The sequence below is a fragment of the Mobula birostris genome, chromosome 25 (genome assembly GCF_030028105.1).
Source record: "Mobula birostris isolate sMobBir1 chromosome 25, sMobBir1.hap1, whole genome shotgun sequence".
Classification (NCBI taxonomy): Eukaryota; Metazoa; Chordata; class Chondrichthyes; order Myliobatiformes; family Myliobatidae; genus Mobula; species Mobula birostris.
The window spans coordinates 11,179,882-12,264,499 of record NC_092394.1 but is presented as its reverse complement, the minus strand read 5'-3'; the positions used below and the strand labels follow the sequence as shown (position 1 = coordinate 12,264,499).

Sequence of the window (1,084,618 nt, the reverse complement as noted above, 5' to 3'; positions counted from 1 at the left end):
AAATAACCAGGCGTTACAACAGTGGTGTGCAAAACAGCATCTCTGAATGCACAACATGTCAAACCTTGAAGTGGATGGGTTGCATTAGCAGACCACAAACATACAGTCAGGTGGCCACTTTATTAGGTTTAGGATGTACAATCCATTGTCCTTTAATTTGAATGTTCCAGTCATTCCTAAAAAAAATCAAGAAACTCATCAGATATTTATTCTGAACCTCCTCAGAAATCTTGGAAGTGATAAATGACAAAAGGTCACAATGTACCAGGTTCCCCTTCTGTCGGCCTGCTGGTAACAAGAGTAACTTACTTAGATGACAGTGGACACAGACCTGAATAGGTAGTGAATTTTTAGGTGCAGCTCTGAATCACTGAAGTATGAAATTATTTCTTTTGGTAGTTCAAGTGTAGAATTACACAGTCTTTTCCATGGGATCCATGCTGTGTGCCAGCAACTAATCTGCCCTAGAGCCTTGTTAGTTTTTCCAATACCTCATTTCTTCTGATAGTGATTTTGGCAAGTTCTTTAATGCTGTTTGAAACTATTCCATCTGTTTTTTTTTGTGATATTTACCGTGACCTCCATCATGAAGATTGATGAAAAGTGTTGGATTAAATATCTGTCATTACCTTTCCAATTTTCTTTCATGAACAGTTTTCACTTCTTATTAACTTTGATTCAGAATCAGGTTTAAAATCACTGGCATATGTCATGAAATTTGTTGACTTTGCAGTAACAGTACAATGCAATACATAATAGAGAAAAAGACTGACTTACAGTGAGTATTTATGTGTGCGTATGTATATATAGAATAGTTGAGTAAGTAGTGTAAAAATGGAAATAAAACATGCAGTGATGTAGTGTTCATGGGTTCAATGTCCATTCAGAAATCGGATGGCAGAGGGGAAGAAGCTGCTCCGGAATTGTCGTCTGCGTGTCTTCAGGCTTCCGTACCTCCTTCCTTGATGGTAGCAATGAGAACAGGGCATGACCTGAATGATGGAGGTCCTTAATGATGGACGAATTCCTGAAAAATTCTCAGTTTTCTGAACTCCCATTAATTTGTATACTCTGGCTTTTGTTTTTATATTTTGTTAACCAGCTGGTTCATTTTTCTTATAAATTCCCTGTTTCTAATTAGAATAAACTTCTGCTGAGCACTGCAATAAGCAACATAATTACCACTGTTCATCTACTGATCTCTCCTTCAGCCAGTGTTCCTAAACTATTCCGGACTACTCTTCTGTATTTTTGCAATTGCCCTTATTTAAGTTAAGTCTGTTGTTTTTGGATATGTGATGTTTGCCCATAAACTGACTCTGGAATTCTGGTGAGTCTCGCCACAAAACGCCAACTCTTTATTCCTCTCCATAGATGCTGCCTGACCTGCTGAGTTCCTCCAACGCTTTGTGTGTGTATTGCTCTGGATTCCCAGCAAATGCAGAATCTTGTGTGTCTGAAATTCTGCCCAGCTGTGATCACAGCTTCTCAAAGGATCTTCAACTGCAAGTTCTCTTCTTAATCCTGCCTCAATTAATTAGCATATCTAAAATAACCAGTTTTCTGGGTAGGTTCTGCAACATTTTTCCTTCAGAAAAACGCACAGCTCAAATTCTTCTCCAATGATACTCTTACCAGTATGACTAGTTCAATTAGTATGCAGACTAAAGTTATTCATTATTGGTCCAGTTTCCTTCTGGCATGCATATCCCCGGTACTTCTCCGTTTATGTCTTGGCCTACTAAGTGACAATGCTTTGGGGAACCGCAGCTTATTCTCACCCACGCCCTATTATTTATTTCCACCCAAGTTTATTCATATCTTGATGCACACCCAAATACCTTACTTCAAAATCAACACTACCTCACCACCTTTTCCTAATGAGGGTCTTGGCCCAAAAAGATGTTGCCTGAATTCCTTTAGCATGTTATGTGTGTTGCACAAAATTTCCAGCATCTGCAGAATCCTTTCCCTCCTTTTACCTATTCCCTTGAAACATCGAATAATCTAAAATACTAAGTTCCCAATTCCTACGGGCCAGGCAGCATCTATGGAGAGAAATAAACAGCCGACGTTTCGGGCCGTGACTCTTGAGCTCCTCCAGCATTTTGGGTGTGGTGTGTTGCCCTGGATTTCTAGCATCTGCAGGATCTCTTGTGTCCCAATTCCCAAGTCATCCTGTAACCACGCCTCTGTAATATGAGATCAAGCACCATAGTACACCATCGGCATCTATCTGCGTACTAATGCGTCACAGAAAACAAGAAGCAGCTGCGAAAGAAGAGACCGAACAACCAAAAGATTTGACCACAAACCACAGCCACCACTTACTCTTGCCCCCACTGCACCAGACTGTGTGGATCCTGGCTCGATCTCTACAGCAACCTGAGGACAATCCCTTAGAAGAATATCATACTCAACTCAAGTGATTGCATTACTACTAAGATCACAAATGCTGCATGCATTCGGGCAAAGAGCCTTAATCTTTAACTTAATTCTTACTTAGGATTCTCTTTCTACTCTACCCTTTTGCTGACATTTTCTGCCTTCTCCTCTTGCACATTAATGTTCATTCACCCCATCATTACTTTGTGCTCCCATGCGCTCATTTCTTTTTGATTCAATTAAATTTTCCTGTCCAATCAATAAAAGCATTCTGCTGTCCCAGAGTCAGCGTTTATCCCTGGGCCTCGTGTAACTGATGCAGAGCAATGTGCATTCTTAAGCTGCAAAGGGTGACAATGAAAATTCGAAGTCCCACAAACTGATTTTAATCAAAGTAAACAATGACAGTAAAGAGTTGATGCACTGCAATAAATCAACCATAATCGGATGCAAGAGCAGACTGGATGGACTGAATGGAGTAATTCTGCTCCTAGGTATTACAGGTATCACTGCCTTTGGACTCAGTGTTTCTGATAGGTTAAGTTTCATTAGCAACACACACAACATGCTGGAGGAACTCAGCAGGTCAGCAGGGGAATAAACAGTCGGCGTCTCAGACCAAGACCCTTCATCGGGACTGGAAAGGCAGGGGGAAGAAGCCAGAGAAAAGAAGGTGGGGGGGAGGCGGGGGAAGGACTACAAGCTGGAAGGTGGCAGATGAAGCCAGGTGGGTGGGAATGAAGTAAGAAACTGGGAGGTGATTGGTGGAAAACATAAAGGGCTGGAGAAGAAGGAATCTGATTGGAGAGGAAAGTGGACCATGGGAGAAAGTGAAGGAGGAGGAGAACCAGGGGCAGGTGATAGGCAAGTAAGGAAAAGAGGAGAGGTAAGAAGGGGTTAGAGTGGGAAATTGAAGGGGGAGGGAGGAAATTACCAGAAGCTGGAGAAATTGATGTTCATGCCATCAGGTTGGAGGTTACCCAGGTGGTATATGAGGTGTTTCTCCTTCAACCTGAGAGTGGCTCCATGATGGCAGTAGAGGAGGTTATGGATGGACATGTTGACCACCAGGAAATCCTGCTTTTTGAGGATAGAGCAGAGGGGCTGGACAAAATGAACACCCAATCGAATTCAGGTTTCACCAATGTAGATGCCACTTCTGGAGTACCAGATACAGTAGACAATCCCCAACAGATTCGCAGGTGAAGTGCTGCCTCACCCGGAAAAACTGCTTGGGGCCCTGAGTGGAGGTGATTGGGCAGGTGTGGCAATTCTGCTTGCAAGGGTAAGTGCCAGGAGGGAGATTAGTGAGGAGGGGCAAATGGACAAGGGAATCACAAAAGGGAGCCATCCCTGTGGAAAGCGGCAGAGAGCGGGGTGGCAGGGGGAAGAGTAAAGATGTGTTTTGTAGTAGGGTCTAGTTGAAGATTGTGGAAGTTCTGGAGAATGATGCACCAGATGTGCCAGCTCAAGGTAGGTGAGGACAAGAGGAAGTCTATCCTTGTTAAGGCAGCAGGAAGATAGGGTAAAGGCAGATGTTCGGGAAATGGAGGGGATGTGGGCAAGGGCAGCATCGGTGGGGGAAGAAGGGATATCCCATTTTTTTGAAGGAGGAGGACATCTCTGATGTTTTGGGAAGAAAAGCCTCATCCTGGGAACTGATGCAGCAGAGACAAAGGAAATGAGAAAAGGGAATAGCACTTTTACAGGAGACAAGGTTGAAAACGTACAGTTAAGATAACAGTGGAGTCAGTAGGTTTATAAAAGATATTGGTAAACAGTTTGTCTCCAGAGTTGGAAACGGATTAAGAAAGGAGAGGGAGACATCAGAAATGGATCGTGAATTTCAGGACGGGACAGAACTTGGAGGCAAAGTTGATGACATTGATGTGCTCAGTATGAGTGCAGGGAGCAGCACCAATGCAGTCATTAATGTAGCACAGAAAGAACTGGGGAGCATTACCAGGGAAGGCTTGGAACTTGGACTGTTCTAAGTAGCCAACAAAAAGGCAGGCAGAGCTGGAGTCCTGAAGATGCCTATGGTGACACCTTTTGTTTGGAGAAAGTGGGAGGAGCTAAAAGAGAAATTGTTGGGTGTGAGGACCAGTTCTGCCAGGCGGAGAAGGGTGGCGGTGGAGGGGAACTGGCCAAGTCTCTTGTTGAGAAAGAAGCAGAGAGCTTTAAGGCCTTCTTGATGATAGAATAAAAGTGTATAGGGACTGGACAACCAAGATGAAAATGAGATGGTCAGGGCCAAGAATTGAAAGTTGTTGAGATCAAGATCATGTTGTGGATGTAAGTGGGAAGGGACTGAAGCAAGGGGATAAAATGCAGTCAAGATATGTGTATCAGTAGGGCAAGGAGCAGGCAGAGACAATGGACCTACCCAGTCAGTTAGGCTTTATTACACAAAAAATGTTGGTGAACGCAGCAGGCCAGGCAGCATCTATAGGAAAAGGTACAGTCGATGTTTCGGGCCGAGACCTGACGAAGGGTCTCGGCCCGAAATGTCGACTGTACTTCTTCCTATAGATGCTGCCTGGCCTGCTGTGTTCACCAGCATTTTTTGTGTGTGTTGCTTGAATTTCTAACATCTGCAGACTTCCTCGTGATTAGGTTTTATTAAGCTGTTTTTGAATCCAGGAGCTTAAGTTCTGTAGAGTTCCACAGAATCATGTCTTCTGCTTTGTCCTTAATATTCCAAAACTTAAAAATCTTAATGAAAACATATTTGGTTTGTGTAAAACTTGTGTTAAAATGATTGGTTGAGCTCAACCCAAGCCCTGTACATACGCTCTTTATTTGACAATGGACCAAATGTTGAATTTTATGCCAAATCTATTCCTCGTTTAATCACAGAGCTCAGAAGCACGTCATTTTTAAATGGGGCACAAATTAAATATTTGCTATTGATGTTTACTTGGGCAGCCAGTGTTCCATGGATGATGAAAGGGGGACATAATAAGATGAAGTAGAAAACAAAAGCATGCAGTAGATCACCCACATATAGGTTTACAGGTACACGGGAGATCCTGCAACACACACTCACACACACACACACAAAGTGTTGGAGGCACCAAGCAGCCAGGCAGCGTCAATGGAGGGAAATGAACAGTCAATGCTTTAGGCCGAGGACCTTCATTGCCGATTACACAAAGTGTTGGGGGTGTTGTGGACAGTGTGGAGGGCTGTCAGAGGTTTTAGCAGGACATCAATAGGATGCAAAACTGGGCTGAGAAGTGGCAGATGGAGTTCAACCCAGATAAGCGTGAGGTGGTTCATTTTGGTAGGTCAAATATGATGACAGAATATAGTATTAATGGTAAAACTCTTGGTAGTGTGGAGGATCAGAGGGATCTTGGGGTCTGTGTCCATAGGGCACTCAAAGCTGCTGCGCAGGTTGACTCTGTGGTTAAGAAGGCTTATGGTGTATTGGCCTTCATCAACTGTGGGATTGAGTTTAAGAGCCGAGAGGTAATGTTGCAGCTATATAGGACCCTGGTCAGACCCCACTTGGAGTACGGTGCTCAATTCTGGTTGCCTCACTATAGGAAGGATGTGGAAACCATAGAAAGGGTGCAGAGGAGATTTACAAGGATGTTGTCTGGATTGGGGAGCATGCCTTAATGAGAATAGGTTCAGTGAACTTGGTCTTTTCTCCTTGCAGTGACGGAGGATGAGAGGTGACCTGACAGAAGTGTATAAGATGACGAGAGGCATTGATCGTGTGGATAGTCAGAGGCTTTTTCCCAGGGCTGAAATGGCTAACACGAGAGGGCATAGCTTTAAGGTGCTTGGAAGCAGGTACAGAGGAGATGTCAGGGGTAAGTTTTTTACACAGAGAGTGGTGAGTGCATGGAATGAGCTGCCAGCGGCAGTGGTGAAGGCGGAAAAAACAGGGTCTTTTAAAAGACTCCTGGATAGGTACAAGGAGCTTAGAAGGCTATGGGTAAGCCTAGGTAGTTCTAAGGTAAGGACATGTTCGGCACAGCTTTGTGGGCCAAAGGGCCTGTATTGTGCTGTAGGTTTCCTATGTTTCTATGTTTCTATTAGGACTGGAAAGAGGGTAGAAAGCTGAATGATTTATTTATTTAGAGACAGTGCAGAATGAGCCCTTCCAGCTCAATGAGCTGTGCTACCCAGCAACCAACCTTTTTAACTCTCACCCTAATCACAGGACAATTTACAATGATCAATTAATCTTCTAACCCATACATCTTTGGACTACGGGAGGATGCTGTAAGCGAAGAGTACACCGACTGGTTGCGTCGCAGCCTGGTCTGGAAACAACCAATGCCCTTGAATGGAAAATCATACAAAGAGTAGTGGGTATAGCCCAGCCAATCACTGGAGCCTTCCCTACCAACGAGCACGTCAACACAGAGCGCCACCGAAGGAAAACAGCATCCGTCACCAGCACAATCCAGCACCCAGGCCATGCACATTTCTTGCTGCTGCCATCAGGAAGAAGGTATAGGAGCCTCAGGACTCACCTAGCCCCAGGTTAAGGAAGAGTTATTACCTCAACCATCAGGCTTTTGAACCAGCCGGGATAACTTCATTCAATGTCACTCACCCCATCAATGAACTTTCCCCACAGCCATTGGCTCACTTTCAGCAATCTTCATCTCATGTTCTTGATATTTATTGCTTTTTGTTTATTATTTCTTTTTTCGTATTTGCAGTTTGTTGTCTATTGCGTATTAGTTGTCTGTCCGTGTTGTTGGGTGCTGTCTTTCACTGATTCTATTGTGTTTCTTGGATTTACTGAGTATGCCCCCCAAGAAAATGAATCTCAGGATTATATATGGTGACCCATATGTACTTTGATAATAAATTTACTTTGAACTTTGAGTTGAATTGATAATCTGATTCTGAAGCTTTAAACCCAGGCTCTTCTTGGTAGTTGTGCTCCAACTGGCAAAGAGTCCTTAACCCATTATTTCACCTCCATTTTCATCTTCAAAGACCGAGCACCTCTCCTTAAAGTGGGCCACAACCTGATGGCTCAGATCTCCCAGATTGTGATGTCTACATCAGTTTTCTTGAGATACACTATGTGTTTGGTAGCATCTCTTCTCACTACTGCACGGCATCTGGCCTTGGGTGACTTGGGAATCAATAAGAACGTAAGGAATAGGAGCAGGAGTCGGCCATCTGGCCTGTCGAGCCTGCTCCACCATTCAGTAAGATCATGGCTGATCTGGCCGTGGTCTCATCTCCATCCAGATATGCTGTCGGTTCACATGAACCATTGCCTCAATGTTAGTGACATCAGTGAGATGCTGGTGTTAGAGAGGCATCAGGCATTAACAATGTTATTGTCAAATTAGTGGGAAGTTAGAGGATTGGGAAACTTTTAAAAACCAAAACAAGGCAACTGAAAAAGCCATTAGGGAGAATAGATGAAAATATGAAGGAAAACTAGACAACAATATCAAAGAAGATACCAAAACTTTTTTCGGGTATATAAAGAGTAAAAGAGAAGTGAGAGTGGATATCGGACAACTGGAAAATGATGCTGGAGAGGTAGTAATGGGGTTTAAGGAGACAGCAGATGAACTGAATAAGTATTTGCATCAGTATTCACTGTGGAAGACACCAGCACTGTTCTGGAAGTTTGAGAGTGTCAGGAAGCAGAGGGAGTGCAAATGCCATTACTAGGGAGAAGATGCTTGGGAAGCGGAAAGGTCTGAAGGTAGATACATCACCTGGACCAGATGGACTACAGCCCAGGGTCCTGAAAGAAGTAGCTGAAGAGACTGTGGGCGCATTAGATCTTTCAAGAAGCAGTAGATTGTGGAATGGTTCCAGAGGACTGGAAAATGTCACTCCACTCTTCAAGAAGGCAGGAAGTAAAAAAAAAGGAAATTGTAAGCCAATTAATCTGACCACAGTTGTTGGGAAGATGTTGGAGTTGATTGTTAAGGATGTGGTTTCAGGGTAATTGGAGGCACATGATAAAATTGGCCAAAATCACCATGATTTCCTTAAGGAAAAATCTTGCCTGAGAAATCTGTTAGAACTCCTTGAGGAAATAACAAGCAGAATAGACAAAGCAGAATCGGTGGATGCTGTGTACTTGGATTTTCAGAACGTGATTGATAAGGTGCTGCACATTGGACTGATCAACAAGATAGAGTCCATGGTATTACAGGAAGGATACTAGCATGGATAGAGCATAGGCTGATCGGCAGGAAGCAAAGAGAAAGAATAAAGGGAACCTTCTCTTCTCAGCTGCCTGTGAGCAGTGGTGTTCCAGAGGGATCAGTGCTGGAACCACTTCTTTTTAATTTGTATGTCAGTGATTTGCATGATGAAATCGATGGCTTTGTGGCCAAGTCCGTGGTCGATACTGAAATGAGTAGAAGCACAGTTGGTGCAGAGGAAGCAGGGAGCCTGCAGAAGGACTCGGACAGATTAGGAGAATGGACAATGAAATGGCAAATGGAATACAGTGTCAGGAAGTGTATAGTTATGTTCTTTGATTGAATAAGTAAAAGCATAGACTATTTTCAAAACAGGAAGAAAATTCAAAAATCTGAGGCACAAAGGGACTTGGGAATCCTCGCGCAGGAATCCTTAAAGATTAATTTGCAGATTGAGCTGGTTGTGAGAAAAGGAAACTGCAATGTTAGCATTCATTTCGAGAGGACGAGAACATGAAAGCAAGGACGTAAAGCTGAAGCATCATAGAGCATTGGTGTGGCCTCACGGAGTATTGTGAGCAATTCTGGGCCCCGTATTGAAGAAAGGGGTTACTGACATTGGAGAGGGAGAGGAGGTTCACGAGAATGATTCCAGGAACGAAAGACTTATCATATGAAAAGGGTTTTTATGGCCCTGGGCCTTTATTTGCAGGAATTTAGAAGAATGGGGGGGGGGGGGGGGGATCTCATTGAAACCTATTGAACGTTGAAAGGCTTAGATAGAGTGGAGGTGGAGACAATGATTCCTGTGATGGGGGAGTCAAGGACCAGGGGGCACAGCCTCATAACAGAGGGATGTCACTTTAGAAGGGAGATGAGGAGAAAATTCTTTTGCCAGAAGGTGGTGAATCTGTGGAATTCGTTGCCACAGTGGCTGCAGAGGCCAAGTCATTGTGTGTATTTATGGCGGAGGTTAATAGGTTCTTAATCAGTCAGGGCCTGAAAGGTTCCAGGGAGAAGGCAGGAGACTGGTTGTTGTGTTCTTTATATTTATACGTACCATGGGTTACTAATAAAGAATCATATTCTGGAAGACATAGAACTTTTATTTACAGCAACAACCAAACCACGCTTCTTACAGTACCACGTTCTCGATCACTCTATCATTTCTGCGCATGCTCAGAACTCTTTCCAATCACGTTCTGACACGTCATATCATCACATCTTCCTTTCCTTAAAAAGAAAAACAATTAGCAACATTGACCAGAGCAAATGCACAATTTAACATGTCTCTATCAGCCTCTCCGGGGGTTTACGAACACGAGTCGACCTTCTAAGTGGTTTACACAGTTCTTGTGTTTCGTTGTTATTTCCATGTTTTGTCTGGTCTGCATCAGTTAACTGAAACTCTGAAGTTGACTCTTTCTTGAGGTCCTTGCGATGTCTTAACACTGCTCCTTCTTCTGTTTGGACCATGTATGATCTGGGTTGTACTTCTTCAAGTTCTGTAGCTTTCTGTGTCCATGTGTTCATGTTGTCTTGTATCCTCACTTCATCTCCTTGGTGCAGTTCAGGTAATGGACGAGAACATTTGTCAAAGTATGGTTTATGCTTTGCTTTGTGTCCATCTTTCCACTTGTTCACCTTCCTCTGTTCTCAGAAGGCTCTCATCTATTGGCAGATTGGATCTCAAACGGCGTCCCATCAAAAGCTGAGCAGGTGAAAATCCATATTCAAGTGGAGTACTGCGATAGGTTAACAAAGCTTTATAATAATCACCTCCACTATTTTTTGCTTTGTGCATCAGTTTCTTGATAATTCCTACCGACTTCTCAACTAATCCATTGGGCTGAGGGAAAAATGGACTAGGTGTTGTATGAACAAAGCTCCATTCATGAGCAAAATGTCTCACCATTGAATTGTGGACCATTGTCTGTGAAAACTTCATCAGGTACACCATGTCTGGAAAAAACTGATTTCATGCATGTAGTTACATTCCCTGCAGTTGTTCTGCTCAGACCACACACTTCAGGATACAATGAGTAGTAATCTGTTATTAATAGATAACCTTTGTTGTCAGTTACAAAAAGATCAACACCTACCTTCTGATAAGGTCTCAGAGGACTAGGATATGGATGCAATAGCTCCTTAGGGTTGCCAGGTTGGTATTTAAGGCATATTTGACAAGAAGACACCAATTCTGCAAAATCTTGTATCATCTTGGGCCAAAACATCACTTCCCGTGCCCTTCGCTTACATTTTTCAATACCTAGGTGGCCTTCATGAATTTTCCCAAGCATGATGACTACATCTGTAAAAGGTGCATCCAGCTGCAGCTCCTGACAAACCGAGTTAGGGAACTGGAGCTGGAGCTGAATGAACTTCGGATCATTCGGGAGGCAGAGGCAGAAATAGATAGGAGTTTCAGGGAGATAGTCACCCCTAAGGGTCAGGAGACAGGTAGCTGGGTGACTGTCAGGAGAGGGAAGGGGAATAGACAGAACGAGCAGAGCACCCCTGTGGCCGTTCCCACCAATAATAAGTACATCGTTTTGGATACTGTTCATGGGGACGACCTACCAGGGACAAGTTGCAGTGGTGGCGTCTCTGGCACCGAGACTGGACCCTCAGCTCAGAAGGGAAGGAGGGAAAAGAGGAGAGCAGTAGCGATAGGGGATTCGATAGTTAGGGGGACAGATAAGAGGTTCTGTGGAAGAGATCGAGAATCCCGGATGGTCTGTTGCCTCCCTGGTGCCAAGGTCCGCGATATTTTGGATCGAGTTCTCAGTATTCTCAAAAGGGAGGGTGAGCAGCCGGATGTTGTGGTCCATGTAGGGACCAATGACGTGGGTAGGAAGAGTGAGGAAGTCCGGAAAGGTGAGCTTAGGGAGTTAGGCGCCAAGTTAAAGGACAGGACCTCCAGGATAGCAATCTCAGGATAGATAATAGAGCTCATCTAGGGAGGCTATTTGGGTGGAATTGAGGAATGGGAAAGGTGTAGTAACACTTTTCGGGGTGTATTATAGACCACCTAATGGGGAGCGAGAAGTGGAGGAGCAAATTTGTAAGGAGATAGCAGATATTAGTAGTAAGCACAAGGTTGTGATTGTGGGAGATTTTAATTTTCCACACATAGACTGGGAAGCCCATACTGTAAAAGGGATGGATGGTTTGGAGTTTGTAAAATGTGTGCAGGATAGTTTTTTGCAGCAATACATAGAGTTACCAACTAGAGAAGGGGCAGTGTTGGATCTCCTGTTAAGGAATGAGATAAGGCAGGTGACGGAGGTATATGTTGGGGAGCACTTCGAGTCCAGTGATCACAATGCCATTAGTTTCAATATAATTATGGAGAAGGATAGATCTGGACCCAGGGTTGAGATTTTTGACTGGAGAAAGGCTAACTTTGAGGAGAATGTGAAAGGATTTAGAAGGAGTGGATTGGGACAATTTGTTTTATGGGAAGGATGTAATAGAGAAATGGAGGTCATTTAAAGGTGAAATTTTGAGGGCACAGAATCTTTATGTTCCTGTTAGGTTGAAAGGAAAGGCTAAAAGTTTGAGAGAGCCATGGTTTTCAAGGGATATTGGAAACTTGGTTCAGAAAAAAAGAGGGATCTACAATAAATATAGACAGCATGGAGTAAATGAGGTGCTCAAGGAATATAAAGAATGTAAAAAGAATCTTAAGAAAGAAATTAGAAAAGCTAAATGAAGATACGAGGTTGCTTTGGCAAGTGAGGTGAAAATAAATCCAAAGGGTTTCGACAGTTATATTAATAACAAAAGAATAGTGAGGAATAAAATTGGTCCCTTAGAGAATCAGAGTGGACGGCTATGTGTGGAGCCAAAAGAGATGGGGGAGGTTTTGAACAATTTCTTTTCTTTGGTATTCACTAAGGAGAAGGATATTGAATTGTGTAAGGTAAGGGAAACAGGTAGGGAAGTTATGGAAACTATGATGATTAAAGAAGAGCAAGTACTGGCACTTTTGAGGAATATAAAAGTGGATAAGTCTCTGGGTCCTGACAGGATATTCCCTAGGACATTGAGGGAAGTTAGTGTGGAAATAGCAGGGGCTCTGAAAGAAATATTTCAAATGTTATTAGAAACGGGGATGGTGCCGGAGGATTGGTGTCTTGCTCATGTTGTTCCATTGTTTAAAAAGGGTTCTAAGAGTAAACCTAGCAATTATCGGCCTGTGAGTTTGACGCCAGTGGTGGGTAATTTGATGGGAAGTATTCTTAGAGATGGTATATATAATTTTCTGGATAGACAGGGTCTGATTAGGAACAGTCAACATGGATTTGTGCGTAGAAGGTCATGTTTGACAAATCTTATTGAATTTTTTGAAGAGGTTACTAGGAATGTTGATGAGGGTAAAGTGGTGGATGTTGTCTATATGGACTTCAGTAAGGCCTTTGACAAGGTCCCATACAGAAGGTTAGTTTGGAAGGTTCAATCGTTAGGTATTACTATTGAAGTAGTAAAATGGATTCAGCAGTGGCTGGATGGGAGATGTCAGAGAGTAGTGGTGGATAACTGTTTGTCAGATTGGAGGCCGGTGACTAGTGGTGTGCCTCAGGGATCTGTACTGGGTCCAATGCTGTTTGTCATATATATTAATGATCTGGATGATGGTGTGGTAAATTGGTTTAGTAAGTATGCAAATCATACTAAGATAGGTGGCGTTGTGGACAATAAAGCAGGTTTTCAAAGCTTGCAGAGAGATTTAGGCCAGTTAGAAGAGTGGGCTGAAAGATGGCAGTTGGAGTTTAATGCTGATAAATGTGAGGTGCTACATTTTGGTAGGACTAATCAAAATAAGACATACATGGTAAATGGTAGGGCACTGAAGAATGCAGTAGAACAGAGGGATCTAGGAATAATGGTGCATAGTTCCCTGAAGGTGGAATCTCATGTAGATAGGGTGGTGAAGAAAGCTTTTGGTATGCTGGCCTTTATCACAGCATTGAGTATAGGAGTTGGGATGTAATGTTAAAATTGTACAAGGCATTGGTAAGGCCAAATTTGGAATATTGTGTACAGTTTTGGTCACCGAATTATAGGAAAGATGTCAACAAAATAGAGAGAGTACAGAGAAGGCTTACTAGAATGTTACCTGGGTTTCATCACCTAAGTTACAGAGAAACAAGTTAGGTCTTTATTCTTTGGAACGTAGAAGGTTGAGGGGGGACTTGATAGAGGTATTTAAAATTATGAGGGGGATAGATAGAGTTGACGTGGATAGGCTTTTTCCATTGAGAGTGGGGGAGATTCAAACAAGGGGACATGAGTTGAGAGTTAGGGGGCAAAAGTTTAGGGGTAACATGAGGGGGAGCTTCTTTACTCAGAGAGTGGTAGCTGTGTGGAATGAGCTTCCAGCAGAAGTGGTTGAGGCAGGTTTGATGTTGTCGTTTAAAGTAAAATTGGACAGCTGTATGGACAGGAAAGGAATGGAGGGTTATGGGCTGAGTGCAGGTCGGTGGGACTAGGTGAGAGTAAGAGTTCAGCACGGACTAGCAGGGCCGAGATGGCCTGTTTCCGTGCTGTAATTGTTATATGGTTATATGGTTATTTCTTTTTGGAGACTTTTAGGAATCATAATTCTGATGCCTTTGTACAATATCTCTTCCACAACAGAAAGTTCTGATCTGTGGTTCCAATATTCTTGTACTTCTGAGGTACAGTCATGCGTATTACCTGGCCATCCATCCATCACCACTTGTATTACCTGACTGAGAATTTTGTCCTTCTCTGTCTCAAGACGCAGCAGTTCCAACTTTTCAGCAGAAACAGGTACAGTCTCTGTGATCATAGCAACAAATGCCTGAACATCAACAGCGTCCCTGTGACCATCTTTTGTTGTTGGATCCACAGCTCTGGAAATTGTGTCAGCCGCATACATGAATTTTCCAGGTGTGTATGACACATTCAATGCATATCTTTGCAATTTGATCATCATTCGCTGAACTGGCAAAGGACAGTCACTTAAAGGTTTACGAAACAATGCAATCAGAGGCTTATGATCAGTTTCGACATCAATAGATTGCCCTGACACAAACTGATGAAATCTTTCACAAGCAAACATAATGTTGAGCAATTCTCTTTCAATTTGGGCATACCTTGTTTCTGGATCAGATAATGAACGAGGTGCATATGCCACTGGTATCCAGTCCTTATCATGTTTCCAGAGTAATACTGCCTCTAAGCCCACTTGAGATGCATCACATGAGATTTTGATGGGTCTCTCAGCATCATAGAATTTCAACACAGGTTCTTTAGTGAGCACTTTCTTGAGATTTTGCCATGCCTTCTCCTCTTCATGGTTCCAGCTCCATTCATTTTTCTTTTCTGTTAGCTGCCTCAATGGAGCAAGCTGTTCCGAGAGATTGGGTATGAATTTTCCCATGTAGTTGACCATTCCCGTAAACCTTTGAACATCCTTTTTACATTGCGGTCTAGGCATGTTCTCAATAGCAGAAACCTTCAATGGATCAGGACGCACGCCCTCATTGCTGATGATAGCACCCACAAAGGTAAGTTCAGTCACTCCTAGCTGACATTTGTCTTTTTTCAACTTCAGGTTTGCCTTGCATGTTGCCTCAAAAACTTGTCTGAGTCTGGGTTATGCTCTTGTTTAGATGATCCCCAAACAATAATACCATCCATGGAAGTACCCACGCCCTCAATGTGCTCATAGAGCATGTGCATGGCTTCATGGTACACCTCAGGAGCTGATGCTATTCCAAACAGAAGCCGAAGAAAACAGTATCTGGCAAAAGGAGTTTTAGAAGTACACAACTTTGAAATCGCTTCATCTAGTTTAAGTTGCCAGAATCCAGAGGATGCATCTAATTTACTAAAGTACTTTGCATTAGCAAACTGTGACATAATTTCTTCACAAGGAGGCAATTTGAAATGCTCTCTTTTAATGGTTCGATTCAAGTCTCTTGGATCTAAGCAAATCCTCAGGTTTCCATTTTTCTTATCAACAATAACAAGCAAATTGACCCATTCAGTTGGTTCATCAAATTTTTTTCTGACTCCTCGCCGTTCCATTCTGTCAGGCTCTGTTTTCAGTTGATGACGTAATGTAAAAGGTACTTTTCTACATGGATGTACTCCGGGTGACACAGTGTTGTCAATTTTAATCATGTGCTCTCCTGGAAGACAACCAAGCCCTTTGAACATGTCCTCATACTCTTTCATCAAGTCACTGTGTTCTGACTCTGCGTCACTGTCCAGGACTAAGACTCTTTTCACCAAATTCAGTCTCTCACAGGCAAATAAACCCAGTATTGACTGCACATCCTTTGGCACCACCACAAATGAAAGCGTGTGCACACAATATTTTGTGTGATACTTTTGCCACACATGTTCTTTTAACTGGAATGTCAGTACCTGAATACCCAGTCACTTTTATATTTGTCTTATGTAACTTTTGGTCTTGGCTTTAATGCATTAAACTCAGATTCTGCAACAACATTTACTTGTGTTCCGGTATCAAGTTTAAACAGAATATTGCTTTGGTTCACTTGCAATGGAATAGTCCAGTCATCTTACTTTGTTTGTTTTCACAAAGCACATCTATGTAAAACTCCTCAAGTTCATTTTCAAGCACTGCATTTACTTGTTTTATTTTCTTTCTACTTCAGCAACAGTGTGAAAAATGATTACTCTTACCGCAGTCGTTGCACATTCTCCCATACGCTGGACACTGTTTTGGTCGATGCTGCGGCCCACAGCGATCACATAGCTTCTTTCTCTCAGATGACGTCTTGCTCTTTGTCAGTTTTGTTGTCGTTTTATTATTTTTTCTGATATTTTCATGCTTTTTTACAGTGTCGACGTTGTAGCTCTCAATGAAAAGGTCTTTAGCCTGTGACGTTACGGTTTCCAAAACTTTGCAGAGCATCAAAGCTTTTTCCAAGTCTAAGTCTTGTTCTCTTAACAGACTTTCTCTCAGACCATTATCCCGAATGCCACAAACAAATTCTGTCTTTAATGAGAGAGTCTGTCAGTTCTCCAAACTCGCATGTTTTACTCCAGTGTCTCAACTCAGTAACATATTGATCAATTGTTTCACCAGCTCTCTGTGTACATGTAAAAGTTATGTGACTTTCGTACGTCACGTTATGCTTTGGTATACAAAATGCTTCAAATTTGTCCATTATCGATTTTAACTTTAAATTATCTCCATTTTCAAAAATAAAATGATTATATACCTCAATTGCGTCGTCACCTATTATGTGTAGAAGCGCAGCTTTCGTTTTTTCCGATTTTCCATCCACTTTAATCGCTGATAAATATAATTCAAAATGCTGCTTAAATCTTCTCCAGTTCTCAGCTACGTTCCCAGACAGTTGAAGTGTCGGTGGAGGCTGCAAACCTTCCATTTGTAAAACTGTTAGCAAACACCAAAACAGTTCGAACTCTTTTTTATCTTCGATTCTCCCATGTTAGGAAATGTATTATTCTTCCAGACTGACTTCTGACACCATGTTGTGTTCTTTATATTTATATGTACCGTGGGTTACCAAGAAAGAATCATATTCTGGAAGACATAGAACTTTTATTTACAGCAACAACCAAACCACGTTTCTTTCAGTACCATGTTCTTGATCATTTCTGCGCATGCTCACAACTCTTCCCAATCACGTTCTGACACGTCATATCACCACATTAGTGTTGAGAGGGAAGTGGGTCAGACATGGTGAATAGGCGATGTAAACTTGTTGGGCCGAATGGCATAATTCTGCTCCTATATCTAAGGGTCTAAATCCAGCTGGAGAGTGTCAACCTAGTTAACATTCAATACTTGTGCAATCTATCTTTTTAAATGATAATCTCACAAAAGCAATGCAAATTCAAACCGAAAGCAACCTCGCATAACAAATAAACTGCACAGCCTCACCAAACATTTCATATCCCGGCTTGCTGATAATGACTCAACCCTCCAGAACATAGCAATTTGGAACTGCAGTCACATAAAGCAATTCAGTGTGATTTAATTGATATGATGTATCTACCTTTAACCCCACGGTTCGGTTGCTAAATCTAAAGTTGCTCCTTAAGAGCTGGATTGCAGCTGATGACAAGTTTCAAGGTGTTCATAGGACTTGGGGACAGTCGAGGAGAAGTTAAGGGCATCCTCAAGTGGCATGTTTGCAGGAGGTGTTGATTGTTGGAGAAAGGCTGGATACGGAACTTCTGAGTCATAGAGCACCGCAGGAGAAACAGGCCTTTCAGCCCATCTCGTCCATGCTGAACTGTTATTCTGCCTAGTCCTATCGACCTGACCATAGCCCTCCATACCACTCCCATTCAAACCTCTCTCAGATGTTGTGATTGAATCCACATCCACCACTTATGCTGGCAGCTTGTTTCACACTCTCACCATCCTCTGAGCAAAGAAGTTCCCCCTCACGTTCCCCTTAAACATTTCACTTTTCACCCTTAACCAATGGCCTCTAGTTCTAGTCTCACCCAACGTCTGTGGAAAAAGAGTGTAGCGTCACCAGTCTGTAGCCTGTAAATGTAGAAACAACAAAATTGTGGGTTATGAAACACAACTGTTGGGGAGATTTAATAACTTTGTAAGAAGGAGGAAAGACTTGAGAGTAAAACAGAAGTTCCATCAATTATTGTTGAAACAATACGGCTGGTAAAGAGCAGATGATCTTTCTTTCACCTCCTTGAATTTGCTTGGTAATCCAGCCCAGATCTAGGGGATGAAAGAAATTCCAATCAGCCCTATCCTCAGGATCAAATTGCATTGATCCAGGTACTCATTTCATACGTACTGGAACTCAACTGAAGTGATTGGTAAACTGGTTCACTATTGTCCCATGTACTGAGTAAGAGTTCCTCCCGCACCGTGTTTGGCACGTTGGGCAACAGCCCTGTCGTTTCTTTACCATTTGTCTGTTTTCTAGCTCGGTGCTCAACCCAGCACAGATGGAAAGCGTGCAAGGAATCGGCCGGATTCGAACTCAGGACCTCTTGATGTATCACTACGCCACCAACACAGACACAGGTACTGAGGTACAGAGAAAAACGCATCTTGCATGCAGATCAAGTCATTACAAGCAAGTACACAACAACCTCCCTGACCCTGAGCACAGGTGCACAGCAGGGATGTGTACCAACTCCACTCCTTTATACTCTGTTCACCCCTGACTATGTCCCTGCCTACGCCACCAACTCCTTCTTCAGATTTGCAGATGACACCACAGTGACTGGATTAATTACAGGTAACAACGATAACAACATTCAGAGAGGATGAGCAGAAACTGTTTGACTGGTGCAATAAACACAACCCTTCAATCAACATCAACAAAATGATCATTGATTTCTGGAGATGAAGAAGGTATGAACAAGCTCCACTACTCATAAATAGTGCAGCAATGGAAAGGATATCCAGCTTTAAGTTCTCTGGAGTGAACATCCCAGAAGACTCCCTAAGACCACCAACACCTCACCTGTACTATCTTGAGTTTAAAGAGAACAAATCTGCCCCAAAAGCTGGTGGTGAACCTTTATCGATGTGTAATCGAGAGCATACTGACCTTCCTGAATGGCACCAGTTGCAACAAGATCGACCAAAAAGCACTTCAGTAAGTGATCAGGACTGCACAGAACATCACTGGGACACAACTACCAGATATGGAAACCAACACACAAAATACTCTGCAGATGCTGGGGTCAAAGCAACACAATAGACAATAGGTGCAGGAGTAGGCCATTCAGCCCTTCGAGCCAGCACCACCATTCACTGTGATCATGGCTGATCATCCACAATCAGTACCCTTTTCCTGCCTTCTCCCCATATCCCTTCGCTCCGCTTTCTTTAAGAGCTCTAGCTAACTATTTCTTGAAAGCATCCAGAGAATTGGCCTCCACTGCCTCTGAGGCAGAGCATTCCACAGAACCACAACCCTCTGTGTGAAAAAGCTTTTCCTCAACTCCGTTCTAAATTATCTACCCCTTATCCTTAAACTGTGGCCTCTGGTTCTGGACTCCCTCAACATTGTGAACATGTTTCCTGCCCCTAGCGTGTCTAATCCCTTAATAATCTTACATGTTTCAATCAGAACCTGACGAAGGGTTCTGGCCCGAAATGTTGACTGATCATTTCCACGGATGCTGCCCGACCTGCTGAGTTCCTCCAGCGCGTTGTGAGATATGGAAACCATCTACAACTCACCCTGGGTATGACAGGCTCACAAAACCGTGATGGACTCATCGCACCCCAGTAATCAACTGTTCAATCTCCCAGTATCTGGCAGGAGATCCAGAAACGTCTCTGCATGGACATCCAGACAGAAAAAGACCCCCCATCAGGACTGTTGCACAACTGAACAATGCCCATTTTAGAGAGTTTTGTTTTTAATTCAGTTGTAACTTACATGTCATTCTAAATAACTCAGACATTATTTTAAATTTAGTTTTTGTGTTTTCAGTAATTGAATTGTATGCTGTTTTGCACTGCAATCTCATTGCCCTCAGCAATGACAAAGTTGTAACTAACTTCAACAGTGCATTGAGTTCGTACTCGGTAAAACAATAACAGAGAAAATACAGCTCAGCCAGACAATGAGGCGCGGTGTCGTAAGGAAGTAGATCATTGGGAGCATAAAACTGGAGGAGGCATTCTCAGAGAAATGCACAGTAGAAAACATGGAGGTTGCTTAGGAAGCATCTGCATGGAGGTCTTTACCTCACTGAGACTGGGAATGGATGGATGGAAGGGTGAAGGAACCATGGTTGACAAGAGAGGCGGAACATCTAGTCAAGAGGAACAAGGAAGCTTGCTCAAGGTTTAGGAAGCAAACATTCGGCAGGGCTCTAGAGAGATACAAGGTAACCAGGACGGAGCTTAAGAAAAATCTAGAAGACAAGAGAAGGCTTTGGCAAATAGGATTACCCAGCATTGGTACAATGAACTAAAGAGATATTGCCCCTGTATTGTGCTGTCCTAAATTCTATTTGGTTTCATCTAGAAATTGTACAAAGATTTTACAGGCTCTGCATATTTTGGGGACACGGTTTAGAGATTTATTTCAGTCTGTGGCTGTTTTACTTTCCACCTCTCCATTCGGCTCTGTGTCTTTTAGCAAGTGAGAGTTCGCAAACAGTCTACTCCCAGTGCCAGCCAGGACCCAGCTAACAAGGAATTCCCTTGTCAGCGAGCAGTGGGCATCGCTTTGCTCTCAAGGTGCACATCACAATTAAATTGACACTTCGTCACTGAAAAAATATCATCTTTTGGATGAGTAGATTAAGGAACATAACCATAAATCTCCTTCAGAAAATTAACTCTGAGCTGACTTATTCACTGTCCCTGATTATCAATAGAGAATTTACTGTAATTCTGTAGAGGGGCAGCAGATTACCGACAGTAGTATTTCTGTTAATTATTGGCACCCTTGGGAGGGAAGTGTTAAAGTGGATTAAAGGGTTGGCACAACATCATAGCAAAGGGCTTGTACTGTGCTATTTTCCATAATGCTTGGCAAACCATATTTAAGACAAGCTCTTCATGTCGGTTTTTTGCTGCAACACCACTCAACCAGCTGATCTATCATACTCCTGTATGCCTCCTCAGATTGTGCCAACAATACCTTCAGAATATGCTTTCTCGTTAATGCAGGCTGATGTTAACATGTGGGTCACTTGTTCTAGAAGGAATACTTCCCGAACTAAAGATTTTATTATTTCTTATGCTATTTCTTATCTACCTTTTCCCGCTCTATCTCTATCCTGTGTAAACACAGACTGGGGTGTCAAGCTCTTCCGCTTTTACCTTGTACATACAATGACAAGCCTCTGACTTGTAGTTTTTGGGATGTTGTTAGGCAGTTGTCCAGGACATGAGTTTACTATAGTTCACTTTAACCTACACTTTTTAGTTTGGGTCAGTTTAGAGTCATAGAAAAGTACAGCCCAGGAACGGGCCCTTCGTTCCATCTAGTCTGTGCTGAGCCATTTAAACTGCCTACTCCCATCAACCTGCACCAGGACCATAGCCCTCCATACCCCTACCATCCATGTACCCATCCAAACTTCTCCTAAACATTGAACTTGAGCTCGCGTGCAGCATTTGCACTGGCAGCCCGTTCCACACTCTCATGACCCTCTGAGTGAAGAAATTTCCGCTCATGTTCCCCTTAAATTTTTCAGCTTTCACCATTAACCCATGACCTCAGTGGAAAAAGCTTGCTTGCATTTACACTATCCATTGAATACCTTTGAACAGTTTGAATCTGTTCCAGACTTTCTCTGCATGGTACCGACACTGTAGACCCCCCCCCCCAACCTTTATTTCTCTGCTATTTGATCATCCTCCTGTTCTCTATTACTGTGCTACCAAGCCAAGAATTCATTCCATGTTACCAAGCAAAAGCAGAACTCAGCCAGCATCTGAGGAAAGCCAACACAGTCATCTCTGAAGGATTCCTAAATCAAAACATTAACCTATCTCTCTTTTAACAGATGCTGAGTTTTCTCACCATTTCTGTTTCAAATTCCCAGCATCTGCAGGGTTTTTTTTGTGGAAATATTGACTGTTTTACTCTCACAGACGCTGTCCAACCAGTTTCAATTTTTCTGCTTTTGTTTCAACTAATATTTCTGGTTTGTGACACCTGAATTCATTTTCAGCAGGCAAGGTCAAAGTTATGATTATAGTCACATGCTCAAGTACATGTGTGGATTGAAAACCCTACGGGCATGTAACATCAGATAAGCTGCATTCACAAAAAAAAACAAGTTATGCACATTTTGTACAAGAAAAAAACACAATTAGGAGCAAACAAAAAGCAAAGACTATATTAGTGTAAAGACTTGAGTGGAGCACCAGCACAGAGGCTGTGTACAAGGAGGGCCAGAATCATCTCTACTTCCTGAGGAGACTCAGATTCTTTGGAGTATACAGGCCTCTCCTTCACGTGTTCTGCCAGTCTGTTGTTGCCAGTACAATCTTCAGTGCGGTGGTGTGCTGGGACAATGGCATCATCATGGGTGATGCCAACAGGCTCAATAAACTGATTAGAAAGGCTGGCTCTGTTATAGGAGGCAAACTGGACACACTGGAGGCTGTGGTAGAAAGAAGGTCCCGATGGAAAATCCCAGTAGTTCTGGACAATGTTTCTCACCCTCTGCATGCGAATTTGGCTGAACAGAGGAGCACTTTCAGTCATAGACTAAGACAACTGTGCTGCTCCAAAGAGCGGTATATGAGGTAATTCTTACCCTCGACCATTAGGCTCTATACTGAGTCAACCTGTAGCTGGGGAAGATGACCTTCTCCTGTCGGATTATTAACCTCTGTTTACCACACCCTGCAGTACTACCACCACTTATCTGGACAACTTGAATGTGCTCCCATTATTGTATAACATTACGATAATGCTTGCACTACCTTCTTATCAGTGTGATCTTGTAATCTTTGCCTTGTAAATCTTGTACATCTTATATTTAAGGTAACTCATCTTTTTCTTGTTCCTCTCCTAACTCTTGTCTATTTGTGCACTTGTAATGCTATGTGACACTGCAGTTTCCTTTGTGATCAATAAAGTATCTACTACCTATCTCTATCTAAATGGTCTTTGTATTGCTATACTGTAATGAGTAGGTTTTTTTAATGATTGAATAGTTGAAGGGAAGTAGCTCTTCTTGAACATCCTGGTATGAGAGGGAAAGCAACCAGAAGTCATGATACGTGTTGGGACCAACAACATAGGCAGGAAGAAGGATGAGGTCCTGAAGTGTGAGTTTCGGGAACTAGGCAGAAGGCTGAAGAACAGGACCTCAAGGGTGACGTTCTCAGGATTGCTGCCAGTGCTGCGTGACAGTGATGGTAAGAGTTGGAGGAGATGGCAGTTGAAAGCGTGGCTGAGAAGTTGGTGCAGGGAGCAGATTTTTAGATTTTTAGATCATTGGGATGTCTTCTGGGGAAGGTGAGACCTGTACAGATTGGGTGGGTTGCTCCTGAACTTGAGGGGGAGCAATATCCTTGCAAGTAGGTTTGCTGGCATGGTTCAGGAGGGTTTAAACTAATTTGCGAGGGGGATGGGACCTGGAGCGATAGAGCAGTGACAGAAGTGCATGGAGTAAAGCCAGATCTAACATATAGAGAGGCTTTGAGGAAAGAGAAGCAGAATAAAGGGTGTAAAGGTAGGAAGGTAGAAGGGCTGAAATGTGTGTATCTCAATGCAAGAAGCATCAGGAACAAAGGTGATGAACTGAGAGCTTGGATACATAAATGGAATTATGATGTAGTGGCCATTACAGAGACTTGGCTGGCACCAGGGCAGGAATGGATTCTCAATATCCCTGAATTTCAGTGCTTTAAAAGGGATAGAGAGGGCGTAAAAAGGGGAGGAGGGGTGGTATTACTGGTCAGGGATACTATTACAGCTACAGAAAGGGTGGGTAATGTAGCAGGATCCTCTTTTGAGTCAGTATGGGTGGAAGTCAGGAACAGGAAGGGAGCAGTTACTCTATTGGGGGTATTCTATAGCCCCCTGGTAGCAGCAGAGATACAGAGGAACAGATTGGGTGGCAGATTTTGGAAAGGTGCAAAAATAACAGGGTTGTTATCATGGGTTACTTTAACTTCCCTAATATTGATTGGCACCTGATTAGTTCCAAGGGTTTAGATGGGGCAGACTTTGTTAAGTGTGTCCAGGACAGATTCCTGTCACAGTATGTGGACAGGCCGACCAGGGGGAATGCCATACTAGATCTAGTACTAGGTAATGAACCGGGTCAGGTCACAGATCTCTCAGTGGGTGAGCATCTGGGGGACAGTGACCACAGCTCCCTGGCCTTTATAATTATCATGGAAAAGGATAGAATCAGAAAGGACAGGAAAATTTTTAATTGGGGAAGGGCAAATTATGAGGCTATAAGGCTAGAACTTGCGGGTGTGAATTGGGATGATGTTTTTGCAGGGAAATGTACTATGGACATGTGGTCGATGTTTAGGGATCTCTTGCAGGATGTTAGGGATAAATTTATCCCGGTGAGGAACATAAAGGATGGTAGGGTGAAGGAACCATGGGTGATGAGTGAGGTGGAAAATCTAGTCAGGTGGAAGAAGGCAGCATACATGAGGTTTAGGAAGCAAGGATCAGATGGGTCTATTGAGGAATATAGGGAAGCAAGAAAGGAGCTTAAGAAGGAGCTGAGAAGAGCAAGAAGGGGGCATGAGAAGGCCTTGGCGAGTAGGGTAAAGGAAAACCCCAAGGCATTCTTCAATTATGTGAAGAAAAAAAGGATGACAGGAGTGAAGGTAGGACCGATTAGAGATAAAGGTGGGAAGATGTGCCTGGAGGCTGTGGAAGTGAGCGAGTCCTCAATGAATACTTCTCTTCGGTATCACCAATGAGAGGGAACTTGATGATGGTGAGGACAATATGAGTGAGGTTGATGTTCTGGAGCATGTTGATATTAAGGGAGAGGAGGTGTTGGAGTTGTTAAGATACATTAGGACGGGTAAGTCCCCAGGGCCTGACAGAATATTCCCCAGGCTGCTCCACAAGGCGAGGGAAGAGATTGCTGAGCCTCTGGCTAGGATCTTTATGTCCTCGTTGTCCATGGGATTGGTACCGGAGGATTGCAGGGAGGCGAATGTTGTTCCCTTGTTCAAAAAAGGTAGTAGGGATAGTCCGGGTAATTATAGACCAGTGAGCCTTACGTCTGTGGTGGGAAAGCTGTTGGAAAAGATTCTTAGAGATAGGATCTCTGGGCATTTAGAGAATCATGGTCTGATCAGGGACAGTCAGCATGGCTTTGTGAAGGGCAGATCGTGTCTAACAAGCCTGATAGACTTCTTTGAGGAGGTGACCAGGCATATAGATGAGGGTAGTGTAGTGGATGTGATCTATATGGATTTTAGTAAGGCATTTGACAAGGTTCCACACGGTAGGCTTATTCAGAAAGTCAGAAGGCATGGGATCCAGGGAAGTTTGGCCAGGTGGATTCAGAATTGGCTTGCCTGCAGAAGGCAGAGGGTTGTGGTGGAGGGAGTACATTCAGATTGGAGGATTGTGACTAGTGGTGTCCCACAAGGATCTGTTCTGGGACCTCTACTTTTCGTGGTTTTTATTAACAACCTGGATGTGGGGGTAGAAGGTTGGGTTGGCAACTTTGCAGACGACACAAAGGTTGGTGGTGCTGTAGATAGTGTAGAGGATTGTCAAAGATTGCAGAGACATTAATAGGATGCAGAAGTGGGCTGAGAAGTGGCAGATGGAGTTCAACCCGGAGAAGTGTGAGGTGGTACACTTTGGAAGGACAAACTCCAAGGCAGAGTACAAAGTAAATGGCAGGATACTTGGTAGTGTGGAGGAGCAGAGGGATCTCGGGGTACATGTCCACAGATCCCTGAAAGTTGCCTCACAGGTGGATAGGGTAGTTAAGAAAGCTTATGGGGTGTTAGCTTTCATAAGTCGAGGGATAGAGTTTAAGAGTCGCGATGTAATGATGCAGCTCTATAAAACTCTGGTTAGGCCACACTTGGAGTACTGTGTCCAGTTCTGGTCGCCTCACTATAGGAAGGATGTGGAAGCATTGGAAAGGGTACAGAGGAGATTTACCAGGATGCTGCCTGGTTTAGAGAGTATGCATTATGATCAGAGATTAAGGGAGCTAGGGCTTTACTCTTTGGAGAGAAGGAGGATGAGAGGAGACATGATAGAGGTGTACAAGATAATAAGAGGAATAGATAGAGTGGACAGCCAGCGCCTCTTCCCCAGGGCACCACTGCTCAGTACAAGAGGACATGGCTTTAAGGTAAGGGGTGGGAAGTTCAAGGGGGATATTAGAGGAAGGTTTTTCACTCAGAGAGTGGTTGGTGCGTGGAATGCACTGCCTGAGTCAGTGGTGAAGGCAGATACACTAGTGAAGTTTAAGAGACTACTGGACAGGTATATGGAGGAATTTAAGGTGGGGGGGTTATCTGGGAGGCAGAGTTTGAGGGTCGGCACAACATTGTGGGCCGAAGGGCCTGTACTGTGCTGTACTATTCTATGTTGTATGAACCTCGTGGTGTGAGACTTCAGGCCCTTCAACCTTCTAAACTTTTCCTACCCAGTTACTGCCCATACAACTTGCTGAATTTCCTCGTATTTTCTATCTTATCTCGTCATCTACCCTGCTGAGCCCCTTCAGCACCCAGTGCTTCAAATCTGAAGCGTGCAACCTGATTGGACAGCGGGTTTGGGCCTCTCCTCCAATCGGAGCCTTGCACTGACTTTACCGCTCTCCCCCCCCCCACACACACACACACACCCCCTCTCCGTTGAGTTCTCGCGTGAGATTGCCTTCCTCCGCAAATGAGATCTCGCTTGGGGTGGGCGTGGCCTGAGGTGCGACTTTCCGGAGACGGTTCGGGACGGTGGGCGGGTCCAAAAGCGTGTTCTCGCGAGAGGAGGCGGTGGTTGCATTAGCGGCGTCTCGTGGACACGTGCAGGCGGCGGGCCGGACAAGCGGAGCCGGGGACGAAGCGGCGTGACTGCGGCAACCGAGCGGCCCCGTGAGTACCGCGACCGGGCCGCCAGCCTAAAGGACTGCTGGCCGCCGTAACCGAGCGCCTCCGCTGTCCTCCGGCTGCCGGGAGGGGGAAGGGGCTTCTCCAGGGTGCGCACGTCACTGGGGGTCCCGGCTCTGGCCTGTCCGCTGCTCCAGGCCTCTCACGCTTCACCCTTGGGTCTCTCCTGGCTGTTCCCGGACCACCGCCTGTCGAGTCCGCCCGAGGACTGTGGCTGGACGGCTGGCAGCGCCCTGTGCCGCAGTGACCCCGGGCTTCTGTATCCAAGGTCGGTCTGGGCCCTGGAGTCGGAACACGGCTGAGTCCGGGGTACGGTTAGGCGGCTGGGGCTGGCGAGTGCTGGACGTCTGCTTAAGGCAATGTGGAGTCTAGACTAGCTCCCTCATACCATCTTCTTCCCCGACAGTCTTTCTTACCATTGTCCCTCCTGAGTGTTGTAGGTCACTGGACCGCCCCCCGTTCACCTTCACCGGCACCGACGGGAGAACGGCCCTTCTGTTTGTGTTTTCAAGTGATAAAAGCCCAGGCTCGCTGGGAGGCTGCACTGAGTGGGTGGTGCTTAGAAACCCTGAGTGTAGAATTTGGGTTGGAGCCATTTCAAGTATTCGTCTCGTCTTTGTGTTGATGGAATGAAGATGCGACTCTCTAAATGGTTAGGGAAGAGTTGCCTTTACTGCCAGCTTGAAGTAAACCTTGGAACAAAATAAAACGAGTTATTGTAGGAGCTCAGCAGATTGGACAACAGGAAGAGAGGTATGGGCAGTGTGGCTAATTGTATTGAATTGCCTTTAGATCACAGGCAGGTCAGCTTTTCCCCATTACAGTATTACCTCAATCTAGATTTCTCTTTAAATTGGTGAGGCCCTCTACTTGCAAAATCATCGTACGTGGCTTTTTGCCCATAATCGGTGTATCATTTATTTGAATTGGTCGGGTAATACTTTTCCTCTTGTGGGTTAAGTTTTGGTATGTTATAGCTATTGCCCTGGTCTGCCCCTTTTATTTTTTTTATATATGTAGTGTGCCTGCAGCTAAATAATGTTTTGACTTCATGGTTTTGGCTTTAAGTGCAGTGATGTCTTCTCATGGTCTGTAGTACATTGGACAGATAGTGAGTGGTGAATTGGAAGCAGCTGCCTTTTGTCATCTTTTTAAGCACTATTGAAAATAGTAACTGTAAAATACTGACCTCTATTTGACAGTTAAGTCACTCTTGGGTTCTTAAACACTTTAATTTGTTCATGTTATTCTGATTCATGTGTAATAAATAACTGTTAAAGCCCAAGTATTGTTTAAACGATCTTTCTCATGGGTAACCAGTTTTGGAAGAGCACCATCTTTAAAAGGTCTGTTTAGCTTCATTTTACCAATTGGTGGTAAGAGTCAGCTTCTGAACTGTTGTCTTAAGTTTTTATGCAAATCTGACTTCCACCAGACTTTGGCTGTTACATTTCAGTAAACTCAGGTCAGGCAGCAGGAAGAAGGGAATGGACAGTCATGGGTAGTAGTGTTGAATTGGATTTAAATCATAGATCAGAATCAGATTTAATATCACCGGCATGTCGTGAAATTCATCTTTGCTTAGCAGTACAGTACAAATTGTAGTAGGAAAAAATGTGAATTGTTAAACTAAGTAGTACAAAAATAGATATTTAAAAAGTAGTGAGGCAGTGTTCATGGATTCAAAGTCCATGAACTGAAGAAGCTGTTCCTTCAATTGCTGAGTGTGTGCCTTCAGGCTTCTGTACCTCCTCCCTTATAGTAACAATGAGAAGAGGGCATGACCTGAGTGATGGGGGTCCTTAATGATTGATGCTGCCTTTTTGAGGCATTGCTCCTTGATGTCCTGTTGAATGGTCTTTAGATCACAGGCAGGTCAGCATTTTCTAATTAAAATATCTCCTTAATTTGCAGTTCCCTCAGTTTGCATATCAATGTGTATGTCTTGATGGGTTAAGAATTGAAACTAATTTACATAGGACATTTAATTTGAAACCTACAGAACATAGTCGTCCTGGATTCCTTCTCAGCCTTTTGGCTAAGGTCATGTGTAGTGTAGGAAATCTGCAGAAGCAAAATACTGCAGCTGCTGGAAAGCTGAAGTAAATGCTGAAAGCACTACACTGTACATTTTTTGGGGAAAAGGTTCATTTTGGGTTATTTACTGTTTCATTAAACATTTTGAGATACTTTTTGGAAGCTGTAGATGATTCTATAGAGTTGGAGTGAAGAAGCTGAGACTTTTCTCCTCTGGTCTAGTCAGGTGACTCGAAGATGGAGGGTGCAACTTGGTATACAGATTTGCACAAGTCCTTGCTCGTCTTTGGATAATTGTGCACCACCTGTTTAATGTATTAACACCTTAATACATAATGGGTAACTGACATAGGTAAGCTGTTGTCTTGAGATTGAGGCTGATCTGTATTTAGGGCAGCGTGGTTTATTTGGAAGGTGGCTCTCTTTGTTGATATCAGGTGTCTGAGATAAAGAACGCTCAATGTTGCATGCCATATCACTGTTATCTTTCAGTAACTACACTAAACTTCTATACCAGTAAACTTAATTGCTTTTTAAAGTTGGTCTGTCATATCTGTTCTGGGTCAATATCGTGGCTGCATGCAGAATGACGTGGGCATCTGTCACACTGGTATTCATTTCAGTTTACAAATGCTCAAATATAGCTTATTCCTCTATGACTTGGTTAATAACATACCAGACAATAATAATCTGCAGGCCTGTAACATTCAAAATCATTACAATTACTGAGCCCCATAAATGAAGGAGGCATTCGTTGCCACTAGTGACTGGAGGCCAAGTCATTGGATATATTTAAGATTCTTGATTAGTCAGCATGAAGGGATACGGGGAGAAGGCAGGAGATTGGGGCTGAGAGGGAAAATGGAGCAGCTGTGATCCATTGAATACTTTAACCGACTTCTCCCATTGTACTGTTAAATGTCAGGAATTACAGGAGACTGAATGTCCCACACCACCAGGTTCAAGAACAGCTGCCTCCTTCAACCATTTGGTTCTTGAACAATGGGCAAAAGCTGAGTCACTACAGTTTAGCAATAAGGTGACCTGTTTGTGCTAAAATGGATTTTGTTTATTATTCTAATTGTCCTTTCCTGTAGAAGAAGATTGTATGATTTGTGTAAATTATATGAATACTGCCTGTTCATGTGTGTACTTGTGTATGTAACAATAAACTTGATTTTGAATTACTTTTTGCCAAGTCTGCTTTGACAGCAATCATTAATACGAGACTGCAGATGCTGGAGGAACTCAGCAGGTCAGGCAGCATCTATGGAGAGGAATAAGTTTTAATGTTTTGGGCTGAGACCCTTCATCAGGAAGTGTCTGACCTGCTGACTTCCTCCAGCAGTTTGTGTTGCTTTACTTTGACAGCACCTCAAAGTCTTGGCATTCACCACAAATCATGACAGAGCAGATGTCTGGAAGTACATCCCCTGACTGGATCTTTTCCTCATGTGCCTTTGTTATTGCTGTGCCTAACTACTGGCACTCCTTGTGCAGTTACTTCATGCGAGTATTTTTGCTGAAGGACAAAAGTGAATCATTGGCTGATCGGTGACATCCTGGGAATAACGGTGACATCCTGGGAATAAATTAAAGGCTGATTGGTCCATGGATTCTCGCTTCCCCTTTTTGGAAACCTGGTTAAGATGAAAGCTGTGACTGCTGCAATATTCAAGTGTACGTCCTGTGGGCTTGTCAGCAGTTTGAATCAAATAATTAACACAATTGTGTATTGCATAAGCATTTAAAATGGAAATAGTTTTGGAGTATATTGTAACACTGGCCCTGATTTTTGGGGGGGGGGGGAGGGGAGATGGCAACCATAATTGAGGTGAGGAAATTGGGAACTGGCAAGACATTGATCTTCTGCGAGCAGAGTTTAGAACAAAACAACATTACTGACATACAGTGGGAGATTTTTTTTTCAGAGTGCCAAACGAAGATGGTGGAACCAGTCCAGTAGTGTACAGGTTACTGCAACACTACTATGACTCTTGGCACCTGAGTTCAATTCCAGTGCAGTTTGTAAGAAGTTTGTACATCTTTCCCATGTGTTTCAGTACTCTTCCCTCCCAGGGTCCAAAGATGCACAGGTTAGGTTAATTGGTCATTGTAAATTGTACTGTGATCAGGCTAGGGTCAAATGGGTGGGAAGGGCCTGTTCTGTGCTGTATCTCTAAATAAATCAAGTTCCTCACCAGGTATGAGTGGAGACTTTAGTGAAAAGTAGAGCAAAGGTTAAGATGGGTGAGGTCAGCTCAAGGTTATGCTTGCTAAAGGGGCTGGTGTTTGTGCATACACAGTCATAAGATGCATAATTTCAATGGTCTGACCTTTACTGTTAGAAGCTGTTTCACATAATGCTGCTGGATGTAAATGAAGCTGGCCATAAGAGTTCTCATGTGATTAGTTTTTGGCATCCTCCAACATTTGGGAGATCATCATCGAGCTGAGTCTGTATTACAAGAAACTTTTGAGCTAGCAATACTATTGGAAATGCAAGATTTGCCAGGCATGTACTTGAGCCCGTCACCTACTGTGGCTTAGGCTGCTACATCAGCTTGCCGGAATCCTTTGTCCTTGGATGATCTCTTTCAAATTGTTCCCAGGTGTAGCCAATCTCAACGATCCTTCCCCCCCCCCCCCCCAGGGATGAGATCTTTGGAGCTTCTGTTGGCCTTTCTGTAGTCCTGGGTTTTTACAGGATGGAGTTGCTAGGCCCTTGTCCAACCCTTGTTTCGTAGTCAGGCTATATGGTGGTGTTTCCAGGCAAATGGAGTGGGAAAATTAATCCTCTAAGTGGAATAACTTGTCCCATTGAATTTATGTCCAATTTTATTTTCCTATTAGATATGCAAACGACCTGGTGCCACATCACTTGTCCTTGAAGTGGCTCGTGGGTAGATATTTATATCTGGTGTAGAAGCATCCATGCTGTTTGGTTTATAAAGAACCTGGAAGAACGTGTACTCCTTTGAAAGGTTATGCAGCACACACTAAGAACAGACTTATTACTAAGCTGAATGAAACATAACTGAGATGAAGCCACACTCAGGTTGGAGGAACAACACCTTATATTCCGTCTGGGTAGCCTCCAACCTGATGGCATGAACATTGACTTCTCAAACTTCAGCTAATGCCCCACCTCCCCCTCGTACCCCATCCGTTATTTATTTTTATACACACATTCTTTCTCTCACTCTCCTTTTTCTCCCTCTGACTATACCCCTTGCCCATCCTCTGGATCCGTCTGTCCACCCCCCCCCCCGCCCCCGTCTTTCTCCCTGGGCCTCCTGTCCCATGATCCTCTCATATCCCTTTTGCCAATCAACTGTCCAGCTCTTGGCTCCATCCCTCCCCCTCCTGTCTTCTATCATTTTGGACCTCCCCCTTCCACTTTCAAATCTCTTACTAACTCTTCCTTCAGTTAGTCCTGATGAAGAGTCCTGGCCTGAAACATCGACTGTACCTCTTCCTAGAGATGCTGCCTGGCCTGCTGCGTTCACCAGCAACTTTGTGTGTTACTGAAATTTAAATGTTGCTTTCACATTGCACTGAATCAGTGATGCAGATGATGGTCATGTAGGTGTATGAAATGGCTTTCCACTCCTGATGTACTGGACGCAGCATTTTACTTGCGCCATTTCACGATGCACTCTTGTAGTACCACATCCTCCCTTTGATAATAGATAACACTAAATCAGTTGTGCGCTGTGGTTGCACACATTATTTGTAAACTCTGCTACTCCAATTCCACTAAAATAATTTGGACAAGATTAATACAACTACATCAATCGATATCTTAAAGGGAAATTGACAAGTTTGTTACAGGGCAGAATCAAGAGGGGACCCTGTAGATGCGAGGAGTTGGATTTCAAGATTGGTTCATCACATGCTAGTGTGAATTGAAGACATTTACAGTAAGAGTAAATGGGTTTCTCAGAATTCAAAGACTAAGGATAGTTCTTGGCACTCAAGAACTTGCTCTCTTTTAAAAAGAAAGATTGAGTTGTAAGCTATCCATCTTTGCCAGAGATGGAAAGCAGCCCTAAACTGACAATGTCTGGACTCTGCCAACAGGATTTAGAAAGATTGATTGGGTAAAAGCTGAGCAGATGAGTTTAAAATAAGAAAATGTTGGTCCTTGATATCCGATGAGATGAATCAGAAGGAAAGTTAACTAACTAGACATGTAGTAGACCTGTAGACCAGTGGTGGACATAAATATTTTGTTCATGAACCAACTTGGTTTTTGATGCAATGAAAAATTCAGAAAGCAAATGGCCTTTTTGGGAATTTAGGAATAGTTTTACAATTCTAGTGTTGGTAAGGTGTGTAGGACTGTGGTTTTGTCGGTAGTACAGAAAGGATTTGCTAGGCTGTTTCATGAATGCAAGGATTGCCTCATCACATGACTTAAAGTTAGACCTGTATCGTGAGGTAATTTTGAGAGGAAAGATCTTGAGAGTCATGAGGTGGGTATTGAGATTACTCCACAAGTGGAAGAGTTGAATGGGGGCAGATTTGTTGGAATTTTTTAGGCTCGTGAATCTCTAGAATTCTCTACCCTGGACGGCAGTGGTGACTGGAATATGGGACACATTTAAAGATTGTGGAATTGAAGTCAAAAGGAATTCACACCATTTGGCCTTTAGAAGTGTGGGAGGGGGGAGAAGAAGCACAATTGCTAAGTAATCACAGTGTCTGCTTTGGAAAAACACAAGATGACATTGAAGAGATTGCATTGGGGTATATGGAAAGTTTTTTGATATAGACCTTTATGGGCAATGTCAATATGTCCCTTTATAAAAACGATGTGGCCAGTTCCTAGTTACTGGGTCCATCCACTTACTATCTTCTCCAGTGACAGGCACAAAACCTTTGTAAGATTCTAGTAAATTGTAAATAATAAACAAGAAAATCTGCAGATGCTGGAATCCAAAGCAAAACAGAAAATGTTGGAACAACTCAGCAGGTCAGGCAACATCCACAAGAATGAACAATCAACGTTCAATTGGAATGAAAGGGGAACATGACAGAATGAAATAGTTGGGGGAGGAGGATAGCTAGAAGGTGATAGGTGAAGCCAGGTGGGTGGGAAAGGTTTTAAAAAAAAAAGGGCTAGAGAATAATGAATCTAATAGTGAATCATGGGAGAAAGAGAAGGGGGCAGGGGACTGGTGGGGGGGGGCGTGGAGGTAAGAGGCCAGTGTGGGGAATAGAAGAGGAGGGAGGGATTTTTTTTTTTAACTGGAAGGAGAAATTGATGTTCATACCATCAGGTTGGATGCCACCTGGACAGAATATCAGGTGCTGCTCTTCCACCTTGAAAGTAGCCTCATCGTAGCAGGAGAAGAGGCTATGGACCAGCGTTTCAGAATAGGAATCACAATTTAAGTGTTTGGTCACCGGGAAGTTCAGCTTTTGGTGGGTGTACAGTCTGTGCTTGCTAGTCCCTTGAGGTAAAATCTTACTGGAGCCCAACAGACAGCTTTTACATGATCTGTCTCTCTTCTGGTGCTGGGCTCTGAGCAATCAGATTACTTTGAGGCATGCTCTTAAAATTTCACTTAGACTATTTCAACTACAGATGTAATGAGTCATGTAGTTCTGGCACATACTTGAGCAGTTGTTGTCCTAAATTTTCTTGGCAGGCAGCAATACATGAAGCATTAAATATATTATAACTTGATTGTATTGTGGTCTAAGTCTGGTTACGAAAATGGTGTAAAACCTGTCAATTGACTGAGGTAGTCCTAACCCAAACCTTTTGGGAAAATACTAGTCTCTGGTTGCAAGTATTTTGTATGATTTTTCTATTATTGAGTTGCCTGCTAAGGGAGCTTGCTTTTTGTCATTTGTTTATTTTAATCAGTTGGAAGAACTGATGATGCAATATTATGGTAAAATTTTCTGACTTGGATACTGCTTGCCACAGCCAGGCATATTCAGCTTTTGAGAATTCCTTTCTCAACCTCTCAACTCACATTGTGAAGCACTGAAGGAAAGCATGTATGAAGTGCAGAATGTAGACGGCTGTTGACAAGTGACTTAGTACAAATTTGGTAAATGGCGTGTTGTGGTGAAATAGCGTAATGGTGCTGTGGTAGGAAAAGTGGAAATGTGGTATACTATCCAGCCAGAGACTAAAATACTGTTTTGGGTTTCCTTGTACACTGATTTTTAAAAAGTATTCACCTCCCCTTGGAAGTTTTCATGTTTTATTGTTTTACAATATTGTATCACAGTAGATTTCATTTGGCTGTTCTGAGATCATGTCAAAGTGAAAACAAATTTCTATAAATTGCTCTAAATACATTACAATTGTTAAACAAAATTATTGATCATAATTACTTGCCCCCTTCAGTCAGTATTTAATAGATGCATCTTTGGCAGCAATTACCACTTTGAGTCTGTGTGGGTAGGTCTCCATCAGCTTTGCACGTCTTGACACTGCAATTTTCTCCATTCTTAAGAAAACTGCTCAAGCTTTGTCATATTGTATGGGGATCATGAGTGAATAACCCTTTTCAACTCCAGCCACGAATTTTCAATTGGATTGAGGTCTGGGTTCTGACTTGACCGCTCCAGGACTTTAACTTTGTTTTTAAGCCATTTCACTTTGGCTTTATGCTTGGGGTTATTGTCTTGCTGGAAAACAAATCTTTTCCCAAGTCGGTTCTTTTGCAAACTGCATCAGGTTTTCCTCCAGGATTTCCCTGTATTTTGCTGCATTCATTTTACCTTCTACCTTCACAAGCCTTCCAGGGTCTGCTGCAATGAAGCATCCCCACAGCATGATGCAGCCACCACCATGCTTCATGGTAAGGATGTTGTGTTTTTGATGTGCGGTGTTTGTCTTATGCCAAACATAGTGTTTAGTCTGATGGCCGAAAAGCTCAATTTTGGTTTCATCAGATCATAGAACCTTCCAGTTCACTTCAGCGTCTCCCACATGCCTTCTGGCCTGAGCTCTAGCCAAGATTTCAAGTGAGTTTTTTCAACGGTGGCTTTCTCTTTGCCACTCTCCCATAAAGCTGCAACTGGTGAAGCACCTGGCAACAGATGAATGTACAGTCTCTCCCATCTCAGCCGCAGAAGCTTGTAACTCCTCCAGAGTTGTTATAGGTCTCTTGGTGGCCTCCCTCACTAGTCTCCTTGCATGGTCACTTGTTTTTGAAGATTGCCTTCTCTAGGCAGATTTAGAGCTGTGCCATATTCTTTCCATTTCTGATGATTGACTTAACTGTACTCCAAGAGATTATTCACTGACTTGGAAGTTTTCATGTATCTATCTCCAGATATATGCTTTTGAATAACCTTTACGCAGAGTTGCTTGGAGTGTTCTTTTGTCTTCGTGATGTGTTTTTTGCCAGGATACAGACTTGCCTGCAGTTGGACCTTCCAGATACAGGTGTATTTTTACTACAATCAGGTCTCCAAAAACGGATCTCCATTTAACTGTGACTTCTAAAACCAATTGGCTGCACCATTGATTTGATGTGTCATATTATAGGTGAAGAATATTTATGCAATTATTGTTTTGTATTTGTAGTTAATATCTGTTTTAATTTTGATGCAAGTCTTTTTCTGTTGATCACTGTCAAAAAAGCCAAGCTAAATCCACTATGATTCAGTGTTGTAAAACAAAACACGAAAACTTCCAAGGGAGGGTGAATACTTTTTATAGGCACTGTACATGAGACAAAGTTGAAAGCTACATGAAGCTTCTCCTTACACCCAAATGGGCTTGACTCCAAATTAGTTTTGCATTAAATTAGTTGAATTGCAATTTATCTGCTATTTTCACTGGACAGAAAATCCAAATATAACATTAACGTTAATTGCAACATGGATGAAGTATAAAATGAGGGAATTTTACTAGACTCAACGTGAAGTTGCTGAGTTAATGTTTGGAGTACTCTATACAGTTTTACTCACCAAGTTGAGATGTAATGGCAGCAGTTCAGACAAATTCCCTGGGTTGGACATGTTAGTCCTGTTTTTAGATTAAAGCATAGATAATGAAATATGAGCTTAAAATCTGTAACATTGTGGGCTGTAATAAAGGAGATATTGGGAGGATGTTTCAGTGGGTTTTGCAAGCCCATTGCTCTCAACTTTAAATAGACTTGTTTGAAAATAGGAGATATTGAGGGGCATTTTGGAAAGTTAAATGCATAAATTTTCATGAATACTTAGAGTGTATTAAGGACAGTGAGTAAAACGCTCATGATTTCTGAGCTGCCAGTCTAATTAGTAAAATCTGCAGTATAAACAAGCCAAATGCTTATTGTGTCTTCCTGCATTTGTTCAGCCATTCTCATTGTGGTCTGTTCACGTACCCTTCTATTGCATTCATCCACTTCGTTTACTGGTTTTCACCTTGCTACATCTGTCATATCGACTGTTTGAAGTGATAGTCTCACATTGTCTAGATGTAGGGTCAATGGTCCTTGGGATGGGTGAATTTTATCCATTTAGTTGTAAGTAGACAACCCCTTGGTCACTGACCCTTAGTTGTACTTTTTGCAACTTCGGGCAAGATCCTTTTGGCACCAGTTTTGACCAGCCCTGCCTAAGAATTCAAAACCTTTGAATAAAATCAGACCTGAATCTCAAAGCGTTTGCCTACCTGCCATCGAGGCTATATACACAGAAAGGTGCTGAAAAAGAGCCAGTAACATATGAAGGATCTCTTTTATTATGCTTATTGACAGTTTGGAAGTGGTTTGTTTAAAATAAGACTCCTTTTGCCTGGAAGAAAACATTCTGACATGTAGACAAACAACTGGCAATTTGCATTCATGGTGATATCAATTTAAAGTTTGACTCTACAAATTCTACATTCTAGCGATGCACAGTAGAGCATCCTGACATGTTGCATCACTGTGTGGTACTGAAACTACACTGTGACTACAGGAAGACTGTACAACAGGTGGTCAAAATGCCCAATAAGGTTGGGGGGGGGGGAGAGGGTTCAAACTGGCAGGTGATGTGCAAAAGTCTTTCAAAGTTTGTGGGAATTTCTTGGGCAAGAGTTGATTTCTTCAGTGGTTGATTATTTCAGTCCTGATTGCATATTAGTTGTTTGGATGGATATGACAAAATTGATAAGTTTCTGAGGGAGGCAATAATGGAAAGATAATCCATAATATTTTAACATTTGGGTGTCAACTTTATGCATTCACTTCCTGACAGTATCAGAAACTATTATGAAAAACAGTGCACCCATTAAATATGCATTGGTGCCTCTTTCTGCTGTATATGAATATGTTAAACTTTAAATTTGCTATAACAAAGTTCATGGGATGTAGGTTAAAAGCACGGCTTATTGTTTGCAAAGATAATATTAATATTTTTTGAGATTTGTGTAATTTCCATGGTTTGCAAATCCTTGGTCAAACAAGACAGTTGGCCTTTGGGCTGTTAAGCTTCCCAAGAACTTCATTTTAACAGTGAAAGACAGTAGTTATGCAAGCCTCTAAGGTACAGTTCCCATGAAATTAAAGACTTTTTGAATACATCAGTTGTAAGTTGTTCCATGTTTTATAAGTTTTTCAGAGATTATATGATGCAGAATGGAGTTGTAGATAAGCACTATTGTGCTGCTGGTTTATGTCATGTGGCAATAGGCCACTTTGATGTGATGAATCCATTGAGTGTCCACAGTTTGGTGTTTGTACTGTCCTTTTCTGCTGGGCGCTTTTTTGAAATGTAGGCTTGTGGTTACTTGGAGGTCTCATTATCCCCCAACTTATTTTTTTAATCGTTGACTAAAATTAGTACTTAATTTTGTATTCCATTTACCTCTTTTATTTTTGTAATGAGATGAGCCCTTTTGAAAGCTGTTTTGCATAACTTGGGTCATCAGCAATGCGCAACTGCATCCAGCAGGAGGCACTTTTAAAGTGTCTTGTGTAAATTGCCCTTTAACCAGTACAGAGAAGACCCGAGTGTGCAGGATGAGGTTACAGATATTAGAATCGCAAGTAACATAGAAACATAGAAAACCTACAGCACAATACAGGCCCTTCGGCCCAAATTGGTGAAGAAATCCACCAGAAAGCACATTTGAGCCCAATTATCACCCATTACTGTTAATTTTGAGACTAAAGTGCCTGGCACTGATGTTTTTAAAGCACTTCTATTCACATACATCCTTGATTCTACTTGCCAATGAGAGATTTTAATGGAAGATTAGTTATACAACTTTGGAAGCTTCTTGCTGATCTAAGAAAACATGAGTGTTTGGCTTGAGGGTAAAATGGACTGAAAGTCACTGAAAGCAAGCATGCAGGTACAGCAGGCAGTGAAGAAAGCTAATGGCATGCTGGCCTTCATAACAAGGGGAATTGAGTATAAGAGCAAAGAGGTCCTTCTGCAGCTGTACAGGGCCCTGGTGAGACCACACGTGGAGTATTGTGTGCAGTTTTGGTCTCCAAATTTGAGGAAGGACATTCTTGCTGGAGTGCAGCGTAGGTTCACAGGGTTAATTCCCGGGATGGCGGGACTGTCATATGTTGAAAGATTGGAGCAACTGGGCTTGTATACACTGGAATTTAGAAGGATGAGAGGGGATCTAATTGAAACATATCAGATTATTAAGGGATTGGACACGCTGGAGGCAGGAAACATGTTCCCGCTGATGGGTGAGTCCAGAACCAGAGGCCACAGTTTAAGAATAAGGGGTAGGCCATTTAGAACGGAGTTGAGGAAAAACTTTTTCACCCAGGGAGTGGTGGATTTGTAGAATGCTCTGCCCCAGAAGGCAGTGGAGGCCAAGTCTGGATGCTTTCAAGAAAGAGATGGATAGAGCTCTTAAAGATAGCGGAATCAAAGGTTATGGGGATAAGGCAGGAATTGGATACTGATAGTGGATGATCAGCCATGATCACAGTGAATGGAGGTGCTGGCTCAAAGGGCCGAATGGCCTACTCCTGCACCTGTTGTTTATTGGACTAATTCAGGAATTTGGGTAGGCCAGGAGCAATGGAAAAGCTATGCCAGAGTGTGCAATGTGAAGAAAAAGATACTTTTGATATATAAGACATACAGTTTTGCATCTCTTGAATGTCTCAATTTCTAAACTACTTTGGAGCTTATTTATATTATAAGAACCAGCCAATTTGCTCAAGATCAATGTGGTGATAACTGGATCAGTTCATTGATAAGGAATGAGTATTGTCGGGGCACAGGATCCCTTTTTTGGACAGTTCTTTAGTCGAGGGGCATTATTTATGGTGCAAATGTAACGAAAACCAATTTCCCCCGGGATCAATAAAGTATGACTATGACTTGTACTGAGCAGGAATAGAACACTGGCATTTACTTTCCTGTCCTTCCAGGATTCTTCAAGCAGACTTTCTCAATTTTAGTAGTATCATACAATGTGATTAACGTTTGGGCAAGTGAGATGCATTTGAATTTAAAATCTTGCTGCCAGATTTCAGCAGGAAATCAATTTCATTGGAGATGATTAACTGTCCTCCAGAATGAGTGTTTAACTCTGTTTCCCAAATATTCTCAAGCTTTTGTCACAAGCTGCCATTTCTGAATGGTAGGAAGTGAGGCAACGTAGAATAACTTTTGCAAGCTTCTACTTAATCAGATGGTTTGCTAGAATGGACCTACTGCAAATATGCTGCTTTTGATTTGTGCAGTTAATGTTTTGAAAATCATGCTACACTTAAACGTTTAATTCTGTGTTGGACAAGCATGCTGATGACTAGAGAACTGTTATGTCCCTGTGCAGTTGTAATTCCAGATTGTTTTTTTTTCCCTTAGAAAAGTGGTGCCTCTTAGATTCATACCCTATATTGAGCTTGATTTAAAAATTCATCTCTGCAGTTGGTTTCTTCCAATTTGTCACTGATTTAGATTGCTAGGAGGGTTTCTTACTTGGCACGTGACCTGAAGCCTGCATCCCAGTTGTTCTCAGGTTTTTTCCCCAACAAGCTCCTTGGGACAGTGGTAAGCATTTTAAAGTTGGCAGTTTGGGTGCTGGGGGCAATGAGGTTGTCACAGTTTTGCCCCTTAGAATGAAAAATGCTGAATTCTGATTAACTTGCCTCCATTTGAGATGAAAAGTACTGTTATGGACATGTTCAAGATGAAAGAAGCTTGAATTGGGCACTAATTGACTAGTCCCTCTGAAGCTGTCGTTTTGAAAAGACTTGTATTTATGCAAGTTCCCCCCCCCCCCCACTAATTCTTTGGACAGGATACTGCATTGGGACTTGAACTTCGATTTTTGAAATCAAAAATTAAGCTTTCAATCCAATTAGTCTGGACTCTTAACACATCATTCTCAAGACCAATGGCACTTGTGCCTGAAGTATTTCAACTCCTAACTGGCCACATACACCAACCCCACTCTTTAAATAGAACACCACAGCAGCATAGTGGTGAGTATATTACAGCTTGGGGTGCCAGAGTTCAATCCCAGCATCCTCTGGGGAATGCATGGGTTTTCATTGGGTGTTCTGGGTCCCTCCCACAGTCCAAAGATACATTGGGTCATTGTAAATTGTCTCGTGATTGGTTTAGGGTTAAATTTGGGTTGCTGGGCAGTGTGGCTCAAAAGAGCCAGAAGGGCCTATTCCACACTGTACAGTACCTCTAAATAAATGCTACTGGCCCAGTCTGTTTGCAATAGTATCTGTTAAGTCCAGGGCCATCCACAGGAATAGGTGGGATGCCAGAGTAATGATTGCATAAAGCAAAAGGGATCTATTGGTTTCTTCAGATTGACTTCTCCATTTTAGACATGTTGGCATGCCTAAGGGATTAGTCAGACTTCAGAATGGTCTGAACTACTCTAATCTTGAACTAGATTCCTCTAACTTTTTAAGTGCTTTGTTTATGAAAGGTATTTTTGGGTGTGGCAAGTACCAGAATACCAGATATTCAGTCAACAAGGCTGTCTTCTATTAATGAACTGCAGTGTGATTTATTACAACTGGAACAACTTGGTGAATATGATTTGTCTTTAATTCTGTTCAGTTTGTCCTGAAACTATCAATAATGAAGTAATGCTGGTGTATTATTTGGTTTTGGTACCTGAGGTCCTGGATTCAGGAAAGTCATTGTACTGCAAAGTGTGGCAAAAGTATTGAAGATTGTATGCAAATAGCCAGATCAGATTTTAAAGGTCTGTATAAAAAAAATTGTACCATGGGTTCAGTTGATAATGGTAGTAAAAGTCAGGACCATTGACAGTATTCATAATGGATTATTGAAACAGCATTGACTTAGTATCTGTGCAATATTCAGGCCTTTTTCAAATGGGACCTCATTAGGCCTGGAGAATACTGGAGAAATTGGTGTTCCAGTTTCTGCAGTGAAGTGTACTGAAAATTTTGTCACAGATTTCTTTGCTTTCACATTTCACTGTTTGAAGGTGAATCTGTAGTATTTCCCACTTGGAACAAATTATATTGAGAGGTAACTTATTTGCATAGTATGCAACTTCATTTTGTTAACTTCAATAGCATTAACCAGGTTAGTCTTTGTTATTCCCAAATTAGTCATGATTTCAATAAAGTTAATTTGTCCTGGTTTGAATATGCATAGATGTAGTTTGTCATTGTTGGACAAGTTGATGGTGCTAAATGTGAAAGGAAGGAACAGAGTTCAAATTTATTTTGCTTTGAAGAACAACTTGCTCCTAAATTCTGCAGATGGACTTTGCATAGCAAAGTACTGTATAACATTCAAATATTAAATATTAAATGGATAGCATGCAAAGACATTGTTGCTCTTAGTATTTTAGTTCTTGGTTACGTACTAAATTGAAGGTGTTTGCATTGATATTTAAATATTTGAATGAGCTGAAATGTTTTAAGCTATTTGGTTTTTAAAATGTTAGTAACTTGTAACCCTGCTATTAAGATCTTTTTTGCTGTCAAACATTGGAAAGAAAGGAAGCAACAGATGTAGCAGACTCTTGTAAACTGAAAACAGCATTGCTTGCCAAAGAAATTGTACATGTGCCACATTCTGGTTGTCACAGCCTCCATTACTGGTGCAGGAAGACTGGTGAATCAGATTCGAGCTGTTCTTCCATGAAAGTCATCTTTAATTCTTTCCAGGATGAGGTCAGTCTCAGGGTGGAGGAGCAACACCTCATTGTGCCTGGGGAGACTCCAACCTGATAGCATAAACATCGATTTCTTCTTCTGGTTCCCTCTTCTATTTCCCTACTTTTGCCTCTTCTCGACTGCCAGTCACCTCACTGGTGCCTCTCCTTCCCTTTCTCCTATTGTCCACTTTGACAGATTACTTCCTCTCCATCCCTTTACCTTTCCCACCCACCTGACTTGTCTATCACCTTGTTGTCGTCCTTCTACCTTTTTATTGTGGTGTCTTCCCCCTTTCCAGTCTTGAAGAAAGGTTTCAGCCCGAAATGTTGATTGTATTCATTTCCATTAATGCTGCCTGACTGAGTTCCTCCAGCATTTTGTGTTGATTTGGATTTTGATTTCCAGCATCTGCAGAATTTCTTGTGTTAATTGACTGCAAAGTGCTTTCAGATGCTCTGATAGCTCCCTAGTGTCATAAGAAGGAAGTCCTACAGTGTCAGATGTACCTACCGAATAAGATGTTAAATAATTCCAGGCTGGTATAGAGTGCTGAGAGATCTTTTTGAACAAGCTATTGACCCTGATTGTGTTTTTAAGAGAGATAACGTGGTAACAGGCCCTTTTGGCCCAATGAGCCCATACTGCCCAATTGTACCCTTGTGACTGATTAACCTACTAACTTGTCTATCTTTGGGGTGTACAACCAGAGCATCCCAAGAAAACCCTCGTGGTTATGCCGAGAGCATACAATCTGCTTACAGACAGTCGTGGGTATTGAACCCTGGTCACTGGCACTGTAATAGTATTATGCTAACCATGCTATGGTGCTGCCTCATAAGTATTTATTGCTCTGTTAATATTTATCCTTCCTCTCTAAAACAGATCATTTTGTTACTATTGTAAGAAGTTCCCTAATTAATTTGCTACCATTCCACTTTAATTACAACAGTGACTACACTGCAGTAAGTTTTATGGATGTAAGGATAAAACTGCAGATGCTGAAATAACCGAAACCAGTTACTTTTGGATCAAATACCCTTCATCAGAACTGATAAAGAAAGTTGGTCTCTGTAGCTTAGAAAGGGTTAGTGGTGGAGAGGAATAGCAAGCACAAATAGCCAGTCCTGATACAAACAGAAACTATAAATTATATGAAGTTAGAGAAATTGATAGTGTCCCAGGTATGTGTTCCTCAATTTGTTGAGTCTCACAACTGTGCAGGAGGCTATAAACTTCAGTGTAGGAAGGGGAATTAATATAGCGGGCAACAATTCCATTCACTTCCTTATCTTATTCCAGTTCCTCCTGGCAGGACATACTATTCACATACCCAAATCCAGACTCTGGGAAAAGACTTCCTAATCTGACCTTTGTCATGGCAAGGTACAATCCTGTGGATAAGAAAAAGATTCAAGATGTCTCAACCACATGAGGAAAAATAATAACCTTAACTGGTCTGTGGGAATCCTTGGTCCATCACTGCTTAATGGAGGTGTTTGGGATGATACTGAGAACCTTGTTCATTAATCAGCACGTCAAAAGTTAGTGTATCTGGTGGAGCAAGTGCATCACCCACCAGTCAAGCAACATACAATACCACCTATGGTAGTGTGTAGTTTTCACACTGGTCCCGTCAGTCACTCCAAGAGAAGGCAGTTATCAAATATCAGGTGTGACTAGGTTGCTGTTTTTTTTCTTGGCCTCCTTGTAATCTCAAACTGAAGAAGTCAATTGCATATGCATCTGTACTGTAGTATCACATGAGCAATTGTGGGATTGTAGAACCGCGTCGAGTGGCTGCTTCTGCGTTTTCTCCACAAAGCTGTGAGTTCCACTTCAATTATTTCACATTCAATGTTACTTTAAAGAACTACCATTTATACCTTTGCATTGACTGCTTTTAAAAGCATTTTTTCAAACATGAGCACAGTTCCCTCTGCATTACTCTATACATTTATGATGTGTTGCACAACTTCAGTTGTCTGCATAGTCTAGTTATCATTTTTTTTTATTGCTGGTGCGAACAGAATTGTTCCTGTAGTGTCTTCTGTAGCCTCTAATCATCCTAGGATGTTACTGTTGCCAGTCGTTTCTCTAATGTGTCAAGTCTTCTGTAATGTAGCTGTGAAGAGGCTTGGTTTATAAAATCAATTGTTTTACATCTATCATAAAACTATCTTCAGATGCTCATTCCACAGATGCTTCCTTTGCCTTGTCCCATGTTTTGATCTTGACCTAGTAGTGAGCAATGTGTGACTTGTGCATGTACATGCTTATCTACCCAAATGTGAGTGCATTATATTTAAGGGAAAATTTCAAGCAGTAGGTGGTCTGTGGGCTGCTTTCCAAATCTTGCATTGTGCTGGAAAATTCTTGGAGCAGTACTTTCAATACTCAAACACTTGTCTCCAACCAACTCTTCAGTTGTAATATTTGCATAAACTGCTTATGAAGTGATCTCAGAAGAACTTGGTGAACTTAGCCTTGTTCAGTAATTCTTTGTTGACTGTTTTATAACCTCTTAAGCTAGCAAACTTGTCTGCCTTTTGTTTTCAGTTGATGGTCTTGTATGCACCGATTTGCAGTCTGCTGTTCTCTTCAGCCTTAACTTCATGGATCCTATTGATGTGCTTTAATAACTGAATCTTCTCAAATTTCCAAAGAATTTTGAGCTGGGCTGTGTAGTACAGTTGTCTACGATGTCAATTTGCAAAGCAGCGCATAATGTATGTGCTATGGAGTCACAATATTCTGCAAGACATCTTTTTCTTAGGGCAGTATTTGAGTTTGTTGGATCATTGTTACTGGTCACATGTATGTGCCTGATTCAAGAGAAGATGCAGCTAAAAAGTGTGGAGAATCCTGAGACTGGAATCTAGCATTGTATTTTTACTCTAATACTTCAAATTGAGAATTGTTTTTTCTTAAATACAAGTTATATTTTCACACAGATGCCCTACTGCTTGAATTTTTCCACAAATGTGGAATAAGCACCTGAAGGCAGTTACACTGATCCAGAATACTCAACTTGCTGTGACCAGAAATTGGATGCAGAACTGAGTTCAAAATTACAAATATGAAGAATCTTCAAATTAATTTGTAACTGTGAATTTAAAAGAATAATTCTTGACTGATTATAGATAGCAACATCTATGGATCTAAGATTGTATTATGTAAAATTTTGTAATCTGCACTTCGGAGTAATGTGTCTCTCATCTAAAAGGGAAAGGAATGCATTTCCTTTTTTAGCCTGCTGAGCAGACTATTGCTGACTGTTTTGGAAGTGAACACAAGTTTCCATTAATAAGTTGATTTGAACTGTTCACCTTGGACTAAATGGTACCTGGGTGCACAAAGTGCAGACAACAGCCCAGAGTTTAACATTCAATTTATTCTGCTGTACTTTCCAATGAGTTATTTTAACTTCAAACAAGCTTTTTAGCTATGTAAATATAGATACCTACCACTCAAGCTATGTTCCCAAAGTGGTGAAATCTGTGCTACAGTGGTCATTATAGCAGCATATTTATTTGTGCTACTGTGCTGGTAACCTGGTACAAGCTCAGTCCTCTGGTGCCAGTGATCAGATACAAAACTCCACTCCTGCTGTGGTGCTGAGAACTGATTGTAACCCTTTCCTGCTGACTCCTTGTCCTCCATCCTTGGCTGCTAAGCTGGAGCCCGAATCAATGATCACTGATATATAAAGTTGTGCAGCCAAACAAGTATGGGGAGATGGCTGCTTCAGGTTCAACAGGAGATGGAGAGATGCTGTAGGATTTGGGCAGTCTTGATCGTGACTCCTGTGGCCCACACACTGTCAGCAAGAGTAATCTAGATCCACCTGTACTTCTCTCCCCAGTGTGTCCCACAGTAGTCCTCAGGCAGATTTTTGACATTGAAGCAGACTATTCATTGTGCAAACATGCCAACATAAGGTTTTGTTCTATGATCCTTGCACAGCTGTGGACAACAGTAATGGCTGGGATATATACCAAATTCCCACTATGCACCCTATCAATACCTGATTGACTGCCATGGCCCTGCCATCAATTGCTGCTGATAGATCTTGAGGTTCAACAAAAAGACCTAGTCAAGCAATTTTGGGAATACACTGGCTGATCTAATTCTTTAGTGTTCAAGTCACTTGAATCAAAAAGGTGGCATTTCCTGTGCAGTATGTAAACAGTTAGTGGTTCAATTTTCTCATCTTTCTGTATCCCAAAGAGCAATAGGAGTAAGTGGACAAGACACTGTAGTAGTGTTGTTCCATTTGGTTCTGTACTTTTGGTGTGGGTTGAGGATCGTTGTGCAATGCTGTCCCATTAATATGGTTGGGGAACATTTTCTAAGCCTAATGTCAAGACTTCATTTAAAGCAGGAATGAAGCTATTTGGAGTATGGTTATATCTCGTATAGGGATGCAATTTTGTGACTAAATCTTGAAAATAGGACTAAGCCATTTGGAGATGTCTATTCTATATCTTTTCAATTATTTCCATGGGAAACATGACAGCTAACTTCTGCATAGCAAGTTCCACAGCAGCAGTGTGAAATGACCTGTTAATCTGCTTTTATTAATTAATGCATTGCAGGTTAGATTGGCCCAGACTAGGGAAAAAGTGTTCTTAAAAGTGGGAGCATTGATTCCTTGGTTAATATCTCTTGCTGTATTGCAGTGTTAGCCCAGATTTTCCAAGTGACTGCAGTGAAATTTGAAACCACATTCTGACTTGGCAAGTGTACGACTTTGTTTCCCTGCCTTCCTTAGGTTTCTGATTTGGTGCAAAATGGCTTGCCGTCATGGTTGAGGGATGTAGGATTTTGTTTCTGTTCAAACCTTTCTCAAAATATAACTTAGAATATAAGGTAATATACCACTAACACAGTGCTTAGTTTTGCGGTTTCTAAGTATGTATATGTCACCGCATGCTACCTTGAGATTCATTTTCTGGAAGGCATTGACAGGAAAATTTAAAAATAGAATCTGTGAAGAGCTAAAGGACTGTCAACCAATGTGCAAAAGGAGGCAAATGGCAAATAAAGTATTTAAATATATACTGTGTATCTAGTGATATGTATTATATATAATATATACTAAGTTGAGTTGAATCTGACAAGCAGAACAAAGATCAAATGAACCCTCAATATTTGCTAGTAAATTTTTTTTGAAGTTCTCTTGGATTTGCCCTAACTGGAACCAGCATTTATTTGATCATGTGGATTAATAGAATATTGGTGAAGGAGGCAGGGTGGTGGGAATGAGCTTTCCAGGGAAGGAAATGAGTTTTAAATTTTAGTTGGTTAGCCACCAACTGGAGATATTCAGACCTCATGCAGTGGAGTATGGAACTGGCCTTTTGCAGACTGCAAGTTGAGCAAGGTTAGTATCTGCAGCAGCTAAACACCATAGTCTTCCTCTTAGTTTCAGTCAGTCACTTAAGGAGATCGAAGAGACTTCCATTTAATGCTAATTATAGCCTATTTAGTTAATCTAGTGATACAGCACAGAACAGGCTCTTCCAGCCCAATAAGCAGTGCTACCCAGCAACCCACGTATTTAACACTAGCCTAATCACAAGACAATTTACAATGACCAATTACAGTTGGTCCTCCTTATCCATGAGGGATTAGTTGTGGGACCCCTGGTGGATACCAGAAAACATGGATGCTCAAGTCCCTTATTCAACCTGTCTCAATATGGTGGATCTTAGGACCCAGTGGAACCCCGGACCCTTATTTAACCTGTCTCAGTGCGGTGGGCATTAGGACCCGGTGGCGGAGCTCTGAATCTGCAGTGTTTCTGTTCACGAAAATAATCACGATCGCGATTTAAAATAAAGTGGAAATATTAAAGCAATCAGAAAAAGGTGAAATGCCATCAGTCATTGGAAAAGTGTTAGGCTACGGTCGGTCAACGATCGGAACAATTTTAAGGATAAAATGAGAAGGGCCCCGCACAATTAAAGCTACAATTATTACTAAGCAACGCAGTGGTTTAATTATTGGGTTTTGGGCTTTTGATCCTCCACATCAACCTGGCAGGGATGGACAGCGCACTCGGGAGCAATCTGTCACTGGATTGAACTCGGGAACTTCCGATCCCGAGCCCGGCGCTGAAACATACGTTTAAGTATTTTATATGCATAGAAAGTTAAAGTATATACTAAGACAAACGTTAGACGCTAAATAATACCAGATGTACCTGTTCCAACTTAGTAAGAGAACTTCTGTTTTTTTGATCCGGATCCACGATAACCTACGCACATCCTCCCGTACACTTTAAATCATCTCTAGATTACTTATAAATACCTAATACAATGTAAATGCTATGTAAAATAGTTGTAATACTGCATTGTTTAGGGAATACTGACAAGAAAAAAGAAGTCTGTACATGTTCAAACAACAAGTGCTGGAAGAGCACTTCCGGGTTTTCATTCACGCATGCGGAACTCGCAGATAAGGAGGGCCAACTGTAACATACTAATCAGCACGTCTTTGGATTGTGGGAAGAAATCGAAGCACCCGGAGGAAACTCATGGGGCTGCGGAGAGCGTACAAATTCTTTACAGGCACCACTGGAATTGAACTCCGAACTCTGACTCCCTCAGCTGTCATAGTGTTGCTAACCGCTAGCTACTGTTTCATCCTTTTGAGCTCGGTGCTTAACAGCCACTGTAAAAGTACAACTGCAAATTTATACTTGCGTTTCCCCCAGGCTCACGTGATGACCATATAGTTTAGTCTATTACAGTATTGGTCAGTATGCTAGGAAAGGCTGCCTTAATTCCTGTAATGTATTGTTGTCTTCTGTCTGATGGTAAATGGAGCCTGGATGTAACAAGTACTTGAAATTTGGCAATCTAGCAGTGCAATCCTTGCTGCTCCTGTGGAATGTGAGGCTAGATTGTGGAGTAAGCCCACAGTCTTGTGAGTGGACAACAATACAATCCATTGAACCATGGCTGATAGAATAAACTATTTCGGAAGGAAAATTCCTACTTTTCCACTCATCCTGTTTGTGGCTTCATGAAATCTGGCAACTGGCCTTTTCTGCTTTGAATGCATCTGAATATTTTAGTTGGAGAGCTGTTGGTCTTAGAAAAATATTGACACAAGATACCCATTCAAACCGGGGGATAAGTTTATCTGTTGACCTCCAGCTACTCTGGACCAGGGGTCCCCAACCTTTTTTGCACTGCGGACTGGTTTAATATTGACAATATCCTGCAGACTGGCTGACTGGGGGGGTGTTCAAATAGGGTTAGACTCACCTCAACATGTCTTTTACAGTTAGGGTTCCCAACTTTCTCACTCCCAAATAAGGGACAAAAGTAGTAGTCAAATCCCGGGACACTTCACCCCAGGAAAGACTACCATGACCATGAAGCCTTGCGCAGGCACCTGTGTGCGCATGCATGACATGCGCATGTGATGTGATGTGCGTGTATGTGCCGATTTCCCCCCCCCCACAAACTGGTTTTGCCTTCATCTTCCTGACTATACTGTATGTACATTATTTCTACTTTATATAGGCTGTGTATTTATCATATTATTCCCGCTTTTACTATATGTTAGTGTTATTTTAGGTTTTTTGGTATTTGGTAGGTTAATTTTTGGGTCTGGGAACGCTCAAAAATTTTTCCCATATAAATTAATGGTAATTGCTTCTTCGCTTTACGCCATTTTGGCACGAAAGGTTTCATAGGAATGCTCTACCTTAGCAGGGGAAATACGGGACAAACCAATTTAGCCCAATATACGGGATGTCCCAGCGAATACGGGACAGTTGGCAACCCTATGTTCAAGTTCAACAGTATGTGACGGAATGAGGAAAGGTGCAGCTGACTCGTATCGTTTCCTCGCGGCCCGGTAGCACGTGCTTTGCGGCCCAGTACTGGTCCGTGGCCTGGTGGTTGGGGACCGCTGCTCTGGACAGTTAGTTCATTTTTCCCATTTTATTTACTGTGTTGCAGTTATCTGTGGATAGTTTTAGTAGGTTACTGCCTGTTATGCCACCAGTGTTTAAGGCAGCAATGGAGGTATTCCATCTGTCTGTCCTTGGACATCCTCTCTATTGTGTCCCAAGTGTGGTTCTGTCTTGACAGTATGGTGCCAAGTTGTCTTTGGTCTCCCACGTTTCCTCCACCCTTCAATGAAGTCTTGATGGAGTTTGCCTCCCTTCTCACGATGTGCTAAGCCATCTTTAGCACTTCCTCATGATGATTGTGGCCACGTCCTCTTGATGGCACTGAGGGAGTAGAGCATCGTTGGAGATTATTTTTGGCCAAAAAATATGTAGGGTCTTCTGGAGGCTCATGGTGTGGAGTGGCAGCTTGGCAAGGTTGTTCTGTCATACACCAGCATTCTGGCTCATGTAAGAGGGTGGACAGAACACAGCTCTGGTATACCTTCATCTTGGTGTGGATGCTGTACTTGGTTGGTCCCCATTTGTTGCTCATAGGTTTGAAGATGTTCCTAGCTTTGAATCTGCACTGGATGTCCTCGGTCATCCTATCCTGCTGAATGATGCTGCCCAGTTAAGTGAATCTGCCTGTGCTGGGTAAATTGATGCCATGTTCCTTGACGAGAGAAGGACATTGGGGGGTCATGGTCTCAGTCTTTCTCTGGCTGACTGAGTCCGGCCTGTCCACCAGAAGTACACAGGTACTGAGTTCTCTTGCTTATGTTGGTATGTGTGATAGTAATGCAAGGTCACCTGCAAAGTCAAGGTCTTCTAAAGTAGCCAATAATGCCTCTATCTGTCAGTCACCAAGTTAAATAGTTTCTGTCTTGACTTCAGAGTTCAAATTGCAGTTCCAAACTGTGCTGGTGAAGTTAGTATAGATGCTTTGGATAAGCGGGATAATTTTGGAAGGGATCCCATATGATCTGAGAATTTGCCAGAGGCTATCCCTGTTACTGCCATCAAAGCCTTTTCAAAGTCTATGATATTCATATAGAATTATCTGCCATTTGTGCACTGTTCTATGTTTCAGTGTGAATGTGGATAGTTTGTTTACTTAGTAAAACTGGCACTATTTTGGGTGCATAACTTTCATTGTTAATGAAAATGGGTTTGTATAGGTTGTTAAAAGCTCAGGTTTTTTGACTACTTTTACTCAAAGCAACATATTTTGGTTTAATGTATTAGGCTATCTTTGTATTAAATCTAATAACTTTCCTGTTTATCTGTGGATGGGGTAAACTCCAGAGGTGATCTTTGATTGGGGCTTGAAACTTGAGCTGTTACCTCTGAGCAAGCCAAGTCTCAGCTGTTATTTGTACAGCAAAGTTTGGCTAATTGTCTGTAACAGGCTGCATGTGTGCTATTTTTCTATAGTTTTTGCAGGCAATTACTTTATTTGAGTGAAGGAAATGAATCTTCAACTACATGTGTATATACACTTTAAAGCAGTGTTATGGCTTGAAAGCGTAACAGGAATTGAAGTTATTTGGAGTACATAGAATGTCACCATGCAACTTGTATGTTCAGTTATGAAATACTATGTAAACACTTCAAGCTGTAGCATATTACTATGCTTAGTTCATAACACCATTGTCAGCTCTATTCACTAGGCATGGGGCCATTTGGCATTAAATCCTTACACTCTGCATTGTTTAGTGGCAAATTACTTTATTAGGCAGCTGCTGAAGTTTTCTGAATTTTAACTAATCTTGGGTAATATCTTTGTTAAAATTCAGGAAATTTCAGCAGCTGCCTAAAAGTAATTTAGCTGAATATGCATATTATTTGTATATTGTCCCTTGAATCTTATAAGTAATGAGTTTTGTTTTGCTTTGCAGTGAATTTTTGAATAACCGAACAATGCAACTACTATAAGAATTTTAGGAATTCTTCCTCACATCCCAATCAATAGGTTGGATATGACCAAAGATATAACTGATCATATTTTGGTTAGCTTCTCCATCCTCTCCTAGGGCTTATTTGAGGTTTAAGTATAGTAAAACTATCATAATTCCTGATCTAGCTATTTGGATATCTTTACCACAGCCCTCTCTGCTGCTTTAATCCGGCTTTTCACTCTCACTCATGTTATACCAGCTATTGTTCTTTCTACAGACACAGACACACACCCACCCACCACTCAATTTTGTTGAGTTTCTCTAGCACAAGGGTTCCCAGTCTGGTCTGTGGCATAAAAAAGGTTGGGAACCCCTGCTCTAGCACGTTGTTGCTCTGGATTTCAATATTCAGTATCCGCACTCGTGTCCAGATGCCAAACCAACACTATTAGAAATCACTTGGAAATCAATTAACTTGCTCCTTCTTCCTCACTCCTTTTTGGCTTATTTGGGCCATGGTTCCCACATTTAAATTGACCAGGTCCCATTTCCTGTGCTCCCTTGAAACTTGTAGGTTCACTGGAAAATATACTTTCACTACACAGTGTAGTGAAATGAGAGGGGTATTCAGAGAATGAGTCCAACAAACTCTTCAGCACCATGGACCTCAACGTCAGATTGACTTGCACTGTGCAGTAATGGTTCCAGATTTTAATACCGTATTTTCAAGAGGTGTAATACAGATCAACTTCTCCTTCTGAGCAACTGACCATTTACAAATACCATTTTATTTTTCAGGTCCTGCGATGGTTCTAAGATTTCGTAATGTTTTTCCGTACGCCCTCCCTGGAGTGTTGGCCCTCTTTGGCTGGTGGTGGTACATCACCCGTAAGAAAAGCCATGCAAACAGCTGCAATAAGCAGCTTCCCACTGTGCCAGAGAAAAGCAACAAGATTGGGGGAGAGAATCATGCTACTGTAGAGGATGGTACGAATGAAATGGTCACTGCTGCCAAGAAATATAACCAGAAGGAAAGTGTGGCCAAGATGCAAGTTGTGCCAACTTTACAGGCTGAAGCACTAGGAAAACCAGATATTGCTGCAAATTTGTTCCTGGATGCCAGTGCAGAAAAGAATGCTCAAAAATTGGTACTGGACTCTTCTCAAACCCAAGAAGCTCTTTTCATGCCCAATGTGCAAGGCCCCATTCAGGTATCACCCAAGCTTGAGAAAGATGGCTACCTCCATCAAATGATGGATAAAACCACTCTTGGTTCTTTGGAAACACGACAGTCCTCAGTCTACAATGTTACAAGTTCTCCATTCTCTATTGCAAAGTCTTCTGATAACCTGGAAGCCAAAGGAAAAACTGACAAAACTTTACCAAAACTCACTACAGCAGCTCCTACAGAATGTGAACATCTGGTGTCTGACCACCATTCCATGGAAAGGCCTGAACCAGAAGGTGAAAATTCAGGAAATACAACAGAGCCACCATGTTTCAAGACGGCACTCAACAGTGTTGGTATTAGTCCCTATTTAACTCAAGCTGGTCTTCGCCAAGAATCTGAGCAGGGAAGCCAATTCCGTAAAGAAACTTGCTTCACTGATGACAGTGTGTCCACTGAACCAATTGACAAACGAGTTAATCTGGATAAGATTGAAGAGGCCGCTGCAGATTTGATCTCAGAGGTAATAATGGCTGCCAAAGAAGAATTGTTTTCTTCACGGCTGGGTCCTTGTGCAGAGGGAGAGTGCACAACTGGAGTGGAAAATAACAAGCTGACAAATTCCACAGTATTGCCTGTGGCTAGAGATGCACGTGAAGTATGTGCTGAGTTAAGGGAGGTCACTGAAGAAAAATATAAGACAGAAGTAACACCAAAGAGCATGATACCAAAGGAGAGGGCAGCTAAAGACTTGACTGAAGAGATCTGTAAAGATGAAGAGCAGGGCCATTCCACGGAGTTGACCATCTCCAAAGTACACGGCAACTCTTTGGAAGAAGCTAATCCAGTAGCAGAAGATTCTGGTTTCAGTGTCTGTCTCTCAGAAGATGGAGTTGATGGAGAATATCTACCCGAAGCCAATATGGGTCTATGCAACCTAGAAAACCATAAAGGCTTGTTGAGTAATTGCCAGGCAACCAACGTTCAAAGTGACCTGACTTGCACGGAGAAGCTTGGAGGGCCAAAGATGTTATCAAGTGAAACTGATGTGAAAGAAAGTGTTTCAAAGGATTGTGCTAAAGTTGCACCTGGGAGCACAAGTCAGGTGTGCACAGAGGAGTTGCAGCCCGGACCAGTTAATGACAAGTCTTCAGAGGAATTGAACATTGTCACAGAGGATTCTGGATGCAGCGTTTGCTACTCAGAAGATATATCTGGAGGAGATCTGCCACTTAGCGTAGTAGAAAGCACACTAGAAAATACAGACACACTACATAACTCTGTAGCTGGAGAAGATTCCTCGGGGCAAGACCCAAAACATGGACATAAATCTACACTCCAAGACGACACTAAACTCTCGCATGCCAATGGAGGTCAAGAGGAAGCTGCTAATGGGGCTTCCCACTTGCTGCTTGAAATGGAGTATGATCATTCTGGAGGTAAATAACAAATTTATCTTAACACTAATGTAAATGAGTCTATAAGGTGTTTATGGTGCATCACGATCACTCTTGGTCAATTGTCCCAATTAGAATATGCTTCATTTTAGTAGTGTATCCTATCTTTGTGAAGTTCTGTGCATAAATCTGGAAAGAATTTGTTTTAAGTTAAAATCAAGGAAGTGCTGGTAGGATTGTGAGTCAACAGCAAAACAGCCTTTCCCAGCCTTTCCAATTGACCATAATCCCTCATTATATAGGAGTAGAATTAGTAAATTTGCCCATTGCCATTCCATCATTTCAGCTTGTCTTGTTTATTAATTATTGTACTGCCCTGCACTGTTTTGTGCAGGTCTGTAGTCTAGTGCAGTTTTTAGGTTGTTTTGCGTAGTCTAGTGTAGCCTTGTGCTGTCTCACATAGTCTAGTGTAGTTTTGTTGTTTCGTGTAGCACCAGGGTCCTGAAGGAACATTGTTTCGTTTTTACTGTGTACTGTACCAGCACTTTATGGTCAATGACAATAAACTTGACTTATTATCCCTCTTAACTCCATTATCCTGCCTTCTCCCCATAACCCTTCATGCCCCATCAGCCTCCACTTTAACCCCAATGACTTGCCCTTCACAACCATCTGTGGTAATGAAATTTTTAAAAGTTATTCCAAAAAGTGTCAGATTTAAACTCTGTTCCCGGTTGGGAGATCAACTTCGTTTTCAAAGTTAACCATGAGGTGAGGAAAATCCTATAGAGTTGTTCCCAAACTGTTCAAACCTTCAGTTCTCAAATGTTTTAATGAACCAGGCAAGTGTGTTGCTCTCAATTGCAACATTGTCAAACTGCAATATGTGAATACAAACTTCTATGATTTGAATCAGTTGTACTCTCTCTCCTTCACCTCCTAGGAGCATTAGTAATAACTGTTAAAATAGCCTTTTTACCTACGTATTTTTACTGTATGTTGATCTTAGGCAAACAGCCTGGCTAGATCAAGAAAAGACTTCAGCACACTATATCTATGCTGGCCATGATAGCAATTAAATGAATTCCATCTACCTGAACATCGTCTGTTGCCCTCTTCCCTGCCTATTCATGTCTTAGAATACTCTTAAATGTTGCTATCATAACTGCTACCACCTTCCTTGGCAGTGCATCCCAGGCATCTACTGCTAGGTATATTGAAAGAATTTGCCTTGCTCATCTTTTAAACTTCCAATCACCTCATGCCCGTTAGTGTTTGACATTTCTACATTGGGGCAGGGGAAGAATCAGCCCTATCTGTTTCATTTCATGTAGTTTCGTCAGGTCACCCCTCATCCTCCAAAAGTAAACAATCCAAGTCCAATCTTTCATTATAACTAATACACATCATCTTGGTGAACCCTTTCTGCAAGAAGACATTGTGTTCTTACTATAGTGTAGTGCAGTGTGAGCATAATGATTTGCACAATGCTACAAACATGACCTGACTGTGTTTTTACACGGTTACAACATGACTCTTACCTCTTGTACTCTATAGCCAATGAAGCAAACATGCCAAACACCATGTGCCATCCTAGCCACTTGTGCTGTCGCCATGGAGAGCTATGGACTTGTACCCCAAGATTCTTTTGTACATCGATTCTCACAGGATCCTACCATTTACTGTTGACTTATTTCTTGTGTTGCATTTTTGAAGTTAATTACCTCATTTTGTCCATAACAGGGCTTGCCCTTTCCCTAAATATCCTTTTGCTCCTATAGAATGCATTGGGATTCACCCAGATCATTAGGATATTTCGAGGTCCCTCTTGACCTTCCTAATTTTAAGTTCTTTCTGCATTCTATTTGCCTTGTCTGATTTCAGCCTCCTAAACCTCATACTACCTTCAACTTTTTGATTAAACTTATAATATCCCCTCTCAGGGTTTCCATCCTTTCACTGAACATGATGTCTTTGAATTCCAGTTAACTGGCACCTTTTTTATATAAAAAAAAGCTCCCTCAAGTCAGATGTGGATGTACACTCAATCTGCTGCTCCCAAGGCCTTTCGGCCTGAAATGTTGAATGTTTATTTCTACCCCCCCCCCCAACGTAGATAATGACTGACCTGAGTTCCTCTAGCATTTTGTTGCCCTCAAGTCAATTTTTAGTGATGTAATTAGCCTTCCCTCCCTCCTCCTCTCTCTCTCCTCCCCCCCCCCCCCCCCCCAAATTTAGCACTTCTACCTTAGGATCAGTCTTCTCCATAGCTAGGAAAGCTTGCAGAATTGTGATTGCTGTTCACCTGGCCAGCCTCATTTCCCCAATAAGCTCTTGTGTGGTCAGGTACTTGGATTGTTTACGTTTTGAAGAAACCCTAGATATGCCTACCAAATTCTGTTTACACTAAGGAGTTGTAGTCTACATAGGGAAAGTTAATTTCACTGAATATAATAGCCCTCTTTCCACGTCCTTCCATAGTCTGTCTGTATGTCTCATTAGTTCCTAGTGATGTCGAGGCCTATAGTGTAACTCCGTTATTGTGACTGCACTATTCTTACTCGAGGTTCTATCAGTTGATGCTCCGTTAATGCTGCCATGGAAGCAACAGTGCTGTTGGGTGCACTTTTTATCCTCTAACCAAGGAAAAGGACACTTACAAGTTTAATTTCGTCATTCAACCGTACACAGCCGCAGGGTCCAAAAGGTGCAAAACAGTCTGTTTATGTCACATGCTGCACCTAAAATAATAATGAAATATTATAGGAAAAAGTATTCTGTAGATGTACAAGTTGACATAGTGCATACACAACATATAGCTAAATATATAATAGTATTAGTGCTACTGGCACTGCCATAAATGTGTGCTGAGTGGTAGCAGAGTGGTCATAAATCTTTCAGCCTGGGGGAAGAAGCTTTTCCCTAGCCCTGGGGGGCGCTGTCCTTGTTCTGGGGTGCCTTCGACCTGATGGTAGGAGGTCAAAGATTGTGAAACGGATGAGACAAGTCTTCACAATGCTGAGGGCTCTGAACGCAAAGCTGCTGATGTATTTCCTGGATGCGGTCCATCAGTTAATGTCCTTTTTCATTCTCTCAAATCTCCTCCACTGCTCTCCTGATTTTGTCCAAAGCTGAATGAATTGAAAATCTGCTCACTGAACCAGCAGTCATCCAGATGTCTGATCTGATGGTGCTTGCATGTTTGATCAGTGAGTATATAGAAATTGTACCAGACCTTTTTTAAATTGGTGCTTGGATGTCTAAAAGTCCCATCCTAATTCAGGCCAGGTTATAACTAGAGCTTGCCAAGCTTTCAATAGGATCTCATTTTCTCACTCATACAGTCTCAATTAGAGAAATGTTTAAGATTGAAGCATCTCCTAACATTAACTTCAGTAGCCTGTTTATTGCTATCATTGAAACTGGGGAAGTTGGTTTCAAATGCTAACAAGGTTGTTTCTGATATACAATGAATACTTGGAACTGATTTATCAATTGGGTAACTGTAATGGTCAGACATGCTATAAAAGAGTAAATGAAGCCATTGGCTTTCTAGACAATGTCTCTTGATTATGGCCAGAACTCCATTTCCCAGCTTGGTACATCTGTACTAGGTCAGTGACAATATAACATTGTATTTGCTTTTGTATTTCACAATGCAAGCATTGCTGTGAGCTGGTCTGTTAGTCACCCTGTTTGAGGTTCGGGTTTAAGAGCAACGTGAGCCTTTGGCTTTTGTGGGATTATATCCCTGTATTTCATTGTTTTTTCTTTCACTGAGTCCTTTTTATATAAATGGACTTCCTGAATTTTTATTGCCTACAACACTGCCATTACTTGCAGCTTAAAGCATAGGCAAGTTATTCATTTCAGTTCTGTTACACTACCCAGCTGAATCATTTCACTGCTGTAACTTCGTTAATTGCTTTGGCTTTGTTATAGAATAAAATTCACAAGCCCAAGAAGCATTTAATTCTATTACAGTTCCGTGTGAACTGAGATTCAGATACCCAACCATCAGATTCCAGGTTTACTTCAGTGCTCACCCTTGATGACCCTCAACTGTGTAGCTTTAATTTTCCTTTTGGGAAGATGCATCTTGTAGTGTAAACAAAGTCACGAGAGAGAGAGAGAGAGAGAGAAGTGGTGTATTCAACAAAAACGTACAGCAGGCATCTTATTGAGACCCTTTCAGAGTAAGAGGCCTGATCGACCCAATATTATGACATTTTATATGCTAAAGATCAAAGGAAAATTCTGTACTTAGAATGTATCTACAGTACTTATTACGTAACTTTCACACCACCACCTTCACACCCACACTCCAGACAACCAAAATAGATGTTAGTCTTCGTTATTTGGTGTTTCAGTTAATTGCCATTCACAGCTCTAGGAACGTATTGCCCAGAGCTGCATTTGAAATTTAATCCATGTTCAGGTCTACTACACCCCAAGTCCAAATGTGTTCCAACACATCTCATTAGGTTCATCCAACAATCAATTTTGGTTGCTTGATATGATCTATGAATGATAATGGCTTTCTTTGTGGTCTGTACCTGTACCTGGTCTTTAAGATGGAAAAGAACCTGACTCTGACAAGTGTAGATCACCTTTGATTCTTCTGTGCAATCGTGGTGGGATGTGTTTATACACTGTCAAAAGATGCTATTGAACCTCGATGTTTGGCAGTGCTCAAATCTTGGTTATTCCACCAGTCTAGGCAGCTAGGGCAGCAGTAATTTACTGAATGCTGGGGACTGCACAACTGCATGCTGCTTCATGATAAAACAATGACATTGTTCTAAAGTTCTTAATATATCTTTGCTAATTAAGCTAAGTATAGTTTGTGGATAACTGAATTTTAATGTGTTTGCCAGCTTCAGATGTAAATAGCATGGATTCAAATGATAGCGGCTGTACAGCAGGTGGTGCAGAATGTCAGAGCAGAGACACTACGAAAGGCAAAACTGAACTTATCATCTGGGAGGTACAGGTGCCAAAGGTAAACTACACATTTCAATGTTGAACTCCTGATATTCAGAGATTGTCGTATGCCTCTTGATTGACTAAGCAATCAAGTTTACTTAAGAACTAGGGCTATTTATTTGTTCTTGAAGACTTCCTTAGCTGAAAATATTCAGACGGAATTGCTTATGATGACACTTAGTCTGTTTATTTCAGTGTGACCCCTTAATTGAATTCTGAGTGATTAGTTTTCAAATCTGCTGACTAATTGAAGCAGATGCTGGTCAACCTCAAATGTTTTAAAAAATACACTGAGGTCACCTTGTGGAAAATGGTTGCTATTGCAAATAAACTTCTGACTCATGTATAAGCTGGACTTGCTGTCGCCATTCTGGTGGTATTGCTGGGTGACAGGGAAAGGATAGAGCTGCAAGAGGAATTGGCGTGTTTATTTGTTCCATGGACTGCAGTCAGTCATTACAACACTGCTAACTGCTTGGGCAGTTGAACCGTAAAAGCTGTTTGTCTCAGCTGTCAACGAACCACGATTGACTGAAATTAGAAATACAAACGATTCTTCAGATGTTGGAAATCCAGGGCAACAGACAAAATTACTGGAGAAACTCTGCAGATCAGGCACCATCAATGGAGGAGAATAAGGTGGAGGGAGGAGTAAAGCTGGCAGGTGAAGCCAGGTGAGGGGGGTAGGTAGGTGGGTGGGTGGGTGGCTGGGGAGGGGGTCGAAGTGAGAAGCCAGGAGGTGATGGGTGGAAAAGATAAAAGGCTAAAGGAGGAAGAATCTGATAGGAGAGGAGACTGGACCATGGGAGAAAGCATAGGCTGGTGGCATAAGAGTGAGGTGATAGGTAGGTGAGAAGAGAAGGGATAAGAGGGGAGCCAAGATAGGGAATGGAGAAAAAGAGGGGGAGAGAAATTATTGGAAAAGAAAAATCTGCACACTGTCATGTTGGAGGGTGCTCAGATAGAATGAGGAGTTTTTCCTTCCAATTGGAGTGGCCTCATCGTGGTCTTGGATGAGGCCATGGATCAACATGTTAGAACTAAATGGGTGGCCACTGGGAAATCACTAGGAATTACACTTGTGCTGCTGTTAAAGGAAAGCAAAGAAAAATTGTTTCAAGGTGTGGCTAGTTGTCAGTTTCACTAATGTTGGGTTGACCAAAGCAGCCTGCATAATCAGAGCCTGCTCACCATGGGTATCCTCTCTTCTCATCTCTCCCATCAGGCAGAAAATACAAAACTTGAAACCACATGAAGGACAGCTTTTGCCCCACTGTTAAAAGACTATTAATAGATTCCCTAATATGATAAAATGAGTTTATGACCTCAGTCTATCTTGTCATGACCTCGCACCTGATTGACTGTATTGTATTTTCCCTCTAACACCTTATTCTGCACTATTTCACTTTGGATGTCTCAACTCAGTGCACTGTTATACTGAAATGATCTGTATGAACAATATGCAAGAAAGGTTTTCCACTGTCTTGGTACATGTGACAGTTTACCAAGATTGATTTAAATGTGGAGTGAATAAAATAAGCTTGGTGTAGGTTTACTGTTAATGGTCCTTATTAGTTTGGAATAGACTTGCCTTGAGCATGGAGCACTACCCAGGAAGAGGTCCTTTGGCACACAATTGACCATTATACTAAACTGCACACCTGCTATTGATTTGGTGGGCCAAAGTACCTGTTAGTGCTGTATGAAAGGTCGAATTTCCAAAAGGTGGATTGACCAACGGGCAATTTCACTTGTAAAATTTCACACTAAAATTGAAGGAGCTGTGGGATTAATCTTGTATTCAACTACTGTGTCATCTACCTGCAGGAAAGACAAGGTAGAAACATAGAAAACCTACAGCACAATACAGGCCCTTTGGCCCACAGTTGTGCTGAACATGTCCCTACCTTAGAAATTACTAGGCTTACCTATAGCCCTCTATTTTACTAAGCCCCATGTACCTATCTAAAAGTCTCTTAAGAGACCTTATCGTATCTGCCTCCACCACTGTTGCCGGCAGCCCATTCCACGCACTCACCACCCTGTGTGTGTGTGTGTCTATATATATATATATATATATATATATATATATATATATATATATTAACTAACTAACTTACCCCTGACATCTCCTCTGTACCTACTCCCCAGCACCTTAAACCTGTGTCCTGTTGTGGCAGCCATTGGGAAGAAGCCTCTGACTATCCACATGATCAATGCCTCTCATCATCTGATACACCTCTATCAGGTCACCTCTCATCCTCCATCGCTCCAAGGAGAAAAGGCTGAGTTCACTCACCCTATTCTCATAAGGCATGCTCCCCAATCCAGGCAACATCCTTGTGAATCTCCTCTGCACCCTTTCTATGGCTTCCACATCCTTTCTGTAGTGAGGCGACAGGGCTGAGCACAGTACTCCAAGTGGGGTCTGACCAGGGTCCTATACAGCTGCAACATTACCTCTCGGCTCCTAAATTCAACTCCACGATTGAAGGCCAATACACTGTACGCCGCCTTAACCACAGAGTCAACCTGTGCAGCTGCTTTGAGTGTCCTATGAACTCGGACCCCAAGATCCCTCTGATCCTCCACACTGCCAAGAGTCTTACCATTAATACTATATTCTGCCATCGTATTTGACCTACCAAAATGAACCACTTCACACTTACCTGGGTTGAACTCCATCAGCCCAGTTTTGCATCCTATCAATGTCCGGCTGTAATCTCTGACAGCCCTCCACACTATCCATAACACCCCCAACCTTTGTGTCATCAGTAAACTTACTAACCCATCCCTCATCCAGGTCATTTATAAAAATCACGAAGAGTAGGGGTCCCAGAGCAGATCCTTGAGGCACTCCACTGGTGACTGACCTCCATACAGAATATGACCCGTCTACAACCACTCTTTGCCTTCTGTGGGCAAGCCAGTTCTGGATCCACAAAGCAATGTCCCCTTGAATCTCATACCTCCTTACTTTCTCAATAAGCTTTGCATGAGGTACCTTATTGAATGCCTTGTTGAAATCCATATACACGACATCTACTGCTCTTCCTTCAACAATGTGTTTAGTCACATCCTCAAAAAATTCAATCAGGCTCGTAAGGCACGACCTGCCCTTGACAAAGCCATGCTGACTGTCTCCAAATGTTCATAAATCCTGCCTTTCAGGATCTTCTCCATCAACTTACCAACCACTGAGGTAAGGCTCACTGGTCTATAATTTCCTGGGCTATCTCTACTCCCTTTCTTGAATAAAGGAACAAATCCACAATCCTCCAATCCTCCCGAACCTCTCCTGTCCCCATTGATGATGCAAAGATCATCGCCAGAGGCTCAGCAATCTCCTCCCTTGCCTCCCACAGTAGCCTGGCGTACATCTCATCCGGTTCCGGCGACTTATCCATCTTAAAGCAACACACATCAAAGTTGCTGGTGAACGCAGCAGGCCAGGCAGCATCTCTAGGAAGAGGTACAGTCGACGTTTTGGGCTGAGACCCTTCGTCAGGACTAACTGAAGGAAGAGCTAGTAAGAGATTTGAAAGTGGGAGGGGGAGATCCAAAATGATAGGTGAAGCCAGGAGGGGGAGGGATGGAGCAAAGAGTTGGACAGTTGATTGGCAAAAGGGATATGAGAGGATCATGGGACAGGATATAAGAGGATCAAGAATTCCTCGTGTTTGCGACTTATCCATCTTGATGCTTTCCAAAAGCTCCAGCACATCCTCTTTCTTAATATTTACATGCTCAAGCTTTTCAGTCTGCTGCAAGTCATCACTACAATCATCAAGATCCTTTTCCATAGTGAATACTGAAGTAAAGTATTCATTAAGTACCTCTGCTATTTCCGCTGGTTCAATACACACTTTCCCATTGTCACATTTGATAGGTCCTATTGTTTCATGCCTTATCCTCTTGCTCTTCACATTCTACAAGTACGCCTTGGGGTTTTCCTTAATCCTGCCCACCAAGGCCTTCTCATGACCCCTTCTGGCTCTCCTAATTTCCTTCTTAAACTCCTTCCTATTAGCCTTATCTTCTAGATCTCTAACATTACCTAGCTCTGAACCTTTTGTAAGCTTTTTTTCTTTACTAGATTTATTACAGCCTTTGTACACCACGGTTCCTGTACCCTACCAGAACTTCCCTGTCTCATTGGAATGTACCTATGCAAGACTTCTCTCAAATATCCTCTGAACATTTGCCACATTTCTTCTGTACTTTTCCCTGAGAACATCTGTTTCCAATTTAAGCTTCCAATTTCCTGCCTGATAGCCTCATAATTCCCCTTACTCCAATTAAATGCTTTTCTACCTTGTCTGTTCCTAACTCTCTCCAATGCTATTGTAAAGGAGATAGAATTATCACTATCTCCAAAATGCTCTCCCACTGAGAGATCTGACATCTGACCAGGTTCATTTCCCAACACCAAATCAAGTACAGCCTCTCCTCTTGTAGGCTTATCTACATATTGTGTCAAGAAACCTTCCTGAACACACCTAATAAACTCCACCCCATCTAAACCCCTTGCTCTAGGGAGATGCCAATCAATATTTTGAAAATTAAAATCTCCCATCGCGACAACTGTTATTACAACACCTTTCCAGGATCTGTTTCCCTATCTGCTCCTTGATATCCCTGTTACTATTGGGCAGCCTATAAAAAGCATCCAGTAAAGTTATTGACCCCCTTCTTGTTACTAACTTCCACCCACTGAGACTCCGTAGACAAATCCCTCCATGGCGCCCACCTTTTCTGCAGCCGTGACACTATCTCTGTTCAACAGTACCATGCCCCCACCTGTTCCCTCCCTCCCTGTCCTTTCTGAAACATCTAAAACCCGGCACTTGAAGTAACAATTCCTGTCCCTGAGCCATCGAAGTCTTTGTGATGGCCACCACAAAAAAGTACAGAGAAAATTTACAAGAATGTTGCCAGGTCCAGAGGACCTGAGTTATAAAGAAAGATTAAATAAGTTAAGTCTTTATTCCTTAGAACGTAAAAGGTTAAGAGATTTGATAGAGGTGTACAAAATTGAGGGGTATAGATAGGATAAGTGCAAGCAGGCTTTTTCCACTGAGGTCATGGGTTAAGGCTGAAGTTTTAAGAGGATTGTGAGGGGAAACTTCATTGAGAGTTGTGAGTGGAACAAGCTGCCGGTGCGAGATCATTAAAGATGTGTGCAGTGATTGTATTGCAGTTAAGGACACAAGATCTTAGTAATGGAATATGTATTTCATTTGAAGAATGTAACATTTCTGTGGTAATCCTTATGGGCAGAATGTTCTGCCTGTAATTTTCTAATTCATGTACTGTTCTGTTCACAGCATCTGGTTGGACGGTTAATTGGTAAGCAAGGACGGTACGTGAGTTTCTTGAAGCAGTCCTCTGGTGCCAAGATTTACATAACCACATTGCCTTATACACAAGATTTCCAGATCTGTCATATAGAAGGTAGGTCAGGAATGTGTCTATTATGCACAGGCAAGAACTGACTGAGTGCGAGATGTCTGCCAGTAAAGATTCAAGTTTACTTATTGCATGTACATTAAAAAGTCAAGTGAAATGCATCATTTATGCTAACAACCAATACACCCTCATGTGCTGGGCAACTTGTAAGTGTCACCACACATTACCGTAGCAACAGAGCCTGCCCACAATGCTGGACAGTTATGGTGATAATCGAGTCTCTTGAATCAGTTGAATCACTCAGGGCTTAATGTCTATGACTCATTTACTGAAATGTTCAGCCTTTAATTTCTCAGACAATGGCTTTGTACTTGGCAGATGTTTTGACCTGCTCAGTCAGTTCTAAAGGTGTTGGGTTTACTTTTACTTTTATGGGTTGTGTAATTAATGAGACCAGGGTAACCAAATAGTGCTTGAGCATCTGTTTAGAATTCCTTGGTTTGTTAGTGCTTAAACTTCGTTGCAGTTTACAATCTTCAAATAAGATGATGGCAGCTTAATGCCACAGGAATTGATGTTGGAGTCTTGTTTTATATTCAGATCATTAAAGAACTGTGGCTTAACTAACGTGCTTGCAGAATTTGGTGTAATTCTCTTTATATTAGACACCCACTTAAAGGCCATAGGAAGACAGGATCAGAATTAGGCCACTTGTTCAGAGTCTGGCCATCATTCATCAATCCCATTCTCTTGCCTTCTCCCTGTAACCTTTGATGCCTTTACAAAACAGACTTTGCTTTAAATATACCCAATGCCTTGGTCTCTACAGCCATATATTGCAATGAATTCCACAGATTTATCATCCTCTGGCTAAAGAAATTTCTCCTCATCTCTGTTCTAAAGGGATATCTTTCTTTCCTGATGCTGTGTCCCCTGCTATTCAAAACATCCTCTACACATCCATTCTGTCACCTTTCAATATTAAGTCATTTTCAATGAGATTCCCTCTTCTCTCCCCCCCCCCCCCCCCCAGTCTTCTAAACTCCAGCAAGTGCAGGCCCAGGTGACATTAAATCTTTATTACTGGGATCATTCTCATAAACCATCTGTGGACCCACTCCACTGCCAGTGCACCCTTTCTTGGATATGATGCCCAGAACTGCTCTCATACTCTAAATGTGATCTGACCAGTGCCTTATAAAGCATCAGCATTACATCCTTGCTTTTGTGTTCTAGTCCCCTCAAAATGAATGCTGACATATTGTATTAGCTTTCCTTACTACCAAGTCAATATGCAAGTTAACATTCATTGAATCTTGCACTTGGACTCCCAAGTCACTTTGCACCAGATTTCTGACATTGCTTCCCAGTTAGAAATTAATTTACACCTTTATTCCTTCCACCGAAGTTCATGGCCATACACTTTCCTGCACTGTTCCATCTACCATTCTCCTGATCTGTCCAAGTCCTACAGATTCCATGCTTCCTCAACACTACCTACCCCTCCATCTATCTTTGTCATCCACGAAGTTGGCTACAAAGCCAGCAATTGTGTCATCCAGGACATTAGCATATAATGTGAAAAATAGCACACTCAACTACAAGGCAACACCAGCAGTTACTGGCAGTCAACCAGGAAAGGCCCGCTCAAGGAAACCCTCAAAAACCTCATCCATTCAGTAATCTCAGTAATTTTGCCTTGCCTATTGACTTGCAGGACAAAATATTAAATGAGGTAATGTGATTTTTTTTTTTTCCCTGCCTTTTAAATGAAATAACCTAAGCCAGTGGTTTTACAAAATGGCTTCACTTGGCTGCCCAGTCTTACGAGTTAAGGATTTAGCTGCAATTGCTAACTATCGTTGTGCAAGCACCGTATTGCTTGAGGTACTGTGTTTCGCATGAGGTACTAAACTGAGTAAGCATTTGCTTGCTGAATTGGAAACACTAAATCTCATGAAACCATGTCAAAGAGTTTTCCAATAATGTCAACATCCCCTGCCCTGAATTATCTGGTTATTTTAAAGACATGCCACATTTACTTATTTGACAAAACCAAAATTAAATTCCAAGTTTTTATTCTAAACAGGAAATCAACACCAGGTAGACAAAGCACTTGACCTGATCGGAAAGAAGTTTAAAGAGCTGGATCTTACAAACCTGTATGCTGCACCTCCATCTCTGACAATACCAGCATTGCCCATAACCTCATGGGTAAGTATTAACTATGCTAATACTGAAACATTAAGCCTAATTATGTTGTGATGGATGCCATATACAGTTGAAAGAAAAATTGTTAACCTTCTGCAATTACCTGATGATCAGACCACATTTTGAAGTTGCCAGCAGTGTTTGCAATGTGCCAAAGACTAACTTTAGAACATAGAATCAAAAGTTTACCACTGGGTACGTAGGTTAGCAAAGTGAATTGTCTGCCACAATTAACTTGCTTGAATGCCCTGGTCAATGAACCATACATCTGTTGTCTTGTTTATGGGTTCTGAAGAATTGGGGGAGACCAAGCAGGTAAAATTTATTTTCCCCCAATGATAGAGGGATCTGAATGCTGATTTTTAAAGTAGCATTTTTTTCAGAAATACACCCATACAGTTGATTAAGCTTTAATGGGCAATGCAGCTTTAACTCTTAGGATCTCAGGCTTTCCAGTCCAGATGCTAAAATACAATTGTTTAGTGAACCGGAGAAATTAGGAGTACATTTGAGGAATAAAAGAATGTATTTGACTGAGATGTTGAGGCAAATAATCTTATTTCAAATATTGAATTCATCTGAGCTTAGAATAGTTGTTTTGACTTGTATTGGCTGTAATGTTGCAGAAATGTACTGAAAAGTGGTGATAACTATTGAAGGCACTTGAATGTAGACAACTGAGTGTCACCATTAGTAGTAAGCATTTTTTTTTAAAAACAAGTACTTTTTTAAAAGCTGCTTAGCAGGGGATGGTCTCAATGTGCAGTGTGAAAAGGTTGCATGCTGTGAGTTTTCTGAAGGTCGGTTGTCAAGTGAATTATTGCACATTTAAATTGTAGGTTTAAATTATAGAGGGCCTTCATGCCAAGCCTGAAGGCTTGAAATTAGATGTGTAAATGTACATTGATTGACCTGGCAAATTTTGTTTTTAGTGGCTTAAATTTTAACTGTTTTGCACAGCTCATGCTTCCGGATGCTGTGTCCGTTGAAGTGCTGGTGGTGAATATCGTCAATGCAGGGCATATGTTCCTGCAGCAGCACACTCATCCGACGTGCCACGTACTACGTAGCATGGATCAACAAATGTTTCTTGTTTACTCTCAGCCAGGAATCCCAACACTGACACCTCCATTAGAAGTTAAGTATTTTTTCTTTGCTAATGTAGACATAATCTGAATTTAAGGTAGAGTAAGGTAGAAGCTGTGTAATGTAAAACATAGTGACCAGTCCATGGGACTCATTTCGTGCAATGGTCTTTCATTGACACGTACATGGGCCAGAAAATGGTATTAGCCAAAATTTGCATTACTTGTATACTTTTCTCAAGTTGCTACTTCAAATTATTTATCTAGAAGTCTTTAAGAAGTAAATAAGCAAAAAGTTTAAAAACTGTTTACCTGACCACTGAATTTGGGAGAATTGCTTTAGTTTTAAGATCAATGATAAATTGCCATGGTGCTTGCCATTGGTTGTGTATGGAAGAAATAACATTAAATGCTACCTATATCGTTCAACTTTGTGCTGTATATTATGCCCAGTTGCATCCCGCATGTTTCTAACCAGTTATGGTATCTTGGAATCATGTGGTTTGGTGTCACTGAGGAAACATCCCATGGTATCTTATAAAGCCCTATGGACCTTTCTCCCCCACCAATGGAGTTGCTGCTTTGCTGACTTCGAGTCAGGGAGCCTAATTCCCTTGCTCTTTTCAAAATGCATCAGGAAGGATTGCAAATTGATATTTTTTTTTTAATCTGCTTTATCATATTGGTATCCCACTCCCTCCCTGCTTCAGGCTTCTCCAGGGTTAACTTTCAGTGTTGATTTTATTTCTAACACTTGTCTCTTTGCAGCCAGTGCTTTATTTCACTGTCAGCCTTGGTGCTGAGTGTAATTTGGTGGCCAGTCTCAAAGCATGATGTGCTGCTGTGCCGTTAAGTGCAGTCATTTTCCAGGAGTCGGGTGATACTGTAGAAACTTGGCTTCTGTGGATGCATGTTGCACTTGTCTAACTTTTGCATGGTTTGCCAGTGACATGTTCTATTTCATTATCTTGAGAGTTGGCAACCTGGCTGTGAAAATGACAGCAGAGCTATCTAATTGGGCATGATTGCAGTGTGACAATAGGCAGCACTGTAGTTAGTAGACTTGCTTCTCAGCTCCAGTAACGCCAGCATCAGTCTTGATCTCAGAATCAGGTTTATCACTGACATGTTGTGAAATGTACTATTTTGCAGCAGGTCAGTGCAAAACAAAAAATACTCTTACAAAAAGAAATTTATTTAATAAAGTGCAAAAAGGACGAAGTGTTAATGGACCATTGAGAAATATGATGGCTGAAGGGAAGAAGCTGTTTGTAAAACATTGTTCACGCAGCCTCAGGCTCCTGTACCACCTGCGTGATGGTAGTAAGAAGAGGGCACACCTTGGCTGGTAAGGATCATTACTGATAGATGCCATCTTAAGGCACTGCCACCTTGAGGATGTCCTTGACGATGGGGAGGTTAGTGTCTATAATGGAGCTGGTAGAGTCTAAACCTTCTACAGCTCTTTCCCGATCCTGTGCATTGGAGTCTCCATACAAGGTGGTGATATAGCCAGTCAGCTCTCTATGGTACATCTGTAGAAATTTGCTGGAGTCTTTGACATACCAAATCGCCTTAAACTCTTAATGGTCTTTGTATGGAATCTGCACGTTCTCTCTGTGACCACAAAATTTTATTCCAGGTACTCTGATTTCCTCCTGTATTGCTATGGCATGTGGATTGATCAGTTAATTGCCCATTGTTAATTGCCTGAAGTGTGAAGGAGAGTTGTAGAGTCTGGAAAGAACTGAGAATGCAGGAGAGAAAGATAAGTAATGCAATGGCTATGCTGTCAAAGCTGTTTATCACAAGGATAATAATACAAGTCATGATACGGGCAGGTTTGGTGCTGCAGTACAACATGTAGTTTTCATAATTATGGTGGTGCTACTCAGTCCCATAGTTTGAACTTGCACTGATCTAATTTGCAGGTCTGCTCTCATCACTGTTCATCTATCATAACCTACTAAAGCACCAAATCTTGCATAACTAATGTTTGCTTTCACTGCCTTTACACTGATGCAAAAACAACTTAGCATGCTTCTCTTTATTCCTACAGTTGGTATAATTTGTGCAGCTCCAGCAGTAGATGGGGCTTGGTGGAGGGCACAAGTGGTTGCTTTTTTCGAAGAAACAAATGAAGTTGAAATTCGTTACGTTGACTATGGCGGCTATGAACGAGTTAAAATTGAAGCATTACGACAAATCAGGTGATGTACCTATTGTGCTTAAGCATACAATTCAACCAAAGGTAAACCACTAGGAGCCCAAATCTATTTTTAGGTGTTATAGCGAGGTACTTGACGTCAAGACAGTGCCTCAGCTTTCATTCTCAAAATACAGCTAAATCAAAATTGATTATTTTACCCATTTCAAGTCATGGATGATAAATGTTAATGTTATTTTGAGATTGCCAACTCTTCCTCCGATCATGCGCCTCAGATCAACTAATAATCATTGTTAGTTTGTATGCTTCATTCTTAAAATATAAATTTTACATATTTGCCATTATTACTTATGCAGATGCATCAGTGGGAGAAGTATCTTCCAAGTAGATGAAATTGTGAGCCTATTTAGATATCTGGAAAATTAAGAATCCTCACCTAATTAAAATTAAGAATTGCTGCATAAAAGTCTGTTACAGTAATATGGTCTGGTGATTTTAAATTGTAGAACTTGGCTGTTAGGTTCTGTGTACTTGCCTAGCTCAGTGAGTACACATCGAATCAGATGGTTGTCAATTTGAGCCCCAGTTGAAACTTAAGTTAGATTGATGTTTAATGCAAACATTTGTATTTGCTTTTTCACACTTTTTCTTTGCATAGGTCTGACTTTGTGTCACTCCCTTTCCAAGGGACTGAAGTCCTACTGGATAATATAATGCCCCTCCCAGGTAAGAAGTCTGTGCCAAGCCTTTTCAAAGCCTACAGTGGAAAATTGTCTTTAAGTTCAAGTCGTATGCTGCTCAAGTGCATCTGCCTCAGTTGCAAGTTTATATTTAATTTTTGCACTACAGTCTACGTAATAACTGGGCTGGTGTGCTAAGCGCCAAAACTTCCCAAATTCCCAAGAATTCACTCAGCAATATGGCAACTCTTCACAGTTTAGAAGGGGAAAGATCTAAACATCAGTCTAGGCAGGGGTACTGAACCTATGGCAGGCATGCTCAAGATGGTACATGCAAATTTTTATTGGCATGCAGTGCTGCTCCTCGATTCTTAAATCCCACCCATAATAAAAAGATACATTTACTGCTAAGTGTTTTTGAGTGAACTAATTCAGGGGGCCCCAACCTTTTTTGCGCTGTGGACCGGTTTCATATTGACAATATTCTTGCGGACCGGCTGACTTGGGGGGGGGGGCGGGGTAGGCTCGCCAACGTACAAGAGTAGCAGTCAAATATGTTGTGTTTACCCCGAGAAAGACTACAATGACCATGAAGCCTTGTGCGGGCACCAGTGCACATGCATAACTTGTGCATGCGTGTACATGCCGATTTTTAAAAAATCGTTTTTGCCGATTCTGTGGGGGGGGGGGGGGTTGGTATTAATCACGACTGGAATATAGGTGATAAGTGGCTAATACACTCAATTTCGTTTCTAAAAGGGTTTATCTAACAAATTTAATATTAAACACACAGCGCATATTTTCCTTGCATGAATATAGCGATAAGACAATTATCCGGGAGGACGGGAGCTTGAAGTAAGTGTTGAACGAACTTCCAGTAGAAGTGGTAGAGGCAGGTTCGATATCATTTAAAGAAAAACTAGATAGGTATATGGACAGGAAAGGAATGGGGGGTTATGGGCTGAGTGCAGGTCGGTGGGACGAGGTGAGAGTAGCGTTCGGCATGGACTAGAAGAGCAGGGATGGCCTGTTTCCATGCCGTAATTGTTATATGGTTATATAAGTCACTTATAGCATCATAACATTTTAAGTAACGTTTGGATATTAAACGCACAGCGCATATTTTCCTCGTATGGACATATAAAATCATTGCAACGCACCAATATCACTGAATCAGTGCGAGCCCTGGGCTTGTTTTCCTGCAACAAGACAGTCCTACCGAGGGGTGATGGGAGACAGCGATACTCAAACGAGGTTCCTTATGTACAGTCTATTCCACAATTTAGTTTTTGTTGCATTCATTGCAGAGATGTTGGAAATGGAAGCAACATTTTCAGTGCTTTCATGGCTATCTCAGGATATTTAGCCTTGACTTTGATCCGGAATGCCAGCAGAGATGTTATGTCAAACATACTTTTCAGCCCGCTATCATTTGCAAGCTGGAGGAGTTGATATTCTTCCCGCGCTGACATGAATGACACATGGATAATGACCTCGTGTGCGTTCAAGCTCAACAGAGCGTGACAGGGAATGAGGAAAGGTGCAGCTGACTCCTATCGCCAAATCATATCGTTTCCTCGCGGCCTGGTAGTGCATGTCTTGTGGCCCAGTACTGGTCCGCGGCCCGGTGGTTGGGGATCGCTGAACTAATTCATTAATCAATGATCTCTGCTGAAGTTTATAATCAGATGTGAAAGAAATTTTTAGATTGTCAATTTGGTGCCCACTCAAAGGTTTGCCATCCTGGTTTAGGATCTCCAGCTGTTCAAATGTTGCAAATACAAGTTGCTATTTATATTCATTCATTCAATGGCAGTATTTTGCTGTTCTTCTATTGTCTCCAGATTTAAATCCTGGCATTCCTTCCTTACACAGTTCAACATGACCTCAAGCATACTTAATAATAGGCAGTTGATGTTGGAGTAGCTAGTAATGTCCCATGGATATTTTAGAGTTTCACAAGTGTTCAAAGTAAATTTATTATCAAATACATAGATCACCATATGCAGCTCTGAGATTTTTCTTATGGGCATACTTAGTAAATCTAATAATCATAATAGAATCAATGAAAGATCAGACCTGACAGTGCACACAAACTGTAATTACGGAAAAGTAAGCAAGCAGTAAATATTGGGAACATGAGATTAAGTCCTTGAAAGTGAGTAGGATCTGGTAGACCAGTGTCATGGGGATGGAGGGCACAATGCATGCCTATACAGGTGTACTGTGGAGGTTTTGCTGTCTGCTCGCTGTGTAGAACCTACTCTCTTGGCTTTAAAGGGGCTGCAAAGAAAAGATCCATCAGGACCATCACAAAGGCTGCTGAGTGAACTTGCAGGTGGCTGTGATCAACCCTGGCTGGGTCACCTGGGCGAGTGTGTGAAAGGCACGAAACACTCGATTACCCCAGGTTCACATCACTGTCCCAGCGCGTCCTAGAGTGCATTGTTGATAGGTTGTGGAAATTAGTTCAGTGATGGGAGAAGTAAAGTTGTCCCACTGGTTCAAGAGCTTGATGGTTTAGGGGTAATAACTGTTCCTGAGGCTCCTGTATCACTATCTTGTTGGCAGCAGTGAGAAAATAGCATGTCCGGCATACTATAGTAGGTTGATGCATAACCTGACCCCCTTTCAAATAGAGATCTGTGACCTTGTTACTTGTTTTACAGGTGAGGACCACTTCTCAGATGAAGCAAATGCTGCGATGGATGAAATGACACGTGGTGCAGCTTTACTTGCCCAGGTGAGAATTGCTTGGAAGGTTACCTGGCTTTTCGAACTTGGAATCTGGTATTATGGATATTTTTAAGGAATGCTGTTTCCCAGGCAAATTCAAATAGCATTGCTAGTTATGTGCACAGCAATATGCCTTGTCCCAGTTCCACTATGTGTAAATGACTATCAGAATACAAAAAATATTAGTAGAAAATGGCCATTTATCAGCTTGTGGCAGCTCTCCCAATTAGCAAGGTCATGTTGATTCTTGTACCTCTGCACTATTTGCTAGTATTCTCTTAAAGAACTGTAGGTTTTTAGATATTGTCCTGGATAGACAATGCTTGGTAAGTCTATTACCATGGTTCTGTAGAGAATTCCAAAGATTCATAAATGTCTGTGTGAAGCAATTTCGTTACTGTCACATTTCTGAGCTCTGATTCCACAACCAGAGGAGAGCTTATTCCTGCAAATAAATAAATAAAGTTTAATGGGATCACCTCATCTTTTTATAGAATATAGACCCAGTGACCATTTATTGCTCATAATGGGGCCATGTTCTGATCTGAGACTACTTGACAAGTAAATATTAACTACTAATAGACTGTTCATGTAATCAATTCTAGGAGGCAGATTTAACATCCACTTGCAGACCTGTTCCAGTCCATTTGATAGTCCTGTCACTCTGATTTTACTGTTAATTGGGTTTGAGCAATGTTGAAGAAAGTGGAGCTCAGAAATCCTGAATGAGATTTTCTCCTGTTTGAGAATCTGTCTCCTTGTTTACAGAATGAATAAAGGGGAACTTTGGACATGGGGTTCCATAGCTTTGGATTCCAGCAATTTTGTAATAGTTTGCCCAGAAAATTATTTCCACTTCTTGTTTCTACATCTTGCTCTGGTAAACTTGGTTGTGTTTCACAGGTTGGCAGGGGCCCCGTTTAATTTTAGTCAAATATGTGACTTTTTTCAGTTAATGAAAAGTGGCTTCAATTTGCATTGTTTCTAGAAACAAGTTTATCTCTGAATCTACTGGATTTTCTCTGCGGGGGGTGGAGGTTGATTATTTTAGATTTCAAGGAAGTGCTTGCTATATATCAGAGTGGAATTCATTCTGGTATGGTCAATATAATATATAAAAGCTGATCTTATTTATGTATTCAGAGCATGAAACAAAGGTCAGTAAATCAGTTACAGAATTACAAACTAATTGACTAGTGTAACTTTCCTATATTCATCTTTGTCCACGGGAGCTTCCTCCAGGTGCTTCATTTCCTTGTTCCAGTTAGTAATTGGTAATTGTATATTTGTCCTTTGATTTGGCTAGGGTTAAATAGGTGAGCTGCTGGTTGGAAGGGCCTGTTCATTGCTGTAAAATAAAGTTTCAGGAACTCTTAATGATTTTGGTCTTGAGATTAAATTGCTGTTTGTTTATTTTCAGGTAACTGGTTATGACAACAGTGGTACACCTCTCATACACTTGTGGAGTATAGCTGGTGATAAGGTGAGTCGAATACCTTGTTCCTTGTAGGCCCTTAGTCTCATCTGAAGTGTTAAGCTGTATATGGGAAAGGAAATGGTGTCAGGAAAATAAATAATGTAGTTGCTAAAATGGTGCAGTTTGGAGGTGCTAATGCTTCCTTTTGAAGGATTGATATTTTATCCTCAATGTTTAGGTTATTTAGCTAGCTCAGAGCAGTCTCTTTTCCTCACTTATTTCCCAGTAACTATTTCCTCATGCATGTCCATCAACTCCACCCCAATTCTCCTCTGCTTGGAGTAATCTAGTGAACATCAAGCCTGCCAGTCAGCATGTCATTGAGATGTGGGAGAAAACTGGTGTGGTCGAGGAAACCCAGAGTCAAGTTGAATATTCAGACTGAAGATCAGAACTGAACCTGAATGGTTAGTGTTAAAGCAGCCACTCCTCATTCACTTTCATTCTCTTGGCTGTTTTGTAATCTCAAGGATTTGAGAAGTTTATTCCTAACTGTCAGATATTACATCGGGGGTCTTTTTAACGCCTTAAGTTGTCAATTGCACAAAATTCATATAGTATTGGGCAATATGGTGGCACTTTAATGTAGCTGGGTTCAGTTGTAACTTCAGACACTGAAGTTTGCATGTTCTCTCTATGGCTGAATTTCTGCTGGGTCATCTGGTTTCCTGTCCCTAAGATAAGTTGGTAGGTTCAAAGTAATTTTATTAAGATACATATGTCACCATACACAACCCTGAGGTTCATTTTCTTGCGGGCATTCACAGTAGATACAAAGAAACATAGAATCAGTGAAAAATTGCACACAAAGATGGACAAACAACCCATGTGCAAAAGACAAACTGCAAATCTAAAATGAGAAAATAATAAGCAATAAATATCAAACATGAGATGAAGGGTCCTTAAATGAATCCTTAGGTTGTGGGAACAGTTCAGTGTTGCGGTGAGTGAAGTTATCCCCTTTGGTTCAAGAGCCTGATGGTTGATGGGTAATAACTGTTCCTAAACCAGTAACTGGCTACTGTAAGTTATCCCAATGTAAATAAGTGTCAAAAGAAAGTTGTTGAAAGTGAGAAACTCGGGGGGTGGGGGTGTGGAATGGAACTTGACACTTAGCTGCTGGGAGCCACCATTGATCAAATGAGCTTAATGGTAGCAGCATCATGTGTTGTAGAAAGTAATAGGTATCTTAATTTTCCTTGAACAATCTTCATTTATTTGTCTTGACATTTAAAAATGCACTCTCTGAATTATAAGGCTTCGAAAACATCACTTCCTAATGGCTAAAAATCAGAATTATAAAGGTGAGGTATGGGTTTTAGTGCACGTGTCAGGTGACAGCTGGAACCCCATGATGCAGTAGAAATAATCTGCATTTCCATTGTGCCAGGGGTACTTTTATTGTAAACAACAACTAGTCATTCTATATGCAAACTATTCCAGTACTGGTCTCTTTGGAGTTCGCCAGTCAAGGTGCAAATCCCAGCTCGTCTGGAACCTATATGTGCGCTTGGGGCCGAAGGGAATCTAGGACAAGAGGGGACAGTCTCAGTACACAGGAGTGTCCACTTAAAACAGGTGCAGAAAAATTTCTTTAGCCAGGGGGTGGTGAATTTGTGGAATTTATTCCACAAGCAGCTGTGGAGGCCAGGTGATTGGGTGTATTTAAGGCAGAGCTTGATAGGTTCTTGATTGGACATGGCATCAAAGGTTACAGGGGGAAGGGGCTGAAGGGGCATAAAAGATCAGCCATGCTTGAATTGCAGAGCAGACTCAATGGGCCAAATGGCCTAATTCTGCTCCTATGTCTTAATGGTCTTATACAGTCCTTGTGCATAATATCCAATAAAGTATGTTTCTTTGTCAAATATTGGCAAGTATTGAAAGCTTAATGGTTTAATCATAATGCTATAGTCCACTTAGGCTACGTCCACGCTACGCCGGATAATTTTGAAAATGAAGCTTTTTCTCTTCGTTTTGACCCTCTTTCCACACTAAAATGGCGTTTTCATCCCCTGAAAATGGAGATTTTCAGAAACTGTCTCCAGGGTGAATAAATCTGAAAACGCCTAATATCCGTTGTGGTGTGTATGGGGTAAGCAGAGAGATTTAAGAACATTGTTATGACAACACCACAACAATGCTTTTTCTGCTTCTGCTTGGTACTGCACAAGCGCTGCACAAAACTGTTATAATGCACAGTTGGTGTGAACGGGGTGAGAGTTAAATTGTAAAGTGAGCTTTTTTGACTATTTAAAAATGCTGCCGTGACATGCCGGAACAGATGGCCGCAGCGCGGCATTTCATTGTTTTCTTGGAATGCAACCCCCCCCCACATAACCTAACAATTTCAGAACAGACGGCAACAAGACTGAAGCCAGAAGAGTTAGAAATGTACTCACCAAATACATTGACCCATAGCTTACTGAATAAATAAGTATACTCTCTTCACCCTGTTTTCTGTCCTTGCTTGTATGAAGGTGGTTTATCTATTTATGCAAGTACTTCTCTGACAATAGATGTGTAACAGCCTAATGTAACATTGTATGGAAATACAAGATAACACTGATGCAGACATGTTTTATACAGTACATTTAACAAGGTGCTTTATTAATGCAACAGAGTTGGTCAGTTTTTCAATGTTCGTCGTCAGCCGGGTCATACTGTCCGTGAACTCCCTGTCGGTTGCCTCCATACACTCCAGTATTTGTTTCTTTTTAGTTTTAAGTCCTCCTGCGTGAGAGCCATGAGCAATTCCTTCAAAGTTTTTCTGCTCTGTAACTGGACAAAGGTGCACCGTATACTGTTTCCTCTTCGCTTGTTTTCTGTGTGTCCTGCGCATGCCCAGTAGGAGGAGATTTGCCCAAATATCCGCCTAATGTGGACGGAGATACTTTGAAAAACGCTTAGTGTGGATGCCTGTCGTTTTTACTCGAAACCGGCGTTTTCAAAATCATCTGGCGTGGTGTAGACGTAGCCTAAATTTCCAAGAGCTTTTGTGCTGAAATCATAATTTGAATTAAGATAACACTTTGATAGAAAGGATGTGGAGAGGATGTTTTCTGTGGTGGGGGAGTCAAAGATCAGAGGTGATGGCCTCTGGATAGAGGGACATCTAATTGGAATGGAGATGAGAAATTTCTTTAGCCAGAGAGCAGTTAGTCTATGGAATTAGTTACCACAGGCAACTGTGGAGGCAAGTCATTGGGTATATTTAAGGCAGATTAGTCAGGCCATGAAGGGATATGGGCAAGAAGGCAGGAGGTTGGGGCTGAGGAAAAATTGATCAGCCAGAATGAAATGGTGGAGCATTTCCTTGTGATGTATGGGTCACCCGATTGGATCAAATTTAAGTTGTAAAGGCTATATTGCTCACACCTGGAGATGCCCAGAGAGCTGTAGGAAGTGACCTCTATTTCTTGTGGTGAATAATCTTTTTCATTTTCCCCCTCTAGGTCCTGTTGTTAAATAGATTCCTGGTGGAAAAAGGACATGCACAATGGATGGAGAGCTACTAGTCTGCAGCTGGAAGCCATTTTTCTAAACTCATTTTGCACTGCATTGTAATTCAATCATTTGCTAGCTGTGCAGATGTGTATATAAGTCACTGTATTAATATTTTGTAAGATCTCACAGTACATAAAGGGGACTTTTTCAAAGTTATGGAATCTATAGGTAAGTGATTGTCACTCAATTGTCATGTCTGATTAATTTGATATTTAAGAGAAACCTTATTGTCATTGTACAGAATAGTTTTGCTAGATTACTTGAATGGAATGATATTGTGATCAATGAGTTTGCTACTTGGTTGTACAGACTTGTAAAAAGTATCCAAAAAAAACTGACAGAATTCAGCTTGTGTGGTGTTTTTTTATTGTAGCTTGGAGCTTCTCTCATTTGTTTGTCATTTGTAATTCTGTATTTCCAGTAAGGCACTGAAATGATTTTTCTCTACTGATTTGAGGATTTAATGCACATCAGCTAGAAAAATCTTCTGGTGTGATACAATGTGGGTTAAGGATGTCCACACACAATCTGAAGTGATGCTTCTTTGCTGTTGGAACTGCTGTCCTTCAGAGGTTAAAACCAAAGCCTTGTGATATATTAATATACAATCCCAAGAGACTAGATTTCTGTAATAAGTTAGAATCATCTTTAAAATACCTAGATGGGGCAAACACCACAGTAAGATAACATGAATTACTATTTACAAAATGTATGTTTTGGGGGAAATTCTGTATAATTTCTTGCATTCATATTGGCCATTGGAATGATCCTTTGTCCAGTAGTGGTTGGTGGAGGAAGCTTATCGCTCCTTTTGTTCCAAAAAGTATAGTGCTGTTAAGCCAGCTACTTTGCTAGCTGCCCTAGCTTGCCAAGATGTGATTTTAGATTTTGATAGTTAATGTAATTATAACTGGGCACAGTGATTCAATGTATCTTGCAATATTTTACCTGCTAATTTGTTTATGCAGCCTAATTTGCTTTGAAGTTGTATCCTGGGTTTATCCTTCCAATTAACAGCTGCTATAATGTGCTGAATCAAATAATCACCCATTGGCTTCAATCTCATCTAATTTACCTCATGGTTCATCTTTGAATTTGCTTTCTTTGTGGTGTGATAAAATTGTTTTTGGGATTTTGAGTGCCTTGTAAAGACTTGTCATCTATGGATTTTGCTGTTATCCCAGCATTCTACCTCTTTTACCACATTGCTTTGATATTGAAAGTGACAAGTCTTTTACTAGCCCCAGACACCAAGTATATCAGACTATTTATTCATTGTGTATGTGACATCTATTTTCATTCAATGTGTAATATACTTTGTTTCTCAACACAGTTTCATGTTTCAGCCTAATTTGTGTAAAGTCCTACAAGCTTCCAGTTGCCTTTTAATTCAGCTGGGTTATAACTGGGGTTTCAGTATCCATGCAATTTTGTATAATTAAGACTGGTATTTATCTAATCTCTTGGACAACATCAAAACTTCTCATGTCACACTGGGTGGATACCTTCTGCAATTGTAATGCAGCAAAGTCATTTAGCAAACTCAACCCACTGAGAAGAGTTGCAATTTGTTAGTAATGTTGATTCAAGCCCAGACATCACATTTGTAGAGTCAAGACAGCAGGCACCATCTTCATTCTTGCACATCTGTGGTGTCGTGAGTTTTGTTTTTAAATTAAGCTCAGCAGAGTGAATGGGTACAGTACAGCACTTGAGCTCAAGCAGCTCTGACTACCCATCTCAATGAAGAAAAACCTGGAGTGAGCTGGAGCTGGCCTGCAGGATTGAAGTTGGTGCCTCTTGCCTGTGCCTGCAACTCAGTACATTTGCAGTTTTATTCTTTTTCAGCCCATAACTGGTCCGTCTAAATTTTCCAATTTGTTGCATCCCAACTCATCTTTGTCCTGTTGCATGACATGGGTGATCATGATCTTCCATCTGTCTTTAATCTGAAGTTCCAATAAGCTCACCTTTTGCCTGTCCATCCCATGATGTAACTCATGAATATCATGTGCTGTCAACCTCAACTTTTCCTTCCATCGATTTATTTCTTTTGCCATCTCTGCAAGATGTTCGAGCTTCTTTCCGTAGTACATCCCAGAACTTCCAGCTGCCATTTCCTGATTGATATCTGCTCTGTTCTTTAGCTTTTCGCAACACTCCCTCATTTGTTACTGTCCTTCACAATAGTTTCATCATTCTCCTCAAAAATCACGTTTCCACAACTTCAACTCTAACCTCACTTTGCTTTGATATTATCCAACATTCACTCCCATATGTTGGTGTGGAATGAACATAGCGCCACAACAGAGTTTCGTACCCATAGAAATTGTTATTCTTTAGTATCTTGCATTTAGCAATCCCAATCCTTCTAATTTCAACATCAACCATACCGTCAAATATTATTGTGCTCCCTAAGTAGTTAAACTTAAACGTTTGTTTTGTTGCCCACTTTCAATTTGCATTTCTGTGTTTTTGACAGCCATACATTCAGTCATCTTGCAGTTGATGGTCAATTGTCTCTTTGCACTTTCTTCAGCTTTTTAGTATTTCATGGGGCTTCTCTTTAGAAGTAGCTATCAGCACTGTCATACGTTGTTCAAATTGTAACCACCAATGATCATGCTTGGAATACTGCTATAGTTTTACACACTTCTTCTGTGGCAGCAATACATAATTTTAAAAAATGGAAGTAGCATAAGACATACATTAATATAGTTTTAAAAATTAGGTACTGCAAAAAAAAATAGTTAATACTCTGGACCACCTCAGTGGTAACAATAAGAAAAGGGCATAGCCTGATTGGTGGGGTTCCTTTATAATGCATGCTGCACTTCTGAGGCATTGCCTTTTGAAAGTGCCCTCTGCTTGGGAGGCTAGTGCCTATGATGAAGCTGCCTGAGTTCACAACTTTCTGCAGCTTTTTCTGATCCAGTGCATACCAGACAGTGATGCTCTCCAAGGTATACCTGTACAAATTTGCAGAATCTTTGGGTGTCATACCAAGTCTCCTTGAGCTCCTAATGAAATATAAGCTGCTGCTATGCCACCTTTGTAATTGCACCAATATGTTGGGCCCAGGATAAATCTTCTGATACCCAGAACTTTTTAAAATTTAGATACAACATGAAACAGACCCTTCCAGCTATGCTGCCCAGCAATCCCCCAATTTAATCCTAGTGTAATCAGGACAATTTACAATGACCAGCTGGTTTGTCTTTAGACTGTGGGAGGAAACCCATGCTGTCACGAGGAGAACGTGCAACGCTCCTTACAGGCACGGCAGGATTTGAACCCAGGCTGCCATTACTGTAAAGTGTTGTGCTAACCACTATGCTACTGTGCTGCCCCACTTGAAGCTGCTCACCCTTTCCACTGCTGATCATTCAATGAGGACTGGTGTGTATTCCCTCAAGTCTGTGATCAATTCTTTGGTCTTATTAATGTTGAGTGCAAGGTGGTTGTTTCAACACCATTCAACCAGCTGTCTATTTCACTCTTATACAACAACTCGTACCATCTGAAATACTGCCAACAATCATTGGCAAATTTAGAGATGGAGTTTGAACTGTGCTTAGCCACACAGTTGAGGCTAGAGCAGTGGGTTAAGCACGCCTCCTTGAGGCTCACTGGTGTTGGTTGTCAGTGAAGTGTTATTTCTCTCTGCGTTGATTGGTCTGCCCATGAGGAAGGTGAGGATCTAGTTGCAGAAGGAGGTACGGAGGCCCAGGTTTTGGGGCTTGTTGATTAGAACTGAGGGTATGTGGATGCTGAGCTGCAGTTAGTAAACAGCAGCCTGACTGTAGGTATTGTTATCGTCCAGGTGATCCAAAGCCGATTAGAGAGCCAGTGAGACTGCTTCTGCTGTAGACCTACTGGGGTGATAGGCAAATTGCAGTGTCCAGCTCCTTGCTCAGTGTTGAGTTTAGCCATGACCAACCTCTTAAAGCACTTTAGTCCCACTGGACACTAGTTGTTGAGACAACTCACCCTGCCCTTGATGGTATGATTGTCACCCTTTTGAAGCAGATGGGAACCTCCAACTGTAGCAGTGAGATTGAAGATGTCCTTGAGCATTCCCACCAGTTGGTTGGCACAAGTTTTCAGTGACCTACTTGGTACGCCATCAGGGCCTGATGCCTTGTGAGGGTTCACCCTCATGAAAGATGTTCTGATATTAGCCTCTGGGACAGATCCAGATGCTGCAGGGATTCACATGGATCTAATTTTCTCCCTTTCAAAGTGTGCATAAAAGGTACTGAGCTCATCTGGGAGTGAAGCATTGGAGCCATTCATGATGTTGAATTATGGCTTACAAACCCTACCAGAGCTGGCGGGCATCCGATTCTGTCTGTAACCTCGGTCTGATTTGTTTTTTTGCTTGTAGAATAGCCTTCCATAGGTCGTACCTGGGCTTGTATAATTCTGGATCACCGGTCTTGAATGCCACAGATCTAGCCCTTAGCAGCCTATGAATCTTAGAAACCATAGAAACATTACAGCATAGAAACAGGCCTTTTGGCCCTTCTTGGCTGTGCCGAACCATTTTTCTGCCTAGTCCCACTGACCTGCACACGGACACCTCTATACACCTCTCATCCATATACCCGTCCAAGTTTTTCTTAAATGTTAAAAGTGACCCAGCATCTACTTTATCTGGCAGCTCATTCCACACTCCCACCACTCTCTGTGTGAAGAAGCCCCCTCTAATGTTCCCTTTAAACTTTTCCCACTTCACCCTTAACCCATGTCCTCTTTTTTTCTCTTCCTTAGCCTCTTCCTTAGCCTTCCTTAGTGGAAAAAGCCTGGTTGCATTCACTCTATACCCATCATAATTTTATATACTCTATACCTCTATCAAATCTCTCCTCATTCTTCTACGCTCCAGGGAATAAAGTCCTAACCTACTCAACCTTTCTCTGTAACTCAGTTTCTCAACTCCTGGCAACATCCTTGTAAACCTTCTCTGCACTCTATTTCAACCTTATTAATATCCTTCCTGTACTTTGACCAAAACTGCACACAATACTCCAAATTCAGCCTCACTAATGCCTTATACAACCTCATCATAACATTCCAACTCCTGTACTCAGTACTTAGATTTATAAAGGCCAGTGTACCAAAAGCTCTCTTTACAACCCTATCTACCTGTGGCACCACTTTTAAGGAGTTTTGTATCTGTACTCCCAGATCCCTGTGTCCTACTGCACTCCTCAGTGCCCTACTGTTTACCCTGTATGTTCTACCTTGGTTTGTCCTTCCAAAGTGCAATACCTCACACTTGTCTGTATTAAACTCCATCTGCCACTTTTCAGCCCATTTTTCCGGCTGGTCCAAATCTCTCTCTAAGCTTTGAAAACCTTCCTACTCCTCCAATCGTTGTATCATCAGCAAATTTGCTGATCCAATTTACCACATTATCATCCAGATTATTGATATAGATGACAAATAACAATGGACCTAGCACTGATCCCTGTGGCACACCACTAGTCACAGGCCTCCACTCAGAAGCAATCCTCCACTACCACTCTCTGGCTTCTCCCATTGAGCCAATGTCTAATCCAATTTACTACCTGACCATGTATACCTAGCGACTGAATCTTCCTAACTAACCTCCCATGCGGGACCTTGTCAAAAGCCTTCCTGAAGTCCATATAGACAACAGCCACTACCTTCCCTTCATCCACTTTCCTGGTATCCTCAAAAAAAACTCTTAATAGATTTGTTAAACATGACCTACCACGCACAAAGCCATGTTGACTCTCCCTAATAAGTCCCTGTCTGTCCAAATACTTGTAGATCCTATCTCTTAGTAGTACTTCCAATAATTTACCTACTACCAATGTCAAACTTACTGGCCTGTAATTTCCCAGATTACTTTTTGATCCTTTTTTAAACGAGAACAACATGAGCTATCCTCCAATCCTCCGGCACTTCACCCGTGGATACTGACATTTCAAATATATCTTCCAGGGCCCCTGCAAATTCAACACTAGTTTCCTTTAAGGTCCGAGGGAATTACCCTATCAGGTCCTGGGGATTTATCTACTCTGATTTGCCTCAAGATAGCAAGCACCTCCTCCTCTTCAATTTGTATAGGTTCCATGACCTCTCTACTTGTTTGTCTTATTTCTATTGACTCCAAGCCAGTTTCCTTAGTAAATACAGACGCAAAAAACCTATTTAAGATCTCACCGATTTCTTTTGGTTCCATACATAGCCGACCACTCTTCAAGAGGACCAATTTTATCTCTAACTATCCTTTTGCTCTTAATATACCTGTAGAAGCTCTTTGGACTGTCCTTCACCTTGACTCCCAAAGCAACCTCATGTCTTCTTTTAGTCCTCCTGATTTCTTTAAGTTTTTTGCACTTTTTATATTCCTCAAGCACCTCATTTGCTCCGTTTCCTATACATTAGATTAGATTGAGGACGTGCAGTCCTCTTTTATTGTCATTTAGTAATGCATGCAGTAAGAAATGATACAATGTTCCTCCAGAATGATATCGCAGAAACACAAGACAAACCAAGACTGACAAAAACCACATAATTATAACATAGTTACAATGGTGCAAAGCAATACCATAATTTGATAAAGAACAGACCATGGGCACGGTAAAAAAAAAAGTCTCAAAGTCTCTCGAAAGTCCCATCATCTCACGCAGATGGTAGAAGGAAGAAAAACTCTTTCTGCCATGAGCTTCCAGTGCTGCAAACTTGCCGATGCAGTACCCTGGAAGCACCCGACCACAGCCGACTCTTGAATCCATCGGAAAACTTCGAACCTCCGATACTGAGCGCCATCTCTGCCGAGTGCTTCGACCTTGGCCCCGGCAATAGGGAAAGCTGAGGATTTGGGGCCTTCCCCTTTGGAGATTCTCGATCGCACAGTAGCAGCGGCAGTGATGCGGGCATTTCAGAAGTTTCTCCAGATGTCCCTCTGTGCTTCTCACGCCTGTCTCCATCAAATCAGGATTGTGCACGGCCCCTACTTACAAATACGATATCATTTTGCAGCAGCCGCGCACACTGCCTCGTGCCGCCATCTTCTCTTCCTCTCCATGATGCATGTTATGCATCTCTCTCTTCTTTATCAGACTTCCAATATCCCTTGAGAACCAAGATTCCTTATTCTTACTCACTTTGCCTTTAATCCTGACAGGAACATACAAACTCTGCACCCTCAAAATTTCTCCTTTGAGGACCTCCCACTTACCAATCACATCCTTGCCAGAGAACAACCTGTCCCAATTCACGCTTTTCAGATAGAACCATAGAAACTGCAGCACAGAAACCGGCCTTTTGGCCCTTCTTGGCTGTGCCAAACCATTTTCTGCCTAGTCCCACTGACCTGCACACGAACCATATCCCTCTATACACCTCCCATCCATGTATCTGTCCAATTTATTCTTAAATGTTAAAAAAGAACCCGCATTTACCACCTCAGCTGGTAGCTCATTCCATACTCCCACCACTCTGTGTGAAGAAGCCCCCCTAATGTTCCCTTTTCCCCCCTCACCCTTAACCCATGTCCTCTTTTTTTTCTCCTCTTGCCTCAGTGGAAAAAGCCTGCTTGCATTCATTCTATCTATACCCATCATAATTTTATATACCTCTATCAAATCTCCCCTCATTCTTCTACACTCCAGGGAATAAAGTCCTAACCTATTCAACCTTTCTCTGTAACTGAGTTTCTCAAGTCCTGGCAACATCCTTGTAAACCTTCTCTGCACTCTTTCAACCTTATCCTTCCTGTAATTTGGTGACCAAAACTGAACACAATACTCCAGATTCAATCTCACCAATGCCTTATACAACCTCATCATAACATTCCAGCTCGTATACTCAATACTTTGATTAATAAAGATCCTTTCTCATTTCTTCAAATTTAGCCTTTTTCCAGTTTAGAACCTCAACCCAAGGATCAGATCTATCTTTATCCATGATCAAGTTGAAACTAATGGTGTTATGATCACTGGAACCAAAGTGCTCCCCTACACACACTTCCGTCACTTGTCCTAACTCGTTTCCTAATAGGAGATCTAATATTGCATCCTTTCTAGTTGGTACCTCTATGTATTGATTTAGAAAACTTTCCTGAACATATTTTACAAACTCTAACCTGCCTAGACCTTTAATAGTATAGGAGTCCCAATCAATATGTGGAAAATTAAAATCCCCTACTATCAGAATTTTGTTTCCTGCAGTTGCTTGCTATCTCTCTGCAGATTTGCTCTTCCAATTCTCGCTGACTATTGGGTGGTCTATAATACAACCCCATTAATGTGGTCATACCTTTCCTATTTCTCAGCTCCACCCATTTGGCCTTGGTAGACAAGCCCTCTAATCTGTCCTGCCTGAGCATTTTCCCTGACTAGCAATGCCACCCCCCACTCTTCATCCCTCTGCCTCTTATCACGTCTGAAACATCGGAACCCTCAAACATTAAGCTGCCAGTCCTGCCTGTCCTGTATCCAAGTTTCACTAATGGCTGTATGTTGTAATTCCATGTGTCAATCCACGCCCTCAGCTTGGTTCTTCTGGTTCAGCAATGGCTATTGGTCTGGGTATATCCAGTGTTCTCACAGGCACACACTCACCCAGAGGTCTTGAAGTCCATGACAACGGTGGTATATTCATTCAGATTCGAAGATGGATCCCTGAATAATGTCCAGCCTACCGACTCAAAGCAGTCCTGTAAGTGCTCTTCCACTTCCCCTGACCACTGGTACTGGGGTTCTCTGCTTCGGCGTGTCTGCTGAGTGTAGAAGCTACAGCTAGGTGATCAGACTTTCCAAAATGCAGATGTGGGTTAGCACGGTAAGTGTTCTTGATGGTGGTATATATAACTGGTCAAATGCATTGGCTGCTGTGGAGAGGGTGGTTGGAGAGAAAGGGAGGATGTCCTAGGAAAGCCACAGCAGTCAGGTGTCTGGCTCTGTGGCACGGAGAAAATTCGTGGGTTGGGGGTGGGGGGGAGTGATGAGGGATTCATTGGTTAAGGGAGAAGATTCCATGGTCAAAATCGAGATTCTCGGATGGTATGTTGCCTCCCGCGTGCCGGGTTCAGAGACATGTTAGTTCAAGTCCATAGCATTGTTAAGTGGGAGGGTGAGTAGCTGTACCTTGTGCTCATGTTAGTACCAGTGATGTGGGTAGGAGGGCTGATAAAGTCCTGCAAAGTGAATTCAGCGAGTTAGCTTCTAAGTTGAAGGATAGGACCTCCAGGGTTTCATCTCCAGGATTGCTTCCCATGCCACGTGCGAGTGAGGCCAGAAATAGAAAGATCATATAGTTTAACATGTGGCCAAGGAGTTAGTGCAGGAGGGAGGGTTTCAGGTTATTGGATCATTGAGCTCTTCTAGGGATGTTGGACCTGTACAGAAGGGGTGGTTTGCTCCTGAACTGGGGGCGGGGGGGGGAGGGACTAATATTCTAGTGGGAAGGTTTGCTAGTGCTGCACGGGGGTGGAGGGAAACTAAATTTGTAGGAGGATGGGAATGGTGGAGTAGTTGTGCAGAAAGATATTGTTAAGCCTACATACAAAGTCAGGAGTCAAAAGGCCAAGCATGGTGGAACTAACGTTCAGAGCCGCATATATTTCAATGCAAGGAGTTTTATAGGAAAAGGCTTGGGGCATGGACCAGCATGTGAAATTATGACATAAGTGAGACTTGTTTGCAGGAGGGGCAGCAGAACTGGCTGCTCAGATATTCCACGGTTCTGTTTTAGATGTGATAGAGTGGGAGGGATTAAATGGGGAGGGTGTCATTACTAGTCAGGGAAAATGACAGCAGTGCTCAAATCAGGACGCACGAGCTTGTCCAGTAAGGCTTGATGAGTAGAACTGAGGAATAAGAAAGGTATGGTCATGTTAATAGGATTATATTATAGACTGCCCAATTCGCAGGACTTAGAAAAGCAAATTTGTAGAAATCGCAGACCGTCTAAAGAAGCATACGGTTGTGGTAATAGGTGATGGAAACTTTCCACATATTGACTGGAACTCCCATACAGTAAGAGTTGGATGGGAAAGGGTTTGTCAAGTGTGCTCAGGAAAGTTTGCTTAATCAGTACATAGAAGTCCCAACTAGAGAGAGTGTGATATGAGATGTCCTGTTAAGGAATTATTGAAAAGAATACGTCTGGTCCTTGGGTTGAGATTCCATCACCAACACCTGAGGCAGTGTATTTCAGGCACCTATCATTACTTGTGTATATACAAAGGAACTTTGCCCCAAACATCTTTGAACTTGCCACCTCTCACATTAAATCCATGCCCTCTGGTATTAGACATTTCAACCCTGAGATAAAGATGTTGGCTGCCTATCAACGCCTCTCATCTTATAAACCTCTCATATTTCCTGTCAGCCTCTGCTGCTTCAAACAGTTTGGAGCCACCTGGATATTTTTATGTCTGACATTTTTTCCCTTCTGAATTTTTGCTCTTGGATCGCTTAACTATTTCAAAGGTGCTACTGATAGTAATCTGATTTTTTTTAGAATAGCACAGTGGGTAGAGTTAAGAAACTGCAAGGATAACAAGACCCTGATGAGAATTGTATACAGACCTCTGAACAGTAGCCAAGATATGGGCGACATAACAGGAGATAGAAAACTCATGTAAAAAGGGCAATGTTACAATCGTCATGGGGGATTTCAATCTGCAGGTAGATTGGAAAAATCAGGTTGGTGCTGGATCCCAAGAGAGGAAAATTGTAGAATGCCTATGAGATGGCTTTTTAGAGGAGCTTGTGGTTGAGCCCACTAGGGGAATGGCAATTCTGGATTGGGTGTTGTGTAATGAACCAGACTTGATTAGGGAGCAGAAGGTAAAGGAACCCATGGGAGCCAGTGATCATAATATGGTAGAATTCACCCTGCATTTTGAGAGGGAGAAGCTAAAGTCAGAAGTATCAGTATTATAAAAGGGAATTTGAGGCATGAGAGAAGAGCTGGTCAGAGTGGGTTGGAAAGGACACAGCATGATAACAGAAGAGCAAAGGTTGGAGTTTCTGGGAGCAACTTGGAAGGCATAAAAGCAAGTGAGGGTATATAGAATAGCAAAAATTAGTGGGAAGTTAGAGGGTTCGGAAAGCATTTAAAAACTAACAGAAGGCAACTAAAAAAAAACCGTAAGGAGAGAAGGTGAAATGTGAAGGTAAGCTAGCCAATAATAAAAGAGAATGCAAAATGTTTCTTCAGACATGCAGAATAATAGAGTGGTGAGAGTGATAGACTATTGAAAAATGATGCTGGAGAGGTAGTAATGCGGGACAAAGAAATGTTGGACAAACTTTAAGTACTTTGCATCATTCTTCACTGGAAGACACTAGCAATTACCAGAAATTAGAGTATCAGAGCAGAAATAAGTGTAGATACTAGCATGAATACTGTAGAAGATTGGCCGACTGGCATAGGCAAAGTGGAAATAAAGAGAGCCTTTTCTTGGCTGCTAGTGACTAGTGGTGTTCTGTAGGAGTCAGTATTGGGACTGCTTTTCATGTTACATATTAGTGATTTGGATGGCAGAATTAATGGCTTTGTGGCTAGGATTGCGGACGATACAAAGATAGGTGGAGGGGCAGGTAGTGTTGAGGAAGGTGGAAGTCTGCAGAAGGACTTGGACAGATTGGGAGAATGGGCAAAGTGGCAGATTGAATATAGTGTAGGGAGTGTATGGTCGTGCACCTTGGTAGAAAGAGTAAAGGTCTAGACTTTCCTAAACTGGGAGAAAATTTTAAAAACAGAAGTGCAAAGGAACTTGGGAGTCCTCATGCAGTATTTCCTAAAGGTTAACTTGCAGGTTAAGTTGATGGTAAGGAAGGCAAATGCAATGTTATCATTCATTTTAAGAGCAAGGATGTAATACTTTATAAAGTATTGGTCAGACCACACTTGGCATATTCTGAGCAGTTTTACGTCCCTCATTTAAATAAAGAGAAGTGCTGACATTAGAGGGGTCCAGAGGAGGTTCATAAGAATGATCCCAAGATTGAAAGGTCAGCATATGAGGATCTTTTGATGTCTCGAGGCCTGTACTCACTGGAATTTAGAAGAAGGAATGAAGGGGGATCTCATTGAACCCTATGGAGATGGATGGGAGGGGGATGTTTCCTAGGTTGGGGGAGTCTAGGACCGGAGGGCACAGCCTCAGAATTAAGGGACATCCATTTGGAACAGATGAGGATGAATTTCTTTAGCCAGAGGGTGGTGAATCTGTGGAGTTTATTGCTACAAATGGCTGTGGAGGACAAGTCGTTGGGCAAATTTAAAGTGGTTCTTGATTAGACAGCGTTTCAAAGGTTATGAAGAGGTGGCTGGAGAATGGGGTTGAGAGGGATAATAAATCAGCCATGATAGAATGACAGAGCAGGTTCAATGAGCCAAATGGCCTAATTCTGCCCCTGTCTTATGGTCTTAAAGCACTTAGGATCCAGATTCAGATTTATTTATCTTAAAATGTGTCATTTGTGTTAACAACCATCACACACAAGAATGTGCTGGAGGCAGTCTTTGTGCTTCCACGCAGTCCAGCACCAACATAACATGAAAGCAGAATGAAGAAGAAATTTCAGGTCAACGATTTTAGGATGGAGGAATCACGAACTTGAAGCTCTTTTTCTTTTTCACTAACAGATCTGATCTGAGTGCATCCTTTATACTCAACTATTTCTCATGTACAGGGGATTCATCTTTTCCAGTGTCTCGCTTCATTAGTGGGTCATGTCATCCCATAGTTTGAATAGCACTAACAATCATTCTACAGTCAGTCACTTAGATCACATTTCTTCCCCATTCTGATTGGTCTGAGCAACAACTGACTCTCTTGACCATGTCTGCATACTTTTACACATTGAGTTGCTGTTGCATGATTATCTGATTAGATATTTGCACTAATGAGCAAGTGTACCAAATAAAGTGGCCACTGAGTTTGTATTGGTTCAGTAGCACAAGGGTCCAGAGGTTGCTTTCTCTGTATACAATGAACTAAATTACATGTGCTCCCTTTTTTTTTGATTGGCTGGATTCAAAGATTCTTTAAGGTGAGCCACAGCATTAAATAAGCTGTATTTGCATGAAATACATATTCAGTAATCTTTGCAGTCAAGGCAATCTGTTTCTCTGTGCTTTATTAAAATATGCAATTAATAATCCCAACATGAGCCTTCTTTTGAAGATGAGTTGCTATTGCCACTGCAACATAATCACAGACCAACATGTTGAAGAGGCCTCTTTCAATTTATCTCTCTCAAGCCCTTACTGATAGTTCCTGTCTTTACTGATTGTTTGAAAGCGTCTTTTTCAATGTGAGGTCCTTTCACATCATTATGGTAATGGAGGCTTGGATTTGTCTGCCTACAAACTAAATCCTTGTTGTTATCTGAACTTGCAGATCTCTTAATTATCAGTTTGTCTCAAAAATTGGGCAGTATATTTACCTTGAACTCAGTTTCTATATTGAAATTTACTTGGCCACTGGCAAGCTGGATTGTTGTCTCAAATCTTCATGGAAGGGCTGTGGTGACGGTAGGATGAATACATGGAAACTGTATTGTTCCCCTGGTCTGTACAATTTGGAACTGCTGAACAGTTTTGCTTTTGAGGTACTAGATTCAAATTCATTCCACATTTATTCCACATTTTCCGTGGAAGGGCTATAAAAGGTTCAAAGGTCCATTTTAATATCGCAGAATGTGTACGGCATGCAAGCTGAAAATCTTGCTCTTCACAGACATCCATGAAACAAGAATCCCGTAGAATCAATGATAGAAACATTGAAGCCCCCCTTCGCACAAGCAGTAATAAAAGGATCAACCTCCACTCCCACTCATGCAAGCAGAAGCCTCCCGAAGAGACTCTACCCAGAGTTCATCAAAACTACAGTCCATAACCCAGCACTTCACTACCTCAGACAGGCGCTCTCTGTCCAATGAGAGAGTCTACAACAATAAAAGTGGTGACTAGCAGCTTGCTGTTCCGAAGTTACAATCTTCCGCGTCACCTCTCCAAGCCCCCGAGGACTGGCAGGCTCTCACTCTCTAAGAGAGAGAGAAAGAGGGATCACTTGAGTGGAGGGGCCTACCTCCGAGAGAAGCCAGCGACTTGCAAACGCACCGCCTGCTGTCTTGGTGTTCTCGATGTTCATCTCCCTTGACACTTCAGTCAGCAAATTTGGCAAGGAACTGGGTCATCCATGGGGGGTCATTCTCCAACTTCTGACCTCGCAATCCCAAGGGCACGGGTCTTCCAAGCTGTTCCTGCAGATAGCGAAGCGCTAGGCTGCACAGTCAGTCCAAAACCCCATTGCTTGCTAAGAACCATAGTTTGAACTGCAGTTCACAAACTCTGACAGAACCCCAATCACCTTGAAAAAAGAAAGACAAGAGAAGAAAAATAATGCGTTTAGTGGACGAACTAGAAGAAGTCGCCTGGGTCTACAAAGTTCGCTGCTGCCATCTTTCCTCGCTCTTCTCTTTCCTATGAGCAATTAAAGTGGTGAGATGTGTTTTCCCCTCTGCTTGTAGCATCTTAAAGCTGAATGTTTTGAGTGATAGCATGTAGGCTTTCATTTATTTGTTTTAATTGGAGATGAAATTACCCAGAGGAAGCATTTATCCTTAATATGCACTTTTCCTCCAGTCACTATTATTTTCAAAGTTAAACTTAGTATCTCATTGTTTCCCTTCTCTCTATGCACATCACCTCTCCATAACCAACTAACTGACACAAACACAAGAGATTTTGCAGATGTGGGAAATCCAGAATAACATGAAATGCTAGGGCAACTCAGCAGATCAGGCAGCATCTATGGAGTGGAATAAAGACTTGTCACTTCAGTCTGAGACCTTTCATGAATGGTCCTGGTGAAGGGTCTTGGCCCAAAACATTGATTTTTTTTTCCTTTCCATAAACACTGCCTGACCAGCTAATTGACATGCCTATTTACATTTGCTCGTGTTTCCTTGCAGAATGCAGGGATTGGTGCAGGTAGCTTTCCTAAATTAAGTTGTTAACCACATTGTTTGATGTTCCTCCAACCAGTCTTTTGCACATCTGGCAGAGTTATGCTATTTGCACTAGTCATGGAGGTGAAGAATAGGTTTTTCTGATCTTTTAGGAGAGAAACACTACATCAAAATTCGTAACGGTTGGCATAACACTATTACAGCTCAGGGATCAGAGTTCAATTCCAGTGTCTTTTGTAAGAAAGTTTGTACGTCTTTCCCAGGAGTACGTGTGTTTCCTCTGGTCTCCTTCCACAGTCCAAAGAACTACTGGTTAGTAAGTTAATTAGTCACTGTAAATTACCCCGTAATTAGGCTAGGGTTGGTCGTTGGGCGCCGCAGCATGATGTACCAGAAGGATCGATACTGTGCTGTACCTCTAATAAATACAATTTTAAAAATTGCATTCCCTCCACACCTCAGACTGATTTAGAGGAGCCAGATGTTATCCAACTTGCTCTAAAATAAATAATGTAAAGGATACAGATAGAGTTTGAGATGCCTCCTATTTGCCAGAAGCTGGATAGGTAAGTCTGCTTGATTGTGGATTTATGGTCATGAACTAATGAATGGTGCATGGGCTGAGAAAGGATTCAGTAGCTCTCTGGGAAGACTGGAGATGGAGGATGCTGAAGGTTGAGAGGTGGGACAGGAGAGAAAGGTTGATGGCTCCCAAGTCAGAGGGGAGTGCATGGATCATGGAATCCAGGAGGGAGCGGAGATGTTAATAAAATTCAAGAGTTCACAATAGAGCTTCTGCAGAGTTAGGGGTGAATACGGGGATATATTGTGATTGGGTGATGGGTCAAAAGGGAGATTTTGTCATTGTCATTGGGTATATTGGGCAATAAGGTAGCATAGTGGTTAGCACAGTGCTTTACAATACCAGCAATCTGGGTTCATTTCCCACCACTGCCTCTAAGGAGTCTGTATGTTCTCCCTGTGACTGTGTAGGTTTCCTCTGGGTGCTCCAGTTTCCCTCCACAGTCCAAAGACCTACCAATTGATTGTCCCGTGATTAGGCTAGGATTAAGTCAGGGATTGCTGGCGGTGCGGCAGGAAGGGCCTATTACATGCTGTATCTCAATAAATTGGCGGTTGATAGGTTCTTGATTAGTCAGGGTGTCAAAAGTTACAGGAAGTAGGTAGGAGAATGGGGTTGAGAGTGACAATAATTCAGTCATGATGGAATGACAGAGCAGACTTGATAGGACAAATGGCTTAATTCTGCTCCTATATGTTATGGTCTCAGATATTTGCAAAACAAGGGAGGATGATCAAGTTCAAAATACATACATCACCATATACTACCCTGTGATTCGTTTTCTTGAAGGCATTCAGAATAGAACAAAAGTACAACTGAATCAGTGAAAAACTACACACCAAGACTGACAAACAACCAACGTGCAAAAGACAAAAACAAAATAATAAATAAATACTGAGAACATGAGTTGTAGAGTCCTTGAAAGTGAGGCCGTAGGATGACAGTTCTGAATTGAGGCCTACTGAGTTGGGCAATGTCCATGAATTGAGACTGAATGATGATTCTGAGCAGGTTGTAGAAGAAATATTAACTGAGTAGCAAGAAAGATTTGAAGCTCTCGTTCCCAAGATGATGGGATTTGCCATCAGATGTCACAAACTGGGACAAAACCATTACTGTATACCAAACCTTCATACAGGGCTTCAGACATTGTTTTCACCCTATTTTGTGTACACCTGCTAAATCATTCAACAGTGTAGTCTAAACAAAAGCAGAATTAACAGCTTTACAGCCGACAGATTAGACTTTTAGCTTTTAAATGGGTTGTCGCTGTATGGAAGGTGGCAGGGGATTGATTATATTAAGTGTGCCGTGAGTCGATGGGCAGTGTTTTTGGGCTGGGATCTGAACTGCAATGAAGTATTAACGTGGCTAGGGGCCCGGAGTCCTACATGATGTAGACACTTGCTTGAATTTAATTCGGTGTATGTTGGGCAATGAACAATGTGGAAAATATTCTCCCCATCCCCCACCCCATCCCTTACTTCCCCGTGCAGGCAGAAGACAAAGTTGAGGAGGTGCTCAGTGTGAGCGCTCTGCAGGTAATGGGACTTTATAAGTGCCGACTGCCAAGGCTGGTATAGGCGTCCTGGAACCCTGTGGCTATGCACAAGACCCCATGCAGCTGCCGAGATCTAGTACAGTCTGCTTGCTCTTTGAAATAGTAACTGAGTAATTGTGCTTAAAATAAATCTGGCTTCACGGCCATCTGTATTTATCAGCGAGAGCCCGCTCTGAATGATGGAGTCAGTTTTGTGCACCCAAATTAAACACTGCCTGCTGCATTGGAGTGAGAGTTTAGAACAAGGGAACATAATGCGGGCAGCAGCAAGGATTCAATTCCCACTACTGTCTGTAAGGATTTCATACATTCTCCCCGTGACTGTGTGGGTTTGCACTGGGTACTCCTGTTTCCTCCCACATAGTACTTTTCTGTGAGTCTATTTGATCAGAGTAGGTAGTTTAATTGGTTTGGCATTGGCTGAAGGGCCTGTTTTATGCTGTACTTTTCTATGACTCTATTCTAAAGATACTACACAATATGGGTAAGGTTAATTGGTCACATGGGTGTAATTGGGTGACACGGGCTCTTTGGACCAGATGGGCCTGTCATCGTGCTGTATCTCCAAAATAAATATAATATTATAAATTTTGTGTTGAGCTATTTGGAGCAAATCAGGACATACCCACACATGCCAATAAGAATGTCAAATCTCATTTCCGAGACTGGACACTGGGGGGTGGGGGGAGCTGAAAATTTAGAAAACTAGAAGGCTATGCGGTAGGGAAATTCCAGGCAGTTTCTAGAGTAGGTTACATGGTCAGCACAACATTGTGGGCTGAAGGGCCTGTAGATTTCTATGTTCTAAGTAACTTTAAACCTGAGATCCCATTCAAAGATTGGCTTGGAATGATTGGTTGTCCATTATAGCCAACGATGGTCAATGATGGATGAAACCTGTGAGGGAGAGTTTTTAAAGCAGAAAAAACATGGCACTGGGGCAGTTCCACTCTCTCCACCATGTCCAGTGGTACAAGTAGGCATCAGCACTGGGGTCTTCCTTCGTTACAGTGGACGATCATGACTACTTCTATGCCTTCTCATGCCCTTTGCAGTTCATAGAACATAGAATAGTACAGCACAGTACAGGCCCTTCGGCCCACAATGTTGTGCCGACCCTCAAACCCTGCCTCCCATATAAGCCCCCACCTTAGATTCCTCCATATACCTGTCTAGTAGTCTAGTGTTGTAGAACTGCCTTCCCAGCTGTTGGCTTTCACTGTTGGAACACTCAACAGACTGTACAATGTGGTTGAAAACCATGGTTCAGATCTGACCTATCACTGGGTTGTATGTTGGAAATTGCATACAGGGAAAGGTGCCATGATCTAATGGAATACCAGGACGGACTTTGGACAGAATTCCCACCACCATGTTACAAATATCAATCTGCAGGTCACCATGACAGGTTTAGACTTGATGCACAGGGACGGTATACGAAGAGCTCTGTGATATTGGAACACTATTTAGCGGTATCAGGGAGTCTGGAGTCGAGGCCTGGAATTCCGGGTCCTCATACATTGGCGAGTCCTGGGGTTGATACCAAAGATCGATGGCCGATCAGAAGTTGAGGCCTGATGGATTCAGGGCTCCGGCTACTGTGAATCCACTGGGGAAGTCAAAGCCCTATATATATGTGAATCTAAGTCTACTGGAGGTCAGAGGTTGCCTATCCAGGGGCTGGAGGGCTCTGTGCATGAGTGGGTCAGTGGGAGAGAGGAACTGGGTTTGTTTTCCTGTTTTATTGCTTGTGTCCTGTGTTGTACTGCTAAGCACTGTGGGCATGCTACTTTGGGGCCAGAATGTGTTGCAACACTTGGAGGCTGCTCTCAGTATATCCTTCGGTTGTGCTGGTTCTTAATGCAAATGGTGTGTTTCAATGTACACATAATAAATTCAATTTAAATCTGCCCCTACTTCAAAGACTTGTGCAGGTACTGATGGAAGCTCTACCTGAATCTTTCCACCATGACTTTTTTTTCCCCCCCCTGGAGAATGATGTAGTCAGAAATGATCCACTCTGTGACAATGCTCAGACTGATGTTGACCTTTGGCTGGAATCCACTATCAAACGTTACAAGATGTCACTTGGCACAGTGGAGCTCAAGACAGACGAAAGGTTGTCTGCTTGAGATGCGGATCTAAGTTTTGCCACTTCATCACAGTGGAGATGGCTTTTAAAAGGGTACAGATGAGAATTACGTCCACTTCACCATGTTTCATGGCATATGGCTGATTGCTGTAATTACTGCTTCCCTCCCATAGCGGCTGCTAATAAGACCATTTCCCTGCTGAGTGGATTGTTTGTGGTCGGATTGGATCGTGCAGCTGTCCACCCAGAAGCCAAACATGCAAGAAACGTGAACAGTGCACTCAACAGAACTAAAGTGCAAAGTTGCAAACTTTGACTAGCGCACAAAAGCGATATTAATCTCCTCTGGCACAGGAGGCAGCCAAGCAATGTGTTCGTCAGTAAGTGAAATATCAAAAGATAACTGGGCACTAATACATCATGCAATTTGTTTCCTCTCTCATTTTAAAACTACATTTGGTTTTTAGCAATATGCATAATGTGCTGGAGGAGCTCAATAGTTTGGACAGCATCTATGAATAAACAGTCGGAGCTTTGGGCTGAGACCCTTCATCAGTACTGGAAAGGAAGCAGGAAGAAGTTGGGGGGGAGAGGAGGAAGTACAAGGTGGCAGGTGATAAGTGGAACCAGGGAAGGGGGGTAAAGTAAAGAGCTGGGAAGTTGATTGAACATAGAACATAGAATAGTACAGCACAGTACAGGCCCTTCGGCCCACAATGTTGTGCCGACCCTCAAACCCTGCCTCTCATATAAGCCCCCATCTTAGATTCCTCCATATACCTGTCTTGTAGTCTCTTAAACTTCACTAGTGTATCTGCCTCCACCACTGACTCAGGCAGTGCATTCCACGCACCAACCACTCTCTGAGTAAAAAACCTTCCTCTAATATCCCCCTTGAACTTCCCACCCCTTACCTTAAAACCATGTCCTCTTGTATTGAGCAGTGGTGCCCTGGGGAAGAGGCGCTGGCTATCCACTCTATCTATTCCTCTTATTAGCTTGTACACCTCTATCATGTCTCTTCTCATCCTCCTTCTCTCCAAAGAGTAAAGCCCTAGCTCCCTTAATCTCTGATCATAATGCATACCTTCTAAACCAGGCAGCAACCTGGTAAATCTCCTCTGTACCCTTTCCAATGCTTCCACATCCTTCCTCTAGTGAGGTGACCAGAACTGGACACAATACTCCAAGTGTGGCCTAACCAGAGTTTTATAGAGCTGCATCATTACATCACGACTCTTAAACTCTATCCCTCGACTTATGAAAGCTAACACCCCATAAGCTTTCTTAACTACCCTATCCACCTGTGAGGCAACTTCCAGGAATCTGTGGACCTGTACCCCGAGATCCCTCTGCTCCTCCACACTACCAAGTATCCTGCCATTTACTTTGTACTCTGCCTTGGAGTTTGTCCTTCCAAAGTGTACCACCTCACACTTCTCCGGGTTGAACTCCATCTGCCATTTCTCAGCCCACTTCTGCATCCTATCAATGTCTCTCTGCAATCTTCGACAATCCTCTACACTATCCACAACACCACCAACTTTTGTGTCATCTGCAAACTTGCCAACTCACCCTTCTACCCCCACATCCAGGTGGTTAATAAAAATCACGAAAAGTAGACGTCCCAGAACACATCCTTGTGGGACACCACTAGTCACAATCCTCCAATCTGAATGTACTCCCTCCACCACCACCCTCTGCCTTCTGCAGGCAAGCCAATTCTGAATCCACCTGACCAAACTTCCCTGGATCCCATGCCTTCTAACTTTCTGAATAAGCCTACCGTGTGGAACCTTGTCAAATGCCTTACTAAAATCCATATAGATCACATCCATCGCACTACCCTCATCTATATGCCTGGTCACCTCCTCAAAGAACTCTATCAGGCTTGTTAGACACGATCTGCCCTTCACAAAGCCATGCTGACTGTCCCTGATCAGACCATGATTCTCTAAATGCCCATAGATCCTATCTCTAAGAATATTTTCCAATAGATTGGTGGAAGAGATAAAGGACTGGAGAAGGAGGAAGCTGATAGGAGAGGACAGAAGACCAGGGAAGGGGGAGGAGCACCAGAGGGAGGTGATGGGCAGGTGAAAAGAGAAGGTGTAAGAGGGAACCAAGAATGGGGAATGGTGAAGGAGAGGAGGGAAGTTTGAGAAATTGATGTTCATGCCATCAGCTTGGAATATAAGGTTTTGCTCTCCGACCTGAGTGTGGCCTTATTGTGAAGGGGCCATGGACTGGCGTGTTGGAATGGGAAAGGGAAATAGTATTGAAATGGGTGACCACAATAAATCAAATTAGCTAAGATTAAGTACTGAATTAGCTAAAATCAGCTAAAATATAGCTGCCTGAGAATTGAAAACTTATTGTTCCACTACTGCCAGGTGAGTGTAAATTTATGCATGTTCTATGATAAAGGGAATTAATAATGAAAAAGTTGTCACAGAAAATAAGTGCAGAGTGATGGATCTGCTCCCAAAACGGTGACATATGCTTGATCAATGTGATCATTACATCACAACCTTCATTGGGAATATTTTCATTCATCAATGAGGTGGGACACACAAGAAATTAGTTACAGCTACCACCTCGGAAAGGCTGTCTACGCCAACTGGCCCCACCTTGCAGAGAAACTGACCAGACAGTTACCAAAAATATCAAGTTGACAGATATAAAGCTTTGGGTAATCTGGATGGATGAAAAAATTAGTCATATAACTGTACAGTATTGAAACAGGCTGTCATGTTTAACTATACTAATCCCACTTGCCTGCTTTCTTTCCATATCTCTCTTACCTTATTTATTCAGGTACCTGTCAACATGTTTACTAAATGCTGCTACAGTTCCTGCTGCCGCCTCCACCTCTGGCAGTTCGTTCCAGATGCCAGCTACTCTTGCATCAAAAAATCACCCCTCAGATTCCCTTCTCACCTTAAAATTTATTCCCTCTAATCTTAGACCACCATATGACATAGCAACAGGATCAGGCCATTCTGCCCATCAAGTCTATGCTATTCCATCACGGCTGATTTACTATCCCTCTCAATCCCATTCTCTAGCCTTCTCCCCGTAATCTTTGGTACCCTTACTAGTCGAGAACCTGTCAACTTTCACTTGAAATACACCCGATGACTTGGCCTCCACAGCCGTCTGTGGCTATGAATTCCACAGACTCGCCACCCTCTGGCTAAAGAAATTCCTCCTCATCTCTGTTCCAAAGGGACACCTCTGGTCCCTTTAGCTGTGCCCTCTGGCCTTAGACTCCCTTGCTATAGGAAACATCCCCTCCACATCCATTCTATCTAGGCCTTTTAATATTCAATAGGTTTCAATGAGATCCCTCATTATTCTAAACTCCAGTGAGTGCTGGTCCCATGCAGGGGTAAGACATTGATTATCTGCTCCAGCTATTGGCCTCCTTTACTCCCAGAAAAAGAAACCTAGCCTTTGTCCACTCTTTCCCAATAACTCAACATTCCTTCTGATCTACATGCTGGACAACGAAGTTCACCAAGTCTTTGAGAAGTAAACTTTAATGATTACATGTCCAAGCTCATTAGTTGAGTGACAAATTTATTTTCGTCATACTCTGCACACATTTCTGAGTGAATTATAAACCGTCTTCATTGTACTGGGGAAATGCTGGTGGCCGATTTGCACACAGCATGACTCCACATTCAGTGATACGTTAATAACCAGATTATCTGTTTTGATCAAGGGGTGAATGTTGGCAAACAGTGGGGACTGCTCCCCTAGCTTTATTCAAAACAGTATTGTAGGACCTTTGTACTCAGCTGAGAGAATTGTTTGTCCCTCTGTTTAATGTCTCACCTGCAGAAGCAACATCTCTTGACAGTGCAGCATTACTATACATTAATGCTCCACTCTACCTGGCAAGAGGGGGCCTGGAAAATTTGGGAAACGTAAGCCTGCAGGTAATATTTTGTTTATTCCAGCCATGAAGAGGGATGCCTGTAGACTCACTTTCAGGGACTCTGCCTTTGAAATGTATAGATTCCATGGATCCAATTGTATTTCTTTATTTTCCCGTGGGTGACTGAAAGAAAATGAACCTCAAGGTGGAAAATAAATGTCCTTGGAAACAAGAACAGAAAATGCTGGGGAAACTCAGCAGGTCAGGCACATCTCGGTCAACATTTTGGGTTTGGAATCCTCCACTGGAAAAAGTTGAAAGTTGTTCTTTGACCTCTTATTGATCATTGGGTGATGCAGCATTGAAACAGCCATTCAACCCAACTTGTCCATGCCATCTGTGTGGTCCAGCGAGCTAGTCCCATCTGCCTGTGTTTGGCCTATAGCCTCTAAACCTATCCATGTTCTCGTATCTGGATGGCCTTTAAATGTAGCTAATGCATCTGCCTCAACCACTATTTCTGGCTGGCTTCGACCATTGCCAAGGGCTCTACAAGGGAGTCAGAGCACGTGTCTCTGGCACATCACTCCCCGTTGGTGCCACTTGAATGAAAATGGGAGCGCTCTATTTGTACGGGAGAAGACAATTCCTCGCTACCCTGCGCTGTGGCTGATCGGCGTTTGCTTTGTGGCAATGGCATGTAGATAAACCAAGATACTAAAAATATTCCCCCTTTCTTTAATCTTCCTCAGTGCAGTGCAATCACAAATAATCAGACTTGTTTGCTTAATAACAGATGATTCCCTTTAAAAGCAACCACAATCAAAGCACTTTAAGCGTAATGGAAATAGGAATTAGAATTGGTGCAATTTTCTGAACAGCTCAGTCTTCCTAATTAATTAGTGCTTCAGAATTTCCATCTAATGGGTGCAGATGAATAAATCCATGAGTCCAGTAAGAAGATATTTGTGCCATGTGGAGCTCAGTATGCGTTAGGTACCAGATTAAAATGTTGTAATCTGTATGTGTGTGTGTGTGTGTGTGTGTATATACAGTACATGTATATATATGTATGTGTGCATATATGTGTGTTTGTATATATATCTGAAGTTAATGCTGCAGTGTTGTCTTAGGGTACTGGTTATTCGACACAGGGCAGAGTTTCCTGAACAAGTGGACTCCTTCCAACACAGGTTGTAATTTACAGCATGAGCATCAACTTCCCTAACTTCCGATAATTTCTCCCACACCCCCTTTCCCACTCCTCCACTCCCCATTTTCATGTCCCTCAAACCCCTTCTCTTCTCACCTGCCTGTCATGTCCCTCCGGTGGCCCCCCTTCCCTCTCCCCCATCCTGTATTCTCCTATCCAATCAGGTTCCTCCTCTTTCAGCCCTTTACATCTTTCACCTATCACCTCCCAGAGTCTTACTTCACTCCCTTCCTCCAATCACCCACCTTCCCCGTCACCTGCATTCACCAATCACCCGCAAGCTTGCACTCCTCCCCCTCTGATTTTGGCTTCTGCATCTTCCTTTCCAGTTCTAATGAAGGGCCTGAGCCCGAAATGTCAGCTGTTTATTCCTCTCCATAGATGCTGCCTGACATGCTAAGTTCCCCTAGCTGTCATGGTCCGGTCCGTAAAGTCTGCATTCCGGTTCACGGTCTGGTCCATCGACCCTTGCTCCAGGTTTTCCTCCTGTTCCTCCTGTCTTCCCTGTTTCTGTTCCTGTTGAGCTCTAATTGAGGCAGCTGATTCTCGTTGGGGCTGGCTGCATAAATACCCCCAGAGACCAGGGTGCAGCTGCTGGATTGTTCTTGTCCTTTCTCCTTGTATCCCTTCCTCTGCCTTCTGTTTCCTCGCCTGAAGCCCTGCCTTGCTGGTAACTCTCGCCTCGACTGAAGTTCTTGTCTCGTCTCACATTGCCTGAAGCCTTGCCTTGTCTTGCCGTTACCTCTCGCCTCGCCTGAAGTCTTGTCTTGGAGCTACCCTGTATCTATGTCCCTTCCTGTCCCTTGCCTCCATCGGGTAAGTCAGGCCAGATTGCGGTTACCCTGCAGTGGGTTCTGTCCCTTGCCTCTGTCGGGTGGAGTACCGCGCCCTGCCCAGGAGGAGCTGCAAGACCTCAGGTCTCTGGTCTCTGGTCTCTGGTCTCGCCTCGCCTCTAGTCTCTGGTGTGCAGCATCGTCCTGCCTGCCAGCCTAGTCACATCCTTGCCTAGTTCTGGGGTCCGAGCCAGAGGCAAGACCCAGGTTCCAGGTCCTTGTCCAGTTTCTGGCTCGGAGTCCAAGCCCTGGCTCCTAGCTCTCTTGTCCAGTCCTGTTCCGGGTTCCCGGTTTTTGTGTCCATGTCCTAGCCCTCACCCTGTATCCTAGTCCTGTCCCTAGTACTTCAGTGTCTGTGTCTTGCACGTGGGTCCGTTCCCAGCCCCACCTTATGACACTGGCATTTTGTGGAGCATCCTTCAGAATCAAAATCAAATTTATTATCACTGACTAAAATGACATAAAATTTGTTGTTTTGCAGTCCCACAATGCAAAGACATAAAATAACTATAAATTACAAAGGTAAATAATGTATTCCGGTTGACTGAGCCAGTGCATTTTGGCCCCATTAAGTGGCTTTCCCAATTAGCCAAAGTTTCAAGGAAATAGTTAAAAAGGTATATAAAAAAGGAAAATTGTGTAATAAAATAAAATATGTACTATAAAACTATATTAGTTCCTAATTGTTATTAATGGAGGAATTCATCCAGTGTACACAGTGAACAAAATCAGTGCAGACACCTAATGTAGATAATGGACTGCCTTCATACAATACTATCGATTTCATCCTCCAAATCTTCATTTTCATTGTAACATACAAGGAGATTGTCGATACCTTCAAATTCTTCGTAGGTCTCAACTTGTTGAAGTAGTGAAACCGTTTCATTTTCACTCCCGGACATTTCTGGCATCTCCGACCCTGTATGCTTGGAACTGCAGTGAGCGAAACAGTTCTGAATTGTCTGACTGATTAGTTCTCGTGAACTATCAGTGACAAAAATCTCTGCTTTTTGAACACAAACATACACAACTGACACTATTTAAAAGCTGTTCACTTTAAGTACGGTGCAGCATCTAAAGGCTACGCGAGTGTACACTAGTTAGCCTGCACACATTTATAGTATGTGGCCGTTAGATGGTTCAGCAACAGTCTCCTGCCCCCATTTAAGCAGCATAGTGCCTCAAATAAATGAAGGGGATCCTGGAAATTTTCAGAAACCTGATACTGGAGAGGAAGAAACTGTTCCTAAATCATTGCATGTGGGTCTTCAGGCTTCTATACTTCCTCCCCAATTTGGTAACGAGAAGAGGACGTGTCTCGGATAGTGAGGGTCCTTCTTGAAGCACTACCTCTAGAAAATGTTCTCAATGTGGGGAGGGTCAAGCCCATGATGAAGATGACTGAGTCTACAGTCTCTTGCAATCCCGTGCGTTGGACCTTCCATTACTGGGCTGTGATGCAACCAGTCAGAATGCTTTCTATTGTGAACTATATAACTTTCAAGTCGTTGGTGACATACCAAATCTCCACAAACAAGGTGTTGAACTGAGTCCATACCCAAGTCAATAGAAAATTGTCACAGCAAGTTGTACACCTAGTTGGCTATTCGGCCCAAAGAATCAATACTAGCTCCTGATGGAGCAGTTCATTCCCTTGCTCCTTTCACAGTAGCCCGGGGAAGTATTGTCAACTTCCTGTTCATAGTCCATTTAAAATTCCTGATTTCCACCACCCAATGCATTGCCCATAATTAAGATACCACATAATAAAAAAAAATGAATTCTATTTTTAGGCATATTTGCATCTCTTAATGACTTAAACCTGTTTTGTATGGTTGTATGGATTTAACCCAAGAGAATTCCAGCTTTTCCCATAAACACAAGAGATTCTGCAGATGCTGCAAATCTTGAGCAACACACACAAAATGTTGAAGGAACTCAGCAGGTCAGGCAGCATTTATGGGGGGAAGTAAACATTGGGTGTCTCAGGCCCTTCATCAAGACTGGTGAAGAGTCTCAGCCTGAAATATTGACTGTTTATTCCCCATCCATTGATGGCCCCCGTCCCGCTGAGATCCTCCAGCATTTCACATCTAACCTTAGAGCTGAAAATCCCTCATCGGTGGAATTGTTCTAATAGATGTGAAATCTTCAGACAATCTACAATTGTGATAATTGCTAGTGAAATTAATTAAAAGTAGTCACTTCAGTTTAAACCAATAACTGTACCATTACCTGAAATCTCCACACAATCTGTTAATGTTAATAAGTGGTGAAAGTCAATGAAGGTAGTCATTCCTTAATGGAACGAATAACATATAGCAGAACATTACAAGTACAGGCTGTTTGCCCCGTGATGTTGTGCCAACCTTTTAATGTACAATCTAACCCTTCCCTCCCACAAAGCCCTCCATTTTTCTATCATCCATCTGCCTACCTAAGAGTTTCTTAAATGCCCAAATGTAGTAGGGGCATTTATGAATCTCTTAAAGGGCAGGGTGTTCCTCACACCCACCATTCTCTGTGTAAAGAATTTTACCATAGAGATCTTCCTTATACTTTCCTCCAATCACCTTAAAGTTGTGCCCCCTTGTATTAGAGATTTCTGCCTAATTGTCCACTCAGTTAATGCCTCTTATCATCTTGTCCACCTCTATCAAGTCACCTCTCATCCTCCTTTGCTCCAAAGGCAAAACCTTTAGGTTGCCTAACCTTTCCTTGCAAGACATGCCCTATAGTCTAGGCAGTATCCTGATAAATCTCCTTTCCAAAGCTTCCAAAATATCTGCATCATTAACTCAGAATCCGGTTTAATATCACCGGCGCATGTCGTGAAACTTGCTAACTTTGCTGCAGCAGTACAATGCAATACATGATAAATATAGAAGAAGATTGTAAATTACAGTAAGTACATACAGTATATGTATATTAAATAGATAAGAAGTGCAAAAATAGAGATTAAAAAAAGTAGAGGTAGTGCTCATGGATTCAATGTCCATTCAGAAATCGGATGGCAGAGGGGAAGAAGCTGTTCCTGAATCGTTGAGTGTGTGCCTTCAGGCTTCTGTACCTCCTTGACGGTAGCAGTGAGAAGAGGGTATGTCCTGGGTGGTGGGGGCCCTTAATGATAGATGCTGCCTTTCTGAGGCACTGCTCCTTGCAGTTTCGGATACTACGGAGGCGAATACCCACGATGGGGCTGACCAGGTTTACAACTCCCTGCAGCTTAGTTCAATCATGTGCAGCAGCCCTCGCCCCCCACCACACCACCCGTAGCAGTTAGAATGCACAGGTTTATACATATGCACCCGATCTGTGGTGCAGTCACATGTTCTGAAACAAAAAGACATGCGGTTTTTAAAAAAATGAGTTTTTTCAAAATTTTTGATCTGCTGTAAAATGATTGATAACTAGTTTTATTCCTGTGGTGCAGATGATTGTTATAATCCCCTAGTGTTATTTCAGAAATTTTTCTCAACATCCTGGCTAATACTCTTCCCCCCATCAACACCAATGAGAAAACAAATTATCTGATCATTTATCAATCAAATTCCCTCTGTGGTTTCTTAAGTAATTTCTATGATTTATTTTGAGTGAAATTTATTGTATTTGATGTTCTTTGGAACATTCATGACAAAAATAATAGTACTGGTGTGAAAAAGCAGCAGGGAGCCTGATCCATAGCCTCCATCCTTAAATATAGAACGACTGCCTTCAGATCCCCGTGGATCGGGCAGGTAGGTAGAACCTGTCTTAAGAAGAAGGCACTGAGTATTTTTCTTTTCCTTATTAGCTGTGGCATAGAATATAAGATCAGTGATGTCATGTTTAAACTCAGTGCCAGTTACGATACACCCTACACTCGGTGGCCATTTTGTTAGGTACAGGAGTGGAACCTGGTGTGGTCTTCACAACACTCACAGCACGCTGGAGGAACTCAGCAGGACGGGCAGCATCTGTGGAAAAGATCGATCAACGTTTCGGGCCAGAACCCTTTGTCAGGACTGAAGAGGGAAGGGGCAGAGGCCCTATAAAGAAGGTGGGGGGAGGGTGGGAAAGAGAAGGCTGGTAGGTTCCAGGTGAAAAACCAGTAAGGGGAAAGATAAAGGGGTGGGGGAGGGGAAGCAGGGAGGGGATAGGCAGGAAAGGTGAAGAAGGAATGGGGGGAAAACACAATGGGTAGTAACATAGAAACATAGAAAATAGGTGCAGGAGTAGGCCATTCAGCCCTTTGAGCCTGCACCGCCATTCAGTATGATCATGGCTGATCATCCAACTCAGAACCCTGTACCAGCCTTCCCTCCTTACCCCCTGATCCCTTTAGCCACAAGGGCCATATCTAACTCCCTCTTTAATATAGCCAATGAACTGGCCTCAACTGTTTCCTGTGGAAGAGAATTCCACAGATTCACCACTCTCTGTGTGAATCTTTCTAGTAGAAGGAGGCAGAACCATGAGGGAGGTGATAGGCAGCTGGGGGAGGGGGCAGAGTGACATAGGGATAGGGGAAGGGAGGGGGAAGGAATTACCGGAAGTTGGAGAATTCAATGTTCATACCAAGGGGCTGGAGACTACCCATATGAGGTGTTGCTCCTCCAACTTGAGTTTAGCCTCATCATGGCAGTAGAAGAGGCCACGTATGGACATATCCGAATGGGAGTGTGAAGCAGAGTTGAAGTGGGTGGCTACCAGGAGATCCTGTCTGTTGTGGTGGATGGAGTGGAGGTGCTCGATGAAGCGGTCCCCCAATCTGCGTCGGGTTTCACCGATGTAGAGGAGGCCGCACCGGGAGCACCGGATGCAATAGATGACCCCAACAGATTCACAAGTGAAGTGTTGCCTCACCTGGAAGGACTGTTTGGGGCCCTGAATGGTGGCAAGAGAGGAGGTGTAGGGACAGGTGTAGCACTTGCGCTTACAGGGATAAGTACCGAGTGGGAGATCCATGGGGAGGGACGTGTGGACCAGGGAGTCGCGGAGGGAGTGATCCCTGCGGGAAGTGGAGAGGGAAAGATGTGCTCAGTGGTGGGGTCCTGTTGAAGGTGGCGGAAGTTGCGGAGGGTAATGTGCTGGACCCGGAGGCTGGTGGGGTGGTAGGTGAGGAGAAGTGTCTGGTGTGGTCTTCTGTTGCTGTAGCCCATCCATTCCGCGGTTCAACACGTTGTGTGTTCAGAGATGCTCTTCTGCACACCACTGTTGTAACACATGGTTGCTTGTTTTTAGAAAGGTATTTGATAAGGTCCCTGCATGGTAGGCTGGTCCAAGAGCGTCAGACACACGGGATGCAAGGCTAAAATTGGATCCAAAATTGGCTTGGTGATGGAAAGCAGTGGGTGGTAGTGAAAGGCTGCAGTTCTGTCTGGAACTCTGTGGCCAGTTTATATCACAGGAATCGGTGCTGGGACCTTAGCTGTTTGTGTGTAATAATCAATGATTTGAACGTGAATGTAAGGATCAGCTTTATTTGCCAGAAGTCTGGTGGTGTGAAGGCATCAGTACTGGGCCTCGAAGCAAGTGTTTTTCAGGTTCGAATCCGGCCAGCTCCTTGCACACTTTCCATCCGTGCTGGGTTGAATGTCAAGCTAGCAACTCAGCCTTGGAAAAAAACAGACAGAATGGGAATGAGATGGCATGTTTGCTGCCACAGGGCACAGAGAGGAATAACAACATTTACATGTATCAGGAAGTTGCTGTACCGTGTTGGTCAGATTGTGACATGCAAACAATAACATTCAACAATTATAAAGAATAAAAGATTATTTAAAAATAAAGTTAGAAGTACAGATATGGAATAAAATGTGCATAAATACTAGCATGTATTTACAATGTAAGCAACTTTAAAAAGAGTGGTTTAAGTGTTTGCAGTGCTGTTCAGTGACTGAAGTAATAGATAGAGGAGGGTGGCGGGGGTGGCTAACTAGAATGGTTGATCAGATTAACTCCCTGGGAGAAGAAGCTTTTCAGATGGTGCGAAGATTTTGTTTTAATAGCTCTATAGCGCTTTCCAGAAGGGAGCTTTTGGAACGGGCAGCTTGCAACGTGGGTGGTTTCCACAATGATTTTTTTCCTGCCCACTTCTTTGTTCTGGACACATACCAGTCCTGCAGTGATGGTAGACGGCAGCCAGTGACCTTTTCAGCTGACCTGACAATTCACTGTCATCTTCGTACATCGTGAGAGAACGCTGCACCAAACCAGACAGTAATGGCTGATGTGAGGATGCTCTCTACGATGGCAGTGTGGAATGGGAACTGATGGGACTGGTCTGCTAGGAGCTGGCATGAGTATGATGGGCCAAGTGGTCTCCTGTGTTGTGATATATCAGTTTCATTTGCAAAATATCTGAAATGTTTCTTCTTATAGTGGGATGATTAGAGGAATCATTAGCAATTTTGCAAATGTTGCAGGAAGCAAGGAAGGCTGATTAAGTCTATCACAGGATGTAAATGAGATGGGAGGTTGGGCTGAGTGCTGGCAGATGGAATTTAATCCTGACGAGTGCAAGGTGAAACATTTTGGGAAGTCAAATAGGAACAAGTAAATATTGGGACAATGTGGAATGTTAATGAATAGAGGGACCTTCGGGTTTAAGACAATAGTTCTCTGTAAGAGTCACATAGCAGGATAGGATAGTGAAGAAGGCAAATTACTTACTTGTCTTTATAGGTGAAGGCACAGAATATAAATGTAGGGATGTCATGGTGCACTTTTACGGCTCACTGTTTAGACTGCATTTGAGGTATGGTATGCTGTTGTGGCATGGGAAAGATGTGTTTGTGCTGGGGAGAGTGTAGAGAAGATTAATAAGGGCATTCCTTGGATTTGAGGACTTCCTTATGGGGACAGATCGAGTAAACTGGGATTGTTCTGGGGTGAAGGAGGTTGCCAGGCATCCTGAGAGATAGATAAAGTGCAGTAGTATATAAGATCCTGAAGAGGTATATAAAATATAGAATCATAAGGCATACTTAGCTTGAAGAGTCAAAATACTTTCCCCATGTGGGAGTATCAAATGTGGGGTGCAGTTTTATTTTGAAATTGTTCTTTCAATGATGTGGGCTTCACAGTCTGAGCCAACATGTAATTGCCCATCACTAGTTGTCCTTGTAGTAAGCTGCTTTTATTTAGAGATACAGTGTGGAGCAGGCCCTTCCGCTCCAGCGAACCATACCACCAGGAAACCCAACTATTTTAACCCCAGCCTAATCGCAGGACAATTTACAAGACCTACTAGCCCGTACGTCTTTGAACTGTGGGAGGAAACGGAAGTGCCTGGAGGAAACCCACGTGGTTCATGGGGCGAACGTGCAAACTCGTTACAGAATGGCGCCGGAATTGAGTTCCGACCCTGGAACTCCCTGAGCTGTAATCGTGTGGCGCCAACTGCTACGCTGTCGCGGCGCCTTCTTGGACCACTGTAGTCCCGGGGGTACGGACACGAGGCTTGTCGAAGATGGTAGAGCAGGCCGTGAGGTTACTACAGATTGTGGCTGAGTTCATTTCTGATCATTACACAGTGCATTGAGATAGAACAAGGTAAAACAATAACAATGCAGAATAAAGTGTACCAGCTATGGAGAGAGAGCAGTACAGGTAAACAATAAGGTACCAGGTCATAACGAGGTGGATTGTGAGGTCAAGAGTCTATTTTATTGTACTAGGGAACCATTTAATAGTTTTATAACTGCAGAGTACAAGCTGTACATGTTTTCACTTGGCCGATGGAAGAGGGGAGCAGAGAGAATGTCTGGGCAGATGAGGTAATAATTTGATTATGCTGGCTGCTTACTAAGGCGGTGAGAAGTTTAGACAGAGTGCATAGAGGGGAGGCCTGTTTCTGTGATGTGCTGAGCTGTGTCCTCAACTCTGCAGTTTCTTGCGGTCATGGGCAGAGCAGGTGCCACACCAAGCCATTATGCATCCAGATAGGATGCCTCCTATGGTGCATTGATCAAATTCGGTAAGGGCTGAGGGGGACATGCTGAATTTCTTCAGCCTCCTAAGGACGTAGAGCCATTGGTGAGCTTTCTCGAAAAGCAGAAAGCACTTACATCTGACTTTCCAGTATCTAAGGTGTTAATTTGATATCAGATCCAGGGATGAGTTACGCAGAGTCAACACTCCACTGTGAATTTCTTGAAGTCACTTTAGATACCCTCACGAAAGCTTTATAACCATACGGGGATGTATTTGTCTCTGGCTGGTGAGCACACAACACTTTCTGCCACTAGATGGCAGGATCACACCAGCTGCCAGTGCTTCACCGATGCACCCAACCTTCAGGCTAAATTTGACCCTCAAAAGCCATACATCTGTGAGTTACTCGTTCCAGCCTCTTTTATTTCTCATTAAGTAAAGCAGCTGATGAGGCTGGGAATGCAGATTGAAGAATTTAAAACCTTTTTGAAAGAATTTGGAAGAACTCCAATTATTATTGATGCACCACGGCCTGGTGTGGCGACGGTTTGGCCTGTGACCGCAGGAAACTGCAGAGGGTTGTAGATACAGCTCAGCACATCACGGAAACCAGCCACCCCTCCGTGAACTCAGTTTACACTCACTGCTGGTCAACATAACCAAAAACATTCCATATTATCCCTCTCCCAACAGGCAGAAGATATAAAATTCTGAAAACATGTACCACAAGGCTTCAGGACAGCTTCGATCCTGCTATTATAAGACTGTTGAACGGTCGCCTATTACAATAAGATGGATTCTCGCTTTTGCAATCTTCTTCATTATGGCCTTGTGTCTTATTGTCTGTCTGCCTGCACTGCACTTTCTCTGTAGCTCTAACACTTCATTCTCCATTCTGTTATTATTTTCGCTTGTGCTTCCCCGAAGTACTGATCCTAAGAAAATGATCCAGATTCATGGCATGGTTTCATTGTTCCTTGCTGCATTTAGCAATAATAAACCGATTTATCAGATTCCTGGTTTGTGATTCACAAAAAGCCTCATGCTCATGCAGTAAGAAGTTAAGAAGGCGATTAGTCTGCCGGGCCTTATTGTGAGGAAGCTGGGGTGCGAGAACAAGCAAGTCCCCTTGCAATCCTCTCCGGCCGTGATGAGACCATTCCTGAAGTGCATTTTGCAGGTCTGACCTCCAAACCTGATGGAGGATATACTTTATACTTCATTGTCACCAAACAGTTAGTACTAGAACGCACAATCATCACAGCGATATTTGATTCTGCGCTTTCTACTCCCTGGATTGCAAATGTTAAATATTAAAAATAGTAAAAATTAGTAAATATTAAAAATTTAAATTATAAATCATAAATAGAAAATAGAAAAATGGGAAGTAAGGTAGTGCAAAAAAACCAAGATGCAGGTTCGGATATTTGGAGGGTACGGCCCAGATCCGGGTAAGGATCCGTTCAGCAGTCTTATCACAGTTGGAAAGAAGCTGTTCGCAAATCTGGCTGTACGAGTCTTCAAGCGCCTGAGCCTTCTCCCGGAGGGAAGAGGGATGAAAAGTGTGATGGCTGGGTGGGTCGTATCCTTGATTATCCTGGCAGCACTGCTCCGAAGGCGTGCGTTGTAAAGTGTGTCCACAGACGGAAGATTGGTTTGTGTGATGTGCTGCGCCATGTTCATGATCTTCTGCAGCTTCTTCCAGTCTTGGACAGGACAACTTCCATACCAGGTTGTGATGCACCCTAGAAGAATGCTTTCTACGGTGCATCTATAAAAATTAGTGAGGGTTTTAGGGGACAGGCCAATTTCTTTAGTTTCCTCAGGAAGTAAAGACACTGTTGGGCCTTCTTGGCAGTGAACTCTGCTTGGTTGGACCAAGTCAGGTCATTTGTGATATTGACCCCGAGGAACTTAAAGCTTTTGACCTGTTCCACTTGCGCACCACTGATGTAAATTGGGTCGTGCGGTCCGCTACTCCCTCTGAAGTCAACAACCAATTCCTTTGTCTTGCTGACGTTGAGGGATAAGTTATTGTCTTCGCACCATGCCACCAGGTTCTTAATTTCCTCTCTGTACTCAAACTCACCATTACCCGAGATACGGCCTACAATTGTTGTGTCATCAGCAAACTGACCCCCTCAATAAGGACTGGTGTGGGTTCCCTCAACTTCCCTGTCCTGAAGTCCACAGTCAATTCCTCGATGTTGAGGGCCAGGTTGTTGCTGCAACACCACTCAACTGGCCCATCTACCTCACCGGTGAAGAGGAGAAGGTGGACGCCGCTGTGGAAAGGTAGCAGGTACGGTGCCTTGGGCTGGATCCCAGCTAGGAAGAGTCAAAGAGACAGAGCTAATGGCTCACAGTGAGGAATTGGTATTAAATTAATCTATTCTTGTTACATGTACCAAGATACTGTGAAGAGCTTTTGTTCGTATGTCATCCAGACAGATTATTCCATACGGAATTATGTTGAGGAAACATAAAGGAAAACAATGCAAGATATAATGTTACAGTTATGGGGAAATTAACTGTACGCAAGTAAAGCAACTGTGGGCGGCTCAGTAGCGTAGTGGTTAGCACAATGCTTTACAGTACCAGTGACCCGGGTTCAATTCCCATCACCGACTGTAAGGAGTTTGTACCTGACCGGGTGGGTTTCCTCCGGGTGCTCCTGTTTCCTCCCACAGTCCAAAGAAATACTGTTTGGCAGCTTAATTGGTCACTGTAACTTGTCCCATGATTGGATTAAACTTAAGTTCATAAGGAATAGGAGCAGGAGTCGGCCATCTGGCCTGTCGAGCCTGCTCCACCATTCAATAAGATCATGGCTGATCTGACCATGGACTCATCTCCACCTACCGGCATCCCCCCATAACCCTTAATTCCCCTACAACGTAAAAAATCTATCCAGCCTTGTCTTAAATATACTTAATAGTAGCCTCCACTGCTTCATTGGGTAGAAATCGGGGGATTACTGGGTGGCACGGCTTGAAGGGCTGGCAGGGCCTGTTCCCCATCGATAAACAAACAAACAAACAAATAAATATATAAATGGATATCTAGATAGATAAACAGATAAATAGACTGAGAGATAGATAGTTAAAGAGCCTTGCCAAGGTGGATTGGCAGATCAAAAGCTCATTTCTTGGTACATGAGAGTTCCGTTCAAGAGCCTAATAACCGTGGGATGGAAGCTGTCGCACATCTATCTTCTACCCAAAGAGAGGGGGAGTCAAGAGAATGACCAGGATCGGGAGAGGTCCTCAATTACGTTGGCTGCTTTCTGAAAGCAGTAGGGAGTGGAGGCAAGGTCCACCAATGGGAGGCTGAATATAAAGAAGCCCGACATTGTAACATTACAGCAACGGTTAGTCAAAACTGTCCAACGCGTCACCAGCACCAGCCTACCTGCCATCAGGGACATACACAGGGGTGGCTTGGTAGCATGGTGGTTAGAGTAACACTTTACAGTGCCAGCGTCCCGGTTTCAACTCCTGTCCCGGTCTGTAAGGAGTTTGTGTGTTCTCCCTGTGGTGACGTAGGTTTCCTCTGGGTGCTCCAGTTTCCTCCCACAGTCCAAGGCATAGCAGTCGGTAGGTTAATTGGTCGTTGTAAATTGTCCCGGGATTAGGCTCGGGTTAAATCGGGGGATTGCTGGGCCACGTGGCTCGAAGGGCCGCCTTGTTCCACCTTGTTTCTTGATCGATAAATATATAGAATGGTGGTGGAAAAAGGCCAGCAATATCTCGAAGGAGCCCACTCACCCTGTACATGGACTGTTTGAACCACTCCCATCAGGGACGAGGCTACGTAGCATCCACGCCAGACTAAAATACAGTTATTTTCCCCAAGCAGTAAGGCTGATCAACGCCTCCACCCACTAACCCACCCCTCCACCCCTCACGTGCAGACACTCCTGCGCCTAGTGTCACTTTATGGACATACCAGCAATCTGTGCACATAAGCTGTCTTATGTATTTATATTTATTGTGTTTCTTCGTGCTGGATCAGTTCCAGAGTAGCAATTATTTTGTCCTCCTTTACACTTGTGTTCTGCAAATGACATTAAACAATCCTGAATCTTGAATCTTTGGTGGTTTCTCTATGGATGCCATCTGAGGCATGAAGAAAATTGAATGAATGAATTTAAATATATAATTATAAGTTAATGCAGTCCATATCCAAATGATGCCTTGTGGTGATTGGCAATTGTTCTACTTTATTTTTATTTCTATCTGCAAAGAAGCCAGAAGCTATTAAGCCTATAGTTATAGAATAGATAACTTGTGTATGACTCATAATCTATAACTATAGGCTTAGTATCCCATATATTAGAAAATATTACTTGCATTCATATTTGTAAAACAAAATTATCTGACAGAGATATATCATTTCTGCTTACCTGTGGGAAGAGATATACAAACCAACGGTTTGCACTCATAATGCACCTTCAACGCACATTGGAAGGTACTTAAGAGAATCATTATCAAACACAATTTGACACAAAAGCACAAAGGAGATATTAACATGATACTCTTGCAACAGTTTGTTGCTAATGGCCAGAGATTAGTTTCTCACCATTTTTTGCCACCATATTCCATTTTTCACAAATGGGGAACCTCAGGAATGAAAATAACTTTAGTCCCATTAATAAGAAGTACACTCAGTGGCCGCTTTATTAGGTACACGTGTACGCTGCTCGTTAATGCAAATACCACTTGAGAGCCCGTAAATAGATCAACGGAGCGAAGACCATCATCCTCGACTTCGAGGGATAGCCACGACGAATGCAAGTATCTAGTCAGCCAATCACAGGGCAGCAGCTCAATGCATAAAAGCATGCTGACATGGTCAAGAGGTTCAGTTGTTGTTCAGACCAAACATCAGAATGGGGGAAGAAACGGTGATCTAGGTGACTTTGACCGTGGAATCCAGTGAGCGGCTGTTCTATGGGCAAAAACGCCTTGTTGATGTGAGAGGTCAGGGGAGAATGGGCAGACTGGCTCAATCTGAGAGGGCATTAACAGTAACTCAAATAACCGCACATTGAACCTTGAAGCAGATGGGCTACAGCAGCAGAAGAGCGCAATCGTGTACTCAGTGGCCAGCTCATTAGGTACAGGAGGTAATAAGGTGGTCATTCTGAGTGTAAGGTGCTGCTAGCTTTGACAAACACAGGGAGATGGAGCAATGAAAGAGGCCCAGCTCACCAAGTTCCCATTTACACTAATCCAACAACCAGGCCTATTTTTGTTTCCTCTCTACCTTCTCTTCAACTGCCCCCAAATTCTGCCGCTCACTTGGAGCAACCTTCAATCTACCCACGGACCTGCATGTGTTTTGGATGCGGGGGGCAAGCCTGTGTGGTGACAGGGAGAGAGGTCAAACTCCGTGCAAGCATGACTAGGGGTCAGGATTGAACCTGATTCAACTTGGGTCTCTGGAACTATGGGGCGGTGAATCTACCAGCTTTGCGATGATCATGTCCTTGTTTGAATTGGTCTTCACGGTGGAGGAAGAAGAGAATAGACCCGACACGTCAGTGGATCTGTAATTCAAATAACAATGAGTCGGAGAACAGGAAGGTGATGAAGAGCTCAGAGTCCTGGTGTCATGACAACAACCTTTCTCTCAATGTCAACAACAAGAAAAGGGCTGGTCATTGACTTCAGAAGGGCGGGTGGGAGGAGATGTGCAGTACACGTGCTTCTGTCTACTTCAATGGTTTGGGGGTTAAGTGTTGAGAACTTCAAGTTCCTAGGAGTGAACACCACCAATAGTTTGTTCTGGTCCAGCCATGATGATGTCACAGCCAGGAAAGATCACCTGCTTCCTCAGGACGCTGAAGAAATCGGTAAGCACCCACCCGTTGATCCTTACCAATTTTTATTGATGACCCATAGAAAGCTTTCTGTCTGGCTGCATGACGGTCTGGTACGGCAACTGCTCTGCAAGTGACCGCAAGAGGTTGTGGAGAGCCCACAGCTCAGCACCTCACAGGAACAAGCCTTCCCTCTATGAGTTCTGCCTTTACTTCTCCATAAAGCAGCCAGCATCATGGTAGACCCCACCCAGCCCGGACTCCCCTCTCCCTTCAGGCAGACGATACAGAAGCCGGAAAGCACATAGCTTCTATCCCACTGTTAATCAAAGTTTAAAGTGCACTTATTGTCACAGTGTGTGCACGTTATACAATGTTGAGATTCGTGTCCTAACAGATGGCCACAAAACAAAGAAACCCAAAGAAACCTGTATGAGAAAAAGGCCATCAAACACACAATGCGCGGAGGGGAAAAAGGGCAAATCGTGCAAACAATAAAGGTAAGCAAATAGCATTCAGAACGAAAGGGAGTCCTCAGATTCGAAGTGTGGAACAGCCCACAGCCCCAACTTCAGTTAAGCACAGACTGGAGTAAGTGAGCAGAACTGGCCCACCCCTTGCCTCTGGTCCCGACGCACTTCCTTTTCAATCCATCTAGCCTGGCGTTTAAATCAGGTTGTTCCTCACTCTAAGACCCATGCTTTGTTGCATCGATACACTTTGGGCCCAGACCCCACCACCATGTTTTGCCCTGTACCCGATCCTTCCAAATCCGCCTGGCTCTAAGATCCATCAAACCTCCCTCTCGGTTTAGGTAACCACATGATACTGTGGACTCTCTGGCCTCACAAACTACCTCATTATGATCTTGCACGTGGCTGTGTAATGATGTAGTGTATAAACAGTACGCAAGACAAGCTTTTCACTGTGCCAATAATAAACTAATACCAATACCAAAAAAAGTTTTAAAAACATGGAGGATCTTTACGATATTTATAATATAATGGAGGAAATATTAAGATTAAAAATCTCCAATCTCTAGAACAGAGTAAGGAAATATTAGATGATTGTCCAAATCCTAAACGCAAGCGATTCTGCGGATGCTGGAAATCCACAGTAACGCACACAAAATGCTACAGGAACTCAGCAGGTCAGGCAGTGTCTATGGAGAGAAGTAAACAGTTAATTTTCAGGCCAAGACCCTTATATTGACCTGCTTATCTGCGTGAGACTGGGAAATTGACAGTGTCATTGAAGAGGTTAAACAGGTTGCAATGAAGATGGTGCAGATGTGTCACTCTAGTGAAGTAGTTAGAAATGAAAAACAAGACAGTGCAGATGCTGAAAATCTGAAATAAAACAATAAATACTGGAATATACTCAGGTCTGGGTGGCGGGGTACACATACATCTCTACAAAGGAGGTGTAAGGTGCTCCTTCCTTTTGCTAGCCTGCAGGTCACCCTTGGTCAAAGTGTACCACCTGTTTAGCCCCGATCCGGGTCACGTAAAACCATGGGAACAGGTGGTGGATGGTCGTATGAGCAGTCAATGCATATCACAAGTCCTGGTTATGCGACTACTGACGCCAGGCAGACAATCCCTGGAGGGTATTGATAATGGCTGGGGTCACCCGCCTTGTAAGGACATTGTCCAGCAGAAGGCAATGGCAAACCGCTTCTGTGGAAAAATTTGCCAAGAACATGACACTGCACATAATAAACGAACGTCACATCTTCAGACAACAGTGGAGAGAGAAACAAGGTTAACATTTCAGGTCAATGATCTTTCAATAGATCTGGAAACACACTCAACTGATGAAGGGTCTTGGCCTGAAACATTGACTGTTAGTTTCTCTCCTTATATGCTGCCTGACCTGCTGAGTTCCTCCAGCATTTTTAAAAATAAAATAAACTTTACTCTTAAAAATATTTACAAGACTAATCTGTGCAATGCCTTTTTGTTCTTTGTATTCATAGTCAATACTTCCAGTGTCGTTCTATTACATTCAAATTGAAGTTTAATTGTCATTCAACCATGCATGAATACAGCCAAATGAAACAGTGTTACTCCAAGACCAAGGTACAAAACACAATACCAACAATCATACACAGCACAAAACACGTATAGCACATATAAGATTGCAGTAATATACAGTCCCACAGAAAAAAATATATAGTCCAAGTCCCTGAGTCCATGAATGTTGCAGCAGTCTGCAGTTGAACACAATATGGCTTGTCTTCTGCTGAGTGAACACTGGGGGGCAGCACCAACTCCATCATGGACACCGTGCCACACCGACACCGCCACTCCGGTGGAATGCCTGACTCCGATGTCTCCCTCTGAGCGGCTGCAAACAGGTAACACCTCGGCTTGAGGCCTAGTCCTTACTACAACCGAGGCCCTGCATCTCCCTCGCTGCTTGCCAATAAACCAATGGATTAGAGTCGCATAATCCCACACCACCAATATCCGACAGCGTCTCAATCCGATCACAAGGAAAGCGACTAAGACCTTTGCTCACTGTTAGACCGCGCACCTCCTTTGCACACTGACACAGGCAGCGTCACAGTCCACGCCAATACCAGCTCCTCCAGTTTCTCAGCCAATGAGCAACTTGCTGATCGTTCTTAATGTCCAGCAGCATCTAGTGAATGTAAGATAAATACACTTAAAAGAGACCTTTGGTTGACCCAGTAGAAGCTGCTGTATCCGAGCGTCCATCTAACTGGAAGATCTGACACATCAATAACACTGCTGCCACTCGTGTGACCCTCTGAGCTGGCAGATTGCTACAATAGATGGGGGCTTCCTCACCTCTCCTATAGCACCTCCCTTTCCAGTAGCAGAACCCTGCACTGTGGCCTCTGGCATTTTGTGTGTGCTACTCTGGATTTCCAGCACCTGCAGAATTCATTCTGTTTATGTTGTTGTTCGTCCATCGTTGTCATCGATGAAGACCTCGACACCAATATGATGATGTCGAGACTAGCGTGTGATTTGGATTTAAGTGAGGGAGAGTTGCGTAGCGCCGGCCTCACTCTCTCTTCCCAATTCCCATCTGGATCCAGTGGCAAGACAGAGTCTAGACGGCTGGAGATGGGACTAAGCGCAGTGGATGACCAGGACGTCTTCTGTGTCTTGTCCTGCTCTACATGTTCCACGACGCTTGCAGAGACCGCCTTCTTGACCGTTGGACCTTCCATCGGTCTCGTCCGCTCAATCCACCGGAGTCTGTCTTCACATGCTGGGATAGACAACTCCCTGTCTCACCGAGGGTTTGAGACCCGTCGGCTACCCTCACCTGGCTTAGCTGGCTTGTCGAAGCCGTTGCCCGGGGTGTGGCCGCTGTCGCATGCAAACAGCTACGGGGAGCCACAGGTGAGAGCTGAGTGCCAGGTGGGGACCAAAGGTGGACTAACCGCCCTGAAAAGGACGCGACATGTTCCCCCAGCAGAGGTGCTACCCCTCCCTGACACCCCATACACCCCTGTTTATGTTTATGTATAAACCATCTGTTTATGTAGTAGAGCTAGAAAAGTGAGACCAGGTTTACTTTCAAGGTCAGGATGACCTCAAGTTCGAGTTTACTGTCATGGGCACACATAGGCAGGGTTATAAATGCTGTAAAATTTGCTTTTTGCAGCAGCAACACACAACAACTATGACAAAACAAGTAAACATAAATATAACTTATACATAACTGAACTAACAAAATAGAGGAGTCTAGGACCAGAGTGCACAGATTCAGAATTGAGGGATGTCCCTTTAGAATAGAGATGCATTGAAATTTCTTCAGCCAGACGCTGGTGAAGCTGTGGAATTCATTGCCATAGATGGCTGTGGAAGTCAAGTCATTGAGTATATTTAAAGCGAAGGTTGACAAATTCTTGATTAGGCAGATTATGGAGAGAAGGCAGGAGAATGGGAATTGAGAGGGATAATATATCAGCCTTGATCCAAGTGGAGCAGACTCAATGGACCGAATGGCTTCATTATGATTATGGACTAAAACAAACCCTAATGACATTAGTGCAAGTCGAGCGAGACAAAAGAGATACACTTAGAGGTAGTGTCAGGGTTTTTCAGCTCAGTTCAAGAACTTGATGGCAGAGGGGGAGGTGTTTTTGAACCTCCTGCCTGATGGAAGGCTGAGAAGAGGGCGTGGCTCAGATGGAGCGGTCCTTAATGTTGGATGTTGCCTTAGTGCTTGTTCAAAAATGAACCAGGTAGAAAAAGAACACCTAAAAGGTGACCTGGCTGAACTAGAGGCGAAGTTTTAATGTGTAAGATGAAGGCATCAGTGGTCATTTTCTACAGAGTTCTGAAAAGCCTGTTATAGGACTTCACATTAGAAATAGGCAGCAAAAATAAAAGTTTGCGTAATTGGAGTGGATATAGAGTGGGAATTGGTTAGATAATGGTTACAGGAAGTATGCTATCTAACCAAGGATATTGTTGGGACCTGGCCCCGAGTTACATGAAGAGCTTGTCTAGACCATAGGAGATTGAGGAGGTGACTTAATGGAGGTATATAAAATTGTGAGTGGCATAGACCGTCTTTTTCTCAAGGAAGGCATGCTAAAAAACAAAAGGACATAGGGTAAAGATCAGAGATGACAGGTTTAAAAGAGACATTAGGGGCAGCTTCTTTAAAGAGTAAATCTTAACTTTATTTGTCACACGTATGTCGAAACATTGAAACAATCAGTGAAATGAGTCATTTGTGTCAATGACCAACACAGTCCTGGGGTCAGCAACTTTAAATTCTTCAGGGCTATTATTTCAGAGACCTTTCCTGGGATCAGCATGTAAGTACAATTATGAAGAAAGCACGGCAGTGCCTCTACTTCCTTAGGAGTTTGTGAAGATTCAGCATCACATCTAGAACTTTGACTAAGTACTATACATGTGTAGTGGAGAGTGCATCACGACCAGGTATGAAAACACCAATGTCTTTGAATGGAAAATCCTACAAAAAGTAGTGGATATGGCCCAGTCCGTCACTGAGCACGTCTACATGAAGCGTTGTTGCAGGAAAGCAGCATCCATCATCAGTGACCCCCACCACCCAGGCCATGCTCCCTTCTCGCTGCTGCCATCAGGAAGAAGGTACAGAAGCCCCAGGGCTCACACTCCCAGGTTCAAGAACAGTTATTACCCCTCTCGAACCAGAGGGGATAACTTCACTCAACTTCTCTTGTCCCATCATTAAACTGTTCCCACAACCTATGGGCTCACCTTCAAGGACTCTTCATCTCATATTCTCAATATTTATTGTTTATGTATTTATTACTAATATTTCTTTCTTTTTGTGTTTGCATAGTTTGTTGTCTTTTGCAGACTGGTTCAACCAGTTGGTGCAGTTGTCTATTGATTATTTTACAGCTATTAAAGATTTATTGGGTATCGCCACAAGAAAACGAATATCAGGGTTGTATATAGTGACATACATGTACTTAGTAATAAATTTACTTTGAACTTTAATGAGCTGCCAGAAACAGTGGTTGAGACGGGCACATTAACAACATTTGAAAACCATCTAGATAAGTATGTGAATTGGAGAGGTGGAGAGGTTTAGGGGGCTTCGGGCCAAACAGGGGTAGATAGGAACTGCCTACTGGCCAACACAGTCAGCATGGATGATCTGGGCCAAAAGGCCTGTTTCCCTTCTGTATGACTGACCTTACAATTCTAGTTTAAATAATGGGTTGGTCAGACCAGTTGCGTCTGCCAGGGATACATTTATCAAAGACTTGGATGAAAGAATGAAGCCATACATCCCAAATTATCGCACGACTGCAGGGAAAAGGTCAGCATTTAACAGCCGAGAAAGTTAGACCTGAATGTTTCCTGAGTCTTGTGAAGCTAGGATCCATGGAGCAGCAGAGAGATTTAAGTGTAAGTGAACTGAATCACTGAAAGGTTGTGACTGGGTTAAGAAACAACAGGAAAGGCAAATGGAATGTTAGCCTTCTTTGAACTTTGAACTTCGAACTTTGTAGCAAGGTTTCGAGAGTGTAAAGAGTTCAAGTGTTTCCTAACTATGCATAAAGCTCTTGAAAGTTTACATCAGGAGTACTGCATTATGACAAGTATTAGTACTAGTAAAGTATTAGAAAGGAATATTCTGCAACAATTGCAGTTTGTTGTCTTTTGGACACTGGTTGAACAACCAGTTGGTGTGGTCTTTCTTTGGTTCTGTTACGGTTATTATAGATTTATTGAGTACGCCCGCAAGAAAATCAATCTCAGCATTGTATATGGTGGCATATATGTACTTAAAAACGTCACAAAAAATACTTCTTCTGAGGTGAATTGTGTTAAATTATTGCTGCAAACAGTGAAGGTGCAAGTTCGAGTGATGAGCCAAGATGATGTGTTGCAGAGACATTCCTGCTGGACTTCCGACACCCATACGGCTGGCCTGGGAGCAAGGTTAGATCGCTCCAGGCCCCAAGGGGAGAAGTCGGGGCCCGGGCGGAAAAGTTCTGATGCTCGTTCAGCTGGCCCGTGCGAGGCTGGATTGCTCCGGGTGCTGAGAGGAGAAGTCGGGCCACAGGAGGTTCGGTGCACGTTCAGCTGGCCCGGGTGTGAGGTTAGATCACACTGGACTCTGAGATGATCTGAAGTGCTTGACAACAGCTTCGGGCTGGGCGATGGAACCTGGGCCTGGAGCGATCGCTGGACAGCGTGTTCTAGGCGCTGAGTCCTTTGAAGAAGCCGGGTTCTAGAGCAAGGCACAATTCGCTGTTTAGACAATTTAAACGCTGGCCCAGATCAGAGGCGAGAAATGATTTCACTCGGTCCCTGCGATCTTCACTCCTGTCTCCAGGGCGCTGAAAAGACAGGGTGTCGGTCGGGACGAGAGTTGTTTTCGCTTGTTCTCCGCGATGGTCATCTCCATGGTGCTGAGGTTATGAAGACTGACTCCAGCTGCTGTGCTCCATGCCTGCTAATATGATGAACTGATAAGTGAGGCTTTGGGCCTGCTCTGGGCTGAGACTGGAAAGGAAGGGGGGAAGAAGCCAGAATATGAAAGAGGGGGTGAGGGGAAAGAGTACAAGCTGGCAGGTGAGGTGGGGGGGGACTAGGTGAGGGAGGAGGTAGGTTGGGGGGGAAGGGGGAATTAAGTAAGAAGCTGGGAGGTGATAGGCAGAAGAGGTAAAGGGCTGAAGAAGGAATCTAATAGGAGAGGAGAGTGGACCACAGGAGATAGGAAAGGAGGAGGACCACTAGAGGGAGGTGATGGGCTGGTGAGAAGAAGGTAAGGGGTAAGGGGTAAGGGGTAAGAGGGGAGCCAGAATGGGGAATGGAAAAACAGAGAATGGGTAGAAACATAGGAAACCTACAGCACAATACAGGCCCTTCGGCCCACAATGCTGTGCCGAACATGTCCTTACCTTAGAACTACCTAGGCTTACCCATAGCCCTCTGTTTTTCTAAGCTCCTTGTACCTATCCAGGAGTCTCCTAAAAGACCCTATTGTATCCGCTTCCAGCACCGTCGCTGGCAGCCCATTCCACTCACCCACCACTCTCTGCGTAAAAAACTTACCCCTGATATCTCCTCTGTACCTACTTCCAAGCCCTTTGAAACTATGCCCTCTTGTGCTAGCCATTTCAGCCCTGGGGAAAAGCCTCTGACTATCCACATGATCAATGCCTCTCATCATCTTATACACCTCTATCAGGTCACCTCTCATCCTCCATCGCTCCAAGGAGAAAAGGCCAGGTTCACTCAACCTATTCCCGTAAGGCATGCTCCCCAATCCAGGCAACATCCTTGTAAATCTCCTCTGCACCCTTTCTATGGTTTCCACGTCCTTCCTGTAGTGAGGTGACCAGAACTGAGCACAGTACTCCAAGTGGGGTCTGACCAGGGTCCTATATAGCTGCAACATTATCTCTAGGCTCTTAAACTCAATTCCATGGTTGATGAAGGCCAATGCACCGTATGTCTTCTTAACCACAGAGTCAACCTGCACAGCAGCTTTGAGTGCCCTATGGACTCAGACCTCAAGATCCCTCTGATCCTCCACACTGCCAAGAGTCTTACCATTAATACTATATTCTGCCATCATATTTGGCCTACCAAAATGAACCACCTCACACTTAGCTGGCTTGAACTCCATTTGCCAGAAGAAATTACCAGAAGTTGGAATCGATGGATGTTCATGCTGTCAGGTTGGAGGCTACCTAGACGGAATATGAAATGCTGTGCACCCATAGAGAGGAATAAGCCTCCACAGAATCTCTTGTGTTTATTAATATTGCTTCTCAGTGTATGTCCAGAGCTAGTAGCTTGAGGGCTCCAGAATAATATTTGGGGTGGAACATATTAACATGTCTCTTGGAAACATCTGGAAGTCCTGCTGAAGGTAGCCATTAGGGAGAGCTTCTCCGAATAGTCAGCCACCCTCAGACATGAATCAGCTTGTCAAGGACCCAAAACTGGTGACACAATGTGCAGGAAATCTTGAGGAGCACACACAAAATGGTGGAGGAACTTGGCAGGTCAGGCAGCAACTATGGAGGGAAAGGAACAGTCTCGGCCTGAAGTGTCAGGTTTATTCCCTCCGACAGATGCCCGGCCTACTGAGTTTCTCCAACATTTTGTGTGTGTTAGAGTCAGAGTCATAGAAAATTACAGCACAGAAACAGGCCCTTCAGCCTATCTAGTCTGTACTGAACCACAAACTGTCTTCTCCCATCCACCTGCACCCTGCCCACAGCCCTCCATATCCCTACCATTTATGCACCTGTCCAAACTTCCCTTAAAGATTGAAATCGAGCTCGCATGCACCACTTGTGCTGGCAGCCCGTTCCACACTCACAAAACTGCCCAACGCAACCTCTGGCTCTGGCAGCTCATTCAAGTTAGCTAACAAATTTACTTTCATTAAAGTAGCTAAGATTCAAGATTCATTTATTATCGAAGAATGTATAAATTATACAACCTTGAGATTTGCCTGCTCACAGGTAGCCACAAAGCAAGAAAGTTGAAAGAATCCACTTTAAAGAATAAAAATTAAAGTAAGATTCTCACATTCAATGTGCAAGAGAAAGATTAAAAAAATAAAATATCATGCAACGAATTGAACCATTCTGAACCAAGACACAGTGCAGTACGGGCCCCCGGTCCAACGAGCTGCACTGCCCAACAACCCACCTATTTAACACTAGCCTCATTACAGCACAATTCACAATGACCAACTAACCAATGAACTGATGCGTGCTTTAGACTGTGGGAGGAAACCCTCGCCTACCTCGGGGAGGATGTACTGACTCCTTACAGGGGAAGCCAGATTTGAACTCCGAACTCTGGCGCCCCCTGGGCTGTAATAGCATTGCGCTAACTGCTACACTACCGTGTATATACACAGGGATGATAGAAAAGCGTGGGAGGGAAGAGTCAGATTGATCTTAGAGTAGGTTAAAAGGCCAGTACAATGTTGTGGGCCGAAGGGCCTGGATTGTGCTGTAATGTTCTATATTCTGTGCTCTAACTGTGGGCAGTACGGTTGCGTAGCGGTTCGCACAACGCTTTACAGTACCAGTGACCGGATTCAATTCCCACCGCTGTCTGTAAGGAGTTTGTACGTTCACTCCGTGGTGTCTGTAAGGGGTTTATGCGTTCTCCCCGTGATGTGAGGGTTTTCCCCAGGTGCTCTGGTTTCCTCCGACAGTCCAAAGATGTACTGGTTGGTGGATGAATTGGTCACTGTAAGTTGTCCCGTGATTGGGCTCGGAATAAATCAGGGGATTGCTGGTCGGCACGGCTCAAAGGGTTTATTCCGCACTGTATCCCAATAAGTAAATGAATAAACTCCTTCTCAAGTGCTCACAATACAAGGTTCAAGGTATTTTATGGTCATTCTTCGGTACACTGGTGTAAAGGAGAACAAAACAATCGTTACTCCAGTTACGATGCAGTGGGTGTGATGCCAGGTGGTGGGGATGGTTATTAGGTGGAGGCGCTGATCAGCTTGACGTCAGGCTTAAGGGAGGTAACTGTTTTTCAGTCTGGTGGTCCTGGCGTGGGTGCTGTGTGGCCTCTTCGTGGAAGGGAGTGGGGCAAACAACAGGGTGGGTGGGATTCTCAAATCTCTGATTTACTTGCAGCCCGTTACACCACTGGCGTTTGGGGCAGCGATGAAGGTTCTCCATCTCTGTCTGTGTAGGAGGATTCTTCATTGCTGTTTCTGTAACAACTGTTTTTTGACCAGTCAGGGTTGTTAGCCCTGAGCTGAACCCCCGAACTTGGAGAACCAGTGGACCACTCTTACTCTGGCCTCTACTCTTTGACCTGTTTATGGCATGGGCGACCCGACCGAGAGCCAAAGCATAAAGCCCTGACTCCAGCCAACAGAGCTCTCCGGGTCACTGAGGCACACAAGCCTCCAAACAAACTAGGGATTAAACACTGCCTTTTTCATGGATGCCAAAATCCTGCACATGAATTAGAAAAAAATAGGCCAAGTGTAAGGTGATATGTAAATGCAAACTTTTCTAAAGCACAATTTACTGTAATCTATTTGGATTTTGATAGCAGCCAGTATGATAATGAATAATGCGGTAGGTATTCAGTCTTCATTCAGTGGGCTGTGCACTCTTACTGATTTGTGAAAGCTCATTTGTTTGTCGTTAATATGATCAGTTTCACAAGGCTTTCAGCAGCTGCATTCCCAGTTTGCAAAATACGTACATGAGGCAACAGCTGTTGGCATGAAAACTTCTTTACTGAACCTCCCCAGATGGCACTATATCTGATTCCAGGAATGCTGTGCCTAAACTGTCTCCTGCCATTCATATCTGCCAGCCACGGTGAGTCGGCCGCAGAGTGCCAGGGCATTTCATACAAAATGCCGGAGGAACTCGGCAGGTCAGGCGGCATCTCTGGAAGTGAATAGACAGTCGACGGTTCAGGACCAGGAGACCCTTGCTAAGGTACTTGGTGGACAGCCCACTAGATCCATTTAGGTCATGGACATCAGCGAGTCCAGCGGTTCGGGTGACCACCTCATCAGCAAGTCTGGAGTTCGGCATCCCGACATTGGCTGGTCCTGATGTCAATACTCACCAACTGCATCTCAGTGTGGTCTGGCAATTGTCCCGTATCGGACCGCAATGCACTCCAGCATGTGGTGAAAACTGCCCAGCGGATTATCGGCCCCCAATTGCCCACCATTGAGAACATCTACCATAAACGCTGCCTGGGCAGGGCGAAAAGCATTATCAAGGATGCATCTCACCCTAGCCATGGACTTTTTACTCTCCTCCCATCCGGTAGGCGCTACAGGAGCCTCTGCTCCCGCACCAGCAGGCACAGGAAGATCATCTTCCCTGAGGCTGTGACACTGCTGAACCTCACATCACAGCACTAAGCAGTATTGCATCCGTATTGTACTGTCTCAGTACTTCTATATTTGTGTGCTGTAGCACTTACTTTTTATTCACAGTTATTTTGTAAATAACGCTATTCTTTGCATTTCTGGTCAGATGCTAACTGCATTTCATTGGCTTTGTATCTGTACTCGGCACAATGACAATAAAGTTGAATCTAATCTAATCTAATCTAGTACCGAAGATCAAAGCCCGGAGCACGATCGGAAGTCTGGATGTGAGCCAAACCCCGATGGCTGCACAAGTTGAAGTCCTCTGGGGGAATTGAAGGCCCACAGTCTGCGAGTCCATGAGACAGCTGGAAGCTGGAGGACTGTCTCTGTGTGTGAATGGGCGGGAGGGAGGAACGGGGCTTTTTTTTGGTTGTTGCTGTTTTGTTGCTTGCTGTGCTCTGTTTTGTTGTGTTCCGTGTTGTTCTGCCAAACATAGTGGGTACACTACGTCATCCTCGGCTTGAGTTGGTTGTTGATGCAAACAACACATTTCATTGTATGTTTTGATGTACGTGTGAATCTGAGTGTGAATCAGCCCACTCCCTCCAATATCCCTTGTACCATCTGATTGTGGGGAAGCATTCTTTTGCCTATTTTATGGATGAGTAATGCTCCTCTTGTACCAAAACAACTGCATGTGTATTTGGTGTCCTATCAAATATCTTAGAAACTATGCAAAGAGAGGAAAAAGTAAATGTTAGAATTCTTCAAAGGTTCAAAGTTCAAAGTAATTTATTATCAAAGTACAGTAAATGTCATTTTCTTGCGAGCATTTGCAGTAGGTGGGCATCTTTGATAAGTTGGGTCGAAAGGCCTATTTCTCTCTTTCAATATTTTTATTAGTTTCTACATAGAAGAATACAGAGTACAAGAAGATATATATTATAAATCAAAAAAAGGTAATGTAATTCCAAATACATTATATTAGAATCACACTTGCAGTCACATTACCCTATATTCATGTAAGTTAAATTAAATTGTAATATTGTAATGTAATAATTTTATTATACAGAAAAAAAATCTAAACCCACTACCAAGATCAAAGCTGTTTGGTAAAGAAACAAAAAGGAAAAAAAAATCCCTTAACATATTTCCCTTTATGATAAAGGCCTATTTCTATATTGACGCTATACGCTCAACCAACCAAGTGGGGAATATTGTCTTGGACCTATGGCATGTGCTTAGGAGCTTCTGAAAGACCTTGCAAGCTTCTTGCAGAGCCAAACCCTGCCTGGTTGTGTCAGCATGCTGGTTATATGAGTGATCTAGTTAGATTTCTGATCAGTGGGGGCTCACCTCAGAATGTTGATGGTGGGGGAATTCAGGGATGGCCGTGTCACATTAAGCAATCCAAGTACCATCATAGAGTCAATGAAAGACCACGCCCAACAGGGCGGACAAACAACCTGTGTGCCAAAGACAGCAAACTGTGCAAGTACAAAAGAGAGAAAAAAATAATAACAATAAAAAAATAAATAAGCAATCAATAAAGAGAACATGAGATGAAGAGTCCTTGAAAGTGAGTCCAGAGGTTATGGGAACATCTCAATGATGGGGCGAGTGAAGATGAGTGATGTCATACCCACTGGTTCAAGAGCTTGATGGTTGAGGGGCAGTAACTGTTCCTGAAGCTGGTGGTGCAAGTCCTGAGGCTCTTGTACCTTCTTTCTGATAGCAGCAAAGAAATGAGAGCATGACCTGGGTAGTGGGGACGCTATTGATGTAGGATGCTCTCCTGTGACAGTGCTCCGTGTAGATACGCTCAGTGGTAGGGAGGACTTTACCCATGATGGACTGGGCTGTATCCATTGTAAGGTTTTCTGTTCAAGGGTATCGGTGCTTCCATACTGGGCAGTGATGCAGCTGCACACCACGAGAAGGAAAGCTGGATCAAGAGACAACAGGATGCAGGTGAGTGAAGGTGGTAGGCTGATGGATGAGGGAAGAGTGTTAATAGTGTCTGGAAGGGGATAGGAGGAGGAAGGAAAGGGCTACAGATGATGGAATCTGACAAGAAAGGAAGGTGGAGTATGGAACTAAATAAGGGAGGTGGGAAGAGCAGATGGGAACAATAAGGGAGGGATTGCTCTAAATACAAAAGATTCTGCAGACATTGGAAATCTAGAGCAACACACACACAATGCAATACCCTTGCTGAAGGGTATCAGCCTAAAATGTCAACTGTTTTTTCCTCTCTGTGGATGCTGCCTGACCTGACGAATTCCTCCAGCATTCTGGATTTTTGTATCTCTGAAATGGGATTTGAATCCACATCCATTTGGGTTGGATTGGATTACTGCCTGCAAAGTCACAGCTGAACAACGAAAGCACTTTGTTCCCAGGAAATAACTTAGAAACACATGGGACACTGTCATTTTGCACATAACAGGGTCCTGTCAACACTGATAGGATGAAAAGCCAATTAAGCATTTTGATTGTGTTAGTTGGAAGAGGGAATTTTGCCAGGATACAAGCAACATCTCCTGCCCTTATGCCCTGCTCTGGTGCAGAAATGAAATGTCACCTTAGATTACACGGTGGACTCCTGGAATGGGACGTGAATGCAAAGCCTTCTGATGACTTCTCCGAAATCAAATTATTCAAAACTACACAATACAGAACATCGTTTCTGGGTGCATCACGGCAAATGAGCACAAGAAACTGCAGAACGATGTGGATACAGCACGTTACAGACATCGGCCTCCCCTCCATGGGCTCTGTCTACGCTTCTCACTGCCTCAGTGAATCGATGTACTTAGTGCATATGCCTCAGTGACTATAATCAAAGATCCCAGCCACCCCGACATTCAAAGTCAATTTATTATCAAAGTACTTACTGCATATTCATGAGCCCTAAGATGAAAATGAGATCCATTTTCTTGTGGGCATTTGCGGTAAATATAGAGAGATGCAATAGAATTGATGAAAAACCACACACAACAAAAACAGACAAACAACCAATGTGCAAAAGACAACAGACTCTGCAAATACAAAAAAAGAGGAAATAAATAAATAAATAAATAGATAGATAGAGAACATGAGTTGTGGAGTCCTTAAAAGTGAGTCCATGGGTTTATGGGATTAGTTCTGTGTTCGACGTTCCCTCCCTCCTCAGTGTTGGGGTGAGTGAAGTTATCCACGCTGGTTCAGGAGCCTGATGGTTGAGGGGTAGCAATTGTCCTTGAACCTTGTGGTGTGAGTCCTGATGCTCCTGTACCTCCTTCCTGATGGCAGCAGCGAGAAGAAAGCATGACTTGGATGGTGGGTGTCCTGGACGACGGATGCTGCTTTCCTGTGAGGGAACTCCGTGTAGATGTGCTCAATGGTGGGGAGGGCGTTTCCCGTGATGGACTGGGCCATATCCAGTACATTCTGAAGGCTTTTCCATTCAGGAACTTTGGTGTTCTCATACTGAGCCATGATGCAACCAGTGAGTATACTCTCCACAATGCATCCATAGATGTTTGTCAGAGTTTTAGGTGATATGCCGAACCTGCACAAGCTTCTAATAGAGTAGAGGCACTGCCGTGCCTATTTTGTAATTGTACTTACGGGCTGGACCCGGAACACATCCTCTGAACTGATAACGCTGAGGGATTTAAAGCTGCTGACTCTCACCACCTCTGACCTCCCCACCCGGTAAGGACTGGCTCACGGACTTCCAGTTTCTTCCTCCTGAACTCAGTAATCAGCCCTTTGTTTTTGCTGACATTGGGTGAGAGGCTGCAGTTGTGACACCACTCAGCCAGGATTTCAATCTCCCTCCTGTATGCTGATTCATCACCGCCTGTGATTCTCTTCTCCCCACTCCCCCATCAGGCAGAAGATACAAATGCCTGAAAGCTCGTACCACCAAGATCAAGGAGACCTTCTACCCTGCTGTCATAAGCTATTGAATGGCTCCTTGGTACAATAAGATAGACCTCACAATCCTTATTCTATATTCTGTTATTGTCCCACCTTAGAGCACTGTGTAATGATCTGCTCTGTATGGATGGTATGCAAGAGAAGATTTTCAATGTGTGTTGGCATGTGTGACAGTAATAAACCAATTCCAATTCCACTCATGACTTCATGCCAGTTCTGCCATGGAAAATAATGTAGAGATTCTCCCTTTTTCCTGGATGTGGGTGTGCTCCTGAGGCAGACAAGGGGCGCTGAGCATGTGATGAAGGTGCTAGCACAGTACTGCAGGGGAGGAGGTTACAGGATTTGACGGTGACAAGGGAAGAACAGCGAGGGCCCAGCAGTGGGAAGGGTGAGCAGCTTCGAGTTCTTGGGCATCAGCACCTCAGAGGATCTATTCCGGGCCCAACATATGGAAGCAATCGTGAAGAAGTTCGTGCCACGAAGACCAGTCCGTCACAGCCAAGCCCTCCCCACCATTGAGCACATCTACACGGAGTGCTGTCGCAGGAAAGCAGCCTCCATCATCAAGGACCCTCACCATCCAGGCCATGCTGTCTTCTCCCTGCCTCCATTGGGCAGGAGATACAGAAGCCTTAGGTCCCACACCACCAGGTTCAGGAACAGTTATTACCCTTCAACCATCAGGTTCCTGAACCAGTTTATTTGCCTGCAAGAAAATGAATCACAACATGGAATATGGTGACATATTTTACATACCTTGATAATAAATTAACTTTGAACTTTGAGGGCTGCAGCTATACTTTATTCGGAGTTTGATGAGATTTGGTGATAATACTTCCATATTTCTATATTGTATGAGATGAAGGGGAACCTGCATGTTTGCATGTGCTGATTGCTCTTGTCCGAGGTGGTGGATGTCATGGAGCTGGGATGCGCTGCTGCAGACAAGTTGCGACAGTGCATTTTAAAGATGGTGTACTGCAGCCATGGTGCACCAGAGGTGCAGTCAATGAGCTGGACGACATGGCGGGCTGCCTGGATCTGGGTGTTCAGAAAACAGGATCCTCTGCCCCCCACCCCACTGCTATCGACACAGTTCCCACTCGCCTCGCTTTGACTTCCCGTACATCTCTCCTCACTGCATCCACCCACCTTCACAACAGAGGAAACCAGCTCTGATTATTAGGGGGCTAGGTTCTTTATACATTCAGTGGCCACTTTATTAGGTACACCTGCTGGTTAATGCAAGTATCTAATCAGCAAATCTTGTGATAGCAACTCAGTGCATAAAAGCATGCAGAAATGGTCAAGAGGTTCAGTTGTTGTTCAGACCAAACATCAGAAGGCGGAAGAAATGTGATTTAAGTGACTTTGACCGTGGAATGATTGTTGGTGCCAGACAGGGTGGTTTGAGTATCTCAGAAGTGGTTGACCTCCTGGGATTTTCACACACAACAGTCTCTAGAGTTTACAGAGAATGGTGCAAAAACCAAAACCAAAATCCAGCGAGTGGCAGTTCTGTGGGCGAAAATGACTTGATAGTGAGAGAGGTCTGATAACAACAAACTTTACGACATAAGTGAGCAGTATTAAACCTGATTCTGAAGAGAACAGCCAGACTGGTTCAAGCTGACAGGAAAGTGACAGTAACCATGTGTCACAACAGCAGTATGCAGAAAAGCACTCCTGAATGCACAGCACGCTGAATCTTGAAGCGGGTGGGCAGAGGGCCACGAACATACTCTCAGTGGCCGCTTTATGAGGTACAGGATGTACCTCATAAAGAGGCCACTGTGTGTAGGTTAACTTGCTGCAGGTCAGGGAACAGGGGTAAATGGAGAGTCTGCAAAGGGCAATGGCTGACCCCACTATTGATCGGTGCTTGCCCGGATTTGTTGTAGAGATTGCGAGGAGGTGTGAATAGCACCTGCGGGGAGGTAGAGGGCTCCCTCCGGAATGATGTCCGGCCTGTGTTTTTATAACATTGCATGCCCAATATCGCAAATCATACAAAATGCAAATTGTGCTGATATGAAAATAAAATGTGCACGATTGCAAAATCTTTTAAAAAGCTATTACTGTATATCAGCCACTGAATACTTTAATAGGTTCTGAGGGCACTTTCAAATTTCCACAATTCCCTTCACATGTGTTAAATTGCTTCATTGATTTTATATATTTCTTCCACTTTCCCTGCATGCATCGTTTAATTTTTTTCTTGATTGTGATAGCAAATCTCTTGTGACGCTGCTTACGGCAGGTTAGTGAGTGTACTATTCCCTGCGTGTGCATTGGCAACTCAAGATCAGTGGTAGGGTAAGCAAAGAAAAGAAACTGCAGACATTGGAAATCTGAATTAAAGCATCTGTGGTGAGTTACTGTTACAGCCCACTAATCCTTGATCAGGATTCAATTTTCAGAGAAGGGTTCTTGATCGGAAATGTTAAATAGGTTCCCCTCTTCACAGAAGCTGCTCAATCTGCATGTATCTGCAGTATTGCGGATTTAACTTGAAAGTTCAACGTAAATTTATTATCAAAGTACGTATATTTTATGTCACCATAGACTACCTTGGGATCCACTTTCTCGCGGGCATTCACAGTAGAACAGTGAAATACGATAGAGCCAATGGAAAACTACTCACAAAGACTGACAAATAACCAATGTACAAACTAAAACAAGCCGTGCAAAATTTTAAAAATGTTGAGATCATAAGATTTAGAGTCCTTTAAAGGTTAGTCCATGGATTATGGAATAATTTCTGAGTCATTCTAGGCTCAGGAACTGTTATTACTCTGCAGTTCCGAGGCTCCTAATCTAGCATGCATAACTTCATTTACCACTACTCTGAACCAATGCTTGAGTCTCAGTTCCACTTTCAAGGACTTTTTACAACTCATGTTGTCAGTAATTTCTGTTTGCACAATTTGTCTTCTTTTGCACATTGATTGTTTGTTGGTCCTTGCATAGTGTTTCACGGATTCTATAGTATTTCTTTATTTTCTTGTACATGCGTGCAAGAAAATGTATCTCCAAGAGGACCACAACCTTGCCATAGGGTTTGGAGGCTTGTGTGCTTCTGTGACCCGGAGAGCTATGTTGGCTGGAGTCAGGGCTCTTGGTAGGGTCACCCATGCCAAACAGGTCAAAGGTTAGAGGCCACACCAAGAGTGGTCCACCAGTCCTCCAGGGTGGGGGTTTCAGCTCAGGGCTAACAACCCCGACTGGAAAAACAAAATTGTTACGGAAACAGCAATGAAGAATCCTGAGTGGAACGGTATTCCTGAGTCTCCAGCCAGGACTTGCATGACTGACAGTAGTGAAAAGTTAGAGGAAGCTACTCACACAATGAAGGAAGTGCTGAACATGCCAGAAATGGAGGACCTTCATTGATACCCTAAACACCAGCGGCGTAATTGGAAGTAAGTAAGTAGAATATAGTAACAAACTTCAAACGTTCAAAGTAAATGTTATTATCAAAGTATACATATGAGAGTAATTTTCTTGAGGGCATACTCAACAAATCTATAGAATAGTTACTATAACAGGATCAATAAAAGATCAACCAGAGTGCAGACGACAACAAACTGTGCAAATGCCAGTGTAAATAAATAGCGAAAACATGAGATGAAGAGTCATTGAAAGTGACTCCACTGGTTGTGGGAACATTTCAATGACGGGGTAGGTGAAGTCATTGAAACATTTACATACTTTGATTTTTTTTTTCCATTTTGCACATTGGATGTTTGTGTGAAGTTTTGGTTCGATTGCATTTCTCGGTTCTGCTGTGAATGCCTGCAAGGAAATGGATCTCAGGGTGGCATACGGTATAGATACTTTGATAATAAATTTTACTTTGATTTTGACTTTGATTGACTTTTTGAGTTGCTCAAGGTTTCCAGCATCTGCAGAATCTCTTGTATTCATGACTTCCCTCTCAATGACGTTCTTCCTAAGGCCAGGAAACCAGAAGTACACACAAACTCTAAGTGTGGTCTCACCAACGACTTGTAGATTTGCAACATGACGCTCCAACTTCAGCACTCAGTGTTCTGGCTGATGAATGAAAATGTGCCAAACCTACGTCATGGATGGATATGAGGGTTTTATGATGGAGGTGTTGTTAACGAGAAGCCGACGGGTAAACATCGTGAGTTTGGACAAGGACAGCACACGTACGGATGACTTCAGTCTTCAGGGGTAGCAATTTGTAACAAAACAAAACTGGGGTTAATTTAAACTGAAGACACTATTCACACCTAGAATTTCAAATTAAAGAGGAAATGGTATTGTCGAACTTATTTGCTGGAGGCCAAGGACTGCTCTGTTCTGAGACGAGATCTCACCTAATCTACTGTTTCTGTCTGAGGTGTCACCTATCCATTACGTGAATTACAGAACAATAAAATTGTTGTGCCGAAGGCCTGAAAATGTGCAAACTGATCTCCTAAAGCTCCACTGTGAATTTGTCCTCCAAAAGACACACAGTGGTGAATTTCTTCAATAGGGATTAGAAAGAGTCTGTGAATGATGCTTGAGCTGCCGTGTTTAATAAGAACTAGGCACTTTGCTTTGACATTGGTGTCAAAGACTTGGTGCTGTGATTACTATGACTCTGGATTGAATTAAGCACTGCAAATTAAATTGAATTGAATTGTGTTAAGCACAATAGCAAACAGGTTACAATAAATTAGAGAATTAGCTGTTGTACACCCAACAATTGGCTCCTGAGCAGATAATGCCTCAATATAAAGAGAAACAGTAAAGCCGTTCTTAGTCAGTAGATAGACTGGAACTTATTTTAGATGATTGGTGGGAAGAAAGACTTCCAATTATACTGGTTTAGAAATTCAGCTGCTCAGAACTCAAGGGATTAAAACAGATTTAGGTGTTTGGATTTCTAGGCTGTAATGTTTTTCACAAGATCAGGACGTCCGAAAACACTTACTGGCAAAGTAAATAATTTTAATGTGTAACCACAATTGCAGTGCAGAACAAAACAGTCAAGTCAGGCCCAGTGAATTTCCGCACAGAGGAATTCTGATGACCGGCAGATAATCTATTTTAAGGGGATAAATGTTGCCTAGGAGACTGGGAAGAACCCACCTGCACTTCAAAGTACGACACTCTAGATTCTTGTCCACAAAACCCTGCAGGGGATCATAAGCACGGCACTGAGTGGAAGGCTATTTAAGGTTGCAGCGGGATCTGGACCAGCTGAGAAATTGGGTTGAAACATGGCAGATGTGGAATTTAATGCAGACAAGGGTGATGTGTGGCACTTTAGGAGGACCATCAACACACGATGGGAATAGGGCACTGAGGAGAGCTGAAGAACAGAGGGATCTGGGATTACTGATCCATAATTCCTTGAAAGCGGCACCACAGGTAGACAGAGCCATAAAGAAAGCTTTTGCTACATTGGTCTTCATAAATCAAAGTATTGAGTGCAGAAGTTGGGATGTCATGTTGAAGTTGTATTGTTGAAGATATTGGTGAGGCCTATTGTGTGCAGTTCTGTTCACCTTCCTACTGGAAAGATATCAAAAAATTAAAAGAGTGCACAGAAAATTTACAAGGGTGCTACCAGGACTTGAGGACCCGAGTTATAGGGAAAGGTTGAATAGGTTAGGACTTTATTTCCTAGAACATAGAAGGATGAGGGAAGATTTGATATAAATATACACAATTATAAGTTAAATTGTTAAGTTAGAGCTTTATTGTCATGGCTGAGGATAATGAGAATGCTGTGCTCAATACAAACCAGCATATTGGCAATTCAATTACTAAAACATAATGACTAAATTTAAAATAACATCTGAATTATTTACAATGACATCTAAGTTACAACTGAATTAAAAGCAAACGACTTGAAAATTAAAAGAAACAGTGGCTGCTCCATTCAACTGTTGCACATGTCCAAATTATAAAATACATTATTAGATATAAAATGGCAACAAGCATAATGCCCAGGTATTGGACTTTGAGATTGTCCTTAGTGCCTATGGACTATGGGTGGGTGGGGGACGGGCATTGTTCAGTAACACCACAGCTCTGGGGAGAAAGGTGTCTGTGCAGGGATGTTTCTGTATCTCCGGCTGGATGGTAAGAGATTGAACAGGTGATGAGTCCATCGTGGTTTCACAAGCCCACCATAGACATGGAGAGTTATAGGTGGTTTCCATATCTGTTAGCTGTGTCCCATTGATGTTCTGTGCAGTCCTGATCACCCGTTGAAGTTTTTTTTTGCAGCTAGTGTACCATACTATTATGTAGTAAGTCAGGATGCTCTCAATAACACATCAGTAAAAGTTTGACAGCAGCATTTGGGGCAGATTTGCTCTCTTTAAACTCAAGATAGTACAGGTGCTGCTGAGTGTTCCCTGCTGTCAAGGAGGTGTTGGTGCTCTTAGGGAGCCTTCTGGGATGTCCACTCCAGAGAACTTAAAGCCGGAGATCCTTTCCATTGTTTCACCGTTTATGAGTAGTGGAGTTTGTCCATGCCTTCTTGATCTCCAGAAATCAATGATCATTTTGTTGATGTTGATTGAAGGGTTGTGTTTATTGCACCAGTCAAACAGTTTCTGCTCATCCTCTCTGTATGTTGTTATCGTTGTTACCTGTCACTGTGGTGTTATCTGCAAATCTGATGAAGGAGTTGGTGGCGTAGGCAGGGACACAGTCAGGGGTGAACAGAGTATAAAGGAGTGGAGTTGGTACACATCCCTGCTGTGCTCCTGTGCTCAGGGTCAGGGAGGTTGTTGTGTACTGGTCTAAGTCTGACCGTTTGGATGCAGTGGGTAATGAAGTCCAGAATCCAGTTGTGAATTGATGTGCTGAGTCCCAGATTGAGTAGTTTAACGGTCAACTTGTCGGGAAGTGTGGTGTTGAAGGCAGAACTGTAGTTGATAAAAAGCATTCTGGCCTACGTGTCCTTATGCTCTGGGTGTTCCAGTACGACGTGGAGAGCGTTGGAGATGGTGCCCTTGGCTGATCTCTTTGCCTTATAAGCAAACTGGCGCTGGTGCAGACTAACAGGAATGGCATTCTCAATGTGGAACATAACCAGTCTCTCTGGGCACTTGGCGGCTATGGGGTTGAGTGTAATTGCTCTGTAGTCGTTGAGATATGTTACTGCTGACGGTTTTGGGATTGGTTTGATGGTTGCTGTATGAGAGGTAAACGCAAGCAGGCTTTTTCCACTGAAGCTGGGTGAGACTGAAAGTAGAGGTCATAGGTTAAGGGTGAAAGGCGAACTGTCTAAGGGGAACATGAGGGGGAGCTTCACTCAGAGCGTGGTGCGAGTGTGGAGCAAGCGCCAGTGAAAGTGACAGATATGGGTTTGATTTCAACACTTAAGAGAAATTGGATGGGTACATGGACGGGAGGGGGTTGAAGGGCCAAATAATTGTTTGGCATGGACTAGATGGGCTGAAGGTTTATGCACTGTCATGTTTGATTACTCTATGAATAAAACTTCTATATAATACACATTTTACTAATGGGATACATATCTTTCTCACTTAGACATTTGTTAAGTATAAAACTGTTCAACCATTCACAACTCTGTGGGTAAATCTCAGTAGATCACAATGGGGCATAGTCAGAGTATTTATCCCTTCACAGTGGTGTCAAAAACAAGAGGGCAGGGGTTTAAGGTGATAAGGAGGAATTTTAAGGGGGATCTGAGGGGAAAACTGCTTTATATTTGTACCATTCTGCAGGAAGGTGCTGGAGCCAGATACAATTACTGTTTAAAAAGCATTCAGACAGGTTCTTAAGTAAGCCCGGCATCGATGGATATCGACCCAAAGGGGGCAAATGAGATATTGAATGGTCCCCTAATACAATAAGCACCTACATTACCCAGGACATCCTCTCTCCTTATTATTACCATCAGAGAAGAGGTACAGGAGCTTGAAGTCACACACTCAATGTTTTAGGAACAGCTTCTTCCCCTCCACCATCAGATTTCTGAATGGACAATGAAACCACCCACAAACACTACCTCACTATTTCAGTTCTCTTTTTCCGATACTTATTTAATTCATTTTTAATATACTGTGTATTTCTTATTGTAGTGTATAGTATATATATTTTTTTGAGCTGTACTGCTACCACAAAACAACAAATTTCATTTCACTACATAAATCAGAACCAGGTTTAGTATCATCGGCATCTCATGAAACTTGGTGGCAGCAGTACATTGATAAGTACTGTATAGAAAAATCAATCAAACAATCAGCGACAGTAAGTATATATATGTATATTAAATAGTTAAATTAAAAATAGTGCAAAAACAGAAATAACATATTTTAAAAAGTAAGGTAGTGTTCCTGGGTTCAATGTTCATTTAGGAATCGGATGGCGGAGGGGAAGAAGCTGTTCCTGAATCACTGAGTGTGTGCCATCAGGCTCCTGTGCCCCTTCCTGATGGTAACAATGAGAAGAGGGCATGCCCTGGGTGATGGGGGCGGGGGGCGTCCCCAATGACGGACACTGCCTCTCTGAACATGTCTTGGATATTACGGAGTCTGGTGCCCAAGATGGAGCTGACTAATTAACCAGTGATATTAAAACTGATTCTGATAAGGCGGAACGTTGACCTCACAATCTACCTCATTATTGCTTCGCACTTTGTTGTTAGCCTACATTGCAATTTCTCTGTAATTGTAACACTTTACTCTGTAAATTGGAAAATTCTTCCATTATTGTCACATGTACCGAGGTACAGGGAAAAACTGGTTTCAGTTTTTAGAATTTATTTAGAGATACAGCACAGTAACAAGCCCTCCCAGCCCAACAAGCCGGCACCACCCAGTTACACCCACATGATCAATTAAGCTACTAACCCGTACGTCTTTGGGTTGCAGGTGCTGTAAGAAGGTTACACTAATCTCTATGCCACCCAATACCGTCCATTCAGATCATTTCATTATAGCATTGCATTGAGTAACTCCTGCCTGATAGTGGCTGTGCCTTTACAAACCCAACTCCCCGCCACTCACCTACATGAAGAATAATTTACAGTGGCCGATTAAACAGCTTCTCTTCAGGACGTGGGAGCAAACCGGAAGGTGACCTTATCTGCATCTGCTCCATCAGCCACCAAGGCCAAAATGCTCTGGGCCTCCACTCCATCCCTCATCACACTTTACTCCACAATGGTCCGAAGATTTGTCCGTCTCTGCCTTCAGAGAGTCAGCTTTCCCAGCTCTGTGAGCAGGGTATCCCAAAGAATCACAATCCTCAGAGAAGAAATTCTTCCTCATCCTCATCACAAGTTTAAGGAGAACCTTCTTCACTCAGAGGGTGGTGAGGGTATGGAACGAGCTGCCAGTGCAAGTGGTGCCAGCAAGCTCAAGTTCAATGTTTAGGAGAAGTTTGGATGGGTACATGGACGGTAGGGGTATGGAGGGCTGTGGTCCAGGTGCAGGTCAATGGGATTAGACAGTTTAAATGATTCGGCATGGACTAGATGGGCGGAAGGGCTTGTTTCTGTGTTGTTTCTATGACTGCAAGAAGGTGACATCTTTTCTGAAACCAGGCAAAACCTAGTTCTGCATTCCACTCTCAGAGGATACCTCTCCACATCATCTGAATGATCTCTGTAAGTCCCACAAGGTAAGTCAGCGGCTTCCAGCAAGAAGCTTGTCCGCCACAGGCCTTTCATACAATGTCATCAGATGATTCTATGCCAATTTTTTCATTTTGGGGATACGGCACAGTAACAGGCCCAACGAGCCCGCTCTGTCCAATACACCAATGTGACCAACTAACCTACTATCCTGTATGTCTTTGGAAGATGGGAGGAAACTGAAGCACTTGGAGGAAACCCTAGCAGTGACTAGGAGACTGTAATTCTTTACAGACAGGAGCAGCAACTGAAACTGGGTTGCTGGCTTTGTTTCAGCTTCACGCTAACCGCTATGCTATCCTGCCGCCCGAATTACTTATATGGAGACTTTCATAGCGGCAACAAGGAGTGTAATGAAGTGGAAAGGATGTAGCATCTCACCGAAAATGCTGGGAACACTCAGCAGCTCAGGCAGCGTCTATGGAGAGGAATGAACAGTTGATGTTTTGGACTGAGACCCTGCAGCTAGACTGGAAAGAAAGGGGGCCGAAACCAGAATCAGGGGGAGGGGGAGAAGTATAGGCAAGCGGATGATAGATGAGTGGGTAGGTGAGGGAGGGATGATGATGTGAGAAGCTCGGGGGGCAGGGGAGGCTGATAGATGGAAGAGGCAAAGGGCTGAAGAGGAAGGAATCTGACAGGAGAACACAGTTGACCGTGGAAGAAAGGGAAGGGGGAGGGGAACCAGAGGGAGGTAATGCCCCATCTTCTTTTTCTGTCTTCTTCCCACTTCCTCTTCAGTCCCAATGAAGGATCTCAGCTCAAAATGTCGACTGTATATTCCCCTCCAGTGATAATGGACTGGTCATGAGGACAGGGCAGGAGAAGAGAGGGGTGAGAGGGTCACCAGAATGTGGGAAAACGAAGGGAGGAGGTGTATTTTGGTCACAGTAAGATCCCAGAAGCAGTAAAAAGCAGATTATCTATTAGACGAGCAATAGCTTTTGCGCACGGCTTTCAGCAATAGAAATTTTAAATGTAATTCTGTCATACCTGTGGGGAATACGTATTACAGGAACTGGTCAGTCTGGTTTTTGGGAACATAATGTACATTGTAGAGAGGAATCTTAAATGGAGTTAATCATGATGTTAATCGTTTGGTATCCATGTTTGATTACCATTGGGTGCTTATAGGCCTGCAGGCAGATCCCACGGATAACAAGAACTTCCATGGAATGATTTATTGCTCGGCCTTCAATGCAATTGAAAGGATCAAAGGATATACTTTGTATTGAAAGGACAGGCAGGAAGGCATAGGTGGTGGTGTGGCTCTGTTGGTAAGAAGTTGGAATTACATATTTAGGAAGAGGTGATATAGGGTCAACGAATGTCGAATCTTTGTGGGTGGAGTTAAGAAACTGAAAGGGTAAAAAAAACATTTTGGGAATTATATATAGGCCTCCAAATAATAGCTAAGATGTGGAGTTGAGATTGCAAAGGGAGCTGGAAAAGGCATATAATAAGGGTAATGGGGGACTTCAATATGCAAGGGATTGGGAAAATCAGGTTGGGGTTAGATGGCAAGAGAGGGAATTTGTTGAATGCCTACAAGATGGCTTTTCACAGCAGCTTGCGATTGAGCCGACTCAGGGAAAGGCTGTCTTAGATTGGGTGCTGTGTAATGACCCAGATCTTATTAGGGAGCTTAATGTAAAGCCGGGGTCCCCAACCTTTTTCGCACTGCGGACCGGTTTCATATTGACAATATTCTTGCAGACCGGCCGACCCCGGGGAGGGGGGGGATGACGGGGGACAAGAGTAGCAGTCAAGTACATTGTTTACCCCGAGAGACTACAATGACCATGAAGCCTTGCGCGGGCACCAGTTCGCATGCGTGATTTGCGTGACTTTTTCTACAAATCGTTTTTGGCGATTCTGTTGGGGGGAGGGGGGTGTTAATCACGACCGGAATATAGGTGATAAGTGGCTAATACACTCAATTTCGTTTCTAAAAGGGTTTATCTAACGATTTTAATATTAAACACACAGTGCATATTTTCCTCGCATGAATATAGCGATAAGTCAACTATCAGGGGAGGACAGGGGGAGCTTGAAGTAAGTGTTGAAGGAACTTACAGTAGAAGTGGTAGAGGTAAGTTCAATATTATCATTTAAAGAAAAGTTGGATAGGTATATGGACAGGAAAGGAATGGAGGGTAATGGGCTGAGTGCAGGTCGGTGGGACTAGGTCAGAGTAGCGTTCGGCACGGACTAGAAGGGCCGGGATGGCCTGTTTCCGTGCTGTAATTGTTATATGTTATGTTATATAAGTCAATAGCATCATAACATTTTAAGTAATGTTTGGATATTAAACACACAGCACATATTTTCCCCGTATGAACATATAAAATCATTGCAACACACCAATATCACTGAATCAGTGGGAGCCCTGGGCTTGTTTCCCTGCAACAAGACGGTGCCATCGAGGGGTGATGGGAGACAGCGATACTCGAAGGGGGTTCCTTATGTCCAGTCTATTCTGCAATTTAGTTTTTGTTGCATTCATTGCAGAGATAAGTTGGAAATGGGAGCAACGTTTTCAGTGATTTCGTGGCTATCTCAGGATATTTAGCCTTGACTTTGATCCAGAATGCCGGCAGAGATGAAAAGTATCAAACATACTTTTCAGCCCGCCGTCATTTGCAAGCTCGAGGAGTTGATCTTCTTCCCGTGCTGACATGGATCACGCGCGGGTAATGACCTCACGTGCGTAATGGCTCAACAGAGCGTGACAGGGAATGAGGAAAGGTGCAGCTGACTCCTATCGCCAAATCATATCGTTTCCTCGCGGCCCGGCAGCGCATGCTTTGTGGCCCGGTGGTTGGGGACCGCTGATGTAAAGGAACCCTTAGGAAACAATGATCATAATATGATTGAATTCATACTGAAATTTGAGAGGGAGAAGCATAAATCACATGTATCAGTATCACAGTGGAATAAAGGGAATTACAGAGGCATGAGAGAGGAGCTTGCCCAGCTGGGTTGGAGGATGATACTGGCAGGGATGATGGCAGAACGGAGGTGGTTGAAGTTTCTAGAAAAACTTAACAAGGGGCAGGCTAGATATGAACAACAGAAGAAGCAGTTCTCAAATGGCAGAGGCAGGCAACCGTGGCTGACAAGGGAAGTTAAGGAATGCATGGAAGCTAAGGAAAGGGCACATAAGGTAGCAAAAGTGACTGGGAAGTTGGATGATTGGGAAACTTTAAAAATCCAACAAAAGGCAACTAAAAAAGCTATAAGAAGGGAAATGAAGAAATATGAGGGCAAGCTAGCCAATAATATAAAGCAGGATACTTAAAGTGTTTTTTCAGTTATATAAAGAGTAAAAGGGAATTGAGAGTTGATATTGGGCAACTGGAAAATGATGCTGGTGAGGTAGTAATGGGGACAAAGAAATAGTAGATGAATTTACTGGGTACTTTGCACCTGTTTTCACTGTGGAAGACGCTAGCAGTGTGCCAGAGGTCCATGAGTGTCAGGGAGCAGGAATGAGTGCCATTGCTCTTACAAAGGGAAAAGTGTGAGGCAAATTCAAAGGTCTTAAGGTGGATAAGTCATCCGGACCAGATGGACTACATCCTAGAGTCCTGAGAGAGGTTGCTGAAGAGATTAACAGATAAATTGGTAATGATCTTCCAAGAATCACTTGATTCTGGCATGGTCCCAGAGGCCTGAAAGATTGTAAATGTCACTCCACTCTTTAAGAAGGGAGGAAAGTAAAAGAAAGAACATTATAGGCCAGTTAGCCTACCCTCAGTGGTTGGGAAAGGGCTGGAGTCTATTATTAAGGGTGAGGTTTCAGGATGATTAAATAATATAAGTCAGCATGGTTTCTGTAAAGAGAAATCTTGCTTAACAAATCTGTTAGAGTTCTTTGAGGAAGTAACAAGCAGGGTGGACAAAGGAGAGGCATTGGATGTTATTTATTTGGATTTTCAAAAGGCATCTCATAAGGTACCAGACGTGAGGCTGCTTAACAAGATAAAATCCGATGGCATTACAGGAAAGATACTGGCATGGATAGAGGAATGGCTGACAGGCAGGAGGCAGCCAGTGGGAATAAAAGGGCCTTTTCTGGTTGGCTGCCGGTGACTAGTGATGTTCCTCAGGGATCAGTATTGAGAACGCTACTTTTCACATTGTTTATCAGTGATTTGGATAATAGAATTGATGGCTTTGTGGCAAAGTTTGCAGATGATACGAAGATAAGTGGAGGGGTAGGTAGTGCTGAGGAAACAATGTGATTGCAGAAGTACTTAGACAAATTGGAAGAATGGGCAAAAAAGTGGCAAATGGAATATGGTGTTGGGAAATGTGTCATAATGCATTTTGGTAAAAGGAACAATAGTGCGGAGTATTATTTGAATGGGGAGAAATTCCAAGCATCAGAGGTGCAGAGCCACTTAACAGTCCTTGTGCAAGACTCCCAGAAGGTTAATTTTCAAGTTGGGTCTGTGGTAAAGAAGGCAAATGCAATGTTGGCAGTTATTTCAAGGGGAATAGAATATAAAAACAAGAAGATAATGCTGAAGCTTTATAAGACACTAGTCAGGCAACACTTGTAATATTGTCAACAGTTTTGGGCCCCATATCTCAGAAAGGATGTGTTGTCATTGGAGAGATTCCAGAGGAGGTTCAAGAGGATGATTCTGGGAATGAAGGGGTTAACATATGAGGAGCTTTTGGCAGCTTTGGGCCTGTACTCACTGGAATTTAGAAGAATGCGTGGGGATCTCATTGAAACCTACCAAATGTTGAAAGGACTAGATAGGGTGGATTTCGAAAGGATGTTTCCTATGATGGGGGTATCCAGAACTAGATGGCACAGCCTCAAAATTGAGGTGCAACCTTTTAGAACAGAGGGAAGGAGGTTTTTTTTAGCCAGAGAGTGGTGAATCTGTGGAATGCTCTGCCACAGACTGCGGTGGATACATTTAAAGTGAAAGTTGATCATTTCCTGATCGGTCAGGGCATCAAAGGATATGGCGAGAAGGCAGGTGTATGAGGTTGAGTGGGATCCAGGATCAGCCATGATGGAATAGTGGAGCAGACTCGATGGGCTGAATGGCCTAATTCTGCTCCTATGTCTTATGGTCTTATGTTAATGTCTTAGTTAAAGCCGTCATTCTGTAGGAGTTGGTGCTGTGGCTCAGCTGGTAGCAGATTCACCTCAGAGGTAGATGTCAGTATGTTCAAGACACACTCCAGTGCTTTAGCAAGTGGGTGTTGCAAATTCCATTCTTCCCCATTCCTTTCCAGTCCTGATGAAGAGTTTAATCCCGAAACATTGACTGTTATTCATAGCTGCTGCCTGACCTGCCGAGTGCCTCCACCATTTTGTATGTGTTACTCTGTAATATAGGTGGTGGGGTGGGGACACGTTCTCTACCAAAGGAGGTGTAAAGCACTCCTTCCCTCCGCTAGCTTGCACCTTTGAGCACCTGCTTGGTCCCTGCCCCCACCAGTCATTCTGAAGAGTATTGATAATGGCTGGGGTTACCCGTCTTGTAAAGACACTGCCCAGAAGAAGACAATGACAAACCACTTCTGTAGAAAAGATTTCCAAGAACAATCATGGTCATGGAAAGACTGTGATCATCTATGTCATTATGACATGGCACATAATGTTGATGAGAATGACTCTGCAATTTCCAAATGCTATCTTTGGGAGACATTTAAAACAGGCATCTTTTCCTTATCTTAGTGGACATAAAACGTTCCATATTTTTGTGCTGAAGAGTGCCAGGAAAGTTAATTCATACTTTTGCATGACATAGAAAGAGGCTATTTTAAGAGATTCTGAAGAGGCTGGAAATCCAAGCTGCACACACAAAATACTGGAAGAACTTAGCAGCCAGGCAGCAACTGAGGAAGGAAATAAACAGCCAATGCTTCAGGCTCAGACCCTTCGTCGGGACTGGAAAAGAAGGGGGCAAAGCCAGAATAAGAAGGTGGGTGTGGGCGAAGGGGGAGGAGTACAAGATGGCAGCTGATAGGTGAGACCAGGTGAAGGGGAAGGGGGGGGGATGAAGTAAAAAGATGGGAGGGGATAGGTGAGGCCAGGTGAGGGGGAAGGTGGGTGGGTGGGGGAAGGGGGTTGAAGTAAGATGGGAGGGGATCTGTGGGAGAGGCCATTTGGCCCATCAAGTTAATGCCAGCTCTCGTGGCATTCCCATCATTCTGATTCCCCCACTTACTTTCCTGTAACTTAGCATGTCCTAGGATGTCCATCAACTCCTGCCAGTACTCCTGACATCCTTCTACACACCAATTAACCCGACAACCAGCCCACCTTTGTGATGTGTGGGGAAACTGGAGCCTCTGAGGGAAACCCACAGAGTTAGAGGCTGAACGAGAAGATGCCAGAGGTCAGGGTCAAGGCAGATTCACTGGAGCTGTGTACTGGGGCCGACCTTCCTTCAACTGGGAGTAAAGAATCTGCTTAGGGAGACATTAGTTAGACATCCAGATGACGTGACCTATCCATGCAAATTGGTTTTGCTTTATCATGGCCGAGATGCTGTTCATGTTGTCCTCCTCTACATGACGATGATTTCTGGCCTCCCCTACATGACGACGACCTCTGGCCTCCTCTATGTGAGAATGACCTCCACTGTGCTGCAAAGAACAAGTGGCAGCTGTGAAAGCAGAGACTGAACAACTGAAAGACCCAACCACTAACCAGAGCCTCTGAGGGAAGCCCACATGGTTTCAGGTAGAATTTGCAAATTCCAGAACCAACGACGCCTGAGGTCAGGGTCAAAATAGTCACTTCCTCTTGCCCGCCCTTCTCCAGAGTACATGGATCCCGGACTGGCCTCTGCAGACACCCGAGGACCCTCCAATAGACAACCCCTGAGGAGAACATTGTACTCGACTCGAGGGATCACAAAACAAGCACCATCAGTGGCACTAACCCTCCATAGTACTGAGACAGATCTGTCTGGTCACTGCCTCAGGGTTTTCTGGTACAAGTTGGCTCTATTTCCTGCATCACAATACTTCACTGGTTGTAAAGCACTTTGGGACTTTGCAAACGATGCAATAAGTACACAAATCCTTTCTTGAAGAGAATTTCGCCCTTGATGCTCTGAGGCTGCCAGTGCAAGTGGTGCATGCAAGCTCGATTTCAATGGTTAAGAGAAGTTTGGACAGGTACGTGGATGGTAGGGGTATGGAGGGCTATGGTTTGGGTGCAGGTCAATGGGAGCAGGCAGTTTAAATATTTTAGCACGGACTAGGTAGGCCCAAGGGCTTATTTCTGTGTCGTCATCATCGTGGCTGTCCCTCGAAGTCGAGGATGATGGTCTTCGTTCTGAAGAAGTGGCCCACAGAGTGAAGACGCCTGTGCGTGTATTTGTTTAACGTGTACTTGATGTTGCACTCCAAGAAGCACACGATACTTCACAAATCAACCAACTGATTCCAATGGCATGGAAACCACGACGACTGGAGCTGATGGATTTGTTGCAGCCTTCATCCACCTTCACTGCTGTTGAGTCCAAAGTAACTTCGTCTGCCTGTTCTACCACTGAGGTCTTGGTTGGATTGTTCTTTGTCAGGGACCTCACCCTCGACCTTACCGCCATGGGTGACCCTACCAGGAGCATAGCTCCAGACGGCATCGCTCTCAGGATCTCAGGACCACACAAGCTTCTCCACCGCGACAAGGTGACAATCCATGGAGAAGTTCTGTGCTGTATTTTTCAATGACTCTATCAGGAATACCAAGCATTAAAACAAGTTGGATTAGCCTTTCCTTCAGAACTTAAATTAAAGTTGGTTTTCTGTTAAAGATTCCAGTCCCTGATCCACACATTACTTTGACTTCAGCTCCTGCAGAATGCGGATCTGTTTTACATTTTGGGTCTGACCACTATTGCATGCTGTGATTATCAGAACTAAAAACAGAAAAGACTGAAAGCCACTTGAGCAGCATCCGTGGAAAGAGAAACAGACTTAGCGACTTTTGTCGGAACTGGGAATGGAAGGAAAATGAGTGGGCTTTAAGTTGCAGAGAAGGTGGGAGGAAGGATGGATAGGACAAAGGGAATGCCCATGACAGGTGAGGGCAGGATTGCTGTGAGGATAAGCCGGTGAGGTTCCCTAGTCAGTTGGGCCATTGGGAGAAGTTAGGAGGTGGTAATATAGGCAGGAAAGTGTAATGTTTTGCAGATACAAGGGTGGTGGAACATTTTCGACAGGTGAGGCTAAATTACAGGTGAGAGATAAAAACCAAGTCAGTGATACATATTTACAGCAGAAATAGTCAGTTGTGATAGAGAAAGGGTAAAGGACTACCTGATGTCGAAGGTTTCATTGTTGGGTCTGGAAGGCAGCAGGTGGAAGATAAGGTGCTCTTCCTCGAGGTTCCACTGGGTCATTATCACAGTACAGGAGGTGACAGACAGGGAGGTCAGAGTGAGAGTGGAATTAAAATTACAGGCTCTGGACCACCCCTGAGATTCTCTGTAAATTCATCATTCAATCTACTTCGGGTTTCTCCAGCAGTGAGGACATTACACTGTGAACACCGAGTTGGAAGAAATGTAAACGAGTCTCTGCTTCACCTGGAAAGTCCGGGTCTCCCTGGATGCTGGGAAGGGAAGAGGAGAAACAGCAGGTGACCGCTTGGGAAAGTGTCGTAAGAAAGGGACCAGTAGGTGGGGATCGAAAAGCAGATTATGGATTCGCAACAGGAACCTTCCCTTCGAGTGCAGAACAAGGAGGGGCAGGAGAAGATACAGCACCGTGCAAATGTCTGAAGCACATAACTCCTCTGGGACTCTTCATTACAAAATATGGAATGTTGGCGCTGTAGTAGTAGCCGCTGTGCTGAGACAAGGAACTCAGGAGCACAAAAGAACACAAAAAAAAAAATTGCAAGCAACATGCTGAAGGAACTCAGCAGGCCAAGCAGTATCTGTGGAAAAAAGTGCAGTCGACATTTTGTACCGAGACCCTTTGGCAGGACTGGAGAAAAAAAGCTGAGGAGTAGATTTAAAAGGTGGGGGGAGGAGAGAGAGAAAGACAATGTGATAGGTGAAACCGGGAGGGGGAGAGGTGAAGTAAAGAGCTGGAAAGTTGATTGGTGAAGGAGATACAGGGCTGGAGAAAGGGGGATCGATTAGGAGAGGACAGAAGGCCATGGAAGAAAGGAAAGTGGGGAGGAGCACCAGAGGGAGGTGATGGGCGGGCAAGGAGATAAGGTGAGAGAGTGAAAAAGGGATGGGGAATGGGGTAGGAGGGGGAGGTGGGGCATTAACGGAAGTTAGAGAAGTCGATGTTCATGCCATCAGGTTGGAGGCTACCCAGACGGAATATAAGGCATTGTTCCTCCAACCTGAGTGTGGCCTCATCGCGACAGTAGAGGAGGCCATGGATTGACATATCAGAATAGAAATGGGAAGTGGAATTAAAATGGGTGGCCACTGGGAGATCCCGGTTTCTTCTGGCAAATGGGGCGTAGGTGCTCAGCGAAGCGGTCTCCCAATCTACATTGGCTCCCACCATTATACAGGAGGCCACACCAGGAGCACCGGACACGGTATGTGACCCCAACAGACTCACAGGTGAAGTGTCGCCTCACCTGGAAGGACTGTTTTGGGGATCTGAATGGTAGTGAGGGAGGAGATGCAGGGGCAGGTGTAGCACTTGTTCTGCTTGCAAGGATAAGTGCCAGGAGGGAGGGCAGTGGGGAGGGACAAATGGACAAATGTAACACACGCAAAATGCCAGAGGAACTCAGCAGGTCAGGCAGCATCTACGGATAGGAATAACCAGTCGATGTTTTGGGCACAGATCTTTCACCAGCAAGGGCACTTGGCTCACTCCCACAGATGTGATTATCTCGTATTAGCAACCACGTTTCCAACTGCAAAGCAACACTCAAAAGGGACCAAACAGGAACAGCCAAGTAATAAATAATGGAACTAAAGAAGACATTATATTGTAATAATAATCCTTTTACAGATACACTATAGTTACAATACAAAGCAAAAGTCTTGGGCACGTACTGTATATATAGCGAGACTGCCTAAGACTTTTGCACATTACTGTAGTAATTCTATGTATTGCACTGTACTACTGCAAAAAAAATCATGACATATGTGAGTGATGATAAATCTGATTCTGATTTGGGTCTCGACTGAGAGTGGGGAGGGAGCAGGGATAGGAGAATCATGGTTGGGAAAAGGGGAAGGGAGAGGGGAGGGAGTGGGAAGCACCAGAGAGATATCCTGTAACGATCAATGAACCAATTGTTTGGAATCAAATGACGTTGTCTGGGGCCTCAGGGCTGGGTTTGTCTGCACCCACACCACCCTTCCCCCACCCCTGCGCTCTTTCTTTCCCACCTGTCCCACACCCCTCCCACGGCGCTCCACCCTCACTATTCCCAGCATCCTTTACTCCTGCCAGATTTACAAACTAGCTCTCCGCTCCACGTCGACAAATACAGGGCTGTGTAAGAGTCTTAGACACCCTTGCTATTAATTTTGTGCCTAAAACTTTTCCATGATACCCTATAGATGAGGGGGGAGTTCTGTTGTAGCTGGCAAGAAAGTAGACCCATCAGTACTTCTGGGGTAGAAGTTGAAAACCGGGGGAAATATGTTCAGGACAGAGGGATGGGAACAGGAAAGAGGTCTGATCGCTCAACAGGTTAAGGGATCTGTCCACAATGGAATGAGGAATTAGAATCAGGTTTATTGTCACTGAGACATGTCATGAAATTTGTTGTTTTGGTCAGTGGTATAGTGGAATGTATAAAAATTACAATACATGGCAATATGAAAGATAAGACAAATACAGATAGAGCAAAAAGTGAACAAAGTAGTTAGTTAGTATTCGGGGTTCGTGGGCCATTCAGGAATCTGATGACAGGAGGGGAAAAGCTGTTCCTAAAATGTCAATGCGTTGTCTTCCAGTTCCTGTATCCCCTCCCTGACTGGGAAGATAACCACTATGGTAGAAGGACAGCCACAGTTGTATGAAAAAGCAGACACTTCTTTTGTGTTTAAAATATTGCATTAATTTTATGGCCACGAGACCATAAGACATAGGAGCAGAATTAGGCCATTCAGCCCATTGAGTCTGCTCCACCATTCCATCATGGCTGATTTATTGTCCATCTCAACCCCATTCTCCTGCCTTCCCATAACCTTTGACAATCTTACTAATCAGGAATCTATCAACCTCCATTTATGTATACCCAATAACTTTGCCTCCTCGGCCGTCTGCACTACGTCCTATTTCTTTATACTCTAGTCCTCTCAAAATGAGTGCTAGCATTTCATTTACCACCCTCACCACCGACCCAACCTCCAGGTTTGGGAATCATGCATGGGACTTCCAGGTCCCTCTGCACCTCCAATTTCTGAATTTTCTCTCTGTTTAGAAAATTGTCTTTGACTTTATTCCTTCTAGCAAAGTGCACGACCATATACTTCCCTACGCCCTTTTCCACCTGCCACTTCTTTGCTCATTGTCCTGATCTGTCTGAGTCCTTGTTGGACACATGATAGATGGGTAGGGTTCGGACTGTGATACGACACTATGTACTTTCTGTGGAATGGTGACTGGGTTTACCAGCACAGAGTATGTTATCTTGAAGGTGTGTGCGAGGTTTGAGCATTGGGAAAAGTTGGCTCCTATTCTGCTGACTGATATCAGTGAGTGTACATTTATGTTGGCACCTCGGTGGGTGGTGCAGCTTCTGTGAATGTATCTTACTGCTCTGCTGCAGGGTAATTTTGGCTCGCAGAAGGGTGGCTGCAAGAAACCTGTCTCCAGCTAATAGTGAAGAGGCACAAAGCAAAGCTCATCTTAAATCTTCACCCCTGCCAAGATTGGGAATGAAAACAAAATGCGCAAGCAGGCTTAGCATAAAGTTCAGCACGTCCCAAACTCTGAATCAATCCCACACTGAGACCCACTGCGGCTGGGCGCACAATTCTTACTTTTGCCCCATCCAGCGATACAACCACAGGGATGAGACTGCATATCAATTCCTGGTCTCTCCTCTCAGATAATAGTAATCTCTCGGTAATACTTTAATCAAAAGCAGAGTTCTCCTCAGCTTCCTGTGTATTATTTTGCTTTTCATCAACTTTAAATTCAGACTTGTTTGTTTATCTCAGGAAAGAGCTTTTGGCACGTCGGCCTTTTTAAATCGAGGTACTGAGTGCATGAGTTGGGATATTATGTTGAAGTTGTACAAGTTGTTGGTGAGGCCTAATTTGGAGCATTGTGTGCAGTTCTGGTCACCTAACCGCAGGAAAGATACTAATAAGATTGAAAGAGTGCAGGGAAAATTTACAAGGATGTTGCCAGGACTTCAGTACCTGAGTTAAAGGGAAAGGTTGAATCGGTTTGGATTTAATATCTTTGGGTGTAGGAGGATGAGGGTAGGTTTGTAAGAGGTATACAAAATTATGAGGGGTATAGATAGAGTAAATGTAGACAGGTCTTTTTCCACTGAGGTTGTATAAGACTAGAACTGGAGGATGTAGGTTAAGGGTGAAAGGTGAACTGCTTAAGAGGAACCTGTCGGGGCAGGGGGAACTCTTCACTCAAAGGGTGATGAGAATGTGGAACAAGCTACCATTGGAAGTGGTGGACGTGGGTTCGATTTTGACACTTGGGATGAGTTCATGGATGAGGGGTCTATGCACCGTGAGCAGGTTGATGGAACCCAGTAGAATAACAGATTGCCGCAGACTGATGGGCTGAAGGGCCTTTTCTGTGTTGTAGGGCTCTATGAATCTCTGTTACTTTGACATATACAGTGAAATGACTCGTTTGTGTTCTCAACCAATACTACCTAACAATACGTCGGGGGCAGCCCACAAGCATTGCCACACATTTCAGCACCAACATAATATATCCAGCATGTTCGCAGAACGCACAAGCAACAAGGACAACGCAAACAAGAGGAAGTGCGCAGACGCTGGAAATCCAAAGCAACGCACACAAAACGCTGGAGGAATTCTGCAGGCCAGGCAGCATCAATGGAAAAGAGTAAACAGTCGACATTTCGGGCCGAGACCCTTCATCAGGACTGGTTTAGTATCTCATTACCACAGATAGTTGTGGAGGCCAAGTCATGGGGCATATTTAAAGCATAAAGCAAGGGCATCAGAGGTTAAGGGGAGAAAGCGGGAGAATGGGATTGAGAGAGCCATGGTAGAATGGCAGAGCAGACGCGATGGGCTGACTGGCCTAATTCTGCTCCTATGTCTTATGGTCTTATGAACAACAACATTACTGTTACGTGTTGTAACTTCAAAACATTAAACTAATTCAAAGAAGACGGGAGTTTGGGAATGCGGGTCGAACTTTGCGTTTACTGTAAGCAAGCTGCGCCCATATCACGTGGTAACATAATGATGTATGCAACACGTATTTATAACCAATAATAAATTATTTAAATGAATGCTTAATCAAACAATGTACTGTATATACAAGATTACTCAAGCATTATTTAAATATTAAATACACAACAAATACTAAATAATTAATTAATTAAAAACTGTTGATTACTAAACAGGAAAACATTACTAGAACACGCCAAGCACTGGAGGAACTCAGTGGGTCAGAGAGAATTTATGGAGGGAACTGGAGAGGAGACACTTTGGGTCAAGACCTTCCATTTGGATTGAAGGATTAGAGTGATGAGAAGGGGTGGAGCAAGTGCTAGCAAGTGCTGAGGTGGGGGGACACGAGGAGAGCGGGAATAGTAACAGGGGTGTGATAGGTGGGAGTGACAAAGGGCCGAAGATGATGGAATTTTACAGGAGAGGAAGGCTGAGCATGGAACGAAGGGAGGGAGGTGGGGAAGACAACAGAAAACGTCGCCAGTCCATTTCCCTCCACGGATGCTGCCTGACCTGGTGAGTTCCTCCAGCCTTGTTTCGCTCTAGTATCCGTCATCTCTTGTGTCCCTATTTTACTGATTATTCAGGGATTCAGTACAGTGCCAGGCCCTTCCGGCCTATCGAGGCCGCACCTCCTAATTACACCCATGTGGCCCATTAGCCTACTGATCCAAACGTCTCTGGGATGCGGGAGAAAAGCGGAACACCCGGAGGAAACGCATGTGGACACGGAGAATGCAGAAACTCCTCACAGTGGAATCGCTGGAACTGTAATAGTATTACGCTAACCACTACGCTACCCAGCCGCCCCTTCCTCTGGCTGTTGTATTGTTGTTTTACGGAGAGCTTGCGGTAAGCAACTGTTACTGTGAGAGCATGAACGGTGTTATGTAGGGGCATCTTGCTGTGGTAATCATTCGTTCCTGTTGCTGCCTCTTGAATACTAAGGAGACAAATCCCTGTCCTAAGGCCTATTTTCGTGGCTTTAAAAAGAGATTTTTTGATGCCTTTAAAAGATAACCAGGAGGTCTTTTGATGTTTTGGAATCAATCCGACAATATTTTTCAAGGTATTCCACTTAAGAAGGCTGAGTGCAAGGAAACCAATGAATCCAAGGATCTAACAATTTAGGTCTAAAAGTTTTGAAACAGGTGGCTATAAAGATAATGGATGCATTTGTTATTAACTTCCAAATTTCTTTAAATTTTGGATGTTTCCTATTTTAAACGGGTGGCAGGTTGGAGATACGTATCTACCAACAGAGGTACAAGGCGCTCCGTCCCACCGCTAGCCTGCGGGTCACCCTTGGGCGAGGTGGAGCACCTGCTTAACCCTTCACCCTTCCACCCGATCGGGGTCACATGAAGCCAAGGGAGCAAATGGGGGATGGTCGTACGAGCTGGTGTACATCACAAGCCCTGGTTATGTGGCCACTGACGCCAGGCGGATGATCTCTGAAGAGTATTGATAGTGGCTCGGGTCACCCATTTTATAAAGGCACTGCCCGGAAGAAGGCAATGGCAAACCACTTCTGTCGAAAAATTTGCCAAGGATTTGCCAAAAATATGTCAAAGACCATGATCACCCATGTCATAAGACACGGCATATAATGAACAAACCTATTTAAAAATTTGATTTGATGATTTCACTGTTAAGATCAGAGGCGGTGGGGGGAGAGCACTATTAGCCTTATGCAAGTATTAGGGAGAATGCTGGAATCTATAATGAAGGATATAACACAGACATCTTCAAATGCGTAATAGGTTTGAGTAGAGTCAGCATTAATTTAAGAAAGGAACATTATGTTTGACGGATGCTCTGGAGCTCTTTCTGTTGAATAGATAAAGTGGAATTGGCTAATATGGTGCAGTTGAATTTTCGGAGAGCCTTTGGCGAGGTCTCACACAGGGGGCTCTGCAGAACCTCCACTTCCAGAGGATTGAGGCAACCGAGGTTCCCCCCCCCCCATTCTTAACTGAATTTTACAGGAGCACCATTGAGAGGGTCCTGACAAGCTGCATCTCCACCTGGTGCGGGAGCAGCCGAGCGTCAGACTGCAAGTCCCTGCAAAGGAGTGTGAGAACGGCCTGAGAGGATCATTGGGATCTCCCCACCGTCCATCAGAGACATTTATCAGGAGTGGGGACCCCATCCATCTATCCAGCGTCCTCTTTGACCTTCTACCATCAGGCAGGAGAACCTGAAGCATAAAAATAAGAACGGTCTGGATGAGAAACAGTTTCTTCCCTCAGGCTTCGGAGCTCCCAGCAGCATCGCATTCAAAGTGTCACCGGCTAATTTGTGCTGTCCCCTGCAATATTTAAATGTCCGCACCTTACTTTGTTTATTTACATGTAATTAATTTGTAGATTTAATTCTTACTTTCCTAAGTTGTATATGTGTCATGTATATCACCGTGCTTTACACCCTGGTTCAGCGAGCCATTGTCTCGTTTGACAGTATACGTGTATATAGTTAAAAAGCAATAAACTTGACTTAAAAGGTTAGAGTGCACAGAATTAGGGGTAATATAATAAAAACTGAGTACTGGGTAGTAATCAATGAATGGGAATAAATTGATCCTCCTAGCCAATCAGGCTGATTGGAACCCAGCTGTTCACAGAACATAGAACAGAGAATACTACAGCACAGTACAGGCCTTTGGCCCACCTTTTAACCCACTCTAAGATCAATCTAACCCTTCCCTCCTACATAGCGCTCCATTTTTCTATCATCCACGTGCCTAACTTAGAATCTCTTAAAAGTCCCTAATGGATCTGCCTCTACCATCACCCCTGGCAGCCCATTCCACTCACCCACCACTCTCCGTGTAAAAGATTTACCTCCGACATCCTCAGCTATGCTTTCCTCCAATCACCTTAAAATTAGCCATTTCCACCCTGGATAAAAGTCTCTGGCTCTCCACTCGATCTACGCCTCTTACCCAGAATTGGTTATTGGCCAATAATCAATGAATGGCAATGGATTGATCCTCAGGTTCATTGGATCCCACCTCTTCACAATCCATATCAATGATCTGGAAGGGTTGTAACCGAGACGTCAACTGCCCATTTCTCTACATGCTCCCGTTGAGTTTTGTGCAATGTCACACAAGCTGGATAAGATTTAAACCATTCCCACTACATGGACAGCAGCTGATCTGCTGAGAAAACTTCATCCATATCTTTGCTCCTTTCCACGTCCCTTTGCTTAGCCATGCTCTCTTCACACTGCTGCCATCAGGAAGGAGGTACAGGAGTCTTGTGTTGCACAATACCCGGTTCAGGAACTGTTATTACCCTTCAACCACCAGGATCTCGAACCAGCTAGGATAACTTCACTCACCTGCAACACCAAACTGCTTCTACGACCTGTAGACTCACTCTCTATCATGTTATCAGTATTAATTATTTTTCACTCTTTTTGTATTCGCAGTTTGTCTTCTTCTGTACGTTGGTGGTTTGTCAGTCTTTGTGTATGGTTTTTCATTGATTTTATTGTATTTCCTTGTTCTACTGTAAATGCCCACAAGAAAATGAATCTCAGGGATGTATCTGGTGACATATATGTATTTTGATCATAAACTTACTTTGATTTTGACTTTATCACTACACTGGCCCAGTCATTACTCTCCAGCCTGGCCTGCTGGCCTACTCCCACCCTATGTAACTTACTGAGCCTGACCTCCTGCACTCATTTGTTCTACTGTCTTCCATCCTAAAAAGTTTGATTTTTAGCTTCCTTGTCCCTCCCTTCGTAACCTTCAAAACTTTGTAACTTCTTCCAGCTTTTCATGCCTTCTGGATCTTCATGTTCTTCATCTCATGAGCATCTACAGTTTTCAAATCACTTCCCCACTGGTTGTCATGTCTTCAGACATCTTCATCCTAGGCTCTCGGATCCCTCGCCTAAACCCGTCTCCCTCTGTACCTCTCCTCCGTCAAGATGCATGGTAGACCTCTTTGGGCCATTGTCTTCAAGATTAGCTTTATTTATCACATAAGCATTGGCATTTACAGTGAAATGTGTTGCTTGTGTCAATGACATACACAGTCTGAGAATGTGCCGGGGGCCGCCCACAAGTTTCGCCAACATAGCATGTCCACAACTTATTAACCCTAGCCTGTACGTCTTTGGAAAATGAGAAGAAACTAGAGATCCCAGAGGAATCCCGCACACAAATATGGGGAGAACTTATAAACTCCTTTCAGACAGCATCAGGAAATGAACCCGGGTCACAGGGCACTGTAAAGCATTATGGTACCGCGCCACACAACTTGATATCAAACTTGTGATCAACAATACTCCTATTAAACACTCAGCAACATTTCAATGTCTGGAACGGTTAGAAATTGTTTTTTTTTGTTGTACTGATGCAATTGTGATATTTCTGTGATTATGAGTTAAAATAAACCATCGATCCATTAGTTTTTTCACTGAGTTTTCAAGTATTGCTCTGGCTTTCCAGTTGTCTGATTGTCCTTTAAAAAAATCGTCTATGCTAAGGAAGTAATTGGCAAAAGTATTTGATTGACAGGACACTGCGTAATAAGTATTGAGCTGAGTGAAATTGATGTTTGTCTGAAACTTTCTCGCTGATTACAGAATGGATTCATTATAACTGTCAAAATGCTTTCTCATTGTTATCAGCTGTAGCTCGATGCATAGCAACCTAGATTTGTTTTGGAAGGGTGTGCGCTGAAATCTCACTCCAGAGACCTGATTGCAACAACCTAGTGTAATGCTCAGTACTGTACTGAGTATTTGCCTAGTGGAGCACTGCCTGAGCGTTATAGAGCATTACAATGCAGAAACAAGGCCTTCGGCTCCCCTAGTCAGAGCCGAGCTGTTATTCTCCTCTATCCCACTGATCTACACATGGACCATAGCCCACCACCCCCCTCCCCCCAATGTACTTATCCAAACTTCTCTTAAATGTTGAAATCAAACCCACATCCACTATTCCTGCTGGCAGCTTGTTCCTCACTTTCACCAACCTCTGAGTGACGAATTTCCCCTGAAATATTTCACCCTTCACCCTTAACCTATGACCTCTAATTCTACTCTCACCTAACCTCCGTGGAAAAAGCCTGTCTGCACTTGCCCAATCTATACCCCTCATCATTTTGTAACCCTCTGTCAATTCTCCACACATTTCCAAGCAAGCACACCAATGTTCCTACTTCCTTAGAAGACCACGGATATGGGGTATGTTCCTGACGGCCCTCACCCATCGATGGTGCATCTTTCACAGAAGCATCCTCCTCGAATGCACCACAGCCTGGTATGGCAACAGCTCTGCCTAAGGCCACAAGAAAATCCAGGAGTTGTGAATACAGCATGGAAATCAGCCTCCCCTCCACTAACTCAGTCGATGCCTCCTGTTGCCTCAGGCAAGTGGTCAACATAATCAAAGACCCCTTCCACCCTGGCTGCTCTCTCTTCCACGTTCCCTCCTGACAGGCTTGAGAGCGAGAGCCACCAGATTCAAGGACAGCTTCTTGAATCTCAGACTCCTGAACGGACCTGAAGGTCAATTCTTATTCTCCCAACCTCCCTTGTCGTGGCTCTGGCACTTCATTTGTCCACCTGCACTGCACCTCCTCTGTAGCTGCATCACTGTATCTGCTCTCTGTTACTTTAAAATTTTTTATTTACTCACAGGAGGAGGAGAAGATGGCGGCCTGACGGCAGTGCGTGCAGCCTCTCTGGTGAATGATATCTGTAATCTGTCATGTAGGGGACCGTGCACAATCCTGATTTGATGGAGACGGACGTGAGAGTACCGAGGAACATCTGGAAAACTTCTGAAATGCCCGCTTCGCTGCCACTGCTACTGTGTGGTAACCGGAATCTCCGGAGCAGAAGGCCCTGAAATGCTTGGCTTTGCTTGTTTCAGCGGCTGGGGCGAGGTCGAAGGCGCTCGGCAGAGGATGGCACTCGGGAGGCTGGTCGGAGGCTCGAAGTTTTTGGACGGATGGACTCAGTGTCGGCTGTGGTCAGCTGCTTCCAAGGCATCGGCAAGTTGATGGTGCCTGGAGGTTTATGGCAGGGAGTTTCTCCCTTTTGCCACCTGCTATCGGGGACTCGGGAGTCGATCGGCTCGGGGACTTTGAGATTTTTTTTACCGTGCCCATGGTTTGTTCTTCATCAAATTATGGTATTGCTTTGCACTGCTGTAAATATATGTAATAATTATGAGGTTCTGTCAGTGTTAGTCTTTGGTTTGTCCTGTTTTTCTGCAACATCACTCCAGAGAAACATTGTATCATTTCTTAGTGCATGTATGCATTTCTAAATGACAATAAAAGAGGACTGAGTGTTCTCATAATCTAATCTAAAAAAAACAAGGTAACAGACCCTTCTATACCGTCCATTTACAACCATGTGACCAATTAACTTACTAACACATACAAGTTTGGACTGTGGGAGGTAACAGGAGCACCCAGGGCAAGTCCACAGGGTCACGGAGAGAACGTACAAACTCTTTGCAGACAGAGGTGGGATTTGAACCTGGATCGCTGGTTCTGTGATAGTATACATAAACCCTCCTATTTTATTCATTTCGCTGCCTCCGTACACTTACGCACAGAATGATCTGTCTGGAAGACAGAAGCTTTGATCTGTATCTCTGTTCATGAAGCAATAATAAAACTAACCAGACTGTCTCCAGGTACCATGGCGACAAATTCCCCCATCTGTCCCCTCCCACACTGCGGTAGGGAAAAGAACCAGAGGCAAGACGAGCGTGAGGCCTCAAAAATGAAACTGGCCAAGCATTCTATAAGGCTGCTCTTGGGAGGGGGGAGCTCATCAAAGTCTGTAAAATATTTAACGACGGAGATAAAATAACTACAGACTTTCAAGGTGAGTTAGGGCCCTGAGACAGAGACAGAAATGTGAAATGTCCATTTAGAACAAATTGCAGAGAATGTGAGTGATAAATACTTAGGATGATCAGCCAATACAGGTAATAGAGAGAACTCTCTGAGTTATTCAAAATACAATTAGTTGTCATGATGGGAGAGTTAATCGAGTTGAGGGGGAGCTACAATGAGCCAAATAGTCTTTTATCATCCCTGACCTTCTTCATGTTGTACCTCATCTATTATCTCAATTGTCAGCATGAGCTGGGTTCCAAGTTGTGCAGATTCAAAATCTGTAGCTTCTCCTCCTGGTTTCCCTTGCTTATCTCTGCTTTTCTAGCAGAACTGTACCCAGGGCACTAACCTTCAAAGCAAAACAAACTCTGTTGGTTGGTCCGTGGGTGACACTGGAAAGGCACTCCACTCACTTCCCCAAGGACACTGGGCAGGGTTCCTGTGTGCGAGGGATGAAAGTGAGGCCGGCTGAGTATTTGCAGCACATTCTGGAAATTATCTTTCAGTGCACTCATGACAAGTAAACTTGAACCTTGAAGTCTCTCAGCAAAGAGAAACAGTAGATGTTTTCAATCTGTGAGAACTCGGTTTTTAGATTTCGACCTCAGGGATGTAATGGGCAGGGAGAAACTGCAGAGCGAGGGAGGAGGGGATGGTGGAGAGAGATAGAGAGAGAGAGATAGGGGAGGGAGGGGGGGAGGGAGAGAGGAGAGAGAGAGAGGCAGAGAGGGAGGGAAGTAGAGAGAGAGAAGGGGGTAGGAGGAGAGAAAGAGAGAGAGAGGTGGAGAAGGAGGGGAGTAGAGAGAGAGAGAGAGAGCAAAGAGAGAGTGAGGGAGGGAGAGAAGGGAGTACCTCGAACCACTCACTGAGACAACGGCTGATCGACCTCAGAACCACATTCCCTATTTCAAAGGTTCAAAGGTTCAATTTAATGTCAGAGAAATGTATACAATATACATCCTGAAATGCTTTTTCTTCACAAACATCCACGAAAACAGAGAAGTGCCCCAAAGAACGAACAACAGTTAAATGTGAGAACCCCAAAGTCCCCCCTCCCCCCTGCACGTAAGCGGCAGCGAGGCAATGATCCCCCCTCCCCCCGGCAAGAAGAAGCGCACCCACTACTGAGCACAAGCGTGAGCTAAGCGATAGAAAAGACACTGACCTTGCAGTTATCCCAAAGACTACAGCATTTCATCCGGCATTCGACAACCCACAGGTTCTCTCTCTCCCTAATAAGGGCGAAGGAGGTGTCCCCCATTTTCACAGCAAGCGGGAGACATAACAACAAGCCGCTGGTTTACCATGTTAAAAAGTCTGTTTCGTCACTTTTTACGAGCTCTGTGCCTGGAGATCGCAAAGATCTCAGGTCTTCGGGCCCACAGCGAAAGGTTTTCTGGCCTCCCCGATGACACACGGGTCTCCTGCCATGACACCGACCCTCGATCAGCCTGTCTCCAGAGCCCCGAGATCTTAGGCTTCCAAACACAAAGCTGAGTCCTCGGCATGCTGAACAACAATGGTCAGTCCTGAAACCCTGAGAACGGGTCCCATTCCTGCAAAGAACCGAAGTCTGCGTGTAACTCCAGGTCAGGGTCTTCAAAAGAACCCTGAAAGGGAAAAGTAAAGATACTAAAGATGGAAATAGAGCTGTTTCTGAAGATGCAGGCAAAGGAGTTGTCGTTTACATAAGAAATAGGAGCAGGAGTAGGCCATCTGGCCCATCGAGCCTGCCCCACCATTCAATAAGATCATGGCTGATCTGTCCATAAACTCAGCTCCATCTACCTGCCTTTTCCCCATAACCCTTAATTCCCTTACTATGTAAAAATCTATCTAACTGTACCTTAAATATATTTAGTGAAGAAGCCTCACCTGCTTCCCTGGGCAGAGAATTCCACAGATTCACCACTCTCTGGGAAAGACGGTTTCTCCTCATCCCCGTCCTAAATCTTCTCCCCTGAATCTTGAGGCAACGTCCTCTAGTTTTAGTCTCACCTACCAATGGAACCAACTTTCCTACTTCTATCTTATCTATCCCTTGCAAAATTTTGTATGTTTCTATAAGATCCCCTCTCATTCTTCTGAACTCCAGAGAGTATAGTCCCAGGCGACTCAATCTCTCCTCATAGGTTAACCCCTTCATCCCTGGAATCAACCTGGTGGACCTCCTCTGCACTGCCCCCAAAGCCAGTATATCCGTCCTCAAGTATGGAGACCAGAACTACACACAGTACTCCAGGCACGGCCTCACCAGAACCCTGTATAGTTGCAGCATGACCTCTCTGCTCTTGAGTTCAATCCCTCTAGCAATGAAGGCCAACATTCCGTTTGCCTTCTTAATAACCTGTTGTACCTGCAAGACAACTTTTTGTGATTCATGCACAAGCACTCTCAAGTCCCTCTGCACAGCAGCATGCTGTAATCTTTCACCATTTAAATAATAATCTGCTCTTCTATTATGCCTTCCAAAGTGGATGATCTTGCACTTACCAACGTTGTATTCCATCTGCCAGACTTTGGCCCACTCACTTAACCTATCTATATCCCTCTGCAGACTCTCCACATCCTCTGTATAATTTGCTTTTCCACTCAGTTTAGTGTCATCAGCAAATTTTGCTACACTACACTCAGTCCCTTCTCCCAATCATCACTGTAAATGGTAAACAGCTGTGGGCCCAGCACAACCCCTGCAGCACCCCACTCACCACTGACTGCCAACCAGAGAAACACCCATTTATTCCAACTCTCTGCCTTCTATTGGTTAACCAATCCACTGTCCATGCCAATACACTTCCTCCAACTCCATGCATCCGTATCTTATTTATAAGTCTTTTGTGCGGCACCTTATCAAATGCCTTCTGGAAATCCAAGTATATGACATCCACCTGTTCCCCTCTATCCACTGCACTCATTATGTCCTCAAAGAACTCCAGTAAGTTTGTCAAACAGGACCTGCTCTTTCTGAATCCATGCTGTGTCTGTGTAATGGAACCACTCTTTTCTAAATATTTTGCTGTTTCTTCCTTAACGACAGCTTCAAGCATTTTCCCGACTACAAATGTTAAGCTAACTGGCCTATAGTTGCCTGTCTTTTGCCTACATCCTTTTTTAAAAAGTGGTGTGACATTTGCTGTCTTCCAATCCACTGGGACCTGCCCAGAGTCTGGAGAGTTTTGACAAATGATTACCAACACATCTACTATAACCTCCGCCAATTCCTTCAGCATCCTGGGGTGCATCCCATCAGGACCAGGGGACTTATCTACCCTCAGGCCCTCTAGTTTTCTCATCACTATCTCTTTAGTGACAGTGATTTTATCGAAGTCCTCACCTCCCATTTCCTCCATAACATCCTTCTTTGGCATATTAGACGTGTCCTCCACCATGAAGACCGACAAAAAGTAGCCGTTCAATGCCTCAACCATTTCCTTATCACCCAATGTCAATTTACCGTTATCGTCTTCCAAGGGGCCTACGTTGACTTTAGCCACCCTCTTCTGCTTTATATATATTTATACATAAAGCGCCATCTTAACTTATTTCCCTTATTATCTGGAAATATATCAAGTCTGCATTTTGATTAAACTCAGTTACTGAGGCTCCACTGCTCAAGGAGAGCAGAGAATTCCAAATGTTCCATACCGAAGACCTTTCTCAAACTTAAATCTTGGAGTGGGTAACTCCTAGTTTCAGTTTCCTCATAGACTGGTGAGTTCCAATGTTTTGAGTGGCCCAATGGACTCTAAAAAAAATTAGACAGTGTGTGAGTGTTGATTGAGACACAGTGAGATGCTGCGTTTCGGTCTGGACATGGGACCACATTGTAGTGTAGTGGTTACTGTACGGGTCCCTTGCTTAATGGTATTGGTCCATGGCATAAAAAACGGTTGGGAGCTCCTGGTCTGAGTCCTCTGTTTTCCTCCTACAGTCCAAACTCCCACAGGTTAGGGTCAGCAAGTTGTGAGCATGCTATGGTTGGGATGGAAGCATGGCAACACTTGCGGGCTGTCCCCAGCGCATAGTCGAACTCTGTTAGTCGTTCACGCAATACGACGCATTTCACTGTATGCATCAATGTTTCAGTGTGTATGTGGCAAAGAAAGCTAATCTTCAATTCCTCACAAGAGTTTTCTCTGTCACCCAGTCTGCAAGCTCAGCTAGACTCTACTGCCCCTATTCTAACTGTTCACCTATTTCTCACGTTCTGTTGGGCCACTCACACACATTCAAACTCACCAGTTTCCAGACTGGGGACGTTGAAGTGGAACCTATTTGGAGCCACAACGCTTCCATTTGCTTTTTGCTGTTGCGTGGTGAACTTAATCCAAAAGGTCCCTCTATCCAGCATTCTGATGAACCTTTGTCAACATTCCCATTTCAATTATATTGCGAGTTCGTTTGCATCGAATCAGCATTTGAAATTGTATGTCACAGGGGATGAAAACAGATAACTCACTTTCAAGGACTCTTCATCTCATGTTCTTGATATTTATTGTTTATTTATTTATTTGTTATTATTTATTTTAGTATTTGCGCAGTTTATTGTCTTCTGAACTCTGGTTGAAGCCAGCGTGAGGCGGTCTTTCATTGATTCTGTTATAGTTATTATTCTATAGATTTATTGAGTATGCCTGCAGGAATATGAATCTCAGGATTGTATATGTTGACTTATATGTACTTTGATAATAAATTTACTCGATCTTTAAATTGTGCTGAAGGTTTGGATATTGCTGCATTTTGTATTATTTTATTTAGCCCTTAACTCTGAGTGGAGTCGTCGGGACGCCGTTCATGATGGCATTTTTTTTAGCAGGCTGTCTTATTTTTACGAGGCCGAGTTGCTAGCTCGATGCTCAACCCAGCACAGGTGGAAAGCGTGCAAGGGAGCTGGCTGGATTCGAACTTGGGAGCCTTCGCTTTGAAGTATGGCGCTGATGCCACTACGCCACCAGCTGGCTGCATCTTGACTTGCTGGCAAATGGAGCTAGCTCAGGGGGGTCAGCATGGATGACTTGGGCTGAAGGGCCAGATTCTGTGCTTTATGCTTGCTACGGCTTGCAAAGAGCTCTGCATTCTGACATTTACCCATTGGACTTCAATCACTGTCACTTCCATGTCTATGCACAGCTATTCTTAGCACCTCGAGTCCTTGATGCAGACAGCAATTTCACCATTAACAGCCCTGTTAATTTATAGAATATCTTCTGCTGTTTTAGTCCGCAGATCTTAAGGGGATGCGGCTTTAGTAACTGGGAACACAGAGAGGTCAGAACCAGCTTTTGGAGCGATTTTTGTTTTCACGATGAATTTGAAATCCCTTTGTCACATCAGGCTTTTGGCAGCGGAAACATTAACGCAAATGGATGCCCCTTTTGACAGTGTCTTACTTCGACGAGTGGCATTTACACCTGCATCTCCTCAGATGCACTCACCAATAAGGCATTCAAAACTGCTTGTCCCATTACGGGTGATGCACCTTCAATTACTCCAAAAGACTGGAAGTAGGGTGAATACTGAAAGGCTTTTATTCGCAGTAAAATGTGACCTCCATGCTGAGTGTCTGCCCCTGGACTGAGGGAGGAGCAGTGACACAATTGCCTTTATTCAGGGATCTGTGGGAGGAGCCACAGGAGCAGTCAGCAGAGCGGCGTGTCCAGACAGGTAACCCAGTTACAACATATATACATGGTTTACCACAATGGGGAGGATGTTTTGGAGAGGGTTCAGAAGGGGTTTGCCTGGATTGGAGGGGGTGTACTATGAGAAGACACTGGACACAGTAGGGTTATTTTCTCTGGAGTGGCAGAGGCCGAGGGGAGAGCTGATAGAAGATTATAAAATGGTGAGAGCTGGAGATTGAGTATATTTTCCTCAGGATCGGTTCCCAACCTTTTTTAAGCCATGGGCCCTCGCCATTAACCGAGGGGTCCGCGGACCCTAGGTTGGGAACCCCTGATCTAACGCTAGAGGACACAGCTTTATGGCCAAAGGGGATAGTTGAAAGGAGGTGTGCAGGGCGAGTTTCTTACACGGCGTGGTGGGTGCCAGAACTGTGCTGTCAGGGGTGGGGGGGGGGAGCCACATTCCAGGTGTTTCAAATGCTCTTAAAAAGGCACATGAAAATGCGGAGAATGAAGCGGTATTGACCATATCAAGCAGAAGGGATTACGCTTGAACTTATTGATTAGCGGAGCATGGACAATGGACCAGACGGCCGACTCCTGCCCCTCGTTCTTATGTTCTCAAATGACCTACCTTAATGTTGAGCTGGTGACTCCTGGCTCCAGGGGCCTCAGACACTGGAAAAATCCACTCCACTGCATCCATCCTGTTCACCACTTTAAGAGTATCGTTTTTATTGACATTCATTCCAAGCAATGGTCCCCTGAGTGACCAAGGATTTACTGAGAATAATGTGGTTATAGTCTATCTGTCAGTTTTCATATCAAAGACACACAGTGAAGAACACAACCGAGCTCAAATATGTAACTGCTGAAGTGCAGTTGCTTGCTCTTTGAAGCAAAAGTAAACTTTATTTCATAGAAAAATCACAATGAAGCTGTTTGTACAATTCTGAATGCATAGAGACAATACATATGGTACAATAATAGGAGATTTACAAGGATGTTGCCGAGACGCGAAGGACTGAGTTATGAGGAGAAGCTGAGTGAGCTGGGACTTTTTTCATTGGAATATGAGGGAATATCAAGATTCAAGATTGTTTAATGTCATTTCCAATACACGAGTGTAAAGGAGAAGAAAATACTGCTACTCTGGACCGAACGTAGCACAAAAGAAAGACGATACAGTAAAAAACAGCACACCCCGGCTCTCAGCCCAAAACGTCGACAGATTCATTGCAGTAGATGCTGCCTGACCTGCTGAAACCACCCAGCATTTTGTGTGTGTTGCTTTGGATTTCCGGAATCTGCAGAATTTCCCGTATTTACAATAAGATAAAGAACACAACAATAAAAAAATCACAATAAATATAGGTACATAGGATAACTTCTATACAAAGATTGTTTGCATGTCCATAAAGTGACGCTAGGCACAAGGGAGTCTGTACATAAGGTGACTCTAACAGGAAGTGATAAAGTAGTGGTGGTGGGGGTGGGTTAGTGGGTAGCAGTGTTGATCAACCTTACTGCTCGAGTCTGGTGGTCCTGGTGTAGCCTCCTCCCTGATGGGAGTGGGACAAACAGTCCATGAGTAGGGTGGGTGAGATCCTTCATGATGTTATCGGACTTTTTCCGGCACCTTTCATGGTCATAGTCATAGTCATAGTCATACTTGATTGATCCTGGGGGAAAATAGTTTTCGTTACAGTTGCACCATAAATAATAAATAGTAATAGAACCATAAATAGTTAAATAGTAATATGTAAATTATGCCAGTAAATTATGAATAAGTCCAGGACCAGCCTATTGGCTCAGGGTGTCTGACCCTCCAAGGGAGGAGTTGTAAAGTTTGATGGCCACAGGCAGGAATGACTTCCTATGATGCTCTGTGCTGCATCTCGGTGGAATGAGTCTCTGGCTGAATGTACTCCTGTGCCCAACCAGTCCATTATGTAGTGGATGGGAGACATTTTCCAAGATGGCATGCAACTTGGACAGCATCCTCTTTTCAGGTACCACTGTCAGAGAGTCCAGTTCCATCCCCACAACATCACTGGCCTTACGAATGAGTTTGTTGATTCTGTTGGTGTCTGCTACCCTCAGCCTACTGCCCCAGCACACAACAGCAAACATGATAGCACTGGCCACCACAGACTCGTAGAACATCCTCAGCATCGTCCGGCAGATGTTAAAGGACCTCAGTCTCCTCAGGAAATAGAGACGGCTCTGACCCTTCTTGTAGACAGCCTCAGTGTTCTTTGACCAGTCCAGTTTACTGTCAATTCATATCCCCAGGTATTTGTAATCCTCCACCATGTCCACACTGACCCCCTGGATGGAAACAGGGGTCACCGGTACCTTAGCTCTCCTCAGGTCTACCACCAGCTCCTTAGTCTTTTTCACATTAAGCTGCAGATAATTCTGCTCACACCATGTGACAAAGTTTCCTACCGTAGCCCTGTACTCAACTTCATCTCCCTTGCTGATGCATCCAACTATGGCAGAGTCATCCGAAAACTTCTGAAGATGACAAGGCTCTGTGCAGTGGTTGAAGTCGGAGGTGTAAATGGTGAAGAGAAAGGGAGACAAGACAGTCCCCTGGGGAGCCTCAGAGCTGCTGATCACTCTGTCGGACACACAGTGTTGCAAGCACACGTACTGTGGTCTGCCAGTCAGATAATCAAGAATCCATGACACCAGAAAAGCATCCACCTGCTTCGCTGTCAGCTTCTCCCCCAGCAGAGCAGGGCAGATGGTGTTGAATGCACCTGAGAAGTCAAAAAACATGACCCTCACAGTGTCGCATATGTGTCCTTGAGGGCAGGTAGGCTGGTGCCAGTGATGCATTGGACATTTTGACTTCCTGTTGTAGACACGTCCTGTCCACAGCAGTGCAGTGATGCAGCATGTTAGGGTGCTCTCTACTGCACATCTGTAGAATGATGTATTTAGTATTTAGATTATGAAGACGCGCAGTCCTCTTTTATTGTCATTTAGTAATGCATGCATTAAGAAATGATACAATATTCCTCCGGTGTGATATCACAGAAACACAGGACAGACCAAGACTGAAAAAGCTAACAAAACCACATAGTTATAACATATCGTTACAACAGTGCAACAATACCATAACTTGATGAAGAACAGTCCATGGCACAGTAAAAAAGTTCGAAGTTTCTCGAATGTCCCACATCTCACGCAGACGGGAGAAGGAAGAAAACTCTCCCTGCCATGCCCGACCACAGTCCAACTCTGAGTAGTCGGAAAACTTTGAGCCTCTGATCAGCTCTCCGACACCGAGTACCGAGCACCATCTCTATCCGAACGATTTGACCTCAATCTCGGTCACCAACAGCAGGCAAAGCCGGGGATTTTGGGGCCTTCCCTCGGAAGATTCTCGATCGCCCAGTAACAGCAGCAGCGAACCTGCGTTTCAGAAATTTCTCCAGATGTTCCTCTGTGCTTTCACGACTGTCTCCATCAAATCAGAATTGTCCACGGCCCCTATTTAACGGATACGATATCATTTTCACCGGAGGGCTGTGCGCGCACGGCACGCTGCTATCTCCTCCTCCCGCCTGATGTGAGTATGGATCTGCATAGTGCAGCTGTCTTCAGCCTCTTCAGAACGTAGAGACATTGGTGAGCTTTCCTGATTGTGTAGGATATTCCAGGGGTGATCATATAGAGGTGTAGAATAACACAAGAGGCTTAGGCAGGGTGAACACACAGAGTCTTTTGCGAGGCTTAGGTAATCAAGAACCAGAGGACATGGGTTTAGAGTCAGAGAGGAGAGATTTAATTGGAAACTGAAGAGGTAACTTTTTTACCCAGAGGGTGATCAATATATGGAACGAGCTGCCGCAGGAAGTGACTGAGGCAGGTAAATGAGCAACATTTAAAAAGCTCTTTCACAGGTGCACGGAATATATTTAAGACACAGGTAGATGGATTTTTGCGTGGCAGGGTAATTAAGGGTTATGGGGAAAAGGCAGGTTGGTGGAGCTGAATCCACAGTCAGATCAGCCATGATCTTATTGAATGGTGGTGCAGGCTCGACGGGCCAGATGGCCGACTCCTGCTCCTAGTACTTCTTTTCTTCAGTACCCTAACCTTAATTAGCGTGGATAGGAAAAGTTTAAGTGGAATCTGGGCCAAATACGGTCAAATGGGACTAGCTTAGATGGGAATTTTGCTCCGCATGGACGGGTTGGGCCAAAGGCCATGTTTCCATGCCCTATGACCCTATGACTCAATGACTCTAATTGCTCTTGTGCATGGAACAATTTTAATTTTAATGAATATCGCATAGCCAGACCCTGCCACCCTTCGTGTGAAGGCGCAGTCGCACACAGTTGGGATTGGCACTACCCAAGATTCTCTTCCCTTGTCATGTTCTGTACACCAACCCTACCCCCCTTGTGGGAACGTGTCCCACAGCAGATATGTATGGGGCCCTGGAATGTGCTGGTTGGCAACACCAGCTCATAGATTGTTCCTTCTGCAGGGAGACAAGGAACAACAGTCGGTGGGGTCAAGGTCTGAGTGTAAGCTATAGAGGCAGGAATAGGCTGGACACTGTCTCAGTGAAAAAAAATACTTACCTTTAGAACACAGAACATAGAACGTAGAACAATACAGGCTCTTCAGCCCAAGATATTTTGCTAACCTTTTAACCTACTCAATCTAATCCTTCCCTTCTATATAGACTTCTGTTTTTTAATCATCTGTGTGTCTATCTCTAAGAGCTTCTTAAATGTCCCGACGTCATCTGTTTATTCCTCTCCGTGCATGGTGCCTGACTCCCCGAGCTCCTCCTCTATTTTGTGTGTGTTACTCCGGATTTCCAGCATTTGTAGAATATGAGCATTGGTTTCTCTAACGTTTGGTAATTTTTTCTCCCCCTCCCCCTTCTTCTTCCATTCCCCACTTTGGCTCCGCCTTCTCTTCTCCTCAGCTGCCTATCACCTCCACCTGGTGCCCCTCCCTTTCCCCCACTGAACTCTCCTATCAGATTCCATCTTCGTCGGCCCTTTGCCTTTTCCACCTATCACCTCCCAGCTTCATACTTCATCTCCCCTGCCCCACCCGCTTGGCTTCACCTATCACCTTTCAGCTTGTACTCCTTCTCCTCCCCGCCACCATATTCCTATTCTGACTTCTTCCCCCTTCCTTTCCAGTCCTCATGAAGAGTCTCAGCTCAAAGCATTGACTGTTTAATAATTTCCATAGACGCTGCCTGACCTGGAGTTCCTCTAGCATTTTCTGTGTTTTACTCTGTAGAACGTCTTGTATTCTTAAATGTCCCTAATGATTCTACTCCTGCTGTCACCCCTGGTTTAGAAGATGACGTTCAAAGTTGAAAGCCTTATGACCACACTAATGTTATTTTGGATTGATAATAAGTCACTGGCTTTCTGACTGCATTTCTTTTATAAGGAGCAATGTGCTTGTCAGGCACTAACCAGCTTGTTGAGAATACAACAGTTCTTCCCACCATTCTGGCTGTTACAGTCAAATCCATTTATATGCAAATTTCATTTAAATACAAGGTACTTCTGAATCATGAAATTTCTCCCTTCCCCCCCTCCCTCCTTGTGTCAACGTCATCACAATGAGTCTATTACTTATTTTTCCGGAGAACAGTAACAGATGGAGTACAAAAGTAATAAAGAGACCCAAACAGATTACTTTTTTTTTGAATGCTTTACTCTACTCAATCTCTTAATTTTTGCTGGGTTTGACATCTCTTCCCATTCTCATTTACACAGAGTATGGAACATAGAGCATCACAGCACAGTGCAGGCCTTCGGCGCCCAATGTTGTGCGACATTTAAATCTAACCCTTTGCTCCTACACAGCTCTCCATTTTTCTATCATCTATGTGCCTATCTAAGAGGTATGCAAATACCCCTAAAGTATATGCCTCTACCACCGACCCTGGCACTTACCACTCTCTGACGTACCCCCCTATACTCTCCTCCAATCTCCTTAAAGTTCTTTAGAACATAGAAAATGGAACAGTACACAGCTCAGGAATGGTGTGAGCAGAATTATCTGCAGCTTAATGTGAAAAAGACTAAGGAGCTGGTGGTAGACCTGAGGAGAGCTAAGGTACCGGTGACCCCTGTTTCCATCCAGGGGGTCAGTGTGGACATGGTGGAGGATTACAAATACCTGGGGATATGAATTGACAGTAAACTGGACTGGTCAAAGAACACTGAGGCTGTCTACAAGAAGGGTCAGAGCCGTCTCTATTTCCTGAGGAGACTGAGGTCCTTTAACATCTGCCAGACGATGCTGAGGATGTTCTACGAGTCTGTGATGGCCAGTGCTATCATGTTTGCTGTTGTGTGCTGGGGCAGCAGGCTGAGGGTAGCAGACACCAACAGAGTCAACAAACTCATTCGTAAGGCCAGTGATGTTGTGGGGGTGGAACTGGACTCTCTGACGGTGGTGTCTGAAAAGAGGATGCTGTCCAAGTTGCATGCCATCTTGGACAATGTCTCCCATCCACTACATAATGTACTGGTTGGGCACAGGAGTACATTCAGCCAGAGACTCATTCCACCGAGATGCAACACAGAGCGTCATAGGAAGTCATTCCTGCCTGTGGCCATCAAACTTTACAACTCCTCCCTTGGAGGGTCAGACATCCTGTGCCAATAGGCTGGTCCTGGACTTATTTCCTGGTATAATTTACATATTACTATTTAACTATTTATGGTTTTATTACTATTTATTATTTATGGTGCAACTGTAACGAAAACCAATTTCCCCCGGGATCAATAAAGTATGACTATGACTATGACTATAGGAACAGGCCTTTCAGCCCACAATGTTGTACTGAAACAATTAAATTAGTAATCAAATGGCCTACTAAACTACACAAGGTCCACATCCCTTTATTTTCCTCACATTCACGTCTCTATCTAAATGACTCTTGAAAGTCCCTAATGTTTCTGCCTCTAGCACCTCCCCAGGCAGTGCAATCCAGGCAACTTCCCCAATCTCTGTGTAAAAAAACTTGCCCCTCACCTCTTAATTTACATCTTCTTTGAACTTAATCTTTCTCACCTTAATTGCATACCCTCTTCAATTGGAGTAGCATTCCTTTCGTTTCTTCTCTATGCATCTCTTCCCACATTGACCCACTCACATAAAATATCTTTTATTTCTTTCCCTTCACAGTACAAACTCGTACAGAGACTGAATGGAAATATGTATTTTCTGGTTGGCAAGTTACAACCCAGTGAATCTTCGTCATGAGCCCTGCAGGCCTGTGCATCGAGCCGTAGGGCGTAGGGCTCTGAGGTTTCTAGAGCACCTCTTTTTTTTATTGTTGCCTTGTCCAGAGTCTTTAAGCCCTTGTGCTTAATCTTGTCAAGTTTGTTTTGACTGGTGAGTGTTTTCTGCACACTGCGATTATTTAAAGTGGTCTCTCAATTAGCGCTTATCGCGGGGGTCCTTGTTTTGAGAATGATTCGTCTCACAGTCGCTCAATCAAGTTCACCGACATTCTGTTGGGACTCCTATATATAAGCTCTTGTTTCTGTTTCTACGTGGGAGCTCGACATTCCTCCGCGCCTGGGCTCAGGCATTGCCAGGGATGAATTGCGTTGGGCTTCCAGCTACCAATCCCCAGTTTGGTGAGTTAACCCGATATTTTCTGATGTATTAGGCACTGTTCTCTTACAGTAAGCAAAGCTCCCAGTAGACATTGACACATCAGAAGTAATTGATTAATTTTGGAGTAGGTGGGGGGAATTAACGTTACGGGGAAACAGATTCATTAATTTATTTATCACATGTACATCAAAATATACAGTGAAATGTATCATTTGAATAAACATCTAACACAACCTAAAGATGTGTGGTGGGCACTGGCAAGTGTTGCTACACATTCATGGCATGCATGCCATGTTTAGCTCACCAAAACCAAGCCATCCAACTTCTGTTCTCATTGTGGTTGGTGGTGGGAAGCTCCACGTGGGTGCTAAACTCTGGAGATGATGTGGCTCTGCAATTGTTACAGGAAATCATGTGCCTCTGCTGTAGAGTTTATGGGGTAGTCAGCAGCTCACAGGGGATGGGAAAGTCCTGATCCATAAAGCAAGCGCGGCCAATCATTTCAAGCATGCAGTAATGTTTCCTCCCAACAAGTAAACCCTCTAATTTGTCTATTATGCCCTCCTGAAATCTGTACCTCATCTCTCGGGCAGGTTGTCTCTCAGACCTGCTCTTACAGTGTGCCTAATGATGAGTACTCACCCCCATCACTTAGTAGTCCTGACTAATAGTCTTTCTCCTCCCAATATTTATGTAACTACCAGCCCCAACCTCACACACACACACACACACACACAGTTTAACCCTAGTGTCCCTATTCTGGTTTGTCTGGTTCAGTGCTCCCTGCAGTTTAGCTTCTGATAAACCCTCCGTTATTCCCTATAGTCTGTCCACATTTCAATCTCTCTGTTCAACCTGTCCAACTCCTCCTCTGCCTCCAGTACCTCCTCCACCTGTCCATTACTTCCCACCTCACCTCTCTCGGACACACCCCCGGGCCGATACCAGACCCCCAGCGATGTATCGGGGTCAGAATTCTCCCTGTACAACCCTTATCCACTGTACTTAAGACAAGGCTCCTCAGAATCACAGTCAGGATCAGATTTATTGTCACTTGTACACGACAAAATTTGTTGTTTTGTGCCGAAGAACAGTACAAAAACAAAATTACTATAAATTACAAAATAAATAAATAGTGCAGAAAGTTAGGAATAAGAAGGAAATGTCCGTGCTGTCTTCCAGCTGCTGGACACAGCCTACCCCCATCTGGATAAGCAGGGCAGCTCTGTGACGATCATGTTTTTTGATTTCTCAAGTGCCTTCAGTACCATACAGCCCTCATTGCTGAGGGAAAAGCTCCAATCATGCAGGTTGTCACTTCCATTGTATCCAGGATCATGGACTACCTGACTGGCAGACTACAGTTTGTGTGGCTTCAGAGCTGTGTGTCAGACATGGCTATAAGCGACACTGGGGCCCCACAGGGACTGTATTGGATCTCTTCCTGTTCACCCTGTATACATCAGCCTTTAGATACAACACTGAGTCATGTCATCTGCAGAAATTCTCTGATGACTCAGCAATAGTTGGGTGTATAAAGGGAGGATGGGAGGACGAATATAGGGCCCTGGTGGGGGACTTTGTCAAATGGTGCGAGCTGAATCATCTGCAGCTCAACATCAATAAGACAAAGGAGATGGAGATGGACTTTAGGAAAACTCACCCTGCACTGCTCCCTGTTACTATTAATGGTGAGGACGTGGATGTGGTGAGGATCTACAGGTACCTGGGGTGCACCTGGATGACAAACTTGAGTGGAGCACCAACACAGAGGCTGTGTACAAGAAGGATTAGAGTCACCTCTGCTTCCTGAAGAGACTGAGGCCCCTTGGAGTATACAGGCCTCTCCTTCACATGTTCGACCAGTCTGTTGTAACCAGTACAATCTTCTATGCGGTGGTGTGCTGAGGCAATGTTATCAACACAGGTGATGCCAACAGGCTCAATAAACTGTTTAGAAAGGCTGGCTCTGTTATAGGAGTCAAACTGGACACACAGGAGGCTGCGATAGGACAAATGACCCTGCGGAAAATCCTGGCAATTCTGGACGATGTTTCTCAACCTCTGTATGCCACCTTGGCTGAACAGAGGAGCACCTTTAGTAATAGACTAAGACAACTGCACTGCTCCAATGAGCGCGATATGAGGTCATTCTTACCCTGCCATTAGGCTCTATAATGAGTCAACCCATAGCCGGGGGAGTGATGATCCCCTCCTGTTAGACTGTTTGAGGTGACTTATTTTTTTATTCTTTATTACTTCTCTTCTAATATTTGTATATCTGTGCACTCATAATGCTACTGTGACACTGTAATTTCCTTTGAGGTCAATAAAGTATCTATCTTTCTATCTATCTATCTTGAACTATCCAGAAATCTAATGGAAGAGGAGCATAAACTGTTGCTGAATGGTTAAGTGTGGGCTTTCAGACTCATGCACCTCCTCCCCAGAGATGGTAATGAGAAGAGGGCACATCCCAGATGGTGAGGGTTTATGGATGGAAGGCACCACCTCGTGAAGATGTTCTCACTGCTGGGGAGGATTGTCCCCATCGTCGACTGGCTGCGTCTACAACCCCCCGCAGCCCTTTGCAATCCTGTGTGTTGGAGCTTCCAAACCAGGCTGTGATGCAACCAGTCAAAATGGTCTCTGCCACACATTTGTAGAAACATTTATTTAAAACAGATCTTGTGATGCTTCCTTCTGACCTGCTATCTATGAGATAGAAGATTTTCCTGTACTTGTACCCTTTGGGTTGGAATCTCAGCCTATCAAAATACAGTGTTGCTATTTTTACTGAAATAGCCTTGAAAGTAAATTATAGCAACAGGAATATCATCATCAATACATCAATGACATCATTAATGCATCATCAATACATTAACAAGTTCGTAAGTTGGTGGTATTCCATGCTCTCCATTATCTCTTTTCTGTGTGCAGTCAAGTGAAATCTGAAAACTGTTCTGGAAGCTCCCAGTTTCAAGCCTCCCTGTTTGGACCCACTGAAGGTCCCAGGTACACACATTCGTTCGACTGACTGCCTTTCTTACTGTTTCTCCCTCCCAATTCTATGCGTTAATCTTTTCAACTATGCAGAGATATCTGTTGGCCCTATCTCAGTTTCTGCCACAGCTCTGGGCCTCTCTCTCTTCTGCCTGCCATGCACCTCGCTGACATTTCGTCCGCCACCCGACCCCCATGCCTACAACCACCAGTTCTTTGCCTTCCTCGGGACCAGAAAGAATCAGAAGATCCTCCGTATACAGACCACGGTCCCTGCCACCTCCCACTCAGACCTCAATTCAATCGGATGCCTCTACAGCGCTCCTTGTAAATGTGATCAGTGGTGGGGAGGGCTTTGCCTGTGAGGGGCTGGGCTGTATCCTTCATTTCTATGCTCTTGTCCATTCCTGGCCTTTGGTGTTTCCATACAAGACCATGATGCAACCAGTGACATGCTGAACCTACACAAACTTCTAAGAAAGTAGAGGTGCCTCTGTGCCTTCTTTGTGATGGTAGTTAACGTGCTAGTCCCAGGACAGACCTCTGGTATGTTAAGGCCGAGAATTTAATGCTACTGACTCTCTCCACCTCCGATCCCCTAATGATAGCGTGAGATCAATTAAATAGAGTGCACAATGATTCATATGTAGTCAAATACAGCCTATTGTAGTATGCTGTAACTACTGCAGGGAATTTTGCATTAGAGCACGTTCCTTTGCAGATATTTTGGAAGAAGTTCTCGAGGGTGCGTATATATTCATATCCCTTCCCTTCATCCCCCCACCAACATAAAAAGACGCAGTTTTAGTAAATAACCCTGACTGAACCCTTGGAACAGTGGCACCCTCTTCCTTGGCTCTCTGAGATACTCTCAGTGGCCACTTTATTAGGTACACTTGCTCATTAATGTAAATATGTAATCAGCCAATCGTGTGGCAGCAACTCAATGCAAAAAAAAAAGCACATAGAGCTGGTCAAGAGGTTCAGCAATTGTTCAAACTAAACATCAAAATGGGTAAGAAATATGATCCAAGTGACTGATCGTGGAATAATTGTTGGTGCCAGATGGGGTGATTTGAGTATCTCAGAGACTGCTGATCTCCTGAATTTTCACACACAAGAATCTCTAGAGTTTATAGAGAATTGTAAGAAAAACAAAAAAACATCCAGTGAATGGAAGTCCTGAGGGTGAAAACGTCTTGTAATGAGAGAGGACAGAGGAGAATGGCCAGACTGGTTCAAGCTGACAGCAACCCAGATAACCATGCATTACAACAGTGGTGTGCAGGAGAGCATCTCTGAATGCACAACAGGTCAAACGTTGAACTGGATGGGCTGCAACAGCAGAAGACCACAATCATACGGTACACAGTGGCCACTTTATTAGATGCAAGAGGTGCCTAATAAAGTGACTGCTGAATGTATATTGCAAACCTAATGGGATCTCGAGCACTCTGCACTGTGGGCCTGCATTTTCTGTACTGATTTACTTACAATGGTCAAAACCCTAGGCTCAGTGGATCTGCAGGACAAAGCATGTCTCATTCCATTATTCTGGCACCATTCAGGATGTAGACCAGAGGGAACAAAGTTCTAACCATACTGCAGGAAGCATCCACATGCAGGCTTAACGTCTGGATGTTGGAAGATAATTACCTTACTCTCTGATGCATAATTCACACTTTCACATTAGTTAGGTTGCTCAGTTCATCGCATGCAAGTATTCAGGTTATGCAGTTGATTTATGTGAACACTTGCATTTCATCCAATTTGCTGACCAGTTAGAACACGGTTTAGTTTCTTTTATCTGTCAATCGCTTACCCTTTCCTCTCTTCCGTGCAGCAGGATGGGAGTATGGCAAGAGATACTAATCTGAGGTTCTAGAATCAGATCTGATGACATATGTCATCAGATTGATTATCACTGATGTATGTTTTATGACAGCAGTGGAGTACAATGTGTTTGGGTGTTTAATGGCTCTGGGCCTATACTCGCTGGAATTTAGAGGAATGGGGGGTAATCTCACAGAAACCTATTGGATGTTGAAAGGCCTGGATAGAGTGGCTGTGGAGAGGATGTTTCCTATATGGGGGAGTCTAGGACCAGAGGGCACAGCATCGGAATAGAGGGACATCCATTTAGAAAGGAGAAGAGGAGGAAATTCTTTAGTCAGAGAATGGTGAATTGGTGGACTTTCCTACCACAGACAACTGTGAGTGTATTTAAGACAGAAGTCGATAGTTTTTTGATAAGTCAGGGTGTGAAATGTTATGGAGAGAAGGTAGGAGGAGGGAAATGGATTAGCCATGATCATAAAGGAGAGCAAACTCGATGGGCCAAACAGCCTCATTTCTTTTTGTTAATTTATGTTTTTCTGGCAAATGTTGTGTATCTGATGCTATAGGAAGTTAAGTAAGTAGGGTAAAAACTTACAGCAAAGCTGCTGTTGGTTTTTCACCCCACCTGTGGATATGGGTATTTGTGCCTTTCACAATAACCTCAAGTTCAACTTTTCAAAATGCTTTGTCATTCTTTTGGAGATTTTGTCCACCATTTGTTGTAACATTTAAGCATTTCTATTCTGTAGGAATCCCTCTGAGGGGGCATAGTTTTAAGGTGTTGGAAGTCAGTGCAAGGGGGATGTCAGGGATAAGTTTTTCACACAGAGAGGGGTGGGTGCGTGGAATGCACTGCCAGCGACAGTGGTAGAGGCAGACACAATGGGGTCTTTTAAGAGACTCTTGGACAGGTACATGGAGCTTAGAAACATAGAAGGCTGTGAGGTAGGGTAATTCTAGGCAGTTTCTAGAGTAGGTTACATGGTCAGCACAACATTGTGGGCCAAAGGGCCTGTAACGTGCTGTAGATTTCTATGTTTCTATGTAACTCTGTTTACTTGATCTTACCCTGTCAACCCCATCAGCGTATAGGAGAGAGACTGAAAACCTGGTTGAACGATGCCACTGAACCAACCTCTCACTCAATGTCAGCAAAACCGAAGAGCTGATTATTAACTACAGGAGGAAGGATTTGGAGATCCCTGAGCCAGTCCCCGTTCTGAACTCACCTCGACACTGAACTGATTCCACAACCTATGGACTCACTCTCAAGGACTCTACAATTCATGTTCTCAGTATTATTCTCTGTATTCCCAGTGCCCAAGAGGAGCAGTGTGAGCTGCCTTAATGACTATCGGCCTGTAGGTCTAGAGCAGGTGCGATCCCAAAGGCTCTCCACACAGCCTTGGGTCACCTGGACAATACAAATACCCAGGTCAGAATGTTGTTCATTGACAATGGTTCAGCATTTGACACCATCATTCCTGTAATCTTGATCGAAAAACTACAGAACTGGGCCTCTGTACTTCCCTCTGCAACGGGATCCTCGGCTTCCCAACAGGAAGATCACAATTTGTGCATATTGGTAAAAACGTCTCCATCTCGCTGACAATCAACACTGGCGCTCCTCAGGGATGTGTGCCCACTGCTCTACTCTCTGTATACCCATCACCGTGTGGCTAAACACAGCTCAAGTGCCAACTATAAATTTGCTGATGATACAACCATTGTTGGCAGAATCTCAGGTAGTGTTCAGAGGGCGTACAGGAGCGAAATATACCAGCTAGTTGGGGTTGCAGCAACGTCAGTAAGACAGAAGAGCTGATTGTGGACTTCAGGAAGGGTAAGATAAAGAAACACATACCAATCCTCATAGAGGGATCAGAAGTGGAGAGAGTGAGCAGTTTCAGTTTCCTGGGTGTCAAGATCTCTGAGATCTAACCTGGTCCCAACATATTGATGCAGAAGGCAAGACAACAGCTATATTTCATTAGGAGTTTGAGGAGACATCGTTTGTCACCTAAAACATTCAAAAACTTCTACAAATGTACAACGGAGAGCATTTTGACGGACTGCATTACTGTCTGGTATGGCGGGGGGTGGGGGGTGCTACTGCACAGGACCGTAGCAAACTGCAGAGAGTTGCAAAATTAGTCAGCTCCATCACGGGCACTAGCCTGCATAGTATCCAAGGCATTTTCAAGGAGCAGTGCCTCAGAAAAGCAGTGTCTTTCATTCAGGACCCCCGTCACTCAAGACATGACCTATTCTCACTGTTACCATCGGGAGGGAGGTACAGAAGCCTGAAGGCACACACTCAGTGACTCAGGAACAGCTCCTTCCCTTCTGCCATCCGATTCCTAAATTGACATTGAACCCGTGAACACTACCTCACTAATTTTTATTATTTCTGTTTTTGCACTGCTTAATTTAATTTAACTATTTAATATACAGATGTATATACACTTTCTTTTTCGATATACAAGTTTTTTTCTATATTTACCCATATATATATTAGTATTGTGCAAAATGCCTTAAGCACATGTATAAGACTTTTGGACAGTACTGTAGTAATTTTATGTATTGCATTGTACTGCTGCCGCAATAAAAAAAAAATCTTGACCTATGTGAGTGATGATAAACCTGATTCTGATCTGGGTCTCCATTGTGGACTGAGATTGTGAAGGGAGCAGGGAGAGGGGAATCATGGTTGGGGAAAGGGGAAGGGAGAGGGCAGAGATTGAGAAGCTCCAGAGAGACATTCTGTAATGATCAATAAACCAATTGTTTGGAATCAAATGACCTTGCCTGGTGTCTCGGGGCTGGGTGTGTCTGCACCTGCACCACCCCCCATCCTGGGCACTCCTTCTCTGCCACCTGTTCCACACCCCTCCGGCAGCGCTCCATCCTCGCCATTACCAACATCCTTTAATCCCTCCAGATTTATTTATGTATTTATTTGTTTATTTGTATTTTTATCTGTGCACTTTTGTTGCTTGTCAGTGTTTTTATTGATGTTGTTGTATTCCTTTGTTCTGCTGTGAATGGCAGCAAGTAAACGAATCTCAGGGTACCATATGGTGATATAAATGTACTTTGATAATAAATTTACTTTGAACTTTGAACAAGGCCACTGTGCGTCATACATAGAGCATTTTAAAGCCCTGAAAGGTACCATTCAATTGCAATCTATTTCTTATTTTATAGACAAACCCAGGTATGTGATTAAGTGTTTTGTTCAGTTCCAAAATAGCTTGTATTAGCAAATTTAGGCAGAAACTTTTGAATCAGTTACAGTTTGTGGTTAAATCTTTCTTTCTGAAGTGGTTTGGATGGTGTACAACTTTGCTTTAACCTGGGAGCTGGCTTGCTTCTGGAGACCCCAGACGGACTGCAGCTCTCTCTCACTTTAATCAACTGTAAGCACAATGCATCCTTTAATTTCCTTCTACTCCCATGGTGCCTTCTTGCTCTGAAGCTGCTAGCTTCTTGTCAATAAAGTGAAAAGTTAAACTTAGATTTACATGAGAATCAGATTTACTATCGCTGGCATATGTCGTGAACTCTGTTTTCGCTGCAGTATTACAATGCAATACATAAAAAATACTATAAATTACAATAGGAAATATATAAAATTAAATTAAATAAGTGCAAAAGGAAATAAGGAAAAGGAAAAAAAAAATGAGATCGTGTACAAGGGTTCATTGTCCATTCGCAAATGTGATGGCAGAGGGGAAGCAACTGAAACGGTGAGTGTGTGTCTTCAAGCTCCTGTACCTCCTCCTTGAGGGTAGCATGATTTAGATTTATTGTGCATCAAAACAAACAGGGAAGTGAGTCATTTATGACAAGAAGGAACACAGTCTGAGGATGACAGAGGGAGGAAGGGCCGCCCGCAAATGACCCCACACCTTCTAGCGCCAACATAGCATACCCACAATGCCCGGCGGAACAACAGAGCATACCCACAATGCCCGGCGGAACAACAGAGCATACCCACAATGCCCGGCAGAACAACACAGGACACAAGCTATAAAACAGCAACAGCACCAAAAAGCCCCACGGGGCCACCACTTCTCAAAATGCTTGCGTAAAGTTACTTTGGCAAACTCTTTGACTAACAACAACAGCAATTTGCACTTACAGTATATATCCCGCTGAATGTAGTAACTTGTCCCAAAGTTTAACTCTGAGTCACAAGAGTAAATATTAAGCAACACATGCAAAATGCTGGAGAAACTCAGCCCACCTCAGTCTGATGCGTCGACTATTTATTCATTTCCATTGATGCTGCCTGACCTGCTGAGTTCCTCCAGCACTTTGTGTGTGTTGCTTTGGACTTCCAGTGCCTGCAGGATTTCCTGTGTTCAGAGTAAATATTGAGGCTGGAGACGAAAAGCTTGTCCAGACAAATTGATTGTAAGATACTGTACATCTGAATCGAGGAAATGGGGCAAATAGTTTTCGGGAAGGAGTTATTGCATTACACTGTACTGCTGCGCACAATGTATGTCAGTGATAATAAGCCTTATTCTGATTCTAGGAGCTCAGATTAACATCACATGTGTAGGACAACGCAAGACTCCCACCCTACTCAGATGGTGGAATCGGGGGCGACAACTACGGTATCTGCAGGAGGGATTCAGCAGGCCAGGTAGAATTTGTGGAGGGAAATGGACAGTCGACACTCCGTCCTTTAACATCTGTCGGACGATGCTGAGGATGTTCTACGAGTCTGTGGTGGCCAGTGCCATCATGTTTGCTGTTGTGTGCTGGGGCAGCAGGCTGAGGGTAGCAGACACCAACAGAATCAACAAACTCATTCGTAAGGCCAGTGATGTTGTGGGGATGGAACTGGACTCTCTGACAGTGGTGTCTGAAAAGAGGATGCTGTACAAGTTGCATGCCATCTTGGACAATGTCTCCCATCCACTACATAATGTACTGGTTGGGCACAGGAGTACATTCAGCCAGAGACTCATTCCACCGAGATGCAACACAGAGCGTCATAGGAAGTCATTCCTGCCTGTGGCCATCAAACTTTACAACTCCTCCCTTGGAGGGTCAGACATCCTGAGCCAATAGGCTGGTCCTGAACTTATTTCCATATGGCGTAACTTGCATATTACTATTTAATTTTTTCTGGTTTTATATTGCTATATTTATACTCTATTTTTGGTTGGTGCAACTGTAATGAAACCCAATTTCCCTCGGGATCAATGAAGTATGACTGACTATGACTAGGTCAAGACCATTCTGGGGCTGATGGTTGCAGGATAATGTTGTTTGCTCTCTCATTAACACACAGTGTGCTGGAGATACTCAGCCCCTCATGTAGCATTTGTGGAAGGGGAAGGCATTCAATGTTTCTGGTCGAAACTCTGCATCAGGACTGTGAGTAAAGAGGGAGACTGACTGGTCTAAAGAGAGCTGCAGTTGGATAAAGTGAAATGGTTCTGTCTGCCTACTCCACCACTGATTACCTTTCACACCTTTGTCAGACTACCAATCATATCGGACTCCTGTCTCACCCCTTCCCCTCTGCACTTTACATTAACCACCTCCCCTCTCCGCCCTCTGTCCTGATACAGGCTTTTGACCCGAAGCATCTACAGTTCCTTTCCCCTTATTGACTCGTTGAGTTCCTCCAGCACTTGTACATGGAGCTTAGGACCTGCTATGAGCTATGTCGGCTGGGGTCAGGGCTTTATGCTTTGGCTCTTGGTAGGGTCACCCATGCCAAACAGTTCAAAGGGTAGATGCCAGAGTAAGAATGGTCCACCAGGTTTGGGGGTTCAGCTCAGGGCTAACAACCCTGACTGGCTAAAACAAAACTATTACGGAAACAACAATGAAGAATGCATAAACACTTCTCGGGCTTCCATCCGGGTCCTGGTATTGATTTTAACTGATTTTCCACCATCTTCATCAGGGATGATGCCTGGGCATGTCTAGTCCGGTGGTATATATATTCATCTCCCATCGTCCATCTCTCCTGATTGGTTAGTCCTCAACCAATCAGGATTCCACTGTCCCATCTTGTTTGAAATTGTATTCCAATTATTACTTAGAGCAAGTCTCTGTTGAAATTCTTATTCTCTAGTCTTATTTCAATGGCTTCCTTCACCAGGCGGTCTCAAAATCCTGATTGGTTGAGGACTAGCCAATCAGGAGGGACGGGCGCTGGGAGAAGAGTACATATACCATTGGACTAGACATGCCCAGGCATCATCCCTGACGAAGATGGCAGAAGTTGTCAGCAAAACATCAGGTAAGATTGACAACGGGACCCGGCTGGAAGCCTGGGAAGAGTTTATGCATCATATACACCAGGTAAGCACTAGATCCTTTTACAGCAATGAAGAATCCTTCTACATCTGAGTGGCCAAGGACTGACAGAGGTGGAGGACCATCGTTGCTGCCCTAAATGCCAGCAGTGTAATGGCTGTAAGTAAGTAGGTTAGGACATGCACGAAGCACGTCTACCAGCAATGGGCACTTAAGATCAAGAACAGAATGAGAAGAGATTTTCCATAGAGAGAGAGGGGTAATACCAAGCTGCTATGTAAAAACAGGAAAGGGAAAGTTTAAAACTGGGCCATTATGAGCCCAAAGCAGAATGTGAAGAGAATTTGGTGGGAGAGAATGAGGCAAGGTTTTATAGAGAGTGGAATGAGGAAAACTGGTCTGGAGAGTCAGGTCTGGGTTCTTCTGGTGATATGGTCTAAGGGATTATTCTTTAGATACTGGAAACTCTAGGACAAGCCTAAATGTAATATGTATCATTGAAATCCAGTGGTAGTTTGAATAGCTCCTCCAGACAAATGGCAATAAATGCATTTCTGGTGAATAATTTCTGCCAATGACCCAAAAATATCAATGCAAAATATTGAACTTGTTAAACCAGATGGTCTGTGTTTCATGCTGGGAAGGAACACAGTGACCCATAGAAAAGCTTGTTGATAGTGGCGCATAGAACATTCTAGCACAGTACAGGCCCTGCCTCGACCACCACCCCTGGCAGGGTATTCCAAGCACCTGTCACTCTCTGTGTAAAGAAACTTTCCCTATACTTTCCTCCAATCATCTTAAGATTACGCTCCCTGGTATAAGTCATCTCCATCCTGGGAAAAAGTCTCCGGCAATCCATTCTATCTATGCCACTTATCACCCTGTACACCTCTATCAAGTCTCCTTTGCTCCTCTTGGCTCACTCAACCTACCCTCATAAGACATGCTCTCTAATCCAGGCAGCATCTTGGTAAATCTTCTCTACGCCCTCTCAAAAGTTTCCATATCCTTCCTATGATGAGGTGACCAGAACTGAACACAATATTCCAAGTGTGGTCTAACCAGGGTTTTATGGAGCTACAACATTACTTCACAGCCCTAGAGATCAAATTTTTGATACCTTCACTAATTTTTATAGATGCACTGTAGAAAGCATTCTTCTAGGGTGCATCACAACCTGGTATGGAAGCTGTCCTGTCAAAGACCGAAAGAAGCTGCGGAAGATCGTGAACACAGCGCAGCACATCACACAAACCAATCTTCCGTCCTTGGACTCACTTTACACCGCACGCTGTCGGAGCAGTGCTGCCAGGATAATCAAGGACACGACCCACCCAGCCAACACACTTTTCATCCCTCTTCCCTCCGGGAGAAGGCTTAAGAGCTTGAAGACTCGTACAGCCAGATTTGGGAACAGCTTCTTTCCAACTGTGATAAGACTGCTGAACGGATCCTGACCCGGATCTGGGCCGTACCCTCCAAATATCCGGACCTGCCTCTCGGTTTTTTTGCACTACCTTACTTTCCATTTTTCTATTTTCTATTTATGATTTATAATTTAATTTTTAATATTTACTAATTTTAACTATTTTAAAATATTTTTAATATTTAATATTTGTAATCCAGGGAGTGTGAAGCACAGAATCAAATATCGCTGTGATGATTGTACGTTCTAGTATCAATTGTTTGGCAACAATAAAGTATAAAGTAAAGTATAAAGTAAATTATTCTCATGTATACAGTTTATCCTGTGAGCTTCATACTGGCACATCTGGCAATAAACCAACCTGACAAAGAACAATCTGGAGCAATTATTGTCTTTACTTCTGATAGAGTCTGAAAACGAATTAGAATTTATTGGTATTGGAATTAGTCTATTATCGTCATATGGTGTGCAATGCAGTGAAAAACTTGTCTTACATACTGTTCATACAGATCAGATCATTACACGGTGCATTGAGGTAGAACAATAACAATACAGAATCAAATGTAAAAGCTACAGAGAAAGTGAAGAGCAGCTAAATGATAACTTGCAAGACCATAACAGGGTAGACTGTGAGGGCAAGAGCCCATCTTATTGTACAAGAGTCTGATAATAGTGGGATAGCCACTGCTCTTCAGTCAGATGATCGGTGATTTCAGGTTTTATCTGTGCTGGTCATTCATTCATTATGTGCCTTGTCAGAAGTGCCTTATCTCCATGACCATGATAATGATGAGTGACCCCAGCCGTATTCAATACTCTTTGGAGATTGTCTGCCTGGTGTCAGAGGTCGCATATTCCAGGACTTGTGATGTGCACCGGCTTCTCATACGACCATCCACCAGCTGATCCCATGGCTTCTTGCGACCCTGATCAAGGCTACACCTTGCCCAAGGGTGACCAGCAGGCTAGCAAAGGGAAGGACTGCCTTACACCTTCTTTGGTAGAGATGTATCTCCACCCTACCACCCACTGGGACGATCAGAGAACTTAATAATGTGAAATATATGGAGTTCCCATTAAGGTGGTACTGGCTAAGCAAACTCCTTACGGGACATAGATACAAGGTAAGACCATAGACCATAGAAATCTACAGCACGTTACAGGCCCTTCGGCCCACAATGTTGTGCCAACCATGTAACCCACTCTAGATACTGCCTAGAATTTCCCTACCATATAGCTCTCGGTTTTTCTAAGCTCCATGTACCTACCTAAGAGTCTCTTAAAAGACCCTATTGTATCTGCCTCTACCACCATCGCTGGCAGCCCATTCCACGCAACCACCACTGTCTGTGTGAAAAACTTACCCCTGACATCCCCCTTGTACCTACTTCCAAGCACCTTAAAACTGTGCCCCCTCGTGTTAGCCATTTCAGCCCCGGGAAAAAGCCTCTGACTATCCACACAATCAATGCCTCTCGTCATCTTATTCACCCCTATCAGGTCACCTCTCATCCTCTGTCACTCCGAGGAGAAAAGGCTGAATTCACTCAACCTATTGTCATAAGGCATTCTCCCCAATCCAGGCAACATCCCTGTAAATCTCCTCTGCACTCTCTCTATAGTATCCATATCCTTCCTGAAGTGAGGTGACCAGAACTGAACACAATACCACAAGTGGGGTCTAATTAAGGTCTTATTTTTTGTAAAGCTTTAACATTACCTCATGGCTGGTGATTTTAAACTGAAATTTCTTTCCACAGAGGATGGTGAATCCTTGGAGTTCTGTGCCCCAAGGGGTTGTGGCAGCTGGATTATGAGATGTATCTAAGGTGGAGATAAATAAACCTTTGAATGGCTGGGGGCTGACAGTACCGGGGAACGGGCACAGAGGAGGAATTGAGAACAGTGCAGATCATCAATGATCTTATTAAATGCTGGGTCGGGCTTACAGAGGCGAGTGGTCTACACCTGCTCTTGTGTTTTTCCTCCAGGACTGGTGCAGGCCATTGTCTGTATGATTCTGTGGAGTTCCCCCAAGAGAAGACAGGAATTCCCAACATCATCGAGGAGGTATAAGTCAGTTATTTGTCAAAAGTGCTACTTCTTCCTGTCTGCCTTGTATTAATTAATGACTTATTCTCACAGCACATAACCACAGCACATCTACCTGCCCCTTCCTCTCTCTCTATCTCTTTCTCCCCCCCTTTCTCCCCCCATCTATTTTTCTCCTTTTCTCCCATTTTTCCCCTTTTCTCCCCCTTTCTCCTGAAGCAATTCACCATGGTGATGCCAGGGTCCTAATGCGAAGTACCGTATGCTGCTTGGACAATCGAAATGCCAGCCCAGATAGACTGGAAGACAGGGTGTTGGTCAAGGCTGGATCGCGCTGGGCACTGAGCTGATTTGGAGAGGTTGAGAATGGCTTCACCAGCAAACAAAATCTAGGCCTAGAGTGATTTGCTGCAGTGGAGCCAGATCCTGGTGTGAGGTTCGGACAATTTAAATACCAGCCCAGGTAGTCTGGGGTCTCGTCTGCCCCAGCTGCTGTGCTTCCCCACAAATCCAAAGAACTTTCCATAGGGGCCCGATTAACAGGCCCTGATGGGCTGAATCACAGCCTGGTATTGGAACTGTACTTCCCTCGGAGAAATAGAAGACCTAGATGGGATAAAAGTTGGAGGTGTTAACATCAACAATATAAGATATGCAGACGATACCACCCTAACAGCAAGTGCTGCAGAAGACCTACAAATCCTCCTAGACAAAGTAGTACAAACAACTGCAGATTTTGGTCTAACCATCAACTGTAAAAAAAAACCAAATGTATGGTAATATCAAAACAGCAGGATACTCCTAACTGCCAATTGTACATCGGTAACCAAGAGATTGAACAAAAGACCAGCTTTAATTACCTTGGTAGCTTTATATCACAAGATGCTAGAAGTGAAGTAGAAATAAAAAGAAGAATTGCTGCTGCCAAAACCAACTTCCAAAAACTGAAACCCATTTTTACCAACAGACACATTTCTATGATAACAAGGCTAAGGCTGCTAAAATGTTACATCTGGTCATGCTTCCGAAACACGGACTACAACACCAGAACTCCAAAGAAACTTAGAAGAAACAGAAATGTGATTTCTTAGAAGAATGCTGAAAATATCATATATGACCATAAGACAAAGGAGCAGAAGTCAGCCATTCGACCCATCGAGTCTGCTGTGCCATTTTATCATGAGCTGATCCATTCTCCGATTTAGTCCCACTCCCCCACCTTCTCACCATAACCTTTGATGCCCTGGCTACTCAGATACCTATCAATCTCTGCCTTAAATACACCCAATGATTTGGCCTCCACTGCTGCCCGTGGCAACAAATTCCATAGATTCACCACCCTCTGGCTAAAAAATTTCTTCGCATCACTGTACTGAATGGGTGCCCTTCAATCCTTAAGTCATGCCCTCTCGTACTAGACTCCCCCACCATGGGAAACAACTTTGCCACATCCACTCTGTCCATGCTTTTTAACATTCGAAATGTTCCTATGAAGTCTTCTAACCTCCAAGGAATACAGTCCAAAAGCGGACAAACGTTCCTCATATGTTAACCCTCTCATTCCCGGAATCATTCTAGTGAATCTTCTCTGTACCCTCTCCAACGTCAGCACATCCTTTCTTAAATAAGATTGTGAAAGGTGTGAAACAGGAGCATTCTACTCAATACCTCTTTCGCACTCTCTGTCTTTCAGTAGGACCAAGGCTTGTGTTCCACTTGAGCACCAAATTCTACCAATCCCAGAGTGTTTGATTCACTCACTGTTTAAAAATCTACCTTTCAGATTCAGATTTACTTATCACATCTCCATCAAAACATAGTGAAATACATCGTTTGCATCAACAACCAACACACCCAATGCAGTCAGTAAGTGTCGGCACACTTTCCACTGCCAATGCAGCATGCCCACCATGTTCAGCAGAACAACACGAGAGCAACAACAACCATAGTAAAGCAAAACAAAACAAAAACAACAAAACAAGCCCTTTCCCACCTAGTCAAACAGGCACACACTCACACTCACACACACGCAGGCCTCCACCCTCAGGGCGGACTGCCTGCAGGCCTCCAGACCTTGGCCCCGGGCTTTCATACTCTCTGACATCAGACTTTCAATCTCCAGCCTCTGGGTCAGACCCACAGACTTGCAGACATCATGCCTCCAACACGCATTTGCCGATCAAGCGACTTTGACCATCAGCCTCGATTCCAGACTCACCGATCACGGGACTTTGACCTTCGAATCTCACCCAACTAGACCTCCCCTGTGTCTCAGATAGAGAATTGCAAAAATTCACCACTCCATGGATGAAGGAATTTCTCCTAGTTTCTTCCTAAATGGCCAGCACTTTCCTGGGAAATTGTCACTCATGGTTGAAAAACAACCCTGATTGAGAAGTTGCAGGACCTGGGCCTCTGTACCTCTCTCTGCAATTGGATCCTCGACTTCCTAACCAGAAGACCACAGTCTGTGTGGATTGATGATAACATCTCCTCCTCGCTGATGATCAACACTGGTGCACCTCAGGGGTGTGTGCTTAGCCCACTGCTCTACTCTCTGTATACACATGACTGTGTGGCTAGGCATAGCTCAAATACCATCTATAAATTTGCTGACGATACAACCATTGTTGGTAGAATCTCAGATGGTGACGAGAGGGCGTACAGCAGTGGGATATGCCAACTAGTGGAGTGGTGCCACAGCAACAACCTGGCACTCAATGTCAGTAAGACGAAAGAGCTGATTCTGGACTTCAGGAAGGGTAAGATGAAGGAACGCATACCAATCCTCATAGAGGGATCAGAAGAGGAGAGAGTGAACAGTTTCAAGTTCTGGGGGGGGGGGGGGGGCGGGTCAAGAACTCTGAGGATCTAACCTGGTCCCAACATATCGATGCAGTTATAAAGAAGGCAAGACAGTGACTATACTTTATTAGGAGTTTGAAAAGATTTGGCATGTCAACAAATACACTCAAAAACTTCTATAGTTGTACTGTGGAGAGCATTCTGACAGGCTGCATCACTGTCTGGTATGGAGGGGCTACTGCACAGGACCGAAAGAAGCTGCAGAAGGTTGTAAATCTAGTCAGCTCTATCTTGGGCACTAGCCTACAAAGTACCCAGGACAACTTCAGGGAGTGGTGTCTCAGAAAGGCAGTGTCCATTATTAAGGACCTCAGCACCCAGGGCATGCCCTTTTCACACTGCTACCATCAGGTAGGAGGTACAGAAGCCTGAAGGCACACACTCAGCAATTCAGGAACAGCTTCTTCCTCTCCGCCATCCGATTCCTGAATGGACATTGAACCTGCGAACACTACCTCACTTTTTTTTAACATACAGTTTTTCTGTTTTTGCACATTTTTAAAAATCTATTCAATATACATAATTGATTTACTTGTTTATTTATTATTATCTTTTATTTTATTTATAATTATTTTTTTCTCTGCTAGATTATGTATTACATTGAACTGCTGCTGCTAAGTTAACAAATTTCACGTCACATGCCGGTGATAATAAACCTGATTCTGATTCTGATTCTAAACATCCCCAGAAAGGAGAAACATTATCCCTACATCTACCGCAATAATTTTATGTTTCACTGAAATTACCTCTCGTTCTTCTAAACTTATGTGGGCCCAACCTGCTTAATGTCTCCTGACTTGAGGACGGATATACTGGCTTTGGAGGCGGTGCAGAGGAGGTTCACCAGGTGGATTCCAGAGATGAGGGGTTAGACTATGAGGAGAGATTGAGTCGCCTGGGACTGTACTCACTGGAATTCAGAAGAATGAGAGCAGACCTTATAGAGACATATAAAATTATGAATGGGATAGATAAGATAGAGGCAGGAAAGTTACTTCCACTGTTAGGTGAGACTAGAACTAGGGGACATTGCCTCAAGATTTGGGGGAGTAGATTTAGGACAGAGATGAGGAGGGGCTGCTTTTCCCAGAGAGGGGTGAGTCTGTGGAATTCTCTGCCCAATGAAGCAGTGGAAGCTACCTCAGCAAATATATTTAAGGCAAGGTTGGATTGAATTTTGCGTAGTTGAAGAATGAAGGGTTATGCGGAAAAGGCAGGCAGGTGGAGATGAGTCCATGGCCAGATCAACCATGACCTTATTGAATGGTGGAGCAGGCTCGATGGGCCAGGTGGCCGACTCTTACTCCTCCTCCTATTTCTTATGTTCTTTTGTCTCCTCACTGGGTAATTGAGGAGAGACAACTGAAGCTAATGATCTGATCTGTATGAACAGTATGCAAATCAAGCTTTCTACTGTATTTCAGTACATTTGACAATAATAATTCAATTCCAGTTCAAATTCCAAATGCTTATCCCATGAAACAACGTGCTTAACTCCTTCTGTCACTGTATACCTTCCTTAGGTGAGGAGACCAGACCCGAACACATTACTTTCTTAAAAGATTCAGCATGTCATCTAAAACTTTGACAAATGTCTATAGATGTGATGCACTATCGATTACTCCAAAAGACTGGAAGTAGAGTAAGTACTGAAAGGCTTTTATTAACAGTAAAATGGTCCAACGTCCATGCTGAGTCTCTGCCCTGGACTGAGAGGGGGAGCAGTGGCGCAATCGCCTTTATTCAGGGGTCTGTGGGAGGAGCCACAGGAGCAGTCAGCAGAGGGACGTGTCCATACAGGTAACCCAGTTACAACATATATATATATGGTTTACCACAAGATGCACAGTGGAGAGTATCCTGACTGGTTTGCATCATGGCCTGGCGTGGAAACAGCAATGTCCTGGAACAGAAAAGTCTAAGATAGAGGTGGATACAGCCCAGTCTGTCACGGGCCCACCTCATCATTGAGCACATTTACAAGAAATGCTGTCACAAGAAGGCAGCCTCCATCATTAAGGATCCCCATAATCCAGGCCACGCTCTCTTCTTGCTACTGCCATTGGGAAGGAGGGACTGGAGCCTCAGGTCTCACACCACCAAGTTCAGGAACAGTTATTAACTTCAACTGTTGCGCCTCTGAACCACCTTGGTTAACTTCACTCACCTCAACGCTGAACTGACTCCATAACCTATAGACTGGTTTTCAAGGTCTCTACAGCTCACGTTCTCAGTATTATTTATTTACTTTTTTATTATTTATTATATGCATGATTTCTCTTCTTTTGCACATTGGTTGTTTGTCAGTCTTTGTTATTTACAGTCTTTCATAAATTCTATTGCAATTCTATTGCATTTCTTTATTTTCCTGTAAATGCCTGAAATAAAATGAATCTCAAGGTACTATATGGTGACATGTACATAAAATTATATTACTGATAAACAGGAGAAAGTCTGCAGATGCTGGAAATCTAAAGATAACGCACACAAAATGCTGGAGGAACTCAGCAGGCCGGGCAGCATCTATGGAAAAGAATAAATAGTTGACGTTTAGAACATAGAGCAAAGAATTAAGAAATCTACTGCACATTACAATGTTATGCCGACCATGTAACCTACTCTAGAAACTGCCTAGACTTACCCTACTGCATAGCCCACTATTTTTCTAAGCTCCACGTACTTATCTAAGAGTGACTTAAAAGACACCAGTGTATCCGCCTTTACCACCATCGCTGACAGTGCATTCCACACACCCACCACTCTCTGTGTGAAAAACTTATGTCTGACATCCCCCTTGTACCTACTTCCAAGCACCTTAAATCTGTGCCCCCTTGTGTTAACTATTTCAGCCCTGGGAAAAAGCCTCTGGCTACCCCCACGATCAATGCTTCTCATCATCTTATACACCTCTATCAGGTCTGAAGAAGGGTCTTGACCTGAAACATTGACTGTTATTCTTTTCCATAGATGCTTCCTGACCTATTAATAATAAATCTACATTGACCTTTGAGCTATTTGAGGTTTGGTAAAGTGAGGACCCTATATAGTTGTAATGATAGGAACATATTTTTTCATGTACTTCTCTACAATATGTCAAACTTTCAAAATGTTCACAAATCTCTGAATAATAAAGTAACACTCCCTAAAGCCAAGGAAGGCATTGCAACTATGAGCTGATGATCAGGAAGGGATTGCGTATTACAGGGACGATGAGTCATGAGTGTTACATTTAGACTAATTACATAGTAGGTAGTGAGAAGTTTGATGCAAGGAACAATTTTACCGTTGGAGGTTCAGTCTTTTTTAATTATGATAGCTTTTATAAGTATTATAACAAGTTTTTTGACAGCTATAATGTTCTTCATTAGCTGTGAATAAAGCCTCTAACGTGCTTATATCAGCTGCTAAATGAGTTCAGTTTCAAACGTAGTATGAATGTGTTCTCCCTTTGGCATGTATATCTTGGTGACTTCAGTGAAACTGAAGGCAGTGTGGTGAATCATTTCCAGCAGCTCGTTGTTCCCAGGAGAAAAGCTATATTTTCTCCTGTGGTGTGCCATGAAGCCACTCAGATACGAGAAGTCCACCATTCAATCCCTGCTCTGTATTGAGTAAGCTGGAATGAAGGAAGTGAGAGACTTCGTATCACGCCGCTCACAACACAGTGTTTCCCAATACCCTTTACTGTCAGCACAGGGAAACAGAGCAGCCTGTCCCAAAAACAGCAACGACGTAGTGACCATGGAGAAATTCCCTGCTTTTCCATCTGCCTGGAAGATGCTCTGTTTAGTGTCTCCATCTGAAAAACAGCACTTCACTGCGCAACTATTTGGTTCTTAAAGCCATGGGCACAACTCAGTATAGCAATACTTTCCACTAAGATGGACTTTGCTTTTTTTTGTTCCAGTTGTGTTCTTTTATGTACAATTGGGATAGGAATTGGAACTGTTTATTGTTGTCACATGTACTGAGGTACAGTGAAAATCTTGTCTTGCATTCTGCTGATACAGATCAAATCATTACGCAGTGCTTCGAGGTAGAACAATAAGAGAGTGCAAAATAAATTGTAACAACTACAGAGAAAGTGCAGTGCAGGTTAACAGTGAAGTGCATGGTCATAACTAGGGAGATTGTGAGGTCAGGAGTCCATCTTATCATGCTAGGGAACTATTCAGCAGTCCTATAACAGTTATCATACCAAGCTGTTATGTATCCAGATAGGGTGCTTCCTCTGCTTCATAGAGAAAAGTTGACAAGGGTTAATGGGGACGTGGAAACTTCCTGAGAAAGTAGAGGCTTTGGTGAGCATTCTTGGCCATAGTGTCTACATGGTTGGAAGTATTGTTTACCCATAAGAACTTGAAACTTCTCAACTCCCTCAACCTCAGCATCATTGATGCAGTCAGGAGCACGTTCACTGACCCCCCTTTCTGAAGTCAATGACCAGATTTTTTATTTTGCTGACCTTGAGGGAAAGGTTGTTGGCATGACACCATGTTACTGAGCTCTCTATCTTCTTCCCATCCTCTGGCTCATCATTATTTGAAATATGGCCCACAATGGTGGTATTATTTGCAAACTTACAACCCTCTGCCGAAGTCTTAGGCACATCAATATAGCTAGTGTGCCTAAGACTTTTGCACGGTGGATTTGTCAACGTGGAGTAGAGAATAAGTTTGTAAATCTGGCGGGAGCAAAGGATGTTGGGAATGGTGAGGGTGGAGTGCCACAGGAGGTGTGTGGGACAGGTGGCAGGGAAGGAGTGCCAGGGGTGGGGCTGGCACAGGTGCAGGTACATCCAGCCCTGAGACAAAAGGCAAGGTTATTTGATTCTAAACAGTTGGTTTATTGATCATTACAGAATGTCTCTCTGATGCTTCCCACTCCCTCCCCTCTCCCTCCGCCTTTTCCCAACCATGATTCCCCTCTCCCTGCCCCCCTCCCACTCACAGTCCACAGTAGAGACCCAGATCAGAATCAGGTTTATCATCACTCACATGTGTCATGAAATTATTATTTTTTTTGTGACAGCAGTACAGCATGATACAAAAAAGTCACTACAGCACTGTGCAAAGGGCAAAGGCACCCTAGCTATATTAGTGCCTAAGACTGACAAAGTACTGTGTATCTGGAGCTAACGCAGAATCTGGCCTCGCAGTAATGTGTGCACAGGGAGAAGAGTAGGGGTCTGAGGACACAACCTTGCGGAGCACCAGTGTTTAGAATAATTGTGGTTGGAGGCATCATTGCCTGTCCTTACTGATTGCAATCTGGAAGTCAGGGGTTCAGTTGCAGGTGGCGGTATTAACTCGCAGAGTCCAGAGCCTGGAGATGAGTTCGCTCGGAATTATATATTGAAGGTAGAGCTGTAGTCCATAAACAATAGTCTAATGTAAGTGTATTACCTATCCAAAAAATCCAGAGATGGGTGAAGTGCCAGGAAGATGGTGTCTACCATGGAAATGTTTTGGCAGTAAGTGAACTGTTAAGTGTATAATTTATATTTAATTTATGTTTTTTTGTGAATATTGTGTCTCTAAAGCCTGGGATGCTGCTGCAACTAAGTCTTTCATTGCACCTGTGCATACTTGTACTTATAAATATGGCAATAAGCTCAACTCCATCCATCAGTGCTGTGTTGGACTGGCAGTGTAGGCTTTATGCTCAGATCTTTGGGTGGGACTTGAACCCACAAAGTTTAATGTCGAGACCGTTAATTGCTGGACCTCAGTTAATAATGGGCTGGATTGTCTGGCCATGGACCAGCAACTTACAGGAGTAACTGCCTTCACTTGAGTGAGAAGGTGGCCACATTGGTGAAGGTAGCCCTAACTCCCCGACCACCGGGTGACCCGGGTCCCTTGCCAGCCGCTTGCTGTGTAGCTGTGTGGTTGATATCATCACCTGCTTCACTGGATGGTGTCAAATCTCAGACTGAGAGCTCCAGAAAGGAAAGCTCAGTCTGATACACAAGAGAGTCGGGGGATGTCTACAGGGGTGTGTCTGGGGGGGTGGGGGTAGGGGATCTCATGGTCACAGTGTCAGGGAGTGGCATTGTCAGAGTGCTCTGCATTGCTATCAGTGAGAGGATATTGATCTTTTTATGAAAGGGTAAAATGGGCAGCAAGATTAATTTTTTAAAATGTTTTTGCATATACCTTTGATCTCAGGCCAGTGACAAATTCAGCTTTATCGTCTTGGGCATACACAGCCAGGATGCAAGTGCCATAAAAATTAGCACAGTAGGTTACAACCACGACAAGTATAAATTATGTAAATTAAATTAACATAAATTATACATAACTTACAGAACACGATAAACAAAAAGGACCAGAGCAAGTTGAGTGAAATACAGTCCAAGGTAGAATGAGAGTGTTTCAGGTCAGGTTAAGAACTTGATGGTATTGGGGAAGAAGTTGTTATTGAACCTTGCGGCTGGGTCTTCAGGCTCCTGTACCTCCTGTCTGATGGTAGCAGTGAGAAGAGGTCATGGCTTACACCAGAATGATGGATGTCACCTTCCTGAGACATAACCTCCTGTTGACGTCCGCGATAGCGGGGAGAGGTGTACCTGTGTGGGATCTGGCTGAGTCCATCGCACTCTTGCCTTCCTGCGCATTGGAGTTTCCACTCCAAACCCGCAATGCAGCTAGTCAGAACGTTTTCCACTGTGGGTCTGTAGAGGTTTGTCCGGGTCTTCGATGGCATGTTGAATTTCTTTCAGCTCCTGAGAAGGTGGGGAACACCGCGCCCCCCCCAACCTAGGGAAGCCTTGGTGCTGTCTCTCTGTTGTGACCTTATTTGGGCTAGGGTCGGGTATGTGTAACTTTCAACACGACGAAGGACAAAAACCAAGAAACGTCTCCAACGGTTTCCTTGCCGATCATCGGGGAGGACCAGGCACTTCAGGTGAGCAGCGTGGCCAGAGGCCAATCACGTGGTCAGCCCCAACCCCACCCCTGCCAGCCAATGATTGGTGAGTGCTATAGAGGTCACCAGAGGCCCAGCTTGCCGTTCTTGGGTGAGTGTCAAACAGACCCTTCAGGCCTGTAAACTGCAGTCACGTTGGCCCAAACCACGATTGTGGGTGGTGCGCTCATGTAATGGTTGGTGTAACACTTAGCAGCTCTGGCAGTTGCGATTGGTGTTCAATTCTCGCTACTGTCTGTGAAGAGTTTCTACACTGTCCTTGTGATTGTGTGGGTTTCCTCCAGGTGCTCCAGTTTCCTCCCACACCAAAAACATGGCAACACTTGTCCCAAGCCCATATTTGGACTGCATTGGTCATTGACGCAAAATGACACATTTCATTGTATGCTTTGATGTTTCGATGTATATAAGACAAGCAAAGTTAATCTTTTAAACAATCTGTGAGTCACACAGTTGGTAGACATCCAAATGCACCATCGGGCCTAGTGAAGACTGTCAGATATGATTTTAAACAAACTGAAGCTTTCAGCTCACTGAGTCCCAAGGACTGGGTTTTGAGCAATGAGGAAGGGTTAATTAGCAATCTTGTCGTGAGAGGCCCCTTGGGTAAGAGTGACCATAATATGGTGGAATTCTTCATTAAGATGGAGAGTGACATAGTTAATTCAGAAACAAAGGTTCTGAACTTAAAGAGGGGTAACTTTGAAGGTATGAGACGTGAATTAGCTAAGATAGACTGGCAAATGACACTTAAAGGATTGACGGTGGATATGCAATGGCAAGCATTTAAAGGTTGCATGGATGAACTGCAACAAATGTTCATCCCTGTTTGGCAAAAGAATAAATCAAGGAAGGTAGTGCACTCGTGGCTGACAAGAGAAATTAGGGATAGTATCAATTCCAAAGAAGCAGCATACAAATTAGCCAGAGAAAGTGGCTCACCTGAGGACTGGGAGAAATTCAGAGTTCAGCAGAGGAGGACAAAGGGCTTAATTAGGAAGGGGAAAAAAGATTATGAGAGAAGACTGGCAGGCAACATAAAAACGGACTGTAAAAGCTTTTATAGATATGTAAAAAGGAAAAGATTGGTTAAGACAAATGTAGGTCCCCTGCAGGCAGAAACAGGTGAATTGATTATGGGGAGCAAGGACATGGCAGACCAATTGAATAATTACTTTGGTTCTGTCTTCACTAAGGAGGACATAAATAATTTTCCGGAAATAGTAGGGAACAGAGGGTCCAGTGAGATGGAGGAACTGAGCGAAATACATGTTAGCAGGGAAGTGGTGTTAGGTAAATTGAAGGGATTGAAGGCAGATAAATCCCCAGGGCCAGATGGTCTGCATCCCAGGGTGCTTAAGGAAGTAGCCCAAGAAATAGTGGATGCATTAGTGATAATTTTTCAAAACTCGTTAGATTCTGGACTAGTTCCTGAGGATTGGAGAGTGGCTAATGTAACTCCACTTTTTAAAAAAGGAGGGAGAGAGAAACCGGGGAATTATAGACCGGTTAGCCTAACGTCGGTGGTGGGGAAACTGCTGGAGTCAGTTATCAAGGATGTGATAACAGCACATTTGGAAAGTGGTGAAATGATCGGACAAAGTCAGCATGGATTTGTGAAAGGAAAATCATGTCTGACGAATCTCATAGAATTTTTTGAGGATGTAACTAGTAGAGTGGATAGGGGAGAACCAGTGGATGTGGTATATTTGGATTTTCAGAAGGCTTTTGACAAGGTCCCACACAGGAGATTAGTGTGCAAACTTAAAGCACACGGTATTGGGGGTAAGGTATTGGTGTGGGTGGAGAGTTGGTTAGCAGACAGGAAGCAAAGAGTGGGAATAAACGGGACCTTTTCAGAATGGCAGGCGGTGACTAGTGGGGTACCGCAAGGCTCAGTGCTGGGACCCCAGTTGTTTACAATATATATTAATGACTTGGATGAGGGAATTAAATGCAGCATCTCCAAGTTTGCGGATGACACGAAGCTGGGTGGCAGTGTTAGCTGTGAGGAGGATGCTGAGAGGATGCAGGGTGACTTGGATAGGTTGGGTGAGTGGGCAAATTCATGGCAGATGCAATTTAATGTGGATAAATGTGAAGTTATCCACTTTGGTGGCAAAAATAGGAAAACAGATTATTATCTGAATGGTGGCCGATTAGGAAAAGGGGAGGTGCAACGTGACCTGGGTGTCATTATACACCAGTCATTGAAAGTGGGCATGCAGGTACAGCAGGCGGTGAAAAAGGCGAATGGTATGCTGGCATTTATAGCGAGAGGATTTGAGTACAGGAGCAGAGAGGTACTACTGCAGTTGTACAGGGCCTTGGTGAGACCGCACCTGGAGTATTGTGTGCAGTTTTGGTCCCCTAATCTGAGGAAAGACATCCTTGCCATAGAGGGAGTACAGAGAAGGTTCACCAGATTGATTCCTGGAATGGCAGGACTTTCATATGAAGAAAGAATGGATGAACTGGGCTTGTACTCGTTGGAATTTAGAAGATTGAGGGGGGATCTGATTGAAACGTATAAGATCCTAAAGGGATTGGACAGGCTAGATGCAGGAAGATTGTTCCCGATGTTGGGGAAGTCCAGAACGAGGGGTCACAGTTTGAGGATAGAGGGGAAGCCTTTTAGGACCGAGATTAGGAAAAACTTCTTCACACAGAGAGTGGTGAATCTGTGGAATTCTCTGCCACAGGAAACAGTTGAGGCCAGTTCATTGGCTATATTTAAGAGGGAGTTAGATATGGCCCTTGTGGCTGCGGGGGTCAGGGGGTATGGAGGGAAGGCTGGGGCGGTGTTCTGAGTTGGATGATCAGCCATGATCATAATAAATTGCGGTGCAGGCTCGAAGGGCCGAATGGCCTATGTTTCTATGTTTCTATGTTCAATTTGTGGTTCATGTCAAGTTCCAGTTAAGCAACTGTAAACATGGTTGGATGAGGAATTAGGAAATAAAAGTACTCAGAACTCTTGACATTTGTGGGACGATAAGAATTACAGAATGTAAGAATTACAGTCTGACACTTGACAGCTAGACTGAGACTTGCTGAGATAGTTGACTTTAGTTGTGGCCACAGGTGGAATGTTATAGAACAAGAATAAAGGACAGTAAAGCATAGGAAGAAGCCCTTCAAAGTCAAAGTACATTTATTATCAAAGTGCGCATGTAATACACAACCCTGAGGTTCCTGCATACAGCCACAAAACAAAGAAACATCAAAGAAAACATCAAACACCCAACACACGAAATAAACAGTTGTGCAAAGGGTAAAAATCGGGCAAGTAACACACAGAATATTAAACATCAGAAGAGTCCTTGAAACAGTCTAGGGGTGTTCAGATTTTCAGTTTAGTTCAGTTCAGTTCAGTATAGTGCTCTGTCGTTCAATGACAAGGCCACAGAGCCAGTCCACCCCAAGTAAAATTGTGTAAAATCACTACCTAAGTCTTCCGCAAACACAATGCTAACTTAAACCAAGTCTCTTCTGCCTGAACATGGTCCATATTCTTCCAATCCCTGCATATTCGAAAAGCCTCTTAAATGCCAGTATCATTGCTATGAGGCTACAATGGAACTCAAAGTGGGTGAGTAATGCAAAGACACATATGAAGACAATCAACAGGATAAGATCAGTCAGGATAAAATTGTTCTTTCCAGTCAGGATAAGATTGTTCTTTCCTGGATCTTCAGAAAATTAGGGGATTAATAAAGCAGATGACATGATGGCTTTGTGAACACAAAATAATCTGACGGTTTTGTGGATAGTTTAGAAGTTGTCATAGGTTACATCAGGACATTGACAGGATGCAGATCTGGGCTGAGAAGTGGCAGATGGAGTCCAATCCGGAAAAGTATACATTTTGGAAGGTTGAATTTGAAAACGAAGTACAAGGTTAATGACAAGATTCTTATCAGTGTAGGGGAACAGAGGGATCTTGGGGTCCACATCCACAGATCCCTCAAAGTGGCTAAACAATTTGATAGGGTGGTGTGTTGGCCTTCATTGCTCGGGGGATCCAGTTCAAGAACCACGAAGTAATATTGCAGCTCTATAAGGTTCTGGTTAGACCAAACTTGGAATTTTGTGTTCAGTTCTGGTTGCCTCTACAGGACGTGGAAGCTTTATAGAGGGTGTAGAGCAGATTTACCAGGGTGCTGTCTATACTAGAAAGGTGAGGATAGGTTGAGCAAGCTAGAGCTTTTCTCTTCGGAACGAAACAGGATGAAAGGTGACATGATAGAAGTGTATAAGACGCATACGTAAGGCTCCTTTTCATTGACTACAGCTCTGCCTTTAATACCATCGTTCCAAATAAACTGATTCCTAAGCTCCGGAACCTGGGCCTTAGCACTCAGATCTGCAGTTGGATCTTCAACTTCCTCACAGACAGGGCCCAGGCTGTAAAAATAGGGGACAAGTTCTCCTCTACAATCACTCTGAGCACCAGTGCCCCACAAGGCTGTGTACTCAGCCCCCTGCTGTACTTACTGTACACCCATGATTGTGTAACCAAGTTTCCATCAAACTCAATATATAACTTTGCTGATGACACAACAGTTGTAGGCCGTATCTCGGGTAATGATGAGTTTGAGTACAGAGAGGAAATTAAGAACCTGGTGGCATGGTGCGAAGACAATAACCTATCCCTCAACGTCAGCAAGATGAAGGAATTGGTTGTTGACTTCAGAAGGAGTAGCGGACCGCACGACCCAATTTACATCAGTGGTGCGCAAGTGGAACAGGTCAAAAGCTTTAAGTTCCTCAGGGTCAATATCACAAATGACCTGACTTGGTCCAACCAAGCAGAGTTCACTGCTCAGAAGGCACACCAGCGCCTTTACCTCCTGAGAAAACTAAAGAAATTTGACTTGTCCCCTAAAACCCTTACTAATTTTTATAGATGCACCATAGAAAGCATTCTTCTAGGGTGCATCACAACCTGGTATGGAAGTTGTCCTGTCCAAGACCGAAAGAAGCTGCAGAAGATCATGAACATGGCGCAGCACATCACACAAACCAATCTTCCGTCTGTGGACTCACTTCACACCACACACTGTCGGAGCAGTGCTGCCAGGATAATCAAGGACACGACCCACCCAGCCAACACACTTTTCGTCCCTCTTCCCTCCGGGAGAAGGCTCAGGAGCTTGAAGACTCGTACGGCCAGATTTGGGAACAGCTTCTTTCCAACTGTGATAAGACTGCTGAACGGATCCTTACCCGGATCTGGGCCGTACCCTCCAAATATCCGGACCTGCCTCTCGGTTTTTTTGCACTACCTTACTTCCCATTTTTCTATTTTCTGTTTATGATTTATAATTTAAATTTTTAATATTTACTAATTTTAACTATTTTAAATATCTTTAATATTTAATATTTGTAATCCAGGGAGTGTGAAGCACAGAATCAAATATCGCTGTGATGATTGTACGTTCTAGTACCCAATTGTTTGGTGACAATAAAGTATAAAGTATAAAGCATAAAAGTATAATGATAAGAGGCAGTGATAGAGTGGACAGCCAGTGCCTTGCATCCCAAGGTGAAAAAGGCTAACATAAGAGGATTGCACTTTTAATGTGTTTGGAGGGAAGTACAAGGGGGATGTCAGAGGCAGTTTCTTTACACAGAGAGTGGTGGGTGCATGGAACACTCTCCCAGTGGAGATGGTAGAGGCAGATATATTAGGGATATTTAATTGTCTCTTCGATAGGAACGTAGGTGAAAGGAAAATGGAAGGTTATGTGCGAGGGAAGAGTTAGATTGATCTTAGAGTAGGTTAAAAGATTGACAAATCATCATGAGTTGAAGGGCCTGTACTGGTCTAAGTTCTACTATCTGCTACGATGCTCTACAATCACATGAATCAGAATCAGAATCAGATTTAATATCACCGACATATGTCGTGAAATTTGTTAACTTTGCAGCAGCAGGACAATGCGATACATGATAAACACAGAAAAAAAACTGAACTACGGAAGGTATATATGTGTATATTAAACAGTTAAGTTAAAGCAAGTAGCGCAAAAAAAGAAACACAGTAAATTTTGAAAAGTAGTGAGGTAGTGCCCATGGTTCAATGTCCATAGGATACATAAACCTAATCACCAGCTCAGCATAGCAACACTGGAACCATTTTGCTCTACAATGGGCATTCTTTATTGTATTGTTAACTTATGTTTTCTTGTGAATATGCCACATGCCTTTGAGGCCATTGTAATGTTTTCATTGTACCTCTGCATATATCTTCCTTATCGGGAGACCACAGTCAGCGCAGATTGGCAATAGCATCTCCACACTGACAATCAGCACAGAAACGTCTTAAGGATGTGCAGTGAACCTACTGCTCTACGCCCACGACACGGTGGCAGAGAGCAGCTCAAACGCAAGCTATAAACTCGCAGGTGACACCGCTGTTTTTGGTAGAATCTCAGGTGGCAGCAAGGAGGTGCGCAGGAGTGACGTAGATCAGGTGGCTGAGTGGTGTCGCAACAACTACCTTGCACTCAGCGTTAGCAAGAGCAAGGAAATGACTGTGGACTTCAGGAAGGGAAAGTTGGGAGGACTCACACCAGTCCTCACTGAGGGGCCGGCAGTGGAAAGGGAGAGCAGCCTCAGGTTCCTAGGCATCAGCATCTTGTTTGTTGAGGGATATGGGGCAAACACAAACAGGATTAGCATAGATGGAAAACAAGGGAAAATCTGCAGATGCTGGAAATCACACACAAAATGGTGGGGGAACTCAACAGGCCAGGCAGCATCTGTGGAAGAAAATATAAAAGGTCCTGCTGAAGGGTCTTGGCCCAAAACGTTGACTGTATTCTCTTTTCCATTGATGCTGCCTGGCCTGCTGAGTTCCTCCAGCATTTTGTGTGTGTTGCTTAGCATAGGTGGGTTGGGTTGTAGGACCTGCTTCCATAGGAATCGGTCATGTATTGGGCTCCAAGTCAAAAATGCCTCTATATTCTTGTGCGATAAATCATACTGTGATCTGTCATTTCTTATATGTAAATTGCAATCAACAAGTCAAATGCGGAGGTCAGCCTAATTTAACAAGAACAATAATAGTATTAGAAAAAAGCCCGAGGGATTTCACAGAAACATCAACAGTAGAAAACTGACCCCAAGCCAACAATGACACACTGAAACCTCGTGGAACTTGATTTAAGGAATGCGTTCAAGAAAAATAGAAAGGGAGTTCCAGAACTTGGGATCCAGACAGCAGAATGCCTGGGACAATGAGGAATGAGTTCCTCTGGCATCTTGTCTGTGGTCTCTCAACACTTCCATCTGTCTATCTGTCCAAGGATGGCAAACAGGAGGAGCAAGAGATGATCCCTGCTGGTTAGGCAAGTGGGTCACGTTGCAGTCTTCAAACTGTGACCCTCTGAAACAGCCACTGAGCTGTTGGGATCTTCCTGCTACAGCTACGTCTGAACCAGAACATGATCCGTTTCAGTCATAAGGCCACAAGACAGAGGAGCAGAATTAGGGCATTCGACACAGTCAGTCTGGCCCGCCATCCCATCATGGCTGATTTATTACATCTCTCATCCCCATTCTCCTGCCTTCTCCCCATTAAATTTAACACCCTCACTAATCAAGAAGCTTTCAACCACCACTTTAAATATACCCAACGATTTTATTTTATTTTTCATTTATTTTGAGATACAGTCTGGAACAATGAGCTGCACTGCCCAACAAACCACCTATTTAACACTAGACAATTAACATGACTAACTAACCTACTAACCAGTACCTCTTTGGACTGTGGGAGGAAACCAGAGTGCCCGGAGGCGCTCCACAGGGAGAATGAACAAATTCCTTACAGGCGGCTCCGGAATTGAACTCTGAACTCTGGAACGCCCTGAACTGAAACAGCGCCGTGCTAGCCGCCACACGACTGTGGCACCTCTAGACAAGAGGCAATATTTAGCCAATAACAAGGGGACTACATCCCCATTGGTAACCATGAGCTATCAAGAAGCTTTGCAGTAATCATAAATTTGTGGTCTATACTTAGCATCTCAACATTTCAGCATGTAATTTATTGTCATCATTGATTCCTTGTGACGAAACCTTCCCCTCTGCAGTTAAGTACCTTTTTAGTCTTGTAGTGTTTTTCGATTCATCTTTGACAATTATTGCAATTATAACCTATACCAGGCTCTTAATTCTGCTGTAATGTTGCTTCAGAACTGCAAAATAATTCCTTTATTATAATTGCCTGTGAAGCACGTGATTCCCTTGTTCAGTCGGAAATAAAATCACAACAGCATTGATTTACATAACTTAAGGCAGGAATAGGAAAGAGACATTCAACACATCCGTCTCTGCCTGCTACTCAGGCTCCTGTGCAGGGCGAACTACACTCAGTGGCCACTTCATGAGGTACCTCCTGTACTTCACAGAGTGACCACTGAACGCATGCTTATGGCCTTCTGCTGCTCTGGCCCATCCTCTTCAAGGTTCAACATGTTGTGTTTTCAGAGATGCTCTTCTGCACACCACTGTTGTAACATGCGGTTATTCGAGTTACTGTCGCCTTCCTGTCAGTTTGAACCGGTCTGGCCGTTCTCCTCTGACCTCTCTCATTAACAAGGTGCTTTCACCCACAGAACTGTCACTCACTGGATGTTTTTTTTGTTGTTTTTCACACCATTCTCTGTAAACTCTGGAGACTGCTGACATCCCAAGAGTTAGGCAGGTTCTGAGATACTCAAACCACCCCATCTGACACCAACAATCATTCCATGGTCCAAGTCACTTAGGTCACATTTCTTCCCCATTCTGATATTTGGGCTGAACAACAACAGAACCTCTTGACCACGTCTGCGTGCTTTTATGCCTTGAGTTGCTGCCACGCGATTGGCTGACTAGGTAACAAGCAGATGTACAGCTTCAAAGTTCAAAGTCCATTTATTATCCAAGCACATATGCAGTATACTACCCTGAAATTTGTCTTCCCCACAGACAGTCACGAAATAAAGAAGAGCCATGGAACTAACCCATTCAAAGAAAAACATCAACCCCCCCCCCCAATCCATGCACAAAAATAATTGAGCAAACAGCAACTAAGAAAGACCAAAAACACAGAATATAAAACACAAAAGGCATATTTCAGTATAGACCATTTCAGGTGTACCTAATAAAGTGGCCACCGAGTGTGTTTTCTATTTATAAGCCTTTTTTAAGGTGTGAGTTTTGGTGTTTTGGTATCACAGCTTAATATACCTCCTAAAGTGGCCACTGAGCTTATCTCCCTCCATCCTGGAGAAATCTCAGCGCTATGGAAGCATTTTGATCATCTGGAATATATAGTCGGAAGCTGACTCAACCTCTGAAAAGGAACTGGATATACACGAACTTGAAAAGGACAAAAAGAAACTGCGGGCCCAGAGGCTAAAGGCAGCAGAGTGGAACTAATTCACTTCTCTCAGTAACACACACACAAAGTGCTGGGGGAACTCAGCAGATCAGGCAGCATCTGTGGAGAGCAATAAAGAGTCGAGGTTTCCAGCGGGGGCCCTTCACCAGGACTGGAAAGGAGGGGGCCAGAGGCTAGAATAAGAAGGTGGAAGGACGGGAAGGAGTTCAAGGTGAGGGGAAAGGTGGATGGGTGGGGGAGGAAGGATGAAGTAAGAAGCTGGGAGGTGATAGGTGGATTGGCTGAAGAAGAAGGAATCTGATAGGAGAGGACAGTGGACCATGAGAGAGTCAGAAGCAGGTTTAATATTAGTGGTACATGTCATGAGATTTGCTAACTTTATGGCAGCAGTACAATGGGGCTGTGGTCGAGTGGTCGGTGACTTGGGCCGGCTCCCCCACCGGACTTAATCTGGTGAGGAGGGTGTGAGGACACCCAGCAGGACTAAAAAAAAACAAGACCTGACAAAGGGCGGATGAGCTCCTTGTGAGTCGACGGCCATCTTCCGTGGAAAAGATTAAAGCCTCACCACGTATCTACGAATTGTATGCTATGCACCTAGTTAGAAGAGACATGATGAACTTGGGCGCTGCACCGTGTGCCTGGACCTGCCCAAGGCCTCCGCCTAAGGAAGGGCTGAGCTCGAAGAAGCGGCCGCGGCTGGAGGCCGACACGAGGGGGTCGAGTTCGGCAGGGGCGGTGGCGGGCGGTGCCAAGGCAACCAGCGAGAACAAACTGGAGGAGAGGCTGTACTCGGTGCTGTCGCAAGATCGAAGAAGATGGAGGTGCATAGCCGCCAACCCTGGATTCGGGACGGTACTCACTGACTGACTGACTGACTGACAATGAAATACATGATAAATAAATATAGAGGAAAAAACTGTGTTACAGTAAATATATATGTCTATTAAATAGTTAAGTTAGAGTAAGCAGTGCAAAATAAACAGAAATAAAGAAGTAGTGAGGTAGTGTTCACGGGTTCAATGTCCATTTAGAAATCAGATGGCAGAGAGGAAGAAGCTGTTCCTGAATCACTGAGTGTGTGACTAAAATGAGAATGTTTGATCATTTCCATCGTTTTCAGTGAGAGCTGCAATTTTGTGCTGTCCATGTTTGGTGCCCTGGAAGAACGGGAGAGAGGAAGGGCACCAGAGGGAGGGAATGAGAAGAGAAGGGGTGAGGAGGGAGCGGGAACGAGGAATGGGAAAAAAGAGAATGGGGAGGAGAGGGGGGAGGAATTACCGGGCATGGGAAAGATCCATGTTCAGGCTGTCAGTGGGCCAAATGGTCTCCCTTCATCATTCCCCACTGTGAATCTGCGGCGTACAAAGGATTGGTGCCTTTCTAGTAAACCAGAGGCACGGACTAATAAATCTGGAGAACCACATTCAAGTCCCACAACGAGTTAAATGTCGTGAATTAAATTAAGATCCAGCAACACACATAAAAATTGCTGGTGGAACACAGCAGGCCAGGCAGCATCTATTGGAAGAGGTACAGTCGACGTTTCGGGCACACATAAAAATTGCTGGTGAACGCAGCAGGCAACGTTGACTACACCTCTTCCTATAGATGCTGCCTGGCCTGCTGCGTTCACCAGCAATTTTTATGTGTGTTGCTTGAAATTCCAGCATCTGCAGATTTTCTCGTGTTTGCAAAATTAAAATCCAGTTCTGGATGGTTGTAAAGGGAAGAAAAGATGACGCATTGGGAAAGGAACCTGCTTTCGGCACCCAGCCCGGTCCAGGTATCTCTGCGAGCCCACAGTAAAGTGGCTGGCTGTCTTAAAAAGGCTGAGCTAGGCATTCAGTTCAAAGGCAGGGAAAGGTCAAGATGGCCTTGTCAGTGAAGCCAACCTTCCATGAATAAATTTTTAAAAGTTATACAGTGATGCTGATTAAAAAGTCTATTTAAACTTATGGGGCTGTGCTGTTCTCTAATACTGACTCTTGTGAAAATAGTGGTCATTACTTGTAATGAGTGTCACTTCAATGGCCCATTTCTTACATGAGGTCCCCATCAAATCATTATCAATGCCACAAAGTCCCCATCCCTTGCACTTCTATCCCCTTCCATCAATGATAACAACGTTGATTTTTTAAAATCAAAATAAACTTTATTCACCATAAAATAATGTTTTCAAAACTAAACCATTCAATGCCTTTTTATTCTTCACGTTCATACTCAACGGTTTCAGTGCTGTTCTTTTACACTCCTGCATTGCTGCCACTCTGCGGTGGTATACTATTACAGTAATGGAGGGGTTTCCTCGCACAGCCCAGTCCCTGCCTCTCCAGTGGCAGAAGAACCGTACACCGTGGTCCTTCCTCACCGAGACCTTGTGGCAGCCGCACCAAGCTTCAGAACCTCCCTCACCACGTACTCCCGCAGCCTGGAGTGTGCCAGTCGGCAGCATTCCTCCATGGGCATCTCCCACCAAGGTGGCGATCTTCCAGCAGCACTTGATGTCTCTGGGAACAGCCCGGAGATCAGAGGATCCTCTGTCTGGACGAACCCCGGTACAGGTCCTTGTATCTTCCTCCGAGCCTCACAGTCCGTGAAAAGGCGAGCTACCTACCGTACCTCCCCCACTACAGCCGTCCTGCTGCTGCTGGCAGCGCGCCGTGCCAGTGGTGCTCTGGGCATGCAGGAAGGGTCTGTCCGGCAGGGCCCCTCTCACTGCCAGCCAGGCAAGTTCTAGGTTGGGTAAGGAGGCATTCTGCCAGGTAACAACTTTGACTTTGCACGCAGCCCTACTCTTGGGAATTGGTTATAAGGAGAGGCTGGGGCTTTGCACAGAACTACAGAGGCTGCAGCCCAGGTTCATGTTCCACCACCCTCTGTAAGAAGTTTGGACGTTCTGCATTTCGATGGAAACCGCGTGCTCCGGTTTCTTCCCACATTGCAAAGATGTAGGCGTTAGTACGTTCATTGGTCACAGGATGTAAGTGCACTGCACGGACTCATTGGGCTGGAAGGACCTGTATCTCAGAATAAAAATAAACATGGATTGGAGAGTCAGAACGATAAGGAGAGGCTGGAGGTTTGCACAGTAGTGCGGCGATTAGTGTAACACTATAACAGTGCCAACAACCCAAGTTCAGTTCTCACTGTAGTCTGTAAGGAATTTGTACGCTCTCCTCATGACCACGTAGGCTTCCTCCGGGTGCTCTGGTTTCCTCCCACAGTCCAAAGACGTCCCGGTTAGTAGGTTAATTGGTCACATGGGTGTAATTGGGCAGTGTGGGTTCATTGGACAGGAAGGTCCTGTTACCGTGCCATATCTTTAAATAAAAATAAAAGTAAAATAGCCCAACTGGAATTAGAATTAGAATTGATTTATTACTTTACCATGTACTGAGATACAGTGAAAAGCTTGTCTTGTGTTCTCTTCGTACAGATCAGATCATTGTCTCACCCTGTCAGAGATACTTCCCTTGCTGTCCATTCCTGCTGAACCTCCTCTGCAACTTAAAACTAAATTGTTTTCTCTCTTTCCCAGCTCTGACCAAAATGATAACTTCTGTTTCTCTCTCCACAGATGCTGCCTGACCTGCCGAGTATCTTCTTGTGCTTTCTGTTTAGGTTTTGATGTTATATAGGTTTGTTTCGAATCTCTGATCCAGTGCTTAAGCTATGATTTTTTAAAAAGATGCCTTCCATTTACATAGTACCCTTCTTGGTCTTAGGGGCTCCACCAAATTTACTAAAGAGTGGCTAGTTTATCAATATAGGAAATGGAACAGCCAATGTGCACACATAGATCCCAGAAAAGTCTTATACAGATCGTGACAATTCAACTTATTGACGATAGTTGAAAGATAACTTCCCTGGTCTTTGAATATTTATCATTCACAAACTGACAGACTTCATCCCGAAACGAACAGTGTGCCCCTCCTTCAATGGAGCATCTTCCTGGAATGTTGGGAGTCTGTGTAGTTCCCTGCCCTGGAGACGTGTGGGATCTGAACTAGCGAATATATCAAAAGTCAAGAGATTCAGAGAGGATTTTGTCTGTGAGGAGTCAAGGATTCCATGGCAAAAGCAGGTCATGGGACTGAGGCCAAGAAATGGCAGCCATGATGTTATTAAAACTTCTGAAGCACTGCTGACAGGTAAGCAAACTCTCATTTTGGGCTGCCCAGTTTCGCCTGAAAAAAAAGTCAATAATCAGTCCTCAGGTAGCTATCACTGGGAGCATGACCTGGGAAAATGGGACTAGATTTCACTGTCACATCAGATTCCAAACACAGGAAAATCCGCAGATACTGGAAATGCAGAGCAAATTGCTGGAGGAACTCAGCAGGTCAGGCAGCATCTATGCAAAGGGAATAACAGTCAACATTTCATCATCACACACTCAGTGATTCAGGAACAGCTTCTTCCCCTCTGCCATCCAATTCCTAAATGGACATTGGACGCGTGAACACTACCTCACTTTTTAAATATATATTATTTCTGCTTTTGCGTGATTTTAATATCTATTCATTATATGCATGCTGTAATTGATTGATTGATTGATTTATTATTATTTTCTTCTATATTAAATACTGCATTGAACTGCATAACACATGCCGGTGATAATAAACCTGATTCTGATTCTGATCAGCACAGAATGGAAGGAGGAAGAACACAGACTAAACCACCTTCCTCAGCCAGTCATCCCTTCTACCTGTCACCTCCCAGCTTCTTACATCACTCCCACTCTCTCCTTCCTACCATCATTCCCCACAACTGCATCCACCCATCTCCTGCCAGCTCCTGCTCCACCTCTTTTTCTGCATTCCTGACGAAAGGCCTCGGCCCGAAACGTCAACTGCCCATCTCCCTCCACAGATGCTGCCCAAACCGCTGAGTTCCTCCAGTGCTTTGCATGTTGGTCCAACCATTCGCCTTTCTCCCTACTCAGTGTATCTGCACGCTAACTCCCTAAGTTTCGTTTACATGTGCACTCAGATCCCTCCCCACTTAAACAATATCCCACTTCATCAGTGTGGATAACATTGAGCGTAAAACATAGAACGCTAGAGTATGGTGTAAACCCTTTGGCCCACAATGCTAGCCCTCTAACCTTCTCCCAGATCCATCTAACCCTTCCTTCCCACATAGTCTGGTATTTTTCTTTCATCCTTGTGCCTATCTAAGAAGAAGAAAGCCCTTAACTCCGGGTGGAGTCATCGGGACGCCATCACGACGGCGGTTTCTTAGCAGGCTTTCTTATTTTTCCAAGGCTGAGTTGCTAGCTTGACGCTTAACCCAGCACGGTTGGAAAGCGAGCAAGGGAGCCGGCTGGATTCGAACTCGGGAGCCTTCACTCCGAAGTCTGGCGTTGATGCCGCTACGCCACCAGCCAGCCTGTGCCTAAGAGTCTCTAAAATGTCCCAATTGTATCGGCTATATTTTATAACTTCAAAACATTAAACTAATTCAAAGGAAACCAAGAAAGCCAGAAAAGTGTAACTTCATGTTTATTTTAAGCAAGGAGCGTACACACCACGTGGTAGTCTGATGACATGTGCCATTCACATATTTATACATATAATGAATTATTTAAACAAACAAGAATGCTTAAACAAACAATATATTTTTACAATACTACTGAAATATTAAATACACAACAGTATCTGCCTCTACCATCACCTTTGTCATTATATTCCATGCGCCTGTCAATCTCTGTGTAAAAAGCCTATCTCTGACATCCCAACCCCCCCAGTCCAGTTTCCTCCGATACATTAAAATGATGCCTTCTCGTATTAGCTATTTCTGCCTTGGGGAAAGTCTCTGGCTGTCCACTCTATCAGTGAATCTTATTATCTTCTACATTTCTATCAGGACACTTCTCAACCTCCTTCGGTCCAAAGGGAAAAGCCTGAGCTCAATCAATCTATCCTCATACGACATGCTCTCCAGTTCAGGTGGTGTGCTGTAAATCGCCTTTGCTCCCTCTCTAAAGCTCAGATCCTCCCTGTAAAGAGGCAACCAGACTGAACACAATATTCCAAGCATGGCCTGACCAGAGGGTTAACCTTGTATAGCCCATATTGTTCTCATTCACCAGTTTAAATACTGTTCTATTATGGTTGTGATTCATCTAATTACATTTTAAAGGACTGGTTCCCTTCCCCCCCCCCCCACCCCCAGGTGCTGGAGAGAAGCATTGTGGATAAACCAATGATGGGTACTTTACAGCTGGCAGCTAAGACTCAAGGTCATGTGATGAGGCTCCAGGAAAAGCCATTTGGAATTAAGAATGCTTGAGAAGTCAATTCACCAGCTTTTTCTCTAAGGCAATGAGGGATGCAAAATAAATTCAGGCCCTTCTGGCAAACTCCCACATCGTTAGACAGAGTGAAGCAGAAGGTGGCAAACACCCTGAAGACTGATTTATACTTCTGCGTCAACTCGACGCTGTAACCTGCGCAAGTGGCCTTTGCGCGTTGTCAGCATTTATACTTGTGCGTTGGTGTGTCTGCGTCGCTCTGCATTTCGGGCATGTCACGCACGCGCACACACCTGCCCGCACAAGGCTTCATGGTCATGGTAGTCTTTCTCGGGGTAAACAAGTTTAAAGTGAGCGTCCTTTTTCGTAAAAGCGAAATGTGTCCTCCATAATTTCGGAGGTCTGTAAAGCTTTATGGAAAGCATTGCAGCCAGAGTTCCTTCCCTGCCCTTCAGTCGCCCAATAGGAAGCTACTGCAGCGTAGGAGGAAATGTGATGCTACCAAGTGGACCAATCACACTTGTTGTGGTCTGCGTTGCCGCGACGCGTAGTTACATTTTGAGAGAGGTGCGCGTCGGGTTACGGCGTAGGGATCCGCATAGGCTCTGCGTAGGTTCACGGCAACGCCGTACTTACGGTGTCAAGTTGACGCAAAAGTATAAATCAGCCTTAAGCCTTGAAGCTGTCTATCTTCTCAACCGAAATCAATGCCCTCTAAAACTCCAGAGACTGCAGATACTGGAGAAACACACAAATTGCTGGAGGAACTCAGCAGATCTATGAGAGGGGAAATGGACGTTTGATGTTTCTGGTAGAGACCCATCATCAGGATGTCTCCTTCTGAAATGTTGATTGTCCATAGATGCTGCCTGGCCTGCAAAGTTCCTCCTGTTGCATCTTCTAAAACTGTGACCATTGCACCATAAGACAGAGGGTCAAAACGAGGCCATTCAGCCCATTGAGTCTGCTCTGCCATTCCATTTCGGAACAGATCATAGCCACCGAAAACCTATAGAGAAGCATAAAGTATCACACATTTATTTATTTGTTTGTTTATTGAGATACAGCGCAGAATAGGCCACTCCAGAGGTTCAATTCCCGCCACTGTCTGTAAGGAGTTTTACGTTCTCCCTGTGGCTGCATGGGTTTCCTCCGGGTGCTCCGGTTTCCTCCCACGTTCCAAAGACATATGGGCTAGGGTTAGTAAATAGTAAGCAGACGAGTGTGGCACCAGAAACATGGGGACAGCTGCGGACTGACCCAAGCCCATCCTCAGACTGCGCTGGTCGTTGGCACTAACGATGCATTCGACTGTCTGTTTCAATGTACATGTGAAAAATAAAGATACTCTTTAAATCAGACCTCTATCATCCCTATCAGACCATTTTGGATAAATCTTTCAAAGACAAATGGCCTCCCTCCATCCCATTTATCCCTGTAGTTGTTTCGGTATCAGTGACTGTGGAGATGTCAGAAATTATTGCAACAATGTTGTAACGAACTGGCCGTGGTAACAGAGCAAAGGTCAGAGCATCACTTCACTTTGCTAACGTCCGCCATTCAACTTTTGCAAACGATGACAGTCCTGCTTGGGTTGAGTCGTTGTCCGATCTTGACAATTTACTTGCAAGCGTTTCTGTCACCATGCGACGCGACGTCGTCAGTGCACTGTCGGTAGTGGCGTATCCTCCGAATCCTTGGCTTTCGGGAACTTTTCAATCAGGTGATTGGACGTCATTTTGGAAACTTAAATGTGACGGGGGGAGGAAACGTCCTCACTGTTTGGCTGTGTGGTGAACTTCATGCTTTCTGGTCTAGAATTTTGCCCACACCAGCTCTGAAATAGAATCGAGGGCTAGGTGTTTGTTTACTGAATTGTCTGTGGAAAACCACGCTTCTCGGGATTCTCTTGCATGCCACATATTTGGTTGTGCCATGACCTTCACTGACGCCCAGTCAAGTTTGTGCCCCTCTTGATCTTCATGGGTAGTCCTGTTTATGTAGGAGACTGACCATAAGACACAGGAGCATAATTTGGCCATTCAGCCCATCGAGTCTGCTCTGCCATTCCATCACCCTGAGTTTTTATCCCTCTCAGTCCCCTTCCTCTACTTTCTCCCCATAACCTTGAACACCCTGACTAATGAGGAACCTATCAACCCCTGCTTTAAATATGTTCAACAACTTCTCATCCACAGCCACTTGTAGCAATGAATTCCACAGATTCACCACCTTCTGCATAAAGAATTACCTCCTCATCTCTGTCCTTCTATTCTGAGGCTGTGCCCTCCGGTCCTAGACTCCCCCACTATAGGACACATCCTCTCCACCCACTATGTAACAGTTTCTTCCCCCAAGCCATCAGACTCCTCAATTCCCAGAGCCTGGACTGACACCAACCTACTGCCCTCTACTGTGCCTATTGTCTTGTTTATTATTTATGGTAGTGCCTGCACTGTTTTGTGCACTTTATGCAGTCCTGGGTAGGTCTGTAGTCTAGTGTAGTTTTGTGTTGTTTTTACGTAGTTCAGTGTAGTTTTTGTATTGCTTCATGTAGCACCATGGTCCTGAAAAACGTTGTCTCATTTTTATTGTGTACTGTACCAGCAGTTATGGTCAAGATGACAATAAAAAGTGACTTGACTTGACTCTATCCAGGCCTTCCAATATTTGATAGGTTTCACTGAAATCCCCCTCATTCTTCTGAGCTCCATTGAGTGCTTGCCTAGCGCCATCAGACTGCCACTGAGAGAGCTGTCTTGTTGTTGGGCTAACAGAAACCGACTTTTACATAGAATATCACAAAATAGTACAGGCCCCTTCGCCCATGGTGTTGACCTTTTAACCTAATCCAAGATCAATCTCAGACATCCCACCCTGAAAAAACTCATTTCAGGGAAGTAGCACCATCAATTTGCGGGAGACTCCCAGAACTTGCAGGAGACTCCCAGAACTTCCAGGAGAGGTGGGATGTCTGCAATTTAACCCTTCCCTCCTACATCGCCCTCCATTTTTCTATTATCCACGTGCTTATCTAAGAGTTTCTTAAATGCCCCATTCTGCCATCACTCCTGGCAGGGCCTCTGCTACCACTCCAGGGAGGGCCTCAACCACTACTCCTGGTAAGGCCTCTGCCATCATTCCTGGCAGGGCCTTCCATGCACCCGCCATTCGCTGTGTATAAAACCTACACCGACACCTCCTATACTTTCCTCCAAGTACCTTAAAGTTAATCCCCCCTTGTATTAGCAATTTCCACCCTGGGAAAAAAGTCTTTGGCAATACAGTCAATCTATGCTTCTTATCATCTTAAACACCTCTATTAAGTTGCCCCTCTCCCTCCTTCGCCCCAGAGAGAAAAGCCCTAGCTCGATCAACCTATCAGCTCTTCAGAGAGGGAATCTGCTTGTGATCAGAAGCCGGTGAGTTCAGGTGTAGGGAACATCCCCGGTAAGCGTGCATACTTAACCACTGATAGTCAGTCTAGATTCATCCATAGAGGAGATGCTAAAGCAGAGGTTCCCAACCTGGGGTCCGTGAACCCCTTGCCTAATGCGATTGGTCCATGGCATAAAAACCCCTGTGTTAAAGCATTGCCTGAGAGACTATAGCCCAGGACCAAAAGACAGTAAAAGACAGGAGAAGGGAATATTTGAAAATATCAGTAAATTTTGCCATTAGTTTAGTCTGATATATTCATGTTAATATAATCAGGGCAGTTCCACTCAAACCATCTTCATGAACTCCATTGCAATGTCTATTTCTGAGTGATTCTCGTATTAGTCTCGTATGAGGGGGAGTGGAGGTGGCTACTACACAGGATCAATAAGCTGCAGAGAGTTGTAAACTCAGTCATGGGCACCAGCCTCTGTGGTATCCAGGACATCTTCAAGGAGTGATGCTTCAAAAAGGCGGTGTCCATCATTAAGGACCCCCATCACCCAGGACATGCCCTCTTCTCATTGCTACCATCAGGAAGGAGGTACAGAAGCCTGAAGACTCACACTCAACGGTTCAGGAACAACTTCTTCCTCTCTGCCAACCGATTTCTGAATGGACATTGAACCCATGAGCACTACCTCACTATTTTTTTAATTTCTAATTTTGCACTAATTTAACTATTCAATATACGTACACTTACTGTAACTCATAGGTTTTATTTCTATTATTATGTACAGCATTGTACTGGGGCCACAAAGACAACAAATTCCATGCCATGTGCTGCTGATATTACACCTGATTTGAGTTATTCCATACACTACTAATCTCTTTCCACTGGAAGTTGAAGCCAGAGCTGAATTTCAGCCTGGAATTCTAATGTCAGTATATCCATGCGATTGTGTCAAAGTGCGGTGAAAAATAACTAACCTTATCTGGCCTTTCCAATGTGGTGAGTAAGCCAAAGTGAGAAAACACTCCCAGAAATCTGATAAAAGATCCCTCACTGTTCTGGCCCATTCGTCCTACAGATAGCCTCAGTAAACATATTCTGGTTATCTGTCCGTGAAGGAAAGGGCTGTTCCTGCACAGTGTTCCTGCACCAGATGATGTATGCACAAGAATTTGTGTTATGAGGTGATTTTGATAACCATTAGGAACTGGGGAAAACCATTCAACTCTTCGAGCCAACTCTGCCACTCAATTAGATCCTGCCTGATTTGTACTTCAACATCATTTGCTTGCCTGGGCTTCATTTCCCTTGAAGCTGCTGCCTAACTAATCTCAGCCGATTGCAATTTTGAAGGCTTATTTAAGAACCCTTCGGCTGGCCACTTTTCCAGATTGCAGCGAACCTTTGTGTGAATAAGTAATTGCTGATCTCTCCCCACCCCCGTAAATGTTTTGCTCCTGATAAATATTTGTTCTTTACTTATCCTGTTGAATCTTTTAAACAAATCAATCATCTGCCTCCTACCCTTGAAGGAATTACACATCAACTTTATGAAACCTGTTGCGATAATTTAACACTCTGAGCACTGGTAACATTTTGATATGTATTCACCAATTCCACCTATCAGTCCTTCCAATTATGAAGACTGTACTCCATTGTGAGCAGTTCTGAGCCCTTTATCTCAGAAAAGATGTGCTGGGACTGGAGAGGGTCCAAAAGAGGTTCATGAGAAGGATTCTGGGAATGAAAGGGTTAATGTATGAGGAGTGTTTGATGGCTCTGGGCCTTTATTGGTGCAGAAGGGAAAGAGGGAGAAGAGGGAAGCGATGGTGATAGGGGACTCAATAGTCAGAGGAACAGACAGGAGATTCTGTGGATGTGAACAGGACACCCGGATGGTATGTTGCCCCCTGGTGCCAGGGTCAGGGACATCTCGGATCGCGTCCACAGCATCTTGGAGGGGGAGGGAGAGCAGTCAGATGTCTTGGTACATATTGGTAAAAGCAATGAGGTCCTGAAGAGAGAATTTAGAGACCTAGACAGAAAGCTGAGAAGCAGGACCCCCAGGGTGGTAATCTCTGGATTGCTGCCTGTTCCACACACCAGTGAGGGTAGAAACAGGGCGATTTGGCAGATGAATGTGTGGCTGAGAAGCTGGTGCAAGGGGCAGGGCTTCAGGTTCTTGGATCATTGGGATCTCTTCTGGAGGAGGTATGACCTGTACAAAAGTGACGGGTTGCACTTGAACCCGAAGGGGATCAATTTTCTCACAGGCACGTTTGTTAGAGTAGTTGGGGAGTGTTTAAACTAATTTGGCAGGAGGGGGTGGGAATTGGAGTGAAGGGACTCAGGATAGGACGGAGGGTGAAAAAGCAAAGATAGGGTGCGGTCAGATTTTCAGGAAGGGTAGACAGATGATAGGACATAATTGCAGCCAGCAGGGTGAGTATCAGTGCATTAGGGGTGCAGAATCAAAAAGGGTAGCAAATGTAACACTCAGTGTTATATCCAAATGCATGGAGTATAAGAAATAAGGTGGATGATCTTGTTGCACTATTACAGATTGTCAGGTATGACCTTGTGACCATCACAGAATCATGGCTGAAGGATGGTTGTAGTTGGGAGCTGAATATCCAAGGTTACACGTTGTATTGGAAGGATAGGAAGGTAGGCAGAGGGGGTGGTGTGGCTCTGCTGGTAAAGAATAGCATCAAGTCAGTAGAAAGATGTGACATAGGATCAGAAGATTTGAATCCTTGTGAGTTGAGTTAAGAAAATGCAAGGGTACAAAGACCCTGATGGCATTTAAATACAGGACTTCCAACAGTAGCTGGGATGTGGACCACAGATTACACATAGGAAACAGAAAATGCATGTCAAAGGGCGATGTTATGATAGTCATGGGAGATTTTAACATGCAGGTCAATTGCGAAAATTAGATTGGTAATGGATCTCAAGAAAGTGAATTTGTTGAATGCCTACGAGATGGCTTTTTAGAGCAGTTTGTCATTGAGCCTACTTGGGTATCAGCTATATATTCCCCAATTGGGTGTTATATAATAAACAGGAAGAAATTAGGGAGTTTAAGGTAAAAGAACACTTAGGAGGCAGTGATCACAATAAGATTGGGCTCAACTTGAAATTTGAAAGGGAGAAAGTAAAGTCTGACGTAGCAGTATTTCAGTGGAGTAAAAGAAATGACAGTGGTATGAGAGAGGAGTCGGCCAAAGTAAATTGGAAAGAGATGCTGGCAGGGATGTCAGCAGAGCAGTAATGGCATGAGTTTCTGGGGAAACTGAGGAAGGTACAGGATTGATGTATTCCAAAAATGAAGAAATACTCAAATGGCAAAATAGTACAACTGTGGCTGACAAGGGAAGTCAAAGCTATTGTAAAAGCAAAAGAGAGGATATACAACAAAGCAAAAATTAGCAGGAAGATAGAGGATTGGGAAGCTTTTAAAACCCTACAGAGAGCAACTATGAGTCATTAGGAGGATAAGGATGAAATATGAAAACAAGCGAGCAAACAATATCAAAGTGGATAGTAAAAGCTTCTTCAAGTATGTAAAGAATAAAACAGAGATGAGAGTGGATATAGGACCGCTAGAAAATGAGGCAGGAGAAATAATAACAGGGGACAAGGAGATGGCAGCTGAGCTAAATGAGTATTTTGAATCAGTCTTCACAGTGGAAGACACTAACAGTGAGCCAGATGTTGAAGGGTGTGAGGGAGGAGAAGTGAGTCCAGTTTCTATTACAAGGGAGAAGCTGCTCAAAAGGCTGAAAAACCTAAGGGTATGTAAGTCACCCGGACCAGATAAACTGCACCCTACGGTTCTGTAAGAGATAGCGATAGAAATTATAGAGGCATTAGAACATAGAAAACCTACAGCACTATACAGACCCTTTGGCCCACAATACTGTGTTGAACGTGTACTTACTTTAGAAATTACCTAGTGTTACCCATAGCCCACTGTTTTTCTAAGCTCCATGTATCTATCCAGGAGTCTCTTAAAAGACCCCATCGTATCCGCCTCCACCACTGTCGCTGGCAGCCCATTCCACACACTCACCACTCTCTGCGTAAAAAACTTACCCCTGACATCTCCTTTTTTACCTTCCAAGCACCGTAAAACTGTGCCCTCTCATTAGTCATTTCAGCCCTGGGAAAAAACCTCCGACTATCCAAACAATCAATGCCTCTCATCACCTTATACACCTCTATCAGGTCACCTCTCATCCTCCGTCGCTCCAAGGAGAAAAGGCCAAGTTCACTCAACCTATTCTCATAAGGCATGCTTCCCAATCCAGATACTGCCTGACCAACTCTTCCATCATTTTAGCCCCAACTAACAATAAAACCTAATTTTATCTTCCTGCCTATTTGCTTTAGATAATGTGTGTTCTGGGACAAAGGGGTTCTCTGGCCTGTTCCTCTTTCTGCAGATGCTGCCTGGCTTACTGAGTGTTTCCAGCATTTTCTGCTTTTTTCGTTTTGGATTTCCAGCACCTGCAGTTTAAAAAAAAATCCTCTACTGTGCGTAATTAAAATGCTAACTCCTTTTCTTTCTTGATTTGACATGCACAGGATGGTGAGGGGGTTGGAGGGAACAGTTGGTTGAGTTGGAGGCGTGGGAGGATTTCAGAGCTACGCCTGCCCTCTACCCTGAATAATTATCTGACAAATCTTCCTATTGTGAGATTATTATTTATTATCAAAGTACGTATATGTCTCCATATACTACCCTGAGACTTGTTTTCTTGTGGACATTCACAGTAAAACAAAGGCATACAATAGAATCAATGATAAAGTACACACAAACAAAGTCTGACAAACAGTCAATGCACAAAAGAAGACACACTCTACAATTACAATAAATAAATAACATTGTGATATGAGCTTGAAAGTGAGTCCACAGGTCATGGACTCAATTCGGTGTTGGAAGTGAGTGAAGTTATCCACGCTGTTTCACCAGCATGATAGTTGAGGGGTAATAACTGTTCCTGAACCTGCTTTTGTGGGACCTGAGGTTCCTGTACCTCCTTCCCATTGGCAACAATGAGAAGAGCGTATGGCCTAGATGGTGGATGCTGCTGTCCTGCGACAGCTCTCCTTGTAGATGTGCTCAAAGATGGGGAGAGCTTTGCTGCGATGGACTGGCTCTGTTCACCACTCTTTGTTGGCGTTACCGTTCAAGGGCATCAGTGCTTCCATACCAGGCCATGGTGCTCCCAATCAGGATACTCTCCACTGTGCATCTATAGAAGTTGGTCAAAGTTTTAGGTGACATGCTGAACCTGTGCTAACTTCAGAAAGAAGAGGCGCTGCCATGCTCTTTGAATTAGCATGTACTCATGTTTGTCCCATTGCTTTAGGAACGTTCAACATGCCCCTCCAATTTAAATTCTAGTGCATGTCTCCATTTCATCCAAAAACCTCATAACTGCCAAAGTTAAATAGCAACTGCTTTAGTCTTGCCAGCTCGCTGAAATGGTCTACGTCTCTTTGCACCTTAAAGTCCCACCCAGTTAAATCTATAATTTACTACAGCTGCAAGGACTAGAGGATCTGAATTATAAGGAAAGGTTGAATAGGTTTGGACTTTATTCAGCGGAGCACAGGAGAATGAAGGGAAATTTGACAGAGGTATACAAAACTATGAGAGGTAGAAATAGGGTACATGCAAGCAGGCTTTTTCTACTAAAGTTGGTTGAGACTGGAGCTAGAGGTCATAAGCTTAAGGGTGAAAGGTGAAATGTTTAAGGGGAACATGAGGGGTAAATTCTTCAGAGAGTGGTGCAATGTTAGATTCATTGCAACATTTAAGAGGAATTTGGATAGTTCATGGATGGGAGGGGTTTTGAAGGCTATGGTCCAGGTGCAGTTTGATGACTAGAATACTAAGTTTGCAAGGAGTAAATGGGCCAAATGGCCTGTTTCTGTGCTGTAGTGCTCCAGGATTACTGTATATGACACTATCTGTTTCTCCTTCACTTCTATAATGAAGTTCTGTTCCCATATGTATAAAGGAAATAGACTCTGTCAAACTGCCATAATGTTAGGACCAGCAGAGACATTACAGCTCGTGACCAGAAGGGAATGATGTCATATGTGGATATAGGCACTTAAAATAAAATATAAAGGCAAGAATAGGATTTGTTTTATATTAAGCTTGGGGAAAGAATTACATTTGTATGCCCAAATGCATCCACAAACTTGCAGCACTCGCACTGAAGAACACAAGAGCTGCGCCACATGGAATGAGCTGTTGGTTCCAGTGATGCACGAGAGCTGGATTTCAACATTTAAGAGAAGTTTGGATAGGTACATGGGTGGTAGGGGTGTGGAGGGCTATGGTCCCAGTTCAGGTCAGTGGGAGTAGGCAAAATAATATGTTGACACAGACTAGATGGGCTGAAGAGCCTGTATCTGTGCTGTACTTTTCAATGACTCTATGTAAGGTAGCCTCCCTACATAACCCTTTTGCAAGATCTGGCTTTTCGATGCAGCTGCCCAGAGCCCAGCTTTCCTTTCCTCCCACAAACTCCAAACTCACCATCTTCATGCAAATCCAATTGACTTCTGAAAGGTCCTCTGGATTCTGATTGCATCACCTTGTCAGATAATGTGTCCTAGATCTTAAACATCCTCTGTGAGGAACAAAAAAAATCTTCTAATTGCCAGTTATTTTAAATCCTGATCGGCAATTACTGACCTACTTGCCAGAGGAAGTACTTTCTCCTACTTGTTGGCAAAATCCTGAGCTATTTTGAGGCTTTCAAACCTATAACAGGAGGACACTGTGGATTGTTGGTCACAGAACTTGTTCTATTGGTCTGCTGTTCAACTGGACAGAATTGCCTCCCAGTTAAGGACTTCTCCACCCTAACTTTGAGGCAAAAGGGAAATGAGGAAAATCTTGATGCAGCTTTTCTTAGAGGACGAATTAAGATCTGGCGCGTGGTAGCATGGTGGTTAGCACAACAGTTTACAGTGCCAGTGACCCGGGTTCAATTCCCACTGCTGCCTGGAAAGAGTATGTACGTTTCCCCCCGTGAGCACGTAGGTTTCCTCCGGGTGCTACGGTTTCCTCCCACAGTCCAAAGACGTACCAGTTGCTACGTCTTGATGTTGTAAATTGTCCTGTGGTTAGTCTAGGATTAAATCGGGGATTGAAGGACTAAAGGGCCTGTACTGCTTTCTATCTCGATAAATAAAATAAAACATGGCTTGTCAACTGTCATACTCAGTGCCTTAATCAATGAATGCCTTCTGCTTTCTTTGCCACCCCATCCACTTGTGTTGCCACCACTAAGAATCCCACTTGCACCCCAAGATCCCTTTGTGCTTTAATATTCCTCAGGCTTCTGCCATTACTTCACCATTTGCTACATTAGGCCTCCTAGAATGCAACACTTGTCCAGATCCATCTTCATTGGCGTCTTCTCTGTCCAAGTTCCCAATTGATCTATATATCCTGCTACATCATTTGTCAACCTTCCTCACTATCTACTGCCCCATCCATTTTTGCGTCATCTGCAAACTTACCAGTTAGAACATTTATGTTTTCACCTGTAGCATTAATATAATTACAGATAGATAATAATACTTGCTGCCATTCGTGGATCACTAACGCCCACAGTCACTTACAACTCAATAGTCATTACTCGAGTATGCAGAGACTACCCATAGAACCCAAACTCCAGTGGAAGCCAGCTCCCTCAGCCCAGGAGGTTAAATAATAACATGGATTTGGGATATGGCTGCTGCTTTGTGAGCTTTTCTTTGAGTAAGAAAAGGGATGCATTTTGGGAATTAATAATTCCTCCTTATGTGAAATATTTTAACTACCTTTAAGGTCCGTAAGGTTGTTGCAGCTGGGGGTGGTAATGGGGATAATTTCCAATTACCTGTTAAATGCTCCCAATGGCATGTGTCTCAAATAGCCTCTGACAACTAAGACCAGCTCCTGGCCTTCACGTGTGGCTTAGCTACTAGGCCCAGCAGAACCATTTCTACTGACAGGAGAAGGGCAAAGGCAGATCACTGGCGCCTTAGAACCAGGCAGATGGGGCTCATCAGCCGTGGTTGGCAGCTCACCTCGGAGAAGGAAAACTCTGATCTCAAACCTCTGCTGCCTTGTGGTCAGACTCAATCATGGGGAAGGCTTTGAGAGTAAAACCCAAGGGAAAATCTAGAGCTGGAGTCCCCGGGGTAGAGTTCCACACTGACTGACAACTCCTGGTGCCAAACAGTATTGGCCTCTGCCAATCCTTTGGATTTGTCAGCCGCATTTTAGAGAGGGAGGTTACTGCATGGGCAACAGCTTGCTTTCCATATTGTACTGCCTTGGCTTCCATATCATGTAGACTTCTGGGATGCAACAACCATGGTTGACCCCAACCAATGAGGGGACCTCTTAGCAATCTTGCATATTGCCTTAAGTTCAAGGTGAGATTGTTGTCATGTGCGCAAGTATAGTGAGGAACAGGTACGAAGAAAAGCTTATTTGCTGCAGCGTCACAGGAATGTTGAGCATAGAAGAGTACAGCATAATTCAGTCCCTGCTGTCCACAATGTTGAGCCAACCCTTTAACCTATTCCATAATCAATCCATGCCAAGTTTTTACCCACCTACACAAGTCCCATTTGCACAGACTCACTCTATATTCTTCTGTGCCCTGCCTATTTAAGTACCTGTCTAATTGTTTCTAAAATGTCATGACTGTAGCTGACTCCAACAAATATTTCCTCTGGTTGTGAGTTCCAGATATTAACTTCTGTATGGAAATAAAAGTTTCCCTTAAATCCTCTTAAATATCCTTCTGTGTGCTCTCTTCTTTTTGATACCCCTTCACTCATTCACTATGCGCCTTGTTCATTCATAAAACGGGTACCATTACATTCATTTATTCAATCGTTATGTGCCGTGTCATATAATTGACTTCACCATGATTGTTCTTGGCAAATTTTTTGCAGAGGCGGTTTGCCATTACCTTTTTCTGGGCAGTGTTTTTACAAGATGGGTGACCCCAGCCATTGTCTGCCTGGCTGCATAACCTGGACTTGTGATATGTACCAGCTGCTCATACGACCATCCACCACTTGCTCCCATGGGTTCACGTGACCCTGATCAGGGGGTAAGGGGGGACTAAGAATGTGGTACAGCTTGCCCAAGAGTGACTTGCAGTCTAGTGGAGAGAAGGGGTGGCTTAGACCTCCTCTGTTAGAGACATAACTCCACTCTGCCATCCTTCCTTCCCACATTGCCCTCCATTGCTTCTTTATCCGTGTCCCTATCTTAAATAGTCATAGTCATAGTCATACTTTATTGATCCCAGGGGAAATTGGTTTTCATTACAGTTGCACCATAAATAATAAATAGTAATAGAACCATAAATAGTTAAATAGTAATATGTAAATTATGCCAGGAAATAAGTCCAGGACCAGCCTATTGGCTCAGGGTGTCTGACCCTCCAAGGGAGGAGTTGTAAAGTTTGATGGCCACAGGCAGGATGACTTCCTATGACGCTCTGTGTTGCATCTCGGTGGAATGAGTCTCTGGCTGAATGTACTCCTGTGCCCAACCAGTACATTATGTAGTGGATGGGAGACATTGTCCAAGATGGCATGCAACTTGGACAGCATCCTCTTTTCAGACAGCACCGTCAGAGAGTCCAGTTCCATCCCCACAACATCACTGGCCTTACGGATGAGTTTGTTGCCTCTGTTGGTGTCTGCTACCCTCAGCCTGCTACCCCAGCACACAACAACAAACAGTCCCTAATGTATTTGCCTCTCCCAACAGCCCTGACAGCACATTCCACGCACCCCGACTCTCTGTGTAAAAAGTCTACCTCTGACATTGCCTCCCCATACATTTCTCCAATCACCTTAAAATTAGGCCCCCCTGGGAAAAAATTAGGCCCCACTTCCACCCTGTGAAAAAATCTCTGGCTACCCACTTTATCTGTGCCTCTTATCATCAGGTACTCCTCTATTGAGCCATCTCTCACTATCCATTGTCCTAAAAAGAATAGCCCTAGCCTGCTCAACCTAGCTTCATAAGACATGCTCTCTAATCCGGACAACAACCTGGCCAATCTGCTCTGCCCCCTCTCTAAAGCTTCCACATCCAACCTATAATGAGGCAACCAGAACTGAACGCAAGTGCAGTCTACCTAGCGTTCAAAGTTCAAAATAAATTGATTATCAAAGTACATATATGTCACCATATACAACCCTGAATTTCATTTTCTTACGGATTTTCTCAGTAAATCCATAATAGAATTATAACCATAATAGAATCAATGAAAGAACACACCAACAGGGCAGACAACCAGTGTGCAAAAGGTCACAGACTGTGCAAATATAAAAAGAAAAAAATAACAACAGTAAATAAATAAGCAATAAATATCAAGAATATTAGATGAAGAGTTTTATAGAGCTGCTACAATACCTTACGACCCTCCACCCTTGAACTCAATCCCCTGACTAACACACCACGTGCCTTCTTAACTACCCTATAACTTGCACTACAACTTTGAGCGATCTATGAACGTGAACCCCAAGATTCCCCTGTTCCTCCACACTGCAAAGAACCCCATCATTAGCCTTGTATCACTTCACTTGTTTCTGGATTAAATTGCATCTACCACTTCTCAGCTCAGCTCTGCATCCCATAAACTTCCGATAATAAACTTCTACACTATCCACACCACCAACCTTCATGTCAACTGCCAACTTACTAACCTTTCACTTCCTCCTCCAAATCATTTTTAAAAGATCACAAAGAGCAGGGGTCCCAGAACAGATCCCCGTGGAACACCACCGGTCACAGCTCTCCAGGTGAAACATACCCCATCTCCTGCCATAATCTGCTCCCTGTGGGAAAGCCAATTCTGAATCCACAGACAACACACATCAAAGTTACTGATGAACGCAGCAGGCCAGGCAGCATCTCTAGGAAGAGGTACAGTCGACGTTTCGGGCTGAGACCCTTCGTCAGGACTAACTGAAGGAAGAGCTAGTAAGAGATTTGAAAGTGGAAGGGGGAGGGGGAGATCCGAAATGATAGAAGAAGACAGGAGGGGGAGGGATGGAGCCAAGAGCTGGACAGGTGATTGGCAAAAGGGATATGAGAGGATCATGGGACAGGAGGCCTAAGGAGAAAGAAAGGGAGGGGGGGAGAAAACCCAGAGGATGGGCAAGGGGTATAGTCGGAAGGACAGAGGGAGAAAAAGGAGAGAGAGAGAGAGAAAGAATGTGTGTATATAAATAAAAAACGGATGGGGTACGAGGGGAAGGTGGGGCATTAGCGGAAGTTAGAGAAGTCAATGTTCATGCCATCAGGTTGGAGGCTACCCAGACGGAATATAAGGTGTTGTTCCTCCAACCTGAGTGTGGCTTCATCTTTACAGTAGAGGAGGCCGTGGATAGACATGTCAGAATGGCAATGGGATGTGGAATTAGAATGTGTGGCCACTGGGAGATCCTGCTTTCTCTGGTGGATGGAGCATGAACATTGACTTCTCTAGCTTCCACTAATGCCCCACCTCCCCCTTGTACCCCATCCGTTTTTTATTTATATACACACATTTTTTCTCTCCCTCTCCTTTTTCTCCCTCTGTCCCTCTGACTATACCCCTTGCCCATCCTCTGGGTCCCCCCCCCTTTTCCTTCTCCCTGGGCCTCCTGTCCCATGATTCTCTCATATCCCTTTTGCCAATCACCTGTCCAGCTCTTGGCTCCATCCCTCCCCCTCCTGTCTTCTCCTATCATTTTGGATCTCCCCCTCCCCCTCCCACTTTCAAATCTCTTACTAGCTCTTCCTTCAGTTAGTCCTGACGAAGGGTCTCAGCCCGAAACGTTGACTGTACCTCTTCCTAGAGATGCTGCCTGGCCTGCTGCGTTCACCAACAACTTTGATGTGCGTTGCTTGAATTTCCAGCATCTGCAGAATTCCTCCTGAATCCACAGAGCCAAGTTTTGCTGGATCCCATGCAGGTACAGTATCTTCATGAATCTGATGTTTACTGAAGCTGGTAGTGTGGGACTTCAAGCTTCTGAACCTCCTAATTTGTATCAGCATGGCTAATGGCATTGTCAAAGATGGCTGCATCCTTGGCCATTCCATTTCTCTGTTCTATCTTCCAGAGGAAGATACAGGAGCCTGAAAGCCCAGAAGACCAAACTCAAGAACAGCTTCTGATCAGTCTCCTCTTTCACACCTTCCGACTGGCGGTGCCGCCATGTTCAAGATTATAGATGGATTTATGGAGTTAATCAGCATAGAAACATGCTTTTTGGTACAACTTGACCATGCCAACCATGAAGCATGGTAGCATAGTGGTTAGCATGATGCCACCACAGCGCCAGCGATCTGGTTTTAATTTTGCTGATATCCGCAAGGAGCATGTGTGTTCTCCCCATGACCATGTGGGTTTCCTCCACCTGTTCCGGCTTCCTCCCACATTCCAGAGACGTACGAGTTAGCGGTTAGTTGGTCACAAGGTGAATTGGACAGCTTGGTCTTGTTGGGCTAGAAGGGCCTGTTACTGTGCTGTGTCTCTAAATAAATAGATAGATAAATAAATCAATACTAGATAAATAAATAAATAGATAGATAGATACATAGACAAACAAACAAACAAGTCCATCTACACTAAAGACATTTGCCTGCGTTTGACCCATTTCCCTCTTTAGATTTTTTTTTAGATTATGAGGACACGCAGTCCTCTTTTATTGTCATTTAGTAATGCATGCATTAAGAAATGATACAATATTCCTCCGGTGTGATATCACAGAAATACAGGACAGACCAAGACTAAAAAACTGACAAAAATCACATAATTATAACATATAGTTACAACAGTGCAAGCAATACCGTAACTTGATGAAGAACAGGCCATGGGCACGGTAAAAAGTTCAAAGTCTCTCAAAAGTCCCACATCTCACGCAGACGGGAGAAGGAAGAAAACTCTCCCTGCCATGCCGGACCACAGTCCAACTGAGTCGTCCAAAAACTTCGAGCTCCAACCAGCCCTCTGACACCGAGCACCGAGCACCGAGCACCATCTCTGCCGAATGCTTCGACCCCAGCCTCAGCTGCCAGCAGCAGGCAAAGCCAAGGATTTTGGGGCCTTCCATCCGGAGATTATCAATCGCACAGTAGCAGTGGCAGCAAACTGGGCATTTCAGAAGTTTCTCCAGATGTTCCTCCGTGCTCTCACAGCTGTCTCCATCAAATTAGAATTGTGCACGGCCCCTACTTAACAATACAATATCATTTCACCGGAGAGGCTACGCGTGCTATGTGCTCTTCATCCTTTTTACCCAGGTGCCCGTTGAAATGTATTTCAAACAATGGAATTGCGCCCACCTTTAGCAGCTCCCCTGGAGACTGGTTCTGAAGGAATCGGGTGCTTCAGTGCCCTTTGGAAGCTGTGCCAGTGGAGATGAGGAACATTTACTGCCCCAGGAACAGGGAGAGTCCAGGCTCAACTTTTCTCGCCGTATACATTTACACGTATTAAGAATTTGCTGTGGTGTGTTGGTGTGACATGCCAACAACGGACAATATTCAACAATTACAAAGCATAAATAGTTATATAGAAAATAAAGTTAGAGGTTAAAGCACAGGCATGGAATAAAATGTGCATAAATACAACATTTATTTCCAGTGGTAACATCATTATAATCAGTTGTTTGAAGTGTTTACAGTTCAGAGCAGTGACGGGGTAATAAATAGAAGGGGTGGGGGGGCTAAATAGAATGGATGATCAGATTAACAGCTGGGAGGGCGGGTGAGACTTTTAAAATGGCGTGAAGTTCTTGCTTCTGAAAAGCCCTGTAGCACTTTTGGAAAAGGCTATTTTGGATGAGGGTTGTGTGGTTTGGGAAGACATTAAGTGCTCAGATTCATGGTCCTTCGTGACTTGTGGTGGATGGCAGCAGAGATCAGCCATGGGCCACACCCAGGTAATGAACAGGTTCCATTTTCATAAATGTCCATCTCAACCCTTTAATTAGACTTCTTCCATTACAATCACGTTAGCTTCTTTTCGTACTATTGCATTCTGCACTGCTATGCTTTGTACCATCCAGTTGTTTTTGCCTTTGTCATCGTACACTTAGTGGCCACTTTATTAGGTACACCTGCTCGTTAATCCAAATATCTCATCAACCAATCACGTGGCAGCAACTCAATGTATAAAAGCATGCAAACATGGTCAAGAGGTTCAATTGTTGTTCAGAACAAACATCAGAATGGGGTAGAAATGTGATCAAAGTGACTTTGACCATGGAATGCTTGTTGGTGCCAGAGGGGGTGGTTTGAGTATCTCAGAAACTGCTGATCTCCTGGGATTTTCACACAGTCTCTAGAGTTTACAGAGAATGGTGTGAAATTTTTTTTTAAAAAATCCAGTGAGTGGTGGTTCTGTGGGCAAAAATGCCTTGTTAATTGGAGAGGACAGAGGAGAATGACCAGACTGTTTCAAACTGACAGTAACTCTCAGAAACACATGTTAGAAAAGTGATGTGCAGAAGAGTCTCTCTGAACGCACCACACGTCGAATCTTGAAGTGGATGGGCTACAGCAGCAGAAGATCACGAACATACATTTGGTAGCCACCTTATGTGCTTCACTGAGACGTGGCTGCACGAGGACATACCCGATCAAAGCATTTCCACAGAGGGCTTCCAGACCGTTCGAGCTGACCGGAATTGCACTGAGAGCGGTAAGCGTAAAGGAGGGGAGCTGGCAGTTCTGGTAAATAACAGATGGTGCAATCCTGGGCATATTACGATCAAGGGACGTGTCTGTAGCCCGGATATTGAACTTTTTGCTGTTGGACTCCAGCCATATTATTTGCCAAGGGAAATCTCGGATGTAATTGTGGTTGTTGTGTACATCCCTCCCTCTGCCAACCCGACGTCGACGTGTGACATCATTTACACCGTCAAAGTCAGATTACAAACCCAGCACCCAACTGTCCTCATTACCATCTCGGGTGACTTCAACCATGTTACCATGGCTAGAACACTGCCCAACTTCACACAGTATGTGAGCTGTACAACCAGAGGGGAGAGGACTCTGGGTTTGATGTACGCTAACGTTAGGGATGCATACAGTTCCTCTCCGCTCCCCCCACTGGGAAGGTCAGGTCACAACCTGGTGCATCTAAAACCCTGCTATGTGCCTCTGGTGAAGAGTAAACCTGCAACCTCGAGGACAGTGAGGCAATGGTCGGAGGAGGCTTATGAGGTGACAGATTGGCAGGCACTCTGTGAGCCACATGGAGAGGATATTGATGGGCTCACAAAGTGCATCACTGATTACATCAACTTCTGTGTGGACTGCGATGTTCCGACAAGAACTGTCCTTTGTTATTCAAATAACAAGCCATGGGTGACAAAGGACATTAAGGACATCCTGAACGCCAAAAAGAGGGCGTTTAGAGATGGAAATAGGGAGGAGCTGAGGGCGATACAAGGGACCTGAAAGCCAGGATCAGGGAGACTAAAGACAGGTACAGGAGGAAGCTTGAGTGGAAACTCCAGCAGAACAACATGGGAGAGGTCTGGAGGGGGATGAGGACCATCACTGGGATCCAGCAAACTAGCAACAGAGGAGCTGAAGGCAGTGTGGACAGGGCCAATTAAATTAACCTGTTCTTTAACAGATTTGACATTGTGGCCCCTGCCCATCCCACACATGAGCCATCTGTTGTCGGCCCCCAACCAACACATATTCCACTCTCCCTTCCTACCCCTCCTCATAGTCCCCCACCCTGCTCTCATGACTATACCCCTTCCCCACACGAAAACACCATGGTGAGTTTCACAGCTGAGCAGATGAGAAGACAGCTGAAACGTCTCAACCCAAGCAAGGCTGCAGGACCGGATGGTGTCAGTACCAGGGTGCTCAAAGCCTGTGCCCCTCAGCTATGTGGAGTACTTCGCCAAGTACTCAACCTGAGCCTGAGGCTCCGGAGGGTTCCTGTACTGTGGAAGACATCCTGCCTCGTCCCTGTGCCGAAGACACCGCGCCCCAGCGGGCTCAATGACTACAGAACGGTGGCATTGACCTCCCACATCATTAGTACCCTGGAGGGACTTGTTCTGGAGCTGCTCCAGCCTATGGTCAGGCCACACTTAGATCCCCTCCAGTTCGCCTACCAGCCCCGACTAGGAGTTGAGGATGCCATCGTCTTCCTGCTGAACTGTGTCTACAAGCCAGCGAGCACTGTGAGGGTCATGTTTTTTGACTTCACCAGTGCATTCAACACCATCCGCCCTGCTCTGCTGGGGGAGAAGCTGACAGCGATGCAGGTGGATGCTTTCCTGGTGTCATGGATTCTTGATTACCTGACTGGCAGACCACAGTACGTGTGCTTGCAACACTGTGTGTCCGACAGAGTGATCAGCAGCACTGGGGCTCCACAGGGCACTGTCTTGTCTCCCTTTCTCTTCACCATTTACACCTCGGACTTCAACTACTGCACAGAGTCTTGTCATCTTCAGAGTTTTTCTGATGACTGCCATAGTTGGATGCATCAGCAAGGGAGATGAGGCTGAGTGCAGGGCTATGGTAGGAAACTTTGTCACATGGTGTGAGCAGAATTATCTGCAGCTTAATGTGAAAAAGACTAAGGAGCTGGTGGTAGACCTGAGGAGAGCTAAAGTACCGGTGACCCCTGTTTCCATCCAGGGGGTCAGTGTGGACATGGTGGAGGATTACAAATACCTGGGGATACGAATTGACAATAAACTGGACTGGTCAAAGAACACTGAGGCTGTCTACAAGAAGGGTCAGAGCCGTCTCTATTTCCTGAGGAGATTGAGGTCCTTTAGCATCTGCCGGACAATGCTGAGGATGTTCTACGAGTCTGTGGTGGCCAGTGCTATCATGTTTGCTGTTGTGTGCTGGGGCAGCAGGCTGAGGGTAGCAGACACCAACAGAATCAACAAACTCATTTGTAAGGCCAGTGATGTTGTGGGGATGGAACTGGACTCTCTCACGGTGGTGTCTGAAAAGAGGAGGCTGTCCAAGTTGCATGCCATCTTGGAAAATGTCTCCCATCCACTACATTATGTCCTGGTTGGGCACAGGAGTACATTCAGCCAGAGACTCATTCCACCGAGATGCAACACAGAGCGTCATAGGAAGTCATTCCTGCCTGTGGCCATCAAACTTTACAACTCCTCTCTTGGAGGGTCAGACGCCCTGAGCCAATAGGCTGGTCCTGGACTTATTTCATAATTTACTGACATAGTTTACATGTTATTATTTAACTATTTATGGTTCTATTACTATTTATTATTTATGGTGCAACTGTAACGAAAACCAATTTCCCCCCCGGGATCAATGAAATATGACTATGACTATGACTATTAAGTACAGGAGGTACTTAATGAAGTGGCCACTGAGTGGTATGTATTGTTATATCATTATATCTGAGGTAAGTTCAAAGGAGGAGTGGAGGGCAATTTGCTTTTTTACATAGAGAGGGTGGTGGGTGCCTAGCATGCACTGGCAAGAGTGATCATGGAGAAAGATATGGAACAGGCATTCAGATGGTTCTTAGATAAGCACATGAACGTGCAGAAAGTGGAGGCAGAAAGGATTCATTTACTTACTTGTTTAATATGTTTGGCATAGAATAGTGGGCTGAATGGCCTTTTCATGTGCTGTACTGTTCTGTGTTCTATCGTCCATGTTTAGTGTACTACTACCGTGGATACTGTTTACCCTGTGAGCCTCTGGTGAGCAAGGAATTTCATTGCACCCTGGTGCATGTGACGATAAACTAATCTGGTTCGATCTGAATTCCTCTCCAGCTGATTGTTCCTTGCTCCACGTCAATGCATCTTCAGTCTTCTGCCTCTCTGTGGAGGGACATAAAACATCAGAACCTCTCCCTTTCTCCCTCCATCAAATTTCCCCTGCCACTTATCCTCCGACGTAACTCCTTCCCAGTTTCTATGCTTTTGGCCAACCTTTGGACAGGAGACTAAAACCCAGTTAGACTCCTGCTCTCTCTCGGGGTAGGCATTAGAGATCTTACCGTTCTAGTTCAAAGAAGGGGGGAGATACTCCCAGTGTTGCAGGAGACGTTTATCAATGTCGCCAAGAGTGTGACCGTGGGATCTTGCTGTGCGCACTGTGGTCGCCCTCGTCCCTACAACAAGGACCGCGCTTTGGGGTCACCTGCCAGGCTTTGAAGCTTAAGGGCTGTCTGGTAAAGGACACAGAAAAGGGGCTACGGTTAAAAAAGAGGATGAACCTTTATTTTCTGCCTGCTGTTTGGTGAATGTGCACACCGGACATCAGTCGAAGACGCATTATCAGCGGGTGGCGGATGATCTCAGCAAATAAATGGTCATGTGGAGGCAGCAGTGGGATCTGGAGGTCAGTGAGGAGGTGGTCTCAATGATACAGGGTTCTTGATTTCCTTCGGGCACTTCAGTTCAACACTACTAAAGCTGCAGCGTGAGCGGACCCTTGGAAACAGAATGCTGATATGAAGTAAATTATAGCAGTTAACAACGTCTCTTTAACCGGTGACATGAAATACAATTTAGCTGAAGAGCTGTGTGGTTGTGTAATGTCATTCTGAGGAAGGATAAGAACTCACGCTCTCCAAAAATTAATGATACATTTGTAATACGTTTTTTTTTAAACAATTGTAATTAGTTTTTGCCTTGGTCTAAAACAGTTCTAAAGAAATCTTTTTTTTTAATGGCATAAATTGACTCCAAATTATTGTGGTGATAAGTTTCAAATCGGAACAAAATAAGTTTGTGCTCTTTATGACCAACAGCCAGTTTGGCCCTGAGCTTCAGAAAGACTTGTCCAGTTCTTGGTGCCGGGATGTTTTACAGAAACATTGGAAACGAGTAACAATAGTTTGGAGTGATTCTTACTGCTGCTCTGGATGCAAAAGTCCAGAGCAGAATGGTAGTGTAGTGGTTAGCACAGAGCTTTACAGTACAGGCGACCCTGGTTCAATTCCTGACACTGCCTGTAAGGAATTTGTACGCCATCGCTGTGAGGATTTTCTCCCACAGTTCAGTGACCTACCAGCTAGTAGGTTAAATGGTAATTGTAAAATGTCCCATGGTTAGGCTAGGGTTAAATTGGGGGATTGCTGGGTGACGTGGCTCGAAGGGCCGGAAGGATCTATTCTGTGCTATATCCCAATAAATAAAATTATATCAATGAAATGTTAAGGACTCATGTGTCATGGTTTTAAAGGCAAAGCGGAAGCTTGCCTATTGCTGTATTCACTCTTAGAACCAGTAACAATCTCGGTTCCTTACTTGGAACAGAGGTTGATGGAAATGTTGGACAAGTATGATATAAAACCCATCCCACGGGAGAGTTTGCATTACCCTAAGCCCAAGTCTATCTCTGTTTTTTTTTATATTTTAGAGATCCAGCTGGGTAACAGACCCCTTCCAGTCCAAAGAGCCTGCACCACCCAATTACAGCCATGTGACCAATGAACCTACTGACTCTCCTCGTCTTTGGAATGCAGGAGGAAAGCGGAGCATCCAGAGGAGACACGCATGGTCACAGGGAGAACCTTCAAACTCCTTACAGACAGTGGCATGAATTGAACACGGGCTGCTGATGCTGATGCTGTGTACAAACACTACACCACCATGTTGATCCCAAACTCTAAATGCGATTGCTCTTTGTACAGGTTTTCTGAAATCGCCCTGTGAGATACCAGCACATCCACCCTTCACGGACCTGCCCCAAATTCTTCTCACTGTCGTTTTATCTGAGGCTTAAAACCCCTTGGAGGTCCTTAGAAGCAAAGGGGTGTGGTGTGCACATTTGTGCACCAGATGCCAGGCTTAATCTCTTTTTCTCCATTGTAAAACTTCCACAAACAAGTTGAATGAATCGACACCTAACAGTAGGTCAGGCCAGAGGAGGAAAGAAGTATCCCATAATTCCCGCTGCTGTCTGTGAGGGGTTCATATGTTCTCCCCGTTACAATGTTGGTTTCCTCCGGGTGCTCTGGTTTCCTCCCACAGTCCAAAGACGCACGGGTTGGTAGGTTAATTGAACTGCCCTGTGATTATGCTAGAATTAAATCAGGGGATTGGTGGGTGGGACAGCTCAAAGGGCTGGAAGGGCCTATTCCACATTGCATGCCAGTAAATATATTACTATACCACTTGCATGCCTGGAGTTCACGAGAAAACAAAGGTGTAAGATACTTTTTTAAACTATGATTTACACTGCGGAAGTACAATGACGTTTCTTTAACTCTGCACACTTGGGTACATTTCCCCTTTAAACTACAACTGGAATAATCTTTTCAATGTACCTTTTCAATAAAACTCCAAAAATTATTTTAGTACCATATTTACTAGTGTGAACTGCTTGCCCTGCATGATGAATGGTTTCCAAAATTATCATTTTCCTGATCATTCCTGCTTTTAAAGGGAAACTGTCCCTTTCTGTCTCTGTACTGGGTTACCTCTTAACAGTGTAATTATGAACAGTTTTACTGCGTATATTCTAAGATTATCATAAATGACATTAAATTGCATCTAAGCCAAATGGACTAATTAAATAATTACTTCCAGAGACTTTGCGATTAATTTTCAGGAGGTGATTTTGTTGGATCCTGAGCTGCTGTGCAGAATACACTAGAAATTGAACTTAACTCTCAATATGACCCCTCAGAGTTGAGACCACTTACAGAAGAGTTGATTTACTTGCATATTAGCGTTGTATTCTGTCCCTTTGATTTTGATTTGCTCCATCTTGGTCTCAATTGTCAAGGTGATAAGTTAGCCTCTCTCTAACTCCATTAAACCAACTTCTCTGACCAAGTTTTTGGTCAATTGTTTTAATGTTCTCGGGGGGGGGGGGGAGTAATTAGTGTTAAGTTTTGTTTATTGCTTTGGTGATATTGTTACTTTCACCCATTTATTCTGTTTATTGCTACTTCGGTAAGTGTACTTTGAATCTCTGAAACGCCTTGAAATTTTTCCGTGTTGAAGGCGGTGCATATAAATGCAAAAAATCATAAGCACAAGAGATTCCGCAGATGCTGGAAATCAAGAGCAATACACACAAAATGCCGGAGGAACTCAGCAGGTCAGGCAACTACCTGGTTTCTTCCTCTTCCTTTCCCATCCCAATGAAGGGCCTCAGCCCGAAACGTCGACTGTTTCTTCCTCTCCACGGATGCTCCCCGACCTGCTGAGTTCCGCCAGCATTTTGTGTTACATATAAGTGCAATTTGTTATCGTGGGCAATCTTTCTTGCCTCAATTTTCCTCACTTTGTCTTGAATCACATCCAGGTAGGTCAACCACTCTGGCCAGGATCGTAAGAAATTGTAAAGAGTTATGAACACATCCCAGTCTATCACACAAACCAGCCTCCCCTGCACCGACTGCCTACACTTACTGCAAGCTCGGGAAAGGAGCCAACACAATCAAGGTCCCTTCCACCCAGGCCATTCTTTCTTCTCCCCGCTCCCATCCGGGCAGAAGATACGAAGATCTGAAAGCATGCCCCACCCGACACAAGGACAGCTTCTATCCCACTGCTATCGGATTCTTGAATGGAGCTCTCATATGCTGGAGATGAGCTCTTGATTGATCTCTCCATCTCCTTCATCTTGGCCAGGCCACTTTGATTTGTTTACTTGCATTTTTTTCTGTAGCTGCTACACTGTATTATGAGTAACTGGCGTACAATGCTAGAGGAACTCAGCAGGTCTGCCAGCACTTCGAGATGTTCACAACACAGGAGCCCTGCTGACTGGCACATTCCAGGTGCGGGAGCACGTGCTGAGGGGCACACTGGGGCTTGGTGCAGCCACCTCAAAGGCTCGATGGCGAAGGACCACGGTGTAAGGCTCTTCTCCTGCAGGAGAGGGTGGCTGGGTGGGGGGAGGAAACCCCTCAATTATTAAAGTATTTAATATAAAACTCCAGAGTGCCACATGAGTGGTGGCTGTGCTACAACCGTACAGGAAGCATTAACCAAATACATAAAGAATGGAAAGACGTGGAATGGTTTAGCCTTGTAAATAATTTTTTATTGTGAATAAGGTTTATTTTGTTTAAAAAAAAACCTCGGGCTGGCTGGTGGCACAATGACATCAGCGCCGGACCCGGGACACGCTTTCCATCCGTGCCGGGTTGCGTGTCGAGGTCGCAGCTCGACCTCGGAAAATAAAGGGGAAAATACTGAGAAAATGTCTGTGTGAGGAGTGGCGCGCCACACAGTCTCTCTCTCTCGCTCCGCACCTTGTAAAAAGCCATGGAAAAGACATCATCACGGATGCACGCACGCACGCACACGCACAGACTCGCACACATGCAGGCACACGCCAAAAAAAAACTTAAAAAAAAACAAAATCCTCAGCAGGTCAGTGGAGAGGAATAAGCAGTCGACTTTTCAGGCCGAGAACCTTCACCAGGCCTGGAAAGGAAGGAGGAAGAAGCCAAAATAAGACGGTGGTGATTGGGGAAGGAGTTACAAGCCAGAAGGTGATAGGTGAAGCCAGGTGAGGGGGTGGGAAGGCAGGTGGGTTGGGGAGGGGGGAATGAAATAAGAAGCTGGGAGGTGGTAGGTGGAAAAGGTGAAGGGCTGGGCTGAAGAAGAAGGAATCTGATTGGCAAGGAGAGAAAGCCATGGGAGAAAGGGAAGGAGGAATCCTGGCGAAGGGTCTCGGCCCGAAATGTTGACTGTTCGTTTCCATGGATGCTGCCCGACCTGCTGAGTTCCTCCAGCGTGTTGTGCGTGGAGGGAAGGAGGAGCAGGGGCACCAGGGGGAGGTGCCCCTCTGAGGAGAAAGGAAGAGATAAGGCAGGAGACACAGAGTGGGGAATGGAAGAACATATTCTGCCCTTTGCTTTCTTTTACTTCTTCGATATACTCATCATGATCCGGGTGACGCACGATCAAAACAGTTTTTTTCACTCTGTCTCAGCACATGTGACAACAATAAGCCAGAGCACCAACATGCCGTTAGAACATCAAGGTATTTGTGTAATCATTACCGCCTTTGAAAAGTAAACCAAAAACAGTGATGTATAGAGTTTGAGGCCAAAGCTATACCGGTTAGTGGGCTGGCTGGACATTGTAAATTGCGTGTGATTTGGCTAGGGTTAAATAGATGGGATGCTGGGTGGTGAGGCTCGTTGGGACAGGAGGGCCTGTTCGTGTTGTATTTCTAAATGAACTAAAACTACTTCCAAGGGTCTTGTTAAACACCACACAACAGGCTTTTTAGAACAGGAAATGAACACTATCTTGTTATTCCTCTTTCCCGCTTTCTACTTTTTGTTTGTAACTTATAGTCATTTCTGTGGCTTGCACTGTACTGCTGCTGCCAAACAGCAGATTTGATGACACACTGTATGTCAGTGAGACTAAACCTGATTCTGATTTCTTACAGCAGAGTTATTGTGAGCTACGAGGGAACCACAGCACACAGCCATCATTTAACAGCTCCTGATAACCACGGCTCCCGTCACCTTGGACAGGATCAAGCACAACAAACAATAATGTCGATGTCTGGTATCACCGGGCTTTGTGTAAAGGCGCTGTGGATTTTGATAAGACGCTGAGAGCTTAACAGAAGGCTGTTGACTCCTTTTCTGTCTTTCCTCTATCTGTAACTTTCATTTTATTCATTTTGTCCTCACTTCTCTGTTATGGATTAATTTGGTCTCTGCATTCCTGAAATATAAACACATTATTTCTCACTTTCAAAATTCAAAGTAAATTTATTATCAGAGTTCATATATGTCACCATATACAACCCTATGGTTCATTTCCTTGCAGGTATTCACAATTGATACAAGAAACACAACAGAATCAATGTAAGACCACACTGAAAGACAGCCAGTAAGCGAAAGCCAACAAGTTGGGCAAATACAAAAAGAAAGGGAAGCTGAAATAATAATAACAAATAAATAAGCAATAAATATCTAGAATATGAGACGAAGAGTCCTTGAAAATGAGACCATAAGTTGTGGGAACAATTCTGTGATGGGGTGAGTTAAGTTGCCCCAATGGTCAAGAGCCTGATGGTTGAGGGGTAATAACTGTTCCTGAACCTGGTGGTGTGAGTCTGAAGCTCCTGTACCTTTTTATCTGATAGAAGATAATCTGCAGATGCTGGGGTCAAAGTCATCAGTTTCCACTGATGCTGCCCGACCTGCTGAGTTCCTCCAGCGTGCTGTGAGTGTTCCTTTTTATCTGATGGCAGCAGTGAGGAGAGAGCATGACCTGCTGGTGGGGTTCCCTGATGATGGATGCTGCTTTCTTGTGACAACACGTCCATGTAGATGTGCTCAATGGTCAGGAGGGCTGTACCTGTGATGGACCGGGCTGTATGCACTACTTTCTGTAGGATTTTCTGTTCAAGGGCATTGGCGTTTCCATACCAGGCTATGATGCAACTAAGCAATACACTCATCACCATACACCTATAGAAGTTTGTCAAAGTTTTAGGTGTCATGCCAAATGTTCACAAACTTCTAAAGAAGTAGAGGCGCTGCTGTACTTTCTTCATAACTGCAGTTACGTGCTGAAGCCCCCAGGACAGATCCTCTGAAATTATAACACTGAGGAATTTAATGTTGTTGGCCCCCTCCACCTCTGATTCCCCCGATGAAGACTGGCTTGTGGACCTATGGTTTCCTCCTCCTGAAGTCAATAATCAGCTCCTCGGTCTCGCTGACATTGAGCGAGAGGTGGTTGTGGCACCACTCAGCCAGATTTTCTGCCTGTAAGGAGTTTGTGCATCCTCCCCATGACCACCTGGGTTTCCTCCGGGTGCTCCGGTTTCCTTCCACATTCCAAACATGGACATGTTAGTAGGTTAATTGGTCACCTGGGCGTAATTGGGTGGTGCGGGCTCATTGGACTGGAAGGGCCTGTTAACATGCTGTATCTCTAAATAAAAGAAATAAGCTGTAATAAATCATAGGATTAAACCATTAAAAAAATTATATTTGAATAATAGTGTGAGTACAACTCTGATGTCAAACTCCATAACTTGTACCTCTAATTATATATTGTGTATAAAGGATGAAACATTCACCTTAATTGCGAACTGACACCACGAAAAGGTCAGGTTAATTGTCTCTCTGACCAATGAAGAATGTAATCCATGTTGGAATTAAGAAGACAGAACTTTATGGCATATTTTGTCAGAAACTCTTTTCAAAGAGAGTTGGGCGGGTACATTGGTCAGAATCCGAATCAGGTTTAACATCACTGGTATATGTCGAGAAATTTGTAGACTTAGCAGTAGCAGTACAATGCGATACATTAATAGTGGAAAAGCCATGAATTACAGTGAGTATATATATTTACTGAATTGTTAAAAAAAGTAGTGCAAAAATGGAAATAAAAAAGTAGTGAGGTGGTCTTCGTGGGTTCAGTGTTCATTCAGAAATCCGATGGCAGAGGGGAAGAAGCTGTTCCTGATAGGAAGTCTTGGAAGGTTATGGGCCAAACATGGTAAATGGGAAAAGGCATTTTCATACACAGAAATGCTACTCGCCGGATGCTTTTTTGTTTTTTGCACCATTCGCTGTAAACTCTGGAGACTGCTGTGCGTGAAATTCCCAGAAGACCATAATGCCATAACACATAGGAGCAGAATCAGGCCATTCAGCCCATCGGCTCTGCTCTGCCATTCCATCATGGCGGATCCCAAATCCTACTCAACCCCACACACCTGCCTTCTTGCCATATTCTTTGATGCCCTGACCAATCAGGAAATGATCAACTTCCGCCTTAAATATACACACGAGCTTGGCCTCCATCGCAGTCTGTGGTAGAGCATTCCACAGATTCACTACTCTCTGGCTAAAAAAAATTCCTCCTTAACTCTGTTCTAAAAGGGTCACCCCTCAATTTTGAGGCTGTGCCCTCTAGTTCTGGATACCCCCACCATAGGAGACATCCTCTCCATATCCACCCTAACTAGTCCCTTCAAAATTTGGTAGATTTCAATGAGATCCCCCAGCATTCTTCTAAATTCCAGTGAGTACAGGCCCAAAGCTGCCAAACGCTCGTCATATGTTAACCCCTTCATTCCCAGAAACATCCTCATAAACCTCCTCTGGACTCTCTCCAATGACAACACATCCTTACTGAGATATAGGGCCCCAAAACTGTTGACAATACTCCAGGTACAGCCTGACAAGTGCCTTATGAAGGCTCAGCATTATCTCCTTTGCTTTTATATTCTATTCCCCTTGAAATTAAGTGCCAACATTACATTTTTCTTCTTTACCACAGACTCAACCTGTAAATTAACTTTCTGGGAGTCTTGCACGAGGACTCCTAAGTCCCTCTGCACCTCTGATCTTTGAACCTTCTCCCCATTTAGATAATAGTCTGCACTATTGTTCCTTTTACCAAAAAGCATTATCATACATTTTCCAACACTGTATTCCATCTGCCAATTTTTTGCTCATTCTTCTAATTTTTCTAAGTCCTGCTGCAAACGCATTGCTTCCTCAGCAATACCTACCCCTCCACCTATCTCTGTATCATCTGAAAACTTTGCCACCAAGCTATTAGCTCCATTATCCAAATTATTGACAAACAATGTGAAAAGTAGCGTTCCCAATACAATCTCCTGAGGAACACCACTAGTCACTGGCAGTCAACCAGAAAAGGCCCCTTTTATTCCCACTCACTGCCTCCTGCCAGTCAGACATTCCTCTATCCATGCCAGTATCTTTCCTATAATGCCATCGGATTTTATCTTGTTAAGCAGCCTCACGTGAGGCACCTTATCAAATGCCTTCTGAAAATCCAAGTATCTGACATTCACTTTCTTTCCTTTGTCCACCCTGCTTGTTACTTCATCAAAGAACTCTAAAAGATTTGTCAGGCAAGATTTCCCTTGACAGGAACCTTGCTGACTTTGACTTATCTTATCATTAGTTTCCAAGTACTCCGAAACCTCATCTCACCTCCAACATTTTCCCAACCACTGAGGTTAGACTACCTGACCTCTAATTTCCTTTCTTTTGCCTTCCTCTCTTCTTCCAGAGTGGAGTGACATTTTCAATCTTCCAGACCTCCAGGACCGCGCCAGAATCAAGTGATTCTTGAAAGATCATGACCAATGTATCTGTTAGCTCTTCAGCAACCTCTCTCAGGACTCTGGGATGTAGCCCATCTGGTCCGGGTGACTTATCCACCTTAATACCTTTGAGTTTACCTCACACTTTTTCCTTTGTAATAGCAATGGCATTCACTCCTGCTCCCTGATACTCATGGACCTCTGATACACTGCTAGTGTCTTCCACAGTGAAGACAGATGCAAAGTACCCATTAAGTTCATCTGCCATTTCTTTGTCCCCCATTACAGCATCATTATCCAGTGGTCCAGTATTAACTCTCATCTTCCTTTTACTCTTTATATAACTGAAAAAACTTTTAGTATCCTGCCTTATATTATTGGCTAGCTTGCCCTCATATTTCATCTTTTCCCTTCTTATAGCTCTTTAAGTTGCCTTTTGTTGGATTTCAAAATCTTCTCAATCATCCAACTTCACACTCACTTTTGCTACCTTATATGCCCTTTCATTGCAGTCCTTAACTTCCGTTGTCAGCCATGTTTCCCTACCCCCACCATTTGAGAACTTCTTCTGTGGGACATAACTATCCTGTGCCTTGTGAACTATTCCCAGAAACTTCTGGCATCTCTGCTCTGCTGTCATTCCCACCAGTATCCACCTGGACAAGCTCCTCTCTCATGCCTCTGTAATTCCCTTTATTCCATTGTGATACTGATACATATGACTTACACTTCTCCCTCTCAAACTGCAGTATGGAATCAATCTTATTATGATCACCGTCCCCTAAGGGTTCCTTTACGTTCAGCTCCCTAATAAGATCTGGGTTATTACACAACACCCAATCTAAGATAGCTTTTCCCTGAGTAGGCTCAATCACAAGCTGCTCTAAAAAACCATCTCATAGGTATTCAACAAATACCCACACTTGCGATCCATTTTCTGGATACTTAAACCACCCTGTCTGGTACCAACAATCATTCCACGGTCAAAGTCACTTAGATCACATTTCTTCCCTATTCTGATGTTTGGTCTGAAAAACAACTGAACCTCTTGACCAAATATCTTGCTTTTATACATTGAGCTGTTGCCACATGATTGACTGATTAGTTACTTGCATTAACGAGCATGTGTACAAATGGACCTAATAAAGTCACCACTGAGTATACATTGGTTAGGAATCAGTACTCTTCCATTACACACATCTGTTTGTTTTTAACTTTGTTTCTATGATATTTCCGTGAGCAGACTTCAGCAGAGATCAGATGTGTAGATTACATGAGCACTAATGCACTCTTGTGTGGGCACGTGGCCAAGTGGTTAAGGCATTGGACTAGCAACCTGAAAATCGTGAGTTCGAGCCCCAGCCGAGGGAACGTGTTGTGTCCTTGAGCAAGGCACTTAATCACACATTGCTCTGCGACGACACTGGTGCCAAGCTGTATGGGTCCTAATGCCCTTCCCTTGGACAACATTGGTGTCGTGGAGAGGGGAGACTTGCAGCTTGGTCTAACTGCTGGTCTTCCATACAACCTTGCCCAGGCCTGCGTCCTGGAGAGTGAAGACTTTCCAGGTGCAGATCCATGGTCTCGCAAGACAAACGGATGCCTTAGTGCACTCTTCAAATGAAATACTGCATATAATTACATTAAACCTCTGAAGATGTATGGTGTGTATTGAATCCAAAGTTTTAAAGAAAAGCTTTTGTTTATTAGACCAAAAGATATAGGAGCACAATTAGGCTATTCAGCCCATCGTTTCTGCTCTGCCATTCCATCATGGCTGATTTATTATCCTTCTCAATGCCATTCTTCCTGTAACCTTAGACACCCTGACTAATCAAGAATCAATCAACCTCTGCTTTAAATATACCCAATGACTTGGCCTCCACAGTCATTTGTGGTAGTGAATTCGACAGATTCACCACTTTCGGACTAAAGAAATCCCTCCACATCTTTGGTCTAAAGAGACTCACCCACTATACCATTTTCTTATATTGGTTGGCATCTGTCAGTCTCAAAAGACAATGGGTGATAATGATGATCATTACAAGCCTGGGCAGAAGATATGGAGATCCTGAGATGTTCTTATATTATATTCTTATATAATCACTCCATATAATAATGTAATATAAAGGGTAGGTGTATTCCCTTTTATGAAGACAAAAGATACTGGATTTGGTCCAGTCTATCACAGGTAAAACCCTCCCAACCACTGAGCACATTGACATGAAACACTGTCATAGGAAAGCGGCACCCATCATCAGAGATCCTCTCTACCCAGGCCGTGCTCTCTTCTCGGTGCTTCCAACAGGTAGAAGGTACAGGAGCCTCGGGACTCGCACCACCAGGTTCAGGAACAGGTACTACCCCTCAACCATCAGGCTCTTGTACAAAAGAGGATAACTACACTCATTGCCCCACATTGAGATGTTCCTACAACCAACTGATCCTACTTTAAGGATTCCTTATTTCATTATCTTATGTTTCTTGTTATTTATTGCTATTTATTTATATTTGCACTTGTGCAGTTTGTTATTTCCTGTACTCTGGCTGATCTGTCACTGATCATTAACGTTCTATAAATTTGCTGAGTCTGACCAGAAGAAGATGAATCTCAGGGTTATATACAGTGACATGTATGTACTTTGATCACAATATTTACTTGAACTTGATAATTTTTGGATATGGAAATAATAAATACTAATGCAGTCAAAAGAAGAGCTTAAGCTATTATATTCTTTACACAATAATATATAGAAATCATATTTTGTTGATTCCTTCATTCATTGTATGGTTCATAATTGTTTGTTGCTGTTTACACATTGTATCTTCACATGTGGTGTTTCCTTGAAGCTCTGAGTACTGGTAAAGGGTCTCGCCTCAAGACATTGGCTGGTTACTGTTCACCATGGATTCTGCCTGGCCAGCTGAGTTCCTCCAGCGCTTCGTGTGCGTTGCTCTGGATTTTGAGCATCTGCAGAATCTCTTGTGTTTACGCGTTACCTTTAAACAGTGCTTAGACCCGAGGAGACGATTGGGCTTATCAGCATTTGGCAGAATGTTTAATTGTTCACGTGTGTGCAATGCATTTGGAAGTTTCAATGGGTAAACTGTGGTAGTGAGTCATAATGATGAGGAAGGTATCAATTTCCTGACCTTGGGCTCTGCAATTCTTTAATGTTGCTGCAGTCGGTCTGGAGTGTTTGGGAATCAGCCAGGATTCCTACTGCTTGTCATTTTACAGCACCCACTGCTTGAAGATGCACGGTTGATTTGGGGTGAAGGTGGCATTAGATTTCCCAGTGAAATTTCTGAAGCCGAATATCCTGGTGACATTGACTGCATGGATTCACACATGAAGGTTAACCACTTGTGGAACGCTTTCTAGCCCTCAGCTCTTTCCTTAACTTCAGGAAAGTGAAGACAGATTAAAAACTCAGGGCAATAAAAAAAATCTCAGCAGTAATTACAAAAAAATATGTAGAATCAGAATCAGGTTTATTGTCACTCATCTATGTTGTGAAATTTGTTGTTTTGTGACAGCAGTACAGGGCAGCACATAAAAATACTATAAATTTAAGTAAGAAATATTCTTTAAAAAATTAGTAAGTAGGACAAAAATTCAGCAAAAATAGTGAGGTAGTGTTCATGGGTTAGTTCGCTGTCCACTCAGAAATCTGATGCTGGAGGAGAAGAAGCTGTTCCTAAGACATTGAGTGGGGTACCTCCTCTCTGCTGGTGTTAATGAGAAGAAGGCATGCCCTGGGTGGTGGGGTCCTTAATGATAGATGACGGCCTCTGGAGATATCACCTTTTGAAGATGTTCTTGACGTTCAAAGTTCAAAGTAGATTTATTATCAAAGTACATATATGTCACCACATACAACCCTGAGATTCGTTTCTTGTGGGCATTCACAATAAGTAGAAGGAAACACAATAAAATCAATGAAAAACTACACACAAAGATGGACAAACAACCAATGTGCAAAAGGCAACAAATTGTGCAAATACAATAAGAAAGAAAAACAAAATAATAATAGATAAACAAGTAATAAGCAATCTTGTGAACAGGAGTTGTAGAGTTCATGAATGGGAGTCTATAGGTCGGGGAATCAGTTGGGATCTCACCATTGGTGTGGGTGATGTTGTCCACTCAGGTTCAAGAGCCTGATAGTGGAGGGGTAATAACTGTTCCTGAACCTGGTGGTGTGGGTCCTGAGGTTCCTGTACCTTCTTCCTGATGGCAACAACAAGAAGAGAACATGGTTCAGAGGGCAGGGTTCTTTGATGATGGATGTACTTTCTTGCAACAGCGTTCCTAGTAAATGTGCGCAATGGCGGGGAGGGCTTTACCTGTGGTGGACTGGGCTGCGTTCACTAGCTTTAGTAGGTTTTCTTGTTCAAGAGAATTGATGTTTCCATACCAGGCCATGATGCAACCAGTCAGGATACTCCCACTGTGCGTCTATAGAAGTTTGTCAAAGTTTTAGATAACATGCCAAATCTCTGCAAAATCTTAAGAAAATAGAGGCACTGCCATAACTTCTTTGTAATTCTTGCTGGCTGAGGACAGACCCTTTGAAATGAAAGTGCTGAGGAATTAACGCTCTCCACTGGGGAGGCCAGTGCCCATGATGAAGCTGCCCAAGTTTGCAAGCCTTATTTCTTACTACTAATTTTATAGAGGCAAGAAATATAGAATATAAAGTAGAAAATGCTAGATGTCAAGTTCAATATTCAAAGTAAATTTATTATTAAACTACCATATGTCACCAAATCCTACCGTGAAATTGATTTCCTTGCAGGCATTGACAGTAGAACAAAGAAATACAATCGATTAATGAAAAACTACTCGCAAAGACAGACAAGCAACCAATGTGCAAAAGAAGACAAACTGTGCAAATACAAGATAAAGTAAATAAATGATACTGAGAACATGAGTTGTAGAGTAGGTAGTGTCTGTGAGAGAGAGACATTGAGATCAGTTTCAGTTTGGTGATGTTATCAGATGGCCTAAAGAATGAAATGGGAATTTGAGCCAATCCTATAGCCACCCAGAGATTGTGATCTAATGATGTATTACCAAACCCGAAACTCATAAAGTGCTTTATTTGGATTTTTTCTCAGGAATGTAGGCTGGAACTTCGCCAAACTGAATGGATGATGTGTCTTTCCTCTGCTAACTGTAAGGTTTGAAGTGAATTGAGTTAGACATAGTCTGAAACTCATTCCCTCCAGGACTCAGCACAGGGCTACCTCTAACCTGACACTAATTGATAGTTTCATTCGGAAGACATACAGAATTGCTAGTTTGTGAATTTGAGAAGTTCACACTAATACAGGATTTGGTGGTTGTTACACTGGGGAAAGAGACAGTCTGATGGCCTATAGCACAACCGTGCCAACATAACCTCACTTCAGGTTGGGGAGAGAGAGATACGATTTACATTTTCTACGTTATCCCTGAAGCTGCAAGGTCTGTGCGTCGTTAGTGGAAGTCCAAGAGTTTGTAAGCATTATAATTGACCGCATCATGAACCTAGCCATGGATATCAGTCAACAGCAGTGATGAGCCAAGCCAAGCAGTGTTTGACCCACTCCCAGCAGACGAGAGGCTACGCTGCATCTACGTCAGGACCAGTAGACTCAGAAACATCTCCTTCCCCTAAGCCAAAAGGCAGATCAACACTTCCACCCAGCTTAAACCCATGCCCTCTAGATTTCAACTTACTTACCACAGAACACAGAGTCACAGAGGTGCAGTTATTCCTGAAACGGCGTTACGAAAGGAGTTCCGTGATTCTAACGCAGCAATGATGAAGGAATAGTGATATATAGTGATGGTGATAGGAGAGTCAGGGTAGTGTAGTGGTTAGCACAATGCTTTACAGTACCGGTGACCTGGGTTCAATTCCCGCCACTGCCTAAAAGTTTGTACGTTCTCCCTGTGACTGTGTGGGTTTCCTCCCACAGTCCAAAAACGTACCGGTTGTTAGGTTAATTGGTCATTGTAAATTGTGCTGTGATTAGGTTAGGGTTAAATCAGGGGGTGCTGGGCAGCGTGGTGCAAAGGGCCTATTCCGCGCTATATCTCAATAAATAAATAAATATTTACAGTGGTATAGGCTCCATCTATTAACCCACCCCACCAACCCACACCACTGTTACATACACATCACTGAGCATCACTTTATGTACATCCAATCAGTCTATGTATAGAACAGTTACGTGTGCATGGTACTTGATATCATTGCTTTAAATTTAATTACGTTCTTTTGTGTTCTTTTATTGTCTTTAATTGTGTTCTTTTATTGTCTTTATAGGCTGCATCAGATCCAGAGTAACAATCATTTCGTTCTCCTTTACTCTCGGGTACTGAGGAATGACAAAATAAACAATATTGAATCTTGAATGTCCCTTTTCCACTGGCTACTGCCGGAACAGCAGTTGTAAGTTTGGATAATGAAGATAACTCTGAGCCCCAGCATTGTCTTTGGACATTTACATTCGTTACTGGAGGATGCTCATGGAGAAAAAAAGAAACGGTAAGGAGGTGGACTTTCAGAGAGAGGAGTTAGTTCAATGAGTTTCTATTGCTTTTGCTGATGGATCATAAGTAGAACCAATAAATTTTTTCCAGAGCTGAGAATTAATCTCTCATAACAGTCTGAAAGTAAGTACGGACTACATCTAGAAAATGTGTTGTTGGGAAGGCATTGTGAACGTTAATGAAGCTCATAGTAATTGATTGGCTTAGCGTGTCGGCTGCCTGACCATACTTGTGCTAGAAAGTTAGGAAGCCTACAACAATCCCTGGTTAAACAAGGTTAATGAAAGGAAGTATCATCCAGATTTCATTCTTGATCCCTAGCCTGTGATACCAGTGGGATACAGTATGGCTTTGCTCAGCCATGATTTACGGCCTATTTTCCTTCCCTGTTCAGCACTGCAACTGGCTGAATCAGAAGGTTAAGAGATCTAGGATGCACCTGCTGCCTGACTCACTCAAGTTCACAGGGTTGTTCAGAAGGCATATGGGGTGTTGGCATTCACTAGTCGGGGTACTGAGCTCAGGAGCCGTGAAGTAATGTTACAGCTCTACAAAACCCTGATTAGACCACACTTGGAACATTGTCTTCCATTTTGGTCGCCTCAATATATTAACGATGTGGATGCTTTAGAAAGGGTGTGGAGGAGACTTACCAGGATGCTTCTTGTTCTAGAGGTTGAATGAGCTCGGGTTTTTCTCTTTAGAGCGAAGGAGAATGAGAGGTGATTTGATAGAGGTGTACAAGATGATAAGAGACATAGATAGAGTGGATAGCCAGAGACTTTTTTCCCAGGGGGAAAATGGCTAAATACAAGGGGGAATAATGTGCCATGGTCTGTTCTTATCAAATTACGGTATTGCTTTGCACTGTTGTAACTGTACGTTATATTTATGTGGTTTTTCTTAGTTTTTAAGTTGGTTTGTCATGTGTTTTTGTAATATCATTCTGGAAAAACATTTTTATCATTTCTTAATGCACGCATTACTAAATGACAATAAAAGGGGACTGCGTGTCCTTATAATCATAATCATAATTTTAAGGTGATTGTATAAAGTATGGGGGGTGGTGTCAGAGGTAAGTTCTTTACACAGAGAGTGGTGGGTGCATGGAAAGCTCTGCCAGGAATGACGGTAGAGGCAGATATATCAGGGGCATTTAAGAAACTCTTAGACAGGCACTAGGATGATTGAAAAATTGAGGATTATGTAGGAAGGAAGGTTTAGATTGATCTTAAAACAGGTTAAGAGGTCAGCATAACATTGTGGGGCAAAGGGCCTGTACTGAGCTATAATTTTCTATGTTCTATAGTAGGTTGTCAAACTGGATCCAACACTAGTTTGGTGATAGGAGGCAGATGGCACAGGTCAATGGGTGATTTTCCAACTGGAAGTTTGAAATCAGTAATGGACTGCAGGAATTAGTGCTGGGATTGTCACTGTTTGACATACGTACAAGTGCTTGGATGAGAATAAAGACTCGGTGACTGCTTAATTAGGTACATGTATATACCTTCTTGCTAATGCAAATATCTAATCAGCCAATTACGTGGCAGCAACTCAATGCATAAAAGCATGCAGACATGGTCAAGAGGATCAATTGTTGTTCAGACCAAACATCAGACTGTGGAAGGGATGTGATTTAAAAGTGACTTTGACCATGGAATGATTGCTGGTGCCAGACAGGGTGGTTTGAGTATCTCAGAAACTGCTAATCTCCTGAAATTTTCACACACAACAGTCCCTGCAGTTTATAGAGAATAGTATGGAAAACATCCAGTGAATAGTGGGTTCCGTGGGCAAAAACGAGAGGTCAGAGGAGAATGGTGAGACTGGTTCAAGCTGAGAGGAAGTCAACAATAACTCAGATAACCACGTGTTAGAACAGTGGTGTGGAGAAGAGCATCTCTGAACACACAACACATTGAACCTTGAAGTGGATGGGCTACAGCAGCAGAAAATGACGAACAAACAATTAGTGGCCACTTTATTCGGTACTGGAAGCACCGAATAAAGTGACCACTAAATATAGGCGATGACATTAAAATTGATGGATTAGTAGATAGCAAAGAAGGTTGTCAAAGGATACAGAGGTTCAGAGATCAAGTGGCAGATGGAATTTAAACCAGACAAGTGTGAGAGTATGCATTTTTGGATATCAAATGCTATCAGGACATATAGAATAAATTGTTGGACGTGTTGATGTACAGAAGAATCTTGGAAATTCATGCACACTTACTTACTTAAGCCCATCACCTGTACTTGGGCACAGGCTGCCGACAGCAGCTTGACATAGTCCTCTGCCCAGGGTCGGTCTTTCAAATTGCCCCCAGGTATTGCCATCTTCTTGGTGTATCCTTTCTCTCCCGGAGATGAGGTCTTTGGAGCCTCTGCTGTAATTTTTGCAGCATTGCGTTTTTACGGGATGAGGTTGCTAGTCCCATGCCCAACTCCGCCTTTTACAGCTAGGCTTGGGACTGTCCATGGCGAAGTTTGGAAGTTCATAGCAAAGTAGCATTGCGGGTGGATAGGGTTGTTAAGGAGGCATTCGGCATTTACAGGAGCTGGGATGTCATGTTGCAGCTGTTGAAACATTGATTGAACCACATTTTGGCTGTTGTGCAGAGTTCTGCAGGAAGGATATGGTAGCATTAGAAAGGGCACAGAAGAGATCCACCAGGATGTTGGCTGGGTTGGAGGACTGTTGTAATGAGGAGTTATTGAATAGTTGAGTTTATTTTCACTGGAACATAGGAGGCTGGGGGTGACCTTACTGAAGATCGTAAAACTGTGCAAGGTGTGGATAGTGTAGATAAGGTCTTTTTCCTTCAGTAAGAGGAATATATAACTAGAGGGCATGGGTTTAAGGTGAGAAGGAAGACCCAAGGGGAAAGTTTGTAATGTAATAATGCAATTATCAATTCTTTATTAATACCCATGATAAATAATGAAGAGTTTTAGGATGTGGAGCATGTTAAAACAGGGCTGCAGAACCTCCTGGTTATATGTATAATACCTGTGCTTCATCTTGATCTCAGGTGTGCATTCTGAGGTTTGGCAGGACCAAACAGATCAGGGCAAATTAATTCATCAGTGACTCCTGTCTCGTGGTGGAAATGGCTCTGGTGAAAAGAAATGACTTGAAGTATATAGAGATCATGAAGGTAACCCAGTTGTTACATTTATTCATTCAACAACCTGCAGTTTGCCAAATATTGTGGCTTGACTATACGCCAGCATTGTAGAGTTCTTCAAAGAGGTTAAAGTGACCGTGGAAGTGAACCAAAATTTACAGTCACGGGTAGATTTTACATAATAAATTAGAACAAGAAGGAAAAGTCCCTATAGGTCTTTCAGGTTGCTCCCAATTGCTTTGTAGCCAAGAAGGAACCTCTTTGCATTTGATCTCTGTTATAATGACAGGCAGACTTCACACAACAAAGAGCAATATTATAATGAAAAAATCATTTTCATTCTCTATGTTGATTTAATGATAAATATTCAGAATAAGAATTGAATTTGTTATCACTGAGTTATATGATGTGAAATTTGTGCGGCAGCGGTACAGCGCAAAGACATAAAGTTACTATAAATAACAGAAAATAAATAAATAGTACACAAAAATGAATAACAAGGTCATGTTCCCCACTTCATGCATTGTTCAAAAATCTATGGCAGAGGGGAAAGTGTTGTTCTTAAATTACTGAATGCATACCTTCAGGCACCTGTAGCTTCTCCCTGATGGTAGCAGTGAGAAGAGGGCATGTACTAACAAATACAAGTAGATCCACAGATGCTAGTTAGAAATGCAAAGCAACACGCTCAAAATGCTGGAGCGACTCAGCATTTCAGGAAGCGTCTATGGAAAACAGTAAACAGGCGATGTTCCAAGCCGAGACCCCGAAAGGAAGGGGGAAAATGCCCGAGTAAATGGTGGGAGGGGCGGGGAAAGAGGCTAGCTGGAAGGCGATAGATGAAGCCTGGTGGGTGGGAATGGTCAAGGGCTGGAGAAGAAATAATCTGATAGGAGAGGAGAGTGGATACTAGGAGAAGGGGAAGAAGGAGGGGACCCAGGGGGAATTAATAGGCAGGTGAGAACAAATAAAAGGTCAGAGTGGGGAATGGGTGGAGGGAAATTCTGTTCACCAGAAGGAGAAATGGACATTCATATCATCCTTTAGGAGGGCACACAGGTGGAATATAAGGTGTTGCTCCTCCACCCTGAGGGTGGCCTCATCTTGCCACAAGAGCAGACCGTGGATCGACACATCGGAACGGGAATGGGAATCAGAATTAAAATGTATAAATTGTATAAAGGGTATGCATTAACCCTTTTTCAATGCAGTACCATAGAATCTTTTCTGTCCAGAGTTTGTCCTCAGAGCTGTCCTAAAAGTTAAGTCTGAATTCTTATGGACAAATCCAAAACCTCTGACTGAGAGGTTAGAGTGCCACCACTAGATGAGAGGTGACAGAAATGAAGCCATATCAAAATCAGTACACGAATATGAGGCAGGGTCATGCACAGGGGGTTAAATTTAAACCTTTTCTGACAGATGTGGTGTACAGATCGGTGTGGCCCGAATGATCATTGGGCTGTTCTGTTCCTCGGTCCCCTCATCAGCCCCTCCCTGCCACTCCATCCTCTGTGTCCCAAATAAGAGACACACTGTTACTCCAACTCAGACACTGGGGTATCGCAGCAAACTTTGTGATGTTCGTGGATCTACAGAATCTCTACATTGCACTGAAGGAAAAGTGCAAGCAGATGTAAAAAATAATATTAATTAAGCTGGTAACATGAAAGAGAGAATTGAATATATAACCACAAAAGATTTGGCAGATGCTGGAAATCTTGAACAAAACACAAGAAACGCTGGAGGAACTCAACAGGTCAGGTCACTTCTATGGAGGGGAATAAACAGTCGACGTTTCATCACAACTGGTGAAGATATGATTATATAATTAATTATATGATTGAAGGCAATTTAAATTAAGTGAGGAAATGATTATATTAAAAGAAACATCGGAAATGGGAGCATCAATAGTCTATTCAGTCCCTTGGGTTGCTCTGCGATTCTGCATTGTAATAATCTACACAAAACAAAAAGTTTTTTTGTACTATTCTTATATACCTGGATTCTTTAGTATCCAGAAATCCACCCTTAGGTAGAGTCCTAGAGTTCTGCAGTACAGACAAAAGGCAGTCAGACCTATTGCTCCACTTTAATGACTCTGTTTTAAATACAATCAATGTCTGAGCCTCCACAGAAATCTGTGGCAGAAAATTCCAGGTTCTCTACACTCTGTGAAGAGTTTCCAGATTCTCTAATAATAATAATAATAATAATAATAATAATAATAATGGTAAGTACTTTATTGATGCAGAGTGGGAAATTATTTCATTACAGCAGCAACACACACTTAATAATGATAAATAATAATAACATTAATAATAAATTAACTAATAATAAGGTACAAAATAGTAATATCCATAGTAACAATTTACCAATATAATGTATGAAATAATAAACCAGAGGCTATTGTACTATCATATCTGTTTTCCTGTTGCACAGAGATGAATCACTGTATATGCTTATTGCACTTGTGTGGTGCATGGCCAAGTGGTTAAGGTGTTGGATCAGCAATCTGAAGGTTGTGAGTTTGAGCCCCAGCCGAGGCAGTGTGTTGAGTCCTTGAGCAAGGCACTTAACCACACACTGCTCCAGTCCACCCAGCTGAAAATGGGTACCGGCAAAAAATGCTGGGGGTTAACCTCGCAATAGACTGGCATCCTATCTGGGGGGGAGTCTCGTACCCTCAGTCACTTCACACAATGGAAACTGGCATAAACACTGGCCTGATGTGTCTATAAGGCTCGGGACAGACTTTAACTTTTTAACTTAACTTAACTTAACATTTGGTAGGAAAGGTTTTCTGTAACGATCCTTGTGACAGCAAAGCTGAATGTGTCTATTCGAAAAGGTGCTCTGCTGCTTATTCAGTAGGTCACAGAGAGGATGTGCCAGATTGTCCATAATGGATAACAGTTTGTTTATTACCTCCTCTCCACCACTGACTCTTTTGAGAATTCAGGAGCAGGTGATTCCTCCCTCACCACTCCACAAACTTGTCCACCGTTCTTCTGTACTCCGACTCCTGCCCATCTCTGATACACCCAACCACCGCAGAGTCATCAGAGAACTTCTGCAAGTGACAAGACTCAGATTTGTACTGAAAGTCTGAGTCCAGGTTGTCACCAACGATGGATCCAGCCTTTATGATGAGTTTATTTAGTCATTTTTGTCTCACCAGCACCGATGCTGCTCCCTGAACATAAAGCCACAAAGAGGACTGCACTCGCTACAACAGACTGGTAAAAGATCTCCAACATCCTGCTGCACACATTGCAGGATTGCCACTTCCTTAGAAAATAGAGTCTGCTCGTCCCCTTCTTGTAAACAGCATCGGTGTTGGTTTTCCAGTCAAGTCTGTTGTCAAAGTGAACACCCAAGTATTTGTACTCCTCCACCACTGCAACTTGTTCTCAGGACTTGTATATAGGACCCAACACAGTCCTCATCCTCTTTAAATCAATCACCATCTCCCTGGTTTTGGCCACATTCAGGAGCAGGTGATTCCTCCCTCACCACTCCACAAACTTGTCCACCAGTCCTCTGTACTCCGACTCCTGCCCATCTCTGATACACCCAACCACCGCAGAGTCATCAGAGAACTTCTGCAAGTGACAAGACTTAGATTTGTACTGAAAGTCTGAGTCTGAGATAGGACAGTCCCTCTACCCTCTGGGTGAAGAGTTTCCAGATTCTCTATTCTCTGGGTGAAGAGTTTCCAGATCCTTTACCCTCTGGGTGAAGAGTTTCCAGATTGTCTATCCTCTGGGTGAAGAGATTTTGTTCTTGTTTCAGTCGTAAATACCCTTAGTTTAAGATTGTGTCCCTCTACTTCAACGCTCTATAGCTGGAGATAATATCCTCACCAAATTTTCTGGCAAGCCCTATAGACCAATTTCACATTACAGGTGAAATCTAATGTTGATCTGCTGTAACATTGAGGCCGTAATGTCTATGAGTCTGGACTGGAGGCCACGGGTGGCCTCTGCTGGGGTTGGAGGCCTATGTTTGTGAAGGGGTGAGAGGGTGGAAAAAGAGATAGTTTTACTGTTGCTGTCTTGTTTTGGGTTTTCTTGTTGCTGCTTGCGCTGTGTTGGCGTTGAAATGCATGACAGCACTTGCGGGCTGTCCCTTGTGCATCCTTAGGCTGTACTGGTTGTTAACACAAACGATGCATTTCCCTGCATGTCTCAATGTACATGTGATAAATAGATCTGAATCTGAACGGATGTATTAACGACTTTTGGATCATTGGCCAAAAAGGAAGCCAGGAAAACAACTTGTAAAAATGTTTATTGCTAGAATGCAGTGTGAATCTGTAGGAACTGTGCTGCAGGAACCCACCAAGACTACCCAGACAAAACTTTGAAACCCTTGACCTCTACCAGCTAGGACAAGGAAGGAGGCACCACAGCCTAGGAACTTTCCTCCCAGTCACATATCATCCTGACTTTGAAGTATTCAAGATCGGAATTCAGGATGGTTTATCAGCATCCTTCAGCACAACGGTGTAAAGGAGAACAAAATGATTGGTACTCTGGATTAAAAAAATCACAATAAGCACAAAGAACACAATTTTAAAAGCCCCTCCTCAAATCTCAATAATTATCAATATAAAAGCAATCCTGTAGAAACAATGTACTGTTATAGACAGTATATACCAGCTACATATTGTATTTACATAGAGTTATTGTATATACATTAAGTGACACTAGGTAGAGGTGGTGGGGTTGGTTAATTGGTGGAGTGGTTGATCAGACTGTGTATAAACACCACTGTAAATACAACACTGTTCGTTCACCACTGTTGGGTCAGAATCACGGAACTTTCTTTCTCATGGTGTTTTGAATATAACCCCATCCCTGTACTCCTCTCTGGCAAAGGAGTCCAAAACTGGAGGGCGTGGATTGAAGATGAGGGGGGAAAGATTTAAAAGGGACCTGAGAGGCAACGTTCACACTGGGTTAGTGGGTATGTGGAATGACCTGGCAGAGGCGGGGACAACTGTAAAATAGTTCCATGAACACAAGAGATTCTGCAGATGCTGGAAATCTTGAGTAAGATTGGAGGAACTCAGTAGACCAGGAAGCATCTGTGGAGAAGAATAAACAGTTGATGTTTTGGGCTGAGACCCATCATCAGGATTGTTACACAGTTTGGAAAGTTTAAGAGGGATATGGTGAAACACGGGTAAATAGGACTAGCTTAGTTAGGCAACGAGGTTGGCACAGACAAGACGGGCAGAAGGGCCTGTTTCCGTGCTGACTGCAGTGGCTCATCGCCATCGCCACTTTCCCAAGGCTAATTATGGGCGGTGAATGAAATGTTGCCTGAGCCTGTGGAATCTGCATCCCATGAATGAATGGGAAAAAGTTACCTCCCTCCACAACTAGACAAAGTCTCATGACTACCCTTCGAATGAAGAATGATGTCATGTCTGTGCGGGAGACTTTAGGAGAACATAGAACTCTAATTGAAGAAGAGTTTGGGATTATTCTTAGCGTCCTGTTCTATATCTCTCCCTGAAACGACAGCAACAGTTGGCCATTCGTCACCGGCGGTGTTTGGTAGAGCTAACGGCTTTTCCTTAACCTGTTACAACTAGAATATTTTAACCTAGTACTTTCAGACATTTCTGAGGTGGCGTGGGGTTCTGTGTTAATTTAGAATTTCCATTCATTCTGTGAGAGGAGGGGGAATATGAGGCGAAACTTTGCTCAGATCTTTATTTGACTAAAATAGACAAAGAAGTCTGTGGGAAATAATGGAAACGAGAAAAACGAGGAACGATTGGGGAGTGAAAATATCTACGCTTCCATGCCACAAAGAAACTGTCCCCGTGTTTACAAACAACCGCTGACAATGGCTATATCGGCTTAAAGGCCAAAAATATACCGTTTTCCCTAAACTCGCTTTATTTCGTGTGACTTTTGCATTTCAGCGTTTGACGGAGTAGTTAAAAACCTCTTGCTGGGTCGAAAAAGGTGTGTATGACAATACTGTTGAAACTGTACATGTATCCCCTCACATGATCGGAACATCATACAATAAATATATTTTACTGTATGCATTAACACAAATAATCCTGCGCCCTCGCAATCCTGGTAAAGCCAGCCTGCCAACCCGCCACTCAGACTTAAAACACAGGATTAATTCAACGAAGCAAAATCTGTGGTAGCAAATCAGTGCACAGTGAAATTCCAGGCATCTACACCGGGCTTCCAACTGTAAGGCTGGAGTGGGTTTTCTTAATATTGGCTGAATAATCAATGCTTTGTTGTGTGTTCATTCTTGAGTAAAAGAATCAAGATTAAATGGAGCCGGAAGGAAAAGACAGTGGGGGAAAGACGACGTTGTAAAATAGTGTAATTAAAGTCTAAAAGGGCGGCTCGATAGGAAGGTTAATTGCGTTAATCACCCACATGCAACAATTCATTTGTCCCTAGCGCGGGGGCTGCAGATCCAGATGTTATTTAATGTGCAACCGATCTTTCACGGTGGATTTTATTATAAAGCACTTTCTGACGAGTTTGAAATCACTTGGTTCGTTTTTTCAGAGGCGACCTGTCAATCACACTTCTCCGGGACTGCAGGCAGATTCGACGTCCTCCCGCAGTTTGCACCGAACGGTGAGGAGAACAGGGAAAAAAAAACTTCTTTCAAATATATTTTATTTTTTGCAAAGTATCTTTTTTCTCTCTTCCCGAACTGTTGTGCAATGACGTCATTTGCATCGATGCCGCTTTCCATGACAACGGGGCGCGAGCGGACCAATGGCGAGGCGCGCAGGCCGGCTGTCAATCAAACGCGGCGCCGGGGTGGGAGGGTGTGTGTTTGTGTATTTTTTTTGGCAAGGCGGTGGGCGGAGTCCCGGCGCGAGCTGGTGCGGGAGGGGGGAGGGCGAGAGAGGGAGAGCGGGACAGCGATGGACAGCCGCGCCGACCAATCGCCAGGCACGGCGGCGCGGCGGCGCGCGGGACGCGGCCAATGGGCGGCGGGCGGTGGGAAGGCGACGCTTTCGGTCCACGGGCTGAGAGAGGCAGCTGGGGGGCGTGGCTTCGGCACAGTGCCCGCCCACGTGGGGGGCTCAGGCAGCGGCGGCGCTCGGACCGAGCTGATCCCACGTGTGACGAGCTCATTCTCGGCTGCGAGTCGACTCTCTGAGCGGGGCTGATCTCTCTATTTTTTTGTGGGGGGAGCTCCGCGCGTGTGTCTATGTGTGTTTGTCCTTTTTAGTTGCTAGATCATGGAGGCAGACGGCAGCCAAGCCACCTCTGGCAGTCCCAGCGACTCGCAACATGACCCAGGGTATGTTCTGACCTGACTTTTATTTTTGGTTTTGTTTCTGTCTCTCTCTCTCGCTCTCTTCCTCTTCTCTGGAGACTCTTTCCCCTGCACCTAGTTTTATTTTAAACTGCACTCTGTAGAATGGGCAGGCCCCTTTCTTCCACCTCTCTCCCTCTCTCCTCCTCCCTCCTACCTTTCCCTCCCTCCCTCCCTCTCTCTCTCTCTCTCTCTCTCTCTCTCTTCCTTTTTAGCTCTAAGTTACACGTCAAAATGGCCGATCTGACATCTGTGCTCACTTCTGCTGTGTTTCCCCCCAGTAAAATGTTTATCGGCGGCCTCAGCTGGCAAACATCACCAGGTAAGCGAGCCCGGGCAAAGTATTTCTCAATTTATTTCTAGCGCTTTTTAAAATATAAATAACCTTGCAATGGAGGGGAGGGGAGGGGGTGGGGAGGAGAGGTGGGGTGGGTGATGAAGGAATGGGAGGAGAGGAGGTGTGAGGAATTGAGCGATCGCTCTTTAGTTCCAGTTTTACAAGGTTGTTTTTGATTGCGGCCGGGTTATTGTAATGGTAACATCATGGAGTTCCTTTGGTCCTCTAGACGACCCCTACGTTCAATTATTGTCTCTTAAGTGCATCTGAAATCTCCCACTGCCAACATAGTAACCGGCTTTCCCCCTTGTATTTTGTCTCTCTCTTCCTTTCTTTTCAAATTTATATTTTTACAGACAGCCTTAGGGACTATTTCAGTAAATTTGGCGAAATCAGAGAGTGTATGGTAATGCGAGATCCGACCACGAAACGGTCCAGGTAAGATCGCGAATTTTACTTTATTTTTTTTTGTTGTTGTGGGGAAACAATTCACGGATTTAAAACAAGTTTGATATTGATTACATCTTGAAGACCGAAAGTGCGTCCGCTTATAATTGTGGCTCTGTTTCCAACCTAAGAGTCTTTGAGCAATGAGCTTATTTTTTGACATTGTCCTGATGTTTGGAGGTGATACTTTGTGTATATCAGCTTCGCATTTTTTTCGCTACGTTTGTAGCCCGTTCTCTCTCTCTTTTTCTCTCTCTCTCCCGCTTTTCCACGCTTCGTTCCTCGAAGCGATATTTTGATACTTGTATTTTTTTAACCCCTCTTCCTGTTGCACGTTTATAGACTCATCGTGTTCTTGTTTCTTTGTGTCATTTCAGAGGCTTCGGTTTCGTTACGTTTGCCGATTCTGCAAGTGTAGATAAAGTCTTAGCTCAGCCCCATCACGAACTAGATTCAAAGACGGTATGTTTGTGTGTTTCTGTCTCAATTTCCTTAAGTGTAAAATTGTAACGAGCTGTTCCCCCACCCTCTCTCTTAAGGTCATTTATGCCCGGTGTGTCTTTTGTTACTGGAAATCAAAAATATCTTCCAATATTAGGTTCAAATGTGAAAATGTACATTGCTACATCTCGAGTTAGTGTTGCCCCCTCTTTAAGAAGGAAGATACGTTTGATGTCCTGCCTAGCCCATCGGAACATCTTAACTGTCACTCTCATGTCAGCAGCATAAATTGACAATCAAACCACCCAGTGGTCGATTAAATTGCCTGTTAAATGGAGGTCTTGCAATTAAATTCTAATCGCTTTTCAAAGCGGTACGATCAAGATGAGACGCAAATGGCAGACGGTAAGGGGTTGATTCTGCACTGAAGTAAAGACAGGCAAATTCCTCCCCCTTTTCAAGAGATGCGGCTCTCCAACTTGGAGCAAGCAGAAAGTTTACTGACACCCCAAGCTGAGCCTGACTGTGAATCGCATGAATGAGTTGCTTGTTGACCATGCTTTGTTCTTGTGTCGTGGCGTTCTTGTTTAGTGGCGTTCTATACCCTTTCGACTTTGTTTTAAGATTCAGGGCGGGAAACCGATCTGTTGGGGTAATCACCTCGAAAGGAGAGCCTGTTGTTTACAGTTACATTAACGTTTTATTTAGGTAATGACAATCTCCAGAAATAGTTGTTTTTTTTCTGTCTAGTGCCTTCTAGAAGACTTAGTTTAAAATATCCTTTCTACGTAGTTAGAGCTAACTAACTAATCGTAGTCTCAAAAATAACTAGTTCATAAATTTGCAACGTAATATTTAGACAGTGCTAATTTTTGTAGTTTGTTTAAAAGGCGAATGACACAGAAGGCTAGTCATGAGTAGATAATCCATTTCTAGTTTTAGCACATTTTCCCAGTCCTTTTTTTTACCCCTCCTCTCTGTGTGTGCGCGCAATGAAACAAAAATTCTTCAGGGTGCGAAATTGGTTTCTCAGGCAACTTCTGCTGACAGTGGGTGAGATAATTAAAATTCCCACTCTTTTAAATTCTGTTTAGTAGGCTGGATTTGATGCCCTTGAACCACACGAGGTATCGGACTGCACAAAGGAGATTGAGTTCAGAGTTGGAAACACCTTAGTGTTGAAAACATTGTATGGGGAATAATGAAGTGTTTGAGTTTAGTACATAGTTTTCACTGAAGCATCATTCCTACTTAAAGGAGCTGTGGTACTGACCTGTTTTAAACACTAGAAGGTGCACACTGTATGTGTACAGTTTTTTTTATTAATTTCTTTAAAAGTCTTAGAAATGTCAGTGGTTTCTTTTCTACTTTATGGCCTCTCTGCTTAGAATGCCTCAGTAGGAGTGCTGGGTATTCTGTGCCACCTCTGTTCCCTTTGGTGTTGGGTGTTCATAAGAGAACCAGATCTTTTCATGATTGTGATAATAGTATGTTGGAACTAGTGTCTATTGAGGAAGTAATATTGTTCCTGCAACATATCTGGTTTGCTTCTGATGAGATGGTTATCTTTTGTATTAATATATTCAACTGAAAATGACAAGACATAGGAGCAGAATTAGGCTATTCGGCCCATCAAGTCTGCTTTCCATGCCTGATCTGCTTATTGAGATTCGGTACAGAATGGGCCCCTCAAGCTTCACGATCTGGCAACACGATTTAACCCTAGTCTAATCAGGGGACAATTTATAATGACCAATTATGCTACCAACTGGTACATCCTTGTGGGAGGAAACCCATACAATCACAGGAAGAACGTAGCAGGCAGCGGTGGGAATTGAACCTGTGTCGTTGGCACTGTAAAGCCCACGAGGTCACAGGGAGAACGTACTACAAATTCCTTACAGGCAGCGGCGGGAATTGAACCCGTGTTGTCGGTACTGTAAAGTGTTGTGCTGACAACTATGCTACTGTGTTGCCCCACATTATCCCTCTCAACTCCGCTGTCCTACCTTCTCCCCATAACTGTCGATGCCTTGACTAACCAAGAACCTGTCAACCTCTGCTTTTAAATTTACCCATTGACTTGGCCTCCACGGCCATCTATGCCAATAAATTCCACAGATTCACCACCCTCTGGCTAAAGAAATTCCTCTTCTCTGTCCAGAAGGGATATCCTTGTGTGCTCTCTGGTTCTAGACTATCTCACCATAGGAAACATCCTCTCCATGTCCACTCTGTCTGGGCCTTTCGATATTTGATAGGTGTCATAGGTTAGAGTGTTCCCTGGTGCTTGTCCTGCATTGTACTTATTGTTTGGGGGGGGGAGGGGTATAGGCATCAGAGTTGAGGGGATTGTGGAATTACCATGCATTTTGGTTATCGCCTAGACTCCAGAGAGTAAGGTTATGGTGATGCTTTCCATCAAATCCTTTATCAGGAGTACAGTTTGGTGTGTCTTTTGGGGAGAGGTTGTGAAACTTATGTTTGAAGCTGAACTCGTATGTGTCCTGTGCAGATTCACAGGCTGGTGCCAGGTTTTTTCCAAGTTTATTCCCATGCAAGTAATTGGGGCAGGGACTGGTCTGGATCATATGCTTTGCTGGTTATGGTTTCATGCTGTGATGATGCTGTTAAGAATGAGATTTTTATGGGTGGAAGTTTACACCTATAGAGATATTTCCAACAGAGACGATTTACCAGCATGTGTTGTGCCTGGATTAGGGAGCATGTCTTGTGCATAAAGGTGGAGCGAGCTTGGGCTTTTCTGTCTGGTGCGAAGCAGGATGAGGGGTGTACAAGGTGATAGTGGACATAGATCAACTGGACAGCAAGAGACTTTTTTCCTAGGAAGTGGCTAATACTGAGGTATTAGGAGGAAAGTACAGGGAGGTGAGTAATTTTCAGAGTGGTGAGTGCATGAACCACACTACCAAAGGTGGTGATAAAGGCAGATACTTAAAGATCTCTAAGATAGGCACATAGATGATTGAAATATAGAGGGCTAATTTGGAGGAAAGGATTAGATTGATCTTTGAATATCTTATAAGGATGGCACAACATTGTGGGCCGAAGAATCTGTACTGTGCTATAGTGTCCTATGTTCTGTGTAATAATGCCTGGGTAATCTGTGTACCAACGACCTGACCTTATTTCAATTTTTGTAGACAGATTTTAATGATGAGCAGAGGGCTTTTTTTGGGGTTCGTATTGATTAGTTTCCTGAAAGTGGTGAAGAAGGGCATGTGGCAAGCTTGCCTTCATAACTCAGGGCATAAAGCAGAAAGTTTGTGATGTGACGCTGCAGCTTTACAGAACACTGGTTAAAACTGCATTTGGAGCTTTATGTGCAGTTCTGGCTACAACAGGGGTGGCCGACATTTTACATTACATGCGTCAAATTTTTCACTCGAGTTCAGATGCGCCATACAACTCTTGTACCTCCATTCAATTCTTGTGAAAATATGTTAATATAGAACTCATGAGTGAAAAAATTGGGACGCATGGAATGTAAAAGGTTGGCCACCCCGGTACAACATTGTAGGAAGTTGTAGTTGTCCCTGGGGGAGTGCAGATGAGTTTCACCAAGACTTTGCCTGGATTGGAGGTCTATGTCTACAGGGAGAGATCGGATAGGCAGGGCCTTGATGAAGAGTCTCAGACTGAAATGTTGACTCTTCATTCTTAATTCCATAGATGCTGCCTCACTCTGTTTTACTGTGGGTTTCCAGCATCTGCAGAATCTCTTGTAATTAGATAGACAGGGTTCGTTTCCCCATAGGCAAGGGGGACTGAGAGGAGACCTGATAGAGGTGTATAAGATTTTAAGCAGCAAAAATAGCACAAGTAGGAAATCTTTTTCCTGTGGTGTGGGTATCACAGGGTGGTGGGGTGGAGATAACGCCTCTACCGAAGGAGGTGTAAGACGCTCCTTCCCTCTGCTAGCCTGCAGGTCACCCTTGGGCCAGGTGTAGCACCTGCTTAGCTCCCCGATCAGGGTCATGGGAGTAGGTGGGTAGTCATATGAGCAGCTGGTGCATATCACAAAACTAGGTTATGTGACCACTGACACCAGGCAGGCAATCTCTGAAGAGTATTGATAATGGCCAGGCTCACCTGTCTTGTAAAGACACTGCCCAGAAGAAGGCAATGGCAAACTACTTCTGTAGAAAATATTGCCAAGAATGATCATGGTCAAGACTTCGATTGTCCACATCATATGACACGGCACATAATGAATGACACGGTGAAGGGATATTGAAAACAAAAGAGCATAGAGAAGTCAGATTTGTGAGAGATTTGAAGGGAAAAGATTTTTTCTCCCCCTGCACAGAAGTTAATATCTGGAACTCACTACCAGAGGAGATGTTTGTCAGAGTCAGCTACAGTCATGACACTTAAGCAACAATTAGACAGGTATTTAAATAGACAGGGCACACAGAAGAATACAGATTGCGTCTGTGTGAATTGGATTTGTGCAGAAGGGCAAAAAACTGGAGCTGTGAGCTGGAATTTAGGTCTGTCAGGGCTCTAGAGGAATCTTAAAGCTTCCTCCCTGTCTCTCTTTCTCTCCCCCCCCCCCCACCCCGATTGTTCTTGCTCTGACGCTGATTTATTATTATTAAGTAATTAACTTGCAGCAAACTGGGCAAAGTTGATGAAAATGTGGGAAGAATTGGGGGGGGGAATTGAATCATACAGGTTTAATATTAACAAGTAGCTGATGGACTTGCTGGGTCGAAGGACCTGTTTTTGTGCTGTTTTCTAATTCTAAATGATGTTCCTGCCAAGGTCCTCTCCCCTGTGACTTTGTTGTTGTTTGTTTGGTTTTTATTTTGAAGTGTTGTCCCCTTTATGTCGGCAGCTGGTTCCTGATATTTAGAGCATTGTTTAGAATAGGGTTGATAAGTTAGCCTTTACGGAATGGTGGAGCAGACTCGATGGGCCAAATGGCCTAATTACATTATTATTATGAACGTAGAACATTACAGCACAGTAAAGGGTCATCACCCCCCCCTCCCCACAATGTTGTGCCAACCTTTTAACTTCTCCAGATCAATCTAATCTTTCTATCCCACATATCCCTAGATTTCTCTTTCATCTGTGTGTCTGTCTAAGCATCTCTTAAATGTCCCTAATGTATCTGCCTGGCAGGCGTTTCACTCCCCCACCACTCTCTATGTAAAACTAAATGAATGAATGAAACCTGCCTCTGATTTTCTTCCAATCACCTTAAAATTATGTCCCTGGATTTTGCTACTTCAGCCCTCGAAATAAAGTTCTCTGGCTATCCGTTTGATCTGTGTCTCTTATTTAAAAAAAATTGTGCTTTACCTGCTGATCTGCAGCAGTGCACAGTTGAATCTAATAATGTGCTCATTAGAGCATTGTCTCCCAACCAATCCCTACCTTCACCCCAGCGTATTCACCCCCCTCCCCCATTTTCCAGTGTGAAATAACAGTCTGCATTAATTAACCAGAGAAAAACTGCAGATGCTGGAAATCCAAGCAGCATACACAAAATGCTGGAGGAACTCAGCAGGTCAAGCAGCATCTGTGGAAGAGAGTACAGTCGACGTTTTGAGGAGTGGGAGGTCTGAGCCTGAAATGTTGACTGTACTCTTTTCCATAGATGCTGCCTGGCCTGCAGAGTTCCTCCAGCATTTTGTGTGTGTGGCTTTCATTGACCCCTCTGAGGTACTGAAACTGATTTTAAAAAAAAATTTGGATCTCGATTTATTTATTTATTGTCATACAGTGCGGAGTAGAACCTTCCGGCCCTTCAAGCCCAGCAATTCCCCTAATTTGATCCTCATCTAATCACTGGACGGTTTACACTGACCAATTAACTGGTCTTTGGACTGTGGGAGGAAACCACAGCACCCGGAGAAAACCCACGCGGTCATGGGGGAACGTACAAACTCCTTACAGGCAGTGATGAGAATTGAACCCGTGTTGCCTGCACCGTAAAGCGTTGTGCGAACCGCCGCACTACTGTGCCACACACAGTTACTTGCCTGCAGTTAATGTCTCTCTAACCGTAACTCCATATCCTGCATTCTGACCCAGTGTGCAATTTGAAGGACCAGGCATCCAAGAGGGTTGGTAGGGTAGTTTGTTTTGTGGCATTTCTGCTGGCCCTGTGCCTGTATGTACAGAACACCGAGCCACAAGGTTTAGGGAAGTTCCCAGTCCGCGTGGTGAATTTCTTGTGCTCTTGGAGTGGTGGTTCAGTGGGAAAATTGCCAGGGTCCTGGTGTCATTTCTGCCTCTGCTGGAAGTGAATTTCTATGGTTGCTGGGAGTTGTGACTTTCCATGGTTGAATAGCCAGGGAATATTTGTGTGGGAGCTAATGCCTTGTTATTTTAACTTTTGAAGGGTGACTTGGCCCTGAGTGTCCTCGTGTCCCACTAGGACTCAGTAAGTTTCAGATAGGTGTGGGACAAGATGTTCAGATGGGAACTTTTTCACTAAAAGTTAGTTATGCATGATTTGGAAGTGAGAGAGTGCCAGTGCTAATACAACTTCTGTTTTAAGAGTTATTCTGGTGATAATACACACAAGATTCTGCAGATGCTGGAAATCCAGAGTTACACACACATCTGGCATAGTGGTTAGCACAACTCTTTGCAGGACAGGTTACCTGGGTTCAATTCCCGCCGCTGCTTGTAAGGAGTTTGCACGTTCTGCCCGTGACTGTGTGGGTTTCCCCTGGGTGCTTCGGTTTCCTCCCACAGTGCACAGGTGGGGGTTTGCATGTGGTTAAGGAAGAGATCGTCAAAGTTTGGGGGGGAGGGGAAACACATCAAATGAATCGTGAGTCAGTTATTATCAAGTATTAAACGGATTCTGCAAATGCTGGAAATCCAGAGACCCACCAGTTGGTAGGTTAATTGGTCATTGTAACTTGTCCTGTGATTAGACTAGGATTAAACCAGGATGGGTGGGGGGTGGGGGGAGAAGGTTGCTGGGCAGCATGGCTCAAAGGGCTGTATCTCAATAAATAAAAATGCAGGAGGAGCTCAGCAGGTCAAGCACCATCTATGGGGAGGGTGTGTCACTCTGGTAGTACAGTGTAGACGGAATGAATTGGGAAGAGCTATGTGCTTTTTGTGCAAAAAAAAACAGGGAGGCTACCCAGAGGCATGTTGGCAGTGAATGTGGTTGTGGAATATGCTGGTGGGGGTTTACAACCAGCATGTGGTTCATAGTGAGTCAGTTATTAGCAAGTATTAAACAGATTCTGCAGATGCTGGAAATCCAGAGTAATGCACACAAAATAACAGAGGAACTTGGCAGGTCAGACAGTGTCTATCTGAAGGAATAAAATGTGGACTTTTCAGGCTGAGACCTTGCATTAAGACTGTTGAAAGGTCTCAGCCAGACACGTTGACCCTATTTCTTTCCATTTTGCATATTGCCCTCTTGCAGGGGAGTTGCCTAGTCCATCTTAATTCCACAAGCAATGACTTAATTAGCTCATAAAGTTCAGAATGCATAACCCAACAGGAAAGAGAAGGTTTGAACTTCCTTGATCAGCAATTACCATTGAGTTAAACAACCGGCCACTAAATAGCATCAAGGCTTAAATAATCTCAGCCACGGTCTTTTAAAAGGAAAAGCAGTGTAGGAAGTGAGCAGTAACTAGTTCTCTGTGAAGGTCAGGCCTTGCCTTAAAGGTCTGTTCTGTGTTCATTGCCTGAGAAACCCGTGTTAGTATGAAATGGCCTGAAGCAGAGATGTTGCTAATGGTTTCCTCATTGTTCTCTGATTTGCTTCAACAGATTGACCCAAAGGTTGCATTTCCTCGAAGAACACAACCCAAGGTAGGTTGAAGATTCATTGCTTTCAGTCTCTTTCCTGGTTCTGCCTTTCTTCCAGGGCACGGTGATGTTTTGGCGGTGCTCTGTTGGAGTGAGTTAGTTTTCTGAGTTGGTGATGAATTCTTTTAATGATTGTGTCCACTCTGAGGTCCTGAGATGCTATGTTTGTTTGTGTTTTTATTTTATTCTGATTCGCAGCCTTGACCTGTGGCTTCTCAGCCGTTAACAAGCTAAATGAGGCTGTTTTACTTGCTGTCATGATTTATTATGCAACTACTTTGAGGCTTCTGATCTTGTTGAGGTATAATCACAAGAGATGGATTAATGCTCTGTATTTAGGTTCAATTAGCAGGGAAAAGGTTGGGTCTGGCGGGGTTGGCAAAAGTTGGTGCGGAGACCCTGCTAACAAGAGGTGCATTGCCTACTGAACCACGGCTGTCCTGTGAGGATGGGGCCTGAACTTTCCGGTTCCCTTTGACCTCTTGGATTGAGAGGGTCAACATGTGGAGTTGCTTAATGTTTGGTGCTTGGCTGACAGGATGTGAATGGGTCAGGGGAAGATTATGCAAATATTCTTGGAGCCCAATTGCATTAACTATCAGTGACTTTGAAGTAATTGGAGTGCTCTTGCAAGGGTGTGTTTCCATTGTTTTTTTTAATATAAAACCAATCATCTTCTGACTATTGTGTTGAATAGAGGCAGAGTCTGGCTTGCACTTTGTTACCACAGCATATACGCAAAGCATTGTGATGCAGTATAATGACTTGGGTACATGTCGTGCCCACCATCTAACTTGGCATCTGCACAATGTTGGGTTTGGGGGAGCAATTACACTTGTATCTATACTGCCCAGAATGGGGAGTCTCTCTGATTTATTTTACAAATGATCGTCTTTAATAACCAGCAGTGATACCACTGCTTCACAAAGCGGGAAGCCACAAGGGGCTACTCCGCATTTTAAAAGAGCAGGATAATTTTTGAGTGTGCAATTTGCTCACTAACCTTTTAATGAGGGGAGTACCCCCCACCCCTTCAAACAGATTCCTGGGAATCACTTCTTCTTGTTTAATGGGACTTTTACACACCAGTAACCGCCCATTGAACATAATGTGATGGTAATGGAAAAAAAAACTCGCTCAATAGCCCTTGTGTGAATAGCACTGAAATGATGTTAATGTGAGAACTGTTTGATCTGTGATGCTGTGTTCTGTGCACTGAGCTCTGTACAATGTGTAATACAACTGGCTGTGTACAATGAACTGTACATAAACCTGTACTCGGCTTTGTGCTGGCAGGTGGGCAAAGTTGGGTGCATGTAGCAGCAATTAAGTGCTTGAGATGGGAGCAGAGAGCAGTACATGATAGTACAGGCCCTTCAGCCCACAGTGTTGTACTGACCCTAACCTACTCCAAGCTCAATCTTAATCCTTCCCTTCCACATAGCTTTCCACCTTCCTTTCATTTATGTGCCTATCTAACAGTCACTTAATGTTCTTAATGTGTTTGCCTTTACCACCACCCTGGCAGTACCTACCATGCACCCACTGCTCTCTCTGTGTTTATATTTAAAAAAAACAGAACTACCTCTGAAGCTCCTAAGACATAATGAGGCCACCCAGCCCATCAAGTCTGCTCTGTTTTCTATCATGGCTGATTTATTATCCCTCCCCGTAAACTTTGACACACTTACTAATCAAGAACCTATCAATCTCTGTCTTGTATAAACCTGTGATGGCCTCCACAGCCATTTGTGACAGATTCCGGCCACCCCCACTGCCCATACTTTACTCCAATCATCTCGTCTGCACCCTGGTAAGAAGGTGCTGACTAGAAGGAAAGGATTTGCAAACCTCCCGAGGTGGATTATTTGGCTGCCCATTTAATTTCTCTGGTTCAGCTAGTTTATAGGGTTTCTATAAACTGGCATTGTGCTTTAACCCTTGGGATGCTTCATTGTGGGAACGCAGTGTTCAGCAGTGGGCAGTGAAAGGCCAAGCAGAATGAGTAACCACAGCTTAAAAAGTGACTCAGTGGGTTGTGACTGCATCTGCTGGGAAGTTTTCTCTGGTGTTAAAATTGATAAGGAATAATTTCAATACCACGAGCGTTTGGTTGCTTTCCTAGTCTCTATGGTCACATGTCATCGGTGGGCATTGCTTTCTGTCTGGAGACGTGAGACTGCGGATACTGGAATCAGGAGCAGCACACGGGATGCTGGAGGGTCAGACCAGGCGGCGTCCGTGGAGGAAGATGGGCAGTCGGTGTTTCGGGTTGAGATCCTGTGTTGTTCACTAGATGCCAGCCCAGCGCCTCCAGCGTAATGCTTCCTTATTGCATTCGTGGAGGCTGGGCTGCACTGAACTGGACAATGCCACTGACTTCTGTCATGTTGCTGGTGAACTTAACTCTGCCCAGACATTTTAATCATCAGCCTTCTGAACCAGGGTGGATAACTTCACTTGCCCCCAACACTGAACTGATCTCACCTTGCTTTCAAGGAATATACAACTTGTCCTCAATATTATTTACTTACCGTTTATTAGTATATTTGCACAGATTGTTGTCTTTTGCAGATTGGTTGTTTGCCAGTCTTTGCTTGTATGTAGTTTTTCCATTCGGTCTGTTGTATTTCTTCCTTCTCTTCTGAACGCCTGCAAGAAAATGAATCTCGGGGTATTATCTGGTGGTATATGGGTACTTCAATAATACTTTTTTTAACTTTCACATCTCCTTGTAGGGTGAAACTCCCCAAGGCATGTCCCACATGAGTTCTTCATTAACTTGTTTGTGCGCATGTGCACACTGATATTCTGCCATGGGACGACCAGGACAGGCGAGAGTTCTTCCTGTCCACCATCACTTCCACTTGTGACGACACCACTGTACTGTTCACCTTGATTAAATAAATCACACCAAGAGAAATAGGCAGTCGACACTTCAGGCGAAAACCCTGGTGAAGGCTCAAAATGTCTGTTTGTCTCCCTTCATGGATGCTGCCTGGCCAGCTGAGTTTCTCCGGCGTTTTGTGTGTTACTGTGTAGACTGGGCTCCTGGGAAGAGTTCTCGTGGTCTTGGGCATAGTGCCTAGGGAGTCTCTTGTATTTCTTCTGGGTAGACAGACTGGAGCCTTGGTTTAATATTGCACCTGGCTGTTTGTTAGTAAAGGCCTCCAAAGTTACAGGGAGAAGGCAGTAGAAGGGGGTTGAGAGGGAGAATAAATCAATTATGGTGGAATGGTGAAGCAAAGGTGATGGGCTGAATGGCCTGATTGTGTTTCTTTGTCTTATGGTCACTTTCAGTACAACTTGCATTAAAGAAAGCGACACAAGTGCGTCTAACACAGCAGATCACTGCTGTCATCTGAGACCTTCTTTAATTGAAAGAGTGCTGGGAGCTCTCAAATCCAAGAATAGACTTCCCAGGTTTTTCTCCCTCGAGTCTGAGGTTCAATCTGTTCTGTGCAGGTGTATTTTGCCTCCAGCTTTGGTTCTTTCTATGTCTCTTTTGTAGACTTCTTCAGGATGCAGCCCTCTATAGGGTTAATGCTTGGGGCTCTTTGTCGGCAATAGTGAGTATGAACCATGGCAGCTTTTTTTTTGTTTTGAAAAGCGAAAGCAATTGGCATTTGGAAAAGAGTATATTAGCAAATTAGCTTGTTTTTCTGGGTTTGCGCACATGTTAAGTTGAACTATCCTTTGCTATGTGAGTCTGCTACTACTTTGCTATTCTTGAGAGAACACAGATAGAATATCCAGCCCCTGCCTAAATCAGCCCCACTCCCTTGGAGGTACATTTAGATGTGACTAGCAAGCCGAAAATTCCCTGACAACCATGGCTGCTTTTAAGTCCTACCTATACATCAGAAATGAAGCCCAGCTTCTCACTACCTTCCGAGACCTCCGCCTTCTACACCTGCATCCAATTTAGATTTGCTTTGAAGTCTCCTGTATTTTATATGTGCACATTTATGTGTATTTTTAAAAAAAAATGTTGTGGAGAAACCTTTTAAAATAAAGCTGGGGTGACCTGGGTGCATAAATCAACTCTGTGCGGTGAAAGATAAAGAAATGTAAGGAGCGGTGACGTGCTTGAGATTGATCACAGGGAGCTGGGGAGTAAAAGGACACTGGGGAGGGGAGCTTAGGTGAGGTTGTAAAGCTTTTTGTTTAGCACCGGATCCAGCTTAATTTCCCACAGTTATTTTATACAGGGCTTACAATGGGACTCTGGCCCGGAGAGAAGAGAGAACTAGAACCACGGGACCAGTGCTGGGGGGGTGGGGGTAGGAGGCAAAAGCTAACGTTGAGTGACAGTAATGAGGTTACTAGATTGGTTTTTGTATATGTGCAGTCTGATTTTTGTTTCCTTTCTGGTGTGGTGGAAGTGCACGAAATGTGAGCCTTTTTTTTTTCCTCCCCTTATTCTATCTTCTGTTTGTTGTTTTCAAAGATTCCAATCAGGACAGTTTCTGTTGCTGACCCATTTTGCTTGCGGAGAGAACAATGATTTAGGAGCTGTGGTTTACCTCGTCCAGCTACCTGCGCGCACAGCTCCACATCTTGCCTTGATGGATAGCCCCAGTGGTATGCCTGTATGCCTTGCTGAATCCCCCCACTCCCTTCTGAGTTTAACTCTTTCACTCTGGCACTTGTTTTTACGTTCAGCAGAGGCTTACTGAAGACCGAGGGGTTAATGAATGCAGACTGTTATTTGCAAAGCACTTGAGCTGTATTGGTAGTGGGCCCTGAGCACAGCCCTCCCTCAGTCCTCCTGAGATTTAAGCGAGGGGTGATGTAAGAGCACGGGATTTAATTTCGTTTCTGCACTGTCTTCAGGGTGCTGACTAAAGAGTTCAAGCGAACTCACCATTTGTGCCAATGTTAGCTGATTTTAATGATCACGTAACAGATTAAAATAACGCTGACGCAAGAGCATTAATCATCCCTTTTAAAGGTAGTCCGTGGAGGCAATGCATCTTCCCAGGTGCATTTCCCTGGTAATGGAACTGCTCAGATCCAGAGGTTACTAAGCTGGCTTCTCTGCAGATGTGGCTGGGATATTTCAGTGGGTTCACTGAGAACATTCTAACTGGTTCCATCACATTTGTGATATGGAGGGAAAAAGTTGCAGAGGGCTGTAAACTCAGCCAGCTCCATCCATGGGCACTGGCATCGAGGACATCTTCAAAAGATGGTGCCTCAGAAAGGCATTTACATCATTAAGGGCCCCCATCAGCCAGCCAGGGCATGCTCTCTTCTCATTACTGCCATTGGAGAGGAGCTACAGGACCCTGAAGGCACACAGTCTTTCAGAACAGCTTCTTCCCCTCTGCGATCAGAGTTCTGAATGGACAGTAAACTAACCCATGAACACTACCTCACTATTTTTGATCATTTTTTGCACTACTATTTTATATATAAATTATTGCAATTTATAGTATTTTTAATGTGTTGTACTGTATTGCTGCTGCAAAACAACAAATTTCACAACATATGTAAGTGATAATAAACCTGATTAAGTCCGCTGAAGATGAGGAAAAATAGTGGTAGACTCATACAGAAACACACTCTCACTCACACACGGTGAGGCAGCATCGGTGGTGTATAAATGAATAAACAATTGACGTTTTGGGTTGAGACTATGTGTCCGGATGAAGCGTCATGACCCGACATGTGCATTGCCCATTTCCCTCCTCGGATGCTGCCTGACCCACTGAGTTCCACCAGTTTTTTTATATCTGGCACTAGTAGTTATTGAGTCTATCCTTGCAATATGGAACATGTTTGTTCAGATTGTATTGGGTTCAGTGGCAATAGGACAAGAACACTTAGCAGGTGGCATTGGCAATTGTGAGTGTAACTTTGGAGAGTGTGGTGACGATTGTGGGCTGCCCCCCAGAACATCCTTGAGTTGTGTTGGTTTTTAACATAAACAGCAGATTTAATTGTGATGCACATGATAAAGTAATCTAATTTGGAGTCAGTAGAGCTCGAGTATATTATTGGCACCACATCAGTGTATTGACTTAACTGATTTCTTGTACCTGTACTGAATGCTGTTGTGTCATGGAATGGCTAAGTACTTGCCTGTATTGCTTCAGGTTTTGGATGGTCTACTGAAATCCTATGGGCTTTCTCTCCCTTGTTGCCAATTACTTGGGGGTTATTACCTTTGAGTTTGTTGTATTGGGTATTTCTGACGTAGGGACTTGTTTTGTTTTGCCCCCTGTAGATCTTACACGTTGTCGCCGTTGTCTGCAGCAGTTTCACGCTAGTGTCTTATTGACTGATGCGTGATTGACAGTAGCACGCAGCTTCTGTCAGCCCTCGGCTTATCGCCATCTCTGGGCAGCATTGTTCATGAGGAGAGCTGCAACCATGTGCATTAAAAATAACTCTATTATCACCTGACCTTTTCACCCACCCTCTCCCCAGAAAGATGTACCAACATTGGGGGGAGGGGTGAATTTTTGATTAGAGTAAGGAATTTGCTTTTGTAGCATTTCCACCTCTTGGGTTTTGAAGTGCGATCATCAAAATGGCACCTTGCACATTGTCAGAAAAGATCCTGCAGATGCTGTAAATTTCAAACACACGATGCTGGAGGAACTCAGCAAGTCAGATGGCATCTATAGAGAGGAATCAACGTTCTGGGCTGAGATCCTTCATCAGAACTTGACTGCTTGCAGCGTTTTGTAGTTGCTTTTGTGTGGGTGTGATGCTCATTTGCATTGGCTGTTGAGTGGAGATCGATAAGTACTTGATTCATAAGGGTGTCGAAGGTTGTGGGGTTCAGAAACCAGCCATGATCAAATGGTGGAGCAGACTCGATAGGCCAGATGGCTTAACTCTGCTCCTGTGTCTGATGGAAGGGTCTCGATTGGAAACTTCGGTCTTTTCCCCAATGTAAATGCTGCCTAACTCGCTCAGTTCCTCTGTTGCTCCAGATAGAAGCATGGTTTATGGACTGGTGGCCAGTAAGTGCAGCGTAGCCCCCTTTATTATCTTGCCAGCATAATCCACACTTTAACTTGAGCTCTCTCACTGCACTGATACTTATGGTCTCCAGCCTTCCTTTTGGTTTGTGCTTGTGTGCAGTTTTCACCACTGTCACTCTAATGGGGTGTTGCACAAATGTGAAATGCAGCATTTGGATGAGATACCAAATCCTTCTACTACCTTGGATGGAAGCATTTCAAAGACAAACAGATGGATAGTGGTGGGGGTGGAGGGGGATGAAGAGTCACCAGCAGCACTAAAACAAATGTATCTGGTTATTGGTTTGTTGTTCTGTTGGCTGCTTCAATTCCTAGACTAAAGCGTGAGTGACCTTCAGAGAGCAAGGTGGGACATCCATGGCTTGACTTTCATAATTGAGGGCTTCCTTTCCAAACATTGAAATTAACATATATGATTTATTACTGTCACATGCACTGAGATGCAGTGAAAAGCTTGTCTTGTGTACTGTTCATACAGATTAAATAATTACATAGTACATCGAGCTAGAATGAGGTAAAACAATAACAATGCAAAACTAAAAGTTCAGTGTAGGTAAATATAATGTGCAGAGTCATAATAATGTAAATTAATTCAAAGTACATTTGTTAGAGTATGTATAAATTATACACCTTGAGATTTGTCTGCTTACAGGCAGCCACGAAGCACGAGACCCGAAAGAACCCAATTTTTAAAGAAAGATCAAAACCCAATGAGCACAGAAAGTTGGGGGGGGGGGCGGGAAGCACAAGTAATGCAAACAAATAAAAACAAGCAACAACACTCTGAACCGAATTGAGTCTGTAGACCCAGAGCAGCCGGTGTAGGCCCGTCAGTTCATCATATGCCAGGACAGATTGCTGGAAAGCTCGCAGACAGGAAGTGCGTGGCAGCCGGAGCAGTTTCTCGGCCTCAGTGCCAAGGAAAGCGGAGTAATATGTCGCAGAGCAGGATCGGCTCGATCCTTGCCCCTGGTCTTGACACAGTGCTTTTTCCGTCCATCTGACCTTTCGTTTAAATTGTCCAAGCAATTGGTCACCCCCACATTTGGATTGTGAAGATAGAGTCCATCTTATTGTACAGGAGGTCTGTTCAAGAGTCTGATAACAGCGGGATAGAACGTGTCTTTGCGCCTGCTGGTTTGTGCTTTCAGGCTCTTGTATCTTCTGCTCAGTGGGAGAGGGGAGAAGGGAGAATGTCTGGGTGGGTGAGGTCACTGATTGTGCTAGCTGCTTTATGGAGCAAGTGAGAGAGATTCCCAGAATCCATTGAGGGGAGGCTGGTCACAGTGATGTGCTGAGCTGTGTCCTCAGCTCTCTGCTGTGTTTTTGTGGTCATGTGCAATGCAGTTGTCACACCAAGCCGTTAATGCATCCAGACAGAATGCCTTCTATGGTGCGTCAGTTTTAAAAATCGGGAAGGGTGGAATTGATGGTGATGAAACTTGGGGTGTGATGTCACTCTTCCCTCTTTGAATCCGCACAGTGATCATTTTGTCAAATAAATAACGAATATCTTTTCAGCACAAATTTGCTCACCGTGCCCCCCCGGCTGAGATTGAATTTCAAATGGTTGGTTCTTCTGGGATTGATTTGTGCACTTCTTGTTTGAGGAGAGAAGGTGATAGATAATGGGAGGGCACTGACTCTGACAGGTGGTGGATGTCTCTGGGGAAGCCATTAACGTTGTATTAGAATAGACTTATTGACTTAATCAGAGAGGAGGCTTTCAAAGATGCTGGAGAGACAAATAGAACAATGAATATGCCTTTGGTATGCACCATATTTGTTATCCATTCTACGCTCTGCTGCACACGTTACTCCAATGTGCCCCCATGTCTTGTGCAGATACGGTAATAGCTTCCGTGATGGCCATCTGGCCAAAAGAGCTTCACCTCTGCACTTGATACAGCAAAGAAGGTGCTACTCTGGAGTTTTGAACTCCATGCTCTCCGATAGCCATGGTCTTTCTCGGCTGCTTGGGTACACCATTGTGGCGTTGGATCTTGGAGAAGTTCTGTGGAAAGATGTATCAAAAAAAAAACAACAGCTGTGGAGGAATGGTACAGAGAGGGATGATCTCTCTTGACAACACATCTATGGGGGGGGGGGGGAGAAGTAGAGTTGAAATTTTAGGCTGAGATCCTTTGGCAGGACGCCCAAAACATCAACTGTACTTTTTTCCATAGATGCTGCCTGACCTGCTGAGTTCCTCCAGCATTTGGTGTGTATTGCTCAGATTTCCAGCTTCTGCAGGTTTTCTCTTGTTTGTGATCTCTTGAGCCTTTTTAAAATATCTGTTTAAATATGTGTTTGTGATTGGGGAGTGAAGGATACAGGTAGAAATGAGGTGATTTATCAAGAAAGCAAGCGGTTTCATTTTTCTTTTTTAAAATATAGAAGCAAATACCATTGTGGAGTAGTGGGAACCATGGAGTACACTTTGATTACATTTTGGAATTTCCATTAATGATTTTTGTGTGGTTGATATTCGCCCCTTTTGAATTTATCAGCTTCCCATTTATTGTCTTGGTTATGTTGATTTCTGCACTCCAATGTTATCATTTCTCTGGAGTATATTGCTGTTTTTATTCCATCCCTATCAGTTGCTTCCCTGTTTTGGAAGTCATTGACTCTTGATAAGGTGGGTGTTCATGGGCTGTAGGTGCTGCTTGGTATTCCCCTTGAATATCATTCTTGTTGTCTTATCAAGTTTATTCCACCATTTGATCATGGCTAATTTATTTTCACTTCTGAACCCTATTCTCCTACATTTCCCTTAACATTTTCCACCCATCAAGAACCTATCAAAGTTGCTGGTGAACGCAGCAACTTTGTGTGTTGCTTGAATTTCCAGCATCTGCAGAATTCCTCGTGTAAGAACCTATCAACCTCAATTTTAAATATACCCAGTGACTTGACCTCCAAAGCTCTCTGTGATGATGAGTTCCACAGATTCACCACCCTCTGACTAAAGATTCCCCCTCATCTCTGTTCCACAGTGTCTGACCAGTGCCATATAAAGCAGCATTATATCCTTGCTTTTATGTTTCAGCCCTCTCGAAATGAATGTTAACATTGCATTTGTCTGCCTTACCTTCAACCCAACCTATGAGTTAACCTTTGGGGAATCCCAAGTCCCTTTACACTTGTGCTTTCTGAATGTGCTTCCTGTTTTTTTAAAAAAATATCAAAGTGATTAATTGAGCATTTATAATATCACTGTGATTGACTTTAACCGCTCAGCATTTGGTCTGGGAGAATTTCTAGTCTGCGTGTTAGTAGCACATGAGGGTCATTGACAAAGACCCTTTCAATGGGTAAACCTTGGATCAAATAGTGGTACCTTCATCCATCTTGCATAGTGATCCAACCTTGCATCAAAACTTTCTTCCCGGGGTCTGTCAACAGGGGAGAGAAATTGAAAAGATGCAGTGATGAAACTGTTGATCTTGCTGATCCTCCTTTGTGAAGGCTGGTTGTGGTGTTTTGCCTTGGAACGGCATTTACCAAAAGTACTTTCCAGTCAGTGTAATACTTCGGAAGCTCAATGTGATGTAGGAAATTCAGCAGCAAGTTTAGCTTACAGCTAACTTCCTAGACAGTGGAGTACTAACAGCATTATTAGGCATCAGACAGTCGCATTTGGGGCATTGTGAACAGTTTTGAGCCCCTTATCTCGGGAAGAATGTGCCAGCATTGGAGACGGTCCTGAGGAGGTTCATGATAATGATCCTGGGAATGCAAGGGTTAACATAAGAGGAGTGTTTTTGATGTCCCTTGGTCTGTACTCATTGCAATTTATAAGATGGATCTCATTGAAACCTATTGAATATTGAAAGACCTAGATAGAATGGATGTGCAGAGGAGGTTTCCAACAGTGGAGGAGTCTAGGACTAGAGGGCTCAGCCTCAGAATACAAGAACTGAGATGAGAAATTTCTTTAGGCAGAGGGTGGTGAATGTATGGAATCTGTTGTCACAGACAGTTGTGGAGGCCAAGCTATTGGGTATATGTAAAGCAGAGGTTGATGGCTTCTTGGTTAGTAATGGTGTCAAAGTTTTCGGAGGAGAAGGCAGGAGAACGGGGTTACGAGGGATAATCAGCCGTGATAGAATGGTGAAACAGACTCAAAGGGCTGAATGGACTCATTGTGCTCCTCTGTCTTATGGTCTCGTGACCAGGCGATGTATTGAAAGACGAAGAAATACTTGTTGGAAGCTGGGGAGAATTAACCTGCGCCGTGTCAAGGTGCAGTCTTTTGCATGTATCTGAGACAGTCACACATTGACGTTACCGAATGTGACAGACCTTCAGTGCTGCACTTGTGCCAGCTGAAGGTTTTATTCTTGACTCTGCAGTGGGAGTTCAGCACCCAATCTCCTTATCTTTTTGGTTCCCACTGCGAAGTTGGAATAATCTTTTGTAAAAATAAACTCACATAAAAATCTACAAGGTAGCATTTTTGTGCTGTGCAGTGGATGGGGCCTTGGTGATGACCCCAAGTCCAGATGGTGATGTTAATGAATCTGTGCTGTTGGTGCTGCCTTAGCCTGGGTGCCCTGTGTTTTCCTTTTTCCCCCAGTGGAGGTGTGGTAGTTGTTTAAGTCAAAAGAGATGCCTCTTGACCCTTTGCTTTTTTTTCTTTCCGGGGATTATCTTGAGAGCTAATCTTCCCCAAACCATTTTGTTTTCCCTGTCACAGTCTCTCTCATCTTTCTCCTCCTCCTTGGTGCAGCTGGGGAATTTATGAGCTTCGCCACATGATCTTGCTTTGTTGCCGCGTGAACTTCTGATTGATGCAGGCTGCCTCTCCTGCGCCGTGAATGTGCACTTTGTGACACAGTTTGTGGCTGTGTCTCCTGTGGGTTCTTGATGGCTCTTTCTGCAGATGCAGAATCGTGTAGGCTCCCGTTGTGCAGGCTTATTCTTCACTTGCTCAATTACCATACGAGTTCTGCACCCCTTGTCCCTGTTGTGCCTTTGGCTGGAAGGTGATTGCACAATTAAAAAAAAAATGTAATTTTATATACCATGAGGTGATAGGATATGGTTAGCTTTTTGGCATGTTAGGTATTAGAGCTGTATGCAGTTTGTGAAGTACCCAATCCTACACCGAATCTGCTCTGAAATGCAATTGAATCATAGGAACTTTACTAATGCTGAACACAGCCACCTCTTTTTGCTATATTAGCAGCTTAAACCTCAAAACCAGTGAGGGGTCAGGGTCAGACTTGACCGTGGATGCTGCATCCCAGCTGTCTTGTCTAGATGTGCAAGCCTGGGCAATACGATATGGAGAGCAAGCTGTTGCCCATGTAGCAAGCTCCCCCTCTCCACCCATCTGAACCCAAAGCATTGCAGGAGTTGTATTCGGTGTTGAACTCATCATAGGACTGCCTTGGGGGCTTCAGCTCTGGACTTTTCCCTCGGGGTTTACTCCTGAAGCCTTCCCCACGAGTGGGTATAGCAGCAAGGCAGCGAAGGTTTGAGATCAGAGTTTTCCTTCTCCTAGATGAGCTGCCAGACATGGCTGATGAACCCCATCTGTCCGAAGCAGCTTCTTTTAAGGTGCCAGTAACCCACCTTTGCCCCTTCTTCTGTCAGTAGAAATCTGGGATTAGTAGCTAAGCCACATGTGAAGGCCTGGAGCTGGACTTGGTTGTCAGAGGCTATTTGAGGTGCATGCCATTGGGAACATTTAATAGGTAGTGGGAGCTTGTCCCCATTACCACCCCGGTAATAATAACCTTAAGGTTGTTATAGAAAATGGAGAAACTCTTCAGGTCAGTCAGCATCTATGGAAAGCAATAAGTAGTCGATGTTTCAGGCCGAGACCCTTCATCAGTTCTGATGCTGCCTGACTTACTGAGTTCCTCCAGCATCTGCAGAATCTCCTGTGTTTGAAATCAGTCAGATGTCATTAAACATTAAAATGGCCATTGGTGATGAAATTGTTTTAATACTGTTTTTTAAAGATAAAGATTAGCTTTTTTTTTGTCATATGCCTATCGAAACATGTCTATTGGTTTTCTGTCATTTGGTACAATTTTGACCCGAAGTGTTTTATAAGAGCTAGTAACCCTGGTTGAAGGCCATGTGACATCAATACATCATGTGGCCTGGGACAAGAGAGACTTATTAATCTTGAGAAAGCATTACTGCCATGTGCATCTGCTGTGTTCCTGGATCGGAGTCTCCGAAGGTAGCACTGAGACCAGGTGTTGATGTAGAGGTTGCATTTGCAAATGTTGTTTGTGCTCATCTTGCAGAAGTGGAGGAGCGTTAACCATGGCAGTGCCAAGTGCCCTTCTGCAATTCTGCAAGGTGGCATGACAGCGTAGTGATTATCACAACGCTTCACAGTGCAGGCGACACGGGTTCAGTTCCCGCCGCTGCCTGCAAGGAGTTTGTACTTTCTTCATGTGACCGCGTGTGTTTCCTCTATGTGCTCCAGTTTCCTCCCACATTTCAAGGATGTACCGGTTGGTATGTTAATTGGTCATTGTAAACTGTCCTATGATTAGGCTACGATTAAATCCAGGGTTAATGGGTGGCATGCTCGAAGGGCTGGAGGGTCCTATTCCCTGCTGTATCTCAATAAATTTATGTCCTTAAAACCTCCTCTTTAAAATTTCAATGTAAATTTATTATCAAAGTACATCTATGTCACCACGTACAACCCCAAGATTAATTTTCATGCAGGCATACTCACTGAATCTGTAGAATAATAACCTATATTAACAAATCTATAGAATAATAGACAGTACCAACCTGGGTGTTCAGCCAGTGTGTAAAAGACGTTAAAGCAGTGGCTCCCAACTTTTTTATGCTCTGGAGCAAAGGGTCTGTGGACTCTGGTCTGGGCATCCCTGCCTTAAAGGGAAATTACATGGTGTAGATTCCGGTGAGAGTAATTCGAAAGAGGTACATTTAGAGGTATTGTCTGTAGCCCACAGACAATCCTGGTTTATTGGTGCCAATCTTACCTTTCCCCTAGGGGATTAAAAAAAAATTGTACTTTGCACAGTGTGCATCACACCTTCAGTGAACCCTGGGTGGAATTGCATCCAGTGAGGTGTGAGCATTCTAAACGTACCAGCATTTCTATGGGTGCAGCCTCCATCTTTTACATTGTGAATCCGGTCACTTTCTGAGGGCAGGTCGCAGGATGATTCTCCTGTGGTCGCAGGGCAAGCTTACCTGGCTTGGGAGAAACGGGCGACTTTGGAGCTATGGTTGCCTAGGATGCCTGTCTCTAGAGGTTTACCGTGACTGTGTTTGCTGTGTGGAACACAAGAGTGGTGCACAGATTGCAGATTTTGGAATCTAGCAATGTACAAGTTGCTGGAGAAACTCGGGTCACCTGTGGAGGGGCAAATCTGGCTCCCTTCTGATCTCTTCTCACGTCACCTCACCTGGTGCCTTCCTCCTTCTCTTTTTCTCCCATGGTTCACCCTCTTCTCCTGTCAGATTCCTTCAGCTCTTTACCTATTCCACTTATCACCTCCCAGCTTTTCGCTTCATACCTGGCTTCACCTATCACTTTCCAGCACGTACTCGTTCCCCTCCTCTTTCTCTTTCCCCCCTCCCCCCCCCCCCCGACTTCTTTCCAGTCCCGATGAAGTGTCTCGGTCTGAAACCTCAACTGTTCCTCCAGTATTTTGTGTGTATTATCTGTGGTGGGGAATGGACAATCAACGTTTCAGTTATTAAAATGGTTTCTATTTGTGGCTGAGCCAAGGTGCTTGAAAGCTAATTTGTGCCTGTGATTCCAAACCCATTCAGCTGTTATAATGTGGTGCCTTGTCAATGATGTCAGTGCATTGTGGGTAGGCGGGTTGGTAATCTGCCTTGAGGCTCTGCGTAGATCAGTGGTGGATGGATGTGCTGAGATTTCTGTCTCTGATTTGCTAGCATTATGTTGACCGTGGCATATTTGGAACATAGCAAGCAAGAGCGGTATATTGTAGGAGCAGATGGTATTAGCCACAATGTGGCATAATCTGAAAAGTTGATGGTGGTGTGGGAGAATAAGGTGAGATTGGTATAAATCTGTAGTCTGGGGTCTCTGTTTCCCAGGTGGCAGGGTCTTGATCAGTTGCATTGAAGGTGGGGGGGGGGGGAGGGAATCTATCTGCCACATCAGATTCATCTCATGGTGCTTATTCAAAGGGAAAAATAATTTGTCCCTGCTGATCTAAAGGAGGCAAACACAGCATTTCATATAATGTACCAAAATCTAGGATGCAAATGAGTGAAAGCTTTGCCTAGTTTTATGTGAAGGAGCCGAAGAGGGGAAGTGATTTGTTTGCAATTGCTTTCAAATGTTCTGTTTTGCAAGTCGATTTGAGTTGGATCTTGCCAAGGTGTTTGTAGCCAGTAGCCTGATGGAAGCATGTCCATTGAACGTCCCCAAACTGATTTTACCCATCTGAGTTCTGCCTCTACCATTGCTCCATTAAAACGTCTGTTCACAACTGTTCCTCACTGCTCTACTCAGATAGGCAAACCCAGTAGACTTGGTCACGTAGGTTGCTTTCTGCTTCATTCAGTTATACCTTTTTGATTATGAGTGTTGTTCTGTATAATGTTATTCTAAGGTATTTTCAAAATTTCAAAGTAAATTTACTATCAAAGTACATTTGTTACCATGTGTTTCCTATGGGATACTCAGCAATTCTATAGAATAGTAACTATAACAGGATCAATGGAAGATCAACCGGAGTGCAGAAGACAGCAAACTCTGCAAATGCAAATTTAAGTAAATAGCAATAAATAAAGAGAACATGAGATAGAGTCGAGTCCTTAACGTGAGATCATCTGTTGTGTGAGCATCTCAATAGATGGGCCAGTGAGTGTAATTTCTTGTGGGCATTCACAGTAGATACAAAAAATACAATAGAATCATTGAAAAATTATACATGACAAAGACTGACAGTCAGTGTGCAGAAGATGACAAATTATGCAAATACAAAAAGAAAAGCCATATAATAAGTAAATAATATTGGGAACATGAGTTGTAGAGTCCTTGAAAGGTCTCTCATGTCATAAACCCCAACATTTGTTAAATCAGAACATGATTTTAGAATAGTTTATTGCTTTTGTAAAGCTTGCAAGTTTTAGGCTTTGAGGAAGTGCAATTTTTTCTTATCACAGTAATGAAACTATTTGCAAATTAATATATAGTGACCAGTGACTGTTGGACTCTTGTTCATTGTCCATTAATGCTATATACATTCAGTCTCCACTTTTATTGGGTACAGAAGTGGACCCCAATGTGGTCTTCTGCTGCTGTAGCCAATCCATTCAAGGTTCGATGTGTTGTACATTCAGAGATGCTCTTCTGTGCACCACTGTTATTTGAGCTACTGTTGCCTTCGTGTCAGCCTGAACCAGTCTGGCCCTTCTTTGACTCCTCTCATTAACAGGTTGTTTTTACCCATAGAACTGCTGCTCACTGGATATTGTTTTTTTGTTTCTTGCACCATTCTCAGAAGATCAACAGTTTCTGAGATACTCAAACCACCCCATCTGGTACCAACAATCATTTCACAGTCAAGGTCACCTGGATCACGTTTCTTCCCCATTCTGAGGTTTGGTGTCTGAACAACAACTGATCCTCTTGACTATGTCTGCATGCTTTTATGCATGGAGTTGCTGCCATATGATTGGCTGATTAGATATTTGCACTAGTGAGCAGGTGTACTTAATAAAGTGTAGATCTGGGGTCCATGGGCCCCTTGGTTAATGGTGAGGCTCCATGGCATTTAAAAAAAAAGGTTGTGAACCCCTGGTGTAGATGGACCTTTTATTCATTGCCCAATGTGTGTGTGTGTATATATACATGGACTCTTGTACGGCAAATGTTTCACATTCTAATAAAATCTTGCAGTTTGGATGTAATTGCTGTGTGTAACTCAAATGAGGATAATCCAGACATTATCTAAAGTTTATTTGAATGTTCAAACTCAAAGTAAGAGATTACAGTGTATCATAGGAAACATATTATATTACTGTAAACACTTGAGAAATTGTTCCCCCCACGCCCCTTGGATTCGGAAGGTTTTGTGAAATTCTGTACTGCATGTGGATGTCTGCTTTGTGTATTAACTTGTAGCCTGCTTGGGGAAATAAGTGTGTCATTCAGCGCATACCAAGTTAGCAATGCCTTGATTTTAAATTCTCAACCCCGTTTAAAAATTTCTCCTTGGTATTCGCTCTCGCTGCCTCTGTAATCTCTGGCGTCGCAGCAGGCTGCTGTATCTGTGCTCCTCTAATTCTGGCACTTGGTCATCCCCAAATTTAGTTGCTCTTCAATTGGCAGTCAACCCTTCAGCTGTCAAGGCCCTGAGCTCTGGAATTCCCAACCTAAACGTCTCCTCCCCTCCCTCTCTCTAAGGCACTCCTTTATGATTGAGATTTGCCGTGATCTGTCCTTTGTGTCTCGGCTCCATGTTTCGTTTGATAATGCTTCTGTGAAGCAGCTAGGCATGTTTTGTATGTTTTAGAGGTGTTGCATTGTTTTTGTGTGTCGCTTAGGTCTTGCTGTGTAGGCAGGGCCACTGGAAGAGTAGTCATGTTCCTGGGCATGGTGCCGAGGGGTCGCTTGCATCTCTTCGTCCAGGTAGATGGAGCCTCAGTTTAATATCTCAAGTTCATTACCACTTATAGCTGTGGAGGCCAAGTCATGGGGTATATTTAAAGCATTAAACAAGGGCATCAAAGGTTAAGGGGGGACGGCAGGAGAATGGGATTGAGAGGGGAAAATAAATCCGCAATGATCGAATGGTGTAATCCTGCTCCCATGTCTTGTGCTCCTTACAGTTTCCTCCACCCTTCCAAAGAGGTACGGGTTAGGGTTAGTACGTTGTGGGCATTCCATGTTGGTGCTGGAAGCCTGGCGACACCTGCAGGCTGCCCCCAGCACATCCTCAAACTGTGTGTGTTGGTCGCTAACACAAACGACATTTTTCACTGTGTGTTGTGATGTAAGTGTGACTGATGTTGATCTTTTCATTACATCCGTGTGCACAGACATGTGCATTGGGCCATAAACTGGACTGACTTTGGATCATGCAGTGTCTTGCTTGGAAAAAGGGGAGAAGTGTGAGACTTGAGTTGATACACAGCTGCAAGTTTACACTTTGGTTTGATGGGTGAGGTGTGAAGTATATTTCCACAGGGCATAAGGAGGGTTTGTACTTCAGTAAGTACATGAAATTCTGCAGGTGCTGAAAATCCAGAGTAACGCACAAATGCTGGAGGAGCTCTAGGATTAATTTTCTTGTGGGCATTCACAGTAGAACAAAGACTTCTGTGCGCCAGTTGAAAGAGAGGTCCTTGGGAATGGGACAGACTCAGTTCTCTTGGGTTAGTATGGATTTAATGGGCAGAGTGGCATCCATCTATGTCTTTGTGAACCATGAGAAAATACAGAAAGATAGACAGAAAAGGAGATGGGTGCTGTATGCTTTAATATTATTTATATTTGAGTATCCTTGTGTCTGTCTGTGTGGGTTTAATTATGGATTGTTCGTAAAAATCCATTAACTGCACACATCACACTACCACGTGATACGTATGCGCTTTGCTTAAAGTAAACTTGAAGTTACACCCATATTTTTGGAGACTCTAAATTAATTTTATGTTTTGAATTTGCAAGACGGTAATAATGGGTGTGTTCCCAGAATGTGGACAGGGAGAAAGATGCAACAAAGGGAAAAAGCAGAGAAATGCAGGGAGGTATTCACCTGATCTTCAGTCATATCACTAAAACTGATTGTCTGGTTAGTATCACTAAAACTGATTGTCTGGTTAGTATCACATTGCTGTTGTGGCAGTGTGTTGTATACAAACTGGCTGTGAAGTTGTGTTGCAGTCCTCCGTAGGTCAGGGTTGAACATGGATGTTGCGCTCTAGTTTTTTTTTTAGATGAGCAAGCCAGGGCAGTACGATACGGGGAGCAAGCTGTTGTCCATGTGGCAAGCTCCTGCTCTCCACCCAGCTGATGAACCCAAAGGAACGGCATAGACTGATACAGTTTTGGCAGCAGCGGCATCGTAGGAGTTCCCAGCCAGTACTGAACTTGACGTAGGACTGCCCCCTTGGGGACTCCAGCTTCGGATTTACTCCTGAAGCATTCCCTGTGAGTGGGTGTAGCTGCAGGGCAGCGAAGATTTGAGATCAGAGTTTTCCTTCTAAATGAGTTGCCAACCTCAGCCGATGAGCCCCATCTGCCTGAAGTGACTGGTTTTAAGGCACCAGTGACCTGCCTTTGCCCCTCTTCTTGTCAGTAGAAACGTTTCCACTGGGATTAATAGCTAAGCCAAACGTGAAGGCCAGGAGTTGGACTTAGTTGTCAGAAGCTATTTGAGTCATGCACCATTGGGAGCATTTAATACATAGTGGGAGTTTATCCCCATTACCAACCCCAGCTATAACAACCTTAAGGAACCAACGGCTACCAAGAAGAGGAAAATGCCTACTGGCTGTGAAAAGTATCATAGAAATGTAAGTCTTTACTTCTGCCCTTTTGGTAGAATGTCTGCTGTACACCTTTGAGCTATAAAGGACAGATTACATACGAGGGAGGGTCTTAACATTCCTGTGATGGTTGCGTCCGTTAAAAGATGGCCTGTTGGTCAGCATTGATCACAGTATGTACTGTAATTGGAAGTCCTGAGGTTGAATACATTCCGACGTGGTGCTTGAGAGAGGGCACGTAGTGTAGTGATTAGCACCCCACTTTACAGTACAGACGACCCGGGTTGGATTCCTGCTGTAGCCTGTAAGGAGTGTGTATGTTCTCTCTGTGACCACGTGGGATTGCTTCAGTTTCATCCCAGAATCCAAAAGCATACCGGTTGGTAGGTTAATTGCACATTATAAATTGTGCCGTGCTTAAACTGGGATTAAATCGGGGATTGCTGGGCGGCCTGGCTCGCAGGGCCTATTCTGTGCTCTTTCTTAGTAGATAAGCAAGTGAAAATAAACCATGAAATGATGAGGCTAGTGGACCTTTTGCCTCACAACCCTCAGTGATTCGGATTCAAACCTCTGTGTAACTTGTGTAGAATTTTCCCATTCTCCCTGTAACCACGCGGGTTTCCCTGCATACCCCAGAAGACGTGCTGGTGTGGTAATTGGCCACCAAGTGGCAGAATCTCAAGGGAGTTGATGATTGCCATAAACACAGTAGTCTAAAGGGACTGTTCCTGTGCTGAGTGCCCAATTCTATGACAATCCTCTCGTGACACCAGCAATGATGGTGCTTCATTCAATTCCACTTCTTTATTCTTCACAGAGGAATTAGAATCAGGTTTAATATCACTGACATATGGTGATTTTTTTTTGCTTTGCAGCAATATGAGAGTGCAATGCCAATTTAAACAAAAATTACAGTAAGAAATATACACTGGCCACTTTCAGTTTTTCCTGTATCTAATAAAATGCCACTGAACATGTATTCGTGGTTATTTGCTGCTGCAGTAAATTCTCCAAGGTTTGATATGCTGTGCGTGCAGAGATGCTCTTCTGCACACCACTGTGGTTGTTTGAGTTGCTGTCACCTTCCCGTCAGCTTGAACTAGTCTGGCCATTCTCCACTAACCCCACTAACAAGCCGTTTTTTTTTTTTGCTCACAGACCTGCTGTTTGCTGCATTTTTTTTGTTTTTTGCATCATCTTTTGTAAATTCTAGAGATTGATCTGGGATTTTCATGCACAACAGTAATTTCTGAGATGCTCAAACCACCTCATCTGGCACCAGCAGTCTTCCCATGGTCAATGTCACTCGCATCACAGTTCTTTCCCATTCTTGTGTTTGGTCTGAACAGCAACTGAACCTCTTGACCATGTCTGCATGCTCTTATGCATAGAGTTGCTGTCACATTATTGACTAATTAGATATTTGCATTAATGAACAGGTGTACCTAATAAAGTGGCCACTGTGTGTGTATAATTTAAAAAAAATAGTAAAATATGAGTAGTGCAAAAACAGTGAAGTAGTTTTCATGGGTTGGCCATTGTCTGTTCAGAAATCTGATGGCAGAGGAGAAAAAGCTGTAACTAAAATGTTGAGTATGTTTGGGCTCCTGTACTTCTTCTCTGATGGTAGTAATAAGAAGTGAGCAGGTTCTGGGTGATGGAGGATGCTGCAATTTTTTTTTTGGCATCGTCTTTTGAAGATATTCTCTATGGTGGGGAGGCTAGTGTCCATGATGGAGCTGGCTGAGATTGCAACCCTTTGCAGCCTTTTTCAATCCTGTGCAGTGGCCCCTCCATACCAGATGCAATGCATCCAGTAAGAATGCCATCCACTGTTCCTCTGTAGAAATTTGCTGGAGTACCTGATGTCCTCAAATTCCTGTTTGAGAGATCACCTGTTATTAAAAGCCCTTCCAAGCACCAGGTGGGCAGAGGGTTAACACCCTGGAAATGCAGCACACTAAACATTTCTGAACACTTTATTTGCTTATAATAAAATCATAAAGGAATTGTAGCAGCTCCAGCTAAAATAATTCATAGCAGAATGGACACATCAATCACTGGTTAAATATAGGCCATTTTACTACACAGCTGAGTGGTTGGAAGATTGCAATATTTTTGGTCATCTATAACTTTGTCCATCCTTTATCCGGCTGCCTGTTCTTTTCTACAGGGGCCTAATTAAATGTGGAGAAATCGTGTTTTCCCCATTGCCCCTTGCAGAGTCTGCGGATGTAAGCTTTTTTCCTACTCTTAAAGGTTATGGATCGATTTCCGTTCAAATGCAGTGAAACCTGTTCAATTCTGGCACCTGCCAGGTCACTCCAAAGAATCAAAAGCTCGGATTCATGCTGAGGTAAAACACAACCTTTTTTTTTAATGCTATTGGAATTTTGCAGGTGAAATTCCAAACAAAGCTTGGCATTACGTTTGCTTTCTGTAGGCTTGCGCTGAACGGATTTGTGGTTTCTTGCGTCACTCTAATGGTTCATTAGGAGAGTAGGTCTGAGACATAATGCCTGGTAAGTTCTAGATTGATTTAGGTGTGTTGTGATCAAGTTTGGTTGCTTTAGCTTCTAAGGAGGCCACAACTATCAGAGTTTGTATTTGTTTTCTGTAATTCATTTTGTTTAGAATGGTTGCTACCACTGGCAAGGTCTTTGTTCATGGTCCATTGTTTACCAGCCTTGAAGGTGGCGCTGATACACTTTCTTGAGCAACTGTGATGCTCCTACTGATATGAGTCAAGATGGCATCGAACTGTGGGTCATGGCTTAGACCTGAGCTTGTTTTAGGTTGGTTTTGGGGACAGTGCAGGGAGTTAGAGGCCAGGTTAGAGTTTAGGACCAGGGACGACGGGTAGTAAGTGAAGTGTTGGGGGCCAAGAACCGATGGCCAAGTGCTCCATGGTTGAGGGCCTGTGATATCCAGGGGCTGGGTTACAGACCCTGATAGCAAAGACCAGCATTACATGTGGTTGGTGTGCTCCAATAACGAGGGCTGGTGACCATCCCTTCCCCTCGGTGGTTCAGTTATTCAACTATGCTTGGGTAGCATGGCCAGTTGGTTCAGAGAATGGAGACCGTGTGTGGATGGGAAGCTGAGCAAGGGATCAATGAGAAGGGGAAAATGCTGAGAGCTCTTTTCAAAGGATGGGAAATAAATTCATAGAGTCTGGCATTCAGAAACTGGTCATCCAGCAAGCCTTGTCCAAACCAGCAAGCAAGCATTCATCTGTACTAATCCCATTTACCAGCACTTGCTAGCCTGATATGTTGGACTGTCCATTCCCCTCCATAGACGCTGCCTGACCTGCCAAGTTCCTCCAGCACCTGTGGACCCCTGTGTTATTATTTCATAGGATCTGGCCTGGGTCCAGCACGCATATGCAATTACGAAGAAATTATGGCAGTGCCTCTGCTTCCTTAGGTGTTTGCGGAGACTTGGCATGACATCTGAAACTTTGACAAGCTTCTGTAGACGTATAGCAGAGAGTATATTGACTGGCTGCATCACAGCCTGGTAGGGAAACATCAATGCCCTTGAACAGAAAACCCTACAAAAAGTAGAGCATATGACCACTGAGCACATCCATATAAAATGTTTTTGCAGGAAAGCAGCATCCATCTCGAGGACCCCCCACCACCTAGGGCATGCTCTTTTATTTTTGTTGCTGCCATCAAGAAGGTGGTCCAGGAGCCTCAAGACTCTCACCACCAAGTTCTGGAACAATTACTCAATCAATAGGCTCTTGAATCCAGAGGGGATAACTTCACTTGCCCCATCATTAAAATGTTCCCAAAAATAATGGACTCATTTTCAAGGATTCTACATCTCAAGTTGTCAATATTTATTTATTATTTATTTATTTATAATTGTTATTTCTTTTTGTATTTGCCCAGTTTGTTGTCTTCTGCACTCTGGTTAAACACCTAAGTTGGGCGATCTTTCATTGATTCTGTTATGGTTACTTTCTATAAATTTATTGAGTATGCCCACAAGAAACTGAATCTCAGGGTTGTATGTGGCAATGTGTTCTAAGCACATTTGTTATCAAAGTATGTATGCAGTATACACCCCTGGAATTTGTCTTCCCCACAGATGGTTATGAAACAAAGAACCATAGAACCAACCAGTTCAAAGGAAAACATCAAACTCTTTTTTTTTTTTTTTTTTTTTTTATATATATATATATACCTCCCTCCCAACCTTAGCCAGCACAGCTCTCCGGGTTATTGAGGCATGCAAGCCTCCAAACCCTGTGACACATCGTTTGTGGTTCTCTTGGAGGGTATCTCTCTTAACCTTCCCAGAAGACTATGCATCTGCTATGGGGACATGCTTCTTGCTCTCTGTTATATCTGTGCCTCTCAGAATTTTGTATACCTTCTTAGTTATTACCTACATATATCAGTGCAGCCAGCTCATCGTGGTTAATTTCATCTTCTACTGTTCATTTGTTGATTATGAATAAGTAAGAAAACATATTTGCAAAAACAAAACTTTCATACGTACAATAATTCCTTGATTTATGAACTATTGATTTAACGGTTTCCAATACACTGCCATTAACTAATGTCTCTGATTTACTGTTATTTTTGGTATGGTGACTTTGACACGTTTCACTTGGTCATTTGTTTTACAAAATTTTGTACAATGAACTGTTCTCCAGGAACGCCGTCTCTTTCATAAATCAAGCCATTATTGCATAGCTCCTTTCATTACTGCCATTGAGATTTGGAGATTAGCTTTGTTTGTCACACGTACATCGAAACATACAGTGAAATGTGGTCATTTGCAACAAATCAGATCAGCGAGGATTTGTGCTGGGATGTGGGAAGAAACCCTGGAGGAAACCCACGCAGTCACGGGGAGAATGTGCAAGCACTTTACTGACTTCATTGCTGTCTCTAACTGTTGCCATGTAGTAGACCCACCGACTCGCTTGCACATAGCAAGCTGCCAAAAGCGCCAATGTGACAGTGATAATAAAATGCCTTTTATTCAGACAATTTTTATATCTGAAAATTCATTTTTGGGAACGTGTCATTGGCCTGGCCTGCAAGAGTGTCCGGTTACAAGCTTTCTGGTGAAGCTGCTCCCACAATATAGTCAGGATGTCAAAGGTTATGAGGAAAAGGCAGGAGAATGGGGATTGAGAGGGAAAATAAATCAGTCATGATTGAATGGTGGAGCAGCTCCTATGGTTCCCTGAAATTAGAGCCTAGATCTATTTGTTACTACAGGAGGGATGTGATAACATTCAAGTGGGTGCAGAGGAGAGTTAGGAAGAGGTTGTTGGAGCTGGAGGATTGTGGTAATGAAGGGAAACTGGCATTGATTTGGGTTAATTTATAAGGGGATTTAGAGAGGGGTTAGGAGGTGATTTTTCTTTTCCTCAGTGGTGCATAAGGAGACTGCAGCAAATTTATGCTTTAACAAATAATAGGGTATTATTTTTGTTTTGTGCAATTTTAGAGTGGGGGGGGAAGGGAAAGAAGCACCATGCAAAAATTTGATCACCCCAAGAGATTTGAGCTCTCAAATAACTTTTACCAAGGTCTCAGACCTAAATTAGCTTGTTAGGGCTATGGCTTGTTCACAGTCATCATTAGGAAAGGCCAGGTGCTGCAAATTTCAAAGCTTTATCAATACTCTTGACTTCTCAAACCTTGTCTCAACAATCAGCAGCCATGGGCTCCTCTAAGCAGCTGCCTAGCACTCTGGGGGGCGGGGGGAATGACACCCACAAAGCAGGAGAAGGTTATAAGAAGATAGCAAAGCATTTTCAGGTAGCCAGTTCGTAATGTAATTAAGAAATGGCAGTTAACAGGATCGGTGGAGGTCAAGTTGAGGTCTGGAAGACCAAGAAAACTTTCCGAGAGAACTGCTCATAGGATTGCTAGAAAAGCAAATCAGAACTCCTGTTTGACTGCAAAAGACCTTCAGGAAGATTTAGCAGACCCTGGGGTGGTGGTGCATTGTTCTACTGTGCAGCGACACCTGCACAGATATGACCTTCATGGAAGAGTCATCAGAAGAAAACCTTTCCTGCATCCTCACTACAAAATTCAGCATCAGAAGTTTGCAAAGAAACATCTAAACAAGCCTGATGCATTTTGGAAACAAGTCCTGTGGACTGATGAGGTTAAAATAGAACTTTCTGGCCGCAATGAGCAAAGGTATATTTGGAGAAAAGGGTGCAGAATTTAATGAGAAGAACATCTCTCCAACTGCTAAGCATGGGGGTGGATCAATCATGCTTTGGGCTTGTGTTGCAGCCAGTGGCACAGGGAACATTTCACTGGTAGAGGGAAGAATTAATTCAATTAAATACCAGCAAATTCTGGAAGCAAACATCACACCGTCTATTTAAAAAAAAACTGAAGATGAAAAGTGGATGGCTTCTACAATAGGATAATAATCCTAAACACACCTCAGAATCCTCAATGGACTACCTCAAGAGGTGCAAGCTGAAGGTTTTGCCATGACCCTCACAGTCCCATGATCTAAACATCATGGAAAATCTGTGGATAGACCTCAAAAGAGCAGTGCATGCAAGACAGCCCAAGAATCTCACAGAACTAGAAGACTTTTGCAAGGAAGAATGGGCAAAAATCCCCCAAACAAGAATTGAAAGATTCTTATCTGGCTGCAGAAAGCGTTTACAAGCTGGGATACTTGCCAAAGGGGGTGGTACTAAGTACTGACCATGCAGGGTGCCCAAACTTTTGCTTCAGGTCCTTTTTCCTTGTTATTTTGAAACTGTAAAAGATGGAAATAAAAAGTGTTCTTAAAATATTAAAGAAATATGTCACCTTTAACTTTATGCCTTTTTGGAAATCAGTTCATCTTTTACTCGCTTAGCTATTCTCAGTAACAGAAATTTTGACCGGGGTGCCCAAACATTCGTATGTCACTGTGTGTGTGTGTGTGTGTATATATTTACACACACACACCATATATAAGATACACATACAAACGTTCTGTGCATTTTTCAGTCTTTGTTTGTCGTTTCGTGCGGTGTTTTTGTTGGGTGCTTGATGTATCATTTGAACAGGTTCCATGGTGTTGTATTTGTTTCCTGGCTGTCTTTTAGAAGAAGAATCTCGGCGTTGTATACTGCATACTTGGATAATAAATGTTCTTTGCTGCTTTGAATTTGACTATTCGACAGTGCAAGCTATTCATCATCTGGTACTTTGGGCGCAGAATCCCAGATTCCCATTAACATACAAGGGTCCCTATTCCGTGCTCCTGTCCCACTTGTCGGGGCCCAGTCACCACACTCCCTTGAAATTCAAGTGCTTCCGTTTTCCTGTACTCGCTTGAGACCTGTTGCCGGATTTGCTGGAAACTTTGATTCTACTGTATAATGTATTTAAACATTCTTAAAACTGTTTTTAATGAAATAACATCCAAATGTGTAGGAAATCTGGTTGTCTAACAGCACGTAGTATTCCAAATTCATGGGGTTTTTGTACAAGGATGAGTATTGAAAAGTCTTAAACTTTTTGTATTTTTTGTATCTGATGTTCAAAGTAAATATATTCACCGTATACAACCCTGAGATTCACTTTCTTGTGGGCATACTCATTAACTCTATAGAATAGTAACTATAACAGGATCAATGTATGACTGCCCAAAATAGGGCTTTCAAACAGGGTGCAGACTGCAACAAACTGTGCAGATGCAAAAAGAAGAAACAATGAATAAATAAATAAGCAATAAATATTGAGAACATGAGATGAAGAGTCCTTGAAAGTGAGTCCATCAGTTGTGGGAATAATTCAATGATGTGACAAGTGAAGTTGAGTAACTGTTGGATTGAATATCGGCTGTGATGTCCTCTTTGGCAGGAAGAGTTTTTTTAAACAAAACACTTCTGAATGGTAAGAGATTGCGGAGCTCTGAGGTGCACCAGTGCAGGATCTGCAATTTTTATTTTTAAATATGTGGGTACAGCAAATAGGAAAGTTTGCAAAACTTTTATATCATGAGGAGGAATTGATCACAGAAAGAAGGGGGTTTTGTTTCAGTTATTTTGGCTCATGGGCCAGACCACATTTGCAGCCTGTATACAGTTCGGCCTCATTTTAATACAGGTTATCAATGTAACAGGGCACTGGAAGTTCAGAGGTGGTTTACAAGACTTAAGGCCCACAGTGAGTGGGCTGTCTATTGAGGAAGGTTTGGATAAACTTGGGCAAGAAGAGTGGTGTGATGGGGTGGATTTGGGAAGGGCCTTTCCCATGTGGGAGAATCCAGATCCTAGGACAGAGGTCCCCAACCTTTTTCTTTCATGGCATAGACCCCTACCATTAACTGAGGGGTCTGTGGACCCCAATTTGGGAGCCCCTGTTGCAGTGGGGAAGGGGTGGTGACTGGATCATGGTTTTAAATTGGCTGCCACGTAAGATGGAAATGAGTTAAAATCGGCTCTCGGGGGTCATGCTCACGAGTTTTTTAAATACTCTTGCTAAGAGAGCGTTGAAGCCGAGTTCTTTGAATAGTTGTAAGGAAGAGATAAATAAGTTATTTTTAACCTACGAAGAGAAAGGTTAATGGGAGTGAGGCTACAACCATGATCTTAATGAATGGAATTGGGCCACGTTGTTTACTTGTACTCCCACACTGTCAGCTGTGGCAAAGAGGGCAGTGTGTGTGTGCCTGAGTCAGAAGTTTGTGGGCTCAGGTTTCATTCCTGAGACGTGAGGCTTCTGTTCCCAGTGCAGTCTTGAAGGAGTGCTGCCTTGTTGCCAGTGTTGTCTGTAGATAACTGGTAAGGTGAGGCTTGTACGTTTGGATCAGTTTTATTTTTTTTATTAAGATACAGTGCGGAAGAAGCGCTTTTACATAAGAACATAGGGTCAGGAGTCGGCCATCTGGCCTTTCGAGCCTGCTCTGCCATTCAATACGATCATGGCTGATCTGGCCATGAGCGCATCTCCACATACCTGCCTTTTCCCCATAACCCTTAATTCCCCTACTATGGAAAAATCTATCCAACCTTGTCTTAAGTATATTTACTGAGGTAGCCTCCACTGCTTCATGGGGCAGAGAATTCCACAGATCCTCATCTCTGTCCTAAATCTACTGCCCCGAATTTTGAAGCCGCACCTGCCAGCAATTCCCTTATTTAACCCTAGTTGAATCCTGAGGCAATTTACCATGACCAATTAACCCTCCAAACAGCATGTCTTTGGACTGTGGGAGGAAACTGGAATCGCACACTGTCACAGAGAGAGTGTACAAACTCTTTACAGACAGTGGGGGGGGGGTGCGGTGGGGGTGGATTTGAACTTGGGTTTCTGGTACTGTAAAGCATTGAGTTAACCACTGTGCCTCCATTCCACCCCAATGTACATCAAAGCATATAGTGAAGGTGCCAGTTTGTGCTGGCGGCCAACACACTCTGTGGATTGGTTGGGGGGTGGGAAGGGTAGCCAGCAAGTGGCACCGAGCTTCTAGCGCCAATGTAGCATGTCCTCAACTGACTACTCGTAACCCGTACATCTTTGGAATGTGGGAGGAAGCTAGAACACCCAAGGAAACTCGCGCTGTCATAGGGAGAACGTTCAAACTCCTTGCAGAGAGCGGCAGAAAATTGAACTCCGATCGCTGGCACTGTAAAGAGTTATACTACCTGCTTGTGAGGCTGATGTAAAGTATCCAAGAGTATTTGATATGAGAGCAGGAAGTTTGCTGCAGTGTTTGGGTCAAGAATTGTAACCTGGTTATTTCCTGTTTGCCTTATTGCTCTTTACGGGTGTTTGTTGTGGTCCCACTGGCTGTACAGCAGTTTAGCTAAGTGTGCAGTGCTATTTGGGCTAATTTGTTTGGCTTGACTCTAGTCCCGTGCTTCACCTACCCTTGTGTGGTGTTGCCTTGCATTTGTACTTGGTAATCTCAGCAAAGGACTTCTCTTACCAGAGGCTGACCACACCCGCACCCCCGCCACCCCCGGCTGGCCTGCCCCATGTACAGATAAGCCAGCATTCTGAAATGAGACGTGGTCATGAAAGTTGTGTTTGGTTCGGCCCAGCCCCTGTCGGGGAAATCGTGGGGTGGAGGTAAATGCTGAAGGAATGTATACCTTCACTGAATGGAGGACCCACAAAGGGAATTGCAAGTTGGAATGCGGACCACTGAATGGTGATGGATTTCTGACTCTGTCTATTCTGTCTCTTTCAAAATTGTGCTGTTTTCGAGGGCTGAGCAGTTGTGTGCTTCACTCCCTGTCTGATTCATACTTGGATCAGTATTTTTTTTCCTCCTTTGTGGTTCCTCCGAAATAAAAGCAGTCTTGTTCTCCTCGTCATGAGGAAAGGCATTTCTCTGGAGTGAGGGAGGATGAAAGGCATCTTGGTAGAGGTGTACAAGATGATCAGATGGTTGGCCTTCTTCCCAGGGCAGAAGTGGCTAATACTAGAGGACAAGGTGATTGGAGGAAAATATAGGGGTATGTTGGAGTTAAGTTTTGTATTCAGTGTTGTAAGTGTATGGAAAGTGCTGGGAGAGGAGGATACATTAGGGATATTTCAGAGACTCTTAGGCACATGAATGAAGAAGGAATGGAGGCCCAAGTGGGAGAGGAGGGTTAGGTTTATCATAAAGTAGACTAGAAGGTTGGACAACATGGGCGGAAGGACCCAAAGTCTGTTCTATAACTTCCCGTATACATGGGTTCCAAAAGGTAGCTTGCTGTTGAAGATTTACTCTGTCCCATTGATTCTTTCAGTAATGTCCCAGTCTAGGATTTGTGCAGTCATTTGCAGAGCAGTTGCCATACCAAGCTGTTGTGCATCCAGACATGGTACTTTGAGTTTCTTTTGCGCGCAGGTTTTCTTTTGGTCTATCTTAATTTATCCCTCCATCCAGGAAGCTGGTCAGTGATTGTGAAATGCCAACTGTTGTTTCTTCAATTTAGCATCTGGGATCTGTTGACTAAATTGTGTACTAAAGGACCTTTCTGAAGATGGTGTTAATTCCAGCAATACGGGAGCTGGAGCAATCCTATTTAGCTGTTTGCCAGGCAGTCTGATTGCTGATCTGTTATCTATCTGCAAATATCTGCAGTCACCCTTGTACCAATAGTAAAATCGACCCAGATCCAATTGCCATTTGCGAAAGCAGGCTGCTTCAGCCAGCTTATGAATGTTAGAGTTGTTGCTTAACCACTTCTCAAAGGCTTGGCTTTTTCATATATATTTTCCGATCTTTGTTACCACTTGCGTATCTTCACATAATTCTAAACATTGATCAAATGCTATCTCTTCCCCACCCCGAACCTAGGATAAGTCTCTAGTTTGTGCAACTCTTTGTAATTTAGCAGTTTTCTTCTCGTGCCGTTGTTTATGCCAGTTTTACGTAAAGTCCTTTGAATTTGTGTATTGATTGTAAGCTTAGTTACAGAGATAAATGTGAGCTTCTGAAGATGCTGGAAATCCAGGGCAGCTCACACAAAACACTGGAGGAATTCAGCAAATCTGGGGAGTAAACAATCAATGTTTCAGCTGAGACTTTTCATCTGGACTGGAAAGGAAGGGGGCAGAATAAGAAGATGGGGAAGGAGTACAAGCTGGTAGGTGAAAGGTGAGATCAGGGGAAGGTGGGGGTGGGGGAGAGGTGGTTGAAGGAAGAATTTGGCAGGGGGTTGGTGGAAAAGCTGAAGAAGGAACCTAATAGGGGAGGACCTTGGTTAAGAAAGGGAAGGAGGAGAGGAACCAGAGGGTGATGCCAAGGAATGGAAAAAGAGAAGTAGGGAGGAGGAAGAAATTACTGGAGTTAGAAGAATCGATATTTAGGCGATCAGATTGGAGGCTACCCAGAAGGAATGATTCCTCCAACCGGAGATGGCAGTAGAGGAGGCCATCGACTGACATGTTGGAATGGAAGTTAAATTGAAATGGGTAGCTACTAGGAGATCCTGCCTTTTGTGGCAGACAGAGTGAAAATGGTTGAAGATGCTGTTATCATGCTTTTGATTTTGTCCTTTCCATAACTTTTGGCAGCTAAACACCTCCTACCGCTTTAGTGAGAGCCAGATGCCCTCGACCAGGGCACTGCCTCCTCTTCCTCTCTTCTGTGAATTGTAAAACTCTTTCAGTCTTACACATTAATGCATATACTGTCTGAGTGTGGGGGAATGATAGTGGTATGCGTGAATTCTGATTTCAGGGTGACCTAGCCTATCTGACTTAGAACATTTGGTTTTGTAGAAATGAGGCTCAATTAGTCATAATTTTACCCCTGGGGTCAAAAGGTTGTGGGTCTAAATCCCACTTCAGTGACTTGAAAAGGAAATTCTAGACTTCATCTTCAGAGCAGTAGTGAATGGGGGCTGCAGTATGTTGGGTGTTGAGCCCTCAGCTGAGGAGTTGCACAATGCTTGCCCAATTCCTGCTGGTTACTAACAATCCAATGGAGGTATCAGGGTCGAGGTCATAACCATTCCTTGAATCACAGTCACCAAAATGAAGTGAGATGAGCTGCTCATTGTTGGTTAGTGAATTTATGAAAGTGGGATCTTGCTATGGACTATGGTAGACTTTGTTGTTGTTGTTAAGCAACGGGAGTGGACTTGATGCTGCATAAGTAGCAGTTTCTTTTTTTTCCCTCTCTTTTTGGAACTTTGAACCGAATGTTATGAGTTAAATTCAGACAGCTATTCCCTTCTGCCATCAGGTTTCTGAACACGTGAATGTCGCCTTGTTATCCCCTTTTTGCGCTGTTTGTTTTTGTAATTTATAGTAATTTTTACGTCTTTGCATTGTACAGCTGCTGCAGATCAACAAACATCATGTCAGTGATAACAACCCTGATTCTGACATGTTGGTGGGGGATGTTAGAAAAGTGCTCTCTCTGCATTACTTATTTGCTGAACAGAAATAGTTTAATTGAATAGTTGCTGAAGTGGAATGGATTGATTGGGAACGTTCCCTCGTCAACCACAGCCTTCTGTCGGTGTGTGTGTTTGTTTCTTCAAAATAGGTCCTAAACTGATATTGAAGATGACGAAGCGGGAATGGCTGGAGATGAAAGCAAAGGTTGTTCAATCTGCCAGAGGTGACGAGGAGAAATGTGACGGGACACTTGAGGCCGGATGTTCCCGGGCTTTGCTTTGCACTGGTGTACAGGGGAATTTAGAGACTGGTAATCTAGGCATCTGTGTTGATAATCCAGAAACTGCTATGTTGTTAATGGAAGTTTCACAATCCGGTTTAATATCACTGGTATATGCATGTAATGTGTTGTTATGTGGCAGCAGTACATAGCAATGCATAATAAACTGCAGAGAGAGAGAGAGAGTGTGTGTGTGTGTTCTCTTGTAGGTTCAATGTCCATTCAGAAATCGGATGGCAGAGGGGAAGAAGTTGTTCCTGAATCATTGAGTGTGTGCATTTGAGCTTCTGCACCTCCTCCCTGACGGTAGCAATGAAGAGAGAGCACGTCCTGGATGAAGGACATCCTTAATGATGGATGCTGCCCTTTTGAGGCATCCCTTCTGTGAAGATAACCTGGATGCTGGGGAGGCTCGTGCCCATGGTGGAACTGACTGAGTTCACAACTTTCCACAGCTTTCTTTTGATCCCATTCCTTTTCCTGATCTGTACGTGTCTGCAGATTCACAGTGACGTGGTTCACTCGTAAACTACCCTTTGAAAGGGATAATTGGAGTTGGGCAGTACATGCTGACTTTGTTAGTGCTGTTCTCATTCTGTAAACTAATAAATAAAACTATCAAGTGAAAATCATAAAAACCCCTGCAAATAATGGAAATCTAAAATAAAACGAAAAAATGTGGGCGATACTCAGCGGGTCAGGCAGCATCTGTGGGAGGAGTCGGCTAACATTTCAGGTGGCGGGTACTTGGTCAGGGCTGCGTGTTGCATCTGCTGGATGTGTTCAGTGAGCCTCAGCTCCCACAGGAAATTGCAGTTAATTTTCTAGTACAGTTGGCCTGAAATTGATTAAAATGCATCAAAAGCTACTGTTTGTGGTTCTACAAGACTGCATTAGCAAGATCTTAAATTGTCTACAGAGTGATTGAGAAATATCTGCCACGGGTCATGAGTTTTCTCAGGCATACTTAATGTATGTCAGGAGGGTCAAACATTTTAGAAGCATAGGGAGGGAGAGTCTTGAAGAGCTTTTCATTTCCAAAAGTCAGAACTTACTTTTTTCCCCAGTTGGAAAACATTTTGCTTAAAAATAAATAAATAAATTAAATTCTCTTTCTAGTGACAGTCATTCCCCTACAACCATCAGCTTCCTGAACCAGCATAGATAACTTCACTCACCTCAATTCCGAACTGATTCCACAACCTACAGACTCGCTTGCCAGGACTCTACAACTCTTGTTTTCAGAGTTATTTATTTATTTGCGGCATTCTGTGATGCTCCACTCTGCTCAACTCTGAACAAATTCTCTAACCTGTACATTCACTGTCAGGACTATTTAGAACTATTATTATCTTTTTTATTTGCACTATTTGTCTTGTCTTGCGTGTTGGTTGTCAGTCTTTGTTTATGTATAATTTCTCATAAATTTTGTATTTTCCTATAAATGCCTGCAAGAAAATGAATCTCAGGATAGTATATGGTGACATTTATGTACTTTGATAATAAATTTGCTTTGACTTGGGCTTAACAGAGCAAAGTTTCCTTAGACAGTGTCCTGTGCTGAATGTATGAGTGAAGAGGTTGTCTCTGAAATTGCTCGACAACTTTATACTTTATTGTCACCAAACAATTGATACTGGAACGTACAATCATCACAGCGATATTTGATTCTGCGCTTCCCGCTCCCTGGATTACAAATATTAAATATTAAAAATAGTAAAAATTCATAAATATTAAAAATTTAAATTATAAGTCATAAATGGAAAGTAAGGTAGTGCAAGAACACCGAGAGGCAGGTCCGGATATTTGGAGGGTACGGCCCAGATCCGGGTCAGGATCCGTTCAGCAGTCTTAACACAGTTGGAAAGAAGCTGTTCCCAAATCTGTCCATACGAGTCTTCTGATCGCATTTATTGATACTCAGAGGAGGATCTGTACTTGGTATTGCTGGCGTATAATCTGATTGCATTTCCGCATAGCAGGACAAGTATTTACAACTTTTGAGAGTATCTTAATAGTTCTAAGCTCTCTTGCAGTCTGAGCAGTGCACTTTCGAAGAAAGATTTTTCAAACAAAGACACCACCTTCCCCCTCAGGACACTGCTTTCTGTCATATCATCCAGCCACAAAGTGCACTATTTTCTCTTGGGTCTTATGATTTTGAATTTTCTGCCATTGGTGGCTCAGTTGTTGAGTGTACTTCAGGTTGAGAAGACTTGGATGTGTGGGCTTTGAATTTATGGGGTGTAGGGATTGTAGGGTGTGGAAAGTGGACTTGTGCTGGAGGGGTAACTTGAGGGAGGCAATGGCACAGTATAATCCAGAATCCCAAGAACCTTGGTTCGAACCCTACCAGGGCAGATGGTGAAAAAAGAAAATTTTGGAATTTAAAAATCTAATGCAAGTCATAGTCTGTTGTAAAGACCTATCGGGTTCACTCTGGTCCTGTAGAGAGGAAAATCTGCCACTCCACCTGAACTGGCCTGCATGTGACTACAGATTCACAGCAAAGTGCTTGGCTCTTGTATATCCTGTGAAAAGGTTTATCAAACTATTGAGTCAAATAAGCTGCTCAATCTTAGAATCAGAATCAGGTGTATTATCACTGACATGTATGTTGTGAAATTTATTATTTTGCGCCAGCAGTAAAGTGCAATACATTAAAAATACGACAAGTTATAATAAAAAAGAAAATTAAATTGAGTGGTGCAAAGAGCAAAAATTGTGGTCCGTTCAGCAATCTGATGGGGAGGGGAAGAAGGTGTTCCTGCAGTGTTGAGCACGAGGAGGTAAAACTGAATGGATCACCTGGAATTGACCTAGGCACCGAAAAACAACAATGACAGAAACTGCCCTTTCAGAATATTTCTCTGTTCTTTTGCTGTCCCCAGGTCAGGATCCTAAAACCTCCCTGACATTATCGTGGGTGTACCCACACTTTATGGATTGCAGTGGTTCAAGAAGGCAGCTTACCTACCACCTTCTCAAGGGCAACTGGGGATGGACAAATGAAACACTGCCTCAACCTATAAAGTCCACGTCCCTTGAATATAAGTGTATATACACATACAGCACAGCCTGGATGGGCTGAGGGGTCTGTTTCTGTGCTGTAGTGCTCTATGACTCCAATAGATCTTACTAACTAGCCAAGGAGCTTTAAGAATCTGTAGGCTGTACTCTTGTTCCGATATCTTGTTTTGATTTCCTAGTTTCCTGGAACAAACACCTTGGATAGAGTGACAAGTGGCTAGGGGAAAAGAAGGTGGAGAATTCGTCCATCCCAGCAACTGTCCAGTAATCTCCTCCCTCTGCTGTTTGATGCCCCACCCCTGTCTGTAGGACCTGCTGCTGTTACATGGAGGGGGGGGGGAAGAACTTCCTCTCGACACCCAAGTGTATCCATTGAGGGAGTGGAGCCCTTTTTAGAGAGGCTGGGTTACAGGCAGCATTGACTGTTTCCGTGATAGCCCACGCAGTTATTGACATATTTTGAGTGAAGCAAGTAAGCCTGTTAATAGAGAGGCTACTTAATGATACTACAACCTACCTTCCATTTCCTTGCACAAGGACAGTGAATTGACCCTTGCAGCATCAATTCACTTGCAGGTATGTTCTACCTTCAGTCTACGTGTCATGTAAAGTGTTATAATTATTTTTAAAAAGAGACGCAGCACAGAACAGGCTCTTCTGGCCCGACAAGCCTACACCGCCCAATTATATCCATGTGACCGATTACCCTACTAACTTGTGAGTCTTTGTTATGTGGGAGGAAATTGGAGCACTCGGAGGAAGCTCATGGAGTCATGAGGAGAACGTACAAACTCCCTACAGGCCGTGGCGGAATTTGAACCAGCGTTGCTGGTGTTGTAACAGTGTTATCCTGCTGTGCTGCCTTGGAGAAATGTGTGCCAGAGCCAGAACAGCAGGTTAAACGTCTTGCTGATGGAGTGGGGCCATTCTGAGAGAAGGACAGTGGGTGATTGTGAGGATTCTGGTCCCCTGCAGCCATCTTGACCAAGACAAAGAGAAGGCTGTTTTGGTTTGTCTAGCTTGATCCTTGTGTTGCACTGCTCCAAGTTCTTTGTCACCTCTCCTAACTTGTATTTTTTTTTTTGTTTGTTTGCTGTGTTGATTGACCTACTCGGTTTGGAGTTCTCCTTATTCTGTGGTAGATGCAACTGAGTCCATCATCAGAAAAGCCCTTCTCGGCATTGAGCACATCTACAAGGACTGCTACCACAAGAAAGCAACGTCCATCATCAGAGACCCCCTCGCCCTCCAGGTCATGCTCTCTTCCTGCTGCTACCATCGGGAGAGTGGAGCAGGAGCCTTTGGTCCCACACCACCAGGTTCAGGAGCAGTTATCACCCTTCGACCATCAGGCTTCTGAACCAGTGTGAATAACTTCACTCGCCACAATGCTGAACTGGTCGCTGAACTGGTCACTGAACTCAACCTATGGACTCACTTTCGAGGACTCTACAACTTGTGTTCTCAGTGTTATTTATTTATTTATTTGTCTGTCTGTCTTTGGCTTGTTGGTCTTTGATAGATAGATAGATATACTTTATTAATTCCAAGGGAAATTTGGTTTCGTTACAGCCGCACCAACCAAGAACAGAGCGTAAATATAGCAATACAAAAAACCCCATCAATCAAACACCAAAATGCAAACTATGCCAGATGGAAAATAAGTCCAGGACCAGTCTATTGGCTCAGGGTGTCTGACCCTCCACGGGAGGAGCTGCACGTTCGATGGCCACAGGCAGGAACGACCTCCCGTGCCGCCAAGTGTTGTATCACGGTGGAATGTGGCCGAAGTCCAACAGTAAAAAGTTCAATATCCAGTCTGCAAACACGTTCCTCGATCGTAATATACCCCGGATTGCACCATCCGTTGTTAGCCAGAACAGTAAGCACCGAACTCCTTTACGCTTACTGCTGTCAGTGCACTTCCGGTCAGCTGGAACAATATTACCCACCGAACTTTGGTGTAGTTTTTTGCTGATTCTATTTATTTCTTTGTTTTACTGTGAATGTCTTCAAGAAAGTGATCCTCAGTGATGTATACATACTTTGATAATAAATTTACTTTGAACTTTGCTGCATGGACAGGGTGGTGGATTCCAGCTCCACACAGCAGCCTGATAAATCCAATGCTAAAGTTAGCACAAGGTCTCTGCCTGGGCTGTAATGCTCATATGAGATTATCACCGAATACCAAAGCTCCTAAATTCCTGTCAGATGGCCTAATAAACTCCACAAATGTAGATCCCCCGGTTTCATATGTGCTTGTATGCCTGTGTACAGTTGCACTCAGATGCAGACTTTTGCTCTCCCTTGTCTTAAAGACCCTTGTAACCGCCTTATCCAATCCAGGGGGGAAAAAACTCAAAGATACAGTGAGGTATTTTTCTGTACCATTAGGGGTGTGCATTGATGTACCCAGCAGGATAGATGGCTCAATTTCTGGTGTAATGATGCGTTTTTGACGGATGGCACTTCACTTTATTCATTCAGGGGATGAGGGCATAGCTGGCTTGCCCTGTATATATTCCTCTTCAACAGAATAACTTGTGTGGGCAACTGAGAAATGACCTCGTGCATGTGTCCGTCTGGAGTGACGGAGGCCAGGGTAGAGGAGAGTGGTGGCTTTCTTTGCCCACAGAACATTGGTGAGTCAGGTCAGTTTATAATTAGAATTTGGTAGTTTTACAATCGCCGATATTGATACTGACATTTTAAATTCCCTGTTTAATTGACTGAATTTAAATTCTACCTAGCTTCTCTAGTGGGATTTGAACTTGTGTCTCGATCAAGATCATAAATCTACATCTCCTGGATTACTAATCCGGTGGCAGATCATTATACTACCGTGCTTGCTCTTGTTCAGATAGGAGACAATTAATACCCTGCCACCACTAAGCTCTCGTTACTAAGACAGCGATCTTTTTACTGTTTACAGTTTATCTGTGCTGCACAGTACGTGCACTTTGAATTATATTTTTAACTTATTTGTGGCAGTGTTTTGTGTGATTGTGGGTGCACTGTGGTTCAGAGGAACGTTATTTCATTTGTTTGTAGATGCGTAGAGTCAGATGACAATAGACTTGAATGCTCTTTCCAATTATTTCAATTCTGCCCATCTTTAACTCTCCAAATTCTGTTCATCCATCACCCCCGTGCTTGCTTGTTATTTCCTGTACATTTTGTGCATATTTTCAAATCTTTACGGTGTGGCCTCTTCCTACTTCTGTAAATTTCCTTGCCCCATAGCCCCACAAGTCTGTGTGCCTGCATCCTGATTAAGGTAAAGTGAATTGCTTTATTTCTCATGCATACATTGTGACATACAGTAAAATGTGCTGTTTGTATCAGATCAACGAGGATTGTGTTCGGCACCCTGCAAGTGTTGCCATGCTTCCGGCTCCACTGTACCATGGAATGTGGGAGCAGTTCGGAAGAAACCCACACATTCTTGGGAAGAACGTGTGCACAGTCCTTGCAGATAGTGGCAGGAATTCTGAACCCTGTTCTTGCAGTTGGTGCTGTAAATCATTGAGTTAATCACTATACTGCGCCATCTCATCCTTGGACTCTGGATCATGCCCAATTTTAATTGCTTCTGTATTGACAGCTATTTGTTCAATTCCCAAAGCCTCAAGCTCTCCTGTCAGTTCTTCAGGAAATGCAGCATTCCCAGTCACTTCTGGAGAAGGAGCATTTGGGATGGGATTCAAAGTCTCAATGTATTGAGAGCAGGGAAAGGTCCTCCAGGAGGGGTGAACCACCATCTACTATGTGATCCTTTCCTCCCACAGATGCTGGCTGACGTGCCGGCTTCTTCCAGCAGATTGTTTGTTCGTCCAGATTCTAGCATCAGCTGTCTCTTGAGTCTCCATTGTTCCTTCAGCCACCTCAAAATCATTCCTTATCCCTGGATGTCCCTGAGAAGAATGGACTGTTCCTCACTCCCACAGAGATTTGAAGATGTTTGGGCTGTGCTTAGTTATATTGAGTGACAAAGTTCCTCCTGAATTTTATTTCAGGATCAGAGTTGGGTGTATTATCACTGGCATGTGCTGTGAAATTTGTTAACTTGGGAGCAGAGCAGTTCACTGCAATACATAATATAGAAGAAAAGAAACCAAAAAAAAAGTAAATCAGTTACCGTATACATATTGAATAGATTAAAAATCATGCAAAAAACCCAGAAATAATATATATTTAAAAAAAAGTGAGGTAGTGTTCGCAGGTTCAATGTCCATTTAGGAATCAGATGGCAGAAGGGAAGAAGCTGTTCCTGAATCGCTGAGTGTGTGCCTTCAGGCTTCTGTACCTCCTACCTGATGGTAACAGTGAGAAAAGGCCATGCCCTGGGTGCTGGAGGCCCTTAATAATGGACGCTGCCTTTCTGAGACACCGCTCCTTGAAGATGTCCTGGGTACCTTGTAGGCTAGTACCCATGATGGAGCTGACTAAACTTATGACCCTCTGCAGCTTCATAGTCTCTGTAGCTTCATAGTCTCTGTATAATTCATAGTCACTGAGAGATACAACATTGAAACAAGTCCTTTAGCTTATTGGCCTGCACCAGCAATCAACTTTTCTGTCCAAATCCATTTTATTCTTCCAACGTTCTCAAAAGCTCGTTCTAGATTCAGCCAGCAACCTTAGCAGGGGCAATTCACTGTGGCCAGTTAATCTCCCAGCCTGCAGAAATTGGGATGTTGGAGAAACCAGAACACCCGACAAAAACCAACCTGGTCACAGGGAGAGTACGCAAGCTCCACAGGCAGAGGCTGGGATTGAACCCGTGTTTGCTCTTGCCGTGAGTCAGCAACGCAACCAGCTGCACTGTGGAGTCCTGAGCATGAGAGGACAGGGAAAAGGTCCTTTGGCCCATCCAGTCCCATGCTGACCTGTTACTCTGTCTAATTCCATTAACCTGCATCTGGATCTTAGCTCTCCATACCCTTCCCATCCATGTAATTATACAAACTTCTCTGAAATGTTGGATACAGGTTTATTTTCATCATTTCTGCTGGTAGCTCATTCCATGCTCTCACCACCCTCTGAAGAGGTTCCCTTAAATATTTCACTAGTTCATCTTTTATCCTTAATGTATGACCTCCTAGTTCTAGTCTCACCCAACCTCCGTGGAAAAAGCTTGCTTGCACTAAGCCTATCCATACCCCTCAAACTTCTATACCTCAATGAAATCTCCCATTATTCGCCTATGCTACAAAGCTCATGGCCCCTCCCCCCTCCATTCTCCTGGATTTGTATGTGGTGACCCCCTGGACTGGGTACATCGCCACCCTGGACTTGTCCTCTCAGCAACTCAACAAGGGTCCACTTTTAGGCCTTGTGTTCTCTGCACTTTTTCCCCCCAAGCTGTTGTGTTCTTGGTCAAGATTAACGGGCTTGTCCCAGCTAGATGTTGACAGGTTGGAGGGAGGTCAAAGAGCACTTGATTGTCTCTCTGTCTCTCTACTGATTGATGATAGTGACCTTGTTTGTCTGCCCTCTCCCTTGTCCGCCCCACCAATCTCTGAAGGACCTCTTTTGCTAAAGATAAAATGCTGCTCTGTCTCAAGAATGCTGTCCTCTTTTGAATCTTGTTGTAATCATAGACTAATTAACTCAACTGACATTTAGAGGTATCCCTGGAGAGATGGGGGTGGATGGGGAGGGGGACAGAAAGAATCTCCTGTGTTCAAGTTGGTGGAATCTTCCCATTTCCTTTGCTATTCTGCCCCTCACGTGCTCTCCCTTTCCCCCCTTGCCCTCGCGCATGCTTTCTTTCCTGCTTCTCTATACTCGAGGAGGTGAGGAGACTGTGGTGGGGTGGCAGGGGGATTACCCAACAGTGGCTAACTGGAGCCCAGCCCTGCCCCCTGCATGGTGGGGAAAGGGTGCCCTTTACTAGCGGGTTTCATGGGATGTGTAGCTTACAGTTGGGGACAGTTCTGCACTGTCATGGAGTGATCTAGGTGATTTGGGAGAGAAAGAGTTTACAGTTAACAAGTGACATGAGGCCCTGTGTTGGTTGGGGTCAACCATGGGTGTTGCATCCTAGCTGCCTACATGATGTGCTATCAGGGCAGTACGATATAGAGAGCAAGCTGTTGCCTATGCAAAAGGGTCCCCCTCTCCGCATAGCTCATGAATCCAAAGGAATGACAGATTGATGCAGTTGGTATCACAGGAGTTGCCAGGCAGCATTGAACTCAACATAGGGATTCCACTCATCTCTGAATTTTTCCCTCTGGGTTTGCTCCTGACGCCTTCCCCATGTGTGGGTTTATCCGCAAGGCAGAAGTGGTTTGAGATCGAGAGTGTTCTTTGTAGATGAGCTGCCAACCATGACTTGTGAGTCCCACCTGTCCGAAGTGACTTGTTTTATAGTGCTAATAACCCACCTTTTCCTGTCAGTAGAAATCGTTCTGCTGGACTTGGTAGCCAAGGCACTCGTCAAGGCCAGGAGCTGGACTTGGTTGTCAGAGGCTATTTGAGGCTCACGTCATCATCATCATCATCAGCCATGTCATATGACATAGGCGACCATGGTCTCGTGACCATGATTGTTCTTGGCAAATTTTTCTACAGAAATGGTTTGCCATTGCCGTCTTCTGGGCAGTGTCTTTACAAGATGGGTGACCGCAGCCATTATTAATACTCTTCAGAGATGGTCTGCCTGGCGTCAGTGATCGCATAACCAGGACTTGTGATCTGCACCAGTTGCTCATACGACCGTCCACCACCTGCTCCCATGACCCTGACTGGGGGTTGCTAAGCAGGTGCTACACCTTGACCAAGGGTGACCTGCAGACTAGCAGAGGGAAGGAGTGCCTTTCACCTCCTTTGGTAGAGATGTATCTGCACACCACTACTCAAGATGCACACTGTTGGGAACAATTTAATAGGTGGTGGGAACTTAACCCACTACACCCCCAGCTATGACAACTTTAAGGAAGCAGATGTCAACAATTAAGATGCTGGTTTAATATTTTCCCTCTTTATGAAGGGGTGTCAACCCCATAGATGGGCTGCCTGACCCGTTGAGTTCTTCCAGCGTTGTGTGTGTTTTTTTTGCTTTGGGGTTCCGGCACCTGCAGAATTCATGGTGCTTATAACTTGTTTATCTTAACCAGATTCTCCTTTATTGTTAAAATACCTGAACAGTTTGAAGTATTTTCCTTTCTGAAAACTGATTGGAACTTCATTACAAGGGAGATTTACTTGATTGAAGCAGGCAAACAGAGAAGAATGCTGGTCATACAGGCTGACAGAGAAACACCCAAAGCTTTAATGAGATTTATCAGAGTGGTATTTTGTGCAGTTTTATTGATTAGACTGAGAAACAGATAGCAGAGTGAAGTTTTAATGAGTGAAGTTTTATGGTGTCCTGGAGCAATCTCTCCCAGCTGCTGCCTGACATGTCTCTCCAACACTTTGCCCTTGACAGCTTATATTAAAACATATTTTGTCTATAATTTGTTGTGCCTTCTATTTTAAAGCAGTAACTGAATAGCAGCAACGGTGAAGCAGCCAGATTTCCAATATGTACCTGCTTGTTCACAGGAACTCTCGTTCCACGTATATGCCATGTCCAATAACGTCCAATTTCTAGTAGGCTTTTGCCTGTAGCACACTCTCTGAATCGGGGAGGACAAAGATGCCAAATGTCTACGTGCCAATAGTTGCCTGATTGGGTGCGTGGAGATCTGTTTTGAGGGGAAGGAATAGTGTTACTGTTAGCTCATTCCCTCTTGCCTGTCAGGAGCCAGCCCTGGATTTGGAGCTCAGCTTGTTGGTAAGATCTGTATAGTGCTGCCTTTATTCTGGCATTGGATGTGCTGAGTTACAAGTTCAAGTTGTATTTTGGCATCTTTCTGTAGTCCGTGTTTGTAACTGAAGAATTAACCATGATTACTTCAAAAAGGTGACCATCTCAGTGACGTTCTTTCAATAAGGAGCCTGCCACCTCATAATAAATCTATTAACCTCACAAGGCAGACGGCCGTGTAATTTTTTTTGTTTAATTCTGACTGTAGATAAAGTGGTGGGATTTGTCAATGTGGAGCAGAGAGCGAGTTTTTCGATCTGGTGGGGACGAAGGCTGTTGGGAATGGCGAGGGTGGAGTGAGGCAGGAGGGGTGTGGGACGGGTGGCAGAGAAAGAGTGCCTGGGGTGGTGGGGGTAGGGGTAGGTGCAGACACACCCAGCCCAGAGACACCAGGCAAGGTCATTTGATTCTAAACAATTGGTTTATTGATCATTACAGAATGTCTCTCTGGTGCTTCCTGCTCCCTTCCCCTTTTCCTAACCATGATTCCCCTCTCCTTGCCTCCTTCCCACTCTCAGACCCACATCAGAATCAGGTTTATCAACACACATCAAAGCTGCTGGTGAACGCAGCAGGCCAGGCAGCATCTCTAGGAAGAGGTACAGTCGACGTTTCAGGCCGAGACCCTTCGTCAGGACTAGCTGAAGGAAAAGTTAGTAAAAGATTTGAAAGTGGGAGGGGGAGGGCCAGCAACTTTGATGTGTGTTGCTTGAATTTCCAGCGTCTGCAGAATTCCTGTTGTTCAGGTTTATCATCACTCACAGATGCCATGAAATTTGTTTGTTTTTTGTATTAAACATAATGTTTTTTGTGTTTGTAATACATAAAATTACTACATTATTGCACAAAAATCTTAGGCACCCTACCTATATATATGTGCCGAGGACTTTTGCACAGTACTGTAGAAACAGAATTAGACTGTTTGGCCCATCGAGTCTGTTCTGCCATTTGAACATGGCCAGTTGCCTAGCTACACAGTAAGACGTAGACAATACACACAAAACTTGGGGGTTTTCCAGGGTAAGCATTGGTCTGTGCACTGCAAAGGTGAATATCTGATGTCCACAATTGCCAGTTGAGCATTAGGAGGGCTGTGGCAAAGAATGTGCAGTGAAAATTTGGGCACACCATCGGTGTGGTGGGGTGTTCTGTGAGGGTGGGTTCATGGCCAGAAGCCTGATGTGTACTGACTGCATGCAAATCTCTGGTGTGCTGTTTCTGTGCAGGTGTCAGCAAAGTGAGTGTGCAGGTGACTGTAAAATTTTGAATGCAGAGCTGCTGTGTAAACTCTTGACCTTGTCTGTCTTTGACCTCGGACTGGAACCTGCCCAGATTTCTATCATCTTCTTGTGGTCTCTTGGGGGGGGGGGGGGGGGGTGTGTGTGTGTGTATATATATGTGTGTGTGTATATATATATATCCTCGTCCTCCTCCTCTTTTCTCTCCCCCCCCCCCCCATTGTATTTCCACTGGAAAAGCCTCTCAAAAGCTCCCTGTCTTTATCCTTCTAATACACTCTTCAAAATGTCATTTCTGAAACTTTTGGTATCCCCTTCACTCTTTTCTGCATGCTGCATCATTTTTTTTTTGATAGTACATCTTTGTTTAAAGGATGTATAAATGACTTTCTATTTTGTTTGGTTAAAATACATTGACTACAAAATTGTTTAAAGTACATGTATATCACCATGTACAACCCTGAGATTCATTTTCTTGTGGGCATCGTGTGTGTGTGTGTGTGTGTGTGTGTGTGTATGTATGTATGTGTGTGTGTATATATATATATATATATATATATATATATATACATACATACACACAGTGAAATTCACGCTTTTTCCCCTATTATTTATTGCATTGTACTGCTGCTGCAAAGACAACAAATTTCATGGTGTATGCCGGTGATATTAAACCTGATCTATAGAGTAATAACTAAAACAGAATCAGTGAAAGACCGACCCCCCCCCCCCCCCACCAAAACTAGGGCGTTCAACCAGAGAGCAGAAGATAATAAGCTGTGGAAATACAAAAAGAAATAATAATAAAAATAAGCAATATGTACTGTATACAGAATATGAGATGAAGAGACCTTGAAAATGAGTCCATAGGTTGTGGGAACATTTCAATGTGGCAAGTGAAGTTATCTGAAATGCATTTGGTAATCGAGGGACCGTGATATCTGTGGAAAATTCGGCAAAAAAAAACTGCAGATGCTGAAAGGTGGGTATAAAATTGGAAATTTAGTGGGTCAGGCAGCGTCTGAAGAGAAACAAAGCTGGTATTTTAGGTTGAGGATGCTTCGTTCTGCTGAAGGATCCCTGAAATGTTAGCTGTTACTCTGCACGGATTCTGACTCCACCTTCTGCTTTTATTTTATCCACGATGTCTGCCTTTGTTACTCTTTTCTCAAGTGGGACATTCCAGTCGAGATAACAAATATATCTTGACTGTCTCGTGCCTGTTGCACCTCTGTCATGAGTTATTTTTAAGCTGATATGTTTCCGAGGTTTTTGAGGAATAAGCCAGCCCTTTAAGTATTTGCAGAATCTGTACATTGACAGCAGGGGCTCAGTAAATAGTCGACACACATTCAGAAAGGCACCTGGAGGAACTCGGGTCAGGCAGCATCAATGGGGGGGGGGGGGGGGAGAATAAGCAGGAGATGTTTCAAGCTGAAACCCTTCTTCAGGACTGGAAAGGCACGGGGAAGAAGCCAGAATGAGGGGAGGGGGATGGACTACAAGTTGGCAGGTGATGAGTGAGACCAGTCGAGGTGTCTCTGAAAGTTTTATCCTCTGACCCTTTCTCTTCCCCTGACATGCCCATCACCTCCCTCTGGTTCCCCTCCTCCTTTATCTTCCTGGGTTCTCGGTCCTTCTTCAACCCTCTCAACTCTCTCACTCACCCACATTTCCCCTCAGCTGGCTGTGACAGTGAAGTATCAATAACATTGCTTACTGCACAGTCCAAATAGTGGCCGGTTTAAACTCAGAGTCTGATAAGGGTGAAGGACTTGGAACATAGAACCATATGACATAGGAGCAAAGTGAGGCCATTTGGCCCACTGAGTCTGTCTCGCATTCTCCTGCCTTCTTCCTGTAACCTTTGACACCCTTACTAATCAAGAACCTATCAACCTCTGCTTTAAATATACCCAATGACTTGGCTTCCACAGTCAACTGTGTCAGTGAATTCCACAGATTCGCCACCCTCCTCATCTCTGTTCTAAATGGACATCCTTGTATTCTGAATCTGTGCTCTTTGGTCCTGAACTCCCCCGCTACAGGAAACCACCTATCCTCTCCACGTTTTCGATAGGAAACATCCTCTCCATGTCCTCTAGGCCTTTTATTATTGAATAGATTTCAATTAAATACCCTCCTCTTCATTCTTTTAAGCTCTGGTGAGTACATGCCCAAAGTCACCAGTAAATTATTCTGATTGTGAGAGCTGAGAGCATGACATGGACAGAACTGCCTCATCTTTTATCCATTAGCACCATAAGATTGTTTTAATCCACCTTGGCATGGAGATTTTAATGGTAATAACTAGGGTAATAGAGCAGTCTCACCATAGATCACAATGCGTCTGGATAGGAAGGAATTTGCATTCATGATGCACAAGGAATGACATTGGAGTACTTCAGTGAATTAAGCATCTTTTTAAGATGAGCTACATCCTGTCTGTGCTTGGGAAGATCTCACAAACGGGCATTTATTCCCCTCTTATAGATGCTGCCTGACCTGCTGATTATCTGTGCTGCAGTGGGATTCCCAGCATCTGCAGAATCTCTTGTGTTTACGATTCCCATACTGCTTTTTGGTTGTCTTTGGAAAACTTCCTGGGACTTGACCTCAAACTTCAAAAGACAGTGCCTCTCACAGTGCGGCATATCCCTTGGAACTGCACTTGGATCTTGGGTTTTGTGTTTGTGTTGTGGAGCAACTCAACTCGATATTGCCACAGAGTCTCAGTGACATTGAGCATCGGAGACAGGATACTAAAATCCGTGTAGACGGTCAAGGATGCTAATGAAGAAAGAAATGATTGCTGTCGATGGAAAAGCCATTTTGGAACACGTACAGGGAGTTCAATTAAAAACAAATGTACATCATCTACAAATTACCATTGCTAGTGAAATTTGTCGTCTGTAGCTTCATGCGTACAAGAACGTGCCCGCACATGTACCAGGAAATGGAGAGTTGTGCTGTTAATTGATTCACATGGTGGGGTGTGGGTTTGCAGAGGGAAATCACAAGTCGGCCCAGACCTGAGAAGAATAAATTGTGGTGATATTTGGTGACAGGGAACTGTAGTCCAATTATTCTAATCGTGGGCTAGTAGATTCTTGCCATGTTGTAATTATTTGATGGCAGGTAATAGTGCCTGTGACAGAAGCTACTGTGCCTATTTTTTTTAAAGTATTCTTTTTTCCCTTTGAAGTTTTCATTTTTTATTGTTTTACACCATTAAATTGCAGTGGATTTAATTTGGCATTTTTGACACTGATCAACAGAAAAGACTTTCGTGTCAAAGTGAAAACAAATTTCTACAAATTGGTCTAAATTGATTACAGTTATTTATTACAATAATTGCATGATTACTGACCCCCTTCAAGTTGTATTTAGTAGATGCACCTTTGGCAGCAATTGCAGCCTTGGATAGGTCTTTTATCAGCTTTGCACACCTGGGCACTGAAGTATTTCCCCAGTCTTTACAAAGTTGCTGAAGTTCCGTCAGATTGCATGGAGATTGTGAGTGAACGGCCCTTTTCCAGCCACAAATTCTCAATTGGATTGAGGTCTGGACTCTGATTTGGCCACTCCAGGAGATTAACTTTGTTGTTGTTAAGCCATTCCTGTGTAGCTTTGGCTTTATACTTGGGCTCATTGTCTGCTGGAAAACAAAGCTTCTCCCAAGTCGCAGTTCTCTTGCAGACTGCATCAGGATTCCCTTGTATTTTACTGCATTTATTGTATCCTCTACCTTCACAAGCCTTCCAGGGCCTGCTGCAGTGAAGCATCCCCACTGCATGATGCAGCCACCACCATGCTTCACAGTAGGGATGGTGTGTTTTTGATTATGTGCGGTGTTTGGCTTATGCCATATGTAGCATTTAGTCTAATGGCTATAAAGATCCATTTTGGTTTCATCAGACCATAGAACTTCCTTCCAACTGACCTTAGAGTCTCCCATATGCCTTCTGGCTGAGATTTAATGTGAGTTTTTTTCCAGCAGTGGCGTTCTCTGTGCCATTCTCCTACATAGCTGCAACTGATGAAGCTCCCAGGCAACAGTTGTATGTGCAGTCTCTTCCATCTCAACCCCTGAAGCTTGTAACTCTTCCACTGTTGCCATAGGTCTCTTGGTGGTCTAGTCCCCTTCTTGCACGGTCACTCAGTTTTTGAGGACAGCCTGCTCTAGGCAGATTTGCAGCTGTGCCCTATTCTTTCTATTTCTCGATTGACTTAATTGTACTCCAAGGGATATTTACTGACTTGGAAATTTTCTTGGATCTATCTCCGGACTTGTGCTTCTAAATAACCTTTTCGCAGAGTTGCTTGAAGTATTCTCTTATCTTCATGGTGTAGTTTTTGCCAGGATACTGACTCACCAGCAGTTGGACCTTCCAGATACAGGTGTATTTTTACTACAATCAATTAAAACACCTTGACTGCACACAGGTCTCCAAAAACAGATCTCCATTTAATTAATTATGTGACTTCTGAAACCAATTTGCTGCACCAGTGATGATTTGGTGTGTCATATTAAAGGGGGGTGGGGTGGGTTTCTGTTGATCAGTGTAAAAAAAAAACCCAAGTTAAATCAATTGTGATTCAATATTGTGAAACGATAAAACATGAAGACTTCCAGTGGGTGTATACTTTTGTCAACACTGTATGATGATGATGATGATGAAGATCGCAATGGTTGTGACGTCAGAGCATTTCTGATTAAGGGAATTGTAAAGGATGCTACTTAGGGCAAGTTTGCATGTGGTGAAGTGTGAATGAGAAAGATTAATGAATGGAGATGGGGCATGTATGATAGTCTTGCACTGAGGGTGTGGTGGAGATTCATGAATGAAGGTGGGGTATGTATGACTGTTCAAGAGATATTATGGTCAGATTTCCACTTGTTTGTTGAGCGATTTTTTTTTTTCTCTCTCTCCATGAGGAAAATCTGGATACGTTCCTTTTCATAACATATTAATTAAATGTACTTCATAAATTTGTGTTATTTAATTAGGAGGATTTAAAGCTAATAGTTAAGAATCTGTTTGTAAGAATACTTCTGACTAAAACAGAAGAATTCTTGTCATAGAGCACCATACAAAATGCCAAGGAACTAGCAGATCAGGTAGCATCTGTAGAAACAAATAAACGGTCGACAGTTCAGGCTGAGACCCTCTATCGGGACTGGAGAGGAAGGGTAAAGAAGCCAGAAATAAGCTGGGGAGAGGGGGAGGAGTACAAGCTGGCAGATGATAGGTGAGACCAGGTGACTGGGGCTGGTGAATGGGTGGGAGATGGGGGTGGGGGTGTGTGTTGGGAATGAAGTGAGAAACTGGCAGGTGATAGGTGAAACCAGGTGGGGGGGTGGGTGGTGAATGGATGGGAGAGATAAAGTGAGAAACTGGGAGGTGATGGGTGGGAAAGAGACATTAAACTTTCGGATTTGCTTCTAGGAGTGTAGCTGAATTCTTGCAACAGTGTGACTCAGTTTAATGAGCTTACATTATTGAACATTAGAAAGGAGGGAACAATGACCAAAATCAATTACTCAGAGGAAACTTCCTTGTTTAGTTCATGTTGATCACACAGCTTTAAGTACTACTTCTCAAATTAAAGTTTGTTTTTAAAATCCTTGTGCCTGTTTTTCTATTCATATATGGCCTTGCTCATAGACTCTGCAATCTCTGCTGTCTTCCAGTTCTTACTTGTCCATGAATGTTATTGTCTCATCATTACTGGCTTTGACTTCGGCTGCCAAGACTTCTTTGGTCTGGCAATCCCTGTGGACCTTTTCTCCTCCCTTAAATTTGTTTGATACTGCTCCTTTGAAGAGCCAGGGATCGTTTGGTGTTAAAGGTGCTCGCACTGTCTTTACCTGATGCTGTTTGAGGAGTGGAATTGATGAAGGACACCAACACAAGGAGCGGCTCATTAATCAGATTTCTGTAGAGGCTGAGAGGAGAGGGGCGAGGAAAGAGAGACACTTCAGAATCAGGTTTATTATCACTGACATATGACATGAAATTTTTTTTTGTGGCAGCAGTAAAGACATGGAATCTATTACAAAAAAAGTGCAAAGAAAAAGGAATAATGAGGTAGTGTTGGTGGACTGTTCAAGAAATTCTGTGGCGAAGTGGGGGGGGGAGAGGAAATGAGTGCAATGGTGGGATGATGGATTTAAACCATTCACTGTCTTGCAATGATGGTTTGATGGAAAGGAATTGATTATTTAGTGTGTAAGAATCTGGGACAAAGAAGAAAGCTGGTTTGCAATTTGGTGAAGTTATTCATGAAGATGTCAGAGTGGCGCAGCCTGAAACTCATTTGCGTAATGTATTCCAGTGGTGATTTTTAGGCTTGTCTCTGAAGGAAACTGGGAAGGCCTGTCTTCAAACTAACCCCAACCAAGGCTAAAGATACAGTCTCAGCAGCAACTTTATTAGATATACCATGATAATAGAATCATAGAGTTCAGCATAGAGACAGGCCCTTTTGCCCATCTAGCCCATGCCAAAGCCATTTAAGCTCCCTCCGCCCATTGACCTGCACCAGGACCATACCCTTACCATCCATGTATCTATCCAAACTTCCCTTAAACGTTGAAATTGTGCTCGCATGCACCACTTGTGCTGGCAGCTCATCACACTCTGAGTAAAGAAGTTTCCTCCTTGTGCTCCCCTTAAACCTCACCTTTCACCCTTGACCCATGACCTCCACTTGGAAGTTCCACACAACCTTGGTGGAAAAAGTCTGCTTGCATTTACCTATATATCTCCCTCATAATTTTGTATACCTCTATCAAATTACCTCCCAATCTTCTATGTTCTAAAGAATACAGTCCTAACCTATTCAATCTTATAATTCAGGTCCACCAGACCTGGCTATATTCTTGTAAATTTTCTCTATACTCTTTCAACTTTGTTTATATCTTTCCTGTAGGTAGATGACTAAAATTGCACACAACACTCCAAACTAGGCATCACCAGCGTCTTGCAAAACTTCAACATAACATTCCATCTTCTGTACTCAGTACATTGATTTATGAAGGCCAATGTGCCAAAAGCTCTCTTACAACCTTGTCTACCTGTGACACCACTTTCAATGAAATCTCTTATCAACCAATCATGTGGCAGCAACCTGGTGCATGAAAGTATGCAGACATGGTCAAGAGGTTCAGTTGTTCAGACCAAACATCTCAATAGGGAAGAAATGTGATTTGAGTCACTGTGACTGTGGGTCCAGATGGGGTGATTTGAGTATCTTAGAAACTACTGATCTCCTGGGATTTTCACACAGAACGCTCTAGAGCAAGGATTCCAAACCCCTTTTTTTAATAAGCCATGGACCCCATTAACTGAGGGGGTTCACGAGCTTCAGGTTGGACCTCCAGCTCTAGAGTTTACAGAGAAGTGGTGTGAAAATTAAAAAATAAAATCCAAAGAGCGGTAGCTCTGTTGTGGGGGTGGGGGGAACGCCTTGTTAATGAGAGGTCAGAGGAGAATGGCCAGACTGGTTCAAGCTGACAGGAAGATGACAGTAACTCTCATAACCACACGTTACAACAGTGCTGTGCAGAAGAGCTTCTCTGAATGAGTAACATGTTGAGTCTTGAAGTGGGTGGGTTACACCGGTGGAAGGCCATGAACATACTCAGTGGCCACTTTATTTGGTGCAGGAGGTACCTAATAATGTGGTCACTGAGTGAAGTCTTCATTTTTCTTGCTTCCCCCTTTCAACCCCACCTCCTTGAAATTGAAGTATCTACATTCCATTGGGGTTATTGCGCTGCAAGTCAGGCTTGGCTTTTTTGTGTGTGTGTGTGAGGAGTTTTTGGTTACCACGGTGACTCAACAAAAGGCGGTGTCCTGGCTTGACGTGAAGTGGTTGCTGTGGAGTGGCCAGTTGGCTGGTGTAGCAGGGCCCTTTTTGGCGAGGGGGTGGATTCACAGAGGGCTGACCTTGGCTGGCTTGTCGAGAGATTTAACTCTTTCAGCACCGGGCAACCTCTCTGGTGGCAGCTCCAGCCAACTTTCCACACCTGTCAGCCCAACTCTTGTTAGGTGATGACGTCTGGGACCCAAAAGACATAGTGGCAGAATTGGGCATTTGGGCCATCAAGCCTGCTATGCCATTCGATCATGGCTGATTTATTTTCCCTCTCAACCTCGTTCTCCTGCCTTGTCCCCATTACCTTTGACACACTTACTAATTAAGTACCTATCAAACTCGGCTTTCAAATATGCCCAATAACTTGGTCTCCACAGCTGTCTGTGGTAATAAATTCCACAGATCCACCTTCCACTGGCTGAAGAAATTCTCATCTCTTTTCTAATGGGACCATGGTTATTAACTCTTTAATACTTGAATCAAATTGGCTTCACTCTGATTAATCCCTACCTCAACTCTGTGTATCAACAGGGTCAGATTCCTTTTGTATAGGGGAAAATATATGTAAATAGCTGATTTTAAACAAGCTGTTTCATTGGAAAACCCTGTACAGAAGGACACTGACCAATCAGATTTGAGCTTCATTCTCTTGACCAGGTTTGCATGCTTTTATGCATCGAGTTGTTGCCACCCGATTGGCTGATTAGATATTTGCATTAACGAGCAGATGTACAGGTTACCTAATAAAGTGGTCACTGAGTGAATATGTCACCATATACTACTTTGGGATGGTAATTCATCCCCTTCTCTAATTCCAGAGGGCAGGTAAGAGTATCAGAGCGCATTGTGTGGCCAGTGGATTATGGTAAAACTGAGATTAGCCTTATTGACCCCAAAATCTAATGAATATTGTTTACCTGTCTCTATGTCTGTCCCAGATTAAGGGCTTAGATTTTAGTGGAGAGGGGAAAGATTTAAAAGGGATCTGAAAGGCCACTTTTTACCATTACACATAGGAGCAGAATTGGGCCATTTGATCTGTCGACTCTTTTCCACCATTCCATCAATGCTGATTTCTTTTCTATCCCATTCTCCTGCCTTCTGTCTGTAACCTTTGCCCTTGCAAATCAATCTCTACTTTACATAGACCCAATGACTTGGCCTCAAAACTGTCTGTGGTAATAAAATCCACTGATTCGCCACACTCTGGCTGAAGAAATTTCTCCCCATCACGGTTCTGAAGGGATGGTCTGTCTCTTCTGAGTCTATACCCTCTTGTCCTAGATTCTCGCACTACTGGAAACATCCTCTCCACTTATGCAGAGGGTGGTGAGTATCTGGAATGAGCTGCCAGAAGTGAATGAATCAGGTACAAGGGTATCATTCAAGAAGCACTTGGATTGGTGGTGGAGAGGGGTGGAGCTTAAAAAAGCTATCGAATATTTAAAGGGCTAGATACAGTGGAGTTGGAGAGGACTTTTCTTTATACTAGGGGAGCTTTGAACCAGAGGGTGGTGAATCTGTGTAATTCATTGCCACAAGCAGCTGTGAAGACCAAGTCATTGGGTACATTTAAAGCAGAGGTTGATTAGTAAGGGTGTCAAAGGTTACAGGGAGAAGGCAGGAGGATTGGATTGAGAGGGATGATACCCATCAATGATAGAATGGGTGAGCAGACTTGATGGGCCAAATGGTCTAAATCTGCTCCTAAGTCTAATGGTCTATGGATATAGGGACTAGCTGGGTGAGTGTTGTTGGCCTGGACTAGTTGCCTTTGAGGGTCTGTAGCAGTGCTGTATGACTCTATAACAATTTAGAATATAGGACAGCCCACTTCTAAACCATAGGCTGTTTGCCAGCCTTGTAAAGTTCATTCAAGTAGCAAATCCCTGGGCAACTGGCATTAAGGATACTTGGCTCTTAATTAGCCCCCAACCGGATTTCTCCTGTTATCTGGACAGTGTCTAACATGAGCTACTGACTTATTTTCAGAGCAAAAATTTCAGTTTTGCTTAATGCAGGCACAAGTAAATTTGAATAGTTTGTTCACAATGCCTGTATTTGGTTTGTGAGACTTTTTCGGCCTTCTTAAAAAATTTTGATTCCCTTGGGCATCATCATGACTTCCATTTTAGATTTGAGGATTCTGTGGTGACTGATCTGATGAGACCAGAATGGGACTTGCCGACTTCTGCACAGATGGGGCAGAAGGTGTTGATGGGGTGGGGGGTGTAGCTGGATGAGCAGTTTGTGAGGTAGATGGTTTTACCATGCACGTTCTTTTGGAATGTCCTTAGCAAAAGGACTTTGAAGTTATCAGAGTAATCTTGAATGCTCCTCTGTTTTGACCAGTGTTGAGTTTTGGCTGCAGAATATTATGCTGGTGACGTCCATCCTGGGAAAAAATGTGACCATTTTAGAGAGAATTTCAGGGAAATTTCTGTATTCTGGGTGGTGGGCTGGGAAATCTGTGCTTTATAGTTAGACAGCTATGAATTTTCTGAGCATTGAATAGAGCTATAACTACTTGATCATCAAGGATTCGGCACCTGGTTGGGAAAGTAGTGTTGAGGTTGACTATCAGAGCTGATGTTGAGTATCACCGCAGGCTTGGGTCTGTACTTCTAATGTTTACCACATTTACAACAGTCCCCTAAAATGCGGGGTTGTAGAACATAGAGCATCACAGCACAGTACAGGCCCTTTGGTCCATGATGTGCCAACCTCTTAGCCTCCTCTAAGATCAATCTAACCTTTCCCTCCTACATAGCCCTCCCTTTTTCTCTCATCCATGTGCCTTTCTAAGAATTTTAAAAAATGTCCCTTCTGTACCTCCTCCCTGATGGCAGCAGCGAGAAGAGAGCATGGCATGGATGGTGGGGCCAGGCATCCAGTGCCAGCGTAGCATGCCCCACAACTTCAGAATGCAGGAGGAAACCAGAGCACCTGGAGGAAACCCTTGTGGTGCTGGGGTGTTTCTGAAGCGGAAATGTGCTCGTTGCCTGCTGACCTGTTTCCATGATCCTGCTTAAAAGATAAACATAGGCCAGGACAGCAGGGAGAATTCCCCAAGAAGTGTGATAGGATTTTTTGTAAACTTGCCTGAGTGTCCAAGCAGTGCTTTGATTTGAAGCCTCCACTCCGTACAACACATACTCTCAGGACTCGAGTGGGTTGAATGATGAAGGAAACAAAAGTGTAAATGCTAAAGAGTGGATCTTTTTCAGAATGGCTTTTTATCACATTGATACAATGTGTGAACGCATCTCAAGGAATGAACTGCCTACAAGTGCCTTTTGTGTATCCAGGCACAACTCAAAAGACCATGAGACTTCGGAGCCGAATTGGGCTGTTCAGTCCATTGAGACTGCTCTGCCATTCGATCATAGCTGATTTATTTTCTCTCTCAACCCACATTCTCCTGCCTTGGAGTGTTGTGAACAGATTCGCGCCCCGTATCTTAGAAAGCATGTCCTGGCATTGGAGAGGGGCCTGAGGAGGTTTATGAGAATGATTCTGGGAATGGAAGGACTAACTTGAGGGTTACTGTTTGATGGCATTAGGCCTGTATTCACTGGTGTTTAGAAGAATGAGGGAGGATTCACTGGAATCTTCAAATTTTGAAAGGCCTAGATAGAGTGGACGTGGAGAGAATGTTTCCAATAGTGAGAGAGTCTACGATTAGAGGGCACAACCTCAGAATAGAAGGACATCTTTTTATAGAACATAGCAATCTACAGCACATTACAGGCTCTTCAGCCCACAATGTTGTGCTGACCATGTAACCTACTCTGGAAACTGCCTAGAATTTCTCTACTGCATAGCCCTCTTTTTTTTTCTAAGCTCCATGTACTTATCTAAGAGTCTCTGAAAAGACCCTGTTGTATCTTTAGAACGGCGATGAGGAGGAATTTCTTTAGCAAGAGCATGGAATGGAATTCATTGCCGCAAATTGTTGTTGGAGATGGTCATTGGAAATATTTAAAGCAGAGGTTGATTGGTTCTTGATCTGTAAGGATGTCAAAATTAGTATGGGGAGAAGGCAGGAGAATGGGGTTGAGATGGGAATATGGATCAGCCATGCTGGGGGTGGCAGAGGAGACTTGATGGGCCGTATGGCCTAATTTTCTCCTATGTCTTATGGTCCAAGTGCCCCCAAAGGATTGTGTGAGCTCTGACTGTTAGTAATGGTGATAATTTGCCTCCCTCCTGGTCCCAGATGTACTGCTAATTATGGTCAATTTGAATCAAAAGTGCCTGAAGCTTTCAGAGTGAGGGGAGAGGGGGGAGGGAGGAAGGAGTATATTTTCAGCGATAGACCGAGTGGTGGTGAATCAATGGCTGTGTGAGATGCTGATTAAGGTCGTCAGTTCTCCTTACCAAGTGATGAAGGAAACCACAAGGGCAAAGACGAAGGGCTTTGATCATAACAAGCTGAACCAGGGGGCTTTCCATGGTATAATTTCTGTTTGGTTTTATTTCTTGGAAATGTTCAAAGGCAGTCACTCTGAAACTCTGTGGCCCTGCACTTACTCGTTGTGATGGATTACCAGCTCACCAGGATTGTCCTCAAATTTCCAGGAATGAACGATTAGTCTCTTAATTACCGGGAAAGCTGGGGAAAGAATCCATTGAACACCATGAGGAAATTTGCCTGTGTTTTATACCACCTGCTCCTCTGTTCCCTTCTGAGCATTAAGGTTTCTAGTTAATATTTATAAAAGTAGTCTTGATTTAAAAAGATGAAGATTAATTTTAATTGTCGTATGTAACAATGAAACAATGAAAAATTGCATCAATGACAAACGCAGAGTCCTGATGAAGGATCTCTGCCTGAAATGTCCACTCTTTATTCCTCTCCCGAGTTGCCTGACTTCCTCAGTTTCTCTAGCATTTTGTGTGTGAGAGAGAGAAAAATACAGTGCATGTCTTTCTTTAGCTTTTTTTGTCCATACTTTCATAGCATTACTTGTTCAATACATTTGTAGTGCGGGCATGTCCTGCTGTATAGGACACTTGCCATCCTTGTGGCCCCTTAGGTGGTATAAAACTGGTAGCATTTGAGAGGCTTAGCCCTGTAATGCCTAGTGACTAAAGCACACTGGACTGCAGCCCTTCCGCACAAACCCTTTGCAGTGTTTCTGCATCCCTCAGCTTGTACTCCAGCAGCTTTGGAATACAAGCCTCTACCCCTGTGAATTGGAAAGACTTCCCCCTGCAGACTCTGAGTGTGAGATATGGTGCTCCTGCAATGGGACAGCTGGCCACTGGTCATTTGGACTTGCACACTTAGTACGGCATTTTAGAGCAGAGGATCTGAAGGGAATCAGAATTATGAAGAACTGATGTTTGAGGAGAGCGAGAAGGCGACAGGAAGAACCAACGTGGGAGAAAACTTGTTGCAGGGTTTGGTCAGAAGACAATTATTAAAGTGTGGAGCGCAAGTATTTCGTAGGTGTAGTCAGTCATTAAGGACCCCCATTACCCAGGACATGCTTTTTTTTTATTACTGATATTGGAGAGAGGTTACAGGAGCCTGAAGATGCACACATTTTAGGAACAGCTTCTTTCCTCAGCCATCAGATTCCCGAATGGACAATTACGAACCCATGAACACTCCCTCACTAATTTTGGTCTCTTTTTGCAAAACTAATTTAATTTCATTTTTCATATTTATTTCCTATTGTAATTTATGGTATTTTTATGTATTGAACTGGACTGCTATAGCAAGACAACGAATCTCATGCCATATTTCAGTAAAAATAAACCTGCTTCTCATTCTAGTAGCAACTGGTTCGTGCAGGAAACCCCAAGTCGAAACTTAACCTTGTGCAAACCTTCTGAAAAGTTGCAGTGAATTTTTAAAAGACTCCTAATAGCCTTTTGAGGCCTCTACCCCAGTTAACACATTAGAGATTTGTGGGTTGCTTTAGGTTTGGAATTGATAATGGCATCCGCTGTGTGAATGGAAAAAAACTGCAGGTGCTGAAAATTTAAAAACAAATCGGACTGATGACGAGTCACAGACCTGAAGTTTTATAACTCTGTTTCGCTTTCCAAAGGTTCTCCTTCATCTGCCAGGTGCTACCGATATTTTCTGGTTTTATTTCTTACATGCAGTCTAGTTTTGTGGGTTCTAAGGTGGCTAATGTGGGAACAGTTGATTCTTCCACACATGGGGCAAGGATGATCAGGTGGCTTGGTTTGTAAGTTGGCTTGTTCCTTTCATCACTTGCATATTGTTGTACATCAAATATGGACTCAATATTTTCTCAAAATGCTTCTTGGATCAAGAGTACCAGCTGTCGGTGACAGCTAGCTGGGCTTAAAAATTAATTATTAATTCAATGCAGAATAAGTGCAGATGTGCGATTTTTACATCAAGTATTCACTGGCAGCACAGCAGCCTAGCGGTTAGCGTAATGCTTTACTGTGCCGGCGACCCGGGGTTCAGTTCCTTCTGCAGTCTGTAAGGAATCTGTATGTTCTGCCCTTGTCTGCCTGGGATTCCACTGCCTGCTCCAGTTTCCTCCTGCATTCCAAAGATGTACAGGTTGGTAGGTTCATGAGTGTTGTAGTTCGGCGCGGGTTCATTGAGCCAGAAGGGTCTGTTACTCTGCAGTCTCATTGCTGCTGTCTGGAAGGAGGTACAGAAGGCTGAAAGTACACACTCAACAATTCAGGAACAGCTTCTTCCCCTCTGCCATCTGATTTCTGAATGGCCTTCGAACCCATGAACACTACCACACTACTTTTTTTTTGTTTCTATTTTTGCACTACTTATTTAACTATTGTATTTATATTTAATGTATGTATTTACTATAATCAGTTTTTTTCTTGTCATGAATTGCATTGTACTGCTGCTGCAAGTTAACAAATTTCACGACACGTACTGATGATATTCAACCTGATTCTGTGTCCCTAACTAATTTGCTTAGGTTTAACTAAATTTGAAAAGAAATCTCTGACTGCCTCTCTCCTTGTCTGGAAAAAGTTTAGTTTTAGAAACTGCTCGGCTCCAACTTGGATTTTTGAGGGAAAAAATAAAATGCCATGGAATTGAGGGGAATTGGGGAGCTAGGAGATTAATTGTTCACCATAAATTATCTCTAATGTGAAGAAGGCTGGTGGAAATTGGGGCAGTTGATAGAAATGTAGGAGAATCAAATGGGTTCAGGTGGGATTATTGGGGGGGGGATGGTTTATGGTGAGTTACAGATCAGACAGATCGGGGGCTTGTTTTGGTGCTGTATTTCTCTATGGCCATTTGACTCGACAGATCTAGCAACATCTGTTGAAAAGGAAACAGTTAATTTTTCAGATCCTGGCTCATTTACCTGCTTACTTCCACAGATGAGGCTTGATTTGCCAAATGTTGACAGTGTCTTATCTTAGGTTTCCAGCATCTGCAGTTTTAATGCAGAGTCCTTGAAAGTGAGTCCATAGATTGTAGAAACAGTTAAAATGAGTAAAGTTATCCACACTGGTTCAGGAGCTTGATGGTTCTAGGGTAATAACTGTTCCTGAACCTGTTGGTGTGGGACCTAGGTCTCCTGTACTTTGTTCCGGATGGTCACATTAGGAAAGAGAACATGGCCTGGATGATGTGGGTCCTTGATGATGGATGCTGCTTTCTTGTGGCAGGGCTCCTTGGAGATATACTCAATGGTGGAGAGGCTTTGTCTGTGATGGCTTGGGCTGTATCCACCTCTACACCAGCTGTGATGTAATCAGTCAATATACTCTCCACTGTGCATCTATAGAAGTTTGTCAGAGTTTTAGGTGACATGCTGAATCTGCACAAACTTTGTTTTTGGGGGGAAAAAAAGTAGAGGCATTCTCATTATTTCTTTATGAATTGTGAATTGGATTCTTACTGTAGTTATTACAAATCAAGTTTCACCTACTGCGATTTCACAGCAGTACATGACACGAGTTTCTGTTTGGAGAAATGCAGGGCAGGTAGCCCCACTCTATGCTGGTCTGGCTGACTTTCTGTCCGCAACATCGACTGTCCTGAACTTTAGTGAAGATGGGATCACGACACTTGCCAATACTCAGGTTGTGATTGGCTGAATTCATCTGATGAACTGGCAAATTTCCATTAAGAACTGCCCCTCTTTCCACCCCCCCCCCACCAACCCCGATCCTCCTTTTTAATGTATTGCTTGAAATGTGCCTCTTTGTCCAGCCGTTAGTTATTCATGGTCCTAATGTGCAGCCAAGTTCACACCTGAAACTTTGCTGAACTTCTATAGAAGTGTAGTGGAGAGTATTTTGACCAGCTGCAGCACATCCTGTTATGGAAACAGCGATCCACTTGAACAGAAAATCATGCAAAAAGTGGTGGATATGGCCTAGTCCATCATGGGTGAAGCCTCCCCCCCCACCACCACTGAGCACATCTTCACAGAGCACTGTTGCAGGAAAAGCATCATCCAACATCAAGAACCCATACTACCCAGGATCAGAACTCTTCTCGCTGGTGCAGAAGATTCTGAAACTTCAAAATTCTGATATTGCCCTGCTCAGAGCTTCAGAGCTGCCAGATGTTGTGTACTCTGCAGATCTTCTCGTGTTTGAGAGACATGAATGAAGTGGACAGCCAGAGGAGTTTTCCCAGGGTGGAAATGGCTAAAGCTGGTGGGGGGGGGGGGGGAGGCTAATTTGAAGGTGACTGGAGGAAAGCCTAGGGAGGATGTCAGAGGTAAGTTTTTTGCACTGTGGTGGGTGTGTGGAACACACTGCTGGGGTTTTGGTAGAGGCAGATACATTAGAGACATTTAACAAACTTTCAGATAGGCACATGGATGAAAGAAAAAAAATGTGGGCTATGTGCAAGGGATGGGTTACGATTGATCTTGGCTTGGGTATAAAAGATTAGCACAATATCATGGGCTGAAGGGCCTGTACTGTTGTTCAAAAAGAGTAGCAGTTCTCTTCAGTAAAGATGGCCCTCTTGTTTACCTTCACTGAACAGTTTTTGTAAAAACACTCATTCAAAGCACATCATTGAAAGCTGATGATTTCCAGCTGAGGGCATGGTGTGTAAACTCCTCAAGTGCTGTTCCAATCCTAATGAAGACACTGGCATGTGCGGCAGGTCCCTCGCTCAGCCCTGGTCTGTGCCTGGTAGTAACCCAGAGGCCTCTCAATTGGTGTTTATTTGGATCTGCTGCATACAGCAAGGTTTACTTCCAGCTTTAAGTAGGCCAGTGAAAGAGGCTCCAAGTTCTTTCTGTATTTTTACAACTGCGACCTCTTTCAGAGAAGTGCCATGCTGCATTAAAATCCCTGCCGCTTGGGTGCTGTCGGTGAAATCTCTCTCTCAGCTGGATGGATTTTAATGACACTCCAGATTCAGTCATTCAGCTGAGATACTAAACTGGCACCTCTATTGTTTTCTTCTGGGGTGGGGCGTTATTTTGAACAGTGGTGAGTTATCCTAGATCAGGATCTTGGAGGTGAAATGCTGAATCTGCTTCTCTTCCCCACTGACACCGCCTGACCTGCTGAGTGTGCATGATTTTCTATTTTAGAACAGTACAGGCCATTCTGCCCATGTTGTGTCCTTCTCCTGTTAATCGTCCACACCTCTCCATTCCCATCATACTCATGAGTCTATCTACATGCCTTTTTAAACTCTTCTAAACTGCCTGCTTCCACCACTACCCATGGTAACCTATACAAGGCACCTGGCAGTCCCTCTCTGTAAGATAAAAAAAAAAAAAAAAAATTAGATTAGATCATGAAGGCACGCAGTCCTCTTTTATTGTCATTTAGTAATGCATGCATTAAGAAATGATATAATATTCCTCTGGTGTGATATCACAAAACACAGGACAGACCAAGACTGAAAAAACTAACAAAACCACATAATTATAACATATAGTTACAACAGTGCAGCGATACCATAACTTGATGAAGAAGTCCATGAGCACAGTAAAAAGTTCAAAGTTTCTCAAATGTCCCACATCTCACGCAGACGGGCGAAGGAAGAAAACTCTCCCTGCCATGCCGACCACAATCCGACTCTGAGTCATCCGAAAACTTCAAGCCTCTGAATCAGCTCTCTGACACCAAGTACTGACAGCCATCTCTGTCCGAACGATTCGACCTCAATCTTGGTCGCCAACAGCAGCCAAAGCTGGGGATTTTGAGGCCTTCCCTCTGGAAGATTCCCGACCGCGCGGTAACAACAGCAGCGAACTGGCGTTTCAGAAATTTCTCTAGATGTTCCTCTCTGCTTTCACGCCCGTCTCCATCAATTCAGAATTGTCCACGGCCTCTATTTAATGGATACGATATCATTTCTCACCGGAGGGCTGCGCACACGCGGTGCACTGCTCTCTCTCCTCCCGCCTCCAAATTATGCTCTCATGTTGCCTTCAAGCTCCATCTTTCCTCATCCTCCTCCACCCCCACCCCAACCATGTCCTCTGGTGTTTGACATTTCTACCCTGTGTCTGCTTGTAGAGTTTGTACAACCCTGTGGTCCTCCCCATGACCAGCTGGGTTTCCTCCCAGAGTCTGAAGACGTATTGGTCTTTGTAGATTGTCCCGTGATTAGGCTGGGATTAAATTGGGTGATTGCTGGGTGGTGTGGCTTGAAGGGCTGGAAAGGCCTGTTCTGTGCTGCATCTGAATAAAACAAAACAAAACAAAACAAAAAAAAAAAAAAAATATGATTCTGATTGTCTTCCCTTTCTATGGCTCTCATAATTTTAAAAACCTCTTAATGGGTCTCCCCTCAGCCTCTGCTCCAGGGAGATCGCCCAAGTGTTATTTCAGACTTCTAGCAACTGCATTTCTTTCCCCCAGGTAGAAATGCCAAATCGTAGAGGGCATGACTTTAGGGTAAGATACCTGGCATGTGCTGCCAGGGGTGATGGTGGAGGCTTGCGCAATAGTGGTGTTGAAGAGTTATAGAGAGAGGCACATGAATAGTCTCAGTGCAATCACTTGAGTTGAGTACCGTGTTCTCCTAAGGGATTGTCTGTTGGTGGGTCCTTAGGTGGCTTATCTGGGATCTGCATATTTAGGGTGGATTCTCTTTGTTTAACGTGGGGAGGCTGATGCACAGACAGCCACCATAGTGTCCTTGACAGATCGGGGTCAGGGTCCAGTGACATGGGATGCACGATGACGGGGGACCCTACGTGGCTGTGGCCTTCCTCCACCTTCACTGCCGTTGTGACGTGCCGTCATCTTCCGCCGGCTCTGCCGTTGAGGTCTTGGTTGGATTGAACTTTGTCTGGAGCCTCCCCTCTGAGCTTGCAGGAGTTAAAGTCCAAATGGCATTGCTCTCAGGTGCTCGAGCCTCTCCGTCGTGGCAAGGTGATGATGCTCGGAGAAAAAGCACATGAATATTCAGGGAATGGAGAGATTTAGATCTACGTACAGATAGAAAGGAGTAGTTTAATTTGGCATCACGCTCGGCACAGATACCGTGATCTGAGGAGCCTGCTCCTGAGCTGTGTCGTTCTGTGCAGTTTTCTGTTTTGATTTTTCAAATGGTCCCTAGTGCCCAGACTAATTGTTCTTCTCGGCTGTGTTACACACAGATGAACCAGTCAGTTTTGTGCACAAATTGGCTGTTTCTTAAATAAAATACTTCATTGTATCTAAAGCATTTGGGAATTTTCATAACTCTTGAAAGTTACTGTTACAAATGAAGAACTGTGTAGAGTTTTCTCGTCATTCTTGTGACTGTGTGAGTGTCCTCCGGGGCTCCAGTTACCTCCAACATCCCGGAGACGTGTGTTGGTGAGTTAATTTACCACTATTGGTTACCCCTGCAGTGTTGGTGAATGTGGGGCGAATGAAATGGGATTAATGTAGAACATAGAATATACAGAACAGTACAGGCCCTTCAGCCCACAATGTTGTGCTAACCCTTTAAACTATTCTAAGATCAATGTAACCCTTTCCTCCCAGATCATTGTCATTGCATACTGTATTACATTGCATAGGTGATCAGTGTCTCTCATGACTATGATTGTTCTTGGCAAATTTTTCTACAGAAGTTGTTTGCCATTGCGGCCTTCTGGGCAGTGTCTTTACAAGATGGGTGACATCAGCCATTATCAATACTCTTCAGGGATTGTCTACCTGGCGTCAATAGTCGCATAGCCAGGACTTGTGATATACCCAACTGCTCGTATGACCATCCACCACCTGCTACCTTGGCTTCAAGTGACCCTGACTGGAGGGGCTAAGCAGGTGCTATACCTTGTTCAAGGGTGACCTGCAGGCTAGCGGAGGGAAGGAGTGCTTGAAATTTCCTTTGGGAGAGACTCATCACCACCCTGTCACCCACCCTCCTGCATAGCCCAGCATTTTTCTTTCATCCATGTGCCTATCTAAATTTCTTAAATGTTGCTAATGCAGGGGTTCCCAACCTCAATTAATATTAGGAGCCCATGGCATAAAAAAACATTGGGAATCCCTGCCCTAATGTATCTGCCCCGACCACTCCTCCTTTCCATGCACTTACCACGCTGTTTAAGAATAAAAAAAACTTGCCTCTGACATTCCACCTATATTTTCCCCCAACCACCTTAAAGCTATGCCCCTCATATTAACCATTTCTGTCCTGGGAAGAAGACTCTGGCAGTCCTTTCTAGTGTATGTGGGTAGTTAATGCTCACTGTGGACTTACTGGGATGAAGGAGCAACAACCAATCTGCTGGAAGAACTCGGCAGGTTGGACTGCATCTGTGGTGGGGAAAGGGATTGTCAAAACCCTGCATCAGGACATGGTGACCATCGTGACGTCGGGGCTTATTCTGAAACGTCGGTGGTTCCTTTCCTCCCGCAGCTACTGCTTGACTTGCTGGATTCCTCCAGTCGATTAGTTGTTGCTCCAGATTCCAGCATCTTGTATCTCTGTCTGTGGGCCGAAGAGCCTCTTCCTGTGCTGTGTGACTCTGACTCTGTCTCTGTCTCTCTGCTGCCATGCTCACTCTGGTCATGTGTTGGAAAGAAGTCATTATTGCTGACTCTAGTCAGTAAGCAAGTAGTATCTTCCTGAATGGAACGTTTCAAAGTTCAGAGTAAATTTGTTATCACAGAATGTAAATGTCACCATACACTACTTTAAGATTCATTTTCTTGCAGGCATTCACAGTAGAACAAAGAAATACAATAGAATCATTGAAAATCTGAGATGTTCGCCCAGTTGCCTAAACCGAGGTTGAAACCTAATATTAATTGTGATTTAAGTTTTATTTAAAAATGGACTTATTTAATTGGACCCAGAGCTTGCTGAGCCGTGTACTGTTTAGGTTACTGCAGTTTTTAAATCACTTTAATGTGCTATTTATTAAAAAAGTAAAAATTGTGCATTGTACAGCCAATGACTCAGTCAAATGGATGTTTAATGGCATACAAAGGATTTGTCAATTGGAAGTGGCTAGTGAAAGTGAAGTGTTAATAGGGGGTCAGCACAGTGGGTGTCCACAGATTTTCAAAATCGCTTTAGAGAAAAGGCGGACTCAAGAGCCTTGAATTATAGAGTATATTCTAAACCACATATAACATAAACCTCTATTTAGCTGTAATGGGTGGTATTACTGTAACACCAGGTGCCGTGTGCCATAAGATTGTAAGCTGTTTCCAACAATTGAAACTTGCCATGTTCTTTTCTCTGCTGTCTTTTTAGTGCAGTTGTAGTCTCATTGTTCAACTTGCAAATTCTGACCACCACTGTACATTAAAGATGTACATCAGTGACTGCAGTTTGACAGATGTCCACAGACACCATCGTTTTGAAGTGCAGGTAGATTCTCCCCAGTGGCCTAAGCAATCTCCATCCCTTGCCCAACGTCTTAAAGAGAGATCATTTGGCACACACAAACTCGCCACTGCTTGTGTGGCGATTACACGTTTTCTCTCCGTGACTGTGTGGGTTTCCTCCAGGTGCTCTGGTTTCCTCCCACATTCCAAAGATGTAGTGGTTAGGAGGTTAGTGAGTTGTGGGCATGCTGTGTTGGCGGTGGAAACTTGGTGACGTTTGTGGGCTGCCTCTAGCACACCAGACTTGTGTTGGCTGTTGAGGCAAGTGATGCATTTCACTGTGATCTTCACTTTCTTTTGAAGGGCAGTATAGTGGTTAGTGCATCGCTTTACAGTGGCAGCAATCACTGATCAGGGTTTGATTCCTGCCACTGTTTGTAAATTTTTAATGTTCTCCCATTTGATTATGTGGAGCTCCAATTTATTTGGGAGCTCCAATTTCTTCCCACATTCCAAAGGTGTACAGTTTAGTGAATTGTGGGCTGCCTGGCACACTCATTTTGTCTTTTTTTTAATATACTTTTTTTAAAGCTTCCCTGAAACATTGGCTAATTGGGACAGCCACCTAACTGGGCAAAAAAAAATGTACAGGTCCTAAGGTGTCCCAGTTAACCGGAATCTGTATATATGCATATGTATGTACGTCATGAAAGTGAAGGACAAAAATAGTGAGGTAGTGTTCGGGGGTCCATTGTCCATTCATAAATCTGATGATGGGGGGGAAGAAGGTGCTCCTAAAACTTGAATGTGTGTCTTCAGACTCCTATACCTCCTCCCTGATGGTAGCAATGAGAAGAGGGCATGTCCTGGGTGATGGGAGTCCTTAATAATGGATACAGCCTTTTGGGACATCTCCTTTGGAAGGTGTCCCTGATGCTGAGGAGGCTCATGTCTGTGATGGGGCTGGCCAGGTTTACTGCCCTCTGCAGCCTTTTCCAATTATGTGCATTGTACCTTTTATGTTCCTGGGAGTTCCCCAAAGTACCACATGGCCAATAATTCACTTTCTCATTTTGAGTAATTTTCATTACTTCATCTCTTTGAGCTAAAGTATTCCTCCGCTGTGCTCTGTCTTCTAGTTTAGAACCTAGCACTGTGTAGGCCCTTCAGCCCACCATGTTGTGCTGACCTTTCAATCTATTCTAAGACCAAATAACTGTTCCCTCCCACACAACCTTTCCATTTTTCTGTCATAAATGTGCCTATCTAAGAGTCCCTTAGATGTCCTTAACGTATGTGCCTCTACCACTACCCTGCCAGAGTGTTCCACCTCCCTGTGTGAAGGGGAGAAAAAGTTGTTTCAGGTATTTCCATCCCCCCTCCCCCTCCATACTTTCTTCCAATTGCCTTAAAATTATGCCCTCTCATGGTAGGTATTGCCACCCTGGGGGAAAAGCTGCTGGCTGCCACTCGATCTATGCCCGTTTTATCATCTTATGCACCTTTCACCTCATCCTCCTTTGCTCCAAGCTTGTTCAGCTGTTCCTTGTAAGACACGATCACTGATCCAGACATCATCCCGGATTAGGAGGAGAGGTGATTTCACATTGGGTTTGCTGGATTGAGCTCAATGTTGGCATGAGGACATTTGGAGCAGCTGCCTGCTGAGGAGGGGAACGATGGACAGCCTGCAAGGTCCAGCCATGCCTTTGTGCCCAAGCTGCAAGGGTGAGAGGTTGGAGATACAAGGGAATGCATGTACAGGAATCTGGAGCCACGAGTGAGATGCTGGAGGGACTCAGCAGGCCAGGCAGCATCTCTGGACGGAAATGGACGGTCAAGCTTTCCGGTCGAGACCCTTCACCTGGAGTTAGAGTTGTGAACCAGGAATGCACCAGGCTGAGACTTCTCGGCACAAAGGGGCAGGCAATGCGTTATGGGTTGGTTTTCTCCCATTGCTCAGGAGCAGCTAGTTCATGGTATGCATTCTTCCAGAGAACAACCTGCTATCATTGAGCCTACCTATTGAAGTAAAATATAAATTGAAATATTTGGATTTTTTTTTCAAAGAAAAAGAATCATCATGTGCTAGAAATAGCCAGCAGGTCGAGCAGCATCTGGAGTGGGGTGGGAGGGAGGGGGAATGAATATTTCAGATAAAAGATCCTTTATCAGAACTGGAAAAAGAGGATAATAACTCTGTTGCACAGCCACTCTTAACTTCTCTATCTTTGCTCTTCTAAATTGTTTGAATGAAGCTTAACATAAGCTTAGGGAGCAGTAGTTCATCTTCCAGCTTGGCACATTTTAGAACCCGGGAGCCTCATGAAATTTGGAAATTTCAGATAATTGGCGATTCCAGCCGTGTAGCTCACATTGCCAGCTCTCGTGTTTATTTTCTTATAGGTAATTTGAGACATTATTCTTCCCTTTACGTCTCCCCAGAGCATAGCTTCTTTTATTCACCTGTCTTTCCACCCTCTCTCAGCTGGGATCACCACTTCTTGTGTCATTCTATCTCAATGACTCTCTGGCCTTTTATAAGCATTTCCTTTTGTTTCCTCTGTGACTTTAAAGTTATTTAATCCTTAACTTCTCTCCTGAGGAAATATCAAGAACCTGGAAGCATTTACTGTTTCTCCCTTTAAAGATGTACCTGTAATATTTTGCCTTTAGAAAGTAAGAGTCTGTTTTCTCCTCGGGCTAGATGATCTAGAGCCATTGAGGCTTGATCCCGGGGTCAGGAGCCAACTATCTTGGGACTCAGCTGAAAGATTTGCTCACTGGAGGCTCTTTAGAATTCTCCAGTTTGGTGAGCTGAAGGTGCTGAGTGCATTGTTTCATTGTTGAGATTTATAGTGAGTTGGATCCTGGAGGAATTAAATTGATACGGAGATCAGGTAGTAAAGTGGATGAGACGCATGATTCGACTCGAGGGCAGTTTTGGGGCCCCTTATTTAAGAAAGGATGTGCTGGTGTTGGAGAGGGTCTGGAGGAGGCTCATGAGAGTGATCCTGGTAATGAATTGGTCTAAGGCTTGCTGAGATTGACTGATACCCTTGTTTGTAGCTTTCCCATGACCCACTTCACACTGCTTGAGTTTGCCAGAATACACAGCTCAGACTACAAGGATGCCCCTTTAGAACAGAGATGAGGAGGAACTTCTTCAGCCAGAAGTTGATGAATCTGTGGAGGCCAAGTCATGGGGTGTATTTAAAGAGCAGGTTGATAGGGTTTTGATTAGTAAAGGTGACAAAGGTTAAAGGAAGAAGGCAGGAGAATAGGGTTGAGAGGGAAGATAAATCTAGAATTAGAGGTCATAGCTTTAGCGTAAAAGGTGAGTATTTAAGGGGAACCTGGGGAATCTTCACTCAGAGGGCGGTGAGGGTGTGGAATGCAGAAGTTGTGGATGTGGGTTCGATTTCGACATTTAAGTGAAGTTTGGATAAGTGCATGGATGGGAGGGCGATGGTCCAGGTTGGGATGAGGTAGAATAACATTTTGGCATGGACTAGATGAGCCAAAGTGCCTGTTTCAGTGCTGTGGTGCTCTGACTCTAAAACAGCCATGATTGAATGACGGAGCGGACTCGATAATCGCCGTAGCCTGTCCAAAACCCCGCTGCCTGTCCTAACTCCTCTGCTCATTGACCTACAGTGATTTCCAATCTGGTGATGCCTCAGGATAAGTGATTCAGGAACAACTGAAGGGAACTCTTAAGACTGTCCCCTATAGCAGGGGCTCCCAACCTGGGCTCTATGGATCTTTCAGGTAACAGTAAGGGTCCATGGCATGAAAAAGGTTGGGAACCCCTGCACTATAGTGTATGTTACAGGAGTATCTCCACTCCAATAACCTACAGAAGTCCCTGCACTTTGTAGTTTCTGACATCTTGTGCACTTACCCGTGCCATCATTTATATTGTTGGTGGGTCAACTTCGGAATTCCTTTCCTAAACCGCCCCCTTGGGTATCTTTAAGTTTGCTGTTTTGATTTACAAAGCTGTATGGTCTCCCTTTTTTGATATTTCCATTTGTGGCTCAATATTCAATTATGTTAGGTGATTCTACAACAGATCTTGAGGTGTTTCAATGGTGTTATAAAATGATTATAATGATCAAAAGTGATGCCAAGCTGCAGTCTCCGTTGAGATCATGGATCAACGTAGGGATACTTTTGGAGACAGAGGGGCATGGGAGGTCAGGTTAGGGTTTAGGGACAGTGATGTTAGGGAGCTAAGAGGTCCCAGGGACCCCACAGTACTGTAGCAGTTAGCGCAACACTATTACAGTTCAGGGCGCTGGAGTGCAGAGTTCAATTCCAACTTCATCTGGAAGGAGACTGTCTGTCTGTACATCCTCCCCGTGAATTGGGTGCCCATGTGAGCAGAAGGCACGAGGGCTGGTTAGTTGGCGCACCAGGAGTTCGAGCCTGTCATCAATTAGTCCGGGCGAGGGGAGGCGATACCGAAAATTGGAGCCTGAAAGTTGATCGGAGGCCTGATAACCAAAGACTGGAGGTCTGTCTTGCAGTTGGAAGCCTGTTCATGTGGGTGGGTGGCAGAGAAGAACGGGGCTTGTTTTGCTGTTGTTGCTTTGTTGCTCGTTGTGTTGTGTTTTGTTGTTCTTTTGAACACGGTGGGCTTGCTATTTTGGCACTGGAGTGTGTGGCACCACTTGTAGGCTGCCTCCAGTACATTCCTGAGTGTGTTGGTTGTTAATGACACCACACTGATGTGTCTGAACTGAACTTGAAGCCGTTCGTCTAGTAATAAAGACAGCAGAGAAAATGGCCCTTTGGCTCATCTAGTCCATGCCAAACTATTATTCTGCTTAATCTCATCGACCTGCACCTGGACCTTGGCCCTCCATTCCCCTCCCATCCATGCATTTAACTAAACTTCTCTTAAATGTTGAAATCAAACCTATATCCACCACTTCCACTAGCAGATCTCACCACCCTCTGAGTTAAGAAGTTCCCTCGCATGTTCCCCTTTAACATTTTACCTTTCACTCTTAACCCCATGACCTCTAGTTGTACTCATGCCCAACCTCAGTGGAAAAAGCCTGCTTGCATTTACCCCTCATAAATTTGTATACCTCTATCAAATCTCCCCTCATTCTCCTGTGCTCCAGGGAATAAAGTCCTGTTCTATTGAGTGTTTCCCTCATAAGTCAGATACTCCAGACCTGGCAATGTCTTTGTAAATTTTCTCTGTACCCTTTCAATCATATTTACATCTTTCCTGTATGTAGGTGACCAGAACTGCACACAGTACTCCAAATTAGGCTTCACCAATGTCTTAGACAACTTCAACATTACATCCCAAATCTTGTACTCGATACTTTTCCTTGTGAAGGCTAATGTGCCAAAAAATGATTCAGACGTGGGACTGTGATCCATTCCAGCCATGGAACCTCTACCTAAGATGATGAAAAGATTGAGGTAAACACCAAATTCTCATTAAATGGCTAACCCGGCTCCTTTTCCCCTCTACTGCTGGTGAAAATGACATGATGTATCTCGTGACTGAGCCCTCTGAATAAACTACGAGGAAATGACAGGAATATTTTTTTAAATTGCTAAATTTGCATTTGACATTCCTGGACTCCCTGCCAATCAGCCCCGAGCTGTGTTTGGAAATTCTTGGCGTGTCACTGTTCTCCCTGTTTAAATTGTGAGGGCCTTTGGAAACGTACTTGTGTTCCTGTAACTGATGGCTGTGAATGTATTTATGCAGGGCTCTGTCACTGGTACCAGTGTTCACTCTGTTTTGCCGGTGAGGATTTGCAGTGACACACAGCAGACATCCCATCGTGCAGGCTGGAGTCTGAAGGTCACCCAGCGATGAGGAATTCATGCAAAGCTTCCTTGAGTGTGACATCATCTTAAAGGGGAAGTACACCACTGTAATGTTGTGGTGTCCTCTGTGTATATTTCTTTTCTCCAAAGAGTTTCCTTTCGCATTTTTATTTCGATCCCCTTTTAGCTTAGAACATACAGGAACAGGCCCTTCAGCCCACAGTGTTGTACAGAACCAGCTAAAAAGTAAATTTAAAAAAGAACCTCAAAAACATATCCCTCCTGCTTAAAACAATGTCCATATCCATCCATCCTTCTTCCTCATAGTCATGTGCCCATCTGACGTCTCTTAAAAGCCTCAAATGTATTTGTCTCTGTCTCTTAATTTCTCTTTCTATAGTCATAGCGCGTTCCAGCCACCTCCTCGAGATTGTATGTGTAATGCACAGTGGCTCACAGGCTACGGTCCAGCTGTGGGTCAAGTGGACCAGCCCGATGAGCCAAGGAGCCTGTTTCTGTGCTGCGGCACTTTATCTCTTTATATATAGAGACCTAAACACACAAATCCAGGCAGCCTTGCTTCCCTGTCTGAGATACTGTAGTGGGCAAGCTGTTAAATAACTGATATGATGATTAGCATTGGAATCTGTGAAACTTCAGCTGCCGAAAGAGGGGTTGAGTTTGGTCTTGGCTTTGAAGTTTCTGTCGAAAGGACAGGAAAGTGCGAACAGAAACTTGACTTGTTCCTACAGTGGAAGTGTGCATCTGCATACATTTTGGAACGGCTGGGCTGGCTTGGAATTGGATTTGGGGGGTAGAGTATCGGAATCGGGTTTATTATAGTCATAGTCGTACCTTATTGATCCCGGGGGAAATTGGTTTTTGTTACAGTTGCACCATAAATAATAAATAGTAATAAAACCATAAATAATTAAATAGTAATATGTAAATTATGCCAGGAAATAAGTCCAGGACCAGCCTATTGGCTCAGGGTGTCTGACCCTCCAAGGGAGGAGTTGTAAAGTTTGATGGCCACAGGCAGGATGACTTCCTATGACGCTCTGTGCTGCATCTCGGTGGAATGAGTCTCTGGCTGAATGTACTCCTGTGCCCACCCAGTACATTATGTAGTGGATGGGAGACATTGTCCAAGATGGCATGCAACTTGGACAGCATATCCACTTCATATGTCATGGAGTTTGTTGTTTTGCGGCAGTAGCACCGTGCAAGACATAATTTGTACTTTAATTACATAAATGGTGCAAAAGTCGAATAATGGGGTAGTGTTCCTAGAACGTTCAGAAATCTGCTGGCGGAGGGGAAGGAGCTGTTGTGTATGGGTCTTCAGGCTCCTGTACCACCTCCCTGATGGTAGCAATAAGAAGGGGACTTGTCCTGGATGGTGAGGCTCCTTCATGATAGATACCACCTTCCTGAGGCACTGCCTCTTGAAGCTGCTCTCTGGCACCTCCAGGCGAGGGAGAAGGTGGATGGGTCGAGGAGTGGGTGGGCAATGAACTGAGAAGCTCGGGGGCAAAGAAGTGAAAGGCTGAAGAAGAGAATCATCACAGAAAAGAATGCCTCTGATGCCGTTTGTTTTGCGCCCACCTTGAGTCTTGTTTTAACACCCTTCCCTGACAGCGCAGTGCTCACTCGGTGGCACATTGGGGCTCAGCCATGATCTCTGTGCGCATGGCTCTGCAGTGGGACTTGACTGTGCAACCTGCTGACTAGAGGCAAGGATGAACAGTTCAGTGTGCCACAGACACCGGTCTAGAGTTAAATAATGGTGCCCTATGCAACACACACACAATGCTGGAGGGACTCAGCAGGTCAGAACAGTCTTGGCCCAAAACTTCAACTGTTTGTTCTTTTCCATAGATGCTTCCTGGCCTGCTGAGTTCTTCCAGCATTTTGTGTGTGTGTGTGTGTGTTGCTTTGGATTTCAAAGCATCTGCAGATGCTTAACGGTGCCCTGTTATTTCAAGCTTGTGTAGAAGGGAAGATCAGTGCTAAATACTGGTCAGTCAGACCTTGCTGTAAATGGACCTTTTCTGGTGGGCTGGGAAAGAATGGGGCAGGTTGTTGACAGAATGATTTTAAGCAAACAGTAGCCCCTGTAATAAACTTCAAATCAAACACGAAAAGCTTCTGGGCTACTGCTGAAGCACTGTGCTGATGGAAAATATGGGAGCTATGGATCATGCTCACTTGATTAACTGGTTCGGCTCTGAGATTCTCTAGTTACATGAGGCGGCTCCCTCACTGGCTAAAAGCCCAGCATGGGTTCCCAACAGCACTCCTGAAGCAGGAAGTTCGGAAGTGTATCGCACACAGAGCAATCATTGATCGCTGGGTGTTTTAAGGCAGAGGAACAGCTGGCACTGAGTGCATTCAGAGGCTGTCACACCCTCCAGGGGTTTCTGAACGTCATCCAGATCTCTCGAGTGTCATACATCCTTGAACAGAGGCTGAGCTTTCTGTTCTGAGGCTGCTGTCTTCTGTCTGTCTAGCTGTTTCAATTGTGGTTTCTACAGATGGCATGTTTGTGAACATGGGTTGTTTCCTGATCCGTCTTTCTTTTAATCTCTTGCTCCTGCCCTTGTTCTGCCTATTTTGTTTCCTCACTTCTAATATTTTCCTTCTATTTCCTTCCCACCTTCTCGCATTCTCACCTGCCCTCCCCCTCACCCACCTCTCAACATTATCCTTCCATTTCAAGAGCTAATCTTTAATCTCCAAAACGACTGCTGCGAGTTGGGGGGGATAGTGTCAAGGTCACTCAAAAGGACATACACTCTTTTTCTCCCCCATCTTCTTTGAACATATGTTATGCATTGAAATATATTTGGATGTGTGAAGGAGTCTCCGACGGTTAGATAGTCCTGTCTTGGATTAATGCTCCCAAAGGGACAGCAGTGAGTGGTGAAGATGACACTCCAGGTGACCAGTGATGGGGAGAAGGCAGTTGTTAGAGTTTAGATTAATCACATGTACTGTATATTGAAACAGTGAAGCGTGTCGTTCGCCTTAACAGCCAGCACAATCTGAAGAAACAGAGATGAGCTTTGTTTGTCACGTGTATATTGAAACTTGCACTGAAATTTCTCATTCGTGTCAAATCAGTGAGGGCTGTGCTGGGCAGCCCGCAAGTGTTCCTGTGCTTCTAGCACCAACATAGCTTGCCAGCAACTCATTAACCCTAACTGTGAGTCTTTGGAATGTGGGAGGAAGGTGGAGCACCCAGTGCAAGCCCACATCGCCACAGGGAGGATGTATAAACTTTGAGAGAGCGATAGAAAACCTTCCAAACACCGATCCTTGGAGAGATCCTTACAAATACTTATAAACAGACAGTGATCCTTTCAGAGAGGGGTGGTGGGTGGGGGGACGGAGAGACAGACCCTAGCCAAATCACAGGAAAATTTACAATGATCAGTTAACCTACCAACCAGTGCGTCTTTGGATTGTGGGAGGAAACTGGAGCACCTGGAGGAAACCCACATGGTCACGGGTAGAACGTACAAACTCATTACAGGCAGTGGTGGGGATTGAACCTGGCCGCTGGTACTGTAAAGTGTTGTGTTAACCACTGCGCTACCGCACTGCCCTGCCCCGATCACTGGTACTGCAAAGCATTGCATTAGCCGCTACCCTATGATGTGCTGGGGGCAGCCTGCAAGTGTCGCCACACATTCTAGTGCCAATATAGCGTGCCCATAATGTTCAGCAGAGCAACAGGCAGCCAACATAGAATATGCAACAACAGTAAAAGAAACCATTTTCCTAACACCCATGCCAGTCACACACACAGGCAGGCCGCCAACTTCTGTACAAACCATCTCTGGGCCTCTGACCAGACTCAGACATCAGGTTTCCAACTTCTGAACCAGGGTACCATGTGCTGAATCCTCTTGGAATATGCTTAACACGGTTTAGGAATCTGATCTCTCCATTACTAGCCATATCAATCAAGTTTTCCCCATCTCACTCATTTTAATACTCAATGGCCACTGTATTAGGTACACCTGTTCATTAATACAAGTATCTAATCAGCCAATCATGTGGCACCAACTCAATGTATTAAAGCATACAGACATGGTCAAGAGGTTCAGCTGTCATTCAGACCAAACATCAGAATGGAGGAAGAAATGTGATCTAAGTGACTTTGTGGAATATTTGTTGGTGTTAGATGGGGTAGTTTGAGTGTCTCAGAAACTGCTGATCTTCTGGAATTTTCTGGAGTTTAGAGTCATTGGGTGCATTTTAAAGTGGAAATAGATAGGTTCTTGATTAGCCAGGGCATCAAAGGGTATGGGGAGAAGGCAGGGGAGTGGGGATGACTGGAAGAATTGGATCAGCCCACGATTAAATGATGGAACAGACTTGATGGGACGAATGGCCTACTTCTGCTCCTATATCTTATGGTCTTACAGAGAATGGTGCAGAAAACACAAAAAAAAAATCCAGTGAGCAGCAGTTCTGTGGGTGAAAATGCCTTGTTAATGAGAGAGGTCAGAGGAGAATGGCCAGACTGGTTCTAGGTGACAGGAAGGCGACAGTAACTCAACTATCCACGTGTTACATCAGTGGTGTGCAGAAGAGTATCTCTTAACGCACAACACGTTGAACCTTGAGGTGGATGGGCTGCTGCAGCAGAAAACCATGAACATACACTCAGTGGCCACATTATTAGGTACAGGAGCTACCTAATTAAGTGGCCACGGAGTGTATTCTTCCTCTGTTCGAATCTGTATCTCCTGCCTTTGGTTGTGAGCCTTTGTATGACACTTACCACAGGGTTAGGAGGGAGTTGGTTCACTTCCCGAGCCACAGAAGGAATGTAGTATGGATGCAGGTGGTGTCTGTTAGTTAATATGTTAAACCAAGGCTTTGCCTGATGAGAAGTTGTCCTTGGTGTTCTGGCCAAAAATTATCTCTTAACTGTTTTAGCATTAAAAACAAACTGGGTTTGTTATCATGAACTGGCTGCTGTTTTTCCTATGAAGTGACTTTACTTCATTCCTTGTAAGGCATTTTGGGATGTTGAGGTCATGAAGGATACTCTTGGAATTCCATTCCTTCTCTTGTGCTCTCATGCCCTTCCGCTGTCTCTTTGAGGCTGTAGTTCTGTGTTGGCAAGACTGTGGTTGGAATGTAGTGATCGCATAGGCAAATACCAACACCTAATGGATTTAACAAGTCTTTGTGCACTGCCACCTTAATGCAGCTGTACTCTCCCCGGCCCGAGAACATTATCAGCCTCCGAGAGGCTGCAGAGAGCACTCTTCCAGTGTGGGCTTGACTCTTAAGGTGGTTCCACTCTCTCCTGAGGGCACTTTGAGCGGTTGCTTTTCAAAGTTCAAAATAAATTTATTGTCAAAGTACGTAGGTGTCGCCATATAGCACCATGAGATTCATTTTTGCAGGCATTCAGAGTAGAACAAAGAAATACAACAGAATCAATGAAAAACTACACACAAACAAATGTGCAAAAGAAGTCAAACTGCTAATGTAGGGAGGTAGATGGGGGGAGAGAGGGGTAGGACAAGAACTGTAGAGCCCTTGAAAGTGAGTCCATAGGTTGCTGAAACACTTCAGAGTTGAGGTGAGTGAAATTATCTTCGCTCGTTCAGAAGCCTGATGATGGTTGAAGGGTAACCACTGTTCTGGAACCTGGTTGTAAGGCACACTTCGTTCCTGATGGCAGCAGCGAGAAGAGAGCATGGTCTGGATGTTGGGGGTCCTGAATGATGGATGCTGTTGCTGCAGGTTCTTGATCCAACTCTGGCCGATGGATCTTGAGCTGCAGAGTCATAATCATACTTTATTGATCCCGGGGGAAATTGGTTTTCATTGCAGTTGCACCATAAGTAATAAATAGTAATAGAACCATAAATAGTTAAATAGTAATATGTAATTTATGCCAGTAAATTATGAAATAAGTCCAGGACCAGCCTATTGGCTCAGGGTGTCTGAGCCTCCAAGGGAGGAGTTGTAAAGTTTGATGGCCACAGGCAGGAATGACTTCCTATGACGCTCTGTATTGCATCTCGGTGGAATGAATCTCTGGCTGAATGTACTCCTGTGCCCACCCAGTACATTATGTGGTGGATGGGAGACATTGGCCAAGATGGCACGCAACTTGGACAGCATCCTCTTTTCAGACACCACCGCCAGAGAGTCCAGTTCCATTCCCACAACATCACTGGCCTTACGAATGAGTTTGTTGATTCTGTTGGTGTCTGCTACCCTCAGCCTGCTGCCCCAGCACACAACAGCAAACATGATCGCACTGGCCACCACAGACTCGTAGAACATCCTCAGCATCGTCCGGCAGATGTTAAAGGACCTCAGTCTCCTCAGGAAATAGAGATGGCTCTGACTCTTCTTGTAGACAGCCTCAGTGTTCTTAGACCAGTCCAGTTTATTGCCAATTCATATCCCCAGGTATTTGTAATCCTCCACCATGTCCACACTGACCCTCTGGATGGAAACAGGGGTCACCGGTACCTTAGCTCTCCTCCGGTCAACCACCAGCTCCTTAGTCTTTTTCACATTAAGCTGCAGATAATTCTGCTCACACCATGTGACAAAGTTTCCTACCGTAGCCCTGTACTCAACCTCATCTCCCTTGCTGATACATCCAACTATGGCAGAGTCATCCAAAAACTTCTGAGGATGACTTCTGAATCCAGTCTGGTGCTCTGCAGTATGGAGAGGATGCTTCATTGTTGCGTAACGTGCTGAATCAAGGCCCCATCTGTCTTGCGTAAAAGATCCCTTGGTAGCTGTTTTAAGAGCTGTGTGGTTCTCCCTGGTGTACGGGCTAATGTTTATCACTCAACCCAACATCGCTATAAATAACAGGCTTACCTGCTCGTTTTTACTCAGCTACTCGTGGGAACTGCTGCGATTTTTGACATTACAGCAAAGACGATACCTCAAAACAAAATGTTTTATTATAGTCACATGCACCAGGGTACCGTCTTGTCTTGGACACGTTCCATGCTGATTGTTCCATTATATCACTACATTGAGGTAGTACAAAGGGAAAACAAATTGCAGTTCAGGTAGGCAGTAGGTGTGAGGAGATAATGAGGTAAATTGTGAGGTCAGAAGTCCATTTGGTTGTTCAGTAGGTTTAAACCAGCAGGATAGACCAGACATTGTCCTCCTTGAGCCTTGTGGTACCTGCTTTCAGGCTCTTGTATCTTTAGGTTGTAATGTTCTTTTGGAATTCAGTTCTTCTCTTGGCTTCTATCCCTTGTCCTCTTTATATTGTTTTGCCCCCACCCCCAAATGTCATTTGCTCTTTGGTTCTTTTTCTTCCTCGCTCCTTTTCGGTGGGGGGTTGGGGTGTGCAGCACGGTAGTGTAGCAGTGAGCATGATGCTATTACAGTGCCAGCGACCCAGGTTCAATTCCACTGCCGTCTGTAAGGAGTTCGTATGTTCTCCCCATGTCTGTGTTCGTTTCCTCTGGGTGCTCCAGCTTCCTCCCAAAGACAGGTTAATTGGCTAAATGGGCGGAATAGAATGGCGTAGGCTTGTTGTACCAGAAGAGCCTGTTACCCTGCTGTATCTCTAGAAAGAACACAAACAGAAATTTCTCTCCATCCCTCTCCCTCCATACCCAGTGTATGTGAATGTTCTTGGGGCATTACAGCCCTTGTTCATATGTGAGCATTAAGAGCCTATATTCTGTTGGGCATGGTGTCATGGAGAATCCTTGTCACGTTTGGCCAACGCCCCACGCTTCCTAGGTAGGTGGTGCTGTTGACTTTCTGCGAGTTGCTGATACGACCCTTCACCTTTGTCACGGGGGTGGATGGAAAATGATCTCCCATCATTGCCCAGAGCAGCGAGCAACGGGGCTCCCCACTCTAGACTGCTGCATATTAGTACCACTTCATGTGGTTGGCAGAGACAAAACTGCATTTCTCAAGTGTAATTTTGTTTTTTTTTTAAAAAGATCAGATCTCATTTTGAAGATGAGAAGCTTATATGGACAGTAAGGCTTTCAGACAAAACACAACGTGTCTAAACTTGTCTCAAAGTGCTGCTTCCTTATCCCCAGGCTCCACATAATTAAGCATAAAAAATAGATTATGTACGAGCCCACTCACTGAGATTTATTTTTGTGTAGCTCCTTAGTTACCTCAGGGTCCACTGATAAAATGCTCAATAATAATTTTTCTTTTTCCAAAAAGCAGATAAATATTGTCTAATAGATGCAAATGAATATACCTTCAGAGGCATATTGTTGGATATTATTTGAAAGCAACCAGTTTCACTGCCATTAGCTTTGTCCTCTTTCAGTAGATGGATTGTCTTAAATGGAGTAGCTTTCCTCTTTCTTTTGTCAGTTCTAAATAATATATCACTAGGTCAGTGTTTTTCTGTGAGTTTTAGGTGCATGAGGCTTGTTTAATAAGAGAGGGCTTGGGCTTTAGACTAAAACTGGGCGTTGGATTCTGACTGGTTGAATTATGATTTGGTATGGCAATCCAAATGTGCAGGAACACGAGAAGCTGCAGAGTCACAGTCTCAACCCCTTGTGTCATGGTGCATCCCTCTTCCCGAGGCCTCCGTAGGTCAGGGCCGACCGTGGGTGTTGTGCCCCAGCTATCCAGACACACAAGCCAGGGCAGTACGATATGGAGAGCAAGCTGTTGCCTGTGTAACAAGCTCCCCCCCGCCCCCACGCATCTGACGAACCCAAAGGAATGGCAGAGACCGATACAGTTCGGCACCACCGACATAGGAATGCAATAGGGACCCCTGCTCTGGATTTTTTCCTTCCATAGTTTACTCCTGAAGCCTTCTCCATGAGTGGGTATAGTTTTCCTTCTAAATGAGCTGTTAACCACGGTTGACAAGCAGCCCCATCAGCCCATTGGTAGTATTTACAGGAGTTGCTGCCTTGATGTATAAGATTTATAAGGATGTTGTCTGTACTTGAGGACTTGAGCAGTAGGGAAAGGTTGAATCGGTGAGGAATTTATTTTCTGGAGCATGGGTGAAATGAGCTGGGATTTGATAGAGATATACAAATTATGAGTGGCATAGGCAGGGTAAATGCAGGCTCTTTCCCCTGAAGCCGATGGTCCAGATACTGGTTGGAGTCTGAATGATTCGCCTGCAACTGCAAGGGTTACTCCAGTTCCCTCCCACATACCAAAAAATTGAGCAGGTCATTTGGTTAATTGGCCTCTGAGCACTACCTTGTTATTCCTTTTCTCACTTTATTTATTATTGTGATTTATAATAATTTTATTCCTTTGCACTGTATTGCTGATGCAAAACAAATTTCATGTCATGTAAGTCAGTGATGATAAATCTGATTGTGATTCTCTGTAAATTGCTTGTAATATTTCCTTTTCAATTTCCTTGAAAGTGGCGTCACGGGTAGATAGGGTCATAAAGAGAGCTTTTGGCACATTGGCCTTCATAAATCAGAGTATTGAATACAGGAGTCGGAATGTTATGTTGAAGTTGTATGAGATGTTGGTGAGGCCTAATTTGGAGAAGCGTTTGCAGTTCTGCTTACCTACAGGAAAGACATCAGTAAGATTGAAAGAGTGTAGAGAAAGTTTACAAGAATGTTGCTGGCAGTTGAGGACCCGACATAATTATTTCTAGAAAGGTTGAATACGTTTGGACTTTATTCCCTGGAGCTTAGAATGAGCAGAGATTTGGTAATGGTTGTACAAAATTGAGGGGAATAGATGGTGTAAATGCAAGCAGGTTTTTCCCACTGAGGTTGGGTGAGATGAGAACTAGAGGTCATAGGTTAAGGGTGAAAGATGAAATATTTAAGGGGGACCTGAGGAACTTCAGTCAGGATGGCACTCGCTGCCCAGTAGGAGTGGTAGATGGGGTTGGATTGCAACACTTAAAAAGAAGTTTGGATTGGTACATGGATCGGAGGGGTATGGAGGGCTCTGGTCCCGGTGTGGGTTGATGGGACCAGGCAGATTAGCAGTTCATCCATGGACTAGATGGGCTGAAGGGTCTGCTTTGTGCTGTGGTGTTTTGTGACCGAGGAAACAACAGCTACAATCACTTAGCACACAACTGGACCTTTTATTCTTGGTTTGAATTGTGCTCATTCCTGCAAAAATTGTTTAATTTAGGCGCAATCTGTGTTTGATCTGTGAAATGGTGCTTAAACAATGCCACTGATGCTACTGCAAGCTTTTTTTCAGTTGGATCTCTGCATGCATACATGTGTGCATGTGACAATAAATTTGACCTAGAGTCTGTGCCAATCAGGAAGCATCCAGTTTTAGACAAAAATAACAGTTTGGCACACTAGATGGGCCAAATGGCCTGTTTATATATGGATGAGTGGTAGGATCAGGGGGAGTGGGGGGGAGTGTAGATGGGATTATGGGGCATTGTCAGCCATTGAGCATAGTGTCAGCACAAATCCAGTATGCTGAAGTGTCTGTTTCTGTGCTTCATCTCTCTGTGACTAAATGACTCTTTGACTTCCGATTATAGCCTGCTCGATGTTGGCATGATATGATGCCAAACCATGCTGCTTGGATATTACCCATCATTTTAAAAAAAATGTAACACCAAGTGAAAATTGAATTGCATGTATTCCATAATCAACTAGTTTACTTACAAAGCCTTTTGAGCTGGTGTCTGTAGTTAATGGAGTATTATTGCAGAAGTCACTACTGTAATGTAGGAACATTTGAACGCAGTTTTCATAAACAGTGATGCCATACGGCTAGATTTAAAATAAAAATTGAGTCCTCTTGGAGAAAATTTCTCTTCTGCAACTGATGCCATGGGGTCTTTTATGACGGTGCAAGGAGTTGTGCCTGAAAGGCAGCAGTCTGAGTATTGGCTTCGAAAGTTGTGTATGAAGTGGGCAGCTACGAGCACAGTTCAAAGATTAGCCAGAGTTTTAAGACCATACAACATAGGAGCAGAATTCAGCCATTCGTCCCACCGAGTCTGCTCCACCATTTGATCCTGACTGATTTATTACCCCTGCCTTGCCGCCTTCCCGTAACCTTTGACATCCTTACTAATCAAGAACCTATCAACCTCTGCTTTAAATATACCCAGTGACTTGGCCAGTGAGTTTTAAACAGAATCGGGTTTACTATCACAGATGTATGTTGTAAAATTTGTTGCTTTGCAGCAGTAGATACAGTGCGAGACATCGAAGTTACTGTAAGTCACAAAAATAATGACATGGTGCCGAAGATGAGTAAAGAGGTCGTGTTGATGGACTGTTCAGAAATCTGATGGCAGAGGGCAAGAAGCTGCTTCTAGAGTGTTGAGTAATGTAGGTGAAAAGGGAGAAAATGGGGCAATGCATTTGCAGTGAGAGAAGTGATGGATGTAGAAATCTCAAAGATAAATTAAGAAAATAGTAAAAGGTTGAAGATGAGAAGAGAGGTTGAACACACTTTCTTGCATTGTTGCTTGGAGCTGTAGGAGCTCTCTGACCTTTGTTGAGCAGGGGTGCATATATCCATTTGAAATAATTCCTCTCAACAGCTGGAAGATATTTGAGTGGTAGTGGTGGCTCAGTCTGTAAGAGCTCTTGCTTCTAAGCTGCACTTGAACCTAAAAATTGCAGGACTGAAGGAGATGTGGACACCCACGGCAGACCTGTGACGCTACCTTCAAGAGAAAGTTCTTTTTGGTTGCTTGACCAATGTTTACCCCCTTGGCCAACATCACAAAACCACTTACCTGGTCATTAACATGTTGCTGTTTGTAGGAGATAGCCATGCATGAATTGGCTGCGAGATTAAAGTCAAAGCAAATTTGTTGTCGATGTACATATGTGTCACCATATACCACCTTGGGATTCATTTTCTTGCAGACATTCTACAGGAAAATGCATACAATAGAATTTATGGAAAACTGTCAAACAACCAGCGTGCAAAAGAAGACAAATTGTGCAAAAAAAAAACTGAAAATGTGAGTTGTAGAGTCCTGTGCCGTCTTTGAAAGTGAGTGTAGGTTGAAGAATGTGCTGACATTTGGAGAGGGTTCAAAGGAAGTTCACAAAAGGGATTCCGGGATTGAAAGGCTTATGATATGAGAAGTGTTTGATGGTTCTGGGCCTGCACTCGCTGGAAATTAGAAGAATGTTGGGGGGAGGGGGGGGTGGTTCTGATTGAAACCTATCAAATGTTGAAAGGCCTAGATAGAGGGCACAACCTCAGAATAGAAGGACGTTCATTTAGAACATAAATGAGGAGGAATTCCTTTAGCCAGAGGGCAGTGAATCTGTGGAATTCATTACCACAGATGGCTGTGGAGGCCAAGTCTTTGTCTATTTAAGGCAGAGATTGATAGATCAGGGTGTGGAAGGTTACAAGGAGAAGATAGGAGAATGGGGCTGAGGGGAATTGGATCAGCCACGATCAAATGATGGAGCAGATATGATGGGCCGAATGGCCTGATTTTGCTCCAATGTCTGTTGGTCTCATGAAGTTGGAAGTTGCTGTAGAAATTTTCTCGGCACATCCTTCATTTGTGTTGGTTGCTAATGCAAATCTTGCTGTATGTTTCCATGAACATATAAATAAATCTGGATCTGAAATCTGAAAATTGCTTGCCCTTGGAGAGATATTTCTCAACCAGCCAGTTGAGCTGCCTCAACATTGTTGGTGTGTTAAGCTAAGCTGAGGCATTGTCTATTCAAAGGCAGCACCCTTGTGCAGAGAGGCAGGGAAGGAAAGGCGGAGGTAAAAAAAAAATCTGATAATGTATTGAATAGAATCAAAGACTCCATAGATCTACTTCTGTCATTTGTACCACATCACAAGTAAAAGGAAAGTATCTGCTAACCTTGATTCTGATGCTGTATAACAGAGGTGCTGCTGTAAACTGGGGATAATGCCTTTCATGACAGATTAGAGCCTTGGCATTAAGTCAGCTTTCTAGTTTCTGATGCCTTCTGTAATGTTCTTTTTTTTTCTCTCTATTGAGTGTTTCCTTTTTCATCCATCTCTTCTGTGACAGATAGCGCTTCTCATTTGCACAAAAGCTACTCGAAGGCTATAGTTACTGTCATCGAAACCTTTCCAAAGATCTGTGAGAGCTCTCCAGAGCTTGGAGAGTGAGTGACCAGGAGCTGGTGGGTGAAGCACTGTATTACCTTTCAGATGCTGCACTATCAGCAGTTAAGGCCGGCAGGTTCATTACATAGAGGTTAAACTGAATTATTTTTTTTCAGAAGAGATTTATCGTCATGCTGTTTCTAACCAGAGTTTCATTGAGGATTGTCCTGACAGCATTATCAACTGGTTGTGAGCACTTGAGATTTCATTAGTGTCTGCCTGCCTTGCAAGGTGTGGCGACTCATGGGTAAAGGGGTTGGCTAAGTCAGGATTTTGGTGGAATTAGAGGGGTGATGACAGGGGGATTGATTCACTATCCTGGCCAGGGTTGGCTGCATGGACACTGGTTTGCTTACCCGCAGATGCAGTGGAGATGTGGATTTCTGAGGCATGGTGGTCAGGTGAAAAAGAAACTAATCGGGGTGGCTAATGAAATGTTGGCCTTTACAACTGGAGACTAGAATAAAAGTTAAGCTTGTTGTTCAACCATACATGTATAGAGCTAAATGAAACATTGTTCCTGTGGGGTCAAAGATTGACAGGTTCACATAAAATGCCAGGTGTATGTTTATGTCAGATGGTATAATGAATAATAATAAAACGAGCAGTTGTATACATATGTGAAACAGCAACAAAAAAGGATGAAAAGTGACCAGTGTAGGATGAGGTGGGGAGAGGGTGGCAGGGCTTTCAGATAGGGTGCATATGTGTGTTGGGTGACAACAGGGTGTTAAGAAACTGTTGCCCATCCTGACGGTTCTGTGCTGCAGTACCTTCTGCCTGACAGCATTTGTGGGAAAGACGTGAGGGGGTCTTTGAGAATGCTGGAGGCAGTGCTTCTGATTTGTCCTGAATTGGGGTGGGTGTGGAGAGAGGCCCCAATGATGGTGGTTTCATCCAGTTACACAGAGCCCTGTTCAGTACACATCTGGAGTACTGAAAATGGATCAGTTTCACATCATTAAAAGGTTATGTTGACTTGAAGTGAGTGCTGCAAAATTCAGTCGTGTCTTGTGGGTTGACTGATTATAAAAAGTGGGTGCGAGGTCATAGAGGACTGGAGGAGGCTATTTAGCCCACTGTGTCTGTGTGAAATTTGGAAATGTCAACAGTTCCTTCCTCACAAGGGCTGCTCGACCCACTGAGTTCCTCCAGCAGATTGTTTGTTGCTCCACTCCCAGCATCTGCAGTCTCTGGAGGTGAATCCCCTCCCCTGCTCCGGGCCTGTAGCCCGACAGCTTGGGACTCTTCAGCATTTCGGCTGAAGGACCAGAACTTTCAGACAGTGAATTCCAAACCTACCACTTGTCAATAATCTTTTAATTATAATGTGTGTTTATCGCATGTATATCAAAACATTGAAGCGTACGGTGAAATGTGTCAATCGTGTCAACGGCCAGCGCTGACCGGGGATGGTCTGGGGGCAGTCAGCAAGTGTTGCCATTCTTCTTGTGCCAACATAGCATGCCCACACTTACTGACCCTAACCCGTATGTCTTTGGAATGTGGGAGGATACCAGAGCACCCGTAGGAAACCCATGTGGTCCAGGGAAGAACGTACAAACTCCTTACAGACAGTAGCAGGAATTGAATGCTGAGTGGTGATCGTTGGCCCTGTAAAGCATTGTGCTGAACCTCCACGCTACTGTGCCACCCTATGAATCCTATCAAATAACTTAAATTCTTGACCCCTGATTACTGAGCTTTGTACTAAAGAACATGGGTGGTACTTGTTTATGCTTTTGAGGCCTCCCTCAATTTTGTTCATTAAAACTTCCTCTGAGTCTCCTTCCAAAGAAACCTACCTCAGCTCAGAGCATTTTTGGAGCGGGGGAGAGGAAAAAAAAAACCTTTGCTGGAAATCTGAAATAAAAATAGAAAGTGGTGGAAGCACTCGGTTGGTATCTGTGGGGAGGGAAAGCACAACAGCTCATCATCACTGACTCTTCATCTAAACTCCATGGCATGGTTGAAGTTGCAGAGAAGGGAAGGAGAAGTGTCCTTGACTCCATTTTACTCCCCACAGATGCTGCTTGATCTTCTGAGTGTTTTCTGAACATTTTCTGTATAGTTCAGACAGCTTTTTACTATAGTTCAACTTTCTTAAAAACCTCTTCTGCATCTTTTGATGTTCCCTGAAGTGTGAGATCTAGAGGATGTGCATTGAGGTGAGAAGGGAGAAGCTTTAAGGGGATGTGTAGGGCAGTGTGTTTTTTTTTAAAGAGTATGGTAGATGCTGGGACGAGCTACTCAAGATAGTGGTGGGAACAGCTGCAATAATGGTGTTTGGAAGCTTTTAGATGGACACAGTGACTGGAGAGACATGGTTCATGTGCAGGTTCATGTTCAAGTTTGTTGTCATTCAACCATATACGCATACAGCTAAATGAAATACTGTTTCTCTGGGCCCAAGTTGCAAAACACAGTGCACACGGTCACACACAGCACGTACAGTTATGATCCGGCATATACAGTCACAAAATAATATTATCACAGGTCCCTGAGTGGCATGGCCTGGAGATTGAAAGGTTGACGTTAAGGTCGAGGTGCCTTGACATCAACCTGCTGATCTTCAGTCCATGCCTGAAGAGATTTAATTTGCTATATGTTCAGCACAGACACTGTGGGCTGAAGAGTGCTTCTGTTCTGCACTGTACTATCTTCTAAGGAAATTATAGAGGCAATTTAAGATTACCTGCAGATTTAGGAAGGAATTTGAGGAATATGGGGCAAAACTGATTTTAAATTTTGTTTAAATCCCCTTTGTCCTCATTTTAGGTACTCCTGAGGGGAAATGTGGCCTTAATATTCTTCCAAAATCTGCCATCTCGCACTTGTCTATAATGATCACTTGCCAATTGCACGCCCACTCTGCCAGTTTATTAAAGTCCTGTTTTGTCAGGGCTTTCCTTCTCTGCTATTAGCTGTATCCTCCAATTTGATTCAGCTGCAGATTTTGATGGAGATCGTCTGATTACTTCTTCTCCAATGTGCTGCCACAAAATGTCTCCCAAGTGTCCCGCTCTCCAGGAATGCCATCTCGCAGACCAGTTATGAAATGATTCAGAGATTTGAGGATACTGATCCAGTGATGGGAGTCAGCATCATGGCTATGAAAATTTAAATTCAAGTAATAAAATAAATGCACAATGACTGGGGGTTTGGTGGGGGCAGGGGGCTGAAAACTGACAGCAACTCTGATATCAATTGGATGGGCTAGCAGGACTTTGTTCCTCGGAGTGGAAAAGAAAGCTGAGAGGTGATCTTGTAGACTAGCATAAATTCATGAGGCATCAGTAAAGTGAATGCATACAGTCTCTTTCCTAGGGAAATGGAAACGTCGCTGGAGTGAAAGAGGAAGGGGGTGACTTGAGAAAGGCATTTAAGATGATGAGAGGTGTAGATTGAGTGAACAGCCAGAGACTTTCTCTCAGGGTGGAAGTGGCTAATACAAAGGGTGTTTGGAAAAAAGTATGGAGGGGGGTGATGTTGGAGGTACATTCTTTACATAGAGAGTGGTGGCTGCTTGGGACCTCCTGCCAGGGGTAGCAGTAGAGGCAGATATATTAGGGTCATTTAAGAAACCCTTAGATAAGCAGATGGATGATAGAAAAACGAGGGCTATGTAGGAGCGAAGGGTTATATTGATCTTGAGGTGATCATGAGTCAAAGAGCCTCCACTATGCTATAATGTTCTATGTCCTTAATCACCCTCCCTTCTATTTTCCTCCAATCATAAAACTATGCCCTACTGTACTAGTGACTTACAGCCTGGGGAAAAATCTTTGGCTGTCCACTTTATCTTATCCCTCTTATCATTTCGCACGTCTGTTATCCTTTGCTCCAAACAGGAGAGCTCCAACTCATGACTGCATCTTCATAAACGCTCTCTAGTCCAGGCAGCATCCTGGTAGCTCTCCTCTGCACCCTCTCTAAAGCTTCCACATCCTTCCTACAGTGAGGCAACCAGAACTGAATGCAATAGCCCAGCATCCTGGTAGCTGTCCTCTGCACCCTCTCTAAAGCTTCCACATCCTTCTTACAATGAGGCAACCAGAACTGAATGCAATAGCCCAGTCCTGATGAAGGGTCTTGGCCTGAAATGTTGATTGTTTGTTTACTCTTTTCCATAGATGCTGCCTGGCCTGCTGAGTTCAAGCATTTTGTATGTGTTACAATAGTCCAAGTGATGGACGGTGACAGTTCAGTGTATGAACCTATTAAAGATGCAGCGTGCCCATACCTATGATGCAAATCAGGACCCTTATTCAAGGGTACTGCAGCTGTACACAAAGCATCGCTGATAGGAAAATGGATTGGGGTGAGAGGCTGAAATTCTGATCGACTCCCTTGGGTGAACTTCCAGAAATTGCCAGACATTCTCAGGAACCCGAGCTGAAGTCGATTGAATGGCTTTCAAGACTTCATTCATAGAAGCTTCCGAACTGGGGAGGCCAGCCAGTACCACATGACTCTTTGAAGGTTATTTATTGTTTGTTTTACAGTTGGATGCATTTCAGTTTCCCTGATGTGTGGGAGGCTGGAATTTTTTCTCTTCTCTCTCACTGGATGTGAATGAACAAGGCAGCAAGTGGCACTGAGCCTAGGCTAGGGGGGCTGCTGGTGTGCTGAAGATGGGGACTCAAATGTTTCCTCGTTAAACCATAGTCAGGGCTCTGCACCGACTCAGGCAAGCCTTTAATTGCTTGAACACTTTATTTCTAATTTAAATTGTGAGACAAGTTATAACAGGAGTCCAATTCGGCGATCGTTCACACCTCAGTGCAAACAAGATGGCTTCTTGGTGATCGCAGTAGTAATTAAAAATAAAATTAGATGGTTTTGCCAACTGTGATGTGGAGAATTGGTCTCTTCCTCTGTGGCTGCATGTCTGTACAGTCACTGTTTGTTTTGGCACCTTGCACTGGCCCCATGGTTGCAGAAGATGAACACAATGGTGCTCAGTTTAAAACTGAACCTGGGGCAGCATCAGTCCTTGAACCCAGTGCAACACAAAATTCTGGGAGAATTCAGCAGGTCAGGCAGCATCTAGCGAAGGGAATAAACAATCGACATTTCGGACCGAGACCCTTCCCAGAATGTTTAAAGTTAAAAGTAACTTTATCATTAAAGATTCATTTTCTTGCAATTTACAGGAAAAAAGAAAAACACAAGAATTTTATAAAAAAAAACTATGCATAAACTTACAAAGAACTGACAACCAATGTGCAAAAGAAGACAGACGATGCAAATAAAAATAACTGAAATGTGAGTTGTAACGTGTCCTTGAAAGTGAGTCTGTAGGTCAAAGAATCAGTTCAGTGTTGCGGTGAATGATGTTATCGATGCTGGTTCAGGAGCATGATGGTTGTAGGGTAAGAACTGTCCTTGAACCTGGTGGTGGTGTGGGACACTATGCCTTAGGCCTGATGGTAGTATTAAGAAAAGGGCAAGGGAATGTTGCCTTGCCCTTCTTTCCCCATCCTCTGCTCTGGAATGACTTCAGTCCTTCCTCAGGATACTGCAGATATTTTGTATGTCATGCAGGTACCAATTTTTGAGGGACATGGGATGGGGGAAGGTGGAGTGGGCTTTATGGTGTGTAGAGTGGCATTGTATTGGAAGGGGGGGGTAAGTACTTTACTGACAACACAGTTAATGGGGGGGGTGGGCTTTTAATTCACTTGCAGACACCTTGTCCAGCCTTTAACCCTATACGTAGTGGCTCCTTCTGTGCGGTCCAGTGTCCTTTATAACACAACTATTTTTGTACTGACAGTGTTGGACTTCACACCTCCGATGTGGTGACAGGTGTGGCAGCAGCAATGTGCTGTGAAGTCGATGCCAGAGATGCATTACACCAACACTACGATGTGAAGGGCTGATTTTTGTTTTGCACGTGTTGTAAATTTGGTGCTGCTGCCAGGAGAGCAGAGTGATGACATTCCCTCTCTTTAGATGTGATTTATACTTTGCTTCCTGGAGAACAAAGTGATTGCTTCCCGTGGATAAAGTTTACTTTCTGTTATTCATTGAGGAGTCCCGGAACCCAGTCACCTCGGTGCTGTTACTGACTTCCTGGCCATCCCATTAACGCACCTTCCCACGACCAAGTTCAAGTCCCATTCAACCATTCCTGTATGCAGCTAAACGAAACAGCGTTGTCTGGGGTCAAGGTGCAAAACACAGTACATACAGTCAGATGCATACTGATTACAATGGCACATATAGTCACAAAAGAGTATTAGTACAAGTCCCTGAGTGACACAGCCTGAAGATTGATGGGTGCATGGGATGTTGCCCTGTAGCCGTGTTTCTGCAAGGATAAGCACATAGCAGTACTTCATCTCCTGCAACAAAGGCAATCCAGCTTGTCTTCTAGGGAGCGAACACTAGAGTGCAGTACTAGTGGGAGGGCTAGCCTCAACTGTGGTCCCAACTTGGGGTGTAACTATTGGCCCCTTACTGGAGGACTGGGGTCAGCTGTGATTGGTACCCCTTTTGTTTATCCCTTGCCCCCTCCACCACCATCTATTTGAAGAGGTAAAGCACCTTGGAGCTGGGGGAAGTTCGCTTTGAATTGTTGTCACTGTTCTAATACAGGAAGCATGGCTGTCAATTTCACAAACAGAAAAACAATGATGATCAGGAACGTTATTTAAAATTCTGTGGAACAGACCCAGTGGGCCACAAAGCCCAATTCTGCTCCTATATCTTGTGGTCTTAATGATGATCATTGAGGGACAAGTATTGGCAGGGACAAGCAGGCATGCTGAGAGTGTCAGGCGATCCCTTACGCCCAAAATAAAAAAGCACAGGTGAACTTGGATGTGTATACTTGGGCAGTGATTGGTAAATTCTTGGCTGGTTATGGTGAAGGCAGGATGGAGATTGGGGGGAGGGGGAAGAAAAAGCAGACACAATTCAATTATGGAGCAGGCTTGATGGACCAGATGCTCTAATCCTTCTCCTGTATTTTCTGGATTTGGTATAAAGGTGAGCACGAAACTCAGTACCTCCGACAGGCTTGTACCTCCTCGACCAAAAGCAAATGATCACATTTTCTGATTGTTGCCATAATTCTGTTTGTGAGAGATTGCAGCCTGCAAAGGAACTTTAACAGCACATTGCAGTAGTGGCATGATTTGAAAACGCATCAAGGTTCCCTGGTAAAACTAGAACTGAGGGGAAATCTCTCCACTGCCTGGCATCACACAGAGCAGAAAGAAAGATTGTTTTTGTTGCTGGGAGGAAATCATGGTTCCTGGAGGTCACCGCAGGAGTTTGTCAGGGAAATGTCCTAGGCTTGGCCATCTTCAGCTGCTCTATCAGAATCAGACTTGTTATCACTGACAGACTGTGTTTCATGATATTTATTGTTTTGTGGTAGCAGTACAGTGCAATAAAAGTAAATTAATGTAAGTTACAATAAGAAATACATTAAAAATAAATAGTGCAAAAAAATCAAAATAGTGAGGTAGTGTTCAGAAACCTGATGACGGAGTGGAAGAAACTGTTCCTAAAACTTGTAAGTGTGCGTCTTCAGGATCAAGTACCTCATTCCAGGTGGTGGTATTGGGAAGAGGGCCTAACCTGGATAGTGAGGGTCCTTGGTGATGAATACTGCCTTCTTGAGGATGTCCTCGAAGGTACAGAGGGTGGGAGAAAAGAGCCCTCTGCAGCTTTTTCTGATCCTGTGCATTGGAGCCTCCATGCCTGACGGTGATGTAATCAGTTGGAATACTCTGTGGTACACCTGTAGAAATGAGCTAGAATCATTGACCTCCCTTCCATCAGAAGGTCAAAAAGATCTTTATTTACTATCTCTTTGGTAACAATGCAGGCCCTGTCCATGCTCAGCCTGGACTGAGAAGTGGCTGCACAATGGTCATCTCCAGATGGAGACTGTTTAACTAGCTACCCTCCGGCATGACCATCACCAAGTTCCCCCACCAGAAACCTAAAAGTGCAGACACCTAATAATAAGGATGAGTTTTATTTGTCACGTGTACTTTGCATCTGCAGGTTTTCTCATGTTTGTGTTGATACAGTGAAATGCGTCTTTTTGTGTCAGTGACCATCGCAGTCCGAATATTGTGACTGGGGGGGGGGCAGCCCACAGGTGTCACCCACTAGCCCTCACCCTAACCTGTCTGTGGACTGTGGGAGGAAACCGGAGTACCCAGAGGAAACCCATGCGGTCACGGGGAGAACGTACAAACTTCTCTGACAGACAGTGGTGGGAATCGAACCCTGATTAGTGATATCTGGCACTTTAAAGCAATTGAGTGAACTGCTATGCTACTGTTTTACCCTGCTGTGTACTTTGGCTATAAGATCAAGTCAGAAGTTTGGTTTGTCTGGTGTGAGCAACTCGCCCACTGACACACAAAGACTTTCCACTGTCTACCCAGCACAAATCCAGGGTCTCTGGGAATACTATCTCATTTGCCTTTGAGTTGAAGCACTAACATCAGCAAAGAAAGTTCGTACCAACTACTGGGCAATAGATCACCACCTAGACATGTACTACTTTCACCAATGCACTATCAATACTCCTTCACTGTTTCAACAGCCTCTCCCAAAGCTGTAGTCTAGAAGTACCCAGGAAAGTCACCCTCTGCAAACTGCACACCGTCCTGCCACGGTACTGCTTCTCCCCCCCCCCCCCAAAAAAAACTGCAAAAGTTTATTCACACACAAAATACATACATGAACTATTTACAAGACTGTGAACAAATTCAACTTAGAATATGATTATCACTGTCTATAAAACAGGCCCACCGCCCCCAGAAATCCACCCAGTCTACCCATGGTGACTGCATGCTCCCTTTCCTAGGACACCCGGGCAGGAACGTAAACCTGGAAGAGGGCCAGGCAGAGCTCTCGACTGCCTAATGTAATGCTTTTCCTTTACTGGGATGAAATTGTGGAATCCCTAATCGCAGAGAGAGAGAGCATCCCTGCCTCACACTGTAGTAGTTTTGGAAGGTGGTTCAGCGCAGCTTCAAAAGGGCAACTGGGGGAGTGGTAATGATGCCTCTAGAAGGGAGGTGCTTTGGGTTGATCATCATGCCAGTGAAGAAATCTACACTTAGTGGCACTTTATTAGATACCTGTGGTAACTAAAGAGAAGGCCACTGAGTGTGTGTTTTTGTGGTCTTCTACTGCTGTAGTCCATCCACGTCAAGGTTCAACTCATTGTGCATTCAGAGGTGCGCTGAACTGAGTTGAGTTACTGTTGTAATGTATGGTTATTTGAGTTGCTGTTGCCTTCCTGCAAAGGTACACCTATACACCTGCTCGTTAATGCAAGTATCTAATCAGCCAATCATGGGCCAGCTACTCAGTTCATTAAAGCATGTGGACGTGGACATGGTCATGAGGTTCACTTGTTCAGACAAAACATCAGACCGGGGAAGAATTGTGGTCCAAGTGCCAGTGGAATGATTGTTGGTGCCAGACGAGGTGCTCTGAGTATCTCAGAGACTCCTGGGATTTTGACGCAGAACATTCCCTTGAATTTGAAGGGAATGGCGCGAGAAACAAAAAAAATCGTCCACGGAGCAGTTCCGTGGGAGAAAATGCCTTGTTAATGAGAGAGGTCAGAGGAGAATGGCCAGACAGGAAGGCAACAGTAACTCAGATAACCACGCATTACAACCGTGGCGTGCAAAAGAGCATCTTTGAATGCACGATGAGTTGAACGTTGAAGTGGATGGGCTACAGCAGCAGATAACCATGAACTCAGTGGCCCCCATAATTAAAGGAGGTCCCTAATAAAGTGGCTACTGAGTATAATGCATGGTACACTAGGTTATCAAATGTGTTATATAAATGCAAAACTTTGATTTCCTTACCACTTCCTTCATTTTAATGAGTGATCTTGAAGGTTAAACGTTAGTCAGGGTATGATATCTCAGAAATGCTACAAACAGAAGACGACCATTCATTCTGAGTCCTGGCTGTCATTTCCTTTCCTGTAAGCTTATGCAATTTTCAATTTGCATCTACGGTGTATGTTTGTATTAATGTTTCAGAATCAGTTTTGTTATCCTTGACTTGTGCGACTTGAAATTTGTTGTTTTGTTGCAGCAGTGCAGTACAAAGGCATAAAATCTGAACTGTTGCTGTTTGAGGTCAAAGACCTTTCATCATTGCTTATGCTGGGGGAACCTTAAATTTATAGATTCTTGTGAATGAGCAACAAAACACCTCAACTATTACAAGTTATATTTTGAGATTTTTGTATAATTTGTTTTTTTTGTTGCCTTTAATACTCTGTGCCTGTGAAGCTGCCACAAGCAAATTTTTCATTGCACCTGTGCATACGTGTACTTGTGAGATGACAATAAACTCATTTTAAAACTTTGAGAAAACGAATTGTACTTTCTACACTGTTACACCTAGTAAAGATGATGAGCACAGAGGATTCCTGGCAAAGCCTGCTTTTTCACCCTTACTCAATTTAAGATTTTGCTGCTGCATCATACCGGCTCTGGCCTGGTCAGACTGAACATTTGACGTGGCGAGAAGGAAGGTTTGTACTCGTCGGTGGAGCTGTACTAACTATCAAGCAGAACAGGCCTGTGAGGAACTCTTCAAACGGATGTTACTTAAAATTCTCCTGTACAGGCCCAGGTGTCTGTGGTTGCAGTCTGGTGCTGTCTGCTCATCATGGTTCCGTCAGAAGAGACTGTCCCAGAGCTGAAGGGCGACTATGTTGCTTTGCATTTTGCGGATTTGGGACAATCGTGGCTGCAATTGGCACCTTGTCTTTGTGTGCAGAGTATGCAAGGTTGGGGTTGTGTATGTTTGTATTAATATTTTGTCTGCCATTTGTGTTCTTGCAGACAGACGCACACATTTGTACCCGCAACTGTATGCTTTTTTTAAAATAGCTGTTAGAGATGAATGCTGCTAATAGGAATATGCAGATTGGTGCAGTATTCAGTTTTAGGAATGATCACAGCCATAAGTCTCCATTTGAATCAAGGAGGGACCTGGTGGTGTACAGCATGGAAACCGATCTTCAGTGGAATTGAGCCCCGATCGGTGATCACTGGCATTGTAAAAGGATTGTGCTAACCGTTACAGCAGTACTCCGTTTTAAGTGTGATGGCAACCACAAGATCATGGAAAGGTATAAAGCTACATAGGACTGGTCCAGGTTAACCAAGATGCCCATCTAAGCTAGTCTTGGTTGCCTGCATTTGGTCCATATCCTTCAGAACCATTCCTATCCATGTAACTGTCCAGGTGACTGTAAATGCTAATGTATCTGCTCACACACAAAATGCTGGTGGACAGCAGCAGGCCAGGCAGCATCTATGGGAAGAAGTGCGGTCAACGTTTCGGGCCGAGACCCTTCGTCAGCACCTGCTCAACCACTTCCTCTTGGGAAGGTCGTCGGGGTGAAAAACCTGCCCCTCGTGTTAATATTGAACCTCACCCCTCTCATCCTAACCCTGTGTCCTCTAGATCCTGATTTGCCAACCTTGGTGCGGTGGGGGGAAAGACTTGTGTGCACATTGATCCTACCCATGTCTTTCTTGGTATCATACATCTCTATGAGATAATTTCTCACTCTCCTGCACACCAGTGAATAAACCCCTCTGTATAACTCAGTTCCCAGAGTCCTGACAAATCGTAAATCGCTACTGCAATCTTCTAGCTTCCTAGCATCTTTCGTACAGTGGGTTGACCAAAATGGAGCATAATATTCTAATGTGACCTCACCAGTATCTTGTACAACCACATTTGAGGGTACTTTTTAATATAGATCAGAAATGCAAGGTGTCTATTGGCATTTATTTCTCAAGGCCAGCCTTCATTTCTGTCTCTATTTAAAGCTGAGTCTTTGGGCTGCATATGAGGTGTCTTCCTCTACAGTGTTCCTGTAGACCATCTACAGTAAGAGATTGCCTGTGTATCCCAGTAGATCTCGTGAATGCAAGATTGCAGGCTCTGGCTGCAATCCACGCTCCACTGTTTGAGATGATTCTTATGGGAGGATACTGTAAGGTCGCATGCCCCTATCTCAGTTCCCTTCAGAGAATAGTTGCCTTGAGGGAGCAGCTCCAGAGAACATCCTTGCTCAACAGACAGTCTGCTGGACTAACTTGGTGTGTCAGCACCACGTGCTGCCTGACCTGCTGGGACTTCTAGCAACTTGTGTGTTGTTCCAAATTCTAGCACCTGTAGTCTCTTGTCTCAAGTTCAAGTTTATTGGTGTACATTCTGCATACAGGTATACTGCCAAACGAAACAATGTTTCTCCAGACCAAGGTGCATAACACAGTACATATAACTCTCACATAACACATAAGGTAATATTATTACAAATATTAAAGTGCATTTATGACATAGTCAAAAAGTAAGCCATATACGTGACTAGCACTTTACAGATGATGAGACCTGGGTGGTGGCAGGGAGTTCAGTTGTCTCGTCACCTGCGGGAAGAAGCTGTTTCACATCCTGACAGTCCTTTTCCTGATGCTGTGGTACATCCTGCCTGAAGGTAGGGGAGTCGGAGACTGGACGGATGGAAGGGATCGTTACTCAAGCATCTTTGCACAACTCCCCTCAGTATGGTGGCTTCATTGTACACAAAGTGTTGGAAGAACCCTCCGTGTCAAGCGGCGTCTATAGATACAAATGGGCAGTCAACGTTTCGGGTTTGACCCTTCAGGACAGGTGAAGATGAGTCTTGACCTGAAACACTTTGACTGTCCATTTCCCTCCATAGATGCTGCCTGTCCTGCTGAGTTCCTCCAGCATTTCGTTCGATGCTCCGTGTACTAGCATACACAATCTCCTATGTCTTCATTGATTAGTGAGTTGGATTGCGTTGTGACTAAAGATATCTATTTTGTGTTTTCTACCTAATGAAAAGTATGTTTTATTTTTAATTTCTGATCAAAGTTACTGAATATGGAATTCTGAGTCTTATTGCTGGAGTGCCAAACAAAGGAAAATGCTTGAAGGCCCTGTGCGTCATTGTTGAAAAGTTTCTTCAAATATTGTCCATGCATCACACAAGGATATAATTAAATATGATTCAGAGGCATCCGGATAGACACTGAGCATGTATTTATGGGGGTTTGATCTTTTGTAAGTCTACGACAGAATGTCTAACTTTCAGCAGGTTGGGAACAGGCCTGTCAGCTAGATTGCTGGTAGTCCATTACAATTTGCTTCTAAATACATGTCTGATGACTTAAAAATAGATTTTTATTTTTTTCCCTGTCGTCATTCAAAAATGTACCATTGGAGTGATTTGATGCCTAAATCTTTGGTGTGGCCTGGCACTGGTACCACTGCAGCCGACCTCACATTGTCCTTTGACCTCTTGTTACAACGGCAACGACTTCGCTGAGCAGTATTAGCCTTTCAAGACATTCAGAGAAAATTTATTAACAAAGAGTGTATATGTCACTGTACACTTAAGATTAACTTTCTTGTGGGCATTTACAGGAAAAATAAATACAATAGTGTTTATGAAAAACTATACATAATTAAGACTGGCAAGCATCGAATGTGCAAAAAAGGACAAATTGTGCCAAAATAAATAATACTGAGAACATGAGTTGAAAGTGAGTCTACAGGTTGTGATGTCATTTCGGTGCTGAGGTGAATGCAGTTAACCACACAGGTTTGGGAGCCTGCTTGTCGAAAGGTAATACAGGTCGACCTTCACTAATCTGGCACCATTGGGACCTGAGGAGTGCCGGATTAGTGAAAAATGCCGAATTACAGAAGGATCACATTAAGCATAATCAGTGCCAGATTATCGAAGGTACCGGATTACAGGTAGTCGGATTAGTGAGGGTCGACTGTAACTGGACCTGGTGGTGTGGGACCAAAGGCTCCTGTGCCTTCTGCCCGATGGTAGGAGATGAGCCAAAATATTCAAGGCCGTGTGACTTGTTGGCCCCCACCAGGACTTGATGACTCCAGTGTTGCATGGGTTAATTGGTCTCCCCTTCTGTGGCTTTGCTGCAAAAATATTCCTGTGTCTCCTGTACTCATCTGGCTTGCCTTCTACAGACATAATGCAAAATACACAGGCGAGGTGCCCACAGGGCTGATGGAAATAGTTTTGTTCCAGGGGCTTTGATGTGTGTGGGGCTGGTGAAGGGTTTTAACTGTTGACACCCTAGCTCTACCTCAGCAGTGGAACAGTAGGGAGGACTTCTTACATCACCATGGACTTGTTTCTGGTTCTCTTTGCTTATTTGCACAGAGCTCTTGTTTTTGCACAGTCTGTTTTCCACTTTATGGTATAATTGTGTGCATCACTTTTTGTTTAGTGCATTGTCTGTACCTACTTGTCTGTGATACTGCTGCAAGTGTGGTTTTCATTGTAGCTGTACACTTCACCATAAAGAAGACAAAGTAGGGATTAGATTTAATTCAAACACGCTCATTGAAGAATCAAAGTATGCAGTGAAATACGTTCAAGCAACACGCCCAAAATGCTGGAGGGATTCAGCAGGCCAGGCAACATCTACGGAAAAGAGTAAACAGTTGACATTTCGGGCAGAGACTCTTCAGCAGGGGCCTTCATCAATCCTGATGAAGGGTCTCTGCCTGAAATGTCAACTATACTCTTTTCTGTAGAGGCTGCCTGGCCTGCTGAGCTCTTCCAGCACTTTGGGCGTGTTGCTTAGAATTCCAGCGTCTGCACATTTTCTCTAGTCAGTGAAATGCATTGTTTTCATCAACAACCAACACAGTCCGAGGGTGTACTGGGGGCAGCCTGCAAGTGCCACCAATGTTCTGATGCAAACATGCGTACCCAGAACTTAATACCCGTAACCCGTACGTCTTTAGAATGTGGGAGGAAACTGGAGCTTTTGGAGAAAGCCTACACACTCTTTACATACAGTCGCGAGGAAATCTGCAGATGCTGGAACTTCAAGCAACACACACAAAAGTTGCTGGTGAATGCAGTGGGCCAGGCAGCATCCATAGGAAGAGTCTGGGCCCGAAACGTTGACTGTACCTCTTCCTATAGAGTGTGTTGCTTTACATACAGTGGCAGGAATTGAGCACCACTGGCACCGTAAAGCACCGGTGCCATACCACTGTACTTGCATTCATAGCAGTAAGCTCAAATTGGCCTGAAACAGTGGAGGAAAAAGTTCACACTTAATTGTCATTCAACCATACATGAATACCCATGAATGCAGCCAAACGAAGCAGTGTTCCTCCAGGGCCAAGCTGCAAGACACAGTCTCAACAGTCATGCACGTCAGAAGGCATATTTCGCTCATGTAAGATAGCAGAAAAAGTAGCAGTTACACAAGGAAAGATATGTATGTCCCCCAAGTCCCTGAGTGACATGTTCTTGCCAGTCACACCCATGCACCACCAACTTCCAGGACGTGAAGTTCTCAGCGGTCCACAGATGAATGGGCGCACACAAGCAAGCAATCCGGCTTGTCTTCCACTTAGCAAACGCTGGAAGCCAACATCAAGAGGGGTCGGACCCCCCCCCCCCAACCCAGCATAGATGCCATGCCGCACTGCCTCTGCCGTCACTCCTGCTGGTCTGCTGCAACAGGCACGCCTGTGGCATGAGGCCTAGTCCTGAAGTCTCTCAGTTTCCTTTTCTTCCCCCTCCCCCGCCCCAAAGCTTCATCTGCCTCACCAATAAAGCAAGTGAAATGGACTTGCAGCATTGTACATGATCAATGTCCAACAGGGTCTTGCGATTGCGAGAGAAATGTCCAAGGTAATCACTCGGAGTTGGACTGCACACCGCCTTTGTGTACCGACTCCGATGCCTTCCTCTAGCAGGCAGCAAACATGGTGTGCACCAAGACCGGCTTCTTTCCCAGCAAGCAACTCACTGATGGGGTAGACAATGCAGTACTTTAAGTTTTGAACATCCAGCGGTGTCTTGTGATCATACAAAAGACATTTTTTTAAAAAAAGACCAAAATAACTTTGGCTGACCCTGAAGAGGTCACTGCATCTGAGCAGGCTGCTGTCTCACCGGGAGTCAGCAATAGAGGGGTGTACAGTCTGAAGATGCTAATTGGCCATTGTAAATTGTCTGTGATTAGGCTACGGTTAAGGTAGGTGGGTTGCAGCTCATTGGGGCCCGAATGGCTTGTTACAAGATGGATCCAGAAATAAAAATAAATAAAATAAAGCCTTTTAATTCTTAAAGAGGCAACGGAAGACAGTGAAAGGCAAGATGTGAAAGTTTGCAGAGTGCTCACTGTTGTGTGCCTAGGAACATACTGATGAATACTCTGGGCACAATATAGAAATTTAAAACCTAAAAGTGGCAGGCCATCCGAGGGTAACTAATCTGCTGTTGGGAAAACTCTTTGTCCTTTGATCTTCTGGGTATTGGGCTAGGCTGACGACAGGGTTCCTTGGGCAGAAAGCACATTATTGCAAACAGTAAAGAGAGATTGAGTGCATGTCTTCGAGAGGCATGGGCTGTGGAGGCTTGAACACGTGGGTAGGGTAGTTGCTGGGGTGTGGATGTGTGTGCAGTAACACAGTCCCCACTTTGATGGTGGTATTGGGGATGTTGCCAAGACACTGGAGTCTTGAGGAATCTCTATGGGAATGGTGTGAGGTAGCTTAGTGTGGCTTTCCTCCTGTGGGGTTGCTGCTGAGAGTCGGGTGTCTATGGCTTCATGATTTACCACTTTATTTAATTTTTTTTTGGATTTGGGCCTGGTTGTATTTATTGTTCATCCTGTACTGTCACTGAGAAATGGTGAGCTTGCTCCCTTCAGCTGCTGCAGCAAGCCCCACTCCAGTGAAGTTCTGTTTGGTCGGGAGGGTCGGATCTCACTTGACGAAAGAACGGCGTTCGTGTTGCTGACCCGGGGTGGTGTGTGGCTGGGAGGGGAACCTGCTGGTGTGATGATGGGTTCTGTTGGTCCTGCTTCCCTCCTGGGTGACCCCAGCTAGCATTGCACTGGGGGAGAGGGTGCCCCCTGCTGGTCTTGTGCTGGGTGAAAGGCTGCCCCCTGCTGGCCTCCCACTGTGGGAGAGGTGCCTCTGTAGGGCCTGTTGGATGGGTACACAGCTGTGCTGTGGCGGCCTCAGTGAGAATGACGTGGCAATTTTCACATAATCGAGCTAAGTGGCTTGTTTCTTTCAACCTGCATATTGTGTGACCTTTTCACCCTGTTTATTACTGAATTGTTTTGTCACCACTGTTTCCAAGTCAGTGAAAAGTCTTTGTCAATAGAAGAGGTAATTCAGCCTCACTTACTGTAGAAAGAGCATGTGGATGGCTCCTAATGGGCAGATACAAGCGTATTATTTATTTAAGCCCTCACTCGGAGCAGGTGGTTGACCCTCGCCCTCCCACAAGGAGTACAAAGCTTGTGGGTCTATTCCATGGAAGTTAAGCTGATACTCGAGAAAAAGAATATACTTGCGTAAGCAACATCTGCAGCCCACTATTCCCCTCTGACCACAAATTTTCAAACCCGGATTAGAAACTTTTTAACCTAAGGAGACATTACATTGGCTGGGACATTTTTATTTGGAAACACAGGAGGCAGTGGGGAGTTTTAATGAAGGTAAATTTCTCTCCACAAAGAGGTCAAAAACTAGAGGACATAGGCAAAGTAATTGGCAGAAGGTTTAAAAGGCAAATAATTAAATATTATAACACCTGCAAGTGGAAGGTTCTGGAACTCGCAGCTGGAAAGATGGTCGAAGTGGAAATTTTTGCACCATTGTTTTTGGATGTGCCGTCCCTAAACTGTCACTCGTAGGATTGGAATTTTGGTAGAATTTTCTTTGCACTCTCCAGTGCATTCACACCTTTTCACTTGTGTAGCCACAAATATAAGAACTTAAAACAAAGGAGAATTAAGCTATTTGGTCCAATCAACTCTGCTCTGCCTTTCCATCATGGCTGATTTATTAACCCCCTCAACACTATTCTCCTTACTCCCTAACATGAGGAATTCTGCAGATGCTGGAAATTCAAGCAACACACATCAAAGTTGCTGCTGAACACAGCAGGCCAGGCAGCATCTATAGGAAGAGGTACAGTCGACGTTTCGGGCCGAGACCCTTCGTCAAGACTAACTGAAGGAAGAGCTAGTAAGAGATTTGGGAGGGAGAGATCCAAAATGATAGGAGAAGACAGAAGGGGGAGGGACGGAGCCAAGAGCTGGACAGGTACACCTACGCTCTGTCCGCCAGAGAAAGCAGGATCTCCCAGTGGCCACACATTTTAATTCCACATCCCATTCCCATTCTGACATCCACGGCCTCCTCTACTGTAAAGATGAAGCCACACTCAGGTTGGAGGAACAACACCTTATATTCCTTCTGGGTAGCCTCCAACCTGATGGCATGAACATTGACTTCTCTGACTTCCGCTAATGCCCCACCTCCCCCTCGTACCCCATCCGTTATTTATATACACACATTCTTTCTCTCGCTCTCCTTTTTCTTCCTCTGTCCCTCTGACTATACCCCTTGCCCATCCTCTGGGTTCCCCCCCCAATCCTTTTCCTTCTCCCTGGGCCTCCTGTCCCATGACTCTCTCATATCCCTTTTGCCAATCACCTGTCCAGCTCTTGGCTCCATTCCTCCCCCTCCTGTCTTCTCCTATCATTTTGGATCTCCCCCTCCCCCTCCCACTTTCAAATCTCTTACTAGCTCTTCCTTCAGTTAGTCCTGACAAAGGGTCTCGGCCTGAAACGTGGACTGTACCTCTTCCTAGAGATGCTGCCTGGCCTGCTGCGTTCACCAGCAACTTTGATGTGTGTTGCTCTCCTTACCCCCTGTTGCTTTTGACACCCTTGCTAATCATTAGGAGGACTCTTGGTATGTCACCAAAGACTGGCACCATTTGCTCCAGATATACCACAGAGAGCATGCTAACTGGTTGCCCTTGGACATGGAGGGGCCACTGCACAGGATCGGGAAAAAGCTGCAGAAAGTTGTGAACTCCACCAGCTCCATCATAAGCACGAGCCTCCCCAGCATCCAGTACACTTTCAAAAGGTGAAGCCTCAGAGAAAAATGGCATCCATCATTAAGGACCTTCTTCACCCAGGGCCCTTGTTGCATTGCTACCATCAAGGAGGAGTTACAGGAGCCCAAAGACCCACACTCAACATTTCAGGAACAGCTTCTTCCCCCCCGCCTTCAGATTTCTGAATGGATAACAACCCCTGTACTCTACCGCACTATTTTTTCCTATTTTTTGCTCCTTTTGCACTACTTACTTATTTTAAAATCTAATATATACTTTTATTGTAATTTATAGTTTAAATTTTTTATGTATTGCAGTGCACTGCCACTGCAAAACAACTAATTTCATGAGATATGCTGGTGATATTCTGATTCTGGATCTACCAAACTGTGTTTCAAATATACCCAAAGACTTGGCCTCCTCAGCCGTCTGTGGCAATGAATTCCACAGATTCAAAACCCTCTGGCTAAAGAAATTCCTCTTCATCTTGTTTGAAAGAACCTTCCTTTAATTCTGAGGCTGTTCTTTCTGGACTCCCCCACTACAGGAAACATCCTCTCCACGTCCACTCTATCTAGGCCTTTCAATATTAGATGGATTTCGGTGAGATTTCTTCCCCCTCCCCTCATTCTTCTAAACTCCAGCAAGTGCAGGCCCAGAGTAATCAAATACACATCATGCGTTACCCCTTTCATTCCCAGGATCATTCTCGTAAATCCCAAAATATGCACGGTTCTCAAGCTTTGCCTTAACTAATGAACATAATTTTGGCATAGCCTCTGGGTTGTTACAGTCTGTTTTTAGGCTCCAGAAGGAATGCTGCTTTTTTTTTTGATGAGCTGCCTCCTTTTAGGGATCTGTGGACATAGCCCTCTGTTCCCCTTCATCTCTTGGTGTCCTCCTGTTTAAATGGACATTTCCTTCTCTTGTTTTTCCCCTCCCCAGATCAACTACTCCACCATTCTTCGGTTGGAATTCCATTCGCCGGTTCCTTTTGCCAAATAATCAATGCAATGATATTATTTTGCCATCTAGAGTTTCCTTCTTTGCTGTTGAGGAGAAGTTATTACTCCTTAACCATGAGGTTCCTGATACTTGGACAAACTTTGATATACTATTATGTACTGATAATAGTCTATCATCTGCGGGTTTCCTTCTTACATGCTGTATTTCAGCTGTATGTATGCTCAGTGCTGGGACCCCAGTTGTTTACAATATATATTAATGACTTGGATGAGGGAATTAAATGCAGCATCTCCAAGTTTGCGGATGACACGAAGCTGGGCGGCAGTGTTAGCTGTGAGGAGGATGCTAAGAGGATGCAGGGTGACTTGGATAGGTTGGGTGAGTGGGCAAATTCATGGCAGATGCAATTTAATGTGGATAAATGTGAGGTTATCCACTTTGGTGGCAAAAACAGGAAAGCAGATTATTATCTGAATGGTGGCCGATTAGGAAAAGGGGAGGTGCAACGAGACCTGGGTGTCATTGTACACCAGTCATTGAAAGTGGGCATGCAGGTACAGCAGGCAGTGAAAAAGGCGAATGGTATGCTGGCATTCATAGCAAGAGGATTCGAGTACAGGAGCAGGGAGGTACTACTGCAGTTGTACAAGGCCTTGGTGAGACCACACCTGGAGTATTGTGTGCAGTTTTGGTCCCCTAATCTGAGGAAAGACATCCTTGCCATAGAGGGAGTTCAAAGAAGGTTCACCAGATTGATTCCTGGGATGGCAGGACTTTCATATGATGAAAGACTGGATGAACTAGGCTTATACTCGTTGGAATTTAGAAGATTGAGGGGGGATCTGATTGAAACGTATAAAATTCTAAAGGGATTAGACAGGCTATATGCAGGAAGATTGTTCCCGATGTTGGGGAAGTCCAGAACGAGGGATCACAGTTTAAGGATAAAGGGGAAGCCTTTTAGGACCGAGATTAGGAAAAACTTCTTCACACAGAGAGTGGTGAATCTGTGGAATTCTCTGCCACAGGAAACAGTTGAGGCCAGTTCATTGGCTATATTTAAGAGGGAGTTAGATATGGCCCTTGTGGCTAAAGGGATCAGGGGGTATGGAGGGAAGGCCGGTACAGGGTTCTGAGTTGGATGATCAGCCATGATCATACTGAATTGCGGTGCAGGCTCGAAGGGCCGAATGGCCTACTCCTGCACCTATTTTCTATGTTTCTATTTAAGTCTACAATTCAAAAACCCAAGTAGTGATCCTTGCAACACCTTCAGTCATAAAAACACCCATCACATATTACCTTTTGTCTTCTGCCATTGAATTGGTTTTGGATACAATTCTCCCTTATGCCCCACAAAAGCTTACTTTTCACAACACTCAAAGTAAATATATTATCAAAGTACGTGAGTGTCACCACACACTACCCTGAGATTCATTTTCTTATGGGCATTCTCAGTAAATATAAAGAAACACAATAGAATCAATGAAAAGCTGCACACAAGGTAAACAAATGAGCACTGTCCAAATGACAACAAACTGCAAATACAAAAGGAAAAAAGACTAAATAAATTGAATAAATAAGCAGCAAGTATGGAGAAGATGGGATGGAGAGCCCTTGAAAGTGGGTCTACAGTTTGTGCGAGCGTTTCGGTGATAGGGCAAGTTGAAGTTGAGTGAAGTTATCCCCTGCAGTTCTGGAACCTGAGGGGTATTAACTGTTCCTGAACCTGGTGGTGTGGGTCCTGAGGCTCCTGTACCACCTTCTTCTTGGTGGCAGTAGTGAGAAGAGAGCACTTCCTGGATGGTGGGGGGCCCTTGATAATGGAATCTGTGTTCTTGTGACAGAGCTCCTTGTAAATGTGCTCAGTGGTGGGAGGGCTTTACTTGTGACTGACTGGGCTGTATCCACCACTTTTGGTAGGCTTTTCTGTTCAAGGGCATTGGTGTTTCCATACCAGACTGTGATGCAGCCAACCAGGACTCTCTCCACTGCACATCTATAGAAGTTTGTCAAAGTTCTAGATGTCATGCCAAATCTTCACAAACTTATAAGAAAGTAGAGGTGCTGCCGTGCTTTCTATGTAATGGCACTTGCATGCGGGACCCAGAACAGATCCTCTGAAATGATAGCACCAAGGAATTTAAAGTTTTTGACCAGCTTTGTGCAGAAAAATTCAGTCCAGCTCTCCAGATGTCTTCCAGGGGTGTGCTGTATGGTCGCTCCCTGTAAATTGAAGTCTGTCCACCCTCAGTTAGATGTGAAAGATTCCACAGCAATTTTGAAAGAAAGCAGGTGAGTTTTCTCTGGCCTCTGAATAATATTTATTATATTAACTCTTTTAAAGTAGATGACTTGGCCTCTGTCACATTTTTCAGGGGGGGTGAGAGAGGGATTTACTCAGGATGACATGTTCCAAGTGCTGCAGCAATCACTACATTTTTTTTAAAAAAAAGAACATTGTCTGGAATATAGAGCATTGAACAGAACAGTACAGCACAAGAACAGGCCCTTCAGCCCTTCGTGTCCATACTGAACACGTTGCTAAATTAATCTGCCCCTTCTGCCTGCACCTGATCCATATCTCAAAGTTTGTCAAAGTGCCACCATATACAACACTGAGATTCATTTTCTTATGGGCATACTCACCAAATCTATCGAAAAGTAACCATAACAGAGTCAATGAAAGACTGCACAACTAGGCCGTTCAACCAGAGTGCAGAAGCAGAAAGAGGAAATAATAATGAATTTTAAAAAGCAATGAATAACAAAAAAATAAGGTGAAGAGTCTGTAAAAGTGAGTCCGTGGGTTGAGCAATTCAATGATGGGGCAAGTGAAGCTATCCTGGTTGTTGAAGAGCATGATGATTGAAAAGTAATCACTGTTCCTAAACCTGGTGGTGTGAGACCTGAGGCACTTGTACTTTCTTCCTGATGGCAGTAGGGAGAAGGGAGCATGTCGTGGATGATAGGGATCCTTGAAGATGGATGCTGCTTTCCTGTGACGGCGCTCCATGTAGATGTGCTCAATGGTGTGGAGGACTTTACTGTGATAGACCTGGTGGTGTCCACTACTTTCTCTCCATTCCCTGCACTGTCATGTGTCTGTCTAACAGTATTCTAAACACATTTATTGGATTCTACCACTATCCCTGGCAGCCAGTTTCAGGCCCCACTCATCCCCTTTAACCTTGCATGTCCTCTAGTATGTGACATATCAGCCCGGGGGTGGGGGGTGGAATTCTGACTGCCTACCCTATCAAGAATTTTATAAACTTGTATCGGGGCTCCCCTCAGTCTGAAACTCCAGAGAATACCATCCAAAGTTGTCCAACTTCTCCTTGTAGTTCGTACCGTCTAATCTGTGCAGCATCCTGGTAAACTTCTTCTGTACCCGCTCCAAAGCCTCAACATCCTTCCTGATGTGGGACAGCCAGATCTGCACTCAGTAATCTGCACCATTTGGAAAGGAAGGGGAAAGGTAGTATAGAAATAAAAGACTGTACTTACAGACTTTGAGATCATCTGAGCCAGAATGTATTTAATTATGTTTATTTTTAAGCTGACCACATTCTGTGCACAAACTGTGTTTCCCAACTGAAGCTTTGTGCTTTTGGGTATTTAATAACATCGATAATGCTAGATTATACAGTTTCATTTGAGCACTGCCTTGCCATCAGCAGGACCTGGAATAGATCACTGTCTAAACAGAAGGATCTGTGAGCCTCCAGCTTAGTGACGTACACCAATCACTATCCCCAAATCCTCTGCTAATGTAAACTGGTGCTGTTCCACCGCACTCTGGTGCTGAGCAGGGATGAAATTTAGTCAGCACAAACGAATGAAGTGGGGAGAGTGGGCTGGGAAAATTGTGCAGAGCAAAGCTGTTTGCCGACTCACGGCTCGGGTCTCTTCCCCCTTTGTGTGTTTTCATGGCCAAGTGACCGATTCTGTGATTGGGCTGAGCCTGAGTACAAATTGAACCCCATCTCCATACCTCTCGTGTTAATTGGTTCACCCCCAATCTTGGCACATCAATCACTGAGGAACTAACAGATCCTCGCGTTCTCCAGAAGCAATGCAAGGTCCAGTTGATGTCACAGAATGGCACAAAATGGAAGGAGCCCATTCAGCCCATTGAGTCCGTGCTAACTTGATGAAGAACAATCCGTCTGCTCCTATTTCTGTCTTGAAGCCTCTCAAATTATTTCCTTTCATGTGCGCAGGTTGGACCTGTTTGTCCAGACTTGGTTTGAAAGGTGTGTTAAGTGTCCACTGAAACGGGCAGTATAATACTTAAGACTAAAAACCAGGAGGTAATGTTGCAGTTCAATAAAACTCTGGTTATACCACACTTGGAATATTGCTTTCAGTTCTGGTCATCTCATCATAGGAGGGGTGTGGAATGTGGGGGAGATTCACCAGGATGCTGCCTGGATTAGAGAGCATGCCTCACAAGGGTAGATTGAACAGGCTAGTAGGGCTTTTCTGCTTGGGCGAAGAAGGATTAGGGGTGACTTGATAGAGGTGTACAAGATGATAGGAGTTGTAGATCAAGTGGATAGTCAGAGACTTTTTCCCAAGGTGGAAATGGCTAATACCAGGGGCATTAAAGGTGATCGGAGGAATATAAAGAGAGGCTATCAGGGGTAGCTTTTTAACACAGAGTGGTGAGTGCGTGGAATGCCCTGCCAGGTCAGGTGATAGAGCCAGATGTATTACGGGCATTTAAGAGATTCTTAGATAGGCACGTGAGTGATAGAAAAATGGAGGATTATGTGGGAGGGAAGGGTTAGATTGATCTTAGAGTAGGTTAAAGGGTCAGCATGACATTGTGGGCCGAAGGGCCTGTACTGTGCTGCAGCATTCTATGAAGGATTGAGAGAGACATTTAAAGACTTGTACATGTAGACGCAGAGTAACAACGATGAAGGTAGGCCTGACAACAGAAACGTGCATTTGATAGGGAAGGAGGAGAAGCGCAAAGCTGCTGCCTTTGCAGTTGTGTGCACACTCATGCGGGCATTAAAATCATTTTCCCGGATGTACTTCTCATCCTGTGAGCAGCTTGCCTCTGGGTGGAGTGGAGAGGTCACCTGGCAGTCCCTCAGGCGGAGTCTTGTATGGAAACTAATGACGTCTGTGATGTGGGAGTGTTTGGAACCAGCTCTGAACCCACCTTGGCAAACACAAACAGAAACTCGCAAAATGTCTAATACCGGAGCATATGCATTTGAGTTCAGAGGAGATGTGTGAGGCAAGTACGGTAATTTTTTACACAGTGGTATGTTCTTGGAATGCATTGCCGGAGTGGTGGTAGAGGCAAGTAGGAGAGAGACTCGAGCATATGCACGGCATGGTGGGGTATATTCACTGTGATAGAAGGGATTAGTTTAATTAGATATTCAATTCCTAGTTCAGTTAGTTCGTCATTACCTTGTGGGCTAAAGGGTCTGCTCCTGTGCTATCTCATAACTAAATCCAATCTCGTGTAGCCATTACATAAAGCTTCAGTTCAATATCATAGATTTAAACATGCATTATAGATGCCCCACACAGACTTCCAAACTGCGCCTTGTAAGGCATGAAAATGCCTGACGCAGGCCTCTCATGATCTGAGTCGACGTTCCCTCCCTATAGGTAAATAAAAGAACAGTGGCTTCATGGGCTCCTCTCATGTGAAGGCCATGGCAAAGACTCCAATCAGTGGTTCAGGTTCAGATTAATGTCTTTATTGCAGTGTACAGTTCTGTGCAAAAGTCTTAGGCATATATATACAGCTAGAAAGCCTAAGCCTTTCACAAAGTACTGCCATAATTTTATTACCTGCCCTATACTGCCGCCACAAAAACAAATTTCATGACATGTGAGAGGTGATAAACCTGATTCTGATATGGGTCTCTATTCTGGACTGAGAGTGGGAAGGGGGCAGGGAGAGGGGAATCATGGTTGGGAAAAGGGGAAGGGAGAGGGAAGGCAGCAGGAAGCACCAGAGGGACATTCTGTAATGATCAATAAACTAATTGTTTGGAATCAAATGACCTTGCTTCGTGTGTTGGGGCTGGGTGTGTGCACTCACACCACTCCCCACACCTGGCACACCTTCTCTGTCGTCTGTCCCACACCCCTCCCTACAGCACCGTATATTGAAACATCACATGTACATCAAACCGTACAGTGAAATGTGTTGTTTGCATTAACAAGTAACACAGCCAGAAGGTGCGCAGAGACTAGCCCACAGGCGTTACCATACATTCCGGTGCCAACATAACATGCCCACTGTGTTCACCGCAGTAACAAAACAACAGCAGTAAAACTAACCCCATTCCTACCTCCCATTCTACCCACTCACCCACACAGACATTCTTCCACCCCCAGGATAGGCCATCTCCAGGCCTCCAGCCTCCATTGGTCTAGTGGATTCACAGACATTGGGCCTCCAACTTCCCCAGTGGACTTGCAGACTCGCAGCCCCAGGGCTTTGAGTTCTGCTCAACCTATGGACTTGGATCTTCGCTATCGACTCCAGGACTTGCCAAGAGCGGGACCCTGACTTTCAATCCTCAATCTTCAGACTCACTGATGACAGGATCCAGAACTCCAGGCCTTGAACTTCAGACTCGCGTGCCTAAATATTCCTGGCCCTCTAGCTTCCTGCTCACATGAACTTCTGTGTCCTTCCTTATCTTTGTCCACAGCACTAACCTGCCCGACATCCATCCCCGGATGTTGTCCGTCCCTGTCGTTGCTGGCCTTTGGAAACAGATTGGAGGCCTAAACTCAGGCATGACCTTCCCTAAACCCTAACTCCCCTCTCTGACCCCAAAACCATCCCTGCAAACCTAAAACAAAAAACTAGGTCTAAAGCCATGACCTTGATATAGACAGCAGCTTGGTGCCATCTTGACCATTTGGCAGAAGAGGGAAGTGATTCTGCTCCACAAACTTTGGCTTGGCTTGACGAGGCCAGGATGGGATCATCCCAATCTGGCACATGCTTAAGCATGACAATGGCGCAGGTGCTTGTGGTGAGGAAAAACTGCCTTGTCCAATCATTTCACAAATTTTGGAATATTTCTTAGATCCGTGTTCATCATCTCAGGAAACAAACAAAACTTGTTTTAATATTTCCTAGAATGTAATTGGAATTTAACTTATGATTGTAACGTGTACTGAGATGAAGTGAAAATCTTTGTTATGCATGCCTTCCATAGAAATCATTCTGTTCCTGAGAACATTTTGGCAGTGAAAAGGAAAAGCAGTAACAAAAGGCAGAATACAGTAGATGCAGGAGATTCTGCAGGTGCTGGAAATCCAGAGTAATGTAGCACACAAACACCTGGAGGAACTCAACAGGTCAGGGAGCATTGATGGAGAGGATGTGTTACTCTGCTGATCTGGGTGCTGGAGATCCAGATTAACACACGCAAAATGCTGGAGGAACTCGGCAGGTCAGGTCAGTCTACATTCCTCCCCATTGATGCAGCCTGACCCACTGAGTTCCTGCAGAATATAGGTTTTCACTTCGAGAGGAAGCGTAGTGCTGGTGGGCAGGTAAGGTGTAAGGGCCACAGTGCGGTAGATTGGGAAATCAAGTGGTCATCTTTATTGTACAAGATCTCTTTGAAGAGTTTTCTACCAAAGGGGTAGAAACTATCCTTGAGCCAAGGTGGTGTGTGCTTTCAAGCTTTTGTGTCTTCAGTCCAATTTGAGGGGGGAGGGTAAGAAGAGACAGTGTCTGGGGTGTATGTGTTTGACCATGCTGGTTGCTTTCCTTTGGCGGTGCGAAGCATAGACATGGTACTTAAGACAGAGGAGCAGAGGCCGTTGGACCCATCGTGCGCTCCGCCGTTGCATCATGATTGATTTATTATCCCTCTCAACTCCACATTCTCCTGCCTTGGAGGGAAATCTGCTTTTCCATGATGTGTCCACAGCTACTTGTGGTCTGGGCAGAGCAGTTGTCGTACCAGGCTGTGATGCTCCAGGTAGGATGCTTTCTGTGATGCATCTATTAAAAACACGTGAGGGTCAAAGGGGACTTTGCCTTTCGAGCAACTAGAGATCTGGTAGACTTTCTTGGCCATTGTTGTTACTCACCCTTAGGACGTAAATGGGAACCAAGGTAAAATTGGTTATTTCTGCTACCAAGGTAGTTGTAGTGAGGCAGGGGTTGTAGTTATGGTGTCCCACAGATATTGATTCAACATCACTTCCCAGAGATGTCCTGCCACTCCCAGTGCTAATAGCCCCAGCTATTTTGGTACTAGCAGGAATTGGGTCTCTGCTCGGTTATTGTACTGAAACCTCTCCTGAGTCGTCTTGTTGCACTCTAGAAGATTTGGCAACATCAGCACCAGCAACAGTACTCATGCAGAATATTGGGAGCAGCTCGTATGGAAAGGCTCGGCTCAAGTCACAGTGAAGAGGCTGTTGTTCTATTTTAGTGTATCGTGCTGAGTCAGGAAGATTATTTGTTTTTTTAAAAATAATCATTTTGCAGGTCTCTCTGTCTCTCTCCCTCTCTGTCTGTCTCTCACTCACACACAAACACGCTCTCGCTCTCTGTCTTTCTTCCCACCCACCCACTCTCTCTCTCGCCGCCTCACCCACTCTCCTCCCCCACCCCCCCATCGTGCGTGCGTGCTCTCTCCCTCTATATCTATCTGTCCGTCTGTCTATCTATTGATATATTCATTATGGTTTGATAATCAGTTGCATCATTCATGTGTTGTAAGATTGGGAAGCCTGTCAACTTGAGTTTGGCAAATTGGAATCTTTTGTATTGATATGCCTGGAGCGTTATTAAAAGAATAATTCCCCACAATTGATTTTTGTTTAAACAGAGAGTAATAATGGGCTCAAAAGTCTGTCACTGGCAACATTGGGTTGGTTTAACAGCGCTGCTCTGCGCCGAGTCATGCTACAACACATTGCGACCTATAATCTTGTTGGGAAAGGTCACCTATCATGGAATTATTCTGTGTATAAATGGCAGCTGAGCACCGCACTTTGTAGGTGGGGGGTGGGGGGGGAGGTGAGGAGGACTGAAGAGGACTGCAGAGGAGAGTTGTTTTAATTTAGAGATACAGCATGGCACAGGGACTTCCAGCCTGATGAACCACACTGCCCAGTAACCCACTGTTTTAACCCTAGTCTAATCACCAGATCATTTACCATGACCGATTAACCTACTAACCAGTATGTCTTTGGTCTTTGGGAGGAAACTGGAGCACCTGGAGGAAACTGACATGCGCACATGGGAAGAACATACTAAGTTTGTTACAGAGGATGCTGGAATTGAACTCCATACTCCAGTGTCCTGAGCTGTAATCGTGTTGTGTTAACCGCTGTGCTACCATGAGATGAGCTAGAAAATAGTGGGAATCAAAAGCTTCAAGTGTACAGAGAAAATAAACCAACAGAGACTGTTCTCAGAAGAGCAGGAAAGGTTGTGGGAAGATTTGAAGGAGTTTATATTGTTGATAGTAAGAAATACAGTGGAATAATCGTTAAGTTATTGGGCTGTATTGTGGAAGGAGTCAAGAATCCTGCTCGTGCAGCTGGGAGATGTAAGTTTAATGTTTCTGTAACAAAATCTAGTGTTAATGATGATAGTAAATTACTGTATAATATTCTAAAACCTGCCTTGTTAAGCAAACTTGGGGGAAGGCACACTGAGACCGATCCCAGAGCAGAAGCAATATAATGCACAGGCTCCACTTTACTCAATAATAACCCTGTCCACACTGAGCTGCAGGTGATTCTCAATTCCCCTTTGAAATGATCAAAACCAAACCTCCCATAATTTCCAAAACTCTAATGGGGTCAGCCTGTAGTCACTACTCTCTATATTGAGTGGCAAGGCAAACTTGGTTGTTTCCTCAAGAGCGATGGAGGCTGTTGGAAGTTGGATAGAAGTTTTATAAAATTGAGAATTATAAATAAAGTACTCAGCTTTATCCCGGAGTTGAAATATCTAATACTAGAGGGCAGACATTGAAGGTAAGAGGCAGAAAGTTTTAAGAAGATATTGGGGCCTTTTTTATATTTATATATAAATATAAATATTTTATATATTTTATATATATATGAAGCATGGTGGATGCATGGAATGTGTTCCCATGGATTCTGGTGAATGCAGACGGTTGAAAGGGTAAACTGCTTTAAGTTCCTCGGCATACATATCACCGACGATCTGATGTGGTCTGTACTTACTGACTGTGTGGTGAAAAAAGCACAACAGCACCTCTTTCACCTTGGATGGTTGAAGAAGTTTGGTATGGGCCCCCAAATCCTAAGAACATTCTACAGGGGCATAATTGAGAGCATCTTGACTGGCTGCATCACTGCCTGGTATGGGAACTGTACTTCCCTCAATCGCAGGGCTCTGCAGAGAGTGGTGCGGACAGCCCAGCACATCTGTAGATGTGAACTTCCCACTATTCAGGACATTAACAAAGACAGGTGTGTAAAAAGGGCCCGAAGGATCATTGGGGACCCAAGTCACCCCAATCATAAACTGTTCCAGCTGTTACCATCCGGGAAACGGTATCGCAGCATAAAATCCAGGACTAACAGGCTCCGGGACAGCTTCTTCCACCTGACCGTCTGACTGATTAATTCATGCTGATACAATTGTATTGCTATGTTATATTGACAGTCCTGTTGTATGTAATATTTATTATAAATTACTATAAATTGCACATTTAGATGGAGATGTAATGTAAAGATTTTTACTCATATGTATGAAAGATGTAAGTAATAAAGTCAATTCAATATGATAGAGGTGTTTACATCATATGGGCCAGTGATAATAAATCTGATTCTCAATGTTCAGAGAATAGAGGGATAGAGATGGTGTGTAAGCAGAAGGGGTTGTCATTAGCCTAATATCAAAAGTATGTATAATCTGTGTTACCATATACTACCTTCAGATTCATTTTCTTGTAGATATTTACAGAAAAATAGTTACAATACAGATTATGAAAAAAACTACACAAACAAGGACTGACAACCAATTTGCAAAAAAAAAAATCGTGCAAGTAAAAAATATACTGAGAACATGAGTTGTAGAGTTTTGAAAGTGAGTCCATAGGTTGTTGAATCAGTTGAGTTGAGGGGAGTGAAGCTATCCATGCTGGTTCAGGAGCTTGATGGTTGAAGGTTAATAACGTTCCTGAACCTGATGGTGTGGTACCTAGGGCCCCTGTACCTCCTGCCCGATGGCAGTAATGAGAAGAGAGCTTGGCCTGGGTGGTGGTGGGTGTAAGTCCTTGATGATGATGATGATGGTGTGTATGTATTTAGAGAAAGAGTTCATCTTGGAATCTGGCACACATTCAAGAGGAACAGAGCAGCTTGACAAATTTCTGAGGAGGGAGATGGACAGTTGATAGTCAATATTTGGGAGTGAGATCCTTCATCTGGGGAGATGCTATCTACATCCTTTTATTACTTCACTTGTCTCTTCATTGAACTGTTCCCACTACCTGTGGACTCACTTTCAAGGACTCTGCATCTCATGTTTTTAATATTTATTGCTTATTTACTATTATTATTTCTTTCTTTTTGTTTTTCCTCAGCTTGTTGTCTTTTGCACACTGGGTGAACACCCAAGTTGGGCACCCTTTTATTGATTCTATTATGGCTATTATTCAATTTATGGATTTCTTTGAGTATGCCCAGAGGAAAACATGTAGAGTGACATGTATGTGCTTTGACAATAAATTTACTTTGAATTAGCCCAGGTGATGGGTTTTGACCTGAAACGTTGACTATCCGTTTCCCTCCACTGAGTTCCTCTAGCATCCTGTTTTATTATTTTGCGAGCTTTATTTTGTACTTTCCCAATGGGTACAAACTCTCACTTAACAAATCCCTGTGTACATCTTTATTACGCTCTCTCTGGTTCCTTAATATCCTTTTATAATCCTGTACAGGGAATCACGAGTGAACTAGCCAAAGTGCCTCAACTGCATGTCAATTCTCTTCCTCAGAAATAAAATTTTGCTTTTGGTAAGGCATTATTTTCCAGCACTGCAACTATTTAGTAACTGGGATATTTTCAAATCTTTTGTTTGTCTACCTATTTCCTATGTAATATATGGCTGATTTTTTTTTCCCCTTAAGAAAAGTAACACTTCACCCTTATCTGGATTAAAATTCATTTACTGATTAAATGCCTGTTCAGTATTTGATTTTTATTGCACTCCTGGTAGTGAGCTGAACAGAAGATTCGAAGAATGCAGGAGACCGCTGAGGCAACTTAACGGCAAATAGTAGAATCTGGGAAAATATGAAAGGAATAAAAGGAAAAGCAATAGTTTATAAGCAGCGAGAAACTGATGAAAGTCATAGAGTATGGAAACAACACACATCAAAGTTGCTGGTGAACGCAGCAGGCCAGGCAGCATCTCTAGGAAGAGGTGCAGTCGACATTTCAGGCCGAGACCCTTCGTCAGGACAAACTGAAGGAAGAGTGAGTAAGGGATTTGAAAGTTGGAGGGGGAGGGGGAGATCCAAAATGATAGGAGAAGACAGGAGGGGGAGGGATGGAGCCAAGAGCTGGACAGGTGATTGGCAAAGGGATATGAGAAGATCATGGGACAGGAGGTCTGGGAAGAAAGACAAGGGGGGGGGGACCCAGAGGATGGGCAAGGGGTATATGCACAGGGAGAAGGGCAAGGGGTATATTCAGAGGGACAGAGGGAGAAAAAGGAGAGTGGACAGATTACTGGAAGTTAGAGAGATCGATGTTCATGCAGTCAGGTTGGCTGGAATGTGAGGTGTTGCTGCTCCAACTTGAGGGTGGCCTCAGGTCAGTGGAAGCCATGGACTGGCATGTTGGAATGGGGATTAGAATTAAAATGGCCTCTGGGAAATCCTGCTTATTGCGGATGGAGCGAAGGTGCTCGACAGTGGATATCAGGATGATGAGGGCTTGAACTTACAGGATCAGCTTAATCTGATTGAATGGAAGAGCAAGCTTCTGCGCTGTTTTAATTTATTATGTTGTTGTGCTGCTCAGTTTTGACCATCTATTCTTCCTAGATTTTTTTAAAAATATCTGCGTCATCCAGGAGAGTGGAAATTGAGTGAATTAATTCCAAAGTCGCAATCATTTATATAATTCAGCAATGTTCCCAAGGTGAACCCTTACCAAGTGATTTACGTTGCTGCCAACTAGATCTCCATTCTGGAGCAGCTTCCCTGACCCTGTATGATCTGATCTTGGTTGCTACCCTTGTGCAGTAAAAGTAGAAAATACCACAGGTATGTAGCACAGTGGTACCCAACGTTTTTTTTATGCCTCGGACCAATGCCATTGAACAAGGGGTGTGTAGACCCCAGGTTGGGAGCCCCTGACCTAGCAGGCCAGGAAGCATCTGTAGTGAAAGAACTGCTGAGTTCAAGCGTCTACTGTTTTTACTTCAGATTTCCAGCATCTGCAAAGTTTACCATTTTAATAAATTGTCACAGTGCATGTACCATCTTATCAAAGGCCTCTGGGAAGTCAAAATTATTATATATGAATAAATTATATGTGCTGTTGTTTTTAGTTAAAGGATTCACTGTGGTTCATCAAGCAAATCCACTCTGTTTATTCATTATTCTGTTTCAGTTTTTACATTTTTTTAACTCCTTTTTTGCAGGAATTCCATTATCTTTCCTATGTATACATTAAACTGGTCTGTCTTTTTGTCCCTGGATCTGTTCAATTTCCCTCATTAAATTTAGTTATGACGTTTATTCTTCACAGTCCCCTGGCATTACACCACATTCTAACAAATTATTAAACGTGATAGTGCAGCTGCTATCTGTTCACTGGATTTTTTTTTGTAAATTTACAGACGCAGTCCATACGGTTCAGTAGTTTTACCCACATTAATTTAATGTTTCCTTTAATTTTAATTGTGATGATATGATTTCTGAAATTGTCTTATGGTTTCATGCTAACTTGATCTGCCTACCTCAAATCACTGAAGTCAAATAACAGTAAAGCAGCAGAACAATTAATAAATTAAACTGTATGGCACAGGGTTTCATATAGTTTATCATCAAAATCTGTATTATGGTTACTCTTGACTATATGCTCCCCTCCTTACCATGTGTGATTCATTCCCCATTGCCATAGCCACCAATGAATCCTTCCTTGCTGGGCTCCTTAAATTGTTGGTTTTAAATGAATCCAGCAAACGTCATTCCCTTCACATCCTTCCCTACCTTTTGTGTGGAGTTAATTTCAGGGTAGAGGGATTATATGATTTATTTTGCTTTTTCCTCATTTCCCTGACTTTGTTTGCATCCTCCTTTCTGATTGCTCTTGCACCATTTGATGGCACCCCATCAATGAGATTGAGATTTTTATAAACTTCATCCAGATGGATTGTATATCTATCTTACCGCTGATTGTAGACAGAACAGTATTTATTCTCCACTGCTGTTATACTCACTTCAAAGAATATCCCAACTCTATTTCTGTTTTTTTTTGGTGCCTTCTACATTTTCTAAATGTGTGGTCCACTGCTACCTGCTCTCCTGATCTTTCCTCCTGGCCTGTCTAGTGTTGCTCAAGTATTTTTCCTTTAGAAGTCTCCACTGAATCTGCTCCCCCTGCACAAATATGTGCTACATTCTAGAGTGCAACAACTCATTAAGATTGGGTATTTAGTTCTTTGTATCTTCTTCCTGCCTTTAGATGTAGTCCTTAATGGAATGAAGGGGGGAGTTAGGGTGGGATGCAGAGCAAGGAAAGCAGATTGATATCTAAAATTTACACGGATGGACTTGCTGGTGGATTCTTGCTGCTTAGAAGCTGCGCTCACATTTGGATTAGGAATTTTATTGATGTTAGGGTGAAAGGGTTGTTGGAGGGGGGGGACTACTAATTCTAATTTCACCTGTGTAATCCAATTCCTCTGGTCAGAAGAGTGAAGCAAGACAGTCTTACTCTGTTTACACAAGTTAGTCCAGATGTCTGTCTGCGTACGTGGACTTTCAGCACTGACCTTCATTACCAATTCAACTCCTCCACTTCACTGCATGCACGACAGTGTGATCATGCAATTGCTCTTCTCTGTTTCCAATCTTAATAGCAACTCAGTTAGCTCAGTCCACTGTGTAGTGATCTGATTTGAATGAACAACATGCAGGACAAGGTTTTCACCATTTGTGACAATAATAAACCAACAACCAATATCAATTTGAGGAGGAGCAAGGTAATTAATCTCCATGTCTACCCTGGAAATCTTATTTTATTCATCTAGATTACTGAACCATTTCTCAGGGCTTTGTCACAATTTGGGTTCTTATTGTGTGCAAATTGATTGATTCCTTTTCTGCATCTTTGGCTCTAAGCTTTGAAACTTTATTTAGAAATACTGAGTGGAACAGGCCCTTCCAGTCCTTCAAAAGACTCCGCCAGCAACCCCCGATCACGGGACAGGTTACATTCACCAATTCGTTGGAACTGAACCCCAAACTTCGACACCCCAAGCTGTAATAATGTCGCACTGTACAGCTATACTTCCTTGGTGCCCTAAAGTGTTGATGAAGCTGCTATGCAAATGAATATTTTCTTCTGTTTGAGTTTATTACTGACATTGTTCCCTTGAACTAAAGGAGAAGCTGTGGCCACAGTGGATCTATATTATAGAACAACCATCTGATGGAAGTTATCTTCACTCAAGTTTGAAATGTGGTGTTGGGGGGGTGGTGGAATATTATTCATCAAGGAAAGAGAGCAAGGTTCTCTTTCTGTTATACCAATGTTTCAATAAAAATGATTCCATGTGCAAAATTAATTGCATAAACTACAATATATCAATCTTTGTTGATTGGGAATTAAGCTAGAAAGGGAGCTGAAGAGATTCACAAATTTGTCACTGGAATCTTGAGTTATAAGGTGAGGCTATATAGGTTGGCACTGTTTTCCCTTGAACATTGGAGGCTGAAGGGTGATGTTATGGGGGTATACAAGTTCACAGAGGGTGTAGTCGTAGTCATACTTTATTGATCCCGAGGGAAATTGGTTTTCATTACAGTTGCACCATAAATAATTAAATAGTTATAAGACCATAAATAGTTAAATAGTAATATGTAAATTATGCCAGGAAATAAGTCCAGGACCAGCCTAATGGCTCAGGGTGTCTGACCCTCCAAGGGAGGAGTTGTAAAGTTTGATGGCCACAGACAGGAATGACTTCCTATGACGCTCTGTGCTGCATCTCGGTGGAATGAGTCTCTGGCTGAATGTACTCCTGTGCCCAACCAGTACATTATGCAGTGGATGGGAGACATTGTCCAAGATGGCATGCAATTTGGACAGCATCCTCTTTACAGACACCACTGTCATGGATATACAGAACGAGCTGCCAGAGGAAGCTGTGTAAGTGTGTACAATCACAATGTTTAAGAGACGTTTAGGCAGGAGCATGAATGGAAAAGGTTTAAGTGGGTTATGGGCCAAATGCAGGCTAAAGGGACTAGCTTAGATAAACACCTCAGTTGGGATGGGTGAGTTGGGCCATAGGGCCTTTATCTGTACTGTATGACTTTACCAAGCTGTGTTTCCTTTGAGATCCTTGGTGAATATGACACGTTCTGAAGTGTTTCCAGTGTGCCACCAGTTGTTTGGGAAACTGATCAATTTAAAGTTAATGGTTTAATTATAAAAATACATTTTTCATTTTCTAATTATCTTGTCTGTCTCCACCCCCTCCTCCTCCTCCTCCCCTTCGTCTACATGTGTAAGCGTAATTCATTTCCCTTCCCTCAACCCTAACCACATGCTCCTGGTGATAGAGATTATTTCTTGGCATCAGAACTTGGATTGGCAAAGGCACGGTGGAGGAGCACAAACTGATGAAACGTCATCCAAATTGTGCGGAATATTCCGGATCCCTTCCAGAGCGCAGCATGTGTTACATTGCTGCTGCCTGGATTGTCACATAGGGAAGCAGCAATGTGTTTGTTTTAATTAGACAATCATATTTTTGGAGTGTGAAACCAAAATGAAAAAGTGGCTTGTGTTTTTAAATTATTACTAATATTTTGGTTAATATTTTATCACCATAGTGGCAGATGCCACTTACTGCCTGGAAGGCTGAATGATGTTAAGAAAAGAGTGTGAAAGGTCCTTGCCTCTCGCCACTTTATACCATCTATCTCCCCTCTACCTATTCTATCCTGATGCAGAATGACCACCCTTCCTCCTCAGAGGCTGCCCGACTTGCTGAGTCTCTCCACCAGTTTGTATTCCCCTCCATTTCCCTCAATGTCCCTTTTACCAGATAACCGGGATAGCGCAGGAGTGGGCTCTTCGAGGACATCTTCAGGGGCGGTGCCTCGAGAAAGCCGACGTCCATCAGTAAGAACCTGTGTGGCCCAGCACAGGAATAGGCTATTTGAGGCCATCTTCAAGAGGTGCCTCATGTAGGCAGCATGGTCGCATAGTGGTTAACACAGTGCTTTACAGTGCCAGTGACCCGGGTTTAATTGCCACCACGGTCAGTAAGGACTTTGTGCGTTCTCCCTGCGACCGCGTGGGTTTCCTCTGGGTGCTCCGGTTTCCACCTGCAGTCGAAATGCTTACCGGTCGGTAGGTTAATTGATCATTGAAAGTTATCCTGTGATTAGGCGAGGGTTAAATCGGGGGATGCTGGTTGGTGTGGTTTGAAGGGCCGGTAGGGCCTATAACATGCTACATCTCAATAAATAACTAAATTGACAGATACATCGCCATTCAACACAGCAATAGGCTCTTTGAGGACATAATTCAGAATCAGGTTTATTATCACTGGCATGTGACGTGAAATTTGTTAGTTTAGCTGCAGCAGTTCAATGCAATACATAATCTAGCAGAGAGAAAAAAATAATCAATTAAAAAAAATACGAGTAATAAATAGGTAAATCAATTACGTATGTTGAATAGATTTTTTAAAAAATGTGCAAAAAAACCCAGAAATACTGTACATTAAAAAAAGAAAGGATGTCTTCCAGAGGCTGTGCCTCAGTGAAGGCAGCACCCATCACTGAGGAGCCTCACCATCCGGGACTTACCCTCTTCTCATTACTACCATCAAGGAGGAGGTACAAGAGCCTGAAAACCCATATTCAACCATTTAAGAACAGCTTCTTGCCCTCCGCCTCCAGAGTTCTGAATGAATAATAAACACTACTTTGTTATTACCTTTTTGTTATTATTGCTAGATTTTTATGCCTTTGCATTATACTCCTGCCATGAAACAACGTCATATGTCAGTGATAATTCTGATTCTGATTTGGCTCGGGGTACTCTGCTGAAGTAATTGTGCCAATGATACTTAATCCCTTCTGCCTGCAAATGATCCATATCCCCCTAGACTCTGAATATTCATCTGCCTATCTAAAACGCCTCTATCACATCTGGCTCCACCTCCACTCTTGGCAGCACATTCCAAATTCCCACCACTCTGTGTGTTTCAAAAACAACTTGCCCAGTACATCTCCTTTGAGACTCCCAGCACCGCGCCCCCCCCAACCCCAACCTTAAACATATACCCTGTAGTAGCAGACATTTCAACCATGGGGAAAAATATATTGACTGCTCATCTATGCCTGTCATAATCAAATTCTATTTGATCTCCACTCAGCCTCTGATATTGTAAAGCAAAGGTTCCCAACCTTCTTTATGCCTTGGGCCCCTGCCGTTAACTGAGGAGGGTCATGGACCCCAGGTTGGAACCTCTACTCTAGAGAAAATACTAACTGATCTCAATTCTGAATATCTGCCAGGTTCTCCAAATCTGCTGTATCCAGTCCTTTTTAGAGCCACGGGAATGCAGACGCTGAAATCTGGAGCTACACACAAGGTGGTGAGGAACTCAGCAGATCAGGCAGCATCTGTGGAGAGGAATAAACAGTTGATGTTTTGGGCCAACGCAGTGCTATCAATTTTAATTCTATTTCCCTTTCCTATTCTGACATATCGGTCCATAGCTTTGTCTACAGTAATGATTCCACTCTCAGGTTGGAGGAGCAATACCTCATCTTGGTGGCCTCCAAGCATGAACATTGATTTTTCTAACTTATGGTAATTACTCACCCCCTCTCCCTCTTTTTTTTCCATTTGGCCTCCCCTTCACCTCTTTCCCTCAACTGCCCATCTCCTCCCTCTGATGCCCCTCTTCTTTCTCCTTATCTCATGGTCTCCTATCAGATTCTTTCTTAAGCCCTTTACCTATAATTTCCCAGCTTCTCACTACATCCATCCACCCATCCACCCACTTTCCCCCTCACCTGGTTTCACCTGTCATCTGCCAGCTTGTGCCCCTTTCCCTCCTGACCCCCCCACCCCCCACCACCCACCTCCTTACTCTGGCTGTCTTTCTAGACCTGATGAAGGGTCTCATTCTGAAGTAGCTTTTGTTTATTTCCCTTGATAGATGCTGCCTGACCTGCTGAATTCCTCCAGCATTTTGTGTGTGGTTTTAAATCCATTAGGTCTTTAAGCTTATATTGTTTTACTTCAAGTTGAGTTTATGTCCTAATGAAGGGTCTCGGATCGAAATGTCAACTGTTTATTCCTCTCCATCGATGCTGCCTGACCTGTTGAGTTCCTCAATGTTCTAGCTATCCCCTGTCTTTCTCATTCAGCTCAAAACCAGCATTGTAAGTTCAAAGTATGTATATGTCACCATATACTACCCTGAAATTAATTTCCTTGCATGAATTCACAGGTAGAACAAAGAAATACAATAGAATCAATCTACACACAAAGACTGACAAACAGCTATTGTGCAAAAAAGAAGACAAACTCTGCAAATACAAAAAAAACAACAAATAATAATAAAAAATAGGTAAATAAATAATACTTGAGAAAATAAGTTGGGAACTCCTTGAAAATGAGTCCATTGGTTGTGTAATCAATTGAGTGAAGTTAAGCACAATGGTTCAGGAGCTTGATGGTTGAAGGGTTCCTGAATCTCCTGCCTGATGGCAACAGCGAGACGAGTACATGACCTGGATTTTGAGGGTCCTTGATAATGGATGCTGCTTTCTTGTGGCCTATGAGGCTGTGGCTGATGAGAACATTTAGGCTGTGCACAAAAGCTCCTTTGAAAATCAAGAGCATGAACAGTACAGAAAGTGAAGGCAGTTTGAAGAGTTCCTCACTTATCATTCACTTCAGAGCAGAATGGGTTTGAGATACTTTGTGCCTTCCTTTCAACTCATTTACATGCCACAGAGAGTTGAGTGGTGTTAAAGCAGAACAAAAGGGAATCTGTTTGCAAAAGAGTTCTTCAGAAGAACCTTGATGCACACTTGGGCTGTGTGTATCTCGGGGCTTGTTGTATTTGGATGAGATGTGCTGGTAATTAGCATGCAAAAGTTGCTCTTTGAACTTCAGCTTGGGAACTGACTGATGTGAAAGCGTGTTTGATGTGGATCTAAAGGCTCGTTGGCGAAACGCCTCCATTGCAGAGGAATACCTTAACGAGAAATAAGTGGCATTCAATGGGACTTGTCAGTGAAGTTTATTATCGCAGACATATGACGTGAAATTTGTTGTTTTGTAGCAGCCATGCTGTGCCAAAGACACAAAGCCTATAAATTACAAAATTAAATAAGAAACACAAAGAAAAGGAATAATGAAGCAGTCTGCATGGGTTCACAGATCATTCAGAAATCTGATGGCGGAGGGGTAGAATCTGTTCCTATACCTCTGAGTGTGGGCTTATAGGCTCCTACATCTCCTTCCAAATAATAAATGCATGTCCCAGATGGTATGGCTCCTTAGAGATGGATGCTGCTTTCCTGAAGCATCTTAAAAGTGTAGCTTAAATGGGTTGTGCTGTCGTTGGAGTCCACAACTCTACAGTGTACAAAGACTAAGGGTTTGTGTGGTGAGATTGTAGGTTCAAGGCTTGGTGCCTGACTGGGCACTGGTGTCTGTAAAGAATCTCATATTGCCTTGTTTTTATCTGAAAGTTCTCATGGGCTAGTTTAGAGAAAAATAGATCAGCCTTATTAGTCACATGTTCATTGAAGTATACAGTGTGGAATATGGTGTTTGCATCAACGATCTATGCAGTCCGAGGATGCGTGAGTGTCTCCATGCTTCTGGCAGCAATATAGCATGCCCACAACTTACTAACCCCTAACCCACAGATCTTTAGAATGTGGGAGGAAACAGGAGCACCCAGAAGCAACCCATGCGGTCACATGGAGAACATACAAAACCCCTTGCAGACAGCAGCTAGAACTGAACTCTGATTGCTGGCACTGTAAAGGATTATGCTAATGGCTACGCTACCGTGCTGCCTCAGAATATGCTGAAGGTATAATCAGGGATCGTGGTAAGCGCACTCTTCAAGGTATAAGCCACTGAGTTCCAGGTCCAAGCAGTCTATAACTTTTGCAGTCTCAGATTATCCAGCCAAGGAATGGGCCATTTGGTCCATCGGGTTGTGTTGACCATTAATCCTCAATTTTACTTTAATCCTACATTAATCCTGTACTTTCAGTCTCTCTCAGTCCCTTCAACTCCACCCAGATTCTATCAGTCACAATAGGGGCGATTTACAGCAACTAATAAGCATACTGACCCACACGACTTTGGGATGTGGAAGGAAATGTGAGCATCCCGAACAAGGGGAGAGCATGCAAGCTCCACACGGAAAGCACCTAAGGTCAAGATTGAACCCGGATCACCTGGAGTTGTGAGGCAGCAGATCTACTCGCTGCGTGACTTTACCACCCCTGGGCTTGTGAAAGGAATGTCTTTTGCTTATGTCAGGCTGTACGCAATGACTGTACTTTCAGCAACACTTTGCTTTTTGAAATATAGCCACTTTTGTAAGTACACACATAGCAATCTCCCACAAACAGTGGATTAGTGACTGGCCAATCTGTTTTCAGTGGTTGGGCTATGGAAGGCATCTGTGTATTTGTGCAGCAGGTATGAAAATAAAATGCATTCCATTGCCTTAAGGCACAGCTAGTTGTAAAGACTTGATTATTGCTTATCCCTACTTTTTGGACTTTGCATTACGATGCTGAGCTATTAAAGATGGTCGACGTTGTTCAGCCCCATGTATTCAGAGCAACGCTGTCTCCCTGCTATCACTAAATGAATAGAAGAAAACAAAACTGTAAGGTTGACGCGAAGTCTGGCGCTGATGCCACAACAACACCAGTTGGTTATACCGTAAGCAAAATAATTGAGGCCCCTGATACTTGGTTTGAGCAGGTCAGTCTGGAGAAACTGGGAAGCAAAGGAAGTTGAAGGGAGATGTGATGGATCTGTGGAAGATCCTGACCTGTTTTGAGAGTATATGGAGAGAAATTGTTGGTCTTTGAGCACCAGTTTAAATTTGCTGCTAACCCTTTAACTTTAAGCTCAGAGTAATTGGGATTTGGCATTCCCTGCCTACAAGTGTAATGCAATCGACCAGTCTTTTAGCAAGAGAATTGAGCATAGAATGTAGAACAGTACAGCACAGTGCAGGCCCTTTGGCTCATGATGTTGTGCCAAGCTTTAGACCTACTCCAAGACCCAACCACTTACTGTTGACCACACTGCACCAGAGTATGTGGATCCTGGATTGGCCTGTACAGCCACCTTAGGACCTACTAATAGACAACCCCTTGGGAGAATTTTATACTCGACTTGCGTTATCACAGAGCTACTACTAGTACTCCAAGATCAATCTAACCCTTTCCTCCAATATATCCCTCCAATTTTCTTTCAATCGTGTGCCTATTTATGAGTCAGATGTCCCTAATGTATCTGCCTCTACCCACCACCCTGGCAGTGAATTACAGGCACCCACCACTGTTTGTGTAAAATAAAAAAAACAAACACTTACCCCTGACATTCTCCCCCCCCCCCCGCCATACTTACCTCAAATCACCTTAAAATTATGCCTTCTTGTTTTAGCCATTTTTACCCTCAGAAAATGGCACTGGCTGTCCACTCTATCAATGACTCTTGTACATCTCTATCAAGACACCTCTCAGCTTCCTTCACTCCAAAGAGAAAAGCTTTAGCTTGCTCAACCTACCCTCATAAGACATGCTCTCTAATCCTGGCAATGTCCTGGTAAATCTCTGAACCCTCTAAAGCTTCCACATCCTCCCTAAAATGAGGTGACCAGAACTTCTTTCTCCCAACTGTGGTCCAAGCAGGGTTTTATAAAGCTGCAGCATTTCTTCACGGCTCTTGAACTCAGTTTCCCGACTGATGAAGGCCAACACACCACAGACATTTTTGAGAGTAATTTGCAGACCTTGGGAGAAAGAACAGGGAAAGGACTGGCAGGATTGATCTACAGGTAACCAGATGGGTCAAATAACCTCCGACACTGTAATAATTCCGTGATATTATCTATTCCGTGGAGTGGTTGGGTTTGTGGATATTGGGATGCCATCCTGTGTAACTTTCTAGCAAGGTTAGAATAGCTGTTGAGGTCCTTGCATACATGACCATAAGACATGAGGGCACAGTTAGGCATACCTAGTCAGTTCTACCATTTGATAATGGCTGATTTATTTTCCCTCTCAACCCCATTCTCTGGCTTTTTACCCCCATAGCCTTTGACATCCTTACTAATGAAGGGCCTGATGAGATATTAAAGACACTCCATCCACTTGGAAAAAGAGATACAAGAGACCTCTCGGCATTACTCCCAAGACCATAGCATCTCTTTCCAGTAGCTCAGCCTACACAGTATTCCAAACCACTTGTCAGCCTGGGTCTAGACATTCTTCAGACCCTTTCAGATCCTCCCCTGAGCTCCAAAGGGGCATTGCTTTTTTTTTTCATACTGTAATGGGAAATCTCGCCCATGCCACATTCATCCCTGGCTTTCATTTGAAGTGACAAACAAACCAGTGTTCTACAAGTTACAGGACGGTGAATTCCTGTTAGTTGTTTAATGAGCACTGAATGTGCTCGCACAACCTGTTTGATAAATAGTAATTAGTTTATTATTGTCCTGCGTAACGTGATACAGTAAAAAAAAACTTTTGTTTGCGTGCCACGTGGACAGATCATTTCTTACACAAGTACATGGAAGTGGTACAAAAGAGAGGGGGGAAAAGTCAATGCGGAGTATCATGTGACAAGTCAGAATCAGGTTTATTATCGGAATCAGAATCAGGTTTAATATCACCAACATACAAACGTTTGTATGTCGTGAAATTTGTTGTCTTTGCGGCAGCAGTACGATGCAATACATAATAGAAAAAAACATGATTTACAGTTAGTATATATATTTAATTTAACTATTAAATAAGCAGTGCAAAAATAGGAATAAAAAAGTAGTGAGGTAGTGTTCGTAGGTTCAATGTCCATTCAGAAATCGGATAGCAGAGGGGAAGAAGCTGTTCCTTAGTCATTGAGTGTGTGCCTTCAGGCTTCTGTACCTCCTCCTTGATGGTAGCAATGAGAACAAGGGTGATGGGGGCCCTTAATGATGGACGCCGCCTTTTTGAGGCATCGCTCCTTGAAGATGTCCTGGATGCTACGGAGGCTGGTGCCCATGATGGAACTGACTAAGTTTACAACGCGATCCTGTGCAGCATCCACCCCACCCCCAATACCGTTCACTGATGCGGCCAGGTAGACTGCTGTTCATGCTACGCCTGTAGAAATTTGTGAGTGTGAGTTCTGCACTGACACATGGTTTGAAATCCGTTGTTTTGCAGCAGTGCATCACCTAAAAAAAATTACTAAAAGTTATAATAATATGTGCTTGCTCTCTTGTTCTGCATGTCTTTCTCTCTGATTTTGAGCTGTGTAAACCAGGTTACTGAGATACCTCTCCTATGAAATGACCCTGACGAATTCTTCTGTCATATCCACCCAAATGGGCCTTTGGCTCAGTATCTCACTCAGAAGGATAACACCCGCAACAACGCATGAACACAAGTGCTGCAGATGCTGGAAGTCTCGTTAAAGCACACAAAATGCTGGAGGAACTCAGCAAGTCAGGCAGCATCTATGGAGGGGAATAAACAGTCGACAGTTTGGGCGAAGACCCTTTATCAGGACTGCAAATGAAAGGAGGACAAGTTGGCAGGTGATAAGTGAGACCAGGTGAGGGGAAGGGGAATGAAGCTGGGGGGTGATAGATGAAACCAGGTGAGAGGAAGGTAGGTGACTAGGGGGAGGGGAAAATAAATAAGGATCTGGGAGGTGAAAGGTGGAAGGGCTAAAGGGCTGAAGAAGCAACTTGTTTTCTGCTTTTTCAGCAGCTAATGGCTCAGCCTGCTTCATAGGTAACTCTGCCCTTGGCTGGTGTTCAGTTTTGTGAGTCAGTTGGAATTGTTGCTAATCAGGGGCTGTGGTGGAGGGGATGTAACCAGCCTTTCAGTGTATGTCACAAGTTAATTTCTGCCGGCTGACATTTCATGTCCTTCCAGTAATTTAAATGAGGTTGTCCCTGGATTCTTGGAATTGACTCCTGTAACCAACGGCTTTCTCCTGCGAGTGCTCGTCTGAACAATATTACACAGCAAAGATTGATGGCAGCAGTTCAGAAATGTTTTGGTGTCACCCACTGCAGTGAGTAAGAGACTCTGGGACGGTGCCAAGTTTGATCCAATCTTTCGAACCCTTGACATTTGATGGGATGTCGTGTTGGTGACGTTTCAGTAGTGGCTGTGTTTCATAAACAGTTCAACTCGACATCGATTGTGAACGCAATGGGATGTTCAGAGGGTGTGATAGATAAATCAGTGGGAAATATTTGTTGTGCATTGGGATAGATGCTGAACGAAGCTCTGGCTGTGCTGTTCCCTTGAGCACATCCATGTCACTTACTTGTAAGATTTGCCCTTATGATTCCCAATAATTTATAGCTGTGAAGAAAATGCAGTGAATTGTACCTTTGTGTCCTCTGACTGATACTGGCAAAAAGAAGAGCAGTTCTTCATCATGCATTTCCAACCACCAAAATCACCTTACAGCTCGCAGAGGATTCATTTCATTCTATTAAGACTATAAGACATAGGAGTACAATTAGGCCATTCGGCCCATTGAGACTGATCTGCCAGTTCATCATGGATAATTTTCCCTCTTGTTCTCCTGACTCATATCCAGTGACTTGGCCTCCACAGCCATCTGTGGCAATGGATTTCACAGTTTCGCTGACCTCTGGCTAAAGAAATTTCTCCTCATCTCTATTCTAAAGGGATATTCTTCTGTTCTGAAGCTGTGCCTAGACTCTCCTAGTATTGGAAACATCCTCTGCACTTACTCCCTCTCCCTTTCCACACACCTAGCACTCTGTGTTTTAAAAAAAACTTCACTTGGCATCTCTGCTTCCCTCCAACCACCTTAAAATTGCGCCCTCTTTTATTAGCCATTTCCACCCTGGGAAAACAAATGTGCTGGTTGTCCACTCTATCAGTACCTCTTGTCTTGTACATCTCTACTAAGTCACCTCTCATCCTCCTTCACTGCAGAGAGCCCTAGCTGGGTCAACTTTTCCTCAGAAAACATGCTCTCTAATCCAGGCAGCATCCTGGTAAATCACCTCTTGCACCTTCTCTAAAGATTCCTCAGGCTGCCTATAATGAGGTGATCAGAAGTGAACACAATACTGCACAGTACAGGCCATTCGGCCCATGATGTTGTGCCGACCTTTTAAACTACCCCAAGAACAGTGTAACCCTTCCCTCTCACATCGCTGTCCGTTTTTCTTTCGTCCACGTGCCTGTGTAAGAGGCTCTAAAATGCTGCCTCAACCACTACCCCTGGCAGGACATTCCACATAACACAAACTACTGTGTGTGTGTGTGTGTGTGTGTGTGAAGAAAATACCTTTGATATCCACCCCCCGCCCCAATACTTCCCTCCAGTCACCTCAAAGTTTTTAAGGCATCCATTAGTCTTGCGAGACCATGGATCTGCACCTGGAAAGTCTTCACTCTCCAGGAGGGCGCAGGCCTGGGCAAGGTTGTATGGAAGACCAGCAGTTGCCCATGCTGCAAGTCTCCCCTCTCCACGACACCAATGTTGTCCAAGGGAAGGGCATTAGGACCCACACAGCTTAGCACCAGTGTCGTCGCAGAGCAATGTGTGATTAAATGCCTTGCTCAAGGACACAACACATTCCCTCGGCTGGGGTTCGAACTCACGAGCTTCAGGTAGCTAGTCCAATGCCTTAACCACTTGGCCACATGCCCACAAAGTTATGCCCCCTCATATTAGCCGTTCCATCCTGGGGAAAGGTCACTGACTGTCCGCTCAATCTATCATTTTGTACACCTCTATCAAGTCACCTCTCATCATCCTCCGCTCCAACGAGAAAAGCACGAGCTCACTCAACCTTTTTCTTGGAGAACATGCTCCCTACTGTAGGCAGCATCCTGGTAAATCTCCTCTATATACCCTTTGAAGTTTTCACATCCTTCCTATAACGAGGCCACCAGAATTGAAGACCGTACTGACTGACTATCACTGCCTGCTCAGTCTGTTTCAGCTGCTTCGCTAATTACCAAGTTTCCAGTCACCTTGTTCCAATTGCTGGGTTCCTTTTAAATTTGTGTTAATTTATGTTGACTTGCAATGTGCTCACGCTTGTAAGGTACAATTAATTCTTGCTCGGTTGTTTGTTTTGTTTTACCTCAAAGTTGCCTAAACAGCCATCATCACAGAACCTGGTTATTTAGTCACGGCCATGTTGCCCTTTGTGGGATCTTGCTGTGTAGATTGGCTGCTATGTTTTCCGTGTTCTGACAATGTCCACATCCAAAACAGAACCTTGCTATTCTGTCAAGAAGTGGAATTGACGGGATGGGAGCTAAGAAGGGTCAAGGAGTGGGAAATATTCTTTCATTTTATAGGTCCTAAGCAGTCCTTAAGAGTTTAAAGTGCTTTCCCCAGGAATGAGAAGGCTATTGGAATTGGTCCTAAAGGAATTATAATAGCATTTTATGCTCAGTGGCCACTTTATTAGGTACCTCCTGTACGTTCATGGTATTCTGTTGCTGTAGCCCATCTACTTCAAGGTTCGATGCGTTTTGTGTTAAGAAATGCTCTTCTGCACACTACTCTTGTAATGCATGGTTATTTGAGTTACTGTGGCCTTCCTGTTAGCTTGAACCAATGTGGACAATCTCCTCTGCCCCCTGCCATTAACAAGGGGTTTTCACCCTCAGAACTGCTGCCCACAGGATTTTTTTTTTTGTTTCTCGCACCATTCTCTATAAACTCCAGAGACTGTTGTGTGTGAAATTCCCAGGAGATCAACAGTTTCTGAGGTACTCAAACCACCCCATCTGGCATCAATGATCATTCCACGGTCAGAAACCATAATCACTGAGTCTGCATCACCAATGGCTTTCACTTACGTCAGGGTTTCCCAACCTGGGGTCAACGGACCCATCAGGTCATGGTAGGGATCCATGGCATAAAAACAGTTTGTTGAGTGGTGCAGCTCGTTGGGCGGAAGGACCTGTCCTGTGCTGCATTTCTAAATAAAACAAAAAGATTGTCCTGTGAATACACTTGTTTGTTTGCCTTTGATGCCTGTCGGGGCCCAGACAATAGATTTCAGGGAAAGGTCACTTAGTTAAATATACTTACATATATTTATACTGCCCTATATTTGATCATGCAAAACTCTTGCTATTACAATAAGACTCTTTATTGCAGGATTTTGTGATCTTTCATACGCCCAATCAATGCACATTTATCTCAGAAAGCCACAGTTCAAGTCTCATTCAAGTGATTTTGGCATATCCGGGCTGGACCCACCCATGCAGTTCTGCGGGATTCTGTAAAGATATTAAATCAAGGACCAGTCTGCCCTCTTGAGTGTGCACCGAATACCCAACAACCGTACCATCAGGCAGAAGATATAAAAACCTAAAGCACATGACACCAGGCACAAGGATGTCTTCTATCCCGATGTTATGAGACTGTTGAACACACCTCATGAAGGGGGATCCCATTGAAGCCTATCGAATATTGAAAGGGTTAGATGGAGTGGACGTGGAGAAGATATTTCTCATAGTGGGGGTGTCTAGCTCGAGAGGCCACAGCCTCAGCATAGAGGGACGTCCTTTTAGAGATGAGGAATTTCCTTAGCCATGGGGTGATGAATCTGTGGAATTCTTTGCCATGATAGCTGTGGAGGCCAAGTCATGGGCTAAATTTAAATTGGAGGTTGATAGGTTCTAGATTAGTAAGGGTGTCAAAAGTTGCAGGGAGAAGGCAGGGAAATGGGGTTGAGAGGGATAATAAAGCAGTTTTTATGGAACGGTGGAACAGACTCAATGGGCCGAATGGCTTAATTCTGCTCCTATGACTGATGCCTTGTACAATAAGATGGACTCTTGACCTCACAATCAACCTCATGGTGGTCTTTGCACCTTATTGCCCAACTGCATTGCACTTTCCCTGTAGCTATACACACAGTATTCTGCATCCTCATAATTCTTTTCCTCGCACTACTGACGTAATGAAACTATTTGTGTAAATGGCACGCAAAGTAAAGTTTTCCCCACTCTGTCTCAGTAAACGAGACGATAATAGACCAATTTGCCATTTTAGTAGCAATGGCACTCAAAACAAAGTTTTCCCCACTCTGTCTCAGTAAACGAGACGATAATAAACCAATTTACCATTTTAGTAGCAAGTTTGGATGGTATCCCTGGTATCCTGGTTAATAGCGAAGACCATTTTTAGTTTATCAGGCTATCTTTGCACTGCTCTTTATGGGAATTTGCCCTACAAGACCTTCCAGTAACTTGTGTGTGACAACAATCTTCTCCAATGAGCTGAATTGGAAGCCAATCTAGTGAGGTTGCGGACAACATGTAACCCACTAAACTGGTTTATTTTACAGGAAGTACATGACTGAACACAGTATTGTTTTTTTCAATTTATTTCAATTCAATTTATTTCACGTCAATATGTAAAATGGAAAATACAAAAGTACATCACTCCAGCCCTATTAGTAAGTTAATCTCATTTCATCGGCAAGCAATGTGTAAAATTGGAGAGAAAATGAGTCTTATCTGGCTCATTGACTGTTCAAGAAACAATCTTCAGCTCTTCTCTCCTCCCAGCTGGTAAGCAAAAAAAAACAACTTCACCCCAACTCTGGGTCTCTGTCAATGATCAGTTCTCCCTATCACCAAACAGAATCAGAATTGCGTTAAAAGTCATGAAATTTGTTGTCTTTGTGGCAGCAGTACAATACAATGCATAACGATAGGGGAAAACATGAATTAAGTTAAAATAAACAAGTTGTGCTAAAATAGAAATTTAAAAAGTAGTGAGGTAGTGTTCGTAGGTTCAATGTCCATTCAGAAATGGGATGGCAGTGGGGAAGAAGCTGTTCCCAGGTCATTGAGTGTGTGCCTTCAGGCCTCTGTTCCTCCTTCCTGATGGTAACAATGAAATCAAGGCATGACCTGGGTGATGGGAGTCCTTAATGATGGATGCCGCCTTTAAAAAGACATTAAATAATAACACCACTGTAACGTAGCAGTTAGTGTGACTCTGTTACAGTTCGAGGTGTCAGAGTGCGGAGTTCAATTCCGCCGGTACCTAAGGAGTTTGTCCCTGTGAGTACGTGGGTTTCCTGTGGGTGCTCCAGTTTCCTCCAACATTCCGAAGATGTACAGATCTGTAGGTTAAGTTGCCCTGTGATTAGGCTAGTGTTAAACTGGCGGGTTTGTTGGGTGGTGCAGCTCGTTGGGCGGAAGGACCTGTTCTAAATAAAACAAAAAGATTGTCCTGTGAATACACTTGTTTGTTTGCCTTTGATGCCTGTCGGGGGCCCAGACAATAGATTTCAGGGAAAGGTCACTTAGTTAAAGAGCCTCCAGTTTCATAACACCGTCAACATAGCAATTAAATCCAGGGTTGGTTAAGCAGCCAAAATTAGAAAAGGACAGGCTCTAGGAGTTCACAATCAGCCAGGTAGGGAGGATATAGGCATCATTCAGTAAGACCAGGTCAGCATGTCACCTGATCTGAGGGCATAGGTTTAAGGTACAGGCAGGTGGTTTTGAAGGTATTTTTGAGCATTAATCCTTTGACACAAAGGATAGTTGGAATGTAGAGTGCACTGCGTGAAAGGTTGGTGGGACTAGGTATTCTCACTGCATTTAATTGTCTAGAAGAGGTTTTGAATGGTTACAGTATGGAAGTCTAAAGGAGCAAGTCTGTCACGAAGCACCCCCATCACCCAGGACAGCCCCTATTTATTTAGTTATGTATTTATAGAGCTACAGCATGGAGTAGACCCTTCTGGCCCTTCGAGTCGTGCTGCCCAGCAATCCCTCGATTTAACCCGGGCCTAATCACGGGACAATTTATGATGACCAATTAACCCACTGACCGGTACATCTTTGGGCCGTGGCAGGAAACCCACGCGGTCACGGGGAGAACGTACAAACTCCTTACAGGCAGCGGCCGGAATCGAACCTGGGTCGCCGGTACTGTAAAGCGATGTGTCTCTTCAGGCTCCTGTAGCTCCTCCTTGACCGTGGCAATGAGAAAGAGGCAGCGCAGTAGTGTAGCGGTAAAGTTCAAAGTAAATCTGAAGCTTGAACCTCAGACCTCAGGGTTGTATATGTGTACTTGGATAATAAATTCACTTTGAACTTAACCGCTATGCTACTGTGCCGTCTCTTTCTCATTGCTTTGGTCAGGGAGGAGGTACAGGAGCCTGAAGAGAGACACTCAAATGTTTTAGGAACAGCTTCTTCCCCTTCACCACCAGAGTTCTATACAACCCATGAAAACTACTTCACTTCATGCTCTCTTTTTACACCACTTATTAATTATATGTATTTTTTTTGTAACTTCATGAATTGCACTGTACTGCCGCAGAACCACAGATTTCACGACATTATGTCACTGATAATAAAGCTGATTCTGATTCTGATTTTGATTTCTGGAACTGAGATGAGTAGAGCTACACACTTGTTGGACATGATGGGCTGAAAGATCTGTTTCTGTGCTCTATGACTCTACAAACCAGTTTTCTTCCTGTCCTTGCATCCCTCAATGTCTTCCATGAACAGAAGTCCATCCTTATCGATTTCAGATGCTCAAAGGCAAAAGACCAGTTGATTCTTTTCTGGAAGCCTTTCCCAGTTTTCACCATTCTATCCCTCCAGCTGTGTCTCCGTCTCCCAAAACGCTTTGCTCCTTTCTTTAGTCTATGCAGCTGACTGCCAAACTTCTCAAACTGTGGAAACAACTTGCAGCATCAATCTAATGTTGGGATAAGAATATATCTTTTAACAGAAGAGGTACTAGTGCAGTGTCTTTCACAACATCACAGTATCACAAAGTGCTTTGCAACCACTGGGTTCATGGAATTTACTAATGGGCTTCCTCTTCAATGGTAAACTGACATAACATGAAAGATTTAGAGTCTGGCCTTTTTCACTCCAGGGGTGCCTAACGCCCTTTCTTTCAGTAGGTCTAAGGATTTTGCATCAGGCTGGAAAAGCATTAACTGGAACATTTTTTCTATTTAAAAAAAAGAGCTATATAAATGCAAGCTAGTGTTGTTGCTGGCACTCTGAGAATTAACGTTCAATTTTAAAATAAAGGAATTAAATTGAAATAAAGATCCCTTCCAGGCCAATAGCTGCACTGATCTGGAGACAAAACTCTCCTGTCACTGCACCATGCATAATTTATCAACGAACCTGCAGTGATAACATCGCATTTGTTACACTGCGCGGTGCATTGAGAATGGAACACACACTACAGGTGGCTACAGTAATGGATGCAAGCTGTACAAATTCAGGCAGAAAGGAGAGTAAAATTAAACCAATACATATTATTAAAAAAAAACAACTCCAGGGACAGGATGTAAGATTGCAATTTAATTTTAGAAATCAGTCAATAGTTATAAACAGCTTGAGTTGTATTAGTAAACAGACAATGCAAACAAAACAAAAATGAGGAACTTTTACATTAGTCAGGTATTAGTAATCGCAACCTTACAAGCATTTCCAAAGGATTTTTCCTCATTCCTTCCAAGATATCTTTAAAGAATTTTAGACATAAGAATGTGAAGAAATAAGCCTGCTCTGTCATTCAATAAGATCGCAGCTGAACTTTTAACTCAGCGCCACTTTTCTTCGCTAAACCATTGTCCCTTGATTCTCTTAATATCCAGGAGCCCATCAATCTCATTCTGAAACAGACTTCTCAACTGAGCCTCAACAGTTCTCTTCGTGTACAGAGTTTTAAAGATCAATTAACTTCTATCAGAAGGAATTTCTTCTCAGCTGATCTTTGAATGTCTGACATCCCGTTTTGAAACAGTGTCCCCTGGTTTTGGACAATCCAGTCAGGAGATAGATCACCTCTCCGTCTACCCTTGCACGTCACTAGCTGAGTTTATTGTCAAAAGCACAAGCATTTGTATGTACAAGTGCCATGAAACCCTTGCTTGCAGGGGCATCACAGGCACATAGCAGCAGTGAAGCAACGTTCACACAAATAAAATGTAAATATAAACTATACCCAATGGAAATAATTTGGAAAATGTGTAGCTCGGGTGGTTCATGGTTGGGTTGAGTTGTTCCCCAATATTGGCAATTCATTTGCAAGCATTTCATCACCATATGAGGAGACATTATCAGTGCACAGTTAAGTTGTGCTGTGTCCTCTGAATGCTAGGCCTTTATATACTTATCAATCAGCTGACTGGTTACCTGGTGAACTCTGTGGTATGGAATTTTGCCCGCACTGTCTCGTAAATAGGATTGAGGTCTACATGTCTCTGTACAGAATTATTTGTGGAAAACCACGCTTCTAGGAATCCTCTTACATGCCGCGTATTTGCTTGTGCTATGATTTTCACTGGTGCCCAGTTGAATTTGTGCCCCTCTTGATGATCTTGGGTAGAGACAAGGGAGAGGTGATCATGCCGCTTTACAGCCAGTTGATGTGCATGGAACCTTGTGGATAGTTTTCTCCCTGTTTGGCTGACGTAATATTTGTTGCACTCATCGCGTTGGATTTTGTAGACCACCTTGGTCTTGTCCAGTAGCTTGGTTCTGAGCCAAACCGGGAGAAAAGAACACACAGTGAACAACTCAACCCAACTATTAATACCCAATCCTCTCAAGAAAAAATGCAATTAGAATTAAAAAGAACAAAGTCTATTTTAGTGCAGAGGAACTCAGCATGTCAGGGGGCTTCTATGGAGGGAAATGAACAGGCCTGAAATGTCGACTGCTCATTTCCCTCCATAGATGCTGCCTGATCTGCTTTGTTCCTCCAGCATTTTGCATGTGTCACTCGAGACTTCCAGCATCTGCTCGTGTTGATTTTAGTGCAAAGTCATCATAGTGTTGCTAAGCTCTAGTGACTTAGAGTCTTACTGATGTATTCATTTTGAAATCTCACCATTACCTACCTACATCCTCCCTCCTTGTGCAATTGTGAAGTCCTGAAGCAGCTTTGGATACCTGTGCTTTCCCGATTCTGGCTGCTTGACCATGGCTGAGTTAAATTGCTGTGCTGATGCTGTTAAGTAACTGGTAACTGTCGTGGGTATAGTTCTGCACGGTCCTGGGGGTGGGGTGGGGGTGCACAGCAGAAATCACAGTGTAAACTCACAATTACACTTTGTTGGAACCTTGCTGACTGCACCTTTTTCTTTGCTGGAGTGTGTCTGAAATAAATTGCTTGAATGTCAGAGTTCTGTCACGCAAAATGTGACTCAGCTGTCAACAAACAGGCGATCAGTTTAACAGGAAGTGGCTGTGCTTAATGATCAGGTTTCACTGATTAGTGCAAGGAACGGTGAGATTGTGGCTGAGGCAAGGGTAATGTATGTACTGTTCAGAAGGTGGGAATTGTCTTCCCCTCCCTGAAATGGGACATAAGTCTGATTCAAAAAAGAGGTCTCTGCTTCCCTCTGTTCACCCCAGCCCCCACCAGCACTTCACTGCTTCAGTGGTCTTCATGGCTCTTTGTAGCTGTCAAGGATTAGCCTTATTTGTCACACGTACATTGAATCATACAGTGAAATCCTTTGTGTCAAATCAAATCAGTGAGTGTTGTGCTGGACAGCCTGCAAGTGTTATTATGCTTCTGACGCCAATATAGCATGTCCGCAACTCACTAAACCTGACTGAACTTCTTCTGGAATGTGGGAGAAAACCAGAGTACCCAGAGGAAACTAGGACCAGAAGGCATGGCCTCAAATTAGAGGGACATGCCTTTTAAACGGAGATGAGGCATTTCTTTAGCCAGACAATGGTGAATCTGTGGAATTTATTGGCACAGACGGTTGTGGACGCCAAGTCATTGGGTATATTTAAAGCGGAGGTTAGGCCATAAAACAAAGGAGCAGAATTAGGCTATTCAGCCTATTGTGTTCACTCATGGTTGACCCCGTATCCTCGATAGGTTCTTGATTAGTCAAGGCATCAAAGGTTTCGGGGAGAAGGCAGGAGAATGGGGTTGAGAGGGAGAGTAAATCTGCCGTGGTGGAATGCGGAACTAACTCAGTGGGCTAAATGGCTTAATTCTGCTCCTGTGTCTTAGGGTCTTGTGGAAATGCATGTGGTCATGGGGTAAACATACAGACACCTTATGGACAACGCGAGGGGATTTGATACCCAACCGGTGATGCGCTACCGGCTGTGCTATGGTGCCGACCTGCCGTTAATAATGAACCGGGATCACCTGGCTGAGCCAATAATGGGCAGGAGTGGTAGCTGAGGCCGCAGCTGGTTTCAGTAAGCCCGAGTTGGATTGTCTCACTTCTTGTGTGTCAATTAATAACACACACCTTTTGAGATTGTTCACTCCAAAGACACAAATACAATAGCCTAACCTGAAATTCCAGAGCAGCCTTTTGTGTGAAAGAACTTATGGCTGTACTCCAGGGGAGATGTTAACTTTAGTGTTCTGGGTGGTTGTAATATATTGATCAACATCAAAGATTTAAAGAGATACAGCGTGGAGCAGACCTTTCTGTCTCACACCGCCCCAGCAACCCACCTGTTTTACCTTAGTCCACTCACAAGATAATTTACAATGACCAATTAACCCGCTAGCTGGTGGTACGTATTTGGATTGTGGGAGGAATCCAGAGCAGCGGGAGGAAACCCACACGTTCACGGGAAGGACATACAAACTTCTTACAGAGAACGCTGGAATTGGACTCCGAGTTCTGGTGCCCCAAGCTGTAATAGCGCTGCACTAACTGCTGCACCACCGTGGCACACCAATTAATCACGTGTGCGTCCGAAACGTCGAAACATATGAGAGAAATGCATTGTTGGTGTCAATGACCAAAACAGTCCGAGGAGGAAGCTCTTCTGTGGTGGACGCCAGCCCTTTCTAATTTCATACGAAAACAAATGCTGGAAGAACTCAGCTGGTCAGCCAGCAAGTGTAGAAGGAGAAAGCAGTTAACGCTTTGGGTCAATGAACCTAATAATTTCCTAACTTGCTACTAAAGGGAAATGAGACAGATATAACCTGGTCACCAACCAATTTTAAAGTGACGACTTTAGTTTATTCATCCACAGTCTCATCATAGCCAAGGTTAATTCTTAATCACTGCTTCCTGCAAATGTGGCAGCTTACCATGGACAGAGTGGTATGGTACCACAGTGGTTATCATAACGCCTTACAGCGTCAGCGATTTGAAGATCGAAGTGCACTGCATGTTAGGAGTTTGGGCACTCCCCCCCCCCCCCCCCCCGTGACTGCGTGGATTTCCTCCGGGTACACCGGGGTTTTCTCCCACATTCCAAAAGAGATGTAAGGGTCGGGGTTAGTAAGTTGTGGGCATGCTGTGTTGGCGCTGGAAGCACGACAACACTTGTGGGCTGCCCCCAGCACATCCTCAGACTGTGTTAGTCGTCGATACAGATGATGCATTTCACTGTATGTTTCGATGTACGTGTGACGACATAGAACAGTACAGTATGGGAACAGGCCATTCAGCCCACAAATTTGTGCTGAACCAACTAAAAATTAAATTAAAAAAAAACCCAAAAACTAATCCCTCCTATCTATGCAATGCCCATATCCCTCCATCTTCCTCATAACATATCTTAAAAGCCTCCTAATGTATTTGCTTTTGGTGTTTCCCTACCAGGCTGTGATGTAGCCAGTCAATATACTCTTCACTACACAACTAATCTTTAGCTATAGAGTTCCACTCACACCCTTCTCCTCCTGATTCAGCATGTCAATAGTCTCTGGAAAGAGCTCTGAAGAGCAAGAAGAGCGTGTGAGATGGTGCAGGATATTAAGCTCTACGACTCACAATGGCTTATTGAGTTGTGTCGAAACCCCACTCCCATATAAAAACAGAATATCACTGTGTGGTGTGGCACTGAAGGAATATGGCCCTACCTACCAGAGATCTTTTGAGTGAGGCAGAGAGCCTGACTGCTCCTCCAAGGTGTCTTGTGCAACGTTGCCCAATAATTCTTGATCAGCACCACATTAAAACTGTCATATCTGCCTGTGAATAATCTTGTCATTTGTGGGCACTTGCTAGGTGTAAACTGCAAGTTTGGGTCAACACACTGAAAACATACTAAAGTTTTAAAGATCAGCTTTATTTGTCACATGTGCATCTCAACCTGTGTGAAGTGCGTTCATTGTTTGTGTCTGAGACCTGCTGGAGGTAGTACGCAAGTGTTGACATGCTATCAGTGCCAACATTGCATGCTCATTACGCAGAAAGCATGCTAGTGCCTCTCCTTCCTTAGAAGTTTGCGAAGATTTGGCATGTCATCTAAAACTTTGACAAACTTCAATAGATGTGTGGTGCACAGTATATTGACTGGCTGCAGCATAGCCTGGTATGGAAGCACCAGTGCCCTTGAACAGAAATTCCTACAAAAAGTAATGGATGTGGCCCAGTCCGTCACAGGTAACACTCTCCTCACTGTTGAGCACATCTACATGAAACACTGTCACAGGAAAGCAGCATCCATCATCACTTTATTCTAACTGGGTATGCCACCAGGAACCTGTTCTTTTATCCGAGCGCAAGGATTAGAGTGTACTTGGAGCTGCATTCATTCACGGTCACTATAGCTCAGAAGGATATGTTGGTCCTCGAGTGGATGTGGCATGGAATGAATAAAACATACCATTGCTTAAGGTACAATTCAGAAGAGTTGTTGCAAAGACGAAACTTTGATCTTAGAAGATTATAGAATGATTGAGTTGAGATGATTAAAGGATTCGAAGGGGTGGATGACTGCAATTTTCTTGAGTGAGTGATGGAAATGGGGAAGAAGGAGGTTTAAAAATACAACTGGATTCTTCCGAGGTGGTGTCAAAGTCAAAGTAAATTTATTATCAAAGTGCGTATATGTCACCATATACGACCCTGAGATTCAATTTCTTGTAAGTATTTACAAGAAAATAAAATACAATAGAATTTATGATAAATAAAGACTGACAAACAACCACTGTGCAAAAGAAGACAAATCGTGGGGAAAAAATTAAAAATAATTTTTAGAACATGATTTGTAGAGTCCTTGAAGGTAACAAGGTGAACTTGTCACATATGGGTATTTGTAGGACTTCATATTATGACACCTGACCAGTCAAACTGGATACGATTGGGCAGTTTCCCTGTCAATCAGCCAAGGCAAACTACTGTGTATGCTAGAAATTTGAATTAAGACAAAAATTGCTGGAATCACTCAGATCATGCAGCATGCACAGAGTTTTAATTAATTAATTGCTCATTACACCACTAGTGGTTAGGGCAGCAATGAAGGTTCTCCATCTCTGTCTGTCCTTCGCCACATAGAAGGATTCTTCATTGCAGTTTCCATAACAATTTTTTTGACAAGTCAGGGTTGTTAGCCTTGAGCTGAACCCCCAAACCTGGAGCACCAGTAGCCCACTCTGAGTCTGGCCTGTACCCTTTGACCTGTTTTGCATGGATGACCCTGTCAAGAGCCAATCAAACCCTGAATCCAGCCAGTTCGTTGAGGCATCCAAGCCTCCAAACCCTACAACAAGGTTGTGGTCTTCTTGGTGGATCAACAGAGTATGAAACAATTGGCACTTTGGACAGATGACCTTTATCACTCAATAAAATACTACATTGCTGCAAATGTTTGCTATTGATTTTATGAACCTGATGTATATGTAATAATCTCCCACTTACTTTTTATAAAGCAATTACCCAGCTTTATTGGAAGAAATTTCTGAAGTTTTAATTTCCTATGTTGCTTGTCTTCTCAGGAAATGCATACAGTTTGCTTCCCACCCACCCACCACAAACACCTGTCCCCAAACATACCACCTCTTCATTTTTCACTTATAAACTGTCTTATCTCCCCCATAATCACCTTGCCATTCGTGGGAGCTTGTGTCAAGTAACTCATCCCTACCTCCAACATACTGGCTGATTCCATGCTAAAAATAAATACAGTATTTGAAATATATAAGATTCTCTTCGTACTGTGGTGAATTCAAAGTTCAAAGTAAAATTTATTATCAAACTCTGCATATTTTACCATATACTACCTTGAGATTCATTTTTCTTCCGGGCATTTACAGAAAAGTAAAGAGATATAATCATAGAGCATTACAGCACAAAAGCAGGCTCTTCAGCCCATCTAGTCTGTGACAAACCTTTATTCTGTCTAGTTCCATCAACCCGCACCTGGACCATAGCCTTTCATACCCCTCCCATCCATGTACTAATTCAAATTTCTCTTGAATGTTGAAATCAATTCCACTTACACTGGCGGCTTGTTGCATGCTCTCATTACCTTTGAGCAAAAAAGCTCCCCCTCAGATTCCCCTTAAATATGTCACCTTTCACCCTTACCCTATGACCCATAATTCTAGTCTCAGTAGAAAAGGCCTGCTTGCATTTTCCCTATCTGTACCCCTCACAATTTTGTGATGTTCTATCAAATCTCTCTTCGTTCTCCTGTGCTCCAGGGAGAGAATACAATAGAATACATAAACCAAAAACTGACAAACCAGCAATATGCAAAATCTGGACATATCCAGACTGACTTAAGAACATCAAGTGATATTGGACCAATCAAGGCAAATGGAGTTAAAGTGTAAATTGTCCATGATGTAACTGAACTTTGGAACACACACAAAATGCTGGAGGAATTCAGCAGGTCAGGCAGCATCTACGTAGAGGAATTATCTGTCTATCCATCTCACGGAATATGCCCTTTTGGGCCTTCAATCCACGCTGCCCAGCAATCTCCCGATTTAGTCCTTGGCTAATCACAGGACAATTTACAGTGGCCAGTTAACCTACCAACTGGCACGTCTTTGGACTGTGGGAGGGAACCAGAGCCCACAGAGGAAACCCACGCGGTCACGGGGAGAACGTACAGACAGCGGCGGGAACGGATCCTGAGTCGCTGGTACTGTTGAAGCATTGTGCTAACCACTATGCTACCGTGCTGAGAGATGATGAAGGGTCTCAGCCTGAAACGTCAGCACTTTATTCCTCTCCACAGATGCTGCCTGACTTGCTGAATTCCTCCAATATTTTGTATGTGTGTGTTACTCTGGATACGCAGCATTGGTAGAATCTCTTGAGTTTATGAACGCCAGAACAATCTTGAGGGCCTCGGGTGAACTCAAGGAATTAAACTGGGAATTTCAAGGCATTTCCTGGATTACTGATATAAAAGATGCAAAAGAGTTTTCTGTTTGTTTGATCGTTCTCATTCACTTAGCTACTTCCGCAATGCCTCGCTAATTATAACCTGCGTAGGGAACTCCATACGAGCTCCCATTACAACCATACGGATGTATTTTTGACCCTGTGACATCATGTGCTCCATATGCCCGACTACTGTACCTTCGTCCTGTTGCTATTTACTTTTCCCGGCATCCAGCTCCAGGAGAATCAAAGAGAAGGGTATGTTCGGGACAGGTGATTGTGCTAGGTTGGGAAGTAAAGGTGCTAATTGGCCAGGGGCAGCAGGGAGAGATGGTGACAGTCACCACAGACTCGCAGCTCGTTTTGTAAGTGCCACAGACCCTTTTCAGATCAATATTGAATATATTCCTTGCTGTGTGTGATGTTGCTTGCTGTGTGGTGCTGAAAGCCAGGAGACGGCAGCGAACACATCTCAACTTCTGACTTGATATGTACAGGGCTCTAACCACTCAGTTTGTAAAATAATGGGGAATTTTCACCAAAGAAAATTGTCTTTCAGCCCATTGTGCATTGAGTTCAAGAGTTGGCAAGTTATGCTACAGCTCTATAAAACAGTGGTTTGGCCTCACTGGAAATATTTCATAAAATTTTGTTTGCCCCCATTGTTCGGAAGGATGTGGAGGCTATAGGGAGGAGGCAGAAGAGGTTCCCCAGGACGCTGTCTGGCATCAGAGGGCACAGAATCATAGGACACTAAACACAGAAATAGGCCCTTCAGCCCATCTAATCATGTGCTATAAGGGGATGGACAGATGAGTTGTTTTCTCTGGAGCAGCAGATGCTGACAGGAGACCAGGTAGTTTTATAAAATTATGAGAAACATTTATAGCCAGTATTTTTTCCCGTGGTTGCTATGTCTAATATTAGACAGAGTGTTTGTACTGTGAGAGGGGAAAATTCAAAAGAGATGCATCGGGTAGTTTTATTTTCCAGAGATAGTAATGGTACCTATAAAGTGCAGCCAGGAATGGTGGTGGAGTCAGATGCAATAGAGGTGTTTAGGAGGCTTGTAGACAGGCACATGAATATGCAGAGAATGGAGGGATATGGACCATGTGCAGACAGAACAGATGAGGTGGCATTAGCTTAAATAGTGTCATGGGGAGAAAGGCATGTTCTTCTGTTGTACTGTCGTACGTTAGGTTAACTTGCAGGTTGAGTTGATGGTGAGGAAGGCAAAAACGATGTTAGCATTCATTTCAAGAGGACTAGAATACAAAAACAGGATGTAATGCTAACGCTTTATAAGGCATTGGTGAGGCCTCACTTGGAGTATTATGAGCAGCAGTTTTGACTTCTTATCTAAGAAAGGATGTATTGACATTGGAGGTTCAAGGAAATGATTCTGGGATTGAAAAGCTTATGATATGAGGAGCGTTTGATGGCTCTGGGCCTGTACTTGCTAGAATTTAGAAGAATGAAGGGGGGAATCTCATTGAAACCTACCGAATATTGAAAGGCCTAAATAGAGTGGATGTGGAAAGGATGTTTTCTATGGCAGAGGAGTCTAGGACCAGAGGACACAGCCTCAGGCTAGAGGGATGCCCATTTAGAATGGATTTTTTTTATATAGCCAGAGGGCGGTATATCTGTGGAATTCATTGCCACAGGCAGCTGTGGAGACCAGGTCACTGAGTTTATTCAAGGTGGAGGTTGATAGATTGTTGATAAATCTGGGCGTGAAAGGTTATGGGGAGAAGGCAGGAGAATGGGGTTGAGAGGGAAGTTGATCTGCCATGATCAAATGGTGGAGCAGACTCGATGGGCTGAATGGCCTAATACTGCTCCAATGTCTTATGTTCAAAGTCTGTAATCTTGTACAGTAGCTTGCAGTTTTTGATCTGTGAGATACTGATCCTACTCTTCTGGGGATCGACGAGGATGGTCTACCTCCTCCACCTTCAGCATCTCTGCAAGGCCTGCTGGCCAGAAGAAAGCAGCCTCCATCATCAAGGACCCCCACCATCCAGGCCATGCTCTCTTCTCACGCTGCCACCGGGAAGGGGGCACAGGAGCCTCAGTTCCCACACCATCAGGTTCAGGGACAGTTATTACCCTACAACCATCAGGAAGGAGGTACAGGAGCCTCTGTTCCCACACCACCAGGTTCAGGGACAGTTATTACCCTACAACCATCAGGCTCCTGAACCAACGTGGATAACTTCAGTCACTTCCAAAAACACTACAGCTCATGTTCTCAATAACATTGATTTACTGTTTATTTATTTATCTGTCTGTTTATTTGTTTATTATTAGTTTTTTTTTGTATTTGTAGTTTGTCTTCCTTTGCACATTGGCTGTGTGTCGGTCTCTCTGTGTAGTTTTTCATTGATTCTTTGCATGCCCACACGGAAATGAATCTCAGGGTGGAATGTGGTGACATGTACGTGCTTTGAAAATAAATTTACATAGAATTTTGAGCAGTGAATTCTGGACACCCTCCAACCTTTGGATGCAGACATTTTTCTCCAAGCACTATCAATTGAATCTGTGCCCCCGGTTACATTAAACAGTACAGCGCAGGAACTGTGCTGAACATGATGACAAACTAACTAATCCCTTCTGCCTACACATGATCTGTATCCCTCCATTCCCTACATGTGTCTAAAAGCCTCTTAGCCAAAACTACCCCTTCCAGGCACCCACCGTTTTCTGCGTAAAGTAAAATAAACTCGCCTCACACACCTTCTCCTGTCGCCTAAAGGTATGCCTTCCTGTATTCAATATTGCTACCATTCGGAGAGGGTCTGGAGCAAGTTCATAAGGTTGATCCTGAGAATGAAAGGGTTAACCTATGGGGAGCGTTTGATGGCTCTGGGCCTGTACTCACTGGAAAGCGGGGGTGGGGGGAAGGAATTTCGTTGTAACCTGTGAAAGACCGAGATGGAGAGGATGTTTCCATTAGTGGGAGAGTATCACATCAGAGGGCACAGCCTCAGAATACAAGGACATCCCCTTAGCGTAGAGATGAGGATGAATCTGTGAATTCATCGCTATAGGCAGATGTGGAGGCCAAGTCATTGGGTATATTTAAAGCAGAGGTTGATAGGTTTTTGATTAGTAAAAGAGTCAAAGGTTACGGGGAGAAGGCAGGAGAATGGAGTTGAGAGGGAAAGTAAATCAGCCATGATAGAATGATGGAACAGATTCGATGGGCCAAATGGCTTAAAATCTGCTTCTATGACTTATAGTCTCATGGGAAAAAAATTCTGTCTGTCTACCCTATGTACGTCTGCTTAGTGACACTAAAGAAAAAAATAAATCCTCCCTCCCTGCAATATTAAGAATGTTAATGCATGAATGCTGAAACTCCTCGCCACAGAGAGAAGTCACCAAATTTATATTTAAATTTCCCTGTTAGTGAGTTTTCCCTGTCGGTGCAATAAAATTCACGAGGGGAGAGACACACAGGGAGCTTGGAGAAATACAGAAACGTATTAGGAGAATAATGCTCCACATACTGGCTGGTTATGTTGTGTCACACAGGCACCGAAACGCAGGTGGCTGTGCATCCAGTCCTGTTAAGCTGCTTGGGTATGTTGTCAACAAGTCTGGTACTCGTGCTAAGGGTGGGAGGCTGATTGAGAATTTTGTTCTCTGATCTCAGGTGTTCAAAGCCTGCGATTTCACCCCCCCCCCATATATAAAAAAATTAACACAACTATTTTTAGAATATCTTCTAGCTAATTAGCCAATAGGAGCTGGCAGTGAACTCAAGTCATTGATTCTTCTCTCTCGAGTTTGAGCCTCTTATTTGCTGGTGAGGCAGTGAAGTGACTAATGGCCAGGAATGCAGTGGCTTGCTCATACTGGTCCCTGTGTAGCATTATGAAAAGTACATCATTACTTGTGTGTCTAATATTGACTGCTATATAGAACTGAAATCTTGAGCTGGAACATGCTTCAGTGTAAACACAGTCTAGAGCGGGGGTTCCCATCCTGGGTCCATGGACTCCTCAGTTACTGGTAGGTCCATGGCATAAAAACGGTTGGGAACCCCTGGTCTAGAGTAATTATGGAGTCATAGAGTACTAGAGCACAGAAAAAGGCCCTTCGGTCTATGTAGTCAATGCCAAACTAATACTCCGTCTACTCCCATTGTCCTACCCTCAGATCATACGCCTCCCATCCATGTACCTATCCAAATTTCCCTTAAATGTTGAAGTTGAACCCTCATCCACCACTCTCACTGGCAGCTCATTCTCTGAGTGAAGGAATTAGTCATAGTCATACTTTATTGATCCCGGGGGAAATTGGTTAAATTCCCTCTCATGTTGCCTTTAAACATTTCACCTTTCACCCTTAACCCATGACCTCTAGTTGTAATCTCAAACAAACAAGTGGAAAAAGCCTGATTACATCCACCCTAGCTATACACCTCATAATCTTGTATCAATTCTCTCCTACGCTGTAGGGAATAAGGTCCTAACCTATTCAATCTTTCACTGTAACTCAGATCCTCAAGTGGAGGTTCTCCGGTGAAAAGAGGGATGTGTTAAACACATACATCCTCCATTGTCATAGGGGAGTGAGAACATTTGCAGGGATTACGTCCTGACGAAGGGTCTCGGCCCGAAACGTCGACTATACCTCTTCCTAGAGATGCTGCCTGGCCTGCTGCGTTCACCAGCAACTTTGATGTGTGTTGCAGGGATTAGTTTGCTGACTACTTCCCCAAGTGTGCAGGTTTCATGCTTTAGAGAGGGTGCAGAGGAGATTTACCAGGATGCTGCCTTGATTAGGAGCATGTCAATTAAGTATAGGTTGAGCGACTTCAGGCTTTTCTCTTTGGAGAGAAGGATGAGGGGTGACTTTAATGTCCAAGATGATAAAGAGGCAAGGATCCAGCAGGTAACGGAGACTTTTTCCTGGGGCAGAAACTGCTAATACCAGGGGGCATGACTTTAAGGTGAATGAAGGGAAGTGTAAGGGGATGTCAGAGGTAGGTTTTTTTTACATAGAGTGGTAGGTGGTAGAGGCATTAGGGACATTTAAGAAGCTTTTAGATAGGCCAGCGGATGGATGAAAACTGGAAACTATGTAGGAAGGAAGGGTTAGATTGATCTTAGAGTAAGTTAAAAGGCTGGCACAACCTTGAAAGGCCTGTAGTGTGCTATAGTGAACTATGTTCTATGTTCTAGAGTTATTTGTCACATGTACATTAAAATATACAGTGAAGGTCGTTTGCGTTAAAAGTATGAGGATATATGCGGGGAGGCAGCCCGCAAGTCCTTAAGGTGACCTAACTAATGCATAGTGCCTGACTGCCTTGGTCTCGAGCCACCATGATCCAGTTGGGGACTGGTGGCAAGAAGATAATGGGAATGCTCGGCTCTCTGCTCAGGTTGTACAGCTTCGGATCTGTGTGGGTGTTGCTTTGTCCTGACACAGAGGTTTCTTGTACTTGTTGTTTTAACCCATTGCAAGAGTCAAGGCAAGCAATAAGGTGTGTGTGCCAAGCATGATGCCAAATTAAACATCCTTCCTAATGATGAGGCAATCAGGATTGTATGCAGCAGTTGAGGCCTAACCGGAGTTTTCTAAAGTAGCAGCATAGCTTGCTGACTCTTGAACTTGTGAACTTGGCAGATCCTGTCATTTTGGTTTGAGGTTGCTGGTGCACTTTTTGCCAAGTGTCAAGTGCATCTGCCTTCACCCCGATGAAGAAATTGCATCCTCTTACATTGTGCACAAAAGGTGTGGTCTCATAGATCTTCCTGTCATTGGCCTACTTGGAGATGGTCCAGTAATACAGTCAGGTATCTGAAATACGGTGGAATTTGTCATGTCACCGAGACTTGTACACCAGGTACCTCATACAGAAGAATCGGTGCCCCCACCCAAAGTACTTTCACCTGTTGGCTTACTCCAGTATTTATTGTACACGGGTTTCTCCATCAAGTGAACTCACAATGGTAACCAATGCTCTGTTCTCACACACTTCCACTGAAATGTATCTACTCTTCAATTAGTCCTGTTGCTAACATGTTCAACGTTGTGACTTAGTGTATTCCAACCCCAGTAGAGTTTTAAAAAATATTTTAAAGAGATTAGCTTTATTTGTCACATGTATATCGAAAGTTACAGTGAAATGCGTCACTTGGATCAAATCAAACTGGCGAGGATTGTTCTGGGGGCAGCCCACAAGTGTCGAGGTGCTTCTGGAGCCAACCGTAGCACGCCCAAAACTCCCTAACCCTAACTGTACGTCTTTGGAATGTGGGAGGAAACCAGAGCACCCAGAGGAATCCCATATGGTCACGGGGAGAACGTACAAGCTCCTTACGGACACTGGCAATGTTAAGAGTATATTTATTATTAAAGTATGTATAAATTATACAACCTTGAGATTTGTCTGCTTACAGGCAGCCAAAGAACAAGAAACCCAACAGAACCCAATTAAAAAAAGACCAACACCTTAATGCACAGAGAGAGAGAGAGAAAACAAATCATGCAAACAATAAATCAAGCAACAGCATTCAGAATGAAGTTGAGTCCACAAGCCCAGAGCAGCTGGAGCAGGTCCATAGCCTCAGTCGCAGTTCATCACGTAGAGGGGCAAATCACCGTGATGCTGAACCTGGACAGATGGCACTGTAATAGTGTTAAGCCAGGGGTTCCCGACCTTTTTTATGCCGTGGACCCTTACCATTAACCGAGGGGTCTGTGGACCCCAGGTTGGGAACTCCTGTGTTAAGCTAGCCGTTAATGTTCTTGCTTCTTAAGCCAGAAGGGTTGTAGACTCTAACCTCCGCAGCAAATACCATTCCAGGCTGGCACTCCTCCTTGGTGCCCCAGTCTTTCAGATTTGGATGAAAGGTGAAAGGTCGTTAAGAGCACCAAATTTCTTGGTGTTCACCTGGCGGAGAATCTCACCTGGTCCCTGAACGCCAGTTCCATAGCAAAGAAAGCCCAGCAGCGTTTCTACTTTCTGCGAAGGTGAGAAAAGTCCATCTCCCACCCACCCCCCATCCTCACCACGTTCTACAGAGGTTGTATTGAGAGCATCCTGAGCAGCTGCATCACTGCCTGGTTCGGAAATTGCAGCATCTCAGATCACAAGACCTTGCAGCAGATAGTGAGGTCAGCTGAGAAGATCATCGGGGTCTCTCTTCCCGCCATTACAGACATTTACGCCACACACTGCATCCATAAAGCAAACAGCATTATGAAGGGCCCCATGCACCCCTCATGCAAACTCTTCTCCCTCCTGCCATCTGGCAAAAGGCACCAAAGTATTCGGGCTCATGACCAGACTATGTAACAGGTTCTTCCCCCAAGCCATCAGAATCCTCAATACCCAGAGCCTGGACTGACACCAACCTACCGCCCTCTACTGTGCCTATTGTTTTGTTTATTACTTATTGTAATGCCTGCACTGTTTTAGACAATAGATAGGCAATAGACAATAGGTGCAGGAGTAGGCCATTCGGCCCTCTGAGCCAGCACCGCCATTCACTGTGATCATCGCTGATCATCCACAATCAGTATCCAGTTCCTGCCTTATCCCCATAACCTTTGATTCTGTTATCTTTAAGAGCTCTATCTATCTCTTTCTTGAAAGCATCCAGAGACTTGGCCTCCACAGCCTTCTGGGGCAGAGCATTCCATATATCCACCACTCTCTGGGTGATAAAGTTTTTCCTCAACTCCGTTCTAAATGGCCTACCCCTTATTCTTAAACTGTGGCCTCTGGTTCTGGACTCACCCATCAGCGGGAACATGCTTCCTGCCTCCAGTGTGTCCAATCCCTTAATAATCTTATACGTTTCATTCTGAAATTCGTGAAATTCTGACCACTGACCCTATCTGTACCCTATGAAACTCCGAATGCTGACCCTATCTGTAACCTGTGAAATTCTGAATGCAGACCCTATCTGTACCCTGTGAAACCCTGAATGCTGACAATATCTGTACCCTGTGAAATTATGAACACAAAGCACTGTTTTGTGCACTTTATGCAGTCCTGGGTAGGTCTGTAGTCTCGTGTAGTTTTGTGTTGTTTTACGTAGTTCAGTGTAGTTTTTGTATTGTTCATGTAGCACCATGGTCCTGAAAAACGTTGTCTCGTTTTTACTGTGTACTGTACCAGCAGTTATGGTCGAATTGACAATAAAAAGTGACTTGACTTGACTTGACTTGAGGTGCTGGAAGAATGGATCCTTACCCGTCTAAATGCTGTCTGAAGCTGAGAGAGGAAAGGTTCGGTGGTGATTACTGTTCATGTGCGTGCCTTTGCCTGTCTGTCCGGTGACAGCGGGACTGGATGTGGCTCCAGCGTCCTGTCGTTTAGCCTGCTGCTGACACACCATCGAGGTCCGTGGTTGAAGGGTGGCTGTTTGAAGGGCAGCCAGAGCCTGGGATTGTACGTCAGTGTAAAAAAAAATTGCAGCTGCTCAAGGAGAAAATTGCTTTGTATTTCCTTTGTTGCTGAAAGATTTTTTTTTGGTGGTAGGGGGTGAGGAAAGATTGGCTACAGTGGCATTTCAGCAAAGTCAATAGTCGTATCATTGGGCATGACCTAGTGAATTAACCCAGTTAAGGTCCGTGAGTTGATGAAGCATCAGGAAAAATTTAGTCATTCAGGGTACCAGTTCAGTGGCCCCAAGGTGCCCGGTTTCTCCAGTCCAAGCGGCCTTTTCCCCTGATAGTGTAATAATTAAAGCAAACATATATTTGGAAGCGAGAGGGGTGGAGGATTTTTTTAAAATTATAGACACAAATAGTGGGGTGAAAATAGATGTGCTGGTCGATCGTGAGCTTTCTGAATGTCACTGATGCAAGACTAATGCTCTAATCCTCTGATTTCTAATGAATCCTTCTGTTTCATGGCCAAAAATAGAGCTGAATTTTCCATTTCTTCTGGGCCCTTGCTATAAATAAGGACTCTTTAATAAGCGCGTCTGTGGACGTGAACTTCCCACTGTTCAGGACGTTTGCAGTGACAAGTGCATTAAAAAGGGCCCAAAGGATCATTAGGGACACGATTCACCCCAACCACAAACTGTTCCAGCTGCTACCATCTGGGAAACGGTACCACAACATAAAAGCCAGGACCAGCAGGCTCTGGGACAGTTTCTTCCACCGGGCCATCAGACTGATTAATTCATGCTGACACAATTGTATTTCTAAGCTATATTGACTTCTGTTGTATATCTTACTGTACGTACTATTTATTGCAAATTACTATAATATGCACATTGCACATTTAGACGGAGATGTAACGTAAAGATTTTTGCTCCTCACGTATGTGAAGGATGTAGGAAATAAAGTCAATTTGATTCATTTCAATTCAGTGTTGTTGTACTGTGTTCTCTCACATACATGGCTAAAGCCAAAGGGAAAGTGGTGATTCTGGAATGGGATTGCAAGATTGAATCACAAACAATTCCTTGCAAGCAGAATAAGTACTACATCTGCCTCCACACCTCCTCCCTCACTACCATTCAGGACCCCAAACATTCGTTTCAGGTGAGGTGACACTTCACCTGCGAGCCTGTTGGTGTCCGGTGCTCCCGGTGTGGCCTCCTGTATATCGGTGAGACCCGATGTAGATTGGGAGACTGCTTCGCTGAGCACCTACGCTCTGTCTGTCAGAAAAAAAGTGGGATCTCCCAGTGTTCACCCATTTTAATTTGACTTCCCATTCCTATTCCGACATGTCCATCCATGGCCTCCTGATGAGGCCACACTCAGGTTGGAGGAGCAACACCTAATTTTCCATCTGGGTAGCCTCCAACTTGATGGCATAGACATCGATTTCTCAAACTTCGGTAATGGCCCCCCCCCCCCACCATTCCCCATCCCATTTTCCTCTGTTCCTCCTCCCATTTCTTTCTTCCATGGCCCCCTGTGCTCTCCTATTAGACTCCCCCTTCTCCAGCCCTGTATCTCTTTCCCCAATCAACTTGGGAGCTCTTTACCATCCACCACCTGCTCCCAGGGCTTCACATGACCCTGATCCGGGGTGGTGGGCTAAGTGGATGCTGCACCTTGCCCAAGGATGACCTGCAGGCCCAGCAGAGGGTGGGAGCACCTTACACCTCCTTCGGTAGAGATGTATCTCTACCCCACCACCCAATAAATACATAAGGTAGTTTATATGCGCTGATTGTATAGTATGTCCATACACTGACGCTAGGCGTGGGAGTGTCTGTGCATCAGGTGACTCTGACAGGAAATGATAAAGCCGTGGTGGAGGGGTGGGTTGGTGGGTGGGGGTGTTGATCAGCCTTACTGCTTGGAGAAAGTAATTGTTTTTGAGTCTAGTGGTCCTGGTGTGGATGCTGTGTAGCCTCCTCCCTGATAGGAGTGGGACAAACAGTCCGTGAGCAGGGCGGGTGGGACCCTTCATGATGTTACTGGCCCTTTTCCGTCACCTTTCCGTATATATGTCCTTGATAGTGGGTAGACTGGCGCCGGTGATGCGTTGGGTAGTTTTGACCACCCAGTGTAGAGCTTTCCTGTCCACCACAGTGTCGCAGTGGTAGCAATTGTTACAATGTCCAATTTGGGGACAGATGAGATGATTAGAGCAATTTGTGGCAGTACTGATTTTATTTTGATTTAAAAGTCAATAATGTTATTTGTTGTTAAGCAATCAATAATGTGATTTCTCCATCCCAAACACCAAATGCAGTGTGGCTTTGTGCCAAGTACGGCGAGAGTAAGAATGATGTCCTGGGGTATTAAACTGGGAATGATTTTGATGCAGATCCACATTAAAGGAGCTGAGTGTTTCCATGTTCTGCCCATCGCCGCTCTTGAGCATAAAAGTCTCAAACCTGGGTTGAATTTGTCCCGTTTAGTGAAATCCACTCTGTCACCAGAGCCTGCCTGAGGCCCGTTGGCAGTGGAGAAGGAGAAGCTTATCCCATTCCCCTTTTGGTACACCGAGCGAGCGTTGTTGTTGGTGAGAGAAGTTCATACCGAGAGCCGGAGCGGTTCACAAAGTGGCAGATCAAGCCCCATGCTGACCTCTCCTGTCCTGATCGAACCCATGCTTAGTAAACAGATTCCCTTCTTGTGGACACTACAGATTCTGCAGATGCCAGAAACCTCGCAAATCGCACAAAGTGCTGGAGGAACTCAGCAGGTCTGCGGAGGGGAATAAAAAGTTGATGCTCCACAGTAAAAAAAAAGTGGAGGGAGGGGAAGGAGTACAAGCTGGCAGGTGATAGGCTGAGACCAGGTGAGGGGAATGGTGGGTGAAGTGAGAAACTGGGAGGTGATAGGTGGAAAAGGTAAAAACATTTGCACCTTCTCACAGTGGAACAAACTCCCTCAGGCTTGAATAGTACATGGCTGTGTGTGTGTGTGTGTGTGTATCTGCCATGCAGCTGAAAGCTTTACAAGCCTGAGGGAACTGGAGGCTTATCAGGTCCCAGTGGATGAAGGAAAAATGGAGGAAATGGAGGGCTGTGTGGGAGGGAAAGGTTAGATTGATCTTGGAATAAGTTAAAAGGTTGGCACAACAGGGTGAGCTGAAGGGCCTGTGCTGTGCTGTAATGTGTAATGTTCTATGTTGTCGGCAGGCTCCCTGTCTGTCAGAATCGGGAAACCTGATTCACTTACGCAGCCACATTTGCAGATCCTCCAACGCTATGTGGAGATGGAGCAGATAGGACAGTGTAGGGTGGAATGGGTATGTGACCTGTATCTCACAATATCTGAATATCCTGCCTTGTCTTTCAAAACAACACAAGAAGGCCATTCAGCCCATCTTGTCCATGTCCACCTGGAGGAATCCCATTAGTCTTATTCTCCTTCCTCCTTTTCCCCTGTAAGTGTCTCTCAGCGGCAACGCAGACTCATGAATGTGAGGGCCTTTGAGCACGCACTTATACTAATGCAAATCTGAATCAGAATCAGGTTTATTGTCACTAGCATTAGTCATGATTTTTTTTATTTCTGGCACTAGTACAGTGTGACTTACAATGATAACATATTCTTTTTAGATATTTAGAGAAACAGGACAGTATCAGGCCCTTCTGGCCCAGTGATCCCGTGCCACCCAATTACATCCATGTGACCAATTAACCTACTAACCCGCACGTCTTTAGAGTGTGGGAGGAAACAGGGGCACCCGGAGGAAACCCACATGGTCACAGGGAGAATGTGCAACCTCCTTACAGATGGAGGCAGAATTGAACCTGGGTTGCTGGGGATGTGATAGTATTGCGCTAACTGCTCGGAACCATGCTGCCCCCACCTTAAGTTACAATAAAAGTACATAAATAGCGCGAAAGTTGAAAAGTGAGGAAGCACTCCTGGGTACGTGGACCATTCCGAAACCTGATCGCGGAGGGAAGAAGTGCTCCCAAATTGTTGAGGCATGTCTTCGGGCTCTTTTACTTCCTTTCCGATGGTAGTTACGCAAAGAGTGCATGTTTTGGTTTGTGCTGGATGTTGCCTTCTCGAGGCACCGGCTTTTGAAGACGTCCTTGATGGTGGTGAGGGTTGTGCCCATGATGGAACTGGCTGAGCTTATAACTCAGCAGTGAGAAGTTGAATGTGACCTGAATACTCTACAGCCAGTGGATTGGCACAGGTCTTCAGTACCCAGCCATGTATGCTGTCAGGGCCTGATGCTTTGTGAGGGTTCACGCTCTTGAAGGATGCTTGGACAAGACATAGATCAGAGGATGCTGTGGGGACTTACTCAGGTGTAGCGTTACTCTCCCTTTCACAGCCTGCATGAAAGATCTTGATTTCATCAGGGAGTGAAATATTACTGCCATTTGTGCTGTTAAGATTTAAGATGAGCTTTATTGGTACTTTGAGGCATGCAGTCAAATGCATCATTTTGCATCAATGACCAGCGCAGTGTGAAGATGTGCTAGGGGTTGGCACCGGCGTAGCATGCTCGCAACTCTTTGGAATATGGGAGGGAACCGGAGCAGCCAGAAGATACCTTGTGGCAAGGCATGATCTCCAATGTAGCTTTGCTTTATAGGAAATAATGGCATGCAAACACTGTCACAACCGCTGAGCACCTGATTCAGTCTCCAGCATCACCTTTGCTCTCATGATGGCCTTCTGTAGGTTGCACCTGGACTTTTTGTAGGATTCTGGATCACTGCTCTTGAACATTACAGATCTAGTCCTTACCAGACATCGTGAGTCCCCGGTTCATCCAGGACTTTTGGTTTTCGTATTTCTAGCATGTTCTTGAAGCCACACACTCATCCATGCAGGCCTTGATGAAGTCGGTGACAACTGTGACATATTTATTCAGATGCGAAGATGAATCTCTGAATATGGTCCATTCATCAATTCAAAGCAGTCCTGTACTCGCTGCTCCACCTTCCTTGACCATACTGAGACCTCACCACTGGCGCTGTGGTCCTCAGTCTCTGCCTGTACACCAGGGGTAGAAGCACTGCTAAGTGAGTGAATTTGCCAAAGTCTGGGCATGGGACAGCACAGTAAGCATTCATGATGATGGTGTATCAGCGATCGAGGGTGTTGGCTCCTCTGTTTCCGCATTTGACAATTGGCCAGAGACTTCTTCAGGCTAACCTGGTTGAAGGTTTGATCAGATCTAAGTAGCAAGTAATTCTATTCCACAAGGTTTAATCCAGCCCTGGTGGATTTTCTTCCTTTCCCAACCTGCTCTGGGCTCCCATGGTTGGTCACCGGCTATCCCAGCACACTTTGTGAATGGGGTCTGAGGTTCATTCAGGACTTTGTGCCAGTGGTGGGCAAGAACCCTGCGGCACCTCCGTTTCTATTCTTTGCACTTGAATTATCCCAAGGAAGACCAAAACACTGGAGGCAACGAGTTGGATGAGATCATGAAGGAAGGCTTGAGATTCAGGGGAGGAAGAATAGAGAAAGTACTCATCATAGGGCAGAGGGGCAGGGAGCTGTGAGCCAAGTAGGTGGTGTGGATGGGAATGAACCAGCAATATCTCGAATGGTTGTAGTTGGTTGGCGGGGCTGATCTTGTCCATTTAATTATTGAGACATATAGTACAGCTCAGAAATAGGCCCTATGACCCACTGAGTCTGCACTGACTATCAAGATTCAAGATTGTTTATTGTCATTTCCAGTACACAGGGGTAAAGGAGAACAAAATAATTGTTAACTCCAGATCCAATGCAGCAGAAAAACACAATATATATAAATACATAAGATAGGTTATATACGTTGATTGTATGTCCATAAAGTGACACTAGACACAGGAGTGTCTGTGCATAAGGTGACTGACAGTGGTGGTTGGGGGTGTGAAGAAGTGGGTTATTGGGTGGAGGTGTTGATTGGCCTTACTGCTTGGGGAAAGGAACTCAAAAAGAGTCTGGTGGTCCTAAAGTGGATGCTGCGTAGCCTTCTTCCTGATGGGAGTGGGACAAACAGTCCATCCACAGCCACCTGTCACCTGTCGGCTGCCTGTTTCCACCAATCCTGCATTAATCCCATTTAAAAAGATCTTCCCATGTTTTCTATTCTTCTCCGCGCTCCCCCCCCCCCCCCGCCCGCACCCCGCCGGTCAGATTCTACCACTCACCCACAGACGAGGGGCAATTTCCTTTGGTCAGTTAACCTACTGACCAGCATGTCTTTCAGAGGTGGGAGGAAACCCATGTTGGAGAATGTGAATTTGTATATGCGGCACCCAAGGTCAGGACTGAACCCAGGTCTCTCGGGTGGTGAGGGGGAGCAGCTCTTCTAGCTGCGCCACGGTGCTGGCCCAGGGCTGATACAGGCTCAGCGCAGGTGCTCCTTGCTGCTGATGCCTTTGGGAAGCAGAGACCTTCTCACTGATGGTGGGCTCAAATGAGAGAAAAGCATGAGTTGGGGGGCAAGGGCAAAGATGAAGGGACAAAATGACATACAGCGTCAACAAGACCAAGGAACTTATTTTGGACTTCAGGTAGTGAATGTCAAGAGAACACACACCAGTCCTCGTTGTGGGACAAACAGTGGAAAGGGTGAGTATCTTCAAGTTTCTGGGTGTCAACATCTCTCAAGATCTATGCAGATGTACAGTGGAGAGCATTCTAAGTGGTTGTATCGTGGTCTTGTATGGAAGGGCCACTGCTGAGCAGTGCAAACTCAGTTACATCATGGGCACCAGCTTCCCCACTCCTGGAGGACAGCTTAACCAGACAACGCCTCAACAAGGCAGCATCCATCATTAAGGGCACCCTCCACCCAGGACATGCCCTTTTCTCAAAGAGGAGGAGGTACAGGAGCCTGAAAACACACACTCAATGTTTTAGGAACAACTTCTTCCCCTCCACCATCAGATTACTGAATGGATGTACTATTTTTGCAGTACTTATTTAATTTTTTACTTGTGCTTCTTATTATAATTTTTAGTATATTTTATGCATTGCACTGTACTGCTGCCACAAAACAACAAGTCTCATGGCATATATCAGTAATATTAAATCTGATTCAGTAATGCCCAGAAACATGAAGTGAAGTTTATAAATAATAAACATCGATATGACTCTGTCATTGTTGAGGTTTCTCTGCCGTCAGATTTCTGAACAGACAGTGAACCAGCCCAAGAAAACTGTCTCACTAGTTTTGCTCAATTTTTTGCACCATTCATGTTTTTGCCATGAAACAATAAATTTCCTGATATATGTCAGTGATATTAAATCTGATTCTGATTCTGAAAGCTGTTCAAGCTTGTGTCTCGCAGTACTAGTCTCATGAGCTTGTATACTGCATTACCAAAAATGCTGAAGGTATTTATTTCAATAAGAGCAAGCAAGCTTATTCTCTGCCAAGATTGTTTCTTCTTTTTGAGCAACACACATCAAAGTTGCTGGTGAACGCAGCATGCCAAGCAGCATCTCAAGGAAAGAGGTACAGTTGACGTTTCAGGCCGAGACCCTTCGTCAGGACTAACTGAAAGAAGAGCTAGTAAGAGATTTGAAAGTGGGAGGGGGAGGGGGAGATCCAAAATGATAGGAGGAGACAGGGGGTGGGGATGGAGAGGGGGAGGGATTAGCTAATGCCCCACCTCCCCCTCATACCCCATCCATTATTTATTTATATACACATTCTTTCTCTCTCTCTCTCTCTCTCTCTCTCTCTCTCTCTCTCTCTCTCTCCTTTTTCCTCCCTCTGTCCCTCTGACTATACCCCTTGCCCATCCTCTGGGTTTTCCCCCCTCCCCCTTTTTCTTCTCCCTGGGCCTCCTGTCCCATGACCCTCTCATATCCCTTTTGCCAATCAACTGTCCAGCTCTTGGCTCCATCCCTCCCCATCCTGTCTTCTCCTATCATTTTGGATCTCCCCCTCCCCCTCCCACTTTCAAATCTCTTACTAGCTCTTCCTTCAGTTAGTCCTGACGAAGGGTCTCGGCCTGAAACGTCGACTGTACCTCTTCCTAGAGATGCTGCCTGGCCTGCTGCGTTCACCAGCAACTTTGAGGTGTATTGCTTGAATTTCCAGCATCTGCAGAATTTCTCGTGTTTGCGTTGTTCTTTTTGATGTTGGTGAATGATACTGAGAGGAGCAGTTTCTCTTCGTATACCTCTTTCATTGGGCTCAGCTATTGAATACAGGGAATAAAATTTATAGGGTGTGTACAGCTTCTGTTGTTTAACTTTTGTCGTCTGTCAGCAAGAGAGAATACGCCAGTTTTCAAAAACTCTGAAATGTTTTTGTCAGTTTGCAAAGAGAGTATTTTTCATGGATTTGAGGCCCCTTGTTTCCCTCTCTCTCTCTCTCTCATTATGTGGTATTTGATAAGAAGCCACAGACCTTTCCTTCCTCATCGCCATGTTCTCCCTCTCTCCTGTTCCTTCTTCTGCATCTTTTGGGTCAGTCACATCTGTCCACTTCAGATGGACATAGATAATTACATGATCTTGTGCCAAATTGAGGCGAACACGTGACGCTGATATTTATCCCTTGTGCAACGTCATCAGAACAAGTAATCTGTCGTCCCCTTGCTGTGTAGGGGCTTGCTGTTCACAAATTAGCAGCCACTGTTTCTGCATTCTGTGTTCTTTTGGAAGGAGTGAGTTAACTGCCTGCAGGATCCTGAGGTGATGTCTTGTTTTCCTTTTGTAGAATCATACTTGGAGTACTGTGCTCAGTTCTGGTCGCCTCACTGCAGGAAGGATGTGGAAACCATAGAAAGGGTGCAGAGGAGATTTACAAGGATGTTACTTGGTTTGGAGGGCATGCCTTAATGAGAATAGGTTGAGTGAACTTGGCCTTTTCTCCTTGGAACGACGGAGGATGAGAGATGACCTGATAGAGGTGTATAAGGTGATGAGAGGCATTGATCGTGTGGATAGTCAGAGGCTTTTTCCCAGGGCTGAAATGGCTAACATGAGAGGGTACAGTTTTAAGGTGCTTGGAAGTAGGTACAGAGGAGATGTCAGGGGTAAGTTTTTTTACGCAGAGAGTGATGAGTGCGTGGAATGGCTGCCGGTGATGGTGGTGGAGGCAGATACGATAGAGTCGTTTTAAGAGACTGGCTGGATTGGTACATGGAGCTTAGAAAACTAGAGGGCTCTGGGTAACCCTGGGTAATTTCTAAGGTAAGAACATGTGCGGCACAGTTTATATTCACAACTTTGTGGGCCGAAGGGCCTGTATTGTGCTGTAGGCCTTCTGTGTTTAATGAAATTTTTCACCATGGAGGGAGGCCATTCGGACCATTGTATCTGTGCTAGTAGAGGAAGAGCTACCTGATCTAATCTCACTTTCTAGCACCAAGTCTGTCATTCAGCAGGTCACATCTCTTCAAGTGTACACACTCAAGTAAATTTGATTAGGGTTACTGCCTCTAACACTCTTTCAGACAGCCAAACCAGATGAACATTTTTTTTCATCTCATAACTTCCAGTTATGGCTATATTTAGTTGAAAACAGTTTCTAATCTCTCACCCCTCTTCACTTCCAGTCTTACCCCAGTTCAAGCCCAACCATTACAGTTTCCTTTACCAAAATATACCTATTCACTTAACTCCAACAGTACCACCGAGTACTGCCTGTCAATAAATACCTGCATTTCCTACCCTCATAACTCTCAGGCGGAGAACTAGATTGTGTTAGGCAGCTCGAGTGGTGCTATGTGGAAGTCCTGTCCTGGTTCTGTGCAGAGTTGATATCTTGGTGGAAGATGGAAGTGTGCTGGCTCGGTATTGCAGGCTGTGTAATCAAAGACCTCACCCAACCCCCGGGAGTCCTCTCACCTCCGCCCTCCTTCATTGGGCTGAAGACACAAACGCCTGGAAGGCATGTACCAGCAGACTGAGGCACAGCTTCTGTCCTGCTGTTATCATTATTCAGTGGACCTCTGGTACAATGAGAAGGACTCTTGATCTCACAAGCTACCTCGACATGGCCCATGCACTGTGCTGTCTGTCCACACTACACTTTCTCTGTAACTGTAGCATTTTATTCTCCATTCTGTTATTGACTTCCCTTGTACTACCTTGATCTACTGTGATGAATTACTCTGTATGGATGGCATGGAAAACAAAGATTTTCCCTGTATCTTGGAACAATTGTCAATGATAAACCAGTGGTAGTGCTGGAGAGGGATGTCGATTCAGCCTCTTGTACCTTCACTGGTTATCAGCCACCCATTTATACTAATCTTACGTCAATCCAATTTTTAGTTTTATGTAAAGATACAGCATGTTATCAGGCCCTTCTGGCTCAATCCTGTACCATCTAATTGCACCCATGTGATCAGTTAACCTACTAATCTGCCTTTGGTTCTATTGCAAGAATGAAATGAGTGTCTGCCGGTCAGGGTCGACCAGGGATGCTGCGTCCTCGCTGTCTAGATATACAAACTTGGGCTGTTTGGAGAGCAAGCTGTTGCCCATGTAGCAAGCTTACCCTCTCCACGCATCTGTTGAACCCAAAAGAACGGCAGAGACCTATACGGTTTGTACCAGCAGTGTCGCAGGAGTTGCCAGTCAACGTTAAAACAACGTAGGACTGCCTCAGGGACTCCAGCTCCAGATTTTTCACTCGGAGTTTACTCCCAAAGCCTTCCCCATGAGTGGGTATAGCCACAAAGCAGCGGAGGTTTTCTTCTCCTAGATGAGCTGCCAACCACGGCAGACGAGCCCCATCTGCTTGAAGCAAGCGGTTTTAAGGCAAAGTACCAGTAAACTGCCTTTGTCCCTTTTCCTGTCAGTAGAAATGGTTCTGCTGGCCTTAGTAGCTAAGCCACATGTGAAGGCCAGAAGCTGGACTTGGTTGTCAGAGGCTATTTGAGGCGTACGCCATTTGGAGCATTTAATAGGTAGTCGGAGTCCCTGGCTATAACAACCTTAAGGAACCATTTTATGCAAGAGCTGCCTCTAAAAAGAACATGGAATGGTACAGCACAGTACAGGCCCTTTGGCCCACTATGTTGTGCTTACCTTTTAACCTACTCTAAGATCATTCTAATCCTTTCCTTCTACGTAGCCTTTCATTTTTTTGGTATTTGCAGTTTGTCTTTTGCACATTGGCTGTTTGTCAGTCTTTGTAGTTGTTCATTGATTATATTGTATTTCTTTGTTCTCCGTTGAATGCCTGCTGCGTAGGATATGGTGACATATATTTACTTTGATAATAAATTTGAACTTGAACAGAAATCCATCACCTTAGATATAAGATAATCCATTGTTTACATTAGAATCATACATCCATTATACGCTGTGTTGTATGACGTGGGCGATCATGGTCTATCCACGACTATGATTGTTCTTGGCAAATTTTTCTACAGAAATGGTTTGTCATTGCCACCTTCTGGGCAGTGACTTTACAAGGCAGGTGACCCCAGCCATTACCAATACTCTTCAGAGATTGTCTGGTGTCAGTGGTCGCATAACCAGGACTTGTAATATGCACCAGCTGCTCATATGACCATCCACCACCCGCTCCCATGGTTTCACGTGACCTCGATCGGGGGTGGGGGGGGGGCTACACCTTGCCCTAGGGTGACCTGCAAGCTAGCAGAGGGAAGGAGGACCTTACACCTCCTTCAGTAGAGACGTATATCCACCCCATCGCCCATCACCCATCACATTAGAATGAGGGCTACATTTCACCTAATTCTTTATTGCTTAGAGTGCACTTTGTCTGAGTTTGGGAAATGCACTATTACATTTTATATTTTTTTTTCTTGCTGTAAGAGCTTAGGCAGAGAATTGAATTATGAAACTCTTGAAGTCCTGAAGAAGGGTCTTGGCCCGAAACGTCGACTATTTATTAATTTCTTTAGATACCACCTGACCTGCTGAGTCCCTCCAGCATTTTGTGTGAGTTGCTCCAGATTATGAATGTTAGCTGAGGAAATCACACGGCCTTGAAAATCCAAGGATTCAGAGGAAAAGGTATAGGTCCAGAGTGTTGTAATGTGAGCGTAAGTTGTTTCTTTGGCATGGAGTTGTCGAGTGTGCTTTTCTTAAAGTAGAAGTTACCACACAGAGTGTACACATTGGGGAGATGAAGCTGAAACTGGATATAATCACGTTGTAAGCATTGTCATAGACACAGAATGAGTCATCCCATCTATTTCTTCTGTGTGCCTCTCCCACCAAACCATCATTTCCCATAGACTTACCACATTATTTTTAAGTGCAATTGTTAATACAACACAACATGCATAAATCTGGTGCATTCAGACCATAAGAGCAGAATTAGACCATTTGGACCATCAAAACTGCTCTAACATTTGATCGCAGCTGATTTATTTTCCCTCTCAACCCTATTCTCATGCCTTCTCCCCATGACCTTTGGCGTTCTTACTAATAAAGAACCTGATGAGATGTTAAACTGAGATTCCATCTACTTGGTAGAAGGGATGCAAGAGACCCCTAGGCACTACGCCCAGGACTATGGCAACACTTCCAGTAGCCTGGCTTCCACAATAATACTTAAGCAACACACACAAAATTGTTGGCCTGCTCTTTCTGAATCTGGCCATCTAGAACTTCTGTACCCACACCATAAGTTGTACTGAGTCCCAGTCATTCAACACCTGGCAACCAATATTGGCTCTTGGTTAAGAAACACAAAGGTGTTCAAATTCTCTTCCTTACTTTTAACTCTCTCAGTCCTCCCTCTCCGTGTAATTTCTTTCAGTCTTATAACTGTCTGAAATATTTAAGCAATATTACTGCTATGCAGAGGGATGGGCTATTTCACTCTTTTCATGATGGTCTTTGATCCTATTCTAACCCTTTCACACTTCATTGCCACCACCACCCCATCTGCCCCATTTCCTCAAATAAAACTATCGGCATAGCCCACTATTCCCTTCTTATGTGTCTCCAGGCTTTCTGAAGAAGGGTCTTGGCCTGAAACGTCGACTGTTTACTCTTTTCCATAGATGTTGCCTGACCTGCTGAGTTCCTCCAGCATTTTGTGTGTGTCTTCTTAAATACACTTACTCTGCTAATTTCAACCACCTATCCTGTTTGTGAGTTCCACATTCTCAACTGTCTTTGGCCTCTTGCTTGTCCATTGATGGCTTGTACTTTCAGATGCCTGGGCCTTGGCTTCTGGAATTCCCTAAATATTTACACCTTGCTATTTCCCTTTGTTCCTTTTAATATAGGATCAGTCAGTCTAAACTGTTTATTACTCTCCTGAAGTGCCTCGGGGCATTTTGCGATGTTAAAGGTACATTTGTAAATTGAGGAACTTGTTGACACTGTGGGTTTATGACAGAAGCAAGGCTGAGATTCAGACCATGGCATTATGAGGTAATCTGTCAGAATATTGTAGCATTTGTGGAATTGACAACTTTATTTAGGTTGCAATTCTTTGGTAAATTGATCTGTTGAAAACACTGAGCGACACACACAAAATAGCAGAGGAACTGTAACATCTATGGAGAGGAAAAGAAAATAATTGATGTTTTGGACTACCTTTCATCAGAACTTCTGATGAATACTGAGTCGTGATGAAGGGTCTTGGCCCAAAACATTGACTGTTTATTCCCCTCCATAGATGCTCGCTGACTTGCTGAGTTCCTCCAGCAATTGGTGTGTGTTGCTCAGTAATTCAGATCAATTTACCAAAAAAATTTCAACATGAAGTTGTCCATTCTACAATTGCTGCAATGCTCAGGAATCTCCTGTGTTGTTAAAAAGTACGACTTTTAAGGCATTGTGCCAATGGGATCGAGCACAGCACAGAGATCAACCTGGTTGTCTGAGGTTAGTTGGAGAGTGGGAGCTGTCAAGGGTGTACCTGAGAGGAATCAATGTTTGAGCACTTCTCCATAATGCAACCAACTTCCACTTCAAATGTGTGCAAAAGGAAGGAGTGTACCTATACGTCAGGCAGTATGGTGAAAAGGGAAGCAGATTTAATGATTCTGGTTGAAGAGCTTGACCAGATGACCTCAACCTGAAGTGTTAATTTTTGTGCCAGCTTCATTTGCCGAGCCGTTCCAGCATTTTCTGGTTTTGTTTTTAAGTTTCAGATTTCTAGCCTCTGTAGTGTTTTGATTTTCATGTTTTCGTATGTATCCTTCAGACCTGGATGTCGGTACTGCTTCCTGAGCCACAACCTATATCAGAGAAAGGTGCACGGTGGCGCACTGGTTAGCACGACGCTTTACAGTACTGGCGACCCAGGTTCAGTTCCCTCCACTGTCCATAAGGAGTCTGTACGTTCTCCCCATGACCGCATGGGTTTCCTCCGGGTGCTCTGGTTTCTTCCCACAGTCCAAAGCCGTACCAGTTGGTAGGTTAATTGGTCATTGTAACTTGTCCCGTGATTAGGCTGGGATTAAATCGGAGCTGGGGTGGAACAAAGGGCCAGAAGAGCCTATTCCACGCTGTATCTCAGTGAATAAATAAAAGAAAGAGGCCCCTTGATTCACCCCCCACCCCATCCATGTCAATCTTTTAGCCCATCTGTACTAATCCTATTGGATTAGGACCATATGCTTCTCCGCCTGTACTATTGAAGTGCCTGTTCAAATACCTTTTGATCATAGTATAAATTTTTGATCTCCAAATAAAACTAAATAAATAAATATATGAATCCACCTCCATCGCTGGCAATACGTTCGAGATATCAACCACTTTCTGCGTAAAAGAAAAAAAAAACTTACTCTTGTGATCAGATTTTAATTAGTTGCCTGGTCTCTATTCCAGATACTGAGATGATATCGCACGATACGTATTATAATTTTTTCCCTAGGCAACTAATAGATTTTCTATAGACTGGACCATCAGTCCAGAGTTTCAGATGCCACCTGCATTCCTGCAGCCCAGAGTGGCTGCTGGACTTCCAGATTGTCTGTGTAATTCCAGATTTACTTCGCTCCCGTGGCAGGCTTTTCTACAAGGCCACAGTTAATAGGAAGTAAATATTACCTCCCCACAGTCTTGTCAGTCTTATCCACACTGCGTTGGAACTTATTGAAATTCATCCTGTAATTTAGATTGGCTGTTCAGTCATAATGCAATTAAAGCTCGAGATAACAGTCGGCTGCACAGGAGTCTCGCAGACAACTCCCTGCTTGTGTGATAAGGCCTGCACCTTTCAGGACCAAGTCTGTTGAGTTCCACCCTGCATTGGTGTTGCCAACTTTTTAAGAATAAGGTTTCTGAGTTTGCATAGGCATTCAAACTATAGATGGGTTTCATCCCCGGGATCCAAAGCAGGAACCAACAACTGTTTTAAATTTATTTATTTAGAGATACAGCACAATAACCGGCCCTTCCAGCCCAATGAGCCCGCGCCGTCTAATTACACCCATGTGACCAGTTAACCTACTAACCCTTTTATCTTTAGAATGTGGAGGAAACTGGAGCACCCGGAGGAAACCCAAGTAGTCATGGGGAGAATGTACAAGCTCCTTATAGACAGTGGTGAAGTTCTTATAGAGTGTCCTTATAGACAGTGGTGAAATTCTTATAGAGTGTCCTTATAGACAATGGTGTAATTCTTATAGAGTGTCCTTATAGACAGTGGTGAAATTCTTATAGAGTGTCCTTATAGACAATGGTGTAATTCTTATAGAGTGTCCTTATAGACAGTGGTGTAATTCTTATAGAATGTCCTTATAGACAGTGGTGTAATTCTTATAGAATGTCCTTTTAGACAATGGTGAAATTGAACCTGGGTTGCTGGCACTGTGATGGCCTTACACTTACCACTACGCTACCATGGCACCCCTTCCTGTGCGGTATTTTTAAATGCTTCCAGACTGAACATGGAAGCTCCTGCAGATTCTCTCAAAAGAAAGGCAGCACCCATCATCAAGGATCCCCTCCCTCCAGGCCAAGCACTCATCTTGCTGCTACCAATTTTTATTGATGCAGCACAGAAAGCATCCGGTCTGGATGCATCACGGCTTGGTATCGCGATTGCTGTGTCTGTGGCTGCGGGAATTGGCAGTGCATTGTGAACACACTCAACACATCAGAGAAACCAGCCTCCCTGCCATGGACTCCATCTACACTTCTCACTGCAACCAGCATAATGAAAGATTCCACCCACCCGGGGCATTCTCTCTTCTCCCCTCTCCCATCAGCAGAGGATACAAAAGCCTAAAAACACGTACCACCAGGCTCAATCCTGCTGTTATTGCACTATTGAACATGGTTCTCTTGTTTGATGAGACGGGCTCTTGATCTCACAATCTACCCTGCTAGGGCCTTGAGCCTATTGTCTACTAGCCTTGCACTTTCTCTCTAAGTGTAGCACTATACTCTGTCTTTGGTTATTTATTTTCCATTGTACTGCCTCAGTGCACTGCTAAAATGAAGTGATCTGTGTGGGGGACATGCAAAACAGTTTTGCCCTGTAGCTCGGTAATAAACCAGCCTGTGTTTTAATATACATATATGTACTTACTGTAATTGATTTACTTATTTTTTCTCTTTCTATATTGTCATGTATTGCCTTGTACAGCTGCTGCTAAACTAATAAATTTCACGACACGTGCTGGTGATAATAAACCTGATTCTGATTCAATAGGGTGGCAGTGACTCAGTCTTTGTTGTGAATCAGACTAATACCTCACGAAGTGCCATATTTCAAAGTTTCAAGGTGGATTTATTATCAAAGAATGTATAAATTATACAACCTTGCGATTTGGTTGCTTACAGGCAGCCACAAAGCAAGAAACCCGAAATAAACCAATTTTAAAAAAAGACCGACCCTCCCCCGCCCCCCAGTGCCCACAGGGAAAGAGGAAAAAAGACACAAAACAAATCATGCAGACAGTTGAAGCGAGAAACGACGACAGCATTCCGAACCAGATTGAGTCCTTAGATCCAAATCCCTGAAGCAGGCCCAAAGCCTCGGTATTCAGTTCATCATATTAGTGGTGCAAGCCGCTGCAAAGTTTGCAGACACGAAGCATAGCAGCCGGGGGCAGTCTTACAGCCTCAACGTCGAGGAGAGGAAAGCCCTCAGACTATCTGGGCCGGCATTTAAATTGTCTGAACCTCGCACTAGGACCTGGGCCCCGCCACTGTGCCTGGATTTTGCTGTCGAGGGAGCTGTTCTTGACCTCTCCAAACTGGCTCAGTGCCCAGAGCGATCCAACCTCATTCGAATCTCAACGCCTTGCCTTTCCAGTATTTATTGGCCAGCATTTAGATTGTCCAAACTGCAGATTGTACCTCACATTAGGACTCGGGCCTTGAACACGCCGCCCACTGGTTTGCTTCAGACCTGAATTGTGCTACCAAAGAACTGTTCTTGACCTCTCCAAGTAAGCTCGCCGTTTAGAGCAATCCACCTTCCTACCTGGGTTAGTTGGAATGGGCATTGGAACTCCTCTGTCCTGTCTTCTCCGTTACAAATCGTTCACTCCAACCTGGACGGCTTCAACTCCAAGTGCATTGATTTTGCAGCACACCAGCAGGGCACATCCTGCGAATTCGCTTTACCTTCGCTTGGTTCTTCATTGCTTCTAGTGATAGTTTACCACAATTTACTTTTTTAAAAAAGTGTTATTAACAATGGTTTTAATTTAATTCCTTTGTTTTTGAACTACCAGTAAGCTGTTGCACGTCTTCGGTAGTGTCATTTTAAACTGGAAGTTTACCTTCTATCCTTTACCCCATCCACTGTACCCTGACTCTCTGATCTCTCCCCCAGTCCATCTGCCCACAACCTGTCTCTCAAGTCTGGCCTTGGCCCAGGAAAAATAAATATTTATCCATTTTCTAGGGATTTAGGTATGACGTTGAGCAAGGACCTTCTGTCTAGCTGAACTGATGGTTAAGCCAGCTTAGTAAAAAGTAGGATTTGTTTTGGAGATGTGTTTCCTTTTGAAGTCCTGCTAACACACTGCAAAATGTAAAACCATTGGACAAAGGAGCAGAATTAGGCCATTTGTCCCATCGAGTCTGCTCCACCATCAAGAACTGATCAGCCTCAGCTTTAAATATGCCCAATGATTTGCCCTCCTTAGCTGTCCGTGGCGTATACTGAATAAGGGAACAAAATGACCCGCTTTGCAGGTTGTTCTCTTTCAGAAGTCTTTCAAAATCTGTGTGTGTGAAAAAGACATTTATAAGTATAAACTCTGGAATCTCTTTCATTCTTACATTCATAGTCAATGCTTTTGGTAGAGTTGTATTACATTCCTTAAAACCATAAGACTGTTGCCACTCATGCTTCCCGAGCGGTGGTACACTTCTACAATAATTGAGGAGCTTCTCCAGTAGCAGAAGAGCCCTACACTGTGTTGCTTCCTCACTGAGCCCCCGCGGTGGCTGCACCAAGTTTCAGTGCGTCCCTCAGCACATACTCCTGCAGCCTGGAATGTGCCAATCAGCAGGGCTCCTCTGTGGACATCTCGATGTGCTGGCAGACCAACAACTTCTGGGCAGACCAAAGGGTGTCTTTCACAGAGCTGGCAATCTGCCAGCAGCACTTGATGTCTCTGTGTGTGTCTCTGGGGACAGACCGTTGACCAGAGAGTCCTCTGTCACGGAGCTGTCACACGGGCCCTTGCATCTTTCTCATACCCTGTTTGCAAACCTACAGTCTGCAAGGAGGTGAGCAACTGTCTCATCCGTACTAAAGTCATTCCACTGGCAGTGCGCGGTGGGGGAATTGATGGAGAGTCAGTTCTTTTAGTGAAACAAGTGGTTAGGACTTGAGGTTTGGCCGACAGGTGTAGAATGCAGTGAACCTGATAATGTCAGTTCTACATTTCAGGAGTGTCCGGTCTGATACTGGCTAATAACTGATTAATAGATTACATGCTTGCCGCATATTTATGACCTGCTTCAGAAAACATTGAGCTGTGCAGCACTTAACAGCCATGATGGTATCAGGCAAATTCCTGGTGCATGTAAGTGGATCTTTTCTCTCAGTGTGTGGTCTATTACTGGTCTGATAAATGTCTAAGTGTGGAAATATCTGATGTAAGTTGGATACTCCCCCCCGATCACTTGCAACTCAGTTTTGAGCTTTGCCTGATTGAAGAGGCCTCCAGAGATATACAAAGTTATGAGGGGTATTGAGAGGGTAAATGCAAGCAGGCTGTCCCCCCCGCCCCCCACTGAAGTTGGGTGATGCTAGAACTACTTTATACTTCATACTTTATTGTCGCCAAACAATTGATACTAGAGCGTACAATCCTCACGTGAAATTTGATTCTGTTCTTCGTGCTCCCTGGAGTACAAATCAATAGTAAATATTAAAAATTTAAATTATAAATCATAAATAGAAAAGGGAAAGTAAGGCAGTGTAAAAAAAACCAAGAGGCAGGTCCGGATATTTGGAGGGTACGGCCCAGTTCCGGGTCAGGATCTGTTCAGCAGTCTTATCACAGTTGGAAAGAAGCTGTTCCCAAATCTGGCCGTATGAGTCTTCAAGCTCCTGAGCCTTCTCCCAGAGGGAAGAGGGACGAAAAATGTGTTGGCTGGATGGGTCGTGTCCTTGATTATCCTGACAGCACTAGAGGTCATAGGTTAATTGTGAAAGGTGGAGTGTTTAAGGGGAACTTCTTCATTCAGAGGGTGGTGAGAGCATGGATGGGAGGGGTATGGAGGGTGATGGTCCAGGTGTGGGTCAGTGGGGCTAGGCAGATTAGTAGTTCAGCACAGACTGGATGGGCTGAGAGGCCTCTGTTGGAGATTTGAAGGGGTTAGACTAAGTCAGAGCATTGTCATTCTTGCACTGTTGCTGACAGGACATATCCTATGCCAGAACCACACACACAAAGGGACTGTTTGATGGATCCTAAACTCAAGAGATTCTGCAGATGCTGGAAACCTTCAGTAACACAAAATGCTGGAGCAACTCAGAAAGTCAGGATCATCTATGCAGGCGAATAAAGCGTTGAAGTTTTGGACCAAGGCCCTTCATCGGGACTGGAAAGGAAGGGGAAAGAATCCAGAAGGGTGGGGGGCGGGGGGGAAGAGTACAAGTAGCAAGTGATGGGTGAGACCAAGTGAGGGGAGGGTGGGTGAATGTGGGAGTGGGGGGAATGAAGTAAGCAGCTGGGAGGTCACAGGTGGAAAAAGATCCATGGTTGAAGAAGAAGGAACCTGATAGGAAAGGAGAGTGGACCATGGGAGAAAGGGAAGGAGGTGGAGGACACCCTGGGGAGATGATAGGCAGGTGAGGAGAAGAGAAGGGGTAAAAGGGGAGACAGAATGGGGAATGGAAAAAGAAAGAAGGAAGGGGGAGAAACTACCGGACGTTGAAAGAAATCAGGTTGGAGGCTCTCTGGATGCAACTTGATGTCCTATCCTATTGATGCAGAATCCTTACTGAGTGACGGGCGGCAGCCTCTGGCACTGATGTGGTTAATCCCAGAGGCTTCCTGTTGAGCCCGTGCTGAATATTTACAAGTTTTCCCAGGATGCTGGATCATGTTAAAGCCAGAAAATTAAGTCGGGCAAGCAATTTAATATGAAGTAGGAGGGAGAATGCCCTCAAACAGTCTATGTAGTAAACCTTGATGATTCTGTTTATTATTGAGCTGTAATGATCTTCATTACAGAGTCTGAGTGAGCTGGTCTGTTTTGCAATTTTGTGTTTCCCGATTAAGTTTTCAGATGAAATTAATAAATTGAGCATTTACTTTGTTTACCAGTGGCCCTTGTTTAAATAGCCACAGGTCAGGGCCTAATTAGTGCATAGAGGGGTGTCTGGGAGTCCTTGGAACAGCAGTACCCTCAGCTCTGGGCTGATTCATTCCTCTATACTTAGACTGCTGTGGTTGTAACGGTAAAGCTGTTGGTTTTGCTCTGTGTATAATTACAGTTTTTTAAAACCTCCCTTGGATTTGTGTGGGCACAAACTGCCTCATTCACTGTTCATGTCATTCTGAACACTTACTGTACATACCTGCACTCATAGGTTCATGGGGTTTTATGGCGTGCAGAGCCCACTCTTCCAACTCAGGTGTCCATCTGAGCTGATCCAATTTCCCTGAATTTGGCCCATTACCTCTCTAAACCTTTCCTATCCACGAACCTGTCCAAATACCTGAATGAGTGGGCACCTTTATTATACCCCTCCTTTACACTTACTATAATTCTTCCTTTTCATTCATTAATCACCCTACATTACCCATAATTAACCCAATGGAACTTATTCTGTACTCAGCGGCCACTTTATTAGGTACAGCTATACACTTGCTGGGTCATGCAAATAGCTATAATCAGCCATTCATGGGGCAGCAACTCAATGCATAAAAGCATGCAGACATAGTCAAGAGGTTCAGTTGTTGTTCAGACCAAATATCAGAATAGGGAAGGAATGTGATCCGAGTGACTTTGACATGGAATGATCATTGGTGCCAGACGGGGTGGTTTGAGTATCTCAGAAGCTGCTGATCTCCTGGGGTTTTCACGCATAACCATCTCCAGAGCTTACAGAGGATTGTGCCAAAACCAACAGATCATCCAGAGAGTAGCAATTCTGTTGCGAAAATGCCTTGTTAACGAGAGAGGTCAGAGGAGAATGGCCAGACTGGTTCAAGCTGACAGGAAAGCAACAGTAGCTCAAATAACCACGCATTACAACAGTGGAGTGCAGAAGAGCATCTCTGAATGCGCAACTTGCCGAGCCTTAAAATGGATAGAACCTTGAACTCCTGTGGCTAATAAAGTGGGCACTGAATGAATATCCAGTCAGAATCAGAATCGTATTTAATATCACTGGCATATATCATGCAATTTGTCATTTCGCTGCAGCAGTACGTTGCAACACATAGTAATAAAAACTATAAATTACAATAAGTTTATATAAAAGCAAAATTAAATTAAATAAATACTGCAAAAATAAAGGGAAAATGATTGATGCCGTCTTTTTGAGGCTTTGTCTTTTGAAGGTGTCCTTGAAGCTGGGGAGGCTAGTGCCCATGGTGGAGCTGGGCACTAGTTTACAACTTTCTGCAGCTTTTTCTGATGTTACGCAGTGGCCCCTCGATACCAGGAGGTGATCCAAACAGTTAGAATACTCTCCGTGATGCCCCTTAGATTTGCAAGTGTCTTTGGTGACATACCAATTTGCCCCAAACTCCTTATGAAATATAGATACTGATGTGTTTTTTTTAAATAATTGCATGAATATGTGAGGATAGATCCTCAGAGATGCTGACACTCAGGAACCTGAAACTTCTCATTTCTGATCCCTTGATAATGACTGATGTGTGTTCCCTCAACCTCCCCTTCCTGAAGTCCACGATCAATTTTTTGGTCTTGCTGATGTTGAGTGCAAATTTGTTGTTGTGACACCACTCCACCAGCTGATCTGTCTCGCTCCTGTCTCCTTGTCACCATCTGGATTTCTGTCAACAATAATTGTGTCGTCAGCAAATTTATAAATGGTGTTTGAGTTGTGTCTAGTCACATAGTTGTGGATGTTGAGAAAGTAGAACAGTGGGCTAAGCACCTATGCATTAAAGAATGCCATTAAATATTTTACTATTCTAATTACTAGCTTGAAAAATACATTAAAAATGTAAAGGAGAATTTGCATAAAATTTGATTTCTGTAAATCAGGTCATTCATAATATGCAGAGCCCCTGTATAATGTTCTTTGTGATTTCATTGTAAGTGTCCTGTTATGGATTACTTCAGTCAGGGTTTCATTCTGACTGCTTACACACACCCTCTTCCTTGGAATGTACTCATGCAACCCAGTCTAATTCCACTGGCTCTCTGGTCCCTCTGGGACAGGCAACTGTGGTTTACAGTTGTTGAAAATTGGGTAAAGTTCCAAGTATTTCAACAGGCGATGCCCAAGCCACAGGGACACTGGGATGCAGAACCTGGGCTAAAGTTTGCATCCAAAACTTTGCTACTTGTGTTTCAGCTTGCCCTTACTGTTCCATTTGCCCTCCAGCCTAGATCCGCAGTGGTTTCTGGCCCAAACATCTTTCATCTGCCTCCTTGATTATGAGTGACCTGTCCTAAACCCTGTGGACTCACTTTCAAGGGCTCTACAACTCTTATTCTGTGTACATACATCTATTGATGCTTCTGGACACATCTTCAGTGATGTTCCTGGAGTCATCGGGTGTTTCAGGTCTTTCAACATCATACAGCCTCCTCCAGGTGACCCAGCCGGGGCTGATCAGACCCCAGCTTGTGTCCAGATGGCTAGCTACTTATGACTCCATGGCTCCCCACTTTTGAGCCACAGCCATCTTGAGGCCCTCTCTGCTGCATCGGTGGTACTGCGGATGGCTCTCCTCTTCCTCTCTCCCTCGATGCCCAAAATGCTTAAGGCTCTAACTAAAGAACAGGCTACGAATCCCCTACAACCAACCTCCACTGGGAGACACCTCGCTCTCCATCCAGCCTGCTGTCAGTTGCTGACCAGTCCTACATACTTGGAGAGCTTCCTTTCAAAGGCCTCTTCCAAGCTATTTTCCCATGGGACTGTCAGCTCCAGCAGCACCACTTGCTTAGTAGACTCAGACACTAGGACAATGTCTGGTCGCAGGGTGGTGGCTGCGATATAGTTGGGGAACTTCAGCTGCCCTTTGAGGTCCACCAACAGCTGCCAGTCCCTTGCAGAGGTCAGAATGCCTGCAGATGTTCTTTTGGCATGTATTGGCTGCTCCCCAGCTCTGACAAAGTCAATGGTCTGCTTGGAGGGTCAGGACTGCTTCGCCCACTCAACTCCTGCGCTGACGGCTTCAGCGATGGTCTTCAGGACCTGATCATGCCTCCACCTGTACTGTCCCTCACCAAGTGCCCTTGCGCAGCCGCTGAGGATGTGCTCCAGGGTTCCTTGCTTGGAGCACAGTGGACACACAGATGACTCTGCCTTGCCTCATGTGTGCAGGTTTGATGGGCTTGGAAACACATCGTACACTGCCTGGATGAGAAATTGGATGCGGTGTGGTTCGGCTTTCCAAAGATCAGCCCAGGTCACTTTCCTCTCAACCGCATTCTCCCATCTTGTCCAAGCTCCCTGATGCTTCATTCCCACCGCCTTGCAGGCTCTCATCTCCTCCACTACTGCTCTCACCGCTCTACAACTCTTATTCTCAGTATTATCCATTGCGCTTTTTTCGTAATTGCACAGTTTGTCTTCTTATGCACATTCATTATCTGTCTTTGTGTGTAGCTTATCGATTGATTCTATTGTGTTTCCTTACATCTACGGCGAATGCCCGCACAAAAATGAATCTCAGGGTGGTGTATGGTGACATATGCATACTTTGATAATAATTTACTTCTGAACTTTTCATTATGTCAGGCTTTCTGAGCAAACAGGTTTCACTGCAACACTGACTGAAATGTGGTCATTGGAATCCCAGTTTTCCATATATGTCGCATTCCAATTATGTCAATAGACTCCCTTTGTAAGACTGAAATTCTGCAGATGCTAGTAAAGCAGAAATAAAAATAACGATTTTTATAAAATACTGAGTATGATGGTATTTGTGAAGAGAAATGTCAACACACACAAAATGCTGGAGGACCTCAGCAGATCAGGGACCATCGGTGGAAAGGAATATTTTAGGCCAAGATCCTTCATCAGGGCTGGAAAGGAAGGGGGAAGACTGAAACATTGACTATCTATGTCCTTGCCATAGATGCAGCCTGACCTGCTGAGCTCCTCCAGCATTTTGTGTGTGTTGCTCTGGATTTCCAGCATCTGCAGAATCTCTTGGGTTTATGGAATGTTTTAGGTTAGAATATGTTTGTGTGTGTGGGGAGGGGTAGGAGGGTGCCCAGTCCTGCTAACATTACAAAAGGGTGATGGTTTGGTGGATGTTATGAAAGTAGAAAGAAAGATTTTCAGGAATGATACCAACCCTGAGAGATAGATCCTACCAGGAAGGACTGAGCAGTTCGGGAATCTATTCAGGAATAGCTTCTTCCCCTCTATCATTAGATTTCTGAATAGACATTGAACCCATGAGCACTACCTTACAAACAACACACACAAAAAGCTGGAGGAACTCAGCAGGCCAGGCAGCATCTATGGAAAAGAGTACAGTCGACGTTTCGGGCCAAGACCCCTTCGGCAGGACATCATGATCTCTCTTGTTTGTGATTGAACGCAACCTTACCACTGTTTTAAAAAAAGTCTTTTTGCAGTACTTACTTAATTTAACTTTTTAAATATAAACTTACTGTAATTTACTGTTTTTATTGTTAGGCATTGCAATGTACTGCTGCCGCATAACAACAAATTTCATGACATATGTCAGTGATATTAAACCTGATTCTGATTCGGATTTTGACTTACTCGGAAAAAAATGAAGACTATAAAGTTTCTATAGAGGTTGGTAGGACAGATATGGAGAAGGTGAGAAAGGGAAATTATATTGCACTTTCTGTGCCTTGAGAATGTTCAAAGAAGTTGTCTTTGAGGCTACGTTGACACACAAGATGGTGTGGCACAGTCTAAACAGAGTAGGAAGTGTAGGCAGAAGATCCTGTCTCCTGACCTTCCTATTAGATGTGTAGAACTGTACAAGTGTAACCACTACTGTTGCTTTGGGTGCCGGGGTGGAGTGAACTTCTCGCTCCCATCAGGGTGAAGATCTGTCCCTGGGGCATTCAGTATCTCTTTTGAGTGTGTGTTGGTCCATCATGATCTCTCTCTTCTACCTCACCTGCCACTGCTCCTTATCCATGTCTGTTGAGTTGTTTGTGAACACGCTTTAATGGTGTTTGCTGTTGGCTCCTGATACATGGGTATTGTGGATGTCTTGGAAGGCATTGAGTAAACTTGTCAGATTCAGTCATGCAAAGACATGTTCTTCTCCTGCCTGGCAAGGTGGCCTCTAAAGCATGCCAGCAACTCCAGCCTGGTACTGCACTTAGCCAAGCGACAGCTTCCTCCTCCCGACTTAATTCTTTCCATCAGCAATGTAAGGATGGGGTAAAATTAGCAGTCAAAAGGATAGAGCTTTTGTTCCTCCAGAGAAGGGGTTCCTAACCTGGCGTCCGTGGACCCCTTGGTTAGTGGTATAAAAAAGGTTGGGAACCCCTGTTTCAGAGAGTGTGAAGGAACCTTGTAGCGCTGAAGGACGGCATTCAGTATATGGTGCACATGACAGCATATTAAATGTGGTATACAGATATTCTAGAACTGTATTATCTTTTCCATCTATCTCACTTCATTTCCTCCAGATTTTAACTTCATTTTCTCCTCTCCACCCACCCACCCACTTCCTCCACATTCCCCCTCACCTGGCTTCACCTCTCACCTACCAGTTGTACTCTGTCCACTCCCCCCCCCCCACTTTAATCTGGCTCCTTCCACCTTCCGTCCCAGTCCTGATGCAAGTTCTCAGCCTGAAATATTGACTCTTTTTTTCCCCTCCATAGACGCTGTCTGAATTTCTGAGTTCCTCCAGCATTTTGTTTGTGTCAACTGGATTTCCACCCATCTGCACAATCTCCTGCGTTTGTAGCTCTATAATTCAGTCATTATTTTGTTGTCCAATCTTCCCACCCTCACTTTGGCTCCTTCTTGCTCCACTGTCCTCTCTTCATGACGGTGCTGCTGTGTGTTTCTCAATGAGTGTGTGCATTTATCACCTCCTCCTGGGACCCCTCCAGCCCTCTACCCTTCCCACCCACCTGGCTTCACCTATCGCTTTCCAGCTATCCTCCTTCCCCCCACCCTTAGCTTCTTATTCTGGCTTCTGCCTCCTTCCTTTCTGGTCCTGAAGAAGGGTGTCAGCCTGAAGCTTCGACTGTTTATTCACTTCCATAGATGTTGCCTGCTGAGTTTCTCCAGCATTTTGTGCGTGTTGCTTTGGGTGAGACTAGAACTAGAGGTCATAGGTTAAGGGTGAAAGATGAAGCGTTCAAGGGGAACATGAGGGAGAACTTTACTCAGAGGATGGTGTGAATGAGCTGTCAGCAGAAGTGGTCAATGCGTGTTTATTTAAAAGGAATTTGGATAAATGGATGGGAGGGATATGGAGGGCTATGGTCCGGGTGCAGGTCGATGGAACTAGGCAGATTAATAACTTTGGCATGGACTAGATAGGGCAGAAGGCCTGTTTCTGTGTCTGTGCTTTCTATGATTCTGTAGTTGGGGTTCCCAACCTGGCGTCCATGCCCGCCTCAGATAATGGTCAGGCTCCATGGCATAAAGAAGGCTGGGGACCCCTACTCCATAAATATCACTCCTGTTATGGAATTTATCCTACAGTCTTTTCAGTCTGAAAATTTAAAGTACCTTTTATTTCATTCTCTTTCTGAATATTTTCTAATTTAAGAGAGCTAATTTGACTGAGCTCAAACAATGGAGTGTCTGTTCATCATGACATGTTCCTTGGATGAGTTATATCTGGGGTAATCAAACTGCTCTTCAGTAAATTATAAAAATTAAACTTTTTTTTTGGTTTTTTCCCAGATGGTCACACGAACAAAGAAAATATTTGTAGGCGGATTATCTGCGAACACAGTAGTGGATGACGTAAAGCAGTACTTTGAGCAGTTTGGCAAGGTAAGAGTGATTTAAGAGAGTGGAAAGTGCAGAATTGAAACAGCAATGTAAATGACGAAGAATGACGAAGTTTGTTGTTTCAGGAGTTGGCACTTGTTCTCTGTCTGTACTGTGCTCGAGTATGTGATTCCCAGTTGCTGGAATTCCCAAAATCCCAAATTTTATCTTAGGAGGAGTCTGCCATTCAATGCGTTAAGCCAGGGGTTCCCAACCTGGGGTCCATGGAGTAAAAAAGGTTGGGAACCCCTGCATTAAGCGGGTGTATGGTGGCCAAGCGGTTAAGGCATTGGACTAGTGACCTGAAGGTCGTGAGTTCGAGCCCCAGCTGAGGCAACGTGTTGTGTCCTTGAGCAAGGCACTTAATCACACATTGCTCTGCGACAACACCGGTGCCAAGCTGTATGGGTCCTAATGCCCTTCCCTTGGACAACATTGGTGTCGTGGAGAGGGGAGACTTGCAGCGTGGACAACTGCTGGTCTTCCATACAACCTTGCCCAGGCCTGCGCTCTGGAGAGTGAAGACTTTCCAGGCGCAGATCCATGGTCTCGCAAGACTAACGGATGCCTTTAGGTGTATGGGTGCGAGCTGCCATGTCACCAACCACCTGTCTTAGCTCAGTATCATATTTGGCTCCACCCAGGGCTCCTGTAGCTCCTTCCTGATTGCAGCAGTAAGAAGTGATCATGATCCCAGCATCCAGGTCATGCTCTCTTCTTACTGCTACCATCGGCAAGGAGGTGCAGAAGCCTTAGGTCCCACACCACCAGGTTCAGGAGCAGTTATTATTAGCCTTGAGGCTCCTGAACCAGCGTGGATAACTTCACTCACCTAAACGATGAACTGATTCCACAGCCTACAAACTCACAGTTAAGGACTCTACAACTCATGCTCTCAATCTAATTAATTAATTAATTGATTTTTGCATTTGCATAGTTTGTTTTCTTTTGCACCTTAGGTTGTTTGTCCATCTTTGTGTGTAGTTTTCATTGGTTCTGTTGTGTTTCTTTGTATCTACTGTGAATGGCTGTAAGGGAACAAATCTCAGGGTGGTGTGTAGTGACATATATGTACTTTGATAATAAATTTACTTTCAACTTTGAATGCTAATTGGTGCCATACCTAGCAGAGAACAATGGCTTTTCACCTTGAAGCTTATTAAATTGAGCAATTAATTTCATTTTGTGGGATTGGTCAGGCCTTGATAATCACCTTGAGGGATGAGGTCAGTGGTAATTTATTAACAAGGGAGTATTGAAACATGTTGGAGGCTTGGCTTTAGGAACACTGTAATAACGGGCAGGGTGTCTCCTGTCACATGACCTGGTTTTCTTGTAAAGTACGAACACCCCCACCTCCCCACTCTTTAGCGAAGATTGCAATATTTTCTCCTGACATGGATGATGGTTTCAAACTAGAACCACTGACAACTGGTAACTGTTCAGAGTGAGACTTAAAGTGGCTGCTCAGAGATTGTGAGCTAGTGTTAGAAGTCTTTGTTTGTTCAACTATGACCAATTCTCTGTCTTTTCATTAGAGAACGTGGTTATTTCACTTGCAGAACAGGTTCTCAACACCCTTTGGTACAGGAATGGTGAACCTATGGCACATGTGCCCAAGAATGGCACGCACAAAAATAGAGCAAGCAGTGGTGCCCCTCAATTCTATCATCTCTACATAATAAAAAGATACATAATGATTATATTTATTGCCAAACGAAGTCATGAATGATTTTTTTACAATCCTAGAGCAGTGGATTCACAAGAAATGTCTCATGCCAGTTTAGTACCAACTAGTGGTTGCAAGAACACGTGACATTTGAATACCTTGCAGACCTGGTGGACATATCAGTATTTGGATAGTCAACGGTGACTATAGCTATACTACTAAGAAATTATGTTATTTTTCAATTGTCTCTTTAAAAGATTACTAATTTTTGAACAAGTTTTCTAAAATGCTTCATATATTTGTGCCTTGTCTGTGTTATGCTTTTATTAACAGTAAAACAATGAATACACATAAATAAGAACAAGACTCATCCTTTTTCCTTTTAAAAAGTCCATAATTATTGTTAGCATTTCATTAATCAATAATGAACTCTGCTCAAAATTAGTATAGCATTCAAAGTTCAAAGTAAATTTATTATCAAAGTAAGTACAGTGTTTGCCACCAATACAACCCTGAGATTCATTTTCTTGTAGGCACACTCAAGAGCGTATTTTAAGATCATCAATTTGGACAAATGCTTATGAACCTCTGCCCATCATCTCAATCACTGCATCATCATCCTCATGTTGTTTCAAGTTCAAGTTCTAGATTATTATCGCTGAGCATACATGTGAACACATCTAAATGAAACATTGTTCCTCTGTGGCCAACGTAAAAAACACAGTACATACAGTCACACACAGCACGTACAATTACGATCCAGCACATACAGTCACAAAATAATATGAGCACAAGACCCTGAGTGGCCTGGCCTGAAGCTTGACAGGTTGACATAAAATGAGAGTTGCAAGTTTATTTACAATCATATTATGTCACTGTTATAATGTTGTGAAATTTACTGTTTTGCGGCAACCTTCTACCTTTTGCCCAAACTTTCAACCGTTACTACCAAGGACAAGGGTTTCAGGTGCGTGGGACCACCGTCTGCAAATTTCCATTCCTTGATTGTTGCTAGCTTTGGCACACCACCACCTTCTCATGGGCAGCTACAGATGGACAGTAAATGCCCATCTTGGAGACCATTCACATCCAGAAGCTGAAACAGACCAGTCTTATAAATCTGGTGACTACAAGAGTATGGCAGAGGCTAGGTACTCTGTAGCAAGCGGCACAACCTGGGACCTTCACAACTTACTGATCTTCTGCTCTCATCAGGAAAACACTAGAATACTTCCCACTTCCCTAAAAGATGCAGCTGCAAGGTGCATGTTTTTGAAAACAGTATAATAGTTTTGGCACTTTTATAATAAAACAAGTAGTCATAAATTTGTGAAACAGCAGCAGTAAAAGATGAGAAATGACCACTGCAGGAACGTTGACCCAAGTTTAATGAACAAAGGCAGGGTCATGAGTTTAAGATCCAGAGTTTTTGTGATATAAGTTATTGGTGGAATGTGGAACTAACTGGCTTCTCCTGGATCCTGAGGGTCACAGCAGGAAGCAGTGTTGTCCAGATCTAGATGGTGTCTCACTTGAAGTCTTCAGTAATTAGGGATTCATTTGGAAGTGTTAAGTGATCATAGGCCTTAGCTGCTCCCTCATTGGGACATATTGCAACCTCCCTTTAGAGGCATCCTAAGTGTTCAAAAATTTGACTTGCCGTTGGATTGCCCTTAACAGGGTATTTCTTAGGAAAACAAGATGTCAGCAGGCATTGCAGTAGAGTCATAATAAATGGGCAACTTTCTGGCGTGGACATGCAGAGGTTGAAAATGTGGGTTGAATATTTTATTCCCTAGTACCCCAGAGTGAGCTCAATGGGATATCAAAGTTCAAAGTAAATTTATTAACAAAGTACATTATGTCCCCATATACAACCCTGAGATATGTTTTCTTGTGGGCATTCCTAGTAGAACAGAGAAATATGATAGAAAAAATACACTCAAATATTGACAAACAACCAATGTACAAAAGAAGACAAACTGCACAAATAGAAAAACAAAACTAATAATAAGTAAATAAATAATATTGAGAATATGAGTTGTAGAGTCCTTGAAATTGGGTCTGTAAATTGTGGAATCAGCTCCATAGGCTAGGAATATGAATTGAGTTTGAACTTGCTGTTGATTCAGGAGCGCATCCTTGACTGTTGACTTAATGCGATTAACGATCTTTCAGAATAAATCCATATGTTGAGTTTATTTGCATAGTTGCTTCACTGGGTAATCCTAATTTAGTCTACATGTAGTGTTGTAGAACTTGAATGGGATATTTTTGTTGCTAAAGATGTTTGATATGAAAGTATTGGTTTCGTTGCTGTGGTTAGCAGCTGCATAGTACATGGGGTCAGACTAGAACAAAATGCATTTTTAGTTCTTCTGGTGAAGTGGCTTCCTCCCTGTAAATCAGCTTGCGTCTGGGCTTGATTGCCACATCACGGGGGCATCCAATCACCTGCCATTATTACAGTCATCCTAAATACACTCAGTGGCTGCTTTATTAGGCGCACCTGTACACCTGCTCATAAATGCAAATATCTAATCAGCCAATCATGTGGCAGCAGCTCAGTGTATTAACGTATGCAGACATGGTCAAGAGGTTCATTTGTTGTTCAGACTAAAGATCAGTATGGGAGAGAAATGTGATGTAAGTGACTTTGTTGGTGCCAGACGGGTTGGTTTGAGTATCTCAGAAACTGCTGATCTCCTGGGATTTTCACACGCAATGGTCTCTAGAGTTTACAGAGAATGGTGAGGAAAAAAAGAAAAAAAACAGTGAGCTCCAGTCCTGTGGGCGACAGTGCCTTGTTAATGAGAGAGGTCAGAGAAGAATGGCCAGACTGGAGTAATCTGACAGGAAGGTGACAATAACTCAAGTAACCATGCGATACAACAGTGGTGTGCCGAAGAGCATCTCTGAATGTATAACACTTTGAACCTTGAAGTGGATGGACTACACACAGCAGCAGAAGACCATGAACGTATACTCAATGGCCACTTTATTAGGTTCCTCCTGTACCTAATAAGGTGACCACCTAGTGTGTTTGTGCACCTATAAAATATTACAGGCACTATGTGTCCACATTCTTTCTGCCTCTTGTCACACACCAAACAACTTCTGTTAGACATGAGCAAGAAACTGAATACGACCCTGATCAGTCCTGATGAAGGGTCTCGGCCTGAAATGTCGATTCTTTATTGCTCTGCATAGATGCTGCCAGACCTGTTGAGTTCCTCCTGCATTTTGTGTTTGTTGCTTTGGATTTCCAACCTCTGCAGAATCCTTTGTGTTTATGAGTAACTGAACAAAAAGCCAGTTTTGCAAAGTTAGACAAACTTAACAATGTGAAGTGACTTCAGGCCCTAAAATGACCTTCTAGCTAACAAATTCAGAGCCCACAGTCAAAATGTACTCAGCGATCACTCAAGGTGCCATAACTCACCTGACTATGGACCAATGGCCAGAAACTGTGATTAATGAGCACATTTGGCTAGTATTAATATGGTGTCCCCTCTCTGTCCCATAAATGTCTGTGATTCATTCATCTTTGTCTTAACTTAGAGGTCACTTCACAGATTTTGCGGTTAATGGGACACAGCAGGAATGGTGAAACACTTGCAAAAAAAAACTTCTTGGGTCAAGAGCAAAAGGAGTGGTTCTGACTGGCGTCACTTTCAGAGAATTGCATAGCCGTTCCACACTGTATCACTCTGTGAATGCATTTGAGAATGTTGCCAGGATTCAAGAACCTGGATTATAGGGGAGAGGCTGAGAAGGCTGGCACTTTGTTCCTTGGAGTACGGGAGACTGATCGATGACCTTAAAGAGGTGTATGCACACAGTCTTTTTCCCAGGGAAGGGGAACTAATAACTAGAGTGCAGAGCTTAAAGTTGAGAGTTGAAAGATTTAAAAGGGACTTGAGGGGGCAACTTCTTGACACAGAGGGTGTTGTACGTATTGTGTGAGCTGATCGAGCAGTTATTCCCAACCCTTTCATGCCATGCCCCTCTACGGTTAACCGAGGGGTCCGTGGACCCCAGGTTGGGAACCCCTACACTAGTGGAAGTATTTGAACTTTTAAAAGACATTTGGTTAAGTTCATGTGTAGAAGTAATACTATATCAACGCCAGTGACCCGGGTGCCATTCTGCTGCTGTCTAAAAAGAGAGTGTATGTACTCCCCATGACTGCATGGGTTTCTTCCGGTGCTTGTAGGTTAATTGGCTGTGTGGGTGTAATTGGGCACCCACAGGCTCGCTCGTTGCTGTGTCTATAAATAAGAATAAATAAAAAGAAACAGCGTTTAAAAAAAGACATTTGGATAAATGGATTATGGATAGAAAATGTTCAGAGGATAAGAGCCAAATGCAGGCAAAGGGGACTGGCTTGGTCATCATTGATAAGATGGGCTGAAGAGCCTGTTTCTGTATGCTGTTTTGCTTTGTGACTCTGTGGTTGTTCTCCATGGACTGTTCCTCATAAAGATTCTTGATGGGAAAACAGTTGCGTTTTCTTCCTTCGTGCTGTCAAATTTCTCCCCTACCTATTTTACTGCCTTGTTCTTCGCATGAACCCATCCAGAGAACCACCACCAATGTGCCTCGAGGTCTACCTGCTTTGCCTTATTTTCCCCCGCAAAGAAAAAAGAAGGCAGTCGTAAACACAAGAGATTCTGCAGATGCTGGAAATCCAGAGTAACACACACAAAATGCTGGAGGAACTCAGCGGGTCTGTGGAAAGTAATAAAGAGTCAATGTTTCAGACCAAGACCTTTCATCAGGTCATGAGAAGTCACCCATGCCACATAAAGTGTTTTTGATTTAGAGCACAAAGCCCCAAAGTGCTGCCATCCCTCTTAAATGCTGATTGAACAGTGACCATATTTACCAATTTATTTATTGAGGTACAGTATGGAATAGGTTCTTCCAGCCCTTTGAGCTAAACTGCCCAGCCATCCCCCCATTTAACCCTAGTCTAATTACAGGACAATCTACAATAATGAATTAACGGACCAGCCAGAAGAAACCCACACAGTGAATGGGAGAATGCAGGCAGTGGCGGGATTTGAACCTAGGGCTCTGGCAGTATAAAGCATTGTGCTAACCACTACGCTACCGTGCCGTCCCGTTTAATTATAATATTTATTAATCTCCTTAAGAAGCCACAACTGTACCTTGGCTGCAGAATGACACAGAGCACTGCATGTGTAGCAGTCTGATTCTTGTAAAACTGCAACACGAGGCTCAAGGCAGAAGCTGTGGTTTTATTGGGAGAACGCTGATCTGTTTATAAAGTGATGAAATGTATCACATAGTGCCTCCTAAAAAGTTCTTGGAGGATTCTAGTAACGATTTGACTTCCTACTTTGGCATTCCCATGGAAGAACAGAAACTGTTAAAACATTGAGCTGCTGTACTGTTCCCTTAGTCTGGCCCTCCAGAACATTGGTTACAAGCTTGTTTAATGGCTCTCTGGGTCATTCGAAGGTTCAGTTTTTTAACTTATTGTCAAAGTATGCATTGTACAATACAACTCTGATAAATGTCTTCTCCAGATAGCCATGAAATACAGGAAGACCAATGGACTTGATGAAAGAAAAGTTATCCTCTCCTCCTCCCCCACCCCCGGCGTGAAAAGGAAAGAAACAAAACACGCAGACTCCAGAATCCCCTACCCCCTCACTCACAGTGTGTTAATAACAATGAAAGGTCTCTCTTGTGAGGAACTGAGTAAAACAGTTGGTTTCAATATTTGTTGGGTACACAAAGCATTGTCTGGCTAACTAATATTGTAGGAAGGACTCATGAGACTGCAGGTGCTGGAATCTGAGCAATAAATAATCTGCTGGAAGAACCGGGCAGGTCAAGCATCATCCATGAGCAGAAAGAAATTGTCAATGTCTCAGGTCAAAGTCCTGGTTCAGGACTCCGCTCCATGTAGTGCCCCATCCGCACACTTCCTGCTTCTATCTTTGCAATAGGGATCTGGGAATACAGATCCATAATTCCTTGAAAGTAATATCACAGATAGGTAGGGTCAAAAAGAGAGGTTTTGGCAAATTGGCCTTCATAAATGTAAGTATTTAGTACAGGATGTTGGGATGTTATGTTGAAGTTGCATAAGACATTGGTGAGGCCTCATTTGGAGTACTGTGTACAGTTCTGGTCACCTACCGACAGGAAAGATACCAATAAGATTGAAAGAGTACAGAGATCAGCAATGGGGAAATGAGGGTTGAGGATGAGGAGTTTCTGGATCAGGGGCTTGATGTTTAGGGACTTCGGATCAGGGGCTTGACGTACAGGAAAAGGCCTTTGAATTGACCAGTGTTGGGATGCCGAGCAAATGGGATGTGTTGTAGCTGAAGGCAGATTGTTAGAGATGGAGACCCTGCCAGGATGATACTGGAACAGTGAAGTATGAAGATTGTTCTGGCTCATGCTACTTTCTGCCCCGACAAAACTCTGTGCTTTCAAGCTGAGAGGAAGGAAGCAAGAGGAATTCCCTCCCATACTGAGTATAAAGTACAAAAGGAAATGTTCCCATTATCAACAAAATTAAAGGATTAAGTGCTAACCCAGCCCTCAGGTAACGCAGTGTACAGAGTCTCATTAATGAGGGTCTTCGCCCTTCTGTGACTCATTTCCTCAATCAGCACTTCAACCACCGTTCAGTTGATGGGATTCTCATTGATGGTCACTTGTTTGAGGCTGGCCGTGGTTGATCTGGAGATATTCCCACTGCAAGTGATTCGTTCTGTTCCTGCTATCCTTGTGAAACTACCTTTTACTCAGACCTTCTGTCTTTTTAGCATGGTTTAATGGGCTGAATGGCTCGCCCTCAGTGCTTTAAGTTTCCACTTTCTGCCTTTATCAGGGAACTCAAAGGAGTAGATTCTGCCTCTTGACTGGGAAGAAGGAACAGGAGCCTTAGGTCCCACACCACCAGGTACGGGAACAGTTTTTATCCTTCAACCACAGCGCCTGATGACCCTTTGATTTTAGTCTTTGAGGCTAAAGTGAGAGCGTTCTTCAGGAGGGCGAAGTCATGGAAAGCATCTGTCGCAGACAGGATGCCTGGACGAGTACTGAAGATCTGTGCTATTCAACTAGCTGGAGTGTTCACTGATAGCTTTAACCTCTCGCGTTAGCAGTCTGAGGTACCTACCTGCTTCAAGGAGGCTTCAGTTATAACAGTGCCCAAGAAGAACATGGTAACCTGCCTCAATGATAATTGTCCATTAGCACTTGCATCCACTGTGATGAAGTGCTTTGAGAGGACTGTGATGAAGCACATCAACTCCTGCCTGAGGAGCGATTTGGATCCATTCCAAAATGTCTACCAGCACAACAGGGCAACAGCAGATACCATTTCATTGGCTCTTCACTCAAGTCTGGAACATCCAGACAGTGAAGATGCATACATCAGGATGCTCTTCATTGACTACAGCTCTGCATTCATCACTATCATCCCCTGGAAACTAATCAATAAAGTTGGCCTCAATGCCTCCTTGTGCAACTGGATCCTTGATTTTCTCACTTGCAGACCCCAGTCAGTTCAGATTGGCAACAGCATCTCCTCTACAATCTCCATCAGCACAGGTGCACCACAAGGCTGTGCGCTCCACAGGGGACTGTCTTGTCTCCCTTTCTCTTCACCATTTACACCTTGGACTTCAACTACTGCACAGAGTCTTGTCATCTTCAGAAGTTTTCTGATGACTCTGCCATAGTTGGATGCATCAGCAAGGGAGATGAGGCTGAGTACAGGGCTACGGTAGGAAACTTTGTCACATGGCGTGAGCAGAATTATCTGCAGCTTAATATGAAAAAGACTAAGGAGCTGGTGGTAGACCTGAGGAGAGCTAAGGTACCGGTGACCCCTGTTTCCATCCAGGGGGTCAGTGTGGACATGGTGGAGGATTACAAATACCTGGGGATACGAATTGACAATAAACTGGACTGGTCAAAGAACACTGAGGCTGTCTACAAGAAGGGACAGAGCCGTCTCTATTTCCTGAGGAGACTGAGGTCCTTTAGCATCTGCCAGACAATGCTGAGGATGTTCTACGAGTCTGTGGTGGCCAGTGCGGAGATGTTTGCTGTTGTGTGCTGGGGCAGCAGGCTGAGGGTAGCAGACACCAACAGAATCAACAAACTCATCTGTAAAGCCAGTGATGTTGTGGGGATGGAACTGGACTCTCTGACGGTGGTGTCTGAAAAGAGGATGCTGTGCAAGTTGCATGCCGTCTTGGATAATGTCTCCCATCCACTACATAATGTACTGGTTGGGCACGGGAGTACATTCAGCCAGAGACTCATTCCACCGAGATGCAACACAGAGCGTCATAGGAAGTCGTTCCTGCCTGTGGCCATCAAACTTTACAACTCCTCCCTTGGAGGGTCAGACACCCTGAGCCAATAGGCTGGTCCTGGACTTAACTTCCTGGCATAATTTACATATCACTATTTAACTATTTATGGTTTTATTACTATTTAATTATTTATGGTGCAACTGTAACGAAAACCAATTTCCCCCGGGATCAATAAAGTATGACTATGACTATGGCTTAACCCCACTCTGTTTGCTTTGTACTTATGATTGCGAGGTTAAGCAAATCTCCAATGCCATACTTAAGTTTGCTGATGCAACCGTTGTTGTGGGCCGAATCAAAGTTGGTGATGAATCAGCATATAGGAAGGAGATTGAAAATCTTACCGAGTGGTGCCACAACCACAACTCAATGTCAGCAAAACTAAAGGGCTGATTAATGACTACAGGAGGAGGAAACCGGTGGTCCACGAGCCAGTCCTCACCAGGGGATCAGAGGTGGAGAGGGTCAGCAACTTTAAATTCCTTGGTGTTGTCATTTAAGAGGATCTGGCCTGCATCCAGCACGTAAATGCCATTACAAAGAAGGCACAGCAGTGCCTCTACTTCCTTAGAAGTTTACAAAGGTCTAAAACTTTGACAAACAGCCATAGATGTGTGGTGGAGAGAATACTGACAGGTTGCATCACAGCCTCGTATGGAACAGCAATGCCCTTGAACGGAACATCCTAGAAACAGTAGTGGATACGGCCCAGTCCATCATGGGTAAAGCCCTCCCCAACACTGAGCACATCTACAAGGAGCACTGTTGCAGGAAAGCAGCATCTGTCACTAAGGACCCCCACCAGTCAGGCCTTGCTCTCTTCTCACTGCTACCAGGGACAGGAGCCTCGAGTGCCACCCTACTAGGTTTGGGAAAATTATTACCCCTCAACCATTAGGCTCTTCAACCAGAGGGAATAACTTAATTCATCCCAGCGCTGACCTGATTTCACAATCTTATGGCTCACTTTTAAGGACTCTACAACTTGTGTTCTTGATATTTCTTATTTATTTATTCTCTTTTTTTGTATTTGCACAGTTGTCTTTTGTACTTTGGTTATTTGTCTGTCTTTGTCATGTGTGATTTTTTTTTATTCTCTTGTGTTTCTATGTATCTACTATAAATACCCGCTAGTTTAGTGTTGTAACGTTGAACATAGAACCTTACAGCACAGAACAGGCCCTTCGGCCCCCAGTGTTGGCACAGTATACACTTATTCCGTGTGAATGTGCTGCTTAATTATGATGTAGTTGGCCATGTGGCCTATTGGATGCCTGTTGTCATTCTCCATCTAACAAAAGTACATAAAATCAGTACCATACAGGAACAGACCCTTTAGCTGACAATGTCTCTGCTGCACACAATGCCTTTTGACTTACAAGGTCAATCTAACCCTTCCCTCCCACATAGCCCTCCATTTTTCTATCATCCATGTGCCTGTCTAAGAGTCTCTTAAATGTCCCTAATTGCCTTCACCAACCTTCATCGTAACAGGTTCCACTCACCTGCCAATTTGTGTTAACAGCCGACACAACATTAGATAGTGCTGGGGGCAGCTTGCACACATTCCAATGCCAATGTAATGTGCATACCAACACAAGCAACAACAACAACAACAAAGCCACACTTGGAATATTGTGAGTAGTTTTGGACCCCTTATCTAGGAAAGAGTATGTTGGCATTGGTAAGGATCCAGAGAAGGTTCATGAGAATGATCCCGGGATTATGAGGAGTGTTTGATGGCTTTGGGCCTGTAATCACTGGAGTTTAGAAGAATGTGGGCATGGGGAAACCTCATGGAAATCTACTGAATATATAAAAGCCTAGGTAGAATGGATTTGGAGAGGGTGTTCAAAATAGTCTAGGATCAGATGGTACAGCCTCAGAACAGGACTTCCCTTCAGAATAAAGTTGAGGAGGAGTTTCTTTAGCCAGAGGGTGGTGAATCTGTGGAATTCATTACCACAGATGGCTGTGGAGGCCAAGTATATTTGAACCGGAGGTTGATAGATTTTTGATTGGTCAGAGGTGTCAAGGTTACAGGGAGAAGGCAGGAGAATTAGGATGGGTCAAGTAGCCAAATTCTGTTATGGTCTTGCACCCTTCATTTATCGTCACTGGAACTGATTCCCTTGTGTTTGCAACCAAAGTATTGCCACCCTGGCATTCCAGTGGATCTTGGCTGGAAGTGAATCAGCTGTGGCTGCTGGAGGTATAAACATGACAGGTTTTGCAGAGCTACTGAGGTCTGGAAGCAAAGGAGGGTTTTTAAATATAATGCCAAAAATTATTTACTGAGATGAGACCTACATTTTGCTAGATTCCACCCATGACAGCATTTGCACTTGGGCAGCTTATGTTGAAATGTTGGTCACATCCTGGCAATGAATAGGGTCTTTGGGCTTTTGTTAATGAAATCTTGTTGTCAGCAAAGGAGGGATTATCTGTAAAGGAATATCTCTATCTCTATCTATCTCTATCTCTCTCTCTCTCTCTCTCCTCTTCCTCCCCTTTCTTTTCCTCTCTCCGTCTTTCTCTTTCTCAGTCTCTCTCGCTCTGTTTCTCTCATTTCCCCTCTCTCTCATTCTCTCCTCTTTCCCCTCTCATTATCTGTCTCTCTCTCTCTCTCCTCTTCCCCCTTTCTTTTTCACTCTCATTCCTCTTCCCCCCCACTCTCTTTCCTACCGGTCTGTTATTTCAAAAAAGTGAAGCTGTTAAAAAAAGCTCTGCATGTCTGTCTTCCCTTCTAACAGCCTCGTCCACCCCACTGTCTGTCTCTTTCCTACTGCCCTGCAGGCTGCTGTTTGTGTGAGGAAATATTTTCTGATGTTAGCCCCCTTCCTTTGGTTTTCACATAGTACAAGTGCCCTTTGGCACTGAGGCTTAATTTAAAATCGATCTCCCCATAGGGATATGTAGTCCAGAACCCCAAGCATAGGTGTTTATAGAGGTTTAAGTAAAAAATTGAGTCACTGTTGGAATTCTTCTGACCATTCTCTGCAGTGAGATTATAAATGAGTTAGAGAAACCTGTCTCCACCACTACTTCATGTCAAAATGTTACAGGTACTTTCTTGGAATGTATTAGTGAAGTGCCAGAGACGGAAGTCCCTGCCAACCGAAAATGATTGATCAGGTTTGCAAAATGTCTGTTATATAGAAGGGCATTTAGTAATCGTGGCTCCTTCGTATAGTATTTCAGTTTGGCCCCTGGCCTGGGAAGGTAACAAGATTATGCTTTGCCTTTGTTTGTCATACTGGTGGCTACAGGCTCACAATGATCTTTTGTACATCCTGGTGAGGGATGAGGTGACTTGAGAATTTTGCTAACCAGTGCTCACCATAGGCTTTGAGCTCCCTGACTTCCTTGGCATTGGGAAGTGAAAGTTACTGGACTGTGGAACATGTAAAAGATAAAAATCTCCACCCTGACAAGTACATTGTGGGAGCTAGGTGCCTCCTCCAAATGATGTTTCGTTCTCTCAATCTCTCCCTCACCCTCCCCTTTCTCATTCTCTCTCTCTCCCCCTCACTCTCTCCCTCCTGCCAATCCCTCTCTCTCTCCCCCTCTTCCTCCCACCCTCCTCCTCTCTCTCCCTACCTCACTCCCTCTCTCTTACTCACTGCTTCTCTCTCTCTCTCTCTCTCACACACACACACACACACACACACACACTTATTCTCTTTTCCTCTCTCCGTCTTTGTGAGGTGATGAACCCAAGAGACAGGATTGATGAGTTCATGAAACATGGAAACAGGCCTTTCACCCTGACTGGACCTGCTGAATAAGCTGCTCATCCAGACTAGTCCCACTTGCCAGTGTTTTACATTCTAAATCTTTTCCATCTGTATACCTGTCTAACTCTCTTTTCCTATCCGTATACCTGTCTCTTCCAGTCTGTATACCTGTCCAGCTCTCTATTCCCATCTGTATACCTGTCCAACTCTGTTTTCCTATCCATACACCTGTCCGGCTCTCTTTTCCTATCTGTATACCTGTTCAACTCTCTTTTCCTATCCGCACACCTGTCCAGCTCTCTTTTCCCATCTGTATACCTGTCCAACTCTCTTTTCCCATCTGTATACCTGTCCAACTCTCTTTTCCTATCTGTATACCTGTCCAATTCTCTTTTTCTATCCATATACCTGTCCAGCTCTCTTTTCCTGTCCAACTCTCTTTAAAAGTTGTTATAATACCTGCTTCAGCAACCTCCTCTAGTAGTTCATTCCACATGTATGTGACACCTTCTGTGTTTTAAAAAGAATGCTCTTCAAGTTCCTATTAATCTTTCTGGTGTCATCTTAAACCCGTGTTGTCTACCTCTTGATTCCTAAAGCTGGGTAAAAGACTGAGTGTAATATTATATTCTGCATTCTATAGTTGTTTCCCCTCGTACTACCGCAGTACACCGTTGTGATGAAATGGATGCCACGCAGAACAAAGTTTCTCACTGTACTTTGGTACATGTGACAATAATAAACCAATTTACCGATTTCCAGAATTGCCACGTTATTTATCTATCTATTTGCACTGTTTTATCTTTTGCACACTGGCTGTCTGTCTTTGTGTGTAGTTTTTCATTGATTCTGTTGTATGTTCTACTGTGAATGCCTGCAAGAAAATGAATCTCCCTGCAGTAAATGGTGACATATACCTGCTTTGATAATAGATTTACTTTGAACTTTGAAACCTCAGTGCTTAGCATGAACAATAAAGGTGGATGTTGAGTTTCTCACTGTGCTTCGCTCGGGCTTGCTTAATGCCGACAGTGTTGAGAAATAATAGGGCTACTGCTTTGCCATTTCTTTCGCGTTTTGTTGGAGCTTATGGAAAACTGAAATACTGCTGATGCCAGTAAACAATATCGTGGAGATTGCTGAGAGTACTCAGCAGGTTAGGCAGCCTGTGTAGAGATGGATGTTTTGAGTCCACAAGCTTCTGTATGGAGACAGTACAGAGAAGGTTTATGAGAATTATCCCAGAAATTAAAGGATTAATGTATGAGGAGCATTTGATGCCTCTGGGTGTGTACTCGCTGGAGTTTAGAAGAATAGGGGTGGGGATCAATCTCATTGAAACCTATTGAATATTGAAAGGCCTGGATAGAGTGGATTTGGAAAGGATGTTTACTGCAGTGGGAGAGTCTAGGAGCAGGGGGCACAGCATCAGAATAGAGGGACGTCTCTTTAGAACAGAGATGAGAAGGAATTTCTTCAGCCAGAGGATGGTGAATCTGCGGGAATTCATTGCCACAGACAGCTGTGGAGGCCAAGTCACTGGGTATATTAAAGCAGAGTTTAAGAGTTGTTGATTAGTAAGGACATCAAAGGTTATGAGGAGAGGGCAGGAGAATGGGTTTGAAAGGGGTAATAAATCTGCCATGATAGAATGGTGGAGCAGATTCAATGGGCTGAATGGCCTAATCTTGCTCCTGTGTCTGATGTATTCCTTCAAAGTAACAAGGTAGTTGACTCTCAGAAGAAATGTAACTGAAGAGCTATAAGATGTGTTACAGTGTGACATGGTGACGAATAAATTGTTGCATATTTTTATTTCTAGCTAGAGATGTTGTTAAATGCCCAGTGTTAAAAGTAGCGAAAGTTTGCAAATGTGTCTACTTTGAGGTAACCCCTAACAGAAGCATCCAGAGATAAGAGGTTGGAAATGCAGAGTTGTTAAACATCGACTGAAGCAGGAACCAAACCTTCTTTGAAATGCTGTGATGGAGACCAAGTCTGTCTCTTGCAACTCCTCAGCCACGGTTGAACGGAATAATTAGTTTCGAAGGCCTCTCCTTACTCAGCGGTTTAGCTTAATCAGCTTTGTCTGTGCTCAACAAAGTGAGCTTATTCTGCTAAGCTGCAATAACTCCTGTCTCTTTGTTGTTTTTCTGCAATTCATTTTCTCTCATATTTTGAGCCAGTTTTTCTTTGACTGTACAAGTCATTTCCAATCCAGTGGCTCACCACAATAGCTCCTTTATAAAGCAGCTGCACTAGTTCCCATGCCTCTTGTCTCCACTGCTCTCTTCCCTACTATCATACTCTCACATTTTCTTCCGCTTCCCCCTTAACCTTTCACTCTGCCTCTCTCTTTCTGTCCCTCTCTCTCTCTCTCTCTCTCTCTCTCTCTCTCTCTCTCTTTTTCTCTATCAATCTCACTCTGTGCCTGTTTCTCTGTCTCGCCTCATGTATCTCTAACTCTCTCTCTCTCCCTCTGTATCACTCTATGCCTGTTTGCCTCTCCTACTGTCTGTCTTTCTCTCTATCCATCTTCCTCTCCCCCCCTCTCTCCCCCTCCCCCCTCTCTCCCCCCTCCCCCCTCCCCCCTCTCTCCCCCCTCCCCCCTCTCTCCCCCCTCCCCCCTCTCTCCCCCCTCCCCCCTCTCTCCCCCCTCCCCCCTCTCTCCCCCCTCCCCCCTCTCTCCCCCCTCCCCCTCTCTCCCCCCTCCCCCCTCTCTCCCACCTCCCCCCTCTCTCCCACCTCCCCCTCTCCCCCCTCTCCCCCCTCTCCCCCCTCTCCCCCCTCTCCCCCCTCTCCCCCCTCTCCCCCCCTCCCCTCTCCCCTCTCCCCCCTCTCCCCTCTCCCCCCTCTCCCCTCTCCCCCTCTCCCCTCCCCCCCTCCCCCCCTCTCCCCCCCCCTCCCCCCCTCCCCCCCTCCCCCCTCCCCCCCTCTCCCCCCTCTCCCCCTCTCCCCCCCTCCCCCTCTCCCCCCCTTTCCCCCCCTCCCCCCCTCACTCCCTCTCCTCTCCCTTCCTCACTCCCTCCCCTCTCCCTTCCTGCCTCTGTCTCTCAGTTACTATCTTTCTCTCTCCCAAACTCTGTCTCTCTATATCTTTCTCTACTTATCCATCGATTTATTTCTCTCTTCCTCCCCACAACCCAAGTCTCTGTTTGTCAGATCTGTAGGAATCATCATCAATGTTGATACACTCTTTTTGCCTGCCCTCTGAGTGACACAACTGTCTAGGAATTCACTTCCTTGCCGGTCTGAGTTAGTTGGTGAGCCGTGTGTTATGAGATATTGGGCACACAGATTTGGGCGTGTTAAAATCTGCTCAGATTGGAGTGAGATCCAAGGATTTTCTCCTTGCTCGCTGGTTTGTGTCCCGCAATGCTGGCTACATTTCTGAGGCATCTTTATCCTAGCATATGACTCACCTGTTTTCTTCGAGCCTTTGGTGGAACAAGTAAAAGGAAAGTGGGGAGCACGTAGCCAAACCCCAGCATCTGAGCACTCTTCCTTTTGAGTTGAAAATCCTGTGTAGTTTTCATTACTTACTTAGTTTGGAAGCTCTTAATATGATTTCAGCCACCAGAGAGTAATAGAGCACGGAAACCAGCCCTTTAAGCCTATCTGGTCCATCTGTACTGCTATTGTGCCTAGTCCCATCGACCCCCTCCCGACCCCTCCCATCCATGTCCCTGTCAAAACATCTCTGAGACATTGCATTCAAATCCGCATCCACCGCCTCTGCTGGCAGCTCACAGTTCAAAGCCTCACACCACTTTCTGAGTGAAGAAGTTCCACTTTGCATTGCAGTCCTTTCCATCGACTAGATACAGTTCCTAATCCCCAGGATTTACATACTTTAATATGGGCTAGGAACCTGCTAGCTAAACCTGCAGCAGGCGTGGTAAAGCAGCCACCCTGGGTGGTCATTATTTGGGTGTGCATCGTGGGTTTCTAACCAGCAAAACCACCTCATTGTTCACAAGAAAAATCTGGTGTCATTTTTCAATTTATGAAGTTTAAGTCCTTCAGAATCAATTCCATTTATTTATTGGTTATTTAGACGTACCAAACGGTTATAGACCCTTCCGACCCGTAAGCCTGCGCTACCCAATCACACCTATCTGCCTATCTGACCAATTGACCTAGGAACAGTACAAAGGCATGAAACTTCGCTTAATTAGTCATTGTAAATTGTCCTGTGATTAGGCTAATCTTTACGGGGGGGTGGTTTCTGGGTGGTGCAGCTTGTTGGGCTGGAAGGGTCTGTTCTGCGCTGTATCTCTAAATTAAAATAAGTAATCAACCTTTGGCATATGGGAGGAAGCAGGAGCACCTGGAGGAAACCCACATGGTCACGGGAAGAACGTGCAAACCCCTCATAGTCAGCGATGGGAATTAAAATGGCAATTGCATATTGGGGCGATTTGGCCGGATTCCCAGCCTAGGTCAGGAGGATCAGGACTGTGATTAGACTGTGGTGAAGCTCCTTGGATTTCCTCCACAGTTAATGTACTTGGTCTAAACGAAAGCCCCATAAATACTTCGGTTTCCCAAGCGAGACACCTGTCTAGCTTCAGATGAATGGGTTTTGTTTACTCTTTGACTCACTGTCCACCAAATACATATTGCGATAATTCCAACTTCCTTTTGTTGCTCCACTGTGGTCACAGTGATGAATTTGAATCTCTCTGAAAAATATTCTCTCCAATTGGCTAGTTGTCCAGCAAGCTCCTGAGGGTTGAGGGGTAATAACTGTTCCTGACCATGGTGGCATAGGTCCTGAGGCTCCTGTACCTTCTTTCTGATGGCAGCAGCAAAGGTAATAGCTTGGATGGTGGCGGGGGGGAACGGGGTCCATGATGTTTTCCTACGACATGCTCCATGTAGATTTGCTCAACGGTGGCATGGGCTTTACCTGTGATGGACTGGACTGTGTTCACTACTTTTGTAGGCATTTCCATTCAAGAACATTGGTCTTTCCATGCCAGGGTGTAATGCAACCAGTCAATATACTCAACAGCCCATCATCTATAGAAGTTTGTCAAAGTTTTAGATGTCATGTCAAATCTTCACAAACTTCTAAGAAAGTAGAGGCGCTTTCTTCGTAATTGCACTTCCAGGCTGGGCCCAGGACAGATCTTCTGAAATGATAACACTGAGGAACTTAAAGTTGCTGACTTTCTCCACCTCTGACCCCCTGGACCTCATGGACCTCCCGTTTCCTCCTCCTGAAGTCAGTAATCAACTACTTGGTCTTGCTGACATTGAGTGAGAGGTTGTTGCTGTGGCATTGCTCTGCCAGATTTTTAATCTCCTTCCTATATGCTGATTTGTCATGACCTTTGTTTCAGCCAGTAACAGTGGTGTCATCAGCAAACTTAAATATGGCACTGGCACTGTGCGTAGTCTCACAGTCATAAGTATAACGTGAGTAGAGTAGTGGACTAAACACTTGTGCTGATAGAGATTGTGGAGGAGATGTTGTTACCAATACAAACTGAATAGGGTCTGTAAGAGAGGAAATCAAAGATCCAGTTACACAAGTAAGTTTTGAGGCCTAGGTCTTGAAGCCTATTGATTAGTTTTGAGGGGATGATAGTATTGAATGCTGAACTTCTGTGGTCAATAAAGAGCATTCTGATTTGTGCACCTTCGCTGCCCAGATGTTCCAGGATTGAGTGAAGAGGAAATGAAATGGCATCTGCTGTGGACCTGTTGTGACGGTAGGCAAATTGGAATGGATCCAAGTCACTTCTCAGTCAGGACTTGATATGATTCATCACCAAAATCTCTCAAAATACTTCATCACTGTGGATGTAAGTGCTACTGGGTGATAGTCATTGAGGCCGGTTACCTCGTTCTTCTTAGGGAAACTGGTGTAATTGAAGCCTGCTTGAAGCAGGTGGTACCTCAGATTGCCTGAGCAAGAGATTAAAAATATCTATGAAGGCTCCAGCCAGTTGATCAGCACAGCTCTGTAGTACTTGGCCAGGTACCCAGTCTGGGCCGGATGTTTTCCGTGGGTTCACCCCTCTTGAAGGACGCTTTCACATTGGCCTCAAAGACTGAAATCACAGGGTCATCGGGTGCTGTGAACGTTAGTGAAGACACCTCCATGTTTTGATGGTCAAAGCGAGCATAAAGGGCATTGAGCTTATCTGGGAGCGAAACCTTGTGGTCACATCTGTTGCTATGGCAAAGTTATTTCCCATGGTAGGGGACTCTAGGGCAAGAGGGCACGACTTCAGGATTGGAGGAGGTCCATTTAGAAGTGAGATGCGGAGAAATTGCCTTAGTCAGAGGGTGGTAAATCTGTGGAATTTGTTGCCACGATCGGCTGCAGAGGCCGTCATTGGGTGTACTTAAGGCAGAGATAGATAGGCCTTGATTAGCTGGGGCATCAAAGGGTATGGGGTGAAGGCAGGGGAGTGGGGATGACTGGAAGAATTGGTTCAGCCCATGATTGATGGGCTGAATGTCCTACTTCTGCTGCTATATCTTATGGTCGCCTGCTTTTACTTTGTAGTAGGTGATAGCATTCAAGCCCTTCCACGGTGTGACCATCCTTCAGTGATTCAAATTTGATGCCTTTACTGTTCAAGAACCTATCAGTCTCTGGTTTAAATGAACCCAATGACTTGACCTCCACAAAGGTTGGTGTGATCAGATTCCAGAGGATCTTTTCAAAAGCATTTGGACTTGTAGCTCCAGGAAAGGCCAGCGTAGACAGGATGGGCCAATGGAATCCCTTGCAGAGTGTGATTCCATAATTAAGTGGTAGTTCTGCCTTTTCCATAAGCAGAATGTTTAAACTTCAAAGTAAATTTATTATCAAAGTATGTATATGTGATCATACCCTGAGATTCATTTTCTTGCAGACATCCACAATAGAACGGAGAAATACGATAGAATCAATGAAAAACTGCACACAAAAATTGACAAATAACTAATATTCAAAAAATGACAAACTTGTGCAAATAAAAAAAATTAAAACAAACAAATAAATAGAATGATGAATAAATAAATAAACAAAGAGGATCCCCCCCCACCCCGAGAACATAAGTTATAGAGTCATATGCCATATCCAGAGCATTTTATTGTGTCTCCTGTCTATGTTCTATTATTGAGCCCGCTGCCCACCTGAAGTCAAAAGCAAGATGACATTTACAGGTTTCAAAGTTTAAAGTGAATTTATTGTCAAAGTAACATATATATCAACCGTATACTACCCTGAGATTAATTTTCTTGCAGACATTCACAGTAGGACAAAGAAATACAATAGAAAACCGCTTCACACAAACTGACCAAACAGCCAGTGTGCAAAAGAAGACAAATTGTGCAAATAGAAAAATAGATAAATAGGTAATAAATAATAGTAGGAACATGAGTTGTAGACTCCTTGAAAGTGAGTCTGTAAGTTGTGGAACCAGTTCAGTGTTGAGGTGAGTGAGGTTATCCAGGCTGGTTCAGGAGCCTGATGGTTGAGTAATGACTGTAGCAGCCAAGGTGGCAAATAAGCAGGGTGGAAAATCCATGTTATTTCATTTTGATTAAATTAATCTGAGAACCACTTGTAACAAATAAAACCTCTACTTTGTGATTGGGTGGTGTGTGTCATCACGGTATGTTTCAGCCTTGCACCCTACATCAGGGTGGAGCTCTGGATCTGTTATTACTGCAGCTGTTGACAGCTTAGGAGCTGTTATTACAGATGGAGGTCCATGGATGTCAAGGATGACATCTCTGCTGCAGCCAAATTGCCTGTCAGACTTCTGTTGCCTCTTAATTGGGGACTGAATTCACACCAGTCATCGATGATGGTGATTTGTGTGTTTTGTCATCTTCCCATTTCAGCCCATCCTTCCTTGTTCATTTTGCTTCTCATCTCTAAAGTCACGTCAGACTCTCTAAAGTCATGTCAGACTTGTGTTGCTGCGTTCCTGAGGCAGGGCGCCGTGTCATGGAGTTACCCAGAGGTGGCCTATCGATGGGGAACCGTGCCCCTGAGCTGGACTCGCCAACTTGCGGGCTTGTGTGCTCGGCTGTCACTTTCCGTTATTGGAGCAGGTTGTTGAAGACAGGGAACTGGCTGGCTGGCCGTCAACTTTCTGTGCCATTTGGCGGCACGCGACACCATTGGGTTTCAGCAGCTAGTCAAGGTAGAATTAGTGCTGACCAAATTGATACCAGCCACTGGAAAATTTGGTCAGCATATCAAAGTAACTTCATGATCAAAGTATATATATGTCATAATTTTTTACCTGGAGATTCATTTTCTTGCAGGCATCCACAGGAAAATGAAGAATTGAATTGACTTTATTACTTACATCCTTCATATACATGAGGAGTAAAAATCTTTATGAATTACAATACAATAGAGAAGGGGTTCCCATCCTGGGCTCTGCAGACCCCTTGGTTAATGGTAGAGGTCCATGGCATGAAACAAGATGAGAGCCTCCACCACAGAATTTATGAAAACCTTTACATAACAAAGACTGATAAACATCCAATGTGCAAAAGAGGACAAACCATGCCAATAGTAAATAAAACATACTGAGGCCATAGCAGCATTTACCTCTGTTACCCTGACAGGGGCTTTCTGACAGGCAGCCGAGGAAGTTACCTGTCTCAAGCAGTTGCTCTTTCCATTGATGCCAATAGCAATTTGCATTTGGATGGAGCCTTTAACGTAGTTAAATGTTTCAAAGCTGTTTTATTAAACTAAATTGAATTGCCAGTCACACTAGATGACATTGGACAGAGGACTATTAGCTTGTCTATTGAGAGAGCCTGAAAGGTACAATGTTGTTTGGTCATGTTGGGTTAACGGGAAAGCATGTTAAGATCTACAGAAGCCAGCTAAAGTGAGAGAGATTGGAAACGCAAGTTACTTTTTAATGGTGTGTGTGTGTGCGCACGCTTTCACGGAGATGAGGAATCTTTAGCTAGTGGGAGGTGAACCTGTGGAATTCATTGCCACAGACAGCTGCAGAGGCCAAGTGATTGGGTACAGGTGTCCCCCGCTTTTCGAACATTCGCTTTACGAAACCTCACTGTTACGAAAGACCTACATTAGTTCCCTGTTTTCGCTTTCAGAAGGTGTTTTCACTGTTAAGAAAAAAAAGCAGCGCGGCGCGCGCCCTGAGCAGCCACCCTCCCTGGGAACGGCATTCTCGCTGGCATTGCTTAAACACGTGCCTGTGAGCAGCCATTTGCAAGATGAGTTCTATGGTATCGGAAAAGCCTAAAAGAGCTAGTAAGGGTGTTACACTTAGCGTAAAACTAGACATAATTAAGCCTTTCGATCGTGGTGAACGAAGTAAGGACAAAGTGAGTTTGGCTTGTGGAAGCTGACGAAGATGATGTTGAAGAGATTTTGGCATCCCATGACCAAGAACTAATAGATTAAGAGCTGATGCAATTGGAAGAAGAAAGGATAACAATCGAAACCGAATGCAGTAGCGAACTGAACGTGAATCAACTGCGTGAGATTTTCGCTGCAATGATAAAGTATGACTTTAATTTTGAAAGGGTACGTAGGTTTAGGGGATATTTGCAAGATGGTTTGAGTGCTTACAAAGAACTGTATGATAGAAAAATGCGCGCGGCTCAGCAGTCAAGCAAGCCTTCCACATCAGCCACAGCAGACGACGAACCTCGACCTTCAACATCGAGGCGGGCAGTCATAGGGGAAGATGAGCTGCCTGCCCTGATTGACGGTGAGATGACACCCCTCTGTCCCACCACCCCAACCCCCATGCTGCGGACAGATACCGATTCGCAGAGAATGCAGCAGTAGCCAGGAGGCACATAGCACATCTTTAAGAAAAAAGCCGAAATAAACATGCTAATTAATTAGGTGCCACCTGGCACGTAAATGTCGGCCCAGATCAGAGACGACGCAATCGGCAATGGCCTCTGATCTGGGCTGACAATTATGTGCCGAGCGGCACCTAATTAATTAGCATGTTTATTTCGGCTTTTTTCTTAAAGATGTGTTGGGTGCCTTCCGGCTACCGCTGTACTGCTGCATGCTTTGTGGCAATGTATCGGTCGGTGGCCTGGAGGGTGGGGGCCACTGCACCACCCAAACTCCGACGACACAGTCTAATACACCATCATCAGTGTGCTCGGTGCTGTCCCAATTCTGGTAAGTGATACTACACTGTACATACATTATTTTTACTTTATATAGGCTGTATATTTTTACATGTTATTTGGTATGATTTGGCAGCTTCATAGCTTAAAGGTTAATGGAGAGCGCTTGCGCCGTGTTTTTGCCAACAGCGCTTGCGTGAGATTTTCTGCCGACAGCACTTGCGTGAGATTTCCGCTACGGAGAACAGTGCAGTAATGATTGTAGAAAAGTATTTCTACTTTATATAGGCTGTGTATTTATAATATCATTCCTGCTTTTACTATATGTTACTGTTATTTTAGGTTTTATGTGTTATTTGGCATGATTTGGTAGGTTATTTTTGGGTCTGCGAATGCTCACAGAATTTTCCCATATAAATAAATGGTAATTGCTTCTTTGCTTTACAACATTTCGGCTTATGAACCGTTTCATAGGAACGCTGTACCTTCGGATGGCAGGGGAAACCTGTATATTTAAGATGGAGTTTGATAGATTTTGATTAGTCAGATCAATGGTTACAGGGAGAAAGCAGGAGAAAGAAGTTGAGAGAGAAATTAAATTAGCCATGATCGAATGGAAGAATATAGACTTGATTTGCCAAATGGCCAAATACTGCACCTACATCTTATGGTCTCACTCAGACCACACTGACTGTACTTGAATGTTCATCCGAGCAAATTCCAGGAGGGTTGCAAGGACTCAGCTAGTCAAGCAGCTAAGGAAGTGTATGCCGACATATCAGGTCATGGCTCTGCCTCGGTCCGGATGCAAGGCCTTGACCAGAAACATTGACATTCCCTTTAGGTTAAATACACACAAACCTGACATAGAATCGATCTTTCAGTGTAGCCATTGTCCCTTTGCCGCTGACCAACAGTCCCATGCATTAACATTTATACAACGAAGAAATAGGCGATTACTGAGTCCACGTCCGAACACCAGTTTGGAGTATTATCGGCTCATTACTGTCACCAGGGAGGAGGTGCAGGAGCCTGAAGCCACACAGCTTCTTCCTCTCTGCCATCAGAATGGTCCGTGAACACTACCTCACTGTTTTCCACACTTTTATCCCTATTTGTTTGTGTGTTCATTTATCTAACTACCTAGCTTTCTATCTATCTGTCTCTGTGTCTCTCTATTTATCTACCTATCTATTTATATCTATCTAGCTATATCTATTTATCTATCTATCAGTCTGTCTTTCTACCTCTCTGTCTATCTGATTATCTACCTGTCCATCTATCTATCTCTCTGTGTCTCTCTGTCTATCTAGCTACTTATTATTGTAACCCTGTAACTTGCAGTCGTTTTTATGTATTACACTATACTGCCTCTGCGAAACAACAGTTTTCATTTCATATGTCGGTGATAATAAGTCTGATTTTGATTAGAGCCTGGTCCCTAAGATGAGCCCCTGTCTGGAAATGTGGTCAGGATCTGACTAGGTCCAAAGTCCTTCTCAATTAGTCCTTCTAAATCTTCATTTAAATCCCTGATGGAGGAATATTTACAGTACTTTCTGGGCATATTTATGACCCTGTTTAAGCCGATCATTTTCTCTTAGTGTTACTGAAATCTCCTGTAGCATATAATCAGTTACTTCCAAGATCTGCTTGTAAATCAGCCCACTGTACTGAGTAGAGATTGGCTGATTTTAAATTGAAGACCTTTTTCCAAAGGTAGACGAATAGGGAGCTGGAATGGAAGATGGCAGTAATGATAGTTTCCAAGACCACATTTCTGCCATGAAAACAAGAAATCTCTTTTTGTGTCTGCAACACTCGTCATCAGGGCCCGAGCCTGAGATTGTTTAGCCGGAACTTGGTGTGTTTAACCAAGGGACTGCATGACCTAAGCACTGAACTGTGCTGCTAGCCTTATGATCGGCTTCTGGTGTTGGCTCAGAAACAAATATTGGCTAAGAAACGGTAGCCTTTTACAGGTAAACACAGTGTAATGGGATCTTTTATATTCAACCGAGAGCATCTTCACTGGCTTTTCTCCTGTGTCTCTGATAACGCTGCTGGTTCTTCAAGGATCGACTTCCTTCACCATATTCACATACATGTCTTAGGAGTTTGCTGTGGTGTGTTGGCCTCCTCTCAAACAGGGCTAAGAGGAGGCCAACCAGATCATGTGTTTGTTCAGTTTGTTTGATTTGTAGCTTCATTCTATTGACTGGCCGTCCCTGGGTAAGGAACGGGGTCAGCTTTCTACAGATATCCGTAAATTGATGTTTAAGATTAAAGGTTAAAGAAAAGATTACCTTTATAAGACCTTAAGATATAGGAACAGAATTAGATCATTTGGCCCATCAGTCTCCTCCATTTCATTATGGCTGATCTATTTCCCTCTCATTCCCAATCTTCTTCCCATATCTCTTCATGCCCTGACTAATCAAGAACCTGTTAAATAAACCGCTTTAAATAAACCCAATGACTTGGCCTCCACAGCTGCCTGTTGCAACGAATTCCACAGATTCCCCACCCTATGGCTAAAGAAATTCCTCCTCATCTCTGTTCTAAATGAACGTTCCTCTATTCTGAGGCTGTGTGGAAACATCCTCTTCACATCCACTCTGTCGGGGCCTTTCACCATTTAATACTTTTATGACCGAAATGCTTTTATGTTGAGAGTATGCCAAGGGCAGCCTGCAAGCTTTCAGCGTAGCACGCCCACGGGTTACTAACCCTAGCATGAATGTCTTTGGAATGTGGGAGGAAGGCACTGCAGTGGTGGGAATTGAACCCTGACCTGTGAATGCTGGCAGTGTGAAGCGATTGTGCTAACTGCTAAGCTACCTGGCCTCCCCTAAATTGGAAAGTGCGCAATCACTTGTTATGGTAACTGTGCCTCCACTCACCATTGTGCAGTGAATGGCATCGAAATCTTGTTCTACTGATAAGAAAGAACAGTTGCTAAAAATAGAAAGAGTGGAGCGGGAGAAAGAGAGAGAGTGTGACGGGACGGGGAGGGAAGGTGGGTGGGAGAGGGAGAGAGAGGAAGCTAGTTCTTTCGTTTGAGTATATGTACATCCAACTCTTGAATTTAATAATATCTTGGGTACTCAATGATATGTCCATGAGCTGGGTGTTTATAACACAGGCAAGGCCTGTACCCACCTCTGTTGCAAACCTGTCAGTAACAAAATCTGTAATTCATCACATCTAGATTTTCAATGTTTAGTAGAAGCATTAAATAAGGGAAAAGAAAATCATTTCTAGAGTAATCCCACTGTGCCTTTAGATCATCCCAAATTCTGAAAAATGTAGAATTTGGCAGGCATCTTGTGTTTCAGAGATAACAACGTGACAAAGAGCTGATGATTGGCTTCTGGTGATGGCTCAGAAACAAATATTGGCCAAGAGACAGTAGCCTTTACAGTTAAACACAGTGTAATGGGATCTTTTACATTCAGCTGAGAGCAGACAAGCCCCCTGTTTAATGGAAAAAAATTATTAATTAAAATACAGTATATAGATTTGCAGGCCAATATATCTACAGTTGAAAAGTACAAAGCAGAAATGGGGAGGTTGTCCAGAGATGATGTTGGATCTCATCATTTATGGCCTTCCTTAAATAAACAATACTTTGTAATCTTGTTTGAAGCCTCCGGTGCTCTGAAGGAGCAATCATTCTAACTGGGGATGGAGCTAAGTACAAGGATTCAAAGCTGTGCCAACTGATGAGTTAACTTCCTTTCTCTGCCAGATTGTCCCTTACACCTGCACTTGGCAAGGCTTCTGATCACTCCAGCCCCATTCATCACAGGAAAAGCCCTCCCCACTACTGAGCACATCTACGAGGAGCTGTGCCGCAAGAAAATAACATCCATCATCAAGGACCCCCACCATCCACACCGTGCTCTCTTCTCAACTCTACTGACAGGCAGGATGTACAGGAGCCTTAGGTCCCACACCACCAGGTTCATGAACAGTCATTACCCTTCAACCATCAAGCTCTGAACCAGTGTGGATAACTTCACTCATCTTCACACTGAACTGATTCCACAAGCTATGGACTCACTTTCAAGGACCCTACAACTCGTGTTCTCAATATTATTTATTTACTTATTTATTATTATTTTGTTTTGTACTTGTTTGTTGTCTTTTGCACATTGGTGGTTTGTCAATCTTTGTGGCAAGCAACCGATGTGTATTGATTCTCCTGTATTTCTTTGTTCTGCTGTGAATGCCCACAAGAAAATAATTCTCAGGTTCAAGTTTAATTGTTATTCAGCCACACATGAACACCTGTGAATACAGCCAAAAAAAACAGTGTTCTTCCGGGGCCAAGGTGCTAAACACAGTATCAACAGTCACGAACAGCACAAACCACACATACGATAGCAGTAAACACACAGTCACACATGTCCTGTAGATTGATGGTGCATGGGAAGTTGTCGGCAAGAACAAGCCTGCAACAGTCTGATTATCCAGCAGAAGTGCAGCTGAAGGCGAACACAATCCAGCTTTTCCTCCACTGAGCAAACACTGGAGGGCAGCACTGGCAGGAAGTGCCAGCCCCGAACCCAAAGTGGATGCCCGCTGTGCCACACCACCTCCGGCGTTACCTCCCCTAGATGGTCCATGCAACAACGGAGTCCACGCAGCTCCCCTGCCATCGATGTTGCTAATAAATCAGTGAACTGAACTTTCAGTACTCTACATTACCAATGTCCTACAGGGTCTTGCGATCACAAGAAAAACATCCAAGACAATCATTTCCACCATTTATTGGACTGTGCACCGCCTTTGCATATTGCTTCCGATGCCTTCCTGTAGCATTCGGCAACACGTTATGCAATAAGTCCAGCTTCACCCCTATCGAGCAACTCGCTATTTGGGTAGCCCTGTAGTACTTGATATTCTTAGTATTCCATAGGAGGTACTGTATTTTGACAATAAATTTACTTTGTACTTTGAACTTTGACTCTCCTTTTCTCCATCCCAATTATTCACTGCTTCTGGCCTTCAGCTGTCTGCCTGCACACCTTCTTCCTCCTTCGTCTGTAAACTTGCTCCTCCAAAACTTGAAGGGGTGACTTCTATTTTACACAGCACCCTATTCATCTATTTTCCTTGTCTTTGCTGGCTCTCAGTTAGTTAATACCTCCATTTTGAAATTATTACCCTTGTAAATAAATCTCTCTATAATATTGTGCTCTCTCTCTCTCAAATTTTCCAGTCTTATATGAAAGGGTTAATTAAGATAGAGGCAGAAAAGTTCTTTTCACTGAAAAGTGAGACCAGAACTAGGAGAGATGTCCTCAAGATTTGGGAGAAAAGATTTAGGATGGAGAGGAGAAGAAACTGCCTTCCCCAGCAAATAGTGAATCTGTGGAATTCCCTTCCCAGGGAAGCAGTAGAGACTACCTTATTAAATATATTTAAGACAGAGTTGAATATATTTTTGCATAGCAAGGGTATTAAGGATAATGTGGAAAGGAGCTGAGTCCACAGCCAGATCAGCCATGACCTTATTGAATGTTGGAGCAGGCTTTACAGGGAAAATGGCCAACTCCTGCTCCAATTCTTATGTTTATTTATGTCCTTATAATTCTCTCGTCCATTTCTGCTTGTTTTCCCTGTCTCATCTCTATGCTTAAAGAACGTTGAGCTTCTACTGGAGATAGCTTGATTCCTGGGATGAGGACATTGGTATATGAAGAGGTTTTGAGCAGATTTAAGTTCAAAGTAAATTTATTATCAAAGTACATATATGTCACCATATACAACCCTGAGATTCTTTTTCTTGTGAGCATACTCAGGTAAATCTATAGAATAATGACCATAACAGAATCCATGAAACACTGCCTAATTTGGGCGTTCAACCAGAGTGCAGAAGACAACTAACTGTGCAAATACAAAAAGAAAGAAACAATAAAAATAAATAAATAAGCAATAAATGATGAGAACATGAGATGAAGAGTCCTTGAAAGTGAGTCCATAGGTTGTGGGAACACTTCAATGATGGAGGAAGTGAAGTTGAGTGAAGTTATCCCTTTTGGTTCAAGAGCCTGATTGTTGAGGAATAGTAACTGTTCCTGAACCTGGTGGTGTGAGTTCTGAGGCTCCTGTACCTTCTTCCTGATGGCGGCAGTGAACAGAGAGCATGTCCTGGGTGGTGGGGGTCCCTGATGATGGATGCTGCTTTCCTGTGACATTTCATGTAGATGTGTTCAGTATTGGGTAGGGCTTTACCTGTGATGGACTAGATCGTATCCACTACTTTTTGTAGGATTTTCCATTCAAGAGCAGTGGGGTTTCTATACCAGGCTGTGATATTCATTGAAATTTAAAATAATGACATCTTATCTTGTTAAAATATTGGATTCTGTGGTCGACTCAAGAGTCTGCAGATGCTGGAAGTGAGACCAACAAGGATCTAAGTTATAGGGAAAGGTTGAATAGGTTAGGACTTTATTTCCTGGAGTGTAGAGAATGAGAGGAGATTTGATAGAGGTATACAAAATTATGAGGGGTATAGGTAGGGTAAATGCAAGCAGGCTTTCTCCTCTGAGGTTGGGTGAGACTACAACTAGAGGTCAAAGGTTAAAGATGAAAAGTGAAGTATTGAAGTGGGAGCTTCTTCACTCAGAGGGTGGTGGGGTGTGGAACATTCTGAGTGGAAGAAGTGGATGTGGGTCTGTTTTCAATATTGAAGAGATGTTTGGATAAGTACATAGATGGGAGAGGTATGGAGGGCTGTGAACCAGGTACAGGTTAATGAGACTCGGTAGAATAATAGTTTGGCATGGACTAGATGGGCGGAAGGGACTGTTTCTATACTGTAGTGTTTTGTAAAAATATTCAAACCCCAAACCTTTGTTCACATAAGTGAGCTTTACAACCAGGGATTTTGATCAATTTAACTGAGAATTTTTATTTGTGAATCTCATGCTCCTTTTTTCCCCGCAGTGGAGCCAAAAAAAAAAGGAAATTTGTAAAGCAGGGATTCCCAAACTGATGTCCATGGACCCCTTGGTTAAAGGTAGATGTCCGTGGCATATAAAAAAAAATTGGGAACCCCTGTGGTAAAACATGAAAAACTAAAAATTCAAAAACCAGAATGTCAACAGTTTGAAAATATTCATCCCCCTTTGCTCGGTGCTTAGTTGAACCACCTCCTGCAGTTATTATAGCCAGTAGTGTTTTTGGATAAGTCTGTATTAGATTTGCACAATGTGATGGAGCAAGATTTGCCCATTCCTCCTTGCAAAATTGCTCAAGCTGTGCCAGATTAATTGGGGAGTGGTGATGGACGGCAATCTTGAGGTCTTGCTGGAGATGTTCGATCAGGTTGAGGTCAGGCCTCTGACTGGGCCACTCAAAGGCGTCAGTTTTATTCATTTGAAGTCACTCCACAGTTGTCCTGCTGAAAGGTGAACTCCCTCCCCACTTTAAGTTTTCTGACAGAGGCTAGCATGTTTTTATCCAGGATCTCTCTGTATTTAGCAGCATTCATCTTCTCATCAATCCTGACCAGATTTCCTGTTCCTGCTGCTGAAAAGCATCGCCATAGTGTGATGCTACCTCTGCCGTAGTTTACAGTAGTGATAGTGTACCTGGCTGGTGCACAGTAGTAGACTTACACCACACGTACCACTTAGTGATCAGGGCAGAAAGTTCCAGTTTAGTCTCAGCTGACCACAACACCTTCTTCCACATCTTTACAATATCATCCAAGTGACACTTTGCAAACTATTTACGGGCAAGGGTATGTTTTTACTTAGCCAGGGCTTCTTCCTGGCCACTCTTTCATAAATATCCTTTTTGAGCAAGGCCTTAGAGATGGTGGAGCCATGAACTTCATCTCCAGTTGCAGCCACTGACTTCATCAGCTCTCTCAGGGTGACTGTTGGCATCACTGTAGCTTTTCTCTTACAAGTGCCATGATTCTCCGGCGACGGAGTTTCGAAGGGTGGTCTGAGTGAAGCAGTGTGGCTGTGCCTTCATATTTTTCCCATTTGTTCACAATGGACTATACTGAGCCCCAGGATATGTCAGGCCTTTGAGATGGTTTTGTACCCTTCCTCAGATTTGTGCTTTTCAATGATCATTTCCCTGATTTGTCTTGAATGTTCGTTTGTCTTCATTTTGGTTTGGTCTATTGAAAATCCACTATGCTGTTGGACCTTACAGAGTGAGGGGGAATTTATTCTCATGAACGCATTGAAAACAGGAGATCTTCCACTTTTCTATAATCACCAAATTGGGTGAGTGGTAATGTAGGAAAATTAGCATAGAAATTACGAAAGGGATGAATACTTCTTCAGCCTAACAATTTTGGGTTTTAATTTTTAGCAAATTGTTGACAGGCTTTGGAATTTTTCTTTTGATTTGACATGGTGCACAATGCTTTGTGCGTTAGTTCAAAAAAATCCTACTTCAATATATTTAAAATTTAGAAAATGAGGCAGTAAAATTTTTAGAGTCTTTGGTGATGTAGCAAGATCAGAAAATTCCTTGGCTACTTTCCTGAAGGCAGCAGTAAATGCAAGTGAAGTTATTGGAGGGGAGAACGGTTTGTGTAACAGATTAGACTGCGTTCACAGCTCTCAATATTGAGAGCCCAGTGTATCAGTATTCACTTAACTGTTCAACCACGATGGGGAGTTACACCTCAGCCCATCCTTTTAGAGACGGTTATCTGGAGAGTATGTTTGTGGATCTAGTCACAGTCAAGGAGAGGATGATGAGTGGGAGAGGGCAAGAGGCCTGGGGGAAAGGGGAAGGGACCAGAAGGTAAGCAAATGGTCACCCCCCCTAGTTTCCTGTTCAAGTGCTGCAAGATGCTGTAATGAATGACAGATATGGGCCAAGCCAAGCTGAGAATGGATTGGAAGTGGAACTGGTTTATTACTGTCACACATACCAAGGTAGAGTGAAAACTTTGTCTTTCATACTGTTCATACAGATCAGATCATTACACTGTGCTTTGAGGCAGAACAAGGTTAAACGATAACAATACAGAATAAAGTGCAAAGGCTACAGAGAAAGTGCAGTGCAGGCAGACAATAAGGTGTAAGATGATGAGGTGGATTGTGAGGTCAAGAACTCAACTTGTTGTACTGGAAAAGTTTATAACAACGGGATAGAAGCTGTCCTTGAGCCTAGTGGTACACGCTTCCAGGCTTTTGCGTCTTCTGCCTGGTGGAAGAGGGGAGAAGAGAGAATGCCGTGGGTGGGTGGGATCTTTGTGATTATGTTGGTTGCTCGATTGAGTCAGTGAGAAGTGTAGTCAGAGTCCACAGAGCAGAGGGGGCCTGGTTTCCGTGATGTGCTGAGCTGCAGTTTTTACGCTCGTGCCTCACGCTCCCAGAGGGTTGGGTCATTCAGGAAGGAAATGGCTGGGACATTTGTAATAGGGAGTTGCTGAGAGGTTGGGGGGGATGTAATCAGTTGCCTCACTGCTGTGGGTGACAGGAGGGTGGGTGACCAAATAAATGTGAACACGGAAACAGTGGAGCAGAGGTATATTTGGAGAGGGAGTTAAGTGTCGCATCTGTCTGCCTAAACAGCGGATAATGAAGGTACTCTGAATGTCAGAGCATCACTCCCAAATGTTTAATTAGCTTTTCTTTTCAGGTTAATGATGCTGCCAGGGTACTGGGACTCCAGGGCCAGAGGAGGGGTGGAAAAGGTGATGGGGGTGTGGGTAGGGACAGTCTGTAGTGCACCTGCTTGATAATTCTTCACCGTTTAATCCCTCAGTGCATCCCACCCCCTCCACTCCACCAGATGGCCCTTAGGTTGGCCAGTTACCCTGATCTTTCCCCCTCCCTGACTGAATGCCAGACAGTAGCGGATTCCACAGATTTCTAAGGGAGCATTGGCTTCGTTATACCATAGATGGTTCTATATGAGGGGAGACCTGATAGATGTTTATACAATTATGAGAGGCATAAACAGGGGAGACAGTCATAATCTTATCCCTAGTGGTTCACTCGTTATGTGCTATGTTGTATGACGTGGGTGATCATGATCTTTCCATGACCTTAGGTGTTCTTAGTAAATTTTTCCGCAGAAGTGGTTTGCCATTGCCTTCTTCTGGACAGCGTCTTTACAAGATGGGTGACCACAGCCATAATCAATACTCTTGAGAGATTGTCTGCCTGGTGTCAGTGGTCGCATAACCGGGACTTGTGATGTGCACCAGCTGCTTGAACGACCATTCACCACCTGCTCCCGTGGCTTTACGTGACCCTGATCGGGGAGGGAGGGGGCATCATTTTAAGGTGATTGGAGGAAAGTATGGGAGGACGTCAGAGGTAAGTTTCTAACACAGAGAGCGGTGGGTGTGTGGAACATCCCGCCAGGGTGGTGATAGAGGCAACTATGTTAGGCATATGAAAAATCGTAGCTGGGAACATGGATAAAAGAAAAATGGAAGGCTGTGTGGGTGGGAAGGGTTAGATTAATCTTGGAGTAGGTTACAAGGTCAGCACAGTATCATGGGTCAAAGGACCTGTACTGTGCTAGCTGGTACACCTTTGTATGGTGGGAGGAAACTGGAGCACCCGGAGGAAACCCACGTGCTTACGGGAAGAACAATCAGACTCTCTTACAGAGCACACCGTATCTGGATGCTTCGAAGAGTTAAGTGTTAGAGAGACCTACCATTTGTTGGCGACTGGCTTTCTATTTTTAATGCGGGATGGAAAAGCGATCCCAGCTGTCGAAGTGTTAAATGCACACAGTAAGCACTGAAGAAGCAGTGCGCGGTCGATTTTATTGCTGTGGGCAATGCCTCTGGTCTTAATTAGCTGGATTGCCATTTGCTGGTCATAACACGGGAAGGCTGACGGACTACAGGTTGTCCCTACCGGTCATCTGAACCCTCACAAGAAATGCTGTGGCCACCACCAATGGACAGGAGCTCCCACTTGGGGGGGGGTGGGGTGACTATTTTGAAATGAGAGGAGGCAGCTGTCGGAGATTTTAATCTGTATGTCTTGTTTTGATTTTCCCTCTCTCTAATCTTCTGTGCCTCTTAAATGAACCTCTCTTCCTGTTGGTGGTTAAACCCAACTCTTATTGTATTTAGAATCAGGGAATGCATATGGTGCAGAAGGTGACTATTCTCAGCCTGCTGCTGTAGACCAGTTAAACATATTTATGGTCTTATTTCCCTCCCGTGCAGGCACACAGATCAGGAACTCTGACCCCTTAACTGTGATGTTAAAAAACAGTGGAGACATCCTTTGTAAATGGGAAAAGCATTAATGGAGTCAGCATCGGAAATATATTCATGGTAATAAAGGAAAGGCCAGGGTCTAGGTACTAGATTGTCAGGAATTAATCCAGAAAGGGTCTCGGCCCAAAACGTTACTGTTTGTTTTCCTCCATGGATGCCGCCTGACCTGCTGAGCTCCTTCAGCACTTTGTGTGTTGTGGCAGCAAAACCAAACCAGAACAATTGCCGCCACCTGCAACCCTACAGAATTGTTATACTTGAATGACGTGTCCCCAGCTCCAGTGATTCCTCCAAAAGTTAAATTCTTTGTTTGATCCAGACGTATAATCTTGAAATGATGAAATACTAAGCATACCCAAGTGTAAGCTAAGTGCAGTAGAGCGGTCAGGAAAAGATAGGACAAGCACCGGACCCAGCTATAAGCTGCCACGAACAAAGCACAAATACATAACTTATTTCCATCACTTTTAGCTTGCTCACATTCGTGTGACTAGTACTGTAATGAACATAATAAACACACAATGCAGATAGAGAACAGATACATGGCTCCCACATGTGTGTTGCTCAATGTTTCCATCATCTGCAGAACCTCTTGTGTTTAGGAGAAACCTCTTTGCTAAGAGTGCAGTGAGGATATGGATGTTACTCCCACTAAAAGTGAGGGATATAAATGATAGAGATGTTTTGACAGGGAATCCAGATGACTACAGGTGGGAGAAAAGATGACAAGTATGTCTTTATGTATTTGCCTTTCCTCACTCTTCTCACCATAGCTGCCTTTTTTTTTGCTTTGGCTGGGCAGGGATCTGTGAGGGAGGAGGAGCTGGTTGGTGGTGGTGGGCAACAGATTTACTTTGTCATGATGATTCTGCCTTGGGAAGTAGCCCCCTACTTACTGCTGTCTCACTCTGTGCTTGCTCACCATGAGTGTGGAGAGTTCCCCAGAGAGCCCGAGTCTTTAAACTGATTCTCCATCTCTCCCAGGCGCCCATAATCTCTGTGCTGGTCCGCTTGGGCAGCACTGCACCCAGTAGAGGTCAGCACAGCATTGTGGGCTGAAGGGCCAAGACTCTGCTGTACTGTTCTATGTTTATAACTTATTTGGAGTGGACTAGAATATAAGCACAAGGATATGATACTGAGGATTTATAAGGCATTGGTCAGACTGCAGTTGGAGAATTGTAGGCAGTTTGGGCCTTTTATCTAAGATGCACAAGCATTGGAGAGGGTCCAAAGGAGGCTCACAAGAATGATTCCAGGAATGAAAGGGTTAATGTATGAACAGGAGTAAAACTGCAGATGCTGGAAATCTGACCAACACACACAAAGTGCTGGAGGAACTTAGCAGGCTAGGCAGCATCTATGGAAAAAAGTACAGCCGCTGTTTCGGGCAAAAGGTTTCGGCCTGAAGCGTTAACTGTACTTTTTTCCATAGATGCTGCCTGGCCTGTTGAATTCCTCGGGCATTTTGTGTGTGTGTGTTGCTCGGGTTAATGTATGAGGAGTGTTTGATGGTTCTGGGTCTGTACTTGCTGGAGGTTAGAAGATTTGGTTGGGGGGGGGGGTGCAGATCTTATTGAAGCCTATCGAATATTGATAGGCCTAGATAGAGTGGATGTGGAGGGGATGTTCTCAATAGTGGGTGAGTCTAGGACCAAAGGGCACAGCCTCAGAATAGACAGACGTCCCTTTAGAAGAGATGAGGAGGAACTTCCTTAGCTAGGTGGTGGTGAATCTGTGAAATTCATTGCCATGGACAGCTGTGGAGGCCAGGTCATTGGGTATATTTAAAGCAGAGGTTGATAAGTTGTTGGCTAGTCGGGGCATTACAGGTTATGGGGAGAAGGCAGGAGAATGGAGTTAAGAGCAATCATAAATTAGCCATGAAGGAATAGCAGAGCAGACTTGATGGCCGAGTGGCCTAATTCTGCCCCTATGTCTTAATGGTCTTCAGTTCAAATACTATTGATTTATTTCATTATTTAGAGATATGTCATGAAACGGTCCTCCCAACCCAGCAAGCCGCCTTGCCCAGCAACTCACCTGTTTACTCCTAGCCTAATGACAGGACAATTAATAATGACCAATTAACTGGTATATCTTTGTACCATGGGAGGAAGCTGGAACACCCAGAGGAAATCCACACTGCTCACGGGGAGAATGTACAAATTCCTTGCAGAGGTGCCAGAATGGAACCCAGGAACACGCCCGAGCTGTAATATCCGCCACGCTACCACAGGTGATGGGTCTCAGTCCATTTCCTTTCATAGATGCTGTATGAGTTCCTCCAGTGCTTTTGTGCGTGCTCTTGACTTGGAATTCCTGGTTAGACCATAAGACATAGGAGCAGAATTAGACCATTCAGTGATTGACTCCACTCTGCCATTCCATCATGGTTGATTTATTATTCCTCTCAACCCGTTCTTGTACCTTCTCCCCGTAACTTTTGATGCCCTGACTAATCAAGAACCTGTCAACCTCTGCTTTGAATATACCCAATGACTTGGCTGCACAGTCATCTATGGCAATGAATTGCACAGATTCACTTCCCGCTGGCTAAAGAAATTCCTCCTAATCTTTGTTCCAAATGGGCATCCCTCTAGACTCCCCCACTATAGGAAACATCCTCTCCACATCCACTCCATCTAGGCCTTTCAATATTCAATAGGTTTCAATGCGATTCCCACCCCCCCCCAACCCATTCTTCATCAAACTCTCCTTGTGTATTAACCCTTTCATTCCTGGGATCATTCTCATGAATCTCTGGATCCTCTCCAATTCTACTTATAGTCCACTGAGAATTTACATGCTACTCTCTGCTAAGAAAGGCACATTCAAAATACTTAGTGGGATTTCCTTAGCAAATTACCAAAGGATCTGCATCAGCCTTACAGCTGCCAATTAGAGTTTTGACATAGCAGCCTCAGCGGTTCATAGATGTTTAATTCCTGTCGATGAAAGTGCAATAATAGAGAGGAGGGAGGGGGGAAAAGTCTCTTTAAAAGCATTTAAATGCCAACTTGTCACAGCATCACGGATTGAACTGATAATAGACGCTTCTCAACTTTCATTATATCCTTTCTTGGTAGTCAAGCACTTCACACATTGAAGCAAGATTTGAAGTCAATGTTCCATTCTCGTAAGAGGTTTAAACCACGGAAAAAGTGAGAGTCCAAGTCCAATAACCTCACAGCTGTGTGGTCCCCAGAAATTTTTTGAGTGGAGCCTGTTAAAGTTAACTGAGAACAATTTGACTCACGAGTGATTTGTATCACCCAGTTAACCCAACGCTTTGCTGTAGCAGCGGCCGAGGTTCAGTTCCCGCCACTGTCCTTAAGGAGTCTGTACGTTCTCTCCTTGACCGCATGGGTTTCCTCCGGGTGCTCCGGTTTCCTCCCACAGTCCAAAGTCGTACCAATTGGTAGGTTAATTGGTCATTGTAAATTGTCCCAAGGTTAGACTGGGGTTAAGTTGGGAGGTGCTGGGCAGCGCGGCTCAGAGGACTGGAAGGGGCTATTCCGCACTGCATCTCAATAAATACATAAACTCAAGGTTTGATGCATCGCACGGGGTTGGGGCTTGTATTCTGGGACTGATAATTGAGTGGCCAGATGGAAAAATGGGCAGGACTTGGGTTGCTACACACTGAGCCTGGAGCTGAAGTGGTCTGGCTGGAGAATGAACTTCCATCATGATATCTGAAGTGGGAAATCTTCCTTATTCCCTGGCCAAGGACGAGGGAAAGAGGTTGGCATTGGTTTATGTATGGTTATGGCTGCATGTACCTGGATGCACTGATTAACTTCTATTTGCATGTGTCCCAGACAGATAATTACATTGAGGTGGAAAAGAATGCAGTTATAGAGAACCGGGTGGTGGGTAGAGGTATGTCTCTACCGAAGGAGGTATAAGGCACTCCTTCCCTCTGCTAGCCTGCAAGTCACCCTCGGACAAGGTGTAGCACCTGGTTATCCCCCCAGTCGGGGTTATGTGAAGCCATGGGAGCAGGTGGTGGATGGTCGTATGAGCAGCTGGTGCATATCCCTGGTTATGCAACCACTGACGCCAAGTAGACAATCTCTGAAGAGTATTGATAATGGCTGGGGTCATCCGTCTTGTGAAGACACTGCCCAGAAGAAGGCAATGGCAAACCACTTCTGCAGAAAAATTTGCAAGAATGGACAATGGTCGTGGAAAGACCATGATTGCCAACACCATAAGAGACAGCACGTAATGAAAGAATGAATTACAAAGAAAGGGCAATGCAGGTAGACAAATAAAGTACAAAGGCCACAGTGAGGTGGCTGGGAGATCAAGAGTTCATCATTTTGTGTACGAGAGGTCTATTCCAGAGATTGATAATGGTCAGATACTTAAAACTTCGTCACCTAAAACTCTGACAAACATCTATAGATGCACAGTGGAGAGTAGCATCACAGCCTGGTATGGAAACTCCAGTACTGGGAATGGTAAAGTCTACAGAAAGTGGTGGATACAGACCAGTCCATCACCGGCAAAGCTCTCCCCTCCATTGAGCACATCTACAAGGAAGATTGCTGCACTTTGCCTCTGTGTCTGTCTAACTATCTATTTGCACAATTTGTCTACTTTTGCGTATTACGTATTTGTTCTTTGTCAGTCTTTGATTATGTATAGTTTCCATAAATTCTATTGTATTTCTTTATTTTGGTGTAAACGTCTGCAAGAAAGTGAATCTCAAGTCGTGTATACTTTGTACTTTGACAATGAATTTACTTTGACTTTGATAAAAGCTGTCCTTGGATTTGGTGATACACACCTTCAAGCTTTTGTATCGACTGTCTGATTGGAGAGGGGAGACAAGGGAATACTGGAGTTAGAGGGGTCCTAGACTACGTCCTGACACAGCGGAAACTGTAGACGGAGCCATTGAAGGGAGGTTTGTTTGTGTGATGGACTGGGCTGCATTCACAACTCGATGATCATGTGGGATCTTACAGCTGAGTAGGTTTATTAAATAATTGTGATTGTAAATCAGAAGTAATGTATTGGTTCTGAGATATCTTATGTCCTACATAAGCATAAAGTTGCTATAGTTTCATGTTTTTCTCAGTGCTGCATTGAAAGGTAAACTATTTCTTTACACCAATCCTGGTTTAAGTGTCTTTAAATTACCCCGATGCTAGCTCTGAAAGTCCTTTGGACCTTATCTCCTTTAATAATTTAGTGTTGTTTTGATATTTACTGTGAATGTGGTTCATTTTGTGTGTGTGTATGTGTGTGCGCGCGCACTAATTGTCTTGTAGATGTAATCGAATGACCTCAAGCCCTGAGTGAAATGCCTTTGTTGGTCTGTGAGAAGTTGCCATGTGTGATTCAAGGTAGAATGCTTTGAGGGAACTGTCAGTTCCCGCATGGAGCTGTGGAATATCACAGTGCATTGCGATCTGAGGTGGCAGAGTTTGGTCAGGGGGAGGAGCCCATCCCAGTCAACTTAATAACTTGAAGGAGAAAGCTTCTGACTTCAGTTGGTAGGTTGTGGGCGGGGTGCATTTCCAACCTGGAGATCATACAACCTGAGCATTGCTATTAACTTCATGATGTAAAGTTGGATGATCTTGTTTAGAGAGAAGCAGACTGTGTTAACCTCATCACTCCGAAGTAGAAGTCCATTGTGTAGCGTGGTAGCGTAATGATTGACGTAATATTTTACAGCACCAGTGTCAAAGGTTACAGGGAGAAGGCCAGAGAATGGGTTAGAGAGGGAAAATAAATCAACCATGATTAATTGGTGGACAGACTCGATGGGCAGAATGGCCTAATTCGGTTCCTAGGTTGTATAGTCAGGAATTCAGCAGCCATTTTGTGTTGGGCACGTGGCCAAGTGGTTAAGGCATTCGTCTAGTTACCTCAAGGTTGCTTGTTCGAGCCTCAGCTGTGGAAGCGTGTTTGTGCCCTTGAGCAAGGCACTAAACCACACATTGCTCTAGTCTGTGCGAGGAGTGGCGCCCCACACAGACTTCCAATCTGCACCTTGTAAGGCATGAAAATGCCCGACACAGGCCTCTCATGGTCTGAGTCGACGTTCCCCTTTGCACACAGTAGTTAAGTTCTTATAAATGCCATGAAATTTAAGATTTTATTTTGCAGCAGCACAGCAAAATAACAAAATAACAGCACAGCATGACAAACATAAGCGAACAGACTTGAAAATAACATAAATTGAAGTTCAAAGTAACTCAGAGTACATTTATTATCGTAGTGTAATATCATAGTATGTATAGATGATACAATCTTGAGGTTCATCTCCTTACAGGCAGCCACAAAGCAAAGAAACCCAATAGAACCTGTTATTCACTTCAGTTATTTGCATGATTTGTATGTTTTCATTCTCTTGCGCATCGTGGGATGGCCTTCTATTTCTATTTTTATAATTTTTTTTCTTTAATTGAGTTCTTTTGGGTTTCTTACTTGTGGCTACCTGTGAGCAGGCAAGTCTCAAGGTTGTATAACTTATGCATTCTTTGATCATAAATGTATCTTGAAAAAGAAAACCATCGAAGACCCAATGTGCAGAAAAGAAAACAAATCATGCAGGCAGTAAAAGTAAGCAAGTAACATCCAGAACTGAAGTTCACAGATGTGAGTCCGCAGCCACAAAGCCAGCCACAGTCGGTCCAGGAGCCCATAGTTGCAGGCCACAGTCTCAATTCAGCACAGAGATGAGTAAACCTCGAAAGCAGCAAGCTGAGCTCCATCCCATCCCTCTCCTCTGGCCTCAACAACACCCCGACCTTTACAGTCTGGTCCCGCACTCAAATCCGCCAAACATCAGCTCGTTCCGTGGTCTCGAACCTGGGCCCTGCTGCTTCGATACACTGTTGGGCCTGGGACCCGCCGCCTCAATTTGGCCCTTATCCAACCGTTCTAATCTGGCCCAGCGCTTAAATGGGTCAAGCAACAGCTTATTGCTGGCTCTCGAACCTGGGACCCACTGCCTTGACCCTGCCTCGCCTCGCCTCGCCTCAGTTCTGCCACTTCAAATTGCTTGCAAGTCTGCTCCAGCAACGGCCAAGCATTGGCTCATTGTCCGCTCTTGGGCCCTGGCCTCGCCACCTCGATTTGGCCCGTACCTTCGAGACTTCAGTTTTCACTGCAAAAATGCCAGGTCGTACAGGTGATTCAAAAGCTCAGCTCCGAAGGGGAAGTTACAGGCTACAGTGATTGTTTCCAGAAAAGTGTGATTAATAGAATAGTTAGTAGTTGTGTACAACTTACATTTGCCAAAAATAATCATAATTGCACTAGCGAAGGTAAGAGTTTCCCAGGCTGTTTGAAGAACCTGATGGCAGTAGGGTAGAGGCTCTTATTGAAGCTTGAGATGTGTGTCTTCAGGTTCCTGTAAGCCCCGTCTGATGGAAGCTTTGGGAAAAGGGCATGGCCTCGGTGGCGGGTGTAACAATGGTGGGTTTCGCCTGCCTGAAACATTATCTCTCGTAGAGACACTCAAGGGTAGGGACATCTGTACCTGTATTGGACTTAGCTTGAGTCCACCACACTCTGTAGCCTCTTGTGTTCCTGTTCATCAGGGTTTCCAGACCAGTCAAGTTTCCATACCAGACCGGTCAGGATGCCTTTCACTGTTGGCTGATCTTGATGACATGCCGAAACTCCTTAAACTTCAAGGAAGGTGGAGACTCCAGTGTGAATTCTTCATGAGTACATTCACGTGTTGGGGCTAGGATAGGTCGGTTGAGATGTTGACACCCAAGAACTTGAGGTGGTTGAACTGGCAGTGGTTGCTAGACAATCCAATTCATCAGCATTGCGTGAGAGAGACATTTTAAGCAGAACACGGGAAAACTCTACTGCTTGGGCAATAGTACCAGGGTATCTTCTATGCCTATCTGACAAAGTAGGAAGGAGCTCGGTTTATGTCTGTTCTGAAACACTGTGCCCCTGAGAGTGCAGAACACCCCCCCCCCCATCTTTGGGATTAAATGTGAGGGCATGAATGTTACTAGATTTACCAAAAGCTATGTAACTAGACCTACAGTTTTTCTGTCAGGCACATTACCTTTCCATCCTGTCCAGCAGTATTGGAGATTGAGAGAATGATACCAAACAGATGGAGGCCATTCAGTCCGGCGAGCCTATACTGGTTCAATGTAAGAGCAACGTAGCTACTCTTATACTTTTGTTTTCTCGCCATAGATCTTCAAATTCTTTTGTTTTAGCTACTTATGCAGCTTGTGTTGGAGTGCTACAGATGTACCCACTGCCCCTGTGGGTGCAATCCGTCTCCAACTGCCCTATGTGTCTCAAGACGTGTCGTCTTGTCACTTTTGCTTCCTTTGGCTTTATTTCTAGGTCTTCTGGTTCTTGTCTCCTCTCCCAGTGGGAACATATCCATCCATTGCAGAATCATGCACGTGATTGGCTCAGGTCATTTTCTGGGCCAATCAGAACTGGGGACGTTTCCACTGTAAGAAAATTGCTTCTCTGCACAAGAGCCTGGCTATTTGTCATCTCTGATCAACCATGGTTTATAACAGTTTCAGAAAAAAAAAGCATCACAGTGTTTTCCTTTGCAGAGTAAAGATCAATTAAACTCCAGCTGACCTCACCCTCAGCATTTGTCTCACGATTAAACTTTGACCCCAGTGTTTACTGAACAGCAGACATCCAGGAACACCTTAGCAACGGGAAAGTGCATTGTGTATTTTACGACAGACAAGCTGTTACACCCATTAAATGTTTCTAATCAGCATAATTGAAATGAATGGCCTGCTCTTGTTCTGAGGAGACCTGATAAAGGTCCTGATGAAGCGTCTGGGTCTGAAATGTCAACTGTTCATTCCTTTCCATAGATGGTGCCTGACCTGCTGAATCCTCCAGCATTTTGATAGTAAAACATAACGTTTGATAGACAGGAGACTGCAGATAGCGGCGCCCAGTGCAAAACACAAATGCTGGGGTGAACCAGAGGGTCAGGCAGCACCTGTGGATGGAAATGGAAAGTCAACATTTCGAGTCAAAAGGCTCTGATAGTGGCCAATCACTCAAGCACTCTCCCTCTCTTCTCCTGCGGCTGCTTGAGGAAGATGGAGGAGTCTTCCTTGCTCCGCAGGGTTTGGTTGGTGTGGCTCACGGCCGTCGACTCGTTTCTGGAGGACTCTGCAGTCCATGTTGCACGTGTTTCTGGTTACTTTTCTTTTTGCTGTTTCGCGCATTTGATCGGGGTGCTTCGGCACAGACGGACTGGAAGCAGCTTGTAGTCAATGAACGACACAGCGCTAAACTGAACTGAACACTCCTAGGCTGTTTCGAAGACTCTACGGTTTGATGTTTAATATTTTGTATCTTATTCACTCTCTTTTTGCTATATGAGCCATTTGTTCTTTTTTTTCACATGTTGGGTGTTTGATGATTTTTTCAATGTGTTCCATGGTGTTTCCTTGTTTCATGGCTGCCTGCAGGAGAACGAATCTCAGGGTTGTAAACTGTACATACTTTGATAATAAATGTACTTTGGATTTTTGAAACACCACCCTCCTTTTTGGTTCAAGTTCTGCTTAAAACTATATACCATGTAAAATATACATCATCGTCTGACTGCCACTACTCTATTGACTTTGAGAGGTGAGGGGTAGTTTTGGCCCAGTGACATTCTTGACTGACGTCCGTATATTTATACATCTATATATTCATTTATGCCCCTGGTATTTAGGGCAGCAATGAAGGTCCTCCATCTCTGTCCATACCGTCACACACATATATGGAAGGATTCTTCATCATTGTTTCCGTAACAATTTTGTTTTTCCAGTCAGGTTTGTTAGCCCTGAGTTGAATCCCTAAACCTGCAGGACTTGTGAACTACTCTTAGTCTGGCCTCAACCCTTTGACCTGTTTGACATGAGTGACCCTACCAAGAGCCAAACTATAAAGCCCTGACTCCAGCCAACTTAACTGTCCGGGTCATTGAAGCACACAAGCCTCCAAACCCTATGACAAGGTGTGGTCCTCTTGCATAGAATTGGTGGGAAGACAGTGCGTGGGAGTATCCTATACCCACCCATTTGTGAGCTTGGACATGGGAGGATTTGACAGGCTGATATTGATCTTCCAGTTGACAGGCTGATATTGACGTTTGGTGAGTTTGACATCTCTGGCAAATTTTAACCTATACGTCTTTGGAATGTGTGAGGAAACTGGAGCACCCACAGGAAACCCATGTAGTCAGGGGGAGAATGTCCCCTGTTCTGCTCTTCAATCGGCTTTTAATTTCAATTCAATTTCCTGTCTCTTCTCTCTGATTGATGGAAATGTTCCTAAGGCCACTTATTTGTTTGAAGGAGAGCGGAGAGGAAGAATTCTCTGGTACACTGGGCAACATATATCTTGCAGCCAAATTGTCTCCTTGTTTCCAAAAATTTTGAAATGACTACGTTTCAAAAGCTTTTCTCTGGCTGGGGAGCAGTCTGGAATCTTTAGAAAGATGCTGGAAGAATACTGGACTATTTTTCCCCCTCCTTATGTTCTCTTTTGCTCTTTTCTCCTGCACATCCCACTCCTCACTGTAAATCCCCAACCTGGGGAATATTTCAATATCCTTGTGCTGGAAGCAGTAGTGGTTCTGGCTGTGCGGCAATCAGCGGGACAGTTATTGAGTGAAGGCTGGTTCCTGTTGGATGCTGGGAAGAGAGCATTGCACGCCTGGGCTTGTCGGCCAAAAGCAGTGGCTGATAAAACGCATCTCTTTGTTCCGTGTCCCCAGAGGAAGGTGACGTTCTCACATACTGATGAATAACGAAGTAGGGTATTAACCACAGTAAGAACCTCTTAGTACTAAGTGCTGAATCTAATTAGTGCAAAGGTTGAAGAGGTTATTACTACAGTAATGATGATGTAATCCCAGTGCAATTAATTTTAGCTCAGGGTCATTTTACCTTTTTTTTCTCTGTTTTCAGAAAAAGCAAATGACAATTTTTATTTCCATTTGTCACCTCCAACAAGGAGCTCTCGTTAAACAAATTAGATTTATTTCCACAGTCACTGCTTTAATGTCAAGTGTTTCAGGGGCCAGACAATTTGCCCTTCAGTACAGACCATCCCAGCTTACAAACACCCACTTGAAGACACCTCTGTATATGACCGAGATCCCATAATATTATTTAATACCAAAAGTCCGATGAACGCACATGAACGAGAAAATCTGCAGATGCTGGAAATCCGAGAATCGCACACAAAATGCTGGAGGAACTCAGCAACTATGGAAAAGAGTATGGTTGGTGTTTTGGGCCGAAACCCTCGTACATGGGTTTGTTCCTACGAATAGCAGGTCTCTTTTCTCTCCAGTTTTACGAATTGCTTGGTAATTTTAGTGGTGCGGTAGTGTAATGCTTTACAGCGCCTGCATAAGATTGTGGTTCAGTTCCTGCAATGTCTGCAAAGAGTTTTTTTTTGTCTTCTCTCGCTGACCATGTGGGTTTCCTCCGGGTGCTTTGGTTTCCTCCCACATTACAAAGACGTACAGATTAGGGTTGCTAAGTTGTGGGCAAGCGATGTTAGCACTGGAAGTGTGGTGACACTTGAATCCCCAACATATCCTCGATGCAAAAGAATATTTCTCTCTATGTTTCAATGTTTATGTGACAAAATAAAGCCGATCTTTAGAGATGCTTGTCTTTAATTGTGTTTTAAAGCATGGTTACCGTATCGAGTGTTTTTTTTTTGTACATTTACCAACTTGTGTACAAAATCCTCTTGTGGATGTTGGTAAAAATAGGACCTGTTTGTAACCCCAGGCTGGCCTGTACCAGGTACGCTGCTGCCAGGAGAGTGTCCTCCACACCCATCCCAGGGTCATCGTTAGTCCCAGTGTAGTGCCTGCCGCCCGGCATCTCCAACCATTTTTTCTCAACACGTCAGGAAGCACAGGAGACGGGTGAATTATCAGTTCCTCCCCTCTCAGTGAGCTGCCAAGCTCTCGGGAGGTCCAAACCACGTGCAAACAGTTGACCTTTAACTAGCAACAGCACGGCCATTAATTAGCCTGCCCTTTTTATCCCTTAGCTGGAGGGGATTTATAATGCCTTAGTCATGATTGTGGAGAGATTTTGAACAGGTTGCCAGAGCTCCTCCTGTTCGTGGTGTGTGTAGGCTGGAGTTCTAGTGCATCATGCTTAAATCCTCAGTTGGTGCCAAGCAGGGTCCAGGGGTCCAGGGGCAGGTGGGATGGGTGGCTGGGTACTTGTGAACAGAGAGCCTTTAGTCCCTTGGGCAGACTGGTCACAGTTGGTTTAGCACACACAAAGTGCCGGTGGTCAGGCAGCATCCATGGAAATGAATGAACAGCCGACGTTTTGGGCCGAGATCCCTCTTCAGGACTGGAAAGGAAGAAAGTTGGTTCAATTTGGCCTGTTGCCGGTGCAGCACGTGTTTGATGGAACAGAGATCTGGGTGCGAGTTTAAGATGGTCGCAATTCAAAGTTCAGAGTAAATTTATTATCAAAGTATCGCCGTATTCTACCCTGGGGTTCATTTTCTTATGGGCATACTCAATAAATCCATATGGAATAATTACCATAACAGAATCAATAAAGGACCTCACCATGGTTATGGTCATGATTCACTGGGCAGGTCATTCACAGGGCATAAGACATAGGAGCAGAATTAGGCCATTCAGCCCATCAAGTCTTCTCCATCATTCAATCATGGCTGAGTCATTATCTCTCTCAACCCCATTCTCCTGCCTTCTCCCCCTGAGCTTTGGCGCCCTTGCTTATCAAGCAACTATTAACCTCCTTGTTAAATACCCCCAATGACTTGGCCCCCACAGCCCTCAGTGGCAATGAATTCCACTGTTTCAGCACCAATCTGGCTCAAGAAATTCCTCCTCATCTCTGTCTAAAGGGATGCCCTTGTACTCTGAGGCTGTGCCCCTGGTCCCACTATAGGAAACATCCTCTCCATGTCCACTCTCTCCAGGTCTATCGATATTCAATAGGTTTCAATTAGATTCTCTCCTCATTCCTCCCAGGCATGCACCTGATTCTCTTGTATGGGCCCTAGGTGATACCAAGGATACGCTGGAGGTATACGGTTCTATTCAGCAATTGTTTTCAAACTGGCCATTGTATAAATCCTGTAATTGTGTATACTTTGCCATCATGAGCTAAACTGACAGAATAGAGGTCATTGAGTTGCAGAGCTGGGGAACAGACCTTTGGCGCAACTGGTCCACGCCAACCAAGATGCCCATCCACTCCTACTTATCTGTATTTGGCCTTTAACCTTCTAAATCCTTCCTACCCATGTACCTATCCAAGTATCTTTTAGAAGTTACTATTGTTCCTGCCTCCACCACTTCCTTTGGCTTTTCACTCCACATATGTGACACCATCTGTGTGAAAAGAAAAGTTGCCCCACATGTTTCTATTAACTTTCCCCTCTCACCTTAAACCCTAATTCTTGATTCTCTAGTTCTTGATTCTCAAACCCTGGGGAAAAAAGCTGTGTGCATTCATCCTATCTATGCCTCTCATGATCTTCTACACTTCTAAGAGGCCGCCTCTTTGTCTTCTATACTGCAAGAAATAAAGTCCTAGCCTGTCTAACAATTCCCAATCGTTCAGTCCCTTGACATCCAGCAATGTTGGCATACAGGCCTGCAGACTTTCAGCACCCTTTACAATCTATTAACATCTTTCCTATAACGGAGTAACCAAAATTGAACACTACACAAAATATTGTAAGACCATAATCATGTCTCACCAGCACCTTGGACTGTTATACTATAGCTTCCCAACTTCTATACTCAGTGCCTTGACTGCTGAAGGCCTTCTTCACCACCCTGTCCACCCGTGACTCCACTTGTGCGAGCCTTTTGAATAATAACCCCTGTGAGATGTTTAGTGGTGATTACAAGGGGCAGCGTGGTATCAGAAAGACTTTACTTTGCTTCTATAAAGACGATTGGCTTATTATAGGCTGACCTGCTACAGGGTTGCTGGTGTGAGGTAATTGGGAATCACAGGAATTAATCACCTAGACAGTTGTATATTAAGCTGGTTACTCAGATTTGTTAGTGAACTTTTAATTGCACTGTTGACTGTTTCATGGTTTGGGAAGGACATTTAAAAAGGAAGTTTGTAAGCTTTTCAGGGTCCTAGCACAGGACTGTGAGTGATATATGGAAATGGAGGTGAGGGAACACATTAGGGTCAATCCTCATGTTCCCTGTCACCTCCACAGACTGGTACAGGTGTATCTGCAGATTATGATCAGACTTCCTGGGAGTCTTGTAACCTTCCGTAAGCTGGTTAATGTTTAGGCAGAAGAGATTCTGCAGATGCTGGAAATGCAGAGCAACACACACACACACACACACACACACACACACACCTTTAGAATGTAGAGCATAAAATAGTACAGTGCGGAACAGGCCCTTCGACCATGATGTCTGTTCCAACCTCGATCCTGTCTGCCTGCACGTGGTCCATATCCCTCCATTCTGACCTGTTTAGGTGTCTGCCTAAATACCTCTTCAAACTATTGTACCTGCTTCGGTCCCTCACCCCAGCACGTCCCTGGCACCTACCTACCACTCTGTGCAAAATAGAAACACGAGAATTTAAAAAGTTATTCAGTACCTTGCCCACTTCTTCTGGCTCGAGTTGTAAACTCCCTCCTTTGTTTTTGAGTTGGCTCTACCCTCTCCCTAGCTTCTCTTTTGTTTTATGTTGTATGAAATGCCTTGGGATTTTACTTAATCCTACTTGCCAAGGACATTTCATGGCTCATTTAGGTCCTCCTGATTTCCTGTTTGAGTTCGTTCCTGCTTTCTTTGTAAACCTGAAGGCCCCCGTTGGATTTAAGCTTCCTAAGCTTTGAATTTTGTTCAGTAAAGCTAATCTTTAAGATCATTTGATCTTCTCCTTTTTTTGACTACATTTACATCTCTAGTTATCCAGGGTTCCCGAACCTTGTCAGCCTTGCTGGTCATCCTCATTGGAACATGCTGGTTCTGAATTGTGATCAATTAGTCTTTAACTGACTACCACATGTCAGATGAAGACTTGCCCAATTAACTCAGCCCCCACCCCCTCCTGAGCTGCTCTCTGAGTGGAGTTGTGACATTCTCCCTGATCAGTAATGCCACTCCCCCCATTCTCATTCTCTTATCATGTCTGAAACGTTGAAACCCTGAAACACTGAGCTGGCAGTTCTTGTTCCTCTCTCAGAATGGCCACAACTAGATGCTTCCACACACTAATCAAGGCACTAAGTTCATCTGTGTTATCTGTGATATTCTGACAATGTGATAACATCAGTGGACGAAGGGCCTTTTCTGTGTGTGTGCGTGTGTGTGTGTTGGCGCGTGGCCAAGTGGTTAAGACGTTCATCTAGTGATTTGAAGGTCGCTGGTTCGAGCCTTTGCTGAAGCGTGTGTGTCCTTGAGCAAGGCATTTAACCACACATTACTCTGCGACGACACCGGTGCCAAGCTGTATGGGTCCTAATGCCCTTCCCTTGGACAACATCGGTGGCGTGGAGAGGGGAGACTTGCAGCATGGGCAACTGCTGGTCTTCCATACAGCCTTGCCCAGGCCTGTGCCCTGGAAACCTTCCAAGGCGCAAATCCATGGTCTCATGAGACTAACGGATGCCTATATATATCTATATGAGAAACAGGCCCTTCTGGCCCTTGGAGCCACACCACCCAGAAACCCCCGATTTAACCCTCGCCTAATCATGGGACAATTTACAATGACCAGTTAATCTACCCGGTACGTCTTTGGGTCGTGGGAGGAAACCAGAGCACACGGAGGAAACCCACACGTACAAACTCCTTACAGACAATGGCGGGGATTGCTGAGTGAAGAGGAATGAGCTTTGTCACATGTCCACCAAAACATCGAAGCGTACAGTGAGGCGCGTCGTTTGCGTCAACAACCAACACAATCTGAAAATGTGCTGGGGGCAGCCCACAAGTTCTGCTGCCATGCTTGTGGCACAAACACAGCATGCCCACCGCTTACTGCCCTTACTGATCCGTACGTCTTTGGAATGCGGGAGGAGCCCGCACGGTCACGGGAAGAACGTACAAACTCCTTACAGACAACTGGGGGAATTAAACCCTCATTGCTGGCACTGTAAAGCATTACGCTACCATGCTGCCTGTGACCAAGGTGCTTCACTTGTTACACCAAGCATCCCACACGTGCCTACTCCCACTCCATCGTGTTAGACACCTTGCGATCTTGGGCAGAGTTATGTAGAAAGTAGGCCCGAAGTGGTCACTCGGTCCAACTACCGTACTTCACACTTTACAAAGCCTTCCCATCTCTCCTCGTCAAAATCTATTACTGTGACTCACTATTCCATTCTCCCTTATGTTGTCCAACGCCCCCTTAAATGTGGGGGTGAGAGGTGCACACATGGTAGGATACCGCAGTATCATAGCGGTCAGCACGACACTATTACGGCTCAGGGCATCGGAGTGCAGAGGTCAGTTCTGATGCCATGTCAAAGGAGTTTGACCATCCTTCCTATGAGTGAGTTGGTTTCCTCTCACATCCCAAAGATATACCGGTTAGTCGGTTAATTGGTGACTGTTAAACTGTCCTGTGATTAGGCTAGGGTTAAACAGATGGGTTGATGGGTGAGTGGTGCAGCCCATCGGGCCGAAAGTGCCTGTTCTACTCTCTATTTCTAAATTAATAAAGATTATCAGAAGCATTGATGGAGTGGACAGCCTGTGGCTTTTCCCCTGGACCGAAATGGCTAATACGGGAGGGCATAATTTTAAGGTGATTGGCGGTAAGTAAAGGAGGGATGTCATGGATAATATTTTTACACAGAGAGTGGTGGGCGGATTGAACGCAGGGGTTGGTGGTGGAGGCAGATACACTAAGAGACTTGGATAGGCATATGGATGAAGGGAAAATGGAGGGCAATGTAGGAGGGACGGGTTAGATTGTCTGTGGAATATCCAACGCTGCGGGCCAAAGGACCTGTACTGTGCTGTTATGCTCTGTGTACCTGTGCCATTTACTTCAAGTCACTCCCTGTGGAAGTATAATAGAGGCAGCAGAGAAAGGTATTTCCTCTGTGACGGGAGGGTGGCAGGGAAGTGTATTTTGCACTATTTATTTATTTTGTAGCTTACTGTAATTTTTTTGTCTTGCACTGTACTGCTGCCACGAAACAACAGGTTTTGTGACATATGTCAGTGGTACTAAGCCTGATTTCGATTCAAGAGCACACACCGATGCTGACTGTCACAGCAATATACTCTTCCATGTGCACACTTTCACAGCCATAAAGGTTTAAATATTCATACCCTTCTTATCGTGATTAATTTTTAACTTTGTCACATGCACATCAAAGTTCAAAGTAAATTTTATTATCAAAGTACATATATATGTCACCATATATACAACCCCGAGATTCATTTTCCTGTGGGCATACACCATAAATCTATAGAATAATAACCATAACAGAATTAATGAAAGACTGCACCAACTTGGGTATTCAAAAGACAACAAACTGTGCAATACAAAAAAAAAATAAGTAAGCAATAAATATCGAGATCAGGAGATGAAGAGTTCTTCTTGGAAGTGAGTCGATTAGTTGTGGAAACATTTCAGTGATCAAGTGAGTGAAGTTTGGTTGATGGTTGAGAGGTAATAACTGTTCCTGAACCTGGTGGTGAGAGCCCTGAGGCTCCTGTACCTTCTTCCTGATGGCAGCAGCAGGAAGAGAGCATGACCTGGGTGGTGGGGATCAATGATAATGGATGCTGCTTTCCTGCGACAACACTTCATGTGGATGTACTCATTGTTGAGGTGGGGGGGGGGAGGTTGGGGAAATGGTTTTACATCAAAACATACAGTGAAATGTGTTGTTCTGTGTTAATGGCCAACACAGCCCAAGATGTGCTGGGGGCAGCCTGCAAGTGTCACCATGCTTCCAGTGCCTATGTACCATATATTCCACATGTGCGTGCGCACACACACACACAGATTGTAATTACATCTTTCAGGACGTGCTACTTCAAGCAGCCATCAGATAGTTAATCAGTTTGATGATACTCTTGCTCTGAGTTGAAGTGTTTCTGTGTGAGTGTACTGTCAGCAGTGCTGACATAATGACCCAAGGGGAGGGGGGAGAGTGTTGCTGATTGTGTCATTGGCCACTCTTGAGGCCAAATTAGGAACCCAAAGGAATTGGCTCAATGGGAAAGTAAAGACACATGTCTTTCCCCTCCCAACCCTGACCAATCCCACCTTGTTCAGTAAATAAAGTGGTTGTGGTTATAGGACTACATTTGCCTGGTTTGCTTTGATGCCACTTGAAAACAGAGTGAGAGGTTAAAAATAGCAGATGGTGTCCTTTGTATAAATAGCACCATGCAAATGTTCTTGCTCTCTTGTGACTCATTGTGCAACCTTCCTCCTATTGGGTGATGTGAGTTTTGCAAGACCCGCCCCCCCTTGAATAAATTAAACTGCCCCAGTAAAGTATTTTAAGCTTCCTTCAAGGGCATACATTTATTTAGACTACCGCCCATGGGCTGTACGTCACTGCTGATGGTCGGGTGTTGTTCTGCTGCACCAGCTTCGTATGTGCACAGCTTTCATCTTGTATTACACAAGGCAAGGATCCAATCTGTTCTGACAGTAAACATTACGCAGAGTGTTGCCTCTTTTGCTTTGTCAGGCTGCAATGTTCAAGCAAGATAGCAAAACTTACCCGCTCAGTTCAATTCCATCAAATCTTACTCTTTACCCTTTTCCATCTGAGCTGTACCTGATCTTATCCTCTTGCATGAGTGTTGGCCTGTTGTGTGAGATTGAGAGACCATAAGACATAGGAGCAAAATTAGAACCCATTCGGCCCATCAAGTCAATTCTCCTGCCTCCTTTCTGTCACTTAATGATGTCCTTACTAATTGAGAGCCTATCAATCTCTGCTTCAGAAGAATGAGGTGTAATCTCATTGAAATCTATCAAATGATTAAAGGCCTTGATAGGGTGGATGTGGAGAGGATGTTTCCTATGGTGGGAGAGTCTAAGACCAGAGGACACAGCCTCAGAACAGAAGGGCATCCTTTTAGAACAGAAATGAGGAGGAATTTCTTTAGCCAGAGAGTGCTGAATTTGTGGGATTCTTTGCCACAGGCAGCTGTGGAGGCCAAGTCTTTATGTATACTTAAGGCAGAGGTTGATTGATTCTTGATTAGTCAGGGCACGAAGGGATATGGGGTGGAGATTGGGGCTGAGAGGGAAATAGATCAGCTATGATGAAATGGAGGAGCAAACTTGATGGGCCACATGGCCTTATTCTGCTCTAAATCTTATGTTCTTAAGTGTACCCAATGACCTGGCTCCACAGCCATCTGTGGCAATGAATTCTGCCAATTCACCACCCTCTGGCTAAAGAAATTCCTCTTCATCGCTGTTGTAAAGGGACGTCCTTTTATTCTGAGGCTGTGCCCTTTGGTCCTAGACTCACCCACTACAGAAAACATCCTCTCCACATCCACTCCATCTGGCCCTTTCAATATTTGATAGGTTTCAGTGAGGTCCCTCCTTCACTCTTCTAACTTCCAGGCTTAGAGCCATCAAAGGTTAATCCTTTCATTCTGGGGATTATTTCTGAGAACCTTAACTGGAACTTCTCCAATGCCAGCACATCCTTTCTTAGAAATGGGGCCCAAAATCGCTCACAGTGTTCCCAAGTGTAGTCTAACTAATGCCTTATTACGCTTTAGCATTGTATCCTTGCTTTTATATTCTAGTCATCTCAAAATTATGGCTAACATTGCATTTGCCTTCTTTACCAGAATCAGGTTTATTATCACCGGCATGTGTCATGAAATTTGTTAACTTAGCAGCAGTGGTTCAATGCAATACATGATATAGAAGAAATAATAATAATAATAAATAAGTAAATCAATTACAGTCGTCGTCGTCGTGGCTATCCCTTGAGGTCGAGGATGATGGTCTTCGTTCTGAAGAAGTGGCCCACAGAGCGAAGATACCCGTGCGTGTATTTGTTTAACGTGTACTTGATGTTGCACTCCAAGAATCACACGATACTTCACAAATCAACCAACTGATTCCAATGGCATGGAAACCATGACGATTGGAGCTGACGGATTTGTTGCAGCCTTCATTCGCCTTCACAGCCGTTGAGTTCGAAGTAACTTCGTCCGCCTGCTCCATCGTTGAGGTCTTGTTTGGATTGTTCTTTGTCAGGGACCTCACCCTCGACCTTACCGCCATGGGTGACCCTACCAGGAGCATAGCTCCAGACGGCATCGCTCTCGGGATCTCAGGACCACACAAGCATCTCCACCACGACAAGGTGACAATCCATGGAGAAGATCAATTACAGTATACTTATATTGATTGGATTAAAAATCGTGCAAAAACAGAAAGAATATAGATTTAAAAAGTGAGGTACCACTGACTCAACCTGCAAACTAACTTTTAGGGAATCCTACAGGAGAGGCTTCTGATGCTAGTCCCACACATCGAGGGAGCAGGTGGAAAACATCGTTATTGCTCAGTTTATGTTATTGCTGTCTGGGTGAGAAGGCTGAGCCTTACACAAAGTTCTGAAGCATTTACTAGCCAACTCTGGTTAGATCAGATCTGGGGTATTGCATACTGTTCCGGTTGCCCCACTATAGGAAGGATGTTGAGGCTTTGGAGAAGGTGCAGCAGAGGTTTACCAGGATGCTGCCTGATTTAGAGGGCATGTGCTATCACGAGAGGTTGTCTAAACTTGGGTTGTTTTCTCTGGAGTGGCAAAGACTGAGGAGAGATCTGGTAGAGGTTTATAAGATTAGGAGAGGCATAGACAGAGTAGACAGGGAGTATCTGTTCCCAGGGTTGAAATGTCTAATATTAGGGAGCATGAATTGAAGGTGGGGGGAGGAAAGGTAGGTTCTAGGGGGATGTGAGGGGTAAGTTTTTTTACTTAGAGAGTGGTGGATGCCTGGAATGCTTGGTATGGTGGTAGAGGCAAATACATTGGAGGCTTTTAAGAGACATTTGGATAGGCACATGGGTGTAAGGAAGATGGAGGGATATGGACATGGTGTAGGTAGGAGGGATTAGTGTTTGAGTGTTTTTGATTTGCTTTTTAGCTGGTTTAGCCCCCAGCATTGTGCCGAATGGCCTATTCCTGTGCTGTACTGGTCTGTGTTGAATGAGGTATTCAGTGGTGCTTCCGTTGTGATAATCAGTAAAACTTGACTCATGAGATCTTCACTGGATCCTGGAAGGTGTTGACACTTTCTGTTATAGGGGTTCACAACCTTTTTTATGTCATGGATCCCTTCCATTAAAGTGGGCTCCATGGACCCCTGGTTGGGAATTCCTGTCCTATCAAATCATCTCCAAATGTTGATATTCCCCTGAATGGTGGGCCACTCAAACTGGCCCCCGAAATGTAGATAGAATCATTTTACTCTGATAAGTGCTAATGTCTACAAATGCAGAAAAGCAGAAACCTCTCTGAGCTCTCCAACCATTTCTCAGAAGTTTCTGGCCCTTTTCAGAAGCCTGAACTGTAAAACCAGTGGTCAACAAACAGTAACTAAGTATTACATACATGAATCCAGGATAAAGTCTTTTTGTGTCAAAAGCTGTAGGTCAGTTGTTCAAATCTTATCTCTGATCTAATTTAGACAATTAGCTTAGATTAGAGACTATTTATTAAACTGAAGGGTGGAGTGGGGTGGAAGTATGTCTCCATAAAGGAGGTGTGAGGCACTCCTTACCCCCGCTAGCCTGCAGGTCGCCCTTGGGCAAGGTGTAGCGCCTGCTTAGCCCCCCGATCAGGGTCATGTGAAGCCATGGGATTTGGTGGTGGATAGTCTTATTAGTAGCTGGTGCATATCACAAGTCTTGGTTATACAACCACTGACGCCAGGCAGACAATCTCTGAAGAGTATTGATATTTGAAAGACACTGCCCAGGGGAAGGCAATGGCAAACCACTTCTGTAGAAAAGTTTGCCAACACCAATCATAGACATGACAAATGGAAGATCATGATCTCCCCGTCATACAACATGGCGCATAATGATGATGGTTTATTATTGCTGTTCACTTTATTTCAATTCTTTTTATTTTGTTTTTCCATCTTTTCTATGATATTGGGTGAGACTGGAACTTAGAGACTAGAGTTAATGGTGAAAGGTGAATATTTATTGGGAATCTGAGGGGGAATTTCTTCACTCAGATGCTGTTGAGAGTGTGAAACGAGTTACCAGCAAAAGTGGCGGATGCGGGGTTGATTTCAATATTTAAGAGAAACTTGGGTAGGTATGTGGTTGGGAGGCTTATTGATTGCTGTAGTCTGGGTACAGGTTGATGGGACTGGGCAAATTAATAGTTTGGCAAGGACTAGATGTGTCGAAGAGCCTTTTTCTGTGCTGTAGTGTTCTATGACTCTTCATTTATATCTATCTCCAGATATCTCTTCTCTCAACTTAAGCTCATCATCAAATGACTTTAACTAACCTTCCAGACCTGTGGCCCTCTCTGTTACAATTGCATATCTTGTGTGAGAACTCTGTTCTCTGGCACATATGCCAAGAACTCCTTTCGAGTTTAGAAGGAAGAGGAAAGGGGGGAGGGATCTCATTGAAAAACTACCAAATAGTGAAAGTCCAGGATAGGATACATGAGTGGGCTTAGAAAGGACGTTTTCTAAAGTGGGGGTGTCAGACCAGAGAGTACCGCCTCAATACAAGTATGTCCCTTTAGAACAGAGATGAGGAGGAATTTCTTTAGTAGGAAGGAGGGTAGTGAATCTGTGGATTTCATTGCCACTGACGGCTGTGGAGAGCAAAGCCATTGGGTGTAGTTAAAGCGGAGGTTGCTAGGTTCCTGATTAGTCAGGGTGTCAAAGATTACAGGGAAAAGGCAGTAGAATGGAGTTGAGAGGGATAATCAATCAGCCATGATGGAATGTTGGAGCAGACTCAATGGGCTGAATGGAATAATTCCTCTCTCATGTCTTATGGTGTTATGGAATCAGCATTGTCTAAAGTCTCCTGCTTTAGACTTGTGCATGAGATGTGTTTCACATATAGCCTGAAATGGTCAAAAGAGAGACCTGAATCGCATCTCATTCATTTGGGAAGAACTTGGGCCCAGAAGAGAGGTTTGCTTTGGCTTTTATCTTCCCACTTTCATATCTCTAATCCACACCAGAGTGTTCACTGTTCTGTCCAGATGGAGACAGTGTCTACCCAAGGCCTTTGCCTGACTTCAGTGCAAGGCTGAGGTGTTTGTTCTACTACTGGTTCCATCTGATGGGGCTGGAGAACACCGAGTTAATTAAAGGACTGCCTATGCAATCCTTAAGCTTTAATCATGTTGCCATTTCCGCCAGCACTGTTTAAGGAGGTGGATTAGAGCTGAACTTCAAAGCTGCTATTCGTTTGATGTGTTTTGAATGAAGCATCTGCTGAATACTGGATGTTCAGATGTTGAGATGCTCTAAGATGGCTGCTTGCCCGACCCAGTGTGTCTCCAGTTCGCTGCATGTTTCATGACTCAGTTTGGAGGATGTGCCTCTGTGCTCAGGATTATTTCTTAAATGTGGTCATTGTTTGCCACTGGTAATCATTTGGAAGAAATGGGGGTTGAAGTAGTCTGAGGCCAGAAGGCAAGGGTCAAGAAGGAGGAACTTAATTGTGTGTGCACAGCTTTGACCTCTTTGATGTTGAGAATTGCGACTGAGATTAGCTGACAATGTCTTTTGCACGTTGGTTGTTTGTCCACCTTCGTTATGTGAGCATCTTCATTCATTCTGTTGTGCTTCTTTGTACTTACTGTGAATGCCCACAAGCAAATGAATCTCAGGATGGTACATGGTGACGTATATGTACTTTGATAATAAATTTACATAAATTTTTGCTACTTTTTTTTGCTGGTGGTTTATCTTCAGAAGCTTTATGTATGACACATGGCTCTAGGGTTGAACACCTAATGGGGTTTTTCTTTCTTCCCACTTTTCTTGCTTAGGGGTTTTTTCCATCACAAAATTTTTTCAATCTTTATATAATGTGTTTTTTTTCTTGAGACATTGTAAGTGTTGTTTACTTTGATGTACTCATGTTTATTTTGGAAAAAAATAATAAAAGGATTTGAAAAGAAAGATAATAAATTTACTTTGAACTTTGAAAGTTGGTGAGTACATGTTCCAGCCACAGTGGGTAGATATTGAGCAACTCACACAAAATGCTGAGGGAACTCAGCAGGTCAGGCAGCATCTATGGAGGGGAATAAACAGTTGATGTTTCAAGCCGAGACCCATCATTAGGACTAGAAAGAAAGGAGGCAATGAGATAAATGGGAGGGGTAGTTTCTAAATTCAGAATAGAAGCTAATGTCTCATCTAACTGCTCTGCCTAAGAGCATGTTGAGTCCCAAGAGATTCTGCAGTTGCTGGAAATCCAGAGCAACACACACAAAATGCTGGAGGGGAATAAACAGTTGAGTTTCGGGCTGAGACCGGCGGCACTGTAGCACAGCAGCTAGTGTAACACTGTCACTGCGCCAGCGATCTAGCTTCAATTCTGCTGCTGTCTGTAAGGAATTTGTACATTCTTCCCATGACAACGTGGTTTCCTCTGGGTGTTCTGGTTTTCTTCCAATTTCCAAAATGTGCAGGTTAGTAGGGTAATTGGTCATGTGGGTATAATTTGAAAATGCAGGCTCTTCGAGAAGGAAGGGCCTGCTATCGGGTGTATCTCTAAATCAGGGGTTCCCAGCTGGGAGTCCACAGACCCCTTGCTTAATGGTATTGATCCACGGCATTAAAAAGTTTAAATAAGTAAAAAAAAATAAATAAATACATATTTGAACTGTGACCCCAAAAGAAGGAGGCAGAAGTCAGATTAAAAAGGTGGGAGGAGGGGGAGGAGTACAAGCGAGCAGGTGATAGGTGAGACCAGGTGAGTGGTGGGGATGAAGTGAGAAGCTTTCAGGTGACAGGTGGAAGAGGTTAAGGGGATGAAGAAGAAGGAATTGGATAGGAGATAACAGTGGACCATGGAATAAAATGAAGGAGACAGAAAAGAATGTTGAGTGTTTTCTTTTGACTTTTGGTGCAATTCAGAAGTATTTTGTCCTAGTCTTAAAGCTGGCAGGTGGTTGAGAGTGTTTGAGGGGCTCTGTAGGTTAGACCCTCACTGCAGAGAAGGCTCACTCACTATCCTGCTCAGTTGGTAAGGTGCTAGTATCTTTCTGGGCACAGTGCCCCTCTCCTCAGTGAGAGTGATGGCATGGAGATAGAAGGAGATGGAGGTGTGTGTGTGTACACACACAAATGTTTTGGTGCCACCTATCAGACCAAGCCTGGATATTGTCCAAATCCCCAGTTTAGGCTGGTTGGAGCTGCTTTATTAGCAGAGGCTAGCAATCCCATGTTTATTCTTACCAGTATCTGAGTGTTGCCAATGTGTTCTCAGGAAAAGTCCGACTTTGCACAGAGCTTTGCAGCTAATGAGCTGAACTGAGTGCAAGTTCAAATTCAAGTTCAAGTTCATTGTCATTCAACTGTCTACATCTACACCGTCAAACAAAACACTGTTCCTCTGAACCAAGGTGCACCACATAGTTCATATAACTCACAAATAATAAGCTGTATTTATGACACGTCTAAAAGTAGACGGTAAAATGTTACTTGCTTTTCATACGTGATGAGACCTGGGTGGTGGCAGGGAGTTTAGTAGTCTCTCGGCCTGGGGGAAGAAGCAGTTTGCCATTCTAAGAGTTCTTGTCCTAATGCTATGGAACTACCTGCCTGATGGTCAGATTGTGGGACGGATGGGAGGTGTCATTGACAATGCTAAGGGCCCTGCGTACGCAGCACTCCTGTTAAGTATCTCAGGTGGGTGGAAGAGAGACCCTGCTGTTCTTCTCAGCAGTCCTTGCAATCCCTTTTTAATAAATCCTGAGATTTATTAGGTGTGTTTTTTTAATTTATGGAAGCGGTTGATGTGTTTCAACAGTGTGGGGATTGTGGAAGTATCTCTGCTTGAAGAATGATCGGAAAACAAGCAGCAGTCAGTGTAACATTATTACAGTGCCGGCTGCAAGAACAGAGTTTGATTCTTGCCGGTGTCTGTAAGGAATTTCTGCGTACTCTCTGTGACCCTGTGGTATTCTGGGTTCCTCCGGTTTTCTCCCACATTCCTAAAAGACGTACGGGTTAGGGTTAGTGAATTGTGGGTATGTTGTGTTACAACAAGAAGTGTGGCAACTCTTGTGGGCTTCCCAGCACAGTCCTCACTGATTTGATTTGATGCAAAATGACACATTTCACTGTATGTTTAAATATACATGTGACATTTAAAGACAATCTTTAAACATCTTTAAGAAAATCTTTAAGACAGTTAATAAATTGAGGATTTACCCAATCATGTCTGCATGTCCGTCTATCTATCTATCTATCTGTCTGTCTACTGTGCAAAGGTCTTAGGCACATATGTATGTCCTGATGAAGGGTCTCGGCCCGAAACGACGACTGTTTACTCTTTTCCATAGATGCTGCCTGGTCTGCTGAGTTCCTCCAGCGTTTTGTGATGATAAACCTGATTCTGATATGGGTTTTTATTGTGAACCGAGAGTGGGAAGAGGACAGGGTGAAGGGAATCATAGTTGGGGAAAAGGGGAAAGGAGAGGGGAGGGAGCAGGAAGCATCAGAGAAACATTCTGTAATGATCAATAAACCAATTGTTTGGAATCAAATGACCTTGCTGGATGTCTCAGGGCTGGGTATGTCTGTACCAGCACTTTTTCCTCTGCTACCTGTCCCACACTCCTCCCATGGCGCTCTACTTTCACCATTCCCAACATCCATTACTCCCACCAGATTTACAAACTTGCTCGCCGCTCCATGTTGACAAACACAGCACTGTGCAAAAGCCTTAGGCACCCTAGCGCTATTGCACAATACTGTATCTATCTATCTATCTATCTATTTATCAATCTACTTACCTACCTACCCTGCCTGGAGGAAACCCTCGTGATGATGGGGAGAGTGTGCAAACTGCTTGGAGTCATTGGTGGAAATAGAACAGGGGTCACTGGTGCTGTTGTAGTGTTACACTGACTACTATGCTGCCACGCCACCTGGAATAGTCTGATGATAATGTCGTGATGACATGCAACATTAAAATTGTTTTCAATTCTTTATTGGTTCTGTGCTTTTACCCTTGGATTTTCAATCTGCAATTACCTGGAGATTAGTTTTAACACCCAGAGTACCCTGGAGAGGATGTCTGTTGTATTTTAAAGCAACTTCTTTCTTTGATGGAAGTTACATTGGTATTTACACTCTTTGGATTATTTATTCTATAAAAATCTGAAATCCACAATGGTCAGTGTTAGCTTAAAAGCTAAGTCATCGTGATTGATTGACTGGATTCTGAATGTCAGGGAATTAAAAGGGGAAGGTGCTGAAGAGTTATTTTTCTAAAAGCTGCCCATGCAATATCTCAAAGAACTGAGATAAGTTTATATTGGTGACCTGACTCAGTTATTTTAGTCTTTGATTGTTCGAGGAAAGGTCAACAGTGCTCCTTTCAAATGGGACACTGTGGCCCCAATTTACTCTGAGTGATATTGAACAGAACTGGAGTGGTGAACATTGACACTCTCAGACAACAAGGATAGTTGGAGACAGAGTTCACCTCTCTGCCAGACGTGTGATATAGTTGCATTTGGGCTGAAGCCTGCTTCTGAAAATTGATTTTGGAACGAAGTTTTTGAAATGGAGCTCATCGCATGTGTCACAACAGCAGATGTTCACTACGAAAATGACTTCTCAAAACCAGCACGTCACCGGATTAAGTTTGGGTGTGGAGGTTTCGCAACGGTCTGCCGGCATCAAGGTTGAATGAAGTATTAACAAATTCCATTGGAACTTCAGAAATCTCTGGAAAAGGGAACTATAAAGCTTGTAGGAGTGCTTGGTTCTGTCTTGTCCATTGTTTGAGGATTGCTAGGAAACTCTCACTCTACTCTGGAAAATCTGTATGCAAGCTGATTATTATAATTCAGTTTAGAAAGGGCTGGAGATTTTTTCGATTTATTTATTTATTTAGAGATCCAGCCTAATGAGCTGTATCGCCCAGCACCTCCCCCTATTTAACCCTAGCCTAATCATGGGACAATTTACAATGACCAGGTAATCTAGCAACTGGGACATCTTTGGAGTGGAAACGGGAGCACCCGGAGGAAACCCATGCAGTTCATGGGGAGAACGTACAAACTCCTTACTGACGGCACTGGGAGCCACTGGTCAAAGATAATCAACATACAAAGAACGAGAACGCGAAGAAATCTGCAGATGCTGGAATTTCAAGCGACACACATAAAAGTTACTGGTGAACGCAGCATCTCTAGGAAGAGGTACAGTCGACGTTTCGGGCTGAGACCCTTCGTCAGGACTAACTGAAAGAAGAGCTAGTAAGAGATTTGAAAGTGGGAGGGGAAGGGGGAGATCCGAAATGATAGGAGAAGACAGGGGGGGTGGGGATGGAGCCAAGAGCTGGACAGGTGATTGGCAAAAGGGATATGAGAGGATCATGGGACAGGAGGCCCAGGGAGAAGGAAAAGGGGGAGGGGGGGAAAGCCCAGAGGATGGGCAAGGGGTATAGTGAGAGGGACAGAGGGAGAAAAAGCAGAGAGAGAAAAAGAATAAATAAATAACGGATGGGGTACGAGGGGGAGGTGGGGCATTAGCGGAAGTTTGTGAAGTCGATGTTCATGCCATCAGGTTGGAGACTACCCAGACGGATAGCATGAACATTGATTTATATAGTTCTTCTTTCAGTTAGTCCTGACGAAGGGTCTCGGCCCGAAACGTCGACTGTACCTCTTCCTAGAGATGCTGCCTGGCCTGCTGCGTTCACCAGCAACTTTGATGTGTGTTGCCGTACAAAGAGTGGGAGAGGTTTTGCACCAGTAGAGCAGTAGCAGAGCATGCAGGGGTGGTCCCGGGAGAACCATAAAACATCATAATGCTAAACCTGTTACCATATTAAGTACACTTAAATGGTATTTAAATCTCTCCTAACAATTCACAATTATGCAAGTGACCAATTGACTAATTGACTAACTCTTGCTAAGTAGGAGGGGTCAATTGCCTTGTTGTGAGAGAGCAAATCTTTCCCTCCCACAGTTGGTTAGAGCAGTTTGATGTGTTAGTTTAATGCTGCCTTTCACCAGGAACTCGATGTGTGAGGAGAAGCCTCAGGAATAGTTTACCAGGGCTTCATTTTGAACCAAGGAATATAGCTGAAGTGATCTCTAGGCTACACTTAAAATAAATCTCAATCTCCCTTCCACTGCAAATGAATTATTTTTAGTCAGGGGTACCATAAGACATTGGAACAGAATTAAGCCATTTGGCCCTTCAAGTCTGCTGTGCCATTCCATCATGGTTGATTTGTTTTCCCTCTCAACTCCATGCTCCTGCCTTCTCCCCGTCTTTACTAATCAAGAAGCTATCAACCTCCGCTCTAAATATACCCAATGACTTGGCCTCCACAGCTATCTGTGGCGATAAATTTCACAGATGCATAACTCTTTGGATGAAGAAATTCCTCCTCATCTCTGTTCAAAAGGCACGTCCTTGTATTCTAAGACTGTGCCCTCTGGTCTTTGACTCTCCCACTGTAGGAAACATCTTCTCCATGTCTACTGTATCTAGGCCTTTCAATATTCTGTTAAGTTTCAATGAGATCCCCCTCATTCTTCTAAACTCCAGTGAGTACAGGCTCAGAGACATCAAACGTTCCTCATACCCTCTTCTTCCTAGGATCATTCTTATGAGCGTCCTCTCCAATGCCAACACATTCTTTGGTAAGGGGCCCAAATCCGCTCACAATACTCCCAAGTGCAGTCAGGCCAATGCCTTCTAAAGCCACCATAGCCGAGCACCCGACATTCAGTGATTCATTTTTCGAAGGCTTAGCTCAACTGATGTACTTGGAGAGAGAAGAATTATAAATTTGGAGCCATGAATGATTTATATTAAAAGGAGCATGGTTACAGTTCATGGCTGGGTGTCCATGACATTGGGTGCCATGGTAGCGTAGCGGTTACCATGACATTATTGCAGCCTGGGATGATCTGGAGTTTAGACTTCAATTCCAGTGCCATTCTACAAGGAGTCTCTCTATGTCCTCCCCATGGAATGCTTGAGTTTCCCCCGCATACTCTGGTTTCCTCCCACAGTCCAAAGAGGTACTGGGTAGGTTAATTGGTTATTGTAAATTGTTCTGTGATCAGGTTAGGGTTAATTGTGTTTGTTGGATGTGGCTGGGGAGGCATGGCTCACAGGGCCTATGCTGTGCTGCGCTGCTAAATAAACAAGCAAACAAACAAACAATTAAGCAACATTCATAGCCTGGGGAGGGCAAACTGCTGGAGGAACTCAGCAGGTCAGGCAGCATCTGCAGAGGGTTATTTATTCATTCATTCGTTAGTTCACTCATTCATTCAGAGATACGTTGTGGACCAGGGCCTTCCAGCCCAACAAGCCGCAGCGCCCAGCAACCCATCTGCTTAACACTAGTCTAATCACAGGAGAATTTACAATGACCAATTAACCTACTAACCGGTAGGTGGGAGGAAACTGTAGCACCCGGTTGAAACCCAGGCATATCATGGGGAGAGCGTACAAACTCCTTACAGACAGCACCGGAATTGAACTCCAAACTCTGGAGCGCCCCGAGCTGTAACAGCATCAGTCGATGTATGAGGTTGAGACCCTAACCGTTCCTCCCACAGTATTGTCATGTAGTACTGTTCCCGCTCCTCTGTACTGTCGTCAGTGGAGCACGATTCCATGCCAGGTTCAGCCACCCCCAGTTGTGGGAAGCTGCCACAGCTTGGACAAGAAGTTTGGCGTTGGAGCACAGTTGGGAAAATTGGAGGAAGGAAGATCTGAGATTCAGGGCTTCTGTGAAAATGCAAAAGTTCAAAGAGTCAAAGTACATTTATTATCAAGCCACGTATGCAGTATACTGTACCAGCAGCTTATGGTCAAAATGACAATAAACTTGACTTGACTTGATGCAACCCTGAGATTCGTCTTCCCGCCAACAGCCACCAAACAAAGAAAACCATGGAACCCATTCAAAGAAAAGCATCAACCTCCCCCCCACAAAAAAAAACAAATTGTGCAAATAGCAACAAAAAATGTGAGCGAAAAACACAGAATATAAAACACAAAATCGAAAGAGCCCAGGCATATTCAGTTCAGTTTAGTGTCTGCAGGCCACCTCGATCAAAATCGCCCAAAATAGCAACAAAAAAAAGAATGACCAGAAGCAGATACACGTCATAATATGAACTACCGAGTCCAACCCACAATGTGATTAAATTTTTTGTTTCTGGTTCCATCCTGGGCATTTGTCATCTCGCTGGAACCCTCTCAAGTGTTTCATAACTGAAGAAGCATGAGGGTGTGACCTGGCTGAGGATTGTTAACTCATTACCTGGGTCACTCTGTGACCAGTGTCACCTGAGGGCTTTGTCTCTTCCTCAGGCCAAATGTGGCAGTGGGGAGGATCTTGGAGGGAAGATGAGGGGGCAAGGAAGGGAGCGGGTGAGCCGGTGCCTTCTTCACCAGCATTCACAACTCCTTCACTTAGCGTTTTAGCGATTGGGGAGAAATTGCGGGGTAAGATTACAGGAAGTTCCGCGTGGCAACACTCTGACCTTGGGGTTAAGTGAACCTGAATTCCATCGAGGTTCGGCATCAGGTTTCAGCTTGAGGAAGTCTTCATGTGCACAGTTGTGCTTTTTTTTAGAAACTAATCCTTCAGATATTTTCTGGAGACTTCTGGTGTGAGAGCTGCCAGTAGACCATCAGTCATGGAATACCTTCCTTGGGCCTCCTGTTGTTTTTAAACAGGTGTTTAAAGTTTACATCATCAAGAGGCAAAATCTCATTAAATCTAATTTTTGATTTATGTTCTGCCAGTATCTTTGTGCAGTCCCTCCTTTCTCTGGTATTATTTTCTGCCTCTCTTTTCCATCTCATTTACAACAGCCCTATTCATTTCTGCCTTTCTATCACCTTCTATTTCATTCATGATTGCCCCCTTGCCTCCACTCATCTCCCCCCCCCCAGGTCCTTTCCCTTCATCTAGGGTCTTCCCCCTCCCTTGCCCATTCATCTATGTCCTGAGTTCCACCTCTTCGACTGTTCTGAATTCCATACTTGGCCCATTTGTCTTTCCTCTAAGTCCCCTCCCACCTCCTGTGGAGATCCCCCTCTGTATCCGAATGCATCACTCTCTCTGTCGTTTCACTCCCCCACTGACAGGGCCAGGTGAAGGCGTGCTGACAAGCGGATGGGTTGTTTCCTGAACTATAAATCTCTCTTACGCTCTGCTCTGGGTTTAGTGTTCGGGGGATGCTAGCGAGCTGCTTTTCTCGCCTTGTTTTGTTCAATAATAAATGTCCTCAGTTGCTGGCTGCAAATACTAGATGAGAGAGAGAGAGAGTGAGAGAGAGGTCACAACTGAGAAAAGATACAGTATCATACACATCCACCTTCCCCTGCACCTGGTTTCACTTATCCCCTACCAGCTTGTCCACCTAACCCCCCCCACCCCCCAATCTTCTTTCTGTCTTCTTCCCCCTTAAGTTTCTGTCCTAATGAAAGGATTCAGCCTGGAGAATCAACTGTTCATTCCGCTTCGTAGACGTTGCCTGACCTGCTGAGTTCCTCCAGTAATTTTCTGGATTTCCAGCATGTGCTGAAACTCTTGTGTTTAAAAAATGCAGTATTCCCAGACCGGCTGCCACCACTTCCCAGGAATACTGCCTCCTCTATAACCGGTCCAGTTCTCTGTACAGGGATGGAAGTGACTCAAAGTAATTGTTGTTCAGTGCAGAGCTGTGAGCCAGGTCAGAGCACTCCCACCTCAGACCCAAGGCCCCCGTGAACAGACCAGTACCCTGTAGAACAGCAAATGCTGGGTGCCCTTCCTGTAGTCCAGGTGCCTGCTGCATCCGATCTGCCCACCTGACCAAGCGAGACTGCCTCTAGCTCTGATCTCTACTCCACACTGCAGTCTACACTGTGATGTGGCCAAGGTGGCCACATCGTTGTGGGCAAAGCTCTTCGACAAGGGTTTAATGGCTTCACTGGATGAATTAGAAGACAGCATCAAATTCTCCCTCTACTATGTGCACTGATTCATGGAGAGATAGATCCAAGATTCAAATTTATTTACCACGTGTAAATGGAAGCATAGAATGAACTAAGTCATTTGTGTTAAACACCAACACCTCTATGGATGTGCTGGAGGTAGCCTGCAAGTGTCGACACACATTCCGGGCACCGACATAGCATGCTCACGATTCTCACGGAACAACAGAGAACACATCAGACAACAAAACAACAATGCAAGACAAACCTCGTTCCTCCCTCCCACCCACCCAAGCATATAGACTGTCCTCCAACCCCCTGACTAGCCACCTTCAGACTCGGACTCACAGATATTCAGCTGAGACTTCCCCAGTGGACAAAGAGATCGGCCATCTCAGGGCTCCGGCAATAGGTCTTGCCTTCTGGACTTCTGATTGACCCTTGGGCCTCAGTTCCAGGCATCGACCCCAGGACCTGCCAATCACCTGTTGATGGGACCCCAAACATTAGGCATCGAACTCCGGCCTCGCTAATTCACGTACCTAATAGAGAGCCCAGAAACAGACACTTCAGCTCACCAAGTCCACTCCGACTATCAAACACCCATTTACACTAATCCTTCACCATCTCTTGTTTTTAAATTCTACCCATGTTTCCATCAGTACTCCCCGATCATAATCAAGTTTATTATCATGCCGTGCAATTTGTTGCTTTGTGGCAGCAATACAGTGCAAGACATAAAAAAAATTACTGTAAGGTTCAATAAGATGATAGTTCATTCATTCGTTTTGTACTGTGTCATATAATGTAGGTGATCACAGTCTTTTCAGGACTATGATTGTTCTTGGAAAATTTTTTTCGACAGGAATGGTTTGCCATTGTCAGTGTCTTTGGAAGACAGGTGACCCCAGTCATTATCAATACTGTCTGCCTGGCGTCAGTGGTCGCATAACCAGGACTTGTGATATGCACCGGCTGTTCATACGACCATCCACCACCTGATCACATGGCTTCACGTGACCCTGATCGGGGTGGCTGAGCAGGTGCTACACCTTGCCCGAGGGTGACCTGCAGGTTAGCGGAAGGAACTAGAGCCTTACCTCCTCCTTTGGTAGAGATGTAGCTCCGTCCCGCCACCCAAAGGGAGATAGTGCTAAAACAGGTGGAGGGGAAGAAGTTATTTCTAAAACATTGAAATGTGTCTACAGGCTCCCTGTTGGTAGCAATGAGAAGAGGGGCACGTCCTGAGTGATGGAGGTCCTTCATGATGGATGGTGCCTTCTCAAGGCATCGCCTTTTGTCGGTATCCTTGATGCCGGGGAGACTAGTGCCCAAGATGAAGCTGGCCGAGTTTACAACTTCCTGCATTTTTTTCTCATCCTGTGCAGTGGCCCCTGCACACCAGATAGGTGATGCAACCAGTTAGAATGCTCTCCACCTAAAAGGTGCTCTTTAAAAAATACCCACATTGCTGCATTTCTGATGTCCTGATGAATGACCTCAGCCCAAAACACTGACTCTTCATTCCTCTCCGTGGATGCTGCCTGACCTTCTGAGTTCCCGCAGCATTTGTGTATGTATTTTGCTGTGGATTTCCAGCATCTGCAGAACCTATTGTAGTCATGATTTGCTTTATTTCACCATTGAATGAGATGTTCCTCACATTTGCAGTTTTAGCCCAGGCCTGAGCATGCCATAATCTGAACCTGTCGTATGTTCTGTTCTCTGAATGCAGGGTTATTTAAACTCCAGCTGTTTTGTTGGTGAGTTTGTTGGACAGGGTGTAATTTCAGAGGTGACCAGCAGGGGGATTTTTGTTTTGATCAACTTTGCACAAGGTCTTTACAATGAGACCAGGCGACAACTTGGAAAAAAAATTAACACCTGTTTTGCTACAGTACCTGTTGCAGTCTCAGGATGTCCAAGAGTACCTTTTCAGCTAATTAATTAACTTTGAAGTGTAGTCACCTACAACAAAGGAAATATGAGCAGCCAAACTACGCATGTTAGATCTGATGGTCAGACATAAACGAGGTAAATGAGGAGGTACATTTGTGTAAAGTTGAGATCATTATTGGCCAGCACCTCAGATTTAGACTCCGACCTCATGTCTTGAACATCAAATTCTCTAACTTCCTGTAGCCACTCCCCTCATATCCTTTTTTCTCCTTATCCCACCTGTCCCCTTCACCCCATCTCTTCCCCTTCCCCCACCTTCTCGACCTGCCCATCACCCACACACTACTCGCAGCAGTTCCCCTCCCCCTCTCCTTCCCTTTATTCCATGGTCCTCTGTCCTCTCTTGTTAGATTCCATTTTCTTCAGTGCTTTGCCACTTCCACCTCTTACCTCTCAGCTTCTGACATCATTCTCACTCTTCTCCTCCCTCTTCACCTGCCTGTTATCCTCCCCGCACCTGGATCTACCTGTCACCTCCCAGATCCACCCCTTCCTCCATCTGTTTACACTGGCTGTCTGGCCGCTTTCTTTCTGATCCTGATTCTCCATTTCCCTCCATCGATGTTGTCTGACCTGTTGAGTTCCTTCAGCTTCTGTAATCATTTTTGGCCTGGATCTTCTCCCTCAGATCCATTATATGTAGAGTAACACATACAAAATGCTGGAGGAACTCAGCAGGTCAGGCAGCTTCTGTGGAAAGGAATAAACAGTTGACGTCTTAGGCTAAGACCCTTCATCAGGACCTATCCAGTCCTTGGACTGTGTATCTCATTCCCTCTTCATTGCATTAGAGCTCAAGAATTCTGCGCTGGAACTTCCTGCCATGGGATTTGAACCCACTGCCAGATGGGTTGAGAGGCAAAGGAGCTGTGTTGGGTGGTTTGTTCAGAGCGGGAGGTCTGACCACAGGAACAGCTGCCCAGTCTGGTTCGGCAGCTGCACTGGGACCGTCAGCAGGAGACCTGAGTGGGACACCGATTATATCGGCAGGATTCCTGACTCCGGCTAGTCAATAGGATCTAATAAACTTACCATTGTGCCAGTTATAGAAAAATGGGAATCTCTCTGATTGTGTAGAGATCCGAGGTGGATGTTCAGACGGACACATACAGGTACAGACACACTCACAGAGATTCACTCACGCTTACAGGCAGACACACGTAAATAAATTGTGCAGGTGTGCGTGCTCACACACGCATGCATTCATACTCAGACAGGCAGACACATGCACGCACACACAGGTAGATGTTTGTACACAACCACAGACCATTCTCTCATAGTTCCATGCAAAAGATCGGCACACTGCTGGGCTGGCCAGTGCGGTGCAGAAATGTACCTGTGGACCAGCAAAGAAACACACTCAGACTCTCCTCAGTTGTTCCTCAGCCCTTTCATTCCAGGAATCAGACTGGTGATCCTTTTTTGTACTGCCCTTAATACGAGTACTCTTCCGTAGATAAGGAGACCAGACCTGTGCACAGTGGTCTGGTGTGGCCTCATTACAGTCTTGCGCTGTTGTATCAAGATTTCGTACTCTTGTATAAACTCCTGTCTTGCAGTAAAGTCCTGTGTCTGCACGCTAATGTTTGACACAGAGTGACACATGGATTTCTCCATCCTACCATTTCAAACAGTGCTGTTTTTTTGCCTTCCAAGGTGCACATCTAACATGTTCCCTCATTTTCTACCTGCCATCTTTCTAGTCTGCTCAGTGGTTGCTTAATTTGGTACCTCCTATACCTAATAAAGTGGCCACTGAGTGTACATTTGTGGTCTTCTGCCGCTGTCGCCCAGAAGAGAGGATGTGTGTAAGGATGTCAAACAATGTCCCAAAAGAAACTCTGACTAAGGTAATCCATAACAGAACATTACAATGGAATCACAAAGAACATTATACGAGAGTTCCACATGTTATGCTTGACCTGACTTATAGAAATCAAATTTTATGCAAATTCTCCTTTACATTTTAAATTATCTTTCAAGTACATAATTGGACTAGTAAAATGTTTCATGGTTTTCCAAAATGACTGGATCTACACTCAGTGGCCATTTTGTTAGGTACCTCCTGTACCTCAAAATGGCCACAGGAGTAGTACCTGGTTTGGTTTTCTGCTGCTGAAACCCATCCTCTTCAAGGTCGACGTGTTGTGCATTCAGAGATGCTCTTCTTGCACACCACTGTTGCAAGGTGTGGTTATTTGAGTTATTGTCACCTTCCTGTCAGTTTGAACCAGTCTGGTCATTCTCCTCAGACCTCTCTCATTAACAAGACATTTTCCACCCACAGAACTGCTGCTCACTGGATCTTTGTTTGTGTTTTCACACCATTCTCTGTAAATGCTAGAGACTGCTGGCCATGAAAATCCCAGGAGATTAGCAGTTTCTGTTGGACCCTTCTGGTCTCAACAATCATCCCACAGTCAAAGTCACTTAGATCACATTTTGTGACCATTTTGATGTTTGCTCTGAACAACAACTGAACCTCTTGACCATGTCTGCATGCTTTTATGCATTGAGTTGCTGCCACATGATTGGCTGATTAAATATTTGTATTGACGAACGGGTGGACCCAATAAAGTGGCCACTGGATGTATATGCCTTCACAAACATTTTTTTTGTCCTCCCCACAGCTCACTTATTACTGTATTACTATCGGGCTATACATCGCAGGATATCTCCGCATTTGTTTCTGTATCATTCTGTTTGTGTACGTGGACCTCGAACAGTATTTTCTTTCTGTATTCTGTGTATGTTAGTGAATGTACCTTTCAGTATTTTCAGAAGAGGCTGAATATTTCTGAACGTTATGTGTCTGTCGGTGTATGCGCGTTAGTATATGGGTGTTACAATATCTCTTATGTAAGTTGATAACTGTACCTGTGTCAGTTTTTGTGTCATGATGTGTTGGTGCGTGTGGATAAATGCATATGTTAATATGTGTGCATTTTGGTTGGATTGAGTCCACTTTCTATAGAGACTCTGCTCTGTTAAGGCTCTTTTTTCAGTGTGTGGCCTGGCTGGAAGGGGTAAAAAGGATTAAATGCAAAATAATAACTCACACACTGGGTTAGATTTGTCCTGTGCCTGGGCACCAAACTCAGAAGCAGCAGGGATAAGGAATACAGAAGGGAGGTGTACGCTCCCAGACTGGCGTTTGTCAGTGAAGATATGGTCACACACTCAGTAGCCACTTTATTAGGCACGCCTATACATCTTTTAGAGAGAATGGTGCAGAAAACAAAAATCATCCAGTGAGTGGCAGTTCTGTAGGTGAAAACACCTTGATAATGAGAGAGATCAGAGGAGCAACACACTCAACAGACCAGGTAGCAACTATAGAAAAGAGAAAACAGTCGATGTTTCGCAATGAAAAGTTTTAAGCCTCGGCCTTGAGGCCTCAGCCTGAAACCCTTTTGGATGCGCCGGTTTCCTCCCACATAAGAACTAGGAGCAGGAGTCAGCCACCTGGTCTGTTGAGCCTGCTCCGCCATTCAGTAAGATCGTGATCACGTTCCAAAGATGCACGGGTTAGTAAGGCATAGGCATGCTATGTTGACGTCGGAAGCATGGCGACGCTCGTGGCCTGTCCCCGGCGTTTTCTCAGACTCTGTTGGTCATTGACGCAAACAATGCGTTTCCCTGTACGTGTCGATGTTTGGATGCACGCGTGGCAAAGTAAAGCTCATCTTTTGTCTTCGGTCTCCTTGTCAGTGGCGTTCCCAGACCAGAGTTATTCTCATGCCAACATCTTTATATAATGATTGATGATCACTGCAGACCTATCAGTGCAGGTGCTGAACTCGTTTATGTCGTAATATTTGCTGCTGATTCTAACAATTCCATCTCGGCTAATAACTATTGATTAATGTGTTAGGGAGCTGTGTGGAAGGACACTGAAGAGTAGTGAGTAGAAAGTGTTAATGAACCATATGCAAAGAGTTGCACTGTGTCTGTGTGACAGGGGCTTAATCCCCCCACCACCAGCCCTTCTGGGTCTGCTCTGGCAACATGAGGAAACAGTGTAAGTTTTTACTGGTGCTCCAGTGATCTGTGCTGATGATGTTCCTGGAAATTTTCTAATTCCATTCTCACCTCCCTTCAGGCTATGGCTGTGTGTTTGCGGTTTCTGTGGCTATCCATGCAGGGACATCATCTTCTTGGGCTGTCCATTGGGGTTGAGGAAAGCTTCAGTCCCGGTCCCGGTTCTGAGGGACATACTTAGACACATATGCCCACACTGACGTGTTCTGACTACACAGGGCATGCGCGCGTACACACACACACACACACACACACACACACACACACACACACTCTCTTACGTTTCCATCTGGATGCATAATGGCCTGATATAGCAACCACTCTGCACATGACCGCAAGAAAATGCGGAGTGTAGTGGACACAGCTCAGCACGTCACAGGAACCAGCCTCCTCTCAGTGGACTCTGTGTATACTTGTCACTGCCTCAGCCTCAGTAAAGCAACCAACATGGTCAAGGACCCCATCCACCTCTCTGCACCCCTCTGCCATCCAGCAGAAGAGACAAAAGCCTAAAACATGCACTACCAGGCTCAAGGACAGCTTCTGTCCTGCTGTTATCAGACTCTTGAACGAACCTCATGTATGATGAGATGGACGCTTGGCCTCTTGATCAAAGGTTGAAAGGTTTATTTAGTATCAGAGGACCTGAAGTTCTTACTCTGCACAGACACCCACGAAACAAGAAACCCCATAGAATAAGTGATAGAAACATCGAAGCTCTGAAGCGCCCCCCCTCCACTTGCGATAGGAAAAGCACACCCCCCCCCAACTCCCACCATGCACGTAACAGCAGCCTTCTCAAAGAGTCCCTATCCAGAGTCCATCAACAGTACAGTCCACAAACCAATCCACTTCATCGTGGTCCTGCTCCTTATCGTGTTGGGCATGTGGCCAAGTGGTTAAGGCGTTCGTCTAGTTATCTCAAGGTCGCTAGTTCGAGTCTCAGCTTTGGCGGCGTGTTTGTGCCCTTGAGCGAGGCACTTAATCACACATTGCTCTAGTCTGTGCGAGGAGTGGCACCCCACACAGACTTCCAATCTGCACCTTGTAAGGCATGAAAATGGCCTCTCATGGTCTGAGTCTGGTCCTTAGCTGTTGCACTTTATTATGTGGTCTGTTATGTTTTCACCTTGTTCTAGCTCAGTGCACTGTGTAATTATCTGATCCATATGAACAGTACATAAGATAAGCTTTTCACAGTATCTCTGTACATGCCAATCCATATACACATATGTGATTCCGGTGGTTAAAAACTATTCACATGTAAAAGGAAGGGATGAAAAAGATAGGCAGGATCTGCCAAAGTTGGGGAGCTTAAAGCACCAGTCATTGCTTGATAAGATTCTTAATTAGTCAGGGTGTCAAAGGTCGTGAGGAGAAGGCGAGACTGGGGTTGAGAGGGAAAATGATTGAACAGCAGAGCAGACCTGATGGGCTGAATGGCCTAATTCTGCTCCTCTGTCTTATGGGTCTGAAGGTCTTCCTATGAAGGGAGGTGAACTCTGGTGTCAAAGGGTTCAAGTTATCTAGGAAATGCTGTAGTCTTGTGTTCAAGTGTTGATTGTCTGGCTTCCAGCCCGTGGAAAATAGAATTTTCTCTTTTCACTGGCTTCAAAAAAAAAGAGTACTTGAGGGTCAGGACAACCTTTCATTTTCAAGCACCTAATTAAAAATTCCTGGATGCTTTTTTGAATTGGTAGTCCTGATGTGCTGGCTGGAAGACTCCCTTCTGAGAATTTGTAAATAGGATGAGATTGGCTCTGCTGTGACAGAATTGGAATTACCCAGTGGAAGAGAAGGCCATTTGGCCTAGAGTTCCTGCAAAAGGACTATTATTAACCCTTCAACCTTTACTCTGGGTCAGTACCATATAGACAAGGGGTTCCCAACCTTTTTTATGCCGTGGACCCCTACCATTAACTAAGAGGCCTGTGGACCCTAGATTGACAATCCCTGATATAGACTTTCCACTCGGGTGTGGATGTGGTAGAATAGTGATTTATTTACTGGGCAAGGATAGAGTGTCCAGGATCGCTGATGAGAGATACATCTGGTAGCACGGTACTGTAGCAGTTAGCACAGCAATCACCGAATGGGGTTTGATTTCTATTGCTGTCTTTTGGGAGTCTGTATGTTCTCCTTGTGACCTAGTGTGTTTCCTCCAGATGCTTCAGTTTCCTCCCACGTTCCAAAGACATATCGTTAAGGTTAGGGTTAGTAAGTTGCGGGCATAATACAGGAGTAGAATTAGGCCATTCAGCCCATCGTGCCTGCTCTGCCATTCCATCATGGCTGATCCCAGATCCCACTCAACTGCATGTCGTGTTGGGGCCAGAAGCATGGCGACGCTTGCGAGCTTCCCCAGCACGATCCTCGCTGATTTGATTTGATGCAACTGACACAATCACTGCATTTAGATGTGCTTGTGACAAATAAAGCTCACCTTTTATCTTTAGTTCAAATACATTCATGGTTGGAGTTAGATAAATCCAGAAGGAAAAGGCATGTCTGATTATGGTGATCCATAAAACCACCAAATCGATATGTAATTCACTAAGGTCCTCCAGGAAAATAAATTTTGTGTTTGTACCAGTATTGAGTGGAGGAGACAGAAAATGGGCGATAAATGTTGACATGAGCGCAGTGTCCACAGTCCAGAGAGGACTAAAATGAAGTGCAGGTTTGGGGTCAGTCCCCATCTCTCTGATTCTCTGTGCCCTACGCTCAAATACATTCCATACATCCACATCCCGCAGGCTACAGAACTGAAATACTTGCTGCTCTCTGAATAAAGAAGTTTCTGAATGGCTGCTTCCTGTCCCCACTACTTTACTGTGTAGAAGAAACATTCAAAGATAGAGTTAGATTAGCTTTACTTGTCTCATGTAGTGAAATGCGTCGTTTGTGTGAATGGCCAGCCCAGGTCTGAGGATGTGCTGGGGGCAGCTAAAAGTCTCGTCACACCTCCAGAGCTAACGTAGCATGCCCACAACTTAATATTCCTAACCGCATGACTTTGAATGTGGGAGGAAACTGGAGCACCCGGAACAAGCCCACATGGCTACGGGGAGAAAGTACAAACTCCTTATGGATAGCAGCGGGAATTGAACCCTGACCATTGATTGCTCGCGCTGTTAAGCTTTCGGCTATTTGCTATGCTCCCATCACCCAGGTCATGCCCTCTTCTGGTTGCTACTATCGGGAGGGAGGTACAGGAGCCTGAAGGCACACGCTCAACGGTTCAGAAATAGCTTCTTCCCCTCTGCCATCAGATTTCTGAATGGACATTGAACTCATGAACAGTACCTCACCACTTTTTTCAATTCCTAATTTTTGCACTACTTATTTAATTTAAATCGCAGCATACTTTTAATTTTTAATTCCTCTCTGCATCTTGTGGCTTATCGGGTGGCAACCTTACCATTTCTTTAGAATTTTGACTTTTTTTTGGCGTGTGCCTGTGTGCGTGCGAGTCTGTGCGTGTGCGCGCGTCCGTGATGATGTCTTTTTCATGGCTTTTACAAGGTGCGGAGCGAGAGAGAGAGAGACTGTGTGGCGCGCCACTCCCCACACAGATATTTTCACAGTATTTTTCTCTTTATTTTATGAGGTCGAGTTGCGATCTTGACACTCAACCCGGCACGGATGGAAAGCGTACTCGGGAGCGAACCCGACTGGTTTCGAACCCGGGAACCTCCGCTCCCGGGTCTAGCGCTGATGTCATTGTGCCACCAGCCAGCCCTTCTTTAGCATTTTGACTTTTTTACGAGGCCGAGTTGCTAGCTCGACGCTCAGCTCAGCACAGCATGGATGGAAAGTGCGCAAGGAGCTGGTTGGTTTCGAACCCTGGATCACTCGCCTCAAAATCTGGTGCTGAAGCTACTACAGCACCAGCCAGCCTTTATTTGTAATTTACAGGCTTTTATTAACATGTATTGTACTGCACTGCTGCTACATAACAACACATTTCATGATGTATGCCAGTGATTTAAAACCTGATTCTGATGCTACCATGTTGCCTTTTACCTACATCCATTCATTAACTGTGGTTAACAAATATCTTACCAGTCAGAGACTTTAGCAGTCCTTACAGCATGAATTCACACTTGTGGGATTAGAATTAATTTTCATTCTTATTGCTTTAGAATTTTTTTTTGAAACTTTATTCCTGCTTCTAATTTTGCCTTTACCAGTGAAAAAGTTTCTTTTATCTACTCCTATCAGTTCCCACTAGTCATTTGAATTGTTTGCTGAAGAGGCCTTTATCCAATTCCTCTTTTCACAGTGGCTATTGAATCTACTTCCACTGCCATATCGGGCAGGGTGTTCTACTTCACAGCGTCTGAGGTAACAGTTCTTCTCATTGTCCTCTGGTGCATTGCCAATGACATCAAATCTTTGTCCTCTAGTTACCAGCCTCTCTGCTGCTGGAAATCGACTCTCATCGTTTACACTGTACACTTAGAAACTGATGCACAGCTGAGTTTGCTGTCCTCTGTCATGACGGTTAATTCATGGCAGAGGCTGTGCTGGGGATGTTCGCAGTTTGGAATGAGTGTGTTTCAAGTGTTGATGAAAATAGATCCCATTTCCTTTCTATCCCCCACTCATTTTACTCTCTGCACCCTCGCTCCTCCTCCTACCCAGTACCCCTCGTTCCCCTCTTCCCCTTCACTCTTCCATCCCCTCCTCTACTGCCCCCAGCCCCACTCCTTCACTCCCAACCCTGCACTTCCTCTTCTTCCTTGACTCCCTTGCTCCCTCTCTCCCATCCTCCTCCTCCTCATTCTCCCCACCCTCTCCTTCTCACACTCCCCTGATCTCCCAAAACTTTTTTTTTCTGCCCTGCCAACCACATCCTCCTTCTCTCCCCCACCCCCTCACTCCCCCGTCCCATCTTTCTCCAATCCGCAGCGCCTTCTCCTCTCTCCTGATCCCCCTCCCCAACCCCCTACCTCCCATCCTCCTCTCTCCCCAGCCCCTGCTTTCTCCTCTCTTCTCCCCGAACTCTACTTCACTTTCTTCTTTGCCCCATCATCCACCTCCACCTCTTTCCCTGAAGGACCCCTCCTTTTCCTTTATCCCCCTTCCTCTCCTGAACCACGCTGCTCTGCCGCTTCCAATTTCCTCCTTACCTGTCCGCCCTCTCCTCCTCTTCTACTCCCCAACCTGTCCTCTTCCTCATCTCTCCATCCTCCCCCACTACTCCCCTACCCCCTCATCTTCCTCTTCCCTTCTGGCTCCCTGCACCTGGCAGCTTGAGAATTTAGATACCTTAAATTGGACTGCGCTTATGCTGGCCAATTCCCCCCTCTATCCTTGTGGCCATGTTACACTGGTGGCCCTGAGTGTGTAGTTGTTCTGGAGGTCCTGCTGAGCCTTTGACTGCTAACTGGTGTTAAAAGCCCTTGAACTGTCTTTAAACATCTGCAATTAACAGGAGCACTTAAGGATTACAAAGAAATTGAAAATTAGAATATTTATTTTCACAAACAAGAGAAAATCTGTAACATGCACAAAACACTGGAGGAACTCTATGGCAGCATCTGTGGAGAAGAGTAAACAGTCAACATTTTGGGCCAAGACCCTTCAGCAGGACTGGGGAAAAAGAATGAGAAGTCAGAGTAAGAAGGTGGCGGGGAGGGGAGGAAGAAATCTTTGACGGTGTGCCATTCCCACCCTCCATCCCACACAGTGTGGCCTTCTGGCAGTGTGCCACTCTTTCCCTCTGTCCCACACAGTGCGGCACTCCCTCTATCCCACAGACAGTGGGGTCATCCTGGAACTTTGGGCTGGATCCCTTAAAGGAATTTGAACCCACAGCTGAAAAGGGCAAGCATGCTGATCAGTAGTGAAAAGGAACATCAGCCTGGTCCTTTCGTCGCCCTTGCTTGCATTGAGTTCTTCAACATGTTGAAGTGTGGGAGGGAGAGCTGGCAATCCAGGAGAATGGATTCCTCTGATGACAAAAGCAGCAATCAGTTTGATCTGACGCAATGCATAACGTCCTGGTATGGAAGCATCAACGCCCATGAGTGGAAAAGCCTACAAAAGGTGGTGGATACAGCCCACTCCATTGTTGGCAACTGCCTTCCCACCAATTAGTACATCTGCAGTGAGCGCCGTCACAGGAAGCAGTATCCACTTATCAAGAACCGCCACCATCCGGGCCATGCTCTCTTTTCGCTGCTGCCGTTGGGCAAGAGGCACAGGAGCTTTAGGTCCCACACCACTAGGTTCAGGAACAGTTACTACCTCTCCACCATCAAAATGTTGTTTCCCATGATGGGGGAGTCTAGTACGAGAGGGCATGACTTAAGGATTGAAGGGCGCCCATTCAGGACAGAAATGCGAAGAAATTTTTTTAGCCGGAGGGTGGTGAATCTATGGAATTTGTTGCCACCGGCGGCAGTGGAGGCCAAATCATTGGGTGTATTTAAGGCAGAGATTGATAGGTATCTGAGTAGCCAGGGCATCAAAGGTTATGGTGAGAAGGCGGGGGAGTGGGACTAAATGGGAGAATGGATCAGCTCATGATAAAATGGCGGAGCAGACTCGATGGGCTGAATGGCCAACTTCTGCCTGCTCCTTTGTCTTATGGGTTGTATGGTCTTATGATCAGACTGCTGAACCAGTGTAGATAACTTCACTCACCTCAACTCTGAACCGATTCCGCAAACTGATTACTAATTTAGTATGCCATTATGGGCTGAAGGGCCTGTTTCTGTGCAATGTAACCTATTGACTCGCTTTCAAAGACTCTACAGCTCATGCTCTTGCTCTTTATTTATTTTTTAATCTTTTTGTGCTTACATAGTTTGCCTTCTTTCACATGTTGTTTGTCCTTTTTGTTTTTTATTGATTGGATTGTGTTTCTTTGTGGATGCCTGCAAGAAAATGAACCTCAGGGTAGTATACGGTGACGTATGCGTTCTTTGATAATAAACTTAGCTTGAATTTTGAACTCCAATTGATGGCAGCTTCTGACAGGAGGAATGATCTGTGGCTAATTTCTTTATGTGAGGTTGCATGAGGGCTTTGTTTCCACTTCCTGCGCAGCTGCACTGGAAACAGGCTCAACAACGACTCTGTCAGACACCGGCCTGAGTCGTCCTTTATCTCCGCATCTGCTCGCCTATCACAAATTGCTGTCATGTGCAGAGGTGTTTTTTTGGCAATGGTCACCATGGAAACATTAATTATGACAAGTAATTATCGACAGACGTGTAGATGCTTTTTTCTCCCCCCCCACCCCCCAGGGATGAAGGGTCTTTCCCAGATTTCCACCCCCCCCCCCCGAGGATTTATAGGAAGGTTTTCGAGGAGGGGAGAAGAATTTGTTCTTTCATCTTTTAATTTTTGGTTGGTTTGTGCAGTGATGGCCACAGGTCAAACCAAACTATTCTCCCCACACCTTCTCCTCAGGCTCATTGATGAAATGGGTTAGTGTGACACCTACGCTTCCTCACTGATGGGGCTAATCCTGTATACTCGCGATTCAACTTTGTGCGAACAGTACATCTCTCATTTTGTATTGTTCGCCTCGCGCTTTGCTCCTCGTCACCATAAGATTAGCTTTGTTTATCACATGTACATTGAAACATTGAGAAATACCATGGAACGCATCATTTTGCGTCAGCCGCCAACACGGTCCGAGGATTGGGCTGGGGGCAGCCCATAGGTGCCGCCAGGCTTCTGGTGCCAACAGAGCATTTTACCCCGGGGCAGTTTACAGTGGCCAGCGAGCTGAGCTGCCAACATGTCTTTGAGATGAGGGAGAAGACAGAGAAATGCCAATCATTGGGTATTTTTTTAAGCAGAGGTTGATTGGTATTTAATTAGTCAGGGCATCAAAAGTTATGGGGAGAAGACAGGAGAAAGGGGCTGAGAGGGATAATAAATCAGCCATGGTGGAATAGTGAAGCAGACTCGAAGGATAGAATGACTTAATTCTGCTCCTGTGTCTTATGGTCCTATGGAGGGCTGTGGTCTTAGATGTAGGTTGTTGGGGCTAGGCAGAATAATTATTCAGCACCTCACTTGGTCTCATCTATCACCTGCCAATTTGTACTTTTTCCCCATCCTCACATCTTATTCTGGCTTCTGCCCTCTTCCTTTCTGATCCTGATGGGACTAGATGGGCCAAAGGGCCTGTTGCTGTGCCTTCATGCTCTATGACCACTCAGTTGCAGGGAGATCATGCAAACTCCACATGGACAGCCCCTGAGCTCAGAATTGAACCTGGGACTGTGGAGTTTTTGTGGCGGCTGCACTAATCACTGTGCTGCTGTGCCGCCTATCGCCATTTCTGGACGTTCGTTATGCATCTTGCATTTCCTGCCGATACCCAGTGTTTGGGTTCACTGCTTCTGTTAGAATCGAGTGGGCGATGTCGGTGGTCGTATACAGTACATGCCGGTCTGGTCATCTTGCTGCTTTGTTTTGCTTTCTACAACATCTTGTTTTATAACTGGCCTCAAAACTGCTTCCTTTTGTTGGTTGTAACCCAGTGCCAATGAGGGCTGTTTCCTGATAAAGGAGGGACAGCTTTTAACATGTTACATTCCTGCAATAAAGCTTGTGGTTAACGACAATGAGTGGGCTCTCTTAGATCTGCGAGAATTGGTCTTTGGTTTCCCCCTTCCTTGCCGTTTCAAAAGTTGGTGGAAAATACGAGACTTGCATTTCAATAATGCCATGTTCTTTCACGTTAAAATAATCTGTATTACAAGTATAGACTGAATATTGGCTGTGACTCTGGGTGACCTGCCAGCTTGTACTCCTTCCTGTCCTCTCAGCTTCTTATTCTGGCTTCTGCCCTCTTCCTTTCCAGTCTTGATGAAAGGTTTTAGCCTGAAGCATGGATTGCTTATTCCCTTCTATTGTTGCATTCTTTTGTTCCTCCAGCATTTTGAGTGTGTTATTCTAAGTAAGATCTCCATTTATCTTTAAAAGAGTTCCAAGGCATCTGTTCTGTCCAGTCAGGAAAAATGATTGTCCATTGCACAGGATAGCACTTCCTCAGTACTGTACTTGAACATCAGCCTGGACTTTTGTGTTTAAAGGCTCTGCAGTTGAAGTTCAGCCACAATTTTCAGCTGTAGAGTTGAGAATACTGTCCACTGAGGTACAGTTGGCACTCAAGGCAGGTTCGAAGGGGTTATAGGAAGGCCATGGAGTCTGCTGTACAGAAGCAGGTCCAACACCCCCACCGAAGTCTAAACTCACCGAGATGAGGAGGAATTTCATTAGCCAGAGGGTGGCAAATCTGTACAGCTCATTGCTTCTGGTGGCTGTGGAGGGCAAGTCATTGGGGTATGTTTAAAGTGGAGGAGAATGGGATTGAGAGGGAAAACAAGTCAGCCATGTTCGAATGGTAGAACAAACTCAATGGGCTGAATGGCCTAAGGCTGCTCCTATACCTTATGGCCTTATGGCTATAAAGGGCCTTCTGGTGCTGATGATCCAAACCTCCTCTATCTCGTGCTGAAAGTGTTGGTTGTACATTGAATGGTATGGTGTTACATCTCAGCTTCACACCTGTCATCGATCCATCTCACAGCCTGGCTGATGGAAGCAGCTGATGCACCGAGGGGCCAGGGCTTTGCACTGGTGATGGGGCCCTGGTGGTGCATCCCAGCGATGGGCAACTGTTGACCCTTAGGCGGAACAGAGGACCGAGTTTCTCGAGCCCACGCCGCCATGGAGTGAGGTCACGGCTGATGCAATGGAGCTGTTTCCACGAGTCACAATTATGCTCCAAGAGTGATGCTATTGGCAGCCAATCACAAGCCCCACTTGCCCTCCTCCCATCTAACAATAGCCTAATTGTGTCAGCGTTGTCACAAAACGTTCCCAGCACTGGCTCAGCACTTTGGTGAATTAACGTTCAGGCATTTGTAACTTGATATAATGTACATTTGCAACTGAATAAAATGATTTTTGTAAGCGCAGAGCATTGTAGCTGTCCTTAAATATATGAGAGAATAGATTTTGGCCGGAATGTTTAAACTGCTGCCCAGTGAGACAGAGCTTATGACATGGAGGATGCATCCGTTGAGAATGTTTCTTGCTAAACCTGCATTTTTTGTAGTGCCTTTCACGGCCTCACAATGTCTCGTACTTAGAGATCTCCCGAGGACGTGGGCAACACAGTGGTGTAACAGTTACTGTAACACTTTACAGCGCTAGCGACCCGGGTTCAACTGCTGCCGCTGTTTGTAAGGAGATTGTACATGCTCCCCATGACCACGCGTAGGATTCCTCTGAGTGCCCCGGTTTCTGCTCACATTCCAAAGGCGTACGGTTAACAGGTTAATTGATCACTTGGGTGTAATTGGGTGTCACAGGCTCATTGGGCCGGAAGGGTCTGTTACCGTGATGTATCTCTAGAAAAAACTGCTGTAGAAAAAGTGACAGCCCCTCTGTGCCCAGTGCACCCTGACAAGTGAGCACAAATCAGGCAGCCCAGTTTAGTGATGTTGAGCGAGGGAGCGGTATTGTCCTTTGACACTCCTTCTCTTCTTTGAGATCTTTCGTATTTAGCAGAGCAGATGACGTTATATAAAGGCTGATTTATGCTTGTGCGTACGGGCTATGCCGTAGGCCTGATTTATACTTTTGCGTAGCCCTACGCCGTAGCGAGCACGCGTAGCTGTGTCTGCGTTGCTTTGTTTTGGCGGTGGGCTTTCTTTGCAACTGTATTGAGTCCCTTCGTGAGAGACATAGACGAGGAAATGCATTTCAAATATTTTCGGATGTCAGCAGGTAGATTTGACGATTTGGTTCATCGTCTCCAACCATTTATTTCACATCAGTGTACAGACATGGCAGAGAACAGCAACCAGAAGGCGTAGGAGGAAATGCGATGCTACCAAGTGGACCAATCACAGTTGTTGCGGTCTGCGTCGCTGCAACACGCGAATTATACTTCTGGGGAGGTGCATGTTACCCTACGTCGTAGGGTACGCGGTACGTACGGCGTACATTTGACGCAGAAGTATAAATTGGGCTTAAGGCTTACAGCACAGAAGTAGGCCCTTTGATCCATCTGGCCCATGCTGACCAAAATGCTCTGTTTAAGCTGGTCCCATTTGCCAAAACATGGCTCATATTGTTTTAAACCTTCCCTATCTACACAACTGTCCGACTGTTTTTTAAAAGTTATTAATCTTTTGCCTCAACCATGCCCTAAAGATTAAACACTAGCTTTATTTGTGACACGTGCATCGAAACATGCAGTGAAATGCTTAGTCAAGGATCACGAGGGAAGAGGTCAAGGCACCGACATGGGGGGAAAATTGCATTTTACGGGGGGGGGTGCGGTGCAAGAGAATGGGATGAATAGAATCTGGCACGGTAGCACAGTGGTTAACACAATGCTTTACAGTACAGGTGACCTGGGTTCAATTGCCACTGCTGCCTGTAAGGAGTATGTACATTCTCCCCGTGACCGTGTGGTGGGTGCTGCTCTGGGTTTTCTAGTTTTCTTTCACAGTCAAAAGACTTACTGGTTAGTGGGTTAATTAGTCATTGTAAATCGTCCTGCGATTAGACTAGCATTAAGCTGGAAAGGCCTACTCCGTGCTTTATACCAATAAATAGATAAATACCACTGACACTTGTCATGAAACTTGTTTTGCGGAAGCAGTGCGGTGCGATACACATAAAAAAGCACTCTAAATTACAATAAGAAACATATATTTCAAAATTAATTTTAATAAGTTATGCAAAAAGGGAGCAAAACTAGCGAGGTGGTGTTCATCAGTTATTTCATTGTCCATTCAGTAAGCTGATAGCAGAGGGGAAGAAACCGTTCCTGAAAAATTGAGTGTGGATCTTCAGGCTCCTGTACCTCCTCCCTGACGGTAGTAATTGAGTTCCTCTTGCAAGGTGCTAACGTCAACTCAAAGGGCTGAATGGCTTCTGTTGCTGTGCCACGTTTATTGGCCAGGAGAGATTGGCTGCCCGTAACCCATATCCCTTCAGTCACCAGAGTCACAGTGGAGGCTTCATAGTCGCATTTGTCGTTGGTGCCACTTTGCCTTCAGTGGGAGTGGGCTTCTAGCTGGAAACCCAAATCGTTTTCCCCTGTAACAATGCTTCAGTGGGATCCTGTGGCGGGGAAAAGCAATGCGCAGATTTGAAAAGGCCCACAGAGAGGGCCTGTGTTCCAATCCCACTTCAGCATAGAACCCCACTGTGTGTGTTTACACCGCTGTGAGAATTGAATCAAATATTGCTGAGTGACCCTGCCCTGGTGCATTATGTGTTATTACTTTGTAAACGGCCAGATTAACAGATGAATTACACTGTGTAATTAGCCTGTGAACTTTGTTTCAAAACAAGCAGTAGCTCTCTATTTACTGCTAATATCATGGGTTTTTCAGAACATTTCTATGCACAATTGATATTTTTCTATTATTAAACTTGCTTTGCCAATATTTGAAGTGCATTAGTGTGTGTGTGTGTGTGTCTCAGTGTTTATGCATGTGCATCTATGCACATACCTGTGTGTACATGTGTATATCTTTGTCCTTAGATGCAGGAGGTACTGCAGATGTTGGAAATCTGGAGTAATACACACAATGTGCTGGAGGTACTCAGCAGGTCAGGCAGCATCTAAGACTGGGAATAAACAGTCGGCGTTTCGGGCCGAGATCCTTCATCAAGATCTGTAGCATCGTCTGTTTACTTGCATCCATAGATACCTGCTGAGCTCCTCCAGCACATTGTGTGTATTGCTGTATGTTCATGTGCCTGTGTGTATACATGCAGGTGTGAACGCATATGTACATTTATGCACTGTGCTTAATATGTAGTCTTCTGCAAGTTCAGGTCTTTTAACATGTGGGTGGTTATTGTACATGTACGTGCAAGTTTTAGAAAGAGCTTCTTCCCCTCCGCCATCAGATTTCTGAACAGTCCACAAACCGATGAGCACTACCTCACTATTTTGCTCAGTGTTTGCACTACTTATTTTGTATATTTCTTCTTGTAACATATATGTTTTTAATATATTGCACTATACTGCTACTGCAAAACACCACTGAGCACATCTAAATGGAGCATTGTCACAGGAAAACACCATCCATCATCCCCACCGCCCAGGCCATGCTCTCTTCTTGCTGCTGCTGCCATCAGGAAGAAGGTACAGGAGACTCGTTCAGCAACAGTTATTACCCCCCAACCATCAGGCTCCTGAGCCAGAGGGGATAACTTCATTCAATTTCACCTATCCCTATCACTGAACTGTTCCCACAACCTATGGACTAATTTTCAAGGACTCTTCATCTCATGTTATTGATATTTATTGCTTATTATTTGTTGTTGTTATTATTTCTTTATGTTTGTATTTGCATAGTCTGTTGTCTTTTGCACACTGCTGTTACGGTTATTGGATTTATTGAGTACGCTTGCAAGAAAATGAATTTCAGGGTTGTGTATGGTGATGTACTTTGATAGTAAATTTACTTTGAACTTTGAACAAATTTCATGACATGTCAGCAATAATAAACTTGATTCTGATTATAATTTCTGTGAAGTTGTGTGTTTGTGTGCGCTTGTGTGTGTGAGGTTGTGGTGCTTTGTGAGAGTACATTGCTGGTTGCCTCGTTATCCATTATTTGCACATATTTATCTTGTAATATAGTTGTTCTTATGTCCTGCTGCCACAAAACAACAAATTTCACGACATACACTCAGTGGCTGGTGTGGTCTTCTGCTGCTGTAGCCCATCCACTTCAAGGTTCAATGTGTTGTGCGTTTAGAGATGCTCTTCTGCACATCACTGTTGTAACTTGTTGTTATCTGAGTTGCTGTTGCCTTCCTATTTGGCCAATCTCCTCTGACCTCTCTCAGTAACAAGGTGTTTTCACCCATAGAACTGCCACTCACTGGATTTTTTTTTGTTTTTCACACCACTCTGTGCTGTGCATGAAAATCCCTGGAGATCAGCAGTTTCTGAGATACTCATGTCACCCCATCTGGCACCAACAATCATTCCACAGTCAAAGTCACTTAAATCACATTTCTTCCCCATTCTGATGTTTGGTCTGAACAGCAACTGAACCTCTTGATCATGTCTGCATGCTTTTATGCATTGAGTTGGGGGCCACATGATTTGCTGATTAGATATTGTATTAGCAAGCAAGTACCTAATAAAGTGGCCTCGGAGTCTATGTCAGTGATTAAAAAAGAACTTTTATGACTTCGATTTATTTGTGCACGTGTGTGTACAGCTCACGTGCATTTATGTGCACGGGGTAGCTGAACAACCTGATTCGCTTTTATGATCAGCTAACGACATAAAACAAAGTGCTAACTGGTTTCAGCTCATGATGGAGGAGAAGTTGGCCTAATTTGTGTGCGGGCTCTGCCCAGTATTGAAAGAGTGTTTACACCAATTATCCACACATAGTGGTTAAGCTGAGAAAAGAGGTTTGCATTAGAATGAAGAGCAGGGGAGGCAAAATGTGCCATCCATCACAATTAATACCATGCAGCAGCAAGATAATGGAAAGAGATAGGGAGCGAATCTGTGCGCTGAGGGTGGGGGGAATTGTTGGTCAGCTCCTATTAAGTAAGCAATATTCAGGCTGTGGAATATTACTCACTGCAGGCGCTTGACACTATCTAATATTGCCGTGAGCTATTCACATTAAAATATATCATGTATGGCCTGTTGGAATCTGAGAACTGCTTTAATAGAGAACAGTTTTGGATCTTTTTTTCGTGTTTAAGCTTCCATTCTTCTGGAGAGCTAAGGGGATACCGTGTGGTGGGGTGAGGAGAGAGCCGCATTGCTGGACAGGGTACGCTAACGGAGGGCTGCATTGTCGGAGGGAGGTCTGTGCCGTTGGAGGGATGGACTCACTGTAGGAGAGGTGGCACTGTGGGAGAGGCAGAGCTGAGGGAGCCTCACACTGTGGGAGGGGCAGATCTCAGGGAGTCTCACACTGTGGGAGGGGCAGAGCTGAGGGGTCTCACACTGTGGGAGGGGCAGAGCTGAGGGAGTCTCACACTGTGGGAGGGGCAGAGCTGAGGGAGTCTCACACTGTGGGAGGGGCAGATCTCAGGGAGTCTCACACTGTGGGAGGGGCAGAGCTGAGGGAGCCTCACACTGTGGGAGGGGCAGAGCTGAGAGAGCCTCACACTGTGGGAGGGGCAGAGCTGAGAGAGCCTCACACTGTGGGAGGGGCAGAGCTGAGGGAGTCTCACACTGTGGGAGGGGCAGAGCTGAGGGAGTCTCACACTGTGGGAGGGGCAGATCTCAGGGAGTTTTGCACTGTCGGAGGGACATACAGAGCTCAGGGTGTCTCACACTGGTGGGGAGAGAGAGCTGAGGTAGTCTCAATGTGGGAGGTTCAAAGTAAATTTATTATCAAAGTACACATATAGTCACCACATACAACCCTGAGATTCATAAGCATACTCAATAAATCTAGAATCGAATAGTAACCATAATAGAATCAATGAAAGACCACACCAGTGACAGAGCTGAGGGAGCCTCACACTGTGGGAGGGGCAGATCTCAGGGAATGGGAGGAGGAGAATCAGGTTTAATATCACTGGCATATGTTGTGAGATTTGTTGTTTTACAACACTCATACAGTACAATACATAATAAAAACTAAATTACAATAGGAAATATATATGTTGAAAAATAAATGAATAAGTTTTGCAAAGAGAGCGAGTAAAAAAATTGATTGTCTGTTCAGAGATCTGATGGCAATGGAGAAGAAGCTGTTGCTGAAATGTTGACTGTGTGTCTTCAGGCTCCTGTACCTCCTCCCTGGTGATAACAATGAGAAGATGGCAGGTCCTGGGTGCTGGGGGTCCTAAATGATAGATGCCACCTTTTTGAGGCATCACCTTTTGAGGGTGTCATGGATGCTGATGGAGGTACCAACCTCAGGATGAGACTTTAAATCAAGGCTCTGACCACTAGGTGTGGTAGGAACACAAAATTATTGACACCAATTGTAAATGGAGCTGGCTAGCTCTGAGAGGGGCACTGCAGATAGACAGGATGGTGAAGATGGTAGATGGCTCACCTGCCTTCATAGGTCAGTGCACTGAGTACAACATTTGCAAAGGCATGTGGACTGGCACGTGGGTAGCAAGTGCTTAGAAGAGTCAGAATCAGGTTTGTTTTTATTGTCTTATAGGAGGTGAAATTTGCTATTTTGCAACAGCAGTGTAGTGGAAAGACATACAGTAAAATTACTATAATTACAAATTAAATAAATAGTGCAAAAAAAGGAATAACAAGGTAGTGTTCAACAGTTCATGGACCATTTAGAAACCTGATAGTGGAGGAGAAGGCACTGTTTCTGAATCATTGAGTATGGGTTTTCAGTCTCTTACACCTCCTCCCAATTGTAGTAACAAAAAGAGAGCATGTCCTGGATGGTGAGGGTCTTTAGCAATGGATGCCACCTTCTTAAAGCACCATCTCTTGAAGATGCTGTTGATGGTAGGAAGGGTTGTGTCCATAATGGAGCTGGTTGCATCTGCAATCCTCTGCAGGCCTGGAGGCTCTGTATCAGGTTGTGTTGCAACTAGCCAGCTCTCCACCGCACATCGGAAGAAATCTGAAACTGTCTTTGGTGACATATAAAATCATCTTAAATTACTAACAAGGTATAGCCGCTGGCATGCCTTCTTCATGATTGCATCAGTACGTCTCACCCAGGATGGATCCTCAGAGATGTTGACACCCAGGAACTTGAAAGTGCTCACCCTTTCCACTGCTGATCCCTCGATGAGGACTGGAGTGTGTTCCCTTGACTTCCCCTTCCTGAAGTCCACAGTCAATTTTTTGGTCTTGCTGATGTTGAGTGCAAGGTTGTTGTTGCGACACCACTCAACCAGCTGATCTGTCTCACTCCTGTACGCCTCCTTGTCACCATCTGAAATTTTTACCAAACATTGGTGAATTTGTAGATGATGTTTGAGCTGTCGTGAGTGTAGAGCAGGTAGGGCAGTGGTTTAAGTGCACATTCTTGAGGTGTGCCGGTGTTGATTGTCAGCGAGGAGATGTTACTTCTGATCTGTACTGACTGTGGTCATGCGATGAGGAAATTGATCCAGTTGCAAATGGTCAAACACGGGCAGATTGGGTTAAGGGGCTGTTTCCGCACTAGGATATCTGCCTGCCCCCTGTCTCCTGTGCTCAGTCCTGTCACCTGTATGGCAGAGGCATAAGTACGTTATGTAGTGGGACAGGATACTGAAACCCTTCTGTATTTCAACTGTCTTGTTAAAGTTTGAGCCTGACTTGGCAGTCTCCCTTCAGACTTGTAATTACGTTCCGCTGAGTTACCCCAGTTTGTCTTAATTGCTCCAAGTTTCCAGCCTCTGTAGTTGGTTGTGGTCCCCTCCCCCCATCCAATGCACATCGTACTTCCCACCATTGTGATACAGAGGGCGCTTGCAGGCAGTTTTCCACCTGAAAGGCAGAACGTAATTACAAGCTGCCAATGGACCACGAGGCAAGGCAGGGACATGAGGGAAGCTGAACAATTTGTGATGACTTGCCCTACCGAGATCAGAAGTAATCATAAAGTTTCATTGCTCTAATTGCACGGATACCTCCGGGCCTTTTTTTGTCAGGAATTGCAGCTGATAGCATCTGAGTTTGGGTGTGCCAAGTCAGACTCAAACATTAACAAGACAGTTGAGATACAGAAGGGTTTCAGTACCATGACTCACTACATAATGTATTTATGCCTCTGCCATACAAGTGACAGGACTGAGTGCAGGCTTTACCACTGGGAAAATCTTGTCAATTGATACAAAGATAGGTACGAAGATGGAGGAGTAGGTGGTGCTGAGGAAGCAATGCAATTGCAGAAGGGCATAGACAAATTGGAAGAATGGGCAAAAAAGTGGCAGATAGAATACAGTGTTGGGCAATGCATTCTGGTAAAAGGAACAAAAGTGCAGACTTAACTAAATGGGGAGAAAATTCAAACATCAGGGGTGCAAGGAGACAGGAGTCCTTGTGCGAGACACTCAGAAGGTTAATTTACAGGTTGAGTCTGTGGTAAAGAAGGCAAATGCAATGTTGGTATTCATTTCAAGGGAAATTGGATATAAAAACAAGGAGATAATGCTGAGAATTTATAAGACACTAGTCAGACTGGAGTACTGCTTGGAGTATTATCAATAGTTTTGGGTCCCATATCTCAGAAAGGATGTGTTGTCATTGGATTGATTCCAGACGAGGTTCACGAGGATGGTTTTGGGAATGAAAGGGTTAACACATGAGTGTTTGGCAGCTTTGGGCCTGTACTCACTGGAATTTAGAAGACTGCGTGGAGATCTCATTGAAACCTACCAAAAGTTAAAAGGACTAGATAGGGGTGGATGTGGAGAGGATGTTTCCTATGGTGGGGGTATTCAGAACTAGAGGGCACAGTCTCAAGATTGAGGGGTGACCCTTTAGAACAGAGATAAGAAGGAATTTTTTTAGTCAGAGAGTAGTGAATGTGTGGAATGCTCTGCCATAGACAGCTGTGGAGGCCAAGACTGTGGGTATATTTAAGGTGAAAATTGATGATTTCCTGATTGGTCAGGGCACAAAGGTTATGGCGAGAAGGCAAGTGTATGGGGTTGAGTGGGATCTGGAATCAGCCATGATGGAATGGCGGAGCAGACTTGATGGGCAGAATGGCCTAATTCTGCTCCTGTGTCTTGTGGTCTTATGGTGTCTGTGCAGGCAGAGGGGTGGTCAACATTTTGAGTTGAGACCCTGCCCCACCAGGAGTGACTATAGAGGGAATATAGACAATGCAGGGAGGTTGGATTGGTAGAAAGTCTGGTGTTTATCTGTGAAGACTTGTGTTGAATCTTGTGTAGAAGAGGACTGTTGTGTCTAACTGGTCTGTCCACCCATGTTTCTTCCTATCCATTTTTTTAATTAAGTGCAATTGTGAACAATAGCCAGATCAGAAATGCTGACCAAGTCAACTAGTTCCCAAAGAGAACTCTGATAGACCAATCAGATGGTTCACTGCTGCTCAGCCATTAGTTGGACCAGTAGGCGTTCAGTTCTTGTTACCACACTATAGGGTAGATGCCTTATAAAGCTAGACAGAGAAAGAACATTTCATTGATAAGTGGATTAATAATTCCCTTTGGCTCAATCATCAGGCTCTTGAACCAAAGGGGATAACTTCACCCAATCCCATACCAATGAATGAAGACTCATCTCACGTTCTTGATATTTATTGCTTATTTATTATTATTATTATTATTATTTATTTGTTTTTATATGTGCACAGTTTGTTGTCTTTTGCACCCTGATTGAACACTCAAGTTGACACGATCTTTCATTGATTGTACTATGGTGATTACTCTACTGTGGATTTATAGACTTAACTTAAAGATTTTTACTCCTCATGTATGTGAAGGATGTAAGTCAATTCATTTCAAAATTCAATTGTGTATGCCCGCAAGAAAATGAATCCCAGCGGTGTATATGGTGACGTATGTGTACTTTGATAATAAATTTACTTTGCACTTTGAAGAGGTAGCCTATGAAGTAGTCAGGTTCGGTGGTGTGACACAGGCTGCAGAGAAACTGCTAGAAAAATACAAAATCAGCCACACTACAATTACTGAAAGTTTGCTGAACAATTACGCTCATACAAGTGATTGTATAAAAATATAAGCAGCCATGGAACAAATTAAAGTATGAGAAAAACAACAGTTTTAGACTCTAATGCAACAGGGTGAAGGGCGTGTTTTCATGCTGTTTAATCATATGAATCTGTTATCTAAGCCCAGTTTTTCTCTCTTACTGTTTGGTTGACCGAGCTTGGGTGGTATTCACACCAGTTATTATTCATCCCCCCTGTTCACTGTTGCAAAGTCAAAGCTGCTGTTGACAGGTGCTAGCTGGGCTGCAGGTTGGGAAGGAGGGGGGATTTATTTGTTTTATTTATTGAGGGACGGTGCAGAATAGGCCCTTCTGGTCCTTTGAGCCCTGCGAGCCATTCCACCCAGCAGTCACTCAATTCCATCTTGTCCTCGCTGGAGAGAGAGAGAGAGCCCGTCTGAGACACCAAAGTGATGGTTTGTGGGCTCTGGATCAAGGTCTCTTTGGAGGGGCTTCTGCATGCTAGGAGGGGGTTGGGGGAATCAGTACAATTGGGGGGGGCAATACTTTTGCTGCTGCTTGTGTGAAGAGAGGGGTGGGCTTTGATGTTTCTATCATTCATTCTATGGGGTTTAATAGACAATAGGTGCAGGAGTAGGCCATTCGGCCCTTCGAGCCAGCACCGCCATTCACTGTGATCATGGCCGATCATCCCCAATCAGTACCCCAATTATTGTTACATGGATGTCTGTGAAGAGTACAAATTTCAGGTTGTATACTGTATACTTTCTCTGAAGGTTTGTGTGGGCACGTGGCCAAGTGGTTAAGGCATTGGACTAGCGATCTGAAGGTCATGAGTTCGAGCCCTAGCCGAGGCAACATGTTGTGTCCTTGAGGAAGGCACTTAATCACACATTGCTCTGTGACGACACTGGTGCCAAGCTGTATGGGTCCTAATGCCCTTCCCTTGGACAACATTGGTGTCGGGGCAGCATGGGCAACTGCTGGTCCTCCATACAACCTTGCCCAGGCCTGCGCCCAGGAGAGTGAAGACTTTCCAGGCGCAGATCCATGGTCTCGCAAGACTAACGGATGCCTTAACTTTCTCTGATATTAAATGAACCGTTGAACAATTTATATAATGACCAGTTTAACCTACCAGCCAGTACATCTTTGGACTTTGGGAGGAAACCAGAGCACCTGGAACAAGCCCACTGGTCACGAGGAGGACATACAAACTCCTTACGGGCAGCGGGGGGAATTAAACCTGGGTCACTGATACTGTAAGGTGTTGTGTTAACCGCTACACTACTGTGCCGAGAGGAGCGGGTTCGCTGAAATGGTTAAATGCCATCCTCCAGTTGCTGTTAAATCTGGGAACTGGTCCATGGGAATGTTTGCATCGAGCCAGCCTGAGCATTTCTGAATTGAAATTATTGCAAAGAGTTCTAAAAATAAGCAGCAAGAGGCGACTGGTGGTGCAGTTTACTGCATGTGACGCATCCACTGCCCTGCAGCACTTCCTAGCCTCCCTTGTGCGTTTGGGGATTGGCAGGAGCCACAACTTAGGCGTGAGGAGGAAGGGTGAGCGTGGGGGTTGTGGAGAGGAGAGGAAACAGATGAGCAGGGCACGAGATACAGAGAACTCTCCATCCCAAACACTGAAGGTGCTTGGATTTCCCATACCGTTTATCTGCCTGCCATGCTCGAGGAGCCAGCTCCCCGTAGGAGGTGAAAGGCAGAGGGTAACCTCCTCCCTGTCTCTATACTGCCTTCGCTCTAGCTTGTGAAGAGCTCTCGAGAGGGATTCAGTGCAGATGAATGTTATTTCCTGAGTCCTCCCCCTACCACAGAACATTTAGTATCTTTCCTTAGATTTGAATCTGTTGTATGCTCTCTTTTTGCACTACCTTTTCATTAAATTATATATATGCTCAGTGACCACTTAATAGATACCTCCCGAACCTAATATTGTGGCCACTGAGTGCACGTTCGTGGTCTTCTGCTGCTGTCACCCATCCATTTTAAGGTTCGATGTGTCGTGCATTCAGAGATGCTCTTCTGCACACGGCTGTGTGGTTATTTGAGTTACTGTGGCCTTCCTGTCAGCTTGAACCAGTCTGGCCATTCTCCTCTGACCTCTCTCATTAACAAGGCGTTTTCACTCGCAGAACTGCTGCTGTTCACTGAATGATTTTTTGGTTTTCTTCGCACCATTCTCAGTAAACGCCGGAGACTTGTGTGTGAAACTCCCAGGGGATTGGCAGTTCCTGAGGTACGCAAACCACCTCAATCTGGAACTAGCAATCATTCCATAGTCAAAATCACTTGGATCACGTTTCTTCCTCATTCTGATGTTTGGTCTGAACAACAACTGAACCTCTTGACCATGTCTGCATGCTTTTATGCATCAAATTGCTGTCACGTGATTGACTGATTAGATATTTGTATTAACAAGCAGGTGTGCAGATGTACCTAATAAAGTAGTGACTGATTATATATTTCTTACCATATAGTATATTTTATATTTAGCACCGTACTGCTGCCACAAAACAGCAAATATCATGACATATGTCAGTGAAAATAAACCTGATTCTGAATTAGAGAACTGTTATCACCATCTATTGAAATCTTCACTTCTAATGTGTTTTGTTCTGTGACTAAGGCCTGATTCATTAAGTCTTGCTCATCTCTTTACTTGAAGCTCTCTGACATACATTAGCTCCTGGTTAATCAGTACCTTCAATTTAAAATTCCCAGAATTGTATTAAGACCCACCAACAACCACCCCCTCCCCCCACTTACCGCCATGTCTGTAATTGTCTGTGGTGAGGTTGAAACTTCTACGCTTCTGGTCTCTCACCTTTCCTAAATTTGATCGTTAGAGGCCATGTCTTCAGCTTCCACCTCCTTCCTTAAATGTCAGCAAAGACTCCTGCAAATTTCTATTGCATCACAGTCTGGTCCAAAGCATAGGATGGCAAGAGGCTGCGCAGGGTCGTAGATGCAGCCAGCTTCATCACGGGCACTAGCCTCCCCCGCCAGTGAGGACAATTTCAAGAAGCAGTGCCTCAGATAGGTGGTATCCATCATTAAGGATCCTCACCTTCTAGGACATGCACTCTTCTCATTACTGCCATTAGGGGGGAGATACAGGAGCCTGAAGACCCACACTCATTGTTTTAGGCCAATCACAAACAAGAGAAAATCTGCAAATGCTGGAGGAACTCAGCAGGCCAGGCAGCATCTATGGAAAGGAGTAGAGTCGACGTTTTGGGCCCAGACCCCTCAGCAGGATTCATTGTTTTAGGAACAGCTTCTTCCCCTCTGCCATCAGATTTCTGAACAGTCCATGAACACTATATCAATATTCCACTTGTGCACAACTGACTTATTTTATGTTGTAACAAAGTAATTTTCAGGTTTTGAAATGTACTGCCACAAAAACAACAAATTTCACAACATATGTCAGTGATAAAAAAGAATCTGATTCGGCTCACAAACACAAAATAATCTGCAGATGCTGGGGTCAAAGCAACACTCACAACACACTGGAGGAACTCAGCAGGTCGGGCAGCATCCGTGGAAAAGATTGGTCGACGTTTCGGCTGTTTTTTCCTCTTTGAAGGTTCTCTTTAACATTTGTTGATTCTCTGTTCTAATATCTGTTCGTGTGGATTGATATCTTTGTTGGGGAAAGCTAGTCCTGCCAAACTTCCTGCTGGGTTAAAATCACTAAAGGACTCCAAGTTTTTCCTCTGTCCCTGGATTCATCTTGTCCTCCCTGAGAGCATTGGATCTTTGTTCCTTTGTTTGCCAGCCAGACTGAAAAGTCCCTATCCCCTGAGCCTTTGTATTCACAGTCTGCTGTCCAGTGACTTTGAGGGCAAGTTAGTGCGGCCAAGTCCCTGTCTGGAAAGCTGCAACAGCAAGGGAGAAGGAAGTTACCTTTGTGTAAATACAGTCTCCAAATGCCACAAACAACAGGAATTCTGCAGATGCTGGAAATTCAAGCAACACACATCAAAGTTGCTGGTGAACGCAGCAGGCCAGGCAGCATCTGTAGGAAGAGGTGCAGTCGACGTTTCAGGCCGAGACCCTTCGTCAGGACTAACTGAAGGAAGAGTGAGTAAGGTAGCCAATGAATCACTTCAGTAACATATTATAGGCAATTTACAAAGAGCAAACACTTGCCAACACCACTCTGAATCAGAATCAGGTTTATTACCACTGACACATGTCGTGAACTTTGTTGTTTTGCGACAGCAGTGCAGTGCAATACATTAAAAAAAACAATAATTATAGATATAGATAAATTAAGTAGTGCAAAAAGAGAGCAAAAATAGTGAGGTAGTGTTCATGGGTTGGTTCATTGTCCATTCAGAAATCTAGTGGCAGAGAGGAAGAAGATGTTCTCAATGCAGTGCGTGTGTGTGTCTTCAGGCTCCTTGTTGGTAGCAATCAGAAAAGGGCTTGTCCTGGGTGATGGGGGTCCTTAATAATTGACTGTGCATTTTTGAGGCGTCACCTTTTGAAGGTGTCATCAATGGTGGGGAGGCTCGTGCCTATGATGCCAGTGGCTAAGTTTGCACCCCGCTGCGGCTTTTTCTGATCCTGTGCAATGGCCACTACGTGCCAGACGGTAATGCAACCAATGAGCATGCTCCCTGCTGTACATCTGGAGAAATTTGGTAGTGTCTCTGTTGATTCTTGGCAATGGTGTTAATTGAGGATTATATATTGGGCAGGACATTGGGATAAGGACATGGTTCTTTATAATAAGGTACAGAATCTTAATTATACCCAGGATAGCCTTGGTGTAAGGATTCCTGTGACAGTGCCACAGCTCCGTCTGTGTTGCAGACACCAGAGACCACAGACACCTGGAATCTACAAAAAGAACCAAACCACTGATGAACTCAGTGGGTCAGGCAGCATCTGTGGGTGGAAATGGATAGTCGACATTTTGGTTTGGGATCCTTCACCTGGACCCGAAACAACGCTTGTCCATTTCTCTCAGTCGGTACTGCCTGACCTGCTGACTTCCTCCAGAAGTTTGCCTTTTCAGTTCCTCTATGCTGTTCTCCTGCTTAGATTTGTGTGGTACTCCAATCACGTCCTTCATGCAGCCTTTGAAAGAGACTCATTGTGAGTAAAGTTTTGCTCTGTTCTGTGAGTAAAAGAGCCCTGGGCCTGTTCCATGAGTAAGAGAAACCTTGAACTCCACCGGAAAGCCACAAATAACCAACAGTGATGGCAATGTAAACTCAGCTGTGACATCAGTTACTTTTGGCCATCGCGTAGGGTGACCTGTGAGCCTTAAGAACACGTCTTCTCTTTCCGTTTTCTGTGACGACTGCACAATGCTTCTATTTATGGTTGCCATTACAGCTTAGAGCTTCGCTTCTCCTCTCCCACCTGGTTTTAAAGCAGCCTTTTTCTCTTTTGTGCTTTGTGATGCAGGTGATTGGCTGGGGATATGTCTCTACCAACGGAGGAGTAAGGTGCTCCTTCCCTTTGCTTGCCTGTCGGTCACCCTCTGACAAGGTGTAGCACCAGCCTAGCCCCCAATCAGGGTCACGTGAAGCCATGGCAGCAGGTGGTGGATGGTTGTATGAGCAGCTGGTGCATATCACAAGTCCTGGTTATACGACCATAGTTGCCAGGCAGAGAATCTGTGGGGGGTATTGATAATGGCTGGGGTCACCCGTCTTGAAAAGACACCGCCCAGAAGGCAATGGCAAACCACTTCCGTCGAAAAATTTGCCAAGAGCAATCATGTTCACGAGACCATGATCGCCCACATCATATGTCACAGCACATAATGATGACAATGATGTTTTGTGATGATCAATAATTGGTGTTTAGTTTTCATCAATAATGCTCTTAGGAGTTGCACTTGATCATAGATTCTTTTGCCCTGGCATAAGTGCCACAGATTCAAATCCCAGAGCTGGTGACTTATTTTATGGACTGATTGTCTTCTCTATCTCCTTTGTCCCTGAAGGTGCTTCTTTTGTCTTACTGATTTTGAAATGCTTTCTGCATTTGCTTTCTACATTTGATGAGCGTTGAATGGCTCTAGGCCTGTGCATGCTGGAGTTTAGAAGAACGAGAGGGAATCTCATTGAAACCTATTGGGTATTGAAAGGTCTAGACAGAGTGGATGTGGAGAGGTTGTTTCCAGTAGTTAGGGAGTCCAGGACAAGTGGGCACACCCTCGGAATTGAAGGATGTCACTTACGAACAGAGATTAGCTGAAATTTCTTTAGCCAGAGGGTGGTGAGACAGACGTTTGTGGAGGCTAAGTCGTTGGATATATTTAAAGCAAAGATTGATAGGTCGTTGATTAGTAAGGGTGTCAAATAGTATGGGGAGAAGGCAGGAGAATGGGGTTGAAAGGAATAATAAATCAGCCATGATGGAATAGCAGAGCAGAATCGATAGACTGGATGGCCTAATCTTCTATCTTATTCTTTTATGATCTTATGGTCTATCCTATGATCTAAGTTAGTGGAATCACATGGGGTATCATTGTAAGCAGTGCGAAGTAAATTGAGAGACATTGATTGAGCGAATAAGCAAAACTCTTGGCAAACGGAAATCAGTGCAGGTGAATATCATCATCTTTAAACAAAAAGAACAGGATATATTCTGAATGCTGTGAAGATGATGGAATATTGGTCATGAGCTGTTACTGTGCTGTGTCACAAAATAAAAGCATGTATTATATATCTATATATCTGCAAGTCTGTAGTGCAAGTCAGTGATGTGATGTTGCAGCTGTTAAAAGCCTTGCCTTGCCTGGGCCACAACTAGAGGAGATATGGGAAGAGTGCAATCTGGGTTTATAGATTCATTGCGTTATGCCGTAAAAACATAAGATACAGGAGAAGAATTAGGCCATTCGACCCATCGAGTCTTCATTTGACTGATTTTCCTCACCCACATGGTCACAGGGAGATCAAAGGCAGGAATCGAACCCTGATCACTGATCACTGGGGCTGTAAAGTGATTGCACTAACCACACTACTGCCATGCCACCCAGATTTGTGCTATTTTAGTGCAGAGCACGTTTCCAGTGACACAACTATAAAGGTTATTATTAATCCCTCACTTGTCCTAACCTCGCTACCAACCCCCCCCCCCCCACTCTCTTGCAGTCTCTCTTTAACCCATCAATTCTTTTCATCATCATTAAAGCCTCTAATTATCCAAAGGTCAATCACATTGATATATTCAGCCTGAGATACTTAGTTTGTGCAAGCCGATGTCTTTAATTTTGCCAGCGTGATGCTCAGATTGGGGTTGTGGTTAGGAGAGGCAGCATACCGTCCAGTGAAATCATTTGGGTAAATATTTATCCTCAGGATTTTCTACCATTCAATCAAGTCCCTTCTCAGTTTTCAGGCTCCAGCAGATCCAAGTCTAACCTGTCTAATGTTTCCTCATAGCAACCCACCTATTCCATGTATTAGTTTAGTAAACCAACTCTGAAAAGTTGCCAAGCATTGACATCCATCCTTAAATAAGGAGGCCAGTAGTTGTCACCCCAGCCACATCCTCAGGGTCACTGATGACTTGCTTTCACTCTGGATCTGGAGGTCAGTACAGGGGATCTGTAGACTCTTGCATAGAAGGGCAGGAGATGGATGATGGGTGAGCATTTGGAGAGGCCTTGTGATACCTTCACTGTTTACACTTCATTGTCCACCCCCTCTGTGTGTACTTGTGGTTCCCAGCACAGGCCATCCCTGGGTTAAGAATACCCAACTTATGGACACCGCTACATAAAAACAAGCTGTTGTTAAATTGAAAAGTCTGATGTACTTACGTATTGTGTTTTTTAAAGATTAGCTCTATTTGTCACGTGCATATTGAAACATACAGTGAAATGCATCAAATAAAATCAGTGAGGATTGTGCAGGAGTCGCCAACACAGCGTATCCACAGCTCACTAACCCGTACCTTAAGTCTTCGGAATGTGGGAGAAAAGTGGAGCTCCTGGGGAAAACGGGTTAGCGTAATGGCAAAACTATACTCCTCTCTTTCTCTCCATTTTTAGAATTGTTCTTTCAAATTAGTCTGATGTACTTTTGATCCGGTTACTTACGATACTGTGGAGGTATGGTTAACATCTGGAGTGTTTTACAGTGAAATGTGACATTTGCATCAACAACCAACACAAGTCCAAGGATTTCAAGCAACACACGTAAAAATTGCTGGTGAACGCAGCAGGCCAGGCAGCATCTATAGGAAGAGGTACAGTTGACGTTTCAGGCCAAGACCCTTCGTCAGGACTAACCCCTCCCCCTCCCACTTTCAAATCGCTTACTATCTCCTCTTTCAGTTAGTCCTGACGAAGGGTCTCGGCCCGTAAACGTCGACTGTACCTCTTCCTGTAGATGCTGCCTGGCCTGCTGCGTTCACCAGCAATTCTTACGTGTGTTACAAGTCCGCGAATGTGCTGTGGTAAGGGTTGTCTGGTGCCAGTATATTCACCCTAACCCGTACATGTTGATCACAGGGAGAATATACGACCTCCATAAAATTGGGAATTGAGCCTCAGTTGCTGATCAGTGAAGCTGTAAAACATGGCGTTAACTGCCATGCCACTACACCGTGCCAAGATTTAGCAAGGCAAGAGGTTTTCAGCTGGACAAAGATAAATATGCAAGGACAGGCGCAGAGCATCCGTGGTGACATGGAACACCCCCACCCTCCAGAACCACACAAAGTGGAGGAGGAGGAGTAATCTAGAAGGTTTTGAGAATCTTGAGTCCTTGTGTTTGGGAGCCTGCTGAAGCCCAAGTGAAGCAGCCGAAGGAACGTACCACCTCATAGGCCCACCTTCCCCACTGAGTTCCTCCAATCCCATCTGTGGGAGAGACCGCATTTTACAAATTGACCTTACTTACCACCTTCAACCCCTCATGGAGAGTGGAAGCAGGGTGTCCTCAATCTCGGGGCCCAGTAACCACACCCACCCCATCCTTTACGTTCAATTCATCAAGTGTTGCGTGGCTCGGTGCGGACATGAATTGTTTCATCTGACACCAAGGTTATTAGGGTGGTACAGTAGTGCGGTGCATCACCTTACAACGCCGGCGGCGATCACTGATCCAGGTTCAATTCCCACCGCTGTCTGTAAGGAATTTGTACATTCTCCCCGTGACCTTGTCGGTTTCCTGAGGGTGCTCCAGTTTCCTCCCACATTCCAAAGGCGTACTGAGCTGTGGGCTTGCTATGTTGACGCCAGAAACATAGTACACTTACAGGCTGCACCTAGCACGTCCTTGGACTATGTTGCTTGTTGATGCAAAATAACACACAGTACAGTCCCAGGCACACACATATATATAGCTAGTGTGCCTAAGAATTTAACACAGGACTGTAGCAATTTTATGTATTGCACTGTGCGGCTGATGCAAAAAAGAACAAATTTCTTGGCATTTGTGAGCGATGATAAACCTGATTCTGATCTGGATCTCTATTGTGGACTGAGAGTGGGAAGGGGACAGGGAGAGGGGAATTGTGATTGGGAAAAGGGGAAGGGAGAGGGGAGGGAGCAGAAGCACCAGAGAGACATTCTGTAATGATCAATAAACCAATTGTTTAAAATCAAATGACATTGTCTGGTGTCTCAGGACTGGGTGTGTCTGCACCCTCACCACCCCCTGCCCCTGACACTCCTTCTCTGCCACAGCCCTCCCGCAGCGCTCCACCCTCACCATTCCCAATGTCCTTTGCTCCCACCAGATTTAGAAACTCGTTGATTTAGAAATGTTGGCAAATACAGTACTGTGCAAAAGTCTTAGGCACCCTAGCTATATATATGTATACACATACACCTAAAACTTCTGCGTAGCACTGTATGCTTCATTGTATATGTAACAAATAAAGCCAATCTTTATCTTTTACTCTTTATATCCTTAACCCGCTCTAAATATGGCACCAGCACTTTATAGTGAGGGAGGCTCACTGTATCTACATAGTGGTAGGACAGGAATAAACCCCATTGGGGAGGGCGGGGGGGATCTGTGTTATTGGTGAAAGGGTAGAAACGACCAACGTGTGGGTCAAAATCCCGTATGGAGCTTCCCCTTGGTACTGAAAGCCCAAGCCTCCTAAAGCAATTCGAAAGTGGCAATTTTGATATGAAATGTGATCATTTAACCTTTCCCGATCCCAATCCTCCAAAGAATATCAAAACAGGCCGATAGCCTTTGGCTAACTGTATAGTACTGATTATTTTCTTGTCTATGAATAATAAGGATCCCTGATGTGACTGACATTTTGCAATCATCTGGCTGAACAGCTGGGTGCACTTCTACAGAAGATGCTGTTTCTTTTAGTTATGAAAGCTCTGTATGTTTATTAACAGATGATACTTAAATGGTAGAAATATCATGTACGTTGGTCAGCATCCGAAAGAAAAGGGGACGGGGTTAAACTGATCGGGAAAGTTGCTACACCATCAGAGGAGGTGGTGAAGTCAGGTGCGGTTGTGACATTTAAGGAACGCATAGACACACCGAAATGGAGGTCGTTGAAAGGCCAGAGAGAGTTGACGTGGACAAGATGTTACCTATACTGGGGGGAGTCCAGACCAGAGGGCACAGCCTCAGAATAGAACAGAGATGAGGAGGAATTGCTTTTGCCAGTGGGTGTTGAATCTGTAGATTTCATTGCCGCAGACGGCTGTGGAGGCCAAGTCACTGGGTATATTTAAAGCAGAGGTTGAATAGGTTCTTGATTAGTTTGGGCATTAAAGGTTACAGGGAGAAGGCAGGAGAATGGGATTAGGAAGGATAATAAATCAGCCTTAATGGACTGGTGGAGCAGACTCAGTAGACTGAATGGAATAATTCTGCTTCCATGTCTTATATTCTAAATAGGAAGGGTATAGCAGGATTTGGTCTTACTCTGGGTTCAGGGGTGAATGGATTTAGGAGCAGCAAGACATAATGTTATTACAACACCAGAGACCCGTCTGTTGGACAGGAAAGGAAGCTGAAATTGATGGTGTCATTGTCAGGGAGTTGTACAGCACAAAACAGGCCCTTCGACCCACCATCTCCATGCTGACTCTTATGCCATTTACATTACTGTATAGCAGCGGTCCCCAACCACCGGGCTGCAAAGCATGTGCTACCAGGCCGCGAGGAAACGATATGAGTCAGCTGCACCTTTCCTCATTCCCTGTCACGCACTGTTGAACTTGAACATAGGGTTGCCAACTGTCCAGTGTTTGCCGGGACATACCGTATATTGGGCTAAATTGGTTTGTCCCATACGGGACCGCCCTTGTCCCGTATTTCCCCCGCTAAGGTAGAGCGTTCCTATGAAACCTTTCGTGCTGAAATGGCGTAAAGCGAAGAAGCAATTACCATTAATTTATATGGGAAAGATTTTTGAGCGTTCCCAGACCCAAAAAATAACCTACCAAATCATACTAAGTAACACATAAAACCTAAAATAATATTAACATATAGTGAAAGCAGGAATGATATGATAAATATACAGCCTATATAAATTAGAAATAATGTACGTGCAGTGTAGTCAGGAAGATTAAGCCAAAACCGATTTGTGGGGAAAAAAATTGGCACGTACGCGCATGCGCATGTCACACATGCTCGCACAGGTGCCCGCGCAAGGCTTCATGGTCATGGTAGTCTTTCTCGGGGACAAGTGTCATGTATTTGACTGCTACTTTTGTCCCTTATTTGGGAGTGAGAAAGTTGGCAACCCCCCCCCCCCCGCCCCCCGGTCGGCTGGTCTGCAAGAATATTTTCAATATTAAACCGGTCCGCGGTGCAAACAGTAAAAAAGGTTGGGGACCCCTGTTGTATAACACGGTATCAGGCCCGTCTGACTAAATGAGCCCACGCCACCTGGTAACTCCCATGTGACCAATTAACCTTTGGAATCTTTGGACCGTGGGAGGAAACTGGAGCACCCAGAGGAAACCCACATGGTCACGGTGTGAATGTACAAATTCTTTACAGACTGAGATGGAACTGAACCCAAGTCACCGACACTGTAATAATGTTATACTAACTGCTACACTACCATGCTGACCCAAAACTCTTTTTCCTTGCATTAGGATCCATATCCTACTGATTTAGGTGCGTCTAAATGTCCCTTAAATGTCACAGTTGCATCTGACTTCACCACATCCTCTGACAGAACAGTCCAGATATTTCCCATTCTCTGTGTAAAAACACAGATGTCTTTAAAACTGCACCTTGTATGTATGCCCTCCTGTTTTCAGTACTTTTTAATGGGGTGGGGGAGAGTTCTCCGTGTACTGGATGGCTATGATAATTATACCATGCAGACGGGTAAGCACTGGTCAATATTCATTCGTAAAGCACTACTCAAGCCTTAAAATATCAGTACCTGTGGGACCTTTTGTATTCAGAATGGCCGCTGTCTAACCTTAGAAATGGACTTTATGGAGTGATGGTGCACTGCAGCACAGAAACTGGCTCTTCAGCCCGTCCTCTCCATGCTGACCGGTTCTCCTGCCTAGTCCCAGCTACCCACACTCGGATCTTTGCCCTCCAATTCATGTACCTGTAAGACCGGGATTCAATTCTTGCCACTGTCTGTAAGGAGTTTGTACGTTCTCCCTGTGGCCATGTGGGTTTCCTCCGGATGGTCCAGTTTCCTCCCACATTCCAAAGAGGCATGGATTAGGCTTAGTGAGATGTGGGCATGTAATGTTGGTACTGGAGGCATGGCTTCACTTGCAGGTTGCTCCCAGCACAATCCTCGGACCCTTTTAGTCGTTCATACAAACAATGCATCACACTGTATGCTTCAATATGCATACAACAACTAAAGCTAATCTAATCTATCCTGAATAAAGTCATAGCTGATCTGATTGTAACTTTGTCTCTGCATGCCTGTCTTCCGAAGATATCCTTCACCCTCTTGCTTATCAAGGATTAATCCATCGCATACTTAAAAATATTTAGGGACTCTGCTTGGGTGAAGAGAGATTCCAAGACTCCCAATATATAGAGAAAAATAATTGGCTAGCCCTTGTATTAATCAGGTAACCCCGCACTTTAAATGGTGAGCCCCTAGTTCTAGATGTTCCCACAAGAAGAATCCTCTCCACATCCACACTGTCAAGGTCTCTAAGGATTTTGTGATTTAATCATTCTCCATCTTGCTCTTTGAACCTCAGTATATCCATTCCATTATCATTGCTAGATCTTTCCTTAGCCTCCAGGCTCAAGGATTGGAGACCCAGGGAGGGCTTGTCATAGGGTTGGAAGACAGTCTGAGTGGGTTCAAATTTCAAAGTAAATTTGTTATACAAGTACATGTATGTTACCATATAAAACCCTGAAATTCATTTTCTTGTAGGCATACTCAATAAATTCATAATATAATAATAACAATAATAGAATTAATGAAGACCTCATCAACTTGGATGTTCAACTAGTATCCAAAAGACAACAAACTGCAAATACAAAAAAAAACACAAGAAGTATATAACAATAAGTGTCAAGAAAATTAGATGAAAAGCCCTTGAAAGTGAGTTCATAGGTTATGGGACAATTTCAGTGATGGGGCAAATGAAGTTGAGTGAAGTTATCCCCATAGGTTGTTGGATCTGTGTTGGGGTGAGTGAATTTATCCTCTTTGGTTCAGGAGCCTGATAGTTGAGGGGTAATAACTGTTCCCAAACCTGGTGGTCTGAGTCCTGAGGCTCCTGTACCTTCTTCCTGATGGCTGCATCGAGAAGAGAGGTAGTGGGGTCCTTGATAATGGATGCTGCTTTCCTGTGATAGTGCTCCATGTAGATTCTCTAAATGGTGGAGATGGCTTTACCCATGATGAACTGGGCCGTATCTACTACTTTTTGTCGGATTTTCCATTCAGGGGCATTGGTGTGTCTGTACTAGTGTGAGATGCAACCAGTCAGTATACTTTCCATCACATATCTATAGAAGTTTGTCAAAGATGTCATGCCAAATCTCCACAAACTCCTAAGGAAGTAGAGGTGCTACATTTTTTTTGTATTTGCACTTACAAGCTGGGCCCAGGACAGGTTCTCCGAAACCTGTTTAAGATGCTCTCCTTCTCCACCTCTGATCTCCTGGAACTCTGCTTTCCTCCTCCTGAAGTCAACGATCAGCTCCTTGGTCTTGCTGACACTGAGTAAGAGGTTGTTGTTGTGACATCACACAGCCAGAGTGGGAGGGTGAGAGAGGCCTTGCTTTTCCTCTTGTTGTCTTGTTTTGTTGTTGCTGCTTGTGTTGATCTGCTGAACAATGTGAGCATGCTGTGTTTGCACCAGAATGTGTGGTGACACTTGTGGGCTGTCCCCAGCACATCCTTGAGTGTAGAGGTTGTTAACACAAATGACCCATTACACTCTATGTTTTGATACACGTGTAATAAATAAGTCTGAATCTCCAAGAACTCACGTCTGTGTGTTAGCTCTGTCCTTTGTGTGTGTAGATGTGTTTTTCGTGTGACACTCTCTGTGTACCGGCACTGACTGCCCACCATGCTCCAGGTTTTGCTCCATGTGTGTGACTCCACTGTGTGTGCGTGTGTTGGTGTGGCGAGAGCCAGTGATTTACGTGCACAGTGTTTCCAGAAACACTGGCTCCCCTCCAGCCATACTTGGAAGACTCTCTCTAATTGGAATCCAGAGATTTGCCACTGTTTTGAATCTCTGGTGCTCACAACAGATGTGTTTTTGCTCCTCGATTCTCCTGTGGGCTTTTGAGTGCACGTACCAGAAAAGTAATATTTTTAGATGTCAAAAGAAAAGCTTTTCGAATAAGATCAAGTCAATAGAGAGATTTAATCATGGAACCATGTAGAAGAAATGTGTGCTTGTTTGAAAATTGATACCTAGAGATAGATTTTCTTGTGTTCTCTTTTGGTGTTAAATGGGCCAGAGAGGGCACTGGTGCCTGTCTGGATCTCCCAAAACACCATGCGAAATTGGGCAGAAATGGTGCTAAACACAACACAGAGTGCGCGGCACTCTGGTTCATAGCGGGAGCTTGTGGCTGCCGCGTTGATTGCTGGATGAGCAGTCAAACCTTAAAACATCTCTCTATTAGCGCATAAGAAATATGAGCAGGAGTCGGCCATCTGGTCCATCGAGCTTGCTCTGCCATTCAATAAGATCATGGCTGATCTGGCCATGGACTCATCTCCACCCACCTGCCTTTTCCCCATAACCCTTCATTCTCCTGCTGTGCAGAAATCTATTCAACTGTGTCTTATATATATTTAATGAGGTGGCCACTATTGCTACGCTGGGCAGAGAATTCCACAGATTCACTACAGTCTGGGAAAAGTAGTTTCTCATCATCTTTGTCCTAAATCTATTCCCTTGAATCTTGAGGTGATGTGCCCTAATTCTAATCGATACCCATACCCAGCTGGAAGCCCGAGAAGAGTTTATTTTTCCCTAGTTCTAATTTCACCAACCGTAGAAACAACTTTCCTGTCTCTGTCTATCTCTTACATAATTTTATTTGTTTCTGTATGATATCTCAGATCCATCTGAATTCCAGCAAGTGTAGTCCCAGGCAACTCAATCTTTCCTCATAGGCTGACCGCCTCATCTCCAGAACCAACCCGGTGAACTTGCTCTACACTGCCTCTAAAGCCAGTACATCTCTCCTCAAGTAAGGAGACCAGAGATGCAAGCAGTACTCCATGTGCAGCCGCACCAGTACCAAGTACAGTTGCAGCATAACCTCCCTGCTCCTACTGTACTGTGCAAAACTTTTAGACACCTCTACGTAGCTAGGGTACCTAAGGCTTTTGCACAGTACTGTGGTAATTTATGTATTGCACTGTACTGCTGCTGCAGAAAAAACAAATTTCATGACACGTGAGTGATGATAAACCTGATTCTGATATGGATCTCTATTGTGGACTGAGAGTGGGAAGGGGACAGGGAGAGGGGAATTGTGATTGGGAAAAGAGGAAGGGAGAGGGGAGGGAGCAGAAGCACCAGAGACATATTCTGTAATGATCAATAAACCAATTGTTTAGAAGCAAATTACTTTGCCTGGTGTCTCAGTGCCACACCCCCACCCCCACTCTGCACTCCTTCTCTACCACCTGTCCCACACCCCTCCCGTGGTGCTCCACCCTCGCCATTTCCAACATCCTTTACTCCTGCCAGATTTACAAACTCGCTCTCCACTCCACATTAGCAAAACACAGTACTGTGCAAGAGTCTTAGGCACCCTAGCTATATATATATATCTATGTGCCTAAGACTTTTGCATGGTACTGTAACTTCAATCCCCTGAGAGACCAACATCCCTTTTGCCTTCAAATTGCTCCAGATTCAGCTCCTCACCTACATACTCAGAGTGCCCACTTGACCTACTATCCCAATTCTTTGGCTTGTAGGAGGGATCCTCATGGAATGGACCTTGGGCTGGGCGGAGGTGAGCTACGCCACGGAAGACTGATGCTTACCTTTTCTCTGCATCTTCCCTCAGTGTCCTTTTCCTCAGCTGCAGCTGTAACGATTGATTTATAGCTACAACAGGCACGAAGAAGGGAAATGGATGTGACCAGTGATCCAGATCCAATCTTCAAATTCAAGTTCAAGTTTAGTTGTCATTCAACTATACACGAATGCCCATAAATACAGCCAAACGATACAGCATTACTCCGAGGCCAAGGTATAAAACACAGTACTTACAGTCATACCCAGCATAAGGGAAATAGCAAGCACATATAAGATATCAGTAAAATACAGTCACACAAAAATACCTTAACGACTGTTACAAACATCACACAGTAAATGACATCAAGGTTGGACCCAAATCACTGGTCACGTTCCGTTTCCCTTCTTCATTTCTGCTGCACCTGTAAACCAACCTTTACCCAACAGCTGCGAAAAGGATGCTGGAGAGAAGATGCAGGAAAAGGGGAAACATCAGTTACCTGTGGTGTGGCTCTCGCCTCCATCCAGCCCAATTTGCAGCCCAAGTCCCATGCTCTTTTCTTGCTGCTGCTAACAGGTAGAAAGGGTACAAGAGGCTCAGGACTCACTCCACCAGGTTCAAGAACAATTACTACCCCTCAGCCATCAGGCTCGTGAACAAAAACACACTCACTCACTCACTCAGTTTTCTCTCATCCGATGCTACCTGACCTGCCGAGTGTCTTCAGTTTTTCTGGTTTTTATTTTGTTCGTAAGTCAAGGTTTGCTTCTAGAATCACAAGCGAGAAAATCTGCAGACGCTGGAAATCCAAACAACACACACAAACTGCTGGAGGAACTCAGCAGGCCAGGCAGCATCTATGGAAAAAGTATAGTCAACGTTTCGGGCCAAAACCCTTCGGCAGGACCTGCCACAGGGTTTCGGCCCAAAATGTCAACTGTACTTTTTCCATCGCTGCCGAGCCTGCTGAGTTCCTCCAGCATTTTATGTCTGCTCCTAGAATAATGACTTCCTGGATTGGATGCCTGTACATCCTCCCTGTATCTCCTGAGTTAGAGCAGAACTTGGATTAATGTGTGAAAATATCAATGGTGCGACATATTCTGTAGCTGAGCGGACCTGTCATGTGTAGAACAGGATGATGACTCTACCATTACTGCCATTTGTAGACACTGTCTCTTTTTGTTGCTGTTAAGGAGACTGTGACCTGTTTGCATGTGACCTGGCATTTTGTTAAAACCTGGATTAAAGCGATAACAAAACTTTTGTCCGGGGAATGTTTGGTTACAGCTGAGGCGGCTTTTGTCTGACCACAATGGCTACAGTTAATGTGCACGGCAAGGCTTGTGCAGTAATTAGGTGAAGCTGAACAGAGACAGACTTTGTCTACTGCCTGAATGTAAAGGAGGTATTGTGATGTGTAATCCTTTCTTAAATCAGATCATTCTCATGCTGTGTGGAGATACTGCACAGGTTAAGCCGCTGTTACTGGGAGCTGATCTCCATCTAAGTACAAAAGAGCTCAGAAGCAGGCAGCCCCTCAAATCCCTGGTTAGATTTCAAATTCGTCGATGTTACAGAGAAGTGATATTTGCCTGGTGAAAAATCCTTCCTTGTAGCATATTTACCATTTCACCTACTGGGTGGCACGGTTGCGTAGCGGTTAGCACAGACGTTTTACAACGCCAGCGATCTGCGATCGGGATTCGATTCCCACTGCTCTTTGTAAGGAGTTTGTCTGTTTTCTGTTTGACTGCACGGGTTTCCCCCAGGTGTCCGGTTGCCACCCACATTTACAAGAGGTAAGGGTTAGGGTTAGGGTTAGGGTTGTCGTGTTGTGGGTATGCCATATTGACCCCAGAAGTATGACGATACTTGCGGGCTGCCCCCAGCACGTCCTCAGACTGTGTTGGTCAGTGATGCAAAGTGATGCATTTCACTGTATATTTTGATGTACAAATAAAGCTAATCTTTGAAAGATCTTTAACATTTCCGTGCTAACTAAGCCACACCACGCCCCAGGCAGGCAGCAGTTCAGTTTTAAATCTCTCACTCTTCATTTAGGTATTTCTCTAGGGTCCCCAGCTTCGCTCTGTAACTCTTCCTCAGCCCTACCTGGGATCTCCTGGCTCCCCAAGATCTTGACCTCCTATCTGCACTTGATCTTCACTTCCGTGACTTTGAGGTAGTGGCTGTTGCCAAGTCCGTGACCTTTCTGATCCACAGCAAGGTACTGCCCTCGCTGAAGCTCTGACATTTCAACATCAAATGCTGGAAATCCTCAGCATCTGTTTAGAGCGAAACAGAACTGCCGTTTCCAGTTGACAACCTTCCGTCACTGTCTTTCTCTTCTGCCTGCCTCAATTCCAGACATGGTCCTTGGAATCTTTAAATTGCCTGCTGCCTTTTGGGGTATGCAAACTGGATTAAAGTCAGCAGAACCAGAATTCCAAAGGGTCTCCACCCAAAATGTCCACTTGTCCATTTTCCTCCACAGATCATGCCTGACCTTCTGAGTTTCTCCTGTTGCTTATTGCTCCAGATTCTACCATCTCGAGTCTCTTGAGTCTGTGTAACTGGATTTCATAAAACCATAAGACATAGGAGCAGAATTAGGCCATTCGGCTAATCGAGTCTGCTCCACCGTTCCATCGTATCTGATTACTTATCCCTCTCAAACCCATTCTTGTGCCTTCTCCCCCACAACAGTTGGGATGTAATGTTGAAATTGTATAGGGCATTGGTAAGGCCAAATCTGGAGTATTGTGTACAGTTCTGGTCACCGAATTATAGGAAAGATGTCAATAAAATTGAAAGAGTACAGAGGAGGTTTACTAAAATGTTGCCTGGGTTTCATCTCCTACGTTACAGAGAAAGGTTGAACAAGTTAGGTCTTTATTCTTTGGAGTGTAGAAGGTTGAGGGGGGACTTGATAGAGATGGATAGGCTTTTTTCCATTGAGAGTGGGGAAGATTCAAACAAGAGGACATGAGTTGAGAGTTAAAGGACAAAAGTTTAGGTGTAACATGAGCGGGAACTTCTTTACTCAGAGAGTGGTAGCTGTGTGGAATGAGCTTCCAGCAGAAGTGGTTGAGGCAGGTTCGATGTTGTCATTTAAAGTTAAATTGGACAGCTATATGGACAGGAAAGGAATGGAGGGTTATGGGCTGAGTGCAGGTCGGTGGGACTAGGTGAGTAAGAGTTCGGCACGGACTAGAAGGGCCGAGATGGCCTGTTTCCGTGCTGTAATTGTTATATGTTATGTTATATATGTTAACATTTACTAATTAAGGACTTATCAATTTCCATTTTAAATATACTCAATGACCTGGCCTCCACAGCCGTCCGCGTTAATGAATTCCACAGATTCACCACTCTCTGTCTAAAGAAATCTCTCCTCATTTTTGTTCTAAAAGGGACATTATTGTATTCTGAGGCTGTGCCATCTGGTTCTAGACTCCCACACTATAGGAAACATCCTCTCCACATCCACTCTATTTAGGCCTTTCAATATTTGATAGTTTCAATGGGATTCCTCCTCATTTTCCAGCCACGTTCAAAGGGATCTTGCCTCCAACCAGCTGCGGGTTGGTTGCTAGTGTGTTGACTGTTATTCACTGATGGATCATATTAATCTTTGCCTACTTATCCAGGAAGCTGATCCTGAAATCTTTTCAGGATGTGTAAGGCACTGGTCCAGTCTTGCTGATGTTCAGGCCTCCATTCTTGGGAGGCAGAGGTAATTTTAGAGAGTGTGACCTGCCTGCAGAATGGCTCATTGTCAGTCCTGAAATCAGATCTAGGTGTTCTAGAGGAAATGGCAGTACAATAAATTACCTGAGGCTATCAGGTTAACCCAGAGGATCCCCGATGAAACATCCTCGATGCTCCCAATAGTGGTGTGGGGCAGGATTTCAGCGTTTTAATAGGATGTGGATAGATCTCCGAAGGAGTTTGGATTTCTCCGTTCAGGTGTTCAGTTTTCACTGGGTTTAATTTCTGGAATTGCCCACCTCGCTACTCCCAGCAAAAAGAGAGGAAGGGATGGCATTGGGGTGCTGGCCTCGTGACCTCTGCCACTCACCCGGTCTTTCTTTATTGCGAAGTCGATGTTTGAACTGCATTCTGAGTGAAGAGTCTCAAATCAAACACTTTGATATCACTCATTGTCCCGAACCAAGCACTGACGTGATTGCGGGCTTTTCTCCAGAACACGTTGAACACGAAAACGCCAAGCTGGAGAAAACTGGCAGGCTGGAGACCACACTGGATCGTGGGTCAGGAGCCTGAGTGTAGGTGCACGACTAACAATGGGATTGCTTGATGATTTTCTACTGTTCTGCCAGTCGCTGCCCACCCAGGACTGTGGTTGCAGGTACACGGAAGCACTGGGATCCCTCAGAACCCCTGCAGCTCCCTCACCGGGCCATTCATTGGCCATTCTTTCCTAGTTGTGGTCTGAATCTTGGAAGAAGGTTTAGGGGACATCGTCCCCACAGGGATTACAATTGTTCGTGGTTTCCATACCATTGGAATCAGTTGGTTGATTTGTGAAGTATCGTGTGCTTCTTGGAGTGCGACATCAAGTACACGTTAAACAAATACACGCACAGGCATCTTCGCTCTGAAAGAACGAAGACCATCATCCTTGACCTTGAGGGATAGCCACGACAACAACGACAATTGTTCAGGAAGACTACAGCCAAGAGGAACAAGAGCAAACATCGGAATTATATTGTAAATGGTCAACTCCTTTGATGCTGTCTGTAAGATTAATCTAACTGGTCTTATTCTCTAGCTGTTTGTCTCCTCAAATCATAAATACAAGAGACTCTACAGTCGCTGGAAACCTTGATCAATACACACAAAATGCTGGAGGCACTGGGCAGGTCAGACATCTATGGAGTGGAATAAACAATTAACGTTTGAGGCCAAGACCCTTCACCAGGACTGTAAAGTAAGAGGGAAGAAGCTGGAGTAGGAAGGTGGTGAGGGAAGGGAAAGGAGTACAGGCTAGCAGGTGATAGGTGAAACCAGGTGAGGGGGAGGGGGAGTGAGCGGGAGCAGGAGAGAGAGGATGATTAAAAATCTGGCAGATGATAAAGAGACGGGGTAAAGGACCGAAGAAGAACAAATCTGATAGGAGAGGAGAGTGGACCATGGAAGAAAGGGAAGGAGGATGGAACCAGCTGGAGGTGATGGGCTGGTGAGGTGACGAGAAGGGATTAAGAGAGTTTTAGTTATAAATATTCCCCTTCAAATGCTGTGGTTGATTTTAGACACAAGATTCTGCAGATGTTGGAAATCTTGAGCAACACAAAGTATTGGAGAAACTCAGCAGATCAGGCAATGTACAGGAGCGAGATTACCATTTAGTTGAGTGATGTCGCAGCAACAACCTGGCACTCAACCTCAGCAAGGCCAAAGAGCTGATTGTGGACTTCAGGAAGGGTGAAACGAGAGAACACAAAACCAATCCTTGTAGAGGAATCAAAAGTGGCGAGAGTGAACAATTTCAAGTTCCTGGGTGTCAATATCTCTGAGGATCTAACCCGGTCCCAACATAATTGATGCAGCTATAAACAAAGCAAGACAGTTGCTATATTTCATTGGGAGTTTGAGGAGATTTGGTTTGTCAACTAAAACACTTGAAAACCTACAAATGTACTGTGGAGAGCACTCTGGTATGGGTTGGGGGGGGGCATGCTACTGCACAAGATTGAAATAAGTTGCAGGAACTTGTAAAGTTAGTCAGCACTATCATGGGTAGCAGCCTCTGTAGTATCCAAGACATCTTCAAGGAGCGGTGCCTTGGAGAGGCAGCGTCGATCATTAAGGATCCCCAGCACACAGGATATGCTCTCTTCACACTATTACTGTCTGGAAGGAGGTACAGAAGCCTGAAGGCAGACACTCAGCGATTCAGGAACAGCTTCTTCCCCTCTGCCATCCGATTTCTAAATGGACATTAAACCCATGAACACTACCTCAATACTTTTTTTATTTCTATTTTTTTGCAGTACTTATTTTAACCTAACTATTTAATAGACAGATATACACTTACTGTAATTCAGTTTTGTGTTCACTGTATTTACTTATCCTGTATTTCATTGTACTGCTGCCGTTTAGTTAACAGATTTCACGACATACGCCAGGGATATTAAATCTGATTCTGATGTATGGAGGAAATACACAGTCCTCCATTTCCCTCCATGGATGCTGCCTGACTTGCTCAGTTCCTCCAGCATCTTGTGTGTGTCGTTGTGGTTAATTTTGCTTATCCTGAGCTCTCTGGAGAGCTGTTCATGTGTTGATACTCTCTGCATTGAAGATATTCCACTGACCCTTTCTTTCATCCTTCTGATGACTAACACAATGCTGCTGACTCATTCCTTCTGTTTCTTTTTAAAAATGTGTTTTTTTTTAACCTGGCGTCACTAACAAGAATAGTATTTACTCCCCACTCCTATTTGCCCCCGTGATGACGTGGTGAGCTTTTTCTGACATTATGTTGGTTGGATTATTATTCTCACATCTATTGAGGTACAGTGGCAAGCTTTTGATTTGCCCGCCATGCAGACAGGTAATTTCTGTACATAAGGCATCGAGAGAATAACAGAATGCAGGATGTTGCCACGGTCTGTAATGAGTTTGCGCACGCTCCCCGTGACCACATGGATTTTCTCCAGGTGCTCTGGTTTCCTCCCACATTCTGAAGATGTACAGATTAATTGGTCGTAGGGGTGTAATTGGGCAGCATGGGTTTTTTGGGCCAGAAGGGTATTGTATCTCTTAATAACAGAAAATAATCTGATAGTCGAGGAGCAGCAATTCAGAAACACAAGGGCTTCTTCCCCCTTCCTTTCCAGTCGCGATGAAGGATCTTGGCCCGAAATATCGACTGTTTATTCATTTCCATTGATGCTTCCTGAACCTGCTGAGTTCTCCCAGCATTTTGTGTGCAGTAGCTTGGGGTGGTAACTGCGGTACCCTTTAAATAGGTTGTTGGTGAAGTAAGTGCGACTCTATAAAGCCTGTCAGTGACACCTTGTATCAATTTGCCGATGATAGAGAGTGGGCTGATAGGGAGCTAATTAGCCAAATTGGATTTGACTTGCTTTTGGTGAAAGAGAGAAATCTGGGCAGTTTTCCATCGTGTTGGGTAAGATGCCAGTGCTGTTAGTGTGCTGGAACAGCTTGGTTAACTGCACAATTAGTTCTGGAATGCAGGTCTTCAATACTACCGTTTTAGCTTTGACTTTAACACTCACAGGATGGGTCTCTCTGCTCACAAGGATGGGAACTTTCCTGGAACCTCCGCCTCCTGTGAGGACATAGAGCAGTACAGCACAGTACAGGGCTTATGACCCACAATGTTGTGCCATCCTTTTAACTTACTCTAAGATCAATCTAACCCTTCCCTCTTACATGGACCCGTATTTTTCAAGGATCAGGATTCAACTTTATTCATCATATACATTTCTATCATCCACGTGCCTATCTAAGAGTTATTTAAATGTCCCAGATGTACCTGCCTCTACCACCACCAGCCCTGGCAGAGTATTACATGCACTCACCACTCTCTGTGTAAAAAAAAACCTACCTCTGATGTTCTGCCCCCCCCATACTTTACTCCAACTACCTTAAAATTATGCCCTCTCTATTAGCTATTTGCACCCTAGGCAAAGTCTCTGGCGACCCACTCTATCTATGCCTCTTTATCACCTTGTGCTCCTCTTTAAGTCAACCTTTCACCTTCGCTCCAAAGAGAAAAGCCCCAGATATGGTTCTATGTTTCTATATGTGATTATCCCCTAACTTCACCATTGAACTGCAGAACTTCGATCAGATCTGCCAGTTGAAAACTCCATGTATCTCTGTCTATTACATACTGCTTTGGCAGTTCAGCACGTGCACACTTTATGTAGCAGTTTCTCATTTTATGTGCATCTGATTCTGGTTCCACCTCTCCTCATTGAACCAAGGATACTCCATCATGCCCCCCCCCACCAGCTTGATAGTAAACAGACAATGAGAGTCATGTGGGGGGATCTCGTTGAAACCTATAGAAATATATGTGTATATATAAAAGTGTGTGGCAGCAACTCAATGCATAAGAGCAGCAGACATGGTCAGCAGGTTCAGTTGTTGTTCAGCCCAAACATCAGAATGGGGAAGATGTGTGATCTATGTGACTTAGACTGTGGAATGATTGTTGGTGCTAGATGGAGTGGTTTGAGTATCCCAGAAGCTGCTAATCTTCCCGGGGGTTTTCATGCACAGCAGTCTCTAAGAGTTTACAGAGGATGGTGTGATAAACAAAAAACAGCCAGTGAACGGCACTTCTGTGGGTGAAAATGCCTTGTTAATGAGAGAGGTCAGAGGAGAATGGCCAGACTAGTTCAAGCTGTCAGGAAGGCGACAGTAACTCAGATAACCACGTGTTACAACAATGGTGTGCAGAAGAGCATCTGTGAAGTGGATGGGCTACAGCAGCAGGAGACTATGAGCAATACATGCAGGGGCAACTTTATTAGATTTAGGAGGTACCTCGTGAAGTAGCTACTGCGAGTATGCATACTTTGATAATAAATAACTTTAACTTTGAAAACCAGTGTGCTCCTTTCATAGCTTCCTAGTTCTTTAACCTTGAGTCTATTTTTTTAAGATGTGATCAGTGAAGTGTGGCAGACTATGTATGCATGGCAAGTTCCCACACACAGCAAGGTGTTAATGATACTGATAGAAAGATAAATTTTAGTCAGAACACCTGGAGAACTACTTCATTATTTTGCTCTCTTTTTTTTCCTCTGCCTGTTTACTTTTTATATATCTCTTGATGGCCCTGGGCCTGTACTCACTGGAGTTTAGAAGAATGAGGGAGGATCTCATTGACACCTACTGAATATTGAAAGGCCTAGATCAGAGGTTTCCAGCCTGGCATCCCTGGACCCCTTGACTTATGGTATTGGTCCATGGCATAATAAAGGTTGGGAACCCCTGGCCTAGATAGAGTTGATGTGGAGTAGATGTTTCCAATAGTGGGAGAGTCTAGGATCAGAGGGCACTGCTTCACAATACAAGAACATTCCTTTAGAACAGAAATGAGGAAGAATTTCTTTAGCTAGTGGGTGGTGAATCTGTGGAATTCGTTGCCATTGGCAGCTTTGGAGGGCAAGTCATTGTGTATATTTAAAGTGGAGGTTGATAGATTCTTGATTACTAAGGACATCAATGGTTCTTGGAGAAGGCAGGAGAATGGGGTTGAGTGGGATAATAAATCAGCCATGATGGAATGGCAGAGCAGACTCGATGGGCTGAATAATCTACTTCTGCTCCTATATCGATGGTCTTACCGTAAACTTTTATGCCTAGTACTGTACTGCTGCTGCAAAACATCAGATTTCACATTTGCTTGATAATAAAGCTAATTCTGATTCTTAAATCTAGGATGGCAGCCAGTCGATTCGATTGGTGCTCCATAACACCCCCTGAACCTTCCATTCCTCTGCCCCTGTTACTGGAGTCTGTCCTCTCTGCAGAATGCACTCAGGCAACTTACTGAGATTCCTCGCAGATCTCTGAACTCTTCCAGCCAGCTCCCAATGTCAACAGGTGTATGTGAATTTAAAAACGCAAACACAAGGAAATCCGCAGTTGCTGGAATTTCAAGCAACACACGTGAAAGTTGCTGGTGAAGGCAGCAGGTCAGGCAGCATCTGTAGGAAGAGGTACAGTCGACGCTTCGGGCCGAGACCCTTCGTCAGGACTACTATGTGTATGTGAATGATTCCTTTATTTGCATTCTATGCTAATTGGGGAAAATGCCCCTTGTTTCTTCAGTGTTATTTGGGTAAACTCTTGTAACTCCTTATCCACAAGCTTTAAGATGATAAGATTCAAGATTGTTTAATGTTATTTCCTAAACCCAAGCGTTAGGGGAATGAATTAATTGTTATTCTGGATGTGATGCAGCGCAAAAAAGGATAAAGAACACAATAACAACGTTTAGACGTTACACACAATAAATATAAATGCATAAAATAGCTTATATCCGTAGATTGATTGTGAGTCTATAAAGTGACGCTAGGCTGGACATAAGGTGACTGATGGAAAATAATAAAATAGTGGTGGAGTTAGTGGGTGGAGATGTTGATCAGACTTACTGCTTAAGTAGCTATTTTTGAACGTTGTGGTCCTGGTGTGGATGCAGCGTAGCCTCCTTGCTGATGGGAATGGGACAAACAGACCATGAGCCAGGTGGTTGGAATCCTTCATAATGTTACTGGCCTTTTTACCTTCTTGAGGGTAATCGGACATGGTTAATAAATGCCAGTCTAACCTATACCCTGGAGAAAATTAAAGTAGCTCCTATTTTCTTATCCCTCTGCTGCTATAGATTTCCCATTAAAGTGGGAAAGTATTTCCACATTTTACTTCTGTCGATAGCTTAGTCCACATTCTCATTCCCTGAATAAAGAAGTTTAACTAGAATTTCTGTTGTTTTCTGATCCTTGCTCTCCCTTCTCTTTTTCTCATTTCTCTCTCTCTCTCTCTCTACACTTTCTGATCGCTGCTCCTCTTCTCATTTTTCTCACACCCGCTCTTTCTCTTACTTGTTCTCAATTTTCCATTTCCCTGTGCCTTTCTGCCTTCTAAGCCTATTTCCCTCCTGTTCTAAACCCTGCTTTCTGTATCTATAATCCAAAAGCCTTTGAAGGCAGACTTGGGCTTCCATAACCTGCATTGTGTTGCTCAGGCATCATGTGTGATGAAATTTGGCCTGTCCCCTAAAACCCTCACTAATTTTTATAGATACACCGTAGAAAGCATTCTTCTAGGGTGCATCACAATCTGGTATGGAAGTTGTCCTGTCCAAGACCGAAAGAAGCTGCAGAAGATCGTGAACACGGCGCAGCACATCACACAAACCAATCTTCCGTCCTTGGACTCACTTTACACCGCACGCTGTCGGAGCAGTGCTGCCAGGATAATCAAGGACATGACCCACCAAGCCAACACACTTTTCGTCCCTCTTCCCTCCAGGAGAAGGCTCAGGAGCTTGAAGACTCATACGGCCAGATTTGGGAACAGCTTCTTTCCAACTGTGATAAGACTGCTGAATGGATCCTGACCCGAATCTGGGCTGTACCCTCCAAATATCCAGACCTGTCTGTCAGTTTTTTTGCACTACCTTACTTTCCATTTTCTATTTTCTATTTATGATTTATAATTTAAATTTTTAATATTTACTATCGATTTGTACTCCAGGGAGCGTGAAGCGCAGAATCAAATATCGCTGTGATGATTGTACGTTCTAGTATCAATTGTTTGGCGACAATAAAGTATCAAGTGTTGAGGGGACCATCCTGGTATGGCAGCTGAGATCAGCCCTAAATGCAACATCCCACTTCTGTTCTCTGATAGTTATATGGGCAGGCACCCTGGCTGATGCTCCAGCTGTAATATAAAATCAATTTCAACCACATGGAAGCGAAACAGATATCAGATTTATCAACAATACTTTTATTGAGAACTACGTATTTGTGTTAAGTTCTTCTAATTATTTGGATATCACCATTCTTATCAGCATGGTAATACAGTGGTTAGCATAACGAAATCACAGTATCAGCGATTGCTGTTCAGTTCCAGCCATTGTCTGTAGGAGTTTGTATGTTCGCTTCATGACCGCGTGGGTTTCCTCCAGGTGCTCCAGTTTCCTCCCACGCTGCAAAGATGTCTGGGTTTTATTTAATCAGAGATACAGCACAGTAACAAGCCCTTCCGACCCAACGAGCCCACACTGCCTTGTTCCACTCATGGGACTGATTAACCGACTAACCTGCAGTTCTTCGGAACGTGGGGGGAAGCCGGAGCACCCGGAGGAAACCCGTGGCATCACGGGGAGAGTGTACAAATTCCTTCAGACAGCGGCGGGAATTGAACGCAGGTTGCCAGCGCTGTAATAGTGTTACACTAACCGCTACGCGACTGCGCCGTTGAGGGCATTCTGTTAGCACAAGAAGCATGGTGACTCTTGTGGGCTGTCTCCCACTGCATTCTCAGGCTGTATTAGATATTGATGCAAAAGGACACATTTCACTGTACAGTTTGATATCTTGATGCATGTGTGCGAAATAAAGTTAAATCTAAACTTAACTGCTGAGCCATCAGAGGCAGGGCTTGGGCATTTGCCCTGGTGTGGGGGTTCATCACTGTTGTGTTTTGTTTTATGAGTTGGGTCAGATTCTAGGTGGGTTGGGGATAGATCCTAACTTTTTGCTGCCTTTGGAATCTGAGTTGCTCTCTGGCCGCCCTGTTGTGACCTTGCTCTCCCATCTCAAGCCCTCTACTGTCTGTGCCTCGGCTTCTCTTCTCATCTCACATTCCTGCCTCCCCACCACCCTCCCCTCCCCATGACCCTCCCCTCTTACAACCTTCCCCGCCCCATCATTCCAGATTCAAATTTGCTTCTCGCTTGTACCACATACAGCGAACCGCATCGTTTGCATTAACAACCAGCAAGTGTCGCCGCACATTCTGGCGCCGACATGGATTGCCCACCATGCTTGGCAGAACAATACAGAACACAACAAGCAACAGAAGAACTACAGCAAAATGAGCCCCGCTTCTCCCACCCACCCACCCAATATGCACAGTCCTCTAACCTGAAGACGTTGTCTTCTCCAGCCTCCAGCAGACTCAAATTCCTGCTGGGAAATCATCACACATTTTTAAATGGGGAATGATCTTAAGACAATAATTTAAACACGAGGAAATCTGCAGATGCTGGAAATTCAAGCAACACACGTCAAAGTTGCTGGTGAACGCAGCAGGCCAGGCAGCATCTCTAGGAAGAGGTACAGTCGATGTTTTGGGCTGAGACCCTTCATCAGGGCTAACTGAAAGAAGAGCTAGTAAGAGATTTGAAAGTGGGAGGGGGAGGGGAGATCCAAAATGATAGGAGAAGATAGGAGGGGGAGGGATGGAGCCAAGAGCTGGACGGGTGATTGGAAAAAGGGATATGAGAGGATCATGGGACAGGAGGCCCAGGGAGAAGGAAAACGGGGGGGGGGGGGAACCCAGAGGATGGGCAAGGATTCCCCATTTTCCCTATTTAATGGGGAAATAATTCCCCATTTTCTACTCCGCTTCTTTCAATCTCCTCCCGTTTTAAGGACCGTGTCCACAGGCTATGGTGGATTATTGGGTCAAACTGCGGACTGCAGTGACCGTTGAATGCCTCGCAACTGGATGATAGTGTTTTAGGTTCTGAAGCAGGGAACCAGCACAGTAGTAGCATGTGCAAGAAGCACAGAGTTGTTGCAAGAAAAATCTGCTGATTTATTTCTGCCTCCTTTTATCACCAGCTTTGGGAATATAGTGTTTGATGAGATTGTTTTATGATTCGATTCTGCAATGGGGGGAATAAATCTTGCTCAAAGCCGCCTAGAATCAGTTCCTACAAGATCAAATAGTGAGACTTGCCATGATGATCCTTTCAATCCATACATCATGAGAAGATAAACCGCCAGCTAAGCCCTTCACTGGACCCTCTGACCCATGCATACCTACACCGTGGATGTTGTCAACAAGGGCTGCTGTTTGACTAGAACTATGGCAGTGAGCAAGGGGTTCCTGTACAGGAAGCAACTTCATTCACCACATACATTTACACACACTAGGGATTTGCTGTGGTGTGTTGGTGCATTATGCAACAAAAAACAACATTCAACAATTATATTAATAATTAAATAAATTACATTTATTCCTTCCAGCAATCCCCCTTCCCCTCCACCCACTTATTTATTCTGTCATCTTCCGCCTTCCTTTCCAGTCCTGAAGAAGGGTCTCGGCCCGAAATGTCGACTGTTCATTCTTTTCCACAGATGCTGCCTGACTTGCTGAGTTCCTCCAGCATTTTGTGTATGTGTGTGTTGTCTTTGGATTTCCAGCGTCTGCAGAATTTCTCATGTTTATGTTTTTTTGAATGCTGGTGATTTTGCAATCCAGAGGTTCAGAAGTCAAGAATGAGATATAGAACCTGCTGCTTACGGCAGTTTTATTAAGCGTTACAAGAACAAAAAGAGCAGAAGTGAAGTGGTGGTTGTTTCATATAAAGAAACAAACTCTGATTGAAAAGATAACATCATTCCAGTGATAACAATTAACCTATAGAACAGCCAGATCAGGTGGCATGTCTTGAAGTTTAAGGGCAGATTTGAGAGAGGAACATAAAATTATGAGGGGTATAGATAGGGTAAATGCAAGCAAGCTTTTTCCACTGAGCTTGTGTGGGACTACAGCTAGAGGTCATGGGTTAAGGGTGAAAGATGAAATGTTTTATGGGGAACATGAGGGGGAGCTTCCTCACTCAGAGGGTGGTGAGAGTGTGGAACGAGCTGCCAGCGCAAGTGGTGCATGTGGGCTCGATTTCACCGTTTAAGAGAAGTACATGGATGGTAGGGGTATGGAGGGCCATGGTCCCAGTGCAGGTCGATGGGAGTAGGCAGCTTAAATGGTTTGGCATGGACTAGATGGGCCAAAGGGCCTGTTTCTGTGCTGTACTTTTCAATGACTCTGTAACACATAGGGCATACAAAATTATGGCACAGTACAGGCTCTTTGGCTCATATGTTGTGAAGACCTTTTAGCTTACGATGGATTGACCCCTTTCCTCTTATGTATCCCTCCATTTTCCAGTCAACTCTGTGCCTATCTTGGAACTTCTTAAATCTTCTTAATGTATCTGTCTGTACCGCCAGTCCTGGCAGGGCGTTCCAAGCACCCACCAGTCTCTGTGTAAAGAATTTACCCCTGACGTCCTTCTCCAGGAAAACTAGGAAGCTTCTAGAAAAATAGAGAATCAGCTATACTACAGTTACTGGAAGATTCACTGAACAATTACACATGTATACAGTAGGTGATTATATAAAAATACAGGTCTGTGCAGAAGTCTGAGGGGTTAGCATTAGTGAGCTGTGGCCTTGCTATGTTGATGCCAGAAACACTTGTGGGCTGCACCTAGCGCGTCCTTGGATTATGTTGTTTGTTGGCACAAAATAACACAGTACAGGCCCAGGCACACATCTATGTAGCTGGGGTGCCTGAGAATTTTGTACAGTACTGTAGTAATTTTGTGTATTGCACTGTACTGCTTGCTACAAAAAATATTTCATGGCATATGTGAGTGATGATAAACCTGATTCTGATCTGGGTCTCTATTGTGGACTGAGAGTGGGAAGAGGGCAGGGAGAGGGGAATCACGGTTGGGAAAAGGGGAAGGGAGAGGGGAGCACCAGAGAGATATTCTGTAATGATCAAGAAACCAATTGTTTGGAATCAAATCACCTTGCGTGGTGTCTGCACCCAAGGCACCTCTGGCCCTGGTACTCATTCTCTGCACATGTCCCATACTGTTCCCATGGCACTCCACCCTCACCATTTCCAAAATCCTTTGCTCCCGCCAGGTTTACAAACTCACTCTCTGTTCCATGTTGACAGAAGTGTACTGTATATATGTGCCTAAGTTGTTTGCACGGGACTGTCAAGCAAGGATAGGAAAGCTAAACTACAAGGAAAATATAAGAAAAATAATACTTTTACACCCTGATCCTACACTTTGTTCCTCTGGTTTAAAGCTGAGCCATTTAATCCTGTAGCTTGGATGATGTCCCCAGAGATGCGCTCGCTTAGCACTCCCATCCAGCTTTGGTCACTGTGATTCTAATCACTACGGATAGACAGCAGGAGGCGGGATGAAGAAAATGAAGGACGTGAAAGTTGTTGGGGATCCATTGGTATCACCAAGGTTTCTGCACATATGGAGGATGTAGGTATAGAAGGTGAATTGAGACCAAGGGTTGGGGGGGAGTTTGAAAGCAAGGATGACCCATTCTGGCTTCCCTCTTGTCCCTACTCCTCTCCCCACCTGCCAATCACCTCTCTCTGGTGCCCATCCTTCCTCTCTCCCATGGTCCACTCTGCTCTCCTATCAGATTCCTTCTTCAGCAGCTTTACCTTTTGCACCTACCACCTCCCAGCTTCTTATTTCATTGCACTCCCACCTTCCCCTCACCTGGCTTTGCCTATCACCTGCCAGCTTGTACTCCCTTCCCTCCCTCCACTTTCTTATTCTGGCTTCTGTTCCCTGTCCGGTCCTGATGAAGGGTCTCAGCCCAACACCTTCGACTGTTTATTCCCCTCCATAGGTGCAGCCTGATTTGCTAAGTTTCTTTGTGTGTGGTTCTGAAGGACGATTGTTCTAGATTGTTGCTGAACACTCTGTGGGCAATTTATTAGGTACTTCCCACACCTAATGAAGGTACCTCCCCTACCTAATGAAGGTATCTCCTGCACCTAAAGAAGTGGCCACTCAGTGTACAGCAAATCTGGCACGAAGTCAAAGTCACTTAGACTATGCTTCTTCCCTATTCTCAAATTTGGTCTGAACGACAACTGAACCTCTTGACCATATCTGCATGCTTTTATACATGTAGTTGCTGCCACACAATTGCCTGATCGGATATCTGCATTAACAAGCAGGTGTATAGATGTACCTAATGAAGTGGCCACTAAGTGTGGGCTACCTGGTGATTGAAGAGAAAACCCAACTGAGGATCTGGTTCTGCTCTGGTCTGGATGACTGAGGCTTGAGGGCTAGGTGTGAATAGCAACATCTCAGCTGAAGCTGAGGTCATCACCTTTAGGAAACGACAGGAGAGGCCGAGGGGGCAAACACTAAAAATGGAAAATTCCTCCTGGTTCTACTGTTTGAGAATGGAGATATCCAATTAATTAGGAGCAGCAGTGTGTCTGTGCTGATGTAAGATTGATAGAGTCAAGGGAGTGATTTGGGAGTTGAGTAAGCCGTGCTTTGGCAGTTCTGATGTGGCTGCTAAGTACAGATGCTTTCGATCAGCTGTTTCACGAGCACCTTTTCAGCCGTGACACAGGATTAGGCTCGTGTTTATCCAAGTGGGATTGTCAGTTATTGACTGGCATACTAAAATCTCCTCTTTAATTCTCGGCCAGAGCGTTCAGGGGATTCGAGCACCTGGCTGATTTCGGAGCAAAGCATGATAGGAAGTTTCTAGCCAGGCTTGACTCCTGCTGTTAACTGAGTGTTTATGATGCCCTGACCAACAGCAGGAGACCTTTCGATTCACTGGGGAAGGAGCAGAATGTAAACCATTGACTTAAAGGTTCATTATTGTGTAATTCTCTCAATTACTTGCCTGGTTGGTGGGAGCGAAGGTTTTGTCAGTGATTATTCTACACTCAGTGAATGGGCTACAGCCGCAGAAGACCATGACACACATTCAGTGGCCACTTTATTAGATACCTTCTGTACCTAATAAAGTGGCTACTGAGTGAATGTTCGAGATCTTCTGCTGCTGTAGCCCATCCACTTCAAGATTCGATGTGTTGTGCATTCAGAGATGCTCTTCGACACACCTCTGTTGTTATCATTTGAGTTACTGTCGTCTTCCTGCCAGCTTGAACCATTCTTGCCATACTCTTCTGACCTTTCTCATTAACAAGGCACTTTCGCCTACAGAGCTCCCATTCACTGGATGTTGTTTTTTGGTTCTTTTTGCGCCGTTCTCTGTAAACTCTCGAGACTGTTGTGCCCGAAAATCCCAAGAGGTCAGCAGTTTCTGAGATACTTAAACCACCCCATCTGGCACCAACAGTTAAGGTTGCTTAGATCACATTTCTTCCCCATCCTGATGTTTGATCTGAATAACGACTGAGGCTCTTGACCGTGTCTACATGCATTCATGCATGGAGTTGCTGCCACATGATTGGTTGATTAGATATTTGCGTTAACGAGCAGGTGTACAGATGTACCTAAAAGAGTGGCCATTGGGTGTACAGCCCATCTCGCTGTTGAAATTCTGTGTCAAATTTCACGTTACAGTCAGCCATTCGGCCCGTGTGGTTCATGCCAGTGTTTGTGCCCATATGAGTCGCCTCATACCTGTCCACCCCAGCCCAGCAAGATAGCCTTCTCTCCTGCATTTGTGTATCCCCCTGCATTCGTAGGCATTGATGCTCTGTGCTGCAATTGTTCCCCTGAACCTAACTTCGAAGTTCAAGCCACTCGGCAATTTTCCATGGAATTTCCATAAGACATCGGAGCAGAATTAGGCCCATCAAATCTGCTGCATTATGGTTGACTTATTATCCCTCTCAATCCCATGTTTGTGCCTTACTGATTAAGAGCCTACCAACCTCGGCTTTAAGTATACCCAATGACTTAGCCTCCACTGCCATATGTGGGATTGAATCCCACAGACTCACCACCCTCTGGCTAAGCTAAATACGTTCCTCCTCATCTCTACTCTAAACGGACGTCCTTGTATTCTGAGGCTGTGCCCTCTGGCCATAGACTCTCCTACTCTTAAAAGCATCCTCTCTGCATCCACTCTACCTAGGCCTTTCAGTAGGTTTCAGTGAGATCCCTCCACCTCCCCCATTCTCCTAAACTCCATCGAGAACAGGCCCAGAGCCGTCAGACACTCCTCATATGTTACCCATTCCCAGGATCACTGTCATGAACCTCCGCCAGACCCTCTGCAGTGCCAGCCATTCTTTTTTAGATATGGGGCCCAAAACTGGTCGCAATACCCCAAATGTGTTCTGACCAATGCCTTATAGAGCCTCAGCATTACATCCTTGCTTTTATTTTCCAGTCCTCTCGGAGCTCCTTGTGGATTTTTGTATGCTCTGATGCACATTTATGCCCCTGCTTCTGATCTGATCTCTCTTGTGAGTAGAAACTCTCTCCTCTACCTCAGCAGACCCTCTTGGGATTTTAAAGGACTCATCTGTTGTTGTATTATTCTTTGCTAAGTGTTCTGTGTTAAAAATCTTTGTAGTACCTCTAATGTTTTATGTAATGCTGAGTCCCAGAACTATGAGATTTTCTAGGTGATTAATCTATTGTAGATCTGATAGCCAATGTCTGTTCATGTCCTGAGTCTGGACACTTTAGAGTGGCCACTGATTTCTCTTGAAATCGGATTAATTACTCAGTGAGCTCCCACCTCAACCAGCCTTCTCCCGTCACCTTCCTCCAAGGCCACCACCTGTTCACATAAACAGAGGCTTGTGCGAGGGTGCCTCATGGACTTCCCTCTGACCCTATTGCCCCCTTGGATGGGCAAGTGGGAAAGAACGATGGTGAAAGAGGAAGAGAGAAGATTGAACATGGAACAGTACAGGCCCTTCGGCCCATGGCATTGTGCTGACCATTTAACTTTCTCCAAGATCAATCTAACCCTTCCCGCCCACATACAGTCCATTTTTCTTTTAGCTATGTTCCAAACTAGGGGTATAATGTACCTGCCTGGCATTGTGTTCCGTGCACTTGCCACTCTCTTAATAAAACTACCTCCGACATCCCCCCTCATACTTTCCTCCAGTCACCTTAAAATTATGCCCCCTCGTATTAGCCGTTGATGCCCTGGGAAAGAGGCGCTGGCTGTCCACACAATCTATGCCTCTTATCATCTTATCTGTCTAGTCGCCTCTCGTCCTCCTTTGCTCCAAAGAAAATGGCTTGCTCAACCTTTCCTCATAAGACCTACTCTCTAATCCAGGCAGTAAATTTCCTCTGCACCCTTGCTGAAGCTTGCACGTCCTTCCTATAACGAGACGACCAGAACAGAACACAGTATTATCTATTGTGGTCTAGCCAGAGTTTTTATAGAGCTGCAACATTACCTCATGGCTCTTGAACACAATCTCCTGACTAATGAAGGCCAACATACCATGCATCATTTTAACCACCCTATCGAGGGATCAGTTGAGTTGGAAGTTGGGCTGGGGCTGCTGTGGGTGTGAGTCATTGGTCTGCTGAACTACTTGATGTGGTGGTCACTCTGTAACAGGTGACCTCTGCCTGCTGGTCCCTAGCAATACTTCAGGCAATGCGCAGGTCAGTTTTGTTTTCACAGGCTTGATTGGGTCCAATTGATGAGAGTTCTACCGAGGTCAGGCAATTACTGCTGGGACGCACGCAGTCATTAAAACATTTAGTCACATCTTTCATCAGCAGAGACGCCAGGGCTTTTGAGAGGTGGTGGGCCGGAAACAATGGCACTTATTTGAGGTTGGGGGAACTTGCGTGAAATGTTAACCCTCTGCTGCACAGAGCATTATGCTGGAAAGAGAGATAATTTCTCAGAGCCTTCTCATGGAAAGAGACGTTGAGTTATTGAGCAGAACAAACGATCAATAGCCCAGCTCCAAATCCAACCCTGAGTGAACGAACAAACGTAGCCAGAACTGCCCCTATCCTTTCCAGTCCTGTGATGCTGCATCAAGCCAGATTTTCATTGTTCAGCATTCACAAAATGCTGGATGATCTCAGCAGGTCAGTCAGCATCTGTGGAGGGAAGCACTCTCCTGATTAAGGATCTCAGCTCGAAATGTCAACTGGTTATTCCTCTCCATAGATGTTGACTGACTTGCTGAGTTCCTCCGGCGTCTCGTGTGTGTTGCTCAAAATTTCCAACATCTTCTGAATCTCAGAGTTGTCTTCAGTATGTTCTCCCTTCATTTCCCCCATCAAATTCCCACCTCAGCTTTCTCCCTCGTTTGTTCTTTATGTGCCGTGTCGCATGACGTGGGCGATCATGGTCTTTTCATGACCATGATTGTTCTTGGCAAATTTTTCTACAGAGGTGGTTTGCCATTGCCTTCTTCTGGACAGTATCTTTACAAGAAGGGTGACCCCCAGCCGTTATCAATACTCTTCAGAGATTGCCTGGCATCAGTGGTCGCATAGCCAGGACTTAATCACATGACCCTGATCGGGGAACCATAGAACCATAGAAACTACAGCACAGAAACAGGCCTTTTGGCCCTTCTTGGCTGTGCCGAACCATTTTCTGCCTAGTCCCACTGACCTACACACGGACTATATCCCTCCATACACCTCCTATCCATGTATCTGTCCAATTTATTCTTAAATGTTACAAAAGAACCCGCATTTACCACCTCGTCTGGCAGCTCATTCCATACTCCCACCACTCTCTGTGTGAAGAAGCCCCCCCCTAATGTTCCCTTTAAACTTTTCCCCCCTCACTCTTAACCCATGTCCTCTGGTTTTTTTCTCCCCTTGCCTCAGTGGAAAAAGCCTGCTTGCCTTCACTCTATCTATACCCATCATAATTTTATATACCTCTATCAAATCTCCCCTCATTCTTCTACGCTCCAGGGAATAAAGTCCTAACCTATTCAACCTTTCTCTGTAACTGAGTTTCTCAAGTCCCGGCAACATCCTTGTAAATCTTCTCTGCACTCTTTCAACCTTATTTATATCCTTCCTGTAATTTGGTGACCAAAACTGAACACAGTACTCCAGATTCGGCCTCACCAATGCCTTATACAACCTCATCATAACATTCCAGCTCTTATACTCAATACTTTGATTAATAAAGGCCAATGTACCAAAAGCTCTCTTTACGACCCTATCTACCTGTGACGACACTTTTAGGGAATTTTGTATCTGTATTCCCAGATCCCTCTGTTCCACTGCACTCCTCAGTGTCTTACCATTAACCCTGTATGTTCTACGTTGGTTTGTCCTTCCAACGTGCAATACCTCATACTTGTCAGTATTAAATTCCATCTGCCATTTTTCAGCCCATTTTTCCAGATGGTCCAAGTCTCTCTGCAGGCTCTGAAAACCTTCCTCACTGTCTACTACACCTCCAATCTTTGTATCATCAGCAAACTTGCTGATCCAATTTACCACATTATCATCCAGATCATTGATATAGATGACAAATAACAATGGACCCAGCACTGGTCCCTGTGGCACACCACTAGTCACAGGCCTCCACTCAGAGAAGCAATTCTCTACCACCACTCTCTGGCTTCTTCCATCGAGCCAATGTCTAATCCAATTTACCACCTCTCCATGTATACCTAGCGACTGAATTTTCCTAACTAACCTCCCATGCGGGACCTTGTCAAAGGCCTTACTGAAGTCCATGTAGACAATATCCACTGCCTTCCCTTCATCCACTTTCCTGGTAACCTCCTCGAAAAACTCCAACAGATTGGTCAAACATGACCTACCACGCACAAAGCCATGTTGACTCTCCCTAATAAGCCCCTGTCTATCCAAATGCTTGTAGATTCTGTCGCTTAGTACTCCCTCCAATAACTTACCTACTACTGACGTTAAACTCACCGGCCTATAATTTCCCGGATTACTTTTCGATCCTTTTTTAAACAACGGAACAACATGAGCCACTCTCCAATCCTCCGGCACTTCACCCGTAGACAGTGACATTTTAAATATTTCTGCCAGGGCCCCCGCAATTTTAACACTAGTCTCCTTCAAGGTCCGAGGGAACACCCTGTCAGGTCCCGGGGATTTATCCACTTGAATTTTCCTCAAGACAGCAAGCACCTCCTTCTTTTCAATCTGTACAGTTTCCATGGTCTCACTACTTGATTCCCTCAATTCCATAGATTTCATGCCAGCTTCCTTAGTAAATACAGACACAAAAAACCTATTTAAGATCTCCCCCATTTCCTTTGGTTCCGCACAAAGCCGACCACTCTGATCTTCAAGAGGACCAATTTTATCCCTTACAATCCTTTTGCTCTTAATATACTTGTAAAAGCTCTTTGGATTATCCTTCACTTTGACTGCCAAGGCAACCTCATGTCTTTTAGCCCTCCTGATTTCTTTCTTAAGTATTTTCTTGCACTTCTTATACTCTTCAAGCACCTGATTTACCCCCTGTTTCCTATACATTTCATACAACTCCTTCTTCTTCTTTATCAGAGTTGCAATATCCCTTGAGAACCAAGGTTCCTTATTCCTATTCAATTTGCCTTTAATCCTGACAGGAACATACAAACTCTGCACTCTCAAAATTTCCCCTTTGAAGGCTTCCCACCTACCAATCATATCTTTGCCAGAGAACAACCTGTCCCAATCCATGCTTTTTAGATCCTTTCTCATTTCTTCAAGTTTGGCCTTCTTCCAGTTCAGAACCTCAACCCTAGGACCAGATCTATCCTTTTCCATGATCAAATTGAAACTAATGGTGTTTGATCACTGGAACCAAAGTGCTCCCCTACACAGACTTCCGTCACTTGCCCTATTTCGTTACCTAACAGGAGATCCAATATTGCATCCCCTCTAATTGGTCCCTCTATATATTGATTTAGAAAACTTTCCTGAACACATTTTGCAAACTCTAAACCATCTAGACCCCTAACAGTATGGGAGTTCCAATCAATATATGGAAAATTAGAATCCCCTACCACCACAACTTTATGTTTCCTACAGTTGCCTGCTATCTCTCTGCAGATTTGCTCTTCCAAGTCTCGTTGACTATTGGGTGGTCTGTAATACAATCCCACTAATGTGGCCATACCTTTCCTGTTTCTCAGCTCCACCCATAAGGACTCAGTAGACAAGCCCTCTAATCTGTCCTGCCTGAGCACTGCTGTAATATTTTCCCTAACAAGCAATGCTACTCCCCCACCTTTTATTCCTCTGCCTCGATCACATCTGAAACATCGGAACCCTGGAATATTAAGCTGCCAGTCCTGCCCCTCCTGTAGCCAAGTTTCACTAATTGCTACAACATCATAATTCCATGTGTCAAACCACGCCCTCAACTCATCCGCCTTCCCCGCAATACTCCTAGCATTGAAATATATACACCTCAGAAGATTTTTACCACCACTCACAACCTTTCTATCAGCGGATTTGCTTAAACTTTCAACATCATTTATTTTCACCCCAGCCACACTGTCAGCTCTGGCACTCTGGTTCCCATCCCCCTGCAAATCTAGTTTAAAGCCTCCCCAATAGCACTAACAAACCTCCCTGAAAGGATATTGGTCCCCCTGTGGTTCAAATGTAACCCGTCTGTCTTGTACAGGTCCCACCTGCCCCAGGAGAGGTCCCAATGATCCTGAAATCTGAAACCCTGGCCCCTACACCAGTTCCTCAGCCACTTGTTTATCCTCCAGAGCATCCTATTCCTACCCTCACTGGCACCCAGCACAGGTAGCAATCATGAGATTACCACCCTTGAGGTCCTGAAGGAGGGTGGCAGGGGGCCAAGCAGGTGCAACACCTTACCCAAAGTGACCTGGAGACTAGCGGAGGGAAGGAGAGCCTTACACCTCCTTTGGTAGAGACGTATCTCCACTCTAGTGGCCTTTCTAATGGAAGGTCTTTATTCCATTTTTCCTTGTGGATTTATTAGTGACTATTTTGTATATTCTCGACAACAATCCCTTCAAATTGATGCAAACACGAGGAAATCTGCAGTTGCTGGAAATTCAAGCAACAAACACAAAATGCTGGTGAACGCAGCAGGCCAGGCAGCCTCTATAGGAAGAGGTACAGTTGACGTTTTGGGCCGAGACCCTTCGTCAGGACTAACTGAAAGAAGAGATAGTAAGAGATTTGAGATCCAAAATGATAGGAGAAGACAGGAGGGGGAGAGATAGAGCTGAGAGCTGGAAAGTTGATTGGCAGAAGGGATACAAGGGATACAAGATTCCAGCTCTTGGCTCTATCCCTCCCCCTCCTGTCTTCTCCTATCATTTCTGATCTCCCCTCCCCCTCCCACTTTCAAATCTCTTACTAGCTCTTCTTTCAGTTAGTCCTGACGAAGGGTCTCGGCCCGAAACGTCGACTGTGCCTCTTCCAATAGATACTGACTGGCCTGCTGCGTTCACCAGCATTTTGTGTGTGTTCCTTCAAATTGAAATCGGTTTACACTAGTCTTCCCTAACGTGTGAAAGAGCCTCTGCCTCCACACACTTTTCTAATGGTTGTAATTTTTTTGTCCGTTTTCTGCTCCCACTAGTTTTTTTTTTACAATATTGACTTAGAGATGCAGTACGGTTATAGGCCCTTCTGGCCCAACAAACCCAAGCCTCTCAGTTACACTCGTGTGTAATTAACCTACCGACCCATACGCCTTTGAGGTGTGGGAGGGAGGCAGACCACCTGGTGGAAACCCATGTGGTCACGGGGAGAACGTGCAAACTTCTTACAGACTGTTGCGGGAATTGAACCCGGGTCACTTTTGCTGTAATAACGTTACGCTAACCGCTTTACTACTGTGCCATCCCTAACATGAGGCCAGAGCTCTGCACATCAATAGAAGTGTTTGGCTAGTGTTCTGTCTCACTTGGATAAAGTAGCAGGAGGTTGGTAAGGGAGCTGGGCAATATCGCCATCGTGCAATAAAACAGGCTGAAGCACGTAGCCGGTGTTAAGTGGAGCTTTGCCCTGCATTTAACCCTCCTGCACCCAACATGGAAACATAATTCTGTTACTGCCCTGTGTCTGAGATGCTTTGACTCTAGATTCAGTTTAGTTTATTGTCCAATACACTCGGGTGCAATGAAATTTCTTGCTCACGTGAAGATCACAGAGTTAACAATGCACATAGAAATCATAAATACAGCAACCCACACACAACAACGGAATGATGCATCGTAGTGCAAGCTGAACCTGTGTAAAAGGAGAGGCTAATGTGACAATAGTGGTTTGTGGGGACATTATACAGTCTAGAATTTCGGAAGATTTTAAGTGGAACATTTATCCATAATGCAGGTTGGTAGGGAAGGCAAATGCAATCCAATGTTAGCATTAGAGGCCTAGAATATAAAAGCAAGGATGTAATGCTGAGACTTTATAAGGCATTGATCAGACCACAGAGTATTGTGAGCAGTTTAAGAAAAGTTGTGTTGGCGTTAGAAACGGTCCAGAGCAGGTTCATGAGAATGATTTGGGAATGAAAGGGTTAAAATATGAGGAGCGTTTGATGTCGCTGAACTTGTAGTCACTGGAGTTTAGAAGAATGAGGGAGGATCTCATTGAAACCTATCAAATATTGAAAGGCCTAGTGGGAGAGTCTAGGACCAGAAGGCACAACCTCAGAGTAGAGGGGTGTCCATTTAGAACAGGGATGAGAAGGAATTTATTTAGCCAGAGGGTGGTGAATCTGTGGAATTCATTGCTACGGAAGAGTGTGGAGACTAGGTCATTAGGTGCACTTAGAGCAGAGGTCGATAGGTTCTTGATTAGTCAGGGTGTCAAAGGTGACAGGGAGAAGGCAGGAAAATAGGGGTTGCAGGGGATGCTAAATCATCCATGATCGAGTGGCTCAATGGGCTGAATGGCCTAATTCTACACTGTCTTATGATCTTATGGTTTACCTCCATTGCTATTTCTATAAAGCTCTGGCTGTACATCATCAGGTTCTAAGAATTTATCAGTTTTCAGCTCACCACTTTCTCAGATGTGTAAGGAGTTTGTAAGTTTTCTCTTTGACCCCATGGGTTTCCTCCGGTTTCCCCCGGTTTCCCCCCACAGTCCTGAGTCGTATCATTTGGTAGGTTAATTGGTCATTGTAAATTGTTCCGTGGATAGGCTACGGTTAAATTGGACGTTGCTGAGCAGCGCGGCCTATTCCGCACTTGACCTCAATAAATAAATAGAAATAGGTTTTTTTTTTCTCTTTCCGCCACTTATTTATTCCCCATTATGAACTGATAATGACAGCAACGCAATAGCATAGTGGTCAGCGCAGTGCTTTACAGTGCTAGCTGTAAGATCCGGTTTCAATTCCTGCCGCTGTCTGTGAGGAGTTTGTACTTTCTCCCCGTGACTGCCTGGGTTTCCTCCTGGTGCTCCAGTTTCCTCCCACGTTCCAGAGACATATGGGTTATGGTTAGTGAGTTGCAGGTGTGCTGTGTTAGCTCCGGAAGTGTGGCGACACTTAAGAGTTCCCTAGCACAATCCTTGCTAATTTGACTTGACGCAAAAGGCGCATTACACTGTAATGTGAGTTTAGATGTACGTGTGACAAATTGAGCTAATCTCCTTTAAACTTCTTCTGTATGGACCAATAGAAGCTCTTAATAAATTCTTAATTTTCTCACGTATTTTATTTTCCCTTCTATTGTTTTCAATGTTTGGGTTATTTGCTAAATTCTAAAATACTTGCGTTACTGTTTCTCTGCAGGCAACTTTATAAGCCTTTTTGTTAGATTTAATAATAATAATTCAGTAATTTTTCTGATGATTCATGGTTGGGCCATGTCTTCTGTTGTGTTGTTTTGCCTTGAAGGATATTTGCTGCAAATCGTTATTTATATAAATCCAAAGAATATTTCTTGCAAATATTCTTTATACGCTGGCAAGAGCTTATCCACTCTCATGCCTTTTGATGTAGGGTACTAGGATGCTGTCTGCTGTCTGGATTAGAGGGAATGTGCTACAACGAGAGGTTGGACAAACTTGGGTTGTTTTCTCTGGAGGCTGAAGGGAGACCTGATAGAGGTTTGTACGATTATGAGAGGCATTGATAGAGTAGACTAGGGGTTCCCATCCTGGGGTCTATGGACCCCTTGCTCAATGGTGTCGGTCCATGGACTTCTTCCTCAATGACATTGGTCCATGGCATAAAAAAGGTTGGGAACCCCTCAAGTAGACAGACAGTATCCTTTTCCCAGTGTTGAGATGTCTAATAGCAGAGGGCTTGCATTTAAAATGAGAGGGGTTAATTTCAAAGGCGATGTGAGAGGCAAGTTTTTTACACAGAGAGTGGTGGGTGCTTGGAATGCACTGCCCTGGTTGGTGGTAGAGGCAGATACATTAATCAGAATCAGGATCAGGTTTAATGTCACTGGCAAATGTCATGAAGTTTGTTGTTATGCTGCAGCAGTACATTGCAATACATACTAATGAAAACAATAAATTACAGTAAGAAATATATATATTTAATTTATACATGGAATTGAATAAATAATGCAAAACGAGAAAAAACAGTAGTGAGGTAGTGTTCAATGTCCATTCAGATTGTCCACACAGAGGGGAAGAAGCTATTCCTGAATCGTTGAGTGTTTGTCTTCAGGCTCCTGTACCTCCTTCCTGAATGTAGCAATGAGAAAAGGGCATGATGGACGCTGCCTTTTTGAGGCACTGCACCCTGAAGATGTCTTGGATGCTGGGGATTCTGGCCCGCAACCTCTGTACCAGACGGTGATGCAACCAGTTAGAATGCTTTCCATGGTACATCTGTAGGAATCTCTGAGTGTCTTTGGTGACATTCTAAATCTCCTCAAAATCCTAATGAAATACAGCCGCTGCCGTGCCTTTCGTGTAACTGCATCGATATGTTAGGTCCAGGATAGACCCTCGGAGATGTTGACTTGAAATTGCTCACTCTTCCCACTTCTAATCTCTCGATGAGGGCAGGTCTATGTTCCCTCATCTTACCCTTCCTGAAGTGCACAATCAATTCTTTGGTCTTACTGACGTTAAATGCAGGGTTGTTGCTGCAACACAACTTAACAGGCTGATCTATCTTGCTCTTGTACACCTTTAGGGACACTAAAGAACTCTAAGAGATGGGTATATGAATGTGAGGAAAATGGAGAGATATGGACATTGTGTAGGTGTAAGGGATTAGTTTTGTTGGCCATTCGATTACTAATTTATTTGGTTCAGCACAACATTGTGGGCTGAAGGGCCTGTTTCTGTTCTATGTAGTGAATGCAATGGATGAGGTAGTAGCACACACAGCCAATGACAGTGTACTGGTAATGGAGGAACAGCATGTTTAGTTGGTTAAGAGGAAGGGTTGCCAGTCACCAGGACTACTCTGTTGTGGACAGTGTTAAACTTCCTGAGTGTTGTCCACACAAGTGGGAAGAGTATTCAGTAATCTTCTTACTTATGCTGTGAAGACAGTGGTCGGACTTTGGGGTGTTTACCAGTGAATCACTAGCAGCAAGGCACTTTTTCTCTAACCTACTTTGTAGCTACAGCATTTATTTGGCTGGTCTGGTTGAATTTCTCGCCAGTGGTGGCCTGTGTCATAGTAGGGAACATGGAATTGTTTTTGAATGAGAAGAGTATTTGTCAGACTGCTCTTTATTGGAGGTAGGCTGGCAAACACACACAAACTGGGAAAATATTATTTACCACCCTTCAGCCAATTCAGATTCAGATTGATTTATCGCACGTACATTGAAACATACAGCAAAATGCATCGTTTGCATTAACAGCTAACCCTCACGGATGTGCTGAGGGCAGCTCACAAGTGTCACACATATTGGTAGCATGGTAGTGCAGTGGTAAGCACAACGCTTTACAATACAGGTGACCCGGGTTCAATTCCCACCACTGACTGTAAGGAGTTTGTCCGTTCTCCCCGTGACCGTGTGGGTTTCCTCTGGGCACTTATTCCTGCAAGTAGTCAAAGTGCTACACCTGCCCATACACCTCTCTCACCTCCATTCTGGGCCTCAAACAGTCCTTACAGGTGAGGAAACACTTCACCTGCAAATCCGCTGGGGTTGTCTATTGTATCTAGTGCTCCTGATGTGGCCTCCTCTACAATGGTGAGACCGATTGTGAATTGGGGGACTGCTTTGTTGAGCACCTCTGCTCCATCCATCTGAAGCAGAACATCCGAATGGCCAAGCATTTTAATTCTGATTCCCATTCCCGTTCCAACATGTTGGTCCATGGCCTCCTCTTGTGCCACGATGACGCACTCTCAGCGTGGAGGAGCAGCAGCTTAAATTCTATCTGGGTAGTCTCCAATTTGCTGGCATAAGTATTGACCTTCCAGTAAAAAAAAATCCTTCCCCTCCCCTCTTCTTCTATTCCCCACTCTAGCCTCTTACCTCTTCTCACCTGCCTATCATCTGGTGCCCCTTCACTTTTCCTTTCTCCTATGGTCCACTCTCCTCTCCTATCAGATTCCTTCCTCTCCAGCCCTTTACCTTTCCCCACTCACCTGGCTTCACTCACCATCTTCTAGCTATCCTCCTTCTCCCCCCCACCCTTTTATTCTGGTGCCTTCCCCCTTCCTTTCCAGTCCTGAAGAAGGGTCTCGGCCTGAAGCGCTGGCTGTATGCTCATTGCCGTGGATGCTGCCTGACCAGCTGAGATCCCCCAGCATTTTGTGCGTGTTACATTACGTAAGCCTATTACTGAATGCTGAATGGGAGAAGGGTTTAATTAAAATGGATTTTTGATCCCATCAGATCAAACATCAGGACCTTGAATGAATGTGAAAGGTGCAAGAGCAGCATTAATAGAAGGTCAGGGAAGTTTCTCCCCAGTGTCATGGGGATAAATTTCTCTCTAAATGAATCAACAACAACCAAGGCAGGTAATCTGCTCATTATCATCTTTCTGTTTATGGGTGCTTCCTGCATATCGCCTATATTATATCACATTAATGTACTTCCATGCCTGTGAAGCACACTTCCACATCTGTGTAAGTGTGTCTGATCAAACTGTTATGGTGGAGGCAGCTGCCGCTTCTCCATTAGCGAAAGTGCTGGGGAACTACTCTCTTAAATCGACAGCGTGCACCGTCCATGCAAGCTCCGGAAGGTGTCCGGAGACGCTGTGATGGGAGGGCGATGCAGACGTGGGCAGACACGCTTGGGCTGCAGGTGTGCGCCTGGGATTAAGCACTTGGCAATCCATTATTGCCCAAGTCGGTCAACAGTGAGATGCAGTGTTTTCAGATAAAATAAGATCCAGGTTGCAAACCACTGAAGTGAAAAGAAATTGAGTTGTTATTTCACACTGAAGCTCACAGTAAGAATTGGATTTTCTTTTTGCATTAAGAAACCTCCAATGTCATTTTATATAAGAGTCCGGTAGCTGCACAATAGTCAGATTTGTTGCATGTTATTTAACACTGCTCTCCATCCCCTCCAGAGAATTTCCCCTCCATGCCCAAGGGTCTTGTTTCCTGTCTTGCTTGGATATGATGGGTGACCTTTGCCCTCATCTCTGAGCTGGCTAATCCTCATTTGTGTGAGTGTGACCCAAGTCCTTCTTTCCCAAAGAGTGAACTGAATAGTGATCAGAATAATCGCACCACCTTCACACTATTGCTGTCTTCACCCAGAATGTGCCCTCAGTTGAGATCCCAGCTTGAGATACACCAAGGGTCAACGTTTTGGCACCTTCCTATCCCATTTCAAGTTCAAGTTTAGTTATCATTCAACCATACTATGCAAGAATACCCTTGAATATAGCCAAATGAAACAGTATTACTCTGGGGCCAAGATGCATAACACAGAACCAGCAGTCATACATGGCACAAGGCACATATAGCATTTATAAGATAGCAGTAAACATACAGACACACAAAAAAAATTATTTAGCCCTTGTCCCTGAAAGACGTGTCCTACAGATTGATGGTGATTGATGATTGCTGGCAAGCACAAGCCTTCAGCAATCTGAAGATGAATGCATGTATGAATGTAATCCATCTTGTCTTGCACTGAGCGAACACTGGAGGGCAGCACTGATGGGAGAGCCCAGCTCCTCCACCGCACCCCCCCACCCCCCGGTCTAGCGTGGACGCCGTGTCTCAGCTCCTCCCATGTTTCCTCACCTGGGCGGCTACAACAGGCAAGCCCACTGCATGAGGCCTAGTTTGTGCTACAACTGAGGCCACTCAGCTCCCCTGCCGTCAGTCTCAGCAATAAACCAGGGAACCGGGCTTGCAGTGTTCTACGTTACCAATGTCCAATGGGGTCTTGGCGATCACAATAAAAACATCCAAGACAATCGGTCGCTGTTAGGCTGCACACCATCTTTGCGCAACGACTCCCCATGCCTTTCTATAGCAGGCAAGAACACGGTCCATACCAAGTCCAGCTCCTCCAGCTACCCCAGTATCAGCAACTCACTGATGATGGGTAGACGTAACGTACCACAGTGTCTTTACAATTGTAAAAAAAAGACAAAAATGCCTTGGGTTAGCAGAGAGGTCGTTGCGTCCAGGCACACTGCCATCTTACCAGAGGAGTTTGATTGCATGTTGTCATAAAATTAGCAACTGAGCCATCTGGGCCATTCCCTTCAATTTCCATTGGTCAGACTAGAATCCTTCAGAAGAGGCAGGACAGTCTTGAGAAGATTATACCAAAACTCATCAAGGTTCTGATGTTATCTGAATTGGGTCAAATAATTATATTGATTAAACCATATGTATGGGAGATTTGGTTGCTATGTTTAAAACTTCTAAGTGCATTTTTTTTAGTGCAAAAAAAAGACCAAGAAATAGTGATGCAGTGTTCATTGTCTGTTCAGAAGTCTGATGGTTGTGGAGAAGAAACTGTTATTGAAACATTGAGTGTGTGTCTTCAGGCCCTGAATTCTTCCCCTCTGATGGCAATAATGAGAAGAGGGCATATCCTGGGTGTTGGGGGCGTGGTATTTAATGATGGATGCTGCCTTTTTGGGGCATCACCTTTTGAAGATGTGTTTGATGCTGGGGAGGCTATTGCCCATGATGAAGCTGGCTAGTCTACAGTCCTCTGCAGCTTTTTCCAATCCTGTGCAGTGGCCTCTCCGTACCAGGCAGTCGTGCGACCAGTCAGAATGTTCTCCTCAGTATATCTATAGAAATTTGTGAGAGTCTTTGGTGACCAACCAAAGTTCCTCCTATAGCCATTGGCATGCCGCCTTCAAAAGGTCCCGGATAGATCTTCAGAGATGTTGACACCCAGGAACTTGAAACTGCTCACCCTTTCCACTGCAGACCCCTTGATGTGTGTCCTCTTCACTTCCCTTTCCTGAAATCCAGTATTCCTTGGTCTTAATGATGTTGAGTGCAAGGCTATTGTTGCTGCGACACCCACTCAACTGGCTGATCTATCTCACTCCTGTACTCCTCCTCAACATCTTCCTTTTCTCCAAAGTTTTGCACCTGTAGCCCCAATCCTTGAAACATCTTTTTCCTTCTCAGGGTGGATAGGTTCTGTTGAAGACCCTGACCTGGAGTTACACTCAGACTTCAGTTCTTTGCGGCGGTGGGACGCACTCCCAGAGCCTCACAATTGCCCGCTTTTCGATATCCCAACATCTGTTATTAGAAGCATCTTCCCCCTATCACCCTAGCTAACTTCACCAGTCATAATTTTGAGATCTCATGAGATCTTCTCTCAGCCTCCTTTGTTCCAAGGATTGCTTTGAGGTTTTGCCTTGCTGATCTTTCTAAGGGTTAATTTAACCTGAACTCCTTTATGTATTGCAGGTAGAGGATGCCATGCTGATGTTTGATAAGACAACAAACAGGCATAGAGGTAAGAGAGATCTTCAGCACATCCCTTGGCTAATGTGAGCCCATACGCACTTGTGCATTACAGAGTGGGCTGGGCATCTTCATTCTTCAACCTTATGGGGTGACTGCCAATTTTGATATGAACCATTTTTGTGCCAAGATAACAGAGCAATAGCACAATTGGTTCCTGGGAAATATCTATCCCACACACACTGTATACCTGACACTAACTTAGTTCTTACTGAATTGAAGAGAGGGGTAAATGGATCAGGAGGACCAAGAGTCGGTGGAGTATGTTTGTACAGAATTAGCTTGGGTGCCCACTGGAGAAGCCAGGCAGTCACCAAGTGGTGGGTTCAAGCCAGACTCTTGTCAGTATGGAACCGCAACAGATTAAGTAAGGTGCCACCTCATAATACCATTCAAATAATCTATTATATTAACACCATTTGACATTCCAATAAGAGACGTCTTTTATATTCTTGCTCATCAGAGGGAGTTTTGGAGCTACCACAATGAAGCTGCTAAATATCATGAGAACGAGGATCCAGATTTTGTGATATTGATGTTGACATAGGTTTCCGTCTTTCAATTTGTTTTGTATTGTCTGTGATGTAATTATGCACAGATTCATGGGCTGACTGCTGCCTCCTGCAATGTACCATTCAATAATATTATTTGTATTAGTCTGTTTTTGTCATGAGTACCAGGATTTTGTTTGGATGCCATCCAGGCTGACCCACTGTACATAAGTACATTATGTTTTGTACATAAGTTTCCTATGGTGGTTGAGTCTTGGACCAGTGGACACAGCCTCAGAGTAGAAGAACAACAGAGGGGAGGAGGAATATCTTTAGACAGAGCATGATGAATCTGAGGAATTCATTGACACAGAAGGCTGTGGAGGCTGGGTATATTTAAAGTGGAGGTTGATAGGTTCTTGATTAGAATGTCAAAAGGGAGAAGGCAGGAGAATGAGGTTTGGAATGACAATAAATCAGCCATGATGAATTGGCAGATCAGACTCGATGGGCCAACTCTACTCGTGTGTTATGGTCTTACTGAGGTACTGAAAGGAAAAACAGAGTGCGGATCAGAACACTCAAAAGGCTGGGGGAACTCAGCAGATCAGGCATCATCTAAAGAAGGAAATGGGCGTTTCAGGCCGAGACCTTTCATCAGGAGTTGAAAGGAAGGGGACAGGAGTCAGAATAGGAAGGTGAGGGAAGGGGCAGCTGATTGGTGAAGCCAGGTGAGGGGAAGGTGGGTGTGTGGGGGGGGGGGGAATGAGGAGAGAATGTTGCAGTTACAGCACAAGTAAAAAAGTTAAAGTGCAAGGGACTCTGACGTTCAGATGGTCAAGGTTTCATTGTGATAAAGATCAGCCTTATCTGTCGCATGTACATCAAAGCATACGGTGAAGTGTGTCCTTTGCGTCAAATCAAAGCAGCGGAAGTTGCGCTGTGCAGCCCGCAACTGTTGTCGTGCTTCCGACCCCGACATAATATGCCCACGACTTGCTAACCCTAACCCGTATTTCTTCAGACTGTGGGGGGAAACCAGAGCACCCAGAGGCTGAACAGTGTTACTTACTTTCTCAGTTCTGAGTTGAGGTGAGTGAAGTGATCTACACTGGTTCAGCAGTCTGACGGTTGTAGGGTAATATCTGTTCCTGCAGCTGGTGGTGTGGGACCTAAGGCTCCTGTATCTCCTGCCTGATGGCGGCAGTGAGAAGAGAGCTTGGCCTGGATGGTGTGGGTCTTTGATGACAGATGCTGCTTTCTTGTGACGACGCTCCTTGTAAATAATGCTCAGTTGTGGGGAGGGCTTTGCCTGGTGTGTGCTGGTACAGAGTGTTCATTATGCTGGCGTACCTCTGGGTGGTGGTTATCACAGTCACCACTGCTTTGCCAGGCAGCTTCCCCAGTCTGCAGCTGACAGAGACTAGACAGCTCCCATTGCTCGTAGACCCCCAGTGCCAGAGCTTGCCGTGAGCATCTGCAGAAATATGACATCAGAATTGTGACAGGAACTAAGAGTGTTATTTGGAGCCGCATTTGTAAAATACTTTAATTTGCCCTACTTGCTTCTAAAATGGTTCTCCAAAGAGTCAGCAATAGAAACAGCATGTTAGAGAGCAGGACTGACATCTCAGCTGATTGCAATGTAGATTAGAGATTGTTTTGCATTTAAACAATATCATTTATTTTTAGAATATGTTTTTGATAGGATAAAAGCGGAGTAGACTGAAATAATTTTGATCTCCCTTTTACAAAGGAAAGCCTGACTTTAAGCACAGGCTGTAATCAGCACACTGTTGTTAAATATGGTTTATGCAGAGGCTTTGAACAGTCAGGAGTGTATGTTAGCTGTAACAGACATGCAGAACTGTGCATCCAGGAGGAATTTGTGTCATACACCATGGAAATAGGTTCTTTGGCCTAACTGGTTCATGCTGACCTAGACTCCCGTCTAAGCTGCACCAATTTGCCCATGTTTGGCCCATATCCCTCTGAACCTTTCCCATCCATATAGTTGTCCAAAGTTCTTTTAAAAGTTGTTATTGCACCTGCCTCATTGACTTCCTCTGGCAGCTCATTCCATATATGGACCACCCTCTGGATGAAAAGGTCCAAAGCATTCTCTTGTCCCCTGCTACCTTTCCTATGACCACTCTTAAGATCCTTCCTGGCTACCTTAGAACACTGTCTGATCCTTGCTTCCTAAAACTTAAGTATGCTTCTTTCTTCCTCTTGACTAGACACTCTACTTCTCTTGCCAACCATGGTTCCTTCACCCTACCATCCAATCCCTGGCTCAATGGGACCAACCTATCCAGAACCCCCTGCAAGTGCTCCCTAAATTGCAGTCACTTATTTTTTGAAATACGGCGTGTAATAGGCTCGTCTGGCCCTTTGAACTGCGCTGTCCTGCAATCTCCTGATTTAACCCGAGCCTAATCACCGGACAATTCACAATGACCAATTAACCTACCGACCGGTACATCTTTCGACTGTGGGAGGAAACCCATGTGGTCATGGAGAGACTGTACGAACTCCTTATAGGCAATAGCGGGAATTGAACCCTGGTCACTGGTATTGTAAAGCATTGTGCTAACCACCATGCCACTGTGCCACCCCACATTTCCACAGTTCCATGAGCGCTTCTGTCTCCATTTTGCGCCCACAAATTCCTGCCTAATAGCATCATAATTTGCCCTCCCTCAATTAAATATTTTCCAACGCCATCTGCTCCTATCCCTGTCCAAGGCAATGCTAAAGGTCAGGGGGTTGTGGTGGTCACTGTCTATGAAGTGCTCACCCACTGAGAAATCTAGTAGATTGGAGATATTTGGCTGCATAGATGCATTTAGAGGGAAACTCGATCAGAACAAGCACAAGAAGGGGTAAAGACCAGATAGATTGAAGCGAAGTAGGGTTGGAGAAGGCTTGGAGCAGAAAAGCTAGTAGAGAACTGTTGGGCCAAGTGGCCAGTTTGTGATCAGCACATTCTGTACAACTCAGTGCTGACACTGGTCACTTACGGGCGGTATATGTGTGAGTTGATTGATCCGTGTGAGGCCTGTGACGGAAAACAGCACGCTTACAAACCAGGACTGACACCACGGATGATCTAAATGTAGATGAGCAATTGTTTTGCATTTAAATAATAAAAGTTTATTTTTAGATAGTAAGGCATCTCAGGAGGAAGGAATTGGCAGAAATCATTTTAATATATCTGGCAAAAACACTCGCTTTCAACATGCTGTGAAGATTATAATAGATTCATTCTTTTAAACATAAATGAAAATGTACTTTATTGCTATTGAATATAAAGATACAAATTAAATAGAGCAGTGGCCCCAGAAGATTCAAAGCTGTTTCTGTCAAATTGCATGTTTGCTGAAATGTTCGTCTTCCATTATTCACTGCTTCAGAACAGATTTCTCGCAGCTAAATTTAGAATTGCTCCCTCTTTGTCTGTTTAAAAGTTATCTCTTATTTGTGGTGTATCTCTGCCCTCCAAACAGAACCTTACATTTCAAAGTGAGTGCTCTGAAGTTTCTGTGTTGAGTTCCCTTTGGTTTTAGACAGTTTTCTCTTGAAGGTATAATTGCTGTCTATTTTTATTGAGGTTTCAGCCCTTTCAATCCTTTGAGCCATGCCTCCTAGCAACCCCCGATGTAACCCTAGCATAAGCATGGGACAATTTACAACGAGCGATCAACCTGTCAACTGGTACGTCTTTGGAATGTGGGAGGAAACTGGGAGCACCCGGAGGAAACCCACGTGGTCACGGGTTGAACCCGGGTGGCCTGTACTGCAAAGCGTTGGGCGTACCTCTTGCGCTACTGTGCTGGCCCTGCCGCCACCGGTCATCTCCTGTGAACAGTAGTGGCCCAAAGCTACTCTGACACACATGCTTCCTTGTGGCACCCCTTTCCCAGTCTGGGCAGCATAGCAGTCTTCTTCCACTCCCCTCGCCTTCAGCTGTCTGTATCCCCGATATATAAACTACTTGCTCAAAGAGGAAGGCCATGCAAGCTTCAATCCTTAGTTTTACAAGCATATAGTTAGCATTATTGTTACATTATTGGAACTATAAACCTATAAGGATGCACCAGTGCACATTCACATCATGAATAGGGGTACTTAATGTAGGTAAGTTAAATAGATCTGTCGGTACAAAGGTCATTAAAAAAGGTTGGAGTAGGTTAAAAAGTCAGCACAACACTGTGGGCCGAAGGGCCTGTACTGTGTTGTGTTGCTCGATGTTCTACCTTCTTGACCCCAAAGCTTTGGAACAGAAATGAGGAGGAACTTCTTTAGCCAGAGGGTGGCGAATCTGTGGAAATCACTGCCACAGACGGCTGTGGAGGCCAAGTCATTGGGTATATTTAGTGCGGAGGTTGATAGCTTCTCGATTAGTCAGGATGTCAAAGGTTACAGAGAGAATGGTGTTGAGAGGGATAATAAATCAGCCATGAAGAAATGGTGGAGCAGACTCGATGAGACGAATGGCCTAATACTGCTCCTATGTCTTATGGTCTTAATTATGGTCTAACTTTCTTGTTAGGGGCAACCATGATAAAATGTACTGACATTTTAGGGGAAAAAAATACTTTTCTAATCCAGATAGGCCTTCAGGGAAAGAATGTGTTGCTTTTATCCTCTGAGACAGACTGCAGTAATATGCAGTAATATGGTTCTCATATGTGAGTGGTCAAATTAAATGTAACCATCCCAAATCTTCAGTGCCCTGGGACACAGTAAAATCACAGAACTAATTCAGAGCAAAGGAAAGCACAACTCTGTTGACAGAAGCAGGGAATTTTCTAATGACCTTTGTTACTGCCCAGTTTCTGCGTTTATATAGCACTTGTGATTCCAACTGGGCCAGTTAAAGACAACATACAGTAGTGGCTGTGCCCCTAGATTCACTTCAAAGTCAAAGTCAGGTTTATTGTCATGTACACAAGTACATGTATGCAATGAAAATCTTGCAGTAACATCATTGCCATATTGCATCATATAAACAGCATTCACAAGAAAAACATAAATTATACCCAGTTTTTAGAAGAAAGAACATAATTAGAGCAAAAAAAAGTCTGTTTTAGTGATCAGAGTTGGAGTGAATAAGATTGTGCCAGTCAGTTCAAGATCCAAATGGTTGAAGAGGAGTAGTTGTTTCTGAACCTATAAAATCAAGAATCAACACTGCAAGTTGTGGATTTGGTGACTTTAATTCTGATTTTACCTTGTACAGTTTGGCGTGTGCTGTGGGATAACGATTGTGGAAGTGTTTCCTGAGCGATCTAGACCTTTTCCCTTATTGCCTGCCAATTATATTTGACTCAGCAGGATTAGCCAGGCGGGTGAATAGACTGGCCACAAGAGCAGTACCCTGGAAATATTCGCTTCCTTTTCCCAGGCCGGAAGCGGTTAATACGAGGGGGGGCATAATTTTAAGGTGATTGGAAGTTAGGGGGGATGTCAGAGGTAGGTTTTTTTTAACACAGAGACTCATTTCTTACCTGTTATTATGTGTGCTGTATGTGATACACAGTACTGTGTAAAATGCTGAGGCACATCTATATAGCTAGAGTGCCTAAGACTTTTGCACAGTATTGTAGTAATTTTATGTATTGCACTGTTCTACTGCTAGAAGAAAATACAACTTTCATGACATATATGAGTGACGATAAACCTGATTCTGAAATGGGTCTCTATTGTGGACTGAGAGTGGGAAGGGAGCAGGGAGAGGGGAATCATGGTTGAGAAAAGGGGAGGGAACAGGAAGTATCAGAGAGACATTCTGTAATGATCACTACACCAATTGTTTAGAATGAAATGACTTTGCCTGGTATCTCAGAGCTGAGCGTGTTTAAACCTGCGCCACCCCCCCATCACCCTGGCACTCCTCTGCCACCTGTCCCACTCCCCTCCTGCGGCGCTCCATCCTCACCATTCCCAATATCCCTTTTCTCCTGCCAGATTTACAAATTCACTCTCCACTCTACATTGACAAGTACAGTACTGTGCAAAAGTCTTAGGCACTCTTGTTCTATATATATATATATATATATGTGTGTGTGTGTGTGCCATAGACTTTTGCACAGTACTGTATGCATTGTGTTTTGCACCTTGATCTCTGAGGGACATTGTTTCATTTAGTTGTATACATGTGTACAATTGAACAACGATAAACTTCAACACACTGCCAGGGTTAGTGGTGGAGGCAGATGCATTAGGGACATTTGAAAGACTCTTAGATAGGCACATGGATGATAGAAAGATGGAGGGTGATGTAGGAGAGAAGGGTTAGATTGATCTTGGAGTAGGTTAAAAGGTTGGCACACATCATGAACCGAATGGCCTGTACTCTGTTGTATTGCTTTTTGTTCTATGTTCCTGACCCCAAGGTTTTCCACCAAGTCAGGGCTGCGATGGAGTAGAATTCACCTGTGCGGATGAATGCACTCGAGAAGCCTGAATCTATTTACACAGAGGGTAGTTGATATCTGGAATGCACTTGCAAGAGGAGGTGGTGGAATTGGGTACAATCCAAGAAGCATTTACACTTTAACTCGAATGGGGACGGAAGGAAGACGCTCTGAAGCAGGAGAAAGGGGTGGCCTGGACATGATGGGCCGAATGATCTGTGTCTGTGCTGGACACCTCTACAACAGTGATCCAAGTACGTGTAGGTTAATTGCTCACTGTAAATCTCACATCGAGTGCTGGTGAGTGGGAATGGCTGATGAAAGGGATTCATGTGATATTAGTGTAATTGGATAGTTGTGTGGCCATGATGGGATAACAGTCTGTTTCTCTGCTCTGTCTCTCTCTCAATGCCTCCACCTACTTTGCTTAACAAGAATGGATCACTCCTGGATTTAGACATGACTATCGATCTAGCAGGAGGAGCCATTTGCAGTAGGGACTTGCAGACTCCTGCCCTGTTTTGTTTCCACTGATTATCTACCGTTTCTGCTTCTGTCCGTACTGCTGGTAAACCAACACAGCACAGCTCTTTCTTGTGAGTGTGCTCTCTAGCCTCCTTACACAATGGCGCCCATTCATGGGCTGTCTTTCAGTGCTGTTGTTCCTCCCTCTTTGTTTAACCTCACTCTTTTGTTGCCATAACACTCTGCTTTTTTAAAAAAAAATTCTGATTAGTAATTGTTTAAAAGGCGACATGTTAATGTTGGTGATGTCACTGGTGTGCGTGCGTTCAGTGGGGCGAGAGACTTGGTTCAGAGTTCTGGATTTCTGTTGTTATAGGGAAGGAATTTACTCACTGATTCAAAATTCATGATTGTTTAATGCCATTTCCATAAATACTTAAAATGTTAAGAAAGAATCACAATAGGCTAAAGAAGACAATAATAATAAAAACACAATAAATATAAATGCATAAAATAGCTTATATACATAGATTGACTGCATGTCCATAAAGTGATGCTAGGCACAGGAGTGTCTGTACATAAGGTGCCTCTGACAGAAAATGATAAAGTAGTGATGGTTGAGGGTGTGGAGGGGTGGGTTAGTGGGTGGAGGTGTTGATCAGCTTTACTGCTTAGGGAAAGTAACTGTCTTTTGAGTCCAGTGGTCCTGGTGTAGATGCTGTGTAGCCTCCTCCCTGATGGGAGTGGGACAAGCAGTCCATGAGCAGGGTTGCCGGGATCCTTCATGATATTGCTGGCCTATTTCCAGCACCTTTCTGTGTAGATTCCTTGATGGCGGCTGGGCTGGTGCTGGTGATGCATTGGGTAGTTTTGACTACGCATCGTCGAGCCTTCCTGTCCGCCGCAGTGTGGTTTCTGTACCAAGCAGTGATGCAGCGTGTTAGGATGCTCTCGACTGCACATCTGTTGAATGACGGGAGCATTGATGTGCATTGTCCAGAATGTGTTCTGGGACCATGAGAGGTTGAGCAATATGTGCACTCCCAGGAGTTTGAAACTGCTTGCAGTTTCCACTGCTGTACCACTGATGTAAAGAGGGGTGTGAGTGGTGCAGATTCTCCTGAAGTTGATAACTATCTCCTTTGACATTGAGGAAGAGGTCATTTGCCTGGCACCAGGCCTTGAGCTCTTCCAGCAACACACATCAAAGTTGCTGGTGAATGCAGCAGGCCAGGCAGCATCTGTAGGAAGAGGTGCAGTCGACGTTTCAGGCCGAGACCCTTCGTCAGGACTAACTGAAGGAAGAGTGAGTAAGGGATTTGAAAGTTGGAGGGGGAGGGGGAGATCCAAAATGATAGGAGAAGACAGGAGGGGGAGGGATGGAGCCAACAGCTGGACAGGTGATAGGCAAAAGGGGATACGAGAGGATCATGGGACAGGAGGTCCGGGAAGAAAGACAAGGGGGGGGGACCCAGAGGATGGGCAAGAGGTATATTCAGAGGGACAGAGGGAGAAAAAGGAGAGTGAGAGAAAGAATGTGTGCATAAAAATAAGTAACAGATGGGGTACGAGGGGGAGGTGGGGCCTAGCGGAAGTTAGAGAAGTCGATGTTCATGCCATCAGGTTGGCGGCTACCCAGACGGAATATAAGGTGTTGTTCCTTCAACCTGAGTGTGGCTTCATCTTTACAGTAGACGAGGCCGTGGATAGACATGTCAGAATGGGAATGGGATGTGGAATTAAAATGTGTGGCCACTGGGAGATCCTGCTTTCTCTGGCGGACAGAGTGTAAATGTTCAGCAAGGCGGTCTCCCAGTCTGCGTCAGGTCTTGCCAATATATAAAAGGCCACATCGGGAGCACCGGACGCAGTATATCACCCCAGTCGACTCACAGGTGAAGTGTTGCCTCACCTGGAAGGACTGTTTGGGGCCCTGAATGGTGGTAAAGGAGGAAGTGTAAGGGCATGTGCCTTATATTCCGTCTGGGTAGCCTCCAACCTGATGGCATGAACATCGACTTCTCTAACTTCCGCTAGGCCCCACCTCCCCCTTGTACCCCATCTGTTACTTATTTTTATGCACAAATTCTTTCTCTCACTCTCCTTTTTCTCCCTCTGTCCCTCTGAATATACCTCTTGCCCATCCTCTGGGTCCCCCCCCCTTGTCTTTCTTCCCGGACCTCCTGTCCCATGATCCTCTCGTATCCCCTTTTGCCTATCACCTATCCAGCTCTTGGCTCTATCCCTCCCCCTCCTGTCTTCTCCTATCATTTTGGATCTCCCCCTCCCCCTCCAACTTTCAAATCCCTTACTCACTCTTCCTTCAGTTAGTCCTGACGAAGGGTCTCGGCCTGAAATGTCAACTGCACCTCTTCCTACAGATGCTGCTTGGCCTGCTGCGTTCACCAGCAACTTTGATATGTGTTGCTTGAATTTCCAGCATCTGCAGAATTCCTGTTGCTTGAGCTCTTCCACGTGCTTCTCTGTAGGTCGTCTTGCCGTTGTTGGTGAGGAGCCCCAGCGCTATTGTGTCATCGGCAAACATCGCAGTGTGATTACTTGGGTGTTTGTCCTCTGTTTTAGAGGTGCAGTATGTGCAGAATTGTCGTGCCTGTACAGAATAATGTGCAGACATTAGTGTCCAATGCATTTTTCTCTATATCAAAGCATCCTATGTCCTTGAATACTCTCTGATTCATCCCTTTCCCACACCTCCTCCCTAGAGCACTACAATCGCCAGGGACCCCTCATCACCTGGGACATGCCCCCTTCTCAGCACCACCATCGCTGAGGAGGTGCAGGAGCCTGAAGAACCACACTCGAGCTTCTTCCCCTCTGTCATCAGATTTCTGAATGGTCCATGAATCCAGGAACACTACCTCACTATTCTGCTTTAGTACTACCTATCTACCTATACACCTTCCTACTCACATTCCAGTCTATCTACCTACCGACCCACCTACCTACCTGCCTGCCTACCTACCCATCTACCCACTAACCTACCTACCTACCTAGCATCCCCCACCCAAAGAGAAAATCTGTCTGGGAGTCAACAGAAGATTTCAGAGTTGAAGTTGATCCATTTACATTGGGCAGGAGTTTGAATGGTCACAGAACTGTGATGTCACAAGATATTTCAGCTGCAATCTATTTGAATGGTGGGACAAGCTTAGCAGATGAAATATTTGGATAGGTCAATAACAAGGTGTTTTAATGCCTATTTAACCTTTATGAAAGGGAATTTTGCAGCGTTCTGGGATAAAATCAAAGGTATTTGTTTGAAGAGTGTTCTGAAAACAGTGCCAATCGTAAATAGCTGAAATACATGATTATCTCCCATTGTACTGCACAGTGCCTTGTGATGTTTGATCAAATGAGAGACTCTGCCATGGACGTGACCATACTTTGGAGCTGATCAGTACAGCACTGCTGTGGATTACTGTAAAATGTTCTGCTCAAGTTTAATAGGAATAGCTCTGGGCTACTTGTCCATTCGATCCTCCACGATCTTTTCTGGCAAGGTGTGGCGTGCAGGCTGTCCTTGAACTTGACACTTGTTCCCACAGTGTTCATGTGCAGCTCCGGAAACAATTGAGTCCTCTTTCAAAGAGGGTCAACAGGTCTCTTATCATCGATTTCTCTAACTCCCAGTAATTTTCTCTCCTTCCCCCTTCTCTCTCTTTCCATTCCCCATCCTAGTTCCTCTCTCACCCCTTTCCTTCTTCTCACCTGCCCGTCACCTCCCACTGGTGCCCCTCTCCTCCTTCCCTTTCGCTCTGTTCTGTATTTGCGGAGCAGGAACAACCACGGAGTAGTAGGATTAAACATCCTTACTGAGTCACATTAGTCACTGTCTGCTCTAGGCAACTAATAATGTGGGAGCTACAAACCAGACCCACCAAGATGAAAACAGAGAGAGCCCTTCACGTGTCGGAGACACAGATGATTCACTGCATGATCGACCAGCTGCATGCACACTAGCTACCTTCCTGCAATCGATCTGAGACTCCCATCTTCAGCTCTTCGCCTTTTCCACCGATCGACTCCCAGCTTCTCACTTCATCCGCACTCCCTCATCCACCCACCCTCCCCCTCACCTGGTCTCACCTATCACCTGCCAGCCTGTACGCCTCCCCTCCCCCCACTGACTTCTTCCCCCTTCCTTTCCAGTCCTGATGAAGCATCTCAGCTCAAAACTTTGTCTGTTTATTCCCTTCCATAGATGCTACCTGACCTGCTCAGTTCCTCCATCATTTATTTGTGTGTTAGTCAAGATTTCCAGCATATGTAGAATCCCTTGTGTTCGAAGATCTTGTGCTTATTTAATTGAGCTAGTGGTGTATTTCACTTAAAAACTGGAACATCAGCAAAAACTTCCTGACCTTGTACCCAGCGGAGGTCAGCTCAACAAGACTTCGAACACTAGATGCAATAATTGCTCAACCTGCTGGAGCAAGGCAGGGATCAGGGATTGGAGAAGGTGAACTTTATCCTCACTCCTCACTTGTTAGTTCAAGGTCTCCTCCTTTTCTGAGCTTCTCCTTTTGATAAATATTGGGTGTCCTGGGTCAGTATTCATTCGCAGTCAACAGCTCTGAAAACAGATCATCTGGTCAGGTTTATCAACCATTTGCTACTTTCCCTGCAAGGCAACAATGACCATCTTTCAAAACTGCTCTTCTGACAATAATCCAGCTTTGATTAATTAATCTATTTGAAAAAAAATTATTGAGTCATTAAAAAGTACAGCACTGAAAGAGGCCCTTTGCCCCATCCAGTCTGTGCCAAACCATTTAAAGTGCCTATTCCCATCAACCTGCACGGGGACCATAGCCCCCCATACCTCTGCCATCTATGTACCTATCCAAACTTCTCTTAAACATTGAATCAAGCCCGCATGCACCACTTGTGCTGGCATCTCATTCCACACTCTCACAACCCTCTGAGCGAAAAAGTTTCCCCTCATGTTCCCCTTAAACTTTTCACCTTTCATCCTTAACCCATGACCTCTAGTTGTAGTCCCACCCAACCTCAGTGCAAAAAGCCTGCTTGCGTTTACCCTTTCTATACCGCTCATAATTTCATATACCTCTATCAAATTTCCCCTCAATCTTCCTATGTTCCACAAAATAAAGTCCTACCTAGTCAATCTTTCCTCATAACTCAGGTCCCCCAGTCCCTGTGATAAACGAGCAAGTCCCTATTTTTAAACGGTATCTCCTTATTCTGGATTCTCCCCCGAGAGGGGTTGGCATGGTAGTATAGCGGTTAGCAAAATGCTTTACGGTGCCAGCGACCTTGGGTTTACTCCCGTCGCTGTCTGTAAGGAGTTTGTACGTTCTCCCCGTGACCGTGTGGGTTTCCTCCAGGTGCTCCAGTTTCCTCCTACATTCCAGACGTGCAGGTGAGTAGGTTAATTAGTCAGATGAGTATAATTGGGCGGCACGGATTTGTAGGACCGGAATGGCCTGTTACCGTGTCGTATGTCTAAATAAAAAAATAAACAAGTGAGCAGAATGCTCCCTGCGTTCACACAAGAGTTGCTAGACTCGGAGAATAAGGCTGTATCTTCAACAGGGCTAGTTAGTTAATTATTGCATTGCCTTACTCAACTGGATACATTGCACTGGTTTTGAAAGGGAGGTGCAGATAAATCACGGTAGTATCAGTCGCAATCTCCGGAATGTGCAATGATGCATGCCCGTCACTTGATACATGGCCACTAACTGTGGAACAACATCATGAAGAATGCACAGGGGACATAGCTCAGTGGAAGCTTGTCAAAGCATTCTTGCACGCTCTCGGTATCATAAAAAAAAGTCTAGTTTTGGTATCATAAATTTTTTAAAAAGTTTTAAAGGTAATGTTGCCAATGTCAGGTTAAGGGCACAGTAACACAATGGTAGCTAAAAGAGTGTCTAGATGCCTGGAGTACTGAGCTGTCAACAAATTCAACTCTGACAGAATTCAGACGACAACCATTAAATCAACTCAGTGGCCACTTTATTAGGTACACCACACCTGTTCGTTAATGCAAATATCTAATCAGCCAATCATTTGGCAGCAATGCATAAAAGCATGCAGGCATGGTCAAGAGGTTCAGTTGTTGTTTAGACCAACATCAGAATGGGGAAGAAATGTGGTCCAAGTGACTTTGACTGTGGAATGATTGTTGGTGCCAGATGGGGTGGTTTGAGTATCTCAGAAACTGCTGATCTCTTAGGGTTTTCACGCACACAAGTCTCCAGAGTTTACAGAGAGTGGTGTGAAAAACAAAAAAAAACGTCCAGTGAGCAGCCGTTCTGTGGGCAAAAATGCTTTGTTATTGAGAAAGGTCAGAGGAGAGTGGCCAGACTGGTTCAAGCTGACAGGAAGGCGACAGTAACTCAATTAATCACAGTTTACAACAGTGGTGTGAGAAGGGCATCTCCGGATGGACAAAACATCGAACCTTGAACTTTACAGCAGCAGAAGAGTGCAAACATTAGATACCCTCCTGTACCTATAAACTGGCCACTAAGTGTAACTCTGGATTAGTCTCAGTAATAAGGACGTGAAGCTCTTGCTTTGTTGTAAATACCCATCTCGGCTGGAAGGGAGGCGCGGTAATGCAGCAGTCAGTGTAATTCTTTACAGAGCCAGCTGTAAGATCGGTTCATTTTCCGCTGCAGCCTGTAAGGAGTTTCTACATTCTCTCCATGATCCTGTGGGATTCCTCTGGGCACTCCGGTTTCCTTCCACATTCCGAAGACGTATGGGTTAGGGTTAGTAAGCTGCGGGCACACTATGATGGCACCGGGAAGCATGGCGACACTTGCGGGCTGCCCCTAACACATCCTCGGACTGTGTTGGTACAAAATGACGCATTTCACTGTGTGTTTCAACATAAATACGCTAACCTTTAAATTTTGAAATCTTTAATCTGTTTGTGCATTAGGAGCATGGTCCTGTGTCATAGAGTCGTACAGCACGGATACAGGCCCTTCGGCCCATTCAATCCATGCTGTCTAATATGCCCTTCCAAGCTAGTTGCATTTGATTTATAACCTTCTGAACCTTTCCAATAATGGTTGCCACAGGACAACTGAAATGCCATAAAGCTTCACCTGGTTTGTTAATCTCCTTCAGGGAAGGGGACAGTCTGGCCTGTATGTGAATCTAGACCTTGGTCCTCTTGAATAGCCACCTGGGGCAATAAATTCTGGGTTTGCTCGCACTTTGTGAAGAATTATAAAGAGTCTGTCTCACCAAGTAGTGGGTTAACTTCACAAAACACATGCACGGATATCCTTTTTGTTACAACATACCATTTCAGAGGCACATCTTAAGAGGCACTGAGGCGATACAGAATTCAAATGGCTTTGCATGAAGGACAAAAAAAAATGTAACTGAGTGGAGATTGAAAAATTGATGGGATAGATCTCATTATTGCGACACTTAGCAGCGCAATCAAAGGTTTGGTCTGTTTGTTCCCTTGACCCCGTGGGAGTGAGACCTGAGAGTCAGTCAGGTGTATTAATAGACCTGGGTAGCAAAAGACCGTGGTTGGGCCTAATTGGCTGCCGAGCGTACAGCAGCTGTGCCGGATAGGTGAGGCCAGCTGTAGGGGCAACTCTTCTCACTGTGTGCGTGCGTGTGGAAATGGGTTTGATAAATAATGAATTAGTGGAAATAACCAGCTGCTGCCGGAGTCATGGGAAGCTCCCTGGGCATACGAGCTTGAGGGAAGGTTGTGTGGCCAGTGTTGTTTAGCGGGACCTGTTGAGACAGGAGTGTGTGTATATGTGTGTGTGGGGGGGGGGGGAGTTTGCAGGGGAGGAGGGTGGGAAATGACCTTTTCAACCCCCATAAATGGGCAAAAGATTTAAAGGTCTTGAGAGGAGCCGGGAGATTTTGTCTGTGCAGCTCCTACAGCTAAGGAATTTACTGTCATACAAGAAGAATTAAAAAAATCTCAGCTGCATTGTGCGCAGTTGGCACAGATTACTACAAAGATTGATAATGCAAGGTGGGCTGTCTGACATGAGAGACATTGAGAAAGTGTGGTAATAAAGAGCAAAACAAAAATGACTGCAGAGCTGGAAATCTGAAATATGAACAGAAAATGCTGGAAATTGTCAGCAGACCAGGCAGTATCTGCAGAGAGAAAACCAGGCATTTTCCACAGTGTTTTTCTTTCCCCTGAGCGTATTATAAAATTGCACTTTTGAGGGGATTTGTTGGGTCGATGTGTCTCCCACACTCTTGTGTGACTGTGGTAACACGTCAGAGGTTGCTTCATGCTTCACTTGACCTTTGTGCTTTTGGGATGCATGCTTTTCCTGCCAACGTTTCTGCTGTTCGAGGAGTCAAAGTCTTAAGGAAGAGTCAATCACATAAGGAATAGCACGAGCACACCATATGACCCTCAGCTCAGTTGTGCCATTGAACACAATTGTGGTCAATCTAATTTGGGTCTCAGTTCCACACAAGCCTTGACCTTCTCCATTGTCAAAAATATCGCTGATCTAGACCTAAATGAGCTCAGTAACTCTAGCTGCCCTGGTAGAGAATCCTAAAATTTGACAAATTTCTCTTTTCTCTCCACCTTCACTCTTGGACCATAGATGCTTCTTCTAAGTCCCTAACCGAGAAACAATCCCTTATAATCTTCCCTCTCTCCCTCAAAGTTTTGTCTTCTCTGCTAGATGGTATTTGGTACTGGTTAATTATGGTTACTCTGATATGGTAAAAAGCTTTCGATTGCATACTGTCCAAACAGATCATTCTATATATAAGTTCATCCAGGTGATATATCATCAACATCATGTGCCGGGTCGTGTGACATGGGCAATGATAGTCTTTATGACCATGACTGGTCTTGGCAAATTTCTCTGCAGAAGTGCTTTGCCTTTGCCTTCTTCTGGACAGTGACCTTACAAGATGGGTGACCCCAGCAATTATCAATACACTGCAGAGATTGTCTGCCTGGTGTCAGTGGTCGTATAACCAGGACTTGTGATATACACCAGCTGCTCATACGACCATCTGCCACCTGCTCCCATGGCTTCACGTGACCCTGACTGGGGGGCTAAGCAGGTGCTACACCTCGCCCAAGGGTGACCTGCAGGCTGGCGGGGGGAAGGAGCACCTTACACCTCCTTTGGTAGAGGTGTATCTCCACCCCACCACCATGATTTAGTACAGAAGGAATAACAAAATGCAGACTATTATGTTACAGTTCCAGAGGGAGTGCAGTGAAGGTAGACAAATAAAGTTTGTGGAAGATGAGTTTCAGAGCTGTAAACCGCATACATACTTTGATAATGAATGTACTTTGAGTTTTCAGAGTTTTCAAGTGTTCATCTTGTTTTTTAGTGGGTGAGCGGTCTGTTCAAGAGTCTGATAAAAATGGGGTAGAAGCTGTCGTTGAGCTTGGCTTTTGTATCTTCTGCTCGATGGGAGAGGGGAGAAGAGAGAATGACTGGGGTGGAAGGTGTCCGTGAGTGTGTGGGCTGCTTTCCCGAGGCAGTGGAGTCAGTGGAGTGGGGTGGTGGGGGGGGGTCTGATCTACTGCTCTTCCCAAGCCTGCAGTCTCACCGGCGATGTCCTTTTTCTGTTTTGCTACCACTCTGAGGTGCGTCCACCCTTCCATCTCATTCTGGCGAGGGGAACTTCTTCCTCTGCTCCTCTGATCTACCACACCAGTGCCGACAAGTGGCCATTGCCTCTGTGCAGTTGGGTGAGGCGGAGCTGGCGAGGGGTGTGCGGAATGCTGCCTCCAAAGAGGAGGCTGGAGGTGGATGTGGCAAAGAAGCAGCTGTCTTGTCACCTGCCGCATTCGCTCCCATTTGCATTTTGATTGAGCGTCCAAATAGTGTGGGGAGTGAGCGTGCGATATTATTGTAATGAGGAGTTAGCAGATAAGAGGAACAACACAGCAGAGAGTCATTGCAATGAGCCTCATCTCCCTTTAATTACCCTGACAACACTGGCTCTCAGAGCCAGACGATTAAATGGTGGTTTCAGCAGAAACGCTTACACTGTTTTATTCTCCCTTCTAAGAAAGGGAGAGAAAAAAATTACCAGTGCCAAGATTTCTATATAAATATATTAATAAAATAGGTAATAAACTTGTTATAATATAAATGGTCTATTATCATAATCTTTTTTAAAATGGTTATTACTATGTCATGATATGATTTTTTTTTGAAAAGCGAATTGAGTTTGACAGTTCGTGAGCAGAATGACAGGCTTGTTATTTTTTTTTCTTTCCTGTAGTTTCTCTTTAAGTGAGTTTCTCCGGTGCAGTACCTATCTGCTGCCTTAATACCACAGCCATGGATGGGTTGAGGGTATGGACAGGATTAGCTCTCATGTACGTCTGAACTTTGCCATTTTGTTTTCACCTCACTACTGACGACTGTCCTCTCAGCGGTAATACTTCAAGCCATTAACCACCGTCTCTAAACGTTGACTGTCCATTTCCCTCCACAGGTGCTGCCTGATCTACCGAGCTCCCCCCGGTATCTTGTTTGTTGCCCCACGGCTTGTATCTTTACTGCTTCATTTAGTGTAGATTTTTCTTTTAATTCCCCAATTCCCACCGTTATTGGTCTTTTTATTTGCAGTTTGATCTTTGCCCTGGAGGAGTAGGCCAGACCCCTGCATTTTTGATTAGCTGCGTCTGCATTTCTGCTCCAACACCTAGAGATGGAGGATGGTAATTAATAGGCTGGAAGTTATTTTGAGCGGTGTCAGTACTTCTGTCAGGATAATAAGTGATGATCTTCACAGGCTGTCAGGCCCTAGGGAGGATGCTTCCATTTTGTTATCGCTTATGACAGGATGCTGTGTGTGTGTGTGTGTGTGTGTGTGTGTGTGTGTGTGTGTGTGTGTGTGTGCGCGTGCGTGCGCGCACCTCACTCCCAGAAGATGGGAGTCGTACCCATTCCCTCAGGCAGCCCCTTCCCAGATCAAAAGCGTGAAGTCCACAAAATCTGGGTCCCAGCTGAGTCTTAGTTTCAGAATTCTTCCTCTTCTTTCCAAATCTGTCCATGATCATGGAGTCAGACAGCACTGAAACAAGCTTTTCGGCCCAGCTTTGTGTACTGATCCCATTTGTCTGCACTCGCTCTGCAACCTCCGGTGATCTAAGTTCTCGTAAAACCATGAGACATAGGAGCAGAATTAGGCCACTCAACCCATTGGGTCTGCTCCTCTGAAATGATTATGCTGAGGAATTTATAGCTGCTGACCCTCTCCACCTCTGATCCCCTGATGAGGACTGGCTCATGGACCTCTGGTTTCCTCCACCTGTGGTCAATGACATCGAGTGAGAGGTTGCTGTTGTGGCACCACTCAGCCAGCGCTGCTTCCATGTCGTGAGAGTACCTGCATTCCTTCCCCCATATTCTCAAGCAGTGCGTTCTGGCTGATCTCTCTTCCCTCCTCCCATTCTGCACTGCGGTACCTATGCTCTGGCCAGTAATTCATCTTGGAGTTGTCTCCTTCAGCCTGGATCCAGACCAGGGTCTGTAAGCTGGAGGCCCAGAGGTGTCCTAGAGTTGAAGACGTAAGGTGGTGTGTGTGTGTGTGTGTGTGTGTGGAAAAATGGGCGCTCCCCCCCTCTGTTTCGATCCTGATGAAGGGTCTTGGTCCAAAACGTCAACCGTTCATTCCCCTCCATAGATGCTGCCTGACCTGCTGAGTTCCTCCTGCTGAAGGACCTGTTCCAACCCTGTACATTTCTGTGAAGATGCCCTGATAAGTCTCAAGTTTAACATGGACCTTGTTATGTCTCTTGCAGGCGTCTTGTGCCCTTTTCACAAGGACATTTCCGAACCTGCCATGTTTTATATTTCATAGGGCTACCAATATTTCATTCCTTATTTATTTCTAAGCTACATTTGGCTTCCCAAATTGCCAGGGTCAGGCATATGTGAACCTAAAATCTCCTTATGATGAGGCCAAGATCTGGGATTATCCGCACAGTATCGTAGATGCCATTGCATCTGAACACACAGTGCTGGGTGACTGAAAGTAGCCTCTATCAGAGATGTGACCTTCAGCTAAATTAATTGTCTGATGTTCTAGTGGGTCTAATCAGGGAAGTGTTCGGAAGGAAACGGGTAGCTCTGATGCCCTTACCAACTCTTGGCCAATGATCACCCACAACAAGTTACATTTATGCATCACATTTATTACAATAAAATATTCCAAGGTGCCTCTCTGTGTTGTGAAACAGAATTTTTAAAATGTAATCAGAGAGGGAGGTGTCACCTCTGTCTTTGAGGGAGAGGGTCCAGAGGAAGTTCACAAGAATGATCTTGGGAATAAAAGGGTTAATGTTTGAGGAGTGTTAGCTGCTCCTGGGCCTGTACTCACTGGAGTTAGGGGAATGAGGGGGGATTCTCAATAAAACCTATCGAATGTTGAAAGGCCTGGATAGAGTGGATGTGAAGAGGATGTTTCGTATAGTGGGGTAGTCTAGGACTAGAGGGCTCAGAAAACAAGGTTGTCTCTTTTAGAACAGAGATGAAGAGGAATTTCTTCAGCCAAAGGGTGGTGAAACTGTGAAATTCATGGCTACAGACAGCTTTGGAGGCTGTTATTGGGTATATTTAAAGGAGAGTTTGATAGGTTCTTGATTAATAAGAGCATCAAGAAGCCAGATGGAAGAGGTTGAGAAAGATAATAAATCAGCCATAATGGAACGGAAGAGCAGGCTCAGTAGTCCGAATGGCCTAATTCTTCTTCAATGTCTTATGGTCTTATGGTTCCAGAGCTCTTTAAAGAAGTGGCAGAGGTATATGGAAGGGAGTTCCAGAGATTGGCTGTTGAAGGACGGCCATTCATTGTGGAGAGACCAAACTTTCAGAAAATACAAAAGAACAGAACTCTGAGAAAGCCTACCCGATCTGTGTTGGCCATCAACCAACCACTTACATTAAACATACATTAATCCCATGCTATCTTGTCAAATCAGTGCAGGGATGAGGGCTTGTTCTTTGAGGAAAGACAGAGTAGATTGGATCAACGCACAGTGATCTCAGTGGGATGCCAGGCTAGAGTGGGTCATGGAGACAGGAGTAATCGAGCCATGGAAGGATTTTGAAGGAGGGCATGTTGCCCAGTGTGGAGAGCAGTCCTGTGAAAGATGTGGCACGGTGCTTGATATAGGTGGAGCTTTTGAAAGCACTTTCCAGTTCCCATAAGATTCCCCTTCCCCACGTCTGAAATGAGAGTAGATTTACTTTTTTTGAATAATGCCAGAGAGTGCTCCCTGTTTGAACACAGACCGGTTAATTCTCAATCACTGGACGTTCCACAGATGCTGCAAATCCACAGCAGCGCACGTAAAATGCCAGAGGAACAGAGCAGCTATGGAGAGAACTGGACAGCAGGACATTTCCGGCTGAGACCCTTTCACTGTGTCCTGATGCAGGGTCATTGACTGTCCAACTTCCACAGAGCATTTCCACTCTAAATGGTTGATACCAGTCACTTGTGAAATGAAGTCGAACCATCAGAGTTGAGAGGTTCTCATCTCCTCTTCCCACTCCAGCAGCTGAACCTCATGATCTGGTGGAATACTATTTTTTATTATCAAACTAAAGTTTATTCATAAGATAAAATATTTACAGGAATAAACCACACAATGCCTTTTCATTCTTTCATTCAGAGACAATGTGTTAAGTGCTGTTCTATTCATCATTATTGTTACGTGCCATGTCATATGACGTGGGCAATCATGATCTTCCATCTCTCTTTCTCTTCTTCTTCTTTTCTCCAACCATGACCATGATTGTTCTTGACAAATTTTTCTACAGCAGTGTCTTTACAAGACAGGTGACCCCAGCCATTTTGAATACTCTTCAGAGATAGTCTGCCTGGTGTCAGTGGTCGCATGACTAGGACTTGTGATATGCACCAGCTGCTCGTACGACCATCCACCACCTGCTCCCGTGGCTTCATAAAACCCTGATCAGTGGGGTGGGGGTGTGGCTAAGCAGGTGCTACACCTCGCCTGAGGGTGAACTGCAGGCTAACAGAGGGATGGAGTGCCTTACAACTCTTTTGGTAGAGATGTATCTCTCCCACCCCTGCCACCCGACTGTTCAATTATGTTCCTTAAAACCAATAGGACTGTTGCTACTCATATGGCCCAATGAGGTGGTTATGCTACTACAATAATTGAGGGGCTTCCTCACCTAAACTGGCCCCTCCGTTTCTAGAATAGAAGAACCCTACACTGTGCTCCTTCCTGGTGAATGCTATGTCCTTGCTGCTTTACCATAGAGGCTGCCGGACCTGCTGAGTTCCTTCAGCATTTTGTGTGTGTTGCATCTGCAGAATCTCTTATGTTTACAATATCCCAGGCACTGTTTTTTCAGAGGAGCAGTAAAGTTTGTGGGCCCATCTTCCCCTCTCTGATACACATAAAAGGTGCCTTGGCATAATTTTAGGGAACTTACTTCATGTCCTTACTGCTCTTTATTAATTAATGTCACTCAAACAAATTAATTTATTGCTTGTGGCAACGTAATGGCAGCTGCATTTCCTAGATAATTAATACAACCATAAGACCTGAATTTGGCCATTCGGCCCATCAAATCCACTCCGCCGATCCATCGTGTCTGATTTATCGTCTCTCTCAACCCATTTCTCCTGCCTTCTCTCTGTAACCTTTAACACCCTTACTAATCAAGAACCTATCAACCTCCACTTGGCCTCCAAAGACATCTGAGGCAATGAATTCCAAAATTTGAGATGCTTTACTTAATGTTTCCCTCATAAATCACCCATATCGGACTACAATAATAAATCAATTTCCCACTCTGGTTGTTATAGTAAATTCTGAGTGAGGGAAATTACTAACTTCAAACCTGGATATAGGTACTCTTCACTAGCTGACTCCTTAATTTTCTACAGGAGTGTGAAGACTCTTTCATTACACTTTCATTGAATATCGCTTTTTGTGCAGAAGTACTTTATAGGCTGTTAAATATATTGTGTTGCCAGGAAAAAGTGAAAGGCCCTATCAACTGCAGATGGTACCAGATTGTCAAAGTCACTGTGGTTTGTACAATGGCTTGACTCACTTTATTAAGGATCAAACCGGATGATTAAATGAGATCTATTGGGCGTCTTCTGCAGTGATTACAGGTAATTGAAATAATAAGACTCTTGGGTGTGAAATAATGCCTCAGGCAATCATTCAAATTAAAGGCTCTGTGGCGTTGAAGGTCCACCAGCCTGAGTAGTTGTTCCATTTCTTCACTGACCTGACATAATTGGGCATAGTGGTCGTCCTGATATTACTGTTTCTGACCACGTTTGAGTCTATATTTGCTCTAGTGGGTTGGGGCAGCAGCTTGTAGTCAAATTTGTTGTCATTGCATGGGACAGGCTGAGTGGAGTGGCTTTATTGTTTTATCTTTATTTAGAGATACAGCACGGTTGCAGGTTCTTCCAACCCAACAAGCATGCACTGCCTGATACACCCATGTGACCAATTAATCTACTACAAGCACAAGAGATTCTGCAGATGCTGGAAATCCAAAATAACTCACACAAGGAACTCAGCAGGCCAGGCAGCATCTATGGAGAAGAGTACAGTCAACATTTTAGGGCAACACCCTTTCTCAGGACTGAGAAGGAAGGGGGAAGGTGCCAGAATCTACTACTGCTATCTACTAAGCCTTGTGCCTTTGGAATGTGGGAGGAAACTGGAAGAAACCCATATGATCACGGGAAGAACGTACAAACTCTTCACAGACAGTGGCGGGAATAGAACCTGGGTTGCTGGCGCTGTAATAGCGTTACATAGAAACGTAGAAAACCTACACAGAATACAGACTCCTTGGCCCACAATACTGTGCCGAACATGTACTTACTTTAGACATTACCTAGTGTTACCCGTAGCCCTCTATTTTTCTAAGTTCCATGTACCTATCCAGGAGTCCCTATTGTATCCGCCTCCACCACCGTTGCCAGCAGCCCATTCCACGCACTCACCATTCTCTGCGTTAAAAAAAAGTTACCCCTGACATCTCCTCTGTACCTACTTCCTAGCACCTTAGAATTGTGCCTTCTCGTGTAGGCTAACCACTACATCACCATGCAGCCTCAATACGTTAGCATTGCGGTTAGTGCAATGCTATTACCTACTCTCTGTCACTGATTGTATGCTTAGAAGGTGAGTCAAGGTACAGCATTGGGTCACTGTGATAATGTGTATATTCTATGCCAGGGCTGCTGGCTGGTGGCGTAGTGGCATCAGCGCCGGACTTCGGGGCGAAGGCTCCCAAGTTCGAATCCAGCCGGCTCCCCTGTGCTGGGTGGAGCGTCGAGCTAGCAACTTGACCTCATAAAAAGGAAATTGCCTGCTACAGAAACATCAACAGCAAAACGTTGATGGCCTATGCTCTCTCGTGCGTTTAAAAGGCAATTTCCTTCCATGCCAGGGCTGCCCTGGTTAATGTGGTTTCAAAAAAATTCCCTCCCCCTATCCTCTTCTAATGTTCCCAACTCTGGCCTCTTACCTCTTCAAACCTGCCTGTCACCTCCCCCAGGATCCTTTCCTCCTTCCCTTCGTCCTATGGTCCACTGTCCTCTCCAAACTGTTTCCTTCCTCTCCAGCCCTTTACCTTTCCCACCCACCTGGCGTAACCTATCACCTTCTAGCTATCCTCCCTCCTCTCCCCTTGCCCCCCTCCCCACCCTTTTATTCTGACGCCTTCCCCCTTTCTTTCCATTCCTGAAGAAGTATCTCGGCCTAAAAGTGGACGTGGAGAGGAGCAGAGGGCACAGCCTCAGAATGGAAGGGCATCACTTTATTATGTCGTTATTTAGAGATACAGCACAGTAACTGGCCCTTCCAGCTTAATGAGCCTGGTCTGCTCAATTACACCCAGGCGACCATTACCCCACTAACCCGGATGTTGATGGAATGGTGGGAGCAAACAAGGATATCCAGAATACCAGTGGAAATCCATACAGTCAGTGTGAGAACGCCATGGGGACAGTGGCAGAAATGAACATGGGTTGCTGGCACTATCATTGAGTTACGCGATCATGCTGCCCATCTTTAGAGCAGAGGTGAGGAAGACTTTCTTTAGCCGGAGGCTGGTAAAGCTGTGGAATTCATTGCCACAGGCAGCTGTAGAGGTCAGGTCGTTGGGTATGTTTAAAATAGGTTCCTAATTAGTAAGGGTGCCAAAGGATACAGGGAAGAGGCAAGAGAAGGGGGGTTGAGAGGGATAATAAATCAGCCATGATCAAATGGTGGAGCAGACTCAATGGGCCAAATAGCCTAATTCTGCTCCTATGTCTTATTGTCGTACATTGGAAGTTAAAACACTGCAGTGACACTGCACTGCATGGATTGGACTTATGAGTTAACATCAGCACCTGAGTTATAGCAAAAGGTTGAATAGGTTAGAACATTATACCCTGAGGTGTAGGAGAATGAGTGGAAATTTGATAGAGGTATAAAGAATTATGAGGGGTGTAGATAGGGTTAATGCAAGTATACATTTTCTCAGGTTGGGTGAGACTAGAACTGGAATTCGTAGGTTTAGGGTAAGAGATGAAAACTTTAAGGGGAACCTGATCGGGAACTTTTTCAATCAGAGGCTGGTGTGAGTGTGGAATGAGCTGCCAGTTCAACTGTATCACTTAAAAGAAGTTTGGATAGGTACATGGATGAGAGGGCTTGTTGTCTGGGTACAAGGAGATGGGTCTCGGCAGAAGAGCAGGCCGGCATGGGACAGTATGGTAGAGAAGAGAAGGATATGGGAGTGAGCAACTAGAGAAAAGACCAAAGCATTTTCAATTTTTCCACTCGTTCTCTGGAGGCAGGGAAGGAGGATACAATTCCCATTGATTGCTGTGAGGAGCAAGGTGACCAGATGCTCCAGTCCTGCCTGCAGATTGTCATCAAAGGGTCTGCACTCTGAGGGGTGGTGACGCAGCCCCTTCTAAGGTGATGCCAACTTTCCACAAGAATCTCTGAGCTCAAGGGTTCATAATTGTATAATGTCATTTCCAGTACACAAACGTAAAAGGGAACAAAATTATTGCTGCTCTAGATCCGACGCAGCACAAAAAAAACACAGTAAGACAAAGATCACAATATGGGAAAAAGACAGTAAATATAAACACATAAGATAGCTTATATACATTGATTGTATGTCCATAAAGTGACACTAGGCACAGGAGTGTCTGTACATAAGGTAACTGACCCGAAATGATAAAGTAGAGCTGGAGGGGTGGGTAAATGGATGTTGATCAGTCTTACTGCTTGGGAAGAGTAACAGTTTTTGAGTCTGATGGTCCTGGCGTGGATGCTACATAGCTTTCTTCCTGATGAGAGTGGGGCAAATAGTCTATAAGTAGGGTGGGGTGAGAGGGATCCTTCAGGGTGTTGGCACCTTATTCCAGCATCTTTCTGTGTAAATGTCCTTAATGACCGGTCATGCATGAGGCAGTATCACAGTCCAAAAGATTAAACACAAAAACTGATTCAAACACAGAGCTAACTAACATAAACTAAAGTCATTCTAAAGCTGGGGAAGTAAGTTCTTCCGTGCTCCGGGTGCAATTATAGATTTTCTGTCAGAAACCCAGGCTCTGAGCACCAGTGCTGAGGTAATGGGAATACATTTCCTCAGTAGTTGCTTGTGGAGTTTTGCCTCATTGGCTTAAACGTATTGAACTGGAGAGAGTTTCACAGAAGGTAATAGGTAGGCTCAGTAATCATTATCAGCACAAAAGAAAGAAACAGCGCAGTTAAGAAAGGTTTGACTTCCTGTTAACCATGGTGTCCAAGTTGATATTTCAGTGAATTAGTTTTGGACATTCGTGGTCCATGTCAGCCCCCATGACCCCTGACCTGCTGAGTATTTCTATTTTTTATATCATTATCTCTGATGCAAGTTCACTCTCCTGAATTTTTACTGATGGAGGGGGAGGGGATTAGGTATTTATTTCTGGTCACCAGTATTACTAAACATGAGGTGCCATCTTTTTGCTTTAATTCCCATTGTGCAACACCGTAGCGTAGTGTAACGCTGTACAGTGCCAGCGACCCCAGTTCCATTCCCACCGCTGACTCTGAGGAGTTTACGGGTTCTCCCCGTGACCTCTGGGTGCTCCCATTTCCTCCCACGTCTCACACACGTACATGTTAATAGGTTAGTTGGTCACCTGGGTGTATTTGGGTGGCACAGCCTCTTTTGGGCTGGAAGGACCTGTTGTTGTGCTGTATCTCCAAATTCAGAAAAGGTGAGAATAAGTGTGAGGTCAAATCACAAACAAGAGAAAATCTGCAGATGCTGGAAATCTGAGCAACGCGCGCAAAATGCTGGAGAAACTCAACAGGCCAGGCAGCATACAAACATAGAAACATAGCAAATAGGTGCAGGAGTAGGCCATTCGGCCCTTCGAGCCTGCACTGCCATTCAGTACGATCATGGCTGATCATCCAACTCAGAACCCTGTACCAGCCTTCTCTCCATACCCCTGATCCCTTTAGCCACAAGGGCCATATCTAACTCCCTCTTAAATATAGCCAATGAACTGGCCTCAACTGTTTCCTGTGGCAGAGAATTCCACAGATTCACCACTCTCTGTGTGAAGAAGTTTTTCCTAATCTCGGTCCTAAAAGGCTTCCCCTTTATCCTCAAACTGTGACCCCTGGTTCTGGACTTCCCCAACATCGGGAACAATCTTCCTGCATCTAGCCTGTCCAATCTTTTTAGGATTTTATGTTTCAATAAGATCCCCCCTCAATCTTCTAAATTCCAGTGAGTATTAGCCTAGTCGATCCAGTCTTTCATCATATGAAAGTCCTGCCATCCCAGGAATCAATCTGGTGAACTTCCTTTGTACTCCCTCTATGGCAAGAATGTCTTTCCTCAGATTAGGGGACCAAAACTGCACACAATACTCCAGGTCTGCGGAAAAAAAGTACAGTCAACGTTTCGGGCCGAAACCCTTTGGCAGGACTGGAGGAAGAAAGGCTGAGGAGTAGATTTAAAAGGTGGGGAGAGAGAATAAGTGTGAGGTGACTTGAGGGCATTCTGTAACCAACATCTGTTCATTACAGCCAGTCAAAGGCGGATTCCTCCACCCTAGGTCCACAGTGCTCGACGTGGCAACCTTGGGTAATTGGAGCTCTGGTGGGATTAAGCTTTGACTGACCCCATGCGGTTTGGGGAGAGAGAGAAATGACTTAAAAGGGACCTGAGGGTAATGTTTTCACACAGAGGGTGGTGGGTGTGTGGAAAGAGCTGCCAGAGGAGTGGTTAAGGCAGGTACAGTAGTATCACTTGAAAATAAAAACAGTAAACTTATGAAAAAATAGAGTTTATGAAAAGCTATGCATAAACAAAAGAGTGAAAAAACAATTGCAAAAGTAGATAAATTGTGCAACTAAAAAAATACTGATAACATGACAAGGAATGGAACATGCATGCAGGTATTTCGAATGATAGGTTCGTTACGGGGAATAAGAGGTCTTCCTTCACAAACTATTATTGCCAGACTCTCTGAAGTCTTCCAATATGGAGAACAGAGAGTTAATAAACTGAACACTGACTGGTACAGAGAGTGGGATTAGATTAGTTTGTGTCCTGCGGAGAGAAGAGTGGTCTTGTCATCTTGGGCTGAATACTCCGTGCCTGTGGTAGGACAATTTCCATGATTGCGTATCAACAGTTGGGTTCAATTTCTTGGGAAGCCTTTGTGATATTCACTAAGGAAAGCTTCATGTGTCCTGCTTGAGTTTGAGCTATTGGCCTGTCCAGTCATTTCTCTGCAAAAAGCTTGTCTGAGTGTTATTACAGTAATGAATTTACTGATTACCCCCCCAGATTTGACTGACTTAACTGTACCGACACTGTTGCAAGTGAATTTGCAGGATCAGGTAGATTTCACTGACATATGTTGTGAAATTTATTGTTTTGCAGCAGCAGTACAGACCAATACATTAAAAAATATTATAAGTTAAAATAAGAAATATATGAAAAAATCAGTAGTGCACAAAGTGAGGGTTCTTGGGTTCATGGCTCCATCTTGGGTACTAGCGTACAAAGTACCCAGGACATCTTCAGGGAGCGGTGTTTCAGAAAGGCAACATCGATTAGTAAGGACCCCCAGCACCCAGAGCATGCCCTTTTCTCACTGTTACCATCAGGTGGGAGATACAGAAGCCTGAAGGCACACACTCAGCGATTCAGGAACAGCTTCTTCCCCTCTGCTATCCAATTCCTCAATAGACATTAAACCCTTGAACACTAAATATTATTTCTGTCTTTGCACGATTTTTAATCTACTCAATATAGATATACTGTTATTTATTTATTTATTCTTATTATTTTATTTGTTTTCTTCTGTTATGTATTGCATTGAACTGCTGCTGCTAAGTTAACAAATTTCACGACACATGCTGGTGATAATAAATCTGATTCTGATTCTGAATCATTCAGAAATCTAAGGGCAGAGGAGAAGATGCTGCTCTTACAACGTTGAGAGCATGTCTTCATGCTCCTTTTCCTCATTGAGGGTCCTTAATGATGGATGCCACCTTCTCGAGGCATCGATCACCTGTTGAATATTTCCCCGATGGTGGGGAGGCTAATGTCCATGATGGAGCTGGTTGAGATTACCGCCCCCTGCAGCTTTTTCCGATCCTGTGCAGTGGCCCCTCCATGCCAGACAGCGATGCTCTGAATCCTTGATGACGTACCGAATCTCCTCAAACTCCTGATGAAACATAGCTGCCGGCATGCCTTCTCTGCAATTGCATCAATATGTTGAGCCTAGAATAGATCTGTAGAGATGTTGACGCCCAGGAACCTGAAGCTGCTCACCCTTTCTACTGCTGACCCTTCAGTGAGGACTGCTGTGTGTTCTCCCATGTGAACAGTTTCCAGAATCAGCAGCAGCAAACTACAAACTGATTCAATGTAGCCAGCTCTGCTGCCCTTAATCAGATCAGAGGTTCCCTGCTTCTGTGTAGTACTCGAGCAGGTATGGACCGGATATAAACTATCTGCAGCTGTGATACTTGACATCCAGCCTGCTGAATTGCGGGTGGTGACGAACCAGCATATAGTAGGGAGATTGAAAATCTGGTTGAATGGTACCAGAGGAACAACCTCTCACTCAACGTCAGCAAAACCAGAGAGCTGATTATTGGAGGAAGAAGCTGGAGGACCATAAGCCAGCTTTCATTAGGGGAATGGGGTGGATTGGGTCAGTAGCTTTAAATTCTTGTTGTTAACAGATCAGAGGACCTGTCCTGGGACCAGCACATAAGTGTCATCACAAAGGAGGTAAACAGCACCTCTGCTTCCTTGGAATTTTGCGCTGATTTGCATGTCACCAAAAATTTTGACAAACTTGCGTGGGTACACAGTGGAGAGTATCCTGACTGGTTGCATCTTGGCCTGGTATGGAAACACCAATGACCAGAAAGTGATGAATGCAGCCCAGGTAATGCCCTCCCTAGACATAGAGTACACTTACATGGAACGCTCCCACAAGAAGACAGCAGCATCCATCATCGAGGACCCCCAGCATCCAACCCATGCTCTCTACATTGAGCAGGAGTTACAGAAGCCTTAGGGCCCACAGCAGCAGGTTCAGGACATCAATCACAGCACAGCTGCACAGCAGTTAGCATATCGCTCTACAGTGTGCCAACTGTAAGAGCTAGGTTCAATTTCCGCCGCTGTATGTGAGGAGTTTGTATGCCCTCCTTGTGACTGCGTGGGTTTCTTCTGGAGGCTTCAGTTTATTCCGACATTCCAAAGAGAGAGCTAGTGAGTTGTGGGCATCCTAGGTTGGCACTGGAAGCATGGCGACATTTGCAGGCAACATTCCCTCTGATACTTCTTACAGCTGTGCGGACCAACCATTGCGCTGAGCAGGAAATGTTTTACACAGCCCAAAATATGGGCGGGACTTTGAATGATTTTTAAAATAATATGCCTACTATGAATATTTAGAATGAAAATTGAAGAATCGCATACTTTTGATTTTGTTTATTAATTGAAGGGTATAATGAAATACAAAGGAAGTCTTTCACTTCTCTTAAACTTTTTCTAGCTGCCTCCAATTCCAGCTGCATGGCAACAAAGGTTATGTATGTGCGTGGGATCACTGCGCGGCCACACACTTGCACAGCTTAGAGGGAACTGTGCTTGCAGGCTGCCCCCAGCACATCCTCGATGCAAATGGCGCATTTCACTGTGTGTTTCAATGTACATGTGACAAATAGATATAATCTAATCTAATCATGCTTTGATTTTTTTTTAACCCTATTCTCCTGCCTTATTCCCTTACAAATCAATAACCTGTCAATCTCTGCCTTAAATACACCCAGTGATGTGGCCTCCACAATCCTCTGTGGCAGTGAGTTCCACTGATTCACCTCCCTCTGGCTGAAAAACTTCCTTCTCACCTCAGTTTTAAAGGGATATCTCTCTTCTGCAACTTAAACCTCAGATCCTAGACTCTCCTACACACAGAACTCCTATAATATCTTTGAATTCAGAAGTCTGATATACTTACATGCATTTGTTCCTAATTTACAAACAATAGGACTAGTTTCCTCTCTCTCATTTGCTTTCAGTAAATGTTCTTTCTTATCAGTTTTATGTGCTCTTGAGACCATCGTTCCAATACTGTGCAGGTGTGGGTACCATATGGCTAATTGGTCTATTGGTTTATCAATGTCACCTGTACCAAGGTGCAATGAAAACCTTGTGGACTGCAGGAAGAACGAAAACAGGCTAACTCCTATTGACATCAGTTGATCTGGGGTTGAGAGGGTGAGCAGCTTCAAGTTCCTTGTTGTACACATCACCGAGGATCTTACTCAGTCTGTACATACGGGCTGTTTGGTGAAAAAAAGGCACAACAGCACCTCTTTCACCTCAGATGGTTAAAGAAGTTCAGTATGAGTCTCCAAATCCTAAGGACTTTCTACAGCGGCACAATTGAGAGCATCCTGACTGGCTGTGTCACTGCCTGGTATGGGAACTGTACTTCCCTCAATCGCAGGACTCTGCAGAGAGTGGTGCGGACAGCCCAGCGCGTCCGTGGATGTGAACTTCCCACTATTCGGAACATTTACAGTGACAGGTGCTTAAAAAGGGCCCGAAGGATCATTGGGGACCCGAGTCACTCCAACCACAAACTGCTCCAGCTGCTACCATTCGGGAAACAGTACCACTGCATTAAGTCCAGGACCAACAGGCTCCGGGACAGCTTCTTCCACCAGGCTATCAGACATTAATTCATGCTGACACAACTGTACTTCTAAGCTATATTGACTGTTCTGTTGTATATCTTACTGTACATACTATTTATTATAAATTACTATGATTGTACATTGCACATTTAGACGGAGATGTAACGTAAAGACTTTTACCCCTTGTGTATGTGAAGGATGTAAGAAATAAAGTCAATTCAATTCAGTTCAGATCCATACAGTTCATTCAGCAGAGCAAGAGGAAACAATAACAGAATGCGAACAAAGTGTTACAGTTACAGAGAAAGTGCAGTGCAGACAGGCAATAAGGCATAAGGCCATAGCTAGGTAGACTCATTTTCATGAACTTCAGTCGTTGTGCTTTTGTTTGCACAATTAGATTTTTTTTCTGCACACTGGGTGTTCGACGGTCTTTTTTTTTAATGGGTTCTATTGGGTTTAAGACTGTAAGATATAGGAGCAGAATTAGGCTGTTTGGCCCATTGAGTTTGCTGACCAATTTCCCTCTTAGCCTGAATCCCCAACCTTCTCTTCGTACCCCTTCATGTCCTGACTAATCAAGGATCTATCAACCTCTACCTTAAATATACCCAGTGACTTGGCCTCCACATCCGCAATGAATCTTTGTTTTGTGGCTGCCTATAAAGAGATCAATCTCAAGGTTGTATATAATATAAATTCTTCGATAATAAGTGTACTTTGACCTTTGTGAGTTCAAGAGGCCACCTTATCGTACTAGGGAATAGTTCAATAGTTTTATATCAGCAGCTTAGAAACTGTCCTTGGAGCCTGGTAGTGCGTGCTTTTAGACTTTTGTATCTTCTTTCCAATGATAGGGAGGAGAAGAGAGAATGCCCAGGATGGGTGGGATCTTTGCCTGTTTTGGCTGCTTTACTGAGGCAGCAAGGAGTATAGACAGTTCATGTAGAAGGGCCTGGTTTCCATGATGTGCTGATCTGTGTCTACAACTCTCTGCAGTTTCTTATGGTCTTGGGATGAACAGTTGATGCACCAAGCTGTGATGTATCCAGGTTCAGTTATTTTTATGTATTTGCGGACTTATAGACAAAATCGACTTGCAGAATTGGAACTTCTTCGTTTTCCAAAGATGAGTGTATCCTGTCATGTGTCGGAGGTCACTCACACATATGACCAGCAGTAGGTGCAATGAACTGCAGGAACTGCTCGAAGTGGTCACGTTAGAAGATGGTACATGGTTACTTCAGCCAAATGTGTGATAGTGGACCTTGATGGTTTCCATTGTCCTGAGTGAAACAGAGCATATCTGAAACACAGGATGGAGCCACGTCTGTCTGTGCTGTGCATTTCATGGAGGAAACTGTGGGCAGTTCCCACGTCCCCTTCCCATATCTTCACTGACACCCTCTAGTGAGGGAAATTCATGCAGATCTGCCTTTCCTTGAGTATCTCCATTTATTCCAGGGATTCCACAGAAGCGTAGTGATTAGAGCAACGCCATTACAACTCGGGGCATCAGAGTTTGGAGTAAATTTCCAACGCCATCGGTAAGGAGTCTACACGTCACCCCCGTGAACGTGTGGGTCTCCTCTAAGTGGTGCGGTTTCCTCCCACATTCCAAAGATGAACTAGTTAGTAGGTTAATTGGATGTTGTTAATTGTCCGATGACAAGGCAAGGCTTAATGCTGGGCGATGCGGCTCGGTGGGCCGGATGGGGCCTGTTCGGCGCTGCATCTCGAAATAAATAGCTAATCCATGAGCAAAAAGGGTCCTTTGTAAAACTATAATAGGAACCCCTGATTAGAGACTTGCAGCGTCTGTTGGCATTTCAAAGTACGAGGATTAATCTTATCAGCTTAAGGAGTTGGCATTTGCTATTGAGCCATCGGTAGAATTACTCTGAATCCATGAGAAGACATACTGATACCATGAGTGCAGGACAGCACTATGCTTGTAGGCCTTCACCCTCTCAGCTCCAGCAGCCTGGGTTTGATCCTGATCACCGTTGCTTGCTTTATTGATTGATTGATTGATTGAGAGACAGCATGGAGAAGCCCCTCTGGCCCTTCAAGCCACACCGCCCAGCAATCCCCCAATTTAATCACAAACAAGAGACAATCTGCAGATGGTTGCCCCAATTCAATCCTAGCTTAATCACGGGACAATTTACAGTAACCGACTTACCTACCATCCAGCATATCTTTGGACTGTGGGAGGAAACCAGAGCACCCGGAGGAAACCCGTGCTGTCAAGGGGAGAATGTACAAACTCCTTTCCAGGCAGCCGTGGGAATTGAACCTGAGTTGCTGGCTCTGTAAAGCGTTGTGCTAACCACTATGCTGTCGTGCCATTCCCAGTCTTCCTAGTGTTTCCCCAGGAATTTTTGTTTCCTCCTGCTGTTAATTACCTTATCAAAAAGGCTCAGCAGAGGTTGTATTTCAACTCAGGAAGTACAACCTGCCTCAGGAGCTGCTGATTTGATTCTATTCAGGAATAATCCAGTCTGTTCTCTGTTCGTCCATCACTGTCTGGTTTGGATCAGCTACCAAACAAGACAAGAATAGACTCCAAAGAACCGTCAGGGCTGCGGAAAGGATTATTGGTGTGAAGCTGCCCTCGATCCAGGACTTATATGCATCTAGAGTCAGGAAGCGAGCAAGCAGCATCATTGTAGACCCATCACACCCTGGACATCACCTGTTCCAACTCCTTCCTTCTTTCAGGTGCTTTAGATCACTGTATGCCAGGACAAATAGGTACAAGAACAGTTTCTTTCCGTATGCCATCAGTCTTATGAACACTTGAATTTTAGTCTATTATAAACCAAGTCCACCTGTACATACACAGGTATACCTCATTGTATATAGTTCACGATTATTTGCACCATTGTTTCATTTGCTTTTTGATTCTGTACAGCGAGAGCTCAGAGAAACTGGCATCAAATTCCCTGTATGTGTCCACATACTTGGCGATAATAAAGGATTCTGATTCTGATTCTAAAGAATCATGGGGAAGCTGAGGTGCATGAGCAACAACAAGTTACAGAACTACAAGGAGATGAGCAGAAGGGCAGTGGCACTGCTCCTGAGAGCTAGCATGAACCCAATAGGCTGAATGGCTTCCTATCCTTAGTAACACACACAAAATGCTGGAGGAACTCAGCAGGAATAGATAGTTGACATTTTGGGCCAAGACCCTTCATCAGGACTGGAAAAGGATGGGGGAAATAGCCAGGATGGGTGAGAGAGGGAGACAAATTAAGAAGCTGAAATGATAGGTGGAAGAAGAATCTGATAGGAGAGGGCAGTGGACCATGGATTACAGGATAAAAGGAGGGAACATCGACTGATGAAGTGTCTTGGGAACAGTTTATTCTTCTCCATAGCTGCTGCTTGACCTGCTGAGATCCCCCGGCATTTTGTGTGTGTTACTCTGGCTTTCTAGCATCTGCAGAATCTCTTGCATGTATGGTCTCCTTGTTGTGTTGTTACCTGCTTATCACTAACCACACCCTTTCTCCAGAGTAGCCAGGGTTTCTGCTTTTCAGGATGAGCCTGGAGCTTTCAGTTTTGAAATTAACCGCAGTAACATTCAGTTTTGAGTACATAGTTGGTAGCCTTGTGGATCAAAGTGGACTTCCCAATCTGGTTTAACTGTAGTTTGCCCAGTTCAGAGTTCAATTCCGACACTGTCTGTAAGAAGTCCGTATGTTCTCCCTGTGACTGCATGGGTTTCCTCCCACATTCCGAAGGTGTGGGAGTTGTGGACACGCTATATTGGTGCTGGAAGCATGGCGACGCTTGCGGTCTGCCCAACACATCGTTGCTAATTTGATTTGATGCAAACGACGCATTTCACTGTATATTTGGATGTACATGTGAAAAAAAATCTAATTTTTAATCTTAATTTTGGTGACCCTATACATACAGTAGCCCAGGGGTTCCCAACCTCTTTTTATGCCATGGACCCCTACCGTGGACCCCAGCTTGTGAATCCCTGCTGTAAACCCACATAAATGAGGGGTTAGTGCTGAGAGTTTGCACTGGCCTCTGGAAGCCAATGCTTCTGTGTGTCTATGCTGGTAGATTTTCTCCAAAAATAAAACCTTCAGCTAATAATTGTTAAAAGCACAAAGTAGCCCCAACAACAAAAAAAAAACACACTCATTCAGCAAATAGCCTGCCAAGCATCGTGTGTATCAGAGAGTCGTGATTACACTGATTGGCTGCTGCTTTCCTCTGATAAGACCACTGATTGCTCCGTTTTGATGTGCTTCTCGGTAATGGCCTTGAAAGCTTCCAGAGGCTGGAATAAAAGCAAGGTTGGTAGGGCCAGATGGTGAGGTATTCTCTTCTTAGCCCGCCTTGACTGTAATGTGTTCTGACAGGTGCCTTCAGTTAATATAAGCAGTCGCTAGACATTTCTGTAAGAATAATGGATTAAGGTATTGTATCTTGGTTTTATATTTGTGCTACCTAAATTGGGCCTTTTTATGTTGTTCTGCACAAACCGACTCGATTAAAAGAATCCAGTTTCTGTTCAGTGCCAGTTTGAGCCTTTAACCCGTTGGCATAACTTTGCTGAGTTTTCATGGTTGACCTCTGGGGTGCCCGTCAGTAAACAAGACTCAGCTGAGTGAGTCGAAGTTCAAAGTAAATTTATTATCGAAGTACTTAGATGTCATCATTTACAACCCTGAGATTCATTTTCTTGTGGGCATATTCAACAAATCTCTTGAATAGTAACTATAACAGAATCATGAAAGGCTGTCCAACTAGGGCATTCAACCAGCGTGCAGAAGACAACAAACTATGCAAGTACAAAAGAAGAAACAATAATAATAAATAAATAAGCAATAAATATCGAGAACATGAGATGAAGAGTCCTTGAAAGTGAGCCCATAGGTTGTGGGTATATTTCAACAATGAACTTGGAACAAATTTCTACAGCCCACAGAACATCACTGATGTTTACCTGTGCCATCTCGTTGATGTACAGCATGCAAAGAAGGCCCTTCAGCCCATCAAGTGCATGCCAAATATTTTGCCCATATCCACTAATCCCATTTGCCTTAATTAGAACCATATCCAGGTTCACATTAGGATCACCAGTTTCAGGAACAGGAACCCTTTACCCATTAGGCTCCTGAACCAGTGTGGATAATCAGCACTGAACAGATTCCACAACCTATGGATTCACTTTCAAGGACTCTATAACTCATGTTCTCAGTATTATTTATTTACTTATTATTCATTGATTTATTGATTGTATTTGCACAGTTTGTCTTCTCTTGCACATTGGTTATCAGTCTGTGTGTGTAGTTTTCATTGACTATTGTATTTCCGTCCTACTGCGAAGAAAGTGAATCTCAGAATAATATACAGTATGGTGGCATATACTTTGATAATGAAATTACTTTGAATTTTGTAATCTTCTATGCCTTGTCTATTTAGCTGTCTGTCTAAATGCCTCTTAAAAATAGTTGTTCGACCAGATGAGATGCTTCAGTCTGGTCTAGGCGTGGTTGGTGAATAGGACCAGAGGTGGATGCTCTTCATGTACCTACGTTGCAGACTGAAGGAAGTTCAGCTGCTTTACAGAATGGGTTTTAGTGTCTTTTCACTTAACCCTTCTGGGATACAGGGTTAATATCCATTAGCACAAAGTTGAAAGTTTCAGGAATTAGTCTCAAAACTGGAAACTCCAGAGCTAAAGGGAAAAGTTGAACAGGTCCTGGACTGTAGGAGAATGAGAGGAGATTTGATAGAAGTATACAAAGACATGAGGGGTCTCGTCGTTAGGTCGCATCTGGAATTTCCAGTTGACGGACGATTTCCCTCCACACCGCTCTGACATTTTGGGAAATCATGTTCGTGGCAAGTTACAGCAGTGTTTTGCCTTTGCTTTCTGCCGGGTGAGTTTAAAGAAATCACCACCTATTGCAGTGGATGACCAGGATGTCGTGCTCTTAGCGCTCCACCAACGCCTGCTGGCCTGCCTTCTTGACCCTTGGACCATTAATTGGACTCCTCCACTCAATCCTCAATGGCCAGACTTCACACGCTGGGACAGGCAGATCCCCTACCTCACCGAGGGTCGAAGACCCATCAGCTACCCTCACCTGGTTTGGCCCGTCTACCAGGACGGTTTGCCGGGGTTTGGCCGCTGCGCGTGTTACAGCTACTTAGAGCCACAGGTGAGGGCTGAGCGCCAGGTGGGGACCAAAGGTGAACGAGCTGCCCTGAAAAAGGGCATGGCAGGCCCCCCCCCCCCCCCACCAGAGGTGCTGCCCCTCCCGAGACACCCTATGAGGGGTCTAGATAGCGGAAATGCCAGCACTGAGGTTGGGTAAGACTAGAACTAGAGGTCATAGATTAAAGGTAAAAGGTGAAATATTTAAGGGAAATTTGTGGAGGCACTCCTTCACTCAGAGTGTGGAATGAGCTGCCAGCGGAAGTAGTGGACAAACATTTGATTACAACATTTAAGAGAAGTTTGGAAAAGTACGTGGATGGGAGGGGTATGGATAGCTATGGTCCAGATGCAGGTCAAAGGGACTGGGCAGAATAATGGTTTGGCACAGACTAGATGGGCCAAAGGGCTTATTACTGTACTGTAGCTCTCTATGACTGGTGAATCTGGTTAGAGAAGGGGCAGGTACATTTCAGTTACCGGTATTTGTGGACATCTCTGGTTGGCCTTCAGTGACTTGGTAAAAGGCTTACAGTAGTTCTTATCTTATCAACGATCTGTATGCTCTTCATCTGTCACTTTGATTTATGTATTGCCTTGAACATGGTAAAACAGCTCAAGGCCCTTGAAGTTCAAATTGTCACTGAGTGACTTAAAGAGATATTAGAGCAAGGGTTTGCTTAAAGTGGCAGGGTTTGAGAGGTGTATGAAAAATGGAAGGGGTGGGTTGGAGAGAATTTGGGGCTAGTTTCCAGGACTTAAGGGTTCAACAACTTCAGGCCAGCAGTGGTGCAGCTGTTAATATTGGGGATGCTCAGGAGACTGGAATTGGGCCACCAAAGCTATCTTGAAGGAAGTAGGTTTGCGGAGATGGCAGGGTGGGGAGGTGTGATGGTGTTTGGAAGGGCAGGATGTGTAGGGATTTGTGAAGATGGCAAGGTGATGGGGTTTGGAAGGGCAGGATGTGTAGGGATTTGTGAAGATGGCAAGGTGATGGGGTTTGGAAGGGCAGGATGTGTAGGGATTTGTGAAGATGGCAAGGTGATGGTGTTTGGAAGGGCAGGATGTGTAGGGATTTGTGAAGATGGCAAGGTGATGGGGTTTCGAAGGGCAGGATGTGTAGGGATTTGTGAAGATGGCAAGGTGATGGTGTTTGGAAGGGCAGGATGTGTAGGGATTTGTGAAGATGGCAAGGTGATGGGGTTTGGAAGGGCAGGATGTGTAGGGATTTGTGAAGATGGCAAGGTGATGGGGTTTGGAAGGGCAGGATGTGTAGGGATTTGTGAAGATGGCAGGGTGATGGGGTTTGGAAGGGCAGGATGTGTAGGGATTTGTGAAGATGGCAAGGTGATGGGGTTTCGAAGGGCAGGATGTGTAGGGATTTGTGAAGATGGCAAGGTGATGGTGTTTGGAAGGGCAGGATGTGTAGGGATTTGTGAAGATGGCAAGGTGATGGTGTTTGGAAGGGCAGGATGTGTAGGGATTTGTGAAGATGACAGGGTGATGGGGTTTGGAGGGGCAGAGGGTAGGGTGGTGTAGGGATTTGTGAAGATGGCAGGGTGATGGGGTTTGGAGGGGTAGAGGGCAGGGTGTGTAGGGATTTGTGAAGATGGCAGGATGTCGGGGTTTGGAAGGGCTGGGTGTGCAGGGATTTGTGAAGATGGCAAGGTGATGGTGTTTGGAAGGGGAGGATGTGTAGGGATTTGTGAAGATGGCAAGGTGATGGTGTTTGGAAGAGCAGGATGTGTAGGGATTTGTGAAGATGACAGGGTGATGGGGTTTGGAGGGGTAGAGGGCAGGGTGGTGTAGGGATTTGTGAAGATGGCAGGGTGTTGAGGTTTGGAAGGGCTGGGTGTGCAGGGATTTGATATCCCTCACTATGGAGGAAAGCAATTTTCAAATTTGACTAGCTTTATTATTTGTTACACATACATCGAAACATACAGTGAAATGCATGGCTTGCATCAACGACTATGTACCAGGGGCATCCCAAAGACATCGCCACGCTTCTGCTGCCAACATAGCATGTCCACAATTTACTAATACTATCCTGTACATCTTTGGAACGTGGGAGGAAACTGAAGCACACTTAGAAGGAGAATGTGCAAACTCCTCATAAACAGCGGTGAGAATTGAACCCTGGTTGAATTTACAGCTATAGTGGTGAAGTTATTGGTAATTTGCCGTTCCATTCCGCTGGTCAAAGGGAAATGTTGACTATAACCATGACTGTAAGGGACAACATGGTAGCCTAGCGGTTAGCGTAACACTATTACAGCGCCAGCTAACTAGGTTCAGTCCTGCCGTTGTCTGTAAGGAGTTTGCACGTTCTCCCTGTTACCGCGTGCGTTTCCTCCGGGTGCTTTGGTTTCCACCCACATTCCAAAGACATATAGGTTAGAAGGTTAATTGGTCACATGGATGTAATTGGATGGCGCAGGCACGTTGGGCCAGAAGGTCCTGTTACCGTGCTGTATCGCTAAATCAGGGGTTCCCAACCTTTATTATGCCATGGATCAATGCCATTAAGCAAGGGGACCATGGGTCCCAGTTTGGGAACCCCTGCTCTAAAATAAAATAAAATAACTAGCCTTCTGTCATCTCAACTGTGCTCACCGAACTCTACCATGATAATGCAGTCCCTGGGCTTTTAAAATATCATTCCTTGCCACCACCGAGGAACCCAAGCTCTCTGTCCCAAGTGAAGCAGGGAATGTAGGACATGAAACTGTACAGCACAGGAACAACCCCTGTGGCCAGTGATGGCTGTGCTGAACAAAGTGCCAAATTAAATTCAGTCAACTGCCCGAGGGAGCAGGCACAGCCTTGGTCAGAAGGTAGCATTGAAATGTGACTCTCCCTCATTCTGCACTGGGTCTCAATCTGGATTACTCAAATCTCCAGGTTGGGACCTTGAACCCATAACTTCCCACTCTGAGCTCCAATTAAACTTCCAGCTCAATGTACTGCATTTTGTGCCGACAATGTTGGTCTCCTGTCTACTGCAGAAACCAGATACAAATTTATCGACTGCTTTGAAAAACACCTCTGTTCAATCCATAAAACTGACCCTGAGCTTCTTTAATTCTGCATTCCGCTTTCACTCTGACTGCTCTGGTTTTGATCTCCTTCAATGGTTCCTCAGGACTTATGGTGGAGCAGACTCGATGGGCCAAATGGCTTAATTCTGCTTCTCTGTTTTACATGGTCTTATGATTTGTGCCAAGAGATGAAAAGTTGGCACGGGGGGTCATTTCGTCCTGTGCAAGTCGCAGCCTTAATCACCAGGCAAGCGATAGCCACACACTACGGGTTATTCCACAAGCGTTTAATGTTTATCAGACCCAAGCCTTTTAAGTGTTTTTAAAAGTATATGTGAATATCTTTAAACTGGCACCAGACTCCATCTAGTGGCCTCTGGGTGTGCATTGAGATTGTCATGTTTGATCAAGTTGGATTTTCAGCTGTGTTTGTGCGTCGTGCACACGTGTGTGTGTGTGTGTGTGTGTGTGTGTGTGTGTGTGTGTGTGTGTGTGTGTGTGTGGCATTATGGGACAGCACGGTAGTGTAATGGTTAGTGTAACACTATTACAGCTCCAGTGACCTGAGTTCAATTCCCGCTGATGTCTGTAAGGAGTTTGTATGTTCTCTCTGTGACCACGTGTTTCCTCCGAGTGCTCCAGGAGGGTTAGTAGATTAATTGGTCACATGGGTGTAATTGGGCTCATTGGGTCGCAAGGGCCTATTACTGTGCTGAATCTCTAAATTAAAATTAATAAATTATATGATGCACGGGGTGTTAGAGAAATGGGTTGTAGAGAATAGGCAACCTTCCCGTCTCACCTTACCTGGCTCACTGGGGTTTGTGGCTTCCCTGGGGTGGGGGGATGCAGCTGTTTATCATGAAGTAATGAGTGAGCCACTCTGTGATGGGACAGAGAGTTATGGCATCTGCAGTCCAGTGGGGATGGGGATGAATGGGCAGATTCAGGACTCGTCACCAGTTACTTGTCTCTTATCTGTCAAACTCCTCTTCCCAGCTCGCCCTGTGCTAATTAACAGCAAGCAAAGACAGCGTTGTTCTCAGTGACCCAGCGCAAAATGCTGGAGGAACTCAGCAGGCCAGGCAGCGTCAATGGAAATGAATAAATAGTCAACTCTCCCTACCGCACAAAGCTGCCAAGATTGGAGGTCACACAGGCATAGATCACGCTGACTGCCAGGAGAGCAATCCTGTCAGTGACAGCGGGTCTCATCCCGAAATGTCGATTGTTTATCCCCCACTAAGCATGCTGCCTGACCTGCTGAGATCCTCCAGCACCTTGAGGGTGTTACTTTGGATTTCTAGCATCTGTAGAATCTCTTGTGTTTACAGAATTGTTCTGAGTTCTGATGTCTTCCTGGGTGGTTATTCACTGAGTTTGCCAGAGGAGTCAGTAGCTTGGCGTTAAGGCTTAACTGTTGTGGGAAGGGGGAGGAGGAGAGCATGAAAGAAATTACACAAGTTTTTCTCTACAATAACAAGGGATCTAACTTCAGAATCTCCTCTACTGCACTTGAACCAGTGTCAGACATGGTTTCGCCCCTAATCACCATCTTTGGCATGCAGGGGGTGGTGGGTACGTGGAATGAACTGCCAGAGAAGGTGGTTGAGGCAATACAGCAACACATTCAGAACACATTTGGATATGTACATGGATGGGCAGGGGTGCGGTGGTGGTTAGACAGATATGGGCCAAGTGCAAGGTGACGAATCTGTGGAATTTATTGGCACAAATGGCTGTGGAGACCAAAACATTGGATATACATAAAGCAGAGGTTGACGGGTTCTTGATTAGTAATGGCGTCAAAGGTCATGAGGAGAAGGCAGGAGAATGGGGTTGAGGGGGAAAATAAATCAGCCATGATCAAATGGTGGGCAGAAATGGCTTAATTCTGCTCCTGTCTCTTATGATCCTAGAATGGGTGAAATACAGGAACAGTGTGTGGGCTGTAACACATTTAATATTGAAGACACTGTTGGGAGTCGCGGATCCTGATGCTTTTGCGATCCAAAGGTTTTTCTGAAGTAAAGAATGAGGCATAAAACTTGTTGCTTACAGTTGTAACAAGAGCAGAAAATGAACCAGAGAGAGCTAAGAGAACAAAGAAAGGACAAAGGAAAAAGAAGTCATTGCTCATTCTCAGACTGGAGATAAAAAGTATTCCAGTGATAACAATTAACCTGTAAATTAGCCAGATTCCAGTAATGTCACACCTGCTACAGAAAGCTATAGAAAAATACAGAATAATTGGTGGAAAACTCACGGAATAGTGACTTGTATATGGGTGGTTATATAAAAATACAAGCTTGTATAAGAAAGTTAAACTACAAGAAAACTAACAATTCTACACCCCGATCCAACAGCAGTGCCAAGGCTAGTGTTGAATGGTGATCTGGCTCAGGTGTTTAATGGGAAAATGTTGATGCTCCAGCTTCAAAACCTCAGTGTACAAAGAAAATTTATTATCAAATTATCTACAGCGCTGTGCAAAGCTCTTAGACACATATATATAGCTAGGTTGCCTAAGACTTTTGCATAGTACTGTAGTCATTTTATGTATTGCACTGTGCTGCTGCTGCAAAAAAAAATCATGCCATGTGTGAGCGATGATAAACCTGATTCTGATATGGGTCTGTATTGTGGACAGAGAGTGGGAAGGGGGCAGGGAGAGGGGAAACACAGTGGGAAGGGAGAGGGGAGGGAGCAGGAAGCACCAGAGGGGCATTCTGTAATGATCAGTAAACCAATTGTTTGGAATCAAATGACCTTGCCTGGTGTCTCGGGGCTGGGTGTGTCTGCACCCGTGCCACACCCCACCCCTGGCACTCCTCTTCTGCCACCTTTCCCACACCCCTCCCACGGGGCTCCACCCTCGCTATTCCCCACACCCTTTGCTCCCGCCAGATTTATAGACTCGCTCTCCGCTCCACGTAGACAAATACAGCACTGTACAAAAGTCTTAGGCACCCTAGTTATATATGTGCCTAAGACTTTTACACAGTACTATATATATTACTATATGTACTACTTTCAGATTCATTTTCATGCATGTATTTAGAGGAAAATAAAGAAATTAATAGAACTTATGAAAAACAATACATAGAGACTGACAAACAACCAATATGCAAAAGAAGACATCATGAAAATATTTTTTTAAAAGTAAAGGATAATACTGGGAGCATGAGCTGAGGACTTTGAAAGTGAGTCTGTAGATTGTAGCAATGAGGTGAGTGAAATCGTCCACGGTGGAATAAAGCAAAACCAACATGGACTTTCTATCTCTCCTCCAACCCCATACACCTCATGGATAATTTCACTCCTCACGACACTGAACTGATCACTGAACACAACCTATGGACTCACTCTCAAGGACGATACAGCTAATGTTCTTAGTGTTAATTATCCATCTATCTATTTGTTGTATTTGCACAGTTTGTCTTTTGTACATTGGTTGCTTGTTTGTGTGCAGTGTTTCAATGATTCTATTGTAGTTCTTTGTTCTGTGAATGCCTGCAAGAAATTAATCTCAGCGTAGTATATAGTGACATAAACGTACTTTGATAATAAATTTATTTTGAGCTTTGGACCTTGAAAGAAGCTCCTGCATTTCTGTAGCACCTTTCACCAGCTTATTCCATTGCCATGTGCTTCACAGTCAGCAAAGAAGCTTTGAGGAGCAACACAAGAAGCGTTTGTTCCTGGGGTGCAGTGCAGGAACATTGTAAGGTAGCCAAATAAAGATTCCTCACATGGCTACATGGCGAAGGTTGCAGGGCACCACTTTTACCAAGCCCCTTGGGTTGTTATGTTGCATTAAAGATGCTGGTCAAAGTTAGGCTGTTGTTGTCGAGCTGGCTACACTGAGCATGGAAAATAGAGCTGCGCTGTTGAAAGAAATCAAACTGGCAGCACTGCGGCTGATTCATTTTCTTTATCTGAGTGGTGTTGATCTTTTCACCCCTCTTCCAATCGTTGTTTATCATCTTGACAGAATAGGTGCAATCCTGCACCATTAGAGCTCTCAGTCAAAACCGTGCGTGTGAGACACTCTAGAGTGTTCCCTTTCTCCACACAACACAGGCAACGCTGGCAGCTGGGTGAGATCTTTGAAAATTCTGCTTTCTTCTGCGTCAAAGCTTTGCGCGCGCAGGATTTTTTTCTCAGTTTTGATCTCCGTTGATCTCGACATCTGATCTCTTGGACGGTCGTGTAATCAAATGTAGTCTTGTTTCAGTGTTGCTGCTTCCCATTTGATTGGTTAGGGTGGGATTGGAATTGGAATTGGTATTCTCATTCCCATTCCGGCATGCCTGTCCATGGCTTCTTCTTGTGCCAAGATGAGGCCACCCTCAGGGTGGATGAACAACACCTTGTATTCTGTCTGGGAGCCTCAAGCCTGATGGCAATAATATCAATTTCTCCTTCTGATATAAAAAGAAATTCCCTCTCCCTCCCCTCATCCACTTACTTAGTGCTTTCCCCTGGGTCCCCTCCTCCTTTCCTTTCTCCTATGGTCTACCCTCCTCTCCTATCAGATTCCTTCATCTGCAGCCCTTTACCTTCCCTACCCACCCGTCTTCTAGCTATCCTCCTGCTCCCCCCACCTTTTTATTCTGGTGTCTTCCCTCTTTCCTTCCAGTCCTGATGAAGGGTTTCGGGACGAAACATCAACTGTTTATACATTTCCAGTATTTTGTGTATGTTGATTTGATTTCCAGCATCTGTAGATTTTCTCTTGTTTGAGCTCCTCCGTCATTTTGTGTGTGTTGCTCTGGAACTGGTATTCCAGAGTAAATTTATTATCAAAATACATATATGTCACTGTATACAACCCTGAGATTCATTTTCTTGTGGGCATACTCAATATATCCGTAATAGTATAATAATCGTCATAAAATCTATGAAAGACCGCACCAGCTTGGGAAAGCTGTGTCACTGTGACTTCCACTCTCTGGAAGTGAGGTCCATTTACTGTCCTCAGGAGCCTTGGCATTGGCTTTGGCTCCAGGGTTAATTCACCAGATGAGTGATTCAAAGCCTTGGACCCGCCTGCCAAAGTTCCGGGTTCGACTCAGACCATGAGAGGCCTGCGTCGGGCATTTTCATCCCTTACAAGGTGCAGATTGGAAGTCTGTGTGGGGCGCCACTCCTCGCACAGACACTAGAGCAATGTGTGGTTAAGTGCCTTGCTCAAGGACACAAACACACATCCACGAGCTGAGGCTCGAACTAGCGACCTTCAGATCACTAGACGAATGCCTTAACCACTTGCCCAAGCAGGGGGTTCAATTCCCGCCCCTGATTGTAAGAAGATTTATGTTCTCCCCATGACTGGTGGGTTTTCCTCCAGGTGTGCTGACATTACAAAGGCATATGGGTCAGAGTTAGTAAGTTTTGGGCATTCTATGGAAGCATGACAACGCTAGTGTCTCCCCCTGCCCCCCCCCCCCCCAGCACATCCTCAGCTTCTGTCGGTCATTGATGCAAAATAATACAATTCACTTTATGTTTCAATATACATCTGACAAATAAAGCTAACCCTTAAGGTCTTTAATCTCTTTCCCAAATATAGAACATAATAGCACAGAACAGGCATTTTGGTGCATGATGTTGTGCTGACTTTTTAACCTACTCTAAGATCAATCTAAACCTTCTCTTACACATACCCCTCCATTTCACCTATCATCCTTATGCCTCTGTAAGAGTCTGTTAAATGTCCCTCATGGTCTGCCTCTACCACCATCTCTGGCACACAAGTCCCACACTCCCAGCGCTCTTTGTGTAAGAACCTTACCTCTAACATTTCCCCCTATACTATCCTCCAATCACCTTAAAAATATTCCCCTTGGGGCACAATTATGCAAACCTGCCTACATGACTCGCACCAGCCAGAATCCCTTCCATGTGGTTAATTCTGAAAAGGTCGTTCAAGTCTCTAAGTTCAAGGACAATCAGGGACAGTCAGTAGTATTGGCTGGCAAGACCAAAATCCCCCAAAATTGTGTATTTTTTTAAGATTTCTGCTTTTGCTGCTCAATGTAGATGTGGTCTGGTGATTCCCCCATCACCCATGCCTGGATTTAAGTATGCGTGTTTCATGAAATGCATTTAGTTTTGCTGTTATGACTACTCCTGCTGAAGAAAGAAATTAATGAGCAAAATCTCTGACCTTCCACTCAATAGATATTTTTGCTGTAGTTTGTAAAAACTCTCATTAAGCAGATTCTGCAGGTTGCTGTAATTCATGTGGACTTTGAGATATGCCACTCTTGGCTATTTTAACTAATAATGTAGACTTATTGTAATTGTGGAGATCCCTTAAACTCTGTAGACATTGCTGTAGTTTGTGGGTGTTTTTTTTATTAGAAGCTGCAGGCTGCTGCACTTATGGAGGCTTTACAAATTGTCTCTGTAGACATACTTTTTGGATACTTCAAATTCCAAAGTGCAAGTACAAAGTACATTTATTATCAAAGTATGTGTACATTATACAACGTTGAGATTCAGCTCTTTACAGGCAGTCACAAAACAGAACGCTTATAAAAAAACCGTCAACCATGCAGAGAGAGAAAAAAGAAACAAGTCATGCAAACAACAAAAGTAGGCAAATAGCATTCAGAACCAAAGTGAGTGCCCATGCATGAAGCCCGGAGCAGGCCGCAGCGTCAGCCTCAGTTCAGTGCAGAGCTGAGTAAACGTCGCAGAGTAAAGAACAGAATTGGCCCAACCCTTGCCTTTGGTCCTGACACCCTGCTTTTTGAACCTGGCCCAGTATTACTCACTCTCGGATCCAGGCCCTCTCACTTGGATATGCTCCAGGCCTGGACCCTGACGCCACATTTCGGCCGGTACCTAACCTTTCCAAATCGGCCTGGTGCTTCGATTGATCGAACATTGTTCTCAGTTTAGGTCATTTGAGGCGAGGGAAAGTTGGGGTGAGTGAAAGCAAGAAAGGGTCAAGGCCCGTCCACCTAAACCAGAGATTCCCAACCTGTTTTATGCCATGGACCAATACCATTATGCAAGGGGTCCATGGACACTAGGTTAGGGACCCCTGGTTTAGGTGGGTGGGCCTCAAATCTTCCTTGCCTCCACTTGCCCCGACTTTGCTTCGCCTCAAATCTGTCCTGGCCTCACCTCGGCATCGCCTCGCACCTGCTCACTTTGACCCTCGACTCTTCTGCGCCTCCGCCTGCCTCTCTGTTGTTCACAGAGATAACTTACCTTAAACTTTAGCAGGAAATAAATGTTAGTAATAGAGTATTTAGTTGTTTGTTTTGTTTGCCACCAATAAGTAGTCTCTAGACATCACCAGCTCCATCTTAAAGCAGGCCACTTAGCTTCACAACTAAGGCTCTGTAGACTGTTTGCAAACAATGTAAGTTGCCTCTGTAGATTGCTGTAGCTCATGGAGCACTGTCACAAGAAAGCAGCATCCATTATCAAGGATCACTACCATCCAAACCATGCCCTCTTCCCCCTACTACCGATGGGCCGAGAGTAATAATAATAACTACTTTATTTATATCGCACCTTTCCTACATTAAGATGCAGGCTCAAAATGCTTTACAAAGAGTATAAAGATAAATCAAACACGGAAATCTGCAGATGCCAGAATTTCAAGCACCACACATAGAAGTTGTTGGTGAACGCAGCAGGCCAGGCAGCGTCTCTAGGAAGAGGTACAGTCGACGTTTCAGGCTGAGACCCTTCATTAGGAGTAACTGAAGGAAGAGTGAGTAAGGGATTTGAAAGTTGGAGGGGGAGGGGGAGATCCAAAATGATAGGAGAAGACAGGAGGGGGAGGGCTGGAGCCAAGAGCTGGACAGGTGATTGGCAAAGGGGATATGAGAGAATCATGGGACAGGAGGCCCAGGGAGAAAGACAAGGGAGAGGGGGGAAACCCAGAGGGTGGGCAAGGGGTATAGTGAGAGGGACAGAGGGAGAGAAAGGAGAGAGAGAGAAAGGAATATGTGTATATAAATAAATAACGGATGGGTTAGAGGGGGAGATGGGGCATTAGCGGAATTAGTGGTAGCCTCCAAACTGATGGCATGAACATTGACTTCTCAAACTTCCCTCCCCCTTCTTGTCTTCTCCTGTCATTTTGGATCTCCCCCTCCCCCTCCCACTTTCAAATCCCTTACTCACTCTTCCTTCAGTCAGTTCTGATGAAGGGTCTCGGCCCGAAATGTCGACTGTACCTCTTCCTAGAGATGCTGCCTGGCCTGCTGCGTTCACCAGCAACTTTTATGTAAAGATAATCAATATAGTCATAAAGATACGAGATGAAATTAAAAATCATAAATAAAGACAAACATTATATAGAGTAAAATTAATCGAATGTACCAAATTATATAAACATAATCAACATCAACAGGCATTAAGTACTCCTATAAGCAGGCCAAATTAATGTTTTTGGAAGTGTTCCGAAATGTTCCAAACTACAAGCCTGGTATATGTCAGCCGGCTGAATATTCCAGATCTTTTGGTGTATAAGAGCAGAAGGGCATATATAATTGGCTCTAGGAACACTAAGCAAACCAGTATTCGTGGATCTAAGATTACGATTAGCGATGTAAGGGGATAGACACTCCAAATTATACAGAGGAGCTAGATTATTCAGAGTCTTAGATGTAGTTAAGAGTATTTTAAAATTGATCCAAAGGCATCCAGATGGCAAAGCCAGTGAAATGTGCTCAGATTTTTCTTTATTTGGCTAAGATTCATGCTGCTGCAAGGTACAGGAACCTTAGCTCCCACACCACCAGATTTCGGAACAGTTATTACCCTTCAACCATCAGGCTCCTGAACCGGTGTAAATAACTTCACTCACCTCAACACTGAACTGATTTCACAATCTACAAACTCACTTTCAAGAAGTCTACAACTGGTGTTTGCAGTATTATTTTGCATTATTTGTCTTCTTTGCACATTGGTTGTTTGTTTTTATTTATGTATAGTTTTTCATAAATTATATTGTATTTCTTTATTTTCTTGTAAATGCTTGCAAGAAAATGAATCTCAAGGTAGCACAGTGGATTCCGGTTAATTGGGCCATCGGTTAATCGGGGCAGCTGCATATTTGGGACAAAGAACAAAAACAAATCAAGAAAATTGTCAGGAGTCCCTTCATTTATTTAGGATACTATGCTGCTTAATTGGAGCAGGAGACTTGCCGAACAGATTCTAACCAGCATCAGTCACGTGTACTTGTGTTGCTGTTAGATGCTACACCATGCTCAAAGTGAACAATTTTTTAAATAGCGTCACGTGTGCCTGTTTGTTTTCAGTAAACAGTGATTTTTGTCACTAATAGTTGTAATAATAATAATAATAATAATAATAACACTAATAATAGAAATAAGCAGTTGGACAATTCAAAACTGTTTTGCTCGCCGCAGTTTCAAGCATTCAGGCTTGGTGATGCCAGAAATGGCTGGGAGTTTCACTACTTCAACAAGTTAGGAACTATGAAGAATTTGAAGATATCGACAATAATCTTGAATATTACAATGAAAATGAAGATTTGGAGGACACAATCATCGAAAGCATTGCATGACGGCAGTTCATTGACTGCTCTAGGTGTCTGCACTGATTTTGTGCATTGGGCACACTGGATAAATTCATCTGTTAGTAACTACTAGGAACTAATACACAGTTTTATAGTACTGAAGTACTATTGGTAGTGCTCTAATTTGCTCTGTATTTCATTTAAATACGTAATTTGTTACTCAGCTTGTCCTTTTTATGCCTTTTAACTATTTCCGTGAAAGTTTGGCTAATTGGGCTATAAAGTACAGGCCTGATGTGTCCTAATTAACCAGAATCTACTGTATATGATAACGTATATGTACCTTGGTAATAAATTAGCTGTGACTTGAACTTTAAGATAGAATCTGTGGCCTGCTGTAGTTCATGGAGATGTTTTAGCTCAGAACATGCAGACTGTTTGCCATATTTTGTGGTGACTCTAAGTAACCCACGTAGAATGCTGTAAGTTGTGGAGGTGGTTCAGATGGAGGTGGTTCTGCTGTAGAATGTGGAAGCTTTTTAAGTGCACTCTGAGGACGCTTAAAGTTCACAGAGATCATGTTTATTACAAATTGCTGTACTTTATCAAATAGGCTCTGAAAGTAGGCAAAACATCTGTAAATTAATCATTTGCCGTAAGTTCTGTGCCACCTGCAACTCATTTCCTGTTAATATGCCAATAAACATTCTGGCTTTTAATATCTGATAAATACAATTACTTACTGTTCATCTGTCAATAAAACATGATCCTCACCTGCTGCTACCTTGTAAAGATAACAATTTTCCCTTTGTGCATTGGCCATCAGGTACCGAAGTTCAAAATACATTAATTATCAAAGTGCATAGATGTCACCTTATACAACCTTGAGATTCATTTTCTTGTGGGTATTCACAGTAAATACAAGCAACCCAATAGAATCAATGAAAGACCACACACAACAGGGTGGACAAGCAATCAATGTGCGAAAGAGAACAAACTGAGCAAATACTGAAAGAAAAACATAAATAAATAAACAAACAAACAAGTAAGCAAGCAATAAACATAGAGAACATGAAGTGAGTCCATAGTTGAGGGAACAGTTCATTGATAGTACGAGTGAAGTTGAGTAAAGTTATCCCCTCTAGTTCAAGGGCTTGATGGTTGAAGGCTCTTGCAATATCTGTGTGAGCAATTTAGCAAAGTGATGTTTACTGCACACTAAAAAACATAAAATGCTGGGACTGCTCAGTAGGTTAGGTAGCATCTATGGAGAGTGAAACACGAAATGTTTCAGGTCAAAACCTCATGATCAATAGCAAGTTCAAAGTTCATTTTGTTATTAGAGTATGTATGCAGAATACAATGCTGAGATTTGTCTTCTCCAGATAGCCTTAAAAATACAGAAAACTATAGAAGTAGTTGAAAGAAAGACAAGAATTCCCACCCCCACCGGCACGAAAAGAAAAAGAAACAAAAACTCAACAATCCCGAAACTTCCCAACCCCTCCCTCACGCAAAAACTAAGAGATCACCCACATGGAGAAATAACAAAGATGTCAAACCCCAAGCCCACCAATTGGCAATAAGAAAGAATGGATGAGAACACGGAAAAGAACATGGAACTGAAAGAGACCAATATAAACTACAGTCCAATCCATAAATCGTAGAATTTCAATACCATCTCCAAGAGCATCGACTCAAAGTGAAGCGACTCATACCCATCAGCTCCCCCAAGGGCAGTGACTCGAACCAGCAGCTCGTCTGAGGGCAGCAACTCGAACCCAGCGGCCCCTCTGAGAACTGCTTGCTCTCCTCCGCATTTGCCGTGATGTTTCAATCTTCATTCAGTCAAAGACAATTTATTATCCGAGTATGTCTACGTCACCATGTGCTGCTATCTTGAGATTCTCTTTCTTGCTGGTATTTACAGGAAAATAAAGAAATACAATAGAATTTATGAAAAACTATACACAAAGACAACGAATGTGCAAAAGACAAATTGTGCAAATAATTTTTTAAAAAATTAAAAATAGGTTGTAGAATCAGTTCAGTGCTGAGTTGAGTGAAGTTATCTGCACTGGTTCAGGAGCCTGTTGGCAGTAGGGTAGTAACTGTTCCTGAACCTAGTGGTGCGGCACCTAAGGCTCCTGTACCTCCTGCCCAATGGTAGTAGTGAGAAGACGGTATGGCCTGGAGAATGGGTGTCCTTGATGATGGATGCTGCTTTTTGAAGCAGCACTCCTTATAGATGTGCTCGATGATTGGGGGGAAGTATTTCCCTGTGATATACTGGGTTGTAGCCAGTACTTTTTGTAGACTTTTCCATTCTTGGACATAGGTACTTCCATACCAGAAAGAGAAGTTACTTTTGAGTTACAAAAGGGTGACGTGGTGTTGATAGGGCAAAGAGGTAACTATGATATGGACTGCCAGGGTAGCTGTGCTGATAAGCTGTTTTTATGTTTTATTGTTTTTAAATACTCACCTGTATAAACTCAGAGGCCATTTGTTAGGTACCTCCTGTACCTAATAAAGTGGCTATTGAGTGCATGGTCATTATCTTCTGTTGCTGTAGCCCATCCACTTCAAGGTTTGACATGTTGTACATTCAGAGATGCTCTTCTCCACATCACTGTTGTAATGCACTGTTACTTGAGTTACTGTTGCCTGCCTGTCAGCTTGAACCAGTGTGGCCACTTGCCTCTAACCTCTCTCATTAACAAGGTGTTTGCACTCTCAGAACTGCTGCTTTTTCACACCACTCTTTGTCAACTCCAGAGTCTGTTGTGCATGAAAACCCCAGGAGATCAGCAATTTCTCCCATCTGGCACCAACAATCATTCAACAGTCTAAGTTACTTAGATCACATTGCTTCCCCATCCTGATGTTTGGTCTGAACAACAACTGAACCTCTTGACCGTGTCTGCATGCTTTTATGCATTGAGCTGCTGCCACATGATTGGCTGATTAGAGATTTGCATGAACAAGCAGGTGTACCTAATAAAGTGGCCACTGAGTGTGCAGTGTATTGTTCAGTGAGGATTTCCAGTGGTTACAGTTGTCTTTGTATTTTGCTGGAAAGTTCTTTGTTTCAGTGGCAGGTGTCACGTTACTTAAATCTGGCTATTTTACTGGTTAATGTTATCAATGGAATTTCTATTATCAGTTGTCTGATATAAGAAGACGACACTACTTTGAGTCTTTCTCTTTTCACCTGCTCTTTCCCTTGTCTGCCTCTCTCACTTTGTTTCTCGCCATCTTTCTTCTCCCTTTGTCATCTTTGCTCCCATTACACTAATAAAATGATCGTAAGCAACAGATTTTATGCCTCACCCTTAATTTACGAAGAACCTTTGGATCACCAAAGCCTTCAGGATCCAACACTACCTCTCCCTTCACTTCGCTTCAACTTAAATCTAACCTGTTTCCTCATTTTCCCAGGTCTGATGATGAGTCTTGGATCTGGAATGTTCGTTCACTTTCTCCTCCACAGATGCTGCCTGATCTGCTGAGTGTTTCCAGCATTCTCTACTTAATTCCGATTTCCACCATCTCTAAATCAGAATCAGGTTTAATAATCACTGACGTAAGTCATGAAATTTGCTTGCAGTAACAATACAATGCAATACATTAAAAATACTATAAATTACAATGAGAAATATAACTATTTAATATTTGTTTGCAGTAACAATACAATGCAATACATTAAAAATACTATAAATTACAATGAGAAATATAACTATTTAATATTTGTTTGCAGTAACAATACAATGCAATACATTAAAAATACTATATATTACAATGAGAAATATAACTATTTAATATGAATATATATTTACAATAAATCACAGTTTTATTTTGATTATTGTGTATTGCATTGTTCTGGGGCCACAAATTTCACGACATTTACCAGTGATATTAAACCCGATTCTATTCTGATGTAAAATTTAAATGAACTAAGTAATGCAAAGCGAGGGCAAAAGCAGTGAGGTTGTGTTCATGGGTTCGTTGTCTGTTCAGAAATCTGATGACGGAGGGGAAGAAACTGTTCCTGAAGTGTTGAATGTGGGCCTTCAGGCTCCTGTGCCTCTTCTCTGATGGCAGCACGTCTTGGGTAATAAGGGTCCGTAACGATGGAGGCTGCCTTTTTGAAGATAAACTGCATTTTTTTGTTAATTTCATTTACGTGTACAATATCCACTAGAATTGGATGATTGACAATTACAGTATTCAGTGTTCTTGAGGGAAAACCAAATAAAAGCAGGTCAAATAGATTGTGTTATTTATTTATTTGTTTTGAGGGAAAAGTGACCTTTCTGGCCCAACAGGCTGCACCGCCCAGCAATCCACCTATTTGGCCCCAGCTTAATCACAGGATAATTTACAGTGACCAATTAACCTACTAACCGGTACGTCTTTAGACTGTGGGAGGAAACTGGAGCACCCGGAGGAAACCCAGCCTGATTCAACCTCCTTACAGATGGCATCGGAATTGAACTCTGAACCCTGACACCTTGAGCTGTAACAGCATCACACTAACCGCTATGCCTATTGTGGCGCCCCACAGTGTAGGTGAAGGGTGAGGGGAAGGAGAGATCAGAAGTAGATTTTGTGGTGTGTACGCAATAGAACTGTTCATTGGCCTAGATGTATATTTTTGTACAACTGTGCCTTTTTCCTTTTCTCAGTAATCTCTTGTGATGGAGTTTGTTAATGAAATCATTCGGATGCCATTGCTACTTGTCTTTTAGATTCCTGTTAACACAAGCAGGTTTATACGGACGGCAATACCTCCTTAACAGCAGACTCTGCACTTCACTGAAACATAACACACTGGGAGGCTTGGTGGGGTGGAACTTGAGAAGCTGTTATCCTTGGCTGGAGATCCTGGAACTAGGAGTCAGAGTCCCAGGATGAAGGGTCAGCCAAGTGGACTGAGATACTGAGAGATAATTTCATTTTGGAGGGCTCTGAGCTTTAGGAACTCTTTAGCCCAAAGAACTGTGGAAGAACACAAAGTCAGTCATCAGTGCAGCCGATCCAGGAGCCCATTAGTTGCAGGCCACAGCCACAGGTCAGCGCAAAGGCGAGTAAACCTCGTGGACAAGCGAGCTAAGCACTGCGCCATCCCTCTCCTTTGGCCCCGAAACCCGGAGATTTTCAATCTGGCCCAGCACTTAAATCGGTCAAACCTCGGGTCATTCCTCGTTCTTGGACCCGGGCCCTGTCGCTTTTACTTATGCCATAAATGCGACCTACTATTTGTAAACTTATTGGTGGTCATGTTACTTTATATGTTATGTGTGCATTATAGGTACTGTGTTGTGCACCTGGGTCCCGAGGAACACTGTTTCCTTTGCTGGTATATGTATGTACAGTTGAAATGTCAACGAACTTTACTGTGTTGTGCATCTTGGTCCCAAGGAACGTTGTTTCGTTTGCTGGTATATGTATGTACGGTTGAAATGTCAATGAACTTGAACTTTGAGGATAAAATGGATCCAGTGCAAATGGATTTGGTCAGCATTGACTCAGTAGACCGAAACTCCTATTTCCGCGCTGCGTACTGGATCGAGGTCTGAGCGGTACAGAACACCCTCCCATCCTTCCAAGCCCCAGTGTGGTGAGACTTGACACAGTGGAGCCTGCCTGTGAGGTGGAATTCCTTGTCTGTTTGTGAGGGAAGTTGACTGCAGAAGTAGGGAGATTGTGTTCAGCTAAATCAGGCGTTGGTCTTACAGTGATAACATCTGTAGAGTTTTGGTCTCCACAGTTAAACAAGGATGTACATAAATACATAAGACCAGGGGTTCCCAACATTATTTTATGCCATTGGACCCTTACCATTAACCGAGGGGTCTGTGGACCCCAGGGTGGGAACCCCTGCTTTAGGCAGTTCAGGGAAGGCCTACTGGTCTGATATGTAGAACTACAGGTTGATGGCATTCATCACTAAGAATCCGCGCCAGCCACGACATCTCCTCTCCTCATTACTACCATCAAAGAGGAGGTACAGGAGGCTGAAGGCACTCAACATCTTAGGAACAACTCCTTCCCCTCTACTGTCAGCTTTCTGAATGGACAATGAACCCATCAACACTACCTCACCATTTTTGCACTACTTATTTAATATTTTTATATATTTTTTATTATAACATAGTAGTACTGCTGCTGCAAAATATCAGATTTCAGAGCATAATAATAAATGATTCTGAATCTAATTCTGATTTTGATTATAAGGAAAAGTTGGACAACTTAAGTTTGCTTCTACTGATATTTAGAAAAGTGAGGGTGGACTTGATTAAAACATGTAAGATGCTGAGAGGTCGGAGTCAAAGTCAGGAATACTGCCAGAAACAGACCCTGCAGTCGACAGGCCCTCCATCCCACCCAGACTGTGGGAGAATTCTGCGATAGTCCATAACTTCGGATCACTGTTTGAAAATGAGGGGACTCCCATTTATGACAGGTGAGGTGAAATTTATTTTCCTTCTGAGGGTTCGTGAGTCTTTGGAAATCTTTTCCTGAAAGAGTGATGGAAACAGCCTCTGGATATTTTGAAGGCAGAGGAAGGAACTTGATAATCATGGCGCTGAAAGGCTATCAGAGGTAAATGGGAATGCGGTTACAATCAACTCATCTAATTAAATGACAGAAAGCGATGGAAGGGTTTTTCAGCTTCTTGCCCGTGTGTTCATAGAGTCATATGGCAGAAGTTGATAGATTCTTGATTAGTCGGGGCATGAAGGGAGACAGAGAGAAGGCAGGAGATTGGGGCTGAGAGGGAAATGGATCAATCATGATGAAATGGCAGAGCAAACTCGATGGGCCAAAAGGCCTAATTCTGTTCCTATATCCCACAGTCATTCAGCATGAAAACAGGCCCTTCAGCTCAGCTTGTCCAGGCCAACCAGTGTGCCCATCTGAGCTAGTCCCATTTCTGCACATTTGGCCCATATCCCGCTAAACCTATCTTATCTATGTCACAACCATTTCCTCTGGCAGCTCGTTCCACGCATGCATCAACCTCTGCATAAAGAACCGTCTCTCAGGTCACTTTTAATTCTTTCCCCTCTCACCTTAAACCAGTGAGCTGTAGTTTTTGATTCCCCTTCCCTCTAGGGCCACTCTTCAGACTCCCACACTATGAAATTGCTGACCCAATCTGGTGTAAAAGGGAGAGCAGAGATGAAGGTTGAAAACTCTGTTGTCAACGAAGGCTCCTGTACTCAGTGAGGGAGCTGCTGTCACCGAGTGTGTGCAAGAAGCTCGTTTGTCTGGTTAAACGTGCTTGTCATCGGTGCACAGCAACAAGGCTTGCCAGCTGGAGAACGCTGTACATTGTCACTTGTGACTCAGTGTGGGTACTGTCAGCCCTGCCTCAGAGAGCCATAGAGTAAGCAGCAGGGAAGCAGGTCCTTTGACCTAACTGGAAGATAGAACGAGCAAGCTAGGACTTTTCTCTTTGGAGCAAAGGAAGGTAAGAGAAGACTTGGCAAAGAAGACTTCTCAACTACCCTGAGGTGGTGAGGGAAGTTACCTCAATGTAAGCACTTCCTTTGGAGTCATAGAGGAATACAGCACAAAAACAGGCCCTTCAGCCCGATTTGTCCATACTGACCAATGAACTCACCTAAGCTAGTCCTATGTGTCCTTCTTTGGTCCATATCCCTATAAATCAGGGGTTCCCAACCTGCGGTCTATGGATTCCTTAGTTAATGGTGGGAACGCATGGCATAAAAAGGTTAGGAAGCCTGCTCTAAACCTTTCCTATCCATATACTTACCCAAATTTATTTTAAATGACGATATTGTAAACATCTTAACAACTATCTCTGACAATTCTATATATGCACACACCACCCTCTGCTTGAAGAATTTACTCCTCCAGATCCTTTTAAATCTTTCCCCTCTCACCTTAAGCCTACATCTAGTTTAGATACCCATTGTCAGGGAAAAGGGCTGAGTTCATTTGCCACCTATGTTATACACTCTCACCCTCTATAAGGTCATCCCTCACTCTCCATCATTCCAAGGAGTAGAGTTCTAACCTGTCCAACTCAGGCCATCTACTCCTGGCAACATTCTTGTAAACCTTTGGAACTGGCAGTGACTTATTATTGTCATATCTACCAAGATACGGTGAAAAGCTTGTCTTGCATTCTTTTTTGCTGTCTTTCCAACTTTGCATTCCCGTTTCCTGATTCCATCTCCTTAACCCCTTCTGGTGTTGATGGGACTGACACTGCCAAATGTTGATCCCTTGCTCTGCTCTCCAAGCAGTCAGATCAAGCCAAAACTGATCATTGTGGAGACTGCCCGCCCTGCAAGCTGCCTTTTCCAAAAGCTCCTTTCTGACCTTCTGGAAAGCACAATATGGCTATTAAATTTTTTTTAAAAACTTAACGCCATTTTCAAAGTTTCTTCCTCCAGGCAGTTAATCTGATCAATCATTCTAGTTAGACCTCCCCCCACCCCCTCTAGGGTGGTGGAGTAGAGATACATCTCTACCAAAGGAGGCGTAAGGCACTCCTTCCCTCCACTAGTGTGTAGGTCACCCTTGGGCAAGGTGTAGCACCTGCTTAACTGCACCCCCCCCCCCACTTACCCCTGGTCATAGTCATAGTCATACTTTATTGATCCCGGGGGAAATTGGTTTTTGTTACAGTTGCATCATAAATAATTAAATAGTAATAAAACCATAAGTAGTTAAATAGTAGTATGTAAATTATGCCAGGAAATAAGTCCAGGACCAGCCTATTGACTCAGGGTGTCTGACCCTCCAAAGGAGGAGTTGTAAAGTTTGATGGCCACAGGCAGGAATGACTCCCTATGACGCTCTGTGCTGCATCTCGGTGGAATGAGTCTCTGGCTGAATGTACTCCTGTGCCCAACCAGTTCATTATGTAGTGGATGGGAGACATTGTCCAAGATGGCATGCAACTTGGACAGCATCCTCTTTTCAGACACCACCGTCAGAGAGTCCAGTTCCATCCCCACAACATCACTGGCCTTACAGATGATCACGTCAGGGTCACGTGAGGCCATGGCCGGTCGTATGAGCAGCCGGTGCATATCACAAGTCCTGGTTATGCGACCACTGACACCAGGCAGACAATCTCCGAAATGTGTTGATAATGGCTGGGGTCACCCATCTTGTAAAGACACTGCCCTGAAGAAGGCAAACCACTTTGGTAGAAAAATTTGCCAACAACAATCAGAGCAATCATGGTCATGGAAAGACCGTGATCGCCCACGTCATACAACATGGCACATAATTATGAAGACGACTACTCCCTTTCTATCTATTATCCCCATCACTGGACTGCACTTTAAACACTTTAAACCACATTTATAGTGTTGTTTACGTTGTATATTAGCTAATATTAACATTAATAAATAACATTGTAAACACGTGATATTCATCTATTTATGTACATTTTATTCCATATCCATACTTTAACCTCTAACTTTATTTTTTAAAATAATTCTTTATTCTTTATTATTGTTGAATGCCATTGTTTTTGTTGCATGTCACATTCTGACTAACACACCACAGCAAATTCCTTTTCGATTTACCATATATGGTGAATGAATTTGATCCAAAAAGTAACTGTGACTCAGGAACGTGATTTGGAGTTGATGGGGCTGAGGGAGTGGGGAACGTGAATGGTCAGGGTAACACAGTCAAGATACCAGAGGAACTCAGCAGGTCAGGCAGCATCTATGGAAAGGGATATCACATCAACGTTTCAGGCTGAGACCCTTCATCGTAACATCAAGCAGCACCCGCTAAATGTGAGGCCATTTGCCCCAGGGCTTCTATGCTGCTATGGTTTTATATCCACTTAAGAGGAGCAATAGGTCTCTTGGTTTAACACACACAGAATTCTGGAGGAACTCAACAGGTCGTGTAGCATCTATAGAAGGGACGTTTGAGGCCAAGACCCTCAAACTAAACTTCATTGTCCTGATGAAGGGTCTCAGCCCGAAATGTTGACTCTTTAATTCCATTCCATAGATGCTGCCTGACCTGCTGAGTTCCTCTAGCATTTTGTGTGAATTACTCGGGATATCCAGCATCTGCAGAATCTCTTGCGTAGATGGTGAGGGGCGGGTGGGAGGAACCAATGACACAGTAGAACTATCTGAGGACAGGGAGTGGATCCCACTTACAGTGATCTCGCCTTAACGTTGAGAAATTTCATGCCTGACTCTCACCCTGAGGCGGTAGCACTTCATTTTAATTCAAACTGGCATTTTGTCACAAAGTCAGAGGAAGCAAAAGTAGGAGAATTAAAAATGAGAGTCCGCTGGAAGTATTTTTCAAAGGTTTATTAAAAAGTGGAGAGGCTGATTTGCTGTGTGATTTTTCACTTTTTGTGGACGTGATGTTGACAGTTCTCACAATAACATTTAATAGGGAGCATCATTAAGTTTCAGGGGAGCACAGCTGCAGAAACATCCTGACTAGGAATTGCACAAAGACTTGGAAATACAACTCAAGCTGAAACCCCAGAACAGAATTGCAGGAGTGTGGCACCTTAGGGGTGCAGTCTTTCAGATGAGTCTCAATAGGTCTTCCTCTCCCTGTCCCCAGCTGCTGTCAAAGGAAGGTGCAGGAGTGTGGGGATCCACGTTGCAAGGATTGATCGGCGAGGCTGTGGACTCATTTGAGGGGACTTTGAGATTCATGTTGTATGCGTTTCTAAATTCTGGTTACTTTTTTTTCCGCTGCTTTTGAGCGGTTTGATCAGGGCGATCGATGCAGACTGGGCACTTCAGCAAAGAATGGCCAGGTAGCCTGCATTGGCTAGTGGTGCAGCACAGCACTGAAAGGAACTAAACTGAATACTACTGGTTCAATGTTTGATATTCTATCTGCTGTCCACTCGCTTTTTGTCAGTTGCACAATTTGTTTTTTTTCACACGTTGGGTGTTTGATGTTTTTCTTTGAAGGGGTTCCATGGTGTTTCTCTGTTTCGTGGCTGCTTGTGGGAGGATGAACCTCAGAGTTGTACTCTGTACATACTTTGATAATAAATGTACTTTGAATCCTTGAATGAAGGGTCTGTGCCTTCATTGTTGATCATTCCCTTCCATAGATGGTGCCTGAGCTGCTGAGATCCTCCAGCATTTTGTGTGTGATAAACCAAGGAACGCTTCGGCTCTTAAGCAGATATACTGTAGAATCATAACCAGGAGGTAATGTTACAGCTCTATGAAACACTGGTTAGACCACACTTGGAAAATTGTTGCTGGTGAACACAGCAGGCCAGGCAGCATCTCTAGGAAGAGGTACAGTCGACGTTTCAGGCCGAGACCCTTCGTCAGGACTGTGTTGCTTGAATTTCCGGCATCTGCAGAATTCCTGTTGCTTGGAACATTGTGTTTGGTTCTGGTCACCTCATTATAGTAGGAGTGTGGAAACTTTAGTGAGGGTGCAAAGGTTTACCGGGATGTTGCCTGGGCTAGAGGGCACACTTTATGAGGGTAGGTTGAGCGGGCTAGAATTTTTCTGTTTGAAATGAAGGAGGATGAGAGGTGACTTGATAGAATTGTACAGGATAATACACAGCATAGATAATATGTGGATAGCCAAAGATATTTTCCCAAGGGAGAAATGACTAATATGAGGGGGGATAATTTTAACTTAATTAGAGGAAAGTCTAGGGAGACTGTCAGAGGGAAGTGAGTGGTGGGTATGTGGAATGGGGGTGGGGGGTGATCGAGGCAGATACATTTGAGATAGTTAACAGACTCTTAGATAGGCTTATGGATGATGGAAAAATGAAGGGCTTTGTAGGAGGGAAAGGTTAGATTGATTTTAGAGCTGCTGAAAAGTTAGGCACAACATTTTGAGTCGAAGGGCCTCTACTGTGCTGTAATGTAATCAGCGTAGAAAGATTGGGCCAAATAGCCTCCCCCTTTGCTGTGAAATTTCTGTGTCTCTTGTATTGAAGATGAATCAGACTCAAAATCAGGTGTATTGTCACCGGCATGTGTCGTGGAATTTGTTAACTTAGCAGCAGCAGAACAATGCAATATATGATAATATAGAAAAGGAAACAGCAAATAAGTAGATCAGTTACAGTAAGTAATATATGTATATTCAATAGTGCAAATAAAAAACATTATATACTAAAAGAAAACTGAGGCAGTGTTCATGGGTTCAATGTCCATTTAAGAATCATATGGCAGAGGGAAAGAAGCTGATCCCGAATCACTGCGTGTGTGCAGGAGGGAGGTTGTGTCAGAAGGCACTTACTCCAAAGTCATCATTGAGATAGGGCATCTGCTCAGTATGACAGTGCTGCTTGTCAGATAGCACAGAAACAGGCCTTCAGCCCAGCTGGTCCATGCAAGCAGCACGATCCTTCCAAGCTATTGCCATTTGCCAAAGTTCAGCCCATAACCTAAACCTTGTCAATCCATGTACCTGTCCAACTATCTTTTAAGCAGCTTCTTTGTTTTGCATAAAATGGCTGCTGACTTTTTTTTTAACAGGAAGCAAACATCAAGAGACTAGATTATTGAGCAAGAAAATATTTTGCTGGAGGAACTGAGCAGGTCAAGAAGCATCTGTGGCGGTAAAGGGGTGGTGGATGTTTCATATTGAGAGTCTACTTCAAGGATTGAATCAAATCAGTCCTGAAGCAGGGGTGTCTTGACCTGAAACCCCTGCCTCCACAGATGCTGCTTGACGTGCTGGGTTCCTCCAGTAGCTTTTGTCACTCGTGCATCAAAACATGCAGTGAAATGGTCAAGTATGTCGTTTGTGTCAATGGCCAACACAGCCTGAAAGTGTCACCAACATAGCTTGCCCACAACTGATAAACTTGAGAAAGTCTGCAGATGCTGGAAGTCCAAAGCAACACACACAAGATGCTGGAGGAACTCAGCAGGTCAGGCAGCATCCATAGAAAAGAGCAAACGGTCGATGTGTCGGGCCGAGACCCTTCTTCAGGACTGGAAAATAAGGGGGAAGACACTAGAATAAAAAAGTGGGGGGGAGTGGAAGGGGGGGTAGCTAGTAGGTGATAGGTAAAGCCAGTTGGGTTGCAAAGTTAAAGGGCTGCAGAGGAAGGAATCTGATAGGAGAGGAGAGTGGACCATAGGAGAAAGGGAAGGAGGAGGGGCACAGTGGGTGATAAGTAGGTGAGAAGAGTTAATAGGTCAGAGTGGGGAATAGAAGAAGAGGGGAAGGGAAAGGAGTTTTTTTATACCAGAAGAAGAAATCAATATTCACACCATCAGGTTGGAAGCTACCTATACGGATTATAAGGTGTTGCTCCTCCACTCTGAAAGTCGTCACATCTTGGCACAACAGGAGACCATGGACCGACATGTTGGAATGGGAATGGGAACTGGAATGAAAATGTTTGGCCACCGGGAAGTTCCGCTTCTGGTAGATGGAGCGGAGGTGCTCAGTGAAGTGGCTCCCCTAATTTATGACTGGTCTGGCCAATGTAGAGGAGGCCGCATCGGGAACACTGGACGCAATAAACGATCCCAGCACATTCACGGGTGAGATGCTGCCTCACCTGGAAGGCCCACAGCTTGTTAACCCTAACCTGTACATCTCTGGAATTTGGGAGGAAACCAGAGTATCTGGAGGAAACCCATGTGGTCACAGGGAGCACATACAAACTCTTTACAGACAGCGGCGGGAATTGAACCCCGATCTTACAACTAGCACTGTAAAGTGTTACACTAACTGCTGGGCCACCGTGCTGCCCACTCACTTGCCCTGTACACCTCCTTTAAGTTTCCCTCTCTCTCACTTTAAAAGCTTGTCCTCCAGTACTTGGTATTTTTACCCTTGGACAAAGATTCTGCCTGTCTTTTCTATATCCATGGTAACTATAGACGAGTTAGCTCAGTCCACACCGGGATTTTCTCAATCATAATGAGACACAGGACAAAGCCCTGGGCTGCATCTCAAAGATGTAACCTGTTGTGAAGTGCAGAGATGGGGGAAGGGGGGTTGTTTTCAGAACCCACTGCTGGGCCCTTTACTGTCACTTTAAGTGTGAAGAGGTATCCTATCTGATTTACACAGGGCAGTAATATCATGTGATTCCTTGCATATATAGAGGCTCCCAGGAGCCTGTCACCCTGCGGAGATGATTGCGATTGTGTCTGATAGAGTAATGAAATGTCAGTCTTCATCATTGGTGACAGGCGTGCAGAAAATCCAAGTCAGCACAGCAGTGCACATTTAATTATATATTAAAGGTGCAGCAGGGCCGATTGCTAATCAATTTAAACGGACTGATAGCTCCGTAGCAGCTCCCGGGGTTGGGAGAGGTTACGGCCTAGAATAAAAATGTAGCATCCTGTTGTTTGAGTGCAACATCAGCAGGAGACAGAATGAGAGAGAGTGTGTCTGCGAATGAGTGTGTGAGTGAGAGAGGGTGTGAGTCTGTCAGTGAGAGAGAGTGTGAGAGCATTAGTGTGTGTGAGTGTGCATAGGAATGTAAGTGTGAGAGAGCATCATGTGTTTGAGAGTGCGAGGGTGAGAGTCTGTATGAGAGGGAACGTGTGAGAGGAGAGAGTGTGGTTTGTGTCATGAGTGTGTGTATGTTAGAGCGAGTGCGATTGTGTGTGAGAGAGAGAGATGGAGTGTGTGTATGTGCATGACAGAGCTAATCTGAGAGACCAAGCATGAATATTCCTGAAAGGGAGCGTGAGTGCGAGAGAGCGAGTCTGAGTGTGTGTGTGTACGTGAGAGAGAGTGTGAGTGTGGGTGAGAGTCTTGAGTCTGTATTTCCTCCTTGCCTCTCACTGGCAGAGAAGTGTCACAGTATTTGCTGTCACCTCAATACCTCTCAAATGTGCTTTGTTCAGAACAATTGTAGCACTGAGGCGAGGGAATGCCCTGGAATCCCTTGTTGCCATGGTGATGGCTCTTGAGTGACAGGTGGTGGTGTAGTTTGTGTGGGGGGGGGAAGGAGAGAGCGCATCGGGCAGGCGCCATTGCATCTGTTAAACAGCGAGTGCTTCCCAGGACGGTAAGGGAGGTGGGACATCTCGTCAGGCCAAAGGAGGTATGAGCAGGGCTCACTCAGTAAGGTGCATGGCCAGTGAGAAGTGAAAGAGAGCAGGTTTCGGGTGCTCACCAGGGCTATCCTTCATAGAATTGTGGTCATTTTCAGAAGGTCGTTCTGCCTAAAATCTGCAGTGACAGATGGGAGTATGAAACCCAGCTTCCCAGCTCGCACTCTCTAACCCAGCAGCTTGCTCCTCTTGTAAGGGATTGTCCAAGTATTTTTTTTTAAAATGTCAAACGATACAAACAAAACGCTCAGCGGGTCTCGAGCAGCATCTATAGAGGGAAATGAACAGTTGACGCCACGGGCCAAGTGCCGACTTGCACGTTACGCCCTGACCAGCGCACCACAGCAAAAGCCTAATACGTGTAAGTGTGTGTGGTGAATAAAGTTGACCCTGCCTCATTGACATCAGGACTGGGAGGTCTGAAAATTTGACTGTTCACTTCCCTCCAGTGGTTGCCCAGCAGTTAGTGCTTCACTTTACAGCACCAGTGACTGGGGTTCAATTTCCACCACTGACCGTTATGAGTTTGTACGATCTCCCTGTGACCGTGTGGGTTTCCTCCCACAGTCCGAAGGCATATGGTTTTGTTGGTCACGTGGGTGTAATTGGAGGGGGTAGGCTCGTTGGGCTGGGAAGGTCTGTCACCATGCTGTATCTCCCAATTTTAAAAAAATAATATACTGCCTGATCTGATGAGTTACTCCTCGTGCATGCACTGTTCCAGATTTCCAGCATCTGCAGTCACTCTTGTGTCTTCACTTTTTAGTTGCAGTGAGGGTTTCAGCTGCCACTGACATTCGAGGCATGGTGTGTCCCAAACTTGAAGAATTTTTCCTTTGTTCCCTTGAATCCTCTAATTTCTTGATCGTCAGCTTTTCATCTGTCTAAGGAGAAAACAAACCTCCTTCCTACCCCATTTAGGTTCCTCTTTTCATAAGCTCCTCAATCACCTTTTACAAATCCATGGTTTTGAACAAGACCACTATTGCCAGCAGATTTTCCTCCGAGACGGGCGGCACCCTGATCTGGAAATTACACTCAATGGTCACATTGTTCTGTACCTCCTGTACCTAATAAAGAGACCACAAAGTGTACGTTCGTAGTCCATCGACTTCAAGGTTCAACATGGCGTGCGTTCAGAGATGCTCTTCTGCACACCACTGTTATAATGTGTAGTTATTTGAGTTATTATCAGCTTGTTGTCAGCTTGAACCAGTCTGGCCATTCTCCCCTCACCTCTCTCATTAACAGGGCATTTTCGCCCACAGAACTGCTAATCACTGGATGTTTTTTCGTTTCTTGCACAATTATCTGTAAACTCTAGTGACTGTTTTACGTAAAAGACCCGGTTACTGAGATACTCAAGCTACCCTGTCTGGCACCAACTATCATTCCATGGTCAAAGTCACTTAGATCACATTTCTTCCCCATTCTGATGTTTGGTCTGAACAACAACTGAACCTCTTGATTATGTCTACATGCTTTTATGCATTGTTGCTGCCACTTGATTGGCTGATTAGATATTTGCATGAGGAAGTAGGTGTACCTACTGAAGTGGCCAATAACTGTATGACCACTTGAGCTCACAATCTACTTCATTGTGACCTGCACCTTATTGTCTGCCTGCCTTGATGGCACAGTAATAGGAGAAGCGAGGTATTATAACAGAGTAGCACTTTACTGCAGCAGCTGTAAGATCTGGGGGGTGGGGGGGTTAATTCTGCCTAAGGAGCTGTACATTCTCCCAGTGACCATGTGTGTTTCCTCCCATATTCCAAAGATGCACAGTTAGATTAGGGTTCGTGACACACAAAATGATGGAGACGAGAGGGCATACAGGAGCGAGATATGCCAGCTAGCTGAGTAGTGTCACAGCAATAACCTTCCATGAACATCAATAAGACCAAAGAGCTGATTGAGGACTTCAGAAAGGGTAGGACAAGGGAACACCAACCAATCCTCATGGAGGGATCAAAGGTGGAGAGAGTGAGCAATTTTAAGTTCCTGGGTGTCAAGATGTCTGAGGATCTAGCCTGGTCCCAGCATATCGATGTAGTTATAAAATAGACAGTGGCTATACTTCATTTGGAGTTTGGTTTGTCACCTAAGACACGTGAAAACTTCTACAGATGTACCATGGAGAGCATTCTGACTGGCTGCATCACTGTCTGGTATGGGAGGGCTACTGCACAGAGTTGAAAGAAGCTACAGAAAGTTGTACTATTAGTCAGATCTATCTTGGGTATTAACCTCTGTAGTATCCAAGACATCTTCAAGGAGCGATGCCTCAGAAAGGCGGCGTCCATCATTAAGGACCTCCATCACTCAGGACATGCCCTATTCTCATTGTTCCTGAATGGACATTGAATGCATGAACACTACCTCAGTTTTTAAAAAAAATTATTTCTGGTTTTGCACTATTTTTAATTTAACTATTTAACACATGTACATATAAGAGGGGTGATTGATAAGTTTGTGGCCTAAGGTAGAAGGAGTCAATTTTAGAAAACCTAGCTCATTTTATTTTTCAACATAGTCCCCTCCTACATTTACCCACTTAGTCCAGCGGTCGTGAAGCATACGGATCTTGAACCTCCAGAAAGTGTCCACAGCAGGAGTGATTGATAAGCTCGTGGCCTAGGGTAGAAGGAGATGAGTTATACAGCTCTCTTTACATGCACATGCAGTTCAACTCCTTGACTGATTATGCAGGAAGTTTGAAGTTAGTAACTCATCAGTTAATAATGCATCGGGGTGATTGATAAGTTTGTGGCCTAGGGTAGAAGGAGATATTATTAATTTCAACCTTTCTACATAATCACTCAAAGAGTTGAACTGCATGTGCGTGTAACAAGAGCTGTATAACTCATCTCCTTCTAACGTAGGCCACGAGCTTATCAATCACTCCTGCTGTGGACACTTTCTGGAGGTCCAAGATCCGTATGCTCCACGACCACTGGACTAAGTGTGTAAATGTAGGAGGGGACTGTGTTGAAAAATGAATGTGCTTGGTTTTCTAAAATTGACTCTTCTACCTTAGGCCAAGAACATATCAATCACCCCTGGTATATACTTACTGCAACTGATTTACTTATTCTTTTTCTTTGTATATTATCATATGTTGCATTGTACTGCTGCTGCTAAGTTAACAAAGTTCACGCCATATGCAGGACATAATCCTGATTCTGATTCACGAAATGCTGGAGGAACTCAGCACGTCATGCAGCGTCTACGGAACTGAATAGTCGATATTTCAGGCCGAGACACTTCTTCAAGGCTGAAAAGGAAGGGGAAAGATATCAGGATAAAAAGGTGGGAGAAGGGGAAGAAAGCTAGCTGGAAGGTGATAGATGAAGCCTGGTAGGTGGGGAAGGTCAAGGGCTGGAGAAGAAGGGATCTGATAGGACAGGAGAGTGGACAGTAGGGGAAAGGGAAGGAGGAGGGAACCCAGGGTCAATTAATAGGTAGGTGAAAAGGGGAAAGGTCAGACTGGGGAATAGTGGAAGCGGGGGAGGGGTTAGTAAGTTGTGAGTGTGCTAGGTTGGCAACAAGAGCATAGCCACGCTTGTGGCCTGCCCTGGACTGTGTTGGTCATTGACACAAACACACATTTCAATGTTTTGATGCTATATGCTATCATCGCTGTATAGAGGACACCAACAAGCTATATTGAGTTGTCTGAATTCTGAACCAGGTTCCACCTTGATGTGTTTTTTCAGATGCTAACAAAATCTAAGGAATTCACACATGGAAGGAAATTACAGATCACCACTGAGCTATCTTTTAAAACAAAGTTAGCATTTTCTAAGGAAACACCAAGGCTATTATTATGACGTGCATGAGTTAAAATCAAGAAGCAGTGTCAAGAAGTCACTGAGGTATCATTAACTTGATGGCAGCGCTTTAGTATCTAACATCTTTAAAGCCTCCAACGTTTTGATAATTGAAAAGATATTTGAGAGCATTCCAAGCATTCGGCTTGATTCTGACTGGTCTCTTGGGCAGCATTTAGGGCCTGCAAAGCCACAGGTGGCTATCAAAAATTGGCAGCTTTGGTGGAAGGGGGGATAGGAAAGCTTTCAAAAATCCTCATAGTCCCAAAGAGTCTGGGCTGAGCCAAGAACAAAAAAAAATCCAGGACAACTCCACATTGAAGCCAAGCCCACCGCTGTTGTGTTGCAGGTTATTCAGTACAATTCCCATTGCCTTAGCTGTAGGGACCCATTTTGTCCTTTCACCCAATTTCCCTCGGGATCAATAAAGTATATCTACCTATCTATCTATCATCACAGTCTGGTTTGGAGGCACCAATGCACAGGATCGAAAAAAGCTGCAGAGGGTTCCAAACTGAGCCAGGCCCATCATGGGCACTTGCCTCCCCACCATCGATGACATCTTCAAAAGGCAATGCCTCAAGATGGCGACATCTATTATTAAGAACCCCCACCACCCAGGACATGCCTTCTTCTCTTTACCACCATCAGGAAGGAGGTACAGGAGCCTGAAGACACACATTTAGAAACAGCGCCTCCATATTAGATTTCGAACAGTCCACGAACACTATATCACTATTTTTTTTCTCTTTTTGCACCACTAATTTATTTTAAATATATTTTTCTTAATGTATTTTATCAAATATCTTATGCGTTGACTACTACTGCCGTAAAACAACAAATTTCGCAACATTTGTCAGTGATAATAAACCTGATTCTGATTCAGATTCCAATTCTGCAGTGAAAAGTCTGTTAACCCAAGCGCCCTCTAGCAAGCTCTGCTCTCTTTGTCTCTCCAGATTTTACAAGAATTCAAAATTCATCCATTGATGGGAAGAAATGCTTTGGGACATTGAAAATAAATAGTTTTCCCAAAAAGATATTGGCTATAAGGAAGAAGGAAGTCAAAAATTGCCATTTGTGTTGTAAAGGTCGCTCACTTCCTGTGAAATATGGGACGGTGATGAACGTACCCTTGCCCAATTGGGAGGATGGGGACAGGGACAGGCACGGGGACCTGAGAGGGTCATGTGACAGTATCTCCAGGAATCCATCCAATCAGAATGTGCAGCACTACCATCCCAACTGGAATGGAGTTTTCCTGATAAAGTCAAGTTTACTGTCATAGGCGTGTACGCACCAGTACAATGAAATACTGTTCCCTAATCTAACTGACATATTATAACCAATTCACATTATGGAAACATAAGACATAGGAGCAGAATTGTATTATATCAGAACTATCTCTGTTTACTGTTGAAAGTCATCCAGGCAGCTTATTCCAGATCACAACTTGTGTTTTATCAACAATAAGGTCCTTCTTCTAGCCCCCGGCACGTGTGTCAATTATCTTAAATCTGCCCTGTTCTGTTTGCCAGTTGTGGGTGATTGAGACTTGCATGTCCATAGTACCTTTCTGCTCATTTTAAAAACATTTAGCTTCATTTGTCACATGTACATCGAAACCTACAGATGAGGTGCCGGGCCAGATTGAAAAGGTCAAGGTGTCGGGGCACGAGGCGCGGGACGGGCTGGTTCAGATAACTGCTCCGCGAGTTTGTCTCAGCTCTGCCCTGAACTATGGGGCTGTCTTGCGGACTTCAGAATGCTATTTGCTTTTGGGTTTTTTTTCTCTCTGCACATTGAGTTGGACAATCTTTTTTCAATATGGGTTCTTTTATCTTTTTATGGGCATGACGGTTTTTATTTTCTCTCTGCACATTTGGTGATGAGCCGTCTTTTTTATGGGTTCTTTTGTGGTTCTTTGTTTTGTGGCTGCCTATTAGGATACGAATCTCAAGGTTGTATAATGTATACATACTTCAATAAAGAATGTACTTTGAACTTTAAATTTGAATTGACTACATACATGAAGAGCAACATTACATCTCTGTTTAAATGTGCAACGCGCAATTAATAGTAATTTGTAATAAATAGTATGTACAACAGGACAGTCAATATAACATGGAAATACAATTGTATCAGCATGAATTAATCAGTCTGATGGCCTGTTGGAAGAAGCTGTCCCGGAGCCTGTTGGTCCTGGCTTTTATGCTGCGGTACCGTTTCCCGGATGGTAGCAGCTGGAACAGTTTGTGGTGGGGTGACACGGATCCCCAATGAACCTTTGGGCCCTTTTTACACACCTGTCCTTGTAAATGTCCTGAATAGTGGGAAGTTCACAACTACAGATGCGCTTTGCTGTCCACACCACTCTCAGCAGAATACTGCGATTGAGGGAGTTCCCATACCAGCATACCAGGCAGTGGTGCAGCCAGTCAGGATGCTCTCAATTGTGCCCCTGTAGAAAGTCCTTAGGATTTGGGGACCCACACCAAACTTCTTCAACCGTCTGAGGTGAAAAAGGTGCTGTTGTACTTTTTTCACCACACAGCCAGTATGTACAGACCACGTGAGATCCTTAGTGATGTTTATGCCAAGGAACTTAAAGCTGTTCACCCTCTCAATCCCAGATCCATTGATGTCAATAGGGGTTAGCCCGTCTCCATTCCTCCTGTAGTTCACAACCAGCTCCTTTGTTTTTGCGACATTGAGGGAGAAGTTGTTTTCTTGACACCACTGTGTCAGGGTAATGACTTCGTCTCTGCATTATTTGCGTCAAATCAGATTGGCAAAGATCGTGCTGGAAATCCAAAGCAACGCACACTAAATGCTGGAAGAACTCAGCAGGTCAGGCAGCATCTGTGGAAAGGAATAAGCAATCAACGTTTCAAGCTGAGACTTTTCTTCAGGACTGAGAAGGGGTGGGGGGGGAGTGGAAGATGCTAGAACAAAAAGTTGGGGGGGGTAGAGATTAACTGGAAGGTGAAGCCAGGTGGGTGGGAAAAGTCAAGGGCTGGAGAAAAAAGAAGCTAAAGGGAGAGGAGAGTGGACAGTACAAAAAAGGGAAGGAGGAGGGGACTCAGGGAGAGTTGATAGGCTGGTGAGAGGAAGTGAAAGGTCAGAGTGGAGAATAGAAGAAGGGGCGGGAAAATTCATTTATTGGAGGGATAAATCAATGTTCATGCTATCAGGTTAGAGGGGAGCCAGACAGGATATAAGGTGTTGCTCCTCCACCCTGAGGGTGGCTTCATCTTGGCACAAGAGGAGGCCATGGATCGACACATTGGAATGGTAATGGGAATTGGAATTAAAATATTTGGACACCGGGGAGTCCCAGCTGTGGCGGATGGAGCGGAGGTGCTCAACAATCAATGTAACACTTCCAAAACCAATTTAAAACTTCCCTTCTGCGTACTCATCCAGTTTCCTTCCATCCATGAGCCCACCTAAAAGTCTCTTAAATGTCCCTAACTTATCTGCCTCTAGCAACATGTTCCATGCACCCACTGCCCTCTGTGTAAAACACCTTCTTCTGATATGCCCCTGATACTTTCCTCCAATTCTTTTTATTTTTCTTCTTCTTCTGCCGTCAGATCTTTTTCACCTCTAATCTCATGTGAAAGGCAGTACCTCGGACAATGCAGCACTTCCTCAACATTACACTGAAATGACAGCCTAGTCATGCATTCTAGTTTCTGTATTATTGGTCTCATTTCTTGGATGAGACATTGAACCGGGGTCCCATTTGCTCTGTGAGTTGGTTGCAGAGGATTGCAAAACATTGTTCTAACATCACTGAAGCAAACCTTACAGACAGAGGGGATCTTGCTGTATGCACGTTGGGGCTGCTGTGTTTCACAGTGACCAGGTATCAGTTGTTCTTCACTGGCTCTGAGGCGCATTGGGTTCTTCTGATGATAAGGATGAGCTTTAGTTGTCACACGTACATTGAAACATACAATAAAATGTGTTGATTTTGCGTCAACAACCATTACAGTGTGAGGATACGCTGGGGGATGCCCAAATGCTGCCATACCGCTATTGCCATGACTAAAACTTACTAATCCTAACTGGACGTCCTTGGACTGTGGAGGAAACCCATGTGGTCAAGGAGAGAACATACAAACTCCTTACAACCAGCGGTGTGAATGGAACCCAGGTTGCTGGCACTGTGAAGCATTACGCTAACCGCTGTGCCAGTTCACTGCCAATCCACATTACTGTGGCGCCAATACTGTGAGGCTATCTGCAGAGCTATCAAACAAAATGTTCTTACTCACTCATGCCAGACTCTGAGACAGAAAGCCCCCTCGGGGTTTTGATTCACAGCTGCGGACCACCGTAGCTGTTGGCTGTTTGTATCGTGGTGTTATCCCATGCACCTACCTACTCTCCTTTCCCAGCCGGTTCCCCCCGAATGTTCAGCTCCAGTCTCTGTCTCCTGTTCCCATCTGGAAGCCCCACTGTTAACTTTTTCAGTTCCTTCATTCCTGTTGCCCTCTAACTCCCAATCCTGCACTCTCGAAGGCATGTTCCCAGATCCCGGATCTTGGCCCAAAATGTTGACTGTATTCTTTTCCATAGGTGCTGCCTGGCCTGCTGAGTTCCTCCATCATGTTGTGTGTGTTGTTCAGATTTCCAGCATCCGCAGATTCTCTCTTGTTTCCCCGATACCATCTTCTGATTTTGACCAGGAGCCAGGCCTCACACTATATCGCAGCTACTTAACAAATCCATCCAGCTTTTCCTCATTTCTGCCCTCTGGCTGTGTTGCCCACCTGATCTGTTTGTCAGTCTTTACTTATATATAGTTTCTCATTGATTTTATTGTATTTCTTCGTCTTAGTGTGAATGCCTGTAAGAAAATGAATTAGGGTAGTTTATGATGGCATGTACGTACTTTGATAATAAATTTGAACTTTGAACCTGATCTAGTGTAAAAGCTGAAGTTAATTGTATCTGTAACAAACTGTACCAAACCTGGTCCATCCTCAGGAAAATTTGACGACATCTCACACCGCTGGTCTCGGAGATCAGATATAGGCACGGATATAAAAGGAAACTTTCCACTCATACTTGGTCGCCTGCTGTCACTGTCATTCTCTTCCTTGCTTTCACCCCTCCCTCTCAGGCTCGGCTGTCTCCCTTTGTAATGTGAATTCTTTTGACAGACATTAACCAGTATCGAGCGCAGTTGAAAAAACTAATAATTAGTTTTTGCACCTGAAAAGTGCCGGCCAGCCCATCCTATGTGAAAGTGTGTGTGTGAGGGAGGGAGAGAGAGAAATTTCTACCCTTCTGGGGTACACTGAAGCAACTTTTTCATGCTTAGAAACCTAGTGGGCTTCATCCAATCCACAAACTCAAAACTCCTCCCACAGCAATTTCTTGGTTTTTCTCTCTCCTTCTGTCTCCCTTTTTCGTGTACAGCTGTGACCAATTTAGAAGCACTTTACTGACTCTTTCAGTGGTCTCAGTTTGTGAATGATGCTGTGGAATTGTGTATTCTTTCTCTAGAAATTAAAACATTTCTCAACATCTGCACCCTCAGACCTGCCTTCGTCTCCTCTCTTGCTGGTGTTAGGATCCCCAGCTCCATACTGATTATCTGTATGTGGTACATTAAGATGTCCCAACGTGAGTAAATCCAAACTGACACATTGACTGTTGTTACTCTGTCTTTTTCTCTCTCTGTTTCACTCTCTCTCTGTCTCTTGATGTTTTCTTCTTTAACTTTGCTTCTCTCTCAGTCTGTACATCTGCCTTTTTTTCTCTCTCTTTTCTGTCTGTCTCTCTGTCTATCTCACACATACTGTACACACTCTTTCTGTCTATATTTTTCTCTCTATGTCTCTGTCTCTCCCTCTCTTGCTCTCTCACACACACAATCACATTATTTCTGTCTGTCTGTTTCTCTCAATCTCTGTTTGTCTGCCTGGCCTGGTTCTCCCTCCCCCCTCCCCGCTCACCCCTCACCACTCCCCTCTCCCCCTCTCTCCTTCTCCCTCCCTTACCCCCACCCTCTCCCTTTTTATTGCACTATAAATGACTCCCTCCCACACCAGAGGCTGAACAGGCAGGTAGTGTGACAGGAAAACTGTGTCAATTCTGCCACTTACTTGTTGTGCTAATTAATAAGGGAAAAGGCACATTTAAATTAACTTGCTGCCATTTATATAAAAAAACAGCATATGTGAGGGGGTTGTGAGGAAAATCGTTAATACTTTGTCTGGGATTCATTGTCTTCAGGGAAAACAGAACCAATCAGTGTTTTCAAAGGGAAGAGGACAGACAACAGAAAGAATAATTTGTAGGAAAAGCCAGAAAAGGAGATTGATAGGAATCCTGTACCAGATGTTAGCATAGAATCTGTGGGCCGAATGGCTGCCTGTCCCACAACAGTGATGCTCTGATACAAATTGAATACAAAAATCATGAATACACTTGTGTAAGCACTTCTAGCAAAGTGCATGACCATACACTTCCCTGCACTATATTCTCAATTTGCCTTAAGTCTTTCTGCAGTCTCCCTGCTTCCTCAATACTACCTGCCCCTTGTATCGTCTGCAAACTTTGCCACAGAGCCATCAATTCCATCATCCAAAGCATTGACATATAACATGAAAAGATGTCTCAATACTGACCCTTGCAGAACACCACTAGTCACCAGCAGCAAACCAAAATAGGCCCCCTTTATTCCCACTCTGCCTCCTGCCAGTCAGCCAATCTTCTATCCATGCTAGTATCTTTCCTGTAGTACCACAGGCTCTTGTAAACTGTCTCATGTGGGGCACCTTGTCAAAGTCTTTCTGAAAATCCAAGTAAACAACATCCAGCAGCTCTCCTTCGTCTATCCTGCATGTTATTTCCTCAAAGAATTCCAACAGAATTGCCAGGCAAAAATTCTCCTTAAGGAAACCATGCCAACTTTAGCCTACTCTATCATCTGCTTCAAGTACCCTGAAATTCCTTACTTAATAATAAACCCCAATGCCTTCCCAAACTGAAGTCAGGCTAACTGGCCTATAATTTCCTTTCTTCTGCCTTCCTCCCTTCTTGAAGAGTGGATTGACATTTGCAATTTTTCTGTCTTTTGGAACCATTCCAGAATCCAGTGATTCTTGAAAGATTATTATTAATGCCTCCCTAATCTTTTCAGCTACCACTTTCAAAACCCTGGGTTCAGGTCATCTGGTCCAAGTGACTTACCTATCTTCAGCCTTTTCGGCTTCCCAAGCACCTCCTCCTTAATAATAGCAACTACATTCTCTACTGTCCCCTGACACTCTTAAATTTATGGTATACTGCTGGTGTCCTCCACAGTGAAGACTGATGCAAAATATTTATTATAAGTTTGTCTGCCATTTCTTTGTCTCCCACCTCTTTGACCTCTTCACTGTCATTTTCCTGCAGTCTGATATCCATTCTCACCTCTCTTTGATTCTTTATATATCTGAAAAACCCTGGCCTCTGAACCACTCATTCATCTGCACTACCATCTGATCCCTGCCCTTACCAGCACATGGCACTGGGAGTAATCCAGAGATTACTACCTAGGAGTTTCTGGTCTTCAGCCTCTTCCCTATCACCCTATACTCACTGTACAGGACCTCTGCTCCCTTTTTACCAATGTCACTGTGCACCATGACCTCCAGCTGCTCACCCTCCCTTTTGAGAATCTTCTGCAGCTACTCGGAAACAACCGGGACCTTAGAACCTGGGAGGCAACACACCATCATGGCTTCTCCCTCAGGGACACAGAATCTGCTGTCCCTCTGCCAATATTTGGCGTGTTTCAACGAAATTCTCCCCTCATTCTTCCAAACTCCAGCTTGTACAGGCCCAGAGCCATCAAACAGTTCTTGTACATTAACCTTTTCATTCCTGGGATCATTCTCGTAGTCCTTGTCTGAGCCCTCTACCGCACTCTTCATTCTGTTACTCTTACTACTTTCCACCCTGACCCACTGTAGCTGGTCCCCTGTAGTCTTGCCTCAGTGCATTGCTCCACCATTCCCACCATAGTTAAGGTTACTGCCTTCGCAACTTTTCAGGGTGTGTGTGGACTCGGTTAACTCGAGCACCACTTTGTCCCTCTTCCTTCTTATCTTGGCTTGGCGGGGAGGAGCTGTGTGTGGCTGCACGGTGTGAGGAATGCAAGTGAGGTGTGCAGAGGTCTTGCAAGAGCACCGAAAGGCTAGGATTCAGGGGGAGATGTCTGTAGGCCATTCAACCCCTCCTATTTGTTCAGGTATTTGCTTTGAACTTTGAACTTTAAACTTTGAAGGCATTTAGTGAATGCACTACTGTCTCCTAACCTACTTCTGTATTGTCTTATTTCAATAACAAAACTTTCTAAACTCATCTTTAAAGTTAACTGATGAAGTGAAAAATAGACTTTCGTAGAAGTGGGTTTGAAGTTTCCACCATCATCTGTGGGTGGAAAATGTTTCCCATTTCAAAGACTCAGTGTCTCAGTCTAAAACATCAACTGTCCATTTGCCTGACCTGCTAAGTTCCTTCAGCTTTTTTTGGGTTACTCCAGATTCCAGTCTTTCCCGTCTCTCTATAAAAGCAGCACTTCACCTGTGAATCTACTGGGGTCATCTGTTGTGTCTGGTGTTCTCAATGTGGACTCCCCTACATTGGTGAGACCCGTCGTAAATTGGGGGAACTTCAAAAACCCAATTTCCCGCTGGCCAAACATTTTAATTCTGATTCCCATTCCCATTCTGACATCTAGGTCTATCACCTCCTCTTGTGCCGAGATGAGGCCACCCTCAGGGTGGAGGAGCAACACTTTATATTCCATCTAGATAGCCTCTAACCTGATGGTACGAATCTCAATTTCTCTTCCCGGTAAAAAAAATTCCTTCCCCCTCCTCTCTTTTATTCCTCACTCTAGCCTCTTGCCTCTTCTCACCTGCCTGTCACCTCACCCTTCTTCCTTCTTCCATTTTTTCTGTAGTCCACTTTCCTCTTCTATCAGATTCCTACTTCTCTGGCCCTTTATCTTTCCCACCCACCTGGCTTCACATTCTAGCTGTTCTCCCTCCCTACACCCCCTACCTTTTTACTTCTAGTGTCATCCCCCTTCCTCTCCAGTCCTGAAGAGAGATCTCGGTCCAAAACATCGACTATTTACTCATTTCCATAGAACGTAACGGCACAGTACAGACCATTCCGTCCACAAAGTTGTGCCGACATTTTAACCTACTCCAAGGTCAATCTAATCTTTCCCTTTCTATCTTTCGGTCATGTGCCAATCTAAGAATTTGTTAAAAGCCCCTAATGCTGCAAAAAAAAACATACCTCTGGCATCCTACATTCAACATTCTGTTTTCCTTTTCACTGTCTTCATGAACCTGTGTACGGAATCAGCTGTCTCGAGCCCACACAAACAAATGTTTCTCGCTGTATCTTGGTGCTGTGACAGTAATAAACCAAGACTGATTCCAATTCCAATTTGATTGTTAGATGAAGAGATTGCGGACGTCTCTGGGGTGAAGGGACAAACAGAAAGCGATGGGCGCATTGTAAAGTGAAGCTGAGATGATGGCATTAAGATGCCAGTCGAGGGGTTAAATTCCCATGGCTACCTCTCTGTCTAAATTGTTGTGAAAAGCATGTGACGGTGTTAATCATGTTTGCTGCAGGCATGCAAATCAGCCGTTGTAGCCAAGGCACCTTGGTGTTGGTGTCTGTCCAGTTACAGCTCAGGAGCAGCTCAGCTGTCTGCTTGCATTGGCCTCAAATGCTCCGCGGCAGATGGTGCCCTGTCTGTCTTGTTGCCACCAAGCTGTAAATTAGACCGTTGTGAATCCTTCGCAGGATGGTGAGGCTGACGGAGTGCACGCCGGCTTCTCGTGAGGCTGTAGAACACTGTGATCTCACAGCGGAGGTTGCCCAGTGTGGGGCAGGCACACACCCTGGTATACAAGCCTCGAGAGTTCTTGATGCGAAGCTCTAGTTCCGACTGGCTTCGTTCCATCTACTATGCCAGCCGGGATCTCCCAGTGACCAACCATTTCAATTCTACTTTCATTCCCACACCAACTTGTGTGTCCATGGCCTCCTCTACTGCCAGGTTACGGGCAAACTCCAACCTGCAGCATGAACACCAAATTCCCAGACTTCTAGTAACCATTCTCCCCGTTCCTTTACCCCAATTTTTTTCACTCTCTCCTCATCCTATCTTTCCTTTTCTCACCCTGTCCATCTGCTCATCACCCACTCCCCACCTGTTATTCCACGCTCCACTGTCCTATCAGATTCCATCATCTTCAACCTTTTGTCACTTCCACCTATCACCTCCCAGCTTCTGACGTCATTCCCTTCCTACATCTCCTGGATCCACTTATCACCTTCTGGCTCTTGCTGCGTACCTTCCCTCCACTTCTCTATTCTTGCTATCTCACTGGTCCTGATGAAGACTCTCGACCTGAAACGTTGACTGCACACTTCCCTTCATAGATGCTGCCTGAAATGCCAAGTTCCTCCAGTGAATTGTGTGGTGTTTCCCCTACTCTGCATCTGTTTCTATCACCCAGGGACAAGCGGAAAGGATGGTTTGGGGAAAGCGAATGGATGTGAGAAGATGTGCTGAGCTTTTTTTTTTGATTTTTGCACCATTCTCTGTAAACTCTAGAGACTGTTGTGCATGAAAATTCCAGCAGCTTCTGAGATACTCAAACCACCCTGTCTGGCGCCAACAATCATTCCACAGTCAAAGTCACTTAGACACAACTGAACCTCTTGACCATGTCTGCATGCTTTTATGCACTGAGTTGCTGCCACATGATTGGCTGATTAGATATTTGTATTAATGAGCAGGTGTACCTAATAAAGTGGCAACTGAGTTTATGATTGCTAAGGGCTCAGAAGGGAAGCTATTTGGCTCATCAAGTCTATTCTGGTTCCTGTTCCTTTCCCTGTAGCTCTGCAAATTATTTTCCCTCCAGCTTTGAAAGCCCTGATTTGATTCTGTTTCCAAGATCTCGGGGTTTAGAGGATAATTTTCCACTGGATTTCTCCGGCCATACGCAAGGCTGGCACTCTCTGGCCTTCTCCCTCTGGGCTGGCTCAGCTTCTGGACAGGAATTCTGATCACAGCTGACACCAACCATCCTGCCCAGGTTAGCTGGCTGCATTTGTTTTTCCTTCTGATTTATTCCTTCGGTTCCCCTCCTGCGAGGAACATTCTTTGCTGCTTCTCACGGCGCCCTCCTTTCCTGTCCCCGCATGGAGCTCAGCATCTGAACCGGAGCCAACTCGAAGCTGGTGATCCCCATCACAGTTTTCTGAACCTAACTACAGCGGATGTGCAACACTCACTGGTGCCTGTCTCAATATGGATTAACGCTTCCTGATACAGGGCCCAGATGGCCACTGCATCCCAACTGTCCCATCCACTTAGCATTATGACGGGCCGGCTGCTAGATTCTGTCTCCAGTTCACTCATGAGCTCTTGTTCTACTCAGCAGGATCCTTTTTGAAGTTGGGGGGTGGGGGGGGAGTGTCTCGCGAGATCCCCTTCACAGGCATGGACTGTGCTTAAGAGTAAAGTGGGTCTGATCAGCAGCTGCTACCTTGTGTTCATAATCACTAGCTGTTTGTGTGTGTGTGTGTGTGTGTGTGTCTGTCACCTGGAGGAAACCCACGGGGAGAATGTGCAACTCCTTACAGACAGAGGAGGTCGCTGATGTAGAAGTAGTGTTGCGCTGACGGCTAACACCAGCAAATACCGGCTGTAAATACTCTCCTGCTGCAACAAAACACATGCTTTTGGGTTGAAGGATGTGGATGAGGTAACAGGGACTGGAATAACATGTTGATCTGGTATTTCCTCTTTACCATAATCTCTTAAAAATAGACAAGCCTTCACATTCACTGTTCCCTCACAGTCACTTGCTTCCTGTCTGATGCATTATTGCATTATCTGCACTTTTATACATGCCTAGTCGAGTTGGGTGCTGCATCAGACACAATCTCTCCTCCCACTTTGTCATGCATGCAGTAATGTCTCCGTCTGTTGTTTCTCTGTGCTGACGCTCCCTGGGTCAGACACATGCTGTAATCTCACTGAGCGTTTTGCCAGGATTTGCCCTGTTGTCTGTAAACCACAATAATCTGTGTGAAAATGTTTCTACCACCATCCCTAGTTTAATCCTCTATTGGTTCAGTGATGATTGCCTCTTAAGTCCGACGGAAACCCACTGAGGTATCTTTTCCCATAGAGATCCGATCAGATCAGATACTTCAGTGTTGGTTTCTTGTGGTTTTGACTGGGTTAGGGTTAGTAAGTTGTGCACATGCTACATATGTTAGGCACCAGATGCGTGGCTATGCTTGTGGGCTGCCCCCAGCACATTCTCGGATTGTGTTGGTCATTTATGAAAGCAACGCATTTCGCTGTACGTTTCAATGTTTGGATGTATGTAGTGCCTATAAAAAGTATTTCCCTCCCCCCCCCCATAAATGTTTTATCATTTTACAACATTATTGAATCACAGTGGATTTAATTTGGCTTTTTTTGACACTGATCAACAGAAAAGACTCTTTCATGTCAAAGTGAAAACAGATCTCTACAAAGTGATCTAAGTTAACTACACTAAATTAAAACATGAAAACTTCCGGGGGGGGGGGTGAACATTTTTTATAGGCACTGTATGTTCAATGGTTCCTTTTAATATCAGAGAATGCATACAATATACAGCGTGAAATTCTTGCACTCCGCAGACATCCATAAAACAGAAGAAAACCCAAAAGAATGTATGGCAGAAAAACATTAGAACACAAAGCCCCCCCCCACTTCTCCCACACACAAACAGCAATAAAGCATCAACTCTGCCTCCTCCCATCCAGCAAGGAGCATCAGGTGCACCACCCAGCAAGTTAGCAATAGCAAAGCCCTTGAATAGACTACGATTAGCCTTACCTTTATTTGTCACATGTACAGTACGTTGGCTCCTGGTGCCAAACTGCATGTTCTTTTGGATTCATCAGCTGCGTGGGCAACAGCTTGCTCTCCATATTGTACTGCCCTGGCTTGTATAGGCAGCCAAGATGCAACATCCGTGGTCGACCCCAGTCGACAGGACTATGACTACCCGAAGCATCGAGCAAATTGCATTGTTTGCATCGAATCAAATCAAATCAGCAAGGGTTGTGCTGAGCAGACCGCAAGTGTCGTTTTGCTGCCTGCGGCAATGTAGCATGCTTACAACTCACTAACCCTGACCCGTACGTCTTTGGAATGTGGGAGGAAACTGCAGTACCGGGAGGAAAGCCACACGGAGCTGAGTTGGGTGGGGAAGCACATTAAATATTGTGTTAGCATATCACCCCAGGGAACCACAGGAGAGGCAACAGTGATATCAGTTCTAAAAATGTAAACTAGTACTACTTAGTGCGTTGTCCTTGGATGTCTATTCTTGTGTGTTTTTCATTATGAATAAAATTTGTTATGATTAAAGAAAATTGGAACTTGAAGCTGCAATGAAGAAAGCCACCACTACACACCCTTGGTTCAGCTGCCAGAGGTGGAATTGTTAAATTCAGGGATATAAACCCCTGAGACGGAGGGGCATTGCTGTCAGAGGCTGAGGGGGTGGGGGGGGGGGTTACAGAAGTAGAGAGGGTCGATAACAGGGTGTTTGAAAACCAGTAAGCAAATTCTAATATGGTACTTCATGGGCATAAACACAGATTCATTGTGATCATAATTTCACCCCAGTGTCATGACTCACTCCTCTCAGCCATAAAGGAGATTTTGTGAGGGTACAACACACTCACAGTCCACTAAGCAGATTTATTTTCAATAATGTTCTGTTGATAACAACACATTTTAAAACATAACCTAAGAGGTTAATCTCCGTTCTGTCTTTTGCAAGCTGTAATGCGCCCTAAGTGTGTGCAGTTATAATTAAATCTAATTATGCAGTGTGTGGAAAATGCTGTGTAAAACTGCTAGGTTTAACTCGTCTGTTGAGCACTTAGTGAAGCTTAACTATGGAGCTGGTGATGCGTCAGGAGTGAGAGCACGGACTTGCGCCTGGCGTTGCCGGGATCCAAGAGCTTCAGCGGACTCTCGTTTGGCAGCAGGCGGATTGCCCAGTCTGGACCACACCAGCTGTGCTTTAAAGGGACCACGTCCCCTTTTGTCAGCCTGCCCAGACGTTCCTTCCCAGTGAAATCTCAGGACGTGGGCTTAATTTCCTGTTTGCCATTTTTAGCTGACAGGATAATGTGCTCTCATTAAATTTCTGTCTGTACTCTTTTAATGTGTTTGTAACCCACTTAAAATAAACCTGATGCTGGGGCGGTGTTAATTCAGAACAGGCTGAGGTTAGTCCCACTCTTGCCCTGTGAGGCAGTAGAGATGGAATAACCTAGTGGTGGAGCAAGACTTTGAGAGCCCAAAGTGGTCAGAACTTGGTTATTGACTATGAGAGAAATGTCCCACTCAACCCAGTGTCTGTTACCAGTAAGTAACGTCCATTAAAGCAAGACCAGATTCAGATTAGTTTTATTTATCACGTGTACATCGAAACACACAGTAAAATGCATTGTTTGCATCAATGACCAACATAGTCCAAGGACTGTGCTGGGAACCGCCCACAACGTAACCTGCTCAAGACTTACCCTAACCCAGATTCTTAATTAGTCAGGGCAGGAAGGGATTTGGGAAGAAGGCAGGAGATTGGGGCTGAGTGGGAAATGGATCAGACACGATGACATGACAGTGCAGGCTCGATGGGCCAAATGGCCTGATTCTGCTCTTATATCTTCTGGTCTTATGGAAACTAGCGAACCCAGAGGAAGCCCATGGGAGAACTTACCAACTGCTTACAGACAGCAGTGGGCATTGAACCCAGATCTCACAGCTGGTGCTATAAAGCATAATGCCAGCCATTGTGCTGCACTAAGATGAGCAAACACAGTCTATAATTCAAGAGTCGACGAAAAAAATGGGTGTAATAACCAGTCTAATCTATCTGATGAGTGTATTGGTATTACTGATGAGCGTGGAGTCTTTGCCAGGGAGAGGAGTCCTCTGTGTATGTTGAGTGTCCACATTACTGTGTATGTTGGGGATGTAGAGATGGGCTGGGGCCCTACAACACCACACACAGCAGTCTAATTTTACAGGAAGGTCTATTTACTCAATAGATAGAGCCTACTTACTTCACATAAATGCATCAAACAGTCTGCAGAGTCTATTTGAAAAGATTTTCCATAAAGGCTACAGCTAACTGAGACAGGGTAGTTGTTCCCCAGGGTGGTTTTTCCTGCAAACATGATGGTGGGAAGTCACACACAATATTAATCGGTGTTGAAATCAACCTTGGATGTTCGCATCAGAAGTCACAATTATTGAACAAAGAAATCCCAGTGTTAGAATAAACCATCGGCCATTTGGGACTGAGATGAGAAGAAGCTTCTTCCTTCAGGCTGTTGAGTTTCTGGAATTTTCCAACCCAACACAGTCATTCAGGGATCAACAGTTTTCCAGATATCAGAGGAGTTAAAGGCAGGAAAATTTTGCGGAGTAAGATGTTCACAATGATCGTATTGGATAGTAGGGCAAGTTTGAGGGGCTGAATGGCCCATTGCTGCTGTCTCTTCTGTTCTATCAGTCAATCACTGTCGCCTGATCTCCAGGAACGACTAACCAAGAAGCTAGGCAATCATCTCCATGCTTCGCAAGCACAGTGGCCTTAACTTTGCAGATGCCACAAAGAATGGTAGAATTGAGGATAGTGTAGAAGGTTGTCCTAGGTTACGATTGGACTAGGTAGGATGTAGAGCTGAGCTGAGAAGTAGCAGATGGAGGTCAGTTCAGAGAAGTGCGAAGTATTACACTTTGGAAGGTCGAACTTGAAGGCAGAGTACAAGGTTAGTGGCAGGATTCTTAGGAGTGTGGAGGAACAGAGAGATTTCGGGGTCCAAGAGAATAGATCCCTCAAAGCTACTGTGCGGGTTGATAGGGTGGTTAGGAACGTATGGTGTGTTGGCCTTCATTAGTCAGGAGATTAGTCAAGAGCCATGAGGTAATATTGCAGCTCTATAAAGCTGAATTTTGACCACACTGGGAATGTTGTGTTCAGTTCTGGTCACCTCATTATATGAAAGAAGTGAAGTTTTAGAGCAGGTGCAGAGGAGATTTGCCAGAATTGTGCCTGTGTAGAGAACAAGCATTATGAGGAAAAGATGAGTGAGCTAGGGCTTTTCTCTTTGAAGCAAAGGAAGATGAGAGGTAACTTAATAAAGGAGTATTCTAAGAAGCATAGATAGTGACAGACAGTGCCTTTTTCCCATAGTGGTAATGATTAATATCAGAGGACATCCCTTTTAAGGTGAGTGGAGGAAAGTTTAAGAGGTGCATATTTTACACGCTGATTGCCAATCCAATACCAGTCTGTGTGTCACACCTACCTCTGACTGACTTCTGCCAGAAGTGCTGGTCAAGGTTGAAACATTGGGGACATTTAAGAGATTTAGATAGGCATATGGATGAAAGAAAATTGGAGGGAAGGGTTAGATTGATCATGCTGTGGTTTAAAAGGTTGTGGGCCAAAAGGCCTGTACTGTGCTCCACTGTTCTGCATTCTGTGTTCCATGTTTAACTGTATGCTTCTGTGTGTGAAAATTGCCTGAACAGGAAGCCCACAGGGGCTAGAGCATGAAAAAAGATAGACAAGCCAATTACTTCATGATGAGTGAGTACACCCGAGCAATTGTTGTCCACTGGCTGTGTATTCTTAACCTTCATTATATGTTAATAGTCCTTGGGAGACTAATTAGTGCCTGTGAGTAGCTGGAGATTAGTGGCTGGGTGCAGGAAATACCTGCCTGATCCCCAGTCCCAAGTGAGGCCAACAACCTGGGTGGTCCTCGTTAGACAGCGGCAGCTAACATTCCTCTCCCCTTCTCTTTCCCTCTCAGGATTTGGCTTTGTCACTTTTGAAAATGAAGAAGTTGTTGAAAAAGTCTGTGAAATCCATTTCCACGAAATCAATAACAAAATGGTAAGTTTCCTTATCTAATAAATCTATTTTAATTTTTAATAAATCCTTTTCTTCCCTACTCCCCTTCTCTCATGCCTGCTGAGGGCTGTTGCAAAGGCATTGTGCGGAATATCCAGAAGGAGGCTCTTGGTGTGGGCTGGGTGTTTCACACACATTTATACACACACACACACACACACGCACACAGAGTCAGCACACACCAAAGTACGTGCACATTAAAATACCTAAAGGCAATTCAATATGCACATAGAACCTGCTTACTAACCATTACCCCACGGGCGTTCAGGGCTTCCTTCATCATGTCAGTAGCTTCCGCTTTGTTTTCACTACTGTCAGTCATGCAAATCCCGGGTGGAGACTCAGGATTACCATCGCACACGGATGTAGAAGGATTCTTCATTGCTGTTTCCGTAACAATTTTGTTTTACTAGTCAGGGTTGTTAGCCCTGAGCTGACCCCCCGACCCTGAAGGACCGGTGGACCAGTCTTAGTCTGGCCTCTAACCTTTGACCTGTTTGGCATGGGTGACCCTACCAAGAGCCAAAGCATAAAGCCCTGACTCTAGTCAGCGTAGCTCTCTGGGTCATTGAGGCACGCAAGCCTCCAAATCACAACAAGGATGTGGTCCTCTTGGAGGATACGTATAGAAATATGTGTAAAAATACTTTTACAGACACAAATATAAATAAGCATGCACTTTAAAAAATCTCACAGGCGCTTAAATGTAGACAAACAACATGTGGCAAGGAAGAGAAACACGTTGAAGAGGTGGTGAGAATTTAAGCAAAGGGATGATATGTTAGAAGCTTACAATGGGAACATAGGTGGGAAATACGGATACGAATTAAATATAGGAAAGTGGGACTAGCTCGGGTAAGCACCTTTGACAGTACGGATGAGTTAGTCTGAAGGTCCATGCTGAATAACTCTGTTCTAACACCCTGTTATTATCCACCTGCTTTTGAATCATCAAGAGTATTTGAAACGCAGGGCTAAGGTGAAATCACTGAACTCCAAATGCACCATTTATGAAATAGTTTTCAGTACTCTCCGGATTACAGCTTCTGATCTCCACTTTTAAACTTAAGTGGGCGTGCGATCCTGTGAAATTGTGTCCCAGCTCTATTTTTGCTCCATCATTTAGTGATGAACTGTGACCCTTTGTACAGTTCATACATTGGGCCTGCTGCTGTGTGGGCTGACAGATCAGAGGTGTCCAGAACACAGCACAAATTACTACCAATTAATCGGGGGGGGTGGCGGCGGTGGGGTTATGAGGAGTGAATACTATTGGGTTTAGAATGTAGAACAGTACAACTTAGAGGCATTGAGTCGTGAATGCTACAACACAGAAAAATGCCTTTCAGCCCATCTAGTCTATGCCAAACTATTATGCTACCTAGTTCCTGACCTGCACCCAAGTCACAGCCCCCCATACCCCTCCAAGGACCTCCAGCCCACAATGAAATGCTAGTATCACCTCATTCCTTCTATCCCTTAATTCTCTGCGTATTCCCGAGCCTGTCTATGAGCCTCTTAAACACCTTTACCATATCTGCCTTCATTACCACCCCTGAGAGCACATTCCCGGCTTCCACCACTCCCTGTGTCAAGAAAAGAAATTGCGTGTCTCCTTTGAACTTGTCCCCTGCTACATAAAGTATGTGTTGTCTAGTACGCCTTTTTTTACGTCATGGACCGCTACCATTAACCGAGTGGTCCGTGGATCCCAGGTTGAGAACCCCTGGTCGAGTATTGGACTGAAATGCTGTCCACCCCCTCATGTAGAGCTCGTGGTACCATTTAGAGGGTTAGGGAGTTATCCCAAGTGCTCTGGGTTCTTCACCAACGCTGGTGAACATTTTGAGTTTGGGAAATCTGTAATAGAAAGGGAGGTTTTCCTTGTGGAGCACATCCTTTCCCCAACATTCATGTCAAACCTGCAGAATCGTTCATCATCCTGAACATTCAGAGAAATAAATGTTGAAGAGAGGCCAGAGAAAAGAAATCTGATTTAACTTGTTCAGGGAGACACAAGAGACTGCAGACGCTGGAATCTGGAGCAACGCCAGGCTCCTCCAGCTTTTTATGTGTTAACTTGCTAGGGTTCCTGCTAAATCCAGCGAGGAAATTTGGGATTTGTTGCAGAGGGAGCTGAGAATTTGCAACAGTGTGCAAATTCTCAGTGTTGAGGAAAATAGAGCAAAGCTTTCAGGGGAATCCAGGCGGTAGGATAAAGATAAAGATTGGCTTTATTTGTAGCATGTACATTGAAACAGCGAAACATGCAGTGAAATGTGGTGCCTGCATCAACGACCAACGCAGTCCGAATATGTGCTGGGGCAGCCCGCAAGTGTTACTGTGCTCCCAGTGTCAGCATAGCCTGCCCACAGCTTACTGAACCTAGTCCGCACATCTTTCGGAAAGTGGGAGGAAACTGGGGCACTCGGAGGAAGCAGATACGGTCGTGGGGTGAATGTACAAGCTCCTTACTGATAGCGGCAGGAATTGAACCCCAATCGAGATCACTGGCACTGTTAAGGCATTATGCTAACCACTACCATGTGAAAGCTCCCGGGTACATCCTGGAATAAAGATCAAACAGTTGTGGTACCACCTGAGCAGATATTAAGACAGGTGGCAGACACTTGGTCCAGAAAAAATAATTTTTGAAGTGTTCCTCAGAGAACAGGCGGGGAAGGATTTCTTATTCCACAACGGGCTTCTGTCACCCACTATAAACTGGTTGTACCCCCAACAGTGATGCAAAATCCCTCCGTTTTGTTCAAACGCCTTGCACCTTTGCTTGAAGTTCCACAGACCAGGTATAGACTAGAGGTACCAGATTTGGCCCAGGGAGTAAAGGATGTAGAGGAGGGAACATAGAATTGTCATTGATTAACTTGCATCCGCAACCTGCCCCAGAAACATGCTTGGATTTCACAAGGAAGGCAGTGTGGAACAGGAAGATTGTTGTGGGAGTCTATTTTGCCAGGTCAGTGGGCTGAATTATGCGAGCATTTACTCTGTGGATTTTAGCACAATGGCTTAGAAAGCTGCTGTGAATCATGTTACATATCAAACACATGATAATGAGCTTCCAAGAGCACGGCTGACGGGTGTAGTGTGGAAACTACCTGCTGCACTCACAGTTGCTTCACCCTCGCCAATAATGTACTGCAGGGAGCCGCAGGCTGAGTTTTTTTTTATAATTGCCTCATTGAATTTTAATTTTAACTTGCAATTAAGAAAAAAAATCACATCAAATGATGTTCCCCTTTAAAAACCATATGGTCACATCCCTTCTGACTAATGTTTCAGAGATTAAGCTTCTATTTCTATTACCTACAGCACTCAGCAGAGGCTACAGGCTTGGCAGAGGCTAGGCCCAAGGGCTGCAATGCTAACTGCAGGCCTTCAGTAAGCCTTGTAGATCCTCTACTGAAACAGTGAGAAGGCGTATCAGCCTGTCTTCACTCACAATCCTGTTCCCAACCCCCTGCCACCAACCCCCAACTTTATTTGTTCTGGGCAGTAGTATCAGAGATAATTGGCAGGCCACAGTCTGGGCCCAGAGGAACCTCAGTACAACCAGTTGATGGCCCAACACAAACCAACCACAAAACAAATTCCGAATCAGCACATTTACTCAAATATTTATTTTTAAACACATTGACATCTTTAAAAAGGGATTAAGCACGAGAGATCCCAGCTGATTCACCTTTGAAGATACTACTCCAAGCCTGCCTCAAGCTGGGTTCAGATACGATCACAGTGCAGAGGAGACTGAATAGAGACGTATATGATCATAAAAAGTGAACGTAGGGTGAAATTGTTCCCATTGGCGACATTGCAAGGACCAGGAATGGAAATTTAAAGTGACGGAAGAGGGGATCCAAAAGGAATTTTTTTTTCAGGCAAAGGAAATCTTATTGTTTGTGCAGGTGATGAAGGCAGATACTTTCACAGCATTTAAGAAGTAGCTGAATTGCCAGTGCATTGAAGGTTACTCACTGAAATCGGATTAGTGTAGATGGGTTTTGATGGTCGGCACAGACACAGAGGAAGGCCTGTTCCTCTGCTGTTTGGCTCTACAAGACCAGTTACGATCCAGACTCTCTGTTGTAGGAGCCGTAGACATAGAACTTTTCAAGGGTGAGTTGGAAAGACACATGAAAGACAGTGTAATAGAGCTTTGACCAGCGGCTAATCTGGATATTGGAAGTTTGGAGAGGAGGGGACCTCAATCAGGTCCACTGCCCGAGGATAAAAGGCAGGAGCAGGTCGTGGCAGTGTAACAGAGCTTTGACCAGTGACCAATCAGTGTTTGGGATTGATTAGCAAGAGCAAGTTAAAGGGAAGCAGGGGCAAGCGCAGTGGCAGTCGTCTGAGTGGACAGAGTCAGAGTGGTGATCTTAAGGCTTTAGCACTTCAAGGCTTCAGCGAAGAGAGGCTTCACTTAGAGAAAGCAAAGGAAAAAAAAGTTCAAGTTTCTTCCTTCTCTGTATCACTCACAACACTCTGGAGGAACTCAGCAGGTCGGGCAGCATCCGTGGAAACATCGACTCATCGTTTCTACGGATGCTGCCTGACCTGCTGAGTTCCTCCAGCGTGTTGTGAGTGTTGCTTTGATCCCAGCATCTGCAGATTATTTTGTTTTTCTTCCTTCTCTGTATCTGCTCAGCTAGGACAGTAGGGATGCCAGACAGGATAGTGAAATGCTCCTCTTGTGGGATGTGGGAAGGCAGGGAGATCTCCAGCATCCCTGACCACTACAACTGCGAGAAGTGCATCCAGCTGCAGCTTCTAACAAACTGCGTTAAAGAGTTGGAGCTGGAACTGGATGAACTCCAGATCATTCGGGAGGCTGAAGGGGTGATAGATAGGGCATATAGAGAGGTGGTTACACCCAAGGTGCAGGATGCAGGAAACTGGGTGACAGTCAGGAAGTGGAAAGGGGTTAAGGAACCAGTGCAGAGTACCCCTGTGGCCATCCCTCTCAACAACAGGCATATCACTTAGGATACTGTCGTCTGAATGACCTAACAGAGGAACGTCACAGTGGTTGGGTCTCTGGCACTGAGTCTGCCTCTGTGACTCAGAAGGGAAGGGGGGAGAAGAGGCATGCTGTGGTGATAAGGGGATTCGTAAGTAGGGGAATGACCAGGAGTTTGTGTAGGCGAGAATGAGATTCCCGAATGGTACGTTGCCTCCTGTGTGCCAGGGTCCAGGATATCTCAGATTGAGTCTTCAGCATCTTTAAATGGGGGTCTGAACAGCCAGAAACTGTGGTCCATGTAGGTACCAATGACATGGGAAGGACGAGTGAGGAGGTTCTGCATAGGGAGTTCAGGGAGTTAGGCACTAAATTAAAGAGCAGGACCTCCAGAGTTATGGTCTCAGGATCACTGCCCTTGCCATGTGCTAGTGAGGCCAGAACTAGGAAGATCATTCAGTTTAATACATGGCTAAGGAGTTGGTGCAGGAGGGAAGGCATAAGATTTTTGGATCATTGGGCTGTCTTCCAAGGATGGTGGGGCCAGGACAAAAGGGACGGTTTGCACCTGAACTGGAGGGAGACCAATATCCTAGAGGGAAGATTTTGTTCATGCCGCATGGTGGGGTTTAAACGAGAGTTGCAGGGGGATGGAAACCAGAGTGCCAACAGTTAGTGGAGTGATTGTTTAGGCAGATGTTGGTAAGACCTCAGACAAAGTCAGGAATCAAAAGATTGAGCACAGTGCGACTAGTGTCCTGGGCTGCGTATATTTCAATGCAAGAAGTATCGTAGGAAAGGTGGATAATAGTGCTGAAGATGAGGTAGCTGGATTACAAACGGAGGCAATGTGTAGTGAGTAGAGGCTGTTGATGGAGCAAAATTGTAGTCAACAGGATGAGTTGCAATGGAAAAGGCGGACAAAATCGAAAAGGGTGAATACAGGACTGAAGGTGTTGTATCTGAATGCGCACAGTATACAGAATAAGGTAGGTGAATTTGTAACAAGAAAATCTGTAGATGCTGGAAATCCAAGCAATGCACACAAAATGTTGGAGGAACTCAACAAGCCAGGCAGCATCTATGGAAAAAAGTACAGCTGACGTGTCGGGCCGAAACCCTATGGCAGGAAACCCAGGGAACCCATCCTGCAGAAGGGTTTCGGCTCGAAACATCGACTCAACTTTGTTCCATAGATGCTGCCTGGCCTGCTGAGTTCCTCCAGCATTTTGTGGATGAACTTGTAGGACAGTTGCAGACTGGCAGGTATGATGCTATAGGCATCACTGAATCATGGCAGAAAGAAAATTATGTCTGGGAGCTAATGTCCAAGGATACACATTGTATCGAAAGGATAGGCAGGAAGGCAGAGGGGGTGGCATTGCTCAGTTGGAAAAATGAAGTCAAATTATTGGAAGGAGGTGACATAGGGTTGGAAGGTGTTGAATCATTGTGGATAGAGCTTAGGAATTGCAAGGGTAAGAAGACCTGATGGGAGTTGTATACAGACCCTCTCCCCCCCCCCCCCCAAACAGGAGTAAGGATGTGGCCTACAAATTACAATGGAAGATAGAAATTGCATGCCAAAAGGGCAATGTTAGAATAGTCATGGGGGGAGGGCTTCAATATGCAGGTAGATTGGGAAATCAGGTTGGTGCTGGATTCTAGGGAGGTGGATTTCTAAAATGCCTACAAGATGCCTTTTTGGAACTGCTTGTAGTTCAGTCCACTAGAGAATTAGCTATTCTGGATTGGGTCTTATACAATGAACCAGAATTGATTAGAAAGTTTAAGGTAAAAGGACTCTTAGGGGTAAGTGATCATAATATGATCAAGTTCACCCTGAAATTTGAGAAGGAGGAGCTAAGGTCAGATGTATTAGCATTACAGTGGAGTAAAGGGAATTCCAGAGGCATGAGAAAGGAGTTGGCCAGAATTGATTGGAAAAGAACACTGGCAGGGATGATAACAGAGCAATGGTTGGGATTTCTGGAAGTAACTCGGAAGGCACAGGATATATACATCCCAAAGAGGAAGAAGTATTTTAAGAGAAAGATGACACAACCAAGGCTTGCAAGAGAAGTCAAAGCCAACATAAAAACCAAAGAGAGGGCATATAATAGAGCAAAAATTAGTGAGAAGTTAGATGATTGGGAAGCTCTTAAAAACCAACGGAAGGCAACTAAAACAAAAATTAAGAAGGTAAAGATGCAATCCGAAAGTAAGCTAGCCAGTAATATTAAAGAGGATACCAAAAGTTTCTTGAGATACATTAAGTGTAAATGAGAGGCAAGTGTATATATCGGACTACTGGAAAACATTGCTGGAGAGGTAGTAAAGGGGGACAAGGAAACAACAGACAAATTAAATAAGTATTTTGCATCGGTCTTCACTATGGAAGACGCTTGCAGTATGGTGGAAGTTCCAGGTGTCGGGGGCATGAAGTGTGTGAAGTTACCATAACTGGAGAGAAAGTTCTTGAGAATATATTGGCTATATTTAAGAGGGAGTTAGATATGGCCCTTGTGGCTACGGGGGTCAGAGGGTATGGAGGGAAGGCTGGGGCGGTGTTCTGAGTTGGATGATCAGCCATGATCATAATAAATGGCGGTGCAGGCTCGAAGGGCCGAATGGCCTACTCCTGCACCTATTTTCTATGTTTCTATGTTTCTATGAAACTGAAAGGTCTAAAGGTAGATAAGTCACCTGGACCAGATGGTGTACACCGCATCTGGGTGTACTGAAGGAGGTGGCCAAGGAAATCGTGGAGGCATTAGTAATGATCTTTCAAGAATCACTAGATTCTGAATGGTTCTGGAAGATTGGAAAGTTACAAATGTCTCTCTACTCTTCAAAAAGGGAGAGAGGCAGAAGAAAGGAAACTATAAGCCAGTTAGTCTGACCTCAGTGGTTGGGAAGATGATGGAGTCGATTACTTATTAAGGATGAGGTCTCAGTGTACTTGGAGGCACGTGATAAAATAGGCCATAGTCAGCAATGTTTCTTCAAGGGAGAATCTTGTCTGACAAATCTGTTGGAATTCTTTGAAGAAATAACAAGCAAGATAGACAAAGGAGAATTGGTTGATGTTGCATACTTGGATTTTAAGAAGGCCATTGATAAAGTGGCACACGTGGGGCTGCTTAACAAGCTGCAAGCCTATGGTATTACAGGAAAGATAAACCAGTGGCTGATTGGCAGGAGGCAAAGAGTGGGAATAAAGGGGGCCTTTTCTGACCAGCTGCCAGTGACTAGTAGTGTTCCACAGGTGTTAGTGTTGGGACCGATTCTTTTTACGTTATATGTCCATGATTTAGATGATGGATATGATTGCTTTGGTGCAAAGTTTGCTGAGGATATGAAGATAGGTGGAGAGGCAGGCAGTTTTGAGGAAAGTAGGCCAAAGAAAGACTTAAACAGATTAGGAGAATGGGCAAAGAAATGACAAATGGAATATGGTATTGGGAAGTGTATGGTTGAAAAAAATGAAAGGGTTGACTATTTCATAAATGGAGAGGAAATATAGAAAACTGAGGTGCAAAGGGCTTTGGGAGTCCTCGTGCAGGATTCGTTAAAGGTTGATTTGCAGGTTGAGTCGGTGGTGAGGAAGGCAAGTGCAATGTTAGCATTCATTTCAAGAGGACTAGAATATAGAAGCAAGAATGTAAGTTGAAATTTTATAAAACGCTGGTAAGGCCTCACTTGGAGTATTCTGAGCAGGTTTGTGCCCTTAAGAAGAAAGGATGTGCCGAACCTGGAGAGGGTTCAAAGGAGGCTCACAAAAATGATCCAGGATTGAATAGCTTATCATATGAGGAGCTTTGGGCCTTTATTCACTGGAATTCAAAGAATGAAGGGTGATCTCATTGAAACCTATCAAACGGTGAAAGGCCTTAATAGAGTGGATGTGGAGAGGATGTTTCCTGTGGTGGTATAGTCTCAGACCTGAGGACATAGCCTCAGTTAAAGGGTCGTCCTTTTAGAACAGAGATGAGGAGGAATTTCTTCAGCCAGAGAGTGGTGAATCTGTGGTATTCATTGCCAGAGGCAAACTGTGGAGGCCAAGTCTTTATGTATATTTAAGGCAGAGGCTGATAGATTCTTGACTGGTCAAGGCATGAAGGGATACGGGGAGAAGGCAGGAGTCGGAGGCTGAGAGGAAAATTGGATCAGCCATGATGAAATGGCGGAGCAGACTCAATGGGTCAGAGGGACTAATTCTGCTCCTATATTTTATGGTCTTATAAGAAGAAAAGGCTGCAGGGGAAAGAGTGTGGAGATAAAGCTGATGGCATTGTTCTGCAGAATACATCTAATGGGCTGAATGGTTTCTGCTGCATCATTCTGATTCAATTCTGTGTTTCTCTCTGTCTCCCGCAGACACGGTCTCTCTGTGTATTACCCACCCACATGGTCACCATCTTACTCCATCAGCCACTTTCGCTTTATTGTTTGCACATCGAAATGGAAAGAGCCACAAACGCTGGAAATCTGTTTTTTAAATGCAGAAAATGCAGGAAATACTCAGCAGGTCAAGCAGCGTATGTGGGAAGAGAAACAGGTTAACATTTCAGGTTGGAGACCCAATGTCAGAATGGTCCTGTTAGTCTTCCCACAGGTGAGCTCTGACCTGCTGAGTGTTTCCCATCCTTTCTGCTGTTATTATTTGCTTGGAAACTTTGTTTTGCACACTCAGTCTCTATCACTGTCACACCCTCACTCTTGTTTTGCACACTCAGTCTGTTGTTTTGCCCACCCAGCCTCTATCACCCTCACACCCTCACTGTTGTTTTGCACACTCAGTCTCTCTCACCCTCACACCCTCACTCCATTGTTTTGCACACTCAGTCTCTATCACTCCGTTGTTTTGCACACTCAGCCTCTCACTCTCACACCCTCACTCTGTTGCCTTCACTGTAGTGAAACATTTTGAGCTATGCGTGCTGAGGCTTTATAAGGCATTGGTCGTACTGCACGCAGTATTGTGAGCAGTTTTGGGCCCTTTGGCTAGGAAAGGATGTGCTGACATTGGAGAGGGTCCAGAGGAGGTTCATGAGAAATATCCCGGGGTTGAAAGGGTGAGCATATGAGAAGTGTTTGATGGCTCTGGGCCTGTACTCATTGGAGTTTAGAAGAATGATCTCATTGAAAGCTGTTGAATATTAAAAGCCCTGGATAGAGTAGACATGGAGAGGATGAATCCTATATTCTGAGGGAGTCTAGGACCAACCTCAGAATACAAGGACATCCCTTTAGAACAGAGATGAGGAGCAATTTCTTTAGCCAGAGGATGGTGAATCTGTGGAATTCATTGCAACAGGCAAGTGTGATGGCCAAGTCATTGGGTATATTTAAAGAGGAGATTAGTAGTTCCTTAATTAGGAAGGGTGTCAAAGGTTATGGGGAAAAGGTGGAGAATGAGGTTCAGAGGGATTATATATCAGCCATGATGGAGTGGCAGAGCAGACTTGATGGCCCGAATGGCCTAGTTCTGCTCCTTTATCTTATGGCCTTAAACAGAGTTATATCTGAAGCACTAAATAAGGCCAATGGCAGATGTAAACAGTAGGGCAGGTGGATAGATAAGTTGTTTAACTGTGATCTGTGTGCATGTCTGCACATCTACTAAACAGCTTCCAAAGGCTTAATCTCATCGCACTCCCTGACAGTTTAATATAGGACTTACAAAGACAGTGTCTGAATTCTGGTTTTGTTTGCCACCTGGAGGACAAGAAAGCTGGCTTTATTGTGTGTTCTAAGTGTTGGAATCCTGCATGGTCCCATCTCGAGCAGGAAGCTGCTACAAGTCTACAGGATATTGGTGAGGCCACACTTGGCCTACTGCATGCAGTTCTGGTCTTCTCACTTGAAGAAAGATATACATGCAGTGGCCACTTTATTAGATACTCCTGTACGTGTGCTCATTAATGCAAATACCTAATCAGCCAATCATGTGGCAGCGACTCAGTGCATAAAAGCATGCAGGCATGGTTCAGACCGAATTCAGAACGGGGAAGAAATAAGATCTAAGTGACTTTGACTGTGGAATGATTGCTGGTGCCAGATGGGGTGTTTTGAGTATCTCAGAAACTTCTGATCTCCTGGGATTTTTATGCACAACAGTCTAGAGCTTACAAAAAACCTCCAGTGAGCGGCCGTTCTGTGAGTGAAACTGTCTTGTTAATGAGAACAGTCAGAGGAGAATGGCCAGACTGGTTCAAGCTGCCAGGAAGCTGACAGTAACACATCACCACAGTGGTGCGTAGACCAGCATCTGTCAACACACAACACTTCAAACCTTGAAGCAAATGAGCTAGAGCAGCAGAAGAGCATGAACATCCACTCAGTGAGTTTTCAGCATATACAAACTGGAAAGAAGGGAGTTAGTCTATGAGAAGAAATTGAGTCCTGCCTCAATAACTAATGTCCAGTAGCATCTACATTCACCGTGATGAAGTGTTTCTGTCTGGAATTCAGACAAATGGGAAGTGATCTTGTAGAAGCATATACAATTATGAAAAAGATAGATAAGATAGAGGCAGGAAGATTACTTCCACTTGTAAACAAACTTCCACAACCTGCCGAGGGCCAGGTCAGAGGTATTCAATTCTGGTGACCAAGAGAGTTACAAGAGGTCGGGGTACGATCTCCGGAAAACCATCTCACAAGGAAAGTGGCAATTCCGAACTAAACTTGAATCAATGAAGGATGCTTTCTTCCCAAAGAGCTCAATGCCTTTTACCCTGGCTTTGACTGTCAAAACATGGAGGAACTCTCCTTTGACTGTTCTCATTAATAAGGCATTTTCGTTCACAAACTCTCACAGCCCCGATGATCCCGTGATTTCAGTCTCTGAGGCTGATGTCCACGCAGCCTTCAGCAAGGTGAATCCACAGAAAGCTTCTAGCCCAGAAGGGTTACCTGGCCAAGTATTAAAAACCTGTGCTTATCAACTGGCTGGAATGTTCACTGAGATCTTTAACCTCTCGCTTCAGCAGTCGGAGGTACCCATCTGCTTCAAGCAGGCTTTAGCTATGCCAGTGCCTAAGTAGAATGTGATAACCTGCCTCAATGATTATCGTCCAGTAGCACTTACAGTGCCTATAAAAAGTATTCACCCCTCCCCTTGGAACTTTTCATTTTTTATTGTTTTACAACATTGAATTGAATCACAGTAGATTTAATTTGGCTTTGTTTTTACTGTTTTCACTTTGACACAAAAGAGTTTTTCTGTTGATCATTGTCAAAAAAGTCAAATTAAATCCACTGAGATTCAATGGTGTAAAACAATAAAACGTGAAAACTTCCACGCAACACACATCAAAGTTGCTGGTGAACGCAGCAGGCCAGGCAGCATCTCTAGGAAGAGGTGCAGTCGACGTTTCGGGCCGAGACCCTTCATCAGGACTAACTGAAGGAAGAGCTAGTAAGAGATTTGAAAGTGGGAGGGGGAGGGGAGATCTGAAATGATAGGAGAAGACAGGAGAGGGAGGGATGGAGCCAAGAGCTGGACAGGTGATAGGCAAAAGGGATACGAGAGGATCATGGGACAGGAGGGGAGAAAGACAAGGTGGAGGGAACCCAGAGGATGGGCAAGGGGTATAGTCAGAGGGACAGAGGAAGAAAAAGGAGAGTGAGAGAAAGAATGTGTGTATAAAAATAAGTAACAGATGGGGTACGAGGGGGAGGTGGGGCATTAGCGGAAGTTAGAGAAGTCGATGTTCATGCCATCAGGTTGGAGGCTACCCAGACGGAATATAAGGTGTTGTTCCTCCAACCTGAGTGTGGTTTCATCTTTACAGTAGAGCAGGCCGTGGATAGACATGTCAGAATGGGAATGGGATGTGGAATTAAAATGTGTGGCCACTGGGAGATCCTGCTTTCTCTGGCGGACAGAGTGTAGGTGTTCGGCAAAGCGGTCTCCCAGTCTGCGTTGGGTCTCGCCAGTATATAGAAGGCCACATCGGGAGCACCGGACGCAGTATATCACCCCAGCCGACTCACAGGTGAAGTGTTGCCTCACCTGGTAGGACTGTCTGGGGCCCTGAATGGTGGTAAGGGAGGAAGTGTAAGGGCATGTGTAGCACTTGTTCCGCTTACAAGTGCCAGGAGGGAGATCAGTGGGGAGGGATGGGGGGGGATGAATGGACAAGGGAGTTGCGTAGGGAGCGATCCCTGCTTTCCGCATGCCCTTACACTTCCTCCCTTACCACCAGGGCCCCAGACAGTCCTTCCAGGTGAGGCGACACTTCACCTGTGAGTCGGCTGGGGTGATATACTGCGTCCGGTGCTCCCGATGTGGCCTTCTATATATTGGTGAGACCCGACGCAGACTGGGAGACCGCTTTGCTGAACACCTACACTCTGTCTGCCAGAGAAAACAGGATCTCCCAGTGGCCACACATTTTAATTCCACATCCCATTCCCATTCTGACATGTCTATCCACGGCCTCCTCTACTGTAAAGATGAAGCCACACTCAGGTTGGAGGAACAACACCATATATTCTGTCTGGGTAGCCTCCAACCTGATGGCATGAACATTGACTTCTCTAAGTTCCGCTAATGCCCCACCTCCCCCTCGTACCCCATCCCTTATTTATTTTTATACCCACATTCTTTCTCTCACTCTCCCCACCTCCCTCTCTGTCCCTCTCACTATACCCCTTGCCCATCCTCTGGGTTCCCCTCCCCCCCTTGTCTTTCTTCCTGGACCTCCTGTCCCATGATCCTCTCATATCCCCTTTGCCAATCACCTGTCCAGCTCTTGGCTCCATCCCTCCCCCTCCTGTCTTCTCCTATCATTTTGGATCTCTCCCTCCCCCTCCCACTTTCAAATCTCTTACTAACTCTTCCTTCAGTTAGTCCTGACGAAGGGTCTCGGCCTGAAACGTCGACTGTACCTCTTCCTGTAGATGCTGCCTGGCCTGCTGCGTTCACCAGCAACTTTGATGTGTGTTGCTTGAATTTCCAGCATCTGCAGAATTCCTGTTGTTTGCATTTTAAACTTCCACGGGGGGTGAATAATTTTTATAGGCACTGTGATAAAGTGTTTTGAGATGTTGGTGATGAAACATCAACTCTTGCCTGAGAAACAACCTAGATCTGCTCCAATTTGCCTACTGGAGTGATGTCCATCTCATTGGCTCTTTACTTAACCCTGGATCATCTGGACAGCAAAGGTGCAAGTATATCAGGATGCTCTTTATCGACTACAACTCTGCATTCAGTACCATCAAACCCTCAAAACTAATCAATAAGCTCCAAGTTCTTGGCCCCAACACCTCCTGTGCAGTTGGATCCTCACTTGCATTGTCAGTTTGGATTGGCAACAGCATCTCCTCCACAATCTCCACCAGCATCGGTACACCACAAGGCTGTGTGCTTAGCTCCCTGATCTACTCACTTTCCACTTATGACAGTGTGGCTGAGCACAGCTTCAATCCCATATTCGAGTTGGCTGATGACACCACTGTTGTTGGCCAGATCAAAGGCGATGATGATGAATCAGCACATAGGAGGGAGATTGAAAATCTGGCTGAGTGCTGCCACAACAACAACCTCTCACTCAATGTCAGCAAGACCATTATAAACTTCAGGAGAAGGAAACTAGAGGTCCACGGAGGATCAGAGATGGAGTGGGTCAGCAACTTTAAATTCCTCGGTGTTATTGTTTCAGAGGACTTGTCCTGGTTTATTAGGTACAGGAGGAGATAAAGTAGCCACAGAGTTTGTATAGTAAGAGGAAAGAACAGATTGATTCTGGACATGAGGAGGTTAGCCTATGAGGAGAAATTGAGTCCCTGGGACCATACTGACTGGAGTTCAGACAAATCAGAGAGAGTGAATGGAAATTGCAGTCGGTGATATCTCAACACACTGCTCCTGTTAGGCACTCTCCACACTCCTCCACATCACAATTCCTTTGCTTTTCACTTTCACTTTTGCTGTACTAGGAAAACCAATTGTACTGCTATTTGCAATTAAAACATTCCAAGTCCTCTGTCAGTGTAGCATAGCAACTATAATATGCAGCTAAGCATCTACATAATGGGAGGAACATGCTTGTCTCACTGATTGAGCTTCTATCTGGTAATAGAGCTTTGAGTGCAGATCAGATCAAAGCTTTCATCCGGGGAGCTGTTTGCAACAATCTTGTCTGTGTATTTGGCTTGTAAATTCTACAGCACAAAGGTAGCGAGGGACGTGGTTGCTAACAACATCAGACTGTGCTAATGAAATGTCTTTGTCCTGTTTCATTTGGGGTTTCTCATCTGCGATTTCCTTGCAAACTGTAAATGAAAACTGGAGCAATGAGAGAGAGAGAAAAAAAAGAGGATTTCTGGATCAATATGTTTAATAAAAACTCATTTCTTTGCCTTGTGAATTATAAAAAAAGAAACCCATTTGTTCCCCTGAAATTTTCTATTCCCTGCCTTAGAAATTGTTTTAACCTAGGAATTGCTGTTATGGAGAGATTACTTCTAAACTTCCCCCAAGTGCCCTCCCCAGCGTGAGGGAACCTCCGACCAATCATATCATGACTTAACAGTCTGCTCAGCAACAAATCCTGCCACTGGACTCCCCAAACCAAGAGGAAATTGTCAACTGACATCATAGTCCTTCAGAACCTGTGCCCGTCTTAATCTTTTTGTTTTAACAGTGGGCTATGCGAAACCTCGTAAAAATTTGTACAACAGGACGTTGTGACACATACTTTGGACTGCCAAAGCAAAGGGTGCGAGGATGCCACAGCTGACAAGCCGAGGTGTCCTAGATACATTCAGCGCTAATAGGAAAGCTGGCAAGACAGCTGGGTTGGAATGTCAAACTGTAGGTCTCATTAGCAGACAAACCGTCCCAGAGATGTGAGGTGGGAAGGAATTGAAGGAGGACCTCAGCTCACAGGAGCTCCATTCAAGGTGGATGCTGTACAGTGGGGCTGTAAAGAATAAATATTTCTTGTACTAAAGGGAAACTAAGCTCCACAAATGGATTAGTTATTCTGGTTATTTCCCATGGATGGACAGCTGTTCAACGGCATGAGGAGGAGTGATGGTCATTAGGTCAGTGGTCACGGCTGTGACTCTGTATCATTCACAAAGGGAGAGGGAAGCAAAGCTGTAAAATTGAACTAGATAAATGGTCTGTGTCTGCCCTGATGAAAGGTCATGGCCTGAATCGTTGACTGTTTATTCTTCTCCACTCTAGGACCAGAGGGCACAGCCTTAGAATAACAGGGCATCCCTTTAGAACAGAGATGAGGAGGAATTTTTTTTTGCTATAGGGCAGTGAATCTGCAGAACTGATTGCACAGACAGCTGTGGAAGCCAAGTCAATGGGTATATTTAAAGTGGAGGTTGGTTGATAGGTTCTTGATTAGTAAAGGTGTCAAAACTTACGGAGAAAAGGCAAGAGAATGGAATTGAGAGGGAAAATAAATCAGCCATGATGGAATGGTGGAACAAATTTGATAGGTAGTTTTAAGTGTTTTCAGTGTAGTGACGGGAGTTATAGGTAGACGGAAGTTGGGGTGGCTAGTTAGAGTGATTGATCAGATTAACTCCCTGGGGGAAGAAACTTCTAAGACAACATGAAGATTTTGTGTTCACAGCTCTATAGCGCTTTCCTGAAGGGAGCTTTTGGAAAAGGCAGTTTTCTGGGTGAATATTGTCTATAGTGATTTTTCCTGACCGTTCCTTTGTCCTGGGCACATACAGGCTCTGAAGTAATGGTGGACAGCAGCCAGTTACCCTTTCCACTGTCCTGACAGTTATTGCTGATCTTATAACCTACTCTTAAGATCAATCTTACCCTTCCCTCCTACATAGCTGTCCATTTTTCTTTCATCTATGTGGATCTATCTACACACCGATTCAGAAACCTCTCCTGGACAAGCCTTAGAAATCCTCCTCCATCTCAGCCTTTCACTCCAACATGATCTGAGTTAATATTGGGGATGGTGAAAGCTCTTATTGTCTGATTATTTGGATGCTCCTCTGCGATTTCCCCCCATTATCTTTTCCTCCAGCTCCCACTGACTCTTTGGCACTGACTGCACACCCTCAGAGAAGTGGTCGGCCCTTTTTTTAATTTCTATCCACCTGGCCTCATTTGAGGAATTTGTAGCATGTCATTTTTCTAAAGAAGGAATTCGAACCAAGTTGCCTTCAGTGTAAACGACCCGCTTCCCTCTCCCTGCATCTTTGATCTGGTTCCCTTCTCTCCCCTCACCTTGAGTTAATGCTCTTCCAGCAAGCACCAAAGTCACTGTAAAAATAAATATACTAAAGTCCCTCCATGTCACTGTATACTACCTGGCAATTCACTCACTTGCAGGCATTCACAGTAGAGAAAAGAAGTTCAGTAGAATCAATGGAAAACTACACAAAGACTGACAAACAACCAATGTACAAAAGACAAGCTGTGCAAATACAAAAATAAACAAATAATTAATAAATAATACTTGGAACAGTATTATTACAGTATCCTTACCTCTTCACTGAAGTAATGGATTCCTTGCCTAATATTAAAATATCATTTACATTTCTAATCCCCCCCCTTCTCTAAAGATTCCATACCCTAGAACAGTGAGTTGTTAGTCCAGCACATTCTCTCAAATGCACCTCCATAAAAGCAACAATATATTCCTTCCTGCTAATCAGCGCTTTCAGTTCATCTCTTCAACTTGTCGAACTACTTCTGTTCATTGCTGCAGTTTAGCCTTGTATTCCTTCCACATTTCTTATCATGTCCATGTTAAGTCTGCCTCCTGGATGGACTTCATTTTCTGTATTTGACTCTTCCTCACTCCCTACCATTTTCCTACTCTCTGTGGCCCCAGTTAGTTTAAATCCACCCCCCTCGGGATGATGGACCCATTCTGGTTCACGTGCAATCCATCCAGTTTATAGAAGTCCCAACACTCCTAGTGAAACTCTCCCTTCGACCGCACATTCATCCAACCTCTCCTCCTACTCGTATGTAGTAAAAGAATCAGGGTTACTATCACTGACGTGTTGTGAAATGTGTTGTTTTGCGACAGCAGTGCGGTGCAATACCTAAAATATATTATCAATTATAATAGGAAATATACCTTTAAAAAATTAAATAAGTAGTAATAAGTTTTAAAAAAATTAGCGAGGTAGTGTTCATGGGTTCATTGTCTGTTCAGAAATCTAATGAGGGAAGGGAAAGCAGCCATTCCTAATAAGTTGAGTGTGTGTCTTAGGCTCCTGTACTCCGGTGGTATCAGCTTTTGAGGTCCTGCTTTGTAATCTGCTGCCTGGCTCTCTAACTTCACGTAGCATGATCTCAGCCCTCTTTTTATTTGGGTTCACATTGCTATACTAATGTGAACCATAACGCCTGGCTTTGCTCCCCTCCAGAGTGCCCTGCAGCCAGCCTGTGACGTCCCTGAAACTGACACCAGAGAAGCAGCAGGCCATCCTGGGTTCACACCTATGACCGCAGAAGCATGTGGCTGTTCCCCACATTATTGAGTCCCCTCCCATGGCAACATAGGCCTCTTGCCCCTTCCCACAATGCCAAGTTCTTGTTTGTGACTGCACTACTCGGGGAAACACTCGCCTCCGCTCTCTTCCATCACAGATAAGCGGTCCTGAAGTAGGTCACGAGATCCTAGGTGGTGGAATCTGGAGCTGCAAAACCTGCTGGGAGAATTCAGTGGATCTCTTTGGGGGAAGAAATTGTCGACATTTTGGGTCATCCGATGCAGAGTTTCAGTCTGAAATGTCGGCATTTCTTTTCCCTTCACGGTACTACTTGATCTGCTGAGTTTCTCCCAACAGATTATTCACTGGTTCTGATGTCATGCACATGTCTCAATGTTGTTTATTTACTTTGTTTGTTTGTCTGTTTGTTTCTTTAGTTGTATTTGCACAGTTTGTCTTCTTTTGCACATTGGCTGTTTGCAGTCTTAGTAGTTTTTCATTGACTCCATTGTATTTCTTTGATCTACTGTGAATGCCTGCAAGAAAATAAATCTCAGGGTTGTATGTGGTGAGATATACAGTATGTGCTTTGGTAATAAGTTTACTTTGAACTTTGAAATGAGATGCACCCAAAGCATCCATGACCTCCCTCTTCCATTTCCCCTTGCATTCCTTCCCTGTCTATTTAAGTAAGTTACAGGAATACCATCTCCGTTTCAGTCATGTAATTCACGGCCATTCAAAGCTCCATAATGCCTCCAGCTGCCACTCAAGCACTAAATCCTGGAACTCTGGTCAGACCAGTAACACATCCTGTTGATGTATGCCTAGTCAAACCAGTAACTGGTCCTGTAGATGTATGCCTAGTCAGACCGAGAACACCTCCTGTAGACATATGTCTGGCCAAACCAGTAACAATTCCTGTAGACATTTGTCTGGTCAAACCAGCAACACTTCCTGTAGATGTATGTCTGCCTAAACCAGTAATGCTTCCTGTAGATGTATGTCTGGTCAGACAGGTAACATTTCCTGTAGACGTACGTCTGGTCAGACCAGTAACTGGTCCTGTAGACATATGCCTAGTCAGACAGGTAACACTTCCTGTAGACGTATGTCTGAACAGACCAGTAACAATTCCTGTAGATGTATGTCTGGTTAGTCCAGTAACACCTCCTGTAGACGTATGTCTGGTCAGACCAGTAACAATTCCTGTAGATGTATGTCTGGTCAGACCGGTAACACTTCCTGTAGACGTATGTCTGGTCAGACCAGTAACACCTCCTGTAGATGTATGTCTGTCCAGACCAGTAACACCTCCTGTAGACGTATGTCTGGTCAGACAGGTAACACTTCCTGTAGATGTATGTCTGATCAGACAGGTAACACTTCCTGTAGAGAAGTCGTCTGACCCGCCAAGAGCACCTCACAAGTTCCACCTAATGCAAGGCATAACAACACAGAGGACTGAGTTGCCCTGTCAAACATATAATTTAAAAAAGATTCACCTTTTGAAAAATGTAGTTAAGAATTAAGCTCTTGGTTACCCAACCCCATCTTCCACTGCTTAATCACTACTACCCATTGGGCAGGAGGTACAAGAGCCTTAAAGTTCAAAGTAGGTTTATTATCAAAGTACGTACATGTCACCACATATAACCCTGAGTTCGTTTTCTTGCAGGCATACTCAATAAATCCAATAACCACAGTAGAATCAATGAAAGGCCTCATCCAACAGGGCGGACAGCAGAGTGAAAAAGACAACAAACTGCAAATGCAAAAGAAAAAAAAAAGAAATAAAGAGGATGCTGTCCAAGTTACATGCCGTCTTGGACAATGTCTCCCATCCACTACATAATGTACTGGGTGGGCACAGGAGTACATTCAGCCAGAGACTCATTCCACCGAGATGCAGCACAGAGCGTCATAGGAAGTCATTCCTGCCTGTGGCCATCAAACTTTACAACTCCTCCCTTGGAGGGTCAGACACCCTGAGCCAATAGGCTGGTCCTGGACTTATTTTCTGGCATAATTTACATATTACTATTTAATTATTTATGGTGCAACTGTAACAAAAACCAACTTCCCCCAGGATCAATAAAGTATGACTATGACTATGACTAAAAATAATAAAATAAGCAATAAATATTGAGAACATGAGATGAAGAGTACTTGAAAGTAAGTCCATTGGTTGTGGGAACAGTTCAGTTGAGTGAAGTTGAATAAAGTTACCCTCTTTGGTTGAAGATACTGCTGGTTGAGGGGTAATAACTGTTCCTGACCCTGGTGGTGTCAGTCCTGAGGCTCCTGTACCTTCCTCCTGATGGCAGCAGCAAGAAGAGAACATGATCTGGGTGGTGGGAGTCTCTGATAATGGATGCTGCTTTCCTGCAACAACACTCCATGTAGATGTGCTCAATGGTGCAAAGGCTTTACCTGTGATAGACTGGGCCGTGTCCACTGCTTTTTGTTGGATTTTCCATTCCAGGGCATTGGTGTTTCCGTTCCAGGCTGTGATGCAGCCAGTCAGTATATTCTCCACCACACATCTATAGAAGTTTGTCAAAGTTTTGGATGTCACGCCAAACTCCGAAGGAAGTAGAGGTGCTACCGTGCTTTCTTCGTAATTGCACATGTGCTGAACCCAGGACAGATCCTCTGAAATAGTAACACTGAGGAATTTGAAGTAGCTCACCCTCTCCACCTCTGATCCCCTGATGAGAGCTGGCTCATGGACCTTTGGTTTCCTCCTCCTGAAGTCAATTATCAGACATTGAGTAAGAGGTTGTTTTTGTGGCTCCATTCAGCCAGGTTTTCGATCTCCCTCCTATATCTTCATTTGTCACCATCTTTGATTCAGCCAACAACAGTGGTGTCTTCAGCAAACCTAAATATTGCATTGGGGTCCCACACCATCACGTACAGGAACAGTTGTTACCCTACAACCACCTCTCTCTTAAGCCAGCATGGTTAACTTCACGCACCTCAACTCTGGAATGAGTCTCACAACTTACAGGCCCACTTTCAAGGACTCTACAACTTACGTTCTCAGTATAATTTATCCATCTATCCATATATTTAGCCATTTGCACAATCTGTCTTTTGCATGTTGGCTGCGTGTCAGTCTTTGTTTATGTAGAGTTTTTCATAAATTCTGTTGTATTGCCTTATTTTCCTGTAAATGTCTGCAAGAAGCAAATCTCAAGGTAGCAGAGGGTGACATATACATACTTGGATGATAAATTTACTTTGAGTTTGACGTAATTAACAAAAACTAATCACACTTGGGGATCCTGTTCCACTCCAAATTCAGCTTACAAAAATGCAGAGCCCTAGCATTTCCTTTGTATAATGAACCTGTCACGTTCCCCTTCAGATTCTGCAATAAAAGGCTTTGCATTTTTAGCAGATACTCTCCGTGAACTGAGGTCAGGAATTTAAGGCTGGGACTAAGATTACCCTGAGGGGGGGATGAGGATAGGTGGGTAGAGGCTCGCTGGGGAGTACATGCACTAGCTACCGTGCTATACGTTCTGTGTAATTATCTAGGCAGAGTGATAGGGAAAATTTGTTTCAGTACATGCACAAAGGAATAATGTGCATTGTGATACTGTCATTGTAGCGACAGAAGACTGACACTTGCTGACTGGTCCCCTACAAGTATTTCCTGTCAGAAACTAACTCCTGTTAAATCCCTGCTTTGTTAAGACGTTCCGGCGTTATGAACAGGATCAGTACACATTCTGTCTGTGCGCTGGCTTGGATTTAGAGGTCTATAAATAAAGGTTGCTGCAATAAACTTGTCATTTTCTAACTCAGAGCACAAAGCAAGTTGACTCACAAGCTCCCATTACCTGAGCTGTTTGTCAAAAAAGCAAACACAATTTAAATTTGTTTGATGTAATGCTTTACCTCGTTATCTCCTGGTTGTTATTTCTGAGAAAATATAATTCCATATCAGGGGCCGTAGTTTATGCTGCCAATCTCTGCCATCAGTAGCTCAGAGTGATTCACCAGTTCTAACCCTTTCACTTCTAGCTGGAGGGCTTGGACATGACTGGCAGAGTCTATACTACAGAGTGCACCGGGACTAATTGGTTGGCTCCACCAGCAAAGACATGGAGGGACCTCCTGTGTTCTCTCTCATTCTTAATGACTTCACGTTATCAGGCCGTTCACATCCAAATGAGCAGAAATGTTCTCCGTCGAAATGGGGTGGCACCATAGTGCAGTGCTTAGCGCATTGCTCTGCAGATTTGTACGTTCTCCCAGTGACTGCGTGGATTTCCTCCAGATGCTCCAGTTTCCACCCCACACCCCAAAGACGTACGATTAGGGTTAGTGAGTTGCGGGTATGCTTCGTTGGGATCAAGTCACACAGGGTGCACGGCCAGTTGCTAAACTGGAGCCGAAACTGGCTTAGCCTCAGGAGATGGATGAGAGTGTGGAGAGGTACTTTTCTGTCTGTGACCCAGAGTCTTTGTATGCGTCAATGTTGTAAATGCCAACCGCGATGCTACTTTCAGCCCATCAACTGGCTAGGTTATTTGTTCTAATGCTTTTCTGATGATGTCTTCTGTTTCTTCCCCCCTCCCAACCCCCTTCCCCCCTCTGCCCTCCCCCGCCCTCCCACCCCCTCCCCTCCCACACCGTCCCCTCCCCCAACAGGTAGAATGTAAGAAAGCACAGCCGAAGGAAGTAATGTTCCCCCCAGGAACTCGAGGCCGTCCACGGGGTTTGCCTTACACCATGGACGCGTTCATGTTGGGTATGGGTATGCTGGGTAAGGTCACGGTTACACTTCTTCATGCCTCGGCGGGGTGCGGGCGAGGGCTGGCTGTTGACTCTCGGTGGGTTCAATATGGTCAAATGAACTATGAGCATGCGGCTCATTGCTGAATAAACCACATGGCTGAATAACAGAGTTCCAGCAGTCTGTGTGAACACCACTGATTAATACAAGCAGAATTCCAAAATTAAGTAAAATGGATAATTATCAGCAGAGGCAGGGGGAATCTATGATTTATTTGTCTGGATTTCCTCTGTGCCTTGCCTCCCTTTCTGTGCACACACACGCACAAACAACATTGACACACACACACACACACACACACACACAATGACACTGACACACACACACACACACACACACACACACACACGGACAGTCAGACAGAAACACAGACAGACAGAAACACACATGGATGCCTTTTTAAGTTGAAATTTTGTGTGTCTGCATATGCCTGCAACACACAGATTTGTTCCAAAGTTCACCTGTAAAGGGCTTCAGAAACTGCTTTAATTCTTACACCAAACATTCCCAATTGTTTGTAACCCAGAATCAGAAGATCCACTTTGATTACTCAAGTGCAGAGGGTCTCACAACTGGGCCTGAAGCTGCTCCCACGCTAGCTCCAATTCCACATGTATCCTGTTCTGAACTGCCTGGTCTTGGATGATCTGTCCTCTCCCAGTCCCTTCCCTCGGTCTTCAGAGTAAGACCACTGTCCAATTGGGGTTAGCCAACTGGACACACAATTGGCATTAGAACCCTGTATCATTAAACTCTTTACAAAATACTCCCGTGCTGCATTGGAATGGCAAAGACAATACTACGAATCACATTTAACATACATTTGGACAGGTGCTTTGCCAGGACTTGAGGATCAAAGTTAGAAGGAAAGGTTGACTAGGTTGAGCCTTTGTTCCCTGCAGCGTAGGAGAATGAGGGGAGATTTGATAGAGGGATACAAGATCATGAGGGGGTATAGATAGGGTGAATGCAAGCAGGCTTTCTCCCCAGCTGAGGTTGGGTGAACCTGGCCATGTGTTGAAGGTGAAGGGTGAATTTCTTCACTCAGATGATGGTGGGAGTGTGGAATGAGCACCAGTGGAAGTAATGAATGCAGGTTCGACTGCAGCCTTTAAGAGAGGTTTGCATGGATGGGAGAGGTGTGGAGGGTCTATGGTCCAGGTTCAGGTCGATGGGACTAGGCAGGTGTTCGGCATAGACTTGATGGGGTGAAAGGCCTGTTCCCATGCTGTAGTGCTGTATGGCTCTCTGGATAGGACAGGTTTAGAGCAACTTCTCTATAGCATGGAGCCCTACCATTAGCCGTATGGTCCATGGGCCCCAGGTTGGGAACCCCCTAGTTTAAAGTGATATGGCCTAAATGTAGGCAAGTGGTCTGAGCTCAGGCAGGCCATTGACTGTGTAGCTCTATAAATGCCAGACCTTTGCAAGAAATAGTTTCTATTTATTAGTACCTTTAATGCAACAGAAGGGCTCAAAGGTGTTTCCTGGGAGTATGACATTTGAAGCTACAATGGGGCAAGGCGCCTCATCACAGAAGTAATTGTTGTTTACAAGTGCCTTATCCATGGAGAGATAGAGAGGCAGGGGATTTCAGAACCTAGAACCTAGGTCCTTGACAATTGTACACATCACTGGCGGAGTAATCGTGGAATTCCTTGGAAGCCAGAACTGAAGGAGAGCAGGCATCCCAGGAGGTTGTAGATGATTCCAGAGATCAGGGGCCACGGTAGCGTAGTGGTTAATAAGACACTATTACAGCTCGGGGCGTTTTGGAGTTCAGTTCTGGTGCCGTTCTGTAAGGAGTCCTTATACGTCCTCCCCATGGAATGAGTGGATTTTCCCAGCAGCTGCAGTTTCCTCCCACAGTCTAAAAATGTACCAGGGAAGTCAATTGGTCATTGTAAGTTGTCCCGTGATTAAGTTAGGGTTAAGCGGGATTGCGGGGTTACTGGAGTGGAGTGCCTCAAAGGGCCTTCTCCGCACTGTATCGTTAAATAAATAAATAACTCCGTCAGCTTGAGAGACTGCGGAGAAGCAATTGAGAAAACAAAGTTTTGTGTAGGTGGGAGGTGGTATAGGTCTGTCAGCAGAGGGGCAACAGACAAGTTGGAAATTATGATCATGCCGGTGAAGAGCAGAACAAAGGAACCTGCTTTCTCAATGGTCCACACAGTTGGCCTACAGGTGAAATGAGCCTCCCTTTCGAAAACCAGTGGTGCTATGTTCAAGTGCTGGGATATTCAAGATGGTAAAGGACCTGACAGGGGAGGAGAGGACAGAAAGGAACTGGGGAGTCCAGAGCAAGATGAAGTGGCCTTAAAATTACAGCCAGGCTGTTCAAGAATGATGCCAGAAGGCATATTAGACAATGGAAACTGCCCCCCCCCCCCACTGTACAAAGCTGCTGAGTTTAGAGATCGTAGAATGACACAAAGACCAAGCTGACTCCCAGGAGAGCAATCCTGTCACTGATGAAGCTCTCAGCCTGAAATGCCAACTGTTTATTCCCCTCCACAGATACTGCCTGACCTGCTGAGTTCCTCCAGCATTTTGTGTGCGTTGCTCTAGGTTTTCAGCATCTGCAGAAACTCCTGTGTTTACGAATCCTGTCCTTGCATTTCCACTTCTCCTCGTTTCCCTGCAGTTCAGCTTCTCTCCTACAAACCCGTTGACTCTTCTTTGATTCTTTTACCGTTTAGGGCAGGGGTTCCCCAACATGGGATTCACGGATCCCTCAGTCAATGGTAAGGCTCCATGGCATAAAAAAGGTTGGAGACCCCTAATTTAGAGTAAGGAGTCATTTACAGCAGTTAGTTAAGCAACCAGCACGTGTTTGGGTGTGGGAGGAGACTAGGGCAGCCCCACATGGTCAAAGGAAGAACTTAAACAGTCCTGGTACACAGCACTGGAGGTCACGATCGAACCGGGGTCCCTGGAGATGTGAGGTAGCAGCACCAGATGCTGCATGTGCTACACTCCCACGTTAGATCCTGTTGCTATTGTGATCCAAACGTTCCTTGGAAATCAGGAATGAGACATAAAACTTGTTGTTTACGATTGTTTTAGACCTTCTATCCTTTTAGAGGGATAGAACAGATAGAATGCCAGAGTGGCCTCCTGGTGATCGTCTGTTCCTACCAGCAATGCTCATTTCGTTGCTCAGGTAGCCTGGCCTCGGAGGGAAAGGCCTGCAAGCTCACATCGTTAACTTCACATCACTTCCGTCAGGTCCGACTAGGCAGAGCGGGAGAGCAATTAAGCAGGTTGCTGTTTGCTGGGGTTTAGCTACCACATTTGGAAATGTCTCTCGCTTGAGAGCTTGCACTGAGAGGTGAGGGATTTCGGATTACAGCAGCTGGCTCTGGGGTCCAGTGCATAATAGATAGGTGATACTGAATTCACTGGGAGTTACACAGCGAGGAATGGATAAAGAATAATCTGATCTGATTTTATATGGGTGAGCTTATTTGTCACTTGTGCATCAAAGTGTATAGTGAAGTGTGTTGTTTGCGTCAAAGATGTGTTGGGGGAAATCCAATAGAGATGTCACACTTCTGGCATCAGTATAGCATGCCGACAACTTACTAACCGTAACCCGTCTGTCTTTGGAATGTGGGAGGAAACCACAGCATTCGGAGAAGACATAAGCAGTCCCAAGGAGAACATACAACAGTGGGAATCAAACCACGATGTTACAAATGGCACTGTAAAGCATTACGCTACCATGCCAAACCCCCCAGGATGTAGATGTAGAACCATGGAAACTCACGCTCTAGAAGGAAGCCATTCAACCTATCACATCTATGAACATAGAATATTACACCTCAGGAACAGACCCTTCGGCCTGCAATGTGGTGCTGAACCAATTAAATTAGTAGTCAAGTGGCCAGCTAAACTTATCCCTTATGCCTACACAGTGTCCATCTCTTTCCATTCCCCTCACGTTCATGTGCCTGTCTGAATGTCTCTTAAAAGTCCTTAATGTATCAACCACCACCCCAGGCAGGGCATTGCAGGCACCCACCACTCTCTGTATAAAAAACTTGCCCCTCATATCTCCTTTGAACTTACCCCCTCTCATCATGCCCTCTGGTATTAGGCATTTCAACCCCGGGATAAAGATACTGTCTGTCTGCTCTATCTACGCCTCTCATAATCTTATAAAACTCTATCAGCTCTCTCCTCAGCCTCCGTCACTCCAGAAGTCTGCTCTGCAAATCTCTTACTAGCTCTTCCTTCAGTTAGTCCTGACGAAGGGTCTCGGCCCGAAACGTCGACTGTACCTCTTCTTAGAGATGCTGCCTGGCCTGCTGCGTTCAGCAGCAACTTTGATGTGTGCTGCCTAACGAACTTCTGGGTTCCATTTGTGGTAGCTGATATCACTGGTTATTCTTCAATTTTCTGAGTAAGGCAATTTCAGTCGTTCTTCTGGCTGCTTTTTAAACACAATGTTTGCTTTTGCCTCCACTGCCCATTCAGGCAACAAAATCCAGTCCCTCAGCACCTTCCCCATGAAAACGCTACTCCAGATCTTCTCTGTAATCCTTAAACCTCTGCTCCCTCCTGTCGGCTCTCTCTAACGATGGCTAAATTTCCCCTCAACCCTCTGTTCTGAAGAAAGCCCGCCTTAAACAATAAAAAAGATACTCTGTTCTCACTGCTACCTTTGGGAAGGAGGTACGTGAGCCTCAGGTCCCACACCACCAGGTTCAGGAACAGTTGTTTCCCTCCAACCATCAGGCTTCTTAACCAGTGTGGATAACTTCACTCACCACAACACTGAACTGATTTCACAACCTATGGACTCACTTTCAGGGAGTCTGCAACTCATATTCCCAGCAACACACACAGAATGCTGGAGAGGCTCAGCAGGCCAGGCAGCATCTAGGAAAAGAGTATAGTCGACATTTTGAGTTGAAACCCTTTTTCAGGAGGGGTTTGTTCGTGTTCTCAATACTATTTACGTCTAATTCATTCATGATTGTTTGTATTTGCCTTCCTTTGCACACTGGTCGTTTGTCAGTCAGTGTTTGTGTGTAGTTTTTCATTAATTCTATTGAGTTTCTTTGTGAATGCCTACTACAAGGAAATGAATCTCAGGATGGTGACACATATATTTTGAAAATAAATTTATTTTGAACTTTGAACTTTTGAAGTCAACCCAAAACCACTAATCCCTTCTCATAACCAAACAGCCTCAGTCTCAGGTCCCAATGATACCTTTTCACAAGTTGTCACATCCTTGCCTGAGGGTGTCTTTTATTACTTCAGTACCTCACTTGAAAAGTCAACATGTTTTAACCATCCCTAATTGAACTGAGTGGCTTGCTCAGACATTTTGGAGAGCGCTTGAGCATCAAACGTGTCAGTGGGTGTTCAGTCATATACAGGCTAGGCTGGGTGAGGACAGCAAGTTCCTCCCCTCAGAGAGGTTATTGAACTTGATAGTTTCCTGAGACAGTGTATGAAGGTTTGTGGTTATTGTATTCAAGGCGACCTGATAGTGGTGTGGAAAGGGGTAGGAGACATAGATAGAAGACAAAGTTCACAAGGTTAATTCCCAGGATGGCAGGACTGTCATATGCTGAAAGGTTGGAGCGACTGGGCTTGTATACTCTGGAATTTAGAAGGCTGAGAGGGGATCTTATTGAAACATATAAGATTATTAAGGGATTGGACACGCTGCAGGCAGGAAGCATGTTCCTGCTGATGGGTGAGTCCAGAACCAGAGACCACAGTTTAAGAATTAGGGGTAGGCCATTTAAAACGGAGTTGAGGAAAAACTTTTTCACCCAGAGAGTGGTGGATATATGGAATGCTCTGCCCCAGAAGGCTGTGGAGGCCAAGTCTCTGGATGCTTTCAAAAAAAAGATGGATAGAGCTCTTAAAGATAGTGGAATCAAAGGATATGGGGATAAGGCAGGAACTGGATACTGATAGTGGATGATCAGCCATGATCACAGTGAATGGCGGTGCTAGCTCAAAGGGCCGAATGGCCTACTCCTGCACCGATTGTCTATAAGACAGCCAATGCCGTTTTCTCAGGGCTGCAAGGCTAATATCAGAGGACATCCCTTTAAGATGAGCGGAGGAAAGTTTAGGGGAGATGTCAGAGGTAGGTTTTTTATTCCAGAGAGTGCCAGAAAAGTACTGTCAGGAGTGATGGTAGAGGCAGATTAGATTAGATTAGATTCAACTTTATTGTTATTGTGCCGAGTACAGATACAAAGCCAATGAAATGCATTTAGCATCTGACCAGAAATGCAAAGAATAGTGTTATTTACAAAATAACTGTGAATAAAAAAGTGTTACAGCACACAAATATAAAAGTACTGAGACAGTACAATACTGATGCAATACTGCTTAGTGCTGTGATGAGAGGTTCAGCAGTGTCACAGCCTCAGGGAAGAAGCTCTTCCTGTGCCTGCTGGTGCGGGAGTGGAGGCTCCTGTAGCGCCTACCGGATGGGAGGAGAGTAAAAAGTCCATGGTTAGGGTGAGATACATCTGTGATAATGCTTTTCGCCCTGCCCAGGCAGTGTTTATGGTAGATGTTCTCAATGGTGGGCAATTGGGGGCCGATAATCCGCTGGGCAGTTTTCACCACACGCTGGAGTGCTTTGCAGTCTGATACGGGACAATTGCCATACCACACTGAGATGCGGTTGGTGAGTATGCTCTCAATGGCACAGCAGTAAAAGTCCGTCAGTATCCTGGGACAGAGGTGAGCTTTCTTCATGCTCTGCAGGAAATAAAGGCGCTGTTGCGCCTTTTTGATCAGGATGGAGGAGTTCAGGGACCAGGTGAGATCCTCGGAAATGTGGACACCAAGGAATTTGAAGCTTGATACACGCTCCACTCCAGTTCCATTGATGTAGATGGGGACGTGAGTGATACCAGTGGAAGAAATATATAGAGTTATAGGCTTTTAGAAAGGAAGGGTTTGATTGATGGTAGAGTAGGTTAAAAGGTCAGCACCCACAGTGAGATAAAAGGGTCTGTACTTTGCTCTATGTTCAATAATGTTCTTTTAAAGGGTTATCCAAATTTTAAATTCTGCACTGCCACAGCAGGATTTGAACTAGTATTGTTGGCGCAGATCTTTGGATTGCTCCTTCAGACTGCTCGGATATCGACTGAGATTCACCATCTACTGACGCTTCCCCACAAGCCCCAGGCTGTCCTAACTTCCTCTTTGCCTCTCCCTCTCTGATGAGAGTCAGCGATCAGGTTCGTCCAGTCACAGCATCCTTCCCTCGTGGTTCTGGCTGGATGACGGAACTCTTCTTTGAGTATCAGTGAGCCTCAGTCCCCGCTGCATTCACATCCCACGCACACGTTCCTTTTGTCCACTGCCACCGCTGTAGAAAGTGCTGGGACACCTTCAGGATCCGCTGACTCGGGGCATAGTAACATAGGGATTAGCGTAACACTATTACAGCACCAATGATTGGAGTTTAATTTCCACCACTGTCTGTAAGGAGTTTGTACATTCTCCCTGTGACCCCATAGATTTCCACTGGGTGCTCCGGTATCATCCCAGATTCCAAAGAGGTATGGGTATGGGTTAGGGTTAGTGAGTAGTGGGCATGCTACGTTGCCACTGGAAACATGGTGACACTTGCAGGCTGTCCTCAGCACATCCTTGGACTGTGTTGGTTGTTGACACAAACAATGCAGTCCACTGCAGCATTTTGCATACGTTTTGATGCTAAGCTTTCAAATCATCTTTATCAGGAGCAGGAAAAGACAGAGTCTTCAACATTCCCTGCACTTCAATCCATTTCTTATCTGGAAGGAATTATCCCATTTTCCTGAAGATAAAGATTAGCTTTATTTGTCACATGGGCATCGAAACATTCAGTGAAATCAGTGAAGATTGTGCTGCGCAGCCCACAAGTGTCTCCGCGCTTCCGGCACCAACATTTCATGCTCACAACTCACTAACCCTAACAGTATGTCTTTGGAATATGGGAGGAAATCAGAGCACCCAGAGGAAACCCATGCAGTCAGGGAAGAACGTACAAACTCCTCTTAGACAGTGATGGGAATTGAACCCCGATCTTACAGCTAGCATTGTAACGGTGTCACTCGCCCTCTCTCAGCCCCCTGGTGGTGAACACTATTGCACCTCTCCCTGTCTCAGCCCCGTTCTGTCAGTCTGAGTGCCCTGTTTCTTATTGTTTCCTCTCTTTCTTCCCCTTGCCTTCTCACCCATCTGTTTTCCCTCTTCCCCTTTAACTCCACCTCCTGCATTTTCTTTTGACCGTCTGTTTCATCTGGGATTAGATAATTTTATCTGCTATTTCCAGGACAGAGCCAGCCAGTTCCTACCTCTCTCCACTATCTTAAAGTCACTCAAGTGTCTCTTTCAATCATTGGAAATCTGATGGAAGTGCATTAATGCTGTGCTAAAAATAGCCTTGTACCTTTCTTTTCTCCCAATTTTTATGACTATCTACAAATTCTATTTCTGTGTATTTGCCATTTGTTCATTTTTCCATCCTTTCTTTCCACTTTTTATATGCACTCGAAGACCACTTTATTATGCACCTCCTTTACCCAATAAAGTAGCCACTAAACTTACCCAATTTACCCAATAACATTTCGGGCTGAGAATTTTCATCAGGACTGAAGGAGGGTCTCAGCCTAAAACGTCAGCTATTTACTCCTTTCCACAGATACTGCCTGTCCTGCTGAGTTCGTCCAGCATTTTGTGTGTATTACTTTGATTTCCAGCATCCGCATATTTCCTCTTGTTTGTTACCCAATAAACTGTGTTGTGTGACAATCCCAGGAGATTTGGCAGTTTCAGAGATGTTCAGACCATCTCGTCTGGTACTAACAGTCATTCCACGTTCACAAATCACTTAGATTTCATTTCTTCCCCATCCTGATGTTTGGTCTGAACAACAACTGAATCTCTTGACCATGCCCGCATGCTTTTATGCATTGAGTTGCTGCCACGTGATTGATTGGTTAGATATTTGCATTAATGAGCAGGTGTACCTAATAAAGTGGCCACTACTCTGTCCTTCACTGCAGGAGGTACATCTGAAAACATTTTTTATTTTAATTTTTAATAGAAAAATACCAAGTAGACATGACTAACAGAAAACTTTGTGCTAATGCTTAAGAAACCTGTGTTAGATGCTTCTCCTGCTGTTATAACGGGGTTGAAATAAATCTTCATAAGAGTGCTGGAGAAGTGAATTCAATATAAGCCTGTTAAAATGTACACGTAATAAGTCTGCCTGTAGAAGTATCTGCTATGCTGTTAGCAGCTTTAGTTGTGAAGTAGCCATCCCTTGAACATTCAAATGGTTTTACCTCAGAGCACTAAATTCATTTTTCAAACACAGCATCAGCCTGACTACGTTGGGCTGGTAACCAATTTCTTTTATTGACCCAAGTTGTCTAAACGACTTGTTAAATCACAGAAAACAAGACCTTGGCAAAGGGAATTGGGCAGCGAAATATAAGGTAGGAGTAAAATTGGATTTTCTAAATAATGACTTGGATCTTTCATTTTATTTGACCACCAGTTTCTCACCTGCTCAGTTGCACATACTCTCAGTGGCTACTTTATTCGGTACGCCTGCTCGTTAATGCAAGATTCTCGTCAGCCAATCGTGGCAGCAACTCAGTACATAAAAGTTGTTGTTCAGACCAAACATCAGAATGCAGAAGAAATGTGGTCAGAATCAGAAACAAGAGAAAATCCGCAAGTAACCACACGTTTCAACAGTGGCATGCAGAAGAGCGTTTCTGAATGCACAACATGTCAGACTTTGAGGTGGATGGGCGAGAGTAGCAAAAGACAAACATACACTCGTCACTTTATAGGGCTCATAAAGTGGCCACTGAACATATACAGGGGTTTTCACACACACGTACATTCTTTGTCAAAATTACGGTAAATTTCACAGTTTTCATCCAACTTTAACATCAGAATCAGGTTTAATACCACCTGCATATATCATGAAATTTGTTAACTTTGTGGCAGCGGTACAATGTAGTGCAAAAACATAAGTTAAAAAATGTAGTGAGGTAGTGTTCATGGGTTCAATGTCCGTTCAGGAATCGGATGGCAGAGAGGAAGAAGCTGTTCCTGAATCGCTGAGTGTGTGCCTTCAGGCTTCTGTACCTCCTACCTGATGGTAACAGTGAGAAGAGGGCAAGTGGAGGTCCTTAATGATGGATGCCACCTTTCTGAGGCATCATTCCTTGAAGATGTCTTGGATACTATGGAGGCTAGATGGACAGATCAATACTTTATTGATCCCAAAGGATATAACAGTGTCATAGTAGCATTACAAATGCACAGATATACTAATGAATAAAAAATAAGTTACCTCAAAGAGTCTAACAGGAAGGAGTCGTCACTCCCCTGGCTATAGGTTGTCTCATTATAATGGCCGAGGGTCAGAATGACTTCATATAGCGCTCTTTGGAGCAGCACAGTTGTCTTAGTCTATTATCAAAAGTGCTCCTCTGTTCAGCCAAGGTGGCATGCAGAGGGTGAGAAACATTGTCCAGAATTGCCAGAATTTTCCGTAGGGTCCTTTGTTCTACCACAGCCTCCAGTGTGTCCAGTTTGACTCCTGTAACAGAGAATCAGAATCAGGTTTATTATCACCGGCATGTGATGTGAAATTTGTTAACTTAGCAGCAGCAGTTCAATGTAATACAAAATCTAGCACAGAGAGAAAATAATAATAATAATAATTAAAATAAAACATAATCATAAATAAACAAGTAAATCAATTACGTATATTGAATAATTTTTTTTAAATGTGCAAAAAACAGAAGTACTATATATTTAAAAAAGTGAGGTAGTGTCCAAAGTTTCAATGTCCATTTAGGAATTGGATGGCAGAGGGGAAGAGACTGTTCCTGAATCACTGAGTGTGTGCCTCCAGACTTCTGTACCTCCTACCTGATGGTAACAGTGAGAAAAGGGCATACCCTGGGTGCTGGAGGTCCTTAATAATGGACGCTGCCTTTCTGAGACACCGCTCCCTAAAGATGTCCTGGGTACTTTGTAGGCTAGAACCCAAGATGGAGCTGACTAGATTTACAACCTTCTGCAGCTTCTTTCGGTCCTGTGCAGTAGCCCCTCCATACCAGACAGTGATGCAGCCTGTCAGAATGCTCTCCATGGTACAACTATAGAAGGTTTTGAGCTTATTGAGCCTGTCGGCATCACCCGTGTTAATGCCCCAGCACACCAGCACATAGAACAGACTGGTAGAACATGTGAAGGAGAGGCCTGTGTACTCCAAAGGACCTCAGTCTCCTCAGGAAGTAGAGGTGACTCTGGCCCTTTTTGTACACAGCTTCTTTGTTGGTGCTCCACTCATGTCTGTCATTCAGGTGCACCCCCAGGTACTTGTTGGTCCTCACCACATCTACGTCCTCAGCAGCAATAGTAACAGGGAGCTATGTAGGCTTAGTCTTCCTAAAGTCCATCACCGTCTCCTTCGTCTTACTGATGTTGAGCTGCAGATGATTCAGCGTGCACCATTTGACATGCTGGAGCTGACTAATTTTACCACTCTCTGCAGCTCACTTCTACCCTGTGCAGTAGTCTCCACACCCCCTCCCCCATACCAGATGGTGATGCAGCCAGTCAGAATGCTCTCCACAGTACATCTGTAGAAGTTTTCGAGTGTCTTGGGTGACATTTCAAATCTCCTCAAACTCCCAGTGAAATATAGCTGCTGCCTTGCCTCCTTTATGGCACCTTCGAACATCTTAGAGATGTTGAAGTTGTTGAAAAGTAATGCGGTTAAATGTATTTTGCACTGTGCTGCTGTCATGAACCAGATATCACAGCATCTAAGTCAGTGGCAGTAATCTGATTCTGTTTCAGATTCAGGATTCTTATCCAGGATGGAAGATCATTGACTTTTGTGGTAGTTATGCATCACATTGACAAAGCCAGCATTCATTACCCATTTTGAGCTCTCCCTGAGAAAGTAGTGAGAATGACTAAGCCCACTTGTTGAAAGTTCTCCTACGGTGCTGATGGATGGGATTCCGGAATTTAGATTCAGTGAAGATTGACTCAGTTCCAAGTGAAAGTGCAGTACAAACCTACCAGGACACATTTGTGCCTGCTCCCCTGCCCTCTGGGTTACTGGAGACCAAGAACACCACGCCACGGCTCAATTAAACTGACTGGGAGACTTTGGGCCTCAGAACTAGGGGAGAGAGTGACAGGAGTTGTTGCTTGCCACTGACCATGAGCAGTTTGTACGTTCTTCCCGTGATCGCATGTGTGTTTCCTCCTCCCACAACTCCAAAGATGTACCGATTTGTAGGTTCATTGGTCGTTGTAAATTGTCCTGTGGATTAGGGTAGGTTTAAATCGGGGGGGGGGGGGGGGAATTTCTGGGTGGCGTGGCTCGACGGGCCAGAAATGCCTATTTTGTGCTGTATCTCAATCAATAGATAAGTCAATAATGGATTCAGATGAGGAGAGCATCAAGACACAGACAGATAGTGAGAGGCAGATCAGTAAATGCAGACTGTTGGCTACCGAGAGCCTTGGTTAGACGACGCCAATTATTTGCTTTGTAAACACAAACAGATTTGCTGTTCTGTCATCCTAATCGTCCTAGTCTGGTGCTTCAACATGGAACAGAATGAGATGTGATGAAGCTGTGAAATGCTCTGCCTCGTTAAATATGTAGAAATCGTGAGACCATAATACATTGGGGGTTTAGGCTGTTTGGACTATCGAGTCTGCTCCGCCATTCCATCGTGGCTGAATGATTATCCCATTCTCCTGCCTTCTCCCTGTAACCTGTGACATCCTGATCAATCATATACCTGTCAACCTCCACTTTAAAATATACCCATTAACTTGGCTGCTACAGCGGTCTGTGGCAATGAATTCCACAGATTCACCACTCTCTGGCTAAAGAAATTAATGGAGTCATTGAGCACAGAAGCAGGCCTTTCTGTCCATCTAGTCTATGCTGAACTATTATTCTGCCTAGTCCCAGCGAGCTGCAGCTGGACCATAGCCCTGCATACCTCTCTCATCCACCTAGTTATCCAAATTTCTCTTAAATGTCGAAATCTGACCCGCCACCTCTTCCTCCTCATCTCTATTCTAAATGGATGCCCTTGTATTCTGAGGCTGTACCCTCTGGTCTTAGACTCCCCCACTTTAGGAAACATCCTCTCCATGCCCACTCTGTCGAAGCCTTTCAGTATTCAATAGGTTTCAATGGGATTCCTGCCATCATTCTTCTGAACACCAGTGAATCCAGGCTCAGAATCATCCTCACACGTTAACCCTTTCACTCCCTGGTTGATCGTATGGCTAACCTCAAATAAGAGGACATCTGCAGATGCTGGAAATCCAAGCAACACACACAAAATGGGGAAAGAATTCAAAGTTCTGAGATGCAACGGGACTTGGGAGTCCTCGTACAGGATACCCTTAAGGTTAACCTCCAGGCTGAGTCAGTAGCGAAGAAGGCGAATGCAATGTTGGCATTCATTTCTAGAGGAATAGAGTATAGGAGCAGGGATGTGATGTTGAGGCTTTATAAGGCGCTGGTGAGACCTCACTTAGAGTACTGTGGGCAGTTTTGGTCTCCTTATTTAAGAAAGGATGTGCTGACATTGGAGAGGGTACAGAGAAGGTTCACTAGAATGATTCCGGGAATGAGAGGGTTAACGTATGAGGAACATTTATCCGCTCTTGGACTGTATTCCTTGGAGTTTAGAAGAATGAGGGGAGACCTCATAGAAACACTTTGAATGTTGAAAGGCATGGACAGAGTGGATGTGGCAAAGTTGTTTCCCATGATGGGGGAGTCTAGTGCGAGAGGGCATGACTTAAGGATTGAAGGGCGCCCATTCAGAACAGAAATGCGAAGAAATTTTTTTTAGTCAGAGGGTGGTGAATCTATGGAATTTGTTGCCACGGGCGACAGTGGAGGCCAAGTTATTTGGTGTATTTAAGGCAGAGATTGATAGGTATCTGAGTAGCCAGGGCATCAAAGGTTATGGTGAGAAGGTGGGGGAGTGGGACTAAATAGGAGAATGGATCAGCTCATGATAAAATGGTGGAGCAGACTCGATGGGCTGAATCGCTGACTTCTGCTCCTTTGTCTTATGATCTAAAATGCTGGTGGAACTCAGCAGGCCACCAGCTGAATGGCCTTTTACATAGATGGAAAAGAGTAAACAGTTGAGACCGTTCATCAGGACTGGAGAAAATAGATGAGGTCAGCGTAAGAAGGTGCGGGGAGGGGAGGAAATAATACAAGGTAGTAGGTGATAGGTGAAACCGGGAGAGGTGACGTAAAGGGCTGAGAAGTTGATTTGATGAAAGAGACAAAAGGCTGGAGAGGGGGAATTCTGATAGAAGAGGACATAAGGCCATGGAAGAGTGGGGAATGGGGAGGAGGATCAGAGCAGTAAGAGAAAAAGGGTTTGCTATCAGGCATTCTCTTCTGCTTTAGAACAACTTGCAAGTGTGCACTGGATTTAATATTGTAAAACATCCCAAGGCATGACTGGGAAAACTTGATACCAAGTGACATATGGAGACATACATAACAAATGTAGGAGCTATGTGTGGGAGTCAACATCCTCTGCTATTCTGATAAATTAAAGGTTAACTTAAACTTGTACGTCGAAACATACAGGGAAATGGGTTGCTTGCAGCATTGACCAACACAGTCCGAGGAAGTGCTGGGGGCAGGCCGCAAGTGTGGCCATGCTTCAGGTGTCAACATACCCACAACTCACTAACCCACCCGGTACATCTTTGGAATGAAGGAGGAAACTGGAGCACTTCGAGGATGCACACGCGGTCATGGGGAGAGCATATTAATGCCTTACAGACGTTAGTGGCTGGAATCGACCCCCAATCTTGCAGCTGGCGCTATAAAGCAATGCGCTAACCACTAGCTACCGTGCTGCCCTCAGATCTCGTTTAATAAATCCTCCCCTCTCACCTTACACCTGTGCCCTCTTGATCTAAATTTCCTGCCCTGGGGAAAGGACTGTGACCCTTCAGCCCCTCCTGATTTTTAAATATCGATAAGGTCACTCTTTTCCAAGAAAAAAAATCAATTCCAGTCTATCCAGGCGCTCCCCATAACTCAAGAATTTTGGTCTTAGAAACATGCTTGTATACTCTATCGAATTATTGTACCGATTTTAGTGAGTAACTGAATTCTGGGATGTATATTGTATACATTTCTCTGACATTAAATATACCTATTGAAATTTATTGAACAAAACGCCAGCATAGGGTTTGTCCGCAAGGAAGGAGGGAGGGAGCAGGTGGAGGGGACTGAGTAATAAGGGATCCAGAGTATAAGCCATTGACAGCTGAATAAACAGCCACTGCTGATGAGATGATTAAAACTGGGGTGACACAAGAAGCCTTCAATTGGAAGAATACAGTAATCTTGGGGTGAGGCAGGATGAAAGGATGCTGTGTATATCTACCAGCACAATATCTAGATTCTACATATCTAGATTCCATAGGTTAAGTTACTCAGGGAAATACTGAAATTTAGATTTTGCACTCCCCGAATGCAATAATTTTCATCATTTGACAGGGAACCATCAGTGAGCCAATATTTTTGGTAACACACATCAAAATTGCTGGTAAACGCAGCAGGCCAGGCAGCACCTCTAGGAGGAGGTACAGTCGACGTTTCAGGCTGAGACCCCTGGTGATTGGTAGTAGACGGCTTTTCAGAGTGAAATTGAGAAACAGTTCTATACACCAGAGGGTGATTGAAATTTAAAACTCTCTTCTGCCTAGAGGAGATTAAAACAGATTAATAGTTGATCTTAAACCAGAGGTTAATGGTGTTTGAGTTAACCAAATGCATTAAAGGTTTTGAGGGAAGTTAGAGGCAGGAAACATGTTCCCGATGTTGGGGGAGTCCAGAACCAAAGGCCACAATTTGAGAATAAGGGGTAGGCCATTTAGAACGGAGTTGAGGAAAAACTGTTTCGCCCAGAGAGTTGTGGACCTGTGGTCCTCAGAAGGCAGTGGAGGCCAATTCTCTGGATGCTTTCAAGAAAGAATTAGATAGAGCTCTTAAAGATAGTGGAGTCAAGGGATATGGGGAGAAGGCAGGAACGGGGTACTGATGGTGGATGATCAGCCATGATCACAGTGAATGGTAGTGCTGGCTTGAAGGGCCGAATGGCCTACTCCTGCACCTATTGTCTGGTGTCTATTGTCTGTTGACTTTGCATGCATGTTGTTGTCGGAGTACCTGAAGATATTGATAAATTTCTGCAGTATTCTATAATATTTCATAAGTTTCCATAGAGTGTTTCTGTCTAAGCTTTGTCGTAGTCATTGAAGTTGACGTAGAGAGAAGTATTCCAATTGATTGACTGCTTTGTGATTATTCTTAAGGTTCCTATCTGGTCTGTGCAGGAGCGAGCTTTCCTAAAAGGTGCTTGCTGGTCCCGTAATGTTGTGTCGACAGCGTGTTGAAGGCGTTGCAGAGTAATCTTGTTTAACACCTTTCCAACCACAGACGTTAAGGATATACCTCTGTAGATTTTACAGTCTCGTAAGTCACCTTTCTTAGGAAGCTTGATTATGTGACTTTCCTTCCACTCTTGAGGCATCTCTTCTTTGTCCCAGATGTTGCAGAACAGAGTGTAGAGGATATTTGCCAAAAGTTTAGGGTCTGCCTTCAATGCCTCTGATGGTACGCTGTCTGAGCCAGCTGCTTTTCCTGACTTTAGCCCCTTGGTTGCCTGTATGATTTCCCTTCTTCGATAGCTTGGCACAGTTCACCTCAAAGTCTGATGGTGCATCTGGAATTAAAGGAGATTCCGGAGGAGCTGGTCTGTTCAGAAGCTCAGTGAGATACTGTGCCCAATGCTGGAGCTGTTCGTCTTCTTTACTTAGGACATTTCCATCTTTATCCTTCACTTGGGTGTTGACCTGGTTGAATTTGCCAGTTAGTTTCCTGGTAGTATCGTATAGTTCTTTCATATTCCCATTTGCTGAGGCTTCTTCTGCTTGGGACGTAAGGGTGTTGATGTGCTCTCTTTTGTCCCTCTTGGTGTTTCTGCTTGTGGTTAGCTGCTAAAATTTGCTGAATAAGCTTGAAGCAGATAGTATGCCTTAAAGAGCACAATGATGAGTCAACATTCAACAAATCCCATTTATCACCCGAATGCGCACTTTCCAATGAGCTCTTGAGCAGGTGCTTGGTCCACGAAAGTTGCTGATAAAGATAATGGGTGGTGGAGCACATTATTCTACAGCTCAAGGATTTGATATTTGTATTGGCAAAGATGGGAAACTGAAACCTTATGTCAAAAATCAGAATCAAGTTTAATATCACCAGTATATGTTCTGAAAGTTGTTGCTTTGTGGCAGCAGTACGTTGCAATACACAGTAATAAAAACTATAAATTACAATAAGAACTAAATGTATAAAAATAAGTAGTGCAAAAAGAGAGGGAAAAAGTACTGGGGAAGAGTTCATGAGTTCATTATCTCTTCGGAAATCTGTTGGTGGAGGGAAAGAAGCTGTTACTGGAATGTTGAATTTCAAGCTCCTGTTCCTCCTCCTTGATGACATCAATGAGAAAAGGGCAGGCCCTGAGTGAAGGGGGTCCTTAATGATGAATATGATATGCCGGGCAGTTGAACTTATGCAGGAGTACTAAATGTTTGGAGCTGACTACCCCTGGTACACAAGCCCAAAAAAGATCAGCTCAGTCTGTCACAGAATGTTTATGATTTTGAAATCTGTCAGATTATTATTATATATAATGCAATGGTTTCAGTAATTTCCTCCACTTCTGCTGCTTGCACCTCAGGAGGAATCTCTGAGTCATGGAGTGGGTATTGCCAGTGGTTTATTTCTGTCACTTGCACCAGGACACGGTAAAAAACTTGATGCATCACAAATCTGACCTGAAGCTTCCCTGGGTGCAGCATGTTTATAATAGATTTGCCAACTCTCCAGCTACCCTGGAGCTTTCAGGAATCAAGGATAGTTGCTGGGAACAAAAACTGAGTTTAAAAAAAAAACATAAGGGTGTTTAAACAAATTCTTTGCCCTTTGATTCTAAAAATGGCAAAGACTGGAAAGTGAAAGCTATTTGACCAGCCAGGCATTTGAAAGAACTTATGACCATACCTGCAGGAATATTAGATGTTTGGAGCTGACTACATTTGGTATCCACAGGCCAAAAGCTCAGCTCAGTCTGTTTGCATCTGTCACAGAGTGTTCATGATTTTGAAATCTGTCAGATTATTATATACAACACAATGGTTCCTCCACTTCTGTTTCTTGCAGCTCTGGAGAGATTTCTCGCTCATGGAGTGGGTGTACTTTATTGGTATTGGTCCACTATTGTCACATGTAGTGAAAATCTTGACTTGCAGACTGTCTGTACAGATCAGAACATTGCACAGTGCATTGAGGTAGTACCTGGTAAAACAGTAACAATGCAGAATTATGCAGTGGGACAGCATGGTAGCGTAGTGGTTAGCACAATGCTTTAGAGCAGCGGTCCCCAACCACCGGGCCGCAAAGCATGTGCTACCGGGCCACGAGGAAACGCTATGAGTCAGCTGCACCTTTCCTCATTCCCTGTCACGCACTGTTGAACTTGAACATAGGGTTGCCAACTGTCCTGTATTTGCTGGGACATCCCATATATTGGGCGAAATTGGTTTGCCCCATACGGGACCGCCCTTGTCCCGCATTTCACCTGCTAAGGTAGAGCGTTCCTATGAAACCTTTCGTGCTGAAATGGCGTGAAGCAAAGAAGCAATTACCATTAATTTATACAGGAAAATTTTTTGAGCGTTCCCAGACCCAAAAAATAACCTACCAAATCATACCAAATAACACATAACACCTAAAATAACACTAATATATAGTAAAAGCAGGAATGATATGATAAATACACAGCTTATATAAAGTAGAAATAATATATGTACAGTGTAGTCGGAAAGATGAAGACAAAACCGATTTGTGGAAAAAAATCGGCACATACGCGCATGCGCACATCACATATGCGCACACAGGTGCCCGCGCAATGCTTCATTATTATGGTAGTCTTTCCTGAGGTAAAGTGTCCCAGGATTTGATTGCTACTTTTGTCCCTTATTCGGGAGTGAGAAAATTGGCAACCCTAACTGTAAGAAGACATGTTGAGGTGAGTTTAACTCCCCCCGGTCGGCCGGTCCACAAGAATATTGTCAATATTAAACCAGTCTGCAGTGCAAAAACGGTTGGGGACCCCTGCTTTAGAGTACCAGTGACCTGGGTCCACTTCCCGTCGCTGTCTATACGTTCCTCCCTGTGACTATGTGGGTTTCCTCCGGGTGCTCCAGTTTCCTCCCACAGTCCAAAGACGTACCGGGTGGTGGGTTAATTAGTCACTGTAAATTGTCCCGTGAGATTAGGCTAGGGTAAAATCGAGAGTTGCTGGGCGGCGCAGCTTGAAGGTTGAATGGGCCTGTTCCGCGTTGTATCTCGATAAATAAAGTGTAACAGGTACAAAGAGAGTGCAGTGCAGGTAAATAATAAAGTGCAAGATCATATGTGGTGGATTGTGAGACCTAGAGTCCATATTAACATACAAGAGATCTGTGTAAGAGTCTGTTCACAGTGGGGTAGAAACTGTCGTTGAGCCTGGTGGTACATGCTTTTGGGCTTTTGTATCTTCTGCCCGATGAGAGAGAATGTGGGTGTACTGAAGTGATTCCAGTCGGTTACAAGGACAAGTTGCAGAGACCTGGGTTAGATTCCTTTGAACTTGGAGATCTGAGCGGTGGTTGATGACTTTGAACTGATGAAGGATTTGAGGGAATTTTTCTTTGGGAGGGAAATTCCTGACAGGTAGAAATGATCTTAAAATTGGAACGGCTTAGGGAATGAAGTCAGGAAATTCTTTACAATATTAGTGTGGAATTCTCCCTCTGTAAACATTGTGGATCCATCAAAATCCCACTGTGAAATGGAGGTCTCGTGGCACGGTTTCCATTGCCGTCTAGAAAACCTGCTCATATCCAAATAGTGCTCACCTACCAATTAATCATTACTCTTCCCCTTATTGATCGCCACCTATAGGAAATTACACTCTGAGATGGATTACCTGCGGGCTCAGTAGCGTCACTACACACCCTTTGGAATCAGAGTCCAAATCGGAGTGTTAGGTTTATTTCCACTGACACATGTGGTGAAATTTGTTGATCTGCAGCAGTACAGAAACAAATTACTACAAGTTACAATAAGAAATGTAAAAATGTAAATAACTAGTGCAAAAAGAGAGCAAAAGTAGGTAAAAAAGCGAAAAAAAAGTGAGGTGAGAAGTGAGCAAATATAGGTGAAAACAAAATGGTGAGGTAAGGCAGACAAAATGGTGAGGTAGAGAGAGTGAGATCTAAAGGAGAAGTACCAGACTTGGGCAGTGGCAGGTGTTGGGAGAACCAGCTCCATTTCATGAATTTAAAAGTGGAATTTAAGGGGCTGAATGGCTTATTCCAGGCACTGAAGAAGCCCTGCTTCCTCTTCCCAGTCTGGTCTACCTCTGACTCCAGCCCAATGCAAAGGCACAGAGGGGCCAAGGGGACAACTTGATATGGCCGATGTATGCCCCCTCGTTGAGTGCAGTCTTGGAGTGAACATCTAGGGGTGTTCTTATGGCTTAAAGCAAGTCACCCTTCCCCTGCCACATGTCAGTGTGCAATGCCTTCCTCCTTTTCAGGCTTTGTTCTTTCCTCTGTGATAGCCGGTGTTTGTCCAGTTTGGCAGCAGGTGTCATAACAAGCAGACCTGTCAAGAGTGGAATCAAGCAACAAGGGAAATTAGAAGTGGAAAGAGAAAAGAGGTCCGAGATAAATGTAACAAGCTTCTTTTTTTAAAAGAAGCCATGAAAAATTAATAACCCATTAAATGAGCGTTGAATTATTAATCTACACTATCAAACGCCTGCTTAAACGACACGGTCAACATCTGTGCCTTTTCTTTTATTTTTGTCCCATTAGGAATTTCTCTGTCAAATCACACTTAACCTTTCAGGTTCTGAATCATCAGGCGTCCCGCAGAGGAGATTCTGCCTTAATCTAAACGCACCCGTTGTGGCCGTGTAGATGACAGGCAGTGGTTGGTGCAGGGGTATTCTCATACATCCTTCAACCCACCTACCCCTTCACATTCCTATCTGGCCACCAGACGTCCAGCACTGTAGAGCACCACAAACAAGGGAGAGAGGTCAAGTAGAGGTGGCAGGGATACATGGGAGCGGGCACAACAGGCAAAGAGTTCTTGACCATGTAGCATCTAAACTCCTGGCGACCTGGGTCTAAGTGGGAGGCTCACACAAAATGCTGGAGGAACTCAGCAAGCCAGTCAACACTTTGGGCCGAAACCCTTTGGCAGGCCTGGCCTGCTGAGTTCCTCCAGCATTTTGTCTGTGTTGCTCGGACCGCCAGCATCTGCGGGTTTTCTCTTGTTTGCTAACTGTGAGGCTAATTAATCTGTACGTTTATGTTCTCCCCCCCACCCCCCACAGGGTACGGTTCACAGGGAGCTTGTCCACAAATTGTTGGCAAGGGTGTCCTCAACAGTCACAATAGCAGCTCCCCAGTTAGCACTGGCTCAGAGGTTGGGAGTTCAGATCCTGCTCCAGACACAGGGGCACAAGTTGTGGCCTGGTGCTCCTGTGTGTTGTCAGATGAGCTAATTAGAGGTATTAAAACTGAAGTCCCATCTAATTTTTAATGGATGTTTTCAAAGGGAAGGGGGGTTGGTATTGGTTTATTATTGGAATGGACAGCTTCTGAACACGCTGCATCACTGTGTAGTCCAGAAAATGGACTGTAGACTCCCTGTAGACCTTGATGCCCGGACTAACCAAGAAGCTATCAACCTCTGCTTTAAATATACTCAATGACTTGTTCTCCACAGCTGTCTGTGGCAATGAATTCCACAGATTCACCACTCTCTGGCTAAAGAAATTCCTCCTCATCTCTGTTCTAAATGGACACCCCTGTATTCTGATGCTGTGCCCTCTGGTCCTAGACTCACTCACTGTAGGAAATAGTCTCTCCACATCCACTCTGACGAGGCCTTTCAATATTCAATAGGCTTCAATGAGAGCCCACCCACTTCCTTCTAAACTCCAGTGAATACAGGCCCAGAGCCATCGAACATTCTGCACATCTTAACCCTTTCATTTCCGGAATCATTCTTGTGCACCTCCTCTGGACCCTCTCCAATGCCAGCACATCTTTTCTTCAATGAGGGGCCCAAAACTGCTCACAATACTCCAAGTGTAGTCTGACCAGTGCTTTATAAAGACTCAGCATCACATCCTTGCTCTTATATTCTAGTCCTCTTGAAATGAATGCTAACATTGCAGTTGCCTTCCTTACCACCAACTCAACCTGCAAGTTAACCTTTGGGGAATCCTGCACAAGGATTTCCAAATCCCTTTGCACCTTGAATTTTTGAATTTTCTCCCTGTTTAGAAAATAGGCTATACCTTTATACAAAAGTGCATCACCATACACTATATTTCATCTGCCACTTCTTTGTCCATTCTCCCAATATATCCAATTCCTTCTGCAGACTCCCTGCTTCCTCAACACTACTGACATGTCCCTCCACCTATCTTTGGATTGTCTGTAAACCTGGCCACAAAGCCATCAATTCCGTCATCCAAATTGCTGACATATAACATGAAACAAAGCGGCCCCAACACACCACTAGTCACCAGAGCCAACCAGAAGAGGCCCCCTTTATTCCGACCCTTTGCCTCCTGCCAGCCAGCTGATCTTCCATCCATAGCAACGTACAGAAGATGCTGGAGGAATTCAGCAAGTCAGGCAACATCCATGGAAATGAACAAACAGTTGACGTTTAGGGCCAAGACCCTTATTCGGGACTGACTGGAAAGGAAGGGGACAAAACGCCAGAATAAAAAGCTGGGGGGGGGGGAGGGGAAGAAGGACAACTAGAAGGTGATAGGAGAAACCAGGTGGATGAGAAAGGTAAAGGGCTGGAGAAGAAGGAGTCTGCTAGGAGAGGAGAGTGGACCTTTGGAGAAAGGGAAAGAGGAGGGGAGCCAGGGGAAATGATAGGCAGGTGAAAAGAGGGCAGAGTGGGGAATAGAAGAAGGGTGGGGGAGAGAAAAAATGTTTTCACCGGAAGGAGAAATCGATATTCATGCCATCAGGTTGGAGGCTACCCAGACCTCAACCTTGAAGGGGGCCTCATCATGGCACAAGAGGAGGCCCTGGACCAACATGTTGGAATGACAATGGGAAATTGGAATTAAAATGTTGGGCTGCCAGGTAGTTCTGCTTTTGGTGGATGGAATGCAGGTGCTCAACGAAGCAGTCCCCAATTTAGTACAGGTCTCACCAATGTAGAGGAAGCCACATTGGGAGTACTGGATACAATAGACAATCCCAGCAGATTTGCAGGTGACGTGTTGCCTCACCTGGAGGGACTGTTTGGGGCCCTGAATGGAGATGAGGGAGGAGGTGATTGGGCAGGTGTAGCACTTTCTTTGCTTGCAGGAGTAAGTGCAGGGAGGCAGATTTGTGAGGAAGAATGAATGGACAAGGAAATTGCGGAAAGAGTGATCCAATCTTCTATCCATGCTGGTATCTTTCCTGTTATACCATGGGCTCATATCTTGTTAAGCAGCCTCGTGTGTCACCTTGTCAAAGGCTTTCTGAAAATCTAGGTAAACAACATCCACTGACTCTCCTTTGTCGACCTTACCAGTTATTTCCTCAAAGAATTCCAACAGGTTTGTCAGGCAAGGTTTCCCCTTAATAAAACCTTGCTGACGTGGGCCTACTTTACCATGCACCTGCAATTACCCTGAAACCTCCTTAACAATCGACTCCAACATCTTCCCAACCGCTAAGGTCAGACTAAGTAGCCTATCATTTCCTTTAACAAACAACACACATAAAAGTTGCTGGTGAACGCAGCAGGCTGGGCAGCATCTCTAGGAAGAGGTACAGTCGACGTTTCGGGCTGAGACCCTTCGTCAGGACTGCTGCGTTCACCAGCAACTTTTATGTGTGTTGCTTGAAATTCCAGCATCTGCAGATTTCCTCGTGTTATCATTTCCTTTCCTCTGCCTCCCTCCCTTTTTGAAGAGTGGAGTGACATATGCAATTTTCCAGTCCTCTGGAACCATTCCCGGAGCAGTGATTCTTGATAGGTCATTACTAATGCCTCCACAATCTCTTCAGCTGCCTCTGGCGTCTAGGCCATCTGGTCCAGGTGACTTACCTACCTTGAGAACTTCCAGCATCCCCAGCACCTACCCCTTAGTAATAGCAACTAAACCCACGTCCGGGTGCGATCCAGAGTAACTTGTGTACTGAAGAATGACAGTAAACAATCTTGAATCTTCAGTTGCCACATTTACCAAAAAAAAGTGTGAAGCTTTTGTGTGATCAGTTATGTACATTATTACATTGGGGTTGTAAAAGGAAAATAGAATGTAGTGTTGTATTTACAGTGGAAGTGCAGTGCAGGTAGACAAAGTGGGAAGACAATGAGGTATATTAGCTAGGTTGGTTCTTTTAGTTGCGTATATGTACCTACTAAAGGTAGTGGATATGGCCCGGTCCATCACAGGTAAAGCCCTCCCCACCATTGAGCACATCTACACGGAGTGTTGTTGCAGGAAAGCAGCATCCATCATCAGGGACCCCCCACCACCCAGGACATGCTCTCTCCTCACTGCTGGATCAGGAGGAAGATACAGGAGCCTCAGGACTCACATCAGCAAGTTCAGGAACAGTTATAACCCCTCAACAATCAGGCTCTTGAACTAACTCAACTTCACTTGCCCCATCACTGAAATGTTCCCAGAACCACTTGACCTGCTTTCAAGGACTCTTCATCTATTGTTCTTGATATTTATTGCTTATTTATTTTTTATTATAATTTCTTCCTTTTTGTACTTGTACAGTTTGTTGTCTTCTGCACACTGGTTGAATGCCTAAGTTGGCATGATCTTTCATCGATTCTGCTCTGGTTATTATGCTATACATTTATTGAGTATGCCCACAAGAAAATGAATCTCAGGGTTGTATTTGGTGACAGATATGCACTTGATAATAAGTTTACTTTGAAATTTGACTTAGGTGACAATAAACTTGACCTTGAGATCCAAGGTTCATTTTTCAAGTGTTCTTAGTGTTAAGGTATAGCCAACGGGGGGAGCTGCTCACAGCAACCACCGGTACTGGCCGATGGTCAGTACAGAGAACTGTTAGAATTGTGGTGAGGTGCAAGGTATTCTTCATACCCCTCATCTTCAGAAGAGGTTGGAATGAAGTTGCCTTCAGTGTAAACCACCCACTTCCCTCTCCCTGCATCTTTGATCTGGTTCCCTTCTCTCCCCTCGCCTTGACTTAATACTCTCCTAGCAAGTGCCAAAGTCACAGTAAAATTAAGGTACATATATGTCAGCATTTACTACCCTGAGGTTCATATTCAAAGTAAGTTTATTATCAAGTACATATGCGAGGGGTGATTGATAAGTTTGTGGCCTAAGGCAGAAGGAGATGAGTTATTAACTTCAAACTTTCTGCATTATCACTCAAAGAGTTGAACTGCACGTGCATGTAACGAGAGCATCTTGGACCTCCAGGTGGTCTACAGCAGGGGTGATTGATAAATTTGTGGCCTAAGGTGGAAGGAGCTGACTTATATAGCTCTCGTTACATGCATGTGAAGTTCAACTCTTTGAGTGAAAATGCAGAAAGTTTGAAGTTTCTCCTCATCTCCTTCTACTTTAGACCATGAACTTATCAATCACTCCTGCTGTGGACCACTTTCTGGAGGTCCAAGACGCCAACTTCTACAAAGAAGGGATCCGTATGCTCCACGACCGCTGGACTAAGTGTGTAAATGTAGGAAAAATAAATGTGCTAGATTTTCTAAAATTGACTCCTTCTACCTTAGGCCACGAACTTAACAATCACCCCTCATATGTCACCATATACTCCCCTGAGATTCATTTTCAAGCAGACATACTCAATAAATCTATAGAATAATCACCATAACAGAATCAATGAAAGGCCACCCAACTTGTGCGTCCAGTGTGCAGAAGACAACAAACTGTGCGAGTATAAAAATAAATGAATAATAATAATAAATAAATAAGCAATAAATATTGAGAACGAGAGATGAAGAGTCTTTGAAAGTGAGTCCATTGGTTGTGGGAACATTTCGGTGATGAGGCGAGTGTAGTTATCTCCTTTGGTTCAAGAGCCTGAAGGTGAGGGGTAGTAACTATTCCTGCACCTGGGAGGGTGAGTCCTGAGGCCCCTGTACCTTCCTCCTGACGGCAGCTGCGAGAAGAGAGCATGGCCTGGGTGGTGAGCGTCCCAGATGATGGATGATGCTTTACTGCGACAGTGTTGCGTGTAGATGTGCCCAGTGGTGGGGAGGGCTTTACCTGTGATGGACTGGGCTTTACAGGACTAGTAAAGAAATACAATAAAATTTATGAAAAACTATACATAAACAAAGACTGACAAATAACCAATGTGCAAAAGACCGACTGTGCCAATAAATTAAAAATAATATTGAGAATATGAATTGTAAAGTCTCAAAAGTGAGTCTGCAAGTTGTAGAATGAGTTCAGAATTGTGGTGAGTGAAGTTTGGTTCATGCGCCTGATGACTGAAGGGTAATAACTGTTCCTGAACCTGGTGGTGTGGGACTTAAGGCTCCTGTATCTCCTGCCCAATGGTAGTAGCAATGGTGGGGTTCCTTGATGATGGATGATGCTTTCTTGTGGCAACATTTCATTTCAATATGCTTAACTATGGGGGGGACTTTGCCTGTAATAGACTGGGCTGTATCCTCCACTTTCTGTACCATTTTCTGTTCCTGGGCATTGTTGTTTCCGTAACAGTGAGAAGAATGAGACAAGTACATGATTACTATCATGTTAATTCTCACACACCAGCCACAACTTCCCATATTACCCTTAAACTGACACTTTTTCTTTCTTTTAAATACTGTTTTAAAGGTTACCCAAACTTTGTTGCAACGTACGGCCGTGGATACCCAGGATTCACACCAGGCTACAGCTACCAGTTCCCAGGTATGTTGACCCTCAATTCTATGTCCCATCGCCCACCCTTTCTCCGCTGCCCCTGCTCCCTCCACTACCCCTTCAGTTGTCGGATTTCTGTGACATTCCTGCTGCTACCGGTCATTCGGTCTGTTCCGTATGGAAGTTCGTCCCTCGGTTCCAGGTGAGGTTCTCTGCATAGGAAGAAGCTGCGCCAACGTGGATAATTTTGCTCCAATATCTCATGTGGCACTTAATGTGGTTAATTCTCCCTTTTCGGTCTCCCAATGCCAAACTTTTTTCCGGACCAAGACAGCAGTGGAGATATCCTTTTCCTGTCCTTATTTCCATTCCCCAGCCTCTCTCTCTGTTGGCCTCTGCAGTCCTGATCCACCAGCACTGTTACAGCCCTCCTGCAGATCTTCCTGTCTTAGAAATCCTAAGTGCTAATGGTACTTTCTTCAAGTTCCACTTTATTGTCATTCACCATACACATGTATACAGCTAAACGAAACATTGCTCCTTTGAGGCCGAAGTGTTAAGCATAGTACATACAGTTAGGATCCGGCACATACAGTCACAAAATCATATTAACACAAGTCCCTGAGAGTGGCTTGGCCTGAAGCTTGACATAAAGTGTGAGGTGCATATTTATGTTAGACAGTATAATGTTACTGGCACAATTATAATAGAACAAGCAGTCGTATAAAGTGTGAAACAGCAGCAATAAAAGGTGAATAGTGACTAGTGCAGGGTGAGAGTGTGTCTGTTAGTTGGCGTGTGGGGGTTAGCAGGGCATTTAGGCAAGGTGTGCTGGGTGGCACCCTATCTGAATTGTCACAGTACTGAGCAGTATTTATTGACAACACTGTGTCAGAGATAGAGTTATTACAGGATTAGGATTTACAAAGAAACTTGCTATTAAACAGCAAAGAAAGTCAGTTTACTTGGAAAACAGGTTCTGTTTAAAGAGCAGAATAGACACCACAGCAACTCTCCCAGGTAAATGCAGGGTACCACCTCCAAAAAAAAAGCAGTGAGTCGAGGATAATCACACAAATTGTGTGCATAAATAATGACCCCACTCACCCATGGCAGAGCGCCACCCACCATTGGGAATTACCTAAGCGTTTGCTGCCTGCCAAGGCACAGAGTGTCTAGAGCACGTGGAATTCATTTGTAAAGCGCAGCGTTGACGAGGCAGGTTTAGATTGAATGTCACTGACTGTGAAGGGGTGGTGGAGCTGCTCAAGTTAAGTTCTAGGTGGGACGGACATCACAGAGCAGGTAAAGAAGCGCATCCGGGTGTCAGAAGAACCTTTTGTGTGCCGCACCTTTTGTGTGCCCTGATGCATAATCATGAGGATAATTTATGTTGGAGTTGTATAAGATGTTGATGAGGCCAAATTTAGAATACTGTGTGTAGTCCGGTCACCAACCTACAGGAAAGATATCAATAAGCTTGAAAGAGTGCAGAGAAACTTCACACAGATATTGTCAATGCCTGGGTTACAGTGATAGGTTGAATAGTTTAGAACATTATTGACTGGAGCGCAGGCGAATCGGGGGGGATCTCACCGAGGTTTACACATTTCTGAGGGGTATAGGTAGACTGAATAAGTGCAGGCCTTTCCCCCCCTCAGGTTGGGTGTGATGAGAACTAGAGGTCATTGGTTGGGGTGACAGATGAAATATTTAAGGGGAATCTGAGCAGAGGCTTCTTCACTCAGAGCATGGTGTGAATGGGGAATGAACCACAAGCAAATGTGGTAGAAGTTAGTTGCATTGTAACATTTAAGAGAAGTTTGAATGGTTGCATGGGTGAGAAGGGTATGGAGAACTATGACCAGGGTGTGGGTAGGTGGGACTAAGTAGCACAGACCAGAGGAGCCAAAAGGCTTGTTTCTGCACTGTAGTGCTCTATAATTCTCAAATTCTCTCCTCTTGAGGGTAGTTTCAGTGAGGAAAAACACGATCATTAGACTACCTGTAGTTAGGAGAAGCCGGACCCTGTGGATGGTCAACATGGGCTGAGGGGCTTGTTTCTGTTCCATTCACTCATTTCCCATTCACCTCCATTGTGTAAAAATTCTAATGGAATGAAGTGTTTCCATCCGTTAACATCGACCACGATTCCTGTTGGAAAGTGTTAGCATTTGTATTACACACTCACTGTCCAATTGCACAATGCTCCCCAATATCTGTTCCTTCAAAATTCCAGGTAAATTTATAATCAAAGTACATGCAGTCCTGTGCAAAGGTCTTTTTTTCTCGTGTGTCATACTCTGCCAAAGCCTCGGCGACCACTTTTTCAAGTGGTTGTCTTGGAGGAAAGATCCTGTGAGTGGTCCCCTACGTCCTTCTCACAGCACAGTTTTTTTCTTTACGAGGCCAAGTTGCGAGCTCGACACTCAACCTGGCACGGATGGAAAGCGTGCCCGGGAGTCCAGCACTGATGTCACTGCACCACCAGCCGGTGTAAAGGTCTTAGGCACGTATATACAGCTAGGGCACCTAAAACTCTTGCACAGTACTGTATTTGTCAACATACAGTGGAGAGTGAATTTGTAAATCTGGCAGGGACAAAGGACGTTGGGAATGCTGAGGGTGAAACACCACGGGAGGGGTGTTGGACAGGTAGCAGAGAAGGAGTGTCAGGGTGGGGGTGGGAGGTGGTGCAGGTGCAGACACACCCAGACCTGAGACACCTAGGCAAGGTCATTTGATTCCAAACAATTGATTTGTTGATCATTACACAGTGTCTCTCTGGTGCTTTCTGCTCTCCCTCTTCTCCCTTCCTCTTTTCCCAAGTATGATTCCCCTCTCCCTGCCTTCTTCCCACTCTCAGTCCACAGTAGAGACCCAGATCAGAATCAGGCTTAAAATCACTCACATATGTCATGAAATTTTGCAGCAGCAGTACAGTGCAATACACAAAATTACTATAGTACTGTGCAAAAGTCTTAGGCTCCGTAGCTCTGTATGTGCCTGCGTCTTTTGCATAGTACTGCATACGTCATCATATACTAGAGTGAGATGCATTTTCTTCTGGGCATTCACAGTAAATACAAAGAAACACAATACAATCAGTGAAAAACCGCACACAACAAAGACAGATAAGCAACCAGTGTGCAAAAGACAGCAAACTGTAAAAATACAAAAACAGAAAAAAATAAAATTAATAATAAAAAGTCAATAATATCAAGAATATGAGTTGCATAGTCCTTGAAAGTGAGTCCATAGGTTGTTGGATCTGCGTTGGGGTGAGTGAAGTTATCCTCTCTGGTTCAGGAGCCTGATGGTTGAGGGGTAATAACTGTTCCTGAACCTGGTGCCTATACATCACCAAAGTACAACCATTCTAATCACACTGTGCTTGTTTTCTACTACAGAGTTAGTTTGAAGCAGCTGATTAAACAACTGGGTAGTTTACATTTATTAATATCTTACAGACATGCTGAGGTAGCCAGAATATTTCTTGCTAACAGACCAGTTTATTAGGGTTCAGCAGTGCAAAAGGGGTGGTTTATTTTGTAATAAGTGTCCTGCCCAATTTAATCATGGTTGTGGAGGCCAAGCCATTGGGTATATTTAAAGCAGAGGTTGTTAGGTTCTTGATTAATCAAAGTGTCAAAGTTTATGGGGAGAAGGCAGGAGAACGGGGTTGAGGCACATAGTATATCAGCCATGATGGAGTGGCAAAGCAGACTCGATGGGCTGAATGGCCTGATTCGGCATCTGTGATTTATGGTCTTGATCGATCCACTCTAATAGAATGGTCAAGGGGGAGGGGCATCAATCCACGAGTCATTTTCTGATAAGTATATATTGATACATGTTTTAGAGAATGATTCTCTTATTCCCTGGTAAAATGGGATTTAGAGAGTTTGGATGTTAACTTCACAAATATATTAGTGAAAAAAGTACAATGGAAGTTAGAGTCAGCTGGTTACTATCGAAGTTAAGATTCTTAGATCAGTGATAATGTCAAAAAGGATGACTATTTAGGTGAGCAATGATGTTATTAAGGTATCCAATCTGCTCATTGATTGGATTGGTAATAAGTTTACTTGATAATCAATCATCTCAATGTCAATAACACTTTTATGATATCTAATCAGTACAGTCATAAGGTCACTCAAAATGTCTAGCGAGGTAACTAATGAGGTTATTAAGATATCCAATCAGCTCAGATTGGATCCATGATGATCTACAATAATCCACTTGATGTCAATGGCACACATATTATCCAATCTGCACAGTGAAGGGCTACCCAACTGATTCAGTCAGCATTTTGATTAGATGCCCTGAGTGACATCAAATACGCCAGTTATCATGTGTCTCAGAATAACCGATGGGCTTGGTGATGGTGTACGGCACCCTGTTGGCTCTCTGTCGTGAGGATGAATTTGTTCTTGGGTGATATAGGGCTTTCACACCTAATGGTAGGGCTCTGGGGAGTGTTGTAGAGCAGATGGACCTTGGTGTTAAAGGCTATGGTTCCCTGAAAGTGAAGTCACATGTGACAGGGTGGTAAAGAAGGCTTTTGCTACACTGTCCTTCATCAGTCAGGACACTGAGTGTAAAAGTTGAGAGATCATGGTGTGGTTGTACAGGAGGCTGGCGAAGTCATACTATGTTCAGTTTTGATCACCCTGCTGTAAAGGTCTGATGTTATTAAACTGGAGAAGTGCAGAAAGAATTTACAAGGATATTGCAGGACTTGAGGGACTGAGCTCTTGGGAGAGGGTGGAGAGGCCTAGGATTTGATTCCTTGGAGTGTAGGAGATTGAAAGATGATCTTCAGCGATGTATGAAATTATGAGGGGCACAGATGGGGTAAACGCACAGAATCTTTTTCCCCCATATTAGGGAATCCAGAACTAGTGGGCATTAGTGTAAGCTGGAAGGGAAAAACTTTTAACAGGAACTCAGACATGCCACCTCTCCCGGAACTTCTGGGAGTCTCCCGCATATTAATAGTGGCTCCCTGATGCCCGCAAATTATATACAATATCACGGAAATCAATTTTTTTTTGAGAGCGAGCGAGAGAAAAGCAAGAGGGAGCGCGAGAGCGACCGCGAGAGAGAAAGCAAGCGAGAGAGTGCGAACGACCACGAGAGAGGGAGAGTGCGCCATTGCAGAGTTTTCCAAAAAAAATAAAACGTACGTCACCCCAGACTACACTAAAGTGTACCCCTGCCTAATATGGGTCAAAATAATGGAAGTGTTGCTCACTGCACTGTTTGCAACAGTGACTTTTCTATTGCTCATGGTGGGTTAAGACTGTAAAAGACATGTTGAGGTGAGTTTAACAGGTGTCATTCGTTCATTAGCATAGCTAACGTTATGTAAACTAGCTGGCCAGCTGCTAAGGAGCTACTCTATTGCAGACATCCCACCTCTTGCGGAAGTTCCGGGAGTCTTCCGCAAATTGATGGTGCTACCTCCCTGAAATGAGTTTTTGCAGGGTGGGATGTCTGGGAACTTGAGGGGCAACTATTTTATGCAAAAGGTGGTATACATGTGGAATGAATTGCCAGAGGAAGTGGTTGAGGCAGATATACTAATAACTTTTCAAAGTCAGTTGGATTGGAACATGGATAAGAAAGGTTTAAATAGCTTTTGGCTAACGTGGGAGTAGTTTAGGCTGAAGGGCCTAGTTTGGTTCTGAATGAGTAGCCACTGAATTCTACTTTACTGAAGTAACTGAGCTGAATCCCAGAGGAAGGATACAAGTGTACTATTTTAATGTGCTTGTACCTCATATGACCAGGAAACATTCCTACCCCTCTGCCTATTCTACAGTCACTTCTAGGCCAAGTTGACTGAGGTAGGGCTTTTCTCTTTGGAGCAGAGGAGAGATGAGAGTTGACTGGATAGAGGTGTACAAGATGATAAGAGGCAGACTTCTTTCTAGGGCAGAATGGCTAATACCAGGGGGCATAACTTTAATGTATTTGGAGAGTACAGGGAGGACGTCAGATATAGGGTTTCTACACTGAGAGTGGTGGGTGTCTGGCTTCCCCACTACTGGTGATAGAGGCAGATACATTCAGAAATCACAACCTAGAAATTTGAGGTGTGTTGTAAGACCTGTGCTCACCGAATTTATGTTGGGGGTGGCAGGTTAGCATTGTGGATAATGTAACACTATCACACTTCAATTCCCGCCACAGTCTGTAAGATGTTTGTACGTTCTCCCTGTGAAAATGTTTCCTCCTAGTGCTCTGGTTTCCTCCCACATTCCAAAGATTTACAGGTTAGGATTATCAAGTTGTGGGCATGTCGTGTTAGCACCAGAAGCTTGGTGATGCATGTAGGCTGCCCCCTGCACAATCCTCAGTCTGTTTTGGTCATTGACGCAGATGCATATGGAACTAATGACCATACTTTCAGAGTTGGTGGTTGCCTGTTTAAGGGACGTAGGAGGAGGAATTCCTTATCTAAGGGTTGTGAATTTTCACAATTCTACCCTAGAGAGCCATGGTGGCTGCCATTGAACATTTTCAAAGCTGGGGGAGATTACTGGACCACAGAGGGGGTTGACCGTTAAGAGAAACAGACAGGAAAGGGGAATCAAAGCCAGTGCATTATTTTGTTTGGCAGATAGGAGGGACTAGAAGGATTCAGCTTGATCATATTTCCTATGAAAATGCGATGACAAATCCAGGGATGATCCACTCTTGGGGCCAGAGCTTCCCTTCTTTGCCAACCCAAACCTCAGCATTTGCGCATGGACATAGAACTTGCTCAACTCTGGTTCTTGGGACTCAGCTGAGTCTTATTCAGACAAAATTGGAACGGCACAATAGCTTAATGCTATTCCAGCGCTAGCGACCCAGGTTCAATTCCCTCTGCTGCCTGTGAGCAGTTTGTACATTCTTCACGTGACCACATGGGTTTCCTCTGGGTGCTCTGGCTTCGCGGTAGCTACAAAGGAACACAATAGAATCGTTGAAAACCACACCCAACAAAGATGGACAAATAACCAACGTGCAAAAGATGACAACTGTGTAAATGCAAAAAGCAAAAAAAACCGAAAATATTAACAAACAATGAAGCAATAAAGATCGAGATCATGAGTTGAAGAGTCCTTGAAAGTGAGTCCAAAGATTGTAGGATCTTTCTTTTCAAGTCTTTTTATTAATTTTCAAAATTATAAACATAACAATAATATTGGTAAACAGAGAATGGGATTACATTATTAATAGCTAACATTTGCAAATATAAAATTGCTGATAATACAAGTATATTAGATCATCCCAACTCTAAGTATAATTGAACATAGTAAAAGATAAATGGAAAAAAACCTAAAAAAAAACCCCAAACTAGAAAAGAAAACAAACACACTAAATTGAACAATGCAAAACTAAACTAAACAAAACTAAAACAAAGTCGGGCTAACATATTACATTGGGTACAATCATTGATGTCGTTAACTCCGCTCCTTTATCCGTATATCTTTAGTTTTAAAATAAAGGATTCGAGAAAGGTCAAACTACATCATATGAAAATGTTGAATAAATGGCCTCCAAGTTCCTTCAAATTTAACCAAAGGATCAGAGGTGCCACTTCTGATTTTCTCCAAATTTAAGCAAGATATGGTTTGAGAAAAACAAAGATTGTAGGATCGGTGTTGGGGTGAGTGAGGTTACCCCCACTGGTTCTAGAGCATGAAGGTTGAGGTGTAGTAACTGTTCCTGAACCTGGCTGTGGATCCTGAGGCTCCTGCTCTTCCTTCCTGATGGTAGCCATGAGAAGAGAGCACGTCCTGGATGGTCACTGCACAATTTGCTCCGGGTTCTCTGGCTTTTATCCCACATTCCAAAGGTGTATGGGTTTGTTGGTCACATGGGTGCAATTGGGTGGCACGAGCTTGTTGGGCCAGAAGAGCCTGTAACTGTGCTGTATCTCTAAATAAATAAATCTCTTTCAAGCGACCACTTAAGTGCAATCTGGGTGTGTCGGGCCGGCACTGTGTAATTGTCCCTTCTGCTACTTGCATCCTTCTCTTGTCTCTGTATGCCAAATGGCCCCGGTCCCCTGTAAAGGGAAGCTCTGCTCTTCAAAGCCCTCTCTTGCCTGGGCTGCTGAGCCTTTGCCTTGCTGCAACGACCGCCACAGCCGCACAAAGTAATAAGGGGATAATTCAGGCTTGTGCGACAGTAATGAGCTAACAGAGTTGACCCATCATGCTGTACAAAGCTTGCACAAGGCAGATCATTCTATTTGCCTCTAGTAATAGCCACACGGTGAGGTAATTGTGAAATGTAATTCTGGATTGCACAGGGAGCCTTGTGTCAATATTTGTAATAATCCCTGGCCGCTACGCTCTCTCTGGAGAGTTGAGGGCACTCTTTCTCAGCAACTCTGTGCATTTAATGTGGAGTGAGTCTGCTTCGCTCTTGCACACCTGGCTGCTTTAATACAACACAGTATTTAATCTGGCTCTCTCTCACAATTGCACTCAGTATCATTCCCCAGTGATATCATTGGTATTTCCTGGCAGGGAGTTTTGCAGGTTGAAGAGTTAGCCATCAATGAGCCTTGGTTTCCAATTTTAACATCCACTGAAGAATGGAAGTGCCATTTTCTCTGGGCAGAAATGGCAAATATGAGGGGACATAGCTTTAAGGTGAATGGAGAAAAGTATAGAGGGGGGTGACAGGTTTTTTTTTTACACAGTGTTGAGTGCATTGAATGCACTGCCAGGAGCAGTGCTGGAGGCAGATACATTAAGGGCATTAACAGACTTTTAGACGCATGGATAAAAGAAAACTGGAGGGCTATGTGGAGGGAAGGAATCGATTGATCTTGGAGTAGGTTAAAAGGTCGGTACAATGATGTGGGCCAAAGGCCTGTACCGCATTAATCTCAATTTTCCAAATTTGAATTCTGTACAAAGGTTACCGATTCCCAGTATTTGTCAAAATTTTGCGTCTTTAAGCAAGGTATTCCCATAGTTCCCTCAGTGAAGTCACGTCTTCAAAGACTGGCTGAACAGAAAAAAGTAGAATTGTGTTCTGCATTAATATTCAGAAAACAAAAACAAAACGGGGAGAGGAAAAACCTAATGAGTTGAAAATTCTGATTACTAAACAACAAATTGGATTGCTAATGTTCCCAGTCACACCCTTGTGACCAATTAACCTACTAACCTGGACGTTGTTGGAATATGGGAGGAAATCGGAGCACCCAGAGGAAATCCATGCGGTTATGGGGAGAACAGACTCCCCGCAGACAGTAGCTGGAATTAAATACTGGTTGCTGGCGCTGTGGTAGCTTTGCACTACCGTGCCACCCAAAGTTTAGCTGTGTCCCCCTTTGTATTTGTATTAGACTCAGGAACACACTCACCAGCACCTGGAAGGAGCAGATCTGTTTAACTGGAAGTAATCATGCATTGCAATGCTTAAAACTTGGCTGTGTGAGAACTATTTGCCTGCCTTAGATGTGTGTCATTGCAAAGGCACAAACTCTCATATAGCATCACTGTAACTGGACCAAATGTGTCCATGGTACACAGCATAATTTCTAACCAACCACCATCTCACTCCCCATCCTTTATTGGCTGTTTTTGGTTTCATGCTGATCAAATGAATGAGCATCAATTATATATTGATATATAATATTTAATTATATTATGAATAATCATCCACCACCTGTTTCATTAATGATTTATTTTTTTAAATTATAATTTCTTTGGGTTCTTTTCCTTTTGGGGCGATCACACCATTAATTTCTGTTCTTATTTCACTTTTCAGACTGTTTCCAGATATCACAAGATATTATTTTTATCAACTAATTATTTTTCTGTTGCAAATTAGTGAGGTTTCCAACAGTGTTAATGAGAGTCTGGGTGACTGGCTGTGATTAATTGTTGCCTTTTGCTGTAATTATCACTAATAATAACTGCCTGGGCCCATCACCTCTTTTATATATTTCTATATATACATATATATATTTTTTAATTATTTTTAAAGCACATTCCATCAGCTGTCCACCATTTTGCTTCCTGCATGATTTAGTAGCTTCTAATTTAAAAGCTTGTTTTATTTTTTCCTTTATTGTATAAATGGTTGCTTTCTTGTTCTTCTCTTTATTCCATCAGCTGCGGACAGTGTTGGCTATCTATTTCCATATTGACTGAATGACATTCCCTTCTCACAATCTTTCAGCTTTTTTTTTAAGAGTAAAACTTACTGCTTTTATAGCAGTCCCTAAAGCAATGTGTCATAATCTTTTTGAGGGTGTTCCTCGAAGTCAGGGGTTCCCAACCTTGCTTTATGGTGTTGGTCCATAGCATGAAAAGAGATTGGGAACTCCTGCCTTAAGTTAATGGTTATATTTTGCAGTTCTCCATCTCCCAAAGTGGGCAAGCTCTGCATGGAAATGCTCTTAGATAAGAGGGAACCAGCCTGGGCAAGTACAGGTGTTTGTTTCTCTCTGCAGTAGTGATTATGGTTCATTTGGATCTTAGCATCCTGGATTACTTAATTTGGTTTTTCTTCCTTGGGATGTGGGTTTGGACCAAGTTTTGTCCACGTCACAGAGACATATGGGTTAGTAGGTAATTGGCCACTGTACGTCGCCCCATAGTTTGTAGGGGAGTGGTAGAATCTGGCGGGGGTGGGGGGGGAGACATAAAATGGGATTGGTCCAAATGGGTGTCATTTGGACTGAATGTCCTGTTCTGCTGTTTACTATTTCCTGGAGTTAGAGACTTGCTGAATCAATTGATGAATCAGCCAACATTGTCGTGGTTCCAGTGTTGCATATAGTATTAAGTAAAGATTATAGTTATCCCTCTATACCAGGTGTTCCTAACCTTTTTTATGCCGTGGACCCTACCATTAACCAAGGGGTCTGTAGGCCCCAGGTTGGGAACCCCTCCTCTATACCTTCAAAGGATTTTAATGAATCAAGTGGGTTTTTGTGAGTGCCCAGATAGTTTTGAGGTCACTGTTCCTGATTCAGTTCAGGTTTAATGAATTGAGTTTGAATTTCTCAGTTGCTGTGACAGAATATGAACTTGCTCCTCCCACCCCCACCCCGAATCAAGGTCCGGTTAGCAACTGATGAGCTTTCATACTCCCCCCTCCACCCCCCCCACCCCCCCCAGCTGTGGTCACAGTTCCTGATTCAGTTTACATTTAATGCATTGTATTTGAATTTCTCAGTTGCTATGACAGAATATGACTTGCTTCCCCACCACGATCAAATTCCAGTAAGCAACTGATGCATTTCCATACTCTCACAGCTTTCAGAATAGGCTTTTAAATTTAACTGGGCAGGAATTTCAAGCCTGTGCATTATGCAATTTGACTGAACATAGAACATAGAATAGTACAGCACAGTACAGGCCCTTCGGCCCACAGTGTTGTGCCGACCCTCAAACCCTGCCTCCCATATAAGCCCCCACCTTAAATTCCTGTGCTGCTAAATAACCAACAGCTTAGGGTCAAGACCAAAGAAAACGGCAGAAAATGCTGAAAGCGGTCAACAGGTTGTGCAGCGTCTGTGGAAAGAAAAACATTTAAGGTTTCAGGTCCACTGTCTTCATTAGAATCTTCCTATTCCAATGAAAGCTGTTTCATCTGAAGTATTTACAGTTTCTGTTTCCACAGATGCTGTTTGACCTGCTGAGTCTTTTCCTCCCATTTCAGATTGCTTTTATTTCCGATTTCCATCATCTGCAGTTTTGTTTTGATTTCCAAAATGAGTAACAGCCCCTGGGGCATGTCAATTGGCCTTATGGAACACCACCCAGCACATCTGTCCCTTCAAGAGAGAGGGGGGATTTAAAAGAGCTTGGGGGGGGCAGCAAAATTGGACCTCTTTTAATGAGAGATTATGCCATGATCTTCAGAGACTATTTTTTTAAAGAGTGGGGGTAAATCAACACTACATGAAAGAATTGTGAGAAGTGTGATGTGAGTAAAAGGATTAATTGTACATTTTTAAAAAGTCTCCCTTTTCTTGGCGGACTGAGGCTGTGTTCTATCACTATTAACATTTAAGGTGAAACTATATAAAACAAAATGGTTCCTTTTTGACCCTGTGGACTCCTGTAGCTTGGGGCCAGTAAATGACCAAACGTTTTTCCAAACAGTATTTTTTCATAACTAGTGCAATCGAGCAGTAAATAGGACTAAAATCATTCACCTTCTCAGCAAAATCCAGTTGTTTAATTTGGCTAACTTTTTTTTGTCGGGACCACCTGCTTTTGAGCAACTCACTACATGAATCCAGCTCAACAGAGATTGCTGACTGGATTTGGTCATAGTCTTAAAACCTTTAATGAGATCAGTCCACACAAGCCAGTGAAAGGAAAACTTACTTCTTTTTTTTGCTTTTGAAGGTCATTTAATTAAAAGTCACGGAAGCTAAACAAGCTGAAATTATCATGTCAATCTGTTCCTGTTAATTAAACATGCTTGATGTAATTAATTGTGTAGTTTGAAATAGTATTGACGACACTGGGTTTTTTTTTAATGTGTATGTTTTACTTTGTAAAGACACTGGTCTCTTTACTGCCTCATACTCTGTGGCAGTAAAACCCTAAACACTGATTGCTGTTATGTTTAAAACTTTTAATTTTCTGTTAAAGATTGAAATGGTCCCATTCTCATTTATTTGTAAACTTCGTTCATGTGTTCTGTTTTAAATTTCACTTTTTTAAAAAAAAACTGGGCGTATTTTTGCTGTACATAGATAGACAAATAAAGATAATATCCTTCAATAAATCTCATGCAGTGTGTGCTGTGTGCTGTGTGTGTGCTCCTCTTTTACTGCACTTCTGATTTTTTTTTGACCATTTAACAGACAGCAGCCTCTCTCCTAACCCCAATCCCCCCACCCTGCTTCTCCCCACCCATCTATACAATCACCTAGTGCAGAAGTTCCCAACCGGGGGATTCCCAACCTTTCAGTTAATGGTAGGGGTCCCAGGCATAAAACAGGTTGGGAACCCTGATTTAGTGTCATACTGAGCACAATTGGAATTGCTTTTAATTTAGAACGTAGAGCAGTACAGTACCGTACATGCCCTTCGACCCACAATGTTGTACTGGGCTTTTACCTAGTCTAAGATCAAGCTAATCCTTCACTCCCTCATAGCCCTCCATTTTCCTATCATCCAGGTGCCTATCTAAAGGTTTTTTAAATACCCCTAATGCATTTGCCTCTACCAACAATCCAGGCAGATTTTCTTCTTTCATCCATGTGCCAATCGAAGTATTTCTTAAATGCCCCTACTGTACCCACAACTACCACCACTCTTGGCAGGGCATTCCGTGCACCCACCAGTTTCTGTGTAAAGGACTGACATCCTCCCCCCCCCCACCACCTAAATTTGATGATAATTAAAAAAAAATATCTTCATGAGCTCTGGATGTGACAAATCAAATGAGTATATTCATTGTTATAGGTCAGGAAAATAACAGTAGATATTACAAGGCAAGGTCCCCACCAATGTTGGCCACTTCCTTTTAAAATGGGATGCCAGCTATTATTCCCTTTCCTCAAAATAGTGCCATGGAATTGTACGTCAACCTGGGCGAACATTTATGGGATGGCATCTCATGGGAGACAATTCCTCCTGCCGTGTTCCAATCACTCAGTTCCGTTAAGCCTAGCCCAACAATGTTGTGCTTTAAGCTTTTGGAGTGTGACCACAATCCAACCGAGAGGTAGAATTAAGGCCCAGCCTGCCACTGGGCACCAGAGCTCCCTTGAACTAGGGAAGGTAGTGGAGGTGTATGGAGGGGGAGGGTCTGAAAAATCACCCCGTGTTCCCAGCCTAGTTACTGCTGGTGATATCTTCACCGCAGCTCAGCTCAGGGAAAAACTGTGGTCAGGTGAGCTTCTTTGGGTGGCTTGCCCTGCACTAACTTCCAGTGTGAGTTCACGCAGGAGAAGTGGTCACTCTAGGCCAGACTGTGTCCCGGGCGTAAGTGAATCTCAACGTCAAGGTCAAGATCAGCACAGGATTGATCCTGGTGCAACACATCCTGTGTAATGTTCCTAGTGGAACAAGAATCTTGTAGAGGTGTCCGTTCTGGTTAGGGAATCCGAATCTGAAGCAGGTTTAATATCGCCGGCATTTGTCGTGAAACTTGGTGTTTTGCGACAGCGGTACAGTGCAATTCATCAAATGCTATTAATTACAGTAAGAAATATATATATGTTTAAATTAAATTATAGATTCAATAAGAAATACAAAAATATTAAAATAAAAATATCATTTTTATTTTATATTAAAAATAAAAATATAAATTAAGTAAGTAGTGCAAAAGGAGAGCAAAAAAAATAGGTAGTGCCCATGGGTTCAGTATCCATTCAGAAATCTGATGGCGGAGGGGAAGAAGCTGTTCCTAAAACGTTGAGTGTGTGTCTTCAAGCTTTTGTACCTGGGTGCTCATGGTTCTCCCTAACGTGAGTTCTAATGTTCCATAGCTCACTCTAATATAGGGAACTATATAAATGAGTAAATGGTATACCTTTGTTTCTGGGCTGTAATGTTAAGCTTGATTATTGATCTGGCCACTGCAGGAAGGGGTCCAGTGGGTGAGGGGTCCAAGGAATCTGGCTGCTGAGAGATTACCTTCCGGTTTCTCAGTGGCATGGATTTTAAAACCAGCAAAGCAATGTCCTCTTGGCTCGTTGACAGTTCTGTGCCCCAATCGCCCACTGCCCCTACTCCCTTCCCCCCTCCCACCCCACATCTTGACATATTTCAGAGCGCACATGCTCACCCTGCGTCTCTGAATTCCCCTGCTCTCTCTTTAGAGAAATTATCTGCCTGTTAAATGGTTAAATTTCAGCAAAGAACCAATCAGCTTTACTCTTCACGCTAAATTTGACCCAATTCACGCTTCATTTAAAGTTGAAATTTGAAATTTATTCACTAAACAAACACCCTCATTAAATCTTGCATGAATATCATTTGCATGAAACTGGCATTTGCTTCGTTTGGGTTTGATCAATGCTTGTGCATGTCTGTGTCTGTGTGTCTGTTTTCTCCCCTCACCTACTCATTTCCACACAACAGTCACGCACTTTGCACATCTACAGGTGTCTGCACAGTAGGAACACACATGAGGGCCTTCCGGTTCCTCGTCCCCCAATTCCTCAGCTCTCCTGGCTTCTGCAGGCTTACTGCACCATTGCTTCATCAACATCTTTGTATGAGATGCCCGGAGCAGAGGCGACACAGCTCCAAGTGTTTGCAGGGAGTTTGTCAGCGTACCAGTCTCAAGTCTGTCGTAAGTTATTGATTGCACTTACACTCAGTATCTACCTTGTTTGGTAGAGGGGGTACCTAATAAAGTGGCCACTGAGTGTATTTTGTACGTTCATGATCTTCTGCTGTTGTCGCCCATAAATTTCAAGGTTCAACATATTGTGGGTTCAATATTTCCAGCATCTTCTGTTAGTGTCTCAGAGGCTGACTGTCCTGTAGTCAACCACCGATCCACAGCTGTAGGACAGAGATGGGCTATTTCCATGCTCGGTGATTATAATGTTAACTGGCACCCATGGACCTGAGCAAGAGGTCAAATCACACCATAGTAAGCTTCTAGAACTCAGAATAACATAGCACAGGAACTGGCCCTTCGGCCCATCATCTCTATTCTGACCATGATGACACATTAAACCTATCTATCTGCACATATTAGACCTGCATCTACCATTTCCACTGGCAGCTTGTTCCACACTTGTACATCCCTTTGAGATTTTCCCCTTAAACATTTCACCTTTCACCCTAAAGCTAAGATCTCCAGTTCTAATCTCACCTGACCTGAGTGGAAAAAGCCTGCATATTTTGTATATCTCTATAAGATCTCCCCTCACTCACCTGAACTCTGGGGAGTAAAGTATTAACCTACTCAACCCGCCCTGTGATTCAGGGAATGATGTGAAATACGTTGTTTTGCGGCAGAAGTACAGAGCCAGTGTCAGTCAGCCAGGATCACGTAGAATGGTGAGGCAGGTTTGAAGGACTGAATGGTATACTGCTCCTTTTGTTCATTTCCGTGGATGCTGCCTGAGCTGCTGAATTCCCCTAGCCTTTTGTCTGTGTTGCTTGGATTTCCAGCGTCTGCAGAAACTCTTGTGTTTACTCCTGCTCCTATCTCCTGGTGTTCTTGTGTGTTTGAATGGCTCAGTTACATGGGAATTCAGTAATGCGGAGAAGGGGTTGTTCTGCTTAGAGAAGATTAAGGAAGATTTAGTAGAAGTATTCAAAGCTTTCTAAAGTAATATCCAGAGGCATGGACTATTGATCTGGAGACAGGAGTTCAAATCCCATCATGAAATCTAAGGATGTTAAATTAAATCTATCTGTAATAAAACCAAGCATCAATGATGGTGAAGCTCTGGAAATGTCATTTAAAAAACCACCTTGTTCACTATTGCCCTTCAGTGTTGACCATCTTTCAACACTTTGATCTGTAGGTGACTCCATTCCATTTCTCAACCATCCAGACTCTGCATCACCTCAACTCTGAACTGATTCCGTAACCTATGGACTTTCAAGGACGCTACAACTTGTGTTCCCAGTATTAAGTGTTTGTCTACGTGTTTAGTGTTGTGCAATTTTGTCATCCCTAGAGTGGAGAAACAACACCTTCTATTCCATCTGGGTACCCTCCAACCTGATGGGATGAATATCAATTCCTCCTTCTGGTGAACAAGTCCCCCCCCCCCCACCTTCTTTCATCCCCCACTCTGACTTTTCACTTCCTCTCCCCCTGGGCCCCTTCCTCATTCACTTTCTCCTATTGGCCACTCTCCTATCAGATTCTGTCTGCTGCTGCCAGCCCTTGATCTGTCCCATCCACTTGGCTTCACCTAGCACCTTCCAGCTTGCCTCTTCCTCCTCCTCCCACTTTTCTATTCTGGCATGTCTGCCCTTCCTTCTCGGTCCCGAAGGAGAGTCTCAGCCCAAAACGTCAACTTTGTATTCATTTCATTCATTGCCTGACCTGCTGAGTTTCTCCAGCCTTTTGTGTGCGTTGCCCTGGATTTCCAGCATCTGCAGAATCTCTTGTGTGTTTGTCAGTTTTGTGTGTAGTTATTCATTGTTTCTGTTGTATTCCTTTGTTCTACTGTGAATGCCTGCAAGAAAATAGATCTCAGGGTGGTATGTGGTGACATGTACGTACTTTGAAATAAACTTGTTTGAATTTTGGACCTTCAACCGCCCACTAAAAGGGTTCAGCAAGGTATTCGCTCAAGATCACTCATCAACATGTAATAAAAGCAGCTTCTGCAACTGGCAGGCAAACCCTGTGATTAAGTAAATAACACATAAATTAGGTAAATAATTAATGCATTAATCCATTGGATTCTCTTGAAGAAGGATTAAGCCCGAGTTGCACTGCAGCAGGCGAAGGTTAAGTGGAACTGGAGAGGTCGCAGGTGGCACAGCGGGTAGAGCTGCTGCCTCACATCACCAGAGTCCCCAGTTCAATCCCGACCTCGGGCACTGTCTGTGTGAGCTTCTCCAGGAGCTCCAGTCTCTTCCCGCATCCCAGAGACATCCCGTTTGGCCATGACAAGTTGACACTTACTGTGTGGGTGTGTGATAAAATTGGGGGCATTTGATGGAAGAGCATGGAGATTAATGTAGGATAATGCAAGTGACTGGTGGCTTGCAGGGACTGTGGGCTGAAGGGCCTAATAAGTCCCAATGAATGAATAAGGAGAATTTCTCCTCAGTGATGGAGGATATCAATGTAAATTAAACAGCAAAGGATCAGAGGTGAGGTGAGGAATTGCTTTACACAGTGAGCTATTGTGAGCCAGAATCCACTAAGCGAAAAGGCCCTGGAAGCAGGTTGAGTAGTATCTTTCATTTGATATGCAGGACCATGAGGAAGGGGTAAGGATGTAGGAGTGGTTGGCCAGCTCTACCGAAGATCCAGCAGAGCCATGATGGGCTGAATGGCCTTGTTCCTTGCTGTATCATCTATGCTTCTTGGTAGGTGGTCCCCATTCTGCTGAATAAACAGAAGGCCGCACAAAATTGGATTCGACCCCTGTAGAGTTTCAGGAGATTTCAGTGTTACTATCCTCACCTTGTCCTAATAAGGCAGCAGCGTTGCAGCAAGCAGTGAACTGGAACCATGCACAGCTTTGCAACTACAAGCAAAAGCTATGCAGTTGTGATCCTTCACCAGACAGCATTAGGAAACGGGCAATCGATGTTCCAGGCTGAGATCCTTCAGTAGGCAGCATTCCACATTCGCACCACACTCTGAGTGAAGAAATTCCCCTTCAGGTATATTTCATACTTCACCCTTAACCTATGACCTCTAGTTCTAGTCTCATCCAGAAGTCAACGGAGGTGTGTTCAAAGAGCCCCTGTATCAAGGTGCTGAGATGCGTCTACAGATTATCGTAGCCAACTGTTGCATTTGGCTTTGTCACAGAATTCTGATGCAAGGGCCCTTTCTCTAATGTTTCTCAGTAGGTCACAAGGATATTGTATCTCATCTTTTTTGGATCTTGCATGTTGCCAGTGCCAATATCAATCTGCTGTCTCCTTCATGCTTGGCTCATTCTGCAGGCCTGGGCGAGTCACCTTATCTCACGGTCTGACGGTTTGCTTCAGGCTTGGAGCACCTACACATAGAGAACTGGTTCCTCACTGTGTCCTGCCTCGCTTGAAGACAAAAGTTTTAAATGGAATTTTTTGTCAGTGAATGCGCGGTCACTGTTTGATTTTCCCGAAGTCTGCATATTTCCTCAGACTCTCTGTTTCTCTCACCCGGTCCCTTCCTCGGGCACCTTCAGCTCCTATTACCCTGTTGTGTTACCTGTACCCTCAGATGCCTGAGAATGTTTCCATATAACATCATAGAACACTACTGCACAGAAACAGGCCCTTCAGCCCATCTAGTCCATGCTGAAATATTAATCTGTCTAGTCCCATCTACCCAGACCTCAGCCATAAGCCTCCATACCCCTCCCATCCATGTACTTACCCAAACTTCTCTTAAATGCTGCAATGGAACCCACATCCATCACTTCCGCTGGCAGCTCGATCCACCCTCTGAGTGAAGAAGTTCCCACTCATATTCCTCTTTAATATTTCACCTTTCACCCTCAACCTATGACCTGAGATTCTAGCCTCATCCAACCTGTGTGGGAAAAAAAAATCTTCTGGCGTTTACCCTATTTATACCCATCATAATTTTGTATCGATCGCTCATGATGTGTCATGTCATATAACGTGGGCGATCATGGTCCTCTCTTGACCATGATTGCTCTTGGCAAATTTTTCTACAGAAGTGGTTTGCCATTGCCGCGTTCTGGGCAGTGTTTTTACAAGACGGGTGACCCCAGCCACTTCGGAGATTGTCTGCCTGGCGTCAGTGGTCGCATAACCAGAACTTGTGATATGCACCGACTGTTCATACGACCATCCACCACCTGCTCCTGTGGCTTCACTGACCCTGATTGGGGGGCAAAGCAGGTTCTACACCTTGCCCAAGGGTGACCTGGAGGCTAGCGGAGGGGAAGAGAACCTTACACCACCTTTGGTAGAGACATAACTCTACCCCGTCACCCCCAATATTTTGTACCTCCATCAAATCTCCCCTCATTCTTCTATGCTCCAGAAAATAAAGTTCTAACCTATTCAGTCTTTACCTATAACTCAGGTCCTCAAGTCCTGGCAACATTTTTGTAAATTTTCTCTCTACTCTTTCGATCTTATTGATATCTTTCCTTTAGCTAGGAGACCAGGATATGTGGAACCTTTTTTTTCCCAACAGAAGATTAGTGTCTGCAGTAAATTATTAGAAATCAGCAGTCAGTTAAGAAAAGTGTTGGGTCCAAAGAGGCTCTGTAAGGAATCTAGGATCCTCTTCTTAACCAATTATCACTTCACATCCAGCCCCTCTTCAGGAGTCAAAATGAACAAAAACTGGTACCTCCCCCGTCTCTAGGGTTGTCTTTTTAACTTAAGTAATGACTTTTTTTTGTTTTTATTTACTGAGAAATTGAGAAAGCTTCATATTGGGATGGGATAGAACAGCAGACTAGAATACAATTGTAGTTTTCGAAAGGTAGAACATCAAACATTACAACATAGTTCAGGCCCTTCGACCCATGATGTTGCGACAAGTTAGGAAAAGGGGAAGTACAGCGAGATCTGGGTGTCCTTGTTCATCAGTCACTGAAAGCAAGCACGCAAGTACAGCAGGCAGTGAAGAAAGCTAATGGCATGCTGGCCTTCATAACAAGGGGAGTTGAGTATAGGAGCAAAGAGGTCCTTCTGCAGTTGTACAGGGCCCTGGTGAGACTACACCTGGAATATTGTGTGCAGTTTTGGTCTCCAAATTTGAGGAAGGACATTCTAGCTATTGAGGGAGTGCAGCGTAGGTTCACAAGGTTAATTCCCGGGATGGCGGGACTGTCATATGTTGAAAGATTGGAGCGACTGGGCTTGTATACACTGGAATTTAGAAGGATGAGAGGTGATCTGATTGAAATATATAAGATTATTAGGGGATTGGACAAGCTAGAGGCAGGAAACATGTTCCCGATGTTGGGGGAGTCCAGAACCAGAGGTCACAGTTTAAGAATAAGGGGTAGACAATTTAGAATGGAGTTGAGGAAAAACTTCTTCACACAGAGGGTTGTGGTTCTGTGGAATGCTCTGCCTCAGAAGGCAGTGGAGGCCAATTCTCTGGATTCTTTCAAAAAAGAGTTAGATAGAGCTCTTAAAAATAGCGGAGTGAAGGGATATGTGGAGAAGGCAGGAAAAGGGTACTGATTGTGGATGATCAGTCATGATCACAGTGAATGGTGGTGCTGGCTCGAAGGGCTGAATGGCCTACTCCTGCATCTATTGTCTATTGACAACTTTTTAAGATCAATCTAAGCTTTCCCTCCTACATAGCTCTCCATTTTTCTATCATCCATGGGCCAATCTAAAAGTGTCTTAAATGGGTAAATAATAGGTAAATATATAAAAGGTTAAGTCACCAGAGAGTGCAGATTCTGAATTCCTGAGCTGGAAGCAAGATGCTGGAGGAATTAAGCAGGTCAAGCAACATCTGTAGGCGATAATCGACATCTCAGATCAAGACCTTTCCTCTGGGGAAACTTTTGCTGAGATCTGCAACTGGAAGGCACAGACCCAATGGGCCGAGTGGCCTCCAGTGATGCAGTCATCAGTGAATGAGTTATACTGGCTGCTGTGCGAAAACCTCTGGCTTTAATGCTTGTTGCTTGATAAAATGAGGAAGGATTGCTTCCCCCGCGCTGCCTGTGGAGATCCCTGTGATGAACTGAAGAAGACAGGAGGCTGGGAGAGGGTCTGTTTCCAATCTGTTTGGCCTGACAGTTTGGGGCGACAGTGGAGCTGAGATAGATGAAAGGAAGCAACCGGGCTCTACAGAAGCTGGCCAAGTCATTAAAGGGATCCAGCTGCAGACCCTAATGAGGATGCGAAGGAGCTTGACAAATACATCGCACTAATGTCACAGGCTTTCTAAATGTCACATTAGCATTTTTGACACTTCTTCCCTATTTGCACTGATGTAGTAGGTTCCTTCAGTAAGTTAGGGAGGAACTGGGTTGATAAGATTGCATGAGGCGGAGGAAGTTATTGCTTTCTCTCTAGATTAGTTTATTACTGTCTCACGTACTGAGGCACAATGATAATCTGTTGCTTTGCATGTCATCCATAGGGAAGCACAGTAGCATAGTGGTTAGCTCATCGCTTTACAGCAGCTAGCTGCTCGATTGAGGTTCGATTCCCCCTACTGCCTGTAAAGAGTTTATATCTTCTCCCCGTGACCGCGTGAGTTTCTTCCAGGTGCTCTGGTTTCCTCCCACAGTTCAAAGACGTACGGGTTAGGGTTAGTGAGTTGTGGGCATGCTATGTTGGCACTAGAAGCGTGGTGACACGTGTTCTTCCCAGCACAATCCTCGCTGATTTGATTTGACGCAAACGAGGCATTTCGGTGAGATCCCACCCTCAATATTCTAAACTCCAGTGAGTACAGGCCCAGAGCCTTCAAACACCCCTCATAGATAGTATAGCAGACATCTCACCCTGCAGAAACTCATTTCAGGAAGGTAGCACCATCAATTTGTGGGAGATTCCCAGAACTTCCGGGAGAGGTGGGATGTCTGCAGTAGAGTAGCTCCTTAGCAGCCAGCCAGCTAGTTTAAATAACGTTAGCTATGCTAATGAACGAATGACACCTGTTAAACTCACCTCAACATGTCTTTTACAGTCTTAACCCATCATGGGCAATAGAAAAGTCCACTGTTGCAAACACTGCAGCGAGCAACACTGTCATTATTTTTGACCCCTATAGGCAGGAGTACACTTTAGTGTAGTCTGGGGTGACGTACATTTTATATTTTCTTTTTTTGAAACACTCTCCCATGGCTCTCTCGTGCTCTCTCTCTCTCTCTCTCTCTCTCGCTGGATCGCTCTCTCTCTCTCTCTCTCTCATGCACTCGCTCGCTCTCAAAAAAATTGATTTCCCGGATATTGTATATAATTTGTGGGCATCAGGGAGCCACTATTAATATGTGGGAGACTCCCAGAACTTCCGGGAGAGGTGGGATGTCTGGGATAGGTTTCAGTGAGATCCCACCCTCAATATTCTAAACTCCAGTGAGTTGTGAGTACAGGCCCAGAGCCTTCAAACACCCCTCATAGATAGGATAGATGGTAGGAATCCTAGAGGTTTGTTTTGATGTACATGCGACAAATAAAGCTAATCTTAAATCTTAAAATCATTCAGATAACCTCATTACAACAGCGCATTGAAGTAGTTCAAAGGAAAATAACAGCAGATTGCAGAATGAAGCATAACAGAGAAAGTGCAGTGCAGGCGGACAATAAGGTGCTAGGCCGTGACAAGATGGATTTTGAAGTAAAGAGTCGATCATATCGTACTAGGGAACTATTCAACAGTCTTATAACAGTGAGATAGAAGCTGTCCATGCCCCTTTCTGTAGGTTCTTTCAGGCTTTTGTATCTTCTGCCTGATGGGAGGAGGAGAATGAGAAAATGCCTGGGTTGGGTAGGGCCTTCAATTATATTGGCTGCTTTACTGAGGCAGCGAGAGGTGCAGACAGAATGCATGTGGTGTTTTCTGGGTGTGATGGCCTCTGCTGCTGTTTGTCTTTACAGACTAGAAGTCATAGAGTTGTACAGCTCGGTAAACAGGCCCTTCAGCCCATTATTTCATACTATTGTACTTATCCGTTCTAGTCCATTTACTAGCATTCTGTGTCTTGGGAATTCAACTGTTTATCCACATGCTTCCTAAACGTTGTGAGACTTTCTGCTCCACTATCACCTCAGGCAGTGAGCTCCTTATCATATCACTCTCTCTCTCTGAGTGAAAAAATATACCTCTGATCTCATCTAAACCTCCAACTTATCACCTTATAACTTTGTCCTCTTGTTTTTGACACACGATAATGCTTCTGGGCCTGTACCAGCCGGAGTTTATGATATTGATGATGGGATCTCATTGAAACCTATCCTATCAATGAGGGGTGTTTGATGGTTCTGGTCTTGTACCAGCTGGAGTTTAGAATATTGAAGGTGGGATCTCATTGAAACCTATCCTATCTATGAGGGGTGTTTGATTGCCCCATCTGCCACAAAAGGTGGGAATTCCTGATGGTCACCCATTTCAATCTGACTACGCATTCCCATTCCAATATGTCAGTCCATGGCCTCCTGTACTGCCATGATGGAGCAATTCCCAGGTTGGAGGAGCAACACTTCATATTCCATTCAGGTAGTCTCCAACCTGATAGTATGAACATAACTTCTCCACGCTCCCCCTTCTTTCATTTACCATTACCATTCTGGCTCCTCTCTTATCCCCTCCTCCTCACCTGCTTATCACCTCCCTCTTGTACACCTTCTTCTATTTCTTCTATGGTCCACTCTCTCTCCTATCAGATACCTCCTTCTTCATCCCTTATCCACTTCCACCTATCACCTCCCAGCTTCTCACTTCATCTCCATCTGCCCCACCCACCCACCCAACTTTCCTCTCACCAGGTCTCACCTATCACCTGCCAGTTTGTACTCCTCCTTCCTCCCCCATCTTCCTAGTCTGGCTTCTATCCCCCCTCCCGCCCACCTTCCTTTCCAGTCCTACGGAAGTGTTTTGGCCCGGAACGTCGACTTTCATTCCTCTCCATAGATGCTGCTTGACCATCTTGTGTGTGCTGCTCTGGATTTCCATCACCTGCAGGATCTTTGTGTTTGTCAGTTGGCCTTTACTCACTCTGTCATCTGCAGCCTCCAGCTATCACCTCCCGGCCTCTTGTTAATATTTCCACCTTTCCCTCCCCGGACCAGTGGTGTGTATTGACCGAGGGGCGCTGGATCTGTGAGGCAATGGTCTTCCAAACGCATCACTGTTCATTATTCACTCGTGGGATGTGGATCTTGCTGGCTAGCCTAGCATTTATAGCCGATAATCTAAGGATTTTCAAGTACAGGAGCAGGGAGGTACTACTGCAGTTGTACAAGGCCTTGGTGAGACCACACCTGGAGTATTGTGTGCAGTTTTGGTCCCCTAATCTGAGGAAAGACATTCTTGCCATAGAGGGAGTACAAAGAAGGTTTACCAGATTGATTCCTGGGATGGCAGGACTTTCATATGATGAAAGACTGGATCGACTAGGCTTATACTCTCTGGAATTTAGAAGATTGAGGGGGATCTTATTGAAATGTATAAAATCCTAAAGGGATTGGACAGGCTAGATGCAGGAAGATTGTTCCCGATGTTGGGGAAGTCCAGAACGAGGGGTCACAGTTTGAGGATAAAGGGGAAGCCTTTTAGGACCGAGATGAGGAAAAACTTCTTCACACAGAGAGTGGTGAATCTGTGGAACTCTCTGCCACAGGAAACAGTTGAGGCCAGTTCATTGGCTATATTTAAGAGGGAGTTAGATATGGCCCTTGTGGCTAAAGGGATTGGGGGTGTAGGGGGAAGGCAGGTACAGGGTTCTGAGTTAGATGATCAGCTATGATCATACTGAATGGCGGTGCAGGCTCGAAGGGCTGAATGGCCTACTCCTGCACCTATTTTCTATGTTTCTATGATAAGAAGTGACAAACTTGGCCCTGAGCCACAGCAACCCCTGTGTGATGCCTCTGCTGAATTTTACCATCTGTGGTTAATCCACCCATGTTGTATTTTGCTAACTTCTGGTCACCTCATTATAGGAAGGATGTGGAAGCTTTAGAGGGGGTGCAGAGGAAATTTACCAGGATGCTACCTGGACCACAGAGCGTAAATTATAAGGGTAGGTTGAGTGAGCTCGGGTTTTTCCCTTTGGAATAAAGGAGGATGAGAGATGACTTGATAGAAGTGTATAAGATGATAAGAGGCATAGATCAAGTGGACAGCCAAAGTTATGGCTAATACCAGAGGGTGTAATTTTAAGATGATTGGAGGAACATATGGGGGGGATATGAGAGGTAGGTCTTTTACGTGGAGAGAGGTGGGTCTGTGGAACACCCTTTCAGGAGTAGTGGTAGAGGGAGATACATTAGGCGCATTTAGAAGACTCTTAGATAGGCACATGGACGATAGAAAGGCGGAGGGCAATGTAGGAGGGAAGGTTAGATTGATCTTAGAGTAGGTTAAAAAGTCAGCACAGCATTGTGGGCTGAATGGCCTGGACTGTACTGTAATGTTCTGCGCTCTGTGTTACAACTTGCTTCTGCCTGGTATCAGGACCATCACATCCATAGTATTATTCTGCTGATGAGATGCACCCATATGTTCCCTGAAGACCGGAAAGGCTTATTGCTGTGAGTGCGACTATCTCAAGGTCAGCTGGAGGCTAGTTGCTTTTAGTTGGATTGAGGCAGTTTCAGGAAGTGATTGCAGTTTCATCTTCTGTTTTGGACGTACTGTCAAAAAGTGTGGAACAGTAATTTTCACATAGAATGTCTGAAATCTGAGAGACACGGCTCAATTTTTCCCACAGTCCCACTCCAGGCGCAGGATTGGTAAGGCCGAATTTATCATAGCTTGGAAACGAATGCAACGACCTGTGCCTTTCTGAGACTGAATGGTCCAGGACCCCAATGCGGGCCGGCAAACAGAGGAAGAGTGTCAGTGGTAGAAACTGATGAACCGCTGATGTAAGAAGGGATTTACATGTAGTCCACTGAGGTCAACACAATTCAATTTAGGAAGCAGAGTTCCTGACTGCATAAGTACCAGGACCTCTGTGTTGAGGGAGCTACGTTCCCAGAAAGCAATCTGCAATGCAATTTCCATAATGCAAAATCACATTACCTGCACGTGCGCCAAGCAATGCGAGTTGAGAAAAAAATTGGCAAGTAAATTCAATGCGAGCATATTTTTATTTTGTATATCAGATTATTTTGGTAGTGAACTGTGAAGTCTGTAAGGCCAGTCTTCCATTATTCAGACTCCTGTTACACAGGGGTCACCTACAGTAGAAAGATAGAAAACCTACCGCTCAATACAGGCCCTTCGGCCCACAAAGCTGTTCCGAACAGTAGCGAATATCTGACCCCACACAAAATGCTGGAGGAGCTCAAAGTTCAAAGTAAATTTATTATCAAAGTGCATATCTGTTACCCTGAAATTCATTTTCTTGCAGGCACTTTCAAGAGAATAAAGAAATACAACAGAACTTTTGAAAAACTATACATAAGCAGAGACAGATAAACAAGTGATGTGCAAGAAAATACAAATTGGATAAATAAAAAATATTTTTGGAGCATGAGTTGTAGAGTCCCTGAAACTGCATCTGTAGACCCGGAGAGGGGTCTTGCCCTGAAACATAGAAACATAGAAAATAGGTGCAGGAGTAGGCCATTCGGCCCTTCGAGCCTGCACCGCCATTCAGTATGATCATGGCTGATCATCCAACTCAAAACCCTCTACCTGCCTTCTCACCATACCCCCGATCCCTTTAGCCACAAGGGCCATATATAAATCCCTCTTAAATATAGCCAATGAACTGGCCTCAACTGTTTCCTGTGGCAGAGAATTCCAAGATTCACCACTCTTTGTGTGAAGAAGTTTTTCCTCATCTCGGTCCTAAAAGGCATCCCCTTTATCCTCAAACTGTGACCTCTCACTCTGGACTTCCCCAACGTCGGGAACGATCTTCCTGCATCGAGCCTGTCCAATCCCTTTAGAATTTTATACGTTTCAATCAGACCCCCCCCCAATCTTCTAAATTCCAGTGAGTATAAGCCCAGTCGATCCAGTCTTTCATCATATGAAAGTCCCGCCATCCCAGGAATCAATCTGGTGAACCTTCTTTGTACTCCCTCTATGGCAAGAATGTCTTTCCTCAGATCCTAGGACCAAAACTGCACACAATATTCCAGGTGTGGTCTCACCAAGGCCTTGTACAACTGCAGTAGTACCTCCCTGCTCCTGTACTCGAATCCTCTTGCTATGAATGTCAGCATACCATTTGCCTTTTTCACCGCCTGCTGTACCTGCATGCCCACTTTCAATGACTGGTGTACAATGACACTCAGGTCTCGTTGCACCTCCCCTTTTCCTAATCGGCCACCATTCAGATAATAATCTGTTTTCCTGTTTTTGCCACCAAAGTGGATAACCTCACATTTATCCACATTAAATTGCATCTGCCATGAATTTGCCCACTCACCTAACCTATCCAAGTCACCCTGCATCCTCTTAGCATCCTCCTCACAGCTAACACTGCTGCCCAGCTTCGTGTCATCCGCAAACTTGGAGACGTCAACTATTTATTCCGCCCCCCCCCCCCCCGCCCCCATAGATGCTGCCTGACTGGCTGAGTTCCTCCAGCATTTTACGTGTGTTGCTCAGGATTTCCACCATCTGCAGAATCTAAACACGAGATGTGGTCGCCGCAGTAGCATAGCAGTTAGTGCAACGCTGTTACAGATAGGGGTGTCAGGGTTCAGAGTTCAATTCTAGCGTCCTCTGCGAGAAAGTTTGTACATCGTACCTGTGAAACGTGTGGGTTTCCTCCCACAGTCTAGAGACATACTGGCTAGTAGGCTAATTGGTCATTGAAAATTGTCCTGTGGTTAGGCTAGGGTTCAGTCGGTGGGGAGCTGGGCGGCGTGGTTCGTTGGGCTGGTATTCTGTGTTTTATCTCTAAATTTTAAAAAATCTGTTAATCCATAGAATCTCTTGTGTTTAAAATAACAGACCCAGCCTGATTTTGACAGACAACAAAGAGGATGTGCAGTGATGCTCACTTTATGCTTGGGATGACAGGTTCATCTGTGAGGAGAGATTAATTTGACTAAGTCTGTACTTGACTTTAGGAGAATGAGAGGTGATCTCATAGAGCCATGCAAAATTCTTCAGGGGCCTGACTGATAGAGGTGACTTCTTACAAAGGTTTCAAAGGTATATTTAATGTCAAGAGAAATGTATACAGTATACATCCTGAAATGCCTTCCTTCGCAACCATCCGCGAAAACAGAGGAGTGCCCCCAAAGAATCAATGACAGTTAAATGTTAGACCCCCAGAGCCCTTTCCAGCTCCACCCCCCAATGCGTAAGCAGCAGTAAAGCAATGACCCCCTCCCCCACCAGCAAAATAAAGGCATCGGCGCCCACCACCGAGCACTCAAGCGTGCAGCAAAGCATCAGGAAAGACATAGACTTGCAGTACCCCAAAGACTACTCGTACACCCGGTATTCAACATACCACAGGCTCTCTCTCTCCCTAATAAGGGAGAAAGAGGTGTCTCCGTTTCACAGATGTACAAGATGATAAGAGGCATAGATCGAGTGGACAGCCTGAGACTCTTTCCCATGGTGCAAATGTCTAATACGAGGGAGCATGATTTTTAGGTGAATGGAGGAAAATATAGAGGGGGTGTCAGAGGTTGGTTTTTTTTTACACAGAGAGTGACTCCAGCCCTGAATCTCCTGCTCTGAATCTCATGCCCTGAAACTCCTGCCCTGAAACTCCTGCACTGAAAGTGGTAGGTGCATGGAGTGCACTGCCAGGGGTGGTGGTAAAGCCAGTTACGCGGCGTACATTTTGAGAGTCTTAGAATGGCACAGGGATATCAGAAGAATGGAGAGCTAAGTGGAAGGGAAGGCTTGAAGTAGGTCAAAAGGTTGGCACGACCTTTGGGCCAAAAGGCCTACGTTGGGCTGTGATGGTCTATGTTCTCAATGTAGGGTGTTGATTCCTTAGCAGGACTGTCTACAGCGAGGGATCACAGTCTCAGTTAGCCATTCAGGGCAGAGAGAAAAAGAAATTTCTTTGGAATTCACTGTCCGAGAGGACTATGGAGGTAGAGTCACTGGGGAGCACTTAAGACAGGAGATAGCATGGAGTTAAAACATTGGCCATGATTTTATTGAATGACAGGTATGAGGAGCTGACTGGAGGACTGTCTCTTCTGTTCTTATGAGGAGGAAATGTGGCAGGAAATAATAATGGTGCAGGAAATACAACTGATGGTATAAAGTGCCACATTTGGACTGTGTGCTCAGACAGGACTCATCCCCTCCTTCTCCTCGTTTATGGGCCATCATCATCACTGTGTGCCACATTGTATGACGTGGGCAATCACGGCCTTTCCATAATCGTACTTGTTCTTGGCAGGTTTTTCTACAGAAGCGGTGTCTGGGCAGTGTCTTTACAAGACGGGTGACCCCAGCCATTATCAACACTCTTCAGAGATTGTTTGCCTGGCGTCAGTGGTCACATAACCAGGACTTGTGATATGTACCAGTTGCTCATACAACCATCCACCACCTGCTCCCATGGGTTCACGTGACGTTGATTGGGGGGGCGGGGGAGCGGGGGAGCGGGTGGGAGATGCCCAAGGGTGACCTGCAAGCTCGCGGAGGGAAGGAGCACCTTACACCTCCTTTGGTAAAGATGTGTCTGAACCCCGCCACTCAGTAAGTAGAGTAGAACACACAAAATGCTGGAGGAACTCAGCAGATCAGGCAGCATCTATGAAAAGGAATAAGCAGTCATCAAGACTGGAGAGGAAGGGGGAAGAAGCCAGAATAAGAAGGTGGGGGCAGGGGAAGGAGTACAAGCTGGCAGGTGACATGTGAAACCAGGTGGATGGGGGAGGGGGGACTATGAAGTGAGAAGCTGGGAGGTGATAGGTTCAAAAGGCAAAGGGCTGAAGAAGAAGGAATGTGATAGGAAGGGGAATTGGGCCATGTGAGGAAGAGAAGGAGGAGGGCCCCCATGGAGAGGTGATAGGCAGGTGAGGAAGAGGAAAGAGGGAGCCAAAGTGGGGAATGGAAGAAGAGGGAAGGGGGAGAGGAGGTATTGCCAGACATCAGAGAAATCTATGTTCATGGACAATATATGTTGGTGGTGTCAGCAGCCCACAGCCTGTGACATAATGATGCAACTGGATGACTGTGTCTATGTGCATGTATGTGCCATAGATAGGAAAGCTCACCAAAACCTCTACTTCCTCAGGAGGCTAAAAAAATTTGACAAGTCCCCTTTGACCTGTGCTAATTTCTATTGATGCAGCATAGAAAACATCCTATCTAGAAGTACCTAGGCTAGTGATGCACATTCATCACTCTCTGTGTAAAGTACTTAAGCTCAGACATCTCCATACTGACCTAACAACACATTAAAATATGCCACCTTGCATTTGCCATTTCTGACCTGGGAAGATATCTCCAGCTATCCACTCAATCTATACCTTTTATCATCTTGTATATCTCTATCAAGTCACCTTTCCAAAGAGAAAAACCCTAGCTAGCACAACCTATCATAATAGGATATGCTCTATAATCCAGGCAGCATCCAGTGGTAAATCTCATCTGCACCAATTCATATATATATACATATATGTCTGGTTATATTCATGTCCACATACACTCAGTGACCATTTTGTTAGGTATACCTGCTCGTTAATGCAAATATCTAATCAACCAATCATGTGGCAGCAATTCAGTGCATGGTCAAGAGGTTCAGTTATTGTTCAGACCAAACATCAGAATGGGGGAAGAAACGTGATCCAAGTGACTTTGACTGTGGAATGATTATTGGCGTCATTTGGGGTGGTTTGAGTATCTCAGAAACTGCTGATCTCTTGGGATTTTCACACACAACAGTCTCTAGAGTGTGCAGAGAATAGTTTGAAAAGCAAAAAAAAAAATCCTTTGAGTGGCGATTTTGTGGGCAGAAATGCTTTATTAACGAGGAGGGAGAGAGGAGAATGGCCAGACTGGTTCAAGCTGACAGGAAGGCGACAGTAACTCAAATCAAACAACCACTTTTTACAACAGGTATCTCCTGTACCTAATAAAGTGGGCACTGATTGTATATCCAAATATAATGGCATAAAAATATATTAAAAATACACATAACATCTAACCATATTTATCTGATGTATAAATCGATGGAAGTGTTTGTCAGAGCTAGATAAAGGGGCACTTAAGTTACCTTAAATTTCTCATTATAATGTAAATTATAAACAGTTTGAGTGACATAATCTTAGCCTGGTGTCCAGCTGCCCAGTTCTTTCCAGTATGTTTAGGTGTACTGAATTGTCCAGGGGCAGATCTCAGCGGGAAGGGAGTGAGGGGGTGGGAGGAGGGTGAGTCCCACCGAAGAGCACGGCCAAGCGACTGCCCTCTGAAGCACAGGCTTCCTCCCTGAGTCCGCTTCAGTTTTTTTTCTCCAATATTGACCTTCAAGCTGGAAGGTTTTTCAAGGCCATTTTGTTCCGTTGCTGGGGCAACTGCATCAACACCGCACGATGGGCAAACGGCTGAATTCAGATAAACAAGAGTCTTCCCATTGCCGTCCTGGCAGATAAGGATCTCTCACAGATTGGATTGTGAGGCACAACTAAATGAGGAATGATTAGTTTCGAAGCACATCAGTCCCGGTGTGTCTGCAAGATTGTGACATATAATCACTGTGCTTTTTTTTCCCCCTCTTTCCAATGATATCATTCTCATTTTGAAATAATCTATAAAAAGCCGTGTGTCTGAGGGAGACTTCATTAACTTCTTATGTCCTGGTGCAGGTTAGAATGAGCCAAATAGATAACACAGTGAGACAATGCGCCAGGCTCAAAATCCCTTTGATTTCGGAGAGGGACTTGCCCGTCTCACTGGCTGTTCACACTGATGGATATTGTGGCTGATCCCCACCCCCTTGGCCAACCCACCTCTGCCTGAGTTATTTTGACCCCAGAGATGAAGTCTTTGATTACTGTGCGTGACTGGTGTTAGTGGAGCCATAGTCCACTGAATTTCCCTGCAGAGCTGAAATTCCGTGCTGAAATTGCAGCCAGGAGTACGGAAGGAGTCCCTATCCCAGGTGGTAGCCATATCATAGAGACACTGAGCTCAGAAGCAGGCCCTCCAGCCCATCTAGTTTGTACTGAACTGTTGTTCTGCCATACCTGGACCATAGCCCTCCACACCCCTCCCATCCATGTACCTATTAAACTTCTCTTAAGTGTTGCAGTTGAACCCACATCTACCACTTCCACTGGCAGCTCATTTCATGCTTACACTACCCTCGGAGTGAAAAAGTTCCCTGTTAAATATTTCACCTTTCACACATACCCTATGACCTTTAGTTCTCGTCTCACCCAACCTCAGTGGACAAAGCTTGCTTGCATCTATACCATTCATAATTTTGTATACCTCTATCAAATCACCCCTCTTTCTTCTACGATGATTATCAATGGAAGCAAGTGTGAGGCTATGGAGCACTATGGAATACCCAGAGCGAATGAAAGGAATGACAGGCATACCAAGTTTCTTTCTTCTCTGCTGAATCTGGGGATGTTTGAACTGGGTCCTGGGCAGCTCGGAATCTATGAAAACCAGCCAACACGTTTGTCCCACTTTTCCAGCTGGGAGTGGCAGCCCTTGTTGGCTGTACTCTTGGACATTTCAATAGTAAACACGGACAGTCTTTTTCTCAGGGTTGGAGAATTAAGAGACAACAGAGACATGAGGTTTAAGGTGAGAAGGAAGAGATTTAATAGGAAACTTTTTTCATCCAGAAGGTCCATAAAGGAATGAGCTACTGGATGAAGTCATTGAGAAAGATCATTATCATCATTTTGTGCCGTGTCGTTGACATGCGAGATCATGGTCTTTCCATGACCGTAATTGTTCTTGGCCAACTTTTCTACAGAGGTGGTTTGTCATTGCTTTCTTCTGGGCAGTGTCTTTATAAGACGGGTGACCCCAGCCATCTGGCATCATTGGTCACATAACCAGGACTTGTGATATACACCAGCTGCTCATACGACCATCCACCTCCTGCTGTTGTGGCTTCACCTGACCCTGATCAGGGAGGCTGAGCAGGTGCTACACCTTGCCCAAGGGTGACCTGCAGGCTGCCGGAGAGCAGGAACGCCTCACACCTCCTTCGGTGGAGACAAATTTCTACCCCGCCACCCATCATTAAAAGACATTTGAGCAGGTTCATAGATAAGAAAGGTTTAGAGGAGTGTGAGCCACTGCAGGCAAATGGGACTAGGTTTGGCGGGCATCTTGGTCAGCATGGATGAGTTGGGATGAAGGACCTGTTTCTGCTGTGTGTGATTCTATGACTATTTATTGGGGTGACATGATAGTGCAACGGTCAGAGTAATGCATTTAAGGCGACAGCAACCCTGATTCAGTTCCTGCCACTGTCTGTAAGAAGTTTTCTATGTCTTCCCCATAACCATGTGGGTTTGCTCTGGGAGCTCCGGTTAGCAGGTTAATTGCTCACATATGTGCAATGGGATGGTGCAGGCTTGTTGGTCCAGAAGGGCCTGTTACCGTGTTGTGTCTCTAAATAGAATCAATAAAGATGTTCCACTGGCCTCGAGCAACAGGCTCTGATCTCAGGCACTCAGCCTTCCCAGCCCCAGTTAGATCATGCGAGGGCTGCAAAGAGAGAGGCCCTTCAGCCCATCAGATTCGGCCTAGGTGAGAAAAAAAAGTCAGCGGACAGACTCCATGAATGGATAATTAAGGTTTCTGGCCATCCTTCCTTCCCACCCTCCATCCCTCTCAATATCTCTCGATATAACAGAGGGGAGCTGGGGAGGGGCAAAGCTATCACAAATCAGATTCTTTTCAATGCGCTTCTTCTGGGACCCTGCACCGAGAAGTGCTGAGGAGATTGGTCTGAAGCAGCAGGAATCCGCAGGCCGGTCTGTCCTCCTCCCGATGTGAACGTGGGGTGCTTAGTTGAAAGTCGACGGGCAGACTGAGTTAATGCAGTGCGACGGCGCTGTGTGTAAGTTGTGGGCACCGGGGAGAGATGGGAGAGGAAGGCCGGGGCCAGAGACTGTCACCTCCCTCTGTGTCACACCGCATTATTAAGACACTTAACCACAGGCCTGTCATACAAAAGACCATAAGAGGCAGAGCGTCACAGCTCGGTGACCCTTGATGAGAGCAAACAGGATTGACGCAATTAGGAAGGGAGCGAGACCAAGGGGAACCTGAGGGAATTATCAACTGTCTGATTTTGTGTGGAGGCTTTTTATTTCGGTACAGTTGCGTCACTTAATGGTGTCAGATCCCATTTCAATTTTCTGGGACTCTTGACAGCCCGGTATTAAAGTATGTGGTGAGATTATAAAGGTACATTCTCACGTTTTTTTTTGTTGTTGACTGCTGATGTGTAAGTTCCTCACCAGCTTTTGTTTAAGCCCTGACTGAGATTTCCCTTCTCTCCAACTGGACCAGTTCATTGTTGTAGCGGTTTCCATGTCCCTGTCCGATTTTGGCCCCGAGCTCCACACCGACCATTTGGGTACCCCTCCCCACCACCACCATTCTGATCATCACACCACACCCTAACCTCACCTGCCCCTACCCCCTGCATCTGCCCCCTCCCCCAGTGCTGTGTCCTCTCATGGAGAGACCACAGTGACCCGAACGAGGCTCCTAGCAACAGCCAGTCCCCCACGACAGAGACAAAAATAGCCAGGAACGAACTCCCCCGAGCTGGAAATGCGAGGTATCACAGAAGACTGATTTCTGTCTGGAGGACCATCACTTTAGCTGTGATCATTTAAGATCGATTTCCACAGTCTTGCTCTCGGCACAGTCATTTCTTATGTAATTACTGCGTGAATGAGCTAACAGTGGCCACAGATCAAGCTGCTTAATATCTAATATAGACTAATATTAACAAAACCTAATAATCACTGGCTAATGTGGTGGCTTTAATGACTATTACTCAGGAGCTAATCTGTGCTACATGGAGCCGATTTAACAGTGGCAGGGAGTGGGCAGTGCCTGTGTCGTCTGTACGCTGTCAGGGAGACGGCACTGAGGTGCGGTGAAAAGTGCTTGCCGCATCCTCAGGGACGGCACAGGGAGCAGCTGGCGCTCAGACGCCATGACTGTCCAGCAAGATCCCACAGAGAGGGCAGAGCAACCTGTTCTGGCGGCGGGAGGATCGCAGATCGGGGCGGCAGCCGACTCTTCTTTGGGTGTTGGCCAACAGAAGGCATAAAACTCTGCGGTGATCCTGTCAGCTCTGCCCTACTCCCGCCGCCACCACTGTCCCCACCTCTCTGTCCAAACCTTGACCTGATATCCAAATGAAACACTGAATGTAGACTTGAGCCCCCTGGTCCCCAGCCTCTCTGCTTCTGTGGAAAAGCTCTGCATAGTTACCAAATCCATAAGACCATACGACATTGGGCCCATCAAATCTTTCTTGCAATTGCCATCATGGCTGATTTATTAATCCCCTAGACCCCATTCTCCTGAATGAAAATTAATCTTAGGGTAATATATAATAATAAAGGCATCCGTTAGTCTTGCAAGACCATGGATCTGTGCCTGGAAAGTCTTCACTCTCCAGGGTGCAGGTCTGAGCAAGGTTGTATGGAAGACCAGCAGTTGCCCGTGCTGCAAGTCTCCCCTCTCCACGACACCAAATGTTGTCGTGGAGTTGCATTAGGACCCATACAACTTGGCACCAGTGTCGCCACAAAGCAATGTGTGGTTAAGTGCCTTGCTCAAGGACACAACACGTTGCCTCGGCTGGGGCTCGAACTCACAACCTTCAGGTCGCTAGTCCAATGCCTTAACCATTCAGCCACATGGTAATATATGGTGACATATATGGACTTCGATGATAAATTGAATTTGAACTTAATGAACTTTATATGGTATACAACAGCAGTTCAGCAGAGGTCCCTGGATTAGTGACTTGGGGACCTGGTTACTGCTTTCTGGGCAGTAGGTGATGAGACCTGTGATAAAGCTCCAGCCTCTACATCAGTTGGACACTCAGTTCATGGCTCTGGTATATGCAGCATGCAGTAAACCAACATGCAATGTGTTGAGCCTTTATTGACTTCTCCTCAAAACCAACTTGGCCCAACCCCAGAGTCCCGAATGTAATACAGCACAGAATCTGACCCAGCTCATCCATGCCAGCCAAGTTGCCTACTATGTCTTGTCCCATTTGCCTGCATTTGGCCCATATTCCTCAAAATCTTTGATATCCACGGGCCTGTCTAAATGTCTTTCAACCTTTGTGTTTGTACCTTCCCTTACCACCTCTTCTGGCAACACGTTCCATGTACCCACCACCCTCAGTGTGGAAGAACTCACAGCGGTCAGTGTAACACTTTGCAGCGCCAGCGAACGGGGTTCAGGCCCTGCTGCTGTCCGTAAGGAGTTTGTACGTTCTCCCTGTGACCACGTGGATTTCTTCCAGGTGCTCCGCTTTCCTCCCACAGTCCAAAGACGTACCGTTTAGGGTTAGTAAGTTGTGGGCAAGCTATGTCAGAAGCATGGTGACACTCGCCCGCTGCCCCCAGCACATCCTCGGACTGTGTAGGTTGTTGACCCAAATGACACATTTCGATATATGTTTCAATGTACATCTGAAAAAGAAAGCCTATCTTTAAAGCTTAAACTTGCCCCTTAGGTTCCTTTGAAATCCATCTCCTCTCCCTTAGTTTTTGTATGCCCCCTACCATGGGGAGAAAACTATCACTACCTTGTCTAAGCCACTCATGATATCTTACGCCACTTGAAAGCCACAGCTCAGCCTCCTACACTCCAGGGAAAACAGTCCAGCCATCCAGTTTCCACATCTAACTCAAAATGCATAGGTGAAGCGTGTAGGTGATATGTATGTATATCTGTGCAGTTGAGAGACTGAGCCCTACATCATTATTGAAGTGTACAGAAGAATGCCCCTTACAAGAAACGTTCAGAAGGCAAAGGTCTTCAACCAATCTCCCCACCTCAAAATACAGCTCCCCCTTCCGATCATCAGGACCTTGGAAAACATGGAACGCTTCCCATTTCTCGGAAGCCAGGGCAGAATCCCAACCACCTATCATGCTCCCTGGCTGCCTGAGGAACCGAATGTTCCATGGTCCAAATCCCAAATTCGGGACTAGGCTCAGGGTGAGGGAAAGATGAGTGACTCTGAAGACACAGGAGACCGTAGATGCTGCAAACGAACTGAGTCTGAATCAGAATCAGGTTTAATATCACTGGCATACTCTACGCCATGAACTTTGTTGTTTTGTGGCGGCAGTACAGTGCAAGGCATGAAAATTACGACAAGTTGCAGAAATAAATGAACACCGCAAAAGGCTAATAATGAGGTGGTGTTCAGAAACCCGTTGGTGGAGGGGAGGTAGTTGTTTTTAAAATGTTGAATGAGGGGCTTCAGTCTTCTGTACGTCCTCTCTGATGGTGGTATCTGCTGGAGGAACTCAGAATCACGTTTAATATCACAGGCATATATCGTGAAACTTGCTCTCTTTGCGGGTCAGGCAGCATCTGTGGAGGCATAGCAAGGGATCACAGAACATTATGGCACAGTACAGGCCCTTCAGCCCACAATATTGTGCCGACCTCGTAACCTACTCTTAGGATAAATCTTACCCTTCCCTCCCACAAAGCCCCCTATTTTTCTGTTATCCATGTGCTTATCTAAGAATTACTTAAATGTCCTTAATGTATCTGCCTCTACCGCCACCCTACACCCATCACTCTCTGTGTGAAAAATCAACCTCTGACATTCCCGCCATGCTCTCCTGCAATCACTTTAAAATTATGCCCCCTCACATTAGCCACTGCCGCCCTGGTTCCGTTTGGGACACCACACAATATCTGCCCTATGGTACGTTGCTGAAACAGACTGCTCCAAGCTCTGGGACCTGGTTAGAGTGGATATGGAGAGGATGTTTCCAGTAGTGGGGGGAGTCTAGAGCCAACGAGCACAGCCTCCGTATACAAGGATGTCCCTTTAGTATGGAGATGAGGAGGAGTTTCCTTAGGCAGAGTGTGGTGAATCTCTGGAGGCAAAGTCATTGGGTATACTTAAGGAAGGGGCTGATAGTTTCTTTATTAGAAAGGGTCAAATATTATGGATGGAAGGCAAAAAACTGGAGTTGAGAGGGATGATGTATCAGCCATGATGGAGTGGTGGAACAGACTTGATGGGCCAAATGGCCTATCTCTGCTCCTATGTCATATGGTCATAAGGTGACTATGTCATAATCCTCAACACCAATGGTTAGCAAACACCTGTCCATCTCAGAGTCGTGTCAATAATTGATCCAAAACTTCACTGATGTTTGCAGAAAAGGTGCCCATGGCAGTGACATCTCATCTGACCTGCACAGGAATTTAGAGTTGGACAGAAACAATCTGGCTTCAGTGGCCCGTGTGGGTACCAATGACGTAAGTAGAACACGGAAAGGTCACATTCTCCTGCTGTTAAAGCCACTGACAGAGCAGGTAGAACGCAGGAAGCTGTCATTCTGCTACATTTAAAAGCAGAGTCCCTTCCTACTAGCCCACATTACTGAACCAGCAGTGGGGACCCAGCCGGTGAGTGCAGTGAGATCAGTGAGAGGTCTCCGTACTGGGCCCACTCGCTGGACTGAACAACAGGCCCAGCACAGCTTTCTTTGAAGCTGCAGAGAGCTTCTTCTCAGCCTCCCACTCAGAAACCTGAACGAGAGCCAGGACCTTGGACTGTGTCAGTGCCAGGAAGCTGCCTCTCTTCAGAGTGAAGGACACAATATCCTTTTCACAATCCCTGAGCAGATTGAGTTCGATCAGCTCTGAGCATTGTCCACTGGAAATTGCCTCATTCTCTCACACACAGCTTTTCATCAGTTGCTGTTAAAGGAACTATTTTGTTGAAACTGAGCCAATTTAAACTTCTTTTTTATTACTTTCTCTGCTCTCTGGCACCCCGCCCCTAGAGCTCTCCTTTCCAGACCTTTACCTCAACTATCCTGTGTACTCAGCAGATTCCAGAGTTTGTTCTATGAGCTTAGTGATGTGTACACACAGGAGATTCTGCAGCTGCTGGACACCCAGAGTAACACAAGTCAGGCAACATCCACGGAGAGGAATAAAGACTTGATGTTCCAGGCTGAGATCCCTCATCAGGACTGGAAAGGAAGGAGGAAGAAGCCAGAACAAAAAGGTGGGGGGAGGGGAAGGAGTAGATACCAGCAGGTTATAGGTGAGATCAGGTGAGAGGGAAGGTAGGTGGGTGGGAGAGGGTATGAAGTAAGAAACTGGGAGATGATAGGTGGAAGAGGTAAAGAAGAGAAGAAGAAGGAATTTGATAGGAGAGGAGAGTGGAGCATGGGAAAAAGGGAAGGAGGAGGTGGCTCTCTGTATGTAATGTTGCAATATGCAACATGTTTCCCCCTTCAATGCCAGAGGAGCCCTGGATAGATCTCACATCTTGGGCACATAAGGACACAACCAACAGGAGCACGAGTCGTCCAATTGGCCCGTCGAGCCTGTCCCACCGTTCAATAAGATCATGGCTGATCTGACTGTTAACTAAGTTCCCCCTACCTGCCTTTTCCCCATAACCCTTAATTCCTCCGTTAGCCTAGTGGTTAGCATGACACCATAACAGCTCAGGGTGTTCCGGAGTTGAGGGTTTAGTTCTGGTGGCATTGGTAAGAAATCTGTACGTCCTCCCCGTGGAATGCGTGGGTTTCCCCCTGGTGCTCTGGTTTGCTCCCACACACCAAAGACGTACCAGGTAGGTTAATTGGTCATTGTAAATTATCCTGTGATTAAGTTTGGTTTAATACGGATTGCTGGGGGTTGTTGGGGCAGCGCAGCTCAAGGAGCTGAAAGTGCCTACTCTGCACTGTGTTGCTAAATAAAAAATAAGAAAAATCCATTGATGGTTCAATGATAGCATTCAATATCAGAGAAAGTATCCAGTATACAACCTGAAATTCTTACTCTTCGCAGTTATCCACAAAACATAAGGAAAACCCCAAAGAACGAATGACAGAAAAACATTAGAACCCCCCCTCCCATTAACAAGCAGCAGCAAAGCATCAACCTGCCCCCACCTGCCTCCGCAAAAGCTTCAGCTCCCCACCACCACCACCACCCGCTGTGCAAGAACCGCAGTCTGAGTGCAGCTGTAGATCGCGTACTCTGACAGGACCTCAGTCACCTTGAAAAGGAAAGAAGAGGCACTAGAGAGAGGAATTTAAATTGTTTCGCAGAACTGCTGGAAGAAGTCACCCTTTGGTACCATCTTTAGTGCCTCCCTCTAACTGTGTCTTAAATATATTTATTGAGGTAGCCTCCACCGTACTCTCTGGAAAAGCAGTTCCTCCTTATCTCCATCGTTGAGTATAAGGTTGATGTCGTGACACCACTTTGCCAGCTCCTATCTTGCTCCTGTATGTCTCCTTTTCACTCCAAGTCTTTGGGGTGCCCTCTCCCAGAGGGCTACGGAGACTTGGTGCTTGTTTTGATTCAGAGACATGTAGGCGTCTGGCTGTGAGATATGGGAGGAATATGGACGCGATGGTAGTGTGGTGGTTAGCACCACGCTTTACTGTACTGATGACCCGGGTTCAGTTCCCTGTAAGTACGTTCTCCCCATGACTGTGTGGGTTTCCTCCCACAATCCAAAGGCCTACTGGTTGATAGGGTAGCTGGTCATTGTAAGTTGTCCAAAGATTAGGCTTGGGTTAAATTGGGGGTTGCTGGGCGCCATACCATGAAGGGCCAGAAAGGCCTACTCTGTGCTGTATATCAAGAGAAATAAACAAGTGGATGAGGTACTAGATTATGCAGGATCTTACTGAATGGCAAGGGCAGGCAGGAGGGGCTGGGGTGGTCCAGTCTCCTCCTGTTGTTATCTTAAAATGCTGAGATGTCACAGAAGACAAACAAAACAGAGAGAACGCTCGAAGAGATCAATGATGATTGTTGTCAGGCAGAATCTGTCTCAGATATATAAAACAAACACTGCAACATTTGGAGTGCTTGAAGGCTGGGGAGAGCGGGTTAAAGAAACCAGTTAAGGGAAAATGTTTTTTTGAAAATGATTGGGCAGAGTTCAAGAATAATCAGTCTGACAAAACAAGCCAGTGCGTTTGCCGCCACAGATGGGAAAAGTGAAGGAACAGAAGAGGTTAAAGCAGCTGAAAATAAATTCATTCAGAGAAGATAGAACTTGAGAAGCACGGCTGTATAAAATGACTTTGTAATGTGTTCAGCTGAATTCATGAATAGCCTGATTGAAGTTTTTTTTCCTTTTCTCATTGTGAGATTCAGCATATGTTGAAGGTATTTCCGATTGGGTATGTGATAGTTTTGAAATCTTTCCTTGATACTCTTACAAATGGCTCTCTGCCTCTTGAAAACCAGACCAAAGTCACTTGTTCCTTTTAAGCTGCAGCTGTAATATTTTAATATTTTAGAAGATAAATTCCCCTCCTCCTACCATTATCGACAGTCTGGCCTTTCTTTGCCGATGTAGAGTGTGAAATAGAGTACAGAACTGAGTCCTTCAGTGTGCTGACTCTACACCAGCCACTTTAATTAATCCTACACCATTCACACTTGATTCTCACGACACTCTCCCCAGCTATTCCTGCCCCTCACGAATTCTATCAGACGTCTGTGCACTTGGGGCAATTTTCACCCACCTACACACTCAGGGCAATTGACACCTGTAAATTACCCTCCCAACCTAAGCATCTAAGGCAGTGGTTCCCAACCTAGGGTCCACGAGCCCCTCGGTTAATGACAGGGGTCTGTGGCATTAAAAAGGTTGGGAACCCCCTATCTAAGGGATGTTATTGGGAACCAGACAAGGCAGAGGAAATCCACATCTTCGCATGCTCCCACTCATACAGCACCAGATTGAGAATCAGAATCAGGTTTATTATCACTGACATATATCATGAAATTGTGGCAGCAGTACAGTGCAATACATAAAATATTACTGTGTAACAAGTAGACAGATGGATAGGTAGACTGATAGATAGTGCACAAGAGCTTAGATAGGAGCATCTCTAAGAAGTTTGTTTTGTTCAATAGACTCTGTTCTTTTGGACAGCGACATTCTCATAGATAGACAGGTGGATGAAAGAAAATGGAGGCCTATGTGGGAGGGAAGGATTGGATTAATCTTGGAGTAGGCTAAAATCTTAGTACAATATCATGGGCTGAATGGCCTGTACTGTGCTGTAATGTTCCACGTTCTGTGTTTCTGTCCAAGGGAACAGAGTCTATTGGACAAAACAAAATTCTTAGAAATATTATTAATTCCGAAGTCAATAGCGCATCAGATTAGTTGCTGGATTGGAAATGTAAGGTGCCAAATACCATTAGCCAATAAGTGCACAAGAGAGCTGTGTAAATTGACTAATCAACTGTTAATCAAGTTGTGATATTGGCTAATGCTCACAGGAGCTGTACGCTTTTAACTGGGTGCTGTGAAATGTGGTGGGTTTTTGAGAACATTTTCCATGCGGTCGAATTTTTGGGCAACTTCCGGGAGAGGTGGGATGTCTGCAATAGAGTAGCTCCTTAGCAGCCAGCCAGCTAGTTTAAATAACGTTAGCTATGCTAATGAACGAATGACACCTGTTAAACTCACCTCAACATGTCTTTTACAGTCTTAACCCATCATGGGCAATAGAAAAGTCACTGTTGCAAACAGTGCAGCGAGCAACACTGTCATTATTTTTGACCCCCTATTAGGCAGGGGTACACTTTGGTGTAGTCTGGGGTGACGTACATTTTATATTTTCTTTCTTTGGAACACTCTGCCATGGCAGGCGCTCTCTCTCAAAAAAATTGATTTCCGGGATATTGTATATAATTTGTGGGCATCAGGGAGCCACTATCAATATGCAGGAGACTCCGGAACTTCCGGGAGAGGTGGGACGTCTGGTAACATAGATTCAAATTCCGATGGGTTAGCTTCATGAACAGTCGCAATAGTCTCTCAATATACAGCATTGGCTGTACACAGACTTGTATGTATTGTGTATGTGTTTTACATGGAACAATATGTGTTTAACTGGGAACAGGACAGAACAGTGTTTGTCTGTGGAGCAGTGTGTATTTTGTGTGAATGGTATGTTCAAAGTTCAAAGTAAGATATATTACCAGAGTACATACATGTCACCACATGCAACCCTGAGATTATTTTTCCTGTGTGTATACTTAGCAAATGTATAGAACAGTAACTGTAAACAGAATCAATGAATAACAAACTGGGCAAATGCAAATATAAATAAATAGTAATAAATAACGAGTATGAAATGAAACAGCATGAAATAACAAGATAAAGAGTCCTTAAAGTGAGACCATGGTTGTAGGAACACCAGAAATAGAATGAATGTAGTTGTCCCCTTTTGTTCAAGAGCCTGATGGTTGAGGGGTAGTAACTGTTCTTGAACCTGGTGGTGCAAGTCCTGATGCTCCTGTACCTTCTACCTGATGGCAGCAGCGAGAAAAGAGCAAGGCCTGCTCTTTGTGTGTTTGTGCGTGGAATAGTATGTGTTTTGTGTGGAATGGTATGTGTTTTGTGTGGAGCAGTGTGTCTTTTGTGTGGAATAGTATGTGTTTTGTGTGGAATGGTATGTATTTTGTGTGAAGCAGTGTGTCTTTTGTGTGGAATAGTATGTGTTTTGTGTGGAATTCTATGTGTTTTGTGTGGAATTCTATGTGTTTTGTGTGGAATAGTATGTGTTTTGTGTGGAGCAGTGTGTCTTTTGTGTAGAATGGTATGTGTTTAGGACAGAACGGTGTTGTGTGTGGAAGCAGTGTGCATTTGTACATGGGCTGGTTTGTGTTTTGCTTGGAGCAGTACACCATGTTCTGCATCGAGCAATGTCTGTATTGCACGGGCGGCGTGCGTTTCGAGCACAGAGTGATGCTCGTGGTGCTTGGAGCAATCCGTGTAAAGGATGTGACCTCCGTATACCTGTCAGCGGCTACACACGGAGCTGATGATCACAAACCGCCGTCTCCATCCACAGGAAAGCAATAAGACTGTGAATGTAGACAGGGACAGGGACTGGCCCGTTGACGTTTGCAAAAGCCCACAGCACTCACATTCTGATTGCATGAGGAAAAGTCGTAACTTGTGCACAAGGTCAGAGGACACCAGGGAGAGGAAGTATGTTCGGTGGCGGCGGGAGAAGGAGAAGCCAAAGACGTTGGATGTGTCTGTTACGTTTTATGTCAGTTCAGTGCATCCATCATCAAGGACCTCCACCATCCAGGCCATGCTCTCTTCACACCGCTGCCATCAGGAAAGAGGTACAGGAGCCTTAGGACCCACAGCACCAGGTTCAGGAACAGTTATTACCCTTCGATCATTGTGAATAACTTCACCCCCTTTAGCTCTGAACTGATTCCACAACCAATGGACTCACTTTCAATGACTCTACAACTCATGTTCTCAGTATTATTTATTTATCTATCTATCTATCTATTTAATTATTTATGTAGTAGTAGTAGTAGTATTGTTATATTTTTTTATATTTCTAGAGTTTGTCTTCTTTTGCACAATGGCCGTTGGTCTGTCTTTGCTTGTGTGTAGTTTTTCATCGATTCTATTGTATTTCTTTGTTCTACTGTGAATGCCTGCAAGAAAATGAATCTCAGGGTAGTGTATGGTGACATATATGTAATTTAATAATAAATTTACTTTGAACCTTGAACACCCCAAAGCTCTTCACAGTGTGGGCATTGCCGTAATTGCCACAGCAGCTCCCACATCTGTACTGCGGTAATCTGTTGTCACTGGTGTTAATTGAGGAAAACAATACTGGCCAGAGCACCCTGCTCTGCTTCGCAATGGGAGATGGGCAGGAAAGGGCTATTAAAACAAAAACTTCACACCATCTTAAAAGTTTCTTCTCCCAGTTGATCTGATCAACCACTCTAGTTAGACCACCACCCCCCTCTATCTATTACCTCAGTCACTGCACCTTAAACACTTTAAACCACTTTTGTACATGCTGGTATTTATGTACTTATGCATATTTTATTCTATATCTGTACTTCTAACTTCATTTTTATATAATTCTTTTTTCTTTATAATTGTTGAATGTTGTTTTTTGTTGCATGTCATGTCAGTGCTCCACAGCAAATTCCTAAACATGTAAATGTATTAGGTGAATAAAGTTGATCCTTGATCTTTGAAAGAGAGATGGAAATGGCAGTTGTCAAGGGATCTGTTCAGAAAAACAGAGTCTGCTTGTCAGGCGGCGAATGAGATAGTGCGTGTGAGTTCTCGGTGTGAGGAGTGATTTAGACACATTCTGTTTGAGTCGAGTTCTGTACCAGAGAAACACTTCACCTGTTTACTGTACAATATTTTGCCCCTTCCTGGCACCACACCAACCCTATGACTAGGCACAGTGAGTCTAACCTTTATGATTGGTAACCTTTCCCCAGTCTCTTTATACTGAGATCTCCCACACAGGAATAAATAGCAGATGATAAAGCTGGATTTAAAGTTCAGGTATTTATAAAGAAATCGAGAATTAGCATGTTCTGTTGTCTGCGGCTGTCTTTGGGGGAAAGCGTTTTATTCTTAGCTATTGACTGTTTTCGACCTTATTGTGACGGGGGAAGGCAGGCTGTTGGTTAAAGGACAGTGTTTTGTAACAGCCGTGGGCTGAATTAATGTCAGGGAGGGTGACATTCAGAAATCTGTCTACACTGTGTACCGTCTCTACAGGATGTATTGCAGCCGCTCGCTGAGCCTCGTTTCTGTTGTACCCACCTATCAGGAAGGGTGAGGTCAGCAAATAACGCTACTCGCCACTGCAATAGGGACATTTTAGGCTGATCTGCCCCCTGAATGGCAGACTGGCAACCAACAGAGATGGATGTTAAGAAGCGATTTGTAGGAGGAAGGAAGCTTCGAGAGGGAACTCCAGAGACACCTAAAGAATGGTCAACAGAAAGAACTTACAAAGATGTCGCCTGGATTTGAGGGTCTGAGTCACAGGGAAAGGTTGAATAGGTTAGACTTTATTCCCTGGAGCGCAGGAGAACGAAGAGATGTTGACAAACTTCAGGTTGTTTTCTCTGGAGCAGCAGAGAATGAGGGGAAACTTGACAAAAGTTCATAAAGTTATGAGAGGCAGAGATAAGCTAGAAGGGAGAGGGTGATACATGAAGGGACATCACAGACTCTTAACATTTTATTACACCAGTGACACCAGTTCCTGCTGCTGTCTGTAAGGCATTTGTACGTTCTCCCCGTGACACCTGGGTTTCCCCTGGATTCTCCAGTTCCCTCCCACATTCAGAGGACACGTGTTGGTTAGGGTTAGTAAGTTATTGGCCTGCTACCTTGGTGCCAGAAGCACGGAGACACTTGTGGGCTTCTCACAGCACCGTTTGGACTGAGTTGGCCATGAGCGCAAACAAGGCATTTCACTGTATGCTTTGATGCACATATGACAAATGAAGCTAATCTTTTTTTAAAACAATAAGGTTCTTACACAGAGAGTAGCAGATGCTTGGTGTACACTTCTGGGTGTGATGGTGGAGACAGGTATGATAGAGGTGTTTAGGAGGCTCGTGAATGTGCAAAGGGTGAAGGGAGGTGGACTGTGTGCAGATGGAAGGGATCAGTATAATTAGGGAGTCTCCAACCTGATGGTGTGAACATCGATTTCTCTCACTTCCAATAATTACTCCCCCTCACTCTCTTTTTCCATCCCTCACTCTGGCTACCCTCTCCTCCCCTGCCCATCACTTCCCTCTGGTGCCTCTTCTCCTCCCTTTTCTTCCATTCTCCACTGTCCTCACCTATTAGATTCCTCCTGCTTCAGGATCAGGTTTAATACTCTGGCATACATTGTGAAATTTATTGTTTTAGGGCAGAAGTATAGTGCAATACACAAAAAAAATCCAGTGAGATATACAGTGATGGGCAGGGGAGGAGAGGGTAGCCAGAGTGAGGGATGGAAAAAGAGAGCGAGGGGGAGTAATTATTGGAAGTGAGAGAAATCGATGTTCACACCATCAGGTTGGAGACTCCCTAATTATACTGATCCCTTCCATCTGCACACAGTCCACCTCCCTTCACCCTTTGCACATTCACGAGTGCTGGGTGCCTAAGACTTTTGCACAGTACTGTATTTGTAATGGGAGTGGAGAGTGAGTTTATTAATCTGGCGGGAACAAAGGATGTTAGGAATGGTGAGGTGGAGTGCCGTGGGAAGGGTGTGGAATTGATGGCAGAGAAGGAGTGCCAGGGGCGGGGTGTGGCATGGGTGCAGACACACCCAGCCCAGAGATACCAGGCAATGTCATTTGATTCCAAACAATTGGTTTATTGATCAATACAGAATGTCTTTCTGGTGCTTCCCACTCCCTCCACCTCCCTTCCCCTTCTCCCAACCATAATCCCCCTCTCCCACTCTCGGTCCGCAATAGAGACCCTATCAGAATCAGGTTTAATATCATGAAATTTGCTTTTTTTGTGACAGCAGTACAATGCAATGCATAGAATTACTATAGTGCTGTGCCAAAGTCTTCGGCACCCTCGCTATACACATATGCTGAAAACTTTTGCACAGTATCTGTCTCTGTACATATAATTTAAAAAGTAGTGCTAAAAGAGAGGGGAAAAAAGAATGAGGTTGTGTACGAGGGTTCATTGATGGCACTGATAAGTGGCGACTCCTTGTGTGCAGCTCCAATGGGAACCATCAAATATTCCCGTTTAGGACTACTGTGGCTGGTGGGGTGGAGGTATGTCTATACCAAAGGAGCTGTAAGGCTCTCCTTCCCTCCGCTAGCCTGCAAGTCACCCGTGGGCAGGGAGTAGCACCTGCTTACCCCCACGGTCAGGGTCATGTGAAGCCGTGGGAGCAGATGGTGGATGGTTGTACAAGCAACTAGTGCATATCACAAGTCCTGGTATGTGACCACTGACACCAGGCAGACAATCTCTGAAGAGTATTGATAATGGCTGGGGTCACCCATCTTGTAAAGTCACTGCCCAGAAGAAGGCAATGGCAAACCACTTCTGTAGAAAATATGCCAAGAACAGTCATGGTCATGGAAAGACCATGATCACCCACGTCATGCGACACAGCACATGATGATGATGATGACAGCTGAAATTCACAGTCATGGATTCCTTCTTCTTCAGCCCTTTACTTCTTCCACCAATCTCCTCTCAGCTTCTCACGTCACCATGCACCCCCCACCTTCACCTGGTCTCACCTGTCACCTGCGATCTAGTACTTCCCTCCTCCCCAGTTAGTAGAGCCAGCTCCTCAGGGAACCAGAGACCCCGGTTTGATCCTGATCTCCGGGACTGTCTGTACCCTCTCCCTGTGATCGGATGTTCAATCCTGATCTCTGGAGCTGTCCACGTTCTCAATATGGATTCTCAATATTCCTGGATTTCAGTGCTTTGAAAGGGATAGAGAGGGCGGAAAAAGGGGAGGAGGGGTGGCATTACTGGTCAGGGATACTATTACAGCTACAGAAAGGGTGGGTAATGTAGCAGGATCCTCTTTTTGAGTCAATATGGGTGGAAGTCAGGAACAGGAAGGGAGCAGTTACTCTATTGGGGGTATTCTATAGGCCCCCTGGTAGCAGCAGAGATACAGAGGAGCAGATTGGGAGGCAGATTTTGGAAAGGTGCAAAAATAACAGGGTTGTTATCATGGGTGACTTTAACTTCCCTAATATTGATTGGCACCTGATTAGTTCCAAGGGTTTAGATGGGGCAGGATCTGTTAAGTGTGTCCAGGATGGATTCCTGTCACAGTATCTGGACAGGCCGACCAGGGGGAATGCCATACTAGATGTAGTACTAGGTAATGAACCGGGTCAGGTCACAGATCTCTCAGTGGGTGAGCATCTGGGGGACAGTGACCACTGCTCCCTGGCCTTTATAATTATCATGGAAAAGGATAGAATCAAAGAGGACAGGAAAATTTTGAATTGGGGAAAGGCAAATTATGAGGCTATGAGGCTATAAGGCTAGAACTTGCGGGTGTGAATTGGGATGATGTTTTTGCAGGGAAATGTACTATGGACATGTGGTCGATGCTTAGAGATCTCTTGCGGGATATAAGGATAAATTTGTCCCGGTGAGGAAGATAAAGAATGGTAGGGTGAAGGAACTATGGGTGACAAGTGAGGTGGAAAATCTAGTCAGGTGGAAGAAGGCAGCATACATGAGGTTTAGGAAGCAAGGATCAGATGGGTCTACTGAGGAATATAGGGAAGCAAGAAAGGAGCTTAAGAAGGGGCTGAGAAGAGCAAGAAGGGGGCATGAGAAGGCCTTGGCGAATAGGGTAAAGGAAAACCCCAAGGCATTCTTCAATTATATGCAGGAAAAAAGGATGACAGGAGTGAAGGTAGGACCGATTAGAGATAAAGGTGGGAAGATGTGCCTGGAGGCTGTGGAAGTGAGCGAGATCCTCAATGACTACTTCTCTTCGGTATTCACCAATGAGAGGGAACTTGATGATGGTGAGGACAATATGAGTGAGGTTGATGTTCTGAAGCATGTTGATATTAAGGGAGAGGAGGTGTTGGAGTTGTTAAAATACATGTGGACAGATAAGTCCCCGGGGCCTGATGGAATATTCCCCAGGCTGCTCCACGAGGCGAGGGAAGAGATTGCTGAGCCTCTGGCTAGGATCTTTATGTCCTCGTTGTCCACGGGAATGATACCGGAGGATTGGAGGGAGGCGAATGTTGTTCCCTTGTTCAAAAAAGGTAGTAGGGATAGTCCGGGTAATTATAGACCAGTGAGCCTTATGTCTGTGGTGGGAAAGCTGTTGGAAAAGATTTTTAGAGATAGGATCTATAGGCATTTAGAGAATCATGGTCTGATCAGGGACAGTCAGCATGGCTTTGTGAAGGGCAGATCGTGTCTAACAAGCCTGATAGACTTCTTTGAGGAGGTGACCAGGCATATAGATGAGGGTAGTGTAGTGGATGTGATCTATATGGATTTTAGTAAGGCATTTGACAAGGTTCCACACGGTAGGCTTATTCAGAAAGTCAGAAGGCATGGGATCCAGGGAAGTTTGGCCAGGTGGATTCAGAATTGGCTTGCCTGCAGAAGGCAGAGGGTGGTGGTGGTGGAGGGAGTACATTCAGATTGGAGGATTGTGACTAGTGGTGTCCCACAAGGATCTGTTCTGGGACCTCTACTTTTCGTGATTTTTATTAACGACCTGGATGTGGGGGTAGAAGGGTGGGTTGGCAAGTTTGCAGACGACACAAAGGTTGGTGGTGTTGTAGATAGTGTAGATGATTGTCAAAGATTGCAGAGAGACATTGATAGGATGCAGAAGTGGGCTGAGAAGTGGCAGATGGAGTTCAACCCGGAGAAGTGTGAGGTGGTACACTTTGGAAGGAGAAACTCCAAGGCAGAGTACAAAGTAAATGGCAGGATACCTGGTAGTGTGGAGGAGCAGAGGGATCTCGGGGTACATGTCCACAGATCCCTGAAAGTTGCCTCACAGGTGGATAGGGTAGTTAAGAAAGCTTATTGGGTGTTAGCTTTCATAAGCTGAGGGATAGAGTTTAAGAGTCGCGATGTAATGATGCAGCTCTATAAAACTCTGGTTAGGCCACACTTGGAGTACTGTGTCCATTTCTGGTCACCTCACTATAGGAAGGATGTGGAAGCATTAGAAAGGGGACAGAGATTTACCAGGATGCTGCCTGGTTTAGAAAGTATGCATTATGATCAGAGAATAAGGGAGCTAGGGCTTTACTCTTTGGAGATAAGGAGGATGAGAGGAGACATGATAGAGGTATACAAGATAATAAGAGGAATAGATAGAATGGATAGCCAGCGCCTCTTTCCCAGGGCACCACTGCTCAATACAAGAGGACATGGCTTTAAGGTAAGGGGTGGGAAGTTCAAGGGGGATATTAGAGGAAGGTTTTTTACTCAGAGAGTGGTTGGTGCGTGGAATGCACTGCCTGAGTCGGTGGTGGAGGCAGATACACTAGTGAAGTTTAAGAGACTACTAGACAGGTATATGGAGGAATCTAAGGTGGGGGCTTATATGGGAGGCAGGGCTTGAGGGTCGACACAACATTGTGGGTCGAAGGGCCTGTACTGTGCTGTACTATTCTATGTTCTATGTTCTATGTTCTCCCTGTGATTGGGTGGGTGTCTCCCACATTCCAAAGTCATGCAGGGTGGTGTGTTAATTGGCCTTGTGTATGGGTGAGCGGTGGGTTAGTGGCACTTTGGGGATAATAAAGTAGGGTTAATGTAAGTGATGTTAAATGTTTGGCTCAGCTTGTTGGGCTGACTCGATGAAACCATTCAGAGGAGAGGAAGCAGAACATTGTTGTACATTCCGAGAGGCTGGAGAGATGAGCTCTATTAAAAAGATTGCCAGGACAGTCTGCAGTGTGTCCGCCACTCTTCCATTGTCCACTGCTCTCCTGCTGGCTGTTGTGACCTCTCCTCTCAGTGTACAGGGGGTCTTTCATCACCATGACGACAGCTTCTTCCGGATCACCCAGCAACGGACTCTTGGCCCCTTGACACGCGGGTGCCCCCTCGGTAGTCGTGATTCGAGCTTGGGAACTGAAGAGTGGTGGGGTGGTTGGGGGGAGGGGGTTTGGAAGGGAGGACTGATTTGTGCATTTCCCCCTTCCCTAGCAACAGCAGCGGAGAAGTAAAAACGTAAAAAAGCTGCGAGAGGGAAAAAGCAAGTGGAGAAGGAAATTAAGACTCTGGAATCCCTCTGGCATCTACTTTTGTTTAGTCAGTCCCCTGCTGGCTGTCTCACAGTGCCAGTGCCTCTTCGTCGAGAGTGTGAGGCAGCAAAATGAGAGTAGGAAACCTCTTGGCACATCCTGTGGCTGGGGCCGGGGACTTGCCCGAGAGGGAGGAGGCAGATCCAGTAGTGGCCTTCAGGTTAAGGGGGCAAATGGCTGCAGGGATTGATAGCACAGAAAGAGGCCATTCAGCCCATACTAATCATGCCAGCACGGCAAGAGCAACTGATTCTAACTTTGTGTGTAAAAAAGGGAGTGCAATGTTTTGCAGCAGCCTGCTGTAAAATCAGAGCTAGAATCACGCTGCTGTCTGAAAGGAGTTTGTACGTTCCGCCCGTGACCGCGTGGGCCTCCTCTCACATTCCAAAGACGTACCGTATAGGTTAGGGCTAGTGATTTATGGGCATGCTATTATGTTAGCACCCGGTGCAGGCTGCCCAGCACTATTGTCACTGATTTGATTTAGGCGCAAAACTGTGTGTTTTTGATGTACATGTGACAAATAAAACTTATCTCTGAGATAAGTTAATGAGCAAACAATATCTGTGCTGAGCATGATGCCAGATTAGGTGTCACCTACATGTGATGTAAAGAAATGTCACGAATGCAACTAGGTTGATTGAAGATTGTTTAATGTCATTCCCAGGACACAAGTGTGAAGGGGAGCGGAGTAATTGTTACTCCGGATCCAATGCAGCTCAGAAATAAAACACAATGAGATAAAGATCAGAACAATAATAAGAAAAACAATAAAGATATATACGAGGGGTGATTGATAGGTTTGTGGCCTAAGGTAGAAGGAGTCAATTTTAGAAAACCTAGCACATTTATTTTTCAACATAGTCCCCTCCTACATCTACACACTTAGTCCAGCGGTCGTGGAGCATATGGATCTTGGACCTCCAGAAAGTGTCCACAGCACGGGTGATTGATATGTTCGTGGCCTAAGGTAGAAGGAGATGAGTTATACAGCTCTCGTTTCATGCACATGCAGGTCAACCGTTTGAGTAATTATGCAGAAAGTTTGAAGCTAATAACTCATCTCCTTCTACCTTAGGCCACGAACTTATCAATCACCCCTGATGCATTATTAACTGATGAGTTTTTAACTTCAAACTTTCTGCATAATCAGTCAAGGAGTTGAACTGCATGTGCATGTAATGAGAACTGTATAACTCATCGTCTTCTACCATAGGCCACAGACTTAACAATCACCCCTCATACAAAAGACAGCTTATATACATAATTGATTGTATGTCCATAAAGTGATGCTAGGCACAGGAGTGTCTGTACGTAAGGTGATTGACAAGAAATGATAAAGTAGTGGAGGAGGGGTGGGTTAGTGGGTGGAGGTGTTGGTCAGCCCTACTGCTTGGGGAGGTGAGTCTGGTGGTCCTGGTGTGGATGTTACATAGCCTCCTCCCTGATGGGAGTGGGACGAACAGACCGTAAGCAGGGTGGATGCAATCCTTTATGATATTGCAGGCCCTTTTCTAGCACCGTTCTGTTTATATGTCCTTGAGTGGGCTGGCGCCAGTGATGCATTGGGCAGTTTTGACAATACGTTGTAGAGCCCTCCTGCCTGCCACATTGCAGTTTCCGTACCGTGCGGTGATGCAGCATGTCAGGGTGCTCCCTACTGCACGTCTGTAGAATGGCGTGAGTATCAGTGTGCATAATCCAGCTCTCTTCAGCCTCCTCCAGAAAGTAGTAGGGTTGGTACATTTTCCTGATTGTTTAGGATGTGTTCCAGGACTATGAGAGGTTGTGCGAGGTGTGTCCTCCCAGGAGTTTGAGACTGCTCACAGTTTCCACTGCTGTGCCACTGATGTAAAGAGGGCTGTGAGTGGCGCAGGTTCTCCTGAATTCAATAATCTTCTCCTTTGTTTTGCTGGCTTCGAGGAAAAGGTTACTTGCCTGGCACCAGGCTTCAAGCTCTTCCACCTCTGCTCTGTAGACCATCTCACCATTGTGGGTGATGAGACCCACCTCTGTCATGTCATTGATGACCTTGACAGTGTGATTACTCGGGTGTTTGGCCATGTAGTCATGTGTGAGCAGAGTGTACAGCAAATACTGAAGAATTACTAGCAGAATTAGGCCATTCAGCCCATTGAATCCTTTCTATCATTTGATCATGGGAGGCCAATAACACTCTCTCGGCTCTCGAGTTCACACTCATAGAGTCAGAGAGCACATTGGTTTAGAAAGAGGCCCTTCAGTCCATCTAGTCCATGCTATGCCTAGTCCCATTGATCTGCTCCTGGTCATAGTCCCATAAGACTCGAGAGCAGAATCGGCCATTGAGCCCATCGCGTCTGCTCCACCATTCTGTCATTTCCAATTTACTGTCCCTCTGAACCCCATTTTCCTAATTTTTCCCCATAAACTTTGTTGCCCTTACCAATCAAGAACCTATCAACCTGCGCTTTAAATATACCCCATGGCATGGCCTCCACAGCCATCTGTGACAATGAATTTCAAATTTTCACCACTCTCGGCTAAAAACTGGATAGAGAGCAGAGGAGATTTACAAGGATGTTGCCTGGACTCAGGGGTCTGAGTTATGGAGACAGCTTGAACAGGTTGGGACTTCATTCATTGCAGCAGAGCAGAATGAGGGGAGATGTTATAAAATTATAAGGAGCTTTTATTAAGGTGAATGTGCACTTTTTTTTCCATGGGGGAGGAATCAAGGGCACAGGATAGGCTGAGAGGGGAAAGATTTAAAAAGAAAGTGCTGGGTAGGTTTTTGACAAAGAGTGCGGCAGGTGCCTGGAACACTGCTGTTCAGGGAAATGGTGAAAGCAGACCCAACGGTGATATTTAGGAGTTTCACTCCATGAATATATAAAGGAATTTCATGAATGGTTTCAATATCTCCGTTAGTCAATTCAAACATTTCACAAGAACAGAATTGGAAACACACGCTGTAGTAGCCAAACAACAGGAATTCTGCAGATGCTGGAAATTCAAGCAACACACATCAAAGTTGCTGGTGAACGCAGCAGGCCAGGCAGCATCTCTAGGAAGAGGTACAGTCGACGTTTCAGGCCGAGACCCTTCGTCAGGACCTGACGAAGGGTCTCGGCCTGAAACATAGACTGTACCTCTTCCTAGAGATGCTGACTGGCCTGTAGTAGCCAGACTGTTTTCCGCAAAGAGACAGCTGATGGGTGACTCCACGGACCTTTAAGGTCATCAGTGGGTTCGATAGGCTTGACTCTGCATAACAGTGCAACTAGAGCACATTATCAGAATCAGAATCAGGTTTATTGTCACCAGCATGTGACGTGAAATTTGTTAACTTAGCAGTAGCAGTTCAATGCAATATGTAATCTAGCAGAGAGAAAAAAAGTAAAAAAAAACAAGTAAATGAATTATGTATATTGAATAGATTAAAAAAACATGCAAAAACAGAAATACTGTATATTAAAAAAAAAGTGAGGTAGTGTCCAAAGATTCAATGTCCATTTAGGAATTGGATGGCAGAGGGGAAGAAGCTGTTCCTGAATCACTGAGTGTGTGCCTTCAGGCTTCTGTATCTCCTACCTGATGGTAACAGTGAGAAAAAGACATGCCCTGGGTGCTGGAGGCCCTTAACAGTGGATGCTGCCTTTCTGAGACACCACTCCCTGAAGATGTCCTGGGTACTTTGTAGGCTAGTACCCAAGATGGAGCTGACTAGATTTACAACCTTCTGCAGCTTCTTTGGGTCCTGTGCAGTAGCCTCTCCATGGCAGTCAGTGATGCAGCCTGTCAGAATGCTCTCCACGGTAATTAATAGAGAACTCAGCCACATCCTCTTCACTTATCATCCAAAACTGTGACAAACATCTGGAGATGTACAGTGGGGAGTTTCCTGAGAGTATCGCGACCCAGCAGGGATACACCGATGCCCAAGAATGGAAAAGGCTATAAAAAGAGGTGGATAGAGCCCGATCCATCACAGGACAAACCCTTCCCACCACTGAGAACATTTGCGAGGAGCCCTGCCACAAGAAAGCAGCATCCGTCATCAAGGACCCCCACCATCCAGGCCAGGCTCTCTTCTTGCTGCTACCATCGGGGAGGAGGTACAGGAGCCTTAGGTCCCACACCTCCTGGTTCAGGAACAGTTATCACCCAACAGCCATCAGGCTCCTGAACCAACGTAGATAACTTCACTCACCTCAGCACTGAACCAATTCCACAACCAACAGACTCACTTTCAGGGACTCTACAACTCATTCTGTATTATTGTTTTTACAGTATTTATTATTTGCTTGTTTGTTTTGTGTAGTTTTTGATTGATTCTATTGTATTTCTTTGTTCTACTGTGAATGCCTGCCATTCCCCTCAACAACAAGTATACCGCATTGGATACTGTTGGGGGGGATGACTCACCTGGGACAAGCTGCAGTAGCCGGATCTCTGGCACTGAGTCTGGCTCTGCAGTGCAGAAGGGAGGGGGGAGAAAGAGGAGAGCGGTAGTGATAGGGGACTCGATAGTTAGAGGTGCAGATAGAAGGTTCTGTGGTCGTGACAGAGAATCCAGGATGGTTTGTTGCCTCCCGGGTGCCAGGGTCAAGGATGTCTCTGATCGATTGCATGACATTCTGAAGTGGGAGGGTGACCAGCCAGATGTCGTGGTGCACATCGGTACCAATGACATAGCAAGGAAGAGTGAGGAGGTCCTGGAGAGTGAGTATAGAGAGCTTGGTAGGAAGTTGAAAAGCAGGACCTCAAGGGTGGTAATTTCAGGATTGTTACCTGTGTTACGTGCCAGTGAGGGTAGGAATAGGATGCTCTGGAGGATGAACAAGTGGCTGAAGAACTGGTGTAGGGGGCAGGGTTTCAGATTTCAGGATCATTGGGACCGCTTCTGGGGCAGGTGGGACCTGTACAAGAGAGACAGGTTACACTTGAACTACAAGGGGAGTTTCCTTGTATCCCTTCAGGGAGGTTTGTTAGTGCTATTGGGGAGGCTTTAAACTAGACTTGCTGAGGGATGGGAACCAGTGTGCCAGAGCTGACAGTGTGGCTGGGGTGAAAATAAATGATGTTAAAGGTTCAAGAAAAGCCGCGAATAGAAGGGTTGTGAGTGGTGGTAAAAATCTTCTGAGGTGTATATATTTCAATGCTAGGAGTATTGCGGGGAAGGCGGATGAGTTGAGAGCGTGGATTGACACGTGGAATTATGACGTTATAGCAATTAGTGAAACTTGGCTACAGGAGGGGCAGGACTGGCAGCTTAATATTCCAGGGTTCTGATGTTTCAGATGTGATCGAGGCAGAGGAATGAAAGGTGGGGGAGTAGCATTGCTTGTTAGGGAAAATATTACAGCAGTGCTCAGGCAGGACAGATTAGAGGGCTTGTCTACTGAGTCCTTATGGGTGGAGCTGAGAAACAGGAAAGGTATGGCCGCATTAGTGGGGTTGTATTATAGACCATCCAATAGTCAGCGAGAATTGGAGGAGCAAATCTGCAGAGAGGTAGCAGGCAACTACAGGAAACATAAAGTTGTGGTGGTAGGGGATTTTAATTTTCTACATATTGATTGGGACTCCCATACTGTTAGGGGTCTAGATGGGTTAGAGTTTGTAAAATGTGTTCAGGAAAGTTTTCTAAATCAATATATAGAGGTACCAACTAGAGGGGATGCAATATTAGATCTCCTATTAGGAAACGAGTTAGGACAAGTGACGGAAGTGTGTGTAGGGGAGCACTTTGGTTCCAGTGATCATAACACCATTAGTTTCAACTTGATCATGGATAAAGATAAATCTGGTCCTAGGATTGAGGTTCTAAACTGGAAGAAGGCCAAATTTGAAGAAATGAGAAAGGATCTAAAAAGCGTGGATTGGGACAGGTTGTTTTCTGGCAAGGATGTGATCGGTAAGTGGGAAGCCTTCAAAGGAGAAATTTTGAGAGTGCAGAGCTTGTATGTTCTTGTCAGGATTAAAGGCAAAGTGAATAGGAATAAGGAACCTTGGTTCTCAAGGGATATTGCAACTCTGATAAAGAAGAAGAGAGTCGTATGACATGTATAGGAAGTAGGGAGTAAATAAGGTGCTTGAGGAGTATAAAAAGTGCAAGAAAATACTTAAGAAGGAAATCGGGAGGGCTAAAAGAAGACATGAGGTTGCCTTGGCAGTCAAAGTGAAGGACAATCCAAAGAGCTTTTCCAGGTATATTAAGAGTAAAAGGTTTGGTAGGGATAACATTGGTCCTCTTGAAGATCAGAGTGGTCGGCTATGTGCGGAATCAAAAGAAATGGAGATCTTAAGTGGGTTTTTTGCGTCTGTATTTACTAAGGAAACTGGCATGAAATCTATGGAATTAAGGGAAACAAGTAGTGAGATCATGGAAACTGTACAGATTGAAAAGGAGGAGGTGCTTGCTGTTTTGAGGCAAATTAAAGTGGATAAATCCCCAGGACCTGACAGGGTATTCCCTCGGACCTTGAAGGAGACTAATGTTGAAATTGCAGGGGCCCTGGCAGATATATTTAAAATGTTGGTGTCTACGGGTGAGGTGCCGGAGGATTGGAGAATGGCTCATGTTGTTCCGTTGTTTAAAAAAGGATCGAAAAGTAATCCGGGAAATTATAGGCTGGTAAATTTGACGTTGGTAGTAGGTAAATTATTGGAGGGAGTACTAAGAGACAGAATCTACAAGCATTTGGATAGACAGGGACTTATTAGGGAGAGTCAACATGGCTTTGTGCGTGGCAGGTCACATTTGACCAATCTGTTGGAGTTTTTCGAGGAGGTTACCAGGAAAGTGGATGAAGGGAAGGCAGTGGATGTTGTCTACATGGACTTCGGTAAGGCCTTTGACAAGGTCCTGCATGGGAGGTTAGTTAGGAAAATTCAGTGGCTAGGTATACATGGAGAGGTGGTAAATTGGATTAGACATTGGCTCAAGGAAGAAGCCAAAGAGTGGTAGTAGAGGATTACTTCTCAGAGTGGAGGCCTGTGACTAGTGGTGTGCCACAGGGATCAGTGCTGGGTCCATTGTTATTTGTCATCTATATCAATGATCTGGATGATAATGTGGTAAATTGGATCAGCAAATTTGCTGATGATACAAAGATTGGAGGAGTAGTGGACAGTGAGGAAGGTTTTCAAAGCTTGCAGAGGGATTTGGACCAGCTGGAAAAATGGGCTGAAAAATGGCAGATGGAGTTTAATACAGGCAAGTGTGAGGTATTGCACTTTGGAAGGACAAACCAAGGTAGAATATACAGGGTAAATGGTAAGGCACTGAGGAGTGCAGTAGAACAGAGGGATCTGGGAATACAGATACAAAATTCCCTAAAAGTGGCGTCACAGGTAGATAGGGTCGTAAAGAGAGCTTTTGGTACATTGGCCTTTATTAATCAAAGTGTTGAGTATAAGAGCTGGAATGTTATGGTGAGGTTGTATGAGGCATTGGTGAGGCCGAATCTGGAGTATTGTGTTGAGTTTTGGTCACCAAATTACAGGAATGATATTAATAAGGTTGAAAGAGTGCAGAGAAGGTTTACAAGGATGTTGCCGGGACTTTAAAATCTCAGTTACAGAGAAAGGTTGAATAGGTTAGGACTTTATTCCCTGGAGCGTAGAAGAATGAGGGGAGATTTGATAGAGGTATATAAAATTATGATGGGTATAGATAGAGTGAATGCAAGCAGGCTTTTTCCACTGAGGCAAGGGGAGAAAAAAACCAGAGGACATGGGTTAAGGGTGAGGGGGGAAAAGTTTAAAGGGAACATTAGGGGGGGCTTCTTCACACAGAGAGTGGTGGGAGTATGGAATGAGCTGCCAGACGAGGTGGTAAATGCGGGTTCTTTTTTAACATTTAAGAATAAATTGGACAGATACATGGATGGGAGGTGTATGGAGGGATATGGTCCGTGTGCAGGTCAGTGGGACTAGGCAGAAAATGGTTCGGCACAGCCAAGAAGGGCCAAAGGGCCTGTTTCTGTGCTGTAGTTTCTATGGTTTCTAAAATTAACCCCAAGCCGGGATATGGTGACATAATCCCTACTTTGAACTTTGAACCTGAACTGTGAGTGGAGAAGGAGTTGGAGTCAGCCTGAGTTTCTACAAAAGTTCTTGTGGAATGTTTGTGGAACAAATACATTTAATTGTAACCAGTCCAGCATATTAACAATTGCCAGCATAAAGCCAGTAATTCCTTGTGTGAGCGTCTTAAGCAACTGTCATAAACACAACGCACACAGAATCGTAGGGAAAGTCAGCAGGTGTCTCAGCACCAATGGAAGGAAATAAAGAGTCGATTTTTCGGGCCAAGACCCTTCCTCAGAACTGGAAAGGAAGGGGGCAGAAGCCATAATAGGAAAGTGGGGGGAGGGAGGAAAGAGTACAAGCTGGTAGGTGATAGGTGGAAAAGGCTAACGTTGAGGGAATCTGATAGGAGAGGACAGTGGACCTCAGCCACCTTTTGCACCCTGTACCTTAATTGTCTCGTTATCATTTCCAGCTCCCATGGGTTAAGTCAATGCCAGCTTGTGCAAGGGCTGGTGTGGCCTGTTGTTGAGGTAGCCACTGTGTGTACTTGCTAATTTAACTAATTCGACCAGGAATGAGTTAAACAAAATCTCTCCTGGACCACATCAGCGAATTCCCAGACAGAGTCCTGTTTTCCCAGGGTTATGAAACCTTTGAAGTTCCGACGACAAATGCCCTTCATGCTTACGCTGTCTGCTCTGACTATTTGAAGTAAGTTTATTAATAAGCCTTTGTGTGTTAACGAAGTCGTACATCTGTTTGAGTCTGTCAAACGGGTGGAGGGTGTTCAGAAAGAAATGATGGGAAAAGGCTTGTGTTTCCACGGTAACCCTCATGGCCATAAGGCCTTCCAAAGCCTTTCACAGCCAAAGGAGGGCCCTCTGTCCAGTAAAGGTTATAAAAAGGGAAATTGGCAGCAGTCAATTTGCGCACAGTAGGCTCCCATAAATGGCAATGCGATGATTTCTTTTTAGTATGGTTGAATGAGGAATTAATAAAAGCCAGAGCATAGATGGAAAATTCCCCTGCTGTTTAGAATAGAGCTGTGGGATCGTCTCTGTCCACCTGAAAGTGCAGATGTTTCAGTTTCATATCTTATCCAAAAGACTGCACTTCCAACAGTGTTGATCTCTTTTGTGTGGCGCCACAGTGTCAGCCTGGACTGAGAATTGAACACACAACCTCATCTCAGAGCTCTGACCTGCTTTGATATCATTTACTCTTCCATACTGAGAGAAAAGTAAATCCTCCTGCTTCATTCGGGGACAATATCTCTTTAGTTTGTTTCCAACTGCAAGGCTGTTTTATGGCACCCGAATAAATCTTATAAGCCCCTCAGTTACCCAACAGTGGGGAACCCTGACACCATTAGCGACGGAATAGTAGCATGGTTGGTAAGCCCATAGCCTCACAGGATCAGGGACAAGTGTTCGATTCCCACATCCACTTTGGATACTCTCCCTGTGACTGCAAGGGTTTCCTCCAGGTGCTCTGGTTTCCTTCCACGTCTCAAAGACATGCAGGTCGGGAGTTTAATTGGGCAGTGTAAGTTCCCTGCGCTGTGTGGATGAGGGAGCTGAGGGGAATGTGGGAGAATTAAAAAGGAAACCTTGCAAGCGGATCTTCAGAATCACAATCAGGTTTATTATTTGCTGACGTATGTTGTGAAATCTATAGATTTGTGGCAGCAGTACTGTGTGATACATAAAAATCATCGTTACATTGTGAAAAATATATATACAAAATAATGTAGTGTTGATGGATTAATTTATTCTGTTCTGAAATCTGATGGTGGAGGAGAAGAAGCTGTTCCTGAATCGTTGAGTGTGAGTCTTCAGACTCCTGTACCTCATCCCTGATGGTAATAATGAGAAGAGGGCACGCCCTGGGTGGTTGGATAGATAGACAGACAGACAGACAAAACGATAATTCATGAGGTGGTGTTCATGGGCCTTTCAAAAACGTGATGGCAGATGGGAAGAAGCTGTTTCTAAAGCATTGAGTGTTGGTCTTCAGGCTCCTGTACCTCCTCTCTGACAGCAGTAATAAGAAGAGGAGATGCTCTGGGTGGTTAGATAGATAGATAGACACAGAGAGAGGGTGAGAGGGAAGGGAGTTGCAAGGTAGTGTTTGTGGGCCCTTCAGAAATCTGATGGCAGAGGGGAAGAAGCTGTTTCTAAAACATTGAGTGTTGGCCTTCAGGCTCCTGTACCTCCTCTCTGATGGTAATAGTGAGAAGAGGACATGTCTTGGGTGGTTAGATAGATATAGAGAGAGAGACAGAGAGAGGGGAGGGAGGGAGAGAGGGAGAGAAAGAGAAAAGTAATGGGAAGAGGGCATGTCCTGGACGGTAGGGGTCTTAATGGTCCTTTGACTCATATCCCTCTAAACTTTTCCTGTCTGTATCAGTTCTCCCACAGACAGCTCCCATAAACATAGTGATGAACAGATGGCCAGTTTCTTCAGTGATATTAAATGATGGAGAAATATTGGCCGGGACATGCTGGAGACCTCCCAGCTCTTCCCTGAAGTAGTGTGTCAGTATTTTTACAGAGGGTGGAAGTGGCCCTGGTTTAGTGTCTCATGCAAAGGTAATCAATACTCTACTGGACTGTGTTCAGGATGCTGACGTTGGCAGCTGCTATTGCTAGATCTGCTAAACTGGTGCCGTTTGTGACTGTGATTGAGAAGATATATTTGTATATACCTGAGAGATTCTGCGGATGCTGGAAATCTTGAGCGACAGGCACAAAATGCAAGAATAACTCCTGATTGTAGGTATCGGCCCAAAACGTTGAGTGTTTATTCCCTTTCATTGATGTTGCCTGACCTCCTGACCAACATTTCAGATCATAAGACATAGGAGCATAATTAGGCCATTTGGCCCATCAAGCACGCTCCGCCATTCATCATGGCCGATTTATTATCCCTGTCAATCTCATTCTCCTACCTTCTCACCATATCCCTTGACGCCACTAATCAAGAACCTATCAACCGTTTTAAATATACTGAGTGATTTGGCCTCTTAGCCGCCGGTAGCAATGAACTCCGCTGATTCACTAGCCTCTGGCTAAACAAATTCCTTCTCATCTTTGTGTTATGTGGATGTCCGTCTCATCTGATGCTGTGCCCTCAGGTCCCAGTCTCACTCACTATAGGAAACATCTTCCCTGCATCCACTCTACCCAGACTTTTCAATATTTGTTCAGTTTCAATGAGATCTCCCCTCTTTCTAAACTCAGCTGGGTACAGGCACAAAGCAATCAAGTGCCCCTCATACATTAACTATTTCACTCCCGGAATCATTCTCATAAACTTCCTCTGGACCCTCTCCAATGCCAGCACAACTTTTCATAGATTTGAGGCCCAAAACTGCTCACAGTACTCCAAGTGCGATTTGACCAATTCCTTACAAAGCTTCAGTATTACATCCTTGGTCTTATATTCTAGTCGAAATGAATGCTAACATTGCAAATGCTTTCCTTACCACCAACTCAACCTATAAGTTAACCTTGAGGGAATCCTGCACAAGGGCTCTCAAGTCTCTTTGCATCTCTGATTTTTGAATTTTCTCCCTGTTTAGAAAATAGTCTTTGCCTTTATTCCTTGTACCAGAGTGCATGACCACACACAGCTGTACGTGATATTCCACCTCCCATTTCTTTGCCTACTTTCCCAATCTGTCTAAATCCTTTTGCAGACTACCTGCTTCTTCAACACTACCTGCCCCTCCACCTTTCTTTGTATCATCTGCAAACTTGGCCACAAAGCCATCAACACAAACAAGCTATCAATTGGATCATCCAAATCATTGGCATATAATGCAAAAAGAATTGGTCCCAGCACCAACCCTTATGGAAAACACCACTGATCACCAGCACCCAACCAGAAAAGGCTCCCCTTTATTCCTACTCTTTGCGTCCTGCCAGTCAGCAAACTTCTATCCATGATTTTAACATGTTAAGCAGCTTCATGTGCAGCATCTTGTCAAAGGACTTCTAAAAATCCAAGAAAAACAGCATTCATTGACTCTCCCTTGTCTATCATACCTGTTATTTCCTCAAAGAATTCCAACAGATTTGTCAGGCATGATTTCAAGGAAACCCATGCTGACTTCCACCTATTTTAGCAGCTGCCTCCAAGTGCCCCTTAAATTCATCCTTAATAATGGCCTCCAACATCTTTCCAACCACTGTCCTATGATTTCTTTCTTTTACCTCCCTTCCTTCTTAAAGAATGGAGTGACATTTGCAATTTTCCAGTTCTCATGAACCACTCCAGAATCTAGTGATTCCTGAAAGATCATACTAATGCCTCCGCATTCTCTTCCGCTACCTCTTTCAGAACCCTGGGGTGTATTCTATTGGTCCAGGTGATTTATCTACCTTTAGACTTTCCATCTTCCCAAATACCCTCCTTAGTAATAGCAACAACACTCACTTCTGTCCCCTGACGTTCTTAAATTTCTGGTATAATGCTAGTGTCTTCCACTATGCAAAATACTAATTAAATTCCTTCACCATTTCTTTATCCCCCATTACTACCTTTCCAGCATCATTTTCCAGTGGTTCTATATCCATTCTTGCCTTCCTTTTACCCTTTATATGTCTGAAATAACTTCTGGTATTCTCTTTTATATTATTGGCTAGCTTCACTTCATATTTCATTTTTTCTCTACCTATGGATTTTTTAGTTGCCTTCCGTTGGTTTTTAAATGCTTCCCAATCCTCTACCTTCTCACTAATTTTTACCATATTGTATGCCCTCTCATTTGCTTTTATGCTGTCTTTGACTTCCTTTGTCAGCAATGGTGCTCACCATCCCATTAGAATACTACTTTAACTTTGGGATGTGTCTATACTGCATCTTTCAAACTGCGTCTCCAAAAATACCAGCCGTTATTGTTCTGCCAACATCCTTGCTAGTGCCCCTTCCAATCAACTTTGGCCAGCTTCTTCCTCATGTCTTTGTAGTTCCACTTACTCCACTGTAATACTCATACATTTGACTTTGGCTTCTCCCTCCTGTGTGAATTCTATCATATTATGATCACTGCTTCCTAACGGTTCCTTATCTTAATCTCTCCAATCAAATTTGGTTCATTACACAACACCCAATCTAGACGTGCTGATCCCCTAGTGGGCTCATCTACAAGCTGCTCTAAGAAGCCACCTCTTAGGCATTCTACCAATTCCTTCTCTTGGGATCCAGCACCACCTGATTTTCCAATCTACAACTATCCTGACATTGCCTTTACATGCCTTTTCTATCTCCCATTGTAAATTCTATCCCACATCCTGGCTTGGAGACTGATATACTACTTCCATTAGGGTCTTTCTACCCTTACAGTTTCTTTACTCTACCCACAAGGATTCTGCATCTTATAATCCTATGTCATCTAACTCTAACCTAACCATCAGCATTCAATTTCATTTTTTGCCAACAGACCGACCCACTCTATCTACCTACCTGTCCTTTTGATACAAGGTATATCCTTGGATGTTGAGTTCCCAACTATGATCTTCTTTCAGCCACGGCTCAGCAATATCCACGATGTTGTACCTGCCAGTCTCTAACTGTGCTACAAGATCATCTACCTTATTCCGTATGCAGTGTGCATTCCAAATATAACACCTTCCATCTTCTATCCATCACCCTTTTCGATTTTGCCCCCATGTTATACCTCAAAACATCCCACTAGCTGCAATTTTAACCAATTTCCCCTGGGATTAATAAAGTATGACTATGACTAATTTTGCCCTATCGTCTACCTGCCCTTCCTCACAATCTCACTACACACGGCCTTTGTTTATAAACCAACGGCACCATCCTCAGCCCTATCACTTTGGTTCCCACTCCCCTGCCAAGTTAGTTCAAACCCTCCCCACCAGCTCTAGCATTCACCTTCCCCCTTTAGAATGCTGTGGACCCGATTTGACTCTGGCACCTGGGAGGCAATATACCATCCGGATATGTTTGTCACGTCTACGGAACCTGCTTTCTGTTCCTCCCCTATCTCTACAACACTCCTCTTCCTCCCTGTTCCCTTCTGAGCCACAGAAACAGACTCAGTGCCAGAGACCTGCTCGCTGTGGCTTCCCCTTGGTTGATTGTTCCCCCTCCCCGCCGAACAGTATCCAAAGTGGTAAGTTTATTATTAAGGGGAATGACCACAGCAGTTCTCTGCACAGCCTGTTTATTCCTTTTCTCTCTCCTGACAGTCAGCCAGGTCCCCACCTCCTGCAACTTAGGGGTGACAAACTCCTTTTTGTTCCTTTCTGTCACCTCTCTGTTCTCCTGAATGAACTGAAGGTCATCGAGCTGCAGCTTAACGTAGTCTCTGAGGAGCTGCAGCTCCAGATCCTTAATTCTGTCTCTAAGGTGTACTTCGAGCATATGGAGTTATCAGGGATAATGGATGACTCCCAAAGTTCCTATGTCTCACACAAGGAATACCACTAACTCTACATCCATTCTCAGCGCACTATGTACTGACAGAAAAAAAATTACTGGAAACTTACTTACAACCTCCGCCTGTACTTGCCCAAGCCTGTTGAACGGGAGTTGGACCACTTTAACACCGTGCAATACTGAGGGAGTGTGGCACTGTCGCTTAGTACAGTTTACCATTGCTAACTGGTGATTGTTAGTCAATGCACTGACCTTCAAACGTGATCATCTCTGATTGATGAGGGGGTGGACACTACTGCCACCTGGTGGATTACACTGATAGTGCAGGATATTTCTTAAGGATTCAAAGTACTTTACACAAATGTGGCAGTCTAATTATTTTGACAGATCTGAAATCCAACCAAAGTTCGAAGTAAATTTATCATTCAAGTACATATATGTCACCGTATACGACCCTGAGATTTGTTTTCTTGCGGGTATGGATGCTGAGGCTCCTAGACTTTCCTCCTGATGGCAGCAGAGAGAAGAGAGCATGTCCAGGCTGGCGGGGGTCCCAGATGATGGATGCTTTCCTGTGACAACGCTCTGTGTAGATGTGCTCACTGGTTGGGAGGGTCTTACCCATGTGGACTGGCTACTTTCTGTAGGATTTTCCATTCGAAGGCACTGGTATTGTCATACCAGGCAGTGATGCAATCAGTTAAAATACTCCCCACCGCACATTTATAGAAGTTTGTCAAAGTTTTAAATGTCATCCTGAATCTTCACAAACTCCTAAGGAAGTAGAGGCGTTGCTGTGCTTTCTCCTTAATCCACCTACATATGCGCTGGATCCAGGACAGATTCTCTGAAATAACATCAAGGAATTTAAATTTGCTCCACCACTAATCTCCCGATGAGGACTGGCTCATGGACCTCTGGGTTCCTTCTCCTGAAGTCAATAATCAGCTCCTTGGTCTTGCTGACATTGAGTGGGAGGTTGTTGTTGTGACACTGCTCAGCCAGATTTTCAATCTCCTTCCTGTGTGCTGATTCATCAACCACCTTTGATTCAGCGAATGACAATGGTGTTGTTAGCAAGCTTAAATTTGTCACTGGAGCTGTGGTTAGCCTCACAAACATAAGTGTAAAGTGAGTAGAGCAGGGGCTAAGCTCACAGCTTTGTGGTGCACCTGTTATCACGCTTGTTATCAAATTTGTCTACGTTTTCCCATTTCATATGTGGCTGCATCAGGTTGTGTGTAGAACCCAGGTATGTGGGCACCAAGTACTACTATGTGCCCAGGTTCTACCTGTCGCCCTGGCTACAAAGGATGGGTCTGGCCCCACTCCCGCGCAACGCCCCAGTCAGCTGGTCGTTGCCGGCATACCTGTTCTACGTAGCAAAGTTCTTCCAGGAGAATGCCTTTGACCACAGGGGCATCAGGCAGTGGTCGGCACGTAGTGTCCTGCAGGCACTGCAGGAGAAGGACGTGATGGACACAGTGGGGTGGTTCCCTGAGCAGACTGTCCAGTTCATCTGGCAAAATGCCTCATCGTCAGGTCTCACCAACAGGCACCAAGACCTTGCCTGGCTGGCGGTGAGAGGGGCCCTCCCAGTCAGAGCCCTCCTGTACACCCGGAACGTCGTCTCCACACCCCACTGCCCATGGGTGGACTGCAGTGAGGAGGAGTCTGTGACCCACCTCTTTGCACACTGCCAGTTCGCAAAGAGGGTGTGGAGGAGGATGGACGGGCTAGTGTCACGTTTCATCCCCAGCAACTGCGTAACAGAGGACTCTCTGATCTACGGGCTGTTCCCGGGGACGCACACGGAGACCAACATCCGGTGCTGCTGGCAGATCATCAACTCGGTGAAAGACGCTCTTTGGTCGGCCCGAAACTTGATGATCTACCAGCACATGGAGATGTCCGTGGGAGAATGCTGCTGACTGGCACACTCTTGGCTGCAGGAGTACGTGCTGAGGGACGCACTGAAACTCGGTGCAGCCACCGCAAGGGCCCGGTGGGGAAGGACCACAGTATAGGTTTCTCCACCTGTGGGAGTGGGAGGGGTCGGTGGGCGGGGAGTATACCCCTCAACAATGATATGCTAAGCTGAACTACTGGAGTGCCACGTGGGTGGCTATAAATACGGGTATGTACTGACTATAATGGAAATGTAGGTAAAGGATAGAAAGTTATTGAATGGTTTATTGTATATATTTATTTTTGAATAAAGTATATTTTGAAATATAAAAAAAATATGCATCCACTTCATATTTGAAGTGAAAAGTAAAGCAATATTGCCTTCCTAAGAAAGAATAACTGCAGAGGAGACAATCCAGAAGAGGTGCACCCTCCTAATTCCAAGGATGAAAGGGTTGTCGCATCAAAAGAGGCTAAGGAAGTTAGAGTTTAGAAGAATGATAGATAATTTTATTGAAAGGTTAACACCCTGAGGAGGTATGAGAGGGAAGACATTTAATTTTTTTCACAAGTAGGGGAGTTTTGAACAAGTTGACGGCTTACAAATTAAGGGGGCAGACATTAACACTGAGATGCTAAGACTGTCTTTGCACAAAGGATAGTAAATTCCTGGAAATTTTGACAGCAGTGAGGTTACAAAAACTAGATTACTGGAAGGGTTTAAAGGGGAAATGAAGGGCTGTGTGCAAAAGCACACGCATACATGTGAGAGTTTACCTGTTTGTGTGTGTCATCAAGTCAGACAGTTGAGAAACACAACCTTCAGTCCAATTCATCGAAGGTGCTTTCCTGAGCTAGACCAATTTGCCTGCGTTGGCCCATATCCATCTAAACCAAGGGTTCCCAATTATTTTATACAATAAACTAATATCATTAAGCAAGAGGTCCATGGACCCCTGGTCTAAACCATTCCTATTCAATAACCCGTCCACATATCATAGAGTCAGTAACTACTATAATAGTTACAGTAGTAATGAACAGGCCCTTCATCCCATTTAGTCCATGCTCACCTGATCTTCTGCCCAGTCCCATCTACCTGCACCAAGACCTTCAGACTTCTTCCAGTTACATACCTACCTGAACTTCTCTTCAATGCTATAATTGAACCTGCATCTACCATTGGGTGTATTTAAGGCATAGATTGTTGATTGATAAGTGGGGGGTTAGTGTTACAGAGAGAATGGGGTTGCAAAAAAAAAATCAGCCACAATTGAATGACAGAGAAGAATTGATGGGCTGAATGGCCTAAAGCACATAGAATAGTAAAGCACAGGAACAGGAAATCCTGCCCACAATGTTGAGCCAAGCTAATTAGACCTGTAATTAAATCCCTAACTAACTAACCCCTTCTGCCAACACGGATGTCTGTATCCCTCCGACCTCAGCATATTCATGTGCATATCAAAGAGCCCTTAGACACCGCCATCGCTCTTGTCTCCTCCAGCACTCCGACACCTCATTCCAGATACCCTCTCTCTGAGAGAGAGGGGGAAGATGGGGGGAGAGAGAATGAAGATTGTGTGAGAAAGAGATAGAAGGAGAGAATAAGAGAGAGACAATGAGAATGAGAGAGAAAATAAGAGGGAGGGAAAATGAGAGAGAGATAATGAGAGAATGACTGGGGAAGAAAGAGGCAGTGAGAGAGAGAGAGAGAAAATAAGGGAGAGAGACAATGAGAGAGAATGAAGAATGAGAGAAAGTGAGGGTTGAGAAAGAGAATGAAAAAAGAAAGAGAGAGAGAGAGAATGTGAGAAACAAGATTCAAGATTCACTTATTATTAAAGAATGTATAAATTATACAACCTTGAGATTTGTTTGCTCAAGCAAATAAGAGAATGAGGAATGAGAGAGATAGAGAGGGAAAAGAGGAAACTACGTCTTGCAGTGCTGTGACTGCCCGATCAATTTACACATTCCTGCCTCTCTCTTCCCCCTGTACGCAGGCTTTCCCGCAGCAGCCTATGGCCCAGTGGCAGCAGCAACAGCAGCGACGCGAGGCTCAGGTAGGGGCACCCGCGGAAGAGGCGGCTACATGGCATACCCTCAGAATGTACGGGCAGGTAAAGCTCCGTTGGAATTCTGTGTGGCTGCAGCTGTCCATCGTCACTCTCTTGTCGGGTCTCTGTCAGCTCTCGCTGCGCTCTTGGGGGTGGGGGTGCGGTGTGGGGGCGGGGGTGGAGGGGTGGGTGTGGGAGGGTGGGTTCACCCAAAGCCACAAGCTCCGGCCTGGAATGGTCATGTCCTGGTTCACGGCAACAGGACAGGCCCTAGCTTGGCACGTTGTTACCAGGGAGAGTGGGCTGACCAGGCTATTTGGCTTGTTTCAAGAGTTATGGTGTGGTTCTAAATTTAATTCCTATGCCAACGTGTGCTGCTTGCAAAAATAAAAATGACTTTCCTAGATTTTGATGTGCTGGTTTTAACTGTGGTGCTGAGCAGTGATTGGCCAGTTACTGGACCAGGGCCCGTTCAATCCCATGCTGCTTCCTTTGGGAAGCAATAGAAAAGATTCTGAGGGAGCAAAGATAATTGTTGCCCCTTTAGCAAGTCTTTCTGGCTTAAATGAGAAGACCCCATCTCTCCCTCTTTTGCTTCATTCCATTCATCCCACTCCTAGTCTCTCTCCTGTATCCTTGCTTTCCACCTCTTCAAGCACCGTCTAAGTTTGAGTCTTTCTCTTTCATGTGCTTGCTTTCTACTTTTGCTTTCTCCCACCAACCTTCCTCCCCGTTCCTACTTTCCTTCACCCTGCCTCCTTTGTTGTCACCTGAGTCCCTAACCCAGCTTCTCACTCACTGTTCTCTCTGTAGATATATTCCTTTGCCCTTTCCCATAGTCCCTTTCTTCACTTTATTTCCTCACCTTCCCTCCTCGTCATCTTTTTTAACCTCTGCTTTCCATTCTCCAAGCCCCTTCCCCATCTCACTTTCCCTTCCCCTCACGTCTTGGCCTGCCCCTCCCTTCCTCCATCCCACACTTCTCCCCTCACTCGGTGTCCCCCACCCTGTCTCTCTCATTCTCTCTCTCTCCCTCCCTCCCTCTCTCCCTCCCTCTCTCCCTCCCTCTCTCCCTCTCTCTCCCTCCCTCCCTCTCTCTCCCTCCCTCCCTCTCTCCCTCTCTCTCCCCCCTCCCTGCCCCCTCCCTCTCTCTCTCCCTCCCTCTCTTCCTCCCTCCCTCTCTCCCTCCCTCTCTCCCTCTCTCTCATTCTCTCCCTCCCTCTCTCCCTCTCTCTCATTCTCTCTCGCTCTCTCTCATTCTTTCCCTTTCCCTTTCTCTTGTTATCTTTCTATTCTCGCTCACTTTCTCTCTCTTATCTGTCTCATTCTCTCTTTCTCTTTCTCACTCGAATTCTCTCTCAATTCTTGCTTATTTTCTCGTTCTGTCTCGTTTGTCACTCATTCTCTCTAATTCTTATCGCTCCTATTCGCTATCTCTCTCATTCTCCCATTCTTTCTCAGTCTCTCTCTCCCTTTCCTTTCTCCCCTTCCCCTCCATATCCCCACCTACCCCCACCCCCCCCGCCCCATGTCCCCTCTCATTAGTTGTCCTGCTGTCATTGTCCTAACCAGCTAACCTGGCTCATGATTGCTCTGCCTGGAGTCGGTAGAGATGACGTTAAAACTTGCTTCCATTATTTAATTAGAGTGCTTTTGGTGCATTTTTAAATATATATACTAAAGCATTTGAAAATTCTGTGCCTGAACCATTTAACAATGTTGACATGGGTATTAATATCTTTGCAATATACTGAACTTTGACAGCCATGAAGGTGGCTCTGGTTGGCAGATTTGATGGACTACAGTGGTTCCTGATGTGTACTGGGTGCTGGGATGAGGGCTGTCTGCCAAACTCCACAAATTATCATTCCATTCTAGTTCAGCCTCACGGGCTTAGGCTGAATATTTCGCTGACTAGCTCCGGACAAAGCTTTAAGTCCTTCTGAAAGGGACTTGGCCAACGTTCATTGCATTGTCTGCTGTGTCCCGGTGGAGTAAAGCCTCGTTTCGTTACTGGAGAGGGCACATGATGCTCTCCTTTGACACGATGCTGTCCCTTGTACCCCTACGTGGCCACTTGCCAGCCTCCGTCTCGAAGGACAGTGAACAGGAAGCGATAGGCAGGCACTAGGATCACACATGTCACCCCAAAGTGTAAGGACCATTCTCACCTCCCATTGGCTGACTCAAATCACAGAGAGACAGCCACAGCACTTCACACGCTTTGACTCAGAACCCCTCTTTGTTGCCAAGGCAACCATTTTGTATTGGGTAGCCATTTTGACCCCCTCTTTCTGGAGGACCTACTTGTTTTCCTGCTTGGAACAGAGGGAGATTACCCATCTGCTGAGTGAGGTTATACCTTAAGTCTGAGGCGTCAGGTGAGGAAGGCCCTGTGGTCCACACAACATGACAGTGCCAGAATCAGGAAGAGTATGGTGACACCTCACTGTCATTTTGGAAGCTGACCCCTGTGAGAAGACCTTAACTTATTGCATGTTAAAAAAATGTCATCACCCCTCCACCCCTTCAGGATCCGAACTATCTCCCACTTCCTAGCTACAGGGCACTGAGACCAGCTGATGATGGGTGGGGTAGGGAGATGGCTGGTCAGAGTATTTTTCTCTAAGCTGCAGAACAAGCATCTCTTCTTGTGTGTTCCAAACATGAGAATGTTCCAGCCTGGGCAAAGTCAAACTTGGCTTCACTCTGGCACTTTCGAGAGGCAAATGGGAATTAGATGAAGGAAGAGAGACTTGATCCTCTGTTTGTCATTGTACAGTGCCTATAAAAAGTATTCACCTTCCCCCCCCCCCTTGGAAGTTTTCATGTTTTATTGTTTTACAACATTGACTCATCATTGATTTAATTTGACTTTTTTTGACAGTGATCAATAGAAAAAGGATCAATAGAAAAAGGTTCTTTCGTGTCAAAGTGAAAACAGATCTCTGCAAAGTGATCTAAATTAATTACAAATATAAAACACAAAATAATTGATTGCATAAGTATTCACTCCCTTTATACTGACACACCATATCATCACTGGTGCAGTCAGTTGGTTTTAGAAGTCACATAAGTAGTTAAATGGAGATCACCTTTATGCAGTCAAAGTGTTTCAGTTGTTTGTGGTAAAAATACACCTGTATCTGGAAGGTCCAACTGCTGGTGAGTCAGTATCCTGGCAAGAACTACACCATGAAGGCAAAAGAACACTCCAAGCAACTCTGCAAAGAGGTTATTGAAAAACACAGGTCAGGAGATGGATACAAGAAAATGTCCAAGTCACTGAATATCCCTTGGAGTACAGTTAAGTCAATCATCAAGAAATGGAAAGAATATGGTACAGCTGTAAATCTGCCTCGAGCAGGCCATCCTCAAAAACTGGGTGACCGTGCAAGAAGGGGACTAGTTGAGGGAGGCCTCCTCCTGTGGAGGAGTTGTAAGCTTCAGTGACTAGGATGGGAGAGACAGCATATACAACAACTGTTGCCTGGGTGCTTCACCAGTTGCAGCTTTATGGGAGAGTGGTAAAGACAAAGCCAGTGTTTGGGGAAAAAAAAAACTCAAATGAAATGTCAGCTAGCGTTTGCCAGAAGCCATGTGGGAGACTCTGAACTCAGCTGGAAGAAGGTTCTATGCTCTGATGAAACCAAAATTGAGTTTTTGGCTATCAGACTAAACACCGCACATCATCAAAAACACACCATCCCTACTGTGAAGCATGGTGGTGGCTGTATCATGCTGTGGGGATGTTTCACTGCAGCTGACCCTGGAAGGATTGTGAAGGTAGAAAGTAAAATGAATGCAGCAAAATACAGGAAAATCCTGGAGTAAAAATTTCATGCAGTCTGCAAGAGAACTGTGACTTGGGAGAAGAATGTCTTTCCAGCAAGACAATAACCCCAACCATAAAGCCAAAGCTACATAGGAATGGCTTAAAAACAGTGAAGTTAATGTCCAGGAGTGACCAAGTCAGAGTCCAGACCTCAATCCAATTGAGAATTTGTGGCTGGACTTGAAAAGTGCTGTTCACTCATGAATCCTCATGCAATCTGACAAAACTTAAGCAGTTTTGTAAAGAGGAATAGGGAAAAATTGTGTTGTCCAGATGTGCAAAGCTGATAAAGACCTATCCACACAGACTCAAGGCTGTAATTGCTGCTAAAGGTGCATGTACTAAATACTGACTTGAAGGGGGAGAGGACTTATGCAGTCAATTATTTTGTGTTTTAATGATTATAATAAATTTAGACCAATTTGTCGAAATTTGTTTTCACTTTGACACGAAACAGTCTTTTCTGTTGATCAGTGTCAAAAAAGCCAAATTAAATCCACTGAGATTTAATGTTGTAAAACAATAAAACATGAAAACTTCTGGGGGGGGGGGTGAATACTTTTTATAGGCACTGTACAACCTTGCTTGACGACTCCACTTTACCCAACCAACTCTTCGGTTAGGTAGTGACTCACTGGAGGCCTTTCAGCCCATCGTATCTGCTCTGCTGAAACAATGCAGCAGTAATTTCACTATCCTGCTTCCTCTCCTTGTTGTCTGCTGAAGTTACATCAGCTCTTCTCCCATCGGAAGCTGTGGACTCTGCCTTAATCCTAGTCCCCTGCAAAGTATGTTGAACTTGCTCGATGGAAATGATTCCAACTAGCTATTTATGATTCCTTTAAATTCTTGGTGCAATAATTTCCCAGTTGGTGGAATTGAAAAATATCTTGGAAGGATAAAATTCTTGCTTCTTTCTCACCTCACTCTGACTGACTCAAGAGACAGAGATACACACAGTGCTTCTCACTGTTTGGCCTAGCACTGCTTACTATAGTAGAATGGGTTCTAGTGTCTGCGGGACAATGAAATTCCTGGCCTTTTGGATTCCCAGTGGTGGGAAGGTACCGAGCATTCACCGGTATGAAAGAGAAGAATTGATGCTTTCCTCTAACGATAAAGATTAACTTTATTTGTCACATGTACATCGAAACATACAGTGAAACGCATTGTTTGCATCAAATCAAATCAGTGAGGATTATACTGGGGCAGCCCACAAGATCTGCCAACATAACAGGCCCTCAACTCACTAACTGGTGTCACGTCTGTACATCTCTGGAATGCAGGAGGAAACTGAAGCACCCGGAGGAAACCCACATGGTCACTGGGAGAAAATGGAGGAAACCCGCGCGGTCACTTACAAACAGCGACAGGAATCGAACCCCAATCGGTGATCATTGACACTGTAACACAGTTAAGCCAACTGCCATGCTATCACCTGGCCCCGGAAATGACCCTTGACTCGCCCACACCTTAGTGTGAGCTTTAATGGAAGAAGCTGAAGAGTTGAGGCATCATCTTCATCACCTCATCCTCAGAGCTTGAACTTTTGAGTTTGGTCATGGAAGGTTGATGGGAGAGAAGTGAGGGTGGGAATAAAGCGATGATGGGGAGAGAGGGAGGGGAGGGAGATCAATTCATCTCCACAAACAAACACACTGGAAAACAAAAATCCCATCCCATCATGGGTCTGGAGTATTGGCTTATTTTCTGTAGGACATGCCCTGCAGGACCCCTGGGCTGCTCCCTCAGATCTGCCAGCTGGAACATAATCAACGTAAATACATGACTCTGTCGGTAGGTGTGTGAGTAGTTATGTCTTTTTGTTGTTTTTTTTTATTCCCTCGATTGGTTGGGCCGCTGTGAGAGAGTGTTTCTGAGGCAGTGTTTCCCACCTCTCTTTCACTCGGACCTGCGCACCTCCATCTCAAACACTCTACTGAGCGTGCTCAGCGGGAAGGTTTGTCCTTGCCTCTTAATCCTGTCACATGTCCAACTTCCAACGTTAGCTGCATGTCGCTTGTTCTTTACATGAGAGAAAAACAACACACTGCACAAACAGAGAAATGAGAAACATTCATACCTACTTGAGAGAAATGTCTATTTTTCGTTCAGTTCTTGCACCCTTTTTTATTTCAATTTCTTTTTGTTCTTCAGCTCCTTGTCTCCAGTTTCATAAAACATCTCCCTCTGTCCTCTCTGCCTGCATTTGCCTCTAGTTTTGTATGTCTCTTTTCTGCCTCTGGAGCTGAGATGCATGCTTATGTGAGATGTCGTTGGCAGCTCCTATAACCATCACAGTGCCAGATCTTCTCGGTACCCAGACCATTCATGTGTTGGACCAAATTCCCCTTTGACTCGTTCCCAAGTATGGAGCCTGACCCCATAACTCATCCCCTCCCCATCTCACCCAGAGACTCCACCCTCTCAACTCGGGACAGGCAAGGCTGATGTGATCAATGATACACATTTGGCATGGCTTCAACTAATGGACCATCTCCCAATGAGCACTGAGTAGACAGGCCAGTGCCAGTTCCTGGTCCTGATCCCAAACCTATCTGCAGTCAGAAGAAGCGGGGTAGTATCCTTGCTACACTCTTCCCATACCCTTACACTGACCTGGGAGTGTGGAAGCCAATAGCAAGGTCCATCTCGGATTCCATCAGTTCTGATGTTCTTCTTCAACCTTCACATATGATCTTGACAAGTTCTGGTGTCCACAGGTGTTGAATCCTCAACAGGACTCAGGACAATGTTTTCTGGAAATATTCCTCAGTTAGGAGATATTCTCTTAAGGGGGAAGTATTCTGTAGTAGGGAGATAAATTCGTTGTAATTACTCAGTAATGCCAAGTTTAAAAACCAGAAAGCGAGATTGTGTTGTTCAGCTGAATCTTTGTAGTGGTCACACAAGGTGAGGAAGAGGAACCATAACTTGGGCCATGGCAGAATGGCAGACTCACTAGGGAATAATGTATCACAAGTGTTGTACACCACTAGATGGCATAAATTTATGAATTTGTGATACTTGTATATTTAAAGTTCACAATTTGCATTTTACTGCTGTTTGTATGATATCACCATTAACCCATCATGCCGTGTGTTAAAGAAAGGGCTTGGGTACAAATATGTTGGACTGGGGTCAGACTCTGGTGCAGTCAACCCCCTGAACTTAGCACTGAGCTGAGAGTGGCCGTGGGGAGTCAGATGCACTTTGCATCTGGCTCCTCACCCTGTGGTTGACAAATCAATTGTTTTGAAAGGGACTATCAACCTGGATGGGGAAGGAAAGAGAAATGGTTTGGGATTTTGTCCTTTATTTTAAGTAATATTTATATCTTTAAACATTTTTTTTTACCTGTTCAATGTCCTCATGCATAATTTCAACATTCATAATGTTTTTATAATATTTTGGCATATTTAAACCTGTCTTGGCAGTTTTTAAATGCTTTTGAATTTCATGGACGTTTGAAAAGAGTTGAGGCAGTCATTGACAACAGGCAGCTGCCAAGGCCATTCAGGATGGCTGGAGACTGGGCGTCAGGATCTGCTACCTGAGCCTAGTTGCCTCTTGGGGACTGCTCCAGCTCATGAGGTAGTGACACCTGGTCTCTTCAACCATGAAGGTCTATGCAACTGTGGGGGATTGCTGGGGTGGGAGTAGCAAGCGTGAGGGTGGGGGTGTCTATGTTGAGACAATCCAATCCATTGAAGACCTCCCTCTTCCTTCACATCCTTTCATAGACTCCTGGTTGTCTTATGCCACCAGCCGTTTTGTTCTTGGCCAGGCAACCACGCTTGCATGTCAGCCAATGAATTGTGATTGCTCAACAACCACCATGTTCTGCCTTCAGCAGGCTCATGCTGATTGCCATCTCATCGATGGGTACTGCAGAATACTCAGTTTCATTCCCCTCGTCCAATACCTGCACTGTTACTGATTAAGTGAATAGGTAGTTAACTCTGGACACGTTCACTACCCATTGGAGAAAGGCAGTGCTCCCTTATCCAATAACATTCACTGTTACTGATTAAGTGAATGGCTAGTTAACTCTGGGTACATCAACTACCCATTGGACAAAGGCAATGCTTCCTTATCCAATGATATTCACTGTTATTGATTAAGTGAACAGGTAGTTAACTCTGGACGCATTGACTACCCTTCGGACAAAGGCAATGGGGGGGGAGGGGGTTGAAGAATGGTGAAAGAAAGGCAGACCATAAATACCATCATTGACCCACTGAGTCAATAGCCACATTCGGTGCTAAGTTGCTTCCTAGTTTTCTCTCTGATTCTCAATAAGACTGAAGACTTGTGTTTGCTTTGCCAACATTGAACAAAATTGGTTATGGGAGAACAAGTCCACTGTGGTGTCCTGGTTTATACCTGGTAGTCTTATCATGAAGCCAGCCTCTAGGCTGCAACAAGCTGGGAGGTCTTAATGCACCCTTGTAAAATAGGGAGAGGTCCGTTTGAACACCATGATTAAAGCACTAAAATGTTTGAAAGAAAGTAGCTTCCTGGAACTGATACTCTCATCAACCCTGTCTAATAAAAAGGAAACCATACAGACAGTAAGTGGGCAGCAGCAGTGTAGTGGTTAAGTGGGCGGTGTAGTGGTGTAGTAGGCAGCGGCGGTGTAGTGGTTAAGTGGGCGATGTAGTGGGCAGTGGCAGTGTAGTGGTTAAGTGGGCGGTGTAGTGGTGTAGTAGGCAGCGGCGGTGTAGTGGTTAAGTGGGCGATGTAGTGGGCAGTGGCAGTGTAGTGGTTAAGTGGGTGGTGTAGCGGTGTAGTAGGCAGCGGCGGTGTAGTGGTTAAGTGGGCGATGTAGTGGGCAGTGGCAGTGTAGTGGTTAAGTGGGCGATGTGGTGGGCAGCGGCGGTGTAGTGGTTAAGTTTTTGGACCAGCAGCCAGAGTTCTGGTCCATTGATCTGGAGACAGAAATTCGAATCCCACTGTGGCAACCAGGGAATTTAAATTAAACTAATTAAATACAAGTCACTCATAGAACTATTGGATTGTTATTAAAAACCCATCTGGTTCATTAATGTCCTTTAGGAAATCAGTTGTCCTTACCTGGACTGCCTACAGATCTGTGGCTGAATTTGACTGTGCAGAATCAGACTTCACAGGGGATGAATGGTAAATGCTGGCCTTTCCTATAGTGTTACTGTCTTCTGGAGAATAAATGAAACAAAAATCAAAAAAGAAACAGAATGAAGCCATACTAGAGATACAAGAATGCAGTGAACTATTCAGTTCCACAAGACTCTTGCAGGATTTAATGTCATCTAGGATTTTCCATGAACCTTCTTGGGAGATGCAAAGGGACTTGGAATTCATAGTGCACAATTCCCTAAAGCCTTATTTGCATGTTGAGTAAGGAAGGCAAATGTGATGTTAGAGGACTTGAATATAAAAACAAGGATGTAATGGTGAGGCTTTTTAGAGCATTGGTCTTACATTTGGAGTATTGTGAGCACACTTGAAGTATTCTTTCAATAAATGTATTGATTAGTTAGGAGACTGTCAGAGAGGGTAGACAGAGTATTGGCTCTCAACAGCTTGGCATCTGTGCACATCCGTTTGTTCATAGTAAGGTGACATTTCATAAGAACAGAAGGCACCACGTACCCAGTGGTGGGGTGGGCTGCTTGGAGATTTGACACTCGGTGGTGACATTCTCTCCAAAACAGAGGGACAGGTATTAACCAAATGTAGAGTTCTAGCTTAATGCCTTGACAGTACAAGATCAAAAATAGGGGTCAGCATTATCAAGGCTCTGGTGAATTGACAAGACCAGAAGTGAGCTACGCAAGAGCACCATATGTAGGAGAAGGCATTGAACCCTTCAGATCTGATCCCCTATTCGTAAGAATGTGAGAACTCAGAGCAGGAGTGGGCCACCTGGCCTGTTGAGCCTGCTCCATCATTCAATAAGATGGTGGCTGATCTGGCCGTGGACTCACCACCACCCACCTGCCTTCTCCTTACTTACAGTAATTACTTACTTAGCCCATCACACCTTCTGGGGTACAGGGTGCCGACGGCAGCTTGACAGAGTCCTCTGTCCTGGGCCAGTCTTTCAAATTGCCCCCAAGTATAGCCGCTTTTTTTTGATGTAGCTGTCCTCTCCCAGGGATGAGATGTTTGGAGCTTCTGTCGGCATTGCTGTAGCTCTGGGGTTTTATGGGATGAAGTTACTAGCCCCATGCCGAACCCTGCACTTTTTGTAGCCAGGCTCAGGGACCATCGAGGTGGAGTTATTTTCCCAATAGCCTTTAAATCATCGGCTATGCAAAAATCTATCTAACAGTGTCTTAAATATATTTACTGAGGCAGCCTCTACTGCTGTCTGGGCAGAGAATTCCACAGGTTCACTAGTCTCTGGGAAAAGCAGTTTCTCCTCATCCCTGTCATAAATCTATTCCCCCAAATCTTGAGGCTGTTTCCCCTATTCAGTATCATGCCCAAGCTATTTCCCTGTCTAATCGTTCGATCCTTCTGTATTAACTATGGGCTTGCAGAGTAAACATTGTCTCTGGGCCTTACACGTGGAAGTAATCCTTCCCTGTTCTTCTACTCTAGGCTCCTTGCAACCACTGCCATACCGGGACCCTTCCTATTGGCATGCTGGTTTTTGTCAGCCTCCCAAACTTCATGCTTATTACATTTGTAAGATTCATCCTTGAATCTGAAAATAGTTTGAATCACTTTAGTTGGGTTTTGATCTTGTAAACAGAGGACGTCAATGAAAGATCAGGAGGAATTTCTGAAATATTTAGAGTAGGGCACCAAGATCTTCCCAATTAACAGAGCCCATTATTAGATCCCTGGAGAAGACAGTATCAAATTATTAGTTGTATTATCCTTGCATTTGGTCTGTAACATTTTCCAGCACCATTCCTGGATGTCTTGACCCTAGTGCTAGGGCAGAGAGCACACGTTTGCAAATGGGCTTCCTTTGGTGTAACCCACTTCCTGATTTGTGCCGCTCTTCAGTGCCAAGTTGACCCGGTCACGCCATCCCTCTACGCTCAGTGTCCACTTTATTAGGCACACCTGTACACCTGCTCTTTAATGCAAATATCTGATCAGCCGATCATGTGGCAGCAGCTTAATACATAAAAGCATGCAGATGTGATCAAAAAGTTCAGTTGTTGTTCAGCCCAAGCATCAGAATGGGGAAGAAATGTGACTTAAGTGACTTTGACTGTGGAATGATTGTTGGTGCCAGATAGGGTGATTTGAGTATCTCAGAAACTGCTGATCTCCTGGTATTTTCATGCTCAACAGCCCCTAAAGCTGTTGTTCCCAACCTGTGGTCCATGGTCTCCTCAATTAATGGTAGAGATCTGTGGCATAAAAGAAGTTAAGAATCCCTGCTCTCAAGTTTACAGAGTACGGTGCAAAAAAAACCCAAAAACCATCCAATGACTAGAATTTTCTGTGGGCAAAAATGCCTTGATAATGAGGGAGGTCCGGAGAGAATATCCAGACTGATTCAAGCTGGCAGGAAGGCTACAGTAACTCAAGTACCTATGTGTTACAACAGTGGTGTGCAGAAGAGCATCTCTGAACGCACAACACATCGAATCTTGAAGTGGATGGGCTACAGCAGCAGAAGACCATGAATATTTACTCAGTGGCCACTTTATTAGTATAGAAGGTATCTAATGAACTGAGTGTGCATCTCTCACCTGTGTTTTCTGTACACCTCAGCATGTTGTGGAACTCTCTGGTCGACCGTGAGGGTCATTTGAGATCTTAGCCACACCTGTCATGCCAGAATTACACTTGAAACCACTGAGCAAAAGGAAGACTGATTGTTGTTCCTTGCTGTTGCTGAGTTACGTTCCGTGAGAGCAACAAGAGGACATTGGGGGTTGGATATCATTATATCTCTATGGGATCCAAAACAAATGATCTAAATCAGGGGTTCCCAACCTGGGGTCCATGGCATAAGAAAGGGTTGGGGAAACCCTGATCCAAATGAATTTACAGGGTGGTGAATCTGTGGAATTCATTGCAACAGACAGCTGTGGAGGCCAGGTCAATGGGTGGAGGTTGATGGCTTCTCGATTAGTAAGTGCGACAGAGGTTACAGGGAGAAGGCAGAGAACGGGTTTGAGAGCGATGCTAAATCAGCCATGATGGAATAGCATGGCTGATAGGCCAAATGGCCTAATTCTGCTCCTATGTCTTATGGTCTAATGAAGGGATTCTCATCCTGGGGTTCATAGACCCCTCGGTTAATGGTAGGGGTCCATGGCATAAATGGGTTGTGAACTTCTCGTCGGATGGATCTTTGTTGTTTCTTCATTGGGATTGTGTTACTGGTGTTAACCACCTGATAGCCCATTAACCTGTTATGTGTTTCATACCTAGCTTCTAGTTTCATAAAATCATAGAATTTGATTAGCTCATTGCTAATAATCAATCAATAGTTTGTTGGTCTGGTTAACTCATTCATACGTAGTTTAAATGAACTCAAAGCTGGTTTGCTGGTCAGAGTTAATTCAAGTAAAGATTTTTAAAAAATAACCAATTAGCAATCACTATTCCTTATTGTTCATCAGTCATTCAGGGACTGACTCTAAATAAAATGACTGAACAACCTCTGCATTTTAGATTAAACTAATGAGATGTCTTAATCACACTGCAGTCTCTGAGCAAACAGTGACAGTGGATTGAGGGAATTTAATTCTCTGAACATGACTACCAGCAAATAATGAGTGAAGATTCAGAAGTGGCAGTGCTGAGTGCAAAGGCTTCCGACAGGGGCAAGCAGCTGGAGTACTCGGCTGGGAGCAATTGGGCATCACTCAATCTGGTGGAATTCTCTAAAGAGAGTCCTTTTGGAGGAGAGATTTGATTGGCAGGTGTTCTGCATTTTAGTATAATTGAGGAAAAAGAGGGGGATGTGATGGGAGAGCACAGCAGTGGGAATTAATTGGCTTGCGTAACAACCGTTTATGGCTCCTCGGTTAGGCCGTGAGTTGGGAAATCCATTCACGTCCACTTGTGTCTCCGTGTCTTCTGAAGAACTGGCCCTGATGTGGTTATTGGTCTCTAGAGAGACAGAAGAAGTTAAAAAAAAACAGACACTTTATATTTTTAGTTTAAAGGTTATTTTTTTAGCTTGTATCATCTGCAGGCTTTGCCCAATATTTACTAGAAAATCTCCGCAGGTCAGGCAGCAGCTGTGGAGAGAGAAACGGTCAATAATTTAGGCTATGACCTTGATCTGACCTGCTGAATCTTTCAAGCATACTCTGTTTTTGCCTCAGATTTCCATCAGGTGTTCATACACAAGTGGCCACTTTTTTATGTATACCCATACGCCTTGTTAATGCAAATATCTAATTGGCCAATCATGTGGTAGCAACTCAGTGCATAAAAGCATGCAAGCATGGTCAAAAGGTTCAGTTGTTCAGGCCAAACTTCAGAATAGGGAAGAAATGTGATCTAAGTGACTTTGACCATGGAATGATTGTTGGTGCTAGACGGGGTGATTTGAGTATCTCGAAAACTGCTGATCTCTTGGGATTTTAATGTAGAACAGTCTCTAGAGTTTACACAGAATGGTGTGTGAAAGAAAAACCATCCAGTGAGCAACGTCTCTGTGGGTGAAAATGCCTTGCAAATAAGAGAGGCCAGAGGAGAATGTCCAGACTGGTTCAAGCTGACAAGAAAGCAACAGTAATTCAAATAACCATACAGTACAACAGCAGTATGCAGAAGAGCATCTCTGAATACACAACACAACCCTGAAGTGGATGGGCTACAGCAGCAGAAGATCATGAACATACACTCAGTGGCCCCTTCATTAGGTAGAGAAGGGACCTAATAAAGTGGCCACTGATTGTGGCATCATATAGCACAGAAACTAGTCCATGCCAACCAATATGCCCATCCAAGCTAGTCCCATTTTCCCCATAACCTTCTAATTTTCTCCAATTCAAGCAACATAGAACCCAGAACATCGCACACAGTACAGTCCCTTCAGACCACAAGGTTGTGCCAGCCTTTTAACCTACTCCAAGAACCATGGCAGGATACTTGGTAGTGTGGAGGAGCAGAGGGATCTGGGGGTACATGTCCACAGATCCCTGAAAGTTGCCTCACAGGTGGATAGGGTAGTTAAGAAAGCTTATGGGGTGTTAGCTTTCATAAGTTGAGAGGTAGAGTTTAAGAGTCATGATGTAATAATGCAGCTCTATAAACCTCTGGTTAGGCCACACTTGGAGTACTGTGTCCAGTTCTGGTCGCCTCACTATAGGAAGGATGTGGAAGCATTGGAAAGGGTACGGAGGAGATTTACCAGGATGCTACCTGGTTTAGAGAGTATGCATTATGATCAGAGATTAAGGGAGCTAGGGCTTTACTCTTTGGAGAGAAGGAGGATGAGAGGAGACATGATAGAGGTGTACAAGGTAATAAGAGGAATGGATAGAGTGGATAGCCAGCGCCTCTTCCCCAGGGCACCACTGCTCAATACAAGGGGACATGGCTTTAAGGTAAGGGGTGGAAAGTTCAAGGGGGATATTAGAGGAAGGTTTTTTACTCAGAGAGTGGTTGGTGCATGGAATATACTGCCTGAATCAGTGGTGGAGGCAGATACACTCGTGAAGTTTAAGAGACTACTAGACAGGTATATGGAGGAATTTAAGGTGGGGGGCTTATATGGGAGGCAGGGTTTGAGTGTCGGCACAACATTGTGGGCTGAAGGGCCTGTACTGTGCTGTACTATTCTATGTAACCAACCTTTCCTTCTCCCATAGTCCATCATTTTTCTTTCATCCATGTGCCTGTCCAGCTGTCTTTTTAAAGTTATTGTTGTTCTTCCTTCAACTGGCACTGGAATTTGTGGCAAAATTTGTGTTGGTTGTTAATGCAAATGCTGTATTTCACTGTTATGTTTCGATGTGCATGTGTAAGTAAATCTGAATCTGAACCACTTCGTCTGACAGCTTGTTCCACAAACACAGTACCCTTTGTGTGTGTTTTTTTAAAGTTGCCTCTTCGAGTTCCTATTAATTCTTCTCCACTCCCCATCACCTTAAGCCCGTGACGTCTGGTTCTTAATTCCGTAACCCTGAGAAAAAGACTGAGTGCATTCACCTTGTCAGTGTTATGTGTAAAATAGGTATTCAGCAAGGGAGCTGAAGGAAGTGCAGGGTTTTAAGAAGGGTATTCTGAAAGCAGGAGAAGGGAGACAGAGGGTTAATTGCATTAGGAGCAGGCAGCCAGGTCTTAGTTCGAAGGAGGTCATCGATCTGAGACATATTAACCCAGTTCTGCAGTGGTGACCCACTGCGTTACCATAGCACCTGCTAAATATAATTCAGAATCAGTAATATTCACTAACATAGAGAATGTCATAAATTTGTTGTTTTGCAGCAGCGGTACAGTACAATACATCAAATATAAATTACAATATTGAATATATAATAAATAACTAGTGCAAAAGAGAGCAAAATTAGTGAGGTGGTGTTTTGGCTTCATTGTCCGTTGAGGACTCTGATGGCAGAGGAGAAGAAACTGTTTCTAAAACATTGAGTGTCTGTACCTCCTCCCTGATGGTAGTGAGAAGAGGGCATGTCTTGGGTATAAAGCAGGTCGGCTGTTGTCGGAGAATGGAAGTGCACAGTGTGCTGGGGTTCAGCAGTATCTTGTCAGGCAATGGATTTGAGCAAATCACAACGATGTTTGACAATGGACCTATACTTTATCATATACAGAAACTTAACAGAACGCATCAGAAATGCTGGTGAGCTCAAGAACTGGGCCAATACCAGCCGTGAATTATTTAATAACAAGCTTTAATCTTTAATGAGAGAGAGCGTGTCATTGGCCACTAAATCAGAAAACTCTGGATTATTCAGAATGATAATTTTGTTATAATTAATACAGCATGCATTTGCAATTATACATTATTACAAGGTAAAATGAGTTAATTACAACAATTTCCTTCTTGCTGTGTCAAGTTATCTAGTTGCGACAGGAGTGTTTAATTGCCCACAACCCAACCCTTGCACTAATCCCCACAACAGTCTGCTAATAATGCCATCCCTTTCAAAGTTCAATGTGAGTTTATAATCAAAGCACATATATGCCACCATATACCACCCTGAGACTTATTTTCTTGCAGGCATTCACAGTAGAACAGAGAAATACAATAGAATCAATGAAGAACTACTTGCAAAGAAGGCAAGCTGTGCAAACAATAAACAGATAGATGTTGTAGGATAGGTGGATAAATAGATAGATAAATAATACCGAGAAGTTGAGTTGCGAAGTCCTTGAGAGTGAATCTGTAGGTTGTGGAATCAGTTCAGAGTTGAGGTGAGTGAAGTTATCCACGCTGGTTCAGGAACCTGTTGGTTGAAGGGTAATAACTATTTCTGAACCTGGAGGTGTAGGAGCTAAGGCTCCTGTACCTCTTTCCTACCCAATGTCAGCAGAGAGAAGACATCAACCTTCTATTGCACGATGTTAGATTGCCAGCTTCTCTCTGTGGACAGCCAGTCAGGCATTGCATTCAGATCTTTTCAAAACTCAAGATTAAAGATTGACTAATGTCACTCCCAGTACATGAGTGTAAAGGAGTACAAAATAATTGTTACTCTGCTCCAGTACAGCACAAAAATAAAACACAATAAGATAATGAGCTCAATAATAATTATAAAAACAATATAAATACATAAACTAGCTTGTGCATTGATTTTATATCCTTAAAGTGATGATAGGCACAGGAGTGTCTATACATAAGGTGACTCTTGACAGGAAATGATAAAGTAGTGGTGGCTGGGGGGTGTAGAGGGGTGGGTTAGTGAGTGGAGGTGTTGCTCAGCCTTACTGCTTGGAGAAAGTAACTGTTTGGGTCTGTTGGTGCCATGTAGTTTCCTCCCTGATGGCCGTGGGACAAACAGCCCATGAACAGGCTGGGTGGAATCCTTCATGATGTTACTGGCCTTTTTCCGGCACCTTTCTGTATACGTGTCCTTGATGGTGGGTAGGTTGGTGCTCACAGAGGAATTTCTTTAGCCAAGAGATGGTGAATCTGTGAGTTTTTTGCCAATGATTACTGTGGGGTTGAAACCATTGGGTATATTTAAAGCAGTGGTTGATAGGTTCTTGATTAGTAAGGATGTCATAGGTTATGATGAGAATGGGGCTGAGAAGGAAAATAAATCAGCCACGATCGAATGGCAGAGCAGATTCAATGGGCTGACTGGCTTACTTATGCTCTTATGTCCTATGGTCGTTTGTGTGTGTTGCTCAAAACTTCCAGCATCGGCAGGGTCCCTTGATTCTCAGGACTTCATGCTGCTTCCCAGCTCAAAACTTGCACCATCTCTTTATCTCCACAGATGTTGCTCGACCCACTGAATTCCCTCAGTTTTATTTTGCTCAGTTCCACCATTATTCTTTACTGTTGTCTCTATTATACTTAAGTTCCTCCAGTATTGTTGGTGGAACAGTGGTGTGTGGGAGAGAAAAGCATTAGAAATAAAAGCGTAGACTATTTTCTAAATGGAGAGAAAATTAAAAAATCTGAGATTCAAAGGCACTTGGGAGCCTTTGTGCAGGATTCCCTAAAGGTTAATTTGTAGGTTGAGTCAGTGGTGAGGAAGGCAGATGCAATGTTTGCATTCATTTTGAGAGGACTAGAATATAAAAGCAAGGATGTAATGTTGAGGCTTTATAAGGTTCTGCTGAAGCCTCACTTGGAGTGATATGAGCAGTTCTGAGTCTCTTATCTAAGAAAGGTTGTGCTGACATTGGAGAGGGTTCAAAGGAGATTCACAAGAATGATTCTGGGATTGAGAGGCTTGTCATATGAGGAGCGTTTGATGGCCCTGGGCCTGTACTCACTGGAATTCAGAAGAATGAGGGGGGATCTCATTAAAACCTATTGAATGTTGAAAGGACGCATTAGCGTGGATGAGGAGAGGATGTTTCCTGTGCTGTGGAAGTCTAAGACAGAGGACACAGCTTCCGAATAGAGGAATGTCCAATTAGAACAGAGATGAGGAATTCCTTTACTCAGAGGGTGGTGAATCTGTGGAATTCGTTGCCACAGGCAGCTGTGGAGGCCAAGTCATTGGGTATAGATAAGGCAGAGGTTGGTAGATTCTTGATTAGTCAGGGCACGAAGGGTTACGGGGAGCAGGCAGGAGATTGGTGCTGAGAGGCAAATGTATCAGCCATGATGACTTGATGGGCTGAATAGTCCAATTCTGCTCCCATATCTTAGGGTCTTATGGCCTTCATATTTCCTGATTTAATGATTCAGCCGCTAACTGTGTGTGTGTGTGTTTCATGACAGGCTAGGGAAATATCAGGAATTGTTCTGGTGATAGGTGAGCTCTCAACAGGGCTAGTTTGCTTTGGTATCTGTGTTAATGAGAGAATCGTGACTAGTGTGCATTTATATCCTAAGAGACTGTGTAGGCAGTGATGCCAGTGCCTATAAGGTTCCCACCCACCCTCCCCCTCGCCCTTGGTGTGACTTTACAATGCATCTTCAGCTGACCCCTTTCAAATTACAAGGAATTTATTTAAATTAGGGTCTCATTTGAAAAGGAAATTGAGTTCTATAAGCAGGAGATGCCTTGGGCAGAAACATAATTGGCCTTGTCAGCAAGCAGAGGCTTCGGAGCGGGGGCTGGTGGAACACAAAGCTACCCAGAGGTTGGACCAGGGTTATTGCCCAGGGGAGCCACTCCACACAGTTACACAAGGGCAGCGAGTTGTTACCCTTCCCATCTATCTGCTGGCTGTGGAAGATCTCACAGCCAAGGCTGAAAGAAAAAATGGGAGAGTTCTGTCCAGGGTCTAGGCTTGATGCAACTGCTATGAGGATAACTTCACCGAACACTGAACTGATTCTGCATCTAATAGACTCACTTTTAAGGACTGTAACTCATGCCATGAGTATTTTTAATTTGCGTAATTATTTTATTATATTCTATATTTGCACTGTTTGTCGTCTTTTGCATACTGATTGTCAGTATTTCTGTGTAGGTTCTCATTGATTCTGTTGCATATCTTTGTTCTGCAATAAAATGAACTCAGTAGTACGATGGTAAAATAGTTTGATAATACATTTACTTTGAAATTCAAAAGGAAACAATATTATTACCAGGGGAAAGCTATGGAGACCAGGTTACTGGCACTGCACCTGGATACATGGTGCAGAAGGGAAAGAGGGAGAAAAGGGGAGCAGTAGTGATAGGGGACCCAATAGTCAGAGGAACGGACAGGAGATTCTGTCGATGTGAATGGGACACCCGAATGGTATGTTGATTCCCAGGTGCCAGGGTCAGGGATGTCACGGATTGTATCCATAGCATTTTGGAGGGAAGGGAGAGCAGCCAGATGTCTTGGTTCATATTGGAACCAATGACATAGGCAGGACAAGCAATGAGGTCCTGAAGGGAGAATTTAGAGAGCCTGGCAGAAAGCTGAGAAGCAGGACCTCCAGGGTAGTAATCTCTGGGTTGCTACCTGTGCCACATGCTAATGAGGGTAGAAACAGGATGATTTGGCAGATAAGTGCGTGCCTGAGAAGCTGGTGCAGGGGGCAGGGCTTCAGGTTCTTGGATCATTGGGATCTCTTCTGGGGGAGGTATGATCTGTTCAAAAATGACAGGTTGCACCTGAACCTGAGGGAGACCAATATTCTCGCAGGCAAGTTTGTTAGAACTGTTGGGGAGGGTTTAAACTAATTTGGCAGAGGGGTGGGAACCAGAATGAATGGACTCAGGATATGACGGATGGTAAAAGAACAAAGATAGTGTGCAGTCAGACTGTCAGGAAGGGCAGGCAGATGATAGGACAAAGTTGAAGCCAGCAAGATGAGTATCCATGCATTAGGAATGCAGAATCAAAAAGGGTAACAAATACAGTACTCAAAGTGTTATATCTCAGTGCATGGAGTACAAGAAATAAGGTGGATGATCTTGTTGCACTATTACAGATTGTCAGGTATGATGTTGTGGCCGTCACTGAATCTTGGCTGAAGGATGGTTGTAGTTGGGAACTGAATGTCCATGGTTACACATTGTACCAGAGGGATAGGAAGGTAGGCAGAGGGGGTGACATAGCTATGCTGGTAAAGAATGGCATCAATCTTTCATTTGAAAGATGTGACGTAGGATCGGAAGATGTTGAATCCTTGTGGGTTGAGTTAAGAAACTGCAAGGGTACAAGGACCTTGATGGCAGTTATATACAGGCCTCCCAACCTGTATATAGTGGAAGTGGACCACAGATTACAACGGGAAATAGAAAAGACGCATCAAAAAAACAGTGTTATGATTGTCATGGGAGATTTTAATATGCATGTTGATTGGAAAATCAGGTTGGTAATGGATCTCAAGAGTGAGTTTGTTGAATGCCAATGAGCAGTTTGTCATTGAGCCTACTAGGGGATCAGCTATACTGGATTGGGTGTTATGTAATGAACAGGAGGCAATTAGGGAGCTTAAGGTAAAAGAACCCTTAGGAGCCAGTGATCACAATATGATTGAGTTGAACTTGAAATTCAATAAGTCTGATGTAGCAGTATTTCAGTAGAGTAAAGGAAATTACAGTGATATGAAAGAGGAGTTGGCCAAAGTAAATTGGAAGGAGATGCTGGCAGGGATGACAGCAGAGCAGTAATGGCATGAGTTTCTGGGAAAACTGAGGAAGGTGCAGGGTTAATATATTCCAAAAATGAAGAAATACTTAAATGGCAAAATAGTACAACTGTGGCTGACAAGGGAAGTCAGACCTAATGTAGAAGCAAAAGAGAGGGCATACATCAAAGCAAAAATTAGTGGGAAGATAGAGGATTGGGAAGCTTTTAAAAACCTATTGAGAGCAACTAAGAGAATCATTAGGAGGGAAAAGATGAAATATGAAAGCAAGCTTGCAAAGAATTTCAAAGTGGACAGTAGAAGCCTTTTCAAGGATGTAAAAAAAGATGAGAGTGGATATAGGACCACAAGAAAATGAGGTCAGAGAAATAATGGGGACAAGGAGATGGTAGATGAACTAAATGAGTATTTTACATCATTCTTCATTGTGGAAGACACCAGCAATGTGCCAGATGTTGAAGGGTGTGAGGAAAAGAAGTGAGTGCAGTTACAAGGGAGAAGGTGCTCCAAAAGCTGAAAGACCTAAGGGTAAATAGTCACCCGGACCAGATGAACTGCACCCTAGGGTTCTGAAAGAGGTAACAGTAGAGATTGTGAAGGCATTAATAATGATCTTTCAAAACTCAGACTCTGGCATGGTGAGATCATTATTAATTGCAAATGTCACTCCACTCTATAAGAAAGGAGGAAGGCAACAGGAAGGAAATTATAGACCAGTTAGCCTGACCTCAGTGGTTGGGAAGATGTTGGAGTCGATTGTTAAGGATAAGGTCATGGGGTACTTGGTGACACAGGACAAGATAGGACACAGTCAACATGGTTTCCTTAAGAGAAAATCTTGCCTGACGATCCTGTTGGAATTCTTTGAGGGGATTACAAGTAGGATAGATAAAGGGGGTGCCTTGGATGTTGTATATTTGGACTTCCAGAAGGCCTTCGATAAGGTGCCACACATGAGGTTGCTTACCAGGTTAAAGGCCGATGGTATTACAGGAAAGTTACTGGCATGGTTAGAGCATTGGATGATTGGCAGGAAGGGTAGGTAGTGTTGAGGAAACAGAGAGGCTGCAGAGGACTTGGATGAGGAGAATGGGCAAGAAAGTGACAAATGAGATACAATGTTGAAAAATGCATGGTCATGCACTTTGGTAGTGGAAATAAATGTGCGGACTATTTTCTAAATGGGGAGAAAATCTGAGATGCAAGGGACCTTAAAGTCCTTGTGCAGAACACTGTAAAGGTTAACTTACAGGTTCAGTCGGTGGGGAGGAAGGCAAATGCAATGTTATTCATTCATTTTAAGAGGTCTAGAATACAAGAGCAGGGATTTGATGCTGAGGCTTTATAAGGCACTGGTGTGGTCTCGCCTTGAGTATTGTGAACAACTTAGGGCTTCTCATCTAAGAAAAGATGTGCTAGCATTGAACTCGATTCTCCTGCCTTCTCCCAGTAACCTTTGACACTGACTAATCAAGAACCTGTCAACCTCCTTTTATAATATACCTAATTGCTTTTCTGTGGCAATGAATGCCCAGATTCACCATCTCCTGGCTAAAGAAATTCATCCTCATCTCTGTTCTAAAGCTTTATCTGACCTAATCTTCTCCCTCTGAACTGCATGGTGAATCCTATCATGTTATAATCACTGTATCCTCAGGGTTCCTTTAACTTAAGCTTCCTAATCAAATTTGGTTCATTACACACCCAGTCCACAATTGCCTTTTTTCCTAGTAGACTCAACCACAAGTTGCTCTAAAAAGTCATCATGTGGACATTCTACAAATTCCCTCCCTTGTGATGTAGAACTGAGTTTTCCAATCTACCTGCATATTGAAATCCCCCATGACTATCATAGCATTGACCTTTTTACATACCTTTTCTATCTTCCATCATAATTTATATCCCACATCCTGTCTACTGTTTTGAGGTCTATATGTAACTCATTTCTGGGTCCTTTTACCCTTTGCAGTTTCTTAACTCTACCCACAAAGATTTTAAATCTTATGATCTCATGTCACCTCTTTCTAAGGATTTGATTTCATTTTTTACCGACAGAGCCACCCCACCCCAATGTTCCCTCTAATTTGTAATGACCAAATGTGCAAAAGTCTTGTTCTGTGCATTTTTCCCCCAGAGACAACAACAAGTGCACACTGAATAACTTCTTCAATAAAAACAGTATAAAATATGCAGACAAATCATTGTAAATTCATCAGAAACCGGAAAAGGGAATGTGATTGTGTACGATTGTGAAATATACTTAACATGCCAATGAGGTAGAGGGCGACAACCTTTTGTGCAGTATAATTCCTTTGTGCGCCAGTAGCAAAAGATGTATGCACGCAGACACCTTAGAGAGTACGTTGCCCCACCTCCTCTGCCTACCTGCCATTCCTTTCAATACAATGCATATCCTTGGATGTTAAGCTCCTACATATTATCTTTCTGCCATGACTCAGTGATGCCCTGAACATCATACCTGTCAATCTCTAACTGCACTACAAGATCATCTACCTTATTCCGTACACTGTCTGCATTCAAATGTAACACCTTCAGACCTGTACTCATCACCTTTTACAATTTGGCCCCCTGTTACACCTCAGCTCATCTCACTGACTGCAATTTTGCCCTATCATCTGCATGTCCTTCCTCACAGTCTCACTACACACAGCAACTACTTGTATAGCAACTGCCCCATCCTCAGCCCTGTCAAGCTGATTACTAGCCCCCTGCCAAATTAGTTTAAATGCTCCCCAGAAGTTCTAGCAACCCTACCTGCAAGAACATTGGTCTCCCTTGGGTTTAGGTGTAACCGGTCTTTTTTGTAGCAGTCGTACCTTCCCCAGAAGAGGTTCCAGTGATCCAGAAATCTGAAACCCTGCCCCTTGCACCAGTTCCTCAGTCACTCATTCATCTGTACCATCGTCATCTTCCTGCCCTGACTAGCACGTGGCATTGGGTGTATTCCAAAGATTACTACCTTGGAGGTCTTGTTCTTCAGCCTCTTCCCTAACTCCCTGCGCTCACTGCATAGGACCTCTTCCCCCTTTCTACCGATGTGTGTACCACACCCTTTGGCTGCATACTATCCACCTTGAGAAATTTTTGCAGTCACTTAAACATCCTTAACCCTAGCACCTGAGAGGTAGCACACCATCTTGGTGTCTCTTATGACCACAAGATCTCCTGTCCTTCCCCCTGACTGTCGAATCTCCTATCACGATCGCTCGACCTGACTTTACCCTTCCCTGTTGAGCCTCAGTGCTGGTCAGAGGGCTGCTGGCCTGGCTGCTGCTGTGGCCTGGTAGGTCATTCCCCCAGCCCTCCCCAGTAGCATCCAAAGGGGTATACTTGTTGCTGAGGAGAATGGCCAGAATCTTAGTGGGGTTTATTTAGAGTATTGTGTACAGTTCTGGTCACTGAATTATAGGAAAGATGTCAACAAAATAGAGAGAGTACAGAGAAGATTTACTAGAATGTTACCTGGGTTTCAGCACCTGAGTTACAGAGAAAGGTTGAACAAGTTAGGTCTTTATTCTTTGGAGCGTAGAAGGTTGAGGGGGGACTTGATAGAGGTATTTAAAATTATGAGGGGGATAGATAGGGTTGATGTGGCTAGGCTTTTTCCATTGAGAGTAGGGGAGATTCAAGCAAGAAGACATGAGTTGAGAGTTAGGGGGCAAAAGTTTAGGGGTAACATGAGGAAGAAATTCTTTACTCAGAGAGTGGTGGCTGTGTGGAATGAGCTTCCAGTAGAAGTGGTAGAGGCAGGTTCGATATTGTCATTTAAAGAAAAATTGGATAGGTATATGGACAGGAAAGGAATGGAGAGTTATGGGCTGAGTGCAGGTCGGTGGGACTAAGTGAGAGTAAGCTTTCGGCATGGACTAGAAGGGCCAAGATGGCCTGTTTCCGTGCTGTAATTGTTATATGGTTATCTCTGGTTTAATATCGTGGCATATGTTGTGAAATTTGTTGTTACACGGCAGCAGCACATTGCAATATGTAATAAGAACTGTAAATTACTGTAAGAATTATATATATGTTTTTAAATTTAAATCAAATAAATAGTGCAAAAATGGAAATTTAAACAAGTAGTGAGTAGTGTTCATGGGTTCAATGTCCATTCGGGAATCGGATGGCAGAGGGCAAGAAGCTATTCCTGAATCACTGACTGCATGCCTTCAGGTTCCTGTACCTCCTCCCTGATGGTAGCCACAGGGGAATCCTTCACTATCTACCTGCACCCCATACTTCTCCTGCTGGTCACCCACCTACCCTCTAAAGCCCGCACTCCGGGTGTGACCACCTCAGTAAAAGCCTCTCGGATGGTCCTGAGTGTGTCCATCTTCAGCTCCAAGACAATTTAATACCCTGGGGCCGGATGGTGTACGAGTCACATCGCACGTGGCTCCTAGAGGCAGTATGCAGGAAAAGCACCTTCAAACCCTTCGCTCCTCGTAACCTTTTTGTAGCGGGTGATATTTTAATGCAAGTGACGGTTAGCGAAGAGACTGTGGTCCTGTTTCCATGGCTACGGAGATTGTCTCATTTGGTTTACAGATGAGCAATGTCTACCCAATTAGAGAGGACTAAAAATAATGCAACCCTTTGCTGCCGATTAGTCATTAATATTAATGAAAGAGCTGTCAAAACTGTTGTAAACATTTGATGTAAATCCAGTTAACCGTGGCAGTGGTTGCACAGGGTAAGTGCATCAGCAGGCTCAAAGTAAAGAGACAGCAAGTCCAATCTATCCATGACTCAGTTTGTTACTGAACACTTGTCTGTATCTTACATACCCTTCTGCTATTGGAAACATTCATCTTTGGAACCACTGTGATTTTTCAACACCTTACCATGATGCTTTGAAGACATTAGAGTGTAGGTCTAGGTGGAGACACTCTCCAATGAGAGGAGATTGAGTAAAGATGAAAGAACAGCTTTATTTCTCACATGTACATTGAAACGATGAAGCATACAGTTTGTGTCAACGATCAACATAGTCCAAAGATTGTGCTGGGGGCATTTCTTCTGGAACCCTGGGTTGTTATCGATAGTCCATGTTGAATGGGGTGATTTGTTTTAAAGCCCTGTATGAGATCCGTACGGGATCATGATAATAAAACTGATTCTGGTTGGACTCATTTCCCAGTTCAGAGCCAACAATGTGGAGGTGATTGCAAAGGGCACCAGGTGTTTTCACATCTGCCAGGCAACTGATCACACAGGAAAATCTTATCATTTGTGTTGTGTCTCCCTCCCTCCCATTTTGATCTATTTGGCAGTGCCATTTCTTGCCTCTGTATCTTGGAGCAGGAACCATCACTGGGTCTTTTAACTTTTGGATGAGACCACTGCGAGAGTGGCAGTCTTTGTTGCAAAGGTTGCATCTATAAATGGCCTCAACTCTGCTGGAGATGGAGCATTCCTTTCCCTGGACCCGTTTGTTTTCTGCCACCGCCAGGAATTTTTCCTCACCTGACTTAAGGTGTTGTTTCAGAATGCTTCTCCATCTAGTGCAGTCGACTGCAGGTTCCTTCCAGTACTCAAGTTGATGTTCAGCACCTTCATGTCCCGCTTGCAGACATCCTTGTAGCGCAGTTGTGGAAGGCCAGTGGTTCTCTTGCCTGAAGCCAGCTTACCATTAGAGGATGACTTTCGGGATTCGGCCATCTTGCTCAATTTTTTGGTTATTTATCTACCTCCACCTGAAATGTATTGAAAGATCTGACCTCCACCACCTTCGCGAACGGAGAATTCCAGAGATTCACCACCTTATGAAAAATACATTTATACACCTCTCAGTTTAAATGCTTTGTGGTTTTGTCCCCTCATAGAGTCTTAGAATAATAGAACACTACAGAGCAGAAGTGGACCCTTCAGGCCATCTAGTCTGTGCTGAAATGTTATTCTGCCCATTCCCCTCAACCTGCACCTGGACCATAGCCTTCCATACCCCTCCTATCCATGTACTTATCCAAACTTCTCTTAAGTATTGCACTAGAACCTGCATCCACCATTTCAGCTGGCAGCTCGTTCCACACTTACAACACTCTCTGAGTGAAGAAGCTCCCCTCAAATATTTCACTGTTTTCATAACTATCCTACTCGTGAAAACTTCTCAATATCTACCCTGTCAAGCTCCAGCCGCAGCCAGAGTTGGGTGAAGACCACTTTCAGTCCCCTGAGGCAGGTTTCTGCTTCCCCAGCACCTTGTTCCGACGGCAAGGCCCAGGCCCAGGAACACATCGACGCAGCAGGGCCCGGGTCTGAGAGTGAGAAATGACTTGGCGTTTGGCCAATTTAATTACTTGGCCAGATTGAAAAGGTTAGGGTGTTGAGTCTGGAGGAGAGGGATCAGCTTGCTGCTCTGTGAGATTTTTTTTGTCTCTGGGTTGAACTGAGGCTATGGCTCCCGGATCGCCTGAGGTAATGAAAGGTTTTGTGGCTGTGGCCCACTCTTGTGAACTTCAGTTCTGAATGTTATTTGTTTACTTTTATTATTTGTACAATCTGTTTTTTTTCTGCATATTGGGTGTTTGACAGTCCTTTTTTAAAAATGAGTTCTATTGGGTTTCTTCTGTTTTGTGGCTGCTGAAAAGAGACAAATCTCAAGGTTTTATATAGTACACATACTTTAATAATACATGTACTTTGAACTATGTTCCACTGCCTGCTCATGCTGAACCATTAGTGATTAGGGAAGATTAGAGGAAACGCTGGTATACCTAAAAGATCATGGGCAGGGCTTGCCATAAATGGCAGATCTTGTTTTGTCCCAGCAGAAGGAATTTCAAAGTTCAAAGTAAATTTATCAGCGAAGTACATGTACATCGCCATATACTATCCTGGGATTAATTTTCTTGCAGGCATTCACAGTAGAACAAAGGATGCAATAGAATAAATGAAAAACAAAGACTGATAAACAACCAATGTGCAAAAGAAGACAAACTGCAAATATATTAAAAATTAATAATAAGTAAATAATATTGAGAGCGTAAGTTGTAGAATCCTTGAAAGTGAGAAATTTTGCGCTGAGAAAAGTGGGAAAGTGTTGAAAGTTTGCTCCCATCCTGCTGCTTCCAGAAGTTCCTGGTGATTGGATTCTCCAACCATTCATTTCATGAGGAGTAGGACGTAGCAAGAACATGCTGCTGAGGCTGACCACCTTTGCAATGTTGTGAGACGTTTTAGGTTGCGTATCTAATGAAGAATGTCCACAGGAGGTTTACGAGAATGATCTCAGCAATGAAAGGCTTAACCTGTAAGGAGGGTTCAATGTGAAGTTTAGCAGGATGAGGGAAAATCACATTGAAAGCTACCAAGGTACTGACTGGACATGCAGAGGATGTCTTCCTTAGCAGAAGAGTCTAGGATCTGAGGGCACAGCCTCAGAATAAAGGGTCGTCCTTTTAAAAGTGAGTCAGCAGCAATTTCCAGCCAGAGGCTGGTGAGTCTGTGGACTTTGTTGCCTGTTAGAGGCTGCTGGGTGTATTCACTATAGAGATTCATAGGTTCTTGATTGATAAGGGAATTAAGATGAAGGGGAGAATGGGGTTTAAAAAAAAACAATCAGCCTTGATTGAATGGTGGAGCAGACTCAATGGGCCGAAAGGCCTGATTCTTTTCCTGTAATTAAATTCCAATACATTTCATAGGCCGGTGGTGAGGCAGACCTCAGAATCCTAATTTTTGCCTCTTTCTGGATCGTTTGTTCACCATGTGCTGTGCCACAGGCGATCGTGGCCTTTCCATGACCATGATTGTTCTTGGCAAATTTTTCTGCAGAAGTGGTTTGACATTGCCTTCTTCTGGGCAGCATCTTTACAAGACAGGTGGCCCCAGCCATTATCAATACTCTTCAGAGATTGTCTGCCTGGTGTCAGTGGTCGCATAACCAGGATGTGTGATGTGCACCAGCTGCTCATATGACCATCTACCACCTGTTCCTGTGGCTTCATGTGACCCTGATCAGGGGGCTAAACAGGTGTGACACCTTAAGGGTGACGTGCAAGCTAGCAGAGGGAAGGAGCACCTTGGTGGAACATTCCAGAATTGTAAATGTAGAGCATCCCATACAGATATTATACAGGGCAACCAATTCCCCCTTTAAGTGTAGACCACCCTATTCAACTAGGACTATTGATAACAGCCCAGGGTTCTGGGTGAAACATTCTATTTATAGCTTTGTCAGTGATGTTGATTCATATGAGCTTTGCAGAAGAGTGCCAGGATGTGTCCTGTGAGTAAATATCTCACCACGATTGTCAGGGCTTTTCTCACCTGTTAACTATTCCACAAAGAGTGAACTTGGATCGAAAGAAGCTACAGAAAGTTGCAAAGTTAGTCAGCTCCATCTTGGGTACTAGCCTCCACTGTATCCAAGACATCTTCAAGGAGCAGTGCCTCAGAGAGCAGCATCCATTATTCAGGATCTGCATCACCCAGGGCGTGCCCTCTTCTCATTGCTACCATCAGGAAGGAGGTACAGAAACCTGAAGGCACCCATTCAGCAATTCAGGGACAGACTCTTCCCCTCTCCCGTGCAATTCCTAAACTAACACTGAATCCAATAACGCTACCTCACTTTTTTATGTTTTTCCATTATTTCTGTTTTTCCTTTATTTTTAATTTAACTACTTAATATGCATATACATACTTACTGTAATTAACTTACCACTATATTTGTTTTCTCTATATGATCATGCATTGCATTGTACTGCTCAATTTCACAACCCGTGCCGGTGATATTAAACCTGATTCTGATTCTGAGCTACACAAACCATGCCCAAAACAATAATATACAATGTACTGAGCAAAGAGTTTGTGGCATTAATTGAATCTTCTGTTGTCAGAGGGATCAGAAAGGATGGTGCCTGTCTGGCAGTGGGATTACCACTGACACACACCAGCATTGTTTAGACTATATATGGAGTCCTTAAATAGTTCTTGGCGGCGGCTGCTGCTTTTCAGATCATTAAATCAGTGCAGAATAAGATGGAGAGTGCGATGCGTGCGGTAACATTTTATTACTGTGAGGATTTCAAAGATTTAAAGATTAGCTTTGTTTGTCACAACTACATTGAAACATACAGGGAAATTTGTTTTTTTTAATGTTAACGACCAACACACCCCGAGGATGTTCCATACTTTTCAGCCAGCAGTTTACTGACTCTAACCTGTATGTCTTTGGAATGTGGGAGGAAACCCACGCGGTTTCGGAGAGAATGTACAGATTCCTTCCAGGTGGCAGGAATGGAAGCCAGATAGCTGATCATTGGCACTGTAAAGCATTATGCTAACTGCTATGTTGCTGTGCCACCAATGAATTTTCCGTTGGCTGTGGGTTTTGAGCGAGTATTGGGCTGCAGACAGTATGGGATATGTCCTGTACTTTGAGCATCAGGAGTAAGTGGAGGTACAAGGGACCACAGATGCCACAATCTGAGGCAACAAACAGGAAGGTAGATGAACTCAGTGGGAGAAATGAACTGTCATCACTTTGGGTTAAGACTCTTCATCTGGACTAAAAGAGACAATATGAAGTGGTTAGCCAGGGATTCCCAACCTTTTTTATGACATGGACCAAAACCATTAAGCTAGGTGTCTGTGGACCCCAGATTGGGAACCCCTGGGTTAGGGGAAACGATAGAGGAAAAGCTGGCAGGTGGTACATGGGTCCAGGCGAGAGGGGGTTTGATAGTCAGATGGGGCAGGGAAGAGCAGGAGTAGTGACACGGGCTTGGAGGTGATGTCAAAAGCTCAGGCTGTAGATGCTGTCAGAGAACTCAGTTTTGGTACGGGAATGGCCAGGATTCAATGTGTTATCGTTGGCCAGTAGTGTTCACCATGAGAAGCATGGCATGGAGAGAGAGCTGTTAAGTTCTCCTCCAAGTTTTCCTCCTGCCATACTACAGGTTTCTACAAATGTACCGTGGAGAGCATTCTAACTGGTCACATCACTGCCGGGTGCAGAGGCGCCAGTGCACAGGATCAGAAGGTGTAGATAGTTGTAAACTCAGCCAGCTCCATCACGAAGAGGTTCAGGAACCTAAAGACACACACTCAATTTTTTAGGAACTGTTTCTTCCTCTCTGCCATCAGATTTTTGAATGGTCCACGAATCCTGCCTCACTATTTAGATCTCTTTTTGTCCTGTTCTTTAAAATAACTATTCTTTTTGTAATTTATAGTGATTTTTTTGTGTTTTGCATTGTACTGCTGCTGCAAAACAACAAATGTCACGACATCTGCCAATGATAATAATCCTGATCCTGGGAATCTGGGTGGCCCAAAACCAGCAAATCCTGTTGGGCAAATTCCGGACAATTTTGCCACATGATCTCTCTCCTGGTAACAACCACATAGTACCCTGCTTCCTGGGCTTTGCTTCCAAAGCTAATTTCCCTCTTCCTTCCTTTCCAGGCCTGGCGTAGGGTTTCAGCTCAAAACATTGACTGTTTATTCCCATCCATTGATGTTATCTGATCTGCCGTGTTCCTCTAGCATTTTTGTGTGTTGCTCCTGGTTTCCCATTCCAACTGGTTCAGATGTCACGTCCCACCAGTGATCAGCTTCCTGTCCCAACAGACAGCCTTTCTTTGTAGCCACCTCCGATGTTTCAACAGCCAACAAGCTAAAGTGCTCAGAGAAGACAGAGGTCACCTTTTCCACTCTTCCCTCCTCCCATCTGCCTGTCATCCCCCCCACCACCCCCCAGTCTCAGAACCCCTCTGGTAACAAACTGCCACTCGGCCCATCGAGGGAAAGTAAGTGCAGGCCATTCGGCCCATTGAGTCCAGTCTCGGATTGGGGTTAAGGCTGACTCTGATCCGCGTTCTCATCTGAGCATTTTAAGTCCCAGCAACATGTTGGATAGTGACAATAAACCACCCGAGCATCTGAGGGAAGTCCTGCGGAAGTGATGGGAAGGAGGGAAGCGAAAACAGGAGAGGAAGGAGGGAGAGAATGTTCAGCAGCAGCAAAGACCAAGGACCGGGTTCAGACAGACGGGAAGATCCCGTCCAACCACATGGCAACCCCTCAGGGGTACAGACATTGGTCAGAGAAAATTTCCAAAAGTAGCGTAATGCTTGGATCTTCTCAAAGCAATGTGTGGGTTGTGTGATAGTGTGGCATCTCAGATGCCAGCAAATTCCCATAAAACCATCAGACCATATGACGTAAGAGCAGAATTTGGCCATTTGGCCCTTTGGGGCTGCTCCACCGTTTCATCATGGCTGATTTATTTTCCCTCTCAACCCCATCCTCTTGCCTGCTCCCTGTAACCTGTGACACCATGACTAATCAAGAACCTATCGACCACAAACAAGAGAAAACCTGCAGATGCTGGCAATCCAGAGCAGCACAGGAAATGCTGGAGGATCTCAGCAGGCTAGGCAGCATCTAATGGGAAGGAGTACGGTCGAAGTTTCAGGCAGAGACCCTTCCTCAGGACTGGAGAAAAAAAGATACGTCAGTTAGAAGGTGGGGGGAGGAGAGGAAGAAACACAAGCTGGTAGGTGATAGGAGAAACCAGGAGTGGACAGCGGGAAGTTGATAGGTTTTCCAGCCCTGTATCTTTTTCACCTATCAACCTCCACTTTAAATATACCCAGTGACTTAGCCTCCACAGCTATCTGAGGCAATGAATTCCACAGATTCACCACCCTCTGGCTACAGAAATTCCTCCTCATCTCTGTTCCAAATGGGTGTCCCTCTATTCTAAAGCAGAGCCTTCTGGTCCTAGGCACAAGCCTTCTCTTCAGATATTTGACTTACTTATAACTGAGACATAAATAGCTGTCGGCTTTCTGGGGAGGGGCTACAATTCTTGCTTTAGCCAGGGCAGTGCCCCATGACTGTGGACTCTTCCCACCCCCCACGAGAGGATTTGTTTCAGTAGGTGGGTGCTTTGCTCTGAATGGGTGCAGTGTGGGGTCCTGCTGCAAAGTCCAACTAACTTAGCAAGCCCTCCTCACGCACCACGAGGGCTGGAGTGTTTGAAGTAAGCCATTTCTGCCTGACCTTGTCAGCCTTATAAAACTCTAGTTAGACTACACTTGGCATATTGTGTGCAGTGCTGGTAAGTTTATTATCAAAATTCATATATGACACCTTGAGATTCATTTTCTTGTAGATATTTACATGAAAATAAAGAGTTACGATAGAATTATGAAAAACTATATATAAGACTGACAAGCAACCAATGTTCAAAAGAAAACTAATTGTACAAATTAAAAAAATACTAAGAACATGAATTGTAGATTCCTTCTAAGTTAGTGTGTAGGTTGTGGAATCAATTCAGTGTTGAGCTAAGTGAAGTTATCCACACTGGTACAGGAGTCTGATGGTAATAACTAGAATTGGGAAGCTTTAGAGAAGGTGCAGATAAGACTTACCAGGATTAGAAAGCGTGTCTAATCCAGGAAGTATCCTGGTAAATCTCCTCCACACCCAGACACCATTTGAGACATGTGGGAGCTTGTTGTATGAGGAAAAGAAGAGTGAGGTAGGGTGTTTCTCTTTGGAGTGAAGGAGGATGAGAGGTGACTTGACTGAGGTGTCGTAAGATAAGAAGCATAGATCGAGTGGATGTTCTTGCGTAGGTGGGAGGGAGAGAGGAATGGGGCTTGTTTCACTGATGTTGCTTTGTTGCCTGCTATATTCTGTTTTATTGTACTCTATTGTTCTGGTGAGCGTTATGGCCATATACAGTGCTGTGCAAAAGTCTTAGCTAGAGTGACCAAGAGCTTTGTACAGTACTGTAGTAATTTTATGTATTGCACTGTACTGCTGCCGCAAAAAAAAACAGATTTCATGAGTCGTAAACCTGATGTGGTTTCTGTTGTGGACTGAGTGGGAAGGGGGCAGGGAGAGGGGAGAGAGTAGGAAGCACCAGAAAGACATTCTGTAATGATCAATAAACCAATTGTTTGGAATCAAATGACCTTGTCTGTTGTCTCAGGGCTGGGTGTGTCTGCACCTGCACCACCCCCCACCCCTGGCACTCCTTCTCTGCCACCTGTCTCACTCCCCTCCCGTGGCGCTCCACCCTCGCCATTCCTGATGTCCTTTGCTCTCACCAGATTTGCAAACTTGTTCTCCACTCTGCATTGACAAATACAGTACTGTGCAAAAGTCTTAGGCACTCTAGCTGTGTGTATGTTTTTTTGTGTTCCTCTCAGTGCCCCGTGGCGCATCAGGTGGCAACCTTGCAGTTCCTTTAGCGTTTGTCTGCTTTTTACGAGGCCGAGTTGCTAGCTCAATGCTCAACCCAGCACAGGTGGAAATCGTGCAAGGAGCCGGGCAGATTCGAACCCAGGACCACTCGCCTTGAAATCAGGTGTGGAAGCCATTACACCACCGGTCGGCTTTAACGCATATCGTTATCATTTCAGAGGATCATTTCACGTAAGTGCCATGACGAAGAAAGCACGGCAGCACCTGTACCTTCTTTGAAGTTTGTGCAGATTCAGCATGTCATCTAAAACCTTGACAGACTTCTAGTGGAGAGTATCTTGACTGGTGGCGTCGTGGCCTGGCATGGAAACACCAATGCGCAAGAACAGTGAAGCCTACGAAAAGCAGTGGATACAGCCCAGTCCATCACTGGAAAAGCCCTTCTCACTATTGAGAACATCTACAAGGAGCACTGCCACGGGAAAGCAGCATCCATCATCAAGGACCCCCACCATCCAGGCCAGGCTCTCTCCTCGCTGCCATCGTCAGGAGGAAGTCCCACTCCACCAGGTCCTGGGACTGTTATTACCCTTCCACCACCGGTTCCTGAGCCAGCGTGGATGACTTCACTCAATTCTGAAATTATTCCACAACCTATGGACTCACTTTCAAGGACTATGCCTTTTGTTCTCAATCTTATTTATATATTATTTTAATTAGTTTTTTGTATTTCACAGCTTGTCTTTTGCATGTTAATTCTTTGTCAGTAATGTTTTTTTCATTGATTCTGTTGTATTTCTGTGGTCTATCATGAATGCCTGCAAGAAAATGAATCTCAAGGTAGTATATGGTGACATATACGCACTTTGATAACACACTTATTTTAACTTTGAACTCTGCTATGTTGGCACTGGGATTTGTGACAACACTTGCAGGCTGCCCCCAGCATATCCTTGGTTGTGTTGGTTGTTAACACCAATGACACATTTCACTGTGTGTTTCTACGTACCTGTGATACATACATCTGGGTTTTGGCCCGAAACGTCATCTGTACTCTTTTCCTAGATGCTGCCTGGCCTGCTGAGTTCCTCCAGCATTTTGTGTGTGTTGCTCAGATTTCCAGCATGTGGAGATTTTCTCTTGTTTGTGATCTAAATCTGAGGAGCAAGGGGATGAGACCCAGCCCCACATTTGTTGGCTGATTTTCTTTACTTTTAATTTCAGTGCTAAGTGCCTTCAGATGGTTCCCCTGCTCAATTAATTAGCCACTTCACTGGGGTCTGTTTAAACACCCAAGGGCATGAAGCCTTAAACTCTCACATCAGAGAAAGAAAAAAACCTTCGAAGCCTTTCAAGACCATCTGTGTTATTTGAAGCTGCTCAAGATGGACTGGGTCCTTGCAATTGTGTGGTGACCCTGTGGAGCCTGATGAAGCTCTTGTCAAAATGAGACTCCTCTGCATCAAGCTAAACTAATTCAGTGAATAATAAATATCATGGCTCAGCCCATGATGCTATTATCTAGCAATCATCTGGGCTTGATTAGCAGTAACAAAGGGAAATTGACGGAAAGATTATTGGAGCTAAGAAAAGTATACTTTGTTTAAAAAAAAAAGTAAGTACAGTGGGAGAGAAATGGCCACCATTAGAAAGAGAAACCTTGCAAGGGGAGCACATTAGAACCGACACACAAAATGCTGAAGGAACTCAGCAGGTCTGGCAGCATCTGTGGAGGGAAATAAATAGTTGACATTTCAGGCCGAGACCCTTCATCAGGACAGGAAAGGAAGGGAGGAAAACACCAGGATTAAAAAGGTGGCAGAAGAGTAAGGAGGTGATAGGTGAGACCGTGTGAGGGGGTAGGTAGGTGGGTGGGGGATATAGGTAGAGGGCTGAGGAAGATGGAATCTGATAGGAGAGGAGAGTGGACCATAGGAGAAAGGGAGGGAGGACAGTCACCAGAAGGAAGTGATAAGTAGGTGAAAAAAAGGGGAGAGAGGGGAACCTGAATGGGGAATGGAAAAAGACAGAAAGGGAGGGGGAAGAAATTGCCAAAAGTTAAAGAAATCGATGTTCATACCAAAAGATTGGAGGCTATCCAGACGGAATATGAGGTGTTGTTCTTCCAATCTGAGAGCGGCCTCATGATGCAGTAGAGAAGGCTGCGGACAGACGTGTCAGAATGGGAATTGGGAAGAAATGGGTGGCCACTGGGAATTCTTGCCTGTGGTGGCAGACGGAGCGAGAGGTGCTGGATGAAGCAGTTCCCCCAGTCTACGTAGGGTCTCACTGATGCAGAGGAGGCTGCACCAGGAGCACCAGATGCCATAGATGATCCTGACAGACTTGCAGGTGAAGTGGTGCTTCAGCTGAAATGAATGTTCAGCACCCTGAATGATGGTGAGGAGGGAGGTGAAGGGACAGGTGTAGCACTTGTCCCACTTGCACACTGTTGGCACATTAAGATCTTGTGCAGTCCTATCGCCACACTGCCATGTGGATATCAAGCCTTTGAAGAGTCTACAAAGGAGATCTCCCAGTTGAGAGACTTCAGGTACTAGGTCCCTAATGCTTTGTGGTATACATCAGTGATTTGGCCATATCTAAAGAGTGAATAGATAAGGGATAGAAACATAGAAAACCTACAGCACAATACAGGCCCTTCGGCCCATGAGGTTGTGTCGAACATGTTCCTACCTTAGAAATTACTAGGGTTGCCCATAGCCCTTTATTCTTCTAAGCTCATAGACAGAGGATTGAGCTCAGGGTGTGCAGTTGACAGAAAGTAAGTGATGGCTTTTAGGCTAACTCATTGAGACAGCTTAAAAGCAGTAGGTGATGGAAGACTGACATAACAGATTCAGGCTCAGTCTCATTTATATATCACACGTACGCATCGGGGTACGGTGGCGGGGTGGAGATACGTCTCTACCAAAGGAGGTGTAAGGTGCTCCTTCCCTCCACAAGCCTGCAGGTCACCCTTGGGCAAGGTGTAGCACCTGCTTAGCCCCCCGATCAGGGTCACGTGAGGCCATGGGAGCAGCTGGTGGATGGTCGTATGAGCAGCTGGTACATATCACAAGTCCTGGCTATGCGATCGTTGACACCAGGCAGACAACCTCTGAAGAGTATTGACCATGGCTGGGGTCACCCATCTTGTAAAGACAGTGTCCAGAAGAAGGCAACGGCAGACCACTTCTGTAGAAAAATTTGCCAGAGCAATCATAATCATGGAAAGACATCAATATGACACGACACATAAAGAACAAATGGTATAAACGTCAGCTCTGCCAGTCAAGCCACTGTGGATGGGTCCGGTTCCTACACTATGGGAATGCTGGGATTGCACTGGCCAGTTTGTAGAGGAGATTCACCAGGACATTACCTGGGATGGAGTGTTTTAGCTGTGAGAGGAGTTTCTTTCCCTTAAGGATGGATGTCCCTAGTGGGAAGCTGACTGAAAGATACTAACATAGCCTGCCCGCTATGTTTAGCAGAAAACACAAACAGCAATGGCAGCAAACAAGCCCCTTTATTTTCTACAGACACACACAGAGACAACTAACCCTAACCTGTGGAAAAGAGTACAATCGATGTTTCAGGCTGAGACCCTTCAGCAGGACTGATGACAGGTTTCGGCTCGAAACATCACCTGTACTCCTTTCCACAGATGCTGCTTGGCCTGCTGAGTTCCTCCAGCATTTTGTATGTGTTGCTCGGATTTCCAGCACCTGTAGATTTTCTCTTGTTTGTAGCCCTAACCTGTATTGTCTTTGGAATGTGGGAGGAAACCCAGGCAGTCAGGAGGAGAATGTACAAACCTTTTAGACAGTGGCGGGATTTGAACCCTGACTGCTGGTCGCTGGTGCTGTAGTAGCATTACACTGACCACTACACAACAGTGCCGCCCCTGGATTCTATACTGTGCCTGACGAAGGCAAGCATCCTATATGCCTTACTACCACCCTTGCCTACCTGTCGGCTGCCTTCGAAGATCCGTTGCTATGAACAACACATCCTCGGCACTTTCTAGAGCCCTGCCATTCACAATGTACCGTACATCGCAGCCTTGTTTGTCCCCTCAGAATGCATCTCCCCACATCATTCAGACTTGAATTCCATCCGCCATTTACTTGCCCTTCTCACTGTCTGATCAATGTTATTTCGTAACGGCAGATTATCCTCGCTATGAACAGCACCACCAATCGTTGTGTCATCTGTGACCATTCCAATCATAACCTGCTGCTTTCACATCTATTCATTAATGTGGTTCACAAGCGATCAGGGTCCCAGCATTGATCATGTTGAGAATACCAGGGGTCACAAACCCCCAATCACAAAGCCATTATCCTCTGCTTCCTGTCACCAAGCCACTTTCAATCCAGTCTGTCAGCTTGCTTTGGATCCCTTGGGCTTTTGGCGTTGTGGTCGAAGGTCTTCCTGAAGTTCATCAAATGCACCAGCCACTTGGGCACACTTAACCACCTCCTCAAGATTCAATCAAATTAGGAATTATCTCCCCTAATAAAGCCAGTCGGACTATTCCTGTTCAATCCAAGCCCAGATTAATCCTCAGAACCCTCAGAATTTCTTCCGTTTTCCCTACCAATGATTTTAGACTCAGTTGCCTGCAATTGTCAGATTTACCCCTGCTGGCTTGAATGAAGGCACCATGTTTTCCAGTTTAATTCTTTATCTGTGAATGCAAAAGCAATCTTTTGCTGAGTTATTTTATTTCTGGAGCATTGGAGATGTAAACAAGTAAATGCACGAGCTTGTGTCAGTTCCAGTTTGTACCTTAGGTTAATGGGCAGGTGCCTTCCAGGTTAGGGTGAGGGTTAGGGTTAATGGGGCAGTGCAGGGGACCCCTTCTCTAAGCCAGGGGATGTCTGATAACTTCTCTCATAGCTCCAACAATCTGCTCCCCTGGTTCCCATAGCAGCTTGTGTAATATGCGCAGATGGGGCAATTCGCTGGGCGACATAGACATAGAGACACAGGCTCTTCAGCCCAACAAGGTGAAGGTCTTTGTGAAGTTAGCCCAAAGGGCCTGTGTCACTTTATGACGATGATATGTCTGACTGAGCTGTCGACATCCTGAATACTTTCACCTTACCTGCATCGCAGTATCTTGTTTCTCTGGCTTGCGTCATGGGATAAAATAAAAAACAAATACTAAGTGTTTTCTCACCACCCGTGCTAGAGTTGAATCCCAGAAGTGGAGTAGGTGGTCCTTACTCCAAGCCTCTGTTTAATGCTGATGACCAACAACCGATCTCTGCATACAGAGGACCATGAGAGGCATGGGTAGGGTAGAGAGCCAAAATATTTTCCCCATGTAAAAATACGAGGGGTGATTGATAAGTTCATGGCCTAAGGTAGAAGGAGCCAATTTTAGAAAACCTAGCACATTTATTTTTCAACATAGTTCCCTCCTACATTTACACGCTTAGTCCAGCGGTCGTGGAGCATACGGATCTTGGACCTCCAGAAAGTGTCCACAGCAGGGGTGATTGATAAGTTTGTGGCCTAAGGTAGAAGGAGATGAGTAATACAGCTCTTGTTACATGCAAGTCAACTTGAGTGATTATGCAGAAAGTTTGAAGTTAATAACTCATTTACGTTGAAAGTGGCTGATATCTGGAATGCAGTGGTATCATCACTACATTTAAGAGGTATTTTGACAGACTTAAATAGGCCTGGTATAAGACATAGGAGCAGAACTGGGCCATCGAGTCTGCTCCACCATTCTATCATGGCTGATTTATTATCCCTCTCAACCTCATTCTCCTGCCTTCCCCTCATAACCAGTGACAACTTTACTGATTAAGAACCTATCAACCTTTGCTTTAAATATACCCAAAGATCTGGCCTCCATAGCCATCTTTGGCGATGAAACCCACAGGGTCATCACCCCCTGGCTAAATGTAATAGGATATGGACAATGCAGGCCAATGGGATCAGCACAGCTGGACAAAAAGGTTGGCATGGACGTAATGGACTGAAGAACCCATTTTTGTAGTGCATATCTCTGTGACTCCATGCCCCTATAAGGGCAGATTTTTTGATGCATGTAAATGTATATTGCAAAGAAATTTCATCCTTTATCCTTGATCCTTGCAAGTCAGAATTTGGAATGAGTTCTGATGAAGGGTCTCGGCCTGAAACGATGACTCATTATTCTTCTGCATAGACGCTGCCTCACCTGCTATGTTCCTCCAGCATTTTTTTTGTGTGCTACTCTGGATCTGCAGAATCTCTTACGTTTAGAATTTGGAATGGTCAGCCTTCCTGTTTCTAAAGAGATGGGATATAATTCCCTGCTGATATCCGATGTGGTCTGGGTTGACAAAAACATTCTGGCTGGCCTTCTTCTCTCTTCCCACCACATGGTTCCACAGTTTCAATACTCCTGGTGTTTGATTAATGTTTTCCACATCCTCCTTACATTGGACTGAACGCCAGGTTCTCAGACACCAGCCACTCTCCTAGCACGTCCCACTCACTGTTCGTTACTGAATCAATACTTCAGCAGTTGTTTATTCCAGGGTTTTAGAGAAGTTCAACTTCAAGTTTATTGTCACATGTGTACTGCCAAATGATGCAATGTTCCACTGGTCCAAGGTGCACACACAGTGCATACGACTCATACACAAGAAATGAAGTAATATTACCACAGATAAATTAACACATAATAAAGTGCATTTAAGGCACAAGTTAAAAAGTAAACAGTATAACACCACTGGCACTTCATACGTAATGAGGCCTGGGTGGTGGCAGGGAGTTCAGTTGTCTCATAGCATTGGGGAATAAGCTGCTTCCCAGCCTAACAGTCCTTTAGTTTTATTAAAGCTTAATTAAAGTTATTTAGTTTTCTTTAATAAGTCCACTGACCACTGCAGATGTAAACAGTGTCGTGCACTCCCTTGTTAGTCCTGACGAAGGGTCTCGGCCTGAAACGTCGACTGCACCTCTTCCTACAGATGCTGCTTGGCCTGCTGCGTTCACCGGCAACTTTGATGTGTGTTGCTTGAATTTCCAGCATCTGCAGAATTCCTGTTGTTTATGTGCAAGTGTTACCTCACATGTCGCCGCCAACATAGCATGCCCACCACACCTGGCAGAACAACACAGAACACACCAAATTACATAGCAACTACATCAGAACAGGCCCTGTTCCTCCCTCCAGTCCACCATCCCACCCACGTACACAGTCCTCCGACCCCAGGGCAGGCCTGGACTTCGAAGGACTTGGATCTGACCCCTTGAGTGGTCTGGACATGAGATGGTAGGCCGCTAGTTGACTGAAACAAGGTGTGCGGTGTTGCGTCGAGTACACTTGTCTCCGAGGACAATAGGTGCTGATTTTCCTTGTCATTAACTGTTGAGGAGCCAATTGAATCGATCAGTCAATGTACCATCGGGGACAGAGGAAGATCTTCCTCACCTTTGAAGCCTTTGGGTGTGCAGTTGCCTCTGGTTTTGCCCTGTTTTCTACATGTACTGTGCATGTATCACTCAGCATTCATAAATGCAGTAAGACTTCTTGTTTAATTAGTGGTGAGAGTGTGGGGCTTGCTGCCACAGGGATTGGCTAAGGTGAACTGTGTAAAGAAGCTGGATATGTGCAGTACTGTGCGAAAGTCTTTGGCCATATACTGCATAATTAGCTAGGGTGCCTAAGACTTTTGCCCAGTGATGTACAGTATTTGTCAATGTGGAACGGAGAGCGAGTTTGTAAATCTGGCGCGAGTAAAGGATGTTGGGAATGGCGAGAGTGGAGTGCCGAGGGAGTGTTGTGGGACAGGTGGCAGAGAGGGAGTGCCAGGGCAGAGGGTAGCAGACACACCCGGCCCTGAGACACCAGGCAAGGTCACTTGACTCCAAATATTGGTTTATTGATCATTATAGAATGTCTCTCTGGGTGCTTCTCTCTCCCTTCCCCTCTTCCCAACCATGATTCCCCTCTCCCTGCCTCCTTCCCACTCTCAGTCCACAATAGACACCCATATCAGAATCAGGTTTATCATCACTCACATATGTCATGAAATTTGTTTTTTTTGTTGCAATACATAAAATTACTTGTCCCTGAGCAAGGCACTTAACCACTCATTGCTCTATAACAACACCAGTGCCAAGCTGTATGGGTCCTAATGCCCTTCCCTTGGACAACATCGGTGGCATGGAGAGGGGAGACTTGCAGCATGGGCAACTGCTGGTCTTCCATACAACCTTGCCCAGGCCTGCGTCCTGGAAACCTTCCAAGGCGCAAATCCATGGTCTCATGACACTAACGGATGCCTATTAATTATTATTACATAAAATTGCTACAGTACTGTGCAAAAGTCTTAGACACCCTCACTATATATATATGTGCCGAAGACTTTTGCACAGAACTATGGATAGAGGAAAAGAAAAGAGAAGTTCCCTTGGAGACCAAAACAAGATAGGTCAAGCATTAGGTGTTAAATGCTCCCAATATTGTAGATCAAAGCACTGCAGACACCAGATACCTGAAATAAAAGCAGAATTTTACTCAGAGATTGATTGATTAGCTTTTTTTTGACATATATACGCTGAAACAAATTTCACAGCATGTGCCAGTGATATTAACCTGATTCTGCTTCTGAAACATCGAAACAAAGTGAAACGTGTGTTGTTTTGCGTTAACGACCAACACAGTCCGAGAATGTGCTGGGGGCAGCCCACAAGTGTCACCACGCTTCCGGTACCAGTGTAGCATGCCCACAACTTACTAAACCTAACCCTTACATCTTGAGAATGTGGGAGGAAACCAGAGAACCCGAAGGAAACCCATGCAGTCACAGGGAGAACGTACAAACTCCTTGCAGACGGTGCCAGGAATTGATCCCTGATCTTCCGATCGTTGGTGCTAACAGATTTCCCCTGGAAGATGTGGCACTAACCATTACACTGCCATGCCACCCCAGAGCACTCAGCAGGTCACGGAAAGAGAAACAAAAAAAAACAAGAGGTGGCGCTGATCCATCTTCTGGAATTGTGGCAGTACCGGTGAAGGTGCTTCCGCTACGTGCGGTGCGTGGGGAGGCAGTTCAAGTGTTTAGGCACAGTGACGGTGAGGGACCAGCGCTGTAGTTCCAACTCAGGATGATGCGTGGCTTTTATGGGGAGCCTGCTCCTCTTGTTCTTCTTGGTGGGACAGACTGTGGCTTTGGGAGGTGCTGAGGAATGTTAACAGAGTTTTGGAAATGAGTCTTTTGAGAGGCGCGTCCATGAGCTGGAGAGAACTTGCTTAATCTTTATCAAGCCATTCATTAGTTACCTCTATTGTTCTGGCATCCATTCGCCACGTCTCCCCACCTCCCACCTTTTCTGTGCTGACGGGGTCCATTTTGTTGCTGCTGCCTGTCACCTGACTCCTGTCCCAAACCCAGATCAACGCCCACCCACGCTCACTTCCACACCCAGTAGTCACAACCTGTGACTTCACGGTACTGAAAGCAGATACCAGTTACCCCTGCTGCAGGATGAACAACAGGGAGAGGAAAAGTCCGCCCTATCTATTACAGAGCAGGGCGTCTGAGCCCAGAGTTCTGTTCTGGCGTCCTCAGTAAGAGATTTTCCTACATCCTTACCGTGAGCACGTGGCTTTGCTGCAGGTGCCCTGGATTCCTCCCATAGTCCAAAGATGTTCTGATTAGTAGATTCGATGGTCAGTAGGTGAGTTGCTGGGCAGTGCAGTTCATTGGCCAGAAAGACCTGTTCCACACTCTATCTACGAATCAGTCAATAAATAAAATGAGATAAACAAATAATCTTCCACCCATAGATGGTGGCAACAGTGTCAGTGTCCCAAAGTGTCACTGGGAATCCCATTTTTACACTAACCCATCACATTTCCATCAGTTCCCCTCTCAGCTGCATGCCAGGGGCAATGTGCAGTCACCAGTTAACCTACTGATCCTCAAGCTTTTCAACAAGTCAGGCAGCATCTGTGGAGGGGGATAAACAGTCGGCGTTTTGGGCCGGGGCCCTTCATCGGGACCGGAAAGGAAGGAGGAAGAAGGTGGGGGGAGGGGACAGAGAAAGAGTACAAGCTGGCGGGCTGGAGATCAGGAGTTCCCAGATCCCTCATTTCCTGGTAGTGGTCCATGGCATAAAAACGTTTGGGAATCCTGGCTGGGGATGATCTTGCACTTCGTCGTTTCCCTGCGCGGTACTCTTTTGGTTGCTTTAACACTTCATTCTGCATTGTTATTGTTTTCCCTTGTTCCACCCCAGTGCACTGTGTAATGATCTGATCTGTGTGAACAGCCTGCAGGACAAGCTGTTCACTGTATCTTAGTACATGTGACAATTAAAACAAAACAATTGCAATAAAAGGCCTGCACTCCCTCGCTGCAGGCTTTGTCTTCCTGAGGCATTGCACCAGGCCCCACCGTAGCCACAGATGTATGACCCCTAAACCCACAGTGGATTAACCAGGCAAACCCGCACCGATATTTGGTGTGGCTTCATGACATGCCCGGGTCAAAGGGGCAAGAGAGGAGAGTGATCCTCATAGAGTGGCCCTCAGTGTGTGAGCAGCCTACTGCCATTAACACACGTGGAAGGGAGGCCTCAAGCCCTGCGTCTGAAGTCCTAGCATGCCCACCAGAAGCTCACACCAGCAGGCTCGCTGATAGGAGAAAACATTGGCTTTTAGATTAACTCAGCCACAGTTCTGCCCGATCTGATGCACAGAAAGAGTGTGTCCATGCAGGAAAACGAATTCGCCTTCAGTTGTGGCCGGGTGCCGGGGTTCAAAAGGATGGGGGATTGGGAGCTTGAGACAGAATGGGAATGCCTATAGCAGGGAAGCCTCCTTACCGCCCTGGGAGTCGCCTACACTTCCGTACGGAGTAGTTTCAGTCTGCTGTGTGTCCGTGTACCTGTACTCTGCTTAAACCTCAACGTTGTATTCTTACTGTGATGTGGGCTGCGGTTCAGCTCTGTGGTGAGTCTCTGTGCCGCTCGGACAATGATTAAAGGTCCCCCCTGTGTCCCGCAGGGTTCCCCGATTACGGTTTCTATTCCACGCCCGGCGATCAGCGGGCTTCGTACTCGTTTGCGGACTACAGCTCGGTCGGACTGCGGGCCACTCAGATGCTACGCAGTGAGCATATTCCGGCAGCGAGCAGCCCCTCCCTGCACCACCTGTCCAACCCGGATCAGTTTAAGAACCCAGGTTTGTGCTACACGTTCATTTCCTTTGACGGTGGGGGCGGGGCGGGTGAGGTCGCGGGGAAGGCGGTGCGGGGGGGGAGAAGTTGGAGGTGGGAGGGGTGTCGAGAGTCTCTTGGTCTAACTGGGGGCCCAGGAGGCTGGGTCCAGTCTGTTGCAGTGTGGGCTGGGGGACGGGATGGGAGAGTGGAGCAGAGGCTTTCAAACTTGTTCCACAACAGCATCGACATCCCTTCCCTCCTCACATAGAAGGAAAAGTGAGCAATTATTGCCAGAAAAATATATTGCTGTTGTTGGTGCGTGTGCTGGAAATAAAGCAACTTCTCCTTCCTTGCAGTGATACTTTGCCTTTGTAAAACCTAAAAAAGTGATTTTGTATCATTTTTCTGTTATTTTAGAATGCAAATCCTTTATTTCCAAAACCAAAGCAATGCTGCGTTGTGTCCTACTGATCGTATTGTTGAAGCCCGTCCAGTTCAGGTGTAATTGTCATTCAACCATACACATGTATACAGCTAAACAAAACACTGTTCCTCTGGGCCAAGGTGTCACACACAGTCACATACAGTCACAAAATAATATTACCACAAGTCCCTGAGTGGCCTGGACTGAAGCTTGACAGGTTGACATAAAATGTGAGGTGCATGTTTCTGTAAGACCGTATGTGACTGGCTCTATTCTGATAAAACAAGCAGCCATATGCATATGTGAATCAACAGCAATAAAAGATGACAAGTGACAGAAAAGGAGCGTGAGGATATGCCTGTGTGTTGGGGAGTGGGGGTGAGGGTGCGGTAGGGCATTCAGACGGGGTGTACGTGAGTGCTGGGTGGCGGCGGGGTGTTGCGAAGTCTAACAGCCCTGGTGGGGATTGGGGGAGGAGAGATGCTTTTGTCCAGCCTGACAGTTCTGATGCTCTGCCGGCAGGAGGTCAGAGTGTCTGTGGGAAGGATGGGAGGGGGTCTTAGATAGTACTGGAGGACTGCGTATGCAGCGTTTCTGATTTATGTCCTGAATGGGGGGTGTGGGGGTGGGGGGTGATGTTTTCAGCAGACCTCACTAACCATTGCAGGGACTTGCGATCTGATACATTGCAATTCCCATACCAGGCAGTGATACACTTCCATTGGTGATCTGGTAGAATAGGGATCTTGCATGGATGTGCTGTCACACAGGGTTAACGTGGTTTCTTTCCCTTTCAATGAAGGTTTGGTGACTGTCTCATCATGGACCCATCTTACCTCCCCCCCGCCCCCCCCTTTCCTTGTTCCCAATCCCCATCACATCGGAGTGTGACTACAGTGTCAAACTCTGCCTGGGCCACCAGCGAAGGTGTAGGCATTTCCAAAGAGCTGAACTCCAGGACATGTCCACAAGTATGCTGATTACATTGTCCCTGCTTCTATAGAGCAACACACACACACACACACACACAAAATTCTGGAGGAGTGCGGCCCAAAACATTGACTGTTCATTCCTCTCCGTAGAGGCTGCCTGACCAGCTGAGTTCCTCCAGCATTTTGTGTGTGTTGCTCTGAATTTCCAGCATGCAGAATCTCTTGTGTTTATGATTTCCTGCTTTTATAGTTTCTACTTCGCCTGAACTTCTTGTGAGCATCAGCCAATATTGTCTGGTTTGGTGTAGCATCCTCTCGCAGTAAATGAAAATTACAGCCAACCGTCAGAACAGCTGAGAAGGTCATTGTTTGCAGTCTACCATCACTGCAGGACTTGTAGGCAAAGAAGTGGGCTGGAAAAGTAATTGTGGAGGTGGCATATGGAATACGGAGTCAGGAAGTGTATGGCCATGCACTTTGATAGAAGGCACAAAAGTCTATTTTCTAAATGGGGAGAAAATTCAAAAATCCAAGGTGGAAAGGGATTTGGGAGACCTCGTGCAAGACTATTCCCTAAAGGTTAACTTGCAGGTTGAATCGGTGGTGAGGAAGGTGAAAGCAGTGTTAGCACTCCTTTGAAGAGGACTGGAATATTAAAGCAAGAATGTAATGCTGAGGCTGTATGAGGTCCAGGGTGAGGCCTCACTTGGACTATTGTGAACAGTTTTGAGCCCCTTTTTTGCTGATATTGGAGAGGGTTCAGAGGAGGTTCACAAGAATGATTCCAGGAATGAAAGGGTTATCATATGAGCAGCAGTTGAAGGCTCTGGGCCCGTACTCATGTGGATTTCAAAGAATGAGAGGAGATCTGATTGAAACCTATCGGGTGTTAGAGTGGATGTGAAGCGGATGTTTCCTTTGGTGGAGGAGCCTACTTCCATTTAGAACAGAGATGAGGAGGAATTCCTTTAGCTAGAGGCTAGTGAATTGTGGAATTCGTTGCCACAAGCGGCTGTGGAGGCCTGTTCACTGGGTGCATTTAAGGCGGAGATTGATAAGTTTCTTGATTAGTCAGAGCGTGGAAGGTTATGGAGAAGGCAGGAGAACGGGAATTGAAAGGGAAGTGGACCAGCCATGATGAAATGGCGAAGCGGACTGGGTGAACTGAATGGCCCAGTTCTGTTCCTACGTTGTATGTTCTACCCACCCTACACACTGCCTTTTCCAAACACTCCCTTCCAGAAAGCACTTCAAGGCTATTAAAAAAAACTTGAGGCCATTTTAGAAGTTTCTTCCCCCAAGCAGTTAATGTAATCAACCCCTCACCCCCACAATACTATTACCCCTTTCTCTGCACTGTAAACACTTTTTCTAATGCTGTTTCCACTGTAAACACATGCTGATATTATGTATTTATATGCATTTTATTCCATGTCTGTACTTCTAACTTTATTTTTATAAAATTCTTTATAATTATTGAATGCTGTTTTTTGTTGTTGCACGTCATGCCAACACACCACAGCAAATTCCTAATCCGTGTAAACGTATAAGGCGAATAAAGTTGAACAAGTCCTGCTGAGGGGTCTCAGCCTGAAACGGTGACTGTACTCTTTTCCATGGACGCTGACTGGCCTGCTGAGTTCCACCAGCAGTTTGTGTGTGTTGGTTAAAGTTAATCCTTGACCCTTGTACAACAATCCGCTAACAGCCCTACCATCCACCCACTGCCAATGAGTCAATAGACAATAGGTGCAGGAGTAGGCCATTTGACCCTTTGAGCCAGCACCGCCATTCACTGTGATCATGTCTGATCATCCACAATCAGTATCCAGTTCCTGCCTTATCCCCGTAACCTTTGATTCTGCTATCTTTAAGAGCTCTATCCATCTCTTTCTTGAAAGCATCCAGAGACTTGGCCTCCACAGCCTTCTGGGGCAGAACATTCCATATATCCACCACTCTCTGGGTGAAAAAGTTTTTCCTCAACTCCGTTCTAAATGGCCTACCCCTTATTCTTAAACTGTGGCCTCTGGTTCTGGACTGACCCATCAGCAGGAACATGCTTCCTGCCTCCAGCGTGTCCAGTCTCTTAATAATCCTATATGTTTCAATAAGATCCCCTCTCAGCCTTCTAAATTCCAGAGTATACAAGCCCAGCCGCTCCAATCTTTCAACATATGACAGTCCCGCCATCCCGGGAATTAACCTTGTGAACCTACGCTGCACTCCCTCAATAGCAAGAATGTCCTTCCTCAAATTTGGAGACCAAAACTGCACACAGTACTCCAGGTGTGGTCTCGCCAGGGCCCTGTACAACTGCAGAAGGACCTCTTTGCTCTTATACTCAATTCCCCTTGTTATGAAGGCCAGCATGCCATTAGATTTCTTCACTGCCTGCTGTACCTGCATGCTTGCTTTCAGTGACTGAGTCAATACCAGCTCGCAGAGAAACCCTATTCCCCTCTAAATTCAATAGAAATTAATTTTAAAAATATATAATATAGTATAAAACACACGTTACTTTGTGGCCAAATTACAGGCACCAGGGCACAGATGCAGCAAGCCTGTTGTCTCTTGGATCCTCTGTAACGCCCTAATACCTTGTCATCTTATGTACAGACGCTCCTGCGCTTAGTGTCACTTTATGGACATGTACTGAGCCATCCTATAAATTTATATTTATTGTTTTTTTTTAATATTCTGTTCTTTATCTTGTGTTTATTTTGTGCTGCATCGGACTGGAGTAACAATTATTTTGTCCTCCGTGCCCCCTCCTTCGTACTGGAAATGACACTAAATAGTCTTGCGTGTGAAATGCCATCCTTCCCCCAACACAGCACAGGGTCAGAGTGCACGACAGCACAGAAGCAGGCTCTTCAGCCCATCAAGTCCATGCCGATCTGCCCCCTTCTCTCTAGTCCCGTCCACTGCAGCTGGACGATAGCCCCCATGCCCCTCCCATCCATGTACAGGAGAAAGGAATATTCAGTATGAGAGCTAGGATTAATTTAAATCTTACATTCATCCCACAACATGAGGGAGCCAAAATCTTCGCGTTATGACTAGGTGAGGGAGGGAAGGGGTTAAATCTGCCCCTTGCATTACAAGAACGGTTGTCTAGTCACTTTGCATTGTTAGGAGAACGTTGTATATCTCTCTGTTGGGGCTGCCTAGAGTGAGAGTAATTGCCGTGGTAAAGTGGTTGACGTTTCAGAGTTATGACCGTTGCCAGAAGTGGAAGTGGCAGCTCATCTCATGAAAGGCCGTCGGCCTCAGACAACGACCTTATGCCTCCAGGGAGGCTGCCCAGTGCCAACCTGTGATCTCGGGCTTCTAGCCTCTGCAGTGATCGCTCTGCCTTTGCAGCAGGTGCATTGTGCAGGACTCGCACAGAGGAGCCGCAAAGCACTCGGCCATTTTGGAAAGTGTAGAGGACCACACTTCTGCTGCTGAGGCACGAGGTTCGGGAGTCAAGCCTCACTTGTTCTTGGGTAACACGAGAGGGCTTAATTTTAAGATGATTGGAGGAAGGTATCGAGGGGATGCCAGATGTAAGTTCTTTACACACAGAGAGGTGGTAACGTGGCACCTTTATAAACCTACTCCATGGTCACCGCCCATAACCCTCCATATTTCTTACATCCACCTGCCTGCAGGAAGAGAGGCAGGGAAGGATTGGATTGATCATAGAGTATTCAAATCGTTCGGCACAAGGTTGTGGGCTGAGGTGCCTGTACTGAGCTGCACAGTTCTATGTCCACACTCCAGACGTTTGCATCCATAACTTGGACAGTTGCTCTAAGCGGGTTTGAAGGGCTGAGGCCTAAGATGAGGCCTTAAGCATCCGTGTCCGTCAGATGTGTCAGGTGGATGGAGAATCCAGAGGGAGTAGGCACTTGCCCAGCTCCTTGTCCAAAGTCACCAAGCAAATAGGCATCCCTTTGTTAAAACATACATCTCTTTGTTGTTTGTGGGATCTTTCCAAGTGCAAAATGGATGTTGTCTCCTTATGTAATAACTGCAACTATACCTCGGAAAGTAATTAATTAACTGCGATGCATATCGGCTTGCATTGCGTAAGGTGTTGTTAGGATGCAATTTTGTTTTACTGTTTGTGGTGAAGTGTTTAAATGAATTCTTCCAGAATCCGAAGAGTTAAATTAGTCAGCAAGATTGCGCAAGCAGCCACATTTCCTGATGACATGGGGGCCTTTCAGCCCATCAAATCAATGCCAGCTCATAGAGCGATCCATTCCCCCTCTAAATTTCCCTGTAACTGTTTTTTTTTTCTCACATACCCAACCTCTCACCCAGATGGTATCCACACACTGGGGGAAATTACAGAATGCGGTTAACCTCCCGACCTGCATTTGTGAAGGAAATCCGAGCACCTGGGGGAAGCCCGCGTAGCCACGGACAGAACGTGCAAACTCCTCACCAACAGCACTAGAGGCAGCAGCTTTACAAACTGTGACACTCCTGCCTGTTAGCTAGCACTGTCTTCCCTGGAAGCTAGGAAGTCAAGTACCGCTTTGATCCAAGCTTTCATGATACTGCTGGGAACTAGTCAGGTGGAGGGAGATTAAATCCCTCTGCTTGCTTGGGAAACTTTGAGTGGGTCCTAATCAAATGTTTGGGACAAGGTCTTTCAGAGGGGTTGGCAAATATTCCTTCACCCAGCTAGCGATAGAAATGGAATTCCCAACCATTAGCCACACAGGAGATTCTGGAGCTGCTGGAAATTCAGAACAACGCATACATGGCAGCATCTATGAAGGGGAATAAACAGTTGATGTTTCAGGCCGAGACCCTTCATCAGCACTGGAAAGGCCCTGTTTCTTCAGTGTGAGCCACTGATTGATTTTTTTTTAACCACAAAATGGTTTAAGAGAAGTTGGCCAAATGTGAATTTATAGATGGCAGGCTTGAGGGATTGAAAACCATTTGCTGTGTTCTGATGTGTGTAAATCTGAGCCATGCGTTTCACTGATGCGGCTCAGATTAAAACTCAAAATCTCCCTCAGCCACAGCCAATCTGGATCCGAATTATTGTAACAGAACTGAGCACAGCCGATTGACCTGTAATTAAAGCCCATCGTGGGACCAGCCTCCCCTCCGTGGGCTCTGTCTGTATTGCCCACTGCCTCAGTAAAGCAGCCAATGTATTCAAAGACTCCAGCCACCCCTGATGTTCCCTCTTCTCCCCTCTCCCATCAGCCTGAAGGTACCCGTAAGGAGTTTGCACGTTGTCCCCGTGACCGCCTGGGTTTCCTCTGGGTGCCCGGGTTTCCTCCCACAGTCCAAGGTTGGCCCCGTTGGCAGGTTAATTGGTCATTGTAAGTTGTCCCATGATTGGACCGAGGATTAAGTCGGGGGATTGCTGGGAGGCGTGGCTTGAGGGGCTGGAGGGGCCTATTTGACGCTGTATCTCAATAAAATAAGTAAATAAATAAATACAAAAGCCTGAAACCACTTGTCTCAAGGACAGCCTCTACCCCTTTGGTGTAAGACTATTGAATGATTCCCTAGTAGGACAAGATAGAAGGCATCCTATCCAGACGCATGGTAACCACAAGAAACTGCAGAGAGTTGTGGACACAGCTCAGCACTTTATGGAAACAGCCCCACTGTTACAAAACTCTTAACCTCACAATCTACCTCACTGTGATTTTGCACCTTATTGCCCAACGGCACAGCACTTTCTCTGTAGTTGTTACACTTTATTCTCTCTCTGTTGCTGTTTTAACTTGTTCTACCACAATACACTGTGTAATTATCTGATCTGTATTAAAAGTATACAAGACAAGCTGTGACAATGCAAGTTGTGACAATAATAGACGAATTCCAATACTGATACCAGAGCGTCAATGTGTTAGAGCTTGTAGTTGTTTGAGTATCCAACCCAAAACCAGCACGTAGCGGTGATCCATTGAGTCACAGGGAGATGCACCAGGGGCAGGCCATTCAGCCCATCAGCTCTGCACTGACCACCAGCCACCCAGTTACACTAATCCCATTTTTTATTCTACCCACATTCATATCGACACGGCCCTCTCCCAGATTCCACAATCACCAGCACACAAGGAACAATAACCTACGTGATTATGCTGGATGCTTTACTGACTGGCCAGCTAACTCCGTATCTCTGGGATGCAGGAGGAAGCTGGACCGCCTGTGGGAAACTCATGTGGTTGCATGGAGAACATGCAGACTCCACATAGGCAGCACCTAATGTCACGACTGTGTATCGGTGCTAAAGGGCTCAGCTTAGATAACCAGGCTTCAGACGTTTAGCTTTAAAGGTTAACTTTATTTGTCACTTGTGCATTGAAATGTTGAAACATACGGTGAAGTGCGTCGTTTACAACAATGACCAACACAGACCAGGGATACGCTGGGGGCAGCTTGCAAGTGTCGCCATGCTTCTGGTGCCAACGTAGCGTGCCCACAGCTTACCAACCCTAACCAATAGGTCTTTGGAATGTGGGAGGAAACTGAAGGATCTGGAGGAAACCAAGCGATCTCGGGGAGAAAGTATGAATTCCTTACAGACGGCAGGAATTGAACCCTGATCTTTCAGTCACCAGCGCTGCCAAGCATTACACTGTTGCGCATACCTGGGCAGTACCGTGGCCTTGTTGACTTAAGTCATGCCAGCACGGTGTCCCTGGTCTGATGCAGCAGCAGAAAGCTCTTCTCTCAGGTGAGAGTAATTTGGTGGCCTTAGACGTCAGTGCACCGTGACGGGGGACGATTAACCCACCATTCAAAGTGACAAAGAACTTCTGGGCAGTGAATAAAGCAGAGATCTTGGCTCAGCCCATGCCCATGTCCATCAGGGAAGGGTTCATATGGAAACATATGTGAGGCTCCCTGCACTGAGTAGAAAGGACAAAGGATTCAGTCACTAAAGAAGGCAGCAGTAGAAGCACTTGATCGACAAGAGGCCTTTCAGAAGTTCGGTACTACTAAACATGTCCTCAACAAAAGCCATCATGATGCTTGATGATATCACCGTGGCAAAATCGAGCTGGCTGTTTCATTGAGCAAGCAGCTGCACTCTGTTTAACCTACTTAAGCTCTTTAACCCCATTTAAATTCCTAGCTGGACACGTGGACGATAGAGAAATGGTGGGCTATCCAGGAGGGAAGGGGTTGATTGATCTTAGAGAAACGGTTAAAAGGTCAGTACAACACAGTGGGCTGAAGGGCCCATGTTGTAATCCATCCCATTTGTCCTGATTTTTGGTGTTGGTATTGGTTTATTGTCTCGTGTACCAAGGTACAGTGAAAAGCTTGTCTTGCTTGTATAAGACCACAAGACATAGGAGCTGAGTTAGATCATCCAGCCCATCGAGCCTGCTGTGCCATTTCATCAAGGCGGATTTTTGAAATTTATTTGGAGATACTGCATGGAACAGGCCCTGCTGGCCTTTCGAGCAGCCCCTAGTTTAACCCTAGCGTAATCACAGGACAATTTACAATGATCAATTAACCTACTGACCAGTACACCTTTGGACTGTGGGAGCAAACTAGAGCACCTGGAAGAAACCCACGCATTCCAAAGGGAGGACATTCAAACCCCTTACTGAGGATGCTGGGATTGAACAAACTCCGACACCCCAAGCTGTAATACGTTACACTACTATGGTGCCCCACTATTATCCCTCTCAACCCCAGCCTCCTGTCTTCTCCCCATAACCTTTGACACATTCAAGAAGCTATTGACCTTCGTTTTAAATATTCCCTGTGAGTTGGCCTCCACGGCCGTCTATGACACAGATTCACCACGCTCGGGCTAAAGAAATTCCTCTTCATCTCTAGTCTGAGGATGTGCCCTCTGGTCCTAGCCTCTCCCACTCCTCTCCATGTCCACACTTTCTAGACATTTCAATATTCCATCGGTTTCAATGAGATACCCCCCCTCTAGCGAGAAACTCCAGCGAGTACATTTCTAGAACCAACAAACGCTCCTTAGATCAGATCATTACACAGTGCCTTAGCTAGAATAAGATAAAATAATAACAATGCAGAATAAAGTATAAAAGCTGCTGGAAATGTGCCTTTACTTTAGCCATTTCTCAAGATGTTGGAGTCACCAGCAAGGGCAGTGTTTGTTGCCCATTCTTCATTGCCCTTAGTCGGATAATGGTGACCTTACACCAATTGAATTACTGCAGTCCAAATCCTGCAGACACTTTTCCTCGAGTGATTTCAGAAATGATGATGGTAACATTACTGAGCAGCAGGCTAGCTAACAACCCTGAGCTTATAATTCAATCCAGCCACAGGAATGAACCGATTTAACCATTTTACTTTAATTGGTTCTCAAGACCAGTGACCCACAAATAAAATAAATAAAACCTACCCCAGCCTGCTTACTTAGGATACCATCAATATTATTCACGATGTGGACTTTATACATATTTAATGAGTCAATATATAATTTATATCACAAGATCAGGGCAAATAGAAAACAGAATATTCTGGGAATGCTTGCCAGATCGGGCAGAATCTTTGAAAAGGGAATCAGATTTAGTGTGTCAGATTATCAGAAGGTCTCTGATGACCCAAAACACTAATTCTTGCTTCTCCTACCATGGATGCTGCCTGACCAGCTGAGTACTCCAAATATTTTCTGTTTTTATTTCAGATACCTGGCACCTGCATTATCTTGATTTACAACACCAGGGGCATTTAGCTTCACTGGTCTGGCCTTTATGCTTCATCTATCCTGAAATCAATGTCCCTTCTGTTTCCTTCTCCTCTGTCTATATATCCAGTTTCCCCTCCAAATGACTTTGGACAGTTCACCTCAGCCATTCCCCATGGCAGCAAGCCCTAATCTCTTACTACTAATAAAATAAAAAGTCTTGCTGGGTTTATTGCCAATCGCCTTTCAATCAGCAGCCTAGCTTTGGAGTCTGCTCTCAAGCAAAGACCTTTTGGAGCAGGGGTTCCTAACCTTCTTTATGCCATGGACCCCTACCATTAACTGAGAGGTCTGTGGACACCAGGGTGGGACCCCCTGTTTTGAAACTATGCAGATCAACCACCAGACATCAAGTTTGGAATTGGTTTTTGCCCATATCTACCAAGATATAGTGAAAAGCTTGTATACTGTTCACATGGATCAAATAATTACACAGGGCACAGAGGTAGAAAAAGTTAGAAACTTAACAATGCAGAATAAAGTGTAACAGCTACAGAGAAAGTGTAGTGCAGGTAACCAATAAGGTGCAAGGTCATAACAGGGTAGATTGTGAGCTAAAGAGTCCATCTTATTGTATTAGGAAACCATTCAATAGTCTTATATCAGTAGGGTAGAAGCTGTCCCTAAGCCTGGTGGTACATGCGGTCAGGCTTTTGTAATGTTGCCCAGTGGGAGGGGAGTAACGAGAGAATGTCCTGGGTAGAGCCTGACTGCTGATCAATCCTTGCCAGAAGTAAAGCCAGCAGTAGGGAACAGTCACTGGCTCCCAAGCCAGCAGTAGGGAACAGTCACTGGCTCCCAAGCCAGCAGTAGGGGACAGTCACTGGCTCCCAAGCCAGCAGTAGGGAACAGTCACTGGCTCCCAAGCCAGCAGTAGGGAACAGTCACTGGCTCCCAAACCAGCAGTAGGGAATAGTCACTGGCTCCCAAGCAGCAGTAGGGAACAGTCACTGGCTCAAGCCCTCAGTAGGGAATACAGTCACTGGCTCCCAAGCAGCAGTAGGGAACAGTCACTGGCTCCCAAGCCCTCAGTAGGGAACAGTCACTGGCTCCCAAACCAGCAGTAGGGAATACAGTCACTGGCTCCCAAACCAGCAGTAGGGAATACAGTCACTGGCTCCCAAACCAGCAGTAGGGAATAGTCACTGGCTCCCAAGCCAGCAGTAGGGAACAGTCACTGGCTCCCAAACCCTCAGTAGGGAACAGTCACTGGCTCCCAAGCCCTCAGTAGGGAACAGTCACTGGCTCCCAAACCAGCAGTAGGGAATAGTCACTGGCTCCCAAGCCAGCAGTAGGGAACAGTCACTGGCTCCCAAACCCTCAGTAGGGAACAGTCACTGGCTCCCAAGCCCTCAGTAGGGAATACAGTCACTGGCTCCCAAGCAGCAGTAGGGAACAGTCACTGGCTCCCAAGCCCTCAGTAGGGAACAGTCACTGGCTCCCAAGCCCTCAGTAGGGAACAGTCACTGGCTCCCAAACCAGCAGTAGGGAATACAGTCACTGGCTCCCAAACCAGCAGTAGGGAATAGTCACTGGCTCCCAAGCCAGCAGTAGGGAACAGTCACTGGCTCCCAAACCCTCAGTAGGGAACAGTCACTGGCTCCCAAACCCTCAGTAGGGAATACAGTCACTGGCTCCCAAGCAGCAGTAGGGAACAGTCACTGGCTCCCAAGCCCTCAGTAGGGAACAGTCACTGGCTCCCAAGCCCTCAGTAGGGAACAGTCACTGGCTCCCAAACCAGCAGTAGGGAATACAGTCACTGGCTCCCAAACCAGCAGTAGGGAATAGTCACTGGCTCCCAAACCAGCAGTAGGGAATACAGTCACTGGCTCCCAAACCAGCAGTAGGGAACAGTCACTGGCTCCCAAACCAGCAGTAGGGAACAGTCACTGGCTCCCAAGCCCTCAGTAGGGAACAGTCACTGGCTCCCAAACCAGCAGTAGGGAATGCAGTCACTGGCTCCCAAACCAGCAGTAGGGAATACAGTCACTGGCTCCCAAGCAGCAGTAGGGAACAGTCACTGGCTCCCAAGCCAGCAGTAGGGAATACAGTCACTGGCTCCCAAACCCTCAGTAGGGAACAGTCACTGGCTCCCAAGCCCTCAGTAGGGAATACAGTCACTGGCTCCCAAGCAGCAATAGGGAATACAGTCACTGGCTCCCAAACCAGCAGTAGGGAATAGTCACTGGCTCCCAAGCAGCAATAGGGAACAGTCACTGGCTCCCAAACCAGCAGTAGGGAACAGTCACTGGCTCCCAAACCAGCAGTAGGGAATACAGTCACTGGCTCCCAAACCAGCAGTAGGGAATACAGTCACTGGCTCCCAAGCAGCAGTAGGGAATAGTCACTGGCTTCCCAAGACCACTTACTCATTAATAAATTATATGTTGGGTGTCCTGGTTACATTTGGCTTTCAATTCATTTTGAGTGCCCCAGTCACACGAGTGTCCTTGTCACCTTTGGTGCCTTAGACATATTGATTCAGATCAGATTCGGGTTTATTTATCAAATATACATCAAAACATACAGTGAAAACATTGTTTGCATTAACAACTAACCCACCCAAGGATGTGCTGGGAGCAGCCCATAGGTATTGCCTTGCCACACATTCCAACACCAATATAACATGCCCACAATATTCAGCAGATCAGCACAATGACAGAACAAAACAAGACAACAATAGCAAAACAAGCCTCTTTCTCGTCCCCTCACGCACACTGACAGATCTCCAACCCAGTACTTAGTATTGGATGTTCCTGTCATACTCACAGTGGTCTCCTAATCTCATTGGTTCCATTAATCATATTTACACCCTAACTGTATGAGCTGTCTTGATCGTATTAAATGTCTGAGTCACACTGGTCACTGTAGCTGCATTGGGTGTCGCGGTTACAATGGGTTTTCTGGGCACTCTGGGTATCCCCATAAAATTGAGCATCCTAGTCATATTGGTGTCCTGAAACCACTCACCAGATCAGTCAGAAACCCTGCTCATCTCATTATATTAAGTGGTGCTCAGTATATCCCGCTATTTATGACAACACCAGAAGGTGAGATTTGACCAGAGAAAAGCGAACAGTTCTGTAACTCCACGGAGAAGTCCTGGGTTTCCAGCAGGAACTGATGTCTGCTCATACACGATGTGAAGGCCCAGCATTTGATTCATTCACAGTGCTTCAGCAGTGCCAACAGATATTGTCCATCTCTTATTAGACCAGAAATATTATTAGACCAGAACTGAGTGGCTGCCCATTCAAAGTTCAAATTATTATCAAATTACATATTGTCGCCATATACAACCCTGACATTCGTTTCCTTACGGGCATACTCAATTGATCCATAATAGAATAAAAGTCATAATAGAATCAGTGAAAGATCACACCAGCTTGGGCATTCAACCCAAAAGACAGCAAACTGTGCAAATACAAAAAGAAAGAAATAATAGCAATGAGTAAATAAGCGATAAATATCAAGAGCGTGAGATGAAGAGTCCTTGAACGTGAGTCCACAGGTTGTGGGAATATGTCAGTGATGGGGCAAGTGAAGTTGAGTGAAGTTATCCCCTTTGGTTCAAGAGTCTGATGGTTGAGGGGTAATAACTGTTCCTGAGGCTCCTGTAACTTCTTTCCATTCAGAGGAACAATTAACAATCAATCACAATACTGGGCCTGAAGACACAGGAAGGTGAGAGAATTGGGCAAGGGCAGACAGGTTTTCCTTACTAATGGAGGTGTTCTGCATTCCTCAGCAACAGTATGTGCTGATAATGGTGTGGGCCAGCCAGCGCAGAGGTGATCGGGTGCCATGGCAGCATTGCGGTTAGCACAGCGCTATTACAGTCATAGCATTCTGGAGTTCTGAGTTCGTATCCGGCACTGTTCTGTGAGGGGTCTCTGTACGTCCTCCCCTTGGGTGCGTGCGTTTTCCCCGGGTGCTCTGGTTTCCTCCCACAGCCCAATGACGTACAGGATAGATTAATTGGTAATTGCCCTGTGATTAAGTTGGGGTTAATCGGGGTAGTGGGGTTGCTGGGGCGTTGTGGCTCAAAGGGCTCAAACGGCCTACTCTGTGCTGCATCGCTGAAAGTGAAAAGTAGTCCCCTCACTCTCCAAACCTGGTGGCCACGAGATTCATTTCCTGCACAGAATTAGCCCGCGCTCTCTGTCAGCTTCTGGAGAATCAATCTTTATTAAGAGAAGCTGCTGTATGTCACAGTCATAGATCTGTACAGCACACAAATAGGCTCTTCAGCCCATCACCCCATATCGACCCTTACGCCCCTCTACATCAATCCCATTTGCCCACGTTAGGACCGTATCCACCTGTACCTCGCCCTACTGAAGTGTCTTGTCTAAACACCTCAGTGTATCTGATTTCACAATCCCCTCTGGAAGCACGTTTCCGATATCACCCACTCCCTGTGTTTAAAAAAAAACTTACCTTTAAAACCCCTTCCTCTCACCTTAAAGTTACGCCTTCTTGTTCTCAAAGTCCAAAGTACATTTATTATCAAAGTACTGGACAGTGTACAACCTTCAGATTCGTCTTCTTACAGGCGACCACAAAGCAAAGAAACACCATAGAACCTGTTAAACACCCACACAACAAGACGGTCAAACATGCGAGAAAAGAGCAAATCACACAAGGAACAAAAAGGAAGCAAGTAAAACGCAGAACATTAAACATCAAATCGCCGAGTCCCCAGAAGTGATTTCCACAGCCATGAGCCGCTGAAGCAAGTGAAGCTGGTCCAGGAGCCTATGGGCCACTCAGTTCAGCGCTTGCGTCGATGGCTGCAGGCCACAGCCGCAGATCCAGTTCTGAGCCGAAGCTCCTCGATCAAATCACACCAATAGTGAAACAGATTCAGCACTCAGGTCACTCAATGTCAAGCCCCATCCGAAAGTGAGTCCACGTCCATGAGCCGCTGAGGCGATCAAACCTTGCAGCACAAGACCCGAGGCTCCAGCGCCCTTTGCTGGCAGCAGCGAGAGGGAGACCGTAAGACCAAAAGATAGGGGAGCAGGATTAGGCCGTTTGGCCCATCGAGTCTCTGCCATTTCATCATGGCTGATCCAATTTTCCTCTTAGCCCCAATCTCCTGCTTTCTCCCCGTGTCCCTTCCTGTCCTCCTCCCAGGTCCTTTCTTGCCTTGACCAGTCAAGAGACCGGTCAGTCACAGGCAGTGCGACGTTGAATGCCGCTCGATATGAGAAAAAGAATTTCATTAACGACTTTATCCATGCCACATCCTATACACCATCTATTTGCTCACTCTGCTCTTTAAATTAACCTAATTTTCTGATTAATTTGATTTTTTATGGTGTATAATTGACTTTATACTGTCAACCATTGAATGGTACGCCACCTGCTATTGACTGACCAGACCACAGAATGGTCCCTGAATGCTTTATTCAGGAAAAGTTAATTGTTTCATGATCAAAAAAGTTCAAACTTAAAAGTAAATTTATTATCAATGTTCACGTCACCATTTCCTACTCTGAGATTCATTTTCTTGTGGGCATTCACAGTAGGACAAAGAAATACAATAGGATCAATGAAATACTGCACACAAAGACTGACAAACAACCGATATGGACAAAGACAAACGGTGCAAAAAAAAAGTAACTAACTAATCCTGAGAACACAAGTCGTAGAGTCCTTAAAAGTGAGTCTATAGGTTGTGGAATCAGTTCAGTGTTGGGGCGAGTGAAGTTATCCACACTGGTTCGGAAGCTCGATGGTTGAAGGTTAATAACTGTTCCTGAACCTGGTGGTGTGGGGCCTGGCATTCTGTACATCCTTCCTGATGGCAGCATTAAGAGGAGAGCATGGCCTGGATGGTGGGGTCCTTGATGATGGACGCTGGGTTCTTGTGGCTGCTCTTTGTGGATATGCTGAATAGTGGAGAGGGCTTTGCCTGTGATGGACTGGGCTGTATTCACCTGCAGTTTCTGGAACCACTTTCTATATCTCTACAAAGCTACAACCTTCCAACCCTCCATCTGTGGGAAATATGATAGCACAGTGGTTAAGTCTCTGGAGTAGCAATCAGAGTTCTGATCATTGATCCGGATACACAGGTTCAAATCCCATCACAGCAACTAGGAAATTTTAATTAAAGTGATTAAATAAATGAGGAGTTTTTAAATTAATATCTGTAACAGTGACTATGAACCTGTCAGATACAGGTTCAGATTATTTATCACATGAAAACACACAGAGAAAGGCGTCATTTGCATTAACAACCAACACAACCTAAGGATGTGCTGGGAGCAGCACACTAGTGTCACCAAACATTCCAGCACCAACAAAGCCTGCCACAATGCTCCGCAGAGCAACACAGAACACAACAACAGAAAGACAAGCCCCGTTCCTCCCTCCCACTCACCCACATACACGAACAGTTCTCCAGCCCCCGTTTCCAGGCTTTGACGCCCGGACACCTGATTGAATTTTGAGCTTTGATCTTCAGGATTGACTCCTGGTCAAGCCAATGACAGGACTCCAGGCTTGAACTTGGGCCTTGCTGACTCACCGGCCCTCACGCCTCCTGTTTGCATGCACATCCGTTCCCAGGACCCAGCAACCTGGGACGGCCTGACATCCACAGATGTCCTTTGTCACTGTAATAGAGCACATCTGGCTCACCAATGCACTTCAGGGAAGGAAGTCTGTCCTACTTGCCTCATTTGCCCTGTGGGTGTAGGCCTGCCAGTGTGGTTGACTCTTGCCCCATCTGTTCAGGGGCAAAGAGGGAGTGACAATAAATGCTGGTATTGTCACAAGACAGTAAATTAAAATAAAATTAAATCAGACAGCAGAAGTGGTGGATGCAGGTTAGAGTTCAACGTTTAACAGAAATTCTGATAGGTACATGGATGGGAAGGGTATAAAAGGCTACGGTCTGGACCTAAGCAGATAAATTGTTCAGCATGGACTGGATGGACGGTAGGGCCTGTTTCTGTTCTGAGATTTTATGACTCCCTGAGACAATAGAAAGACCAGGCGAATAAAATAGTTACACACACAAAATGCTGGAGGAACTCAGCAGGTCAGGCAGCATCTGTGGAAAGGAAGGGGGAAGATGACAGAATAAGAAGGCGGGGAGGAGGGAAAAGGAGTACGAGCTGGCAGGTGATAGATGAAGCCAGTTGAGGGAAAAGGTAGGTGGGTAGGAGAGGGGAGATGAAGTAAGAAGTTGGAAGGTGATAGGTGGACAAGGCAGAGGGCTGAAGAAGAAGGAGTCTGATAGGAAGGGTAGTGGACCATGGGAGAAAGCAGTGTTACCAGAGGGAGTTCAATAAAATAGTTTTTATTCTTACTGGGCAACAACGAACTAGCTCTCATAAAATACAGATAAGGTCCCAACAACCAAATGTGCTTTAAAAACAGGTTAACGATGAAAATTTCTGCCTCTTTAATGACTTCTGCCTCCTTATTAATATCCATGAAGGCATTTAAGGGTGGAATTTAATTATATGCATCTATTACAACTGCTGGGCCTGGCTTTTGAGATTTAATCAGACACCTCTCTGTGTGTAATGAATCTACACAGGCACATCTCCCTTCAGCTTGGAGGTTTAACAGGGCGGCAATTGCTGCAGTAGCAATGCTCACGATGCAAATTATGTTAATCACCTTTAAAAGTGTTTATGAATCAGATAAAAGCTAAGGAAGCCATTTACACATTGTACTCCTTAAATAATGGAAGTAGGGAGCAGAGTTACTGGGCCTATGCCGTCTGAAGTTTGGAAGAAGGTGTGGTAATTTCACCGAAACACCCATTGAGAAAGGAATTGGTTTTATTGTCATGTGTACCGAGGTACAGTGAAAACCCTGTCTTGTATACTGTTCATTTAGGGCAAATTATTGCACAGCCCCAGTGATGCGGGTTCAATTCCCGCCCCTATCAGTGAGGAGTTTGTTTGTTCCCCCCACGAACACGTCTGATCTCTCCGGGCGCTCTGGTTTCCTCCCACAGTCCAAAAGCGTACAGGTCAGTAGGTTAATTGGTCAGACGGGTGTAATGGGCGGTGCAGGTGCGTTGGGCTGGGAGGGCCGGTCACTGTGCCGTGTCTCTAAATCTATAAATCAACCGTGCATTGAGGTAGAACAAGGTAAAGCAATAACGATGCAGAATAAAGTGTAACAGCGACGGAAAAAGTAGATAAAAGGCACAAGGTCGTAACGAGGTACATTGTGAGGGCAAGGGTCCATTTTTATTGCACTAGGGAACCGGTCAATAATCCTACAACAGCAGGGTAGAAGCTGGCCCGAGCCTGGTGGTACGTGCCTTCAGGCTTTTGTATCTTCCGCCGATGGGAAAGGGGAGAAGGGAGCATATCCGGGATGGGTGGGGTCTTTGAATATGCTGGCTGCTTTACTGAGGTGAGAGAGAAGTATAGACAGTCCATGGAGGGGAGGCTGGTTTCTGTGACATGCTGAGCTGTTTTCACATCTCTCTGCAATTCCTTGCAGTTACATGCAGAGTATTTGCCACACCGAGCTGTAATGCATCTTTCTAGTGAACCATTCAGGAGTCTCACAGCAGGGTAGAAGCTGCCCCTGAGCCTGTCTTTCAGGCTTTTGTATCTTCTGCCTGATGGGAGAGGGGAGAAGAGAGACTGTCTGGGGTGGGGCTCTTTGATTATACAGGCTGCACTGCTGAGGCAGCAAGAAGTATCGATAGAGTCCATGGAGGGGAGGAGAGGATGCTTTCTTTGGTGCATCAAAATTCATTTAGCAAGCCAGTGTTGGAACATTTTGACGCATTGCAAGCTGCGGTCTCTGGTCATCATTCTTTTGCAGCTTGGCAGGGTGGATGCATCAGGATGTTGTCCCCTGGCTGGGTCATCGAGATCTGCTGAGCTGCAGCTAGTGGGCCCAGTCCTCAAATAGAGTCAACCACTCTTGTAGAGTTGAGAGGAAATTTCCTCTGGAGTCTTTGTTGACATACCAAAATCCCTCAAACTCCTACTGAAATACAGCCACTGGTGTGCCTTTATCTTAAATGCATCAATATATTGAACCCAGGATAGAACTTCTGAGATGTTGACACATAGAAACTTGAAACTTCTCACCCTTTCCAGTGCTGTCCTTTTGCGTACACCTTGTATCAGCCGCTTAACTAGTGCTTTGAGGTATGCCTCATTCCTTTGAAAGGGGCAACTCAATACCATTATTCAATTTGAACTGAAAAAGTGAATGGTTTATTTGTGTACCCAGTGCCTATAAGAAATTATTCACCCCCCTCTAGAAAGTTTTTATGTTTTATTGTTTTATACCATTGAATCACAGTGGATTTAATTTGGCTTTTTTAACACTGATCAACAGAAAAAGACTCTTTCATGCCAAAGTGAAAACAGATCTCTCCAAAATGATCTAAATTAATTACCAATATAAAATGCAAAATAATTGATTGCATAAGTATTCACCCCCTACAAGTCAGTATTTAGTAGTTGCACCTTTGGCACCAATTATAGCCTTGGGTCTGTGTGGTTGGGTCTCTCTCAGCTCTGCACATCTGGACACTGCAATTTTTCCCCATTCTTCCTTACAAAACTGCTGAAGCTCTGTCAGATTGCATGGAGATCGTGAGTGAACAGCTCTTTACAAGTCCTGCCCCAAATTCTCAACTGGATTGAGGTTTGGTCTCTGACTTGGTCACTCCAGATCATCGACTTTGCAAACATAACATTTAGTCTGATGACCAAAAAACTCAGTTTTGGTTTCATCAGACCATAGAGCCTTCTTCCAACTGATTTCAGGGTCTCCCACATACCTTCTGGCAAACTCTAGCTGAGATTTCATGTGAGTTTTTTTCAACAGTGGCTTTCTCTTTGCCACTCTCCCATAAAGCTGTGACTGGTGAAGCACCCGGACAACAATTGTATGCGCAGTTTCTCCCATCTCAGCCACTGAAGCTTGTAACTCCTCCAGAGTTGTCATAGGTCTCTTGGTAGTTTCCCTTACTAGTCCCCTTCTTGCACAGTCACTAAGATTTTGAGGGCAACCTGCTCTGGGCAGATTTACAGCTGTGCCATATTCTTTCCACTTCTTGATGATTAACTTAGCTGTACTCCAAGAGATATTCAGTGACTTGGAAATTTTCTTGTGTCCATCTCCTGACTTGTGCTTTTCAGTAGCCTTTACACAGAGTTGCTTAGAGCATTCTTTTGTCTTCATGGTGTAGTTTTTGCCAGGATACTGACTCACTAGCAGTTGGACCTTCCAGATACAGGTGTATTTTTGCTACAATCAATTGAAACACCTTGACTGCACACAGGTCTCCAAAAACAGATCTCCACTTAATTAATTATGTGACTTCTAAAACCAACTGGCTCCACCAGTGATATTTTGATGTGTCATAATAAAGGGGAGTGAATGCTTATGCAATCAATTATTTTGTGTTTTATATTTGCAGAGATCTGTTTTCACTTTAATGTGAGTGTCTTTTTCTGTTGATCAGGGTCAAAAAAGCCAAATTAAATCCACAGTGATTCAATGTTGCAAAACAATAAAACATGAAAACTTCCAGGGTGGGGCGGGGGGTGTGGATGAATACTTTTTATTGGCACTGTATATTTAAATTTATTTTAATAAATGTATTTATTTCTATAAATTTAATAGATGACATGGCAGTGAAATGGTTAGCTTAATGCTATTACAGTGACATTGATCCAGATTCAATTCTCTGCTGTCTGTAAGGAGTTTGTACGTTCTCCCTGTAACCAAGTGGGTTTCCTCTGGGTGCTCCAGTTTCCTTCCACAGTCCAAAGACATACGGGTTAGTAGGCTACTTGGTCACATGGGTGTAATTAGGCAGTGTAGATGCATTGGGCTAGAAGGGCCTGTTACTGTGCTGTATCTCTAAATAAATAAAGAAGTTAAATACTTTACTGTTTTTTAGTTTATATCAGTTAAGTATGCTTATAAATAATTACTATTTTATAAAAGTAATTTAAATTTTCTTCATTTAAAAAGACTTGTAAATAGTTCTGATTGTCAGAGATATTTTGAAGTAGTTGAACGGTTCGACAGCAGGCTTGTAAAACGTTCATGGTCGGGCCTCAGGATCTGTGTCACGTGAGGCGTAGTTGCCGCCCACAGATCAGCCTCCAGCTTCACTTGACCCAAGGGGGCGCAAGTGGTCAGTGTGGCTGCAGAGAACAAACTAAAGGCACAGCGTAAGTGTGATCTGACCCAGCATATTGAATGATATTGGGCTGACCATCCCAGTATGGTTGCTCCTTACCCTAGTGTGACTAGGAAGGGGATAACGCAACAGATGGTCAACTAATACCATTTGATCCCATGATTAATGACTGGCTGTAGTTCCTGCTCCGAGCTATTGCTGCTCGGTTACATGAAGTTATAAAGAGATATCCACGTTCTCCCCCACCTGCCCAAAACTCCATCATAATGACACATTGTCATTTATTAATCTAATAGGACAAACTCAGGAGTATGATGCTGCAGTAATCGAGATCAGTAGTCAAAACCACCTCTCTAATGATATTAAGCATTCAGAGATTAGCCTTATTTGTCACATGTTCATCAAAGGACCCAGACGCACGGTGATACGCGCTGTTTGGGTCAATGGCCAGCACAGTCTTTGATGTGGGCAGCCTGTGAGTGTTGGTATGCATCTGGTGCCTACATAGCAGATCCGCAGCCCACTAACCCGTACATCTCTGGGATGTGGGAATCAGAGTACCCAGAGGAAACCCACACAGCCACGGGGAGAAGATAAAACTCCTTACAGACAACAGCAAGAATTGAATCCCGATCGCTGGGGCTGTAAAGCATTGCACTAACGTGTCACACTCTATTTTGAATCCCACTATGGCAGTTGGGGAATTTGAACTGAAATAAATATGTTGGTTTAACTTATTTTTTAAGAAGTTATACTAAGGGTGTTACATCTCTGGCATTCTCTAATCCAGGCAATTGTGGAGGTGAGATCACAGGAAGAAGATAAGTTTTTGAAAGGTCCACAAATCAAAGGGAACTGGCACAGAAGATTTGAGGCCTGGTGCAGATCAGCCATGATCCTTTTGAAGGCTGGGATAGGTTTGGAGTGGTGGGGGACGGTGGGAGCGTCCAAGCAATGTCTCTTTCCCCTGTGTTCTTGTGCTCTCAGTAAACATGAACATGGAACTCCCAGATTGTTATAAATGTTACTGTTCTTCACTAACTAAAGATAAAAGATTAGCTTTATTTGTCACATGTACATCAATGCGAAGTTTATGTCAACAGACAATGCCATCCGAAGATGTTCTGGGGGCAGCCCACGGGTGTTGCCACACTTCTGGCACCAACATAGCGTACCCACAACTCACTAACCCTAACCTGTAGGTCTTTGGGAGGAAACCAGAGCACCCAGAGGAAGCCCACGCGGTCATGCAGGAAGAAGTTGCAAACTCCGTACAGACAGGGGTGGGAATTGAACCCTGATCGCCTGCGTCATAAAGCGTTACAGCAGCCGCTGTGCTATGGTGCCACCCTTCAGGGAAGGAAATCTACCCCTCTGATCTGACCTGGCCTGTATCTAAACCCACGGCTACCAATTCTTAACTTCCCACTGCAGTTCAGAGGCAATCAGGGAGGAGCAAGAAATGCTGGTAGTGCCAATGATGTCCACCTGGCCTTGGAGAGGGTTCAGAGGAGGTTCACAAGGATGGTTCTGGGAATGAAAGGGTTATCATACGAAGAATGTTTGATGGCTCTGGGTCTGTACTCACTGAATTTTAGAAGGATGAAGGGGGATCTCATTGAAACCTCCTGAATGTTGAAAGGCCTAGACAGAGTAGATGTGGAAAGGATGTTTCCCATGGTGGGGGAGTCTAGGACAAGACGGCACAGCCTCAGGATAGAGGGGCGTCCATTTAAAAAGAGATGTGGAGAAATTTCTTTAGCCAGAGGGTGGTGAATTTGTGGAATTTGTTACCACAGGCAACTGTGGAGGTTGTTGGGTGTATTTAAGGCAGAGTTTAATAGGTTCTTGATTGGATACAGCAACAAAAGTTATGGGGAAAAGGCCAGGGAGAGTGGTGCTGAGGAGGGGAAAAGTGGAGGGTAAAAAGGATCAGCCATGATTGAATGGCGGAGCAGAGTCGATGGACCAAATGGCCTAATTCTGCTCCTATGTCTTATGGGCTTACGGTCAATAAAGGCAAGTAGTGTTGGACCAGGTTTATGAAGGCATGGGCAGGGTCAAGTGACACTGAATCGCCAATGACAAGATCATGAAACACGATGGGCAATTTTCCCACTGCCCACATGACACCCTATTTTATATACAAGGGTTAGAGGCCAATGATGCAACTTTAGACTGCCCTGGGACTACGGATGCCAGAGTTTGGACACAAAACTCCCTTCATATGATTAAATTCAAAAGCCCAAAGTACATATAAACAGTCAATACCATGGACGGCAGAACCATTTTCCTCTCTCTCTTCACACTTTTAGCAATATTTCTCTCTTATTCAGGCTTACTTTCCTTTTAATGCCATTCATTACAGTACTGTGGAGGTAGGGTTACTGTATTGAGCGATTTTTACGCACATTTGGAAAAGTTGACTTATAGGTGTCTATAAAAACAGAATGCACTCATTAACGGCGAGGGGGGCAGCCTGTAGCTGATCTCCATGTAGGGTAATGAATCTGAACACTTACTGTCATGTCAAACGCGCACACCCATGTCTCCCGATGATCCTTTGGTCTCAGGACCTGAAAATGACTCGCAGACTGCCTTCAAGAGAGTGGATCCAAGGAAAGCATCCAGTCCAGACAGACTACCTGGCCAAGTACTGAAGACCTAAGCTGACCAACTGGTGTATATTTTCAACCTCTCGCTCCAGCAGTGTGTGGTACCCACCTGCTTCAAGCATACTGGTGCCCAAGAAGAGCGAGGTAACCGGCCTCATGACTATTGGCCAGTGACACTTGCACCCACAGTGATGAAGTGTATTGAGAGGCTGATGTTGAAGCACATCAGCTCCTGTCTGAGTAGTGACTTGGATCTGCTCCAATTCACCTACCGAAACAGCAGGTCTACAGTAGATGCCATCTCACTGGCTCTTCACACAACCCTGGAATATCTGGACAGCAAAGGTGCAAACATCAGGATGCTCTTTATTGATTATAGCTCAGCGTTTAATACTATCATCCCCTCAAAGCTAATCAGTAAACTTCAAGGCCTGGGCTTCAATACCTCCTAGTGTAATTGGATCCTGGATTTCTTCACTTGTAGACCCCAGTTAGTTTGGATCGGTAAAACTATCTCCTCCGCAATCTCCATCCACACAGGAGCACCACGGGGATGTGTACTTAGCCCCCCTGCTCTACTCACTTTACACCTGTGACTGTGAGGCTAAGTACAGCTCCAACACCATATACAAGTTTGCTGATGACACCACTGTTGTGGGCTGTATCAAGTGTGGCGGTGAATCAGCATACAGGAGGGAGACTGAACATTTGGCCGAGTGGTGTAACACAGGGGTCCCCAACCTTTTTTGCGCTGCAGACCAGTTTCATATTGACAATATTCTTGCGGACCGGCCGACCCGGGGGGTAGGGTTGCCAACGGACAAGAGTAGCAGTCAAAGAAAGACTACAATGACCATGAAGCCTTGCGCGGGCACCAGTGCACATGCGTGACCTGTGCATGCATGTACCTGCCGATATTATTTTCTGCAAAGCGTTTTTGGCGATTCTGTTCGGGGGGGTGTTCATCACGACCGGAATATTGGTAATAAGGGGCTAATACACTCAATTTCGTTTCTAAAAGGGTTTATCTAACGAATTTAATAATAAACACACAGCGCATATTTTCCTCGCATGAATATAGTGATAAGTCAATCATCGGGGAGGACGGGGAGCTTGAGGTGTTGAAAGAACTTCCAGTAGAAGTGGTAGAGGCAGGTTCGATATTATTTAAAGAAAAATTGGATAGGTATATGGACAGGAAAGGAATGGAGGGGTATGGGCTGAGTGCAGGTCGGTGGGACTAGGTGAGAGTAGCTTTTGGCACGGACTAGAAGGGCCGAGATGGCCTATTTCCGTGCTGTAATTGTTATATGGTTATATAAGTCACTATCAGTCAATAGCATCATAACATTTTAAGTTACGTTTGGATATTAAACACACAGCACATATTTTCCCCATAAGGAATAAAATCATTGCAACACACCAGTATCGCTGAATCAGTGGGAGCCCTGGGCTTGTTTCCCTGCAACAAGACGGTCCTATCAAGGGGTGAAGGGAGACAGCGATACTCGAAGGAGGTTCCTTATGTCCAGTCTATTTAGTTTTCATCGCATTCATTGCAGAGATATGTTGGAAATGGAAGCAACGTTTTCAGTTCTTTCGTGGCTATCTCAGGATATTTAGCTTTGACTTTGATCCAGATTGCTGGCAGAGATGCTATGTCAAACATACTTCTCAGCCCGCTGTCATTTGCAAGCTCGAGGAGTTGATCTTGCCGCGCTGACATGGATGACGTGCTGTTAATGACCTCATGTGTGTTCAAGCTCCACAATAGGTGTGACAGGGAATGAGGAAAGGTGCAGCTGACTCATATTGCCAAATCATATCGTTTCCCCGCGGCCCGGTAGTAAATGCTCTGTGGCCCGGCACCGGTCCGCGGCCCGGTGGTTGGGGACCGCTGGTGTAATAACAACAACCTCTCACTCAATGTCAATACTCATCAGAGGAACAGAAGTGGAGAAGGTCAGTAACTGAGATTCCTGAGTGTCACTATCTCAGAGGACCCGCCCTGGACCCGTCATATAAATATAATTGCAGAAGCAGCACGACAATGCCTGTACTTTTTCACGGGTCTGCAGAGCTTTGGCATGTCATCAAAAACCTTGGCAAACCTCTATGGATGTGGTGGGAGGTGTGCCGACTGGCTGCATTACAGCCTGGTGTGGGAACACCAATGCCTTTGAGTGGAAAACCCGACAAAAGGTAGTGGATTCAGCCCAGTACATCACAGGTAAAACCCTCCCAACCATTGAGCACATCTACGTGAAGCGCTGTCATAGGAAAGCATTATCAGAGATCCTCGCCACCCAGGCCATGCTGTCTTCTCGCTGTTACCATCAGGTAGAAGGTACGAGAACCTCAGGACTCACACCACCAGGTCCAAGAACAGTTACTACCCCTCAACCATCAGGCTCTTAAACAAAAGGGGATGACTACACTCATTCTGTTTCAGGTGTTCACACAACCGATGGTCTCACTTTAAGGACTCATTATCTTGTTATTTCATGCTCGTTATTTATTGCTGTTTATTTACATCTGCATTTACACAGCCTGTTGTTCATTGATCCTGTTTACAGTTACTGTTCTAGGGATTTGCTAAGTGTGCCCGCAGGAAAAAGAATCTCAGGGTTGTATGTGGTGACGTGTATGTACTCTGTTAATAAATTGAACTTTGCATAACTAGGGCTCTCTCCCTACTCCCAGTGCAGTCAATATTCTGCATCTCCTCTGGCACCACTGCAGTGACCTATTGCACACTGCAGAACCAGTTGCTAGACAGCTGCCTGAGGCACGTACGATTCCATTGTTTTGAAAGGAACTTGGACGGGTGATGGATAAAAAATGTGTAAGGGGGAAATGGTCCAAATGCTGGCAAATGTTGTTTCCTATAGTGGTGGGAGTCTAGGACCAGCGGGCACAGCCTCAGAATAAACAGGGGTTCCCAACCCGGATCCCTTGCTAATGAACATAAGAAATAGGAGGAGGAGTTGGCCATCTGCCCCATCGAGCCTGCGCTGCCATTCAATAAGATCATGGCTGATCTGGCCATGGACTCATCTCCACCTACCTGCCTTTTGCCCATAACCCTTAATTCCCCTACGATGCAAAAAATCTATCCAACCTTGTCTTAAATATATTTACTGAATTGGTATTTACTAATGATATTGGTCCATTGGAATAAAAAAGGTTGGGAACCCCTGGAAGAGAAGGACATTCCTTTGGAGCAGAGATGAGGTGGAACTTCTGTAGCCAGAGGGTGATGTATCTGTGGAATTCATTGCCACGGGTGGCTGTGGAGGCCTGGTCATTGGGTATACTTAAAACAAAGGTTGATAGGCTCTTGATTAGTAAGAGTGTCAAAGGTTACGGGGAGAAGGCAGGAGAATGGCGTTGACAGGGATAATAAATCAGCCATGATGGAATGGTGGAGCAGAGCCGATAGGCTGAGTGGCCTTATTCTGTTCTTATGCCTTATGATCTAAATGGGATTAGTGTAGATGGGCTTCTTGGTTACCACAGACAAGTCGGGCCGGAAGGCCTGTTTTCAAGTTGTATAACTCTGTGATTCTATGACGGAAGGATTGTCCCTGGGTAAGAAGAGGCCCACAGATTTATGCTCTAGTCTGTTCCCTGTGTCCAAGAGTGATGTGCCTGTCTCAGGGGGGAGCTGGAACCTTCAAGCTTCACCAAGAAGTTGAGGGAAACTTAATATGCCTCAGAGGCAACTGGGTTTCCTGGCAAGAGCCTGGCATGACGCAGAGTGGATAGGGCAGGAAAAGTTGAGATGACTTTCTCTGTCATCCCTACTGGCAAAGAACAATAACATCACTGGCTATTTCTAATGAGGTTTGTCATCTTGTTGGTTAGTTGGGAGAATGGGGACATTGTGGAGGAACGGGACCAGCTCCAATTTGCTGAATAGCCACAAACGAGGGCCTTCCCCCTTCAGATGCTTGCGTTTCCTAGGAAACAGCTGTGGAGTAGTGACATCATGCTCGGCGTAAAGCAGCAAGATCATTCCTGGGGTTTTCAGCAAGCTGGCAAAGGCTTTTTGGATTTTAAAAAAAATGTGGAGTGTCAAGCAATTTATTGTGAGTTGGTGGGGGTTGAGGGGGTAAAATGGGGAGATTCGTGTGACGGTGGTACAGTCAAACCTGTCCTAATGGTCACCTTGATTCAAGTCACCTGTCTGCTGCAGCTAGCTCTTCTCCGAACCAACAGATTTCTAATTTAATTAAATAGGGTCCACACCTGGATTAAACAACCAGCTGCTAGCGTGGCCCCAACCTCTGGTAAAAATGACAGGTAAGCAAAGTAAGTAAATTGGATCCTGCGTTCTTAGAGATTAACTCACCCGGTTAGGATGACCACCCTGGGGGGACAGGAGTTGGTGAAGTAGGGCGTCTCCTTAATTACCCTCCCCTACCTCCCAACATTCCCATCTGGGACACCTCCAAGCACCCTCATCAACTACCCACTTGGTCCAAGCCCACCCCCCCCCCCGAAGGTGACCGTTTAAAACAGGTTTCACTGTAATCTGATGTGGAGCTTGATTTCGGTGAGCAGTGCCCCACATGGAGCTGGGGTGGTGGGGGGGGGGGAGAATGGTCTGGGCTGGGATGGGTAGGGGGCTATTGCTGCCATCGGGAAATGGAGAGGAGACTCGGTGCCAAGCCTAACCAGAATTTGGGCTCATCCATTACCTGCTACTTTCTGATTGCTCTGGGATTACCAGGAGGAAGGGAAAATGGAGACTGCAGAATACTCGTTCCTTTCGGCAATGACATCGTCAACGTCAGGGGGCACTGGTGGATTTGTGGATTCTAGCCAGCACGTGGACTGGTTTAGGGTCAGCGGAGGACAGAGGTCATCCCGTGGGGAGGTGGGGTGTGAGGAAATGGTAGAGTTGAGTTTGTCTCTCTCGATCTTGATAGTCTGCACTGAACAGTATTCTGGCCATTTGAGAGGGAGCAAAGGTTGAGGTGTCCCCATGTGGACTGGTTAACTTCTCAGCTCTGATTTTTGATCTTCACCTTTCATCCTTCCCGTCCCTCCAGCGCTAAAAAGGTTAGGTTACTTTCCTCATAGTTGTCATGGTAACTTTTTTAACTGTAAAGACCCAGCAGGAAGTGGCAAACAAACAGGTTTGGCTGGGCTAAACTTGGTTCGAGATCGAACGTTTCAAACTTTGATGTTAAGTACTTGGCCCCGGAGGAGGTTTGGGTTCCTGAGGGCCATGGTGGTCCACCAGCTGTGCATGTTTCCTCCACCCAATGTGAGCTCCTTCAGTGAGAATGCTGAGATGTAACCCCTCGCCATCTTCTCCTCCACCAGCGCGTCTCACCGGACAAGGAGGAGAGAAGATGTGTCGATGGGTTTTTGAAGGAGGAGCTGGCTCCTCATTGAAATGTCCAGAGTTGGGTTGCTTGGTTGGCAAAGCAGGACCCATTTGCCACCAAGTAACAGAGACGTTGGGACCTGCTGCAAGTGTTTTCTGAAGACTTTTGAGCTTCCCACTCTCGTGGCTGTGTGAGACTCAGTGGGGGTGAGCAAAGCCCCCGCTCAGCCCCTCTACACTAGGTCCGATATCTGTCCTACGTAGCTCTGTTTTAAAGGAGAGCCAGTCAGGTTTTGGTGGGTGTGGGGTTGTTAACCGGGCTCTCAGTTCACCGTAGTGTCTGCCACCCCATTACCACAGCTGTTTATCTCCTACTTTGGGATGATCTCTGTCTTCCTCACCTTCTTGCTCTTTCTCTCTCTCTCCCCCCACCTCCCTCTCTCCCTCTCTCTCCCTCTCCTTCTCTCCACCTCTCCATCTTTTCCTCTCTCTTTATCCATCTTTCCATTCTCTCTCTCTCCCCGACCCTCTCCCACCCCTCTGTCCCCACCTCCCTCTCCCCCTTTCACTCTCCTTCTCTCCATCTCTCCCCATCTTTCCATTCTCCCTCTATCTCTCTCCTCTCTCTCTCTCTCTCTCTCTCTCTCTGTCTCTCCTCTCTCCTCTCTCTCTCTCTCTTTCTCTCTCTCTATCTGTCTCTATCTCTCTTTTTTTCTTGGTGACATTCTCTCCCCACATACGCCCCTCTGGCTAGCCACAGGAAACTAAATCTCTTTCCCTGCTTACTGTCCCGGAGAGGACGGAGGAGCTGTGGGTGGAAGGGAGGGGACGATTAAGTGAGCCCAGCCCTCACGCAAACCAGCCCGACTGCCTGCAAACCCTGTCCCCGAGCCGCCGCCTCTAGACCCTGTTCACCGTAGCTGCCATTTATTAACCCGCTGTGTGGTAGAACACTAGCTCCTTTGTAGATTTGCATGAGATGTGAATGCTGGCTCATCACGGCCTGGTCGACGGACTGTTCCCTCTGCATGAGCATCAGACCTGTAGTGATGGAGGGCGGACACAGCAGTGTCTGTGTCGGGTGACTGCTTCTGAGGAGGGCTGGTGGGGGTGGAGGGGTGCGTGGGGTGGGGTCTTCTGAGCTTCTTAGCCGTAGTGATGGGCTGACTCTCGTAAGTACTGCTGCTGTCTTATCGCATGGCCTTGGATTGAGTGTTAGACAATTGCGCCTTAGCCTGTTGTAGTATTTGGCTTTTTTACCTTGTGCATGCCAGGCCCGAGCCTCATCTCCCAATTTATTCTCTGCACACCAGTCCTGAATAGCTACAGTGCTCAGCCGAATTATGGCGCCCCTGCTTCCCCAGTAGGCACCAACCCTGCCCGGCATGGTGGATTCCCTGGAGCCAACAGCCCTGGCCCAGTGGCTGAGATCTATGGCACGGCCAGTCAAGACTCTGGTGTTGGTAACTACATAAGCGCCACCAGCCCCCAGCCTGGCTCCGGTTTTGGACACAGCATCGGGGTAAGTGAGCTTTTGTTTCACCCCCACCCTCCACTCCCATCACAAACCCCCACCCCCTCTGCCTCCTCCCCTCCCCCCAACCCCTGCTCCATCCATTCTTGCCTAATACAAGCACTTGGTCTGAAACTAAACTGTAATGCCTTAGACTAAATGAGACGATTACAACCATGACCTCTGACCAAAACTGATGCCTTCCTTTCATCGGCTGCATGGCTCTTTGAAACCAACCGACGTACACCTACGTGTACGTCTTAACGTGCTTGGTAACCGTGTCTGGTGTGAGTTTAAGAACCAGGCCAAAGAGAAAGACGATTTACTCTTCTCCAAAAAGAGAAGTGGCAATTTAGCGAAAGTCAATTAATCAGAGGAAAATGCCTGTATGTTTGGTGAATGAGATTCGTATGAACATCTTCTGTGGCTTTTATCGAGGGCCACCTTACTGAGCTCAGAAGGTTCTATCCCTTCGCAAATTATTCCTCCCTCTCCAAAAGCCGATCGGCAGAGCTCCACAGCCCACCTTGGGGATGTCCTTAGGAATGAACACTACATCCCCCATTCTGGATGCAAGGCAGGGTCAGAGGTCATGGGGACTTACATCTGGAGTGTGTTATCTGTGTCTCCTGAGCAGCTATGTTGTTGTATTTTCACTTTCTTTTTGTTAGTTTAACAATGTAATTGTTGATTTGAATGGGATTTTTTTGGGGGGAGGGAAATATTTTGAGAAAAAGTGTGAGAGATATATTTTCAGTGTGTGTGGATTTTATAAGTTCCATTACGTACGTTTTGTCCTTTAGCTGTTAAGCCATGTAACGGTAATAATTTTCATATCCAAGGCACAGGCGTCCTGTACAGGTATATAACAGAAAGTCTACGAGGTACAGTTAGGGCACACATCCCATGTGGATGAATCACAATGTCACACTCCAGAAGGTTCAGTAACTCTAACAATTAATACTGAATGTTTGTTGTTTACCTTGCAGTTTATTTTTAATTAAATGCATGGTTAGCATTGCTTAAAGAAAGGGAAACAAAAATATTTCTGTCTGAAAAATTAAGCCTGAATCTCAGCCTCGAAGTAGGATGTTGCACATGAGAAATTTGGTATGTGAGCCAGCAACAGGACAAGGAAAATTATATGTTACACCCAGCATGAACGGGGGATTGCTGAATGTTTCACACAACATGAGAGGGGGAATATTAAATGTTACACACAACATGTGAGGGGGAATATTTAATGTTACACACAACATGAGAGAGGGAACATTAAATGTCACACACAACAGGAAAGGGGGAACATTAAATGTTACACACAACATGAAAGGGGGAAAATTAAATGTTACACACAACATGAGAGAGGGAACATTAAATGTTACACACAACATGAGAAGGGGAACATTAAATGTTACACACTACATGTGAGGGAGGATATTAAATATTCTGAGCAATGTGAGTGGGAAAATATGAACCATTATGTACAACAGGAGAGGGAGAAAATTAAATGTTTTACACAACATGAAAGAGGGAATACTAAATGTTTTAAGAAATTATTTAGTGATACATTGCAAAGTAGGCCCTTCCAGCCCTTCGAGCCACATTGCCCCAGAAACCCCCGATTAACCCTAACCTAATCACAGCACAATTTACAGTGACCTATTAACCTAACTGCTACGTCTTCGGACTGTGGGAGGAAGCCAGAGCACCCGGCGAAAACCCATGCATTCCACAGGGAAGACGTGCAAAGACTTCTTACAGAACGGAGCTGGAATTGAACTCCAAACTCAAGAATATGTAAAATGTGAGGAGAATATTAAATATTTTTCACAACACAAAAGGGGGTATATAAAAAGGTTCTGAGCATCATAAAAGGAGAAACATGAAACTGCACACAACTTGGAAAGGGGAATATTAAATATACACAACATGTGAGGGAGAATATTAAACCTTTTTCACAATACGGAGGGGGAATATAAGTATTTTTCACAACATAAGAGAATGAATGTTAAACATTACACTTACCAAGAAATGGGGAGTTTTAAATGTCGCAAACATCATGTGAGGAGGATTATTAAACTTGATGTATATCACAAGAAGGGAAATGTTAAACATTATATATAACACAAGAAAGAATATTAAATGTGACAAATGACATGGAAGAAGGAAGAGCATAATGCACAACATTATATGTTGCATAGGACACAAGAGGGGAATATTAAGCTTTATACTATGTACAATAGTGGATTGTTGGACATTGCACAATGTTATAAAGACAGAGGCATCGAACATTACACAGAACAATAACTAACCAGGGCTGCTGTAACAGGCAGCACTGTTAGACCCCTGCTTTGAGCTGTCTGAACCTTCTAATCATGTGAAGGGGACCTAGTTTACGTGCACACCACATTTACAATTAAGAATAAAGGTCAAACTGGTGTATGTGCTTTTTCATTAAGAAATTAAATACATATATCACCTCAGATCTCAAAAATAACACCAAAGCAGATTGGTTATGTTTCGGATCAAGTCACGATATGATTTTGTCAATGCGATTTGAATTGGCAAAGCGACAGAAATGCTTTTGTTGCGTTTTCCTTAAGGCTTGTTTTAATGGATGACCTTATACTGTGTGCAGCATGTGTGGCTGAACGATTGCCTTACTGATAATCCTAGTGGACAGTGTTTGCGTTGGTCTGTGGAGGCTGTGATCTTTTATTCCCAATCCCGCCTGAACTTTCCTACTGGATTTAACCCCCCCCCCAACACACCCACCCCAGTTACATAACCCATATTAACTTCCTTGGAGATGGAGGTGTTTGCTGAGTCTGACTCCTCAGCGGGGAGGACTTGCCCCTTATTTGTTACAATTGAACCTGCATCTCCCATATCCACTGCCCGCTCTTTCCACACTTGCATCACCCTCTGAAGTTCCCCCTCAGATTCCCCGTAAATATTTCACCTTCCACCCTAAACCCCTGACCTCTAGTTCTAGCCTCCCCCAGCCCAGGCCTATCCAAACAACCTCCTTTACTGTGATGATTGGTCAGACTTTGCAGTTTGCCGCAGCAGAGGGTCTCCGCTTCGATTGCTTTTATCTACTTCAACAGTAAACACCCCAACCAGTGCCCTGTTCAACCTGCCCTTGACCCACCTTTCCCCCCACAGGTTCGAGCCCCGTTTCCTCCTCTGACTCCATCCCTCAGCAAACATAAAGAGCACTACAGCTCAGACTCAGGCCTTCGACCTACCTAGTCCATGCAGGCACGGTATTTTGCCTATTCCCATCAATCTGCACCCGGACCATAGCCCACCATACCCCTCCCATCCAAGTACCTAACCAAATCTTTCAGCTAGACCCACATTCACCACTGCTGCTGGCTGTTCATTCCACAGTGACACCACCCTCTAAAGCTCCCCCTCAGATTCGCCTTAAATATTTCACCTTTCACCCTAAATCTGTGACTTCTGGTTCTAGTCTCACCCAACCTGAGGGGGAGAAAACCTGCACGTATTCACCGTATCTATACCCCTCATGGTTTTGTATATCTCTATAAGATCTTCCCTTCATTCTCCTGCGCTCCAGGGAATAATACCCTAACCTTTTCAACCTTTCTCAAGACCTCAAGTCCCAGCAAGATCCTTGCAAATGTTCTCCACACTCTTCCAAGCATATTGATACCTTACCTGTAGGTAGGTGACAAAACACTCCAAGTTCAGCCTCACCAACATTTTATACAATTTCAACATGTCATCCCAACTCCAGTACTCAGTACTTTGATTTATGAAGACCAATGTTGCAAAGGCTCTCTTTACAACCCTAAGTACCTGTGGTGCCACTTTCAAGGAATTATGAATGTGTGTTTCAAGATCCGTTTGGTCTACCACGCACAGCTCAGTGCCTTGCCGTTCACTGTGTAAGACCTACCCTTCAAAGTGCAACACCTCACACTTGCCAGCATCAAATTCCATATACCATTTATCCACAAGGCTTACAGAGAGGTCTCCTGAGAGGTTGCAGTAAGTCTTGGGATCCATTCTACTAGGAACTGCGTCCTGTTTTCGATATTAGAGGACAGGAGCAGGAGCCAGCTAGTGAGTCTGCTCTGCCATTCCAGTTTCTGCCTCAACCCAATTTCCCCTCTCGTCCCCACAATTCCCCACCCTCCGCACTCCAGCCTCCGAATATCACGCCATCTACGTCTCGGCTACACACAACAGCTGGGCATCCAAAGCACCCCATGGAGAGAATTCCTAATTTTCACAGCCATCTGAATGAAGGACATTTGCCTTATCTCAGGCCTAAACAGGCAGACCTTTACCCTGTCTGTGCCTCCCAGTTCTAGACTCTCTAACCTGAGGAAGGAGTCTCTCAGCACCTGACTCTGTAGACCCTGGCACCTCAGAATTCAATATATTCTGATGAGGTCTTCTCTTTATTTTCTTACCAAACTCCAGAGCAAACGGGTTTGTTCTACTCAGTTTCAATCCAGCCAATATAGACCAATAACATGAAATGCTGTAGCTTTGGAATTGAAACCCGCCTCTTAATTGTACGTGTTTGTGTTAAGATGCTATGCTCTGATATTAGATGTGTTGGCATGAACCAATAGTAGTCATGAGGAGAGGCTGTCAATCCTGATGAGGGGGTTCCTTTGCGTAGGTCCAGCAAACCAGAGCGTCATGGGGCCACAGCCCTGTGAGACATTCCGTGCTGTCCCTTGGCGAGGTAATTTATTTCCTAGGTTTAGTCACCTCCCTGACAGAAGAGGGGCGGGATTTGGTGCGGGTGTCCTGTGAGAGGACACAGCCATCCAATCTTCAAACTTTTTATCTTCAGAGAAATAATCTCCACAACCACAACCTTCCTCTTCACCGACCCTTCCCATTAATTGATTCCCTATGTGCCCCAGGGAGCCAACCCCTCACAACTTCATGACTAGAGCATCAAATGTCTCCTGAACCTTCTGGTGCTCTCCTCACAAGATGGTGGAAGAACTCAATAGTTAGGCAGGAAGGAAATAGAGAGTCAATGTTTCTAGTCATGACCCTTCATCTGCACTTACTAGTGCAGCTTCTATTTCCACTGCAAAGGTTTCGAAGGCCCTTCCAAGTTTCAAGCCACTGGGACAGTTGCAGCTTACTGATGATTCATTTGGGGAGTCCAGCCCATTGATGGCCAGCCTCCCCGCTTCCTTGTTCTGTCGATGATGTACCGGGCACAATGGCTCGATCACTGAGATGGCAGTTGCCACAGACTTTGAGCAGAGGTTCCCAGATGTGGGCACTCCCTAGGACCCCCACTGGTGGGCGGACAGTGAGAATTGGAATGGAAAGAGAGGCAGGAGTACGCATTCCCCATCTTTGTCAGCTGACTACAGAAAGCCCACGGACTGTCAGCCAAATGAAGGTGAAGGCTGATCGAGCCCAGGTCAAAGCCAGGAGGACTTTGGTGGGGCTGCTTGCCCTTTGGGAGAAATTATCAGGCCAGACAGGATTGACAGCCTCTCCAAAGTGTAATGCACTGAAGAAATGGTCGATTCAAAGTAGAGAATGTTGGGAGACCGGAGCTCCAGTGCCATGTCTCCAGGGTAGCTGGCAGCTTCATCTCAGTACTGTGTGTTAATGTTGCCAAGATAATTCCTTAAGTATAGGCATAGGGCCTCGAACCTACAATACAGGAGTTCAGCTCCAGTATATAGGGAATCCGGGTCCTCGTGCGCAGGGCTTCAGGTCCATGATATACAGGGGTTCAGGTCCCTAATACACAGGGGTTCAGGTCCCTAATACACAGGGGCTCAGGTCCCTAATACACAGGGACTCAGGTCCATAATATACAGGGGTTTAGGTCCCTAATATACAGGGGTTCAGGTCCCTAATACACAGGGGCTCAGGTCCCTAATATACAGGGGCTCAGGTCCCTAATATACAGGGGCTCAGGTCCCTAATACACAGGGGCTCAGGTCCATAATACACAGAGGTTTAGGTCCCTAATACACAGGGGTTGAGGTCCATAATATACAGGAGTTCCAGTCCATAATACACAGGAGTTTAAGTCCCTAATATACAGGGGTTCAGGTCTATAATATACAGGGGTTCCAATCCATAATATACAGGGGTTCAGGTCCCTAATATACAGGAGTTCAGGTCTATAATATTCAGGGGTTCCAGTCCATAATATACATGGGTTCAGGTCCCTAATATACAGGGGTTCAGGTCCGTAATATACAGGAGTTCTGGTCCATAATATACAGGGGTTCAGGTCCATAATATACAGGGGTTCAGGTCCCTAATATACAGGAGTTCCGGTCCATAATATACAGGGGTTTAGGTCTATAATAAAGCTGGGTTCAGTCCCCATTGTCGAGGGTTTTAAGTCCCTATTTACCACTCCGTTCCCATAAATACAGAAATACATGTCCCTGATATGTTGAAGTTGAGGTCCTTAAAGTACAGAATACAGATCCCTATTACACAGGACTCAAGCTGGTAATATTATCCGTCTTTAAAACACAAAGTTTCAGTACATTGGGATTCAGGCCTGTAACCTAAAGGGGTTCTGGCACTTTGTACAGGGTTCATGCCCATAATATTTGTTCAGGTCCCCCTTTTACAGGGGTTCAGTCTCCTAACAGACAGGAATTCCAGTCTTAAATATATAGGGGTTCCACTCTGAAATAAACTGGGATCAATTGTCCCATAGACAGGAGTTCCAGTCTAACATAAACAGGGGTTCAATCCTCCTACAGACAGGGGTTCCAGTATTAATGAAACAGGGTTCATCTCCTCGTGTATAAGAGTTCCTGTCCCCCATATCCTGGTGTTTATCTTTGTTAGGGGTTCATCTTTCTAAAACAAACCAGTTCAAGCTCCAGTGTAGGGAGAATCAGGATCCCAGTATCATGTTGTTTCTGAAGCTAAAATCTGAGGTTCGCGTCCCCAAGATACAGTACAAGGATTCGGGTGTCTCGCACAGAGTAGTGCAGCTCCCCAATGTACAGAGGTGTTAATCCTTATCGCAGTGTGCTGAGCACATCTGCAAAGGTAGAACTTTTAAATACACATTTATTTCTTAAAAATAAGTACCTTCTGGAATTACACAGACATTTGGAATTGCTAATCACCTTGATTAAAGTGAGAATGTGTAGAAAATGCAGCTCCATTTTCTGTAGATTACATGCTTATAGTGAACATAGCGGGCTAAAAGTATTACTTACCTGTTACCAAGGTAATAAACTGGTTTAGGGTACAGTTTAAAATTCCAGTTCTTCTCCTACCTCAGCCAAAGAGGTGGCTGTATTGGAGGAAGGTGATTGAAGTAAAGGGGAATGTAATAACCATTTCTATTATTGAGCAACGATTGGATCTTTGGTGTCTACCAACCCTTTTTGTGAAGGTTTTCCCATTCCTCACCAATACTTTGAGGGTGATAGTTAGTGGGACTCAATAATGATACTCGATCCAATGCCCAGTCATGTCCTGTAGCTTAAGTCTTCATTCATATCAGTATTTTTTTGCAAGTTTTTGTTTTGAGAAGAGAGAGAAATGTGTCCTTGTTTATGAATATGTATTAAGCACTGACAGACTTAATAACTGTACAATTTTAGGGGCCATTGATTGCGACTGCATTTACAAACGGATACCATTGAAAGCAGACAGGTGTTGGTTGGTTGCCATCTCAGGTTTGAGGTATTAAATGTTATATATTCCATCCCATTCCCTCCCTTTGCTTTTCCTGAGACAGCTAATCCCTGTCAATGCACACACTTCCATTCTTTCCTCCTTATCTTACCTATTCATTCCCTTTTCCGCTGCTTAAGCTTTTCCTGTGTTCGTCAGATCAAGGAGGAGGGTTCCCAAAAGCATCAGGTAGCTTCTGGACCCTGGATCCTCCGTGACTGAATTATGCTTGGACAAGCGAGGACTTTGTTCCCTGCCGTGAACGGGTGTTTGAGAGTGATAATTAAGATAATTAAATTCTATAGGGAAATAGAAGGTGTAGCACTTGGCACAGTAGCATGGTGGTTAGCATAATGCTGTACAGCACCAGCAATCTGGCTTCGATGCTGCACGTGGGTGTAATTTGGCGGCATAGGCTCGTTGGGTCAGAAGGGACTGCTAATAATGCTGTATCCCTTAAGAAATGCACAAGGGAAGACCGTTTAGATCAGGGGTTCCCAACCTTTTTAATGTCCCGGACCCCTACAATTAAGCAAGGCGTCCATGGACCCCGGTTGGGAACCTCTGATTTAGATGGTGTGTGAGTGAAGAAACTCATTGCAACATCGCGGTTGGGAAGGGCTCCATTTACGGTTGGAAGAAAACCAGTTGAGTTCCTCCCAGCCAACACTTCCCCCTGGATCCATCTGGGAATACAAGGTGTTGTGTCATTGTAGGGGAGCTTAACGAGCACAGAGTCTATTAATTTCAAGCTCCTTTTTCCTAGTTTAGTGCTATTTATTTATTTAGAGATACAGTGGAGAACAGGCCCTTCTGGCCCAACAGGCCACACCACCCAGTGACCCACCTACTTAACCCTAGCCCAGGGGCTCCCAGCAGGGGTACACGGACCACCATGGCATAAAAGTGGTTGGGAACCCCTGACCTGGCCCAATCACAGGACAATTTACTATCCTGTGCATCTTTGGACTCTGGGAGGAAACCAGAGCACCCAGAGGAAACCCAGGCATTCAGGCGGAAGACGTACAGACTCGTTACAGACGGCGTTGGAATTGAACTCCGAACCCTGATGCCTGGAGCTGTAACAGTGCTGCGCTAACCACTACATTACCGTGGTGACCTATCTGTGACACTCGCTCTTTACAGAAGGTCCACAATTGAACAGATACAGGACAATCTCGCACTGTTCAGGAAGGCCCACGTTCTACCCTTGGAGACGTTCGTAATGGAGAGGCAGTGCCAAGGTTAAAGGTCATTGCCGTAATGAGATAGGGAGACCATAAAGATTCAGCTTTGAAGGCTTGATAAAGAAGTTGGGGGCGGGGTGGCAAAGGGAGACAGGAATTCCACCAGTCTGAAGGAGTAGTGTACTTAGAGCTTGTAAGAGGGAAGGAATCAGTTTAGTGCAGGGGTTCCCAACCTGGGGTTCATGGGCGGGCCCCTCGGTTAATGGTAAGGGTCCATGGCATGAAAGGAGGTCGTGAAGCCCTGGTTTAGTGAGATGAAGAGAGGACAATTCAGAGGAGTGCACTACGTTTCAGTTTTAACCAATGACAATGAACACCCTGAAATAACAGGAGAGACTCTGTAGGTGCTACAAATCCAGGGCAGCACACTCACAATGCTGGAGGAACTCAGCAGGTCCTGGCACCACCACTGGAGAGGAATTACCGGTCAGCCATTCAGGCTGCGGCCCACCAGGCTGGATGTTTCTTCCTCTCCGTAGGTGTTGTCTGATCTGCTAGGTTCCTCCAGCATTTTGTGTGTGTTGCTCCTAACACTCCCAAAGCCCTAACTGGAAATCTTGGATTTTATTTTTAACACCAGTAAAACTCCATTCCAGCAAAAAAATGTCAGTTCGAGCCTTCACGTTCATCCCACACATCCAGAGGTCGAGTGTGTTCTCACTATATAGAAACTCCTCTTATTTGCGGAATGCACAGGTCAGAGACATGATGGAGATGACCTGGTAGACAGCTGCAACTATTAGTAAGTTAACACGACTTGCATGTGTTGTTTTGCATTACTGATTTCAGTTCACCCAGGCAGTGTGACACAGCTAGTACAGTTGCTGCTTTTCAGCTCCGGTCTCCCAGGCTTGATCCTGACCTTCAGCTCAATGTGTGTGTGTGTGTGTGTGTGTGTGTGTGTGTAGAGTTTGCACATTCGTCCCATGACCGCATGGTTTTCCCTCAGATGCTCCGGTTTCCTCCCAGGTCCACAAAGGCGTGCGTATCAGGAGGTTAAATTGCCTTTAGTGTGTGGGTGAGTGGGAGAACGTGAGGGCAGGTGAAGGGTAAGGGTAAAGGAAAGAGGATTGGGAGAATCTGGGCACAGGAGAAGGGTGAGGGCAAAGGAAAGGGGATTGCTGTAAATAGCTTGTTGGTGATCAGTTTATTTTCAACAAACTTTATTGTTAAGATTGTTTAATGTCATTTCCTGTACACAAGTGTAAGGAGAAGGAAATAATTATTAACCTGGATCCGAATTAGCGCAAGAAAAAGACACAAAATGTAAAGAACACAATAATAAAAAAAATAAACATAAATACATAAAGCAGCTTATATAAATAGATTGGTTGTATGTCCATAAAGTGACTCTAGGCTGTACGTAAGGTGAATGATGGGAAACAGTAAAGTGGTGGTGGAGTTAGTGGGTGGAGGTGTTGATCAGCCTTACTGCTTGCAGAAAGTAACTGCTTTTCAGTCTAGTGGTCCTGGTGTGGGTGCTACGTAGCCTTCTCCCTGATGGGAGTGGGACAGACAGTCTGTGACAGGGTGTGTAGGATCTCTGATCACGTTATTGGCCCTTTTCTGCCACCTTTCTCTATATATGTCCTTGATGGTGGGTAGGCTGGTGTCAGTGATGCACTGGGCAGTTTTGACTACGCATCGTTGAGCCTTCTTGTCCGCCGCAGTGCAGTTTCCGTGGCAAGCAGTGATGCAGTTTGTTAGGATGCCCTCACTGCACATCTGTAGAAGGTCGTGAGTACAGATGTGCAAAGTCCAGCTCTCCTCAGTAGAGGCATTGGTGAGCTTCTCCGACTGTGTAGGATGAGTTCTGGCACCATGAGAGGTTGTGTGAGATGTGCATTCCCAGGAGTTTGAAGTGCTGCCGATGTAAAGGAGGGGTGTGGGTTCTCCCGAAGTCAATAACCATCTCCTTTGTCTTGTTGACCTTAAGGAAGGGGTTAATTACTTGGCAGTAGACCTTGAGCTCTTTCACCTCCTCACAGGCCGTGTGGACTCTGTGAGGGATGGGCCTGTTTCTGTGCTGTGTTTCTCCCTCTGTGAACACAACGCAGCCCTTGACTGATTTTATTTTTTAATAACTGGAAACCCGCCTGCTATTGCTGAATGCAGAGAAAAAGGGAAAAACATAAACATTGCAGAATTTGAGCCCAGTACGGAAGTAGAACAGCACTAAACTGTAAGCCAATTGTACGGAGCAAGGCAGCGGAAATGGTTTGCATTGGGAAATCTCCAAATAGCTGAAGAGAGCCTGCAGCGTGACTCAATATCCCAGAGCCAAACAACGGAAAATTATCCAGCGTTCCTGGCACGATCCTGCCTACAAGTCGTGTAAATTCCACATCTTCCTCAGTCACAGCAACCTGCATCAACAGGATATTTAACGTGGCTACTAGCCAGCATTTGTTGTCATAGTCATAGAGCCCTAGAGCACAGAAACAGGCCCTTTGGCCCATCTAGTCTATGCCCAACTGTTATTCTGCTTGTACCATCAACTTGAATATGGACCATAGCTGTCCCTACCTCTCCCATTCATATACTTGACAAAAACTTCTCCTAAATGTTGAAATCAAACGATACTGTTGAAAGCAGAGTGTCCAGATACTGGACAGAAGTTCACTGGGGGAGGGGAGCAGGTCTTTCTTCAACACCGAGGGTCTGAGTGTGAATGAATCAATAAGCAGTCTTCCCTTCACCCAGGCGGTGATAGAGAACCCTGTCCTCTAACTAACGTCTATCACTAAGACACTTGAAATGGAGATCAAATGCTGCCGACACAGGGAGTGCCAGTCCCACCCAGTCACCAGCACCCCCTCCAACAAGACCTGGGCTCTAACCTTTAGACTCTGATCCCCATTCTGAACACCCCCCACCACAAGCAGAACTCATTTACTATTGATTCCCCTTGGTATCCCTGTGCACTAATGCCGATTTGTGTATTGGTTAGAATTATTGGAACTTTGGTTTCTAAATCTTTCCCTACCAGTTAGATCAAACTGACTAGTTTGAAGTTGTGCCCCTTTGTTGAACAGTGTTCTTGAGAAGATGGCTAGACTTCTCAACAGTTTTCTCCAGTTAATCCAATTCCCCTTCCATAATTGTCTGTTTTTATCTTGGAATGACCTACGTCCTTAGATATTTCTTAACCATACAATTTATTATGATTATTGCTCCCTAGATGCTCCGTCACTGATAGTTGGCCTGGCTTCTTTCCCAGATTGAGGTCGGAGTCAATCTTATGGCAAGGAAACAGACCCATCAGTCCAACAGAATTTCCGTCTGAACTAGACCCATTTGCTTGAATTTGCCCCAAATCAGGGGTTCTCAACCCTTTTTATACCTTTAACCAAGAGGTCCATGGAGCCTCAGTTGGGAACCCCTGCTCTAAATATTTCATAACCATGTCCCTTTTAAATTTTGTTCATGTACTTGCCTCAACCATTCCCCTGGCAAAGCATTCCATATACTGATCAATCCCCAGTGAGAACGTCGTTCCTCAGACTTCCATTCTCACCTTAACCCTGTGCCCCCTCCCATTTCTGATTCCTCAGTCCCACCATGCCACTTTCTTTGTTGGGTCAGAAACATAACTAAATAAATAAATTTCTCTTGAATCCCCTCCCCCATCTTGGACCCATGAGTAATTCACGTCCCATTTGTCTTCTTCGGGACCCCCTTTATCACAACCCTATACCTTTAGCGCACCTCTGCGACTTTCCCACAAATTTGCTACTCGCTACCAATCCCACGCGTTGTATCTCTTGCTTTTTAACTTCAGATAGATTCTCATAAAGGCCAGCTTCATTTGTCACACAAGTAAAATATTCTGATGTTTCAACGACCAACACCACCCAAGGGTGTGCCGGGGTCGGCCTGCAAGTGCCACTGTGCTTCTGGTGCCAACATAGCATATCTACAATTCACTAAGCCTAACCCATGTGTCTTTGGATTCTGGGAGGAAACCGGGGCACCTGGAGGAAACCCACGCGATCATGAGGAAGCCTTGTCCAATAAACTAATGGCATTTACATATTTGTATCTTAAAATCAACCTCCTCCAGGTTCAAGGACTCACTCACACTGGAAGCAGTTTGCAGCCTGCAAATCTTTGGGATATGGGAGCAGCTGGGGTAAGCCCACATGGTCACTGGGAAGAACGTGCAAACTCCACACGGAGAGCACCTGAGGTCAGGTTTGAAGCTGAGAGGCTGCTGCTCTGCTCGCTGTGCCTCTACACCTGCTGGGTCTGAAGCCTGGAAATTCCTTTCCAAATACAAGTTCACCAGAAAGGTTGCCACAGTTAAAGAAGCAGCTCACTGCCAATTCTCATCTATTGGAATTAGAATTAGAATCAGAATCAGGTTTATTATCAGGTTCAGAAGGACACGGAACGACCACTCTCTGCTGAACATCGACGACTCCTCCATAGAGATCGTTAAGAGCACCAAATTTCTTGGTGTTCACCTGCAAGAAATTTCTTGGTGGTCCCTCAACACCAGCAAAGAAAGCCCAGCAGGGTCTCTACTTTCTGCGAAGGCTGAGAAAAGCCGATCTCCTAACCCCATCCTCACCACATTCTACAGAGGTTGTATTGAGAGCATCCTGAGCAGCTGCATCATGGCCTGGTTCGGAAATTGCACCATCTCGGATCGCAAGACCCTGCAGTGGATAGTGAGGTCAGCTGAGAAGATCATCGGGGTCTCTTCCCGCCATCACAGACATTTACACCACACGCTGCATCTGCAAAGCAAACAGCATTATGAAGGGCCCCACGCACCCCTCATATGAACTCTTCTCCCTCCTGCCATCTGGCAAAAGGCACCGAAGTATTTGGGCTTTCACGACCAGGCTATGTAACAGTTTCTTCCCCCAAGTCATCAGACTCCTCAATTCCCAGAGCCTGGACTGACACCAACCTACTGCCCTCTACTGTGCCTATTGTCTTGTTTATTATTTATTGTAATGCCTGCACTGTTCTGTGCACTTTATGCAGTCCTGGGTAGGTCTGTAGTCTAGTGTAGTTTTTGTGTTGTTTTTTTTACATAGTTCAGTGTAGTTTTTGTATTGTTCATGTAGCACCATGGTCCTGGAAAACGTTGTCTCGTTTTTACTGTGTACTGTACCAGCAGTTATGGTTGAAATGACAATAAAAAGTGACTTGACTTGACTTATTATGTAATTTTTGAGATTCAGTGCAGAATAGGCCCTTCTGCCTATTGGAGCCGTGCTGCCCTGCAATCCCCTGGTTTAACCCTAGCCTAATCACAGGTCAATTTACAATGTCAGAGGTACGTTTTTTACACAGAGAGCGATGGGTGTGTGGAATGCACTGCCAGCCACAGTGGTGGAAGCGGATACAACAGGGTCTTTTAAGGATCTCTTGGATAGGTATATGGAGTTTAGAAAAATAGAGGTCTACGCGGTAGGGAAATTCTAGGCAGTTTCTAGAGTAGGTATGTGGTCAGCACAACATTGTGGGCCGAAGGGCCTGTAATGTGCTGTAGATTTCTATGAGTCTATGACCAATTAATCTTTGGACTGTGGGAGAAAACAGGAGCAGCCGGAGAAGGCCCGTGCAGTCACAAGGAGAACATACAAACTCCTTACAGGCACTGGCATATGTCGTGAGAGTTGATGTTTTGCGGCAGCAGTACAGTGCGATACATAAAACATGCTATAAATTACAATCAAAAGTATATATAAGAAGATAAATAAGTAGTGCAAGACAAGAGCAAGAATAGTGAGGCAGTGTTTGTGGGTTCATTGTCTGTTCAGGTATCTGATGGCGGAGGGAATGAAGCTATTGCTGAAACGTTGACTGTGTGTCTTCAGGCTGATGGTAATGCGAAGAGGGTATGTCCTGGACGGTGGGGTCCTCAATGATAGAATAATGCAAAGGGTAGATCCCAGCAAGTCACCACCCTCGTCTCGGGAATATACTTAAAAAGATTGCTAAATTATTCAGGGAGACTCTAAAGCCAGGCACAGAAGTTTCAGTGCAAATCACAGGGACAAAGTATTAACCCTTCAATGTTTGTGGAATTTGGAGAGAGATAAAGCACAGATCAAACTGACGTTCCCTTGAACAGAATTTCTATAAACAGTACTGTATTAAGATTGTTAAATACAAAAATGAAAATATTCTTACCTTCGAACACTCTGCAGATACTAGAAATCCAAGCAACACACGGAAAATGCTGGAGAAATCAGCAAGCCAAGCAGCATCTATGGAAAAGAGTACAGTCAATGTTTCAGGCCAAGACCCTTTAGCAAGACTCATATACCACGTGTACGCTTTTTAAGATTAGTCTAGTTTGGCTTATATTGGAGATAGAAAGTTGTGGAGAGCATTAAGTTAGAGAATGAGATTTACAGGGGAGCGAACAGTGTGGGGAGCATTAGGTTAGAGGGAAGGAGATTTACAGGGGAGTGAGGTCTTGAGTGTGGTGGGCTGATGCAGTTCTCCACATGAAAGCTTCACCCATAGCACCAGGTGGAGATGCTGAGCTGATGCGATCAGGTGCTCTTCCTACTTGGCTGCACCATCTTCCAATTCTCCAAATGGACTAAAGAAGATGAGGTGATACAGTCAATCCGAATAGAGATTTGTCACCAGGTGGAATATTGCACAATATTGTTGAGGTCGAGCACGCCAGAAGGACTGAGAAAGATTGGAGATGAATCATGTTTTTTAGATGCAAAGAAAAAAGTCTTGGAAGTCTGGAGAGCAGGAAGATTGACATCAAGGGGTGGAAGAGTCAGTAAATGAGGAAACAAAGGAAGTGGCGAGAGGAATATATCAACTAGAGAAGAATTGGTGTGGGTTTATTATTGTAGCATGTCCTGACAAACAGTGAAAAGCTTGTCTTGCGTACTGTTCTTACAGATCAGATCATTACAAATGATGAAAATCATCAAAAAGAACAAATGCAAAATCATCACTGGAAAAGGAGGAAGAAAGTGTGAATGCTGGAATGAGAAATAAAAAAGTGAACTAGCTGATTAGTTCATTGTTGGGTGTGGAAGGCTGAAATGTGCTCAGTCAGGAGATGAGGTGCTCACATTGGGCTTTGTTGGAGCGGTGTGCGAAGTCGAAACAAGTGAGATGGAGATGTTAAAATGCTTAGCAAACAGAAGCTCAGTGACAAAACTTTCCAAATGAATGTTCAAATAACACTGCTACCTCAGGATCATAAAATCATAAATGCAGATCAGAGCCCTTCAACTAATGATTTTCCTAAGTGTGTGAGCAAACAGGGTTCCTACCAATTGGTACTTGGATTTATTGTTGATAAACTGAAAATCTTTTGCGTGCCACCCAGACGGATCATTCCATATACTCCGTCAGCACATCGAGGTAGTACAAACGGAGAACTGTAACAGAATGCAGAATGATAAATACAAGAGATTCTGCAGATGCTGGAAATCCAGGGTGACTCGCGCAAAACGCGGCAGGAACTCAACAGGTCAGGCAGCATCTATAGAGGGAAATGAACAGTCAATGTTTTGGGATGAGACTCTTCATCAGGACTCCAGATGAAAGGTCTTGGCCCAAAGAGTTCATTCCTCTTCGTAGATGCTGCCTGACGTGCTGAGTTGCTCCAGGAGTTCTTGCTTGCTCCACAGAATGCAGAATATAGAGTTATGGTTCCAGAGGACGTGCAGTGCAGGCAAGCAAAAGGTGCAAGGCCCACATGGGGTAGATAGAGTGATCGTATAAAAGGCCTATTCAAGATTCTTATAACAATAACTACCCTTTAGCCTGGTGATACCTGTTCTCAGGTTTTTGTATCTTCTGCTCGATGGGAAGGAGGAGTAAAGAGAAACTAGCCAGGGTAAGAGGGAATCTATAGTTATGTTGTCTGCTCAGGCAGTGGAAGGGTAGACAAAGTCCAATCAGCTTTGTATAAACAAGAAACAAGCGACTGTGGATACTGGAATCTGGCTCCACACACAAAGCACTGGGAGGAACTCAGTGGGTCACCAGCAGGTGGAGCCGCTGAGTCTCTCCAACACTTTGAGGAACTGCATGAAGCTCTTTCTATCTCTCTCTCTCTTTCTCTCTCTGTCTGTCTGTCTCCCTCTGCCACTCATAGAACATGCTCTTGTATCTCTCTCCTCCCTCAATTCTAAGTTCTTTTTGCCTCTTTTCCGCCGTAGATCATTACATTGTTGTGTTTTTATTGTGATTATTTAATTGGTGGCTCGGGATGTGCTCATCAAAGTGGCATGATCTCATTGTGCTCTCTGCCTCCTTTTATCTCCTCCTCCTCCCTGACCCCCATCCCCCTCCACCTTCCCCCCACCAGAGTTTATCTCTAGGAGCTCAAGGCAAGCCCGGGCGACCTTTCTGACTGGTCCCAGATTCAGGTGATGTCATCAAAGCGAAGCAGACGCCTAAAGATAACGAGCACTACATATTTCTTCACTGATCAGCAAAAGCTGGAGGTGGCTTTCAGTGGACATAATGTGTTAGAACTTGCATCATCTCAGTGGTCTACTGTATTATAATAATCTTAGGATTAAAAAAAAGAGAAAATGGCATTTTAAATGATTAATAATAATAGTCTTTTTAGTGTTTCTTGATTTATTTTGAAATTAATTTTGAATCACAGATTTTTTGCCTCCTTTTTGTGTTATGTAGTGATGTAGTTTTTAGTCTGTGTATTATAGTTCTGAAATACCATTAATTCTGCACTGTAATCTCTTCAGACTGTGTGTGTGTGTGTGCGTGTGTGTGTGTGTGCGTGTGTGTGTGTGTGCACACACACATGCAATTATCTGTCTGGGAAAAAGCTTCCTATTCCTGTTAGTAACAGCCCCTCCACCACCCGCTCTCACCCCCCCCCCCACCTGTCCCGCTTCCACTAACCACCTCCCCCTCCCACCCCCTCGCCCCTGGGGTTTTACTGATCTGCTGGAATGGTAAACAAGGGAGAGAGAGAGAGCAGGGGAGGTCAGGGAGATTGGCTGAGGTGAAGTTACCATGATAGAGGAGGCAGTGGAGATTGTCTTCGTTTGGAGGGAGAGTGAGTGGTGGGACATTGGGTGAGTTACTTTCTCGAGACACTGAAACAGGACAAGGGAGAATCTGCCCTGCTTCTTAATGTTAACGTCAATAAGGAGCAGAGAAGTAGCTCGACTAGCAACCAGAAATAAATCTATTTTTTTTGTTCTGTGACAGTATCTTAATCAGCTCTACTTTTGGCAATAAGGTCGGGACTGTGAAAATTCTTTTCCTGATCGTTTTTCTATAAGTGCCGTTTTCTCACATTTTTTGAGGCTTTTATTGGGTCGCCATTTAAAAAAAAAGAGGTGTTTGGAGTTTATTTTATTGTTGTTGTGAATTCTCGAATACTGTAAATAATAATTCCAAGTAGCTGGATTTATTCTATTCAAAGAGACAGAGATTGAGCGAGAGAGGGAGAGAGAGAGAGAGATGGGGTACAAATATTTGGGGTTTGGTTTTTTGAAACTGGTGCTGCTGTAGGGTAGTCATGAACTTGACGAGATAAGGGTTCTCAAACTAGGAGTGAGTTGGGAATCCCTCCAAGTCTGATCACCCAAGCTGCCCTTGGATGATACCCTAGTTCAACACTGTACAGCCTGTTCTGTAGTTATCTCCAATAGAACTGTTGACTGCCCTCAAATCATTATGTTAGTTTCCGGTCGATTTCAGGCCCAGGCCAACACAAAAGAGAGAGATGCCTTCAGCTGTTAGACTGGCGTTACCTCAATTGTGTAGTTTTTAAAAAGAAACCAATTGAATATTTCACATCAGGAATGAAAAAAATATTTTTCACTTCATTGTCTGAAATAGATGAAATTAAATGCTAATTTATACAAGATTCAATTAATTAAATCATTAATTTTTTATGAAAAAGGGGAAGGCTTGTAATTTCCCTTTTAGCCTTGGAATTAACAATAGCTTTTCTAATTTTTTTTCCACATTTCAGGCATTCTATTTTCTCTCCTTAATCTAAATGTTAGGTAAGAACCCTGCCATTGAAAGCGTTGCCTGTCTAACCATGCTGAGTGGCAGCATGACTCACAGACACCTTTTATCCACGTACTGAAATAGTGCAAAAACATGAGTTATTTTACGAATACCTCAGTGCTGTATTGGTTTCAGCATAGAAGCATTCTAAAGATTAATTTATTGTAGACGTAAAGATAATTAAAATTTAAAAAAAAACATTTTTGCACTGTGATTAGTAGGAAGCAACTGACAATTCCTATTTGCACATGTTGATTACTTGGCATTTTTACCTTTGCTCCCCTTCGACAGGGGGGCAAGGTGTGAAGGATATTCGAATTTCTTTTTTTGTAAACATTTTGTTTTTTTTATAATTAAATTGGGACAAGTAAGGCGAGGGTGGCATCTTGTTCGGTGGAGCAATCGGAAAAGGATTGTTGAAGGTTAAGTTAAAGAGTCTTACTACCTTTATAAAGCAATGCCACATCTTTAGTTTTAAAGAGACAAATAAGTAACACCTTAACATGCAGAAACTGGTACTAAAGACCCTTTGTTAACACACTGTTAAATAGTTGAGAAAACTATTACAAAGCGTAGCTGCTGCACTCCGGAATGACTTTGGGTTTCAGACTGATACAAGCCTGACTAGGGATTGAAGCCAGTGTCTATCTATTATTACAACGTTAGATTTTGGTGGATTTTTGACAGGGATTTTTTTTATTTTCGTTAGAGAAATCCCTGTTTTATTATTTTGCCTTCAGAACAACTGGTTTGTAAAATGCTGAAAATGTTTGAGATTTTTGTAAATGAGAAAAGACTTGTTTGAGGAGTGAAAACAAGAAATAATAATACACATTTTAAAAGTAAAAGGTTGTTCTTGGAATTAAAGTGGTTCCCTAAATTCAGATTACAATTGGGGAACATTTGTATTGATATACATACATAATATAAATATATATATTATATATATTTTTGGGGGGTTGTTGATAATTCTGTACTGTATTTCCTAGATTATTTCATTAACCCTTCCTTCCCTTTCACATCATGGAGATACATTTCCCCCTCCTGGAACACCACCCCCCCCCCAACTTCCTTCTCCTCCTCTGCCCCATTCCTCCTCCCCCACGTCATTAGACATCGATGTATTTTTTGCTAGTGTGTACAATTGCTATTGTTCTGGAGTGCTGTCTTTGATGCTTAGCCTAGTGATTTTTAAGACAAAATTAATTCTCTCTCCAATAATAAATCTTGTATTAGTAGTAGATGTATTGTAACTTTAAAAAAAAAGTTTAAAAAAAGCTTTTTTTAAAAAAAAATAAAAGTTAAATACAAACTATTAGATGTAGTTAAGTGAGATCTAGGACCGGTAAGGATAGGATTTCCTGTATTTAATAATTAATAATTAAAAGATAAAGGCAAATACTAACCATAATAATGTTGGGGCAATTCTGCTGATCTGACGTGGTTTCAATGAACCAAAGCTTTCATAACATTTTAATGCTGGCCAATTGGAAGGCATTAAGTGGATTCCCCACCCTTGTCTCTTAAAAGGGTCGCCATACTACCTTAAATGCTAATGCTAGATATGCAAGACTGGGTTTTTATTATTTTTAAGAGGGACGCAAGCTATAATTATGAAAATGATTTTATTAAGAAAAGAATCCATATTTTTTTAAAAGCTCAGATGAAATTGATAAAAAAAAGTGATTGTGTGATAAGTTTTAATGTTTATATACACATAAACCACTGTCCCAGTGACCCACAGCACAAATATTTTTCAAGAAATAAAGTATGTTTTGACGTGTCTGCCTATATAGTAAGGTTTCCTTTAGTTCTCACTCGTCTAAAGCATTGGGTTTGTTAAGGTTTTTTTTGTGACTGAATTCTGTCACTTTAAGACAGTCCATATGGTTTATTTTTAATTTTTAATTTGATCTGTAGCTTGGACTTTAAGGTAGCATGGCTCTGTAATTTGCTCAAGTTTTATTTTTCATTGTACAGCAGTTAACAGCTGATGAATGTCATACATCTTGCTTAGGCTAGTTTCAATTCATTGGGTAAGTGTTGGTGATTTTGTTCCTTTGACCTGAAAGGTGTTTGACTAAACTCGCTGATTGGATTTGGAACGTGAGGTGACGGGCTGGACGTGGGCAGGGGACCCAGGGCGGGTCACTGTGACAGGGCACTCTTGAGTCTAGTGCCCTTCGTTCCATGTGGCAAGCTCAAATCGTGATACCCCACCCCGCTTTAGAGTGACCGCCCCGGGGTTTAAAATGGCGGACGGTGGGAGGGATAGTGTGACCAAGGTCACACAAGATTTGGAATTGGTTCTGGGTTGAGAGGCTGGGCATGTCACCCCTTCCCCCATTCCCCCCCCTCCCCCACCCTTCTGCATCTGGTTTCAGTAGCTCTATTGCTGTGGCATCAGGGAACGAATTCTTTGACTCATCGTGACCAATTTTTCCTGGAATTGACAGTGAAATTCTTAGGGACGTTCTGAAAAGGTGTAAAGACACCGTAAAATCTAACCCCTTCCTTTAACTTCTGAATTGCACATCTTCTGACTCTTTCAACTGGACATTCCAGAGTTGGCAAGCAGAATAAGCAGGGTAGATTTGTGGGAAAGTGAAAGTGGCCTGGAACTGTGTATTGGTGAGGAGGTGTTTCATGTGTTCAGGACAAAATTGGCAGTGCTAGTGATTTAACTGTAAGGAATTTCAAGTTGCTTCTGCCCCTAAAGATAACCTTCCACTTGCACACAGCAGACCTGAGAGTGGCTCTTGTGTAGAACGCCCATATGGTGCACTGATTAGAGCCCCGTGACCAGCTCAGCCTTTGACTGAAGACCTGAGCAGAGGCCACACAAGACGTAGCAGCTGCCATTCCTCACTGTGCTCCAAGCCTTCCCTATCTCAGTTCAGAGGACAATAGCACAATCTTCTCTGGTGCCGTGTAAATCAAAGTCAAAGTAAGTTTGTTATCAGAGTGTGTATATGGCACCGGATACAACCCCGAGATCATTTTCTTGCAGGCATTTACAGGAAAATAAAGAAATGCGATAGAATTCATGAAAAATTATGCACAAAGAAAGACTGATAAACAGCCAATATGCAAATGAAGACAAATTGTGCAAGTAGAATATAAGCAGTACTAAGAACATGAGTTTGGGTTGTGGAGTCCTTGAAAGTAAGTCTGTGGGTTGTGGAATCAGTTCAGCGTTGAGGAGAGTGAAGTCATCCACCCCGGCTCAGGAACCTGATGGTTGAAGGGTAGGAACTGTTCCTCAACCTGGTGGTGTGGGACCTGAGACTCCTGTACCTCCTACCTGATGACAGTTGTGAAATAGGACGTGGCCTCTTGTTTGCCTCTCTTGCTGTCCGTCAGTACCCTCACAGACTGCATACCAGTTACCCTCCCTCACCCTGGGCAGAAGTGATAAACCAGGCTAGTCTTCCTTGAAACCTGCGATGCTTTGGGGCAGGGTACTGGCTTCCGAATATTGAGCAGAAGTCTGCAGTTCCAATTAGAAGAAGGCTAACTGCTCGGCTTTGTCCTTGGACAGGGGAGATCTTTGACATCCACCGAATGCTGATGGAAGGCCTTCCTATGCAGGACCCTGTGATCGTCAGGACTGATGCCCCCACATTTGTTCTCAGGCATTTCTCCCCCTCCGCCACCATTTCTTCATATAATCCAGCAGAAAGTTGCATTTCATCCGCAGAATTTTTCAACAGGTGGTCAAACATCCAACTGAAAAGGACACATCCAAGTTGTTTGCAGAGGGGTGATTGGATGTTGGGGTCTGATGGCAGTCCTGCTGATTAGCTGGCCACAGTTCTGCTGTTTCTGCTAAGCACTACTCTCGACTTTCTTCGCCCGATGTTGTTTGCTCAGGAGTTTGGGTTGCAGGTGAAATGGTGAAGGTTTGTGAAGTGCCTCTGATACATGTGGTGCACTGATGTAGGAGAGCCCAAAACATTTTCGGAAAAGTGTAGGGAAATAGAGGCAAACGGGTGGATTATTGGAGCACAAGGCACTACAGGTGCTGGAATCTGCTGGAATAACCCAGTGGGCCGAGCAGCGTCTGTGGGGTGAGGGGTGGGGGAAGTAATCGCCAGTCAGAATCGTGCAGGGTCTCAACCTGAAACCAGAAACGCTGACAATTGCACCCCCCCCCACGCCCCCCACAGACGCTGCTCAGCTCACTGAGCTTCTCGAGCAGATTGTTCCTCTTGGTGGATTACTCTTGGGTGAACTTGCCCCCCGTTTCCAAATTCCATGCTGAAAACTTTCTCTCTTCCCCAACACATAGTCAGCACATGACGCTCCCCACAAATTCCCTGCCCAGTGCAAACTGCCTCCGTAGCTGTCCAGGGTTCAAATCCCAATCCGGGGATCTCAAGCACAAAAATCCGGGCTGACTTAACCCTCCCCCTGACCCTCCCCCTATGCAGGACATGGTGCCATCCTTTGGGTGAAAGTTTCGAACCCAGCCGCCTCAACTCATTCAGCATTGACAAGATGGGCCGAATGGCCTGTTTCTGTGCTCTAAGGTTCTATGAACGGATGAGGAAGGTCCCCTGAAAGTATCGCCCAGCAGATATGAATGTCACCTGTCAGGATCACGTCGTTAGTGGGATCTTGCTGTGCAGCAATGTTTTTCCTACGTTGCAACAAGCCCTACGCAATGAAAGTACTGTCGTGGCCAGAGGTTTGTGGAAGATGCTACAGAAGCTGTTGTCCTGTTTGAACTTCCCTGCCTTTTACAGAACCTTGTTGTTAATACATCACACCAGGCTTCCTTGGGGCTGCGGCAGGGGTTGGCACAGCTCGTATCCCCTCTCCTCCATCACCACAGTTCTTCCCAGCCGGGACCTGGAGAAAGAGAACTCCAGCCAAAAGAGAGTGCTTCCTTTAATCGTCGGCACAGCCCGTGACGACGTCGGACAACACTGCTTGTGTGACATGCTGCCACCTGTGAGAAAACAGTGGAAAGTTTCACTGCTGGTCGTCGAACCTTGTGTTCCTGACTATTTCAGGTAGTAAATACTCAGAAGGTACTAGGAGTACTTTCCACACACCTCCCACCTCAGTAACTCCTCTCTGTAACAACAGAATCTTGGAAACTGCGGATTTCTCTACTGGAGCATATAACTGAAAGTACATGAACATTCAAAGAGTTTTGAACACCAAGAAAATCCAGAGATGTGAGAACTGGAGAAGGAAATCATTCCAGAGCACAGGATGGTAGCTTTAGTGAACAGCAGATCTGGTAGTCGGGATCACCAGCTTTATTTTCTCTCAACAGCTACGGGCTTCCACTGACCCCACTGCCTTCCATAACTTTGCAGATCTTGGGAGTGACAGGCGCTGAGAGACCAAGCTGGCCTTTGAAGCAGGATAGGAGTAAGAGTTTAAAATCGTACGTCATTGCGAAGTCTGGAAGCCAGTGGCTGCTGCCACACTGCATTCTCGATCCCAGACGCTCTGCTCCGAGTTGGGTCATGGGAAGCAACGCGCAGGAAAACGTTTAAGGATGTGGACAGCATCTCCTCGAGGAAAGGCAACATTCCCAGTGCTTCCTGGAAATGGCCGGCCCACAGTCGGCGCAAAGTGCAGAGGGAGCAGTTGGGGTGATATCAAGAACCTCGAATCCCTGCATCAGATGCACTGAGAAGTCCTCAGTAAGCTTCTCACAGAATACCTGCCCCAGTGGGGCATCTCCCGTCGTGTCTGTGAAAGACCCGGGTAAGTGGGACTAACCCAGTTGGGCAGCTTGCTCACCAGGGACGGACTGGGCCAGCAACCTGTTTCTCTGACGTATAGCTCTTATCACACGACGGCTCAGATCTCGACCCCGTCACCCACCCCAGGACGCACAAGGCCAGTGTAAACCTCGATCCCGAGGAAGAAGATCCCAAATGCTCAATAGTCTGAAGAAACTTCTGATGAAGGGTCTCAGCCTGAAATGTCAACTGTTCATTTTCCTCCATTGATGCTGCCTGACCTGCTGAGTTACTCCAGTGCTTTAACATAGAATACCACAGCATAGCACAGGCCTTTTGCCCCACAGTCCTTTCATCTACTCCATGACCAACCTAACCCTTCCCTCCCACATAGCCCTCCATTTTTCTATCATAATGTGCCTACCCAGGTGTCCCAGATAGGTATCTGCCTCTACCACCAACCCTGGCAGCGCGTTCAATGCTCCCAACACTCCCTGTGTAAAAAGCACTACCCCTGATATCCCTCCGATCCCCTTAAAATTATGTCCTCTGCTATTAGACATTTCCACCCTGGGAGAAAGGAATACTCTGTATGTATGCGTTACCCCTAACCTGCTTGGTTTGTTCTGACTGGCTCCCTCCCAAATATTTACTAAATCTCAGCAATCCATCCCGAAGTGAGGCGTGGTGGGACGTGCTGAGGCTACGGAAGGCAGCACCAAATGCAAAGTTGCTTTCACACACACACAAAGAACATTGCTGAATCCCAGCACAGACAAGGACTTGCTTCCCCCCTCTAGGTTTCTCTGCCCGAATCAGACTGCCAGTTTCCTTGTCCCGTTGCCTCTAGATTGCTTTAAAATCGTGCGGTGAACAGAATCAGGCTTAGTATCACTGACCTACGTCATAAAATTTGTCGTTGTGTGGCAGCAGAACAGTGCAATATATTGAAAAGTTACTATGGTATAAAAAATAAAACAGTGCAAAAGGGAGCAAGAAGTGAAGTAGTGTTCGTGGTCCATTCGGAAATCTGCTGGCGCAAGGGAAGAAGCTGTTCCTAAAACGCTGAGTGTGTGTCTTCAGATTCCTGCGCCACCTCCTTGATGGTAGTAATGAGAAGAGGGCATGTCCCAGATAGTGAAGGCCCTTAATGGCCAATGCTGCCTTCTTGAGGTATCGCCTATTGAAGATTTCCTCGATGGAGGGCAGGCCAGTGTCCATGAAGGAGATGGCTGAGTCTACAAGCCTCTGCAGCTTTTTCCGATCCTGTACAATGGCCCCTCCATGCCAGATGGTGATGTTAGAACACTCTCCGCTGTATTTTGCTGAAGGCTTTGGTGGCATACCAGATCTCCTCAACTTCCTAATGAAATAAAGCTGCTGGTGTGCCTTGTTCGTAATCGCATCGATATGTTGGCTCAGGGTCGATCCTCAGAGATGCTGACACTCAGGAACTTGAAGCTGCTCACCCTTTCTACTGCTGAACTCTCGACGAGGACTGGGGTGTGTTCCCCCAGCTTCCCCCTTCCTGAAGCTACACTTTCTGTTCCCTTCTTCTGTGGCTGGGGAAGCCGTCAGTGGGCACCATGAAAGCAAAACTAAATCGCTATCTTCCTGTGAATTCTTCCCTCAGGAAAGGAATTGTATTGAAAAACCTTCTGAGTGAGCAATGGTGGTGTTGAAGATTTTCTGTTGTGTCGTGTCCATCGTATTCCCAGATGGGCAGAGGTTGTTTTTGCATCAGACAGCATCGAGGACTCAGGAGTACTCCAGAGGGGACTTTGGCCCCATCAGCTGGATTGAAGCTGTCCCCAGTCCCAGGGGGTGACACACTTACATCGTGAGCCAAGTGTCTATTCAGAGGCCTGGACGTCTGACTAAGGCCGTGCTGGGGTCTTTGACCTTATTATGATAATGTGAAGACCACCCACCTGCATCAGGTTGGGAGGTGAGGACTTCCCTTCTTCTTTACTCCGTCTGGCAAAGGGCATCGTGCCAAGGAACCTCATCTCTGAGATATCGCAGCACTTTAGATGCAGGAGTATTTTGAGCTCGTGTTGTGCCATCTCTCCGCACAGGCCCGCTGTGGGATACTGAGCCCCATTCCATGCCCCCCCCCATTCCCTTTCCTCTAAGGTCAATATCCGAAGTTGCCTTCCCTTGTCCTTGTGGAGACACAAGAGACTGCAGGTGCCGTGTGCTTTGAGCAACACACAAAACGCTGGAGGGACGCAGCAGGTCGGGCAGCATCCGTGGGGGACAGTCGACATTCCGGGCCACGACCCTTCACCTGGACCCAGGAAGTCCAGATGAACCGTTGACTGACCATTTCCCTCCACGGATGCAGCCTGACCTGCAGGATCCCTGTAGTGTTCTGTGTGTATCTCTTGTCTTTATCTGTCTTCTGTCAGAATCTTTCTGGCCACTTTCAAGAGGGTCGCTGTCAAATGCATTATGGGAAATACTGTGGTCAGGAAAGGCACTACATGAACGAAGGGTCGTACTTATTGAAGTTTTATCCTGGTTCTGGTGAAGAGCAACTGATAACAATTGATGTTCTTTTGATTGTTTTACTAAGCTTAGCTCCCAGGCCAAGAATTAATCTCATGCTCCCTGCACGGTTGTAACCAGTGAGTTAATCGTTGCCGGCTGGTGGGAGGTAAGATGTCTGCTGACAGATCAACTTCTTCAGACTGACACGGGTGGGAAGTCCTGTCGACTCAGTACATTGCTGGAAGGGAATGGCCAGGCCGCTGGTGGTCAGCGACAGATACAGTCCTTAGTTTGAGTAGTGCTCCTCCCTCCATTTTAGCACAGATCTCAACCCAGATGACCCAGAGTTAAAGGCAGCAATGTTGCCAGTTGACCAGTCTGTGGGTGGACTGGCAGCAGGGACAGATGTTCCCCAGATGTTTGGTCACTGTGACTCCCTCCCATCCCCCCGCCCCTCTGATCTCACCTCACTACTAAAGTCCGAAGCAGCAACACTGTAAACACAAATTGTGAAGGCATCTTTCAGGTCCCTGTGTACGGCTAACTAAGCCCTGTTGTAAAATATGTGGATGGGGCTCTCTCACATCACAGATGGGGAAAGTATAATTTTATATTTGTATTTTCAAAATAATAAAAAAAGTTTGTGAAAGGTTTCCATCCTCTACGTGGTCCAGAAATCAATGTGTTTGTCCGAAAAATTAAAAAAATAAAACTGTTTTCAACTCAGCTCTTGTCAATGCTTTCAGTGTTAGTGTGGTGGGTGATGAATGTCATTCAATATCTCCAACACATCCACAACTTCCGCCATCTTCGGTGGGATCACCTTTCCATACTGTCCCCCTCGGTTCTCCGCAGGGATCACTCTTTCCCTAACTTCTGCACTTGTCCCTCTCTCCGTGACTTTCCCTGCTCTCATCCCTCTCTCCGTGACTTTCCTCTATTCTCATCCCTCTCTCCGTGACTTTCCCTGCTCTCATCCCTCTCTCCGTGACTTTCCTCTATTCTCATCCCTCTCTCCGTGACTTTCCCTGCTCTCATCCCTCTCTCCGTGACTTTCCTCTACTCTCATCCCTCTCTCCGTGACTTTCCTCTGCTCTCATCCCTCTCTCCGTGACTTTCCTCTACTCTCATCCCTCTCTCCGTGACTTTCCCTGCTCTCCTCCCTCTCTCCGTGACTTTCCTCTGCTCTCATCCCTCTTCCTATGACTTTCCTCTGCTCTCGTCCCTCTCTCCGTGACTTTCCCTGCTCTCGTCCCGCTCTCCGTGACTTTCCCTGCTCTCGTCCCTCTCTCCGTGACTTTCCTCTGCTCTCGTCCCTCTCTCCGTGAATTTCCTCTATTCTCATCCCTCTCTCCGTGACTTTTCCTGCTCTCATCCCTCTCTCCGTGACTTTCCTCTACTCTCATCCCTCTCTCCGTGACTTTCCTCTGCTCTCATCCCTCTCTCCGTGACTTTCCTCTACTCTCATCCCTCTCTCCGTGACTTTCCCTGCTCTCGTCCCGCTCTCCGTGACTTTCCCTGCTCTCGTCCCTCTCTCCGTGACTTTCCTCTGCTCTCGTCCCTCTCTCCGTGAATTTCCTCTGCTCTCATCCCTCTCTCTGTGACTTTCCCTGCTCTCATCCCTCTCTCCATGAATTTCCTGTGCTCTCTTCCCTCTCTCCATGACTTTCCCTGCTCTCATCCCTTTCTCCGTGACTTTCCTCTGCTCTCATCCCTCTCTCCATGACTTTCATCTGCTCTCGTCCCTCTCTCCGTGACTTTCCCTGCTCTTGTCCCTCTCTCCGTGAATTTCCTCTGCTCTCATCCCTCTCTCCGTGACTTTCCTCTACTCTCATCCCTCTCTCCGTGACTTTCCTCTGCTCTCCTCCCTCTCTCCGTGACTTTCCCTACTCTCATCCCTCTCTCCGTGACTTTCCCTGCTCTCATCCCTCTCTCCGTGACTTTCGTCTGCTCTCGTCCCTCTCTCCGTGACTTTCCCTGCTCTTGTCCCTCCCTACTGATTCCCCCCTCTGGGCACTTATCCCTGCAGCAGCACTAAGTGTTACACCTTTTCCCTCACCACTTTTCAGGGTCCTTAAATAGTCCCTCTATATTCAAGTACAAGGTTAATTGTCATTCAACCTTACACACGAACACTGCCAAATCAAACATTGTTCCTCAAGGGCCAAGGTGCAAAAGACAGTCACACACCACACAGGGCAACACATTACGATTGCAAAACAAAATGTATGGTTTCAAAAAATATGTAGCCTAAGTCCGAGAGTCCTGGTCAGTATATTGATGGTGCATGGGATGTTGTCCTGGAGCCATGTTTCTACAAGAACAAGCACGCAGCAGTCCCTCAACCCAGCTGACTCAAGAGTTAAAGACAGCCATGGTGCCATTTGACCGTCTACAGGTGGCCTGGCAGCAGGGATAGATGTTTGCTCACTTTCTTCCCCTCCGCTCCTTCGCCCTCACCTCACTACTAAAGTCCAAAGCGGCAGCAGTGTAAACGCAAATTGTGAAGGCACCTTATAGGTCTCTGTGTATGGCTAACTGAGCCCTGTTGTGAAAGAAGAGGATGGAGCTCTCATCGTGCACTAGTGCAGTCAGAGGTGAACACAATCCAGCTTCTGCCCACGATTGGCAGATTCGGGTCTGCCCAAACTGCACCCATTTACAGACCCTGCCTGTTATTAGTTCTGCTTATTGTAGACCAGAGGTTCCCAACCTTTTTATGCCGTGGACCCCTACTATTAATGGAGTCCATGGGCCCCAGGCTGGGAACCCCTGTTGACACTCCATTTACCGTTTACTCTCCAATCTAGACACAGACTCCACCAACTGTTCGACTTTGCCAGTAGGACAGAGCACAGTTCAGGCTCTTTGGCACAGAGTGTTGGTGTCAAGCTGTATAAATCTACTCAATGATAAATTTAACCCTTCTGTCCCACGTAGCTGCCTCCATTTTTCTTTCATCCATGTGCCTATCTAAGAGTCTCTAAATGTCCCTGATGTATCTGCCTCCACCACCACCCCCAGCGGTGCATTACAGGCCCTACCACTTTCTTTGCGAAAAAACTAACTCTGATATCTTCCCTAAACTTTACTCCACTCACCTTAAAACAATGTTCTCCTATATTAGTCATTTCCACCCTGGAAAAAAAGGTACTGTCTGTCCACTCTATGCTTCTTTACAATCTTGTACACCTCTATCAAGTTGTCTCCCATCCTCCTTCATGCCAAGGAGGAAACGTCTAGCTCGTTGAGCCTTTCCTCATGAGGCATGCTCTCTAATCGAGGCAGCATCCTGGTAAATCTCCTCTGCGCCCTGTCTAAAGCTTTCGCAACCTTTCCATAACAAGGCACCGGAAATGAACACAATACTCCCAAGTGTGGCCTCGTCAGGGCTAACCAGAACTTATTTGACGGCACGGTAGCATAGTGGTTGGCAAAAAACTATACAGCACCAGGGACCCGGGTTCAATTCCCACTGTTGCCTGTGAGGAGTTTATATGTTTTCCCCATGACCACATGGGTTTCCTCCGGGTGCTCCAGTTTCCTCCCACACTCCAAAGACTCAACAGTCAGTAGGTTAATTGCCCTGTGATTAGGATAGGATTAAATCGGGGCACTGCTGGGCAGCGCAGCAGTTCCACGCTGTATCTCAATAAATAAATAAACATTTCTTCCTAACCTCCCAGTCAACTTCAATGGATCTACAGATGTTTACCCAAAGATCCTTCTGTTCCTCCACACTGTTAAGAATCCTGCCGTTCCCCTTGTACTCTGCCTTCAAGTTTGACCTTCCAAAGTGTATCTCACTTCACACTTTTCCAGGCTGAATCCACCTGCCACTCCTCAGCCCAGCTCTGTATCCTGCCAGTGTCCCATTGTAACCTTTGACAACCTTACACTATCTACACCACCACCAATCTTTGTATCATCTGTAAAGTTATGTAGTTATAAACTCTTCATTCTATCGTGCCCATCATAGAAAGCATCCACTCTAGACAGGCAAGAGGTTGCAAACACTCACCTTAAGGACCGCTGTACAAACGAGTTCCCCTGATACTATTAAATTCAAAAATCCAATATGCATACAGTACTGTGCAAAAGTCTTAGGCACATGTAAAAAAATTCTGTAAAGTGAAGATGCTTTCAAAAATAATGAAAAGTTTCTAAATATCAAACAAAATTACTATCAAGAGTAGGTAGACAGTAAAAAATTAAATCAGATCAATATTTGGTGTGACCATCCTTTGGCTTTAAACTGCGTCAATTCTCTTCAGCACACTGTTGTGCAGTTTTATAAGAAAATCGGCTGGTAGGTTGTTCCAAGCATCTCGGAGAGCTTGCCACAGTTCTTCTGCAGACTCCGGCTGTCTTGCTTGCTCCCGTCTCTCCAGGTAAACCCAGACAGCCTCGATGATGTTGAGATCAGAGGCCACACCATCTGAAACCATGTAAAATCATAAGGTTGCCTAAGACTTCAGCACAGTACTGTACGTACTGAAATGTCATCCATTTGTAGAACCAAAATGGAAGTCTGTGCTGCAGGCTTTTGATAAGAGACTCACTGTGAGTACTAGAAACAGTTCCCTCGCATTCCATTTTATCAGCCTTATGCACTTGTGAAGCCATTCATTACAACACTGGAGATGTGAGTATCACCACACCTGGGGCAGCAAGGCAGTATAGCGGTTAGCTTAACACTCTTGCTGTGCCCGTGACCCAGGTTCAATTCCCGCTACTGTCAGTAAGGAGTTCATTCATACTCCCAGGAGGTTTCCTCCCACATTCCAAAGACATACAGGTTAATAGATTAATTGGCCATACAGGTGTAACTGGGCGGTATGGGTTTATTGGTTTGTAAGGGTCTATTACCATGCTGTTTCTCTAAATAAAAAAATATATTGAGTGATTTTTGTGTATTTTTCCAAGATTTCCAAAATCAACCTACAGACATCTATAAAAACAAAATCTATTCATTACCTAATAAGCAGACCCAAACGCCTAATTCTGTTCCTATGTCTAATGATCTTAAGTGAAGACCTGTAAGTTAAAGTAAAAAAAAACTGCAGATGTTGGAAATCTGAAATTAAAACAGAAAAGGCAGGAAGCACTCAACAGGCCAGAGAGCATCCGCAGAGAGAGAAACACTTAACATTTCAGGCTGAAGGCCTTACACCTGAACTGAGAGTAACTCCCACGGACTTGCTTTCTATCTTTCCCAGTTCTGAAGAGCGGTTCTCAACCTGAAATGTTAATTCCCTTTCTCCCTCTGCTGATACTGCCTGACCTGCTGAGTGATTTTTGTTGATATTAAACAAGTGAATCGATCATTCTGTTGGAGAGTGGTGCCCAGCCTCTCAGCCCTGCATTGAGCACCATGCCTGTTCATCGGTTTGGAGGGATATGTTCCTCACCCTTTGCCTGAAGAAGTTTATTTTAATTCCTCTCACTGATTTACCTGAATGGTTCTGGTCCTCTCATTTTGCCTGATTTCAAAACAATTTCAAATCCTATTATCCAAACGAGAACACCATCCCTGACAATGAATTGGTTTCATTCTTGCAGCCGTCCATAATTTGATTTTGTTCTTGCATCGGAAAATACACAAAATCACATAATATGGTGATCACAACTCCACAGTTTGGTAAAAAAATTGTGTCAAAAATACATAAAACTGATAAGAAAGAATAATTACAAAACTAAAGCAACAGGAATTCTGCAGATGCTGGAAATTCAAGCAACACACATCAAAGTTGCTGCCTGGCCTGCTGCGTTCAATTACAAAACTAGCTCTGTTTGTAGAAACCGAAGTACACTCAGTGGCCACTTTATTAGGCACACCTCTACTACTCATTAATTCAAATATCGAATCAACCAATCACAAGGAGCAATTCAATGCATAAAAGCATGCAGACATGGTCAAGAGGTTGTTGTTCAGACCAAACATCAGAATGGGGAAGAAATGTGAACTGAGTGACTTTGAACTGTTGGTGCCAGATGGGGTGGTGTGAGTATCTCAGAAACTGCTGATCTTCTGGGATTTTCATGCACAATTCTGTAGAGTTTACAGAGAATGGGGCAAATAATAAACAAATCTGGTGAGGAGCAATTCTGTGGGTGAAATTGCCTTGTTAGTGAGAGAGGTCAGAGGAGAATGGCCAGACCGTTTCAAGCTGACAGGAAGGCAACAGTAACTCAGATAATCACACGTTACAGCAGTGATGCGCAGGGGAGCATCTCTGAATGCACAACACGTCGAGCCTTGAAACGGATGGGCTCAGCAGCAGACGACTACAAATGTACACCCAGTGGCCACTCTACTAGGTACAGGAGGTACAGAATAAAGTGGCTACTGGGTGTACATTGGGCTTTCAAATGTAATAATATTATGGAAGCTCCTTTATAAATAATGGTGGCCATAGATTGTGCATTATTCAAAGTTCAAAGTGCATGTATGTCATCATGTCACCCTGAGATTTGTTTTCTTGCAGGCATTCACAGTAGAACAAAGAAATGCAGTGGAATCTGTGAAGCTACACACGAATAACGTGCAAAAGAAGACGAGCTGCAAATACGTAAAGCAAATAATAAATAAATAAATGAATAAATAAATAGTACTCCTGAGAATATGACTTGTAGGGTCCTTGAAAGCTTGTCGATAGTATTAGTCCAAGGATGGTCCTGCAATCTGTTTCATGGTCTCAACAGGCTTTTCCCTTACTGCTGCAGTGTGCCAATATTCAGAGATGAAAATGGGGACCAAGCTAAGCCAGTCACCAATAAATCCACCGACATTCAGGAAAGGCTAGCTTGCCGAAGAATGGGAACGGAGAACTCGCTCCTACAGGGAAGGGTTGGAATGAGCAACATGGGACCACTTAAGGGGAGGGTGGAACGAGCTTCCAGTGGAGAATGAACAATTGCAACTTCGCAAAGCATGAAAGGGCTGCTAAAGTAACGTGGGAGGAAGGATCAGCTGTACAAGAACTTCAAGGACAATCTGAAGCTGGTAAATTGGTTTATCATTACCAGATACCAAGATACAGTGAAAAACTCGGCTTTGCACATTCGACTTCATACATTAAAACAAAATGGGAGAAGGAAGGAAGGATAATAATCTCCGAGGAAGACTGGACAATAATATGGAGGTGTACCAGTTCACAGAAATGCAGGGAGTTCGGGTGGAAAAACTTGATAAGATATTTTATTACACCCTCTCAGAAATCCCATTAGGATACTAACCTCCTCGTTTGCTGGAGAAATTGTGGGAATCAAAATACAAACCATTATCATATTTTCTGGGAATGCCCCGTTGTCAAAAACTATTGGAGTGGGATACATAATGCCCGACAAGCCATCTTTAAATGTGAAATACCCTTAGAGAGTAAGACCATATATTTTGGGTTTATACCTCAAGAATGGTTGAAAAAGAGATAAATATTTAATGAATATACTGCTGGTGGCTGGTAAAAAGACCCTTACCAGGAAATGGTTATCACGGGAGAGCCCAACTTTAAATGTACGGATGGAAATTACAAGGGACATTTACAAAATGGAGAAGGTAACAGCATCTGTTAATCATAAATTGGAACAATTTGATTCATGCTGGGAAAAATGGTTTAACTACATAACACCGCATAGGCCTGATTTTATTCTCACAAGTCAATGAATATGTTGTAAAAAAAAGAGATCACTCCCTACTCTGTACATAGTTTTCTTCTTTCGATTGTTCTTTCTTTCCTCTCCTTTCTATAAGTGTATACCTCAGATAAATATTATGTGGAGATTTGTGACAAATATGATTATATGATATATATGTACAGTATCTGAATTACATCTTATGGAAATGTTTGTTTGATGATTAACTTTAATAAAAAATAAGTTACAAAAAAAAATTAAAACTTGGCTTTGCATGCAGTCCATACAGATCAGTTTGTCCCATCACTACATCTACATTGTGTGTGTTACGAGACGCACCCCCCGCCCCCACAACTGAACCAGCTTCCGGGATTTAGATTCTCAAACTCCTCGGAGTACAGATAACTGAGGTGGCCCCTTTAAGGGCTCAGGACAGTCCTGCTAATCATGTTTTGAGTGCCAAGAACTGAGTATTTAAGGAACACCTGAACTTAGGTTCAGTGCTCAATCGTAAGCCTACTTGGGATATCGTCTAGTGTTTGTTTTGAGCTCAAATCTAGGGTAATATCGTGCCTCAAACCTCACTTCAGATATGCCAGCATTTGGGTCCAGTTCATCCTCAGCAAGGACTCTCATCACAGTATAAAGGAGAATAGTAATGCAAAGTTCAAAGTAAATTTATTATCAAGTACATATATGTTACCATATATTACCCTGAAATTCATTTTCATGCAAGCATACTCAATGAATCCTTAGAATAATAACCATAACAGAATCAATGAAAGACCTCCCAACATAGGCATTCAACCAGTGTGCAAAAGAAAACAAACTGTGCAAATATAAAAAGAAAGAGATAATAATAAATAAATAAACAATAAATATCAAGAACATGAGATGAAGAGTTCTGAAGGTGAGTCCATTGGTTTTGGGAACATTTCAATGATGGGGCAAGTGCAGTTGAGTGAAGTTATCCCGTTTGGTTCAGGAGCCTGGTGGATGAGGAGTCATCACATTGTGGGCCGGAGGGCCTGCACTATGCAGTCTGTTTGTTCTATGTTCTATATTCTATGAACAACATAGGACAGAGAACAGTGCAGGTGCTTTGACCCATGATGTTGTGCCAACTTTTTAACCAACTCCTCGATCAAGTAACCCTCCCCTCCTACACAGCCCATAACCCTCCATTTCCCTTACACCCACCTGCTTGGGGGAAGAGAGGCAGGCAAAGCTCAATATGGGCTAAAAAAACAGCAATTCATCTTGGTACAATATAGCCTCCAGGACTCAGGTTTCAGGTCACAGAACATGGAATGTAGAATAGTACAGTGCATGATGTTGTGGCGACCTTTTAACCTAGTCCAAGATCAATCTAACCCTTCCCTCCTGCATAGCCCTCCACTTTTCTATCATCCACGTGCCTATCTAAGTGTTTCTTAAATGTCCCTAATGTACCTGCTTCTACCACCAGCCCTGGCAGCACGTTCCATACACCTATCACTCTCTGTGTAAAAAAAACCCGACTTCTGACATCCTCCCTATACTCTCCTTCGATCAATTTAAAATTATACCCCCTCAAATTCATCCCCTGGATGAAACATTTCACCGTATGTTTCAATGTACATATGATTAACAAATAAACCTCATCTGATCTATGGAGATTTGTGAACTGGGGTTTTTGGTATGGGTTTAGACAGGGGTAGCAGATGTGATTGCCGTAAAATCAGCTCTGGTTCACCATTGTCTTTCAGGCAAAGAAATCTTCCCATCCTTTCCTGATCTGGCTCACATACGACCCCAGGCCACAGTAAGGTAGCTGATCTGCCCTCCACAGCAGACCAGTTAGATCAAGTTCAATGGATACTCACCTCATCCCGGCGCCATGGTGGCGTGGCGGTTGTTTCCTTACTGCCCGTTACGCCACTGGCATTTAGGTCAGCTTTGAAGGTCCTTTAAGGATTCTTCATTGCTGTTTCCGTCTCCATTGCAGTTTCCATATCAAATTTGTTTTACCAGTCAGGGTTGCTAGCTCTGAGCTGAACCCCTGACTCTTAGTCTGGCCTCTACACTTTGACCTGTTTGGCATGGGTGACCCTACCAAGAGTCAAAGCACAAGGCCCTGACTCCAGCCGATATAGGTCTCTAGGTCATTGAGGCACACAGTGTGATCCTCTTGGACAAAAGCGGTGTTTTGAGCGAAACTATTACAACTCAGGGCGTCGGAGTTCGGGGTTCAATTCGCCATCTTCTGTAAACAAGATTGTACATTCTTCCCATGTATGTGTGTGTTTCCCCTGGGTGGGGGCTCCTGTTTTCCCCCAGAGCCCAAAGACGTACTGCTTGGTAGGTTAATCGGTCATTGTGAATCATCCTGTGATCAGGCCAGGGTTAGATCAGTTGGTTGCTGGGGGGCAAGGCTCAAAGGGCCAGAAAGGTCTGTTCCATGCTGTATCTCCAAATAAATAAGAAAGAATTCTTTTTAAAACCTTTTTTTCTAAAGAGAGACAATGGATCCAAGAAAAGAGGACAGGATTCCAGAGGGAATGTAAAAAAAAATCTCATTTAAATTAAATTAATTTCTTTCACCCATGATCTGGGTTAGATGAACCTTTTGCTGAAGGAAATGAAAATTAACAGGAAATATCACAAGGATTCTGTCAGAAAATGAACAAAGACCCATCAGGAAATATCTTATTACTAACATTGTTCTTGTGTTTCACTACAAGAAGAGGTTTGATGATTTGCGAATCTTTAATGTGGATTTATCAGTGCAAGAGTTTCTGACATAAATCATTAATATTCCGTCCTTAATGTGGTAAAATACATTATTCTCATCAAAATGCTCCCTTTAGTGATGTTCCAAGAAGGCCATAACCTTGTCGTAGGGTTTGGAGGCTTGCATGCCTCAATGACCCTGAGTCAGGGCTTCAAGCTTTGGCTCTTGGTAGGGTCACCCATGCCGAACAGATCAAAAAGTAGAGGCCAGACTAAGAGTGGTCCACCAGTCCTCCAGGTTTGGAGGTTCAGCTCAAGGCTAACAACTCTGACTGGTCAAAAAACAATTGTTACAGATACAGCAATGAATAATGAACAGCAATGAACAAAGACGGCGATGGAGGATCTTCACTGCTACCCTAAAAGCTAGCAGTGTAATGGGCAGATGAGTTCCTTTAGTGAGATTAAGAAGTTTGACAGAACTTTGAACAGAAATGTCACTTTTGAAGGAGAAGGAGACCTTAAAAGGGAAAAAGTAGGCAGGGAGGATTAAAGAGCATATTGCAGAATTCTGGCATTGGATAATGTGACAAAGCTCTGTCTTAGGTCCACAACCGCGAGGAGCCAGCATTCTCTCAAGGGGCTGAATGGCCTACTTCTGTGTTGTGAGAAGTAATGAAATAAAGTAATGGGGAGCTTTGCTTGCATGAATTGGCCGCTGCATTTCCAATGTTACAGCAGAATTTGAAAATGTGTCAGTGGCTTCAGAACTTCTTCGAGTATCCCAATTCCCCTGCAACATATTCCCTCTTGCATTCCCAATCTCTCCCCCAACTCTTATACCACCCACCTACACCGGGGGTCATTTACAGTGACCGATGAACTTTCCAGCATGTCTTTGGGACGTGGACGGGAACGGGAGCACCACGTCGTCGTAGAGAACACGTTCAAACTCCACACTGCCAGCATCAGGAGTCACGATCGAACCGATGCCCTTCGCGACTCAGGTCTTAGATGAGACCTTAAAGTGAGACTCTGCCCTTGCAGCTAGGCATCAGAGCTCCATGGTACAATGTAATCATGTCAGGGGAATCTGAGGGGAAACGTCCTCACAGATTCACGCAGACTTGTAAATTTACAGTTTACACAGGTGTTGCCGGCGCCTGAGGATCTGAGTTACAGGAAAGGGTTAATCAGGTTAGGTCTTTACTCCTCGGAGTGTAGGAGACTGAGGGGAGAAACAAAACTATCAGGAGTAAAGATAAGGTAAATGCAAGCAGGCGTTTTCTCCTCAGGTTGGGTGAGACCAGAACCAGAGGACATAGGTTTAAAGTTCAAACTAAATTTTATTATCAAAGTGCATATATGTCACCATATACAGCCCTGAGATTCATTTTCTGTGGGTATATTCAGCAAATCTATAGAATAGTAACTACAAACCCTATTTCCAGATAAGTTGGAATATTTTCCAAAATGCAATAAAAACAAAAATCTGTGATGTTAATTCACGTGAACCTTTATTTAACTGACAAAAGTACAAAGAAAAGATTTTCAATAGATTTACTGACCAACTTAATTGTATTTTGTAAGCATACACAAATTTAGAATTTGATGGCTGCAACACACTCAACAAAAGCTGGGACAGAGGCATGTTTACCATTGTGTTACATCACCTTTCCTTTTAATAACACTTTTTAATCGTTTTGGAACTGAGGATACTAATTGTAGTAGATTTGCAATTGGAAATTTTGTCCATTCTTGCTTGATATAAGACTTCAGCTGCTCAACAGTCCGTGGTCTCCGTTGTCTGATTCTCGTCTTCATGATGCGCCATACATTGTCAATAGGAGATAGATCTGGACTGGCAGCAGGCCAGTCAAGCACACGCACTCTGTGTCTACAAAGCCACGCTGTTGTAGCCCATGCAGAATGTGGTCTGGCATTGTCCTGCTGAAATAAGCATGGACGTCCCGGGAAGAGAAGTTGCCTTGATGGCAACATATGTCTCTCTAAAATCCTAATATACGCCTCAGAGTCAATGGTACCTTCACATACATGCAAATCACCCATGCCGTGGGCACTGATGCACCCCCATACCATCACACATGTTGGCTTTTGCACCTTTCGCTGATAACAATCTGGATGGTCGTTTTCATCTTTGGCACGGAGAACTCGACGCCCGTTTTTTCTGAAAACTAGCTGAAATGTGGACTCATCTGACCACAGCACAGGGTTCCACAGTCTTTCAGTCCACCTGAGATGAGCTTGGGCCTAGAGAACTCGCCGGCGTTTCAGCATAGAGTTGATATATGCTTTCCTCCTTGCGTAATACAGTTTCAAGTTGCACTTCTGAATGCAGCGACAGACTGTGTTGAGTGACAATGGTTTTCCGAAGTGCTCCCGAGCCCAGGTAGCTATAATTGTCACAGTATGATGGTTTTTTAGGCAGTGCCACCTGAGGGCTCGAAGATCACGCTCATTCAACAGTGGTTTCTGACCTTGCCCTTTACGCACTGAGATGTCTCTGAATTCTCTGAATCTTTTCACAATATTATGTACTGTAGATGTTGAAGGACCTAAATTCTCTGCAATCTTGTATTAAGAAATGTTCCTTTTGAACTGACTAACAATTGTCTCACGAATTTTGGCACAAAGGGGTGAGCCACGACCCATCCTTGCTTGCAAAGACTGAGCCTTTGATGGACGCTACTTTTATACCCAGTCATGATACCTCTCCTGCTACCAATTAGCCTGCTTAATGTGGACTCTTCCAAACTGGTGTTACTTGAATATTCTGTGCACTTTTCAATCTTATTTTAACTCTGTCCCAACTTTTGTTGAGTGTGTTGCAGCCATCAAATTCTAAGTTTGTGTATATTTACAAAATACAATTAAGTTGGTCAGCAAAACTATTGAAAATCTTTTCTTTGTACTTTTGTCAGTTAAATAAAGGTTCACGTGAATTAATATATCACAGATTTTTGTTTTTATTGCATTTTGGAAAATCTCCCAACTTTTCTGGAAATGGGGTTTGTATAACAGGATCAATGAGGTATCAACTACAGTGCAGAAGACAACAAACTGTGCAAACGTGAATATAAATAAAGAGGAAAAAGTAACGAGAACATGAGATAAAGAGTCCTTAAAGTGAGATCATTGGTTGTAGGAGCATTTCAATGATGGGGCAAGTGAGTGTAGGTATCCCTTTCTATTCAAGAGCCTGACGGTTGAGGGGTAGTAACTGTTCTTGAACATATTGGTGCGAGTCCTGAGGCTTTCGTATCTTTTACCTGATGGTAGCAGCGAGAAAAGAGCAAGGCCTGGGTGGTGAGGATCTCTGATGGCAGATTCTGCTTTCCTACAACAGCGTTTCGTGTGGATGTGCTCAATGGTTGGGAGGGCTTTACCTGTAATTCACTGGGTTGAATCCACTAGCTTTTGTAGGATTTTCCATTCAAAGGTATTAGTGTTTCCATACCAGGCTGTGATGCAGCCAGTCAATATATTCTCTACTAGTGCAACCACACATCTATAGAAGGGTGAAAGGTGAAATATGTTTTATACTTTACACTTTATTGTCACCAAACAATTGATACTAGAGTGTACGATCATCACAGCGATATTTGATTCTGCGCTTTGTGCTCCCTGGAGTACAAATCAATAGTAAATATAAAAAATTTAAATTACAAATCATAAATAGAAAATAGAAAAGGGAAAGTAAGGTAGTGCAAAAAAACCGAGAGGCAGGTCCGGATATTTGGAGGGTACGGCCCAGATCTGGGTCAGGATCTATTCAGCAGTCTTATCACAGTGGGAAAGAAGCTGTTCCCAAATCTGGCCGTACGAGTCTTCAAGCTCCTGAGCCTTCTCCCGGAGGGAAGAGGGACGAAAAGTGTGTTGGCTGGATGGGTTGTGTCCTTGATTATCCTGGCAGCACTGCTCCGAGGGGAGTCTGAGAGGGAAGGTCTGGGTGTGGAAGTGGTGGATGTGGGTTCCATTGTAACACGTAGAGAAGTTTGGATTAAGTACAGGGATGGGAGGGATGTGCTCTGAGTGCAAGTGATGGGACTAGACGGAAATCGGGTCGGCATGGACTAGGTGGGCAAAAGGTCCATGCGCTGTAGTTTTCTATTTAGAAAACAAGGAGGTCTTATTCTGTTCTTACTAACAATTTAGGTACTTACGCGCACAGAAATATGGTTCTGTTATTGGAATTCAACAGCTTAGACCCAGAATGGGTAACTCAGCACTACTTTTTGACCAGGCTATGATCTACAGTGATATCCCTGATAGAAATTTATAAAGTTTTGAGAGGCGTAAATTATCTTTTAAAAGTTGCAACTTTCAAATTACAACATTTTAAAATTATAAATATCCTTGTTTTCTAGATAGAGCACTACAGCACAGAAACAGGTCCTTCAGCCCATCTAATCCATGCTGAACTGTTACTCTGCCTAGTCCCATTGACCCACACCTGGGCCATGCCCCTCCTCACCTCCCACCCATGTACCGATCCAAACTTTTCTTATACGTTACAACTGAACCCACATCCACCGCTTCTCCCGATGTCGAAATGTCTAATACTCAAGGACGTGTATCTAAGGTGAGAGGGGAAAAGTTCAAAGGAGCTGAGTGGGACGAGCTTTTCTCGAGACAGAGAGTAATGGGTTTCTGGAATGGGCTGTCATGGGTGGTGGCGTTTCAGATAGGCCCATGGATGAACAGAGAATAGTGGGATATGGACATTGTGTAGGCAGTTTAGTAATGTGTCATTATCGTAATTAAGAAGATTAGTTTTACATATCACATGAACCTCGAAACATACAATGGAATGTATCATTTGTGTCAAATTAAAATCAGTGATGATTGAGGATTGTGCAAGTGTGGCCATGCTCTGGCACCAACAAACCATGTCTGCTATTCATTAACCATAACCACACATCTTTAGAATATGGGAGCAAACTGAGGGAAACGCATGCTGTCATGGGGAAAATGTACAAACTCCTAGAGACAGTGGCAGGAAGCCCCTGTCACAGCTGAGCACCTCTGCAATGGGGCACTGTCGCAGGAAAGCAGCATCCATTATCAACGACCCCCTCCATCCAGGCCGCGCTCTCTTCTCACTGCTGCCATCAGGAAGAAGGTACAGGAGCCTCAGAACTCTCACCACCAGGTTCAGGAACAGTTATTACCCCTCAACCATCAGGCTCTTGAACTGGAGAAGATAACTTCACCCAGCTTCACTTGCCTCATCACCGAACTGTTCCCACAACCTATAGGCTCACTTTCAAGGACTCTTCATCTCACGCTCTCAATATTTATTGCTTATTTGTTTATTATTATTACGATTTCTTTATTTTATTTTTGTGTTTGTTGCCTTGTGCACATGCATTGTTTGTCCTACTGTGGCTGGACTTTCACTGATTCTATTTTTTTCCTTGCATTTACTGTGAATGCCCGCAAAAAAAGTGAATCTTAAGGTGGTAGATGGATATATGTGTACTTTGATAATAACTTTACTTTGAACTTTGAACCCAATTGGTGACTGGGGGCACTGAGGTAGTGTCACTTTAACCTTGATGTTAACATGTTGCACAGTGTGTGCTGAAAAACCGGTTCCTGGTCTGCACTGTCCTACATATGAACGAGGAGTGCCCCAAACAGGGAGATCAAATCTGGTTGTTATCATTTTCCTCCTTATGGGATCTTGTTGTGCCCAATAGGTTGCCGTGTTCCTACATTTCACTTTATTAGGTACGTCCTGTGTTTGTCACTGAGTGTATGTCTGTGGTCTTCTGCTGCTGTTGCCCATCCACTTCGTGTTGTGGGTTCAGAGATACTCTCCTGCACGCCATCGTTGTAACATGTGGTTGTTTCAGTTACTGTCGCCTTCCTGTCAGCTTGAACCAGTCCGGCCATTCTCCTCCGACCTCTCTCATTAATAAGAACTGCCGCTCTCTGATGTTTTGTCGTTTTCTGCACTGTTCTCTGTAAGCTCTAGAGACTGTTGTGCGTGAAAATCCCGGGAGATCAGCTGTTACTGAGATGTTCAAACCACCCTGTATGGCACCAACAATTGTTCCCAGGTGAGAGTCACTTAGATCACATTTCTTCCCCATTCTGATGTTTGGTCTGAACAACAACTGAACCTCTTGACCATGTCTGCATGCTTTTATGCATTGAGTTGCTGCCCCATGATTGGCTGATTAGATATTTGCATTAATAAGTAGGGATGCATATGTACCTAATAAAGTGGCCACTGAGCATATCTTACTCACACGTATCATGTTTTCAAGGATCTGAGACTGCATGAGGTGCATTAGAATCACAAATCCCAACAGAACAATATTATTCATTATCAGCTGTTGGAAACCCACAACCTACCCATAACCAGCACCAGCCGACTCAGCATCAAGGACTTACTTACAGTATATAAAGTGCCAGGAAGGACCAGTAACTTTATGAAGGATCCCATCCACCCTGCTCAGGGACTGTTTGTCTCTCTCCTGTCAGAGAGGAGGCTACATAGCATCCATACTAGCACCACCAGACTCAAAAACAAGCAGTAACACTGATCAACACCTCCACCCACTAACCCACCCCACCACCACTACTTTACTATTTCCTGTCAGAGTCAAAGTTCAAAGTAAATTTATTATCAAAGTACATATATGTCACCATATAGTACCCTGAGATTCGTTTTCTTGTGGGTATACTCAATAACCTTCTGTACCTCCCTCTGCAATTGGATCCTTGACTTTCTAACCGCAAGACCACAATCTGTGTGGATTGGTGATGACATCTCCTCCTCGCTGATGGTCAACACTGGTGCACCTCAGGGGTGTGTGCTTAGCCCACTGCTCTATTCTCTGTATACCCATGACAGTGTGGCCAGGCACAGCTCTAATGTCACCTATAAATTTGCTGATGATACAACCATTGTTGGTAGAGTCTGAGCTGGAGATGAACTGTGTACAGGAGCGAAATATACCAGCTAGTTGAGTGGAGTCACATCAACAACCTTGCACTCAATGTCAGGAAAACTAAAGAACTGATTGAGGACTTCAGGAAGTTTAAGACGAGGGAACAAGAATCAATCCTCATAGAGGGATCAGAAGTGGAGAGAGAGTGAGCAATTTCAGTTTCCTGGGTGTCAGGATCTCTGAGGACCTAACCTGGTCCCAACATACCAATGCAGCTATAAAGAAGGCAAGACAGCGACTATACTTCATCAAGGGTTTGAGGAGATTTGGTTTGTCACCTAAAAGACTCGAAAACTTCTACAGATATACCATGGAGAGCTTTCTGACGGGCTGCATCACTGGCTGGTGTGGGAGGGGGTGCAATTGCACAGGATCAAAAGGAGCTGCAGAAAGTCATAAAACTAGTCAGCTCCATCATGGACACTAGCCTCTGACATCTTCAAGGAACAGTGCCTCAGAAAGGCAGTGTCCATCATTAAGGACCCCCATCACCCAGGGCATGCCCAATTCTCATTTTTTACTGTCAGGAAGGAGGTACAGAAGCCTGAAGGCATGCACGCAGCGATTCAGGAACAGCCTCTTTCCTTCTGCCGTACAATTCCTAAATTCAAAGATTCAAAGATTCAAAGATTCAGAAAACTTTATTGTCATTCTAACCACACATCAGCTCTGCAGGGCAGAATGAGACAGCATTTCTCAGGGGCAGTGCAATCATAACATAACAAACACAACACTAAATAATAAACATAACAATAAATAGTAAAACACAACAGCCACATAACAGTTATAAGTGTCCAGTGCAAGTTGAAAGTGTCCAAAGCAGAATCAGGTAGAGCAGCTATTTAGCAGTCTGACTGCCTGTGGGAGGAAGCTGTTTAGTAGCCTTGTGGTTTTAGTTTTGATGCTCCTGTAACGTTTGCCTGATGGCAGAAGAACAAACAGTTCATGGGGAGGGTGTGAGGGGTCTTTAATGATGTACGGTGTCTTCTGGAGGCATCGACTCTGAAAGAGGTCTTGGACAGAAGGTAGGGAGACCCCAATAACCAATAAATGGACACTGAACCCGTAAACACTACCCCCCTTTTTATATATATCATTTTTGTTTTCGCACTATTTTTAATTTAACTATTTAATATACATATATATACTTACTGTAATTTATTTATTTCTCTATTTTATTATGTATTGCATTATACTGCTGTGGCTAAGTTAATAAATTTCATGACATGTACCAGCGATATTAGACCTCCGATTCTGAATAAATCTGTAGAATAATGACCATAACAGAATCAATGAAACACTGCCCAGCTTGGGCGTTCCAACCAGAGTGCAGAAGACAACAAACGATGCACATCCAAAAAGAAATAAATAATAATTAAATAAACAAATAAATACCAAGAACGTGAAATGAAGAGTCTTTGACAAGTGAGTCAATTGGTTGTGGCCTTATTCCTGTGCTTGGCATCACTTTATGGCCGTACAATCAATCTATATATACAAGCTACTTTATGTATTTATACTTATTGTGTTTTTTTTAGTATTATGTTCTTTATCTTATTGTGTTTTTTTGTGCTGCATCGGATCTGGAGTAATAATAATTTTGTGCTCCTTTACACTTGAGTACTGAAAATGACATTAAACAATTTTGAATCTTGAACGTAATGCCCTGAACGGTCCTTTTAGTCCAGGAGCATTCAATCAGTTATGTCATTAAAGCAGATTCGTGCTTCAGAAAAAGGCAGACAAATTTTTTTTTAATATATAAAGGAGCTGGAAATGTCCAAGGAGCCTTTACAATGTATTATTGAAATGAGAACTGAGGTATTGATGAGGGAGATTTAATGTTAAAATTACCTGCCAGATTTAGCATTTTGGTACAGATAAGAAATCATCCTAAGGGCGTCATTTATTGATTTTATGGGCGATAGACTTTGACATCTAATAACGGGAAACGTGTTCTACTGTCAGGGAAGTGAAAAGAGGTAAAGATTCCTCGCAAAGTGAAATGCTAAAATCACTCAGATTCTGACGGACGCCTGCTAGGAGGCTAACACTCCAGTTACAGTTGGAGCTGTTCATACTCCTGATAATCTTTCAAAGGACAGCCTTGCAGAATCCCAGCATTTTTCAGATACTTATCTTTTCGGTGTGTTGCAGACAGTGAGAATTAAATCGCAATGTGTGGAAGAAATATTGATCAAACACAGTGGGCTCACTCTATTCTGCACTTCCAAATGAAGCATGAGGTGGAGGGGAAGTCAGAGAAAGACTGAAGTGGGTGCGTGATAAAATACTTGCTATTGTGTTCCTAATCAGTTGGGATACTGTATAAACAAGGAGGGGTTTCTTCGTGAATGTAGAGGCTCCTCATAACTAGAATTTGCATGTTTATATTCTACTCTAGAAAACTGATGGTGCAACCTCCTGAAGTCTGGTAGGAGATACAGAAACACCTTAGCCTGGATATTAAGCCTGATAAACGCAGATACAACAGGCACTGCAGCTGCTGGAAGTGTAGAGCACATGGAATGCTGGAGGAGCTCAACAGGTCAGGCAGCACCCATTGATGGGAATAACCAGTCAACCTTTCAGGCCAAGACCCTCCATCAAGACTAAAAAATAGTTTCTTCCGGAGGGCTGTTGTGAAGTTGAATAACGCTACATCCTAACTTGCCAATGGCCTTTGGGTGTTATAGACTATCACAGTCACTATTTGCATGTAAAGTATGGGATTTTTTTTAAATGAAGCCACACATGCATTGTAAATATCTGTTTTGCAAGCAATGCAATCTCATTGTCTTGAGCAAAGACAATAAAGTTCTATTCTATAATATTCTTCTACTCCAATATCACTCCGTACAGTTACAAAGGAGGCTTACACTCACAAAGGTATGTAAGTTTATGGTCTAACACACAAGTATACGTGTGCACAGACGCAAAGAAAAACTTACGTGCAGCAGTGTCATGGGCACATAGCAACAGATAAGCAATAAAAAAAGCATAAATTAAACATGTATTTGACCCAGTCTTTACCGGAAATAACACAGTTAAAACACAAAGTCCACTTGAGGGCTAAGTGGTGAAAGTGGAAGCTTTCACTGCTGATCTGCCGAGTTCCTCCAACAGTTTGTGTCTTCCCTCAGTTTCCTGTATCTGCAGTCCCCTTGTGTCTCCGCACTCTGCTGTCCGGTAAGATCCCAAAGAAAAACATGCATTACAGACTATAAAAGAGTTAAGATTAACCTTATCTGTAACCTGTAAACCAAAACATTGAAACATACAGTATAATGCGTCGTTTGCGTCAACGACCAAAAGGTGTGCTGGGGGCAGCCCGCAAGTGTCGCCACGCTTCCAGCGCCGACATAGCATGCCCGTAACTCACTAACCCCTTCATCTTTGCAGCATGAGAGGAAACCGGGGCACTCGGAGGAAGCCCACAGGGAGAATGTCCAAACTCCGTTCAGACTACAAGATGGCATCACCGACCAACACAGCCAACAGCGACACCCTGTAGACAGCTCACAAAACCACTTCTACTTCTTCTCCTGAGCTGCGATCAATTGCAAAGTTCAAAGTCATTTTATTATCAAAGTACGTATATCTCACCATATACAACACCAAGATTTTTTCGTAGCAGGCATGCCCAGTAAATCCAAAAACCATAATAGAATCAATGAAAGACTGCACCCAAAGAGCAGACAAACAACCAGTGTGCAAAAGACAACTAACTGTGCAAATATAAAAGAAAAAAAGAAGTAATAATAATAAATAAATAAATACACAAATATCAAAATCATGAGATGACAAGTCCTTGAAAGTGAGCCCGCAGGTTGTGGGAACAGTTCACTGATGGGGCAAGTGAAGCTGAGTGAAGTTAGCTCAAGAACCTTTTGCTTGAGGGGTAATAACTGTTCCGGAACCTGGAGGTGTGAGTCCTGAGGCTCCTGTACCTTCTTCCCGATGGCTCCAGTGAATCCCTGATGATGGATGCTGCTTTCCGGTGACAACACGCCGTGTCGATGTGCTCAGTGGTGGGCAGAGTTTTAACTCTGATGGGCTCAGACATATCCACTACGTTTTGGAGGATGTTCTGTTCAAGGGCATTGGTGTTTCGATACCAGGCCATGATGCAATCAGTCAGTATACTGTCCACCACACATCCATAGAAGTTTGTCAAAGTTTTAGATGTCATGTCGAATCTTTGCAAACTCCCAAGGAAGTAGAGGCACTGTCGTACTTTCTTCAATATTGCACTGGTCCTCTGAAGTGATAACTCAGGGATTTAAAGTTGCTGATCCTCTCCATCTCCGATCTCCTGATGAGGACTGGCTCATGGGCCTCTGGGTTCCTCCTCTGAAGTCAGTAATCAGCTCCTTGGTCTTGCTAACGTTGAGTGAGAGGCTGTCGTTGTGGCACCACTCAACCAGATTTTCAATCTCTTCAGCAGATTGTCAATATGCTGATCCATCACCACCTTTGATTCAGTCTACGACAGTGGTGTCATCAGCAAACTTGGATACGACATTGGAGCCGTGCTTAGCCACACTGTCATAAGTGTAAAGTGAGTAGAACAGGGGGCTGCTGATAGAGATTGTGGAGGAGATGTTGCCAATCTGAACTGACTGGGATCTGCATGAGAGGAAATCGAGGATCCATTTGCACAATGGGATATTGAGGCCAAGGACTTGAAGCTTATTGATTAGCTTATTGATGGTATCGAATGCTAAGCTGTAGTTAATGAAGAACATCCCAATGTATACATTTTTGCTGTCCGGATATTCCAGGGCTGAGTAAAGAGCCAAAGGATTGGCATCTGCTGTTGTAACGGGAGGCAGAATGGAGTGGATCCAAGTCACCTCCCAGGCAGCATTTGATGTCTCATCTCCAACCTCTCAAAACACTTCATCACAATAGATGTACAGTAAGTGATAGCCTGTAATTTCCATTTTGTTGATTTTTTTGGGGCAATCTGGAGCTTACAATCTCTTTTGAGGAATTCGGCGAGGTTGGCGGTGGAGGGCGCGGCCATTGTTTCTCAATAGCGGAACAGGAACCCATTACTCCTCGCCGATTAAAGCATCGAGCAAGATTGTAGTCGACGAGGACGACAGCAGAAGGCAAGTAGGTGTTCAGCGCTGTCTGCCTGCGTTTGACTGGTCTCCCCCTCGCTGCTGCCAGAAGTGGGTGCAGGTTCAATCGCTTCCGCGGCATGGCTCATGGCTGTGGGATTCCTTTCTCAGGGGACCTTGTGGTTTGATGTTTAATATCCTCCGTGTTGAACGCTTACTGCAGTTGTGGACTCGTTTTTGGAGGACTCTGCGGCTCATGTTCCATGTGTTTCTGGATACTCTCTTTTGCGAGTCGTGCAATCTGATCGAAACGCCTCGGTGCGGAAGTGACTCTGCGGCTGAGGCCTGCAACCATTGACACAGAAGCTAAACTGGGCTGACTCAGTGGCTGGCACTCCTGGATCATTTCAGGGGACTCTGCGATTTGACGTTTAAAATCCCGTGTGTTATTTTCTCGCTCTTTGCTGTCTGCGCAATTTTAGATGATGAGAACACTCAGTCCTCTTTTATTGTCATTTAGAAATGCGTACATGCATTAAGAAATGATACAATGTTTCTCCAGAGTGATATCACAGAAAAACAGGACAAACCAAAGACTAACACTGACAGAACCACATAATTATAACATATAGTTACAGCAGTGCAAAGCAATACCATAATTTGATAAAGAACAAACCATGGGCATGGTAAATAAAGTCTCAAAAGTCCCCAAGTCGATCGACTCCCGAGTCTCTGATAGCAGGCGGCAAAAGGGCGAAACTCCCTGCCATAAACCTCCAGGCACCATCAACTTGCCGATGCCTTGGAAGCAGCCGACCACAGCTGACCCTGAGTCCATCCGTCCGAAAACTCCGAGCTTCCGACCAGCCTCTCCAATACAGCCTCCCGAGCGCCATCCTCTGCTGAGCGCCTTCGATCTCACCTATTCTTTCTTATTATTAAGAAAAAATAATTTGTTCTTATTTTTGCACGTTGAGTGTTTGATGCTTTCTTTAAGTGGTATCCCCTTGGTTTGTGGCTCCCTGCGGGAGGACGAATACTAGAATTGCAAACTGTATACATTCTTTGATAATAAGTGTACTTTGACTGGTGAGGAATCAAACCCTGATCACCGTCACGATAAAGCATTCCACTAACAGTTACGCTACCCTGCTGCCCGTCAGCGTAGGATCTCAGTTCTGCATTTGTAAGGCTGCTTTACTGGGGCTGAGGATCCAATGAAACGGTTAACTGGTAGCCTGGCTTTCAAACCGTGGAAGGCAGGGGTGATCATGATGACGATCAGTAAAGTTGTCAGCTGAATTATCTCAGCATCACTCTCCTCCCAGCCCATCGGTGCATATCAGCGAGGTGTCAGATTTACTGGTTGGCTCTTATTTCATCCCCTCCCCTTCACCCCATTTATTGGCCTCCATTTCTAAACATGACCCTTCATCAGCTCCCTCTCCCTCAATCTCTCACACTCGTCCCTAGCCCCGAATTTCATCCATGTTTTGATGAGAAGGGTGCATCTTACTTTCTGTTCGGTAGCGTAGTGGCAACTCGAGGGCAGAGCAAACTCACAGCTCGCTGCCCTCGTTTCCAGCTTTCCTCTCACCTACCTTACTCAGCTGAGGTTGTCCAGAACGCAAGGCTCAGAATATAAGGACGTCCCTTTAGAACAGAGATGAGGAAAAACTCCTTTAGCCAGAGGGTGGTGAATCTGTAGTTTATTGCCACAGATGGTTGTGGATTCATTGGGTGGTGGGGGGGGGGGGGGGTGGGGTTGATAGGTTCTTGATTAGCGAGGGCATCAAAAGTTATGGGGAGAAGGAGAATGGAGCTGAGAAGGAAAATAAATCTGCTGTGATCGAATGGTGGAGCAGATTTGATCGACTGAATTCTGCTGTTATGTCTTATGGTTGTATGGTCTTATGGTTAACATAGCATTATTGCAGTAGCTTCAATTCCTGCTGCTGCTTGTAAGGAGTTTATATGTCCTCCTTGTGACCATGTGGGTTTCCTCCAGGTGCTACGGTTTCTTCCCACATTCCAAAAACGTACAGGTTAGTAGGTTAACTAGTGTGGGCACGTGGTTAAGGCATTCGACTAGTGACCTGAAGGTCACGAGTTTGAGCCCCAGCCGAGGCAGCGTGTTGTGTCCTTGAGCAAGGCATGTAACCACACATTGTTCCGCGACGACACCGGTGTCAAGCTGTATGGGTCCTAATGCCCTTCCCTTGGACAACATCGCTGTCGTGGAGAGGGGAGACTTGCAGCATGGGCAACTGCTGGTCTTCCATACAACCTTGCCCAGGCCTGCGCCTTGGAGAGTGAAGACTTTCCAGGTGCAGATCCATGGCCTCACAAGACTAACGGATGCCTTATATAGTAGGTTAATTGGTCACATCCATGTAATTGGGCAGCGTGGGCTCCTTGGGCCAGAAGGGCTTGTTACAGTGCCGTTTCTCTAAATAAATAAAATAAACATAAGTAAATATTAATCTGCAAGAATCTGAAAGAGGGATCACACTACCAACCTTTATGTTGTAAGGGAATTGAGCTACCAAAGCATGGATTGGAGAGAGGACGTATCATTAGAAGCTCATACATTAGGGACATTGAGAAACTCCCAGATAGGCACCGGATTGATAGAAATGTGGGAGGGAAGGGTTAGATTGACCTTAGAGTAGGTTAAAAAGTTAGCTCGACAACATTGGCCGAAGGGTCTGTATGTTCTATTTTCAAACAGGTTCAGCTGGTATGAAGAAGGAGCAGGTACCAACAGAGGGATGATGTTTCTGCTCCGATGATCCAGAACGTGCATTCAAATCCTACCATGGCAGCTGGGATTTAAATTCAATTAGTCACAGAAATGTGGAGCAATGCTACTGTAATGATAATTGCCTTAAACCATTGGAAGAGTGCAACTCTTAATCTGGTTCACTGATCTCCTTTAAGGAAGAAGTCTCCTGTCATTCCCTGGCATGGGGCTGAGAGTGCCTCTGTACCTGCTCCCTTTCCCAATGACTTCACCGTTACGAGGCACCAAAGAATCCGAAGATTCAGCACAATATCTAACTCTTTGAAAAACTTCTTTAGGTGAGTGGTGGACATTATATTGACTGGTTGCATTACAGCCTAGTATGGAAACACCAATGCCCTTGAACGGAACATCCTAAAAACTGTAGTGGATACATCACGGGTTAAGTCCTCCCCACCAGTGAGCACATCTACATTGAGTGTTGTCGCAGGAAAGCAGCCTCCATCATCAGGGACCCCCACCACCCAGGTCATGCTCTCTTCTCGCTGCTGTCATCAGGAAGAAGGTACAGGAGCCTCAGGACTCTCACCACCAGGTTCAGGAACAGTTATTACCCCTCAACCACTTGCCTCTTGAAACAAAGGGATAATTTCACTCCAATTTCACGCCCCATAGCTGAACTGGTTCCCACAACCTATGGACTCACATTCAAGGACTCTTCATCTCATGTTCTCGATATTGCTTTTTTCCCTTTCGTATTTGCACAGTCTGCTGCCTTGCTCACATTTGTCTGTTCAGTTCAGTGCGGTCTTTCATTGATTCTGTTTCTTGCACTTATTGCATATGCTTGCATGAAAATTAATCTCAGAGTTATATATGGTGACATATATGTACATTGATAATGAATTTATTTTTAACCATTTTCAGATCAGAATCAGGCTTATTACACTGAAATATGTCGAGAAAGTTGCTGTTTCTTGGCAGTACAAAACTCAAAACTTTCTCTAAGTAATAAGATCTGAGACCTTTGATTTCTAATTTCTGCATTTGATTACCAAATATCCATTATTAAAATTAGTATCAGGCTTATTATCAGTGACTTATATTGAGAAATTTGTTGTTACGTGGGAGCATACACTGCAAGGCATAAAAATGACTGGAATTTACAAAAAAACTAATAAACAGTTCAAGAGAGGGATAGTGAGGCAGTGTCCGTGAACTGTTCAGAAATCTGATGGTGGAGGGGAAGAAGCTATTCTGAATTCATTGAGTGTGGGTCTTCAGGCTCCTGCACCTCCCTGATGGTAATAATGAGAAGCAGGCATGTCCCAGATGGTGAGAGTTCTTCATGATAGATGCCACCTTCTTCAAACACTGCCGACTGAGGATATTTTCGGCACTGGGGAGGCTCGTGTCCATGATGGAGCTGGCTGAGTTTACAGCCCCGTGCTGCACCTTTTGATCCTGTGCAGTGGAGCCTCCCTACCAGACGGTGACGCAAATGGTCGGAATGCGCTCCGCAGTACACCGGTAGAAATTCGCTAAAGTCTTTAGTGACATACCTAATCTCCTCAATCTCCTCAGCCTCCTGCTGGCGTGCCCCCTTCGTGACTGCATCAATATGTTGGGCCCAGGATATGTCCTCTATGTTGTTGGAGCTGCTCACCCTTTCCACCACCAGCCCCTCATCCTTGTGGCCTCTTGGTACAGTGAATTCATATTCCACATTTCTTATCGTCTTATGGTGTTGGAGACCACTTGTCCTGTTGGGCCTGCCTGGGCCAACTCACAGTGCAAACCCTTTCATTCCTTAATTTCCCCATAACCTAAACTCCCCAAGTTCCTATCACCTCCGTTACCCCACCTACTCAGGTACCCAGCCACTCAGGCACTCAGCTACTCAGGTACCCAACTACTCAGGTACCACCTACTCAGGTACCCAGCCACTCAGGTACCCACCTGCTCAGGTACCCAGCTACTCAGGTACCCATCTACTCAGGTACCCAGCCGCTCAGGTACCCACCTACTCAGGTACCCACCTACTCAGGTACCCAGCCACTCAGGTACCCACCTACTCAGGTACCCAGCCACTCAGGTACCCAGCTACTCAAGTACCCAGCCACTCAGGTACCCACCTACTCAGGTACCCAGCCACTCAGGTACCCACCTACTCGGGTACCCAGCTAACATGCACCTCTTTGGGATGTGGGAGTTAAGCGAAGTGCCTGGAGGAAGCTCATGCAATTCCAGAGGAAAACGTGCAGACACCACACAGACAGCATCAGAGGTCAGAGTTGGACCTGGGTCACTTGAACTGGCACTGCTGGTTGTGGGAACAGTAGTAGGTGGAATATGGGTCCTGAAGAGGAGTCTCTGGCTGAGACGTCGTCTGTTCATTTCCCTCCATAGTTGCTGCCTGACCTGCTGAGTTCCTCCAGCACTTTGTGTGAGTTGTCAGTGATTGCTGCCTGACCTGCTGAGTTCTTCCAGCACTTTGTGTGAGTTGTCAGTGATACGTTTGAGAGGTTGCTCAGGTTACATTCATGGACACGTGATGGCAGAATCCGGTTCGTTATCACTGACATACACACAGTGGCCACTTTCTTAGACACAGGAGTCGACTCTGCTGTGTTCCTCCGCTGCTGCAGCCCAACCACGTCGAGGTTCCACATTCAGAGATCCTCCTCTGCACACCACTGCTGCAATGCATGGGTATTTGAGTTACCGTCACCTTCTTGTCAGCTTGAACCAGTCCAGTTATTCTCCTCTGCAACCTCCAGAGATTGTTACAAGTGAAAATCCCAGGAGAGATACTCAAACCACCCCGTCTGGCACAATGGCGGAGTGGACTCTGGGCACCAATAACCAGTACCAGAGGACATTTGTTTGAGACGAGTGGGGGAACGTTTAGAGGAGATATCAGAGGCTTTTGTTTTACACAGGGCATAAAACGCACTGCCAAGATGGTGGTAAAGGCTGATACAATAGGAACATTTAGAAGGAGCTTAGGCACATGGACCTAAGAAAAATGGAGGGTTGGGCTGGCTGTGGCGCAATGACATCAGCGCCGGACCCGGGAGCGGAGGTTCCCGGGTCCGAAACCAGTCGGGTCCGCTCTCGAGTACGCTTTCCATCCGTGCCGGGTTGAGTGTCGAGATCGCAACTCGACCTCGTAAAACAAAGAGAAAAATACTGCGAAAATGTCTGTGTGAGGAGTAGCGCGCCACACAGTCTCTCTCTCTCGCTCCGCACCTTGTAAAAGCCATGAAAAAGACATCATCACAGACGCACGCACGCAGACACAGATGCACACGCAGACGCACACCCACAGACTCGCACGCACGCAGGCACACGCCGAGAAAAAAAAGAAAAAGGAAAATGGAGGGTTATGGTCGAAGAGTTAGATTGATCATGGAGTAGTAGAGACAGGTTGGTAAAACATTGTGGACCAAAGTGCTCGTACTGTGCTGGACACTTCTATGTTCTACAGTATGTTCTACCAGTCATTCCACAGTCAAAGTCACTTAGATCACATTTCTTTCCATTGTGGTCTTTGGTCTGAACAACAACTGGACCTCTTGATCATGTCTGCATGCTTTTATGCTGCCACATGATTGGCTGATTAGATATTTGTATTAACGAGCAGGTGTACAGGTGTTCCTAATAAAGTGGTCACTCAGTGTATGTCATGAAATTTGTTGTTTTGTGGCAGCAGTACCACATAAAAATCATTAATTTATAAAATTAAAACATTTCATTTATTCACTATGTTACAATACTTTTGTTAAAGTATGAAATAGGTCATTGGTGATGCCATGCTAATTAATATATAATTAATAACCTCTTCTCACCTGCCTTTCACCTCCCCCTGGATCCCCTCCTCCTTCTCTTTCTCCTGTTGTCCACTCTCCTCTCCTATCAGATTTTTTTTTCCCAAAAATACTTTATTCAGAAATATTACAAAATAAAAATAATTACATACAGGAAAAGAAAACCATTCGTTTACTGTGAGTCCTTATTCAATACAGTTATTAACAATAAAATTTTGCGTTGACTCTGTTCATTTACAAATGAAAGATGTTTACAGTAAATCATGTGTTTACTCTCTACCCTTGGTCAAGTGTTAAGACTTATTAACAATCAAAATTTTCAACAATAAAGGCAGGCAATGGCTCTAATACTTTCCCAAATTAACAATTCCACCCACTCCTTGGGCGCCATGTTGATTATCTGTCCACACCGCTGATGAGGGTCGGTCTCCTCCCCACCCAACCTCTCCCCCTCCTACGGGTGATGAACGTTAAACTGTGGTCCTTCCCCACCGGGCCTTCGCGGTGGCTGCACCAAGTTTGAGTGCATCCCTCAGAACGTACTCCTGCAGACCAGAGTGTGCCTTCCTCTCCAAGCCCTTACCTTTCCCACCCACCTGGCTTCACCTATCACCTGCTAGCTGTCCTCCTTCCCCTCCCCCACCTTTTTATTCTGGCATCTTCCCCCTCCCCACTCAGCCCTGATGAGGGGTCTCGGCCCGAAACATCGACTGTTTTATTCATTTCCATAGTTCCTGCCTGACCTGCTGAGTTCCTCCTGCATTTTGTGTGTGTGTTACTAATTGGGCTTCTTAAGCAACTATTAATTAGCAATTAATTGTTGCTGTTTGCAAACTGGATATTGACATTCCTTCTCTCTGACAGCTTAGTAAAATCTGACATGAAAGCCCTGGAATTTAATGAACTGCCCAGCAATTTTGGCACTGACATGGTGAAGCTTAGGGTCAAAAAACACACTGTTCTCAGGAACAGAACGTGAACTGTTCAGCCTGTACGTGGTATGACGAGTACATGGAGCCTACCTCACAAATCCAACTGAAAAGTTTGCAAAAAAAGCACGGGATTGGGAAAGCTCCTGAGGAAGGATTCTGGGAAGGTGAACCTTTTGATAGCATGTGCCCAAATTAGTTATAATCCTCTGAAATATTCTCTCACATGCCATAGTAATTTTGAAAAGAGATGATCAATGATTAAGGAATTAGTAACAATAATTACAGACCTGTTTAAGGATAAAGATTGAGCCCTGTTACTTATTTACGAGTATTCATTGTTTTATTGTTAATGAGAGTGTAACAGAGATGGTTAAGGCGTTGGACTAGCGACCTGAAGGTCGTGAGTTCGAGCCCCAGCCGAGGCAACGTGTTGTGTCCTTGAGCAAGGCACTTAACCGCACACTGCTCTGTGACGACACTGGTGCCAAGCTGTATCGGCCCTTGCCCTTCCCTTGGACAACATCGGTGTCGTGAAGAGGGGAGACTTGCAGCATGGGCAACTGCCGGTCTTCCATACAACCTTGCCCAGGCCTGCGGCCTGGAGAGTGAAGACTTTCCAGGCACAGATCCAAGGTCTTGCAAGACTAACGGATGCCTTTATTTAACAGAGATATCATCATCATTATGTGCTTTGTCATATTACGGGGGCAATCTTGGTCATGATTGTTCTTGGCAAATTGTTCTACAGAAGTGGTTTGCCACTGCCTTCTTCTGGGCAGTGTCTTTACAATTCGAGTGACCCTGCCATTATCAATAATCCACAGAGATTGTCTGCCTGGTGTCAGTGGTCACATAACCAGGACTTGTGACATGCACCAGCTGCTCATACAACCATCCACCACCTGCTCCCTTGGCTTCATGTGACCCTGATCAGGGGGCTAAGCAAGTGCTACACTTTGTCCAAAGGTGACCTACAGGCTAGCGGAGGGAAGGAGTGTCTTTCACCTCCTTTGGTGGAGATGTATCTCCACCCCATGTCCACATAACAGAGACAGATTTAAATAAATGAAACATTTTAGAAAACCTTTTTAGAAATTAATATTAATCTTTTTAAAAACAATTGAAAAATAACATCAGTTCTAAATACGTAAACACAAGAGATTCTGCAGATGCTGGAAATCCAGAGCAACAAACACAAATGCTGGAGGAACTCAGAAGGTCAGGCAGCATCTATGGAAAGGATTAAACAGTTGACGTTTCAGGCTGAGAGCTTTTGTCAGGACTGGCTTCATCAGTTCTAAGTAGTTTTGTAATTGTAACCATTAACTATCCAAATACTGATACGTAAACAGGTCTATGGAGATTTTTGAATGTCTTACATGTTCTCACATCCATCCAGCTGACACCAAGCCGTCGTGAGGCGTTTCCTGTGAAAATAACTCACTGCTTTCGGGTTGTAAGACATCTTCTGCTGCTTCATTTTGGCAAAAAAAAAAGATATTCATTATGTATCTTTTTTATTATGGGTGGAGTTTAAAGAATCGAGGGGCAGCACTGCATTCCGCGTGCCAACAAAATTTTTACACGTGCCATCTTGGGCACGTGTGCCATTGGTTCGCCACCACTGAATTGAAGGCTAAGGTTAAGCAGAATCAATCGATAGGCCTGAATCTGTGGGCAAATAACAACATATCCTCACACAATAAACCAGCACTTACCATTGTCAACTCCAGAGAACCTGGGTGCATCCCATTCTTGGACCAGGTAGTATGTGTACAACATTACCTTGTTGTTCTTTTCTTATTATTCCATCATGTATTTCTTAATTTATAGTGATTTTGAGCTTTTACAGTCTACTGCTACCCAAAAATCAACAAATTTCATGTCATGTAACAGATTGAGATTAAATCTGATCTGATTCTGAGGTCAGATCCTATGAGGCCCTTTTCAATTCTTCAGGCAGGGAAGAGCAAACCTAAGAACAGCCACACACACAAGATGCTGGAGGAACTCAGCAGGTCAGGCAGTATTTATGGAAATGAATAAGCAGTCAACGCTTTGGGCCAAAACCCTTCATCAGGTCTCAACACAAAACATCAACTGCTTATTCCCCTCCACTGGTGTCTGACTTGCTGAGATCCTTCAGCATTTTGTCTGTGTTGCTCAAGATTTCTGGCATCTGCAGAATCTCTTGTGTTTACGATTTGTCCCTACAAACAGCAAGTTTTAACATTACAGTACTGTGCAAAAGTCTTAGGCACATATACTGTATAAATAGTAGCTGGGGTGCCTAAGACTTTTGCACGGTACTGTATTTGTCAACGTGGAGTGGAGAGAGAGTTTGTAAATCTGGCGGGAGCAAAGGATGCTGGGAATGATGATGGTGGAGCGCGCCGGGAGGGGTGTGGGACAGGTGGCAGAGAAGGAGTGAGGGGGGCACGAGTGCAGAAACACCCAGCCCTGAGACACCAGGCAAGGTCATTACAGAATGACCTTCTGGTGCTTCCCCCTCCCTTCCCCTTTTCCCAAACACGATTCCCCTCTCCCTGTCCCCTTCCCACTCTCAGTTCGCAACAGAGACCCAGATCAGAATCAGGTTTATAATCACTCACAGATGCCATGAATTTTTTTTGTGGTGGCAGTACAGTGCAATACATAAAACTACTACAGTACTGTACAAGGGTCTTTCTAGCTATAGACTGTATACGTGCCTAAAACTTTGCACAGTACTCTGTATTTGCTGTAATATTTTGTAATCACTCTGAAGTGTTCTCATCTAAATTTATAACCCTTGCACACTACCAGCCACCCTGAATGACCTAAGTTTCTTGACCCAACTTAGTGGCAAGTATGCTGGCCAGTTTGTTAACTTACAAACTTTCACGTGTGGTGTGACCAAGCTAACAGAAAGATTTTTGAAAGATTATAAACTCGAGAAAGTCTTCGGATGCTGGAAATCCGAAGCAACGCACATAAAATGCTGGAGGAACTCAGCAGGTCAGGCAGCATCTGTGGAAATGAATAAGCAGTCAATGTTGGGGTCGAGACCCTACTTCAGGATTAGCTTTGTTTATCACATGTACATCAGAACATGCAATGAAATGTGTCGTTTGCATCAAATTAAATCAGTGAGATCCGTGCTGGGCAGCCCAGAAGTGTCGCCACGCTTCCAGTGCCAACACAGGATGCCCGCAACTCACTAACCCCAACCCGTGCATGTTCGGGATGTAGGAGGAAACTGGGACCCACGTGATCACAGGGAGAACGTCCCACAGGTATTGAAACCTGATCTTAGAGCTGGCGCTGCAAGGCAATGCGAAAACCGCTACACCACTGTGCCTCCTGTGCTAGCACAGAAGAAGGGTCTCAACCCAAAATATCAACTGTCCATTTCCCTCTACGGATGCTGCCCGACCTCCTGAGTTCCCCCAGCAGCCTGTGTGCTGCTCCATATTCCAGCAACTGCAGTCTCTTGTGTCCAAAGTGACATTACATTCTCTTTAAAATTAGATGACAGTAAGCGTATTCTGAGCAGCTGTTCCTTCGTCACACCTTTAAATTAAGGATGATAAAGTACTTTCGTCAGTTACTTTAATCTAATACACAGAGCCAAAACTGCTGGAAAGTTTTTAAAAAAAGGAGGAAACGCAAAAGATTTGCATTTCGTTAGCAGTTTTTACATTGCTTTTAGGACAGCCGGGTATAAAATGGATTCTTGCCACGCAGTCTACCTCATTATGATCCTGTACCTCATTGTTTACCTGTCCTTCACTTTCTCTATAACTTTCACACTTTATTCTGTTAGAAGGGTAGGGCTGTGATCAGTAACCAAGACTAAACATTCCTTCTCAGACACTGGTAGCGAAGACTTTGTCGAAATACCAGTGAACTGGTTGTGGAAACAAACTCCTCAGCCCATTGTTCCTGTACTGGCATTTTGAAGGACCTGTATTCATAATCTCACGTCCTGTTCCCAACAATATCATAGAATCATAGAACAGTACAGGACAAAAACAGGCCCTTTGGCCCATCTAGTCCATGCCAAACTATTAATGCGCCTAGTCCCATCAATCTGCACCTGGACCATAGCCCTCCATATCCTTCCCATCCATGAACCTATCCAAATATCTTTTAAATGTTAAAATCAAACCAAAATCCACCCCAGTTCTGCTGGCAGCTCATTCCATGCTCTAACCACTCTCTGAATGAAGAAGCTCCCCCTCATGTTCCCCTTAAACAGTTCACCTTTCACCCTTAACACACGACTTTCCGTTCTAGTCTCACCCAAACTCAGGGGAAAAATCCTGTTTGAATTTACCTTATCTATGCCCCTCATAGATCCCAATCACTTGTTTAAACAATTGCTATTGAATCTGCTTCCATCACCTCAAACATCCTCTTACCAATCACAGACCCCAGTGAAAAATACACTCAGTGGCCACTTTATTAGGTACATCTGCTCGTTAATGCAAATATCTAATCAGCCAATCACGTGGCAGCAACTCAATGCATAAAAGCATGCGGACATGGTCACGAGCTTCAGCTGTTGTTCAGAGCAAACATTAGAATGGGGAAGAAGTGTGGTCTAGGTGATTTTGACCATTTGTGCCAGACGAGGGTGTTTGAGTATCTCAGAAACTGCTGAGCTGCTGGGATTTTCACACACAGCAGTTTCTAGAACTTACAGAGAACGATGAGCAGAACAGAAGCTTCCCCTGAGCAGCAGTTCTCTGGATGAAAACACCTTGTTAATGAGAGAGGTAAGAGAAAAATAGCCAGACTGGTTCAAACTGACAAAAGGTGAAAGTAACTCGAATAACCACACGTTACAACAGAGGTGTGCCGAAGAGTATCTCTGAATGCACAACACGTCGACATTGAAGTGGATGGGCTACAGCAACAGACCGCAAACATACACTCAGAGGCCACTTTATTAGGCACCTAATAAAGTGATCATGTAGTGGATTCATACTCTAGTCCTGCTTTTGGCAATTACCTTTAATCTCAGTCATTTAGAAACATAGAACATAGAAACATAGAAAACCTACAGCACAATACAAGCCCTTCAGCCCACAAAGCTGTGCCGAACATGTACTTACTTCAGAGATTACCTAGGGTTACCCAGAGCCCTCTATTTTTCTAAGCTCCACGTACCTGTCCAGGAATCTCTTAAAAGACGCTATTGTTTCCACCTCCACCACCGTCACCGACAGCACATTCCATCCACTCACCACTCTCTGCGTAAAAAAAAACTTACCCCTGACATCTCCTCTGTATCTGCTTCCAAGCACCTTAAAACTGTACCCTCTCGTGCTAGCCATTTCAGCCCGGGAAAAAGCCTCTGACTATCCACACAATCAATGTCTCATCATCTTATACGCCTCTATCAGGTCACCTCTCATCCTCCGTCGCTCCAAGGAGAAAAGACCGAGTTCACTCAACCTATTCTCATAAGGCATGCTCCCCAATCCAGGCAACATCCTTGTAAATCTCCTCTGCACCCTTTCTATAGTTTCCACATCCTTCCTGTAGTGAGGCGACCAGAACTGAGCACAGTACTCCAAGTGGGGTCTGACCAGGGTCCTATAAAGCTGTAACATTAATTCTCGGCTCTTGAACTCAATCCCATGGTTGATGAAGGTCAATGCACCGTTTGCCTTCTTAACCACAGAGTCAACCTGCGCAGCAGCTTTGAGTGTCCTATGGACTCAGACCCCAAGATTCCTCTGATCCTCCACACTGCCAAGAGTCTTACCATTAATACTATATTCTGCCATCATATTTGACCTACCAAAATGAACCACCTCACATTTACTGGTTTGAACTCCATCTGCCACTTCTCAGTCCAGTTTTGCATTGGTCTCCTGCTGTAACCTCTGACAGCCGTCCATGCTATCCACAACACCCTCAACCTTTGTGTCATCAGCAAATTTACTAACCCATCTGTCCACTTCCTCATCCAGGTCATTTATAAAAATCACTAAGAGAAGTGGCCCCAGAACAGATCCCTGAGGCACACCACTGGTCACCAACCTCCATGCGGAATATGACCTGTCTACAACCACTCTTTGCCTTCTGTGGGCAAGCCAGTTCTGGATCCACATAGCAAGGTCCCCTTGGATCCCATGCCTCCTTACTTTCTCAATAAGCCTTGCAGGGGGTACCTTATCAAAAGCCTTGCTGAAATCCATATACACTACATCTACTGCTCTACCTTCATCAACATGTTTAGTTTCATCCTTAAAAAATTCAGTCAGGTTCATAAGGCACAACCTGCCTTTGACAAAGCCATGCTGACTATTCCTAATCATATTATGCCTCTCCAAATGTTCATAAATCCTGCCTCTCAGGATCTTTCTCATCAACTTACCAACCACTGAAGTAAGACTCACTGGTCTATAATTTCCTAAGCTATTTCTATTCCCTTTCTTGAATAAGGGAACAACATCTGCAACCCGCCAATCCTCCAAAACCACTCCTGTTCCCATCATTGTCAGAGGCTCAACAATCTCCTCCCTCACCTCCCACAATAGCCTGGGGTATATCTCATCTGGTGCTGGTGACATCCAACTTGATGCTTTCCAAAAGCTCCAGCACATCCTCTTTCTTAATGTCTATATGCTCAAGTATTTCAGTCCACTGTAAGTCATCCCTACAATCACCAAGATCCTTTTCCATAGTGAATACTGAAGCAAAGTATTCATTAAGTACCTCCACTATCTCTTCCGGTTCCATACACACTTTTCCACTGTCACACTTGATTGGTCCTATTCTCTCACTTCTTATCCTCTTGCTCTTCACATATTTGTAGAATGCTTTGGAGTTTTCCTTAATCCTGCTCGCCAAGGCCTTCTCATGGCCCCTTCTGACTCTTCTAATTTCATTTTTAAGCTCCTTCCTGCTAGCCTTATAATTTTCTAGATCTCTATCATTACCTAGTTTTTTGAACCTTTCGTAAGCTTTTCTTTTCTTCTTGACTAGATTTTCAACTGCCTTTGTACACCATGGTTCCTGTACCCTATCATCCCTTCTCCGTCTCATTGGAACGTACCTATGCAGAACACCATGCAAATATCCCCTGAACATTTGCCACATTTCTGCCGTACATTTCCCTGAGAACATCTGTTCCCTATTTACGTTTCCAAGTTCCTGCCTGATAGCTTCATTTTCCCCTTACTCCAATTAAACGCTTTCCTAACTTGTCTGTTCCTATTCCTCTCCAATGCTCTGGTAAAGGAGATAGAACTGTGATCACTATCACCAAAATGCTCTCCCACTGAGAGACCTGACACCTGACCAGGTTCATTTCCCAATACCAGATCAAGTACAGCCTCTCCTCTTGTAGGCTTATCTACATATTGTGTCAGGAAACCTTCCTGAACACACCTAACAAACTCCAGCCCATTTAAACCCCTCGATCTAGGGAGATGCCAGTCAATATTGGGGAAATTAATATCTCCCATCACAGCAGCCCTGTTACTATTGCACCATTCCAGAATCTGTCTCCCTATCTGCTCCTCGATGTCCCTGGGTGGTCTATAAAAATCACCCAGTAGAGTTATTGACCCCTTCCTGTTCCTAACTTCCACCCACAGAGACTCAGACAATCCCCCATAAATTCCTCCTTTTCTGCAGCCGTGACACTATCTCCGATCAGCACAGCCATGCCCCCACCTCTTTTGCCCCCCTCCTATTTGATGACTGACCCTCCAGTCACTGGATAAGGTTACTCCTTAAGCCACTAACAAGACCAGTAATAGTTATGAACACCTCCATTAATCTGCATAATCTGCACCTGGGAGAACAACCCCAGCTTCTTCACATCCTTATCCTTGTTTCCAATCTTCACTGGACCCTCTCCAAGGCTTTACACCCTTAGCAATGATGAATGGTCTCAGCACGAAATGTTGACTCTCCACAGATACTGAGTTCCTCCAGTTTTGTGTGTGTGTGTTGAGCTGGATCTCCAGCATCTGTAGAATCACTTGTTTATCCTTACTAATATTTCATTGTGAAATATCAGGCATAATTTCTGAGCTTGGACTGTCTGTGTGATTTATGAAAGTTTAGCAAGACTTCCGATGATTCCAATTCCAATGGTAAGTGACACCATATGTTGTTTTAACTAGATATCATCTTCCTGCCATCTCTAAAGAAATGGTCTGTTGTCTTTGCATATCTGCACACACTGTGGCAGTGGTTTTCCTTGAATGTGGAACATGCTTTTGGGTTTAATGTCATGCCAGTGGGGAGAATACCTGCAATCCCCTAACCCTATTCTGATTTTGAGGATCGGCTGGAAGGACAAACACACTCAACTTCACTGGCCTCATCACTGAAATGTCCCCACAACCAATGGACTCACTTTCAAGGACTCTTCGTATCATGTTTTCGATATTTATTGACCATTTATTATTACTATTTCCTTTTGCATTTGCAGTTTGCTGTCTTTTGCATGCTGGTTGTTGTCTGTCCTATTGGGTGTGGTCTTTCATTCTATTAAGGTCCTTGGATTTACTGTGAATATCCACAGGAACATGAATCTCAGGGTGGTATACAGTGACATATATATACTTTGATAATAAATTTATTTTGAACCCTGAACTTTGAACTAACACCAGCACACCAGGGGAGACCAACATGGACAGCATCTCTGCCGCGATAAAGCAACACCAACTCCGATGGATAGGTCATGTCATTCAGATTCCCCAACAGATCCCTTACTCCCAGTTGAAGGAAGATCAGTGAGCCCCTGGTGGGCAAAGGTAAATGCTTCAAAATAACATCAAAATCAGCCTGAAGAAAGTCAACATTACATCTAAAAACTGGGGAAGACATTGCAGTCAGTAGATACACCTGGAAGAAATCTGTGACCTCCGTTGTATCGCAGAGAGCAAGTGGCAGCTGCGAAAGGAGAGACTGAACAATCAAAAGACCCAAACACTAACACGAGGAAATCTGCAGATGCTGGAATTTCAAGCAACACACAGAAAAAACGCTGGTGAACGCAGCAGGCCAGGCAGCATCTCTAGGAAGAGGTACAGTCGACGTTTCGGGCTGAGACCCTTCGTCAGGACTAACTGGAAGAAGAGATAGTAACAGATTTGAAAGTGGGAGGGGGAGGGGGAGATCCAAAATGACAGGAGAAGACAGGAGGGGGAGGGATGGAGCTAAGAGCTGGAAAGTTGATTGGCAAAAGGGATATGAGGCTGGAGAAGGGAGAGGATCATGGGACGGGAGGCCTAGGGAGAAAGAAAGGGGGAGGGGAGCCCAGAGGATGGGCAAGGAGTTATAGTGAGAGGGACAGAGGGAGAAAAAATTTATAATAAGTAAATAAATAAGGGATGGGGTACGAAGGGGAGGTGGGGCATTAACAGAAGTTGGAGAAGTCAATATTCATGCCATCAGGTTGGAGGCTACCTAGACAGAATACAGCCACCACTCACTCTTGCCCTCACCGCACCAGAGTATGTGGATCCTGGACTGGCCTCTACAGACATCTGAGGACCCACCAATAGACAATCCCTGAGGAGAACGTTTTACTTGACTACTCTAATCTGACCCTCAGAACATCCTTGGGTGTGTTTTGTTGTTAATGCAAATGATGGATTTCACCGTTTGTTTCAACGTACGTGTGATAAGTAAACCTGAAGCTGAATCTCTTGTTCTTTCCAACGCGCATTTGTGTCCACCGGATTGTATCCAACCCCAACCCGCTCCCCACCCCCCACCACCATCCCTGCTGCCAGCTTCTTCAGGTTTTTGCATTCTATGCCACCAGCAAACATTGTAATCAAGCGTGGTGTGCTCGGGAACCCGTTGCCCAGGGAGGCTGGGGTCGGTCCCTTCAGGAGAGGCCCAGTGGAACAGATACTGGGGCCCATCCAGGATCCGGGATCCACGTGTAGTATTCTGGTGCAGTGTGGGTAAAGCAAGGAGCGAAGTGCTCCAACTCCATCTTAACTCTGGCAGTGTTCAATTCATGAAACCTCATTTTTTAAAAGTTTATTGAAATTTGACTGCTGACACAAGGCCCCCAAGGACTCTCCCACATAAAGCCTTCAGGCGTACTGCAGACACATAATGTGCACATAATTCAGTAAGTTGATATGACTGACAAGGTTAAATAGCTACTATTCCCACTGCTGTCTCCCTAACGCAATACAGATCCAAGTCCCTTTTTATTCCAATTCAGCTTGCAGTCAACATGAGAAACTAAAGCAAGTGCTAATTTTATGGCTGTTTCTAGGAAAATTACATAAGCCCAGATCAAATGACTATTGCATATTATTAATTTCACGCGCTCACTGCTGTCCTTGTGTGCGCAGTGATTCTGTAGTCAACTGTTTCCTGGCTCTCTGATCTGAACAGACGGCAGAAGTAAGCGGTAATAACTACATTAGACAGAATTACATCACGGCTGTGAGGTGGAAACACTCGGCCCATTAGGGCTGTGTCGGCGTGCGTGACCCCTCTGCGTGACTGCCACAGGAAAACAGCATCCGTCATCAAGGCCCCCTCCATCTGGGCCTTGGTCGCTTCTTGCTGCTGCCATCAGGAAGGAGGCAGAGGAGCCTTAGGACCCAGACCGCCAGCTTACTACCCCTCAACCAGCAGGGGTAACTTCCCTCACCTCAACACTGAACTGATTCTGCCACCCATGAAATGGCGGATCGGACTCGATGGGCCAAATGGCCTAATTTTGCCCTTATATCTTACGGTCTTGTGGACTCACTTGGAAGGACTTTATAACTCACGTTCTCAATATTATTATTTACTATTATTATTTTGTTTCGGATTTTGTATTTGCACAATTTGTTGTCTTTTGCACGTTGGTTGTCTCTCCTCCTTTGGTTTTGTGTAGTTTTTCACTGATTCTATTACGCTTCTTTGTTCTACGGTGAATGCCTGCAAGGAAATGAATCTCAGGGTAGTATGGACGGTCCCGAGCCTAGCTGTGAAAGGAGGAGGGTTGGGTCTGGGGATAACAACCTCATCCCATTGGAAAAACCCAGAGCTACAGACCTACCACCAGAAGCTCCTAAACCTCATCCCTGGGAGTGGGCAGGATCTCCACCTAGAAGGCGTACGAGGTTGTGTGGCGAAAACGGAAGCCGCAGGACTGATCAACCTGGGCAGAGGACTCTGGCGAGCTTCTGTCAGCGGCCTATTTGCCAACAGGGGTGGTGGGCTCAGGATGAAGCAGTAGAAGATGACAGATATGTGGTTGGCCAATAAGGTTACTTTGAGCTTTGAACTTTTAAAAGAGGGGAATCATGTAAGCCACTCTCCGAGAGGCCGAGTTGCGCATTCTCACCACCACTAGGGGTATAAGTGTTGCTACCGATATTCTACATTCAGGATGGCTGCTACGGGGAGGGTAAGATGGCCGCCCACCTTATTGTCATCCGTGTATTCACGGAGAGGGTCTGGAGATAGATGCAAGGGGCAGTTGTCGCAGTTCATCCTGAGCAGCTGCATAACAGAGGACCATCTGATGTATGTGCTGTCTCCAAGCTTGCATACTGAAACAGACATCAGGGATAAGACCATAAGACGTAGGAGCAGAATTAGGCCATTCAGCCCATCATGTCTGCTCCGCTGTTCCATCATGACTGATCCTGGATTCACCTGCCTTCTCGCCATACCCTTGATGCGCTGACCGATCAGGAAACGATCAACTTCTGTATTAAATATACCCACGGACTTGGCCTCCACTGCAGTCTGTGGCAGGGCATTCCACAGATTCACTGCTTTCTGACTAAAAAAGTTCCTCCTTGCCTCTGTTCTAAAAGGTCACCCCTCAGTTTTGAGGCTGTGGCCTCTAGTTCTGGATTCCCCAGCCATAGGAAACATCCTCTCCACATCCACCCTATCTAGTTCCTTCAGCATTCGTCTGCCCAAAGATTGTTGGTTTTCAAGTTGAAAGTCCAAAGTAAACTTATAATCAAAGTACATATATGTCACCATATACAACCCTGAGATTCATTTTCTTGTGGGCATACTCAAAAATCTATAGGATAATAACCATAACATTATTAATGAAAGATCGCCCAACTTGGGCATTCATCCAGTGTGCAAAAGACAGCAAACTGTGCAAATGTAAAAATAAAGAAATAATAATAATAATAAACAATAAATATCAAGAACATGAGATGAAAAGTTCTTGAAAGTGGGTGCACAGGTTGTGGGAACAGTCCAGTGATGGTGCAGGTGAAGTTGAGTGAAGTTATTTCCTTTGGTTCAAGGGCCTGATGATTGAGGGGTAATAACTGCTCCTGAACCTGATGGTGTGAGTCCTGAGGCTCCTGTACCTCCTTCCTGATGGTTGAGGGGTAATAACTGCTCCTGAACCTGGTAGTATGAGTCCTGACTCCTGTACCTCCTTCCTGATGGCAGCAGCGAGAAGAGAGCATGGCCTGGGTGGTGGGGATCCTTGATTCTGGATGCTGCTTTCCTGCAACAGTATTTCATGTAGATGTGCTCAATGGTGGTGGTGGGAGGGCTTTACCCGTGATAATCTGTGCCATATTCACTACTTCTTGTAGGATTTTCAGCAACGGAAGTACAGCAAGATGTCCGTAAAAGAATTCTGCTAACTGGCACATTCCAAAGGAAGTTCATGAGAATGATCCCAGGAATGAAAGGGATAATGTATGAGGAGTATTTGTTAGCTCTGGACCTGTACTCATTAGAGTTTAGAAGAATGAAGGGAGATCATTGAAATCCATTGAATATGGAAAGATACAAGTAGAGTGGACTTGAAGAGAATGTTTCTGAAAGTGGGAGAGTCTAGGACCAGAGGGCATAGTCTCAGAATACAAAGACATCCCTTTAGAACAGAGATGAGGAAGAATTTCTTTACCCAGAGGATGGTGAATCTGTGGAATTCATTGCCAAAGGCAGTTTTGGAGATCACGTCATTGGGTATATTTAAGCAGAGGTTCACACACAAAATGCTGGAGGAACTCAGCAGGCCAGGCAGCATCTCTGGAAAAAAGCACAGTCAATGTTTCGGGCCAAAACCCTTCGGCTGTCCCGCAGGCCTGCGGAAGGGGCTCGGCCCGAAATCGCAACTGCGCTTTTTGCCAGAGATGCTGCCTGGCCTGCTGATTTCCTCCAGCATTTTGTGTGTGTTGCTTTGGATTTCCAGTATCTGCAGATTTTCTCTTGTTTACGATTTAAAGCAGAGGTTGATGGATTCTTGATTAGTCAGGGCGTCAAAGGGGAGAAGGCAGGAAAATGGGGCTGAGGGGAAAAATAGATCAGCCATGATTGAATGGTGGAGCAGATTCGATGGGCCAAATGGCCAAATGTGTTTTATGGTCTAGTACGTGTTGAGTGATGCACTGAAGCCTTGTGCAGACAGTGTACGGGCTTTGAGGGGAAGCACCATAGTCTTTCTGCTTCCTTCTATTCCTATATCATTGAGTGGTGTCCCCCAGTATGAAAAGATGGACTCTGACCTCACAATCTACCCCATTATGGCCCTGACCTTTATTGCCTGCCTGCCTGCACTGCACTCTCTCTGTAAGAGCAACACTTGACAATAAACTGGACTGGTCAAAGAACACTGAGGCTGTCTACAAGAAGGGTCAGAGCCGTCTCTATTTCCTGAGGAGACTGAGGTCCTTTAACATCTGCCGGACGATGCTGAGGATGTTCTACGAGTCTGTGGTGCTCAGTGTTATCATGTTTGCTGTTGTGCGCTGGGGCACCAGGCTGAGGGTAGCAGACACCAGCAGAATCAACAAACTCATTCGTAAGGCCAGTGATGTTGTGGAGATGGAACTGGACTCTCTCACGATGGTGTCTGAAAAGAGGATGCTGTCTAAGTTGCATGCCATCTTGGTCAATGTCTCCCATCCACTACATAATGTACTGGGTGGGCACAGGAGTACATTCAGCCAGAGACTCATTCCACCGAGATGCAACACAGAGCGTCATAGGAAGTCATTCCTGCCTGTGCCATCAAACTTTACAACTCCTCCCTTGGAGGGTCAGACACCCTGAGCCAATAGGCTGGTCCTGGACTTATTTCCTGGCATAATTTACATATTACTATTTAACTATTTATGGTTCTATTACTATTTATTATTTATGAAGCAACTGTAACGAAAACCAGTTTCCCCCGGGATTAATAAAGTATGACTATGACTATGACTATTATTCCGCATTTTTATTGTTTTCCCTTCTCTGCCTCTGGCAAAACTTCCTCAACGTATTTGTGTGTGGATGGCCTGTCTGGATAGCACGCGAACATCTCGGGACTTGTGACAGTAATAAACCAACCACCAACATGAAAATGAAAATAAAAATTTGATTGAAGATGATCAAAATGAAACATTAGCTCTGTTTCCCTCCTCCACCGATGCTGCCTAAACTGAAGAAGGATCTCGGCCGGAAGTGTCGATTGTTTATTCATTTCCATAGATGCTGCCTGACCTGCTGAGTTTTGAGCGCGTTGCTCTGGATTTCCAAAGAATTTCTCATGCTTAGCATTTATGCCACGTTCTGTTTTTATTTCGTGCTTTCAGCATCTGCAGTATTTTCCCTTTGTCTTATTTACTTTACAGTAATTAGTTTATTTAGAAATACGGCAGACCCTTCAGGCCCAACGAGCCGCACTGCCCAGTAACCCATCTATTCAACACTAACCTAATCACAGAACTATTAACAAAAATCAATAAACCTATTAACCAGCAACCCACATCAAAGTTGCTGGTGAACGCAGCAGGCCAGGCAGCATCTCTAGGAAGAGGTACAGTCGACGTTTCAGGCTGAGACTGTTTGTCAGGACAGAGGGTCCTGACAAAGGGTCTCGGCCCAAAACTTCGACTGTACCTCTTCCTAGAGATGCTGCCTGGCCTGCTGCGTTCACCAGTAACTTTGATGTGTGTTGCTTGAATTTCCAGCATCTGCAGAATTCCTCGTGTTTGCGCTTTTAAAAACCTATTAACCGGTACATCTTTGGTCTGTGAGTGGAAATTGGACCGCACGGAGGAAGGAAACCCACATGGTCATGTGGAGAAAGTACAGAACAAATTCCTTACAGACGGCGACAGAAGAGAACTCCGAAACCGCAAGCTGTAATAACGAACGCCGTGCCACCGAGCCGCCAATGCTCACGTAGCCTGATTCAGTCCCACCATCATTCCCCCACAGTCGGTAACCTGAGGACTTTATGTGGCACTGACACTACGAAATATCTGTTTCCAGTCAGAGGTGGTTAAATATTTAGGCTTTTTAAATTCATATCTTGCACAAAGGTCTTCTCGTAGTTTAACTTCAATAATGTTTTGCTGTTCCTCGTAGGTTGATGTTATGATTAAGACCTTTTATTTTAATTTACGTAGTCTGAAGTAGTTTTGCAGTCCATGCACACAACTGATAATGGGCCTTATTCACCTTTCCAAATGCTAATCTGTTAATTGCTTGTCTGACTGAGGCATGTTAACATCTCTTTATTCATAGACTTCTTGTAAATGTCACACTTTGAAATTCCTTTAAGATGCTGTTGGGATTGTAAACAGGGAGAGGCTTCTTCCCTGGAAAGCATCGGTGCACTTATTGTTTTACATTTACGGGTGCCATTGGGAAGATGTTTCCATGCGGCGAGGGGTGTGTTTTAGGGAGCGTACCTCTAGCGAGGGTGTAGGGGAGATTTACCAGGAACCTTCCTGGATTAGAGAGCATGTCATTGTTATAGTCCAAGTTCAAATTCAGTTTATTGCCGTTCATCCGTACACATATGTACCATCAAACGAAACAACGTTCCTCCCTACCCAGGTGCACGACCCAGTACAAATAACTCACACACATAACACTTAAAGTGATATTACCACAAATAAATTAGCAAATAATAATGCAAACACGAGGAAATCTGCAGATGCTGGAATTTCAGGCAACACACATAAAAGTTGCTGGTGAACGCAGCAGGCCAGGCAGCATCTCTAGGAAGAGGTACAGTCGACGTTTCGGGCCGAGACCCTTCGTCAGGACTAACTGAAGGAAGAACTAGTAAGGGATTTGAAAGTGGGAGGGGGAGGGGGAGATCGGAAATGATAGAAGAAGACAGGAGGGGGAGGGATGGAGCCAAGAGCTGGACAGTTGATTGGCAAAAGGGATATGAGAGGATCATGGGACAGGAGGCCTAAGGAGGAAGAAAAGGAGGAGGGGGGGAACCCAGAGGATGGCCCACTTTCAAATCTCTTACTAGTTCTTCTTTCAGTTAGTCCTGACGAAGGGTCTTGGCCCAAAACGTCGACTGTATCTCTTCCTAGAGATGCTGCCTGGCCTGCTGAAGCAACTTTTTATGTGTGTAGCAAATAATAAGGTGCATTTACGACACAAGTTAAAAATAAAACAGTACAACTCTACTATTGCTTCAAGTGTGATGAGACTTGGGTGGTGGCAGAGAGTTCAGTAGTCTTATCATCTCGGGGAAGAAGCTGTTTCCCATCCTAACAGTTCTTGTCCTCCTACCTGATGGCAGAGGGTCAAAGAGATTGTTGGACGGATGGGAGGGATCACTGACAATGGCCAGGGCCCAACGTACACAGGGCTCCTGATAACTATCTCTGGTGGGTGGAAAAGAGACCCCAGTGATCCTCTCCGCAGTCCCCACAATCCTTTGTAGGGATTTGCGGTCAGGTGCCTTGCAGTTCCCAGGTGGTGATGCAGCTGCTCAGGATATGCTCGATGGTACTCCTGTAAAAATTGGTTAGAACGTGGGTGGGGGGTTTGCCTCACTTGCCTCAGTCTCCTCATGAAGTGGTGTGCTTTCTTGACCAATGAGGTGGTGTTGAGGATCCCGGTGAGATCATCCATCATGTGCACCCCCAGAAACTTGGTGCCCCTAACTCTCTCCACAGAGGAGCTGTGTATGTGCAGTGAGAAGTGGTGGGCCTCCACCATCACTTCTTTAGTCTCAGCCACATTGAGCCTCAGTTGTGCTCGCACCATTCTACCAGCCTCTCTGCCTTCTCTCTGTACGCCATCTCGTCATCGTTGTTGATGAGACAAACTGCTGTTGTATCATCAGCCAGCTCGATGATCCACTTTGAGCTGGATCTGGCAGTACAGTCACGCGTCAGCACCGTGAACGGCAGCGGACGGAGCACGCGGCCGCGGGGAGCGCCGGCGCTCAGCGTGATGGAGCCAGAGCTGCTTCTGCCAACACAGACTGACTGTGGTCTCTCTGTCAAGCAGTCCGGGATCCAGTTACAGAGTGAGGTGTTGTGGCCCAACAAGGACAGTTTGCCCACCAGCTTCCGAGGGCTGATAGTATTAAATGTCGTGCTGAAGTTAATAAACAGGGTCCGGGTGTATGAGGCGCCATTTTCCAGGTGGGACAGGATGGAGTGGAGGGCAGAGGCTGGGGTATCATCAGTGGACCAGTTTGAGTAATAAGCAAACTGGAAAGGGACCAATGTTCTCAGAGTAGTATACTGCATACGTACTTCGATAATAAATGAACTTTCGAACATTTGTAGCAGGAAGATGGGTTTAATGTGATCCGTAAGTAGCCACTCAGGGCACTTTGTTATTGTTGAGTTCTGTGCTACTGGATGGGAGTTGTTACTTACTTAAACTGTAGTGTGCCTTTTTTATAACTTTTTAACTACTGTATTTCCATGAAACTTCGGCTAGTTGGTGCAGCAGCTTAATTGAGACAAAATGTACTGGTCCTGTTGTGTCCCAGTTAACTGGAAACCACAGCATATCTGGTCCTTTCAATAAGTCACCCACTACAATGTCAGGCTCACCAGGCTACAATTTCCTGGCTTATTGTTAGAGCTTTTCTTCAACAATGGAACAACATTAGCTGCCCTCCAATCCGCCACCACCTCACCTGTGGCTAAGGAGGTTTCAAGTATCTCTGCTAGGGCTCTTACAATTTATCCACTAGCCTCTCACTAGACCTGGGGATTTATCCACCCTAAGTTTCCTCAGGACAGCAAACATCTCCTCCTCTGTGATCTGTATAGGGTCCGTGACCTCGCTGCTGCTTCGCTTCACTTCTACAGACTCTGGGTCCAATTCCGGAGTAAATACAGATGCAAAAAAAATCCATCTAAGATCTGCCCCATCTCTTTTGGCTCCGTGAATAGATGACCACTCTGATCTTCCAGAGGACCAATTTTGTCCCTTGCTATTCCTTTGCTCTTAGTATATATGTAGAAGTTGTTAGGATTCTCCTTCCCCTGAGTCCTGATGAAGGGTCTTGGCCCAAAACATCGCCTTTTATTTTTTCCCTTCTAATGGCCTTTTTAAGTGTGCTCTTGAATTCCTTACACTCCTCAAGCACCTCAGTTGCTCCTGCCTGCCTATACCTGTTACACACCTCCTTCTTCTTCTTCTTAACCAGGACCTATATATTTCTTGCAAACCAAGGGTCCCCTAAATCTGTTATCTTTGCCTTTTATTCTGACAGGAATAAAAAATATATATAAACTTTTTACTTTCAAAATTTCACTTGAAGGCCTCCCACTTAGCAAGTACATCTTTGTCAGCAAACAACGTGTCCCACCACACTCACCAGGTCCTTTTCTGATTGCATCAAAATTAGTTTTTCTTCAATTTAGAATCGCAGCCCAAGGACAGGATTTATCCTTTTCCATAATTAACTTGAACCATATGGCATTATGATCACTAGATGCAAGTGTTCCCCTGCACAAGTTTCTGTCACCTGCCCTGTCTCATTCCCTAACAGGAAATCTAGTATCACACTCTCTCTAGTTGGGACTTCTATGTACTGATTAAGGAAGCTTTCCTGAACACATTTCACAAACTTTCCCATCCAAGTCTTACAGTTTGGGAATCCCAGTCAATATACATAATTGATTTACTTGTTTATTCATTATTTTTTTCTTCTCTCTGCTAGATTATGTATTGCATTGAACTGCTGCTGCTAAGTTAACAAATTTCATGTCACATGCCGGTGATAATAAACCTGAATCTGATTCTGATATTTGGAAAACTAAAAATCACCTACTCTAACAACTTTATGTTTCTTGCAACAGTCTGCGATCTCTCTACGGATTTGCTCCTCTAAATCCCACAGACTGCTTGATGGCCTGTAATATAATCCCATTTATGTGGTCATCTCCTTCTTATTCCTCAGTTCCACCCATAAAGTCTCAGTGGACGAATACTCCAGTCTGTCCTGACCGGGCACTGTGATACCATTTTGTATCTGAGTTTTGTATCTGGAGAAACCTAAAAGTCATCCATTGTAATTCCCCAAGCTTCACAGAACCTCAAGCTCCATCCAATAAATCTGGACTTATTTGGCAAGAATACTTTAAGCAATTTTACCATTGATATTCATTTATTTAGAGCAGAGCCTGTGACCCATGTGACCAATTAACTGGTAGTCCTGTGATTAACCTGTCGGGTTGGGTGTACTCACATCTTTGGGATGTGGGAGGTGCCTGGAGGAAGCCTGCACAGTCATGGGAAGAACATACAAACTCCTTATAGGCAGCGGCAGGAATGTTATTTATTTATTTATTTGTTGGGATACAGAGCAGAATAGGCCCTTTGAGATCTTCGAGCTGTGCTGCCTCTCAGACCCCCCAGTTTAATCCCAGCCAATTCACGGGACAATTTACAATGACAAATTAGCCTACCAACTGGTACGCCTTTGGACTGTGGGAGGAAACTGGAGCCCCCGAAAGCAACTCTCATAGTCACAGGGATAACGTACAAATATCTTACAGGCAGCAGCAACGATTGAACCAGGGCCGCCTGTACTGTACAGCGTTGTGCTGATCACTATGCTACCATACCATCCTAAACCCCGATCTTCTGATTTCTGTTGCTGTAAAGCGTTACGCCAACCACTACGCTTCCGTGCCGCCCCGTGTGGAACAGCTAAAAGAGTTGTGTGTGCTTTATTGAAAGAAGATGGAAGAGGGGGTATGCAAACACAAGGAAATCTGCAGATGCTGGAATTTCAAGCAACACACATAAAAGTTACTGGTGAACACAGCAGGCCAGGCAGCATCTCTAGGAAGAGGTACAGTTGATGTTTCGGACCGAGACCCTATGCGCAAGATTTGTTAGTGTAAATTAAACTATGTTACAATAAAATAAGTAATTAAAGGAATCAAACTTTCCCAGTGAAGCACCTTCAATTACTCCAAAAGACTGAGGTTTGGTAAAATACTGAAAGGCTTTTATTCGCTGTACAATACGACCTCCACAGTGAGTGTCTGCCCCCGGACTGAGGGGGAGGGGCAAGGCGAACACCTTTATCCAGGACTCTGTGGGAGGAGCCACAGGGGCAGTCAGCAGAGGGGTGTGTCCAGACAGGTAACCGAGTTACAACATGTATACATGGTTTACCACGCCCAGATATTCTGCCCCTATGATTGCTGTGAAGAAATGTCACCCCATGGCTCCAGAGACCTGTGCTTGATCCCGACCTGGGTTCATTCTTAAGTTCAAAGTTCGAAGTAAATTTATTACCAAAGTGTCACCACATACAACTCTGAGATTAATTTCTTGTGGGCATACTCAAAAAAATCTATGGTGTAATAACCATAACAGAATGAATGACCTGGTGACCTCGCATATTCCCCTGTGATTGCATGAGTTTCCTCCGAATATTCCCCATTTCCTCCAAATGTTCACGTTTCCTCCCAAGTCCCAAGGACATGCACGTTGGCCGGTATAAAATTGCCCCCAGTGTGTCGGTGAGTGAGAGAATTCGGAGGAAGTTTATGGGAATAAAATGGAGAGAATAAATTGGGCTCAGGGTGTAGTAATTCGTGCAAAGGTATGACAGTGCCATTTGTCCGGGTTCAGTTCCAACGCTGTCTGTAAGGAGTTTGTACGTTCTCCCCGTGACCGATTGCGTTTTGTCCCTCAGCTCTGGTTTCCTTCTGCAGTCCAGAGGTGTGCAGGTTAGAGTTTGTAACTTTTGGCATGCTATTTTGGTACCGGACGTATGGTGGCACTTGTGGGCTGCCCCGCAGTATATTCTCAGACTAGAACAGGGGTCCCCAACCTGTTTTGCACCGCGGAGCGGTTTAATATTGACAATATTCTTGCAGACCAGCCGACCAGTGGGGAGGGGGTGTCCAAGTGGTGTTAAACTCACCTCAACATGTCTTTTACAGTTAGGGTTGCCAACTTTCTCACTCCCAAATAAGGAACAAAAGTAGCAGCCAAATCCTGATGAAGGGTCTCGGCCCGAAACGTCGACTGTACCTCTTCCTATAGATGCTGCCTGGCCTGCTGTGGTCCACCAGCATTTTTTGTGTGTGTTGACAAGACACTTGTGTTTACCCCGACAAGACACTTGTGTTTACCCCGAGAAAGACTACCATGACCATGAAGCCCTGCACGGGCACCTGTGTGAGCATGCGTGATGTTTGCATATGTGATGTGCGCAAGCACGTACGCGCCGATTTTTTTTCCCCACAAATCGGTTTTGGCTTAATCTTCCTGACTACACTGTACATATATTATTTCTATTTTATATAGGCTGTGTATTTTTCACATCATTAATGCTTTTACTATATGTTAGAATTATTTTAGGTTTTATGTGTTATTTGGTATGATTTGGTAGGTTATTTTTTGGGTCTGGGAATGCCAAAATTTTTTTCCATATAAATTAATGGTAATTGTTTCTTCTCCTTATGCCATTTCGGTATGAAAGGTTTCATAGGAACGCTCTACCTTAGCAGGGAAATACGGGACAAGGGCGGTCCCGTATGGGACAAACCAATTTAACCCAATATACGGGATGTCCCGGCAAATACAGGACAGTTGGCAACCCTATGTGGCACTAAGGTGGTGCTAGCTGGTGCTATAGCCCCAGCAGAAATTGCAACAGCACCAGCGTAGCACCACCAAGAAATTATCTGAAATTTCACATACAAATTGCAGCTGCTTTGCTTTCTCTGTATAGTTTTGAATACAGCTTGTTTCTCTAGTTGATCTAGTGAAACAACACCCCCAATTACCATAGCACCCACGCAGCAATAAAGTTATAAACCCTGTCAGATCCACTCTACACTTCGTTCGTTGTCAATGTCTTGCCATTGCTGTCCTCAGATCAGTTAAGCTGATCTAAGGTCACTGAAGGTGGTGATGTCACTCATTCTCACTCACGTGAGAGGTTGATAGTAGATCAGGCGCAGATCCGTGGTCTCGCGAGACTAACGGATGCCACACGCGCACGTTGTGCTTTTACAAGCAAGCGTGGGCCTGGCACGTGCATAATTTTGGCTGGCGTGAAAAACGGATCGATTTTTAGTGAGAAAACAACCTCATCCAGAGGAATCAGTGGTGTCTCAACCTGAGCTTGTCTTAATTGAAAGTGACATGCAGAAATAAGTAAGTGGGGATGAGGACGACAGCAGTTCATTGAAGGAGTGTGAGGGCGAAGTAGAGGAACAAGAAATGGAGTGGGATTCGGAAGAGAACGTGGATGAAGCTGCTCTTAGTGCTAGTGGGGATACTGTTAGCGATGTTAGCCAGCAGCCTGAGGAAGGACCCCGTCGGCCAGCATTGAGAAAGTATCCTTCACTGCTCGCAACAGTTTGGCAATCAGCAAAGGAGTTTTATTCGTGGCTGGTTTGACTGACTGGAATATTCGATCACGAAAGATACTACGTTCTGCTTCGCATGCAGGCATTTCCTGTGTGGAGGACATGGGTTCCATTCTGAGTCTACCTTCACTGTCACTGGTTACCGCAACTGGCGGAAAGCTACAACAGCTTTCAAAACCCACCATGTAAATGCAGCTCATAAGTTTGCTATGGAAGCACGGGCCGAATTCAGATTGAGAAAACAAGACGGTTCAAGATTGGGAAATATGCTTGATAAAGGACATGCAAAGATTGTCCAAGAAAATCGTGAATATATGAGAGCAGTGGTTGAGTCTCTAGCAAGGACAGACAGTGAATGACACAGTGGAATTTCTAGCTCCAATGAGACCCTACCGCGATGCATTTATAGATTTATACAAACTAATCTGCATATCACTGACTACCTGTGACATCTGCCTCATGCAAACAGAGTTTCTCTTGCCTCAAAAACTACCCAAGGAATAGCAGCAGCGATGCTCAGAACAGCAACTTGGCCCTGTTGGTCATAAACAGCCGGAAGACCAAAGCACCTGACATCCAGAAAATCATTGATGATTTCACCACCAATCACAACAACAGACGGATTGTGCTTCTCTGAAAACATCAATGGTGAGTGCAGTTGATTTTTTAAAATTTGGGCCAAGACTAATGCTGATTATTATTATTATTATTTTGTGGTGGATACCCCATAGTCCTTATGTTTCCTGCAAATACTAAACTATTACATTTACTGCTATTAAGCCTACTGGTTTTGCTTAGGATTCCAAGCGGTAATTCTGTTGATTTTCGTGTTAAATTTAGTAGCCGAGTTAATTGAGGTATTGCATGGTCAGAGTACGATTTGTCCAACTCCTGGTAAAGCCTTGCATCTATTGTTTGCCTTTTTTGACTTTATTAACAGTGTATCTTTTGGCATTTTCTGTCTATGTAATGCGAATAGCAGTGGACATTGTGGGTTAGTGTTGTGTTTTTCAGTTGAAAAACACGCATTTGACGCTGATTGCGGGATTGGTGCGTGATTCTCGTTGTGCGCTGTGGGTCGGATGCTCTGTTGGTTTGTTTGTTTATGCTCTGTGGAGCCCGGCTTGTCTCTGATGCTGTTGACACTGTCACAGTTCACTTCTATATTAGATCTATCAATTGCTGTTGCTTGTGAATCAACAGAGGCATTTATAGTAGGCACATAATGCTTGAAACTGACTTTTGAACGCCACGTGTCTGGCCTTGTGAATACATATTACCATACAGCACATCCCTCAGCACCATCACTGAATAATTCAGCCCCACTGTAGCACCAGCAAGAAAAAATTTCTGGCGTTGCCACTGAGTTCAACAGTGCGTGACAGGGAATGAGGAAAGGTGCAGCTGACTCATATTGTTTCCTTGCGGCCCGGTAGCACATGCTTTGCGGCCTGGTACCAGTCCGCGGCCCAGTGGACTAGAACATAGACTATATCATTAAATCATAGGAGCAGAGTTAGGCCATTCAGCCCATTGAGTCTACTCTGCCATTCGACCGTGGCACGACTGAGTTGGTCATTGCCCATTACACTACTGTGGGGCAGTACAAAAGTGCAGTGGTTAGTACAACACTGCACTGTACCAGCGACACAGGTCCAATACCCGCCACTATCTGTAAGGAATTTGCACGTTCTCCCCATGACTGTGTGGGTTTCCTCCAGGTGTTCTGGTTTCCTCCCACAGTCCATTGGTAGGTTCACTGGTCATTGTGATTAGGCTCAGGTTAAGTAGGGGACGGTTGAGCTGGAAGGACCTAATCAGTGCTGAATCTCAGTAAAGACCATAAGATACAGGAGCAGAGGTAGGCCATTCGGACCATCGAGTCTGCTCCGCCATTCAATCACGAGCTGATCCAATTCTTCCAGTCATCCCCACTCCCCTGCCTTCACCCCATACCCTTTGATGCCCTGGCTAATCAAGAACCTATCTATCTCTGCCTTAAATACACCCAATGACTTGGCCTCCACAGCTGCTCATGGTAACAAATTCCACAGATTTACCAACCTCTGACTAAAGTAATTTCTCCGCATCTCAGTTCTAAATGGATGTCCTTCAATCCTGAAGTCGTGCCCTCTTGTCCTGGTCTCCCCTACCATGGGAAATAAATAAATGATGCATTTCACTGTAAATGCTTTGATGTTTCAATGTACATCTGATAAATAAATAATCGATCTAATCTCATCTAATTAGCTATTTGATGGTTGAAGTAAGACCAACATTGGTAGAAGAACTCAGCAGGTCGGGCAGTATCTGTGGCAGGGAATGAATAATTGGGAGACAAGAGATTCTGCAGTTGCTGCAAATCTTGGGCAATGCACACAAAATGTCGAAGGAACTCAGCAGGTCGGGCAGCATCTGTGGAAGGAATAAATAGTCCAAATGAAGGGTCTTGGTCCTAAACATTGACTCTTTATTCCCATCCGTAGATGCTGCCTGATCTGCTGAGCTCCTCCAACACTTTGTGTGTATTACTCTGCATTTCCAGCACCTGCAGTGCCTCTTGTGTCTAGAATAAACAGATGACCTTTCAAGACCCTTCATAAGAATATAAGAACTTAAGAAATAGAAGCAGGAGTCGGCAATCTGGCCTGTCGAGCCTGCTCCGCCATTCAATAAGATCATGGCTGATCTGGCCATGCCTTTTCCCCATAAACCTTAATTCCCCTACTATGAAAAAATCTGTCCAACCTTGTCTTAAATATATTTACTGAGGTAGCCTCCAGTGGTCCATTGGGCAGAGAGTTCCACAGATTCACCACTCTCTGGGAAAAGCAGTTCCTCCTCATCTCCATCCTAAGCCTACTCCCCCAAATCTTGAGTCTATGTCCTCTAGTTCTAGTTTATCCCTCCACGGATGTTGTCTGACCCTCTGAGATATTCCAGCAGTTCGATTTTTACTCCCGATTCCAATATCTGCGCTCTCTTGTGTCTCTGATAGTTATTGAACTCGATGAGCCAAAGAGCCTGTTTCATGACTTCATGACAGAGCTCCTCTGCAAAACTGCCTTGACATAAAACTCTCTCATCCAGAATCAAACAAAAGGAACTCTGCGCAGCAAATCGCAGTCGAAACTCTGAGGCATCACTGATTCTTTGTTCAAGATCAGCGTTTGTGCAGACAGCTCACATTTAACAAAGCAAACACAATTTCTTGCATCTTCAGGAAAGAGTTCACCTGCGTGCACCAATGGAGTCTAAATTTAAACAGTCTTCCATAAGCAGAAAATAGGACACTTTTACACAGAAGGTTCACGGGTGTGAAGTTCGGATGAACAGCAGTTCACAAAACTGAGGTGAAAAAAAGATCTATCTTCTCTCCGCATTTGCTGAGGCTCTTTGTGGATCAGAAGAAGCTAAGAGAAGGCTCGAAAGAGATGTTTATATGTTGAAGTAGATGTAACCAGGAATTCATGCCCTCATCTACTTGTGAGAGGGGTAGTCTGCCGGTGTTGAAGTCAAACTCTCCTCAATGGTTGACAATCAAATATCTGCAATTCTGAAATAAAATAAGAAAATTTCGGAAACACTCAACATTTGTGGAGTGGGAAAGAGATAGTGTTTCAGGCATAAGGCCTCTTAGAACATAGAAAACTACAGCACAGTACAGGCACTTTCGCCCACGATGTTATGTCAGCCTTTTAACCTACTCTAAGATCAATTTAACCCTTCTCTCCTACATATTCCTCCAATTATCATTTATCCATGTGCCTATCTGAAGGCTGATTTATACTTCTGCGTCAACTCGACGCCGTAACTTACGCAAGTGGCCTACGTGTGTTGGGAGCATTTATACTTGTGCGTTGGTGTGTCTGCACCGCTCTGCAATTCGGACACGTCACGCACGCGCACACACCTGCCCAAGCAGGCTTCATGGTCATGGTAGTCTTTCTCGGGGTAAACAAGTTTAAAGCGAGCGTCTTTTTCGTAAAAGCAAAATGTCCCCTCCTTAATTTCGGAGGTCTGTAAAGCTTTATGGAAAACATTGCAGCCAGAGTTCCTTCCCTGCCCTTCAGTCGCCCAATGGGAAGCTATTGCAGCGTAGGAGGAAATGCGAGGCTACCAAGCGGACCAATCACACTTGTTGCGTTCTGCGTTGCCGCGACGCGTAGTTACATTTTGGGAGAGGTGCGCATCAGGCTCTGGCGTAGGGATCTGTGTCAGCTCTGCGTAGGGTTTGTGGTGTGTGTGTGAATTGTGTGGTGAGTGTGTGTATTGTGTGGTGTGTGTGTGTGTGTGTGTGTCTGTATTGTGTGGTGTGGTGTGTGTCCATATTGTATGGTGTGTGTGTGTGTGTGTGTGTATTGTGGTGTGTATAGTGTGGTGTGTGTGTATATAGTGTGGTGTGGTGTGTATTGTGTGGTGTGGTGTGTATGGTGTAGTGTGTGTGTATATATAGTGTGGTGTGTGTGTGTGTATATAGTGTGGTGTGGTGTGTATTGTGTGGTGTGGTGTGTATTGTGTGGTGTGTGTGTGTATAGTGTGGTTTAGTGTGTGTATAGTGTGGTGTGTGTGTGTATTGTGTGGTGTAGTGTGTGTGTGTGTTTGCTGTCATTAAGCTGCCCAGCCCAGTCAGTGCTCAGGATGGGATGGGAACTGGATGAATTGCTCGTGCTGCCACGCTGGGCCCTGGGTCATGCTTGTTTGCCAGCACTCTTACACTAATTGTGTATAAATGGAGAAGGCAAAGGCAACCTTAGCCTGCGATCTAATTAAATGCAGCGACTCAAAAGATCCGATTAATCTTTAATCACCAGGATTGAGCTCCTCAGCGGCAGAAATCCTATAGATCTATTGATTATCCTGGCTTAAATTAATTAACATGATTGTAGCTTCCCACAATATGTCAGTGGACAGCTCTGCTGTCTAATTACGAGGTTTCACAGTGTCTGTGGTGACTCGTATTTTCACAACTCTAACTGCTCTTTATTCAGAGAAGGATATGATTAACTCTTTCACTGCTGTCTTATATTTGACAAGCCACCAAATCCGCCCACCTGGACAAGCCAGCGAGCACTGTGAGGGTCATGTTTTTTGACTTCTCCAGTGCATTCAACACCATCTGCCCTGCTCTGCTGGGGGAGAAGCTGACAGCGATGCAGGTGGATGCTTCCCTGGTATCATGGATTCTTGATTACCTGATTGCAGACCACAGTACGTGTGCTTGCAACACTGTGTGTCCGACAGAATGATCAGCAGCTCTGAGGCTCCCCAAGGGACTGTCTTGTCTCCCTTTCTCTTCACCATTTACACCTCGGACTTCAACTACTGCACAGAGTCTTGTCATCTTCAGAAGTTTTCGGATGACTCTGCCATAGTTGGATGCATCAGCAAGGGAGATGAGGTTGAGTACAGGGCTACGGTAGGAAACGTTGTCACGTGGTGTGAGCAGAATTATCTGCAGCTTAATGTGAAAAAGACTAAGGAGCTGGTGGTAGACCTGAGGAGAGCTAAGGTACCGGTGACCCCTGTTTCCATACAGGGGGTCAGTGTGGACATGGTGGAGGATTACAAATACCTGGGGATATGAATTGACAATAAACTGGACTGGTCAAAGAACACTGAGGCTGTCTACAAGAAGGGTCAGAGCCGTCACTATTTCCTGAGGAGACTGAGTAACATCTGCCGGACGATGCTGAGGATGTTCTACGAGTCTGTGGTGGCCAGTGCGATCACGTTTGCTGTTGTGTGCTGGGGCAGCAGGCTGAGGGTAGCAGACACCAACAGAATCAACAAACTCATTCGTAAGGCCAGTGATGTTGTGGGGATGGAACTGGACTCTCCGACTGTGGTGTCTGAAAAGAGGATGCTGTCCAAGTTGCATGCCGTCTTGGCCAATGTCTCCCATCCACTACATAATGTACTGGGTGGGCACAGGAGTACATTCAGCCAGAGACTCATTCCACCAAGATGCAGCACAGAGCGTCATAGGAAGTCATTCCTGCCTGTGGCCATCAAACTTTACAACTCCTCCCTTGGAGGGTCAGACACCCTGAGCCAATAGGCTGGTCCTGGACTTATTTCCAGGCATAATTTAAATATTACTATTTAACTATTTATGGTTCTATTACTATTTATTATTTATGGTGCAACTGTAATGAAAACCAGTTTCCTCCGGGATCAATAAAGTATGACTATGACTATGGTTATGACTTCCCAACTCTTTACTTCATCCCTTTACCCCTCTCCCGGTTTCACCTGTCACCTTGTATTTCTTCCTCCCCTCCCCCCACCTTCTTACTCCCACCTCCTCCTTCTTTCCGGTCCCGATGGAGGGTCTCGGCCCAAAACGCCAACTGTTTACCCTGTTCCATCGACGCTGCCTGATGTGCTGAGTTCCTCCAGCATTTTGTGCGCACCGCTTTGGATTCCCAGCATCTGAAGAATTTCTCATGTGTGTGAGATGGAGTTTATATGCAGCACGGACAGTGGCCGATGAACACAAGAGATTCTGCGGGTGCTGGAAATCTGGAATGATAGGTACAAAGTGCCAGAGGCCAGGCAGCACCTTTGGAGGGGAATAAACTGTCGACATTTTGGGCCAAGACCCTTTGTCGAAACTACAAACAGCGGTTCGTCTATATTTTACTATTTCCACACCAGCTCCTCTCCCTGCCTCTTACTCAATAAAGATGAACTTTCATTCTTTTATACTTTATACTTTATTGTCGCCAAACAATTGATGCTAGAACATACAATCATCACAGCAATACTTGATTCTGCGCTTCGCGCTCCCTGGAGTACAAATCGATAGTAAGTATTAAAAATTTAAATTATAAATCATAAATAGAAAATAGAAAATGGAAAGTAAAGTAGTGAAAAAAAAACCGAGAGGCAGGTCCGGATATTTGGAGGGTACGGCCCAGATCCGGGTCACGATCCGTTCAGCAGTCTTATCACAGTTGGAAAGAAGCTGTTCCCAAATCTGGCCGTACGAGTCTTCAAGCTCCTGAGCCTTCTCCCAGAGGGAAGAGGGACGAAAAGTGTGTTGGCTGGGTGGGTCGTGTCCTTGATTATCCTGGCAGCACTGCTCCGACAGCGTGCGGTGTAAAGTGAGTCCATGGACGGAAGATTGGTTTGTGTGATGTGCTGTGCTGTGTTCACGATCTTCTGCAGCTTCTTCCGGTCTTGGACAGGACAACTTCCATACCAGGTTGTGATGCACCCTAGAAGAATGTTTTCTATGGTGCATCTATAAAAATTAGTGAGGGTTTTAGGGGACAGGCCAAATTTCTTTAGTTTTCTCAGGAAGTAAAGGTGCTGGTGGGCCTTCTTGGCAGTGAACTCTGCTTGGTTGGACCAAGTCAGGTCATTTGTGATATTGACCCTGAGGAACTTAAAGCTTTTGACCTGTTCCACTTGTGCATCACCGATGTAAATGGGGTACTTGAAGTATTGCGCTATACCCTGACCGTTTACATCATGGTTGGAACAGCAACTGGGATGCGCAAGGCCGCAAGAAGCTGCAGGGAGTAGCGGACTCAGCTCAATACATCGCGGGTACATTCCTCCCCACCAGTGGGAGGCGCTGCTTCAGGAGGGCAGCATCCATCATCAACGATCCCCACCCTACGGGTTCAAATGGCTCTGTTTATATCAGAGAACGTATACAGTATACAACCTGAAATACTCGTCTTCGCAGACGTCCATGAAAAATAGAACTCCAAAAGATTGAATGACAGAAAAATGTTAGAACCCCAAACCCCCCCCCCCCCTCCGCGCAGGCTGCAACGCAACTACCTCCCCCCATCACCCCCCCCCGATCATCTCAGGAAAAAGCGCTAGCACCCAACACCCACCAAGCAACAGCAAAGCCCTCAAAGACAGACCACGATCTGCAGTCACCACATCGTGGTCTATGCCGTCTTCTCACAGCTACCATTGACAGGAGATTCAGAAGCCTTCAATGCCATACTTAAGTTTGTGGTCTACACCACTATCGTTGGCGGAATCAAAGTGGTGACGAGTCAGCATATAGGAGGGATACTGAAAATCTGGCTGAACATACACTCACTGACTCCACAACCCATGGACTTACTTCTAGGACCCTACAATTTGTATTCTCAATATCTTATTGCTCATATATTTAGTATTATTATTTTTTCTTTTTGTATTTGCACAGTTTGTTGTCTTTTGCACAGTTTGTTGTCTTTTGCACATTGGTCGTTTGTCTATCTCTGTTGCGGTCAGTTTTTTTTAAACTTTATTGAACAAACACATATCTACAAACAAGCATCGGCTATCAGTCCACAGTTGGTGCACAATGGTAAATACCTATATTAACAATATCAGGGGTAGAAAAGAGTTGGAGCAAGAGAAAGAAGAAACAAAGAGCACTTATCTACAATTACATGCAAACACAAACATACACATGATCTACATACTTTACATCACCCCTCAATGTAGATTTACATCTATTCTAAATAAAATCACAGTCCTCAGTAAATCAACTCAAGTCCTACATTTTACCAGGCCCCTGTGTGGGCCTTTCACTGTGTCAGGGACACCATAACAGAGTTCCACCTTTCTAAGTAAGAGTCCGTTTTCAGTTGTAAACTTGCAGTGATATTTTCCATACAGTTCACTTCTTTCAGTCTCTGTATCCATTGTTCCAAAGTGGGTAGGTGGGATTTAAGCCAGTTGACAGTTATCATTTTATGAGCAATCAGAATCAAGACTGTTAACATCTTCCCTAAAGCAGATTGCGGGAGGTTGCCTAAAACTAAATGACTAGGTTTAAAGGGAATATTTATATCTAAAATCCTTCTTATTTCCTCAGTGACCTTGTACCAAACTTCCCTTAATCTGGGACAGTCCCAGAATATATGTGCAAAATCTCTCACTAGGCCACAGCCTCTCCAGCAAAGTCTGCTGGTTTTTTTTTCTGCGTTGTGTTCAGTTTTTCATTGGTTCTATTGTGTGTCTTTCTATTTACTGTGAGGCCTCCTTTGGTCACGGTCGACCGTGGATGTTGCATCCTACCTGTCTAGGTATGCAACCCTGGGCTATACAATATGGAGAGCAAGCTGTTGCCCATGTAGCAGACTCCCCCTTTTCAAGCCTCTGATGAACCCAAAGGAATGGCAGAGACCGATACAGTCTGGCACCAGCGGCATCACAGGAGTTGCCAGTCAGTGTTGAACTCAACGTAGGACTGCCTTAGGGACTCCCAGTCCAGATTTTTCATTGGGGTTTACTCCCGAAATCTTCCCCACGAGTAGGTATAGCTGCAAGGCAGCAGAGGTATGAGATCAGAGTTTTCCTTCTCCTAGACAAGCTGCCAACCACAGCTGATGAAGCAACTGGTTTTAAGGCACCAGTAACCCACTTTTCTCCTTCTCCAGTCAGTAGAAATGGTCCCTTCGGGTTCAGTAGCTAAGCCACACTTGAATGCCAGGCGCTGGGCTTGGTTGTCAGAGGCTACTTGGGAGCATTTTGAAGTTAATGGGAGCTTCTCCCCATTGTCACCCCCAGCTATAACAACCTTAAGGAACCATTTACTGTGGATGCCTGCAAGAAAGTGAATCTCAGGGGAGTATATAGTGACAAATATACGAGAGGTGATTGATAAGTTCGTGGCCTAAGGTAGAAGGAGTAAATTTTAGAAAACCTAGCACATTTATTTACACACTTAGTCCAGCGGTCGTGGAGCATACGGATCCCTTCTTTGTAGAAGTTGGCGTCTTGGACCTCCAGAAAGTGGTCCACAGCAAGGGTGATTGATAAGTTTGTGGCCTAAGGTAGAAAGAGATGAGTTATTAACTTCAAACTTTCTGCACTTTCACTCAAAGAGTTGAACTGCACGTGCATGTAATGAGAGCTGTATAACTCATCTCCTTCTACCTTAGGCCACGAATTTATCAATCGCCCCTGCTGTGGACCACCTGGAGGTCCAAGACGCTCTCGTTACATGCACGTCCAGTTCAACTCTTTGAGTGAAAGTTTGAAGTTACTAACTCATCTCCTTCTACCTTAGGCCACGAACTTATCGATCACCCCTGCTGTGGACCACTTCTACAAAGAAGGGATCCGTATGCTCCACGACCGCTGGACTAAGTGTGTACATGTAGGAGGGGACTATGTTGAAAAATAAATGTGCTAGGTTTTCTAAAAATTGACTCCTTCTACCTTCACAGCATCAGGTTCACGAACAGCTCTTCCTTTCAACCATTCAGTTCTTGAGACAACATGCACAACCCTAAACACTACCTCAGTGTAGGAACACTATGATCACTTTACACTATAATGGTCAATCTTTTCTTTGCTCTAATTGTGTTCTTGTAATAATCTTCTAGAATTTATGTTAAATTTACATTCTTCCTGTGACTGTTGCTTATCTGATGTCATGTTCAAAGTAAATTTATTATCAAAGTACATATATGTTATCATATATAACCCTAAGATTCATTTTCTTATGGGCATACACAATAAATCCACAGAATAATAACTATAACTGAATCAGTGAAATACTGCACCAACTTGGGCATTCAACCATTGTGCAGAAGACAACAAACTGTACAAATACAAAAAGAAAGAAATAATAGTTAATTAATAACTATCAAAAACATAAAGAGACCTTGAAAGTGAGTCCATAGGTTGTGGGAACATTTCAATGATGGGACAAGTGAAGCTGAGTGATGTTATCCCCTTTGGTTCAAGAGCCTGATGGTTGAGGGGTTATAACTGTTCCTGAACCTGGCGGTGTGGGTCCTGAGGCTCCAGTACCACCTTCCTGATGGCAGCAGCGGGAAGAGAGCATGACCTGGGTGGTGGACGTCCCAGACAATGGATGTTGCTTTCCTGTGACAATGCTCAATGGTGGGGAAGTCTTTACCCGTGATGGACAGGGCCATATCTACTACCTTTTGCAGGATTTTCTGCTCAAGGGCATTGATATTTCCATACCAGGCTGTGATGCAGCCAGTCAATATACTCTTCAACACACATATATAGAAGTTTGTCTATGATGCAAGTCAGTTTTTAACTGCACATGTGCATATATGTACTTGTACATAGGTAATAATTTTGACTTTGACTCTTGTTTTATGATCTCTCAAGTCTTGACCCTTGTACTTTATTTGTCTTCTTGCTCTGCACTTTCTCAGGAACTGTAACACTACATTATGCATTCTGTTTTTTTTCTCATTTGTACTTCCTCAATATATGAATGATCTGTTTGGAAGATTTTCACTGTATCTCAATACATGTAACATCAATAAACCAAAGACCATTTATTCCTGCTTAAACATGAAAACAACCACTTTTTACCACACCAGAAAGATTTACAGCTGCTGGTGGGACCAGTATCCCAAATTTTGCAGGATAGTTAAGAGTGTGCTCACAACTCACTAAACCCAATCTTTGGAATGTGGGAGGAAACGGGAGCACCCGGAGGAGACCCGCACGATGACGGGGAGAACGTATAAGGTCCTTACAGACAGTGACCGGAATTGAAGCCAAATCTTACAGCAGGCCCTGTAAATCGAGACGCTAACTGCTAGACAAAGTGGTGCCATTGGTACCTGAATAAGTGCCTCTGGGAAAGAATCTCTCCCAAATTTCTCCAGATGCTAGGCAACAGCTCTACCATAGTAACCACCTTGCAGAGCCTCATCACTCATAATGATAGAGAGACTTAAAGTCCTGTGAAAGAGAAGACACTCTGATAAGTTGGTGCTTTAATATTTAATTACCATTATACAGTACTGGATATAAAATATGTAGGTATACATTCAGTGGCCACTTTATTAGGTGCACTAGAAAGTTTTGTGTTCAAGTTCTACTTCAGAACCGCTACACCTGCTCGTAAATGCAAATATCTAATAGGCCAGTCATGGGGCAGCAACTCAATACATTAAAGCATGCAGACATGGACAAGAGGTTCAGTTGTTGTTCAGACCAAGCATCAGAATGGGGTAGAAATGTGATCCAAGTGACTTTGACCGTGGAATGATTGTTGGAGCTGGACGGTGTGGTTTGAGTATCCCAGAAACTGCTGATCTCCTGGGATTTTCATGCACAACAGTCTCTAGAGTTTACAGAGAATGGTGCGAAGAACAATAATCACCCAGTGGGTGGCAGTTCTGTGGACAAAAGCACATAGTTAATGAGTGAGTCAGAGGAGTATGGCTGGACTGGCTCAAGCTGACAGGAAGGTGACAGTAACTCAAATAACCACGTGTTACAACAGTGGTTTGCAAAAGAGTATATAATCACATAACTATATAACAATTACAGCACGGAAACAGGCCATCTCGGCCCTTCTAGTCTGTGCCGAACTCTTACTCTCACCTAGTCCCACCGACCTGCACTCAGCCCATAACCCTCCATTCCTTTCCTGTCCATATAGCTGTCCAATTTAACTTTAAACGACAACATCGAACCTGTCTCAACCACTTCTGCTGGAAGCTCGTTCCACACAGCTACCACTCTCTGAGTAAAGAAGTTCCCCCTCATGTTACCCCTAAACTTTTGCCCTTTAACTCTCAATTCATATCCTCTTGTTTGAATCTTCCCCACTCTCAATGGAAAAAGCCTATCCACGTCAACTCTATCCATCCCCCTCAATTTTAAGTACCTCTAGCAAGTCCCCCCTCAACCTTCTACATTCCAAAGAATAAAGACCCAACTTGTTCAACCTTTCTCTGTAACTTGGGTGATGATACCCAGTATCTCTGAATGCACAACGCATCAAACCTTGAAGTGGATGGGCTACAGCAGCAGAAGACCGCGAACATACACTCAGTGAGCACTTTGTGACCACGGTCCTCCACCTAATAAAGTGGCCTCGGAGTGTATTTGGGTGGAACTGTGGGTTAACTTGTCGAGCTGCTGCTGTGCAGCTCCTAAAACTCACACTCAATCCTGACCTCAGGCACCGTGTATGGAGGCTACACCTCAACACAAGAGATTCTGCAGATGCTGGAAATCCAGACCAGCACACACAATGTGGGAGGAACTCAGCAGGTCAGGCAGCATCTATGGAAATGAATAAACAGTCAATGTTTCAGGCCGAGACCCCTCTTCAGGACTGGAGGGGAAGGGGGAAGGCACCAGAATTAAAAGGTGGGGTGAAGGGAAGGAGGGCCAGCTCAAACAAAGGTTCCCAAACTTGGGCCCAAAACACCCTTGCTTAATGGTATTGGTCCATGGCATAAAAAAGGTTGGGCTAGAAGATGATAGGTGAAGCCAGGTAGATGGGAAAGGTCTAGGGTTCGAGAATACACATTCACCTTGTGACTGCGTTTGATTCCCCAGGGGGCTCCAGTTTCCTCCCTGGGTGGGTTAATTGGCCATTGTAAATTGACCCCCAGTTTGTGGGAGAGTGGTGGAATCTGAGTTGTGTTGGTGGGAATGGGAGGAGAAGAGAATGGGTTCAGTGTAGGATTAGTATAAATGTCGTATGGACTTTGTGAACTAAAGGGACCGTTTCAGTTCTGTATGGCTCTATATGTCCAACACCTTAACTTTCTTCAGGAATGGAATGTTTAATGAGCCATAGCATAATAGAGCAAGGAAAAAACCCTCTGGCAAAAAAAGTTTCCTGTTTACAGTTAATGGAGTTTTATTGCTGTGTTTTCATATGAAATTGTGCCCAGCTTCCACACAGCGGACGAGAAAGGAGTACACACAAAAAGCTGGAGGAACTCACTTTGTGCATTTTGTGTATGTTGCTTTGGATTTCCAACACCTCCAAACTTTCTAGTGTCTTGGACTAGAGAGGAGATCTAATTGCACCCATCATTAAAAACCCTGACCATCTGGGGCACACCATCTTCTCATCCCTACCAGTCCTCATGAAAGATCTTGGCCTGAAACATCGACTGTTTATTCCCCTCCCCAGATGCTGCCTGACCTGCTGAGTTCCTCCTGCACAAAAAAAGTGCTGGGGAAACTCGGCAGGTCAGGCAGCACCTATGGAAATGAATAACAGTCAACGTTTCAGGCCGAGACCTTTCTTCAGGTCTGGAAGGGAAGAGGACAAGGTAGAAGGTGACAGGTGAAGCCAGGAGGGTGGGAGAGGACGCAAAAGTAAGAAGCTGGGAGGTGATAGGTAGGAAAGGCAAAGGGCTGAGGAAGAAGGAATCTGATTGGAGAGGGGAGTGCACCGTGGGTGAAAGGGAAAGAGGAGGGGCACCAGGGGAGGTGATAGGCAGGTGAGAAGAGGTAAGAGCCCCTCCAACATTTTGTATGTCTTATTCTTATTACTACCATTAGGGAGGAGGTACAGGAGCCTGGAAACCTACACTCAAGTTTTTAAGAACAACTTCTTCCTTTCTGCCATCAGATTTCCGAACAGACAACGAAGCCGTCAACACTACCACGCTCTGTCTTTTGCACTATTTATTTATTTTGTAGCTTACCATAATTTCTATGTCTTGCAGTATACTGCTGCCACAAAACAACAGGTTCTGTGACATATGTCAGTGGTAATAAACCCGATTCTGGTTCCATTCTTTCTGTACAAATTGCACACAAAAGCCATTTGATACATGTTTCACCCTGATAGCAATCCCTTGTAATTCACCACATTGCAGGGTTGGACACGGCACCGAGCTCCCCGCCAGCAAGGATATCTTCAAAATGCATTGCCTCAAAGAAGGCAGCGTCCATCATGAAGGACTCTCACCATCTGAGACCTGCCCTCTTCTCATTACTACCTTCAAGGAGGAGGCACAGGGGCCTGAGGGTACACACTCAATGCCTTAAGGCTGATTTATATTTCTGCGTCAACTCGACGCCGTAGGTACAGCATCGCCATGAAACATACACAGAGCCAGCGCAGGTCCCTATGCTGTGGCCTGATGCACACCTCTCCCAAAATGTAACTACGCGTTGCGGCAACGCAGACCGAACAACTGTGATTGGTCCGCTTGGTAGCTCCTATGCTGCAATAGCTTCCCATTGGGCGACTGAAGGGCAGGGAAGGGACTCTGGCTGCAATGCTTTCCATAAAGCTTTACAGACCTCCAAAATTATGGAGGACACATTTCACTTTTACGAAAAAAGGCACTCGCTTTAAATTTTTTTACCCTGAGAAAGACTACCATGACCATGAAGCCTTGCGTGGGCAGGTGTGTGCACATGTGTGATGTGCCCGAAATACAGAGCAATGCAGACACACCAATGCACAAGTATAAATGCTCACAATGCACGTAGGCCACTTGCATAGGCTACGGCATCCATTTGACGCATAAGTATAAATCAGCCATTAGGACCAGCTTCCTACAATCGTATATCACCAGATTGTTTTGGGGCAGTAATACAGGGTAAAACACTAAAAAATAGTTCTGTAAGTTGCAATAAGGAAAATAAATTAGTCTGAAAATGACCTAGTAATACTATTAAGGTAGTATTCATGGGTTCGTGGACCATTCAGAAATCTGACGGCGGAGGTGTAGAATCTGAGCAGGATTGGTCCTAACTTCTCTCCAGTGTTGTTCATGCTGTTACAGTCACAGAGAAAGTGGTGCAGGCAGGCGATAAGGCGCAGGGACAAAATGAGGAAGATTGTGAGGTTAGGAGTCCATCAGGTATCGTGCAACATCACAGCTTCTTACTAATTCTCACTGCAAGCATCGCATCCTGCACCTCAAGGACCGGCAGGGTGGTGGGTTAATAACCCGCTGTAAGTTGTCCCTAGTGTACAGACGGGTGGCAGAACCTTGGGCAGGAGTCGATGTGAGTGCGAGGAGACTAAAACAGTGTTAATGTCAAGGTCAAAGTCAAGTTTACAGTCACGTGCACGCACAGGTGCAATGCAAGCTTACACTACAGCAGTAACACAGGCACAGAGCATCAGGTAAGCAGCATTCACCAGAAAGGCATAAAATAACCCAATGTTTACAAGCAGGACAGAATTAGAACATTTTTGTGCAAAGGGATCGGAACGTTGTTTAACTGTAGTGATTAAGGTTGTGCTGATTGGTTCAAGAACTGAACTTGGTGATGTGCGACTTCAGACTTCTGTACCACCTGGAGATGGCGTGGCCTGGATGGTGAAGATCCTTGATGATGGATGTTGCCTTCCTGATGGGTGCCTCAGGTAGATTCTGTTGATAGACAGGAGAAGTGTGACGGTAGTGTACTGGGGCAGAGTCCCCTGCTCTCTGCAGCTTCTTACGTTCCTGTGTCTTAGAGGAACACAGCACAGAAACAGGCCCTTTGGCCCATCCAGTCCATGCCAACCCATTTAAAGTGCCTACCCTCATCGACCTGCACTGGGCCCACAACCTTCCCTGCCCCTACCATCTATGTACCTATCCAAGCTTCTCTTAAATGTTGCAATTGAACTGGCATCCATCAATTCCACTGGCAGGTCGTTCTACACTCTCACCACCTTCTGAGTGAAGAAGCTCCCCTTAAACATTTCACCTTTCACCCTTAACCTATGACCTCCCATTTTAGTCCCACCCAACCTCAATGGAAAGCACCTGCTTGCATTTACCCTATCGATTCCCCTCACAATCTTGTATTCCTCTATGAAATCTTTTCTCATTCAGTTTGCTATACCAGACCATGATGCAAGATACTTCCAACAGTACATTTACAAAAGTTTGTTAGAATATTCAGTGACAAGCCAAACCTCTTAATAATCAGAACTGGATGCTTTATTTTTGACATGGACTGAATGGATTGAAGGGTAATTTTCTGTTTTGTACGATTCTTTGCCTTGAGAACTCAGTAACCTCATCGACCCATCAATTTCCCTTGAACCTCCACATGCCAATACTATGGCCAATGAACTTGACCCTTGAGGGTTGAATGGTCTCACACTGCTCTGACGTTTCCCTGTTGCCTCATCTTCAGAGGAGTGGGGGAGGACAATGAGAGGGTACGGCAGACCACTGACTTTTCCAGGTTAAAACTTAGTGAACAGCTGTACACTGAGAGGAGGCAAGTGTGTGATGAATGGAAATGTAATTATTCCTTTCAATTCCGAAGGATTAAAATAATCCCCAAGTGTGTTCTCAACGCCATGGTAATGGCTTGACAGGGATTGAGTTGTCACAGGCAGCCACTGAAAGCACCTCCATGCTCAGAGTCACACTGATGGTTCCCTGGGTCACAGGATTTGACAGACACTGTACAAATTCGCAGAGTTATAATGTGCATTTGACAGGGTGAAACTGCTGTTCTGTGCAGCTGTCGTCTGCAAATACCATCGTCCCCTATGCCTCCTGCTCCCAGCATGAAACACAGGTGCTAAGGTTGTATACCACACTCAGGTTGTACACAGCAGACACAGATCAAAGTAAATTTATTATCAAAGTATGTATAGAGTGTCTATAAAAAGTATTCACCCCCTTGAAAGTTCTCACATTTTATTGTTTTACAACATTGAAGCACAATGGATTTAATTTAGCTTTTTTGACACTGATCAACAGAGAAGACTTTTGTGTCAAAGTGAAAACAAATTGGTCTAAATCTATTACAGTTATGAAACACAAAATAATTGATTGCATAATTACTCACCCCTTCAAGTCAGTATTTAGTAGTTGCACCTTTGGCAGCAATTACAGCCTTGAGTCTGTGTGGATAGGTCTCTATCAGCTTTGCACATCTGGACACTGCAATTTTCCCCATTCTTCTTTACAAAACTGCCTGAGCTCTGTCAGATTGCATGGGGATCCTGAGTGAACAGCCCTTTTCAAGTCCTGCCACAAATTCTCAATTGGATTGAGGTCTGGACTCTGACTTGGCCACTCTAGGACATTAACATTGTTGCTTTTAAGCTATTCCTGTGTAGCTTTGGCTTTATGCTTGGGGTCATTGTCTTGCTGGAAAACAAATCTTCTCCCAAGTCACAGTTCACTTGCAGACTGCATCAGGTTTTCCTCCAGGATTCCCCTGTATTTTGCTGCATTCATTTTATCCTCTACCTTCACAAGCCTTCCAGGGCCTGCTGCAGTGAAGCATCCCCACAGCATGATGCAGCCACCACCATGTTTACAGTAAGGATGCTGTGTTTATGATGATGTGCGGTGTACCAAGGGTCTTGGCCCGAAACGTCGACTGTGCTTCTTCCTATGGATGCTGTCTGGCCTGCTGTGTTCCACCAGCAATTTGTGTGTGTTGCTTGAATTTCCAACATCTGCAGATTTCCTTGTATAGCACTTATTGTGATGGCCAAAAAGCTCTATTCTGGTTTCATCAAACCATAGAACCTTCTTCCAGCTCACTTCAAAGTCTCCCACATGCCTTCTGGCAAACTCTAGATGAGATTTTATGTGCGTTTTTTTCAACAGTGGCTTTCTCTTTGCCACTCTCCCATAAAGCTGTGGTTGGTGAAGCACCTGGCAACAGTTGTATGCACAGTCCTTCCCATCTCAGCCTCTGAAGCTTGTAACTCCTCCAGAGTTATCATAGGTCTCCCTCACTATTCCTTCTTGCACGGTAACTCAGATTTTGAGTTCAGCCTGCTCTGGGCAGATTTACAGCCCTGCCATATTCTTTACGTTTTTTGATGATTGACTTAACTCTACTCCAAGGAATATTTAGTGACTTGGAAACTTTCTTGTTTCAATCTCCTGACTTGAGTTTTTCAATAATCTTTCCGTGGAGTTGCTTGGAGTGTTTTTTTGTCTTCATGGCGTAGCTTTGCCAGGATTCTGCCTCACCAGCGGATGGACTGTCTTTTCTTCTTCTCCATCTTGTTTTATGGCGGTTGGCACCCAGCTTAATGGTGCATTACCGCCACCTTCTGCTCTGGAGTGTGCAATAGACTCACAATCTAAATCCCTTCACCCAATCACACAGACACACAAACCCTAACCCATACTTTCTCCTCCCATCTTTGACTATCCTAGTACTGTATCTTATTCCTGTTTATCCATCATATCCTATAAAACCCCCCGTACCCCTTAAGAAAGCTAAAAATACCCTGACCTGTACTGTCTCACCCATGCCCAGCAACCCTTTTAATGTGAATTTCTGCATCCCCAATTCCCTTAGATTAATTCTCATCATCTCTCTCTGTATCCCATACTTCCTGCAACTCAGAACTACATGTTCTACTGACTCCTCTTCCTGACATTCCTCACACAATCCTGTCTGGTGTTTCCCTATCATTTTCAATGTTTTGTTTAACGTACAGTGCCCCAGACTTAATCTAGTCCACACAGTTTCCTCTCTCCTGTATCCACCACCTACCCTAGTACTTGTAACACTCTTTTGTATTTGATATAAACTCCTCCCTTTCCCCTCCCTGTCACATCTTTCTTGCCACATTTGGTTGATTTTTTCCCAGATTACACACTTAACCTCTGCTTTACTGATACTAATGTGCATTTCAATATTTTCTTTCTTTAACGCCCTCTTTGCCAACTCATCCACTCTCTCATTCCCCTTCACCCCTACATGTGCTGGAACCCATAGAAATTTTACCTGACCTCCTTGATTTGCAATTCTTGTGACTAACTGAAAGGCTTCATAAAGTACATCTTGCTGACTGTTTGAGTGAAAAGACCTTAAACTTGCTAGAACTGAGGATGAATCTGAGCATATCAATATTTTGACCTGTCTAGCTTTCTCCACCCATCGCAATGCAAACAAAACTGCCAGCATCTCCACTGTGTACACCCCTAACTTATTATATGTTCTTCTGCTGATTCCAATTTTTTTTGCTGGTATAGTCACCCCAAACCCTGTCACTCCTGTTTCAGGTTCCTTAGCACTATCCGTATAAATCTGAGTATAATCACTATACTTTTCCATCACATGACAGTTAAATGCACTTACCAAATCAATTTTATATTTTCTTTTCCTTTTTACCTCTAACAAATGCCAGTCTATGTCAGGCCATACAAGCTTCCATGGAGCTACAATCGGATAAACTACTGAAGGACTTATCCTTAGATCAAACACTCCACATTCTTTAGCAATATCATTCCCTACCTGACTAAAGTTATCCCTCCAAAACCTCCCATTTTCCCAGCACTCCTGCAACACTCCTTTTTCAGGGTGAGAATCATTGTGCCCCTGCAAATTAGCCCAGTAATTTGCCATCAATTGCATCCTTCTTAGTTCCAAAGGCATTACTCCCATTTCTACCTGTAGGGCTGATACTGGTGATGTTTTAAAAGCCGTACTGCACCCTCTCAAAGCCTGAGCCTGAATCACATCCAGTTTCCTTATAAGAGACCTAGCTGCTGATCCATATACTATATTTCCATAGTCCAACACAGATCTCGCTAAAGCCACATACATTCTCTTCAACGCTGAACAACTTGCTCCCCATTCCCTACCAGTCAAACATCTCATCACATTTATTACTTTTTTACATTTCTCCTCAACTTTCCTGATATGGTCTGCCCATGTTAATCATGAATCAAATATAACTCCCAGAAATTTAAATGATCCAACCCTTTCCAATTCAATTCCATACATCCTTAACTTCTTCCCTACCTCAATTCTTTTCCTGGTGAAAAATACAGTTTGGGTTTTTTTCTACTGAAAATCTACATCCCCAATCATAACCCCACTCCACCACTTCATCAATTGCTCTTTGTAGTTTCCTGATTATATGGTCCATGTTCCTGCCTCTTTTCCACAAGGCCCCATCATCCGCAAAAGTTACCTACCTATATCCACTGGTACCTTTGTGAAAACATCATTGATCATAATGATGAAAAGTAACAGGCTAATCACACTACCTTGAGGTGTGCCATATCCCACTATGTACTGTTTTGATAATTCTGATCCAATCTAAACTTGAATTTTTCCACCAAACAAAAAATCTTTAATCCAATTAAAAACTCTCCCACCAACCCCCATCTTGTGCAGTTTAATTAATAATCCTTCCTTCCACATCATATCATAGGCTTTTTCAATGTCAAAGAACACTGCCACTACTGACTCTCTATTTGCCTGGGCCTTCCTTATTTCAGTCTCTAACCTTATCACTGAGTCCATGGAATTCCTTCCCTTTCTAAAACCACTCTGATAACTTGCCAGCATTCCTCTCTTCTCAAGCTCATATGATAACCTTCTGTTATCATCCTTTCCATTATCTTACATATAATTGATGTTAATGCTATTGGTCTGTAGCTAGCGGTTTTGATGGATCCTTGCCAGGTTTCCTTATTGGAATTACTACTGCTTCTTTCCATGCACTTGGTAATCTTCCCTCCTCCCACACTCTGTTATAAAAATGCAGCAACTTCAAGAGTGCTCCTTCTCCTAGATTTTTTAGCATAACATAGCATATCAGATCTTTCCCTGGGGATGTTGGTCTCGATCTCTTTATTGCTCTCACCATTTCTGCCAACGTAAATGGATCAATTATATCATCTGTTTCTTCCCTCCTGTTTAACACACCTGGGTGTTGACTCATTGTTCTTTCCCTTCTCCAGACAAATTTTCTGAACTGTGTATCTGTACAAACGACTTGGCCATGATCTCAGCCTTATCCCTACTGGAGACTGCTGTTTCTTCCTCAGATATCATTATTGGATATTCCCATTCCCTTCTATCTCCCCCCATCCTCTTAATCATTCCCCATATCTCTCCCACAGGTGTTGTTCTTCCTATTTTGTTGCAAAAACTCCTCCAACTTGCCCTTTTAGCTTGACATATAGTTTTTCTCACCACTGCCTGTGCTTTCTTATATTGAACCAAATGCTGCATATTATGCTAGCCTGAATGCTCTATTTCTGTTTTTTTACAGCCTGACAACATTCCTCTGTCGACCATGGTACCAGTTTTCTATTCATCTTATTTTTACTTCTGGGTATAGACCCTTCTGCTGCCATAATAATTGCTGAAGTCACCTGACTGTTTAATTCATCTACATTTCCAGAAATATCAATCTTTGTCAACCCTTCACTCAACTTCTGGAACTTACCCCAATCAGCTTTTTCAAACACCCACTTTGGGGTTCCGCCACCTGGTCTTACTTCAACTCTTTCACCCACTGAACACAAAACTGGGTAGTGATCACTGCCTACTGTTGAAGCAGTCCAAACTCCCCAGTTACTAATGCCAGCCAAGGTATTAGACACTAACGTAATACCTAACACTGACTCAGTTCCTGTTGTTATGTTTATCCTTGTTCCCCTACCATCATTCATACACACCAAATCCCTTCCTTCCGCCAAATCTTCAATTACCTTTCCATTTGAATCTGTAATCAGATCCCCCCATATTGTGCTGCGAGCATTGAAATCTGCACACCACACTACTTTATATCTGTTTTGTCCTTGTATCCTTAATAGGCCGTCCAAATCCAACCTTTTACATGGATTGTAGTAGTTAATTATAACCAGTCCCTCCCCTCTCTCCCACACTTCCACCACTATGTATTCCTGATCATCTCCTTTTTCCAGTACCCTATATGGTATACCCTGCTTGATTAACATAGCACAACCCCCTCCTCCCCCTAGATTTCTATCTTTCCTTATCATTGTATACCCATATACCACAAAGTCTAAAGTTGGTTTCAACCAAGTTTCCTGAATACACATTACGTCTGGTTTTACAACCATTTCTTTAATGAAGTGCTTGAATTCCTGGCTATTGGCCAGTAAACTCCTTGCATTCCATTGTAAAAGAATCATCGTAATTAGTGTTAACCAACTCATGACACTTCCTGGCTTGACTGATTAGTGAGGCTCTCCCTCACTTCTTCCCATGTCAGTCCTACTAACCCTAAATGGTTCACTGTTGCTTTTTGTCACCAGCTGAATTTTGTCACTTATTGACTTTACCTCAGCAGTACTATTAATCACTCCTGCAATGAATGTTACTAGAGCCTTTTTGTCTACATAAATCCTGTCATTTGTTCTTTGTTGCATCTCTCGCGTCCCTATTGCTCCCTGTTCATTAGGAGAATTATTCTGTTCTCTTGACATTCTTACAGCTTCTGCATAAGTGATCTTTCTTTTCACTCTTATTTCTTGAATTTTATTCTTCGGTCTCAACACCCACTATCTGCCACGTTATGAGCTCCTCCACAATTGCAGCATTTTGGTTGAACTCCTGTTCCACACTTTCCATATTCATGATCACCCCCACATCTAGCACATCTCCTCTGCCTTTTACAGTTTTTAGCTATGTGTCCAAACCTTTGACAATTATAGCACCTCAGTGGCTTTGGCACATACACCCTTACTGGGTAACTCATGAAACCCAGGAACACCTTCCTTGGCACTCTTTCTTCTTCAAATTCAATCGATACTGTTTCACTTTCCTTTTTCACTCCCTCTTCGTTGTTTTCAGTCTTTGAACATTCATTACTTTTCCTCCTTTGATATTCCTCTTTAACTTTATATAAATTTATATTCATTGGTATCCCCGTGATCACCCCTTTACACCCACCGCCATTTCATGCTCCCACCCTCCCTGTGTGTTCCAGCTTGCATTTTCCTATCTTTTTTAGCTTGAGTGCTTTCTCAAGTTGTTCCTCATTCGCACATCTTACCAATAAGTTGCCATCATTAAGGACTTTTGCAAATACTATTTCCCCTATTTTATCACCCAGAGTTGTTGTTAGCACAAATGGGTTAATTTTCTTCATGTGTCCCTGAGCCTTCTCATTAAGCCTAATTATAACAACACCTTCTCTCTGAACTTGTTCATCTTCCTCACTTTCAGAGCTCTCTCCGCTGTCATTTCTTATTCTTTTATTCTCCTTGTCTCGGTTTTCATTCATCCATCCCCTCACTATCTCCTCATTCATTTTATTTCTCCCTTCACAATAACCCATTTCTCCCCAGCTGCCTACCTCTGATCCCGAATCCCTATCCTGCTCCTTCTCCACTCTCTTTCCCTCAAATCCCCCCCGCCTCACCTTGTCTGCCATTACCGGACCCGCACGACCCCCTCCCAGCAATTCCCACTCCTTCCCCACTCTCTTTCCCTCAACAAGTTCTGCAACCACATTCACGCATCGATCCAGTAACAGTCCCAGATGGTCCTTCCAGATACAGGTGTATTTTCACTACGATCAATTGAAACACCTTGACTGCACACATTTAACTAATTATGTGACTTCTAAAACCAACTGGCTGCCCCAGTGATGATTTGGTGTGTCATATTAAAGGGGGTGAATACAGATGCAATCAGTTAGTTTGTGTTTTATATTTATAATTAATTTAGATCACTTTGTAGAGATCTGTTTTCACTTTGACATGACTCTTTTTCTGTTGATCAGTGTCAAAAAAGACAAAAAAAATCTACTGTGATTCAATGTTGTAAAACAATAAAACATGAAAACTTCCAGACAGGGGGGTGAGTACTTTTTGTAGACACTATATGAGATTCATTTTCTTGCGTGCAGTCTCAGTAAAACAAAGAAATACAATAGCATCGATGAAAAACTCCCCACGTGACTGACAAACAGCCAATGTACCAAAGAAGACAAACAGAGCAAATAAAAAAATAAATGATATTGAGAACGTGAGTTGTAGAGTTTTGAAAGTGGGAGGCTAGTTTGTGGATTCAGTTCAGTGTTGAAGTGAGTGAAGGTATCCACGCTGGTTCGGGGGCCTGATGGCTGAAGGTAGTAACTGTTGCTGAACCTGGTGGTGTGGGATCTGAGGCTCCGGTACCTCCTTCCTGATGGCAGCCGTGAGAAGAGAGCATGGCCTGGGTGGTGGGGGTCACTGATGATGGATGTTGCTTTCCTGTGACAACACTTCTTGTAGATGGGGAAGGCTTTACGGTGATAGGACCGGGCTGTTTTCACCACTTTTTGTGGACCTTTCCATTCTTGGGCACCGGTGTTTCCATACCAGGCCGAGATGCAACCAGTCAGGAGGCTCTCCACTGTGTATCTATAGAAGATTGTCAAAGCTTTAGGTGATATGCAGCATCTGTTGGGTTTCTGTCCTGTCTGAACACATAACGACTCTGCACGTGACAGCAAGAAGCAACAGTGAGTTGTAGACAGAGCTCAGCACATCACAGAAACCAGCGTCCTCCCTATGGATCTTGTCTATGCTGCCTGCTGCCTCAGTAAAGCAGCCAAGATAATCGAAGACCCTACCCACACCAGTCATTCTCTCTCTCCCCTCTCCCATCGGGCAGAAGAGTCAAAAGGCTAAAAGCACGTACCACTCACAACACACTGGAGGAACTCCAGGTCAGGCAGCATCCGTGGAAACGATCAGACAACGTTTCGGGCCGGAACGTTGACTGATCGTTTCTACAGATGCTGCCCGACCTGCTGAGTTCCTCCAGCATGTTGTGAGTGTTGCTTTGACCCCAGCATCTGCAGAGTATTCTGTGTTTATGAAAGCACACACCACCTGGCTCAAGGAGAACTTCTACCCCACAGTTATCAGACTCTCAAGCAGACCTCTTGGAAAACAAAATGGACTCTTGGCCTCACGGTCTACCTCGTAATGATCTTGCAATTCATCATTTACCTTTCTCTGTAGCTTTTACACTTCATTCTGCATTGTTGTTGTTTTACCTTGTTCTACCTCAATGCACTGTGTAATGATCTGATCTGTACAAACAAGACAAGCTTTTCACTGTATCTTGGTACATGTGACAATAATAAACCAATAGCAATACACAGAGGGATGGTATGCCACACATTCGACAGATGTATGTACACCATATATACTGGGGTTGTATACCCCAGCTCCTCTGGTTGTATATCACACATAATGAACATGTATATCAGAGGTGAAGGTCATACAGCACAGATGCTGGGTCATTAATTCAGACTTACCATACTGTAGATGTGCATCTTATGTACAGGGATTGGTTACCACATGTATTTATAGCTTCTGTTGTGTCTCTCCAAAACTTTCAACCCATGACCCAGGGTTACAGTTCACCCCTGACCTTCTCACTATAAATGGTTCACTGATGGCCACAGACAGACAACCTACCCCTCTTTATGGTGGTGCTGTAGTGCTAGCTGTGAACGTTTCTTGCCTCCGCAGAGGAAGGGCTTCCCGGTATCTCCATCCCTGTGGTCTGCCTTCACGGTGGGAGCTTTAGGCTGGCACAGACACGACGGGAGAATGGTCTCCTGGGTCCGAAGAGGATGAGAGATGCAAAGGGTGTGCCTGGCCTTTGGCAGCACTTGGGGAGTGAAGCCAGGCGTCAGGTGGAAGGGCCTGAGTGAGTGAAGGATTAAACAGAGGAGATTCTGCAGTTGCTGGAAATCCAGAGTAACACAGATAAAATGCTGGAGGAGCTCAACAGGTTGGGCAGCATCAAGGGAATTAACTGTCAACGTTTCAGACCCATACCCTTCAACAGGACTGGAAAGGAAAGGGGAAGGCAGAAGCAAGAATAAGAAGATGGGGTGAGGGGAAGGAGTACAAGCTGGCAGGTGGTAGGTGAGACCAGGTGAGGGGGAAGGTGGGTTTGTTGGAGTGGGAGGGAGGATGAAGTAAGAAGCTGGGCTGTGATAGGTAGAAAAGGCAACGGGCTGAAGAAGAAGGAATCTGATAGGAGAGGACAGCGGACCATGGGAGAAAGGAAGGAGGAGGAACACCAGAAGGAGCTGATGGGCAGGTGAGGGGAAGAGAAGAGTAAGAGGGGGGCCAGAATGGGGAATTGAAAATGAAAGAAGGGGGAGGGGGAGAGAAATTATGGGCAGTTAGAGATATTGATGTTCATGCCATCAAGTTGGAGGCTACCAAGATGGAATATGCGGGGTTGGCCTTGCAACCTGAGAGTGACATCGTCGTGGAAGTAGAGGAGGCCATGGAACATGTCGTAATGGGAATGTGAAGTAGAACTAAAATGGGTGCCCACTGGGAAATCTTACCTGTTGTGGCAGACAGAGCGAAGGTCTCATAGGCCATTCTTATCAACCTAGTTTGAGCCAGTTTTCTGTCCAAAGCCAACCACGAGGCAAGATTCATTGTCTTCTTCCATTCTTTCTTTGTTGTTTGTTACAGAAGAATGATTTGGTAACTGCTATTACTTTGTTGGGGTGGTGGGGTGGAGATACATCCTTCCTTCCTTCCGCTAGCCAGCAGGTCACCCCTGGGAAAAGAGTAGCTCCTGTTTAGCCGCCCCCCCCCCACCCAACGATCAGGGTTACTTAAAGCCACAGGATCAGGTGGTGGATGGTCGTATGAGCAGCCGGTGCCCATCACAAGTCCCGGTTATGCGACCACTGACACCAGGCAGACAATCTCTGAAGGGTATTGATAATGGCTGGGGTCACCCGTCTTGTAAAGACACTGCCCAGAAGAAGGCAATGGCAAACTGCTTCTGTAGAAAGTTTGCCAAGAACAATCATGGTCATGGAAGAACCACCATTGCTTACATGGCACATAACAAACAAACAATTATTCAGTGACAGTCCCAAAGTAAAAACCTTAGGGCAAATAGATTAGATTACTTAGATTGGATTATGAGGACACGTAGTCCTCTTTTACTGTCATTTAGTAAAGCATGCATTAAGAAACTATACAATATTCCTCCGGTGTGATATCACAGAAACACAGGACAGACCGAAAAACTAACAAAAACCACATAATTATAACATATAGTTACAACAGTGCAACAATACCACAACTTGATGAAGAACAGGCCATGGCACAGTAAAAAAAATAAAACCAAAGACCATGATTGCCCACATTGTAATGAGGATGACAATGATAATTTCTTTGTCATGAACATCTAATTAAACGCAGTAACCGCAAGACTTGCGACTCATTCTGGACTTCTGAAGAACCTTCTAGGACAATATTATCTCCAGATTCAACATCAGGGACAGGGGAAGGTGCGAGCCAGATTTGCATTTGAGGAATGGAAAGGACTCACCCTGTCAGTTGGCGTTCAGACAGAGAGACTTGAACTGCGAATTTGTGGAGCAGCTGGTTATCATACACTCTGCTGCTTTTGGTTGGAACAGTGCAGGGTACAATCTGCTGTGGTCTGGATCCAGCTGTGTGGCCAATTTGTCTGCTTCCATGGGATGGAAATTCTGCCAGGATACTGGAAAGAACCCAAACCGTCCACTAATCACACAAAGAATGCAGAGTCCTGGCGCGGGTTCAAGGCCATTAACACTCCATGGGATGTAACAACATTGGGAATCTATCTACCTTCTCCTTGGTCAACGTCTCCGGCGCCCTCGACCCCTGACCTGTGCGTGGGTTCATCGCGTCACTGCCTGGTGTTAAACGGTGCTGGGACTCCGGATGTCTCCTGCCCTGGGGCCATCGTGATATTGACTCAGCTCTGAAGAATTCTGATGTGACAAAAATTATTAATCGTGTCATTATGAATTATAAACCACCATAAGTCATGTCAGCGCCGGAGACCACTCCGAAGGTTAGCATTAGTGATGCAGAATTAGATTTCATTCAGCCATGAATCGGACACTTTAACCAGCTGAGCACCCGGACCCGCTTCACGCTGTCAGTTCATCAATAATGTAATCGGCAATCTCAACATACTTTGCCAGCCATTCACTAAGTCAAGAAAGCCCCCAACAGAACAAGAAAATGATTTAGACTGAGGCTTCTTTTACATCCTGAGGGACGTTTACGTCTGTTGCTTTTCCGTCCCGTTTGCGATCGTCAAACCACAACAACCTGTGCTTGTGTAGCATCCCCACAGTTAAAGGTCCCTCCGCGTTGCTTCACTGGAACAACCCAAGAGGTACAGGAGCCTTAGGTCCGACAGGACTAGATTCAGGGAAAGCTATTACCCGACAACCACCAGGATCCTAAACTTCACTCAGCACAGCCCTGAACGGATTTCACAGCCTGATCCACGACAGAAGGCAGGAGAATGGCATGGAGAGGGATAATAAATCAGCCATGATGGTACGGTGGAGCAGACCCAATGGGCTGAATTGTCTAATTCTGCTCTTATGTCTTATGGTTCAAGAACTCTACAACTCAGGTTCTCAGTTTTATTGATTTATATTTATTTTTATTTTCATGATTTGTCTTCTTTTGCACATTGATTGTCAGTCTTTGTGTATTTATGATTTTTTATAAATACTATTGTATTTCTTTATTTTCCTGTAAATCCCTGCGAGGAAGTGAATCTCCAGGTAGTATATGGTGACATACAATAAATACTTGGGTAATAAATTTACTTTGACTTTGAAAGGAAGGTTTTTATTTGGAGATATAGCACGGTAACAAGGCCTTCCCGGCCCAGTGAGCCTGAGCTCCATCCAGCTACACCCACGTGACCAATTACCCAACTAACCCTTACGTCTTTGGAATGTGGGAGGAAACCCATGCGGTTTCTGGGAAAATGCACAAACTCCCCACAGACGTCGGCAGGAATTGAACCCACTTCACCGGTGATTTAATAGGGTTACGCGAATTGCTACACTGGTGATCAAGTCGAGCCACATGGAACAGAGTGCTTCAGCCCATCAAATCTATGCCAACCATCAACCATCCGCTGGCACTAATCCAATGTACTTATCATCTGATAAAGGGTGGCACAGCAGCGTGAAAGGGCATCACAGAAGCACAGCAATGAGAGTAATGCTTTACAACATCAGCGACCCGGGTTCTATTCCCGTTGCTGTCTGTAAGGAGTTTGTACGTTCTCCCCATGACCACGTGGATTTCCTCCTGGTGCTCCTGTTTCCTCCCACATTCCAAAGATGTATGGGTGAGGGTTAGTAAATTGTGGGCATTGCTATATTAGATTAGATTAGATTATGAAGACACGCAGTCCTCTTTTATTGTCATTTAGTAATGCGTGTATTAAGAAATGATACAACATTCCTCCGGTGTGATATCACAGAAACACAGGACAGAGCAAGACTGAAAAACTGACAAAAACCACATAGTTATAACATATAGTTACAACAGTGCAAGCAATACCGTAACTTGATAGAAGAACAGACCATGGGCACGGTAAAAAAAATCTCGAAGTCTCTCGAAAGTCCCATCATCTCACGCAGACGGGAGAAGGAAGAAACTCTCCCTGCCATGAGCTTCCAGCGCCGCAAACTTGCCGATGCAGCATCCTGGAAGCACCCAACCACAGTCCGACTCTGAGTCATTCGAAAACTTCGAGCCCTCCGACACCGAGCACCGAGCACCATCTCTGCCAAGCGCTTCGACTCCAGCCCCGGCTGCCAGCAACAGGCAAAGCCAAGGATCTGGGGCCTTCCCCTCCGGAGATTCTCAATCGCACAGTAGCAGTGGCAGTGAACCGGGCATTTCAGAAGTTTCTCCAGATGTTCCTCTGTGCTTCTCACGTCTGTCTCCATCAAATCAGAATTGTGCACAGCCTCCTATTTAACAAATACAATATCATTTCCCTGGAGAGGCCGCGCGCGTTGCGTCGCATCGCCATCTTTTCCTCCCGCCAGAAGCACCAGAAGCATGGCAACGCTTGTGGGCTGCCGTCGGCACATCCTCCAACCCTGTTGGTCATTGACACAAGACGAGGCATTTCACTGGATGTGTGACAACAGAAGCTAATCTTTTTTTGTTGGTTAATCATTCCGACCTGGATAGCTCACTAACTAAGCTAGTTCAACCTGACCAGGCACGGATGCTTTAACAATGTATGCTAACTCAGACTGAACCTGACACATTGGATTATGCCAATGAGCGTTTGGAAGAATGAGGGAAAGGTTATGAAATCCAACAGGAATGGGCAATTAAATGCAGGAATGGTGGCTCGGGAGTTCGGGACCTGTCAGGAAAGAGCTAGATTTGATTCCTCCTTGCTATATGCAAAAATAAAAGTTTGTAAGTCAAAATGGTGTTAGTCTGGGATGTGGGAATGATCTGAGAAAGTACAAGGGAACAAATTAGCCCACAGCCCGGTTTTGAGAACTTAGTGTGACTACCAGTCGACAGCCTTCAGAGTGGATAATGGTGAAAAACTTGCCTGTCTGGGAAGGTACTGGTTTTGAGATCACTGGGGTCTCTCCTGTACAAACAGGACGGGTGACACCTGAACCCGAGGGGGACTAATAAAATACGGGCAGGTTTGCTAGAGCTGTGGGGTGGGACATTTGGTTTACAACTAGATGCAGTGTGCAGTGAGACTGTGAGGAAGGGCAGGCAGATGATAGGGTAAAATTGCAGTTGGTGGGATGAGTTGAAATGTAACATAGGGGTCAAAATCAAAAAACGGTGATGATAAAAGGACTGAAGGTGTTATATTTGAATGCACACAGTAAATGGAATAAGGTAAATGATCTTGTAGAGCACCACAGATTGGTAGGTATGACATTGGGGGCGTCACCGAGTCGTGGCTGGAAGAAAATTATGGTTGGGAGCTTAACATCCAAGGATACACATGGTGTCAAAAAGACAGGCAGGTAGGCAGAGGCTCTGTTTGTAAAAAATGAAATCAAATCCTTAGAAAGAGGTGACGTAGGATCGGAAGATGTCAAACCCTTGTAGGTAGAATTAAGAAACTGCAAGGGTAAAAGGATCCTGATACCAGTTATATACAGTAGATAGAAAAAGGGCAATGTTGCAATAATCATGGGGGATTTCAATATGCAGCTAGATTGGGAAAATTAGGTTGGTGCTGGATCCCGAGAAAGAATTTGTAGAATGCCTACAAGATGGCTTTTTAGAGCAGTTTGTGATTGAGCCCACTAGGGGAATGGGTTATTGGATTTTGGAACCCATTTTGGATTGGGTGTTATGTAATGATCTAGATTTGATTAGGGAGCTTAAGGTGAACGAACCCTTAGGAGGCTGTGATCATAATAATCACGTTGCAGTTTGACAGGCTAAAATTGGATGTATCAGTATTACAATGGAGTAAAGGTAATTACAGAGGCACGAGAATGGAGCTGGCCATAGTTGACTGGAAGGGGACACTATCAGGAAGGATGGAAGAATAGCAATGGTTAGTGCTTCTGGGGGAAATTTCAAAGGCACAGGAAAGATACATTCCAAAGATGAAGTATTCTAAAGGGAGGATGAGGCAACCATGGCTGACAAGGTACGTCAAAGACAACATAAAAGCAAATGAGGGCATATAATATTGCAAAAATTAGTCAGAAGTAGGTAGAGAATTAGGAAACTTTTAAAAACCAACAGAAGGTAACTAAAAAAGCCATAAAGAGATAAAGGATGAAATATAGAGGTAAGCTAGCCAATAATATAAGAGAATTTTTCAGATATGTAAAAAATAAAAAAGAAACAACAGTGGATATTGGAAAGCTAGAAAAAGACACTGGAGAGCTAGCAATGAGGAATAGAGAAATGGCAGATGAACTTAATAAGTACTTTGCATCAGTCTTCACTAAGGAAGACTCTAGCAGAATGCTAGACATTCGAGAATGTTAGGTGGCAGAAGTGAGCATCATTGCTATTACTGAGGAGAAGGTGCTTGGGATGTGGAAGGGTCTAAAGGTATCTAGACCAGATGGACTATACCCTAGGGTTTTGAAAGAGGTAGCTAAAGAGATTGTAGAGTTATTAGCAATGATCTTTCAAGAATCACTAGAATCTGGAATGGTTCCAGAGGACTGGAAAATCGCAAAAGTCTCTTCACTCTTTAAGAAGGTAGGAAGGCAGGAGAAGGGAAACTATAGGCCAGTTAGCCTGACTTCAATGGTTGGGAAGATGTTGAAGTTTTATTATTAAGGATGAGGTTTCGAGGTACTCAGAAGCATATGATAAAATAGGTAAAAGTCAGCATGGTTTTCTAAAGGGGAACTCTTGCCTGACCAAGCTACTGAAATTCGTTGAGGAAATAACAGGCGGAAAAGACAAGAGAAAGTCAATGGATATTGTTTATGTAGATTTTCAGAAGTCCCTTGACAAGGTGCTGCACATGAGGCTGCTTAGCAACATAAGAGCCCATGGTATAATGGGAAAGGCACTAACTTGGAGAGAATATTGGCGGACTGGCAGGAGGCAAAGAGGGGCCTTTTCTGGTTGACTGCCAGTCACCAGTGCTGTGCCTCAGGGGTCAGTGTTGGGACCACTTCTTTTCACATTATATGTCAATGATTTGAATGAAGGAATTGATGGCTTTGTGATCAAGTTTGCTGACGATACAAATATAGGCAAGGGAACAGACAGTGTTGAGGAAGCAGGACGTCTGCAGAAGAATTTCGGTAAATTGGCAGAATGGGCAAAGAAGTGGCAGATGGAATATATTGCAGGGAAATGTATGATCATGCACTTTGGTGCAGGGAATAAAAGCAGAGACTATTTTCTAAATGGGGAGGAAATTCAAAATTCAGAGACGCAAATGGACTTGAGCGTCCTTGCGTTGGTGCTGAGGAAAGAAAATGCAATATTAGCATTCATTTCCAGAGGACTAGAATACAAAAGCAGGGATGTAATGCTGAGGCTTTATAAGGCACTGATGAGGCCTCACGGAGTATTGTGAGAAGTTTTGGGTCCTTTATTTAAGAAAGGATGTGCTGGCATTGGAAAAGGTCCAGAGGAGGTTCACGAGAATGATCCCAGGAATGAAAGGGTTAACATATGAAGAGCTCGCTGGAGTTTAGAAGAATGGAGAGGGAGGGGATCTTATTGAAATGTATCGAATATTGAAAGGCCTAAATGGAGTAGATATGGAGGGGATGTATTTTATTATTGGCTATAGTGGGGGAGCGTAGGAAAAGAGGGCACAGCCTCAGAATTAAAGGACAACATATAACCATATAACAATTACAGCACAGAAACAGGCCATCTCGGCCCTTCTAGTCCGTGCCAAACTCTTACCCTCACCTAGTCCCACCAACCTGCACTTAGCCCATAACCCTCCATTCCTTTCCTGTCCATATATCTATCCAATTTAACCTTAAACGACAATATCGAACCTGCCTCAACCACTTCTGCTGGAATCTCGTTCCACACAGCTACCACTCTCTGAGTAAAGAAGTTCCCCCTCATGTTACCCCTAATCTTTTGTCCCTTAACTCTCAACTCATGTCCTCTTTTTTGAATCTCCCCCACTCTCAATGGAAAAAGCCTATCTATGTCAACTCTATCTATCGCCCTCATTATTTTAAACACCTCTATCAAGTCCTCCCTCAACCTTCTACGCTCCAAAGAATAAAGACCCAACTTGTTCAACCTTTCTCTGTAACTTAGGAGATGAAACCCAGCCAACATTTTAGTAAACCTCCTCTGTACTCTCTCAATTTTATTGACATCTACACAATACTCCAAATTTGGCCCTTACCAATGCTTTATACAATTTCAACATTACATCCCAACTCCTATACTCAATGCTCTGATTAATAAGGATAATTGAGGAGTTTCTTTTCCCAACTCGGTCCCTCCCTCTCCAGTAGCGGAAGACTCCTACACTGTGGTCCTTCCCCACCGAGCCCGTGCGGTGGCCGCACCACGTTTCAGTGCGTCCCTCGTCACGTACCCCTGCAGCCTGGAGTGAGCCAGCCGGCAGCATTCCTCCACGGACATCTCGACGTGCCGGCAGACCAACGAGTTTCGGGCAGACCAAAGGGCGTCCTTCACCGAGCTGACGATCTGCCAGCAGCACTTGGTGTCCATCTCGGTGTGTGTCCATGGGAACAGCCCGGAGATCAGAGAACCCTCTGTCACACAGCTGCGTCAGATGATCCGTGACAGGGCCCCTTTCATCTATCGGCCTTAGTTTTAACACTTCAACTGAAAGCCAGCTAACTGAGAGTGCAGCAACCGCTCGGTTATCTGCTTGATGTTTGCTCGAGGGTAGAACTTGGACCACCGTCTTCGGCCTCAGGCATTGGTGAATATTCACCAAGCTACTTATAACACTGCCTCAGACTATATATGACTTTTGTCCGGGTGGCCATTGTTAGAATGTACGAAAATTATTCCTTTTGGGTTGCCTGAACATCGGTGGTGGCATCTGCTAGTCTTGCGAGACCATGGACCTGCGCCCAGAAAGTCTGTGTCCTCTCCAGGGCACAGGCCTGGGCAAGGTTGTATGGAAGACCAGCAGTTGCCCATGCAGCAAGTCTCCCCTCTCCACGCCACCAATGTTGTCCAAGGGAAGGGCACTAGGGCTGATACAGCTCGGCACCGGTGTCGTCGCAGGAGTTGCCAGAACGAGGTTGAAGGCAACGTCGGACTGCCTTAGGGACTCCAGCTCCGGATTTGTCCTCAGGGTTTACTCCTGACGCCTGTCCCATGAGTGGGTATGGCCGCAAGGCAGCGGAGGTTTGAAATCAGAGTTTTCCCTCTCTTACATGGACTGCCTTCCCAGGCTGACGAGCTCCATCTACCCGAACATTGATTGCTTTAATTTCTGGAAAATTCTCCCCACTCCCCCTTCTCTCTTTTATCATTCCTCACTGGTTCTCCTCTCACTCTTTCTCTCCTCACCTGTGCGTCACCTCCCTCTGGTGCCCCTCCTTCCCTCTCTCCATTGGTTCACTCTCCTCTCCTATCAGGTTCCTTCTTCTTCAGTCCTTGACCTTTTCCACCTATCAGCTCCCAGCTTCTCATTTTACCCCACCCACCCACCTGCTTTCACCTGTCACCTGCCATCTTGTACTCCTTCCCCTCCCTCTACTTTCTTATTCTGGCTTCTGTCCTCCCTTTCCAGTCCTGATGAGGGGTCTCGGCCTGAAATGTTGAGTGTCTATTCTTGTCCGTAGATGCTGCCTGACCTGCTGAGTCCCTGCGGCATCTTGTGTGTGTGCGTGTCACTGGATCTCCAGCATCTGCAGCAACTCTGGTGTCAATTTCAGTTTATGTTCAATTATGTTCGTCATATTTGCAATTCTGCTGCTCCAAAAAGCTAAATTTTCATGGCATTTAAACGCTGGGTCCGTGTGCTCCTGAGAACAATAAACTTAGACAGATAGCTGACAAGAGACACAGGCGACTGTGGGTGTCATGAGGCCTCTGGAATTCTGCGGCTTGCCGTAGAGCATTGAGCTTCTTGGTTTCTCGAGCACCTATATTTGCTAATTGTTCTCTAAAAGAGAATCTTTAAGCCTTTGTCCTTTCTGTTTAATCTGGTCAAGTTATTTATTTATTGTTTATTGAAATACAGTGCAGAATAGGCCCTTCTGGCCCTTTGAGCCATGCTGTCCAGCAATCCACCAGTTTTAATCTGAGCCTAATCACAGGACAATTTACAATGACCAATTAACCTACCAACCGGTACGTCTTTGGACTGTGGGAGGAAACCGGAGCACCCGGAGGAAACCCACACAGTCACTGAGCATACAAACTCCTTACGGGAATTGAACCTGGGCCCACTCTACTGTAAAGCGTTGTGCTGAGGCTCTCTGCAGGAAGGGTCAGAGCCATCTCTATTTCCTGAGGAGACTGAGGTCCTTTAACATCTGCCGGACGATGCTGAGGATGTTCTACGAGTCTGTGTGGCCAGTGCGATAATGTTTGCTGTTGTGTGCTGGGGCAGCAGGCTGAGGGTAGCAGACACCAACAGAATCAACAAACTCACTCGTAAGGCCAGTGATGTTGTGGGGATGGAACTGGACTCTCTGACGGTGGTGTCTGAAAAGAGGATGCAGTCCAAGTTGCATGCCATCTTGGTCAATGTCTCCCATCCACTACATAATGTACTGGTTGGGCACAGGAGTACATTCAGCCAGAGACTCATTCCACCGAGATGCAACACAGAGCGTCATAGGAAGTCATTCCTGCCTGTGGCCATCAAACTTTACAACTCCTCCCTTGGAGGGTCAGACACCCTGAGCCAATAGGCTGGTCCTGGACTTATTTCATAATTTACATATCACTATTTAACTATTTATGGTTTTATTACTATTTATTATTTATGGAGCAACTGTAACGAAAACCAATTTCCCCCGGGATTAATAAAGTATGACTATGACTATGGTTCATCTGCACAAAGCACTTCTGGCAACAGGGACTCTCTTTCCAACTGCATTCCGCGGCACCTTCCCTTCTGTCCTCACCACAGCTCCTGTCAAAAGACCCCAACCAGACTACTGTCCTTCAGAAATCTCTTCCCCACAGCCCTCTAGAACCTTCTCTCCCATCCCACAATCCTGATTGGCTGACTCACATTCCTAAGCTGGACAACATGACTCCTTATCTTAGCCGAAGCCAAAACACACTTTCCAGCATGGCACACTGCTTTGACAGAAAACTGCTAATATAAACTAACTCACAGCATAGCAGTAGAAATCTTACCCAGGGCATTAAACTTGCAACTTCTAACACATGTACAGTGCCTCCTTTGTTTGTGGATACCTCTTGCTGCTGAATCAGAAAAGAACAAGGAACAAATGTTCAATTATTTTTGTTACAGGACCAGGGGTCATGGTCTAAGGATAAGGGATAAGACAGTTACGTCTGAGATAGGTAATGCTTTGTCACTGTGAGGAGGAGTAGCTAACATGACCTTGAATAGACTAGCTCCCACATGCTCTATAAAATCCCCAGAGTCATGGATTAAACACCTCATCCAGAAGTCCTGCTGTTAAACATATAAAGATGGACTCCTGATGGCTTAATGGGACGGCACGGTAGCACAGCGGTCAGCACACTTTGCAGTACAGGTGACCCGGGTTCAATTCCCGCCGCTGTCCATAAGGAGTTTGTATATTCTCCTCGTGACCGCATGGGTTTCCTCTGGGTGCTCCGGTTTCCTCCCACAGTCTAATGACGCACCGGGAAGTTGGTTAATTGCTCATTGTAAATTGTCCAGTGATTAGAATAGGATTAAATCGGGGGATTGAAGGGCCTGTTCTATGTTGTATCTCAATAAATAAATAAATAAGCTATCTCACTGTGGCCTTTGCACTTTATTTGTCCATCTGCACTGTGCTACTGTGCTTTCCTGGTAGCTGCCACACTTAGATACCACATTACCTTCTCTTTCCCCGTGTATGGGTTGATCTGCCCATATGTTACGTTGTTCCTGTATGTGGCAAGAACGAACCAATACCAATTACTGCTCACAACACTGAGTAGGGTTTTAGATATTTACTGTCCAGTGTTCCGAGCGCGATGGGCCTACAGCCCAGAGGCAGGGCAAGCTTGACCCGAAACATCGATCGCTCCATTCCCTCCACAGACTTGCTGAGTCTCACCAGCGTTTTGTGTGTTGCTCCAGATTCCAGCATCCATTACCATGACGTACACTGGCAGGACTGGACACAGGTGTGGAGGAACAGCAGACTCTGTCAAGGTGAGCGCTGGCAGAAACTGAACCCAGGTGTGGATGAATGGAAGACTCTGTCACGGTGAGTGCTGGTAACGACTGAACCCAGGTGTGGATGAACGGCAGACTCTGTCACGGTGAACGCTGGCAATGGCTGAACCCAGGTGTGGAGGAACAACAGACTCCCATGTGGAGACAGAAACAAGAGGTTATACATTGGAATACCAACAGAGCTTCAGAGGCACAACCAAGTGACACACATGCGACAAACCATTCTCCACAAACACACAAGGACTCCAGCCATGCGCTAAACTACAGTCCCCTTTAAATAATCATAGAAGGCAGGAATCCCATGCTAGTCACAATGGGGTGGCACTGTAGCACATAGTCATAGTCATACTTTATTGATCCCGGGGGAAATTGGTTTTCGTTACAGTTGCACCATAAATAATAAACAGTAATAGAACCATAAACAGTTAAATAGTAGTATGTAAATTATGCCAGTAAATTATGAAATAAGTCCAGGACCAGCCTATTGGCTCAGGGTGTCTGACCCTCCAAGGGAGGAGCTGTAAAGTTTGATGGCCACAGGCAGGAATGACTTCCTATGATGCTCAGTGTTGCATCTCGGTGGAATGAGTCTCTGGCTGAATGTACTCCTGTGCCCAACCAGTACATTATGTAGTGGATGGGAGACATTGACCAAGATGGCATGCAACTTGGACTGCATCCTCTTTTCAGACACCACCGTGAGAGAGTCCAGTTCCATCCCCACAACATCACTGGCCTTACGAGTGAGTTTGTTGATTCTGTTGGTGTCTGCTACCCTCAGCCTGCTGCCCCAGCACACAACAGCAAACATTATCGCACTGGCCACCACAGACTCGTAGAACATCCTCAGCATCGTCCGGCAGATGTTAAAGGACCTCAGTCTCCTCAGGAAATAGAGATGGCTCTGACCCTTCCTGCAGAGAGCCTCAGCACAACGCTTTACAGTAGAGTGGGCCCAGGTTCAATTCCTGTAAGGAGTTTGTATGTTCAGTGACTGTGTAGGTTTCCTCCGGGTGCTCCGGTTTCCTCCCACAGTCCAAAGACGTACCGGTTGGTAGGTTAATTGGTCATTGTAAATTGTCCTGTGATTAGGCTCAGATTAAAACTGGTGGATTGCTGGACAGCATGGCTCAAAGGGCCAGAAGGGCCTATTCTGCACTGTATTTCAATAAACAATAAATAAATAACTTGACCAGATTAAACAGAAAGGACAAAGGCTTAAAGATTCTCTTTTAGAGAACAATTAGCAAATATAGGTGCTCGAGAAACCAAGAAGCTCAATGCTCTACGGCAAGCCGCAGAATTCCAGAGGCCTCATGACACCCACAGTCGCCTGTGTCTCTTGTCAGCTATCTGTCTAAGTTTATTGTTCTCAGGAGCACACGGACCCAGCGTTTAAATGCCATGAAAATTTAGCTTTTTGGAGCAGCAGAATTGCAAATATGACGAACATAATTGAACATAAACTGAAATTGACACCAGAGTTGCTGCAGATGCTGGAGATCCAGTGACACGCACACACACAAGATGCCGCAGGGACTCAGCAGGTCAGGCAGCATCTACGGACAAGAATAGACACTCAACATTTCAGGCCGAGACCCCTCATCAGGACTGGAAAGGGAGGACAGAAGCCAGAATAAGAAAGTAGAGGGAGGGGAAGGAGTACAAGATGGCAGGTGACAGGTGAAAGCAGGTGGGTGGGTGGGGTAAAATGAGAAGCTGGGAGCTGATAGGTGGAAAAGGTCAAGGACTGAAGAAGAAGGAACCTGATAGGAGAGGAGAGTGAACCAATGGAGAGAGGGAAGGAGGGGCACCAGAGGGAGGTGACGCACAGGTGAGGAGAGAAAGAGTGAGAGGAGAACCAGTGAGGAATGATAAAAGAGAGAAGGGGGAGTGGGGAGAATTTTCCAGAAATTAAAGCAATCAATGTTCGGGTAGATGGAGCTCGTCAGCCTGGGAAGGCAGTCCATGTAAGAGAGGGAAAACTCTGATTTCAAACCTCCGCTGCCTTGCGGCCATACCCACTCATGGGACAGGCGTCAGGAGTAAACCCTGAGGACAAATCCGGAGCTGGAGTCCCTAAGGCAGTCCGACGTTGCCTTCAACCTCGTTCTGGCAACTCCTGCGACGACACCGGTGCCGAGCTGTATCAGCCCTAGTGCCCTTCCCTTGGACAACATTGGTGGCGTGGAGAGGGGAGACTTGCTGCATGGGCAACTGCTGGTCTTCCATACAACCTTGCCCAGGCCTGTGCCCTGGAGAGGACACAGACTTTCTGGGCGCAGGTCCATGGTCTCGCAAGACTAGCAGATGCCACCACCGATGTTCAGGCAACCCAAAAGGAATAATTTTCGTACATTCTAACAATGGCCACCCGGACAAAAGTCATATATAGTCTGAGGCAGTGTTATAAGTAGCTTGGTGAATATTCACCAATGCCTGAGGCCGAAGACGGTGGTCCAAGTTCTACCCTCGAGCAAACATCAAGCAGATAACCGAGCGGTTGCTGCACTCTCAGTTAGCTGGCTTTCAGTTGAAGTGTTAAAACTAAGGCCGATAGATGAAAGGGGCCCTGTCACGGATCATCTGACGCAGCTGTGTGACAGAGGGTTCTCTGATCTCCGGGCTGTTCCCATGGACACACACCGAGATGGACACCAAGTGCTGCTGGCAGATCGTCAGCTCGGTGAAGGACGCCCTTTGGTCTGCCCGAAACTCGTTGGTCTGCCGGCACGTCGAGATGTCCGTGGAGGAATGCTGCCGGCTGGCTCACTCCAGGCTGCAGGGGTACGTGACGAGGGACGCACTGAAACGTGCTGCGGCCACCGCACGGGCTCGGTGGGGAAGGACCACAGTGTAGGAGTCTTCCGCTACTGGAGAGGGAGGGACCGAGTTGGGAAAAGAAACTCCTCAATTATCCTTATTAATCAGAACATTGAGTATAGGAGTTGGGATGTAATGTTGAAATTGTATAAAGCATTGGTAAGGGCCAAATTTGGAGTATTGTGTAGATGTCAATAAAATTGAGAGAGTACAGAGGAGGTTTACTAAAATGTTGGCTGGGTTTCATCTCCTAAGTTACAGAGAAAGGTTGAACAAGCTGGGTCTTTATTCTTTGGAACATAGAAGGTTGAGAGGGGACTTGATAGAGGTGTTTAAAATTATGAGGGGGATAGATAGAGTTGACGTGGATAGGCTTTTTCCATTGAGAGTGGGGGAGATTCAAACAAGAGGACATGAGTTGAGAGTTAAAGGGCAAAAGTTTAGGGGTAACATGAGGGGGAACTTCTTTACTCAGAGAGTGGTAGCCCTGTGGAACAAGCTTCCAGCAGAAGTGGTTGAGGCAGGTTCGATGTTGTCGTTTAAAGTTAAATTAGATAGATATATGGGCAGGAAGGGAATGGAGGGTTATGGACCGAGTGCAGGTCGGTGGGACTAGGTGAGAGTAGGAGTTCGGCACGGACTAGAAGGGCCGAGATGGCCTGTTTCCGTGCTGTAGTTGTTATATGGTTATAATTAGTGGAGTACTGTACCACCCCAGCGGGCCACGTGAGTGGCAACAGTCCTCTTGGTTTTAAGGAACATAATAGAACACTACTGAAAGCAGGTCCTTAAGACATAGGAGCAAAATTACACCATTCAGCCCATCAAATCTGCTCTGCCATTCCATCATGGCTGATTTATTATCCCTCTCACCCTATTCTCTTGTCTTCTCCCCATAACCTTTGACATTCCTACTAATCAAGAACCTATCAACCTCCACTTTAAATATACCCAATGACTTGGCTGCCAACGCCATCTGTGGCAATGAATTTTGCAGATTGACTACACTCTGACTAAGGAACTTCTTCCTCATCTCTGCTCTAGAGGGGCTTCCTTGTATTTCAAGGCTACGCCCACTGGTTCTAGACTCACCCTCTGTAGGAAACACAACCACGCTACCAAGACCGAACAGTATTCAATGGGTTTCAATGAGATCCCTCCTCATTCTTTTACACTCCGGCGAGTACAGACCCAAAGCCATCAAATGCTTTAAACGCTCCTCATACATAACCATATAACAATTACAGCACGGAAACAGGCCATCTCGTCCCTTCTAGTCCGTGCCGAACTCTTACTCTCACCTAGTCCCACCGACCTGCACTCAGCCCATCACCCTCCATTCCTTTCCTGTCCATATAGCTGTCTAATTTAACTTTAAATCACAACATTGAACCTGATAAACACTTCCATTCGGGGAATCATTCTTGTAAAACCCCTCTGGACCCTCTCGAATACCAGCTCATCCTTTCTTTGATAAGGGGCCCAAAACTGCTCACAATACTCCAGGTGCAGTCTGACCAGTGCCTTACAAAGCCTCAGCAACGCATCCTTGCTCTTATATTCTAGTCCTCTCAAAATGAATGGCAACATTGCATTTGCCTTCCTCACCACCGACTCAGCCTGCAAGTTAACCTTCAGGGCAGGGGTTCCCAACCTGTGTTCCATGGCATAAAAAAAGTTGGGAACCCCTGCTGTAGGGAATCTTGCATGGAGAATCCCAAGTCCCTTTGCATCTCTGATGAAAGGGATTCCATGGTTTATTCAGAAAAGGGTATCCTCCCAAAACGGCAACTGTTTACTCATTTCCATCAGAGCTGCCGGACTTGCTGAGTTCCTGCAGGATCTTCTGTGTGTTGCTCTGGATTTCCAGTATCTCCATGCTTTCTCATATTTATTCTTGTAACTTTTTTATTAGTGCTGAGGAAACGGAGAGTCTGCAGAGAGACTTGGATAGATTGGAAGAATGGGCAAAGAAGTGGCAAATGAAGTACAATGTTGGAAAGTGTATGGTTATGCACTTTGGCAGAAGAAATAAATGGCCAGACTATTATTTAAATGGGGAGAGAATTCAAAGTTCTGGGATGCAACGGGACTTGGGAGTCCTCGTACAGGATACCCTTAAGGTTAACCTCCAGGTTGAGTCGGTGGTGAAGAAGGCGAATGCAATGTTGGCATTCATTTCTAGAGGAATAGGGTATAGGAGCAGGGGATGTGATGTTGAGGCTCTATAAGGCGCTGGTGAGACCTCACTTGGAGTTCTGTGGGCAGTTTTGGTCTCCTTATTTAAGAAAGGATGTGCTGACATTGGAGAGGGTACAGAGAAGATTCACTAGAATGATTCCGGGAATGAGAGGGTTAACATATGAGGAACGTTTGTCCGCTCTTGGACTGTATTCCTTGGAGTTTAGAAGAATGAGGGGAGACCTTATAGAAACATTTCGAATGTTGAAAGGCATGGACAGCGTGGATGTGGCAAAGTTGTTTCCCATGATGGGGGAGTCTAGTACGAGAGGGCATGACTTCAGGATTGAAGGGCGCCCTTTCAGAACAGAAATGCGAAGAAATTTTTTAGCCAGAGGGTGGTGAATCTATGGAATTTGTTGCCACGGGCAACAGTGGAGGTCAAGTCATTGGGTGTATTTAAGGCAGAGATTGATAGGTATCTGAGTAGCCAGGGCATCAAAGGTTATGGTGAGAAGGCGGGGGAGTGGGACTAAATGGGAGAATGGATCAGCTCATGATAAGATGGCGGAGCAGACTCGATGGGCCGAATGGCCGGCTTCTGCTCCTTTGTCTTATGGTCTAATGGTCTTATTATGAATAAAATTTATTTTGATATATGTGAAAAACAGGGCCTCACGCCTTCTTAGCCAGATGGAGGAGAGATCACTTTCTCAGTGATAGTCTCCCAGTCGTCCTGGCCCATATTTATCTCTCAGTCGGCATCAGATTACCTGGGCACTGTCACCCTGCTGTCCCCTCGCTGTGGGTTCTCCCACATTGCAACAAAGGCCGCACTTCAAGAAGAGCGACGCTGATTGTAAACTCTGGGATTTGCTCGGTCACACACACAAAAGGGAGCTTTAGAAATGCAAGCCTTTCTTTCCACGTGTGGCGGTGGCTGCACTTTTTTGGAACCCACTTGGCGACACGTCTTGAGAGATGCGATAAGACGCGAGTTGAATGCCAGAATTTCCTTCCCTTTGTCTTCTTCCCCAACTTGCGATTTTGCGAAGGGAAAGGTCTTGGGGACAAGGAAATTACAGTCACCCTCGGGCATATTGGAGATCGAATCAAAGTGCCATTGATAAGAGCCTTTAAAGCATCTTCTTCAGTCATGGTAATTACACGGAAAGGACACCGCACAAAAGACTATGTATCAGTATTCCACACTTTACCCTGCGTCAGCATATGTATCAGTGTGAGGCAGAGAACCGTCCTTCATCTTTACTTCAGCCGATTACGGGCATTTCAAGGCACTGGTACTTAGTAATAGGTATGTGTCAGCTAAGTTTTGCACAGGAAGATCTCATAAATAGCAGATCCGTCACGTGTACACTGAAATTTGCAGTAAAATGCGTCGTTTGCGTCATTGTTTGCGATGCACTGGTGGCAGCCCGCAAGAGTCTCCCGGCTTCCTGCGGCAGCACAGCATGACCACAACTCCGTAACCCTACTCTGTATATCTTTGGACTATCGGGGGAGATTGGAGCTCCCATAAAAAACCCACCCAGTCACAGGGAGTGCAGAGAAAACTCCTTAACAGACAGCGGCGGGAAATAGACCCCCAGTCAGAGATGGCTGGCACTGTAAGGCGATTGCGCTAAGCACTACGTTAACCTTTTGAATAGATGATCAGCTTTTTTGGTCTCGACTAGCAGATACTGTAAAACTTCAGCCAGGGCACTGAGGGAAACTCCATTGCCCTTCATTGAATTAGAAGGAGGTTTCTCTTTACAACCCTGCAAGAATTCATTTGGCGTTTCAGTCATAAGACATCAGGCACAGGAGCAGAATTAGGCTGTTCGGCCCATCGAGTCTGTTCTGCCTTTCCTTCATGGCCGAGTTATTATAACTCTCAACCACAGTCTCCTGCCTTCTCCCCATAACCTTCGATGCCTTGATTCTAGAATCTATCAATCTCCGCTATAAATATATGAAACTCCCTTTTCTTCCTGGGCGTCTCAGGAAACAGCTCGTTAGCCCCCGCTGGCAATCTCCTAACCATTGCAGGAAATAACCTACAATGCCAGCAGTAAAGCCTTTACCAGGGCAATATATATACCCAATGACTTGGCCATCACAGCCGTCTGTGGCAATGAATTCCACTGATTCACCACCTTCTGGCAAAGAAATGCCTCCTCATCTCTGTTCCAAATGGGCGTTCCTCTATTCTGGGGCTGTGCCCTCTAGTCCTAAGCCTCACTCGCTATAGGAACCATCCACTCCATACCCATTCTAACCAGGCCTATCAATATTTGGTAGGTTTCAATTAGATTACCCCATCATTCTTCTAAACTCCAGTGCATACAAGCTCAGAGGCATCAAATGCTCCTTAAACATTAACCCCTTCATTCCTAGGATCATTCTTGCAAACTTCCAGTGGAACCTCTCCAATGCCAACACATGGTTCCTTAGAAATGGGTCCCAGATTTAGGACCTTGCCTAAAGTTAGCATGTTCTAAAGCACCACATGCGATGCAACATCGATGTAACAATGGCAATCATGCAGCAATGGTCCAGTGATGCAGCAACAGCAGTTGCTGTGGTCCCAGTGATGATCCTCGCCAGACCACTCCCCATCCTCTCCCACCGTGAGCTGCTTGTTGTCCACTCGATCTATCATCTTGTACATTTCTATCAGGTTGCCTTTCACCCTTCTTCACTCCGAAGAGAGAAGCCCTAGCTCACTCAACCTGTCCTGAGAAGTCATGTGCTCCAATCCAGGCTTCGTCCTGGTAAATCTACTCTGCACCCTCTCTAAGGCTTTCACATCATTTCTATAATGAGGCAACCAGAACTGAACACAATATCCCAGGTGTGGTCTAGCCAGGGTCTGACATTACCTCTCAGCTCTTGAACTCAATCCTCTGACTAATGAAGGCCGACACACCATACACTTTCTTACCAACCCTGTTGTAATGTGAGCATTATTAAAAGTAAGTTAATACTAATTAGGATAATGGTGGAGGGGGGGTTTACTTCCAGTGTGCTTTGTATATAGTGTACCTGCCATGCCGTACGGGTTGTGAAAGCCTCTGTGTAACGGTTTTGACGTTCAAGATAGCGTTGTTTCTTTGAGCATGAAGTTGTTGAGTGTGCCTTTTTCAAAGTAGAAGTTACTACAAAGCCTATCAACCTGAGGAATCAGTGGGATGGGTAGCTAGTGCCTGTTTCCCAAGGTAGGTAAGTCTAAAACTATTTTCAAGGTTAGATGAAGGAGGTTTAATATGGGGTTTGGAATGAGCTGCTAGAGGAGGTGGCTGAGGCAGGAACAATATGTAGGAGCCATCTGGACAGACGTTTGAATTGAGCAGGGCGCTGAGGGACTTGGAACTAATTCAGTGAAGTGAGAGAGGTATAGATGGGTGTGCGGGTTGGCATAGAGATGATGGGCTGAATGGCCTGTTTCTGTGTTCTACTGCTCTACTCAATTCAAGATGGCTGTGAGCTATGGTCTCTGTCAAGATCGCGGCTCAGATTTAGCTGTATTTCTTAGTCTTCTTTAAGTTCTTGGGATGATTTCAGAGACAGAAAGAGAAGTTAAGACCTGCCGAAGGGTTTCAGCCTGAAGCATCGACTACACACTTTTCCTAGGTGCTGCCTGACCTGCTGAGTTCCTCCAGCATTTTGTGTGTGTTGCTCGGATTTCCAGCATCTGCAGATTTTCTCTTGTTAGAGAAGTTAAGGGTCAGGTTAGGGTTTAGGAATAGGGTTGTGGGCGACTAGCGTTGCCAACTGTCCCATATTAGCCGGGACATCCTGTACATTGGGCTAAAATGATTTGTCCCATGCAGGACCACCCTTGTCCCGTATTTCCCCTGCTAAGGTAGAGCATTCCCCCACTAAGGTATAGCATTTCATAGCCGAAATTGCGTAAAGCACAGAAGCAATTACCATTAATTTATATGGGAAAAATTTTTGTGCATTCCCAGACCCAAAAAATAACCTACCAAATCATACCAAATAACACATAAAGCATGAAATAACACTAACATATAGTAAAAGCAGGAATGATATGATAAATACACAGCCTATATAAAGTAGAAATAATGTATGTACAGTGTAGTTTCACTTAACAGAATCGGGAAGATTAAGCCAAAACCAATTTGTAGAAAAAAATTGGCATGTACACGCATGCACACGCACGTATGTGCACGTCACGTTTGCGCACGTCACATATGCGCATGTCACGTATGCGCACACAGGTGCCCACGCAAGGCTTTATGGTCATGGTAGTCTTTCTTGGGGTAAACACAAGTGTCCCGTATTTGACTGCCACCTTTGTCCCTTATTTAGGAGTGAGAAAGTTGGCAACCCTATGGGCGACATTACATAACAGGCCAGAGTCTGAACCTCCACTCTGTGTTCACAGGCGTGTCACAGTGTCACAGACGTGGCTGGATGTTGGTCCAGCTGACAGCAAGAACATTCGAGGACCTGCCATCAGTGAGACTGGAGTTCGAGGCCTAGTGTTTGGGTTCCGTCATCAGCTAGTCCAGCATTCGAGGCCCGGAGTTCAGGCCCTCATTCGGGGTCCTCAATTGTGATCATCTGCGAGTCCTGGGTTGATACTGAAGATCAAAGCCTGAAGGCGGTTTGTTTGTCCAGATTAAAGACTGAAGTTGAACCTGAATCCGGAGCGAAGCCTGAAGGTCATTTGGAGGTCTGGATTGAAATCCGTAGGTCAATTGGAGGCCCAGATCGAAGCCTGAAGACCGATCAGAAGTCCGGAAGTCAAGGCCCAATGGCCTGAGACCTGAGTCTGTGAATCTCTGCGAGTCCCTGGGGAAGTCAAGGCCCAGTGGCTGTGAGTCCATGAGTCTGCGGGAGACTGGAGGCTGAAGCTGGCCTGCCTTGGGGTTAGAGCAGGGGTCCCCAACCCTTTTCGCACCGCGGACCGGTTTAATATTGACAATATTCTTGCGGACTGGCCGACCGGGGGTGGGGGATGGTGTTCAAGTTCAACAGCGGGCGTGACAGGGAATGAGGAAAGGTGCAGCTGACTCATATCGTTTCATATCACCAAATCATGTCGTTTCCTCGCGGCCCGGTGGCACATGCTTTGCGGCCCGGTACCGGTCCATGGCCTGGTGGTTGGGGATCACTGGGTTAGAGGACTGTGTATGTACATTGGTGTTCTATGCTGTTCTGTGGGCATGTTATGTTGGCACCAGGATATGTGGTGACACTTACGGGCAGCCCCAGGCACATCTTTGGGTGCATTGGTTGTTAACGCAAGTGACACATTTCACCCTAGGTCTTGATGTGCATGTGATAAATAAATCTGAATCTACAACTATATGACTGTGACATTGGCAGACAGAGGCACTAGTCCTCACCCACCCAGTCCAAGTGCCTGACCCAGAAGGTGACAGGAAGTGGAGTTTATGATGGAGAATGGATTTGAACTAAAGCACACGAACTGTAAAATATACATTCAGTGACAGCTATCTCATTAACAGAACACACTCTCGATATACTACAAGGCACTCAGACTCTGAGAGTGCAGGGTTTATCTTACCAGTCCTGACATTCTCCCTCCGCTGAATAGGTTAAACTGATTGGAAAAGGCTGAGAGGGGCTTATCAAAGCTAATAACTGAAGCAATAATGCATTTTCACTCCAAGAGGCTTAAGGCCACACTCAAGCACCCTCTGCTGCTGCTAAGTAGCATTGCACAGACACTCTCATTACTCCAAGGTCACTTGTGATCTTCAAGGTTATTGGGTAACAGTGATCTCCCATCACCCCTTGCTGTCTATCCCACACCCCCCGGGCACAAAGTGTTCCATGTAGTGTTCAAATAAAATCTCTTTTTAAAAAGAAAAAGTAAACTTTTTTCTTTTTGTCAGTCATTTACCTCCCACTGATAAAGGCATTTAGTCCCTCTGATTAAAATGGAAAGATGGCAGTAGGGAAACAGATCCGGGCCAAGGGGCAGAAATCGGACATGTGGCTGGTCTACAGACCTGAGGGAGGTTCACAATGTCCGTGGAAGAATGCTGCCAAATGGCACATTCCAGGCTGCAGGAAGACGTGCTGAGGAACGTGAAGCTCTGTGCAGCCACTGCAAGGGCTCGGTTGGGAATGACCATGGTTCTTCTACTGGAGAGGGAGAGGCCGGGTGGGGGTAGGAAGTTAGTATAGCATCCCAGAGTGCCACACCAGCGGCACCGCAGAGAGCATTGACCATTGACCATGAATGGAAAGAATGAGAAGGCCTTGAACAGTTTATTATGAATAAAGTTCATTTTCTCATTAATTGGGTCTACCTGACGAACTGGGAAAAGGTTCTAGAGAACACTGGGCAGGGAGGTTTTCATGAAGGGCAGTGGTGTGGGTCAGGGTCTTTGCTGGCGGGAGCTGGGAGAAGTCAGGAGGGAAGATGGCTGAGGATGCCGACTCTGTTGCACAAGGTGCTTTGTGCAGATGAATGGCTTCGAGGAAGAAGGACCAATACTCCCGTGGGAGAGCCCGTTTGTTCGAGATGGATTTTGAGTGACATTTGGAAGTTGGTGTGTGCTGTACACGCTGATTGACGGTTCAGCGCTCGAGTTACGCTTCAAAATGAGCTCTAACTTATGTGTACATTTGGATGTTTAATTATAATGGGCCATTTTTGGTTTTTACTTTCTTTTCTTTAATAACTCCTTGGTTAAGTTAACATTTATAAATATGCTCTCTTTATAACTGTGGGCAGTGTATGATCTGTTATGTCTTGTGGATGGCCTATTGCCAGGGGCAGTAAATCACACAGCATTCACACAAACCAGGGTTTGGGTGGGCGAGACATCCCAATCTCACAGGTTTGGCGGGATCAAAGTCGTATAGACCCTAGACATACGGAATCTGAGAAAAATGTAGGTTTCTCACCACGGAGTCCAGTGGCTATTAGCGAGGGGCAAGCAAGCGCCATTTCCAAAGACATCCAGTTAAAAAGGGGTTTCATACATAGGACAGTACAGCACAGGAACAGACTCTCCATCCACCAAGTCTGTGCTAAATTAAAGTAAATCTCTTCTGCCTGCACATGATCTGTACCCACCCTGGCTCTGCATATTCAATGTGTCTGTCTAATAGACTCTGAAATGCCACTATCATATCTGCTTCCAGCTCTATCCCTGGCAGTCTGTTCCAAACACCCACCACTCCCTGTGTGAAAAAAAACTTGCTCCGCATGCATAATTAATGTTTGTATCTTTAATTTAAATTCACTTAAATCATGTCGAGACACATGAATATTAGGAATATTTTAAAACAATGTAATCTGCCTTTGAGAGTAGCGGGATTTCTAATTTGGGGCTCTAGACCTCATTTTCTACTGTCGGAGGGGCTGTGAGTGTCAGAGACCCCCTCGCCATGGTGGAAGTGCGGGGGAGTAAAGATCTCCTATACAGTGGATCCCATGCTGCCAGAGGTGATAAGTTTGGTCATAAGGACTGTCGGAGCGTGGGTGGTGATTGGGAGCTGTGGTTCGGGAAACATGATCGGATTAATTCCGATCAATGGGCAGGTGAAATCTACCAGCAAAAGACATCAATCTGAAATGTTGTAGATATTGTGACAGGCTGTCTCCCTGGAAAGCGAGGCCTCACCGTGAGTATCGTGAACAGTTCTGGGCCCCTTATCAAAGAAAAGATGTGCTGGCATTGGAGAATGTTCATAAGGATGATTCCGAGACAAAAAGGGTTATCATATGAGGAACGCCTGATGGTGCTGGGCCTATACTTGCTGGAATTCAGAAGGATGAGGGGGGAATCTCATTGAAACTTTTCAAATGTTGAACGGCCTAAACAGAGTGGATGTGGAAAGGATGTTTCCCATGGTGAGGGAGCTTAGGACAGGAGGGCACAGGATAGAGGGGAGTCCATTTAAAACAGAGATGTGTGGAAATTTCGTCAGCCAAAGTGTGGTGGATTTCTGGAATTTGTTACAACAGGCAGTTGTGGAGGCCAGGTCACTGGGTGTATTTAAGGCAGAGTTTGATAGGTTCCTGATTGGACTCAGCATCAAAGGTGACGGGGAAAAGGCTGGGGAATAGAGCTCAGGAGGGGAAAAAAGGATCAGCCATGATTAAATGGCGGAGTAGACTTGATGGGCCAAATGGCCTAATTCTGCTCCTATGTCTTATGGTCTTATAGTTCAAGAAGATTATATCAGATATAATGGTCCACGGTTCTGGTCAATTCAATTTGAACAGTCTGTAAAACAAAATGGATCTTTCTGTGTTTCTCACTCTATAAATGTTACCTGACCAACTAAGTACATTAAGCATTGAACACTACAGCATAGTTAAGGCTCTTTGGCTCAAGGTGTTGTGCTGACCCTTTAACCTACTCTAAGATCAATCTGACCATTCCCTCCTAAATAGACTTCTATTTTGCCTTCATCCATGTGCCTATTTAAGACTGTTTTAAATGTCCTAATGTATCTGCCTCAACCACGTTCCATGCAACTACACCTCTGCATCAAACACCTACCTCTGACATCTCCTCCCCCATATTTCCCCCAGACTTCTTAAAGTATGCTTTCTCATATTAGCCATTTCTGCCCAGTCTCTGGCTGTCCACTCAATCTATGCCTCTTATCATTTTATACACCTCTATCATGTCACCTCACACCCTCCTCCGATCCAATGAGAAAAGTCCTAGCTCGCTCAACCTTTCCTCATAAGATACTGTCTGTAATCCCTCAGAAGCCTAGTAAATCTTCTCTGCCCCTCTCTAAAGCTTCCATATTCTTTCTATAATGAAGCAACCAGAACTGAACCCAATTCTCCAAGTGTCATCTCATCAGAGTTTAATATACCTTGTGGCTCTCGAATGCAGTCCCCCGACTAACACACCATACACCATCTTAATCACCCCATCAACTTGTGCAGCAACTTCAAGTGATTGTGGACGTAGAACCCAAGATCCCTTTGATCCTTCACACTGCTGAGAATCGTGCCTTTAACCCAATACTCTGCCTTCAAATTCAGCCTTCCAAAGAGTACTCCCAGCACTTTTCCATTTGTGGGAGATTATTAGAATCTCTCGACACTGTTCAAATAATTGTGAAAATAGACCATTCCGTCTCACCCAGCCTCAAACAGAAACTGGGAGATGGAGGTCATGCAGTGGAAGAGATATTAAAGAACCCAATCATGCAAGGCAGTTTGGTTTTAGGTGAAGCAGCAAATTGTAGATTTTATTCTAGGGTTGCCGATTGACTCCTCACTCTAAAGAGGTTGTTCTTCAAGAAGGCTTTATCCATCATTGAAGAGCCTCACCATACGGGACCCACCCCCTTCACATTGCTACCATTAAGGAGGAGGTACAGGACTTGAAATCCGACACTCAATATTTTAGGAGCAGCTTCTTCTCCTCCACCATCTGATTTCTGAATGGTCCAGGACCCCACGAACGCTACCTCACTATTTGTCTTTTTGACTATTTGTTTATTTTTTTAGATTATAATAATTTATTTGTCTCTGCCTCAAAACACTAAACTTCACAACATATGTCAGCAATGATAAACCTGATTCCAATTCGGGTAAGATGGCGGAATGTTTGATCGCAGCGGCTTCTATGGGGTTAACAAAAGGTGTTATTGTCCTTTGTAAATGTATTTTGTTTTACAATCTCAAGACCCTGCTAGACATTAAGAGCTTAAGTACTGCAGGCCTACCCCTTCAGCGAGTTGCTTGATGACGGAGGCTTGGCATGGACCGTGCTGTTGCCTGCGTTAGAGAGACGTCGGTGTGCAAAGGCAGGGTGAAATCTGACAGCTTTCCTTGTCATCATAAGACCCTGTTGGACAATGTTAATGTGGAACACTGCAAGTCTGGTTCACTGATTTATCGGCAGGTGGAAGGAGAAGCTGCGTGGCCTTATCACAGCGAGGACTAGGCCTCAAGCGGCGGTTTCACCTGTTTAACTGCAGATGAGAGGTGTCAGAGTCAGTACGCTCCTCTGGAGGCAGTGTGGTGTTGCATCCAAGCTGGAGTCAGCTGAAACATTCATGGATTCGGGCTCTTGGACTATATGTTTTTTGTATGACTGTATTTTACTGATATCTTATATGTGCTTGCTCTATTACATGTGCCTTGCGCTGTGTATGACTGTTGGTACTGTGTTTTGTACCTTGGTCCTGGAGTAACACTGTTTCACTTGGCTGTATTTACGGGTATTCATGTACTGTTGAATGAACTATGAAAACTATGAACTCCATGAATTTATGAAACGCAATTGAGGCAAGAAAACACCCCAACACATGACGTAAAGGGGAGAGTTTCAGATTAAATGCTAACATTCATCTACTGACACCCCCAGAAAGAGAAAAAAATGTGATATCAGAGTGATCTATACAATTCCAAGAAGGAATAAGTGAAAGATTCTGAAAGGTTCATGCAGAATATTTGATCTCAGCACAAGATACCTGAAAGAATTGTGAGGATTCCTCCTAATGATCCAATTAATCCCTCCCATCCATCCCACAATCTCTTTGACCCCCTACCATCAGACAGGAGGTACCGCAGCATTAGGACAAGGATGAGAAACAGCTTCTTCCTCCTGGCCATGAGACTACTGAACTCCCTGCCACCACCCAGGTCTCGTCACGTATGAAGTGGCAAAAGTGTTATACTTTAACTTGTGTCATATTATTTGTAAATTTATTTGTGGTAATATTACTTTATGTGTTATGTATGTGAGTTATATGTGCTGTGTTCTGCACCTTGGTCTGTAGAAATGTTGCTTTGTTTGGCAGTATACCTGTCGATGGTTGAAAAACAACAAACTGAACGAACTTGAACATTGTGGGTTTGAATGTCGTGAGTTTCTCGCTAGATGAGGAAGAGTCCGTACAGAATGTGACAGAGTCAAGCTAGGAAGTGACACCCTCAGTGAGTCGGAATCCAGGAATGAGTGGTGCATCAATAAATCACATCAGCACTGAGGTCACGTCGATCAGAGAGAATCCAAAAGCCAGTTACATTTGAAAATCTATAAATGTTGTTAAAATGGTTTCATTCTCTTGAACGGACAATGCTGCATGTGTAAATAAGTGTGAAGTCACTGCATGACCAACTCAATCCAGTCTCAACACTCTCACTAACATCTACAGATGCACTGTTGAAAGTATTCCGAGCAGTCGCAACAGGGCATTCTATGGCAATTCCAACACAAACAGATGCCGAGAGCAGTGGGGGCAGCCCGACCCATCACGGGCACAGCCTAGAAAGGGTGCTGCCGAAAGATGGTCATCGAAGATGCCCACTCTCCTTGAATTCTCCCGTCAGCCAGAGGTGGAGAAGCCCAAAGGCCCACATCACCTGGTTCAGCAGCAGCCGCTTCCCTTCCGCTACCCGGTTCTTAAATCAACCTTCACAAGCCTTCAACCTGTGAAGGAACCTCTTCCCGGATAGGCTGGTGAATCTCCGGAATTCTCTGCCTAGGCAGGAGGTGCAAGTTGAATCATTAAATATAGTATTTAAAATGGAAGCAGATGAATGTTTGATCAATCAATACACAGAAATAGCACAGCTTTGGCCAGCATGGATCAGCAATTATCTAATTAAATGGTAGAGCAGGCTTAAGTGACCTGAAGGCTTACTGTGATCCTATTTTCCTGAGTTCTAGTTCCTCCTATTAACACCATGAAGCTATAAAGTGCCTAGGAGTTTGAATAAAGGCATGATATCTTTTGCTCTTAGAACTTCAGAGGTGATGGATGCTGGGTACCTGGAGGTAGCTAAAGAAGAATGTTTTGAAAGATGAGGGAATTGAGATCTGGGGAAAATCAGCCATTATCATATTGGTATTGACATTGGTATTGCTATTGGTATTGGTATTGGCATTGATATTGGTATTGGTTTTGGTATTGATATTGGTATTGGTATTGGTTTTGGTTTTGGTTTTGGTGTTGGTATTGGTATTGGTATTGGTATTGGTAGTGGTTTTGGTGTTGGTATTGGTATTGGTATTGGTTTTGGTTTTGGTTTTGGTGTTGGTATTGGTATTGGTATTGGTATTGGTATTGGTTTTGGTGTTGGTATTGGTATTGGTATTGGTATTGGTATTGATATTGGTATTGGTTTTGGTATTGATATTGGTATTGGTATTGGTTTTGGTGTTGGTATTGGTATTGGTATTGGTATTGGTATTGGTATTGATATTGGTATTGGTTTTGGTATTGATATTGGTATTGGTATTGGTTTTGGTGTTGGTATTGGTATTGGTATTGGTATTGGTTTTGGTATTGGCATTGATATTGGTATTGGTTTTGGTATTGATATTGGTATTGGTATTGGTATTGGTTTTGGTTTTGGTGTTGGTATTGGTATTGGTATTGGTTTTGGTATTGGCATTGATATTGGTATTGGTTTTGGTATTGATATTGGTATTGGTATTGGTATTGGTTTTGGTGTTGGTATTGGTATTGGTATTGGTATTGGTATTGATATTGGTATTGGTTTTGGTATCATTATTGGTATTGGCTTTAGTTTTGTTTTATTATTGTCACATGTACCAAGATATGGGTGTAATGAGAGACAGGCGAGGGTGGTTAAGACTCAAGTGCTGGAGTACCCAAGGCTAGAATTGAGACACGATACAAAACTGAAACAAGGACGGAGTTCTAAACTAGGTGCTAGATGAGAATCCAAGGTAAAGTTGACGACTGAGCACTGAACCTCAGTTCAGGTGCTCTTTAAATATTAAAATCCTGGCACCAAAACATGGCTGCCAATTAGCAGGGTAGCCAGAGTCTTTAAAGGGGGCCACACCAGCAATCCATATTCCGAAAAGTTGGAGCATTTAAAACTCGGAGCTGGCGTGGTCGGATGCAGATCGCACAACAGGGAAAAGCAAAGTTTTACAAGCCTTTACCACTTCGTGGAGGCGCCAGTGAACCAGATCAGAGAAAGCTGCAGAGGTTGTAGACTCATTCAGCTCCACCATGACACTTTCTGCCTTTTTGAGGCATTGCCTTTTGAAGATATCCACGGTGGCATAGCATGGTGCCATGGCAACGTACCGGTCAGCAGGACGCCACTACCGTTCGCGGTGTTGGAGTTCAGAGTTCAATTCTGATGTCATCTGTAAGGAGTCTGTACGTTCTCCCCGTGCAATGTGTTTGGTTTTCTCCAGGTCCTGCAGTTTCCTGCCACTCGCCAATGGCATACCAGTTCGAAGGTTAATTGATCATTGTAAATTCTCCTGTGATAAGGCTAGGGTTAAAACTGGTGGTTGCTGAGCGACGCAGCGCGAAGGGCCGGAAGGACAAATGGCTGTCCTTGGTGGGGGGATGCTTGTGCCCATGAGATACAGCATTGTATCTCTAAATAAAATCCCGGGCACAGGCATCCCCAGCATTGTGGACAGCCATTTGTCCCTCTGCACCAATCTCCCTCCAGGCCCTAAGTGCTACACCTGCCATACACTTCCTCACTCACCTCCAAACAGTCCCTCCAGGTGAGGCAATGCTCTACCTGTGAATCTGCCGGGGTCGTCTATTGTGTCTGGTGCTCCTCTACATTGGTAAGACCCATCATAAATAGGGGAACCACTTTGTCATCCATCAAAAGTGGCCAAACATTTTAATTCCCATTCCCATTCCTGTTCTGACATGTTGGTCCATGGCCTCCTCTTGGGCTAAGATGAGGCCACCCTCAGTGTGGAGGAGCAACACCTTATATTCCATCTGGGTAGCTTCTACCCATATGGTATGAATATTGATTTCTCCTTATGGTGAAATCACAAGTCCTGCATATCACAGTGACCACTGACGCCAGGCAGACAATCTCTGAAGAGTATTGATAATGGCTGGAGTCACTCGACTTGTAAAGCCACTGACCAGAAGAAGGCAATAGCAAACTGCCTCTGTAGAAAATTTGCCAAGAACAGTCATGGTCATGAGAGCATGATCACCCACGTCACATAATGATGATGATGAATATTATATTGTATACTCATTAATGTATAATTAATATGTCATTTGCATTAACAATGAACACACCTAGGGAAGTACTGGAGGCAGCCACAACTGTCACCACACGTTCCGGTGCCAATATAGCATGCCAGCGTATTGATAGAGCAAGATGGAGTTAGTGCAGAGTCTGGCCAGGCAGACGTGAGTGTATAGGGAGTAATTGAGGGGTCGTGGACAGCGCTGGGCTTGATGGACAGGGTGACATACCCCTGCTGCTACCTCCTTGTGTGCTCTTTATGTTTGTTTTATTTTAGTTAGAGATACACCTTGGAACTGGCCCTTCCAGCCCTGTGAGCAACCCCCAGCAACCCCAACCTAATCACAGGACAATTTACAATGACCAGCTAATCTACCCGGTACAGCTTTGGACTGTGGGAGGAAACGTCACAAAACTTCACTTGCCCCAGCATTGAAATGTTCCCGCAAACCTATGGACTCACTTTCAAGGACTCTTCATGTTTTTGATATTTACTGTTTGGTGGTGGCATCCGTTAGTCTCGCGAGACCATGGATTGTCCAGGGCGCAGGCCTGGGCAAGGTTGTATGGAAGACCGACAGTTGCCCATGCAGCAAGTCTCCCCTCTCCACGCCACCGATGTTGTCCAAGGGAAGGGCACTAGGGCCGATACAGCTCGGCACCGGTGTCGTCGCAGGAGTTGCCAGAACGAGGTTGAAGGCAACGTCGGACTGCCTTAGGGACTCCAGCTCCGGATTTGTCCTCAGGGTTTACTCCTGACGCCTGTCCCATGAGTGGGTATGGCCGCAAGGCAGCGGAGGTTTGAAATCAGAGTTTTCCCTCTCTTACGTGGACTGCCTTCCCAGGCTGACGAGCTCCATCTACCCGAAGCACTGGTTATTTATTTATATATTTATTATTATTATTTCATTCTTTTTGTATTTGCACAGTTTGTTGTCTTTTGCAGACTGGTTCAACGCTCAAGTCAGTGCAGTCTTTCATTGATTCTATTATAGTTATTATTTTATTATGGATTTATTGAGTATTCCTGCAAGAAAATGAATCCCAGCGGTGTATATGGTGACAAATGTGTACCTCGATAATAAATTTACTTTGAGTGTTGAATCTAATCACAGGATGATTTACAAAGACCAGCTAATCTACCCGGTACGGCTTTAGACTGGGGGTGTGAAGTAAGGTCATGCTTTCCACAGGAAGGGCACACACAGAGACCCCTTACGGAGGGCACTGGGTTTGAACTCTGAACCCCGACGCCCCGAGCTGTAACAGCATCGCACGAACCGCTGTGGTTTTAATTGTATTCTGTTGTTTCTTTTGTCCTTTCGTACCCCACCCTTGGCTGACAAAGAGGCAGCCTAACCTCATCATTTTCCAGTTGGCCTTTGAGGAGTTTCTGAGTTCCAGTATTGTGTGTTCACATACTAATTGATGTGACAAATTGATTGGCATTTCTTGCAGGAAAGAAGCAAAAACACAATCTCACAGGGCCCAAGTCTACTTGTCACTTTGGCTTGATAATAATTAGTTATTTAGAAGTACTTAAACAGCCAAGAAGGCTGCAGTATGCATTAACCAAGCGACCCTTATCCTTTTCCAATCATACCACTAAAAACAATTAGGGACGATTCTACAATTGTCATTTCAAATATCATTAAGCACTAACCCCACCCGCACCCATGGAATTAAAAGTCTGAATTTAAAAAGGGAGTTTGCACAAGCTGACACATAGGACATTTCAGTTTTAACCACTTCTTCAGGAAACATCCATCATTTTGAGAAACAGTTCTCCTTGCCACTGACCCCCCGCCTCAGCCCCACACCTTCCCTCGTCTGTCTAAGTGACAATCGCAGGAGTTATTATAAAAGCAAGGCTTTATAAAGCACGAGTGAAGCCTCACTTACAGTATTGTGAGCCGTTTTGGACCCTTTATCGAAGAAAGAAAGTGCTGACATTGGAGAGGGTTCAAACGAGGTTTGCAAAAATTATTCTGGGATTGAAAGACTTGTTATAAGAAGGCCTGTACTCACTGGAATTCGGAAGAATCAGGGCTGACCTCATGGAAACCTATTGAGTGTTGAAAGGCCTCGATACATTGAATGAGGAGCAGATATCCTGTGGTTGGAGAGTCTAAGACCAGAGGACGCAGCCTCAGAATAGAGGGGTGTCCTTTTAGAATGGAGATGAGGAGGAATTTCTTCAGCCAAGGAGAGGTGAATCTGTGGAATTTGTTGCCACAGGCGGCAGTGGAGGCCAAGTCATTGGGTATACTTAAGGCAGAGTTTGACAGGATCTTGATTGGTCAGGGTGTGAAGGGACGCGGGGAGAAGGCAGGAGTCTGGGGCTGAGAAGGAAAATAGTCAGCCATGATGAAATGGCAGAGCAGACTCGATAGGGCATACGGACTAAACCTACCCTTATAGATTCCGGTCTTATGGCCTTATTGTAGGCAGCAGATTCATGCTGTCCTGAACTAGTGGCGACACTGAGTTTTGCAGGCCAAACTAAGCTAGAACGTAGAACATAGAACAGTACAGCACAGGAACAGACCCCTCGGCCCACAGTGCTTGTTTTCAGAGATACAGTGTGAACAGACCCATCCAGCCCAAACAGCCAGGCCACCCAGCAATCCACCTGTTTAACCCCAGCCTAATCACAGGCAGGTGTTGGCACGTGGCCAAGTGGTTAAGGCTTTCGTCTAGTGATTTGAAGGTCGCTAGTTCAAGCCTTGGCTGAGGCAGCGTGTTGTGTCCTTGAGCAAGGCACTTAATCACACAGTGCTCTGTGACGACACCGATGCCAAGCTGTGTGGGTCCTAATGCTCTTCCCTTGGACAACATCGGTGTTGTGGAGAGGGGAGATTTGCAGCGTGGGCAACTGCCGGTCTTCCACACAACCTTGCCCAGGCCTGCGCCCTGGAATCTTTCCAAGGCGCAGATCCATGGTCTCATGAGACTAACAGATGCCTATAAAAAAAAATCACAGGCAATTTACAATGACCAATTAACCTACTAACCCGCACGTCTTTGGAATGTGGGAGGAAACTGGAGCACCCAGAGAAAACCCACACATTCACATAGAGAACGTACAAACTCCTTACAGACAGTGATGGGAATTGAACTCTGAATTCTGATGCCCTGAGCTTTAACAGAGTCAGCCATATATAAAGTTTCTAAAGGACACGTTAACGTAAAACCATAAGACCATAAGACATTGGAGCAGAATTAGGCCTTTCAGCCCATTGAGTCTGCTCCACCATTCTAACATGGCTGAATTATTTTCCTTCTCAGTCCCATTCTCCAGCCTTCTCTCCGTAACATTTAATGCTCTGACTAATAAAGAACCTAGGATGTAGCCTCAAGATTTGGGGGAGTAGGTTTAGGATGGAGATGAGGAGGAACTGCTTTTCCCAGAGAGTGGTGAATCTGTGGAATTCTCTGCCCAATGAAGCAGTGGAGGCTACCTCAGTAAATGTATTTAAGACAAGGTTGGATAGATTTTTGCATAACAGGGGAATTAAGGGTTATGGGGAAAAGGCAGGTTGGTGGAGATGAGTCCATGGCCAGATCAGCCACGATCGTATTGAATGGTAGGGCAGGCTTGATGGGCCAGATGGCCGACTCCTGCTCCTATTTCTTATGTTCTTATGTTGACCCATCAGCCTCACCATTAATGACTTGTCTGCTTCAGCCATCTGTAGCAATGAGTTCCACACATTCACCACCCTCTGACTAAAGAAATCCCTCCTCACCTTTGTTCTAAATCCAAAGGGACAACTTGAAGCCTGAAGCTGTCCTCGCTGGTCCTAGACTCGCCCATTATTGGAAACATCCTCTTAACATCCAGCATGCCTTACAGAGGCTGCCGACCCAAGACATTCTCTCTTCTCTGCCCTCCCACCCTCCAAAGTCGTGCCAGTTGGCAGATTAATTGGTCGTTGTAAATTGTCCCGTGGTTAGGCTAGGGTTAAATCTGGGGAATGCTGGGTAGTGTGGCTTGAAGGGCTTGAAGGGCCAGAAGGGCCTATTCTGTGCTTACCTCGATAAATAAGCATTCCAGCTGTGGGAGCTGAGGGGCAAACTCTGGCGTGGATGGTCCCAAGCCTGGCTCCCAAAGGAGGAGAGTTGCACATGGGGCTAACAACCACACCCTGTAAAAACCCAGAGCTGCAGAAACGAAGCTCCAAAGACCTCATCCCTGGGAGAGGAAGGATTTTCTCCCAGAAGATGTATGAAGTCGTGCAGTGAAGGCAGAAGCTGCAGGGACGATCAGCCTCTGGCCCAGGACAGAGCGCGTTGGCGCGCTGGTGAGCTACTGTCGGCTGTGGTAGGGGTGATGGGCTTCAGAGGAAGAAACCGAGGGCCAGCGCTGATAATTGCACCGTGCTTCACGCGCGTCACAAGAAGGGACGGAGAGATCCCATCTGGCGTATCACCGCCGCAGTTACTGCTCCCGCACCTGCACTGAATAAATCTAAAGAGACTGCTGCAATAACACAAACTGTTTTACACGCAAGTGGAATCAAATTGACTGATGACCATGAAGGGAATCTCATTAATCTGCAAGCTGTTCTGTGTGTACAAATAATAACAAAAGAGTCTCAAACTAATGATGTTGCTGCTAAGTTGTTGCTGTTGTCAGTGTGTCCGCCTAAGACCCACTACGTGAATTAGTTTTATTTCTGATCGCACTTAATTTCTCAAAGCAGCCAACATCATAAGGCCAGAAGGCATAAGAGCAGAATTCAGCCATTCGGCCCATTACATTCCTACATGGCTGATTTATAATCCGTCTCAACCCATTCTCCTGCCTTCTCCACGTAACCTTTGATGTCCACACTAATCAGGAACCTATCAACCTTCTTTTTAAATATACCCGATGACCTGGCCTCCACAGCCACCTGTTGCAACAAATTCCACAGACTCTCCGCCCTCTGGCTAAAGAAATTCCTCCTCATCTCTGTTCTAAAGGAAGATCCTTCTATTCTGAAGCTGTGCCTCCTGGTCTTCAACTCCCCTACCATTTTTTTTCATTGAGATTCAGCACAGAACGAGCCCTTCCAGCCCTACAATCTGTTCCACCCAGTCACCCACCGGTTTAACCCCAGCCTAAGTACGGGACAATTTACAACGACCGGTTAACCTACCAACCTGTATGTCTTTGGACTGTGGGAGGAAACCAGAGCACCCGGAGGAAACCCACACGGTCATGGGGAGAATATACAAATACCTCACAGATAGTGGCAGAATTTGAACCCGGGTCGCTGGTACTGTAAGGCATTGTGCCATACCACCCCATAGGAAATATTCTCTCCATGTCCACTCTATCTAGGCCTTTCAATAAAGTCAAAAATCCCATCTACTACCTACCTGAGACATTCTTTCTTCTGGCCCCCTTCCCATCAGGCAAAAGGTACACAAGCCTGAGCGAGCAGAGCGACGGACACCTCTGCTGAAATCTGGAGGAAAACACACAGGGGACGCAGAGGGGGATCACAAAGTCGAGGAAAGAGGACCGGGTCGAGACAACAGAGACTTATGGAGAAGAGGAGTTTGGTGGGTAATACCGTTCCGGCTGACTGGAAGTGCACTGAGAGCGGTAAGCATTAAGGAGTTGGGTGCTTACTGATCTGGTTAACAACAGATGGTGCAATCCGGGGCATATTACGATCGAGGAACGTGTTTGTAGACCGGATATTGAACTTTTTACTGTTGGACTTCGGCCATATTCCAATGAGATACAACACTGGGCAGCATGGGAGGTCGTTTCTGCCTGTGGCCATCGAACTTGCAGCTCCTCCCGTGGAGGGTCAGACACCCTGAGCCAATAGACTGGTCCTGAACTTATTTTCCATCTGGCATAGTTTGCATTTTGTTGTTTGATTGTTTGTGGGTTTTGTATTACTAAATTTACGTTCTATTCTTGGTTGGTGCGGCTGTAACGAAACCAAATTTCCCTTGGGATTAATAAAGTATATCTATCTATCTATCTATCTATCTAGCTATCTATCTAAATATATATCATCAAGCTGGGAACAGCTTCTGTCCCACTGTTACCAGACACCTTGTGCAAAAAGATGGACTCTTAACCTCACAATCTACCTCACTATGGCCTTGCACCTTATTATCTGCCTGCACTGCACTTTCTGTCTACAAAGTTTGTTACTGCATCTTGGTACACTCAGTGGCCACTTTATTAGGTTCACCTATCCATCTGCTCATTAGTGCAAATATCTAATCAGCCAATCACGTGGCAGCGACTCAATGCATTAAAGCATTCATATTTTCTCAAGTGGTTCAGTTGTCGTTCAGCCCAAGCATCAGAATGGGGAAGAAATGTGATCTAAGTGACCTTGATCTTAGAATGATTGTTAGTGCCAGATGGGGTGGTTTGAGTCTCTCAGAAACTGTTGACCTCCTGGGATTTTCACACACAGCTGTCTCTAGAGTTTACAGAGAATGGTACGAGAAACAACAAACATCCAGTGAGCGGCAGATCTGTGGGTGAAAACGCCTTGTTAATGAGAGAGGTCAAAGGATAATGCCCAGACTGGTTCAAGCTGACAGGAAGGTGACAGTCACTCAAATAACCACGGGTTACAATGACACGTTGTGCAGAAGAGTACCTCTGAACACACAACACGTTGAACCGTGAAGTGAATGGTCTACAGCAGCAGAAGACCACACTGGATTCCACTCTTGTACATAATAGAGTGATCACTGAGTGTATCTGACAGCAATGAACCAATTAACCAGTCCAACAGATTCTTCTGCATTGACCTGCTCATGTATTGATAGGGTAGTTGATAGAACTATGGCCACCAGATGCCTCCTTCACCCATAGCTTATGTCTCACGTCCTTGCCCAGAGTCTCAGTGCGGTTTGAGCAGAGACAAGGACGGATTCAAACTGCTGAGCACAGTGAAGGAGATTGACACTCCACTACAGGACTGATCGGTACCTGCACTGTGGGGGCGGGGGAGGGAGGGAGTGGAAACTGTTAGACAAAAGTCCCACCAATGGTTGTAAGAGATGCCACACTGCTATTGTGGAGAAGAGCAGGGGAGTTCTCCCAGATTTCCTCCGAGGGTAACAAGGCAGAGGAAGAGGCCTTTTGGCCCATAGAACATAGAATACTGCAACACAGTACAGGCTTTTTGGCCCACGATATTGTGCCAGTCTTTTAACCTACTCCAAGATCAATCTAACCCTTCTTTGCCTCTCTGTTTTTCTATCATCCATGTCCTTATCTGTGTTTCTTAAATATTCCTAATGCACCTGCCTCTTACACACACTCATTACTCTCAGTGTAAATAAAACCACCTCTGACATCCCCCCTATACTTTCCTCCAGTCACCTTAACATTGTGTCCCCTTGTGTTAGCCATTCTTGCCCTGGGTTAGAGGCACCGGCTATCCACTCTATCTAAGTCTCTAATCATCTTGTACACTTCTATCATGTCTCCTCTCATCCTCCTTTGCCCTAATGAGAAAGCTCCTAGCTTGCTCAACCTATACTCAGAAGACATGCTCTCTAACCCAGGTGGCAACCTGGTAAATCTCCTCCACACCTTCTCGGAAGCTTGCACGTCCTTTCTATAATGAGGCGACCAGGTCTGTATACAATGTGAAGTTCTGGTACTTAGTGTCACTGAGCTGGGGAGAGGAAATAAGGCAGAGGTCTTACTCCAATGACTGCTCTGAAAAGAGCCTGTTTTAAGTGGCATAACACAGGCAATTCAGCCCTCCACACCGGTGCCTGATTTCCGAAAGGTGCAATATACCCCATTTGTCAATTCCCTATTCTTTCCCCTTGACCCCATGTGATGTCACTTCCCTTGACATCTAAGCTTTGATTACAGTGTTTTCCATCCCCGTTCCAGATCCTACCAACTTGCTATCTGGATTAAAGTTTCTCCCTATCCTTGGCTCTTTGATCTCTGTGCCCGAGCTATCTATCTATCTATCTATTTACTTAGAAATACAGCATGTTAACAGGCCCTTCTGGCGCACGGCCCAGTTATACCCAAATGACCGTTTTAACTTTACTAACCCGTACGTCTGTGGAATGTGGGGGAAACCCAGAGGAGATCCACGTGGTCACGGGGAGATCGTATAAAGACAGAGATGGGTACTGAACCGGGAACACTGGCACTGCAATAGCGTTACACAAACCACTACGCTACGGTGCTCCTCTCTGTCAGCACCTGCACAGAAGGCATTAGAAAACCATAAGATGTAAGAGTGGGACTGGGCCATTTGCTTCAGGTCTGCTCCACCATTTAATCGTAGCTGTCATTTTATCTCAAGCCCTAGCTTCTATCTTCCACCCGAAACCCTTAATTGCCTTACCAATCGAGAACCTGTCAATCTCTGCCTTAAGTACATCCAATGAGTTGCCCTCTATAGTAAGAAATTCCATGTTCACTATTCTCTGGCTGAAGAATTTCTGTCTTATCTTAGTTTTACATGGATGTCTTTGTATTCTGAGCCTTGCCCTTATATCCTAGACACCTCTACTGATGGAGACTTCCTCTCCACATCAGCTGTATCCAGGCCTGTCAGAGACCAGTAGGTTTCAATGAGTTCCCACTTATCTTTCTGAACTCCATCGAGTGTAGGCCCAGAGACATCAAACACTCTTCAAATCGATCCCCATCATTTACTCCATCAAAATCCTTCATAATCTTGAATGACTTTACTGAACTTCCCCCTCTCTCTTACCCTGAACCGTCTCACACCTCTGTTGCCATGGTGAGAGGTCACCTGACAGGCTCAAGGGATGGCCAGGTGGATCAAATTGTCGTCTGGTTGTGCGGTGCCAGCTGAAGGTGAGGAAATCTCCTGCGGCTGGTGAGGAAACCGGCGAGCAGATGTGTGTGAGGGAAGAATATGGGTTGACTTGGTCTTAGAGGACTGGGCACGTGCATGGGTCGGAGGGATGAATGGGGCTTGTTATTGATGCAGCTACAAAGAAGGCACAACAGCGACTATATTTCATTAGGAGCTTGAGGAGATTTGGTAAGTCACTGAAGACACTCACAGATTTCTAAAGAAGTACTGTGGAGAGCAGTCTGACAGTCTGGTAAGGGGGGACGACTGCACAGGATCGAAGAAAGCTCCAGAGAGTTGTAAACTCAGTCAGCTCCACCATGGGCACTGACCTCCGTAATATCCAGGACACCTTCAAGGAGCGATGCCTCAAAAAGGCGGCATCCATCAGTGAGGTCCCCCATCACCCAGGTCGTGCCCTGTTCTCATTGTTACCATCAGGGCAGTGGTACGGGAGCCTGAAGGCACACAGTCAGTGATTCAGGAACAGCTTCCTCCCTCTGCCATCTGATTTCTGAATGGACACTGAACACTACCTCACTACTTTTTTATTTCTATTTTTGCACTACTTTGCATAATTTAACTATTTAATATATATATTTACTGTAATTTATTTTTTCTCACTATTACAGTGTATTGCATTGTACTGCTGCTGTGAAGAGAACACACCTCATGACATATGCTGTTGATATTAAACCTGATTCTGATTCTGACATTGATTTGCTGCTTGTTGCCTCTAGTCTGTGCTGAACTATTATTCTGTCTACTCCCATCAACCTGTACCCCGTCTGTAGCCCTCCACACCCACCACCCCCCTCATCCAAAATTCTCTTAAATGTTGCAATTGAACCCACATCCACAACTTCCCCTAGCAGCTCGTTCCACACTCTCACCACCCTCTGAGTGAAGAAATCCCCCTTAATTATTTCACCTTTCACCCTTAACCTGTGACCCTCTAGTCCTAGTCTCACCTAACATGTTAGCATGAAGGAGGAACAGGGGGTTTGATTTGCTGTATCGGGTTTGTTTCTTGTTGTGTCTGTGTTTTTCTGCCAAGCGTCGTGGGCATGCTATGTTGGCACTGGAATGTGCAGTGACACTTGCCAGCTGCTCCCAGCGCACCCTTGGTGGGTTGGTTGTTAAGACAAAAAAAATGCATTTCAGCGTAAGTTCCAATGTACATCATGAAAAGTAAACGAATCTAGAGCGTAAAGATTAGAAAACATCCGCTGCCTTTCACTTTTCAGACATTTTTCTCTCCAGACTGTTTAACAAACTGTGTCGCTTCAAGGAAAGCGAGTTGGCACAGCAGGACGCACGAGTCTACCACTGAGACGCTGACAAGCTGGCTGATGAAGTGACTGCACAGCTATAAATAAGAGAAATTTGCCGCAGCATTTGATTAATAAGGTCAGAGTGCTAAGTATTTGGCATTCTGTTGGTATGGAACACTTTGAACAATGTCTGTGTTAATTAAAGGTTTCCACACTAATCCCTCGCTGTTCCCAAATACACTCAACTGAGCTTGAGTATCTCATAGTGACTCTTTGTCTCTGCTACTACGAGGTTATTAATCCAAGTTCCCTTCGTTGGCGTCTTTCGATCAGTTGTAATTCCCAGCTAAGTGCCAGCATTTCCTGAGTTCTTTCAAAAAGGTAGAAAAGACTTTTTTAAAAAGAAGTTCCAGTCCTGATGAAGTCTCAGGCCGAAACGTCGATTGTTTATTGTTTTTGATGGATGCTGCCTGACCTGCCGAGTTCCTCCAGCATTTCGTGTGTGTTACCCTGGGTTTCCAGCATCTGCAGAATCTCTTGTGGTCGTGAAAAGATTAAGGATTAGCTTCATTTGTCACATGTATATTGAAACGTACAGCGAAATGTGTCCTTTCTTTATTTTAGGTTTCCAGTATCTGCAGTTGTTTTCCATACATATTTTAATTTACTGTAATACTCTGGTTACATCTTTGCATCAAATCAAATCAGCCAGGATTACGCTGGACAGCCCGTAAGTACACCGGCACTTCCAGCACCAACAGAGCACGCCCACTCCAAAACAAAATTAACTTGAAGAAAAAGACATGAGCCCAAGGGATGAAAGTCTGAATCTGTTCTTTACTTCAAGTGAGGTGCACATGTATCACGTGGTATATTGTATGCAAATCACATATTTTTACTTATAACCTTAATGAATTATATAAACAAAGAATGCTTAATCAAACAAGATTACACAAATATTACTGAAATATTAAATACATAACACCCATATCTTTGATTTTAAAATTTATCAGAGAAATTTATCTTTGGCCGTAAGCCACAAACACATGGAAAATGTACGGTTCCTATTACCTTAAGTGGTAAACGTCCACATATAAGTCCGTGACAAAGTTAGCAGGATACATGGGCCGGTAAAACCTCTCGGCTGCTCAGAGTCACAGGGACAGCAAGTGCTGGATCTTAGAACAAAACGCAGACCACTGGAAGGACCCAGAGAAATGGATAGTTGTTGTCTTGGATTGAGAGCTTTCATCTGGACTGAAAGAGTCGCGGGAGATTAATCAATATGCAGTGCTACAATACTGTACAAAAGTCTTAGGCACACGTATATGTAGCTAGGGTGCCCTAGACTTTTGCACAGTACTGTATTTGTCACCGTGGAAAAGACAGCGAGTTTGTAAATCTGGCGGGGAGCAAAGGACGTTGGGAATAGCGAGGGTGGAGCGCCATGGGAGGGGTGTGGGACAGGTAGTAGAGAAGGAGTGCCAGGGGTGGAGGAGGGGGTGGATGCAGACCCACACAAGGTAATCGAGACAAAGGTTTATTGATCATTACAGAATGTCTCTTTGGTGCTTCCCTCTCCCTTCCCCTTTTCCTAACCATGATTCCCCTCTCCCTGTCCCCTTCCCACTCTCAGTCCACAATAGAGACCCATATCAGAATCAGGTTAATCATCACGCACATATGCCATGAAATTTGTTTTTTTCTGCGGCAGCAGTACATTGCCATACATAAAATTACTACAGTACTGTGCAGAAGTCTTAGGTACCCTCGCTATACGTACATGCCTAAAACCTTTAAGCACTATTGTTCTTTGTTAGAATATAGGAGGAAGCGGGTTAACCCAAAGGAAATGCACGGACAGTTTCTCAGGAGCTAGCAGCTAGTGGGACACTATCTCAGCTTGGGGTGTCAGAGTTCAATTCTGGTGTCCTCTGTAAGAAGTTCGTACATCCTTCCCGTGAGCGTGTGGGTTTCCTCGCACAGTCCAAAGACGAACCTGTTAGTAGGATAATTGGTCATTGTATATTGTCTGGTGATTGGACTAGTGTTTACTAGGTGGGGTGCTGGACAGGGTGGCTGGTAGTGCCGGAAGGAGCTGCTCCACCCCTGTGCTGTATCCCTACATTTGAAAGAATTATAAGAAAGATGTGGAATCATTAGGGAGGGGGTAAAGGAGATTTATCAGGATACTGCCTGGATTAGAGAGCATGTCTATTGAGGAAGGGTTGAGCGAGTTAGGGTTTTTCTCTTTGGAGCGACGGAAGACGAGGGGTGACTTGGTAGAGGTGCATAAGAATTTGAGAGACACAGGCAGAATGGAGATCCCACACCTCTTAGCCAGCGAGGCAATGGGCAAAACCAGTCCGTTTAGATGATTGGAGGAAAGTTTGGGGGGGGGGGTGTCAGAGATAGGCTTTATCCACACAGTGTGTGGGAACGCACCGCCGATTCAACTGGGGCATTTAGGAGACTCTAAAATAGGCACATGGACGTAAGAAAAATGAAGAGCTCTGGGCTCTGTGGGGGGAAGAGTTAGTTAGATAGGTTGGTACAACATTCTGAGCCGAAGGGCCCATACAATGCGTACTGCTCTACGCTCCATAACACACAGGATCTGCCACCGTCAGTAACAACCACTGCACTCTCTCTCCGCCGAAGCGTTTCACCAAGAGACGCCATCAAACGGTGACGACAGGTCCTTTAAGAAAACGTGTTAGCTCTTTCTCAGGGCGTCTGGCATTTATAACAATTCTCTGGATGCTGTGTGTGTTTTTTGCCAATGCTGTACTAATGCTCCACTATGCATGCCTCGGACCCCTGTGACCTTCGTGTCAAAACACTGCCGTTGTTCAGCGAACCGCTGTGGAGCGAGTAATCCCAGGAGCCAAATGTCTATCCTTCAGAAGAAATGGAAGCTATCAGGACATTGAGACACTTCAGACACTTCTACAAAAGACTGTCAGCTGAAGAGATGAATGCAATTTAGTCACCTTTCGAACCGCCCTGTCAACAGCAGCAAGCGACTTCTCTGCTTAGTCATCACCATGGGAACCGAAAGAAGCTCAAGCTAAAACTATTAAAGTATTAATGTCACAGTGAACACATTTGCCCTTCCACAGAGAAAAAAGTAAGGGGCTAGCTGCTTCTTTTAAAAGGAAATTATTATTTGGCCTCACTTATGCACCATGTTTAATCCTGGAGTCTAGGGCCGGAGTGAATTTTACTCGTGGCCCCCTGCTCATGTCCGCACCGTTGACCCAAGTTTAGCAACAGCCAAGCCTGAAGAGGGAGAAATCTTTCTTCACACTGATGGGCGATCAACGATTGGAGCCAGGTGCAGTGACAGAATAAGAAATGGACAGACAGGTAATCCAAACGGATAAATGTGCCAATCAGCGGTAATAACTTCCATTGATACAGTTGCGAGGTTAAAAAAAACTTTAAATAGAAAATGTCAGGGATACTCTGTCTCTTTCTCCACAATACCATGTGCCTCCAGCATTTTCTGGTCCAATTCTTTCAGGGCTTAACCTGTTTGATTGGCACCCCGTCCACAACTATCCATCACGGACACATAGGCGCTGCGGGTTTTACCATCCAGAATCTGAATCTGAATCTGAATCTGTCACAATGGCGGGGACATTAGGAGCAAGGGTGAACCCAAATGCAAGACACATCTTGTGAGGTTACTTAGATTTAGTTTATTGTTCAATACCAGGAGAGCAAGACAGAAGCAGGAAATAGCGAACTGGACAAGGACTCAGGACTACGACTAGGCTGGGACCAAGGGTCTGGGTTTGGACTCGGAATCGGCTCCCAGAACTAGAGGAGACATGAAGAGGCTAGAGTATGGACTCCGAGCCCGAGACTGGGCAAGTACCTAGTACCTGGGTCTTGCCTCCGGCTGGGACCCCAGAACCAGGCATGGGCATGACATGGGCTAGGGGGAGGAGGAACATGGGAACACAGAGCCTCAGTCTCGGGGAACAGGTACATGGAACCATGGACACATACACAGAACACAGAGTTGAGACCCCTCCCTGGGTACAGGACATAGGGCCAGGACTCACACACAGAACAGAGAGCCGGGACCCCTCCTTGGGTACAAGACATAGGGCTGGGACTCATGACCCTCCGTGGGGCAACGGCAAGACGGCCTGACTTATCCCACAGAGGCGAGGACAAGACATGACAAGACATGACCCCCTGCGGGGCAACGGCAAGATGGCCTGACTTACCCCACGGAGGCGAGGACAAGACACGACAAGACATGACCCCCCGCGGGGCAATGGCAAGATGGCCTGACTTACCCCACAGAGGCGAGGACAAGACAAGACAAGACATGACTCCCTGCGGGGCAACGGCAAGACGGCCAGACTTACCCCATGGAGGTGAGGACCAGACAAGACAAGACCAACACGAATGAACACCAGACAGTACCTGTCTAGCTCCGGTGATGGAACTAGACGGAAGTGCAGGCGGGGGCTACAGACGAGGGCTAGAGGCGAGAGGGGCAGAGAAGGGATTCAGACAGGGGGTAGGACAGGAATCACAGACCGCCAGGGCCAGGACTTGACTCAGAACTGGGAAGCCGCTAGGACCAGGACTTGACTTGGTGCTTGAATGCCACTGGAGCCAGGACTTAACTTGGTGCTTGAATGCCGCCAGGACCAGGACTTGACTTGGTGCTTGAATGCCACTGGAGCCAGGACTTAACTTGGTGCTTGAATGCCACTGGAACCAGGACTTGACTTGGAACCTCCGGGTAGTGGCGAGCTCTCGACTCGGCCCGGGAACAGTAGACAGCGGTTCTTGATTCCCTCCGGCAGGTTAACTGACGGACCCACCTCGGTAAGGAAACTTTGCAAGCTCGCTTTGGTGAGGTAACTTGACAAGGTTGCTCTGGTGAGGAAAGGCGAATTACTGGCAATCACTTCGGGCGGAGACTAGGCTTCCTCTGGCCAGATGACATTGGCATGCCGTACCTTGGTGACTTTGCAAGTGCCCCTGCGCCAAACGGCTGAAAGCCGGAGACTATAAAATACCGGTTCAGCCGAACATTAATTACCTCTAATCGCCAAAGTTGAGGGACACGGGAAAACAGGGAATCAACGGTCCGGATTGTAACATAAACAAGGTAAATTTAAAGGGATCCCGATCCGGACCATGACAGAATCACATTTAGTATCTCTGGCATATGTCATGAAATCTGATTTGCGACATCATGATAAAAAATCTATAAATTACTGTAAGAAATATACAAGTATAAACTTAAATTAAGCAAGTAGTGCAAAAAGAGGGGGAAAAAACACAATGTAATGTGCAAGGATTCATTGTCCATTCAGAAACCTCATGGCAGAGGGGAAGAAGCTGTTCCTGAAACATTGAGTGTGTGTCTTCAGGCTCCTGTACCTCCTCCTTGTTGGGTGCAATGAGAAGAGGGCAGGTCCTGGGTGACGGGGGTCCTTCAGGATGGATGCCGCCTTTTTGAGGCATCATCTTTTGAAGGTGTCCTCAATGCCGGGGAGGCTGGTGCCCATGATGGGGCTGGCCGAGTTTACAGCCCTCTACAGTCTGTTCCAATCCTGTGCGGTGGCCCCTCCCCATACCAGTCACTGATGCGACCCTTTAGAATGCTCTGCACAGTATATCTGTAGAAATTTGTGCATGTCTTTGGTGACATACCAAATCTCCTCAAACTCCGAATGAAATATAGCCGCTGTCGTGCCTTGTTCGTAATTGCATCAATATGTTGGGCCCAGGATAGATCCTGAGAGATGTTGACACCCAGGAACTTGAAACTGTCCACCATTTCCACTGCTGATCCCTCGATGAGGACTGGTGAGTGTTCCCTCGATTTCCCCTTCCCGAAGTCCAGTATCAATTCTTCAGCCTAACTGACGTTGAGTGCAAGGATTTTGTTGCAGCACCACCCAACCAGCTGATCCATCTCCTGTCTGTAGGCCTCCACATCACCTGAAATTCTGCCAACTATCAGCAAATTTATAAATGTTGTTTGAGCTGTGACTAGTCATTCAGTCATGGGTGCAGAGAGAGCAGAGCAGTGGGCTAAGCACCCATCCTTGATGTGCACCAGTGTTCATTGTCAGTGAGGTGGAGATGTTATTTCTGATCCACACAGACTGTGATCTCCTGGTGAGGAAGTCAAGAATTGAGTTGCAGAGGCAGTTCCCTTGGGCACTGGTATTGTCTTTGCTCCTTATGAAGCAGTGGCAGCCTCCGACCGCAGCAGTGAGAGATTGAAGATGTCCTTGAACACTCCCACCAGATGGCTGGCACAGAATTTCAGGTCTCTACCAGGTGCGCCATCAGGGCCTGATACCTTGCAAGAGTTCACTCTCCTGAAAGATATTCTGACGTCGGTCTCCAAGATAGAGATCGCAGGGTCACCAGATGCTGCAGGGATTCGCAGGATTCCAGCTTCATTTTCCCTTTCAAAGTGTGCATAAAAGACATTGCGCTCGTCTGGGAGTGAAGCATCACAGCCACTTCGCCTTGTGGGAGGCAATGGCCTGTAACCCCAGCCAGAGTGCCACGTATCTGATTCTGTCTCTAACTTCAGTCGAATTGTTTTTTGCTCTTAAAATAGTTTTCTGTAGATAATACCAGGACTTGTATATTTTCTGGATCGCCAGTCTTGAATGCCGCAGATCTAGCCCTCAACAGACTATCTATCTCCTGGTTCATCCACAGCTTTTGGTTTGAGTATGTCTGGTATGATCTTGAAAGCACACACTGATCCACACAAGTCTTGATGATGTCGGTGACAACTGTGACGCTTTCCTTCAGATTCGAAGATACATCCCTGTATACTTTCCAGTCCACAACTCAAGGCCATTCTATAAGTGCTCACATGCCTCCCTTCGCAGGATGCACAAGACTTCATAATCTGCAGCTCCAAAACCAGCACCTCTGACAGCTGGAAGGACAGGACAGCAATAGCACTGGGCTACACTCCATCCTGACTAGGTGTATCACCCGGATCCGATGGACTACTGCCCAGGGTTCTGAAAGAGGGAGCTAAAGAGACTGTGTCATGATGTGCACTGTCGATATCAGAAACCAAGTGCAGATGAAAAACAGACTCTGATGTAGAGACAGTGATGAGGGTTCATTCATAATAATTCCAAAAAAAACATTGGTGGCTCGGACAAGTGACACCATGAGATGTAACATTCCCCAAACTAGAATCCTGCAATTAATGCTAATCGGGCATCTGCTTAAATAATAAGGGAGGGAGGAGAAGATGGCGGCGTGACGCAGCGCACGCGGCCGTTACGAATGAATATTGATATGTGTAACTAGGGGTGCCATGCACAATCCGGATTTGATGGAGACAGCCGTGAAAGCACAGAGGAACATCTGGAGTAACTTCAGAAATGCCTGCTTCGCTGCTGCTGCTACAGTGTGATCAAGAATGTCCGGAGACGAAGGCCCCAAATCCTTGGCTTTGCGTATCGCCTGTTGCCGGGGCTGGGGTCGAAGTGCTCAGCAGAGATGGTGCTCGGTGCTCGGAGGCTTGGAGTTTTTCGGACGGACTCGGAGTCAGACTGTAGTCGGATGCTTCCAGGATGCTGCATTGGCAAGTTGGCGGCGCTGGAGGTTTACCGTCTGCGTGAGATGATGGGACTTTCGAGAGACTCTGAAACTTTTACTGTGCCATGGTCTGTTCTTATCAAATCACGCTATTGCTTTGCACTGTTGTAACTATATGTTATAATTATGTGATATTTCTTAGTTTTTAAGTCAGTTTGTCATGTGTTTTCGTGATATCATTCTGGAAAACATTTTTATCATTTCTTAATGCGTGCATTACTAAATGACAATAAAAGGGGACTGCGTGTCCTCATAATCATAATACGAGTAATACAGTATCACGGAGCCTTTCAAAATAAACTTTAAGAAGCTTAAACAGAAGGCACCAGAAGACCACATTACAAAGAGCGAGTGGCTCGAGAAAAGCACAAGAAACTCTAAACCATTAACGACTTTCGTAAAACAACAATTAAACATATCGGGTGCTCTAATAACATCGGCGCCCAATGCTCACTGGCGCCCCACACAGGCCCAAAGAAGTCATTACAGATTATGGAGGCATTAGTAGTGATTTTTCAAGAATCACTAGGGGACTGGAAAGTTGCAAATGTTGTTCCACTGTTTAAGAAGGGAGGGAGGTAAAAGACAGGAAGTTATAGGACGGTTTCCTGGTTGGAAAGATGTAGGAGCCCATCATTAAGAATGAGCATTCAGGATTTTTGTAGGCAGATGATAAAATAGTCTGCATGATTTCCTTAAGGAGAAATGTTGCCTGATAAATCTGTTGGCATTCTTTAAGGAAATAACATGCAGGATAGACAAGAGAGAGTCAGTAGGTGTGGTTTATTTGGATTTTCAGAAGGCCTTTGACAAAGTGCTGCATATGAACCTGCTAAACAAGAGAAACATCCATGTTATTACAGAAAAGAAATTGGCATGGACAGGTAACTTTTCCTCGTGTTTGGATAGGTAATTGTCTGTCTGACAGGAGGCAGAGAGTGGGAATAAAGAGGGCCTTTTCTGGATGGTTGCTGGTGACTAGTGCTGTGCCGCAGGGGTCAGTGGTGGGACTGTTTCTTTTCCGATCATCGGTCAATGGTTTGGATGATGGAGCTGATGGCTTTGAAGTCAAGTTTGCAGACGACACAAGGATGAGTGGTGCGGCAGGTAGTGCTTGAGGGAGCTGAGAGTCTGCAGAAGGACCTAGACAGATTAGAAGAATGGGCAAAGCAGCAGATTGAACACAGTGTGGGGAGGTATATTGTTATGCACTTTGGTAGAAGGAATAAAGCCATAGACTATTTTCTAGACAGGGAGAAAATTCAGAAATCAGAGGTGCCAAGGGACGTGAGAGTCCTTGTGCAGGCTTCCCTGAAGGTTAACCTGCAGGTTGAGTTGTTGGTAAGGAAGGCAAATGCAATGTTAGCATTCTTTTGAGGACTAGAATATAAGTGCATGGATGTGATGCTGAGGCTTATAAGGCACTGGTCAGACTGCACTTGGAATATGATGAGCAGTTTTGGGCCGCTGGCATTGGAGAAGGTGCAGTGGAGGTTCATGGGAATGATTCTGGGAACGATAGGGATAATGTATGAGCAGCGTTTGATGTTTCTGGGCCTGTACTCAAAGGAGTTTAGAAAAATGAAGGAGAATCTCATTGAAATCTATTGAATATTGGTCTATGTAGAGTAGACATGGAGAGAATGTTTCATTAGGTCATTCTAGGACCAGAGGACACAGCCTCAGAATACAAGGACAGAGATGAGGAGTAATTTCTTTAGCCAAAGCTTGGCAGCAATGAGAAGAGGGCATGTTCTGGGTGATGGGGTCGTTAATGATGGATGCCACCTTTTTGAGGCATCGCTCCTTGAAGATGTCCTGGATACCACAGAGGCTAGTGCCCATGATGGAGCTGAATAAGCTTACAACTCTCTGTTGCTTACTTTGATTCTGTGCAGTAACCACCCCCCCCCCAGACCCCCAGCCCCATAGCAGACACGGATGCAGCCAGTTAGAATGCTCTTCACAGTACATCTGGAGACATTTGCGAGTGTCTTTGGTGATGTACCAAATCTCCTCAAGCTCCTAATGAAATATGGCTATTTGAGTTACTGTTACCTTCCTGGCAGCTTGAACCATTCAGGCCATTTTCCTCAGACCTCTCTCATTAACAAGGTGATTTTCCCCTCAGAAGTGCTGATCACTGGATGTTTTTGTTATTTTTCACACCTTTCTCTGTAAACTCTAAAGACTGTTGTGCGTGAAAATCCCAGGAGATCAGCAGTTTCTGAGATACACAAACCACCCCATCTGGCACCAACTATCATTCCACGATCAAAGTCACTTAGATCACATTTCTTCCCCATTCTGATGTTTGGTCTGAACAACAACTGAACCTTTTATGCATTAAGTTGCTGCCACGTGATTGGCTGATTAGATATTTGCAATAACGAGCAGGTGTACAGGTGTGCCTAATAGAGTGGCCCATGAGTGTCTGTCTCAATAAAAGCTGAAGAATAGTAACAAAGGAATAAAGGACACCTATGTGACTGAACACAACATCCAGAACAGCCCGAATATAAACAACCAGGGATAAATGATTGTCTTTCTCTGCCCCTAGAAAAAGATTTTGAGCAAACATTTTGGAGCTTTTGTTGATTGCTTCATGGAGGAGCTCTCTGCTTGATTGGCCGCGACCTCTCCTTGTCCTAAATGGCTTCAGTCCCCTAAAGTTCACGAATCGACTGATTGCCAAAATCAGCCTGAAGTGATTGGACTTTAAGGTAAGTGCTCCACTCCTTCGCGATGTAATGAGGCTCTTACACTAGTCAGACCTGAGATGCGCTTCACATTGATGACGCAGGCCTCTCTACAAATAGCAACGGCTCCTCCGTTTTGACGAGCCAACCCTTGGTCTAAATCATTCCCCACCACAGCACTCGATTATTTATAATCAATGTAGTGCCTAGCAACCAACCCAGTGACTTGGTGACCAAGTGCTTGGAGCATGTTGCTTCAGGATCTCAGCAGGAGAGAAATCAGTGAGAAAGAAGAAGCAAACGGTGTAAACCAGCAGTTGGGGTTAACACCGTATTTACTCTCAGTGGCCACTCGATAATAAATGGCCGAACACTTTTGTATATAGCACCATAAGACATAATCCTATCTCTTACGGTCTTGTACAAAAGTGTGGAGGCATAACTCACTCCTTGCCTTACGTCACCCGCCCATCACCTTCTCTGATGCCCCTCCTGCTTCCCTTCTTTTATCCCACGGTCTACTGTCCTTTTCTGTCAACACACTTCTTCTTCAGCCCTTTATCTTCTCTACCTATCAACCTCCCAGCTTCTCAGTTCAACCCCCACCTTCTCCATTCCCTGGTTTCACCCGTCAATTGCCAGCTTGATCTCCCCCTCCCCCTCACTTTCTTATTCTGACTTCTTCCCCTTCCTTTCCCATCCTGGTGAAGGGTCTCGGCCCGGAAACGTTGACCACTTATTCCCTTCCAGGGATATTGCCTGATCTGCTAAGCTCCTCCAGCATTTTGTGTGTGTCACTCTGGATTTCCAGAATCTGCAGAATCTCTTCTGTTTTAGGTATGTCTCAGTTGTACAGGCCACTGGAGAGACCATACCTGGAGTACCGAGTACAATACTGGGCTCTTTGTTCAACAAAGCTGTTGAGAGAAGATTTAATGAACTGGTGCCTGGGAATTGGCTGATTGTTCCTGGTGCGTCAACGTCTCAGGGTATCTATCCTGGGCCCAACACATTGGTGCAATCACAAAGAAGACATTCTTTAGGAGCTTGAAGAGATTTGGATTGTCACTAAAGACTGTTACAAATGTCTACAGATTTACGGCAGAGACCATTCGGACTGGTTTGGAGCCTCAGCATCAAAAGAGGCTGCAGAAGGTTGTAGACTCAAACAGCCCCATCATGGGCACAGCCCTCCCCTCCATCGAGAACATTCTCAAGAGGTGGTGCTTCAAGAAGGTGGCATCCATCATTAAGGATCCTCACCATCTGGGACATACCTGCTTCTCATTACTACCATCAGCAAGGAGGTACAGGAGTGTGACCACACACATACTCAGTGATTTAGGAACATCTCTCTCCTCCCCCATCAGATTTCAGAATGACCCATGAACCATGGACTCTACCACATGAATCCTTTTTGTTTTGCACTATTCACTTATGTTTGTAGTTATAGATTTCTAAGTTTTTGCACTTCACGCCCCTGTGGTTCATGGCTTTTAGAAGAAAATCCATCTCCCCTTTGTTCTCTGAGAAAGACTTACAGGCCTCCCACTGCCTTTGCCTAAGAGGAGAGTTGCATTGGTGCCTGGCCTTTCATTACCTTGCCCATCTCCTTGCCAGATTCCTAGGAATCAAAATTAGGTCCATCATCTCTTCCATGTCAGGATCTCTCCACATCAACTCGTTGCTAGGAAACTCTACCAGGACCCTCATCATTGCTCTTGTCAGCTGGTTGCTAGGGAGCATTGCAAACAGGTTTTGAGTTTTGACTTCATTCCCTCTTTGACTACCTTCTCACAGTCACCATCCTCAGAAGAGGACTTCATCCTTGCCTTCCTCCATACCAAAATCTGGAGCTCACTCACAAGGTTCTACCAACCTGGTGATAGCTTTCGACTTCTCTCAACCCCAAAGAGCCGAGGGTGATGGTGAGGAATCTGTGAGGGGCTGGAAACTAGGCTTCCTGTCTTAAACTGTTGTAGATTCACCTCCTGCTACCAGTTCAGAATGGGCTCCATGCCAGTGAAAGGATGAAAGACCAGGTCAAAACTGCCTTTCACTGCCACCTCCACAGGGAACTATCACCCATGGACAAGTCTTGGTTTAGAATGCCTCACACTCCTGAACACACATGGTCAAATGTGGAAGCTCAAGATGTCCATACTTCTGATCTCCTGTTCTGCCACAGGAACTTCTCATCTGGCCCCTCACCTCTACGACAGGAAGGGTTAGCCAAAGAACTGCAAATCTATTTACTTGAACAAGGTTCTATCCCTTTAAACAAAGGTAAGAGGTTTACTTACTCCACTGCCTTGCAGCTATACCCACTCATGGCCTCGGAAGGAAACCCCAAGGGAAGTTCCAGAGCTGGGATCCGTAAGGCAGTCCTACATTGAGTTCAACGCTGACTGGCAACTCCACTAGTTCCAAACTATACCATTCTCTGCCATTGCCTTTTTTTGGTGTGTGCATGCGTGTGTGTGCGTCTGTGTGTGTATGTGTGCATCCGCGTGTGCGTCCGTGCGTGTGCGATGTTGGCGGGACAATGTCTTTTTCATGCCTTTACAAGGCGTGGAGCGAGAGAGAGAGACTGTGTGGCGCACCACTCCTCACACAAACATTTTGCAGTATTTTTCCCTTTATTTTACAAGGTCGAGTTGCGATCTCGACACTCAACCCCGCATGGATGGAAAGCGTACTTGGGAGTGGTTCTGACTGGATTCGAACCCGGGAACCTTCGTTCCAGAATCCAGTGCTGATGTCATTGCGCCATCAACCGGCCCCTCTGCCATTTCTTTAGATTCATCAACTGTGTGGAGAGGTGGAACCTGCTACATGGGCAACATCTTGCTCTCCATATCGTACTGCCCTGGCCTGTGTATCATGTGACATCTAGAGTCAACCCTAGCCTCTGTAGTTATATGCCAACACTTTTATTTACCCATTAACTTTTTAAAAATAATTCAAATCTATTAGGAGATTTTTTTTTAACAGGCTCTGGCTATCAGAATTGGAAGAACAATTCCAGAGGTATCAATGAGCTGCCTAATGACATTGGGCATGTGGGGGCAAGGCATCGGGATCCAAAACCTAAGGCTTACTCGCTGTGAGTAGGTCTGGCTCCTCTTGCAAAAGGTCCCAAGTGTTTGATGGGTCAGCATGTGCCCTTGCCCTCTGTGGCCACTCTTTTAGGTACACCTGTACACCTACTCATTAATGCAAATATCTAAGCAGCCAATCCTGTGGCAGCAGCTCAATGCATAAAAGCATGCAGACATAGTCAAGAGGTTCTGTTGTTGTTCACACCAAACATCAGAATGGGGAAGAAATACGATTGAATTGACTTTGACTGTGGAATGATTGTTGGTTCTGGACAGGGTGATTTGAGTATCTCAGAAACTGCTGATCTGGGATTTTCATGCACAACAGTCTCTAGAGCTTGCAGAGAAAGATGCTTAAAAAAGAAACAAAACAAAACATTCAATGTGCAGTAAACACCTCGTTAATGAGAGAGGTCAGAGGGGAATGGGCAGGCTGGTTCAAGCCGACAGGAAGGCGACAGCAATTCAAATAATCAGGTGTTACAGCAGTCGTGCGCAGAACATCTCTGAACGCACAACACGTTGAACCTTGAAGTGGATGGGCTACAGCAGCAGAAGACCGCGGATGTACATGCAGCGCCACTTTATTAAGTACAGGGGTACCGGAGAGAGTGGCCACTAGCTGCTGGCTACAACAGCACCTCGACCGGATGCAGAGCTCAGGTAAGAAATGGCAGATATGAGCTCAATCTGGCAAAGTGTGAAGTGATTCACTTTGGAGGTGTTGTTGCGGATTAACCGAACTCTGAAAACTCATACTTTTTCCTCAGTCATGCTTCACCTGCACACAAAGAACTGCCTGGCCCCTGCCACCACACTGCTCTGAAGTTTGAACAAAGAAATGCCACTTGTTTACAGAATTGACTAGTTAAATACAGATACTGGCCAATTGTGTAAGTTCAAATACCCTATTTGCATAATCAATCACCAATCACACTATGATAATACATGTATTAATAACAAATAGAATCTCTACATTTAGAGCTAATAATACTTCAGAATTAGTAAGGTAACTGACCAATAGTAAATGTCACCTTAGACTCCTTTGTTTCCATTCTTATCTTGTCTCAGTATGCCAAAAGGGCACTCTGCTCTTCAAAGATCTCACGTGCCTGGGTTGACTGTACACTATTTGTAAACTATCCTTGCCTGGACACTATCTTAACCCTTGCCTTGCTGCATCTTCCACTGAAGGCAAAGTATAAGGTGAATGGCAGGATCTTAGCAGTGTGGAGGAACAGAGGGATCTTGGAGTCCACGTCCGTAGATCTCTCAAAGTTGCTACGCAAGTGGATAGGGTGATTAAGAAGGCACAGAGCGTGTTGGCCTTCGTTAGTAGGGGGATTGAGTTCCAGAGCCCCAAGGAGATGTCACAGCTCTATAAAACTCTTATTAAACCGCTCTTGGAGTATTGTGCTCATTTCTGGTAACTTCATTACAGGAAGCTTTAGAGAGGGTGCAGAGGAGATTTACCAGGATGCTGTCTGGATTAGAGAGGAAGTCTTATGGGGGAAGCTTGAGCAAGCTCGGGGAGAAGGGGGATGAGACGGGTCTTGACAGAGGTGTACAATATACATGTCTAAGAGGCGCAGATACAGTGAACAGCCAGCATCATTTTCCTGAGACAGCAACAGCTAACACCAGAGGCTACCCTTTTAAGGTGAGTGGAGGAAAATTTAGGGGAGATGTTACAGGTAGGTTTTTGACACAGGGAGTGGTGGGTGCTGGGGTGGTGGTGGAGGCTGATTGTGGATAGGTTGAGGGAGCTGGGGCTTTCCTCTTTGGAGTGAAGCAGAATGAGAGGTGACTTGATAGAGGTGTGTTAGATGAGAAGAGACATGGATAGTGTGGACATTCAGTGCCTTTTCCCCAGGGCGGCAACAGCCAATATCAAAGGATATCCCTTTAAGGTTGTCGTGTACTTAATATTTGAGTAATCGTGTGCATATGTAATTTGGTTGATTAAGTATTCCTGTTTGTTTAAATAATTCATTACGGGTGGTATGCATAAAAGACGTGAATTGCACACGTTATCACACTACCATGTGATACGTGCGCGCCTTGCTGAAAGTAAACTGGAAATTAGACCTGCATTCTCGGACTCCTGTGCCTTCCTCTGAACTAGGTAAATGTTTTAAAGCTACGAAACATGGCAAATGTGAGAGAAAGAAAGCTGAGCAGGTTTGTCAGTGATAGGATTTTTTTACATACAGTGTGGTATCTGCCTGGAATGCACTGCCAGGGATGGAGTTTGAGCCAGATTCATTCGGGACATTTAAGAGACTCGTAGATAGGCACATGGATGAAAGAGAAGTGAGAGGGAGGGGTTAGGGAAGGGTTAGATTGATAGTGGAGTAGGTTAAAAGGTCAGCACAACATTGTGGGACGGAAGAGCTAGTACTGTGAATTGAATTGACTTTATTTCTTACATCCTTCACATACATGAAGAGTAAATATCTTTACGTTACATCTCCATCTAAATGTGCAATCATAGTAATTTATCATAATTTATAATAAATAGAACAGTCAATGTAACATAGAAATACACTCACACCAGCGTGAGTTAATCAGCCTGATGGCCTGATGGAAGAAGCTGTCCCGGATCCTGTTGGTCCTGGCTCTTATGCTGTGGTACTGTCTCCTGGATGGTAGCAGCTGGAATAGATTGTGGCTGGAGTGACTCAGATCCCCAGTGATCCTTCGGGCCCTTTTTTCACACCTGTCTTTGTAAATGTCCTGAATCATGGGACGTGCAGCACTACAGATGTGCTGGGCTGTCCTCACCACTCTCTGCAGAGTCCTGCGATTAAGAGAGGTACAGCTCCCATACCAGGCAGTGATGCAGCCAGTCAGGATGCTCTCAATTGTGCCCCTGTAGAAATTTCTTAGGATTTGGGGGCCCATATCAAACTTCCTCAACCGTCTGAGGTGAAAGAGGCGCTGTTGAGCCTTTTTCACCACACAGCTAGTGCTATGTTCTATGACCAGAGCTCAGTGTCATTGGTGTGGGCAGCTTGCAGACCTAATGTGAACTTATGCACCGAGATATCAAGGCTGTGTTCTGTGCCTCAGAGGGTGCCGCAATGACCTCTGAGCAGAGCTCACTATAGAGAGCAAAATATGAAAGTTGATACAACAGTGTTGTCTTCTGAGTGAGGTGTTAAGCTGTGAGCCCTAAGGGATCCACTGGCTCTATCTTCTGGAAGATTAAGGTAGAATCCCTTGCTGAATTACCCAATATTTATCACCAAAATTGTTATCTAGTTATTATCAGACAACCAAGTTGTAGGTTCAAATCCCACCAGGGAGTTATTTTTCAGTCGGCTGTAGCTGATTTCAAAATTGGTTGGTGTGTTTTCTCTGCACTTCAGAAATCCTTTATTGACCATGGGGTGCTAGGGGACCCACCAAGGTGGTCTAGAAATGCAAAGCATTCCCTTCCGGATGGTGCGGATCAATGGGGAAGCTGCCTGATGTGCAGAAAAGCAAGCTTGAGCAAAACCTGGAGATTTTGTGTTTTCTTCATTAGAAAATTAGAAAGGGAAGTTATAGAGGCATAGTCATGGAATAATGCATAGTCTCAGCCCAACTCATCCAGGCTATCCAGTGTGCCCTCCAACTTAGTCCCATTTACCCCGCATTGCTTTAACCTCCCCCTATCCTATCCAGCTCCATCATGGATACTAGCCTCCATAGTATCCAGGTCACCTTCAAGGAGTGACGCCTCGGAAAGACAGTGTCCATCATGCCAGAGCCCACCACCCTGGTCATGCCTTCTTCTCATTGTTGGCACACACTCAGCTTCTTCCCCTCTGCCATCTGATTTCCGAAGGGACATTCAACCTATGAACACTACCCCACTATTTTTTAAAATTTAACTACTTTAACTATTTTACATGTGCTTACTGTAATTCTAGTGGGCACATGGCCAAGTGGTTAAGGCATTGGACTAGCGACCTGAAGGTCGTGAGTTCGAGCCCCAGCCGAGGGAACGTGTTGTGTCCTTGAGCAAGGCACTTAATCACACAGTGCTCTGCTACGACACTGGTGCCAAGCTGTATGGGTCCTAATGCCCTTCCCTTGGACAACATTGGTGTCATGGAGAGGGGAGACTTGCAGCATGGGCAACTGCTGGTCTTCCATACAACCTTGCCCAGGCCTGTGCCCTGGAGAGTGAAGACTTTCCAGGCGCAGATCCATGGTCTCGCAAGACTAACGGATGCCTTTACTTTACTGTAATTCACAGTTTTCTTTTTTCCTCTATTATCATGTACTGCATTGTAGTGCTGCTACTAAGTTAACGAATCTCACGACATATGCCAGTGACATTAAACCTGATTCTGATTCTGTTCCCTGTACTTATCCAAATTATGTTACTATACGATGGCATTATTGTACTGGCCTCAACCAATTCCTCTGGCATTACATTCCATATACGCGCCTCACGTTTAAAGAAGTTTCCTCCCAGGTTCCCGTTAAATCTTTTACCTCACACCCTAAACGTGTGCCCGCGACTTTTTGGGGACTGTGTGCATTTACCCCGTTAATGCCCCTCATGATTTTATACACCTCCCAATCTCCTACACTCCACGGAATAAAGTCCTAGCCTGCCCCACCTCTCCCTTTTACTCAGACCCTCTAGTCCCAGCAACACCCTCGGAAATCTTTAAACCTCAGAAGTAATGGAACATGCTGCCAGGGGTGGTGATAGAGGCAGATTTTTCAGGGGCATTTAAGATGCTCTTAGATAGGCACATAGATGATAGAAAATGGAAGGCTATGTAGGAGGGAAGGGTTAGATTGATCTTAGAGTAGATTAAGGGGTTGGCAGAACATTGTGGGCTGAAGGGCCTGAACTTTGTTGTTCTGTTCTATGTTCAACACCCCTGGCAACTCATTCCACACACAATGCCACACTCTTGTGTAAAATAAAACACCCTACCTCTGACATCGTCCCTGATTCTTTCCTCCAATCACCTTAAAATTATGCCCTCTTTTGTTAGCCATTTCCACCCTGGGAGAAAACTGTCTACTCTGGACCGTACCCTCCAAATATCCAGACCTGCCTCTCTGTTTTTTTGCACTACCTTACTTTCCCTTTTCTACTTTCTATTTATGATTTATAATTTAAATTTTTAATATTTACTATCGATTTTTACTCCAGGGAGTGCGAAGCGCAGAATCAAATATTGCTGTGATGATTGTACGCTCCAGTATCAATTGTTTGGTGACAGTAAAGTATAAAGTACTTTAGGCTTGACTTTTAGCAATGACATTGAAGCTTGTGGCAGCCTAGTAAATGAAAGGGTTGAGCTAACAGGCCTGGAACAATATATTTGCATCTTCCCTCAATGAAGTTTCCTTGTGTCATTTGCCAGCAGACCTTGAGCAACTTTAGTTGTTAGCCTTTGCAATGAAAACGAACCATCCAGCTCCAATTACTGCTCCGCGTCTTCGACACCGAGCCTCGAGCTAACACCAAAGGTCATTAATCATGCCCAGCAAAGACCTAGTTCCTTTCGCACGTTTCCCATTAATCAGCCATTCCACGGGCCCAAAAAGCCAGTTGAGCCCAGCCAGGTTTGCTTTGTCTTGTTTGTGTCTTTTTCAGGGGAGATGATTATCGTGACAGCTGAGACACTGATTAAACAACAATGCGCTTTGGAGCACAGATAAGTTTCACTGAATCTCTCCTCCTTTAGACAAAGTGCCTTGTCCCTGTCACAATACAATCTTTTCTTTGGAAAATCAGCTTTTAGAATTCAATTTAGTCAGATAAAGGGAATCTTTAAGAATCCTTATTTGCCCTTAAAAGCCTTTTCTGACTTTATCAAATGATGAATCAGAACACTTTATCCCATGTCTGAAAGCATTTTATAATGTTAAACACCTCAACATCAATTAATCCTGGCACAAGAAAATGGATTGCAGTGAGAGATTGTATAAACCTCAGAAAACAATAAAGGAGCTCCGTCTCTCCTACACAACATCAGGTCTTTCGATATTATTGATCCACATTACGATAATAGCATGCTTCAAAGATTTTCTCTCAATTAATTTTTACCTGTGCGCTTCATTTATATTCAGCGCTCTCTAGGAACCTAAATACTGTGAGATGGTGGTCTGCAAACTGGTGGCTGGTTTAGTGATTGGGTGAGGTGGACAGGAAGGGACAGAGCAGAGGGGTAGAGAGAGGAGAGCGGAGGGGTAGAGGGAGGAGGGGTGGGGTTAAGGGATAGGAAGAGGAAGGAAGGCAAGGCTGGAGGGAGAGCGGTGGGAAGGGCTAGCAGATGAAAAGGAGAGGAAGAGGGTAAGGAGAGAGCTGAGAGAATAATAGAATGGAGAGATTGGGAGGAGAGAGGAGGGAGAGGGAAAGTGGATAGAAGGAAGGGAGGAAGACGAGGGGAAGGAGAGATCAAGACAATGGGGGAATGAAGGGATTGGGAGGAGAGAGAAGGGAGAGGGAGAGGGGAAGGAGGAGAGGAAGAAGAGGGGAAGGAGAGATCAAGACAATGGGGGAATGAAGGGATTGGGAGGAGAGAGGAGGGAAAGGAGTAGCAGATAGAAAGAGAAGGGGAGGAAGTGGGGAAGGGTGGAGTGGAGAGAATGGGGAAGCTGAGATGAATTTTTAATTATTATAGTATTAGTTCTTATACAGTTCTATAAAACACACCTTCCATCACTGGAGTACCTTGTGTTCTATGTGCACCATCTACTAAATGTGCAGCAGAAAGTTTCTTCAGCACTATACCCTAAATCCTGCCTCTACCACCTGGAAGGCTAAGAGCAGCGGACACAGGGAACATCACACCTTGACACCGAGTATATGGTCGTTCTTCATTGCTGAGGTCTAAATTCTGGTGCTCTCTGCCCAACAAATTTGTGGGAGTCTATTTGCTAGAAAGGTAGCAACTGTAGAGGAATCTGGGGCAAAGATAAATGAATGTACACCATCTTTTTATCAGGGTCAAAACAAACAAAATTCTGCAGGATCTCAGCAGGTTAGGCAGCACCTATGGAGGAAAATGAACAGTCAATGTTCCAGGCCGAGACATTAGGGTAGTTAAGAAAGCTTATGGGGTGTTAGCTTTCATAAGTCGAGGGATAGAGTTTAAGAGTCGTGATGTAATGATGCAGCTCTATAAAACTCTGGTTGGGCCACACTTGGAGTACTGTGTCCAGTTCTGGTCGTCTCACTATAGGAAGGATGTGGAAGCATTGGAAAGGGTACAGAGGAGATTTACCAGGATGCTGCTTGGTTTAGAGAGTATGGATTATGATCAGAGATTAAGGGAGCTAGGGCTTTACTCTTTGGAGAGAAGGAGGATGAGAGGAGACATGATAGAGGTGTACAAGATAATAAGAGGAATAGATAGAGTGGATAGCCAGCGCCTCTTCCCCAGGGCACCACTGCTCAATGCAAAAGGACATGGCTTTAAGGTAAGGGGTGGGAAGTTCAAGGGGGATATTAGAGGAAGGTTTTTTACTCAGAGAGTGATTGGTGCGTGGAATGCACTGCCTGAGTCAGTGGTGGAGGCAGATACACTAGTGAAGTTTAAGAGACAACTAGACAGGTATATGGAGGAACTTAAGGTGGGGGCTTATATGGGAGGCAGGGTTTGAGGGTTGGCACAACATTGTGGGCCCGAAGAGCCTGTAATGTGCTATACTATTCTATATTCTATGTTCTATGTTCTATTTCATCAGAATTTCTCCTCATGAAGGAACAATTCTCAGCCTGAAGCATCAACTGTCTGTTTCTCTCCTTAGACGCTACCTGACTTGTTCGGTTCCTCCAGCATTTTGTGTGTGTTACTCCAGGTTTCCAGCATCTGAAGTCTCTCACAGGTCTCTCTTTCCTCAAAGAAAGAGAATAAAAACAAATGTAGAGGTCACAGGTTTACGGTGAGAGGGGACAGATTTATACAGAACCTGAGGGGGCGATTTCTTCATGCAGAGAGTGGTTCATATATGGAATGAGCTGTCAGAGAAAGTGAATGAAGCAGGTACAAGAACAACATTTAAAACAGATTTCGTCAGATACATGGATAGGAAAGATTTAGAGGGATATGGCCCAAACATGGTCCGGTCTCGGTCTGTAAGGAGTTTGTACGTTCTTCACACATCTGCGTGGATTTCCTCCAAGTGCTGCAGTTTCCTCCCACAGTCCAAAAACATATGGGTTAGTAGGTTAATTGGTCAGATAGGTATAACCTGGGTGGTGCAGGCTTGTTGGGCCAGAAGGGCCTGTTAGCACATTGTGTTTAATGGAGTGGCTTAGATGAATGACTTTTTTATATGTTTAGTTTTTTTTTATTGAGGTACAGCGCGGAATATACGGTGTCACGCCGCCCAGCAATCCTCCAGTTTAATCCTAGCCTAATTACAAGACAATTTACAATGATCAATTAACCTATCAACTGGCACATCTTTGGACTGTGGGAGGAAAGCAGAGCTCCTGGAGGAAACCCACGTGGTCATGGGATTTTAGTCTTTACGGTCATAGAAACATAGAAACATAGAAAATAGGTGCAGGAGTAGGCCATTCGGCCCTTCGAGCCTGCACCACCATTCAGTACGATCATGGCTGATCATCCAACTCAGAACCCTGTACCTGCCTTCCCTCCATACCCCCTGATCCCTTTAGCCACAAGGGCCATATCTAACTCCCTCTTAAATATAGCCAATGAACTGGCCTCAACTGTTTCCTGTGGCAGAGAATTCCACAGATTCACCACTCTGTGTGAAGAAGTTTTTCCTCATCTCGGTCCTAAAAGGCTTCCCCTTTATCCTCAAACTGTGACCCCTCGTACTGGACTTCCCCAACATTGGGAACAATCTTCCTGCATCTAGCCTGTCCAATCCCTTTAGAATTTTATAGGTTTCAATCAGATCCCCCCTCAATCTTCTAAATTCCAATGAGTATAAGCCTAGTCGATCCAGTCTTTCTTCATATGAAAGTCCTGCATCCCAGGAATCAATCTGGTGAACCTTCTTTGTACTCCCTCTATGGTAAGAATGTCTTCCCTCAGATTAGGGGACAAAAACTGCACACAATACTCCAGGTGTGGTCTCACCAAGGCCTTGTACAACTGCAGTAGTACCTCCCTGCTCCTGTACTCGAGTCCTCTTGCTATGAATGCCAGCATACCATTCGCCTTTTCGCCAGTCAATGGCAGGATTTGAACCGGGGATGTGCTGACCACGACACTACTGCACCGGCTTGATGGGCGTAGTCCAGTTGGGCCGTCTGACCTGTTTCCACACTGTACGACTGTGTGACTCTATAAGGCAGTTCAAGGCCATCTAGTCAAGGGCAGTAAGGGAAGCCATGCCAGCAACCCCTTCCGTGAATAAAGCAGGACTTCAGTATTCAACACAAGAAGAGGTCAACCAATATAAATAATCTGGGCCAGTGGCCCTATCACCGAGCGTTATAGATGGGCTGAACACACTTCAGTGGCACTGTTGCTCATATTGGTATTGAGTTATTATTTTCACATGTACAATAGACAATAGGTGCAGGAGTAGGCCATTCGGCCCTTCGAGCCCCGCCATTCACTGTGATCATGGCTGATCATCCACAATCAGTATCCAGTTCCTGCCTTATCCCCATAACCTTTGATTCCGCTATCTTTAAGAGCTCTATCCATCTCTTTCTTGAAAGCATCCAGAGACTTGGCCTCCACAGCTTTCTGGGGCAGAGCATTCCATATATCCACCACTCTCTGGGTGAAAAAGTTTTTCCTCAACTCCGTTCTAAATGGCCGACCCCTTATTCTTCCTTCAGTTAGTCCTGACGAAGGGTCTCGGCCTGAAATGTCGACTGCACCTCTTCCTAGAGATGCTGCCTGGCCTGCTGCGTTCACCAGCAACTTTTATGTGTGTTGCTTGAATTTCCAGCATCTGCAGAATTCCTGTTGTTTGCCCTTATTCTTAAACTGTGGCCTCTGGTTCTGGACTCACCCATCAGTGGGAACATGCTTCCTGCCTCCAGTGAGTCCAATCTCTTAATAATCTTATATGTTTCAATAAGATCCCCTCTCAGCCTTCTAAATTCCAGAGTATACAAGCCCAGCCGCTCCAATCTTTCGACATATGACAGTCCCATCATCCCGGGAATTAACCTTGTGAACCTACGCTGCACTCCCTCAATAGCAAGAATGTCCTTCCTCAAATTTGGAGACCAAAACTGCACTCAGTGCTCCAGGTGTGGTCTCACCAGGGCCCTGTACAGCTGCAGAAGCACTTCTTTGCTCTTATACAAGATGCACAAGATACAGTGAAAAGTTTGTCTTGTATATAATTATTAAACATTACATTGAGGTAGAGCAAGGTGGAACAATTACAGTATGGAATGAAGTGTAAAAGCTACTGAAAAGGTGCAGTGCAGTTAAACAATAAAGTGCAAGGTCGTAACGAGATGGATTGCAAGGCGAAGAGTCCATCTTATCGTACCTCCACAAGAGCTCCTTTCAAGAGTCTGATACAGTGGGGTAGAAGCTGTCCCTGAGCCTGGTGGTCTGTGCGTTCAGACTTTTCTATCTTCCGCCCAGTGGGAGACGGGAGAATGGAGACTGCCCGTGAGGGGTTGGGGTCTTCGATTGTGTTAGCTGTTTTACTGAGCCAGCAGGAAATGCAGACGGTCCGTAGAGGGGAGACTGGTTCCTGTGATGTGCTGAGCTGTGTTCAAAACCCCCTGTTCTGTTATTGTATGAGAAACCTAATAAGCCTCAATTGTACTCAAATCTGACTCCTGGACTTGGGGAAGTGACTCTGCTAAGTCGATAAACTTGAAATAAAAACTGAGGGAACATGTTGTTGTCAAACCCACCTACTTCATCCAAGTCCCTTTTGGAAGATGTGTGTATTTCACCAGTCTATATGTGACTCCAGACCCACAGCAAGGGTCTCAGGAAATGGCCCAGGGCACTACCCTGTCCGGGGGATGAACTTATCTTGCCTCAATCGGCAAAATCTGATGCATGAATTAAAACCAGTTGCAGGTGCCCCCAGAACTCCATGTGTTAACGACTAGCTCTCCCTGCACTCTTCATGACTCATCTCCCTCGTTGTTTGTGTTATCTTCATCTCACCACATGTCGCCTCTGTTGATTCGTCACTCGTGTTACTCATGCTCCTCTCCAACCTCACATTGACCTTTTCTTTTAATTAAATTACTTGGCCCTTGTCTAATCCCGACGACCAACGATGCCCCACACAGCTTCCAAAGAGCAATTAGCAAGATTGGTAAAGGAAGTTTCCACTTTGGCACCGTATACATAGATGTTGCAAACGCACGTGCACAGTATTGTACAGACCAGTCTTCACAAGTAACAGCATCCTGGTTATTGCTTTCCGTTTCACCATACTCCCTGCATTGATTGTCTTCAAAATACATTAAATATTGGCAACAAAGATAGGATGATCAATAAATCTGAGAGAAGATGATAGAGCACTGGAGAAAATAGCAATCTTCAGGTCTTTCAAAAGCATGAATGACCAATTGTGGGCTGATTTTGAACCACCCTCGTTTTAACTCTGACCTCAGTTAGGATTTAGCTCAGGGATTGGTTTAGGTTAACTTAAACTACCCTAGGGCGGCGAGGTAGTGTAATGCTATTACAGCACCAGCGACCCAGGTTCAATTCCCGCCGTTGTGTGCAAGGAATTTGTACGCTCTTCCCGTGGCCGTGTGGGTTTCCTCCAGGTGCTCCAGTTTTCTCCCACATTCCAAAAACATATGGGTTAGTAGGTTAATTGGTCAAATGGGTGTAATTGGGCTTGTTGGGCCAGAGGACCTATTACTGTGCTGTTTCTCTAAATAAAATTAAAAATAAAAAAAATTAAGCTTAGATTCAAGTGGGCTACACTGGAAGACTTTGTGAATAAGACCAGATGTGTGAGCCTTTCTATTCAAGCATAGAACTTTTAAGATGTTATTTTTTAATATGTTTACATTATTATTTACAGTGGAAGTTGTTGGAGATGATGAGAATGTAACTGGAGAAAATGCAGAGCAGTGTAACAAAGCCACTCTTCTAACCAAAATGGGTTCCAAAAGGTATACCATGTGAACTAATCCTTTAGAGCACTGTTAAGATGTATTCTGGAGTTAGAGACTATAGCAAATATTAATTTCAATGGCAGTCAGTCTTCAGATCTGAATATGGATTGTAGGTTGAATTTAAAATGCAGCTCAGAACAATGGTCTTCCTGAAGCTGAATTGCAGACCAGGACTCACCCAATTGACTGATATGTCTGTATATGCATGAATGCAATCAACATCGCATTGACCTATGATTCTGCATAGACATGAATATGAATCGGTGATAATTATACGTAACATTCGTTTTGGGTGTGTGGGTGGAAAGATTCAGGTATTTGAAATATTACATGTAACTCAAAAGAAGCATTATGAAGGCATTGTATCTATAGAAATTTTCATGTTATCTTTGTTCTTTAACTTATAAATGTGCTATATTGTTGGATTGGGAGTCTCTCTCTCTCTCTCTCTCTCTCTCTTGCAGGACTCCAATGACTGTCAGCTTGTAGGTGTCCCGAATAAAGACTTACATATCTTTCAGCTGTGTCTCTCTAGTGGCTTCATTCCACCATACAGAGCACTGGAGGAACTCAGCAGCCCAGGAAGGAAATGGATAGTCGGTGTTTTGGGTCAAGACTCTTAATCCAACCCAAATCATCTCTATAGACGCTGCCCGACATGCTGAGCTCCTCCAGCACTTTAGGTGCTATGTCAGATTCCAACATCTATAGTCTTTTGTGTGTCAATCTCTTCATGCCACTGAAAGAAAAGGAATCAGATTCAGACTAGCCTATTGTCGTATACACAAGGATGCGGTGAAGCTCTTTGCTCATGCAAGGCCCACTGAGTAAACAGATTCCGTAAATACTGCAACAAACGCAGAACAACACAACAGTGCCAAGTACAGGAGCATAAAAGAATTGGTAAAATGACAATAAGGGACTAACGGAGAGGTAGAATCCGAGAATGTGACAACACCACTGGGAAGGAGATAGTTTCTTCTCTGAGGGAGTATCAAAGTCATAGAGTCAGAGTAATACTGCACAGAAACAGGCCCTTCAGCCCAACTCGTCCATGCTAACTAAGGCCAAGTCCAAGATCAATTTAGTCTTGAACTTTCAGAAATATTGGAGGACTTCACATTTGGAACTAGGAATCAGGAGTTAGACAAGATGGCACATTAGTATAGTCATAGTCATAGTCATACTTTATTGATCCTGGGGGAAATTGGTTCTCGTAATATTTGCACCACAAATAATAAACAGTAATAAAACCATAAATAGTTAAATAGTAATACGTAAATTATGCCAGGAAATAAGTCCAGGACCAGCCTATTGGCTCAAGGTGTCTGACCCTCCAAGGGAGGAGTTGTAAAGTTTGATGGCCACAGGCAGGAATGACTTCCTATGACGCTCTGTGCTGCATCTCGGTGGAATGAGTCTCTGGCTGAAGGTACTCCTGTGCCCAACCAGTACATTATGTAGTGGATGGGAGACATTGTCCAAGATGACATGCAACTTGGACAGCATCCTCTTTTCAGACACCACCGTGAGACAGTCCAGTTCCATCCCCACAACATCACTGGCCTTACGAATGAGTTTGTTGATTCTGTTGGTGTCTGCTACCCTCAGCCTGCTGCCCCAGCACACAACAGCAAACATGATCGCACTGGCCACCACAGTGGTTAGCGTAATGGTATTAGATCACCAGCAACCTGGGTTCAATCCCACCGCTGTCTGTAAGGGGTTTATACGTTCTACCCATGAAAAGAGCAGGAACTGGTGAGCTGGCCAGTGCTCATCAAAGGATCAGAAGTGGAAAGGGTCAACAACTTTACATTCCTCGGTGATATTACTTTGGACGACCTGTCCTGAACCCAACAGGTAAGGGCAGTTATGAAGAAAGCATAGCGGCACCTCTACTTCCTTAGAAGTTTGTGAAGATTCATCATGACATCTAAAACTTTGACAAACTTCTATAGATGTGTGGTGGAGAGTATATTGACTGGCTGCATCACAGCCTGGTATGGAATCAGCAATGCCCTTGAATGGACAATTCCTACAAAAAGTAATGGATATAGTCCAGTCCATCACAGGTAAAGCCCTCTTTACCATTGAGTGCATCTACATGGAGCATTGTTGCAGGAAAGCAGCATCCATCATCAGAGACCCCCACTGCCCAGGCCATGCTCTCTTCTTGCTGCTGCCATCAGGAAGAAGGTACAGGAGCTTTAGGACTCACACTACCAGGTTCAGGAACAGTTATTACCCTTCAACCATCAGGCTCTTGAACCAAAGGGGATAACTTCACTCAACTTCACTTGCTCCATCACTGAAATGTTCCCACAACCTATGGACTTATCTTCAAGCACTCTTCATTCCATATTCTTGATATTTATTGCTTTTATATTTATTATTATTATTAATTCTTTCTTCTTGTATTTGCACAGTTTGTTGTCTTTTGCACACTGGTAGAACGCCCAGGTTGCTGTAGTCTTTCATTGGTTCTATTATGGTCATTAGATTTATTGAGTATGCCAGCAAGAAAATGAATCTCAGTGTTGTATATGTACTCGTGGAAGCCAGCTGTGAAGATGTTAATTGTCAGGGCAGCCACATGTCAAGAAACAGAGCATTGGCTGTGAAATGCATTGGGTCATTCCAGTAGGGATATGAAAGGAGCACAGGTCTTTCCTTTAGGAACCGGTGGGAGTGCAAATCTTTCCTTCAGGAGAAGCCTTGTGTGGTACAGAAATTCTGCCTCACGTAAAGGAGCATCAACAGAGAGGGAAATGAAGTAAAGGTAAAAACAAACCAGAAATTAGTCGGTAGAGTGAAAGTAGTAAGTGAGGTTGGGGTAGCGGGGAATAATAGTTGACATATCACAAACTCTAACAAATGCATTCCCCTCAAACAGCTGAAAACAGGAAACAGTGGGACTATTGAACACAGCCCAAGGTGACAGAAGAACAACAGACCATGGGAGAGCAAACACACTGAATGAATTCTTTAGTCTGCCTGCATGTGTTACTGGAGGAGGTCATGGCAATCTTCCCAGCGTGAAAGCTGACTTTCCAGAGTTAACAGAGGAAATGGCAAATGAAATTGATATTTCAAATGAGACGATCCCCAGTGGAATGGGAAATTGAAGGAAGGTTCGTTTCTCTGGCCAAATGGGCTTCACACAACGTGACTGAAAGAAGCCGCTGGGGGTGGGGGTATGGGTAGGGGGTTGGGGTTGGAATCAATCAAATCTTTTACAATTTCATGAGGTAATCTTCAGAAATGGGAGGTGTGACGGCTCAGGCAGTGACAGGAACAGAAAGGAGCTATCAGCCCATGGAGTGTAATCCTGGTTCCTGGCAGTGTGAGCTCATCTGTGTTATTTTCTTCCCTCTAACTCCGTGAGCCTTTCCCTCCCGAGCGCTGATCCAATTTGAAGCCACCTAATGTTTTTCTTTCAGTCACCCCTCAGGCAGTAAGTTCCAAATCACCACCATTCCCTACCTAAAAATTTGCTTTCTGGTTTCAATGTTTAAAACTCTGTGGGCCACATTAGTGAAAGCATCAACAAACGGAGACAGCTCACTTCCATCTACACTCTGTGGCCACTTTATTAGGTACACCTGTACACCCGTCGTTAATGCAAGTATCTGATCAGCCAGTCATGTGGCAGCAACTCTATGTATAAAAGCATGCAGACATGGTCAAGAGGTCCAGTTGTTGTTCAGACCAAGCATCTGAACGGAGAAGAAATTAGATTAGATTCAACTTTATTGTCATTGTGCCGAGTACAGATACAAAGCCAATGAAATGCATTTAGCATCCGACCAGAAATGCAAAGGATATTGTTATTTACAAAATAACTGCGAATAAAAAGTAAGTGCTACAGCACACAAATATAAAAGTACTGAGACAGTACAATACGGGTGCAATACTGCTTAGCGCTGTGATGTGAGGTTCAGCAGGGTCACAGCCTCAGGGAAGAAGCTCTTCCTGTGCCTGCTGGTACGGGAGCGGAGGCTCCTGCAGTGCCTACCAGATGGGAGGAGAGTAAAAAGTCCATGGTTAGGGTGAGATGCATCCTTGATAATGCTTTTCGCCCTGCCCAGGCAGCGTTTATGGTAGATGTTCTCAATGGTGGGCAATTGGGTGCTGATCTAAGTGTGATCTAAGTGACTTTGATGGTAGGATGATTGTTGGTGCCAGAATTTGCGTATCTCAAAAACAGCTGACCTGGGATTTTCATGTGCAACAGTCTCTGGAGTTTACAGAGAGTGGGGCGAAAAACAAAAAGTTCTGTGGGGTCAGAGGAGAATGGCCAGACTGGTTCAAGCTGACAGGAAGGCGACAGTAACTCAAATAACCACACGATACGACAGCGGTGTGCAGAAGAGCACCTCCAAACGCACAACATGTTGAAACTTAAACTGGATGGGCTACAGAAGCAGAAGACAAACATATGTGTGAGAGGCAAAGGAGCGTAGTGGTTAGCACAGCGGTTTACAGTACCAGCGACCCAGGCTCAGGAGCCTGTATGTTCTCCCTGTAAGCATGTGGGTTTCCTCCGGGTGCTCTGGTTTCCTCCCACAGTCCAGAGACATACTGGTTGGTAGGTTAATTGGTCATTATAAATCTTCCTGTGACTATCGGCGGTTTCTGAGCAGCGTGGCTCTAAGGGCTGGGTAGGACCTGATCCATGACTTTAGACTCTCAAATATTCTCACACCCTCATCTGCTGCAAGGAGACTTGAAAGCTCTTCACAAGGACCCAAGAGCATAAGGAGGGCCAGCCCCTCAAGCCTATCTCCCACCCTCATTCAATACAGTCACGGCTGACCTGTCCCTGGCCTTGACTTCCATCTCTACCAGTTCCACATAGCCCTCAGTTGTTCAAAAGTGCATCCCTCTTCTCTTGGTAACTCCAGTGAGAGTCTCCATGGCTCACTAGGGTACAGAATTCCAAGGATTCACCACTCTGTACAAAAAGAAATCCCCTCACACCTCAATTTTAAATAGAGTCATAGCACAGAAACAGGCCCTTCAGCCCATTTAGTCCGTGCTGAACTGTTATTCCCCCCTGAGTCCCATTGTTCCAGACCAGGACCACAGCTCTCCATATCTCATCCATCCATGTACTAATCCAAACTTCTCTTAAATGTTGAAATTGAACCCACATCCGTCATTTCCACTGACAGCTCGTTCCACACTCCCACCACTCTCTGAGTGAAGAAGTTCCTCCTCAGGTTCCCCTTTTACCCTTAACCTACGCCCTCTAGTTCCACCTTCACCCAACCTCACACCTCAGGTTTAAAGATTGCCCTCTCTTGTACCAATATCCCCTCATTTGAGGCTTTTCCAGCAGTGGAAACTTCTCAATATCCACCCTTTCATAGCACTTTAGGATTTGCTATATTTCAATAATAACACCCCTCATTCTCCGGAACTTGAAGAACGCAGATCTGATCTATTTAACCGTTCGTGATCATACAACCCTCCCACCCCAGGAGTTAACAAACAGGTATCTTCTTGACACCAGGCATACTTTCTTCATTAAGTTATAGGTAAACTTGCAGTTTAAGATGGAAGACCAGCCTGCTCTGGTTTCGTGTCTGTGAGCTCCACTGTGTGAAGAACTGAGGCCGAGGCTGTCGGCCTGCTCCAGCTGCTCTGGGCCTCGTGTCTATGGAGTCACTTTGGTTCTGTACACTGCTGCTTGCTTTCATTGCTTGCACGATTTGCAATTTGTCTCTCTCTCTCTCTGTGAATTGAGTGTTTGTTGGTCGTTTTTTTTTAAGGGTTCTTCTGGATTTCTTGTTTTGTGACTGCCTGTAAGGAGACAATTCTCAAGGATGTATAGTTTACACATATTGTGTAAACAGACAGTATGTATTGATAGAGACAGACGTGAGAAGCAGAGGAACATCTGGAGAAAACTTCTGAAATACCCGGTTTGCTGCCGCTGCTACTGTGCAATCGAGAATCTCCGGAGGGAAGGCCCCAAAATCCCCGGCTTTGCCTGCTGCTGGTGACCGAGGCTGGGGTTGAAGCGTTCGGCAGAGATGGTGCTCGGTACTCGGTGTCGGAGGGCTGATCAGAGGCTCCAAGTTTTCAGACGACTCAGAGTCGGACTGTGGTCGGGCATGGCAGGGAGAGTTTTCTTCCTTCTCCCGTCTGCATGAGATGTGGGACATTTGAGAGACTTTGAACTTTTTTACTGTAACCATGGCCTGATCTTCATCAAGTTATGGTATTGTTGCACTGTTGTAACTATATGTTATAATTATGTGGTTTCTGTCAGTTTTTCAGTCTTGGTCTGTCCTGTGTTTCTGTGATATCACACCGGAGGAATATTGTATCATTTCTTAATGCATGTATTACTAAATGACAATAAAAGAGGACTGCGTGTCCTCATAATCTAATAATCTAATCTAAATGTGCTTTGAACTTTGAGCATACTCCAAGCATGACATTAATTGTGCAGTTGTCATAATAAATTATGCCCAACGCTGGCCCCCTAGGCCTGAGTCAACGTAGTAGTGTCATAATAATTCTCTGTTTCTGAACTTCTAGTCCTTTGCAATACAGGCCAATGTAGGATCATACAATATCGGGATAGAATTAGGCAATCTGGCCTACTGAGCGTTCTCTGCCATTTGACCATGGCTGATTTATTTTCCCTTCAACCCCATTCTCCTGCCTTCTTCCCGCAATCTTTGACATCTACTATCGCTTTCCTAATTACTTGGTTCTCCTGCGGGAAGGCTGGAATTTTATGGTGTTCCCAGAGAACATACGGCCAGCTAAGAGGAGACATGAGAGACAGCGGTGGCTAGAATCTGGAGCGACACACAAACAGTTCAAGGAACTCAGCAGGTCAGGCAGCATCTGTGGAGGCAGATGAATGGTCAAGAATTGATCTTGTCCCGATGCAAAATCTGGGCCAGAAATATCATCCATCTAACTGCGTCCACAGATGCTGCCCGACCCACTGAGTTTTTCCAGCCATTGGCTTTCTGTTATGGCTTCAGACAATGAAGTGCAGCTGCTGTCGGACTGTAAGAAATTGTAATAACTGTGCAGCCAAGCTCCTTCAGTTAGGTAGATGATAATGAGGAGATGGTCTGCCTTCTCTGGGACATGGAAAAAAAAACTATTTCCGTTGGCAGGATACTTAATGTTCAAAAGAGGCGGATTCCAGGCTTTTGCTAAAGAACCATAAAGGACAATGAGAGAAGTTTCCCTACACTGCATGTTCTGGACGGATGACGTCCACCATTAAGAGCACCTTCTGTCCGAGTCATGTCCTCTCCTCACTGCTGCCATCAGTCAGGAGGTACAGGAACATGAAGACCCACACCTCCAGGTTCAACAGAACTTCCTCCTCACTGCTGTCAAGTTGTTGAGCCCGGCAGAAAATTTCTAACACTTTCCTGGACCGCATTTCCTTATCTCTCTCTTTCAGCCTGCACTAATTTTGTCGAGTATGTTATGTAGAATTTATTTTAATTTATGCAAATGTGAAAAAAACACAGCGATTCTGCAGATGATGGAAATCCAGAGTAACACACAAAAAAAAGCACTGGAGGAACTTGGGAGGTCAGGCAGCTTCTATGGAATTGAATTATCAGTCGACTTTTCAGGCCGAGTCCCTTCATCGGAGTGGAAAGTGGGGGTGGGGGGGAAGGTGGGGAAGATGCCAGAATAAAGAGGTGGGGGAGGGGAAGGAGGACAAGCTAGGAGGTAATTGGTGAAGCCAGGTGGGTGGGGGAGGGGTGATAACGTAAGAAGTAGGGAGGCGATAGGTGGAAATGTGAAGGGCTGGAGAAGAAGGAATCCGATAGGAGAGCAGAGTGATCCATGGGAGAAAGGGAAGGAGGAGGGGTACCAGAGGGAGGTGATAGGCACGTGAGGAGAAAAGCTAAGAAGCCAGCGTGGGGAATAGAAAAAGAGGAAAGAGGAGGGACAAAATTACTGGAAGAAGAAATCGATGTTCACGCCATCAGCTTGGAGGCTACTAGACGGATTATGACATGTTGACCCTCCATCCTGAAGGTGTCCTTATCATTCAGAAGAGGAGGACATGGACCAACATGTCAGACCAGGAATGGGGATAGGAATTATAACGGTTCGCCACTGAAAAATTGCACTTTTGGCAGATGGAGTGGCAGTGCTCAACAAAGTGGCCCCCCAGTTTACACCGGGTCTCACCAATGTAGAGGAGGGAACATCAGGAGCACCGGATACAATAGACGATCCCAGCGGATTCGCAGGTGAAGTGGTGCCTCACTTGAAAGGACTCTTTAGGGCCCTGAATGGAGGTGAGGGAGTTCATGTTTGTTATGTTTGCAAGGTACTGTGTGTCTGTTGGTATTTATACCCTGTGAGTTTATACCCACACCACTAGGATCAGGTACAGTTATTATCCCTCAACCATCAGGCTCCTGAACCAGTGTGGATAAGTTCACTCACCCCAACTCTAAACTGATTCTGCAACCAACTGACTCATTTTCAAAGACTCTACAACTTATCTTCTCAGTATTATTTATTTACTTAGTTACCTATTTATTTATTTATAATAATAATAATTATTATTAGTATTATTGTCTATTTTTATTGTATTTGCAATTTGTATTCTTTGGTTGCTTGTCAGTCTTTATGTGTAGTTTTTCCAATTACTCTATTGTATTTCTTTTCTCTACTGTGAATGCCTGCAAGAAAATGAATCTCAGAGTAGTATATGGTGACATACTGTATTCGCCCTTTGATAATAAACTTACTTTAAACTCGGACTTTTATAACTGTGAAATGCACTGTCTGAACAATAGAACCAGAATTGAAATAGTAACTTTCAAAAGACTGTTGGGAAGAACAATACGAATCTGTGAGGGAGCAGGGGGGGGGGGGGGCTGAGTGAGTGGATAGCACAGGCAGAATGGGCTGGGTGGCCTTCTCATTTGTAAGATCCTTTAACAATGTTGCTCAGGGTTGTTCTCTGTGCATCACTGTTAAGAAGCAAAATGCCGCCATCTACGGGGGTTCACTGGATCTGCAGGAACGGTGGCAAAAAAGGAAACAAGCTTGGAACTGAGACGCAAGCGAGACTGCAGATAAGAACGTAAGAAATAGGAGCAGGAGTCGGCCATCTGGCCTGTCGAGTTTGCTCCGCCATTCAATAAGATCATGGCTTCACTCAACTTCACTTGCCCCATCACTAAACTGTTCCCACAACCTTATAGTCATAGTCATAGTCATAGTCATAGTCATACTTTATTGATCCCGGGGGGAAATTGGTTTTCGTTACAGTTGCACCATAAATAATAAATAGTAATAGTAATATTACTATTAGTAAATAGTAAATAGTAATAGTCATAGAAATAATAACTAGTAATAGAATAGTAATAGAAAATAGTAATAAATAGTTAATTAGTGATATGTAAATTATGCCAGTAAATTATGAAATAAGTCCTGGACCAGCTTATCGGCTCAGGGTGTCTGACCCTCCAAGAGAGGAGTTGTAAAGTTTGATGGCCACGGGCAGGATGACTTCCTATGACGCTCTGTGTTGCATCTCGGTGGAATGAGTCTCTGGCTGAATGTACTCCTGTGCCCACCCAGTACATTATGTAGTGGATGGGAGACATTGACCAAGATGGCATGCAACTTAGACAGCATCCTCTTTTCAGACACCGCCATGACTCAACCTATGGACTCACTTTCAAGGACTCTTCATTTCATATTCTCAATAGCTATTGCTTATTTATTTATTTATCTATCTATCTACCTGTCTGTCTCCCTATCTATCTATTTTCTGTCCATTTATTTATTATTTCTTTTTTCTTTCTGTTTGTATTTGCTCGGTTGTTGTCCTTTGCATATTGGTTGGTTGTCCATCCTGTTGGGGTGGGGTCTTTCATTGAACCTGTTGTGTTTCTTGTATTTACCATGAATGCCCACAAGAGAATGAAGCCCAGGATTGTATACGGTGACATATATCTATTTTGTGATAAATTTACTTTGAACTTTGAACTTTTGAACTAAAGTAATTGCTTATAACCTCTAACAAATGTTCAGTGCCTCCTTTGTTTGTGGATACCTCTTGCTGCTGAATCCAAAATGAACAAGGAATCAATTTTAAAATGTTTTTGTTACAGGACCAGGGATCATGGTCCAAGGATAAGGGATAAAGCAGTTATGACTGAGATAGGTAACTCTTTGTCACCGTGAGGAAGAGCAGCTTGAACATAGAACATAGAATAGTACAGCACAGTACAGGCCTTTCAGCCCACAATATTGTGCCGACCCTCAAACCCTGCCTCCCATATAACCCCCACCTTAATTTCCTCCATATACCTGTCTAGTAGTCTCTTAAATTTCACTAGTGTATCTGCCTCCGCCACTGACTCAGGCAGTGCATTCCACGCACCAACCACACTCTGAGTAAAAAACCTTCCTCTAATATCCCCCTTGAACTTCCCACTCCTTACCTTAAAGCCATGTCCTCTTGTATTAAGCAGTGGTGCCCTGGGGAAGAGGTGCTGGCTATCCACTCTATCTATTCCTCCTATTAACTTGTACACCTCTATCGTGTCTCCTCTCATCCTCCTTCTCTCCAAAGAGTAAAGCCCTAGCTCCCTTAATCTCTAATCATAAAGCATACTCTCTAAACCAGGCAGCATCCTGGTAAATCTCCTCTGTACCCTTTCCAATGCTTCCACATCCTTCCTATAGTGAGGCAACCAGAACTGGACACAGTACTCCAAGTGTGGCCTAACCAGAATTTTATAGAGCTGCATCATTACCTCGCGACTCTTAAACTCTATCTCTCAACTTATGAAAGTTAACACCCCATAAGCTTTCTTAACTACCCTATCCACCTGTGAGGCAACTTTCAGGGATCTGTGGACATGTACCCCCAGATCCCTCTGCTCCTCCACACTACCAAGTATCCTGCCATTTATTTTGTACTCTGCCTTGGAGTTTGTCCTTCCAAAGTGTACCACCTCACACTTCTCCGGATTGAACTCCATCTACCACTTCTCAGCCCACTTCTGCATCCAATCAATGTGCTCAGCATGCTCTATAAAATCCATAAGGTCGTGAATTAAGCACTTCATCCAAAAGTCCTGCTGTTGAACAGATCTCTTAAAAATTAAAGATGGACTCCTGATCTGCTAATCTACCTCAATGTGACCTTTGCACTTTATCTGACAGTTTTGGACTCCTTATCTAAGAAAAGATGTGCTGGCATTGGAGAGGGTTCAGAGGAGGTTCACAAGGATGGTTCTGGGAATGAAAGGGTTATCATATGAGGATCGTTTGATAGCTCTGGGTCTGTACTTGCTGGAATTTAGAAGGATGAGGGGGGGATCTCATTGACACCTTTTGAATGTTAAAAGGCCTAGACAGAGTAGGTGTGGAAAAGACGTTTCCCATGGTGACGAGTCTAGGACAAAAAGGCACAGCCTCTGGATAGAGGGGCATCCATTTAAAACAGAGATTCAGGGAAATTTCTTTAGCCAGAGGGTGGTGAGTTTGTGGAATTTGTTACCACACGCAGCTCTGGAAGCCAGGGCATTGGGTGTATTTAAGGCAGAGTTTGATAGGTTCTTGATTGGACACGGCATCAAAGGTTACCGGAAGAAGACCAGGGAATGGGGTTGAGGAAGGGAAAAAAGGATCAGCCATGATTGAATGGCAGAGTGGACTCGATGGGCCAAATGGCCTAATTCTGCTCCTATGTCTTATGGTCTTATCTGTCCTTGGCACTGCAAATGCCCGCAAGAAAATGAATCTCAGGGTTGTAAATGGTGACATATATGCACTTTGACAATAATTTTACTTTGAACTTTAATTCCCCTGTTGTTGGAATGTGGAACAAAGATGATTTGCTGGAGAAACTCAGTGGGTCGGACAGCATCTGCGATGGTTGCCGTTTCGAGTCGAGACCACCCTGGTGACTGAATCCTCTGTTCTGGCAGGGGTGGGGGAGCTAAAGACAGGGTGCCGGAAAACTCAGCAGGTCTGGCAGCATCTGGAGAGGGAGATGGACAGTCAACGTTTCAGGCCAAAACTCTTCATCTCACAAACAGGTTGGTGGGGAAATGGAATGAGCTGCCAGATGAAACTGTAGCGGTGGATACGATAACAACATTGAAAAGATATTCAGATAGGCATATAGAGAGCATTCTGACGGGTCACCTTGCTATCTGGTCTGGAGGCGCCAAATGCACAGGATTGGAAAGAGCTCAGAGAGTTGTAGATTCAGCCAGTTCCTTCATGGGCACTAGCCTCCCCTCCATCGAGGGCATCTTCAAATGGCAATGCCTCAGGAAGGTGGCATCCATCACTCTCACCACCCACAACGTGCCCTCTTCTCATTACTACCACCAAGGAGGAGGTACAGGAGCCTCCATCCTTATATAGGCGGGAGGAGAAGATGACAACGCGATGCAGCATGCCCAGCTCTCTGGTGAAATGATATCGTATTTGTAAGTAGGATGCCGTGCACATTCCTGATCTGATGGAGACAGACGGGAGAAGGCACAGAGAAACATCTGGAGAAATTTCTGAAATGCCCGGTTCACAGCTGCTGTTACTGTGCGATCGAGAATCTCCGGAGGGAAGGCCCCAAAATCCCCAGCTTTGCCTGCTGCTGGCAACTGAGACTGGGTTGAAACGTTCGGCAGAGATGGTGCTCGGTACTCGGTGTCAGAGGGCTGATAGGAGCTCGAAGTTTTCCGAAGAGTCGGACTGTGGTCGGGCATGGCAGGGAGAGTTTTCTTCCTTCTCCCGTCTGCGTGAGATGTGGGACTTTCGAGAGACTTTGAACTTTTTACTGTGCCCGTGGCCTGTTCTTCATCAAGTTACGGTATTGTTGCACTGTTGTAACTATATGTTATAATTATGTGGTTTTTGTCAGTTTTTCAGTCTTGGTCTGTCCTGTGTTTCTCTGATATCACACCGGAGGAATATTGTATCATTTCTTAATGCATGCATTACTAAATGACAATAAAAGAGGACTGCGTGTCCTCATAATCTAATCTAATATAGTGCTTGTATGGTATGATGTGAACTTTGGTGCTTTGTAGCATCAGTACAAAGCAATGACATATAATTACTATAAGTAACAAAAATAAACAGTCAAATCTAGGAATAACAAGATCTCTGGGTTCATGGACCATAGAGGAGGGGAAGGCAGTGTGTCTTCAGGCTCCTGTACCTCCCCCTACATAGTAGTAATGAGAACAGGACATGATGCAGATGATGAGGCTCTTTAGCAATGGACTTCACCTCTTGAAGTTGTCCCTGATGGCAAGGAGAGCCGTGCCCACGATGGAGGTGACTGAGTCCACAACCCTCTGATATCCTGTCTGTTGGACCCCCTTGCCAGGCTGTGATGCAACCAGTCAGGATGCTTTCTAAAGCGCAACTGCAGAAGATAATTGGTGACATGCTCCTTAAGCTTCGAGGAAAATAGATACTCTCCCCTCTCCTCCTTCTCTTGGCCGAACCCTGAAGATGCCCCTACAACCAGCACTCAGAATGGACGGGACCCATGTCTCATTATTTACCTGAGCCGATGAACTGATATAGCTGAATTGTATCCCAGGCTCTACAATGGCCCCATAACGAGGTTTGAGCCTGCTTGATTCACAGAGCAATGGTCAAGCACGAACGGCGGGATTGAATTTGCAGAGTGTGCTCTGTGTTTTATTGAACAGAACAAGTGTGTCTATCCCACATTCAGCATTGAAACAGGAAGACCAGCAGAACAAGGATTTTCCTATAAATACTGTAAAGCCTCATCTGCGGAGAATATCTGGGAGGATACGGGCCAATATTTGAAACAGGAATGCACTTGCAAGAAACCTTTGCTTCTGTTATTTAGGACACAGTGGTAACACTTCGTAGAAAGGCCTCTGGGTGAATTGAATATATATAATATGTGTATAATTATTTTTGTCTACAATTCACTCACCCGTGATTTATGAAGATAAATTTATTGCCTGTCTATCTTCCCGAGGTAATATCTATTCTTCTGCTCAACTTGTTGTCTAATCTATTTGCAAATCCATCAAAGCAGTTACAAGCTCACGAGCTTTAACTCGCAGTGGATTCGCACCTCTGTTGGTTCATTATGGAGCGCAATCTCTCACTCTGAACAACCCACTTAACCGAATGTTGCCTGTCGGAGGGTTAGAGCCCATTTAACCCCTAAGTATGTTCTCCTGCTTGTGTTTAATATTACTGCGAGCTGGTCGCAATTCTCACCTAAAGAGCTGGGGGATTTAAATTCAAGACGTGGTGACTACGACCATAAAGACCATAAGACATATGAGTACAATTCGGCCATACAGACCATTGAGTCTGCTTTCCCATTCGATAATGGCTGATTTACTTTTTCCTCTCAGCCCCATTCTCCTGCCTTCTCCCCACAAGGTGTCGAGGCGGGTCGAGTGCAGTCGCAACAACAACGTTGCACCCAACGTCAGTAAGGTCAAGGACTTCGGGAAGGGGAAGTGCTGAGGACACGTGCTAGCCCTCATCGAGGGTCAGAGGTGGAAAGGGTGAGCAGTTTCAAGTTCCTGGCTGTCAAAACCTCAGAGGATCCATCCTGGGCCCAGCATATTGACGCAATTACGAAGGAGGCATGATCGCGGCTTGTTCATCGGCTATGTTTCATCAGGAGTTTGAGGAGATTTGGTACGCTACCAAAGACTCCAGCAAATTTCCACAGGTGTACTGTGGAGAGCATTCCAGCTGGTTGCATTACTGCCTGGTACGGAGGGGCCCCTGCACACGATGGAAACCTTGGCAGAGGTTTGTAAACTCAGCCAGCTCCATCACGGGCGCTAGCCTCCCCAGCATCAATGAATCTTCAAAAGGCGATGCCTCAAAGAGGCAGCATCCATTGTTAAGGACCCCCACCACTCAGGGCACGCCCTCTTCTCATTACTACCGTCGGAGAGGAGATAGAGAGCCCGAAGACACCCACTCAACTAGTGTTATAAGGGGGGAAGCCGTTCTTGAATCTGGTAATGTGGAACTTCAGGCTTCTGTACCTCCTGCTAGGTGGTAGCTGCAAGACGATGCTTCGCCTGGATGTTTGGTATAAGTATTGATATTAGTTACCATTGTCACAGGTAGCAAAACACAGTGAAAAGCTTATCCATACAGATCAGATCATTACACAGTGCATTGAGCTGGAATAAGATGCAGAATAAAGTTTAAAAACCACCGTAACAGTGCTGTGCAGGTAAATGTTGAAGTGCAAGATCACAACGACGTAGATCGTAAGGCCAAGAGTCCATCTTATCGTACAAGAGGTCCAATCAAGGATCTGAGAATTATCCTTGAGCCTGGTGATACATGCATATAGATCTTCGTGCCTTCTGCCTGATGGGAGAGCAGAGAAGAGAGAATGTCCAGGAAAAGTGAGATTTTTCATAGTGTTGGCTGCTTTACCGACGCAGTGAGACGTATAGAAAGAGATCACGGGAGGGGGTCTGGTTCCTGTGATGTGCTGAGCCGTGTCCACAATGTCTTGTGGTCATGTTCAGAGCAGTTACCGTACCAGGCCATGATACATCAGACAGAATGCTTTTGATGGTGCGACGACAAAAATTGGCAAGACTCATGGGGGATATGCTGAACTGTGATGTATGATAGAGATTACCCTTTTGAAGCAGAGTATCCTGTACCTATCACAAACGGTGGGAGGGACATACCTGTGATGTACTGGAGTGAATCCATTACTCCCTGCAGCTTCTTGTGCTACTGCACTTTCGGACTACCGTAGCAGACCGTCACGCAACCAGTCAGGACACTTCCAAAAGTACTCTGTAGGGTGCTCAGTGGCATGACAAACCTCCTTAATCTTCCATGAAAGTAAAGACCATTCCAAGTTCATTAGAAGCCAGGTTAACTGGAGGCAACACAATTAAGCTTTCATGTTCCTGGAGGCTACCTGGTAACTGCAAGAGACTGATCGGAATTGACGAGGATAATCGTGACGGCTGAACAGTCATGTCATACTGAAGGTGACCTGACAGGTGATACTCTGGATCAATGGTTGAGGCAGGATCAATAATAACACTTACAAGACATTTGCAGAGGTCTCTCACGGCTTCTCACTTCATCCGTTTTCCCTACCCACTTGGCTTCACCTATCATTTTCCAGTTTGTAGTCCTTCCCTTCTCCCAACCTTCCTATTCTGGCTTCTTCCCCCCTCCTTTCCAGTCAAAGCGTTGACTGTTCATCCTCTCTGTAGATGCCTCCTGACCTGCTGAGATCCTCCAGCATTTGATATGCTTTGCTTTGGATTTCCAGCTTCTGCAGAATCTCCTGTGTTTATGATTTGCAGAGGTACTTAGATTGGGAGGGTTTAGAACAGGAGATGTTTTCATACCATGGAGCAATGTTATTAAGCACGGGGTCCATGGGCCCCTGTTTGGGAACCCCTGGTTTGGAGGGATGTAGGTCAAACACAGGCAAGTGGGACCAGCATCTTGGTCAGCATGGATGTGTTGGGCTGAAGGGCCTGTTTCAATGCTGTATGAGCTCCAATCACTGCTTCACCTGGAAGAATAGTTTGGGTCCCTGGATGGTGGGATGGGAAGAGAGAAGAGACAAAAGGACAGGTGGAATTTTAAAGAAACTGGCGGAAGTTGTGAAGGATCTGTTGAGTGCAGAGGCTAGTGGGAAGGGTCAGGGATTTCTGCCCTTGTTCCACCGAGGAGGAAGGTTATTGGGGTTGTGGTGTGGCTGGAGGAGGTATCTGTCCATCAGCCCTCAGACATTCACCTCCACCAACCTATTTCCTGACCCCTTTGTGGGAAAAGCTGGATGCATTGGGAACATCATCCTGGGACCCTAATCCTCACAACCTACTGCTGTCGCCCAGTTCGGGAAAAAGATACTCGCCAGCAATGTGTGTGCAGATATCCATTCTGTTGATAAAATATTCCATTTTCCACAGAACATGCAAAAATAAATCCTCTAATTCAGCAATGTTGCTGCTAAACCACACACCCACCACTGTAAACAGCAACTCTATCAAATTCGGGCAGAGTGTTCCATTTATAGAATGCAAGCATTCACAGTTAATTCACGTGGCGAGCACTGACAGATCATGTACGAGCTGCTGAATCCAGAGATCTCCAGCGATCCACCACGCTCGCTCTGCAGAGAGAAGCTGGAGTGTGCAATGCGGTGGAGGCCAAGTCCGTGCATATATTTAAGGCAGAAGTTGATCATGGACTGGATGGGCCAAATGGCTTGTTTCTATGCTGTACTGTTCTATGACTCTATTTCCTGATCGGTCAGGGCATCAAAGGATACGGCAAGAAGGCAGGTGTATGGGATCGAGTGGGACCCGGGATCAGCCATGATGGAATGGCAGAGCAGATGCGATGGGCTGAATGGCCTAATTCTGCTCCTGTGTCTTATGGTCTTGTATTTCCCAATGGTAGGAGAATTGTGGGTTGGGTTTCACTGCTGTCTCTACCCTCACTGACCTACTGCAGGATACGGGCTCAGGGTGAAGTGTGTGAAAGGAGTGCACAACAGTGTTCCCCACAACTTAACCAACTTGGGTGGTGTGCACAGGTGTGCTCAGCCTTGGCAAGCAAGTGGAATCTGCACTGTGGAATCTGAGAATTGTCACGTTGTAGACAAGGCCCAGTGAGCCTGTGGAGTTTTGTAAGAGCAACCCTTAAGCAAAATAAGGCCACTCAGTCCATTGCGTCTGCTCTGCCATTCAATCTTGGATGATTGTTTTTCAACCCCGTTCTCCCACTTTCTCCCTGTAACCCTTACCCCATTTACCAATCAGGAACCTATCAATCTCTGAGTTAAATGCACCCAATGCCTTGGCCTCCACAGCTATCTGTGGCAACAAATTCCACAGATTCACCACCCTCTAGTTGAATAGTTCCTCCTCACCTATTTTCAAGGGACATCTCTTTATTCTGAGGCTATGCCATTAGATCCGAGAACCTCCCACTAATGGAAATATCCTCTCCACATCCTCTCTACACAGATCATTCAGCATCCAGTAGGTTTCAACAATATCCCTCCTCATCCTTCTAAACTCCATCAAGTACAGGCCCAAACGCTCCTCATAAATAAAGCCTTTCATTCCTGGGATGTTTTCTTGTGAATCTTCTCTGGACCCTCTCCAGGGCCAGCATAGCTTTCCTTAGGTTGCTCACAATATTCCAAGTATGGTCTGGCTGACCCATTTCATCACAACCATCCAGATCCTCCGGCCTAGCAAATCCTGGATCAGACAGGATTAGAACAGAGAAAGTAACCAATCGGCCCATTTGTGTTCATGCTAGTCATAAAATACCTCAGAGATTTTGGAGGTAACCTTACTTCTGATCACTCTGAGGTTTACACCCTTTCAGGTGTTAATCCAGATACTGGTAAAATATTCTGGGGGTTCCTACCTCTGCCGCCCTATCAGGCAGGGAGTGCCACATGAAAAACCTTCAGACACAAGAAAATATGAGCAGGGATGGGATACCAAGTCCCTCAAACCTTCCTGCTCTGTGCTGACCCCAGCTTCCCTTCTGCGTCAGTTCTCCAGAGACCTCAGGAGACCCTCACCACCAGCCAGCTCAGAAGATAATTTCCTCATCGCTCCTCTAACCCTTCTACCCAGCAGGAAGTACAGCTGCCGCCCCACTCCGGTGAGCTGTCTGTGTGGAGTTTGCACGCTGTCCCTGTGACCACGTGTGCTGGAGTTTCCTCCCACATTCCAAAGGCGCATTGGTTGGTTAATTCACCGCAGTAAATTACTTATCCACCATCAAGGGTCCTGTCGTCCAGGACATGCCCTCTCCTCATTACGACCAACTGAGAGGACGTACAGGAGCCTGAAGACCCACACTCTACGTTTTAAGAACAGCTTCTTCCCCTTCTGCTATCAGCTTGCTAACAGTCCAGGAATCCATGAAGACTACCTCAGTATTTCTCTTACGCAGTTTCTATCTATTTGGTCGTTTATTTATTTGTCTATTATTTTTCTATCTACCTACTTATCTATTTGAATATTAATATCTGTGCAAAGATGTTGCTGGGACAAGTTATAGGGAAGGGTTGAATAGGTTAGGACTTTATTCCTGGAGTGCAGGAGACAGAGGGGAGATCGTAGAGGTACAGTATTCAAAATTATGAGAAGTATAGAAAGGGTGATTGCATGCAAGGCTTTAACCTTGAGACTATGTGAAACTAGAACAAGAGGACATAGGTTAAGGGGGATCTGAGGGGGAACTTCTTCGCTCAGAGGGTGGTGCAAGTGTGAAATGAGATGGATGTGGGTTAACTTGTAACATTTAAGTGAAGTTTAAAGTGCGTGCGGCCCCTCCGGTGAATGATATCTGTAATCTGTCAAGTAGGGAACCGTGCACAATTCTGATTTGATGGAGACAGACATGAGAGTACAGAGGAACATCTGGAGAAACTTCTGAAATGCCCGCTTCGCTGCCGCTGCTATTGTGTGGTAACCGGAATCTCCGGAGCAGAAGGCCCCAAATCCTCAGCTTTGCTTGTTTCAGCGGCCGGGGAACATTGAACCTGCTCCGGGCACTCCATCATGGTTGATTTATTATCCCCCTCATTCCCACTCTCCCGTGTTCTTCCCATAACATTTGATACCCAAACTAATCAAGAACCCATCAACCTCCACTTTAAATATATCCAATGACCTCCGCAGCCATCTTTGGAAATGAATTCCACAGATTCATCACACTTTGGCTAAAGGAATTCCTCCTCATCTCTGTTCTAAAGGGATATTGCTCTGTTTTGAGGCTGCTCTCCCCTGGTCCTGGACTTCCCTTACTATAAGAAACATATTCTCAATGTTGACTCTATCAAGGATTTTCAATATTCAATAGGTTTCAATGAGATTCCCCCCTCATTCTTCTAAACTCCAGGGAGTACAGGCCCAAAGCCATCAAACGTCTTGGTATTTATCATGCTTTCTTCTCACTACTGCAATCAGGAAGGAGGTACAGGAGCCTCAGGACTCTCACCACCAGGTTCAGGAACAGTTATTACCCCTCAACCATCAGGCTCTGGAAAAAGTGTGGATAACTTCACCCAACTTCACCTGCCCTGACACTAACTGTTCCCACAACCTATGGACTCACTTTCAGGGACTCTTCATCTCATGTTCTCGATATTTATTGCTTTTCTTCTCTTTCTTTCTTTTAGTATTTGCATAGTTTCTTGTATTTTGCACACTTGTTAAACACCCTGTTGGTGTGGTCTTTCATTGATTCTACTATGGTTATTGGACGTTGAGAATGCCTGAAAGAAAATGAGCCTCAGAATTGTATTTGGTGACATATATGTACTTTGATAATAATATTTACTTTGTGCTTTGAATTCCAGCATCTGTAGCATCTTCTATTTCTCCTGTTCCTTTGCTGGGAATGGGCTTCCCTTAAACCATGCCGGAGAGTCAAGAAGTTCTAAAGTCTAAACTGGGAACACACTTGGTGTGGGATCCTGGGTGTGAAGGCTCGAACCTTACGGAGCTCTTCACCTCCCACCCCCTGGCTCCACATCTCCAAAGATTCAACACAGAAAAGCTGAAAATTACTTGAAGGAAAAACAGGAGTTGGTCTCTGAACAGAAAGCAAATTGAAATTTCACAGATAAAGATATTAAAACGTTGACAGCTCTTATTTTGCAACATTACTGTCGCTTGGCTCCAGATAGTAATTTTTATTCGCTTCAAACTCAATCATATTTTAATGATTACTGACAAGGAAACGCTTCCGTACATCAACACCCATCCGGCTTTCATTAATCAAGAGGTCTCAACAGTCCAATTGGAAAAAATTCAATAAAAAAAATCAGATAATTGTCTTCACTTCCTAACCCACAGATTTTAACACTTCATTTTAATGTGTCAATGCTATTTCTCGTCTCATCTCCACTGTGCGTTGGTCTGGCTTCTTTGTGCCCCACGCTGTGTCTGAGCTGGGAGACGAGGCCTACCCCAGGCTCGATCCTGTCGCTTTCCCTCCACCAGGGAATTGGGAGTTTGGCCACAACGCTATTGGCCAGCGCAGAGTCAGCTGACTTCGGAATTTCCTTCAGGAGGGACTGAGGTTAGTCCCCTGCTTGCCTGGCGTTATAGCGTAAGATTCACCATTGGACAGAAGGAGGCCATTCAGCCGATCAGGTCCATGCTGGTTCCCAACAGAACAACCTCAGTCCCACTCCCCTTTTCCCTATTCCATTGAACGTAGAAATTACAGCACAGTACAGGCCAATTGTGTTGTGTCGACCTTTTAACCTACTCTGTACTTTTCCTACAACATTACTCTCCATTTTTTTCATCCTTGTGCCTACTTAAGAATCTCTTAAATACCCCTAATGTATCTGTCTCTACCACCACTCCTAGAAACACATTCCTCACACCCAGCACTCTCTGTTTAAAAAACCTGCCTCTGACATCCAACCCCACCTCTCTAGTCACCTTAAAATTATGCCCCCTTGTATTAGCTATTTCCAGCTTGGGAAAAAGTATCTGGCTGTCCACTCGATCCGTGTCTCTCAACATTTTGAACATCTCTATCCAGTCGCCTCTCATCCTACTTCATTCCAAAGAGAAAAGCCCTCGCTCGCTCAGCCTGGTATCATAAGACATGCTCTCTAATCCAGGCAGAATCCTGGTAAATCTCCTCAATATCCTCTCTAAATCTTTCACATCCTTCCTATAATGAGGTGACCAGAACTGAACACAATATTCCAGGTAACTTTCCCGTGGTCCTCCTACCAATGTTTCCCACGTGCCCATCTACGCTCTCCCCCGATTCCCTCTGCCACTCACCTACACTGACAGGTCAGTTACAGCGGACAATTGACTTGCAGGCTCGGCAATGGGGAGCAGAAGGGAGCTGGAACACCCAGGGGAACCATGCAGACACACCCCGTGAACAACACCCAGGGTCAGTATTGAACCATGGGCACAGTAGCTGTGAGGTAGGTGCGTTACCTGCTGTGTCACCACAACAGCCAGCCTGTGTCTGATTGTCCGAGCCCTGGCGGTAGATTTACAGTGTGTAACTGGTCATGGGTTCCTCAACCCTGCCCACCCCTGCCTTATGTCCCTCTCCACAAGGAGCCCACTCAGTGTGGAGGTTGGGAGGGTGACTCATTAGGGAGTAAGGAGGGAGGAGAAGATGGCGGCGCGACGCAGCACACGTGGCCGTTCTGAATGATATCGATATGTGTAACTAGGGGTGCCGTGCACAATCCGGATTTGATGGAGACAGCCGTGAGAGTATGGAGGAACATCTGGAGAAACTTCTGAAATACCCGCTTCGCTGCCACTGTTACTGTGTAATCGAGAATCTCTGGAGACTAAGGCGCCAAATCCTCGGCTTTGCATATCGCCTGTTGCCGGGGCGGGGTTGAAGCGCTCGGCAGAGATGGTGCTCGGTGATCAGTGTCAGGAGGTGGTCGGAGGCTCAGAGTTTTTTGGACGGACTCGGAGTCGGACTGTGGTCAGATGCTTCAAGGATGCTGCATCGGCAAGTTGGTGGCGCTGGAGGATCACCATCTGCGTGAGATGATAGTTTGCCTCCCTGGTGCCAGGGTCCGGGATATTTCTGATCATGTCCAAGATATCCTGAAGTGGGAGGGTGAGGAGCCAGAGTTCGTGGTACATATAGGTACCAATGACATAGGTAGGAAAAGGGATGAGGTCCTGAAAGGAGAATATAGGGAGCTAGGAAGGGAGTTGAGAAAAAGGACCGTAAAGGTAGTAATCTCGGGATTACTGCCTGTGCCACGCGACAGTGAGAGTAGGAATGAAATGAGGTGGAGGATAAATGCGTGGCTGAGGGATTGGAGCAGGGGGCAGGGATTCAAGTTTTTGGATCATTGGGACCTCTTTTGGCGCAGGCGTGACCTGTACAAAAAGGACGGGTTGCACTTGAATCCTAGGGGGACCAATATCCTGGCAGGGAGATTAGCGGGGGCTACTGAGGTGACTTTAAACTAGAATGGTTGGGGGGTGGGAAGCAAATTAAAGAGGCTAGGCGTGAGGAGGTTAGTTCACTACAGGGGGATGGGAACCAGTGCAGAGAGGCAGAGGGGTGTAAAGTGAGGGTAGAAACTAAAAGTACTATGGAGAAAAGTAAAAGTGGCAGGCCGACAAATCCAGGGCAAGCATTAAAAAGGGCCACTTTTCAGCATAATTGTATAAGGGCTAAGAGAGTTATAAAAGAGCGCCTGAAGGCTTTGTGTGTCAATGCAAGGAGCATTCGTAATAAGGTGGATGAATTGAAAGTGCAGATTGTTATTAATGATTATGATATAGTTGGGATCACAGAGACATGGCTCCAGGGTGACCAGGGATGGGAGCTCAACATTCAGGGATATTCAATATTCAGGAGGGATAGACATGAAGGAAGGGGAGGTGGGGTGGCGTTGCTGGTTAAAGAAGAGATTAACGCAATAGAAAGGAAGGACATAAGCCGGGAAGATGTGAAATCGATGTGGGTAGAGCTGCGTAACACTAAGGGGCAGAAGACGCTGGTGGGAGTTGTGTACAGGCCGCCTAACAGTAGTAGTGAGGCCGGAGATGGTATTAAACAGGAAATTAGAAATGTGTGCAATAAAGGAACAGCGGTTATAATGGGTGACTTCAATCTACATGTAGATTGGGTGAACCAAATTGGTAAAGGTGCTGAGGAAGAGGATTTCTTGGAATGTATGCGGAATGGTTTTTTGAACCAACATGTCGAGGAACCAACTAGAGAGCAGGCTATTCTGGACTGGGTTTTGAGCAATGAGGAAGGGTTAATTAGCAATCTTGTCGTGAGAGGCCCTTTGGGTAAGAGTGACCATAATATGGTGGAATTCTTCATTAAGATGGAGAGTGACATAGTTAATTCAGAAACAAAGGTTCTGAACTTAAAGAGGGGTAACTTTGAAGGTATGAGACGTGAATTAGCTAAGATAGACTGGCAAATGACACTTAAAGGATTGACGGTGGATATGCAATGGCAAGCATTTAAAGATTGCATGGATGAACTACAACAATTGTTCATCCCAGTTTGGCAAAAGAATAAATCAAGGAAGGTAGTGCACCCGTGGCTGACAAGAGAAATTAGGGATAGTATCAATTCCAAAGAAGAAGCATACAAATTAGCCAGAGAAAGTGGCTCACCTGAGGACTGGGAGAAATTCAGAGTTCAGCAGAGGAGGACAAAGGGCTTAATTAGGAAGGGGAAAAAAGATTATGAGAGAAAACTGGCAGGGAACATAAAAGCGGACTGTAAAAGCTTTTATAGATATGTAAAAAGGAAAAGACTGGTAAAGACAAATGTAGGTCCCCTGCAGACAGAAACAGGTGAATTGATTATGGGGAGCAAGGACATGGCAGACCAATTGAATAATTACTTTGGTTCTGTCTTCACTAAGGAGGACATAAATAATCTTCCAGAAATAGTAGGGGACAGAGGGTCCAGTGAGATGGAGGAACTGAGCGAAATACATGTTAGTAGGGAAGTGGTGTTAGGTAAATTGAAGGGATTGAAGGCAGATAAATCCCCAGGGCCAGATGGTCTGCATCCCAGGGTGCTTAAGGAAGTAGCCCAAGAAATAGTGGATGCATTAGTGATAATTTTTCAAAACTCATTAGATTCTGGACTAGTTCCTGAGGATTGGAGGGTGGCTAATGTAACTCCACTTTTTAAAAAAGGAGGGAGAGAGAAACTGGGGAATTATAGACCGGTTAGCCTAACATCGGTGGTGGGGAAACTGCTGGAGTCAGTTATCAAGGATGTGATAACAGCACATTTGGAAAGCGGTGAAATGATCAGACAAAGTCAGCATGGATTTGTGAAAGGAAAATCATGTCTGATGAATCTCATAGAATTTTTTGAGGATGTAACTAGTAGAGTGGATAGGGGAGAACCAGTGGATGTGGTATATTTGGATTTTCAGAAGGCTTTTGACAAGGTCCCACACAGGAGATTAGTGTGCAAACTTAAAGCACACGGTATTGGGGGTAAGGTATTGGTGTGGGTGGAGAGTTGGTTAGCAGACAGGAAGCAAAGAGTGGGAATAAACGGGACCTTTTCAGAATGGCAGGCAGTGACTAGTGGGGTACCGCAAGGCTCAGTGCTGGGACCCCAGTTGTTTACAATATATATTAATGACTTGGATGAGGGAATTAAATGCAGCATCTCCAAGTTTGCGGATGACACGAAGCTGGGTGGCAGTGTTAGCTGCGAGGAGGATGCTAAGAGGATGCAGAGTGCCTTGGGTAGGTTGGGTGAGTGGGCAAATTCAGCGCAGATGCAATTTAATGTGGATAAATGTGAAGTTATCCACTTTGGTGGCAAAAATAGGAAAACAGATTATTATCTGAATGGTGGCCAATTAGGAAAAGGGGAGGTGCAACGAGACTTGGGTGTCTTTATACACCAGTCATTGAAAGTGGGCATGCAGGTACAGCAGGCGGTGTAAAAGGCAAATGGTATGCTGGCATTTATAGTGAGAGGATTTGAGTACAGGAGCAGGGAGGTACTACTGCAGTTGTACAAGGCCTTGGTGAGACCACACCTGGAGTATTGTGTGCAGTTTTGGTCCCCTAATCTGAGGAAAGACATCCTTGCCATAGAGGGAGTACAAAGAAGGTTCACCAGATTGATTCCTGGGATGGAAGGACTTTCATATGAAGAAAGACTGGATGAACTGGGCTTGTACTCGTTGGAATTTAGAAGATTGAGGGGGGATCTGATTGAAACGTATAAGATCCTAAAGGGATTGGACAGGGTAGATGCAGGAAGATTGTTCCCGATGTTGGGGAAGTCCAGAACGAGGGGTCACAGTTTGAGGATAGAAGGGAAGCCTTTTAGGACCGAGATTAGGAAAAACTTCTTCACACAGAGAGTGGTGAATCTGTGGAATTCTCTGCCACAGGAAACAGTTGAGGCCAGTTCATTGGCTATATTTAAGAGGGAGTTAGATATGGCCCTTGTGGCTACGGGGGTCAGGGGGTATGAAGGGAAGGCTGGGGCGGGGTTCTGAGTTGGATGATCAGCCATGATCATAATAAATGGCGGTGCAGGCTCGAAGGGCTGAATGGCCTACTCCTGCACCTATTTTCTATGTTTCTATGATGGGACTTGAGAGAGACTCTGTGACTTTACCGTGCGCATGGTCTGTTCTTATCAAATTACGGCATTGCTTTGCACTATTGTAACTATATGTTATAATCATGTGGTTTTTGTTAGTTTTTAAGTCGGTTTGTCATGCGTTTCTGTGATATTATTCTGGAAAAATGTTGTATCATTTCTTAATGCATGCATTACTAAATGACAATAAAAGAGGACTGTGTGTCTCATAATCTAATCTAATCTAATCTAATCATTAGTGATGATACAGCTGCCTGGTATGTGGGGTCAGCTGCTGTTTCACTGACCATCACCGTTTGAGGAGGTGAAGAGATCGGTCCAAGTAATGGTGGACATCAAGTGGCAGGCTTACAGTTGAAAGAACGCAATACTCTGGAGGGTTCATTGAGGCAACGTATCTCAGGAACCAGAACTTTCTAATTCTGTCTGCTTTAAACACATCATCCTGTCCATTCACTCCTCATCCCTGTGAGAAAGTGATTGTGTCTGATATTGCCTTCCCACCGTCCCACCTAATGTCACCCAGTCCCCAAGTTGCAGGCAACCTTCACCTAAGTCCCACCACAGTCTCCATCTCCCCAAGTATCACCCAACGTCACCCTCTCTCCAATTCTCAGCCAATGCCACTTTCCTGTCACGTTCCACCCAACATCACCCTCTGCCCAAGTCTCAGCCAACCTCAACCTTCTCCCCAAGTCCCACCCAACATCAACTTATCCCCAGGTTTCAGACAAACTCAGCTTTCTCCCCAAGTCCCACCTAACGTCACCCTCACCCTAAGTCCCATCCAACCTCAACCTTCTCTCCCAGCCAGTGAGAAATCATAGGCAGCAGTCACTGAATTCTCAAGTGGTTTCGTGCAAATGAAGCAGTTGAAACGACTCACAGACAGACAATCGATAAAGTTTCCCCCTAATCTCCCTTACCCCATGGAGACAACACAAAGCACCACAGTGGCACCCAGGGGACCACTGGCACAGCTGCTGGAGCTGCTGCCTCACGGATCCACGGACCCAGCCCCAGTCCCAACCTCCAGTTGCTACCTGTGTGGAATTTGCATGCACGGGATCCCCCAGGTGCTCCAATTCCCTCCCACATTCCAAACACGCAGAGTTTGCTGGTTAACAGGCCACAGTAATTGTCCCCTGGTGTGTAGGTGACTGGCAGAATCTGGGGGTGTTCACCAGTTGCATCACCTCCTGGTATTGGGGTCCCAATGCACAGAGGCCACAGACAGTTGTAGACTCAACCAGCTACATCACGGGCACGACACTCCCCAGCATGCAGTGCATTTTCAAAAGGCAGTGACTCAAGAAGGTGGCATTGGCCATGAAGGGCCCTCACCATCCAGGCCATGCCCTCTTCTCATTGCTACCATCAGGGAGAGATCCAGGAGCCTGAAGACCCACACTCAACATTTTTGGACAGCTTTTTCCCCTCCGCCATCAGATTTCTGCACAGTCCATGAACCCATCAACACCACCTCACTATTCCCTATTTTTTCACTATTTCTTTATTTTGTCACTTCTGGTCACATTTTATCTTTGCCCTGTACTGTCCCACAGTAGACAAGGTAGCAGGTGTAAGACGCTCCTTCCCTCCGCTAGCCTGCAGGTCACCCTTGGGCAAGGTGTACCATCTGGTTAGCACCCCCACGATCAGGGTCACGTGAAGCCACGGGAGCAGGTGGTGGATGGTCGTATGAGCAGCTGGTGCATATCACAAGTCCTGGTTATGTGACCACTGACACCAGGCAGACAATCTCTGAAGAGTATTGATAATGGCTGGGGTCGCCCATCTTGTAAAGACACTGCCCAGAAGGAGACAATGGCAAAACACTTCTGTAGAAAAAATTTGCCAAGAACAATCATTGTCGCCTACATCGTACGGCGCAGCATATAATGATGATGACGATGACAATATGACAGTTATAATAAACCTGATTCTGGATTTCTGAAGATATGGAGAAGAAAATGGATTAATGTAAAAATGAGTGGTTGACGGTTGGTGCAGACTAACTGGGTCGAGGAGTCTGTTTCTGTGATGTGCTTCTCTACAGCTCTGTAGCCATATGACCATAGCTTGTGTCATGACTGTTCAGGGATCGAGGGAAGAATTGAACGTTCTGATGTGCAGTTTACAGAAGAGAACAGCAGGGCATTAGATGCACTCTAGTTTAATTTCTGTGCAAGTGCCATGCACATGTCTCTTTTAGCCATTGTTTATCTTATCCCAATTCTGCTAGCTTTCATCTCTGCTACCCCCAGCTGTATCCTGTCGTCAATTAGACAGAGAAAAGAGACAGATTGTAATTAGTGGAAAAGACATATCACAGCGGCGACCCATGCATCTTTCAAAGTGCTGGCAAGTTAAGGGCAGTCTCTCAGTTCATTCCTCCTTAACTAGGTGGCCCTCAGCTTTCTACCCGAGCTCTGATAGGCAATTAAATCTGGCGACCAGGTGAAGGGTCTCGACCTGAAACGTCGACTGTCCATTTCCCTCCATTGATGCTGCCTGACCCACAGAATTCCTTCAGGAATATGTGTACTCCAGTAATTAACGCCAGATGCAAGCCAGCAAAGCTCCTCATTCAGGACACCATCAGAGCTAGGAGTGGGATTAAGCCATTCAGCCCATCGAGACAGCAGGGATCACTCTCTGAATAACTGAACCCTCATCTGCGTTGAGCAATCTTAAAGTTACAGAGCACAGAAACTGGCACTTCAGCTTACTTTATCCAGCAAAGTTTGGCAATACTGTGTATTTAGTATTGAAGTAATATTGTTTGACTAAGCGTTCTTGTTTGTTTAAGTAATTCATTACGGGTTATACGTAGAAAGACGCGAATGGCATTCATCATGACGCTACCACGTGGTGCCTCATTTAAAGTAAAAAACCATGTACACAACTTATCCCCCAACTCAACACACACAAGATGCTGGAGGAGCTCAGCAGATCAGGCGTCATCTGTGGAAATGAATAAACAGTTGACATTCTGGGCCAAGACTCGACTGATTCCTGATGAAGGGTCTCGGCCCGAAACATTGACTATTTATTCATTTCCATAGGTGTTGCCTGACTTGCTGAGTTCCTCCAGCATTTTGTGTGTGTTGCTTTGGATTTCCAGCATCTGCATAAATTCTCGTGTTTATTATCTTCCGACTCTCTTGTTTTCCTTTGAATTCGTGTAATGTTTTGAAATTACAACATGGAATAGGCACAACGTTGTGGGCCGAAAGCCCTGTACTTTACACCACTGTCCTATGTTCTTTGTTGTATATTCTATCAGTGCTGACCATCGAGTACCCACCCGTACTAATTTTACTTACCAGTACTTGATTCTTGATAAACTAGGAGGTCAAAGGTTATTGGGGCATCAAGAATGTAGGGTCAAGGTTACAATAAGACTAGCAGCGACCTTTCAGAATAAGGGACGCATCACAAGAATTAACACAGACTACCTTGTTATTACCATAGAGTGGTGATTGTCCGTTGCGTCTGAGGATAACAGGAAGCCTGTGCAGGGAAGTTTTTAATGTGGAAAAGCTGTTGCACTCAGACCTCTCATCCCTCTCGACCTCAGAAGTCCAGGTGCATTGGTACAAGCAAGCATCACAAACCAGATTGTAGTGGATGACAATTGACGTCTTTTGTGCCTTGTCGTGCTCTTTGCTCTCAACAGAGCATTGCAGTACCGCCTTCCTGGTGGTTAGATCTCACTATAGATCTCATCCGCTCAGACCGCCGGAGCTGACTTCACATTGTTAGGGTATATAGCAAATACTAATTTCACCAACAACCAATCTTCAGATCTGAATATGGATTGTAGATTAAATTTAAAATGCAGCTCTGAACAATAATTCTTCTGGATCAGCAGACTGGAGTTAATTGTAAACCAGACAATGATGATTTACATTCATTTTGGGTGTCTGGAGTGTGGGTGCGAAGAAGGGAGTGTGTGAAAGCTGTATTTAATTCAAAGGAAGCATTGTAGATATATTGTAACTATAGAATTGCCGTGCTGTTATCTTTGATCTCTGACATATAAAGATGCCATGTAATATTGGGTCGGGAGGCATCATTCTCCAAGAGGGTCTCAATATGATGCCTGCTGCACTTGCTGAAGCATCACAAATACAAGGGCTTGAGTGAGATACTGCTGATTCTTATTCTATTGTAGGTCCACGAATGTGGAACTGTCGCTGTCACACAATAAACTTGAAAGAAAACTTCCCAGATCTAAACTGATGGTGGGCCAGGATTGTGGGCCTTTCCCTGCTTTGTTCAGGGATCTGTGGATTCAAGCCCCACTCCAGAGACCCGAGCCCAAAATCTGATGTTACAACACAGTGCGGATTGAGTGTCGTAGTGATGTTACCGGCCTTGAATGCGATGTCAAACTACCCTCTCAGGTGGATGGTAATTGGTTTATTGCTGTCACATGTACTGAGACACAGTGAAAGACTTCGTCCTGCCTGGCATCCCGACAGACCATTCCATACATGAGTACATTGAGGTAGTACAAATCGAAAAACAATGCAGAATATCATGTTACATTGATGGCTCTGGGTCTGTACTTGCTGGAGTTCAGAAGGAT

The 1,084,618-nt window shown here is 44.5% G+C and overlaps 2 protein-coding genes across 18 annotated transcripts; both read left to right on the top strand.

Annotated features, from left to right (window-relative positions):
• Positions 1–26,956: 26,956 nt before the first annotated feature.
• On the top strand, positions 26,957–81,179 carry akap1b (A kinase (PRKA) anchor protein 1b). Of its 3 annotated transcripts, none has more exons than XM_072242990.1 (11): positions 26,957–27,078; positions 53,823–55,631; positions 60,467–60,591; positions 65,903–66,029; positions 68,074–68,198; positions 69,156–69,335; positions 71,342–71,490; positions 72,106–72,173; positions 74,797–74,870; positions 76,284–76,346; positions 79,796–81,179. In XM_072242990.1, the coding sequence occupies exons 2-11, from the start codon at positions 53,831–53,833 to the stop codon at positions 79,856–79,858; spliced, it is 2,775 nt and encodes a 924-aa protein (XP_072099091.1). In that variant the 5' UTR covers positions 26,957–27,078; positions 53,823–53,830; the 3' UTR covers positions 79,859–81,179. The 3 variants fall into 3 exon arrangements, with proteins under 3 accessions (XP_072099091.1, XP_072099093.1, XP_072099092.1); XM_072242992.1 differs by lacking the exon at positions 26,957–27,078 and adding an exon at positions 27,093–27,361; XM_072242991.1 differs by lacking the exon at positions 26,957–27,078 and adding an exon at positions 27,393–27,846.
• A 183,269-nt stretch (positions 81,180–264,448) lies between these two features.
• Positions 264,449–904,183, top strand: msi2b (musashi RNA-binding protein 2b). Of its 15 annotated transcripts, none has more exons than XM_072243476.1 (16): positions 264,449–264,678; positions 264,975–265,015; positions 265,387–265,468; positions 265,855–265,939; positions 273,701–273,742; positions 455,342–455,434; positions 598,880–598,928; positions 685,152–685,234; positions 708,348–708,462; positions 735,549–735,623; positions 805,982–806,041; positions 850,739–850,915; positions 878,977–879,048; positions 881,386–881,594; positions 889,193–889,274; positions 898,824–904,183. In XM_072243476.1, the coding sequence occupies exons 1-15, from the start codon at positions 264,617–264,619 to the stop codon at positions 889,232–889,234; spliced, it is 1,287 nt and encodes a 428-aa protein (XP_072099577.1). In that variant the 5' UTR covers positions 264,449–264,616; the 3' UTR covers positions 889,235–889,274; positions 898,824–904,183. The 15 variants fall into 15 exon arrangements, with proteins under 15 accessions (XP_072099577.1, XP_072099579.1, XP_072099578.1 ...); XM_072243478.1 differs by having other exon boundaries at positions 805,982–806,098; positions 878,977–879,039; positions 881,440–881,594; XM_072243477.1 differs by having other exon boundaries at positions 805,982–806,098; positions 878,977–879,039; positions 881,437–881,594.
• Positions 904,184–1,084,618: the final 180,435 nt, after the last annotated feature.

What these genes read in the sequence shown, in the direction of transcription:
- akap1b (XM_072242990.1), top strand. Translation starts at nt 53,831, where the DNA reads ATGGTTCTAAGATTTCGTAATGTTTTTCCGTACGCCCTCCCTGGAGTG. An exon ending in GGAGTATGATCATTCTGGAG is followed by an intron (nt 55,632 to 60,466) that starts GTAAATAACAAA and finishes TGTGTTTGCCAG; the next exon opens with CTTCAGATGTAAATAGCATG. An exon ending in GGAGTATAGCTGGTGATAAG is followed by an intron (nt 76,347 to 79,795) that starts GTGAGTCGAATA and finishes TTCCCCCTCTAG; the next exon opens with GTCCTGTTGTTAAATAGATT.
- msi2b (XM_072243472.1), top strand. Translation starts at nt 264,617, where the DNA reads ATGGAGGCAGACGGCAGCCAAGCCACCTCTGGCAGTCCCAGCGACTCG. An exon ending in ACGAAATCAATAACAAAATG is followed by an intron (nt 685,235 to 708,347) that starts GTAAGTTTCCTT and finishes CTCCCCCAACAG; the next exon opens with GTAGAATGTAAGAAAGCACA. An exon ending in CCCTCAGAATGTACGGGCAG is followed by an intron (nt 806,099 to 850,738) that starts GTAAAGCTCCGT and finishes TGTGTCCCGCAG; the next exon opens with GGTTCCCCGATTACGGTTTC.